We start from the raw sequence: 1153433 nt of genomic DNA on the forward strand, positions 1-1153433 counted from the left end.
CTCATATTGAGAACTCAGAAACAGCGATTAACGTTTTACTTGGGAAAAACTTTCAATTGCCAAGTTCATATATGCTAATTTTTCTCATATTGAGAACTCAGAAATAGCGATTAACGATTTATTTGGGAAAAACTTTCAATTGCCAAGATCACATATACTAATTTTACTATATAGTGGTTGAATTGGCATATCTGAGGGATGCGCTACCGTCTAGCGGGGTTTATGTCAGGCGGACAAAAGTTTGCTGCAGTGTTCTGCCATATGGTGGCAGTGACGTAAACGTGTAGGTGACTGCAAGGGCTAGCTGTGCACACCTTTAACAATGCACGTTGTTGATCAGTTCCGTATGTAATTGGCCTGTATCATTGACGTCGGTTTGCAGTAGGGTTTTGGAGCATATACTGTATTCAAACACTATGTATCACCTCGAAGGGAACAATCTATTGATACGTAATCAGCATGGTTTCAGAAAACATCGTTCTTGTGCAACGCAGCTAGCTCTTTATTCGCACGAAGTAATGGCCGCTATCGACAGGGGATCTCAAGTTGATCCCGTATTTCTAGATTTCCGGAAAGCTTTTGACACCGTTCCTCACAAGCGACTTCTAATCAAACTGCGGGCTTACGGGGTATCGTCTCAGTTGTGCGACTGGATTCGTGATTTCCTGTCAGGAAGGTGGCAGTTCGTAGTAATAGACGGCAAATCATCCAGTAAACCCAAAGTGATATCAGGTGTTCCCCAGGGAAGCGTCTTGGGACCTCTGCTGTTCCTGATCTATATAAATGACCTGGGTGACAATCTGAGCAGTTCTCTTAGGTTGTTCGCAGATGATGCTGTAATTTACCGTCTAGTAAGGTCATCCGAAGACCAGTGTCAGTTGCAAAGCGATTTAGAAAAGATTGCTGTATGGTGTGGCAGGTGGCAGTTGACGCTAAATAACGAAAAGTGTGAGGTGATCCACATGAGTTCCAAAAGAAATCCGTTGGAATTCGATTACTCGAGAAATAGTGCAATTCTCAAGGCTGGCAATTCAACTAAGTACCTGGGTTTTAAAATTACGAACAACTTCAATTGGAAAGACCACATAGATAATATTGTGGGGAAGGCGAGCCAAAGGTTGCGTTTCATTGGCAGGACACTTAGAAGATGCAACAAGTCCACTAAAGAGACAGCTTACACTACACTCGTTCGTCCTCAGTTAGAATATTGCTGCGCGGTGTGGGATCCTTACCAGGTGGGATTGACGGAGGACATCGAAAGGGTTCAAAAAAGGGCAGCTCGTTTTGTATTATCACGTAGCAGGGGAGAGAGTGTGGCAGGTATGATACGCGAGTTGGGATGGAAGTCATTAAAGCACAGACGTTCTCGATGCAGCGAGATCTACACTCCTGGAAATTGAAATAAGAACACCGTGAATTCATTGTCCCAGGAAGGGGAAACTTTATTGACACATTCCTGGGGTCAGATACATCACATGATCACACTGACAGAACCACAGGCACGTAGACACAGGCAACAGAGCATGCACAATGTCGGCACTAGTACAGTGTATATCCACCTTTCGCAGCAATACAGGCTGCTATTCTCCCATGGAGACGATCGTAGAGATGCTGGATGTAGTCCTGTGGAACGGCTTGCCATGCCATTTCCACCTGGCGCCTCAGTTGGACCAGCGTTCGTGCTGGACGTGCAGACCGCGTGAGACGACGCTTCATCCAGTCCCAAACATGCTCAATGGGGGACAGATCCGGAGATCTTGCTGGCCAGGGTAGTTGACTTACACCTTCTAGAGCACGTTGGGTGGCACGGGATACATGCGGACGTGCATTGTCCTGTTGGAACAGCAAGTTCCCTTGCCGGTCTAGGAATGGTAGAACGATGGGTTCGATGACGGTTTGGATGTACCGTGCACTATTCAGTGTCCCCTCGACGATCACCAGTGGTGTACGGCCAGTGTAGGAGATCGCTCCCCACACCATGATGCCGGGTGTTGGCCCTGTGTGCCTCGGTCGTATGCAGTCCTGATTGTGGCGCTCACCTGCACGGCGCCAAACACGCATACGACCATCATTGGCACCAAGGCAGAAGCGACTCTCATCGCTGAAGACGACACGTCTCCATTCGTCCCTCCATTCACGCCTGTCGCGACACCACTGGAGGCGGGCTGCACGATGTTGGGGCGTGAGCGGAAGACGGCCTAACGGTGTGCGGGACCGTAGCCCAGCTTCATGGAGACGGTTGCGAATGGTCCTCGCCGATACCCCAGGAGCAACAGTGTCCCTAATTTGCTGGGAAGTGGCGGTGCGGTCCCCTACGGCACTGCGTAGGATCCTACGGTCTTGGCGTGCATCGGTGCGTCGCTGCGGTCCGGTCCCAGGTCGACGGGCACGTGCGCATTCCGCCGACCACTGGCGACAACATCGATGTACTGTGGAGACCTCAAGCCCCACGTGTTGAGCAATTCGGCGGTACGTCCACCCGGCCTCCCGCATGCCCACTATACGCCCTCGCTCAAAGTCCGTCAACTGCACGTACGGTTCACGTCCACGCTGTCGCGGCATGCTACCAGTGTTAAAGACTGTGATGGAGCTCCGTATGCCACGGCAAACTGGCTGACACTGACGGCGGCGGTGCACAAATGCTGCGCAGCTAGCGCCATTCGACGGCCAACACCGCGGTTCCTGGTGTGTCCGCTGTGCCGTGCGTGTGATCATTGCTTGTACAGCCCTCTCGCAGTGTCCGGAGCAAGTATGGTGGGTCTGACACACCGGTGTCAATGTGTTCTTTTTTCCATTTCCAGGAGTGTATTTACGAAATTTCAGTTACCAACTTTCTCTTCCGAATGCGAAAATATTTTGTTGAGCCCAACCTACATAGGTAGGAATGATCATCAAAATAAAATAAGAGAAATCAGAGCTCGAACAGAAAGGTTTAGGTGTTCGTTTTTCCCGCGCGCTGTTCGGGAGTGGAATGGTAGAGAGATAGTATGATTGTGGTTCGACGAACCCTCTGCCAAGCACTTAAATGTGAATTGCAGAGTAGTCATGTAGATGTAGATAGATGTACGGCTACTACGACACTCCAGTTGCGCATGCGCGTTACACAGCATAAAACTATCCTTAGGATCGTACTGACCCAAGGTGTGCTCGCAACCCTGATGCTAGAGGAGGAGCGACGTTGCATTGCACAGTACATTTTTACTCCGTTTATCGTCAGAATAAACCTGATGTAAACAAACCCAAACGCGATGATTGGTCAGAAGCACACGTACACTGGTGTTGTTACGCTGTTGGAAATAGGTCCTATTTACGTATTACATATATGATTACTAAGTTGCGTTAAGTGAAACTTTAAGATACTATTTGTTTCTTAATCTCGCTTTAGCTATCCAGTTTTTATTTCAAAAATCGCGTACAGTCACAGCCTCTGCACTGTTGGGCTCCGATTATCGCTCTGTTAATACCGCAGTATGAAAATGGCCGCTTCCTATTCTGTAGTGAAACAGGCATGTGGAACCCTGTTAAAAAGTGCCGGGAAATAGGTTGATCTTAATGTTTGTCATAAGTTTACAGAGACAATCGGCTTTGAATTTTTCCGAGTGAATGTATTACATATAGCTGTTCATAGCTGCATAATCGATTTACAGTGGTATCGTTAGAGTAGTATTTTGTGAACTCAAATAATTTTACAGTTCACTGGTTCAAGTCTCGCCTGTGTCAGATTTTCTCCCGTTCAAGCTGAAATACCTACAACTTGTAATTGTAAAATTTATCACAATTTTTTGTGAATTATACACGTCTACTTGTTTTTATTACATATTGCACGAGAAATTGCTGTTTTCATTTCAAATATAAATTCCCAATTATCGATATTTTATAAAAGTCTGTTAACAAAGATTGCTTAAATTAAAAAGAACAAGTTTAATTTTTAAGGCAAAAATGAAAAACCAATTACTCTTTATTTGGACTCTTTCCATCGTTTTATACCACAGAGGTAGATACGTATCGTAGAAACATGAAAAACAGTCATTTTCACGGCATCGAGCACACCATACAAATGCTGCATTTTTACATTTGCCACTGTACCATTACAATATGAAGCCAACAGGACTGATCTGGAGCCAAGTTAAGGGATTCGGCCCGAGAAGTAACAAGACCGTTAAGCTGCCGCACGCACTGGAACTAACGCACGCAGCTTTCCCACACGGCACTGCCGAACGCTGGCGGCATATAGGACGGCTCGTCATAAAAGAAGAGGACCAGATGCGGCTTCGTGGATTCTGTTGTCGATCGACTCGTTATCAACGTAGCAGACGGCAGTTCCAGAACAGAAATGTATTTCTCGGATTCGGATAGGAAAATAGCTAAGAGATTACCAGACGACTGGCTGTAATTAATACCTTCAGTGGCTTCAGTATTCAACAGCACGGTGAAATCCATGCAGTATCCTTTTGCATCACATATAGTTCGCTCAGAAAAAATACCATGTGTGTAAGCTACGAACTTTCATCGCTCTTGTTTATAGTAAGAATACTATGTCAAATGAGAACGAGAACATGGCCACCTAAGCAGCGCGCTAGCGCTGGAGTTTTACCGTATATTATTTCTATCTCTTTAAAAATTAAATCACATTCGAAGCTATATTGTTTCTCTGCTCGTCTCTTTTTTCGTCTGAACTGTCTATGCTCACATCATTGCAGGTTAGTTGGACCGCTGGCTGGCCAGTGCTGTCCAAGTCTAATGCGCCGGTAAACCTGTTGTCCCGCATTATCGCTCAGAAAAATGGCTCTAAGCACTATGGAACTTAACTTCTGAGGTCATCAGTCCCCTAGAACTTAGAACTACTTAAACCTAACTAACCTAAGCACATCACACACATCCATGCCCGAGGCGGGATTCGAACTTGCGACCGTTGCAGCAGCGCGGTTCCACACTGAAGCGCCTAGAACCGCTCGGCCACATTATCGCTCAGTCTGTGTGCGTGTTACACAACATAAAACGTATCCTTATGTTCGTTCTGACTGTACTGGCCACAGTTTGGCTTCCGCTCGACGTGAAACGAAGCCCAATGACAATCAAGCAAGCGCGGAAAAATGCATGGTGTGATGTTTACATTAGGTTCATTCTAATCATGAAGAGAGTATATACCGAGACAGGTGGCGTAATGGTTAGAACACTGGAGGCGACGGTTCAATCCCGCGTCCGGCCATCCTGATTTGGGTTTCCCGTGATTTCCGTAAATCGCTTTAGCCAAATGCCGGGATGGTTCCTTTGAAAGGGCAAAGCCGACTTCCTTCCCCATCCTTCCCTATCCCGATGCGACCGATGACCTCGCTGTTTGGTCTCTTTCTCCAAACCAACCAACCAACAGAATATAGCGCCGTGTATTTCAGATCACCGCACCTACACTACGATGAACAGCATTCAAAGAAAATTAAGCTATAAATCCGCAAGGTGTAAAAAGTTATGGAGTTCACGTGCTCTTGTGCTCTTACACAACAGCCGCCGCTGAATGTATCGCTCTCTTGTTCCCTTTTAGGAAACGAGGGAGACGTTTGGCCACACCGAATCTGGAGCGCCGCTAGAATTTGCGCGCTCTGCGGCCTGATTGGCTAACTTCTACGATGTACTGGGAAACGGAGCAACGTATCGATTTTTTAAAACAGTTATTCCTAAGCGTAACCTACTGTGCAACACTCTTTCAATCTTTTCAGACTGTTTCTGATCATTCCGTATAAGAAAATGTAGAAATCTACTTTCCGTTAAGAACAACATGAAATAAATACGAAGGTGTAGACCGCGATTAACAGCGTCGCATCTACGGCAACAATTAGCTGAATGATATTAACTACAGTATTAGGTTGTAAAGTACATAGCGTTTTTCGATAGGTTTGATACACACAACAGATAAAGATAAGAGAATGATATATTGTTCTTCAAAGTTTACAATCGGTTGCCAACGCTCGGGCAACTTTTCGATTACCCAAATGTAGAAATCACGTGGTTTTGAGGCGAAGAACTAGCCATTTTCGGAGCGCATTTCCACCTGAAAGCCGGCCGAAGTGGCCAAGCGGTTCTAACAAGGGAACTTCCCCATCGCACTCCCCTCAGATTTAGTTATAAGTTGGCACAGTGGATAGGCCCTGAAAAACTGAACACAGATCAATCGAGAAAACAGGAATAAGTTGTGTGGAACTATGAAAAAAATAAGTAAACTATACAAACTGAGTAGTCCATGGAAAGATAAGCAACATTAAGGATAATATGGCATCAGGAGCGCCGTGGTCCTGAGGTTAGCATGGGCAGCTGCGGAACGATGGGTCCTCGGTTCGAGTCTTCCCTCGGGTGAAAAATTTTATCTTTTATTTTCAGAAAATTATTATCTGACAAACTCTTATGTTTTCATCACTTTTTTGGGGAGTGATTATCACATCCACAAGAAAACCTAAATCGGGCAAGGTAGAAGAATCTTTTTACCCATTCGCCAAGTGTACAAGTTAGGTGACCCGACAACATATTCCTGTCATGTGACGCACATGCCGTCACCAGTGTCGTATAGAATATATCAGACGTGTTTTCCTGTGGAGGAATCGGTTGACCTATGACCTTGCGATCAAATGCAAGGCACGTCCTTTCGTCTACTAATCGCACGGTTTCGCGGTGCGGTCGCAAAACACAGACACTAAACTTATTACAGTGAACAGAGACGTCAATGAACGAACGGACAGATCATAACTTTGCGAAAATAAAAAAGGAAACTTTTCACTCGATGGAAGATTTGAACCAAGGACCTCTCGTTCCGCAGCTGCTCACGTTACCACGGGACCACACCGCTTCTGAGCTCAATGTGTCCTTGATGTTGCCTATCTTGCCCATGGACTACTCAGTTTGTATATTTTGCTTATTTTTTCACAGTTCCATACAACTTCTTCCTGTTTTCTCGATTGATCTGTGTTCAGTTTTTCAAGGCCTATCCACTGTGCCAACTTACAAGTAAATCTGAGGGGGGTGCGATGGAGAGGTTCCCTTGTTAGCGTTTCAGTCCGGAACCGCGCTGCTGCTTCGGTCACAGGTTCGAATCCTGCCTCGGGCATGGATGTGTGTGATATCCTTAGGTTAGTTAGATTTAAGTAGTTCTAAGTTCTAGGGGACTGATAACCTCAGAAGTTAAATCCCATAGTGCTCAGAGCCATTTGAACCATCCACCTGAAAGGAAGTTCCTAGAACGTTGTTGGATGGAGACCGGAAAGGATGAAAATCTGAGGGCGCAAGATCAGGTGAATAAGGTGGATGCTGAATGACTTGACAGCCAAACTCCTGTACAGTCCTTTTTGTCAGTCTAGCAGAATGCGCGGGCGTTATCGTGGAGTGTTGTCTCTTCATGCGGTCTTCCTGGTCGTTGTTCTCGGATTGCGTCATGGTTACACTTCAGGGAAGCAATTCATAATACACCACTCCGTCCCTCCTGTTCTTAGAAATGGATTACATTATCTCTTGTGAATGCGCGCAGGTCCTTGCTTGGAGACTTGCTGTTTCATGTGGGGTTTTCCTTGCGTTAACGTAAAGACACCATTTCTCGTCACCAGTAACAATACGGGATAAGAATGATCAGTGTTAATGACGAGCAAGCAGAGTTGCACCTGCTGATTTTTGTGAGTTTGGCTTAGAGAATGCGATACCTGTACATCCGATTTTGAAACCTTCCCCATTGCATGCAAATGTCGCGCGACGGTGGAATGACGGCGGAAATCACTTCCGCCAGTTCTCAAATACACTGACGTCAATCGTTGTCGATTACTGTGTGTAAAAGATGTTCACCAAGCCAAGAAAGTCTTCCTCAACGTGGAGAGTCACAAATGTCAAAACGATCCATCTTAAAATGGGAAAACTATTTTCTTTTCCCAAACTGACCAGTGGCATTACCCTCCCCCCCCCCCCCCCCCCCCCAAGCACAGAGCAAATGTTTCCGGCTGCCTCTGCTGCTGTCACCGCATATTTTTTTTTTTTTTTTTGTCATCAGTCTACTGACTGGTTTGATGCGGCCCGCCACAAATTCCTTTCCTGTGCTAACCTCTTCATCTCAGAGTAGCACTTGCAACCTACGTCCTCAATTATTTGATTGACGTATTCCAATCTCTGTCTTCCTCTACAGTTTTTGCCCTCTACAGCTCCCTCTAGTACCATGGAAGTCATTCCCTCATGTCTTAGCAGATGTCCCATCATCCTGTCCCTTCTCCTTATCAGTGTTTTCCACATATTCCTTTCCTCTCCGATTCTGCGTAGAACTTCCTCATTCCTTGCCTTATCAGTCCACCTAATTTTCAACATTCGTCTATAGCACCACATCTCAAATGCTTCGATTCTCTTCTGTTCCGGTTTTCCCACAGTCCATGTTTCACTACCATACAATGCTGTACTCCAGACGTACATTCCCAGAAATTTCTTCCTCAAATTAAGGCCGGTATTTGATATTAGTAGACTTCTCTTGGCCAGAAATGCCTTTTTTGCCATAGCGAGTCTGCTTTTGATGTCCTCCTTGCTCCGTCCGTCATTGGTTATTTTACTGCCTAGGTAGCAGAATTCCTTAACTTCATTGACTTCGTGACCATCAATCCTGATGTTAAGTTTCGCTGCTCTCATTTCTACTACTTCTCATTACCTTCGTCTTTCTCCGATTTACTCTCAAGCCATACTGTGTACTCATTAGACTGTTCATTCCGTTCAGCAGATCATTTAATTCTTCTTCACTTTCACTCAGGATAGCAATGTCATCAGCGAATCGTATCATTGATATCCTTTCACCTTGTATTTTAATTCCACTCCTGAACCATTCTTTTATTTGCATCATTGCTTGCTCGATGTACAGATTGAAGAGTAGGGGCGAAAGGCTACAGCCTTGTCTTACACCCTTCTTAATACGAGCACTTCGTTCAGGATCGTCCACTCTTATTATTCCCTCTTGGTTGTTGTACATATTGTATATGACCCGACTCTCCCTATAGCTTACCCCTACTTTTTTCAGAATCTCGAACAGCTTGCACCATTTTATATTGTCGAACGCTTTTTCCAGGTCGACAAATCCTATGAAAGTGTCTTGATTTTTCTCTAGCCGTGCTTCCATTATTAGTCGAAACGTCAGAATTGCCTCTCTCGTCCCTTTAGTTTTCTTAAAACCAAACTGATCGTCACCTAGCGCATTCTCAATTTTCTTTTCCATTCTTCTGTATATTATTCTTGTAAGCAGCTTCGATGCATGAGCTGTTAAGCTGATTGTGCGATAATTCTCGCACTTGTCAGCTCTTGCCGTCTTCGGAATTGTGTGGATGATGCTTTTCCGAAAGTCAGATGGTATATCGCCAGACTCATATATTCTACACACCAACGTGAATAGTCGTCTTGTTGCCACTTGCCCCAATGATTTTAGAAATTCTGATGGAATGTTATCTATCCCTTCTGCCTTATTTGACCGTAAGTCCTCCAAAGCTCTTTTAAATTCCGATTCTAATACTGGATCCCCTATCTCTTCTAAATCGACTCCTGTTTCTTCTTCTATCACATCAGTCAAATCTTCACCCTCATAGAGGCTTTCAATGTATTGTTTCCACCTATCTGCTCTCTCCTCTGCATTTAACAGTGGAATTCCCGTTGCACTCTTAATATTACCACCGTTGCTTTTAATGTCACCAAAGGTTGTTTTGACTTTCCTGTATGCCGAGTCTGTCCTTCCGACAATCATATCTTTTTCGATGTCTTCACATTTTTCCTGCAGCCATTTCGTCTTAGCTTCCCTGCACTTCCTATTTATTTCATTCCTCAGCGACTTGTATTTCTGTGTTCCTGATTTTCCCGGAACATGTTTGTACTTCCTCCTTTCATCAATCAACTGAAATATTTCTTCTGTTACCCATGGTATCTTCGCAGCTACCTTCTTTGTACCTATGTTTTCCTTCCCAACTTCTGTGATGGCCCTTTTTAGAGATGTCCATTCCTCTTCAACTGTACTGCGTACTGCGCTATTCCTTATTGCTGTATCTATAGCGTTAGAGAACTTCAAACGTATCTCGTCATTCCTTAGTACTTCCGTATCCCACTTCTTTGCGTATTGATTCTTCCTGACTAATGTCTTGAACTTCAGCCTACTCTTCATCACTACCACATTGTGATCTGAGTCTATATCTGCTCCTGGGTACGCCTTACAGTCCAGTATCTGATTTCGGAATCTCTGTCTGACCATGATGTAATCTAATTGAAATCTTCCCGTATCTCCCGGCCTTTTCCAAGTATACCTCCTCCTCTTGTGATTCTTGAACAGGGTATTCGCTATTACTAGCTGAAACTTGTTACAGAACTCAATTAGTCTTTCTCCTCTTTCATTCCTTGTCCCAAGCCCATATTCTCCTGTAACCTTTTCTTCCACTCCTTCCCCTACAACTGCATTCCAGTCGCCGATGACTATTAGATTTTCGTCCCCCTTTACATACTGCATTACCCTTTTATCCCACTATCGACCTCAAACAGAAGAATATGCTGGAAACGTTCCGATTACTCCACTTGGCACTCCATTTTCTAGCATCTACAGCTGCAGTCACTATCTTAAAGAAGAAAACGACAATTTGCAGTTCAGGTAGTACACTGAACTAGGCTGAAGAGGTAAAGAAACTGGTACACCTGCCTAATATCGTGTAGGGCCCCCGCGAGCACGCAGAAGTGACGCAACACGACGTGGCATGGACTCGACTAATGTCAAGTAGTGCTGCAGGGAACTGACACCATGAATCTTGCGGGTCTGTCCATACATCGCTAAGAGAACGAGGCGTGGATATCTCTTCTGAAGAGGATGTTGCAGGGCGTCGCAGAGATGCCTGGGGAGCTCGGTAGCCAGCGGAAGTGTTTAAACTCAGAAGAGTGTTCCTGGAGCCACTCTGTAGCAATTCTGGACGTGCGCGGTGTCGCATTGTCCTGCTGGAATTATACAACTGCGTCGGAATACACAGTGGACATGGATGGATGCAGGTGATCAGACAGGAAGCTTACGTGTCACCTGTCAGAGACGTATCTAGACGTATTAGCGGTCACTTATCACTGCAGCTGCACACGCCCCACATCATTGCAGAGCCTCCACCAACTTGAACAGTTCCCTGCTGACATCCAGGATCCATGAATTCATGGGCTTCTCTCCATACTCGTACACGTCCATCCGATCGATGCAATTTGAAACGAGACCCGACCGACCAGGCAACATGTTTCCAGTCTCCAAGAGTCCAATATCGGTGTTGACGGCCCCAAGTGATGTGTAAAGCTTTGTGTCATGCAGTCATCAAGGGTACACGAGTGGGCCTTCGGCTCCGAAAGCCCATATGGATGATGTTTCGTTGAATGGTTCCCACTCTGATATCTGTTGATGGACTAGCATTGAAACCTGTAGCAATTTGAAGGGTTGCACTTCTGTCACGTTGAACGATCCTCTTCAGTCGTCGTTGGTCCAGTTCTTGCAGTGTCTTGTTCCGGTCGCAGCGATGTCGGAGATTTGATGTTTTTCTTGATTCCTGATATTCACGGTACACTCGTGAAATGGTGGAACGGGAAAATCTCTACTTCATCGCTGTCTGGGAGATGCTGTGTCTAGAGGTGTACATGTCCCGCTTTTAACCCGCCCATGCTTGCCCGGTGGCCAGGCGGGCAGGCCGCCGCTCGTTGTCAACAGAACGGGCAGGCTGCTTCACTCCCAGCCAAGCCAAGCACAACCCAACCCGGGCAGGCTGCGGGAAACTTGCTTGCCTGCCCATGTTACTGCCGAGCTGCGCTACGCAGCCGTTTAGTCTGCGCGCGTCATTGTCGTATTATGAACGTTAATCAAAAGTTTTTATTTTACCTGAGCACCAAAAGACAAACCCCAACGTTATATATATATATATATATATGTATTAATTTCAGGTCAAAAAATATTGGGTTTTATTTGTACATTCTTCCTTTACGCGTATATTTCGGGCTTCTTATCTATATAAATAAAAATGAATTGCCAAATGTGTTGATAAGCGTAAAACTCGAGAACGGCTGGACCAATTCGGCAATTTTTTTTTTTTTTTTTGCTGTGTTCGTAATTCTCAGGACAAGGTTTTTATGAAATAAAATTTTTCGAAAATCGACCGAAAAATTTTAAAATTTGAGAAAAACTGAAAGTGTGTTTTCATTGTGTCCGTGTGTTTGTATTGCATACAATCTTGATGAAATTTTGCACACTATACCTTGAAACCAAGAGGAAGGTCACAGTCTACTTAAAATTTCGTAGGGTGCATGGCAGAGGTTACTTTACCTAACGGAATTCGACAAATTGTACGTTTTTATTCCGATCTTGATGAAATTTGGCATCCTTGATATTCAAAGCAGGATGAAGGGCGCTGCCTGCTTAAAATTCTGAATGGTACAAGGCGGAGGGTACTTTACTTACACACTTCTACACCAACCTAAGGTTTTATTCCGATCTTGAAGAAATTTTGCACGCTTGATCATCAAGAGGAACATCACTGTCTACATAATATTTCGGACAGTGCAGGGAATAGAGTACCTTACAAAAGATTTTGACATCGTTTGCGTGTTACCATGAAATCCTTCTCCCTCTATACTGCTAAATGGTCTTAGGTCCTTAGCACACATTTCGACGCCCTTTTCGGCCACTAAGTCTTTGTCCTCTTTCAAGATATTTACGGAGTGAGGGAACTGCTTGTCAAATTTGCACACATGTCGTAACATACTCGAGGTTCCTAAATAAGTTCTTAAGAGCTTTTTACATAGTTTGCATTGAGACACACCTACCGATTTATTTGAAGCGGCCTCATAAACACACGAAAACGTTTCCTATGGGGCACTTGTGCTCTGTTTCGTTACCAGCATGTATTCGCCAATTGTCAATTTTTTTTCAATCTCACTAAAGTCCGACCTATTCATTGTGCTGCCCCCACCGTTGCGATAAATGAACTGCGGGCTAACTACCTGGCTACTCTAGTCACGGTAGCTTGACAGCGCAACCTGTTGTCAGGCGCAGCAAGCTGAGCGGGTCCCGTGAAGCTTGGCAGGCTTGCGGGAACCCAGGTAGCCCGGGCTTGCGGGAGCCCGTATCGCCCGCATTGCCCACTATGCCTCAGTACAGGCGCACTCTTGTGTTTACATCGCGGCAGGCTGACCTGCATGAATGGTTGCAGAGGAACTAGGGGCAAGCAGGCTGCAATGGGAATTTGTACACCTCTGGCTGTGTCCCATCGCTCGTGGGTCCCCTACAACACCACGTTCAAACTCACTTAAATCTTGATAACCTGCCATTGTAGCAGCAGTAACGGGTCTAACAACTGCGCCAGACTCTTGTTGTTTTATATAGGAGCTGCCGACCGCGGCGCCGTGGCTCTGCCTGTCTACACACCTCTGTGTTTGAATACTCATGTCTATGCCAGTTTCTTTAGCGCTACAGTGTACAGTCGATAAACAAACCCATATCAACCAGAATGCTAACATGCAAAAGAAAGACGCTACTAATTTATGCACCAACCTAATATTTTTTAAAGCTTCCAAGGGAATAATGCAGCATGTACAGGGTGTTTCAAAAATGACCGGTATATTTGAAACGCCAATAAAAACTAAACGAGCAGCGATAGAAATATGCTTGGGACAACAGTACATTTTCAGGCAGACAAACTTTCGAAATTACAGTAGTTACAATTGTCAACAACAGATGGCGCTGCGGTCTGGGAAACTCTATAGTACGATATTTTCCACATTTCCACCATGCGTAGCAATAATATGGCGTAGTCTCTGAATGAAATTACCCGAAACCTTTGACAACGTATCTGGCGGAATGGCTTCACATGCAGATGAGATGTACTGCTTCAGCTGTTCAATTGTTTCTGAATTCTGGCGGTACACCTGATCTTTCAAGTGTCCCCACAGAAAGAAGTCACAGGGGTTCATGTCTGGCGAATAGGGAGGCCAATCCACGCCGCCTCCTGTATGTTTCGGATAGCCCAAAGCAATCACACGGTCATCGAAATATTCATTCAGGAAATTAAAGACTTCGGCCGTGCGATGTGGCCGGGCACCATCTTGCATAAACCACGAGGTGTTCGCAGTGTCGTCTAAGGCAGTTTGTACCGCCACAAATTCATGAAGAATGTCCAGATAGCGTGCTGCAGTAATCGTTTCGGATTTGAAAAATGGGCCAATGATTCCTTTGGAAGATATGGCGGCCCAGACCAGTACTTTTTGAGGATGCAGGGACGATGGGACTGCAACATGGGGCTTTTCGGTTCCCCATATGCGCCAGTTCTGTTTATTGACGAAGCCGTCCAGGTAAAAATAAGCTTCGTCAGTAAACCAAATGCTGCCCACATGCATATCGCCGTCATCAATCCTGTGCACTTTATCGTTAGCGAATGTCTCTCGTGCAGCAATGGTAGCGGCGCTGAGGGGTTGCCGCGTTTTAATTTTGTATGGATAGAAGTGTAAACTCTGGCGCATGAGACGATACGTGGACGTTGGCGTCATTTGGACCGCAGCTGCAACACGGCGAACGGAAACCCGAGGCCACTGTTGGATCACCTGCTTCACTAGCTGCGCGTTGCCCTCTGTGGTTGCCGTACGCGGTCGCCCTACCTTTCCAGCACGTTCATCCGTCACGTTCCCAGTCCGTCGAAATTTTTCAAACAGATCCTTTATTGTATCGCTTTTCGGTCCTTTGGTTACATTAAACCTCCGTTGAAAGCTTCGTCTTGTTGCAACAACACTGTGTTCTAGGCGGTGGAATTCCAACACCAGAAAAATCCTCTGTTCTAAGGAATAAACCATGTTGTCTACAGCACACTTGCGCGTTGTGAACAGCACACGCTTACAGCAGAAAGACGACGTACAGAATGGCGCACCCACAGACTGCGTTGTCTTCTATATCTTTCACATCACTTGCAGCGCCATCTGTTGTTGAAAATTGTAACTAATGTAATTTCGAAAGTTTGTCCGCCTGAAAATGTACTGTTGTCCCAAGCATATTGCAACAAACGATGTATTTCTATCGCTGCTCGTTTAGTTTTTATTGCCGTTTCAAATATGCCGGTCATTTTTGAAACACCCTGTAGTTACATCCTACGGCAATCGGGTCACCTCATCGGCATTCATGCAGTGACGGGTGCTCAGCTACAGAACTCGGAGGAGGAGGAGATTAGTGTTTAACGTCCCATCGACAACGAGGTCATTAGAGACGGAGCACAAGCCCGGGTTAGGGAAGGATGGGGAAGGAAATCGGCCGTGCCCTTTCAAAGGAACCATCCCGGCATTTGCCTGAAGTGATTTAGGGAAATCACGGAAAACCTAAATCAGGATGGCCGGACGCGGGATTGAACCGTCGTCCTTCCGAATGCGAGTCCAGTGTGCTAACCACTGCGCCACATCGCTCGGTGGTACAGAACTCGAGGGGACTGAGAAGGTACGAGGGTCGTTCAGTACGTAATGCCCCACATGTTTTTTCTATAACATGTTTGTTGTTGACAGTTAGAATTTGGTGACAATATACATCAACACGTCTTGTCTATGTCCTATTGCCGGCCGGAGTGGCCGAGCGGTTCTAGGCGCTTCGGTCTGGAACCGCGCAACCGCTACGGTCGCAGGTTCGAATCCTGCCTCGGGCATGGATGTGTGTCATATCCTTAGGTTAGTTAGGTTTAAGTAGTTCTAAGTTCTAGGGGACTGATGACCTCAGGAGTTGTCCCATAGTGCTCAGAGCCATTTTTATGTCCTACTTTTCTGCGTAGTCTCCATCACGTTCTATGGCCCTACGCCAACGTTGTGCAAGACCATGTATCCCCTGCTGGTAAAAGCTCTTGTCCTGTAGACGTAGCCATGTTTTCACTGCATGACTGACACTCTCGTCACCTTCAAAGTGTGGTCCTGGTAGAGAATCTTCAAGCGGCCCAAAGAGATGGAAGTCCGAGGGTGCCAGGTCTGGACTGTAGGGTGGATGAGGCAATGACGTCCAACCCAATTTCACGATGTGTTCCCGGGTTCTCAGACTTGTTTGTGGGCGTGCATTATCGTGTGGGAGCAAGATTTCTGCTGGCTTCTTGTCTGACACAACATGTCGAAACGGTTCTTGAGTTTATTCAGAGTCTTCATGTGGCTGTGACGACATCCCGAGGGTGGCTGATCATGGAACTCTGTTTCTGCACTTCCTGAGGCTGTAACTTTTTTTACCCATCGCCCAACCGAACTATCAACTGCAGAATCACCATACAATGCACACAAACATTTACGGATGTTCGTTAACGGCAAGCTGCTTGTTCAAGTGGGTCAAATGGCTCTGAGCACTATGGGACTTAACATATGAGGTCATCAGTCCCCTAGAACTTATAACTACTTAAACCTAAGTAACCTAAGGACATCACACACATGCATGCCCGAGGCAGGATTCGAACCTGCGACCGTAGCGATAGCGCGGTTCCAGACTGAAGCGCCTAGAACCGCTCAGCCACCGCCGGGAGGCGCAAGCTCCTTGTAACGTGAGTCGTATGTAGACGCCATTTTTACTCTGTACTACGACTCTGCCATCTGCTAGCACGGTTCGAAACTTCACCGGCGTACACAACAAACATCGAATGTGAAGCACCAACAAGAACGTTTGTCTGTGTATATTAATGGGTTTTTTTGAAAAAATGTGGGGCATTACTTATTGAACGACCTTCGTAAATAGCATGTAATTATTCATATTACGCCAATTAAGAGCGCGCGAAGCAGATGGGTTTATTTAGGGACGAGCCAAACGATGTGGCCGAGCAGTTCTAGGCGCTTCAGTCCGGAACCACGCTGCTGCTACAGTCGCAGGTTCGAATCCTGCCTCGGGCATGCATGTGTGTGATGTCCTTAGGTTAGTTAGGTTTAAGTAGTTCTAAGTCTAGGGGACTGATGACCTCAGAAGTTGTCCCAGTGTTGTGTGATGTCCTTAGGTTAGTTATGTTCAAGTAGTTCTAAGTTCTAGGGGACTGATGACCATAAATGTTAAGTCCCATAGTCCTCAGAGCCATTTGAACCATTTTGTTAAGTCCCATAGTGCTTAGAGCCATTTGAACCATTTCGGGATGGCTGGAAAATTTTTTTTTGTCGGAACTGGGGTTGGGTGCGGTACCATAATGGAGCCCCTCTACCTAACAGGATAGTCTCGAAGTCCAGCGTCCTGAGCGCGGGCTTCTTCCAGTTCTCGGGCGAGCCTGCGGCGCTCCAGGGCGGTCCGTACCGACGTGTCCAGCACCAGACAGCGGCAGGCGGGATCCACCGCGGCGGCGCCTCCAGCCAGAAGTACCCGCGGGCATCCCCCGTTCTGTCCTGGAGGAGCGGCTGACCGCTTCCTGCGGCGTCTGCTCGCTACTTCCGCAACGCCAACGTCCAGTTTCCGAAACCGATTAGCCCGTCCTGTTTATACTTAAGTCTCTGTCACGCCGGAGCTCGAGGAAGTGTGCACAAGCGACTGCGCACTCGCAGAAAACTCGCCAGTCTTCAGTGTGATTCGCTCGTATTTGCGAACAGGCGTTTACGCTGAAGATTGGGGAAGGGAACTCGAAATAGAGGCATAGCTTACGAAATCCACGTTATTGTTGTGTATAATCGGCGCACAGGATGAGTATTACTATGTTGATCATAAGAATAAACTGATATAAACAAACACAAACGCGATGATTGATGAGAAATTGTAGCACACGCATATTGGTGTGGTTACGCTCTTGTAAGTAGGTCCTATAGAAATCCTACCAATCCATATGTGGCATACAGCAAACCAATGCTTAACAGTATTGGTTAAAAACAGTCTTGTTTGCAGTTTTAGTTTTTTGGCACACGACGTTGTGGCGCGTTGTGCTTACTACCTGAGCCCTCATCTTACTCTGTTACTCGCTCCTGTGAACGGGTACGCGCTATGCAGATCTTGGTGCCTCTCGCGTCCATCTAGAAAAGATAACCTGAAGATACCTAAATAAAGCAAAACACGTCGTTGAAAAATAAAATTGCAACCAAGACTGTCTTTAACCAATAAAGTAGGTCCTACTTACAGGGACCCAAAATTTCATCAAAATGAAATATTGGTTGGTGCAGGTAAATCAACTAAAGAGTTATTAATAATTTTAATTGAATGATGTCTTAATCGTAAGGGTTTATTCATTAGTTAATTATCTTATTTTACGAATAGGCCCCTGGTTAATATTAGTGATTTTAACTACTGCTAATAGTGCTAAAAATAAATAAATTATTATTATTATTATTGTAATAATGAATGTTGGTCTGTTATATAATTTTTCTAAAGATAATGTTATTTCAGAATGAGATTTTCACTCTGCAGCGGAGTGTGCGCTGATATGAAACTTCCTGGCAGATTAAAACTGCGTGCCCGACGGAGACTCGAACTCGGGACCTTTGCCTTTGGCGGGCAAGAGTACTTGTCCGCGAAAGGCAAAGGTCCCGAGTTCGAGTCTCCGTCGGGCACGCAGTTTTAATCTGCCAGGAAGTTTCATATTGTTATTTCTTGGTAATTGATTGAATTATCAATATTTATAGTTTCAGTATTTTTGAAAAAGTCTATAAATATTGCTATATCTAGGATAATTAATATCGATATAATAAATACTCATACTGTTAAGGTATTAGATGTCCGCCCGGTTAGCCGAGCGGTCTAACGCACGGCTTCCCGGGCGGGAAGGAGCGCCTGGTCCCCGCCCAGCGGATTAGTGTCGAGGTCCGGTGTCCCGGCCAGCGTGTGGATGGTTTTTAAGGCAGTTTTCCATCTGCCTCGGCGAATGCGAGCTGGTTCCCCTTACTCCGCCTCAGTTACACTATGTCGGCGATTGCTGCGCAAACAAGTTCTCCACGTATGCGTACACCATAATTACTCAACCAAACAGGCATTTGGGGCTACACTCGTCTGGTGTGAGACGTTCCTGGGGTGGAGGGGGGGGGGAGGGATGATGGCTGTGTTCGGTGTGGGGCAGCGGAGGGGTGAGAGGACTGCTGTAGCCTGATGTGGGGTTGTGGACCACTGAGGGCTACGGCGGGGACGAAGCCTCTCCGTCGTTTCTAGGTCCCCAGTTCAATAGCATACAATACGTATTAGATACACACTGTAGCGCCAAAGAAACTCGTAAAGGCATGCCTACTGACATACAGAGATATGTAAACAGCTAGAATACGGCGCTGCGGTCGGCAACGCCTATAAAAGACAAGTGCCTGGCGCACTTGTTAGACCGGTTACTGCTGCTACAATGGCAGGTTATCAAGATTTAAGTGACCTTGACTGTGGTGTTATAGTCGACGCACGAGCGATGGAACACAGCACCTCCGAGGTAGCGATCAAGTGGGGACAGAAAAAACTAAAAAAATAACAGGAAAGAAATAATCATAATCAAACTCAATAAGAAGAACAATAATTAATATAAACAAAGAAAGAACAATATATTCCAATCTCAGAAGAACCATTAATAAATGTTTACGTTTAGAAGAAAAAACGCAAACACCAGCAAAGTATACCAACAAAGAAGTAAAAACAGAGAATATAAACATTAGTTTTAATAGTTTAAGAAAAACACCGGTCTTGTAAACCGGAAATAAGTCTAGCCTTTTCCCATGCGACCGTTCCAAGAGAGTACTGCGAATATCAGGAATCCAGCAAAGCATCAAATCTCCGTATAGCGGAATCGGTAGCGTAATAGACTGATAATCACGTGTAGTCTGTGGATCGCTGGTTCAAGTCTAGCGATAGTCACTTTTTTTCGTTCAATTTGAAATACGTACATCTCGCAATTGTAAAATTCATCATGTTTTTCATGAATAACGCACGTCGACTTGTTTCTAATTGCATGCTGTACACGAAATTCCTGTTTTCATTTCAAATATAGATTCTTATCTATCGATATTGTATGAAAGATTGTTAATAAATGTTGTTTAAATTAAGAAAACATAACAGTTTAATTTTTTGAGTAAAAATGAAAAACCAAATACTCTTTATTTGGACTAGCTCCATTATTTTATAACACAGAATGATAACTGTCGTGCGAACATGAACAACAATCATTTTCTCAGCATCGAGCTCACTATACAAATGCTGATTTTTTACATTTGCCGTTGTACCTTTACAATATGAACACAATACAACTGATCTGGAGCCCAGTTAAGGGATTGGGCCGAGAAATAACAAGCCTGTTAACCTGCCAGACGTACTGGAACCAACGCGCACAGCTTTTTCCCACGTAACTGCCGAACGGTGGCGGGATATAGAACGGCACGCCATAAAAGGAGAGGAAAACATGCGGCGCCTGGTTGCCTTCGTGGAGTCTGTTGTCGATAGGCTCGTTATCAATGTAGCTGATGACAGTTCCAGAACTGAAACGTATTTCTGGATTCTGATAAGGAAGGAGGTAAGAGATTACCGCCGTCCGCTGTGACCGAGCTGTTCTTGGCGCTTCAGTCCGGAACCACGCTGCTGCTACTGTCGCAGGTTCGAATCCTGCCTCGGGCATGGATGTGTGTGATGTCCTTAGGATAGTTAGGTTTGAACCATTTGAAGAGATTAACAGAAGACTGACTGTAATTAATGGCATCAGTGGCTTCAGTATTCAACAGTACGGGGAAATCCCTGCAATACGCTTTTGAATCACACATAGCTCACTCAGAAAAATTAGCCTGTGTAGGAATTTTCATCATTCTTGTTTGTGACGTGAGAACGAGAGCATTTTATGCCTTCCTTCTGGTCATCTAACAAGGCAACCTCCTCATCGCACCGCCGTCAGATTTAGTTATAAGTTGGCACAGTGGACAGGCCTTGAAAAACTGAACACAGATCAATCGAGAAAACAAGAAGAAGTTGTGTGGAACTATGAAAAAAATAAGCAAAATATACAAACTGAGTAGTCCATGGGCAAGATAGGCAACATCAAGGATGACGTGCGTTATGGGCGCCGTGGTTCCGTGGTTAGCGTGAGCAGCTACAGAACGAAAGGTCCTTGGAAAAAAGTCTTCCCTCGAGTGAAAAGTATAATTTTTTATTTTCAGACAATTATCAAAGATCAGGCACTCACACATAATCAACTTCGCTCTCCAAAATTCCAGGACATGTTCAGATTTGCTTGGACTTATGCAGGATTTGACGGTCTACACACGGAAAAATTTGAAAACGTTAAAAACATATGCTTTGACAGAGCACAGGGAAAACTGTGCGACTGTGAAACTGTTGCATTCATTTGTTGCAGTTTATGTGACAAATTCTTATGTTTTAATCACTTTTTTGGGAGTGATTATCACATCCAAAAGTAAACCTAAATCGGGCAAGGTAGAAGAATCTTTTTACCCATTCGCCAAGTGTACAAGTTAGGTGTGTCGACAACATATTCCTGTCATGTGACGCACATGCCGACACCAGTGTCGTACAGAATACATCAGACGTGTTTTCCTGTGGAGGAATCGGTTGACCTATGACCTTGCGATCAAATGTTTTCGGTTCCCATTGGAGAGCCACGTCCTTTCGTCTACTAATCGCACGGTTTTCCGGTGCGGTCGCAAAACACAGACACTAAACGTATTACAGTGAACAGAGACATCAATGAATGAACGGACAGATCATAACTTTGCGAAAATAAAGAAAGTAAAATTTTTACTGGGGGAAAGACTTGAACGAAGGACCTCTCATTCCGCAGCTGCTCACGCTAACCACAGTACCACGGCGCTCCTGGACTCAGATTCTCCTTGATGTTGTCTATCTTGCACATGGGCTACTCAGTTTGTATATTTTGCTTATTTTTTTCGTAGTTCCACACAATTTCTTATTGTTTTCTCGATTGATCTGTGTTCAGTTTTTCAAGGCCTATCCACTGTGCCAACTTATAACTAAATCTGAGGCGAGTGCGATGGGGAGGTTCCCATGTAAGAAAAAAGAGATAGTTATGGGGTTTTGCTGAATATTATTTCATTCTCTTTAAAAATTAAATGGTATTCGAAGTTATATTACATCTGAACTATAGCTGCTCACATCACTGCAGGTTAGTTGGACCTCTGGCTGGTCAGTGCTGTCCAAGTTTATTGCGCCGGCAAAGCTGTTGTCCCGCATTATCGCTCAGTCTATGTGCGTGTGACGCAGCATAAAACGTGTCTTCATGACCGCACGTGAAACTTGACCGTACTGGACACAGCTTTGCTTCCGCTCTATGTGAAACGAAATGCAACGAGATTCAGGCAAACTCGGAAGAATACATGGCGTTATGTTAGTATCAGGTTTATTCTTATGCTGAACGGAGTATCACGAGGGAAACTTCCTGGGAGATTAAAACTGTGTGCCGGACCGAGGCTTGAACTCGGGACCGAGTACGAGTCTCGGCCCAGCACACAGTTTTAATCTCCCAGGAAGTTTCAAATCAGCGCACACTCCGCTGTAGAGTGAAAATTTCATTCTAGTATAACGAGGGGTCTGTACGAACTTCCCCTCATCGATTTCATTCATACTGACAGGGTGTGTAAGACTTCAGCATGCAGTCTCATACTTAGTAACGTTTAAAAAAACCCGAAGCGACGTAGATGACGGTGAGACAAGTAATCTCTGTACATAAAAGGCAATATCTCAATGCTTAGGAAACGATACAGCCGCTACAACTGTTTAGGTTATTAGCTTGAGCTTAATTTTTAGTACACTTCTGCTTTTCAATATATAAATTACAAAATTATAGTTAAAAATACTAACGTACTATAAAACGATTGAAAAATGGCTCTGAGCACTGTGGGACTTAACTTCTGAGGTCATCAGTCCCCTAGAACTTAGAACTACTTAAACCTAAGTAACCTAAGGACATCACACACACCCAAGCCCGAGGCAGGATTCGAACCTGCGACCGTAGCGGTCGCGCGGTTCCAGACTGTAGCGCCTAGAACCGCTAGGCCACAGCGGCCGGCAAACGATTGAATTTGAGGTTGTTCTCACTCATTAATGTTTTAATATTTGCTAGTAGTGGCATCTTCATTTAATTTATAACTTGCAGCAAAAAGCCACAGAGAGAAACATAATCTTAGGTTTATCATAAATATCCATCAGCTGTACTAGAACTAAACAGTGCAATCTTCTCTAACTTAGCTTCCCTCGACAAACGACTTACTGTCTGAATTTAAAGTAGAATTCACTGAACACAAAATTTTAGCTACATGTTACGCCCTAGTTACAAGGATTCCGAAGACGGTCTGACAGATGAATTCAGAGGAAGTCGTGGAAACCCAAGCTACAGTCATCGAATGCAGAGGAGCTAGCAGCACAGGGCTGTATCACCAATCGTTCCTGCCGTGAACCATACGCCACTGGAACAGGAAAAAGGACAAGTGACACCGCTACTCAAAGTATCCCCTGCCACACACCATAAGGCATCATCATTAGTCGATTACGTATGTATGTATTAAACCGGGGACCTAGAAACGATGGAGAGGCGTCATCCCACCGTAGCCATTAGAGGATCACAGGATCACAATCCCACAACAGGCCACAGCAGTCCACCCACCCCACCGCCACCTCACACCGAATCCAGGTTATTGTGCGCGTTTAGTCCCCAGTGGACCGTCGTCCCTCCCCCCCCCCCCCACCCCCCACCCCCTCTCCCGTGGGAACGACTCATACCTGACGAGTGTAACCCCAAATGTCTGCTTGGTAGAGTAATTATGGTGTACGCATACATGGAGACAGTGTTTGCGTAGCAACGTCGACATAGTGTAACTGAGGCGGAATAAGGGGAACCAGCCCGCAGTCGCCGAGGCAGATGGAAAACCGCCTTAAAAACCACCCACAGGCTGGCCGGCACACCGGACCTCGACACTAATCCGCCGGGCAGATACGTGCCGGGGACCGGCACGCCTTCCCGCTCGGGAAGCAGCGCGTTAGACTGCGCGGCTAGCCTTAGTCAATTATGTAATTGCTGAGTGTTGTGGATTGGCAAGAGAGCCAACCCACTATGAGAGGAGGCCGAAAGGCACGCGTTTTAGCTCACGCAGGCTGGCGTGAGGTCTGGAACAAAAATGGTTCAAATGGCTCTGAGCACTATGGGACTCAACTGCTGAGGTCATTAGTCCCCTAGAACTTAGAACTAGTTAAACCTAACTAACCTAAGGACATCACACACATCCATGCCCGAGGCATCAATCGAGAAAACAGGAAGAAGTTGTGTGGAACTATGAAAAAATGAGCAAAATATATAAACTGAGTAGTCCATGTGCAAGATAAGCAACATCAAGGATAAGACACATACAGGAGCGTCGTGGTCCCGTGGTTAGTGTGAGTAGCTGCGGAACGAGAGGTCCTTGGTTCAAGTCTTCCCTCGAGTGAAAAGTTTAATTTTTTATTTTCAGTTTATGTGACAAACTATTATGTTTTCATCAGTGTTTTGGGAGTGATTATCACATCCACAAAAAAACCTAAATCGGGCAAGGTAGAAGAATCTTTTTACCCATTCGCCAAGTGTACAAGTTGGGTGGGTCGACAACATATTCCTGTCAAACTTATTACAGTGAACAGAGACGTCAATGAACGAACGGACAGATCATAACTTTGCGAAAATAAAGAAATAAAATTTTTCACTGGAGGGAAGACTTGAACCAAGGACCTCTCGCTCCGATGCTGCTCACGCTAACCACGAAACCACGGCGCTACTGTGCCTTCGCTCTCCTTAATGTTGCATATATTGCACATGGACTACTCTTTTTGTATATTTTGCTTATTTTTTCATAGTTCCACACAACTTCTTCCTGTCTTCTCGATTGATGTGTGTTCAGTTTTTCAAGGTCTATCCACTGTGCCAACTTATAACTAAATCTGAGGGGGGTGCGATGGGGAGGTTCCCTTGTCAGAGCCATTTGATGACCTCAGATGTTAATTCCCATAGTGCTCAGAGCCATTTCAACCATTTGAATTACTGAGTGTTATGATCTAATTTCGTCATTCTTTTCTTATGTAATTTAATCTCTGACTAGACATCGCCATCCACATCCATTTTCAGCTCTTCTTAATGCAGGATGCTTATAATTAAACTTTCTCTATTCGGGCCAGTGTAGACGGGAAACCGTATGGGTACCCAACTTTATAGGAACGGTGGTCAGACTGTGTGTTGCAGGATTTGCGTTGTCAGTATATTAGTGTCACAGCATGCCATTTGGTACCGGTACTGGTACGATGATGTAGAGCTGAAACACAAATACCAGCGTGCACTACAGCTGCAGACAGTCAACACACACCTGGACAAGGTGGGCACGGCTCTACTCATAAAGCAAAAGTGCTGCTGCTCTTTGTGAGTATCGACGCGTTGAAGGAATATGGAGAGGTCCGCTTCTCGCACCGGGGTTGAACAACCTGATTCGGATGTTCGAATTAACTGGCGATTTGTGAATTGTTCCTGGGAGAGACCGACGGCCAATTGTGCCAAAAATTGTAGAAGTTACTTCTGCCACGGCTGATAATGCTGGGCGCAATGTGGTATCTTCAAGCAATGCACAAACTGATGCACGACAGCTGAACATTCCATGCTCCACCATCCGAAAAGTGCTATGGGCAGTTGTGAAATGGTACCCATGTACGAGGGCAGTTCAATAAGTAATGCAACACATTTTTTTTCTCGGCCAATTTTGGTTGAAAAATCCGGAAATTTCTTGTGGAATATTTTCAAACATTCCCGCTTCGTCTCGTATAGTTTCATTGACTTCCGACAGGTGGCAGCGCTGTACGGAGCTGTTAAAATGGCGTCTGTAACGGATGTGCGTTGCAAACAACGGGCAGTGATCGAGTTTCTTTTGGCGGAAAACCAGGGCATCTCAGATATTCATAGGCGCTTGCAGAATGTCTACGGTGATCTGGCAGTGGACAAAAGACGGTGAGTCGTTGGGCAAAGCGTGTGTCATCATGGCCGCAAGGTCAAGCAAGACTGTCTGATCTCCCGCGTGCGGGCCGGCCGTGCACAGCTGTGACTCCTGCAATGGCGGAGCGTGCGAACACACTTGTTCGAGATGATCGACGGATCACCGTCAAACAACTCAGTGCTCAACTTGACATCTCTGTTGGTAGTGCTGTCACAATTGTTCACCAGTTGGGATATTCAAAGGTTTGTTCCCGCTGGGTCCCTCGTTGTCTAACCGAACACCATAAAGAGCAAAGGAGAACCATCTGTGCGGAATTGCTTGCTCGTCATGTGGCTGAGGGTGACAGTTTCTTGTCAAAGATTGTCACAGGCAATGAAACATGGGTTCATCTCTTCGAACCTGAAACAAAACGGCAATCAATGGAGTGGCGCCACACCCACTCCCCTACCAAGAAAAAGTTTAAAGCCATACCCTCAGCCGGTAAAGTCATGGTTACAGTCTTCTGGGACGCTGAAGGGGCTATTCTGTTCGATGTCCTTCCCCATGGTCAAACGATCAACTGTGAAGTGTATTGTGCTACTCTTCAGAAATTGAAGAAACGACTTCAGCGTGTTCGTAGGCACAAAAATCTGAACGAACTTCTCCTTCTTCATGACAACGCAAGACCTCACACAAGTCTTCACACCCGAGAGGAGCTCACAAAACTTCAGTGGACTGTTCTTCCTCATGCACCCTACAGCCCCGATCTCGCACCGTCGGATTTCCATATGTTTGGCCCAATGAAGGACGCAATCCGTGGGAGGTACTACGCGGATGATGAAGAAGTTATTGATGCAGTACGACGTTCGCTCCGACATCGACCAGTGGAATGGTACCGTGCAGGCATACAGGCCCTCATTTCAAGGTGGCGTAAGGCCGTAGCATTGAATGGAGATTACGTTGAAAAATAGTGTTGTGTAGCTAAAAGATTGGGGAATAACCTGGTGTATTTCAATGCTGAATAAAACAACCCCTGTTTCAGAAAAAAAATGTGTTGCATTACTTATTGAACTGCCCTCGTACCTGCATAAATTTCCGGGCTATCGTGAGAACAGGGCGTGAGTCGTGCTTGGGTAGCTCAGTTGGTAGAGCACTTGCCCGCATAAGGTAAAGCTCCCGCGTTCGAGTCTCGGTCCGGCACACAGTTTTAATCTGCCAGGAAGTTTCATATCAACGCACACTCCGCTGTAGAGTGAATATTTAATTCTATCATTCAGTAATGGTGGTAGGTGTTTTGCAACCTTAAACTCATGTAGATGTCGATGAGTTCGCATTTTCTTCATTAGCAATACGACTGAGGAGCTGAAATTACTATCAAATTGCTGCAAAAATCCACAAAACTGATAGGGAAGCACATCATGTCATCTTTGAACGTGCGGCTGGGCTATAGAAATTAAGGTTCCAGAGGTGATTGGCGGGGGTTCAGAGTTGTATTAAACAGGATTGTACTCAAGAGTTCGATCTGCAGGGTAGTTACAATTAAACTTTCACTACTTAAACCAGTGTAGACAGAAAAATACACTGAAGCGCCAAAGAAATTGCTATAGGCATGCGTATTCAAATACAGAGATATGTAAACAGGCAGAATACGGCGTTGTAGTCGGCAACGCCTATATAACACAAGTAGTGTTTGGCGCAATTGTTACATCGGTTACTGCTGCTACAATGCCAGGTTAACAATATTTAAGTGAATCTGAAGGAATTAACGTCATAGTCGGCGCACGAGCGATGGGACACAGCACCTCCGAGGTAGCGATGAAGGGGGGATTATGCCGCACAACCATTTCACTACTGTGCCGTCAATATCAGCAATCCAGTAAAACATGAAATCTCCAATGTCGCAGCGGCCCGAAAAAGACCTGCAAGAACGGGACCAAAGTGACAGATGTGCAATCCTCCGGCAAATTGCTGCAGATTTCTATGCTGCGCCATCAACAAGCGTCAGCATGCGAAGCATTCAATGGAACATCATCGATATGGGCTTTCGGAGCCGAAGGCCCCCTCGTGTACCCTTGATGACTGCACGACACAAAGCTTTACGCCTCGCCTGGGCCCATCAACACTGACACTAACTGTTGATGACTGGAAACGTTGCATAGTCGGACAACTCTCGTTTCAGATTGCATCGAGCGAGTGGATGTGTACAGGTATGGAGACAACCTCATGAATCCATGGACCCTGCGTGTTAGCAGGGGACTCTTCAAGCTGGTGGAGGCTCTGTAATTGTGTGGGGCGTGTGCAGTTGGAGTGATACGGGACCCCTGATACGTCTAGATACCACTCTGACACGTGACACCTACATAAGCGTTCTGTCTCATCACCTGCATCCATTCATGTCCATTGTGCTTTCAGACAGCCTTGGGCGATTCCAACAGGACAAAGCGACATCCCATACGTCCAGAGTTGCACAGAATGGCTCCAGGAACACTCTTCTGAGTTTAAACATTTCCCCTGGCCAGCAAAATCCCCAGAAATGAACATTATGGAGCCTGTCTGGGACGCCTTGCAACGTGCTGTTCAGAAGAGATCTCCACCCCCTCGTACTCTTACGGATTTATGGACAGCCCTGCAGGATTCACGGTGTCAGTTCCCTCCAGCACTACTTCAGACATTAGTCGAGACCACGTCGGATCGTGTTGCGGCACTTACGCGTGCTAGCGAGGGTCCTGCACAATATTAGGCAGGTGTACCAATTTCTTTCGCTCCTCAGATTACTTTGCTGGAAAACAAAATGCAGCACCCTCAAGGATAAGATGATATTATTGACAAATGGGGTGACAAATGGTTCATATGGCTCTGAGCACTAAGCGACTTAACTTCTGAGGTCATCAATCGCCTAGAACTTAAAACTACTTAAACCTAACTAACCTAAGGACATCACACACATTCATGCCCGAGGAAGGATTCGGACCTGCGACCGTAGCAGCAGCGAGGTTCCGGACTGTAGCGCCTAGAACCGCTCGGCGACTCCGGTCGGCAATGAGGTGACAGGTAGTTCGTAATTGTAGGAGTATGTGATAACAAATTCAGACCAAACGAAACACACACACATCTCAGTACAGGGTGTACGAACAGTCGCATCAATAAACAGTTTTGTCCCCTCTGGCAGCAACGCGGGCGTGTATTGCCGCATGCAAGCGACCGTAAAGGTGCCGAATGCCAACCTGAGACAGTGTGTGCCAAGCAACTTGCTGCTTTTGTTACAATTCGGCACCCTCTGGAGAATGAGTAAGTTCCCGGTCCATCATGTTCCATGTGTGCTCAATTGCCTGGTCAGACAACTCTCGTTTGAAATTGTATGGGTATGGAGACTATCTCATGAATCCGTGGACCCTGCACGTCACTAAGGGGTTCTTCAAGCTGGTCGAGGCTCTGTAATGGTGTGGGGCGTGTGCAGTTGGGAGTGATATGGGACCCCTGATAGGTCCAGATACGACTCTGACAGGTGACACGCACGTAGGCATCCTGTCTGATCACCTGCATCCATTCGTCTCCATTGTGCATTCCGACGGATTTGGGCAATTCCAGCAAGACAACACGACACCCCACACGTCCAGAATTGCTACAGAGCGGCTCCAGGAACACTCTTCTGAGTTTAAACACTTTTGCTGGTCACTAAATTCCCCAGACATGAACATTATTGAACGTATCTGGGATGCCTTGCAACGTGCTGTTCATAAGAGTAGTCTTACGGATTTACGGACAGCCCTGCGGGATTCCGTGTGTCAACTCCCTCCAGCAGTACCTCAGGCATCAGACGAGTCCGTGCCACGCCGTGTTGCGGAACTTCTGCATGCCCGCAGGGGACCTGCATGGTATTAGGCAGGTGTACTAATTTCTTTGCCTGTTCAGTGCATTTATCGTACGCGTACCGAACTTTAAAGAAATGATCTTCAGACCGGCCGTTGGAGGATTTGCGTTGTTAGTAGTGTTAGTCATACGATTTGCCGTGAGTCGCCGCTACTGGCACGGCGATGTGGGGCTGAAACACAGGCATCATACAGTTACGTACAGGCAGTATGGGTCTGGACAAGGCGAGCAGTATTTCATTTGTAAAGCTGCTTTATCAAAACAGCAATAGTGCTGATTGTTCAAATGGCTCCAAGCACTGTGGGACTTAACATCTGAGGTCATGAGTCCTCCTAGACTTAGAAGTACGTAAATCTAACTAACCTAAGGTCATCACACACGTATATGCCCGAGGCAGGATTCGAACCTGCGACCGTAGCAGCCGCATGGTTTCGGACTGAAGCGCCTGGAATTGCTCGTCCACAGCGGCCGGTATAGTGCTGATGCTCTTCGCGAGTATCGACGCGGTAAAGGAACGCAGATAGTTCCTCTTTCCACACCGGGGATGAAGATTCGGAAGTTTGAATTAACTGGCAATTGCGCCACAAGTTGTTAAACCAGTCAACATGACTGAGAGTGTGCGATCTTTAAGTACTGCACGAGCTGTGTTACGACAGCTGGACATTCTATGGTCCAACGTTCGAAAATTATGAAATGGTATCTCCAGTGCGGTTCCAGGCTGCTGTGGATGCAGATAATCGTGACATTAAACAATTATTGTAATCTGGAACGTCAGCACGGTACGCAATTAACGATTGTTGGTCTCTCACGTCGAAATTAAAATGTGTTTCTTTCAGTAGTCTATTCCTTCTTTGTCTTACACATATCCTTACAAATGTTTCCACGAAGTTTCATTGTCTTTCGATCCCTCGTTTCTCCCAGGGGAAATTTAATTATAATGGTCCTGTACATATTAATACACCGTATTAATATTCCACGATAATAATTTAATAGTTCCACATCTGCATCTACATGGATACTCTGCAAATCATTCTTAAGTTCCTGACAAAGGGTTCATGGAACGCTCTTCAAAATAATACTCTATTACTGCAATCTCGAACAGCGCACAGAAAAAAACGAACACCTATAACTGAGTTCTGATTTCCCTTATTTTATTACGAAGATCATTTCTCCCTATGTGCCGGCCAGGGTGGCCGAGCGGTTCTAGGCGCTACAGTCTGGAACTGCACGACCTCTATGGTCGCAGGTTCGAATCCTGCCTCGGGCATGGATGTGTGTGATGTTCTGAGGTTAGTTAGTTTTAAGTAGTTCTAAGTTCTAGGGGACTTCTGACTTCAGATGTTAAGTCCCATAGTGCTCAGAGCCATTTGAACCATTTGTCCCTATGTAGGTCGGTGTCAACAAAATATTTTCAGTTCGGAGGAGAACATCGGTAATTAAAACTCCGTGAGAAGATCTCGCCACAACGAAAAACATCTTTGTTTCAATGATGTCCACCTGAAATCCTGTATCATATCAGTGACACCTTCACCCCTATTTTACGATAATACAAAATGTGCTGCTCCTCTTTGAACTTTCTCAATGTACTCCATTAATCCTATCTGATAGGGATCCCAGATGGCACAGCTGTACTCCAAAAGAGGACGGAAAGTGCAGTGTAAACTGTCTCTTTACTAGACCTGTTTCTGTGCTGGCGCCAGCACACTGTGCGGTACAGAGGTTACGAGAGTATCGGTTGAAGCCAACGACAACTCGCTGGAAACGCGCCGCCAACTCCCTCTCAGTCGCCTGTATTTAGGATCCCTGCTACGGACTGCAGAGTCTGTTACGCCAGTTAGTTCGAGTCTACACGCTATGAGGGTTGTAGTGTGTCACTGAGACGGAGCTCTAGACTTAGCCTCTAGCACAGAGACAGGCAGCACATAGCAGCATTATAGTGAACACAGCAGACTTCTACTTGAACAGCACTGAGCCTACATAGACTATACAGTAGAGAGCTTGTACCACAGCACATTGAAACTTCAGTTACGTAGCTCTATTTTTATGAATAAAGAACCCAGTTATTAATTGCGTGCCAGCCGGAGTGGCCGAGTGGTTCTAGGCGCTTCAGTCTGGAACCGCGCGACTACTACGGTCGCAGGTTCGAATCCGGCCTCGGCCATGGATGTGTGTGGTGTTCTGAGGTTAGTTAGTTTTAAGTAGTTCCAAGTTCTAGGGGACTGATGACCTCAGATGTTAAGTCCCATAGTGCTCAGAGCCAAATATTAATTGCGTGCAGTTTGTGTTATAGAACGAGGGTACTGGCCACCAACCAACAACCTCTCCTTGCTTCCCATGGAACAGTTCTACAGAGACAACGAGAAGACATAAAAGAGGCTAAAGAGAATACAACAGTTACGTTTTCTAAGTGCTCTGCCACAAAATGCAGTGTTTCGTTTGCCTTCCGCACAACGTTATGGATCCGCTTTCGCCTTCTTAGGCCATCATCAGACAACTCAATATTAAACAGATCATCTGCATAACTTCAGCGAGAGTTCGTAGCTGAACAAAGATATGTGGTATCTTATGAGTATATCGATGGAAAACACAAGCATACTCCAATACCTTAAGAGACTGAACAAATAAACCTTGTATTACAGTATGTTCAAATATTAAAACTGTATGAATGTACGAGCCAAATATATTGTACAATTGTACAGGGTTATTACAAATGATTGAAGCGATTTCACAGCTCTACAATAACTTTATTATTTGAGATATTTTCACAATGCTTTGCAGACACATACAAAAACTCAAAAAGTTTTTTTAGGCATTCAAAAATGTTCGATATGTGCCCCTTTAGTGATTCGGCAGACATCAAGCCGATAATCAAGTTCCTCCCACACTCGGCGCAGCGTGTCCCCATCAATGAGTTCGAAAGCATCGTTGATGCGAGCTCGCAGTTCTGGCACGTTTCTTGGTAGAGGAGGTTTAAGCACTGTATCTTTCACATAACCCCACAGAAAGAAATCGCATAGGGTTAAGTCGGGAGAGCGTGGAGGCCATGACATGAATTGCTGATCATGATCTCCACCACGACCGATCCATTGGTTTTCCAATTCCCTGTTTATGAAATGCCGAACATCATGATGGAAGTGCGGTGGAGCACCATCCTGTTGAAAGATGAAGTTGGCGCTGTCGGTCTCCAGTTGTGGCATGAGCCAATTTTCCAGCATGTCCAGATACACGTGTCCTGTAACGTTTTTTTCGCAGAAGAAAAAGAGGCCGTAAACTTTAAACCGTGAGATTGCACAAAACACATTAACTTTGGTGAATTGCGAATTTGCTGCACGAATGCGTGTGGATTCTCTACCGTCCAGATTCGCACACTATGTCTGTTCACTTCACCATTAAGAAAAAATGTTGCTTCATCACTGAAAACAAGTTTCGCACTCAACGCATCCTCTTCCATGAGCTGTTGCAACCGCGCCGAAAATTCAAAGCGTTTGACTTTGTCATCGGGTGTCAGGGCTTGTAGCAACTGTAAACAGTAAGGCTTCTGCTTTAGCCTTTTCCGTAAGATTTTCCAAACCGTCGGCTGTGGTACGTTTAGCTCCCTGCTTGCTTTATTCGTCGACTTCCGCGGGCTACGCGTGAAACTTGCCCGCACGCGTTCAACCGTTTCTTCGCTCACTGCAGGCCGACCCGTTGATTTCCCCTTACAGAGGCATCCAGAAGCTTTAAACTGCGCATACCATCGCCGAATGGAGTTAGCAGTTGGTGGATCTTTGTTGAACTTCATCCTAAAGTGTCGTTGCACTGTTATGACTGACTGATGTGAGTGCATTTCAAGCACGACATACGCTTTCTCGGCTCCTGTCGCCATTTTGTATCATTGCGCTCTCGAGCGCTCTGGCGGCAGAAACCTGAAGTGCGGCTTCAACCGAACAAAACTTTATGAGTTTTTCTACGTATCTGTAGTGTGTCGTGAACATAAGTCAATGGATGGAGCTACAGTGAATTTATGAAATCGCTTCAATCATTTGTAATAGCCCTGTACAAGTGAGTAATGGCGCAGGCTACTGTTACGCTACATGGACAAACTGGTGAATGTGATGAACAGACCGAAAAAAACGTGGGAAGGGGGAGGGGGGTGAGGAGGGGAGAAAGATGTCTATGGAATGCGCATCTGGAGCAGTTATAACTAGCTTATTATCTAATGGTGAGAGAAATAATGATTGGCTGCTGCTACTTTAATAAGGGTATTGGAACTGTGTTTAGCCAATAAGTATCAGATCAGGATTCTTTAATTGGTGTTAATCAATTGCCATAATTTCAGATATGTTAAAAAATGGTTCAAAGGGCTCTGAGCACTATGGGCCTTAACTTCTGAGGTCATCAGTCCCGTAGAACTTAGAACTACTTAAACCTAACTAACCTAAGGACATCACACACATCCATGCCTGAGGCAGGATTCTAACCTGCGACCGTAGCGGTCGCGCGGTTCCAGACTGTAGCGCCTAGAACCGCTCGGCCACCCCGGCCGGCTCACGTATGTTAGTTGTATGCCTTTATTACCTTTATGAAGAACATCATATTTCACACTATATGAATGACATTCATTCAGTGTATGTTCAGCAAAGGTGGACTCTTTCAATCTCCAACTCCTTTCATGCTCGGTCTAGCAATTATATCCCTACCTGATTGACCTACATATAATTTGCCATACATTTTGCAGGAAATTCTACAAATTCCGCTCTCTACTAAAAGTTGAATCTTACGTTTACTGTTCCCAGTGTAAAAAGCTTGAGTATAGGAGGTCTGTTCAAAAAATTCCAGAACTTTGTCTACAAAATTTTTCTACGCTTACGTTTTGCTTATTGTGCATGGTCTCCTTCGAAATACTCTCCTCCACAATTGATACACCACGCTCACCGTCGTTTCCACTTGCGGGAGCAGTCTTGGTACGCCTCTTGCTGGAACGTATTTTCTTTTATCTCGTCTATGGTTGGAAATCTTCGTCCTTCGAATGGGTTTTCAACTTTGGAAATAAAAAAAAAAAGTCCGCAGGGGCCAGGTCTCTCATTTGCGAGATCCAAAAGCTCTTTATAGATTGCGAGGCGAAGGTCTTTGTAGTCTTGACTCATGCGCCGTGGGACGAACTTGCCGGTAACTAGATACATTCCTAGCTGCTGTGTCAGGATTTCATAACGTGATCCAACTGCCATATTACATTCTTCTGCAATCTCTTGGACAGTTAGTCTTCGATTGGAACGCACAATTTCGTTGACGTTCCTGGCATGAACGTAATCGGTAGACGTCGAAGGGCGTCCTGAACGTGGGTCATCTGTAACTTCCGTCTGTACAATTTTAAACAGTGCGAAGCATTCGTAAGAGTACGGCTTAAGCACTCGTCACCGTAGGATCCCTGCATCATTTGGTGTCTCTGCACAGGTTTTCTTAAGTTACTCGTAAAATTTAATGAGTACGCGTTGTTGCTCCTCTAACTCTGTCATCTCAAAATTTGCAAAGTATGCGACACAACGTTCTACTCAATACAACACTGAACAATAACTATCACATATACAATAATGAAACGTCCAGCAGTTACACATTGAACACAGGCGTGTGTAATGGCCCAACCGCATTTCACTCCAACACAATTACCAATGCTCAGGAATTTTTTGACTAGACCTCGTATTACCTGTACATCAAGATTTTTTGTGGAGTGCCATTTCATTAAACACTGAAGAGCCAAAGAAATTGGTTCACCTGCCTAATATCGTATAGGGACCCTGCGGGCGGGCAGAAGTGCCGCAGCACCACGTGCCGTGGACATGTCTAATGTCTGAAGTATAGCTGGAGAGAATCCTGCAGGGCTACTGCCCATAAATCCGTAAGAGTACGAGAGGGTGGAGATCTCTTCGGAACAACACGTTGCAAGGCGTCCCAGATATGGTCAGTAATGTTCATGTTTGGGGAGTTTGGTGGGCAGCAGAAGTGTTTAAATTCAGAAGAGTGTTCCTGGAGCCACTCTGTAGCACTTCTAGACGTGTGCGGTGTCGCATTGTCCTGCTGGAATTATACAACTCCGTCGGAATACACAGTGGACATGAATTAATGCAGGTGATCAGACAGGATATTTACAAACGTGTCACTTGTCAGAGTCGTAAGTAGACGTAGCCCCATATCACTCCCACTGCACTCGCCCCACACCATTACAGAGCCTCCACCAGCTTGAACAGTCCCCTGCTGACATGCAGGGTCCATGGATTCATGAGCTTGTTTCCATACCCGTACACATCCATCTGCTTGATACATTTGAAATGAGACTCGCCCGACCAGGCAACGTGTTTCCAGTCAACAGCCCAGTGTCGTTGTTGACAGGTCCAGGCGAGGTATAAAACTTTGTGTTGTGCAGTCATCAAGGGTACACGAGTGGGCCTTCAGCTCCGAATGCCCATATCGATCATGTTTCGTTGAATGGTTCGCATGCTGACGCTTGCCGGCCGCTGTGGCCGAGCGCTTCTAGGCGCTTCAGTCTGGAACCGCGCGACCGCTACGGTCGCAGATTCGAATCCTGCCTCGGGCATGGATGTGTGTGATGTCCTTAGGTTAGTCAGGTTTAAGTAGTTCTGTTCTACGGGACCGATGATCTCGGATGTCAAGTCCGATAGTGCTCACAGCCATTTGAAGCATTTGCTGACGCTTACTGATGGCCCAGCAATGAAATTTACAACATTTAGTCAAAGGGTTGCATTTCTTCAGTTGTCGATGGTCCCGTTCTTGCAGAACCTTTCTCCGGCCGCAGCGGTGTTGGAGATTTGATGTTTTACCGAATTCCTGATATTCACGGCACACACGTGAAATGGCTGTTTGGGAAAACCTGCACTTCATCGCTACGCCGGAGATGCTGTGTCCTATCGCTCGTGCGCCGACTATAACAACACGTTCAGACTTACTTAAATCTTGATAACCTGCCATTGTAGCAGCAGTAACCGATCTAACAACGGCGTCAGACACTTGTCTTATATAGGCGTTGCCGCCAGCAGCGCCGTATTGTGCCTGTTTACATATCTCTGAATTTGAATAAGCGTGGCTGTACCAGTTTCTTTGGCTCTACAGTGTGTTTAGGATTCCACAATTGCGGTTGCTCTCGGTCCAGATCTTTCAAGTTTTCGATTTTTTGACAATTCCGTTGAAAACTCGTTTTAAGACAAAATATAAATCACAGTCCCCCCCTCCTGTCCGTACCCTGTCGTCTCGTTATGGTACTGTGCCGAGAAACAAAATACACTACTGGCCATTAAATTTGCTACACCACGAAGATGACGTGCTACAGACGCGAAATTTAACCGACAGGAAGAAGATGCTGTGATATGCAAATGATCAGCTTGTCAGAGCATTCACACAAGGTTGGTGCCGGTGGCGACACCTACAACGTGCTGACATGAGGAAAGATTGCATCCGACTTCTCATACACAAACAGAAGTTGACCGGCGTTGCCTGGTGAAACGTTGTTGTGATGCCTCTTGTAAGGAGGAGAAATGAGTACCGTCACGTTTCCGACTTTGATAAAGGTCGGATTGTAGCCTATCGCGATTGCGGTTTATCGTATCGCGACATTGCTTGGTTCAAATGGCTCTGAGTACTATGGGACTTAACAGCTGTGGTCATCAGTCCCCGAGAACTTAGAACTACTTAAACCTAACTAACCTAAGGACATCACACACATCCATGCCCGAGGCAGGATTCGAACCTGCGACCGTAGCAGTCCCACGGTTCCGGACTGCGCGCCTAGAACCGCGAGACCACCGCGGCCGGCGCGACATTGCTGCTCGCGTTGGTCGAGCAATGACTGTTACCAGAATATGGAATCGGTGGGTTGAGGGGGGTAATACGGAACGCCGTGCTGGATCCCAACGACCTCGTATCACTAGCAGTCGAGATGACAGGCAACTTATCCACATGGCTGTAACGGATCGTGCAGCCACGTCTCGATCCCCGAGTCAACAGATTGGGACGTTTTCAAGACAACGACGAACCTGGGTGCACGAATGGCAAAACGTCGTTTTTTTCGGATGAATCGAGGATCTGTTTACAGCATCACGATGGTGGCATCCGTGTTTGACGACATCGCGGTCAACGCACATTGAAAGTGTGTATTCGTCATCGCCATACAGGCGTATCACCCGGCGTGATAGTATGGGGTGCCATTGGTTACACGTCTCGGTCACCTCTTGTTCGCACTGACGGCACTTACATTTCAGATGTGTTACGACCCGTGGCTCTTCCCTTCATTCGATCGCTGCAAAACCCTACATTTCAGCAGGATAATGCACGACCGCATGCTGCAGTTCCTGTTCGAGCCTTTCTGGATACAAAAATGTTCGACTGCTGCCCTAGCCAGCACATTCTCCGGATCTCTCACCAATTGAAAACGTCTGGTCAATGGTGGCCGAGCAACTGGCTCGTCACAATACGCCAATCACTACTCTTGATGAAGTGTGGTGTCGTGTTGAAGCTGCATGGGCAGCTGTACCTGTACACGCCATCCAAGCTCTGTTTGACTCAATGCCCAGGCGTATCAAGGCAGTTATTACGGGCAGAGGTGGTTGTTGTGGGTACTGATTTCTCAGGATCTATGCACCCAAATAGCGTGAAAATGTAATAACATTTCAGTTGTAGTATAATATATTTGTCCAATGAATAGCCGTTTATTATTTGCATTTCTTCTTGGTGTAGCAATTTTAGTGGCCAGTAGTGTATAAATTACAGCCGCCCTCTCCTGTCCGTACGCTGTGGTGTCGTTATGGTCCTGTACCGAGAAACGCCGTCCAAGTGAGGCGCTTCCCTTGACGTACCCAGACTGCGCGATCTCACTGTTGGCCGCTCGACAACGCACGTTGTGGCGCCTTCTGACGTCCACAGCGAGGGCGTCGCGGCGGTCCCGCGCACTTCTTGCCTCGTTCTGCGCAGCACGGCGCGTCTGCCGCGCACGCTGCCTCAGATGACGCGAGTGTTCCGTGAGGGATGTGGCAGTGCTGCTGCGCGCCTTCGCATCTTCCTGCACCAGTGTCGGCCCTAAAACCCCTCCTCACACTGCACTATGGATTCCATGTTTCGAAATTTCCGGAAAGCATTTGACACGGTGCCACACTACGGACTAGAAAATTGTTCAAATGGCTCTGAGCACTATGCGACTTATCTTCTGAGGTCATCAGTCCCCTAGAACTTAGAACTACTTAGACCTAACTAACCTAAGGACATCACACACATCCATGCCCGAGGCAGGATTCGAAGCTGCGACCGTAGCGCGGTTCCGGACTGTAGCGCCTAGAACCGCTCGGTCACAGCGTCCGGCCACTACAGACTGTTAACGAAGATACGAGCATATGGAATAGGTTCCAAGATACGTGAGTGGCTCGAAGACTTCTTAAGGAATACATCTTCATAGATACTCCGCAAGCCACCACACGGTTTGTGGCGGAGGGTACCCCGTACCACTAATAGTCATTTCCTTCTATTCCACTCGCAAATACAGCGAGGGAAAAACGTCTGACTATATGCCTCGGTATGAGCGCTAACTTCTTGTATCTTATCTTGAAAGGTGGCTACACTGAGTCACAGCGCCAGAGACTGCGCCAAAGATTATTATTCCGCCGCCTCCACTGGTGCAGTAGTAGTTCAGAGGATGTCGAGAGCAGTTGTTGTTCTGCTGGGCGAAAGAGTAGATGCTGTTCGGTTGGTGTATTGTATAGACGGAAGAAGTTGCAATTGTCACAGTGTATTTGAAAAGGAGATGGGCTTTTGATTTATGATGCTGGTGTAATGGAAAATTTTCGTCAATATATAATGAGGTAAAAAGGTGTTACAGTTTTCTTTAATGACAATGCCTCTTGCTCACAGGTACAGTCAACAAAGCATTTGGCTCGTGTTCATTTATTAGACTTGTAATTCTGGTTTCTAAGTGCAACTATAGTATTTCTGGTTTTTCAATTAGTTCATTGTAAATGGTGTTTAAAATATTTTGTCGTATTGAGAAAGAACCGAGCCAGATACATGTACGTTGAGTGACACTACCACACACAGAACAATTACACTTGTGCTTTGTTGTTTTGTAGCTTTTACAGTTGCAGAGGACTTAATTAATCAATTGCGTTAATGGAAATTCCTTGTCATTCTTTATTTTTATTTTACGCAGTCAGATTGCGTGCTAATACTAGTCATGTCCAACCGGTTATGAGACTTCGTAACCGGTCACACAGCTACTAAAATTATTGCATTTATTCTTTTAAATAAGCCCCCATGCAATCTTCGTCTTCATTACGTGCAATTTACGAGGCTTCTTCCGAAAGTGAGGTTCGATCGGTCGCGAAATGGAAACGACAGTGAAAGCCCGATAAAGCTTTGCACAGGTGTGTAGGACAGTGTCTCTAGTACGCCCGTTAATCGCGTCTTTTCAGTTCCGAGCGCACAGTGAGCACCACAAGATACCCAGAAAACAGCGCTTCCCGACAAGTCTGAGTGCCCGTGGAGATTTCGCTTGGTTTGATGCAGCCCACACAACATAACCGTCACGCATTTCATTCTTCTTGACAGTTAAAAAAAATGTGTGTGAAATCTGATGGGACTTAACTTAGCAGTTCCTAAGCTTACACACTACTTAACCTAAATTATGCTAAAGACAAACACAGACACCCATGCCCGAGGGAGGACTCGAACCTCCGCCGGGACCAGCCGCACAGTCCATGACTGCAGCGCCCCAGACCGCTCGGCTAATCCCGCGCGGCTTCATGACAGTTCTCGACGGGACTCTACAGGGGCAATGAGGACGCCCCTGCAGCGTTTTCGGTGGGAAGTGTTTCATCGCCCTCCATACACCACAGACTTTGCTCCCTCTGATTTCATCCCTCCTGACATGAACCGCTGGCTATGAAGTCGACGTTTTGGCATTTAAACGAACTGCATATCAGCGTAGAGAATCGGCGAAAAGTGCAGACGACTACCTTCTATGACAAGGGTATTGGAAAGTTGGTACAACGCTACGACAAATGTCTCAGACGGAGCGGCGAGTATGTAGAGACGTCTCTGGTAGGTGTGGCTAAATATTCCAAATAAAAAACTTTTGATTTTCATTGTGGTTTCCATTTCGCGACCGATAAGACCTTACTTTCGGAATACGCCTCGTATGGCGGCAGAAGAATCATTCAGCAGTCAGCTTCAATGCCGGTTCTGTTTCTCGAAAAGAACATCCACTTCCGTCCAGGAATTCCCACCTGAGTTCCCGAAGCATCTCTCTTAACACTTATGTGTTGGTCAAATGTACTGGAAACAAATCTAGCAGCCTGCCTTTGAATTGGTTCGATGTCTTCCTTCAATCTGACCTGGTACGGATCCCAAACACTGGAGCAGTACTCATGAATAGGATGGACCAGCGTTCAATATGAGGTCTTAATTTACAGGAGAACCACTCTTTCCTAAAATTCTTCCACTAAATTCGCCTTACTATCGCTTTGCAACGTTACGCCCAGATATTTAAACGACTTGATTGTGTCAATCAGGACACTCGTTATACTGTAACCAAACATTACAGGTTTAGCCGGCCGGGGTTGCCGAGCGGTTCTAGGTCCTACGGTCTGGAACCGCGCGACCGCTACGGTCGCAGGTTCGAATCCTGCCTCGGGCATGGATGTGTGTGATGTACTTAGGTTAGTTAGGTTTCAGTAGTTCTAAATTCTAGCGGACTGATGACCTCAGAAGTTAAGTCCTCAGAGCTATTTGAACCATTACAGGTTTGTTCTTCCTACTCACCCGCATTAATTACAACTTTTCACATTTAGATCTAGCCGCCATTCATCAAATCAACTGGAAATTTTGTCTGAGTTGTCTTGCATCTTCCTACAGAGAACTTAACTTTGATACATTACCATACACCACGGCATCATCAGCAAATAACGGTAGAATGCTGCCGACTCTGTCCTTCAAACCATTTGTGTATATACAGGGTGAAAAGTATTTATACCGACAAACTCTGGAAGGTTGTAGGGGACATCAAAACAAATATTTTTCCCTAATGTCATTTTCTCCTGTGAGGAGTATTTAAAGCGGTAGAGGACGATTTCTCTGACGGCAAATTAATTAAACCAACAAACACTTTTCCATTTTTTTATGACCAAGACACAACACATTAACACAACCCAATTTCTATTAAGTAGATTTTCAGAAATATCTCCATTGACATGTAAACAAAGGTTACACTGTCGGATCATGTTCTGTCTGACACGTGCAAAATCCCCAGGAGTAACCTGAATTGTTCCTGCTGCTGCTACTGTCCGGGCAACCAGATCCTCTTCTGATGCAACAGGAGTTGCGTAAACAAGGTTACGCATCTCTCCCCACACAAAAAAATTCAAGAGGGGACATTTCTGGGGATCGAGCAGGCCACGGTACAGGACCACCTCTGCCAATCCACGTTTCTGGGAACCGTCGGTCCAGGAATCGACGCACGCGACGACTGAAATGTGCCGGCGCCCCGTCATATTGGAACCACATGCGTTGTCTTTCAGGGAGCGGGACGTCTTCCAGCAATTTTGGCAATGCTCTGGCGAGAAAATTGTAATAGTGCCTGCCATCTAATGGCCTAGGTAGCACATACGGCCCAATTACACAGTCCCCAACAACACCGACTCACACATTAACGAAGAACCGCACTTGATGACAGCTAGCAACCATGGCATGTGGGTTATCCTCACTCCAAACATGCTAATTGTGCATGTTGAAGACTCCATCACGCCCGACGTTGCTTCATCGGTAAACAACACAGAGGATGGAAATGTAGGATGCATTTCACACTGTTCCAGATACCAATGCGAAAACTGTGCTCTGGGTGGATAATCAACTGGTTCCAGGTTGTGGACACGCTGTAAGTGAAATGGACGTAACAATTGCTCTCGAAGGACTGTTCTTACACTCGTCTGATTCGTCCCCATGTTACGTGCAATTGCTCGAGCGCTGATTGAAGGATCCCGCTCCACATGCTGCAAGACAGCTTCCTCAAATTGCAGCGTTCTACGGTGTCCCTGTCCAGGTAATCTGCTAAATGACCCGGTCCCACGCAGACGTTGGTACACAGCAGCAAAGGTCGTAGGATGCGGGGTACGGCGATTAAGATATTGCTGTTGATAAACCCGCTGTGCAGCTCGTCCGCTGTGGTGCGCTGCGTAGTACGCACCAACCATATCAGTGTACTCACTCCAGGTGTATCGCTCCATCAGTAAACAGAGACAATGCACCACTACACTGGTGGACAGCAGTTGCCTACAGCTGAAGAGCGTAATACGGCCTCTAACAACGGAAGAGCGTAATACGGCCTCCACCGGTTTAAATAATCCTCATAGGAAAAAATGACATTAGGGATAAATATTTGTTTTGATGTCCCCTACAACCTTCCAGAGTTTGTCGCTTTAAATACTTTTCACCCTGCAGAGAACAACAGTGGTCCTATCACGCTTCCTTCGGCCACTCCTGATGATGCTCTTGTCTCTGATGAAACTCCCCGTCGAGTACAACTTTGTGGCTTCTATTGCTTAAGAACTCAACGAGCCACTCACTTATCTCTGAACTCATTCCGTATGCTCGTACCCTCGCTAACAGCCTGCGATGGGGCATCGTGTCAAATGCTTTCCGAAAATCTAGAAATATTGAATCTGCCTGTTGCCCTTCATCCACGGTTTGCAGTGTACCACATGAGACAAGAGCAAGCTGAGTTTCACACGTGCAGTGCCTTCTAAAACGATGCAGATTCGTGGACATAAGCTTCTCAGTCTCAAGAAAGTTTATTATATTCGAACTGAGAATATGGTCAAGGATTCTCCAGCAGACAGAAGTTATCGATATTGGCCTGTAATTTTGCGGGTCCGTTGTTTTGTCTTTCTTATACAGGGTGTTACAAAAAGGTACGGCCAAACTTTCAGGAAACATTCCTCACACACAAAGAAAGAAAATATGTTACGTGGACATGTGTCCGGAAACGCTTACTTTCCATGTCAGAACTCATTTTATTACTTCTCTTCAAATCACATTAATCATGGAATGGAAACACACAGCAACAGAACGTACCAGCGTGACTTCAAACACTTTGTTACAGGAAATGTTCAAAATGTCCTCCGTTAGTGCATCCACCCTCCGTCGCATGGAATCCCTGATGCGTTGATGCAGCCCTGGAGAATGGCGTATTGTATCACAGCCGTCCACAATACGAGCACAAAGAGTCTCTACATTTGGTACAGGGGTTGCGTAGACAAGAGCTTTCAAATGCCCCCGTAAATGAAAGTCAAGAGGGTTGAGGTCAGGAGAGCGTGGAGGCCATGGAATTGGTCCGCCTCCTACCAATCCATCGGTCACCGAATCTGTTCTTGAGAAGCGTACGAACACTTCGACTGAAATGTGCAGGAGCTCCATCGTGCATGAACCACATGTTGTGTCGTACTTGTAAAGGCACATGTTCTAGCAGCACACGTAGAATATCCCGTATGAAATCATGATAACGTGCTCCATTGAACGTAGGTGGACGAAAATAAAATGAGCTCTAACATGGAAATTAAGCGTTTCCGGACACGTGTCCACATAACATCTTTTCTTTATTTGTGTGTGAGGAATGTTTCCTGAAAGTTTGGCCGTACCTTTTTGTAACACCCTGTATATTGGAGTCACCTGCGCTTTTTTTCCAGTCGCTTGGGTCTTTGTGCTGCGCGAGAGATTCGAGGTCAACGCAAGCTAGGTAAGGGGCCAATGCTGTAGGGTACTCTTTGTAAAATCCATCTGAAATTCTATCCGCAACTGGTGATTTGTTTGCTTTAAAATCTTTCAGTCGTTTCTCTGCGTCAGGGATGATTATTAGTACGTCGTCCATACGGGAGTCTGTCCGATGGTCAAATGACAGTATGTTTGTACGATTCCCCTGTGAACCTACTATTTGTCCTCGACGGCGAGTGTTCATCAGAGACAAGGGCACTGTCAGTGCAAAAGAAAATGGCTCCGAGCACTATTGGACTTAACATCTATGGTCATCAGTCCCCTAGAACTTAGAACTACTTAAACCTAACTAACCTAAGGACAGCACACAACACCCAGCCATCACGAGGCAGAGAAAATCCCTGACCCCGCCAGGAATCGAACCCGGGAACCCGGGCGTGGGAAGCGAGAACGCTACCGCACGGCCACGAGATGCGGGCTGCTGTTGCAAGATGCATAACATTATCCTCTGTGGATGCGCAGAGGTCTTTGTGCAGGAAGTTGACGCTTTGTTTGGGCACAACCATTCCTTTCTTTTCCTTACGTCAGCATAAAGACACTATTTGTCGTCAGCAATAACGATACGGGATAGAATTGATCGGTGTTGTTCGTGAGCCAATTGCTGACGAGCAAGAAGAGATGCACATATGGGGGGAATCCGCCGATTTTTGTAAATCTGGCTTACAGCATGCGGTACCCATACAACTGATTTTTGTACGTTTCCCATTGCATGCGAATGTTGCACCATGGTGCAATGATCACAGTTCATCACATTTGCCAGTTCTCGAGTACACTGACGCGGATCGTTGTAGAGCAATGCGTTTAAACGATCTTTATCAAACGCCGAAGGTCTTCCCGAATGTGGAGGGTGACTAATGTCAAAAGATCTTTCTTAAAAAAGAACCATTCTCTTGCCGTGCTCAGTCCGATGCCATTATTGTCATACACGGCGCAGATGTTTCTGCCTGCCTTTGCTGCTTTCACCCCACTTTCAACTCAAACAGAAGATCAGGTAGATATCGAAATAGATGACAGAGGGATAGAGAAACAATTAAAATCGCTCAAAAGAGGAAAGGCCGCTGGACCTCATGGGATACCAGTTCGATTTTACACTGAGTACGCGAAGGAACTTGCGTCCCTTCTTACAGCGGTGTACCGTAGGTCTCTAGAAGAGCATAGCGTTCCAAAGGATTGGAAAAGGGCACAGGTCATCCCAGTTTTCAAGAAGGAACGTCGAACAGATGTGCAGGACTATAGGCCTATATCTCTAACGTCGATCAGTTGTAGAATTTTGGAACACGTATTATGTTCGAGTATAATGACTTTTCTGGAGACTAGAAATCTACTCTGTAGGAATCAGCATGGGTTTCGAAAAAGACGATCGTGTGAAACGCAGATCGCGCTATTCGTCCACGAGACTCAGAGGGCCATAGACACGGGTTCCCAGGTAGATGCCGTGTTTCTTGACTTCCGCAAGGCGTTCGATACAGTTCCCCACGGTCGTTTAATGAACAGAGTAAGAACATACGGACTATCAGACCAATTGTGTGATTGGATTGAAGAGTTCCTAGATAACAGGACGCAGCATGTCCTTCTCAATGGAAAGAAGTCTTCCGAAGTAAGAGTGATTTCAAGTGTGCCGCAGGGGAGTGTCGTAGGACCGTTACTATTCACAATACATATAAATGACCTTGTGGATAACATCGGAAGTTCACTGAGGCTTTTTGCGGATGATGCTGTGGTGTATAGAGAGGTTGTAACAATGGAAAAGTGTACTGAAATGCAGGAGGATCTGCAACGAATTGACGCCAGTGCAGGGAATGGCAATTGAATCTCAATGTAGACAAGTGTAATGTGCTGCGAATACATAGAAAGAAAGATTCCTTATCATTTAGCTACAATATAGCAGGCCAGCAACTGGAAGCAGTTAATTCCATAAATTATCTGGGAGTAGGCATTAAGAGTGATTTAAAATGGAATGATCATATAAAGTTGATCGGCGGTAAAGCAGATGCCAGACTGAGATTCATTGGAGGAGTCCTAAGGAAAAGCAATCCGAAAACAAAGGAAGTAGGTTGCAGTACACTTGTTCGCCCACTGCTTGAGTATTGCTCACCAGTGTGGGATCCGTACCAGATAGGGTTGATAGAGAAGATAGAGAAGATCCAACGGAGAGCAGCGCCAAAGTGTTTCGGAGATGATAAATGAACTCCAGTGGAAGACTCTGCAGGAGATACGCTCAGTAGCTCGGTACGGGCTTTTGTTGAAGTTTCGAGAACATACCTTCACCGAAGAGTCAAGCAGTATATTGCTCCCTCCTGCGTATATCTCGCGAAGAGACCGTGAGGATAAAATCAGAGAGATTAGAGCCCACACAGAGGCATACCGACAATCTTTCTTTCCACGAACAATACGAAACTGGAATAGAAGGGAGAACCGATAGAGGTACTCAAGGTACCCTCCGCCACACACCGTCAGGTGGCTTGCGGAGTATGAATGTAGACGTAGAAGAATATGCCGGCATGTTCCGATTTCTCCACTTGGCGTCCACAGCTTCACTCTCTGTCTCCAAATGGCAATATGTAAACTCAGATAGCAACACTGAACTATAAATAAGAAATTAGAATCGATAAATAAACCTATTGCAACCGAATACCAATGTGCGAAACAAAAACGCTAGGAGCATATGCACCAACCTAATACATAAATCACATGGTGAACAAGGTGGGCAGGAATCTGCGTTGTTTGCTGGTGATGCTGTGGTGTACGGTAAGATGTTGAAGTTGAGTGACTGTAGGGAAATACGAGATGACTTTACACAAAATTTCTAGTTCATGTGAAGGATGACAGCTAGCTCTAACTGTAGAAGAATATATGTTAATGCAGGGAAAGCAAACCTGTAATGTTCGGATAGAGCATTGGCGGTATCACATCGTTTAAATGTCTGGGCGTTACGTTGCATAGCTACATAAAATAGAATATATATGTGAGGATTGCGGTAGGGAAGGCGAATGGTCGACTTCGGTTAGATGTGAGATTTCTGGGGAAGTGTCGTTCGTCTGTAAAGTAGACAGAATACGGGACGGCAGTGTGATCTATACTTGATTACTGCCTGAGTGTTTGGGATCCGTACCAGGTCAGATTAAGGAGAGATTGTACCTTTGTAGGCGGCAAAATAAAAAAAAAGTTTGCCCGTAAACATTCATTGGAGTGTATTTTACTATATAAATATGTTTTCTAAGGGCATTTTTTGACTCGAATACTCTCTTTCAAATTCTGAAGGTGGCAGGGGTAAAATACAGGGAGCGAAAGGCTATTTACAATTTGTACAGAAACCAGATGACAGTTATAAGAGTCGAGGGGTATGAAAGGCAAGCAGTCATTGGGAAGGGAGTGAGACAGGGTTGTAGCCTCTACGAACCGCAAGACCGCTACGGTCGCAGGTTCGAATCCTGCCTCGGGCATGGATGTTTGTGATGTCCTTAGGTTAGTTAGGTTTAACTAGTTCTAAGTTCTAGGGGACTAATGACCTCAGCAGTTGAGTCCCATAGTGCTCAGAGCCATTTGAACCATTTGTAGCCTCTACCCGATGTTATTCAATCTGTATATTGAGCAAGCAGTAAAGGAGACAAAATTCGGAGTAGGTATTAAAATCCATGGAGAGGAAATAAAAACTTTACGGTTCGCCGATGACATTGTAACTCTGTCAGAGGCAGCAAAGGACTTGGGAGAGCAGTTGAACGGAATGGACAGTGTCTTGAAAGAAGGGTATAAGATGAACGTCAACAAAAGCAAAACGAGGATAATGGAATGTAGTCGAATTGACTCGGGTGATGCTGAAGGAATTAGACTAGGAAATGAGACGCTTAAAGTAGTAAAGGAGTTTTGCTATTTGGGGAGCAAAATAACTGATGATGGTCGAAGTAGAGAGGATATAAAATGTAGACTGGCAATGGCAAGGAAAGCGTTTCTGAAGAAGAGAAATTTGTTAACATCCAGTATAGATTTAAGTGTCAGGAAGTCGTTTCTGAAAGTATTTGTATGGAGTGTATCCATGTATGGAAGTGAAACATGGACGATAAATAGTTTGGACAAGAAGAGAATAGAAGCTTTCGAAATGTGGTGCTACAGAAGAATGCTGAAGATTAGATGGGTAGTTCACATAACTAATGAAGAGGTGTTGAATAGGATTGGGGAGAAGAGGAGTTTGTGGCACAACTTGGCTAGAAGAAGGAATCGGTTGGTAGGACATGTTCTGAGGCATCAAGGGATCACCAATTTAGCATTGGAGGGCAGCGTGGAGGGTAAAAATCGTAGAGGGAGACCAAGAGATGAATACACTAAGCAGATTCAGAAGGATGTAGGTTGCAATAGCTACTGGGAGATGAAGAAGGTTGCACAGGATAGAGTAGCATGGAGAGCTGCATCAAACCAGTCTCAGGACTGAAGTTCACAACAACAACAAAGGCATTTTAGCCATTGAAGGCTTTAAGTATTCATTTATATTTGGGCAGCACATGTTGCCATACCTCCCTTTTGCCTTCTGTCAACTTCTTGAACTTCAAGAACCTAATTTGCTGATTTGTGAAAATATTTCGTACTCGCAGTTAGCTGCCCTGTTCGCGAGCTTCATTCACTTTTCTTTGTGTTTCTGTAGCGTTTTCTGCACTTGTTTACATCGGAAAGTTTGTTTTTGTGACAAGATGCCTCGAATTGGAAGAGTATACAAGAAATGCAAAGGATGGCCTGGAAGAAACACGAAAGCAAACGTAGCTAATGATGATAACAGTGTGAATAATAGTTTATATAGTGTTTATGATGCAGTTCTTTCATTTAATGATGGCAATGTTGTGAGAGTTTGGCTGCTTCAAAAGTTAGGCATACAACCTGAGGAAAACATGGTGATGACATGTTCCGAATTGGATGCTGTCTGTGTGAAGAGTGCAGATTATGAAGTGACTATAATAGCTAGGAAGGCAAGAATGCACTCAAGGAATGCTAGGAGGGCAGGGAGGATGAAGAAAATGCAGATGACCCAGGATATGGTGTAGGGATGTTCTAAGGTCAGTAACAAACCATGTTTATCTTTAAAGCTGTAAGTAGGCTGTTTATGTTTTCTTTATGTAAGTAGGCTGTTTAGGTTTTTTTATTGGTAACGCCACCTCTGTATGAAAAATCACTGGCTGTGCTGTGTGCAGTCTGTGTCTGCTTTGCATTGTTATAATACTCGCCATTGTAGTGTTAGGCAGCTGGCTGTGAACAGCGCGTAGCGTTGCGCAGTTGGAGGTGAGCCGCCAGCAGTGGTGGATGTGGGGAGAGAGATGGCGGAGATTTGCAATTTGTCATGAACTGCTATATTTATACATGATGATATCAAGGTAAATACATTGTTTGTTCTCTATTAATATCTTTCATTTGCTAACTATCCCTATCAGTAGTTAGTGCCTTCCATAGTTTGAATCTTTTATTTAGCTGGCAGTAGTGGCGCTCGCTGTATTGCAGTAGCTTGAGCAGCGAAGATTTTTGTGAGGTAAGTGATTTGTGAAAGGTATAGTTTAATGTTAGTCAGGGCCATTCTTTTGTAGGGAATTTTAAAAGTCAGATTGCGTTGCGCTAACAAAATATTGTGTGTCAGTTTAAGCACAGTCATGTATAAATTGTTCAAAGGGGACGTTTCAAAGCCGAATTCCTCAGATTTTATTTTTTTAATGATTAGGTACATTTTTTTCAGAAACTTATCATAGAACAGCGAAACTTACAAAACGTACAGAAACTGGGCTGAACATCAATGATGCATTTTTTAAAGAAGTTTAGCTTAATATTCTAGAAATTATGAATCAATAAAGCTTAAATATGTGGCAATAATTTTACAATGTGCAAAAAATTCTCTAAAAATAAATTATGCAAGCGACGTATCTACAAAAACAGATCAATTGACAGACATTCTTCCTCCACCAGCCATTAAAATTTTGTAACATTATCATGAACCGTTCACGAGATAAATGTTCCTAAAATTGACAACTTTAACATTGTAAGTATGTAAGTACAATCTCCCCTGTGTGACCTACTCTTAAGTATTGTTCTAGCGTTTGGAATCCGTACCAGGTCGGATTTAAGGAAGAGTTCCAAGCAATTCGTAGGAGAACTGTTAGATTTGTTGCCAGTAGGTGCAAACAACACAGAAATGTTAAGGAGATGATTCGAAAACTCAAATGGGATTCCCTGGAGGGAAGCTGACATTCTTTTCGGATACCACTGTTGATAAAAATTTAGAAAATTGACATTTGAAACTGACTGCAGAACAATTATATTGCCAGCAACGTTCAGTTCACGTAAGGACCATTAAGATAATCTCAGAGAAATTAGTGCTCAAACAGAAGTATGTAGACAGTCGTTTTTCCCTCTCTCCGTTTGAAAGTGGGACAGGAAATTATTAGTAGTGGTACAGGGTACCCTCCACAACGCACCATACATTGGCTTACGCAGTACGTGTGTATGTAGATGTAGTTGTAGATTAGAATGTCCATTCGTCCCGTTTTTCCCGGGACAGTCCCGTTTCTTACCAAAATGTCCCGCTGTCCCGAAAGTTTTTTTGGGGACGCTCAAATGTCCCGTTTTTTTATGATTCCGCTTGGTTAGAGTATTTTAAGTTACTGGTTGTTTGACTTGCTATTAACTGAGCAATTATTTACGCTAGGAAGCGTGTGATGACTTTCAGCTAACCTCAAACATGTACCGAACTGTCAAAAATCGCAAGTAATTTTAAATATTAAAGAATGGTGTTTACCATTTCTCACACCTTTTAAAGCATTTGACTGGGTTAATACTGAAAAGGAGCAGCTACAGGGAAAGATATTCAGAACTGTTGTGTTTTTGTTAAAATTATTGTACCAAATTTACCTGTTAATGAAGACGTACTGATCGACGAATTTTCATGTGTACAGAAATTCATAAAAAGTGAAGGAGACAAAGAAAGTGTTAGTGCAACGTGGTGAAAAATATTTGCTTATTTCAAAAGTAAAAACATTAACATGAAAAACATGATTCATTTAGTGGAGTTTTGTCTGGCAATTCCTGGGTCAAATGCTGCTGTGGAACGTGTGTTTTCGTTAGTGAACTCTTTGTGGTCAGATGAAAAAAACAGTATGAAATTTGAAACAGTGAGGGCCTTGCTCATTCTCAAAACACACTTTAATGGTGTATCGTGTACTGACTTATATGATACAATTTAAAACGAAAATGCACTTCTTGATAAAGTACATAAAAGTGAAAAGTACGGTGATAGTGTGGGAGGATAATTGTAAAAAGTGATTTGGGATAATCTGAGAGCACGTTGTAAAGGTAAACTTGTATCTGTATTAAATTTAGTCAGTACAATATTTATGTCCCGTTTTTTTTTCTTCATTGTCCCAGGTTTTTCACTAATTTATTTTAAATGTCCCCTTTTTCAATGAAAATGAAATGGACACCCTATTGCAGATACAGTCATGTTTCTCATCCCGAAATGCGCCAGACGTGGTGTCTGTCGTGGCTGCTGCGCCCTCTAGATGATCTCCCTACATCTCACGGGACGTAACGTTCTCTTCATGATTATTTGTGAACGCAGCGCTCTCCAGCGGTAGTTCCCGGCTGCACCTGGCGCGTTATTCACACGTTTCTTTACGAAAATGGACGCGCTTAAAATACAATGAGCCCAAAAAGCATTCGTCCACCTGTACATTCAGAAAAGCAAGTCTGTGGCACGTGAAAGGAAATGAATACAAATTCTGAAGAGAAAATCCTGTGGAAAGTACTCTGAAGCACCAAAGAAAGTGGTATAGGAATGTGTATTCAAATATAGAGATATGCAAACAGGCAGAATGCGGCGCTGCGGTCCGTAACGGCTATATAAGAGAACAGCTGTCTGGCCCAGTGGTTAGATCGGTTACTGCTGTTACAATGGCAGATTATCAAGATTTAAGTGACTTTGACCGTGGGGTTATAGTTGCCGGACGAGAGATGGGACGCAATATCTCCGAAGTAGCGATGAAGTGTGGATTTTCCCGTACGACCATTTCACGAATGTACCGTGAATATCAGGAATCCGGTAAAACATCAAATCTCCGACATCGCTGCGAACGGAAAAAGGTCGTGAAAGAACGGGATCAACGACGACTGAATAGGATCGTCCAACGTGACAGAAGTGCAACCCTTCTGCAAATTGCTGGACATTTCAATGCTGCGCCATCAACAAGTGTCAGCCATTTAACGAAACATCATAGATATGGGCTTTCAGAGCCGAAGGCCCACTCATGGAGCCTTCATGACTACAAGTCTCGCGTGGGCCCGTCAACACCGACATTGGACTGCTGATGACTGGAAACATGTTGCCTGGTCGAACGAGTCTCGTTTCAAATTGTATCGAGCGGATGGACGTGTACGGGTGTGGAGACAACGTAATGAATCCATGTACCCTGCATGTCAGCAGGGGACTGTTCAAGCTGGTCGAGACTCTGTGATGGTGTGGGGCGTGTGCAGTGGGAGTGATATGGGACCCCTGATACGTCTAGATACGACTCTGACAAGTGACACGTATGTGAGCATCCTTTCTGATCACCTGCATCCATTCGTGTCCATTTTGCCTTCCGACGGACTTGGGCAATTCCAGCAAGACAATGCGACACCCCACACATCCAGAATTGCTGCAGAGTGGCTCCAGTTAACACTCTTCTGATTTTAAACACTTCCGATGGCTACCAATCTCCCCAGACATGAACATTATTGAGCATATCTGGGATGCCATCCAACGTGTTGTTCAGAAGAGATCTCCACCTCCTCGTTCTCTTACGAATATACGGACAGCCCTGCAGGATTCATGGTGTCAGTTCCCTCCAGCACTACTTCAGACATCAGTCTAGTCCATGCCACGTCGTATGGCGGCACTTCTGCGTGCTCGCGGGGGCCCTACACGATATTAGGCAGGTGTACCAGTTTCTTTGGCTCTTCAGTGTACTTCAGTAAACAAGTTTTATCGAAAAGACAAGAGACATAATAAATTAATACCGATAACAAGGTTGACAAAATTGGAAATTTCGTACAAAAGCTACTTCATAAAGTATTGCTCCACCAGTGTTTTTTAACATTTAGAGCCGAAAAAAATGCTTTAGATTGCAAAAATTAATTCTTAGTGGGTTTTCTCTACGCAGTACCCTAATTATTGGTTGCATTCGTCTGGGCATGGAACTGACTAAGTTTGCTATCACAGAGGATGCAGTTTTGTACCATTCCTCTTGAAGAACTTGTTAGAAAGTCTTCTTTTTCTAGTGTTCTCCGCTAGCACTTTCCAGAGGTTTTCAGGTGGATTAATACTAGGATGGTGCATAAGTTTGTAGCTTTATTGTTTCGTATGTTGGTATTCCGGTTACTACGGATTCATTTTCTATTTGTAGTTCACTGTTGCTATTTGGGTTTACGTGTTGTCATTTGGAGATAGTAACTGCAGCAGTGGACGCCAGAAAATGGCGTGCCAACCGCAGTGTTGGGTGTTTTATTTTGTTTTCAAGTTGTGTTGTAATATATTTTTTGTTTGTACTGTTGGCTTTGGAGTGACGTACTGTTAACTAAACTCGTCTTTTGCGTATTATGTTGAGTGGCGAAATCTTATTAAAGCGCTGTTAAAGCCATTTAATCGTGAGTTCTTGAGGCTGTAAAGAATCGCCGTGTGATAGGTTCGTTCTCACCGCCTCCAGCGTCTCTCCAAGTCCACGTCAACGTGTATATATGGAACTCTCTTGATATTTATGAGAATTTAGTTGTAGAAGAATTTCAAGTGTCACGTATTAATCTGTTGAGACGAAGTCTTTTTTTCTTCTGATTATATATATATATATATATATATCATCTCTCTCTCTCTCTCTCTCTCTCTCTCTCTCTCTATATATATATATATATATATATATATATATATATATATATATATATATATATATATATATGACACTTTTAAGATTTCGCTGCGTCAACTGCATATTTTATATACATAATTTTTCCGTGGTTTAAAGTAATGACCTGGACGAAAAGAAAAACCGTAATGTAGTGAAGCTGTTTAAGGCAAACACGATGATGCTCTGCAGTTCCCCACGAAAATATGAAAATAAACTATATATATATATATATATATATATATATATATAGAGAGAGAGAGAGAGAGAGAGAGAGAGAGAGAGAGAGAGCTGTAGTAGTTTAAAGATAAACTTAACGAGAAGAATAGTCTGAAGAATAATCGTCAAAATAATTTACGTTCCAGATAACAAAAAAGTTATATATAAATCAAAGACGATAGTAGTGTTCATATAATAGCGTTTTTGATTCCTACATATATCGCACAGTGTCAAACAGTCTTCCCCTAATAAAATTGTTCATATAAAACTGTGACCTTACAACAGTTACATAAGAACTGTAAATTCTATATCATGTTACGTTTTCATATATATTTTCATTTATTAGCTGCATTTTACACCTGGTCAATTTGAGATGAATCGCAAGGATAGTGTTAAGAAAATATATTTCATGCCTGGTGTTGCTCTCATTCTGAGGAATGTGAGAAACAATTTAAAATTTTCAACCACTTTATTCTTCCCAAACGAGTGCTTAAGACAATAATTTGCCACTTAGAACTGTCATATTGAGCCTGTTGTAAAGCCGCATGTTTTTGACGAAGAGAAAAATTGAATATTGCTTGAAGCATACGAGGAAATGTAATAAGACAAGGGCATTACGACTTCATTTTAAGCTGATCCTGCTCAAGCACTTTTAAATCATAGAGTTTTGGTAGGCGTTAAATATACAGTCAAAAATAGACACTTTTAAGATTTCGCTGCGTCAACTGCATATTTTATATACATAATTTTTCCGTGGTTTAAAGTAATGACCTGGACGAAAAGAAAAACCGTAATGTAGTGAAGCTGTTTAAGGCAAACACGATGATGCTCTGCAGTTCCCCACGAAAATATGAAAATAAACTATCAGAAATATCTTGTGAATTATAAAGTTTCCGCGGTGTTTTATTGCGCAGGGTTTCACAAGTTGCCCTGGAAAACATTTTTAGCATGGACCTAGGCAAATAATTCAGTTCCAGATTCCCTCATTTTTAAAATTCTGAGACTTACGTTTACCTGTGTCACACCACTTTCGTTGCAGCCACCATGCAATGCACTTTTCACGTTTCTTGTTTCTGGAGCATAAAAATCTGGGCTGTGATTGAAGAACAGAGGGACGACAAACACATTAACTTTCGGAAAGTTTGTACTGTCAGCCTCCAGAAAATTCCTTTCCATTGTTACTTAAAAGTTGTAAAAGTTTTTTTCCGTCACTAAATAACTAAACTGTTTGCAGAAAAAGTGCATAAGTAACTGATAACTTCGATTAACACTTTTCCAACATATGTACAGCACAGCTCCGTCTTACTTTCAGTCTGTGATGTCGCCAGAGCTCCAGCCAATAACAGCGTTTTCGCTCATGCGATCTAATCTATAAATCCAATGATTTCTAAGGTATAATTACATAAAAGTAACTTACATTTTGTGACAATATTGACCGAAAATTCTATTTGAATGTTCTAATCATTCAGAATCACAACAATCGAAGTCATAGTTTCAACACAGGAAAACAGGCTATTAACTGGTAGAGGTACAGTCGACTATTGTTATTTCAAACCTAGAAAATGGAATCAACTATAAAGCTAAATATTTGTCCTGTCTCTCGAAAAAACCTCGATAATGCGAAGAAGTGATAAGTGTTTTGGTACGCTCGATAACTCGAAGTGATAGCCGTGACTGACAGACTGCAAACACTGTACAATACAAAATTAGCGGCTCACTAACACTTGGTAGTAGGAATTATTTCTGTAGGTGGTAGGAATTGTTTTTGTATTTATCTGGTCGTTGAACACTCCGCGCCGCCCACTGTGACCGTGCGGTTCTAGGCGCTTCAGTCCGGAACCGCGCTGCTGCTACGGTCGCCGGTTCGAATCCCACCTCGGGCATGAATGTGTGTGATATCTTTCGGTTAGTTAGGTTTAAGTAGTTCTAAGTCTAGGGGACTGATGACCTCAGATGTGCTCAGAGCCATTTGAACACTCCGCGACAATCCTTTGTTTACTCAACAGTGCATCTACAGTCCTAACGGTTAACTCGGTGCACGATGCGTGGACTCAACTGCAAGTTGCCTGTCTGACGGCCTCCACCGAAAACAAAAGTTCATTTTCAGTGTTTCGTACAACATTTAAAATCTTGTTATAATCTACTCATTAACAAATATGATCTTGGATTAAAGGTTTAACTCAGTAAGATGAGCATTACCGCCAGAAATTGTGTAGTGTATGAGACTTGAGGCGTCGTTACTCACTCCCGCCCAAATTACTGAGACTATTTTCACCCAGTATTTGAGATTGAGAGCAGTTAGAAACTTCCAAAAAACTACACACAACCTTTACGAAACTTTTTCGCTCTGACAGTCTCCACAAAATGATGAAAGGAAAAAAGTGTATCGCTTACTGCATTTTCGCAGTTTATGCAATACATCTGCCGCATCAAGCATGACATTTCATTGTAAACTGAAGAGCCAAAGAAACTCGTATAGCTGCCTAATATCGTGTAGGGCTCCCGCGAGCAACATCACGGAGCATCGACTCGACTAATGTCTGGAACTGTGCTGGAGGGAATTGACATCATGGATGCTGCAGGGTTGTCCATAAATCCGTAAGACTTGTGATATTCGCTATTTTTGACTTCATTAAAACAGCAAATACGAGTAGTTAATACTTTCAGCCAGAAGGCAAATACTTGTTTATAAATAATGATTATTGTATAATGAGGCGTCGCATGGCGACGGTGGAATTTTCTAAATAATGTAATTCGTCGTCTTTGGGCGGCAATATAAACAGAAAAATACGGATAGATATGCGATCCTTCACTATTTTGTTCGCTGGAGAACAAATGAAGCCTTGAGCGCTAAAGACTTGTACTGTTTTTCTCAAGTAAGACGGACGCAGATTTCTGGCAGTCTGATCTAATTTTTACTAAATGTATAAAAACGTGTTACGTCTAAGTTTGAGTGAAGTGTAAAGAACTGTTATAACTTACCGTGACGACGCACGAGCGACTCAAAGAAGACAATGGCTATATAAAAGAGCGCTCAATGGACATGATACGGACATAAAAATCTACCGTCATTGTAGTACTAAGCTTAAGGTACGATATAGGTTTTCGTTATAATAAATATTTGTTCTGGGAATACTGAATCATTTAGCAGTGCTCATTCCTATTACCTCCTCAGCATTATTTTCATTTTAATTATGCATTTTGCTAATATTACAGACACCAAGATTAGCAGTCCAATGTGCGTGTTACATTGATAAAAAGAAAACTGTTTTATCGTCTTCTTGCATCAGCTTTAATATTGAATTTCCCTTTTGTGTGATGTTACAGTTGTTTTTGCGCCCTTAAGAACTTTCTGGTCCCTTAGGAAATTGTTTTGTCATAACAATAACTTCACAACCGGGTATGATCGTATCTACGATCATGAAGTAATTAGAAAGACGATAACGCAATTTCTTAATCAATAGCACGCTAGTTGTGACTGCCTCAAGCCACGCGAAACTGCAAGTAAAAACTAATCACATCTCATAATGCAATATTTTATGACAATGGTCAATCCATGATTCTTACGCCAATTGTGATTGATAAAACAGTAAGCTAAATCTCAATTTCCAACTTTGCATTGAATAACAATATCACTTTTATTTTGTAGCATCACAGACTACGACGGGGTGGAGATCTTCTCTGAACAGCACGTCGCACGGCACCCCAGATATGCTCGATAATGTTCATGTCTGGGGATTTTGGTGACCAGCGGAAGTGTTTAAACTCATAAGAGAGTTCCTGGAGCCACTCTGTAGCAGTTCTGCATGGGGGGGGGGGGGGGGTTCGCATTGTCCTGTTGGAATTGCCCAAGTCCGTCGGGATGCACAATGGACATGAATGGATGCAGGTGATTAGACATTACGCTTACGTACGTGTCACCTGCCAGAGTCGTATCTAGACGTTTCAGGGGTCCCATATCACTCCAACTGCACACGCACCACACCATTACTGAGCCTCCACCAGCTTCAACACTCCCCTGCTGACACGCAGGTTGTCTCCATACATGCACACATCCACCCGCTCGATGCAATCTGAAACGAGACTCGTCCGACCAGGCAACGTGTTTCCAGTCAAAACAGTCCAGTGTCGGTGTTGACGGGCCCAGGCGAGGCGTAAAGCTCTTGTGTTGTGCAGTCATCGAGGGTACACGAGTGGGCCTTCGGCTCCGAAGGCCCATATCGATGATGTTTCGTTCAATGGTTCGCACGCTGACACTTTATGATGGCCCAGCATTGAAATCTGCAGCAATTTTCGAAAGGTTTGCAGTTCTGTCACGTTGAACGACCTCTTCAGTCTTCGTTGGTCCCAATCTTGCAGGATCTTTTTCCGGCCGCAGCGATGTCGAAGATTTGACGTTTTACCGGATTCCTGATATTCGTGGTCGCACGGGAAGATCCGCACTTCGTCGCTGCCTCGGAGATGCTGTGTCCCATCGTTCGTGCGCCGACTATAACACCACGTTCAAACTCACTTAAATCTTGATAATTTGCCATGCAGGAGCAGTAACCGACCTAACAACTGCGCCGGACACTTACTGTCTCACATAGGCGTTGCCGACCGCAGCGCCGTATTCTGCCTGTTTACATATCTCTGTATTTGGATACCCATGCCTATACCAGTTTCTTTGGCGCTCCAGTGTATTTAACAAGTTCATTCTTTGGTAAACTACGAGGTTATTAAAGTTAAATATTTTCTGCTTTAGACAGAAAATTATTTACCGTATGGGTACCCAACTTAAGAATGATGTTCAGACTGTGCGCTGCAGGATTTACGATGTTAGTTTCATGTCTTGCTGTCAGGCGCCGGTGCTGGTACAGCGATATAGGGTTGAAACAAAAGTATCAGTGGGCTGTACAGTTGCAAACAGTCAACATGGGTGTGGACAAGGTGAGAAGGGCTTTCTTGTAAAACTCCAAGCATTATCCCGACTGGTGGGGTCTGCTGTTATGGTTAACCGGATTTGGCGCGTTAATTTTAAGGAATGGCCAGATGCCCTCCGTGTCGCCACCCCGTACCCCCCTGGAAAAAAATGTGTGTACCCCAACTGTTTGCTTCTAGTGTAATCCATGGAATAGTCCGAACATGTTTCAAATGTCTGCGAGTCGTATAACTGAGGAGGAACGGGGGGACCAGCCCGGTATTCAGCTAGTGGAATGTGGAAAACCGCCTAAAAACCACATCCAGGCTGGCCAGCACAGTCGCCCACGTTAGTCCGAGTCCGCCGGGCGGATTCGATCCGGGGCCGGCGCGCCTACCCGAGTCCAGGAAGCAGCGCGTTAGCGCTCTCGGCTACCCTGGCGGGTGCTTTCTTGTAAAACTGTTTTATCAAAAAGAAAACAAAAACAGCGATAGTATCGACACGTTAAAGAAACATCGAAAGATCCTGTTTCCGCACCGGCGTTGAGGAACATGATTCGAAAGTTCGAACCAACTGGCGATTTGGAAATTGCTCCTGGGAGGGGCCGATGGCCAGTTCCGCCACAAATTGCTGAAGATGTTACTGTTGCCATCGCTGAGAACAGTGGACACGATGTGCAATCTAAGGTCGGTGGACATTTTTAATGGCCAGTAGTGTATGATTGTATCTCGTGCCTCAGCGTAGCTCCAGGTGCACAAATTATTTACACTACATTCATCCAATATTTGCGAATGAACGCACTTGGCAACTCCCAACAAACTTTATTCATAATTTCAAATCCTTACGAAATATTTTGTCGCTGATACTCCCCACAAAATGGTGAAAGGAAAAAGTGTAACGCGAACTTCATTTTCGCTCCTGCATAGGGAGAAATGATCATCACGATGTAGTAAGAGAAATAGTTCAAGCTATATTTCAAGCTTGACTTATCAAGTTTGGCTCCAGCTGTATCTACACACGTGGAATACAGCCTGGTATTTACAGCTTGTTTTAAGCTACATAATTATTAATCTGAATTTATTGAACCTAATTAATTAAATAAATATCAGAATGGAAATGGTGTGAAAAAAATTATCAAGACATGTATGTTTAAAAAAATTTATTTTCAAAGTGTTTAAAATTGTTTTATTTTAAAATTTAATTATTCTGAAGCCCCTCTGGCCCCAGCACACAGACCAGAGCAGGATCAAATATCGCTGACTTCTGCTGGTATAATGATCCTGTAACAGGTAAAAGAAAATGTTAGCCATACCTAAACATAAAAAATGTAAAAAGTTGAAACTGATCAACCTAAATATAATTTATGCCCCAGATTAGCAAAATAACTTCAAACTCACTGATGTAGTAAGAATAATTAACTAGTATAAACGTCACTGAGTAAGCAGCTGCTTCTGGTGACTTCATTCCAAAGAGTTTTTAAAGTAGTTTGAAATAACTTTTTGTTTGAAATTTTGAAAGTAAAGATGACATTTGGGTAATTTTGCGATGACTTCATGAAGAAGCCACACATCACTATTTCTAACGGTTTCAGGGCCATTTAATCTGAATTATAAAGAAACAATCACTTGAAATCTTATACACCTCATACTGTAAGCTTATAAGGAAACTACCATTTAGAAAAATGTAGACGTTTTATTCTATCACAATTATATTTTGGTGAGTAAAACTGAATCAAAATGAAATAAAAGATGAAATCGAAATGAATTTAAGAAATTACCAGTTCAGTGGAACTGAAATGTAAAAGAACAAAAAATGTTCTCCTTGTCATATTTTAATATTGCCTTTTATTAGATTTCAGCCACATTACAAATAACAATAAAAGTAAGAAGTACCAGTAGGCCTTGCAGTATTATTTCACCTAGGGAACAACAAAATTAAGAGCAATTGAAGACCAGTCAAAGCTACGTAAATAAAAAAGACTGACACCTATGTAGTGATTGGTTCTTGATGCACTTTTCCCATTCGCCATGTCATTACTATTTGTATTAGCAAAGAAACTTTTCACACTTCACGATTATTCATTCATGGTGTGAGACACGCGAGTATTTACAAGTAAACAAATGTAATAGGGCGATATATATAAAAAGGCGAGATTTTAAAAAGGTAAAATAACATTAAGTTTTAATTTATTGGTGCCACGTAATAGAGAGCTAGTTTAAAATGACCTCTTTTTGCTGAACAACTTGTAATATGTTTTCTTAGCTGGTAATCCATTTCACTTTCATCCAAGTTCAATTTTTCTACGTAAAAGAATATGATATTTCTTTACGTTACATAACAATATTTAACATTTGTAATATTAACGTACCACTAGAGGAAAAAATGCACCAGCATACCTGTAATACACTATATATCTTCTTCAGACCCGGTGTAGCAACAAGGCAGGGGACGCCACACACTTTCCGAACTATTTTCCAGTATAAAACAAACTTCACAACAGTCAACAATCATTAACGCACGTCACAAAAACAAAATGGCCGTAAACCTAGCAGAGTCAGTGCAACTGCAAGGCTTATAAACGCTTGTGGCGCTTCCCGTGGACGTCTATGGAAGCTATGCTGCGCGCGCATCTGCTGTACAGCCTTCCAGGGAAATTACAGTTTATTTCAAGCTTGGGAAAATTATTTTCATTCATGCTAATTTTTTACAGCTTGATGTTAACTGTGTAACAGATTGAAAAATCAATCTTGAATTTTCAACTGAACCTAAACTCAATATCCACCTTGAAATAAGCTTGAGTGCTAGCTGGGTTCTGTCATCACTAGTTCGTGATTACTCGCGCAAACTAAGCGAACGTCGGCGCGGTGGCTGATGGTAGCGATAGTAAATGGGAAATGCCTTTACGCTCGTTCCCGTCAGCCACCGCCAAGTGTCAGCTTGGTTTTCACGAGTAATATTACGGCCCACGAACTTCGTTTGTTCGTTCCGACCTTCCTTTGTTCACACGCATCCTCCACTTGACTGCCATCTGGCGGTCGTAATCATTCGGCACGACTCGGCATGATTCGGAAGTTGCCTTTGAAGCATAGCGTACTAAGAATCGATGAATCGTGAACTTGGAATCGTCACGACTTGGAAACACGCAATCGTTCTTACGAATCTTTGAACGACGATTCGTCTGTATCACGATTCGATTCTTACGATTCTTTATATAGAGTCGGTGAAATGAGCGACTCATTCACGAATCGCCACAACTCTTATTGGCAACAGCGATTCAAAAAGGGCAGTCGACACAAGTCCCGAGAGGTACAGACATGTAACAAGCGGTGCTTGGAGGACAACTGCCAACTTCTTTTACAAAGCTGAAGGTTATGAAGGGGGTGACGTCGATTTTATACAGTGATTCCTGAGTTACTGACTGGAAAGAGGGAACCACTGAAGCAGAAGATAAGGTCCGTGTTTGTTCAGGTATACCCCGAAGTTTAAACAATAAAAAAGTATGTCAGTTGTTGGTATGTAACTATGTAGGAATCCACTATTTGTGTTTGATATCATCATAAAGTATTGTAGTTTTTATTTGGATGAGTTCGAATACAGTGGACATTTATTTAACGCTCAGAATTTGTTCACCATTAGTACTGGTATATACTTGAGACTTTTTAATACCACAATGGAACGTCATCGACTGGAAGTCACAGTCTAAAGTGGAAAAGAGGTCACTGGTGAAATAACAATCTTGAAATCGATTTTGCGTCAAAATTTGAGCAATAATTTGGTTAGTGCACAGCTTTGACCATCTGTGATGTACGTTTTAAGCATTACCACGTTGCAGTACCCCTCCCCACTGTATCCTCTTAATGGTAAAGCGTGAAGCACGAACACAGCTAATTAGTTAAACAATTATTTTAATAACAGATTAATAATTTTCAGTTTACAAACCCTTAGCATTGAAGAATGGTGTAGCTCTTTGTAATTCACATTAATATTGTCAGCTTTACAGTTAAAAACAAGTGTTCCCTTAACGGTACCTTCTCATGGTTCTTTATTTACGTGACCATTTCGGCACTCCAACCCCAGTTCTCGATACCAGTAATATTGTACTACTTTTCTGCGAAGTAACAGACATATATTTGTGACAATATTCACATTTGCTTTTATTACTGTATATGTACTCCGATGTATCGATATATTACAGTGATATAGTTCTGGTGTGTATTCATTTCTATGAGACTGTCATAATCTTTGACTTACTTGTAACTGTTTTGGCGCCAATGCATGCAGAGCAGTCTTTGTTTCACTTTGCCGAAGTTAAGTTGTTATTTTGATTTGTAAAAGAACAGTCAAGTCTTGTATTTGGTTAAAGTGGAAATTAAATAATTGAAGATTGATAGAAAACTGTTTTCTTGATGATGTGAGAATTAAGAAGAAGTATATGTGAATTTACAAGAAGTTTAATAAAAATGTGGGTCATGAACACCAAGTCAAAAATTATTTCTCCCATACCATTGTTCTGAGCTGGGATTGTTTGATCATGAAGAATTCCCTGAAAAACGTATTTGTTAGGTCTTCAAATATTGCTAAAAAACAGATCTGGACCTTCTGGCAGTCAAAGAAGAATCACCCCAGAATCAACAACATGAACCATAACAACTCCGACGAAATCTACGTGGGAATCCATTCAAGATAAGTGCCAAATTAACGACTTTTTTACAGTGACTTCATTATTTCCATTCTGACGTTACCATCCACAGTCAATGACTTTGTCGTTGCCCGATAAGGCGAACATATGCTGCGTGAGCAACATTATTAATCTGATTTCTAACCTACTTTGCAAGTGGTGCCATTGTTAGAACTTCTAACTATTTTTCAAAGGATGGTGATCTGGAGTGACGTCCACCCAGATACTCAAGACACTGGCAGCGAAAATAATTCAGTATTGAATAGCTTTGCTGCTTATAAATCGGTACTCTTTGAATAATATGCTCAGAGGTTTCCAAAACATTGTGAATTTACACATATAATAAAATTCTAACTTGAAGGTGTCTGTACGTCGGAGATATTTAAGAAAACTGAATAGAGGGTCCAGAATGAGATTTTCACTCTGTAGCGGAGTGTGCGCTGATATGAAACTTCCTGGCAATTTAAAACTGTGTGCCCGACCGAGACTCGAACTCGGGACCTTTGCCTTTCCCGGGCAAGTGCTCTACCATCTGAGCTACTGAAGCATGACTCACGCCCGATCTCACAGCTTCACTTGTGCCAGTATCTCGTCTCCTACCATCCAAACTATACAGAAGCTCTCCTGCGAACCTTGCAGAACTAGCACTCCTGAAAGAAAGGATATAGCGGAGACATGGCTTAGCCACAGCCTGGGGGATGTTTCCAGAATGAGATTTTCACTCTGCAGCGTCATGCGTTGATGTGAAACTTCCTGGCAGATTAAAACTTAAAAAACTTAAAAAGTTTATGTAAATAGTCTATGTTGACTTATGAAAACATTTGCACATATGTACATCGCTTTCTATCCTATTTACTGTAAAACTCACAGATAGTTTTTGTTATTATAATTAAAAAATCTTCTTAACAGCCCTGTAAAATTCTCTTCTTTTTAGTCTTCTACTTTCGTATGCTCCTTCGCTATCATCTCGAGCTATTATTGATGATTTTTAATCTTCAGAACAGTCTTCATTATCACCCACTTCCTCATTTTTGCGTCCTTTGTCCGTACCACCACGGGAGGTTGTAAAGAAGCATCGAATGTTAGTCCATTATTTGCATCTTCATTTGGAAAGTTATCTATGATACCTGCAACGACACTGGAAGGTATAAATAAGATTGCAGAGAAAAGCATGTGAAATAGCCGGAAAATAATGATTTTAGTCAGTCATGCCTTTACTAGTGTGGTGTGCGTACTGTTAGATCTTCAGTACACACACCATCAGATTATTTGACTTGTCGCTCTAACGAAGTAGGCAAGTGTCAGCAAAGTGTCTCGTGGTCTTATTGTGGCGTGTTTATCCTGTGCCGTTAGGTCAGACGATAGAAATGCCACTTGCACGCTTAGAGTAGCTGATTGACGGTGACCAACTTTAAACACTACTTGATTAATTTTCACACACATTTATTAAAATAATAAAAATCAAACCTTGCTTAGCTTGATTCTGGATGCTATTTACAATTGACAATCTGAAGTTCCTTTGGTCTTGGTACGTTAATCTTATTCTCACATATCTCTGATACTTGACAAAGTGTCTATTCATTTATCTTCATGGCTATGTACAGGAATATGGTAATCTTATTAGGTGCGGACTGAAACTTGACTACAGACAAATGCAGACTAATGCAGACTGACTAATCAGAGGTCTGTACACTTGTTATAATACCTCGCGCAATCAGGTATCACTGCGCGAGTGTGATCCGCGAGGAAAAAAGATTCGACATTAGCAGCAATCTCATTGGCTGCGTTACATATTAATACGTGGATCAGCGGAAGCAGAATTTGGTCCGTCTCTAAGACAGCGCCATCTCGTAGTGCGGAGACGGACGAGCGCTGCGCCTGCACTGTTGTGCTTTGCGGTGCGCGCTCTGGTGGGAAAGTTGTGTACGTGCTGACTATGCAGAACCATGTACACAACAACTAGCTCTCGCTGTTTTACATTCAACCGTTTTAATTTGATCGTCTTGCCATACAAATCCAGGAACTGCTGCATTGTAACTCGTGGGTAGCTGGTAAGTCAAGGTTACGTATGTACTTTGCACTTAGGCTTAAAATGGTTGCAGTGTGGAAGAGCGAGTGACGAACAACCAGTGCGCACGAGTATAGTCAGTTCTTAACTACATACTTTCACTATATGGCCGACATTCTCTAGCTAAGTCGTTTCTGGGTTCCGTCAATTTACCAGCGTGCTTCCCATATTAAATATAAAACGTGAAGCCAAGTGTTTGATGTTTTGTTGAGAGCGCTAATTATGAATAATTTAATTTCTTGCATAATTTTTATGGGCAGAGTTTCAGTAGATCCCAATAAGCTGGAAACTGTAGTAGTCTAAACTCTTTGAAGGCGACTGTAGATTTCGCCCCACTCTCGTGTAGTGCTAGTGAGCACACACTCGCTTCTGCTTACACGGCACGTATCATTTGCAAATGCTCTATGGTTGAAGAACTCTCACATACACACATCAAAATAAGTTTTGCATCACTTCGGTTTCCGAGAGATCCGTAACCTGAACAGAAAATTGGAATTGAGATCAACATAAACATCATTTCCGTCCTTTTATTGCTCATGAAAACAGCACATTGCATGTTGTACCACCAAACGGCGAGACCTTCAGAGGAAGTGCCCTAGATTGCTGTACACACCGGTACCTCTGACACCCAGTAGCAAAGCCTCTTGCATTGATGCACGTCTGTATTCGTCGAGGCATACTATCCACAAGTTCATCAAGGTCCATATTGTCCCACTCCTACCCGGCAATTCGGCGTGGATCCTTCACGGTGGTTGGTGGGTCACGTTGTCCATAGACAGCCCTTTTCAATCCGTCCAGGCATGTTCTATACGGTTCATGTCTGGAGCACATGGTGGCAACTCTAGTCGAGTGATGTCGTTATCCTGAAGGAAGTCACTCACAAGATGTGCACGAGGGGGTCGCGAAGTGTCGTCTGTCAAGACGAATGCCTCGCCAATATGCTGCCGATATGGTTGCACTATCGGTCGTAGGATGGCATTCACGTATCGTACAGCCATTACGGCGCCTTCCATGACCACCAGGGGCGCATGTCAGCCCCACATAACGCCACCCCAAAACAGCAGGGAACCCCCACCTTGCTGCACTCGTTGGACAGTGTGTCTAAGGCTATCAGCCTGACCGGGTTGCCTCCAAACACGTCTGCGACGATTGTCTGGTTGAAGGCATATGCGACACTCATCGGTGAAGAGAACGTGATGCCAATCCTGAGCGGTCCATTCGGTATGTTTTTGGGCCCATCTGTACCGCACTGCATGGAGCCGTGGCTGCAAAGATGGACCTCGCCGTGGACGTTGGGAGTGAAGCTGTGCATCATGCAGCCTATTGCGCACACTTTGAGTCGTAACACGACGTCCTGTGGCTGCACGAAAAGTAGCCTATTATTCAACATGGGGCTTTGCTTTCAGGGTTCCTCTGAGCAATAATACGTAAGTAGTGGTCATTCACTGCAGTAGTAGCCCTTGGGCGGCTTGAGCGAGGCATGTCATCGACAGTTCCTGTCTCTCTCTGCATCTCCTCCATGTCCGAACAACATCGCTTTGGTTCACTCCGAGACGCCTGGACACTTTCCTTGTTGAGAGCCCGTCCTGGCATAAAGTAACAATGCAGACTCGATCTAGCCGCGGTATTGACCGTCTAGGCATTGAACTACAGACAACACGAGCTGTGTACCTCCTTCCTGGTGGAATGACGAACTGATCGGCTGTCGGACCCCCTCCGTCTAATAGGCGCTACTCATGCGTGGTTGTTTACATCATTTGGCGGTTTTAGTGACATCTCTGAACAGTCAAAGGGACTGTGTGTGTGATACAATATCCACAGACAACGTCTATCTTTAGGAGTTCTGCGAACATAGGTGATGCAAAACTTTTTTGGTGTGTGTATGTAGTTTAGCATTTGCGCAGTCAACTGACACTAGTTTCAATAGGAAATGGATGTATATTATTTATGATACTTCCGCGTTACGCAATCCGATTAAACAGAAGTGTTCCACTTTATTTTGTAATTGATTTTCCCTTCTACAGAGATCGAGCTAACTACCATGAGCAGCACACAGTTACTGGACGCCACTACGCTTCTGGAAGTACAATGCGTAAAGCAAGAAATGAAAAGGAGAGAAAGATACGTGCTGTTATATCTAAAACGCGTAAACTGTCTGAGTTTTTTAATGTTCAGAACGATTTTGCCGAATATACAGAAAATGAACTACAAAATACAAAAGCTGTAGTTGATTGTAAGGATGATAAAAAATGGCTCTGAGCACTATGGGAACATCTGAGGTCATCAGTCCCCTAGAACTTAGAACTACTAAAACCTAACTAACCTAAGGACAGCACACACATCCATGCCCGAGGCAGGATTCGAACCGGCGACCGTAGCATTCGCGCGGTTCCGGACTGTAGCGCCTAGAACCGCTCGCCCACCACGGCCGGCTGTAAGGATGATAGTTACACTACAGAAGACTCATCAAAATATGCAACTTTTTCCGATGTAGTTACGTTTTCCACAAGTGATACAGCAGTTGAACAGACTGCACGTTTTCCCAGTTCAGCCATATCGTCCCCAAGCCAAACTGAATTGAAAAGTATAGGAAGTGCTATCGGCCCAGAGACCTCGTCTTCAATACAAAGAGAAGTCGAAAAAATATTACAAACTTCTGATGTTACTGCCATCTTGTACAAGTGGAACACAAAGTAAAATGTGTTGTAACGGTATTGGTGAGTCTTGAAATAACTTTCACAGAGATTATTGGATTATGAAAGGAAATAGCGAAGTTCAGCGTATGAACAGTACTTTTTGTCTTCAATGAAAATACACGAGAAGGAAAATAAACCAAGATTCTGTAGAGATCGTTTTTCACATATAAACATAATCCAACGAATGAAACTTACACTCCTGGAAATGGAAAAAAGAACACATTGACACCGGTGTGTCAGACCCACCATACTTGCTCCGCACACTGCGAGAGGGCTGTACAAGCAATGATCACACGCACGGCACAGCGGACACAGCAGGAACCGCGGTGTTGGCCGTCGAATGGCGCTAGCTGCGCAGCATTTGTGCACCGCCGCCGTCAGTGTCAGCCAGTTTGCCGTGGCATACGGAGCTCCATCGCAGTCTTTAACACTGGTAGCACGCCGCGACAGCGTGGACGTGAACCGTATGTGCAGTTGACGGACTTTGAGCGAGGGCGTATAGTGGGCATGCGGGAGGCCGGGTGGACGTACCGCCGAATTGCTCAACACGTGGGGCGTGAGGTCTCCACAGTACATCGATGTTGTCGCCAGTGGTCGGCGGAAGGTGCACGTGCCCGTCGACCTGGGACCGGACCGCAGCGACGCACGGATGCACGCCAAGACCGTAGGATCCTACGCAGTGCCGTAGGGGACTGCACCGCCACTTCCCAGCAAATTAGGGACACTGTTGCTCCTGGGGTATCGGCGAGGACCATTCGCAACCGTCTCCATGAAGCTGGGCTACGGTCCCGCACACCGTTAGGCCGTCTTCCGCTCACGCTCCAACATCGTGCAGCCCGCCTCCAGTGGTGTCGCGACAGGCGTGAATGGGGGGACGAATGGAGACGTGTCGTCTTCAGCGATGAGAGTCGCTTCTGCCTTGGTGCCAATGATGGTCGTATGCGTGTTTGGCGCCGTGCAGGTGAGCGCCACAATCAGGACTACATACGACCGAGGCACACAGGGCCAACACCCGGCATCATGGTGTGGGGAGCGATCTCCTACACTGGCCGTACACCACTGGTGATCGTCGAGGGGACACTGAATAGTGCACGGTACATCCAAACCGTCATCGAACCCATCGTTCTACCATTCCTAGACCGGCAAGGGAACTTGCTGTTCCAACAGGACAATGCACGTCCGCATGTATCCCGTGCCACCCAACGTGCTCTAGAAGGTGTAAGTCAACTACCCTGGCCAGCAAGATCTCCGGATGTGTCCCCCATTGAGCATGTTTGGGACTGGATGAAGCGTCGTCTCACGCGGTCTGCACGTCCAGCACGAACGCTGGTCCAACTGAGGCGCCAGGTGGAAATGGCATGGCAAGCCGTTCCACAGGACTATATCCAGCATCTCTACGATCGTCTCCATGGGGGAATAGCAGCCTGCATTGCTGCGAAAGGTGGATATACACTGTACTAGTGCCGACATTGTGCATGCTCTGTTGCCTGTGTCTATGTGCCTGTGGTTCTGTCAGTGTGATCATGTGATGTATCTGACCCCAGGAATGTGTCAATAAAGCTTCCCCTTCCTGGGACAATGAATTCACGGTGTTCTTATTTCAATTTCCAGGAGTGTACATGAGAGGTTGCTTGTGCTATTCAGAAAGCAAAGCGCGACTGTTCTGTTTTGTTTGCAAAATGGCAGATTCTGATGGCTCGCCAAGGTTTACGAAAGACGGATTAAATGACTGGAAGAAAGCCAATATTTTGCTGAAGAGACATGAAGAAGCAGTTCGCCTCGAAAAGCGGTAATTTCCCTGCTAGTTTTAAAAAACAAGCACGCACGTGTCGATTCTCAACTTGTAAGACAAGGGTTATTGGAATTATTAGCAAATTTGATGTGTTTCTGGCCCAACACATACGTATTCATACAAATAAAGGAAAGGAACATACGTCATATTCGTCAAAAACAACGTGCGAGGAATTTATCCATCTAATTGCATCAGCCATACTGGATCATATTATTTGCGAAATTAAGAGATTCAAATACTATTCAATCTCATTGGATTTTACTCCTGATATATCTCACGTAGATCAACTGACTCTGATAGTGCACTATGCCCTACCATCCGGACCAGTGGAAAGATTTGTGAAGTTTTTGGATATGGAAGTTCATACTGCTGAACAACTCTCCTGAGTTTACAATCTTTATAACAGAGAATGGCATTAATATCAAAGATTGTCGAGGGCAAAGCTATGACAATGCCAGTAAAACGAATGGCAGGTACACCGGCTTAGAAGCACGAATTAAAGATATAAATGCCGTCCGTTGTGACCGAGTGGTTCTAGGTGCTTCAGTCCGGAACCGCGCCACTGCTGCGATCGCAGGTTCGAATCCTGCCTCGGGCATGGATGTGTGTGATGTCCTTAGGTTAGTCAGGTTTAAGTAGTTCTAAGTCTAGGGGACTGATGACCTCATATGTGCTTAGAGCCGTTTTTGAAAGATATAAATAAGTACGCTGAATATGTTCCCTGTTTTTCACATTCGCTAAATTTGGTCGCCAAGTGTGCTGCAGAATGTTGAACAGAAGCATCAATTTTCTTTGATTTCCGTGAAAGCCTCTATACATTTTTTTCCAGGGTGTAGAAAAATATCCGCTACCAGTCACAATAAAAGGTTATTTATTTGTCACACGACCGGTTTCGGGCTTGCGCCCATCCTCAGGTTCAAAACGGTTCAAATGGCTCTGAGGACTATGGGACTTAACATCTGTGGTCATCAGTCCCCTAGAACTTAGAACTATTTAAACCTAACTAACCTAAGGACATCACACACATCCATGCCCGAGGCAGGATTCGAACCTGCGACCGTAGCAGTTGCACGGCTCCGGACTGAGCGCCTAGAACCGCGAGACTACCGCGGCCGGCCATCCTCAGGTGTTTATACATTTATGTACATGTTTAGACTGTTGGAGATCAATAAAGATGAAGCACCATTATTACAGTTACGCTGTGGTGATAGTTTTGCAACTTAGTTACACACTTATGTCATTTTCATGTCCATATTTCAATTTTTATGATGTGCACTCGTGAAATAACACTATGTTTACATACAAACATGTGCATCCACTATGGATAAAATAGTTTTTTCCGCATCTACTTATCGATGGGGCCTTCTTAAAAAAGCACTGAAAAATTATAGTATTGAAATTCCGATTTTGGAAAGGTTATCGGACACTAGGTAGTTGGCCAGAGCTGATGCTACAAAGGCACTTTTGTTTGGTTTTCATACGATTAAACAAGTTTTGAATGACGTATCTACTAATATACATCAAAAGGTAGAGTGCCGCAATCAGGCTTACGGACTAGTTTTGAAAATGGGTAAGTTGGAAATGGGAATAATGTGTGTCGCAGGGAACAGAATCCTAGAACGCTTGCAAGCGACTAGCGTTTCGCTGCAGTCGTCTGATCAAGTTCTGAGCACCGGATATGCACTTTATAAATCCTTACATGAGTATATCCAAGCAATGAGGTTCACATTTTCAGAAATTGAGGCAGAAGTCAAATCCCTGACTAATTGTGAAGAATATCAGCAACAGACTTCAAGACGACACATGTGAAATACAAAGTATGACCATTTTAGTGAGTCAACTACACTCGATGAAGTTGTAGAAAATCAAACACCTTGAGAACATTTTGAATTTCAGGTGTTTATTGTGATAAGTCCTGACAAAACTCTACCATCTGGTGAGCAAGATGTATGAAACAGGCGAAATACCCTCAGCCTTCAAGAAGAATATAATAATTCCAATTCCACAGAAAGCAGGTGTTGACAGTTGTGAAAATTACCGAACTATCAGTTTAATAAGTCACAGCTGCAAAATACTAACACGAATTCTTTACAGACAAATGGAAAAACTAGTGGAAGCCAACCTCGGGGAAGATCAGTTTGGATTCCGTAGAAACACTGGAACACGTGAGGCAATACTGACCTTACGACTTATCTTAGAAGAAAGATTAAGGAAAGGCAAACCTACGTTTCTAGCATTTGTAGACTTAGAGAAAGCTTTTGACAATGTTGACTAGAATACTCTCTTTCAAATTCTAAAGGTGGCAGGGGTAAAATACAGAAACCAGATGGCAGTTATAAAAGTCGAGGGACATCAAAGGGAAGCAGTGGTTGGGAAGGGAGTAAGACAGGGTTGTAGCCTCTCCCCGATGTTGTTCAATCTGTAGATTGAGCAAGCAGTAAAGGAAACAAAAGAAAAATTCGGAATAGGTATTAAAATTCATGGAGAAGAAATAAAAACTTTGAGGTTCGCCGATGACATTGTAATTCTGTCAGAGACAGCAAAGGACTTGGAAGAGCAGTTGAATGGAATAGACAGTGTCTTGGAAGGAGGATATAAGATGAACATCAACAAAAGCAAAACAAGGATAATGGAATGTAGTCTAATTAAGTCGGGTGATGCTGAGGGAATTAGTTTAGGAAATGAGGCACTTAAAGTAGTAAAGGAGTTTTGCTATTTGGGGAGCAAAATAACTGATGATGGTCGAAGTAGAGAGGATATAAAATGTAGGCAAGGGAAGAGTTTCTGAAGAAGAGAAATTTGTTAACATCCAGTATTGATTTAAGTGTCAGGAAGACATTTCTGAAAGTATTCGTATGGAGTGTAGCCATGTATGGATGTGAAACATGGACGATAAATAGTTTGGACAAGAAGAGAATAGAAGCTTTCGAAATGTGGTGCTACAGAAGAATGCTGAAGATTAGATGGGTAGATCACATAACTAATGAGGAAGTATTGAATGGGATTGGGGAGAAGAGAAGTTTGTGGCACAACTTGACCAGAAGAAGGGATCGGTTGGTAGGACATGTTCTGAGGCATCAAGGGATCGCCAATTTAGTATTGGAGGGCAGCGTGGAGGGTAAAAATGTAGAGGGAGACCAAGAGATGAATACACTAAGCAGATTCAGAAGGATGTAGGTTGCAGTAGGTACTGGGAGATGAAAAAGCTTGCACAGGATAGAGTAGCATGGAGAGCTGCATCAAACCAGTCTCAGGACTGAAGACCACAACAAAAACAACATTGTGATAATTGACAATGAACTGGCTGCATTAGCTGAACACATGGAAAAATACCATCAGCTGACTAATGTTTTTGCAATATTACGGGACTTTAAATCCCTTACAGCAGAAGAGATCTTGAAAAGAACTCGTAATATGATTTAGAAGAGTCGCTAGGCGACGAACTGGTGCTGTTCGCTGAGCTGCTGAAAACGGATATCGCTGCTGCCGTTGACAGAAAAAAGAACGAAGCTTTGGAACTACAAATTTATAAATTTTAATGGAAAACTCGTCAGGATCGTTTTTTTTCCAAATGTCGAAATAGCCTTACGCATTTACTTATCTTTAATGATAACCAACTGCAGTGGAGAACGTTTTTTTTTCAACTTTAAAGCGCATTAAAAATGAATTAAGAAATACGATGGGACAGGAACGTCTAAATGACCTCACTATAATGAACATCGAATACGATTTGCTCACAGACATTGATCTAACGTGTATTATTTCTATATTTGCAGAAATTAAATCGACAAAAGTTTATTTGTAACAATCATGTTTTATTTTGAATCGTAAACCATTGTATTGTGTGTTTAGTGCGGGGCCTAGAAACGACGGAGAGGCTCCGTCCCCGCCGCAGCCGCAGTGGTCCGCAACCCCACGACGACTACCGCAGTCCACTTCACCCCTCCGCCGCCCCACACCGAACCCAGGGATATTATGCGGTTCGGCCGCCAGTGGATCCACCAGGGAACGTCTCACACCAGACGAGTGTAAACCCTAAGTTGGCGTTTTGGAGTAATGGTGGTGTACGCGTACGTGGAGAACTTGTTTGCGCAGCAATCGCCGACGTAGCGTAGCTCAGGCGGAATAAGGGGAACCAGCCCACATTCGCCGAGGCAGATGGAAAACCGCCTAAAAGCCATCCACAGACTGGCCGGCTCACTGGACCTCGATACAAGTCCGCCAGGCGGATTCGTGCCGGGGACCAGGCGCTCCTTCCAATCCGGAAAGCCGTGCGTTAGACCGCGCAGCTAACCGAGCGGGCTATCCTAAACCACACGACCTAAGCAAACTAAGGGCCCGTAGTCCGTAGTCAGAATTTGCTACGGGCCCCGCGCTTGCTTAATCCGGCACCTGGGACTCCATTTTCTGGCTTTCACAGCTCCACTCATTATCTCTAAATACAAAATGACAATATGCAAACTGAAATGGTAATAGTGAACTACTTCTCAGTCCCTCCTTGCATTAAAAACAACAATTTGTAATTTGGATTTACACCTATGTAATAAAATAACAGCCGGCATGTGTGGCCGAGCGGTTCTAGGCGCTTCAGTCTGGAACCGCGCGACCGCTACGGTCGCAGGTTCGAATCCTGCCTCGGGCATGGATGTGTGTGATGTCTTTAGATTAGTTAGGTTTAAGTAGTTCTAAATTCTAGGGGACTGATGACCTCAGATGTTAAGTCCCATAGTGCTCAGAGCCATTTGAGCCAATAAAACAACAAATGTTTCTTGCCGAACGCGGCACTAGGAAATGAGTCAGTTGATCTAGCTTCGTTTTATTCATTTTGTTTAGGTACAATTTTAGGGGTTGCGTTGACAGGATTTCCGTATAAATATTTTTATGTGTATTTCTTTAATTTTGCGTAATATTTTTTAATTTTCTTTTGTGGGTGTCTGGATGACATCATGATGGCATGGCTTGGCATTGGATAGCGTGATGTTTTTCTCTCTTTTCAGATAACAATTTGCCACAATGAGTGATCCCGAAAGCGACAATAATTATGATAACCAAAATGGAGAAATTGCATAAGTCACTCAGTGTCCCCCCCCCCCCTCCCCCCAAAAAAGCAAAGCGTTTATGCAAATTTCGTCGTGATTGATTACAAAGTAGTTCATGGGTAGCCGAAGGGACGATGCAAAATTTGCGATAAGGATTTTTCCTCATGTCGCGTTCGATTGAGCGACGTTAAGCATCACGCAAATGTAATTGAATATAAAAGGAAACAGCTTTCGACAAGCACATCTAACTTAATGACAGATTTTTTTCCAAAATGTAATTCAGCAGAAATTAATATAACAACCCTGCCCGAATTAATGGAAACATGTCATTGTGTTAAACATAATAGTTCATACTCATCCACGGACTGTGCCATGAAATTGCTTCCTCATATCCTAGGTTAGGCGGGAAGAAAACCGGATGGAAGGGGGGAGAGGGAGCCTGGGAAAGTACAGAGGAAAGGAGGGGAAAGGAGGGGGGTGAGGATCAGAGTTGATTCTTTTTTTTTTTTTTTTCGTCATTAGTCTACTGACTGGTTTGATGCGGCCCGCCACGAATTCCTTTCCTGTGCTAACCTCTTCATCTCAGAGTAGCACTTGCAACCTACGTCCTCAATTATTTGCTTGACGTATTCCAATCTCTGTCTTCCTCTACAGTTTTTGCCCTCTACAGCTCCCTCTAGTACCGTGGAAGTCATTCCCTCATGTCTTAGCAGATGTCTTATCATCCTGTCCCTTCTCCTTATCAGTGTTTTCCACATATTCCTTTCCTCTCCGATTCTGCGTAGAACCTCCTCATTCCTTACCTTATCAGTCCACCTAATTTTCAACATTCGTCTATAGCACCACATCTCAAATGCTTCGATTCTCTTCTGTTCCGGTTTTCCCACAGTCCATGTTTCACTACCATACAATGCTGTACTCCAGACGTACATCCTCAGAAATTTCTTCCTCAAATTAAGGCCGGTACTTGATATTAGTAGACTTCTCTTGGCCAGAAATGCCTTTTTTGCCATAGCGAGTCTGCTTTTGATGTCCTCCTTGCTCCGTCCGTCATTGGTTATTTTACTGCCTAGGTAGCAGAATTCCTTAACTTCATTGTCTTCGTGACCATCAATCCTGATGTTAAGTTTCTCGCTGTTCTCATTTCTACTACTTCTCATTACCTTCGTCTTTCTCCGATTTACTCTCAAACCATACTGTGTACTCATTAGACTGTTCATTCCGTTCAGCAGATCATTTAATTCTTCTTCACTTTCACTCAGGATAGCAATGTCATCAGCGAATCGTATCATTGATATCCTTTCACTTTGTATTTTAATTCCACTCCTGAACCTTTCTTTTATTTCCATCATTGCTTCCTCGATGTACAGATTGAAGAGTAGGGGCGAAAGGCTACAGCCTTGTCTTACACCCTTTTTAATACGAGTACTTCGTTCTTGATCGTCCACTCTTAGTATTCCCTCTTGGTTGTTGTACGTATTGTATATGACCCGTCTCTCCCTATAGTCTACCCCTACTTTTTTCAGAATCTCGAATAGCTTGCACCATTTTATATTGTCGAACGCTTTTTCCAGGTCGACAAATCCTATGAAAGTGTCTTGATTTTTCTTTAGCCTTGCTTCCATTATTAGCCGTAACGTCAGAATTGCCTCTCTCGTCCCTTTACTTTTCCTAAAGCCAAACTGATCGTCACCTAGCGCATTCTCAATTTTCTTTTCCATTCTTCTGTATATTATTCTTGTAAGCAGCTTCGATGCATGAGCTGTTAAGCTGATTGTGCGATAATTCTCGCACTTGTCAGCTCTTGCCGTCTTCGGAATTGTGTGGATGATGCTTTTCCGAAAGTCAGATGGTATATCGCCAGACTCATATATTCTACACACCAACGTGAATAGTCGTTTTGTTGCCACTTCCCCCAATGATTTTAGAAATTCTGATGGAATGTTATCTATCCCTTCTGCCTTAATTAACCGTAAGTCCTCCAAAGCTCTTTTAAATTCCGATTCTAATACTGGGTCCCCTATCTCTTCTAAATCGACTCCTGTTTCTTCTTCTATCACATCAGACAAATCTTCACCCTCATAGAGGCTTTCAATGTATTCTTTCCACCTATCTGCTCTCTCCTCTGCATTTAACAGTGGAATTCCCGTTGCGCTCTTAATGTTACCACCGTTGCTTTTAATGTCACCAAAGGTTGTTTTGACTTTACTGTATGCTGAGTCTGTCCTTCCGACAATCATATCTTTTTCGATGTCTTCACATTTTTCCTGCAGCCATTTTATCTTAGCTTCCCTGCATTTCCTATTTATTTCATTCCTCAGCGTCTTGTATTTCAGTGTTCCTGATTTTCCCGGAACATGTTTGTACTTCCTCCTTTCATCAATCAACTGAAGTATTTCTTCTGTTACCCATGGTTTCTTCGCAGCTACCTTCTTTGTACCTATGTTTTCCTTCCCAACTTCTGTGATGGCCCTTTTTAGAGATGTCCATTCCTCTTCAACTGTACTGCCTACTGCGCTCTTCCTTATTGCTGTATCTATAGCGTTAGAGAACTTCAAACGTATCTCGTCATTCCTTAGTACTTCCGTATCCCACTTCCTTGTGTATTGATTCCTCCTGACTAATGTCTTGAACTTCAGCCTACTCTTCATCACTACTATATTGTGATCTGAGCCTATTTCTGCTCCTGGATACACCTTACAATCCAGTATCTGATTTCGGAATCTCTGTCTCACCATGATGTAATCTAACTGAAATCTTCCCGTATCTTCCTGCCTTTTCCAAGTATACCTCCTCCTCTTGTGATTCTTGAACAGGGTATTCGCTATTACTAGCTGAAACTTGTTACAGAACTCAATTAGTCTTTCTCCTCTTTCATTCCTAGTCCCAAGCCCATATTCTCCTGTAACCTTTTCTTCCGCTCCTTCCCCTACAACTGCAATCCAGTCGCCCATGACTATTAGATTTTCGTCCCCCTTTACATACTGCATTACCCTTTCAATATCCTCATACACTTTCTCTATCTGTTCATCTTCAGCTTGCGACGTCGGCATGTATACCTGAACTATCGTTGACGGTGTTGGTCTGCTGTCGATTCTGATTAGAACAACCCGGTCACTGAACTGTTCACAGTAACACACCCTCTGCCCTACCTTCCTATGCATAACGAATCCTACTCCTGTTATACCATTTCCTGCTGCTGTTGATATTACCCGATACTCATCTGACCAGAAATCCTTGTCTTCCTTCCACTTCACTGACCCCTACTATATCTAGATTGAGCCTTTGTATTTCCCTTTTCAGATTTTCTAGTTTCCCTACCACGTTCAAGCTTCTGACGTTATCTTTTCGTTGATTATTCGATCTTTTTCTCATGGTAACCTCCCCCTTGGCAGTCCCCTCCCGGAGATCCGAATGGGGGACTATTCCGGAATCTTTTGCCAATGGAGAGATCATCATGACACTTCTTCAATTACAGGCCACATGTCCTGTGGATACACGTTACGTGTCTTTAATGCAGTGGTTTCCATTGCCTTCTGCATCCTCATGTCGTTGATCATTGCTGATTCTTCCGCCTTTAGGGGCAATTTCCCACCCCTAGGACAAGAGAGTGCCCTGAACCTCTATCCGCTCCTCCGCCCTCTTTGACAAGGCCGTTGGCAGAATGAGGCTGACTTCTTATGCCGGAAGTCTTCGGCCGCCAATGTTGATTATTTATCAAAATTTAGGCAGTGGCGGGAATCGAACACAGGACCAAAGACGTTTTGATTATGAATCAAAGACGCTACCCCTAGACCACGGGTAAATGGATAAATGGAGGGAGAGAGGGCAGCATCCAGGAGGGGGAGTTGATGGAAGCCACCTTGGGAAAGGAGATGTAGGGTGTAGAGATGGAGGGTAGGGGGGACACAACAGTGAAGACGTGGCAGGGGGCGGGGATGGGAGAGGAGAGGAGCAACCAGGGGGTGAGGGGGTTCAAGACGGCGGGAGGTGTAGAGGATGCGGATATGTTCGAGGAATAGGAGCAGATGGGGGAAAGGAATGAGATCATAGAGTATCCACGTGGGTAACGGAAGGTGTATACGGAAGGCGAGGCGGAGTGCATGACGCTGAAGCATCTGGAGGGACTTATAGAATTTGGGGGGATGGGGGTGGATATCCAGGTGGGACTGGAATAACAGAGGATGGGACGGATTAAGGACGTGTAGGTGTGGAGGTGTGGAGGATGGTAGAGGGGTGCAACCCCCATGTCTGGCGAGAGAGGAGTTTGAAGTCGGAGGTGGTTGTGGGCTTTAGATTGGATGGAGCGGAGATGAGGGATTCAGGTGAGATGACGGTCAATGGTGAGGCCAAGGTAGGTGAGGGTGGGGGTGAGGCGGACAGGACGGGCGCAGACGGTAAGGGAGAAATCCAGGAACTGGAAATGCAGTGCGGCGACTACAGCCGTTATGAAATACATGAAATTTATTCGCAGTTGTGAGTATGGACAACCATCAGCTATATAATGAAATGACTATAATGAAAATTTGGTTGGACTGTTGTGGATTGGCAAGACAGCCAACCCACTATGAGGAAGCCGAAAGGCACGCGTTTAAGCTCACGCAGGCTGGCGTGAGGTCTGGAACAGGACAAGGAAATGAGACTAGCAAAAAACGTACGTAGCTGCTGGAATACTTAACTTTAATCCATAGTTGGTGAACATCGCTCTTACGGTACATGTTTTACAGCATCAATAGTAACTGGTAATGGCGCCTTGCTAGGTCGTAGCAAATGACGTAGCTGAAGGCTATGCTAACTATCGTCTCGGCAAATGAGAGCGTAATTTTTCAGTGAACCATCGCTAGCAAAGTCGGCTGTACAACTGGGGCGAATGCTAGGGAGTCTCTCTAGACTAGACCTGCCGTGTGGCGGCGCTCGGTCTGCAATCACTGATAGTGGCGACACGGGGGTCCGACGTATACTAACGGACCGCGGCCGATTTAAAGGCTACCACCTAGCAAGTGTAGTGTCTGGCGGTCACACCACATGGACTCGCACTCGAACCCGTATTTCACGTTCATTGCGAGCAGTCGTCTTACAATAGGCTATCCGAGCACACTTGAAAGCTAGACACAAACTTCCATATGCATGTCGGAATACTGCATCGTACTTCTGAACAGCGCAGGCAATGCAAGATCATATTTATCGGCTGACACCGGGCAAGCGACATTCAATTAAAATGGCTCCCCTGCAGGGGAATACACATAAAGGGCGGGAGTACGAGTGCATGTTGTAGACACATAGTTGCGACATATGGAAGTTTAGGCGTGGCCGTGAATCATACTCGTATAGCCTAATGGTACATGGTAAATAAATAAATACACATTTTAAAAAATCAGAACTATTTGATTGATTTCGTTTTTTTCTGTTTTACGGTTATTGGACAGTTTGTTACGAAAAGAAGATTAATATAGTTTCTGTTAAAAAATAAAAAAGCAATAAAAATATGGCGTAATGGTTACTGAACCTGCCCGGTAAACAAAAGATCCCGGCTTGAATTAAAAAAAAAAAAAAAAATGGTAAGGCGATCACTCATAATAACTGGGAATCTGGGTTCGAGTCTCGGCCTGGAAGTAATTTTTGTTGTTTGTCTATTATGAAGCTGATGGTTGTCAATCTTTGCAACTGCGAATACACTACTGGCTACACCACGAAGATGACGTGCTACAGATGCGAAATTTAACCTACAGGAAGAAGATGCTGTGATATGCAAATGATTAGCTTTTCAGAGCATTCACACAAGGCTGGCGCCGTTGGCGACACCTACAACGTGCTGACATGAGGAACGTTTCCAACCGATTTCTCATACACAAAGAGCAGCTGACCGGCGTTTCCTGGTGAAACGTTGTTGTGATGCCTCGTGTAAGGAGGACAAATGCGTACCACCACGTTTCTGACTTTGATAAAGGTCGGATTGTAGCCTATCGCGATTGCGGTTTATCGTATCGCGACATTGCTGCTCGCGTTGGTCGAGATCCAATGACTGTTAGCAGAATATGGAATCGGTGGGTTCAGGAGGGTAATACGGAACGCCGTGCTGGATCCCAGAGGCCTCGTATCACTAGCAGTCGAGATGACAGGCATCTTATCCGCACGGCTGTAACGGATCGTGCAGCCACGTCTCGATCCCTGACACAACAGATGGGGACGTTTGCAAGACAACAACCACCTGCACGAACAGTTCGACGACGTTTGCAGCAGCACCGACTATCAGCTCGGAGACCGTGGCTGCGGTTACCCTCGACGCTGCATCGCAGACAGAAGCGCCTGCTATGGTGTACTCAACGACGAACCTGGATGCACGAATGGCAAAATGTCATATTTTCGGATGAATCCGGGTTCTGTTTACAGCGTCGTGATGGTCGCATCCGTGTTTGGCAACATCGCGGTGAACGCACATTGGAAGCGTGTATTCGTCATCGCCATACTGGCGTATCACCCGGTGTGTGCTATGGGGTGCCATTGGTTACACGTCTCGGTCACCTCTTCTTCGCATTGACGGCACTTCGAACAGTGGACGTTACATTTCAGATGTGTTATGACCCGTGGCTCTACCCATCATTCTCTCCCTGCGAAATCCTACATTTCAGCAGGATAATGCACGACCGCATGTTGCAGATCCTGTACGGACCTTTCTGGATACAGAGAATGTTCGACTGCTGCCCTGGCCAGCACATTCCCCAAATCTCTTACCAACTGAAAACGTCTGGTCAATGGTGGCCGAGCAACTGGCTCGTCACAATACGCCAGTTACTACTCTTGATGAACTGTGGTATCGTGTTGAAGCTTCATGGGCAGCTGTACCTGTACACGTCATCCAAGCTCTGACTCAATGCCCAGGCGTATCAAGGCCGTTATTACGGCCAGAGGTGGTTGTTCTGGATACTGATTTCTCAGGATCTATGCACCCAAATTGCGTGAAAATGTAATCAAATATCACTTTTAGTATAATATATTTGTCCAATGAATACCCATTTATCATCTGCATTTCTTCTTGGTGCAGCAATTTTAATGGCCAGTAGTGTAGGAGGTACGTAACGTCTGGAGGTCCCTTCGTTGCATGTCACTGTTACAAACAGACATTATGCCGCGAGACATTCACAAACTTGAATACAGCGAACAGAGACGTCAATGACCGGACGGAAAGTTCGTAATTTTTGTGAAAAAAAAAGAAGAAAATAATTGTACCGAGCGAAATATGAACCCGCATCTGTGCCGTCGCAGTCTAACAGCGTTGACCACACAATCGCGACACGACTTCTATGAATGATGCTAGATATTGCACATACTAAATTTAGGCCGTTCGGTGTTTCTAATTTTTTTCTTTTTCCACAGTTCAGTACACCTTCTTCCTGTTTTCGTGCTTGATCTGTTGAAAGGTAGCTACACTGAGTCACAGCGCCAGAGATTGAGCCAAAGAGTATTATTCAGCCGCCTCCACTGGCAGGTGGTAGTTCAGAAGATGCCGTGGGCTGTAGTAGTTCTGAGGTTGCCGTGAGCTGTGCTTGTTGAGAGGTTGTCGATAGCAGTACTAGTTGAGGACATGTCGTGTGCAGTTGTTCTGTTGGGTAAGACAGCAAATGCTGTTCGATTGGGGATATTGTAGTGATCCAAGTGTATTTTTCGTCAATATATATGAAGGTAACAAAAACATTTTTTTATTTCAAATTTCCTAAATAACAGTGCCTCTTGGTCACAGGTTCAGTCAACAAAGCATCTGGCTTGTGTTCATGTATTAGACTGTAATTCTGGTATTTTTTAATTACTTCATTGTAAATTGTGTTTAAAAATCTTGTCGTATTGAGGAAGAACCGTGCCAGATGTGTACGTTGAATCACACTTCCACACACATAACAGTTACACTTGTGCTTTGTTGTTTCGTAGCTTTTATAGTTGCTGGGGACTTAATTAATCAATTGTGTTAGCGGAAATTTCCTTTCATTCTTTATTGTTATTCTATGCACTAATACTACTCAGGGCCAGACTCAGGGAACACACAGCTACTAAAATTATTTGCATTTTATTTAATTAAGCCCCCATGCACGTGGTGACCGCTGCTTCGGATCGTCCCTTGGAATTCTTTTGACAGTAAAAATAGCAGACAGTAGTATTGTTGTAGTAATTGTAGTCTATATTGCATGTGTAGATTTGGTAATTGAACATTTGCAGTTGTCTTGTCACTCTTCTAATGGTATTTTTGCAGAATTTAATTTTTGATGTCTCGTATACGGGTTCGACAATTTTGTGCATTTATGAATATTTCAATTGTTCGTTAATCGTGTTTGTCGGGAAGCATTTCGTGTGAATGGTATTGTTGGTGATAGTGTTATATTGTGTGTAATTTTCGTATAGTGACGAGTTTTGTATGTTTTGTAAATGATTACGCGATCGATAAAAAAGGCAAAAATGGTGGATAGTCAAAATGACGAAATTGTTAACATGGCGAACTCTCAAACGCAGGAGAACAGTATGATGAATAATGAAGTAGAAAACAATTTAATAAGCAGGGAATATAGTCCGGAACCTGTTCAAAATTTTTCACAATCTGATAATTTTCGGAATATGAGATTAACGATAGAAGATTCTGGAATAGTATCTAACACAGATAGCTTTACGGCTATGCCGAAGGAAGTTAGTTTTACGTGAAATGTTAGGGGCGAAAAGAATTTTGAACCAGTTAATATGGAGCAGTTGATGAGTGCAATATTAAATCTGGGATCACAGTTAGGATCACAAATAGGAACAATTAAAACTGATATGGGAACAATGGAAACACGTTTACACAAACAAATAGGAACAATTAAAACCGAGATGGAAACAATGGAAACACGGTTAGACTCACGAATAGGGACATGTTTTAAAAACATGAAAGATGAATTAAAGAAAGAAATTAGAGAAGAAGTACAACCGACTTTGAATGCTCACAATAACAGATTAATTTCAATAGAAATTAGACAAAAGGAACAGGACAGAGAACAGGATGAAAGAGATCGCGCGATAGTACAAAAATTTTCGGATTTAAATTTACAACGTGCACATGATAAGGAAGAAATATTTGAAAGAATCAAGGCATCCATACCAAATGAAAGAATAAATAAGCTAACACAACAATATGAACAGTTAACTACTAAATGTGACAATACCGAAACCCGAGTCGCGACACTTACAGAAGACGTAAATAAACAGAAAGAACAAATAGGTGACTTATCGGAAAAAGTTAAGGAGATTTCAGATAAATTGACAAGTCTTAGTTTAAATGGGGACAGAGATTCAGATGAAACAGCTCCATTGCCATTTTGCAGAAACAGAAGAGTACCAGAACATAAATAACCATGTTGAAAATCAGGGAAAATTTAATGAACGCGTTAAAAGGGAATTTGAGGTGTTACGGAAGCAAGTCAAAGAAATTGAAAGCGAAATCGTAGAAAAAGACAGTAGAAGAAATTTGGAATCACCGATAGCAGCGGATTTTGAAGAAAATAATTTATTTAATTTACGAGATGCAACAAGAGAGCGCTATGCGCGCGAACTTGTTAATAATCGACATTCGGACTGGGACGTACGCGGTAGGTCTTGTCGCCACGAGGCGAAAACTTTGACTATAAACACTTTTTGACTGTTCGGAAATTTAAGATTTTTCGCAATTCTAAGAATGACATACATCCATGTTCATGGTTAGATCAATTTATGTACGCTCTTCCACCAAATTGGCCACAAAGTCACAAACTGGAATTTATGTGTGGATATTTAGAAAACGAACCGGCGACGCGGATGCACGCACTTATTAGAGATTGTAATAATTTAAATGATTTTTATCATGCATTTCTATCGGCATATTGGTCCGAAAACACGCAAGACAGAGTCAGACATAGTCTTATTATGCAGTGTAATTTTAAACAGTCTGAGTTCCGCTCGCCGGCAGAATATTTTGAAGATATGATTCGAAAGAATCAGTTCCTTTCCAACCCTTATAGCCCGACTGAATTAATTCGCATTTGCTTAACTAAGCTGCCACAATCGATAAGACAAATTGCCTTAGCCGGAAGATGTAAAGATGACTTTGAGACTTTTAAGACTTTGCTACAAGAACTTGAGTATGACAATAACGACGGGACTTCTTGTAATTTTTTCATAGAGAAGGGATAATGATCGGAACGGACGTTATATGGGTAATTTTGAGAATGACAGACGAAACAGACAGGACAATAGATACCAGCCTTATGACAATAACAGACGTTCTAACAGAAATTACACAGACAATTATAATAACGGGAATTCCTACCGGAATAATCCATCATACGGAAACAGTAACTGGTATCATCAAGACAGAAATTATTCATACAGTAATAGAAATTCTTACTACAGAAATAACCAGGGTAGTAGATCTAACAGTAATTTCAGAAGTGACAGTCGAAATTACACAAGAAGTAGTCATGCAGATAGCCAGGAAAACAGAAATTTTAATAACAGACACAACCAAGAATTTACATGTAACAGACAGGAGGGACCTAATTGGCATCCTCCACGTGACAGAAATTCAGAGAGACAAGTGCAAATCGTAGAAATTGATCCGCGAAATAACGCGAATAATCAAAGACGTGACGCGAACAACCGACAATGACTTGTAGCTTCGGCTTCTGGCAGCAATATAGACGATTCAGAAAGTAATGACACTACGACTTTACACTACATACGCCTGGAAGACATGAGACATTTTGCTAGACGAAAAGGAAAATAATGTAGACGCATTTTTACATCATGTTATTGAAGTATGTGTGGGTAAGAATAAGTTCACTGCGGTTTTAGATTCTGGGAGCCCATTGAATGTTATTAGTGAATCAGTTTTTCGAATATGTATAAGAACTATTGCTTGTCCTGTGTTACCTGTTTCTAAAACTACAATTCAAGGAGCTATTTCTGGAAAAAGTGTGGAAGTCAAACAACAGACCAACTTAAATTTCATTTGTCAAGGATATGAATTTTCTGCTAATTTTATTATTGTTCCATTACTCAGTACACAAATTATATTAGGTGTGGAGTTTCTTAACACACATAAGGCAATTTTAAACTTTAAGGAAGGAAGTGTGAACTTGACTGTTGCCGGAATGCCGACATATTTGAAATTTTTCGAGTATTTAACGAAATCTGAATCAGACACAAAATGTTTAAGGTTTCTTACTTCTGATGTTTTCGCTGAGTATTATGACGACAATGTGTTCATTCATGACAACGACAATAGATACAGAGACGCGATGGATGATATAATTAATAGTGAAGAATTAATTAATGAAAAGTTAACAAAACTGAAGTGCCAGATGACGTTGCAAGAGAAGAACTGCACCAAATTTTGACTTCACATGCTGCAGTATTTAGTCATCACACAGGAACTATACAAGGCTTACAATATTTATTTAAAGTAAAAGAACAAACACGATTTCGGGGGAAAACGTATGCTATTCCTTTGGCTTACAGAGACAAGGTTAAGAGTGAACTTCAATACATGTTAGATCAAGGCATTATTAAGCCAGCAGTCAGTCCTTTTACCCACCCATTACATGTCGTTCTTAAAAAGGATGGGTCAATTCGTTTGGTTCTGGATTCCAGACAGATAAATAATATCATCATTCCTGAAACTGACCGTCCACAAAATCTAGATAAACTTCTTCAACATTTCCATGGAATTAAAGTTTTATCCACGATTGATATGCGCGCAAGTTTTTGGCAAATAGAACTCCACCCTGATTGTAGAAAATACACTGCCTTTTTAGCCTTTGGTAACTGTTATCAGTTTCGGAAATTGCCGTTTGGACTTATTGTATCTTCAGCAGCATTCATTCGCAGTTTATACGAAATTTTACCTGTTTATCTTCGTGACAATATTACTTCATATGTTGACGATATTCTTATTGCTAAACGTTCTTGGAGTGAGCATAACAAAATTTTGGATTCATTATTACGTATTTTTGCAAGAGTTGGCATTACAGTGAACTTGGAAAAATCTGAATTTGGTCGTTCTCAGGTGAAATTTCTTGGTCATATTATTTCTACAGAAGGTATTCTTCCTCATCCAGAGAAACTAGACGCTATTCGTAATTATGATGTTCCTACTACAAAACGTGATGTTCGTAGTTTCCTTGGTGTCTGTAATTTTCTTAGACGCTTTGTTAAATTGGACAATTTGGCCACACCTCGTTTATGTGAACTATCTGGAAAGAATTCTAATTGGTGTTGCGATGAGGAAACTCAATCAGAATTTGAACAACTTCGTGATGCTTTAGTTGCTGCTCCACTTCTTTCACATCCGGATTTATCTAAAGATTTTTGTTTGGCGACGGACTCATCATACAAAGGCCTAGGTGCACACTTATTTCAAGAGAGAGAAGAAACTTCATTGAAGTCGCATGAACTGGAGGTTTTATGGAAGCTCTATAAATTTATGCTAATAGGAAGGAGGCTAGCGACGTGACATGCCAGCATTAGGTTTGGACCGTTGACGGTTATTGCACTGCATTCTTCGTGAGTGGTTGAAAATGCAAGTGATACTTGACACAGGAAGTGCTCCGCATCTTTGCTTCTGTTTTGCCACGATTCTTGAAGTGGTGTACACACTGTGAAATATTATGATCATTCACACTCCATACTCGTACTTACTTACTGAAAGTAATTCAAATTAAAGGCTGTTAGAGGTCATGTATGCATTTCTTTTATTTAATGATGGACAAGGTAACCAAAATGTATTTTATAATTCATAATGAGTAGAAGATTTGGGTCAGATGGATTACACAGAGGTTGTGTGTGGACATTGTGTCTTCGGATTGTATGGGATGATGAATTGAAGTTTGCACTAGGATTTTATCTGTACTTGTTCGAGGAGACTGACTAGAGGAAAGAGTTGTTATGGAAGTGAAATGATATTGGCGATAAAGTTTATATGTATCGACGTATTGAAGAGGTATTATTGAGGTATTGAGATTGTGTGAAGTTGATGATTATTGGAGTTTTGGTGGACAAGAGGTAAGGTAAATGATATTGATGATAAGGCTTATATTTATTGACGTAAGAGGTATTATTGAAGTATTAAGATTATGTTATGCTGATGATTGTTGGAGTTTTGGTGGATAAGAGGTAAAGTAAGTAAGGAGCATATATTTTTTTGTTGTTGGTTTATATGGAGCAAGGAGGATGAAGATAGCAGACTAGAACATTCAAGTAGAAGGAAGATTGTCTACACACACACTTTGTTAAATCAATGAGCAGTATATACTTTTATTTTGGAGAGAGGAAGTATTTGCATATCTTGGCACACTGACAGTTGTTCAGCAACTGTACATTTGATTTGGCTTGGCAAACATTGGTCTTGACATGATGACTATGACGTTGACTAACTATTATTGACTGTTATACACTGCTGCCACTACTACTTGATACACATGTTGAACATCAAATTTTTGACAGAATTGCATTTACACAGTTGACACTATTCAATTAGAAAGATGAGTGAGTGTGTTTTGTGTGTTTCCTTTCCTAATCCCAAATAACTGGTATCGACCTACCTCCTAAATATTACTTTACTTGTTTGTTGTGGCTTGCACTGACGCCCTTAAATATTATAGGTTTACTGATATTTGTGTATTTGTAATAGTTAATATGAAAATTATCTGATATCATTTGTGTGTTTATTACAATTTGTATGTTTAGTGTAAGAGCATTGACAATAATTTTGTAAAAGCAATTGTATGTGCATTCAAACTGTTGTTTGTGCTTGCACCTATCATCGTTGCTGGGTGCCACTTGGAAATGTTTAATTTCTGCTGATGAACTCTGATGAACTGTCTAATTAGTGATAGTGAATATTATGGACTGTTACCTGCACTTGTTCAACATTGATGGGTGCCACTTGGAAATGTTTAATTTCTGCTGATGAACTCTGATGAACTGTATAATTAGTGATAGTGAATGTTATTGACTGTTACCTGCACTTGTTCAACATTGATGGGTGCCACTTGGAAATGTTTAATTTCTGCTGATGAACTCTGATGAACTGTATAATTAGTGATAGTGAATGTTATTGACTGTTACCTGCACTTGTTCAACATTGATGGGTGCCACTTGGAAATGTTTAATTTCTGCTGATGACCTCTGATGAACTGTCTAATTAGTGATAGTGAATATTATGCACTAATGCTACTCAGGGCCAACCGGTTACGAAACTTCGTAACCGGACATACAGCTACTAAAATTATTTGCATTTTATTTAATTAAGCCCCCATGCACTGTGTTCAGGTTTTGACGGGCTATCCAATAGGCCAACTTACATTAAATTTGCGGGGAGGGGGGGGGGCGATGAGGAGTTACCCTTGTCAGGATCAAGTCATTCGAAAAACTGTTATCTATTGTGGAAAGTGACATTTCTAAAACATGGGTATGAGACGTTGTGTTAGTGCCGAAGAGAGACTAGCAGTTACTTTACAGTAAGTTTTGTTAACACGTAGAATCAAATGAATGCAACCACAACAGATATTACAATGTCCATAATCATATTACGGTTATAAATTGAGAAATGATAAGAAGGTATCGTCACTATTCCACTCGCGATAATCGAGAAATCCGGGTTCGAATCACGGCCTGGTAGAAATTTTCATAGTCGCCATTCCATTCTACAGCTGATGACTGCGAATACATTTCATGTACTTCATAACGGCTGTAGTCGTCGCAGTAACCTGTTCCTTCGGACATGCATGAATGTCCTAAAGAACATTCCATCGTACAGTACTTCTCAACAACCCAACCACTGCAATACCGTATTTCTGATAAAGACTTCATTAATTTTGTTTGAAAACCAAGATTGTCCGTTTGGTTCAGTTTCTTCATCATTCTAATCTGTGCACAACTTTCAAATTTTATTCACTACGTTTACATGCTACCCATCTTCCGAAAGGCGAAAACCTAATTTCGAAAACCGTTTTTAGCTGTCGTGTTTACATGTAAAGGTCTGAAGCGGATTTGCCAGCCCAGATAAATGTGGGGTCCAATTTCTGATTTAGTCAATAAAATCGTTGTTTCTCTTCACTTAGATACTTCGTTCTCTGTTTAATATTTCTGCTTCTCCTTTAGTGAACAGTTAAGTCCATATCAACCGAATATTTCAAAGTCGGTTGCGTTTATACTGGAGCGAAAATGGATTGCGGAATTGGAAAACTCGCAACCAGAAGCAGATTTCCAGAATCGATTTTGAAGTGTTTACATGACCACACAGAAGCGGTGTTCAAAAATCGGTTTACGAAGTCCGGTTTTGAAGCGCCATGCAAACGGGGTTGATTAAGACCTGACTGAATATTTGTGCACCTGTTTTCAGACAGCACTTCATTACACATATGTGCATCATCTGAAAAATCTCTAAGGTTACCCTAATAGTTGGCAACTTTCTGACTGAGGTATTACTTCAGCCAATAGCACGCTCCTGTTTTTCGTTCTTAAATACTGTAATTCGTATCAACATTCAACACATAGCTGTGCTGCAGCGTGTTCTTGCAGGTACTTTCATTAGTGATGCACGCTACAAGTACGTGCATTATATCTTAACTCGTCGCAGAAGAGTTTACATCCATACTGGCTTTTTGTTTGCAGATGAAAAAGCGCGCCTGCTAGATTTCTTGGAAGCTTTCAGCTACTGGTGATAACTTTGAAGATATAGTTGTAGTGTTTACGATGAATCGTGACAAACAGTGATAACGTTAGCCGGCAGTGAAAATGTAACTGGGATGAAGTAAACGTTTGCTACCTGTGTCGACCACGCTGGTGACGAAGGCGACAATGAAACACTCGGGTTAGCTGTCGTTTCCAAGTTAAATGGGGGGTGGATTTATTTATAATTATATTTCATTAGCGTTCATTGTCAGTTCCTTCCTATGTAGGTTTCGAAATACCGCTGATGGCAGACACTAAGAAGTTGCAGGAAACAAGAGCTGTGTGAATTTTGTCGCAATTTTTAGTCCGAACTCGATGCAACAAAGAGGAGGGGTACAGGAAGGAAGGAACGGAGCATGTTTCATTTAAGGCCAGGTTCTCATTCAAATGATCAAAAAAACAGGCGAAGTTTGGAATTTTTTTGAGACAATCAAACGACACACACAGGACGTGTTTGGGGATTATGATTGATCATACTTTGAACTTTATTTTAGATTTTCAATACAAAAAAGAAAATGGTGCCCGTAATTACGGTTTGATCAAGAGCCCGCGAGTTTGAAATACGCAGACTAGATGCAGTGTAGCCCCTCAGGAGTTATCTGAAATCAAAGATGGATAACATCAGTCGATACTACATTAAATTCATGGGAGCTTACACCTAACCACAATTAAATAACCTTAAATTTAACGATATGGGGCTAACTCGAACTTTGAGTTCGTTTTGTGATGGTTCGTTTCACTCTTCATAGCTTTACAAAAATAGTTAATATTAACAAATTTAACATATTATAGGTATAGGCTCTCAAGAAAAGTATTTACTTGTCGGGGATCAACTGTAGAATAGGTTGAGTCGTTTTTATTTTATGCTACGAGAAGTTCTGAAACATTGTTCCTCGAGAAAAACCTGTTTAAAGTTTAGGGAAAACTTTTATATGAATTATTAGTTCAATTTGGATAAAAGCTACGTGTTATTATATATTTTTGATGTCGCTGAACACAAATCTGGAGTTATATTTTCAGAATTCAAAATGGCTAACCCAATTGGGCGGACAAAAAATTATTTTGACCAAAAAAAAAAAAAGTGTTTTCGTTACTTACGTCTAGTCTGCAATTCCAGGACCGTATATCGACCCTTCTTCTAACTCGAATTGTTACTGGAGAGCAATTCCCTCGTTCTTCTGGGCGAGAAAAGCCGATCTGGCTGAGTCGGATATGCTACGTTCTGCAGCCTGCACACGTTGTTCTTCAGTTTTTTCGGTGAATATGTCTGCCTGCATACTGTAGTATAAATTATTTTGTTAACGTGCGTCACGGCACAACAAGTTTTCCACCTGAACTGAGCGTATCCGGCTGAGAGCGTCCCACGGCGGACGTGGCACTCAACCAAACAATGGGCTGAAGGAACTTTTGTAACAAACGGATTAAAAAACCTTTTCGTCCCAACATTCTAAACACATATACCTTTCAAAAAATGCAATAAAAATCGAATTTTCCACTATTTTTAATGAGAATCTGGCCTTAAGCGCAGTTTCCATCTGTAACAAGCTGTGTTCTGTTGGTGTTCTGGAAGAACGTGTTACTGAAGTGTATTTAGTCACTGTGGTCATTATGATTTCTGTAATTCAATATACCTCGCAAATTCGTCAGCAGTGCTAACAGGTTTTGCTGCATTTGGAGACAGGCTACAATGAAATCGCAAAAGGAGGGCAGTAACGCCATGTATTAAGGAGTACAGACTGTACTTCGTCTGTGAAATCGGGGGCCAGAGGGCCAGATCAAGGCCTGGTTTCCCTCATGTGTTGCATATCTTGCGTCTCTAGTCTTCATTCGAGACTGAATCGTAAAACGTCTTCCATGGGCTTTGCTACACCCGTGATCTACATCTACATGGATACTCAGGAAATCACACTTAAGAGCCTGGCAGAGGCTTCAGCGACCCACCATCACAATAACTATTATTCCTATCTCGAGTAGCGCGCAGAAAAAACGAACACCTATATCTTCCCGTGCAAACTCTGGATTCACTTATTTTATAATGATGATCGTTTCTCCCAACGTACGTCAGCATCAACGAAATTCACATTCGGAGGAGAAAGTTGGTGATTAAAACTTCGTGAGATTCCGCTGCAACGGAAAACACCTCTGTTTTTTATGATGTTCACTCCGAATCATGTATCATGTCAGTGACACTCTCTCCCATATTTCGCGACAATACAAAACGTGCTGCTCTTCTTTGAACTTTCTCGATGTACTCCGTTAATCCTATCTGGTAAGGACGTTACTCCAAAAGAGTACGGACAAGGGTAGTGTAGGCAGTCTCCTTAGTAGATCTATCGCATCTTCTATGTGTTCTGCCAATAAAACGTAGTCTTTGGTTCGCCTTCCCCACAACATTATCTATGTGTTCTTTCTAATTTAAGTTGTTCGTAATTGTAATTCCTAGGTATTTAGTTGTATGTACGGCCTTTGGATTTGACTGATTTATCGTGTAACCGAAGTTTAACGGATTCTTTTTAGCACTCGTGTGGATGACATTACACTTTACATTATTTAAGGTCAATTGCTAATCCTCGCACCCTACAGATATCCTTTCTAAATCGTTTTGCAATTTGTTTTGCTCTTCTGATGACTTCACTAGACTATAAACGACAGCTTGAAACACGTATGTAACGTAGCAGCGATGGTGAGGCATGATAAAATCTTTGACCAGAGAGCCTTTTATCGTGGTTAGTCTGCGCTTGACCGCGCGAGAGTTGCGAGCAGCACTCTGTCGGTAGCAGTAGCTCAGTTCAGTACTCGGTCAGCAGTCTGTCAGTAGTCGTCGTGCAGCATAGTCGGTCGGTAGTAGTCGTGCAGTACAGTTGCGAGCAGTCTGTGAGTGGGCAGTCTGTGAGCAGTGCAGTATGTCGGTAGTAGCAGTCGAGTGCAGTTGTGTGTGACGAGTCGGCGAGCGTCGACATGGCATTCTGGTCAACATTCAGGACGAGGTATATTATTTTTTAAACAAGGTAATGAATCAGCAATGCTCAGCTAATAATGTAAATCAACTGTAACTAATTTGTGCAATAATCACCCCAATAATAATTTTGATTTCAAAGCAATTTTTACAAGAGATCCTTTTAATTGAACCAACGATCTCCTTCCATTTCCTTTAAAGAAAAGTTTCAGTTAAATTAAAAAAACAAATATTATTTGCAATGCATTTCCTCCAAGCCGTGGCCAACAATAAGAGCAGAACTTTGACATGCAGTTATACTGAGGTAAGAAATTAATTCTGATTTTTGCACAGGGCCAAAGACCGATATTTCGGTTTAATTGAATTTTCATTGTCACTGAAGTTTCATTAGCACTGAATTGTCTTTCATTATTTTCGTGACAGCTTACACCTTGAGTCAGATTGCGATTCACATTTTTATTGTCATTAAATTTAATTGCTAGGAAGGTTACGCTTGGCTTCCATTTCTATTAAATGTTGTCATCTTTTTAAGTTTTTTGAGGAAAGGTTACACTTGGCGATCCTGCCAGGATCGTATTTCGTTGAGAGTCTTTTGAAAAACAGTCAGATATCTGCTCTTATTTGCTTAGATATAATTAGGATTTGGCGCAATGCTTTTACTAATCTTGTGACTTTCTTTCTACAGGTCAACGGCAATTCGTTGCTCTGTTGTATTTGTGTGTTGCTTTTGCATTGTGCTTATTTGTTTTGTGAATAATTGTGACTATTGCAAAAATGCCGCGAAAGACTGTGAATAGTGTATCGCGAGGTATTGTGAACGAAATTACCGACTTAAACAACTTAACCGATAGTAGCTGTGACACGCAGTGTAATGATGACAATCCTGCGTTCACTAACGATCAGTGCGTTCCAACCATTAATAATGATATAGACCTTAATGATGAACAAACGAACTCGATTGTGTCTTGTGTTGATTTGACGACAATCGATGACGCGGGACGCTCTATTGTAATGAGCGCTGCCCAGCCTAACACAACCGGTTTACTAAATTTGCGTGATGAACACACAAATTTGTCTAATGAAAATGAACAGGATACACAAAGTACGACGGATTTATTTAATTCCGAAATAGTGTCTGACAGTGTACATCCGACTGATAATCCTTTTTGTAAATTGCAGAATGACCAAATGGTCACACAGAACGTGACAATTGCGTGTACTTCATCACAGAGCACTGAGAATGCAACAGCTACTTTTGATTTGAATCAATTTATGGCAGTAATGCTACAGTTTAAGAACGACCTTATTGTAAATTCCAAACAACAGAGTGAAGATCTCAAACAACAACTTAGTGAACAGGACAAAAAATTTAATAAAATTGATGAAAATTTCAGACAACTTAATGAACAGGTCAAACAACAGAGTGTAGATAACAAACAAGATAACGAAAAACTCAAACAACACTTAAATGAAAAATTAGATAACAATTCCAGACAGCTTAGTGAACAAATTAGAGCCGTTGCCGCGCAGTGCCATGACACTAAGGAACAGTTGCGCCTGGAAATTGAGGCTTGTTCAAAAAAAAGCAGCGAAGAAATTAGGTCTGTTGCTCAGGAATTAAAGGAAATGCAAACAGCTACAACAGAAACACTTAGAGCGGAAATTAGTACAGTCGCTAAACAATGCTCTGAAAAAGCTACACAATTACGGGACGAGTTTAAAGCAATGACGGTAGAACTTTCGCGCACAATGGACGCAAAGATAGACGCGAAATTTGAACAGCAGAACACTCAGATTGACGAACGCTTTAATCTTCACATACAAAACAGTGACACGCGTTTCCGCAAATATATTCAGGATCAAAATAAAGTCAAACGTCAAGTCATGGAAACAATCACTGCTCAGAGACAAGAAGACAAACGTAAAATGTTTGCGAAGGCAAAAACGTATGTAGACAGTAATATTGCTACAGTGTTCGACGAAATTAATTCCATCAAACAGTCGAACACAGAATTACGTGACGAAATTTCAGACCTTAAATTGAAAACAGACACATACACAACCGATTATCAAACAGTGACCGACAGACTCGAACAATTAGAACTAACACAGGATTCAGATGTCGTCAAAACTGACGTTAAAAAACTGAATGAAACTACTCGTAAATTGCAAAAACAGATTAATGCCTCTGACACTAAAACCGATGAGCAGGTAAAAATACTGACTGAAAAATGTGATGAATTGGCCAGTCAAAAATGGTTCAAATGGCTCTGAGCACTATGGGACTCAACTGCTGTGGTCATAAGTCCCCTAGAACTTAGAACTACTTAAACCTAACTAACCTAAGGACAGCACACAACACCCAGCCATCACGAGGCAGAGAAAATCCCTGACCCCGCCGGGAATCGAACCTGGGAACCCGGGCGTGGGAAGCAAGAACGCTACCGCACGACCACGAGATGCGGGCAATTGGCCAGTCGTATTGACGTTATAGAAAGTAGTAATGACAATAAGTCAGACGATACTGCACCGGTTTCATTTAACCAAACACCTGAATTTCAAAATTTACAGCAGACAATTAATGAGATCGATTCGTCCAATAATACGTTGCGTAGAAAGTTATCGAGTTTACAACAAGAAGTAACAGAGATGAAAAGTATTTCAGTTAATAACACATCACAGCAGACGCCACTTTACGAACATCTGTCAGACTCGCGCAACGCGTATAATTTGGGTAATCTACAGAGAGTACGGGACTTAGATTCCGAACAACCACAGTTCAATAGATTCTCTTACGATCCTGAACCTGTTCCATCACACAGAGATGATAATTTCGATTACAAACATTTTCTGTCAGTGAGAAAGTTTAAAGTTTTTAAAAATGATAGAACGCAGATTCACCCACTGGATTGGATTCAACAATTTAGCTTTGCTCTTCCACCGACTTGGCCCGTTATGCATAAACTTGAATTTATTTGCAGTTTTTTGGAAGGCGAACCGGCAACTCGAATGAGACCGATCGCGAGACAATGCTTTCGGTAGAAGAATTCCAGAATGCATTTCTGTCAGCGTATTGGTCGAAGACGACACAGCGCGGAATTAAAGACCAGTTAATTAGCTTACCAAATTATGAGAACACAAATTTTCCCAGTGTCACGCAATTTTTTGAGCACATGGTGCAACAAAACCAATACCTGAGTGAACCGTACAGTGAATCTGCACTTATACAATTATGCATTTCCAAATTACCACGGTCATTACGAGTGTCACTTCTAACGGGCCAGCAGAAAGAAAACATTTCAGCATTCAGGGATCTGTTGCAGCTTTTAGAAGTACAGCAATCTGATTATTCATTTGTAAACAAAAACTTTTCGTATAATAACCAAGGTCAACAAACTTACAGTAATTATGATCAGGGACGTAATTTCAATAGGAAAAGTAACAGACGCTTTAGGAACGACAACTACCAGAACTTAAATCACAGACAAAATTCAGATTATCAATATCGTCAAAATTTTCAGCAACAGGAAGCACATTTTGGTAACAATAGACGTTTTCCACCACAACAGCATGAAAGTCAGCCGGTTAGCATACCTAACCAACAATGTAGTGCACAAGGTCAACCTAACTTTAATGTTTCGCCGCGTGGACGTATAGTCCCTGGTCCAACAAATAGTAACGCACGGCAGCAAGGAAACAACTACGTACAAAGAAGACAGTATTTCAATTCCTATCGCAATGCACCGTATAGGAATGACTTTCACGACAGACGTAAAAACGATGAGCACAATTATCAGCGTACATCTAACAACAGTCGGTCATACCAACAGCAGAATTATCCGCAAGAACCTATTCTCATGAATGAACCCGACAGTAGGTATCATCCAGAGCGTAATACGTCTGGAAGAAGTAATAGAACTGTTCAAATAGTAGAAATGCCACAGCATCCTCCTGATAACAATAACACGTCAGATAGAATCTGACTAGATACTGTACAGGTCGCATCTTCCAGTAACACGAGCACTACTTTAGACACGCAGAATGTTGTTCATGAAAATGTAATTACTTTTGACGACATACGAGACACTCTTTTACAGGAAAGACCAGTCGTTCAGAAATCCATTTCACATCCTGTTATCGAAATTAAAATTGGTTCATCGAAATTCTCAGCAGTAATTGATTCCGGCTCACCTATATCTGTAATAAATGAAGAAACTTTTAACGAGTGTAACAAAGAGAATACCTATCCGACATTACCTTTAGGCAAAACAAAAGTGAAGGGAGCAGTATCGAGTAAAGGAGTAGACGTAAAATTACAGACGCATTTATCATTTTGTATTAGAGGTCATACTTTTCACTCTAATTTTTGGATTGTTCCTTTATTGACAACAGACGTTATTTTAGGTACGAATTTTCTGGTACAACACGACGCAGTTATTGATTTTCAGAATTCTTATTTAATGTTAAAGGATGAAAACGTACAACTTGCTTTAGAATTTCAGCACTCACTATCTGCGGAAGAACAAACAATTAACCGCACAGAGGTCATTTCCGCAACACGTAACATAGACTGTAATCCCACTTTGTTCACAGATACGTACGTACACAACTATAATACTCCAGACGAAGCTGACTACGACGTAATGCAATTGATTTCTGATAAAGTTAAACAAAGCAGCGCAAATACAGACGACGAACGCACGCAGTTACACAAAATTCTTTTACAGCAAGCTCCAGTTTTTGACAATGTTCCTGGTACTATGTCCGGCTTTATGTATGAATTTCAAGTCAAACAGCACGACACATTTAAAGCAAAGCATTATCCCATTCCATATATTCACAGAGAACAAGTTAAAAAAGAATTGCAGGATATGCTCGACCAAGGAGTTATAGAACCAGCAGTTAGTCCGTACATAAACCCGCTGCATATTGTTAAGAAAATAGATGGCTCACTTCGCCTCGTACTTGATTCACGTCACATTAATGACATTATTATTAATGAAACAGATCGACCACAGACTTTAGAGGAACTTTTACAGAAATTTCACGGTACAGCTATTTATTCTACACTAGATTTGAAATCGGGTTTTTGGCAAATTCAACTTCATCCGAATTGCAGAAAATATACAGCATTTCTTTGTTTTGGCGACTGTTATCAATTTTGCAAATTACCGTTCGGCTTAACTATTTCTTCTGCAGCTTTTATTCGCGGTTTGAACACAATACTTCCGACAGAGCTTAAGGACAGAATTACGACGTATGTAGACGACATTCTTATTGCAGAAGCTAATTAGTCTGAACACAATCTGATTCTTGAACAACTGTTACAAACTTTTCATGCACAAGGACTCACAGTTAATCTCAGTAAATCCCACGTTGGCAAAACTTCCATAAAATTTCTTGGACACGTAATTTCAGCAGAAGGCATTGCGCCTGATCCGGAAAAACTTCAAGCTCTACGTGACATTACTATTCCTACAACGAAGAAGCAATTACGCAGTTTTTTGGGTTCAACTAATTTTTTTCGTAAATTTATTCATCACTCCGCTTTAGACACGCCTAGATTATGCCAATTAACAGGTAAAAACAGTATTTAGTCTTGGGATAAGCAAGCACATTCTGAATTCATGAACCTGAAACATGCTCTGTTGAATGCACCACTTTTATCGCACCCAGATCTTACCAGAAATTTTTCCATTGCCACCGACAGTTCTAACACGGCTTTAGGCGTACATATTTTCCAGGAAATTGAAGAAGATGGATCAACAGTAATTAAAAACATCGCATTTGCAAGCCGCATTCTGTCACCTGCTGAGCGAAATTATTCTGTTACAGAACTTGAAACATTATGTGTTGTATGGGCTTTTACGAGATTTCGGCACTTTCTTTATGGCAGACACACCACCGTCTACACAGACCACAGAGCGATACAATTTTTACTTTCGGCTAAATTCACTCACGACAGATTAAGCAGATGGAAACTTTATTTACAGGAATTTAATTTTACAATAGTTCACATTCCCGGCACACAAAATGTTATAGCAGACGCACTATCGCGCTCCATGAGCAACAATCAGCAAGACGTAGCAACCAACTTCTGCAAAGCAAATTTCAGTGTCATGTACATTCAGCAAGTTGCATTTGAAAACTTTATTTCATCGTCATTACAGGACATAGCAAAGGAGCAAAATAAAGACAACGTGTGGAAAGAAATTAAACACCTTTGGCAAGATAAGAATAATGTTACGATTAGAAACCATTACACTGTACGCAATGACATTCTGTTTCGCCGCTCTCATCCTGACAGCAACAATTGGTTATTATGCATTCCTGAGGAACTGGTTAACAAATTAATCTGGTACACTCATTTAAGTTACGCACATTACGGAGCAAGAAAATGTTTTCTTATACTGAGACAGAACTGTTATTTTACCAACATGGAAAAACGTATACGACGAGTTTTAGCGTCTTGTAAAATTTGCCAGAAAGCTAAATCAGACACCACTTCACATATTACTCCTTTATATCCCATTGTACCTGTTAAATTAAGACATATGGCCGCAGTAGACATTTTTGGTCCAATTCCGAGAAATAACAGAGGTTTTTGCTACATCTTTGTCGCTGTTGAGCTCACTTCAAATTTGTTACTTTCACTCCGTTACGCAAAGCTACTGCTAAAACTGTTTCGAAAGCATTTGTAAAACATTTTCTATTTCATGTAGGGCATGTGATGAAAGTAATTTCTGACAATGGACCACAATTTCGTTGTGGCATATGGACACGCATGTTACGAGCTAGAAACATTTCTCCGATTTATATATCCAAGTACTATGCTTCTTCGAACCCTTGTGAACGGTTAATGAAAGAAATTGGTAAGCTGTGCCGAATATACTGCCACAAAAGACATATTGATTGGGATACACACATACTCTCATTCCAAGATGTAATTAATTCCATACCACTATGCTATCTCCGTCTGTTATACTGAAAAACGTTGAACCACCAAACAAAATTAAAGAATTAGTAAACTTCCCTAAATGTCGTCGACTAAGACACCACGAAATAATTGACATTCCGCTGAACAACATCAAACGTGCCGCAGAGCGCCGGAGAAGACAGCAAAAACAGGTTTGTACACGCCGCGACTTTCACGTTGGACAGAAGATATTAGTGCGTACACACTATTTATCCAGCAAATTAAAAGGTAAGTGCAGTAAATTTGAACTTCTATACGCAGATCCATATCGGATTCGCAGCATTCCGCATCCCAATGTTGTACACTTCGAAACTTTGAGAACCAGAAAATCGAAAGGCAACCACCATTGATCAAATATTAAACCCTTTATTGAATGAAGACACTGTATGATTCAACACACTATGATGCCATTTACTAATGCAATTATATTCACATGACTAATTACTGATGATTATCGTATTTTTTCTTGGCAAGTGCCCGACAAGGTATGGTTAGCAGGTCGCTTTTCTTGTCGTTACACATCAGACCGTGCACATTTTCCATTTTTTGTGTGTATATAATTGTATTCCAGTTTTGTTTGTATGCACTGTGAAATAGTTAAGATATAACACACACCAGTTGACTTGACATTTTTGTTGCCCTATGATATCTCAACATCGTGACTGTTTTACATTTTTCTTTTTGCTGCTGCATCGTATTATTCTGTGTACATTTTTGCATCTGAACACTGTCAATGTCTTTGACATATTACGTTTTCTGTCATGTTATGCTGTATGGGTAATTATGTCACCATAAACCAGTCATTATTTAGTGGGTATATGATTTAAATGCAAGACATTAATCTTTGTTCATCAATTTCAGAAAGAAATGATGCGTGTAAGAAATAAATTCAACAGAAATGGGAATTTCACCTACGGAATAAACGAAAGAAGATGCAATAACTTTATGAGGAAGAGTAAATGGATCAGGATTAACAAGCATTAACAAGAATATACTATACTCACCATAGAATAGCAGTCTTAACTAATTTTTCTTTCAGAATACAAGGCGATTGATGCAGGCTGTCAGACAGAACTACACATCTTAGTTTTAGTGATGAAATATGCTAGAGATAAGGAATAGTTGTGTAATGAGTAATGAAGTGATTTTTTTTTTTTGCAGATGATAATGAATGCTGATGAATAATGGTGAAGGATATGCTGTTATGAATAATGAAGTTTTTCTTTATAGGTGATGATAATAATGAAGTTATGATAATATGGATAATGAAGTGATTGATAATGAAGTTTTTTCTTTACAGATGAGGATAATGTTGAAGTTATGTATTTATGCTATGTAGTTATTTAAGTATTTGTTGCAGTTTGCTTTGACAGCAGGTGTTATATTGCATAGTAGGATGACAGAAAGTTTTGGAAAGGACAGCTATGGAACACATTTTATTCACATTTCGCTACCTGTTAATTCGAAGTTCACTACTTTTCAGCATAGTATGTGTTTCTTCTTCCAGGTAAATAATCCATTTTGTATTTTTTTTCCAGGAGAAGCTTTTCATGATACTTACTAAACCTGTTACTTATTATACCTGTTCTAGTACTTGAATTTTTATTTTTTTTTTTACCCATTTGTGTCTATCATTTATAAATGTGATCACATATACTGCCTTGTTACATAACCTTGCTACAGCTGACTCATGACGAATGACGTTACCTATCCTCATTTGCAGCAATAGGGCAAAAGAAAATAGTGTTATGCCTCAGCAATTAATTATCGATCCCAACGCAATGCATTGCTAACAAAAAAATGTATTACCAGTCCCACATAATGTCACTAGTTTATGATAATTCTGAATAATACTGATTAGCTCTGAATAGTATGTCACTTGAGTAATGACTTCTTAATGAGACAAAAAATATATATATATAAGATAATGCTTTGTAACTGGCTAATAACTGCCACTGTTTATTGTAATGAGACTACTTATAATGCCCGTGATTATTAATGCTATGATTGTAATTAGCTGATTTTTAATAATGACTTCTTAATGATCTGAATAATACTGAATGAGGAACAATGTTTTATACTATTCGATACTTGATGGCCACTGAGTGCCAATAATTAGTGTCACTTAATGAATTATATATTAATTATGTCATCAATTAGCTCCTGTTTTCAATTATGACATTTCATGTTTTGGTCACTGGCCAATGAGTGCCAATAATTTGTATCACTCAATGTATTATGTTAATGCTAGGCCAATAATTGACTCTCCTTTTCAATTAAGACGTCTGATGAACATTATTCTGTCATACTAAATATGCTTTGTAACTGGCCAAGGACTGCCACTGTTTATTGTAATACGAGTACCCATGATGCCAATAACTTAATTTTATGAACATTATTCTGTAATACTAAATACATGGTACAGAAATGTTCAATAACTAGGCTATGAATGCCGCAAACTACTACTGCAATTCTCAATATTATGTGACTTAATGTCCTTCACCTTATGAGCTAACTACCCTGAATTACTGGAATGTCAATTTGTCCTGTCCATCCTCATGATCATGGAGCACTATATTTGGTTTTTGCACTAATTCTACGTTGGTGTGCCTTGTAAGAGCGTGGTGTTGACACGACATGCTGTCCACCACCGTGAGCGATGAAGACGTTATTATGGTCCCACTGTTTGGTGTACCTAGTGTACTGCCAAAATGAAAACATGGAACATTACTACGTCAGTTCAGTGTCTTGAGTACGCTGATAAATTCTGATGGGAAAAGAACTTCAAATTGTGTCACTTGATGTTGTACTTCTGTGGAAAGATATGGACTTTCAGAACAGCTGTGTGCAATCTAAAGTGCTACAACCATGATGCAATCCTTCCCTTTCCTATCCTAATAGTGAAAATCATTTTTTTTCTAACATCATTTATGTTCATGGGTTATACATTTTTTTCGATTCGCTGAACTCCAGTGCGAGTACACTTATGGCACTTGTCGACATGATTTTTTGCCATTATGTTCATTTGTTGTGAAAAGGCTAAAGACATTTTTTTCGATTTGTTCTGAAGTACAGTATATGTGCACTCTTGTCTTTTATATTGTATATACATTTTTATTTTGATGATATCTTCTGAACTACAGTCCATGTGCACTTATGTTATGTGTTAATATGTTTTCTACTGAACTTCAGTGCCTGTGCACTTTTCTCATTTTTCAGTATGATTTGTACTCATTCTGTATACCTTCTATGATTTCCTGATATGTTCATTACTTCAGTGCATATGCACTTATGTCATTTGTTACTCATTGTATATACATTTCGTCATTTGCTGATATGTCCTCAACTGCAGTGCATGTGCACTCATGTCACTTGTCAACATGATTTTCTGCCATTCTGTTTATTTGTTCTGAAAATGCTACAGAATTTTTTCAGTGCATATGCACTCTGTTATCTGTAAAATAATTTGTATATACATTTTTCTAATTTGCTACTATGTTTTGTACTCACATTTTGTCTTTGTCTGATATATTTTGTACTCGGTGCATGTGCACCACATTTAATTAATGTACTACATTTGAGTATTTTTGTAAATTGTAAAAATTTCTTGCGATGGCAAGTCCAAATGACTCACCATCGCTGCCAAATTTTTGCCCCCCCCAGTGGAGGGTTATGAAACACGTATGTAACGTAGCAGCGATGGTGAGGCATGATAAAATCTTTGACCAGAGAGCCTTTTATCGTGGTTAGTCTGCGCTTGACCGCGCGAGAGTTGCGAGCAGCACTCTGTCGGTAGCAGTAGCTCAGTTCAGTACTCGGTCAGCAGTCTGTCAGTAGTCGTCGTGCAGCATAGTCGGTCGGTAGTAGTCGTGCAGTACAGTTGCGAGCAGTCTGTGAGTGGGCAGTCTGTGAGCAGTGCAGTATGTCGGTAGTAGCAGTCGAGTGCAGTTGTGTGTGACGAGTCGGCGAGCGTCGACATGGCATTCTGGTCAACATTCAGGACGAGGTATATTATTTTTTAAACAAGGTAATGAATCAGCAATGCTCAGCTAATAATGTAAATCAACTGTAACTAATTTGTGCAATAATCGCCCCAATAATAATTTTGATTTCAAAGCAATTTTTACAAGAGATCCTTTTAATTGAACCAACGATCTCCTTCCATTTCCTTTAAAGAAAAGTTTCAGTTAAATTTTAAAAAAAATATTATTTGCAATGCATTTCCTCCAAGCCGTGGCCAACAATAAGAGCAGAACTTTGACATGCAGTTATACTGAGGTAAGAAATTAATTCTGATTTTTGCACAGGGCCAAAGACCGATATTTCGGTTTAATTGAATTTTCATTGTCACTGAAGTTTCATTAGCACTGAATTGTCTTTCATATTTTCGTGACAGCTTACACCTTGAGTCAGATTGCGATTCACATTTTTATTGTCATTAAATTTAATTGCTAGGGAGGTTACACTTGGCTCCTATTTCTATTAAATATTGTCCTTTTAAATTATTGCGGGGAGGTTACACATATCCTAACGTACTGTTGGCCGTGCCTGCAGTGCCTCGCGGAGACTGACTGCTTGCTCCAGCCCCACTTGACTGTGGTAGTGACGAGGGGGATAATGAACGTGGTGCTGCACCATCACCTGAAAAACACAGTTCTTCTAAAGATCCCTATCTCTCGTGTACCGATCAGTGTAGAGAAATTCACAAAATGACACAGAGTGAACTTAATGACCTAATGAGTGATCTAGAATTACCGAAGGGTAAAGTCGAACTGTTGGCGTCAAGACTACAACTCTGGAATTGTGTTGATAAGGCGGTAAATGTGTCTGCGTTCCGTAACCGCCATGTGCCATTCCTTCCATTTTGATGAAGCGGAAAGAACATGGCATTTTGTAGTGATCTACAGGGACTCATGGCAGCTATGGGTACTGATTATAAAAGTGATCAGCGGAAGTTGTCCATCGACTCGCTTTTCGTTGCGGCGGAATCTTCACACGAAGTATCAATCACCAACTTTCTTCTCCGAATGCGAAAATATTTTGTTGACTCCCACGCACATAGATAGAAACGACCATCAGGGGAATCAGTGCTCCCATGGAAACATGTTTTCCGCGCGCTGTACGAGATTGGAATAACGAGTATTATTGTGAAGGTGGTTCGATGAAACCTCTACCAGGCACTTAAATGTGATTTGCAGAGTATCCATGTAGATGTAAACTCCTCCAAAGTAAGTCTCAAGTGTGTGCTACTGCATAATGGCAACTTCATACTATCGAATCCGATAGGGTATGCATCTAACATGAAAGAAACATATAACACGAAACAGTTGTTATTACTAATGAACTATGACAAGTTTAAATGGCAGATTTCCGGCGATCTGGCAATACTAAATTCTGTTGCTTCCTGTGCCTATGCCAAAGATTGGCCTAAACGTCAATCACATGGACCAGGACTTCGCAATGTTAAGCACGAAGCACTTGTCGGATCCAAGAACATAATTCTCCCTGCTCTTCATACAAAATTTGGCCTAATGAAAAACTTCGTCAAGGTCATGGACAAAACTGGGGAATAATTCCTCTATTTGCGTGAGAAATATCCACGCGAGGCGAAAATAAAAGAATTTAAGTGGGTCCCCTTACACGCAAACTGTACAAAGATGAGTATTTCAACACCACTCTGACATGTGATGAGAAGTTAGCTTGTGATGTTTTTGTTCAGGGGTCAACAAACTTTCTAGGAAACATGAGGGCAGAAAACTATAAGAATTTTGTGTCAAATCTTCTGCACTGGTCTTGCCTGGCGTCGCTCAGCGGAACTTAACACAAACCAACAAAATTTAACTTCTTTTCTGTAACTGGCATGGAAACAGGTAGAGAGGGGTGCAACACGTCCTTAAAGTAACTTTTACTAGATTCTCACCCGGACTTATTTCCTGACAACTGTGGTGTTTTAACCGACGAGCACGGAGAACGTTTTCACCAGTCAATTTAGAACATGAAAATGAAATATAAGGGGAAGTTAAGTGCATCTGTGTTAGCCGATTACTGTTGGACATTAATCAGCGATTCGCTAGCAGAAGACTACAAACGCCAGGCAAAATGATTGCGCCTTCAGTGACCTTTCTCCGAGGGATTGGACCAAAAATACCTTGTACGATTAAAGACAGGACGTCCATATTCACAGGACATGTATGTTCTGAAGACATGATTAGCATTTGAACCATGTCGGCCCGCGGGTTCAAGGTGTAAGTAGGCTGTTTAGGTTTTTATATTGGTAACGCCACGTAGCGCTCTGTATGAAAATCACTGGCTGTGCTGTGTGCAGTCTGTGGCTGGGTGGCATTGTTGGAATAGTCGCTATTGTAGTGTTGGGTAGTTGGATGTGAACAGCGCGTAGCGTTGCGCAGAGGTGAGCCGCCAGCAGTGGTGGATGTGGGGAGAGAGATGACGGAATTTTGAGAGCGGACGATCTGGACGTGTGTCCATCAAAGACAGTAAATTTGTTATATTGGATATCATGGACTGATATATATATATATATATATATATATATATATATATATATATATATATATATATATATGATGACTTTTGAACACTATTAAGGTAAATACATTGTTTGTTCTCTATCAAAATCTTTCTTTTGCTAACTATGCCTATCAGTAGTTAGTGCCTTCAGTATTTGAATCTTTTATTTAGCTGGCAGTAGTGGCGCTCGCTGTATTGCAGTAGTTCGAGTATCAAAGATTTTTGTGAGGTAAGTGATTTGTGAAAGGTATAGGTTAATGTTAGTCAGGACCATTCTTTTGTAGGGATTTTTGAAAGTCAGATTGCGATGCACTAAAAAATATTGTGTGTCAACTTAAGCACAGTCATGTATAATTTTTCTAAGGGGACGTTACGTAAAGGTTAACATCACAACACCAACTATCGGTAAAATGTGGCCGCGGCTCTCGTCGCTATAAACCGAAGACAAGGGATCAGTGTGACTTGAGCAGACGTATAGGATGCCTTGCAGATGTATGTGCAAACCGCACCAGATCGGTGAGTTTGAAAGAGGACACGTTATTGGCATGTCAGAATGTGATGCATCCATCCGGGAAATTGGTGCTCGTGTGGGACGAAGTGTCTTGGCAGCGCAACGGGTGAGTGCCGAATGGTTCACGGAAGGCCGTAGAACACGAGGAGTTGGGTCAGGTCGCACCAGCCAGACCACTCTCCGAGAAGGCCGACGCCTCATCCGAATGGCATAGCAGGACACATCTGTGTGCTGCTCGACTCTGGCGCACCAGTGGAACAGTGAAACACATCGTACACTCTCAGGGGTGGTAGGCCGCCCCCTATATTACGGTATCGGTTAGGTGCGCGTCTTCCACTTCTCTGCCTGCCTTTGACGAATGCACAGAAACGCGGCAATGGTGTATGGAACGACGTCACAGAGGACAGGAATAGCACCAGACAGTGTTTTTCGACGAATCAGAGTTCTGTTCCAAAGGATTGGAAAAGGGCACAGGTCATCCCCGTTTTCAAGAAGGGACGTCAAGCAGATGTGCAGAGCTATAGACCTATATCTAACGTCGATCAGTTGTAGAATTTTGGAACACGTATTGTGTTCGAGTATAATGACTTTTCTGGAGACTAGAAATCTACTCTGTAGGAATCAGCATGGGTTTCGAAAAAGACGGTCATGTGAAACCCAGCTCGCGCTATTCGTCCACGAGACTCAGAGGGCCATAGACACGGGTTCACAGGTAGATGCCGTGTTTCTTGACTTCCGCAAGGCGTTCGATACGGTTCCCCACAGTCGTTTAATGAACAAAGTAAGAGCATATGGACTATCACACCAATTGTGTGATTGGATTGAGGAGTTCCTAGATAACAGGACGCAGCTTGTCATTCTCAATGGAGAGAAGTCTTCCGAAGTAAGAGTGATTTCAGGTGTGCCGCAGGGGAGTGTCATAGGACCGTTGCTATTCACAATATACATAAATGACCTTGTGGATGACATCGGAAGTTCACTGAGGCTTTTTCAGATGATGCTGTGGTGTATCGAGAGGTTGTAACAATGGAAAATCGTACTGAAATGCAGGAGGATCTGCAGCGAATTGACGCATGGTGCAGGGAATGGCAATTGAATCTCAATGTAGACAAGTGTAATGTGCTGCGAATACACAGAAAGATAGATCCTTTATTATTTAGCTACAAAATAGCAGGTCAGCAACTGGAAGCAGTTAATACCATAAATTATCTGGGAGTACGCATTAGGAGTGATTTAAAATGGAATGATCATATAATGTTGATCGTCGCTAAAGCAGATGCCAGACTGAGATTCATTGGAAGAATCCTAAGGAAATGCAATCCGAAAACAAAGGAAGTAGGTTACAGTACGCTTGTTCGCCCACTGCTTGAATACTGCTCAGCAGTGTGGGATCCGTACCAGATAGGGTTGATAGAAGATATAGAGAAGATCCAACGGAGAGCAGCGCGCTTCGTTACAGGATCATTTAGTAATCGCGAAAATGTTGCGGAGATGATAGATAAACTCCAGTGGAAGACTCTGCAGGAGAGACGCTCAGTAGCTCGGTACGGGCTTTTGTCAAAGTTTCGAGAACATACCTTCACCGAAGAGTCAAGCAGTATATTGCTCCCTCCTACGTATATCTCGCGAAGAGACCATGAGGATAAAATCAGAGAGATTAGAGCCCACACAGAGGCATACCGACAATCCTTCTTTCCACGAACAATACGAGACTGGAATAGAAGGGAGAACCGATAGAGGTACTCAAGGTACCCTCCGCCACACACCGTCAGGTGGCTTGCGGAGTATGGATGTAGATGTAGATGTAGATGTTTGTTTGAAAATGGTGGCCGGATTTTGCTTCACCGCAGACAGGGGAAGCGGCACCACACTGGCCGCATTCGCACAAGACACACAACGCCAACTCAAGACCTCACTGTGTGTGGGACTATCGGGTACAACGACAAATCGCTGCTGGCGCATTTCCAGGGCACTGTCACCACTATACCCACATGAATGACATTCTGCGACCTGTAGCCGTACCCTTTCTGCACAAAGTCCCAGACGCTATTTTTCAGCAAGACAATGCGCGACCACATATTGCTGTACGAAAATGTGCCTTCTTAGTGTCACAGGATGCCAGCCTTTTGCACTAGAGTGCTAGATCACCAGACTTGTTGCCAGCCGAAAATGTATGGGATATGATGAAACGATGGGAGCAGCGTTGTGTCCCGATGCCAACCACCGCAGTTGAACTTTGGAGCGGGGTGAACTCAGCATCGGTAGTTAAGCCACAGCACGCCTCTCACGCCTTATACGCGTCGATGTCATCACGCATGGGACAACTTATGAGGGCCCATGGCAGGCTGTTTTCATGCCAGTTACAGAAAAAAGTAAAATTTTCTTGGCTAGTGTAAGTTCCACTGAGCGACGCCAGGTAAGTAGGAATACGTTTTATAATTTTGTCCTCTAGATTTTGTATAAATCAATTTACTAAAAATGTTAGTTTTGTATTTGTTTCATGGTCAACGAACAAATTCGGCAAGGTCTACCAGTGCTATTTTGACGACGGGACAGTTGATGTACCAGACGCTATTGGAGTCCAAGCGACGGCTGGCGGGCAGGAGACATCCGGAAGACATTGTCGAAACTGAATTTCATTATAAAAATGTCTTGCTAACAAATCAAATCATTAATTCTATTCACTTTTGTATCTGCGGTCCGACTGTAAATATTAAAAAGTTAAGATATGTATATGTTGGTGATTGACTGTGTGTAAGAAATGCTCAGAATATGTACTAAGAATCTAGGTTGTCGGAATTACTTAATATTACACTCTCTAATTTTGAGGCATTCGGGTTGAAGGGAGATTAGGTAAGTAACTTTAAATGGAAATTCTCGTAGCTCAGAGGAAGAAAATACAAGTTTAAATGACAGTAAATGTTATTACACATTGTGTAGGATCGGAAATGTAGCAGTATCTCTGACAGTCAATATCGCAAAGATGTGGGCTGTTTAGTTTGCACTTCAGTGACTAATGGATACAGAACTGTTAATGTTCGGTTAAACAGCATCATAGTGAAGGATAGTTAAATCTCTATTACGACGGTTGTGAATTCAGCGCATGGCAGTTACACCGAGTGAACGGAATAGATCTATTGACGGCTCTTAGGCTTCCTTGAAGAGTTTACACGATATAATTGTGACTTTTGTAGGCTATTGGCGTCTTGCAAGCCAGTTATAATTAATATTGGAGTCATGTTTAGTCACACATTATTCCGATTATTAGTAAGCGTGTTATCTCTGACTGCGATCCATAGCTGACGTGAACGCTGACATTTAAGGAAGTGCAGCTAATGATATCACTTGAAGTGAGTTATTCAATCGCTGACACACTCAATAGAAGGATTATCATTAAATACTTCCATTATTAAAGTGTATTAAAGAGAACGTTGACACCAGCAATTAACGTGTTGTGGGACCATCGATGAATGGTGTCCTCGTTTGTTTCTCAGTATTGCAAACTTTTCCCACGAACGTAATACAACATCCTACGATCCTACGTCCAAATTATCCATACTTTTGCTCCTCGTTAGCGGAAAAGATCTGCCACGGAAGAATCGTATTAGAATAGAAGACAGTTTGAATATTATTACGGGTTCGACTGAGTCCTGGTTATACTGCGATTTGTACCTGTGTCGTGGCGACACACTTTGACACCATCAACAATGTGAGAAATAAAAATTCTTATCCATTGATTAATTCGTCGCACGCTGCTTGTAGTTGACGCCAGCAGAGGTGGGGCAGCACTTACTGTAAAAAAAAAAAAAAAAAAAAAAAAAAAAAAAAAAAAAAAAAAAAAAAAAAAAAAAAAAAGAGTGAGACAGTTAAACAAGTACTCAGCTCTAAACCAATGGGAAAGAGAGATGTAGGACTACCGAGGAACATATACAGTGAAGCGCCGAAGAAACTGACTTAGGCATGCGTATTCAAATACAGAGATATGTAAACAGACAGAATACGGCGCTGCGGTCGGCAACGCCTATACAAGTTGTTACAAAAAGGTACGGCCAAACTTTCAGGAAACATTCCTCACACACAAATAAAGAAAAGATGTTATGTGGACATGTGTCCGGAAACGCTTAATTTCCATGTTAGAGCTCATTTTAGTTTCGTCAGTATGTACTGTACTTCCTCGATTCACCGCCAGTTGGCCCAATTGAAGGAAGGTAATGTTGACTTCGGTGCTTGTGTTGACATGCGACTCATTGCTCTACAGTACTAGCATCAAGCACGTCCGTACGTAGCATCAACAGTTTAGTGTTCATCACGAACGTGGGTTTGCAGTCAGTGCAATGTTTACAAATACGGAGTTGGCAGACGCCCATTTGATGTATGGATTAGCACGGGGCAATAGCCGTGGCGCGGTACGTTTGTATCGAGACAGATTTCCAGAACGAAGGTGTCCCGACAGGAAGACGTTCGAAGCAATTGATCGGCATCTTAGATAGCACGGAAAATTCCAGCCTATGACTCGCGACTGGGGAAGACCTAGAACGACGAGGACACCTGCAATGGACGAGGCAATTCTTCGTGCAGTTGACGATAACCCTAATGTCAGCGTCAGAGAAGTTGCTGCTGTACAAGGTAACGTTGACCACGTCACTGTATTGAGAGTGCTACGTGAAAACCAGTTGTTTCCGTACCATGTACAGCGTGTGCAGGCACCATCAGCAGCTGATTGGCCTCCACGGTACACTTCTGCGAACGGTTCATCCAACAATGTGTCAATCCTCATTTCAGTGCAAATGTTCTCTTTACGGATGAGGCTTCATTCCAACGTGATCAAATTGTAAATTTTCACAATCAACATGTGTGGGCTGACGAGAATCCGCACGCAGTTGTGCAATCACGTCATCAACACAGATTTTCGGTGAACGTTTGGGCAGGCATTGTTGGTGATGTCTCGATTGGGCCCCATAATCTTCCACCGACGCTCAATGAAGCACGTTATCATGATTTCATACGGGATACTCTACCTGTGCTGCTAGAACATGTGCCTTTACAAGTACGACACAACATGTGGTTCATGCGCGATGGAGCTCCTGCACATTTCAGTCGAAGTGTTCGTACGCTTCTCAACAACAGATTCGGTGGCCGATGGATTGGTAGAGGCGGACCAATTCCATGGTCTCCACGCTCTCCTGAAAGCTCTTGTCTACGCAACCCCTGTACCAAATGTAGAGACTCTTCGTGCTCGTATTGTGGACGGCTGTGATACAATACGCCATTCTCCAGGGCTGCATCAGCCCATCAGGGATTCCATGCGACGGAAGGTGGATGCATGTATCCTCGCTAACGGAGGACGTTTTGAACATTTCCTGTAACAAAGTGCTTGAAGTCACGCTGGTACGTTCTGTTGCTGTGTTTTTCCATTCCATGATTAATGTGATTTGAAGAGAAGTAATAAAATGAGCTCTGTCATGGAAATTAAGCGTTTCCCGACACATGTCCACATAACATATTTTCTTTCTTTGTGTGTGAGGAATGTTTCCTGAAAGTTTGGCCGTACCTTTTTGTAACACCCTGTATAAGACAAGTGTCTGGCGCAGCTGTTAGATCAGTTACTGCTGCTACAATGGCAGCAGCCTGACCCAGTCTGATCACCTGCATCCATTCATGTTCACTGCGCATTCCGATGGACTTTGGCTGTTCCAGCAGGACAATGCGACACCCCACACATTCAGAATTGCTACAGAGTAGCTCCAGGATCGCTCTTCTGAGTTTGAACATTTCCACTGGCCACATTAATAAGCATATCTGGGATGCTGTTCAGAAGAGATCTCCACCCCCTCGTACTCTCACCAATTTATGGACAGCCGTGCGGGATTCATGGTGTCGATGTCCTCCAGCACTTATTCAGACATCAGTTGAGTCCATGCCACGTTGAGATGCACCGCTTCTGGGTGATCCCTACACGATATTAGCAGGTGTACCAGTTTCGCTGGCTCTACAGCGTATTTGTACCCGGTTTCGTTGGTTCTTCAGTGTATATTAACTCTCAGTTGTGAGAATTGCTTAATATGACAGTCTCTAATTTTGAGACTTTCGGGGTGAAGGGAGATTACCCAGGCAGGAGAGGAAGTAAATAGTGACAATAAATGTTCTTACTCATTCTATAGGATCGGAAATGCAGCAGTATCTCTGTCAGTTAATCTTGCAAAGATGTGAACTGTTTAGTTTGCACTTTAGTACTAATGAATACGGAACAATGAAGCGTTATCAACCGTTAATGTTCGGTTAACCAGCATCATACTGAGGGATGGTTAAACCGACTTCAGTGAACTGTATTACGACTGTTCTGAATTTAGCGCATGGAAGTTACATCGAGCGAACGGAATAGATCTATTAACAGCTCTTAGGCTTCCTTGAAGAACTTACAAGCCAGTTGTAATTAATATTGGAGTGATTTATCTGATTACCAGTGAGCCTGTTATCCCTGACTGCGATTCATAGCTGACGTGAATACTGACATTTAATAACGAAGTACAGATAATGATATCACTTCAAGTGAGTTATTCAAACGAATACGCACTCAAGAGAAGGCTTATCGTCAAATACTTCCATTATAAAAGTGTTCAAGAGAACATTGACACCAGCAATTAACGTCTTCGTTTGTTTCTCAGTACTGCAAACTTTTCCCACGAACGTAATACAACATCCTACGTCCAAATTATCCATACCTCTACTCCTCGGTAACGAAAGGGATCTGTCACTGATGAATCGTATTTGAATAGAAGAATGTCTGATTATTATTGCGGGTTCGTTTGAGTCCTGGTTATACGGCGATTTGTACCTGTGTCGTGGCGACACGCTTTCACACTATCAACTATATGAGAAATAAAAATTCTTATCCATTAATTAATTCGTTGCCGGCAGCTTGTAGTTGACGCCAGGAGAGGAGGGGCAGCACTTACTGTAAAAAAAAAAAAAAAAGTAGGGCAAGGATGCGTAAAATCGAAGTAACATACCAACAGAATTGTAAGACAGTTGAACAAGTACTAAGCTCTATACCAATAGGAGATATGTAGAACTACCGAGGAACATATACAGTGAAACGCCAAAGAAACAGGTATAGGCAACCGTATTCAAATACAGAGAGATATGTAAACAGGCAGAATGCGGCGGTGCGGTTTACAACGCCTATATGGGACAAGTGTCTGGTGCAGTTGTTATAGCGGTTACTGCTGCTACAATGGCAGGTTATCAAGATTTAAGTGAGCTTGAACATGGTGTTATAATCGGTACACGAGCGATGGGACACAGCATCTCCGAGGTAGCGATGAAGTGGGGATTTTCCCGTACGACGATTTCACGAGAGTACCGTGAGTATCAGCAATCCGGTAAAACATCAAATCTCTGACATCATTGCGGCCGGAAAAAGATGCTACAAGAACGGTACCAACGACGACTGAAGAGAATCGTTCAGTGCAACAATGGGCCATCAACAAGTGTCATCGTGCGAAGCATTCAACGCAACAACATCGATATGGGGTTTCGGAGCCAAAGGCCCACTCGTGTACCCTTGATGACTGCACGACACAAAGCTTGGCGCCTCCCTGGGCCCGTCAACACCGGCATTGGACTGTTGGTGACTAGTTGCCTGGGTGGATGAGTCTCGTTCCAAATTGTATCGAGTGGATGGACGTGTGTCGGTATAGAGATAACCTCACGAATCCAGGGACCCTGCATGGGGGCTATTAAAGCTGGTGGAGGCTCTGTAATGGTGTGCGGCGTGTGCAATTGGAGTGATTTGGGCCCCTGATATGTCTAGATACGACTCTGAAAGGTGACACGTACGTAAACATCTAGTCTGATCACCTGCATCCATTCATGTCCATTGTGAATTCCGACGGACTTGGGCAATTCCTGTAGGACAATGCGAAACCCCAGACGTCCAGAATTGCTACAGAGTGGTTCCACGAACACTCTTCTGCGTTTAAGCACTTCCGCTGTCCTCCAGACTCCCCAGAAATGAACATTATTGAGCATATCTGGGATGCCTTGCAATGTGCTGTTCAGAATAGATCTCCACTCCCTCGCACTCTCTGGGATTTATGGACAGGCCTGCAGGATTCATGGTGTCAGTTCCCTCCAGCACTACTTCAGACATTAGTCGAGTCCACGGCATTTCGTCACTGGAATTGCCCAAGTCCTTCGGAATGCCCAATGAACATGAATGGATGCAAGTGATCAGACTAGATGTTTACGTATGTGTCACCTTTCAGAGTCGTATCTAGACATATCACAGGTCCCAAATCTCTCCAATTGCAATTAGGGAGGTGTACTAGTTTCTTTGACCCTTCAGTGCAGTTTCAGCGAAGACGGGACAGGCAGTGAATGTACTCCATGAAGTGAAGAAAAGAAGAAGCAGAATATGAAGAAGGAGAAAGGTACGAATACCAAAAAGACAATGGCTAAATTCATAGAAGAAATTTTGTGCAGATTGGATCATATCGGCATCACTATAGGTATGAATTCTCAGTTAAGACACAAACGAATCAAGGCCATTAGGTGAGTCGGCAGTTATTTATATCAATGTAGTCAGTTGAAAATTTTTGCCAGATCGGGATTCGAACCTGGGTCACTTGCTGATTCGGCAGATGCGCTGACTACTGCCTGTCACACCCAAATTCTTGACTTATACCACACATTATTGATGCAGTGCCCCTGCTCATTAGCCTCATTTCTCGCGGCATGTCGTTGACTCCCGTAAGAGTTCGAGATTGGTGTGCATATGCACTGAAGGGAACATTGACCGTCATCACCTTGGGAGTCATTGATAAAACTGACAAACTGCAGGGACGGATTCTTGACTGGAACTGGCGGAGAAAAGGTCCTGTGAACATACGTCTTGAAATGGACAGTGTGCGTGCAACGACAACAAATCGTCCCGGAACACAGTACAGAGCTGCATCGCGTCAATGTCACAACAGATCTTCAAAGTGGTCTCCATGGGATGCAATGCATGCGTCCACAGATCACATCATGGACTGATCATGGTCGAAATCCCATAACTGTAATGGACTGGTGCAAAAGCCATCGACTATGTCCTTGCCGTAGAGGGAAATCCACTGCTGATAATACCTGCGCTCACTGTAGGTGATAGGGTTAGTAGCGGGTGTCATGCTGAATACACATAATCATACTTCGGCATACACAATGCTGGCGCAGCACTTGCCTGAAGCTTGTACTGGGGTTCATCTCAATATCCTGTAAAACCTGGTCCCCCAAATGTGGTGTACGCACAGTCCACCATCTCCTTGCACTGTCGTCTGTCTGAAAGGACCCATGATCACACACACGCCCAAAAAGGGCTTGAAATGTTGCTGGTGTCCGTGGGGGTACATGTTTTGGTATAGCTGTGATGCCTCTCTACCGACAAGACACCAAAGGTACATCGGAAAGTACGATTTTTGTCTCTACAGTTCTGCTTTGTTTCTATTTTTAGAGTTAGTCAAGATTCTGGTAGGTCCCGGGTTCTGTAGATATGTTTCCTTTACAGGAACAGTACTAAATTTTGTATGCTAACTTTATTTTTTAATTGAAAAGCACACAATGTGCAAAGAGAAATTACAAATTAGAAATGAATGGTTATTCCAGGACCATTTTTATAATCGAGGTTTTCCTCATTTTGCAGTTTTGGGCGTGGTATTTCTCACGTTTCTTACACAAATCACAAACACAGTTTAATATTTTTATGGGATCTGAAATTTAAAAACCTCTCTCACATCGGCCTGATTTAGCTTCACTGATCAGGAAAGTAAAACAAAAACATGCGTATATTAAGGGAATTTTCATTCACAAAGCAGGCTTATCACATTCACACAGCTCAATACTGTTCTATCCTGATTAAATTGAGCTTAACTTAAATTCCATAAGGCAGTGATGCAATTTCGAAGTCTCGGTGCGACGAAACTTGTCAGTCGATCTCCTGAAAACATTTGTAATAATTATTAACCTTGCCGTTGGCGGGGAGGCTTGCATGCCTCAGCGATACAGATGGCCGTACCGTAGGTGCAACCACAACGGAGGGGTATCTGTTGAGAGGCCAGGCAAACATATGGTTCCTGAAGAGGGGCAGCAGCTTTTTCAGTAGTTGCAGGCGCAACAGTCTGGATGATTGACTGATCTGGCATTGTAACGTTAACCAAAACGGCCTTGCTGTGCTGGTACTGCGAACGGCTGAAACCAAGGGGAAACTACAGCCGTAATTTTTCCCGAGGGCATGCAGCTTTACTGTATGGTTAAATGATGATGGCGTCCTCTTGGGTAAATTATTCCGGAGGTAAAATAGTCCCCCATTCGGATCTCCGGGCGGCGACTACTCAAGAGGACGTCGTTATCAGGACAAAGAAAACTGGCGTTCTACGGATCAGAGCGTGGAATGTCAGATCCCTTAAACGGGCAGGTAGGTTAGAAAATTTAAAAAGGGAAATGGATAGGTTAAAATTAGATATGGTGGGAATTTGTGAAGTTCGGTGGCGGTAGAAACAAGACTTTTGGTCAGGTGTATACAGGGTTATAAATACAAAATCAAATAGGGGTAATGCAGGAGTAGGTTTAATAATGAATAAAAAAAATAGGAATGCGGGTAAGCTACTACAAACAGCATAGTGAACGCATTATTGTGGCCAAGATAGACACGAAGCCCATGCCTACTACAGTAGTACAAGTTTATATGCTAACTAGCTCTGCAGATGATGAAGAGATTGATGAAATGTATGATGAGATAAAAGAAATTATTCAGTTAGTGAAGGGAGACGAAAATTTAATAGTGATGGGTGACTGGAATTCGAGAGTAGGAAAAGGGAGAGAAGGAAACATAGTGGTTGAATGTGGATTGGGGGAGAGAAATGAAAGAGGAAGCCGCCTGGTAGAATTTTGCACAGAGCATAACTTAATCATAGCTAACACTTGGTTCAAGAATCATATAAGAAGGTTGTATCCGTGGAAGAATCCTGGAGACACTAGAAGGTATCAGATAGATTATATAATGGTAAGACAGAGATTTAGGAACCAGGTTTTAAATTGTAAGACATTTCCAGGAGAAGATGTGGACTCTGACCACAATCTATTGCTTATGAACTGTAGATTAAAACTGAAGAAACTGCAAAAATGTGGGAAATTAAGGAGTGTGGACCTGGACAAACTGAATAAACCAGAGGTTGTACAGAGTTTCAGGGAGAGCATAAGGGAACAATTGACAGGAATGGGGGAAAGAAACAGTAGAAGAAGAATGGGTAGCTCTGAGGGATGAAGTAGGTAAAAAGACGAGGGCTAGTCGAAATCCTTGGGTAACAGGAGAAATATTGAATTTAATTGATGAAAGGAGAGAATATATAAACGCAGTAAATAAAGCAGGCAAAAGGGAATACAAACGTCTCAAAAATGAGATCGACAGAGTGCAAAATGGCTAAGCAGGGATGGCTAGAGGAGAAATGTAAGGATGTAGAGGCTTATCTCACTAGGGATAAAATAGATACTGCCTACAGGAAAATTGAAGAGACCTTTGGAGAAAAGAGAGCCACTTGTATGAATAACAAGACCTCAGATGGAAACCCAGTTCTAAGCAAAGAAGGGAAAGCAGAAAGGTGGAAGGAGTATATAGAGGTGCTATACAAGGGCGATGTTCTTGAGGACAATATGATGGAAATGGAAGAGGATGTAGATGAAGATGTAATGGGAGATACGATACTGCGTGGAGATTTTGACAGAGCACTGAAAGACCTAAGTCGAAACAAGGCCCCGGGAGTAGACAACATTCCATTGGAACTACTGACGGCCTTGGGAGAGCCAGTCCTGATAAAACTCTACCATCTGGTGTGCGAGATGTATGAGACAGGGAAATACCCTCAGACTTCAAGAAGAATATAATAATTCCAATCCCAAAGAAAGCAGGTGCTGAGAGATGTGAAAATTACCAAACTATCAGTTTAATAAGTCACAGCTGCAAAATACTAACGCGAATTCTTTACAGACGAATGGAAAAACTGGTAGAAGCCGACCTCGGCGAATATCAGTTTGGATTCCGCAGAAAGGTTGGAACACGTGAGGCAATACTGACCCTACGACTTATCTTAGAAAATAGATTAAGGAAAGGCAAACCTACATTTCTAACATTTGTAGACTTAGAGAAAGCTTTTGACAATGTTGACTGGAACACTCTCTTTCAAATTCCAAAGGTGGCAAGGGTAAAATACAGGGAGCGAAAGGCTATTTACAATTTGTACAGAAACCAGATGGCAGTTATAACAGTCGAGGGACATGAAAGGGAAGCAGTGGTTGGGAAGGGAGTGAGACAGGGTTGTAGCCTGTCCCTGATGTTATTCAATCTGTATATTGAGCAAGCAGTAAAGGAAACAAAAGAAAAATTCGGAGTAGGTATTAAAGTCCACGGATCAGAAATAAAAATGTTGAGGTTCGCCGATGACACTGTAATTCTGTCAGAGACAGCAAAGGACTTGGAAGAGCAGTTGAACGGAATGGACAGTGTCTTGGAAGGAGGATATAAGATGAACACCAACAAAAGCAAAACGAGGATAATGGAATGTAGTCGAATTAAATCGGGTGATGCTGAGGGAATTAGATTAGGAAATGAGACACTTAAAGTAGTAAAGGAGTTTTGCTATTTGGGGGGCAAAATAACTGATGATGGTTGAAGTAGAGAGGATATAAAATGTAGACTGGCAATGGGAAGGAAAGCGTTTCTGAAGAAGAGAAATTTGTTAACATCGAGTATAGATTTAAGTGTCAGGAAGTCTTTTCTGAAAGTATTTGTATGGAGTGTAGCCATGTATGGAAGTGAAACATGGACGATAAATAGTTTGGACAAGAAGAGAATAGAAGCTTTCGAAACGTGGTGCTACAGAAGAATGCTGAAGATTAGATTCTATTCCGGTTGCTATGGATTTATTTATCGACTGTCATTTTTTATTTGCAGTTCACTGTTCTTCCCCCCCCCCCTCCCCCCCCCCCTCCCATGAACCATGGACCTTGTCGTTGGTGGGGAGGCTTGCGTGCCTCAGCGATACAGATGGCCGTACCGTAGGTGCAACCACAACGGAGGGGTATCTGTTGAGAGGCCAGACAAACGTGTGGTTCCTGAAGAGGGGCAGCAGCCTTTTCAGTAGTTGCAGGGGCAACAGTCTGGATGATAGACTGATCTGGCTTTGTAACACTAACCAAAACGGCCTTGCTGTGCCGGTACCGCGAACGGCTGAAAGTTAGGGGAAACTACAGCCATAATTTTTCCCGAGGGCATGCAGCTTTACTGTATATGTGGTGCTACAGAAGAATGCTGAAGATTAGATGGGTAGATCACATAACTAATGGGGAAGTATTGAATAGGATTGGGGAGAAGAGAAGTTTGTGGCACAACTTGACTAGAAGACGGGATCGATTGGTAGGACATGTTCTGAGGCATAGGGGGATCACAAATTTAGCATTGGAGGGCAGCGTGGAGGGTAAAAATCGTAGGGGGAGACCAAGAGATGAATACACTAAGCAGATTCAGAAGGATGTAGGTTTTAGTAAGTACTGGGAGATGAAGAAGCTTGCACAGGATAGAGTAGCATGGAGAGCTGCATCAAACTAGTCTCAGGACTGAAGACCACAACAACAACCATCACATGGGGAAGACCGGAGATCTGCTGGTAAGACCGTGTTCGCCTATTTATTGAAAGTAGTAAACTGGATATCTTGAGCATACGAAACGGCAGGTTCGTCCAGTGTAAATCAGACGTTCCCCACTGATCCCGTGCAACACAGTGTAGTAAGCAGACACTGTCGATAATAATCAGTTAAATAATACGCGAACACACTTACTTTAGCTTAGTTCATGTATTAAATTCCTTCTCATACAGAATCTCATCAAGATGGCGACTAGCTCAACAATGCATACATCTTCGTTCTTTCACGGCTAATCGGCAAGATCTCAATCCTTCTTTTCATAAGAGAAAACATAGATAGCAGACAAGCTATTCCATGGAGTAAATGCACGCTCCAAGGACTAATAGGGCTTGAAACTACTTTGCATTGATAATCATCGTATATTAAAGTTTAAGAATCGGTAAAATAAGAAAAGATATTTCGAGATATGTACTGAGTTATATAATTTATAAAATTTCTGAGAATATCGCGGAGAGATCGCTACAAGAGACATTACAACAGTCTTCGTTCGGATGGTGAAATCTCTTGTTTTGGCAGAGTTTGTGGTGAAATCCATGCATGGCGTAGCGCATTACTAAGTGTCGTAGCTTCTAGTTTGATTGTTTCCATTCGTCCGTCATTTTGCGTCTGTGGAGTAGAAATCGGGCCAGATGGCTCTGCATTTCTCGAAGAGGGTTTGACGTGCTTTCTCGTAGGGCTTGATATTTAGCAGCCAATATGGCATTTTGATGTCGATGAAGTAGTCTTCCTTGGTTAATACATGTGTTAGCCTTGAGGGTGCTGACTAGTGCCTAGAAGCCTTTTCATATAGCGAGCTTTGACTTTTTCTATTGTTATCAGGTCGCTTTGGGTGAGTTTTTCCCATATGATGCTGATCTCATAGGTAGCTGTTGGGGAAATGGCTGTCTTGAACAGTAACATTGCTGTATATAGTGATATTTGTTGAGGCTTTTGGATGTGGTAGATGGCTTTTATTGCTGCAGCAGCTCTCTCTTTGATATGGTTACTGATGGATGACATGGTGGTTTGCAGGGTGACTCCAAGATACTTGAATTTTGGCACTACCTCTAAAGGTTTATTGTGCAAGGTAATTGTGATTCTGGGAGCGTGTTTCCATCCTTTTCTAAAAGTCATTTGTTTGGTTTAACTGCGGTTTATTTGCAATTTATTTCTTTCCCCCCATGTTGTGAGCCTGTTGTGGATCCCTTGGAGTTCTTCTGCATTTTCTGAGCCTATTGCCATGTCGTCCGCATAGAGAATAAGTGATGCTGAGGTGTCTGTGAATAAGTTTGTGATGTCTGCGGTCATGATGTTGAATAACGTTCGGCTAATTGGACCTCCTTGTATAACTCCATTTGTCTGGATTATGTTCATGGATGTTGCTATGCTGTCTGATATTCTGGTATTGTTGTATTTGACGATGTTTGAGATTGTGATAGTCGACAAGTGTATGGCTCCTATCAGGTGATTGAGGTTTTGGACTAGTATCGCCCTGTCGATGAGGTCAAAGGCTTTGCGGTAGTTCACGAAGACTACAAAATATTTCTTTCTTGGATGTCTCAGTGTATCTTGGGCTTGCTCCATAGGTAGCTTACGGCATGTAACGTGCTTCTTCCTTTTCGGAAGCCAAATTGATTCTCTGGTATTTGTGAGTCTATGATTTTTGTGAGTCTCTTTGTTAAGATTTTCATGAATATCTTGAAGGATGTATTTTCGAACGCTATACCTCGATTTGAGTTAGGATCGCAGGGGTCTCCTTTCCCTTTGAACATCGCTTTGATTAATTATGGCCTCCATTACTCTGGCATTTTCCTGGAATGGATGAATTCGTTGAATAGTTCTGCCCAGTAGTCCTGCATAACATGAAGTGATTCCTTTAGGTGTTCGATATAGATGCTGTCTGGGCCTGGGGCCTATCTGTTTCTTGCTGTTGTTATTGTCTCAAGAATTTCATGTTTCGTTATGGGGGTGTGGGCAACGGCCTTGCTGTAGTGGATATGTTACAGTCAAAACCCGTTTTTAGTTAGAACGCATTCTAACTAGTTAAAACTAGTTTATACTGAGCCACTTCATCAAAACGCGTTTTGGCTAGTTAAAACTAGTTTTAACTGACTTTCACTTCTGTCCAGCAGTAAATTCTAGCTGTAAATTCTAGCTATCAGTATCAACTAGTGTCAACTAGTAAGAACGCGTTCTAACTAAACTAGACGGAACTAGTTTTCACTAAATTTATGTAGGGGCAAATATTAAAATTAAGAGCAACTACGTGTTGATTGAAATAAAAAAACAGCATTTTTTGTATTGAGAAATGCAATATTTATTGAGAATATTGATCATACATCTAAGTCATTAATATTAACTACAGCAATACAAAAATAACCATATACTGAAGAAACATTTTAAGGAACATTACAGAGCTATATTAACAGTATTAGTTACGAAAGTGAAAACAAAACAGTCATGCAGTAAAAGTATATTAATTACTCATACAGTTGACAAAAGTTTCTACAATCTTAATAAAAGACAAAGGTACCAAAAAAATTAACAATTAAATTTTGATTATTTGTTATTACAAGGCAAACTCTCATGACATTTTCAGTTACAAAGGTTTCCTTTTTTTCCTACAAAAGCACCTTTTTGAAATATATGCCTTCTTACACACATAGCGAACAAATCCTTGTCCTGATCCTAAGGCTACCATCTTGGCAGCAGTTCTTAATGATGTCTTTGTCTCTGGCACGTCTTCCAGCAACACGAATTTATCTTTGGACACGTCGAATTAGGATCTGGAAGAGGACTTTTAATTAGCTTGTTTGAAAGGCGATTAGATACTTAATACATATTACAATATATATTACAATGTAAGTATTAAAAACTTAAAATATTAATTAATTGCTTTCAAAGCGTTAAATCAATGATATAATGAATATGTCTGACGTTGGTCCATAATTATTGAAATAAATTCAGAAATATATACCTGCAATACAATTTGTCGAGTATCCCATATTATGTTCCAATCTTGTGCAAGCCCTGTGCATCCTTCTCAAGAACTCCAATAACATTGGGGAGATCTGCTTTTGCTCTGTCGATAACAGGAATCGGTATAACTATATTGTCACTGATTTTTACAGTGGTATGTATTGAATCTGAAGCCATCTTCATTCTTTTGGCCTGTTCTGTCAGGTTTTCATGGGCATTTTCTCTAGCTGTTCGTATTTGAGATTGTCGTTTCATAATAGCTTCAGCTTCTGGATCTTAGTGACAAGCTGGAGTTATTTGAGGCTCTGCACTCGTACTAGCTATGGCTTCTGGATCCTCTTGACTGGATCTTCCTGACAACATGCCATACCACTTTCGCCTTTGATTGGCGAGTTTTTTGCCGGAAAAAGTATTCCCGTCTGTCCACGCCTTAGTTGCCATTTTTAGCTCAATGTGACTTCTGTTTCATCCCAAAAATTAAACCCTTGGTTGAAGGAAAACGTTTTAACACCGTACCTGACACTGAGACGGCCACGACAGAGCAGCTGAACGCCCATCCCAAAAGAAGCCTTCCAAAAATGCTTGCAGTAATGTAAGCTTATTAGTATGTTTGTAATGAAATTATTCGCTGTATTTTTTATCACGCCTCTTACATATGTAAATGAAGAATAAAGATGTAGAATGTTGGCTTTTGTTGTGGTCTTCAGTCGAGAGACTGGTTTGATGCAGCTCTCCATGCTACTCTATCCTGTGCAAGCTTCTTCATCTCCCAGTACCTAGTGCAACCTTCACCCTTCTGAATCTGTTTAGTGTATTTATCTCTTGCCCTCTCTCTACGATTTTTACCCTCCACGCTCCCCTCCAATACTAAATTGGTGATTCCTTGATGCCTCAGAACATGTCCTACCAACCGATCCGTTCTTCTGGTCAAGTTGTGCCACAAATTTCTCTTCTCTCCAATTCTACTCAATACCTCCTCATTAGTTATGTGATCTACCCGCCTAACCTTCAGCATTCTTCTGTAGCACCACATTTCAAAAGCTTCTATTCTCTTCTTGTCTACACTATTGATCGTCCACGTTTCACTTCCATACATGGCTACACTCCATATAAGTACTTTCAGAAACGACTTCCTGACACTTGAATCTATACTCGATGTTAACAAATTTGTCTTCTGCTAAAACGCTTTCCTGGCCATTGCCAGTCTACATTTTATATCCTCTCTACTTCGACAATCACCAGTTAGTTTGCTCCTCAAATAGCAAAACTCATTTACTACTTTAAGTGTCTCATTTCCTAATCTAATTCCCTCAGCATCACCCGATTTAATTCTACTACATTTCATTATCCTCGTTTTGCTTTTGTTGATGTTCATCTTATATCCTCCTTTCGAGACAATGTCCATTCTGTTCTGCTGCTCTTCCAGATCCTTTGCTGTCTCTGACAGAATTACAATTTCGTCGGCGAACCTCAAAGTTTTTATTTCTTCTGCATGGATTTTAATTCTTACTCTGAATTTTTTTTGGTTTCCTTTACTGCTTGCTCAATGTCGGTGAAGTTTGTTTTATTAAAAAAAATTAAAAGTTCAGATAAAACATTCACAGGCATACTTTTCTGCACGCCCTCATATAAAATATTCTGTGATAAGCTTGCATACAAAGTAAAATCATATTGATATGCAAGTACCTAATGAAACAAATATACAGAAGAAAGCGAACAGCCTTGTGACAATGGTAACACCAATTCCATTCAGATCACTTACAGTAAGCGTTGTCGGGCTTGGCTATCACTTGCATTGGTCACGGTCCGGGTCTGCCGAGTGCTGTTAAAGTACACGATCCTAGAAGGAAAGAAGTCTCAGTAAACACAGGGCCGAGCTATGAGAAATTTCTCATCTTCGATACTGCGAAGAAAATCTCTTCTACTGCAAGCTCTTTGCTTTCCACATTTTGGGAAGTAGTAGTATGGACCAAAACAAGAACAAATGTCTAGTAAACATTTACTCTAAAATGCATACCTTAAAAGTTATGAGCAATTGTTCGTTAGAAGAGTTGTGTTTCCAAGTAGCGAAGATGAGCACATGCTCATAACTCTCAAGGTATGCACTTTAGAGCACATGTTTACTGGTTATTTTTTTCTCGTTTTGGTCTATACTACTACTTATCAAAATGTGGAAATCAAAGAGCTTGCAGTAGAAGAGATTTGTTTCACAGTATCGAAGATGAAAAATTGCTCATAGCTATTAAGGTATGCATTTTCGACCCTATGTTTATTGAGACTTTCTTACTTCTAGTATCGCGTTCTTTCAACTGTATGCGTTTACGCCATTTATCATGATACACCCTATATATCCTGAGGTATAACGTATTTTTAGGGAAAAGGTTGGGTCACTCTACGTTCTTCTAAGCAATTAAAGATCATCGTGATATAAAATACTTTTTTTATAAATAATTCATTTTCTGACAGCATATTGTGGGAGGAATGGTCTATTATTACGTGCAGGTAATACGACGTACACGGGTGCAGCATACCTGCAGACGGGACCACGAATTTAGCGTGTCCAGCTGCTGTGAGCAGCTTGTTCTTAGAAGGGAAACCCCAGTCGCGCCCCCTCAGATTTAATGATAAAATGGCCCAGTGATAACCTGTCAAAAACTGAACGCAGATATGCCTGAAAACAGGAAGAAGGTGTACTGAACTGTGAAAAAAAGAAGCAAAATAGAAACAGTGGACGGGTCAAGTTAAAGATATGCAACACCGAGGAAACTACAAGAATCTCGGCGTCGTGGTTGTGTGGTCAAAGTGTTGGATTACACAGTGGGCGATCCGTTTTCAAATTTCCTTCACATCCCTTTTCTTTTTCACAAAATTATGAACTTTCTGTTAGGTCATTGACGTGTCTGTTCTTCTTCTGTGGTCTTGGCAATTGTCATACTATACATTGGTTATAGAATATTAGTCATGTGGTGAGAATACATTACTTTACAAGTAAATGTGGTGAATGGTGAGAGTGGGCGAGATGCCGCATAGACCTCTCACAGAAATGAAAACAATAAATACTTGTGTAGAACAAATAGGAGTTATGTATGTCTGGAGGTCGTTCCCTTATACCTCGCTGTTGCAAACGGACTTTTTAAACTGACATTTTTATGAGGGTGAGTCAAATGAAAACCTTAAATTTGGAATAACAAATCGAAATTTCGCGCCGTTATCCTGTAAGTTGGTAAGCATGCTACAAACAGCGTGCAGAATGGCCTGTAGGTGGCAGCATAGTGCAGATGCACACATGCCGTCGCAGTATCAGTATAAAGATGGCCGCCCCACTTGTGACTGACAGCAGACACGAACAGCGTTCTCTTATTCGGTTTTTGCGTAGTGAAGGTGTGAAACCTATTGAAATTCGTCGACGAATGAAGGTTCAGTACGGTGATGCATGTTTTTCGCAGCAGCAACTCTACGAATGGAGTAGGAAGTTCGCAAATGGTGTGACTTGAGTGGAAGATGCTCCTCGTCCAGGTCAGGCACAACGAGTTGTAACTCCACAGAACATTGCAGCAGTTGAAGCCATAGTGTAGGGAAACCGCCGAGTGACACAGAATGACATTGCAGCATGTTTACGGATTAGTCATGGGTCAGCACACCACATTGTGCATGATGTGCTCCAGTTTCACAAAGTGTCTGCAACATGGGTCCCACGGCAGCTGACTCCTCAAATGAGAGAACGATGTGTTGATGCTTGTGAAGATCTTCTTCGGCGCTTTGAACGAGAAGGTGATGGTTCCTTGCAAGAATCGTTACTGGGGACGAAACCTCGGTTCATTTCCACGAACCTGAAATTCTAACAACTCTACCACAACAAAGATCAAAACTTAATAATGATTGTGGTGCTGCTCACACTGCTAAATACTGCATTTTCGGGCAACAGCAAAGTTATTATGTGGCAGGTGTCATTAGAGCACAGTTAATAAAGTCATTTCATGTAATAATGAATAAACTAGGCACTCATCTTTTCGTGTTTCTCACGCTGGTCTCGTTGTAAAATCAAGGCTCAATCGTCGAAAATCTAGGTAGCGATGATTCCAAGCTCGGATGCAAAGAGGCCTAGGTTTTATTCTGCTATATTCAAAAGTTTTATAGAATGGGTTTCACAAACCATTCTTGAAGATTACACTTTTGAAAGTTAGCACAATGGTGATGTAAAAAAATAATCAGCACTGAATTTAAGTTACACTTCCTTTTTATTGCTTTTGTTGCAATATCACGTAACACACAAAACATCACTTCACAATACAAAACATACTTGAAAACATCTTCCTCACTGTTAAAGTTCACATTTTATAAGCTGACTACGTTATGCGTCTTTCCAACATGACGTCCAAGACTTGACTTTCTCAAGGTCCGACTCTTTAACAACTAATAATCGCTTATGCACCCAAAAATCAGAGTTGCAAGTACGTCAAAGATCATAGTGACAAAAGAAAGAATACACATAAGAATAATGTCATTGCAATATAAACATATCGATGTATCAGAAATGAAATCAAATCTAAATGTGTTAACTACTTTACAGAAACACAGTAGAATATTGCTGATATCGAGAGGTTCAGGTGAGGTGCCGTAATGGTTGCGTAATTCAAGTACCATTACAAAATGAAGAGAGCGAGCAAGGGATGGCGCCATTCCTCATCACCAAAACCAAAGAACCATCAGCAGGGAAGGTTATACTGACTCTGTTTTGGGACAACAAGGCGTCATTTTGGAGCATTACATGCCTAGAGGGACCACTATCACCGGTGCATCATACACAGATCTCCCGAAAAATCATCTGCGGCCTGCAATCAAATCAAAGCGACGTGGATTGCTGTCAGCAGGTGTCCTTTCGCAACATGACAACGCAAGGCCCCACACTGCCCGTACAACAGTTGCAACAATCACAGACCTACATTTTTAGTGTCTTCCTCATCCACCATACTCACCAGATCTTGCCCCCAAGTGATTTCCATACGTTTGGACCACTTGCATTGAGCGTGGGGGAGATTATGTTCAAAAGTGATAGAGCTTTGTACATTTCTGCACAATAAATAATATTTAAAAAAATATTTAAGATTTTCATTTGACTCACCCTCGCAAAACATCAATCTATGATCGGAGGTACAGTTTATAGTTTTGTGAAAACAACCATAACCACATAACCTCGACTCGAATTCGCTCAGTGTTGCTCATCTTTAGCCTGGACCGTTCACAGTTTACATTTTCCTTCTTTTTTCCCAGATCAGACACCCTGTCCCTATTTCCATGCTTGATCTGTGTTCAGTTTTTGCCATCTTACCACTGGCCTAAATCTGAGTGGCGTGCGGTGGGGAGTTTGCCCTGCTAGACGCTGCAGTTTACAGGTGCGTTGCGGCCGAGGAAGAACAGCCCACACAACAATAATAGTGACGTCTTGGAAGCGAAACAAAAGAACATTCTGACTTTCGCTCGCTGAAGTCTGAAGTCTGATCGTTGTACAGTCTAATGTCACAAGACTGCCGTAACCAATCAAGTAACTGTAATACGATTGTGATATACATAACTGGTGCGAGTTACCTGTCGATGTAGGAAGAAGCTTTAATACACTGGTATTAAAAGAAGAAACTTTCTTGGTCGGTATTTAGATTTGACAAGCCTTACAACTCTGTTTCGGCCTCTGGCACAGAAGACACTGCAAAGGAAAAGACGTCTGCTAAGAAGAACGAAAGCACAGTTATTTGGAACTGATTAGCAGGTCCAAGTCATAATTACGACATAGACGACCTCAGAAGCTATATTACCTACCATTAACTAATCAACTAAATAGACAAATGTACTCCAATCCATATACACTCTATGACAACTATAATTGCAAAGTTATTCAAATACAACAGGACTATGTGCGGTGGAAATATATCACACAGTTTCCTACCATATATCATGAAACATCCAGATTTAAGGCAGAGTGGTAGTTTGTTCTTGTGGCAAGTTCGTAGCTTCCACCACACCACTTCCGCTCGCGCCGCGTGAGTTAATTGTCACTTGAGAGGCTTTGATCATCCAACAAACGATCGGGAAAATTAAAGTTTTGTAACTGGTGCTTGTGACAAGACGTCCTGCGGAACATTACTAAATGAACTGTCTGAGAACTGACTAGATCATTCAGAACCTTCTCATGATGGAAATACACTGAAGCGCCAAAGAAATTGGTCCTGCTGTCGACAACGCCTATATAAGAGAACAAGTGTCTGTCGCAATTGTTACATCGGTTACTGCTGCTACAGTGGTAGGTTATCAGGATTTAAGTGAGTTTGAATGTGGAGTTATGGTTGGCGCGTCGGCCGCTGTGGCCGGACGGTTCTAGGCCCTTCAGTCCGGAACCGCGCTGCTGCTACGGTCGCAGGTTCGAATCCTGCTTCAGACATGGATGTGTGTCATGTCCTTAGGTTAGTTAGGTTTCAGTAGTTCTAAGACTAGGGGACTGATGACCTCAGATGTTAAGTCCCATAGTGCTCAGAGCCATTTGAACCATTTTAACCATAGTCGGCGCACGAGTGATGGGACACAGCATTTCCGAGTTAGTGATGAAGTGGGGACTTTCCCGTGCGACCATTTTACGAGTGTACCGTGAATATCAGGAATCTGGTAAAATATCAAATCTCTGACACCGCTGCAGCCGGAGAAAGATCCTGCAAGAATGGGGCCAACGACTACTCAAGAGTATCGTTCAACGTGACAGAAGTTCAACCCTTCCGCAAACTGCTGCAGATTTCAATGATGCGCCATCAACAAGTGTCAGCGTGCGAACCATTCAACGAAACATTACCAGCATGGTCTTTCGGAGCCGAAGGCCCGCTCTTGTACCCTTGATGACTGCACGACACAAAGCTTTACGCCTCGCCTGTCCGTCAACACCAACATTGGACTGTTGGTGACTGGAAACATGTTGCCTAGTCAGACAAGTCTCGTTTCAAATTGTGTCGAGCGGACAGATGTGTACGGGTATATACAACCTAATGAATCCACGGACCCTGCATGTCAGCAGGGGATTGTTCGAGCTGGTGGAGTCTCTGTAATGGTGTGGGTGTGTGCGGTTGGAGTGATATGTACCCCTGATACGTCTAGATACGAATCTGACTGTTGACACGTACATAAGCATCCTGTATGATCACCTGCATCCACTCATGTCCATTGCGCATTTCGACGAACTTGGGCAATTCCAGCAGGACAATGCGACAACCCACACATCCAGAATTACTACAGGGTGTCTCCAGGAACGCTGTTCTGAGTCTAAACACTTCCGCTGGCCTTTACTCTCCAGACATGAATATTATCTGAGATGCCTTGCAACATGCTGTTCCGAAGAGACCTCCACGTCCTAGTACTCTTACGGATTTGGACAGCCCTGCAGGGTTCATGGTGTCAGTTCCCTCAAATGGCTCTGAGCACTATGGGACTTAACATCTTAGGTCATCAGTCCCCTAGAACTTAGAACTACTTAAACCTAACTATCCTAAGGACATCACACACATCCATGCCCGAGGCAGGATTCGAACCTGCGACCGTAGCAGTCACGCGGTTCCAGACTGAAGCGCCTAGCACCGCTCGGCCACAGCGGCCGGCTCAGTTCCCTCCAGCGCAACTTCAGGCATTAGTTGAGTCCATGCCACGTCGTTTTGCGGCACTTCTGCGTGCTAGCGGAGTCTCTACACGATATTAGGCAGGTGTACCAGTTCCATTGGCTCTTCAGTGTATATTGGACAACTAGTTTAATTTGATAGAGTGGCTATTCGTCCGCCATATTTGAAGCAAATTGAATACCCGCCTGCAAATTTATCTATAGTCAAGGGCGTCATCTACTGTGTCACCTGTCTTGAAATTGGCTTTAAGTAACTTGAAATAGCTCTCGCTAGCTTTATTTATTCTCAAAAATCACTAAACAGAGATGATTTCGGTGTAAACTGGCAGCAACAAGAGAAGTTTTAGTTGAAATATGGATGTAGATAAAACTGCAAGACCACTCAGAACGTTTTCGTCCACCCACGATGACTTCTTGTTGCTCACAAACCGAATGTAAGTCAGCGCAAAATGAGGAAATACCACCTGAAAACTATACTATAAACTTCGAAATGCGTTGTGGTTAATTAATAAAAACGGTATTCTTGTTTGTACAAAAACATGTAAAAGCAGTATAATTATTAAATTACAGACTTACTATGTGTTACTGATAAGTCATTAAGAGTAATTATTGACCAACTGTCGAAAGTTTGATTTCTGGAACCTGGTTGTGCGATTTCTTTTTTTCTCTTTTAATGTTGTAGAAAATTACGAGTTGAAATTGACACAGAGAAAAGGCGCCTCTGATCATTTGTGTTGTACAAATAGTTCTCTTCAAGGTAATTTGAGCAGATGTAGCTCGTTGTAGTTCGAAATAATTTGTCCTGTTACATATTTGCTGTCGATCTCTACGTTTCGAATAGTGCAGCTGAATGCTAAACACACTTTAGGCTTGTTTACTTTAATATAGGTAAACAAATTGTAAAGAAAAATGAAACTACTCACCAAATAAGGCAGTTAACTTTCCACACAGACAAACAATGAACTGGTCCTTGTCAACGATTTGACCACCGTCAGTATGGAGACAGTATACGTTGGTTGCCGCAAGGAGCCACTCAATAAAATTAACCTCGTTAATCCAAGAGCAACAAATAGACCTGACATTTTTGACAATGCCCACATAGAAAACTGTGTCAATGAACATGGGACACATGCAGCAATAATTTTACCAAAGTTCAAAACGCAGGTCTTGTCATGGGGGAAGCCTCGTCAGAGAGGTCCACCGCATGAGTTAGTTACGTGTTCCATTGATCAATAGCACGGAAACCCGTTATGATGTGTAACGTGTCAAATGCATAAGAAATGCGCACAGGAAACAAGTTTTTTTTCTTTTTTCTTTTTTTTTGTTTACATTATAGTGTTATACCTAAATATTCCTATTATCTGTCCCATTCCCTTAAATGGCACTAAATGCTTATATTATATCTCCAGATTTATTTACTCATATTCAAGAATTCATCTATGGTATAGAAGGAGTTGTCAAGGAGGTATGATTTCAATTTGTTTTTGAAACTATTACTGCTGTCTGTCAGATATTTTATTTCATCTGGTAATTTACCAAAAAGTTTTATAGCAGCGTAGTTTACCCCTTTCTGTGCCAAAGATGGTTAAGTAAAGGATAGTGTAGGTCTTTCTTTTTTTCTGTTATTGTAACCATGAATGTCACTGTTAATTTTAAACTGGTCCATGTTGTTGAGAAAAATATTTCATTACTGAGTAAATGTACTGTGAAGCAGGTTGTAAGAATTCCTAACCTTTTAAACAGATGCCTACAAGATGTGCAACTATGAACCCCACGTATTATTCTAACTACTTTCTTTCGAGCAGTGAATACCTTTTGCCTAAGTGTTGAGTTGCCCCAGAATATTATTCCGTATGACATCAGAGAGTGGAAGTATGCAAAGTATGTTAGCTTACTAATTTCTACATCCTCAAAATTGGCAATTATTCTGATTGCAAAAGTTGCTGAACCTAATCGCTGTAGGAGATCTAAAATATGAATTTTCCAATTAAGATTCTCATCTATATGTACACCCAAGAACTTAGTATTGCCTACCCTGGCTACTGACTTCTTTTGATGTGTTATGTTTATTGAAGGAATTAAATTTTTTGCAGCAGAAAATTGGATGTACTGTGTTTTTTCAAAGTTCAGAGCAAGCCCATTCGCAGAAAACCAGTTAATAACTTTTCCAAAGACCTTATTTGTATCATTTTCTATCGGACTTTTTTTACTCGATTAATAATTATGCTTGTATCATCAGCAAACAGTGTCAGTTCAGCAGCTTGTTTCACGTAAGAAGGAGGTCATTCACATGTATCAAGAACAGGAGGGGACCCTTGATCGAACCTTGTGGAACACCTAATGTAATTTCACATCAGTTACATGAAGTGGAAAACTCCTTTGAATCACTTGAAGCGTATAAAGAGACTTTTTGCTTCCTGTTCTGCAGATATGACTTAAACCACTCATATGCTGTTCCATTTATACTATAGAATTGTAATTTCTCTAACATAATGTCACGGTTCACTCAATCAAATGCTTTGGATAAGTCACAGAATATTCCTACTGGTGACATTTTACTATTTAAAGACTCTATTCTGTGGACAGTGAAATTGTATATTGCTGTCTCAGCGGAACAGCGTCTAGGGAAGTGAGTCCATTGGTGGTTTCCCGTTGCCTTCCACTGATGATGCTGAAATGGTAATGGGGACAACACAACACCCAGTCCCTGAGCGGAGAAAATCTCTGACCCAGCCGGAAATTGAACCTGTGCCCCTCGGCATGACAGACCGCCACGCTGACCACTCAGCTATCAGGGCGGATGATATTCATATACTTATGAAAATAAGTAAGGGGGTACTTGTGTCGTATATGAAAAAAACGTTGATACATTTGCTTCTGGAGATCTGTGCATAGAAATACTATGAATAAGAAGAATAGTTGAAAGTACACAGGATAGATACAGGGTGTTTCAAAAATGACCGGTATATTTGAAACGGCAATAAAAACTAAACGAGCAGCGAAAGAAATACACCGTTTGTTGCAATATGCTTGGGACAACAGTACATTTTCAGGCAGACAAACTTTCGAAATTACAGTAGTTACAATTTTCAACAATAGATGGCGCTGCGGTCTGGGAAACTCTTTAGTACGATATTTTCCACATATCCACCATGTGTAGCAATAATATGGCGTAGTCTCTGAATGAAATTACCCGAAACCTTTGACAACGTGTCTGGCGGAATGGCTTCACATGCAGATGAGATGTACTGCTTCAGCTGTTCAATTGTTTCTGGATTCTGGCGGTACACCTGGTCTTTCAAGTGTCCCCACAGAAAGAAGTCACAGGGGTTCATGTCTGGCGAATAGGGAGGCCAATCCACGCCGCCTCCTGTATGTTTCGGATAGCCCAAAGCAATCACACGATCATCGAAATATTCATTCAGGAAATTGAAGACGTTGGCCGTGCGATGTGGCCGGGCACCATCTTGCATAAACCACGAGGTGTTCGCAGTGTCGTCTAATGCAGTTTGTACCGCCACAAATTCACGAAGAATGTCCAGATAGCGTGATGCAGTAATCGTTTCGGATCTGAAAAATGGGCCAATGATTCCTTTGGAAGAAATGGCGGCCCAGACCAGTACTTTTTGAGGATGCAGGGACGATGGGACTGCAACATGGGGCTTTTCGGTTCCCCATATGCGCCAGTTCTGTTTATTGACGAAGCCGTCCAGGTAAAAATAAGCTTCGTCAGTAAACCAAATGCTGCCCACATGCATATCGCCGTCATCAATCCTGTGCACTATATCGTTCGCGAATGTCTCTCGTGCAGCAATGGTAGCGGCGCTGAGGGGTTGCCACGTTTGAATTTTGTATGGATAGAGGTGTAAACTCTGGCGCATGAGACGATACGTGGACGTTGGCGTCATTTGGACCGCAGCTGCAACACGGCGAACGGAAACCCGAGGCCGCTGTCGGATCACCTGCTGCACTAGCTGCGCGTTGCCCTCTGTGGTTGCCGTACGCGGTCGCCCTACCTTTCCAGCACGTTCATCCGTCACGTTCCCAGTCCATTGAAATTTTTCAAACAGATCCTTTATTGTATCGCTTTTCGGTCTTTTGGTTACATTAAACCTCCGTTGAAAACTTCGTCTTGTTGCAACAACACTGTGTTCTAGGCAGTGGAATTCCAACACCAGAAAAATCCTCTGTTCTAAGGAATAAACCATGTTGTCTACAGCACACTTGCACGTTGTGAACAGCCCACGCTTACAGCAGAAAGACGACGTACAGAATGGCGCACCCACAGACTGCGTTGTCTTCTATATCTTTCACATCACTTGCAGCGCCATCTGTTGTTGAAAATTGTAACTACTGTAATTTCGGAAGTTTGTCCGCCTGAAAATGTACTGTTGTCCCAAGCATATTGCAACAAACGGTGTATTTCTATCGCTGCTCGTTTAGTTTTTATTGCCATTTCAAATATACCGGTCATTTTTGAAACACCCTGTATGTACCTTGTAGAGCAGTTCATAATAATAGGACCCAGGAGAAGGTGCGAAGCCTTCTTCGACTACCTAGAAGAAGATTATCGAAGGGACTCTCACAAAACCCCAAAAAAAAAACTTCTGCTCATTTGTAAAGACTGCTAGTGGTATCAAAGTTAACGTCTAGAGACTTACCGACAGACAAGGACTGAAACTGAGGTTAGCAGAGCAAAAGCCAAAACGCTGAAGTCTTCAAATGTTCCTTTGCAAAGGAAAATCCAGGGGTATTTCTCCAATTTAATTTTTGCACTACTGCAAAGATGAATAATAGAGATATTGGCGTCAATGGTGTTGAGAAACAGCAGGCATCCCTTCACTGAAAGAGTTTCCTCCAACGTAAAATCATATAAGCAGAAGTATTGACGGGAAGTGGCACAGGCAAACGAGTTTTTATACCCAGAATCCTGTTTATTGCTAAAAATCTACAATTACGCCTTAAATGTGTACCATTCATGGTGAGCTGATGTTATGCCATAACCACAAACAAAGCACAAGGCCAGGTGCTGTGTTGTTTTGTCGGCGTGGACCTTAGTGTCAGTTGCATTTCACACTGCCAATTCTACACAGCTCTCTTCCGTGTTACTGAAGCAAACGAGGTCTTTGCTCGTGTTCCCAATCGTACTACTTCAAACATTTTATACAGAGAGGCTTTATAAATCAAAAATAAATTCCACCCGTACAATGCCTTCGCCAAAGCTATAACTGCCCGTGAGGTGCTGGGTTACTCAGCTATTCTAGGAGTATACTACAACCCAGTACGTATCGCTCTCGTAAGGATGACGAGGACAAGATTAGATTATTTACAGCGTGCACAGAGACAAATTAAGAATCATTCTTCCCACGATCTATGCGAGAATGGAACAGTATAAAGCCCAAATGCCACAATGGGATGTACACACCTAAATGTACTTCACAGTCATTTGCAGAGTATAGATATATAGGAGGGGCATTCATTCAGTGATGTAATACATTTTTTCTGAAAGCAGGCTGGTTTTATTAAGATTCCAATACATCACATTATTCCCCTCTCTTTTGACCAAAAAAACCCTATTTTTTAACATAATCTCCAACCAGTGCGACGGCCTTACTGGATGGACCTGTACGTCCACATGTTTCCAGTTGACTGGTCGACGTCGGTGCATTAATACCCTCCCCATCATCCACGAACTGCTTCCCATGAAGTGCATCCTTCATAGGGGCAAACAGATGGAAGTCAGAAGGTGAGAATCCGGGCTGTAGGATGGATGAGTAAGACCAGTCTAATAAAGTTTTATGAGCTCCTCTCGGATATGCAGACTTATATGAGGCCATACGTTCTCGTGGAGCAGTAGTAGATCATTTGCATTTTTGTGACAATGAACACGTTTCTTCATTCTTCTGAGGGTAGAGTTACACGCTTCAGAGTTGATAGCTCCACAAGGAGGGAGGGCATCAAACAGAACTGCCCCTTCAGGGTTCCAGAAGACCGTCGCCATGACTTTACTGGCCGAGGGTGCGGCGTTGAACTTTTGTTTCGAAGGAGAGGTGGTGCGAGGCCACTCCTTGGACTGCCGTTTTGTTTGGTTCCAAGTGATGAACCCATATTTCATCACCTGTGACACCATCCGAGAAAAAATTGTCACAGTCAGCCTCGTAACGAGCAAGGAATTCTCTAAGATGGTCCATTGTTACTCTTTATGGCCTTCTGTTGGACAGCAAGGAATCCAGCAAGCACATAGCTTTGAGTACCCCAACTGACGGACGAGTGTGTCAGCAGTAACATCATAGGTCCAGTTGTGCAGTGAGGTTGATTATCATCCATCGACCACCTCGAATGTGAGTCTCTGCACTCTCCAACATTGCAGAAGTCAATGCTATATGTGGCCGACCAGCACGTGGGAGACTGGAAAGGTCTGCGCGACCTTGTTGTCTTGATGGCAGACCCTTCACCCAACGACTTACCGCGCTTTTGTTCACCATCAGGTCACCGTTGACGTTCTGCCTATGAGTATCTGCGATACTCTGATTTCCCGCCAAAAGGAACTCTATGACAGCTCTCTGCTTCGAACGTACCTCCCTTACAGACACCATTTTGAAGGCTACATACAGCGCCGCCGACTTTTGGAGCTCCAGAGAACTATTGAGGCGGAAGGGGGAATATTCCACGTGTCCCACAACAAATTCCGCATTTTCTGTACCGAAATTGTCCGAGGAAAGAATGTATTGCATTACTTACTGAATTTCCCTCCTAGATTTCGACTGTTCGAGCAGTGCTCGTATTACGAAATATCGAATGTGAGTAGCACTCGCACAGACCGAAGTACAACCACAGTCTAACATAACATTCGCGACACTCACTGCTGTAAAACTTGTTACCGTTTGACAGATGGAGCGACACTAGCGCTGCAAACGGCGAGTAAGGTGAACATCAGAAGCGTCATAAGCATAATGTTTGTTTGGTATCCATTTCCTACGTAATGTATGAAATATTTGAGTTATTTTCTTGCCTCCAAGGGTTTGTGTAGTATCAGAAGGCATATATGTTTCTAAAAATGATTCTAAAATAAGCGCAAGTATGGACAAAAACCATGAATCGAGTGGCAAGCTACAACACATTCGTGAAGAAACACTTGTGACATTGGATAGAATTGCAGCTTTCCTCGTTGATATCAAAAGAAGATAAACACATAGATTCACACGTAAGAAGCACAGACATGTACCTCTGCATCCAAAAGCGATCGACAGCTCATTTATCGTTTTGTAGGCCTACGGTATTTGTCATTATCACCTGTTGCCACAAGTACGACCTTCATTTTATGTTATTCTAAGTGGGACAAACAACTGCCAAATAGTGGGTGAAATATGTTGAAAACATTATAATGAGCTGATTACATTACATTTCACGCAAAACCAAATATTTGAATAATTTTCAAACAATCTGTCAGTGAACAAGGTACTAACAAAATAATGTCATCACACGAAGGAAGCAAGGAAAATTAAGTGACTAACAACAAAAGTGAATGAAATCCGTACTAAACATTACACTTTTGTAAGACACGAATAACTGCACTTAATCTAACCACTTTATCGTCAAAGCAGGTCTGTGTTGACGATTCACACGAATCTGGCACTGATACATGGAGAGCTCAACTGGCTGCTACTGTGTCGTAGGACTGTTTTACAACTTACGATGGACTGTCGATTCTTTGTGGCAGTTTCTTCTTCATCGTCAGCTGAGGGGGTTTATTTGGAATGTCAAACAGTGTGGGTACTGCATTCCACACGACTCTATTACTGTCTGTGTTCATGAACTGGTTTTGTTCGAAATGTAGCGAACAAAACGTAATACAGGGTGATTCAAAAAGAATACCACAACTTTAAAAATGTGTATTTAATTAAAGAAACATAATACAACCTTATGTTATACATCATTACAAAGAGTATTTAAAAAGGTATTTTTTCACTCAAAAACAAGTTCAGAGATGTTCAATATGGCCCCCTCCAGACACACGAGCAATATCAACCCGATACTCCAACTCGTTCCACACTCTCGATAGCATATCAAACGTAACAGTTTGGATAGCTGCTGTTATTTCTCGTTTCAAATCATAAATGGTGGCTGGGAGAGGTGGCCAAAACACCATATCCTTAACATACCCCCATAAGAAAAAATCGCAGGGGGTAAGATCAGGGCTTCTTGGAGGCCAGTGATGAAGTGCTCTGTCACGGGCTGCCTGGCGGCCGATCCATCGCCTCGGGTAGTTGACGTTCAGGTAGTTATGGACAGATAAGTGCCAATGTAGTGGCGCTCCATCCTCTGAAATATGAATCGTTGTGCTTCTTGTTCGAGCTGAGGGAACAGCCAATTCTGTAACATCTCCAGATACTGTAGTCCAGTTACAGTAGCACCTTGGAAGAAAAAGGGACCAAAAACTTTATTGGCTGAAATGGAACAGAAAACGTTCACCTTAGGCGAGTCACGTTCATACTGAGTTGTTTCCCGCGGATTCTCAGTGCCCCATATACAGATATTGTGACGGTTGACTTTCCCATTAGTGTGGAAAGTTGCTTCATCACTAAACACAATCTTTGAAACGAAAGATTCATCTGTTTCCATTTGAGCAAGGATAAAATCACAGAAATCGATTCTTTTAATCTCATCAGCTGCAGACAGTGCTTGAACCAATTTCAGATGATAAGGTTTCATAACTAACCTTTTTCGTAGGACTCTCCATACAGTTGATTGTGGAATTTGCAGCTCTCTGCTAGCTCTGCGAGTCGATTTTCCTGGGCTGCGAACAAATGCTTGCTGGATGCGTGCTACATTTTCATCACTCGTTCTCGGCCGTCCAGAACTTTTCCCTTTGCACAAACACCCATTCTCTGTAAACTGTTTATACCAACGTTTAATACACCACCTATCAGGAGGTTTAACACCATACTTCGTTCGAAATGCACGCTGAACAACTGTCGTCGATTCACTTCTGCCGTACTCAATAACACAAAAAGCTTTCTGTTGAGCAGTCGCCATCTTAGCATCAACTGACGGTGACGCCTAGTCAACAGCGCCTCAAGCGAACAAATGTACAACTAAATGAAACTTTATAGCTCCCTTAATTCGCCCACAGATAGTGCTTAGCTCTGCCTTTTGTCGTTGCAGAGTTTTAAATTCCTAAAGTTGTGGTATTCTTTTTGAATCACCCTGTATTATTATACATTTAAACTGGGTCTTTTTTCATAAGGTCTTCTCGTCTGCTATTAACTAACCATTTTATGCTCCAAAAACGAAACATTAATCATTAATACACATGTTGTTTGCAAGTGAATCCTGATGATACAGTTTAGTAACATGATGGTATATACCTCTCAGGATTCTTAGGAAACCTAAAAAAAAAAAAAAAAAAAAAAAAAACAGCTGTAGTGTCTTCCTCCTGTTGTTGCTGCAATTTATTGCGCTACAAACGCTCCCGCTTGTAAAAATCATTGTAGAAATCAAAATAAACAACCACTATTCGCTTTCACGATCGCGCCGAACTCACAGTTTAAGTTACTAGCCGCTTGGGGCGCTGCTGGCGCGGTAGGCAACAAAATCGAGGCGAAGTGTCGCGACTGTTATATTAGACTGTGATTCAACGCTTCTGCTTGCGAACTGCACACATCGTTGCAACAGGGGGGCAGCGGAAGCACAGTCGTTAAATGCGGAGGTCAACGCCGCAGGTGCTGAGCTTCCGCTTCCTGGTGAACAGGTGGCAGCGAGCGGCGAGGTCGGCTGGTGCGTGGCGCGTGTCGAATCGGCCCCGCACACGAGCAAAGCATCGCCGCAATCCGCCGCCAGCTCGCGCGACCTGTGCGCACGTGTGTGCGCAGATGGCAGGTCGCTGCGATTAACTGCTGATCGCCAATAAGTCTCATGCAGTGACGAATCGCACACGACAAATCGTCCATATGCGGCGATATGGCTACATGGTTTTGACTCGTTTGTCTAGCTGTTAAGCACGTCTGTGTACTTTTTTTTCACTTCGTGATGACCAGGTGGAGGAAGAACTCGACCTTAGAGTTTGTAGCACCGTTGGAGGAATGCAGACATTACTGAAAAGTGAATCTGGGAAGAAGGAGTTGTCATCAATGTAAGAAGGGGTGCAAATCTAATAATCCGTACATACTGTGTGCGGCACGGGAACTCCTTATTTGAAATGCGCAGCTCCCAGCGGCTGTTATTGTTGCGTGGCTTCAGAGAAATCAAAAGTGCAAAACTTAACTTTTTTTAAAGATTAGTTTAGTAGCGATCATGCAGTGGGCAAGAGAGGAGCGCGCGTTCGCCGTTGCGACCTACATTTCGAATGGACGTTCGGTCATCAGAACTCAGCGTGCATTCACGAAACAGTTCAACATCGCACCTGCAGGTCGTGTTACTGATGGGAAATCAATTGTTGTGTGGGTAGACACCTTTACGGATACTGGAAGTGTGCAGAAAACGAAACCAGGACCCACAGGAACTACCAGAATACCTGAAAATATCGAGAGGGTAAGGAAGTCGATTTTGAATTCCCCAAGCGATCTTCACGCAAACATGCAGCGCAATTTATGAACGTGCAGTGAGACGAATTCTTCATGAAGAGCTGAAATTTCATCCGTATAAACTGTCAGTGGTGCGCACACCTCATCCATGTGATTTTATTTCACGAAAAAATGCGTGTGGAGCCTTGATCGATGAGCTGCCTCATAATGCCTTGGTGTTCTTCAGCGACGAGGCACATTTTCATTTGTGAAAAAATAAAATACGCTGTATTGGCGTGGCACGAGCCCCCGAGAACTTCGTGAACAGCACTTGCATACAGAACGTGTGACTGTTTAATGTGCACTATCTAAAGTTGGCATTATTGGCCCACAGTATTTCGAAGAGAACGATAAGGCAATGACGGTCACTTCAGAGCGTTTGTGCAGATGATTGAACAGGTTTTTCTTCCAGAACTTGAAGAAATGGATGTGGGTGATGTCTGGTTCCAACAAGATGGCGCCACGGTTCACACGGCATGAACATCGATGACCGTGTTGCGCGAACACTTCCCCAATCGTCTCATCTCTTTGAGAGGTGATCTCCAGTGGCCAGAATGCTCGCCAGATTTATCACCGTGCGACTTTTTCTTATGGGGCTCACTCATATCCTTGGTGTATACCGATCGCCCGCAGACACTGGCTGAGCTACCGAACAATATTCGTGTTGCTGTTGCCAACATCGACAGAGACATGTTGGAAAGAGTGTACCTAAACTTCGGATTTCGACTCTCCAAATGCATTGAGCAGAACAGAGGCCAGCTTCAAGATATCATTTTCAAAACTAAACTGAAAAGACTTTAGATGTTACTCTTTGTAAAGAAAAAAGAATTAAATTGATGTCTCTAATACATTCTGATTTATGATTTTTTAAAATAAGAAAGTTGCCCCGCCGCACCCTGTATTATTAAAATGTGTGTGTGTGTGTGTGTGTGTGTGTGTGTGTGTTTCATATCTCCTAAACCACTGGACCGATTTGAACCAGACATGGTACACATATTCCTTACTGTCAGGCAACAATCCCTATGAGGGTGAGTACCATCTACGTATTACAGTTCAGGACATATGACGTAATAAACAATCAGATGGGTGAAAAATTGCCATGTCATGCACGATGGTTAAATATATTACTTCTGTGCTACTAATTGTATTCGCAACATATTTCGTTGACAGTATCCACAGGCACTGCTGAATGTACACGCACAAATATAATTATCATTGTACCACACATACGATGAAGAACAAAAGAAAGTGGTACATCTGCCTAATACTGTGTAAGGTCCCCGCGAGGACACAGATGTGCCGCAACACGACGTGGCATGGACTCGACTATGTCTGAAGTAGTGCTGGAGGGAACTGACACCATGAATCATGCAGAGCTGTTCATAAATCCGTGAGAGTACGAGGGGCTAGGGATCTCTTCTGAACAGAAAGTTGCAAGGCATCCCAGATATGCTCAATAATGTTCACGTCTGGGGAGTTTGGTGGCCATCGGAAGTGTTTAAACTCAGAAGACTGTCCCTGGAGCCGCTCTGTAGAAATTCTGTGCGTGTGGGGTTTCCTGCTGGAATTGCTGAAGTCCGTCGGAATGCACAATTGACATGAGTGGATGCAAGTGATCAGACAGGATGCTTACGTACGTGCTACCTGTCAGAGTCGTATATAGACGTATCAGGGGTCCCAATCACTCCAACTGCACACGCCCCACACCATTGCAGAGCATCGACCAGCTTGGACGGTCCCTTGCTGACATGCAGGGTCCATGGATTCATGAGGTTGTCTCCATACGCGTAGACGTCCATCCACTCGATACAATTTGAAACGAGACTCTTTCGACCAGGCAACATGTTTCCAGTCACGAGCAGTCCAATGTCGGTGTTGACGGGTCCAGGTGAGGTGTATAGCTTTGTGTCGTGCAGTGCAGTCATCACGGGTACACGAGTGGGCCTTCGGCTCTGAAAGCCCATATCCATGGTGTTTTGTTGAATGGCTCGCATGCTGACACTTGTTGATGGCCCAGCTTGAAATTTGCATAAATTTACGGAGGGCTTGGACTTCTGTCACGTTGAACGATTCTCTACAGTCGTCGTTGATCCCGTTCATGTAGCTTTTTTTTTTTTTTTCGCCCGCAGTGATGTCGAAGATTTGATGTTTTTTTCTGGATTCCTGATATTGCACGATACTTGCTTTCCGCACCCTCGGCAGGCGTCCTCAATTTTATAAATGGCACCTATACTATAGAAGACGCCGGCGGTCATTTGCAGCAACAAGCATCAAGACTCAAACTAAAGTTTTATTCGGTGGTTTTGATCAAGTTAGAATTAGAATATTATTGTAATGAAGTTTTAATACCACCTTACAGAGTTTATTAAATGAAATATGCCCATGAGTGGGACTTAGACAGGTGATTAACTGAAATACGCATACCAAATATTCTGTGAAATGATAAGGGAATATGGTGTGGCTGGGAGAAGTCACTGTAACATATTTATATAATAACACAATCACATTTATTCAAGAAACATTATCATCTCAAATATTCCCTCTCACTTATCACGGAATGCTGGCGTGATACAAATAGTATAATATCTAAGTAAACTTAGTTGAACATCCGGCTAACATGTGCTGTGAATCGACAATGACTGCCGCCTGCACATTTCTATCATCATTTAGCCACACACACACACACACACACACACATACACACACACACACACACACACACACACACACACACACTAACATTCACTCTATTCATTTTATCTAACAGATAAAAGTGGAAGGTTCCCATACACCAAGTGGCACAACATTGGGAGAGAGCACATGGTTCCAACTGTAACTTTAATTCGGGCAAGTCCCGTCTTCACGTTTAACTAACTCCGCGAGTTTTACTGGATATTATGAAGGAACAATTAAATCACACGCGTGAATTTACGTAGAAGATCCAGCTCGATCACGAAATGTGATTACGTCGAGCTGAAGCTTCTCACCAAGAAATGCACGGGGTCTGGGGACCACGTGTTACCAATCTCTCCACAATCAGGAGTCAATAAACACATTTAAATAAAACACACTTTGCATATATACTTCACACTCACACTGAAATGCAAATTGAGCAATTCTGAGTATTACTCGACAATGAGCGCCTGTTCACTCCCAAGTGCAGTGAACACAAATTCTCATGAAATTACTTGGCAAAAGAAATCATCTCCCTATCTCTCCTAACCGAGATGATTCTAGGAAATACCACAGTGGCTTTCCTCAGCAGGGAAGCTGCTTCCAAGTTCAAAGTGAACATGGAATTCTAAATCTTCGCTAACTATCGGAGCGATAGAGCAGAGCGTGCTTACTCGGCCAGGTCTTCCCAGGAACCACCCCGGTACGGTCTCCCTCGTCCGGGTCCACACATCGTGGCCGCAGGGACTCAGAGATACCGCCCACGGTTATTTGCCAACCTAACGAGCGCTAACGACGCGCGTGGAGCTTCTGCCTCTCTGGTCCAGTGCAGTCGCGCTCTACTAGATTCGAGGTTGGCTACACTTCCACTATGCCTCTAGCACACCCACAGCCGACATCTCACGCATTCCTCATCCTACGTTCGCATTCACACCTTGCAGACAATTACCATATCTAATATTAAAATGATCGTCTATATTTAAATAACCCTATCTTACTAATTATCATCAGACTCTTCCCTGAGTGTCGGAAGGGCACTCGGGTGTCTTTATTTGTGGGGTCGAGCCATGTAGCGGTTTACATGGAGCCGTTACAATATTTACGGTACATTTGTGAGATGGTCGTACGGGAAAATCGCTACCTTGGAGGTGCTGTCCCATCGCTCGTGCGCCGACTAACACCACACTCAAACTCACTTAAATCATGTTAACCTGCCATTGTAGCAGCAGTAACCAATCTAACAACTGCGCCAGACATTTGTCTTATATAGGCGTTGCCGACCGCAGCGCCGTATTCTGCCTGCTTACATATCACTGTACTTGAATACGCATGCCGATAGCAGTTTCTTTGGCGGTTCTGTGTAGTTCAAGGGGTATGACGACATATATACTGAGATATATGATAAGATACTGCACGAAGTTTTAAGACGTTTATTTTTTACTACCGCCGGCCGTTGTCGCCGAGCGGTTCTAGGCGCTACAGTTTGGAACCGCGCGACCGCTACGGTGAAAGGTTCGAATCCTGCCTCAGGCATGGGTGTGTGTGATGTCCTTAGGTTAGTTAGGTTTAAGTCCTAGGGGACTGATGACCTCAGATGTTGAGTCGCATAGTGCTCAGAGCCATTTGAACCATCTTTACTACTAAGACGCTCCTACAGTCGGGTCAACTTAAGGAAATCCCTGACATTTAGGAACGCTTTTGACAGCTTTGAACTGCGAAGCGTAAACGGCTGTAGGCCAAAATGCTAACCGTCTATAGAGCTACGAAGAGGCATTGCCAGAGAAATATTTACTTAGTCGCTTTGTAGATACGCGAAGCAGCTGGGCCCCGTGTACAGAAACTATCCAGAATCCCGCTACTCAATTTGGATACTGTACTTGTACGTAGCACATTATATGTATTTCTTTGCACGACTGTTTCGTTGTTTCAAAGGCGTTTTCATGAATACATAAAAATGAATTTTTTTGATACTTCTGTGCAAACGTACTTCGTTTATTTTGTTTTCTTTTCGAACAGAAAATTGGCGAAACGAATACCTGGCCAATGCCGGATTTGCCAGCTACTTACACAAGGTGTTACAAAAAGGTACGGCCAAACTTTCAGGAAACATTCCTCACACACAAATAAAGAAAAGATGTTATGTGGACATGTGTCCGGAAACGCTTATTTTCCATGTTAGAGCTCATTTTAGTTTCGTCAGTATCTACTGTACTTCCTCGATTCACCGCCAGTTGGCACAATTGAAGGAAGATAATGTTGACTTCGGTGCTTGTGTTGACATCCGACTCATTGCTCTACAGTACTAGCATCAAGCACATCAGTACGTAGCATCAACAGGTTAGTGTTCATCACGAACGTGGGTTTGCAGTCAGTGCAATGTTTACAAATACGGAGTTGGCAGACGCCCATTTGATGTATGGATTAGCACGGGGCAATAGCCGTGGCGCGGTACGTTTGTATCGAGACAGATTTCCAGAACGAAGGTGTCCCGACAGGAAGACGTTCGAAGCAATTGATCGGCATCTTAGGGAGCACGGAACATTCCAGCCTATGACTCGCGACTGGGGAAGACCTAGAATGACGAGGACACCTGCAATGGACGAGGCAATTCTTCGTGCAGTTGACGATAACCCTAATGTCAGCGTCAGAGAAGTTGCTGCTGTACAAGGTAACGTTGACCACGTCACTGTACGGAGAGTGCTACGGGAGAACCAGTTGTTTCCGTACCACGTACAGCGTGTGCAGGCACTAGCAGCAGCTGATTGGCCTTCACGGGTACACTTCTGCGAATGGTTCATCCAAGAATGTGTCAATCCTCATTTCAGTGCAAATGTTCTCTTTACGGATGAGGCTTCGTTCCAACGTGATCAAATTGTAAATTTACACAATCAACATGTGTGGGCTGACGAGAATCCGCACGCAATTGTGCAATCACGTCATCAACACAGATTTTCGGTGAACGTTTGTGCAGGCATTGTTGGTGATGTCTCGATTGGGCCCCATGTTCTTCCACCTACGCTCAATGGAGCACGTTATCATGATTTCATACGGGATACTCTACCTGTGTTGCTAGAACATGTGCCTTTGCAAGTACGACACAACATGTGGTTCATGCACGATGGAGCTCCTGCACATTTCAGTCGAAGTGCTCGTACGCTTCTCAACAACAGATTCGGTGACCGACGGATTGGTAGAGGCGGAGCAATTGCATTGCCTCCACGCTCTCCTGACCTCAACCCTCTTGACTTTCATTTATGGGGGCATTTGGAAGCTCTTGTCTATGCAACCCCGGTACCAAATGTAGAGACTCTTCGTGCTCGTATTGTGGACGGCTGTGATATAATATGCCATTCTCCAGGGCTGCAACAGCGCATCAGGGATTCCTTGCGACGGAGGGTGGATGCATGTATCATCGCTAAAGGAGGACATTTTGAACATTTCCTGTAACAAAGTGTTTGAAGTCACGCTGGTACGTTCTGTTGCTGTGTGTTTCCATTCCATGATTAATGTGATTTGAAGAGAAGTAACAAAATGAGCTCTAACATGGAAAGTATGTGTTACTGGACACATGTCCACATAACATATTTTCTTTCTTTGTGTGTGAGGAATGTTTCCTGAAAGTTTGGCCGTACCTTTTTGTAACACCCTGTATAAATAAAAATCAGTTCGTAACTTAACATGTGTTTTAAATCGGACTAAAAAGTACAAAATAAATTCTCTATACTGCGCAAGCCATCGTATGGTATGTGGCGTAGGGTACTTTGTGCACGAGTGTGAGTTCCGCCTTTTCCTGTTCCAAGTGCGTAAGGTGAAACGTCACCTTAGTAAAATTTATGAATGACTGTGCTGATAAACCTCTTACATTATTTGATTTTAAAACAGCTGAGCAAAACTGAACGTACTCAGACATTCACTAAAGTGACACACAATATTTTTAGCGCAACGCAATCTGACTTTCAGTAATCCCTACAAAAGAATGGCCCTGACTAACAATAACCTATACCCTACATGAATTCTTACCTCACAAAAATCTTCGTTACTCTTAGTACTGCAATACAGCGAGCGCCAATACTGCCAGCTAAATAAAAGATTCTAACTACTGAAGTCATAACTACTGATAGGCATAGTTAGCAAATGAAAGATTTTGATAGAGAACAAACAATGTATTTACCTTAAAAGTGTTCAAAAGTCATTTTATATATATATATATATATATATATATATATATATATATATATATATATATATATATATATATATATATATATATATATAAGTTCATGACATCCAGTCTTAGCCGGCCGGTTAACGGCGCTGCAGTCTGGAACCGCAAGACCGCTACGGTCGCAGGTTCGAATCCTGCCTCGGGCATGGATGTTTGTGATGTCCTTAGGTTACTTAGGTTTAACAAGTTCTAAGTTCTAGGGGACTAATGACCTCTGCAGTTGAGTCCCATAGTGCTCAGAGCCATTTGAACCATTTGAACCATCCAGTCTTACAAATTTACTGTCTCTGTCCAGATCATCCGCTCTCAAAACTCCGCCATCTCACTCCCCACATCCACCACTGCTGGCGGCTCACCTCCAACTGCGCAACGCTACACGCTGTTAACATCCAGCTGCCCAACACTACTATAGCAAACAACAATGCAAACCAGCCACAGACTGCACACACCACAGCCAGTGATTTTCATACAGAGCGCTACGTGGCGTTACCAATAATAAAACCTTAACAGCCTACTTACAAAGGTTGGCAGTGAAGAATTTGACAAAACACTGAAAGATTTAAGTCGAAACAAGGCCCCGGAAGTAGACAACATTCCATTAGAACTACTGATAGCCTTGGGAGAGCCAGCCCTGACGAAGCTCAACCATCTGGTGAGCAAGTTCTATGAGATGGGGGAAATACCTTCAAACTTCAAGAAGAAGATAACAACTCCAATCCCAAAGAAATCAGGTGTTGACAGATGTGAAAATTACCGAACTATCAGTTTAATAAGTCACAGGTGCAAAACACTAACACTAATTCTTTGCAGACGAATGGAAAAAATAGTAGAAGCCTATCTCGGGGAAGATCAGTTTGGATTCCGTAGAAATGTTGGAACACGTGGGGCAATACTGACCCTACACCTTACTTTAGAAGATAGATTAAGGAAAGGCAAACCTACGTTTCTGGCATTTGTATGCTTAAAGAAAGCTTTTGACAATGTTGACTGGAATACTCTCTTTCAAATTCTGAAGGTGGCAGGGGTAAAATACAGGAAGCGAAAGGCTATTTACAATTTGTGCAGAAACCAGATGGCAGTTATAAGAGTCGAGGGAGATGAAAGGGAAGCAGTGGTTGGGAAGGAGTGAGACAGGGTTGTAGCCTTTCCCCGATGTTATTCAATCTTTATGTTGAGCAAGCAGTGAAGGAAACAAAAGAAAAATTCGGAGTAGGTATTAAAATCCATGGAGAAGAAATAAATTTTGAGATTTGCCGATGACATTGTTCTTCTGACAGAGACAGCTGGAAGAGAAGTTGAACGGAATGGACAGTGTCTTGAAAGGAGGATATAAGATGAACATCAACAAAAGCAAAGCCAGGATAATGGAATGTAGTCGAATTAAATCAGGTAACGATGAGGGAATTAGACTAGGAAATGAGACACTTAAAGTAGTAAAGGAGTTTTGCTATTTGGGGAGCAAAATAACTTATGATGGTCAAAGACGAGAGGATACAACATGTAGACTGGCAATGGCAAAGAAAGCGATTTTGAAGAAGAGAAATTTGTTAACATCAAGTATAGTTTTAAGTGTCAGGAAGTCGTTTCTGAAAGTATTTGTATGGAGTGTAGCCATGTATGGGAGTGAAACATGGACGAAAAATAGTTTAGACAAGAGGAAAATAGAAGCTTTCGAAATGTGGTGCTACAGAAGAATACTGAAGTTTAGATGAATAAACCACATAACTAATGAAGGGGTACTGAATAGAAATGGGGAGAAGAGGAATCTGTGGCATAACTTGACTAGAAGAAGAGATCGGTTAGTAGGATACGTTCTGAGGCATCAAAGGATCACAAATTTAGTACTGGAGGGCAGCGTGGAGGGTAAAAATCGTAGAGGGAGACCAAGAGATGAATACACCAAGCAGAATCAGAATTATGTAGGTTGCAGCAGGTACTTGGAGATGAAGAAGCTTGCACAGGATAGAGTAGCATGGAGAGCTGCATCGAACCAGTCTCTGTACTGAAGACCACAACAACAACAACAACAACAAGTTTCGCGGGAAGAATGATTGCTGGTAAGCCACCGTGCGGGCTCGAATCGGTCTAATTTCGGCTTCATTGTCTTTCGCGCGAAGCAATATATTGGTTGATTCTTTTTGAGATGTATGCTCTCATAACTTTAACAGCGGTGGAGCACAGCGCCTCTCTTGCAGGGTCTGTCACTGGAGTTGGCTGAGCTTCTCTGTGACATTTTCTTGCTGACTAAATGAACCTGCTCTTCTTTGGATCTTTATCTATTTCCTCTATCAGTCCTATTTGGTGAGGATTCCATACTGACGAGTAAAATAAAGTATTTTTCGAACGAATGTCTTCGTCGGTGGTCTGCACTTCATCTACATCATACTCCGCAAGACACCTAAAGGTGTGTGGCGGAGGGTCCTTTCGGTACCACTATCTGATCCCTCCAACCCTGTTCCACTCGCGAATAGTGCGTAGCGAGAATGATTGTCGGTAAGCCTCTGTGTTGGCTCTGATTTCTCGAATTTTCTCCTCGTGCTCAATACGCGAGATGTAAATGGGGTGACGTAATATGTCGTCCGACTACTCCTGAAAAGTGCTGTTCCGAAATTTCAGTAGTAACTCTCGCAGTGATGCACAGCGCCTCTCTTGTAACGTCTACCAGTGGAGTTTGTTTAGAATCGCCGTAACGCTCTCTCGCCAGCCAAACGATCCCGCCGCTCGTCGTTGGATCTCCTCTATCTGTCCTAACTGACAGGGATCTCAGATAGGCGAACAGTACTCAAGAATCGGGCGAACAACCGCTTTGTGATGATTCTTCCAGTAAATCTCAGTCTGGCATCTGCCTTACTTGCAGTTAGTTTTATGTGGTCTTTCCACTTCAGATCGCTCCGTACACGTACTCCTAGATATTTTATGGAAATAACTGCTTCTAGTGATAGTTCTGTGGTTTTGTAACCATACCATAAAGTGTCTTTCTGTCTACGTATTCACAATTCGTTGCACTTGTTTATGTTGAGGGTCAGTTGCTGCTCTTTGCACGAACATCGATTCTCCGCAGATCCACACGCATTTTTCCAGAATTTTCTAGCGTCGCTACGTCTCTGTAGACAACAGTATCATCCGCGAAAAGCTTCGTAGAACTTCAAACTTTACCTGCTAAATCATATACACTCCTGGAAATGGAAAAAAGAACACATTGACACCGGTGTGTCAGACCTACCATACTTGCTCCGGACACTGCGAGAGGGCTGTACAAGCAATGATCACACGCACGGCACAGCGGACACACCAGGAACCGCGGTGTTGGCCGTCGAATGGCGCTAGCTGCGCAGCATTTGTGCACCGCCGCCGTCAGTGTCAGCCAGTTTGCCGTGGCATACGGAGCTCCATCGCAGTCTTTAACACTGGTAGCATGCCGCGACAGCGTGGACGTGAACCGTATGTGCAGTTGACGGACTTTGAGCGAGGGCGTATAGTGGGCATGCGGGAGGCCGGGTGGACGTACCGCCGAATTGCTCAACACGTGGGGCGTGAGGTCTCCACAGTACATCGATGTTGTCGCCAGTGGTCGGCGGAAGGTGCACGTGCCCGTCGACCTGGGACCGGATCGCAGCGACGCACGGATGCACGCCAAGACCGTAGGATCCTACGCAGTGCCGTAGGGGACCGCACCGCCACTTCCAAGCAAATTAGGGACACTGTTGCTCCTGGGGTATCGGCGAGGACCATTCGCAACCGTCTCCATGAAGCTGGGCTACGGTCCCGCACACCGTTAGGCCGTCTTCCGCTCACGCCCCAACATCGTGCAGCCCGCCTCCAGTGGTGTCGCGACAGGCGTGAATGGAGGGACGAATGGAGACGTGTCGTCTTCAGCGATGAGAGTCGCTTCTGCCTTGGTGCCAATGATGGTCGTATGCGTGTTTGGCGCCGTGCAGGTGAGCGCCACAATCAGGACTGCATACGACCGAGGCACACAGGGCCAACACCCGGCATCATGGTGTGGGGAGCGATCTCCTACACTGGCCGTACACCACTGGTGATCGTCGAGGGGACACTGAATAGTGCACGGTACATCCAGACCGTCATCGAACCCATCGTTCTACCATTCCTAGACCGGCAAGGGAACTTGCTGTTCCAACACGACAATGCACGCCCGCATGTATCCCATGCCACCCAACGTGCTCTAGAAAGGGGTAAGTCAACTACCCTGGCCAGAAAGATCTCCGGATCTGTCCCCCATTGAGCATGTTTGGGACTGGATGAAGCGTCGTCTCACGCGGTCTGCACGTCCAGCACGAACGCTCGTCCAACTGAGGCGCCAGGTGGAAATGGCATGGCAAGCCGTTCCACAGGACTACATCCAGCATCTCTACGATCGTCTCCATGGGAGAATAGCAGCCTGCATTGCTGCGAAAGGTGGATATACGCCGGCCGCGGTGGTCTCGCGGTTAAGGCGCTCACTCCGGAACCGCGCGACTGCTACGGTCGCAGGTTCGAATCCTGCCTCGGGCATGGATGTGTGTGATGTCCTTAGGTTAGTTAGGTTTAAGTAGTTCTAAGTTCTAGGGGACTGATGACCACAGAAGTTAAGTCCCATAGTGCTCAGAGCCATTTGAACCATTTTTTGGTGGATATACACTGTACTAGTGCCGACATTGTGCATGCTTTGTTGCCTGTGTCTATGTGCCTGTGGTTCTGTCAGTGTGATCATGTGATGTATCTGACCCCAGGAATGTGTCAATAAAGTTTCCCCTTCCTGGGACAATGAATTCACGGTGTTCTTATTTCAATTTCCAGGAGTGTATGTTATACACTACTGGCCATTAAAATTGCTGCACCACGAAGATGACGTGCTACAGACGCGAAATTTAACCGACAGGAAGTCGATTCTGTGATATGCAAATGGTTAGCTTTTCAGAGCATTCACACAAGGTTGGCGCCGGTGGCGACACCTATAACGTGCTGACATGAGGAAAGTTTCCAACCGATTTCTCATACACAAACAGCAGTTGACCGGCGTTGCCTGGTGCAACGTTGATGTGATGCCTCGTGTAAGGAGGAGAAATGCGTACCATCGCGTTCCCGACTCTGATAAAGGTCGGATTGTAGCCTATCGCGATTGCGGTTTATCGTATCGCGATATTGCTGTTCGCGTTGGTCGAGATCCAATGACTGTTAGCAGAATATGGAATCGGTGGGTTCAGGAGGGTAATACGGAACGCCGTGCTGGATCACAACGGCCTCGTATCACTAGCAGTCGAGATGACAGGCATCTTATCCGCATGCCTGTAACGGATCGTGCAGCCACGTCTCGATCCCTGAGTCAGCAATGGAGACGTTTGCAAGACAACAACCATCTGCACGAACAGTTCGACGGCGTTTGCAGCAGCATGGACTATCAGCTCGGAGACCATGGCTGCGGTTACCCTTGACGCTGCATCAAAGATAGGAGCGCCTGCGATGGTGTACTCGATGACGAACCTGCGTGCATGAATGGCAAAACGTCATTTTTTCGGACGAATCCAGGTTCTGTTTACAGCATCATGATGGTCACATCCGTGTTTGGCGACATCGCGGTGAATGCACATTGGAAGCGTGTATTCTTCATCGCCATACTGGCGTATCACCCAGCGTGATGGTATGAGGTGCCATTGGTTACACGTCTCGGTCACCTCTTGTTCGCATTGACGGCACTTTGAACAGTGGACGCTACATTTCAGATGTTTTACGACCCGTGGCTCTACCCTGCATTCGATCCCTGCGAAACCCTACATTTCAGCAGGATAATGCACGACCACATGTTACAGGTCCTTTACGGGCCTTTCTGGATATATAAAATATTCGACTGCTGCCCTGGCCAGCACATTCTCCAGAGGTCTCACCGATTGAAATCGTCTGGTCAATGGTGGCCGAGCAACTGGCTCATCACAATACGCCAGTCACTACTCTTGATGAACTGTGGTATCGTGTTGAAGCTGCATGGGCAGCTGTACCTGTACACGCCATCCGAGCTCTGACTCAATGCCCAGGAGTATCAAGGCCGTTATTACAGCCAGAGGTGGTTGTTCTGGGTACTGACTTCTCAGGATCTATGCACCCAAATTGCGTGAAAATGTAATCACATGTCAGTTCTAGTATAATATATTTGTCCAATGAATACCCGTTTATCATCTGCATTTCTTCTTGATGTAGCAATTTTAATGGCCAGTAGTGTATATTGTGAAAATTAACACTGTCCTCGGACACGCCCGAAGTTACTTTTACCACTGAAGACTTATCTTTGTTCACATTGACATGCCTTGTTCTGTTTGCTAGAAACTCTTCAGTCCAGTCACACAGTTGGTCTTATATTCCATACGCTCGTAATTTGTTGATTGGGCGACCGTAGGGAATTGTATCGAATACTTTTCGGGAGTCAATGGACGCCTGTACGTACTTTCTGAGTCTTGTGGACGACAGAGCTGGGTTACATGCGATTGCTATTTTCGAAACCCTGTTGTTTTCTACGCAGGAGATTTTCCCTCTCCAGAAATGTCATAATACGCAAGCATAACCAATCACCCACAGGTAGCTCTGAAAATTTCTTATTGTGAATTTTTAATAGCTCTGAAAATATTGTGAGATTTATAACAAAAACGTGGGCCACATACAATATTTAACACAAAATGAAGTGAACTAGTCACGCATCAACTAACATGTATTGTATGCGACACAATTTTTTCGTTTTAAATCTTACAAGTATTTTCATAGCTATTAAAAATTCACACTCACTAATTTTCAGGGCTATCTTACCAGGTTAGGAATCTCTATGCGGGTAGAAGAAATTAATTTACAACTTTTCAGAACAATTTAAAACCGTGTTATATTGAAAGCTGATTTTTATTCCAGCAGTTATTTATTTTCTTCTTTTAAGTGTTGTGCCTGTGAAGTTTTTCAATAGATTTCAATAACATTAGAAGGGAGACATGGTAAATTTCAGGTTTATTGCAGTTTTTCTTCATCAGAGTCAACCAATATACTGCTTCTCTTTATGTAAATTTTGCGAAAAGACTCACTCGGTGGTTCACTTACAAACGTTGTTCCTGTGAATCTTTCTCGATTGAAACAGAAAACGGAGTAAACGCAGCCATATACGAAGTACACTCTGCCACACAACGTACAAGAGAGCGACTTAATATTTCACTGTCCAGTTCTGAGCTATATTCAAAGTTTCAAGTCTCTAGGTCATCGGGAAATGACAGTGATAAACAAAAGTGCCCTCTGCTACAGACCAGACAAGAAAGCGAGTTAATATTGCATTATCACCCAGTTCTGAGCTGCCGCATATTGAAAATTTTAAGTCTCTACCTCACGGGAAGTTAGTTTAAAATCAACCGCAAAATTTGTTCCGAACAGGCCTAGTTCTGAGAGCCGCCAAATAAAAACGTGTTGAAACACTGATATATTTACATTACACAGTGAGCAATATTTTTAAGCTTGTGCTGTAGAAACAGAAATTCTTGGTAAGTTCATCGTAATAGTCGCAGTATACAGGGATCTACCTAGTGAATTTTAGTTATTTATGAAACAACTAGGTGCATTATTAAAGTTTTTTCACTTGTAAGCAAATCAGATAATATTAACTCGATATTTTAATTTAAATATTTAGGGTACACCCATTCTACAGCCATGCTTCACCCCCCTGTCTTTGTATATAATTCCGCTATCCCTCGTATAAAGACAGTGACGATAACGAACAGTGCGGTAATAGATAAAATTTCTATAGAGACTGTGGAGGTGCACAGCCATTATGCAAATACTTGCAGCTAAACTACAAGAGTAACAAGTGGAAAAGGAATTGAAGAATCTGTGAAATAAAGACTGGGAAGATTTGGCATCAATAAAAAATGTGATATATTCCGTTCGGAAAAAAAGTTCGAAAATAAATCTATTAAATTATAATTTTATGTTTTTTTCTGTTTATTTATTTTCGCAAGTATTATTCGATGTATTGCGTCCCATCACAGCCTCACTATACCAGAATGAAGTAAGTGCAAACTGCATAGTGCAATTGGGACGTTAACGACAATGGGTTAGTTATAAATTGCTGTCAACCTTTATATCGGAGAGGAGAGGGAGAGAATCTCCTTGGTTTGAAGCAAATAAGTTTCCTGAAAATTGGTTACAGAATTGCAATAGGCAGAAAATATTGGTTAGTTTCTATCACATTTATTCTCACATATACTTATGTGAGGTGTTGGACCATAAACCCCTCAGTAAGATTCAGTCTATTTATTCGGACTTGCTACTTCAAAGCTAATTGCTGGTTCATATAAGAAACAAGTACAAAGCAATCACTTGTTCTTGGTTAGCACTGAAATCTCTCTAAGTAATTGAGACAGACAGCCTCTGTTCAACACTGTTCCAATGAAACTCTAAAAATCCTACTACACCTGCAGTTCCTGAGTGTCCACCAGAGTCTATCACCATCTTCTCGTCGTTGAAGTCTTTATCAGCTGTATCGGGTGCTATGCGCCTACTCGGCCCCAGTGGTTAGCACACTGGACTCGCATTCGGGAGGACGACGGTTCAATCCCGGGTCCGGCCATCCTGATTTAGGTTTTCCGTGATTTCCCTAAATCGCTTCAGGCAAATGCCGGGATGGTTCCTTAGAAAGGGCGCGGCCGATTTCCTTCCCCATCCTTCTCTAATCCGAGCTTGTGCTCCGTCTCTAATGACCTTGTTGTCGACGGGACGTTAAACAGTAATCTCCTCCTCCTCCCCCTACTCGGCCCCGCTGGCGTCTCCCTACGGAATGTCCAAACTGCCGGCACTGGCTCTGAATCTGCATCTGAATCTCTGCTTCTAGTTATTCCGGTGCCTGGCCTTTTATTTCGTTTCTCATGGACTTGGGTGCACGGGAGCTAATTTGTTTCACACGACCCTTTCATTTCTAAGTGATCGAATTGCACAAGAATGCCTATGGTTCCACACGACACTCTCGTTTCTAATTGGTCAGCTTGCGCAAGAATGCCTTCGGTTCCAAACGATACTTTCGTTTCTAGCTGCACACAACTTAATTTGGTTCCACACGAGTCTTTTCCACACGTGACTGACACTCTCCCTTGCTGTATTATCGCCCTGGTGTTTCCGTCTTCCATTGCACATGTTTGATTCATGCTGCTTCCTCTGGCAGGAAGTCAAACACTGAGTTATTTGATCAACAACCCATACTTGGCAGCCTCGCCGCTTATCTTGTCCCTACGTCCTGGACTCTTATTATGGTCACAAAAGCAAGAATGAAAATTAAAATTTTCTGTGGTCACAACAGTATGGAGATCAACTACTGCTGTTGCTAAACCTAGCCCGTTTCCTATAGTACGAGGGCAGTTCAATAAGTAATGCAACACATTTTTTTTCTGAAACAGGGGTTGTTTTATTCAGCATTGAAATACACCAGGTTATTCCCCAATCTTTTAGCTACACAACACTATTTTTCAACGTAATCTTCATTCAATGCTACGGCCTTACGCCACCTTGAAATGAGGGCCTCTATGCCTGCACGGTACCATTCCACTGGTCGATGTCGGAGCCAACGTCGTACTGCATCAATAACTTCTTCATCATCCGCGTAGTGCCTCCCACGGATTGCGTCCTTCATTGGGCCAAACATATGGAAATCCGACGGTGCGAGATCGGGGCTGTAGGGTGCATGAGGAAGAACAGTCCACTGAAGTTTTGTGAGCTCCTCTCGGGTGCGAAGACTTGTGTGAGGTCTTGCGTTGTCATGGAGAAGGAGAAGTTCGTTCAGATTTTTGTGCCTACGAACACGCTGAAGTCGTTTCTTCAATTTCTGAATAGTAGCACAATACACTTCAGAGTTGATCGTTTGACCATGGGGAAGGACATCGAACAGAATAACCCCTTCAGCGTCCCAGAAGACTGTAACCATGACTTTACCGGCTGAGGGTATGGCTTTAAACTTTTTCTCGGTAGGGGAGTGGGTGTGGCGCCACTCCATTGATTGCCGTTTTGTTTCAGGTTCGAAGTGATGAACCCATGTTTCATCGCCTGTAACAATCTTTGACAAGAAATTGTCACCCTCAGCCACATGACGAGCAAACAATTCCGCACAGATGGTTCTCCTTTGCTCTTTATGGTGTTCGGCTGGACAACGAGGGACCCAGTGGGAACAAACCTTTGAATATCCCAACTGGTGAACGATTGTGACAGCACTACCAACAGAGATGTCAAGTTGAGCACTGAGTTGTTTGATGGTGATCCGTCGATCATCTCGAATGAGTGTGATCGCACGCTCCGCCATTGCAGGAGTCACAGCTGTGCACGGCCGGCCCGCACGCGGGAGATCAGACAGTCTTGCTTGACCTTGCGGAGATGATGACACACGCTTTGCCCAACGACTCACCGTGCTTTTATCCACTGCCAGATCACCGTAGACATTCTGCAAGCGCCTATGAATATCTGAGATGCCCTGGTTTTCCGCCAAAAGAATCTCGATCACTGCCTGTTGTTTGCAACGCACATCCGTTACAGACGCCATTTTATCAGCTCCGTACAGCGCTGCCACCTGTCGGAAGTCAATGAAACTATACGAGACGAAGCGGGAATGTTTGAAAATATTCCACAAGAAATTTCTGGTTTTTTCAACCAAAATTGGCCGAGAAAAAAAATGTGTTGCATTACTTATTGAACAGCCCTCGTAGAACTTCATTACACAGTGACGTTGGAACTACTGGCCGAAACTGCCTGGTTTTCACTGGTGTATGGTGCATCAATGCGAGTGCCCAAATGCAGGCAATATCACCAGCGATTTATCGCTCGTGGGTAGACGCCCCGTAATTTCCAATCAATTCGACAAATCGCTGGCAATCGAGTGTGGTAATACAGCTGGCTGACTGTGATCTGTTTGTCTAGCACTAAAACGTGTTTGTGTATTGTTGTTTCCTACCGCTATGACTACACAGAGTAAAGACTACATATTAGAGTTTATAGGGTAATTTAGCGTGCAGAAGCCATTTTGCAAAGTAAATGGAAGCGGGCGCCACCACACACAGTAAGATCGTAATCAAATACAAACGCTCCTGGTAACGATGAAATTTATTTGTCAGAGTCTTTGATTCTCATCTATGGGTTCGTCAGACAAGTGTACCGACGCATGAAGTCTAATTTAACCTCACTTTTGAGGCCCTTATCTTACTGTGAATTTTGCGTTGTGAAGTATATAATGGGAATAGATACCAATCCAGACAACACTTTTTACATTGACTTTGGTATTATAAATAAAGAAGAGAGATAAGTATAACCATGAAAATTTCTCACAGGAAATATCACTCTCAGAACCTAATGGTTACATCAACTTTCTCTGAATGGACAGTCAAACTTCCAATAACTTGCTAGAATTATCGAAATCAATTGAAAAAAGACGACACAGTTATGTGAAAATCTACTGTCTTCTACTTGGTCCTCTAATGAACGTTCATCTAAATGTCACAACGTGGGATATAGACATCGTCAGTGGAAAAACCAAAGAGCTTCGATGTTTTCATTTGACTGTACTCCTGCTCGTACACTGAAGAGTCAAAGAAACTGGTACACCTACCTAATATCGTGTAGGGTTCCCGCGTGCACGCAGAAGTGCTGCAACATAACATGTCACGGACTCGACTCCTGTCTGAAGTAGTGCTGGAGAGGACTGACACCATGAATCCTGCAGGGCTGTCCATAAATCTATAAGAGTACGAGGGGGTGGAGCTCACTTCTGAAGAGCAAGTTTCAAGGCATCCCAGATATGCTTAATAGTGTTCATGTCTGGGGAGTTTTGTGGCCAGCGGAAGTATCTAAAGTCAGAGGAGTGTTCCTGGAGCCACTCTGTAGCAATTCTGTACGTGTGGGGTCTCGCATTGTGTTGCTGGATTTGCCGAAGTCCTTCGGAATGCGCACTGGACACGAATGGATGCAGGTGATCAGACAGGATGCTTATGTACGTGTCACCCGTAAGTGTCGTATCTAGATGTATCAGGGGTCCCATAGCGCTACAGCTGCACACACTCCACAGCATTACAGAGCCTCCACCAACTTGAACAGCCCCCTGCTCACATGCTGGTCCCATGGATTCATGAGGTTGTCTCCATACCCATCCACATCCATCCACTCAATACAATTTCAATAGTTCGACCAGGCAACATCTTTCCAATCATCAGCAGTCCAATGTTGGTGCTGACATGACCAAGTGAGGTGTAAAACGGTCATGCGGTCATCACGTGTACACGAGTGGGAGTTTGGCTCTGAAAGCCCATATGGACGATGTTTCGTGCAATCGTTCGCATGCTGACACTTGTTGATCGTCCAGCATTGAAATTTGCAGAAATTTCTAGAAGGGTTGTACATCTGTCACATTGTATGATTCTCTTCAGTCATCCTTGGCCCCATTCTTGCAGGATATTTTTCTGGCCTCAGCGATGTTGGAGATATGATATTTTACCAGATTCCTGATATTCACAGTACACTCATGAAATGGTCATATGGGAAAATCCCCACTTCATCGCTATCTCGGAGATGCTGTGTCCCATCACACATGTGTCAGTTATAACACCATGTTCAGACTCACTTAAATCTTGATAACCTGCCATTGTAGCAGCTAACAACTGTGCCAGACACTTGTTGTCATATATAGGTGTTGCCGACTGTAGCGTCTTATCTTCCTGAAACCCAGGTAACATGTTCAGGATAGGAAAGGATCAAACATCAACACGTGGAATGGAGACCCACCAGATAGTTCGTCGTTTTCACCAAATTAACATTCATTAAAAAAAAAAAACGCACTGATCAGTTCAGTTCCCGATTAATAACATGAAAACCATCAGATCATTCCAAGTTTGCCCAACCAACTCCTGCCTCCAGGCACTGTTGCTCCAGCCCTCCTCCTTCCGTCATGTGCCGTTCACAACTCAGCCTGCTGCGCCGAGCCTCCACAACTCAACCAGGAAAATCAAAGATAAGGCAGGTGACTATCAACACTGGTGGTAGGGATGGTTAGGTCAGCAAACAAAGCCACCACATCTCACTGTCAGTTCACATATCTCTGTATTTGAATACACATGCTTATACTAGTTTCTTTGGCACTTCAGTGTATGTTGTGCATAGAATATTGGTTTTCTTTAATATCTTCTTGTGTAATATATGACTGGAAATGATCCAACACCTCTACCATTTTCGTAATTACCAATGATCTTTTGTTTTTAATCTTTCATCATAGTTTCCACGATCGTGGAAAGGCACAATACAGCGACATAAATTGTAACAAAAGCGTCTCACAAACAATATTCACCATCTTCTCAGATCTATTATGAAGCAAAATTTCTCTTAACCATGGTCTGTGTTTCTCAGACATGTAAAATATGGCAGATAATTTGAGAAAAAAGACTAGTTTGGTTTGCCAAATAGTTTTATGGTTTATGGGGACCTTAAAACATTCATACCCTCAAATTTTGTGGTGAGCAACACTCTGATTTTTGCGCTGTAGAAGTAGGTATTCATGGACAGTTAATAATAATAATAATAAAACCCGTGGAGGCCCGGGAAAAGAGTAGGCCTTCGGTATGTTCTGCCAGTCGTAAAAGGCGACGAAAACAACAAACCACTAATAGGGCTAACCCCCCTTATAGTGTGATTAGTTGGTTCAGGACAGAACTAGTGAAGCCTCGAATAAGCGCCGTCATGGTCGGGGAAGATGCTTGAACCCTATGCCCATCCACAATGGTAACGACACTGCTAGCCACACGGAAAATGATTTAAATCCAAGTAGAGGTTTTTTTGCAGTGCCATTGCTGTCTCTAGGCTAAGGGATATGATGTATTGTATTTCATGTACTGCCATTACTGCTTGCATTGCTTTCTCTGTTACATGTTTTGTGAAACATTTTGCAGTTGTTTGTATTATGACCCCTAGGTACTTGTAGTCCAGTGCAGTCTTCAGTTTTCTCTCTCGTATGGAGATCTCAGCCGATGCAGGTGTTCTTCCTGCATTCCTGAGTACCATCATTTCTGTTTTCGCCACATTTATTTTGAAGCTGTGTTCGACACACGAATCTTTCATATCGTTTATCGCTTCTTGTAACTTTGCAATATTCTTTGCACCTATTACAATATCGTCTGCATATGCATATGAGACCACACCCTCCCTTTGGAGTATTCTTACAGTTTCATCCGCTGCAAGGATAGATAACAGAGGACTCAGTGGGTGTCCCTGTAGTACTCCGTTTGATTGGAGTGTCAGCTCCGATAGGGAGAGATTGTCTGATATTCTTACTTCATTCCATTGCAGTATTGCGCTTATAATTCGTGTCCAGATGTTGTTTTTTCCCGGGGTTTCCTCTAGTGTTTTGGTCATTAATTTTCTGTTTATAAAGTCAAAGGCTTTTGTAAAATCTATGAATACTACATAGAACTTTTCTCTGTCTTGAAGGACTTCCCATGCGCTCTTTAGCAGGAGTTCTATTGCTGTCAGAGTTGATCTTCCCTTTCTGAATCCCATTTGGCTTTCGGGGAGGTGTTCGTTGAGTATTTGCTTTATTCTTTCTGTTATTATTTTTCTGAACACTTTGAAAGGTAGGTTTTCTAGGGCTATGCCTCTGTATTTGCTAGGGTCCTTGGGGTCTCTTTTCCATTTATAAAGCACTTTTACTGTTGACTGTCTCCACTGATCCGGAATGGAGGCTGTTTCTATACACTTATTGAAGAGTTTTGTCCACATTGGCGTTAGTATTTGGGCAGTGTCTTTCAGATATTCGCTATAAAGTCTGTCAGGGCCTGCAGCCTTTTTACTCTTGGTGCTATTAATGGCATCTTTGATCACCTCCGTGGTCAATGGGATTCAGTCCACAGTTGTTTGTAGCATTGTATCCTCTCTGCCCTCCGGTCTCCCTCTTAGTCCTTCCTTATTCAGTACGTTGTCGAAGTGCGTCTCCCATATTTTCATGTCTGTGTAATGTGTTTCCGCTCGTTTTCTGGGGTGTAGCACGATATATGGGTCTTTTGAGGCTTCCTCCACTAGTTTCTTTCCTTCTTTTGCCCAGAATGCTCTCTTCTTTTCCTTTAGAGTTTTCTTATAGATGCTTCGTTTTTCGGCGTACTTCCTGAGGAGTATAGCGTTCTCAGCTCACTGTTTTAGTTGATGTAGGCTTCCTAGTACATCTTTTCTTAGACTGTAACACTCTGTGTTGAACCATTTTTTCGCTCTTCTTTTGTATATGGAGTTGGTGGCTTGTCTTAGGAGTTCTCCTATCGCTTCTGTTGCTTCCTCTAGTCGCGAATTGTCTATTAACATTTCGATTTGTTTTATATGATCGGATTCTGCTTCCACTTTCCCGACGTCTATTGTTCTCGAAAGTGCTTCTTCCTCCTTTTCTTGCGTTTTTCGCCGTGCTCCTTGGACATTTATTTCCAGAGAGATGTGTTTCCAAAGTGGTGTGTGGTCTGCAGTCCAGAGAGGTGATATATTACCCCTGATTGGTCCCCTTGTGAACGCATTGTCTATTGTACTTTTGCCATTGTGGGAAATATATGTAGGTATGTTGGAATTGTTTAACAGGATAAAGCCTTCTTCCTGCAACTTTTCCACAGTTAGTTTTGCTTTGTAGTTTTGTACATCCATTCTGCAATTTAAGTCTCCAGCAATAATTAGTGGTTTATTATTATTATTATTATTAGTCGTAAAGCTCCCAACATGGAAGACGCTAAGTAAAGATGGTTCACTTCTGGGGCTTCTTATTCTTCTTGTTTGCCCACCAGGTCTTCATTCTTTGCGAGAATTCAGCTTTTCTTTCTTCGCTCCATTTTATTCCAGTTCTCGGCGCTTTTGTCTCTGGTTTGACCTCCCATTTGTCAACTTTAAGTTTGAAATTGTTTCTTTTGTTCATGTCTTCAGTAGTAATATTGGCTAATTCCAGATCTTTCTTTACATTTTTGATCCATTCTCCTCCATTAACAAGGGATGCTACGTATCTTACTATTTTTTTTGTAAGTCTGTGATCGGGAAGTCTCATTATGTGGCCATAGAATTTTAGACGCCTCTACCTCATGTCTATCTCTATGTTAGAATATTCTTCAATTTTAGAATTTTTCTGTAATCTATACCCCTCTTTGGTCCATCTTGGTCCCAGAATTTTCCTAATGATTTTCCTTTCCTCTTTCTTCAGGTTTTCCATATCTGTGTTCCTTTTAAGTGTCAAGGTTTGCTGGCATATAGCATTATTGGTTTAATTACCGACTTATAATGTTTAATTTTTGTATTTATAGATAGACATTTTTTATTGTAAATGTTTTGGACCAGCCCTAGACCCCTACGAGCTTTTAATATTCTTTCTTGTTGTGAGTATTTTTCAGAAATTATTTCTCCTAAATATTTAAAGTATGGTACCCTCTTAATTTCTCCATATTTGGTTTGTAACTTAGAAATTTCTAGATTTGTTGTTGTAAACACCGTTTTCTCAAAAGATATTTGTAGGCCAACTTTTCCTGCACACTCTTTTAAGGTTTCTATCTGTTTGACTGCCATTTCACTAGAATCTGCCATTATTGCAAGGTCGTCTGCGTAGGCTAAGTAGGGGATTTGTAGGTCATCTTTTTTGGTTCCCAGTGATATTGGTTTCCAGTACTTTTCTTTTTTGAGTTCTTTTTCCCATTCTGCCATGACTCTATCCAGAACTAAGTTAAATAACAGAGGTGATAATCCATCACCTTGTCTAACCCCAGTTTTTATCTCAAATGATTTTGAAAGTTTTCCCATGAATTTCACTTTGCATTTTGTATTTGTTAATGTCTGCTCTATGATGTTCCGTGTCTTCTTATCCAGTCCTTGTACTTCAAGAATTTTAAATAGTGTGGGTCTGTGAATTGAATCATATGCCTTTTTAAAGTCGACAAAGACATATACTGTAGGCTTCCTTCGCATTTGTCTCATCCTTGTAATCAATTTCAAGTTTAAAATTTGTTCTGGACATGATCTGTTTGGTCTGAGACCAGCTTGGAAATCTGAGATTTTGGCTTCTAGCAGTTTTTGTGTTCTTTCAAGAAGACAAGCTGATAATATCTTGTATGTGACGGCAAGTAAGGAGATTCCTCTATAGTTGTTCACATCCGATTTATCCCCTTTTTTATGTAACGGATGTATTAGGGCACATTTCCAATCTTCTGGTATTTCTTCAGTAACCCATATGTTTTGAATAATTTTAACTAGCTCATTTCTTGAGTTAGAGCCTAGACTTTGGAGAAATTCGGCTACAATTCCATCTTCTCCTGATGCTTTGTTATTTTTGAGTTTGTTTATGTGTTTGATAATTTCTTCTTCAGTTGGCGGTACAGAGTCTTGCTGTTGCGGGGCTTTAGTGCTGGATATTGGAAGAGATTCTGTTGGTTCTGGACAGTTTAGTAGCGTTTCAAAATATTTGGCTAATTCTTCACAGTTTTCTTCGTCGCTTAGTGCCAGATTCCCATCTGATTTCCGAAAACAGACATTTTGAGGGATATACCCTTTTATTAGTGGTTTATTATGTTTACTCTGAGTGATCAGCTGGCCTATTTCATCTATTATATCAATGCATGTTTTGTTTGGTTGGAAGTATGCTGATATTATTGTAATGTGTTTCGTTTCTGCCAGGAGTGTATGTTCTTGTTTGATAGTTGCAGTTATTGGCGTTAATTGCGGTTTTATGAGCACAGTTATTCCTCCACTGGGTCTTCTTCTGTCGCTTTGTTTTGCATGGAGATGAGTACAGTAAAATTCTGGGTGTTGCCAGTCTTCAGTTAAGAATGTTTCTGTTAAGACTGCCATGTCATATCCCTGCAGAAAGTCTGTTGGAGCTGTGTTGGTTGCACTTTTTAGACCTTCTATATTCCACAGGTGGATCTTTAAGGTTTCAACTGCTCCTTCTTCTTTGCATTCTTTTCGGCTGCATTCTTGTGTCTTACGGAAGAGACGCCCCTCCGTTTTCTCGAAAAAAACGGGGAAAAATAAAGCGTCTGACAGTGATTCCTGCTGGCCAGAATTCAGGTTTATTCGCCAACTCTAAGTTGTGAAAGGGGATGCCTACTTTAAAAGACTTCGTATTATTGTTGTTTGCCAGTTCTTCACAGTTCACGTTTTCTTTGATTCCTTTCTTATTGAGAAATTGTTTTATTGAGTCCAGTGTTGTCTCAGGTTTAAGCCGTCCTACATAGAGCCAGGCCGTCTTTTCTGTAGCTTGTAGACTTGCGTCTCGTGGTCCAGCGCCAGTCAGCATCTCCTGTTGCTTAGTTGGCCTTCTCTTTCTTCTATGGGTAACTTCAGTCGAGTGTTCTTCATTTCCATTCGTTTCCGTTGCTTGGTATTCTCGTGTTGTAGGTGTTTCGTCAAATTTTGTGTGAAATGCATTTTCGGTTTCTCTCTTCGTGGTGTTGGGTATTTGCTGCGGTTTTGGCATCTTTTCTCTTGAACTCGCAATTTCTTCCTTAATCATGATCTTTACACTTTTCGTGAAATCCTCCATTATAAGGCTTATCTTTTGGGTAACTTTACCTGTGATTTTTGGCTCTAATATTGTGTCGTGATCAAGGGGCTGGTTGTCATAGTTACAAGTAGTCCCAGTAGGTGTCGGTATGCAATGCTTGCCGCTCTCGGTTTCTTGTACTGGGTCAACAGTTGGTACCACTTGTCCCACAATGCTCCGGTCATCTGCCTCTGTCTGGGGGTTGTCGTAGTTATGAGAAGTCCCGCTAGATGGCGGTATGTGGTGGTTGCCGTACTGGGTTTCTTGTGTTAGCTCAACAGATGGCTCCACTTGTCCCACACTGCTACGGTTCTCTCCCTCTACCTGGGTGTTGCTAACCTTACTTTCCGAGATCACGTTGTCTTTATTTTTAGAGTTTTCCATGCTCACGTCCAATTTCATTACAATGAAACATTCTCTCAGGCTACTCACCGCCTTTAAAATGTCATCTTTCATCTCTTTCTTGAGGTACCCTCCGATTTCCACTGTATTTATCAAACTTTGTTGACCACATTTAACACGTTTGTCTACAGCAGGGCATAACAACTGGCCGGTTTTGAGCGCGAGTACTCGCGTCTGCTCAGGCACGTTCTCGCGAGCAGGTGCAAGGTCGCAGAGTAGGGAGAGAGGGGAAGGAGGGGAAATGCGCGCGCACGTTTGAATGTGATCTCGCGTTCTTAGCAGATTTAACTAGTCATCTGAATGCTTTGAACATTTTACTACAAGGTAAAGATCTGCTAATCACCCATTACATAGATCGAATACGAGCTTTTAAAATGAAATTGTATTCACATAGTTTAGTTGATCAGCGCTTTCAAGATCTGACAGCACTAGACAGTGATTTTGATCTGTAATCTCCATATTCAGCGAATATTTAAGAGTTTTGTCCTGAGCTGCACTAAGAAATTGTTGACCTGCAGTGTGGCAGAGAATACAGAGGCAAATTTCAGAACAAGAACCACATTTTGGAATTCTACAGACACTTCCCTCAGGATAGATTTCCTCGTTTGCACAAACTGGCGGCTACAATAATATCAATGTTCGGTTCCACGTATGTTTGTGAACAACTGTTCTCTGCAATGAAATGTAACAAGATGCGCCTGAGAAACGCATTGTCTGATCGAAATTTAAACTGCACGCTGCACCTAAAATGCACAAAAACAATTACTCCCAACATAGACGCAATTGTAAAGGGCAAAAAGTACAAGATAACCGAGAATCCCACACTTCAGTGACACCATTTATTGTGTAACAGTTCACAAATTAATGCGAATGTAGAGGCATACACTAAGCTAATAAAACTATGTGGCATGTGTACATTCTCCTTTATTTGTTTCATTTGTCGCAGTAATAATTCGTGAGTGATATCCCTGCAGGTGGCCGCGGATTTACATTGGCTGGTGGCAGCTGTTGTGTGCCCCATGTCACTTTCCCCACTCTCCACTCTGGTCCGGTAGTGGAGTAGTGGGGGTAGCGCGCTGCTCCGTGCTCATGCCTTGCTGCTAACAGCTTGCTCCGCGAGCACGTACGTTGTGAAGCCCTGGTCTACAGCATCAGCCATGTTCCCACTACTGCTGTTGGCTGGATATATGATATTGTTCCATTCACTCGGTGAGGGTCTCAGAAACGACCCATTGTTGATGGTACAGCCAACTGGTCTACATAACTTTTTGAAATTGAATAATATATTCATTCTAATCCAATCACATATAAATTGGAAGATTTAGACGGAAAAATAAGTAGAAGGAATTTTTTATGAGCAAAAACTACAGAAAACGAATTTTCCAGTTGTTTAAATGTTGAAAAATTTTTAAATAAAAAGGTAATGAAGTAAATGCTTAGGATTCGATAATTCATTAGGCTTATTGATTCACTGAGAGTGGTGTGCTGACCACACGCCCCTCCTATCTGCATCCTCATCTGAGGATGACACGGCGGTCGGATGGTACTGATGGGCCACTTGTGGCCTGAAGATGGAGCGCTTATTGAATCATTATAGAGTATATTTTGATATCATATAAAGGTTAATAAAAATGACTTAATGTCAGAGTTATTTGAAAATTTTAGATTTGAATGAATGGAATCAAATGGGTTTGATTCATTTTGTGTATTAGACATGTATAATAATTGTTAGGAATGTACCTTAAAATTTAATTATGAAAAACGTACTTGGAAATTTAGTTATATATTCTAAGAAACGAGAAAGAATATAAAACAAGTTCATTAAAAATGTTTCATGAAGCTGAATATGTTTAGATAGTGTCATCTCAGTGCTATTGAAATTTTCATAAGGTTTACAGTATTTTTCTTTAATGTGTTGTCGCTAGACTAGTTGTATTATCAAAGCATTGTTCCCATGAATAATTATCCAATGTATTGAAATTACTTTTGTGCAAATACTTCTTAAAGTCTTTTTCATTTGGTGATATAAATTTACAGAATTTGGTACATAATTAATTCTTAAAAGTTTTTTACAATTAGATGTCTTTTTCTGATAATATTGATTCGATTTTGCACATTTTTAAATTGTGTTTCAATATAATAATATTCATAATTAAAAACATGCAATCTTAAAACAACAGAAGTTGGTCTTAAATTTCTATCGCTTAATTAAGGAACAACATATGGTAATAAACTATTTGCACTTTTATTTCACATAAAACTTATTTGTCTCTATAACACTTTTCATCTGATTTTTTTTCATGTAATTATTCTTAATTTTATTTGGATCTTTTAAATGATGTGTTTGGTCTTCATAGAATCATTTTACATTAATCCTGATTTTACATTTGCCGTGTTTTTGAATGGATGAGAAAACTTCTTCATAAACTTAATTTTGAAAAAAAAATCTGCTTATGATATTTGTGAATTCATATCTAAAGAATATAATCTAGTTTCTATAATAAATTTTGTATGATGATGAATATTTTTAGATAGCAGCAATATACCACAGTTGAAATGTTCATATGTTAACAGCATCATGAGAACGTTTATATCCTAAGATATCAGCTACTTGATTTGCATATAACCATGGATTATCATTTTCAGTAACAATTGTTAAGACTTCTTCATATTTAAGTGTAAGTTTGTTTTTAAGATCTACAAGCGACTCCATGTACATACAGTAAAACTTAATATATATTTCTTTTTTCATTCAAATAATTGATTTTATTTATAACAGGAAAGCGATAATACAATGAATTGTCCATTGTGCAATGAAGAGAAAGAAATATGTAAGAAAATAAAAATAACAAAAGAGAATAAGCCTTCAAAAACAGGCGATATTGATTGTATAAAAAAGAAACAAAAAGACTATAGGGAAAATAAATACGAAAATATTAAAGAACTTTTTAATGGCTGCTATAATAAATCATTTACTTGCAGAGAATGTAAGAAGGATATCAAAAATTCTTCTAAGTATATTTATAAATGTGATCAGTCAAAAAATATGGAAATAGCTTTAATTTATCAGATCATAAAAAGGAGGTTATCATAAAGTTGAATGGTTTTGTGTAAAATTTGTTGGTAAAATATATTTCGTTCATACAATAACATGATCTAAAATAACTGTTGCGCAATTTTCGTTTCTTATTGACTAATGGAATTCGATAAATATTACCTTTTGAATAATTAATTGTGTCAAATTCGTTTATTATCGATTTCATATCTGTATAGAAGTCTTTACATCTTATATCATAAATAAAAAAATCAGCATCCATACAACATAAATGAATATTTTCACTATGTTTTGGTTTCATGACATTATAATGAACGTCATACATTTGTATTTTCGAAATACCTAGGATACTCATTCCAATATAAACTGGTTTATTGAATATTATTTCAATTTTTTTCATATGAACTGCTCTTAGATTTTCTGAGAATACATTAGTTTGTGCATAATTTTGTCTTCAAATATAATTCATATATTTCTTTCATCTGTTAACATTATGCCTATTTCTATGTTTCATCGCTTTTCCAACTATTGATTTGTTCATTAGCTTGTATAGATCTATTTCAAAATCGTTAGCTGCCTTTTTTTTCTCATGTCTGTACGAAAATTAGTGTATTTCTTCAACCAATCTTATTGTTCAAATGATAAGGTTTTATGAATTTGTATGTTGTTAATTCAAGAGTTAAAAATTGTTTAACATCTTATAGATTTGTGAAAAATTTCCTTTATTATTTAATATTGTTAATAATTTTTTTCCTTCTGATGCTAGTGGTAAATCTTAATAAAAGTACTGTAATTTTTTTGATATTCTAAATCAATGTCTAAAACATAAACATATTTATTACAATATAAAATTTTAAGTATTTTCTCAGAATAAAAAGATTTTGGCCTTAACCATTGTTATCTTTAATATGTAAAAACTGAGGCATTGCCCAACCATATAAATTAGTTGCATCTAAATATTTTGATTGTTTTGTCTGGTGAAAATCTCATATATTTATTCTTTGATTTAGCATATCTTTTTATACTTGGATAAATTCCACCTCGAAATCCTTTCTCAAGAAATGAAATCAACTCATAATCATCTAATAACTCTAATCAAACTTTTTCATTTTTAACATAGAATCCCAAGATAATCCTGGAGCTGTAAAATGCCATGATGGATCGAGTTTATAAGATTAAAAACAAGTATCTCATAAATCTTTGAAAATATCTGCTAAAATTAAAACATCAAATTAATTATATAATTTTGTATATTCGTGTAAATTTTTAATGTTAAATTTTTCCAAACTGTTTTTCCATGAGTATAACCTTTATCAGAAATATTATCTTTATTAAGTATTGAATACAAACATTGTTTTCTATGGAATTTAGTTTTTTGAAAGTTTTCTTCACAATCCATAAAGAAGAATAAACTACTTTTTTAAATAGTGAATCTAATTATCTTCTTCAAAATATTTTGTTGTTTCTCTAAATTGTTCTTTTGTAACATTAGAAGGTAATTTGTCACTACTTGAGTCTGTAAATTTAAACATATCCAAGAATATTATTTTTAGTCATCTCTAACACAGTTACTAAAGGAAATATATTTTTGTTCTCTATTTGAAATAACATCAATATCTGAATTATCTGTTGCTAATTCTCTGATAAAAAATGAAGGTCGTAATTTGTTAAATTCTGAATATTAACTGGAATAAATTTAGGATTTTGACAGTTAAGATTGCAATCTGCATGTGCAGTTCCTTGATATTTTCCTCTGAAATGACAATGATCTCATATTTTCTTTTCTTGTTTCGTAAATTTCTTTTCAAAAATATAACAAGTTTTCGAAATTATAAAATTTATTTGTCATTATCATTGGAATATTTTGTCCATATGTTTTAGCAATTCCTCTAGATTATTCTTTTAACATTTCAATGAATTTTTTGTTGCATTTTTGCTAGTATACGTAACAGGATTTTTATAATCTACATTAGAGTATTTAAAACAATAATTGAATTGGATTGGTAAATGTTTTTGTTATTTATTAATATATCATTTTCAGAAATTGGTTGGCAAGTGTTAATATCTTTTAACAAACATCCGAAATCTGCATAAATTATGAAAGGTACCCTTAATGAATCATTATGCTTTTCAAATCCAATTTTTGACCTATAACAAGCATATCTATTTTTACTTCTTTATGTTCTTTGCAAACTTTTCATGATTCTCTAATTTTTCTTGCGAATAAAAATATCTTAAACATCGAATACAAAGATAAATTTTCGATTTTTGTTTAGTTGCTTGTGATTTAATTACTGTAGATAAATCTTTTTTCTAACAATAACGAGAATTATTTTCTTCACAAATTAAGCGAAGATTAACATGTTTTTCTTGTTTATTTGTCGTATGGTAAAGAGGATATACAATATTCCGTATGTATTCTTCATTGCATTCATATGCATAAACATTATATGAAATACAGGGTGTACAAAAAGTCCAGGAACACTTTCGATCCTCTATTGCACAAGAACAAAACATTTTACAGATGTCACTTTGTACAAACATTCGATATGTGAACTATGAGTGTCAAGGCAGACGGCAATACGATAATAGAATTCTTGCCATACCCATCCCAGCATGACATAATCGACTGTGGCAGTTGTTTCCCATATTCTCTCCTGGGGTTCTACTACATCACTTGGTAGAGGCAGTAGCTACATCAGATCTTTAATATGTTCCCACAGAAAAAAGTTGCATGGAGTGAGGTCTGCCGATTGGGGAGGTATAACAACATAGTTACTTTTGTGCGTTGACATATAGCTATAATCAGTGGTGGAAATATATTTGCAGAGAAAAGCATATTATGATATATATTGTGTTTTAGGCCAATAGACATAACTAGTTATTGTAGTGGTTTTGAATACCTTTACTGGTCAGGGCTAAATTACTATTGAAAATATAGTTGTTTTTGGATAGCTCAACATGAATTTCCTAAGGGGCCAAAGTTGATCATGCATTTAACAAGAAGAATGAGGTGTGGAGAAACTATTTCGCCGTATACAACTTCCGTCCGATTTCGACGAAACAACTTGTGACTGTGAACCATCAAAATTTGCAGAAACGCAAAAGAAAATTAAATATGTATGGTCATGAAGTAGTGAGACTTAGGTTCTATACTAAATAATTAGTCCATACACAAGTTCCATTTAACTTTGAATTTATGGCAGTCGATATATAACGAACTTACATCTCTTAATATTTTCAGATACACGTCCCACAATATAGCTTCTAACATGAATCTACTGCTATGCAGTATGGCATTTTCACATTACACTAAAATAATATTTTTAAGCAATAATGATACGGTGGCAAGACATGCGTGCCTGACACAAATTACAAGAAACAGAAGAATGACTAACTGTTCATCGAGAGTATCTTGTACATTAAAAGAATGAGTAAAAATGTTCTTATTTTGTCCACCTTTCGCGCCGCGGCTTTAAAAGTCAACAGCTCTCTGTATCTCTGACGGCGCTTCCAGAATAAACACGTCACGCCACAGGAAATTATTTGCTAACTGTAGCTGTTTCCGAGCGACTGCTCGTTAGTGAATGATTTAAAATGGTGGGGCAATCACATAATGTTACAGAGGCCATTTCATGAAACAGTTGTTGGTTGCACCTGAACTCGTCATGTTTGCAACTAGCGCTGACTATTGGCAAATTACCAAACTACGCTGTGGCGATATACATCAAAGAAAACTTCCAGACTTTCTGTTCAAAATGACATATGCATGATATCTGTACAACGTTTGGTTCTTGTCCAATAAATGGTTGATAGTGTTTCCAAACTTTATGTACACCCTTTATTTGATTTATTTTCAAATTTTGTAATATCTGTTAACTGAGCAGGAAAATTAATTTTCTCTTTTACAAAAATTTCATTTAATTCTAATCCAATATATTTATAACTATTAACTTTTTCTGAATTTTAATCTACAGTATATAACACAGATTTTATTGACCACAGAAAACATTTTTGATCTGTTGTTTTTTGCATTAATTACAGCTTCCTTATCTGTAAGTACTTTTGGTAAATCAGTATAAGTAGCCCCATAAATTTAATTGTGTCTATTAACACTTAATCTGAACCATCTGTATAAAATAAACACCAACCAAATTTTTTTCCTTTGCATTTCTTCCATTTCAGTTAATAGTTTTTTGTTGATTTTTGATAATAATCTTCTAGATAAGTTATTCTTAATATAACTTCAGTAGCTGTTTTAAAATTAAATTCTAGTATTTCATCTTGTCCTTTAAAATTACTGTTTCTTGGTCACTTTAATCGCTCTTCTTTGTAATAAAATCTTCTTTAACTTTGTGATTATTTATTCTTTAATTTGCTTTACAAATTCTTGTGTTTCAACAATATTATGATTTTTATGAATTCCTTAAGTTATTATTATTGATTTGCAAGAAGAAGCTTTTATATTAATTCGTTTTGTTGATTTAAAAAAATCTTCATCATCTGGAAGATTAAAAGCTGGACAATTTTCTGGTAATTTTTTCTTTAATTTCTTGACATTTATCTACTAGAAGCTTTTGAAAATACTTCTCATTATGGATATTATTAATTTTATCTTCATATCTATTTTTAAGATCGTTTAAATGTTGTTTAATAAGAGGAGAATAATTTTTAAAATTTTTCGATTTACACATTTGTATAGAAGTATGCCTCATTCAAATAACGATATTTAGAAGTTCATTTGTCACAATTTGAGAATCCTGCTGAACTTTGTTTTATATTGTGCTGTATGTCATGTGTATTATGTTAAGAAATTTCGTTCTTTCTTTGTGTGTGGTATAAAAGAGCTATATTTTAAACATTTCGTTACAGATTATATTTATTGTAATGATTTTGTATAATGGTATTGATTTACTTATTACTTTGAGCTACAAAATATACATATATGAAATGGTAAACTAAAAACGTGAATGTAAATATAAAATTACAGTTCAAAACATAAAACAAAAATAAGTAAAATAAATAGTTAGAATAATAATGAATGTTTAGATATTTTAACTGGGTATGTTCAAAATGCTGCAATAGCACAGTGTGTACAGCTTATTTTCCTTAAATGGAAGTTGAGAAACTGTCTTTATAACACATGAATGTATGTGGCATGAAAATTTGTTTAGTTTATGTTCTCATAGAAATTTTCATTTTTCAAAAATAATTACTGGTGATGGGATGTTTTGCAAAATTAATTAATGGTGATGGGACGTTTTGCAAAATATCGGTTTATTACAAAATTAGATTGTAGAGTTTTCAAGAGCATTAATCACATTTCAAGTTTTATATCATGATTTCGAAGATATTCCCTCTAAATCTCATACTTTTTGGGTTGTTAAATTAGACAAAAATGAAAATATGTCTAGTTCATTATTTTTCAAGCTCTACTACCCAAGACGTTTCATCAAGATCGTTTAATTACACGTGGGAGTGTTCCCTTGTTAGTGGAAACCAGCACCTGCACATATTTCTAAACAATATTATCATTCAATATAACTATGCTTACATGGAATTACTATTTTCTGTTCAAAATTGGTAATAGTCAATTTTTCCCTAAAGAAACTTGGCAGTGAAGCTGCAAGACGCATGACAGTGCAGGCACATAGCACATGCCATGTATGCTATGTAGGCAGACTGCCTCTGACATGTACTGAATTTAGCATAGTTCTATGAGTGGCAGCATCAACACAGGTTCTTTGCACTTAATTCTTCTGACCAAGACATTGTGCTTATTGACAGCCAAGTGCAACTACTCACTACTGCTTGCTTAGATGAGAACCAATGACTGCTTAACGAAGACTGATTAAGGCCTACTATTTATAAACTTGTGTAGGCAACCATCAGCAAATTTTTAATGTACATGTCCTGTATGTTCCAATGAAAGCTTATAAACAGAAACTACACACAAGAGTCATACATAAAAAGAATTGAATTTGTTTTAATACTATGTATTAGATCGACATTCTTTAAGGAGCATTTATGTTGGATTCTACTTTTATGGACTGCTTTTTCGGTGCCCAACTTTCTCCCGCCATTTCTATTACAACCTCAGATGATTGTTACCCAAACAACTTTACTTGAAATATATTTTCTGCCAGTAATCATATACATTTTGGGAAACAAAACAGTCACAACTAAAATGGCTGTATAGCCTTTGTGAAGGCATATATTTTACAAATTGTAAAATACTGTATCTTGTGTAGTTTAATTATCTTAAATGACAATGTTTCTTAAACTATAAAGTTCTTAAAGAAAACAAAATATCCTTTTTATTAAAAAAAGTGGCTTTAAAATGCATTATTAAATCCAACTACAGAAACTTATTACTGAAGCAGAAATTTTGGGCGCATGAGGTCTTATTGAATCTCCAGTATCGTATAGTACTTAAATAATACATTTCTTTCGGCAATTTTATTAAGGTGTTAAATCAAATATAAGTTATAAATAAATAATACATTTCATGTAGGATCTACGTATTGTTTGTATATCTTGTAAGAAAAGAAGAAAACTCGCATTTACATTAAATGTGTTGTCTAGGCAAGTAAATGATCTGCTACGTTTGAGCTTGCCTTGTTCTTGAATTGGATACAATTATAGCTACAATTCAGCGCGTTCAGTGGTGGGAAGACATTTGTTGTTTCTATAACGAGTGTCCTGTAAATATCGTAAAAAATCAGAAACTCTAATTTCCCTCTTTCATTATACAGCAACAAAGTTAGTAAAAAGCTGTAACACTACGTAAATGAATGACTGAGCACGAATTCTAATTATATTTACGAGACGGCGTAGCGGAACGGCTATATAACAGAATTTCATATACGAAGAAATAATTCAATGAAAAAACTAAGTTTTTAGAGAAGAAACATTAATAATTTTATTGAAATTCAAAAGTTACCGGAATCTCACGAAACAAAATCTTATTTGAACCACAAATTATTTTGTAGAATTTATTTACCAATCAAGATGATTATTGTAATAGGAGTTATATTTCGAAACCTGCCCTACATCAGATAACACAGTTCTTTCAAGCGGAACGAGGATGATGCGTCGCCAGTGATTGCGTTGCAGGAAACCAGAGAGGTATCTATTCATTAGACGAGTGTTTAGCGTGGTTGGTTTGATTATCAGCTGTCATCTGTTAAGTACTACAGAGAGGCAGAGAGTGCTGTTGTCTGCGCTCAGAGCATGATGATAAAATGTCTCACATTTGTAAATGATTCTTCTGTTACATAGTTTTTGTATGAGGAAAACTGACGTCACCGACAATTATAGAAGTGAGAGCAAGTTATGTATCACTCATTGGCGCAACGGCGTTGGTGGGCGTGGTGATATGAACTTTAGCGCTGTTCCAACCTACTTTTAGAAAATTAGTTTTGAAAGTGCTGTGTGGCTGATCTGTGAAGATGGTTTTTGAAAGCGTTGTAGCAGATTTGTTAAATCGTTTCCTCGGAGACTACGTCGAAAACTTGGACCGATCACAGCTGCAAATTGGAATATTTGGAGGTGAGTAGCCGCATTGCGGTACGTCGCAAATGCGCTATTGCGTAGCGCTGTTGTAAACAGACTTTTTCCATAAGGTTATGTATTGCTTTTGTACTTGATATACATGTCATTTTATATTGTTGTTTATCAGGTGATGTCGTCCTACAAGACTTAATTTTAAAACAAAGTGCGCTTGATGACTTAAACTTGCCGGTGAGAACTGTGTACGGGCATTTAGGTAAGTTACCTTTTTCTGGTTTTGTAAAATTACGTTGGTAATGTTCTTTATCGCATTGTGATATTTGCTCTGTTTTACCCCCGTCCTCTTAAGCTTCACGTAAAATATTGTACTAAACGTAATTATTCTGTTGTGCGTAAATGTAACTTCACTACAATCTCAACATCATATAGCGTCACTAACCAAGAGATTCGGTAGGTAATCATTATAGTTTGTTTCTTTGTTTATTCATCCACCAATTACAAATACAACACAGTATGAAGAGTAAAAAAGTGTGAGTTGATTGACACACATAGTCACACTTGTTTGTGCGTAATGATTTGTAGTTTTACCTTAAGGAGAATGGAATTTACGGTTGTAATCTGGGGCATAAGATACCTTTCTACAATGCATTATATTGTGAAAGTGTATTGCAGAATAAAAGTGGTATTTAATAAATAATTTGTTAAGATTGGATAACTATTGTTTGTTATCGAAATAAACCTTGATTGTGTAGCATTTTGTGAGTCATTTTAGTGTCCACATTCTGTGTACCTCTTTAGAAGTCACTTGCCTATACTACTGAACAACATGATTAAAGGATTAGTAATAATAAAACTGAGTTATTTCTGACAGCAAAACAGAATCATGTCACTATGACGAGATATTTTGGGAAGTACATACTGAAAGAGCATGAAAGTTAAATTTTTCAAGAAAAAAATTCAAAATAATCTAACAGTTTTGATGGATTTTAGTTCTAGCACCAGGAGGTGGATATGGTAACCAAAAAGCTAAAGTCGCTCACTTCCCATTATACTGACGTGCAGGTAAAATTTCTAACATAGGAGGCCATGCTGAATTTCTTATGTGAAAAGTTTAAAAGCTTTTTAAATAAAGTTTATTACTATTCTATATCTGTATGCTTCATGTTTACATATGTATTTTTTGACATAGGCTGGTCACTAATACATTTCTCCAAACAACAGACCAGTTTGTTGATACTGTCACTGTAATCTGTTAGACTTTGCTGGTGGTACCATAACCTCACTCCTGCTTGCATGCTTCGTCACTATCAAAGCGAAGACCTCGAAGGTTTTCTGTAAGTTTTGGAGAAAGACAAAAATCAGGTGGGACCAAGTAGAGACTGTATGTAGGATGTTTCATGACAGTGTGTGTATTGTCCTGCTGAAGGAGAGAATTTCTGTATCTGGATGAACTCTGAGTTCGTGTTTTCAGAAACACTATTACAGTGTTCTGTTTTTCACACAGCCATGTTGGATGTGGCAGAGAGTTGCAACTTGAACCACTGAAGCAGCAAAGTCAACTGAGTAACATGCATAACATGTAATACCTCAACCAATACTGAGAACTTTTCAGCATGTCCTCAGAAAAATAATTGAAATCTAAGTTATATGTTCTTGTGTAGGGTTCAGAGTGTAGGTTTATATAGTGGTGCAAAAGTCTAAAACAGATAACCAGCAGACATCACACAGAATAATTTATTTGGATAACCCTTTTGGAGGGTATGAAGAATCACCATTGTTTTTGTTTCTTTGTGTCTAATTTTCATTGCTCTCAGGCTTCCTTCACTCTTTGAGAATGTCTTTCCTTCTCCCATTCTAACTGAAATGTTTTTCATATCTTTGTCAGTTTCAGTGAACCATGTGAGTTTGGTTTTGTAGCTGTTTAGTGAGTTTAAGATCTGCTTGGTTAGTCTGTTATCAGCTCAGTATGTGTGTCCATAAAACTGTCCACCAGATAGCTTTTCCAATTTCAAATAGAGCTCTGTCTGTAACATTCTTCTTTCAACTTATTCAAGTTTTTCAAGATCCCCAAATCTTGTTGGTGTTTCTTTTGTATATAGTTTTTCATGCCCTGTTTGATAGTGTCTTAGATCTGTGTCCCAGGAAAATTTTTGTTATCTATGTTTTTTTGACATATGGAACACACTTCATTTTATGTACTGTATTTTCTGTTGCTGTCTTTCTTTTGTATTGCTCATTATCCAGTCTCCTAGCTATGTAAAACAGTTTGTTTTAGGTACTGTATTGTTATGGGTTTTAAGATTTTATGGGGGCATCATTGATATTTGCCATGAATATTGCTTTTTCCAAATGACATTTTTAGTCCTATTTTGTTTGCTTGTATCTGTGGTTCTCTTGTTTCTGTGGTTTTGTGATTTGTACCTTGCAGAGTGTCAGTAATTAATGCCATATTATTTCCAAAAACTGAACAATATATGATTTGAGTTTCTTCCTAGTTAAACACCCATAATATTGATGTATTTTCACCATTCTCTCACTGTCTTCTCTAATGTGCAGTTGAAAAGTAGAGGTGACAAACCATCTACTTGTCTCGCACCTGACTTTATTTCAAAATGTTTTGGCAGTTCCCCCATAAATTTTACTCTGTGTTATGTGTGTTGAAGTTTATGTAGTTATTTATGTTGTTTTACTGTTCAGTCCAAATTCCATTATAATGTTGATTAGTGCATTTCTAGAAATTGAGTCCTGGGCCTGTTTTGTAGATTTCAAAGTTATCACATTTTCAAGTTTTCAATTTTCCTCATTTCTATTGTTGCTCTATGCAAGATGTTCCTGTCCTAACTCCTGCTTGATACTCTCGTAGTTGTGGGTTGAATATTCTTTCAGTTTTCTTCGAAAATACCCCAGACAAGATCTTATATATGACTGGTAGCAGGGTAATTCCTCTATAATTGCTAGGCTCTGTTTTCTTTTCATATATTAATGCTGAAGTCCATTCTGGTGGTAAGCTATTTGTTGTCGAAATTTCCTTAATGATTTCTGTTAGAGATAGAGTAATGTTGCCACAAGAGTCTTTCCGCACTTCAGGAACTGTATTATCTTCTCCTGATATTTTGTTATTTTTGTTTTCTAATTTTTCTCTATTGTCAACAACTTTGAATTTCATTTTGTTTGGACTGTGTTATGAAAATCATTCTTCTTTTTGTTGATCGCAGTTGCATAACTCTTTGAAGTAGGCTGCAAGTATTCTGCCGTTCTCAGTGTTATGAGCAGTCTTCATGTTTTTGAGCTTTGAATGTGCAAACTTGTTGGTACTTTTAAAACAATCTTTTAGTGTTTTACAAAAGTCTGTGTTGTTCTGCTTAAAATATGGCTCACTTGATTCAGGTTTCCTGGCTTCGGTAATATTCTACCTGTTCTTATAATTTTTTATCTGCATTCCAGATGTTTAAAGCTTGTTTTCTCTTTATAATTAACCCATCACAATTCATTTATTTTTAAGAGGAATGGTTTCTTTTCCCCTCTGAATAATGTGTTTTTGATGCTGTTCTCAAAATTTAGGTATTCTTTTTATGAAATCAGTTTTTCTAGCTAACTTCTCTATGCCATATTTTTTGGTTTAGTGTTGATTCTATTTTCTAAATATTGGTGTAAACTTGAATTTAATTGTAGATAGGTAGTGGCCCTGATCTAAACCAGCAATGTTGTCAAATTTTACATTGACTACCTCTATTGCAGTCTGTAGCAACATGATCACACAATGTTACAAAATAAAGTAAGATGTAATTCTGTTTACTCTAGGCTTCATGTTAAAAAGGGTTTGACTTTGCCAATATAGACAGCAAATAGCATTCTGTGTATGGTTATGTACACCCTTGTTTTGAACTATCGTGCCAAAACAACTGCTGAATAATAAAAGTGGAGTAGTAGTGAAAATACATTTACACACGGAAAGTAATCTAGAAACAATCTACGTAATTACCAGTGAGTAGATTAGAACCTCGTAATTTGTTGTTAGTATTCTTTATAGATGTAGTAAACTGTGACATAATTCTGCTCACTACTATGTAACTTCACTTGTTGCATAGTCCTTTATTGTGAGATTTATGGTACATAGTACGTGAATGAATAAATAAAGGAATAGTTATTGTGAAAATATGTTATATTGATTGTCTTGAGTCATTTATGAGTACAGCAGAGCACGTGATATGATGTAACATTCATTTTCATGTTTGTTTATTTATTTGCTCTCTTTAATTTTTATGCAGTTGAGCACCAATTTGTAATGCAGGCTTACAGGACAAATTTGAAAATATCTGCAAATTATTGAAAAAGCAATAGGATGTAATAATGAAACGTAGAGCTAGGAATGCATAAATGAAGACACAACAGTAATTACAAACGTGAGTTGGGTTTTGCGTGACTGAAGTTTTCGATCGTGTGGTTGGCATGGAGGTCATTCTGTATGAGATACATCATTATGTTTGAGCTCGGAGTCTGTTCCAAGATTCTACAACAAACTGATGTCAAGGATATCAGATCCCTTCTGCTATCCATGATGATGTGGAGGATGGTGATGAGGATGAAGCAGATCAGTAACATGATCCAAAGATGAAACTGTGATTGATTTTACTATTGTTTCAGGGAAACTTGTGCTGAAAATTCCATGGCGCAACTTGTATAGTGCTCCCGTAATAGCGAGCATTGAGAGATTATTTCTCTTGGTTGTCCCCAATCAGGAAATAAAATATGATGCAGAGAAGGAAGAGAAGTGGAAGCAGGATGCGAAACAGGCCGAGCTGCAGCGCATTGAGGAGGCCAAGAAGCTGGAGAAGGGGAAAGGTAAAAGGCTGAGCTCTGCCTGTGTTCAGTTTTTGGCATATCGAATGTGGTATCCAAAAGTTCACAAAATATATAAGTTAATAGACCCCACAGGCGCAAATTCACAGATCACAACATTTCTGCCACTTATAAAGTGCATCCTGGAGGTCTCCAGAAAACACAGATAATCCAAAATACACACATTTTTACCAGAAACTAATACTCACTGTTTGTATGAAACATTCTTTGTGTCACATTTGAAACCCCATTGCATTAATGATTAAGTCATCTCGGATTCTGTGCAGAATGATGCCTTGACTCAGCTGATAATCCAATAAGATGTAATCATTGAAATTCACCAAGGAAGCTTGCACTCCCATACAACTCGTTGTATTACTAATGTGTTACTAATGAAAACCTCTACTTATCTAGAAAACACAGTAAGTTTTATATCACTTGCATTCAGTTCACTTGTAATAAATACTCGTCCAATTTTATCTGGTTCTGTTTTTCATTCACTTTTTTTCTGGCAGTACCTCTATTGTAGGAGTCAGAACATCAGTCAACGTCAATGAATGTTGTCAAGTGTTCTTGAAAAACAGCTATAAAGGCATTTTCGTGCTTCGGTGTATGTGATAACTGGTTCCTCGATCACTGTCACCTTTCTCGTCTGCCACTGAAAATACTTATCAGCTCAAATTCTGGTCAATAAGCATTGCTATCTAATCACTCGATGTTTTCATCATCAGTGTCTTCATAATTTGAAATTGGTATTCTGAAGGAAAATATTCATTATAATTAAGTCTCCATCTACTGGTGTGTGTGTGTGTGTGTGTGTGTGTGTGTGTGTGTGTGTGTGTGTGTGTGTAGGCAGAAGAGGATGGGAAGAATTTCCCATTGTGATGAATGATTCTTAGTTTCTATATCATATCTGTGAAGTTAACATCTATCACCAGTGACAACCTTAGGATCTTTTGACACAGCTTTTTAAATCCCTTACGGGCTTCCATATGTTGCTCGTGATTGTATTGAAGGAGTGATGAAATAAACCTCTCTGCAATCCTTCAGATGTTCAATACTTCTGACAGAATACATTCGCGTATACCTTAACTAATTTCCTAGCTGCTGATCACAAAAACTGAGAATGGCCAGGAGAGCATTGTGCTGACCACATGCTCCTCCATATCCGCATCCCGTGATGCCTGTCAGATGAGGATGACATAGTGGTCGGTTGGTGTCATTGGTACTGTTGAACCTTTGAAGACGTGTTTGGACAGAGCTCAGATTAGTTACTTCCAATGTGTTGCAGAAGCTCAGATGGTCTATCTACAGTTTTTAGAGTCTGATCCTTTGTGAACATTTTCTGGTGTGATGCCAGCTGACCTAAATCTACATCTTCATCAGTTAATGTCCATCCATTTTTGAGCACTTGTACTGTTCAGATAAATCTGTGACTTATCTAAAATGTTGTCTCCCAACAGTTTCACATATATGTGTGTGTGTGTGTGTGTGTGTGTGTGTGTGTGTGTGTGTGTGTGTGCGCGCACGCGCTTGTGGGACTGCAATGCTCGATTAGAGATTTAATACAGATTTTTTTCATCATATACTTGCACAGACAAGGAAAAGCTGCCGAGTACATTCACCGAGAAGCTGGCGGCGCAGATCATAAAGAACGTGCAGGTGTACATCCACGACATCCACATACGGTATGAAGACAGATACACCTGCCCACAGCGGCCGTTCTCGGTGGGTGTGACACTGCACAATCTATCGGTGCACAGCACTGACGACAAATGGAATGAGTGCATTGTGCAAGACGACTCGCCCATGTTCTACAAGGTCAGTCGTACAACTTCTGAATAGTTATGTTATGCACTTTAATCTCGGTGACCAAACTCCCACAAGGGATACACTTTTCCAATTTTATAAGTGCTATTTGTAAATTAACCTTTGATTGACTATTAAAAACAAACAACTGCTTTTAGGTTGTTGGAAGTTATGTGGCTGGAAAAGGAGACTTCAAAGGTCACATTGTGATAGTCAGCTCTCTGTTTAATTTATGAGTAAGTTATCGAAATGGACAGTGCTATTGCAGCTCCAGCCAGTTACAACATATGTTGTGCTATTTGCTTCCTGCAATCAAGAGTAGTCAGTGGTGCTGAGATTTGTCACCAAATGTGTTGTGCGTATGTGGGTGGTGTGTTGACGGACAGGCACAAAAAATTCGATGCTGGTTGCACAGATGTGAACGTGCTAAAAAATTTGTGCATATAAGTCGTGGTTCACACTCTTAGAACTTTTTGAAAATGTGCCTGATATTTCCAGTTAACCATTTTTAACACTATCACAGAGAGGTTTTGTGCATGGTAAGTGCCAAAATGTCTAACAGATCTTCACAAAACCGAAAGACTGGGTTCACCTGCGACATTCGTGCAGTGCTACCTTAAGAGGGAGAGGAATATTTAAGAAGAATCATGACTGTGGACAAGGCGGGGGTGCAGCAACCGAAGAACAGTCAAACAGTGCAACCACTTTCATTCTCCCAGTAGCCACAAACACTAAAGCAGACACTGTCATACCATAAAATGATAATTACAGTTCTTTGGAACCACAAGAGTAATGCATGAGAAAACAGTGACATCACAGATTTTGTTGTGAGACTTACAAAAAAGGTCAGGCCAGAACAAATGACACAGGATGATTACCAAATGAATAATTTTCCTTATCGCTAAGTGCAAAATGAGATAAAAAAAAGTAACAGGAATGTTTTTGATTTCACAGGCGTTATACATCAGCTTTTCAATTGTTTTCTCCAGTTGGTACACACATTCCTGATGACTGCTTTCAAGTGCTCAGTGAATTTATATTGCCAAAAATGATGGATCAAAGAATTTGCATTAAATTTTGCTTAAAAATGGAATAAAGTGCAGCACTGCATTCAGACTGTGAGTTTACAAGTGGTAGAAACATTTCATAGGGGGTTGAGAAGACATTGAAGATGACAACCACCCTGGATGCCATAATACATAAATTAGTGACAAAAATGTGAAAAAGAAAGGTTCTGGAAAATTGCTGAATCACAATAAGAGAGGTTGCTGATGGTGTCAGCATATCCTTTGGCTCATGCTAAGCATTATGTATTTTGCATGAAATGCATAGCAGCAAAGTGTGTTCTGAAGCTGTTGAATTAAAAAACAACGATGTAACTCAAATATTTTTCAGGAATTGCTGAATGGAGCCAACAATGGTCCAGAACTGCTCAACAAGGTTATAACAGGTGACAAAATATGGGTATGTTGGTGTGACATCAAAACAGAGGCCCAAACCTCCCTATGGAGACCCAAGACAAAAAAAAAAAAAAATTCGACAAATTTGGTCACGTGTGAAAATTTTTCCCACTGTTTTCTCTCATTGCAAAGGGATCAGTGCACCACGAGTTCATGTCTTGTGGTGCTACAGTCAGTAAGGAGAACTACCTGGAAGTTATGTGCCATTTGTGTGAAGCAATCCAAAGGAAATGACTAGAATTGTGACAAAACCACTTGTGGAAATTGCATCACGATAATGCTCCCATGCACACCTCAATGCACTCTTTTTTTTCCTTTTTCTTTCTTTCTTTCTTATTATCATATTTTATAGAATACAAGGGACACTTCTTTTTTTTCCCGAAAAATTGCTTTCACAATTCAGTTGTCTTATACTCAAAATTGAAATAAAAATGTCCCCTGTTGAATTTAACATTTTCATCAGTCTTAAAAATGGCCATTTATTCGATGCTGCGGGAAACCTATGTCTACCTGACAGCATTGGATTCAACTGGCAGCAGTAGTGCACCAATGTGAGAAACGTGAGTTGTTGGAATTCACAAGCTTGCTAATACTGTCTCCCTTCCTACCACCCTGCCATCACAAGTCCAGAACACAGTCTAGCCTATGATGCGCCATTGCCTTCTATGCTGCCAGTGAACTAGAAAGTGATTTGTGTTATCAGTAACAGTACAATATTTTTGTCAGTAGCTAATTTCATGAAGGGAAAAAGGTAAAAGGTGTCCATATGATGCTGGCTGTAAATTGAAAGTAATAGTATATGCAGAACAAATTGGAAACAGACCAGCTGAGTGGGATTTCGGCCCTCCACCAACAGAAAAAGAACTGTTTGTGACTGGCAGGCTAGTAAAGATGATCTGAAAAAAATGAGGAAGACTAAATGTGCAAATACAGGCCAAAACTAGATGATGACGTACTGAAATGTATCCAAGGACACTGTCAAAATGGCACTGGAATTAATACAAAAATGACTGACATATTTGCTTGTAAGCTAATGCTACAGTGGAACTTAACAGACTTTAAGGGCGAAGTTGGTTGGTGCTACAGGTTTCTGAAGTGTCATGGATGTAGCATGTGAACCAAAACCAAAAAATCTCAGAAAATGTCACAAGAATATGAAGACAAAATATTATTTTTCCCTTGCTTTATTATTCAACATTGGAAGAAAACCAGGGTGGAACTAAGCCAAATAACGAATATGGACAAAAGTCCTCTGACACTCGATGTGCCGAGTAACAGAACTGTTGCCATGAAAGGTGCTAAAACTGTAACTATAAAAACAAGTGGACATGAAAAAATGCACTACGCTGTCGTCCTTTCATGTTGTGCTAACAGTACTAAACTTATTCCGGTGATCATTTTCAGGCGCAAAACAATGCCAAAATCTTCTAATATACAGCTAGGTGATGTTGTTCACGTATATGACAAGGGTTGGATGGCTGAGGCTGGTATGAAATTATGGATTAACAGAGTATGGGAGAGAAGGAAAGGTGCTTTATTGAAGAAGAGTTCTCATCTTGTGCTAGATCAGTTTAGTAGTAATTTTAAAAATTCTGTGAAAGAGAAATTGAGATAAGGAAATAACAGAGCTTGTTGCTAATGCGAGAGAACTTACTTCACAATTGTAACCTCTTGAGGTCTCGATAAATAAATCGTTTAAAGCGTATATGAGAGAGGAATAGAACAAATGGGTGATGGGTGAAACCCAACATGAATTCTTGGCAAAGAGATCTTCAAAACAGCCTAGAGTCAAACAAGTGTGTCAGTGTATAAAATACTTTTGGTGTGGAGTGAGAGAAGACAATATTGTTAAATCTTTAAAGAAATGTGGCATAAGTAATGCTCTTGATGGCAGTAATGACCATCTTATATATGAAGAGGACAATGATGACGATGGTGATGACGATGACGACGACATCAAAGGTGAAGAAGAAGCAGAAGAAGAAAGTTCAGATAATGATTTTGAGGGAAGTCAGTTTGGTTTTATAAACTAAGAATTTTTTTTTAGTTTGGCTTTGCAGTCCAGTAATAAAAATGGTTAAAATGTTGTTTGTTAAAAAGTGCTTAAATGTTTAGGTGTGTCTTATAGTTTGTGAAATACAGTTTGTAATTCCTTATAATTCTCTTTGCTTAGGCTGATAGATAATTTTTCCATTACATAATAACCAATTCTGTGTCAATGCTTCCAATAAGTACAATGTTGTATTTCAAAGAATATTTAATAATCAATGTAATGGCTCACTAATGCCACCTGTTAGCCAAGCGCATAAACTGCCCATCATCGTTTCTGCTGCAAGTTCACTCAGTCTTTCCTGATGGGTGATAACCGTAATGGCTCCACGGAAGAACTCGCTACACCGTTGATGCGATGTACTTTTTAATTGCTCTGTTTTATGTTTTCGACAAGTCAGTGTGGCACCTGTGTTTTGTGACTGGAGGGTGCTGTCATTATGGTTGTATGATTCATGCACAGTAATATTATTTCCAGGACGTATGTAGAAGATTGTGACCTGGTTATAACGTGATAGTTTCAAGTTGTATACTGGTTTACAATTATTCAGATTGTCATAGCAATGTTATTGTCGCAGCATGTTGTAGGTCTGAAGATGGAACTACACATGTCAAAAGTGGTCATTGAGGAAATAATAATTGTTAAACACATGATCTTGGGAGCAAATATTCTTATTTAACCTAAATTACTGTCTGAATGTGATTAATTTGGAAAATATAGCAGGTGGAGTAATTTTGCAATTCTGAAGTTTACCTTAGAACTACAGTTATGTAGTAAGCTTATTTACCTAGTGAGGTAATTGTAGACAGAAAATAAATTGCAGAGTGAAAGAAACATGACATTTATTCTAAAGTCCGGTCCACAAGCAACGATCTGTCTGCGCAGACATCGGCGCAGATGTCTGTACATGCAAAAGATCGCTGCAAATGTGGTGTGTTCACACGACACAAACCCCAATCTACTACTCGCCCGCCATCTGTCGGTGTAGAAAAGAAACATCAGCGACTACGCTCCCCGTAAACGTCAAAAATTTAATTCAGTTATTTTGAAATATAGAAATGGACGAAGTTCTGTTGTGGTCTGTGTTCGCAAATTGTGTTGCAAAAAAGCATTCAGACCAACCGTAGGAAACAGAGAAAGCGGTCAAATTGGTGTAGACAGTGGCTGCTAAAGCGAAAGTAGTTTTCTCACGTAAATTTACTGCCAGAGTTGCAGAGCGAACCTAACGACTGGCGAAATTATTTGCGGATGGATGTCGAAACTTATAATTATCTCTTAAAGCTTGTAACCCCTCATATGAGAAAAAATACTTGTATGAGAAGTGCAATTTCTCCTCATGAACGGCTGGCGGTAACATTAAGATTCCTAGCAACAGGAAGGAGCTACAAGGATTTGGAATTTTCAACTGCAATATCGAAACAAGCGTTGAGTGAAATAATACCCAACACATGTGAAGCTATTTACGCTGTCTTGAAGGATGAGTTCTTTTTATAACAGTAGTTAATTTTCTATTATGTTTTCACACAAATATATTCTTTTGAATAAACTTTTGATAAACGTATGTGAAATATATTGTTTTACATTACCTCGAGTTCCGTTTCCTCCCACATTGACACTCCAATTTCATCTTCAATTGTACTCCTGCTTGGTCTTGGCGTTTCTTGATCACTAAGAAAGCCAAGCAGATCAAAATACCATAACGTTGGCTGGTATACTTGATCTACTCCTACACCAGATGTTCTAGATTTCTGAACTTTGGATAACTCTTTTCGGTAAACAGTTCGCAACCAATTTTTTTTATTACAGTTTCTCTGTTTGCGAGGCGTCAACTGCCCGCAATTTTTCAAGTATAGCATTGTATGCTGCTGTCTTTTTGCCTCGGTCACTATATTCTTTAGTTTTAATCTTCCACAAACATGGGTGGTTTCTGTATATTTCAATGAATTCACTTACAAACTCTCGAGAACACTGATGAGTATCAGCCATTTTAAAGCCCTGTGCGCACAAATACAAACACTAGACTGAGCAAACAGCTGTTTCGCGCCAGATTTGCGGCGATCTCCTGTCCACACGCTCCAACTTGTCTGCGCAGATTTGAGAGGTTTCGCTCAAACCTCCAACCCCAACTTCCAGGTTTGCACACACCTCAGGTTGGTGCAAATCTTCTGTCCACACGCAACGATCTGTCTGCGCAGATGTGATGTGCGCAGACATTTGCGCAGACAGATTGTTGCGTGTGGACGGGCCTTAAGAGTTGGAATCAGAGAACATTATTACATACTAGACTACTCCAGCAGCTTAAGGTAACAGTTCTAATGTGTGCTCACTGACAGAAAGCTATTGCAAATATTAAAGAATCTGATACGTTTTTAACTGCTTTCGTAATTTTGTAATAAAAAATAAATATGCCTCTTGAAAAGCAAGTTTCAGTAAATAAATTTTCTCATGTTTATTTCCTCGTATCATTTTCACAGTAAGCTCCATAAACCTTTTTTTTGTCAGGTGCTTGTGTTGGAGTGTCTGGCTGTGTACTGGAACTGCAAGACCAGATCCTTCCCAGATAGTGCGGGTGACCACAAAGCGCTGCTGACGGAGTTCCAGGATAGCATCTGCTCGAAGGAAAAGGCTCCACGGGGCTTCAGTTACAGTAAGTTCATGTGCCACAATGTTCAGGTCTGTAGTATGCTTGCTGCTCCTGTTTTTGCTCACTTTGCTAGTGGTTCTATTGCCTGAATTCTTTTCTATGGGAGTAGTGACATTTTACAAGTACCACATTAAAAATAATGGAAGGAATACTTTGTGTGTGATGTAGTCAGTAGTGAGACTTCAGAGAAACCAAATTGTCTTGCTGTTTGTGTGAGTAAGAGGTTTACAGGAAAAAAGATAAAAATGGAGTTCCAAAATGATAGTTCCTTGAACTGCATTCATTCACAACAAGATTTCTTGTGTGGGATGTTCTGTGCCACCTTGTTCCATTAAATACAATGTGATGAGTTTCCCAAGACTGTTTTATTGTGGGACTTATTGCTAGTAAAGGTCACAAATGATTCTGATCAGAAAGTTAGTAAGAAATTTGTGCACATAAATTTCTACTGTTTTTTTCCAGGCAGTTGCCATTATTTCCAAGACATTCTTGGCACTGTGTGATGAGCGCCTTAAACTAGTTGCATAGAATAAATAATTCAAGTTTCAACCATTTCACTATCTGAACTGTGAGCCACGTACTAAAGTATTAGAGGTGATAGTAGCCGAGATGTGGTCAGAGTTCAGAGGGAAGGTGGTGGAGAAGTAGCCTCTCAGTTCCAAATCATCTGAACAAAATATCTGTGATTTGAGTCCTTCAGTGCCCTATCAAGGTCTTCTTCTCTCCCATCTCATCTTCATCATCTGCTTCCTTCTCACTGACCATAATATTGTCTTAAAGTTTGTATTCCCTGTATAGATACCTATCTTTCACATGATTGTAAGGCCTTGCATTTATACTCTAGTCTCTCTTCTTTGCAATTGTGCACTTTCTGTTGATCTATTCTAGCTACCTGTATCGCCTTTTGTTGATAAAATTTTGTACCCCAGGAGTTATAGATGACTTTTTAACTGCACTTTTTCTTTTTGTCTGTTTCATATCTCATCCCCTTTGTCTTTTATTGTATTTTTTAACCTTTTCATTCAGTGTAGTGAAGTCCGCCCCGGTAGCTGAGTGGTCAGCGCGACAGACTGTCAATCCTAAGGGCCCGGGTTCGATTCCCGGGTGGGTCGGAGATTTTCTCCGCTCAGGGACTGGGTGTTGTGTTGTCCTAATCATCATCATTTCATCCCCATTGACGCACAAGCTGCCGAAGTGGCGTCAAATCGAAAGACTTGCACTAGGCAAGCGGTCTACCCGACAGGAGGCCCTCGTCACACGCCATTATTATTATTATTATTATTATTATTATTATTGTTAGTCTAGTGAAATAGTGAGGACCGTAGAGGATCATCAAGGCCAGTGGTAGCTACCATGGTCTAGGTGTACTGGATGTTCCAGATGTTCCAACTTTTCATGGTGGGCAGTAGGAGTTTCAAAAATTTTTCATTTGTTTTTCATAAAATTTTGACATAATAAGTACTCGTTAAGAATTATTATTATTATTATTATTATTGTATGTTTTAACTTAGCATAAACCTGTGTTACAAAATTTTATAAAGTAAAGTTATTTTCTTATTACATAAATCACCTTTACTGTGGAAGCTATGGGCAGTTAGAAAATTTTGGCACTAACAGAGATACAAAAGTGAATGGTATGTAAAAAAAGGTTGACTATCCCTGTAACAATATTGTGAAAAGGAAAGTTGCTACTCAATGTATAGCGGAAATGCTGAGTCGCAGATAGGCACAACAAAAGAAGACTGTCACAAATAATAGCTTTCAGCCAGTAAAGCCTTCGTCAGTATTAGACGGCAAACACATACATACACACTCATGCAAACACAACTCACACACACGACTGCAGTCTCGTGTGTGTGTGTGTGTGTGTGTGTGTGTGTGTGTGTGTGTGTTTTGGCGCGCGCGCGCGCCGTCTAATTCTGATGAAGGACTTACTGGCTGAAAGCTATTATTTGTGACGCGCGCACGCCGTCTAATTCTGATGAAGGACTTACTGGATGAAAGCTATTATTTGTGACAGTTTTCTTTTGTTGTGCTTATCTGTGACTCAGCATTTCCGCTATACATTGAGTAGCAACTTTCCTTTTCGCAGTATTGTTACTTTCCATCCTGGATTTTCCACTGCTTAGCTATTCCTGTTCTAGACAAAAAACAAGCTGCAGTAGAAGTTTTTTGATAACTCGCAAGACAAAAATTTGTGATGGAGGACTGTATAGGATATGGAAGTGTATGTCGAAGACCCATCAAGACACCAGTAATTTTTAAATAACTTGTATAATTGTAAGATAGATATTTGGAAAACTAATTGTGTACTTGGAACATTTCTAGGGGCTGATATGGACTCTGGTTATAATTGGTTGGTTGTGACTGCCAGATAAAAAATAAAAGAAATTACATACAGATGGGAAATAAAAATTCTTGTACTTCAGTGAACTGGAAGAAGGGGAGGTTGTTCAGAGTTTCAAATGGAGTGTTGGGGAACAATTGGTTGAAATGGGGAAAGAAATACAGTAGAAGAGAAGTTCAATCATATTTTGAATTTTTTTAAACACGGCTGCAGCAATGGCATAAGGGATTGCTCGTACAATTGAGTGGAGCGTACACCGACACAGTAGTGTGGGTGAGACTGCCGATGTCTGCAGTGCTGGCAATGCAGCTGCTTCTCCTGGGGTTGGGTGTGCTCCTGCATTGACGGTGGAATCGCTGCACGCTACTTGTCGTCTTACTTTAATTTTAATGATTTGACTACAATGCGTGAGGCAGAAATGTAGCACAGTTTAACACTTCATAGGTGATAGAGATTCAAAACAGTCACTCTTAGGAAAGACACTGAAACTAGTTAGCTGTACTGTGTGCGGTTCAGTCACTAGACACCATATTACTGTTAATATCTGAGCATACGATAATTAGTGGGGATGAAATTTTTGTAGCACACCATGCTCTGAAATTTTAAAGGTAGAGCTCGTATGTAAAACAAAAATTTCTCAGTGAAGTTAACTACACATTTGATGTAACTGAAATGTAAATTACCATCGATAATAAGTTGTAGCTTGAAACTAAGTTGCAAATAGGAAGGATATGAAAGTAACTGTTTCCTTCTGTATATAAAAGGAAGTGTCCCGACTGATTCCCTGACTCATCACCACGCAGCCCAAACTGCTAGTGATAGAAACTTGAAACTGGGTGTTGATATTACACTGGAGGCATCATTTAAGAAGGAATATTTCAAAATTCCACCCATAACAGGGTGAAGTAGGGGACTGATTTTTCGAAAATATGTCACTATTAAGGCAATTTTGAAGCTAGAACTACGAAAGTTGGAATTTGGTTTCTTGGCCAGAAATAAATGTCTTGTCATCTTTGGAAATTCAACCATTGAGGCGGTGAAATAGTGGGTGAAAAGTTTTTGAAAATAAATCATTATTAAAGAACTTCTAAAGAATTTTTAAAACTACATCTATAATCTATGAAAATTGGTATTTGACTTCTCAGCTAGAAATAAAAAAGAGTTTGTGTTTTTGGAAATTCATCCCATAAGGGGATAAAATTTTTTATGAAAATATTTTGTTATATTTAAAATTTTAAAGCTAAATCTTCTCAGGTACAAATAAAGACGTTGCAAGGAGCGACAATTTCCATTGCAGTATCACCATAAGCACTGAAATGAAATGGGAGGGCTAACAAAAACCTCAGACCCCAGCTATTGGAATTGCTTATTGGTCTGAAGCAGATTCGGAAAAGACCATTCTTCTATGGTCATAATTAATGTGAAAAGTTTAGAACATATTGCAATTTGTGAACTAAATCAAAGAAAGCTATTTAAAAGTTACCAAGACCCATTGGCTTTGTCAAGTTTGTGTAGAAAAAGAAACAGCTCTTTAATGTATTAATTTTTCAGTATGCATAATACATGTTTATAAAATTATTTTTATTGTAACAACTATGCAGCACAAGGGAAGCAGTGGGCACTAAGCTAGTTTAGTTTAAGAGTGATACCACAGCACTTTGATATGTTTTAACTGTGTACTGATTTTACCATACCTCTGTTCAATGGCTACAAGCTTGGAAGCATGTCAGATATAATTTTTAGATGTGAAGTAACACAATAATTGTGTTTCCAGTGTTGGGACCAATAAATTCATCAGCAAAGTTACGTATCAACCCTAAGCCCGAACAGGATGGCTCCAACTTCAGTATACCGAAGATGCTGCTGGACTTTGCTCTGGAGAAGCTGTCAGTAGGTGAGTTCCTGCCACATGTTCTTTTTTGTGGGTATATTTTGGTGGTGTCCAAAGCAAAACACATGTTTATTTTAACCAAACTGTACAATAAAATGCTTTTTTAATGTATCTCTGGAGACCCAAATATTTTTTCTGTAAATAGAGGTTTTCCTTAAATGGGGGTTTTGCCAGAGTGCATGGAATGAGTGATCCTGAATTATAAATCAAGCATATTGAGATGATATAAGGGCTGCTGAATTACAAAATTAGCAATTTTGTGTGGTTCATATTTAATTACAGTAAGTATACAATTATTACACTTCTCACAGAACACATTCTTCACTTTTTTTTATAAATCAGTAGGTTACATTTATTTTGTCTTTCCAGCATATTGTAGTGAAAGAAATTGTTGCTCCATCTGTTGATAATAGTTAAAATTGATTCCTCTTTCGTAAAAGAGGAAAATAAGTTCCTAAATTCCTTGATAAGGAACAGTGGGACTTGATGGAATGCATTTCTTCTTCTTCATCTTCATTGTCGTCACCTTCATTGTTACTGCCAGCTCGTACTTGTATTTTTTCATATGCATTTCACTGGCATAAATGTTGGATATAGAAGTCAGGATGTCATCATCGCAACAAACAATGCCCTGAAATGTTGCATTTAATAAATATAAGCTTTGCTACTCCATCCTTCGTATTCAACGAGATTGTCTTCAACAGCAACTGACCTGCCACATCTATGCTTTCTGAAACAGTTTGTTGTGGTACAGAATTCCAGGCAACTACAAACGTGTGTAGCCTGTAAATGCTGAATCTCATCACTTCCTTCCTCTCAGAGAATGAAATTGACTAGTACACACATGTTACTCTGTATCTGGATTTAACTGTGCCATTTGGAGAAAGGACACAGCTTTCATATTCTTCAGAAATTACATTTTCTTAAGATTCATAGGGCATAGGTCAGTAATAAGTACAATTTTTTTCCTGCTGCACCCATTGTAGCGTCTAAACACCTGAAAATGTTGTTGCCGACATCTCCAGGGGCTACTGTTGTACAAAGTAGAGTTTCTATGTTTCGGAAACACCTGGTTGATTGATAGTGGCAGCAACTTTTCACTTCCATCAGTGTTTACACTCAATAGGGTCATCATCCTTTCTTTACTTTTTTTAACCCCGTGGCATTTTTCTCCCGTAACAGAATATGATTTTGCAGAAAGTTTTGCCAGTTTCATTAGTTTCAAAATATGTATGGGCTCATAACCCTGTATCAGTCATAGCAATTTGATGTTCTTCCACTTGTTCACACTTTCTGTGACCAGAGCCTCATTTTTTCCACTTAAAATTTGAAATGACAGTTTATGATGTTTTATAAAAGCAATTCACCCAGTGCTTCGATCCACTAAAAATTTCAGTGCCGATCTTCAGAGCTGTTTCACAAGCCTGCTCTTGCATATGTTTCTGCTAATAGAAATTCTTCTACTTCTTAGCCTTTGAAACTGCACCACAGGAATTGTTAGCTTCATCACTTAAGAATGTTTCCTTATTTTTGAATATGCTGCACATGTAGATGGTGCAAAATTGTATTTCTTTGCCATGTTGGGAAGATTCGTAAAAAAGATTGTCATCATCAGGTTTTGCTGTACTCTAAGTTTTCTACATTCAAAGCGTGTAACTCCACAAAGGTAAAATTGATTACATCAACACTCTAGTAATGAAACAAAAATACTTACTGTGCTTCGTACTTGTAGGCTCTGTGATTGTGATATCAGATCATGTGACGTAAGTTGAATGGAAATTGATTTCTGATTCTTTCAATGCACCTGTTGGTACTGCTGAAAGGGAAGTTGACCTATTGACTATTATCTAGGCACACATCGAACAGATGAATTGATTATCACAGTAAAAAATTGTGACTTGTGTGGAGTGAAGTGGAAAGAAATCGGAAGCTCAGTAGAACATGTTAAGAATTATGTAAAAACTAGATTTCAATTTGCAAAATGTTTTCTGTTTATTTCTTAAAAGCGGACTACTTCTTAAAGCAGAGTTCGTTAAAAGCTGGGAGAAATAATATTGTTCTTATGAGAGGTTCACTGAGACCAACAGAAATATTTGTTAAAAGGAGGATTTCCTTAAAAGTTGGTTCATTAATTCAGGGTTATGCTGTATTAGTGAAGATTTGCCATCATCAGAAATGTTTTACATCTTAAAAAGGAAATATTTCTTAGATCTTAAAAAAGAAAAAAAAATGTATACCATGACATTAAATATGTTTCTGATGTTTTTATTTTCTAACAGTGCTCTAGAACATTGAAATAACTTTCCTGTTTTCACATGTCACCTAAAATTTACACCTGTGATTCGTAGAATGGCCTCATTGTTAATGACTGAATGACATGATAGAAACATTCGCTCCAGTTAGAGCAAAATCCTCTCTCTGACAGCCCATCTTCTCTAAGCCCTTTTTGGTATCAAGGACCCAATTTTGGAATGCTCTTCCTCACTAGATTGGAAAACTTAATCACATCTTCAGCTTCAGAGACATTCCATTAAAACGACGTACCACTGAAACAACAGAAATACTTGTCTTGGTATTATAACCACTCTGTAAGAAGTAGTAGCTTTGAGAAATTTTTAACTAGCTTCCTTGAAATGTTCAGTGAAACCTTCCCTCTTAGAACCATAGGGGGGGGGGGGGGGGGGGGGGGGGAACTAATAGACTTAAATGGATAACACGAGGTATAAAAATTTGTAGTGCCATGAAAAGGCAACTTCACAGCAAATTAAAATATTACCAGAAAGGCATTTTATTACGTTAGATTTTATAAAGCTACGTTTAAAAACGTTGTCGAGGCAGCCAAGCCAGTGCCAAACAATAATGGCATTTTACAACGTAAATGTATGACAAAGGTAGCACGGGCTGTTGTCAAATCAGAGTTGGCTGTTAGTTAGTAGTCATGGAATATCTAGGATTAAACTAGGGGACAGTCATATTGTAACAAGCACAGCTTAAATATTAGAATATTTAAATGGATTCTTAATAAATGTATTGCACCACCTACAAAGTAGGTGGCTTACAAAGCCATCGTTCAACCAGTTTTTGAGTATTCCTTTTTGGTTTGGGTCCTTTACCAGGTAGGATCAGTAGAGGAAGCTGACCGAGAGAAGAGCTGTGTGGTTTGTCACGGTTTAGTTTTGTCAGATGCTGTGAGAATGCCATCTACATCACTAACAAGGTAATAGACAAAAATCTGAAAATCTTCAGTCTGAGAAGAGTCGACAACATTGCCTCCTCCCAAATATTTCTTGCAAAGAAACCCTACAGTAAAATTGAGGGGATTACAGATCATTAGACAACTTACCAACTTTTGTTGTTCCCATGCTTTGTTGACAAATGGAACAGAAAAGAGGGGGAAAGATAGTCAGAAGTGATACTTGATTTGCCATTTACCACAAGCTGGCATGCAGTGAATGGATGTGGGGGTAGAATAGCAAATCTTAGATTCAGATGATGATGATGAAAAATGAATGATATTGTTCTCTGAGTGATTGCTGTACAGAGTCCTTTAGTTATTGTTCAAGTTTCCACTATAACGTGGCACTTGGACAGATAACTTCGTTCTGTTATCTGTTTTTATGTAAAACCATAATTGTTAGGATTTTTTATAATGATGTACACTAAAGCAATTAATTAAAATTTGACCAGTAACAGGACTGCAATCTGGATCTCCTGCTTCCTAGGCAGATGTGCTAACTGCTGTAATCCCTGGCACTGTTGCTACCATAGTTACACGAATTCCCTAGTATGTCTCCCTCCCTCATACAGATTGCAACTCACACCTAGGCCCGTTGCTAGTCCTCTTATAAACTCACATCCTCATTGACGAGGCTGTCCAGTATTGGAATAGTGCCTTAGCAATGAGTGAAATGGAGTTAATCCTACCTGTGCCTCAGGCATAGGTGATATATTAATCATATACAGTTGATGCCCCTGAGACATGGCGAGTTTCACTCTTATCTACGATAATGGTATAGGCTGAAGTAATGAACTAAAATTTGTACCAGCACCGGGTGGAGGTGTGAACTGGAATTAGTATGAGGAATGGAGATGTACTAGTGTAATTCGTGCAACTTTGGTAACCGCAGTGCCAGAGTGGCACAATGATTATCAAATCCGCCTAGTAAGCAGGGACCTGGATTCGAATTCTGGTGCTGGTACAAATTTTAATTCAGTGCTTCAGCCTCCATGAGTATCGTAGATAAAGATGAGACTCAATATGTCTTACAAACCTCAGCTGTATATTATTAACTACTTAACTGATTGTTTTTTTGGATGTTGGGGAAAGTAGTTTGCTTGCCACTGTCCAGAATGGAAGGTGGAGAAGACGATTATGTCAGGGGTGATTGGGAATTACAAGTACAATAAAATAATTCTGTGTTTATTGGAGTGAGAATGTTTGAAATGGGACCTCCAGAAAAGACGGGCTACAGTGACAAGGACACCGCACAGTAATTGGATGTTTGTATTGTTTCTATTTATGTTACATGAAATTCAGAATTCAAATATTCATCACCCAAAGCAGTTAGATACAACTCTCAAAAATTCTTGAGAAAATTGAAGATTTCCAATAGTATTTACATCACCACAGCCAGAACTGTTTTTTCAGTGGGCTACTTAGTTCGTTTGTCAGTCCTGAACACATGCTTGGATAGCCAAAGTGGTTAAGTTGAGCACTCGCAATAAGCAGGAAAATCTGAGTTCAAGTCCCGGTCTGGCACAAATTTTCATGTGTGGCAAACAGCTGACATTAACGCATAGTTGCAGAATGTGAATCTATTTTGTAAAATTTCGCTTCGGTTATAGTATTTTATTGTATGTTTTCGTATGTTCTCACTATAAAATGTGTGTACATTTTTAGTGTTCTTACTTCTTTTGTCTAAATATGTTAATACTACTTTTTCCGCAGATTGAAGCACAATAATACTTTTCTTGACAAATTCTTGTAACCTTAGTTGTTAGTGTTTCCGGTAATGAGTGGGACAAATTTTCTTTTGGAAATTTTCATATCATATTCTAGACTATAAGTAGATGCATCAAATATTTTTTACCAACATTTGAAATTATCACTAACTGGCAATGCTGCAAGTAGGAGAGGTGACCTTGAACTGCCTAGTTTCATGAAGACCACTATAACACGTAAATTTGCATTAAGTACTGCCCAACTTCTCAGTTTTTGAAATGTTGTTTTTTTTTTTTTTTTTTTTTTTTTTTTTTGCTGTTGCCAGCCTGGATTTTATATGCTCTCTACTTTAGCAGTTGTCTGTCATTGTGTTACCAAAATAGCAGAACTCATCTATTATTTTCAGTGTCTTATTTCATGATTTTATTCCCTCAGCATCACCTGACTTAATTCAACTAAATTCCCCTTGTTTCACTTTTAATGATGCTCATATTATAACCTATTTTCAAGACACTATCTGCTTCATTCGACCGATCATCCAAATCCTTTGCTGTCTCTGACAGAATTACAATGTCAGTGGGAAGCCTCATAATTTTTATTTCTTCTCCCTGAAATTTTGCCCACTTTCCAAATTACTTTTCAGTTGATTGTGGTGGTTTATTTTTTTCTTTTTTTTTTTAGCTCTTGTTTGATATACATATTGAGTAACAATACTATGGATAGACTGCAATCCTGTCTTAGTCCTTTATAATTGTGGTCTGGTTGTAAATGACCTTTCATTCCCTATATTTTTATCCTATTACCTCCATTATTTTGTAATGAGTTTTTAGTGTTTATCAGGCGTATATTGTCAGGTATGGTATGTATATCTGTTTCTGTCAAAGTGGAACATGCATCAGTAAACGGCAATGATTGTTCAGTGCTAAATTGAAACAGATCTTAAAATTAATGATTGAAACTGTCGTTCTTAGGATGGAGAACGGTTGATGCACTTTTAACTGTGTGCCTACTGTTGCAGGTGTCAGCAAAGAGCAGTACCAAGACTTGATTGAGCTTCTGGAGTCCATGGACCGCATGAACCGTGCTGCCCAATACCGGAAGTATCGCCCCCATTTGAGTTCCTATCGAGGCCACTACAAGCAATGGTGAATTTTCCATTACTTTTCTTGTAGTTGTGATGAATTATTTTGTTCGCATGCAGATGTTTCTTATTGCAGAAATGGAACCTACGTAAGGTGTTAAACTTTGTCATTTTGGGCTGGATACTTAAAGCTCACTACTTCACATTCACATTCATTTAGTAATGAAACAGTTACAGGTCATTACATCGAGCAAAATGCAACTTCTGGTTTTACCCTTTCCAAGATACGTATTTTAGCGCAATTGATCCAGTGTAAGTTGGTTATATGATTATGTAGATTCAAATTTGGTTATATGACATAATGAGTTAGTTGGTGTTGATATACTTTTTCTACAGCTTGCCATTTGCATGGTTTGTGCAAGCAAATTGTTACTAAAATTTAATTTGATTGGTTGCTTTTTAGAGATCTGTGCCTCAGTTGCTAAAAACGGATCTATTATAGAATCACTTAGTCTGTCTGTCCTACTGTTAAGACACCTTTTACTCAGAGACCGGTAGATATATCAACTTGAAATCTGTCATATTCTAAGGTTTATGGTTCCTTGGCAGTTTATAAAATTGAAGCTTCCAAGTCAGTGCTGTGAAAAGATGTAGACATTTGTCACATTTTTTTGGCATTGTCAGACTTACTCATCAAACCTGTTGGGTACTACCTGTTGACCTAGAATCATGAAATTTGACAAGAAGCAAGAGTTCATAGTACAATAAAGAAAATTATGAAAATTGCTAATTTGTAAGTATATCAGTAATTTTTTTGTTGCTATTTGATGTCTGTCTTTGTGTGTTTGTCCATCTGTACACCTGATGAGACTTTTTTCCTTAGCATTGGGTAGAGGTACCAATTTGAAATTTGTCAGATACTGCAGTATTCGGTCCATTGGTGGTATACATATTTTTAGTTTGCAAGTCTATGCAGTCAAAAGCTATGGACATACAAGACACATATTTTGATACTCACAACCTCAGTCATCAGAACCTATAAAGAAACTATCTGTATAAAGTGGTCTAGCAGTAAAGCATGTGTCTGGAAACAGACAGGTCAAGGGATCAACTCTCGGTTGGACTACAGATTTTTCAGTCTTTGTTTTTGCCCGGCTTTCACCTCTCAGTGGTGCGAGGAGTCTCCAGAAACAATACGTGGTTTGAATTTCACACTGAAGTCCCATATGGACAGGTATACATCATGTTTCTGTGCATAGGTGACACAAAAACAATACAGTAATGTACATGATTACATCCATTAGCTGACACAAAAGCTGCCATATCATGGTATAGGCACACCTATTAAGGTGTGACCAAAGATCTTCAGAACCTGTCTACGGGTGCTCAGTAACATTAAGTAAGCTAATGGCACAATATTCACTGATATATTATGATCGTTATTCTCACATGTACTATATTACTAAAAGTAGTGGATCAAAACTCAAAAATCATGTCATGTTTCACATAATATTAGAAATTACAGTATGAAGTCCAAACTACAAAAAATTATGTTGGGCCTTTTAATGAGATGTGCCAGTCAATCTAAAAAATACAATAATACTGATGTAGTAACAAATACATCGTGTGATATATTAGCACCAATAACAGATTGTACACGTGAGCTACATTGATTCTTTCTTTTTTTTTCTTTTTTGTTGTAACTTTTATACAATGTTATAATAAAACTGAAAAACCATAGTTAGATTACACCATATCAGTACAGTTATTTCACAATATGTTACAGTGTGGATATTTTGAATGTGCAGGTGTTATGTGAAGGAGATGAGACTTACTTTGGACTGCCTTTATGGACCAACTAAATTACAGTCCAACTTAATGTGAAAGGGAAGTATTAGGTACAGTTTTGAGAAAGGTAGTGTTATACATACAAATGTAACATTCATTGTCACATAATGGTTGTAAGTAAAGTGACCTTACACAGTAACCACAGGAACCATGGAATACCACAATATGGCTTCCCAAATCGTTGCCAAACCCACACAGTGTTCCACTCTCGGGTTGCAAATTCTCGCAGAAGTTGGAAACAGTGTGAAACGTGACCGAACCACCAAATTACTTTCTTCCATTGCACCATTGTCCAGGTATCAAGGCGTCAACACAATGTTTTCCTGTTACGGGGGTTTGCATCTCTGATGAATAGTTTTGGTATTCAGCTTACCCTGCAATTCTGTGCTTATGAAGCTCTCTTCGTGGTGTTTTAATGCTGACAGAGTTCGCGAATAGGGCATTCAATTCTGCAGTGACTTTCGCAACTGTTGTCCTCGTACCTTTTGTCACAATCCTGTTCAGTGACCATCTGTCATGCTACCTAACACACAGTTTTGTTCACATTGTGACTTACTGGAGGAGATTTTTTTTCATTTTCTCTGTGTGTGCTGTAAATCTTTATAATTCTTGTTGAAACATACAACACTTCAGCTACACTGATCACAGAAGCACCTCACTATATGAACACCAAGAATTTGCCCACATTTGAGGATTCTTGGCTCTGATATAATGCATTCACAACTACATGAACACTTTGCCTTTACAAATGTCTGCTTGTGTCTGTGTATGTGCGGATGGATATGTGTGTGTGTGCGCGCGAGTGTATACCCCTTTTTTCCCCCTAAGGTAAGTATTTCCGCTCCCGGGATTGGAATGACTCCTTACCCTTTCCCTTAAAACCCACATCCTTTCGTCTTTCCCTCTCCTTCCCTCTTTCCTGATGAGGCAACAGTTTGTTGCGAAAGCTTGAATTTCATGTGTATGTTCGTGTTTGTTTGTGTGTCTATTGACCTGCCAGCGCTTTCGTTCGGTAAGTCACATCATCTGTGTTTTTAGATATATTTTTCCCACGTGGAATGTTTCCCTCTATTATATTCATATCATTAATTTTTACATTGTTTAATGGATTGATATAGGGATTTTCTTACAAATACAGTTGAAGCTTGGGCTACTGAAGTTACATGCAGATTCATTTTGAAGAATTCTGAAGAATAGGTGGGGCAAACGGTACTCGCACTCAAAAAGTTCAAAATTTTGCGATATGCCAAAGTGCTGTATGCTGTATTGATCTAGCTCGAACGAGCAAGTGACATTTGTACTCTCATGATGCTGCTGAAAGGGATACACGAGAAACTATCGACTAGCCACCACAACAGTTGTTGTTATGCTTAAAATTTGACACTTTTGTGAAGTACAGTAAAACATAAAATTTATTGCTATAATCTTACTACTCTTGTTCTATTTGAACAGGTTTGCAATAAAAGTTCTCATACATGTGTGGATACTGTACACAAACATTTATGGTGCTGTTTAAGTAGAGTTACATTGAAAGGCGAGCATGTTGTCCTTCAAAAAATGTTAGTGGATTCTGGATGCAAGGTAATATTTTATTTGGTTATAAGGTACTATAATGATTTACCAAGCGGCTTGCAAATGAGAAACTTGGTCACTGCTCCAATATCAAAATACTGGGTAACATATTACCACCTTTTAATGAGCTTTTGAACAAGATGGTGACATTCAGATGCAGATGAAACAAGAAAGAAAATTAACCCAGAATTAAATGTAAAAAAAAAAAACCTATTAAACTGACTGTAATTGTTGTTACGAGAATAAATTACAGCGGTAAGACCCTTCATGGAGATAGTACTGACTGACATCACTAGATCACAGTACTTTGCCTGAGCCCATTTGAATTGAAGTTAAGATTGGACAAATACTCAACAATGGCATACATATCTGCAGGAGATGGTAAAAGCCTAGACAGGGTCCAGTGGCATACTTACGAGTACATGTTTCCTGTACATGTCATTGATGTTCACCATGATTTATGATGAGAATTAAAGAGGGTGTGTTAACTGCTGGTTCTGCGCAGCCAATGAGGGAGCGGTTGCCAGTCGATATGTGTGGAAGTAACACACACACTCATGTCAGTATAAGAGTGAAATCTGGTATGTATTCAGGGAAAAGCATCTGCGTTCTCAGGTTCCAATATAACCTCAGATACTGCAATGTATTTGAAAGAAACAGCAAAATATTTGTGACAGTGTAGATATAAATGTCATAACTGCTCTAGGATGATGGTGATGATTAAAAGTAGTGACACAGTGGCAGACGGGCTTAGTTAGCAAGAAAGGTAGAGAAGATAAAAATTAATGTAAACCATTTCTTTTTGTTTGTTTTTATTTCTTCTTGTATTATAAAAATGTAGACAATTAATAAATGCCTTAGTTTAAAATAGATGTAATGCTTTTGACACTGTTGATTGGAATACTCTCTTTCAAATTCTGAAGGTGGCAGGGGTAAAATACAGGGAGCGAAAGGCTATTTACAATTTGTACAGAAACCAGATGGCTGTTATTAGAGTTGAGGGACATGAAAGGGAAGCAGTGGTTGGGAAGGGAGTGAGACAGGGTTGTAGCCTATCCCCAATGTTATTCAATCTGTATATTGAGCAAGCAGTAAAGGAAACAAAAGAAAAATTCAGAGTAGGAATTAAAATCCACGGAGAAGAAATAAAAACTTTGAGGTTCACTGATGACATTGTAATTCTGCCAGAGACAGCAAAGGACCTGGAAGAGCAGCTGGACAGAATGGACAGTGTCTTGAAAGAAGGATATAAGATGAACATCAGCAAAAGCAAAACGAGGATAGCGGAATGTAGTCGAATTAAGTCGGGTGATGAGGGATTTAGATTAGGAAATGAGACAAAGTAGTAAAGGAGTTTTGCTATTTGGGGAGCAAAATAACTGATGATGGTCGAAGTAGAGAGGATATAAAATGTAGACTGGCTATGGCAAAGAAAGCGTTTCTGAAAAAGAGAAACTTGTTAACATCGAGTATTGATTTAAGTGTCAGGAAGTCGTTTCTGAAAGTATTTGTATGGAGTGTAGCCATGTATGGAAGTGAAACGTGGACGATAAATAGTTTGGACAAGAAGAGAATAGAAACTTTTGAAATGTGGTGCTACAGAAGAATTCTGAAGATTAGATGGGTAGATCACATAACTAATGAGGAGGTATTGAATAGAATTGGGGAGAAGAGGAGTTTGTGGCACAACTTGACTAGAAGGGATCGGTTGGTAGGACATGTTCTGAGGCACCAAGGGATCACCAATTTAGTATTGGAGGGCAGCGTGGAGGGTAAAAATCGTAGAGGGAGACCAAGAGGTGAATACACTAAACGGATTCAGAAGGATGTAGGTTGCAGTAGGTACTGCGAGATGATGAAGCTTGCACAGGATAGAGTAGCATGAAGAGCTGCATCAAACCAGTCTCTGGACTGAAGACCACAGCGACAACGACATAATGCAATTTTTTTTTTTTTTTTTTTTTTAAACGGGAGTCATCTTATACTCTGATAAATACAGTATGTTTGAGCATGTATTTTCTACGATCCAACTCTTGTAAACTGAAAATTGTATAAAGTTGTGCCCCATTGGATTGGTTTTCCCTTACTAGTCGCATTCTGAAACGAGTATGTAGCTTTCGAGCCATCACGGATCTGACACTTCGGCTTGTTGACAGGTGGAAATTTGCGTACCAGTGTGTGCTCGAGGAAGAAGTGCGGCGGCGGCGCCGTAATTGGAACTGGGAGCACATGAAGGCACATCGTACGATGTGCAGGCAGTATGCCGAGCTGTACAAGGCGAAGCTCACCAAGGGCTCGAAGCTGCCCACCGACCAGCAGGCGGCGCTCGTCCGCTGTGAGAAGGAGCTCGAACTCACCAACATCGTCATCATCCGCCAGAGGGTCGAGGTGGAGGTACGTGCACCGGATGGCATCTCTCTCAACTTTTTTAGCTTTCTAATGGTGGTGGTAGTTGCACTATATGGCCTCTTGTGGTACAGAATTGTCTGCATAGGTGAGTTATGATGTACACAGAAACAGTGTGCTGACGAACTGATGTGTGACATGATTAGATACTACAAAATATAGTAAGTGTTGTGTACATAGTTCCGTGTAGTCGGCGAGTACACAACTTTCCCACTAGAGCGCGCCCCACTAAGCACAACAGCGCAGGCGCAGCACTCGTCCGTCTCCGCAGTACGAGATGGCGCTGCTTTAGAGACGGACCAAATTCTGCTTCCGCCGATCCGCGTATTAATATGTAACGTAGCCAATGAGATTGCTGCTAACGTAGAACCTTTTCTCCTCGCGGATCACACTCGCGCAGTGATACCTGAACGCGCGAGGTATTATAACGAGTGTACAGACCTCCGATTAGTCAGTCTGCATTTGTCTGTACCAGTCTGTACCAATCTGCATTAGTGTGTACCAGTTTAAAGTCAAGTTTCAGTCTGCACCTAATAAGATTATTATATTCCTGTACAATCTGCTACTCTAAGCGTGCAAGTGGCATTTCTATCGTCTGACCAAACGGCAGAAGATAAACACGCCACAATAAGACCACGAGACATATTGCTGACACTCGCCTATTTCGTTAGAGCGACAAGTCAAATAATCTGATGGTGTGTGTACCTAAGGTCTTACAGTATGCACACCACAGTAAGTATGCAGAATTCTTATTTTTAGTGCAGGATTTAGATAATGAATACAAAGTTAGAAGTGTGTATTGTTGTTGACTGTTAAGCTTTAACTTATGTTATTCTATATTATAATTTTTTTTTTTTTTTTTGCATGAAATACATAGTTAATGGAATTGTATAATGTAAGTGGATAGACAAAAATATCTACTCACCAAGTGGTGGCAAGAGAACGCACCTATTATAGTTACTATGTATGCGAGCTTTTGGAGCCGGTGGCTCCTTCTGGCGGAAGGGCTGAAGGGGAAGGAAGAGGGGTGAAGGAAAAGGACTGATGAGGTTCAAGAAAAGGGGTAGAGTTCGAAAAAGTCAACCAGAATCCCAGGTCAGTGGAGACTTACTCGACGGGATGAGAAGGAAAGACTGATTGTTGTGGACTGCACCAAAGGTTTGTAAACCTGAGAGCTTAAAGGCGGAAGATAGGGTAATAAGCAAGAAATAGATTACTGCTAAAACATTGTGCACAAATTAATAAGAGCAAAAAGCTAAGTGCATTGTATGTGATAGAGATACATGTCAGGAAATTAAAGATGTAGAAAACTAAAAGGGGGTGAAGAAATGAATAGTCAGTGTGGAGAAATGCTGAGATAGAAGAAATTATGAACAGCTACTGTTAATTCTGTTTTCTGTTACATTTCTCTGTGCTCCATGCATTGATCCACTATAAGTGAGTGGTTGCTGTTCCCTAATTTTATACACTTCTTCAGTAAATGTGAGGCAACTTCAGTATTTTAATACGTGGGTCACATTGACTGTAGCTCGACGTTAAGGAATCGTAAAAAGATTTGTGTCCATGACAGATGTCGTTAATCCCGTGGTACCTCGTTAGCATATTGTGCTACGTACAATCAAAGACTTCGCTAAGGAAAGAGAATGTACCAAAGGCAGTGAACACAGGTTGAGTTACAAAAGTTACTCTGCTACTGTTAAGAACACACTATGCAGCAGAAGAAACTTAAATTTCATTCTCTCTCTTTGTCCTCGCAGGCAGAGCGAATTTTGGCAGCAAAGAAGCAGGCTCAGAAGCAGCAGAGCTGGTTTGGCGGTTTCAGCTGGTGGGGGAGCAGTCCCAAACTCGAAGAGGACACGCTCTCTGCGGCAGCCATCGGTAAGCTTATTCTCACGGTCTGGCGTGCACTCTCGTTTTTGTTGTGTCTGCACAAGTCTGTGATTGTGAGATTTGTGGCAGTCTTCAAATGTGGTAAGTCTCCTCAGAAATAATTACACCCCTGGGGTTCCATCGATACCCCCTTTGTATTGTTATTCGTTATTGTGTTGCCTGTAGCTACTGACACTTTGAGATTGCAACCTACATCCATTTGAACCTGCATATCATAGTCAAGTTTTGGCCTCCCTCTAAATTCCCCCTCCTGTCTCCCCCATCTCCATAATTCCGTCCCTTACTAAACCCATTGATTCCTTGATGGCTTAGAATATGACCTATCAACTGATCTCCTCTCCTAATCGGGTTCTGAAATAAAGTTCTGTTCTTCCCAGTTCAGTTCACTACTTTTTCATTAGTTTGTTTGATCTGCCCATCAACCCTCTGCATTTGTCTGGGGCACCATATTTTAAAAACTTCTGTACTGTTCTTGTCTGAACTTCTTGCCTTTCATGTTCTACTTCTGTACAGGGCTACACTCTCAACAAATACCTTCCAAAAAGACTCCCTAATACTCGAATTTATGTTAACATTTCGAGAAACACTTTGAAAAATTTTGGGCCCAGGGAACCAGCCTTTATGCCGTTATTTCAAATATTACTGTTATATTTGTGTTTAATGTATCTTGAATGGTTGTGCACAATAAAAATGACGAGGCTTCGAGGTTTATTTTTCATTTTTATTTTAGTTGTTTGATAGATTACAAAATTTACAATAATGATGACAGCAAATATAATTTTTTATCCTTTAAATAAATGTTTGGCACGAGTTATTGAGCAATTTCGCACATAATTGATTTTTATTTGGAGAAGTCTGAGCTGTTCTGGCATGCAGAGAGGTGTGTTGCGGTCAGGGCAATACCAGTTTGTTCCTTTTCTGCTCCTTTTGCACTAAATTGTCTCATCTCACCTGAAAAAAATCTTGCCTTCCTATGTTGGATCTGCTTCTTCGTCAGATTCATCTCTAAAAAAAAAAAAAGAGATCAAGACAAATAAAGCAGAACTAAATCATAATTACAGTAGCCTCTAACTTATCTGTGTTTGGCAACCACAATACTTGTTTATCTTTGCATTTGAAAACAGATCACCAAGTGTAGTTTATTTATTTATTTACTTATTTATTTAACCTGACCTGACCAGGGCTATCAAGCTATCTCTTACATGGGACCAGCGTTTCGCACATACCGGGCATCATAGTTACCTAAGAAATGATAATTTTAATATGAGAAATAATGTTAAAATGATTTGAGTTTCTATTGTGACATGAGTAAATAATACTAACTATGAACTAATAAAGTTAATACTGGCAGTGCTTGTACTATTGCTGCTGGTTGTATGTGTGCTGAAGGAGAAAATATGGTTTTTGGTGTTATGTGGTAGTTACAAAAAAAACAAAACAAAACATAGTCGAGAAAGTAAAAACATACAATGTTTGTTAAACTTCCTCGTAGATCAAAATTGTGTGCTGGACCAAGACTTGAAGTCAGGACGTTAGCCTTTCGCGGGGGAAGAGCACTTGCTTGTGAAAGGCAAAGGTCTCTAATTCGAGTCTCGGTCCAGCACACAGTTTTAATATGCCAGAAGTTTCATATCAGTGCACACTCCCCTGCAGAGTGAAAATCTCATTCTGGATACCATGTTTGTTATTTGATATATAGGATGTATTAAAAAGAATCATCCAATTTGGCATGTCTGTATTTGTCAAACTAATAAACATATACAATGGATTTTGTTTTTTGGTGAATGGAAAACTCAAAAAGGTTTCTTTCATACCTTTATATAGGTGTTCAGCATGTCCCCCTTGAGATGCAGGGCATATGCCAATGCAGTATTCAAATTGTTCCCACACTGCAGTGACCATGCTTTGAGTTGCAGCTTCCACAGCTGCTGTTTTTCGATGTCTCAGTTCATTTATTGTTGTTGGTAATGGAGGTACATAAACAGAGTCTTTTATAAACCACCACAAGAAACACATGCACAGTTGGGTCTGGTGACCTTGGGTTCCAGTAATGTAAGGCTGAATCATTTGATCCAGTGTGACCGATCCATCGTTCAGTTATCATTTGATTTAAAAATTGCCGCACTTCCAGATGCCAAAGTAGCGGTGCTCCGTCCTGTTGGTAAACGGAGTCATTCAAATCAGCGTTTAACTCTGGCAAAAGAATGTTCTCAACCGCATCGAGATATGTACTTCCTGTAACAGTGTTCCCCACAAACGAAAATGCCGGCCGAAGTGGCCGTGCGGTTAAAGGCGCTGCAGTCTGGAACCGCAAGACCGCTACGGTCGCAGGTTCGAATCCTGCCTCGGGCATGGATGTTTGTGATGTCCTTAGGTTAGTTAGGTTTAACTAGTTCTAAGTTCTAGGGGACTAATGACCTCAGCAGTTGAGTCCCATAGTGCTCAGAGCCATTTGAACCATTTTGAACAAACGAAAATGGACCGTACACCTTTTCCCATGAAACTGCACAAAACACATTGAGTTTTGTAGAGTCCCTCTCATGTTGTACAACTTCATGTGGTTGTTCCATACCCTGTATTCTCACATTGACAGTTCACCTTTCCATTTAAGTGGAATGATGCCTCATCACTAAACACTAAGTGTGGAAGAAAACTGTCATCCTCCATCTTGCCAAGAACGAAATTACAGAACTCTACCTGTTGTTGGTCATCTTAACGAAGAGCTTGCAGTAGCTGAATTTTGTTTGGTTTCATACGTAAATGTCATGTCTTGCAAGGAGGAGATAAGATGAATATCAACAAAAGCAAAACGAGGATGCTGGAATGTAGTCGAGCTTAACTCTTTTGGGTGATGCTGAGGGAATTAGATTAGGAAATGAGGCACTTAAAGTAGTAAAGGAGTTTCGCTATTTGGGGAGCAAAATAACTGATGATGATCGAAGTAGAGAGGATATAAAATGCAGACTGGCAATGGCAAGGAAAGCGTTTCTGAAGAAGAGAAATTTATTAACATTGAGTATAGATTTAAGTGTCAGGAAGTCATTCTGAAAGTATTTGTATGGAGTGTAGCCATGTATGAAAGTGAAACATGGACGATAAATAGTTTGGACAAGAAGAGAATAGAAGCTTTCGAAATGTGGTGCTACAGAAGAATGCTGAAGATTAGATGGATAGATCACATAACCAATGAGGGGGTATTGAAAAGAATTGGGGAGAAGAGGAGTTTGTGGCACAACTTGCCCAGAAGAAGGGATCAGCTGGTAGGACATGTTCTGAGACATCAAGGGATCACCAGTTTAGTATTGGAGGGCAGCGTGGGGGGTAAAAATCGTAGAGGGCGACCAAGAGATGAATACACTAAGCTGATTCAGAAGGCTGTAGGGTGCAGTAGTTACTTAGGAATGAAGAAGCTTGCACAGGATAGTGCAGCATGGATAGCTGCATCAAACTGGTCTCAGGACTGAAGACAACAACAACAACAACAACAGCAGCACCAGCACCAGCACCAGCACCAGCACCACCACCACCACCACCACCACCACCAACAACAACAACAACAACAACAACATGTAAATGTCAATGCAACACACACCATATGGACTTTGGTGGCATATAGAGCTGTCGAGCTGCACAGCGAATGGATTTCTGTGGACTTCTTGTTTAACTACAGTGGATGTGTTCGACATCCGTGTCAGACACTCGGGGATGGCCTGGCAATTTGCCTTTACACAAACAACTTGTTTTTTGGAATTTTTCATGCCTTCGTCCATTGCTCTGTGCTGTAAGAGGATCCACACCATACCTAGTAGGAAACTCACACTGAAGAGTTATTACTGACCCGCAGTGTGCGAAACGTAGAACACAATACGCTTTCTGTTGTCCAAACACTATTTTTCCTAGAACTGAAGTGAGCGCACTTTGCTGCTACCTAGCGGGAAAACTCAAGAGTTTGCTCTTTCCAACAGTACATAGTTCACGCACATATCTCAAGTAACATAATAGTTGTGATTTTTTAAAATCAGATGATTCTTTTTGATACACCCTGTCTTTTGGTCTATGTATTTTTTTCTCCATCAAATAAATGGTGATGTTTTGAAATGATTGCAGTACTTTTTTTCTCACTTCTCTACACTGTGGGAAAAGACCAGTACAACTTTTGTCAAAAACATCTGCTATGAATTTTGCTTTGGCCATTAATAAATGCTACTACCATTGCTAGTTTGTCAGTTCTATCACTGTAATCACACTGTTCGTATCACAGATCATATTTAACCTTATTTTCAGCTTTCCATTCTGGGCCATGCAAAGTGATGTTGTTGATATTCTGTGTTGTCCAAAGACATCTCCAGTTTCTGTTTTCTCCCCTCAATGTATATATCTGTCTGCAGATGTCTGTTTAAAGTATTTACACCCTGGAACACTGCCACTTGGCTGTCTATCTTCTCATATCTTGTTAGCTATGGCTAGTGTCCCTGTTGTTACAAAAATACTGTGACCATGGTAATGAAATAGCTATCACATGTTGCTGATTGAATGATAACAATATTAACTCAGCATTGTCGATTTATAAAATGGCAGACTTCAATAAAATCCACTATAACAAAAAAAAAAAAGAAAATTAAAATACAACTACTTTGTTGCAAACTGTAACTGGTTGGTTTTCTGTACTAATAATACTTCAATTAGTTTAATATAAAAAATTCCTTCCGCAGACATGAGCAATGCTAACAACACAAACTGGGCACCAACTACAACTCCCGCTCTATGCTAGTATGCGCCCTATGCAGCCTGCATTGTTAGTATAAAAATACCAGTAGTTTATATTCTTACTTACTAATGGTTTGGATTTTAACTAATGCAATATTCTGTCTTAGCAACTTTAAGAGGAGCACAGCAATAATTAAATAAATAAAAAAAATGGTATTGTGAGTATGCTACGGTTACATACATACCTGCTATATTGTCTTTCACAGCCAAGAAATTCGAAGATGCGATGACACCGGAAGAGAAAGCGAAGCTGTTCCGAGCAATCGACTACCAGGAGAATGCGGCTCCACCTCAGTATCCCGTGGAGTTTGTGGAGCTGAGTGCGCAGTTCACGCTGGGGAGTCTGCAGGTGGAGGTCCGCGATGACGCGTACACCACGCCTCGGGTGATGCTGGCCGACTTGGCAGGTGTCAGCGTCAGCTTGAAGAGGCGGCCAGCCGCCCAGGCCCTGAGGTGAGAATAGCATCTGCAGGAGGGAGCTGCTTTAGTTTAGTTGGTTGCTTATTCTGTTTACTGTAATTATGATGGTTCACTGTGGTGAGGAATGAGCCAATTTTACAGTTTTTGGGCTGGTGCGTAAGTTCAGCATTTTTTCACAAGTTTTATGAACACAGCAGACAAAACGTAACAGAGACTTTAGTCACCAGTAATATTTTCTGCTTTACTATTTATAACAGTCTGTCAGTGCTGGGATAACTTTTCAGTTCCGTAACTCTTTCAAATTCTGAAGGTGGCAGGGGTAGAATACAGGTAGCGAAAGGCTATTTACAGTTTGTACAGAAAGCAGATGGCAGTTGTAAGAGTCGAGGGGCATGAAAGGGAAGCAGTGGTTGGGAAGGGAGTGAGACAGGGTTGTAGCCTCTCCCCGATGTTATTCAATCTGTATATTGAGCAAGCAGTAAAGGAAACAAAAGAAAAGTTCGGAGTAGGCATTAAAATCCATGGAGAAGAAATAAAAACTTTGAGGTTCACTGATGACATTGTAATTCTGTCAGAGACAGCAAAGGACTTGGAAGAGCAGTTGAACGGAATGGACAGTGTCTTGAAAGGAGGGTATAAGATGAATATCAACAAAAGAAAAACGAGGATAACGGAATGTAGTCGAAGTAAGTCGGGTGATGGTGAGGGAATTAGATTAGGAAATGAGACACTTAAAGTAGTAAAGGAGTTTTGCTATTTGGGGAGCAAAATAACTGATGATGGTCGAAGTAGAGAGGATATAAAAATGTAGACTGGCAGTGGGAAGGAATGCGTTTCTGAAGAAGAAAAATTTGTTGACATTGAGTATAGATTTAAGTGTCAGGAAGTCGTTTCTGAAAGTATTTGTATGGAGTGTAGCCATGTATAGAAGTGAAACATGGACGATAAATAGTTTGGACAAGAAGAGAATAGAAGCTTTCGAAATGTGGTGCTACAGAAGAATGCTGAAGATTAGATGGGTAGATCACATAACTAATGAGGAGGTATTGAATAGAATTGGGGAGAAGAGTAGTTTGTAGCACAACTTGACTAGAAGAAGGGATCAGTTGGTAGAACATGTTGTGAGGCATCAAGGGATCACCAATTTAGTATTGGAGGGCAGCGTGGAGGGTAAAAATCGTAGAGGGAGACCAAGAGATGAATACACTAAGCAGATTTAGAAGGATGTAGGCTGCAGTAGGTACTGGGAGATGAAGAAGCTTGCACAGGATAGGGTAGCATGGAGAGCTGCATCAAACTAGTCTCAGGACTGAAGACAACCACAACAACAACAAAAACAACTGTTGGATTAATGGTTTTGAAGCAAAGACTTCGTTGAGTTACGTTCGGAGCACATTTTCATCTGGGAAGGAAGTTCTTTGAAGGTTATTCAATAGAGAGCAAAGGGTAATGCTGGTCAGCGAGAAAAAGTTTCGGCGGCTCCATCTAACTGGAGTTACCTGTGATTTGTTGCAGGGTCGACGTAGCTGTCGGGCAGTTCACAGTCTTTGGGCTGGACACAGGAGAGCAGAGGCCGCAGCTTATCAGCTCCACAAACCTAGCAGGTTGGTACCATAAGCTGAGCTGCACTTCATTTATGATGCAGTTTTAAACTTCCCTTTTTGACGTTACTATATTGTTTCAATTACACACAGACAGTGGACCATAATAAATACTACTGTTTGTTGTTGTGAGATATAATTAATTCTTCCTCCCCCCCCCCCCCCCCTCCCCCGCCACACACACACACACACACACACACACACACACACACACACACACACAGGGAGAGGGCTGTGCCTCTATGCTATGCTGGTTGGACACACGATTCAAGGCACAACATGAGGTAGTCGGTGCGTATGTGAGAGATTGGAGATACAAGGCATGAGAGATTTGCTTCTGGACAGGGTTGGGAGGGTAAGTTGAGTCTGTGAAGATGTCAGTGGGACTGTTGGCATGTTTGGAGAGGGACTGCTCGTTATTACAGGTGGGACAATCATGGGTGGCTAGACTGTATGCTAGGGACTTCTTGCCATGGAATGGATGGCAGCTGCTGAAATTGAGGTGGTGTATGTAGTTGGCAGATTTAATGTGGACAGTCTAATGTTGCAGATTCTTCCGATTGATATAATTATTTTTGCAACTTCAAATAGATTGCATACCTTCATTCATACTCGTGTATTTTTGATTTTTGTGTGTTTTGGTGTACCTTCCTGTGCCTTAGTTCATCCCCTACCTAATCAACTCTCCCCACCCTCTCTGTCCCCATCTCTGCACTCTCTCTCTCTCTCTCTCTCTCTCTCTCTCTCTCTCTCTCTCTCTCCTTACTCTAGGATGTAGATACTGACCTTACCATATCCAGTTACACCTGCTGCCCCCTCTCTTCACACACATTCAGCCACTGACTTGCATCCCACTGTTATCATTTTTTTATTTATTTTTCTCTTTGATCTATGTGTCAGTTTATGTCAATTTTAGTTCATTTTTGTCTCTCTCTATAGGACCTACACCCTCAGGTCTTATCCTTTTGACTATGCATCTTAAATTTCATACTTCTTGTGTTTTTCCCTACATATTTGCACAGTTTTTTTATCCTCCACTATGAATGCCTGCTTCTTCCGTCTACACCAATACACCAAAATTTCCTTATCCCCAACCAGACCCAGTCCCACATACTGTTCCTACATTGTTACTTAGTCCATGGAATCTCCTCCCCCCCCCCCCCTCCCCAAATTGCCAGACCATCAGATTACCTGTCTCCAGCATCAACCCCTCCTTTCATTGTGACCTCTATCTGTCCAGAGTCCATTAGTCCGTAGCCTTCACCAGTATATTCCAGCAAAACCACATAAATCTGCCCAAACCTTCTTGCAATACCTCCTCTTCATCTGTAAAGTTCTCCTGCTCTGCAGTCCCAAATTCCTGCATCCCGCTGAATCTCTTGGCTTCTAGAACTAGAGCAACATGTATGACACCGCCTCAGAAAACTCTCCAACCTGTTCACCTTCTCCTCCCACCTTGGACTTCCACTACCCAATATCTTTACAAGAGCCTCCATCAAACCTTCCCCACATCCACTCACAACCACCACCCTCAGAAACTCACTCCCACCACCATTCAGAATCCAGAACGTAAACAAACCTGAGATAAGTCATGAACCAGTCCTCCAAAAGCCTCAGTGGCACAGAAGTATCACTCCATTCCAAACGCCGTGCCTTTTGCATCTCTCCAAAATTCAATCATGCTTTACTTGTTAAACACTTCCTCCTCTCCCAGTCCCTACAGTGGAAACACTTTTTTGCCACCAACCCTACCAGTCAGACTCAATCTAAAGCCAATGTTGAACTCCTCCTGACTCAGTTCACTCCTCCCTCCAACTGTCATTCGCCCCCAACTACCCCCAAATTACCCCCACTCCCTCCCTCACAACATTCAAGAATTTCATGACTTCAAATCTTTCCTCACCACCATTCTCAAAATCCCACAATATGGAAACCAGTCTCAAATCTGCAGAAATAATTATAGTCCACCACCTAAAAACTGATCCTGACCGACAAAGGCTCCACCACTATAGTTAGGAACTGCAGGGATTACCTGGTAGAGGGATCTGTCAGCTGCCCGATATGTCCACGTACAAGCCTTATCGCTATGACTGCATTGCAGAAACTCAGCAGGCTCCCCAAGCCTTCCCCAAATCCTTAGGCCCATTCCAGAACCTGTCCCCTGAGTCCATCTCTCTCCTCACCCCAATTATTCCTGAAATCCATAAACCCAACTTCCTATGACACCTCACTGTGGCCGGTTACCAGTGAGAATTGCTACAGCTCTCATGAGATCAACATCTTCAGCCTAGTACCCATAGCCTACCCTCCTGTACAAAGGACACCATCCATTTCCTCCACTGGCTCCTCACAGTTCCTGTTCCCCTATCACCCAACAACCTGCTCACCCCCATGTCCCTCCACACTAACATCCTCAATATCCATGACCATGCCATTATTTAACAGCACTTTCCCCAATATCCGACCTATCCCTTCCTGGTCACAATGCCCAGCTATACCCTTATCCCTAAATACTTCACTTTTGAAGGCAATATCTACAAACATATCTGTGGTTCAGCAATGGTAACCCACATGGCACCACCCTATTCCAACCTGTTCATGGGTCATACAGAGGAATCCTTCATAACCATCTGGAAAACCAAACCCCTCACCTGGTTCATATACATTGATGACATCTTCATGATATGCACCTGTCCACATTCCTCCAGATCCTCAAAATCTTCTCCCCCATTTATTTCTACATCTGTGTACATACACTGCAAGCCACCTAATGGTGCATCATGACAGAGGGTATCATGTACCTCCTCTAGTCATTTCTTTCCTCTTCCACTTGCAAATACAGCGAGTCCTCGTGAACACAATGAGCCTCCTCCCTCGATGTTCTCATCTCCCTCAAGGATGACTACATCCGTATGTCTGTTCGCATCAAACCTACCAACCAGCAACTATACCTCCATTTAAAATATATGTCACCCATTCCACAGCAAGAAGTCCTGCGATGTTCATCATGTTCCCTGGTGCAGTTGTGCTTGGCACCAGGTTTAATGTCATCTTTCCTTCAGCTGGTTGAATGTCCAATTAGTTAACACTCAATTGACATTCGTCTTTAATAATAATAATAATAATAATAATAATAATAATAATAATAATAATGAGCATACGGCATTGGTGGCCGGGAGACCCCTCGCGGGGCGGTTCGGCCGCTGCTCCACCAGCTCTTTAACGCCACTACGGCAACTTGGGAGTGAATGAAGATGAAATGATGATGAAAGACACACAACACCCAGTCATCTCGAGGCAGAGAAAATCCCTGACCCCGCCAGGAATCGAAGCCGGGACCCTGTGCGCGGGAAGCGAGAAAGCTACCGCAAGAACACGAGCCGCAGACTTCATCTTTAATAATAGTTATGAGCTGGACCTGCTGGTGAGTTCCAAGTTGACTTCTTGCTATGCTCGGTATATTATTTTCTGAAGTGCGAGTGCTTCACTGAAATCGAGCAGGGCTTCTGCTATCTTTAGGTATGTAAATTATTTTCAACAGGTACTTTGCTTTAAACATGAGTTTTTCTACCATAAACTTACACAATTACAATTGGCAACCGTGTAACAATAACTTTTAATATCTTGATCTTCACCCAAAATAAACCATTCTCCTTTGTGTCTTTACTGTTATTGACGTTCTCGGATTGGCCTGCTTGCATATTGTGTGACGGCGCCGCCAAACCACTTTCAGCTAGTGGCAGTATGGAATAGTGCACTCCATCAGCAAGTGTAGCTGCTTGGTCACCAGTCGGGCTGTACACAGGTAGTGCCTTCACACTTGCCTCTGTACAAAAAGACACCTCTTGTCAGTGTACTGTTTTTACAAAGTCCATCTAATCTCTACGTAATTTTTATATTTTTGTTCACGCGGCTGTGTGCACGCCACAGTCTTTCTTGCGGAAATGGTACGGGACACCACAGTCACTTCCATATGGCATATCCATTCGTGATTTTTACATCTGTAGTGACGAGCTGTCCTTCCCAAACACGTCAACGGTCTCACTGATGCCTTCACAGTCCCAATGTCCTGCCACAACAAAGCAGCATTCCTCTCGTAACTCAGTACCACCCAGGACTGAAGAAACTGGGTAACATTTTCTGCCACGGTTTCACTACCATTTGTCATGCCCTGAAATGAGGAACATCTGCACTATCCTCCCCATCCCTCACACAATGATATTCCACTGCCCATTGAACCTATACAATATCCTTGTCCATCCCTACTCCAACCCTGCTCCCAACCCCTTGCCTCATAGCTCATACCCCTGCAATAGACCTAAGAGTGGCATTCAATAAGTAATGCAATACTTTTTTTTCCTGAAAGCGAGTCAGTTTTATTCAGGGTTCCAATACACCATATTATTCCCCACCCTTTTCCCTACAAAACCCTGTTTTTCATCGTAATGTCTGTTCAATGTGATGGATTTAGATCTCCTTATTGGGAGGCACGCATGCCCTCATTGTACCACCCTGTCGGTTGACGTAAGAGCCAATGTCTTGCTGCATCGATAACTTCCCCCTCACCCATGTATTGCTTCCAGCAGAGGGCATCCTTCATTAGGCCAAACAGATGGAAATAAGGAGGTGTGAGATGTGGGCTGTAGGGTGGTCGAGCAATAGCAGTGCAATGAAGTTCTGTGAGCTCCTCTCAGGTGTAGAGACTTGGGTGAGGCCTTACATTGTAATGGAGGAGGAGAAGTTTGTTTTCAGTTTTAAGATTGTTTCCAGTTTTATGTGATGAACTTGCTCAAGCTGTTTGTTCAGTTTCCTGAGGTTTAGCACAGTACACTCTGGAGTTGATTGTTGCACCAAGAGGGTGGGCATGAAACAGGATAACCCCTTCAAAGTCCCAGAAAACTTCACTGGCTTCGGAGGAGAGGTGGTGTGGTGCCACTCAGTGGACGGTGTTTTGTTTCTGGTTCAAAGTGATGTTTCAATGCCTATGATGATGATCAACAAAAAATTGTCACAATCAGTCCCTTAATGTGCAAAGAGTTCTGCACGGATGGTCTCAGTTGCTCTCTGTGGTCTGCTGTAGGTGGTAAGGAACCAGAGAGGCACAAGCCTTTCAGTACTGTAACTGGTGGATGAGAATGTCAACACCGCCACAGAGGTATCCAATTGAGCAGCGAGTGTCTGCGTGTTCTGTCATTTCAGGAGTCACAGCTGTGTACGGCTGGCTGGCACGGGGGACATCACATCGGTTTGTGTGACCTTGTTGTGATGATGACAGTTGCCTCATCTAATGATTCGTAGTGCTTTTGTTCACTGCCAGGTTTCTGTAGACAATCTGCAAGTGCCTACAAATATTTGTGACAGTCTGGTTTTCAACCAGAAGAAACCCAGTAGCAGCTCTATGCTCAGTATACACCTCCGTTATAGGCACTATTTTGAAGGCTACATGCAGCACCCCCACCTATTGGAACTATGGGGCCACAACATCCTATGACAAATTCCACTTTTTTCAAGCAAGATTGGCTGAGGAGAAAACGTGTTGTATTACTTATTGAATGCTCCTGTTAGGTGAAAGGCCTTTCCCATACATCCTTCCACTACCACCTACTCCAGTCCTGTCACAGGCATCTCCTATCCCATCAAAGGCAGGGTTGTCTGTAAAAGCAGCCGTGTGATATAGCAACTAAACTGTGACCACTGTTCTGCTTTTTATATCAACACGACAACTAACAAGCTGTCTCTCAACACGGATGTTCACTGCCGAACTGTGGCAGACTGACTGCTGGACCACCCAAGTTCCTGAAAATGCTGCTCAGCATAATGTACTTCACTTTAATGACTGCTTCATAACCTGTGCCATGTGAATACTTCCTACAAACACCATCTTTTTTAAATTGCGCACATGGGAATTCTTCCTGGTATGTTGTTGTTGTGGTCTTCAGTCCTGAGACTGGTTTCATGCAGCTCTCCATGCTACTCTATCCTGTGCAAGCTTCAGCATCTCCTAGTATCTACTGCAACCTACATCCCTCTGAATCTGCTTAGTGTATTCATCTCTTGGTCTCCCTCTACGATTTTTACCTTCCACGCTGTCCTCCAATACTAAATTAATGATCCCTTGTGCCGCAAATTTCTCTTCTCTCCAATTCTATTCAATACCTCCTCATCAGTTATGTGATCTACACATCTAATCTTCAGCATTCTTCTGTAGCACCACATTTTGAAAGCTTCTATTCTCTTCTTGTCCAAACTATTTATCGTCCATGTTTCACTTCTATACATGGCTACACTCCATACAAATACTTTCAGAAACGACTTCCTGACACTTAAATCTATACTCAATGTTAACAAATTTCTCTTCTTTAGAAACGCTTTCCTTCCCATTGCCAGTCTACATTTTATATCCTCTCTACTTCGACCATCATCAGTTATTTTGCTCCCCAAATAGCAAAACTCCTTTACTACTTTAAGTGTCTCATTTCCTAATCTAATTCCCTCAGCATCACCCGATTTAATTCGACTACATTCCATTATCCTCGTTTTGCTTTTGTTGATGTTTATCTTATATCCTCCTTTCAAGACACTGCCCATTCCGTTCAGATGCTGTTCCAACTCCTTTGCTGTCTCTGACAGAATTAAAATGTCATTGGCGAACCTCAGTTTATTTTTCTTCTCCATGGATTCTAATACCTACACCGAATTTTTATTTTGTTTCCTTTACTGCTTGCTCAATATACAGATCGAATAACATCAGGGAGAGACTGCAACCCTGTCTCACTCCCTTCCCAACCACTACTTCCTTCTCATGTCCCTCGACTCTTATAACTGCCATCTGGTTTCTGTACAAATTGTAAATAGCCTTTTGCTCCCTGTAGTTTACCCCTGCCACCTTTAGAATTCGAAAGAGAGTATTCCAGTCAACATTGTCAAAAGCTTTCTCTAAGTCTACAAATGCTATAAATGTAGGTTTGCCTTCCCTTAATCTTTCTTCTATGATACGTCGTAGGGTCAGTATTGACTCACGTGTTGCAATATTTCTACAGAATCCAAACTGATCTGTCCCGAGGTCTGCTTCTACTAGTTTTTCCGTTCGTCTGTAAAGAATTCGTGTTAGTATTTTGCAGCCGTGAGTTATTAAACTGATAGTTCGGTAATTTTCACATCTGTCAACACCTGCTTTCTTTGGCGTTGGAATTATTATATTCTTCTTGAAGTCTGAGGGTATTTCGTCTGTCTCATACATTTTGCTCACCAGATGGTAGAGTTTTGTCAGGACTGGCTCTCCCAAGGCTGTCAGTAGCTCTAATGGAATGTTGTCTACTCCCGGGACTCTGTCAAACTCTTCACGCAGTATCATATCTCCCATTTCATCTTCATCTACATCCTCTTCCATTTCCATAATATTGCCCTCAAGTACATCGCCCTTGTATAGACCCTTAGGATTGTGGAAACGAGGGATATATCTTCCTGAATTATATGCCTCGTTTCCACAACTGTTCTTGCCTCGACCTTCACTAGTCCCTGCCCTCCACCTTCCTATCCCGCGCTCCTTGCTCCCACTTCAGTACTTCATACGCTTTCTGTCCCACCAATGAATTGACTAGTCTTTTCCTTTTTCTCTTCTCTCATCTTCTCCCCTGTCCCCCAGCCTCTCAACACTGCATTAACACCACTGTCCTGTCTGCACCACATCTGTGCATGCTTCTACAGACAGGACAACACACCTTCCCCCACCATTACCCTGCTCCCCAGAGACTGCTGCTCACCTCAGATGCAGTCCCATTTTAGTCCCAGTCCCAGAGAGAGTTCGGGAGAGGAGTCTGAAACAAGAACATGTGGATGTCAGCTTTTAAAATGTGCAAGTGCAGTTCTCTTGATGCCAACAGAACAGCCAGATTAATTAAAGGACAATGGAAGTATACATCAAATATTTTTACTATGGTGATCCAATTTATATCTCATATGTAGGTTTTACCACTAGGATTTATTACAGCTTACAGCATACTTCAAGTGGTGGGCAGAAAGACAAGGGTGACACAATTTTCTGTTTGTGTGTAATGTTGAGCAAAGCATAAAAGTATGCATATTTTGGTGGCGGTTGTCGACATTACAGATATGGGACAGCCTTACATGTAGGCTGAGACAGTTTAAATTGGTAGTCACTGTTACTAAATTGGTGAAATTTGCCTAGATGTCACTGTTGTCTGCTTAGGTAAGGCAATAGGGAGAAAAAAGTTCCTTTAAATTGACAGGATTTTGTAAATATGATACCACATTTGTGTTTGTTTTTCTTTTTTAGAAGGAAGGACTTTGTCAGAAAGCTTAAATCTTTCAGCAGTCTTTCCTTTTGTGCCTGTCTGCGACTCAACATCTCCTCTGTGCAGGGGAATTCAAATAAGCTACCTTCCAGTGTTCTAATTTCCAAATTGTTATATTATTTCATACTGTTGCCTCTGTTGTCAGTACGCAGGGGCCTGAAGATGCCGTAGTAAATCTCCGAAACAGGTAGCCAAATAAAATAACAGTTTGGAAATTAGACAGCTGAAAGGTGTTCGATTTAACATACTGTACTGAACAGCCGAGTCCCGCAACCATCTCTGAAAAGATGAACATGCAGACATCTCCTCTATGTGGTGAATAGCACTCTATCTGTCTATTTTGTTGTTATTTTGGACTTTCCATAGTTTACTACTAACTCTGTCGTAAATACTAATCTGTGCCATTCAATATGTCCACAATATCGTTGTAAGACACATGGTTCAGGAGATATAGCAAAATCAACATTGAACTATGGAAAATCCAGGATGGAATGAAACCATATAATGAAAAGGATAGTTGCTACTCACCATATAGCAGTGATGCTGAGTCACAGAAAGGCACAACGAAAAGTCTCTTGGAAAGTTAGCTTGTGGCCACGAAGCACTTTGTCAAAAGTAGACAACACACACACGCGCGCACACACACACACACACACACACACACACACACACACACACACACAAAACCACAGTCTCTGTCAGCTAGAGCGAGTCTCTAGCTGCCAGAGACTGTGGTCATGTGTGCAATTGTTTGAGTGCATGTGTGTATGTTGTCTACTTTTGAAAAAGTGCTTGGTGGCCACAAGCTAATTTTATGACAGTCTTTTTGTTCCACCTTTCTGGGCTCAGCATCTCCCCCGTATGGTGATATAAACATTGAGCTGTCTGAGAAACTAGCTTCTGCTCAAAATGGAGCACGAATTACCCAGACTATACTCATCCATTGTTTTGTAATGAGAGCACTTGACAACTTCCAACAATCTTTAAACATAATTTCAAATGTTCCCTAAACTTTTTCTCACTTACATGCTTAACATCAAATATTTAATGCACTCAATTATTTGTAAAGTAATCGGAAGTTTGAAACTGTTTTATACAAAGGAGTTTGATTCTTTAAAGAAATGGAGGTTCGGTGGTACTTCCTATTCTGAATCAGCTGCATAGAAAGCACACTGCAAAACGAATTAATCTTGGTTTTACTACAGTTTTTTCATACAATTTTTGGAAAGTAATTATCTATAAAAGAAATGGTGCCTGAGAAATATAGCATCCAATCATAATGATAAAATCTATTTTAATTATATATCCATTCTGATCTGCTGCTAACTACATATAGACTAGAAACTGTAATCATTGTAGTATGAAGCTAGCAGGCTACCTTTTGACAGACATTCATAATGTATACGAGTTTTCACACTTGTGTGTTATACTAGGATAACTATCTTTCTAATTCTGAAAGTAAAACTGTCTGTCTTTTCAGGCGGGAAGGTTGCCCTTCTAAACGTGTTGTTCGAAACTAATCCTCTGGACGGAAGGTGCGACCAGCGTATCCACGTCAGTTCGAGACCCCTGCAAGTCGTGTACGATGCATCGACAATTAATAAACTGGCGGACGTCTTCAAGCCTCCGGCAGAGTCGAATGCTATTTCCCAGTAAGTTTACCCTACGTTGTACAAATAAAGTGTTTGTCCTCTTTCTGTTTTGAAAGTAACACTTTTCTGCCAATTACATGAAAAAATCATATCTATTTCTCCTGTATATGAAGTACATTGAGACATACTTACTTCTACTTTACATATAAACATAGAGGTGTGTGAGGAAAGTAGATAGGCTGACAACACTGTGAGCAATCTGGCAATGCTGTGTTGTTCTGCTAGTGTAGGCTGGGGTGTTCATCCCTTCCAGATGCTCAGTTTGAGTTTCATCTCTGTGCAGCCGTCTCGTGATTTTTGAGAACTCCATCAGTGGAGTTGCGTTTTTGCCGTGTATTATGAAAATGAAAGAGCAGAATTTAGAGTGATGTTATGCAGTCAAACTTGGAAAAATGCATGAGTGTGACCTTTCAAAAGTTGAAACAGGCCTGAGGGGGACGTTATTTATCAAAAGCACAAGGTTTTTTCTGGTACAAATCATTTTTGAAGGGTGAGAACATGTTGAAGATGAACCTTGCTTCAACTTCAAAAACAATGCTGATTTGATCTTTATTATTATTATTATTATTATTATTATTTTTTTTTTATTTTGACACTTGGAGTATTGTGCATAGAGAATTTGTTCCTCCAGGACTAACTGTCAACTAAGTGATTTGCATAGGTGTCCATGATAGGCTCAGGAAAAGGATTGAGGCCAGGAGGATTATGGGAGTGGGCAGTTGGAATATCACTTTAGGAGGGGTGGGAAGAGTCATGGGTAGGATGTCCCTCGTTTCTGGGCACGATGATAGAGTACTAGAAAAGGACATTGTTCAGTAACTCCAGTCTGTGGTGGTATTGGAGGATGAGGATGAGGATGAGGATGAGGATGAGGATGAGGATGAGGATGAGGATGATGATGATGATGTGCTTTTTTTCTGCTGGTTCGTGGATGTGGGGGAGGACAAGGAGTGTGTGAAGACACAGTGTGTGAGGTAATAGTGCTTGTCTGTGAAGGCCTCGGGCATACTGGGCAGCGGCTCATCAGTGCAGGTACGCCATCTTGGCCAGGCTGAAAAGGAGTTATTTTTTTGTATGGTTAGGGTGAAAGCTGTCAAAATGCTTTTATTGTTTAATATAGCCACAAGTAGAATGGAGCCATCAGAAGGATGGAGGTCACTGTCTGGTGGGAAGGTGGCACGTTGGGCTGTGGGGGACTTGGTGAGGGAGAAGGTGTTGAGGTTTTGGAGGAACGAATAGAGGTTTTATTGGACCTCAGTCCAGATGTTGAAGATGAAGCAGACCAAGATTTGGGAATTTGGTAGGCTAGGAAAGTTTACTCTAGATGGTGGATATATAGATTGGCACAGGGGGGGGAGGGGGGGGGGGGTGTTATACGGGTGCCCACTGCTGTGCTATAGTCTTGTTTGTATACCTTCTCCTCAAAGGAAAAGTAATTGTGTACGTGGATATAATTTGTAAGATGTATAAGGAATCGGACAGTGCATTTGAAGTCAGAAGGGTGTACTGAGAGATGTCTTCCACCTTTAAGCTCTCAGGTTTCTAAAGCCCGTTTGGTGCTGTCCCCAACAATCAGTTTTTCCTATCCGGTAAGTCACCCCTGACCTGAGGTTCTGGGTGGCTTCTAAACTGTAACCTTTACCCTAAACCTCTCCAGTCCTTTTCCTTCACCCCTCTTCCTTCCCCTTCAACTCTTCTGCTATAAGACGGAGCCACTGTCTCCGAAAGCTTGTGAAAGCTAAATCCTTGTGTGTGTGTGTGTGTGTGTGTGTGTGTGTGTGTGTGTGTGTGTGTGTGAGGCCGAGCGCGCGCATGTGTGCGTGCGTGCGCACCTGCTGGTGCTTGGTGAGTAGATTTTTTTTGTCTGTCTGTTTACATTATAATGAGAGAGAGTATTAGATAGCAGCAAGGCCATGGCCATGAAAGATGTGGTTCATAATAGGTGATATAATCAGTGACGAGTAGGGATCCGGGAGGTAAAGGGGTGGGAGTGGTGAAGAGTCAGCGAAGGAAGTGCTTAGTATCTTTGATACTAGATGCTAGGCTCTGGGCAATTGTTGGAATTGTTTTGACAAGAGCAGAAATTCCTTTCCCGGGCATACAGTAATTGGCTACAGTGGGCTGTCAAAGATTATCGGGTGTACGGATTTTATGAAGCACGTAGAAGCTGCCCCTACTACTCATCACAGTCGGAGTGTGCTGGCTCTTCATCTCGTATATTCTAAGAAATAAGAAGACGGGCATCAGTTCCTCGCTTTTAACATATGCCTTAAAACAAAAGCTATCAAATTTATAATGTGCATTACTATTAAATGAAACTATATGGTTCCAGAGACCTATCTAAGTCTCAGACATCTATGATGTGTGTATTCTGACTGAAATGGCAAACGAAAATTTGTACAGAGACTGGGATTCAAACCTGGGACTCCTGCTCACTAGGTAGATGTGCTGACTGCTACACCATCCTGGCACAGTGGCTTTGCACAGCTGCACTGAGTACCCTAGCATGCCTTCCTTCTCAGTCAAAATTCCCATTCACACCTCAGCCCATCTGATATTCACCCTAAATGCAAACAACATTGCAGAGGCTCTCCAGCTGTTATTGAGGTAGCATCTCAGTATTAAATGAAACAAAGGATCCAGTCTGAAACCCAGTCATAGGTACTTTAATAAAATGAAACTATACGGTTACAGAGACCTTGTCAAGTCTCAAACATCTATGACGAGACCTGAAAAGGTCTTTGTAACCGTATGTAATGTAATTGATAGATAAAGAGATCTACTCACAAAGCTGTGGCAGGAGAAAATTTGGAGAGGTTTAGGAAAAGGGGTAGAGTTCAGGAAAGTCACCCAGAACCCTCAGACAAGGGAGACTTAACAGGATTGGGTGAGAAATTTCATTTGATTAAAGCACCTATACCAAGGTGTCGGGCAGCCTCACCTGTTTTGTTTCACAGTGAGCTGCTATTCCAATAGAGTTGGAGAGCCTCTGCAATGTTGTTGGAGTTTAGGGGGCATACCAAGTGGCTGAGGCATGAATGGGAATATGCTTTGAGGAGTGAGGCGTGCTAGTGTTCATTGTGCAGTATTGGAAAGCCACTCTGCTGGAGGGGCGTAGTGGTTAGCCCATCTGCCTAGTGAGCAGGAGAGCCCAATTGTAATCCTGGCCTCAGTAAAAATTTTCATTCATCATTTCAGTCTCAGTATATTGCATTACTATTGTTATTGCGTAACAAATATGTCTGTGCGGAGGGCTGGGGAGGGCGGTGGGTACGGGGGGTTGATTACATGAAAAATGAAACAAAAAATATACAGTCTCCAAGCACCCACCCTATGGAAAAAGGAAAAAAAAGGACCCTAACAGAAGGGTCCACGCATAGAGATGAAGCATAACTGACCTTTTTTGAGACCGAAGTGCTTCACCGTACTTAACTCTTCAACCTTTGGAAATGACAGCAGCCACTACATAGATGAGGCATTGAACAGCAGACACACATTTAATACTAGAGGGTTAGAATTTTAGCTATCATACAGAGATAAGGGGGAGAAACAAACGTGCTCATTCGTACACCCACAACTCCTCGCGCACATGTACCCACTGTCATAGCAGGCAAGCACATTTAACAATAAACTTCTAGTTTCCTAGCTGTCAAAGTCTCATGAATGTGGACTTTTCATTGTTTGATTTTGTGCGACAAGTACATGTATTTGTGCCAATTCCTTGTCTATTGCCTCTATGCAGTACCTCTGCATCTATTACTTGCTTTTTCTCTACATTCCCTGTCAGTAGCCAGTACATGGTTTCTCTCCTTTGTATCTGGAGATCTGCACAGTGTGGCCCCAAGATTAATAGTATGAGTTGTACTGGGATTTCTACACACCCATAAGTTATAAAATTGCTTACTCTGTATTTCTTGCAGAAACTTTACCAGCTCTCATTGCCTCAGTTTTTGTGCCAAGATAGACACTGGCTCCAAACGGAAGTATGAAGGTCATTCGGAAAGTAAAGAACATTTTTTTCTACAGAAACTTCTGTTTATATAATTCAACAAAACAGTATTTTACATACAATTTGGTACTCGAGCTACTTTTCAACATAGTCACCGTCCAAATTTAGGCTATTTTTTTATACCATTTTGTCAGCTTTTCTGTGCCTTCGGCATACTAAGTTGCTGCCAAGTTGTTGAACCACTGATTAATAGTTTCTTTAAATTCATCGCCTCTTCTGTAGCATTGTCCACTCAAAAAATCTCTCAGTTTGGGAAATAGGTGATAATCACTTGGGGCTAAATCCAGAGTGTATGGTGAATGTTAAAACAATTTCCCAATGAAACTGCTGAAGCAAGTCTTGTGTCAATCATGATGCACATGGATGTGCATTATTGTGAAGGAGGAGACTGCACTGGTTAGCATTCCACGCTTTTTGTTTTTAATCATGTGGTGAACTCATTTAAGCAGCTGACAATAGGCCACTGCCTTTATGGTCCCACCTCGAGGCATGTGGTTGATGAGCAGGACACGCTTCCGATCCCAAAACACCGTACCCTTAAACTTTCTGGTGCTTGACATTAGTTATGCTTTTTTCGGTTTCATTGACAATTGCGAATGATGCCATTCCACTGATTGGCACTTTGTTTCTTGTGTGAAATGTGATATCCGAGTCTCATCACAAGTGACAATGCGATTTAAAAATACATCACCATCCTTTTCATAGCGACTGAGAAATGTCAATGTAACTGCCATTCATTTGTTTTTGTGTTCGTCCAACAGAATTCGACAAACCCACTCGGCACACACATTTTTTATAGATCAAATCTGCACCGACAATCGCATACGACACAGTTCTTGAACTGTCTGGAAAAAATGAGTGCAGTCCACTAATTGTGAAATCTCTGTCTTACATTTTTATTTCAGTCCTAACTTTGAGTCTGTCAGTCATCACTGAGGGCCAGCTCAAGCAATATTTGTCGTGAAAATTCTTCTGTTTGTCATTAAGCATGACACACCTCTTCTGAACTGATGCTTACTTCATCACATTACCGTAAACCTCAGTTGGTCCCGACTGACTGACTGACTGACTGACTGACTGACTGGTTCACTCACTCACCATTACCCAGTCCAAACTACTAAGGATAGAAATTTGAAATTTGCGGAGGGTGTTGTTCTTATACTGTAGGTGCCATTTAAGAGGGAATTTTTGAAAATTCCACCCCGAATGTGGTGAAATGGGGGTGAAAGGTTTTTGAAAGATGTCGCTATTAAGGCAATTTTTAAGTTAGACCTACAAAAATTGGTATTTGATTTCTCGTCAGAAATGAAGAAATGTATGTTTCAGCAGTTTTGGAAATTTAACCAAATGGAGGTGAAATAGTGGGTGAAAAATTTTTAAAAATGAATCACTGATAAAGAAATAATAAAATATTTTAATGCTACATCTACAAAAATTTCTATTTGCCTTCTCTATTAAAGTAAAAAAAAATGCATTTCACTGTTTTTGGAAATTCAACTGCTAAGGGGGTGAAATGTTTTATGAAAATAATTCACTATGAAAGCATTTTAAAAGCTGGCTATTTGAAAATTGGTATTTGGCTTATTGCTTGGAAATGAAAACACAAGTGTTTCACTGTTTTGGGAAATTAAACCTGTAAAGGGTATAAATAGAGCCAGACTGATTCAGTGACTTATCTCCTGACCCAAACCACCAAGGATAGAAACTTGTAATTTGGAGAGGGTGTGGACTTATGCTTTAGGCATTGTTTTAGAAGGGGTTGTTTGAAATTCCACTCTCAAGGGGGAGAAATAAGGGATGAAAGGCTTTTTGGAAAAGTTGCTATTAAGGCAGTTTTGAAGCTAGACGTGTGAAAGTAGATATTTAGTTTCTCAATCAGAAATTAAAAATGTGTGTTCCACCATGTTTGGAAATCTAACCACTAAAGGATTAAAATAGTGAGTGAAAGCTTATTTTGGAAAATAAATCATTATTAAAAGACTATTAAAGCGTTTTTAAAGCTACATCTATGAAAACAGGTATTTGATTCAATGTTAGAAATTAAAAAATACGTGTTTTAGTGTTTTTAAGTTTCAATGGAAATATCACCACAAGAACTCAAAAGGCAGCATTAACAAAGATCTCAGACTCCACACACAAGATACACATTTTTGTCAGAAGCACATTCAGAAAAGACTGTCCTTCTGCGGCCTTAATTAGTGTTAAAAGTTTAGATGATGTTGCAGGGCGTGAATAACGTAGAAATTCGACTAAAAAAAAAAAGTGCAGACCATACAGTCTACACGAGTGAAGCAGTGTGCACCATAAGCAAGTCTGTCTGCAAATTTTGGTAGGTTGCGGTTTTTGCATGTTTAAAAAGTGGATGACACTGCACACCTCACACTTAGCGAGATTGTCAATTTAGTCACATTTTAATGTCCCGTAGCTAAGCAGTATGTAACTGTACTGGATCGGGTATCATAGCTGCTGCCAAACTGAAGCGGATGAGTACCGAGGTAAGTGGTCGGGTGGTGGTGGTGGTGGTGGTGGTGGTGGTGGGATGCGCCACATGCCGAAACAAAATGTTCTTTACTTTCTGAATGACCCCTGTATAAGCATGAAGACTACCTCAGAGTACTGACAGATTGTGGTGGATGGATTCCTGTACTGAATGGTTGCAATAGAAAAACTTTGTGCATACATTCTGAGGACTAAGTATTAATATTTGACAATAACTCTTTGTTTCACAACATCGTGCTTGTAACATGTACAAGATGTTTTTCAGAATGGAGGAATGTGAGCTGTGAAATTAAACAGAAGTTAGATTATAGTTCACATTGTAGACTTTATGCCAAACACAAACTTAATACCATTTTTCCTCCAGATTGCAGGCTGCAGCTGAGTCTCGACTCTCAGAGCTGAAGGAGATGTCGGCCACGGGTCTGCAGTATGCCATCGAGAAGCACACCGTTCTCGATCTCAAGGTGGACTTCATGGCATCGTACATTCTCATCCCTTACAGTGGTACATATAGGGGGTGAGTGTTGCGACTGCCACATCCTTGTTGAGTAATGTTACAGTTGTGATAGTGAGTAATGTTACAAATGCAGTACTAACAGCAGCAGCAATTGCTTTCTTTGTGTTTCGGCCCATAGACAGCAGACATAGATAAAAAAGGCATTGGAATCTCTCTGTGCTCAATTTCCTCTTTAACTCAGAAATAAGACAGTAAAATTACCTGTAATTCTTGATTATTGTTATATTCATAAAGGACATTCGTATGATACCTCAGGCTGAATGAATGGAACTGGCAGTCAATGCTTACCATATTTACTCGAATCTAAGCCGCACTTTTTTTTCCGGTTTTTGTAATCCAAAAAACCACCTGCGGCTTAGAATCGAGTGCAAAGTGAGCGGAAGTTCTGAAAAATGTTGGTAGGTGCCGCCACAACTAACTTCTGCTGTCGAATATATGTAGCACTACACAGGCATGCTTTGCGGGCACAAAGATAAATACTGGCGCCAAAACCTCTGTGTCAGTAAATAAATTAAAAAAAGTGGAAGACGAGATTTTATCTCTGCCCTGAGTTTCGACCACTGCATTTTCATACATTATCCAACGAAGTAAATACAAATTCCGTATTGTTCATCTTCGAAAGTAGCAGCGTTTCAATGGACCACGAAAATCCGACTGGCAAGACTGTTTGGGATATTTGTCAATATGGCCAACTCTACGTTCTGAATTTTTTCCTAGCTGTGGGAAGAGATGGTTTGTAATAGGAACTTTTATGAATTGTGAATCACATGCAGTATTCTTGTCGCCATAAGAATAATACGCATATAAACATTTTGGCATGTATTGTTTCATGTTTGCTGCTATCTCATTTAAATCCTGTCTGCCTAATAAACTACGAAACTAGAGTGAGACAACAGCAAACGCGGAAGAATATACATATCATGTCATGTTTATATTCGTATTATTCTTATGCCTAATAGTGATAGTCAGAAATGAAGCACGGCAATTGACTAGATTTTTAAATCTAAGATGACTCTAATTTCTGTGCAGAATGTAACGTACTAAAGAGGCGTCTGCAAAGATTTTCAAACAGAGAAAATTTTTTGCTAAACTCTCGTTCAGAACATCTTCTATCATATGCAGTCTATTGTTTGGTTCTTGTTGATCATTATCAAAGAAAGCAGCAGTGTAAGCAACGACAAATAGCAGTCTCTTGCCGTTGTTTCACTAATGAGATGATTCCTCTTTTTTATTTTTTTATTGTAAGCGGCGGTACTGTGCACAAAAGCAAGCCATGCGGCGAGCGGCTACAGTCTGTAAAAACGCAGTATCAGAATACAACAACCAATGCATGACACAGTACAGTAATGCATTTTCAGCTTAGAGTGACGTAAACACCTATAACAAATATAAGTGTGCTTATCAGATCAAAGAAAAATAAGCAATCAATTCAAACCAGACGAAGGACGTGAAAAAGGAAGGGTACCCGTATCAATACGGACGGAGCACCTGACGCATAGCAATGGCTACCTTGTAAAGCTTAACTGCTAAGCTTACGACTCGAACCAAACTACTGTAGCTGTATCGTCATTCATTCCACCTAAATTGTATCTCATATTACAATGGACCAACTTTGTTTCGATTTGGAGGTGCGGCCTAAAACTTTTCTCTCCCCTTGAATTTCAAGTCTCAAATGTCAGGTGCGGCTTAGATTCGGGAAATTTTTTTTTTTTCCTTTATTTCGAGTCTCATTTTTCAGGTGCGGCTTAGTTTTGAGTGCGGCTTAGTTTTGAGTGCGGCTTAGTTTTGAGTGCGGCTTAGTTTTGAGTGCGGCTTAGTTTTGAGTGCGGCTTAGTTTTGAGTGCGGCTTAGTTTTGAGTGCGGCTTAGATTTGAGTGCGGCTTAGATTTGAGTGCGGCTTAGATTTGAGTAAATATGGTATTTGCAATATGTTGGTGAATTCCTCCTCTCCCATCCTCTTCCCCCTGTATGATGGCTACATGCAGCTAAGAATATAGACTACCACACCTTGTTTCCTCTGCTCCGTCCTTTTGCTCCCTCTTATTTGTCCTCGGCTCTTAACATCCCTGAATTTTCTTAAGAGAGTAAAATCCTTCCTATATCACCGACACATCCCACTTTGTAACAGTTTTCATCAAAAAGTGCAGAGAAATTATGCTCCAGCTCACTAAATGGAAGTAAAGTGTGGCTCTAGTCCAACGATAATGGACAGAGCTGATTCGTGTACTGGAAAACTGGATTACAACCTGAAACGTAGGCTATATGGAAGAAAAGTTCTGTGAGACAATGCAAAAAAGTGTTTTTCTTAGTTTATACAATATACAGTGTTCACCAAGAACCCCAGTTTAATTATTTAAAATTAATTGTAACTTTAAAGCATAATCTTAGAAAATGGTTCCCATTTATTGAAGTACTGTATTAGGGCTTTGCCTACGTGTTTGTTAGACACATGTATTGAATGCTCCTCCTCTATGGCTCCACCTCTTCCTCCCTGTCCACTTTATTCTCCTACTTCTAATGCCTATCTTCTTCTCTCCCTCTCTTTGTCTTTCTCCTCCACCCCCTATTCTAGCCATGTCTTCCTGCACCTCCTTCCAACCAGATCCTACCCCACTCCCACTGACCATATCCTGTCCCCCCGCCTTCTAACTATATCCTCCTCCTCCTCCTCCCCCTCCTCAACCTCTTTCTCAACTTCCACCTGCCTCATGTGTCCCCAATTCCTCCCTTCTCTGTCCATTCCCTCATTTCCTCCTCTATGCATCTCGGCTATGTTCATTGGCACATGTCGCCCATTGCCACAGCAATACCTTTCCACAGCCCTCGTGCAGGGCAGGCTACGCACGACAGGTTTGAAAAATCATTTACTTTCCCCTGACCTACAGGCTGCTACGCAAAGTGGGTTGATAAAGCAGGCTGATACTGTTCCAACACAAAAATGCCTGTCATGAAGGACAGCCAACATGTCGGGGCCCAGAAAGCCTTTTCTTGCCCCCGACAGACAGGCTGCCCCACAACGCAGTTTGATTTGGTAGGCCAATACAATTACCACACAACATGAATGTCGTACAGGGCAGTCAATATGCCAGGGGCTGGAAGAAACATGTCTTTACCGGTAATTTAGTTCCTATTGGAGCTAGGAGGTTAAAGGCATACAGTACTGATACTTACAAGGTCTGGTGTCTCTATGCCAAATTTGGTTAAAATCGGTCCAGGTGTTTGGTGCACATGTGTGTGGGCGCGCGCTCTCACACACACACACACACACACACACACACACTCCCCCCCCTCCCCCTCACCTCCCCCTCACTTACCTCCCCCTCACTTACCTCCCCCTCACTTACCTCCCCCTCACTTACCTCCCCCTCACTTACCTCCCCCTCACTTACCTCCCCCTCACTTACCTCCCCCTCACTTACCTCCCCCTCACTTACCTCCCCCTCACTTACCTCCCCCTCACTTACCTCCCCCTCACTTACCTCCCCCTCACTTACCTCCCCCTCACTTACCTCCCCCTCACTTACCTCCCCCTCACTTACCTCCCCCTCACTTACCTCCCCCTCACTTACCTCCCCCTCACTTACCTCCCCCTCACTTACCTCCCCCTCACTTACCTCCCCCTCACTTACCTCCCCCTCACTTACCTCCCCCTCACTTACCTCCCCCTCACTTACCTCCCCCTCACTTACCTCCCCCTCACTTACCTCCCCCTCACTTACCTCCCCCTCACTTACCTCCCCCTCACTTACCTCCCCCTCACTTACCTCCCCCTCACTTACCTCCCCCTCACTTACCTCCCCCTCACTTACCTCCCCCTCACTTACCTCCCCCTCACTTACCTCCCCCTCACTTACCTCCCCCTCACTTACCTCCCCCTCACTTACCTCCCCCTCACTTACCTCCCCCTCACTTACCTCCCCCTCACTTACCTCCCCCTCACTTACCTCCCCCTCACTTACCTCCCCCTCACTTACCTCCCCCTCACTTACCTCCCCCTCACTTACCTCCCCCTCACTTACCTCCCCCTCACTTACCTCCCCCTCACTCACCTCCCCCTCACTCACCTCCCCCTCACTCACCTCCCCCTCACTCACCTCCCCCCCTCTATACTGTGCGAAAATCCTAGTGTTTGTTTATTGGAGAAGTAGTTATTACTTTTATTACTTTTTAATTGATTAACTATTTGAGTTATTTAGTTGGCAGTTATGACACTTGAAACATTTCATGTGGCCTGACTAAATTCTTTATTGTAGAAATGAAGACTTGCTGGTACTTGACCTGGGTAGCTTCACTATGGCGTCTATCACGCGGGACCCGTCATCCAAGCAGACGGTTCAAGAGCTGCATTCCCAGGGCACAGCCGAGGAAGAAATAATGCAGGCCATCCTCTCGCAAAGCTACGACAAATTTAAAATAGAGCTGAAGGATGTGCAGGTAAAGCAGTGTTTCCTTTAATGTTAACAATAAATTGAGCAATCTGTTTGTTCGGCAATGATGTGGTGTTATGGTCTTAACTCTGAAAGTAGGTTTTGTTGCAGCTCTCCATGGTAGTGTAATATGTACCTGTAGCTTCATCTCTGCATATCTGTTGCATCCTACATCCACTTGAAACTGCTTGATTGAGATACATTTCCCCCCTCACCAAAGTGACTATTTTTGACCCCTCAGGATGTGCTCTGTCGAACAATCCCTTCTTTTACTCCTATTGTGCTATTAACTTCTTTTCTTCCCTATTCATTACTTTACTTAATCACTTATCCAAGGTACCCATCTGACCTTCGGTATTCCTTTGTAACACTACATTTCAGAAGCTTCTGTTCCATTCTTTGTAGATGCAGTTGTTTCACAGTAGGCTCTGTGGAATAGTCTGTTCAATTACCAGGCAAATTCCAAAGGGCTTAAAAGTGGCATTAGAGTGTTGTATGTTAGACCTACAGGGGTGGACAAAAATATGAAAAAAAAAAAAAAAAAACGAAACGCATTACCATGCCTAATGATGTTGTTGTTGTTGTGCTCTTCAGTCCTGAGGCTGCTTTGATGCAGCTCTCCATGCTACTCTATCCTGTGCAAGCTTCTTCATCTCCCAGTACCTGCTGCAACCTACATCTTTCTGAATCTGTTTAGTGCATTCATCTCTTTGTCTCCCTCTATGATTTTTACCCTCCATGCTGCCCTCCAATACTAAATTGGTGATCCCCTGATGCCTCAGAACATGTCCTACCAACCGATCCCTTCTTCTAGTCAAGTTGTGCCACAAACTCCTCTTCTCCCCAATCCTATTCACTACCTCCTCATTAGTTATGTGATCTACCCATCTAATCTTCAGCATTCTTCTGTAGCACCACATTTCGAAAGCTTCTATTCTCTTCTTGTGCAAACTATTTATTGTCCGTGTTTCACTTCCATACATGGCCACACTCCATACAAATACTTTCAGAAACAACTTCCTGACACTTAAATCTATATTCGATGTTAACAAATTTTTCTTCTTCAGAAATGCTTTCCTTGCCATTGCCAGTCTACATTTTATATCCTCTCTACTTCGACCATTGTCAGCTATTTTGCTCCCCAAATAGCAAAACTCCTTTACTACTTTAAGCGTCTCATTTCCTAATCTAATTCCCGCAGCATCACATGATTTAATTCGACTACATTCCATTATCCTTGATTTGCTTTTATTGATGTTTATCTTATATCCTCCTCTCAAGAGACTGTCCATTCCATTCAGCTGCTCTTCCAGGTCCTTTGCTGTCTCTTACAGAATTACAATGTCATCGGCGAACCTCAAAAGTTTTTGTTTCTTCTCCATTGATTTTAATTCGTACTCTGAATTTTTCTTTTGTTTCTTTTACTGCTTGCTCAATATACAGATTGAATAACATCGGGGAGAGGCTACAACCCTGTCTCATTCCCTTCCCAACCACTGCTCCCCTTTCATCCCCCTCGACTCTTATAGCTGCCATCTGGTTTCTGTACAAATTGTAATTAGCCTTTCAATCGCTGTATTTTACCCCTGCCACCTTCATCATTTGAAAGAGAGTATTCCAGTCAACATTGTCAAAAGCTTTCTCCAATCTAGCATTTGTAGACCATGCCTAATACAGTGTAGGAAAACTGGTGGCATTCAAAACATCTTCTAGTTGTCTCAGAATGGATAAATACAGTCCACTGTGATTTTCAAGCTGTCTTACACCATTCCTCCTGTAAAATAGTGGCAAGTCAGGTGATGATGGCAGAGGTGGATAGCAATTGTGTGCCCTTCTGTCCAAAGCAGACCACAAAGTCTCAGTAATATTCAAATCGTGTAACTGTGATAGCCGTGGATATGCGACAATTCATCACTGTGCTCACAAAACTAGTCCTGGGCTATTCGAGCTGTGTGAACAGGGGCTCTGTTGTCTTGGAACACACATCACCATTGTGGAGCAAATATTGTAGCCTCAGGTGGCCCTGTTCACTCAAAATGGTCACACAATCCTTGGCAGTAATGCAATCTTATAATCATGGGGCCCATGGAATACCATGATATGGCTGTCTGAATGTCACCAAATCCCTGCCATGTTTCACTCTTCGGTTGTAAACTTTTGCACAAGTTCGAAACAATGTGGAACAAGACTCATCCAGACAAATGACATTCTTCCATTGCCCCATAGACCATGTTTTATGGTTCTGGTATCTTGCTTTTCTGCTGTGGCTATTTGCATTATTGGTGAGTGGTGGTGAATTACAGCTCACGCTGCAGTTCCTTACTTTTGGATTTCCCTTCATGTTGTTTTGCTGCTGACAAGGTTTGTAAGTGTGACATTCAGCTCTGCAGATTGCAGCTGTCGTCTTCTTATTTTTCATCAGAATTCTCTTCAGTGACCATCCGTCATGATCATTCAACCCATTTGTTCGTATTGTGACTTAACGGATGATGTTTATCCTCTTTCCCTCTATACAGTATACAGGGTGTTACAAAAAGGTATGGCCAAACTTTCAAGAAACATTCCTAACACACAAAGAAAGAAAATATGTTACGTGGACATGTGTCCGGAAACACTTACTTTCCATGTTAGAGCTCATTTTATTACTTCTCTTCAAATCACATTAATCATGGAATGGAAACACACAGCAACAGAACGTACCAGCGAGACTTCAAACACTTTGTTACAGGAAATGTTCAAAATGTCCTCCGTTAGCGAGGATACATGCATCCACCCTCTGTCGCATGGAATCCCTGATGCGCTGATGCAGCCCTGGAGAATGGCATGTATTGTATCACAGCCGTCCACAATACGAGCATGAAGAGTCTCTACATTTGGTACCGGGGTTGCGTAGACAAGAGCTTCCAAATGCCCCCATAAATGAAAGTCAAGAGGGTTGAGGTCAGGAGAGCGTCGAGGCCATGGAATTGGTCCGCCTCTACCAATCCATCGGTCACCGAATCTGTTGTCGAGAAGCGTACGAACACTTCGACTGAAATATGCAGGAGCACCATCGTGCACGAACCACATGTTGTGTCGTACTTGTAAAGGCACATGTTCTAGCAGCACAGGTAGAGTATCCCGTATGAAATCATGATAACGTGCTCCATTGAGCATAGATGGAAGAACATGGCGCCCAATCAATACATCACCAACAATGCCTGCCCAAACTTTCACAGAAAATCTGTGTTGATGACGTGATTGCACAATTGCGTGCGAATTCTCGTCAGTCCACACATGTTGATTGTGAAAATTTACAATTTGATCACGTTGGAATGAAGCCTCATCCGTAAAGAGAACATTTGCACTGAAATGAGGATTGACACATTGTTGGATGAGCCATTCGCAGAAGTATACCCGTGGAGGCCAATCAGCTGCTGATAGTGCCTGCACACGCTGTATGTGATACGGAAACAACTGGTTCTCCCGTAGCACTCTCCATACAGTGAAGTGGTCAATGTTACCTTGTACAGCAGCAACTTCTCTGACGCTGACAGGGTTATCGTCAACTGCACGAAGAATTGCTTCGTCCATTGCAGGTGTCCTCGTCGTTCTAGGCCTTCCCCAGTCTCGAGTCATAGGCTGGAATTTTCCGTGCTATCTAAGATGCCGATCAATTGCTTCGAACGACTTCCTTTCGGGACACCTTCGTTCTGGAAATCTGTCTCGATACAAACGTGCCGCACCATGGCTATTGCCTCATGCTAATCCATACATCAAATGGGCATCTGCCAACTCCGCATTTGTAAACGTTGCACTGACTGCAAAACCACGTTTGTGATGAACACTAACCTGTTGATGCTACGTACTGATGTGCTTGATGCTAGTACTGTAGAGCAATGAGTCGCATGTCAACACAAGCACCAATGTCAACATTACCTTCCTTCAATTGAGCCAACTGGCGGTGAATTGAGGGAGTACAGTGCATACTGACGAAACTAAAATGAGCTCTAACATGGAAATTAAGCGTTTCCGGACACATGTCCACATAACATCTTTTCTTTGTGTGTGAGGAATGTTTCCTGAAAGTTTGGCCGTACCTTTTTGTAACACCCTGTATACCTTTGATGCCGTGCTGCTTGAAATACCAATCACTTCGGCTCGCTTGATTATGGAAGCACTTGCCAAATGAGCATCAACATTTTGTTCACTTTGAGTTGTGTGGCTCTGATGTAATGCACTCACAACTACACAGAACGTTATTCTGACCGTGACCGACACTTGCATCGTATGGAGAATATTGCACGTGTGCTGTTTCTCATCAGATGAAACAGCAGAACTTGTAGTCTTGTCAAGCATCCACTTTTATGTTCAAGCATGCATTTTCCACGGGGTTTCCATATTTTTTTCTACCCTTGTAAGTAGTATACAGTGCACTCAAGAAGATACCCTCAAGATTAAATATTCAAGCAGTAGAGGGAGAATATTTGACTGCGGGAGAGGTAACAAATTTTTGTGCAACTTTATCGGAATGAACACTGGTAGACTGAACTAAATATTCTTGAGTGCCTCCCGAGTGAAAGTGGCTGCTTGAGATTCGGATGTATGCTTCAGTGGTACGTTATCTGGGACACTTCTGAATTCAAAATTCTACTACAAAATATCATTTAATTATCGAAAGACCATTTAGCAAAACCTGGATAAATTCCATAGGAAAAATATTTACAGTGGGAAGATAAATAGCTTTTTAGAAACAGAGGAAAGGAAGTGAATTGGCTAATAAAGTTAATTTGTGCTGCTGAATTGTGCCTCATACAGAAAAATAAATCACAAAAATATTCATTAACGGTTTGTGATATTTATATGTGCAAAAATCCATTTTTTCCCTTAAATAAAAAGCTGTACACAATGCATAGTTGTGAAATTTTATTTGTGTATCAGCATGATCCACAATGAGTATCCTTTATTAATTAGGAGAAAAGTTTCCTTTCTTTGCACAAGGGAAAAACTTGAAATTTTCAGTATAATAATAAGCTACTGTTTGAAGGTGGGATTAAGCCCAAAACAAGTTGAAATTGCTTTTAATAGAATTTCTTATTATTTCTGCTTCTACATTTACACTCTGCAACCGCCCCCCCCCCCCCCCCCCCTGCGGGTCCGGGGTAAGAATAGGCCCGAGGTATTCCTGCCTGTCGTAAGAGGCGACTAAAAGGAGTTTCAACCATTTCAGCCTTCCATGTGATGGTCCCCCTTGGGGTTTGACCTCCATTTTTCAAAATTCTACAGAAGTACGAGCCTTTTGGGGAAGGACACCTTACGTGGTGTACCACTGGTCCTCAGTGCACTAAGACCTTGGCACTCAGCATTGTAACGGCGTTATAACCACACCCACTATTCCTCAAATTGGACCTAAATGCCTGATGGGTTGTACAAGTTACGCCCATAGTGCGTCCCCATCTGCACCTACGATCATGATGGACTTTCCATGGCACCCGAAATCCAGCACGGTAGCCAGCCCGTTGTGGTGGGGTCATCATGTACCCTCTAGGTTGTAGCCCCCTGACAACACAGGGATCGTACTGCCGATACCTGAGCTGCACCCTCCCCACGTCGGCCAAGGAGTAGATGCCCGTCTCCTTGGGGCATCAGGACTCCCGGCAACAGTCATCCTGCCAGGTGGCCCTTGCTCAGGCTGGGTGGCGCCCGTGGGGAGAGCCCCTGGTCGGAGTGGGTGGTATTGGGGCGGATGTTTCGCAGATGAAACATCAACACGTATCGGGTCACTCTGCGGACGAGTCTTTTAAAAAGAAAGGTACTGTCTCTGGTTCTGGTTCTCCTGCCCTTTCCCCCTTGGCCACTCCCTGGGAGGAGGGACAGGCCCGCCGGCTTGGGGCGAAGTACTTCCCCCGCTATTTGGTCTGTTCTCGAACCGATGGGGGGACGTTCGCCACCTCCAAGCCCATGTTCTTTGTCCAGCACATCGAGGACATCTTCGGGGAAATCGAGGCTCTCAGCAAGATGCGTTCAGGGTCCGTTCTTATCAAGACCACCTCCGCCACACAGTCGGCGGCACTCCAGGCGTGTGACCGCCTAGGGGACATCCCAGTATCCATTGTCCCACATCTGGCACTAAATAGGACGCAGGGGGTTATTTTTCATCCGGACCTCCTGCTGCAATCTGACGAGGAGCTCAGGGCCAACCTGGAGCGCCGCGGCGTGCATTTCGTCCGGCGAGTCCAGCGCGGCCCCAAAGACCGTCGCATCGACACCGGGGCCTTTATCCTCGCCTTCGAGGGGGACGTTCTCCCGGTGAAGGTAAAGGTGATGTGCTACCGGTGCGACGTGCAACCTTACGTCCCGCCTCCTATCCGCCGTTTTCGGTATTTGCGCTTTGGGCACATGTCGTCACGATGTGAGGCTGAGCCTCTTTGTGGCGATTGTGGATGTCCTCTTCGTGAGGAACATATATGCACCCCACCACCTCGGTGCGTTAATTGTCCTGGCATCCACTCGCCTAGATCTTTCGACTGCCCAGCGTATCAGAAGGAGAAGATTCAAGAACTCAAAATTTGGATTGTCTCTCTTATTCTGAGGCCAGGAAGAAGTATGACCGCCTCCATCCCGTGACGTTGACAACTTCGTTTGCCTCAGTCGTGTCCACTCCTTCCACAGCATCCTCACCCCTATCCTGTCCCCCCTCCACCTCCACCTCCTCACCCCATCCGGGGTCTACGCCTCCGCCTCCCAAATCCCTCCCTTCCAAATCCTCCTCCCCCGTGGCCCCCGCCCCCGCCCCCTCTGCCCCAGGGGCCACCCTTCCTCCTCCTCCCCCCCCCCCCCCCCCTCCCTGCCGCCGCCTGAGAAGCGATCTTCTTCTCAGGCGTCCATCGGGGAAACGTTCCGGACCCCAGCTTCCGAGGTCCGGCGTTCCAAAACGGATCCCGCGCGTGAGGACCTCCTTCGGGTCCCGCCCACCATCCCTGTGCCTCCTCGGACTTCCAAGAAGGCCTCCAAGAAGAAGTCTCTATCCCCCTCTCCACCCCGGCGCATTTTGTCTGATGCTCCATCCGTGAGTCGCTGCTCCCGGCCGTCCTCCGTTTCGCTGGGACGCTCTGCTGCCAGGCGCTCAGCTGGCCTCTCGTCGGCGAATGATGCTGCCACTCCTACGCAACCTGGGACAGCGGCCGCAGCTGGCGATGACTCGATGGAACGGGATCCGCCTCCTGCCGGTTGTAGCGTTGTTCCCTCGAAATCTGGCCCTCCGCGGCCGTCGAGGTGACCAGCTCTTCCCCCGTCTCGTTCCCCCCTTTTTTCTGACTAATGATGGCCTTGTTACATTGGAACATAAGAGGTATTCGATCTAATCGGGAGGAATTACAACTGCTCCTCCGCCTGCACTGTCCGCTCGTCCTTGGTCTCCAGGAAACCAAGTTGCGCCCAACTGATCGTATTGCTTTTCCCCACTATACCTCGGAGTGGTCTGACCTCACCCCTGTGGACGGTATTCCAGCTCATGGTGGGGTCATGTTGCTCGTTCGGGACGATGTCTAGTACCATCCCATCCCATTGACCACCCCACTCCAAGCAATAGCTGTCCGTATTACTCTTCCTGCCTTTACTTTTTCAGTTTGTACCGTCTACACTCCACCATCATCTGCTGTTAGTCGGGCTGACATGATGCACCTGATTGTTCTGCTTCCTCCGCCGTATTTATTGTTTGGCGACTTCAATGCCCATCATCCCCTTTGGGGCTCTCCTGCATCCTGTCAAATAGGCTACCTCTTGGCGGATGTCTTCAACCATCTCAATCTTGTGTGCCTCAATACTGGCGCCCCGACTTTCCTCTCGGACTCCACTCATACCTACTCCCACTTGGACCTCTCGATCTGTTCTACCACTCTTGCCCGTCGGTTCGAGTGGTATGTCCTTTCTGACACCTATTCGAGTGACCACTTCCCCTGTGTCGTTCGTCTCCTGCATCACACCCCATCCCCACGTCCTTAGAGCTGGAACATACCGAAAGCTGACTGGGGACTTTACTCCTCCCTGGCGACCTTTCCGGACCACGATTTTCTCAGTTGTGACAGTCAGGTTGAATACCTCACGGCTGTTATCATCAATGCTGCCGAACGTTCCATTCCTCGTACTACCTCTTCTTCACGTCGCGTTTCCGTCCTCTGGTGGAACGAGGCTTGTAGGGACGCTATCCGTGCTCGACGACATGCTTTACGCACCTTTCGCCGCCATCCTATGTTGGCGAATTGTATTGAATACAAACGACTCCGAGCGCAATGCCGTAGAGTCATCAAAGACAGCAAAAAAGCTTGTTGGGCCTCTTTCACCAGCTCCTTTAATAGTTTTACTCTCTCTTCTGTCGTCTGGGGTGGCCTGCGCGGGCTGTCGGGCATTAAGGCCCACTCCTCGGTACCTGGCCTGACCTCAGGTAATGAGGTCCTCGTTGATCCTGTGGCTGTCTCCAACACCTTTGGCCGCTTTTTCGCAGAGGTTTCAAGCTCCGCCCATTACCACCCTGCCTTCCTTCCCAGGAAAGAGGCAGAAGAGGCTCGGCGACCTTCCTTCCACTCGCTGAATCTGGAAACTTATAATGCCCCCTTTACTATGCGGGAATTCGAACGTGCACTTGCACTGTCCCAGTCCTCTGCTCCGGGGCCAGATGCCATTCACGTTCAGATGCTGGCCCACCTTTCTCCAGAAGGCAAAAGCTTCCTTCTTCGTACCTACAATCGCGTCTGGACCGAAGGTCAAGTCCCCGTGCATTGGCGTGAAGCCGTCGTTGTTCCTATACCCAAACCCGGGAAGGATAGACACCTTCCTTCTAGTTACCACCCCATTTCTCTTACAAGCTGTGTCTGTAAGGTGATGGAGCGCATGGTTAATGCTCGTTTCGTCTGGATTCTTGAGTCTCGACAGCTACTTACCGATGTTCAATGCGGCTTTCGTCGCCGCCGCTCCGCTGTTAACCACCTTGTGACCTTGTTGACATTCATCATGAACAACTTTTTGCGAAGGCGCCAAACGGTAGCCTTGTTCTTCGATTTGGAGAAGGCTTATGATCCCTGTTGGAGAGGAGGTATCCTCCACACTATGCACAGGTGGGGCCTACGTGGTCGCCTGCCCCTTTTTATTGATTCCTTTTTAATAGATCGAAAGTGTAGGGTACATGTGGGTTCCGTGTTGTCAGACGTCTTCCTTCAGGAGAACGGAGTGCCTCAGGGCTCTGTCTTGAGCGTACCCCTTTTTGCTATTGCGATCAATCCAATTATGGATTGCATTCCACCTAATGTCTCAGGCTCTCTCTTTGTCAATGACTTCGCGATCTACTGCAGTGCCCAGAGAACATGCCTCCTGGAGCGCTGCCTTCAGCGTTGTCTAGACAGCCTCTACTCATGGAGCATGGCAAATGGCTTCCGGTTCTCTGAAGAGAAGACGGTTTGTATCAACTTTTGGCGATATAAAGCGTTCCTTCCGCCATCCTTACATCTCGGTCCCGTTGCTCTCCCATTCGTGGAAACAACTAAGTTTCTAGGGCTCACGTTGGACAGGAAACTGTGTTGGTCTCCGCATGTCTCTTATTTGGCGGCCCGTTGTACACGTTCCCTTAATGTCCTCAGACTTCTTAGTGGTTCATATTGGGGAGCGGATCGCACTGTCCTGCTTCACTTGTATCGGGAGCTTCGTCTACTCGTCTGCTCGGCCATCCCTCTTAGGCCGTCTCAACTCCATCCACTATCGGGGGTTACGTCTTGCGACCGGAGCCTTCTACACTAGTCCCGTCGAGAGTCTTTATGCTGAAGCTGCCGAATTACCATTGACCTACCAGCGCGACGTACTGCTGTGTCGGTACGCCTGCCGGTTGTTGTCTATGCCCGACCACCCCTCTTATCAGTCCTTCTTCGCCGATTCTCTCTACCGTCAGTACGGGTTGTATGTGTCTGCCCTGCTGCCCCCTGGAGTCCGCTTCCGTCGCCTGCTTCGACAATTGGATTTTGCCCTCCCTACCACCTTCAGAGAGGGTGAGAGCCCGACACCACCTTGGCTCCAGGCTCCGGTTCATATTTATCTCGACTTTAGCTCACTCCTGAAGGAGGGTACTCCGGCTGCAGTGTATTGCTCACGGTTTGTCGAACGTGCTCGACTTGCCGGTCACACCTTTATTTACACCGATGGCTCCAAAACTGACGATGGTGTCGGCTGTGCCTTTGTCGTCGGGGCCGTCACCTTTAAATACCGGCTCCTCGACCAATGTTCCAGCTTTACGGCCGAGCTCTTTGCTCTCCATCAGGCCTTTCAGTATGCCCGCCGCCACCGCCATTCATCGTATGTACTCTGCTCTGACTCACTCAGTGCTCTTCAGAGCCTTGGAGCTCCCTATCCGGTCCATTCCTTGGTGCAACGGATACAGCAGTCCCTCCATTCTTTCGCTGATAATGGTTCTCCTGTCAGCTTTCTGTGGGTTCCTGGACATGTAGGAGTGCCTGGGAATGAGGCTGCGGATGCTGCAGCCAAGGCTGCAGTCCTCCTGCCTCGGCCAGCCTCCCATTGTGTCCCGTCATCTGACGTTCGTGGGGTTGTTTGTAAGAGGCTTGTGTCATCGTGGTGGGATGCTTGGTCATCCCTTCAAGGAAACAAGCTCCAGGCAGTAAAACCGCTCCCAACTGCTTGGACAACCTCCTCCCGACCATCTCGGCGAGAAGAGGTCCTTCTGAACAGGTTGCAGATTGGGCATTGCCGGTTTAGCCACCGCTACCTGCTCTCCGGTGCCCCAGCCCCGCAGTGCCCTTGTGGTCAAGCATTAACAGTGCGCCATGTTTTATTGTCGTGTCCTCGCTTTAGTCAATCTCGTGTTGTCCTGTCCCTGCCATCTACTTCATCAGATATTTTAGCTGATGACGCTCGAGCAGCTGCTCGTTTTCAGCGTTTTATAACTTTGACTGGCCTGTCCAAAGACATCTAACTCTTTTACTTATTTTATCTGCATCTTTGTAAGGACTTTCTGGTGTCCCCCCCCCCCCCCTCTCCCCTTGAGTTTTACTAGATCCTATGTGCTCTAACGATTGTGACTGGGCGCTAATGACCTCAGTAGTTGAGCGCCCGTAAACCCAAAAAAAGAAAAAAAAAAAAAAAAAAAAAAAAAAAAAAGAACCACTCTGCAACCCATCCATACTGTGTTGTAGTTGGTACCTCGTGTATCACAACTATTTAGTCACCTTTTCTTTTATTTATTCACAAGGAAACTTTGGTGAGCACAATCATTGATAAGCTTCTGTAAAATATCAGAGATCTCTAAATTTACTGTTATGTTTATTTTTTGATATATGTGTGGGATCAAGTGAAATTTTGGTTCAGTTTTTGTACAATGTAGATTTTCAGAGTTTTAACAGTACAGCCTTATGCTACACAACAACTCTTGTGGCATTTGTTACTGAACTTGGTCTAACATCTGTGTGAGGCTGTCATGCTGACTGCACAAGCTCGTGACAAAATTTGGAACAATTCTCTGAGCCTTCCATATCTTCTCTGATCTCTTACACTCTAAAAGGGCTTAGGTTGATAAGCAATATTTGAGAAGTGGTTGTGGTGTTCCCTGGTGTTTGGTGTATGGTTTCTGTTAGTTAAATTATTAGTTGAATATTCTTTGAAATCACTGCCAGTGCAGGCTTCTACTCTCTATTTGAGGAACATCAAAGGCAGTCCTGCTTTTTCTCAGCAAGATGAAGCTATGTACCAATGTCTCCTCAGTTACTGCCTCGTTTTATGTAGCTTTTATAAAAGAATGCGATGGACCCACAATGTGGTATGGTATCGGTGTTACATTTCCTGTGTGCAATATGTAACCCTCTTATATGTGGTGTAAAACTACCTTTGATCACATTCCTTGATATTTGCTGAGGGGGACCTGCTTTTCAGTGCCTCCTAGCAACTTAACAGGACTACTACTCCTGAGGCCTGGTTAGGTGCTGAAAGAGAGCATTAATTGTCTTCTGCGCTATTTGAATGTCATAAACAACTGTGCTTTAAACCTTTCTTTTGCAACAACACTGTCATTTATGACACAGTCTCATATACTAATTGGGTTGACATGTTGTCTGAAACATATGTAGCGTGGATAGGATCAAGACAAGAACTATATCTTAACACAACACAGTCCGTATGTCATGTTGCCCAGTGTGTGTTCATCGGAGGTGAGGGTATCATCTGGAGTGCCCCAGGGAAGTGTGGTAGGTCCGCTTTTGTTTTCTATCTACATAAATGATCTTTTGGATAGGGTGGATAGCAATGCGCGGCTATGTGCTGCTGATGCTGTGGTGTACAGGAAGGTGTCGTCGTTGAGTGACTGTAGGAGGATACGAGATGACTTGTACAGGATGTGTGATTGGTGTAAATAATGGCAGCTAACTCTTAATATAGATAAATGTAAATTAATGCAGATGAATAGGAGAAAGAATCCTGTAACGTTTGAATACTCCGTTAGTAGTGTAGCGCTCGACACAGTCACGTCGATTAAATATTTGGGCGTAACATAGCAGAGCGATATGAAGTGGGACAAGCATGTAATGGCAGTTGTGGGGAAGGCGGATAGTCGTCTTCGGTTCATTGGTAGAATTTTGGGAAGATGTGGTTCATCTGTAAAGGAGACTGCTTATAAAACACTAATGCGACCTATTCTCGAGTACTGCTCGAGCGTTTGGGATCCCTATCAGTTCGGATCGAGGGAGGACATAGAAGCAATTCAGAGGCGGGCTGCTGGATTTGTTACTGTTAGGTTTGGTCATCACACGAGTGTTACGGAAATGCTTCAGGAACTCGGGTGGGAGTCTCTAGAGGAAAGGAGGCGTTCTTTTCGTGAATCGCTACTGAGGAAATCTAGAGAACCAACATTTGAGGCTGACTGCAGTACAATTTTACTGCCGCCAACTTACATTTCGCGGAAGGACCACAAAGATAAGAGAGATTAGGGCTCGTACATAGACACATAGGCAGTCATTTTTCCCTCGTACTGTTCGAGAGTGGAACAGGGAGAGATGATGCTACTTGTGGTACGAGGTACCATCCGCCACACACCGTATGGTGGATTGCAGAGAATGTATGTAGATATAGATGTAGATGTAGCCATGACCTTCCTTCTTTGTCTGCCCTCCTTGTCTTCTAAGCACCTTCAAAATGTGACACTTTGGAACAAGTGGGCCCACAGAGCAGCAGACACACTCACTCAACATTCCGCATTGTAAAGTGATGGGTTCGAGCCATTCTGCTATCTGCACATATTGTAATAATACCTCCCACACTGGAAAGTCCTTACTACTAAACTTCATGAACATAATTTATTGTTGGGGTAGGTTGGAGCTGGGACATGCCATCCTAAAAATGTCATGTCACATCCCGTTACACTTCAACAGCTATGCAACCGTGTCATTTGCTGGACTTGTCTGCTTTTGATTTTTATCTTTAGGGATATTTAAAAGGAAAAATTTTCAAAAATAACACACTCAAAGTTACTGAAACAGTCAGTCTGACAGTTATGCAAAAATGGATAGTATTGTAGGGTGAGCATTTTCAACTGTATGTTAGAATTTTTGAAAGTATTTTCTGATTTAAACAGTTTTCTACAGAGTGTTTCACAATGTTTTGACAATTTCAAATTTGAATAACACATGCTAAAAACAAGATACAGCGATGGTGGCACTGTCTGTTAGTCGTGTGGAGTGTCAAGTTTTATCCTGTATACAGGTAAATAGTCAAGTCATACTGGTTGAAGCAACTGTGTGTTTATGGTGTAGTGCTATTTTTGCTAGGGGAAATCTGTTGTGCACGTGAAATGTGCCATTCCTAAGCATTTCAAGATTTAGTTGGGAAATCAAATTCCTGGTCACGGAACAATATTGAATTGGGTGAGACACTTCCACGAAACTGCCAGCGAATTGAATTGAAAGTCGACCAGACCTTGCAAAACTGTCAGAACTCCAGAGAACATTGAATGTTAGTGTAGTCATTTACAGACAAGCCCTTGTCATTCATTACGAAAATGTGCTCAAATGCTGAAGATTTTTAGTGGCGTCCACTCGTCGCACTTTCCGATGTGATCTACGTTATCATCTGCACAATTAATGGTGAAATTTCCAGGATTCCTCCAGCAGTTATGAAAGATGTGTTCAAAAACTGAGTGAAATGCCTCGAGTTTTGTATAGCTAGGAATGATTTTCATTTGTCTGAAGTATTTCATAAGAATATAATAGAGGGAAGGGAAAAATATATTAAAAACAAAGATTCCATGACTTACCAAACGGGAAAGTGCTGGTAGGTAGACACAATAAAAGAAACACACACACACACACACACACACACACACACACACACACACAAAATTTCAAGCTTTCGCAACCAACGGTTGCTTTGTCAGGAAAGAGGGAAGGAGAGGGAAAGACAAAAGGATGTGGGTTTTAAGGGAGAGGGTAAGGAGTCATTCCAATCCCGGGAGCGGAAAGACTTACCTTAGGGGGAAAAAAGGACAGGTGTACACACACACACACACACACACACACACACACACACACATCCATCCACACATATACAGACACAAGCATACATATTTTTGCCTTTAAATATATCTGCTTGTGTCTGTATATGTGTGGATGGATATGTGTATGTGTGTGTGCCCGAGTGTATACCTGTCCTTTTTTCCCCCCTAAGGTAAGTCTTTCCACTCCCCGGATTGGAATGACTCCTTACCCTCTCCCTTAAAACCCACATCCTTTTGTCTTTCCCTCTCCTTCCCTCTTTCCTGACAAAGCAACCGTTGGTTGCGAAAGCTTGAAATTTTGTGTGTGTGTGTGTGTGTGTGTGTGTGTGTGTGTGTGTGTGTTTCTTTTATTGTGTCTACCTACCAGCACTTTCCCGTTTGGTAAGTCATGGAATCTTTGTTTTTAATATATTTTGTGTGTGTGTGTTTTTTTATTGTGTCTATCAACATACCAGCATTTTCTGATTTGGGAAGTATTTCACAAGTTAACTTAAATCAATATTGTACCTTTTGTAAAATGTCAGCTTTGTTTCACAATTAGTTTGTCTGGTATTCAAATTTGAAATTGTCCTAACATTGTGAAACATGCTATATAACTGACTCTGATAGTGTTGATACTGGGCTGCTTTTCTCATGTATGTTCCGTGTAATGCTTACACACTGAAGTATAGCCTCATTTCCATCTGCGGTTTCAGATACTGGTGGCACTGGCAGGTGAACCGTGGAAAGATATCATAGACAAAAACAACAAGAGCTCGGTGATGCACTTGCTGCACCCGACGACGCTGCAGGTGAACCTGGACAAGTGCCTCATTACAGACGACCCGCGGCTGCCCAAGCTCAAAGTCTCGGCCCAGCTGCCCAGCGTCTCACTCAACGTGACAGGTAATGGCTGCGCTCATGGACTGGATAGGCAACAAAGTAGAGTGACAATAAGTTAACTAAAAATCTGTGGGAGAGTTCTTGTAGAATGTAAACACTGTTGGGTTAAAGGAGACCGCTCGCTGAAAAGCAGAGGCACTGAGTTGTCGGTAGGCAGAAACAAAAGAAGGAAAACATGCTAGCTTCTGAAGCTATTTTTTGACAAGCTAGAGTACACACGCATGCACACACATCTATGCCCCTATAGGATGCCAGTTAGACTGACAGTGCCATTGCTATAGCAGAGGAAGTCAGTACAAAGTAAAACCTGTCCTCCTCATTCTGTCCAGTCAGTGTCTCTTGACACGCAGTTCTACGTGACTCCCGAAATCTACCCCTTTTCCTAAACCTCTCCAGTACTTTACCTTCACCCCTCTTCCTTCCCCTTCACTGGCTCCAAAAGCTTGCATAAGTACAACGTTCTTTTAAATGGGTGTTCTGCTGCCATTTGGTGAGTACATTTTTTTATCTATCCAATAACAGTACAAAGGCATGGATATTTGTAGGGAAATATACATTGTTGGCTGGAATAGCTGTGGCCCGTATGCAGGGTGAACATTAATAAAACTAACAAACTGCAGGGATGAATTCTTGACTGTAAATGGAGCAAAAACGTCGTTTGAATGTGGATGCAGAAATGCAACATTGCCACGGTAGATGGTGCTGACGAGCGAAAGTTCGTCTGACCACGTGCCTTGTGTTCCTTGTGTATTGCAGGCTGTGTGAACGATGCAGCATCCTGTGAGCAGGAGGGTGGTCCTGTATTCATGTCAGAAACAAGCCGAGGTAGTATTTGTGTACGGCCGAGCAGATGGAAGCAGTCGAGAGGCGGTGTGTCGTGTAGAACCTGGTCCTCCAAATCTGTTGTATGCACAGTCCAGCAACTTCCCTGCACGTTCATCTGTCTAAAAGGACCCGTGATCACACAGATAACCAGAAAGGTCTCGAAATGTTGTGTGATGTGTCTGTGAGGGTACTTCTTTTGGTATAACCATACTGCCCCTGATTGTTTCCATCTGCTTAGTGTAGTGGTTATTCAAAAAGAAAAAGAGAAGAAAAGAAAAGGTTGAAAATGTGGGATGAAATCGTGAATAAAAAGGGGTTTCTAAAATTGTTAATGACCGTGAAAAAGGGAAAGAATGAAATACAAGTCGGACTTCGTATTACAGAAAAGTTATCGGACTTTGTGATTCGGAAAAGCTATTGTTGGGGTGGTCCTTGTGGCGTTTCTGAGCAAAAGTCAAAACAATTTCCACTACAAAAATTATTTGAAAGAGAGCAGAGAATAACAAAATGTGATTAACAGGGGGAAATGGCGTGGATAAGAATTCATTCTTTACCATATTAACATGTCTTCTCTCGTGCGGCGTCCAGGTCTTGTCCTCCAAAAATTGCCTGTTTAATTTCTGCGTGAAAAGTCGTAGCTGCTCCGAAATTTTGCAATCGTCCAGGAATCACTAATTTATACAAATCAAAACCATCTTGGTATTGAATGCAATTTATTTTATGTTGCTACTTCCATCCTCCGAATTTCATACCAACTTCCACAATACGTTTGCACATCAATGAGTTTTTTCGTCTTAATCTGACCACGACTAGCTAATAAGTAAGTTTATATATTTTCTCTGCCATCGAGCGCCCGTACAGCTGCAACGGTATAATTTATATCTGAGGGAACGAGTGTAGCGCGGCGAAATTCAAAGTCCCGCTACATTAGTCGTACACACAGACACCATCTCCCGTTGTTATCGAAATGGATACTGGACCATTCTGATGCTTACAGTATGCTGCATCAATCATACAGCCTGCAACAGACAAGGAACATGCAGCATGTGGTCAGAGGAACCTTCATTTGTCAGTACCATATTCTGTGGCAATGATGCATTTCTGGACACATGTTCATAGGCCCTCTTTTTCCTCTATTTTCGCCGGCCTGTGTGGCCGTGCGGTTCTAGGCACTTCAGTCCGGAACCGCGCGACCGCTACAGTCGCAGGTTCGAATCCTGCCTCGGGCATGGATGTGTGTGATGTCCTTAGGTTAGTTAGGTTTAAGTAGTTCTAAGTTCTAGGGGACTGATGAACATAGATATTAAGTCCCATAGTGCTCAGAGCCATTTGAACCATCCTCTATTTTCAGTCAGGAATCTGCAGTCTGTCAGTTTTGTTAGTGTATATCCTGTATATTCAGAGGTATGAGATCCAGTATACTGACAAATGCATTCAAATGATATTGCATTTAGTGTCAGTAATACAGTATACAACAAGACCTCAACATTCAAGTGGTAGAAGGTGGAACTTAGTATAAAGGCAGTCGGCTGAGTGCGTATGTGCCTTTACTGCGCATAGGAAACAGACACCATTAATGACAGCACCTGTTACGTACGTAAACCAAGATTGTGACATGCCGTACGGAAAACAGTTATTGTGAGATATAAATAAAAATCAGTGTGTATAAAGAAATTGGAATCTGTAATCATCAAAGCACCAAGAAATCAAACCGTTCAGGTACAGTGATTGATAATTTTGTTAGACTGGGTGCACCATATGGGCAGAACCGAAAATATGGGCTAAGTAGAAAATCGTTTCTAGGCATCAAAGCAGTTCCTTTTCCACAAAGCAAGTGCCACAAACAGCTATTCTCAACTTTTTGGTGGTTTACAGTTGTCAGTAGCAGCTAGAGGTATATGACAAATTTTGTCAAATGAGAAACTTCGTATATTTTAGGAATGACTGCAGAAACCTCCTGTAACACACAAACATAAACAGGCTAGATTGGAGTTTGTTGAAAAACATGTGTTGTGGACCTCAGGATGGGATAAAATGATCTTCAGTGATGAGAAGTAGTTTAATTTACATGGCTGGATGCATTTCAGTGTTACTGGCATGATCTGAGAACAGAGCAGCAGGTAAGAATGAGCAACAGTTTTGGTAGTAGAAGCATTATGATTTGGGCAGCCTTCTGCTCTAAAGGTAAATCACTCATTGCTTGGCTGAACACACACACACACACACACACACACACACACACACACACACACATGGACACTGAGGTGTTCGAGACATAGCTCACTAGAAAGCATGAGGACCTAGGGAACAAAAGTAAAATGTTTCAGCAAGAGCTACATCTGTTCATGTTTTAGCAACAACCAGAAAGTGTTTTGAAGATAAAAATGTTGATGTCTTGCCCTGGCCTGCATGTAGCCTGGATGTGAACCCAATGGAAAACCTGTGGGAAATTGACGAACTGCCTATTGGCTTCTGTCTCGGGTTCTTCGGCCGACGTTCATCTGATGATTTTACTGACATTTCGCCAGCACAAGTGGCTGGCGAACTGTCAGTAAAATCATCAGATCAATGTCGGCCGAAGAACCCGAGACAGAAGCCAACAGGCAGTTTGTCAGCAAGTGGCCACGAAAGCCTTAACAATTTTGGGAAATTCCTTGAAAGGCAGGTTTATTGTAATGGAAGACAATTTCAGACTGTATGTGAGCTGAAAAGTGCAATACTAGAAGAGTGGGCGACAGTTTCACAGCAAGAACTATAAACCTTGACAAAATTAATGTTTTAAGAAATTTTTGAGGTACTTAAGAAGAATCGACGTTGTACAAAGTACCAACAATGCAATAACACTGCAGTACACCTGTATATCAGTTTCCATCCATGAAATGCAAAACTAGTGTTTTGTTATTGGTGTTATGAAAGAAACTGTGTAATTCTATTGTGACTGTTTGTCTTATATGTACCTGCTACTTTCATAATAACTTTGACAAAATATGCTACAGACATTGTACTATTACTTTTGTATGAACACTGCCTATATACTGATTTCCACTACTGTATTTGATGGACAACCGGCCCACCTGCCACAAAATAGCATCCACTACTGTATTTAGTGGACAACCAGACCACCTGCCATAAAACAGCATTGGCACTGTCAGTCTAGCCAGCACTGTGTAGGGACTAGGCTTTGTGTTAAACATTTGTACACAGATGCCTCTCACACTCCTAACCACACCTGTAATAGCATGTGATTGTGTTGCTCTTGATTTGTACAGAACAGCACTTGCAGTCTTTGAGGATGGGGGTTAATAAGCCATCTGATCAGTTACCTCGGCATGTAGTTGATGTGTTTAGAGGACGTTTGTCAGCTTTGTCATACACATAAAGCAAAAATGAACAAAACCATAATCTGGAACATTTTAAATATTGTGGCATCCAAGTTAAGAAGACACTATGCAATGGAAGATGGTATAGGACATCATTATGATACTTTAGCAATGCTTTTAGTGGATCTAATTATTTACAAACGTAAATATTAATTTGATTGCAAAACTGAAGTTACATTGTATAGGATAGTGGATGAAGAAAACGGCTTTACAGACAATAATGGTGTTCAAGGTAGTATTGCTAGTGGCAGTGGCGGAAACAGTACTCGTCAATAGTTCTGGCGACTATGAACCCTCAACAGAAAAGAAATCCAGTACTATTAGTATTTTAACAAAATTTTTGGAAGAACATCTTGAATATGTTTGTGATGTTCATCATACACCTTTATGTGAAGTTGTGACCTAAAGCTCAATATTGAAGAGACATCCATCTATAAAAAGGACATCGAACATCAGAGTAATATTTGATCATGTGGAGAAAAAAAAAGACACAATGAACTTCTATTTCGAGGAAACAAGGCAGTTGTCAGAAAACTGGAGATAAAACGACACTTACTATCCCAGTCTGACGAGAAATAAAAGAAAATGTGACCATTATTGGCCCAGAAATTTTGGGCAATGCAAAGAGCAAGAGATATTGGGCCCACAAAGTTTAAATATTCTGCACCTTTCATAGTACGTCTCAAGAAAGAATACAGAATGTGCTGTAGACACAGCACTGCTTTTGGAAGAGCCAGAGATGTACAGGAAGACAAAGGTATTCACCAGTCTGCGGCCTGTTTTGTCAAAGAAGTAAACCAGAAAACTGCAAGTTTCCTGATACAGCCACACTACATTTGGGACACTGATCAAAGTGATTTTAATTATGAACTAATTATGGTGTGACAGTGTCTAAAAAGGGGGAGGAGGGGGGGGGGGGACCAACATATGCCTTGGTCCATTGTGCACACAATATAATTCATAATTATGCAATAGATGTTGACTTTTCAGTGAATGGACACCTAAAGAAACCTGTATATTTGTCTTCAGGAAAATCTTTTGGCCTGAAAGTCCAAAAGACTATTGAAGACAGTGTTCCACCAAATCTTTTTTCGTGACTACTGTTAACGACAGTGTTGCAAATAACCAGAAGTGCGTACTGTTTTGTGATCTTTGGATGGTTCACAAGTTCACAATAAGAGTATACGATTCATTTGCGGGTAAAGGCACTGAATGCATGGTCAGCCCACAAAAAAGCAATGAAATACATGCAGCCTATTTATTCCGGAAATATAAAATATATGCAAGAAGAATAACAGATTCTATTAGGACACTCTGCAGTAGACACTGAATTAGGAACTAGAATTTTCATAATGAAAATGCATTCTGTTATTTTTAATCATCTGTCTGTTTCAGTATATCAGCCTGTGTTTCAGTATTCCTGCCAATGGTACAGTACTCCCACACATTTTGTTAATCGAGAGTATGATTCAAGTGGCTTTTGATTTTGCAGCTCAAGGATGTGATTCTGGGGATTCACCATATATTGATTTCACCAAATGTAGCTATTGTGATTCTGCATATTGTTGCATGCATTTTGCTGACAAACCTTATGCACATTTTTAAAGTCCGATAAGGGGCAAACTAAGAATATCACAATATAATACATTCACCATTCTCGCACAATGTTATGTAAAGCTTCTAAATGCAATTGGAACACTGAATTCCTGTTCCTGCTGAGAGACTTCCCTTGCAAGTATTCCTCTCTTAGTGTTATTGGTTTAACTGTAAAGTCTAATACAAGTAAAACCCTTTTCCAAAAAGAATAGCCTTAGATAATAGTGTGCTGACAGTGTTACCGTGAACTCAAAAAAAGAGTGGAGAAAGGGGAAAAATCTATACTTCGGAAATGGAAACCTTTTTACGTCATTCAAAAATATAAAAAACTGCAAGCATTTTTGTGTGCAGCTCAAAAATCTCAAAACTGAAACTATGAAGGGCTGCTCAAAAAATGTGCATAAAATGTTGGAAGTACTGGCAAAGAGGAGATAACTGTTTTGTTGGACATTTATATCGAGTTAGACATCTCTGTCAAGTGGAGGAAGAAGACAACAATAGCAAGAACCACAGAAATAAGATAAAACTGGGAAAGAAACACCATAAATGGCATGAAGAATCAATAAAACAGAAAGAACACTGTTTCAGAACTCACATGCTCAATCTAAAGGACGTCAAAGTAGAAAAAAAAATGAAGAAAAAAGAAATAGGAACAAAAGGGACAGAAGAAGGAAACAGAGGACATGGCAAAAAGATTAAGTACTGGGGAAAAACAGAGAACAGTGAGAGAATTGAGGAACTGAATTAGATCTGTGATACTATTTATTTACTACAGTGAATAATAATGATGATGATGATGATGATGATGATGATGATGATGATGATGATGATGATAATAATAATAATAATCAAACTGGACACACTACATTAAGGAAACATAATGACAGTCTTGTAAATGAAATTTTTTATTATATATTCATTAGTGACGGGGCCAGATGCTGGCTTGCCTGGATGTGGTCTATAGGCATTTTCCACACCCACCTATGTGGGTTGGACACAGATAGACAGGATACACGGGTTTTTCCCTGCGGGGGGTCTGGCGGTACCATTAAAATAAGAGGGTGGTTTGAAAAGTTCTTGGAACGGAATAGAAAAAAGTATTTGCATCACTGAAACTTTTTTTATTTTTCAGTGTAGTGTCCTTGTAAATTAATGCACTTGGTCCAATTATGTTCCAGTGCCTTGATCCCATCTCAAAAATCTCCAGGTCTACAAAATAGTTGTTAGCTCGAGCTACCAATTCTTCGTTTGAAGTGAATCTTCATCCACCAAGAAAAATTTTCAACTTTGGGAAGATATGGAAGTCTGACGAGGCCACATCTGGTGAATAAGGCTGGTGTGGCAACAATTCATAGCTTAGTTTGTGTAATTTTGCCATAGCGATGGCATGTGTGCGCTTGCAGGAGGTTAGCTTAGTATTCTCCTGTAATTATTTGCTAAGTGAGGAGATAATCGGCAAACAGAATCCCCTTCACATCCCTCAACACTGATGCCATAACCTTTCCGGCTGAAGGAGTTGTCTTCTATTTCTTTGGTGGTGAAGAATCACCATATTTCTACTGCTTTAACTGTTGTTTTGTCTCTGGGGTGTAGCAGTGCATCCAAGTTTCATCTGTGGTCACAAACCAGCACAAAAACTCTTGTTCGTTTCTCCTAAAACGGGCCAAATGTTGTTCTGATATGTCCATTCTCATGTGGTTTTGATCCAGCATCAAGAGTCATGGCACCCATCTTGCAGATAATTTTTTCATTTCTGATGCCTCAGTTAAAATGTGATATACCCTTTCAGATAACATTTGGCAAGTGTGAGAAATTTCACGTACTTTCAGTTGGTGATTCTCCGTCACCATTTTGTGCACTTTTGCAATGATTTCTGGAGAAGTGACACATCTTGGCCGACCACTGTATTCTGGAAATGGGCATGAATGTCCTTTGCTTTCGTACCTTTCTTTACAAAATACTTAATCACTACCCAAATCTCGACCCACTCCCCCTCCCAATCTTCGCAAATAACTATGTGGCAACAACAGAGCCACATCACCACCACAGCTCTCTTCCAAGACCACTGACATGGCATGTATTTATAGGCAACAGTCCAGTGAATGTCATGTGAACAACTCTTTGGCTAGTGCTGACATCTCGTGGTGACTCTGAGAACTTTTCAAACCACCCTTGTATCTTTAGGAGTAGTGACCCCCATCATAATAATAGCCGTGATGTGGATGTGGCTCTCTCTCCATGGAAACTGAAGTAGTACCACACCAGTCTCAACCCAACATTGGCGGGCTCTAGGGTATTGGAAATGAAGGAAAGAATTTCAGACTATTTCACACACATAGTATCATTGTCATTTCGTAATTTTCGTAGGGCATTATGAGTTGATCTGTTTAAAAAGAAAGAAAAAAAAGGCTGTCGTGAAATACTTTGAAATTAAATTATGAGGTCGAACTAACTCCTATACACAACTACACACACTTGCGTTCATTACTTTGTTACAAATATTTTGGACGGATTCTAGCATCGGGTGAAGGATTGTGAGGTTTGCAGTTCCCCATAATATGTTGTGTGCCACTACACATATGAAGCAGCTACATGAGTAGTAGCCCATATATGTCTTCCTCTTTTTGTAGCTTAGAAAGTAATGCAACATCAAGTTTAAGAAAGATTCTGTGATGTCAGATACATAATTGTTTCTAAGATGTAGAATTTGTCACATAAGTATGTCATTAAGGTGCAAAATTTGACAGCCTGCTAAAGTGTTATGCACCCTGTCAAATGATAAAACATTTTCTATGATATGTTCTGTCCCCTCCCCCACAGGTTTGTGTAAATAATGTGAAGTGGAAGAACAACTTTTTTCTATAAACTGTATCCTCTGACAGGCAGATAATTTCTAACCTTTTTCTTCACATTATGCTACAGAGTATGATGAACTCAGTGTTGCTGGTTGTTGGCTAATAGATCACAGTGACGGAAAACCTGCATTGCGTGTCAGACAGTACTGTTTTGTCCCAGTTCTCATTAACTCTGCACAATATGTAGAAGAGACATAGTTTTGTGAGTAAACTGAAATATGATTATGGTAAATATGTTGAAATATCAAAATACAAATATTTCCCTGCTACCAGTTGGGAGGAAAGTACAACAGTGTTTGTAACTCTACAAATTCATGGAATATGTGTTGTAGGAAGAGTCAGCAGCAAGTTACTTTCTATCTCATACATCTGACAAAATCACCACAACAGTGAATTTAGAAGAATGCAACTTTAAACAGAATGTGCGGACAGCTGAACCATTTTTGAATAGAATAGCAGACTGGGGGAGGGTATTTTTTACCACATGCTACGAACTGACTTGTGGGCTATAAATGTACATGTGGATGTTCATAATTCAATGAACTTTTTTTTCTTACCTTCTGCTCTGAGTTTAGAACCTGTTTTTCATGAATTGGTTGTGTATTTTCTATTTTTCACATTTATTTATTCAGAATTTAAATATTGACTCCCATATATGCAGTGGTTTCTGTCCTGTTTATTTTGGTTAGCTCTACATAAAGCTCTTACTTTTTTCCTTGTGTGACTACTTTGTTTTTTGCCTAGATATGCGACTTCTTCACTTGATGGCAATTTTTGCGAGTATCCCATTTCCCACTGAAGAAGAGATACCTGCCCCGATCCAGGTATATTCATTCATTTAGATGCATGTTTTAAAATAGTGCATGCTCTTGAAGTATTGTCATTTATTGTCAGTTCATTTTGTGTAAAATACAGGGTTATTACAAATGATTGAAGCGATTTCACAGCTCTACAATAACTCTATTATTTGAGATATTTTCACAATGCTTTGCACACACATACAAAAACTCGAAAAAGTTTTTTTTTAGGCATTCACAAATGTTCGATATGTGCCCCTTTAGTGATTCGGCAGACATCAAGCCGATAATAAAGTTCCTCCCACACTCGGCGCAGCATGTCCCCATCAATGAGTTCGAAAGCATCGTTGATGCGAGCTCGCAGTTCTGGCACGTTTCTTGGTAGAGGAGGTTTAAACACTGAATCTTTCACATAACCCCACAGAAAGAAATCGCATCGGGTTAAATCGGGAGAGCGTGGAGGCCGTGACATGAATTGCTGATCATGATCTCCACCACGACCGATCCATTGTTTTTCCAATCTCCTGTTTAAGAAATGCCGAACATCATGATGGAAGTGCGGTGGAGCACCATCCTGTTGAAAGATGAAGTCCGCGCTGTCGGTCTCCAGTTGTGGCATGAGCCAATTTTTCAGCATGTCCAGATACACGTGTCCTGTAACGTTTTTTTCGCAGAAGAAAAAGGGGCCATAAACTTTAAACCGTGAGATTGCACAAAACACGTTAACTTTTGGTGAATTGCGAATTTGCTGCATGAATGCGTGAGGATTCTCTACCGCCCAGATTCGCACATTGTGTCTGTTCACTTGGTGAAGAAAAAATGTTGCTTCATCACTGAAAACAAGTTTCCCACTGAATGCATCCTCTTCCATGAGCTGTTGCAACCGCGCCGAAAATTCAAAGCGTTTGACTTTGTCATCGGGTGTCAGGGCTTGTAGCAGTTGTAAACGGTAAGGCTTCTGCTTTAGCCTTTTCCGTAAGATTTTCCAAACCGTCGGCTGTGGTATGTTTAGCTCCCTGCTTGCTTTATTCGTCGACTTCCGCGGGCTACGCGTGAAACTTGCCCGCACGCGTTCAACTGTTTCTTCGCTCACTGCAGGCCGACCCATTGATTTCCCCTTACAGAGGCATCCAGAAGCTTTAAACTGCGCATACCATCGCCGAATGGAGTTAGCAGTTGGTGGATCTTTGTTGAACTTCATCCTAAAGTGTCGTTGCACTGTTATGACTGACTAATGTGAGTGCATTTCAAGAAGCATGACATACACTTTCTCGGCTCCTGTCGCCATTTTGTCTCACTGCGCTCTCGAGCGCTCTGGCGGCAGAAACCTGAAGTGCGGCTTCAGCCGAACAAAACTTTGAGTTTTTCTACGTATCTGTAGTGTGTCGTGACCATATGTCAATGAATGGAGCTACAGTGAATTTATGAAATCGCTTCAATCATTTGTAATAGCCCTGTATAAGTGAAACCCTGCTCCAACTATGTAATTAATACTATACATGTGCTGATGACACAAAATGCTCTGGCTTCTTTGCCGTACTGTAATAAATCCGTCTTGTGTAAACAAAGTCGGACATCACAAGTCGCACTCATGGGAACTGTGTGTCAGCTAAGGCCTTATTCACTGACTAAATATAACAGAGGTAATGTTAAATAATGTTAGATTGTCAGACTACAAAAAGCATGAAAAACCATCTCTGGGTTAAACACCTCTCCGACTCGAGGTACAACATTGAACCCATTTCTGAAAAAATATTAGTCTGATGCCAAAAAAAGATTAGGGATGTGCAAAGTGTGCTTAAAGCACAAAATAAGAACTGAAACTGTGGGAATGTACAAGGTGTAAAGCACATTACATCTACCACAAGGCTTTCAAAACGGCCATGCCGTGCAGTACTACCAAGTTTTTGAGTTTTAGGTACCTTCCTATTAGAATTTGTTCAAGGGGAGTATTTCTTCTTGTAATTACTTTTTTGTTGACCATATCTACACTTAAGCATCATGTTATTACACTCCTTCTGAAGAGGTCATACCTGAAGACACTCAAGATTATAATTTCTATTAAAGAGTTGCTTGTGTGTAAAAATTTATATTTTAAAGTATTGTTTGAAATATTGTTTGGTAAAAATATGTATTAAAAGGAACAAGAATTAAATTAGTGTTAACACCTACAAGAGCAGTGTCACATGAAACAAATAAACATCTGGCTATGTAGCACGTATTCACAGGTCAGCTTCCACTTTTGGAACACAACACAGGAGCAATTCTGCATGCATGGATTCAACAAGTCCTAGGTATGTTTCCAGAGGTATGTGCAATCACATTTCTCTGCACACGTCAAGCAATTCCCATGAATTATGTGCTGGTGATTTGTAGTGCTCAATAATGCTACAGATGTGTTCCATCGGGTTCAGACTGGACAAGTTTGATGGCAAAGACATCAACACGAGCTCACAATAGTGCTCCTCAAAGCACTGTAAGCAGATTGTGGCCTCAACATGGACAGCTATCTTGCTGGAAGATACTGTCACCACTGGGGAAGACATTAGTCATGAAGGGATGCAGATGGTCTGCAATAGCATTTCCCTAGTGCAAATCTTAAAAATGATTCCATTTGAAGTTGATGTAGTGGTACAGCAACCAAATTATTGCTACTATTTAAAGAACAGTTGTAGGTTGCACAATCTTCTTTATCTATTCAAGAATGATGCATTTCGCCCAGAGAGGGCATCATCAGATGACCTGAAAATATAATGCGAGGATGACATTACAATTAATCTGGCATGATTCTAACCTGGACTGCTATAAAAGCAAAATAAGCTGCAAACACCAACTGAATAAAATCGCAAAAAGAAACATAACGACACTTTCATTAGAATATGAAAAGTTTCCTGCGAAAAAGCATCTGCGTTATGAAGATATGATGCTGAATAAAATGTTCTAAAAGGCAACCTGTACAGAAAAAATTTAAAAATTAATTGATAAAAGCTCTGGTATCAGGCATGAGTAGAGAATGAAGGAGAAACTATGCGGGTTACCTCACGAGGTGATGACAGCAGTGCAGAACAATACCGTGCACATGAACTGTAAACATAGCCACATATTAGAATGGCACTTGAGTCCTGTCTGCATTCACATACAAGGGCTGTTCAGTAAGTAAGGTGACTTTGCAAATTATGCGGGCAGTGTACATTCGATTATTGACCCCTCTTTTTTTTGTTATGTTGGTACACATGTCCTGAGCATATGTTTACAGTTTCAAGTGTACAGCATACTTCGTTAGTTTTTGACAGATAGAAAGGTTAGACATGTTTTAGTGTGCTCGGCGATTTTAGATTATTATAAGAAAATGGAGCAAAGTATTTGCATCAAATGTTGTATAAAAAATGGAATCAAGTGCTCTAAAACATGTTAAATATTGACAGTGGCATATGGTGAGTCTGCTCTAAGTAAAAAAACTTTTTTTACAAGTGGTACAAACTTTTCCAAGATGGTTGAGAAGATGTCAATGACGAACCTCGCTCTATACGTCCCAGCACACCAACAACGGGTGATAACATCAAAGCCGTGAAGAAACTTGTTTTGGAAAATTGTCAAGTTACTGTAAGAGAAATTGCTGAGGATGGTGGCACATAGGTCGGCTCGTGTCATGTAATTTTTTTTTTTGATGTTTTGGGCACGAGATGTGTATCAGCGAAGTTTGTTCCAAAACTTCTTAATTTTGATCAGAAGAACTGTCGCATGAGCATCGCTCAGGAGCGCTTTAATGATGTCAGTGATGATCCTGATTTACTCTTAAGGGTCAGAACTGGTGACAAAACATGGGTTTATGCTTATGACGTTGAAACCTAATCGTCCCAATGGAAGCATCTTGGAGAGCCAAGACTAAAAAAAGCATCCAAGTTCGATCAAATGTCAAAGTTTTGCTCACTGTTTTTTTCCAATGGTGTAGTCCATCATGCATTTTTGCCTCAAGGTTGTACAGTCAATAAGGAATATTACCTTGACATTATGTGCCATTTGTGGGAAGCAATATCCAAAAAATGTCCGGAATTGTGGAAAAATAATTCATGGCTTCTGCATCACGACAATGCACCTGCTCATTCATCATTACTTGTGAGAGATTTTTTGGCCGAAAACAACACAATCATCATCAATATTCACAGGATTTAGCCCCCTATGAATTCTTCCTGAGGCCAAAACTGAAGAGACCTGTGAAGGGACGAAGATTTCCAACAATTGAGGAAATAAAAACTGCATTGCTGGAAGTACTCAAGGCTGTACCAAAAAGTGCTTATGAGAAGTGTTTCGATGATTTGAAGAAGTGTTGGCACAAATGTATTGTATCTGAGGGGGATTACTTTGAAGGAGACAACATGAATATTGATGACTGAATAAATATTTTTTCTTAAAAATATGAAGTCACCTTACTTTTTGAATGCACTTTGTAGTGCGTTTATATGTATGCACTATGTGAATACGGACATACGTGCTGCTCTGCTATTAGCAGAGAGTGGAGCTTTCGGGTAGTGTCTACCAAATAACTTCCCATTGTGCAAATTAAATTATGCCTTCAGAAGAAAATTTTATCTGGTATGTTGGCTGTTTGCTGTAGAGATGCAGTCTTTTTGTGTAGGGACATAATTTCATAACGTCATCAAGGTATCGGCAAGAGTTATTTTTCAACTTTGTGTTCCTTCTTTGATCTCAAGTTTTGACCCTCCGGGACAGCCACTGAGCACATTTGCACATGCAGACTGTGGTACATGACCAATTTAAAGTATGAAAATAGTTTTAAATACGTACAGATGCAGGTAGTCTGGATGCTGTGCATCAGAAAAATAGCAGAAACAGTTAAGAGAAAATAGGTCACTCATTTGCAAATCTGTCAATTCAGTGACAACCAAATATCACTTAAGCTCTTAGTCTGTGTGTCAGATAATGTCACTGAGCAGTGCAGTATGTGTGGCATTGATTTTGCAATATTTAATGATTATAGCATTAACTGTATCACACTTTGTAGGAACACAAGGAAAATTGTCACATCATAATAAATTTCATTTTTGTTGCAAAGATAGAAAACTAATAAGTTAAAAGACATTTTTTCTTTTATATAAGTTTATTTCCTGAATTTCTTCACGTTTGCTTTCACCTTTCAATGCCAAAATAAAGGCTTTATAAAAGACTACACTTTCTTACATTTTGTAAAATGTTTGTATGTTTACTGTCCATTGCTATAATTAAGGATTGTATTAACTCTTGAGGTATATCATTCCAATTGTTTATTTGGTAATTCTTGATGTTTAGGGCCTAATTTACACATAAATTTCCAGTTCTTTTCAAAAAGTAAATAAAACTATTGATAAATAAATGCACTCCATTGCAAAATACTTCCCTTCTTGAATAATTGCTTTGTACTTGCTGTTTGTATGTTTTCCCAAAACAGAAAATAGCATCATCAAAAAATGGTACATCACTACTACAAATTCACAGACTATTTCCTTTGACAAACAAGAGAGTACAAACTCATTTTGTGACACACATTACACAAACTCAGATGAACTAAAATTATTTTGTCTGGTATAAATTGTTTTGGATCAGACAAAATGATTTTCGTTCATATTAGTTTATGGAACAATTAAATGAACATAGGATTGAAGTTGATTTGATTATAATGTATTAGTGACTCGTCATTGTACAGTTTTTCCTCCTGTGAAGATGGTTGTTTAAGTAGAACCAGTAGAGAGTAAAGGTATAGTGTGTTTACGGAGTATAAGACGCTAAGACTATGTCACACCATAATTTTTAAGCAGTTTTTTTAAAGTAACATTTTTATCATTTTTATTATTAGATTGCAAAGCCAAACCACAAAAAATCTTAGTTTATAAAACTGAACTGACATTTGAAATACCTGAAAACCATCATCGTTGTTGTCCTCTTCATATATGATGATCTTCATTGCCATCGAGTGTGTTACTTCTGCCGAACTTCTTGAAAGATTTAACAGTAAGTAATGCCTTCTCTCACTCTAGACCATGACTGTTTCATCCACTGACACAATTGTTTGATTGTAGGTCATTTTAATGCTCCCTTCAGTGTGAATTCGTGTTGGGATTCATCTGTCATCCATTTGTTCCATTCTGTTCTCGTATACACTCTAGTGGTTTGTTTATTGAGACATAAAGAGGTTGCAGTTGTGAAGCAAGTCCTCCCAGAATAACAGCAAGCTCTGTATTTCCCTGCCTTAGTTTCTCTTTCACAGAATTTTACAAATGACTACTAAACTGACATAGCAGGAGAGGAGAGAGAACTATTCTTCAATAAAGCACCTTTCCTCTCTCTCTCTCTCTCTCTCTCTCTCTCTCTCTCTCTCTCTCTCTCTCTCTCACTCTGTTAATCCACAATTTCATGCTAGTCTTGTCCATCCAGCCCTTGTCATGTACATGAACACCACCACCTGGCAGTGTGGTACCATTTCGTGCTTGAAAATGATCATTGGATTAAGTTTAGCACCATCAGCACAACATGAAGTGTGGTGCATTCTTTCATGGCTGCTTATTTTTATAGTTACAATTTTAGCATCTTTCATGGCAACAGTTCTGTTGCTCTGCAGATCAAATGTCAGAGGAGTTTCATCCATATTAGCTATTTGGCTTAGTTCCACATTTTTTTCCCCCCCGAATTGGAGTAATAAAGTGAGGGAAAGATAATATTTTATCTTCATAGTCTTGCGGCATTTTCAGAGATATTTTGGTTCTGGTTCGCGTGCTAAGTCCAGACCCTTCATAAACCTGCAGCTCCAACCAACTCCACCCTTAAAGTTAGTTAACTTCCACTGTAGTGCTAAGTTGTGAGCTTGTATTTGAATAATTTTTGTATTAATTCCAGAGCCATTTTGATAGCATCCTTGAATCCATTTCAATATGTCACCTTCTAGTTTTGACCATTTTGAATTCAGTCCTCATTTAGTATCCTTCGTTTTTTCAGTTCTTCTTTACTAGTCCTCCAATTGCGAATGGTTTTTTTATAATGAAACAAGCTACTAGCAAAACTATTGTACTGTTACTGATAAAACAAATTGCTTTCAGTTCACTGGCAGCATAGACTGCAATGACACATCGTAGGTTAGATAGTGCTTTGTGTTTGTGATGGTGGGATGGTAAGGAGGCAGTTTTAGCAACCTTGTGAATCCCCGCAACCTGTGTTCGTTGCATCGGTACACTGCTGCCAGTTGAATCCAGTGTTCCCAAAATCAAACACTGGACATTTTTATATTAATTTCGAGTATAAGATGCACCTGAATTTTGGAAGCAATTTTTGGAAGAAAGAAAAGTGCATCTTATACGAGGTGCATTCAAGTTCTAAGGCCTCCGATTTTTTTTCTAATTAACTACTCACCCAAAATCGATGAAACTGGCGTTACTTCTCGACGTAATCGCCCTGCAGACGTACACATTTTTCACAACGCTGACGCCACGATTCCATGGCAGCGGTGAAGGCTTCTTTAGGAGTCTGTTTTGACCACTGGAAAATCGCTGAGGCAATAGCAGCACGGCTGGTAAATGTGCAGCCATGGAGAGTGTCTTTCATTGTTGAAAAAAGCCAAAAGTCACTAGGAGCCAGGTCAGGTGAGTAGGGAGCATGAGGAATCACTTCAAAGTTATCACGAAGAAACTGTTGCGTAACATTAGCTCGATGTGCGGGTGCATTGTCTCGGTGAAACAGCACACGCGCACCCCCTCCCAGATGTTTTTGTTGCAGTGCAGGAAGGAATTTGTTCTTCAAAACATTTTCGTAGGATGCACCTGTTACCGTAGTGCCCTTTGGAACACAATGGGTAAGGATTACGCCCTCGCTGTCCCAGAATGTGGACACCATCATTTTTTCAGCACTGGCGGCTACCCGAAATTTTTTTTTTGGTGGCGGTGAATCTGTGTGCTTCCATTGAGCTGACTGGCGCTTTTTTTCTGGATTGAAAAATGGCATCCACGTCTCATGCATTGTCACAACCGACGAAAAGAAAGTCCCATTCATGCTGTCGTTGCGCATCAACATTGCTCGGCAACATGCCACACGGGCAGCCGTGTGGTCATCTGTCAGCATTCGTGGCACCCACCTGGATGACACTTATCGCATTTTCAGGTCGTCGTGCAGGATTGTGTGCACAGAACCCACAGAAATGCCAACTCTGGAGGCGATCTGTTCAACAGTCATTCGGCGATCCCCCAAAACAATTCTCTCCACTTTCTCGATCATGTTGTCGGACCGGCTTGTGTGAGCCCAAGGTTGTTTCGGTTTGTTGTCACACGATGTTCTGCCTTCATTAAACTGTCGCACCCACGAACGCACTTTCGACACATCCATAACTCCATCACCACATGTCTTCTTCAACTGTCGATGAATTTCAATTGGTTTCACACCACGCAAATTCAGAAAACGAATGATTTCACACTGTTCAAGTAAGGAAAACGTCGCCATTTTAAGTATTTAAAACAGTTCTCATTCTCGCCGCTGGCGGTAAAATTCCATCTGCCATACGGTGCTGCCATCTCTGGGACGTATTGACAATGAACGCGGCCTCATTTTAAAACAATGCGCATGTTTCTATCTCTTTCCAGTCCGGAGAAAAAAAATCAGAGGCCTTAGAACTTGAATGCACCTCGTAGTTCGTAAAATATGGCATTAGTACAGCTGATGGCTTATAGATGCATTTCTTCAAATATTTGACAGCTATTGTGTTCGGCTTGGGGCTCTGGCACACGGTACTGCATCTGCAGCAGCAGTTGGCCCCACAGTGATAAAATGAACTGTTACAAATTGGTTACGTGATGGTCAGCACCGAGCCAGGTGCCCTGTAGTGTGCGTTCCACTGACCCCAAACCAGTGCCATTTGTGACTCTAGTGATGCCTTTTGAAGGCAGGTTGTAGGTCTGTTGCATTTTCTGGCAAAAGCTGGTTTTGCCTCGGTGCTAGTGATGGGCCGTATTGGTTAGAGGAGGCCAGTTGAATGCCTGCAACCAACCCATCTGAATGCTACACACATTGGACTTCCAACTGGAGTTACGGTCTGGGGTGCAATTTCGTATGATAGCAGGAGCACTCTCGTGGTTATCCCATGCACCACGAGTCCAAATTTGGATGTCACTCTGGTGGTTCTACCTGTTGTGCTGACATTCATGCCCAGCATTCCAGGGGATGTTTTCCAACAGGATAACACTAGCCCTCATATTGCTGAAAGACTTGGCAGTGGCTTATCTTGTGTGTGCATTAACCTGTGATCTTGCAATGTTAATCACTTGAATGTGTTACCTAGACAAATGTGTTACCGAAATTTCATTATTCTACATTAATGAATTTTTGACGCTGCAATTTTTTTACATTAGTGTAGTTCTAGGACACCACCAAAAAATAACAAAGAAACACAAACTTTGCCAAAATTTTGCATTTCTGGTTATTTCTTGAATTCTTCTATATTCCAATGCATAGTGAAAGATTCATTCTAAAGTACTACACAGAATTTGAAACAAATCCCTTTAGTGGAGGATAATATCAGTCCTCCCCTATATACCCATTGTATTTTATTATATGTGTACAAGGTGACAATAAAGTAATGACACTGATGTGAAAAAAAAATGTTCCTTACCGTTTTAGTCAAGTTTAGTGTTGTCTCCTTCAAAGTAGTTCCCTTCTGATTGCACACACGTTTGAAAATGGTGTCCCTTGACCGCCATGTTGATTCTTGGAAATAGAAAAAAAAGTCGCACAGAGTGATATCTGGTGAATAAGGTGGCTGTGGTAGTACTGAAATTTGTTTTGAGGTTAAAATTGCTGTACTGACAGAACAGTATGGGATAGCGCATTATTGTGGTGCAGAATCCAATTATCAGCAGTGTTGGCACGGACACGAAGAACTCTTCTTCGAAATCTTTCTAAAATTTGTTTGTAGTAATACTGGTTAACTGTTTGTCCAGGAGGCACCCACTCTTTATGAACAATTCCCTTGGAATCAAAGAAGCACTCAAGAGGTTGATGGTCGTCCACTGTGGTCTTCATCTTCAACATTCGTTCTGCCTTCACTAAACATTTTATGCCAATGAAAAACTTGAGCTCTTGACATAACCTCCTCTCCAAAAGCCTTCTGAAGTGTTTTCATCCAATTTAATGCAAAAAGAAATGGCAAACGGTTGTGCAATATTATGCGGTTCCATTTCCGTGACGAGAGACACAAACATGTGTTAACTTAGTTTACTTATTACAGCACAACTCATGACTGAGCAGTTGCATCGACTTGCCGCTTGGACTAAAGCTGCTTACAGACCAAGGTGAAAGATATTGTGCCTATGCAAGCCTGCAGGGTTCCCACATCTTGCAAAGAAAACAAGTTTCATTACGTTATTGTCGCACCTCGTATATTAGAGGTCTGCAAGAGCCACTCATTCTCCCACTCTAGAATCACAGTGCGTGACCTTTAGGTGAGGGATAGAGCGAAAGTGAAATTTGATTTGAATGAATATATCCAGAGCGCGGAAGATGATGGCCATAAGTGCCTGGGAGAGATTTTCATTAGTGACTGATAACGATGTTACTACAAGTGCTGTAGCAAGTGCTGTGTTCTCCTTATGGATCCACCATCACACATCTAAAGGCACATGTCTGCATAAGATGTCACAGTGTAAGTTGTGAAGCGCTACTATAGTTGAATCCGTGAACGATAGTGGTTCACGCAAGTTCCAACTACAGTTTCATTAAAAGTTGCAGTACTTAAAAAGATGTGCAGAAATGTGGGCGAGAGATCTTTGTCCATTTAAATTAATATTAGGTGTAGGATTTTTTGTCAGAAGCTTCCAAACATCAGTTTAGAATTGGTCCATGTAGACGTCTCCAACATTTTGTATCATCTTAAGACACTATCATGAAACAGTGAAAGACAAGCCAATGATATATGACAAGGTAGGATGCCCAGCATTATCCAGGCCTTATGCATAAATGCATATGGATTTACAGCAAATAAATGACTGATGCGTATAGGAAAATGTGTGACACATCTAGTACTGCACACTTTGTTTATAGAGATTAGGTGCTGCAAAATATGATATTGGTGACAATTTTATTTTCTGAGAAGAAAACATTTGCTGAATGTATTTGAGCAATACATTGAGGAAACATTATTCAAATTGTCAGGAGTAAATCCCCAGTGTTGTAGTAAGATTTCATTTCTCACTGACTGAGGCAGTAATATGTGCAAGACACTGCAGCCTTTCAGCATTATGCATGCACTACACATGTTTTGAACACAGTCCTGAACCACATTTTCAGTGACCGTTGTTTGATAAATGAGGTTGCAGTTGTTTATTCTGCGACATAGCTGCCAAAGAGACTGTCCATTTCACGAAGAAAACTGGTGACATGAATTGTTTACAGACAGGCTTGAAGCAAGAAATGGAGAGTAAGTGAAACAGCTTGTTTAGGATGCTACATTTCATAGTGAGGCAGTAAAATAAAGTTGCGGAAATGCTTCTGGAAAGAAACGTCTCTGAAAAAGTTACTGGTTATGATAACAACATTGCAAAAGAACTCATGACATTTTTAGACCTATTCAAAGGTGCAATAGAAATGCTCGAAGGTGAGAAGTATCCAACAATTCAGTTTGAAATCAAGAAATGGAAAATCCAGGATGGAATATAACAATATTATGAAAAGGGAAGTTGCCACTCGCCATATAGCAGAGATGCTGAGTGATAGTATTGTGCCTATCTGTGACTCGGCATATCCACTATATGGTGAGTAGCAACTTTCCTTTTCATAGTATTGCAACAATTCAGTTTGTTTTGTTATGGATGCACAAACTGAAAAGTCAATGTGATACAGGGTCCGAAGATACTTTGATTGCTGTAGACATGGTTTTCTTGTTTAATACATGATGCGTGTCGAGCAAATGAAAATTGCACTTAACTGCAAAATCCTAGTTTCAGTGTCACCAGCGTTTTGGCAGCACAGTGTAACTGTAGATACTACAAGCATGGAAAGAGTGCTGTCTCCGTCTCATAGAGGAGAAAGTCAAAATTCTGATGTTGCACAGAACAGTAGCATTTCTGTGGTCACCCTTTCGATCATTCAAAATTCTGTGTCTCATAGAGATGGTATGTTAAACAGGGTCAGTCAAATATGTAAAGAGATTTCAGTTCCTGATAAGCTAGAACAACATTATAATGTGGCAGTAATATCTTACTATACTTTTGCGATATTTGTAAATATGTATTTAGTGCCATTGAGCGATTGTCAGCCACGTTCCATAGCTAAAACTGTGAAGTCCCTATTTTTGGAGTGACTGTACTGTAGGAGCTGTCATACTAAATCTACTGGCGATGCTGACTTTTTATTTAACCCAAATGGATAGTGGCGAAGACAGTGATCAGCTTCAGAGATGACAGAGTAATTGGAGTCTCTTTCCCATGCTATCTGATTTAGCCAAAAAAAGTTTTGTGTTCCAGACTCACATGTCACTAGCAAAAGAAATTCCGGCGTGGCATGTAGCCTTATCTCAGACAGACAAAGCAGACTTGATCCAAAATGTGTAGATTCTTTCTAATCGTGATAACAGTCAATAATTTGGAGCTAATTTTGTTCCTGTTAAATATCTTATTTCTTAGATTGTCAAGTTCACATATGTACATTTGAATCAATAAAGCACATGGTATTATAAAAAACATCAGTGTGATTTTAATTATCATTCTTGCAAAAGTTCATGGTTATATAGTGTCCCTGTGAATTGCCAAACTGTTTCAAAATATTCGTTGCTGCATAAGGCAAGCTGTTTCCTCTTATCCATCACAGAGGTGTTGCAATTAGACACTACCTCCCAGGAATATAGCATTACTATAATGATGAGAGTGTAGTTCCATCGTGTCTGCAAACACGCAGTGTTGCTACTAAAACGGTCGCAACAGCAGTGTGGCAAGTGCTGCCCTCCCCGTGGTATCTCGTTTAATCACAGCCTGTCCTCTTAGTGTGTTCGCACTCGAGTGAGCTGTGCTCGAGTGCACTGGGCTCGAGCGAGTATGGGTGAACAAAACACCCTGTTTACAGACCTCTTGTGTATACGTTCTTAATTTGTGTTGTGAATATGGTGACCTGTAACATCTTAAATAAATAGAACTTTATAGTTTCTAGAAACATGTAAGTTAATTGATTGCACTGTTAAAATAGTAATGACATATCTGCATTACAGGAAACTGGATCGAGATCATCGAGCACATCTGCTGTTGCCAAATACCTTGAATTTGAAGTGCGCAAACCGAGGCAGAGAGAAGACTCCAAGGTGCCATCTGATGAATTGGTTCAGGCTGTAGATCTGGAAGTAAAATTTGTGATGAAAGGTGAGTGAATCTGTGACGTACATCAGTAACGCTTGTATTTTATATTAAAAAAAACATACACTGGACAAAAACTAAGTTAACCCAAGGAGAGCTCATACTAATACCATGTAACACCCCCTACCTGCAGCCTTTTCTAATGGCATCAGTTCAGTGAGGAAGAGAATTCACAAGTTTCTTTGTATATGTCATATGCAGTATAAGCTCCTCATTGATGTTTAGATCCCATAGAGCTACCAAGTTGTGGGGATGTTATTGATAAATTTCACCTGCTGTCCCGATAATCCCTGACATTTCCTATGAAGTTAAGATCGGTTGTTTTACTCTGATGCGATGAAAGTCATGGGATAGCTCCTAACGTCGTGTAGGACCTCCTTTCGCATGGCATAGTGCAGCATCTCGATGTGATATTAACTCTTGTTGTTGGAAATCCCCTCCAGAAATTTTGAGTCATGCAGCCTCTATAGCCCACCATAATTGCAAAAGTGTTGTTGGTGCAGGATTTTCTGCACAAACTGATCTCTCAATTTTGTCCCAAAAATGTCCAGTAGGAGTCATCTCGTGCGATCTGGGTGTTCAAATCATTCACTTGAATTATCCAGAATGTTGTTCCAACCAGTCACGAACAACAGTGGCCCGGTGGCTCGTTGTCATCCATAAAAATTCCACCATTGTTTGGGAACATGAAGTCCATTAATGGCTGCAAACTGTCTCAAAATAGTCTAAACCACATCCAGTTAATGATTGGTTCAGTTTATAACGGATCTTTTATGTTGGGATAAATTTATTTTATTTTTTGTTAGATGTTTTTGTTAAATGGCTGAATAAATTGTAATTGGGAATGATGTAATTAAGCAGAGTACAGAATATAAAGTCAAAGAGATGTTCATTGGACGGACATTGTCATAATGTAACATCATTGCGTTGTTCGGTTGTTAAAACAAGTCGTTTGTGTTCTGTTCTGCTGTTCGGTTGTGCGCATATCTGAAAGAAATTATTTTGGGAACTAGAATAAACTTTCACATAATAGTTATGATTCGATGTTCAGACAAAAGGGGTTAACGTCAGTGTTAATTTGAATTTTGGGCGACAGGATTAGTTTTGACAGATACGTGAAAACGGACGTAACGAAAGTTGTTCGCATATCATCCTTGAACATGACTTTTTATTTAATTAACGATTGCGAGCTCATTAAAAGCTGTTATCTCATGATTAGGATCAATCCCTCTTTCCTCTTAGATAGTGATCATTCATTAACATTTATGTCATAAGAAAAAGGATTATTAATAAAAGTGATGTTAAGTGACAATTACGTGTTATTCCGTTAGTGTGGAACCGTATCTCTGAAATAACATTGATATATAATTTGTGTTAAATACTGAACTGAGATAGGAAGTAAATTGAAATTAGTGAACATTTGATACTGAGACTATAGAAGCAGAAGCGCTTAAGGTTTCTCTTCTCTAAAATGGCAAAACAGGTACAAACTTTAACTCAATAGTCGACATTATGTATTGCAAAGACATTAGCATTTCATACTTATTTTGACGACACGCTGTTAAACAAAGGAACATCAAGTCTCTGTACGAGTAATAAAATTAAATCTAAAAAACATAATTAATAACGGTGAACTCCGCTTTAAAAAACTGTATTGTGTGTCGCCATCAGGCAATAACTGCTCAACGCTGGAGACTTGTGTGGTGAAATTAGAAGTTGGGCATATAAAACAAACTTAAAAATCCATTGAAGCTACAGTGGAGTTGGCACAACACAACGTGGGCAGATATAAGTTGGACCAGGGGACCCACTGCATTCCACATAAACACAGCCCACACCATTATGGAGTCACCACCAGCTTGGACAGTGCCTTGTTGACAACTTGGGACCATGGTGTCTGCACCACATTCAGACCCTATTATCAGCTCTTACCAACTGAAATCAGGAGTTACCTGATCAGGCCACAGTTTTCCAGTCATCTAGGATCCAACGGATGTGGTTCACAACCCCAGGACAGGCTCTGCAGGCAATGTCGTGCTGTTAAGGCAGTCGCGTCAGTCGTCTGCTGCCATAGCTCATTAATGCCAGAATTTGCCGCACTGTCCTAGTAGATAAGTTTGTCGTATGTCACACATTGATTTCTCTAGTCATTTCGTGCTGTGTTACTTGTCTGTTAGTACTGACAACTCTATGCACGTCCCTGAAATTTTGTGTTCCCAGCACACCCTTGGCGTTGTGGATCTCAGAGTATTGAATTCCCATATGATTTCCAAAATGGCACATCTTATGTGTCTAGCTCCAACTGCTGTTCTGCTTTCAAAAATCTGTTAATTCCCATCCTGCAGCCACAAGCACATAGGAAACCTGCTGTTTTATAAATTGTTTGTGTGAGACTACCACCATCTGTATAGGTGCATATTGCTGTCCCTTGAGGTCTTGACGGAACTGACCTCGATGTCGTAGTCTCGTCTTCTGTAGCAACAGTCTCTATCACGACAAGGCAGAAAATGCCTGAGGCTGTTTGTTCGTTGATGTACACACCTTCATACGAGGTGCATTCAAGTTCTAAGGCCTCCGATTTTTTTCTAATTAACTACTCACCCGAAATCGATGAAACTGGCGTTACTTCTCGACGGTATCGCCCTGCAGACGTACACATTTTTCACAATGCTGATGCCACGATTCCATGGCAGTGACGAAGGCTTCTTTAGGAGTCCGTTTTGACCACTGGAAAATTGCTGAGGCAATAGTAGCACGGCTGGTGAATGTGTGGCCACGGAGAGTGTCTTTCATTGTTGGAAAAAGCCAAAAGTCACTAGGAGCCAGGTCAGGTGAGTAGGGAGCGTGAGGAATCACTTCAAAGTTGTTATCACGAAGAAACTGTTGCGTAACGTTAGCTCGATGTGCGGGTATGTTGTCTTGGTGAAACAGCACACGCGCAGCCCTTCCCAGACGTTTTTGTTGCAGTGCAGGAAGGAATTTGTTCTCCAAAACATTTTCGTAGGATGCACCTGTTACCGTAGTGCCCTTTGGAACGCAATGGGTAAGGATTACGCCCTCGCTGTCCCAGAACGTGGACACCATCATTTTTTCAGCACTGGCGGTTACCCGAAATTTTTTTGGTGGCGGTGAATCTGTGTGCTTCCATTGAGCTGACTGGATTGAAAAATGGCATCCACGTCTCATCCATTGTCACAACCGACGAAAAGAAAGTCCCATTCGTGCTGGCGTTGCGCGTCAACATTGCTTGGCAATGTGCCACACGGGCAGCCGTGTGGTCGTCCATCAGCATTCGTGGCACCCACCTGGATGACACTTTTCGCATTTTCAGGTTGTCGTGCAGGATTGTGTGCACAGAACCCACAGAAATGCCAACTCTGGAGGTGATCTGTTCAACAGTCATTCGGCGATCCCCCAAAACAATTCTCTCCACTTTCTCGATCATGTCATCAGACCGGCTTGTGTGAGACCGAGGTTGTTTCTGTTTGTTGTCACACGATGTTCTGCCTTCATTAAACTGTCGCACCCACGAACGCACTTTCGACACATCCATAACTCCATCACCACATGTCTCCTTCAACTGTCGATGAATTTCAATTGATTGAATTCAACAGTTTCAGAATAAACTTTTCTGCTACACATTTTGTGCCCAAAAATCTGAAAAAACTGCTTGACATGAGCCAAAGGATATGGCAATGTCATCAGCAATCTGATGATGCTATGATGATTTTCTAGAACATTTTTTTTTTTAATTTCTTCCACATCATGTCAGTGAATGATGTGCCAGGGTGTCCAGGGCAGTAGTTGTCTTCAATGTCTTCCCGACCATCCTCGAAACATTCATACTACTTGTAAATGCTTGCTGTATTCATATCAGATTCACCAAAAGCCACAGTCAACATTCTGAATGCAGTGCTGCAATTTATTCCATTTCTCAAGCAAAATTTATTGCAAATTTCTGAATCCACCCTTTTTGAAAGTAAAAATTTGCGGAGCACTCTAAAACACTTATAACCTTTTCGACTGACAGTGACAAACTAAATATCAAAACAACTGAAGATGCGAACATACATCAGGAACATTTGTACTAAAAAGATAAAAAAATTGGAAATTGAACATAAAAAGTCCGCAAAATCAAAAATTTTCTGTTACTTTTTGATCACATTTTGTATCAAACAAATTTGGACCGAATGAAACACGTGCCAGAGTAAAGAGTGCCCAAATGGTCTCATCTGATCAGTGTGCGTCCCTCTGGCACAACAAAGGGGTGAATTCTTGTACAAAAATTATCTTGTAAGTGTCAAATGACATTCTGTGATAGATTGTCCCGAGCATCTTGTTCCTTTTGTTGCAATTCGGCAGTGGTAGAATGACAAAGTTCTTGCTTCACCATACCCCATATATGTTCATTTGGTGAGAGATCTGGTGAACGTGTTGGCCAGATCAGTTGTTGTGCCCCACGAGGAGCACGTTCTATTGCAGCAGTAGTATGTGGCCGTGTGTTATCCTGCTGAAAAAGCACAGCAGACAGGAATGCCTGTCCAGTGCTGGTTACGTTACCTGCAGAAATACCAAGTGTGACAAGAAGTTGCCAACCCCACACATGAGAGAGTCTGGGTTGGAACCTGTGTGTTGTGGACGGATTCACTCCAGAGTAGCCTGCTCACCTGTTCTATGCTGTACACATATATGTCTGTTACTCACATTCAGACAGAAGCTACTCTCATCACCAAGGACAACAGAGTGCCGTGCCACTCTCCAATTAACTGTTTCACGACACCAGAATAGCCGTACATGGCAGTATCACGGGGTTAGTGGTAACCTGGTCAGAGGCACACACAATTTTAGTCCTGCTGCAAGCAACAGAGGGTCTATACAAGGGCGATGTGCTTGAGGACAATATTATGGAAATGGAAATATTATGGAAGTGGAAGAGGATGTAGATGAAGATGAAATGGGAGATATGATACTGCGTGAAGAGTTTGACAGAGCACAGAAAGACCTGAATTGAAACAAGGCCCTGGGAGTAGACAGCATTCCACTAGAACTACTGACAGCCTTGGGAGAGCAAGTCCTGACAAAACTGTACCATCTGGTGAGCAAGATGTATGAGGCAGGCGAAATACCCTCAGACTTCAAGAAGAATATAATAATTCCAATCCCATAGAAAGAAAGTGTTGACAGATGTGAAAATTACCAAACTATCAGTTTAATAAGTCACAGCTGCAAAATACTAATGCGAATTTTTTACAGACAAATGGAAAAACTGATAGAAGCCGACCTCGGGGAAGATCAGTGTGGATTCCGTAGAAATGTTGGAACACGTGAGGCAGTGCTGACCCTACGACTTACCTTAGAAGAAAGATTAAGAAAAGGCAAACCTACGTTTCTAGCATTTGTAGACTTAGAGAAAGCTTTTGACAATGTTGACTGGAATACTCTTTCAAATTCTGAAGGTGGCGGGGGTAAAATACAGGGAGTGAAAGGCTATTTACAATTTGTACAGAAACCAGATGGCAGTTAAAAGAGTCGAGGGACATGGAAGGGAAGTAGTGGCTGGGAAGGGAGTGAGACAAGGTTGTAGCCTCTCCCTGTTGCTATTCAATCTGTATATTGAGCAAGCAGTAAAGGAAACAAAAGAAAACTTCGGAGCAGGCATTAAAATCCAGGGAGAAGAAATAAAAACTGAGGTGTGCCGATGACAATGTAATTCTGTCAGAGACAGCAAAGGACTTGGAAAAGCAGTTGAATGGAATGGACAGTGTCTTGAAAGGAGGATGTAAGATGAGCATCAACAAAAGCAAGACGAGGATAATGGAATGTAGTCGAATTAAGTCGGGTGATACTGAGGGAATTAGATTAGGAAATGACACACTTAAAGTAATAAATGAGTTTTGCTATTTGGGGAGCAAAATAACTGATGATGGTCGAAGTAGAGAGGATATAAAATGTAGACTGGCAATGGCGAGGAAAGCGTTTCTGAAGAAGAGAAATTTGTTAACATCGAGTATAGATTTAAGTGTCAGGAAGTTGTTTCTGAAAGTATTTGTATGAAGTATAGCCATGTATGGAAGTGAAACATGGCCGATAAATAGTTTGGACAAGAAGAGAATAGAGGTTTTTGAAATGTGGTACTACAGAAGAATGCTGAAGATTAGATGGGTAGATCACATAACTAATGAGGAAGTATTGAATAGAATTTAGGGAGAAGAGAAGTTTGTGGCACAACTTGACCAGAAGAAGGGTTCTGTTGGTAGGACATGTTCTGAGCCATCAAGGGATCACCAATTTAGTACTGGAGGGCAGCGTGGAGGGTAAAAATCGTAGAGGGAGACCAAGAGATGAATACACTAAGCAGATTCAGAAGGATGTAGGTTGCAGTAAGTACTGGGAGATGAAGAAGCTTGCACAGGATAGAGTAGCATGGAGAGCTGCATCAAACCAGTCTTAGGACTGAAGACCACAACAGCAACAGCAAGCAGACTGTTTTCAATGGAGTGTAATAACACAGTAAGTGCAACATGTGCCAGAATTTTGGTCCTGGATAATGTTCATTTGGCCACTGCTGTTCACACAATGCATCAAACTGGACGTGCATCTGTACTATGTGGACATTGAGAACCTGGTCTACAGGTGTGGAACGTCGCACAGACCACTGCTGAGAGCAGCGACACACCGTATATATATCGTGCTGAACGTTTCAGTCCTGCTCACTGCAGTAAAGTATAAAAATACAACTGCGAAGTATGAAATATTAGAAGTTTAGATTCAGTAATTGTTTGTTACATATTAGTAATTTTTAAAAAGCTGTTAGAACGCATCAACTTCAGGATAAGCCAGTTTTCAGATACAGAAATTTAAATTTCTTTAAAAATATAAATTTATGAAACTGCCTGGGAGATTAAAACTGTGTGCCAGACAGAAACAGTTTGGCTTTCACAATTCACTTTTAGCTTTTAGAAGCTCAGTTTTACTTAATTTTCATGTGCTGTTTCTATACTTTTTAAACTTCCTCACAACTTATGACACACAACTGCAGACTGCAAAGGGAGTGTAGCTACAGTAGAACTTGTTTGAAGTTTTAAAACTTGTGCGAAGTTTTAAAAAACTGATGATAGTGCAGAACAGTAAATGAAAAGTGTTTTCTAAAAACAATATAAAATAGTGAACTTTTAAACCGAGATTGAGCTCATGTCAACTGCAGCCTCTGCTAGGAATGAGAGAGGAAGGAAGTTAAAGTCATCAATCTTCTGACTAGTTTGATTCAGTCTACCATGAATTCCTCTCCTGTGCCAACCTATTCATGTCAAAGTAGCACCTGCAACCTACGTCCTCAATTATTTGCTGGACGTAATCCAATTTCTGTCTTTCTTTGCAGTTTTTGTCCTCTAGAGTTACCTCTAATACCATGCAAGTCATTCCCTCATGTCTTAAGATGTCATACCATTCTGTCCCTTCTCCCTGTCAGTATTTTCCACATATTCCTTTCTTCTTCGATTCTGTGCAAATCTCCTCATTCCTTACCATATCAGTCCACCTAATTTTTGACATTCGTTTGTAGCACCACGTATCAAATGCTATGCTGTGATGCAAACATACATTCTCAAAATTTTCTTCCTCAAATTAAGGGCTTTGTGTGACACTAGAAGATTTCTCATGGCTAGGAATGCCATTTTTGCCAGTGCTAGCCTGCTTTTGATGTCCTCCTTGCTCCATCCATCATTGGTTACCGTATTTACTAGAGTCTAAGCCGCACTCGAATCTAAGCCGCACCTGAAAAATGAGACTCGAAATCAAGGAAAAAAAATTTCCCGAATCTAAGCCGCACCTGAAATTTGAGACTCGAAATTCAAGGGGAGAGAAAAGTTTTAGGCAGAATCTCCAAATCGAAATAACGTTGGTCCACTGTAATGCGAGACAATTTAGGTCGAATGAATGACGATACAGCTACAGTAGTTTGGTTCGAGTCATAAGCTTAGCAGTTAAGTTTTACCAGGTAGCCATTGCTATGCGTCAGGCGCTCCGTCCGTATTTATACAGGTACCCTTCCTTTTTCACGTGCTTCGTCTGGTTTGAATTGATTGCTTATTTTTCTTTGATCTGATAAGCGCAGTTTTGTTTGTTATAGGTGTTTACGTCACTCTATGCTGAAAATGCATTACTGTACTGTGTCATGCATTGTTTGTCATACTCTGATACTGCGTATTTACGGCCTGTCGCCGATCGTGGCATGGCTTGCTTTTGAGCGCGCTACCGCCGCTTACAAATAAAAGAAAAAGAGAGAGAGAGGAATCGTCTCATTAGCGAAACAATGGCAAGAGACTGCTACTTGTTGTTACTTACACTGCTGCTTTCTTTGATAATGATTAACAAGAACCAAATAATAGACTGCGTATGATAGATGATGTTCTGAATGAGAGTTTAGCGAAAATTTTTCTCCGTTTGAAAATCTCTGCAGCTTTAGTACATTACATTCTGCACAGAAATTAGAGTCATCTTAGATTTAAAAATCTAGGCAATTGCCTCGCTTCATTTCTGACTGTATCACTGTTTACCATAAGAATATACACATGACATGATATGTATATTCTTCCGCGTTTGCTGTTGTCTCACTCTAGTTTTGTGGTTTATTACGCAGACAGGATTTAAATGAGATAGTAGCAAACACGAAACAATACATGGCAAAATGTTTGTATTCGTATTATTCTTATGGTGGCGAGAATACTACATGTGATTCACAATTTATAAAAGATGAGGTGACTTACCGAACAAAAGCGCTGGCAGGTCGATAGACACACAAACAAACACAAACATACACACAAAATTCAAGCTTTCGCAACAAACTGTTGCCTCGTCAGGAAAGAGGGAAGGAGAGGGGAAGACGAAAGGAAGTGGGTTTTAAGGGAGAGGGTAAGGAGTCATTCCAATCCCGGGAGCGGAAAGACTTACCTTAGGGGGAAAAAAGGACAGGTATACACTCGCACACACGCACATATCCATCCACACATACAGACACAAGCAGACATATTTAAAGACAAAGAGTTTGGGCAGAGATGTCAGTCGAGGCAGAAGTGTAGAGGCAAAGAAGTTGTTGAAAGACAGGTGAGGTATGAGTGGCGGCAACTTGAAATTAGCGGAGATTGAGGCCTGGCGGATGACGAGAAGAGACAATTTATAAAAGTTCGTATTAGCAACCATCTCTTCTCACAGATAGGAAAAAATTCAGAATGTAGAGTTGGCCATATTGACAAACATCCTAAACATTCTTGCCAGTCGGATTTTCGTAGTACATTGAAATGCTGTTACATTCGAAGGTGAACAATACGGAATTAGTATTTACTTCGTTGGATAATGTATGAAAATGCAGTGGTCGAAACTCGGCGCGGAGAAAAAATGCTTGTCTTCCACCTTTTTTTTTTTTTTTTTTTTTTAATTTATTTACTGATGCAGAGGTTTTGGCGGCAGTATTTATCTTTGTGCCTACAAACAGCACCCTACAAAGCATGCCTGTGTAGCGCTACATATATTCGACAGCAGAACTAAGTTGTGGCGGCACCCACCGACATTTTTAAGAACTTCCGCTTGCTTTGCACTCGATTCTAAGCCGCAGGCGGTTTTTTGGATTACAAAAACCGAAAAAAAAGTGCGGCTTAGATTCGAGTAAATACGGTACTTTGCTGCCTAGGTAGTATAACTCCTTAACTTCATATACTTCGTGACCATGAATCTTTATTATTCCTTCTTGACTCTTTTACATACTGTACATTACCCTTCTCTTTTACGTCATATGAAAGGGAGCAATAATCACCTGTCACCACTGATGACATGTTACTAATAAAGCAGACACGTCTCACACAAGACAGTAAAAACCAAATAGTAGTTACTTCCTAGCTTCAGTGTATTTGAGGAGCACCATTGCAAACTCTCTATAAGCTGCTGTAACATGTATTTGTTTATAAATAAACATCTCAATGGAGTAATCATTTTCAACATGGTTGTTGACAATGCAATACGTGTTACGGTAGCCTTTGTGATGTTGTTTTTCAAATAGTAATTGTTATATAACAGCTGTTGTAGAAACAGTGCATCGAAACAAACATTTTATAAACTGGCTTCTTCACTATATGACTCTTAAACTGCTTATGCGGAAAACTGGGCCATTGAAAGTAACAGGGTGGTTATAAAGTAGTTATACAGAAGTACCGTATTTACTCGCGTCTAAGCTGCACTTTTTTCCAGTTTTTGTAATCCAAAAAGCCACCTGCGGCTTAGAATAGAGTGCAAAGTAAGCAGACGTTCTGTAAAATCTTGGTAGGTGCGGCCACAATTAACTTCTGCCGTCGAATATATGTAGCGCTACAGAGGCATGCTTTGCAAGCACAAAGATAAATACTGGCGCCAAAACCTCTGCATCAGTAAATAAATTAAGGTGGAAGAGGAGATTTTTTTCTCCATCCCGAGTTTCGACCACTGCATTTTCATACATTATCCAACGAAGTAAATACAAATTCCATATTGGTCATCTTCAAATGTAGCAGCATTTCAATGTACTACGAAAATCTGACTGGCAAGACTGTTTGGGATGTTTGTCAATATGGCCAACTCTACGTTCTGAATTTTTTCTTACTTGTGACAAGATAGGGTTGCTAATAGGAACTTTTATGAATTGTGAATCACATGCCATATTCTCTTCACCATAAGAATAATACGAATATAAACATTTTGCCATGTATTTATTCATGTTTGCTGCTATCTCATTTAAATCCTGTCTGCCTAATAAACTACGAAACTAGTGTGTGACAACAGCAAACTCGGAAGAATATGCATATCATGCCATGTTTATATTCGTATTATTCTTACGCCGAATAGTGATACAGTTAGAAATGAAGCACAACAACTGACTAGGTTTTTAAATCTAAGATGACTCTAATTTCTGTGCAGAATGTAATGTATTAAAGACGTGTCTGCAAAAATTTTCGAACAAAGAAAAATTTTCGCTAAACTCTCCTTCACAACATCTTCTATCACACGCAGTCTATTATTTGGTTCTTGTTGATTATTATCAAAGAAAGAAAGAAAGCAGCAGTGTAAGTAACAACAAATAGCAGTCTCTTGCCATTGTTTAGCTCTTTTTTTTAAAAAAAAATTGGTAGCGGCGGTAGCGCACACAAAAGCAAGACATGCCGCGAGCAGTGACAGGTCATAAACACTCATTATCAGAATGCGACAAACAATGCATGACACAGTAGAGTGACGTAAACACCTATAACAAAGAAAACGGCACTTATCAGATCAAAGAAAAATAAGCAATCAATTCAAACCAGATGAAGCACATGAAAAAGGCAGGGTACCCGTATAAATACGGATGGAGCGCCTGACGCATAGCAATGGCTACCTGGTAAAGCTTAACTGCTAAGCTTACGACTCGAACCAAACTACTGTAGCTGTATCATCATTCATTCGACCTAAGTTGTGTCTCATATTACAATGGACCAACTTTGTTTCGATTTGGAGGTGCGGTCTAAAACTTTTCTCTCCCTTGAATTTAGTCTCAAATTTCAGGTGCGACTTAGATTCAGGAATTTTTTTTTTTTCTTTGATTTCGAGTCTCATTTTTCAGGTGCGGTTTAGTTTCGAGTAAATACAGTAACCCTTGATTGTGAAAAAGCTAAATAACTTACAGAAATGTTTGATACACCATTGATTTTATTGACAGGTATTAAATGTGGCTAGTTTTTGTAACACAACAAACATCCCATCAGTAATTTCTTGCCTGAGACTATGAAGCAAGTCTTGACTTATGATGGCAACTACTTGTGTTACCTATAGTTGCTGCTCTTTGATGTTTCCTGGAAATGGAGGAATGAACACTGTCTTTAATGTAACCCCATACACAAAACCCACTGGGGTTAAATCAGGTGATTGTGGTGGCCAGGATATTGTTCCACTACATCCAATCCATGTCGGCACATTCCTAAGGAGGTACACGACAACTTCACGATCATAATGTGGTGGCACACTGTCTTTCTAGAAAATAAATTGTATGCCCATATCCTGACGCAATTGAGCCATTAGATAATGTTCGTGCACGTCCAGTTACAGTTGACTCAGCAAAAAAGAAAGCACTGTAAATTTCGTTACAGCTTACAGTGCAAAAAACATTTGCCTTAGATGAGTCCCATACATAGTGGATTCCGTGATGTGGTTTCTGCTCATCCCATATTTGAACATTATGACAAGTCACTTTTCTGCAGGTGTGGATGGTGACTTCTTCACCGAAAACAATTTTCTTAATAAATTTCCTTCAGTCTGTATTGTGTGAAAAACTTCTAAACAAAACTCAGCTCTTTTCCAAAACCATGCCCTCCCTCCACTTCCTCTTAAAGCTCAAAATGGTTCAAATTTGTAGTGTTTGGATATGTGTTTCTGTAATACCTCCCGCACTGCAATAATATGCACGTTCTATTCTGAGCGCCCGTGTCTTGTTGATTTACCTAGATCACGAATGTAAGACTGCCAGACTTTTTAAATTGCTGCACCTGACCCTGACCCGGTGTCCTATGTGATATGCAGCCTATTTCAGTGAACCAATTGTACCAACTAACAGCAGCCGATCTTTGATGTGATGGCTTGCAATATTCAGTCCTGAATTGTCTCTGAATTGTAGTAGCAGATTAAATTCGTGAACCCATAAATGACACTGCGTACCCTCTGCACCATTATTTGACTCTGTGATAACATTGGAATAAATCATTCACACATGCCACGTAGTGGGAATGTCGGGAACTGACAGTGTTAGGCGAGAATAAAACTTGAAGATATCCTGCATTCAGTGCTATATCGATCTTTTAAGTTACTTGCCCGTTTTACAGTTAAGGCTTACTTTTGTATAACTGATCTATAAACACCCTGTATTATATATTACAGCTGATTCATGAATATGATTCTTGTTATAAGCAAGACTGCATTTTAATCAGATTTTTTTTTTGTGATGTTTCACAGAATTCGTGATGTCAATGTACAACCAGCTGAACATGATGGAACCTGAGTCCGATGCCAGTGGGAATGGTGAAACTGCTCAAAAGCTGTTCACTTTCCGGATGCTCCACCTGGAGTTCGAGATGGTGGACCAGACATTCGATAAGACGGTTATGCTGCGGCTGGGTGGGCTCGACTTCGACCTGAACGACCCCGTGTCCGGGTCGGTGCGCGTGCTGGACACACCGATGACGGCAGGGGAGCTCGAGTACCTACTCACTGTCAAGTACACCAGTGTGAGTAGTCGTCATAAATACTGGATCTGTTGCAAATATGAGGTCAGCAGTTAGTGCAGCTCTTCAGATCCTTTCTGACATATTGGAGGGCAATCATTGTTTGACTATGTCCTCACAGCAAAACTTTATAATGGTGCTTCCACAGTCTTAATTTTGAGTTGTATAAGGGGTGTTCAAAAAGAAACAAGCCAGAAACATAATTATATAAATCAGTACCTGTATGTTAGAAGTATTGACCCTGGCTGTTGAGACACTTGTCCCACTGTGACACAAGGCGGTGAATGGCTGTCTCATAAAATTCCTGGGGCTGCGATGTTAACCAATTCTGCACGTACAGCTGGACGTCATTATCTGAGGTGCAGAATGAGATTTTCACTCTGCAGTGGAGTGTGCACTGATAGGAAACTTCCTGGCAGATTAAAACTGTGTGCCAGACCGAGACTCGAACTCGGGACCTTTGCCTTTCGCGGGCAAGTTCTCTACCAACTGAGCTACCCAAGCACGACTCACGCCCCGTCCTCAGAGCTTTACTTCTGCCAGTACCTCGTCTCCTACCTTCCAAACTTTACAGAAGCTCTCCTGCGAACTTTGCAGAACTAGCACTCCTGAAAGAAAGGATATTGCAGAGACATGGCTTAGCCACAGCCTGGGGGATGTTTCCAGAATGAGATTTTCACTCAAGGTTCGCAGGAGAGCTTCTGTAAAGTTTGGAAGGTAGGAGATGAGGTACTGGAAGAAGTAAAGCTGTGCGGACGGGGCACGAGTCGTGCTTGGGTAGCTCAGTTGGTAGAGCACGTGCCCGCGAAAGGCAAAAGTCCCGAGTTCGAGTCTCGGTCCGGCACACAGTTTTAATCTGCCAGGAAGTTTCATTATCCGAGGTGAATCGTTTGCCCCTTAGAATTCTTTTAAGGGGATCAAAAACGGCATAATCACAGGGGGAGAGGTCCGGACTGTACGGAAGGTGGCAGAGAACCTCCCATTTGAATTTCTGCAGGAGTGCCGTGACTGGGTTGGCCTTATGGGGCTTTGCATTATCGTGGAGCAGAATGACCCCACGGGTGAGATTGCCTGGTCATTTTGATTTGACTGCCCGGCGGAGGGTGGTCGAGATTTTCGCGAGTAACTCTGGACATTCACTGTTGTCCCGTGCTGCAGGAAGTGAATCGGAATGGGCCATCTTGGTCAAAGAAGAATGTCAGCATAACCTTTCCTGCACTCGTGTGGATAGCCTTGGCTTTTTTTGGTTGTGGTGACCCTGGATGTTTCCACTGGAGACTTTGTCATTTTGATACTGATTCAAAGTGATTACACCATGACTCGTCTCCAGCCAACACTCATGCCAGGAATGCATTCTCTTCTTGAGCAAAGTGCTGCAGATGAGCAAGGCCATTCTACATGCTTCCTGGTGTGGTTGAAGACTGTGGGGCACCTATTGGGCCCACACTTTGCGCACGTGCAGTCATTCCTTCACGGTGGTGCGAACACGTCCGACACTCAATCTGACCACGGTGGCCAGGGTTTCACTGTCACTTGGTGGTCGTGGGTAATGAGTGCATCCACCAGGTGGACGATGTCATCGGTAATGCAGTATCGTGCTCCAGATCTTGCATCATCGGCTAATGACACGAGTTCTTCCCTGAAGAGCTTGTGGCACACCTTGACCCTTGCAATGGACATGCAGTGTTCGCCGTACACTTGTGACATTTGTCTGTGAATGTCCGTTCCTCCTACTCCTTTCGCGGTCAGAAAACGAACACCACCTGTTTGCTGTGTGTGTGTCACTGTTTGCAATGCGACTGCCAGCATTGGACGATTGATGCATGCTGCTGCTAGCTCTGTACACTCATGTGACGTGCGTGCGTGCCCTCTAGCGATGGGCTGTGAACCTACACGCTCCGGTCGGAACCACACCTCGATACACACGCCGTGATATTTCCCTCCTGTTACCGGTTTTTGCTTTCCAGACTCCGGGTCATTTCTTTTTGAACACCCCTTCTGTATTGGTAATGCCCATTGCATTGTTCCAGTAGTTATCTACCATGATACTGGGCAGCAAAGTAGAGTCTGATCAGGAGCTAGCTCTTCGTATTATTTAGTCTTGCTCACCTTACTACTCTATCCACTTACATTAATGTGACTGCCTGTCAGAAACTTGAATAACCGCATTTTGTAGTGCATATCACTGCAAGACCTGCAGGTAGAGAATCAGTGACGTTCTGGAAGGTATCGACAGTCTTGCAGCTATTCCAGATAACTCCAGTGCTGCAGCCAACTGTGCTGGTTTTTTTGGTTCATGATCCATGGCACTAACAACCTGATCATTGTGGATCCACAGTTTCTCCATTGGGTTTAAATCCGAGGTGTTTAATGACCACGGGAGTACGGTGAACTCGTCCTGGTGCTCTTTGAACCACGTACGTAGACTATGAGCTGTGTGACATGTTGCATTGTCCAGCTGGTAGATGCCATCATGAAAAGGAAAAACAAACTTCATATAAGAGTGGACATGATCCCCAAGAATAGTTGCATGTGTATGTTGTGCCTTCCAGAATGAAGAGATCACAAAGGGAATACAGTATAGCCCCACTTTTATATTCCTGGAATTAACGTTTTCCCGCTGTTTACGATGTTTTTTATCGATCCTGTCAAATTTCCTATGCCCACGATGTTAATTTGCACCTGATTTTGCGTCAACATATTTATAATTTTCCCACAATTTACACATTTTGAAAAAATGTTTGTAGAGAAAAAATGACGCCGGCGTGATATTAGTCGTCCAGTAGTGCTTACAAATATTACGTGGTTAAGTTTCTTGACACCAGGCCACTCTACTCATTGGATTTGAACCAGTAAACATGTAAAAGTTGTAACATTTTGTGCCGTATCTGCCGGCCGCGGTGGCCGTGCGGTTCTGGCGCTGCAGTCCGGAACCGCGGGACTGCTACGGTCGCAGGTTCGAATCCTGCCTCGGGCATGGGTGTGTGTGATGTCCTTAGGTTAGTTAGGTTTAAGTAGTTCTAAGTTCTAGGGGACTTATGACCTAAGATGTTGAGTCCCGTAGTGCTCAGAGCCATTTGAACCATTTTTTTGTGCCGTATCTCCCGTCGCTGCCAAGCCTTACATGGAGTGGTGGCTGATAAGGGAGTAACTAGGTTCGTTCGAATAAAGAAACCATGACCAATCACAACCATTTCCAAACTATCTCTGGTGCGCAAATGCAGTTTCATGATTGTTGTGATCATCTGGACACCTTTATCGAACCATGTTTAGCGTGTTTTGGCATATGGGCACTTGGAGCACTAGTTGACACAGTCAGCAACTTTGATTTAGCGCCCGAAAACCCCAAACCACACACACACACACACACACACACACACACACACACACACACACAGCAACTTTGAGTTGCTCAAATGTTTTTAGTTTGAACACAGTACCGGTTACGTATTTTATTCATGCTGAGCAAAACATGTTTCGAGAATTTATTCTCGTTTTCAAGTGCAGTATTTACGAATGTATTTTTTGTGATGTTACACAAACAAACGGTATGAGTGATAGTTTGCGTGTGTGTCTGAATTTCTACATAACTGATGAAGTCCAGTACCTGATAACCCCAAAAAGACAGCTACAGTGCAAGAGATGCAGAATAACACATATTCAAACTCTATACAAAATACTTATTTACATATTTGCACATGACAATGAGAAAAAATTCTTGAAATGAAACATGCTAAGCATGAAAACATACGTAACTAGTGCAGTATTTCATTATTTAAATAATGAATGACAGCTGCACGCTTTCAAAAACATAGATTACGGCATATGAAATTGAGCAAATGTTCCTACGTCCCGGACAGTTATTAGTTCCTGTTACATCAGTGGTTTTTATTATACAGGGTGGTCCATTGATCGTGATCTCACGAAATAAGCGTCAAATGAAAAATCTGCAAAGAACAAAAGTTGGCTAGCTTGAAGGGGGAAACCAGGTGGCGCTCTGGTTGGCCCGCTAGATGGCGCTGCCATAGGTCAAATGGATATCAACTGCGTTTTTTAAAATAGGAACTCCAATTTTTTATTACATATTTGTGTAGTGCGTAAAGAAATATGAATGTTTTAGTTGGACCACTTTTTTCGCTTTGTGATAGATGGCGCTCTAATAGGCAGAAACATTTGGCTAACAATTTTAGATGAACAGTTGGTAACAGATAGGTTTTTTAAATTAAAATACAGAATGTAGGTACATTTGAACATTTTATTTCGGTTGTTCCAATGTGATAAGATGTACCTTTGAGAACTTATCATTTCTGAGAACGCATGTTGTTACAGTGTGATTACCTGTAAATACCATATTAGTGCAATAAATGCTCAAAATGATGTCCGTCAACCTCAATGCATTGGGCAATACGTGTAACGACATTCCTCTCAACAGCGAGTAGTTTGCTGACGCATGTTGTCAGGCGTTGTGGGTGGATCACGGTAGCAAATATCCTTCAACTTTCCCCACAGAAAGAAATCTAGGGACGTCAGATCCGGTGAATGTGCGAGCCATGGTATGGTGCTTCAACGACCAATCCACCTGTCATGAAATATGCTATTCAATCAATACCGCTTCAACCGCACGCGAGCTGTGTGCCAGACATCCATCATGTTGGAAGTAAATCACCATTCTGTCATGCAGTGAAACATCTTGTAGTAACATCAGTAGAACATTACGTAGGAAATCGGCATACATTGCACCATTTAGACTGCCATTGATAATATGGAGGCCAATTATCCGTCCTCCCATAATGCCACACCATATATTAACCCGCCAAGGTCGCTGATGTTTCACTTGCTGTAGCCATTGTGGATTTTCCGTTGCCCAATAGAGCATATTATGCCGGTTTACATTACCGCTTTTAGTGAATGGTGCTTCATCACTAAATAGAATGCATGCAAAACATCTGTCATCGTCCCGTAATTTGCAAAACATCTGTCATCGTCCCGTAATTTGCAAAACATCTGTCATCGTCCCGTAATTTCTCTTGTGCCCAGTGGCAGAACTGTACACGACGTTCGAAGTCGTTGCCATGCAATTTATGGTGCATAGAAATATGTTATGGGTGCAATCGATGTTGATGTAGCATTCTCAACACCGACATTTTTGAGATTCCCGATTCTCGCGCAATTTGTCTTCTACTGATGTACAGATTAGCCACGACAGCAGCTAAAACACCTACTTGGGCATCATCATTTGTTGCAGGTCGTGTTTGACGTTTCACATGTGGGTGAACGTTTCCTATTTCCTTAAATAATGTAACTATCCGGCAAACGGTCCGGACACTTGGATGATGTCGTGCAGGATACCGAGCAGCATACATAGCACACGCCCGTTGGGCATTTTGATCACAATAACCGTACATCAACACGATGTCGACCTTTTCCGCAGTTGGTGAACGGTCCATTTTAACATCGGTAATGTATCGCGAATCTAGTACCGTCTGCACTGGCAGAATGTTAAGTGATACCACGTATTTATACGTTTGTGACTATTACAGCACCATCTATCACAAAGCGAAAAAAGTGCTCCGACTGAAACATTCATATTTATTTACGTACTACAGGAATGTGTAATAAAAAATGTGGGTTCCTATTTTAAAATATGCAGTTGATATCCGTTTGACCTATGGCAGCGCCATCTAGTGGGCCAACCATAGTGCCATCTGGTTTCCCCCTCAAGCTAGACGAGTTTCGTTCTTTGTATTTTTTTGTTTGATGCTTATTTCGTGAGATATTTGGCCCGGTCACTATCAATGGACCACCTTGTATAATAAACCTTCATTAGATAATAAACAAGTCCCTGACAAGTCTTTTGACGCCTGTTATGTACATATATCAAGCATAAAGTGCAAGGGGGTATCCTGCATGTAACTTCCACAGCTTACACCAATTTTTTGAAGTCCCTTGAAAAGTGTAAAAGTGAGTTTTGGCTGTACTACGAAAACATCCCCCGGACAGTGACACTCCCTCCATCAGACTGGACCCTTCCAACAATTGTTGCAGGGTGTTTGCTGTCAGATGTTTCATGCCAATGGAGGATAAAAGAATGATTCATTAGAAAAAGGCCACCAGTCACTACTTAATGGATGTGTAGTTGCAGTATTGGTGTGCAAATTCCAGCTTTTGTCACTAATGAGCAGCAGCCGGCGTGGGTGCAGAGCCGGGTGCCTCCTCCTTTACACATCCCTGTAGCTGTCATTCACCCATCATCTGCGGCTCGTGGTACACAACTGTTGCCTCGGTGCAGGCCTTGGGTAGCGCCATTTTTCCATACTTTAACCACAGCAGCATGCAAATGGGTTACTGTTATCATGACTATGAACGAGTTGCCAATGTTGACTGGTGGTGGATGCTTAATAGAAAGATATAAATCAAACCAGGTTTGTCAGTAATGTCGATAAGGTGCTGGCTGCACCGTCTGAATCTGCAATGACTAAAATAATTAGAAGTCATTGGAAAAAATAGTATATATTGTATTTAACTGGTTGTACGGGATTCTTCTCGGCTGCATACATGTGATTATACACAGATGGCTATTGAGGCCTCACTTAGGCCATACATTACTAAGCACCTTGTTAGAGGTTGCTTCCTATCAGCTGAAGGTTGTGCTACTTTACTACTTGATGTCCCGAGCGAGAGTGAACGGGAGCTCGCTAGAAACTTGACACAAGTTGCGGAGCAGCGCTGGTCGCGACTTGCAGGTCCAACGATACTAATACGGACTGCAGTCGATAACTGCAACACCTAATAAGAGTGGTATCGAATGTTGGTACCACAGTTGCCAACTTAGTTGTTTCGGAATTGCGTCCACTGTTAACCCGAACCACCAGTGATCGTACCCATGCGGACTTCTGATAAATTGCTTGGTTTCTGCATTATGACAGCAACTGCACTGTTCATTGGCTTCAAACGTAGGTGGTGTTCTCATTAATGTTACTGGACTGTGTATTTCAACACGCTTCCTAACCTCTTCCGATTGAGTTTTGTTTCTTGAAGTGCTGCAGTTACTCCTGGAAGTTAAACATACAAATTCATCCTCCTGGTTTCAAAATAAATATGATGCTTCTGATAATCAACATTTCATGTATTTTACTCTTGTGTATAGTGACTATTAATAAAGTTGTTTTAGCATTCAGAACATCACATTTACACTGATAAGGACAAGTCCACAAATGGCCTGTCTTATTTAACTGTCTTCTCTTGTCCCCTGATGTCGCAGGTATTTTCACAGTGGCTCTTTCTGTATGGCTTACACTGTATCTCTCAGGCAAGACCTGTCAAAATTTACTAGACCATCCAACCAGCAGATACTGTAAACGTGGTGTGATAATTATCATCGTCCATACTCATTGATACATTGCATCCATCCATTTTGTAATATGTGCATGTAAATGAGACATACATCCAAACAGCATGTTACCTATTTCGCTACGGAAAGAAACTTTTTATAGTGATGACCATGATTTGTTGTTTCAAAAACACTTGTTCAACATTTCGCTTAACAAAAGTGAAATGTTAGACTACATTCTCACAGTCGATTGGAGGAAGTTATGATAGTGAAACAGCTGATTTGCATGTCCAATGACATATCAGTGTTATCGTTTAGATTACAGGAGATACCCTATGTGATCAAAAGTATCTGGACACCCCCAGAAACAAACGTTTCTCATATTAGATGCTTTGTGCTGCCACCCACTACCAGGTACTCCATATCAGCGACCTCAGTAGTCATTAGACATCATGAGAGAGCAGAATGGGACACATTGCGTAACTCACGGACTCCGAACATTGCCAGGTGATAGATTTTCACTTGTTGTCGTATGTCTGTACGCGAGATTTCCACACTATTAAACATCCCTAGGTCCATTGTTTCTGATATGATAGTGAAGTGGAAACACGAATGGACACGTACAGCACAAAAGTGTACAGGCCGACCTCAACTGTTGACTGAGAGTGACTGCTGACAGTTGAAGAGTGTCGTAATGTGTAAGTAGCAGATATATATCCAGACCATCACACAGGCATTCCAAACTGCATTCAGGATCCACTGCAAGTGTTGTGACAGTTAGGTAGGAGTTGAGAAAACTGGGATTTCATGGTTGAGCAGCTACTCATGAGCCACACATCATGCCGGTAAATGTCAAACGACGCCTCACGGTGCAAGGAGAGTAAACATTGGGTGATTGAACAATGGAAAAATGTTGTCCACACAACGAGTGATGAATCGTGGTACACAATGCAGCGATCTGATGGCAGGGTATGGGTATGGCGAATGCCTGGTGAACGCCATCTGCCAGCGTGTGTAGTGCCAACAGTAAAATTCGGAGACGGTGGTGTTATGGTGTGGTCGTGTTTTTCATGGAGGGGGCTTGCACCCCCTTGTTGTTTTCCATGGCACTATCACAGCACAGGCCTACATTGATGTTTTAAGCACCTTCATCCTTCCCACTGTTGAAGAGTACTTCGTGGATGGCGATTGCATCTTTCGACACAATCTAGCACCTGTTCGTAATGCACGGCCTGTGGCGGAGTGGTTACACAACAACAACATCCCTGTAATGGACTGGCCTGCACAGAGTCCTGACCTGAATCCTCTAGAACACCTTTGGGATGTTTTGGAATCCCAACTTCATGCCAGGCCTCACTGACATACATCGATACTTCTCCTCAGTGCAGCACCCTGTGAAGAATGGGCTGTCATTCCCCAAGAAACCTTCCAGCACCTGATTGAACGTAAGCCTGCTAGAGTTGAAGCTGTCATCAAGGCTAAGGGTGGGCCAACACCATACTGAATTGCAGCATTACTGATGGAGGGTGCCACCAACTTTGCAACCAGGTGTCCGGATACTTTTGATTACATAGTGTGCATAGAGTATTTAACGTAACGACTTCCATAACATACCGAGTGGGGAGGGAGCGTTGTCTCAGAATGGGATAAATGTATTAAAAGTTACGGTGATTACTTCTGAAATAATAAACAGTTTACTTACTTTTTCCATCTATCTCATTTTCATTTGAATGCCCCTCATAACTGCTGATGTTAGAAGTAGGAGAGAATATAAAATACAAATGACCGATAGCGGTAAAAGTGTATCTGAAGTAGTTTTTTTGACAACAGATATAAATTTAAGAATTAGAAAATATTTTTGGGTGGTATTTGGCTGGCATGTAGCCTTTTACAGTAGCCAAACTTTAACAACAAACATTTCAGACGAGAAGAGAATGAAAGCTTATGAAATGTGGTGCTTCAGAAGAATGCTGAAATTAGATAGGTGGATCAGATCAACTAATGAAGAGTTACTGAAATTCATTGGAAAGAAGAAAAGAAGGAATTGGTTAATTGAATGCGAGGGCAGTGTGAAAAGTTCTCGGCCTGAGAGTGAAAATGACAATTTATGCTTTCAAATAAGTTTTATTTTTGATCACAATCTCCTCTAATATCAATATATTTCATCCAACTGTGGTCCAATGCCAATATCCCCTCCCTCTAGTGGTCCACCAGAAGGGATGCAAAGTACCCAACTAGAGCCTCGATGACTTCTCGAATGGACAAAGAGCACTGCCCAGCAAGAAATTTTTTTTCAGTTTTGAGAACAGATGAAAGTCTGAGGGCACCAAATTTTGAGGGTATGGTGGATGCCTTTGTGATCCAGAGTGAGCACACCAATCACAAATCCTGTCCAAGTCATCTTGTATCCTCCTACACTCAATCAACGACGACACCTTCCCGTACACCTCCGATGAACACTCACCATCGAGGACAATGTACTGGGCTCTATTACTTAAGAAGTCAACATAACATCAATGTTTGCTGGAGATCGCACTCTTCTTGGTCATCCTGTTTATTTCTTCTTGAGGGCAGATCCAGTCTATTCAAAGTTATTAACCCAACATTTTGCTGTGTGTTTCAATGGAACAGCATCGTGACATCCTAAATTACAAAAACGTCAAAACTCCCTCTGCGCCGCTGCCAAACTATCATTGTTTTTATAAAACATTTTTATGGCTAAGGCACACTGTTATCCATTCCATTGATCCCTGTTTACTGAAATGGCAGACTGTTTACTCACTAACTGTTATGAAGCCGCAGCTCTGCCAGCTGCCCACGGCTGCCACTACTCATTTTAAACATTCCCATTATTCTGTGTCACCCGGTATTGTAGTGCTTGTGGGAAATGCAAATGTGCGGAAGACACGATATTATGTGATGCCAGTTAGGTGATTTTCTGTGGTGTCAAATGAATTTTTATAGATTGAAGTGTGGTGCCAGTTCTGTTGGACACAGCCAACAGAACCGACACCACATTACAAAATATACATGAGCGAGGACACCACAGGCACTTTCAGTGTGGATGCACCATATCTTCTGAGCCTTTGCAGGACGTGGCAAATGCTACATGCAGTGCGGCTAATGGAAGCGGGTGCTACTTGCACACTGGAATGTTATCACTGATATTCGCTGCTGGAGCAAACTTAGCTGGGGTATCAATTCTGTGAATGTTATCTGTCAGTCACACGATCGCAATTACCTTGAAGTTGTGGTCCTGCTGTGCAGTGCCAATCGTAGCTATAACAAACTTCTTCACTGTCTGCAGGAAGGCACTGTGATAATGGATGAATATGTTTGCTGTGCACTAGCTACAAAATCATGTAACTGCTTCTTTTTAAAACTCTTTTGTATTTAACAGTCCCCATAACATTTTCAAAATATTAATTAAACACTCACATTTAAGTAATTAAAACTTCCGGAAGTTTTAATTACTGAAGATGCCGGCCGTGAAAGCATACACGCTGTGACACTCGCATTTAAGCTATTGATAACCAGACTCATCAACAGAGAGATCGTTAGTATCCCAAAATCAAGAAGTAAATAAGTAATTAATTAAGTAATTCCATACAATCTTATTTTGTATTTCTTTTTGGAACAACAGTCATTGTCGACCCAATCTCTTATTCTTTCATGTCCATGGTACCTGCAAGTTGCAACATCAAAGTCTAAATGGCTCCTTCCCCACCCATAAAACACTTGCCCTCCATCTTGCTTGTGGCTATAGTGTGCTTACATTTGTATCTTTTATCTATGGGGAAAAGAGAAAAAAAGGGGGGGGGGGGTGCACACAGAACGTGATCTTTCCTCTACCACTACTACTATAAATTACAGTTACTACATGACCATCTTTCATCTGCACAGAAGAAAGGAAGTGGGACATGATGCTACCACCAACGCACGACACATTAAGAATATGGGTCAACCATAACATGTGCCCAGATGATCACAGTGGTTAAGGCAAACTGTTCTAGAGAAGCAGAGCATCTGAGTTTGCTTCCCAATCTGACACAAATTTTCAACCCTCACCACTGATTCATTTAAATGCCCATAAACAATTACATCCTGTTTCTCTTAATATTGTATTTTTATGGCTTCCAGAATCATCTGAGAGATCTGCAAGCTTAGCAGATGACAGTAGCAATATTACTTGAATAATTCATCATTTTTGAAACCTTTGTTACTGTCTTTTGCTTCGTAGGCATTAGGTGACGTGTGAGTTCTCTCTGTTTTGTGTGCTTTTATGTGATTTTGTGTTCAAAATGTGAAGTGAATATGAGAAACGACCAGATAAAGTTATTTGCAGATAAAGTTATTTGCAGATAAAGTTATTTGCAGATAAAGTTATTTGCAGATAAAGTTATTTGCAGATAAAGTTATTTGCAGATAAAGTTATTTGCAGATAAAGTTATTTGCAGATAAAGTTATTTGCAGATAAAGTTATTTGCAGATAAAGTTATTTGCAGATAAAGTTATTTGCAGATAAAGTTATTTGCAGATAAAGTTATTTGCAGATAAAGTTATTTGCAGATAAAGTTATTTGCAGATAAAGTTATTTGCAGATAAAGTTATTTGCAGATAAAGTTATTTGCAGATAAAGTTATTTGCAGATAAAGTTATTTGCAGATAAAGTTATTTGCAGATAAAGTTATTTGCAGATAAAGTTATTTGCAGATAAAGTTATTTGCAGATAAAGTTATTTGCAGATAAAGTTATTTGCAGATAAAGTTATTTGCAGATAAAGTTATTTGCAGATAAAGTTATTTGCAGATAAAGTTATTTGCAGATAAAGTTATTTGCAGATAAAGTTATTTGCAGATAAAGTTATTTGCAGATAAAGTTATTTGCAGATAAAGTTATTTGCAGATAAAGTTATTTGCAGATAAAGTTATTTGCAGATAAAGTTATTTGCAGATAAAGTTATTTGCAGATAAAGTTATTTGCAGATAAAGTTATTTGCAGATAAAGTTATTTGCAGATAAAGTTATTTGCAGATAAAGTTATTTACAACGAAAATCAGGTATTTGATGACGATTCAGATCACACGTCATCCAAAAATTGTAGTAATTCTACATATTTTTTAAGATGAGTTGCTGCATATGTTTATCGTATTATATTCAAAGATTGTGTCATTATGACACAAATGTGTGAATTCCTAAGGGACCTAACTGCTGAGGTTATCGGTCCCTACTTACGCTAAGAACAAAACACACACACACACACACACACACACACACACACACGAGGGACTTGAACCTCCGGCGGGAGGAGCCACGCAATCCGTGACATGGCCCTTCAAACTGCGTGGCTCGTTATGACACATTCTCCTGCAGGCACAACAAGAAACGAATGTGGGCATAAAAGTCCAGTGAATGTAATGTTGGGCTGTGTATCTCTCCAGGTTTCAATTTGCGGCACACACTCCTCCACTGCTGTTGTTGCGGTCTTCAGTCCAGAGACTGGTTTGATGCAGCCCTCCATGCTACTCTAGCCTGTCCAAGCTTCTTCATCTGCAAGTAACTATTGTGGCCTACATCCTCCTGAATCTGCCTAGTGTATTCATCTCTTGGTCTCCTCCTATGATTTTTACCCTCCACACTGCCCTCCAATACTAAATTGGTTATCCCTTGATGCCTCAGAACATGTCCTACCAACTAATCGCTTCTTCTAGTCAAATTGTGTTACAAATTCCTCTTCTCCCGAATTCTGTTCAGTACCTCCTCATTAGTTATGTGATCTACCCATATAATCTTCAGCATTCTTCCGTAGCACCACATTTCAAAAGCTTCTATTCTCTTCTTGCCCAAACTATTTATCGTCCATCTTTCACTTCCATACATGGCTACACTCCATACAAATACTTTCTGAAAATACTTCCTGACACTTAAATCTATACTTGATGTTAACAAATTTCTCTTCTTCAGAAACACGTTCCTTGCCATTGCCAGTCTACATTTTGTATCCTCTCTACTTCGACCACCATCAGCTATTTTGCTCCACAAATAGCAAAACTCATTTTGTACTTTAAGTGTCTCTTTTCCTAATCTAATTCCCTCCGCATCTCCCGACTTAATTCGACTACATTCCATTATCCTCGTTTTGTTTTTGTTGATGTTCATCTTATACCCTCCTTTCAAGACACTGTCCATTCCGTTCAGCTGCTCTTCTAGGTCCTTCGCTGTCTCTGACAGAATTACAATGTCATTGGCAAACCTCCCCCAAAGTTTTTATTTCTTCTCCCTGGCTTTTAATTCCTACTCCAAATTCTTCTTTTGTTTCCTTTTCTGCTTGGTCAATATACAGATTGAATAGCATCGGGGAGAGGCTACAACCCTGTCTCACTCCCTTCCCAGCCACTGCTTCCCTTTCAAGTCCCTCGACTCTTATACTTGCCATCTGCTTTCTGTACAAATTGTAAGTAGCCTTTCACACCCTGTATTTTACTGCTGCCACTTTCAAAATTTGAAAGAGAGTATTCCAACCAACATTGTCAAAAGCTCTCTCTGAGTTTACACAGTCTCCTCCACTATGAATGCAAAATTTTGCTTTGATCTCCTGTTGTGTATGTTTCTTTAGATGCATTAAAATAGAAAATCTAATAAACCTAAAAAGTTTTGAAATTCAAACTACATATTTATATACATGAAGTAAAAAAAACCAGCCAGTTATTTTGGCCAGTCAACAGGTAATGTCAACTATCTTCAAGACCAGCACCACAAGTGTTATGAGGAATTGGGTCACTGTAGTTTAACTACTACTCATTTTTCTTTTCTTCAGACTGAGGCCTGATTTGAAGTCTATCTCCACATCAGTCCCCTGTCTCCTCATATCTCTTGCACCTTATAAGCATTTAAACCTGCTTGCTACGGTCTAGACTTCATCTCCCCCCAACAAATTTTTTCCTACACTTCTCTCCAATACTAAACTGACAAAAATTTTGATGCCTTGCGATATACGAGGGCTGTCTGAAAAGTTCTTAGCCTCTCACAGAGACCACAGCACTACTTGTACGAGTTTTCCCCCGTATGTTGGCACACATGTTAGTATACACAATGTAAAATTTCAAATCATTCCAGGCAACAGTTGACTGTATGTAGTCATTTGAAACCATTGTGATGTTTGTGATGATGTATATGGGGCAGGGGGGAGATGAGTGTCATACAGTAATTAAATTCTTTGTACAAGAAGGTATAACACTAACAAAACTTCACTTGCAGCTTGTACACATATATGGCAGCTCTTCACTTTCAATTTTCACTGTGGAGAATTGAGTGGCTGAGTTTAAACATGACCGTTAAAGCTTCCGAGATGATCTGTATGAAGGATGTCCAAAAATTGCAAGCACATTGGAAATCATCGACAAGGTACACAATATAAGCCTGGAAGATCGGCATATAAAGGTGCTTGAAATTGCTAATGCTCTAGGGACAGCAAAGGAGTGTGTTGGTCACATCTTGCACCAGGAGCTGAACATGAGGAACCTTTGCACAAGATGGGTGCTGTGTGTGCTCACTCTGGATCACAAAGGCATCCACCATACCCTCAAAATTTGGTGCCCTCAGACTTTCATCTGTTCTCAAAACTGAAAAAAAATTTCTTGCTGGGCAGTGCTCTTTGTCCATTCGAGAAGTCATCGAGGCTCTAGTTGGGTACTTTGCATCCCTTCTGGTGGACCACTAGAGGGAGGGGATAATGGCATTGGACCACAGTTGGATGAAATGTATTGATATTAGAGGAGATTGTGATCAAAAATAAAACTTATTTGAAAGCATAAATTGTCATTTTCACTCTCAGGCCGAGAACTTTTCACACTGCCCTCGCATTCAATTAACCAATTCCTTCTTTTAGTACAATGGCAGCTAACTCTAAATATAGATAAATGTAAATTAATGCAGATGAATAGGAAGAAGAATCCTGTAATGTTTGAATACTCCATTAGTAGTGTAGCGGTGAACACAGTCACGTCGATTAAATATTTGGGCGTAACATTGCAGAGCGATATGAAGTGGGGCAAGCATGTAATAGCAGTTGTGGGGAAGGCGGATAGTCGTCTTCGGTTCATTGGTTGAATTTTGGGAAGATGTGGCTCATCTGTAAAGGAGACTGCTTATAAAACACTAATACGACCTATTCTTGAGTGCTGCTCGGGTGTTTGGGATCCCTATCAGGTCGGATTGAGGGAGGACATAGAAGCAATTCAGAGGCGGGCTGCTAGATTTGTTACTGGTAGGTTTGATCATCATGCGAGTGTTAAGGAAATGCTTCAGGAACTCGGGTGGGAGTCTCTGGAGGAAAGGAGGCGTTCTTTTCGTGAATCGCTACTGAGGAAATTTAGAGAACCAGCATTTGAGGCTGACTGTAGTACAATTTTATTTCTGCCAACTTACATTTCACGGAAAGACCACACAGATAAGAGAAATTAGGGCTCGTACAGAGGTGTATAGGCAGTCATTTTTCCCTCGTGCTGTTTGGGAATGGAGCAGGGAGAGAAGATGCTAGTTGTAGTACGAGGTACCCTCCGCCACACACCGTATGGTGGATTGCGGAGTGTGTATGTAGACGTAGATATACGCATGTCAGTCTTACGGAGCCCACGGCGTTCAATTCGTAAGCAAGCAGCAGTGGTTGGAATGTCCTGGGAAAGTATTCACATAATCCTTCTTCTTGCTGTGAATTTCATCTGTACAAACTACAGATGGTGCAACAATTTAAGGACAGCATTTACCAGTTACAATTAGGATTCTGTCAACAAATAACAAAAATAAACAATGACAACAAATTTCTACACAAGTTGTGAATGTCAGCTGAGGCACATTTTCATCTCACAGGTTATGTGAATAAACAGAACTATCATTAGTGGGCAAACACAAATCCTAATGACGTCGTGAGCACCCTTTACCTGCTAGTAAAGTGACAGTATGGTGTTGTGTTTTATCACATGGGATTTTTTGGACCATATTTTTTTTGCAAATGAACAGGGAAACACAATAACTGTCAATACCGATCGTTATGTGTAGATGTTATGAACATTCATCACACCTGCATTGAACAACTTTCCAAATGTCCAAGAAGCCTGGTTTCAACAGGATGGAGCATCACACTCTGCAGAGAAATCAATGGCAAATGTGTGAGAGTTGTTTGGCAACCGTGTGATCTCACAATTCGGTAACATTCCCTGGCCCCCTAGATCACCAAATACATACTGTGGGGCTACCTCAAGAGCAAAGTCTTCACAATTTGACCAAGAACCCTGGATGAGCTACAACAGAGAATTCGGGATGCTGTTCACAGTATCCCAGCTGAGATGTTGCAGCGGTCAATGAGGAATCTCAACAGCAGATTTCATGAATGTATTCATAAAGAAGGACACCAACTTAAGGACATAATTTTTAAAAACTGATAAATGCCATCGACTTTCTTAAATAACGAAGTAGTAAGGTTTCAATTACTATGAATGCAACTTCTTTGCTTCATCGTGTATAGTTTTTTTGGATTGTGGAAATGTTCCCGTTTTTCTGTGTCGCCCCTGTATTATGTTAGCTGTACGCTAAGTGTCAGACATTATTCTATAGATACACAAAACAGAACAGAAAATATACATTCCTAGCTTTCGGAACTTTGTTCCTTCATCAGGGAGGAGAGAGGGGAAAAAAGGAGGAAGGGAAAGTGGATTCAGTTACTCACAACCCAGGTTATGAAGCAACAGGGAAAGGTAAACAGGGAGGGTAGTAAGGATGGAGGCATGGTCGTCAGAGGGAAGCCAAAGATATTCTACTGTAAGTACTGTGCCAGCTTCAAACCAAAGAGGATGCATACAGAAGTAAAAAGGTATATAGTATAAAGATAAACACAACTATGTAACAAGGAAAGATGCGTGAATGGCTAAAGAGGAAAGGGAAAGAGGAGAAGACTGAAGAGTAAATGGGAGTGTGGTTGGTTAATGTAGGTTCAGTCCAGGGGGATGGCGGGATGAAAGGATGTGTCGAAGTGAAAGTTCCCATCTCCGCAATTCTGAGGGACTGGTGTTGGGTGGGAGAAGCCAAATAGCACGTACGGTGTAGCAGGTTCCTAGGTCCCTAGAATTATGCTGGACAGCATGCTCTACCCAGTGGTTCCTACCCCTGTAACCGATCCCGCTGCAAAACCTGCCCCATGCATCCCCCCACAACTGCCTACTCCAGCCCCACTACTGGTAAAACATACACAATTCAAGGCAGGGCCACATGTGAAACAACACATGTCATTTATCAGCTGACATGCCTGCACTGCACAGCCTTTTACACCAGTATGACGACAACTAAACTGGCTGAGCGCCTGAACGGACACAGACGAACTGTCTGCCTAGGAGATGTCCGATACCCAGTAGCAGAGCATGCCCTCCAGCATAATTCTAGGGACCTAGGAACCTGCTACAACGTACGTGCCATTTGGCTTCTCCCACCCAACACCAGTCCCTCGGAACTGTGGAGATGGGAACTTGCACTCCAATACAACCTTTCATCCCGCCATCCCCCTTGACTGAATTTACATTAACCAACCTCACTCCCATTTACTCTTCAGTCTTCTCCTTTTTCCCTCTCCTCTTTAGCCATTCACGCATCTTTCCTTGCTACATAGTTGTGTTTATCTTCACACTATATACCTCTTTACTTCTGTATGCATCCTCTTTGGTTTGAAGCTGGCACAGTACTTACAGCAGAATATCTTTGGCTTCCCTCTGACGACCATGCCTCCATTCTTACTACCCTCCCTGTTTACCTTCCCCTGTTGCTTCATAACCTGGGTTGTGAGTAACTGAATCCACTTTCCCTTCATCCCTTTTTCCCCTCTCTCTTCCCTGTTGAAGGAAAAAAACTTTTCTGTTCTGTTTTGTGTATCTATCGGCTGTACTGAGCTGAGCTGTGCTAAGTACTGGCCAGCCCCTCTGTCTCTTTGTTAGTATTTGTTTCAGACATTATTCTATAACAGATATGGCTGGAATCCAAGAAGCATTAAGAATTCCTCTGCAAAATCTTCGGTGCACCTGTCCTACGTCGATAAGTGCTGACGGACGGTATTCTCCGATGCAGGTGGACCGTCTGTCTCCGGAGCTGCACACGAAGCACGGTTCGGTTCTGCAGCTGGTGGCCATCAGCTTCACACGGCTGACAGTGCTGCTCCACCAAGAGGGGCTGGCAGCCTTCCTCGAATACTTGCAGCGGCTCCAGGCGGTGCTGGAGAGGACGCAGGAGAGAGCGGCACGCGCCAGCGGCAAGCTGCCCTCGCGCCCGGCCGATGCCGGCAAGCTGGAAACCATCGCCGAAGATGAGGAGATGAAGCCTGTCGCACTACCGAAGCCCTCTAGTGGTACGTTCTGTTCCTATTGCGGCAATGTGGACTAGCTCTACGTCCTCTGATACTTGTAACTCAAATACTAACTTTTCTTTATTCCTCCCATTTTCACATCTAAACTGTATAGTGGCTTTATACTAAATACACTTTTCTGACCATTGTAGATTAAAACATAACTTAAGCCCATTTTACATGTACAGGGTGTATATGACCCAGGACAACCGGGAGATCTGGAAAAATCCAGAAATTTTTTCATCTGGGAGAAAACCGGGTGAAACCCAGGAATTCTTTTGAAATTCCGGGAATTTTTCATTGCTTTAGTTTTCAGTTAAATTTTTGGGATTTTGACTGGTTAGAACCAATACTCTAACAAAGAATATTACTGTATCCCGCCTCTGCAGAATAATACTGATAATACTGCAGGAACAAAACATGAACGAGTGGAGTGGAGGGGGGGCAGACGAAAATAAAACTTAAGCCACAAAGGAAATGCGCTGTATGCAACAGAACACAGTGCTCATAAAAGCGTCTGCCAACAGCAAAGAGTGTCAAAGGCTTTAGGAAGACTATGCAACGCTTCTTAACAACAAATTGCCTCTGATAAGCGTGAAGTGACAGCTGTTTACATTAGATTCATTTTAATGCAAGATCTTTTAATGTTTTACACATGCGAACAATCGGCCTTCTTGCGTCATCGTAGCTGCGCAAGTGCAGTGACACCTGTTATATGGCACTCTCTGGCAACTGCTGAACCGAACCTATTTCTAACAGGTCACAGGAAAATATTTGCGAATGGTGATTTGAAAAGCGTTACTTTGAAAGTTAATTTCCTTTTATGCAAGATGAACGATGTGCGAGAATGTACATCGAATTTCTTAAATCGCAGAGCATTTGACTCTCATTTGAAAATCAACTCTTTAGGGACAACCATCTGGAAGAATTTCTAGCCCAGAAGATCAGACATTTACGTCATTATTAAAAATTTTAGTGGCACATTTATGTGGTGTATCTTAAAGTGTAACACGCGGTAAAGAGATCAACATTATATGTGGAAGCTTATCTTCTCTTGCAGCTTATTAATCTTTGAGACCAATATTATATGTGAAAGCTTTTCTTTTCTTGTAGCAACAATATGTATATTCATTTAAACAATTAACTTCCCTTATTTGTGTGTTCGCACTACTTAAGAGTGATCTTGCTGTTGGCCGCCTACATCACATCTCCTAAGCTGTCATCAGCTGGCGAGATCACGTGACATGAGCTGTGACTGGCTTACGAAAGCGTGTCGCAATCTCGATTTCAATGCTTCGGAAAGTAACATGCGGTGTTTGGTGGAATTCGTAACACGAAAATATGCAGCGTACATGTTGCTGTACATCACAGATCTTTCCGAAAAGTGTTTTTTTCCCCTGAGTTTCATTTTCTAAAGTGTCGGGTAATTCTACATCAGTGTATAAAACCATAAACAGTCGAAGGATTGAGAAGTTTTACAGTGCCGAGGAAAAGTATACTGTCACTTAACACGTAAAAAGTGTATTTTCATCTGGGAGAAAGTGTATTCTCAACCGGAAAATCCAGGAATTTTTTTCCCTTGTCCATGTATACACCCTGACAAATCACTTTCTGGTCAAAATAAACTAGTCGAAGTGTGTGTCCCTTTCGTGCCTGAGTGTAAATCTACAACTGACCGTGACACAAGTGTGTCTATGAGAAGAGTGATCTATGGACCGTGCTGAGTGTGGAGCTGTAAATTTCCAAGTATGCTGCACGTGCACAGAGATAGGGGACTTTGGAGGCGTCTGCTAACATTGGAAGTTATTATCTATTCTTATCGATCTCACTCCTGTTATAGAAATGGATTTTATGCTTCCATGTCTTCCTAATCTGTATTATATTCTTTGGTTTGTTTTCGGGGAACACTGCAAAGATACACAAGGTCCCAGTATTTTTTTTGTATTAGTGTTCTCCTACAAAAGAGACAAAATACTAGAAAGCAAAAAATATTTACATTTTATGGAGAAATAAACCTACACTATGCATAATAAAAACACCGAAAGGTAAATGTATTTCAATGAAAATTATTTCAACAGTGAAAAAGTCAGAATTATTGTACGAGAAAAGTAATTTTTGTTGTTATCTGACACTTAGCAGGAAAATGAGATACGAAGGATAAGAACCTTCAACATCGCAGCGTGTCAGTAATCGTTCGTTAATATATTGAAAAACCAGAAACCCGCCTCGATTGCAAAAAAAGAACCTAGTGTTAACCTAGGTTTCGGCATAGATGACTACACGTTCTTCAGAACAATAAAACCCACACAAGTGCCTAAGAAGACCTTTGTCAATTATTAAAAGAACACAACAGCTATACATTAATAAATGAAAAAAAAAGGAAAACACAAACAGTACATATGTACAAAGTCAAAACCACTACTTAACTTAATAGTGTACGCTCCACCTCACACCAGCCTATGTTCGATGGGCCATGACCCGCCATAAACTGGCATTGTCCTGCTGGAATTGCTGAAGTCTGTCGGAACGCACATTGGACATGAATGGATGCACCTGATCAGACAGGATGCCTATGTACATGTCACCTTTCAGTGTCGTATCAGGTGTTCCGTATCACTCCAGCTGCACATGCCCCACACCATTACAGAGCCTTCACCAGCTTGAACAGTCCCGTTCTGACATGCAGGGTCCATGGATTTATGAGGTTGTCTTCATACCCATACATGTCCATCCACTCGTTGAAATGAGACTCATCTGACCAGGCAACATGTTTCCAGTTATCAACAATTGTTGTTGACAGGCCCAGGCAAGGCATAAAGCTTTGTCTCGTGCAGTCATTAAGTGGGCCTTTGGCTCAGGAAGCCTGTATTGATGATGTTTCATTGAATGGTTTGCCCACTGACACTTGAGGGCCCATCATTGAAATCTGAAACAATTTGCGGAAAGGTTGCACTACTGTCACGTTGAACGATTCTTTTCAGTCGTCGTCAGTACCATTCCTGCAGGATCTTTTTCCAGCCACAGATTTGGAGATTCGATGTTTTGACAGATCCCCACTTCATCTCTACCTCAGAGTTGCTGCATCCCATCACTCGTGTGCTGACTGTAAGATCATGTTCAAACTCACTTAAATCTTGATAACCTGCTATTGTAGCAGCAGTAACTGAGCTTACAACTCCACTGGACTCTTGTTGTGTTAATAGGCATTGCTGACCACAGCACCATATGCTGCCTGTTTACATATCTCTGTATTTGAATAGGCATGCGTACCAGTCTCTTTGGCACTTGTGTAAATGCTGCTACCGAAACATTTAATCTGAAAAGGAAAGACTTAATCTGAAAAGGAAAGGCTTAACCTGAGAAGGAAAGGCTTAACCTGAGAAGGAAAGGCTTAACCTGAGAAGGAAAGGCTTAACCTGAGAAGGAAAGGCTTAACCTGAGAAGGAAAGGCTTAACCTGAGAAGGAAAGGCTTAACCTGAGGAGGAAAGGCTTAACCTGAGGAGGAAAGGCTTAACCTGAGAAGGAAAGGCTTAACCTGAGAAGGAAAGGCTTAAACAGGAAACACCTTCCTGCTAATAAAAATACTGTATATTTTCAAGACTCTTTTGCCGACAGGACCTGCCACTAGCCTACCATCAGGTCTATTGAACTAATATATCTCGCCCCTGAAAATCTAGTTAATAATATACTTTTCAGTTTCAATTATCGGATGTAAGGTTCCTGCATCTAATGCCAAATGAACTGTTCCATCTAGTTTCTTTAACCATTAAATATGAGCTGTTGTTACTGCCACTTAATTTGGAAGAGTTGCAAGGAAGAATAATTAATGAGGTCACTGACATTGAACTGAGGTGTCTTTATATATTTTTAACTATAATGGAAAAAATTTCAAAGTGCAAAGCCTACACCTTTTCAGGTGAAGTACTGAAATGAATGTGCTGCTGGGTGAGATGTTAATTTACAATGATTTGTTGTACATGGGAATAAATGTGTTAATGAATGGAAAATGCTGATTAACACAGATGTTGGTTAATAATTAATTTAGCGTATGGGTATGTTCTACAGGGTGATTCTCATTAATGTTTAAAAAACCCTCAAATGAAATAGATGATGAAACTTCTTGGCAGATTTAAGCTGTGTGCCGGACCGAGACCCGAACTCGGGACCTTTGCCTTTCGTGGGCAAGTGGTCTACCATCTGAGCTACCCAAGCACGACTCACGCCCCGTCCTCACAGCTTTACTTCTGCCAGTACCTCGCCTCCTACCTTCCAAACTTAACAGAAGCTCTCCTGCGAACCTTGCAGAACTAGCACTCCTGAAAGAAAGGATATTGCGGAGACATGGCTTAGTCACAGCCTAGGGGATGTTTCCAGAATGAGAAGGTCCCAAGTTAGAGTCTCAGTCTGGCACACAGTTTTAATATGCCAGGAAGTTTCATATCAGTGCACACTCCGCTGCAGAGTGAAAATCTCATTCTGGTGTAGATGATATTTGGACAAGTAATTTAATATAAGACACAGAGGATCGCAAACGTCAGGAAATATCCAGCAAATGGATAACAAATGTTGAACGTGTATTACCACCAGATGATGTACTTCACCCCATGTGCAGCGGTTGGGCTTGGGTATGAGGAGATGATTAAGTGAGGTAACACTTGGATTTAAGCAAACTATGCAAATTTTGAACACCTTTTGTCAGTGCGATCTGTTGTAAATGTAGAAGTTACAAAATTGTTTTCCTTACTGTAACTGAGTAAAATGTGTTATGTCACGTTTCTTTCCTTTTGTCCCTTCTTTCTTGGTTTATATACAATATTTACTAAAGAAAATGTAGCTCATTTACTGGCAATGATGTAGTTGGAAGCTTATACTTATTGACTTGTGATGCAGTATGGCAGTTTTTCGTTGTATTGTACTTTACAATTAACCAGTGGAGACTGCAAGACCTATAAATAACAACATAAACACATTCTTCTAATGCAATGAAAAAAGTACCGCCTGCCAGATGCGAGACTCGAATCCTTAGCTCCACGTGCTGAAGTCGCGCACGTTGACCTGGACCCACACCAATGTCAATACTTGACTTTGGTTTGGATAATCCACGGCTGCACGTGCGGCAAGGTAAGTCATCTGCTGATATCACATGTTCAACATTTGTCATCTGCTTTTGTGGTATTTCCCAATATTTGTGGCCCTGTCTGCCTTATATTGAAGTACTTCTCTCAGCATAACTTATGTCGCTTTGGAAGTTTTTAAATGAAAAGTCACCCTCTTTAGTAGCTGGGTCTCTTTGCAAATGTGTTTCTTGAGTTTGGCCACATCCAGAATACAGTGATGAAATGAATGAATGAAGGTGTGTATAACACTTAGAGTAAGAAACATTTCAGATGTGAAGATACAATACTGTGCGACCGATCTCCTGATTTTCTAGATCAGCTGGCATGCTTGACTCAGCGCAACTGCTGTTTCTCTAAGAATGATGAATTTTTAATTCTTTGCAATGAAAACGTAGCTGAAAGAGTACCACATATGCAAATTTTTGTCAATGAAATGAAGTTGCTTAAGTTAAATGATGTAAAAAAGGTGTAAATTCCACATAACTGGAAAAGAATGAAATACTGTGTAACTGATGATTGGTGTAGGGACTTGAACCTGTCAGTCATTCTCAAAAACAAATCTCTACTCCATACGCTACTTTCAAGTGAGCGACAAATTCTTTCTCAGTGAGATCATCATCATACGAAATGATGGAAATGATGTCCATGTCCATTAAATGAAGCCTCAAATTGAGAATTGCTCATCAACCCAGAGAGGTATATAACAAGAAGTAAAAATGTATTGCATCTGTGTGTTCATTTGCAGCTACACAGCAACTTGACAGTCAGTTCCACAGTATTGCTTCTTTGGCCATGATGTGTGTATTTGTACATATTGCATAATCTCCATTAAACACAATTCATGAACATTGTACTAGCTGTACAGAGCTCAATTTTTACTGACCAGTTTGCTTCCCGTACACGGGAACTCATTTTATCACTCCACAACTTCAGGTGCAAGAGCTAACTTGTAGAAGTACATATTTATTCAGTAAATAATTATTCTTCAAATTACAGCCAAGCGTTCTCGGAGGACCACACATGTTATCGAGACCATAGACTTCAAGGTGACGGCCAGCATGCACAACCTGGAAGTTCGCGTTACGTGCAGAGCGAGACCTCTCGCCTCCGCCGCACTGCTAGGTGTCGATGCGACGATGGCCGTCAAGAAGTCTTACAAGGAGATAATTGCCCACCTTCGCAACATAACTGTCAACGACCCCAATCCGGAGTCATCCCACAGCCAGGTATGTTGCAGGAAAAAAAAAAAAAAATAATAATAATAGAGGGAAGCATTCCACGTGGGAAAAATATATCTAAAAACAAAGATGATGTGACTTACCAAATGAAAGCGCTGGCAGGTCAATAGACACAAAATTCTAGCTTTCGCAACCAACGGTTGCTTCGTCAGGAAAGAGGGAAGGAGAGGGAAAGACGAAAGGATGTGGGTTTTAAGGGAGAGGGTAAGGAGTCATTCCAATCCCGGGAGCGGAAAGACTTACCTTAGGGGGAAAAAAGGACGGGTATACACTCGCACGCACGCGCGCACACACACACACACACACACACACACACACACACACACACACACACACACACACACACGGTATATGTGTGGATGGATATGTGTGTGTGTGCGAGTGTATATCCGTCCTTTTTTCCCCCTAAGGTAAGTCTTTCCACTCCCGGGATTGGAATGACTCCTTACCCTCTCCCTTAAAACCCATATCCTTTCGTCTTTCCCTCTCCTTCCCTCTTTCCTGACGAAGCAACTGCTGGTTGCGAAAGCTAGTATTTTGTGTGTTTGTTTGTGTTAGTTTGTGTGTCTATCGACCTGCCAGCGCTTCGTTTGGTGAGTCACATCTTCTTTGTTTTTAGATATATTTTTCCCACGTGGAATGTTTCCCTCTGTTATATAACACAAGAAAATTGCAAGGGAGTTCTTTGTTTAGCCAGTAATTATCATAAAGAGTTGAAATTTAAAACCATGTAATACTCGAGGACAGTTGTACTTACTCTGATATTCCTATCACTGCTGTCATTCCCACTTTAAAACTGCATTGTGCACCCACCGACTACCACCTACTCCATCCTGACCACTGATTAATCATACAAAATCAAAGGCAGGGCAAGACAGAGAACCAAACATGTGTGTCTTCACGTTTTTGCGGTGCAGTGACTGATTCATTAAATTTTGAGAGTGTAGCTGCATGAACTATTTTTCTTCTTCTTCTTCTTCTCCTTTTTCTAATATTTTGGCCATATGCTTTCCAGCCATCTTCAGAGTGGGCCAACAGCCTGAAGCTACAGAACTTCTTCCATCATTTTAAATCACAGATACACAAGTACCCCAAGACATTGTTTAGCAGCAAAGAGTATGTGTAAATTTAACCTATAGTTAATGCAGTTGACCCATGCAGGGATCTTGACATATAATTATTAGCTGGACTGAAGTGACATCTTTGTAATTTTATTAAAGAAAGTATAAGATTTCTTGATTTGTCAGGTTGAAACTACTTCCTCTGTGAATTAAATTCTATGCGAAATGAATTTCAACAGCATCTTTCACCAAAAGAGTCCTAAAAGATGAAGTTGACATTAGAATTTTGACATTTTCGTACCGCATAGGGGGATGCCTCCCATTTTTGTATGTTTTGATGTGTCACAAGGATGATGGCACATCGGGACTGGCAGTTTATGGGAAGCCGACTCGTACGGACTTACGTTGTTGTTGTCTTCAGTCCTGAGACTGGTATGATGCAGCTCTCCGTGCTACCCTATCCTGTGCAAGCTTCATCTCCCAGTGCCTACTGCAGCCTACATCCTTCTGAATCTGCTTAGTGTATTCATCTCTTGGTCTCCCTCTACGATTTTTACCCTCCACGCTGCCCTCCAATGCTAAATTTGTGATCCCTTGATGCCTCAGAACATGTCCTACCGACCGGTCCCTTCTTCTTGTCAAGTCTTGCCACAAACTTCTCTTCTCCCCAATCCTATTCAATACCTCCTCATTAGTTATATGATCTACCCATCTAATCTTCAGCATTCTTCTGTTGCACCACATTTCGAAAGCTTCTATTCTCTTCTTGTCCAAACTATTCATCGTCCATGTTTCACTTCCATACATGGCTACACTCCATATAAATACTTTCAGAAATGACTTCCTCACACTTAAATCTATACTCGATGTTAACAAATTTCTCTTCTTCAGAAATGATTTCCTTGCCATTTCCAGTCTACATTTTATGTCCTCTCTACTTGGACCATCATCAGTTATTTTGCTCCCCAAATAGCAAAACTCCTTTACGCGTCTCATTCCCTAATCTAATTCCCTCAGCGTCACCCGACTTAATTTGACTACATTCTATTATCCTTGTTTTGCTTTTGTTGGTGTTCATCTTATATCCTCCTTTCAAGACACTGTCCATTCCATTCAACTGCTCTTCCAAGTCCTTTGCTGTCTCTGACAGAATTAAAATGTTATCGGCGAACCTCAAAGTTTTTATTTCTTCTCCATGAATTTTAATACCTACTCCGAATTTTTCTTTTGTTTCCTTTACTGCTTGCTCAATATACAGATTGAACAACATTGGGGAGAGGCTACAACCCTGTCTTACTCCCTTCCCAACCACTGCTTCCCTTTCATGTCCCTCGACTCTTATAACTGCCATCTGGTTTCTGTACAAATTGTAAGTAGCATTTCGCTCCCTGTATTTTACCCCTGCCACCTTTAGAATTTGAAAGAGAGTATTCCAGTCAACATTGTCAAAAGCTTTCTCTAAGTCTACAAATGCTAGGAACCTAGGTTTGCCTTTGCTTAATCTAGCTTCTAAGATAAGTCGTAGTGTCAGTATCGCCTCACATGTACCAACATTTCTACAGAATCAAAACTGATCCTCCCCGAGGTCGGCTTCTACCAGTTTTTCCATTCGTCTGTAAGGAATTCGTGTTAGTATTTTGCAACTGTGACTTATTAAACTGATAGTTCGGTAATTTTCACATGTGTCAACACCTGCTTTCTTCGGTATTGGAATTATTATATTCTTCTTGAAGTCTGAGGGTATTTCGCCTGTCTCATACATTTTGCTCACCAGATGGTAGAGTTTGTCAGGACTGGCTCTCCCAAGGCTGTCAGTAGTTCTAATGGAATGTTGTCTACTCCCGGGGCTCTGTCAAACTCTTCACGCAGTATCATATCTCCCATTTCATCTTCATCTACATCCTCTTCCATTTCCATAATATTGCCCTCAAGTACATCGCCCTCGTATAGACCCTCTATATACTCCTTCCACCTTTCTGCTTTCCCTTCTTTGCTTATTACTGGGTTTCCATCTGAGCTCTTGATATTCATATAAGTGGTTCTCTTTTCTCCAAAGGTCTCTTTAATTTTCCTGTAGGCAGTATCTATCTCACCTCTAGTGAGATAAGCCTCTACATCCTTACATTTGTCCACTAGCCATACCTGCTTAGCCATTTTGCACCTCGTGTAGATCTCATTTTTGAGACATTTGTATTCCTTTTTGCCAGCTTCATTTACTGCATTTTTATATTTTCTTCTTTCATCAATTAAGTTCAATATTTCTTCTGTTACCCAAGGATTTCTAGTAGCCCTCGTCTTTTTACCTACTTTATCCTCTGCTGCCTTCACTACTTATATTGACATGCAAATTCCAGTGTTCTCAGGTTATAAGTACCCTCAGAAATTTGGTTCAAAGAGCATGTAGCATTGCTAAGCAGAACAGTCTATGGATGGAACTTGTACACTTCAAAGAGTTTTTGAAGCCAATGGGTATTCTCCACAACATGCATGTAGCATGCTATGAATAAAACCTAAGGTGGAAGTAGGGAATGAGAAAGGAGGTAGAGAGAAATTTAAATCCATGGCTTTCCTAGCATACACAGGAAACATGTCATCAAAAATAGGTCAAATCCTCAGCAAGCACAAAGTTAGTTATTTTTCACCCTACACCAAAGGTAGTAGCATTTTTGGGTTTGTCAAAAATGACTTGATGTTCCACGAGGCTAGCGTTTAAAGATTCCTTGTGAGTGTAGCCTTTCATAAATCAGCCTTTCGTAATTTCAGTCCATGAAAGAAATTCACAGAACACTGTAGCAACACCCAATGCTAACAACTCGATGAGCAACCTGTTGGAGAGCACTACATTAGCACCAGTCACACTGTGTGGTACAAAAATGTCGAAATTCTAGTGTCAACTTCATCTTTTTGGAACTCGTGGTGAAAGAAGCACCTAATTTCATTCGGTGAAAAATTTAAGTAACAGAGATAGTGGTATCAACTTGGACTAATCGTGGAGTTCTTTGCTTTCTCTTGTAAACTTGAAAAGTTGTTACTCATTGCAGCGAATAATGATATATTGGCATTCATATGTGAATCGGCCGCATAGCCAAAGATTCAATTTATGCATACTCTTTTCCTCCAAACAATGTCTCTGGCTCATATGTATCACTAGTTTAAAACAACGGAGAAGGTGACCAAAAGGCATACTCCATATGTTCAGTTAATTTATAAATTACCTCGTTGCTGGTCTTCAGCTCCGAGAAGTCTGTGAATCCTCGACTTGTTTATAATTCTTCTTCTGTCTGTAGAAAAATTTCGCTTCTGCCAAAACCAATACTCAACAACTCTGATTTATAGGAAAGCTTTTATTAAACTTTTAATTACAAAATGTGATCAGTTGTTAAGCAACTAGGTACATCTTGTTTTTTAATGTACCCCAAGTTCCAAAGGCAAAAAACAAGAGTACATTAGTATGTATATTATTGTTATTTCCACCTTGTACAAGGTCTTGTTGCATGGAGAGTTCCTTCAAATACTTTCTTGGTGATTCTGTTGTTTTCCATTCTAGCCCCATGTCCAGCCAATTGCAGTCTCCTACTTTTTAATTTCTGGATGATAGTGGGTTGCTTCATTAACTGATACATCTCATTGTCCTTTCAAATTCTCCATACACCATTCTCCCCAAATTTTTTCATTTCTTTTCTTTCAAAAACATTCAGTTTTTCTCTTTCATTCTTTGTAAGTATCCAGCTTTCTGAACCATGGGGGAGATGATAGTGTTGTATATCTTCATCTTTCTGGTGATTGACAAAGCTTTACTTTTGAGTTGGTTGCTTAGTGAGTACAGACATCTTGACCCTGAGGCTATTCTTTCATTTATATCCATTGTTATGATGTTTTTACTGTTGAAACGTGATCTGAGGTATTTAAACTGAAGAACTTTTCTGAATTTAGACTGTTGGTCAATTTCAAAGTGAGGATTTGGGTTTATGACTCGACCTATTTCCATATATTTCGTTTTCTCTTGGTTAATCGAAGCCCCATTTTGCTTGCACTGTGCCTGAGAGATCTGTACATGTCTTTCAGTTCTTCTTCAGTTTCACTCAGCAACACTTATATCATCTCTCCCAAATCACTTTCTCTAATACAAGGATGAAGATGACACATGAAAGAGCATCTCCTTGTTGTAAGCCTGTTTTAATTGGAAAGGTGGGGGATACGGACCCTCAAAACTTCAGTGCTGCCTGGGAGCCATCGTGCACAGTTATATCATCCTAATGATTTTACTGGGTATACTAAATTCTCGTAATATGTTGTAGAGGCTACTTCTGTGGATGCTGTCATAGGCTCGCTATAAGTCAGTGAAGAGACAGTGAATATTTTTGTTAAATTCCCAGTATTTCTCAAAGATCTGTTGTATAGTAAACAAATTATCAGTTGTGGAACAGTTCGTTTGAAATCCAGTCTGGTAATCTTGAATAATGTTTTCTGCGTAAGGTTAAAGTTTTTCCATAATGATCGTTGACAGGATTTTGTATGTTATGTTCAGCAAACTGATTCCTCTGTAATTTCCACATTCCATTCTGTTTCCTTTCTTGTGTATGGAACAAATTACTGCAATTTTCCGATCTTCAGGCAGTGTTTTAATTTTCTGTATCATTGTGATAAGGTTATAAATTTCTTTGTGCAGTTTCCTTCCACCCTCTTTTAACATCTCTGCTAATATCTGGCCCTCACCTGCCTTGTTGTTTTGCAGCTTTTTAATGGTGTGGATCACTTCCTTTTCTGTGATTCTATGTTCGTCATTATTAATCCTGTCACTCTGACACTGGGTAATTGAAGGTTATGTTCGGATCAGTGAAATTTAACATTTCTGAGAAATACTCTTTCCATCTTTCTAGGATACCTTCCTGCTGTGTTAGCATATTTTCATTTTTATCTTTTATGAATAGGTTTTCAATTTGATAAACCCTCTTACTTTACTTCATATAGTGAAACAACTTCTTTGAGTTTCCATTCCTGCTTTCCACTTCTATAGATTCTAGGTCTCCAGTTAGCTATTTCCCTTTCTCTGTTCGTAGAACTCATGCTGTTTGTCTTCTAACCACCTTGAAGGTCTCTCTCCTGTCCTCACTCTCCTTATTATGCTGCCACAATGTCCTTGCTTCTTTCCTCTTTTCCACTGCTCTCAGACACATTTTTGTTGAACCATTGCTGTTTCTTCGTTTTCTTTTTCCTGCCCAATGTTTTTTCTGCTGCATCTGTTACTACAATCCATTCTTTCCTAAGCCTTCTCGATACTATTTTCCTCCCCAGCTTCTTGCAATGCTGTTAGTCGATTATTTATTTCAATTGCTTGGGTTTCTTTAAAAGAATGAATTTCTTTAACAGATTCTTTGCCACCTCCAATTACTTAGCTTGTCATGATAGCAATTACAGCTTTAACATTCAGCACAGCATGGAGCTCGTGCAGAATACTTCCGACAAAAGTACAAGGCGTACAACTTTACTTCCGCCATTTTTTCCCCAACATTTGAGGCTTTAATGAAACAAATTGGTTACACATGTATTATTCAAAGTATTTTCCATCGCTGGCCTTTACTTCCTCCCATCTTTTGGGCAGTGTACGAGTCCCGCGTCAAAAAAATTGTTCATCTTTAGAAGCAATCCACGAATCGATCCAATTTGTGACTTCTTCATGAGATCGGAAGTGTTGGTCAACCAGGCCATGCGCCGTTGATCTAAACAGGTATAGTCAGAGGGAGCAATGTCTGGAGAATATGGCGGGTGGGATAGGAATTCCCATTTTAACGTTTCCAAGTACGTTTTGACCTTTTTTGCTACGTGGGGTGGAGCATTGTCGTGCTGCAAAATCACTTTATCGCGCCTCTCGCTGTATTGTGGCCAAACGTATTAATTGTGTTCGATAACGAGCATCACTTGGTTCTAACACCTCATAGTACACAGTGCTGAGCTGGTCCCGCCAAATGCAGAGTATGATCTTGGAGCCTTATACTTGAGAACATTCGATGAGACTTAGCTGCTGTTTTTTTCATATTGAAACAAAACAGTAACACCTCCTGCAAATGAAGAGAATTAGGCTCGTAAGCTGACATTTTCAATACAGAACAGCTTAATGTTCAGTCTTCATAGATTTTAATGGCATAGTGCACCATGATTTGTTGCCACTAGGTCAAAGGATTGGTAAGGAGTATTCTGTGTAAGTATAATGCCATTTGTGTGAAGGAACCTGAAACTTTCTCGAATTTGTGGTGAAACAGTTTGTGTCTCTTACACAACAATAGTTCACCTGCTCAAACTTCATTGCTTGTTTGTAAATTTTGTCCTAATACAATACTACAATACTGTAGTGATTTTCAGTGTCCATGTTCACCCTGTCTCTCTTTTCTGTTCCCAGGACTAAAGGAAAACTGTGAAGGACTATCTTTCTACTAGCATAGATGAGAATAGAAAAGCATTCCTGAGACATCTAAAAGCTATCCCATTGATGAAGTCCCACAAGTGTTTCAGGCATTGGAAAATCCACTGGAATAAGTGTATATATCTGTTGGGACCATTTTGGAGGAGAAAACATTCATGCAAACTAATAAATACAATTCTCTCCCCCACCTTCCAAAAAAGAACACTAAGCTGTTGGAATTATAGCTCTTTCCAGTTGCCCCCAAACAGTCCTTGTTTACTTCCTCATGAAATCTTGTAAAAGCTTTTCTACTTCTTTTAATTTGGTGCCAGTAAGGACTTTGAAACTTGCAGTAAAGGCCTTGGCAAGTTTCACTCCAGCATAAAGTGTACGTTTCCATATAATGTTGTTTTGTGGCCATTCTTGCAGGCTTTTGAGATTATCCTTGTTTTTGACCAGTGCAGCTCACATGTTGAATCTGGTATCACTGTTTTCACAAGCACTATTACTTTCAAAATTTATGTATTAAAAATGGCAAGACAGTAGGTTTTCGGAACAGGTTATGTCAAGATTTTCTGGGTCTGGCACTGCAAGTAATTGTGTATTGCCTTACTGCTTTGCAGATACTGTCTGTAGTTGGAGAAGAAGCACTGTCTGCACGTGTGGTGATCTTTGACCTGGACGAAGCTGTCGATACTTTGGACAAAGTGGATATGTCTGTGAGAGTGTCGATGGCCTGTGTCAAAGTCGTCTTCCTCAACTGGTTTGTCACCACGATGCTGGTAAGTATTGCGCCAACCGGCTCGTCTCATTACGGTAATATCTGTGTCTTTGAAGACATTTATCGTGTAACACATTCGCGTAGGATACATACAATTGAAATTGGAGAGCTTCCTGAGGCCTGTGTGAATGAGACAGCACTCTGATTATTTCCATTATTTCTTTGTGTGAATGTGCTACTGAACAAAGCAGTCCAGGTACTATTTCCTTAAAAATTCAATCCAAAGAGGATCTTCTAACCATTTATCTGTGCTGTAAATTGTGAATCGTTCATGATTGAGATTGAAGTCTTTATTGCTTTTCGACATAATTTCTACCTTTATTACCTTCTTACAGTCACCTTCTCATAGTTTCTTGAAGCAGTGGACCTCCTTTGTCATGCCAATCCTTCTGCTGTGTGACTCATCTATGCCAACTCACAATGAAATCGTGCAACTGCTTTTTAAGGGGGGTAGGACGTCAAACGGGCCGACTTCGAGAAGGAGAGGCACCACAGGACATTTTAATTTGCACTGTCTATACTTTTACAAATAAATTCATAAAACTTTGTCAGCATGACCATGACCAGGAAGGATTCAGGATTCACTCTCATAGCAGTGGAAGTTCAAGAACACGAAAAAATGATATTTTTTAAATGTGAAATTTCATGATTTTTTTTTTCAATTACTGTTGGCGGCATTTTTTGCTATAGGTACACTTTTCATAAGTAAGAGAGATTCTTCGATGAATTTTGCACAGCTTAAAAACCATATTTACAGGTGTATGAAACTCTAGAATTTATTTAATCTATGGAAAAATGAATGGGCTGTTACGTTTTAAGCTTCGTTTTTAGAGAAAACTCGAATTTTATAGTTAATTATCTCAATTTTTACCACAGTTTTTAACAGATTAGGGAAATTCTAGAGTTTCATACACCTGTAAGTATGGTTTGTATGCTGTGCAAAATTCATTGAAGAATCTCTCTTACTTACGAAGAAAAGTGTACCTACAGCAACAAATGCAGCCAATACCAAGTGAAAAAATGATGAAATTTCACAAGTAAAAAAAATGTTTTGTTATGTTTTTGAACTTCCTCTGTTATTAGTGTGAATCCTGAATCCTTCCTGGTCATGCTGACAAAGTTTTATGAATTTATTTGCAAAAGTATAGACAGTGTAAATTAAAATGCCCTGTGGTGCCTCTCCTGCTCAAAGTCGGCCTGTTTCACGTCCTACCCCCCTTAAAGAACTTTTCTGTATTTTGGTGCTCCTATGTAACAATTACAACATTGCGTACCCAGATTCCTTATTAATCAGAACAACATCTCTGAAGTGAATCTCGGAACAGAAGAGAATGACATTTCTCTTAGACTTCTTTCAGCTCTGTCTGGGTGTTGTCATCATAGGCAGTGCCCCTTCCTGAATCGGTGTCCTACCCTGATGATGATCCGTGCTTGCGCCTCTCACTGCAGTTCTGTACATTGATCAAACCAGTGTGTGCACTGTGGAAAATTCTCTACTTGCTAACAACCTAAACCAAGTTTTTTCATAAACATCTTTCATCCGATTGTGTGGAGAAAGGGAACAAGATGTTATGCCAGGAGATGGACTGATTTGTGTGATAAATAATATATACAAATCTCTCCAAGAAGGTTTTTTGTTTGCCACAAAGCCCTGATTAGAGCTCACCATTCCTTTATACAGCACAACCCACACTCGAATGTTATCATTCGATTTAGAGCAATGCACAACAGTTGAACAAATTAAAAACCTTAACCATATTTTTGTTCCAGTTTTGATAAATTTTCAGATCTTTGCATTGTTAGTGTTACTGTTTATCCTGGATTGTTTGTGAAATTTCCTGTTATTTAGACAATGAGTACACATTTCTGATTAGATATTACTTAATAATTTACATGAATTGTCACTCTCTGTCTCACCACTTTGCTAACAGATATATTTGTACACGTTCTTTGACTAACTATTTTAAAGATGTTTTCATTTTATGTGCCATGTCACAACCAGTTGTGTGTACTTGCAGTTAGAGAGAGAGAGAGAGAGAGAGAGAGAGAGAGAGAGAGAGAGAGAGAGAGAGCGGGGGGCGGGGGGACGGGGGTTCAGTAATATTCAAACTTGTCAGCAACTGCCTTCTTTGGATTTGGTTAAGTGTATTATTGCTGCAGAATCAAACATAAAGCACCTTATAGTCGCAGAATGTGTGTAGTTTATAGAATAAATTGAATGTCTATTTGCGTGGGACTGTTGAGGAAATGTTATCGGGACTCGCCGCACTCTGGTGTCTTCCACAGAACTTCCTGAGCAGCTTCCAACAGGCGCAACAGAGCATTATTGACGCAGCGCACGACGCAGCAGAGGCGGCGAAGCAGAACGTGCAGCAGGCCTACACCAAGGCAGTCCGCATTTCATTGGACGTAGACCTCCAGGTGAGTGTTGCTGCTGTGCTTCCTGTAGATCATTAGGACATCGGGAGGAATTAGTTAATGATGGTGTGGCAAAGATAAACTCATATAATCGATAAAACTGTAATAGACCTGTGACTGTATCATCTTGTTACGAGGATCTAGGTTTGTTATATCAAGTTGTGAGGCAATTTTCTATTTTGTAGATCCCATTAACACCACAGTATGCTAATATTTTATTCAGCAACCTATTTACACTTGTTATTTTTTTAAAATTAAGTTGTTGTCACCTTTGACCTGTAAAATTGCTATTATTATTATTATTATTGTTATTATTCCTGGTTTTATGGTACGGTTATATTTTCCGATTACCCAGGGTTCACAGCAAATTTAATTTTCATTCTCCACTTGTGCCCACCTGTCTGTAGATTTTCATCAATATTTTTTCTTCTAATTAATGTCTGAATCCCTTATATGTGTGTGGCCATGATCTCCCTCTTTTCTTCCTTTCTGATGGTTCTCATTTTGTAATCCATCGTGGCACACTCTCCTCTGATATCCATTTTATAGTCCATACAATACAAGTTGTTTTTCGTCCACAAGATGCATTCATTCTCTTACTGTTGATTTAGTTTCTGACCGTTTTCTGCCTATATATCCCTGTAGTTCATCTCAGTTGCTATCAGTCTTTCCATTAATTGAGATTTAACTGTCCGTACTTGTGACCTATATGTCGTAATGCTTCTAATAGGTGTTCTGAAGACTTTTTTCTTTTGTTTCCTGTCTGTTCTGTAAACCACATAAAATACCATTTTATGCTCCAGTAGTGACATTTTCAGCATTCATCCCTAAATTAATTTCCTTATCTTGTTTATCACCTTGTCTGATTTATCCTCATAGATATTTGCACTTTTCAGTATGTGTAATCATTCCCATTCGTTCTTCCCTTGTCAGATGTTGATTACCATGTATTTTGTTTTATTCCTGTTGACCTGTTGGGTCTGTTTTTTATGCTCCTCTATTAATTTCCTGGTGATAAAATTTTGTATTTTATTATGTGTGATAAAATTATGCATTTATAAAATCCATGATTGCAGATTTCGGCTTTAGCCATTTTAAAGTGGAAACCAACGAAAGCTTGATGGTTTAGTGCAATATGTTCACTGTGTGGTCTTACAATAGCATTCCTATCATTAGAAGTGACCACAGAAGGTGCTTTAAAAATAGTGAAATACATCCAGTCCATAAGACTTCACAAGCAATATGAGGTGGAGCTTTATTGTGCATTGAAACAGTTGAGCCAGAGCTCACACTTCTGTAGAACAGGTATCACATGTTGGCATAGCAGGTCACAGTAATGTATGCCTTTCACACTGCACATCCTAGGTCCTCAGGGACAGAGTTCTTCAAAGAAAAATGGACCAATCGTGAAATGTGCCATGAAACCACACCACACAGTGATGTGATCACTATACAGGTGAAATTCGTGAACGTTCAATGATGGTAACAATCCCCATATACAACAATTGTGAACTTCAGAAACATGTTATACATCTCCAGTGTGAAAAGAGGACCTCCTCAAATTCTTTTAATGTGTTGATACTCACAAAGAACAACAACACTATTGCTGTTATATTGATAAAATAGCTTTGAGTAATGCCCTGCTCACCTTGTCCAGATTCATGTTGACTGTCTACAAATGTATTGCATTATAGGCATTGAATGCATGTTTAGGCATATATTTGAAAAGTGTAAAATTGCAATAGAATTTCATTGGTAGGTTTCTTTTGCTCAGTCTGTTGATATGGAGGCTGTTTGTGACATGTATTTCCTGTTCACAGGCCCCTATTGTAATCGTCCCTACAAATTCGAAGAGTGCCGATGCTATTATGCTGGACTTTGGTAAGCTGACTATCAAGAACAAATTCCACAACATAACTACAGAGGATAAATCTGGACATGTTGCCGTTATCGACGACATCCGCCTGGGACTTGTCGACCTGAAGGTGGCAAGGTTTGTAGCCTTTCATTTATTTCACAGCATTAGCAGTCACATTGACTAGTTGAATGTGGTTATATAGTGGCCAGAAAGGAGACTGGAAAGTTTTGAAAATTTGTAGTTTGATGTAATACAAATTAAGAGTTTTCCACCTTTAATTTCTCCCAAAATAAAAATATGTGTAGTCCTCTCCACCCTTCTCAATAACATGAAAATGGTGCTGTTTTCCAGTTTACATGATTATATGCTAAACTGAAAAATTTTGATGGTGATCATCTTCATTGTCCAACACACTATTTTGGAGTGATTACACGTTGATATGATAGTGTTATGCCATATGCCTGGTGTTTTTCAGTGTTTTGCACTCTGAGTGATATTCTTCATTCTCATTTTCATTCACTTTCACTAATTCTCTGTCCCTCCTCGCCTTCTCCAAAAAATAAATCCCATTTTTCATGATGTCTTGTCAGTTACTCTTGTTCTTCCATTCAACCCTTTGTGTATGTAGGTTGTTCTGAAAGCTTTTGAAGAACTTGATGCATTTAGACTTCTTTTATAGTGCATTAGAGTATGGAAATTGCGGTGTTACATATCATTTCAGAAGAATCGTGTTTAATCCCGTGTCTACCTTGCCGACAAATGATGCTCACGACCTACAAGAAGATGTAATCGTGTAATATTAAGGAGAGGGCAACTGTTGTGGATTTTTATTATGTATTTCATCTCGAGGGATGAAGCGTGTTGTTGAGGTGAGGCAATGATTGCATAAACTTCAAAAGTAGAAGTAACCACGGACGCATTTGTGCTTTGTCCACGGCTCATTGCCCCAGGTCAGAGGAGTGTTTCAGCCCTGGGCAGAGAGACACACACATGACATTTGGGAAAGTGACTGAAGCAAATTAAATAATATATTTTAATATATATTCACTCTCATCTAGTAATGATTGGTCACCTTGACGTTTGCACTCTTTTCTAAGCTCTGGACAAGATAAGTGAAATTCCTGTTTTAAGAGTGTCTTGTACACAAATATTTATTGTACGATTATAGAAGAATATATATAGGTATTATTGTTGAAGAATCTCTTCTCAATTATTTTATGGGGATGAATGTCATGCTGAAGAATCTTATTTCCAGTGTTTTTCATGACTGCCAAAGGAAAGACTTGCACCATACAGTCCGGATATAATAATAGCGTAGGTGCCTATCAAAGCTGTGAGCAACCAACAGACTCAAAGCAGAAAATATTGAGTTGAAACAACACATTCTAGCAGCGAGGTGACAGGGCTCAGAACAGTTAATACTGGAACTTGATCAGATGCATAAAGAATGTTAACAATGAAAAGAAACTGGGAAGAAATTGAAATTTCAGTTGAAGATTTTTTGAGAAGTTATTGTTGTTTCAATTGACATCCAAGTAGACAACAAAACATTAAGAAAAATTACACTGATAAATACATGCACCAGAAGTCAAGCATTTAAGAAGAAATTATTTTTTTGCTAAATAACAACCAATGTTATCAGCAATAGATGTGACACAGTAAGTTATTAAGTTCATTAGTCAAAAGACTGGCAGCCAACACTGCTGAAAAGGGTGATGACTACGTGTATTAGGTCCCCTGCACAGATGTAACAAGTAGCGGTATCATCGGAAGTTGCCCACAGCAGTCCAGTTTCACCTAATACTGTGTCCCAGCTCATTATCAGTGTCATGGTCGCAACAAATTTTTTCTGATGAATTGTGTTAGAGCCAAATTGAAATTTTTTAATGGTGTTTATTGGGTGTGCTTTAAGTTGATTTTGTGTCCCTAAGTTAGTTTTTCTTCTCTTTCTCAATTTGCCAGTTTTTAGTGGTGAGATATTATTTCTAAACCTATCGCTTTTGTAATTGTATGCCAGTGCACACTAGAAAACTGGAGGAGCACTTCAAAGAATTTTTGACTAACTGGAGTGAACAATTTAGGGAATAATGAAGCAGTCAGATGCCAGTCTAGATACAAATACTCTGAATTACAAGCAGTTTTAAAGGTTGAAGTAGATGAGTTAAAGAATTCATTAAAAGCAGAATTAAATGCAACAATAGGTGCTTAGAGTGATGAAGTTGAGCAAGCCATCTCTGAGACTAATGCTAAGTAAGATGTAACTAATACCAAGTTAGATCAGTATGTTATTGACTAGTGTCGGCAAAACTTGGAAATAAATTTAAAATATATACAGTTAAAAGACAACGTCTTAAATGTAAAATGGGAGTTACGTCTAAGGTCACATTTAGCTATCGATCCAGTTAATGGATATTCTACTGAGCTGCATACAGATTTTAAACAAATCTGTCGGGGAGGTAAAAGAAGGTATGGTCAGAAGGGGGAGGGGGCGGGGGGGGGGGGGGGGGGGGGAGATACAGTTAGAGAGAGAGAGAGAGAGAGAGAGAGAGAGAGAGAGAGAGAGATCACTTGACTTAACGTAGTTTCAATAACATTAATTTGTTATTAACAAATAGCCACACTCTGATCCTGTCCCTATATATACAGCTCAAGAATGAAACCAATCTTGTTGGTCCACTGGGGCTAGTTGCATGGCTATAAGGTGGGTAGGGGAGTGGTGGTGACCTTGAATCTGGGCCATTATTCCCAAGGTCAAGTGTAATTTCATAGGAAGGAGGGCTGACCATGAATCTACACTACTTTTTTAATAAAGTAAGAGGAACACTGATGTCTGTAACATTGTATGGTGGGAGTTCTTTTACTGTCACTTAAATCACGTGATAGCCGGCTCAGCGTATACAGCTGCTATTATGAGGGCACTGCCATCTGAATAAAGTGTCACTTGGGCTCTCTTCACGAAATGTAACACAATACGTGTGTGTTACATACAAATTGTAATTACTTAACTCTTAGAAATTTAATTGATTATTCACATAATATAGCATTGTATTATTATCGTTGTTGTTGCTATTGTTTTCTGTCTTATTGTTGGTGTGAATTTCATAGCTTAAGAATTTGACATTGTACTTTTGTCTGTTCCTTGTTTGTTTTTAGAAGTTCCAGATATGCTACAAAGAACTTTGATTCATTTTGCAAATTTTGGATAAAAATCAAGTACTGTATTTACACGAATCTCAGCCGTACTTTTTTTCCGGGTTTTGTAATCCAAAAAACCGCCTGGGCTTAGAATCGAGTGCAAAATAAGCGGAAGTTCTCAAAAATGTTGGAAGGTGCCGCCACAACTAACTTCTGCCGTCGAATACACACACACACACACCTAAAACAAAGGTGATGTGACTTACCAAACAAAAGCGCTGGCACGTCGATAGACACACAAACATACACACAAAATTCAAGCTTTCGCAACAAACTGTTGCCTCATCAGGAAAGAGGGAAGGAAAGGGAAAGACGAAAGGATGTGGGTTTTAGGGGAGAGGGTAAGGAGTCATTCCAATCCCGGGAGCGGAAAGACTTACCTTAGGGGGAAAAAAGGACAGGTATACACTCGCACACACACTCATATCCATCCGCACATACACGTGTGTTGTGAGAGCTTGAATTTTGTGTGTATGTTTGTGTTTGTTTGTGTTTGTTTGTGTGTCTATCGATGTGCCAGCACTTTCGTTTGGTAAGTCACATCCATCTTTTCGTCTTTCCCTCTCCTTCCTTCTTTCCTGATGAGGCAACAGTTTGTTGCGAAAGCTTGAATTTTGTGTGTATGTTTGTGTTTGTTTGTGTGTCTGTCGACCTGCCAGCACTTTCATTTGGTATATATATATCTATATAGACACACACACAAATTCCGTATTGTTGTTCATCTTCAAATGTAGCAGCATTTCAACGTACTATGGAGATCCGACTGACAAGACTGTTTGGGATGTTTGTCAATATGGCCAACTCTACGTTCTGAATTTTTTCCTACCTGTGGGAAGACGCTGTTGCTAATAGGAACTTTTATGAATTGTGAATCACATGCAGTATTCTCTTCACCATAAGAATAATATGAATATAAACATTTTGTCATGTATTCTTTCATGTTTGCTGCTATTTCATTTAAATCCTGTTTGCCTAAAAACTACGAAACTAGAGTGAGACAACAGCAAACGCGGAAGAATATACATATCATGTCATGTTTATATTTGTATTATTCTTATGCCTAATACTGATACAGTCATAAATGAAGCACAGCAATTGACTAGATTTTTAAATCTAAGATGACTCTAATTTATGTGCAGAATGTAATGTACTAAAAAGGCGTCTGCATTGATTTTCAAATGGAGAAAAATTTTCGCTAAACTCTCGTTCAGAACATCTTCTATCATACGCAGTCTATTATTTGGTTCTTGTTGATCCTTATCAAAGAAAGCTGCAGTGTCAGTAACAACAAATAGCAGTCTCTTGCCTTTGTTTCGCTAATGAGACAATTCCTCTCTTTTTTTTTGTATCGTAAGCGGCGGTGGCGCGCACAAAAGCAAGCCATGCCGCGAGCAACGACAGGTCGTAAACACACATTATCAGAATGTGACAAACAATGTATGACACAGTACAATAATGCATTTTCAGCTTAGAGTGACGTAAAAGCCTAAAACAAAGAGAACGGCACGTGGAAAAGGAAGGGTACCCGTCTCAATACGGACGGAGCACCTGACGCATAGCAATGGCTACCTTGTAAAGCTTAACTGCTAAGCTTACGACTCGAACCAAACTATTGTAGCTGTATCGTCATTCATTCAACCTAAATTGTATCTCATATTACAATGGACCAACTTTGTTTCGATTTGGAGGTGCGGCCTAAAACTTTTCTCTCCCTTGAATTTCAAGTCTCAAATTTCAGGTGCGGCTTAGATTCGGGAAATTTTTTTTTCCTTGATTTAGAGTCTCATTTTTCAGGTGCTGCTTAGATTCGATTGCAGCTTAGATTCGAGTAAATACGGTAACTAATACCAAGTTAGGTTAGCATGTTATTGATTAGTGTCAGGAAAATTGGAAATAAATTTAAAATATTACAATTAGAAGACACTGTCTTTAATATCTTAAATATAAGATGGGAGTTACGTCTAAGGTCACATTTAGCTATCCATCCAGTTAGTGGATATTCTATTGAACTGAACTGCATACAGATTTTAAAGAAATCTGTGAGGGACGTAGGAGGAAAGTATGGTCAGAGGGAGGAGGGGGAGGGGGGGGGGGGCAAGAATGGGGAAGAGGGGAGAGACAAGGTGGAAGGGTTGAGTTGGAGAGACAGAGAGGAAGAGGTGAACACAGAGGGGCAGAGAAGGAGCTGGCTTCAATATAGGTGTCAAATGCCTACTCAGGTAAAGCTGCGGGGGAAAACGTTATTTGTAATAATATTAAATTTAATTGTTTATTGACCAATACCCAAACTCAGATTGTCTCCCTAGACCTCGAATGACAAAACTTATGTAACTATAATAAATTTAATTTTTTTATTACTGATAAGAAATACGAACATCCTCGTCCTCTCACTAGACCTCAAGTGACATGACTTAATGTAGTTCCGATAACATTAATTCGTTATTAACAAATAGCCACACTCTGATCCTGTCCCTATGTCGACAGCTCAAGAATGAAATGAATCTTATTGGTCCACTGGGGCTAGTTGCATTGATATACGGTGGGTAGGGGAGTGGTGGTGACCTTGAATCTGGGCCATTATTCCCAAGGTCAAGTGTAATTTCGTAAAAAGGAAGGATGACCATGAATCTGCACTACTTTTTTAACAAAGTAAGAGTCTGTAACATTGTATGGTGGGAGTTTTTTACTGTCACTTAAATCACGTGATGGCCGGCTCAGTGTATACAGCTTCTATTATGAGGGTACTGCCATCAGAATAAAGTGTCACTTGGGCTCTCTTCATGAAATGTAAGACAATATGTGTGTGTTACGTACAAATTGTAATTACTTAACTCTTAGAAATTGAATTGATTATTCACTTAATATAGCATTGTATTATTATCGTTGTTGTTGCTATTGTTTTCTGTCTTACTAGTGTGAATTTCACAGCTCAAGAATTTGACATTGTACTTTTGTCTTTCCCTTGTTTGTTTTTAGAAGTTCCAGTTATGCTACAAAGAACTTTGATTCATTATGCAAATTTTGGATAAAAATTAAGTAATTAAAAACACGGAATTACTTACTTACGAGAAAGGTACGTTTTGTCTTGTTACGGTACGGTGTATTCTTGTGCAGGGTGGCACTGGACATCTCCGTGGACAAAATAGTCAGAGAATGTGTGCTGCTGCAGCCCATCTCGCTCGTCCTCGCAGTCAAGAGGAACCTGTCAGCCGGCTGGTACAAGAACGTGCCCGACCTAGAGCTCCAGGGCCGGCTCGATACTGTCCAGGTGTGTGATCTGATGTACAGTGAGACTGCCTACAAACCCGGACAAAATAGGTAGCGATTGGGCAGCACTTGTCAACAGTCCAATTCCACATTGGGGTCCGCAACCCTTCTTGCATCAGGGGCCCTGCCCCCTCCTGCACCAGGGTGAAAAGAGGGGGCAGGGGGGGCGCCTTCTTGCACTGGGGAAGGAGGGGGGGGGTCACCCCCTGGCCCGTCTCCGCATCATGCACCCCTTTTCCTTTTGTAAATATTACAGGGTGTTACAAAAAGGTACGGCCAAACTTTCAGGAAACATTCCTCACACACAAATAAAGAAAAGATGCTTAATTTACATGTTAGAGCTCATTTTAGTTTCGTCAGTATGTACTGTACTTCCTCGATTCACTGCCAGTTGGCCCTATTGAAGGAAGGTAATGTTGACTTCGGTGCTTGTGTTGACATGCAACTCATTGCTCTACAGTACTAGCATCAAGCACATCAGTACGTAGCATCAACAGGGTAGTGTTCATCACGAACGTGATTTTGCAGTCAGTGCAATGTTTACAAATGCGGGGTTGGCAGATGCCCATTTGATGTATGGATTAGCACGGGGCAATAGCCCTGGCACCGTATGTTTGTATCGAGACAGATTTCCAGAACGAAGGTGTCCCGACAGGAAGACGTTCGAAGCAATTGATCGGCGTCTTAGGGAGCACGGAACATTCCAGCCTATGACTCGTGACTGGGGGAGACCTAGAACGACGAGGACACCTGCAATGGACGAGGCAATTCTTCGTGCAGTTGACGATAACCCTAATGTCAGCGTCAGAGAAGTTGCTGCTGTACAAGGTAACGTTGACCACGTCACTGTATGGAGAGTGCTACGGGAGAACCAGTTGTTTCCGTACCGTGTACAGCGTGTGCAGGCACTATCAGCAGCTGATTGGCCTCCACGGGTACACTTCTGCGAATGGTTCATCCGACAGTGTGTCAATCCTCATTTCAGTGCAAATGTTCTCTTTACGGATGAGGCTTCATTCCAACGTGATCAAATTGTAAATTTTCACAATCAACATGTGTGGGCTGACGAGAATCCACACGCAATTGTGCAATCACATCATCAACACAGATTTTCTGTGAACGTTTGGGCAGGCATTGTTGGTGATGTCTCGATTGGGCCCCATGTTCTTCCACCTACACTCAATGGAGCACGTTATCATGATTTCATACGGGATACTCTGCCTGTGCTGCTAGAACATGTGCCTTTAGAAGTACGACACAACACGTGGTTCGTGCACAATGGAGCTCCTGCACATTTCAGTCGAAGTGTTCGTACGCTTCTCAGCAACAGATTCGGTGACCGATGGATTGGTAGAGGCGGACCAATTCCGTGGCCTCCACGCTCTCCTGACCTCAACCCTCTTGACTTTCATTTATGGGGGCATTTGAAAGCTCTTGTCTACGCAAGCCCGGTACCAAATGTAGAGTGTCTTCGTGCTCGTATTGTGGATGGCTGTGATACAATACGCTGTTCTCCAGGGCTGCATCATGGATTCCATGCGACGGAGGGTGGATGCGTGTATCCTTGCTAACGGAGGACATTTTGAACATTTCCCGTAACAAAGTGTTCGAAGTCATGCTGGTACGTTCTGTTGCTGTTTCCATTCCATGATTAATGTGATTTGAAGAGAAGTAATAAAATGTGCTCTAACATGGAAAGTAAGTATTTCCGGACACATGTCTACATAACATATTTTCTTTCTTTGTGAGTGAGGAATGTCTCCTGAAAGTTTGGGCGTACCTTTTTGTAACACCCTGTATATTAATTCTTCATGTGACGTACTTCATTTGTTTGTATTATTGCAGCTGTGCATAGCTAATGTGGACATAAGTTTTCTGAGAAAATACCTTTTCTTTTTTAGGTAACTCTAAGCCAAGAAGATTACCGTATGGTGATGCGTGTCCTGACAGGAAATCTTGCTGAGGGTCAGCCTGAGCAACCGAAGCCGACAGTCAAAAGTAAGCCATCTCAGACAGACTGGGAGTTTGGTGGAACGTCCCGAATGGATCAGAGGCCTACCACGCTCAATGGTAAGAGTCTCCCAGTAATATTAATTACTTACTGTCGTGTGATTTGGAGTAGTCCAGGTTTTCTGTGTCTGGGACTGATGGGGGGGGGGGGGGGGGGGGGGGGGAGTTGACTACTTATCATATTTGGCTATTCAATGATTGTCAGTGCCAAGTGCCAACTTTTAAATTTAAGTATGACCCACACTCTCAGCCGCTTATACCATCTTTGCACACGTGGTGAAAATGTTGGAAGTACCTTAGAGCTGGTAAACTAGGATGCAAGGTCCTGCAGTGAAAGCCACTGGACTTTCAGAACGACACTTTATTAACAAACCAAGTTACAAACAAATTAATGGGGCTACCCCACTGCAGCAATTAAATCTTTGCTAAACTATATATGCTGAATATTATAGATTTTAAGCCATTAAGACTTTCCTCAAGATACAGTTTATGTCCACTAGCTCACAGCGGCAATTTCTCTTTCATGATGTAACGAAACTGTTGTTACTTGGGGGTGACAGTGAAATTTTGCTGTGGGCGAAAATTTTCAGCATCGAAAAGAGATTATTTGATTTAAACAAAAAACCTCAAAAATTTGCTGTTATCTTGTGTTCCATAGACATCAAGAAACGTGTTATCATGGGAGTGTTTCTTACTGATCACACTGGCCTCCAGCACTCAAAGAATTACTTTCAGACAAATGCAATTGTTTACTACTAGAACAGTTTCCAAAACATTACACTTTAGTAATTAGTTCTGCAGTGACACTTACATAGTTCAATTGGTTTCTTCTACATATATTTGTTTGGTGTAACTTGGAGTAATCTGCTTGCTGTTGCTGCTGCTGAAGTAGTCGTTGCCTCGGTCCATTTCATCTGCTAACTGTATCAGGTTACATGAATTCCATTAAATAATCCAGGTACCAAGTCATTTTATAGTGGTTTATTTATGACAAGCTGCACCATTTCTTCTTAGTGGGAGCCCACTTTACATAACAGGCTACATAGTCACAATACTGTATTACAACAATTACATTATTGCACAGACGTGCGACACAGTGGTTGCATCTCAAATGACCATTTCTCTGAGTTGACCTGGTGCATCTACTTGCTGACAGCTTGTTCCGAGACTGTCACGAACATCGCAAATGTTAATGAGATCTGGGCAATGTGTTGCCTTACATGATTGTGTCAGTGTTATAATGGACACTATAAAAAACATATGGAAGTTACAGGTTGTATCGTCACTACTTTATTTAATGACATGTTCCATTTTATACAGCATCAGATTAATCAAGGTTAATGAAAACAGTTCATATGTAGGTGCAGAGTCAAATATCTTATACGTCAGACCATGGAAACTTGTGGTTGATGTATAAGATGTGTGACTCCATTCGCATGTATGACATGTTTTCTGTGACTTTGATTAATCTGATGATGTATAAAATGAAACACATTATTAGAGAAAGTAGTTTCCACACAACCTGTAACTCATTTTTGTAATGTCCATTGCAGAACTAATACAACCTTTAAATAATGTAAAAATGGACACATGCCATTTAAAAATGACTTCACATCACACCTGTTATGATTTTAAATGGTAGCTTTTAACACTACCTAATGGATCTAGCCAGTGTGTGTTGCAGGAAATGTCAGTTTGTGATAATTCATCTGTAAAATAAATTATTGGGAATACGTTGTGGGCTATTTTACTTGCTTTTCTTATAGGCTTTTGTATGTTAATTGATAATTTCCAGGAAGTTTAATTTTTCTGACAAAAATTACTTCATAATTATTCAGAGTGACAACAGTGCCACTGTGTGTGTGTGTGTGTGTGTGTGTGTGTGTGTGTGTGTGTGTGTGGTTTTTATTTTTTTGTTTGTTTGTTGAAACCTGTCAGAAATGCACAGACTTTATTCATCCAGTACGTATTTGAGAATGAGACCACTTAGTGACTTCCAACAAACTTTACACACAATTTCCAACTTGTTCAAAACTTTCTCTCACTGATACCTCTCCTCCTCCCCCCCCCCCCTTTCCTCCCCCTACACACACACACACACACACACACACACACACACACACACACACACACACAGATTTTCAAAGGAAAAAGTTGATCGCTTACACAATTTGCGCTGCTCATACAGTAAAACGGCAGCATCAGGAATGATGTTTTAATTTATTACGTCTCTACTAGTAACGTCATTCACAATAAAATTTGGAACAGTATCCACATATGCCGCTGTATCGACCTGCAAATTTAAGTCATAGTAAGACACATACTTTGGGAAATATGATGTCATAAACATTGAGATGCAAGATAAACTATCTTTAACTCAAAATGCAGAGCAAATCACCTGTTTATAATGGAATGTAACCTGGGTGGTATTTTGTATGGCTTCAGTGTTCCATTTCCCGTGTGCGATCTGTAACTCTGTGATATTTTAGATCACTAGCATTATTTAACCCTCCACTAGTTGTGCCACCTTCCGTACCATTAGTAGTCACTGCAGACTCAGTTCACAAGGCAGTAAATGTACATTTATAACTAGAACTTAACCAAAGTAATCCATACTAATATTATAAATGTGAAAGTAACGTCATCTGTTATGTTTTCATGACTAAAGCACTGAACAGATTTTGATAAAATTAGGTCTAGAGATAGCTTGAACACTGACGAAGAGCATAGGCTACTTTAGAAAGTATGTAGTAAAAAATATTTGTTAATTTGAAGAATATAAAATGAAATAGGGAACAATAATTATTCTTTTTTGAAAAAGCTATTTACTCTTCGACTTTTGAACTTTACCCTGTTTGTGAAAATGCATTTATTGTTTCATATGTTCTGCATAATATGATTCAAAGCGATAAATACAACACATATTCAATCCTCTATGTGTTCAATCCATAGCTACTAATATTGTAAGCACGAAAGTAATTCTGTTTAAGTTTTCTTAACTGAAGCTGCTGAACAGATTTCGATGAAATTTGGTGAGAGAGTTCTTGAACCTGGTGGAAGAACATAGACCACTTTACAAAGTGTGTAGTGCAAGATATTTATTGATTTGAAGAATATTACATGCATTAGGAAAAAACTTACTCTTTGAAAAAGCTATTTACTCTTTCACTTTTGAACTTTATCATATGTACAAAAATACTTTTATTGGGTGATATGTTCTGTGTAAGATACTCAATATAGTGCTTATAAAATTCTCAACACATTTCATTCATGCATTCGTATCAATACCAATGCTCTTAAATGTGAAAATAACTCGATCTACTGCTTTTTCACAACTCTGTCCCTGAATCAAGTCTGATGAGATTTGATATGGAGATAGCTTGAATCTTGAGGAAGATCATAGGTTACCTTAGGAAAGTGTATTAACTGTTTGAGTATTATCAACATTTTTAAATACGCTATACATTTGTGGGATGCAGACAATGCTGGTGCGATGGTTGGTGACTCTTAGTGTTTATATATATCATTCTGTGACAGTGTAATCCAATGTTACTGTGTGCATGGTTTATGATAGTAAGATGCTATGTGGTTGGAGACTTGCTGTGGAGATACAACAATAAAATCCAATGGTAAGCCCGCAGATTTAAAATTATTACCTCAAGTCTTGAAAACGTAAATCTGATTTAGTGCATCGGTCAAAGAGAGCTCGAGTTGAGTTGGTTACTCTAACACAACAAACCTCCGAACAATCTCTTGTCCACTGGAATGTGGATGCAGATCATCACGTGGCCTTATGAGCTTCAGAGACATTAGAACAATCACAACCTCAGAGATGCTTGAAGACTCAGACTTTTAAAACTTTGAATATAGCTGCTAAGGTTCAGTGACCGTGCCAGAATTATATTGTAACAAATAAGCCCTCGGTCACAGATATTTAATTTTGACTTAATATTTGTGACTGAGGGCTTATTTGTTACAATATAACTCAGACTTTTGGTGAGGCTGGATTTGATGATTGACTATGTTAATCATAAATTAGTCATTTTAGTGGGACAGAGAAACAATGTAGCAGTACAATGCAATGAAACTGAAAGGATAAATGGTTGGTATGTGTTGCTCTTGTGACAGAATCTCACATCCAATACTAATTGCGCCAGTATAATCCCAATAAGCTCTGACTCTGTACAAGTGTAATGAATTGAGGTATCTTTTAAATATAATTAGAAAATATAATGCATGCTTTGAGATTCAACATACAGCAAAATGACCAGACAGTCGTTCATTATAGGCTTGTATACAGGCACTGCATAGGTTTTTATATGTATGTCTTACACCACTGTATACAGAGAGCCAGCTTACTTGCTCCCCGTCAATCAGCATAACGAAAATACTGATGTGTGAGCACACTCACAGGTGACAGCTAGTTGTGAATATATAATTTACTATGTTAAATTTTAATGGAATCTCGAACTCACATGCATTCTGGGACGGTGTCGTGAGGTAACAGGCACAGAAAATCTCCTTGTCCAATGCAGCTGTCTCATTTGTTAGCAGCAAGAATTATTAAGGAATTGATGTTTCCAACATACAGTCCGCCATCGGTGAGCACATCTTGCGCTGTTGTAGATAGCGCACAATTTATCCCACATGCCTGCACCTCCTTTTGTGTTGTTGTAAGTAACTGCCATTTCTGTTTTGCAAAGATATTTGAACCCTCTTGATGCTTATTTAGCTTTGCAGATTCAATTGGCAATTCCATTCCACAAAAATAAGTAAGCAGTGCAGTTAATTGATGTGTACCTAACAGAACACTGCAACTTGTACAGAGTAACACTACAATAACAGGAGCACCTTAGAATAAACAGCTTTAATATGTGTGTAGCAGTTTCTCTATTACCATTTCATGTAAAGTCAACGGTGCAAATTATGTCAAATGGCATTGCTTGCTTGGGACTATCAGTCCATTGACCATTCCACCACTGCTGCCCTTGTCCAGATGAAACAAAGGAGCAATGTATTAGTGTCAATTGCAGGAAGGTACTCTGGTGATGTAATTCCTAGGTCCAGAGAGATTAAAAGGAAAGGAAAAAATACATTCGTGCAGGCTGCAAGTCCATGTGCGACTACTGCAGGGTAAATAAGAATTGTGTTGCTCTCCTTTTCTTGATGTTTGCTGGGGTACACCTGCTAGTCAGTTCCACCCAACAGTGTTCCAGCAATTTTCATAGAACCTCACGTCATTGCACATGGGTGGGTGCTGAAAGAGAGTGTTAATTGCCCGAAAACCACTTGAATGACATAAGCTATTGAACTTTCTCTGTTCACACCTCCTTTAATAACACAATCGTGTATACTAAGCGGATTGACAGACTGTTTTGTACTTATGATGCGTATGTAGCTTGGGCAAAAGCAACACAAGAAGTTAGTTGTATGTTTTGACAATGTTGACTGGAATACTCTCTTTCAAATTCTAAAGGTGGCAAGGGTAAAATACAGGGAGCGAAAGGCTGTTTACAATTTGTACAGAAACCAGATGGCAGTTATAAGAGTCGAGGGACATGAAAGGGAAGCAGTGGTTGGGAAGGGAGTGAGACAGGGTTGTAGCCTCTCCCCAATGTAATTCAATCTGTATATTGAGCAAGCAGTAAAGGAAACAAAAGAAAAATTCAGAGTAGGTATTAAAGACCATGGTGAAGAAGTAAAAACTTTGGGGTTCGCCGATGACATTGTAATTCTGTCAGAGACAGCGAAGGACTTGGAAGAGCAGTTGAACGGAATGGACAGTGACTTGAAAGGAGGATATAAGATGAACATCAACAAAAGCAAAACGAGGATAACAGAATGTAGTCGAATTAAGTCGTGTGATGATGAGGGAATTAGATTAGGAAATAAGACACTTAAAGTAGTGAATGAGTTTTGCTATTTGGGGAGCAAACTAACTGATGATGGTCGAAGTAGAGAGGATATAAAATGTAGACTGGCAATGGCAAGGAAAGCATTTCTGAAGAAGAGAAATTTGTTAACATCAAGTATAGATTTAAGTGTCAGGAAGTCGTTTCTGAAAGTATTTGTACGGAGTGTAGCCACATATGGAAGTGAAACATGGACGACAAATAGTTTAGACAAGAAGAGAATAGAAGCTTTCGAAATGTGGTGCTACAGAAGAATGCTGAAGATTAGATGGGTAGATCACATAACTAATGAGGAGGTATTGAATAGGATTGGGGAGAAGTTTGTGGCACAACTTGACTAGAAGAAGGGATCGGTTGGTAGGACATGTTCTGAGGCATCAAGGGATCACACATTTAGCATTGGAGGGGAGCATGGAGGGTAAAAATCGTAGAGGGAGACCAAGAGATGAATACACTAAGCAGATTCAGAAGGATGTAGGTTGCAGTAAGTACTGGGAGAAGAAGCAGCTTGCACAGGATAGAGTAGCATGGAGAGCTGCATCAAACCAGTCTCAGGACTGAAGACAACAACAACAACAAGCCAATTCAAAGGTCATTTGTCACAGCATTCCTTTTAACCGTGATCTTTTTTTCGTTTTTCCTTGTCTTCTAAACATCTTTAAAGCCTGCCACCAGGGACAAACGGTTCCACACAGCAGCTGGAGACACTCATTCACCATCATGTTCTGTATAAGTAGTGGGTTCAAGAATCTCTCTCTTGTGCAACATATTATAATAATATCTCCCACAGTGGGCTGTCCTGACGCTTACTACTAAATGTTATGAACATCATTCATCAAAAAATTTCTAAATATGTTGTCACATTTCAATATTCACCAGTGTGAGAGCACTTAGTGACTTCTAACAAATTTTAAGTGTAATTTAAATCTTTGTTAAACTTTTTCTCGCTTACATGCATAAAGTAAATATTTAACTCGGTAAGTCATTTATAATCAAACATTTTGAGATATTTTGTACATGGGAGTTCAGCTATTTAAAGAACAGGGGTTTGCTGGTAATACACTGATAAACCAAAAACATTACACTGAGGTGACAGAAGGTCATGGGATGCCTCCTAATATTGTGTTGGATCTCCTTTTGCACATTGTAAAGAATCACTCAGTCCCAACAAATCGTTGGAAGTCCCCTGCAGAAATATTGAGCCACGCTGCCTCTACAGCCATCCGTAATCCAATGAAACAATAAGTTTACTGTTACCAGCCACTGGTGATGTTAACACTAAACTTGTTGTTTCATTTGATGTCAGCAACAGTAATGGAAAACCTAAAATGTTCACATTTGAAGCCATCCATAACTGCGAACATGTTGCCAATGCAGGATTTTGTGCCCAAACTGGTCTCTAGATTATGTCCCATAGTTGTTCGGTGGGATTCACATCGGGCAATCTCTGTGGCCAAATCATTTGTTCGAATTGTCCAAAATGTTCTTCAAACCAATTGAGAAGAATTGTGGCACGGTGATATGTTTGGGAACATGAAGTCCATGCAGGTGGTCTCCAAACAGTCAAACATAACCATTTCTACTCAATGATCAGTTCAATTGGAGTAGAGGACCCAGTCAGTTCCGTGTAAACACATCCCACACCATTACGGAGCCACCACCAGCTGACACAGTGCCTTATTGACCACTCGGATCCCAGCTGCGTGGAGATTGCGCCACATCGAACCCTACCGTCAGCTCTTGCCGACAAAAGTTTGGACTCGTCTGAGCAGACCACGGGTTTTTAGTCACATAGTGTCCAACCGATAAGGTCACGAGCCTGAGAGAGGCAGTGCAAGTGATGTCATGCCGTTAGCAAAGACAGTCATGTCGGTCGTCCGCTGTGTAACCCATTTGCACCAAAGTTTGCCTCACTGCCCTAATGGATACATTAGTGTAGGTCCCACAATGATTTCTGTGGTTATTTCACGCTGTGTTGCTTGTGTGTTGGCACTGAAAAATACGCAAACGCCACTGCTCTCGGTCATTACGTGAGGGCTGTTGGCTACTGGGTTGTCGGTGTTGAGAGGTAATGCCTGAAACTTGGTGTTCTCGGCACACTCTCGATCTCAGAATATTGACTTTCGTAACACTTTCCTAAATGGAATGTCCCATCCGTCTATCCTCAACTACCGTTCCGTGTTGGAAGTCGTGTGGCTATAATGGCATCAGAAACTTTTTTTTTTAATCGCAGGAGTAGAAATAACTGCACTACCAATGCACTGTCCTTTTATACCTCGTGTACACGATACTACCGCCATCTGTTTATGTACGTATTGCTCTCCCACGATTGTCATCCCGGAGTATGGCCACTGCCCACTGCAAAACAGAATGCCACCTAGTGGCATTGTAGGCACTTGACACATAAGGGAAGTACAGGGTTATTACAAATGACTGAAGCAATTTCACAGCTCTACAATAACTTTATTATTTGAGATATTTTCACAATGCTTTGCACACACATACAAAAACTCAAAAAGTTTTTTTAGGCATTCACAAATGTTCGATATGTGCCCCTTTAGTGATTCGGCAGACATCAAGCCGATAATCGAGTTCCTCCTACACTCGGCGCAGCATGTCCCCATCAATGAGTTCGAAAGCATCATTGATGCGGGCTCGCAGTTCTGGCACATTTCTTGGTAGAGGAGGTTTAAACACTGAATATTTCACATAACCCCACAGAAAGAAATCGCATAGGGTTAAGTCGGGAGAGCGTGGAGGCCATGACATGAACTGCTGATCATGATCTCCACCACGACCGATCCATCGGTTTTCCAATCTCCTGTTTAAGAAATGCCGAACATCATGATGGAAGTGCGGTGGAGCACCATCCTGTTGAAAGATGAAGTCGGTGCTGTCGGTCTTCAGTTGTGGCATGAGCCAATTTTCCAGCATGTCCACATACACGTGTCCTGTAACGTTTTTTTCGCAGAAGAAAAAGGGGCCGTAAACTTTAAACCGTGAGATTGCACAAAACACGTTAACTTTTGGTGAATTGTGAATTTGCTGCACGAATGCGTGAGGATTCTCTACCGCCCAGATTCGCACATTGTGTCTGTTCACTTCATCATTAAGAAAAAATGTTGCTTCATCACTGAAAACAAGTTTCGCACTGAACGCATCCTCTTCCCTGAGCTGTTGCAACCGCGCCGAAAATTCAAAGCATTTGACTTTGTCATCGGGTGTCAGGGCTTGTAGCAATTGTAAACGGTAAGTCTTCTGCTTTAGTGTTTTCCGTAAGATTTTCCAAACCGTCGGCTGTGGTATGTTTAGCTCCCTGCTTGCTTTATTCGTCGACTTCCGCGGGCTACACGTGAAACTTGCCCGCACGCGTTCAACTGTTTCTTCGCTCACTGCAGGCCGACCCATTGATTTCCCCTTACAGAGGCATCCAGAAGCTTTAAACTGCGCATACCACCGCCAAATGGAGTTAGCAGTTGGTGGATCTTTGTTGAACTTCATCCTGAAGTGTCGTTGCATTGTTATGACTGACTGATGTGAGTGCATTTCAAGAAGCACGACATATGCTTTCTCGGCTCCTGTCGCCATTTTGTCTCACTGCGCTCTCGAGCGCTCTGGCGGCAGAAGCCTGAAGTGCGGCTTCAGCCGAACAAAACTTTGAGTTTTTTTACGTATCTGTAGTGTGTCGTGACCATATGTCAATGAATGGAGCTACAGTGAATTTATGAAATCGCTTCAATCATTTGTAATAGCCCTGTATATAAGCAGAGCACAGGTGAATGGTGACTCATTCTAGTGGTGACAAGGGTCACAGATGAGGAGTTCACAGGTGTAAACAACTTTAACACAGGACAGTTTCATGTAAAGCGTAGTTGCTACTCAGCATACAACGGAGATGCTGGGACGCAGAAAGGCACGACAAAAAGACTGTCAGAAAGCACAGATTGTCGTGGCCTGGTGCTTGGGGACAAATGTGAAACTGGTTGCCTGTTTGCATTAATCTCTGAAAACACTGGTCTCTTGAAAGAAAGTGAGGACGAGGTCACGATGTTAAACGTTTAGATATTATTCCGATGTTAAAATTTGACTACCTGTTGTCCGTCTGGAGGAAAAGATGGCCGTGCCATCAGCACTAATTTGTAACGCCAGTACCCTTAGTAGCATCACATTTCAGTTGCATTTTGAAAGACGGGAGCTCTCATCTTTACTGTAATTTCTACTGTTAAATCTGTGTTATTGAGCCAAATTGTATTAGTTCATAAATTACAGGGGTCAGACATACGTGTGAAAACACTGTGAGGAAGACATGTTTGAACATAAATGCAGGTGCTGGCTGAGCCTGCGGGTGGCACTTTTGTATTTGGCCACGAAAGGCCACTGTAAAATCTCCTCAATATGTTGCAAGTGTGGGTCATGGTCAGAACACTGTTATGTGTAGTTGTGAATGCATTGTGTCAGAGCTTAGTGAATTTGAATGACCATCCAGGTTTATGTTTTTTGTGATTTCCTTAAATCACTCGGGGTAAATACTGGAACGGTTCCGTTTGAGATTTCCTTCCCTGTCTGAGCTTGTGCCCTGTCCCTAATAGCCTTACTGTTTACAGGACACTAAACCCTAGTCTTCCCTTCTTACTTCCGCTGTGAGTATTCACTGAAATGCCTTTGTACAACTGCTGCTGAAACAGTGCAAATAAAATTACCACAGTTGAATGAACACTACTAAAACATTACACTACTGGCCATTAAAATTGCTACTCCAAGAAGAAATGCAGATGATATTAGGGTATTCATTGGACAAATATCTTATACTAGAACTGACATGTGCTTAAATTTTCACGCAATGTGGGTGCATAGATCCTGAGAAATCATTACGGCCAGAGGTGGTTGTTCTGGGTACTAACGGCCTTGATATGCCTGGGCATTGAGTCAGAGCTTTCAGACGTTTTCAATTGGTCAGAGATCTGGAGAATGTGCTGGCCAGGGCAGCAGTCGAACCTTTTCTGTATCCAGAAAGGACCTGCAACATGCGGTCGTGTATTATGCTGCTGAAATGTAGGGTTTCGCAGGGATCGAATGGAGGGTAGAGCCACGGGTCGTAACACATCTGAAATGTAACGTCCACTGTTCAAAGCGCTGTCAATGCGAACAAGGGGTGACTGAGATGTGTAATCAGTGGCACCCCATACCATCACGCCGGGTGATACGCCGTGATGGCGATGATGAATACATGCTTCCAATGTGTGTTCACTGCGATGTCATCAAACACGGATGCGACCATCATGATGTTATAAACAGAACCTGGATTCATCCGAAAAAATGACGTTTTGCCACTCGTGTACCCAGGTTCGTCATTGAGTACACCATCGCAGGCGCTCCTGTCTGTGATGGAGCATCAAGGGTAACCGCAGCTGTGGTCTCCGAGCTGATAGTCCGTGCTGCTGCAAACGTTGTTGAACTGTTCGTGCAGATGGTTGTTGTCTCGCAAACATCCCCATCTGTTGACTCAGGGATCGAGATGTGGCTGCACGATCCATTACAGCCGTGCGGATAAGATACCTGTCATCTCGGCTGCTAGTGATACGAGGCCGTTGGGATCCAGCACGGCGTTCCGTATTACCCTCCTGAACCCACTGATTCCATATTCTGCTAACAGTCATCGGATCTCGACCAATGCGAGCAGCAATGTCGCGATACGATAAACTGCAGTCGTGATAGGCTACAACTTGACCTTTATATAGTTGGAAATGTGATGGTATGCATTTCTCCTCCTTACACGAGCCTCATGTCAGCACGTTGTAGGTGTCGCCACAGACGCCAGCCTTGAGTGAATGCTCTGAAAAGCTAACCATTTGCATATCACAGCATCTTCTTCCTGTCGGTTAAATTTCATGTCTGTAGCATGTCATCTCTGTGGTGTAGCAATTTTAATGGCTAGTAGTGTACTTACAGTCCTATGTTAACTTGTGCAATAGATTTCATACTCCTTGTAACAATATCTGTGAACTTTAAAAATACTTAGGAACTTTTATTTTTATTTTAAATTCTAATATGTTTCATTGTCTGTAACAGTTCCTCAGATATATCAGAAACCATCAGTCTCAGATTCACAAGCAGAAGCAGAAGCTGAAACCGCTGCAGTGACAACATCTCTCAAGTTCACGTTCACGATGGAAAACCTCATCATTGACCTCTACACTGGTGGACTGAAAGCTGTAAGTGTGGATCATTTTTGTTCACTTGTAAAGATGGTATCGGTGATAACCTCCTCTGATATGAACTACTTGCAGTGAATAACTACTTTGCTCTTTGGCGCATTTCAAGTATGTGGGCTGTGGGAAGTGCATACGAATAGGAGAATTATTTAGTTTACACTGTGCATTACACTCAGCTTAGATGGTGTGTCCACAAGCATTATTGGCACCTGAACTGCTCAGTCTTCACAAATTCAGCTTTAGGAAATGCTTGTGCGATCCATCCTAGAATATTGCTGGAGCACGTTAGACCCGTACCAGATAGGACCAACAGGAGCTATTGTATGCTTACAAAGAAGAGCAGCACGAATTGTGACGGGTTTGTCTGACCCATGGGAAAGCATTACGGAGTCACTGAAAAACTCAAACTGGCAGACGCTTGAAGATTTACGTCAACTATCTCATGAAAGCCTGCTTCCAAAGCATTTAGAGCCAGTACTAAATGTAAAATCTAGGAATATATACAACTGGCTACATATGGCTCCTGTGGGGACTGCAAAGACTAATTACAGTTTGCACAGAGGCATTTAAGCAGTTGTCCCCATGCTCAATACACAAATTAAATAGGAAGAAACCTCAAAATGTGGTGCAGTGGTACAAAGATAGGCAACTCGCTTTAAATGTTCAGAAATGTAAAATTGTGCGTTTCACAAAATGAAAAAATGTAGTATCCTATGACTGTAATATCAGTGAGTCACAGATGGAATCGCCCAACTTCTGCAAATACCTGGATTGTAGATTTTGGTTTATTGATAGAATACTGTGCAAAAAGGCAAATAGTCTACAAAGGAGAATGCCTACAAATATCTCGTGCGACCCATTGTTGAATGTAGAACCCATACTAAATAGGATTAACAGGGGATATTGAATAGATGAAGAGAAGGGCATTATGAATGGTCACATGTTTGTTTAATCCTTGGAAGAGTGTTACAGAGATACTGAAGGAACTAAGTTGGAAGAATCTTGTAGATAGACATGAACTGTCCCGAGAAAGTCTATTAACAGAGTTTCAAGACTAGCTGTAAATGACGACTCTATTTCTCATGTAGGGATTGCAAGAAGAAGATTAACACTATTATGAGAAGGAAAGTTGCTACTCACCATATAGCGGAGATGCTGAGTCGTAGATCAGCACAATAAAAACACTCTCTCAATTATAGCTTTTAGCCATTAAGGCCTTTGTCAGCAATACACACACATACACACACACACGCACACTCGTGCAAATGCAACTCACACACACGACTGCAATCTCAGGCAACTAAAACCACAGTTTATTAATCTTTTCCTTAGGAGATTAAATTAATTACAACACACAAGGAGCCATTTAAACTATCATTCTTCCTGTGCTCCATACGAGAATGGAACAGGAAGAAACCCTAATAACTGGTACAACTTAGATGTACTCTCTGTCATGCTCTTCACACTGATTTGTAGACTATAGAAGTAGATGTATATGTCTTTGTTTGGATTTTTTATGGTTTATGGCATTGTCCCCATAAATTTAATAGGTAACATAATGTTCTAGGTTATATTTATAAAGCCAAGGGTGCTTCTGATTAAGGTTACTGTCCATTAGATAGCACTTTCAGCTTGACAATCATTCAGTCCACACTCACAGTGGCCATTGTCTTTACAAAACTATTTTTACTCTATTTAGTTTCACTCTGCAATAGTCCCCGTGAAAATTACTTAATTTTAAATCAAACTCTGTTTAGGATAGTTACCTTTTCCTATTCACACATGCACTATTGTTATGTCAAACACTTGAGTCATTCAAATCTGATAAAGTTTTGCTCATAATTTGTTATTACGAGGGTGATTCGAAAAGTTCTGGAAATCACCACGAGAGGTCAGTGCTAACGCAATGAGTTGTTCACGTGATATTCATTGGACTGTTGACTGTAAACACATGCCACATCCAGTGCTCTTGGAAGAGAGCTGTGGCGGTGATGTGGCTCTGTTGTTCCCGCGTAGTGATTTGTGAAGATGGAAAAAATCGATATTCGAGCAGTGATCAAGTATCCTTCGGAATTTTTATTGGCAGATCCAGGTTTCAGGTAGAAACTAGCCATTCTCAATGTACTATCATTGTTGATCAATGCATGTAATGCCTGTTGGTCGGGCTTTATCCACAGTTCATTCAATGAACTTAGATTTGCTGATAAAAATTCCAAAGGATGACTGATAACTGAAATCTATTATTTACAAATCAATATAACAGTCGTTGCGTGCAACAGCCTCTGAATGGAGGATAACCTGATAGTGATTAAGTACTTCGTAAACAAAGGTATGAAAGCAAACGACATTTGTGTCAATTTCCAGTATACACTGTGGACTCTGCTCCTTCATATTCAACTGTTGCCATGTGGATAAATGAATTTAAATTTGGTCGGGAGAGCTTAGATAATGATCCACACTGTGGTCAGCCGAGATGTGTCACTACTCTAGAAATCATTGCAAAAGTGCACAGAATTGTCACATAGGATCGCCGATTGAAAGTGCGTGAAATTGCTCATGCTTGCCAGATGTCATCTGAAAGGGTATATCACATTTAACTGAAGAATTACAAATGAAAAAATTATCTGCAAGATGGGTGCCGCCACTCTTGACGCTGGATCAAAGACGCCTGAGAATGGACATATCGGAACAGTCTTTCAGGAGAAACGAACAAGATTTTTTTTGTGCCAGTTGGAGAAACAGATGAAACTTGGGTGCACTACTATATTCCAGAGACAAAACAACAGTCAGAGCAGTGGAAACATGCCAATTCTCTGCCACCAAAGAAAGCAAGGACAATACCTTCAATGGGAAAGGTCATGGTATCAGTGTTCTGGGATGCGAAGGGGATTCTGTATGGAGATTATCTCCCCACTGGGCAACAATTACTAAAGAATACAATGCTAACCTCCTGGACAAGTTGAAACAAAAGATATGTGAAAAAAGGCCAGGTTTATAAAGGAAGAAAGTCTTCTTCCATCAAGACAATGCATGCCCACATGTGCTGTCAGCATGGCACAATTACACGAACTAAGGTGTAAATTGTTGCCACACCTGCCTTATTCACCTGATATGGCTCCGTTGGACTTCCATCTTTTCCCAAAACTGAAAATTTTTCTTCGTGGACGAAGATTCACTTCCAACGAATAACTGATAGCCAAAGTTGACAACTATTTTGCAGGACTGGAGGAAACTCCATTTTTGAGATGGGATCAAGGCACTGGAACATTGTTGGACCAAGTGCATTAATCTACAAGGAGACTACATTGAAAAATAAAATAAAGTTTCAGTGATTTAAGTACCTTTTTTCTTTTCTTTCCTGTTCTGAGAACATTTCAAACAACCCTTGTATATTGATGCCAAAAGTAAGCCCACCTAGAGGTTGTTCATACATTTAGGTAGGAGAGGCAAATGGAATGGAGTGAGTGTCATCTGATGTTGAGGGTGGGTCTACAGTTCGTGGTAAAAACTCAGATAGGTATGTGAGTGTTATGTTTTGGCTGTTTGAGCACTATTGGAATTTCCCTTTGTAGCAGTGCAAGAGCAGCAAATTTTTCCCAGACACAAATATTTAAAATAGTTTGTCGTATGGGTGCATCTAAAATTGATACAAATTTGATGTTAAAAGTGTTGCCAGAAGTAGAGGATGAAGATTAGAGTTTCAGTAACATGCGCACAGAGGTTAAATTTTAAGCATTGCATTTCACTTATGAGTAACTTGAAACAGTGCAAAGTTGCTGTCATTCAGGTATGAAGTGATGTTAGACTTATCAGTGCAGTTCTTATTTCTAGGGCTGTCATTCTCTCTAATGTGAAATACATTTTGTGATTAAACTGCCCTGATCCTGAATGCAAAGTTGAATGGATCCCTCCTAATACCACAATATACTCTCAGTGAGAGATTGGGAGTTCTCCAAGGACGTGTCCAAATGGACCGAAAATGAAGTTTAGGCAGAGTGCAGCATTTCCACCTGTAAATATACATACTTTATCCTCTACCATATACTTCAAAGTGGTCAGCAGATTCTTTCCATTGTTCCACTGACAGGTGGAGAATAGGAAGAATGACTAGTTGTACACAGTTGCAGAAACTGTTATTAATCTGATTCTGTGATATCTATAGGATTTGTACCTAATGTGATGAAGAATATTCATATTTTCTATTCTGGAAGACTACTCTTGAAATTTTCTACCTATGTTCTCATAAAAGTTACTGCTTCTTTCATAGAATGTGTCAGTGAAGGATTTTTAGTATTTGTGTTACACTCCGTCACCAGTAAAAGAACCCTGTGAAAATTTGAACTGCCCTTCTTTGTATACATTTAATGCCCCTGTTTTGTGACAGGGTCACGAGATCCCCACCAGTTGACGTGCCCCTGTAGCAAGGATAAATGAACTTTATTTATACATTCAAACAGAATGCAACAAAACAGTCATTAAAACTTGAATCAGCACTTTTAGTATAACATGGCAAAAATAATGACTAATTTACCACATCTTATTATGGATATCCTCCACAATAAAATAATACATATCTTGTGCAATCCGGGTTGCTGCTTCTTAATGCTGCCGTAGGTTCATCTTGATGTTACTGCGTCACCATACGGGAATTATGCAATGGTAGAAATAAGTATCAGTACTTCTTGTTCACTGAGAATTTTATTTTGCAAGCTAGATGTTCAGCAGTGAATGTACAAAATCTGACTACATGCTGTTGAAACAAAATTTGGTCCAAGATTGACTTGAGACTGACCTAAGACTGACATATCGCGGCGCACAAATTTCCTCTATTTATATGGTTTTAAACAATTATTTTCATTGTTACGTATTGAATTTTGATGTATACAATTAAAGTTTTTACATACATCTTCCCAAATTACATAAAAATTTACACAGAATAAAAATGAACAATTTTATATACCTAAAAACAAAGATGATGTGACTTACCAAACGAAAACGCTGGCACGTCGATAGACACACAAACAAACACAAACATACACACAAATTTCAAGCTTTCGCAACAAACTGTTGCCTCATCAGGAAAGAGGGAAGGAGTGGGAAAGACGGAAGGATGTGGGTTTTTAGGGAGAGGGTAAGGAGTCATTCCAATCCCGGGAGCGGAAAGACTTACCTTATGGGGGAAAAAAGGATGGGTATACACTCGCTTGCGCGCGCGCGCGCGCGCGCGCGCACACACACACACACACACACACACACACACACACACACACACACACACACACACACACACACACACACATATATCTATCCCGGGATTGGAATGACTCCTTACCCTCTCCCGTAAAACCCACATCCTTTCGTCTTTCCCTCTCCTTCCCTCTTTCCTGATGAGGCAACAGTTTGTTGCGAAAGCTTGAATTTTGTGTGTATGTTTGTGTTTGTTTGTGTGTCTATCGACGTGCCAGCGCTTTCGTTTGGTAAGTCACATCATCTTTGTTTTTAGGTATATTTTTCCCATGTGGAATGTTTCCCTCTATTAATTGAATAATTTTACACAAAGACAGGAAAGAATCTGTTTCTATTAAGACTCTAAATTACATGTTTCATCACTGCAACAATGTATTTTGTTAATTTACATATATTATTTTACTGAGTTAAAGGAATATCATGCTATCATTTCCAGGTGATGTTTCATTTTATGATTGGCAGCGATCTCCAGAGTGAGGTGAATGTCTATGACATGATCATCAAGCTGTAATTTGGAATTTATAAAAGTCATAATATTTTGCTTTGTTAATGGAGTTAACTCCAAATCATTGAATTATACTTATTTTACTAAGTTTTGAAGCTCCTCTTTGTTCTTCCGTGTTTGCGATTTGAAAACTGGGTTGTTTTGAAAATTGGCTTTATGCAAACACAATTAGTTTATTGTTATATTTACCCAGACATGTTTCAACACCTATGTGTCATCTTCAGCGGGTCAAATTTTTATTTCTATAAAGTACAATATCAAATTTTAATACTTTAGCTGCTGTAGGCCTAAGAATTACAATATGCTCAATTTGCTCTGTTTTGTTTAGATACTCACCTTAAAATTACGTTGCTAACTGAACTGTATTATTATACACTGGTTTTAGTGTTAGTTTTCATCATTCTTTTGAGAACATGTCATCTACAATCTTGCCATGAAGAAAATTATTGTGTATTTGTGAAGATCTGTTTCGTGGGTAGAGGTTATTTATGTTTCTGTACTTATATTTCTCATCCTGTTTCATGTTTCTGGTTGGTGTCTCAATCATCTGCTATTTAGTGCATTGTTTTCACTCAGTGTTTCACAAATTTCCACTCACTACTGCACTTCACATGCATTTTCACATAATGTGGCAAAACGTGATCTGAACACACTTCTGACAACATACTCTACGTGAAAGCAATGCACTTAATAGAATTTGGTTGAGACACCAACTAGACACATGAAACAGGACAAAAATGTAAGTGCAGAAATGCACATAACCTCTATCCACAAAACAGATCTTTACAAATACACAATAATTTTCTTCACGGCTAGTTTGCAGATGACATGCTGTCGAAAAAAGACAAAAACGAGCACTAAAACCAATGTATAATAATACAGTTCAGTTAGTGATGTAATTTTAGGGTGTGTCTAAACAAAATGAAGCAAATTGCACATATTGTAATTCTTAGGCCTACAGCAACTAAATTATTATAAATATGATATTGTACTTCACAGAAATAAAAAATTTGACCCACAAGTGATGACGCATAGGTGTTGAAACATGTCTAGGTAAATAAAACAATAAACTAATTGTGTTTGCATAAGGCTGATTTTCAAAACAACCCAGTTATTAAATATATAAACTGCTACAGCCATTAGAGGTTGTAGTGGGTACATAGTATAGCACAGTTGTTTTGTTTTATGGTCGTGTTGTGTTGCAGTTGGATGGGCCGGACTCTCCGCTGCGCTGCGACAATGCGGGCCTTGCTCGCTTCACGCTGCATGTCCTGTCACTGAAGGGCCACATAAGGTATGAATAGAAGTGGATTTGGAGCAGTTCTCAAATTATTTACTTTTTCAATTTTTTTATGTGTTAAATCAATGCAAAATGTTTAGAACTGCTGAAAGTATTCTCGCTTTCAAAATGCAGTATCTGATCAAAATTATCTGGATACCTTTTAATAGACATTAGCATGGGGCATACCCTCCCTGCACTTTTATGACAGCTTTATATCTGCCGGGAATACTTTCCGTGAGGTGTCCAAATGTCTGTGGAGGAATGGCAGCCCATTCTTCTTAAAGAGCCAAAACCAGAGAAAATAGTGATGTTGGACATTGAGGTCTGGAATGAAGTCTGCATTCTAATTCATCCCAAAGATGTTCCATTGGGTTCAGGTTGATGCAGGCCAGTCGATTTCAGGGATATTGTTGTCCACAAACCATTGCCTCCCAACATTGTTTCGTGACAGGTGCATTGTCATGCCACTAAAACCGTCGTTGTCTTTGTAAGCAGTACACTACACTGTAAAATTCTTTCATATTCTTCCAAATTTAGTGTTTCCTTAAGCACAGTAAAGGGTCCACACCCTAACCGTGGAAAACATCACCAACACCCCCTCCTCCATATGACATATGATGGCATGCGACATTCTCCAGGCATTTGCCAAACCGACGACCCTCCGTAGGATAGTCGCAGGGTAAAGCTTGATTCATCACTCTGATTCACTTGTTTCCAGCTACCCATTGTCCAGTGATGTTTAAGGAGACGGTGTGGTTTTTAGGTCTCTTATTTGATAGCAAACTTGTTTGGTTGCCACATCTCAAGAAGCTCAAAACACGAGCCTGTGAAGTGCTGAATATCATAAAGTGCTTGAACAGGAAGAACTGGGGTGCAGATACATCCTGCTTCCTTGCTGCAGTTCTATAAGGGTTTTGTGCACCCACATCTTGTTTGTTGTTGTACGGGCTATGGCTGGGCATGGCCAACACATTTAAAGATGTTCAACTCCCTGCGCCACAAGGGCATCAGATTTGACACACGAGCGTGTAGGACGAACCCTGTACTGAACTAACGTGCAGAGGAAGGCGAGCTGTCATTAGCTGCTCGGCGGCGGTTCCTTGTGGCGAAACAGGTGCTCAAACTTGAGTCGTTTGCAACTTTACTGGCTTTCCCTGCAGCTATTAATATCAGAAAATCCTTAGGAGGACTCTGTCGCCCTTGTCCGTGAGGGACAAAACTGGTCGGTATACGTGCAAAGCAGCTGTTATTGGATCTTGGAGTCTCTCCACCAGACATACAGAGGCAGGGTTGGTGCAAATCTCTGGCACAGTGATGAGGATGAGGAAAAATAAAGAGGAAGACTGACGAATAATGCAGTTAAGAAATGGGAGGAAGAGGAGATTCTTTTTTCTGGGGGGAGGGGGGCCAGAGGGAAGGAGGAGGGGGGGAGGGGGGAGGAGGACTGGGGAGGGGGTGAGGAGGGGTGGGGAGGGGGAGGGGGTGAATGAGAAACAGAAGTAATGAAGAAGATAATTAAATGAGGCATAATAAACAAAAACAAAATGCAAAAGATGGTGATGGTGACATTGAAAGTTGAGAAGGTACGAATTTACATCCAAGAAGTTGTGAAGATGGGTTGCAGGCAAATTCCGATATCCAGAATTAAGAGAAAACTAGTATTGGGTGGGGGAATCTGGTCGCTTGAGTCATGTTGTAGAGCATGTTCGGCAGCTAGCAAGCACTCGTCCTCACTATAGAGAGGTATTTTTCATTCTAGGCTTGAGTAATCTGCCGTTCCCTTTCAACATTACCCAGTGAATTTCTTTCTCATCCCCAATGAACAAGCTGTTAGCTCTGAAAGCTAGTGAGTTCATCATTTCTACTTTTATGTTTGCCTTATCAGCAGGATGACGCATTATGCCTCCTGGGGATAATTACTGCAAGTTATTTTGTTTCATAATTTATTACTCTTCTCTGTATTTTAGACACAATAATGTAATGTTATAGAAAACATATTCTCTAAGTGGTCTAAAATAAAAAAAGTGTACAGATTGAAATTTGCTGCAAACTATAGTATAAATAAATATTGCTAACTCTCTTAGAGCCAGTCCAAATTCCCTTAACCCTGCTGTTCAGATCACTTTTACGATACAAATATACTGTTCACGTCAATGTGACCCGACATTAAAATATTGCAAAAATACTTCAACTAGTGCAAAATTTTTGTGCTGTTGTTGACATTGTTATATACCAGTGTGTTGTTGTTGATGATGATGATGATGATGATGATGATGAGTATATACAAAACTATATTTCAAAACAATTGTCATTTTAATATTACATATGGTAATTTGGAACAGCAGACAGTTTACTGTAAGGCATCCTTCATGTGAAGTATCACATTGTTATTCTTTTCATACTTTTTTTAATTACTTTGTCCCTCCTGCTGGAGGTTCGAGTCCTCCCTCGGTCATGGATGTGCGTGTTGTTCTTAGTATAAGTTAGTTTAAGTAGTGTGCAAATCGAGGGACTGATGACTTCAGCATTTGGATCCCTTAGGAATTCACACACTCATTTGAACATGTTTTAATTACTGTACTGAATGCTTTGTGGACATAAGACACGCAAACATTGACAAAATCATAAATACAAAACAACAGATTTTAATATAGGCAATTATTTTTGAAAGCAGAATATTTATTTTCTTTTATTCTTACACTTTCCAATTGGGAATTAAATAGGTGGCATGTGTTTGGCAAAAGTGTTTATTACATTTTGCACAAAGTGTGTTTTATTGTCATTGCTATCTGGACACAGGTTACAGTGTGCACATTTAGAAGGTTTTATTGTTGTTACCTGTTCTGACACACTTGCCACAACTGCAGGGTTTTATTCTCGGAGAACTTGTTCTTGGTAAATGTTTCCGTGATGCAGTGTGTTCTACTAGCAATGACTTTTCAAGAATATCCTGCCCATCAATATTTGACATATTTATTATTTCATTTTGAAGCACTGTATGAAATACCACTGCAAATGAACTTTTTACATCACTTATTTTGCTGGACGAATAACTGGTAACCCCTGGGTTTCTCTTGATGATATTCATAGTGGATAGGCAACAATTTTTTGCTGGTGGGTGTAACTGCTATTCTGTGTTCCCATTTTTGCACAGAAAAAATTGTAAACTATTTTATGCAAGCTGTGGACTGCTGTCACTGTCATCAGAAGAATTGTTTTCAGCCATGTGACTCTCATGATCTGCAAATCCAAAATGTGTTCTGACATCTTTTGAGGAATTTACTAATCCTGCCAACTCGACATCAGTCAATGATCTAATTGCCATGTTTTCACAATTCAAACTGATCAGTAACAATAAATATAGAGGCTTTGTTGATTGTTCATTGTATGTCAGAACAATAAAAGTCATTGTTACCATATAGTATAACAGAACATTAATAAAAATTTACTTGAGAGTGATGATTTGTGTTGGGTCACAATGACTTAAATGTTACATATAAAACTATTAAGGTTTATGTCCAAACTACTTGAAATATTCAAAAAATATTTTCATACATGTATTTCTTATGCATTTTCAGCCAAAGATACCACGTTTCATAAAGTTATTGTGGTATTTAAATGGTGAGAAATGAAATGCATAACCATTTTCGACCATATAGACACAAACAGAACAGCAGAGTTAAACAGAAAAACTGAGAAATGGTGATCACAATGGAAGTATTCAGCATCTGACTCCCTATAAAAATGGGGAAAATTGTGAGGAATATTTAGATATCGATCAGTATGTAATTATATTTTTGTACAGGTCAGACGGCTGCATAGCCGTATCCGCTCTGCTGGTAGACTGTATGCTCGACGATACGAGATTCGGCCGGGAGAAGGCGCTGACGCGCCTGATGCAGCGAAAGAGGGGGACCGCTCCGGAAGCGTCTCCCGTCAAGAGTGGTTCACCGGCGAGAGGGACGCCACCTACGGAAGGTGCCTTCCGCTCCATGCTGGACCTCACCTACCAGCAGAAGGATGGTGACAGCTTCGGTGAGGATTACATGGTGTAATTGTGTGACAAAAGTCTCGTGTATCACTCGAAGGCACAACAGGTAGTACAAATGGCTAATTTCTAATCTACATCTAAATACGTACTCCACAAGTCATCATATGGTGCATATCGGAGGGTACACCACTACTAGTAGTTTCCTTTCCTGTTCCACTCACGAACATAGTGAGGTAAAAATGACTCAGTATGCTTCCATAAGAGCTGTAATTTACCATATCTAATCTTCATGGTCCTTATGCAAAATGCACACTGTGTGATCAACAATATCCAGACGCCTGGCTGAAAATGACGTAAAAGTTTGTGGCTCCCTCCATCGGTAATGCTGGAATTCAATATGGTGTTCGCCCCACCTGTAGCCTTGATGACAGCTTCCACTTCTGTAGACATACGTTCAATCAGGTGCGGGAATATTTTTTGGGAATGGCAGGTCATTCTTTAAAGAGTGCTGCACTGGGGAGAGGTATCGATCTCGGTCGGTGAGGCCTGGCACGAAGTCGGTGTTCCAAAACATCCCAAAGGTGTTCTGCAGTATTCAGGTTAGGACTCTGTGCAGGTCAGTCCATTACAGGGATGTTATTGTCATGTAACCAGTCCGGCACAGGCCGTGCATTATGAACAGCTGCTCGATCGTGTTGGAAGATGCAATCGCCATTCTCGAATTACTCTTAAACAGTGGGAAGCAGGAAGGTGCTTAAAACATCGGTGTATTCCTATGCTGTGATAATGCCATGCAAAACAACAAGGAGTGCAAGCCCATTCCATGAAAAAACACGACCACACCACACCGTAACACCACCACCTCCGAATTTTACTGTTGGCAAAACACATGCTGGCAGATGACGTTCACCGGGCATTCGCCATACCCACACCCTGCCATCGGATCGCCACATTGTGTACCGTGATTCGTCACTCCACGCTCCTTACACCAAGCGAGGTGTTGTTTGGCATTTACTGGTGTGGTGTGTGGCTTATAAGCAGCCCTTAACCATGAAATCAAAGTTTTCTCACCACCCACCTGTCACACACAGTACTTGCAGTGCATGCTGATGCAGTTTGGAATTCCTGTGTGATGATCTGCATAGACGTCTGCCTATTACACATTACAACCCTCTTCAACCTGGTTGGCCTGTACGCTTTTGTGCTGTACGTGTCCCTTCACGTTTCCACTTCACTATCACATTGGAAACAGTGGACCTAGGAATGTTTAGGAGTGTGGAAATCTTGTGTACAGACATATGACACAAGTGACATCCAATCACCTGACCACATCCGAGCCCCATTCTGTTCTCTCATGATGTCTAGTGACTACTGAGGTCCCTGATATGGAGTACCTGGCAGTAGGTGGCAGCACAATGCACCTAATATGAAAAACGTATGTTTTTGGGAGTGTCCGGATACTTTTAATCAAATAGTGTATGTGGTCTCCTTTAGAAACGAGCCACTTTGTTCTAAAATTGTGCCAATAAACAAATTTGCCTCTTCACCTTCCCCTCTACCATCCTTACGTCCTTGTTGTTTCTCGTGTTGCTTTGCAATGTTATGTCTCACTATTTAATCAACATGACTGTGTTGAGCAACATACTGTTAGTGCCGTATTCAAACATCGCAGAATTATTTTTTCCTACTCACCGGCATCAATTTACAGTTTTCTACATTTGGAGCGATATGCCATTCATTACACCAACTAAAAATATTGTCAAAGCCATCTTGTATCATCCTGCAGACATCCTACAACAAAACTTTCCCATACACACCACTGTCATCGGCAAATATTTGCAGACTGCTGCTGACCCTGCCCCTCAGATTATTTATGAATATAGAAAATCAGAACAGTCGTATAAATACATTTTCCTAGGGCACTCCTGATGATACCCTCACCTCTGTTGAACACTCACTATCTACAGGTTCATTTCAGTTCCATAGAGAAGAATATTCTGGGAAAAAGTACTTATTAGGCTACAACGAGAACATGAAAATTTACAACTGGTAGAAGATGGTATCAGGGCACAGTGACGGATGATCTAGGCATTTTCAAGTTAGGAGTCTGCAAAATCTCCTGACGGTGTGGCAAAGCAGACATTAGGGAAACTGTAAGCACGGTAGAAGAGAGATGCTGTGAACACTGACGTCACACTGAATTACGCCTGACCACCCAATCAGCTGTGACACACAATAAAAGCTGGCTATACCAGGGGTTACAACAACAGTAAAGTACATAGGCAATTGTACTGCTCCTGGGATTACATGATCAAAGAGGCCATTGAAATTAAGATGCAAGATGGTCTAATTAATGATTGTGGCCTACAACTGAGTCATACATGGAACCCTGCACTGAGCATAGAAAAAGAAAAAGCACACTGTGGGGTCCGCACCCGACAGTGATAGCTTGAACACTGGGAACCAGAGTTGGGTGCCAGGCAACACCACCATTCAATGCAGCGGCTGCACAGATAGCAGATGGTTATGGCCATCATACAAAGGTATGCTGAAAAGTAATGCCTCCAATTTTTTTATGTGAAAAGTTTTAAAACTTTTTAAACAAAACAGATGTTACCAACATTGTACGTCTTTATTCTTCATGGTTATATACAGGGTGGTCCATTGATTGTGACCGGGCCAAATATCTTACGAAATAAGCGCCAAGCGAAAAAAACTAGAGAGAACGAAACTTGTCTAGCTTGAAGGGGGAAACCAGATGGTGCTACAGGACTATTACGAATGATTGAAGCGATTTCATAAATTCACTGTAGCTCCGTTCATTGACATATGGTCACGACACACTACAGATACGTAGAAAAACTCATAAACTTTTGTTCGGCTGAAGCCGCACTTCAGGTTTCTGCCGCCATAGCACTCGAGAGCGCAGTGAGACAAAATTGCGACAGGAGCTGAGAAAGCGTATGTCGTGCTTGAAATGCACTCACATCAGTCAGTCATAACAATGCAACGACACTTCAGGACGAAGTTCAACAAAGATCCACCAACTGCTAACTCCATTCGGCGACGGTATGCGCAGTTTAAAGCTTCTGGATGCCTCTGTAAGGGGAAATCAACGGGTCGGCCTGCAGTGAGCGAAGAAACGGTTGAACGCGTGCGGGCAAGTTTCACGCGTAGCCCGCGGAAGTCGACGAATAAAGCAAGCAGGGAGCTAAACGTACCACAGCCGACGGTTTGGAAAATCTTACGAAAAAGGCTAAAGCAGAAGCCTTACCGTTTACAATTGCTACAAGCCCTGACACCCGATGACAAAGTCAAATGCTTTGAATTTTCGGCGCGGTTGCAACAGCTCATGGAAGAGGATGCGTTCAGTGCGAAACTTGTTTTCAGTGATGAAGCAACATTTCTTCTTAATGGTGAAGTGAACAGACACAATGTGCGAATCTGGGCGGTAGAGAATCCTCACGCATTCGTGCAGCAAATTCGCAATTCACCAAAAGTCAATGTGTTTTGTGCAATCTCACGGTTTAAAGTTTACGGCCCCTTTTTCTTCTGCGAAAAAAACGTTACAGGACACGTGTATGTGGACATGCTGGAAAATTGGCTCATGCCACAACTGGAGACCGACAGCGCCGACTTCATCTTTCAACAGGATGGTGCTCCACTGCACTTCCATCATGATGTTCAGCATTTCTTAAACAGGAGATTGGAAAACCGATGGATCGGTTGTGGTGGATTTCTTTCTGTGGGGTTATGTGAAAGATTCAGTGTTTAAACCTCCTCTACCAAGAAACATGCCAGAACTGCGAGCTTGCATCAACAATGCTTTCGAACTCATTGATGGGGACATGCTGCGCCGAGTGTGGGAGGAACTTGATTATCGGCTTGATGTCTGCCGAATCACTAAAGGGGCACATATCGAACATTTGTGAATGCCTAAAAAAAGTTTTTGAGTTTTCGTATGTGTGTGCAAAGCATTGTGAAAATATCTCAAATAATTAAGTTATTGTAGAGCTGTGAAATCGCTTCAATCATTTGTAATAACCCTGTACAGTTGGCCCGCTAGATGGTGCTGCCATAGGTAAAACGGATATCAACTGCATTTTTTAAATAGGAACCCCCATTTTTATTACATCTTTGTGTACTATGTAAAGAAATATGAATGTTTTAGTTGGACCACTTTTTTCACTTTGTGAAAGATGGCGCTGTTATAGTCACAAACATATGGCTCACAGTTTTAGACGAACAGTTGCTAACAGATAGGTTTTTTCAACTAAAATACAGAACGTAGGTACGTTTGAACATTTTACTTCGGTCGTTCCTATGTGATACGTGTACCTTTGTAAACTTATCATGTCTGAGAACGCATGCTGTTACAGCATGATTACCTATACCTACCACATTAATGCAATAAATGCTCAAAATGATGGGTGCCAACCTCAATGCATTTGGCAATACGTGTAACGACATTCCTCTCAACACCGACGTTTTTGAGATTCCAGGTTCTCGCACAATTTGCTACTGATGTGCGGATTAGCCGCAACAGCAGCTAAAACACCTACTTGGGCATCATAATATGTTGCAGGTCATGGTTGACATTTCACATGTGGCTGAACACTTTCTGTTTGCATAAATAACGTAACTATCTGGCGAACGCTCCGGACACTTGGATGATGTCGTCCAGGATGCTGAGCAGCATACATAGCACACGCCCGTTGGGCATTTTGATCACAGTAGCCATACATCAATACAATATCGACCTTTTCCGCAGTTGGTAAATGGTCCATTTTAACACGGGTAATGTATCATGAAGGAAATACCGTCCACACTGGTGGAGTGTTACGTGATACCACGTACTTATATGTTTGTGACTATTACAGCACCATCTATCACAAAGCAAAAAAAGTGGTCCAACTACAACATTCATATTTCTTTACGTACTACACAAATATGTAATAAAAAACGCAGTTGATATTCGTTAGACCTATGGCAGTGCCATCTAGCAGGCCAAGCATAATGCCATCTGGTTTCCCCCTTCAACCTAGATGAGTTTCGTTCTTTGCAGTTTTTTTGTTTGATATTTATTTTGTGAGATATTTGGACCGGTCGCTATCAATGGACAACCCTGTATTTGCAGTCCCGTCCTACAAGAGGGCTTCAAATTATAGGGCGTAAGATGGGAGTAAAGAACATAGCTACGTAGGTGTGTGAAAAACAGCATGCTGTAATTGAGTTTAGAATTTGAAGAGTTCACCCACACATGGAACTCCCTCTCTTTAAGCATTACAGTGCCAGACTACACACGAGCGCTGTGACATCTGCGACAATCTGACTCCTCGGGTTTACTGTCGATCATCATCATCATCATCATCATCATCATCATCATCATCCTCCGTACAGTCTTGGCTTGGCCTCATCAGATTTTCATCTGTTCCCAAAACTTAAAGAATACCTTTGAGAACATCTCTTTCATAGTGATGAAGCAGTGCAAGCAGAGGTGAGGTTGTGACTCCATAAACGAGTCGGAACACTCTACATTGTGGTACTAACAAACTCTCTCTCATCAGGAGAAATGTGCTCATTGCCAGGATGACTATGATGAGAAGTAATTATATAGATGTGAAGAATAAAGATGTAGAATGTTAATCAAGTAAATAATTAAAACAAAGTTCTAAATCTTTTACACACAAAATTTGGAGGCATTACTTTTCAGCACACTCTCATATATGGGACATTGACAAGGCCATGGAGCAGTCATTAGGGTGTAGTGGTTAATAAAAAAGAAAAAAGAGAAGAAAAGAAAAGGTTGAAAATGTGGAAAGAAATCGTGAGTAAAAAGGTGTTTTTTAAAAGCGTTAATGACTGTGAAAAAGGGAAAGAATGAAATACAAATCGGACTTCGTATTACAGAAAAGCTATCGGACTTCGTGATTCGGAAAAGCTATTGTTGGGTTGGTCCTTGTGGCGTTTTTGAGCAAAAGTTAAACCAATTTCCACTACAAAAATTATTTGAAAAAAGGCAGAGAATAACAAATGCAACTAACAGGGGGAAATGGCATAGATAAGAGTTCATCCTTTACCAGGTTAACATGTCTTCTTTCGTGCGGTGTTCAGGTCTTCAAAAATCTCCTACTTCATTTCTGTGTGAAAAGTCTGCTCCGAAATCTTGCAATAAGTTTCATTATCCAGGAATTTCTAATGTATACAAAACCATCTTGATATTAAATACAATTTATTTTACACTGCTTCCCTCCTCCAAATGTCATAACAACTTCCACGATATGTCTACACATTAATAAGGTTTTTTTTTATTTTTTTTTATTTTTTATTTATTTATTTATTTTTTTTTTTTTGTCAGATCACGTCTGCATTAAGCTTCCACTCTCGAGAGACAAAAAAGAAACGGATAGAAAAAAAAAAGTTACAATTTTAGTGTTTTCTCTGCCATCGAGCGCTCATAATGCTGCGACGGTATAATTTATGTCTGAGGGAACGAGTGTAGTGCGGCGAAATTCAAAGACCCGCTATAAGGGGCTTCCTGAAGATGAGGAGTCCATGAAATATTGTGGAATAATTAAGATGTGACCCTGCTGGACGAGTTAAAGCAATTAAACCTTACAAAAGCTGATGTAGCTGTAACATCAGAAACAAAGACGAAACTGCAAGGCTCAAAAGAAGTTAATAGTTATATTATTGATATACAGCAGAGTAAGTTGAATTGAATGGGCAAGAGCTGGAGTTGCAGTTATGATCGAAAGTGGCTATGGAAAATGATTGCTATAATATACATTTGTAAATAAGACTGATGCATGTAAGATTAAAGATATTGAGAACGGTGGTGAATACAATTTGTGTATGTGCTCCAGAGGAGGACATAAAACAAGGAACATGCAACCTACAAATGCATGCAGGTAATGATTAATGGCATACCTAAAGCAGAATATTTAATAATTGCTGGTGATCTCATTCCAAGTATAGATAAATTTACCATTAACCAATAATGGAACAACATGGAGAACATCCTAAAAAACTGTAATGGAGATCAGTTAAGAAATTTTTCTGCCTTCAACCATGGAAGAATAAGAAATAGGTTTTCCTACCATTAACACACACACAAATTTATATGGACTGCAAGGGGTACAAGATCTAAGTATGTTATTACAAATGGGGAAAGCCACTCCATTAATAGAAGATGCAAGAGTCTACAGAGGTTATATAAAAAAATTAGGAACCCACTGGATAGCAATAGAAGCACTAGAAAAAAGCAAACAGAAAAAGATCCAAGCATTAGCTGAATGTACAGGAGATGTACAGATGAAACACTAAGATGTTGGAACATTAATGATGAGTGAAAGAAATAGTAAGAATAATAAAAGTAGCTGGTTATGAAGTGTTAGGAAAAAGGTTAAAGTATAAAAGCAAAAGGAGACTCTCAATTTGGAACGAAGATTTAGCAGACATCATACAATGTAAGAAACAAGCCTACCTGCAATATCTGCAGTCAAGAAAACATGAAGGCTACATTGAGTATAAGTGGCACACAGCAGTGGTTAGAAGAGAGGGGGAAAAAAACTGGGGATTTTTTGTGAGTGAAAAGCAGCAGGCTAAGCATGGGCAACAAACTAAAGACTTAAAGATACTGAAACAATTTAATAAATATGAAAGAGATTTGATTCAAACTAACCCCATTTCAGAACATGAATAGCTGGATTATTTGTAAAACAATGTTACGAAAAGGGTAGGCACTACTCACCATCCAGCAGAGATTCTGTGTTGAAGGTAGGCACAACAAAAGACTGTCAAACAAGTAAGCTTTCGGAATGAGATTTTCACTCTGCAGCGGAGTGTGCGCTGATATGAAACTTCCTAGCCAATTAAAACTGTCTGCCGGATCGAGACTCGAACTTGGGACCTTTGCCTTTCACGGGCAAGTGCTCTACCATCTGAGCTACCCAAGCACGACTCACGCCCCATCCTCACAGCTTTACTTCTGCCAGTATCTCGTCTCCTACTTTCCAAACTTCCAGAAGATTTCCTGCAAAACCTTGCAGAACTAGCACTCCTGGAAGAAAGGATATTGGGGAGACGTGGCTTAGCCACAGCCTGGGGGATGTTTTCAGAATGAAATTTTCACTCTGCAGTGGAGTGTGCGCTGATACGAAACTTCCTGGTGGATTAAAACTGTGTGCCGGACCGAGACTCGAACTTGGGACCTTTGCCTTTCACGGGCAAGTGCTCTATCATCCGAGCTATCCAAGCACGACTCATGCCCCGTCCTCACAGCTTTACTTCTACCAGTACCTCACCTCCTACTTTCCGAACTTGCAGGAGAGCTTCTGTGAAGGATGGGGCAAGAGTTGTGCTTGGGTAGTTCAGATGGTAGAACACTTGCCCGCGAAAGGCAAAGGTCCCGAGTTCGAGTCTCGGTCCGGCACACAGTTTTAATCTGCCAGGAAGTTTCAAGTAAGCTTTCGGTGAAAAAGTCCTTCATTGGAATATCTCTCTCTCTCTCTCTCTCTCTCTCTCTCTCTCTCTCTCTCTCTCTCTCTCTCTCTCTCTCTCACACACACACACACACACACACACACACACACACACACACACACACACACACGATGGAGGACATACTGACTGTATGTAATTTCTGGTCTGCAAATCCACATTACCGTTTATTCACTGAAAGAAAATGTTCCTACTTGCTATTTACTCAGTAGGGTCAGGAACTATGATTATAAATACAAGTTTTGACTTGTAACTAATTAATATATTCAGTAAAAATTCACATGCACAAACATAATACAAGGTTTGAATGAAAAGTAATGCGTCCACCTTCATTAATTGGGTTTGGATGGAAATATTTTAATAAATCAAACGCAGAAATAACCCTTAGAATGTGATCTTTAATTACCAATATTCACTTTTCCACATAATCACAAGCAAATTGGATAAATTTCTACCAACGATGAACAACTTTTCTGAAACCGTCACAGAGGTAGTCGACACTCTGTACCCGTAAGCAGAGTCTAACAGTTCTCTCAACGTCTTCAGCAGAAGCGTAATGATGTCCCTGCAGATCGTCTTTCATTATCAGGAACAGATATAAGTCAGACGGTGCTAAATCTGGACTGTATGGAGGATGCCGTACGGTGGCGAGATTGTCTCTGAAGTTATGCTGTGGTGGCACGTGAAGTATTTGTCATGCAGGTCAGATGTTCCTGCCTCAACATCTTTAAATTTACTTGCCCAACAACGCACAGTACTCACATCAACACAATCACCATAAACTGTATTCATTCTCTGATGAATCTGCTTTGGGGTGACACCTTCTGCTGTCAAGAATTCAATGACTGCACATTTCTTAAATCACATTGACCAAACGTCTGTGCAGGGTTCCATACTTTACACTCTAACAACACAACTGTTCAATGCTAAGGCTTTCCACCAACTGGAACTGTAGAGAAGAGGCTACGAAACAAGCCAGTACCTGCCGCATTCCAACACTGTCAACTGTTAAAGAGTTGCGAAGGTGGATGCATTGCTTTTTAGTCAACCCTCATAATATTCATGATGATGATGATGATGACGATGATGATAACAATGTCCCTATTGGAAACAGAATTATTAGCAGTTCAGAGGCGACCTCTACAGTAAGTTCCAAGTAAAATAATCTACAACCCTGACTTCTAATCTTCAAAGTTAATTGCTCGCCTTAAAAGTGGAAAATAATTTCGCCACTTGCCATGTGATTTTGTCAGCATTATGAGCGGCACACAAACTGTTACTTCTGTGAAAACTAAGTAATTCAGGACTGTGTACAGTCCTCACGAGTTCACTTTCTACTTCTACAGAAAATGCATTTGGTGGTTGCCTGGCTGTGACATCATCCAAGGCACGGCACACACAGATGTTTGTCTGATGCAGGCAGATTGATATCTCGGTGCAAAGTGTCTCCTCTTCCTGCCTCAGTGGCTGTATTTATATGTAGACACTACGGGCCATCAAACGTAACATCTGCTATCGACTGCTGTAGGCACAGGTAGCAGCACGTAAATGGCCCCTTTCTCAGATACATATTAATTAATATCTCTGTTGTTTAACGGTTTCCAATCTTCTTAATTTTTATATGAATGAATGGAGTTAAGTTGGTTTTAGTTACAGAAGAAGTTTTAGCTCAACTGCATTTAAATTTTGCCATCTAGTATTTTTAGAATGGAATGGACAACAGAACGTACCTCTCAGTTGCCTCTGTAAGAGTCCTTGTAATGATTGTTATTTACAGTAAAGTCTTGAAACTTGGTACAAATGTCTCATTTCATCAATGTAAGCAAGTGCTGTAAATAGAATTCTTTGTAATGAATACAAATTGTTGTTGTTGTCTTCAGTCCTGAGACTGGTTTGATGCGGCTCTCCATGCTACTCTATCCTGTGCAAGCTTCTTCGTCTCCCAGTACCTACTGCAGCCTACATCCTTCTGAATCTGCTTAGTGTATTCATCTCTTGGTCTATCTCTACAATTCGTGCCCTCCAATGCTAAATATGTGATCCCCTGATGCCTCAGAACATGTCCTACCAACCGATCCCTATTTCTAGTCAAGGTGTGCCACAAATGTCGCATCTCCCTAATTCTATTCAATATCTTCTCATTAGTTATGTGATCTACCCATCTAATCTTCAGCATTCTTCTGTAGCACCACATTTTGAAAGCTTCTATTCTCTTCTTGTCCAAACTATTTTCGTCCATGTTTCACTTCCATACATTGCTACACTCCATACAAATACTTTCAGAAACGAATTCCTGACACTTAAATCTACACTCGATGTTAACAAATTTTTCTTCTTCAGAAATGCTTTCCTTGCCATTGCCAGCCTACATTTTATATCCTCTCTACTTCGATCATCATCAGTTAGTTTGCTCCCCAAATAGCAAAACTCATTTACCATCATAAGCATCTCGTTTCCTAATCTAATTCCCTCAGTATCACCCAACTTAATTTGACTACATTCCATTATCCTCGTTTTGCTTTTGTTGATGTTCATCTTATATCCTCCTTTCAAGACACTGTCCATTCCATTCAACTGCTCTTCCAAGTCCTTTGCTGCCTCTGACAGAATTACAGTGTCATCGGCGAACCTCAAAGTTTTTATTTCTTCTACATGGATTTTAATAACTACTCCGAATTTTTCTTTCGTTTCCTTTACTGCTTGCTCAATATACAGATTGAATAACGTTGGTGAGAGGCTACAACCCTGTCTCACTCCCTTCCCAACCACTGCTTCCCTTTCATGTCCCTCAACTCTTGTAACTACCATCTGGTTTCTGCACGAATTGTAAATAGCCTTTCGCTCCCTGTATTTTACCCCTGCCACTCTTTAGAATTTGAAAGAGAGAGAAAGCTTTTGACAATGTTGACTGGAATACTAAGTCTACAAATGCCAAAAAAGTAGGTTTGCCTTTCCTTAATCTTTCTTCTAAGATAAGTCATAGGGTCAGTATTGCCTCATGTGTTTCAACATTTCTACAGAATCCAAACTGATATTCCCCAAGGTCGGCTTCTACCAGTTTTTCCATTCGTCTGTAAAGAATTCATGTTAGTACTTTGCAGCTGTGACTTATTAAACTGATAGTTCGGTAATTTTCACATCTGTCGACACCTGCTTTCTTTCGGGTTGGAATTATTATATTCTTCTTGAAATCTGAGGGAATTTCCCCTGTCTCATACATCTTGCTCACCAGATGGTACAGTTTTGTCAGGACTGGCTCACCCAAGGCTGTCAGTAGTTCTAATGGAATGTTGTCTACTCCGGGGGCCTTGTTTCGACTCAGGTCTTAATCTATTATGAATAGAGACAATTTCATTCCAAATTTAGTACCTTCCAAGCTTCACAGAAACTCTTCTGGAAGAGTTTGGAAGGTAGGAGATGAGGTACTGGCAGAAGTAAAGCTGTGAGGATGGGGCGTGAGTCGTGCTTGGGTAGCTCAGTTGGTAGAGCACTTGCCCGCGAAGGGTAAAGGTCCCGAGTTCAAGTCTCGGTCCGGCACACAATTTTAATCTGCCAGGAAGTTTCATATCAGTGCACACTCCACAGCAGTATGAAAATCTCATTCTGTCATATTGGAAATGTTTAAAACAGTTGTAAGTTGACTGTGACGTAAGGTGTCATCCCTAAATGCTTGCTTTGTAATAAAACGTGGCGAGAATATTTTTGTGGTGAAGTTTGGGTTGAGTATTGTAGTTTAACACAAGATAAAGAATGTTCAGTATACCACATTTTACAACACAGTACTAGCATGAAAATAAATATTCTCCATCAATTTTATACGTATCTTGTGCAATCCAGGGTGCTGCTGCTTGATGCTGCTGTAGGTTCATTTTGATGTTGCTGCATCATCTCATAGAAATCGTGTAATGGTTTAAATAAGTTTTAGTGACTCTAGTTAGTTTACGAAGGATTTTATTTCGCATGCTAGATGTTTGGCGGGAAACGTGCATCATAGGACTCTCCAAGTCTGATTACATACTGCTGATACAAAACTCGATCCAATACTGAAGTATGGTAGCGTACAAATTGCCTCTGTTTATATGGTTTTAAACAATTACTGCCATTGTTACATACTGAATTTTGCATTTATACAATTGGAGTTTTTGCATACATTGTCCCAAATCACATAGAAATTAACACGGAATAGAAGTGAATAGTTTCAGAGACAGGAAGGAATCTGTTTCTTTTACAACTATAAATTACATGTCTTATCATCACAGCAATATATTTCATTAATTTGCTTATAGTATTTAACTGGCTTAAAGAAAAATCGTGCTATCATTTTAAGGTGAACAGAGCGATCAGTTTTATTGAATGAAAAGCCTAGATGCACATAATTAATTTTTGTACGAGTAAAATTTTATACTTCTGTATGGTCATAATTACGGTTCTATTAACTAACACCAATTAAAACATGGGTATGCTTGATTCTGACTGAAAAATCATGTCATATTTTCATTAGGGCTCCAAATAATTTCTGGTTTCAAAACATAAAAAGTAGCTTTCTCTCTATGACTTGGAAATATTAGAGTTTTAATTGTTAATTACTCCATAGTTACAATAGCAAAATCATTCCTACCATGTTTCTGAAATTTGTATTGTGTGTAAATTATGACGGTGCATTAGTTTTTAAGTAAACATGTTTCCTTCATTCTATATACTGGGGAGCCCCTACGTTAACAATGTCAAAACAAGTTTAAATTTGTGAATAGGATACAGGGTCCCAAAGAGTTGTGGTATTACAACTGCAACATGTTATGTGTTTGTCACAGCAGTTTTTCCAAATACGAAAGAAAGGTTTATGCACACACTTTGTTCCCAATCATCCACCATTGTCAATTTTGCAAGACACACCACTAATGATAAAGGGGAAATACACGTGAAAACTAATTGTGACCAGCTGACACAAAGTCGCTTGGTTACTAACTCTCAAAACTATATCATTGACGTTGGTTTGCAGTGGGGTTTTGGATCATATACTGTATTCAAACATTATGAATCACCTTGAAGGGGAACAATCTATTGATATGTAATAAGCATGGTTTCAGAAAGCATCGTTCTTGTGCAACACAGATAACTCTTTATTCGCACAAAGTAATGGCCGCTATCGACAGGGGATCTCAAGTTGATTCCGTATTTCTAGTTTTCCGGAAAGTTTTTGACACCGTTCCTCACAAGCGACTTCTAATCAAGCTGCGGGCCTATGGGGTATCGTCTCAGTTGTGCGACTGGATTCGTGATTTCCTGTCGGGAAGGTTGCAGTTCGTAGTAATAGACGGCGAATCATCAAGTAAAACTGAAGTGATATCAGCTGTTCCCCAGGGAAGCGTCCTGGGACCTCTGCTGTTCCTGATCTATATAAATTACCTGGGTGACAATCTGAGCAGTTCTCTTAGGTTGTTCACAGATGATGCTGTAATTTACTGTCTAGTAAGATCATTCGAAGACCAGTATCAGTTGCAAAGCGATTTAGAAAAGATTGCTGTATGGTGTGGCAGGTGGCAGTTGACGCTAAATAACGAAAAGTGTGAGGTGATCCACACGAGTTTCAAAAGAAATCTGTCGGAATTCGATTACTCGATAAATAGTACAATTCTCAAGGCTGTAAATTCAACTAAGTACCTGGGTGTTAAAATTACAAACAACTTCAGTTGGAAAGACCACATAGATAATATTGTGGGGAAGGCGAGCCAAAGGTTGCGTTTCATTGGCAGGACACTTAGAAGATGCAACAAGTCCACTAAAGAGACAGCTTACACTACACTTGTTCATCCTCTGTTAGAATATTGCTGTGCGGTGTGGGATCCTTACCAGGTGGGATTGACGGAGGACATCGAAAGGGTGCAAAAAAGGGCAGCTCGTTTTGTATTATCACGTAATAGGGGAGAGAGTGTGGCAGATACAATACGCGAGTTGGGATGGAAGTCATTAAAGCAAAGACGTTTTTCGTCGCGGCGAGATCTGTTTACGAAATTTGAGTCACCAACTTTCTCTTCCGAATACAAAAATATTTTGTTGAGCCCAACCTACATAGGTAGGAATGATCATCAAAATAAAATAAGAGATATCAGAGCTCAAACAGGAAGGTTTAGGTGTTCGTTTTTGCCGCACGCTGTTCGGGAGTGGAATGGTGGAGAGATAGTACGATTGTGGTTCGACAAACCCTCTGCTGAGCACTTAAATGTGAATTGCAGAGTAATCGTGTAGATGTAGATATATAACGTATCACCTGGCGGCATTTTATTGTACTAGCTACACTTCACCAGCTACATATATATATTACGGGATCTTTTGGGTAGCACATCGTATACAATTTTTTCAGCATATAAATGTCTGTGGGGAGAATCAGAAACAGAAACAGTGGCTGATGCAGTGGTCACCCCAGTGTAACTAGTTGACAGATATGTTAATGTCAGACCGGACACAGGGAGCACACTGACAATGTCAGAAAGAATTCTCCGTCTGATTCTGTGCGGAACGCGCTATGCTCCTGCCTTGTGTACATTGGCGTGTCAGTTGTAAGTATGAAGTTTCAAATTGATTGCCAGGTTTTACAGACTGCTGTGCGTCACCTCCGTCTCTCTGTTTTGCAGTGGATGTGCGGGTGTTCGGGTTTGACCTGGTGGTGTGTTTGGACTACCTAATGAAGGTGGGAGACTTCTTCACCAGTGGCACGGCCCAGGCGCAGGCTGAAGTGGCTGGCAGTCCGGCCACTGCGTCGACTGCCGGCGGGCCCCTGCCGGCCCCGGCCGCTGTGACGTCGCGGGCGTCGCGTTCCTCCGTCACCAAGCAGAGCCGCACGTCTACTTCGCTGCAGGGGGTCCCCACTCCCACTCCCACTCAGCAGGTGGTGGCGGGGGAGTCACCTCCGAAGCCCGGCATGATGACTGTCAACATCCACGTCGAGATGCCGGACATCATCTTGGTTGAGAGCATGGACACCGTCGACACCAATGCCATCATTATGAATGTGAGTTGCCTGTTGGAGTCTATCCTGACTTTACACGACGGTGGCTGTGGAAGGAAAACGATTTTCTACTGACATGCAGTGCTATATATCTTTATGTTGACTTGTATTTTTATTTTGTGAAAGAGTCCTGAGATTTTACATTGAATCTTCCGTTCTGATTTGTGGTATGCTCTGTTTTGAACTTTCTGATATAATAAAACTGTGCCATACTGATCTTTGAACAGAGACCTGAATTTTGATGGTGAGTGCTGCTGCACAGTGACTAAGAAGTTCGCAATTTATTGTTAGGGACAGGAAAATCTTTTTATTTTAAGGCCAAATTTGGCGCTATGGTTTGCCAAATTTGGTGTCACTGTGTGCCATGTTTGATTTTTTTTTTTTTTGCTATATTTTTGCCAGATCTGAGCTTACATATTTGCCAAATTCAACATTAATTTTCTGCCAGATTTAGTTTCCCCTCCCCCTTCCCCATTCTTCAAAGCCGGTGTTCCATTTTTCCAAATTCAATTTTTCTGTTGGTCAATTTGGTGTTTTTTGTCAAATCCAGTGTTTTATGCCAATTTGTATTGTTTTTCCTAAATTCACAGTAACCCCCCTCCCACCAAATTCCACATTATTTTTGCTGATTTCAGTACTATTTTCATCATCACAGTAAACATCATTATGTGGGAAATGAACTGCCAGTTCAAGATTAAAAGACAAACCTTAGTCTTCAGAAGAGATTTGAAGTCAAAATGCAGTTTTTACAATCCGTAATTATCAGTTAAGAATATTACTAAACTGCCGCCTTTCGATTATAGCATTTTTATATGCCAAAATTAGAACCGTTGCAGTATCTCAGAAAAATCACCCATTTTCCATTGTGTCACCAAAATCCAATTATTTCGCATTCGTTTTTGCAAAATGTTCTGTCCCTATATATTGTAAAGCAAAAGATTCATTCTGGAAACAATGCCCTAGGCCGTGGCCAACCTATTTTTCCACTATAAACTGTCTTTCACAAGATATGCAAGAGAATGTTTGTGAGCTTTGGCAGGTGGGACACGAGGTACTGGTGGAAACTGTGAGCATAGGTTGTGAGGCATGCTTTGATGTGAATGTTCAGGTTTCATCCCAGTTTGGCTCTCAGTTGTAATCTGCCAGCAAATTTTGAATGTTAATTACAGTTTGCGGGACATGCAAGCTCTTTTTAGAGTTATATACTCCTGCCTGTAAAAACAGAACCCTTATATGATCACTTCGTTGGATGTCTCTCTGTCTATCCCTCTGAATGTTCAAAAGCTTTTTTTCTCAACAGTGGGTAGATGTTGTTGTTGTTGTGGCCTTCAGTCGAGATACTGGTTTGATGCAGCTGTCCATGCTACTTTATCCTGTGCAAGCTTCGTCATCTCCCAGTACCTACTTCAACCTACATCCTTCTGAATCTGCTTTGTGTATTCATCTCTTGGTCTCCCTCTATGATTTTTACCCTCCACGCTGCCCTCCAGTACTAAATTGGTGATCCCTTGATGCCTCAGAACATGTCCTACCAACCGATCCCTTCTTCTAGTCAAGTTGTGCCACAAATTTCTCTTCTCCCCAATCCTATTCAATAGTTCTTCATTAGTTATGTGATCTACCCATCTAATCTTCAGCATTCTTCTGTAGCACCACATTTCGAAAGCTTCTATTCTCTTCTTGTCTAAACTACCGTATTTACTCGAATCTAAGCTGCACTTTTTTTCCGGTTTTTGTAATCCAAAAAACCGCCTGCGGCTTAGAATCGAGTGCAAAGTAAGCGGAAGTTCTGTAAAATCTTGGTAGGTGCCGCCACAACTAACTTCTGCCGTCGAATATATGTAGCGCTACACAGGCATGCTTTGCAGGCACAAAGATAAATACTGGCGCCAAAACCTCTGTGTCAGTAAATAAATTTAAAAAATAGGTGGAAGATGAGATTTTTTTCTCCGCCCCGAATTTGGACCACTGCATTTTCATACTTTATCCAACGAAGTAAATACAAATTCCATATTGTTCATCTTCGAATGTAGCAGCTTTTCAGTGTACTACGAAAATCCGTCTAGCAAGACTGTTTGCGATGTTTGTCAGTATGGCCAATTCTATGTTCTGAATTTTTTCCTACCTGTGAGAGGAGATGGTTGCTAATACGAACTTTTATAAATTTTGAATCACATGCAGTATTATCTTCACCATAAGAATAATACGAATATAAACATTTTTCCATGTATTCTTTAGTGTTTGCTGCTATCTCATTTAAATCCTGTCTACCTAATAAACTACAAAACTAGAGGGAGACAACAGCAAACGCGGAAATATACACATATCATGTCATGTTTATATTCGTATTATTCTTATGCCTAATAGTGATACAGTCAGAAATGAAGCATGGCAATTGACTAGATTTTTAAATCTAAGATGACTCTAATTTCTGTGCAGAAAGTAATGTACTAACGAGGCATCTGCACCGATTTCAAACGGAGAAAAATTTTCGCTAAACTCTCGTTCAGAACATCTTCTATCATACGCAGTTTATTATTTGATTCTTGTTGATCATTATCAAATAAAGCAGCAGTGTAAATAATAACAAATAGCAGTCTCTTGCCATTGTTTCGCTACTGAGACAATTCCTCTCTTTTTTATTGTAAGCGGCGGTAGTGTGCACAAAAGCAAACCATGCCGTGAGCGGCGACAGGTCGTAAACACACATTAACAGAATGCGACAAACAATGCGTGACACAGTACAGTAATGCATTTTCAGCTTAGAGTGACGTAAACACCTATAACAAAGAGAAGGCACTTACGAGATCAAAGAAAAATAAGTACTCAATTCAAAACAGACGAAGCACGTGAAAAACGAAGGGTACCCGTATAAATACGGACGGAGTGCCTGACGCATAGCAATGGCTACCTCGTAAAGCTTAACTGCTAAGCTTACGGCTCGAAGCAAACTATTGTAGCTGTATCGTCATTCATTCGACCTAAATTGTGTCTCATATTACAATGGGCCAACTTTGTTTCGATTTCGAGGTGCGGCCTAAAACTTTTCTCTCCCCTTGAATTTCGAGTCTCATTTTTCAGGTGCGGCTAAGATTAGAGTGTGGCTTAGATTTGAGTAAATACACTATTTATCGTCCATGTTTCACTTCCATACATGGCTATACTCCATACAAATACTTTCAGAAACGACTTACTGACACTTAAATCTATACTCGATGTTAACAAATTTCCCTTCTTCAGAAACGCTTTCTTTCCCATTGCCAGTCTACATTTTATATCCTCTCTACTTTGACCATCATCAGTTATTTTGCTCCCCAAATAGCAAAACTCCTTTACTACTTTAAGCGTATCATTTCCTAATCTAATTCCTTCAGCATCACCCGACTTAATTCGACTACATTCCATTATCCTCGTTTTGCTTTTGTTGATGTTCATGATATATCCTCCTTTCAAGACACTGTCCATTCTGTTCAACTGCTCTTGCAAGTCCTTTGCTGTCTCTGACAGACTTACAATGTCATCGGCGAACCTCAAAGTTTTTATTTCTTCTCCATGGATTTTAATACCTACTCTGAATTTTTCTTTTGTTTCCTTTACTTCTTGCTCAATGTACAGATCAAATAACATCGGGGAGAGGCTGCAACCCTGTCTCTTTCCCTTCCCAACCACTGCTTCCCTTTCATGTCCCTCGACTCTTATAACTGCCATCTGGTTTCTGTACAAATTGTATAGCCTTTCGCTCCCTTAATTTACCCCTGACACCTTCAGAAATGGTAAACATCTGAAAATTAAAATTTTATGTGGTGATATGTTTATTATGGTGCTCTGAGTGTCAGATAAATTAATTCCAAAAAATGTAAGTAAATACATTATTAAAAAACTTTACACATACATCTAACTTAAATTCATGCTAAAATAAATGAATCTTTCTGTACAAGGCTAAATTTTGATACATAGCCTCACTGGCACACCCAGAAAATGAATATCACATTTCAGGTTAATGTGCACACTTTTATCCACTTGATGCTGGTACAAGGGGGGGATCAAATATAAATGGTGTTTTTGTTCCTGAACATAAACAGTTGGGAGGACCGGCCCCGCACTTATGCTATGCTTAGGTGGTACCATTTGAAGTGAGGAGCGTGTGCTGTTAGATATTTCCCACCATTTTGTCAGTAATGCTCACAATGTCTGAGCAACATGTGCACCACTCCATTGTGCAACACATAATGATCAAATTTCTTGCTCATGAAGGAGTTACAGCAGTGGAAATTTGCCAAAGATTGACTGCACAGTTTGGTGATGAAACGTTATCAAGGACGCGTATGTTTGCCTGGCCATAAAAGTTCAAGGAAGGACAAGAACATGTGGAAAATCAGCAACACGGTCGCCATCCTCAGACCAGCATTACAGACAAAAACAGTAGTGCGGTTAACGACATTACTGACGATGATCGACGGATGATAGTATCAGAAATTGCACAAAAACTGTGAATCAGTTATGGGAGCCATCAAGCAATCGTAGCAAACAACCTACTGTTCCATAAACTGTGTTTCAGATGGGGTCCCTAAACTTTTGACCGAAAATCTGAAGCTTAGACATTTGGAGGTCTATGAGAGGCTTACGGGAAGGCTTGCGGAAGAAGGTGATGCATTTTTGAGTCAGATATGTTCGTCACTGCACTCCAGAATCCAAACAATCCAATAAGCAGTGGCGGAGGAAAGGGGAGGCAACACCAGTGAAAGCCAAGACTTGACTGTCAGCTGGCCAGGTTCTTTCGACCGGGCCTTTTTTTTTTCCTTTTTTCCCCCAGTGAGACATTTTGCCGCTTGATTTTTTTTGTATGAGCAATGCACCATTAGTGCTGCTTACTACTGTGAACTGTTGGAAAAGGCGAGAGTTGCATAACGCTGCAAAAGACGAAACCAATCGATTTAACAGGTCATCCTCCTCCATGACAGTAGGTGACCCCATACTGCAGCTCTGTCTCCAAGCTACAAGAAATGCATTGGACTTATTGCCCTGTGGTTTCCATTTATTTGGACCACTTAAAAAAGCTCTAGGAGGGTGACGATTTGCAGGTGATGAGAGTGTGGAAGACTTTGTGTGCAACTGGCTGGTGACACGACCCAGTTCTTTTATGAGGAGGGCATAAAAAGCTGCCCATATATACTGGGACAAATGCATTTCCAAAGCAAGATACTATGTGGAAAAATAAATTATAGTTGCCTTGAGTTTTTCAACAAATGAATTTAAGTAAAAAATAAAATCCCTTTTGTATTTGATCTGCCTTTGTACTAAGCTACCGAAATGTATTGTGCTACTAAATGTTAGTAAAAATTGACTGAAGCAGTAAACATTATTTTATAGAATTTATAATGCAGTTTCTGACCTCAATGAATTCCATATGAGGCAAATAAATTTAAGGTCATTTTTATCTTGATTTTCTCTCGCTCTCTTTTAAAAAAAGTAGAGGAACTAAGACTCACAACCTGTCCTCATAACTTTACTTCTGCCAGTACCTCGTCTCATACATTTCAAACTACAGAGAAGCTGTCCTACAGTATTTGCAAGACTAGCACCCCTGGAGGAATGGATATTGTAGAAACATGGCTTAGCCACAGCATGGGGGATGTTTCCGAAATGAAATTTTCGCCCTGCAGCGGAGTGTGCTTTGCAAAGATGGGTCATAAGTTGTGCTTGGATAGCTTAATCAGTATAGCTCTTGCTTCTGAAAGGCAAAGATTCTGTATTAGAGTTTCAGTCTGGCACACAGTTTTAATCTGCCAGGAAGTGTCATATCAGCGTACACTCCACTGCAGAGTGAAAATTTCATTCGGTAAATAGTTTAGGAATTTCCCGTTTTGAATTACTTTGACTACAATTCAATCAATTCATATCATAAAACGATCATTTCCCAGTGCCTTCCTTTTTTGATTTCTCAATTGGCACATTATGATTTCATTACTTTAGAGAAATTTGTTATGGATCTATTGAAGATATAGGCTGTGAAGAGAAAAACCTCTGTATCTTAATGTGGATGGCACTGGCCTACAGAGTCGCTGCCTAGAGTGACAGTTTGTGACAGTACAACAGTGAAGCATAACACATTTTAATACAAACTGCTCTGTATTTACTTGCGACTTTGGTGTAATTTTATCAGACATTCCCTGTAATTGTCCAATAACGCTCTTTGAATACATTGGTTTCGTTACAAGTGATGGATGTGATGCTTGATACTAATTGGGTGAAACAAAGTAATATTCTGTTTATCCAATCCTTGCTTTAACATCTTCACAATTAGTTTTTTCAAATGCATCCAGAATGCATAGCACCATCTTTTCATAATAATTTCCTTACTAACTGCCTACATTCTAAATTCATCTCTTGTATTATGATACCATATGTGTAAATAAGCTTTTGATTTCTTGTAAAATTTTTTCCTGTCGTTAGTTACAGTGCTATCTGCTGTCTTCACTAATGAAGTGTGATATCTGCATGATGTAAGTTTCTCTCTTGTTTTCCACTTAGTCTTGGCTGTCAGTGGTTTCTCTTGCCAAATTCTCATTGTATCTTCTCGCATCCTCTCTCAAGCATTTCAGAATACATTTATGTGATTCTGATTAGTTCTTCATCCTTGACAGTCTATTGTTTGTAATAAGAGGTACTTCTGTAAAATTATTGCCCCTTTCATCTATGTAGTAGTAGTAATTGTTGTTGTTGTTTTTCAGTGTGGAGACACGTTTGATGTAGCTCTCTACACTAATCTATCATGTGCAAGCCTCGTCGTCTCCTTGTAATTTCTGCAACCTACGTCTGTTTGAATCTGTATACTGTATTGGAGCCTTGGGCTGCTTCTATAATTCTGAACCTGCATGGTCCTCTCCATTGCCAAATTAAAAACTGCTTAATGCCTAGGGATGTGTCCTATGAACACATCGCTGTTTGAGTCGTCGTACCTTAAATTCCTTTTCTCCTCAATTTCATTCAATAGCTCTTCATTAGTTATCAGACCTACCCATCTAATCTTCAGCACTCTATTGAAGCATGTTTGAAAAGCTTCTGTTCTCCTCTTATTGTCCACATTCCTCTTCTGTTCTTCTGTACAATGCTACACTCCAGCCAAATACTTTTAGAAAAGATTTTCTGACATATAAATTTCTATAACTTGTTAAAATATTATGTTTTTCAGAAATGCTCTTCTTGGTACTGCTTATCTGCAATCAATATCCTCTTTACTTCATGCGTTTGCTAGCCAAATAGCAAAATTTTTGTAGTACTTTGAGCTTCTCATTTCACGATCTACAAAATCGATGGCCTTGCCGAGGGCACAGAAATTGCAAAAAGGGTAATTACTCTTCTTGACTTCTGCCAGAACTGAATTCTCTTATACTGAGATGACTAAAGTCGTGGGATACCTCTTAATATAGTATCGGACCTCCTATTGCCCAGCAAAGGGCAGCAATTCAGTGCGGCACGGATTCAAAAAGTTGTTGCAAATCTCCTGCAGAAATATTGGGTCATGCTGCCCCTGTAGCCACCCATAATTATGGAAGTGTTTCCAGGGTAGCATTTTGTGCACGACCAGACCTCTCGATTGTGTCCCATAAATGTTTGATGGGATAATGTTGGGCAATTTGGCTGGCCAAATCATTCATTCAAATTGTCCCTAATGTTCTTCAAACCTGTCATAAACAGTTGTAGAGTGGTGACATGGTGCATTGTCATCCAGTAAAATCAGTCGCTGTTGGGGAATATGAAGTCCACGAATGGCTGCAAATGGTCTCCAAGTAGCAGAACATAATAATTTCCAGTCAACGATTAGTTCAACTGGACCAGAGGACCCAGTCAGTCGTTACATGTAAACACAGCCACTCCAGTATGGAGTCGTCACCAGTGCGGACAGTGCATTGTTGACAAATTGGGTCTGTGCCTTAGTGGGTGTGCACCACACTCAAATCCTGCCATCAATGCTTACAGACTGAAATTGGGGCTCACCTGTCCTGACCACAGTTTTCCAACTGTCTAGGGTGCAGCCAATATGGTCACGAGTCCAGGAGAAGTGCTGTAGGTGACACTGTGCTGTTAGCCTAGGCACTCGCGTCAGTCAGCCGCTGCCATAGCCCATTAATGCCAAATTTCACCACATTGTCCTAATGAATACTTTCATCGTACATCCTACAGTTATTTCACAGTGTTGCTTGTCTGTTGGAACTGACAACTCTAAGCAGACGCTGCTGCTGCTGTTGCTGCTGTTGGTTGTTAAGTGAAGGCTGTTCGCCACTGTGATATCTGCGGTGAGAGGTAATGCCTGAAATTTTGTATTCTTGCCAAGCTCTTGACACTGTGGATATCTGAATTCCCTAATGATTTCTGAACTGGAATGCCCCGTGTGTCTAGTTCCAACTGCCATTCTGTGTTCGAGGTAATCCTACCAGAAACCTTTTCGTATGAATCACCTAATCACCTAATTACATATTACAGCTTTGTCAACACACTGCTCTTTGATACCTTGTGTAAGCAATATTGCCACAGTCTATATATGTGCATGTTGCTATCCTGTGACTTACGTCACCTCAGTGTGTACAGGTTGGTTCAGTGATCGTGACCAGGCCAAATATCTCACGAAATAAGTGTCAAACGAAATAACTACAAAGAATGAAACTTGTCTAGCTTGAAGGGGGAAACCAGATGGCGCTATGGTTGGCCCAGTAGATGGCGCTGCCATAGATCAAACTGATATCAACTGCGTTTTTTTAAATAGCAACCCCCATTTTTTAATTACATATTCATGTTGTACGTAAAGAAATGTTAATGTTTTAGTTGTACCACTTTTTTCCCAATGTGATAGATAGCGCTGTAATAGTCACAAACATATGGCTCACAATTTTAGATGAACAGTTGGTAACAGGTACGTTTTTTTTAAATTAAAGTACAGAATGTAGGTAGGTTTCAACATTTTATTTCGGTTGTTCCAATGTGATACATGTACCTTCGTGAACTTATCATTTCTGAGAACGCAAGCTGTTACATCGTGATAACCTGTAAATAGCACATTAATGAAATAAATGCTCAAAATGTCTGTCAACCTCAATGCATTTGGCGATACGTGTAACGACATTCCTCTCAACAGAGAGTAGTTTGCCTTCTGTTATGTTCGCACATGCATTGACAATGCGCTGACGCATGTTGTCAGGTGTTGTCAGTGGATCATGATAGCAAATATCCTTCAACTTTCCCCACAGAGAGAAATCAGGGGACGTCAGATCCGGTGAACATGCTTCGACGACCAATCCACCTGTCATGAAATATGCTATTCAATACTGCTTCAACCGCACTCGAGCTATGTGCCGGACATCCATCATGTGGGAAGTACATCACCATTCTGTTATGCAGTGAAACATCTTGTAGTAACATCGGTAGAGCATTACGTAGGAAATCAGCATACCTTGCACCATATAGATTGCTATCGATAAAATGGGGACCAATTATCCTTTCTCCCATAATGCCGCACCATATATTAACCCTCCAAGGTCGCCGATGTTCCACTTGTCGCAGCCATCGTGTATTTTCCATTGCCCAATAGTGCACATTATGCCAGTTCACGTTACTGCTGTTGGTGAATGACGCTTCGTCGCTAAATAGAACACGTGCAAAAATTCTGTGATCATCCCGTAATTTCTCTTGTGCCCAGTGGCAGAACTGTACACAACATTCAAAGTCGTCACCATGCAATTCCTGGTGCATAGAAATATGGTACGAGTGCAATCGATGTTGATGTAGCATTCTCAACACCGACATTTTTAGATTCCTGATTCTCGCGCAGTTTGTCTGCTACTGATGTGTGGATTAGCCATGACAGCAGCTAAAACACCTACTTGGGTATCATCATTTGTTGTAGGTCATGGTTGACGTTTCACACGTGGCTGAACACTTCCTGTTTCTGTAAATAACGTAACAATCCGGCGAACGGTCAGGACACTTGGATGATGTCGTCCAGGATACCGAGCAGCATACATAGCACACGACTGTTGGGCATTTTGATCACAATAGCCATATGTCAACATGATATTGACCTTTTCCGCAATTGGTAAATGGTCCATTTTAACACGGGTAATGTTTCATGAAGCTAATACCGTCAGCACTGGCGGAATGTTACATGATACCACGTACTTTTACGTTTGTGACTGGGTGACTATTACAGTGCCATCTATCACAAAGCGAAAAAAGTGGTACAACTAAAACATTCATATTTCATTCATATTACACGAGTATGTAATAAAAAAAATGAGGGTTCCTATTTTAAAAAACGCATTTGATATCCGTTTGACATATGGCAGCACCATCTAGGAGGCCAATCATAGCACCATCTGGTTTCCCCCTTAAAGCTAGACAAGTTTTGTTCTTTGTAGTTTTTTCGTTTGACGCTTATTTCCTGAGATATTTGGCCCAGTCACTATCAGTGGAACACCCTGTATAGCTTTGTCTACAGAAATGCCTTTAAGGATGCCAAACTGAGATGATGATTAAAACTTATTCTCAGAAAGAATATTTAATATTCTGTTATAAGCTACATTCTCAAAAAAAGTTTGAGCTAGGGAGGAAAGAGTTACCTCCACCACTTCTGTAATTGCGTGTTACTGCCGCATATTTCAATCTTTCAGGAATTGTATATGACTCATCATTTGGTTGCAGAGGCAACACGAGGGGGACCACTTCAGACTTCGCTTAAGACTTTAGTTCTTTGGTTGAAATACCACCGTCGACAGAAGAGTTACTCCTCTTATTACTTTTGCATTTAAGTTTTGTTTGTCTATAATTGATGCATTAGTGTTAACTCCCTGTATTCTATGGTAAGGTTTCGGAGGGCTCGACTTCCAATTTGCATTATCAAAAACTTTTTCAGTGTAACTGAAGGTGTTTGGTAATTTTCTTTTCACACTCAGTGTCTTTCTCATCTAAGGTCAGTTGAAGTATAATATTTTAATTTAAAGTAATAGACCTATTGATACTGTTCTTATGGATGCATTCTCTGTCTTGCAGAATGAAATAAGTTTCAAGCTTAGAATGTCGGACACACATCTTGTTATCACGGGTGGTATCAAGGACCTGCAGTTGTACTCTTGCTGCTACAGCCCAGATAAGCGCAAGGACACCATGCAACAGGTACAGTATTTGATTACTTAGTGACTTACTGTATTTACTCGAATCTAAGCCGCACTTTTTTTCCGGTTTTTGTAATCCAAAAAACCACCTGCGGCTTAGAATCGAGTGCAAAGCAAGCGGAAGTTCTTAAAAATGTCGGTGGGTGCCGCCACAACTTAGTTCTGCCGTCGAATATATGTAGCGCTACACAGGCATCCTTTGTAGGCACAAAGATAAATACTGGCGCCAAAACCTCTGCGTCAGTAAATAAATTAAAAAAAAAAGGTGGAAGACAAGCTTTTTTTCTCCGCGCCGAGTTTCGACCACTGCATTTTCATACATTATCCAACAAAGTAAATACTAATTCCGTATTGTTCATCTTCGAATGTAGCAGCATTTCAGTGTACTACGAAAACCCATCTGGCAAGAATGTTTAGGATGTTTGTCAATATGGCCAACTCTACGTTCTGAATTTTTTCCTATCTGTGAGAAGAGATGGTTGCTAATACGAACTTTTGTAAATTGTGAATCACATGCAGTATTCTCATCACCATAAGAATAATACGAATATAAACATTTTGCCATGTATTGTTTCGTGTTTGCTACTATCTCATTTAAGTCCTGTCTGCGTAATAAACCACAAAACTAGAGTGAGACAACAGCAAACGCGGAAGAATGTACATATCATGTCATGTTTATATTCGTATTATTCTTATGCTAAACAGTGATACAGTCAGAAATGAAGCGAGGCAATTGGCTAGATTTTTAAATCTAAGATGACTCTAATTTCTGTGCAGAATGTAATGTACTAAAGAGCCGCCTGCAAAGATTTTCAAACGGAGAAAATTTTTCGCTAAACTCTCGTTCAGAACATCTTCTATCATACACAGTCTGTTATTTGGTTCTTGTTAATCATTATCAAAGAAAGCAGCAGTGTGAGTAACAACAAGTAGCAGTCTCTTGCCATTGTTTCGCTAATGAGACGATTCCTTTCTCTCTCTTTTTCTTTTTTTTATTTGTAAGTGGCGGTAGCGCGCTCAGAAGCAAGCCATGCCGCGATCGGCGACAGGCCGTAAATACGCAGTATCAGAGTACGACAAATAATGCGTGACACAGTACAGTAATGCATTTTCAGCGTAGAGTGACGTAAACACCTATAACAAAGAAAACTGCGCTTATCAGATCAAAGAAAAAATAAGCAATCAATTCAAACCAGACGAAGCACGTGAAAAAGGAAGGGTACCCATATAAATACGGACGGAGCGCCTGACGCATAGCAATGGCTACCTGGTAAAGCTTAACTGCTAAGCTTACTACTCGAACCAAACTACTGTAGCTGTATCATCATTCATTCGACCTAAATTGTCTCATATTACAGAGGACCAACTTTGTTTCGATTTGGAGATGCTGCCTAAAACTTTTCTCTCTCCTTTTATTTCGAGTCTCAAATTTCAGGTGCGGCTTAGATTCGGGAAATTTTTTTTTCCTTGCTTTGAGTCTCATTTTTCAGGTGCAGCTTAGATTCGAGTGCGGCTTAGACTCGAGTAAATACAGTAATAATTCAGCTATGTGTCCTCTTGTCTATATTCCTGACACATGCTATGATGTGGAAAATCTCAGTTAAACATAAGTTGTGGAAATATAATTTGGCCGTGAACTGTCAGTCTAGACTCAGCCGTTGATTAATGAATGAAGCGATAGTGTCGTGTAAACCAGAAATGTACAGAGACTAGCTTTTAATATTGTTTCCTGATGTGACTGCACATAAGGTTTGATTCCTACCAATTTCTGTTGGTTAGAAGGCCTGAAGATGGTGTAATTGAACACCAATACTGGTTGCGTAAATAAATATATAAATAAATGCAAAAGAGATGGGAATCTTAATTTTTGTTTCATTTAAACTGGATTTGTTTGTGTCATGTATTTGAGACTGCACGATATGTCTATTTTTTGAAAGCTTTTAGCTAAAGCTTTAACCCTAGAGTGGGCGCACTTGTGTATGAATTTTGTCCTGTACCTTTCTATTTTTCCTGAAGAGGGGCAGCAGCCTTTTCAGTAGTTGCAGGGGCAACAGTCTCGATGATTGACTGATCTGACCTTGTAACATTAACCAAAACGGCCTTGCTGTGCTGGTACTGCGAACGGCTGAAAGCAAGGGGAAACTACAGCCGTAATTTTTCCCGAGGACATGCAGCTTTACTGTATGATTAAATGATGATGGCGTCCTCTTGGATAAAATATTCCGGAGGTAAAATAGTCCCCCATTCGGATCTCCGGGCGGAGACTACTCAAGAGGACGTCGTTATCAGGAGAAAGAAAACTGGCGTTCTATGGATCGGAGCGTGGAATGTCTGATCCCTTAATCAGGCAGGTAGGTTAGAAAATTTAAAAAGGGAAATGGATAGGTTAAAGTTAGATATAGTGGGAATTAGTGAAGCTCGGTGGCAGGAGGAACAAGACTTTTGGTCAGGTGATTACAGGGTTATAAATACAAAATCAAATAGGGGTAATGCAGGAGTAGGTTTAATAATGAATAAAAAAAATAGGAGTGCGGGTTAGCTACTACAAACAGCATAGTGAACGCATTATTGTGGCCAAGATAAACACAAAGCCCATGCCTACTACAGTAGTACAAGTTTATATGCCAACTAGCTCTGCAGATTATGAAGAAATAGATGAAATGTATGACGAGATAAAAGAAATTATTCAGGTAGTGAAGGGAGACGAAAATTTAATAGTCATGGGTGACTGGAATTCGTCAGTAGGAAAAGGGAGAGAAGGAAACATAGTAGGTGAATATGGATTGGGGGGAAGAAATGAAAGAGGAAGCCGCCTTGTAGAATTTTGCACAGAGCATAACTTAATCATAGCTAACATTTGGTTCAAGAATCATAAAAGAAGGTTGAATACCCGGAAGAATCCTGGAGATACTAAAAGGTATCAGATAGATTATATAATGGTAAGACAGAGATTTAGGAACCAGGTTTTAAATTGTAAGACATTTCCAGGGGCAGATGTGGACTCTGACCACAATATATTGGTTATGAACTGCAGATTGAAACTGAAGAAACTGCAAAAAGGTGGGAATTTAAGGACATGGGACCTGGATAAACTGAAAGAACCAGAGGTTGTAAAGTGTTTCAGGGAGAGCATAAGGGAACAATTGACAGGAGTGGGGGAAAGAAATACAGTAGAAGAAGAATGGGTAGCTCTGAGGGATGAAGTAGTGAAGGCAGCAGACGATCAAGTAGGTAAAAAGGCGAGGGCTAGTAGAAATCCTTGGGTAACAGAAGAAATATTGAATTTGATTGATGAAAGGAGAAAATATAAAAATGCAGTAAATGAAGCAGGCAAAAAGGAATACAAACATCTCAAAAATGATATCGACAGGAAGTGCAAAATGGCTAAGCAGGGATGGCTAGAGGACAAATGTAAGGATGTAGAGGCTTGTCTCACTAGGGGTGAGATAGATACTGCCTACAGGAAAATTAAAGAGACCTTTGGAGAAAAGAGAACCACTTGTATGAATATCAAGAGCTCAGATGGCAACCTAGTTCTAAGCAAAGAAGGGAAAGCAGAAAGGTGGAAGGAGTACATAGAGGGTCTATACAAGGGTGATGTTCTTGAGGACAATATTATGGAAATGGGAGAAGATGTAGATGAAGATGAAATGGGAGATATGATACTGCGTGAAGAGTTTGACAGAGCACTGAAAGACCTGAGTCGAAACAAGGCCCTGGGAGTAGACAACATTCCATTAGAACTACTGATGGCCTTGGGAGAGCCAGTCATGACAAAACTCTACCATCTGGTGAGCAAAATGTATGAGACAGGCGAAATACCCTCAGACTTCAAGAAGAATGTAATAATTCCAATCCCAAAGAAAGCAGGTGTTGACAGATGTGAAAATTACCGAACTATCAGTTTAATAAGTCACAGCTGCAAAATACTAACGCGAATTCTTTACAGACAAATGGAAAAACTGGTAGAAGCGGACCTCGGGGAAGATCAGTTTCGATTCCGTAGAAATGTTGGAACACGTGAGGCAATACTAACCTTACGACTTATCTTAGAAGAAAGATTAAGAAAAGGCAAACCTACGTTTCTAGCATTTGTGGACTTAGAGAAAGCTTTTGACAATGTTGACTGGAATACTCTCTGTCAAATTCTGAAGGTGGCAGGGGTAAAATACAGTGAGCGAAAGGCTATTTACAATTTGTACAGAAACCAGATGGCAGTTATAAGAGTCGAGGGACATGAAAGGGAAGCAGTGGTTGGGAAGGGAGTAAGACAGGGTTGTAGCCTCTCCCCAATGTAATTCAATCTGTATATTGAGCAAGCAGTAAAGGAAACAAAAGAAAAATTCGGAGTAGGTATTAAAATTCATGGAGAAGAAGTAAAAACTTTGAGGTTCGCCGATGACATTGTAATTCTGTCAGAGACAGCAAAGGACTTCGAAGAGCAGTTGAACGGAATGGACAGTGTCTTGAAAGGAGGATATAAGATGAACATCAACAAAAGCAAAATGAGGATAATGGAATGTAGTCGAATTAAGTCGGGTGATGCTGAGGGAATTAGGTTAGGAAATGAGACACTTAGGGTAGTAAAGGAGTTTTGCTATTTAGGGAGTAAAGTAACTGATGATAGTCGAAGTAGAGAGGATATAAAATGTAGACTGGCAATGGCAAGGAAAGCGTTTCTGAAGAAGAGAAATTTGTTAACATCGAGTATAGATTTAATTGTCAGTAAGTCGTTTCTGAAAGTATTTGTATGGAGTATAGCCATGTATGGAAGTGAAACATGAACGATAACTAGTTTGGACAAGAAGAGAATAGAAGCTTTCGAAATGTGGTGCTACAGAAGAATGCTGAAGATAAGGTGGGTAGATCACGTAACTAATGAGGCGGTATTGAATAGGATTGGGGAGAAGAAAATTTGTGGCACAACTTGACTAGAAGAAGGGATCGGTTGGTAGGACATGTTTTGAGGCATCAAGGGATGACAAATTTACCATTGGAGGGCAGCGTGGAGGGTAAAAATCGTAGAGGGAGACCAAGAGATGAATACACTAAGCAGATTCAGAAGGATGTAGGTTGCAGTAGGTACTGGGAGATGAAGCAGCTTGCACAGGATAGAGTAGCATGGAGAGCTGCATGAAACCAGTCTCAGGACTGAAGACCACAACAACACAACCTTTCTATTGTTGTTTTACGATTGCGAGCCTGTATCTATTCCTTCAGTATTGCTTGAGCTAACACTGTGATAAGTTGTGTTATCATACATTGAATAGTGGCGGAATAGGGAGCAGGCATAAAAGACAACATATAATGGAAACTCATTAATAATAGCTGCTTGAATAATTAAAAAAAATTAGAAAGAACAATTGAAAGAAATTGGAAGGTACACTTATCCTGAGTGAACTAATATCAACAGACCTTAAATATTCAATACATTTAAGATCAACATTCATCATTTAAATTTACATACTTGCCATCATCGCTATTGTGTATATAGTTGTTTATGACGACGCTGTTACTCGATCGCCCCTCCTCTGCGCACGCAAATTCCTCTTGTCTGCTTCGATCCTCGTGATGCAGGATTCTCGGCATAGGCAAAATGATGAACAGATGGTTTTTTTTATACCCGTATATAAACGTCATCTCCCTAATAACTTTTAAAACACTTCTTTAATGTACTGTTAGACTACACATTTTTAGGAGAATACTAACATGGTGGAAATCCTCATACGTCTTCCCGCTACCACTTCTGGAAACAAACAGGTGAAGATACAGAAATTAAGCAACTGAAGAGTGTATCTCTACTTGTGTTGTTTGTATCCCAACATTATTGCTGGTACAGAATAGCTTACATATATACGAATATAATAGCGGGAAACATTCCACGTGGGAAAAATATATCTAAAAGCAAAGATGATTTGACTTACCGAACGAAAGTGCTGGCAGGTCAACAGACACAGAAACATACACACGAAATTCAAGCTTTCGCAACAAACTGTTGCTTCATCGGGAAAGAGGAAAGGAGAGGGAAAGACGAAAGGATGTGGGTTTTAAGGGAGAGGGTAAGGAGTCATTCCAATCCCGGGAGGGGAAAGACTTACCTTAGGGGGGAAAAAGGACGGGTATACATTCGCGGGCATGCGTGCGCGTGTGCGACACGCGACACACACACACACACACACACACACACACACACACACACACACACACATATATATATATATATACAGACACAAGCAGACATATTTAAAGACAGAGTTTGGGCAGAGATGTCAGTCGAGGCGGAAGTACAGAGGCAAAGATGTTGTTGAATGACAGGTGAGGTATGAGTGGCGGCAACTTGAAATTGGTGGATATTGAGGCCTGATGGGTAATGGGAAGAGAGCATATATTGAAGAGCCAGTTCCCATCTCCGGAGTTCGGATAGGTTGGTATTGGTGGGAAGTATCCAGATAACCGTGACGGTGTAACACTGTGCCAAGATGTGCTGTCCGTGCACCAAGGCATGTTTAGCCACAGGGTGATCCTAAGTACCAACAAACACTGTCTGCCTGTGTCCATTCTTTCGAATGGACAGTTTGTTGCTGGTCATTCCCACATAGAATGCATCACAGTGTAGGCAGGTCAGTTGGTAAATCACATGGGTGCTTTCACACGTGGCTCTGCCTTTGACCGTGTACATCTTCCGGGTTACAGGACTGGAGTAGGTGGTGGTGGGAGGGTGCATGGGACAGGTTTTACATCGGGGGCAGTTACAAGGATAGGAGCCAGAGGGTAGGGAAGGTGGTTTGGGGATTTCATAGGGATGAACTAACAGGTTACGAAGGTTAGGTGGACGGCGGAAAGACACTCTTGGTGGAGTGGGGAGGATTTCATGAAGGATGGATCTCATTTCAGGGCAGGATTTGAGGAAGTCGTATCCCTGCTGGAGAGCCACATTCAGAGTCTGATACAGTCCCGGAAAGTATCCTGTCACAAGTGGGGCACTTTTGTGTTTCTTCTGTGGGCGGTTCTGGGATTGAAGGTATGAGGAAGTGGCTCTGGTTATTTGCTTTTGTACCAGGTCGGGAGGGTAGTTGCGGGATGCGAAAGCTGTTTTCAGGTTGTTGGTGTAATGGTTCAGGGATTCCGGACTGGAGCAGATTCGTTTGCCACGAAGACCTAGGCTGTAGGGAAGGGACCGTTTGATGTGGAATGAGTGGCAGCTGTCATAATGGAGCTACTCTTGCTTGTTGGTGGGTTTGATGTGGACGGACATGTGAATCTGGCCATTGGACAGATGGAGGTCAACGTCAAGGAAAGTGGCGTGGGATTTGGAGTAGGACCAGGTGAATCTGATGGAACCAAAGGAGTTGAGGTTGGAGAGGAAATTCTGGAGTTCTTCTTCACTGTGAGTCCAGATCATGAAGATGTCATCAATAAATCTGTACCAAACTTTGGGTTTGCAGGCCTGGGTAACCAAGAAGGCTTCCTCTAAGCGACCCATGAATAGGTTGGTGTACGAGGTGGCCATCCTGGTACCCATGGGTGTTCCCTTTAATTGTTGGTATGTCTGGCCTTCAAAAGTGAAGAAGTTGTGGGTCAGGATGAAGCTGGCTAAGGTAATGAGGAAAGAGGTTTTAGGTAGGGTGGCAGGTGATCGGCGTGAAAGGAAGTGCTCTATCACAGCGAAGCCCTGGACGTGCGGAATATTTGTGTATAAGGAGGTGGCATTAATGGTTACAAGGATGGTTTCCTGGGGTAACAGACTGGGTAAGGATTCCAGCCATTCGAGAAAGTGGTTGGTGTCTTTGATGAAGGATGGGAGACTGCATGTAATGGGTTGAAGGATTTGATGTGCGTAGGCAGAGATACGTTTTGTGGGGGCTTGGTAGCCAGCTACAGTGGGACGGCCGGGATGATCGGGTTTGTGAATTTTAGGTAGAAGGTAGGGGTGCGGGGTGTTGGTGGGGTCAGGAGGTTGATGGAGTCAGGTGAAAGGTTTTGTATGGGGCCTAAGGTTCTGAGGATTCCTTGAAGCTCCACCTGGACATCAGGAATGGGTTTACGTTGGCAAACTTTGTATGTAGTGTTGTCTGAAAGCTGACGCAGCCCTTCAGCCACATAGTACCGACGATCCAGTACCACGGTCATGGAACCATTCTCCGCCGGAAGAATGACGATGGATCGGTCAGCCTTCAGATCACGGATAGCCTGGGCATCAGCAGTGGTGATGTTGGGTGTAGGATTAAGGTTTTTTAAGAAGGATTGAGAGGCAAGGCTGGAAGTCAGCCAATGAACACACCCGTCAACTCCTATCCTTAATAAAAGTCCTGAATCTTTCCTCTCCCACATCCACACCGGCTGTTCAGAGCATCCTCCTACAGGCCAACCGCAAATTAGAACAGCATGCCACCCTTCACCTCAAAAAAACTATCCAATCTCCTGGTTTCCCACCTCCAGAAAGGCAACTCACTCACCCTCCACAACCTTTCCAGCAAACCTCAACCTCCTCTCATTGCACACAGACCCAGTCTCTCCCATCTACTCAATCTCCCACTTCCAGCTCCACTCCTCCCAAAACCTCAAAATTCCAATCAACACAATCTGGAACCACAACACCCTAATTCAGTAGTTAACCTTTCCTCCAAACCTCTCTCCCAATCCGAAACCTCTGTCCTATTCAAAGGCCTCACCTTCAGCCCCACTCCCAGATTCAACCAAACAGCCCTCGTCAAAGATTTACTCTCCTACACTCGTACTCTCTGCTGGAAATATCACTTTGCCACGAAGAAAAATGATCCTAATCCTACTCCTAATGATCCAACTCCCCAAGACACTATCCAAATTGAACCCTGCCTGGAACAGTTTCGTCCTCCATCACAGCGAGACCCACCTCCTCTTCCTCAAAATCACCCTCTCCAAACTTTCCAGGAATTTCTGACTTCCAGCCTTGCCTCTCAGTCCTTCTTAAAAAACCTTAATCCTACACCCAACATCACCACTGCTGATGCCCAGGCTATCCGTGATCTGAAGGCTGACCGATCCATCGTCATTCTTCCGGCGGACAAGGGTTCCACGACTGTGGTACTTGATCGTCGGGACTATGTGGCTGAGGGACTGCGTCAGCTTTCAGACAACACTACATACAAAGTTTGCCAAGGTAATCCCATTCCTGATGTCCAGGCGGAGCTTCAAGGAATCCTCAGAACCTTAGGCCCCATACAAAACCTTTCACCTGACTCCATCAACCTCCTGACCCCACCAACACCCCGCACCCCTACCTTCTACCTAAAATTCACAAACCCAATCATCCCGGCCGTCCCACTGTAGCTGGCTACCAAGCCCCCACAAAACGTATCTCTGCCTACGCACATCAAATCCTTCAACCCATTACATGCAGTCTCCCATCCTTCATCAAAGACACCAACCACTTTCTCGAATGGCTGGAATCCTTACCCAGTCTGTTACCCCAGGAAACCATCCTTGTAACCATTAATGCCACTTCCTTATACACCAATATTCCGCACGTGCAGGGCCTCGCTGCGATGGAGCACTTCCTTTCACACCGATCACCTGCCACCCTACCGAAAACCTCTTTCCTCATTACCTTAGCCAGCTTCATCCTGACCCACAACTTCTTCACTTTCGAAGGCCAGACATACCAACAATTAAAGGGAACAGCCATGGGTACCAGGATGGCCCCCTCGTACGCCAACCTATTCATGGATCGCTTAGAGGAAGCCTTCTTGGTTACCCAAGACTGCCAACCCAAAGTTTGGTACAGATTTATTGATGACATCTTCATGATCTTGTCTCACAGTGAAGAACAACTCCAGAATTTCCTCTCCAACCTCAACTCCTTTGGTTCCATCAGATTCACCTGGTCCTACTTTAAAGCCCATGCCACTTTCCTTGACGTTGACCTCCACCTGTCGAATGGCCAGCTTCACATGTCCGTCCACATCAAACCCACCAACAAGCAAGAGTAGCTCCATTATGACAGCTGCCACTCATTCCACATCAAACGGTCCCTTCCCTACAGCCTAGGTCTTCGTGGCAAACGAATCTGCTCCAGTCCGGAATCCCTGAACCATTACACCAACAACCTGACAACAGCTTTCGCATCCCGCAACTACCCTCCCGACCTGGTACAGAAGCAAATAACCAGAGCCACTTCCTCATCCTCTCAAACCCAGAACCTCCCACAGAAGAAACACAAAAGTGCCCCACTTGTGACAGGATACTTTCCGGGACTGTATCAGACTCTGAATGTGGCTCTCCAGCAGGGATACGACTTCCTCAAATCCTGCCCTGAAATGAGATCCATCCTTCATGAAATCCTCCCCACTCCACCAAGAGTGTCTTTCCACCGTCCACCTAACCTTCGTAACCCGTTAGTTCATCCCTATGAAATCCCCAAACCACCTTCCCTACCCTCTGGCTCCTACCCTTGTAACCGCCCCCGGTGTAAAACCTGTCCCATGTACCCTCCCACCACCACCTACTCCAGTCCTGTAACCCGGAAGGTGTACACGATCAAAGGCAGAGCCACGTGTGAAAGCACCCACGTGATTTACCAACTGACCTGCCTACACTGTGAGGCTTTCTATGTGGGAATGCCCAGCAACAAACTGTCGATTCACATGAATGGACACAGGCAGACAGTGTTTGTTGGTAATGAGGATCACCCTGTGGCTAAACATGCCTTGGTGCACGGCCAGCACATCTTGGCACAGTGTTACACCGTCCGGGTTATCTGGATACTTCCCACTAACGCCAACCTGTCAGAACAACGGAGATGGGAACTTGCCCTTCAGTATATTCTCTCTTTCCGTTACCCACCAGGCCTCAACCTCCGATAATTTCAAGTTGCCGACCCTCATACATCACTTGTCATTCAACATCATTTCTGTACTTCTGCCTCAACTGGTATTGCTGCCCAACCTCTTTGCCTTTACATATGTCTGTGTGTGTGTGTGTGTGTGTGTGTGTGTGTGTGTGTGTGTGTGTGTGTGCGTGTGCGCGCGTGCGCGTGCGAGTGTGTGTATACCTGTCCTTTTTTCCCCCCTAAGGTAAGTCTTTCCGCTCCCGGGATTGGAATGTTTCCGTACCCTCTCCCTTAGAACCCACATCCTTTTGTCTTTCCCTCTACTTCCCTCTTTCTTGATGAAGCAACCTTGTGTTGCGAAAACTTGAAATTTGTGTGTGTGTTTGTGTGGTTTTTATTGTCTCTATCTACCAGCGCTTTCTTGTTTGGTAATATAAAGAATGAGAGAAAAAATAATAATAATATGATCCATTACAACGTTCAAGAAAACAGTGTAATATAAAATAAAACAGTGAGCTAGATGAGAAAAAAAATATGACCTATACAAGAAAATGATTCAGATTGCGAGCTAGCAGCACAAGCCCACTATAAGACAGTTGTCTATGAAATAATTAGCAATCGAATAAGCAGTTGGCTGGGATCTGAAGCAGCTGCACTGTTTACTACTTTGAGTGGGCTACTATTGTGTGGTAAACCTTGTACACAGCAATAGACTGATATAATGAAAGGTTATTTTGTTGTTGTTTAATTAAACAGTGGTTTAACTAGTATATGTAAGTTTATTTTATCACTGCACAATTATGCTGAGATGTAATTATGATACTGCTCATACGTGTTGACCTTGGTAATGTAAAGATAGCTATTCGTGACACATGTACAAAGTACATTGCGCACCTGCTCATGTTATAAAAAGTGGTTCGCTTGCTCTAGCATTAATGAAGTCACACATGCTCGTACTGATCTTAACTTTTCATTTAGTTTTGAATTAAAATTGTGTAAGTATTTTTATATCAAGCATGGAGGATAATTCTTGCAACCATGTGACAAAAAAAGTAGTCTCTCTCTTGATTTTTATTTATTAAAAACGGAATTATTTATCCTTTCAAGTCTCAGAATTTTGTAAGAATTGTGCAGCACAATGGCTAGCTTACCATTATGCAGTGGGACAAACTTCAGTATTCACTTTCCGATTCTTTTAAGCAAGTCGAGAACTTTAACTAATTGTCTCACACTTTGATGAAATTAATTATTTTTGTAACAGATGCAAACAAATTTTCTGTGTATGTTACTTCTTGAGGTATAATGATATGAGTATGACGGATCTTATATCAATGGTTTTTTTCCAACAATGATAGAGCACCATTGGTTTTTTTTCTGCCCATAGAAGTAACTTGATCTGTAGCTACAGAAGTGACTTTTGACTGAGGTGGATCTCTGCCTCATTCCTTCCATCACTAGTAACAGTAAACTTATTGTTTCATTCAATATTAACAACAGTCAGGTTGTAGCGTAACCAAAAATTAACTTGCATTTAAAGTCGGATTGAACCCTAAAATTAAATTTTATTGCTGTCGACAGGCACACTAATTAAGTAGATGGAATATTCTGCCCTCATTCCTTGAAAACATCAGAGAATTTTCAACATTGTAATGCTCTAGTCTCCTAACTGGAAGGCTGCTGTCATCTTTGTTCCAGCTACCCTGCCTTGTGGTTAGAAGTGGTACAGCGGCAATGACATTAGTCAGTTGTTACAGGTATAGTGTGGCCCTCTGATGATTTAACCCCTTGACGTTGAACTCGAGTTATCTCGTTTTTGTTATTTTGACAGAAACTTAAAATTGTGAGTATACTTGGGCAACTTAGGAAGACACCTTGGAAAAAATAAAACCCAGCTTATATCCATTTTAGCACTAATGTGTGTTCAGCTGTAGAGAACATCTGGTACTACATTTACAGCCTGGCTGTCATGCTTTGGTTGTAGTGGTTGCCACTAGATATTGTCTTTACTTCGATACTCAACAACAAAACATGATTTTTCAGTCTCACTCCTATATTGTTGTTCAGGTAATGCTTTCAAAAAAGGATTACTAGAATGATCCTGAGTCTGACATTGAATTTAGCAGCTCAGAGAATGAAGAAAAATGCAGTGTTATTTCTTTGGAGACCGAAAGTGATGACAGTTCGTCAGTTGAGCGACAAATGCCCGCCAGTGGTACAAGATAAATACATCCACTGCACTCGAGCCACCTCCTCCGAGATATATCTTCACTGACAAGATTGAAAATACATTGTTAGACTTCAGAGCTACACAGACACTAAAAACTGACTTCAAGTTTAAGATATTTTAGTCAAAGTCCAGTGCACAAGTAAACTGAGGATTTTATTATTTGTGATCTTCAAAATTTTGTAACTCATTATTTTGAGCTTTAAAAGTTGTCTTTATATGTCTGTATGCAATGTCATTGATTATAGGCTGTTCTTCATTAATGAAAACATTTTAGAATGGAATTTGAAATTAAAATTGTTATGTTAAGGAGTTAAGACTTTGTACAAAAGTATGGAACATGTGATTAAGAGACTACCCTGTTGGCAATTTTCTTTTTATATTTCAGATCCTTCGTCCTTGTAGTATAACTCTAGCTGGATCAACTCCTGAGGGTCAGGGCTTGCATCTGGATCTGACTGTGACAGATATAAGACTTGGGGTTTCTCCAGGTGAGACAAAATTTGACAAATAGTTGTTAATTGTTTATAAACTGAGTACTGTGTTGTGCTGGAACAGTAACAGTGGAATTTATTATGTAAAAGTGGGAACAGTGGTCCCGGCGGAGGTTCGATTCCTCCCTCGAGTGTGGGTGTGTTTGTTTGTCCTTAGCATAATTTAGGTTAAGTAGTGTGTAAGCTTAATGACTGATGACCTTAGCAGTTACGTCCCATAAGATTTCACACATTTGAACATTTTTGGAACAGTCTGACTCCATGATAACCAGTTACATAAATCTACCAACAAGTTAGTGTAATTTTAATGTTATCTTATCGATTTTTTGAAACTGGTTCCAGTGTGGCTGTGTTGGCACTTACCGCAGACCAGATTTTCCACAGCTGCAGCTTTTGCACTATTTGGCTCGGAGACTCTGACTTGCCCCGGTCGGACAGGAAGTGTGGAGAAGCTCAAACACGCAATAAAGCTGACCGCTTCCTGGATTTGCCAGAAAGTGAAAAAAACTTCAAAAATTATTTTATTGCGTGTGCTTCTTATCTTCAAACCATTCCATACCCTTGCAAGAATTTGATTGTACTAGGAAATAAAAACAATCTCACAAATAGAAAGTCAGTTTTTATACGTAATTCGCTATTAAGAATTTGGACATTTTATTCCCATGCATTCAGAAGATAGCAGCAGTTCTTTAATTTTAAATAGTCTTGTTTGACTTTTTAAAATTTGCCTTTGGAAGACATTCAGAGAATTATAGATATGAGCGGTGTCTGTTCTGTCGAACAGACATAACACGCAATGAAGCAGCTGGGACATATACATGAATAATTGGGGTGGAAATGAATGGAAAGGAAATGGGATGGGAAAGAGAGAGGATGGAAATAATGACATCTAGCCACACAGGAGACTGCGGTAATGCAACGTCAAAAGTTCAAAATTTGTAGCGTACTGTGACTCGGACCCAGATGCTCGTCATCTCTAGAACTGTTGTCTTAACCTCTTCGCCCATCCAGTTAAGACTTGGTACAGAAGTACGGATAAACTTTCTCTCGATTCCCAACTTCCTAATTGCTTCATCACTTCTACTCACAGATTTCAGACTTCCGTAACAACTCGCACACTGGTTGTGCACCCTCACTAAAACTTCCATCAAATAGCTATTGCACACTTAGAATGTCCAAAGGGCAGACACCATTTAAATCTATAAATACATGGGCACAATTCATTGTGGCACGTTTCAGTGCAGATACACAACGAGCACACGAAATCCTACGGAAATCAGAACTCTGCGAGAAGGGGGCTAACAGATGGCGGTGTTAGTGTGGTGAGCAGGAATTTTGGAATTGGGGTCTGAGAGATGACCGAGGTAATTAAGATAACTGTTCTAGAGATGTGTAGCATCTGGGTTTGATTCCCAGTTTAACACCCACTGTTGGATTGCAGCAAAGCCGCATGCAGCTGCAAGTCATTATTTACTTCCTATCTCTTAAACATCCTTTTTCCTTTCCAATCCTTTCACCTCAAATATTCATGAATTCAGAGAATATGATTTTTTAAAAATTTGCTACTATCTTTTGAATGTAAGGGAATGAAATATCCAAATAAGTAATAGTGAATTATGCTTGGAAATGTGTTTGGTTCTGTAGTGTTGGCAGAAGACCCAACACTGTGTTGCTAGAGGAGGCCGAAATGCACGCGTTTTAATCTCACGCAGGCTGGCATGAGGTCTGGAACAGGTAAAGTAATTATTCTATCAAGAAAAGTACGTAGCTTCTGGAGTACTTAACTTTAATCCATAATTGGTGAACATCGGTCTTGATGATACATGAATTACAATCTCAATATAAACTGGTAATGGTGCCTTGCTAGGTCGTAGCAAATGACGTAGCTGAAGGCTATGCTAACCATCGTCTCTGCAAATGAGAGCGTATTTGTCAGTGAACCATCGCTAGCAAAGTCAGCTGTACAACTGGGACGAGTGCTAGGAAGTCTCTCTAGACCTGCCGTGTGGCGGCGCTCGGTCTGCGATCACTGATAGTGGCGACAGGCAGGTCCGACGTATACTAGCGGACCACGGCCGATTTAAAGGCTACCACCTAGCAAGTGTGATGTCTGGCGGTGACACCACATTCCTCCCCTGCAAATCGGCGTACGGTTGTGTTATAAGGCTCCCGCCCGCCGTGGGGAGGACCCCATGTTGACGTATGCGACGAGGTGGGGAGCCTAACAACAGGCGGGGCTGTGCCACCGGCACCCTGCCATTCGGTCTGAGAGGAGTTAGGAAACGCCTGAAAACCTACTCCAGGATGCACGCCAACATGCGGTGTATGCGCCCTTAGAGAGACTGGAGGGTCCGAAGAGTCGACCTCCATCGGGGTGGGGCACCCGACGGGCGAAGACGCCATGTGGTCCGGAGCGGGCAAGAGTTCCATGTCGGAGGACAGCTGGTCACGGGAAGCGATCGGCGGCACGTGACCCAGGGAGGCACCCGGTGGTTGCAGCAACGCGTCCACTGCGGGCGTCGCCGGCGGGAGAACAGGTGGCGGCGCGTCGCCATGGGGCAAAATGGAAGGCAGCGTCGGTAACACCTGGGGATGAGGCGGGCCAGTAGATGGGTCCCCAGGGCGCTGACCGGACGGCACCGTCACTGAAAGCAGACGGGGAGCGGCAGAACCCGTGCGACGACAGAGGCGCAGCTGATTGAGATGCCGACGCACCTCACCAGAGGCCCCCAAAACCAGATACATAGCGCGGCCGAGGCAGCAAAGAATGCGCCCTTCGAGCCAACGCCGTGAACCTCGGTAGATGCGATAGTATACAACGTCGCCTGGAGCAAAAGCAGGAGTCTGCCGCTACACAGGAACCCGATGCGGCAGATGCAGCAAAGACATCAAGGTTCGATGAGGATGACCGTGGAGCAACTCAGCCGGCGAGCGACCATCTCGGGGCTGAGAGCGATATGAGGATGAAAAAGAGCAATAACGCGTCCTCCCGAGAATGCGACTGTTTTAACTTCAACATCTGTGACTTGAAAGTCCTGACCAAACGTTCAGCGGCACCGTTTGAGGCGAAAACGGCATGGATGTCAGATGTTGAATACCATTGGCCTTGCAGAATGACTGAAATTCTGCGGACATGAATTGTGGGCCATAGTCGGAAACAATAGTTTGTGGAAGACCTTCAATGCAAGAGATAGCAGACAACGCTTGGATGGTGGCAGATGATGTCGTGGAAGACAGCCGGACAACAAAAGGAAAATTACTGAATGAATCTACCACAACCAACCATCGAGCATTCCAGAAGGGACCAGCAAAATCGATGTGTAAGCGTTGCCAAGGGGAAGTGGCTTTCAGCCAGGCAAAGAATTTCCGCGGCGGTGCGGATTGTTGTTCGGCACACGCCGGGCAAGAAGAGCACATATTCGTAATCGCAGCATCGATTCCGAACCAAGTACAGTGCTGACGAGCAAGTTGTTTCGTTCTCACTATACCCCAATGTCCTTGGTGGAGAAGCCGTAAGACAGAGGACTGTAACGAACGTGGGACCACGACCCGGGACTGATCATTATCAGAACGCAACAGCCAAACACCACTTCGAACAAAAAGTCTCTCCTTGTGAGCAAAAAATCGGCGAACCAACGGATCCTGGATCCGTGACTTTGACAAGGGCCATTGCGTGGCAACAAAACGCAAAACGGTAACAAGGACAGGGTCCGCAGCTGTGGCTGTAGCTACACGACGAAAGTCAATCGGAAACGATTCGACCACGTCATCGGTTTCCGAATCAATGAACATGCAAGCAAGTTCGGAAGAATCGAATGCTCTATCCTCAGCAACAGGCAAATGGGACAACGCATCGGTGTTTCCATGCTTAGCAGTGGAGCGATACAAGATATCGTAGCGGTACTACGAGAGGAAAATTGACCAGCGAATGAATTTCTGCGCTGTATGTGGAGGTACAGGTTTGTTCAGATGAAAAGCGACGTCAAAGGTTTGTGGTCTGTGATGATGGTAAAGTGACAACCATACAAGAAATCATGAAACTTAGTAACACCAAATACGAGAGCCAAAGCTTCTTTCTCGATCTGTGAATAATTTCTTTGCGCAGACGAGAGCAATTTGGACGCAAAGGCAATAGGGTGATCGTGCGATCCATCTTTGTGCACAAGCACAGCACCGATCCCGAAATCCGATGCATCTACCATCAACAAAAGGGGTTTCTGGGGATCGAATGGCGTAAGGCAAGTATTGGAAAGCAACACCGATTTCAACTGGCGAAAGGTGCGTTCGCGTACTGTCGTCCAGACGAACGGAACACCTTTACGGCGTAAGCGATGAAGCGGAGCTGAAATGGAAGAGGCGTGGCGCACATAGTGATGATAATAATTGATTTTTCCCAGCACACTCTGTAGCTGTTTCAAATTCTGCGGCAAAGGCAAGTCTTGTATGGCACGGAGGTGCTCGGGACTGGGATGTATGCCTTGGGCATTGATTACATATCCCAGATATGATAAGTCACGAGCAAAAAACACACATTTGTCCTTCTGCAAGCGAAGACCATTTTGTCGCAAGACCTGAAATAATGTTCTGAGATTGGCTAAATGATCTTCTTCCGTCGTTCCGGAGATCACAATATCGTCCAGATAGTTTGCTGCAGTAGGGACCGACACACAAACAGTTTGTAAATATTGCTGAAACAATGCAGGGGCGGATGCACACCCGAATGGCAGTCTTTTGAATCGATACAAACCAAGATGCGTGTTAACCACCAAAACGCGCTGGGATTCTTCGTCCACCGGTATTTGCAAGTACGCATCTGCTAGGTCCAATTTCGAAAAATATTTATTCGGGCACAGTTTGTCAAAAAGATCTTCCGGGCGGGGTAAAGGATAAGTTGCAATCACTAATTGTGGATTCACTGTAGCTTTGAAGTCCACACAAAGTCTCAATTTTCCAGAAGGTTTTGGCAAAATTACTAAGGGTGATGCCCAGAGAGAAGCCTGCACGTGTTCAATCACACCTTGTGATTCCAAATCGTTTAATGTTCTTGCGACCTCATCACGCAATGCGTGGAGAACATTGCGCGCTCTGAAAAATTTGGGTTGCGCGTTTACTTTCAGTTCCAAATGTGCTTTATAGTTCTTAGCGCAACCAAGGCCCAGTGCAAAAATGTCTGCAAACTCTTCACATAGACGAGAAACACTGTCTGAAGGCACAGTCTGGTTCACTGATAGGACCTGATTGACTATAGACAAGTTAAACAACTGAAATAAATCCAAACCAAACAAGTTCACTGCCGAAGAAGAATGAAGTACGTAAAATGACACAAGTTTTGTTTGTCCTTTGTATGTTGCAAGAAGGCTGCACTGTCGTAACACAGGGATTGCTTTTCCTGAATAACTACTTAACTGAACATTTGCGGCGCACAACGGAGGTGTGCCCAGCTGTTTGTACGTGTCGTGATTGGTCAAGGAAACTGCAGCTCCGGCATCGAGCTGGAATGGTATCACGTTGCCATTAATGTCCAAGTCTACAAAAAGTTTATTATCCTGCTGACGACAAGAGCGACTCTCTCGTGCAACGTGAACTGACACTGGTACAGAATCACTTGCGACTGGACGGGATTTCCGGCGATGTCGACGCACACTATTTGTGGGATGAACACAGTCACTGTTGGAGAGAGTGGCACTGGGCGGAGTGGAATGAACTACATGAATTTCCATGGGCGAAGGTTCACGAGCCTGAGTATTCTTGGTTCGATTCCGATTCCGGCGTGAAGCAAAGGGCCTGGAATGATTGTGAGTTTCTGATCTGAGCTTTTTCTGACAAACACCTTGAACATGTCCTTTATTATTACAGAAAAAGCAAATAGCTTGGCGTGACGGGCAATTCTCACACGAATGTCTAGTAGCACACCGCGGGCATGATTGTAGCACTGCATTTGCTTGCTTGCACGGCAGCTGCGTGGACGGGCGCGAGGGCTTTTTACTGTTCCGTGCAGCGCGCCCGGCGGGCCGGTTAATGTGACACACGGCTGGTGAAGTTTCAAATGATTCCTGAGCAAAGTCAAGTGTGTCCTGTCGATCCAACATGTCCATCACTTGTTGAAGGGAGGGATTGACTAGTTTCAAAATCTGTTCCCTTATACGAACATCAGAAACGTTCTGTGCAATGGCATCACGCACCATAGTATCTGAATAAGGGAGTCCACATTCACACTCAAAAGCACAATCCCTAGTAAGGCCTTGCAAGGTTGCAACCCACTCCCTATTAGTTTGACCGGCTGTACGTTTTGTATGAAAGAAGGTATACCTTTTTGCAACTACATTGACTGATTCCTTGAAATATGCATCTAATGTAGACAAAATTTCATCGTAGGACAGAGTTGCTACGTCGCGTCGGGGAAATAATTTCACTATCACCCGGTACGTGGACACTCCGACACACGATAATAAGAAAGGCTGCCGCTCGTTACCTTGAATTCTGTAGGCGGCGAGATGGAATCCAAATTGGCGTGACCACTCCGTCCAGCTTTCCCGTGCCGCATCAAAAGGACGAAAAGGTGGTGCAACAGCGTGTTGTTGCTGCGGTAGCGGTGGAGCGGCGGCTGCCGCATCGTTTTGCATTGCACGTTGACCTTGGAAGAGCTGTCCAAGGGCATCCAATAAGGCCTGCATCTGCTGATTCTGTAAGCGATAAAATTCGGACAGTACATCTGGAGATTGTGGTGAATCCATGACACAAGTAAATTAGTGCAATAACAAGATGAACGCAAAATCCTCGGCGCCAATGTAGTGTTGGCAGAAGAGCCAACACCGTGTTGCTAGAGGAGGCCGAAATGCACTCGTTTTAATCTCACGCAGGCTGGCGTGAGGTCTGGAACAGGTAAAGTAATTATTCTATCAAGAAAAGTACGTAGCTTCTGGAATACTTAACTTTAATCCATAGTTGGTGAACATCGGTCTTGATGATACATGAATTACAATCTCAATATAAACTGGTAATTGTGTCTTGCTAGGTCATAGCAAATGACGTAGCTGAAGGCTATGCTAACTATCGTCTCTGCAAATGAGAGCGTATTTGTCAATGAACCATCGCTAGCAAAGTCGGCTGTACAACTGGGGCGAGTGCTAGGAAGTCTCTCTAGACCTGCCGTGTGGCGGCGCTCGGTCTGTGATCACTGATAGTGGCGACAGGCGGGTCCGACGTATACTAGCAGACCGCGGCCGATTTAAAGGCTACCACCTAGCAAGTGTGGTGTCTGGCGGTGACACCACAGGTTCCATGATTTTGTTTTCTAGGGGAATGAAACTGTTGCAAGGGCATGGGAAGAGGTGAAGGTTCCATTTGAATTTAAATTAAAAGCAGTGTTAATACTTTTAACTTGCAACAGTTCACAAGTAATTGTCATTTTGCCTTGCGTTGAAATAGAGAGCTGCTGCCCTACAGTGAAAACTTTCCTGCCTGTTGTTTGCATTTTGGTGATATTTATTTCACGGGCAATAGGTGGTGTTGTGAGGCATATTTCTCCGTCTAAAGTTTCGTCTCCTAATGCTGGAGACTTCATTACGAGCTGTAAAATGTCAGAAAGGTGTTACAGTCTCAAACAAGCTGTTTATACATGTCAAGGCAATGGTCGGAATGTGATGTCATCAGGCTGTTGTCTGTGACCACAAAGCCACACCTACATGTATTGTTGTTGTTGTCGTCTTCAGTCCTAAGACAGGTTTGATGCAGCTCTCCATGCTAATCTATCCTGTGCAAGCTCCTTCATCTCAGAGTACCTACTGCAACCTACATCCTTCTGAATCTGCTTAGTGTATTCATCTCTTGGTCTCCGTCTAAGATTTTTACCCTCCACGCTGCCCTCCAGTACTAAACTGGTGATCCCCTGATGCCTCAGAACATGTCCTACCAACCGGTCCCTTCTTCTAGTCAAGTTGTGCCACAAACTCCTCTTCTCCCTAATTCTATTCAATACCACCTCATTAGTTATGTGATCTACCCATCTAATCTTCAGCATTCTTCTGTAGCACCACATTTCGAAAGCTTCTATTCTCTTCTTGTCTAAACTATTTATCATCCATGTTTCACTTCCATACATGGCTACACTCCATACAAATACTTTCAGAAACGACTTCCTGACACTTAAATCAATATTTGATGTTAACAAATTTCTCTTCTTCAGAAACGCTTTTCTTGCCATTGCCAGTCTACATTTTATATCCTCTCTACTTCGACCATCATCAGTTATTTTGCTCCCCAAATATGTCTTAAGGAGCTTTATTTAGTACCAAGGGCCACAAAAAACTTGTCAAATTTCAGTCCTCCTTCATTTATGCTAAAATTGTTTTTGTGTTTTTGAATTTCTGTGGCCCTTGCTGATGTGTCCAGCATTGGAAGACGGCAAAATATCTCTCATCCCATGGCCTAATGCTGATAAAACAAATGTTGCCAAAAACTGCTGCATATCTGAGCTTAGTTTTGACCACAAAAAAAAAGTAAAGCTGCCCTCATACTGGAGGTTTCTCTGAACCTGCAATTCTTTACAATATTTTTTAGGAGGCCACTCTGCAATGAAATTTTTTGTAATTTTTTTATGTTTATGGTACTTGAAGTTCAGATTGCAAATATCAATCGGCCAAAGCTGTGAGATACGACCCTCAAAAATTTTCCAGAAATTGACTTCGACGTTTTCCTGATGTTAACTTAGGGAGAATACGAAGTGAGCTGAGGTGTGAATGGGAATTTGGATTGAGGAGGGAAGCATGCTGTGGTAGTCCATGTAGCTGCACAAAGCCACTGTGCCAGGGTCGCGTACTGGTTAGCGTATCTACCTAGTGAGCCGGAGGCCTGGGATCGAATCCCAGTCCTGGTACAAATTCTCATTCATCGCTTCAGTCTCCGTGTGTACATCTCTAACCACCCTACCACAACAAAGGTCAAAAATTAATTATGATTTGTAGTGTTGCTCACACTGCTAAATATTGCATTTTCGGGCATCAGAGTTATATTATATGGCCGGTGTCATTAGAGCACAGTTAATAAAGTCATTTCATGAAATAATGGATAAACTAGGCACTCGTCTTTTCGTGTTTCCCACGCTGGTCTCGTTGTGAACTCATGGCTCAATCGTCAAAAATCTAGTTAGTGATGATTCCAAGCTCGGATGGAAAGAGGCCTAGGTGTTATTCTGCGATATTCAAAAGTTTTATAGATGTGTTTCATAAACCAACCTTGAAGATTAAACTTTTACAAGTTAGCACCATGGTGATGTACAAAACTAATCAGTACTCCGAATTTAAGTTACACTTCTTTTTTATTATTTTTGTTGCAATATCACTTCTCAATATAAAACATACTTGAAAATATCTTCCTCATTGTTAAAGTTCACATTACATAAACTGACTACAATTTGCGTCTTTTTCAACATGACGACCAAGACTTGACTCTCTAATAACCGCTTACGCGCCCAAAAATCAGAGTTACAAGTACGTCAAAGATCATAGTGGCAAAAGGAAGAATTCACATAAGAATAATATCATTGCAATATAAACATATCGATGTATCAGAGTACCTCTACATTAATGAAATCAAATCTGAATGTTGTCTCAGAAATATGTTAACTGCTTTACAGAAACACAGTAGAATATTGCTGGTATCGAGAGGTTGAGGTGAGGTGCTGCAATGGTTACGCAATTCAAGTACCATTACACATCATAATGTTTCATACTTGAAAGGTCTCTGGTATGCTATTGTTTCATTTCATTTTCCAAATGTCTTTAATGCCCTGATGTAAGATAAATTTTTCCACTTACAGTGTGGCGCTGTGGCAGAATGCTCATTGGCCACGCGGTGGTCCTGGGTTCGGTTCCTGGCCAGTGCTAAGTTTTAAACAGAGGTGCATGTTCTGTGAGCCTTTTCATGAAGCATGAATTACATAGAGATGGGAAAAACAATCAGTAGTGCTCTCGACATAATTGCTCAATCGCTGGTTTGAGTCTTGTTTCGGTCATTATTTTTTTGTTCTTTTTTTTCTGCTCTTCATATATCTACCATCATTGAAACTTAGTCGTAAAATATGTGCTAAGTAGCACATACTAAATTGCCATTTTTATGGAAAGTGCAAGTCTTCTAGTTTATAATTACATGTCACAAACAAACATCCAGTATTTGTTGCTCATTTTAATTCTTAGTTGCCAACCTTTTATAAAAGATTGTTTGGAATGAAAAACATTACAAATTCAATTTTTTTCTCATCATGCATTTTACACATCACAAAAATGGTTGTAGAACATGCACCTTTGTTTAAAAATTTTTTACCAGCTGGGAATTGAACCATGCCCCTTATGTGGCATGTGAGCATCCTACTTCAGCACCACAGTGCCTGTCAAAAAATTAATGTAGTTTTAGAATATTAAACATGCACAGAAAACTTAAAAGTTGGTTTTCTTGGCAATTTTTTTAGAGCTACATTGGCTGCTTTTGGGGACTGATATTTAGGTTCTGATCTTCACGCACCATACATATCAAAAATTACAAAAATCTGATTGGTGTGTTGTCTCCTTGTCAGTCCTGTAGCCTCAGGCATTTGGCTCCTTCCTACTTGAGAAGTAGATCACCCTGTATAACATGGGCTCCAAACTGTTGCACAATTCACCATTTTTCACATTAACAAATCATTGCTGCAGTTAAAAAATTGATAAGCGACAGAAGAAGAAAGATCCCAGATTCCAGGATCAACTTGGGACAGAAACCTACACCCCTGAACTGGGTGCTTGGCACCCAACCACTGAGACAACAAAGCTCACCATTTGTGCGTGTGAATGTAATGTATTTTGTGATTATGGACACAATAGTATTTTCGGAGAAATTGCTGATCTCTGAGGCACATCAAGTTCCACATCGCAGAGAGTGGAAGTCTGCTTACTTTTTCTTGTCAAGTGAGAGCAATCATTTTTGCTTTTATTTTGTGACAGCCACTCTGAGTGCACCTACTCTGCTGCTATCGAATGACTCCTCGCTCCATTTGCTCCGGCCGGGCTCTGACTTGTTAATCACCTCCCGGAGTAATAACCTGAGGGAGTGCACTACTCGGATAGTCTGAGTTACTCGTAGGTTAACTGGATCTGCACATCAGCTGTGGATTGTTTACTTGCACAGTTGATGCTGCATGTGCTATCCACGTGGTAATGTCTCACTAGAGCTGCACGAGAAACACAGTGCCTCACTACATTGTATGTGGTTGCAAGCCTTTGTAGGCAATGATAAGGACATTTAATCTGTAACTTCTTTGTTAGAAGGATCAAATGTTGCTCTTTGCCCTGATTGTTGTTTTGAGGAGGGGAAGGGGAGTGGGGAAGTAGTTAGGAAATGACGGTTAATAAATCCTTTATCAAAATTTCAGAGTACCACAAATCTAATAAAGGTAAAACTGCAGAAAACTAGAATTGTGTTCTTGTGGAGGTCCAGAGCATTGGTATTTTTTAAGGGGAGAAAAAGTGGTCCAAACAGGCTGTAATATATGCTTAAAATAATGTTAGTATACCTGGAAAGACAGTGTCAATTTTGATCCGATGACAGCATATGCCACCTGGGGTTACAGTACTGATAAAGATTTCAGTGTAGTAGACCAACAGATAACATCTACATCTACATCCATACTCCGCAAGCCACCTGACGGTGTGTGGCGGAGGGTACCTTGCGTACTTCTATCGGTTCTCCCTTCTATTCCAGTTTCGTATTGTTCGTGGAAAGAAGGATTGTTGGTATGCTTCTGTGTGGGCTCTAATCTCTCTGATTTTATCCTCGTGGTCTCTTCGCGAGATCTACGCAGGAGGGAGCAATATACTGCTTGATTCCTCGGTGAAGGTATGTTCTCGAAACTTCAACAAAAGCCCGTACCGAGCTACTGAGCGTCTCTCCTGCAGTCTTCCACTGGAGTTTATCTATCATCTCTGTAACGCTTTCGCGATTACTAAATGATCCTGTAACTAAGCGTGCTGCTCTCCGTTGGATCTTCTCTCTCTCTCTTCTATCAACCCTATCTGGTACGGATCCCACACTGCTGAGCGGTATTCAAGCTGTGGGCGAACAAACGTACTGTAACCTACTTCCTTTGTTTTTGGATTGCATTTCCTTGGGATTCTTCCAATCAATCTGTCTGGCATCTGCCTTATCGACGATTTATGTTATATGGTGATTCCATTTTCAATCACTCCTAATGCGTACTCCCAGATAATTTATCGAATTAACTGATTCCAGTTTGTGACCTGCTATATTGTAGCTAAATGATAAGGAATATTTCTTTCTATGTATTTGCAGCACATTACACTTGTCTGCATTGAGATTCAATTGCCATTCCCTGCACCATGCGTCAATTCGCTGCAGATCCTCCTGCATTTCAGTACAATTTTCCATTGTTACAACCTCTAGATATACCACAGCATCATCTGCAAAAAGCCTCAGTGAACTTCCGATGTCATCCACCAGGTTATTTATGTATATTGTGAACAGCAACGGTCCCATGACACTCCCCTGTGGCACACCTGAAATCACTCTTACTTCGGAAGACTTCTCTCCATTGAGAATGACATGCTGCGTTCTGTTATCTAGGAACTCCTCAATCCAATCACACAATTGGTCTGATAGTCCATATGCTCTTACTTTGTTCATTAAACGACTGTGGGGAATTGTATCGAATGCCTTGTGGAAGTCAAGAAACACGGCATCTACCTGTGAACCCGTGTCTATGGCCCTCTGAGTCTCGTGGACGAATAGCGCGAGCTGGGTTTCACACGACCGTCTTTTTCGAAACCCATGCTGATCCCTACAGAGTAGATTTCTAGTCTCCAGAAAAGTCATTATACTCTAACATAATACGTGTTCCAAAATTCTACAACTGATCGACGTTAGAGATATAGGTCTATAGTTCTGCACATCTGTTCGATGTCCCTTCTTGAAAACGGGGATGACTTGTGCCCTTTTCCAATCCTTTGAAACGCTATGCTCTTCTAGTGACCTACGGTTCACCGCTGCTAGAAGAGGGGGCAAGTTCCTTCTCGTACTCTGTGTAAAATCGAACTGGTATCCCATCAGGTCCAGCGGCCTTTACTCTTTTGAGCGATTTTGTTTCTCTATCCCTCTGTCGTCTGCTTAGATATCTACCATTTTGTCATTCTTGCGACAATCTAGAGAAGGAACTACAGTGCGGTCTTCCTCTGTGAAACAGCTTTGGAAAAAGACATTTAGTATTTCGGCCTTTAGTCTGTCACCCTCTGTTTCAGTACCATTTTGGTCACAGTGTGTCTGGACATTTTGTTTTGATCCACGTACCGCTTTGACATAAGACCAAAACTTCTTAGGATTTTCTGCCATAGCATAGCTACCGGAGACACAGCACCATCTCTATCTACCCTTAATAGGGAATGCCCACAGCCAGAAGGTTCAGTGTGGTGCAAATGTGTGAAGTAAGTAGACAACCATGCCACAGACTCACACTCGTGCTTCCTACAGCCAACTGAGTGAGTTTGAAAAGGGGCAAATTGTGGCCCTCTGAGTGGCACAATGGTCTTTTTGAAGAATTGTCACACATGTTGGACGATACTGGTCTCGGTGGCCACATGAACATTCTTACACCCGTAGACGAGGTGTTCTGGACGTCCACACAGCACAGATGCCCACCAGGATCATCGTAACGTGAGGGCAGCAGTGGCAGATAATACAGCTGCCACCGCACACATAAGAGGGCTTGTGAGTCCAGACATGACACACACACACACACACACACACACACACACACACACACACACCTGTTGTCCATCATCTATGCACGGCACAGCATCGACGTGCATGTCTCGGCTGCGGCTGGTGCTGTCGGAGGATCACTTTTGGAAGATTGACTGTGCTCTGTGGTCATCAGCCCTGAAATTCAAAATTGCCTACTTTCTGTGTCTAATTGAAAAGGGGATGCCACTGGAGCTAATATTGCTGATCTTCTACTTTCAACTTTACGGGAATTCCGTATTCCATTAAACTGTCTAGCTTTTGTTGCTGATAATGCTTCTGTAATGGTAGGGCTAGAAAAGGGTGTGGTAGGATGTTTGAAGCAAGAAATTGCTAACTTAATCACTGCAGGCCGTTCTTGTCACCTAATTAATCTTGCTGCTGAGAAGGGGCGGTATGTTTGCCTTTAAATGGTGACGAAAATATTATTGACATATTTTATTATTTGGGAAGGAGTGCAAAGAGGAAAGAAAAATTTTGAAAGTTTCAAACTTTAAATGACACAGAAATGAGGAAAATTCTAAAACTTGTGCCTACACGATGGTTATCGTTGAAAAGATGTTTAGATTGGATTTTGGAGCAGTGGGATCCTTTGGTTAGTTTGTTCAAGAGTGAAATTGTAAGTAAGGATTCTGAAGTGGAAACTTTGAAGAATTATATAATTTCAAAACACACTCAAAATGTAGATGTGTCTACTTCATATCACAAGTCCGAGCACTGTGATAAGATTTCACCACACTCCTCACTTAAAAGAAAAGCCCAGTTATCAGTTTTACAGGAAACCATTGACACTGTGGACTATACTTTATCACGTGAGGAACGACTGTTCATTTTTCTGTCATCAAATTTACATAAATCTTTAAGACTTTTCCTTTCAAGTTTTATGCCTATCTTTAGGAGCCCAAATGTAGCTCTTCGGTCAAGTGCCCCACTGATTGAGGTCAATTTTGGAGGAACTATTGAAGAATGTGATGGCAAGATTTGTGAGACCACTCATTATTAAATCCTCCAGCTCTCTTATTGAAGACGATTATGACACTCCAGCAAATCAAAAGGGTGATTGTGATCTGACGATAGGGAATTCTACATTAGGTTTGGTGACCACTTTGAAACCCGAGGAAAAGACTATATTCTTTAAGTCTGTAAGAAAATGTTTCTTATCATGTGATTACAAAAGCAAATTTCCATTCAAAGATGAAGTTTTAATGCATGCAGAAGTTGCAAATATTTGTGCAATTGGCAAAGCATCATTTTCCAGCCTTAAATTTTTCATAAATAGATTTCCTAATATTCTGGCTAGCGAAAGTGAACACTTGATACAAAAGTTGCTATTCTCCACTCTCAGTTCTGTAACTTTCAGCTGGAAGAAACCAACTTGGCATCTTAGAGAATTGATGTTCAGTGGGCATTGGTAGGTCAGATGAAATTGGCTGATGGGGTTCTTCAATATGATAAACTTGCAAAGGTGTTGCTGGCTATTTTGTCAATTCCGCATAGTAATGCGGAATGTGAGAGAATTTTTAGCACAGTTACAAAGACCAAAACTCAGTTCAGGTCCATGCTTTCAGAAACGTCTTTGGAGAAATTTTTAATTTTAAAATCAGTTCAAAAGGCAAGTGTTTTGAGCAGAAATTTAGTTGAGAGTTTTTGAAGAAGGCTAAGTCAGCTATGGGTGTGCTGAACAAGTAAGTACCGTAAACAGACAAATTCAGACTGATAAGCTATTCATATTATTTGACAAGCCTAACATGTACATCTGGTATAAAATTGATTTAAATTTGGGAAAGATGTCTTACGGATATAAGATGCCATGCAAATATGGGTTGCATTATGAAATGAAAACTGTGCTAATGTCAAAACAGAAATCTAATCGATGTTAATTTGTTTCCTTGCATCGTAATTTCGAACTGTAGTTCTCTCGAGAGTGCTTTACTTGAATGTGTGTGAATCCAAAGAAACCTGCAGAGCTCATCATTCATGTTGTTCAGCATGTTGAATGATAAATTATACAGTCCGAAGGCTCAAGTATGTCCATTATTTAGTATTTACATGTAAATAATAAGGAAAATGTAACTGAGTTGTTACAGGTATTGAATTATTGCAACTTTAATCCTCAGGGATGTATTGTAATTCACAGTATGTAAAATTATATATAAAAACAAAGATGAGGTGACTTACCGAACGAAAGCGCTGGCAGGTCAGTATGTAAAATGTGGGAAATAACGTATTAAGCTGTAAAAGTTATGTATAGGGTACCCCATTGCACTTTATACATGATATATGTGCATTACAGGCATCAAAAGAATTGTCAGGATCTTGTTTGTTATCTAATGAAAGTTTATTATCTAACATAACCTCTGATGTAACTGGAACTAATAACTGTCTGGGAAATATTAACGTTTGGCTCAATTTCATTGTTATAATCGATGTTTTTGAAAGCCTGCAGCTGTCATTTATTATTGAAGTAATGAACTACTGCACTAGTAATGAATTTTTTCATGCTTAGCGTGATGCGTTTCGAGAATTTTTCTCATTGTAAAGTCCAAATATGAAAATAAGTATTTTGTCTGGTGTTTGAATATGTGTTATTCTGTGTCTCTTGCACTGTAGTCATCTTTTTGAGGTTATCAGGTACTATGCCTCATCAGTTATGTAGAAAACCACACAAACTATCACTCACGTTCTTTGCTTGTATAACATCACAAAAAATACACACGTAATACTGCACTCCAGAATGAGAATAAGTTCTCAAAATACATTTTGCTCAGCATGAATAAAATACGTAACCAGTGCTGTATTTATACTAAAAACATTTGAGCAACACAAAGTGAATGATGGTGTCATCTAGTGCTCCAAGTGGCCATACGCCGAAACATACTAAATATGGTTCGACAAAGGTGTCATGATTATCACAACAATCACTGAACTGTGTTTGTACAGTAGACACAGTTTGGAAATGGTTATGATTGGTCATATCATCTTCATTCAAATTAACCAAGTTACTTCCATCAGCCACCATGCCAAATAGAGCTTGGCAGCAGCAATAGATACGGCATGAATTGTTCCAACTTTTACATGTTTACCAGTTCAAATCCGCTGAGTAGAATGCCCTGGTGTCAAGAAATTTAACCATGTACTATTTGTAAACACTACTGGATAGCCAACATCATGCCAGTGTCATTTTTTTCTACACAATTATTTTCTTGTACTGCGTAAATCGCGGGAAAATTATAAATATGTCGACACAAAACCAGGTGCAAATTAACATTATGGGCATTGGAAATTTGACAGCACCAATAAAAAAAATGTTGTAAATGGCGGGAAAACATTAATTCCGGGAACGTAAAAGTGGGGTTATACTGTATTTTGTACTTAATGTGCTTTTTTTTCTGAAATGGATGAACACAACATATCTGCAAGCCGAGACAATGACAAACTTCATGCCGCAATCAAGGTTCCTGCTGAAACTTCCTGGCAGATTAAAACTGTGTGCCGGACCGAGACTCGAACTCGGGACCTTTGCCTTTCGCAGGCAAGTGCTCTACCAACTGAGCTATCAGATTCTGCCGTGGAGATACAGTGCAATCCGTGGAGGAAGTGCAACCATGAAAATACTATGATGTCACTGGGATAAGTGTAATCTATTAAATAGGACAGACCATTTTTTTATTTACTCCTTATCAATATAATTGTGATTTCTAAATCATAAAACACTTTTGTATTGCATAATCAATGTCAACATGAGTACAGTGTACGATATTGTGTTTATCAGAGCCGGCCGGTGTGGCCGAGCGATTCCAGGCGCTTCAGTCTGGAGCCGCGCGACCGCTACGGTCGCAGGTTCGGGCATGGATGTGTGTCATGTCCTTAGGTTAGTTAGGTTTAAGTAGTTCTAAGTTCTAGGGGACTGATGACCTCAGATGTTAAGTCCCACAGTGCTCAGAGCCATTTTTTTTGTTTATCAGAAACATCATATTTAATTTGAGAATTGGGTGTTGGATTTGTACTCTTGACTTCCAGCAGTAACTGCAGCACTTTGAGAAACAAATTTCAATCTGAAGAGGTTGGCAAGTGTGCTGAAGTAATAAGGTGAGCAAGATTGAATAATAGGAAATGGTACTCCCAATCAGGCTTTACTTTGCCATCCAGTATCATGGTGAAGAACCAGCAGAATATCACAAAAGGTGTAAATTTTGAGCAGCTTTTCGCTCAGATGACTGAATATCGAAGCATAAACATAGGAAGCAGGAGTCATCTGACCAGGTGACACATTTCCATTAATCCACATCTGGTCTTGATGATTCCATGTTCACTGCAACTGTAATTGATGATGTCATTGCATCAACATGGAACAGACAGGGATTGTCTGCCACTGAGTCTCACATTCTGCAGTGTGTCCCGAACGGTGTGCTCTGAAACATTGTACTCTGTCATCTGATCTGCTACAGATTACTGCCTATCCTGCTTTACAAATCGGGGAAGCCTCTGATCACTACATTGCACTAAGGGGCATGGACATCCAACACCTTGTGGCCTATTTGTGGTCTGACCATCCTTCTACCACTTTGTGTAGATGCTGACGACTGGCTTCATCATTTTTGAGATACTCATTCCCCTGTGCTTGGCAGTAACAATCTGCCTTTTGTCAAAGTCTCTGAATTTCCCTGTTTGTGACCCTAACCTTCACTAGAATGATTGCCCATTCATCTGTGCTGTGCTTATGTCTACTTTCCTGACCACATCATGTTCCTGCAACACCACCGTTCAATCTCGCAATGGGCAGTGGTCGTTATATTTTGGCTGGTCAGTGCCTATCTTCTGTGACAGGATAAGCCATGATCCTCCTACAACTGTCTTTCCCCAGTGACACTATCCCCACACACCCCATGGGAGAACCTCTGCTAGCATTGTCTGTAAATTGTAGAATCAAACATCGGTGGTGCCACAGTTGGGCTTTGAGAAGTCCTCAGATAGCCTAACAGTTAAACCAGCTGTTGAAAAAAAAAGGTAAGAAATGAGAGGTCAATTCACAATCTGGAACAAATTTTCAATTACCAATACATATTCATTAAATTACCGTGGGTTTAATACATCCCTATCATATTTAGTGGTGGAGAGGTAGTTTGAAGGTTTGTGCTACGTGAAAATAATAAAATATGACCAATATTAGAGTAGATGCATTAGTTTTCAGTGTTGCTAGGCTGTGTATTATCAGTACACGTAATGATACAACGATGTGACTTACGTTGGAAAGCTATATGTATTTTACAAAAATAATTACAGTTGATGCCCGAGTCGATTTTGGAATCCACACATGTCATGAAAAGGCTGTAAAGTTTATTGTATTTTCGTACCGAGCTCTCCCACTGTGATTTTACTTTTGTACTCGAGGAAAATTCTTCCATCTTTTTATAGCCACGATGTGATACCTCTTGGTTCTTTACTGTATCACTCAGATTTTAAAATAATTAACTTTCTTCTCAGCACTGTTTAATGGGAAGGATCAAACTTAATTATCTTTGATTTGCAACTGCTTTCTTGCTATAAGTACAGCTGTTATACATTACAGTTGATGTATTTATCATGTGTGTGTTATAATTACTTTTGTTTGTTATTCAGAAATGACTTTTGGTATAGCAGCGTCACTAGTGCTCGTGGGAAAAGCTTAGATAATGCCAATGTGCAACAGTCTACAGTGTAATTTAATGTATTGTCTCTCAGTAATTATTTGTCGACACAGCACGTTTATGCTCAGGGCACTAATAGAAAAATTTATATTTAAAAACAACAAAAGTTAAAATATTCTTATTTGGTATTCTTTCTCATTAAATGGATCTTTCTGTTCATTAGGATTAATTCCATGACATTAAACGTCAGCCTACAGCAGGTGTCGTACAGTTAAATGACACACTATTACTGGTAGAAAGCAGTCTGGGTAAAGTTCACCTCTGAGTGTGTAAGTAGCAACAGATTGGCTATGACAGAAAAATTATTGAAAAGAACTGGCATTAGTATCAAATCCACAATTTTTAGAGCTGTTCGGGTGATTGATGAATGGTCTGATGACATTTCATACATAGTGGTAGGATGTGGATGGGGAAAGCGTAATATAAAAATAATAAAAATGACATAGTATTCATATTATTTAGAGTAGCTAAGCTGACGATATGAGAGCCATCCAGAAAGTAAAGAACGTTTGTGCATACAATCTGCGCACCTTTCTTGTGGCAACAACTCTTAAGTTTCTGGTGTTCATTGTGATGTGGACATGATCATATGTCAGACATTATCACATGGTAAATGCAGAGCTAGCTGTGGCCAAATCCCACTGACTGTGAGGGATGAGGTTTTGTTTATTTCCTTCAGGTAGAAAATGCTAGACCCTGTGACATTCACCACAGGCCTGTTATCTTTTATGGCACAGAGCAGTGAATACAGTCAGTGTCTGAAAGTGGTGCATGTTTAAGAAAGGGAGAAGTGAAGAAGAGATCAGGGCATGAAACGGTCACTCAGCAGTTAAGGCAACACGAAATCTGTGCACTGTGGGTGCCAAACATGCTCACAGCTGATTAGAAAGCTGTGAGCATGGGTGCTACATTAGCATTCTTGGAGCATTACAGAAGCGATGGTAACACATTCACTGACCAGGTTATTACATTATTACAGGGGATGAAACAGAGGTTTCTCCTAACCACCCCCCCCCCCCCCCCACACACACACACACACGCACGCACACACACACACACACACACACACACAAACACACACACACACACACACACAAACACAAACAAACAAACAATGAAATGACATCCTATAGAGTGCATCGTCCCCCATTGCCAGAGAATCCGTGCAATTGGAACAAACTGCATTGACTCAAAAACTGGTGGCTTCTTTGTCATGGAGCAGTGAAAAGGTCCTACTCATTGATCTTGTACACTGCAGCACATCAGCAGTGAGGCATACTGTGCATCACTACTGGAATGTCTTCATTGGGCCATCCAGAACCGCTGAAGAGGCAAGCTTTTCCATGGAATTGTTCTCTCGCACAACAATGCATGTCCGCATACTGCCTGGCAGACACAGGCCTTGTTGGTTGAGAAATTCCATTGGGACTACTTCGAGTATCCTCCCTACAATCCAGATGTGGCACCATTGGACTTCTTCCTGTTTCCAAAACTGACGGACCAGTGTAACCTGGTTGAATAGCTAGGTGTTGTGTACATAGTTACGCGTAGTCAACACGTACACAACTTTCCCACTAGAGCGCGGCCCGCTAAGCACAACAGCGCAGGCGCAGCGCTCGTCTGTCTCCGCACTACGAGATGGCGCTGTCTTAGAGACGGACCAAATTCTGCTTCCGCCGATCCGCGTATTAATATGTAACGCAGCCAATGAGATTTCTGCTAACATAGAACCTTTCCTCCTCGTGGATCACACTTTCACAGTGATACATGAACGCGCGAGGTATTACAACGAGTGTACAGACCTCCGATTAGTCAGTCTGCATTTGTCTGCACCAGTCTGTACCAGTCTGCATTTGTCTGCAGCAGACTATAGTCAAGTTTCAGTCTGCGCCTAATAAGATGATCATATTCCTGTACATAGCCATGAAGAGAAATGCATGAACACTTTGTCGAGTATCAGAGATATGGGAGAATAAGATTAGCGTATCAAGACCGAAGGAACTTCAGATTGTCAATTGTAAACGGCATCCAGAATCAAGTTAACGTAATGTCATCCTTTTATTGTTTTAATAAATGTGTGTGAAAATTAATCGAGTTCTGTTTAAAGTTGGTCACCGTCAGCCTGCTACTCTAAGCGTGCAAGTGGCATTTCTATCGTCTGACCTAACGGCAGAAGATAAACACGCCACAATAAGACCACGAGATATATTGCTGACACTCGCCTACTTTGTTAGAGCGACAAGTCAAATAATCTGACGGTGTGTGTACTGAAGGTATTACAGTACGCACACCACACTAGGTGACCAAATTATATGAGGAGTGTACACACAAACTGGTGCCAAGGTACGGCAAGTGCCTTAATGTCAAAGGCAATTATGTAAAAAGTAGACAAAGTATGTGTCAAAACACACAGGGTGTACATAAAGTCCGGGAACATTTCAATTATTTATTGCACAAGAACTAAACACTTAACAGATGTCATACATATTGCATTTTGAAGAGAAACTCGGAACTTTTTTTTTACAAACATTCGATTTGTGAACCATGAGTGATCTAGCAATGTCAATATGGTAATCAAATTCTTGCCATACCTGTCCCAGCATGGCACCGTCGACTGTGGCAGTCGCTTCCCGTATTCTGTGCCGGAGTTCTGCTACATAACTTGGTAGAGGCAGGACATAAACCAGATCTTTAATGTGTCCCCACAGAAAAAATGTCGCACAGACTGAGATCTGGTGATCGGGGAGGCCATTTCACGAAACAGGCTGTCCCCTTCTGTAGCATGGCCAAACCATCGATGCAGCAGCTCCGTGTTCAGGTACCCACGAATGTCATGATGAAAATGGGATGGAGCCCCATCCTGCTGAAAGATGAACAGAGTGTCCGATTGCATTTGAGGCATCAGCCATTGTTGCAACATGTCCAAGGAATATCCAGTGACAGTGCTCTCGGCGAAGAACAATGGCTTGTACAGTTTTCGACTTGATAGGCACAAAAAACCTTTACCTTTGGGGAATCACTCAAATTCAATGCATTCGTGTAAATGCTTTGTACCCCAGATTTGACAGTTCTGCCTGTTCACTTTCCCATTAATGTGAAAGAGGCTTTGTTGCTAAAAATCATGTGACCAACAGTGCTATCCCCATCCTCATTCAATTGTCGCAGCTCCGAACAAAACTCAAAATCTTTGTCGTCGTCATTGAGCTTCTACCACTTGCTCCAATTTCAATGGTTTCATAGACAGCTTCTGTCGCAGGACTTACCACACTGTCATTGGAGCCATTTAGAGTTCACGGGATGCACTCTGCACCCATTTCTTTGGACTCCTTATTAATGCCTCTCACAGACACTCCACATTCACTTCACTCACACTGGGGTGTCTGCTTCTCTTTGCTGGGCACAAGCAACCCATCGTAAGGAATTTGTTGTGACAGTGGTAAATGGCCTTCCTTGTTGATGGCTTCTTAACGTACTTGATTGTAATCATCTGTTGGCCAGCTGTAGCACGCTGGCCGCTGTAGCCTGCGCGACTGCTACGGTCGCAGGTTCGAATCCTGCCTCGGATAGAGATGTGTGTGATGTCCTTAGGTTAGTTAGGTTTAAATAGTTGTAAGTTCTAGGGGACTGATGACCTCAGATGTTAAGTCCCATAGTGCTCAGAGCCATTTGAACAGCTGTAGCACACTTGATTTTGTCGAACTCCAACACACAGAAAGCTTGCTCTGCACTTGCCCTGTTTGTGACTAGCACTGACTATTGGCAAATTACCAAACTATGCTGTAGCGGTATACATGGAAACAAAACTTTCAGGGCTTCTCTTCAAAATGACATATGTATGATATCTGCACAATGTTTGCTTCTAGTGCAATAAATCATTGAAAGTGTTCCCGGAATTTATGTACACCATGTATATATTCAACTTCTGTGTTGTTAGTAAAGAATGTCTTGAATTGGCGAAACTTTCATTACTTCGTGGATGACATTCATAATTCACTCACAGTTAAAAGTCTGTGCGGGTAAGAGAAATGAGACCTGCAAGTGTGTCTGCAAGTCACACATCCCCGAGTTTTTTATCTGAACATATTAAAATCTTGTAGACCCTTATAACTCTGAAGCTCTGACGGTAGAATTTTGGTCTACTGAAGTTGGGCCTTTTAATTTAAATTCCATTGGATGCAAACAAAGTATGACCATATTTTAATACAATATAGCCTGTCATAATCTTGATACATTCCATAAATTAAAAATTTCTGTCATAAATAATTAAATGGATTTTATGGAATTTTATCCAGAATATTTCCATAACATCCAGAAATTGAATGAAGTCATTTTCAAGGTATCATGTATTACACACTACTTAAAGTTAGATGTACAGTTTCGTTATCAAAGTTGAAGCATATTGAGGTGTTACATTCATTAATGTAATACACATTGCATTGTGTACTTGCAAAAAATATTTGAGACGAATGTTGAGAGAATCACTGATTTTTATGTTTAACATTATTTGTGATGTATGTAAGCGGTGGTCAAAAAGTTTGCATTTGAGGGCATTGCTTCAGCTTTTATGCAACAGAGTGCAACTCCAATGTAGGTATGTAAGCACGGACAAGTAAGCAAGTGTGGCATTTATGTATTTATGATTTGCACACTGGAAATGCAGGAATGTGAACAATAATGAACGTAATACTTTGGCAACTCTACCATCTGGTGAGCAAGATGTATGAGACAGGCGAAATACCCTCAGACTTCAGGAAGAATGTAATAATTCCTGTCCCAAAGAAAGCAGGTGTTGACAGATGTGAAAATTACCGAACTATCAGTATAATAAGCCACGGCTGCAAAATACTAACACGAATTCTTTACAGACGCATGGAAAAACTGGTAGAAGCCGACCTCAGGAAAGATCAGTTTTGATTCCGTAGAAATGTTGGAACATGTGAGGCAATACTGACCCTACGACTTATCTTAGAAAATAGATTAACGAAAGGCAAACCTACGTTTCTAGCATTTGTAGACTTAGAGAAAGCTTTTGACAATGTTGACTGGAATACTGTCTTTCAAATTCTAAAGGTGGCAGGGGTAAAATACAGGGAGCGAAAGGCTATTTACAATTTGTACAGAAACCAGATGGCATTTATAAGAGTCGAGGGGCATGAAAGGGAAGCAGTGGTCGGGAAGGGAGTGAGACAGGGTTGTAGCCTCTCCCCGATGCTACTCAATCTGTATATTGAGCAAGCAGTAAGGGAAACAAAAGAAAAATTCGAAGTAGGTATTAAAATCCACTGAGAAGAAATGAAAACTTCGAGGTTCGCCGATGACATTGTAATTCTGTCAGAGACAGCAAAGGACTTGCAAGAGCAGTTGAACGGAATGGACAGCGTCTTGAAAGGAGGGTATGAGATGAACATCAACGAAAGCAAAACGAGGATAATGGAATGTAGTCAAATTAAATCGGGTGATGCTGAGGGAATTAGATTAGGAAATGAGATGCTTAAAGTAGTAAATGAGTTTTGCTATTTGGAGAGCAAAATAACTGATGATGGTCGAAGTAGAGAGGATATGAAATGTAGCCTGGCAATGGCAAGGAAATCATTTCTGGAGAAGAGAAATTTGTTAACATTGAGTATAAATTTAAGTGTCACGAAGACGTTTCTGAAAGTATTTGTATGGAGTGTAGCCATGTATGGAAGTGAAACGTGGACAATAAATAGTTCAGACAAGAAGAGAATAGAAGCTTTTGAAATGTGGTGCTATAGAAGAATGCTGAAGATTAGATGGATAGATAACATAACTAATGAGGAGGCATTGAATAGAATTTTAGAGAAGAGAAATTTGTGGTGCATCTTGACTAGAAGAAGGGATCAGTTGGTAGGGCATATTCTGAGGCATCATGGGATTACCAATTTAGTATTGGAGGGCAGCGTGGAGGGTAAGAATCGTAGAGGGAGACCAAGAGATGGGTACACTAAGCAGATTCGGAAGGATGTAGGTTGCAGTAGGTACTGGGAGATGAAGCAGCTTGCACAGGATAGAGTAACATGGAGAGCTGCATCAAACCAGTCTCAGGACTGAAGACCACAAAAACAACAATACTTTGGCAGCCAACTAGAGAATAGATGCTATTATTCTCTTCTTGACTGCGAAAGGACGAACACTAGTAGATATCCATCAGAGAATGAAGAATGTGTGTGGGGTAGCGTGTCTGTGAAAAACCACCATCGTGGAAAATGGTGATGAAGGGTGCTGCTACTTCATGATAACACGCACCCCCATATCACAAATGCTGTAGCATGAAAGTTGCACCAACTCAAGTGGGACACACTCGAGCACCCACCCTATAGTTCTGATCTATCCCCATGTGATTATCTAACAATACCACCACTTGCAAAGTAGATTAGAAATCACGCAGCATATGTTCGCTTTATTGGGCAACAACAAAACTATTGACTGTGTGGATGGTGTCATCAGAATCGAAATAATGAGGTCACTGTAAAAAAGTCATTAATTTGGCACTTATCTTGAATGGATTCCCTCGTAGATTTTGTCGAAGTCATTATGGCTCATCTGGTCGATTCTAGGGAGATTCCACTTTGGCTGCTAGAAGGTCCGGATCTGTATTTTAGCAATATTTGAAGACCTAACAAATTTGTTTTTCAGGAAATTCTTAATGATCAAACAATCCCAGATCGGAACAATGGCATGGTAGAAATAATTTTTGACTTGGTGTTCACGATACCCATTTTTAATAAACTTTTTGTAAATTCACATATACTTCTTCTTAATTGTCACATCATCAAGAAAACAGTTTTGTATCAATCTCCACATATGTAATTTCCAATTTAACCAAACACAATACTTGACTGTTCTTTTACAAAGCGAAATAACAACATAACTTCTGCAAAGTGAAACAAAGACTGCTCTGTGCACATTCACGCCAAAATGATTACAAGTAAGTCAAAGATTATGACAGTCTCACAGAAATGAATACATACAAGAACCATATCACTGTAATATATCGGTACATCGGAGTACCTATACATTAATAAAACCAGATGTGGATATTGTCACAAAAATATGTCTTTTACTTCGCAGAAAAGTAATAAGATATTACTGGTATCGAGAACTGGGGTTGGAGTGCCGAAATGGTCACGTAAATAAAGAACCATTACAATTATCACACCTTCGGTCCCTTAAAAAGGGTTTTAAAGGCTCAACGATTCCTGCAGACAAGGAAGTGCAGCAGGCACTTATTGACTTCTTCATGTAGTAGGACACGGTGTTTTACCAGATGAGTATCTTCAACTTGGTGTGTTGGAGGGATGATTACCTCAATGCTCCCAATAATGTTGGCCAATTGGCATTGCAATTCTGGACTCCACAACCTTCAAATGAATATGTTTTGATCACCACTTATATCATAAAGAAACATAAGTTAGAGTGTGAAGCAAACATTAGAATGTGTGGAATAATTTAGATGAAGTAACAGGTAGCTCTGTAGCGGCTTTCAGTAACACCACAAAACTGTTCTCTGTTACTGCAAATGAAACAAGAATGACTCTGACATGAGGCAACTGATGACAGAAACAAGATGCAGACATAATTGCATAGAAAACTAGGGAAGGGGACATTTTCATCAATACATCTACCCTGCATTTTGAACGCAATATAATGACAATGTCATAACTGGGTAATAATAGCAGCTTAAACAACAATAATTACTTCAGTTAAAACTTCAAGAGAGACTGTGGTAGACATATTGAGAGCGTTCCAGATGGCAGAAATATTAATAATTCTGGTGTAAGTTTCACCTTGCTGTATTATTTAAGAATTCTTCTTCTTCTGTTTATACTCTTATAACTTTCAAGTTTTCATATGAGCATGAATATTTGTTACATAAACATTTGCAGATAAGAATGGAGATTTCATTCACAGTGAATGAGGTTAAACAAAGTTCTACACCAGTGATGTGATCCATTACTAGTTACGTCTTCACGTGTTACTCTTGTCAAATAATGTTCTGAGGCGTTCCCATGAGCTTCTCCATGCTGCACTTGCTGTTGAACTCAAACCACCACACACCACTGAAGGAGTACATGAAACAAATAATACAAGACAAAACAAATATACTATGTGATCGAAAGTATCCAGACACTGTAGCGTTGCTCTTGGGGGACGAAAATAAAAAAGAATTGTTACTTTTTTTTTTTAAATGTCGAAAAAGTGAATATTTTGGTGGGCCACTTGGCAACAGACTCAGGGATTGATTACACTATTATAATAACATATGTTGAGCATTAAATACCTGAATAAGAGCAGCATATTGATATATATTTGAGATCGTTCGGAAGGAACATTATCATTTCTGTGCATTTTTATAGTCCCGATGTAGTCATACCCGGATCAACACTAAGGGAGCAGAAGATTTGTAGACTTTAAAAGAAATGCAACACTACACAAAAAAGCTGGTTCAGAAATAATAGGAAAACGATAATGTTCCTTCTGCCTCATGCTGCGTTCGGCCCATCAGCGTGATCGTAATTTCTGGTGATGAAGTAACACAAAATAATTATCCTTCAGGTAAGTAAGGAGATGGAAATCATCAAGGTTAATTTACTAAAATAAGCACACTTATCTTTGTGCATTTTTTTTTTTTAATGCTACTTACCTTTTCATATTAAATTACAATAGATGACCATTGTGGTTAAATACTTTATACATAACTGTCAAAATGTCCTCTTGATGCTGTCTTTTCGTAATCAGTTACAAGAAACTACATGTTTTCTGATTGGAAAAAATAACAGTTAGCATATTCACTCAATATTTTCACATAAAATATAAAATACAGTTGCGGAACTCAGCAAGTCCGCGTCCGCCTTTCATAGACTACAAACAGTAAAAGGTGAGGTGCCAAAAGCCTCATTTGTCTTGAAACAACAGAATTCTTTTTTATACCATTAATCGATACATGTACATAGATATTTACAGGCACCGCGCAAGAACGGCAAAGATAAAGAATAATAGACTCTGTCGCTGCTATGCGATGGGTCATTTCTTTTACTTTACAATTGTTCGATAACTTTAGGCCATCAGGCATTTACTATTGAGCATATATTAATGTTTGTGAGGCAAAAATTACTAATATTACAACACCTGCCTGAAAATGACTTAAAAGTTCATGACACCCTCCATCGGTAATGCTGGAATTCAATATGGTGTTGGGCCATCCTTAGCCTTGATGAGAGCTTCCACTCTCGCAGGCATACGTTCAGTCAGGTGCTGGAAGGTTTCTTGGGGAATGGCAGCCCATTCTTCACGTAGTGCTGCACTGAGAAGAGGTATTGATGTCGGTTGGTGAGGCCTGGCATGAAGTTGGTGTTCCAAAACACCCCAAAGGTGTTCTATACGATTCTGGTCAGGACTCCGTGCAACCCAGTCCATTACAGGGATGTTATTATTGAGTAACCACTCCGCCACAGGCTGTTCATTATGAATAGGTGCTCGATCATGTTGAAAGACGCAATTGCCATCCCCAAATTGCTCTTCAACAGTGGGAAGTTAGATGGTGCTTAAAATATCGATGTAGGCCTATACTGTGATAGCGCCACGCAAAAAAAAACAAGGGGTCCCCTCCGTGAAAAACACGACCACGCCATAACACCGCCGCCTTCGAATTTTACTGTTTGGCACTACACGTGCTGGCAGTTGACGTTCACTGAGCATTCGCCATACCCACACCCTGCCATCAGATCGCCACATTTTGTACCGTGATTCGTCACTCCACACAGCATTTTTCCACTCTTCAGTTGTTTAATGTTTATGCTCCTTACATCAAGCCATGCGTCGTTTGGTATTTACTGGTGTGGTATGTGGCTTTGAGCAGCCAGTCGACCATGAAATCCAAGCTTTCTCACCTCTCGCCTAACTGTCATAGTACTTGCAGTGGATGCTGATGCAGTTTGGAATTTCTGTGTGATGGTCTGGATAGATGTCTGCCTATTACACATTATGGCCCTCTTCAACTGTCTGCAATCTCTGTCAACCAAGAGGTGAGGCCAGCTTGTAGGATGTTGTGCTGTGCATGTCCCTTCACATTTCCACTTCACTATCACTTTGGAAACAGTGGACATAAAAATATTTAGGAGTGTGTGCTCTCTCATGATGTCTAATGACTACTGAGATTACTGATATGGAGTACTTGTACTTGGCAGTAGGTGGCAGCACAATGCACCTAATGTGAAAAATATATGTTTTTGGTGGTGTCACATAGTGTATTTACACTAATACAAAATGCCCTGTCTATTAAAATGCCTCTTTAGCACATAATTTAAATATCATAAACAGAATAATAATATTAATGATAGACATGCTTGCTCATTTATGTACGAAAGTGAGGGTACAGATAACTTTGCACTTCTAGTGCTCATGTGAATAGTCTAATTTACTTTCCTAAAAATTCTGTACCCTTACAATATACATCTATTCACTGGCATTTAGTCCACATTAGCAGAAGACATCTTCTTAGATAGACAGATTGTCAATGTCCTTTCAACTCAAAAGTTTTGTTGGAGTGAACACCATTTCTAAAAGTGTTTGTTGTGTTAATAACAATTATTATTATCAGTTGCATGTAGTTTAAATAAATGAAAATTATAACAGTGATGCTGTCCTTTAACCACAAAGTAATTATTATTGTGGAAATTCACACACGTAATCTCAGATATCTGCATCAGAGGTGTTATAACCTTTAATCACTAATAAATTGCGTGGATATACAAAAGTAGAAACACTAGTGGGTTACATGTTACTAACTTCGTATCTGTCATTCGACTGCCATGCCGTGACATGCGGCCGGCGCCGTTCATAGCCAGGTGGCGCTCCCGCGCTCGGCCGAGCTGCGGAGTGCCTCTATCACCGTGTTCGCGTACTAACGTAGCGGCACTTTTGAATGTCGTGGCACTGTCACAACAAGAGGAAAATTTTATCCACTGAGTAGTTATTATAATGGATGTATCTGTGGCTGTTCACATTGGTGTGCTCACACATGGTTCAATCAAAAGGTTTTGGTGTTAACATGGATAAGGACAAGTAAGAATTTGCAATGCTGGATGACCAGCTTATATATTACACTTAGTTATTTCATAATTCAGCCAACTAAGGGCACTATTAAGCTAGCATCTACTGCGAGAGTTGTTTTTTTTTTTTCCCAGTCAGATTTTTTCATCAGTGCATCATTCATCTGATCATATGGCAGTGGTTGTTTCTTGGGTCAGAAAATCCCAAATATTACTACAGCTGTTTTGAAGCTGTCTCATTTTGGGTAGTTATCTGGCTGTATACTCATTCACATTCTGACATTTGTGTATAACAATTTTTTTGTATTTTTTCAGCGACCATTGAGTTACTGACTAAAGTACAGGCTGCCTTGACTGCATCTGCCACAAAACAGGATGAGAGTGAGGAGAAAGAGGCAGACTACTCAGATCTCTGGACAGCAAAACCATTCAAAGACACGGATCATTGGTTTCTCATCACAGGTTTGGACCTTTCTTATTTAAATTGCTGTAGCTGGAAACATTGACCTCATATTTTGTCAGTGATGAATTACATGTATATATAACAGTGCCAGGTTTACATTGTGAGATGACTGGTGTTGAATTAGGAGCTAATTCTTGTCTGACATATTGTGTAAGTGGCATTAACATGATGTTTGCTAATTGATCAAATCTTGCACGTGATTTTCTTGCATGTTTTATGACATGCAGTGTGACTAGTTACCATAGGATAACAATGACTCACTTGTAAATGGCAGCAGCACTGAAATTATAATAGGAGGCATTTCAAAATTAATGTAGTGGTTCCAAATGGCTCTGTGTAATTCATAGTCATAGATCAATAAGAATTACAGAAATTTTAAAAGAAATACATAAGACAGTGAATCAGAAGGTTCACACACATTCCAAAACTGAGTTGTACAGTAGATGGTGACACTGTGTTCTGCTCGTGGTCACTTAACTTTTTGAACCTGACATCCGAGGATTTCTTTTAGGTGAAGTATCTGAAATTCTTTATCTAAAACAATAATGGGGAGGATGGTGAATCAGATGCACAACTGATTCACATAATGAACAAACAGTGATTTATTCATTGCATAACATACTTACTAATCCTCTTATTAGTGTACAGGAGAAATGTCAATAATTGGTAATGTAACAGAATTTCTTCTAGCTTGTATGTACAATGGTAGTCTGAAAAGTTTCAAACCCAACCAAGAAATAGGACATTTTTTCTTCAAATTAATTTTTATTTTTAAATAGAATCTTTGTGCACGTCTACACACATCTCCCAATGATGCTCCCATCTCTTTAACCTGTCCAAATAACTGGCAGTATCTTTCTCTGCAAAATAGTTGTTTATGAAGGTGTTGGCATCTTCATTTGATGAAAATTTCTCTTCCATGGCCAATTTTTAGCCAAGGGGACAAAAAATAAGTCATTTGGGTGCTAGATCGCAGTTGGTTGACTTTTGCCCTAGCAACCACTGAGGCGTGAGGTGGCACAGAGCACGTGCCACCCAGTGTGTGGTCACCTTCCTCATTCCTAAATTTTCAGTCAATATGTGACAAACACATTCTGTAGGTATGCTCATAGGTTCTGCCATACCTCTCATCTTAATTTGGTGGTTCTCTAGCACCATTTGTTGGGCTTCACCAATAAAATTATCAGTGTTGTAGTTTTTGGCTATCCAAGACGTGCATCTTCACCCAAGCTGGTACAGCCATATTTGAATTCAGCTGCTGAAAATTTAATGGTGGTGCAGAGCCTCCCATACAAAGCATTCAACTCGTGTTTAATTTGCGTAGGTGTATCGCGTTAAAAAAAAATCTAATGTCAGCGTGATACTTAGTTTTTATCCATTTTTCACAAAAACACTTGCATCAAATCACTGAAACAATTGTCCAACAACAAATACTCATTCGCAGTAGGTGAAATTTTGGTGAGTGCCTAATTACGCTTGTGCAAACAAATATCCCAACTTTTGTTGACAGGTGCTACTATCTTCACAATGAGGTCGGAAATGTTTGTTACCCTCTTATATCACAAGAAAAGTAGTTATTTTGAGAAAGGTCACCACTCCTTCTGTTATATTACCCAGCCACTGTTTATATCTAATGATTTCAGCATTTAAGCCACTTAACTGATGAAGAGACAAGTACTGCCTGTCTACAGATAAGAAGCTGTGCTATTTTGCTTTCTTGAGATTCGTCTGACAGCTGTTTTATTGCATTACAGCTTTACCCATGAATTATAAAATATTATGCTCACCAGTCAAAAATTCTATATTAATAGCAATCTCAGACGTAGCGCAGTTGTATAAGTTACCCGTAAAAAAAAGTACTGCATGAAAGTGCTGTCAGATCTTGATAAGATTTCAAATAATGCAAAAATTGTCAACCTGCTATGTTCAGAAGTGAAATGGTGCACCTCAAAATTTGCATCCTAGGACCACAATGTAATTGGAATAATTCAACTACAAATATGAAGCTGTAACGATTTGTAGGGATATGAAATCAAATTATTATATAGGCTCAGTTGTAGGTAACACAGATGATGACTTTGATTCATTTTTTAGGATGCTGAGAAACTTCAGTCTGTTTACAAATCAGACTGCTTGCAACACTCTCATATGACCTGTCATAGTATATTGCTAAAGTGTGTGGGACCCATACCAAGTAGGTCTGACAGAGGATATTGAGTGTACAAAAAGAACAACGGAACAAATGATGTGTCATTTCTTTTAGCCACAGGAGAACATCACACAGATGCCAAAAGGCCTGAACTGGCAGATGTTTTAAAACAATCCCACAAAAGCCTACATACAGAGTTTGGAGAACCAGTATTAAGTGAATAACCTAGGAACATTCAGCACAACTCCACGTGGTGCAACTGTAGGGACTGCAAAGACAAGATTATGTTACCTACAGCAGTCACAGAAGTGGTAAACAAGCACTGTTCCTGCACTCTGTACGTGAATGGAAGGGGGAGGAGGTCTAATAACAGCTACAATGGGAACAACACTGCAAACCAAAACTTTTATATCACCTATCACAACTATGGATTTGTGTTTAAAACAGGGATTTCATTTCAAAGATGTTATATCCCTGTTCCTATAACAAAATAAATATGAGTATGTAAAAACTAAACACCTCTGTTGTGTATATGACTGGTTGTGTGCCTAGAGGGACGCTGATGAATATAGACAGCAACACTAATGAGCCTTTACCTATTACGGTTTCATCCGAATATGCCTCATTCCTTCATCTGTTTGTGTAGAAATCAGTTTGCGTTACTTTACAGTACATTCTGTGCATCGAGCAATGTGTTTGTACACCTGATCAGGTTGATACCATATTTTCTCCTAATGAGGCAGAACGAGGAGAGTGAAATTAAAAAAATGTTTTGTAATTGTAGCTCTGGATCAAGATGACCATTCTAGTAGAACAGTAGCAACAAAAGATGGTTCAAATGGCTCTGAGCACTATGGGACTTAACTTCTGAGGTCATCAGTCCCCTAGAACTTAGAACTACATAAACCTATCTAACCTAAGGACATCACACACATCCACGCCCGAGGAAGGAATCGAACCTGCGACCGCAGCGGTCGCACGGTTCCAGACTGTAGCGCCTAGAACCGCTCGGCCACCCCGGCCGGCAACAAAAGATGGCATAGCCCAATCTACAGTGGTGTACATACTGCAGCAGTTCAAGCAAACTGTGCCAATGCAAGGCTTTTGCAATCTGGAAGACATGGAGTAACATCATACAGGGAAGATCGGTTTGTATGTGTACAGAGTAAATGTTGGAGGACTCGTACTGCACCTGAAATTTGTGAGGGAGTAAATAGTGTACAAGCAGCTCCAATCTCTGTCTCAACAGTGCAAAGCTGTCTTCGTGAATGAGGTTTGAAGGGGTACATAGTGGCCAAAGAAACCTTTTACAGAAACAAAATAAGATGAAGAGATTTCAGTGGGTACAGAAACATAAAAACTGGGGTGTGCAACATTGGTCCAAAGTGTTATTTATGAACAAATCTATATATGAAGTATTTGGAAGCCATCGTCAATTTTTGATCATCAACTTGGTGCAGATTGTATGAAGAGTCAGTGTGTGACATCAGCAATGAAGCATGGCGGGGGGTGGGGGGGGGGGTGGGGGGGGGGGGGGGATCGTCAGTTGTGGTGTGGGGATGTTTTGCAGTTGATACAGTCAGCGATCTAGTGAGAACTGATGGGACATTAGTGAAGGAAGTATATCCCAAGATAATGATTAATCAAATTTGATCTGGCAAGGGGCTAATTGGTTGTGGGTTTGTTCTGCAGCAGTGCAGCAGTATAATGATTCAAAACATACTTCCATGTTGTGCAGAGTGTATGTTAGTAGAAAAGAGGAATGTGGGGATCTGAAGAACATGATTTGGGCAAGTGACTCATCTGACTTAAATCTCATGTTGAACTGTAACAGAGTAGGGGCTTGATAAAAAAAAAAGTTATACAAATAAATAATAATAATAATAACAATAAAAATAATAATAACAATAAAAATAATAACAACAATAATAATAATAAAAATAAAAATAATAAATAATAAAAGAATAGTCCTCTGGTATGTTCTGCCAGTCGTAAAAGGCGACGAAAAGAACAAACCACTAATAGGGCTAACCCCCCTTTTAGTGTGATTAGTTGGTTCAGGACAGAACTAAAGAAGCCTCGGACAAGCACCGTCATGATCGGGGACGACGCTTGAACCCTATGCCCGCCCACAATGGTAACGACACTGCTAGCCAACTGGAAACTGATTTAAATCCAAATAGAGATGTTTTGCAGGATATGCTTCCTGCAACCACCCTAGAAGGAAAACAAAGACAGAGGATGAGATGGTCAGATGAAGTTAATCGACACCTCATGTTCTGTTATTACCAAGCAACAAACCTAGGAACCAACACAACTGGATACAGATTACAAGTATACACAACATTTATTACCAGATACCCAGAATTAAAATTTTCAACAGAACAACGACTAGCTGATCAGATCCGTGTAATAATCAAAAATAACAGGATACCCCAGTCAGAATTAGAAAACATCAAACAAGTACAACAAATACTGGAACAAAATAATGTGCAATCAGAAGAAGAAGAAAATACAGTAACGGACTCAAACATCCCAGAGCAAACAAACAAAGAACAACAAGCATCAATTAAACAATCACAGGAAAACGATATCTTAAGACAGCCACCAGAACAAGCACAAATAGAACACGAAGTGACACACATGTTAGATATAGAAGAAAAATTTCAGTTGACATATATAGAATACAAAGACACAAATACAGACATTAGACCATTCTTGAATAGACCGCCAAATAACCCACAAGTCGAAACAACAATAAAAACTATCAACACAATCATACACAACAAAATAAATGAAAACACAACTATGGAAGAGTTACAACTACTGGTTTATATAGGAGCACTCACTACACTAAATATACACACTAGGCAGAGATCAGAACCAACCAACCAACACACACACACACACACACACACACACACACACACACACACACACACACACACACGAAACCCACAAAACCAGCATGGCAACACAGGCTACAGATCAGAATAGAAAAACTGAGAAAAGACATCGGACAGCTAACACAATTTATAAGAAATGAAATATCAGACAAAAAACGAAAAAGGTTAGGTAAAATCTCACAACAAGAAGCGATAGAGCAATTAGATGAAAAGAAGCAGAAATTACAAGCATTGGCCAAACGACTTAGAAGATACAAAAAAAGTGAAAATAGAAGGAAACAAAACCAAGCATTCAACACAAACCAACACACATTAAAATAGACAATCCACCAAACATAACAGACATGGAACACTTCTGGAGCAACATATGGTCCAACCCGGTACAGCATAACAGACATGCATGGTGGATACAAGCAGAAACAGACACATACAAGATGATACCACAAATGCCTGAAGTGATAATTTTGCAACATGAAGTCACCCAAGCAATTAATTCTACTCACAATTGGAAAGCCCCTGAAAAAGATAAAATAGCAAATTTCTGGCTAAAGAAGTTCACCTCGACACATTCACATCTAACTAAATTATTTAACAGTTACATTGCAGACCCATACACATTCCCTGATACACTTACACTAGGAATAACTTATCTGAAACCTAAAGATCAAGCAGACACGGCAAACCCGGCTAAATATCGCCCCATAACGTGCCTACCAACAATATACAAAATATTAACTTCAGTCATTACACAGAAATTAATGACACACACAACACAGAAAAAAATTATAAATGAAGAACAAAAAGGCTGTTGCAAAGGAGCACGAAAATGTAAAGAGCAACTGATAATAGATGCAGAGGTGACATATCAAGCTAAAACTAAACGCATACATTGATTACCAAAAAGCTTTTGATAGTGTACCCCACTCATGGTTACTACAAATATTGGAAATATACAAAGTAGATCCTAAATTGATACAGTTCCTAAACATAGTAATGAAAAATTGGAAAACCACACTTAATATCCAAACAAATTCAAATATCATCACATCACAGCCGATACAGATTAAGTGTGGAATATACCAAGGAGACTCATTAAGTCCTTTCTGGTTCTGCCTTGCTCTGAACCCACTATCCAACATGCTAAATAATACAAATTATGGATACAATATTACTGGAACATACCCACACAAAATCACACATTTGCTATACATGGATGATCTAAAACTACTGGCAGCAACAAATCAACAACTCGACCAATTACTAAAGATAACAGAAGTATTCAGCAATGATATAAATATGGCTTTTGGAACAGACAAATGTAAGAAAAATAGCATAGTCAAGGGAAAACACACTAAACAAGGAGATTACATAATGGATAACCACAGCGACTGCATAGAAGCAATGGAAAAAACAGATGCCTATAAATATCTAGGATACAGACAAAAATTAGGAATAGATAATACAAATATTAAAGAAGAACTAAAAGAAAAATATAGACAAAGACTAACAAAAATACTGAAAACAGAATTGACAGCAAGAAACAAGACAAAAGCTATAAATACTTATGCTATATCAATATTGACCTACTCATTTGGAGTAGTGAAATGGAGTAACACAGACCTAGAAGCACTCAATACACTTACACGATCACAATGCCACAAATATAGAATACATCACATACATTCAACAACAGAAAGATTCACATTAAGCAGAAAGGAAGGAGGAAGGGGATTTATTGACATAAAAAACCTACATTATGGACAGGTAGATGATTTAAGAAAATTCTTTCTGGAACGAGCAGAACTCAGCAAAATACACAGAGCAATCACTCATATAAATACATCTGCTACACCATTGGAATTTCATAACCACTTCTACAACCCTTTAGATCACATAACATCAACAGATACGAAGACAGTAAATTGGAAAAAGAAAACATTACATGGCAAGCACCCGTATCATCTAACACAGCCACACATCGATCAAGATGCATCCAAAACATGGCTAAGAAAAGGCAATATATACAGTGAGACGGAAGGATTCATGATTGCAATACAGGATCAAACAAAAAACACCAGATATTACAGCAAGCATATTATTAAAGATTCCAATACCACAACAGATAAATGCAGACTTTGCAAACAACAAATAGAAACAGTAGATCACATCACAAGAGGATGTACAATACTAGCAAATACAGAATACCCCAGAAGACATGACAATGTAGCAAAAGTAATACATCAACAGCTTGCCTTACAACGTAAACTTATAAAACAACACGTTCCCACATACAAGTATGCACCGCAAAATGTACTGGAGAATGATGAATACAAATTATACTGGAACAGAACCATTATAACAGATAAAACAACACCACATAACAAACCTGACATCATACTCACCAATAAAAAGAAGAAATTAACACAACTAATCGAAATATCCATACCCAATACAACGAATATACAAAAGAAAACAGGAGAAAAAAATTGAAAAATACATCCAACTGGCTGAGGAAGTCAAGGACATGTGGCATCAGGATAAAGTTGACATTATACCAATTATACTATCAACTACAGGAGTCATACCACACAATATCCACCAGTACATCAACGCAATACAGCTACATCCAAACTTATATATACAACTACAGAAATCTGTAATTATTGATACATGTTCAATTACCCGAAAGTTCCTAAACGCAATGTAACATATACCGTACAGTTAAAAGGAAGTCACGCTTGATCAAGGTCTGCGTCACTTTCCATTTTTGACCAGACGTAACGTCTGAGGAAAGAAAGAAATAATAATAATTATAATAATTATAAAATATCCAACATTCCACATAAGACGGCCGACTGGTGTGGCCGAGCGGGTCTAGGCGCTTCCGTCCGGAACCGCGCAACCGCTACGGTCCCAGTTTCGAATCCTGCCTTGGGCAGGGATGTGTGTGATGTCCTTAGGTTGGTTATATTTAAGTAGTTCTAAGTTGTAGGGAACTGATGACCTCAGATGTCAAGTCCCATAGTGCTCAGAGCCATTTTCCACATAACACCTTCACTTTGTTTTTTCCTTCTTTTTTTCCTTTCTAGAAATACTTATCTCCAAGCTATGCATAGCACAATACTAACACCTCTTCCTCTTTCTGAGCTCAGCATCTCACTCATTATGGAGGGATGCTGATTCAGTGTATAATGTGTGCAGTGACCGATAGTGAGATATGAGTGAACAGTATGGCATTACATTATTAAATAAGTTATTTGTAAAAAAAAAGTATTGTATGCCAGGAGTAAATCTAATGATAGTCTCTAACTAGAAGTCTGTAGAAATATGTGTATACGAATTAGCTTATTTTAAATTGATCTAAATTTGTAAGTACTTTGACATGTCCTATAGCCTTGTAAAAATAGATCTATAGATGATTAAAGCTACTACTACTACTACTACTACTACTACCTGCAAAACACTAAAAATCATATCTCCATAATGTCAAGACCATGTGGAGTTGGTCTGAGGGGGAATGGTGGATACTCTGAAGAAGCTAAGGTCTAAATCACATTGTGTTGTAGTTAATGATAGAGAGAAAATTTATTTTGTTGTATTTAGTTTGTATGATGTGTTTATTTCAATGTACATAGTTTTTCTCACGGGTGATCAAAAACTTTTCTGCTGTGCACTTAGCAGTAGCTTGTGTAGTGTGTCAGTGTTGATTCATTAAGCTAAACAAGTAGCATTTAATAGTTTTTCCACATATTATGTGAAATTTCTGATATGGCCACCTTACACTGAGGTGTGAATTACAGAGGAAGGTGAAGATGCAGTGGCTGCCCTGAGTGGGGAGTCGGTGGTAGCCCCAGTCGTGCCTGAGGAGAAGCCAGTGAAGAATGAGATCTGCGTTATATCCGCACCCAGCATTGTCATCACTGTAGAGGCAGGCATCGGGACACGGACATTGCCGATGATCCTGCTGGAGATGGGCTTCCAGGGCGAGGCTAAGAACTGGAGCTCACAGGTAGGGTCTCCGATGGAGTGTTTACTGCTGGAAATGGAAAGTGTTACATCGTGAAGGACCAGTTCAATTATTTGTCAAACTTTGTGGAGATGTTCATCACATAACAGGTACCAAATAATGGGAATTTTATTCTATGTGGAAATGATATCCAACATCAACATTAGTATTAAATGTTATCAATATAATGGAAGGAAACATTCCACGTGGGAAAAATTATATATAAAAACAAAGATGAGGTGACTTACCGAACAAAAGCGCTGGCAGGTCGAAAGACACACAAACAAACACAAACATACACACAAAATTCAAGCTTTCGCAACAAACTGTTGCCTCATCAGGAAAGAGAGAAGGAGAGGGGAAGACGAAAGGAAGTGGGTTTTAAGGGAGAGGGTAAGGAGTCATTCCAATCCCGGGAGCGGAAAGACTTACCTTAGGGGGAAAAAAGGACAGGTATACACTCGTACACACGCACATATCCATCCACACATACAGACACAAGCAGACATATTTAAAGACATATAATATATAATATATAATAATTATATATAGGATATATAATTATAAAGTATATATAAAGTATAGGATATATAATTAGTATTAAATGTGACTTACCGAACGAAAGCGCTGGCAGGTCAACAGACACACAAACAAACACAAACATACACACAAAATTCTAGCTTTCGCAACAAACGGTTGCTTCGTCAGGAAAGAGGGAAGGAGAGGGAAAGACGAAAGGAAGTGGGTTTTAAGGGAGAGGGTAAGGAGTCATTCCAATCCCGGGAGCAGAAAGACTTACCTTAGGGGGAAAAAAGGACGGGTATACACTCGCGCACACACACACACACACACACACACACACACACACACACACACACACACACACATATCCATCCACACATATACAGACACAAGCAGACATATTTAAAGACAAAGAGTTTGGGCAGAGATGTCAGTCGAGGCGGAAGTGCAGAGGCAAAGATGATGTTGAATGACAGGTGAGGTATATGAGTGGCGGCAACTTGAAATTAGCGGAGATTGAGGCCTGGTGGGTAACGGGAAGAGAGGATAAATTGAAGAGCAAGTTCCCATCTCCGGAGTTCGGATAGGTTGGTGTTGGTGGGAAGTATCCAGATAACCCGGACGGTGTAACACTGTGCCAAGATGTGCTGGCCGTGCACCAAGGCATGTTTAGCCACAGGGTGATCCTCATTACCAACAAACACTGTGTGCCTATGTCCATTCATGCGAATGGACAGTTTGCTGCTGGTCATTCCCACATAGAATGCGTCACAGTGTAGGCAGGTCAGTTGGTAGATCACGTGGGTGCTTTCACACGTGGCTCTGCCTTTGATCGTGTACACCTTCCGGGTTACAGGACTGGAGTAGGTGGTGGTGGGAGGGTGCATGGGACAGGTTTTACACTGGGGGCGGTTACAAGGATAGGAGCCAGAGGGTAGGGAAGGTGGTTTGGGGATTTCATAGGGATGAACTAACAGGTTACGAAGGTTAGGTGGACGGTGGAAAGACACTCTTGGTGGAGTGGGGAGGATTTCATGAAGGATGGATCTCATTTCAGGGCAGGATTTGAGGAAGTCGTATCCCTGCTGGAGAGCCACATTCAGAGTCTGGTCCAGTCCTGGAAAGTATCCTGTCACAAGTGGGGCCCTTTTGTGGTTCTTCTGTGCGGGATTCTGGGTTTGAGGGGATGAGGAAGTGGCTCTGGTTATTTGCTTCTGTACCAGGTCGGGAGGGTAGTTGGGGGATGCGAAAGCTGTTGTCAGGTTGTTGGTGTAATGGTTCAGGGATTCCGGACTGGAGCCGAAGACCTAGGCTGTAGGGAAGGGATCGTTTGATGTGGAATGGGTGGCAGCTGTCGTAATGGAGGTACTGTTGCTTGTTGGTGGGTTTGATGTGGACGGACGTGTGAAGCTGGCCATTGGACAGGTGGAGGTCAGCGTCAAGGAAAGTGGCATGGGATTCGGAGTAGGACCAGGTGAATCTGATGGAACCAAAGGAGTTGAGGTTGGAGAGGAAATTCTGGAGTTCTTCTTCACTGTGGGTCCAGATCATGAAGATGTCATCAATAAATCGGTACCAAACTTTGGGTTGGCAGGCCTGGGTAACCAAGAAGGCTTCCTCTAAGCGACCCATGAATAGGTTGGCGTACGAGGTGGCCATCCTGGTACCCATGGGTGTTCCCTTTAATTGTTGGTATGTCTGGCCTTCAAAAGTGAAGAAGTTGTGGGTCAGGATGAAGCTGGCTAAGGTGATGAGGAAAGAGGTTTTAGGTAGGGTGGCAGGTGATCGTCGTGAAAGGAAATGCTCCATCGCAGCGAGGCCCTGGACGTGCGGAATATTTGTGTATAAGGAAGTGGCATCAATGGTTACAAGGATGGTTTCCGGGGGTAACAGACTGGGTAAGGATTCCAGGCGTTCGAGAAAGTGGTTGGTGTCTTTGATGAAGGATGGGAGACTGCATGTAATGGGTTGAAGGTGTTGATCTACGTAGGCAGAGATACGTTCCACCTAATCTTATATCCTCCTTTCAAGACACTGTCCATTGCGTTCAGCTGCTCTTAGAGGTTCTTTGCTGTCTCTGACAGAATTACAGTGTCATCAGCATACCTCAAAGTTTTTATTTCTTCTCCATGGATTTTAATTCATACTCCAATATGTTCTGCAAGTAATAACCTAGCATAAAATTAGTATTCATATTCCGTATGTGTAGTTTTAGTTCACAAAGTGTTACTTTCAGATTGAAAGTAATGAACAAAATCTGAAAGAAAGTGCAGTCCAGAAATAACTTCCATGAGGCTATTAACAAAATATCATAGTAGTTAAAACTGATGTATTTCGAAAATCTTAAAACAGCGCTTTTGTGCCACTGGCAAATTCCACATGCTTCGAATTCTACAAAGAATTGCAGACAGTCAGTGATGACATCTTGAAGGTCTTCATCAGAGTCGAGGCATTTGGAGCTTAGTGCACTTTGTTGTGTGTGTGTGTGTGTGTGTGTGTGTGTGTGTGTGTGTGTGTGAGAGAGAGAGAGAGAGAGAGAGAGAGAGAGAGAGAGAGAGAGAGATGAGGTGGAAATCACTTTGAGTCGAGGTTGTGCTGGAGAGCAGATTTAAGAAATGTCCCATTTAAAATGGCACAATAATTCTTGAGTTTGCTGGACCGTATGTGTCAGAGGAACAAGTATAGTTGATAATTTGTGTTGTTTTGAATGACTCTCCTCGTTATATGACAGTAGGCACCAGAATTGATTGTCCTTTCGTGCTTCTCAAAATTTACAAGAGAGATTCTTTTAGTGTTCCAGAATATGGTAGTGATAACATTTCTGGCTGATAGTTCAGTGTGCTGTTTTGTTGGGCAATTTGGTAAGACTCTACACCACTGACTGCTGTCTTGTCTCCTCGTTAGTGCTGAAAACTTGTATCACATCACTAATCACAGTGTTATTTAGCAACCCTTCTCCTTCCTCAGTACACTGAAAAAGAAATTACTGGAAAACTCTTGTCCATTAAATTCTGTGATTGCCAGGAAGAAGTTTTGGAACCTGGCGAGCACAAAAATTCAGTTATCCTCATTGTTCAGTGATGATCTTGTGCAAAACTCTCATAAGAGTCTGCATAAAGCTGCGAGGTAGGATATCACAAAATGTTGGTCCTGACAAATTGTTTCTTCAGTTTCCTGTTCTAGTTTGTTACTACCGACAGAGGACCAACTTTTTCATTTGTTTCCCACTTTTAAGTGACACTATGAAAGATGATGTAACGTTTGGCACCACCACTGCTGCCTGCAACATAAGTTTTTCTATGTAGTTTCAAGGTTTTATATATCATTTTCATCTTTGTTTTTTTGTCAGGTACTCTTTGCTATTGAAGTGAGGAATTTTCTCTCTGCTGCTGTCCCCTTTTCAGCTGTCTTACAAGAAGTGAAAAATGCAGAAGCAGGTGTAATTTGTCTTTTCCTGGTGGAAGTTGAATGTGGTGGACATAGAGGCGTATGCTCACAGTTTTTAGTAAACAATAAGTTTTAAAATACAAGGTGTACAACTTTGCTTCTGCCTTTTTTCCCCAACATTTGAGGCTTTAATGAAACAAATTGTTTACACATGTATCATTCAAAGTATTTTCCATCACTGGCCACTACTTTCTCCCAGCTTTCGGGCAGTGTACGAATCCCGTGTCGAAAAAATTGTTCATCTTTTGAAGTGATCCACAAATTGATCCAATTTCTGACTTCTTCATGAGATCGGAAGTTTTGGTCAGCCAGGCCATGCGTCATTGATCTAAACAGGTGATAGTCAGAGGGAGCAATGTCTGGAGAATACGGTGGGTGGCGTAGGACTTCCCATTTTAACATTTCCAAGTATGTTTTGACCTCGTTTGCAACGTGGGGTCGAGTGTTGTCGTGCTGCAAAATCACTTTATCGTGCCTCTTGCTGTATTGTGGCTATTTGTCTTTTAATGCTTTGCTCAAATGCATTAATTGCATTCAATAATGAGCACCTGTGATTGTTTCACTTGGTTTCAACACCTCGTAGTACACGACGCTGAGCTGGTCCCACCAAATGCAGAGCACGATCTTGGAGCCGTGAATATTCTTTTGGCCATCGACGTGGAAGCTTGGCTGGAATATCCCCATGATCTTTTGCATTTAGGGTTATCGTAATGAACCCATTTTTCATTCCTCGTCACAATGCAATGCAGAAATCCCTTCTGTTTTTGCCTCTGAAGCAACTGTTCACAAACACACAAATGCCGTTCAACTTCTCTCGGTTTGAGCTCACATGGGACACAAGTTCCTTCTTTCTGAATCATGCCCATAGCCTTGAGACATTTTGAAATGACTTGCTGTGTCACTTCCACTAATCGTGCCAATTCTTCTGAAGTCTGACACGAGTCTTCACTCAGCAATGTCTCCAATTCTGCATCTTTGAAAACATTCTCTCTTCCACCACTATGCCGGTCTACGACGTTAAAATCACCGTTCTTGAAGCGTTGAAACCACCCATGACACATTCATTCACTAATAGCGTCCTTACCATACGTACCTGAAAGCATTCGATGAGACTCGGCCACTGTTTTCTTCATAATGAAACAAAATAGTAACACCTCCCGCAAATGACAAGAATTAGGCTCGTAAACTGACATTTTCAATCGAGAACAACTTTATGATGCAGACACAAATCGACTAATGTTTGAATAAGGTTATGTTGACCGAGGTCCAAGCTAACTGCCTGATGTCTGCGATCTGTTTCTTTCAACAGCTACTTGCCGTTGTCGCCACCTATCGGCAAATGGTGGAAGCAAAGTACTACACATTGTACTTTTGTATGGGCTGTATCATTTGATAATGTACTTAATGTAAGATTGGTGGGACGGGCAGATGAAACAGAAAGAAGTAAGAGAATTTTTTTGATGATATTGTGACAGCATCTTCAATCATCATGGTCAGCCGCGGTGGCCGTGCGGCTCTAGTACTGCAGTCCGGAATCGCGGGGCTGCTATGATCGCAGGTTCGAATCCTGCCTCGGGCATGGGTGTGTGTGATGTCCTTAGGTTAGTTAGGTTTAAGTAGTTCTAAGTTCTATGGGACTGATGACCTAAGATGTTAAGTCCCATAGTGCTCAGAGCCATTTCAATCATCATACTTGGCTCAGATTCCGCACAAATTTTGCAGTGAATTTAAACAGCTTTGAGATTTTGTGCTACACAACAAATTTCATATTTGGGAGGACTTTCAGCAGCAACACTCCCATTGAGCAGCTATTGCAACTGAATGAAAAGCAATGTAACTTTCTTACTATTGAAGCTCTAAACATACTGACTTATTGCCAAAGTCAGTTCAGCAGCAGTTGTCTTGTGTGTCCCCAACCCCACTCCAAACAGCACACCACACCAATTCCTATGCTATATAATAACAGAAGCTACCTTCTGGATGGCATAATTTTTGTGATTGTAGAGGAAAACAAACATAACAGCAACAAAAATAATGAAAAGAATCAGAATTGTCTTACATTGCAGTATACTCTAGCTTTGGTAACGCGCTAAAATGCCTCCCAGAGAGTAAATAATGGGCAATGGGAAAAGTAAGCAGTCTGCAGTGGAGGGGAAGAGATTTTACTGACAACACTGGCTCAGGAGAAACAGAAATGTTGTAAACTGCCACCATCAACACTCCAACCTGTGATCGAACAAAAAAATAACTAGAGGTGATTGGAATTAATGTAGTAGGAAGGCGGAGCTTTCATATAGGGATGTCCCTGTTTAGATTTAAATGTAGCTTGAGCACAGTTCTTTTAACTTACATAGATAATGCACATGGAATATGTTTAATAGTTCATAACGAGCAAAATTTGTAAATACGAGCATTTATTTGATAATCATTTCAATCCTAACAGTTGATACTCACACACATCACTATTGTTATAACACAATTTTCACTATGGTTAGTGTCATCCCGGGTTGTTCTCCATAAAAACTACAGAAATGTAGTTGGAACATGGAACATGACAATTGCTATTTTTTGTTTTTGTTGCAGATGATTGTTAAGTTCAGATACTTCAGCAACTTGTAACCAACATGCTATTTGTTTAACAAGACCCTATCAGAATATTTTAATCCAAATCACCAATTAAAATGTTTCCTTTCATCACATTTTCCCTCTTTGCGCAACATTAACATTACTATCATGTTTCGTAGTAACTTCTGTTGCACTCCTTTAAATTATGACTACTTTCACTTGACTCGAGCAACTACAGACTACGTGAGAATGACCCAGAAACCTCGCATTATCGACACTACAGTTCTCGACTGTCTTTTTTCTGTTTGAGCAAGATTTTTCCAGAAATTTGAGGCCAAAATGGTCTGATTATTAACTTTAAAAAGCTCATCTGGTGTGTAAGGTTCATCCAGCAAATGGTCTAGATCTAGTAGCCTCGCCATTATCTGTCAGAACGTTGGCTTCCTCTAGAAGAAGGCTTCAGTTCTGCATGACAGTGTTTCGGTGCGGGTCTCCCACCCTCATCGTGTGCAACGGGGAGCTCACTACTAGTAGCTGGCTCTTCTGTTTTGAGAATGCCTATCACCTCTATATTTCACCTGGTGCTTCCATTCAGTAAACATAATGACCTGTGTCCATTAAACATTTCCCACATCATATACAATGCCAATAGTCTGTGAGCTGTGCATCGGGTTGATGGGGTAGGTTTCCAGGTTAATCCTTTCCTCAAATGCTGCAGTGTCCCTGCAGATGAGAGAGAATGCAGTACCGGTGAATGGGTGTAGTTGCCGCACTGGTGTCTGCTTCCGGCGTGCCACTGCAATCGATTTTGACTCTTTCACTGCAGCGGTCAACTTCTTAACACAGTCAATGTGCTGCAGAGCCATAATTGGACTTCCGTAACTGTAGTGGATTGGCACCCCATGTCCTGCTCATTAACTACCGGATAATGTTGTTGACTTGTGCAAGCAATATGTTGGTCTCAGTAGTTGTGGTATGCTTACAATGTTTAGGAGCTGAGAGTGAGGGCATGTTGTGTGTTGCAGCTGTACGTGGACAGCAACCTGAGCGTGCAGATGGCCTACTACAACAGCTACCTGGCGCTCTGGGAGCCGCTCATCGAGCCGGTGGAAGTGCTGAAGGATGGCAAGCTGTCTCACGCCCTGTGGGAGCTCCGTGCAGAGGTAACGTTTCCTTATCTCTTTCATCGTGTTACCTGTAATGGGGAATAAATAAGGGTGGAGGTGAGATAAAGCTAAATGTTTTGTATACAAGCTGTAGATGTGAAAGAGGGTCATGCATTGCTACTAATAGCTGTGATCTGAGAACATGATTTTCTAGGTGATTTGGAGGTTAAAGTGATTTTTTTAAGGGGGATAGGATGTCAAACGGGCTGACTTGGAGCAGGAGAGGCACCACAGGACATTTTAATTCCCACTGTCTATACTTTTACAAATAAATGTATAAAACTTTGTCAGCATGACCAGCAAGGATTCAGGATTCACACTCATAGCAGTGGAAGTTCACAAACATGACAAAATATTTTTTTTTACATGTGAAATTTCATCATTTTTTCAGTTACTGTTCGCAGAATTTGATGCTATAGGTACACTTTTCTTCATAAGTAGGAGATACTCTTCGATGAATTTTGCACAGCATACAAACCGTACTTACAGGTGTATGAAACTCTAGAATTTATTTAATTTATGAAAAAAAGAATAAGCTGTTCCACTTTAAACTTAACGTTTAGAAAAAACTCAAATTTTATAGTTAATTATCTCAATTTTTACCAGTTTTTAGTAGTGTTGTGTACATAGTTCTGCGTAGTCAGCGCGTACACAACTTTCCCACTAGAGTGTGCCCCGCTAAGCACAACAGTGCAGGCGCAGCGCTCGTCCGTCTCCGCACTACGAGATGGCGCTGTCTTAGAGACGGACCAAATTCTGCTCCCGCCGATCCGCGTATTAATATGTAATGCAGCCAATGAGGTTGCTGCTAACGTAGAACCTTTTCTCCTCGCGGATCACACTCGCGCAGTGATACCTGAACGCTCGAGGTATTATGATGAGTGTACAGACCTCCGATTAGTTAGTCTGCATTAGTCTGCATTAGTCTGCATTAGTCTGCATTAGTCTGCATTAGTCTGCATTAGTCTGCATTAGTCTGTACCAGTCTGCGCCTAGTAAGATGATCATATTCCTGTACATAGCCATGAAGATAAATGAATAGATACTTTGTCAAGTATCAGAGATATGGGAGAATAAGATTAACATACCAAGACCAAAGGAACTACAGATTGTCTGTTGTAAACAGCATCCAGAATCAAGTTACGTAATATCTATGCTTGTTATTATTTTAATAAGTGTGTGTGAAAATTAATCGAGTTCTGTTTAAAGTTGGTCACCGTCAATCTGCTACTCTAAGCGTGCAAGTGGCATTTCTATCTTCTGACCTAACGGCAGAAGATAAACATGCCACGATAAGACCACGAGACATATTGCTGACACTCGCCTACTTCGTTAGAGCGACAAGTCAAATAATGTGATGGTGTGTGTACTGAAGGTCTTACAGTACGCACACCACAAATAGATTTGGAAAATTCTAGAGTTTCATACACCTGTAATTATGGTTCGTATGCTGTGCAAAATTCATCGCAAAATCTCTCGTAGTTGTGAAGAAAAGTGTACCTATAGGAACAAATGCAGCCAATAATAAGTGAAAAACTGATGAAATTTCAGATATAAGAAAAAATTATTTTGTTATGTTTTCGAACTTCCACTGCTGTGGGTGTGAATCCTGAATCCTTCCTGGTCATGCTGAAAAAGTTTTATAAATTTATTTGTAAAAGTATAGATAGTGGAAATTAAAATGTCCTGTAGTGCCTCTCCTGCTCCAAGTCAGCCTGTTTGACGTCCTACCTCCCTTAAATGGGGATTCTGATAGTTGATTTAAGATTTCAAAAGAGTGGCAAATTTTATGTGTAAAATTATGCATTATTCCAGGTCATGGTGAGGTTCAATCAAGGTCAAAAAATAAGCAAACATGTTTTGACTTCTAGTAGAGATCGACTCGGAATAGAGAAGGGATGCAGCAAAATATAGTTTTAGATGCAGATTGAAATGGGCCTAAGAAGTCATGTGTCTTAACCAATAACCGTTTTTTAAAGGTAATTGTCAAAGATCGTCCGAAGATTGAGTTTTGTTTCGTGGAAATCCATATTTGTGACGTTGGGTTTGAAAAGAGCAAGCAGAGATATAAACTTTAACTTTTAATTAACATGTTCATTGGCAGAAATAAATACATCATAGCATATAAATGTTATTTTGGCATTTGCAAGGCAGAACAAACATAAATAAAACATAGATTGTTGACTTACAAGTTGTTGAATGAGTCTTCTCACCTCTCATTCCCTGGGATGCCCCTTCCAATTTGTATCTAACATTGTATTTTGCTGTATTTCTCCTCTATTCTAAGGTAATTCCTAGTAGAACTAAAAACATATTTGCTTATCTGACATTCATTGAACTAGCCATGACCTTGAATAATGTATCATTTAGTAAGTAAAATTTGCTGCTCTTTTTTTAAATCTTGACTCAAATATTAGGGCTCCCATTTTTAAAAAATCACATTAACCTGCAAATCACCTTGAAAATCACGTTCAAGGCCATGAACATTAGTAGCAAGGAGTGACCCTCTCTGCCACCTACAACTTTTATCTAAAACATTTTGTTGTATCTCATCTCGACCCAATTTATTCTCCTTTGGGAAGATTAGTTTGAGTTCTGCAGAAATATAGGAATATGCCAGGCTGTACTGACACTAAGACTTATCTTAGAAAATAGACTGAAGAAAGGTAAACTTACATTTATAGCACTTATAGATTCAGAGAGAACTTTTGACAGAGGTGGCAAAAATACAAACACTGAAATTCTGGAAGTAGCAGAAATTAAAAACAGGGAGTGAAAGGTTAATTTACAACTTGTACAAAAACCAGACGGCATATATAAGAGTCAAGGAACATCAGATGGAAGCAGTGGTTGAGAAAGGGACAGACCTAAAAACTTCAAGGTATGCCGATGACATTGTAATTCTCTCGGAAACAGGAAAGGACTTGGAGGAGCAGTTGAATGGAATGGATTGTGTCTCGAGAAGAGATTACACGGTGAACATCAACAAAAGTGAAACAAGGCTAATGGAATGTAGTAGAGTTAAACAGGTAGGAGGGAATTAGAGTAGAAAATGACACACTAAAGGCAGTCTATAAGTTTCACTGTGTGTGCAGTGAAATAACAGATGATGCCCAAAGTAGATAGGATATAAAATGTAATCTGGCATAGCAAGAAAAGAATTTCTGAAAAAGAGGAATTTGTCAGTATCTAGTACTAGCGAACCTGACAATTATTCACAATTGCTAAATATGTTTGGGAATTGAATATGCAGCCTAACTCCTTCCCTCTTTCTCTCTGATCATCTCCTCCTCCCCCCATTCTCTGTCCATCTGCCCCCCCTCCCCCCTGTCTACCTCTATTTTCTCCTATCTTCACATCCAACACCCCCCCCCCCCCTCGCTCCACCATCCTTCTACCCCTCTCTCTTACCATGAGTTATATTGCAAACGAAACCCTGATTGGAAATTGAAGTTGCTTAAAATGATTGCATAGATTAGTTAGTATACGAGTTATGAGAGACATCTCTTGAGCTGCTGGGTGTGTGAGGGTAATAGCTTCAGTGCCAGTTTCACGTACACTACTGCCAATTACTACACCACGAAGATGATATGCAACAGACGTGAAATTTAACTGATAGGAAGAAGATGCTGTGATATGCAAATGATTAGCTTTTCAGAGCATTCACACAAGGTTGGCACTGGTGGCAACACCTACAACATGCTGACATGAGGAAAGTTTCCAACCGATTTCTCATACACAAATAGCAGTTGACCGGCGTTGCCTGGTGAAACATTGTTGTGATGCCTCGTGTAAGGAGGAGAAATGCATACCATCACGTTTCTGTAGCCTATCGCGATTGCGGTTTATCGTATCGCGATATTGCTGCTCGCGTTGGTCGAGATCCAATGACTGTTAGCAGAATATGAAATTGGTGGGTTCAGGAGGGTAATACGGAATGCCATGCTGGATCCCAACGGCTTCGTATAACTAGCAGTCGAGATGACTGGCATCTTATCCGCATGGCTGTAACGGTCTGTGCAGCCACATCTCGATCCCTGAGTCAACAGATGGGGATATTTGCAAGACAACAACCATCTGCACGAACAGTTCGACGACTTTTGCAGCAGCATGGACTATCAGCTCGGAGACCGTGGCTGCAGTTACCCTTGATGCTGCATCACAGACATGAGCGCCTGTGATGGTGTACTTGACAAAGAACCTGGGTGCACGAATGGCAAAACGTCATTTTTTCTGATCAATCCGGGTTCTGTTCACAGCATCACAATGGCCGCATCCGTGTTTGGCGACATCGCGGTGAACTCACATTGGAAGCGTGTATTCGTCATCGCCATACTGGCGTATCACCCGGTGCGATGGTATGGGGTGCCATTGGTTACACGTCTTGGTCACCTCTTGTTCGCACTGACAGAACTTTGAACAGTGGATGTTACATTTTAGATGTGTAACAACCTGTGGCTCTACCCTTCATTCGATACCTGTGAAACCCTACATTTCAGCAGGATCATGCACGACCACATGTTGCAGGTCCTGTACGGGCCTTTCTGTATAGAGAAAATGTTCGACTGCTGCCCTGGCCAGCACATTCTCCAGATCTCTGACCAATTGAAAACGTCTGGTCAATGTTGGCCGAGCAACTGGCTCGTCACAATACGCCAGTCACTATTCTTGATGAACTGTGGTATCGTGTTGAAGCTGCATGTGCAGCTGTGCCACACCATCCAAGCTCTGTTTGACTCAATGCCCAGGCGTATCAAGGCCGTTATTATGGCCAGAGATGGTTGTTCTGGGTACTGATTTCTCAGGATCTATGCACCCAAATTGCGTGAAAATGTAATCACATGTCATTTCTAATATAATATATTTTTCCAATGAATACCCATTTATCATCTGCATTTCTTCTTGGTGTAGCAATTTTAATGGCCAGTAGCGATATTTAATCTGTGAATGTGTAGGATTACAAAGTTTTAAGTGATTTAGATTTTGTAGTAATTTAACAATCTACATCTACATTTATACTCCGCAAGCCACCCAACGGTGTGTGGCGGAGGGCACTTTACGTGCCACTGTCATTACCTCCCTTTCCTGTTCCAGTCGCGTATGGTTCGCGGGAAGAATGACTGTCTGAAAGCCTCTGTGCGCGCTCTAATCTCTCTAGTTTTACATTCGTGATCTCCTCGGGAGGTATAAGTAGGGGGAAGCAATATATTCGATACCTCATCCAGAAACGCACCCTCTTGAAACCTGGCGAGCAATCTACACCACGATGCAGAGCGCCTCTCTTGCAGAGTCTGCCACTTGAGTTTATTAAACATCTCCGTAACGCTATCACGGTTACCAAATAACCCTGTGACGAAATGCGCCGCTCTTCTTTGGATCTTCTCTATCTCCTCCGTCAAACCGATCTGGTACGGATCCCAATGTAGGAAAGGACAGATTGCTGCTTACCATAAAGAAGACCTGTCAAGTTGCAGACAGGCACGATTAAGACACCGACATATAACTTTCGGACACAGCCTTCATCAGTAAAGACAAGCGCACGCGCATGCTGTCTGGTGGAGTATGCAGGGACCGGACTCCTACAGGTGCCGTGTCAGGAGGTTGTGGGGCAGGGAGGTGGGGAAAAAAGGAACAAAAAATGAGAGGAGTGGGCAAACATTGGTGGATGCATTGGCAGAAGGCTGCAAATAAACAGGGTGGGGGAGAAGAATGGGAAGGAGACAATGGGATGTAGGAGGTGGAAAATGGTGGGTGGAGGGTGTGTGTGTGTGTTACCTTAGGTTGAGGTAGGGATAGTTAGGGGAGCGGTGAATGTGTTTTAAGGATAATTCCCATCTGTGCAGTTCAGAAAAGCTGGTGGTGGAGGGAAGCATCCAGATGGCTCGGGTAGTGAAGCAGCCATTGAAATCGAGTGTGTTATGTTCAGCTGCATGTTGTGCCACAGGGTTTTCTATTTTCGTCTTGGCCACAGTTTGGTGGCTGTTCATCCTGGTGGACAGTTGGTTGGTAGTCATACCAATGTAAAAATCTGTGTAGTGATTGCAGCAGAGGTGTAAAAGACATGGCTGCTATCAAGGGTGGCCTGGCTCCTGATGGGGTAGGATAAACCTGTGATAGGACTGGTACGGGAAGTGTTGTGTGGGAGGATTGGGATGATTTTGCACCTGGGTCTTCCACAGGGATATGAACCTTGTGGCAAGGGGTGGGATTGGGAGTTGCATAAGGGTGGACTAGGATGTTGCGGAAGTTGGGTGGGTGACATAATACTACTGTAGGAGGAGTGGGAAGTGTCTTGGTGGGTTGTCCCTCATTTCAGAGCATTATGATAGGTGACAAAGGATGTGGTTCACTTGTTCTGCCCGGGGTGGTACTGGGTGACGAATGGGACACTCCTTTGTGGCTGGTTTTTTGGGTTGGTGGGACGATTGGGGTTGTGAGGGAAATGGCACAGGAGATCTCTTTGCTGACTAGGTCTGGGGGATAGTGCCGGTCTGTGGCAGCCTTTGTAAGACCCTCAACATACTTAGCAATGGAGTTTTTTTCACTGCAGATATGCCATGCCCGGGTAGCCAGACTGTATGGGAGGGATTTTTTGTTGTGAAAGGGATGACAGCAGTCAAAATGCCGGTACTGTTGGTGGTTTGTGGATTTAATGTGGACAGAGGTGTAGATGGAACCATCAGAGAAGGGGAGGTCAACATCTATGAAGGTGGGTTGAGGAGGATCACAGTGATGGGAGAGAAGGTGAAGAGGTTGTGAAAGAATGAAAGATTTATTTATATACCTTCCCTTCAAATGAGAAGATGTTGTGGGTTAGAATAAGGTTAGTAAGGTAGTGGGTTTGGAGTCTGAAAGACATTGGGTAAGGTAGTATTCAATAGTGGTAAGACCATGGGTATGAGAGATGTTGGTGTATAGGGAGGATCATATCCCTGAGGAAGATATTGGTGCAATACCTACCCATTCCACCCACCTAGCCCTTCCTATTCTACTCCTGTCATAGGTGTATCCCACCTCAACAGGAGCTGGGCCACCTTTGGGAGCAACCATATCATTTACTTGCTTTGCTGCAATCGTGGCACAGTTTTTTATATCAGTATGACTATCAACCAGCAGTTCACCAGCGTGAATGTGGCAAAGAGCAACGTAGACCACCCCGTGGCAGAACATGAAGCTGAACATAACACATTTGATTTCAGTGGCTGCTCCACTACCCGAGCCATCTGGATCCTTTCCTCCACCACCAGCTCTTTGAACTGTGGAGATGGGAGTTATTCTTACAACACATTCTCCGCTCCTGTAATTATGCCAGCCTCAACCTATGGTAACTTAATGTCCTCAACTATGGTAACTTAATGTCCTCCGCCCAACAGTTTCCACCCCCTATGACCCATTGTCTCCTCCCTATTCTCGTGTCCCACCCTGTTTATTTGCAGCCGTCTGCCAACAAATCCGCCTGCCTTTGCCTGCTCCTCCACTTTTTGTTCCTTTTTTCCCCCTCCTTCCTGCTCCACAACCTCCTGACACTGCACCTGTTGGCAGTCTAGTCCCTGCAGACTCAAATTGACAATGTTCATCTCTCCCCACCCGTTCAGTTATGCCTTCCCCTTCACCATCCCTCCAGATTGCTGCTTGCATCTCACATAATGATGTGTTCTGGCACAAGATGCTGGAGTTGGCAGTTTTGTGTGTGTGTGTGTGTGTGTGTGTGTGCGCGCGCGCGCGCGCGCGCGCGCATGTGTCTCTCTCTCTCTCTCTCTCTCTCTCTCTCTCTCTCTCTCTCTCTCTACTGATGAAGGCTATGACCAAAAACTATATTTGAGTGTCTTTTAATCGTGCATGTCTACAGCTTGACATGACTTCTTTATGATAAGTAGCAATACTACCTGGAGTTTCCGTTGATTGGATTCTGTAGTAGTATTCTAATCAAAAGCTGATTAGCCAGTAGCCAGAAAAACATCATCTGTGTTTTCTGTGAAACCAACAACAAGGAAGGAAACAAAATGGAACATTGTTGTTTATATAATTTTTGTTCAAAAAAAGTATAAAAGGAGAAAGAATATATATGTGAGAAATGATTTGGCTAATGATTTACATTGCCCTCCTATTGTAGTTGAAACAAACTGGAACAGAGCAATTGAAAACACACATTTTCAGAGCACAACAATTTATTTCTTGCAGTCGTTTGTTACATAAAAACTGTACATTGTTGTTTAAAAAAATGTGTAGTGTGTACCCGTCTGAATGTTTACTAGCCTGCTGTGTAAAAATTTGAAGTCAATTGATGAAGAACATTACTAGATTCTTTGCTGATAACATTGCACCTTTCCATATTAAATATATTTATATACATTAGAAAACCTGTAGCCTACGGTCACATAGATGTTCATTAGAGTAACTTCTAAAAGCTTGAGTCAAATCAGTCAAGAACTTTCAGCGATTTTGGTAACAACTTTTTTCCTTTGCATATCTACATAATTTTAAAATATGTATTCCATGTCTGACCAAATGTTCATTAGAGTATCATGTAAAAATCTGAAGTACATCGGTCAAGTACTTTTCAAGATTTTTGGCTACAGCATTAAACAATGTCTTGTCTTCATTCAGTGGTACAGATAAATTTAAATCTTAGAAAGGCTTTCCTGAAGGTACTTCGCTGGAATGAAGCCTTGCATAGAAATGAAATGTGGATGGTAAACGGTTCAGACAAAAAGAGAATAGAAGCTTTTGAACTGTGGTGTATGGAAAAATCCTGAAGTGTATATTTTGTTGATTTACGCAACCAGACAGAAGGAAGTGTCTTCATCTGTAAAAAAAAAACACCAGCAAATGAGATCAAGTGACTAATGAAGATATACTGAATATAATTGGGGAAAAAAAATAAATCTGTGGGTAAGTTCACGAATAGAATGGACCAATTGATACAACTCATCCTGTGGTTGAAAGATTCTTCAGTTTGGCAATGGCGCCGGGAAGGGGGGGGGGGGGGGGGGAGGGAGTGTTTAGGGTCAAAACTGTAGGAGCCCAAGGTTTGGCCATAGTAAGCAGGTTCAAGTGGCTGCAGGGTGTAGTAGTTATTTGGAGATGAAGAGGCCTGCACAAATTAGACTGGCATAGAGAGCTGCATCAAACCAGTTCCTGGATAGACCACAACAACATCATTACCTACTAGTTCCAAAATGTAGGCTGGTCAAACACTGGCACATGAACCACTGTAGTTCAGTATTAGCACAGTGCCACAGTAAATAGACAACTCTTGTTTTTTGACACAACTTGACACACAAGCAACCAATGAGCTATTTCTTAAGAGTGTTTGCCATCTTCTTGCTGCAGTGGAGCTACACCCAGTAACACTAGCATTATGCTGAAAACATGAATAGGTGAACATATGCATGCCTCACCTGAAGATAAGCCTGTAAAGCCATGAAAAATGTTTCTTAACATTTCATGAGTGACTGGTCACAGTTTTCAGTATATTTGTATGGAAAATGTAAGGAAATGTACGTGGTGCGATAACAAAGCTTGCTGATTTTTGGGGCACCATGAATGGAGGTGTGGTAAGCCAATTGGGGGGGGGGGGGGGGGGCTGGTAGTTGGTCTCAGTTGAAGCTGTGGATTGGGGAGGGGGGTGGGGGGAGTGCATCTGCAAAAGTAGTGTGCGTGCAGTGACAGAAGGAGCAATGTGTGATTGTCATAGAAGCCAAATTTCCTAATGGTGGCCACTTTTTGCCACACATTAGACATTGTGCTTCCCACCTAAGTCCTGTTCCTGGCTGCCTGTCAGTTCTTCCATGGTTTGCCACCTTCAAGGCAGCAGGAAATCTGCAGAGAAGAAAAATGTGGCTACCACTGCCTTTGTGAACGCGACAAAACATTGAAACAGTAAGACAGTCATCATTGTGATCTGCTCATTGGTCAACAATAGAGATTTCAGCTGTGTTGTGTACATAGTTCCGTGTAGTCAGCACGTACACAACTTTCCCACTAGAGCGCGCCCTGCTAAGCACAACAGCGCAGGCGCAGTGCTCGTCCGCCTCCGCACTACGAGATGGCGCTGCCATAGAGACGGACCAAATTCTGCTACCGCCAATCCACGTATTAATATGTAATGCAGCCAATGAGATAGCTGCTAATGTAGAACCTTTCCTCCTCGCGGATCACACTCGTGCAGTGATACATGAACGTGCGTGGTATTATAACGAGTGTACACACCTCCGATTAGTCAGTCTGCATTTGTCTGCAACAGTCTGTACGAGTTCTACATTTGTCTGTAACAGTCTATAGTCAAGGTACAGTCTGCGCCCAATAAGATTACCATATTCCTGTACATAGCCATGAAGATAAATGTATAGACACTTTTGTCAAGTATCAGAGATCTATGTAAGAATAAGATTAACATTCCAATACCAAAGGAACTTCAGATTGTCAATTGTAAATAGCATCCAGAACCAAGTTAAGTAATTTTTGTGCTTGTTATTATTTTAATAAATGTGTGTGAAAATTAATCAAGTTCTGTTTAAAGTTGGTCACAGTCAATCTGCTACTCTAAGCGTGCAAGTGGCATTTCTATCGTCTGACCTAACGGCAGAAGATAAACATGCCACGATAAAACCACGAGACATATTGCTGACACTTGCCTACTTCGTTAGAGCGACAAGTCAAATAATCTGGTGGTGAGTGTACTGAAGGTCTTAAAGTACGCTCACCAAAAGCTGCCCTTTGACCTTCTCCTGTGAGGTTAAGTCCTTGTGATGGCTCTGTAGTTGTGGTACAAGAACTCGGTGAACACTATTTTGCTGTTTGACAAATCTACATGCAGAGTTGTAGGAAAAGTTGTCTCAGCACTTGCTGGTGTTTTTTAGTGAGGAAGCATACTGGCGTCTGTCTGGTTGTGTGAATAAACAAACTGTGCTAGTAGAGTGCTAATTATTCCAGAGAACTCCACAAAAGGCCCCTTCATCAAAATGTGGAAGAGCATACTCAGTGCAAACTCCAAAGGTTGTTGGAAGAACAATCTTGATGCACAATCTTCCGTGGTCAGCACACTCTACTTCTATTACACTGGAATTTTTAAAATCCGTTGTCTATGTGAATTGTCCAGTGACTTTGACATTTGAATGAGAATATGCATGCAGAAATAGCCCACACACCCATCGTGTGCTTGCAAGAGTCAACTGGACTTTAGAAATTAGTATATTGACAAGAAGGGTGGTCATTTGCCATTTATTCTTATTAAAAAGTGTAATTTTAAATGAAAAATTATGAAAAACACAAAAAGAATAAAAAAATGTATAAATATCTCTTGACCATGTCTAATGAGCTTTCAAATTGGCAAGTTCCATTGCCACATCTGTAGTTAATCTCACGAGATCAGAATGACTGCCTTTGTCGACTCACAGCCAGACTTTCACTTTTTGGCACGTAGTAGACATTGTGCTATGCTCCTTCATTCCAAAATCATTAATATAGAAGTAAAATATGTATTGTCACTTTTCTGTTGTATTTCTGTCTGTGCAGTTCATTATTACATCACTTCTCATAGCCATGTTTTGCCAACTTCATCCCCTTCCTTGTTGTATCTGAGATTGTGCTCCCTAATTCAATTTGTATGTTAAAAACCTAGTCTTGTTTACTTCTTTCCTTCCTTTTACTCTCGTGATATTATTGTAAACAAACTCTTTGTATGGCTTCTCTGTTGAATGCTGATGTTCAAAAATTTCTCTTTAAAGGACACAGAATTCTGCAACTACACCTAACTACTAAAATTTGTGCAACATTTCAGGTGTCGATGAATGCGGTGGAGCCTGTGCAGACTCCAGCTTCCTCAGACGATGTAGAGGAATTACCTTTCCAACCTCCAGCCATGACAATAGATATTACTTCAAAGGTATGCATCAAATAGTTGTGGAGAGACTGAGTTGTTTGGGTAAGGTAATACATGAGCAAGTGAACCCGTCAGTTATTTGAGTAGTCACCCAAAGTTATCTCTATCACTATGCCAGGAGTGTCTGATAGGTACCGACTCCATAAATGAGCTGGGTGGAAGGTGCAAAAAACCCGTATCTCGATGGCCACAGAATCAGAAATGCTGTGCTATCATTATACACTCCTGGAAATGGAAAAAAGAACACATTGACACCGGTGTGTCAGACCCACCATACTTGCTCCAGACACTGCGAGAGGGCTGTACAAGCAATGATCACACGCACGGCACAGCAGACACACCAGGAACCGCGGTGTTGGCCGTCGAATGGCGCTAGCTGCGCAGCATTTGTGCACCGCCGCCGTCAGTGTCAGCCAGTTTGCCGTGGCATACGGAGCTCCATCGCAGTCTTTAACACTGGTAGCATGCCGCGACAGCGTGGACGCGAACCGTATGTGCAGTTGACGGAATTTGAGCGAGGGCGTATAGTGGGCATGCGGGAGGCCGGGTGGACGTACCGCCGAATTGTTCAACACGTGGGGCGTGAGGTCTCCACAGTACATCGATGTTGTCGCCAGTGGTCGGCGGAAGGTACACGTGCCCGTCGACCTGGGACCGGACTGCAGCGACGCACGGATGCACGCCAAGACCGTAGGATCCTACACAGTGCCGTAGGGGACCGCACCGCCACTTCCCAGCAAATTAGGGACACTGTTGCTCCTGGGGTATCGGCAAGGACCATTCGCAACCGTCTCCATGAAGCTGGGCTACGGTCCCGCACAACGTTAGGCCGTCTTCCGCTCACGCCCCAACATCGTGCAGCCCGCCTCCAGTGGTGTCGCGACAGGCGTGAATGGAGGGACGAATGGAGACGTGTCGTCTTCAGCGATGAGAGTCGCTTCTGCCTTGGTGCCAATGATGGTCGTATGCGTGTTTGGTGCCGTGCAGGTGAGTGCCACAATCAGGACTGCATACGACCGAGGCACACAGGGCCAACACCCGGCATCATGGTGTGGGGAGCGATCTCCTACACTGGCCGTACACCACTGGTGATCGTCGAGGGGACACTGAATAGTGCACGGTACATCCAAACCGTCATCGAACCCATCGTTCTACCATTCCTAGACCGGCAAGGGAACTTGCTGTTCCAACAGGACAATGCACGTCCGCATGTATCCCGTGCCACCCAACGTGCTCTAGAAGGTGTAAGTCAACTACCCTGGCCAGCAAGATCTCCAGATCTGTCCCCCATTGAGCATGTTTGGGACTGGATGAAGCGTCGTCTCACGCGGTCTGCACGTCCAGCACGAACGCTGGTCCAACTGAGGCGCCAGGTGGAAATGGCATGGCAAGCCGTTCCACAGGACTACATCCAGCATCTCTACGATCATCTCCATGGGAGAATAGCAGCCTGCATTGCTGCGAAAGGTGGATATACACTGTACTAGTGCCGACATTGTGCGTGCTCTGTTGCCTGTGTCTATGTGCCTGTGGTTCTGTCAGTGTGATCATGTGATGTATCTGACCCCAGGAATGTGTCAATAAAGTTTCCCCTTCCTGGGACAATGAATTCACGGTGTTCTTATTTCAATTTCCAGGAGTGTATTTTGTTTGGAGCAGACACGAACACCCACCTGAGCCGGCGTCTCAACGGTGTGCGTCGACTGCACGTGGTGGAGCTCACCTCGGCAAAATACAATACACTGCAATGCGCAGCAGCATCGGGTGAAAGTGTCAGATGGGAAGGTGACCACAGTTTGAGCAGCAGTGTCGGTGCCCCGGTGAGCACGAGGCTGCATCGGAAGTCCCACCCACAATTGAGCATAAGTGTGCCGGTCAGTCTGCAGTTCACCATAGGTCAGGTGAGGTCCGCCCCGGTAGCTGAGTGGTCAGCGTGACAGACTGTCAATCCTAAGGGCCCGGGTTCGATTCCCGGCTGGGTCGGAGATTTTCTCCGCTCAGGGACTGGGTGTTGTGTTGTCCTAATCATCATCATTTCATCCCCATCGACGCGCAGGTCACCGAAGTGGCGTCAAATCGAAAGACCTGCACCAGGCGAATGGTCTACCCGACGGGAGGCCCTAGCCACACGACATTTCCATTATACCATAGGTCAGGTGAGAGGTGCACCTACACAGAGTGCAAACTGAGGATGTGTCAGAGATGCCCAGGAGTTGGTCATTGACAGCCTGGAGCAGGGTGTATATGACCCGGGAAATCTGGGAAAAACTTGGGAATCTTTCCGTCTGGGAGAAAACCGGGAGAAACTTACGAATTTATCGGAATTCCGGGAATTTTTCATTGTTTCAGTTTTCAATTAGTTTTATGTAATTTTGACTGGTAATAACTAATACTCTAGCAAAGAATGTTACTGTATCCTGCTACTGGAGAATAATACTGCAGCAATAAAATATAAATGAGAGAAAAAAATAAAAAATAAAACTTCAGTTGCAAAGGAAATGTGCTATTTACAACAAAACCACCGTGCGTGCACAAGGATCTGCAAACAGCAAAAATATGTCGACAGCCTTAGTGCAGAGACTATGCAATACTTCTTAACAATAAACTGCTTTCTGTGAGTGTGACCTCACAACTGCTTACATTATGTTTGTTTGAGCAGTTGCCAGCGGGCTCGTGTGCGTGCGTGGTTGACTCGTGTTAGAGCAGTATCTTATCCCATTTCTGGCTACTTGAAGTGTGGCTGTTATGTGTAACAGCAGTAGCCACAAGCAGCCAGATACTAACGAGACAAATTTTTCTGGTACGCCCTAGCTGCTGGATTTGCGCAGGCGCAGAGTTGTGGTGGGGTTGGGGGAGGGGGATGGGGGAGGGGGGGGGGGGGGGGAGACCCAGTCTCCACAACATCCCCGTTTACTTTAAGCGATTTCACTGTTTCCTCTTTGTTTACAGCTCCCATGTCGAATGAAAACAAAATGGATTTCTGTGGCTGGGAACTATCGAGTGAATTGAAACACATTCACATAATTACGGAGGGCACAAATATATTATTAGTTTCTGTTTTCTGATTTTATTTTATTTCCATGTTTTTTGCAGTAAAGCATTAATCACCTTGCAGAACAATGAAGTTATTTTTGTTAGTTTGCTAAAGACATTTGGCTTTATTAATCTTTTCAGCTGAGGTAATCAATTTATTTGAAACGAAGCATTTCATTCCACAGTCTTGGCTAGTTCCAATTGCTCACTGAATTTCAAGTGCATTTTTTCATCTTCTGACATGTATCCCATCAGGGGCTGGGCCACCTTTGAAAGCAGCCATGTCATTTACCACCTATGCTGCAATCACTGCACATATTTTTATATTGATAAGACTACCAACTAGCTGCCCAGCAGGATGAACAGCCACCAAACTGTAGCCAAGAGCAAAATAGAAAACCCTATGTCACAACATGCAGCTGAACGTAACACACTTGATTTCAATGGCATTATGTAAATATTAAAGTAGTAAAGGAGTTTTGCTATTTGGGGAGCAAAATAACTGATGATGGTCGGAGTAGCGAGGATATAAAATGTAGACTGGCAATGGCAAGGAAAGCGTTTCTGAAGAAGAGAAATTTGTTAACATCAAGTATAGATTTAAGTGTCAGGAAGTCGTTTCTGAAAGTACTTGTATGGAGTGTAGCCATGTATGGAAGTGAAACGTGGACGATAAATAGTTTAGACAGGAAGAGCATAGAAGCTTTCGAAATGTGGTGCTACAGAAGAATGCTGAAGATTAGATGGGTAGGTCACATAACTAATGAGGAGGTATTGAATAGAATTGGGGAGAAGAAGAGTTTGTGGCACAACTTGACTAGAAGAAGGGACCAGTTGGTAGGACATGTTCTGAGGCATCAAGGGATCACCAATTTAGTACTGGAGGGCAGCGTGGAGGGTAAAAATCATAGAGGGAGACAAACAGATGAGTACACTAAGCAGATTCAGAAGGATGTAGGTTGCAGTAGGTACTGGGAGATGAAGAAGCTTGCACAGGATAGAGTAGCATGGAGAGCTGCATCAAACCAGTCTCAGGACTGAAGACCACAACAACAACATGCCATAATAAAGAACCAAACATGAGATAGTATAGTACTGGTGCTCCAAGAAAATTTACATCCCAAAAACCATGCTGAAAAGCTTAATATCAGATGGGGCCTACTTCATTGTGAATCTGGACAAGCCAATGTGCACTTCATGACGAATTAGGAATTTTAGTATAGTTTAAGAAATTCCAATGCTCTTGGAGTATTATCTGATGTCCTGTTTCTTTTATGGCATAGTGTAAGATCTCTTAATGCATTATACATATGAACACGCGGGCTTCCAAAATCACCGCAGCTGGGCACGCACAGTAATGCCTATTTTCTGGTGCTCTCTGGCTACTGCTAAAATGAATCTATTTCTAACAGTCTCAGGAAAGTACTGTGAATGGTGGTTTGAAAAGTGTTACTTTGAAAGTAAATTTCCTTTTAGCAAGACGAATTAGGTTTGTGTGAGAATGTGGGATGAATTTCTTGAATCGCAGAGCATTTGACTCTTGTTTAAAACTTAACACTTTGAGGACCAGCCACTTAGAATAGTTTCGAGCCCAGAAGACCAGGCATTTATGTCATTATTTTAAATTTACTGGCACATGTGCGTGATGTATCTCAAGGTATAACACACACAAAAAAAAAGATCAATATTACATGTGTAAGCTTAGCTTCTCATGTAGCTACACTGTGTACATTATTGTAAACCATTAATGTTTTCTCTATGTGTGTTCACGCTGCTTAACAGTGATCTTGCTATTGGCTGACTACAACATGTGTGCTATGTTCTGAATACCTGCTGTCATTGGCTGGCAACATCATGTGGCACGAGATACGATTGGCTTACAGAAGGGCATCGCAATCTTGATTTCAACGCTATGGAAACTGATGTGTTGTGTTTGGCGGAATTCGAATTTATATTTTTGTAATATGAGAATATGCAGTGTGTGTGTTGCTATGCATCAAAGGTCTTTCCAAAATTACTTTCTTTCCTTTTTTTTTTTTCATCAAAGGTCTTTCCGAAACTTCTCTCCCTTTTTCACTAAAGTGCTGGGAAGTTCTACGCCAGTGAATAAAATGTTATCCATTCAAAGGATTGTTGATAAGTTTTACAGTTCTGAGGGAAAATCTACGGGAAACCTACTGTCACTTAGCACGGAAAAAGTGTATTTTTGCCTGGGGAAAAAGTATATTTTTTAACCGGGGTAGTCGGGAGAATTCTGGGAAATTTTTTTTTTTTTTCTTTGTCCGTATATACACCCTGTGGAGGATGCCCTAGCTGGAAGGTGCCTGTTCACGCGCTGGCAGCATCAGGTGTAGATGCAGCTTGTAGACAGCTACCTTGTGGAGGCATCAGCTAGTTGTAGATGGGGCCGGATAACCAACAGCGGGTCAGCGGCTGGTGTAGAATAGTTCTCAATGTAGACAATAGTCAAAGAGGGCTCTTGTTAGGCAGGAGCAGACAGTATTTACACTTGCTCTGCCAGGTTTTGTTGTAAACAGGCACTGCTTTGTGAGATGTAGAGATAACACAGTGCTCCTTTGTACTGGGATTGTGACTTGTGTTGTATTACCTAAGCAATTTTCTGTTCAGACATGTTGAATTTTACAGGCTGCAGCCTTGGCTGTCTGCCTGTGGATTGCAAAGTCTGCTAGGGAGATGTCAGCTCAATATCTCCATTTTGCCCCACCCCCTAAAGAAAAAGAAGGCAGCTGTCCCATATTGTTTTGTTCATCCACAGTAATTGTACTCTTAGAACCATTGTGAGCGCCATGAGAGAGGGTACTCCCCAATGTATCATGTATTATGATCACTTTCTGTTCCATTTCCTTATGGAATGTGGGAAGACAACTAATTAAATGCCTTGTCTTTGCCATCCCTAGAAGAGAGATGTCTATGACAAATGGCACCAGTTCTGTCATATGTTGCCTGAGGGACAACTCAAACAAGTAGTAAAATATAAAAAATTTTATGACTACTGTAATCCCAATCAGAAATTTACCCAGCTGTTGGATCTTTCAGGATAGTAGCTTCAGTGACTGCATTTCACATAGTTTTAATCTACGAATGGGTAGGATTACAACATTTCAAACAGTTCAGATTCCATAGTAGTATTCTATTTATAAGCTAGTAATCCATACATACAATTTTCCTCTTTCCTGTTAAAACCCATTGTGAAGAAGGAAACAAAATAGTACAGTGTTGTGTATATGATTTTTGTTTAAAAGTATATATAGGTTGAGTCACATAAGATGTAACTCCCTTTTTATTTCATGAAAGGTTACACATATTGAAACGGGGTTTTCGGCGAATGTTAGAGTGTGGAGGGGCATGTATGTTTTGTTTGGGTAAAAGTTTTTAGCATTAATATTGACTGGGATATTGATAAGTACTATTTTTAATGTAAACCGTATATTTTTTATAACTGCATTTGATAGCTCTAGATAAGAAAATTACAGTGATATAGCGTCTGTTAATGTAGACGTTGAAACCTGCTGCAAAAGAATTTGAGAAATGCCCTAAAATGTGAGAGCATGGTGGCCTGAAATGGCATTTGCGGTGCGAACATTGCCAAGCAGGTGAATCGGACCAGGCTGCGTAGTTGTGTAGCGCAGGCCTACCTAACGCTAAGAGAATAAAGCTTTATTTTCTCTTGAACCAACTTATGACGTAGATGCAGGTTAACCTATGAATACTGTATATGGAAATACGACATGGGCTAGAATCTATTGTATCACAAAGGGCTTAAGAAGGCTATTTCTCATTTGTGTACCCTCCCAGATTTAGGTGAGCTGAAACAAGGAAGTCAGCTGGTTATTCTTCAAGAAATAAAGAGGTCTCCTATGCTACAAAAAGCAACTACTGTATAAAATATCCAGATGTTAGGAGGAAGATCTGACATATCTTTTTCCTGTAGTGGCTGTGTGCTCCTTAGAGGTAAAATACATGCTGGCGGGCAACTGTTTCTACCTACACTGCTCTAAATTATGTCATTTGGGGTACATTCTTTGAACTAAATATTTTATTAAACGTTCAATGGTGTCCACCTGTCCTGAAAATAAGTATTTTTCTGAATGGAATGTTAATCCGTGCAGAACGTAAGCGCGACACAACAGTGTTACAAGCTACGTTCAATACACACTGTTATTTGACATTGCAACGCAATTCATACACACACAAATGAAATAAACAATTTACTAACAATGATTTGGTAACCACCCAAATCACATAACATAAACTTTGTTTTCCAAAATAATATCTTTATCCTTTATTTAAGCATATGTTCAAACTGTTTACCATGGACTGAAAGGCACATTTGCAATCACTGTTCAAGAGAATGACGAATAGATGTAATTACAGTAGATGATATGGTAGAGCATGCACTGGCGATTTGATGATACATATCGTGTGGCATATTTAGGGGCTTCATCATAGACTGTATCCTTGAGTGCTCCCCAAAGAAAGAAATCAGGAGTAGTCAAATCGAGGGACCTTGCAGGCCATTTGCTAACAGAATTTTGTCCTGCCTAATGTCCAGAAATGTTCATATTCAGTATTTGCATTGCAACAGGCCTGAGTGTGCTGGACAACCATCATGTTGTAGCCGCATACACTGTCGAATATACAGTGGTACCTCCTGTAGAAGAACCAGCAAAATGTTCGTCAGAAACTGTGCATACAAATGTCCATTGAGAATGCCTGAGATGAAATAAGATCCCACAATGTAATTTCTTATGATGCTTCACCATTCAATTATGTTTCACGGCCATTGATGTTGCTTTGATGAAACCAGTGTGGATTTTCGGCTGTCCAGTAGTGCATGTTGTGCAAATTTATATTAACGTGGTCAGGAAACATTGCTTCATCAGTAAAGAGCACACAATGGATAAACATAGGGTCTTCTCCCAGTTGCTGTAGGGCAAACTGACAAAATACTGTACATTGTTGGAAGTCATGGTCATCAAGTAAGTGTTGTAGTGATGGATGATAGGGACGGAATGTCTGTCAATGTGGATTCCACATTCCTTGGAAATATGTCTTGTACCACTGTGTAAATTCATTAGCATCATAACCAGAACAGCTTCTTCATGTTCTGTATCACTTGCATTCTTCTTTCTTGTCCTCTTTTTGATGTTCAAGCAACCTGTCCGCAATAGCATCTTAATAATTCGTGCAATTACCTAGCACGTCGGATATTGGTGATCTGGATAGATAGCCTTGTTTTTACAGCTTGTCTTTTACATTCACCATATGAAGGTAGTATATCCAGCTTCTCCTCATTGGTGTACATGTCTGAACGCAACATATGTTGAAGCAGAATGAGCAGCCTGCAGTGCAGCCGAGTAAACAGGCAGATGTGTTGACATTCTGACACACGGTAGCGTCAGGACTCTGGTTGGCAGTGTTTTACACTGTTAATGTTGTTTATGGCCACCATGCTCACACACTCAGCGTCAACATTAACAAACTCTATATCACTGTAATTGTCTTCTCAAGAGCTATCAAATGCAGCTATAAAAAGTATATGGTTCTATCTAAAATTCATACTTGCTTCAATATGTCTATTCATACCAGCACTAAAAACATCAGCCTAACACAAAGAAAATTTTTTTTTTTAATTTTTAAAAAAGTAAGCCTTGATGCTTTAACATTTACCAATACACACATTTCGATATATGTGACCATTCACATTACATGACTCATAAGGAAAAAGAATATACAGCATGTCCTAGGAGAAACGGTCAATCATTTGAAGCAAATTAGTCTGGTAAACATGGGCTCTGCACGGTTTTCAATAGAAGAGATGTGTTTTACAGTAATGAAGATGAAAAAGTGCTCATAGCTGTTAAGGTATGCAATTCAGAGCCCACGGCTAGGACACTTTTTTGGTTTGAATGCTTGTGTCATATCCCTGAATCTTGACCATTCCCCTTGGAATCCTCTGTATTTGGGAGAAACAACCTGTTCTGTGGTGTAAATGCCCTGATATTGTAATTAAAAGAAACTGCAAAAAAAGAAATGAAATCACACATTTTCACAGCACAGAATTTTTTAAATCACATTCGGTTTTGACAGGGAACTTGTACATTGGTTTTTTAAACAGTATAGTAGCCTAGGTCCATGTTAATGTTCATGAAAGTATTGTGGAAAAATTTGAAGTGAATCAGTTGAGAGCTTTTCGAGATTTTTGCTGGCAGTGCTTCCCCTTTATTTTTATAGTTCGTGTGTGTGTGTGTGTGTGTGTGTGTGTGTGTGTGTGTGTGTGTGTGTGTGTGTGTTTTTTGATATTTCTGGTAACAACGTTAAACATTGTATTGTCTTTATACAGTAATATAGATATCCAATACGGGTGTTTGATTACAGAACTGCAAATTTCAATCTGGATTTGTCAAGTCAACTATTTTGCAATCTGTAAATGCGCTAGTTAATTAATAGTAATTAAGAATAATTCTGATGAGATTAGTTACATGAGTCGAGGTATTTTGACCTTAGACTTGGTCTGAGATACCTTAGTTGCTTCAAAAAGCTTTCTAAAATTATCAAAAAAGAAAAAAAAAAATCTGTCATCCCTGTGAAGAGCGATGATTCTGACCTGAAATAGATGTTAGTAATAGTGGACGTAACACCTAACTAGGGGACCAAAATTAAAAACGTGGATCACATGAGCCGGCTGGGGTGGCCGAGTGGTTCTAGGCGCTACAGGCCGGAGCTGCACGACCGCTACGGTCGCAGGTTTGAACCCTGCCTCGGGCATGGATGTGTGTGATGTCCTTAGGTTAGTTAGGTTTACGTAGTTCCAAGTTCTAGGGGACTGATGGCCTCATAAGTTAAGTCCCATAGTGCTCGGAGCCATTTGAACCAATTTTGTGGATCACATTAAAACTCTTGATAGAGTAAATATAAATGAAAAATCTCGTATGAAGAAAGACTGGTGATTATAAGCAGTTTTATGTTGTAGTTGAAAGTTGAATTACATCAGAACAAATGTTTACCCTATGGAGATTGAAGTTGTAGTGGGCAAAGAGCGTTCAGCACGAAGCACTTGATTACACCTTCATAAAGTATCTGCAGTCAGTCTCAGTGTGGAGCATTCGACAGAATCGTGTTTCAGGATAACCTGGAGCTGACTGTGAGCAAGACGTGCCTGGAGGTGTTCAGCAACCTGGGGAAGGCGTTCCAGTCGGCAGTGTCAGGCCAGCTGCCACCACGCCAGGAGCAGACGCCGCCCTTCATGGTGCGCAACGACACGGGGCTGACCGTCACGCTCATGTTGGAGGACGGCCCATTCCAGGTGCGTAATGCTATCGTACACATGTTGTTGTTGTTGTTGTTGTTGTTGTTGTTGTTGCTGCTGCTGCTGCTGCTGCTGCTGCTGTTGCTGTTGTTGCCATCAGAATGAAGGCTGGTTTGATACACCTCTCCACACTAGCCTGTTCTGTGCAAACCTCTTCATCTCTACCTCACTGCTGCAACCTGTATAACATTGAGCCTTCTCATTATATTCGAGACTTCGTCTTCCTCTACAAATTTTGCACTAAATTTCCTCCCTTCACCAAACAAACTATTTCTTGATCCATCAAAGACTATCCTATCAGTTGATCCCTTCTTTTAATCAAGTTGCGCCAGAAATTTCTTTTATCTCCCATTTGAAGCAGTAACTTATCATTAGTTATTTAAATTAATAATCTAATTTCCAGCATTCTTCTGTCGCACCGCATTTGAAAACTTTCTATTCTTTTCTTGTCTAAAGTGTTCATCATCCATTTCAGATCAGGTGTGATTGTGACCATTACAGATTTTTTTTTTTGGTCGTCAGTCTACTGACTGGTTTGATGCGGCTCGCCAAGAATTCCTTTCCTGTGCTAACCTCTTCATCTCAGAGTAGCACTTGCAACCTACGTCCTCAATTATTTGCTTGACGTATTCCAATCTCTGTCTTCCTCTACAGTTTTTGCCCTCTACAGCTCCCTCTAGTACCATGGAAGTCCTTCCCTCATGTCTTAGCAGATGTCCTATCATCCTGTCCCTTCTCCTTATCAGTATTTTCCACATATTCCTTTCCTCTTCGATTCTGCGTAGAACCTCCTCATTCCTTACCTTATCAGTCCACCTAATTTTCAACATTAGTCTATAGCACCACATCTCAAATGCTTCAATTCTCTTCTGTTCCAGTTTTCCCACAGTCCATGTTTCACTACCATACAATGTTGTACTCCAGACGTACATCCTCAGAAATTTCTTCCTCAAATTAAGGCCGGTATTTGATATTAGTGGACTTCTCTTGGCCAGAAATGTCTTTTTTGCCATAGCTAGTCTGCTTTTGGTGTCCTCCTTGCTCCGTCCGTCATTGGTTATTTTACTGCCTAGGTAGCAGAATTCCTTAACTTCATTGACTTCGTGACCATCAATCCTGATGTTAAGTTTCTCGCTGTTCTCTTTTCTACTACTTCTCATTACCTTCGTCTTTCTCCGATTTACTCTCAAACCATACTGTGTACTCATTAGACTGTTCGTTCCGTTCAGCAGATCATTTAATTCTTCTTCACTTTCACTCAGGATAGCAATGTCATCAGTGAATCTTATCACTGATATCATTTCACCTTGTATTTTAATTCCACTCCTGAACCTTTCTTTTATTTCCATCATTGCTTCCTCGATGTACAGATTGAAGAGTAGGGGCGAAAGGCTACAGCCTTGTCTTACACCCTTCTTGATACGAGCACTTCGTTCTTGATCGTCCACTCTTATTATTCCCTCTTGGTTGTTGTACATATTGTATATGACCCGTCTCTCCCTATAGCTTACCCCTATTTTTTTCAGAATCTTGAACAGCTTGCACCATTTTATATTGTCGAACGCTTTTTCCAGGTCGACAAATCCTATGAAAGTGTCTTGATTTTTCTTTAGCCTTGCTTCCATTATTAGCCGTAACGTCAGAATTGCCTTTCTCGTCCCTTTACTTTTCCTAAAGCCAAACTGATTGTCACCTAGCGCATTCTCAATTTTCTTTTCCATTCTTCTGTATATTATTCTTGTAAGCAGCTTCGATGCATGAGCTGTTAAGCTGATTGTGCGATAATTCTCGCACTTGTCAGCTCTTGCCGTCTTCGGAATTGTGTGGATGATGCTTTTCCGAAAGTCGGATGGTATATCGCCAGACTCATATATTCTACACGCCAACGTGAATAGTCGTTTTGTTGCAACTTCCCCCAATGATTTTAGAAATTCTGATGGAATGTTATCTATCGCTTCTGCCCTATTTGACAGTAAGTCCTCCAAAGCTCTTTTAAATTCCGATTCTAATACTGGATCCCCTATCTCTTCTAAATCGACTCCTGTTTTTTCTTCTATCACATCAGACAAATCTTCACCCTCATAGAGGCTTTCAATGTATTCTTTCCACCTACCTGCTCTCTCCTCTGCATTTAACAGTGGAATTCTCGTTGCACTCTTAATGTTACCACCGTTGCTTTTAATGTCACCAAAGGTTGTTTTGGCTTTCCTGTATGCTGAGTCTGTCCTTCCGACAATCATATCTTTTTCAATGTCTTCACATTTTTCCTGCAGCCATTTCGTCTTAGCTTCCCTGCACTTCCTATTTATTTCATTCCTCAGTGACTTGTATTTCTGTATTCCTGATTTTCCCGGAACATGTTTGTATTTCCTCCTTTCATCAATCAACTGAAGTATTTCTTCTATTACCCATCGTTTCTTCGCAGCTACCTTCTTTGTACCTATGTTGTCCTTCCCAACTTCTGCGGTGGTCATTTTTAGAGATGTCCATTCCTCTTCAACTGTACTGCCTACTGCGCTATTCCTTATTGCTGTATCTGTAGCGTTAGAGAACTTCAAACGTATCTCATCATTCCTTAGTACTTCCATATCCCACTTCTTTGCGTATTGATTCTTCCTGACTAATGTCTTGAACTTCAGCCTACTCTTCATCACTACTATATTGTGATCTGAGTCTATATCTGCTCCTGGGTACGCCTTACAATCCAGTATCTGATTTTGGAATCTCTGTCTGACCATGATGTAATCTAATTGAAATCTTCGCGTTTCTCCCGGCATTTTCCAAGTATACCTTCTCCTCTTGTGATTCTTGAACATGGTATACGCTATCAGATATCAACTGAAAAAACAAATTGGTCCAGCCTCTCATATTCAGTGTATTAAGATTCCCAGTTTATGTTTCTGAGGTTTATATCTCAGTCATTTGGTGGATTTACATCAAACTTATAAGGTGTGGCTCTGTCGTATATTCCTCTTATTGGACAACCTGTAACACTGTGTTTCAGTAACCTCAGGCTCTTTTTCAGGTAGTATCTGCATTACAGCTGGATTCTAACTTTACATCGTCATTATCAGTGCACACGTGCATGCAAGTGCGTGTGTGCTATACAGAGTGAATCGTCTGAAACTTGCACTGCAAATATTGTGGAAGTGAGAAGTGCTATTGATGTGTGGTTTTCACTGGATTTGTGGTCTGGGTCTCATATTGTTAGCTAATAAACAGATTGTAATAATACTTAGAAAGTGTATTTCTTTTTGCAAACAAACCTTTTTAAAAGGAACAATGCTTATTGACAGTAACAGACTAAAAATAGGGTAAATTAGAGTATCAGTTGCATTTGTTGCAGGTCGGAAAGTAGATTTGTGAATTACAGAAGTATATAATACGGAGAGTACATCCAGTCTTTAAAGAAAAATACGTACAGTATCTATAGCAAACCGACCGAGAAGAGATACCGACCTAGTCGATGACCGTGAGAGAGACTTAGACGAAGAAATACGTACGGAGCTTGTCGGTGCATTGGTACTATCAGTGCACTGCACAGACTGACCGCAGGTCTGGAAATGAGCTCAGGTTACGGCTGTGATTGTGATCCTCGTGTGCATCACTGTCACGTGCGTTCGAATTCCATTCACGTCTTTGGCGATCGTGTCTAGTGTCGGAGTAGTGATGTCCAGAACGTGTTGCAACGGAGATGGCTGCTGATACGTATGCCAGTCTTCTGATAAACTGTAGCTGTCTGGTCGTGACAGGAACCGCTTCATAGCGTGGCTCCGAAGCTCGCTTCTCCCTGTTTTATCGTGTTGAGGATGACTGTAGTATTGCTTGTACTGTGTCAGGCAAATAGCAGGCGCAACCCCATAGAGCTTTAAGCAGGTCATCCTGTTGTTGTTGTCGTCGTCTTCAGTCCTGAGACTGGTTTGATGCAGCTTTCCATGCTATTTTATCCTGTGCAAGCTTCTTCATCTCCCAGTACCTGCTGCAACCTACATCCTTCTGAATCTGCTTAGTGTATTCATCTCTCGGCCTCCCTCTACGATTTTTACCCACCACGCTGCCCTCCAATGCTAAATTGGTGATCCCTTGATGCCTCAGAACATGTCCTACCAACCGATCCCTTCTTCTAGTCAAGTTGTGCCACAAACTTCTCCCCAATCCTATTCAATACCTCCTCATTAGTTATGTGATCTACCCATCTAATCTTCAGCATTCTTCTGTAGCACCACATTTCAAAATCTCCTATTCTCTTCTTGTCTAAACTATTTGTCGTCCATGTTTCACTTCCATACGTGGCTACACCCCATACAAATACTTTCAGAAACGACTTCCTGACACTTAAATCTATACTCGATGTTAACAAATTTCTCTTCTTCAGAAATGTTTTCCTTGCCATTGCCAGTCTACATTTTATATCCTTTCTACTTCGACCATCATCAGTTATTTTACTCCCTAAATAGCAAAACTCCTTTACTACTTTAAGTGTCTCATTTCCTAATCTTATTCCCTCATCATCACCCGACTTAAATCGACTACATTCCATTACCCTCGTTTTGCTTTTGTTGATGTTCATCTTATATCCTCCTTTCAAGACACTGTCCATTCCGTTCAATCGTGAAGATGTGCAAAATGGTCTCCCCCACAAGAAAAAGCCTCTCATTCCACCAAAGTGTTACTCTGAACAGAGTTTGAATGCAAGGGCTAAAATCTATCTTTTTCCTGACCCTGGCCCTTCATCTTCTAGATAGCTAAAAATTACATGGAGCTCCTCCTCTAGTAATTCTCTACCTCAGGAATACATTTGTCACTTCAGAACATCAGAGAAAATTACTTGTCACGGTGAAGATTGCCTATCAAATGTGTCAGCTCTTTATTTATGCACGCTCTCTCCACGTGACTGTTGTCATCTGGTTTGTCATCTCTCTTATAGCCTGAATCTTTATTTGTGTTTTAAATTACTCAGATGCATCATATATCAGTTTTTATCAGGCTGAATGAAATAGTCTTCGGGACCTCTCGCGTGTGCCGGAGAAGTCTCTCATTTACACTTTCTTGTTGAAGTTAATGGTGTTTATTCTCAAAATAGTATATTAACATAAGTGCTCTGAGAACAGTGTATACAAGTTGTAGATTAGCTGTTGCTCCAGTTAGTTTTTTATTCTGAGTGTGAGACAGATAAAAAAAATTGTCAGCACCCCTCACAGAGGTTTTATTTCAGGTGGTGGGGCAGCCCGGCCCCGACGGCTACCGACAGGCGATGCTCGAGTCGGGGGCAGTCGCATGCCTCTGCCTACAGAGTGGGGAAGAGCCGACCACCCTCAGCGGGAAGCTCTGCCTGGTGCCGGTCGGCTCTGCGGCAGCGACGCCTGACCGCCAAGGCGGCGCGCCCTCTGCTCGCGACAGGATGCTCACTGTCAAAGTCAGGGTGAGTCTCTGAACCTGTAGGGGTCGATTTCCATGTCTAACAAAAATTTCAACTCGGTGTAATGAGTGGATAAATGTAACGTAATGCTTATAACAATGTAAGTGAACCAGATAGTATATGATTACGAGATTAGTGCCAAACTTCTGGAGCGTGCCACATCGTGAAAGGTTTTTGGAGTAATCTGATGAATTATAGGCCAGTATCACTGATGTCGATTTGCAGTAGGATCTTGTAACCTATACTGTGTTCGAACACTATAAATTACCTTGAAGAAAACACACTATTGACACATAGCGAGGGAATCTCAAATTAATTCCATATTTTTAGAAGGGTTTGCCACTATTCTTCAGAAGCTGGTTTTAACCGAACTGTGTACCTATGGAGTATCATCTCAGTTGCACAGCACGATTTCCGATTTCCTTTCAGAGAGGTCACAGTTTGTAGTAACTGATGGAAAGTCGTAGATAAAACAGAAGTGATGGCAGGTGTTCCCCAGGTAAGTGTTACAGGCCTCTGGTGTTCCTAACCCGTATAAACAATTTAGAAGACAATCTGAGCAGCCCTGTTAGATTCTTTGCAGACGGTGTTGTTGTTTATCGCCTAATAAAGTCATTAGAAGATCAAAACCAAATGCAAAATAACTTATTCACAATATCTGTGTGGTGTTGAAAGAGGCAATTGAATCTAAATAATGAAAGTGTGAGGTCATCCGCACGAGTACTAAAATGAATCCATTAAAGTTCGGTTGCACGGTAAATCGCACAAATCTGAAGACTGTCAATTGAATTAAATACCTATTAATTAGAATTACGAACAACTTAAATTGGAATAATCACACAGGATAATTTTGTAGGGAAGACAAAACAAAGACTGCATATTATTTGCAGAACACTTGGAAGATGCAACAGGTGTACTAAAGAGACTGCCTACACCACAGTTGTCCATCCTCTGCTAGAAAATTGTTGTGCCCTATGGGATCTGCATCAGATAGGATAGATGGAGGACAGAAAAATAGTAAGAAGAATGGCTGCTTGTTTTGTATTGTCGTGTATGCCAAATAGCGGAGACAGTGTCAGTGATATGATAATGGAGTTGTGGTGGCAATCGTTAAAACAAAGGCGTTTTTTAATGGAGTGAAATTTGAATCGCCAAATTTCTTCTCCGAATATGAAAATATTTTATTGAAGCACACCTACATGGGGAGAAATGATGATAATAACAAAATAAGAGAATTCAGAGCTCTTGCACAGATATTGGAATCTTCATTTTTCACACTTGCTGTGTGAAATTCTAACGGTGGAGAATTAGAGTGAAACTGGTTCACTGGAATCCTCTGCTGAGCACTTAAGTGTAAACAGCACACTAGTTGTGTAGATGTAGATGTATTAGTAAAAAGTGATCTAAGTGGGATGATCACTTATAATGAGTATTACAGAGAGTGAAAGGAAGATGTAGATTTGTTGGAAGCACTCTGGGAAAGTGTGATACGTCTATAAAGGAAATTGCGTGTGAATCAGTAGATGACGAATTCTGGAATGTTGTTCCAGTGCTTGGAGTCCTTATCAAGCAGGGATGGGAACGGACATCAAAGAAATTTGTAGATGCCCTACAAGGAACCTAACAGATTGACACATTCTGTAAGAAAGTGTAACAAATTCTGGGGGGAGTTAAATGGAAACCCTCTGAGGTATGACAATATTGTTGTTGTGTAACTCTCTTTTGGCAGATTTAGAGTACTTGTGTTTGAAGAGGCCTATGCTACCATTATGCTCTCTCCGTCATGCATTTTGTGTAGTGATACTGAGAATAAGATGAGAGAGATTGGGGCATGTGCAGAGGGATGTAGGCAGTCTTTCTCTCACCCAATATATGAATGGAATAGGACAGAAAGGCTATAATATTGATACAGTGCGTCCTTTGCTGTGCAATGTGCAATGCATTGCTGAGTATACATGTAGCTGCAGAGGTGGATAGACCATAAGGTGGAGTATGACAACAGCAACTGACAAAATTGTACCAGTGTGCTACAATGAAGCAGGCTATAGCCATTTGACTTACAAGGATAGTAACCGTAACTAAACTGAATATACCGCATTTACTCGAATCTAAGCCGCACTTTTTTTCCGGTTTTTGTAAGCCAAAAAACCGCCTGTGGCTTAGAATCGAGTGCAAAGTAAGTGGAAGTTCTGAAAAATGTTGGTAGGTGCCGCCACAACTAACTTCTGCCGTCGAATATATGTAGCACTACACAGCCATGCTTTGCAGGCACAAACATAAATACTGGCACCAAGACCTCTGCGTCAGTAAATAAATTAAAAAAAAAAAAAGGGTGGAAGAAGAGCTTTTTTTCTTCACCCCGAGTTTCAATCACTACATTTTCATACATTATCCAACGAAGTAAATACAAATTCCGTATTGTTCATCTTTGAATGTAGTGGCATTTTGATGTACTACGAAAAACCGACTGGCAAGACCGTTTGGGATGTTTGTCAATATGGCCAACTCTACCTTCTGAATTTTTTCCTACCTGTGGGAAGACGCGGTTGTTAAGAGGAACTTTTATGAATTGTGAATCACATGCAATATTCTCTTCACCATAAAAATAATACGAATATAAACATTTTGCCATGTATTCTTTCGTGTTTGCTGCTATCTCATTTAAATCCTGTCTACCTAATAAACTACGAAACTAGAGTGAGACAACAGCAAACGCGAAACAATATACATATCATGTCATGTTTATATTCGTATTATTCTTATGCCTAAAAGTGATACAGTCAGAAATGAAGCAGGGCAGCTGACTAGATTTTTAAATCTAAGATGACTAATTTCTGTGCAGAATGTAATATACTAAAGAGGCGTCTGCAAAGATTTTCGCCAAACTCTCGTTCAGAACATATTCTATCATACACAGTCTATTATTTGGTTCTTGTTGATCATTATCAAAGAAAGCAGCAGTGTAAGTAACAACAAATAGCAGTCTCTTGCCATTGTTTCGCTAATGAGACGATTTCTCTCTCTCTCTCTCTCTCTCTCTCTCTCTCTCTCTCTCTCTCTCTCTCTCTCTCTATCTCCTTTTTTTAATTTATTTTTTATTTATTTATTTATTTTTTTTAATTGTAAGCGCGGTAGCATGCACAAAAGCATGCTATGCCGCGAGCGGTGACAGGCCGTAAATACTCATTATCTGAATGTGACAAACAATGCATGACACAGTACAGTAATGCATTTTGAGATTAGAGTGACGAAAACACCTATAACAAAGAGAACAGCACTTATCAGATGAAAGAAAAAAAGCAATCAATTCAAATCAGATGAAGCACGTGAAAAAGGGAGGGTACCCGTATAAATATGGATGGAGCGCCTGACACATAGCAATGGCTACCTCGTAAAGCTGAACTGCTAAGCTTACGACTCGAACCAAACTACTATAGCTGTATCGTCATTCATTCGACCTAAATTGTGTCTCATATTTGAATGGACCAACTTTGTTTTGATTTGGAGGTGCGGCCTAAAAAACTTGTCTCTCCCCTTGAATTTCGAGTCTCAAATTTCAGGTGTGGCTTAGATTCGGGAAAATTTTTTTGCCTCTATTTCGAGTCTCATTTTTCAGGTGCAGCTTAGATTTGAGTGTGGCTTAGATTCGAGTAAATAAGGTATTAATTTTACTTATATATACTGAGCTGTTTAAATCTATTGAAATTTATAATCAATAACTTAACAATATGAGGAATAAAATAAAATGGAGGGGGGGGGGGGGGGGGGGGGGTAGCAGCAGAAATCAAATCGGTCAATGAATTGGCAGTCAGTGTGCTTGACCACTGGACTCGTACATGAACCACTCTCTCATATTCTACATGTAAATCTTCAGGAAGCTCGAGCCGTATTGATATCTTTATGCATCCCATCACATTGACAGTCTCACTGCTGCAGACGGGTTACTTTCATATCTCGGTGAGTAAAAAAATGGGAGTATTTATCAGATAACATTTATGGCACTTTGCCAGGTAATATCATTAAAAAAAAAAAAAAAAAAAATTGTTGTTTCAGTATCGTTAACTGCTTTCTAAATATGACAGCTGTTATGAGCACATGATTCCCGATGTGCAGGAATGGAGATGGGCATGTCACGTGCCACAATCTGCTAGATATAAAAACCAGCAACTCGAGAACGAAAGAAGATATTGTTGTGTCTTTAATTTTAAATAAATCTTTGATATCTTATCCCCATTTCATGCATGGCAACATATGGGCTAAAATCAGCCATACACAGTTTATGCAATGCATTTTTGCCTCTGCAAACTTTTAATTCTGTGCAGTGGTTAACTTAATTTGATGATGGACAGTAACTATGACAAATAATGAAATGTAATTCAGTCCTTTATTGAGCTGAGATGTGCAAAAATGAAATTTTTTTCATTGAATAGCTTTATTAAAATCGGAATTAACATTCCGTACTAGATTTTCCATTGTTTGTTGTCTTCTGAAAACCAAATGATAAGTATTTGATAGCAGCCAGAATGTTGTCTTACAACACAGGTAGCAACGTTAGGTAAGCTGCACAACAACAATGAAGTCACTTTCAGCACGGAATGTAGAGAACGTGTCTGTAGCAGTCAAAAACTTATAAAGCAGTCAGACATTGCGAGGAATAAAATTAGATGGAAAACAAGAATCGAACCTGATGGAGCAAATTGCAAGTCAGTGCTCTTCACTACTGAGCTATGGCAACTTCTCCTCTAAAATCCCTCATACTGTACGCTTCCACAATACTTCATGTGTAGTGCTCAAAGAAAAATGCTGACCTGGTGCTGTGGGCAACATAACACACCCAACGCCCGCAGGGGTGACATCACATAAGGGCATGCACAGTTGGAAACAGAAGGCTACAGCCCTCATCTGGGCCAATCGTAGCACAGTGGAGCATCATTTCAGCACTAGGCATCGGCTTCTAGTTATCGCAGAGAGAGCACTATAAAACACAGTTTCTTCCATTTTACTTGGATACCGACACACATTCGAAGAAAACAGGCACAATTGTAGTGAGTTTTCCGGCTCACATTCTAAGAGAAACGGCATAAATTTTAGCACAATATTTGTAGTGTGCTGTAGCACAATACCACATGGACACCACTTAAATGTCACACTATGTGACACATTGTTAGTATTAGGGATATGCTGTGCATTCATAGATAGAAGTTGCTGAGACAATAGTTTTGTTTGGGAAGGTATATAGAAATTTCTTGCACTGCTGTTACTCAGAATGTAAAATGTATCTGGAATATAATACAATTACATTTTTTCTGGTGTCCTGTTGGTGTAGCAGATTTGTGTGGGGTCAGGTCCTACGCACGGGCCTCTAGCTTTTCAGCACTGTGTAACTTACAAATGTCGGGCAATAGGGCAAATCTCGAATCATTGCTGCGAGGAAGTAGCACGCCCGCTGAGACACTGGCTACAGTTGCAGACTAGAGAAAACAGTCAGGCGGGACAGAGTAAGCTGCAGACTAGCTGCCCCCACGTGTAATGTCTTTGTCAGGTGCAGTTCTGATCTTTCGCACGGGAGAGTTAAAAGAGGGTCAGCTGCACTGACCCACTGTTGTCAAAGGACACACGAGAAGGAAGTCACACTGGAGGGCGTGACTTAAAACTGATGGGAAGATAGTGACAGTTAATAGCTGTCACTAGTAGAGATTGTGACGGCTGTGCTCATCAGGACAACATGAAGATGACGACAGTGGCAATCTCTAACAGGCACCTCGTTAACTGCGACAATAGAAGCTCTGTATCAGATATGAAAAAGAATAAATTTTAAGGTTAATTTAGATCTTAAGCAGCTAACAAAAGCCCTCTTGCATTGTTTTTTCCTGACTTTGATTGCAAGTTGTCTGCAGAATTGAACAGTTGGATATAACAGTAATGTATTATTCAGATAAACCTATCTTCATTGTAATACATCTGCTGCTCTTGTTGTCTGTGGGATGACTAGTATATCTGAAAATTTCCAAGGCTATGTGATTTTCAGTACTAGTTAATAAGTCCGTCCATTATATAAGAACAAAATTGGTCAGTTCATAATTATGTAGAACACCTTTATATATATATATATATATATATATATATATATATATATATATATATATATATATATATATATATATATATATATATATATATATATGAAAATACAGATTGCTACATACAGTAAAGAAGACAAACTAAGTTTGCAGACAGGCACAATTAAGACACTTACGCGAGTTTTCGGCTGCAGCCTTCATGGCTCTAGTGACACACACCATTTGCGCACACAAGCAAGCACACGATGACCAACTCCAGCATCTCGGACTGGAATGCAACTGTCATGTGGGATGTAAGTTGCAATCTGGAGGAGGCAGGGAAGGGATAGTAGTGTATAGGTGGGGGGAGAGACGAACACTGTCTGGTGGAATGTGCAGGGGCTAGAATGCCAACAGGCACAGTGTCGAGAGGGTGTCAGGCACAGAGGGAAAAAAGGAGCAAACAAGGAGAGGAGTGGGAAAGACAGGCAGATGCGTTGGCAGAGGGCTGCAAATGAACAGGTTGGGAGATGAGAATGGGGAGGAGATGATTGGACAGAGGGGGTGGAAACTGTGGGGTGGAGGGCACGAGGACAGTACATTACATTAGCTCGAGGCCAGAATAATCACGGGAGCGGAGAATGTGCCGTAAAGATAACCCCCTCTGCACATTTCAGAAAAGCTGGTGGTGGATGGAAGGATCCAGATGGCTCAGGTAGTGAAGCAGCCATTGAACTCAAGTGTGTTACATTCAGCTGCATGTTGTGCCACAGAGAGGTCTACTTTGCTCTCGGCCACAGTTTCGTGGTGGCCATTCCTCGTGTTTATAGACTGAAGTGGAAAGTTCAAATTTGTACCGAGGGCAGAAATCGAACCTGGGTCTCCTGCTTACTAGTCACGTGCGTTGGCTGCTGAGCCACAGTGGCACAGCAGTTCGTACAACTGCACGAATCACCCTGGCACGTCTCCATCCTTGATCCACATTCTCACTGCCACCACAGCTTCTTTAAATTCCCCTGAACAAACAAACAGAAAAACTGTGTCATTCCATTTGTGTAAGTACGTGCTTCTGGGTTTTAGGCTGAATCCACCATTTGCGTTCATTGCTGAGGTGCTGTTCCAGAACGTGGAGAGCCTCGGCATTTCTTTTCCTGTGTAAGGGGAAATTTGAGGTAGACTGGGGCTGTAGCGAGAATTTGGATCGAGGAGGGAGGTGTGCCAGGGTAATCGATACAGTTGTGTGAACTGCTGTATCGAGGTGGTTAGTGGCCTCGGTTGGAGCCTCAGTACAAATTTTCACTCGTCACATAAAATCGTATCTGTATGAGACCAGAAAAGTCTTTGAAGTTGTCATTTTATTTAGAATATGTTGGGCTTTCATCTGCATATCACACGTGTTGTACTTCCAAAACCTGACTGCACATTGCAAAAACAGGATTTTACAAGATGGTACTCACTGGTAATTTTGTGTTATATGTAATATTATTTTTTCATACAAATTTCTTGCAATAAAAAATGATTTTTTAGAAGTGTTATTCTTAAATAAATGCTAATGTATTTTCATTCAAATAATTTTAATATAAATCACAGAAAAATTAGACAACTGCACAGAGAAAACCTGAGTAATCACAGTGTTGTTTTGATTTGTGTGGCTCTAGTGACAACATTTTAATGTCAAAATTATGAAATTCATCAAATTCTAGTCATATTCTATACCTACTTCAACACTGACATACACTCTCCACAAGCCACTGTACGGTGCATGGCAGAAGCTATTTCGTATCATTGCTATCTGTTTCCTTTCCCGCTCCCTTGAAAATAGAGTGAGGGAAAGACAGCTAATTTCTCTCATCTTCATAGTCCTTATGTGAAATGTGCATTGGCAGCAGTAAATTGTTGTGTAGTAAACTTCAGATGTCAACACTCTAAATTTTCTCAATAGTGCTTCATAAAAAGAATGTCCTCTTCCCTCCAGGGATTCTCATTTGATTTCACAAAGCATCTCTGTAATACTCGTGTGTTTGATCCAACCTACTGGTAACAAATCTAGTGGCTTGCACCTGCACTGCTTCGATGTCTTCCTTGAATGTAACGTGGTGGTGGTCCTATAAACTCGAGCAGTACTCGAGAATGAGTCACACTAGTGTTCTCTACACTGTCTCTCTTATATGTGAGCTACACTCTCCTACAGTTCTCCCAATAAACTGAAGTAAACCATTTGCCTTCCCAACCACCACCCTTTCATACTTGTTCCATTGTATATTGCTTTGCAACATTATGCTTAGATATTCAATTGATGTGACTATGTCAATTGGTACACTACCAGTGCTGTATTCATATTAGTTTGTTTTTCTTACTCATCTGCATTAACTTACATTATTCTACATGTACAGCAAGCTGCCACTCCTTCAAACCAAATAGAATTTTTGTTTGGGCCACATTGCATTCAACAACGGCATTTTGCCAACCTTGCCATACACCTTAGTGTCATCAGCAAACAGTTGCAGATTACTGCTCTCGCTGCCTGTCATATCATTTATATATACAGGATGGAGAAAAATTGTGTCATGAAATTTTAACCCTGGATAGCTGATGCCAGCGGGAACCATAATTGTGTAGGTCGACAATGAACAATTTTTAAACTATGAAAACTTGGCGCCACACACTCTGATTGGCCGTGGGGTTCCCCTGTTGCTGTTTGTCAGTTGACGGGCAGCGCTACGGTTGTCGGTTCACACGTGCAAACGTCCATTGCCCCCTCACTGCCCCAGCGTGATAAGCGTATGTATCGAATAGGTCTTGCTGTTTGTGTCCACCTCGTGTCAGAGGTATTCACATGTAAGCTTTGGTTTGGAGCACACACACACACGATTTAGTCATACAGTAAGCATGGCGGCACAGTATTTGTTTGAAGAAAAAAGAGATACGGTTTTTGTTTATGGACTGGCCGACAGTAAGGCGCACGAAGCTTGACGGTTGTATGAGGAACGGCACCCGGCAAGACGCCACCCACACCGGCAAATGTTGACAGCAATTCACCGGCGACTTGGCGAAACGGGCTCATTAGCGGAATACTGTGGTGATGCTATAAGACCTCAAACGTGACTGAATGCTGCATTTGAAGAGACTGTTCTCGAGTGCTTCGAGAAAGCACCTATGACAAGTGCTCTGGCGATTGGACACGACGTGGAGGTCACGCATCGGTTAGTCTGTGAGGTTTTGAGGAATGGCAGCCAGTATCCATTTAGTTTCCACCCTGTCCAAGACCTAAATCCCGTGGCAGACTATGAATACAGGCTAGGATTTTGCTGGTGGTTTCTACAACGTGTTGCACGAGATCCCGACTTCCCCGCCATTGTGTTGTTTACCGACAAGTGCGCCTTCCATCTGGATGGCCTTTACAAAACTTGAAATGTTCGTTATTGCGCAAGAGAAAATTCTCGTGTCACATATGTCCGCAGACACCAGAAACAATTTTCGCTCAACATTTGAGCAGGCACTGTGGGCGACCATCTGATTCGGCCAATCCTTCTACCACCTCATATTACTGGGTCAAATTACCTTTTCTTTTTGCAAGAAACTCTACCTGGCCTGCTGGAAGATGTTCCCCTGGACGTACGGCTTCAAATGTGGTTGCAGCACAATGGGGCACCCACGTGTAACAGTCGTGCTGTGCGCAGATATTTAAATGAACTCTTCGACGGCTGGGTAATTGGAAGAGGTGTTCGTAGGACGTGGCCCCTGCGATTACCAGACCTCACCCCACCGGACTTTTTCCTGTCGGAATTTTTAGAGGTTCTAGTTCACCCATCCAGATGCGAACCACCTAAAAAAGAAGAGTAATTAATGGATCGCATTCAAAATGCCGCTATTCACATCAGGGAAATGCCAGGAATCTTTGAAAGAGTTCGGCAAAACACCGTTCAGTGTTACCAAGTTTGTCGCCTCAGAGGGTCGCCCGTTTGAGCACCTGCTTTAAGTAAACAATGTACTAGCTACATAGAAAGGCCTTCTTTGGTGCTGAAACAATATGCAAAAGACTTTGTGTACATGAACTAACAGCTGTTGATGTGTTTGTTCCCGGTACGTCTTATCGTGAAACTACAGTGGATGTGTCGGGACCCGGCAGATTCTCCCCCAGGCACCCTGAGTGGAAGGCCGGCGCACTACCACCGAGCGTGCAGGCCGCCTCGGAAACATCGTAATCTCTGGCAGGCAAAGCATTCGCGGTCATTCGTTGTCCAGAGCATCCGACAACAGGGCAATCCTGCAACCAATCGGAGCCCGTGGCACCAAGTTTTAGTTTAAAAATTGTGCATTGTCAACCTACACAAAATTAGTAATTTTCGTTCCTACTGGCATCAACTATCCAGGGTTAAAATTTCGTGACACAATTTTTCTCCCCCTGTATAGAGAGAGTAAAAGTGGTCCTATCACAGTCCACTGGGGTACTTCTGACAATACCCTCGCCTCGTATGATGAACGCTGGCCATCGAGAACAACTTAGTGGATTCTATCACGTGAGAAATCCTCTGGCTAGATGATGATTAGTTGCATCAGTTTTCAAAATGTGTAATACCAATAATTGTTAAGTCATTTCGTATTATTTTGTTGAAGTAAAATTTTTTAAAAGTGTGATAGATTTGTGATGAAGAGATAATTTTTAAATAATACTAATTTTTAAATGCAAAATATTAATGAAATTGCCTCTGAATTTGCAGAAAATGTTTTTTCTCTTGAAAAAAGTGTATGCAAAAATTTATGATCAGTGTAATTTGAAAACACTGTTTACGTAGTGAGTATTATTAAAATTTTCAAAGTGAATCTTTATTTTGCTATAGCTTTGAATAGTCTTTGCGTGAATAAATACCAGTAACAACATGACGTATGTAAGCAAAGTGTCACAGTACTCACAGATTGCAGTCACATAACTTTAATCCAAGTGCCAATTTTGTGTCTTGCAACTTATGTGTTTCTGTTAATCTAGCCCAAGAGCCACAATAGCAAGAAGCTAATGCCATTCTATAGCTGCATTTATAAAACTCTGGATATGACTGGTACTATAGTGGCACATTTCTCATCTTCTGGACAAAACCGCACTTACTAATGCTAATTAGAAAGAGTTTTTGTCAACAGTATGCTAACAGATAATTGTTTTAGCTGAGGTAAGAAATGTTGGCCAGTTTGAACGTAAGTCAATGTTTGCGGTCACAGGTCCTGGACCGGGATTGCATTCTAAGACTTCCCGTCGTGCGTGCGGACAAAAGGTACTTCCCGTTAAATCATCGAGGGGAGAGCAACGATCCGTGGGGAATTGTGTCGGAGGTGACTGTGGATGACAGCAGCACCATAGTCACACTGAGGAGCATCATACAGGTCAGTAAGCCACTGCTCTAGAATGGAACAGCTTTTAGCTCCATTTTAGAGCTCTCCTATACAGTTTGATGCAACAAGAAGTAATTATTCTACCTGCTTATCACATAATCATCTGCTGCAGCAGGAGAACACACAGTATTATTTACGGGTGTAAAACAACGGTAGTAACGAAAATTAGATAAAAAGTGGAGTAAAAGTATCTTAGATATATGGTACAGATAATATGATAGAATTAAGCGAAGAAGTAGAGAAAGAAGAACTAGGGGACACAATTCTGAAAGATGAATTTGAAAAAGCACTAAAAGAACTACCAGATAAGAAAGCGGCAGGTGTTGATGATATACCTTCTGAACTAATTAAGAAATCAGGAGACAAAATGAAAGCTACATTACTGCAACTCATACAGAAAATATACAAAACAGGTGAAGTTCCTGAAGACTATCAGAAATGCATCATATTCCCCATACCTAAGAAAGCATCTACTATGGACTGTGAAAACCATCGAACACTCAGTCTTCTTTCACACGCATCAAAAATTCTAATAAGAATAATTTTGAAAAGAGTTGAAAACCAATTGAATAGCACTCTAAGTGAAGACCAATTCGGTTTTAGAAGCGGTGTAGGGACGAGGGAAGCAATCTTATCTTTAAGACTAATAATTGAGAAACAAATTTCCAAAAACAAACAAGTATTTATAGCCTTCGTAGACCTCGAAAAGGCATTTGACAATGTTGTATGGCCAGAAATGTTTAGAATTCTGAAGAAGGCTGGTCTGAAATATAATGATAGAAGGATAATCTTTAAAATATACCAAAATGAAACAGCCTTAGTTAAGAAGGAAAACAAAGAAGAAACAGCAAGAATAAGGAAAGGAGTGAGACAGGGATGCCCACTATCTCCAGTAATTTTCAACGCATATATCCAAGAAGCAATAGACAAAATAAGAGAGAATATTGAAGTAGGAATAAAACTTAACGGAATGAAAATAGATATGTTGCGATATGCAGATGATATCGCCATAATTACAGAAAGGAAAGAAGATTTAGAAGCCGCACTCAATGAAATGGAAAACACCTTAAAAGAACAGTATGGAATGAAAATAAATAAGAAAAAGACTAAAGTGATGGTGAGTGGCGCCCTGAACTACAATGAACCCATACGAATAACAATAAAGGGAGAGAAACTAGGGCAGGTTACAGAATTTAACTACTTAGGTAGCAAAATAACAGCAGATGGAAGGAGCAAAAGTGACATTAAAAACAGAATACAACTTGCCAAAATAGCATTCAATGGAAAAAGAAACTTACTGACGAGTAGAAATGTTAGTTTAGACGTAAGAAAGAGAGTCATGAAAACCTATGTGTGGAGTACAGCCCTTTACGGATGTGAAACTTGGACTAGTGGAAAAGAAGAAAAGAGAAGATTAGAGGCATTCGAAATGTGGTGCTACCGGAGAATGGAAAAAATCAGCTGGCGAGACAAGGCTACAAACGAAGATGTCCTCAGAAGAGTGAAAGAAAACAGATCTCTTTGGCGAAATATACAGAAAAGAAGAATAACCTTCATAGGTCACATTTTACGGCATAACAATTTCATTAAGAGAATATTAGAAGGAATCATTGAAGGAAGAACTCGCCGAGGACGACCTAGATTAAGCTACATTCAACAAGTAATAAATGACATCGGGTGCCAGACCTATATGTGCAGATATGAAGAAGAAAGTTGACAAAAGAACGGAATGGCGTGCTGCTGCCAACCAACCTGTGGGTTGATAACCGAAGAAGAAGAAGACAATAGTTTATAATGTTAAATGTAATTTGTCAATCCAGTCAACAACGTCTACAATCAGTGTCGGGGAAATTATTTTCATTGCCTCAATATGATGTTAAAGGACGCTCCTGCATAGTATGTTGGATGCTTTGGGGTAGTTTTCTGCAAGAGCAGGGGTTGGGCAGTTTTTACATTGGGGGGGGGGGGGGGGGGGGAGGAGTAGTTCTCGCATACTACACAGTTTGTGTCATGCCTTCCACTTATGCCAAAGCAAATTGTAGCTTGTTGGTTGAAAGTGCATACTGAGGTTAGGTTTTTGCTCCTGGTGGTCATAATCTCCCCCTCCCACAATTTGGTGATGCTGCTACTATTGTCGATGGTAAAGTGTCTTTTTTCAAAAATACAAAAGGAGTAAGATTTACAGTAAACTTTTTACTTATCTCCTTTTCTTGTTGTTGGCTCCAGTTCTTCATGCCTAGGGGCTGACTCTTGAAGCTGAAATTTTTTATATTTTAGGTTCTCCTGGTTCCAACTGGAGTTGATAACTTTGAAGAATGTATATACAGTCTTTTTGTTTTCATGATAATTTATTCTCTTACATTTTTCTGTATCGCACTGTTGTTCGAATTTTCACATTAAGAAAGTCAAAATTGCGGTGTTATTCCACAATACAAAAACACATCCGGCCACATCAGGGGCATACCCACTACTACTTCACTCTGCAGTAATAATGGTATTCCAAAGGGCTTACAATCTTTCTTGACAAATGAATTTCTAGTAGTTTGTATTATTATTTATAAATGAATCCAGAAATAAAAATAATAAACAGTGCCAAATTGCGTAATTAGTAATAGAAATTTTAAGTGTGTGAAATATTTCGTAATTTCAAATGTTCCTAAAAAAATAATTTTAACTGTGCATACAGAGCTATTACATATTGATTCTAGCAAAGAAAATAAAGTAATTTCTTTTTATAGATTTTAGCTTGAAATATAACACATCATGTAAAAAATCATATGAATTTTTTCAGAGAAACAGCTGAGATGATGATAACCCGTTCAAAATTTGAAAATATTTCTGGTATCAACTACTTCTGTTAAGGAAAAGTAATGCTAGAGGAGTGCCTTTACATGGTGCTTAGTGGATGTGTTTTGCAACCATTTATGGTTTGTTTCAAATCCTTCATCAACGTGTTCTGCAGTGTCTTTACTGCTGGGTGGCTCGATTTTACCATTTTAGTTGTAGCACTTTGGATACTGCCACAAATGGGGAGCTCAGGGTCGACTAGTATCTTCTTATATGTATTTGAGAATTCCTGCCTTCTGAGTTCAAGTGGAGACATATGGTTAAGTGTTTGGAGCCAGTAAGTCTGTGTATCTTTTTAGACATACTACGGTCGGACGCATCATTTAATCGAGTTGGGTATCGAGCTTCCAATATGGTTACTGTTCTGCCACACAGTAGCACATTTTTAATGGAGTTATCTGTAATTTATTGGAGAAAGGAATCGTTGATCTTAACAAGAGTACTTATTGAATCATACTCATAGTGGCTTAACGTGTGGTATATGGATACATATAACAACATCCACCCTTTTTATTCTAGAAATACATGCACATGGTGTTTGTTGTTGCTGCACTATCCAGTCCCAGGATTAGTTTGATGCAGCTGCCAACTGTTGTCTGTCTGTCCTGTGTAAATAATTTCTGCAGTCTACATTGAACTGAACCTGCTTTATTGTATTAATCACTTGGTCTCCTTATACTATTTTTACACCCCACCTCCACTGCCAGCTTCTTACATTTACAAACTTTGGTATCTTGGGATGTATCCTGTCAGCCTCTCTCGTTCAGCCATGTTGTACCGTAAAGCTCTTTTCTTCCCAGTTTCATCGCATACTACTGCATTAGTCACTATCAACTCCTCATCTTCAGAGCACTTCTCTGGCACTACCTTTAAAAAGCTTGTATTTTCTTCTTGTCTTTAATTTTTATAATGCAATTTTTTATTTCCATACAAGACCACACTGGAGAAAGTTTCAAAGAAGACTTCCTAACACTTCAATTTATAGTTGATATTAACATATACCTGTTTTTTAGAAAACCTATCATTGCTACTGGCCGTCTACTTTTATTTCATCTCTCTTTCAGCAGTCATCAGTTATTTTGTTGCCACACTAGTAGAACTCATCTTCTACTTTTAGTACTTCATTTCGTACCCGATCCCTTACTGTCATGAGACGTAATCTGGCAATACACTATTACACAAACCTCCCTCACATTTTTTTATTTTAAATTTGTAAATGTCTGTTCTCTAACCTGCTTTCAAGGCATTATCTGTTCCCTACAGTGGTCTTCAAAGGCATTTGCCATCTGTGATATCATTACAATGTTATTGGTAAACAACACAGTCACGACAGCATCCTACAGAATATGTGTATGTGTGAAGTGTCTGCCCCTCCCCCCCTCCCCTGCTGGAGTTGGTGAATGCAGTGCTAGTGATGATGTCCACCAGACAAGGATGCTGAGCAAGTTGATGAGCAGAAAAAGCTCCAGTATTGATCTGATGGCACTCATTCTAAGATTACACTCCAGCCTTGGCGCTATCTCTCTCTCTCTCTTTCTCCCCCCCCCCCCCCCCCCCCCCTCCCCCTCCCCCCCTTCTCTCTCTCTCTCTCTCTCTCTCTCTCTCTCTCTCTCTCTCTCTCTCTCTCTCACACACACACACACACACACACACACACACACACACACACACACACACTCACTCACTCACTCACTCTGCGAGGTCTTCAGAAATTGAGTGAAAGGGAACGTGAAAACATGGAGACTGCACTGCAAAATTTTTACAGGTGTACAACCACTTCAGTGAGCCAGTGGACGTGTACTACATGACGCGGCGGGGCAATGAGGTGGAGCGCGTGGGCACCGTGCAGGCGGGGCGGCCCCTCAACCTGCCACTCTACGCCATCTACACACCCACCAACGAGCTCTTCTTCAGCGTCAAGGGGTGAGCGCGGCACCTGTGTATACTTAAGCTCACATGATTGAAGTGTGAAAATAGTAACTGAATCTTTGTTGACTCTGAGGACACCTTCACGATTAGGAGATGAAATGGTAAGCATGAAAACATGCCTATGTCTGGATACAACTTTGTTTCAGTATGTTTGTAGAAGGGTATTATGAAGACTGATATCTCCTACATTTTTAAATGTACAACAACCGTTTATTTTTTGTCATAGTTACTTGATTTTAAGGGCTGAAGAATCCTTCACTATACCACACAATCTCCATTACAGTTGATGCAATTTTGTAGGCACTGTGGCAGTTTTACGATGCCCGTGTCGTACCGTCTCACGTCGTGTCCTTCAGGAAGCGTTGGACTGTACCTTTGACCTCATTGTCAGATCAGAACTGCCATCCAGACAAGTGTTCTTCCATCTTAGGGATGATGTGGTTGAAACCAAAGTTTTTCCAAGAGATTGACACTTGACCATGTAGTGTAACGTAGCATTCTTAGGAATACTCTGTTCCAATAACTGTGTCTTCCGGACAACTAAAAATTATCGTGACATTTAATAACTTACTAAGTAGTACGTAATTGGGAACCATTCACTGTGCATGTTTCAGTCTGTAGTTTGTGCAAATGCAATGTGTGTGTGTGTGTGTGTGTGTGTGTGTGTGAGTGTGTGTGTGTGTGTGTGTGTGTGTGAGAGAGAGAGAGAGAGAGAGAGAGAGAGAGAGAGAGAGAATCTGTTTTCAACAAAGGCCTTTAGGGCTGAAAGCTTATAATGTGACAGTCTTTTTGTTGTGCCTATTTGCGATTAAGCATCTCCATTATATGGTGAGTAGCAAGTTTCCTTTCCATAATAATGTTAAAACCACAGAATAGTTTTAATGGAAGAGTAAAATTCATTGAGTAGCTCTGAATAGCTAATACTTTCTTTCCTTACCACCCTCAGGGAAACAAAGTCCATAGAAAAAAAGTAGTTCATGCACATATGTGGGGCAGAGTAGCCAGACCACAAGGATACTCAAGAAAGGTGACCGTATATTCACAAGATTTGTTAAAGGTAACACTCATTGAAAGGGTGACAGATCCATTGTCACTGTTGCATACCACACATACCTGTAAGGTGCTTTACATCATAACAGGTGACACATGGGTCACGGAGAATGCTTACAGCCTTGATCAGCATTCCTCTTCTCCGGTTGCAAACGGCCCTTCTGAATTCTTTCATTGTTTCAGACTGCCCGTAAGCATTTATTGTTATCCCAGCTGTCAGTCAACCAACAGTACTCCCTTCTGGTCGTAAAAGATGGTTACCGTGACTTTACCGGCAGACTGGCTGTTTGAATTTTTGAAGCTTGGGCAAAGAGGGATGCCACCACACTCGTGACTGTTGTTTTGTCTCACTGTAGAAAGAAATGCCCACATTTTGTCACCTGTGAGAATTGAGTCCAAGAAGTTGTTCTTTTAGTCTGCATAACATCAAAGAAATTCATGGAAAGAATCAACTCGTTGCAGTTTGTAGTCTTCTGTCAGCATATGCAGTACCCATTTTGTGTATGCATTCTAATATTGGTGCAGCAGACATGTACATTGCTGTAATCTTTACTTGTATAATATTCTCATAATTCTCCAGAGTATCCATCTTAATAAAAGTACATTTCATCACTAATCATTCGAACTACAGATCTTGTCACAAGGACATCACATCCAGCCATTATCCGATGTCTATCCCTCAATTACTTGAAAACAAACGTCACTGACACAGAATTCTTGGCACTTTGTACCTTGATAACAGATACCTATACGCACTTCAGACCTGTGTGAATAAACAAATAACAGTGCAGAATAATGGATCGTGGATTCTTTACATGCCAATGTGCTGTGAAATTGAATCTTTGGAAAAAAGAAAGCACTTTGTCTGCAGGAGCACAGAAACACACAATAAATAACACCCATCTGCATGATACCAGATTACTGAAAATAAATATATGTGCTTGATGGACTTATTCATGGTGATCTCAGAACTGTTCTCAGTCTCGTTCTATTAAGTATAGTTTTCATAATATATTAGGACAGCAAGCTGTGTACACAAAAATGCTCTGCTTTTTATATGAGTGTGGTACATGGCCAAAGGTAAAACTTTTTACTGTAAATATGCAGTCAGATTGAAGACTTTTGTATCTGTAGCTAAAAACATCTTGCATAAACTACTTATAGGAACACACAGAAATATTATTTCTGTTACTACAAACACAACTTCATGTAACAGCTTTTAAGGGCTCTTCCACAAGATGGATTATGTTTTTAGTACCTTTCCTTTGAGATTTCCTTTAATCTTTCAAGAAACATTGAATGCTGGAATTTTTGTTTGTCCTCTAATTCACAAATTGTTGAAAGATCACAAATTTGAGAATACCATTAATTTTAGAGAAAAAGATACATGGACTGCCTTCATATCTCTTACTGAAACATCCTATGGAATAAAAAACATACAAGTTACAAGAACATTGTCAGAACCACATTTAAAAATTTCGGGATGCTTGGTTGTAATAAGAGTGTAAAAGTCTACAGCCTATAGCTGCATGAGAAAAATGGAGTGATTGACAGCTATTTATTTACAGGACTGTTATCACAGCAATGATGAAGCAGAGAATGATCTTGCTCATGCCTTCTGTTCTGTTCTCTGTTGTCAAATTGCTCTGCTACTTCAGGTTCCAGTTGCAGACAAATCTTGTGGTACCTGACAGTAGTGATTCGTTTTTATTGTTTCTGTGTGTGGTGTGTTTCTTTTACATGACAGATTGTTTTATATTAGTTAAAAAAAAGCGCACAGAAAAGTGCTGAGACTGTTACTAATCTGCTGAGCACTTTCCTGTGTTTTAATGGGCAGCAACTGAATGTATCTGGAATAGAAGAGCCAAGCTGTTAGCGAGGCAGGCATATTGTGTGCACAGACAAACTGAATCCACAACATCGCCCCCTCACATGTTCAACTGTCAATCACTTTGTTGTTATGATCGAGGTGTACAGTCACGTATTGAATTCTTCCTTGAATGTCTGTGACACGGTAGTGAAGCCCGAGGAGGGAGTGTCCAGCAAAACAGTGAGGAGATGAGGAAGAGGTACCAGGAAAGAAGGAATAAAAGTTTGATGAGCAATTGACAGATTTTAAAGAGGGACAGTAAAGATAAAGGTTCTGCAAGGAAACAAAAGAAAGGAATCTTCAAAAATGAAATGTTTCTAATAGAACTACTTGTGGTGTTCTTAGTATATGCCAAAAGATAAAACATTAATTAGAAAACAGAAATCCTGACTGAAATATTAAGTTAATACCTGTGACTCAATTACTTAAATCTTTAAAATATGAGATCTTATTTTGTGATGACTCCTGACATGATAGATCAAAATTAAAGCAGTTCTCAGAACCAGCATTGCTAATTAATTCTAGAACATCTGTTTTTGAGAAATCATCTGAAAAAATTTAAACATGCAGGCTTGTCTAATTTGGCACCAAGTTTTCATTATTTGTTTTTGACATACTTAGCATTTCTGTTGCTGATGTGTGAACATACTGCAAGATTCCAGACTTGGGTAAACAGAAAATTTCTGCACATCACCCTGTATTATCAACCAAAATTTCCTTTTGTATTTGATGACTTCACCAACTCTCAACTAAACTGACACTTTCCAACCTACTCTAAACATAAAGTTACACTACAAATCAGTCTGTCGCCACAATAATAGTAATTAAACTGGGACAGTGCACAAATGCTGTGCATATTAATGAAATAAATTCATGTAAGTAGTAAAATGAGTGGGGAAGCCACACAGTGTGAGTAATTAATTTGTATCATAGTCATTACAGTCAGGATTGTATTTCAGACTAAATCATTAATAACATTTTAACATAAAAGGTGCACAGGTTAACGGCATGAAAATGTGTCTAGTTAACAGCTGTTCATTGGCTATCATACACTATCCTCCTTTTGGCTGCCTTCAACTTGACACGGAGATGCATTGACAACATTTTCCTTATACTGCAACAAGTGCAGGATGTGGAAGGCAATTTGTTGATTTTAGCTGAAATTTAGAGTGTTGCTTGAATGTGTGAGCAGCACTACACTGTGGCTGAAGTTTTCACAAGAACAGTTGGTGATAAGAAATGAAAAGTAAAATTATAAACTCCAAATAGCAAGCGTTCAATCTTCCTCTTTGCCCATACCGTCCTATTGGGATTTTGAGATGCTTGCAGTGTGTAACAGCTGAACAAGACATATAACTATCCTTCTGGAGTGTACCTGTAACAGTAGATGAAACATTTCCGGTTTTATTTTCATGTCAACTCAGTCACACACTCGACTGAATTTGATTGAAAAGGACATCAGCCTGTGTTCATGTGGTGCTGTACTGCTTATTCTCATTGTGTCTGGGGCAGGCTGTGTGTGATGAAAATTTGACACCCACTGATTTTATGAGTATATTACAAAATGGGGCACTTCAGAGACTGTGAGGCTCTCTACAATGACCTTGCAACAATAGAGAAGTGATTAAACACGAATGAAAGGAGTATGAGCATTAGCAATAGTCGGTCAGTTTCTGCTCCAGTAAATCCTAGCAACATTAGAGTATATGTAAGGAAGTGGGTGGGAAGGGGGAGATAGGTTTCTGGAGGAGTGACATCTGCACACAGATTGGATTGGGGTCTCCATGTAAGAGGGATAGTTTGCAAGGCAAATAAGGTCCTCTTCTGAGTAAGGAGAATTTTGAACAATTTTGAGAAAGGTGAAGCAAGAGGCAGGCTGTATCTTGGTAAAGCCTAATCTGTAGTGTTGGACCCAAACCAGTCATAATGTGATTACAGACCTGGAGGGCAGTAAGATCTGTGCAGGGAAATTTTGAGCAGTACAGTAGTGTCAGTGCCACCTTAAATAAGTTAGTGTGGAACTCGGAAAGCTGAGTGGAAGAGCCCTAAGATAAGTCCTAAACACCCAGCCTGGGACACCTCAGTGTGGAACTGGATGTATTGTAGGATTAGAGGAAATTCAGTGATTTTATGTATAACTGTAGTCTGTATATTGCCACAGCAGCATGGAAGCTTCACTGCAATTTAATGTAATAATAATAATTATCATTACAGGTACACTGTCTCAGTAATACCATTTGTGTGGAAGGAACTGCAGAATATGTTGACACACAGCAAGATGCTCCAGTGTGAACCAAAAGACAAGAAGGATAAGGACCCATTCTTTATGAAGGTTTGTTGTTTAAGGAGTGAAGGTAAAAAACAATCCTCTAATTAATATTAATAGAAATGCTGCAAGTGCTGGGTCATCAAGTCACACATAAACTATGCTGATTCAAATGACACTATATGGTTCCAGAGACATTTTCAGGTCTCAGACATGTATGGTGTACATATGCAGACTGAAGCAACAAATTAAAATTTGTACCGAGGCCAAGATTTGAACCTACGTCTCGTGCTCTCTAGGCAGATGCACTAACCGGTGTGCCACACTGGCACAGTAGCTTTGCACAACTGCACGAACTGTCCTAGTGCACCCCCCCTCCTCAGTCCAAATTCCCGTTCACGCCTCAGCCCACTTGGTATTGCTCGTAAACTCAAACAGCACACAAGGGCTCTCCAACTGCTTTGGAATAGCACCTCGGCAGAATCCAGGACTCGGTACAAATTTTCATTTGTTGCTTCAGTCTGTGTATGTGCAAAATATGCTGATTTGGTTGGCAAGTTGTAGCCGTATAGGTGTGCATGCTTATATGTAGAGGGATGTGCTAGTACAGTTCCCTGTTTTAAGTAACTTTCAATGACTCAGCTGTTCTGCTGTTCAGTGGGTTCTTATTTTAAGTCCTTAAATTAATTTCATTGGTTTTTTTTTCAGTTAGTGAAACATACTTTGTCTGCTCTGTCTGACAAGACACAATTTAATTGAAATCATGTTTCCAAGAAAAAATGCCATAAACACCGCATAAAATCATTTATAGTTAATTATTTATCTGAGTCATCACTTATTGTATAATGAAGAGACTGCATGGCAATCATATTTTAGTAATTTTTTATGCGCAGTGTATAGTACATGAAGTTCAGAACTCAGATATTAATTTTCCAAAAAAATTTGATGTAGCTCTAAAAATTCTTGAGAAAATCAACTTCGAAATTTTCCAAGTATCTATATTCAGTAACGCATGGTCAGTTTGTTGACTGGCCAAAATGTTCATCTGCAACGTGGATGATTTTGGTTGATTCTTGGCTGATGCAAAGTTTTAAACAGTGGTGCATATTCTATGAGCATTTTTGTGAAGTGCAAAATACATAAAAATGAAAAAAATTAATTTTTTAATGTCTTTTTTATTGAAAGAACATTTATTATCAGTCTTTTCGTAAAAGATCAGTAATTAAGAAATTATATTTTGTGTGGGATATGTAATTAGAAATAAGAAGACAGGCATTTTTCATAAAAACTGACAATCAGATATATGTTAATTAGTATATATTTGATGAATTTTGTACCTAAATGACCTGGATATTAGATCTGAATGGAAAATACAAAAAATTGCGTACTGAAATGAGACTCGAACCAGAAATTACCAATCTCAAGCACTACAGACCATTTTTCATTTTTGCCCCCTCTCATTTTTAAATTTTTGTCTTCCCCCTCCCTCCATTTTTACATATTTTATGCTTCACAGAAATGTTTGCAGAACATTCACTGTTGTTTAAAATTTGTACTGGCCAGAAATGGAATCCTCGGCCACCTAAGAAACCGTGTGGTGCTCCGATAAAATCTGCTGTGTGTCACAGAAGTGAAGGTGCTCAGAATAGTTTGAAGTCGATTTTTCTGGAATTTTTGAGTTTCGTCAAAATGCTTTGACTGATATTTGAGTTATGGACTTCATGTACCACAACTATGAAAAATACAAAAATCTGATTGTCATGCGGTCTCCTTGAAAGAAATTGATCAGAACACCATTGAAGTGGACCAGTACTGAATTGGGGAGAAAGAAAATTTGGAACAACTTGATGAAAAAATAGTTCTGGTTAGTAGGAAACATCCTAAGGCATCATGGAGTAGTTAATTGAGTAATGGAGGGTAAAATCTGTAGAGACCCCTCTCTGCAGTATCCGCAGAATACAACCGGTGCAACATGATGTGCAAAAATAATTTCAAGAGTTTCTCAATTTTCTCATAGGAATAAGTCAAATGACCCCTCAAGAATAAGTATCTGCTAAGCTTTGTTCTTTGCAGGGGACTGCCGTTTTTAAATTTCTTCCTTGCCTGGGTCATATATATGGGATGTGTCTCACGCTAAAGCACACCACAATTTGAACTGGTGCTAAATTACAGATTGTGGGAGAACTGGAGCAGGTGTACTTCGAGCAGACGAGCCGGCACACGGTGGCGAGCTCCTGCTACAACATCTACCTGCGGCCGGCCGTCATGCTCAAGAACCTGCTCCCTGTGGACATCATCTGCTGCCTCGCGGGCACTGCCAAGGAGACGCGGCTCAAGCCGGGCCACCGTGCACAGGTGGCTACTGCCGAGCCGGGCAGCTCCGTCATCATCATCAGGGTCAGTGGCTGACTTGCGACATTGCGACTTTCGTCTATTACTGTGGATGCGATTGATCTGTTGCCTCATCTTCTGGTGCTAAAGCCAAAGTGTTGTCGATGTAACCGTCGTTCTCTCTCACCGTTCTTACAGTTTGATTGTGATTTGTCTGGTTTATTCCACTTATGTCATTTTACAATACAGGTCCCTAGGACTTGCCTGTTGGTTATTGTCCCTGGATTTTTTTATGAAGCTGTTACGTCAAATAACGGATCCAATTAATTTAGTTTTTCTTCTGTGTATCTTGTTATAATCAGTATCTTTTTGCAGGGGACATTCTTCTGATTGGGGAGCAAGTACTTACATTATTCCACATGGTTCTGTCTTAAGTCCAATAATATGTAACCTTCCATCTAATATCCAACAAGCAGAACTAATTGCATCTTAGGTGATACAGGTATTTTAATCAACACAAACTTATGTAAAGCAACAGAATAATAATCTTAAAATTCAGTTCTGCATGTCTAGAGGTATTACACCAATTATAAAAGTAACACACACTGAGGATATAATAAATAGGATGGAAACCTCAAAATTTCAGGTGCTCATATTGATGAGAACTTTAACAGCAAAAAATATGTGTTTGAATTCTTAAAACTATTCAGTTAAGGCATATTTGTAGCTTGCATCATCAGAAATCTTGGGGAGAAATAAGAGTAAGTTAATTTTTTTTTTTTTTTTTAATTCAGTAATGTCTTTTGAACAATGTTCTCATCTTTAGGAAAGAAAGTTTTGATGGCTCAAAAACCTGCCATAAGGATATTATGTGGTGCTCACCAGCAATCATCTTCTTGATATTTGTTCAAGAAGTTAGGTATTTTGTCTGCCTCGTGAAGTTTGTTAGAAATACTCCATTCAGTGCGGAACAAACAGTTATGTACATAATAACAGAAGAAAAATTACATTCGTTATTCCACAATCTAGGTTGGCTTTTTAACCAAGAAAGGGGTGCATTATAGTATCAACCACAATTTTTCATCACATACCGAATGATAAAATACATCTGACAAACAGGAGTGTTAAATTTGAAAACTGAAAAAGTTCCTCTTTGATAACTATTGTTATTCCATAGCACAATTTCTGTTTACATTATATGTAAAACATTGCGCATAGGAATTATATATATATATATATATATATATATATATATATATATATATATATATATATATATATATAGAAACAAAGATGAGGTGACTTACCGAACGAAAGCGCTGGCAGGTCGATAGACACACAAACAAAAACAAACATACACACAAAATTCAAGCTTTCGCAACAAACTGTTGCCTCATCAGGAAAGAGGGAAGGAGAGGGAAAGACGAAAGGATGTGGGTTTTAAGGGAGAGGGTAAGGAGTCATTCCAATCCCGGGGGCGGAAAGACTTACCTTAGGGGGAAAAAAGGACAGGTATACACTCGCACACACACACACATATCCATCCACACATACAGACACAAGCAGACATATTTAAAGACCATCCGAGAGAATAGGAAAACATTACAAGTAAATGATATGAGTATATAGAGAAGTTCCACAAAAATCTCTCAGTCTGAAAGAAAATCCAGTGAACAAATTATAAAACTGTTCATGAAGAATTACTTAGTTTCATATTCTATGAATCATTTGTAGAATCGAGTGTAATGATGTGGAATGGGTCACTTTACATGCAGATGTAAATATGGCAACAGGTCAAACATTTGCAAGGAGTTTTTTATATATATATATATATATATATATATATATATATATATATATATATATATCCTGTTGCCATATTTACATCTGAATGTAAAGTGACCCATTCCACATCATTACACTCGATTCTACAAATGATTCATAGAATATGAAACTAAGTAATTCTTCATGAACAGTTTTATAATTTGTTCATTGGATTTTCTTTCAGACTGAGAGATTTTTGTTGAACTTCTCTATATACTCATATCATTTACTTGTAATGTTTTCCTATTCTCTCGGATTCCATCTTCACAGTCATAATTTAAAGTGCTCCAAATACAGATGATGTCCTGCATAATTTCTTTATTGTTTCTATGTTAGCTGGTTGTTTGATAATAAATTATTCTCATTTCTGAAAGCTTGTTTGGTCATTTCAGTTCTTCCTTTATTGTCCAATGTATTTCTGTGATCTGTTTCTGCTCTTACCAAGTAACAAAATTTGTTTACTTGCATTAATATTAGTATCTCAAGATTTGCTCTTATTTATTTATACTATTATTTTAGTCTCGAATGTGTTCATTCCCATTTTTGGTTGTCTGAGGCATCAGACATAATGTTTAACATATACTACACTACTGGCCATTAAAATTGCTACACCAAGAAGAAATGCAGATGATAAACAGGTATTCATTGGACAAATATATTATATAGAACTGACATGTGATTATATTTTCACACAATTTGGGTGCATAGTTCCTGAGAAATCAGTACCCAGAACAATCACCTCTGGCCGTAATAACGGCCTTGATATGCCTGGGCATTGAGTCAAACAGAGCTTGGATGGCGTGTACAGGTACAGCTGCCCATGCAGCTTCAACACGATACCACAGTTCATCAAGAGTAGTGACTGACTGGTGTATTGTGATGAGCCAGTTGCTCGGCCACCATGGACCAGACGTTTTCAACTGGTGAGAGATCTGGAGAATGTGCTGGCCAGGGCAGCAGTGGAACATTTTCTGTATCCACAAAAGCCCATACAGGACCTGCAACATGCGGTCATGCATTATCCTGCTGAAATGTAGGGTTTCGCAGGGATCGAATGAAGGGAAGAGCCACGGGTCATAACACATCTGAAATGTAACGTCCACTGTTCAAAGTGCCGTCAATGCGAACAAGAGGTGATAGAGACGTGTAACCAATGACACCCCATACCATCATGCTGGGTGATACGCCAGTATGGCGATGACAAATACACGCTTCCAATGTGCGTTCACCGCGATGTTGCCAAACACGGATGCGACCATCGTGATGTTGTAAACAGACCCTGGATTCATCCGAAAAAATGACGTTTTGCCATTCGTGCACCCAGCTTCGTCGTTGAGTACACCATCGCAGGCAGTCCCGTCTGTGATACAGCGTGAAGGGTAACCGCAGCCACGGTCTCAGAGCTGATAGTCCATGCTGCTGCAAACATCGTGGAACTGTTCGTCCAGATGGTTGTCGTCTTGCAAATGTCCCCATCTGTTGACTCAGGGATCGAGACATGGCTGCACGATCTGTTACAGCCGTGCGGATAAGATACCTGTTATCTCGACTGCTAGTGATACGAGGCCATTGGGATCCAGCACAGTGTTCTGTATTACCCTCCTGAACCCACTGATTCCATATTCTGCTAACAGTCATTGGATGTCGACCAACGCGAGCAGCAATGTCGCGATACGATAAACCGCAATCGCGATAGGCTACAATCTGACCTTTATCAAAGCCGGAAACGTTATGGTATGCATTTCTCCTCCTTACACGAGGCATCACAACAACGTTTAACCAGGCAATGCCGGTCAACTGCTGTTTGTGTATGAAAAGTCGGTTGGAAACTTTGCTCATGTCAGCACGTTGTAGTTGTCGCTACCAGCGCCAACCTTATGTGAATGCTCTGAAAAGCTAATCATTTGCATATCATAGCATCTTTTTCCTGTCGGTTAAATTTCGCGTCTGTAGCACGTCATCTTCGTGGTGTAGCAATTTTAATGGCCAGTAGTGTATTATATCATCAGCAAATGAAATACGAAGTTTTTGTGTACCATTAATTCTCATCTCTTTGTTGCCACCTTGTGTGGTTTTAATTGCACTTTTTATGAATAAATTAATTAAATATGGAAAGTGAGGACAGTCTTGTCAGACATCTCGTTTTATTCTCCTGTCTATCTTAATCCCAATCATATCTATTTCTGTACTCTAAATTCTGTTTGGACTGAGAATCATTCTTTTATCTCTCCAGTCTATTCAGATTTTAATCAGTTCTCCAAACAGTGCATCAATGAATAAGGCATATTTGTTACTCATTTCTTCTTTCTAAAATCATTTGCACTGCTACTATAGCTTCTTCGGTTGCTTTCCCTTTCCTAAGTCCGAGTTGGTCATTTCCTAAACGTTAGTCAGTCCAAGCTTTTAACAGAATGGGGTAGACTTTCTGAAGCATGGCAGAGTAATGTGAACAACACCTGGCATTTCCTTTCTTTGTTACGGTAATAGTTACACGTTTTGTTAACCCTGTTGATAATGTGCTATCATCATAGCAGATACACAAATTTGTGCAGTTGTTCTTCCATCCTATCTCATTCCACTAAAGTCAGGGTTTATACTGTCTTGAGGTATGCTTTTATCTTATGCCAGATGGAACATCCACATCTTCCAGCTGTTCTTTCTGTGAAGTTACTTTTACTACGAACAAGACCAGGCTGCGTACTCGGGACACAATCTGGTTTATTGGCCAGACTACAACTCGCAGTCAGCTTATAACTCAGAAGACAGCTTAGTCATTTCACAAGAACATCTTGATTTCTGTTACCAGATTCTTCTCTTTTCTTTGGTGTACATTCTCAGATCTGCATTGACAAAAACCATGTAACTTCACCAGGGAGGACCCCCTTGGCACAACGCACGGCACCACAGTCTCTGAACGACTACTTGCGGTAATGTAAGCTCGTTGAAAGGGTGTCTATTACCACTGCAGGACACTCCAGGAGCACCTCAAACATAAAATTTCAACCCGAGGAAACCCAGACCATATCAATACCTTAACTGACAATAATACTGCCACTTAAACTTAGTCGAATGCCAATTATGAATGATTAGTCAGTTATACTACCGGTAACTGCTGAGGTTTCAGAGGTTTTGTGAAACATATGTAATATTAACCAACGTATCCTTACCCTTACACTAACTGTTTACATATTTATTTTACATTTTCAAAAGCAACAGATACTTCTCCAGATATGACTGTGCTTTAGCCAGAAAATTATTTCAGAATCCATGCAAATTAGTAAAACAAAACAAACCATTATTGCACTTAAGGGAATTTGTATTTTGTCAGTCCTGCCCTGTACCAAGGTTAAATCACTAGAATTTGGCATTTTGTTGTGGTTTAACCTCAGCTGTTTGCTGTTTTTCTTTGGTTGTTAGTGGTAAACATCCTTACCGTGTCAGATGAGGATTCAAACTTGGGACCTTCGCCCTCTGTGGGCAAGTGCTCACCCAATTGAGCTATCAGAGCATGACTCGTGACGCACCCCCTTAGCTTCCCTTCTAAGAAAGTTGTATGACATAGCTGCTTTGGGTGGTGAAATAATTCAACAGCTGCACTTGAAAATTTGTGACAAGACCGGGACTCGAACCCAGATTCTTGGCTTCTCACGAATGCTTTCCTTGACTGCCTTGGACCATCCAGACACACTTCTTGTCCAACTCAAATTCCCAAGTGCTGATCACTACTGATGGAACACCATTAGTTTTCCCATTACTCACAGCTTCACTGTAGTCCTGCAAGGGGACAAATGATGGTGTACGTCCACATTGAAATAGTCGTATGTCCGTTGAGGCGTATCTGTGCAATTATGTGTGTGGTATATTTTCATTCAGACATGTCTGGAAGATCAGACACCATACATGTAACTGCATAGCTTTACTGCTGCCGGTGCCTCCCCCATACTTTCCAAACATTGCAAAAGTGCTGCTGCATTCACCATGAGACAAGCACTCCTTCTCTGGCACACAGTTTTAAACTACCAGAAGGTTTTAGATTGGCACACTCTCCACTACTGAGTGAAAATTCATTCTGAAAACAATTCTGTAGTCTGTGGCTGACCCATTTTTCCACAATACTGTTTCTTCCAGGGGTACTATTCCCACAAGGTATCCAGGAGAATTTCCGTGAAGTGTGGAAGGTAGGAGATGAAGTACTCACAGAAGTACAGCTGTGAGAGCAGGCCTAGCATTCAGCTGTGAAAGGAAAAGGCTTCAGGTTTCGAATTACGGTCCAGCACTCCACTTCTTGTCTGCCAGGGAGTTTCAAATTCGTGTACATGCTGCTGCAGACGGAAGAGTCATTCTGGTATACACCTCGGGACAACTGGGAAAAACCTGGGAATTTTTTCATCCAGGACAAACCCAGGAAAAATGTGGAAATTTTTCAGAATGCTGTGAATTTTTCATTGTTCTAGTTTTCAGTTAAATTTTCATAATTTCCCTGGCAGTAACTGATACTCTGATTTTACTTTAGCCAGATACTGCAGAATAATACTGCAGCAATAAAACAAATGAGAGAATAGCACTAAAATAAAACTTTAGCTACAAAGAAAGTGTAACATTTGCAGGAACAAATTACAGTGTTCACACAAGCATCTGCTGACAGTAAAATGTGCCAAAGACTATGCAATGCTTCGTAACAGCAAAAGTGCTTTCGATGGGTCTTTCTTGTGGCCTCGTTTCAATGAGCATGATTTAACAACCATTTAAATTTGTAACAGGTCACAGGAAAATACTGTTAATGATGGTCTGAGACGCATTACTTTCAAACTAAATTTCCTTTTACACAAGATGAATTATGTTATGCTTGAGAATGTGCCATGAATTTCTTACATTGTGAAGCGTTAGACTGTCTTCAAACTTAACACTGACAACTAGACACTCAGAAAAATTTTGAGCCCAAAAGATCAGTCATTTATGCCATTACTTAAAATTTTACTATCATATATGGGCTAAGAAGGACCACATTTCAAGATCATATTGTAATCTGATAGATAAAAAAATCTACCCGCCAAGTGGGAACAGCAAAAAAGTTTTTGATGAGCAATGTTATAAGTGGAAGCTTAGCTTTTCTTGTAGCTACACTCATGCGTATTAATTTAAACCATTAACTTTTCGTATTTGTGTGTTTGAGCTACTTAACAGTGGTGCTGTTATTGGCTCACTACATCACACATCCTGTGTTCTGAATATCTGGTATCATTGGCTGGCAAGATCATGTGATGTGGGCTGTGACTGGATTACAAAAGTGCATCTCAATCTAAATTCTAGTCTTTGCAAGCTATCATGCATGCTGTATTTGGTGGAATTGTGTTAATACTTTTCAGAATTTGAAGATATGCAGTGTAAATGTTGCTGTGCACCTAAGATCCTTACAAACTGCACTTTTTTTGCTGGGTTTCGTTTCCTATAGTGTGAGGAAGTTCTATGCAGGTGTGTAAAACCATCACTAGTCAAAGGACTCATAAATTTTACAGCTCTAAGGAAAAGCATATTGTCACTTAACACAGAAAAAGTGTATCATCTGAGAGAAAGCTTATTTTCAACTGGGAAATCTGGGAAAATATATACTGTGTGATCAAAAGTATCTGGACACCCCCAAAAACATAACTTTTTCATGTTAGGTTCATTGTGCTGCCACGTACTGCCAGGTACTCCATATCAGCGACCTCAGTAGTCATTAGACATCGTGAGAGAACAGAATGGGGCACTCCGCAGAACTCACAAACTTCGAATGTGGTCAGGTGATTGGGTGTCACTTGTGTCATATGTCTGTATGTTAGATTTCCACACTGCTAAACAGCCCTGGGTCCACTGTTTCCAATGTGATAGTGACGAGGAAACGTGAGGTACACGTACATCACAAAAGTGAACAGGCCGACCTCGTCTGTTGACTGACAGAGACCACCAACAGTTGAAGAGGGTCATAATGTGTAATAGGCAGACATCTATTCAGACCATCACACAGACATCCCAAGCTGCATCAGGATCCACTGCAAGTACTATGACAGTTAGTGGCAGGTGAGAAAACTTGGATTTCATGGTCGAGCAGTTGCTCATAAGCCACACATCACACTGGTAAATGCCAAACGACACCTCACTCGGTGGAAGAAGCATAAACATTGGACGATTGAATGGTGGAAAAATGTGCAGGGTGATGAAACACAGTACACAATGTGGCAATACGATGGCAGGGTGTGGGTATGGTGAATACCCAGTGAATGTCATCTGCCAACGTGTGTAGTGCCAACAGGCAGTGATGTTATGGAGGCAGTGATGTTATGGTGTGGTCATGTTTTTCATAAAGGGGGCTTGCACCCCTTGTTGTTTTGCATGGCAGTATCACAGCACAGGCCTACGTCGATGTTTTAAGCACCTTCATGCTTCCCACTTGTGAAGAGTAATTCGGGGGATGGTGATTGCATCTTTCAACACAATCTAGCACCTATTCATAATGCTGGGCCTGTGGCGGAATGGTTACATGATAATAACATCCCTGTGATGGTCTGGCCTGCACAGAGTCCTGACCTGAATCCTATAGAACAACTTTGGGATGTTTTGTACCAGGCTTCACCGACTGACATCGATACCTCTCTTTAGTGCAGCACTCGGTGAAGAATGTGCTGCCATTCTCCAAGAAACTTTCCAGCTCCTGATCGAACCTATGTCTGCGAGAGTGGAAGCTGTCATCAAGGCTAAGTGAAGGCCAACACCATATTGAATTCCAGCATTACTGGTGGAGGGTGCCATGAACTTGTAAGACATCTCCACCCAGGTGTGCGGATACTTTTGAGCACACAATGTAGGAATTTTTTTTCTTGTCTGCGTATACACCCTGCCTTAGTGTCTGTCTTTTCTGCTACTCAGCAGTATCATTAGTTTGTTTGTTTGCAGATACCAGACTACCTTGAGAAGGAGTGGATGGCCAAGCATGAAGTTCAGGCAAACCCACCAGAGTTTGCCGTGTGGACGTTCGATTCGTACGACAGTGTCCAGAAGGTGTCGATGGACCTCGGCATCCACACCGTGCACAAGAATGGGTCCCTCGTCATGTCCTTGTACTGTCCGTTTTGGATGCTCAACAAGACAGGCATGATGCTCTCTTACCGGGTGAGTGCAAGCCGCAGCTGTCTGGTGTAGTATATGAAAGTTGTTTACTTTTCAGTTTCTGCCACTTGCCAACCCAAATCCCAAATATTTCTCTCACTTTGTTTTACTACTCTCTGGTTTCCGTCACACTTCCAGCCATTCCACTTTTACTGTTATAGAGCTCCTCCCCATGTGGCTGGAAGACATCGTGTATCTTACCTGCCGCCCCCCCCCCCCCCCCACCCCCCAATAAATAAATAAATATGACATGAAATTATTTGGTGAGTTTGCAGTCATTGTCACTATAATCTGTCCAAAATTTATTTAGAATTGCCAGCTATGATGGAAGTAGTAGGTGCAAAGCCTGTGCAAGAGGCCTGGACTACATTCCATCAATCCCACAAGAAAGTACCCAAAGTTGCCAAAGCTTCAACCCACCACCACAACACTTTCCGCTTGCTCTGTGCTTCAGTTTCAGCCAGCTTGCAGTCCTGTATGATCATTGCATCCTGTGACTTTGTTTTCATTTCTGTGGATATAGGAGTCATTATGTTGTTTGCTGTCACTCTTATTTGTCGTGTGGTACTGAACATAGTCAGTAGGAAGTTCGTTGAAAGTTATGAGTGGAAAAATTCAACACTATTTGTGTGTTATGTGCTTATTTTGAGACTGAATATCTGAATGGTGGCCTGCTGTTCTCTGTTAACAGGCTGTTTTATAGAACTGATTAATACAAACTAAAACACTGTTGCGAATATTGTCGAGGAAATGTTCAAGAAAGAAAAGGGAGCTGGAGAAACATTAAAGATTAAAACACTGTTGGGAAAAAAACATTGTATGGATAACCGGATTACCAATATAGGTTCGTTCGCAAAGGAGGTGATTCATCATCTTGTTTATGATTATTTTCACGAAACGAACATCTGACACACTCAAAGTTATTGCCCGTACTTAAGGAACTGTGACTTTTTCAAGGTAGTCACACATCATTTTTCACTGTTTTACAGTATGTTGGCTTTGTCTTTGAACATATCTGTGGCCATAGCTGTTGATGGAGAGGGACAACATAGCTTATTTTTAAGGCAGCATGAATATCAATAAAGTGTTGTGGCTTGATGAAACGTGGTACTGTTTTGCTCACATTGGCAAGCAGAGCTGGACAGCCAACACAATTAAAGGAACATTGGCAGTGTCTTATGATGAAGGGAGTAGACTTATATTTGTTCATGTACGCAGCTTAAAAGGTTTTCTCTCAGTCCCCTTTTTAAATCAAAGAATACAGGAGATTATCATGAAGAAAGAAACCATGTGCATTTATAAAGTGGTTTCATAGAATTACTAATACCAAACCTGAGAAAATTATCAATAGTTGTTCTAGATAATAATCCTTACCATTCAGTTGTTGTCGACAAGACACCTAACATGGTAAAATCGAAAGGAGGAAACAAGTGTTTGGCTTCAGTGTTGTAACATCAGTGTAAGTGAAAACATTAAAAAATGTGGAGCTTATGAAATTAATCTCTCTTCATAAGCCACAGTTCTCCATATATGAAGTCAACAAACTGGCAAAAACATCATGATGCTACCACTGCCATTCCAACCCAGTGGTGTTAATATGGGCCCATATTATTTACAGTTCCAGGAATAATAATAATAATAATACTATAAATCTTCTCTGCAGTTGAAGCAGTCACAAAACAAGCTATTAGGAATGTCACTCTGTAGCCTGGAAGAAAGCCATCAAACACACACAGTGCATCATGGAAAGAACATGGTAGAATGAAGTTGTTTTGGAAAATTCAGTAGAGGAGATGATTATTTCATTAAATAAGGGCAGTGACAGTGATACTTAATACAGATGTCGTAGCGGCGACATGCAGCACAGATGGATTGAGCTGAATGTTTGGAGTGTGCAGTTTGCAATTGTAAGTAGCTATATAATAAAAGCATATTGTTTTAAGTTTTGAAATTCTTCTCTATTCTGACATAATTGTGTGTCCCTCCTAAATGAGAGTACAGCATGTTTGAGATTCTTTTTTCAGAACTTAGTAAAATTATGTGCTGCATTCCATATGGAAGCTTGCTCTGCTTGATACGCTTACGACCTTTGAATTTATATCAGCCGTACAAGTGTTGTGTCACAGCAGGACACATTGCAAGAATCCGTGGCAATTTTTTATCCTGATGTAGTTTTTAGCTATTCTACGTTGGTACATGCAATGAAACGGATGGGCAAACAAGGACATTTGATTGTGCCACCATTGCCTCAGTTACTGGTCTCATTATTTTTCGTAATTGTTGTCAGATGTATGGTCACAATTCTCATTATATATTCTCTGACTGATCGTTGTAACCGATAATGTAACCCTTTTTTTTTTCCAAGAAAAGTTGTGTGTACTGTGACTATGGCTTCACTATTGTAGAGTCAAATAAACATTTAATTTTTGAAATTTTAATAAGAAGGCATTATCAGCAACTAATTCCAAATGAAGTTCATCTCAATTATTCAGTCTCTGTCATACAAAATAAACATTACTTTTTACAATATAATCGGTGCAATACTGAAGCCCCATTTTTTGTATCACTTTTGTTTTTTCTCCCAATACTGTTTGTCCTATTTAAGATATTTTTTACCACAATGATAAACTCACGTAATCCTCTTTGTTGTTGTGCTAGAAATACTTACGGATCATAAAAATTAACAACAAATTAATTACAAACCTAGCGATCTGCTTTTCATAACAAAACTGTAAGAGTGGTCAGTTAGTGCTTGACACACAACTGGACCATTGTCCATCATATTTAATTGAAATTATCCATTCTACGAAACTCCATCAGAGGTCCAGTCTGGATTAGGTGAAATGTGATGTGTTCTTAAGATTTTGTTCGTGGCATTTTCACAGGTAACTGGAGCATAGTTGGAGTAATGTATGGGCTTTATTTCATCAAAATTGGATCATGGAAAGAAAGACATGATAATTTAAAGTTTTAGGGCCTGCTCAGCATAGTAGTTCAGATGCTGACTTCAGTGATGGCATAATACATCAAACAACCTCAGTGGCAGAAATTTATGTCAGTGACAGAATCAAATGCCACAGTCTTATCTTTACAAATATGAACTAACATTGAATCTAATTGTTTAATTGGGTAGGTAAAAAGTCGCCTCACCAAGCGGCAACAGAACACACACATAAAAGATAGTAGTGATTGGCAAGCTTTTGGAGCCAGTGGCTCTTTCTTCAGGCAGCAGGATTGAAAGGGAAGGAAGAAGGGTGAAGAAAAAGGACTGGAAGCTCTAGGAAATGGGTAGATTTCGGGAAAGTCATCCAGAACCACAGCTCAGGCAAGGCTTACCCTGAGGGATGAGAAGGAAAGACTGATTGTTGGGGACTGCGTTGGATGAAATTTGAAAACCTGAGAGCTTAAAGGTAGAAGACAGGGTAATATGCAAGACAGAGATTACTACTAAAACATCATGATGAGTTAATATGAGTAAGAAGCTAAGTGCATTGTATGTAACAGAGGTGGGAGGGGGAGATGCAAAATAGATGGGAAAGACAATTAAAGATATAGGAAATTAAAACAGAGTAAAGCAAAGAGTAGTTACAGGGAAGAACAGCTGAGACAGAAGAAATTAATGTAAATTAAGGCCAGATGGGTGGCAAGAACCAAGGACATGTCCTAATGCTAGATCCTACTTGCAGAGTTATGAGAAACTGGTGTCTCACGGAAGAATCCAGATGGTGCGTGTGGTGAGACAGGTGCCAATGTCACGAATGTCATGTTGTAGAACATACTCTACAAAAGGATATTTCCCATCTGTTTTTCACCGCCCCCTCTCTTACGTATAATGCACTTAGCTTCTCACTCTTATTAACTTGTGCACAATGTTTTAGTAGTAATCTCTGTCTTGCACCTTTAAGCTGTCAGGTTTTCAAATCTTATCCGATGCAGTACCCAACAATCCTTCAAATCCCATAGGGTAAGGCTCCCCTGACCCGCGGTTCTGGGTGACTTCCCCAAAATCTACCCCTATTCCTAGATCTCTTCAGTCCTTTGCCTTCACCCTTCTTACTTCCCCTTCAACCCTTCTGCCTGAAGAAGGAGCCACTGGCTCTGAAAGCTTGCCAATCACAACAGTCTTTTAAGTGCCTGTTCTGCCACCGCTTGGTAGGTAGATTTTGTATCTATGCAATTAAATAATTTTATCAATAATTGATTGAATTTACTTGGATACAAACCTATATATTTACTGGCTTTGCTTTGTGTACTAAAAAATGAAAAAAATTGCTTTGCTTCTTTTGGTCTGTTTCATTTCTGTTGACTTCTCATATAGGAAAACAAAATTATTGAGTAACTGACCTCATAAGGGTCCCATTTTTACCGCTTGATATATGCAGCCATAAAAAATGGTGATATGCAAAGACAGTTGTTTAATTGTAGTGGCAAAGCTGTTGTAACCGTAACCGTTCCGGTTGCGGGGTTTCTGAGAATGAAAGCGTGTTTGGACCAAACGGGAGTGGCCCTCGAACAAACCAAACGGACAGGGAAGGACAGACATGAACAATGATGGACAATGGAGCAAGACCTAACGAACAACACTACAGAAATAGGGTCACAAGCGAAACCTCACAAATCCACAATGTTTACTCGTACATAGAAACCAAGTAAACACGCTGTCTGGAGGCGAGATGTCGATAGTATAATGTGAATGTCAGACTGCCTGCTGAGGGAGAGGCAGGTGCTTAAATACCTGATACAGTATGTTGCTATTAGCCGCTGGGACCACACGCTCCACCGTGGCGCTCTCACATTATACGCAGGCCAAAAGCGCGCATGCAGCCGTGGCTTACGATGCGATGGCTGGAGAGACCTCTAGTGGTAATTGAGGTCCGTGCCATCTGGCGTGGACTCGAAACCCGAAGCTCGATACCACATCCCTCCCCCCTGAAACTTGCACGGTGCTGAGGCAGTCGGCAGATGAGAGAAGACCCAGGCTCATCAACCGCCGCCAGCTGTGAGGAAGGGATGTACGAGGTGTCCGTGACGGCCGACCCAGAGGCCAGAGCGACAGAGAGAGCGGCCGATCCACCTAGGGGCGCGGTGGGCTGCCGGCAGGCCCACGGGGAGGCAACAACCAGGGGCAGTGGTGGCGACTTGAGGACCACGTCTGTAACCGAAGGAGGAGGCAGCAGCAGAGAGAGTCATGTGGGGGAATGTGGGCAGAGCTGGTTATGATGGCGGTGCTCCAACTCTTTTCTGTCTGCACTGACCGTGGCAGGTGTCCATCCCATCTTGCTCGCATACATGCGATCCCACGTGGCCGCTCTTGGGGTGTAATGCTGAATGGGCCAGAAGTGGGGACGAGAGGGGGACGGCATCAACAAATGGAGCACGGTTGCTGCTGTCACCCATGCAGGAGCCCCATCAGACTGCGGTCGTCAAATGGCATGGTACGATAGGTGCTCAAAAACAGGATGAGGGCTGACATGGTTGGAGAGGTGTTGAACGCCTTCGTCAACTGTTGTTTAAATGTGCAGACAAGTTTCTCCGCCATGCCATTTGAGGAAGGGTGGAAAGGTGGGCTACGGATGTGTTTGATCCCGTTGGCGTGACAGAAGTCGTGGAAGGAGGATGCTGTGAATTGGGGGCCATTATCGGAGACCAATGTGTGAGACAGGCCCTCTATGGCGAGAACGTGTGTGAGGGCCGTGAGGGGGGGCTTGCCTGGTAATGTGCACACACAGTGCACCCGCGGACCAGGCGGTCAATGTCGCCATCGATGCTATGCCAGTACACGTGCTGGCGAGCCAAAACTCTCATACGGGACATACCCCAGAGCCCGCGGTGTAACAAACTGAGCACTTGATGCCGCAAATCCGGAGGGATGACCACCCAATGGACATCAGACTCCGTGGCCAAGAGGAGGGCATCATCGACCATGGAGAGCCTGTGGGATAGGTGGCACCAGGGGCTGCAATCAGTTTGCATCCAATGAGTAATATAGGAGGGCCACCTGTGGACCACGTAGCAGAGAACCTGCCGCAAGATAGGATCGTGGTGGGTAGCCGCAGCAATGTGAGCAGCCATAAGAGGCAGACTGTCCAGTCCATTACGGCGGGGAGAATCAACGTGAAAGCAGAGGACCTCCTTTTGGTCAAACGCAGGATCGGGGCCTGCTGGGAGATGTGACAAAGCGTACGCGTTAGCATGGTGGGCTTATATCGGATGGTGTAAGCGTAATTCTGTAAAAATAACGCCCAGCGCTGGAGACGTTGAGCCGTCCACTCTGGAAGGTGAGAGTGGGGTCCGAAAAGCTCAACTAAGAGTTTATGGTCCGTCAGGAGTAGTTGAACTTTGCGCCAAAGAGATAGGTGTGAAATTTTTGGACTGCAAACGTGATCGCCAGGGCCTCCTTTTCAATCTGCTGGTAGTTCTGTTGTGCTGGGGTCAACATCTTAAATGAATAAGCGATGGGTTGTTTGGAGCCATCAGCATTCCGATGCGCAAGGACGGCCCCGATGCTGTATCCTGATGCATCAGCCGCCACAACCGAGGGGCAGTCCAGAGAGAAGAGAGTGAGGCAAGAGGTGGACATGAGCATCGTCCTTGAACGAAGAAAAGCCTGGTCACTGGCAGGAGTCCAATCAAAAGCCACCCCTTTGTGATGCAACTGATTAACTGATTGTGGTGTTGAGCAATGGAGGCAGCCTGGGGTAAGAACTTTAAGTAATAAGTAACCTTACCTAAAAAGCCCTGGAGTTCAGATAAGTCCTTGGGACGAGGAAGGGCTCAGTGGCCACGACATTACAACCCGAAGGGCGAATGCCATCTTTGCTAAGCCAGTGGCCTAAGTATTCCACTTCCGGTTGAAAAAAAAAACAACATTTATCCAGCTGACAACATAAACCTGCAGATTGCAGAGCATGAAATATGGTGCTGAGGTTTTGCTAATCTTGCTGGCGGGAATGCGCTGTGACCAAGTTGTCATCCAGATAATTCACGCAGGCAGGGATAGGCTGCGTGAGCTGCTCAAGGAATCACTGGAAAATGGCCAGTGCCGAAGAGACACCAAATGGAAAGCGCTTGTACTTGTACAATCCGAAAGGCGTATTGATAACCAAGATGTTCTGGGAATCGGCATCCGAGGGTAACTGGCGGTATGCCTCAGCCAGGTTGATCTTGGAAATGTACTCTCCCCCGGCAAGCTTGGTGAGAAGATCTTCCTGTCGTGGAATGGGGTAAGTGTGGGCTAACGACTGAGTATTGACAGTAGCACCGAAGTCCCCACACAGGTGAAGGGACCCATTGGGTTTCCGTACGACCACCAATGGTGTCGCCCAGGTGCTGTATGTCACAGGCCTCAGAATGCCAGTGGCCTGTAGCCGATCAAGTTCCTGCTTGACTGCCAGCCTTAAGGCCACTGGAAGGGCTCGGGCATGGAAAGTGAGGCTGCGTATCCGGCCAAAGTGTGATGTGCGCCTGAAAATCGGAAGCGCATCTGAGATCTGTTCCAAACAATGACGCAGAAATGGAGCACAGATCTTCCAAGTTCTGAAAAGGAACAGCCGTGGAAGCGACCTTAACTTCATCAGAAATTGAAAAGCCAAACAGCTGAAATGCATCCAGGTCAAAAATATTCGAAGCCAACGGATGGTTGACAACGAATAGGGTAAGGAGCCAGGGAACACATTTGTACATTGCCTGGACGACGAACTGCCCACGAAGGGGAATGGAACCATCTCCGTAGGCGACCAAACGCTGAGAGGGACGTGACAACTCTTGTGGGCCCAGGCGGGGATATGTCGCCATATTAATCAGTGTTGACCTGAAAACTGACATCCTCAGTGAAAAGGCGGAGTGGGACTACCGATTACAGAGCATGGAAAGTATCATGAGGCCCAGGAGGGGTAGGAGTGGAGCGAGCTGAGCGACTATGACGAACTGATCACATGTGCCCCTCCTTGTTACACGGCGTGCACGTTTTCCAGTGGTAGGGACAATCGGCTCAAGAATGTGTGGTAAAGTACTGTGGGCAAGATGGAAGTGGGCTGCGTGATCGGCGACAAGGGGCGACTGGAGATGCAATGCCATAGAGATGTCGGACAAAGAGGAGTCCCGATGGCGCTCGCCTCTGTCGTCCGGACCACATCGACGTCGTGAAGGTGGAACCCGCCAAGACACAGCGGTCACCACCACGTGCGGTCACATCATAAGATGCTCATTAGCCGCCTGAGCAATTTCAAAGGAGTGTGCACTGCGGAGAATCTCTTTCAAGGAGGGTTTATTGAGTTTCAGTGCCACAGTGTGGACCTCTGGATTGGGAGCCAGCTGAACCACCACATCCCGGATCAGGGAGTATGCAAACGAAGCCTTACACTGCTGATTGGTGTTTGTAAAATCGCTTTGACAGCTGAGACCCTACAAGGGAATGATATGATTGACCAGGCTGTTTATGATACTGGTGGAGCTCCAGCCGAGAGGCGGCCACATGGTAGCGTTGGGAATAATAGTTTGTCAGCAAAAGGCAGATCTCCTGGAAAGAGTGGCTTCAGGATCAGACAATGGTGCCAACTTGCGGAGAAGAAAGAACGTGTCTGGGGAGGCCCGAGACAAAAACAACCGCCACTGCAAGGAGTCATCCGTGACTTGAAAAGCTGTGAAACGTTGTTTCAGCTGATGTAAGTATCTTTCCCAGTCTTTTTTAGTGTCGTTAAATGGGGGGGAATGACGGTGGACGTGGGAAAACATTGGTCACCCGAGGACTCAGAAGCTGTTGTGTCCCGGGCATCGACTTTGTCCATTAGCAACTGCAGTGACTGTTGTAAGATGTCTAACCGGAGCTGCTACTGCTGCATGAGCTGCTGCTGTTGCTCCAGAAGACAGACCAACTTCGCTTCCATGCTAACAACTACCACCGTTTACCTCATCGCCAAAATGTTATAGCCAGGGCCGGATTAGACGCGGGGTTGCCGAGAACAAAAGCGCAGCAGGACCAAATGGGAGCAACCTGCGAAAAAACAAAACGAATGGGGAAGGATGGACACAAATGATGATGGACGACCGAGCAAGACCTAATGAACAACAACACACAAATAGCAACGGGGTCGTAAGCAAAACCTCAAGAGTCCACAACGTTCACTCGTACATGGAAACCAAGTAAACACGCTGTCTGTAGGTGAGATGTCGATAGACTAAAATGGATATCAGACTGCCTGTTGAGTGAGAGGCAGGTGCTTAAACACCTGATAGAGTACGTTGCTATTGGCCGCTGGGACCACATGCTCCACCTTGGCGCCCTCACATTATATGCAGGCCAGGAGTGCATTCGCAGCTGTGGCTTAAGATGCGACGGCTGGAGAGACCTCTAGTGGTAATCGAGGTCCATGTCATCTGGCGCGGATTTGAAATCCGTGGCACTTGCTAACAGAAAAGCACTGGTGTATAGCTAACAAAATTAATAAATTTCCAACTGAGGAGTCAGTTATGTCTACTAAGTGTTTTGAGCTGGGAACCTGGGTGTCTTTAAGCTTTGCCAGACTCTCTTCTCCCAGCCTTTACTATTTCTCTGCTTAAAAAGGATGTTCAGTACCTTTGAAAACTGGTAGTTTTACACCTTTAAATATGTTTCCTTCTGCTACTGCTGCTACCTCATTGTAGAACTTCTCTATCTGTATTACGAACAGTCTCAGTTCAGTGCTCATTTCTGTGTTCAGTTAAATGTTTGTATACTATTTGTTCTGTTGTGTTGAGTAAGTTATTTTGATTAATGTGTTGCGTATTGTTCTTGTTTTCATTTTTTTGTAACTGTGGTGCCTTAAAAATTATCGCTATGCTGTGTGCAGTTTTTTTCTGTGCCAGAGTACACGAGTTGACATTGCCTGTTTGTGCTGTCCACAGAAGTCACGTAAGACAGAGAAAAACGAGTCATCCGGCAGCCCTCTCAAGGTACCGCGCTATTCTTGTCTCAAGTATCTAGTTTCACCACACTCTGTGTTCCATTAGATGCCCTGTGCTCGAACTGCTAGTCGTATGTATTTTTTCGCATGCACTCGTTGTGTTAATTGTACAGATCCTGTACTTGCTTTGCATGAGAAAGCTCAGATATATTCGCTGTGGAAGCTGTCAATTCGGTGTGACTAGTACTTACTATAACATCACAGTGTGGTCAGTACTAACAAACATGTGGTGTTAATCAAAAAGATGGTGCTGAACCCTGTTGACATGGAATGACCATTTTGACAAAAGAATCATGAGAGTGAAAGTGGCCCAAATGTATTGTTAGGGTTGCAGAATAGCAGTAGCTGATCTGTCTCGTATAATAAACATCCACATACCGAGGAATTATGAATACACATAAGCAAAGTGTTCCCACAAGTTTCACTTGTAATAGATACTGAAGCAGATAAGAAACAGGACTTTCTGGAACTGATTGTACAATAAAAAAACTCATAAATTCACAAAGTACAGAAAACGTCTGAACATGGGAACTGGCATTTAAACTAGAGTATGTGATGCACAACCAAAGAGTCCCACATATTAAAGAGAACATCAGTCAGTAAACACATATAGATAGGAATTAATCGAAGTTAGATTTGACTGTTACAGTTCGTGTGCTACATGGCAGCCATTATATGGGCAGGGGTGGGCAAAACAGCCGACTTGCCTGCTGTCGAGCAGCCGCGTTGTAACCTACATCATCCTAGTGCACCAGCAGAGAAGCTCAGGAGAAGCTGGTTTCATCTGAATCTCACTGGGAAATAATGTCAGAATGATGTGTGTATCCCCAGCACATTTGACAACTACTGTTTAGTTTAGCAGTCGCATCAAGTTTTACAGAGGTAAGATACCTGAGTGAACCCTCACAAATTGCAACGTATTCTGAAAAACATGGCTAAATATAGTTTTTGTTATGAGGAGGTATTGAATAGAATTGGGGAGAAGAGGAGTTTGTGGCACAACTTAACAAGAAGAAGAGACTGGCTGGTAGGACATGTTCTGAGGCATCAAGGGATCACGAATTTAGCATTGGAGGGCAGCGTGGAGAGTAAAAATCGTAGAGGGAGACCAAGAGATGAATACACTAAGCAGATGCAGAAGGATGTAGGCTGCAGTAGGTACTGGGAGATGAAGCAGCTTGCACAGGATAGAGTAGCATGGAGAGCTGCATCAAACCAGTCTCAGGACTGAAGACAAATGACTCTGAGTGAAGTAACTACAGAGATCAATGTGGGAGGTATGACAAATGTATCAGTTAGGACAGTGCTTTCAAATTTGGTGTTAATGGGCTGTGACCACAGACAACCGATGCGAGTGCCTTTGCAGATAACACAACGTCACCAGCAGTGCTTCTCCTGGGCTCGTATACATTTCAGTTGTACCTTAGAGGACTGTAAAACCAGGTGAGTCCCAATTACAGCTGGTAAGAGCTGATAGTAGGGTTTGAGTGTGGCGCAGGCCCCACGAAGCCGTGGACCCATCTTGTCAAGGAAACTCTGTGCAAGCTGGTGGTGGCTCCATAATGGTGTGTGCTGTGTTTACATGGAAATGGATTGGCTCTGCTGGATGTTCGGCTAGCTGGAGACCATTTGCAACCATTCATGGACTTAATGTTCCCAAACAATGATGGATGACAATGTACCATGTCTCTGGGCCACAGTTGTTTGTGATTCATTTGAAGAACAATCTCAGCAAATTGAGCAAATGGTTTGGCCACACAGATTGCCCGACATGAACTCCATCGAACATTTATGGTTCCTAATAGATCTTGCACCAGCAATACTTTCACAATTATGGACTGCTATACAGGCAGCACAGCTCAATATTTCTGAAGAAGACTTGCACAACTCGATGAGACTGTGCCACATCGAGGTGCTTACCTTGCTGGCACAAAATGCACAGTGTAGCAAATGAGCATACTTGGAATATATTACTTAACAGAGCAGAGTTCAAAATATTTGTGGCACAGACTAGTTTAAACGAACAAAGGTCAGCATACAGACAATACACCTATTCAAAATGTCATCACATGTGACGTTTATCAGTTAACTTGCTAGGTATTCAGAAAGTAATGCTGCATTGTGGTAAAATGACTGAGTTACAAAAATTGTTGAAAGTGGCTTCCATTAGGCAATTCACATAATTGAATACGGTGCTGCATACGTTTGGTCTGCCTCCGTAGCTGAGTGGTCAACATGACAGACCGTCATGTGGAGGACTCGGATTTGTTTCCCAGTACTGGTAGGGATTTAAACTCAGTGAGGGGACTAGAGTGGAGTGCAATGCCAGTCGAGGAGCTATCCTATTCAGAAGTAGTAACTTCACGGTTGGAACTTCGGCAGTGACTGAGAGTGCGGTGTGTTGACCCCGGACTCCTCCGTACCACATCTGACGGTGACTGAGGGTGACACAAAGGATGGACATCTCTCGTGTGGTTCTCAGTGCCCGACTGCAGAGTTCCCTTTCCTTTTGTATTGCATATTCTTGGATGCACACGAATTTTTTGTTTTGTTTTGTTTAGACGTAGCAGCAATGCATTTTTCAGTTATTTCCTGGAATTCAGAAATAGTGTGAGAGCGAGATACGTAAACAGCTGATGACCTATTCGATATGACTTCTCTGCAAGAATCCCGATTGAAGAATGTCACAGTGTGAGCGGTAGTATGAGCAGTAGCAGTCTGCTGCCGATAACACCACTACCGTAGCTGGTCTTCATAAAACTGTTTACAAACTGTTGCACCATCTGTACATAACATTGTGCCCTGCAGTGTGAAATACTGTGATGTTACATATCACTCCCTCACTTTTAATGTGTGTGGAGGGGAATTGGGTGGTTTCCCTGTAGCTCAGATGCACAAATTGTGAGTGTTTATGTGTTCATTGAGATGGAACTGTGACTTGTCAATGCAAACTGCCCTTGCACTTCCTCCTCATGTGGGATTACAAATGGTGTGAATCACTAACAGGAAGCTACAAATGCTCCACTGGCTTCAGACAAGAAGTGACTATCGATTCTACAGATGCATTGTCAAAAGAGTAGCTCATTTCCGTGTGGGCAGTATGGTGAACTTTTATAATATATCATTACCAGTTGACATAACCATTTGACATAACCATTTGCAAAACTCATTATTGCTCATAGAAACAAGCTCATCTTGTCTTAAAGAACAGAGGTATTGCAAAAATGGGTACTGAATTGTTAAAACTATTCAGGAAAGAGATTGAATTCTTATGATTAGAAAGAAATTGCCGATAGTCACTCTTTAGTTGATAGCAGTCTTTTAGAGACATTTTTAACTAAAAAAAAGTAGCACGTGGGCTGTAGGTGGGCTAACATCTTTGGTTTTGTTGATAAATTTCTGCTGTAGCAGGTGCAGTGTGAGGGATTAATGTTTCTTTTCATGAATAATTTTATGTCTGCTTTCTATGTGTTTACTAATCTGTATATGATCAATGTACAGCAGTTTCCTAAAATATATGTAGCCTGTAAATCACAGTCCAGCATCATTGGAATAAGGGTGATGAATGAAATTAACAGTCTGCATTACATTATAGTTGAATTTGGTAGTCAACTTAACACAACTTATTTTTCTTACCCGCTTGCTCTTATTTCTTTCTCTCTTTTTCATTCTAATTTGTGTTTGTGGTAAGTTTCTTAACTGTTACCAGGTTCACTGAAAACATAACAGAAGGTGTGTAAAATGTATACTGCTACCTATTAAAAATTCAATGGCAAGTAGTATAGAAAATGTTAGTTATTGTGTTTTTGTGCTAGGTGCCACGGCGCATGGGTTGTTAAGGGAAATGAAATACTGTATTTTATAGAATATAAGACACACCTTAATTTTTAAACAGTTTGTTTCTTAAAAATAACATTTTTATGATTTTTGTTGTTAGTTTGCAAAGCCAGACTAAGAGAAAAAATTCTTAGTTTATAAAAATGAACTGACATTTAAAAGCCATGAAAATTGTCATCTGAATCTTCTTCTTTTCCTTCTTCTAGTTCATCATCATCATCATCATCATCGTCCTCTTTGTATATATGATGGGCTTCACTGCCATCGAGCGAGTTACTTAAGCCATACTTCTTGAAAGATTTAACAATAATCTCTGCTCTCACTGTAGACCACAACTGCCACTGACACACTTGTTTGATTGTAGGCCATTTTAAATCTCCCTTCAGCATGAATTGATGTTGGGTTTCATCCATCATTCATGTGTTCCATTCCTCTTTCATATACACTTTGAATGATTTATTTATCAAGAGGTTGTATTTGTGAAGTAAGTCCTCTTGGAATAATAATAGGCACTGTATTTCCCTGTCTCAATTTCTCTTTCACTCCTAAACTGATCTACCACAAGAAGAGAACTTTTCTTCAATAAAGCATCTTTTCTTGTCTCCCATAATTTCATTCTAGCCTCGTCCATCCAACCTTTGTTATGCACAAGTGAACAGCACCACCTGGTGGTATTTCAGAAAGTTTTGGCATTATTTTGCACTCAGAAATGACCATTCGATTAAGTTTAGTAATGTCACCACAACAAGAAAGGACAACAATGTAGCGCCTTTTGCCATGTACACTTGCGTTTGTAGTTGCAGTTTTAGTGCCTTTCGTGGCAACAGTTCTGTTATACGGCGCATCAAATGTGAGAGGACTTTTGTCCATATTAGCTGTTTGGTTTATTTTCATGCTGGTTTTCTTTGAATGTTGAATAATAAAGTGACGGAAAGATAATATTTTATCTTCGTACCCTTGTGGCATTTTCAGAAATATTTTGATTTTGGTTTTGCATGCTACTGGTAAGTCCATGACACTTCATAAACCTGCAGCACCAACTAACTCCATCCCTAAAATCTGTTGAGTTCCACCGTAACATTAGCTTAAGAGGGTGTATTTGAATCTTTTTTTTTTATTATTATTATTAATTCCAGTGCCATTTTCACAGTGTTCTTGAATGTATGTCATCTTCTAGTTGTTGCCATTTTGCTTTTAATCCTCTATTTGCACTTTTAGTTTTGTGTTAGCAGAAGAGCCAACACCGTGTTACGAGTGGAGGCCGAAATGGACGCGTTTTAGCTCAAGCAGGCTAGCATGAGGAGGGAAGAACTATACTGACGTGAGGTCTGGAATATGACAAGAAATGAGAATTCAGAAAGCGGACATAATTAGTTTGATACTTAACTTTAATCCATTAATGATGAATGTCACCATTGATGGTACATGAGTCACAATATTATCTGTTCAGAAGACATTCTTGAAGATACTACTTATAATAACTGAATATGGCGCCTTGCTAGGTTGTAGCAAATGACGTAGCTGAAGGCTATGCTAAACTGTCGTCTCTGCAAATGAGAGCGTATGTAGGCAGTGAACATCGCTAGCAAAGTCGGCTGTACAACTGGGGCGAGTGCTAGGGAGTCTCTCTAGACCTGCCGTGTGGCAGTGCTCTGTCTGCAATCACTGATAGTGGCGACATGCAGGTCCGACATATACTAACAGACCGCGGCCGGTTTAAAGGCTACCACCTAGCAAGTGTGGTGTCTGGCGGTGACAACACATTTAGTCTTCCTGTTTTTTTTTTTTTTTTTTTTTTTTTTTTTTTTTTTTTTTTTTTTTTTTTTTTTTTTTTTTTTTTTCAATTCTTCTTTACTAGCCCGCCAGTCGCGAATGGTTTTTTTCTGTTGGCGGAGGGCCGAAATGCCACTCAGCTGCTCTGCTTCCATGTTTCTCTGTAGATGCTATTACATTCAGTTTATAGTCCACATTGTAATACCACCTTTTTTCCGTTATGAAACTAGCTGCTAACAAAACTATTGTACTGTTACTGATAACACAAATCACTTGCAGTTAAAGTTCCCTGGCACTGTAGACAGCAATGATGAATCATAAGCTGGACAGTGTTCTGGGTTTATGATGGTGGGGTGGTAGGGAAACAGTTTTATCAAGCTTTTGGATACTTGCAACTCCTGTTCGTTGCATTGGTACACTGCTGCTGCCAGTTGAATCCAATGTTTCCATGTAGAGAGAGGTTTCCTGTGGCATCGAATATAGGGCCATTTTTAAGACTGGCAGGAATTTTAAATCAAACACTGGACATTTTTATGTTAATCTTGAGTACAATATGCACGTGAGTGTTCAAGGCAGTTTTTCAAAGAAAAATGTGTGTCTCATAGTCTGTAAAATACGGTAGCAGATTCAACCATCAAGGAGCATGTCAAGATAGCGAGATGTTTCAGTGTGCCCCTTCGTACTGTCCCTTTCCTGTTGAGGTACAGATTCATATGTAGATAGGATGAAGAGTGGGTGGAAGTGATAGACAGTAAGCTGGACCTGGTAAATTCTACTTCTCACCCCTGGTGTATTATGTACCAGCCACACAGATGGGATGAGGTCCTTCTCACACATCTCTGCCTAGGACACAGCCCAGAGGGCAAATACAGCAGTAAGTTGCTGCTGACCTCTTGTCTGAATCTAAAACACAGTATCAGTCTATTAAAATGATGTGTGCCGTGATTCATACTCCACAAGGACCAGACATTCATAACTTCTTGCTCCGGCGAGAGAAGCCTCCAATGTCTGGTCCTTGTGGAGTATGAATCACGGCACACATCATTTTAATAGACTGATACTGTGTTTTAGATTCAGACAAGAGGTCAGCAGCAACTTACTGCCGTATTTGCCCTCTCTTTTATCTGACAATCAAATGAATATGGTGCTCATTTAGGGTTTTTAATTGCCAGCTTTAGAACATCTGACCATTTTTACATTTTCTTAATTGTGCGGATGACCAGAATCGAGTACCAGCTGCAGCATATAGGCAGCAAAAATTCGATTTCCAATGTTTCACATAATTATTGAGCGAATTAAAAAATTAAAAATGGTGTCATGATCTACTGAGTAAGAGATATAAGCTTATAATAAAAATTAAACACAGTAAGATTAGTATTACAGTCAGGAACTGTGTGTTTGTCTCGAGGCAGCATAATTGAGGCCATCCACTATTTTGGAATGAGACCACTTTGCAACTCGCAACAAACAAAATTTCAAACTTTTACGAAACTTTTTCGTGCTGATGCCCCCACAAAATGATGAATGTAAAAAGACTTATTACTTACTACATTTTCTGCTGTTTGTGCAATCAAACTTCAGCACGTGGTGTGACATATTAATGTATTAGTTCTTTATTATTAAGTCCATTCACAACACAGTTTGTATACTGTATCTACATAAGTCATGAATGTACCTGCAAAATTACATTATCGTACTGCACATAGTTCAGGAGGTATGATTTAGCAAACATTTATGTGCATGAAAAATTAGCTTTTGCTTAAAATGACGTGCAGTAAAACTTTAACATCAGGCTTGATATTCTGATTTATTACGTCTTTATAGATAATTATATCTAAAAACAAAGATGATGTGACTTACCAAACGAAAGTGCTGGCACGTCAATAGACACACAAATAAACACAAACATACACACAAAATTCAAGCTTTCGCAACAAACTGTAGCCTCATCAGGAAAGAGGGAAGGAGAGGGAAAGACGAAAGGATGTGGGTTTTAAGGGAGAGGGTAAGGAGTCATTCCAATCCCGGGAGCGGAAAGACTTACCTTAGGGGGAGAAAAGGACAGGTACACACTCGCGTGCGCGCACACACACACACACACACACACACACACACACACACACACACACACACACACTCGCACATATACAGACACAAGCAGACATATACAGAGGCAAAGAGCTCTTTGCCTCTGTATATGTCTGCTTGTGTCTGTATATGTGTGGATGGATGTGTGTGTGTGTGTGTGTGTGTGTGTGTGTGCGCGAGTGTATACCCGTCCTTTTTTCCCCCTAAGGTAAGTCTTTCCGCTCCCGGGATTGGAATGACTCCTTACCCTCTCCCTTAAAACCTACATCCATTCGTCTTTCCCTCTCCTTTCCTCTTTCCTGATGAGGCAACAGTTTGTTGCGAAAGCTTGAATTTTGTGTGTATGTTTGTGTTTGTTTGTGTGTCTATCAACGTGCCAGTGCTTGTGTTTGGTAAGTCACATCATCTTTGTTTTTAGATATATTTTTCCCACGTGGAATGTTTCCCTCTATTAATTTATAGATAATTATATTTGCAACACACTTTTCTTATAGTATCTACAGATATCATTTAATGTGTGTACAAAATTGTCATTGTACACCACACAGTTGAGGAAATGTGTGATCATAGATGTAGAGGTGCATGAAAAATTGGCTTTTGATTAGAGTGGACCACAAATTGCCCAGTTCATATTCATCCAGTGTTTCATAATGAGAACACTTACCAATTTCCAACAAACTTTAAGCATAATTTCAAACTTTTCCTAAACTTGTTCTTGCTTATATGCTTAAAGGGAAATATTTAACAAAATAACATTAAGTAATGAACAGTATTAGGGAAAGGATAAATTGCTCATCACCATAAAGATGAACCATTGAGTTGCAGACAGGCACACTGAAAAGACTATTAAACATTACTGCTTTTGGCCAAAGCCTTCAACAGAGAACACACACACACACACACACACACACACACACACACACACACACACACAAAAGGAAGCACACTTTATGCATACATGACAGTTGGAGTTGCTGCTGGTAATGGTCATGTGTGCATGAGGTATGCTTCCTTGTGTGAATATGTGTGTGTTTTCCTTGCTGAAAAAGGCTTTGGCCAAAGGTATAAAGTGTCACAGTCATATCGTTGCGCATGTCTTCAACTCAGTGGGCCATCTTTACGGTGAGTAGCAGTCTATTCTTTTCTGTTGTTGATATTCTGATATTGAGTTTCCATTGTTTGTGAAGTAATTAGACATTTGAAGCTGTTTTATACATAAGAGTCTGATTCTGTAAAGAATCGGTATTTTACTGGTTCAGTGGACAGGGCTGCCACATCTGGCAAAAACATTGGCTGTAAACCGGCTAAACATAAACTCAAAGTGAGCTCGGGTGACAGACACAGGTACATGAAGTGTTTATTAACGAACCTGTCAATGCTTGCAGTACTTATGTTTGGCAACTAGTTTCAAACTAACTGGTTCATTCTCAAGCCTTGGCTGCTGAGGCGGCACCAAAAATGCAGTACATACTTTATCAGATATTCACAGAATGATTGTAACAGTCTACATATGCCTCTTAGCAACTCAGAATTGATTCTGAGTCACTAAGAGGCACATGTGGATTGTGACAGTCATCCGGCGAACATTTTGTAAAGTATGTGGACTCGAAAATGAACTGGTCAATTTGAAACTAGTCGCCAAACAATTGTATGGCAACTGTTGAAAGAGTTTTTAATAAATGCTTCGTGAAATATTAAAATAGTTGCCGGTTCCATCTCGACAAAGTGTCTAAACTGAAAAAAGATACAGGTACGGCATTCTGTGCTGCTTCAACTCTGTGTCTGTGGCAGAGTTCATTGAGCATTGTGGCTGGGATGGAGCAGTTGCCAGTCTCTCTGTGACCTGTGACAGATGTTTCCAACAGGTGAGACATCTTGAGAACGTGTCGACCATGGCAACAGTCAAATGCTCTCTGTATTGGGCCTTAGTACATCAGGAATGTAATGGCTGATGTTCAGATTACCACTGTGCGAAGCAGAGGTGCTAGATACCTTACGGCACACCACACCACCACAGCACGCACTAGTCCCATATGATGAAGATAAATGCAATCTGACAATATTCATTCTCCTCACACCTATGTCTACATCTACATGATTACTCTGCAATTCACAATTAAATACCCAGCAGAGGGTTCATCACACCACCTTTAAGCTATTTCTCTACCATTCCACTCTCAAACAACACTTGGGAAAAATAATCACTTAGCTCTTTTTGTGCACACTCTGGTTTCTCTTATTTTATTATGATGATCATTTCTCCATTTGTATATGGATGCCAATGAAATGTGTTCACACTCTGAGGAGAGTCAGTGATAGAAATTTCACGAGAAAGTCCCACCACAGTGAAAAATGCATTTGTTGTAATGACTACCACCCCAATTTGTGTATTGTATCCATAGTACTCTGTCCCCTATTTCATGATAATACAAAATGAGCTACCCTTCTTTGGAATTTTTTGTCGATCTCTGTCAGTCCTGTCTGAAGCGGATCCCATGCAGCATAGCAGTACTCTGGAAAGGGGAGGGACAAGTGTGGTGTAAGCAGTCTCTTTAGCAATCCAGTTGCACTTTTTAAGTGTTCTGCCAACAAATTGCAGTCTGTGGTTTGCTTTCCCCACAACATTATCTATGTGTTGTTCCAGTTTGTCATTCGGAATTATAAGCCATAAGTATTTAATTAGTTACAAGCTTTTAGATTTGCGTTATTTATTATGTAACTGAAATTTAGTGGAATGTAACAATATTATGATAAGGAAAGTTGCTACTCACCATATAGCAGAGATGCTGAATTGCAGATAGGCACAACAAAAAGATTTTCACACTCAAACCTTTTGGCCAATGGCCTTTGTCAACAATAGACACACATACGCACTCGCATAAACGCATCTCACACACGCAACTGTGTGTGTCATGTGCTTATCTGTGACTCAGCATCTCCGCTCTGTGGTGAGTAGCATCTTTCCTTCTCATAATATTATTACATTCCATCCTAGATTTTCCATTATTTGAAATTAAGTGGGTTCTTTTTAGCGCTCATGTGGGTAACTTCACACCTTTCATGACTTAGAGTAAATTGCCACACTCTGCATCATACAGATATCTTGTCTAAATCATTTTGCAATTTATTTTGATCATTTAATGACAATATAGGACAGTAAATGACAGTACCATTTGCAAACAGTCTAAAAGAACTGCTGAGATTGTCTCCTAAATCATTTATGTAGATCAAAGGAGGGCCTATAACACTTCCTCAGAGAATGCCAGATATTACTCCTCAGAGCCTGTGAGACAGATGTCACCTGCGATGTCGTGCTTGGAATTGGGATGTATCTGAAAAGATGATGTGGTGTCTCTTTTGCATCCAGGGTTGCTGTCGAGCACGCCACTGTTTGCACACATCTCACTCTTGCTGTGCCGAGGGAAGCCGCAATAACTCTTGCCGAGCTGAGCCTCGCGATGTTCCAGACATCGTCACACTGTCAGTGCGGATACTTACCTTGCAGCAAACAAACACATTTGCTAACACGAGGTACAAGATGTGGCTGTACGGTCTGTCGTCTCGGTCACTAGTCGTGTGGAGGCATTGAGATTGTGCTTGCTGTTGAGTTTGGCCCTTCTGAACTCATAATTTTAATATTCACAGCAGTCACAGAATAATGAAAACCAGTCTCAGTTAGGTCATGATCCTGCCACTGGTTGATTCCATTGTGGCTTGTAGAAGTTTCCCCTTCTTACAGGAGGCGTAACGCAGTGTTCCCACAAGCCACTAACATTCAAATGTGATTCCTGAATGACAAACCAGCTGTGTAACCTTTCCGTGTATACAGAATGTAGATGGTGTTAATCTAACCTACTGTGTGTGTTTGCATTGAAATGCTAATCTATTTTCAGGAGCTGGTTCCCCATTTCTCTTAAATATTGCAAAAATTCATGTTACCTTCTTGAGTTTCTGATAAAATTCTTTATTTACTCAACCACTTTTGGTCGACTGACCGTCATCAGCTTCATAAAAGTATCTACAGCATAATATCTAGGCATAATATAAAACCATTAACATCATAATTATAAAATCATGAATTGGATGCTGTTACCATATCATAATATAAATCATATCATCAGTCTATAAAATCTGCTAGATAGTCCATCTGTTCATGTTATAACGTAATATACAGGGTGGCGCACGAAATGTGTTAACATTTCGTTTTTGAATATAAACTTTATTGTCAATACAATCTGAAAGGAACATATACTACAATGAAGAGCCGACCATGGAGATTTGTTCTAACTCAGCACATGCTCAATATATTCACTATTTCATTTCCTAACTTCCTTCAAACGAACACTGAAGTTAGTGATTACCGTACAGCACATGCCTTCTGTAATTTCACTGCAAGCTTGAAGAATAAGTCTTCTGACCTCCATTAAATCACGTGGACATTTCGGGAAATTTTTTTCCTTTAGGTACACCCCCCCCCCCCCCCAAAAAAAAAAAAAATAATAATAATAAAAAAAACACTGATTGAGGTCTGGACTATGGGGGGGGGGGGCAATTTTGTCCATTATTTAAGCGACCTGGAAACCTGAGTGAAATGATCTGCATGTCGAAATGCTCATGTAAAAACTCCAACACAGTGTTTGCAGTATGTGGCCTTGCTCCATCTTGCATGAACCACTGCGTGTTGAAGGGCAAGGCAGTAGCAAGAAGCTGTGGAATGAAGCTATAGTGAAGTGTGTTCAAATAACGTTTGCTGTTCACAGTTCCTTAAAGAAAAAGGGTCTAATAAATCTGTGAGTGGAAATTGCTGCCCACGCTGTAATCCTCGGAGCTTAATGTTGTCGTTCATGAAGCACTTGTGGATTTTCGGTGGCCCAAAAGCATACATTTTGTTTGTTAATGACACCGTCTAAATGAAAATGAGCCTTGTCTGAAAACCAAACATTGTTGAGAGTTTCTTCTGTGTCCTTGGCTCACTGAGCAAACATTAGTCTCTTCTGCTTGTGTTCTTCAGTGAGCCTCTGTGCACAGGTCATCTTGTATGGGTACATATGGAGGTCACTTTTAAGAATGCATTGAACGGAGTGTCTGGATATTCCCAGTTGCACTGCTGCCTTTCTACACAATTTCCCAGGACTTCTCTGTACAGCAACTCGTACCGCTTCAATATTCTCTGGCGAACAAACAGGCTTAGGCCGAGGTCACTTCGCTTCCAATACTGTTCCTTCCTGTACAAATTTATCGTACAACCTGTGGGTGGTCTTCTTGCAAGGGACCCATCGTGTGTTAAACTGTTGTCGAAAACGCCTCTGAGTCACAACAACGCTTTTCGTTTCACGAAAAAGTAAAACAATTGCCAACCGTTGCCGTGTTGTCAGTCTTCCCATGGTCAGCCATTGCTGCTTACTAGCCATTTCGTAACTCATTTGTTTCTCCAAGCTCTGCTGGTACTGCTTTAGAGATCCCAGCGGGATATCTAATGTGCGTCGTAAATTGTGAAAGATACAATTGGTAACACATTTCAAGCGCCACCCTGTAAATTATATCCTCACTCCATAAAGTGTGCCAGATATTTGTAGGATGTAATTTATGTTATAACATGAATGAGTGCACTACTTAGCACAGTTTATATGCCAGGAGCAATCTCAATGTTTCCATTTTGAGGGGTGCTGCTGTAGCGAGTACGCAGCACAGCAAGAATCTGATGTACGTGTATAAGCACTGACATGTAGGCAAGGGATTAGTGCAGCATTCGTGTCTTTTTGGCATACGTGCAATAAATGTGGAAATATGAGCTGTGCTTGTGTTATTACCAATTGCATCCAAACAGGACCAACATGCTACTACTGTTTTCTCGGTTGCCAAAGGACATAAATGCCAGTAGACATCCGTCGGAGCATGAAGAATTTGTATGGGACAGCAGGTCTGTCACAAACCACCCAGGGATGCAGGAACTTTAGGTAACAGAAGTCTCTGTATTGCAAATGTCATGATGCACAAGTTATGCCAACTCAAATAGGACACTCTCGAGGACCTGTCCTACAGTTCTGATCTCTCCCCGTACGATTATCACCCCTTTGGTGCCTCGAAAAAGACCTCGAAGAGTCAACGATTCCTGTCGGACGAGGATGTGCAGCCGGTAGTTCCAGACGTCTTAACATAGCAGGACATGGTTTTATAACAAATGGGGTATCTTAAACATGGTGCATCGGTGAGAAGAGTGCCTTTGTGCTCTTGGAAATTTTGTGAGATTGGACTTAGGATTTTGGACCGTACAGTGAACAGAAACTTTTTCATTACCCCTTATAAGCTGATGATGTAATTTGTATTAAATTGTGCACAACCTCACACAGTTCTTATAGATTGATGATGTATTTTATATTATGATATGACAACAGTGTGTAATTCACGGTTTTATCCTCTCACACTGACAATTTTATGTTTTGTCTAAAACGATGTAGTGAATACTTTTATGAACCTGATGATGGCCAGTTGATTGAAACTGATTGTGTAAATGAAGAATTTTATCAGCAGCTCAAGGTGGTAACAGGGCATTTTATTTAAATGTTAATAATCTGCATATATAAATGTGCGATACGTAAAATAAAGCAAAGGCAACTATTCATCTGTATCAGACTTATGTATGGAGCATAGAAAAACATAACAGGAGCATTATTCACACTAGCTTTCAAGCGCACGTGCGTGCCCACACACACACACACACACACACACACACACACACACACACACACACACACGTGGCCACAGCAAGGCTTGTTATCAGACATGTAATACACTTCGTTCCAGTATGACATCTGTTGCGTGCCTTCTTCATTGTGTCCCAATTTTAGTGATCGGCTGCGTATTACCTTCCATCTTCACCTCTTTGCATTACTGCTGTTCGCAGATCACTTTTTTAAAACCTTTTGCTGAAGTCCCCTTATAAGAAAAATCATTCTTGGAATTGCCAGGTGCCTTCTTTAATGAATGATATTACTCTTTCAAAACTGGGGCAGGGGACAAGTGTGTCCAGTAATACATTACAGATCTCTGATTTCTTCAACAAAATTGGCACTTGAAAGATGGAATTGGCAAAAGTTTCTAAGATAGTGAGTGAACAGACCTACTGGAAAGTCCATGGCAAGAGGGAAAGTAATAAATTATCCAGACATACATGGGAAAATTAGCAGTCTAATGTAATTTTTTTTTGTCATTTGTACTTCAGCACACCAAAGTACTGCATCACTTGCAATTTTTTTTAATCAGTATGCAATATTTTAACTTGGTTTTCTGACCATTTGTGAGAAAGAAATTAATGAGAGATCTTTTCTGTCTCTTTCCACTTTTTGATCCACAACTTATTTTAAATTCTGGTTACATATAAAATATTACATGGGCTTGCTTCACAGCTGCTTTGATATTTAGCTTCTTTCTGTCTCTCTCTATTTTAAATATTACTTTGGAAATATGCTTTCAATAATATATATGGTAATTGCATATCATTTCATGCTTTACAAAGCACAGGCAATTTAATGTAAGTATAATAAAAAAATTCCTCATATATACACTAGTTTGAATTAAAATACATAATTCATCTGGATTCAGAATAGTTAGATGTAACCAGATACACATACAGCTTCACATCATAAAGAAAAATTTAGAACTGCTTGGTCATTCACCTTTGTAGTTAGAAGTAAGCAAAAAGTTTTATGTAGAGAATGTTGACGTCTACCTTCATTAAAGATCTTGTTATGGCAGTATGGCCAGACCTCCCTTCAAGGGCTGAGTGTGGAAGTTGGTAAATCAGTAAACGCTAAGACCTAATACTGCTGTGGAAAAGGAAATTGTCTGTGTTGTGCACTTCTTCCCAGATGAAGGAATGAGTGAAAGCAGTATTGTATTTAATATAGCTATGGTAATTTCTAGCCTTTATCTTCTGTTTTGTTGTGGATGCATACCAGTAATAACATACTACCTCGTGATGCAATTGGAGTATCACACAGTTTTCAGTTGCAGCTTCCTGCTGTGATAAAGCCACAAATAGTAATTATAGTTCTGTCTTTAGTTACATCTGGTTGCAGAAAAGATTCATTAAATGCCTGTGTTAGAAATGAAGGTACAGTTCCTTAAATCTTTCTCTTATCTGCAGAAATAAAATAGTTCCTTGTAAGGGTTGTGTGGGGTGGTGAGAAGCCACTCCCCTAGTTTTAAATGTTCAAGAAAAAAATGAAATGGTGATATGCTATTGATGGCCAGGAGGCCCCAACTGGTGAAGTTTGGTCACCAGTTGCAAGTCTTATTTTGGGCAACGAAACAGTGGGCAACTTGTGTGTCGGTGTCGGTGGTGATGGTGGTGGTGGTGTAAACACAACGCCCAGTCCACAAGCGGAGAAAATCTCCAACCCAGTTGGGAATTGAACCCGGGCCTGTTGGGTGGTAGGTGAACACGTTACCACTCAGCTAAGCAGATGGTTTAAATGTCCATAAATTTTTTGTTAATGAATATTTGCACATGGAAGTTGTAGTAGGTTCTCAGGACCATGAGTGCATGTGAACTAAACTACAATTCTGTATACACTCCTGTGTTGGTGACCAAACAACGTAAACATACAGGAATTTTCAGCAATTGATTTCTGCGTAAAAATCAAAGGTACAGTTTAGAGGACAACTGTGATCTGCTCCTCTAAATCGTCCAGAGTGCTGGGGATTGTTCGGTACACCTCTTTTTGAGCCACTCCCACAAGTAGTAGTCACATGAGGTGAGGACGAGACTTCTCGGAGACCATTCGTGGGGTCCACAATGTCCCAGCCAATGTCATGAAAAATGTTCATACAGCTAGTCATGAATGATGCAAGAAAAATATGGTGGTGCTCCGTCTTACTGGAAAAATATATCCACAACATTGTCCCACTGTGACATCAGTGGCCAGACATATTCCTTCAGCATCTGGCAATACTGGTTGCTTGTGTGACAATTCCTAATGGTTTTAGCATCAGATGTGTGGCATGAGGGCTGTGAACTCCCCACCACCTTCACTGAAGAAGATCACCACACTTCAAACTGCAAAGCGACCTGGACCTCTTCTTGTAAACTAAACAGTCATGCCATCTCGTCGTTATCTGTAAAAAGATGCTACGGACAGTCAAGGTATTCTCAGGGATTCTGTAACAGGACACAACAATGTTCATTAATAAATATCAACAGTGACAAATCTTTTTAACATTTAATATTAGGGGGTCACACCCCCACTGTACACTTTCCTACCATCTTCGTTAATTTTTTTAACTTCTTAAAAAATAATAAATGTAAACCTTTCTAATATATGTCTCTACCTCGATGATCATCTCCACAATTGCACTGAATTTTTATCGGGAACAAATTGCTTCGTGTTTAGGAACAACAGGAAATTACAGGGAGCCGACTAGAAAAATGTGAGTGAGTGATGAGGGGGAGGTAGGGGTGGTGGCAGTCCATAATTCAATTTGTGCAGTTTTGTGGTGATAACACTAGATGAGTATGCTAGTGCATTGTCATGATGAAACAGCATTTCATCTCCACCAAATGGACTCGACTTTCTTTCAGTTCCGTGTCAAAGTGCTCCAGTATTTCGCTGTTGTATTGTTCAGTGACCAATTGTCTGTCTCCTAAGAAGGCTAAAAGTATGACACCCTTCTCATTCCAAAATTCATTGCCATAAATATTCTGGGTGATGAAACTGTCTTCATCTTATTTGAGGTGCATTGATCAGAAGCAAGCAGTTATTTGATTGTTGCTCAGTTTAAGGGGTATAATGTGGAGTCAAAGAAAAAAAAAATCGTGAAGATCTTGCTTCAGTTGCTCCAAAAATAGCTCCAAAATTGAAAGCCTCGCCTATTTTCTGTCAACAGTTAGCGATTGGTGCACTTGTTGGACAGACTGTTTTTTCATTGCCATTTTATCTGGTAAAATATTAATTGACATCCCCGTTGGCACTTGGCCATCTTTCACTATGTTGTATCATGGATTTTGTTCAATAATTTATTCAGTAATCTCATCTTCCAGTCATCCTGGGTGACCACGTTTAAATTGGTTGGGCAATGTGTAACTGTGGTCATTGGTGGTGATGCATCACCAGAAACAACATCCAGTTTCACTTCTATATATTCATGTGTTTTCCCATACACAAAAAAAAAATTGCTGAATGCTACTGCAATATTTTCCCATCTTGTCAAAAACAACATAACTTATGGATTTACAGAAATGGCTGCCAAATCAGACCTATTGTATGAATCACTCTCATGTTTTATTTTAGCAGCGACTGAGAGATGAAGACTACATTATTGGATAGATAGTTTCAAAAAGTCAATCCCACCACTGGGACATCTCCTTGTAAGAAGCATGTCATGAAATGGCCCGACAATATATCTCTGGTGGCTTCAAATATTCTATCGTAGGGTCTTTATCTGTGAGTGAACTTGCAAGGATCTGTTTAAATGTAAAACTTCATTATTACTGCTGGTGCTGCCACCGAACACATTGTCTTCTTTCTCATTTTGCAGCAATCGGATGAAACAACCAATGTGCTATATCACCCAGATGACTTCAAGGGACCAATACTCTTCTCGTTCCGAGCCAAAGCATTTTTCGGCAAGAAGAAAGCTTCGGTGAAGGTGGAAGACGGCGAGTGGTCCGATAAGTTCTCGCTGGATGTTGCTGGCAGTTCAGGGGTTGTGAACTGCAAGTATGGCGATACTGTTTACCAGGTACGTGCAGTCATAGCCACAGTAAGTCGATCTCATTGCTCTTCACTGTTGATTTCACCATTGCCTTAAGCTTGATCACATCTAAAAGGGTTTTTACTTTGTTAAAGAGAAGTTTCGTGTTAATAAATAATTTTATTGCCTTTGATACTATGAGACCTTTAGATTTTCTAATGTAAATAAGAAGATAGCTAATTCTTTGACACCCCAAAATGTGAGTAGTAGTCATAATGGTAACAGAATTATTAGTATTGGTATTTTCTTTTCTTTTTCAGGTTTTGTTTGTGTGTGCGTGCATGTGTGCGTGCGTGCGTGCGTGCGTGCACGGGTGGTCTTGGTGCACAGTGAAATCCCATAGCCACAGTACTGTAGCACACTGCTACAGAACAGAAACAGATTGCCACAGCTTGTTGATCCAGTGGAGTGTTGGGGCAGCAGTTTGTTTATGTTAGCAATTCTTTTGTTTAGCAGCTTTTTGTTACAGCTGCATCAGTCCTATCCAGATGGCTGAAGAAGTGAGATGAATTGGTCAGATACAGCTACAGCATTTCTCAGCTGTTGAAAACAAATTACCATGCAATACTCCACTTCATACGAGGCAAGATTGGAAAACATTACACAATAATTTTACCACCAAAAAGTCCAATAGGTAGCAAAACAGAAAAAATCACAAATGAACTTACATATTTTACCTACTGTTCTACATAGTCACCATTGTCCCTGACACATTTCTCCCACCGTGGTACCAGTTTTAATATTTTCTATTTGTGTTAGTCCATTTTATTGCAGTATAGCCACCTGCAGACTGCTGATTTCATTTCTGCATCACATGCAGAGCGTTGTCTGGTCAGGAATTTCTGTGAGGACTGAACAGATGAAAGTCCGGGGTGCAAGGTGTGGACTGTACAGTGGATGCTGGATCATCTCCCACCCAAATTTGGTAATTTCCTCATGAACATGAGCATCAATGTGGGGATGAACATCGTCATGAAGTTTGACACTGTCAGCATTAATGTTGTGGCATTTGTCATGAAGGGCACCACGCATCTTAACCAAAGTTTTAATTTAGGCTGCAGCATTCAAAGTGGTCCCCTGTCCAGCAGAGTCCACCAATAACACACCACAGATATCCCGTAACACTGTCACAAGCACGTTCCTGGCAGTAGAAGTAGCCCTGAATTTTTTTTTATACTGGGGAGCAAGCATGTTTCCACTCCATAGAGGCCTGGTTGATTTTGGGAGTGTAGTGGTACGCTGACGACTCATTGCCAATGTCGATTCCTTTCAGAAAGTCATGTCATTCTGTGGTATAACAGATTAAGTGATCTGAGCTTGTCATCATTTGCTGGCACTTCTGGTTGCCTGTCAGGTTCTCAGGCACCCAGCGAGCACTAACTTTACGAAATTTGAGCATGTCATGAACAGTATCATACACTGGACCATATGAAATGTTTGCTGCAACAAGGTTTGCAGTTGTGCAGGCCTGTCATTCAAAATTGCTGCCTCAGTGGCTCCGACATTCTGTGGGTTCGCAGATGTTACCAGCCGCCTGGAGTGTGGTGAATCACTAAGGTTTACATGGCCCTCTTGCAAAATGCACACCACCTGGACAGTCCGTACAGTTGTCCCCATACACTTCAAGAGTGTCCCTGTGAATTTCACTCAGTTTATGCCCTTTGGCCCCACAAATATCGAGCTACACTTTGCTGCACTTCACAAGTTGACGGAAGTAATATGCGCACTGTGTTTGTTTCATCATTCAGGTTTTTCTCACTAGAGATGCATGTGAAAACAAAATACCCTCTGTAGCATAGACTTCAGATTATATCGACATGAAATTTCAACATTCCAACTGCAGTACCAGGGGAGAAAAAATTTTTGTGTGGTATTTTCTGATCCTCCCTGTATATTGGGTGAATCACTGTCGAGAGAATGTCTTTTAGTTCAAATCTTAAGTTAATAGCAAACATTTGTTTGCCCAGTGTGAATCAACCATTACTCTTGCATATCCTCCTTTCTTGTCAAAACTTTTATTTTTGTTATACCACATAAGGAAATGTTTTAGCTTTGGATGATCATCGGTGTGTGTGGCCAACAGGATACACTCTCTGTTTCGTTAATAAAGCCCAGCAGCTGTGTACCTGTTAGGTTTGTCCACCTTTTGTCTTTATGATAGCTTGAGCCCTGCTGGGGACACTTTCAGTGAGGTGTCTGAATCTCTGTGGAGGTATAACAGTCCATTATTACTCAAGAGGCAAAATCAGAGTCGGTAGTAGTCTGGAGTGAAGTTGATGTTGTAACTCGTCCTGAAGGTGTTCCATTGGGTTCAGATCAGGACTGTGGGCAGGCCAGTCCAGTTCATGAATATTATTGTCCATAAATCATTGCCTCGCAGATCCTGCTTTATAACAGGGTGCATTGCCACACTGGTACAGTCAGTCGTAAAGAAGGCACGTTAAGTTGCAGACGGGCACAATTAAGACACTTACGTAAAGCTTTCAGCCGCAGTCTTCATCAGCAAAAGAGAAACACAATCATTTGTACACACAGACGAGCACACCTCACGCACACATGGTCGCCAACTCTGATAGCTCGGGCCACTGTTGATATTTGTTCCTGGAGTTTTCACTGTTTGATATAATCAGTCGCTGTTTCTTATCTATTCCTTAACTCCAGGCCCGAACTCGAGACCTTTGCATTTTGCAAGCAAGTGCTTTGCCATTTGAGCTACCCAAGCATGACGCACTAGACTTCATCACAGCTTTACTTCCTCCAGTTCTTAACTGTGTCCAGTACACAACACTATAAAACGTGTTTATATCTTTTGACTTTCCGTAAGTCCATTAATGAGGCCACACCCTGAGCTTGAAAAACGACCCACCTCATTCTGCTGATTTCATGCGGAAATTTTTTTTTTTTTTTTAAAAAAATATCCATCCACCGTATTGCTCTACAGTCTCTTTTCGCCAGTACATGAGATCTGCGTGGTCTCATTTTACCCCTGGTTGATCCTTTGCATTTCCACTTCACAATCACATCATTGGGTTTAGAAGGGCTGAAATACCCCTGATGGATTTGTTACTCATGTGACATCCTGTGACTAGTCCACCTTCAGAAATCACTAAACTCTCCCAACCAACGCATTCTTTTGTATCCTGCCTGGGAGGCAATGCGTGGGTAGGAACAGGAAAAGGTAATACAAGTCGGTACTGCAAGAAAATGTTTTACTGGTGCAAAAACAAGGTGATAAACGATTACATAACTTTGTACGTAAGTGTGATGCCGAAGCAAAATGTCCTGGCTGGCTGCACCTGATGAAATGGGCTGAAGCAGTCACAGAGCTCGTAGACCTCGACAGCGCAGGCTGGAGGGCGCTGTCGGCTGTGTCTCTCGTAGTGCCAACTTGAGAAACTATTCCGTGGCATCGTTGCTATCAATACCACACGTGCTGCTGTTCCTGCTTATCTACTGACAACACTTTACTCCCTGCCTCCTTTATACTAGCGGCTCTGCTCTTGTGACACATCTAGCAGTTAGTACTGCATTACATAAGAGTGTCCGAATACTGTAAGGCTATAGTGGTCAATATCCTTACCGGTGAACTATCTAGGAGCAGGGTGCTAGCCGGTGAGCCTTAACTTGTAGAACTTTCTGCAGTCCCCTGCTTTTTCTGACAGACAGTGCATTGTGTCACATTGCATCGAGAATGTGATTTAGTAATGAGTGTGACAGGACAGTAGTGGGGCAGACTCAGTCGAGTGAATGTGTAAAGAGAGTTGTGACCCTGAAATATAATAACTTGATTGTGAAGTGTTTAACTTTGACAGAAATATTTTGTTGGCCTAGGAATGCTGAATCACCCATTATGGAGCGAATGACCTTTAAAATTTGTCAGTATCATCAAAGTAATGAGCATGATACAGTTAGATATGTTTTCCATTGTTTGAAATACAATAAATCAAAGTTAAAGGATGTCATTTTTTATTTCGGAGGAACCTTACCATTATATATCATTAATTTAGTAATAAATAATTAATTATGCCAAATAGAGTTAGGCAGTAGTTTATTGTTGTGCTATTGTGGCTGAAGTCAGTCCCTCTCCTTATAGTTCAGAAGCCAATCATTAAAATCACACTTAGCTCTCTTAAAATTGTGGAATTAGAGATTACAATATTTTTGATCAGATAATGTATTTCTGAGTAAAGCTATGTCTTTATGGCTGTATGTAATGTAATGTGAATGGTTGACAGCACGTTCTGTGACTTTTTCACCTCAGTGTGAAAATGTTTGTTTAATGCTGATGCAATATTCACCTTTGGTTTGATCTATATTGACCATAAAATCAGGGTAAAGTGCAGAATTAGAGCAGATATTTGATGTTGGAAAGTCACTGCAGATCGTAGTAATGTACAAAGATTCTTCTTTTATCTCGTGAACTTCTTGCCCAAAATTTTAGCATTGCATGAAAGTCTCATTTGAATACATTTATAAAAAGTACAGGTTTCAGTTTCCTTTCAGTTCTAGGGAAACTTCACTTTTTCATGTGAACTGAAAGGCATTTCTTCGATGATTGCATGTGCTCTATGCCTTTCACCAGCATCCTCTACAGTTTCTTCTGCAGTCAAGAGTTCTTTTTCATCAGTAAACACCCCACAGTTGCTGAGATCAATAACTTTTCCACCATGTCTTTACCCAAGATTTCTGATCTTCTTCACACACACACACACACACACACACACACACACAACACCACCACCACCACCACCACCACCACCACCAGTTAGATCTTCAGTTCCAGGGCTCACAGTGTCACACTCACGTAGAATATTGACTGGTTCTTCCAGAATACACTTGTCCTGGAGATCTATTTTTCAAAGTTTTTGGGCTCAGCTTCCCCCTCCCCTCCGTCTTTCCCTCCTACCCCTCAAGGGGACAAAGCCAAAACCAGCTGGGCAGGTCAGATTTGGATGAGTAAAGGACGTTTCATGCAGGCTGCAGGAATAAATGGGCATATCTGCTGGTCAACTGAAACCCACTTCTTGGGGACACCCAACACCACCAATGTTATTGAGGAGGCACACTACAGGATTTTCACCTAAAACAATTTCAAATAACTTTCTCATTCACTGATTGCTTTACACATTTGTATAGTAGTCTCATTTGGACATGGGTAGATATATATAAAAAATATATAAAATATATATAAATATATATATATATATATATAAATATATAAAAAAAAATATAAAAAATATAAAAAATATATAAAATATAAATAAAAACAATAATCAGATTTTGAACATGGGACGCAAAACTTGGAAGCCATGATATTAGCTGCTGTGTCACAGCTTCGGTTGAACTTGTTACGCACCAAAAGCCTCATAAAGTACTTTGGAAACTTTGACCGTCATCTTCTCAGAAATGGTAGAGTATCTTTATTACTGTGAAACGCATCTTTTCTATTGAACAGATACTCATAGCTCTTACAAGTATACATTTTAGAGACTATGTTTACCATACATTTTTTTCATGTTATAGTCTCTGCTAACTCCTCCCAAAATATGGAAATCCCAAGAGACTGCAGAAGAGCAGATGTGTTTGAGTATTGAAGATGAACTAGTGCTCATAGCTCTTAAGTTTTTCATTTACGAGCCCGTGTTTACTGGACAGTTGGTGGCCACTACCACCTCTCAAAATACTTAGTGTACTTGTTCTGCATGCATATGGTAGAACGGGGTGAGTGAGTGAGTTACAGATGCAAATTTTGGTTTTTTGAAGAGATATTTGTCCTCTTTAAGATATTTCTCAGGACATGATAAATTTTATTTCCTTTGAATTCTAATTTTAATTTCATCCATACATCATTTTCTATATTAAAGAATGTTCCCAGATATTTACATTCACCTGCTTGTTCCGATGTTTGTGTTTGGTCTTCAAAGTTATCACTATCTATGGGAGGATGTGTGACTACAGAACAATCTATTTTGTTGCATTTAATTACAAACCAATACATCTAAGAACTTTATCTGCTGTGTGAGAACTATGATTTCTATTCTATTGTCTCTCAAAGTAACTGTGTTGTCAGCATAACCCAATACTGGTATACTATTTTTTTTTATCTTGTACACCTGGTGTCAGATTGCTATTTCAATTACTAGGCAATAATGTCTCCCTGTTTGACACTTGAGTGGATGCTAAAGACATCTGCACTGAAAATTTTGATTTTTCTTAATTTCTGAAAGTGGCTTTTCCTGTACATATTTGGTTAGATGTATAAGTTCATTTGGGATTCTAAATGTTCTCATAGTCTGCCACAAGTAGTTTAACACTGTCAGTCTATCTTGAAGGCAGCAACCAGTGCAGACATGTCTCAATAGTATTCACATTACTTCTTCAACACTGATTTCTATAAATACAGGATCCACAGTCGAATTGTTTCTTTATAAGTGTGCTTTTGCATCTTGGAATATATCTTTTTTGTAGATTTTGACAGTTGATAATAGTATATTGGTTAAGATTTTGTGTGTTGTGTTTACCAAAGGGATATTTGTGTTGTTTGGATGTGTTATAAAATCACCTTTTTGTTTATAAATTGGTTGTATGAAAACTTCTTGTAGATCTTTCATTGTTAGCTACTGGTTCCACATGTCAAGTATTAGTTTACATAATTTTTTTATGAAGTGGCAGATCTTAATCATCAAAATTTATGATAGTTTTAAACCACTGCCTGTAACCTTACAGTTGTTTAATTTTTTTTATTGCTCAAGCTTTACTGTACCACAGGATATGGTCTCTAAAAAGGCAATAGTGATCCAATCTTCATTTTGTGTGATTATATGTACTGCACAGTGGAATTTTCTAGTTTTTCTCACACAAAGGACTAGACAACAGAACACAGTAATAAGAGAGCACTAAGGAGCACATTGTATCTCATTCACCTGCTGCAATTTGGCTTACTCGCTGAGTACTGATACGCTGAGAATAAAGGTCTAGGCAATATCTACTAATGTACAGATGTTTTTCTCTTCCAGATTGGAGTTCATATCCAGCTGACTTACTCAGGCCTCACCAAACAAGTGACGTTCACGCCTTACTTCGTCCTCATCAATGAAACAAAATTCCTCGTCGAGTGCCAAGAAGCGGAGCGCACAGCCGACCCCTGGACGAAGGTAAATGTTGCCGATAGTTAAAGGAGTGGACTCGCCCGACAGTCCTTCTGGGTCAATCCTCTTTTGGAGCTATACAGTACATATACACTTATGGCCACACCCTTCCAGCTAATTGCATTGTGGCAGCATTTCAACATGACTGCATGGAGGCCTCATGACCAGTGGGGTGGGGGTGGAGGAGGGGAGAGAAGGGGGAGTAAGGGGGAAGAGGTGGTTGACAGGTGGGAGGGGGAGGCAGAAGACACTCCGGGGAAGGGCTGTGGCACCTCGCTTCAGTCACAGGCAGGGGGAGCAGAGTGCAGAGTATGACGATGTGAAGGTACGAGCAAATGGAATAGGGTTTCAGATACGCGAGTGGCTCGAAAACTTCTTCAATAATTGAACCCTTTATGTTGCCCTTGATGGCAAGTGTTCATCAGAGACAAGGCTATTGTCAGGAGTGCTTCAGGGAAGTGTGATAACAACAGCTGTTATTTTCTGTATACATAAATGACTGGTGGACAGGTTGGGCAGCAATCTGCTGTTGTTTGCTGTGATGTACAGGAAAGTGTTGAAGGTGCCTGTAGGATGATACCAGACAACTTGGACGAAATTTTTAGTTGGTGTGATGAATGGCACCTAGCTCTAAATGCAGAAAATGGAAGTTAATGCATAAAATGGAAGTTAATGCAGAAAATGGAAGTTAATGCAGAAAATGGAAGGTAATGCAGAAAATGGAAGGTAATGCAGAAAATGGAAGTTAATGCAGAAAATGGAAGTTAATGTGGATGAGTAGGGAAAATGAACCCGTAATGTTAAAGTACAGCATTAGCAGTGTCCTGCTTGACACAGTCATGTCACTTAAATATCTGGGTGTAACACTGAAAATAGATATGAAGTGGAACGAGCATGTTGTGATAGGTAGCGAATGGTAGACTCTGATTAATTGGGAGAATCTTAGGAAAGTGTGGTTCATGTGCAACCTGTTCTTGAGTACTACTCAAGTTTTTGGGATCCACACCAGATCAAATTAAAGGAAGACATCGAAGCAATTCGTAGATAGACTGCTAATTTTGTTACAGATAGGATTGAACAACACGCAAATGGTATGGATATGCTTTAGGAACTCAAATGCAAAACCCTGATCCCTGGAGTCAGTGACCATTTATTTTATTTTTCAAAGAACACAGGGGGAACATTTAGAGAACCAGCATTTGAAGATGACAGAACGATTATGCTGCTGCCAACATATATTTTGTGTAACGACGATGAAGATAAGACAAGAGAAATTAGGCTCGTACAGAGGCATATGTTGTTGTTGTTGTTGTTGTTGTTGTTGTGGTCTTCAGTCCTGAGAGTGGTTTGATGCAGCTATCCATGCTACCCTATCCTGTGCACGCTTCTTCATCTCCCAGTACTTACTGCAACCTACATCCTTCTGAATCTGCTTAGTGTATTTATCTCTTCGTCTCCCTCTTCAATTTTCACCCTCCACACTGCCCTCCAATGCTAAATTTGTGATCCCTTGATGCCTCGGAACGTGTCCTACCAACCGGTCCCTTCTTCTTGTCAAGTTGTGCCACAAACTCCTCTTCTGCCAATTCTATTCAATACCTGCTCATTAGGTATGTGATCTACCCATCTAATCTTCAGCATTCTTCTGTAGCACCACATTTCGAAAGCTTCCATTCTCTTCTTGTCCAAACTATTTATCGTCCATGTTTCATTTCCATACATGGCTACACTCCATACAAATACTTTCAGAAACAACTTCCTGACACTTAAATGTATACTCGATGTTAACAAATTTCTCTTCTTCAGAAACGCTTTCCTTGCCATTACCAGTCTACATTTTATATCCTCTCTACTCCGACCATCATCAGTTATTTTGCTCCTCAAATAGCAAAACTCCTTTACTAGTTTAAGGATAGGAAATGACTAATATTGGTATAGGGTACCCACTGCCACACACCATACAGTGACTTGCAGAGTATGTGTGTGGACGTAGATGTACACTGGAAGAGACAGATAGAACAGAGGGAGGAGCATGTAACAGAATGATGTGAAATCATGATACTTCTTTTTAGACCAGTCCTCAGATCAAAATAAAACAATGGAAATGCCAGGTAGGAATATCAACAATGTACAAAAAGACAGATTGTTACTTACTGTAAAGATAACACGCTAAGTTTCAAACAGGCAAATTCATTTGAGATTCATAAAATACGTATAAGTGTGAAATTTCAATTTTTTGGCAACTTAAGTGGAAGCAGAAATCGATTCCATGAAACAGACCGTATAATTAATCTTTTTCTTGCTAATACAGATCATAGCTAAATAGACTTGCCCTTTTGCTTATTCTGATTTTGTTTCCTCTGAGTTTGCTCTTTTTTATGTTCATAATTAAAAAATACTAACCAATTTTGATTTTTAATTTTATGCATGTCTGTAAGTAGGTGTTCAGGACAGTGCTTGAGTGAGTCCATAGTTCAAATTCATTTTACCAGCATCGTGTAACCAGTATTAGTGTGTGGTTAGTTGCTGAAATGTAAACTTCCATGTGAATCAGGAGTGAGTTTGCATTAATTTGTAATTGATATTAGTCAGTCAGCATCTGAGAGGCAAATTGTAAGTGTCTTGTAATAAGTTACTTCTTGTCCAGATATACAGTGTGAAGAGCTAATATGTTCGGTGACTGTGTTACAAATGCAAACCTTATGATTACCTGGCATTGTCAGTGGAAGCAATAGGTGGTCTATATCTGAGAGTAGCATCCTTTTAGAACACTGCATTACCTAGATCACAAGTTTTGTTACATAGATAACCAGTTTCAGCCAATTCAATGGCAGTAAAATGTATACAATGGAATACACGTCAGTACATCTTATCCAAATCAAAAATGCTGTATTACAATTAAGTAGAATATATAATCTGTAACCCCCCCATGAACCATGGACCTTGCCGTTGGTGGGGAGGCTTGCGTGCCTCAGCGATACAGATAGCCGTACCGTAGGTGCAACCACAACGGAGGGGTATCTGTTGAGAGGCCAGACAAACGTGTGGTTCCTGAAGAGGGGCAGCAGCCTTTTCAGTAGTTGCAAGGGCAACAGTCTGGATGATTGACTGATCTGGCCTTGTAACAATAACCAAAACGGCCTTGCTGTGCTGGTACTGCGAACGGCTGAAAGCAAGGGGAAACTACAGCCGTAATTTTTCCTGAGGGCATGCAGCTTTACTGTATGATTACATGATGATGGCGTCCTCTTGGGTAAAATATTCCGGAGGTAAAATAGTCCCCCATTCGGATCTCCGGGCGGGGACTACTCAAGAGGATGTCGTTATCAGGAGAAAGAAAACTGGCGTTCTACGGATCGGAGCGTGGAATGTCAGATCCCTTAATCGGGCAGGTAGGTTAGAAAATTTAAAAAGGGAAATGGATAGGTTGAAGTTAGATATAGTGGGAATTAGTGAAGTTCGGTGGCAGGAGGAACAAGACTTCTGGTCAGGTGACTACAGGGTTATAAACACAAAATCAAATAGGGGTAATGCAGGAGTAGGTTTAATAATGAATAGGAAAATAGGAATGCGGGTAAGCTACTACAAACAGCATAGTGAACGCATTATTGTGGCCAAGATAGATACGAAGCCCACACCTACTACAGTAGTACAAGTTTATATGCCAACTAGCTCTGCAGATGACGAAGAAATTGAAGAAATGTATGATGAAATAAAAGAAATTATTCAGATTGTGAAGTGAGACGAAAATTTAATAGTCATGGGTGACTGGAATTCGAGTGTAGGAAAAGGGAGAGAAGGAAACATAGTAGGTGAATATGGATTGGGGGACAGAAATGAAAGAGGAAGCCGCCTGGTAGAATTTTGCACAGAGCACAACATAATCATAACTAACACTTGGTTTAAGAATCATGAAAGAAGGTTGTATACATGGAAGAACCCTGGAGGTACTAAAGGGTATCAGATAGATTATATAATGGTAAGACAGAGATTTAGGAACCAGGTTTTAAATTGTAAGACATTTCCAGGGGCAGATGTGGACTCTGACCACAATCTATTGGTTATGACCTGTAGATTAAAACTGAAGAAACTGCAAAAAGGTGGGAATTTAAGGAGATGGGACCTGGATAAACTAAAAGAACCAGAGGTTGTACAGATATTCAGGGAGAGCATAAGGGAGCAATTGACAGGAATGGGGGAAATAAATACAGTAGAAGCAGAATGGGTAGCTTTGAGGGATGAAGTAGTGAAGGCAGCAGAGGATCAAGTAGGTAAAAAGACGAGGGCTAGTAGAAATCCTTGGGTAACAGAAGAAATATTGAATTTAATTGATGAAAGGAGAAAATATAAAAATGCAGTAAGTGAAACAGGCAAAAAGGAATACAAACGTCTCAAAAATGAGATCGACAGGAAGTGCAAAATGGCTAAGCAGGGATGGCTAGAGGACAAATGTAAGGATGTAGAGGCCTATCTCACTAGGGGTAAGATAGATACCGCCTACAGGAAAATTAAAGAGACCTTTGGAGATAAGAGAACGACTTGTATGAATATCAAGAGTTCAGATGGAAACCCAGTTCTAAGCAAAGAAGGGAAAGCAGAAAGGTGGAAGGAGTATATAGAGGGTCTATACAAGGGCAATGTACTTGAGGACAATATTATGGAAATGGAAGAGGATGTAGATGAAGATGAAATGGGAGATATGATACTGCGTGAAGAGTTTGACAGAGCACTGAAAGACCTGAGTCGAAACAAGGCCCCCGGAGTAGACAATATTCCATTGGAACTACTGACGGCTGTGGGAGAGCCAGTCCTGACAAAACTCTACCATCTGGTGAGCAAGATGTATGAAACAGGCGAAATACCCTCAGACTTCAAGAAGAATATAATAATTCCAATCCCAAAGAAAGCAGGTGTTGACAGATGTGAAAATTACCGAACTATCAGCTTAATAAGTCACAGCTGCAAAATACTAACACGAATTCTTTACAGACGAATGAAAAAACTAGTAGAAGGCAACCTCGGGGAAGATCAGTTTGGATTCCGTAGAAACACTGGAACACGTGAAGCAATACTGACCTTACGACTTATCTTAGAAGAAAGATTAAGGAAAGGCAAACCTACGTTTCTAGCATTTGTAGACTTAGAGAAAGCTTTTGACAATGTTGACTGGAATACTCTCTTTCAAATTCTAAAGGTGGCAGGGGTAAAATACAGGGAGCGAAAGGCTATTTACAGTTTGTACAGAAACCAGATGGCAGTTATAAGGGTCGAGGGACATGAAAGGGAAGCAGTGGTTGGGAAGGGAGTAAGACAGGGTTGTAGCCTCTCCCCGATGTTGTTCAATGTGTATATTGAGCAAGCAGTAAAGGAAACAAAAGAAAAATTCGGAGTAGGTATTAAAATTCATGGAGAAGAAATAAAAACTTTGAGGTTCGCCGATGACATTGTAATTCTGTCAGAGACAGCAAAGGACTTGGAAGAGCAGTTGAACGGAATGGACAGTGTCTTGAAAGGAGGATATAAGATGAACATCAACAAAAGCAAAACAAGGGTAATGGAATGTAGTCTAATTAAGTCGGGTGATGCTGAGGGAATTAGATTAGGAAATGAGGCACTTAAAGTAGTAAAGGAGTTTTGCTATTTGGGGAGCAAAATAACTGATGATGGTTGAAGTAGAGAGGATATAAAATGTAGGCTGGCAATGGCAAGGAAAGCGTTTCTGAAGAAGAGAAATTTGTTAACATCCAGTATTGATTTAAGTGTCAGGAAGTCATTTCTGAAAGTATTCGTATGGAGTGTAGCCATGTATGGAAGTGAAACATGGACGATAAATAGTTTGGACAAGAAGAGAATAGAAGCTTTCGAAATGTGGTGCTACAGAAGAATGCTGAAGATTAGATGGGTAGATCACATAACTAATGAGGAAGTATTGAATAGGATTGGGGAGAAGAGAAGTTTGTGGCACAACTTGATCAGAAGAAGGGATCGGTTGGTAGGACATGTTCTGAGGCATCAAGGGATCACCAATTTAGTATTGGAGGGCAGCGTGGAGGGTAAAAATCGTAGAGGGAGACCAAGAGATGAATACACTAAGCAGATTCAGAAGGATGTAGGTTGCAGTAGGTACTGGGAGATGAAAAAGCTTGCACAGGATAGAGTAGCATGGAGAGCTGCATCAAACCAGTCTCAGGACTGAAGACCACAACAACAACAACATAATCTGTAAGTTATATCCATGTTGTAAGTAACTAATCCAATGTTGGTGTACAATACATAAAAAATATTAATAATTTAAAAGCAACAAAGCACCAGGGGAAGATTCTACAATTGCTGAGCTTTGGAAGTAAGCAAGGGATAGGACAATAAATAAACTAGCAGATATTATCAGCCAGATTTGGGAAACCAGAAGACTCCCACATGGCTGCAATTATGCTCTAATTCGTCCTCTTCATAAGAAAGGTGACAGAACAGATGTAAATAACTATTGTGGTATCTCTCTTGTATCAACAGCCCATAAGATTCTGTCGAAAGCTCTGCAAAGTAGGACAGAAGAACAGCTAGACCCACAGCTAAGAGAGTGTCAAGGTGGTTTCAAAAGGGGCGATCATGTGTCGAACAGATAATAAACCTCAAATCCATCCTTTTGTACCTGAAGCTCAGGAATAAAAATATTGTTGTGACCTTTGTGGATTTCAAAAAAGCATATGACTCGATTGATCGCAAACCCTGATCAGAATTCTAGAACAACTTGGCCTAGACAAAAAGACCAAAGCGATAGTCCAACAAACATTAACCATCACAACCTCAAAAGTGAAATTTAAAGGAGAAACGTCAGAAGTTTTTGAAATAAAGACTGGAGTGAGGCAAGGAGATGGGCTCTCACCTCAGCTCTTCAATTGTGCCCTCGAGAAGATGATTTGTGAGTGGTGCAAAGAACTGGAAAACCAAGGAATTAAAAATGGTGTTGGGCTGGGTTACAAGAAACAAAATCTTGAAATCGATTGTCGAGCTTTTGCAGGTGATCTTGAAATTTTTTTCATGATTCCATGGAAACAGCTGATAGATTAATGAGCTTAACTCTCAAGCACAGAAGACTGGCCTCCAAATTTCACTTGAGAAAACAGTTTATAACGAACATAAATGCACCACCAAGGGAGCTTGTAGTGGGTCAAGGTAAAATTAAACGAGTGAATGGATAACAGCCACCTTATCAGAGAAAGAAGCCTTCATATTGCACATGAACAAAATGGAAATGGCATTCCATTTAACCAAAAACATCTACAACAAAAGATTAGTATCGTTCAATGCCAAGTTAAGGCATTACTGCAGTGTTACCTGTCCAGAGGTCTTGTATGCTTCTGAATGCCTAGTAATGAACAAAAAAGGCCTAATCAAAGAGCTGAGCTCCCTTTACCAGGATGCAGACTAGCTGGCTGTTTTCCAGTAGTTCTTTGCAGTGTGTGACAGTGCCCATGTACGTAAAAAAAAATTCCATTTGGGTCTGTAGACGTATCACGGCACTGCACGGAACAGGTATTTGAATGTTGTGCAGCAGTAGTTGAATTTAGTGAAACTAAACTTCTAGTTGTTGTTGTTGTTGTTGTTGTTTATAGGTCCCCTGACTCTGACTTCAGAGCATTTCTACTCAAGCTAGAGAGAGTTCTCGGTTCACTTTGTATGAAGTACCAGACATTAGTTATATGTGGTGACCTCAATATTAATTTTCTATTTGATTGTGCAAGAAAAAGGATGTTGGATGATCTCCGTAACTGATGTGATCTGGTGCAGACTGTGTTTTATCCAACCAGGGTGCAGGGGAACAGTAGCACAGCTATAGACAGTATTTTTGTTCATTCTTCATTACTAGATGGGCAGTCTGTTAGAAAAAAGGTGAATGACTTTCCTGACCATGATGCACAAATTTTAACACTAACAGGTTTTTGTTCTCAAACAAATGTTATGTATCATACTGTTTGAAAGTTGCTTTCCATTAGAACATTCTAAACAGGCTACTAGCAGTAAAAGGTAGCCATGGTGGTTGACTAGTGGGTTAAGGATATCATGCAGAACAAAGTGGGAATTACATCAAAATGTTTAAAGTAGGCACAATCAAGGTACAGTAGCCCATTACAAACAGTATTGTAAGGTGTTTAAAAATGTTACTAGGCAATCAAGAGTGTGGTATGCAAATAGAATAGCTAATTCACAGGATAAAATTAAAACCATACAGTCAATCGTGAAGGAAATGTCTGGTCAGCAGCACAAGGTCGAGGATATAAAGTCAGTTTGTAGTAAAAATATTTCTGTTACTGATAAAGTCAAATATATGTACAATATTTAACAGTCACTTTCAGAATATTGATGGTGAATTAAATAAAAGCTTAGTTTCTGCAGGGAATCATATCTCCCTCTTGGAAATGCCATTCCCAGACTGATGTCTGAAATGCTCATCTATGGTACAGATAAGGGGGAGATTGAGTCAATAATTAAATCGGTGAAGACTAAGGACTTTCATGGATATGACGGAGCGCCTGGCAGAATATTAAAGTACTTTGCTGCACGTGTTAGTCCTGTACTTAGCCATATTTGTAATTTTTCCTTTAAGAATGGTCAGTTTCCTGAATGGTTAAAGTACTCAGTAGTAAAGCCACATTATAAAAAGAGAGAAAGCAATAACATCGACAATTTTACACCTATTTCTGTGGCATAAATGTTTGCTAAAGTTATTGAAAACACTGTGTATGTAAGGATAATTGATCATTTTATTTAACATAATTTGCTATCAAATGTACAGTTCAATTTTAGAAGTGGTGTAACAACTGAAAATGATGTAGTCTCCTTTCTCTGTGAGGTACTGGATGGATTAAATAAAAGGTTTCGAATCCCAGGCATCTTTTTTGGTTTAACTAATGCGTTTAATTGTGTTTATCACAAAAATTACTCCAGAAGTTGGACCATTACGGAATACGGGGAGTAGCTCATAATTGGTTCATCTCTTACTTTAGCAACAGACAGCAAAAGGTCATTATTCGCAATGTCGAGAATGGCTGTGATGTAGGGTGCGGTGAAATGAGGGTGCCACAGGGAACAGTACTGGGGCCACTCCTGTTCCTTATTTCTATAAATGATATGCCCTCTGGTATTACATATGTTTCTAAAGTATTTCTGTTTGCTGATGACACGAGTTTGGTAGTAAGGGATGTTGTGTGCAACATTTACACTTTTTTCAACTGTGCTTGTAGAACATAAACTAACACTAAATCACAGTAAGACAATATTCTTACAGTTTCTAACACACAATTCAACAAAACCTGATGTTTTAATTTATCAGAATGGGCATATGATTAGTGAAACTGAACAGTTCCAGTTTCTAAGCATTCAGATAAATAGTAAATTGTCGTTCAGAGACTTAAAGCTACCATTTTTACTGTTCAAACTGTATCTGAAGTAAATGATAGTCTGACATGAAAAGTACTCTGCTTTCCTTATTTTACATTCACTTATGAAGTATGGTGTTGTATTTTGGGGTAACTCTTCCCATTCTCAAAGGATATTTTTGGCTCGGGCAATAAGTGGTGTAAGGTAGTGAAGCTCTTGTTGACCCCTGTTCATTATTCTGGGTATTCTGACATTGGCCTCTCAATATATATATTTTTTAGTGTATTTTATTGTTAACTTTATCAGCTTATTCCAAGAATTATCAGCTCTCACTCAGTTACTATTCGGCAGAAATCCAATCTGCATATGCATAGCACTTTCTTAACTCTTGTGCAGGAAGTTGTGCAATATACTGCTGCGTCCATTTTCAGTAAGCTACCACAAGAATTCAAAAATCACAGCAGTAATCCATGCCCTTTCAAGTCAAAACTGAAGAGTTTCCTTGCGGATCACTCATTCTATCCTGTTGAGGAGTTCCTTGAAAAATTAAGCTGATTCCTATGTTATATTGTTGACTGCATATACATAAGCTTATGGCTTGTCTTTTTTGGGTTCATAAACATTTTATTATTACTTTTATGTTGTAATTTCATAGACTGACACATTCCATGATCTTGGAGATTTGCTCCTCAGTTTGGTTCTACAAAACTGGCCATGTACAAACTTCAGTGTGTGTATTATGAGAAGTCAGTCTAGTGAACTCTATGATATTCCTAACTTTTGCCGAGGTGTGTAGATAACAAGCCCATGCACAGGATCCCATCTTCCTCCTCAAAAGTCACAGCAATAAATATCCATAATTAAATGATGAAGAATAATAATTAAATGCATTCAAGTCTCTCATCCATTATGGTCTTTAGATCACTATATCAGAATGGTTAGCACAGTGTTCATAGTCTCAGCGAATAACTGGCAAATTACTTGCAGGTGAAACCTGGAGAGTGCTCTGCCCTGTGGCCACGGTCTCCCAGCAATGGTGACCGAAAACTGCGGCTGAGAGTCCCCGAGCAGTCGGGCATGACTGCCCCGTTCTCCATTGGCACGGTGCACACGACTCTGCTCAGGATTAACAACAAGGTAAGGCGTGCACATCTTGGCTCTAACTTGTTCCAACAAAACTCTAATGTATACACTTTGTTGCCCGTGTGTGTCAGTCAGTCTCTTTAGACCACTTTTCCTCAGGAACACATAAAGGTATTAAGGGGGGTAGGACGTCAAACGGGCTGACTTGGAGCAGGAGAGGCTCCACAGGACATTTTAATTTCCACTGTCTATACTTTTACAAGTAAATACATAAAACTTTGTCAGCATGACCAGGAAGGATTCAGAATTCACACTCATAGCAGTGGAATTTCGAAAACATATCGAAATGATTTTTTTATATGTGAAATTTCATCATTTTTTTCACTTACTAATGGCAGTATTTTTTGCTACAGGTACACTTTTTTCATAAGTAAGAGAGATTCTTCTATGAATTTTGCACAGAATACAAAACATACTTAAAGGTGTATGAAACTCAAGAGTTTTCCAAATCTATTAAAAACTGTGGTAAAAATTGAGGTAATTAAGTATAAAATTAGTGTTTTTTCTGAACATGAAGTTTAAAATATAACAGTTCATTCGTTTTTTCACAAATAAAATAAATTCTAGAGTTTCATAGACCTGTGAGTATGGTATGTACGCTGTGCAAAATTCATCGAAGACTCTCTGTAACTTATGAAGAAAAGTGTACCTATAGCAACAAATGCAGCCATTAGTAAGTGACAAAATGATGAAATTTCACATGTAAAAAAATTTATTTTCTTATGTTTTCGAACTTCCACTGCAATGAGTGTGAATCCTGAGTCTTTCCTGCTGATGCTGACAAAGTTTTATGAATTTATTTGTAAAAGTATAGACACTGGAAATTAAAATGTCCTGTGATGCCTCTCCTGCTCCAAGTCGGCCTCTTTGACGTCCAATCCCCCTTAAGTTGAAATTTGTGTGAAATACTAACGTCTAAGATCCCTTGGTAGTTTAAAAATTTAAGCTTCTAAGTCAATGCAGTCAAAAGATTTAGCCATTTATGTCACATATTTTGATACTCGCAAACTCGTTCATCAAAACCTGTAGGTGAACTATTGGTATTAATTATTAAGTTTGTATGGAACCCACAGAGTAGAAGTCTAGCCTGCATTTGTCTGTACTGAGGAAGAGACTGATTTATTCATCCATCCATCCATAGTGCTCCATAAGTGCCATCACAAATGGATACATGGTATGTGACTAGGTGAGGTGGCACAGTGCCTAGCCCACTGGATTTGCAGTCAGGACGATGGTGGTTCAAACCTACAAGCAGCCGTCCTGATTTTGGTTTTCCGTGATTTCCCTAAATCATTTCAGGCAAATGCCGGGATGGTTCCTTTGTAAGGGCACAGCCAACTTCCTTCCCTAACCCTATGGGGCCAATGATGATGTTATTTGGTCCCCTCTCCAATTCAACAAACCACAGTATGTGGAACAAGCCAGCATACATTATCAAAAGATAGACAGTTGTATGTACCTCTCAGGTTCTCTTGTCATAACTGATTAATAGTATGCTTCTATCTGTTCTGCCAGGTTGTTGTTTCCGTTTTAGGCACAGTATTTCAGTGATCGGCCAAGCTGCCTTCATTGCATGCTGGGAGTTTTACTGTTGTGTGTACTCTCAGCCTGGGCTCTAACCGGACTCTCAACTATAGTTGGTTTCACACTGCATTTTATAACTGAGTTTGATTCCTGATGCCCACTACTCCCATCGATGCTCTATTGTTTTTCAGAGCCCGTGCTGTTATTCCATGAAATGTGTATTCTCTCAACTTTTCCATGTATGGTAGATGTGATGGCCTGCAGGATCAAAATAAACTGACTGCTGGACTCTCAAGCTTTGTCTAGATTGAAACTGCCACTCCTGTTTATTTGGTGTTCTGACATATTTTTTTCACAGACTCCTTAATTACACTGTTCCTGAAACTTGGCATTTGTGCCACAATATTGTTCTCCTGATACTTCATTTCACGATTGTATTCCAGTCAGTGTTCAGCAACAGCCGATTTGATTGATTGTTGCGTATGTTGCTGATGATCTTTGCATCTTGCCTCAGTTGTTTTGGTTGTCTGCCTCCATGTAAGACGTGCCACATTTGCACAGAATGTGATTTGCACCCAGCTTATGGGGACTTAAGAGCACCTTTAACACTACAAAGGAGACTTTTACTTAAAGGGAGCAAAATACTTAAAATGCCACATTTCTTTGCAGATACTGGGCCAGTGTAAGGTAGATAAGGAGTCTGTTAAAATAAAGATGTTAGAAAACCTATAATAAATGGGGACAAAGGTTTCAATTTAATCAAGGCCTGGAGTCCAACACTCAATCTATTAAGATCTCAACAGCCTTCACATGCATCAGATCTGGAAAACATTGAAACAATTTGTGTTTCATGGAATGTCATTGTGGGCTCTGTAAAGGATGTAGTGGGAGTAAGGAATCGAACTCTGCTGTATACAGCAGTGTGAGACAAACAATAATTGAAAGTGTGGTTGGAGTCGAGACTGCGAGTGCACGAAACAGCAAAATTCACAGCACCTGAAGAGGAACTAGATGGATCAGTGATTGAAATATTGTAAAAATTTCTAGAGCTGATAGTTCCTCTATGAGGATGAAAATTGTGTTTTCTTTAAATAAATGCTGTAACAGTTGCAAGCATTATTTACCTTTGAGATAAGACATGATGAGTGTATGCCAGTCAAGAATGCCTTTAAGGTGAAAAAAATACCATTATCAACACCTCACAGAGTTTGAACAAGGACATGTAATAGGGCCACAAAGAAGCCAGATTTTCTTCTGCAATATTACAGAAAGACTTGGCAGGAATGTAATCACTGTACACGATTGCTGGCAGTGGTGGTCACGAGAATGTACAATTGCAAGAGGACTGGGCTCCAGACTGCCACGTGGCACTGTGGAGAGGGAAGACCGTCGTGTTTGGAATATGGCTCAAGTACATTGTACTTTATCCATGGCAGCAGTTTGAGCAGTAGTTGGCATCACAGCGACACAGCGAACTGTTACAAATCGGTTACTTCAAGGACAGCTTTGAGCCAGGCACCCTGTAGCATGCGTTCCAGTGACCCCAAACTGTCGCCATTTGCTTCAGTGGTGTCAAGCTCATTGGATGGCAGGGTGGAGGCCTGTTGTACGAGGTGCATTCAAGTTCTAAGGCCTCAGATTTTTTTTCTAATTAACTACTCACCCGAAATCAATGGAACTGGCATTACTTCTCGACGTAATCGCCCTGCAGACGTACACATTTTTCACAACACTGACGCCATGATTCCGTGGCAGCGGCGAAGGCTTCTTTAGGAGTCTGTTTTGACCACTGGAAAATCGCTGTGGCAATAGCACCACGGCTGGTGAATGTGCGGCCATGGAGAGTGTCTTTCATTGTTGGAAAAAGCCAAAAGTCACTAGGAGCCAGGTCAGGTGAGTAGGGAGCATGAGGAATCACTTCAAAGTTGTTATCACGAAGAAACTGTTGCGTAACATTAGCTCGATGTGTGGGTGCGTTGTCTCGGTGAAACAGCACACGTGCAGCCCTTCCCGGACGTTTTTGTTGCAGTGCAGGAAGGAATTTGTTCTTCAAAACATTTTTGTAGGATGTGCCTGTTACCGTAGTGCCCTTTGGAATGCAATGGGTAAGGATTACGCCCTCGCTGTCCCAGAACATGGACACCATCATTTTTTCAGCACTGGCGGTTACCCGAAATTTTTTTGGTGGCGGTGAATCTGTGTGCTTCCATTGAGCTGACTGGCACTTTGTTTCTGGATTGAAAAATGGCATCCACGTCTCATCCATTGTCACAACCGACGAAAAGAAAGTCCCATTCGTGCTGTCGTTGCGCGTCAACATTGCTTGGCAACATGCCACACGGGCAGCCGTGTGGTCGTCCGTCAGCATTCGTGGCACCCACGTGGATGACACTTTTTGCATTTTCAGGTCGTCATGCAGGATTGTGTGCACAGAACCCACAGAAATGCCAACTCTGGAGGCGATCTGTTCAACAGTCATTCGGCGATCCCCCAAAACAATTCTCTCCCCTTTCTCGATCGTGTCGTCAGACCGGCTTGTGCGAGCCCGAGGTTGTTTCGGTTTGTTGTCACACGATGTTCTGCCTTCATTAAACCGTCGCACCCACGAACGCACTTTCGACACATCCATAACTCTGTCACCACGTGTCTCCTTCAACTGTCAATGAATTTCAATTGTTTTCACACCACGCAAATTCAGAAAACGAATGATTGCACACTGTTCAAGTAAGGAAAACGTCGCCATTTTAAGTATTGAAAACAGTTCTCATTCTCGCCGCTGGCGGTAAAATTCCATCTGCCGTACGGTGCTGCCATCTCTGGGACGTATTGACAATGAACGCGGTGACAATGAATGTGGCCTCATTTTAAAACAATGCGCATGTTTCTATCTCTTTCCAGTCTGGAGAAAAAAAATCGGAGGCCTTAGAACTTGAATGCACCTCGTATTTTCTTATGAAAGCTGGTTTTGCGTCGGTGCAGCAGACGGCTGTGTGTCGGTTAGGAGGAGGCCAGTTTATGACCTGCACCCAAGGTGTCAGCATGCTGGACACGCTGGACCTACACCTGGAGCTGTGGTCTGGCGTGCAACTTCGTATTACAGTGGGAGTGCACTCTTGGTTATCCCGTGCAACCAGAATGCAAATTTGAATGTCACTCTGTTGATTCGACCTGTTGTCTGGCCATTCATGAATAGCATTCCGGATGGTGTTTTCCAACAGATTAACACACACACACACTCTCTCTCTCTCTCTCTCTCTCTCTCTCTCTCTCTCTCTCTCTCTCTCACACACACACACACACACACACACACACACACACACACACACACACACACACACACACTCACACACACACACTCACTGCTGTTGTAACCCAACATGCACTACACGGTGTCGACATGTTGCCTTGGCCTGCTCAGTCACACAGCACAAATGGGACATCATGGGATGACAGCTTCAGACATGGCATTAACTGTCCCTGTATTGACTGACCAAGTGCAACAACATGGAATTTCATCCCACAAACTAACATACCCCCCGGCGGAAAGGTCGTTTGCCGGGTGCCGGTCTTTCAGTTTGATGCCACTTTGGCGATGTGCAGTCAATGATGATGATAGGATGATGACGAGAGCACAACACCCAGTCCCTGGGCAGAGAAAATTCCCCAACCCAGCCGGGAATTGAACCCGGGCCCAGAGGATTGACATTCTGGCGATTACACTTGTTCGTAATGGCTCATCTCACGCATGGATTAACCTCTGCCCTTGCAATGTTAATTACTTTCATATGTTACATAGACGAATGCATTCCCGAAATTTCATTACACTAAGTTAATTACTTTTTGGCGTTGCGTTTTTGTTTTCCTGCGGTGTATAATTACAGGAAAAGAGAGTAAATTGGAAAAATCGGGCAATTTGTAAATTTGTTATATTTAAGTCAAAAAGCGACAGTGTAGGTGAGAGGAGGAAGTATCATCTGAATTGAATTAGGAAAGGTAGTAAGACAAAGCTGTTGCCTATCTCTTATCCTTTTCAGTCTGTACTTAGAGAATACGCTTGCCTGCTCCCAACTAGACGACGAAGGAAAAAAAATTGGAGAAAGAAGAATATAGTGTGTGAGGGTTGCTGACATGTTTCTTGCAACACCAGATGAGAAAAAGTTGCAGTGAACAGTGGACATCACGGAAGCTAAAGCAATGAACTGTGGTATAAAAATGAATAAAAAAAATACAGAAGTAATGGCTCTAGGAGGAAATACATGGTGCAATAATGTGACCACTTGTCAAAAGCCAAAATAATCACCTTTTGCATTGTGGATGTGGAGGAACAGTCGGTGAGGTTGTGGAACGTGTCAACAGGGATGTGGAGTCGTGCCGACTCTCATGCCACGACCTGCTGCACTAGGTTTGGCAGTTGAGGATCCGTGGTGTGAACAGCCCAATCGAGGTGGTCCCATAAATTCTCAAATGGATATGAATCTGGGGAGTACAATAAATCATCCTGGTGCACTTACATTGTGAACTGTGTGACATGTTGCATTGTGCTGTCAGATGGCAGTGTGCCGAGGAGAAATAAACTGTGTGTAGGGGTGGACGTGGTCACTAAGGATACTTGCATACTGCCATTGATCCATTGTGCCTTCTAGAATGATGAAATTACACAGGAATTCCACAAAGACTTTCCCCAGATGATAACATTCCCTCATCCAGCCTGGACCCTTGCGATGATTGTTGTGAAGTATTTGCTTTCAGGATTTTTCACGCTGATGCAGCATAAAAAGTGATTCGTCTGAATAGGCCACCGCTTGCCTCTCAGTGGCCATCCGGTTTTGATACTGGTGTACAAATTACAGCCTTTGTCACCAACGATCAGTAGTTAGCATGGGTGCACGCTACAGTGGCCCAATGCAGCAACGTTTGCTGACAGTCATTGAGGAGACACAGTTGGATGATCAGACGCTCAACACTTGCACATGTGCTAACCTGTACACATCTCTGCAGTCACCCCTTCTGTCTATGGCCCGTGGTGCACCACATTTATTTCGACACCAGTTTTGGATACTGCCATGCACAGGATACTTTTAACCACACCGGCATACAGTCAGTTTGCAAACGTAACCATTCCAGAAATGCTTACACTCGTACCTGAAAAGCCAATGATTGTGCCCTTGTGGACATCAGGTTGTACATTTAACTGCAAACCATTGGTGTTTTCAACTGTATCATGTATGTTACTCAATTAATTCTCAAAACAGATCACTGATTAATTTTTTGTTCACATGTATATATATCTGCCAGTATATTACAATTTCTGAGGTAATGTGCATATCTTCTCTGTTTTGACCACTGGTCATTGTTGCCCCAGAATTACAGATGCACAATTTATTAAAAAATGTTGCTGCTGTCGTGATACTGTTCAACTAAGGGATATAAACATTTATTGTCAGTAAATACAGAAAGACTCATTTGTAATTATTAGTGTGTCCACAACTAAGAAAAACAAATGTAACTCATACATTGCTCAGACTGCAAGCTAGGTAGTGTAAAGGTGTAACATATGAGGGGCATTCAAAAAGAAACAAATGGAGGCGTAATTACAGAGAAACCAATACCTGTATGTTAGAAGTGTGGACCCTGGCTGTTGAGACACTTGTCCCACTGTGACACAAGACGGTGAATGTCTGTCTCAGAAATTCCTGGGGCTGTGATGTTAATCAGTTCTGCATGTACAGCTGGACGTTGTCATCCGAGGTGAATCGATTGCCCCCTTGGAGCCTTTTTAAGGAGGCCAGAAATGGCATAATCACAGGGGGAGAGGTCCGGACTGTATGGAGGGTGGACGAGAACCTCCAATTTGAATTTCTGCAGGAGTGCTGTGACTGTGTGTCACAGTGGGACAAGTGTTTCAACAGCCAGGGTCAATACTTCTAACGTACAGGTACTGGTTTCTGTAATTATGCCTCCAGCTCATTTCTCTTTGAAAGCCCATTATATAGTGTCAATATCTCTGGAAACAAGGAATGAAGTTTGCTTGGTGACAATTGGCTTGATTAATGAAGAATAGATAACTTTAGTTGTGACTGCACTGGATGTTTTGTAACAAGGCTTTAGATTTAAGATGGAGGAAACTGGAGCTATGTGTGTGGTACTCCATCCTAGTACCTCTCATTATCTTTATAACTTTGGTGACGGATCATACTGTGTGGTACATGTACTGTACTCGGAGTTTTTTCTTTCTTTCATGATGCTTAATAGAGCACTTAAGAAAATTTTAGGCTATTTGTTCCTGGGTGGTCAAAGTTTCACGTATTTTTGAAATGTTGACCACAAATGTAATGGTATTTGACAGTTGTGGTGGAAGTACTGGTTGGCCAATGTATCCCCAAATTCGTGGTAACTTTGACCACCTAATTTTTTTTTTTATTCCTTTCTCTGCATTTTGGAAACTGTATTGTACTAATTAGTATGTAATCCTTTCATTCAAGCCCCTGTGTTCACTAACATAAATATCACTGAAATTTAAAAAAAAACACTCTTGATAATCGCATTTCAAAGTGAAAATCAGTCAAAATATACCCAGTTTACAGTACTCCATAAGAAACGGAAATTACTGTATGCTTAATAAGAATCTGATGAACATAGCCCTTAGAGCAATTTTGGTATTTACTAGGTAATCATAGTCCGAAACTAAATTGCAAAAAGGAAAAAAAAAGGTATTTGTTTATGTACTGTGTGTGTTATATCAGAGCAAGTGCATTTTCTACACTTTGCTACATTTCATGTTGTCTGATATTTGTACTATGTTTGCAGCATAAATCAAATTGAGACTGGTTATTTTGCAGTATGGAGGTGTCAATGTGGATGTCCAGATCACAGAGGGTGCGGCGTATGTGAAGTTTACACCATATGAACCAGGAATGGCACCAGCACTCATCATAAACCATACTCGTGAACCAATAAAGTTCACCGAGAAGGGATGTAAGGAGAGCAGGTACGTCTCCTACTTACTTTTCTTGCTGTTCAGGGATGTTGAGTTTCCAATCGTTACTCGGCAAACTGTTTGTGTGCCTCAGTTTGCAGCTAGTAATAACTAGTAGCATTATTAATATGTACATAGAAATAATATACCGAATGGCTAATATCTTTAGTTTTTGAATTGTGATGTTTGTTGGAAGTTTTGCGCTATCAACAGCTGACAGTTTTAATATTTAGCTCAGCCACATTGTTCCCAGGAACGCAATGATTTTGAAATTTCCAGAGATATTTAAAATGTATTTCCTTTGATAGGAATTTTGGTGGATTAGAACAACGAAAAACATTTAGAACTGATGTATGCTTGCAGTGCTGTGCATCACTGTTGCAGGTTTTCCTGGAGAGCTCTGCATTTGACCATTACACAGTCACAGTTAACAAATTGTACCAAAAACGTTACATGTATTTAGTGTCTCTTCACTTTAAAATATTTTTTAGGTTTTTTTGTGTCTTCTGGTGTGTAGATATTGTAACAAAAATGTACTTTTGCATTACAAATAATATTAGATTGTGGGGATGAACAAGTAAAAAGTTGACTTTCCTTCTTTTCATTTAAAAATGTCTTATGGTATCATATTCTTGGGCATCTTGTCATTAAGAGAAAATGTGTTTATTGCACAGAAACACGTAATGACATATGTAGTGTGTTGTGCCTAGACAAGACAGCCTAGACACAATGGGAGGAAGCCGAAAGGCACGCGCTAAGTTAAAGCAGGAGGGCGTGAGGTCTGAAACAGGATACGTAATGAATGCTATAAAGAAAAGTACGTAGCTTCTGGAATACTTAACTTTAATCCATCCTTTTGGTACATCTGGAGATTGTGGCGATACAATTGAGACTCTTTAGATACATGCAATGTTACTAATGGCGCCTTGCTAGGTCGTAGCCATTGACTTAGCTGAAGGCTATTCTAACTATTGGCTCTGCAAATGAGCGAGGCTTCATCAGTGTGCATCGCTAGCTACGTCGTCCGTACAACTGGGGCGAGTACTAGTCCGTATCTCGAGACCTGCCTTGTGGTGGCGCTCGGTCTGCTATCACTGACAGTGGCGACACGCGGGTCCAACGTATACTAATGGACCGCGGCCGATTTAAAGGCTACCACCTAGCAAGTGTGGTGTCTGGCGGTGACACCACATTCCTCCCCCGCAAATCGGCGAACGGTCGTGTTATAAGGCTTCCGCCCGCCGTGGGGAAGACCCCATGTTGACGTATGTGATGAGGTGGGGAGCCTAACAACAGGCGAGGCTGTGCCACCCGCACCCGGCCATTCGGTCCGAGGGGAGCTAGAAAACGCCTGAAAACCTAGTCCAGGGTGCACGTCAACATGCGGTGTATGCGCCCGTAAAGAGACAGGAGGGGCCGAAGGGTCGACCTCCATTGCGTCGGGGTACCCGACGCGCGAAGACGCCATGTGGTCCGGAGCGGGCAAGAGTTCCATGGCGGAGGACAGCTGGTCACGGGAAGCGATCGGCGGCGCGTGACCCAGGGAGGCACTTGGCGGCTGCAGCGAAGCGTCCACTGCGGGCGGCGCCGGCTGGAGGACAGGCGGCGGAGGCGCGTCGCCATGGGGCAAAATGGAAGGCATCGTCGGGAACACCTGGGGATGAGGCGAGCCAGTAGATGGGTCCCCAGGGCGCTGACCGGACGGCACCGTCGCTGAAAGCAGACAGGGAGCGGCAGAACCCGTGCGACGACAGAGGCGCAGCTGATTGAGATGCCGACGCACCTCACCAGAGGCCCCCAAAACCAAATACATCGCGCGGCTGAGGCAGCGAAGAATGCGCCCTGCGAGCCAACGCCGTGAACCTCGAAAGTTGCGATAGAATACAACGTCGCCTGGAGCAAAAGCAGAAGTCTGCCACTGCACAGGAACCTGATGCGGCGGGTGCAGCCAAGACATCAAGGTTCGATGAGGACGACCATGGAGCAACTCAGCCGGCGAGCGACCATCTCGGGGGTGAGAGTGATAAGATGACAAAAAGAGCAACAACGCGTCCTCCCGAGAATGCGGCTCTTTCAACTTCAACATCTGTGACTTGAAAGTCCGGACCAATCGTTCAGCGGCACCGTTTGACTGAAGCGAAAACGGCACAGATGTCAGATGTTGAATACCATTGGCCTGGCAGAATGACTGAAATTCTGCGGACATGAATTGTGGGCCATTGTCGGAAACAATAGTCTGCCGAAGACCTTCAATGCAAAAGATAGCAGACAACGCTTGGATGGTGGCAGTTGACGTCGTGGAAGACATCCGGACAACCAAAGGAAAATTACTGATGGCATCTACCACAACCAACCATCTAGCATTCCAGAATGGACCAGCAAAATCGATGTGCAAGCGTTGCCAAGGGGAAGTGGCTTGCGGCCATGCAAAGAATTTCCGCGGCGGAGCGGATTGTTGTTCGGCACACGCCATGCAAGAAGAACACATAGTCGTAATCGCAGCATCAATTCCGAACCAAGTACAGTGCTGACGAGCAAGTTGTTTCGTTCGCACTATACCCCAATGTCCTTGGTGAAGAAGCCGTAAGAGAGGACTGTAACGAACGTGGGACCACGACTCTGGACTGATCATTATCAGAACGCAACAACAAAACACCACGTTGAACAAAAAGTCTCTCCTTGTGAGCAAAAAATCGGCGAACCAACGGATCCTCGATCCGAGACTTTGACAAAGGCCATTGCGTAGCAACAAAACGCAAAACGTTAGCAAGGGCCGGGTCAGCAGCTGTGGCTGTAGCTACACGACGAAAATCAATCGGAAACGATTCGACCACTTCATCGGTTTCCGAATCAATGAACATGCAAGCAAGTTCGGAAGAATCGAATGCTCTATCCTCAGCAACAGGCAAACGGGACAACGCATCGGCGTTTCTGTGATTAGCAGTGGACCGATACAAGATATCGTAGCGGTACTGCTTGAGGAAAATAGACCAGCGAATGAATTTCTGCGCTGTACGCGGAGGTACAGGCTTGTTCGGATGAAAAAGCGACGTCAAAGGTTTGTCGTCCGTACAACTGGGGCGAATACTAGTCCGTATCTCGAGACCTGCCTTGTGGTGGCTCTCGGTCTGCGATCCCTGACAGTGGCGACACGCGGGTCCGACATGTACTAATGGACCGCGGCCGCTTTAAAACTACCACCTAGCAAGTGTGGTGTCTGGCGGTGACACCACATAGTGTACATTGTAGAAGATCTTATTGAGAGATCTTTAAACAGTGGACCATACTGACAACAGCCTCTCGATAAATTTATTCTCTTACAAAATTTGTTGTCAACAGTCACAGTTTGAAAATGGCACTAACATTTATAAATAGAATACTAAAAGGAGCAAAGATTTACTCTATCCATCACTCAGCCCTTGTGTGGCATGGAAAGGAGTGACATAACAATGAAAAGAATCAATTACTGATAATATAATGAAAGTGTGGTTTCAGTTGCCTGAGACTGCAGTCACGAGTTCTCTCTCTCTCTCTCTCTCTCTCTCTCTCTCTCTCTCTCTCTCTGTGTGTGTGTGTGTGTGTGTGTGTGTGTGTGTGTGTGTGTGTGTGTGTGTGTTGTTGACAAAGGCCTTAATGGCCAAAAGCTATAAGTGTTAGTCCTTTTTGTGACTATCTGCAACTCAGCATCTCTGCTATATGGTGAGTAGCAACTTTTTTCTCATAATATTGTTACATCCCATCCTGGATTTTCCATTGTTTAATGTAATGTAAATGGATAGATAAAAATATCTACTCACCAAGCGGAGGCAGGGGAAAACACACACGCACACGCACACACACGCACACACACACACACACACACACACACACACACAAAAGGATTTAACTTTTACAAGCTTTTGGAGCCAGTGGCTCCTCCTTATGGCAGAAGAGTTGAAGGGGGAGGAAGAATTGTGAAGGAAAATGACTGGAGAGGTTTAGGGAAAGGGGTACAGCTTAGAAAAGTCACCAAGAAGCCCAGGTCATGGGAGACTCACCAGTCCTTTTTCTTCATCCCTCTTCCTCGCCCTTCAACTCTTCCGCCAGGAGGAGGAGCCACTGGCTCCAAAAGCTTGTAAAAGTTAAATCATTTGGTGTGCGTGATCTTGTGCCACCATTTGATGAGTAGATTTTTTTTATCTGTCCATTTACATTATATTAACAGAAAGCAGTGAAATAGGTAGCCGTAGAATTGTTTGACCAGCTACCTAGGCATGTGAAGTATGTAACAGACAATAAAATTAACTTCAAACACAAACTAAAATCATATATACTTCATAACCCTTGTTACTCCATAGAAAAATTGGTGTATGTGGGGGTGACTCACATAAAATTTGCGTCACAAATATTGTGGAAATGAAAGAGCTATTAATGTGCAGCTTTCACAGAATGGATTGGTAGTAAGGAGCTTATGTTGTTAGCCAATAAACAGATTGTAACAGTACTTAGAACGTGTATTTTTTGTGCAAAAATACACATTTTTAAATGAAACAATGCCTATGGACATTAACAGACTAAAAGTAGGGTAAGTTAGAATGTGATTGGTGGTTGTTGCCGGAGTGTAGTGCGAGTCATTTATGAGATATGATATTTTGAAAAGTTTCAATGCCAACACTTGTTTGTGCCATTCAACGTGCATGGTTGGTAGGTACAGTGTTCGTATGTTTGCTTACAGTGCGCGCGGGTGCGCGCGTTCTCTCCTCGAGTGCATTGTGAATTGCAAGTCAGTTAGTGAGTGACTGTCCAAGCAGTAGGTTTTGTGTGGACAAATGGGATTTGCCAGTGCAGAGAAAACAGACGTGCTCATGCTAAATGGAGAGTGTAGGAAGAATGCAGTTTGTTCTTGTATGGTGCATGGGACAAGATATCCCAATAGATTTCAAATGTCTTGGCAGTTATTTATCAGCTTCTTCAACCAATTATGTGAAAGCGGTTGTGTGACACCTAGACAACGTAACAGACGGAAACAAGTGACAACAGAAGAGAAAGAAATAAACATTCTTGCTGCTGGTGCAGTGGATCTACATATTAGCTCCTGTGCAATCCCAGGAGAAAGTGACACGAGTCGGGCAAGTGTCCTGAGTGTTCTCCATCGCCATGGGTTCCATCCTATTCACATCTCTCTCCGTCAAGTGCTGAATGGGATTGATTGTGGAAATCAGTTAACTTCTGTACATGGCCATTACGGCACGGTACTCCAGAAGTATCGTGTATCTCGTTTAGCAATGAAGCCACATTTACCAGTCGTAGTCAGGTAAACTGTCGAAACCTGCCCTGTTGGTCTGTTGACAATTGCCATTGGCTTCTTTAGGTGGAACTTCCCATGGAGTGTAAATAATGGCATCGGATAGTGAACGATCAGCTGATAGGTTTGTTTTTCATAGACAGAGCACTGAACGCATCCGAGCATCACAGTCTCCAAACAGACCATTTTTCACAGATGCTGGAAGACGTTCCTCTGCAGACTAGGAGGAATCTGTGGTACCAAAGTTACTGTTTCCAGCCCAGCACGTCTTCACGAACTGTTTCCATATTGTTGGATTGGGCACATAGGACCTGTTCCTTGGCCAGCCAGTTCCCTGGATCTGATGCCTATAGACTTTTTTTCTGTGGGAAAAGCTGATAGTCACTGTCTGCAACGACATACCAACTACACTTGATGACATGTAATGACATATTACTGCAGCCTGCTCCGTCTCTCCTGAAATGCTAGTATGTGTGCAGCAGTCATTTCATACCAGAGTGGAAGTGTGTATTGCCACTCCTAGTTGTCATTTTGAACACAATTTGTGGTGGTCAATTGTCTTGTTCATCATCAACATCTTGGACAGTTTCCAGCCTCTGGCCGGGTCTGTATGGAACATAGGCCTCTCCATCGTCTTCTGTCTCGCCACCATCTCTGCGTCTTCACCTCGGTCCAGTCTTCTCCTTTCTTGTGAATGCATTCCTCTACACTTTTCAGCCATCTGTCTCTGTCTTCCTCTCAGTCTCTTTCCTTCCAGTTTCATCTCGTTTATCCCCTGGATATCCTCTTCTCCAATCTCTTAACGTGTCCGTACCGTCTCGGCCTCGATTTCTCTATCTCCTCTTGTAATGGTTCCACCATCGTTAACAATCTGATCCTCTCATTTCTTAACCTGTCTATCTTTGTCACTTCAATACTGTTTCTCAAGAATTTCATCTCACTACAGTGTACTTTGCTTTTTTCTCTTCCCTTCATAACCCATGTTTCTGATGCATATGTCAGGATTGGGACATAGTATGATCAGTATATGACCTTTTTACAGGTTTGGGGTGCATCCTTGCTCCATATCAAGCTTCTGACACTCTTCCAAAATGCTTCTGCTTTTCTCCCCCGCTTGTTAATTTCTCTGACGTGTTTTCCATCTTCCTGTATCAGGCTTCCTAGGTACTTGAAATTCTCCACTCTCTTCAATCGTTTCCCGCCAATTGTTATTCCAGTTGTTCCACTCTCCTTCTTTCTTGCTGTGATAATGACTTCACTCAGACTTTACTAAATTTCATCCCCCATTCTTGAACTGTTTGTTCTCATATGTCCAACGGCTCTTGTACTTCCTCCTCCTTATTCCCTCAAATCATCAGATCATCTGCAAACACGATAGCTCTCATCTTCCTTTCACCAATTACTTGTGCTACTGTACTCATTATATCATCCATTGCAACAATGGAGAGTAACGGTGAATGTGCACTTCTCTGCCTCAAGCCATTCTTCTGTTCAATCCGAGCTGATCTCTCTCCTCCCACTTTCAAACAACTCACACTTCCCTGGTACATTTCCCTTATCCTCCAAATATCTGTTTTGCTACTCTTCTGTTCTCCAAGACTTTCCCCACTTTGCTTCTACATACACTATCATATGCTTTTTCAGTGTCCAGGAAGGTCATTGGTAGATATATTCCATATTCATAGTGCTGTTCCTGCAGTTGTGTTACAGCAAAAATTAGATCCACTATGGATCTTCCTGTTCTGAAGCCATGTTGCTCTTCTCTCATTCTTCCTTCTAATTTTGCCCAAATTCGTGCTTCCAAAATTTTGTCAAAAATCTTTGCACAGTGACTCGTTAATGTTATCCCCCGATACTTCTTGCACTCTTTTCTATTTCCCTTCTTAAAGATCAGGACAATTATTCCCTTCTTCCAGTCTTCTGGTATCATCTTCTGTCTCCACACAATTTTCATTACTCGATATAGCCATTGTATCCCCACCTCTCCTGCTGCTCTACCCATCTTTACACTTAGCTCATCCAGACCTGGTGACTTCCCTCCCTTCATCTTGCCCAATGCCTCTTCCACTTCTCCCCAAGTAAAGTTTTTAATTTGCTGTTCCTCCTCTTTTTTTCCCTCTGCTTGTTCCTCCTCATCCAGGTTTCCATTCAGGTTCAGGAGTTCTTCAAAATACTCCTTCCACATATTCTTGAGTTCCTCCTTGTTCTCTACATCTTGTCCACTTTTGTTCACCATTCAAGCATAATCTGTTGTGTTCTTCCTTTTACTTTTAATCATCCCATGTAACACCTCCATCATTCTGGCCCACTGTTGTTCCACCCACTTTCTTCTTTCCTCTGCCACCACTCTTTTTGCTTCTTTCTTTCTTCCCTGATAGTCTCCTCTTGTCTCTACTGTTCTCTTCTGGAACCATACCCTAAAGGCTTTATTCTTCTTCTGTACTATATCCTTTGTTTTGTCAAATCCACCAGGGTTTTTCTTTCTATCTCTTTTTTTTGCTTGTCCTCCCACATATTGCTTCCGCTGCACTTACTAATGTTCCCTTGAATCCACCCCATTCCTCTTCTACCGTTTTTGGTTCATCTTTTGGGATGCTTTCCTTTACTACATGTGGGTACTGTAGCCTGCTTTCTTCCTCCTTCAACTTCCATACCCTTATACATCTTTCCTGGTTTTCTGTCCCTTTATTATCCTTAGTCCCTCTCAGGTTCATTACCAGTAAACGGTGGTTGCTATCCAAGGCCTCTGATGGTATTACCTTAATGTCAATGATGTTCCTATTCATCTCACTATCGTGCAGGAAGAAGTCAACTATTGACTTTCTCTTTAAGTCTCGACTCTACCAGGTATTCTTGTGGCTCTCTCTTTTTCCTGAACCAAGAGTTCCCAACCAGCAAGCCATTCCTTTGACAGAACTCCAATAGTCTTTCACCTTCCTCATTTCAACAGCCCTAACACTCTGATCCAAGCACACTTTCGCAGCCTTGTCTTTCTCTTCCAAGGTGTGTGTTTAAATCCCCCATTACTATCATATTCTTCCTTCCCATCCGCTTCTGCTTTCCCTCTTCAAACTCTTGCTTCTCCTTGGAAGTGCAACCCACCTGTAGCACATACCTCTATGGTCGTTCCCTTGAGTGATATTTTGGTCTTCATCATCCTATCACTTATTCTGTCCACTTCCTCTTTTAATCCATATCTTACTACTATTCTGACTCCATTTCTCCTTCCCTCCTCATTTCCACTCTAGTACAGTTGGTAGCCTTTCCTCAGTTCTCTCCTTCCTCGTAAAATTCGGCCGCCTGTGCCTTCAACCACGTGGTTACCTCTTCTTGAAGCTGTGCGTCGTCATCAAAACGCTGCATAGCCAACCACTTCTTCATTGCTGGGAATAAGTGGAAGTGGCTCGGTGCCAGGTCGGGACCGTACGGTGGATGAGGAAACAACTCCCACTTAAAAGATTCGAGAACTTCACGAGTGGCATTTGCCGTGTGGGCCCGGGCATTGTCATGAATTGGCAAGATCTTTGAGCCCAACTTTCCCCTGCACTTGTTTTGTATTGCTCTTCTGAGGTTGTGCAGAGTTTGGCAATACCTTTGAGAGTTTATTGTAGTGCCTCTTTCCAGGAAATCCACAAAAATCACACCTTTTCTGTCCCAAAAGACAGTCGCCATCCCTTCCTTGCCGACATTGTCTGCATGCATTTCTTGGGTTTTGGGGGGGAATTTGTGTGCCCCACTGCATTGACTGCAATTTTGTCTTGCAGTTCGCATGCTTAACCCATGTTTCGTCACCAGTAACGATGTGATCGAGTAATGAGTCACCATCTTTCTCGTAAGCGTCCAAAAACGTTAACGCTGCAGCCATTTGCTGATTTTTGTGAATCTCCGTCAAAATTTTTGGTATCCATCTTGCACAAAACTTGTGGTAACCGAGCTTTTCGGTAATGATTTCGTGCAACATACTTCGTGAAATTTGTGCAAAACTCATAGAAAGTGCTGTTATTGTGAAATTACGGTTTTCACGGACCGCGGCATCTACTTTTCGGATAAGTTCGGCAGTCACTATGCTGGGTTTTCCACTTCGCTCTTCGTCGTGAACGTTAGTTCGGCCATTTTTAAATTTTATGACCCATTGACGCACTTCACCTTCAGTGATTATGTTGTCCCCATACACTTCACAAAGCTGCCAATAGATTTCTATCGGTGTACAGTTTTTTGCAGTCAGAAACCTTATTACAGCACGCACTTCACACTTCGCGGCATTTTCAATTAACGCTGACATTTCAAACTGTCACAGTAACTCAACGGAGTACAGCACGAACCTCTCACTAGCACGGCAGGATGCCGACTGAGCGGCGGAATGCCATGACACCAAGATGGCCGCGCTAGCCCTGCCCCTAATGGACACAAACGAAAACGTAATGTACTTTGTGGATAGCCCTCGTGAAAAAGATAAGGAAAATAAAATTGTATTAATGGTCACCATATTTCATTATTTTTTTACTGAGAAGCTGTAATATATTTGTAAAAATAACTCATTCTGCATCATACAATGGGAAGTCCAGGGTCTTATCCCATTTAATAATTAGAGGTCAGAACTGTGTTCCATGGAGCATTCAAATAACTAATAAACATCAGACACATACTATATGCTTCTTCCTCCAATTTGTACCTCATTTGTTATGTAGTGGGCTGTAATCAGTCATATTCTCTCAGTACAGACTGAAAAGAGTGGGAGTCAGTTGAAAAATGAAGTTGTCTTCATTCAGCCTCAGGAACAGCCAGTTTTGTAACATAGCAAGATACTACTTACCATTATCCATGTTTCCATCAAAGAAGAATGGTCCATAAACAGACGAATGGTATATCACACAAAACACATTGATTTTGGGTGAATGTTGTACGTGTTCAGTGCGTGCATGAGGGTTCCACAGGCCTCAGTTTGAACATGATGTTTGATTACTTTCCCACTAAGATGGAAAGTTGCTTCATCACTGAATGAATGCATTGTCTGAAAGTGTTATCATTGTGGAGTTGGTCAGAAAATGCCACTCATTTGTGTTTGTTGTTATGACAGAAAGCCTGTAACACCTGTAACTTATGCGGCTTCATAACCAAATGATTTCTCAAAAAACACAAAATTGTTGTTGTACACGCTTGTAGCTCCTGATTGCACTGAGGAGTCGATTTTGTAGCACTATGTTGGAAAGCGATTCAAATTTGTGAGACATTTTCATCAGAAACACTAGAGCAGCCAGGATTCCTTCCTTTATGTAGACACCCTGTGCCTACAGACTGTCAATCGCACCTGTGACTATTCCACATTTGTAGGTTCAAATTGGTACTTCAACTTGATACATCTTTGTACTGTAATCATGGAATTTTACATCGCAAACTTGAAAACTCGACATGATTCCTGTTGCAGAGTATCCATTTTGTAACATGTGACAGTAACCAAGTAACAGTAACCATGTGAACAGGAGACGACTGACATCTTGCAACAATGAATGTAAACTAGGCAATGTATTCGTTCCTCCGGTAACAGAGCCATGGCACAGCAATCAATAATTTTGACAACATAATTCTTTGTAATACATATATTCTTTTTTAAGCATCTTGTACTTGCATCTTAGAAGAAAGATTAAGGAAAGGCAAACCTATGTTTCTAGCATTTGTAGACTTAGAGAAAGCTTTTGACAATGTTGACTGGAATACTCTCTTTCAAATTCTAAAGGTGGCAGGGGTAAAATACAGGGAGCGAGAGGCTATTTACAATTTGTACAGAAATCAGATGGCAGTTATAAGAGTCGAGGGGCATGAAAGGGAAGCAGTGGTTGGGAAACGAGTGAGACAGGGTTGTAGCCTCTCCCCGATGTTACTCAATCTGTATATTGAGCAAGCAGTAACGGAAACAAAAGAAGTATTCGGAGTAGGTATTAAAATACATGGAGAAGAAATAAAAACTTTGAGGTTCGCCGATGACATTGTAATTCTGTCAGAGGCAGCAAAGGACTTGGAAGAGCAGTTGAGCAGAATGGACAGTGTCTTCAAATTAGGATATAAGATCAACATCAACAAAAGCAAAACGAGGGTAATGGAATGTAGTCGAATTAAGTCAGGTGATGCTGAGGGAATTAGATTAGGAAATGAGACACTTAAAGTAGTAAAGGAGTTTTGCTATTTGGGGAGCAAAATAACTGATTATGGTCGAAGTAGAGAGGATATAAAATGTAGACTGGCAAAGGCAAGGAAAGCGCTTCTGAAGAAGAGAAATTTGTTAACATCGAGTATAGATTTAAGTGTCAGGAAGTCGTTTCTGAAAGTATTTGTATGGAGTGTAGCCATGTATGGAAGTGAAACATGGACGATAAATAGTCTGGACAAGAAGAGAATAGGAGCTTTTGAAATGTGGTGCTACAGAAGAATGATGAAGATTAGATGGGTAGATCACATAACTAATGAGGAGGTAGTGAATATGATTGGGGAGAAGAGAAGTTTGTGGCACAACTTGACTAGAAGAAGGGATCGGTTGGTAGGACATGTTCTGAGGCATCAGGGGATCACCAATTTAGTATTGGAGGGCAGCGTTGAGGTTAAAAATTGTAGAGGGAGACCAAGAGATGAATACACTAAGCAGATTCAGAAGGGTTTGATGTAGGAAAACAAAAATGTTGGTTGTCCAGAGTGAAAACTTCAAGTGTCAGGAAACTTGGAGCAAAATGGATGACCGTCTGGTATTATGCCACAGACACACTTTTCCTGTATGCATCAGAGGTTGGTCCATCAGTTATGCGTCTGCCGTAGTTTTACTGCCATAGCCTCCATTTATATGTAGTGTTCACAACAAAAACACACTAGGCACACTCACTTCATACACTAAAGTGAGTTTTGAGGTACACAGGGTGAACATTAATAAAACCAACAAGCTGGAGGGATGGATTCCTGACTGAAAATGTAGGAAAAAAGGTACATGTGTCTGGAAATGCATCTTCGCCACCGTAGATGGTGTTGATGAATGAAAATTCCTCTGCCCATGTGCCATGTGTTCCTTGGGTGTTGCAGGCTGTCTGATTGATGCAGTGTACTGTAAGCAGCAGAATAGATACACAAAAGAATGGTTTGGCTTACACTACATTGGAGGGCCACTTACCTGGAGATTTTACTAGGGTTGTCTCATTACCCTGTAGAACCTTGTTCTCCAAATTTGGTGTATTCACAGTCCACAGCCTCTCTGCGCATTCGTGTGTTTGAAAGAATCCACGATTGTACAAATGCCCGAAAAGGGGTCGACATGTGTGGTGTGGTTGGTGTCTGTGTAGGTACTTGTTTCGATGTAGTTGTGCTGCCTCTCGGCCATTTCCATCTGCTTTGCTCTATGCGCACACTGTCTCGGCTTGTTCCTGATATGAATACTGGACCATTCTGCTGCTTAAAGTATACTGCATCAATCACTCAGCCTGTAACAAACGGGGAACACACGGCACATAGTCAGAGGAACTGTCATTTGTCAGCACTGGCTACCATGGCAATGATGCATTTCTGGACACGTGTTCATTCAACCTTTTTTCCTTAATTTCCGGTGAAGAATCCATCCCTGCGGTTTGTTGGTTTAATTTATTTTCACCTTATACACTGGGTGATCAAAAAGTCAGTATAAATTTGAAAACTTAATAAACCACGGAATAATGTAGCTAGAGAGGTAAAAATTGACACACATGCTTGGAATGACATGGGGTTTTATTAGAACCAAAATGCGGGATTGCGCTCCACCCCATATTGCTAGATGCGTGGAAGATCTCCTGTGCGCGTCGTTTGGTGATGATCGTGTGCTCAGCTGCCACTTTCGTCATGCTTTGCCTCCCAGGTCCCCAGATCTCAGTCCGTGCGATTATTGGCTTTGGGGTTACCTGAAGTCGCAAGTGTATCGTGATTGACCGGCAACTCTAGGGATGCTGAAAGACAACATCCGACACCAATGCCTCACCATAACTCCGGACATGCTTTACAGTGCTGTTCGTAACGTTATTCCTCGACTACAGCTATTGTTGACGAATGATGGTGGACATATTGAGCATTTCCTGTAAAGAACATCATCTTTGCTTTGTCTTACTTTGTTATGCTAATTATTGCTATTCTGATCAGATGAAGTGCCATCTGTTGGACATTTTTTGAACTTTTGTATTTTTTTGGTTGTAATAAAACCCCATGTCATTCCAAGCATGTGTGTCAATTTGTACCTCTCTCTCTACATTATCCCGTGGTTTATTGAGTTTTCAAATTTATACCAACTTTTTGATCACCCGGTAGTTTAAAAATCACTTACCGGAAAGGGGAAGGCTTAAAAACATTCACTTATTATCCAGCATCTAAATGGAAGTAAAACTACAGTGGAACTGGACATAGAAGTAATTCTGTTATTCCCTATTTAAGTGGTATGTAGCACTACTGCTAAATACTGATCTTCTAAGAGTCTTCAGCAAAATGTGGGTGGTGTTTTTAATTCTCATGTACTTCCCTTTGTCCACCAGGGAACTTTGATGGACATAAATCTTACTCCTCCTTTCATTTATTTGTTTACCTGGTGAGATGTACACTGATGATTGCACTTACATATATACATATTCACTGTTTTATATTAGTTGGAGAGTATTCCACTATCCTACTGTTGTACCATGTGTTTCTTGCGTTGAGACACATAGAAATTTAGTGTGTTTGCACAGTGGCTGGGACACTCGGATCACTGTAACAATGAACAGATGTTGCAAGTCAGTCATGGCAGCTTATTGCTCCATTCTTTTGCAGGACATTGAAGCCACATGAACAAGTGATGTTTACCTGGGAGGATCCAGCCGGAGCTAGAGAGTTGCAGTGGACTTCACCCAAAAAGAAAGAAATTTCAGTTGATCTACGTAAGGTTAGTGAACAGAATAAAAGAACAGAGTGGAAGTACCCTCTCTTTCGTTGCAGAGGTTCTTGAGCACCACAACTGCTTCATTTGCACCAATTCATCTTCATTAAATTTCTGCTATATTCCAGTGGGAGCCCCGCTCGATACATTTAGGGCAATAATACAGACTGTCAGTGAAAGACCAGAATTGGGTGTATGTACTGATGTCACCTAATATGTGAACACACATTAGTGAAACAAAACTTAACCCATTTTCATTCATTCTTTGATTAATTAATTAATTAATTTCTTCACCACACATTCGTATAACAGACATCATGCATTCATATTAATTAATTAATTAATTAATTAATTAATTCTGTTCAGTAGATCCTATCAAGGAGAACCTCTAGCTATGTGGAATGACACAACATACAATTATATTAATCCTTCCACTGCTACAAACGTGCTATCTGCATTCCAAGCTGAGAACAGCTTTAATGTGGCTGTACTCCTTGACAAATTCTGATACCTGTGCTGAGGGACGGCATTAGAACTGCTATGAAATATTTATCATTTTAAGAAAACTATTTGCTGAATAAATTTAATTTTCATGCACCTTACAGATCGATATTTTAAAAAATAATCAATTTTTCACCGTATGACGTAACTGGGTAGATAAAAAATCTACTCGCCAAGTGACGGCAGGAGAACGCATGTATAAAGAAAGGTTTTCCTTATGCAACCTTTTGGAGCCAGTGACTCCTCCTGGCAGAAGGGTAGTTTGGAAAAGTCACCCAGAGCCCCGAGTCAGGAGAGACATACTGGATGGGATGAGTAGCAAAGACTGTTGTTGGAGATTGCGACAGGCGACATTTGAAAACCTGAGAGCTTAAAGGTGGAAGACAGGATAAGGTGCAAGACGGAGATAGCTCTTGCACAGTGATTTAGCGGTGATCTCTGTATTGCATATTACCCCGTCTTCCACCTTTAAGCTCTCGGGCTTTCCAATTTCATCTGGTGCAGTCCCCAACAATCAGTCTTTTCTGTTCATCCCGTCCAGTAAGTCTCCCTTGACCTGGCCTTCTGGGTGACTTCTTCAAACTCAAACCTCTTCAGTTATTTTCCCTCACCCCTCTTCCTTCCCCTACGACCCTTCTGCTGGAAGGAGCCACTGGCCCCAAAGGCTTTCACAAGTAAAAGCTTTTTTTATATGTGTGTTCTCCTGCCACTGTTTGGTGACTGTTTCCTTTTATCTATCCAATTACAGTGTATTAGTCTGATATCATTAACTCAATACTGGTCTCAATTTCTTTTTGTAATACGGCACAGTTACTGTGCTGCATGAAATCAAGTAAAATATTGCGTGCTGTTTTAAGGAGTTTGCGGAGGTAAAAATTCATTGTGTCAGCTTTGCATATGGTCGATTTTAGCTCATAAATTGCAGTTTATGAAATGTAAAAAAGATTTTGTAATTTTATTTAAAAATGAGAGCAGAAAGATATCTCATTTTGTTCTCGAGTTACTGATTTTTATATTTGATGGACAGCTCTGTGTGGTGCGCCCATTGCCACCTCTGTGAATTGGGTCTAATGTGGTTGTTAAGATCTTCGTATTTCATAAATGGTTCATGATATCAAAATGAAGTTCTTTTGCAAATGATAGCGCACAAATAGGCATGTGTATTGTATATGTGCTCAAAACTTTTTTTATTCATCAAGACATTGAAGTAACTTGTCTGCAGCAGTGAGAGGTTGATGGCTCAGGATGCATACAGACATCAATAGCACTGTAGATAAAACCAAGCAGTGCACATATACACATCCACAGCACCTGGGAAACATTGGACCAGGGCATGTACGCACATCACAACAGTGAAAGGGTTAATGAAAGATGAGGAAATCTTCCAAACTTAATCTGTATTGTGCATTCACAACAAATGATCACAGTATGTAAAACAGCTGCACTTGTTTGCTAATTTCATACTAGCATAGCACCTGCTCCTTCACTCGTGTTGACTGTATGATCTTCACAGCCCCCCCTTAATTGAATTTTTATGTTGTTCAGAAATTAAAACATCACTTAAACTTTTCATGGTAACTGAGGCCATAGAAACATGTTTTTTTATGAATGTACTTCTGAACAAAAATCCGTTCTGGCTGCTAGAGTTGGAGGTCTTTGTTAATCCTGCCTTTTGAGTTCTGGAGGTGACATTTCCATAGAAACTTTCATCGCCTAATACACATTTCTTTAGAAGTCAAATACAAATTTTCTTAATATAATGAAATATTTTTAAATTATATATAAAAACAAAGATGAGGTGACTTACCGAACAAAAGCGCTGGCAGGTCGATAGACACACAAACAAACACAAACATACACACAAAATTCAAGCTTTTGCAACAAACTGTTGCCTCATCAGGAAAGAGGGAAGGAGAGGGGAAGACGAAAGGAAGTGGGTTTTAAAGGAGAGGGTAAGGAGTCATTCCAATCCCGGGAGCGGAAAGACTTACCTTAGGGGGAAAAAAGGACAGGTATACACTCGCACACACGCACATATCCATCCACACATACAGACACAAGCAGACATATATATATTTGGTCTTTAAATATGTCTGCTTGTGTCTGTATGTGTGGATGGATATGTGCGTGTGTGAGAGTGTATACCTGTCCTTTTTTCCCCCTAAGGTAAGTCTTTCCGCTCCCGGGATTGGAATGACTCCTTACCCTCTCCTTTAAAACCCACTTCCTTTCGTCTTCCCCTCTCCTTCCCTCTTTCCTGATGAGGCAACAGTTTGTTGCGAAAGCTTGAATTTTGTGTGTATGTTTGTGTTTGTTTGTGTGTCTATCGACCTGCCAGCGCTTTTGTTCGGTAAGTCACCTCATCTTTGTTTTTTATATATAATTTTTCCCACGTGGAATGTTTCCTTCCATTATATAGAAATATTTTTAAAAAATTTCATCTCCTAATTCAGCTCCTTAATTCAGAAGTCAAATATCATTTGTCATAGATGCAGCATATTTCAGCTTTAAATATGCTTCAGTTGTCCTTTAATAATGATTTGTTTTCAAAAAGGACTTTCGCCAACTATTTCATCCCATCAGGGGTCAGATTTCCATAAGTGTCCGCAGCTCGTGATCGTGCGGTAGCGTTCTAGCTTCCCACGCCCGGGTTCGATTCCCGGCGGGGTCAGGGATTTTCTCTGCCTTGTGATGACTGGGTGTTGTGTGATGTCCTTAGGTTAGTTAGGTTTAAGTAGTTGTAAGTTCTAGGGGACTGATGACCATAGATGTTAAGTCCCATAGTGCTCAGAGCCATTTGAACCATTTTTTTTCCGTAAGTGCTGAAACACATTTCTTTATTCCTGACTAAGAAACCAAATACCAGTTTTCCTAGTATAGCTTCAAAATTACATTAATAGTGATGTATATTCAAAAAACTCTTTCATCCCTTACTTAACCCCCTTAAAGATGGAAACACAAAAATTGCTTCTTAAACAATGCCTATACTATAAGATCAATCTATCTCCAAATTTCAAATGTATGTATGTGTGTTTGATCTGTTTTTGATGAAGACCTTATTAGCCAAAAGTTCGTTTTCTGACAGTCTTTTTGTTGTGCCTGTCTGCATCAGCATCTCCACTATATGGTGAATAGCAACCATTCTTTTCATGATATTGTTGCATTCCACCTGGATTTTCCATTGTTTGATTCAGGCTACCTGTATTACACATAATTTTACATAAAGCATCTACACAACTAATTACATTAATTCATAGAAATCACTTCCTATGTTGTATAATAAATTTTAACTATTTCGATGACCATAATGTTAAGATTTTAATGTACTTCATTATTCTACCAATTGACTAAACTGAATACTGCTTGACAAATATGTTGCAATTTTACTGTGATTTATAGTTGTACCAACTGACTATATTGTATGCAGTTGGATAATGGTCAGCTATAATGTTTATTTACATTAACATGGTGGTTAACAGTGAATTGACAGTAAGGCCATCCATTACTAAAAAGATTAGGTGAAGACACTCTGAACCTTCCTTTGGTTTTAAATTTACATTGGATCCATAAATTAAGCTCTACCATTGTGTAGTATAGTTGCCATGGTATGTTGTGGATGTATTGAAATTAATTGTACTTCCTGCAGTAGGTAATGTTGCATAAATGTCCATTATCTGTAATGCATTGCCTATGCATTACATCAATCTAGAAAACATGTCACATTTTCAAACTAGGACTGATTTTCCGTGAGTCACATTGGATTAGTCAACAAGTAACATGTGGTCTTCTTCACAACCACAGGCAGGACAGAAAAAACTCCTATGTGATGATATCGTTTTCATTGAGGCAATGTTCTGCTAATGTTATAAATGTGCTAGACAATAAAGGAGAAATTTATTTATGAAGGAGTAATTTTTTTTAATGCTCATCTAGTCATTGTTTACATATTACTAGAACTTTGTTTTAATGCCTTATTATAACAGTACATGTGTATGCATTTCTAGCAACATAATTTTCTTTGTAACATAGATACTCTGAAGATGGTCCAGTATAGGCCAAAATCAGATGCTGAGTAATAAATAATAAAAAAAGTGCAGCTGTTGTATATACACAAATCTTACAATTATCTATGCCCACTTGTACAAAATATTGCGTATAAATAGGGACAGGAAAATTTTTTCACAAAGATATCTTGAAAAACAATGCAAAATTTGGGGTGTTCAGTAAAGCAACACAAAATCAGCAATTTTTATCAAATACCACGAAAATGGCAGTTTTTGCAAAAATCATGAAATTTGCCATTTCCCATATAAAAAACTGTCATAAATCTGAAGACGATAGTTTACAAGTATTCGTAACTGATAGTTACTGACAAAAAATAAATAAATAAATTAATTATGGAAAAGATGGACACTGAATTTGTCAAAAATAAATAAATGAGAATCTGACTAGAAAATAACTCCTAAGTTGGTAAAAACAGTAACTCCAAAATTGATATGAACAGGAACTCTGAATTTGGCAAAAATAACAACTCCAGATTTGGCAGGAACAGTAGCACTGAAATTGGCCTTAAAATATCACTGAAATTGAAATTAAGTAAAATTATTTTTTCCTATTACTACCTATAAATTATTACTATACTGCTTAATATTATTCATGCTCATGCCACATAATTTACACAAGTAAATTAGAAAAAAAAAGCTGATACTTTGAAGAAACCTGCTGCCTCCTCACTTATGCTAAGTAGAATCTGCTTGTCCTCTGTTCCTAAATGAATATTTGCCTTATAAAAATGGTATTTTTCAAAGAAAATATTTACCTAAATCTGTCAAGACAGAGACCTGTTTGTGGTATACTACTGTTTTCTTTCAACTTTACAACAAACACTGTTATTGCCATATAGCTTACATAACGTTTCAACTCTGGAATATTCAGGCAATGGTTCACGAGGAGTGCTATTTAATTAGTAATTTGTATTTTTTAGTTGGTGAGGATTTTCAGTTTCTCGTTTTATGACGAATATCTTCCCTCCAGAGTAAATAACTCCATTCAGAACGCTAGACAGGGAGGGAAAGTCTGTAGGGAAGTTATAATTATTCAGTCTTAAATATAAAATTGCTTTATGAAGATGTAGAGGAGAGTCCATTAATACATCTAATAAAAGATACAATAATTCATGTCAGCTTTTTGTACTTGGTATGTCAATTTTTGTTAATTTTTTCCCCCCCCTTGTGCAGGATGCAGTTGACAGGACGCAGTTGACAGACAATACAGAACTGTGGTGGGTTTCCTTTTTGGACGGCTTGCAGCGCATTCTTCTCTTCACGGAAGACATGGCGATAGCGACTGCGTGCCAAGCCGCTGGGGACCTGGAGCCATTTGACAGAGAGATCAAGCTGTCAGTACACGGTGTCGGACTGTCCCTGGTGAACAACGTTGCTCGTACAGAGGTCATGTACCTTGGAATCGCAAGGTGAGAGTTTTGTTTCAAGAAAATAAGTAGATTTTTGTTGAGGTGCAGTACATAGCATTTGAATTATATATTTTATACAGTTTTCAAGTGCCGCTTCTTGTACACAAGCAATTTATTGCTAACAGGTACTTTTTATCGTGATTGCAGAGTGTGCATTGTCTTTAAGAAAATTTACTAAATGCACCTTATCATTTCACTGGTGTTCAAGATTGTAACTACATAATGTCATTCAAGAAAGGCATTTTCATGCATGCTCTGATTTTTATTTTGAAATAAAATTTTCATTTAATATTAGTATTTAAGTAATTTCAGTCCCTTGGGCACAACAGAATTGTTAAACTTACAGCATGTTATAATCCACACAGCAGTTTGGGAAAAAGCATTTTGTGGTGGGATCCATAACCTTGTTGCTACTATGGACATACTCTCTGCATTCCATGCCGTAGGGGGCTTTCATTATGGCTGCACTGCTCGCCAAATGCTGGTGCCTGTGCTGAGATACGGCATCACAGCCAATATGAAATATTTATCTTCAGATTTTTTTAAAACTATTAGGTGAAAAAATTTGTTTCTTGCACGTCTTACTATGCTGCATCAAATTAAGCAAAATACTGCGTGAAATTTTAAGGAGTTTGCTAAGGTGGGGGAAAAAAAAAATACATAAACTGCATATATGGTTGACGTCGACTCATACATTAGAGTGAATGAAATGTAGATATCAAAATTTTACTTAAAAATCAGAGCAGAATGGTATCTCATTTCATTCTTGGGTTACTAGGTTAAATCCAAGTGATGGTTGCACACAATGTCATCATTCACATCCTAGTGCATATCTCATAAATGATTAAGGATATCAAAAGCAGGTTTTTTTGCAAATGATAGCACATAATGAGGCACCCATGTCATTCAGTAAATACTGTAATTTTTTTTTATTCTCTAAAATATGGAAATAACTTGCCTATAGCAGTAAGAGGTTCAGGAAGCATACAGGCGTTCATAGCAACATAGGCAAACCTGAATGGCATGTGTATACAAGTCCACAGCAGGTGTGTAACAGCATAGCAGGATGTATATACATGGCCACAGCAGCAAAAGGGTTAATAAGAGTTCCTCACTGTCATAACAGATATGGGCATAACTATCACAGGTGTGAACTTCGTATGTAAAATGCAAACTTTGTACGGGCGTAAATAATGTAGCAGGGTTAGGATGGTCACGGAGTATTGTTAACTTTGTCACAAGCCACAGTCTTAGTGTATGATGGAAAACAGGGGAGCAGGTACAGTGTACCACTTCAGGCATCGAGGAGTTGTACAGTCAGTGAGAACAGTGACAAGTGATTTTAACAGAATTTGTGCAGCAACAGAAGGTGTCGTCTCCAAAGCTCTTTCACAGAGAGAGACTGCACTGTAGTTCCTTCTCTAGATGGTCACACAGATGAGAAAATGGTAGATATCGAAATAGATGACAGAGGGATAGAGAAACAATTAAAATTGTTCAAAAGAGGAAAGGCCGCTGGACCTGATGGGATACCAGTTCGATTTTACACAGAGTACGCAAAGGAACTTGCCCCCCTTCTTGCAGCGGTGTACCGTAGGTCTCTAGAAGAGCGTAGCGTTCCAAAGGATTGGAAAAGGGCACAGGTCATCCCCGTTTTCAAGAAGGGACGTCGAACAGATGTGCGGAACTATAGACCTATATCTCTAACGTCGATCAGTTGTAGAATTTTGGAACACGTATTATGTTAGAGTATAATGACTTTCCTGGAGACTAGAAATCTACTCTGTAGGAATCAGCATGGGTTTCGAAAAAGACGCTCGTGTGAAACCCAGCTCGCGCTATTCGTCCACGAGACTGAGGGCCATAGACGCCAGTTCACAGGTAGATGCCGTGTTTCTTGACTTCCGCAAGGCGTTCGATACAGTTCCCCACAGTCGTTTAATGAACAAAGTAAGAGCATATGGACTATCAGACCAATTGTGTGATTGGATTGAAGAGTTCCTAGATAACAGAACGCAGCATGTCATTCTCAATGGAGAGAAGTCTTCCGAAGTAAGAGTGATTTCAGGTGTGCTGCAGGGGAGTGTCGTAGGACCGTTGCTATTCACAATATACATAAATGACATTGTGGATGACATCGGAAGTTCACTGAGGCTTTTTGCGGATGATGCTGTGGTATATCGAGAGGTTGTAACAATGGAAAATTGTACTGAAATGCAGGAGGATCTGCAGCAAATTGACACATGGTGCGGGGAATGGCAATTGAATCTCAATGTAGACAAGCGTAATGTGCTGCGAATGCATAGAAAGAAAGATCCCTTATCATTTAGCTACAATATAGCAGGTCAGCAACTGGAAGCAGTTAATTCCGTAAATTTTCTGGGAGTACGCATTAGGAGTGATTTAATATGGAATGATCATGTAAAGTTGATGGTCGGTAAAGCAGATGCCAGACTGAGATTCATTGGAAGAATCCTAAGGAAATGCAATCCGAAAACAAGTAGGTTACAGTACGTTTGTTCGCCCACTGCTTGAATACTGCTCAGCGGTGTGGGATCCGTACCAGGTAGGGTTGATAGAATAGATAGAGAAGATCCAACGGAGAGCAACGTGCTTCGTTACAGGATGGTTTAGTAATCGTGAAAGCATTACGGAGATGATAGATAAACTCCAGTGGTAGACTCTGCAGGAGAGATGCTCAGTAGCTCGGTACGGGCTTTTGTCGAAGTTTCGAGAACATACCTTCACCGAGGAGTCGAGCAGTATATTGCTCCCTCCTACGTATATCTCGCGAAGAGACCATGAGGTTAAAATCAGAGAGCTTAGAGCCCACACAGAGGCATACCGACAATCCTTCTTTCCACGAACAATACGAGACTGGAATAGAAGGGAGAACCGATAGAGGTACTCGGGGTACCCTCCGCCACACACCGTCAGGTGGCTTGCAGAGTATGGATGTAGATGTAGATGTAGATGTGGATGTGGTACGGTGGCTTCAGGCAACGGAGCTTGTGTCGGCACGACACTGGTGGCATGTTTGTGGTCTGTCATTCGTGTCGGTGGCCTTTACAGCTGGAGCAGCACCAGTGGCTTGCTGACAGCCAAAGGCATACAGTTGCCAGAAACAGACAGCTGGTCTCAGTAGATCACGAACGAGGTGCCCTCAGATGCAGTTGGTGAACTGGTGACTCCCAAGTGGCATCCTGGAGTTGACTGAAGTCAGCCAGCAATAGACCTCCAGCTGGAAGACTCCAGTTCGGTTCTCGGTAAGATCAGAACTGGACACAGTCCATAGACCCGTGCTTTTGGCAGGATCAGCGTTTAGTAGTAGTTAAGGCTGGGTGATCCTCATGAGGTTGATGACGGAGTCTTTTGACCAGAGGGGGTGATTTTTATCGCTGCTTGACCCGGCCTCATTGTGACGGGGTGTCACTTTCGATCACACAGACTGCTGAAGCGGCGCACACCGAGCCCGGGCACGGTGTAATCTAGCTTACCACTATGGCGGCCTGGCCCTTGTGCTGTGCTATAGCTGCAGTGTTCCAACTCTACAAGTAGTAGTAGGCTGAAATGTGTGGGAACTGGCTCACCTCAGTGTCCGAATACAGACTTGTGTCTCGGCACTTATCCAGGCAACAGAATGTTGTGGCAGACTTCTGGCTCACATAGTAGTGAGTTGTGGACGTCGGTTTGGCTAGGTAATGGTGTAATGACAACTTGTTAGAAGTCATTAGTGCAAGGGTATGAGTATCTGCCAGGAAGTTTAAAATCGGCAAACACTCCACTGCAGAGTGTTATGTTCCATTGTGGAATACTGAATACGAGGTGTGATCAAAAAATATGATGAATGAATTTATTTAGCAGCATCTCCTGATGCTACAACCACGTGATGTAATTTGTACGACCGTATGTACTCGAATCTAAGCCGCACTTTTTTTCCGGTTTTTGTAATCCAAAAAACTGCCTGCGGCTTAGAATCAAGTGCAAAGTAAGCGGAAATTCTGAAAAATGTTGGTAGGTGCCACCACAACTAACTTCTGCCGTCGAATATATGTAGCGCTACACAGGCTTGCTTTGCTGGCACAAAGATAAATACTGGCACCAAAACCTCTGCGTCAGGAAATAAATTTTAAAATAAAAGGTGGAACACGAGCTTTTCTCTCCGCCCTGAGTTTCGACCACTGCATTTCAATGTACTGCGAAAATCCGACTGGCAAGACTGTTAGGGGTTTTTGTCAATATGGCCAACTCTGCATTCTGAATTTTTTCCTACCTGTGAGAAGAGATGGTTGCTAATAGGAACTTTTATGAATTGTGAATCACATGCAGTGTTCTCTTCACCATAAGAATAATACGAATATAAACATTTTGTCTTGTATTCTTTCATGTTTGCTGCTTTCTCATTTAAATCCTGTCTGCCTAATAAACTACGAAACTAGAGTGGGACAACAGCAAACTCGGAAGAATATACATATCATATCATGTCATGTTTATATTTGTATTATTCTTATGCCTAACAGTGATACAGTCAGAAATGGAGCACGGCAATTGACTATATTTTTAAATCTAAGATGACTCTATTTTTGTGCAGAATGTAATGTACTGAAGAGGCGTCTGCAATGATTTCCAAATGGAGAAAAATTTTCGCTAAACTCTCGTTCAGAACATCTTCTATCATACGCAGTCTATTATTTGGTTCTTGTTGATCCTTATCAAAGAAAGCAGCAGTGTAAGTAACAACAAATAGCAGTCTCTTGCCATTGTTTCGCTAATGAGACAATTCCTCTCTTTCTTTATCGTAAGCGGCAGTAGCGCGCACAAAAGCAAGCCATGCCGCGACCGGCGACAGGTCGTAAACACGCAGTATCAGAATGCGACAAACAATGCATGACACAGTACAGTAATGCATTTTCAGTTTAGAGTGACGTAAACACCTATAACAAAGAGAAGGCACTTAAGAGATCAAAGAAAAATAAGCAATCAATTCAAACCATACGAAGCACGTGAAAAAGGAAGGGTACTCGTATAAATACGGACGGAGTGCCTGACGCATAGCAAAGGCTACCTGGTAAAGCTCAACTGCTAAGCTTATGACTCGAACCAAACTACTGTAGCTGTATCGTCATTCATTCGACCTAAATTGTGTCTCATATTAAAATGGACCAACTTTGTTTCGATTTGGAGGTGCGGCCTAAAACTTTTCTCTCCCCTTGAATCTTGAGTCTCAAATTTCAGGTGCGGCTTACATTCGGGGAAAATTTTTTTTTCCTTGATTTCGAGTCTCATTTTTCAGGTGTGCCTTAGATTCGACTGTGGCTTAGATTAGAGTAAATACTGTAGCTTGATCCACTGATGCAGGCAGCATCAAGTTCAACCCATTCTGACTTCTACATCTACATCTACATCTACATCCATACTCCGCAAGCCACCTGACGGTGTGTGGCGGAGGGTACCTTGAGTACCTCTATCGGTTCTCCCTTCTATTCCAGTCTCGTATTGTTCGTGGAAAGAAGGATTGTCGGTATGCCTCTGTGTGGGCTCTAAGCTCTGATTTTATCCTCATGGTCTCTTCGCGAGATATACGTAGGAGGGAGCAATATACTGCTTGACTCTTCGGTGAAGGTATGTTCTCGAAACTTTGACAAAAGCCCGTACCGAGCTACTGAGCGTCTCTCCTGCAGAGTCTTCCACTGGAGTTTATCTATCATCTCCGTAACGCTTTCGCGATTACTAAATGATCCTGTAACGAAGCGCGCTGCTCTCCGTTGGATCTTCTCTATATCTTCCATCAACCCTACCTGGTACGGATCCCACACTGCTGAGCAGTATTCAAGCAGTGGGCGAACAAGCGTACTGTAACCTACTTCCTTTGTTTTCGGATTGCATTTCCTTGGGATTCTTCCAATGAATCTCAGTCTGGCATCTGCTTTACCGACGATCAACATTATATGATCATTCCATTTTAAATCACTCCTAATGTGTACTCCCAGATAATTTATGGTATTAACTGCTTCCAGTTGCTGACCTGCTATTTTGTAGCTAAATGATAAAGGATCTATCTTTCTGTGTATTCGCAGCACATTGCACTTGTGTACATTGAGATTCAATTGCCATTCCCTGACTTGTCAGTCAGTGCCTAGACATACTTGAGTCAGTTTGTGTTTACCATGTCTGTCATTCATCGTGAAATTTTAGCTAGACATGAACATTAAATTCTGTTTGGAGTTGCAAAAAAGTGTGAAATAAACTCATAAAATTTTGAAATTGGTGTACAGTGATAATCATGTAATCAGACTGTTTGCAAGATGTGATGATGATGATGATGATGATGATGATGATGATGTCCCATACCCTGAGGAGCGTAGGGGATGATGTGGGAGACCCGCACCGCCGACGAGGCAAGGTCCTAGCGGAGGTGGTTTGCCATTGCCTTCCTCCAACCGTAATGGGGATGAACAATGATGATGAAGACGACACAACACCACCCAGTCATCTCCAGGCAGAAAAAATCCCTGCCCGCCGGGAAACGAACCCAGGGCCCCGTGCGTGGGAAGCGAGAATGCTACCGCAAGACCGTGAGCTGCGGACTTGCAAGAGGTACGAGGGATTTAAAAGTGGAACTGAATCAACAGAAGATGAGCAATGATTGGGAGATCCATTAACCTCAAAAACAGAAGAAAACGTGCAAAAACTGACAAACATTTTTTGTTTGAAGAGACAAATGATTATTCAAGAGCTTACTGAAGGACTTCCCATCCTATATGGATCTGTGCAAAGCACTTTAACCAGAAATTTCCAAATGAGACAAGTGAGTGAAAGATTTTTCCCAGACATTTGAATCATAAATGAAAGGAAAATTGTGTGTCAGTTTGCACAGAGTTGAAGGATCGCCTTCATTCAGATCTGGACTCCATGTCGAGAATTGCAACTGGAGATGAAACTTCTGTCTGTGGGTACGACCCTGAGACAAAAATTGAACTCACAGTGAAAAACCAGTGAAACTTCTCACCCTAAAAATGGATGTTATTCAAAATCAAATTTCAAAGTCAAGCTCACTGCTTTTAGTTTGAGGACATTATGCAATCAGAGTTTGTTCCAAGGGGAATAGCTGTAAACAAATGTGTGAGGAAAGAGACCAGAAAAATAGACCAGTGCCTTCCTTCTTCATTGCAATGCTCTGTACCACACTTTAAATTCGCAAATTTTTGCCCAGAAAAAGTGTTTCCATCTGTCCACATCTGCCTTAATCACCAGGCTCAGCACCGTGTGCCTTCTGGCTCTTCCCAAAAATTAAAACCTCCGTTAAAGGAAAATGTTTTGACACGATTCCTGACATCAAGAAGGCCAAGACAAAGCAACTGAACAGACATCATTCTAATCCAGCAGCCACTATAAATTAAGTCACAAATGAATTGCAGAGCTTGGCTGCGAGCAACCACCGATTTAAACCGATGGGGAAAGTTGAAAATTTGTGCGAGACTGGAAATCAAACTCAGATCTTCTGCTTGCTAGGCAGATGCTCTGACCATCTGCACAGACTATTCTAGCACACTTCGTGTCAGATCAAAACTCACAACTTATCCACACACTACTAATGTAGTGTCCTCATTGCTCGTGGCATTACTCCGGCACAAATTTTCTACTTTTTCCATTGGTTTAAATTAATGTGTGCTCACAGCCAATATCTGTAATTTCTGTGTGTCTTAATTCATAGTGGCTGCTGGATCAAAATGGTGTCTGTTCTCTCAGACATGTCTGAAAGAACAGGCACCAAACATATATAATTAAGCTGAGGATGGCCAATGATCTCTTCGGTGCGGATGCACATCGGGATCGAGGTCTTACGGGGATCGACAAAGTGCCACGAGTAACGAGGAAGATGGGCAAGTGGCACTACGTTTGTAGTGTGTGGATAAGCTGAGGCACGCTAGGGTAGGCCATAACGTTGCAATGACCAGTTTATCTGGGTGGCTTAGTGGTCAGAGCATCTCTGCTATAAGCAGAAGATCCAGGTTTGAATCCCGGTCTGGTACAGATTTTCAACTTTGACCGTAGGTTTAAATCAATCCCCGTGCGCAGACAATGTCTGTAATTCCTTTGTGTTTTGAAAACAATTGTCATCCAAAACTGGACATTCATAAAATTTTACTATACAAATAATATTTTGTGTTACATTATACATTCTGTCAGTATGCTGTTGTGAATCTGCTGTCCTATACCTGTTGCCTAAAACAATGAATACCCACTGTCAAAACAGCTCTGGTATCATCTGGGAGACGTGCAAATGGAACGGCAGGCGCTTCAAGCCACTGAGTGTGCGGGACGGGGCGTCGATGGAGCTGGCGTACCAGCGCTACCTGCAGGAGGCGGCCGTGGGGCAGGAGCCGCCCACCACGGTCCTGGTCGACGGCAAGGTCGAGGTGAGCACTTCCTCACTCATATTCCTGTAATTGTATATCTCTCCTCACTTCTCCTTAGGAGGTACTAGCAATTGCCTCACATAGGAGTGAGTTTCTGTATACAGTGAGGTGACAAAAGTCATAGGACAATTCCAAGTGTGGTGCCGGACCTCCTTTTGCCGGTTGTAGCGCAGCGGCTTGAGGTGGCACAGACTCGACAACTCATCGGAAGTCCCTTGCAGAAATAATGAGCCATGTTGCCCGTATAGTTGTCCACAATTGCAAAACTGTTGCAGTGCAGGATTTTGTGCACAAACTGATCTCCCCGTAAACATTCGACGGGATTCACATTGGGCGATCTGGGTGGCCATATCATTTGCGAGAACTGTGCAGAATGTCTTCAAACCAGTCGCAAACAGCTGTGGCCCGAAGACGTGGCACATTGTCACTCGTAAAAATTGCGTCACAGTTCGGGAATGTGAAGTCCGTTAATGCCTGCAAATGCCCTCCGAGTAGCTGAAAATAAGCATTTCCAACCAGTCATGCAATGAAGGCTTTCACAACTGGATGGTACTGTTGTTGATAATTCTTCCGGGTTATATGGCCGTTGTCCATGGAATTCTTATATTCCTAATGTTTCGTCCAATACTACATTGGACATCCTCGGAAGTATGGCGAGTCCTGCCGACTGACAAGTCGGGCGTCGGAGAGCGGCCTAAATACCCAGGAAAGTGGGTGTGGTCTAGCTTGCACATAGTAGCAGAGAGAAAACTAGTCAAAGATAAAATGTAACTATCGATAATAGTCCGTCGTAGGTAAAAATCGGTTATCGGTTCTGTAACGCCACTGTCCATATCTCGCTTAATTTCAAGGCCTCTTCTTTTCTATTAAAATTATCTTCATGTTTATAAATTTCAATAGCGTCCCTATACAGTCGTGGATAATAGTTCGTGGTAGCACTTAAAATTGTAGTTTCAGAAAACTTAACTACACGGTCACCTGACTGAAGTGCATGTTCCACAACAGCCGATTTATCTATTTTTCCCAGTCGGCAAAGACTTTTATGCTCCTTTACCCTCGTATTCACACTTCTTTTTGTAGTACCAATATAGTCCTTGCCACAAGTACACAGAATTTTATACACACCGCTATGATAATGGTGGCCTTCTATCTTTAACAGAATGAAGTACTTGTCCTATTTTTCTGGTAGGTTTGAATACCGGTTTCACTTTACGTTTCAGCAAAATTTTTCCCATTCGATCTGTAATCTTACTAATAAAAAGTAAAGACACCGTGTTCTTCCATTGCTGTGTACCATCCTTGTCCTTTGGCCTGCTGTAATTAGGTCTTAAAACTCTATTAATTTCTTTGTTCGAGTACACATTCTTTTCGAAGGCCCGTTTCAGACGATTCAGTTCCGTATCCAGATGTTCCGGCGTACAAATCCGTTTTGCCCTGTCCACTAAACTTTTGATTACACCTCTTTTTTTGTGGGTGATGATAGGAGTTCTTACGTAAGTATCTATCAGTATGTGTGGTCTTCCAAAACACTTTATGCCTACACTGGCTCGAGTATCAAAAGTTAGCAGAGTGCCAGGGAAATGTCTCTCTCTTAATATTTACAAAAGCTTTTAGAAGACAGTGAAGTGTAAACCAGTGTCTCGTTCACTCCCCACCCGGCAGGTGGACTTCAATGCAGAGGAGATGATACGGCCGAGCCGGCGCAGGCTGCGCCGCACCTACCACACGGGCCTGTGGATGCAGCTGCGCACGTCGCCGCACCAGACGCAGCTGCATGCCAAGATCAACCGGCTGCAGATCGACAACCAGATGTTCGACTGCATGTTCCCCGTCGTGCTGGCGCCCGTGCCGCCACCCAGGAGCGTCGCTGCCGACAACGGTAAGAGCGTAGAGGAGGGCCGCTCGGGAGTGGTGAGACTTACTGTGCCTGTTTCTCAAAATGAACTTCCATCTGTATGAATGTGGAGGCGGAATTAGTCAAATTTTTCTGGTGACACGAGTATTGTTACTGTGAGAGAACAAACACCAAAACAGTAGTAAATGTACTTGTGAAAGTTGTTTATAGTTTCTTGTAGCTGCAGGACTTTCTTTGTCTTGGCTTAAACAATTAAACTTTGGCTTATGCAGTTTTCAAAAGATCTTTGTAATTGGTATTAGCTGTACACAGAGTGAAAGGAAAAAAGTAAGACATGGGCAAGTTAAATTAGATTTTTGAGAATTTAATGTTGTTGTTGTGGTCTTCAGTCCTGGTACTAGTTTGATGCAGCTCTCCATGCTACTCTATCCTGTGCAAGCTTCATCTCCCAGTACTTACTGCAACCTACATCCTTCTGAATCTGCTTAGTGTATTAATCTCTTGGTCTCCCTCTATGATTTTTACCTTCCACGCTGCCCTCCAAAGCTAAATTTGTGATCCCTTGATGCCTCAGAACATGTCCTACCAACCGGTCCCTTCTTTTTGTCAAGTTGTGCCACAAGCTCCTCTTCTCCCCAATTCTATTCAATACCTCCTCATTAGTTAGGTGATCTACCCATCTAATCTTCAGCATTCTTCTGTAGCACCACATTTCGAAAGCTTCCATTCTCTCCTTGTCGAAACTATTTATCATCCATGTTTAACTTCCATACATGGCTACACTCCATACGAATACTTTCAGAAACGACTTCCTGACACTTAAATCTATACTCTATGTTAATAAATTTTTCTTCTTCAGAAATGCTTTCCTGGCCATTGCCAGTCTACATTTTATATCCTCTCTACTTTGACCATCATCGCTTACTTTGCTCCCCAAATAGCAAAACTCCTTTACTACTTTAAGTGTCTCATTTCCTAATCTAATTCCCTCAGCATCACCCGACTTAATTTGACTACATTCCATTATCCTCATTTTGCTTGTGTTGATGTTCGTCTTGTATCCTCCTTTCAAGACACTGTCCATTCCGTTCATCTGCTTTTGTTTCCTGCACTGCTTGCTCAATATACAGATTGAATAACATCGGGGAGAGGCTACAACCCTGTCTCACTCCCTTCCCAACTACTGCTTCCCTTTCATGCTCCTCGACTCTTAAAACTGCCATCTGGTTTCTGTACAAATTGTAAATAGCCTTTCGCTCCCTGTATTTTACCCCTGCCACCTTTAGAATTGGAAAGAGAGTATTCCAGTCAACACTGTCAAAAGCTTTCTCTCAGTCTACAAATGCTAGAAACGTAGGTTTGCCTTTCCTTAATCTTTCTTCTAAGATAAGTCGTAAGGTCAGTATTGCCTCACGTGTTCAAACATTTCTACGGAATCCAAACTGATCTTCCCCGAGGTCGGCTTCTACCGGTTTTTCCATTTGTCCGTAAAGAATTCGCGTTAGTATTTTGCAGCTGTGACTTATTAAACTGGTAGTTCGGTAATTTTCACACCTGTCAACACCTGCTTTCTTTGGGATTGGAATTATTACATTCTTCTTCAAGTCTGATGGTATTTCGCCTGTCTCATACATTTTGCTCACCAGATGGTAGAGTTTTGTCAGGACTGGCTCTCCCAAGGCCGTCAGTAGTTCTCATGGAATGTTGTCTACTCCTGGGGCCTTGTTTTGACTCAGGTCTTTCAGTGCTCTGTCAAACTCTTCCCTTTCTATAACATTACCTTCAAGTACATCGCCCTTGTATAGTCCCTCTATATACTCCTTCCACCTTTCTGGTTTCCCTTCTTTGCTTAGAACTGGGTTTCCATCTGAGCTCTTGATATTCATACAAGTGGTTCTCTTCTCTCCAAAGGTCTCTTTAATTTTCCTATAGGTAGTATCTATCTTACCCCCTAGTGAGATAAGCCTCTACATCCTGACATTTGTCCTCCAGCCATGCCTGCTTAGCTATTTTGCTCTTCCTGTCGATCTCATTTTTGAGACGTTTGTATTCCTTTTTGCCTGCTTCATTTACTGCATTTTTGTATTTTGTTCTTTCATCAGTTAAATTCAATATTTCTTCTGTTACGCAAGGGTTTCTACTAGCCCTCGTCTTTTTACCTACTTGATCCTCTGCTGCCTTCACTACTACATCCCTCAGAGCTACCCATTCTTCTTCTACTGTATTTCTTTCTCCCATTTGTGACAATTGTTCTCTTATGCTCTCCCTGAAACACTCTACAACCTCTGGTTCTTTCAGTTTGTCCTGGTCCCATCTCATTAAATTCCCACCTTTTTGCAGTTTCTTCAGTTTTAATCTACAGTTCATAACCAGTAGATTGTGGTCAGAGTCCACATCTGCCCCTGGACATGTCCTACAACTTACAACCTGGTTCCTAAATCTTTGTCTTAGCATTATATATTCTATCTGAAACCTGTCAGTATCTCCAGGATTCTTCCATGTATACAACCTTCTTTTATGATTCTTGAACCAAGTGTTAGCTATGACTAAGTTATGCTCTGTGCAAAATTCTACAAGGCGGCTTCCTCTTTCATTTCTTCCCCCCAATCCATATTCACCTACTACGTTTCCTTCTCTCCCTTTTCCTACTATCGAATTCCAGTCACCCATGACTATTAAATTTTCATCTCCCTTCACTACCTGAATAATTTATTTTATCTCATCATACAATTCCTCAATATCTTCGTCATCTGCAGAGATAGTTGGCATATAAACTTGTACTACTGTAGTAGGCGTGGGCTTTGTGTCTATCTTGGCCACAATAATGCGTTCACTATGCTGTTTGTAGTAGCTTACCCAAACTCCTATTTTTTTTTATTCATTATTAAACCTACTCCTGCATTACCTCTATTTGATTTTGTATTTATAACCCTGTATTCACCTGACCAAAAGTCTTGTTCCTCCTGCCACCGAACTTCGATAATTACCACTACATCTAACTTTAACCTATCCATTTCCCTTTTTAAGTTTTCTAACCTACCTGCCCAATTAAGGGATCTGACATTCCACGTTCCGATCCGTAGAACGCCAGTTTTCTTTCTCCTGATAATGGCGTCCTCCTGAGTAGTCCCCGCCCGGAGATCCAAATGGGGGACTATTTAACCTCCGGAATATTTTACCCAAGAGGACGCCATCATCATTTAATCACACAGTAAAGCTGCATGCCCTCGGGAAAAATTACGGCTGTAGTTTCCCCTTGCTTTCAGCCGTTCACCGTACCAGCAGAGCAAGGCCATTTTGGTTAGTGTTACAAGGCCAGATCAGTCAATCATCCAGACTGTTGACCCTGCAACTACTGAAAAGGCTGCTGCCCCTTTTCAGGAACCATACGTTTGTCTGGCCTCTCAACAGATTGGAATGATTCCTTACCCTCTCCCTTAAAACCCATATCCTTTTGTCTTTCCCTCTCCTTCCCTCTTTGCTGATGAAGCAACCTCAGATTGCGAAAGCTTGAAATTCGCGTGTGTGTTTGTGTCTTTGTTTTTATATATATTTTTCCCACTGATGTTATCAACAACATTGTCAATTGTAGTCAGTGTTCATGTGTCACTGCTGAGACACATCTTCGTACTGCTCGTGTGATGTTACTGGAAGCTTTGATGTCTTACTGAGTTATCTTAGGAGGAGTAGAAACATTTGAAATAGTGCTCTTACTGCAGCGGGCTTCTTTGGCTATGGGACTGAGCAGTTTCTTATGCTACAATGTTGTATCTGCATGTTCTTTTCGTGAGTTGCAGGTTCCCAAATGATAGAAAGTTTTTGTGTTCATCTTTGTGTACCAAAGAATTCTCTGACTATTATAGCTTTAGAGTTTTATTTTGATGTGATGGAGAGTGTCTACTGAGTACAAGTAAAAGCAACAGACGAGAGGTGGCTGCTTGCATAACTACGCTGTCCGCTCGCACTAATGCGACCTCCTGTGAGAAGCCTAAATAACCACCTTCTGCAGCACAGACCACTGGAGATGTGCAAGAAGGAAGTCAGTGAGGTTCTGGAAGGTACCAACAGTGATGCCAAGCCAAGCCGACCCAACTTTAGTGCTGTGCCTAGCTGCTGTAGGTTTCTCAGCTGAGGATACGTAGCACGAGCAGCCCGATCGAGGTGGTCTCGTGCCTTTTCAATTGGGTTTAAACCCAGAGAGTTTCGTAACTACAGGAGTGTGATACTCTCTCTCGGTGCTCTTTGTATCGTGCAGATAAGCTTTGAGCTGTGCGACACTTTGCATTGTCCTGCTGGTAGATGCCGTCGTACCGAGGAAAACCAAACTGCGTATAAGGTGGAGGTCTTCCTTAAGGATAGATGCATACATGTTTCAACTATTGTGCCTTCCAGAATGACGAAATCACCCAGGGAACACCACAAAAACGTTCCCCAGATCATAATGCTCCCCCCTCCAGCCCGGATCCCTTCCTTACGTACGTACGTTAATGGCTCTCTGTTCAGTGGACCATAAAACATATTCATCTACATCTACACGATTACTATGCAATTCACATTTAACTGCTTGGCAGAGGGTTCATCGAACCACAATCGTACTATCTCTCTACCGTTCCACTTCCGAACAGCGAGCGGGAAAAACGAACACCGAAACCTTTCTGTTCGAGCTCTGATTTCTCTTATTTTATTTTGATCATCGTTCCCACCTATGTAGGTTGGGCTCAACAAAATATTTTCGCATTCAGAGGAGAAAGTTGGTGACTGAAATTTCGTAAATAGATCTCGCCGTGACGAAAAAGTCTTTGCTTTAATCACTTCCATTCCAACTCGCGTACCATATCTGCCACACTCTCTCCTTTATTGTATGATTATATGATAGCGGAACAAACACTGGTAGCAGTTACTTCTGTAAAATATCTGGGAGTATGCGTACGGAACGATTTGAAGTGGAATGATCATATAAAATTAATTGTTGGTAAGGCGGGTACCAGGTTGAGATTCATTGGGAGAGTGCTTAGAAAATGTAGTCCATCAACAAAGGAGGTGGCTTACAAAACACTCGTTCGACCTATACTTGAGTATTGCTCATCAGTGTGGGATCCGTACCAGGTCGGGTTGACGGAGGAGATAGAGAAGATCCAAAGAAGAGCGGCGCGTTTCGTCACCGGGTTATTTGGTAACCGTGATAACGTTACGGAGATGTTTAATAAACTCAAGTGGCAGACTCTGCAAGAGAGGCGCTCTGCATCGCGGTGTAGCTTGCTCGCCAGGTTTCGAGAGGGTGCGTTTCTGGATGAGGTATCGAATATATTGCTTCCCCCTACTTATACTTCCCGAGGAGATCACGAATGTAAAATTAGAGAGATTAGAGCGCGCACGGAGACTTTCAGGCAGTCGTTCTTCCCGCGAACCATACGCGACTGGAACAGGAAAGGGAGGTAATGACAGTGGCACGTAAAGTGCCCTCCGCCACACACCGTTGGGTGGCTTGCGGAGTATCAATGTAGATGTAGATGTAGATAATACAAAATGAGCTGCCCTTTTTTTGCACCCTTTCGATGTCCTCCGTCAATCCCACACAGTAATATTCTAACAGAGGACGAACCAGTGTAGTGTAAGCTGTCTCTTTAGTGGACTCGTTGCATCTTCTAAGTGTCCTGGCAATGAAACACAACCTTTGGCTCGCCTTCCCCACAATATTATCTGTGTGGTCTTTCCAACTGAAGTTGTTTGTAATTTTAACACCCAGGTACTTAGTTGAATTGACAGCCTTGAGAATTGTACTATTTATCAAGTAATCGAATTCCGACGGATTTCTTTTGGAACTCGTGTGGATCACCTCACACTTTTCGTTATTTAGCGTCAACTGCCACCTGCCACACCATACAGCAATCTTTTCTAAATCGCTTTTCAACTGATACTGGTCTTCGGATGACCTTACTAGACGGTAAATTACAGCATCATCTGCGAACAACCTAAGAGAACTGCTCAGATTGTCACCCAGGTCATTTATATAGATCAGGAACAGCAGAGGTCCCAGGATGCTTCCCTGGGGAACACCTGATATCACTTCAGTTTTACTCGACGATTTGCCATCTATTACTACGAACTGCGACCTTCCTGACAGGAAATCACGAATCCAGTCACACAACTGAGGCGATATCCCATAGACCCGCAGCTTGATTAGAAGTTGCTTGTGAGGAACAGTGTCAAAAGCTTTCCAGAAATCTAGAAACACGGAATCAACTTGAGATCCCCTGTCGATAGCGGCAATTACTTCGTGCGAATAAAGAGCTAGCTGCGTTGCACAAGAACGATGTTTTCTGAAACCGTGCTGATTACGTATCAATAGATCGTTCCCTTCGAGGTGATTCATAATGTTTAAATACAATATATGCTCCAAAACCTTACTGCAAACTGACGTCAATGATATAGGTCTGTAGTTCGATGGATTACTCCTACTACCCTGGTGCGACCTGCGCAATTTTCCAATCTGTAGGTACAGATCTATCGGTGAGCGAGTGGTTGTATATGATTGTTAAGTAGGGAGCTATTGTATCAGCGTAATCTGAAAGGAACCTAATCGGTATACAATCTGGACCTGAAGACTTGCCCGTATCAAGCAATTTGAGTTGCTTCGCAACCACTAAGGTATCTACTTCTAAGAAACTCACGCTAGCAGCTGTTCGTGTTTCAAATTCTGGAATATTCCATTCGTCTTCCCTGGTGAAGGAATTTCGGAAAACTGCATTCAATAACTCCGCTGTAGCGGCACAACCTGAAAGTGGTTATTGGACGCTGATATCCAACATAGACGGTGATCACATTAATGCGCCCGGACTGTGTATTCGTGACCACAGCCAATGAAAGTGAGATCTAATGTGATCGTGAACTCTGTTTTACAGCGCTGAAGCCCTTCGCGGAGGTGAGCATTGTGCAGAGGATAATGGAGCACAGCCCTGTGCAGCAGTTCAAGTACTTCAAGGTGCTTATCCAGGAGTTCCACATAAAGCTCGACTTGGGCTTCATCAACAGCCTCATCCAGCTGTTCATGGCGGACGAACTCAGTGACGCGCAGGAGGTAAATGTGTGTGCTGTACTGATCAAATTAATTGATGCTCTTCGTCTGGTGGAGTTAGAGTAGTTTATGCACTCAATTTACTGCAGTGACTCTAGTTACCTATAATTATTCCAAGTATTTCAGATTTGTCTTTGCGAAACCTTAAATTTTGGTAACAGCATTTATAAGGACATTTGTTTGAATAAATGTTGTTTTGAACTAAAACGCCATTTAATTTGTTTTCAGGCAGAACAGTTTGCAGCCGACTTAAAGGTGGTCGAGGAGCCTCTCCAGAGTCACGTGTCGATGCAGTCTTCACAGGAGCAGAAGAACTTTTACGATCTCCTGCACTTCTCACCGCTTAAGGTGAGATGCTGCACGTGAACCGAGCAAACTATTATGATGCGTAAATATTTTTTAGTGTTCCCTTAACAGAAATCATTTTGGCTCATTGTAAAAAAGTGTTATTTAATAAAAACTTAATTGTATTTCTCTTTAATATTTGGAAACGTTGTCAGTTTGTAGTCTGTGCATCCCTAGGGGAAGAGATCAATATTACAGAAAGTAGTTTTGATGCAAAAAGGTTCTCGTAGACCTGTTCTCTGTATCCAGTGGTAAAAAAAAAAAAAAAAATAAATAAATATATATATATATATATATATATATATATATATATATATATATATATATATATATATATATATATATATATATATATATATAAAAAACACCTGTGAACAGTTGCTACATTTATGGAGTACAGGGCAGTTAAGATTAAACTTTCACTACTTCAGGGGAGTTGGAACGCCCTATCCCAACAGTGTTAAATTTAATGACATGGCTTCCCTGTATTTCAGGAACTACTGTAACCATTGACATGAAACTTTTACAGGACATTAAACTATATTTTCTGAGTCTACTGAACTACAATAATTGCATTTCAGACGCTGCTTTTGGAAATGCAATTTTTTAATTGCACAGTTAAAATTTTGTGCACTTTTTGTACATTATCGTAAATAATTTTAATTTTACATAACATTATGTTCTTCTTTTAGTTTAGTTGACTCAGGATATGTACGTTATTACTCACTGAAAATTTGAATACTCTAATCGAAGTGGTTTCTGAGATTTAGGGAAAAATGCAACAGGAAATGTAAGTTTTCAGGAATGGCTTCTGAAGTTCCAAAAGACTGTAACTTACTCAACATATGTTTAATTGTGTATTTTTAGTCACTCGGAAGCATTCTGCACCGTACTGAATATCATCCTCTTGATCTTTTTCCAAGTTTTTTCTTCTTTATTGGCTCCTTAGTGGCCAACTGTGCTGCATACACTGCTTTATCGATGCGAACCTTGTCCTTCCATGCAATTTCTCTGATGCCGTTTGCTCCAGGGTTAATTCCCATATGATGTAGCACTTTCACCCTACCAATGTTGCCATCATTAAAAGCAATAACAGTATCACTGACACCGCATGGCTAATTGGGATTTAGAGTCTGACCGTGCAAATACTTCTTCAGTAACTCAGGATTTGCCAGGTCTCTGTAAATAGGTTTTATGATACTCAAGACTGCTGCTGGGATGGAATATTTATGGCTGTATGAACTCTTTGAGTTCTGGGTGATGCGGTAATTGCACCACAAATCAGGTCCAGGAGGGCAAAGGTGGTGTACTTGTTTTTCAGCAGTTGACAGTCTGTGGAAAAAGGTAGCCCATAATGCCTGCTTCATTCCCAACAATCCTCAGTATTATTTCTAATGGCCGTCCCATAATACTGCCATAGTTAATCAATCATTTTGTCTGTCAGCCTGCCTGTTATGGTTTTACCATCAGAAAGTTTCTTGTCTTTCAAACTTTGTTTCAACTTCCTCAACCTGGTGCCCATCCTCTTCTGGACATGACCTTTATAACACAGCAATCCACAGCCTTCTATATAAATAATTATCAATTTTATTAGATCTGGAAGTAATGCATGTAACAATTTTTTATATTTTCAACTGGTGTAGCTTATATTTAAAAAAATAAAATACTTTCCATGTGAGTTTATATATACAATCATTTTATTCGGAAAATTGCAAATTTTTTAATGAGATAAAAATCCAAAAATGTAAAAAAGAATTTTCCGTTCTAACTGCCCTTAAGTCAGTGTAATGCAAAAGTATTTACTGTATGGGTACCCAACTTCGTCAGTGTAGATGCAAAACTACTTACCATACGGGTACCCAACTTCACAGGAATGATGCTCAGACCGTGCACTGCAAGATTTGCATTGTTAGTCGTGTTAGAGTAATGACTTGCCACTAACAAGGGGACAGCAGCACGACCATGGGGTCGGGGATTTGTCCGCAATTTTGTGTTGTGAACGAGGATCCCTAACACCTCATGTGGTTAAAATATTAGGACGCACTACTTGGAAAATCCCGAGAAAAATCAATCCAAAGTTTCTTAGGCGCCTTATGAGTACAAAATGTTAGTCCACTGCCGAGCCGCCGTCTGGCATACATCGTTAGCGCTCAGACCCTTATGCCAAAGGTCTCGAGTTCGATTCCTCCTCCGGCACTTTTTTTTTTCTTCTATTGCTTGCAAAATTGCAGTGCATTGTTACAGGAGAATCGTGAAATTAACTCCTGGGAAGATTGTATAAAAATTCATTCTATAATTCACCATCAATTATCGTCACCAATATTCCGAGACATGATTCAGTATGCCTGCTTTGCCTCAAAATTGTCAGAAACTCGAAACATTTTTGTAAATGTTAATTGGGCGTGTTTTTGTACAGATTTATTGCAAATGCTCTGTGATTGTAAAAAATCCGCTTTTATATGTTGCGCAAGATGTCGCAAAAATTATTGCTTCATTTGTTTTAATGATAATTACCACTGCAGTTCTTGTTTGTAATAATTATATGTATAAAAATTGAATGTTTTCCAATTGACTTTGTTATTCTGATTAAAAAGGCAATGTTTCTCCTCATATACTTTACAATGAAAAATGGAAAACCCACCGCCATGAATTATGTTGTTGTACAAAAAGAAAATAATTTTTATACAATCAATTTGTTAAAGGTAATGTAGGTTTTTGAATCTTTCTGAATAATTGGTGGAATAACCAAAGAAAATGAAACAGAAGGGGGAAAAAAGTGCCACAGGAGGAATCGAACATGAGACCTCTGGCGTAAGACTCCAAGCCCTAAATGCCTAGGCCAGACGGCGGCTCGGCAGTGTACTAACATTTTATACTCATAAGGCACCTAAGAAACTTTGGATCGTCCTAATATTTTAACCATGTGAGGTGTTAGGGGTCCTCTTTCACCACACAAAATTGCGGACAAATCCCCGACCCCATGGTCGTGCTGTCTCCTTGTAAGAGCAGGTGGTGGTACAGCGACATAAGGTCGAAACACAAGCATACGTTTCCATTACAGCTGCAGGCAGTGAACATGGGTCTGGATAACCAAAGCTGTTTCATCAAAAACAATTGCAGTACAGCTGCTGTTCTTTGCAAGTATTGACGCATTAAAGGGATACAAACAGGTCCTCTTCCCACACTATGGTTGAAGAATGTGAATTAGAAGTTGGAATTAACTGGCAGTTTGGGGACTGGGTGAGGCAAATGGCCAATTGTGCTGAGGCAGGAAATGCTGATCGCAATGTGCGATCTTCGAGCAGTGTCTAGTAATAGCTGAATATTACACGCTCCACATTTCGTAAAGTGCTGCAAACAATAGCTAAGTGGTATCTGTACGAACTTTCAGCCTGTCACGGATTTAAATTACCATCAGTTTGAGCACTGTTTGTAAGCTGGAATGTAAACATGGTATGCACTTAAAAGATGTTATCATCCCAAGTGGAAATTAAAATGTGGGTTTTTTTTTTTTTTTTTTTTTCCCAGTGGTACATTCATTACTTCTCTTCCACATGTCCTCCCAAATGCTTTCCCAGATTTTCATTGTCCTACAATCACTCATTTTTCATGAGACTCTTCTCAAGTAGTGAAAGTAGGCTGAGAACTTAAGACAACTTTCAATATATTTTGGAGAGAATGTTTATAGAGTATGGCAGCAACCAGCCACAATTTACATTTGACTGTCTTTGCTGAAGGAGCGCTATTACCAGTCCCTGATTTGCAAATTCCTCACTGCTTTTACCAAAATATGTGGTAGATTGTTGTAGAGGTGAGTTGTCCAAAGGGTAAAAAATAAGTAAACGTTTTCAAGGGTTGGCAATAATTTGCACTACAAACTCATGTTAGGGCATAACTTACCTGAAATGACTGCTTGTAACATTTGTTTTCTACTTCTTTCTGCAATGAATGTCATTGACATTGTTCTTGATATTTCCTCCTTCACTCACAGTGGTTTCATTTTTATTAACATTTGTTGAACAACAAGAATAATAAGTTTGTTTGTGTGGTCATCCACTGCAGCAAGCACAGAAATACTTGTTTTATAACATCTATTCTTGCTGCAACGTAATTTATTTTTCCCAGATGCATTTCACCTTTTTCTTGCTGTAAGGTGTCTTAACTGGGATCTATAACGATACAGTTTTGTTATTTTTAGATTATCAAACAGTTCACGTCATGTTTTTTATGTAAATAAGCAATTAGTTACAGTTTGTTGTGATCTGAGAAATAGATCACAGCATACTGTAAGTTATTACTTATTTACATAAAAAAAAAACCATGATGTGAACTGTTCAATAATCGAAAAATAACAAAACTGTATCATTCTAGATGCCTTAAAGCGAGAAAAAGGCGAAACACTTCTGGGAAAAATAAATGAAGTTGCAGCAAGAAAAGGTGGTTTTATTCACAAAACGAGAACAAGAATAATGATTGAAATGCACCACATATGCACATATCATCTGACATTATGTTCTCTAGAAACTTATCACCTTCAATTTAAAACCATTGTTTCAGGTTCAGAACAAACACACATTGGCATCTTTAAGGACTTACCAGTTATCTTATGACTCAGCTCAAACACAGTTTGTGTGTCTAGACTCATAAAACGCACAGTTTGAATATTGATTTTTCACAAATTACCAATTTTCATGGTTTTTCTTTTTTTTTTTTTTTCATTTTCGGTTTATACAATGATGTAGTGCATAAGTTAAGATTTCAGGCTGGGGTGATGAATAGGGGGTCACTTGCACTGACTAATTTAATCTGTTCAATCCACTTACATGCGCTTCCACAGCTTAAACATCTTTCACTGTACTATTTGAGCATTCTTGAATAAATTCCCGACTTTTTCACATATAGTTTTATCACTGAATGTTTCTCTCCCATTGTATGTGTTCATACAGAACTGATATTTTGAAATGAACAAAATAGGTTATGTTTGCTTTTATTTTTTTTCAAATAACTGATAAAATTGCCTGATAGTTTGCCAACTTTTCCTACAGTTTTCTCCCCTAATGCAGTTTTTCTTGTTAGTTACTGAACGTCCTTCGTACAGTGAAGATATCTGGAAGAATCTCGAACTATCAGATCTGTCTCGTTGTCCAGAGAGTTGCTGATGAATTGAGCTTCATTTAAGGATGAAGTACCACAGCTTCCATCTTTGCTGCCGGTCAGCCTGTCATGAAACATCATTACATTCATCCTTTCGCAGAAGACCTTCAACCTTGTTCCACATCAACTAAGACAGTACTCCAGAAAGGAATGTGCTTTTAGCTGTAATAAATTAAAAAAGTGTATTTTATCAACAAAATGTTGACAAAACATGAAACATGCTGTACTTCTGTTCATAATCATCTCTCTTATTTCAGCATTTGTCATAAGTGTCCATGAACTTTAGAATTCATGTGTTGTAGTTGGCTGTCTTCAGTTCATTAAGTGAGTTGTTTATTGCAGTTTTCACCTCAACGTCACTAACAAAATGCTTCCAGCACGTGAGATCTTTATGAAAAAGTTTCTTATACAACTTATGTCGATTATTCAATAATCCGTGACAAGTGATGGACATGGACACAATTCGAATTTTATTATGCATGTTTATTTGCCCATTCTCAAAAATTTCACAATATTTTCAAACATTTTATGTGTTTGTTTGTTTCTGTATCACTGTACACTACCCTGAATCGGTAGTAAATTTATGCTGATTTCAATTGCAAAAATCAAATGACACAGTGTTTCTTTTAATCAAATACCTAATACACAACAATAACTTGTTTTAACTCCCACAGCTCTTTATGATGAGATGGCTAGTAAATCATTTGACCTCCGATAGAACGCTAATACTGTCTCGCACTTTGGGAATGTGGAAGGAGCTATTGGCTGCCGAATTACCTGTGTTGGTTATGTCAGCTGTCACCATGTGGGTGACTTCCTGGATACAAGTAGAAGTAAGAGTGCTTAATCCAGCTTGTCTAACCAGTGCCTGTCCTGTGACAGGTGCAGCACAACTTCTACATCTTCAGTTACTCAACATATATGATCTGTAAGGCACGGTACGGTGAATGACAGAGGGACTTTGTACCATTTTCTTTCGTGTCCTGCTTTCAAGTTGAATGAGGGGGAAAAAAGCATTAGAGGTTTGTGCCTGTGCAAGTGAATATAATAAGTTTCCTTGCAAGACAAAAGCTTCTGTACACAAATTGGCTCAGCTTTAGAAAACGTTGACTTTGGGAAATCAGCTTAACCTTTAGTTGGACACTGTCCGATGAACTGTCGGTGAATGGCGAGAGGCAAATTCCGTATTCCTAAAAGTGTTTAGCACAGTGCCCCATCACAGACTATTAATATAGGTTAGAGGACGCAAAGTATATTTTGAGATATGTGAGTGGTTCGAAGATGACTTAAGTAATAGAACCCTGCATCTTGTGGTTGATGGAGATTGTTCATCAGAGAGAATGGTATGGCCAGGTGTGCCCCAAAGCAGTGGGATAGGACTGCTCTTGTTCTCTGCATACAATCATCTGATGTATAGGATCAACAGCAATGTGTTACTGCTGAAGATGCTACTATGTATGGGAAAGTATCTTTGTTGAGTGATCATAAAAGCATACTGGATGACTTGGACAAAATTTCTATTTCAAGTGATGAATGACGGCTTGCTCAAAATGTAAAATAAAATAAGTTAACATGGATGAGTAAGAATAGCAATCCTGTAATGTTTGCATACAGTGTGCACTGATCAGCTAGAACATTATGACCACTTAGCTAATAGGTGATATGAGATAACAGTGGTGATGCATTGTGTCATGCAAACAGTGAGGCCTTGGTAGGTTGCTGGAGGGAGTTGGTACCACATCTGCACACACACGTCGCCTAATTCCCATAAATTCTGGAGGGGGGGGATGAGCTCTGATGCCATGTTCATCCGCATCCCAGATGTGTTCCATTGGGTTCAGTTTTGGCAAATTGGTGGGGAGGGGTTAGCACATCAACCGGCCACTGTGTTCTTCGAACCACTCTATCACACTTCTGGCCTTGTGACATGGCACATTTTCTTGTTGAGAAATGCCAGTGCCACATGGAATGTAATTTTTGACAGTCTTTTTGTTAATTTTTGACAGTCTTTTTGTTGTGCCTGTCTGTGACTCAGCATCTCCACTATATGATGTGTAGCACCTTTCCTTTGCATGATACTGTTACATTCCATCCTCAATTTTCCATGGTTTGTAGACTGGATAAGAAAAATTAGAGCTCATACAGAGGTGTACAGAAAGTCATTTTCACTTGCTCGATTAGCGAGTGGCATAGGAAAGGAAATGACTGGTAGCAGAACGAGGTACCGTCCGCCATTAACCGTACGGTGGCTTGCAGAATGTGTGTGTAGATGTAGAGTGCCCTTATTTCATCCTTCGTGTCCTTGTACAGTGTGAAGGGTGGAAGCAGTAGAATTGTTCTGTGGTCTGTTGCAAATGCTAGTAGTCTAAAATTCCCCAGTAGCATATTGCGAAGTGGCCTGTCTTTTTCCCTCCACTGATTCTCATCCTAGGTCGCAAAGCTGTACTCTGTAGTACTCTTGTCCGCAGCTCGTGGTCGCGCGTAGCGTTCTCGCTTCCCACACCCGGGTTCGATTCCCGGCGGGGTCAGGGATTTTCTCTGCCTCGTGATGACTGGGTGTTGTGTGATGTCCTTAGGTTAAGCTAGGTTTAAGTAGTTGTAAGTTCTAGGGGACTGATGACCATAGATGTTATGTCCCATAGTGATCAGAGCCATTTGAACCATTTTTTTGTAGTACTCTTACTGATCAAACTGACAAGTGGTCCTTTCGAACTACTTCAGCATCTTTATTTAATCTGACTGTGGGGATCCCAAGCACTGACGCAGTACTCAAAAATGGGTTACATCAGCTTTCTGTGCACATTTTCCATTGTAGACATGCTGCAAATTCATAGAAGTCTCTCAGTAAACGATAGTTGCCCACTCACTTTCCGTACAGCTGACCTTGTGTGCCCATTGCAGTTTGTGTCGTTTCTCAGTTTTACACCTAGATATTTTATCAACATGACAAAACACGAGAAAATACCAGTAAGAGTGTATTTCGACATTACAGGAATGTGTCTCTTACCTTACGGATTAATTTGAATATGTCCAGATTTAAAGCAAGCTGCCATTAATTGCACAAAATAGAAATCCTTCCAAGTCATCCCAAATCTCCCGACACTCGCCTAACAATAACACATTCCCGTACACAAAAGAATCAGTGACAGATTGCTGCCCTCCCTGACAGACATGCCGCTAACGTAATCTGTGTTTTGAATGTGATTTTACATTTTACCCACATGTTGTCTAGTATCAAAAATCCGGTATCAAAAATGGAAGAAGAAAATGGTTTTAAAATGCAGGGTTATTCAGAAAGATTCATCAAGTTTAACTGATTTGTATTTCATGCAATAGAAGTTGGATTTGAATAAACTATGTACATGTGGAAACAGAAAATTTTAAAGTTTAAAGATACTTCTTGTAACTGTTCTGCTGCCACATGGTGAATACATACGTGGTTGCTAAATTTGTCTCATATGCAAAGATTTGTCTCTCATGCTGTAGAGTGTCCTGCAGCTGCGATTCAGTTCTGCAGCTCAGCTATAGCTGTTGGTAGAGCCATGAGGTAAACTGCTTCATTTGCTTGTTTGGCCCCCACCCTCCCCTCAGAGCCCCACGAGTAAAAGCCATGAGGCATGATGCAAGGAGATAACAGTGTTTAGGACACAAGACCCAGACCTTCTTCTCCCATGCAACTTATCCACTGTTGCGGAAGAGATCATTTTGAAAATCCTCAGATGTTGAAATGGCAATGAGGATGGCAAAAAACACATTTAGCTTCGAGGAGTCTCTCGTGTTGTAGTGATTCTTGCGGATTTAGCAGACCCTACATGTGTGAACAGTGTGTGTATTCAACTTCCCACTAAGATTAAAAATTGATGTAACTTTTCATCCGCCATCTTTCTTACAGCATTGCCACAAAATTCAGTATCTTTTTCATTTAAAGCAAGCCCCTGCACAAGTTGGAAACAGTAGTGCACGTTCGGCAAATGGCACCTTAAAACTGCACCTTAAGTGACAACTGATGCAAATTTGTCGTCCGTTGGCACAAAAGCATCCGTCGGCAGTAGTAATTGAAACAGTAGATATTTCTCTTTCTGACAGTGTGTTGGTTGCCCAATCAGTTTGTATTTAATGAAATAAAAATTGTCCCTCAAGCAGGAGTGCTGTATTTCATTACACGAGGGGACCCACAGTATACTTCGGATAGCTGTCTTTATGTTACCAAGATGTATGAACAAAATCATAGTTTAATCTGAACTAAACTTACATTATATACACTAAATCGGTGTTTAATTAAACAACAAAGAAATAAACTTCCATTGTATCACTCTGTTGCTATGTAAAGGTGTCACCCCACAGTAACAATCCACTTGAAACATTAAACAGTGCAGTTGAATCAGATCCCAGCCAACCACTTGTTCAGTTACTAATTATCTGATAGATAACTACCTAACTGTGAGATTTGAGATTGTGCTGCTAGCTTGGAATCTGTATCATTTTATCGCACGGGTAGGATATTCCCCCCCCCCTCCCCCCCCCCCCCATTTAACTCGCTGTTCATTACATATTTCTACTTGCTCTCTTGACATATGACAACACAAATTATCATTAGGTTAGCTGAAGCAACAAGGAAGGAATAGGTATGGGCTCACAGCTATAAAACAACAATTCAATGATACAAGACTATGTTATTTGCGGTCGATGCACTCTGTACCTAGGCACGCCCCTAGGTGCTTAATTAAAATGACGTTCCTCGAGTAATCTTATATTGTGCTGGCAAGTGATGTGGAAACTTTCGCTCGCAGGTTCACCTGAGCTTTTCTCTGAGTGGAGGCGACTCGGGCTCGAACCAGCCGACACAGACGCCGCTGTTCCTGAACGTGCTGCTGCAGAGCTTGGGGGTGACGGTGACAGACATGCAGGACGTCGTCTTCAAGTGAGTACCCCATTGTAATGTGCCGGGCTGTATCCTTGTATTAGTGCCTCTTAAAGTTCATGTCGCAACCGGATGTACCGGTATTGAAACATTTCCTCACCCAGTACATAGTATACAGTGTTCCCGACCGACCTTGCTTTGCTTATTCAATATTGTCTTCCCGGTAGCTGAGTCTGTTTCACCTAAATCACACTGAAATTAAGAAGCCAGGATCCTAGATTAAGTTTTCCAAAATCAGAAGTCAAGACCGTATTCATTGTTGTACATTTATGTCAGCCACAGTGCGATTTATTTGTTATCACTCACACACACACAATATTCGTGTGACCAGGCCTCTTACACTTAATTGTCACATTAGGTAGGTCAAAAACTTCCAGTCTTTAACAATGTTCACAATTACACTTTTTTGGTACTGACCGAGAACTAATTGAGAACTGCACCAGCTCAGACCTTATATGGACGAGTGCTTGAATATTTGACTATTTCTGTTAATATATTATAGTTTATAATTTCCCAGGGTTAAAATGATCCTTTCTAATTGGTTTTGAAGTTAACTACTGGGTTTTATTATTTAAATAACATGAGTGAGCTGTATCAATTTAAATATGCGGAACTAACTTATGCATCTGCAGTGGGAATTCGTGACTTATAACCATGGCAGCCCTCTTGAACAATAATTTTACATATTCAAATGTACTTAATTCTTAATTAATGCACTTACAAAGTTGAGACTGGAGTCATTTTACGTAGAAAAATAAAGGTAGCAAAAGTATCGAAACAGATCTCGGAATTATTTAGTAGTTTGGTCACAATTGGCACTGAAAGTCATACAGGCTACAGATTTCAAGTGTTAATATCTAGTTAACTAATAGACTTTAGGTTAATTTAAACACTTTGCTGGAATCAGTAAAATTTAGGCTTTCTTTTGGATGCAGTCTTATAGCTGAATTCGATATATTAGCTCACTCGAATTTTACTTAATATGTATTGCACAATATACGTCATTGTTCATAACTTTTAATAGGATGCATTTACAATAAAACTAATTAGCTCATTACTTTCAGAATAGACATTAGAATGTACTGAAATAATAAATTTTACTAGGGGAATTTTATTTAAACTATTTCTACATTTTGTACTATGAGGCTGAAGGCCACAGAATCTGTAGTCGGAATGTGAGTAGGGAAAATGAAAAAAAAAAAAAAAAAAAAGAAAGAAAGAAAAAAAAAATGTCATTGCTTAACTAAGTTACTGAAGGAGTCTAAAACCAAAACAGGATAGCAGTGGGCAACCCTGCTTCGTTACACCGTCTCGCCCAGATCTTCCTGGTGAATGCGACGGTTCATAAAATTTTAACAAGGAAGGCCAGTAGCTAATGTGCAAAAAGAAAAGAACATGGGAGAAATTTGTTTTCTTAGTGTAAATGGGTGATCTTTCCTCCCCTCCCTCTCTTGACTGTGGCACCCAGTGGAAAACAAATTAAAACAGTTGTCTCTGTCAGTCACTTCTCTTCTGCAACTCATTCTGTGGACTTACACCTTCATCTTCAGGTGGATCAGCAGAGGTTACACATATGGTTCTCTTTGGTGGATTTGGTGAACTCTCCACCTTCTGCTAGATTTCATTACAGTTCGGTTATTATGTATAAGTGATGTTATCTTAATGTGGACTGCAGTCTTACATTGTAAATAGTAACAAAGTTGCTAACTAGATATTACTGCAAAAAGACAACACCTTTTTGCAAAAATTTACATTGTCTCTCTTGCAAGAAATCTGCAATCAGTGGCTGTATGACAGATTTTATTGTCCATCCAGTTTGCTTATATCTCTTATGTAACAGTCAGTTTACATTCCCTCTTCAGATCCTTACAGTTAACAAAAATATGAAGGGCAGTCAAATAAAGACGAAAAGCTCCCCATAATATGAGTACGTAGTCTGCCTGACAGCTGGCCCCACTATTGTTACATTTCAGTAGTCACCAATGTTGTAGGGGAGTGGCCAAGTGCCATATATCAGTAATGCATGCAGTCGTTGGGTTTTGACCTCGGTTGTTGGCGGACTGCTCTGGTGTGTTCATCCAGCTATTGACACGGAGGAAAGCAGAGAGAACACGGTTTGTTTTCAGGCGACTGAGGGTGCCAAAGTACGTGGAATTCGTCATCGCACTTCCACCGTATGCAGTAAATACTGCACGTCTCCGATGCATGTTCGTGAGTGGCAGAGGAAATTCTGGGAATGGCACTCGTCACTGCGAGACAATCCGTGTTCGTGACGGACCTGTCGAGGCATTACTCCCGATGTAAGGAGGCAGATTGGTGGCCTTATTCGGGCAAACAGTCGAACGCAGAGGATGAAATTCATGTTCAGAACGGTATTACCTGTGGCTCCGTGCGTGCTGTCCGCAGCTCGTGGCCTCGTGGTCGCATTCTCACTTCTCGAGCACGGGGTCCCGGTTTCGATTCCCGGCAGGGTCAGGGATTTTCACCTGCCTCAAAAGGACTGAGTGTTTGTCTCGTCCTCATCATTTCATTGTCATTCGTGAAAGTGGTGAGATTGGACTGAGCGAAGGTTGGGAATTCGTACAGGCGCTGATAACCGTCAAGTTGAGTGCCCCACAAACCGAACAACATCGTTGTCATCTGTGTGTGCTATTGTCAAAGACCGTGTGCCTTACTGCAGAATTTGTGCACAGTGGGTGCCACATCACATGACAGAGGGATAAGAAATGGACAGAATGGCATCGAGTCCGAGTCATCTGCTGCAGTATCGTGAAGAAGGGCTTGAATTTCTGTCCCATAATATATATATATAAATAAAAAAACAAAGATGAGGTGACTTACCGAACAAAAGCGCTGGCAGGTCGATAGACACACAAACATACACACAAAATTCAAGCTTTCGCAACAGACTGTTGCCTCATCAGGAAAGAGGGAAGGAGAGGGGAAGACGAAAGGAAGTGGGTTTTAAAGGAGAGGGTAAGGAGTCATTCCAATCCCGGGAGCGGAAAGACTTACCTTAGGGGGAAAAAAGGACAGGTATACACTCGCACACACGCACATATCCATCCACACACACACACACACACACACACACACACACACACACACACACACACAAAGATGAGGTGACTTACCGAACAAAAGCGCTGGCAGGTCGATAGATTCCCACGTTGAATGTTTCCTTCCATATATATATATATATATATATATATATATATATATATATATATATATATATATATATATATATATATAAAGATGATGTGACATACCAAATGAAAGTGCTGGCAGGTCGACAGACACACAAACATACACACAAAATTCAAGCTTTCGCAACAAACTGTTGCCTCATCAGGAAAGAGGGAAGGAGAGGGGAAGACGAAAGGAAGTGGGTTTTAAAGGAGAGGGTAAGGAGTCATTCCAATCCCGGGAGCGGAAAGACTTACCTTAGGGGGAAAAAAGGACAGGTAAGTCTTTCCGCTCCCGGGATTGGAATGACTCCTTACCCTCTCCTTTAAAACCCACTTCCTTTCGTCTTCCCCTCTCCTTCCCTCTTTCCTGATGAGGCAACAGTTTGTTGCGAAAGCTTGAATTTTGTGTGTATGTTTGTGTTTGTTTGTGTGTCTGTCGACCTGCCAGCACTTTCATTTGGTAAGTCACATCATCTTTGTTTTTAGATATATATTTCCTACGTGGAATGTTTCCCTCTATATATATATATATATATATATATATATATATATATATATATATATATATAATTTTTTTTTAATGGAACTATTCTGATGTCTCATTGTGGTGGGTGTTCAATAACTAAGCATCAAATAACCTGATGCACAAAACTCCTGCCAGGTATGTTTTAAATGTGGTGCTGTAACAATGTTGTGTGCCTTAGGATTGTATGACAGTCAGTTATTTTATTTTTCATATCCCCGTGGGTCTGAAGACAGTACGATGAAAGTGAAATTGGTCATAATATTAGAAAAAAAGCACTCGGCAACTCATTATTTCTATTACCAAGTGATGACCCCAGGACCCAATACCACTTGCATATTGTGTACCTGTTAACTTCCAGAGACAAAAAAGTTTGAATTTCTGTATTTCATGTAATTATTGACTGAATTTAAAAAATTGAAAAAACTGTCATAATATATTCATTAAGAGGTATAATCCTATGTTAGAAGATTATCACAATAAGACAAGTATTGCACTCAGAAAGTGTTTGTATTGAGGCAGAAAACTGACACACTAAATACCCTGAGTTTATTCATGCAGGATTTGAGCATGAGAGCACTTAGTGACTTCCAATTGACTTTAAATATAACATCAAACTTTTTCAAAACTTTTTTATCACCGACAGCCCCTACCAAATGATGAAAAGAAAAAGGTTTATCGTTCACTGCATATTGATGGCTTGTGCAGTAAAATTGTATAATCAGGCATGATGTACTTTGTACTTCTTTACCAGTAACTCTGTTTGCAACGCAGTTTGCAAGCAGTATCCACGTATACTACTGAATGTACTACAATAGTAAATTATATGGCTCATACTTCAGGAGTTACAAAGTCATAAACATTGAGGTACATCAAAATCTACTTAAAATGCAGCGCTTTGTTCCACACTATTCATGCAGTGTTTTATAATGTAAGCACTTACCAACTTCTAACAAACTTAAAGCATAATTTCAAACCTTTCGTAATTTTTTCTCAGTTACATGCTTAAAGTGACATATTCTGGGTGTTACAAAAAGGTACGGCCAAACTTTCAGGAAACATTCCTCACACACAAATAAAGAAAAGATGTTATGTGCACATGTGTCTGGAAACGCTTAATTTCCATGTTAGAGCTCATTTTAGTTTCGTCAGTATGTACTGTACTTCCTCAATTCACCGCCAGTTGGCCCAATTGAAGGAAGGTAATGTTGACTTCGGTGCTTGTGTTGACATGCGACTCATAGCTCTACAGTACTAGCATCAAGCACATCAGTATGTAGCATCAACAGGTTAGTGCTCATCAGGAACGTGGTTTTGCAGTCAGTGCAAGGTTTACACATGCGGAGTTGGCAGATGCCCATTTGATGTATGGATTAGCACGGGGCAATAGCCGTGGCGCGGTACGTTTATATCGAGACAGATTTCCAGAATGAAGGTGTCCCGATAGGAAGACATTCGAAGCAATTGATTGGCGTCTTAAGGAGCATGGAACATTCCAGCCAATGACTCGCGACTGGCAAAGACCTAGAACGACGAGGACACCTGCAATGGATGAGGCAATTCTTTGTGCAGTTGACGATAACCCTAATGTCAGTGTCAGAGAAGTTGCTGCTGTACAAGGTAACGTTGACCACGTCACTGTATGGAGAGTGTTACGGGACAACCAGTTGTTTCCGTACCATGTACAGCGTGTGCAGGTACTATCAGCAGCTGATTGGACTCCATGGGTACACTTCTGCCAATGGTTCATACAACAATGTGTCAATCCTCATTTCAGTGCAAATGTTCTCTTTACGGATGAGACTTCATTCCAACGTGATCAAATTGTAAATTTTCACAATCAACATGTGTGGGCTGACGAGAATCCACATGCAATTGTGCAATCACGTCATCAACACAGATTTTCTGTGAACATTTGGGCAGGCGGTGATATCTTGATTGGGCTCCTTGTTCTTCCACCTACGCTCAATGGAGCACGTTATTATGATTTCATATGGGATACTCTACCTGTGCTGCTAGAACATGTGCCTTTACAAGTACGACTCAACATGTGGTTCATGCGCGATGGAGCTCCTGCACATTTCAGTCGAAGTGTTCGTATGCTTCTCAACAACAGATTCGGTGACCGATGGATTGGTAGAGGCAGACCAATTCCATGGCCTCCATGCTCTCCTGACCTCAACCCTCTTGACGTTCATTTATGGGGGCATTTGAAAGCTCTTGTCTACGCAACCCCGGTACCAAATGTAGACTGTTCGTGCTCGTATTGTGGATGGCTGTGATACAATAAGCCATTCTCCAGGCGTGCATCAACGCATCAGGGATTCCATGCGACGGAGGGTGGATGCATGTATCCTCACTAACGGAGGACATTTTGAACATTACCTGTAACAAAGTGTTTGAAGTCACGCTGGTACATTCTGTTGCTGTGTGTTTCCATTCCATGATTAATATGATTTGAAGAGAAGTAATAAAATGGAGAGTAAGCGTTTCCAGACACATGTCCACATCACATATTTTCTTTCTTTGTGTGTGAGGAATATTTTCTGAAAGTTTGGCCGTACCTTTTTGTAATACCCTGTTTAACACATTAACTCATGTGTGAAGTAATCAGACTCTTGAAGTTGTGTTATACATTTGCGTTTAAGTCTATAAATAAGGTTTACTCATGGAAAGTATTCCTGTAGTAGTTGATGTTAGAGCTGCACCTTTTTTTAGATTGAAGTCTGCTGACAGGTATACAGAATTAAAGGAAGTCCCTCTAACTAAGGACTCACCTTCAGAGGAGGTCGGGTATCCAAGTAGAGAAGGAATTAGCATATTTCATCAAAATTTAAGAGGTGTTAGGGATGAAGTTAGTGAACTGTTTATAGATGTTGACTCTGACATTATTGGTATATCGAAGCACCAGTAATTTGACAATTCAGAGTCCTCCTTTACCAGGATGTAGATTAGTTGGCTGTTTTTCAAGGAGTTCCTCATGGAGTGGGGGAGTGGCCATGTATGTAAAAAAAAAAAAAAAAAAAAAAAAAAAAGACAGTATTCCGTTTGAGCTCATAGATGTGTCATGGCACTGAACTGAACATATATTTGAATGTTGTGCATTGGCAGTTGAATTTAATGAAATTAAACTTCTAATTGCTGTTGTTTATAGCTCCCCTAACTCTGATTTTAGATCATTTCTTGGTTCACTTTATAGGAAATACCAAAAATTAGTTATATGTGGTGAGTTCAGAATTAAATTTGCACATGATTGTGCAAGAAAAAGAATGTATGTAGATCTCCTAAACTAATATGATCTGATGCAGACTGTGTTTTTTCCAACTAGGGTGCAGGGGAACAGTAGCACAGTCACAGACAATATTTTTATTCATTCTCTATTATTAGATGGGCATTCTGTTAGTTAAAGGGTCAATGGCTTTTCAGACCATGATGCACAAATTTTAACAGTAAAAGGCTTTTGTACTCAAACAAATGTCACATATAATTACAAACTATGTAGGGAAGCCAAGGCAATGGAAATAGAGGGCTTTTTAAACCTCATTAAGGAACAAGAATGGCAGGATATTTATAGTGCCGATAACATAGATGAAAAATATAATGCTTTCCTTAACGAATTTCTCATGCTCTTTGAGAGTTGCTTTCCATTAGAACATTGTGAATGCGGTAGTAGCAGCAAAAGGCAGCCTGGGGGGCTGACTAGTGGGATAAAGTTACCATATATAACAAAGCTGGAATTATATCAAAATGTTAGAAGTAGTCACAATCGAGCTACAGTAGCCCATTACAAACAGTATAGTAAGGTGCTGAAGAATGTTATTAGCAAGGCAAAGAGTATGTGGTATGCAAATAGAATAGGTAAATCGCAGGACAAAATTAAAACCATATAGTCAGCAGCACAAGATCGGCAATATAAAGTCATTTTGTAGTAAAAATATTTCTGTTACTGATAAGTCAGATATATGTACAGTATTTAACAGTCACTTTCTGAGCATTGTTGGTGAATTAAATAATAACTTGGTTTCTATAGAGAATCGTGTAACTCTCTCGTAAAATGCATTTCTGAGATTGATGTCTGAAATACTCCTCTTTGATACTGTCAAGGGGGAGATTGAGCCAATAATGAAATCACTGAAGACTAAGGACATTCATGGATATGGAGTGTTTCCTCATCACTAAACACTAAGTGTGGAGATAACTGTCACCCTCCATGTTTCAAGAATGAAATTACAGAACTGCACACGTTGTTGCTTATCACCTTCACTAAGAGCTTGCAGTAGTTGAATTTTGTACGGTTTCACGTGTAGACATTGACGCAACACATGCCAGACGGACATCAGGGGCATGTCGAGCTGCACGGCGATCAGGTTTCTGTCGACTCTTTGTGAAACTATCGCGGATGCATTCGACATCTGTGTCAGATACTCGGGGATGGCCCAGCGATTTGCTTCACACAAACAACCTGTTTCTCAGAACTGTACGTGCCACTGTCTAATGCTTCGTGCCGTATGAGGATCCACACCGTACCTAGTATGAAAGTCACTCTGAACAGTTATTACTGACCTGCACTGTGTAAAACATAGAACACGAAACACTTTCTGTTGTCCCGAAATCATTTTTATTAGAACTGACGTGGACGCACACTGCTGCTACCTAGCGGGAACCGTGAGAAACATCAGAGTTGTTCACACACATACCTCAAATGACATAATAGTTACGATATTTTTAAATCGAATGATTCTTTTTGATATACCCTCTATAAGTGGATATTGGTATTTAATTGAAAATTACAAAACAATGAAAGATGTCGTATCACATGACTTGTAAATATGCTCAGAATTATACAAAATGCAAGTCAGAGGAAAGTTCGTGTCAAAACGAATCCAAAAAGTCCACTGATAAGCAAATGTGAGAACTACAGCAGTGTTGAAATTGAAATGGAAATTGAAATGTAGGTGACCCAGGGACCACCTATATTCGTAGCATGTACGGGTCGTGTACAGATGCTGTTGGAAGGCAATACAGGAAACAGTGATAATATAGACATAGGTGACAACACAACTTTGGCAGACAAGTATGTATCACAACCACCAATTATCACTAGGCTGCCAGCCAATACTATGTGCAACAAACTTGTGATTTATCTATTCTCTAAGTGTCAGGGTGTTAAACATATTGATAATTAAATTACATTTTAATACAAAACTCTCGTTACGATTTTATCCCGGCATTTTCACAAAAATCCACGGCACGTATGCAAAATGTGCTCACAGAACTGTTTTGGACAGGTCACTGTGGCTCAGCTAAACCCGTGACCAACCATTTGTGCTGCTCTTCTTTGCATATATTCAGTATCTTGTTGGTGGTATTTGATTATGGGTCCCACACACTCAAATAAACTGAAATCTGCCACCTGCACATAGGCCCGATTTTTATGTTCATTTCTATAAAAGCTCAGGCTTTCAGTTTTGGACTCTCGAAATTTTATCCCATATTTGACTAGCGGTACTTCAGTCTCAGGGAAGCTGGGTTGACTGCGAAGCCCTCTGAGGTCGTGTCGGCACGAAAAGAGATTTCTTCGTGGGGCACGTCGTGTCTGCCAAAGGGCTGAAGGTCAACCGAGCTAGAACACGGGCAGTTTACAAGTTCCGAATACCGTGGAAGAAAAAAAGACATAACTCGTGTTATTGGAATGGTAATTTTTCTAGGAAATTCCTACCAAACTTTGCACAAACTGCTGCTCTCCTGAACTGACTTCATTGTGAGCAGTGTTCCAAGCATTTAGATGTGCCTCTAGTAATGCCCTTGTTGGGTATTTCTAATTCCAACTTCCTGGCAGATTAAAACTGTGTGCCCGACCGAGACTCGAACTCGGGACCTTTGCCTTTCGCGGGCAAGTGCTCTACCATCTGAGCTACCGAAGCACGACTCACGCCCGGTACTCACAGCTTTACTTCTGCCAGTATCTCGTCTCCTACCTTCCAAACTTTACAGAAGCTCTCCTGTGAACCTTGCAGAACTAGCACTCCTGAAAGAAAGGATATTGCGGCAACATGGCTTAGCCACAGCCAGGGGGGTTGTTTCTACGCAGTGTACTGTTGCGATTGCAAAATGCGAATTTAAGCTTAAAATTAGAAAAATGTTCTTTTGCTCAATCACAAGTGCAGTATTTAGGTCATGTCATAAGTTCCAGCGGAGTCAAGCCAGATCCACGATTAACTGTAGCAGTAGACACTTTTCCTATTCCAACAAATTTAAAGGAATTACAATCCTTTCTTAGTCTTGCAAATTATTACCGCTGTTTTCTTAAAGATTATGCTACTATTACCAAACCTCTTACTAGAGTGTTGAAAAAGGATACTCCTTGTGTGGACTGCCTTTCAAACAGTGAAAACTATTTTAACTAGTTCACCTCTAGTTGTTTACCCAGACTTCGCTGAACCTTTTATCTTGTGACGCATGTGGTTTTGCTGTAGGATGTGTCCTAAGGCAAGTGCAAGATGGTGAGAAAAAAACCCGTTGGCTATGCCTCTCATGAACTGAACAAAGCAGAAACTTATTACAGTACTACAGAAAAGGAATTGCTTGCCCTTCTTTTTGGAATTAATTATTTTAGATGTTACCTTTATGGTCGCAAGTTTACAGTTCTTATCGATCACCCTGTTCCGCAGTGGTTATTGAATCTTAAGGACCCTAGCAGCAAACTTATGCGCTGGGCGATGAAATTGTCAGAATATGATTTTGAAGTTCGGCACAAGACTGGTTGGTTGCTTCAAAATGTTGATGCGTTAATTAGAAATGTGCGTGTCATTCAATCAGATGAGGTATCAATTGAAGAGTTAAAAGAAGCACAGCAGGTGGACGTTCAATGTCAAAGATACGCCACCTTGCCAGAATTTGAAGTAATAGACGACCTTTTGTATCGAAAAAGTCCCCATGGAAATCATTTGGTAATACCGGAATGCTGAGTGTGCGCTGACATGAAACTTCTCGGCAGATTCGCAGAAGAGCTTCTGTGAAGTTTGGAAGGTAGGAGACTAGGTACTGGCAGAATTAAAAGCTATGACGGCAGGTCCTGAATTGTGCTTGGTAGCTCAGATGGTAGAGCACTTGGCCGCGAAAGGCAAAGGTCGCCGAGTTCGAGTCTCGGTCCGGCGCACAGTTTTAATCTGCCAGGAAGTTTCATATCAGCGCACACTCCGCTGCAGAGTGAAAATCTCATTCTGGAAACATCCTCCAGGCTGTGGCCAGGAAGTTTCATATCAGCCCACACTCCGCTGCAGAGTGAAAATCTCATTCTGGATTTCTAATTCCAGTTTGCCATTTTTCATGCAAACTGAAGCATCCGGTTCCGGTGTCACGGCAGTTCTCCTGCGAGAACGAGGGGGAGAATGTAGGCCTGTAGCTTATGCCTCGAGGGCATTATCAGGACCTGTGACTCATTACTCTGTGAATGAGCCTGAAGCGTTGGTGGTTTTGTACATGTTAGAAAAGTTTAGGTTTTAGCCTGAACATAGAAAATTCCATCAGAAGTTAATAATTCTTAAAATCATTATTGAAAAAAGTATGATATGATTAGATAATTTGAAATAGTGACGTCTCAAGTTAAGAATTGCGTGCTGGTGGTAAGCAGTTTTGATCATATCTGGACTATTATCAAACCACATCTGTGGATCACAAAGAATGGCATCCTTCTCCCATTACATCTCTGGCACGCCACATTCCTCACCACCGACTTGACTCATCTCCGTGGCAATGGCTGTCATCTCTGTGCTTATCTTTGCTTCCACAACACAGTCTGAACTTTCACATAATGCCCGTAGGTGATAGTTTAGTGTCCTTACAACTAATTCTGTTCTGTTTTTGTGCACATTTGTAATTACCTTTTGCAAATGTAAATTAATTACTACAAGACCCAGTTTACATTTATGTAAACCTTTATATCATATTTTATTTGTATCTATATAATAGAGGTAAACATTCCACATGGGAAAAATATATCTAAAAACAAAGGTGATGTGACTTACCAAACGAAAGCGCTGGCACGTCGATACACACAAACATACACACAAAATTCTAGCTTTCGCAACCAACGGTTGCTTCGTCAGGAAAGAGGGAAAGACGAAAGGATGTGGGTTTTAAGGGAGTAAGGGAGAGGGTAAGGAGTCATTCCAATCCCGGGAGCGGAAAGACTTACCTTAGGGGGAAAAAAGGACGGGTATACACTTTGAATATGTCTGCTTGTGTGTGTGTGTGTGTGTGTGTGTGTGTGTGTGTGTGTGTGCGCATGCGCAAGTGTATACCCGTCCTTTTTCCCCCTAAGGTAAGTCTTTCTGCTCCCGGGATTGGAATGACTCCCTTAAAACCCACATCCTTTCGTCTTTCCCTCTCCTTCCCTCTTTCCTGACGAAGCAACTGTTGGTTGTGAAAGCTAGAATTTTGTGTGTATGTTTGTGTTTGTTTGCGTGTCTATCGACGTGCCAGCGCTTTTATTTGTATCTAGATTGATATTTTAAGTTCTCACATACGTTACCATTGTATGTTATGCCGTGTCGGCTCTCAGTGCAGTGATGCAGCAGGTGAGGGGTTGGAGCTTCTCCTTTGTAACGCATAGCTTTTTCACGCTCTTTATGAGTTACCGTAGGTGTCTTCAGACACTTCTCAGTGCTCGACTCATTGTCTCTGCGTATCACCTAATGGTATACAAACCTTTTTGTTTTATTATTATTGTGTATCCGTATTTTATCATGTAGGTAAATTGTATAATACTGGTACCTGTTCCTCTGTAAAGGTTATTATTTGTTGCATTCGTGAGACACGGTCTGGTGATCTATATACAGGGTGTTACAAAAAGGTATGGCCAAACTTTCAGGAAACATTCCTCACACACAAAGAAAGAAAATATGTTTGTGGACATGTGTCTGGAAACGCTTACTTTCCATGTTAGAGCTCATTTTATTACTTCTCTTCAAATCACATTAATCATGGAATGGAAACACACAGCAACAGAACGTACCAGCGTGACTTCAAACACTTTGTTACAGGAAATGTTCAAAATGTCCTCCGTTAGCGAGGATACATGCATCCACCCTCAGTCGCATGGAATCCCTGATGCAGCCCTGGAGAATGGCGTATTGTATCACAACCGTCCACAATACGAGCACGAAGAGTCTCTACCCGGGGTTGCTTAGACAAGAGCTTTCAAATGCCCCCATAAACGAAAGTCAAGAGGGTTGAGGTCAGGAGAGCATGGAGGCCACGGAATTGGTCCGCCTCTACCAATCCATCGGTCACCGAATCTGTTGTTGAGAAGCGTACGAACACTTCGACTGAAATGTGCAGGAGCTCCATCGTGCATGAACCACATGTTGTGTCGTACTTGTAAAGGCACATGTTCTAGCAGCACAGGTAGAGTATCCCGTATGAAATCATGATAATGTGCTCCATTGAGCATAGGTGGAAGAACATGGGGCCCAATCAAGATATCACCAACAATGCCCAAACGTTGTTGATGACGTGATTGCACAATTGCGTGCGGATTCTCGTCAGCCCACACATGTCGATTGTGAAAATTTACAATTTGATCATCAGAATTGAGGAAGTACATTACATACTGATGAAACTAAAATGTGCTCTAGCATGGAAATTAAGCGTTTCCGGACGCATGTCCCCATAACATCTTTTCATTATTTGTGTGTGAGGAATGTTTCCTGACAGTTTGGCAGTACCTTTTTGTAACACCCTGTACAATCGAGACCCGTTACTGTTGACACAAAAAAAAAAAAAAAAAAATTGTTATCAAGACCGATTACTACTCCAAATTCGTGAGAAGTGTCAGTGAGTCTTCCAGTTACCCATCAACCTCTGTGCCTCCGGTTCGCAGGCTGGCCTACTTCGAGCGGCAGTACACATTCCTGACGCAGCGGCAACTGGTGTCGGAGGCGATGTCGCACTACGTGGGGCAGACATTGAAACAGATATACGTGCTGGTGCTAGGGCTGGACGTGCTGGGAAACCCGTACGGCCTCGTCGTGGGGCTCACGCAGGGTGTCGAGGACCTCTTCTACGAGCCCTTCCAGGTCAGCACCGGCCTCTGTACTGTACAAAACTTTAGCTTAGCCAGTATTGTAGCATATCTGTGATCGAGCCAGCTTTGGGACTTTCCAGCAGATAGACCTCGACAAGCTATTATTGGTGAAATCTGTACGTGTGAAGCTAGTTTTTGGTGTATTCCAAAGGAGTGTTATACAGCCATTACTGTTTGATATATACACTGACAGAAAAAAAATCAGAACACCAAAATATAATTAATCTAGAGTAATGAACTTTTGGGAATACATTTGTCTAGGTAACATTGTGAGATTTGTTTGTAAGTGCAAGATAAGTTGTTGCAGATGTGAAGTGCTGCTTCATTAGGAAGCAGTGTAACCACCAAATTGTTGAATGCAAGTACACAGATGTGTATGCATTGTGTTATGCAGATGCTGGATGTCGTTTGTGGTATGGAGTTTGGTGCCTGTCGGACTCGGTCACTCAATACAGGGGTGGCTAATGCCAATTGTGGACAGTGCCGGAGTTGTCATCCGACGGTGTCCCGTATTTGCTCGATCGGAGACAGATCTCGTGATTGAGCAGTCCGAGGCAATGTGTCGATGTGCTGTAGAATGTGTCGGGTTACACCGGCAGTATATGGGTGAGTGTTATGATGTTGGAAAACACACCCTGGAATGCTGTTCGTGAAAGGCAGGACAGCAGGTCAAATCACTAGATTGATGTACAAATTTCCAGTTGGGGTGCACGGGATAATAACAAGAGTGCTGTTGCTGTCGTACGAAATTGCACACTTGACTGTAACTCCACGTGTAGGTCCAGTGTGTCTAACACACCTACAATTTGGTTGCAGGCCCTCGACTGGCCGCCTCCTAACCGACATGTGGCCTCACTGGCATCGAGGCAGAAGCAGCTTTCATCAAAAACACAACAGACCTCCATCCTGTCCTGCAATGGGCTCTCATGTGACATCAGTGAAGTCGCAAATGGTGGTCGGTGGTGGCGATTCGAATGCACACTACAGTACATCTGGTACAGAGAGCTATCCTCGAAGTAACCAGTTTGTAACAATTTGATGTGTCACTGTGGTGCCAACTGCTGCTCAAATTGCTGCTGCAGATGCAGTACAATGCGCAAAAGCTGTACGCCGAACACTTCTTGCGACCGTACATTCTTGCGGCCGACACTGCCAGCAATCATTTACAGTGGCTGTATTTCTGCCAAGTCTTTTTGCAGTATTACAGAAGGGACATCCAGCTTCTCATAGCCCTGTTACACGACGTGTTCCAACTCGGTGAGGTGTTGATAATGACATCGTTGTCGCTTGAAGGTATTCTTGACTAACACGACTCACCGTGTCCAGTCTCAAAGGTAACTAATGCTCACAACCGTTACATTGTGTACAAAGGATGTTCAAAAAGTTTTGCACAGTCATCTCTATTTTTTTTATTTTTTGCAGGAGGAGAATGAAATTTTTTGTGAACATACTTGGAACATTTAGCTATACATCGAGCCTACTCGTGTTGCCTCCATCAGCTGTGACGCATCTGGCCCAACGTTCTTTTCGTGATGGAAATGCCCTCTGGTAAAATTCTGGGGATTGACTTTTACACCATAGCTCAACACAGGAAATAAGGTCTTCCTCACTATCAAATGTTTTATTGCACAGGTGGGCCTTCAGACGACCAAAGAGGTAAAAATCAGACGGAGCCGAATCTGGACAGTAGGAAGATGGGGGAACAATTTTCCAAGCCATTTTCTTGATATTTCTCATGTGTCTAAGGGCTGTATGGGCTTTTGCATTGTCGTGGTGTAGTCTGATGAGACTCTGAAGCTGTGGTTGTGGGTCTCGATGGCACGTCGCAACTTGTCCAATGACAAACAGTAACGGTCCTGGTTAATTGTGGAGCTAGGTTCCAAATAGTCAATGAAAATGACACCACACTGACCTCAGAAGAAGGAGGCCATCACCTTTTGGCCTGCTGTTTGTGAAAGTCTGGGTTTCTTCTTCCAAGGGGAACCTGCATGACGCCACTCCACAGATTGGGTTTGCTCTCAGGTTCGGACAAAACAACCGTGTTTCATCCTGGGTAATGACACCGTTTCCACTCTTCAGTTAAGGTCTTCACAAGACCCTCACACACATTCTTCCTCATTGTTTTCATTTCTCTTGTCAATAATCTAGGCATCCAACGTGCACTGATTTTTCTGTACCCTATTGACTGTACCAGTGATACCACATTACCCAATGACAAACGAGTCATTTCAGCAAGCTCTCGTGTAGTCACACATCTGTCATTTTGGATGATTTGATCAATGGTCTCCTTATTCACATCACTCACTGCCGTCGATGGTCTACCGCATCGTGGATTGTCCAGTAGAGAGAAATCGCCTTCTTTAAACCTCTGCAACCATCACTTGATACTGCTGTGATCCACTGTGTCCTCCCTGTAAACAGGGAGCAGCTTCCTGTGAATCGATGGGGCAGAGTCGTCGCCGGTCTCGAAGAGGAACTCCATCACCGACCGTTGTTGCAACCTGACAACTATTTCACGGTCCATTATGGCTCACCTGTGAACAAAAGAAAATACTTTTATATACCAACTTATAGCTAAATGTTCCAAGTATGAAATTTTTTGTGAACATTCTCCTCCTGCAAAAAATAAAAAAATTAGAGATGACTGTGCAAAACTTTTTGAATGCCCTTTGTATTTGAGGTAAATCTGATTTGCATTCTCATAGTGCTGCTACAAGTGCCACTCTTACGTGGCTGGTCTGAAATCTGAATAGACATCATGTTTCATATGTAGAAAGTGTTTGTGTCACACAACTCCTTTTTGGTGATGCAATATTTTTTCTGTCAGTGTATAAGTAATCTAGTGGTTCACGTCAGAAACTCCTGGAGACTGTTTTTAAACAATGCTGTTTTCTGGACAACATTTTTCAAAACTTTGATGCTATCTTTGTGAGTATCTAACCATAAATTTTTCCAGAACTCAAACAGTATTTCTTCAATCTCATAGACTCAACACACTAACTTGTGTAGTCATTTGGTTGTCACTCCTCCCAATGATTTTAGAAATTTCGAGAGAGTATTATCGATCCCTTCCACCTCATTTCTTCACAGATCTTCCAAACCTTTGTCAAACTCTGACTTTAATACTGGATCCTCTATATCTTCCTTATCAACTTCAATTTCCTCATATATCATATCGCCTGACAGTTCTTCACTCCTAGTAGAAGCCTTCAGTGTACTCATTCCACCTATCTGCTCTCTTCTCTTTCTTCGACAGTGTTTTCCCTCTTGTACTCTCAACGTTGATATAATTTTCCTGCTGCCCATTTCATTTCCCTGCACTTTCTACTAATTTTGTTCCTTAGTGACTTGTCTTGCTATATTTATATTTTCTCCTGAAAATGAAACAAGGGAAAATCCAGTATAAAATAATGACAAAATTATGAAAAGAGGAGTTGCTACTCGGCATACAGCGGAAATGCTGATTCACAGATAGAAACAATGAAAAGACTGTCAAACAAGTATGCTTTCAGCCCAAAATGACCTTCATCGCAAATGCTACCCACGCGTGCATGACCACAGTCTCTTGCTGCCGAGGCCAGACTGTGTGTGTGTGTGTGTGTGTGTGTGTGTGTGTGTGTGTGTGTGTGCACTTATTTGACAGTCTTTTTGTTGTACCTATCTGCAACTCAGCATTTCCTCTTTATGGTCAGTAGCAACTGACCTTTTCATAGTATTAAACAATGGAAAATCCAGGATGGAATGTAACAATACGAGAAATGGAAAGTTGCTACTCACCATATCGTGGAGCTGCTGAGCTGCGATAGGCACAGTAAAAAGATTCACACAAACATAGCTTTCGGCCATTAAGGCCTTTTTCAGCAGTAGACACACACACACACACACACACACACACACACACACACACACACACAAGCACTTGAGAGAGAGAGAGAGAGAGAGAGAGAGAGAGTGTGTGTGTGTGTGTGTGTGTGTGTGTGTGTGTGTGTGGCAGCTCAGCATCTCTACTATATGGTGAGTAGCAACTCTCGTATTGTTACTTTTCATAGTATTGCTATTTCTCATGAAAATGTTAGTACTGCCGTCTTTTGTTGAAAAATTTAAGTATTTCTTCTGTTACATGAGGATCCTCCACAATTACCTTCCACATACCTACATTTGTCCCACTTCTTTCATCTCCCGTTTTAGGTATATCAATTCCTCTTCAACTGAACTGCTTGCTGTGCTATTCAATATAACGCTGCCTATAGCCTCAGAGAATTTCAAATGCACTTCACCATGCTCACTATTCAATATTCCACTGCTTTTGGACATTGATTCTTCCGTAATATTCTCTTTAACTTCAGCATTCTCTCCTTCATTACTAAATAATGATCTGAGTTTATATCTGCTTCTGATATACCTCGCAATCCATACCCGATTTCAGAATCTCTGTCTTGCCGTGCTTTAATTCAGTGTATATCTTTCTATGTCTCAAGGGAGTTTATCAGTTTTCCCATTTTATTAGCACAGAAAAAGAGAAATGCTACCCTCGCCCACTGTGTGCAAAGTATAAAGGACTACTTGTTCTTGCTTGATCTAATATACATCTTTTTCACATCTGAAATGCTTTTTCTACAGGGAGCCATCCAAGGTCCAGGGGAGTTTGCCGAGGGTCTGGTTTTGGGTGTGCGCAGCCTGTTCGGACACACGGTTGGCGGGGCTGCAGGTGCCGTCTCCCGTATCACTGGTGCCATGGGTAAGTGACACTCGAACAGACTATGTTACCTCAGTGGCCCATGATATGTGACACGAAGTTATCACTCTGTTATCTTGTGGACTAAAAATCTAAGTGCCTGTCCTTGAAAAAAAGATAAAAAAGGCTGTTGAATCTATACTTGATGCACAATAATGTGCTATGAGAAATATTTGGAGAAAAATAAAACACTGAAAACTGTTTTTGTGGACATCGAGAAATCCTTTGACTGTGTATCACTCGGCTAGATATGGGAACATTTGAAGTTCCTGATCACATAAGAAATAGTCATCTTAGTATGTGTAGAGAGAAAGAAATGGCTTTCCTCCCAGGGAAGATTAATATTACAAGGAAATAATATACATTTTTACAGTTGTCGTTAAAGTTGAATTTACCACTCCTTCCCATATTTTCACACACCACGTAGCCAAGATTATAAATGGTGTCCAATAAAGTTTTCATTTTCTTTGAAGGTGGCAGATTTTGCCATTCTTCTGACAGTGATTATATGCTGTGTACAATTCTAATGAGCTATATGACTCTTTTAGCTGTGCTTTCTTCTTTTCTGTCACTGATTAATATTTGCACACTGGTTTTTTTATGCCTCAAACAAACAGTATTTCAAACTTTCTCGAAACATTTTTCAATAAAATGCACAAATTTTCTTTCTATGAAAATATGTGTGTGTGTGTGTGTGTGTGTGTGTGTGTGTGTGTGTGATATACGGGGTGCGTCAGGAGAAAAGATACATGCTTTGATGGGTAATACTACTGGATGGGTGATACTACTGATAAATTAAGATACTGTTATGATATGGTTTGTTTAATTGTGTACGTTTCCTCACGGAAGGTGTTCAGACAGTCCACCGCCAACTTCAGTACGTGTTGCTGCTCTTGTAGACAGGTGTCGTGTCACCGATCAGAGCTCACTTTTGTATTCCTTTACCTGGGCACAATCGTGTAAAATATGAGCGAGAAGTTCCTCTCTCGCGTCCACTCTGTACGTGTAAACATCGCTCTTCCGCCACCCCCACAAACAGTAATCTGAGGGGGTAAGATCGGGTGACCTCTGTGGCCAAACAATGACCCCACGGTGACCGATCCCACGACCAGGATACGTTGTGTGGAGATACTGTGTCACTGCCTGTACAGCATGTGTAGGAACTCTGTCATGCTGAAAGTACAAACAAGCTCGTGTTGCCAAAGGGATGTCCATGTATTCTGGTAACACATTTTGAAGAAACTCGAGATACTATGTCCCAGTAAGATGGTTACCTAAAGCAACTGGACTGATGAGTTGGTCATCAATAATACCAAACCACTGAGAAACATCATCTAAAATTCATTTCCTCAGTAGTGTGCACATTTTAATTTGCCCACACACGAGAGATAAGCGCGTTGTCGATTCCATTGCGGGTAAATGTCGACTCGTCAGTGAACAAAATATGTGGACTTCATCGACCGTTGGCAATCGGCCACCGACAGAATTCGTGCCGGGCGGCAGCATCTACTTTGTGCAGATGTCGTACAGTCTGCCAATGAAAGGGATACAGACCGTGCTCGTGTACTGTGCATTTCACTCGTGTTTGTAGAATACCGAGCTGCACAACAATTCTTATAGAGCTAGTAGTAGGGTTGTGTTCCACTACTCGAAGAACATTTTCAACTTCATTAAGAGTTTGTCGTCTGGGACGTTCAGAGGCAACATTTAATGCCGAGAAGTGTACCACGCTCACGCAATTCGTGAAACACCCTGCGATCTGGCAATCTGGGATCCGGAAATCTATGTCGGTATTATCGCACAGCAGCTCCGGAATTCCCATCGGACAAACCGTAGACAAACACTGAGTCGGCATACTCTGCGTGTGTGAAGATCCGTGGCATTTTCACTACACAAAACTGTGTTCATCGTTCTCGTAATAACACTGTAGTACCGTGCACTACGTCAGGCACTGTCTGACTGAGACTCGAGGTAAACAACTGCACCGTGCACGAGTGAACTGTGTACTGACACGGTCAGTAAGGATGGTGCCACGTGTTTCACATTACTAGTTCTTTTCATCGGTTTACCCGGAAACAATAAGAAAAGGGCATAAGTTTATCAGGAGTTTTTTGTTCAGAATCACCACTCAAAGCATGTACCTTTCCTCCTGACTCACCCTGTATATGCATGTTCGAGATGGATGATAGACATTAGATATAGCTTTTCAAATAATGACTTGCGTGTTGTTTTTTTAGCTCCCACTAGGGCCCAGATGATTTTTTTTATTTTATTTATTTATTTATTTATTTATTTATTTATTTTTTCGACTAAACTCTTTGAATTGGTTAGTTTTCCCAAACCCCTCCCCCACCCCCCCCTCCTCCCCAAAAAAATTAATCTGTACTTAACTACTGAAACAATGTATGCATAATATACATTTTTTTTTTTTTTTTACAATTAAATCAGTGATGCTATATAAGACATTGCTGGGTAGTTTCCAGAGTGCAGACATGGATTAAAATTAGGAAAGTAAAAAAGATGTGCGTACTGGTAAGGTATTAATGAACAGAGAGTAAGGACGAAGCATAAGACAGTGTCCCATTTACAATTTTGACCTTGACAACATAAATGCATATAGACGCTGCTGTGATTATATTTCAGTGTGAACATTCAGAAATGTTACTCCGCAGGGAAAGGGATAGCAGCACTAACGTTTGACAAGGAGTACCAGCGTAAGAGGCGTGAGGCGTTGCAGCAGCGGGCACCCAACGTGCAGACGGGCCTGGCACAGAGCGGCAAGGGCCTGGTCATGGTACGTCTCCCTCTCTCTCTCTCTCTCTCTCTCTCTCTCTCTCTCTCTCTCTCACACACACACACACACACACACACACACACACACACACACACACACACACACACACACCTCAATAACAACTGAACTCTCAATAGTGACCCCCCACCTTGTTTCATGGTTCTATACGGCATGATCCACTCAAATGTTTAAGCAAAAATATCTCTGGAACAACAATAGATATTGAAAACAGACTTTCAGCGATGGAATATAAGATTGAGGCCCGTGAAAGTAAATACTATAAGGCATTCTAAAACATAAGCAAATATTAGTTTAAACACAAAATTGTTTTTTAAAATGGATACCATTAATTATTTCTTACGGCATCAATAACGTAAAGAATCACAAATAGAATGGTGTCGGTTTGCATCACAATATGTCACTTGCCATCCGAGAAATTCCAAAGTGAAGTTGAAACTTGAAATAAATGAGACTTGCCACTGTTGCACACCCTGAGATACAAGCACGAGTCCCAAGTTGCTTATAATTGCAATGTGATTGACATACTACAATGCAACAAAAGCTGTACTTATTCCTGTTTTCAATGTTATTCAGTGGACTGGAAACAAAACAGATATCCAGTCACACAACTACCCTTTACCCCACGAAATGTTTTTTACTCTCTCCCTTTGTGTTTGGAGCCGAGTCAGAAGACACTCATTTGATGTGTCGCTCGATGTATCGTGTTAATTTACCTTTATTGTGACTCGGTCGCTGTTAATGATCTTCTTTATGTGGTGGTCCTGCAAAGCAGATCTCTGTAGAACTGTGCTTAGCATGGAAAGACTTGAACTCTCTTCCTTTGCAGCTGTTATTGGTGGAAGGAAAAACAATCAATGACTTCATCATTTCATCATTGGCTGACTGGTATTTGTTCCAGTGGATATACAGATCACACTTTCTTTGTAACTTGGAGCAGATATAAATTAAATATAACATCCACCTCAAAAGCTCGTCAAGAAGTAAGTGACATTTCATTTTTGAGCTTCCTCTGTTTGTTGCTGTTTCCCTTCTTTGAGAGTCTGTCAGCTCCTCGACAGTCGAGACACCACCAGACTGCGATGTAAAAACATAAAAGGTTCACCCACAGCAGGTGAAGATGTCTACTCGCCATTGTGCTGTGCCAGTTACTCGAATTGCACACTTCTGCCTTGAAACACTGCAGAAATTTGAAACACAATGATTGCCCACAGTATGTTTTTTGTGACTTATTCCCTACCTAATACTACTTTACTGTTTTGTCACAATCATCTTTCCTTCTCACATATAGACTGTGGGAAATGTCGTTTGCCTAAGTGGCATGTAATGCTTAACCCTCTGTTCCCTGGCTGTTGATATTTGGTTTTTTGCTATCAATATGTCCATTATAGTATTGCAGTATATCAATAAAGCACAAACATGCAAACCCTTTCTTTATTTTTTATTGTGCGTGACTGGACATGTGTGTTGTTTCCAGTCCACTTAAATAGCAGTGTAAATAGCATTTGTTGCATCGTAGTATGTCAGTCACATTGTGATTATAAGCAACGTGGGGTTCACGCTTGCATCTCGGGATGCACAATAATGGCACGTTTCATTTATCTTAAACATTGACTTCGCTGTGCAATTTCTCAGGATGTAATTGATGTATTGTGATGCAATCAATGCCATTCTTTTTGTGATTTCTCATGTTATTGATAGCATTAGAAATGGTATAGTGTGCCCATTTAAAAAAATAAAAAAATCATAAGTTTGCATTGAAATAATAATTGCTGACATTTTAGAATGTCTCATAGTGTTTACTTTCACGAGTCCCTGCCTTACTTTCATACATGTGAAAGTCGATTTTCAATATCTGATGTTGTTCCAGAGATATTTGCACTGAAACATTTAAGAGGTACACCCTGTATATATGATCTAAGTTGAAGGATATTTATGCTAATGATTCAGAAGTTGTTATAAGAAGACTTTTTCACACAATTTATGCTAAGATAATCTGCATTAATAAAGTAATGTAATTAACACACATTCAGTGGTATCTGTATTAGTTATCCAGCTCTTGGTTATTTGCAGAGAATTTAAGCTGTATCCATACGTATTATTATTATTATTTTCTTTACAGTAGCATTAAAATCTTTAAATAAGAAAAAAAAACCTTCCATGTGATTGCATATTAGGTAAAATAAAACACGGTTATGTAACAAGGAAACTAAGTCCTTTAAATCTGTACGTGTTGGTCAGCAAAAGATTATTAGTTATTTGAAATTTTTAAGACACATTAGACTTAAATTTTAAAGCTCTTGCTCTTCTGTACAGAAAAAATTCACTTGAAAACTAAATGTAGAGTAGGAAACAGAAAACTAAAACTTTTATATACTTAAAAGAAGTTGGGAAAGAAAGCCTGTGAATTTGTTTGGATATTTAGTACGTAATTGTTGTCAGAAACTAAATTGAAAGGAAAATTAACATTTATTTATAGCAGAGAATATTAGAGAAGTTCCTTATTTGTACATTTCACATTATTTCATTTTGTATTTCTCTAGTATATGTAGATGTGCAATGCACATGTCAAAAACAAAATATAAAATGTTTTACAAATGTAAAAATTATTTTCAAAAGATGTACCTCGAAGTACCATTTACAGAATTTCTCATTCTACTGATGAGAGGGTAATTTTACCATGATTGTGACAGATGGTGGACTAGTGGTTTGGAAACTTTGCAAAGACTTATAAATCACAAACTAGTTCCATACACAGTGTGGTAAGGAAGAGAGTTGTCAGAATTGCACACAGATGCTAAAAAACATCACCTCTCTTCTTCCACTGCCCAAGAGAAGGAACCTTTGTCCTTAACACAATGTTCGTAAAGCATTTGTTTACTCTGAATTCTTGACTAACACACACAAGAAGAGATGTGAGTGCAGCCTACGTGTCCCATTTTGAGGCTGTGTTTCTCTGTAGCCAGCCCAAAGTCCGAAAATAGTCGTGCCGCAGCATCTAAATATGTGAAGAAATGAAAGTTACTTGTACAAAAGTAGGCAACGTGCTATAAATTGGTTAAAAAGATGGACAACTTTGACAGTGCACAACACTTACATCTCTTCTGGTGTATCTCAGTCAAGAATTCAGAGTAAACTAATGCTTTATGGACATTGCATGAAGGACAAAGGTTTTTTTTTTATTGGGCTCTGAAAGAAATAAGACAATATCTTTTTCCGGCTGTGTAATGCCGATCGTGCTCTTACTTGACAGACTGTATCAGTGTAAGATAAAACAATTGCTTTCCTTTTGCAGGGTGTAGTTGATGGAGTGACTGGTGTGTTTACCAAACCCATCTCGGGAGCCAGGGAGGAAGGCGTAGAAGGTTTCTTCAAGGGTGTCGGCAAGGGCATGGTCGGCCTGGTCACGAGACCCACAGCCGGTGTCATCGATTTTGCCAGTGGCTCACTAGATGCTGTCAAGCGGTGAGTGTGTGGCAGTTAATTCCTAAGCAGTTCTGGTTATTTCATAACATATCCACTGCCAAGTTTAAAGTTCATTTCCGATAGGTGTGGATCTAGACCTCAGTTGTGGGAAGGGGAGGGTAGCAGTTTTTGACTTAACCTCCTACCACCAACACCACTAACCTGCAAATAAACAAATAGAAGAGTGTGTGTGTGTGTGTGTGTGTGTGTGTGTGTGTGTGAGTAATCATCACACTACATTTAATGTCCCACAGATGCCTAGGATTATGACAGTAACAACAAAAATTTATAATGATAACATAAAATCATAACAATCGATGGCTAGTACAGTGAGTCTACTGTCTGGGGGGGTGGGGGGGGGGGGGGAGGGGGGGGGGGGAGTCACAACTACAGGACATCCCCTGCCCCTTGGACTATTTATTTGTAATGCTCCTGAGACAGAAAGCTGGAAATACATATGTTCTGAAGTAGAATAGTTTCTATAATAATTGTATTTACATGTGACGTACTGTATGTGACTTTTGACAAGTTTTGTATTCATAGTACTATGTAATGGTTAAATTTTCTAAAAGTAGTTTATGTACGAGGGTTGAATGAAAAGTAATGCCCCCACCTTCATTAATTGGGTTTGGATGGGAATATTTTAATAAATGAAATGCAGAAGTAAACCTTAGAATGTGATCTTTAATTACCAATATTGACTTTTCCACATAATCACCAGCCAATTGGATACATTTCTGCCAACAATGAACAAGTTTTCTGAAACTGTCACGGAAGTAGTCATCACTCACACCCTTACAGTTCTCTCAACATCTTCAGAAACGTAATGATGTCCCCATAGATTGTCTTTCATTATTGGGAACAGATGGAAGTTAGACGGTGCTAAATCTGGACTGCATGGAGGATGCTGTACGGTGGTGAGATTCAGTCTCTGAAGTTCTGCTGTGGTGGCACGAGAAGTGTGTGGTTTGGCATTCTTGTTTCAGAGTTCGCAGCATTGTTATGTAATGCTATGAATTTGTTGTTGTTCCACGATGAATGAAATAGACACAGATAACACGGTCTGCTTCTCAGAGCACTGTGGCCGTGAATTTTCCAGCTGAGGGCTGCGTCTTGAATTTCTTTTTCTGGGGCGAGTCTTTGTGTCTACATACCATAGACTGACGTTTGGTGTACCCATGTTTTGTCTCCTTTCACATTTGAATGGAGAAAGGAGTCACCTTCACTCTTGTAATGCGAGAGGAGTCCCTTCAAGTCTGTGCCGTTTCATTTCGGGATTCAGCATCTGGGGTACCTATTGTGCACAGATCTTCCGATAGACAGGCAAAGCAATAATGTGACCCGCACATTCTTGTGAAGTGCCAATTGTGCTTGCAGTTTCTGTCTGAGTGATATGACGATTGTCATGAATCGATCTGTCAACATTTTGTTTGTGAAACTTGGTGGTTGCTGTCACAGGATGTCCAGTTCTTTGTCACGCAGGTCAGATGTTCCCGCATCAACATATTTAAACTTACTTGCTCGACGATGCACAGTACTCGTATCAACACAATCACCATAAACTGGTTTCATTCTTTGATGAATCTTCCTTGGGGTGACACCTTCTGCTGTCAAGAATTCAATGACTGCACGTTGCTTCAATCGCATTGACTGACCGTCTGCACAGGGTTCGATACTGTACACTGTAACAACACAACCGTTCAATGCTAAGGCCAACTGGAGCTGTAGAGAAGACACTACGGATCAAGCCAGTAAGTGCCGCATACTAATGCTGCCGACTGTTGAGGAGTTACGAAGGTGGAGGTATTACTTTTCAGTCAACCCTCGTATAATGCTCATTTACATATTTCTTATGTAAGTGTTACTAAAATGTTGTTTCGATACTTTTCTACATTGAGGCAACGTATGCACCTTTTCTAATAATCTTTTTGTGATACAGATATAAAAAGTCCTTTCCAGTTGCCAATAATTTCTTATTTATTGTACAACCCATTTAGAAACCTAAAGATTCAACTTCAGATGCCACCAAGTAATCATGGAAACACAAATATGTGGCAGTTGGATCAGTAAGTTGTGGGGTGTCTCACAACATGAAAAAGCAGCCACAGCGCCCACCTGGGCATCACGACACGGAAGTGACTAGTGCAACTGACCGAGAAGCCGGCTGACTGCACTGGCAGAACAAAATCGTGATTCGCTGCGAAGAGCTGCTGATAAAATTTTTCATATTGAACAACCAGTTTTGGTCGACATACCATCGTTTTATTCATAAAGATATTTACAGCGTGATTCTAGCCAACATAAAATAAATTGTGTCACATAATAAAATCCATTAATTCCTCACTGTTGCCACATAGTGATAGAAGTAACATCATCAGTCATAAAACTTAATAAACATTGTACTTATGCATGCTGTATCAACAGTCAGCACTAGGAATGAGATTTTCACTCTGCAGCAGTGTGTGTGCTGGTGTGAAACTTCCGGACAGATTAAAACTGTGTGCCGGACCGAGAGTCGAACTCAGGGCCTTTGCCTTTCGTCCAGGAGTGCTAGCTCTGCAAGGTTCACAGATAAACTTCTGTGACGTTTCATATAGAACCGCTCGCTCGCCGATAGATCTGTACCTACAGATCGGAAAATTGCGCAGGTCACACCAGTGTTTAAGAAGGGTAGTAGGAGTAATCCGTAGAACTACAGACCTGTATCATTGACGTCGGTTTGCAGTAGGGTTTTGGAGCGTATACTGTATTCAAACATTATGAATCACCTCGAAGGGAACAATCTATTGATACGTAATCAGCATGGTTTCAGAAAACATCGTTCTTGTGCAAAGCAGCTAGCTCTTTATTCGCACGAAGGAATGGCCGCTATCAACAGGGGATCTAAAGTTGATTCCGTATTTCCAGATTTCCGTAAAGCTTTTGACACCGTTCCTCACAAGCGACTTCTAATCAGGCTGCAAGCCTATGGGGTATTGTCTGAGTTGTGCGACTGGATTCATGATTTCCCGTCAGGAAGGTCGCAGTTCATGGTAATAGAAGGCAAATCATCGAGTAAAACTGAAGTGATATCAGGTGTTCCCCAGGGAAACGTCCTGGGACCTCTGCTGTTCCTGATCTATGTAAATGACCTGGGTGACAATCTGAGCAGTTCTCTTAGGTTGTTCACAGATGATGCTGTAATTTACCGTCTAGTAAGGTCATCTGAAGACCAGTATCGGTTACAAAGTGATTTAGAAAAGATTGCTGTATGGTGTGGCAGGTGGCAGTTGACACTAAATAACGAAAAGTGTGAGGTGATCCACACGAGTTCTAAAAGAAATCCGTTGGAATTTGATTACTCGATAAATAGTACAATTCTCAAGGCTGGCAATTCAACTAAGTACCTGGGTGTTAAAATTACGAACAACTTCAGTTGGAAAGACCACATAGATAATATTGTGGGGAAGGCGAGCCAAAGGTTGCGTTTCGTTGGCAGGACACTTAGAAGATGCAACAAGTCCACTAAAGAGACAGCTTACACTACACTCGTTCGTCCTCTGTTAGAATATTGCTGAGCGGTGTGGGCTCCTTACCAGGTGGGATTGACGGAGGACATCGAAAGGGTGCAAAAAAGGGCAGCTCGTTTTGTATTATCGCGTAATAGGGGAGAGAGAGTGACAGATATGATACGCGAGTTGGGATGGAAGTTATCAAAGCAAAGACGTTTTCGACGCAGCGAGATCTATTTATGAAATTTCAGTTACCAACTTTCTCTTCCGAATGCGAAAATATTTTGTTGAGGCCAACATACATAGGTAGGAATGATCATCAAAATAAAATAAATCAGAGCTTGAACAGAAACGTTTAGGTGTTCTTTTTTCCCGCGCGCTGTTCGGGAGTGGAATGGTAGGGAGATAGTATGATTGTGGTTCGATGAACCCTCTGCCAAGCACTTAAATATGAATTGCAGAGTAATCATGTAGATGTAGTAGGTAGGAGACAAGGTACTGGCAGAATTGAAGCTGTGAGGATAGGATGTGAGTCATGCTTGAGTAGCTCAGTTGGTAGAGCAATTCCCCGAGAAAGGCAAAGGTCCCGAGTTCCAGCCTCGGTCCGGCACACAGTTTTAATCTGTTGGGAAGTTTTTCAGCATTAACATTACGAGCAGAGGCATTCTACAAACTCTGGCTGTTGAGCATCATCAGCTGATAAGAATAATGCTGACGGTTAGTGCAGAATGAATAATCCACTGTTCAGCACATTTTATGACTGATGATGTGTTTTTCAATTACTGTATAACAAAAGTGACGTATTTATGGCTTTCATTATGTGACGCTATTGACTTGATGTCACCTAGCGTGATGATGTAAATATTTTTATGAACCTGATAGTGGTCTATGGACTGAAACTAGTTGTCCAATAAATAAATTTTATCAGCAGCTCTTGGCGGTAAGTCATGATGTTCTTCAAAGATTTATGAACCATAAAATATATTTGTCAGCACTAGTCAGTCATTATATGTCCTTATCATTTAACGTTATCTGGACAATTTGAGATCTAACAGTCTATTCTAGATGGCAGCCACTTTCTCATATAATTGCATGTGTCCAGACACATACTCATCAAATCCTAGTCTACTTCAGTATTGTGTAGTACTTGTAACTTTATACAGCCAGTCACAAAACATGGGAAGTATTACAACTTCACCCACTGGATGCTTCTACTCTACTTATGCGTATCTCACTTGTGATATAAAATCACCTTGCTATACAACAAGTCAACAGTGTTGCGAATGTGCAGCCTACAACTTTCAACATGGCTCACTATTATCAATAGGGGTAGCTGTACATAGTCACACTGATGCCCAAATATTTATCGCAATAATGTTCATACAAACCCTTACACCACTGGTGAGTCATTTTAGTGAAATGTATAATAATTGAACTGAGGATGAAATGGTTAAATAAAATCCCCAGAGATAACAATATTGGCCAAGCCAGATTGTTTTCGATAGTTTTAAATGTTTATTTCAGATAAGCACAATATAATTATGTTAATTGTGGCCTCATATACTCAAAACTGAATGTATCATTGATTAATATCTGAATGAACTGTACAAAATTTATAATGTCTTTGTGCAGAGAGCATATTTACAAACAGCACAATCCAAATAACTATACACTTTTTCCACATGAACACACCCATGATGTAATGCTTAATGATCATTGGTATGGACTCTGTGATCATCAGTGAATTTGTACTCAATAGCCTGCAATACTATTGTGTCACATCACGATTACAGGTAATTTGCTGATGACCTTGCAGTTTTGACAGACAGTGAACAAAATGCAATACACCAAATAGAAACACTCGAGGAATGCGCCGAGCATGTTGGCTTGCAAATGTGTTTTGAGAAAACGGAATTTATGTATACACTCTTAAACATACAGAATCTCACCACAAAATATGGATGGATAAAAACAGTTCCACATTTTAAATACCTGAGGGTAATTTTGGAACCCACTGGACTAGAAAAATTTTTTCAAGGAACTTGATCAAAGAAACTAAAGAGAGCCTACGTTTGAATACACCAACCTTACAACAAAAAGTTCATGTCCATGCATACAAAAATCAGGCACTACAGCACTGTCATTAAACCCAAGGTGCTATACGCACCAGAAACATTGTCACTCCATAACAAGATTCTTCTACAAAAAGAAGAAAGAAAGATCATTAGGAGAATCCGTGGACCACAAAAAAACTGAACCTGGATATAGACTACAATGCAACAAAACTGCAGAGAAAATTTCAAATATTGCTACTTACATTAGAAACAGATGCCTTAAATTCTATGGACACATACACAGACTCCCAGAGTATAGACTCACACGCCATATACTCACAGCCACGGAAAGGTATGACATGGGCCGAACAAGTACGAAGAGACCTTACTGATGCTCAACTCACCATTCAGGACACTCACTGCAGACTGTAACATCTACAGAAGCAAAATAGACAAGCGGGAAGTCCAGCCAGAGACAGATGAAAGAAAGAAAGCCATGAGTGAGAAAATGGTCTTGTGGAAAAACCGCAGGAAGAACTGTAGAAGCTTCACATCATCCACAAAGGGTGTACTATGTGTATAATAATAATAATAATAATAATAATAATAAATAAAAACGAAAATTGGAGTTCAAAATTGACCAACCAGTGAAATTAGGACGAACAAATATTCGAATAGACTGTTTGGCCTTTGCAGACGACTTGGTTATTCTAACGCAGGACATCCAAATTGCTCAGAAACAAATAGAAATTCTTAAAGAAACAGCAGAAAGAGTAGGTCTCCAAATCTCATTTGAAAAAGCACAGTATATGACTAGCAACAAACTGGCACCCAAACTTTTGGAAACTAAGTATGGAAAAATCAAAAGAGTTTCGCAATTCAAATATTTAGGTGAAACAATCTCAGAGACTGGTCTAGAAAAAATTGGAAATGAAATTCGTTGTCAAAAGATGGAGACAGCTTTTAGACTTACAAAAGACATCTACAACAAAAAATGTCTCTCGAGGTACTCTAAATTGAGACATTACAACACGGTCATAAAACCAGAGTGCCTTTATGGGGCTGAAACGCTAATTTTAAACAGAAAAAAGGACATTCAAGAAATCCAAAAAAGAGAAAGAAAAGTAATCAGAAAAATTCTAGGTCCAAAATATACTGAAGAAGGAACATATAGGCTAAGAGCAAATAGTGAAATTCAACAATACACCAGCATATATTCGGATATGAAAAAACGCAGATTAAAATTTTATGGGCATATTAAAAGAATGGATGCTACCAGACTAACTAAACAAGTAGTGGAATTCTACGAAAATCGAAGTAAAGCTAAATTTGAGACAATAAAATGGATTGCTGCTATAAAAGGACATGAAAGAGGCAGATATAAAACAAGATGAAATTCAAGACAGAAAATTATTTAGGCAAAAAATTCATGACTGGGTAGTTGGTCAAGCTGAAAAACCAAAGAAAACTGGAACCACATGGTCTGATGAAAGAAAAAGAGCTCATTCCGAGAGAATGAAAACAATTTGGGCAGAGAGAAAGTCTAAAAGAAAATAACTGAATGCCCCGTGATTGTACTTTGCGTGGTCCAGTAGGGCCCAAACGTGAATAATAATAATAATAATAATAATAATAATAAATCCCGTGGAGGCCCGGGAAAAGAATAGGCCTCCGGTATGTTCTGCCAGTCGTAAAAGGTGACGAAAAGAACAAACCACTAATAGGTCTAACCCCCCTTTTAGTGTGATGAGTTGGTTCAGGACAGAACTAATGAAGCCTCGGACAAGCGCCGTCATGGTCGGGGACGACTCTTGAACCCTATGCCCGCCCACAATGGTAACAACACTGCTAGCCAACTGGAAACTGATTTAAATCCAAATAGAGGTGTTTTGCAGGATATGCTTCCTGCAACCACCCTAGAAGGAAAACAAAGACAGAGGATGAGATGGTCAGATGAAGTTAATCGACACCTCATGTTCTGTTATTACCAAGCAACAAACCTAGGAACCAACACAACTGGATACAGATCACAAGTATACACAACATTTATTACCAGATACCCAGAATTAAAATTTTTAACAGAACAATGACTAGCTGATCAGATCCGTGTAATAATTAAAAACAACAGGATACCCCAGTCAGAATTAGAAAACATCAAACAACAAGTACAACAAATACTGGAACAAAATAATATGCAATCAGAAGAAGAAGAAAATACAGTAATGGACTCAAACATCCCAGAGCAAACAATCAAAGAACAACACACATCAATTAAACAATCAGAGGAAAACGAAATCTTAAGACAGCCACCAGAACAAGCACAAATAGAACACGAAGTGACACACATGTTAGATATAGAAGAAAAATTTCAGCTGACGTATATAGAATACAAAGGCACAAATACAGACATTAGACCATTCTTGCATAGACCGCCAAATAACCCACAAGTCGAAACAACAATAAAAACTAGCAACACAATCATACACAACAAAATAAATGAAAACACAACTATGGAAGAGTTAAAAATACTGGTTTATATAGGAGCACTCACTACACTAAATATACACACTAGGCAGAGATCAGAACCAACCAACACACAGAAGAAACCCACAAAACCAGCATGGCAACACAGGCTACAGATCAGAATAGAAAAACTGAGAAAAGACATCGGACAGCTAACACAATTTATAAGAAATGAAATGTCAGAAAAAAAAACGAAAAAGGTTAGGTAAAATCTCACAACAAGAAGTGATAGAGCAATTAGATGAAAAGATGGAGAAATTACAAGCATTGGCCAAACGACTTAGAAGATACAAAAAAAGTGAAAATAGAAGGAAACAAAACCAAGCATTCAACACAAACCAACACACATTAAAATAGACAATCCACCAAACATAACAGACATGGAACACTTCTGGAGCAACATATGGTCCAACCCGGTACAACATAACAGGCATGTGCGGTGGATACAAGCAGAAACAGACACATACAAGATGATACCACAAATGCCTGAAGTGATAATTTTGCAACATGAAGTCACCCAAGCAATTAATTCTACTCACAATTGGAAAGCCCCTGGAAAAGATAAAATAGCGAATTTCTGGCTAAAGAAGTTCACCTCAACGCATTCACATCTAACTAAATTATTTAACAGTTACATTGCAGACCTATACACATTCCTTGATACCCTTACACATGGAATAACTTATCTGAAACCTAAAGATCAAGCAGACACAGCAAACCCAGCTAAATATCGCCCCATAACATGCCTACCAACAATATACAAAATATTAACTTCAATCATTACACAGAAATTATTTACACATACAACACAGAAAAAAATTATAAATGAAGAACAAAAAAGTTGTTGCAAAGGAGCACGAGGATGTAAAGCGCAACTGATAATAGATGCAGAGGTGACATATCAAGCTAAAACTAAACAAAGGTTGCTACACTACGCATACATTGATTACCAAAAAGCTTTTGATAGTGTACCCCACTCATGGTTACTACAAATATTGGAAATATACAAAGTAGATCCTAAATTGATACAGTTCCTAAACATAGTAATGAAAAATTGGAAAACCACACTTAATATCCAAATAAATTCAAATATCATCACATCACAGCCAATACAGATTAAGTGTGGAATATACCAAGGAGACTTATTAAGTCCTTTCTGGTTCTGCCTTGCTCTGAACCCACTATCCAACATGCTAAATAATACAAATTATGGATACAATATTACTGGAACATACCCACACAAAATCACACATTTGCTATACATGGATGATCTAAAACTACCGGCAGCAACAAATCAACAACTCGACCATTTACTAAAGATAACAGAAGTATTCAGCAATGATATAAATATGGCTTTTGGAACAGACAAATGTAAGAAAAATAGCATAGTCAAGGGAAAACACACTAAACAAGAAGATTACATAATGGATAACCACAGCGACTGCATAGAAGCAATGGAAAAAACAGATGCCTATAAATATCTATGATACAGACAAAAATTAGGAATAGATAATACAAATATTAAAGAAGAACTAAAAGAAAAATATATACAAAGACTAACAAAAATACTGAAAACAGAATTGACAGCAAGAAACAAGACAAAAGCTATAAATACTTACGATATACCAATATTGACCTACTCATTTGGAGTAGTGAAACGGAGTAACACAGACCTAGAAGCACGCAATACACTTACACGATCACAATGCCACAAATATAGAATACATCATATACATTCAGCAACAGAAAGATTCACATTAAGCAGAAAGGAAGGAGGTAGGGGATTTATATACATAAAAAACCTACATTATGGACAGGTAGACAATTTTTTTCTAGAATACGCAGAAACTAGCAAAATACACAAAGCAATCACTCATATAAATACATCGGCTACACCACTGCAATTTCATAACCACTTCTACAACCCTTTAGATCACATAACATCAACAGATACGAAGAAAGTAAATTGGAAAAAGAAAACACTACATGGCAAGCACCCGTATCATCTAACACAGCCACACATCGATCAAGACGCATCCAACACATGGCTAACAAAAGGCAATATATACAATGAGACGGAAGGATTCATGATTGCAATACAGGATCAAACAATAAACACCCGATATTACAGCAAGCATATTATTAAAGATCCCAATACCACAACAGATAGATGCAGACTTTGCAAACAACAAATAGGAACAGTAGATCACATAACAAGTGGATGTACAATACTAGCAAATACAGAATACCCCAGAAGACATGACAATGTACCAAAAATAATACATCAACAGCTTGCCTTACAACATAAACTTATAAAACAACACGTTCCCACATACAAGTATGCACCACAAAATGTACTGGAGAATGATGAATACAAATTATACTGGAACAGAACCATTATAACAGATAAAACAACACCACATAACAAACCTGACATCATACTCACCAATAAAAAGAAGAAATTAACACAATTAATCGAAATATCCATACCCAATACAACAAATATACAAAAGAAAACAGGAGAAAAAATTGAAAAATACATCCAACTGGCTGAGGAAGTCAAGGACATGTGGCATCACAATCTGTGTTTATCAGTTGTTTCAGCTGATAAGTCTGGCTAAGTATCCACTTGTCTTGATTTATAATTTGGCAGAAAATCCATTAGAATTGTCTTATCCTTATTTAGTGCCTTTTGTTTTTGGTGAGATGTTCTATGAGGAGGCTAATGTTTTCTGTATTGTTTTGCACTGCTAACCGTTTTGTAGAATCCCAGCTTAAAAAGAGATATGTCAGCATTATTTACAAGGTTTGAATTTTCGGGAATTATTATATCATTGATGTACACAATAAGCAAAAAGACCCAATAATGATTCTCTGAGGGACTCCACAGTTAATAATTTTATAAGATGATTTTACTGTTTGTGTGTATCCCTCACTTGTATGATACAGCTCAACACATCGTCTCCTGTCAGCAAGGCAGGATCTTAACAAATCTATTGCCACTCCTCTGACTCCGTAAGTTTCTAATTTATGTAGAAGAATGGAATGATTTATAGAGTCAGAGGCCCTGGGTAGGCCTGAAAAGGTGCCAATAACTTTGTTTCCATAATCACGTTTATCCGATATACTGCATTCTGTCAGGAATTCAGCTGAGATGTCATCCCAGCCATTGGTGTATTTGCTTTAAGTTGGAAATGCTTTTCGAATAACTTGAGAAATTCTATGACCTGACTGAAATCAAGAGTCCACAAACATCCACAAGTTTCATTCACAATTTTGAAATAATTCAGAGTCCCCCATGCTGATAGAGCAAATTGCGGACACACGAGCTGCATAATATCTTACCACACTGCCAACCCATTGCAGATGAAACCACCTCCTCCCCCTCCCCTCCTCCCCTTTCTCCTCCTCTTTCCCCCCCCCCCCCCCCCCCCCCAAATCTCCATCTACACCCTCCCCCTCCTCATCAAAATTTGAAATAAATGTACAAAATAATTATTTATTATGAAAACTCACAGACATATGATCTAAATACCATACTGTGTGTTGCAGAGCGCTTGAAAATGGCCTTTGAGCCGAAATAGGCCTATAGCCAATGAAAATAGTCACAATCATAACAGCTGCTACACAAAACAGTATTTTAGCTTATTGTACACATAATGTCCTTACAAGTTATATGACATGCATATATTTACATGTAGAATTGTGTCAAATGTTCAAGAACTTTTGGAGACACACAATTTTGAACAAATGAACATTTACATTTTTATTTATATGTATGATGTATAAACACACGAGGTGCGACAATAAAGTAATGAGACTGATTTTCTTTGCAAGATGTAACAACCCTGCAAGCTTGTGGAGGCACAATATCTTTGACTGTGGTCTATAAGCTGCTTCTAGTCCAAGCGGCACATCGATGCAACTGCTCAGTCGTGAGTTGTGCTGTAATAAGTTAACACGCGTTTGTGTCTCTTGCCACGGAAATGGAACTGCATAATATTGCGCAATGGTATGCCATTTCTTTTTGCATTAAATTGGGTGAAAATGTGATGACAATTTACAGTAAGCTTCAGAAGGCTTTTAGAGAGGAGGTTATGTCAAGAGCTCAAGTTTTTTGTTGGCATAAAATGTTTAGTGTAGGCAGAATGAATGTTGAAGATGAAGACCGCAGTGGACGACCGCCAACTTCCAATTCCAAGGGAATTGTTCATAAAGAGTGGGTGCCTCCTGGACAAACAGTTAACCAATATTACTATAATTACTCGAATCTAAGCCGCACTTTTTTTCCGTTTTTGTGATCCAAAAAACTGCCTGTGGCTTAGAATTGAGTGCAGAGTAAGCGGAAGTTCTGAAAAATTTGTTCGTTGCCGCCACAACTGACTTCTGCCGTCGAATATATGTAGCGCCTACACAGGCATGCTTTGCAGGCACAAAGATAAGTACTGGTGCCAAAACCTCTGCGTCAGTAAATAAATTTTTAAAAAAAAGGTGGAAGACGAGCTTTCTTTGCCACCCTCAGTTTCGACCACTGCATTTTCATACATTATCCAACGAAGTAAATACAAATTCCGTATTGGTCATCTTCGAATGTAGCAGCATTTCAATGTACTACGAAAATCCGACTGGCAAGACTGTTTGGGATGTTTGTCAATATGGCCAACTCTACGATCTGAATTTTTTCCTACCTGTGAGAAGAGATGCTTGCTAATAGGAACTTTTATGAATTGTGACTCACATGCAGTATTCTCTTCACCATAAGAATAATTCAAATATAAACATTTTGCCATGTATGTGTTTCGTGTTTGCTGCTATCTCATTTAAATCCTGTCTGCCTAATAAACTACAAAACTAGAGTGAGACAACAGCAGACGCAGAAGAATATGCATATCATGTCATGTTTATATTTGTATTATTCGTGTGCCTAATAGTGATACAGTCAGAAATGAAGCACAGCAATTGACTAGATTTTTAAATCTAAGATGGCTCTGTGCAGAATGTAATGTACTAAAGAGGCGTCTGCAAAGATTTTCAAACGGAGAAAAATTTTCGCTAAACTCTTGTTTAGATCATCATCTATCATACATAGTCTATTATTTGGTTCTTGTTGATCATTATCAAAGAAAGCAGCAGTGTAAGTAACAACAAATAGCAGTCTCTTGCCATTGTTTCGCTAATGAGACGATTCCTCTCTCTCTCTTTTTCTTTTTTTTTTTTTTTTGCCGCAAGTGGCAGAATGTGACAAACAATGCATGACACAGTACAGTAATGCATTTTCAGTTTAGAATGATGTAAACACCTATAACAAAGAGAACAGCACTTATCAGATCAAAGAAAACTAAGCAATAAATTCAAAGTAGTCGAAGCACGTGAAAAAGGAAGGGTACCCGTATAAATACGGACGGAGCACCTGACACATATCAATGGCTACCTGGTAAAGCTTAACTCCTAAGCTTACGACTCGAACCGAACTACTGTAGCTGTATTGTCATTCATTCGGCCTAAATTGTGTCTCATATTTCAGTGGACCAACTTTGTTTCGATTTGGAGGTGCAGCCTAAAACTTTTTTCTCCCCTTGAATTTCGAATCTCATATTTCAGGTGCGGCTTAGATACGGGAAATTTTTTTTTCCTCGGTTTAGAGTCTCAGTTTTCGGGTGCGGCTAAGATTCGAGTAAATACGGTACTACAAAGAAATTTTAGAAATACTTCGTAAAAGAGTTCTTCACGTCCATGCCAACATACCTGATAATTGGATTCTGCATCACGATAATGCGCCATCCTGTACTGCTCTGTCAGTACAGCAATTTTTAACCTCAAAACAAGTTTCAGTACAACCACAGCCAGCCAGATATCCCTCTGTGCGAATTTTTTCTGTTTCCAAGAGTCAAAATGGCGGTCAAGGGACACCATTTTCAAGGAATACAAGATGTCCAAAAAACTGTGATGAGCGTCTTGGAGGATATCACAGAAGATGAGTTCCATAAATGTTACCATCAGTGGCAGAAGTGCTGCAAAGGTGTGTGCAATCAGAAGGGAACTACTTTGAAGGAGACAACACTAAACTTGACTAAAACGATAAGCAACATTTTTTTTCACATCAGACCCACTACTTTATTGTCGCATCTCGTATGATGCAACATTTTATAAATCCATACAGCCACTTTGTGACCTCTTGCTAAAACATTCATGCACAATTTCAATACTTCAACTAATACTTAAATGCATATATTTTGCCACATCTGACACTCATGTCAAAGCACACTTCACTCACATATTTATAACTTACGAATATAAATAAATATTCATAAAAAAATGGAAAATCCAGGATGGAATAATGACATATTATGTAAAGGATACATTGCTATTTGTGTATCTGTGGAAAAATTAAGTTGTTTATAACATTTTGTAATGTCATAGTGTTGACACATTTTCCCACATTGCAGTGCCACCGAAGTGGGTGACGAGGTGCTGAGGTTACGCCCGCCGCGCTTCTTCCGGCCGGACGGCCTGCTGCGGCCGTACATCCGTGAGGAGGCAGAGGGCAATAAGCTACTGCAGGCAAGTCCCACCTGCCTGTGCCCTGTGTGTTGCTATCGTTAAGGAAACCTGTGTAGGGATCGGCGGTTACTGGCAGCTGCCCTCTCTAATGTGAATACTGGATAAAAGTCTGGCAACATAATATTTTTTAACAATTATAAAAGCTCTCAATTTACATGTGTTCAAAAAATGGAAACATGTTTGTTTGTGACGATTGTGTCTATTTTCCTGGAAAAAAGAGGTTTCTCTGTATTCAGAAAAATAGTATTGAACTTCCCAGAAACCACAGAATTTGGAGACTAAAAGGGTTATCGATACATCAGATAAAGGAGTAAAGTGAGGAGCTATAGTAGCTGAGAATGAAAGTGTCAATTCTGAAGCGTAATAATTGGAGACATTATTATGCTGTGAAATTGACAATCCATGTAGTAGCAGTGACCGACAAGAAAACCACATGGCAATCGGGTTTTTCTAATGTTCTATATTTATGTTGCATGAAGTTCAGAACTCAAATAGCAATTTCCCCAAAACACTTCAATGCAACTATCAATAATTCCCGAGAAAATTGACTTCTAAGATTTTCGATTGTCTTTAATTCACTAAATTTAGGGCAATGTATAAACAGGCCATACTGAATAGTTGTGTGTTCGACCCATCTAGCACCAAATACCATTTATAGAAAGCCTCGTGTTCTCTTTCTGCCTAAACTATTTATCATCCAAATTTCCTCCCATACTTGGCAACACTATGGACAAATACCTTCAGAAAAGTCTTCCTAACACTTGTATTTGATGTTAACAAATTTCTCTTCTTCAGCAACTCTTTCCTTCCCATTGCCAGTCTACATTTTATATCCTCTCTACTTCAGCTATAAATTTCCTGGTCTAATTCTCTCAGCATCATCTGATCTAGTTTGACTGAATTCATTTATCCTTGTTTTGCTTTTCTTGATGTTCATATCATATCTTCCTTTAAAGACACTATCTGCTCTGCTCTGTTCAACTGCTCTTTAAAGTCCTTTGCTGTCTCTGACAATTGCTATGTCATGGGCAAACCTCAGTTTTTTTTATTTCTTCTTCCTGAATTTTAGTTTTTTCTCCATATTTTTCACTGGTTTCCTTTACTGCCTGTTGAGTGTATAGACTGAATGACTTCGGGAATAGGATACACCCCTGTCTCACTCCCTTCTCAATCTCGCTTCTCTCTTATACCCCTCAACTCTGATAGCTGCCGTCTGGTTTTTGTATAAGTTGTAAGTAGCCTTTTGCTCCCTGTATGTGTTCCCTGCTACACTATGTGATCAAAATTATCTGGACACCTGGCTGAAAATGACTTACAAATCTGTGGCGCCCTCCATCGGTAATACTGGAATTCAGTATGGTGTTGGCCCACCCTTACCCTTGATGACAGCTTCCACTCTCACGTGCATATGTTCAGTCTACTGCTGGAAGTTTTCTTTGGGAATGGCAGCCCATTCTTCATGGAGTGCTGCACTGAGGAGAGCTATCGATGTCTGTCGGTGAGGCCTGGCATGAAGACAGTGTTCCAAAACATCCAAAATCTGTAGGATTCAGGTCAGGACTTTGTGCAGGCCAGTCCATTGCAATGATTTTATTGTCACTGACACAGGCCATGCAGCATGAACAGGTGCTTGATGGTGTTGAAAGATGTAATTGCCATCCACGAATTGCTCTTAAACAGTGGGAAACAAGAAGGTGCTTAAAACATCAGTGTAGGCCTCTGCTGTGGTAGTCCCACGCAAAACAACAAGGGGTGCAAGTCCCCTTCATGAAAAGCACGATCACACCATAACACCACCGCCTCCGAATTTAACTGTTGGCACTACACACACTGCGAGATGATGTTCACCGGGCATTTGCCATACAATGTTTATGCTCCTTACACCAAGCGAGGTATCGTTTGGCATTTACTGGTGTGATTTGTGGCTTATGACCAGCCACTCAACCATGAAATCAAAGTTTTCTCGCCTAACTGTCATAGTGCTTGCAGTGGATCCTGATGCAGTTTGGAATTCCTGTGTGGTGGTCTGGATAGATGTCTGCCTATTACAAATTATGACCCTCTTCAACTGTCGGCGGTCTCTCTGTCAACATACGAGGTCGGCCTGTACACTTTTGTGCTGTACGTGTCCCTCACATTTCCACTTCACTATCACATTGGAAACAGTGGACCTAGGGATTTTTAGGAGTGCGGAAATCTCGCGTACAGACGTATGACACAAGTGACATCCAATGACCTGATCACATTCGTGAGTTCCTTGGAGCACCCCATTCTGTTCTCTCACGATGTCTAATGACTACTGAGGTCACTGATATTGAGTACCTGGCAGTAGGTAGCAGCACAATGCACCTAATTTGAAAAACACCTGTTTTGGGGGTGTCTGGATACTTTTGATCACACAGTGTATCTTCAGAATTTCAAAGAGAGTATCCAGTCAACATGTGTCATGACGGTCCCACCTCACGTTCCCTGGCCTCCCCTGATGTCAGGCCATTAAGACTTCTTTTGCCGGGTGTTTGTTGAGAAACGTGTGTATTTAACATAAGACAGTGACAGCGTTATCCTTTCTTCACAAAGCAATGAAGCAATTGGAACTGTTGACACTGCAATACTGATTCGTACGTAGGCAGAACTCTCCATTTGCTTCTGTGTTTTGAGAGTGATGAGTGAAGCATACATTCAAATTAAGGCTTAACAGAAAGAAATGTTGAGAGCTGGTAAACATTTCACAAGAAGTCCTAATGCTCTATGTGTAATAGTTTCCAGGGTATGATTTTTTAAAAATGATATTGGGTCTTTATGCACACCCTGTAAATTGCCCTGACAGCTGGCACCTGACTGAGCTGACTGTGGCACTAGTTTCCACGTTTTATTTAGTTTTTAGTTTTCCATACCTCACTTGGTAAAAACAAAACCCTTACAGGATCACATTATTGTCCGTCTCTTGGACTGGTTTTCAGCTTCTAGTCTACCACAGTTTTGACATTATACCTTCATCTACATCTACGTGGATACTCTGCAAATCACATTCCAGTGCCTGGCAGAGGGTTCTTCGAACCACCTTCACAATTCTCTGTTATTCCAGTCTGGTATAAAACATGGAAAGAATGAACACACACATCTTTCCGTATGATCTCTGATTTCCCTTATTTTACTGTGGTGATTGTTCCTCCCTATGTAGGTCGGTGTCAACAAAATATTTTTGCATTTGGAGGAGAAAGTTGGTGATTGGAATTTTGTGAGAAGAGTCCGTCACAGCGAAAAATGCCTTTCTTTTAATGATTTCCAGCCCAAATCATGTATCATTTCTGTGAAACTCTCTCCCATATTTCGCGATAATACAAAACTTGCTGCCTTTCTTTGAACTTTTTTGATGTACTCGGTGAGTCCTGTGTAGTAAGGATCCCACACCACGCAGCATATCCTAAAAGAGGATGGACAAGCATAGTGTAGGCAGTCTCCTTAGTAGGTCTGTTACATTTTCTAAACAATATAGATCTTTGTCATTTTGGGTGAAAACTGATACAGTATAGGATTTTTAATTGTCTTTTGAACCATGTTGCTTATATTGTGGCAACTGATAAAGCTTTCACAAAACAAGACGACAAGTAAGCAGTATTTGTCTGCATTCTTAAAAAATTTGAACTGATTCACAAAAGTCTCAAATATTGAAGAGACATCCGTAAAAAATTCAAAAAAAATTTTTTTTTATGTAAAATAAAAAAAAGCTAGATCATACAAGTTTAAAGTATAGAAATGGCGAGCTTCAAAAACCTACCAGAAGAACATGTTTTTTATATGTAACTCCAAACAAAGTGAGATTTTTTCAAACTGTTATGACTTATCTTAGATGTAGGTCCGATGCATTGGTGGCCCAAATTTGAGCCGCCAGTCTCGCTTCAGTCTGGAGTTATATAAGGGTGACTGTTTTTGCATGTAAAATCCTAATGGTACACATATGCCGGCTGAACATTAATTTTTGCCCAATTAAAATATTTTGCAAAACAAATTAATTAGTTTGCTCAATTTGCCTGGACACCACCCCATCTCCATTAATCAGAACATTGTTAACATACCGTAACATAACCCCCCCCCCCCCCCCCCTCAAACTACGATTCTGTGTGTGGCCGTATCAGACATATTTTTACAGTGCTTTCACACTGTAACAATTAGGTTTGTACAGCACCTTGTGTGCACGAGTCGTGCTCACACTTGGCCAACTTTTATTATATGCTTCAGCCTGAGGTGTCGCATATGCTATCATTAGCAGTTTTCACCTTATTTCTAAGTCATCGTCAGATTATTTGAATATATTACACAATAACTCAACAATATAATAAAAAAATTACAAAGTTCTCTGTACGTTTCCCTAACTCTGCATTCATTTCCATGTGCTTTGCCATGGCAGTAATTGTATGTGACTGCATTTGTGGTACAGGGTTATTCTCCCTCTTACCTGAGTTGGTAAGACCTGCAGTTGTAAAAGAATGGCCTGTAGTGGTAGTGTCTTGTCCTGTTTTATCCTGAGTGGTGCCATATTTTCTGAGAATTATTCATTTTGTCCATACCATCAACATAATTTTCCTCCTCCTTTGAAATATATCAGACAATTCGGGAAGGACACCTGTTTCTCTTGATGGTACATCCACAACTGTTGATATTCATCAACAACAGTAAAATCCACTACAGTTTTAAAAATTATTTGTTTCTAAAAAGGAAAGCACAACCAGTTTATGGACCTGTGTCCCATCTTAAGGTGCATCTGCACAAAGATTCACTAATTTGCTATGCAAATTAAAATAGCATTGTACGTCCCAATGCCCGTGCTAGCAATCATTTGACACACATTTCTCTTCACGGGACATTGACAACTGTTATTATTTGTAACCGTTGATAAAATTTGGACATACTGTGCAGATTTTGAGTCGCTAATTAGTTAATGTTTTTGCTGAGACACCTGAAGGTGGGGCACAGGTCCTGCAACTGGTTTGTTGTTTCCTTTTTTACAACCTTAGCAAATTTTTATAATTGATTACTTCTGGAAAGCTGAGATATATTTTCAGTCTTGTGTTCTTCCTGTGTGCTCAATATCTCAGCTACACAATGAGACATTACTTTTACTCTTTCCATTATTTGTTTTCCACCCAGTACTTTCCAGTGTCATGTCAGTAACAATTTAACTCAAATTTATAACAATAGTTAGGTGTATCCTGATTTGTCTGTGACTGCTGTCTTGTTCTGCCCTTTTATGAGGTGAAAATTATTTGTTCACATGTCAAAATGAAAACTGTCCGATGTTTACACTCTCTGTGTGTTCCAGGAAGTGGAAAAAAATAAATACGTGTCAACTGATACTTATGTCGCCCACATGGCTATTGAGAAAGATGTCGTTCTTCTGACGGATAAAAGGATAATGTACATAGTGCACGACCTATTTGGAGCATGGCAGGTAAATAGCTAATCATTTAATTTTGTTTTATTTTCCACTTGCACTTATTTTTCAGTGCTCACTATAAATTTTACATACTGCATGCCTGATTGAAGTTGACATTACACATCATCTAACGTAAAGTAAATGGCCTTCCAGGTTGAATGGGGATACCCTTGGGAGATCTTAGCAGAACCACGACTCATCGAGAAGGGTCTTTTGATATGTACTGTCGGAGCTCATAAGAGGCTCCGCACATTTTTCAGCTCGAAGGACAGTGGGAAGATGCTGCTCGTCAAGGAGCCCGAGCGGCGGCAGGTGAGTGCTCCGGTCATCCAAAATATGAGTTGTGTTTTTTAAATAAGTATTGTTTCAATAATATGAGGGCTGTTCTAAAAGTATCCAACCTTATTTTTTATTGTTGAAACCAACAATGGTATCAGTGCCCACATGCTCTCTGTCTGTTGGCATACACAGACTGTAAGCCTCATTTTTTGCCACAACTGCAGAAATGACCAGCTGTTGGCTAGCTGTTGACAAGTAAACGTGTGGTAGTGTTAGTCGTTCGATTTGCTATTGTGGAAAAAAGTGGAACAAAATTGTCGCATCAAATTTTGTTTAAGCTTGGTGATTCTGAAGTTCTACCAGACAACAAGATTTGACAACTGTTTGGGGAGGAAGCAGTGGGTACAATACACATAAAGAGTGGTGCAACTGTTTCAAAGATGGTGCTCATCAGTGAAGAGTGAAGCGTATTTAGGTAGGCCCTCAACACGTGCAAATGGAGTTGTTAATGGTCGTGTAAGGACTCTGGTAATTCAGGGTAGATGAATCACAATCGGAGAACTTGCATACAAGGTTAAAATTAGTAGTAGATCCATTCGTTCCATTTTAACAAAATATTTGGACGTCTGGAGGATCTTGGCAAAATTTGCGGCAAAGTTGCGATCGACTGAGCAGATGAAACGTCATTCGAGAGATTGCACAGGACGTGTTGGACGCTGTGAACAGCACTCCGAACTTTCTTAACACAGTGAACACTGATGATGATTCCTGGGTTTATGGGTACGACCCAGAAACAAATTTCCACTTTTTTTACTCCATTGACATTGTCCATCACGAGTACATCCCAGAAGGTATTGACGTCAATAAGGAGTATTATCAAAAGTTTCTGTGCCACCTTTGTGAAGCAGGGAGATGCAAATGGCCACACTAGAGGGCAGCAGGCTGTTGGGACCTTCACCATTGTAATGCACCCACTCGTCATTTTCAATTCTTTTAGAGTTTTTTGCTCAAACACAAAATGGCTGTGTTCTACAGCCTCCCTGTTCCATGACCTAGCTGCGAGTGATTGCTGGCTTTTCCATAACCTGAAAAAGACTCTGAAAGGGACCAGATTTCAGAACAGGGGAGACATTGCGCATAATTAGATGGAGCAGCTGTGCCCCTTACTGGAAAAGGCTTTCTGGTGATACTTCGGGCAGTGGCAGCAGCATCGAGAGAGGTGTGTAGAAACTGCAAGGGATTACTTTGAAGGCGACTAGTGTCAAAGAGTTGTATATGATTAAAAATTGATTTTATAAATATAAACTGGATGCTTTTTGGGCAGCCCTCATAAACATGTGACGTGAATTTGTAAAACAATTTTATTGTTATGTAACAGCCTGCGTGTTTAAAGCAACTTTCAACATCATTTCCATTAATATATAGTTGATATTCCTGAGGCATGTTGAGTCTCACTTGTATCTATGATAATGATGTAGGGTGAAGCAATGAATTAAAATTTGTACCAGTGCCAGGATTCAAATCTGGGTCTCCTGCTTATTAAGCAGATGCTCTATCCATTTGGCAATACTGATGTGAGTTTAGAAGGGGAATAGCAATGGGCTGAATTTGTATCGGTGAGGGGAGAAGACTGAGGTCGCTCGTGTAGCTGTGGTATTGTAGTGCCACTGTGGCTTAACAAACAGTGCACATGCCTTACATTATTTCCTCTAGTGTTACAGCACTTAGCTCATCAGACGGAATATAAATCACTCCATAAACGAGCACAAAAATTCGAGCATGTAGATGGTGGAGAATTGCTACCCTGTGCTCATGTGGCCCTCCACTGCTGGTAAAGTCATGGTAATAAGAGGCTATTGCTGCAAAAGATTTTCAAAAACATATATATTTAGTCACTGTCACCCTCCATATACTACCCTTCTATATCCTTACAGTGATCCATTGATAGAAACAGTGCTGAATGTCCTCCTCTGTGAGCTCCTTCATTACGCGTGCCGCTTTCTCTTTCACTGCTTCAGCTGACTGAAATCTTGTTCCTTTTAGCGCAGATATACCTTGGGGAATAGATGAAAGGCACTTGGTGCTAGGTTAGGCAAACAAAGAGGGCAGCCTAATGCTGAGATGCTACACTTCACTAAAAACCTCTTAACAGACAATTTGGTATGAGCCGGTGTGTTGTCTTGATGCAGAACTCGTGAATTGTTCTTCCGCAATTTGAGTCTCTCTTTTCTTGTGGAGTTGAGCAAGTACTTAAAGACAGTAATGTTGATTAGTAATTTGACCTCGAGGAACCTAATGCAGATAAAAAATAATAATTACTGCTTTTAATCTCAATTTGCTCCTTAGAGTTTTTTCAGTCTTGGTGAATGGATTGGCACTTAGTTTATGGATGATAACAGAAAAACAAAGATTCATCACGTTATCCCTCTTTGCAAGAAATTAGGATAATTTTCAACGGTATCGAAAGAGTCAGTACAAGTACTTTCATGAGCTTCTTTTTGTTTGATTGTGAGAATTTTCAGCACCACTTCCTCACCTTAAATTGGATATGTAAAATATGCCTTACACATTCTGTGTAAATATCTACAGTTTCTGCAGTCGATCGAAAACTCGACCGACAGTCAGAATGAATAAAATTACCTACTTTTTCATTTTGTATCTATTTTTGATGTTGAAGAGTGTGTGTTACGTTCAGTGTCTCCTGAGCCATCTTGGAAACCACTCAGAAACTCGCTTACACGATAGTCTTCATCATACACTTCTTTTAATTACAGATAGGTTTCAGTAGCAGTATTTGCAAGCTTCATGTGAAACTTCATGACAATTTGTTGCTCTGTTATTACACTTATCATGTTTTTGGCAAAACAAAATAACAGCTCTTACACAAACGTAGTCTACAGCCACACTGATTTCTCTACAGGCACCAGAGATGCCGCATTCCATGGAGAAAGCTTCACGCTTCACAGCTACTGGTCATTCATCTTAGACACATGTGTACCTATTCTTTTGCAGTATCTGTCCCCTTATTTTATTGCCACATCTCATATGCAGAGATGCTACAGAATGACAGAAATGAGCTATGGTGTTTGGTTGTGTTCCTAACCACACCATGAATAAAGTAGCTAATTTTGATGGTATCTCAACACAAACTGTCCAGTGTGTCTACAAGAAAAAGTGTATCACTTGCAGACACACAACACTGTGTAAGATCCCTGGTCAAAAAAGGGTCCTAATCTACAAGGACTGGAGACAAATGTTTATGCTTTGTCAGTGATACTTGGTTTCAAACAGGTGTGAAATTGCTGCTGTCGGTGAATATATCTCCATCTCAAATGGTTCCCACATGTACATTGTGAAAGCAGCTTCATGCAGTGGACATTTGAAGTCACTGTGATGACCAAGGGAAATGCATAAATTCATCACCGTGCTCACAAAAACGAGTTCCGGATGAAGAGAGCAGTGTGAATAGGTGCCCTTTCATCACGGGACACTGTGTGGAGATTGAGGAACAAACATTTTGCTGTGTGGTGGGCCTGATTGGCCAAAATGGTCACAAACCCTTACCAATAATGTGACCTTTGCAGAGAAACTACGGACCTGTGGAGTACCACACTACGGCTGCCCAAATCATGACCGATCTCTCGGGACGAACACTCGGCCAGACATCAGAAACACGTTGAAACGAGACTTGTCAAACCAAACGATGGTTTTCTATTACTCCATAATCCAGATTTTATGGTTGTGGTAGCACATTATCCTGTTATGGGCATTTGCTTAACTGATTAATGGTTTTGGAATTCCAGCTTACCCTGCAGTTTCTACTTCACGAAGCTCCCTTTGTGTTAAAACGGTGGCTTGCAGCTATCGTCATCCTCTAATATTTTGTCACAATCCTCTTCACTGACCATCCTTACAATCACTCGACATGCACACACTTTTATCCACACTGCAGCTTAGCAGGTGATGTTTCCTGTATGCAAAATAATTCATTGATGGGATTAATCTGCAAATACCAGACACTCCAACTTCCTTAGTTACGGAAGCACTGACCATACCAACACAAAAATTTGCCCACTTTTGAACTCATTTAGCTCTAACACAGTGCACTCACAACTACGCAGAACAGTATTCTGGCTGCGAATGACACTTGCAACTAATTGAGAACATTGCACAGGTGCTGTTTGAGGTCAAATATGACAGACCAACCTGCAGGCTTAGCTAGCATAAGCATTTGAGGTCAGGTGCGCATTTATCGTGGTGTTTACGTGTTTTTGTCCATCCCCTATACCTCGTAAAAGGCCAGTGTTCACAGCAGCACATAAAGCTGCAGTATTACAGTGGGTCAAACACAGAGAAACTGGACAGCAGCTGACTAGAGGTGTATGCGAGGGTGGTTTGAAAAGTTCTCGGAACGGAATAGGAAAAAAGTACTTACATCACTGAAACTTTTTTTATTTTACAATGTAGTCTCCTTGTAGGTTAATGCACTCAGCCCAACGGTGTTCCAGTGCCTCGATCCCATCTCAAAAAGGAGTTTCCTCGCCAAATAGTTGTCAAATCCAGCTGTCAGTTCTTCGTTTGAAGTGAGTCTTCATCCACCGAGAAAAATTTTCAGTTTTGGGAAGAGATGGAAGACTGATGGAGCCGTATCAGTTGAATAAGGCGGGTGTGGCAACAATTCATACCTCAGTTTGTGTAATTTTGCCATAGCAACGGCACGTTTTTGATCCAGTGTCGAGAGTTGCGGCACCCATCTTGCAGATGATTTTTTCATTTTTAATTCTTCAGTTAAAATGTGATAAACCATTTTGGATGACATCTAGCAAGCATGAGCAATTTTATGCACTTTCAATTGGCGGTCATCCGTGACCATTTTGTGCACTTTTGCAGTGATTTCTGGAGTAGTGACACATCTCGGCTGACCACTGTGCAGATCATCATCTAAGCTGTGTTGACCAAATTTAAATTCATCTGTGCACTTGACAACAGTTGAATATGAAGGAGCGAGACCCCCAGTGTATTGTGGAAATCGGCATGAATGTCCTTTGCTTTCATACCTTCAGTGCTCTAATCTCGATTTCCCCCCCCCCCCCCCCCCCCCCCCCCACCGTCTTTGCAATCCCTAAGCAGGAACAACAACAGAACGATGTCACTGATGTGGTACGTGTTTACAGGTAACAGTCCAATGAATATCACATGAACAACTTGTTGCGCTAGCACTGACCTCTTGTGGTGATTCCGAGAGCTTTTCAAACCACCCTCGTAGTATTGGCCAACGAGAAATGATTTTGCTACTTTTCAAATGATGCAAGGTGTGAAGTGCACTGATGGCCCAGTGCAGGCATTTAATGCAAAGAGTACGGAGGAAGTACACTCCTAACTCCGTCCCAACAGACCTAGGAAATCGCACAGGTACCGACTGGCCACTGTATCATCCTCAGCCGATAGGTGACACTGGATACAGATAGGGAGGGGCATGTGGTCAGCACACCACTCCCCCAGTCATTGTCAGCTTTTGTTACCGAAGCCACTGCTTCTCCTCGATTGGCCTCCAAGGACTGAGTGCACCCAACTTTCCAACAGCATGTGGCAGACACTCATATAAAAAAAAGTGGATAATTTATTCAAGAGAAAGGGCTTCACAAATTGAGAAAGTCTGTAACACATTTGTCAACCTGTGCCCTTTTGCAAGCAGTTGTTCAGCTTGGCATTGATTGATAGAGGCGCAGCCGCTCCCGCCAGAGGTTCAAGTCCTCCCTTGGGCATGGGGGGAGGGGGGGTGTTTAGGAATTCACACACATTTGAACGTTTGATTGATAGAGTTGTTAGATACCCTCCTGAGGAATATCGTACCAAAATCTGTCCAACTGATGCATTAGATCATCACAATCCTTAGCTGGTTGAAGGTCCCTGCCCATAATGCTCCAAACGTTCTCAGTTGGGAGGGAGAATCCGATGACCTTGCTGGCTAAGGTAGGATTTGACAAGCACAAAGACATTGCTTGTCTTCGATGGTGAGTGTTCATCAGAGGTGAGGGTATCATCTGGAGTGCCCCAGGGAAGTGTGGTAGGTCCACTGTTGTTTTCTATCTACATAAATGATCTTTTGGATAGGATGGATAGCGATGTGCGGCTGTTTGCTGATGATGATGCTGTGGTGTACGGGTAGGTGTCATCTTTGAGTGACTGTAGGAGGATACTTGGACAGGATTTGTGATTGGTGTAAGGAATGGCAGCTAACTCTAAATATAGATACATGTAAATTAATGCCGATGAATAGGAAAAATAATCCTGTAATGTTTGAATACTCCATTAATAGTGTAGCGCTTGGAACAGTCACATCGATTAAATATGTGGGCGTAACATTGCAGAGCGATATGAAGTGGGACAAGCATGTAATGGCAGTTGTGGGGAAGGTGGATAGTCGTCTTCGGTTCATTGGTAGAATTTTGGGAAGATGTGGTTCATCTGTGAGGAGACCAATTATAAAACACTAATACGACCTATTCATGAGTACTGCTCGAGCGTTTCGGATCCCTATCAGGTCAGATTGAGAGGGGACATAGAAGCAATTCAGAGGCGGGCTGCTAGATTTGTTACTGGTAGGTTTGATCATCACGCGAGTGATACGGAAATGCTTCAGGAACTTTGGTAGGAGTCTCTAGAGAAAAGGAGGCGTTCTTTTCGTGAATCGCTACTGAGGAAATTTAGAGAACCAGCATTTGAAGCTGACTGCAGTACAATTTTACTGACACCAACTTACATTTCGCGGAAAGACCACAGAGATAAGACAAGAGGCATATAGGCAGTCATTTTTCCCTCGTTCTGTTTGGGAGTGGAACAGGGGGAGGCGATGCTAGTTGTGGTACGAGGTACCCTCTGCCATGGACGGTATGGTGGATTGCGGAGTATGTATGTAGATGCAGAAACAGTAGAAACTATAGCTGTGTGCAGGTAGGCATTATCTTGTAGAAATGTAAGTCCACGATGGCTCATAATGAAGGGCAACAAAACTGGGCGTAGAATATTGTCGACGTACCGCTCTGCTGTGAAGATTCCGTCGATAACGACAGATTAATAGGTAGAGGAGTACCAGTTCTGTGGCCTGTATATTCCCCTGACCTCAATTCAGTGGATTATTATCTCTGGCGGCACCTTAAAGGTTAGTGGTGTTTAACGTCCCGTCGACAACAAGGTCATTAGAGACGGAGCGCAAGCTCGGGTTAGGGAAGGGTGGGGAAGGATATCGGCCGTGCCCATTCAAAGGAACCATCCCGGCATTTGCCTGAAACGATTTAGGGAAATCACGGAAAACCTAAATCAGGACGGCTGGAGACGGGATTGAACCGTCGTCCTCCCGAATGCGAGTCCAGTGCACTAACCACTGCGCCACCTCGCTCGGTATGCGGCACCTTAAAGAATTGGTCTATGCAGCAGACCGTCTAGATGCAGGAACTCTTCATTGACGTCTTGTAGAAACCTGTGAAACCATTTAAATGGTCAGCAATTATTTCATAGGGTGTAACAGCCAATTCAATGAGTGCATGCATTTTTAAAAGCAAAAGGTGGACATTTCGAGCATTTATTATTAGCTTATATGTTGCCGAGCTCCAGTCACCTAAATTGTATACGTTGATTAATAACTCAAAAATGAAGGATTTTCAGATGTAAAGGATGTATCATAATTAATGGTGTAAACACATGCAGTTGAAGGTAGCAAAGAATCTTAAGTATATATGTCTGCAAACAACCCATTTGCAAGATAATTGTAACTTTGTGGCCACTAGGTACCAATAACTTGATTCTGTGTAATCATCATCTAGGTTATGAAAAGCTAAAAATACTGTACAACATGAAGAAAAGTTATTAGAGACAGTTTAGTTGAAGTATAAGTGTGTTGAATGACCACGACTACTCGTAGTTGAAGGTGGTGTTCAGTGTTGTCCTTCTGCCCGGATGCAGGCCGGTACCCATCCCCACAAAGAATTTAAAGTCCTTTCAAACGCATCTGGATCACTTTGAAATTCTTAACAAGCATTAACAACTATCTACTCACTGCCAAGTGGCAGTCGCTGTACCCTTAAGGTGGCTCCAAACACAGAAATATGTGGGGTTCACAGAAGGTGATCTTAGAGACCACAGTACAGGTTCTCCTCACCCAATCGCATCTTTGGCCATATCAGTGCATTAGTCATCTCACTGTAGCAGCAAAACGTGCTGGTGCTCCATTATATGTGTACCACATCATCTGATGTCGCTCTAAGCAAACATCCTCAAATACTTCTGCAAGATGACACCACAGAAATTGAAAGTAATTCTATGCATGGAGATTGTTTGGTAATGTTCATGGCCCTAGAGTCGTGCACGGGGTTGGAGACCAGATGACTCCAAACTTGAAGTTGTGATAATGGAACACACTATCATGAGCGAATCCTACTTCAGCTGTTTTTGTCAAATGTAGGATTGCATAGAGAATGTTGTTGCATCCACTGACAGGACAGTAAGGAGTGCCTTAGAGCATAATATGTGTCTCGGTCCAAGCATGCAGCCTCCCTGTGCATTGCTGTTAGCCCTGCCATATGGGAAATGCATGTCTACATATTCCTCATCAGTATAATTTTCCACGTTACCAGCAACACGTACGATGCAACTGTCGCTAGGTAGACAGCTGTCGTGAGTGCCACTCTGACTGTGTACTGTACTGTCATATCCATTCTGTTTACAGTTCCACATCTCAAATATGTAAACAAAGACCACACCACAGAACAGCACGTGATGTTTACACAGAATCATGTCAGTAATGACTGGTAATAACAAAGTCGCAATTATATTGCAAATGGTTCATTTTTGCAGACCTAAGGAACCGGGTTGCCATAGTTAGTAAAACTATTTGTTGAAACCCTGTACTTGCAAATGCTCTTACTTCCAACTGGGGACATTATTGGGTCTGGAGATGGTGTTCGACAGTATTAATGTGATATATGTGGGGGTGACTAAATTTGTTTGTTCAGTGTGTTTATCATACTGAAAAACTGGCTCCTGAATTCCATTTTCAAAAAAATCCACCATATGGTTTGGCAAGTATTGCTAAATGCCATTGTCACGGAAACTGGTCTCTGAATCATTTTTTTGTTTTTATTTTTTTTTTAATGCAGGAACTAGTGGTAATCACTAGGCACCAGATGAGGTTGTAGGTTTATCAAGTTGTTCCCAGCTGTATAAGCAATGAGGTCTTGTGTTTGTTCAGCTGTATGGCAGTGTTGTCAAGCAAAATAAATCTCCCTATTGAGCTTTCCACATCAAGTGTTTTGAATGCTCCATACATATTGCATAATGTCGTACAATATTGACTTAATTATGTTAGCCTGTGGCAAAAAAAAAAAAAAAAACCGCAAGCAGCAATACCCCATCACAAAGTAGTGTGTGCATAATTTTTTTGCGCTCCAGTTGTTAAATTGAAATCCTCTTTTATTGGTGATCTTGAAATCCTTCATTCCATGAGTTATTGTCTGGATTCTGGTTTAATATGAGCCGTCCATATTTCATCTCCAGCTTCAACTGGATTTAAACATTCAACACCTTTATTACTATACTGCTCACGAAAATTCAGAGTATTGGCTACTTGATCACTTTTATGTGCCTCACCCAGCATTTTCGAAACAGTATGTATACAACTTTTGGTAGTTCAAGTGCTCTGTAAGAACTTCGTAAAGAAAAATTCTCGAGTTTGTGGAAATTCTTTAGATAAGGACAGAATCGAGTCTGTTTTCTCGAACTTTTGCACAAACTTTCTGCACCGAACCATCATTGATGACATATTGTAGCCCATGTTGCACTTCATCGTGAACATTTGAACACCTTAAGCCATTTTCTTAGCATTCGATTACTTGTAGTATTTTCTCCACACATTTCACTATACTCGGAGAAATATCTGCCGAATGGTGTTGGAGGATAGCTAACACTTGCAAGCACTCAGTTTGCATTGTTGTCTGCAGCTTTGCAGTGGCCATGTTTAGAAACAATACTTATGTAAAAAACACACATTTTAACCTGCATCCCGGTGTAAATATGCTTTTAACCTGACCAATATCAGTGTTCCTGGTTCTTGCCAGTGTACAGCAGTGGCTGACAAAGAAATTCCACAATGTAGGGAACTAACATTTTGTCATCTTCAACATTTTAGAATTCTTATTGGTACTTTTCTCTTTTTTTCATATAGTTTGTAGCCATGTTTTTGTTTATTTGTTGTCTCTTAAACTGTTGCATCACTGTAATTGTATCAGTCAGTGTTTTAGATTTCTGTAGAAGATTGGTTTCTAAAATTTTCAGAGACTGAACAATTTTAATTCCTTAAGACTTTGTTTCATGTATTAATAAATATTGTAACTGTATTAGACTTACTGTATTGTAATTAGTCATTCAATATTTCTGTTTTTAGTGGCTGTTTAATAAAATGACGGAAATGATAAAGAAGTGAAAATAATCTCTGGTGGGCTGAAGGCTGCAACGTCTTCCTGTCGCTGCTCACGTTACGAGGGAATGCGAGCAAGAATTGCCGTGTCTCGGCCACTGTTCCTTTTGCTTTATATTAACAGTACAAATGCTAACTTAACAAAGCAATTATGCTTAAATTTTCTCTGAAAAGTATTCCAGCTTTTTAGGAAATGTCTGAAATGTGTAAATGAGGTCACTTATTTTGGCTCTGGTAGTGTTTAGCTGCCTTTTGGCAAACATTTATGCAACAGTGTGCAATGTGTTGATTTTATTTTTGGAAAAGGGCTGGTGTGTCATGTGGGGAGAGAGAGAGAGAGAGAGAGAGAGAGAGAGAGAGAGAGAGAGAGAGTGTTGGTTGCAGTTTTTATGCATGGTTGTTGCAAATTGAAATATGCTGACTAGGGGAATTAAATAATAATGGAAGTGATTGTTTGACATTGTTACTTAAGAGGAACTATTTACTGTTCATTGTTAGTTGTTGACTGATATGAGAAATGTTAAATCATATTGTGCTGGACTATTCGGTTGCATTACAACATACCAGGGAACAATGGGGCACAAGAGTGTCAATTTTTTTCTTCTATCTACAAATTTATTTATTCATTTCTGCCTTTTGTGATTCAGATGCTTACAATGTTTAACCAAAGTGTCGGAATCAGGTAGTTTGTTCACACACCAAAGTTTAATATTTTGGTACTGTTTGTTTTGTTACTGAGAGTATGTATGTAGTCATATTTTTGAGAGTGCTTAGCTTTTTAAAACAATGTTTGCACAAGTCACCCGGAAAAAAAGACTAGAATATATCTTTATTTTTTAAGTGTTCTTTACACTTTTTGATACTGAGCCTTTTTACAGCATACTAGAAATCTGTAGTACTTAATTTATAGCATCCACTCTCATGTAGTCGTCCTAAGTTTAATTGCACTGTCTATGTGGAGGAATGTGTGTCAACGTTTGTTTGCTTTTTGGATGACAGGGCTTTCTGTGGAACATTGCATAAAGAACACAAATTAAATGCTTTTGTTGTATTCAGTATGGTTGCAATGAAGGACATTAAAGAACAGTTCAGAAACAAGTGGTACTCTGTGTATTTAAAAATGTTCTCTCCCTTTCCATAACCCATTACATCTGTTACTTTGGACATTATACTTTCTAGAGTAATAGTACTTGTAACTCCTTCCTTTTGAAACCATATATAGACTGATTACGGTAGCGCCTTTTACATTTAAATTAATGTTTACATTACTCCACAGTAATGATCATGGGAGACAGCAATACCAGCTGGCAGCAAAATTTGAGGGCAGCCTTTTAGGTTTTTTACAAAAATAATGTCATCAACATTTTTTTGTACAAATTATTTCATTGTTTCTCAAAATATTCGTCTTTAAAATTTATACACTTTGGTCATCACTAGAACAGGTTCTGGAAACTTTTTTTTCTATTCTAATGTTGGAACCTCAAAAACATGACTTTGGAAGGACTCAACATCTTGAGGTGATGTAAATACTTACCAAGCTGTCTTTGTTTGACTTACAAGGACAAAAAGAAGTCAGATCGTGGTAATTCAAGTGACAACAGGTGATAAGACAGTATTTAGAGGAACAACAATCAAATATATCAACTTTTGGGTGTGGTGACATCATGATTAAGAATTTTGTGATGGTCATGGTTGCATTTTCTGATTTCATCATTGACTTGTGGCAATGAAATTGTTTTACACCATTTGGCAGTGACTGTCTTTATATCGTCAGAAACAAAGGTGACATCATCTCCAGTGTAACAAAAGTAACAAGCCACATTTTTCTTAGAAGTGTTTCAGGAACAAACAACTTAAATTTCCAGTTTCTTGGAACCCCCGAAGAATTGACTGCTGCACAGTTTCCATCACGGACAAATATATCTAAGTTTTGTCTTGTGTTCCAATGTTGTATAGAGATTCTTTATCTCCTCAGTCAAATTATTTTAGCATTTCCTTACACCAATTGAAGAGAACCTGTTTTTGAGATCTTTTTTACAGCTAAATGTTCATACAAAATTGTATAGACAGCAGCCTTCGGTGTGCAAAAATGGTTCATCATCCGCCTACGTGAAAATCATCACTGACAGAAGTGAGATTGTGATGTTCTGCAAAATGGTTCCAGACAGACTTTTCCAAAGATTATTGATTATTGAAGTTGAACATGTCAATCAAAGGCATTTTCACGGAGTGAGACCTTTATGAAAATTGTAAAAAGTCATACCATGAAACTGTTCATATGAAATTTCCAGTTTTATAACATTGCTTCTTCAAACACACACTGTAGACAAACTGCTCGGGTTAATTCTGAGCTGCCATTGTTTTGACAATAGCGAATGACAGATTTTTCTTGAAGCAACTGCAGTGTCACTTTCCAATAGTGCCTTCAAGAAAAAAATTGTAAATGTGTCATTTACAACACACTGTTATTAATCAGCTTCATCCTCAGCCAGCAGGATGTATCGTGAATGTGGCATCAGTGCAACGAGATGCACACTCTGCCACGTGTTTGTCACTATGACCTCCTCCTGGGAAGGATCTGTAATATATGACTTGGACAGAATTAATATGAATTGATACAAAATTATTAATGGAAAAGGCATTGTTCATAGATTTCTACTAATAGAACAAACGTTGCTGGCCATTAAAACTAAACAACCAACAGGATAACAAATACTAAAATTGTACTTATTGCCTTTACATAGTACAGTGGTGAGGATACAGACTCAGTCCATGCACAACTCACAGTATCAATATGTTAAAAAGAAAGTGCAATTTCTCAGGGTATTGTATCTCAGATTATACTGACCACAGAGATAAGGGGGAAGTGTTTTTGATAGGCTATGGTCTAGCGACCATTTTCTACCTATCAGAAGAAAGGGCGTGCTGTAGTGGACCTACAGTACTGGATCAAAATATGAACATTACACACTTCCTCAAGCCCAGGCAAAATGAGCAAATCTGTTAGTTTGTTCTACATTAGGTGTAGACTTTAGGCAGCTTGTAAAAGAGCCATTTGTTCATCAATGTTTTCTGACAAAATGCTGAGAAACGCATGATTTTAGGGGATGAAAAGTGGCAATTGTGAGGATGGGCACTTCTACAATTGCTGTTCATGGCTCACTGTCAAAATCTTTACCATACATTCTTAAAATGGTATTCTCAGGGAACTTTGAACCTTTTTTTCATTATTATTATTCATCACCAAGAACCAGAGGTTCAAATTTACCTTACTTAAGCTCATAAAACGTGCACATAACATCTGGTCCCAGGCATAATTGTAGTTCTAACTGGCATAGTGGATGCAGGACAAGGGTTATAGGATCCTGAGACACCAAATTATATTTTTAGTCAGAATTTTTTGACCAATAAAACTTTGATGCGCTGTCTCTGTATAATTGGAAGTTCCGGGGAGAATGAACAGTGCCAACTGCAAATTTGTCATTGCCTTATGGGCTACTACTGGATACACAACAAAATTCTTTGTTTGCATTTCAGTTAATATGGACAGCACCTGTTACATTTCTGATGCACTAGAGCCTTATGTCCTTTCTTTGTAGTCATCGTGATGTTACCTTTCGACAAGATAACATGAGACCACACACTACCCACATCATCCTGACATACCCTGATACAGAGGGTGTTGGACTATTGCCCTGGCCAGCACTTTCTCCACACTTCTTGCCCACTGAAAACATCTGATCACAGGTTACCAAGAGAGAGGTACAGACACAACAACTGATAATATCTGGCATGGGGTTGTAGTAGCAGGAAATTATGTACCCACATCTGTTGTCTAACTTCAGTTTAGCTATATGCCAATCTGGGTTAGAGCCATTGTTGCTGCCACAGGTAGCACCTCTTTGTGCTAAATTCCCCACCCTGTGCATCCTCAAGTCACCTAGGAATTTAAACCACTAGAAAAACACTCCTGTCACAGCATAAAAAAGGATAATGTGAACTTCCACACACTAATACATCCATAGTTATCTATGCTGCTATAAGAGTACAAAGACAAGTCATTGTTTAACATTGTTACCAAAAATCTTAAAAATTACTTGACAAATTTGTTTCAAATTCTTACGCGACACTGTAATAAACATTGGGACGGGCATAAGAGTTTTTAATTTTTTAATCTGTGTGTCATCCATTTTATATATACAGGGAGAGTCGCGTAAGACGTAACACCCCCCTTTATTCCGGGGGTGATTGCATGTATCGGCAAGCGGTTTTCAGTGAATCATAGGGGACTATGGGGCACATACGTTGGTACATGCAAAATAATTACAACGTTTATATTGACTGAGATAATGAAGCAAGTTCATGTTTTTTAAATGGGACGCTATACTTTTTTGCCATCATTTGAACGCTCTGGAAAAGACGCGTATAGTGATGTAACGCATGTTGCTATTGTGATTCAAACTTTGCTTAAAAGACGCTGGGAAATATTGTACGATTGAAGGTTGAGGCGGTCGGAAGAGGCTGCAGACTGTAAACACGCCTCGCATGACACGCAGCCTGAGTTGCCGTGCTCTATGCATCATGCACGGCCTATGCTACGTAGGTAAATCCTCATTTGCCAGTGCCTTTTAAGCAAAGTTGGAATCACAACAGCAACATGTGTTACATCACTGTACTAGTCTTTTCAAGGGCGTTCAAATGATGGTAAGAACAGTATAGCGTGCCATTTAAAAAACATGAACTTGCCTCATTATCTCGGTCAATATAAACGTGATTATTGTGCATGTACCAAAGTATGTGCCCCATAGTCAGCTTTGATTCGCCGAACACCGCTTGTCGATACGTGCAATCGCCCCTCGAATAAAGGGGGTTGTTACGTCTTACATGACTCACCCTGTATATATAAAGCACAGTGTATTATGTGTGTGTCGGGATCCGCTCCCAAACCACATGATTGATTTCAACCCAATTTGCTACACAAGCAACAGCAAATGTGATGTTTAATGTCCCATAGCTTCAATAGGAGCAGAGACATGGGAAAGAAAGTGTTTTTTCTGCCCCCAGTGTATAAGCTGCCTGCACATCAGGCATGTTGTGTGGGAATAGCATCAGCCTGCCAAATCATCCTACTCTACAGGGTATCTTACATGTCAGAGGCAAGAAACGTAGTAGTAGTAGTAACGAACTGCTTTATTGATCTGCTTTGCATGGCAGCATGTACATCACATGCAAATAAATGATTTCCAAGCCCCTGAAAAATTTCATTGTGCTTGGCTGGTTTACCTCAGAATTTTACATGATACCCCCCCCATGAACCATGAACCTTGCCGTTGGTGGGGAGGTTTGCGTGCCTCAGCGATACAGATGGCCGTACCGTAGGTGCAACCACAACGGAGGGGTATCTGTTGAGAGGCCAGACAAACATGTGGTTCCTGAAGAGGGGCAGCAGCCTTTTCAGTAGTTGCAAGGGCAACAGTCTGGATGATTGACTGATCTGGCCTTGTAACATTAATCAAAACGGCCTTGCTGTGCTGGTACTGCGAACGGCTGAAAGCAAGGGGAAACTACAGCCATAATTTTTCCTGAGGACATGCAGCTTTACTGTATGATTAAATGATGATGGCATCCTCTTGGGTAAAATATTCCGGAGGTAAAATAGTCCCCCATTCGGATCTCCGGGCGGGGACTACTCAAGAGGACGTCGTTATCAGGAGAAAGAAAACTGGCGTTCTACGGATCGGAGCGTGGAATGTCAGATCCCTTAATCGGGCAGGTAGGTTAGAAAATTTGAAAAGGGAAATGGATAGGTTAAAGTTAGATATAGTGGGAATTAGTGAAGTTCGGTGGCAGGAGGAACAAGACTTTTGGTCAGGTGATTACAGGGTTATAAATACAAAATCAAATAGGGGTAATGCAGGAGTAGGTTTAATAATGAATAAAAAAATAGGAATGCGGGTAAGCTACTACAAACAGCATAGTGAACGCATTATTGTGGCCAAGATAGACACAAAGCCCATGCCTACTACAGTAGTACAAGTTTATATGCCAACTAGCTCTGCAGATGATGAAGAAATTGATGAAATGTATGACGAGATAAAAGAAATTATTCAGGTAGTGAAGGGAGACGAAAATTTAATAGTCACGGGTGACTGGAATTCGTCAGTAGGAAAAGGGAGAGAAGGAAACATAGTAGGTGAACATGGATTGGGGGGAAGAAATGAAAGAGGAAGCCGCCTTGTAGAATTTTGCACAGAGCATAACTTAATCATAGCTAACACTTGGTTCAAGAATCATAAAAGAAGGTTGTATACCCGGAAGAATCCTGGAGATACTAAAAGGTATCAGATAGATTATATAATGGTAAGACAGATATTTAGGAACCAGGTTTTAAATTGTAAGACATTTCCAGGGGCAGATGTGGATTCTGACCACAATATATTGGTTATGAACTACAGATTGAAACTGAAGAAACTGCAAAAAGGTGGGAATTTAAGGAGATGGGACCTGGATAAACTGAAAGAACCAGAGGTTGTAGAGAGTTTCAGGGAGAGCATAAGGGAACAATTGACAGGAATGGGGGAAAGAAATACAGTAGAAGAAGAATGGGTAGCTGTGAGGAATGAAGTAGTGAAGGCAGCAGAGGATCAAGTAGGTAAAAAGACGAGGGCTAATAGAAATCCTTGGGTAACAGAAGAAATGTTGAATTTAATTGATGAAAGGAGAAAATATAAAAATGCAGTAAATGAAGTAGGCAAAAAGGAATACAAACGTCTCAAAAATGAGATCGACAGGAAGTGCAAAATGGCTAAGCAGGGATGGCTAGAGGACAAATGTAAAGATGTAGAGGCTTGTCTCACTAGGGCTAAGATAGATACTGCCTACAGGAAAATTAAAGAGACCTTTGGAGAGAAGAGAACCACTTGTATGAATATCAAGAGCTCAGATGGCAACCCAGTTCTAAGCAAAGAAGGGAAGGCAGAAAGGTGGAAGAAGTATATAGAGGGTTTATACAAGGGCGATGTACTTGAGGACAATATCATGGAAATGGAAGAGGATGTAGATGAAGATGAAATGGGAGATAAGATGCTGCGTGAAGAGTTTGACAGAGCACTGAAAGACCTGAGTCGAAACAAGGCCCCGGGAATAGACAACATTTCATTAGAACTACTGATGGCCTTGGGAGAGCCAGTCATGACAAAACTCTACCATCTGGTGAGCAAGATGTATGAGACGGGCGAAATACCCACAGACTTCAAGAAGAATACAATAATTCCAATCCCAAAGAAAGCAGGTGTTGACAGATGTGAAAATTACCGAACTATCAGTTTAATAAGTCACAGCTGCAAAACACTAACTCGAATTCTTTACAGACGAATGGAAAAACTAGTAGAAGCGGACCTCGGGGAAGATCAGTTAGGATTCCGTAGAAATGTTGGAACACGTGAGGCAATACTAACCTTACGACTTATCTTAGAAGAAAGATTAAGAAAAGGCAAACCTACGTTTCTAGCATTTGTAGACTTAGAGAAAGCTTTTGACAACGTTAACTGGAATACTCTCTTTCAAATTCTGAAGGTGGCATGGGTCAAATACAGGGAGCAAAAGGCTATTTAAAATTTGTACAGAAACCAGATGGCAGTTATAAGAGTCGAGGGGCATGAAAGGGAAGCAGTGGTTGGGAACGGACTGAGACAGGGTTGTAGCCTCTCCCCGATGTTATTCAATCTGTATATTGAGCAAGCAGTAAAGGAAAGAAAAGAAAAATTCGGAGTAGGTATTACAATTCATGGAGAAGAAGTAAAAACTTTGAGGTTCGCCGATGACATTGTAATTCTGTCGGAGACAGCAAAGGACTTGGGAGAGCAGTTGAACGGAATGGACAGTGTCTTGAAAGGAGGATATAAGATGAACATCAACAAAAGCAAAACGAGGATAATGGAATGTAGTCAAATTAAATCGGGTGATGCTGAGGGGATTAGATTAGGAAATGAGACACTTAAAGTAGTAAAGGAGTTTTGCTATTTAGGGAGTAAAATAACTGATGATGGTCAATGTAGAGAGGATATAAAATGTAGACTGGCAATGGCAAGGAAATCGTTTCTGAAGAAGAGAAATTTGTTAACATCGAGTATAGATTTAAGTGTCAGGAAGTCGTTTCTGGAAGTATTTGTATGGAGTGTAGCCATGTATGGAAGTGAAACATGGACGATAACCGGTTTGGACAAGAAGAGAATAGAAACTTTCGAAATGTGGTGCTACAGAAGAATGCTGAAGATAAGGTGGGTAGATCACGTAACTAATGAGGAGGTATTGAATAGGATTGGGGAGAAGAGAAGTTTGTGGCACAACTTGACTAGAAGAAGGGATCGGTTGGTAGGACACATTTTGAGGCATCAAGGGATCACAAATTTAGCATTGGAGGGCAGCGTGGAGGGTAAAAATCATAAAGGGAGACCAAGAGATGAATACACTAAGCAGATTCAGAAGGATGTAGGTTGCAGTAGGTACTGGGAGATGAAGAAGCTTGCACAGGATAGAGTAGCATGGAGAGCTGCATCAAACCAGTCTCAGGACTGAAGAGCACAACAACAACAACTCTAATGAACATTCAGGCTTGCATAGGTTGTATATTTTAATAAACAGGAATGTACAGGTTTTCTGATAAAACTGGCTGTGAGGAAAAAATGCTGTGATGTTCTGTGAGGAAAATTTTTGTGTCCGTTTCTTTCTTCCAGTCAGTTTTAACTAAGGGCATTTAAACCATTAGACAAATGTTTCTCCCATATATATTCTTTCTCAGGAGATATATTGTTAAACGAAAATTGTATGCACAACAATGTGCTGTTTTGTTTTCTTCCGTACAGTCAGTTTTCACAGAAAACAGGGAAATTGCACTTACAGTCTTGGCTGATGATTAGAATACTGTTACGGAATCTGAATTGGCAATAACAATAAACAAGGCTCAAGGTCAGAGAGAGGGGGGGGGGGGGGGGGGAGAGAGGATATAGAAACAGGTGGGATACAGAGACAGGGAAGGAGATAGACATGGATAGGAGGAGGAGGAGGAGGAAGAACATGATGATGATGGGTTGAATGGTGGGGGGGAATGGATACAGAGAGGGTAGGAGAGGGGGATAGGACGTATAACCATTTCCCAATATAAGGAGTGATCAAAAAATAATGGGAACTTTTTAATGTCATCGGCTTTATAGATCAAATTTTTATTTTATTTTTTTTTTTACACGCTTTCCTCATGTGTGTTAGCATTTTCAGCAATTTTGAATATCCAGTTTATTGTCGGAAGTCAAGAAGGTTATACGTGTTTTCAAGTGAAGAAGGAAAAAATAAATAAATAAATAAATAAATATTGGTTCAAAGAATTTGTATTAAATCTTTGAAAAATGCAATAAAGTGGAGCACGATATTCAAATGGTTTACTATGGCTTTTGACAAAGCTGCAATGAGTGAGACAAGGGTTTACAAGTGACAAACATTTCAAAGAGGGTCGAGAATGCGTTGAAGATGACTACTGCCTTGTATGCTCTAGCACATCATTATTGACGACAATGTGGAAGAAGTAAAGAAAATGGTTCTGGAAAATTGCCAGATTACCATCAGGGAGATTGCTGGTGATGTTGGCATATCCTTTGGTTCATGTTAAGCAATTTTTTCTGACGTTTTGGACATGAAATGTGAATTTCGACCAAAAGTGAAACCACATAGACATTGCTGAAGAATTGCTGAATGAAGTTGACAGTGATCCACAACTTCTAAAGAAGAATATAATAGGTGATGAAACATTGGTATACGGGTATGACACTGAAACAAAGATCCAATCATCCCAATGGAAACTGTGTGAACAGCCAAGACAAAAAAAAAAAAAAAATTCAAAAAGTTCGATCACATGTGAAGATTCTTCTCACTGTTCTCCTAGATTATATTGAGATATGCATCTTGAGTTCCTGTCTTATTATTGTACAGTCAGTTAGGAATACAATCGGGAAGTTATGTGACATTTATGTGAAGCAAGCCAAAGAAAATGACCAGAATTGTGGCAAAACCACTTGTGAAAATTGCATCACAATAGTGCTCCCACTCACACCTCAAAAGCTTGTTCATGACTGTTTGGCAAAAACCAAAACCATTATGTTCACTCAGCCACCGTATTTTGCCAGATGTGGCTCCCTGCTACTTCTCTCTATTCCCGAGGCAGAAGAGAACCGTGAAAGGATGTCGTTTTGCCTCCATTGATGATATAAAAACATAATTGCTAAAGGAGTTGAACACCATAATGAAATGAGAGTTCCAGAAGTGCTTCAAGGACTGGAAAAAGTGCTGGCACAAATGTATTATATCTGAAGCTGGATTACTTTGAAGGGGGACAAAGTTGATGTTAATGAAAAATAAAGGTTCTTTAAGAAAAACAAACATTTCTGTTACTTTTTTGTCGCATATTGAACAGGGACCCTTCTAAAAAGATGGTGCCACTCCTGTGTCCAGTGTGGTCACTGAACAAACAACTTGTCAGTGTGGCCCTCTCTGCTGTCAATTAGGGAAAGCCACGACAACAGAGCTGCCATGCTGACAGTTGGTGGTGGTGTGGGCATTGTCACACATCTGTGTAGACGCTCGTCTTGCTGCTAACAGGCCCATTTCCCGACTCGAGGTACATGACACGCCATACAATAGCTGTCGCATCAGGTGCTAGTCACGTTGTACCGACGATATCCTACGTGGCGACGAGTACTGCCCTGCTGAACCTGTCGATTCCTTATCTGCTGACAGATGTGAACATGTGCGCACACGTGTGCTGGTAGACATTGCTCATTTCTCCTTACACAAGGCGTGACATTACAAGCAAGTGACGTTTACATGTGATTTCTGAATGAGAAACCCATGGTGCATTCTTTCCTCAAATACATATGAGGTGTTCCAGGATTAACTGTTCATTTTCAGTACTGTGAAGCTCATCTCTTCTGCGGAACAAGCACTTGTATCTCTTAAGGTATGCATTTCAGAGCCCATGTTAGACGACTTTTTCTTTTTCTGGTCCATACTTCCTCCTCCCAAAATATGAAGAGCAAAGGACTTGCAGTAGAAGAGATGTCTCACAGTGTCAAAGAGGGAGAGTGATCACAGCTCTTAAGGTATGTGTTTTAGAGCTTGAGTCTACTTGACTTTCTTGCTTCCATTGATCATTCCTGTCATATACCTGAATATTGACTATTTCTCCTGGGACACCCTATAGAATGTATGTGCAGCAAACCTTAACCAGTTATGTGGCTGCACTGGAATACTAATTGTTAGTACAAAAATCAAAAAAAGTTTTGCACCACCCCGGTTCCCAGAACTCCTGAAGACAGATGTCGTCTGTGGGTGTTGTATCACAGACACAGTCCCTTTGACTCTTCAGACTTGTCGCTAAGATGTAAACAACCGTGCACGAGCAGCACCTACTAAACATAGGGGGTCCGACAGCCGATCAGTTCCAGTCATTCCACCTGGTAGGAAGTATATGGCTTATGTTGGCTGTAGTTCAACCGTGCCTGGACGGTCAATATCGCGGTTCGATCACATCTGCATTGTTACTCTGTGCCAGGAAGGGCTCTCAATAAAGGAAGTGTCCAGGCACCTCGGAGTGAACCAAAGTGATGTTGTTCGGATATGGAGGAGATACAGAGAGACAGGAACTGTCGATGACATGCCTCGCTTAGGCCACCCAAGGGCTGCTACTGCAGTAGGTGAACACTACCTACAGATCGTGACGTGGAGGAACTCTGACAGCAATGCCAACATGTTGAATAATGCTTTTCGTGCCGCCGCAGGATATCGTGTTACGACTCAAACTGTGCGCAATAGGCTGCACGATATGCAACTTCACTTCTCTCGTCCATGGCTAGGTCCATTTTTGCAACCGCGACACCGTGCAGCACGGTACAGATGGGCCCGACAATATGGCTAATGGACCACTCAGGATTGGCATCACATTCTCTTCACCAGTGAGTGTCACATGTGCCTTCAAGCAGACAATCGTCGGAGACGTGTTTGGAGGCAACCCGGTCAGGATGAATGCTAATTGTTCAGCGAGTGCAGCAAGGTGGAGGTTTCCTGCTGCTTTGAGGTGGCATTATGTGGGGCTAACGTACGCCGCTGGTGGTCATGGAAGGTGCCATAATGGCTGTACGATACTTGGCTGCCATCCTCCAACCGATAGTGTAACCATATTGGCAAGCATTTGTCTCCATGGATGACAATTCGCACCCGCATCGTGCACATGTTGTGAATGATTTCCTTCAGGATAATGGCATTGCCCGACTAGAGTGGCCAGCATGTTCTCCCGACATGAACCCTCTCGAACATGCCTGGGATAGATTGAAAAGGGCTATTCATAGACGACATGACCCACCAACCACTCTGAGGGGTCTATGCCAAATTGCCGTTGAGGACTGGGACAATAACAGTGCCTTGATGAACTTGTATATAGTATGCCACAATGAATAAGGCATGCATCAACACAAGAGGATGAGGTACTGGGTATTAGAGGTACCGGTGCGTACCGCAATCTGGATCACCACCTCTGAATGTCTCGCTATATGGTGGTACGACATGCAATGTGTGGTTTTCATAAGCAATAAAAGGGCAGCAATGATGTTTATGTTGATCTCTCTTCAATTTTCTGTACAGAACTCTTGGAACCAAGGTGATGCAAAACTTTTTTTGATGTGTGTATATCTGAAGGTGCAGTAACTTCACACCAGTATGACTGGACAGCACATTGCTTGCTTTGGCCAGTGTTTCCCTTTTATTGTCATAGCACTGAGCATCTCCAGTTGATCACACACTGCTTCTCACGTTTAAAAACAAAAGAGAGAAAAAAAAAAAGCACGTACTCATTTAAGTTCCAACATAACCAGAATAACTGTACAGTTTATGTAACAGTGTATTATTTCACCTTGAGATAAGAGGGACAAACAGCAGTTTGTATCAAATCCACATGAAGTTTACAACCAGCACACTCAAACTTCCATTGTTTTACTAATAAACATTCTTTGCACTTACAGTTTTCTCTGTTGCCATTTTTTGTGGCTCCAGAGCAGGGAAAGTGATCGGACGACATTTAAAAGACTTCCTGAAGGTGCTGCTGTGGTGCATGTTGCTAGAGGCATCTTGGTTAGACATTAAAAATCCATCAGCAGTTTGTAATTATTACAGAAAGTACAATTTTTTTTTTCATTTGGCGTACAAACCACAAGACAAGGGTTTGTACCTTAACATCTCCCTGCCCCCAAAAATATTATAAAACATTAAATATAACTCCACTTATATAATCGTCAAACAGTGCCACCAATTTGTTATTTGGGTTTCAACAGAGGAGATTTTCCCATACTATGATATGCTGTATAGTGCTCATTGATTATGCTCAAAGTTTAGATCTGTGTCAAGCAGTGAATGTTGAATACTATTCTGGTTGCATCTGGTTGCCCATGGAGTTTTCAATTGCACATTTCTTCACTGAATTATACAGTGTGTGCAGGAAGACAATATCTATTTTCTCAAAATAAATATGATGATGTTTCTAAGATACATGTGCCACATATTCTTTATATTTGGTACAATAATCTTATTACAACTCGTACTTGTTTTTTCGAGAACATTACCCATAACTTTGTAATTCAATATGTGAGTGTGAATCGCAACTTGACAAATCTGACTGACAGCTCGAAATACTACTACAATACCTACATTACAATATTTCTCTGTCTTCCAACATCTATACAGCCACTGTTCAGTTTTGGCATTTACTATTAGGAAAACCTGTTCCTCTGACGTAGGCCAACCACTACACTGAACGTCAATATTCTGCCTGCACAGGTACTTCCTCTCACAAAGCTACTGTGACTGCCTCCCCAACTTTAAGGTATGCATCCTCCACATGGCTCGCCACATTAAAATAAATAAAATGTTCACACAGCAGTTGTGATCCCTTATGTAATAATTCATTACACCATTTCATCAATCACGAGTATCATTCATCAGAAAGGCAAAAGTAGGATTACACAGCAGAGTGAACAGTCTTTTCATTAAGAGACTATTTCCTATAAATGCTCTCACAGATAAGAAAATCATTTACTCAAATCATCCAAAATAAACGACTTTGTGCTACAGAAGTGCTGCAGTTTATGCAGTTTGACTCCTGGAGCTTCAGCCAGGTCAGTAAGTTAACTGTTCTATGGATTCTTATGTTCCTCTGTGCTATATTCATTCAGTACAAAATAATTAACTCTGTCTACCAGTATTTGCACTAATCCTTTAATGACCTTTATTAAACTAATTTCCATCCACCTAATAAACCTGATTACATTCTTAGCTAGAATCAAAATCCATTTTATCTTTTAAATATCTTTTAGAATAACACTATTGTAATATACTAACTACAAACACGTATTGCATTGTTCCTGGCGATGCATCCAGTTCTTGCACCTACTACTATTTACATATAGCCTCCAATTGGAGTGGTACCCAACATGCAACACCAGTCCAGTCCTTACTGTATCGTAGCTTGATGTCTCAGTGAAATATCTGAACCTCATAAATGACGTACGGTGGTATCGCCTGATGACTGAAGTGCTAAAGTTGGTTGGTACTTCACAGCACAATCCCAATAAAAGATAGCCGCTGCAAGCCCCATTGATAAATGAGTGACACCATTGTAGCCACATCCAGAAAGGTTTCACTACACTGCTGCATCAGCTCTTTTACTCACAGCTGAGTACAATACTGCTCAGCCCCAGGCTGCAATCATCAAGAAAGATGACAGCATCGTCTTCTAGTAGGCAGCTAGGAGGTAGCTGTGTGCACAAGGTATTAGGTAAAGAAAAATGTTGAGGTCGTTTTCAGATGTACAGAGTGTGAGAGACCTGTATTTTGTCTGTATCAAGCGATTTTTAATTTTCAGAGACAGTATTTAACACTCGAGACATTCCTGTGGAAATGGATTGTACAAAGAAAGTAATTCTTCTTATCTATTTAGTAATAAAGAAAACTAATAATGTACGTGTTATAGTATTCACTCAGTCTCCTCCCAAAGCAAACTGAAGAACCCAACAGTGTACCGATAAGTGTATTTTTATCTGGTACAACATATACTCTACATAATTGTGACAGTTAAGTGGTTCTTTCCACATTTATTTGCTCTGTAAACAATGCAATGACCTGGTCCAGTTTCATATTCATGTGCTTTATAGAGGGAGAGACCTATACGCTTTTATCTCCAGACATAACCTTAATAACACCATCTCGGTGAACGATGCCGTACAATAATCAACAATCACAATAATGGCTTGACTCAGTGGTAGCAAAATGAAAAGAACAGTGCACACAATAATGTTTTCCATAATGTCACATCAGTGAAAGAATCAACTGTTAAATCAATCACTGCACAGATCCAGATGTTAAATAGTAGCTAAATGAACACATGCATTTGTGAATAAGTGGTGTTGTCAAATGGATGTTGTGCGCACTTGTTACACAGATGTTGCTAATGTGTTCAAGACTCGATGCATGCAGACTGACATAGTTGTCACTCGTGATGTCGAGGTGCAGACTGTCGATTTTGGGTGGTGTCAGCTTATTTAAAGATTGGAGTATGAACAAATTATTTTGGAAACTAAATAGTCATTTCAAAAATGGCTAGGCTACATTTTTTCTGATTGAAATGGACTCTATGTTAAGGCAGTAACATGTGGGTTTTAAAAACTTTATGAAACCACTTCTGCATCCTCATTGAGGACACCCTATTTATGAGTACAAGTGTCTTACTGAAAATCATGGTAAATTATGCAGGAATGTTAATTAATAGTTTAATCAATTACTGAATGGTGTCATCTGGTTCATAAAAATAAGAGCAACAAAATTATAATGTTGACAATACTGATGTGTGCAGGAAGGTTTCATCGTTGAGTGACTGTAGGAGGATACAAGCGGACTTAGACAAAATTTCTAGTCCGTATGATGAATGGCAGCTAGTGCTAAATGCAGAAAAATGTAAGTTATTTCAGATGAGTAGTAAAAGCAAACCTTAATGTTTAAATACAGCATCAGTAGTGTGCTGCCTGACATTAATTCGATTAGATATCTATGCATAATGCTACAAAGTTATATGAAATGGAATGAGCACACCAGATTCGTAGTACAGAAAGCAAATGGTTGACTTTAGTTTATTGAGATAATTGTAGGAAAGTGTGGTGCATCTGTAAAGGAGATTCTTAAGCACTACTGGAGTGTTTGGGATCCGCAATAGGTCAGATTAAAGGAAGACATCAAAGCAATTCTGAAATAGGCTGCTAGATTTGCTACTGGTAAGTTTAAACAACACACAAGTACTACGGAGGTGCTTTGGAAACTCAACTGGTATTTCCTGATTGGAAAGTGACATTCTTTTCAAAGATTATTGAGGAATTAAAAAATTCTGTATGACTGTTGCTCAGCAACATCAAAAACTGTTAACTGTTGAAAAAATTTAGACAACTGTTATTTGAAGCTGACAGCTGAATTATTCTGCTGTTGCTAACGTATAATTCATGTAAGGACCACAAAAATACAGGAAAAGAAATTAGGGCTGGTATTGAGGCACATATACAGTCATTCTTTATTTGCTCTATTTGTGAGTGGAACAGGAAAGCAAATGACTAGTAGTGGTACAGGGAATCAACCATCATGCGCTGTGTGGTGGCTTCCAGAGTATGTACATAGATGGAGATGACGGTCGAATTTAACAAGCACAGAGGCAAAATGTGCTATGAAAGATTATCATGGTTTGGAATTTTGTCATTAGCTATCTCATAAGTTAATTCATTTTATGAAAATCGGAATGCATTACTGAAAAGCTGGGATGTCATTGTTTCTAATGGTATATGTTATTTTATCTAAATATGATATGTGGATTACCTCGCTAGAATTTTCTCATGATGAACTGTAGTATTGTTTCCAATTAGTCTAATCTTCTAACTAATGGACTTTCCAGTAAAACTGTATACAGCATTAGAATTGGCACATTGAAAATATCACTCTATGTAATGAATTTAAGTGGGAAAATCTTAATTCATGTTTGGGGATACACTGGTGTCCAAAATTAAAGCAACAAACAGAAATTTTGCAAGGCTGCATTTATTTTGCCACAAAATTGTATAAATAAACGATAGCAATGTAGAAACAATGTAAAAAATACAGAATGCAAACAACTGCAACATGCCTAACAGTAGACGAAAATGTTCTTTGTTTTTTCCAACTTAACAGATTTGCACACACATTCTGACAACTGACCTAGTTGCTCACTATGGGATGTTACCACCTTTGGTAGTAAAACAGGCCTGATGATGACAGAGCATGCTGTGAATAGCATCATCAATGTCACGTTGAGGTGATAATGCCCATTCTCCCTTCAAAGTTGCTCGAAAGTCTCGGAGAGTGATTGATGGATATCGAAGTGATGCAAACTGTATCCCTAGTGCATCACAGATGTGTTGTATGGGATTAACATAGAGAGACCAAGCAGGCCACGCCATGCACGGAGTATCTTCTAAGAAAATGTTAACCACTCGTGCTCCACGTGGTCGAGCATTTTCGTCCATCAGTATGAGGTCTGAGCCTACAGCATCTCACAACAACTGCACTTTGAGATCCCAAGATCTTGTCACGATAACTGACAATTAAACCTTTCTGATTCATCCAAACAATTTCATGAAGAGGTGTTAGAGTGGTCAACATAATCCCTGTCCACACCATTAGCAATCCTCCTCGATATTGGTCTCTTTCCACAATGTTCGGGTCTCGAAACCATATTCTGCATTCCCTTCAGATGCAAACCCATCAAGAATCACTTTCCAGACCAAATCAGGACTCATCTGTTCGGCTGTCCAGATGGCACATTGATGACTCCATTCTACACATTCCCTTCCATGAATACGCATCAGAGGCACACATACAGAGGGTGTCTGACAATAAAGGCCACTCTGTTGAAATCTCCTCTATACTGTTTCCCTTGATACAACACATCCAGTGGATGTTGCTGGGTCAGGTACCAGTTGTGGCATAGTACTAAGGTGGTTCCGTCGTGTCCTTACAGCTAAATAATGGCCCTCTCTTTCTGATGTTACACGTGATTAGCCGTGCCCTGCTCTTCAGGGTATGGTTTTGGTCTCTCTAAACTGTCGCCACATCCGAGAAACAACAGAACGATTCATATTAAGTCATCAGGCTACACAAGTAAGCGGCTGTCCTACTTCCATTCTTCCTATGGTCCTTCACTGCAGAGAATCTGGTAGGTATCTTCTCTGGGCCATACTGTACCATCTGTGACTGTGTATACAGCAATTGTGCAGTGGGACTGCCCGGCAAACGTTAGTCCATTCCATAGGTGGCCTGACATCATCATTGGCTTGGTTTTCCGTTGACCACAATGCCGTCTTCCGTGTAGAACACGACCATACGGACGTCTATTGACAGTTTGTGTGATTGTATCACGAATTAGACACAGGTGTGGAAAGAGCACTTTGTTTCTTTAATTTTGGACACCAGTGTATTAGGATACCTAACACATGTACACTACTTTATGAAAGCTGAGAAATGAGCAGAGAAGGAAAAAAAATTGTCAGGAGTTGAAATCATAAGAGATGGATTAGTTCCAACTTGATATGTCTCACTATCATAACTCCTTTTATCACAATTTTCAAACAAGTCTCATTATTTCTTTTCTACTGCAATTAATTCTCTGCCAAAAAAGAGTATGACTAAGAATCAGCCTTAGTTCAACTGACACACGTGTGTCACTCTGTACTTATACATCTTGTTATCACTGTGTGCTTTTTTGTTTCCTATTTTTATGTTATCGAACTACCCTTGACATGAAGAAGCACCCGATTCAGTGGGTCATTGTGCTCAATAGTGCACCCCTGAAAGTGTGTATTATTTCTGGTCAAATTCTTTACTCGTGGTCAATATTGTCACTGTTTTTTTTCCTAAATTTATCAGCACATTATTGTACACAGCCAGAAAAACAACATAGGTAATAGGATAGTACATGCTAACAAAAGTGCACATTTATACAGTGCATGTCGTATGCAAGTGGGCCTAATATTAAAATGGAAACGGAATATAGAACTATAAGACATGTAACAGAACTTTGTTTTACCACTAATGACAGAAAAGAATAAACAAAAAATAATATTGAAACATAGAAACCGAGTGAACATTTCCAAATGATTCAAATGGCTATAGGCACTATGGGACTTAACATCTGAGGTCATCAGTCCCCTAGACATAAAACTACTTAAACCTAACTAACCTAAAGACATCACACACATCCTGCCTGAGGCAGGATTCGACCCTGCAACCATAGCACCAGTGCGCTTCCAGACTGAAGTGCCTAGAACCTCTTGACCACAGCAGCCGGCTCCACATTTCCAAAAATGTTGTCCAAATGTAGTGGTCGTTTTAGTTTGTGATTTCGCAGAATGTATTAAATCTTGTACTGCCTTCAGTTGCCCAAGCTATTAGAGGAGAAGCAATTTTACATCATAGTTTGGGCAGATCTGCCAAAAACAGAAACTTACACCATGTTTGGTTTCTTTCATTTTTTCCGTAATATGAATACTGAGAATTTTTCATGTATGGCTTACAATATGGACATTCAAAGCAGAACTGGAGAAGGAGCATTCTAGCAAACAATGAATGATAGAAAATGAACTGTCAACTGGAGGTAGCAGATGTGCTGAATTACAGACTCTGTTAACAACAATTCAATTTATAGTTGTTGCCGATAAGTGCAAGCTGGAAAAACTTTGCATGTAATGAAATTTTGTATGACCTGTGAAATATTCCCTGTGTATGCAGATAGTCATCCACTAGATAGAACAAGTAGTAAATATTATCTCTTATTTTTACTATATAAACTGTTTTTTTTTCCTCTGTATCGTTCAACATGATGTGATGGAAGTCTGTGTCTCGTCATTTAATATTAGTGTTTAGCTTATGTTTAACATGAGTAGGATCCAATTTTTGGGGGTGTGTGTAATACACATTTGAGGAGCAAAGCCAAAATGCAGGTGTAATTAAAATTACACAAGGACATTATATTGTTTTTATCCCCCTAAAATAAAGTTGTGTGTTAAAGAGAATGTTCTGATATATAAATTTTTTAAAGATAATGTGGTGGTGATGTGCTAACCAAGAGTTTGTGCAGTACCGTACTCTGCAAAGTGCTGTGAAGTGCATGGCAGAGAGTACTTCCCATTGGAAGAGTTATTAGGCCTTTATCCCATTCCACTGTGCACGGTGCGCAGGTAGAATGTTGGCTCTGTTTGCTTAAATGAGCCTGCACATGCTGTAATTAGTTTGACAAGGTCTTTGTGATCCCTACAGTAGCTGTACGTATGGGGCCATGGTATACTGCTGGATTCTTCATTTAAAGTTGGCTCTAGAAATGAGGTAAGTAGGCCATCTCAGGATGGTTTGCATTTGTCTTCAACCACTTGCTGCTAGAGCTTTTTCTGCATCTCTGTGACACTCTCCCAGGGGTGAAAGAAACTTCTGAACACATGCACTGCACATCTCTGCATACATTCAATATTCCCTATTAGTCCTACTTGGCACAGGTCCAACACACACGTGCAATATTCTAATGAGTGATCTGTAAACAGTCGCCAGTATAGGATGATTGCATATGTCATCTGATTTACCTACAATGGATCCCATATACTTCTCTTTCATATCTCTGCAAACTGTTGTACGTAGGTGTATGCATGAGTTGACTGATTAAAATAGTGACTCACAGATATTTTGCTCACAGGACACATTTTGTGCAGTGCACTGTTTTTTATTTCTGAACATTCAAAGCAAATCTTTGCACCACTTTGACATCTTGTTGACATCTGACTACAGCTTTTTTCTGAGAGTACTTCACTATAGTATAATTGTATCATCAGCCAAAAAAAAAAGTCTGAGGTTACAATTAATGTGGTGTGGAAAGTCATTTATAACAGTGTTTCAAAGTTTTTGCATCAGATGTCTAGGGGTGATAGATTTCATCACGGGGATCGACTTTTGTTAGAGACAAAACTTCGAATGACACTTCCTGGCACACTAGATGTCCTTCAGTAATCAGTGGCCTGGAGCAATGAGATTTCATTCAACTAGGAGGCTCTGCTAACAGTGCCTGCTGTAGGGGAATTTCTCCCTGGGCAAATGTCTCGTGCACCAAAATTTAAGGGTGAATTTTAGCTGTAAGTGTGAAAAAAATATCGATGTGTTATATGCTTCATGTTAGAAAAATATTATTACATGCAAACACAAAATGTAAGCAACTCAATACAAAACATCATATTACAAATGAAAATATGCATTTCATTTTTTTATCTCTGTCCACCTACCACCATCTCAGTTGATAGTATTAACAGGCCCATGATTACAAAAAATATATTAAAACTATTTCAGAAATAAAATAGATAAAACACTGTCACTGCTATAACTGTTGCCTGGATGAATCTGTTCACTGTCACCGACTTCAGTGTAATTGGCTGATACAGCTGGAAACTCATAACTTGGTCAGCTGGAACATAATGCAGCATTCGCTGGACCATTTCATGCTGTGTGATGTGAGGAGACTTCCATTCATTGTAGACATAGACAGCTGATTTATTGACTTGGTTTTTATCCTGAATATCTTACTGAAAACAAAAATTCAAAAATAAATTAATTTTAAAAAATAATATTGAAAATACTGAAATTGGGATATCTCATCTCTCACTTTTTTTTCTTCTTTTCTTCCCTGGCGATAACGAAAAACTAAACGTACCTTGTGCCACAATGTATCAGGTTCAGATTCTGCTAGCTGATGCACATCCATGAGTAAAGAGTGCCATTTATCATCCAATTTTTGCATTTCAGATGATTTAACTCATGATAGAAGATTTGCTGGTGTTGTTAAAGTCGGTGTAACTCCAGTGTCTGTATGAGAGAAAGTTCTTTTTGGAGATAATGTAGATAAGTGTTCTAGCAGAGGGTCATTAAATTTTGACTGCCCCAGAATTCCTTTACATCCTGAGATTAAGAAGCCAGGGCATCCCTCCCTACATCCTCTTATAAGATCGGGCATGACTAAAACGTTCTTTGACATTATTGCTTCCAAAAGCTCTACAACTAAGTACTTGCCGTTAATGTTCAAAAAATTAGTCTCATCTGCAACCACAGTCTAACGTACATGTTAGACTGTGTCTGCAACCTCTGCAGTATCCACAATAACTGTATCCAGAAATTCTAGAACATAATCTTGTTTCCTGTAGGTTAGCAAAATGTCCTTAAAATTTTTTTCCCTATTTGCTTCTTTAAGTTTTGTACTACACTTTTGAAGATTATAAATAAGCATTAATTGTGTTAAATTTGGCAAAACCCACTTTACAAACAGGAAATACAGTTTAAGAAACTGATCACGGAGCAAGTTTAAAGTCCCTAAGAACTTAACTTTTTCTGTTGCCCACTGATCTATAATAAATAAAATTAATGCATCCCACTGTTCAAACATTTGTCTGACAATAGAAAGAAGTGAAAGAAAGTGTGTCTGTGCTGGATGTAGTATTTTATGTACTTCAAGCTGCATATTTTCTTTAAATTGATCTAGCTGACATTGTTCCTCACAGCTTTGTTACAAGCAATTATGTACATCTCTTGAAAGTTCCTCACAATGATTGGGAAGTGCCTTCCATTTATCAATAGCACACAAGCAAATTGATTGACAATCACATTTTATTAATAAGATTCCAGGAAGAAAGTCTTTTAACTGACTGGACACTGACTTGAGTTTCCCCTCTGTAGCATTTGCACAGTCTAATGAAATATGCTGTACTAAGGCTTGAGGTACTGTTAGCTGCAATAGGCAGAAGACAAGCTTTTCTGGTGCTTTGACATTTTAGTGTTTTTGACCGAGATAAACTCATGCTGTAGTGCTCTTCTTTGTTATGCCCACATAGAGGTGAGCACAAAAACATCCACATGACAAATTCACGCAATATGCACATTTATTTATACATAAAATCTGACGTGTGTACAAGATTCGTGTGCCAATTTGAAGTTCTAGGTTCACATATTTTACTGTTGACATCACTTCTGCATAATATTTCATTGAATGTATCAATACCTGTGTGTACTGTGATATATTGTGAAATTTTGAACATTCGTGAGTGCTGTGATAAATCTTTAATGTTGTTGTCAATTGTAGACCTAAACTTAATTGTGCTCATTTAAAATTTTTGAGAACAGTAGGCTTATCCTTGTTCAAAAAAATTGTTCTCTAATTTCATTGTACAATTATGTGCAAAACAGGTTATTTTTGAGATTTTTCAGATGCTTAGAAAACTATATTTTCATAAGTTACTGGCACAGGTGCTCTGGATGTGTACTACTATCTTATTTTGTAGCAAATCAGCATTTGTGGTTCACAGTTCTGCCAAAGAATAGATCAACCATGAAATTCATTGTGCATCAACACAAATAAACATGCCTTTTTGAGAATTTTTGGAAGCTACCATTGTCCTTTGCATCATCTATGAGCAGTTTGTAGTAAATCTGCATTTTCAGTTTAATTACTGTAGCAGATATTCTAAATAAGATATGTTACATCTAGTCTTCCCTTGAACAGGAGTATACCTACGTATTGCTTCCATTTATCACATGTTAACTCTGTTTCCAAGTTTTCTAGCAACTATAATTAACCTCAAAACATTTTAGGAAACTAGTCATTTTTAGCACAGGTATTTGTGTTGCCTTAATAGAAACCTTGGCTCAAATGGCTCTGAGCACTATGGGACTCAACTGCTGAGGTCATCAGTCCCCTAGAACTTAGAACTAGTTAAACCTAACTAACCTAAGGACATCATCACAAACATCCATCCCTGAGGCAGGATTCGAACCTGCCACCGTAGCGGTCTTGCGGTTCCAGACTGCAGCGCCTTGAACCGCACGGCCACTTCGAATATAAAAACCTTGTTTTGTCTATTAATTTCAATTCTTATAGAGAATTAACAACTTTTTAGCACAACAGATTAAAACATAATCAGTGGGTTAATTTAATGTGTTTTTGTTCACTGACTTGTAATACATTACATCACCCAAAATTTAGCCCCACTGTAAACACAGGATGAGATGGTTGACATTTATGAGCAGCTGGAAATTGCCCTAACTACTGTCAAGCCATTTACAGGTATTAAAAACTGGTGTGATGGAAGAGAATTGTGTACTTGTGATGTCGGCACCAAGTATTGTCCTCTCCTGTGGGTCCTGTCTTCTCTGCAGAAAGTACAGGGTCTGTTGTTACTCATCCACTTGACTGAGAGTGGCGTTTCAGTGGTAGGTCTGGGCATCCTGTACAGGGTGGACAGGGACCAGGGAGGACTCAGGGTGCTGTACTGATCCTTCTAACAAACAATGAGGTACTGTCTTTAACTGAAACTGGGGCAGTGGGACTCACATCACCTGTTTTGGGTATAATATAATAAAATAATGGAATAGATGAAAATAAAATGCGTGGCTTTTTAAAATGTATTGAATTAATGAGATTAATTTTTCGGCATGAATGACAAGCACAATAAGCTGAGCTATGCCTGGAAACAAGTTTGTATTAGTTCATATTATTTTGCAGGGCGAAGTAGTTTGTTTCTGCGCTGAAGATTTGTGCTTACCATTCTTTATAATGCTACGTTTGGTCGCCGTGTTCACCTTTGAAGTCTTGACCGTGTTCCCATTAAGCTTATCGGATCTTCGTAATTTTCCAAAGTACACAGCTGGGCTTCAGTTCTTGTAATTAATGTACTATTTGAAATAACTCACACGACCTTTCTGTTAATAAAACAATACTGTATTTTTCTAAACAGTGCACATATGAAATACATACTCCTCACTTATTCATAGCGACCCCAAAATGGTGGTCTACAATTACTCGCTAAAAATGGCGTGCTTCTCACTCGGTCACTAGCTGAGCGCGAATCCTTCCTTCCTCTTACTGGCACCAGAAAAAATCCTCTGTTTTTTTAACAACTGAAAGTCAACAAATACATGACGGTAGGCATAGGCTCTATGATGGGCTACCGCTTCATCTTCTCTCTTTGCCTTTAAAGAAGACGAAAACATAATGGAAATGCAAAAGGTTTATCACAAATGCCCCCCTACTGTATACTGTCGGCAATAAGTCTCTTTATTTAGGGAGACAGTATACAGTAGCCTTATTAACCTTGGGGCTCATAGTTCAGTCACTTGGTGCACGTCAATGGAGTTTTAATACCCCTATGTTACTACAAGTATATCTACAAAGCTCATTTTCTCGGCCATTACAAATTCATACATATAAATACATTCACATATACTTATATCACGTAATTTCATTCACATATATTCATATTACATATCGCACGTCCATGGCGTGCTAACGTCGTAGTCTCTTATTTCTCCTCACATTTGTTAAGCAGTATTACCAGGGGGAAAATGATACATTTCTTAAATTCTCCTTTCACTATATTTTAAAAAGTGTTTTTCTCCTTGGCTTTTGGTTCATTAGCCATTCTGAGAAGCTATCCTTTCGGCACACGTTACCTCATTGTTCGCTGCACTTACGGCCAGCAGCAGCTCATTGTTTAACGCGCCCGACGCAGCAGCACTGCCCGCGCACACGCTGTAGTGTCGCTCCAGGCTCATGAAGTCGGTGTTGTGTACGCCCTCCAGTCCGGAGACTGGATACGACGGATTCAGCTCCAACGCTCAACCTGAAGAACACCAATACCTCATCTCGCGCCTGGGCGAGGTTTTCGGCCAGTGACATTGAAGGTATGAGCCGCACTGCAGGATACGATCTTCCGTCGTGCATTATACAGGGTGATTCAAAAAGAATACCACAACTTTAGAAATTTAAAACTCTGCAACGACAAAAGGCAGAGCTAAGCACTATCTGTCGGCGAATTAAGGGAGCTATAAAGTTTCATTTAGTTGTACATTTGTTCGCTTGAGGCGCTGTTGACTAGGCGTCAGCGTCAGTTGATGCTAAGATGGCGACCGCTCAACAGAAAGCTTTTTGTGTTATTGAGTACGGCAGAAGTGAATACGACAATGTCTGTAAATGGGGCACTGAGAATCCGCGGGAAACAACTCAGTATGAATGTGACTCGCCTAAGGTGAACGTTTTCTGTGCCATTTCAGCCAATAAAGTTTTTGGTCCCTTTTTCTTCGAAGGTGCTACTGTAACTGGACTACAGTATCTGGAGATGTTAGAGAATTGGCTGTTCCCTCAGCTCGAACAAGAAGCACAACAATTCATATTTCAGCAGGATGGAGCGCCACCACATTGGCACTTATCTGTCCGTAACTACCTGAACGTCAACTACCCGAGGCGATGGATCGGCCGCCAGGCAGCCCGTGACAGAGCACTTCATCACTGGCCTCCAAGAAGCCCTGATCTTACCCCCTGCGATTTTTTCTTATGGGGGTATGTTGTTTCGGCTACCTCTCCCAGCCACCATTGATGATTTGAAACGAGAAATAACAGCAGCTATCCAAACTGTTACGCCTGATATGCTACAGAGAGTGTGGAACGAGTTGGAGTATCGGGTTGATATTGCTCGAGTGTCTGGAGGGAGCCATATTGAACATCTCTGAACTTGTTTTTGAGTGAAAAAAAACCTTTTTAAATACTCTTTGTAATGATGTATAACAGAAAGTTATATTATGTTTCTTTCATTAAATACACATTTTTAAAGTTGTGGTATTCTTTTTGAATCACCCTGTAGTTCAGCTGTTCTCACACCTCAACTCGTGGTTATACGGATTTCCTCTGATATCTCCGTCGCACACGCATCACACTCTCTGTATTCACTTTGCTGGACTGTAGCGTTTACTCATATTACGGCTGAGCCGTTATTTTCAATATTATTACGCCTTAATATTTTTGTATCGCTTCACACGTGCGAGTATTTTACTCGTCCGTCGCGTTGCACTTCTCATACATACATAAGTTGTTCTTCTTCAAGTATAAAATTTCACATAAAATTGATAATAGTGCATACATAGACATAAACATTGACAATAATAGAGTTGACACCTAAATTTACAATTCACATTTCATATACGGACTCCATGACATGCACCCTCTTACACACTAATATGTAAATCAGGAGGTATCTTTAATTTATTCTGAATATTGGCATTTTCTATTCTTGTCTTGTAGGACCGACCTCCTGCGCGTTTTTACGTCCACAACTACACATAGAAAAGAAGAAAAGAGTACATACATACATTTTACATAGACATCGACATTAACAATAATATAATTGGCAAATAAATGTCCAATTCACATTCACATTTCGTATATGGACTCTATGTTAAGCATCATCTGACACAGCAATAAGTAAATTAGAAGGAATCTTGCGCTTGTTCTGAATGTTTGCTCTTTCTTGTTATTGTCTTGCAGGACCGACCTCCTGCGCGTTTTTACATCCACAACTACAATAGAAAATACTACATACATATTTTCATAGACATCGGCAATAGTAAAGTTGACACATAAATGTACAAGTCACATTCACATTTCCTATACGGGTTCCGGGTTAGGCATCATCCATCTTACACACTGATAAGTAAATTAGAAGGAATCTCTCATTTGTTCTGAATTTTTGCTTTTCTCTTGACTTGCAGGCCCAACCTCCTGCGCGTTTTTACCATCACAAATACACATAGAAAATACGTTCCAGCACTACTCACTACATGGATAACAGGATTCGCTAAGGTCTGCTTCAGAGATCAAGCTGCTTCTAGGATTGCTATTTGTAGTGCATCGTTAGTGTACTTATTCTATCCTTGGCATTTGATAAATCTTCATCCTATGAATAATATTTACAAGTGCTCGTTTGTGAGCGAGTGTGGGGGATGTTTTATCCCTTGACAATCCTGACTTCATCACTGCTTGTTAATCGTCGTAATATTCCACATTCGTTAACACATATTTCAAGCCATATTTCTGCCTTATTGATTCGACGACATGTACATGTTTACCTTTGTGACGTGTGACCGATAATTTTACCGTATTTTTGTCATGTGTAGCTCCACTCATAATTCATTACCGATAGATAAGAACGCGCATGTGCTAAAATGATGCTTTCGCTCCTGCGTGCGTCAAGAACTCAGTGTAGAAAATATTGTTTCACTGCATTTTGTGTTCATTCCTCATACAAATCGTGTATCATATTTTCATTTATATTAACCTTATAGTTTCTCGAGCTGTAACAGTAAGTTGCTAAGGAAATATTTTTCATACTAGGTTGTTTTACATTCTGATGTCTGTGTAGCAAATCACTGTGGTGTGGTGTGTTTTAAATGTTATCATGTACCATTGTTACTATCGACTTCACTGTTTCTTCTACACTCCTCATACTTTGCTGTCCACACTCATACAACCATTCATTCTAAGACTTAAAACTATATAGTGTATTCTTTCTTACGTCGGCTTCGTGGCCCTTTCCTAGGTACCCTTGTAATATTAATCTTCATATTCATCGCCGTATACCCATATAATTATTCATTAAAATTATTCCACATAAATCGCCATTTATACCCATGTACTACCTACAGGGTTCTCACACTAGAACCACCGCACTATTTATTTCTTCCCACAAATATAAATAAACTCGTATTACTCTAATACACTTTCATTCTCTTCCTAGATTCACTCCATGCACGGTACGTCACCACAAACGTAGATTAACTAATTAATACCTTCAATCGAATCTAATAAAACCTTTCACTCTCTCTACTTCAAAATATTATCCAGCAGTGAAATTTCATTTATTTCTCCATATCGCCTTTGTAAACATACAGTACTTACCTCAGTTCTTTTGTTTTAAGTTCATGCAATTACGTTGTGTGCGTATTGGCTGGTGTTTGTATTTACGTAGCTTATCTCCCGCGTGTTGTTCAATTCATGTTTACAGCTTTATTTTGCTGATTATACTATAAGGTATCGTGTAATTAATAGCAACTAACATAGGTGAGTTCTGTAATAACAAATTTGTGGATATGTATTCTCCCTGTACATTAAGCTCACTACTTCTAATGTTGTCTGTAAAGAAGTGTAGTTCTACGATATGTTATTTTATAGTTTACGTCTCAGTCACACGCACGTCTCAGTCACGCGCATTTTTCTATGTTTGTATCTCATTCTACCTTTCACTTATGTGTTGTATGTAAGTCGCTTAGTTCTTAAGTTATGTGGTAATCGCGTTCTCTCAAGTGTACATGTTGTTACTTCCCTTTTCAACTTGTCTTAATCCTGTTGTATATAGTCGTATAGGTCATTTCCTGTGTTTATTCTCTTCTACGTTGAATACTGAGAAATAAGTATAACTATGTACGTTCAATGGATTGTGTTAAGTTCACAAATTTACCGTATTCTACTCTCCTTATAGTTTACTTGCGTCAATGCGCTCATTTTCTTAAAGTTGCATATGCTTAACTTAATGATATACTCTTAAAAATGAGTGCTCTTTACAGTATAGTCGCCGACTTAGGAATAAATGTCTCCACTCGTTTAGTTTGTGTTGCTCATCTACATCAGAGTAACTAGCTGATAGGTACCCCATTTCGTGTCGCTTCCGTTTTGTCCAGCTGGTTGCGCGGTGTGGGAAACGTCGCGGTGCGCAGTGTGTCTTTGCGCATCGTACAGGGGACACTGAACTCGACCTTGCTTTTTGCCTACTTGGCCCCTACGATCAGCTGTTAGCCGCTTCGTATATGATTGTTGAAGTACGCTCTGCTTTAAGCGCGGCAGTACAGCTCAGTATACCTGATTGCTCATGCCTCTAGCTTAAAGCTCGCGCGCTGTGAATTAAGTCTTAAGAAAGTACAATATCAAAATACAAGGAAAATTTATTTTCACTAGGCTGCATCTCACTCTCTGCATGTTAGATAGTAAAAGCAAATTGAACATTCCTTACTGATTAAGCAGGACAGTAGAAGAGGGAGAGGGCACCGGAAATATAAATATTGTACCCCCTAGCTGGAGAGGAACCGAGCGCCAGTCGGTTTATTCGTCAAAGAGCGACAAACCTCCTACCTTCTTGGCACCTCCATACCAAGTGTGCAGTAAAATAATAATGAACGGTTCACTATAAGTTTATCTACCAACAAGAAAATACACTGCAAAATTACACCACATATGCTAATGGGTATGCTGGCCTGTAATTTTATAACTTTAGATTTATTTCCCATCGCCGTTACGATCTTACAGTTCTCCACAGGTAGTGTGGGAACATTTACTTCCCTCGCTATCTCTTTGAACAAGCTAGTAGACCAGGGCTTAACAACTGGCCGGTTCTGAGCGCGAGTACTCGCGTCTGCTCAGGCACTTGCTCGCGAGCAGCTGCAAGGTCGCGGAGAACGGAGGGAGGGGTGGGGAGGGAGGGGAAATGCGCGCGCACGTATGAATAGGACCGCAGCGTGCCTATTGAATTCACGCTGACTGTGTAACGTTAAAAGTACTACGATCAGCTCTAACAGTCATTTCGCTGGTTAAGAATCATGTCAAGTCGCCGTTGTGTAACCCCAGCCATGCTTTCGCAGTTCAACCCCCATTGGGAGGAATTTTATCTGTTTACAGAAAAAGATGGTGTTGCAAAATGTTTAGTATGTCACAAAACGCTGAATTCTTTTAGGAAATTTAATTTGCAGCGACATTATATGTCGTACCACGCGAAAGACTACGGAAGTGGAAAATGTGATAGACCAGGTCGTGCACAGGAAGTTATTAAACTTAAAAGGAAGCTATCCGAAGAAGATCTGGATGACGAAGAAAAATCAACTGAGGCAGCTCTCAGAGTGAGCTACAAAATTGCTTTGTTTTTAGCAAAATCCCTGCGCCCCTTCACTGATGGTGATTTAATAAAAGATGTTTGGTAGTCGCAACGGAACATTTGTGTCCATCTCAAGTTGAACAGTTTCGGATTGTGCCATTATCTGACATGGCCATTATGCGTCATTCAGGGCATGGCAGACGACGTCCAGAGCCAGCTTGCAAATATCTATAAAGATTTTATGGCGTATTCTCTAGCTCTGGACGAAAGTGCTGATATCACTGGAACAGTGCAGCTTTCCATATTTATTAGAGCTGTTAATAGAGATCTTCAGGTGAGGAAGGAGCTCCTCGATGTAGTAGCCATGAAGATCACTACAACCGGAGGTGATATTTTAAGTAGTGTTGAAGAAAGTGTTGAAAATATAGGATTGTCGTGGAATTCTTTAGTTTCAGTGTCTACAGACGGTGCACCAGCGATGACAGGAAAAAAATTAGGTTTCGTTGCGCTGCTGAAGGAGAAAATGCAAAAACTGACCGTGCCGAATGAAATAAGGGGCGTTCACTGCGTGATCCGCCAGGAAAACTTATGTGCAAAGAGTATCACTCCAAAAAATGTGATGAGTGTTGTTGTTCGTACAACCAATTATATAAGGAAGCATGGGCTACAACACAGACAATTTAAAAGCTTTCTTGAGGATGTAGAAAGCCAGTATGGTAGCCTGCCTTATTACAGCGAGGTCTGCAGGCTTAGTCGTGGCGAATTATTAAATCGAATTTTTGCCTATTGGATGAGATAAATATGTTCATGGAAATAAATAACATGTGTGATCCTGAATTGAAAGAGCCTTCATGGAAATGTGATCTCGCGTTCTTAGCAGATTTAACTAGCCATCTGAATGCTTTGAACATTTCACTACAAGGTAAAGATCTGCTAATAACTCATTTCATAGATCGAATACGAGCTTTTAAAATGAAATTGACACTTTGGGTGAGTCAGCTGGAAACAGGAAATCTAGCTCATTTTCCTAAATTATCATCCATGCAAGATGTTCACAAAGACTGTGAACGTTATTTATGTAGGTTAGTTGATCAGCGCTTTCAAGATCTGACAGCACTAGACAGTGATTTTGATCTGTTCTCTCCATATTCAGCTAATATTTAAGAGATTTGTCCTGAGCTGCAGCAAGAAATTATTGACCTGCAGTGTGACAGAGAATACAGAGACAAATTTCAGAACAAGAAAAACATTTTGAAATTCTACAGACACTTCCCTCAGGATAGATTTCCTCGTTTGCACAAACTGGCGGCAACAATAATATCAATGTTCGGTTCCACGTATGTTTGTGAACAACTGTTCTCTGCAATGAAATGTAACAAGACGCGCCTGAGAAACGCATTGTCTGATCGAAATTTAAACTCCACGCTGTGCCTAAAATGCACAAGAGCAATTACTCCGAACATAGACGCAATTGTAAAGCGCAAAAAGTTCAAGATAACCGAGAATCCCACACTTCAGTGACACCTTTTATTGTGTAACAGTTCACAAATTAATGCGAATGTAGAGGCATACACTAAGCTAATAAAATTATGTGGCATGTGTACATTCTCCTTTATTTGTTTCGTTTGTCGCAGTAATAATTCGTGAGTGATATCCCTGCAGGTGGTCGCGGATTTACACTGACTGGCGGCAGCTGTTGTGAGCCCCACGTGACTCTCCCCACTCTCCGCTCTGGTCCGGTAGTGGGGGTAGCGTGCTCGCGCTGCTCCGTGCTCGCGCCTTGAAGCCCTGTAGTAGACATTAGGCTTGTCGACGCGCCAGTATCCAAAACAACTAGTATATGTTTCCCACCTTTACCTTTATTGTTGCTTGAATAATTTCACGTACCTTGCGTGTTGTTTCTTTCTCTTCGATAAACAAGTCTTCTTTCATTTCTGCGTCCTTATCATACCTTAAAAATAGATTCCTGTATGCTGTATGTGTAGGTTTGTTTCAGTGTCTGCATTGTCCTTTCCGTTCCTGTTCGTTTTAGTGTTTAAGTCGCTCATATTAGTACTGTGGCACACTGACAGTTCATTACCTTCTTCCTCTAGTCACGCTCGATTATTATTTCCTGGGGCCGGTAAAGGTATTGTTTCATTTTCTGCCGTCACTTCTTCTATGTTCACCGTATGTTCGCGTGCTCGCCAGTTCGTGTCCCGGTTGTTTCGATTTGACTGTACGGGCTGCCTGTTATCTCTCGGATCCCTGTGTTGCATATTCCGTCCCTGGTAATTTGGATTTCCTTGTCGCCTATTGTCGAAGTTTTCCCTCGAATTTCCATTGTCTCGGCCATTACCGTACCTATGGGGCTGATATTTAGTTTCGTACCCTCGGTCACCCTGTGGCTGATGGTTAGACCGATTGTACGGATTTCCGTTGTGGCGCGGCGGTGCATACGGATGCCATTCATTCATGCGCACACGACCGTTATAATTTCCAAAGCCATTGCCGTTACCGTAGTTCTTCCCGTTTGGGTTGTGCCCATTACGATAACTAGCCGTGGCTTGCCCATCCTCATGAATCAGATCTATTGAGTCGAGCACTGAAAGAAAATACTTGACATCATATTCGGGAACAGTTATTAATTTTTCCCTAACATTTGCAGGTAACTTGTTCTTTAAGATTTTCAGTACATCGACATGAGGTATCAGATTATTCCAGTAAGGGGTCTTGTTTAGGTATTTTTCAAAATAGCTTCTTAGCCCCCCGAATTTTGAATGATATGGTACTGGGAAAAATACCTCTCGTCTTAACCTCTCCTGGATAGCTGTTGACCAGTATTTATCTAAAAATGCATTCTCAAACTGATCATATGTCTCGCAAAGTTCTGACATCTCCGTAGCCCACAAAAGGGCATCACCCTCGGTGTGTCCTACTACATATTTAATCTTTTGAGCTTCTGTCCAAGTCCTGGGCAGTACATTTCTAAAGGCTCGGACAAACACTACCGGGTGCGTTCGCTTTTTCTCATTTGAGAATACGGGAAACTCGATGTTTTATTAAGCTCTCATCCATTAACAACGCTGTCCAGCACGGCGGAAGAGCATGTCCCTGCGGTGATGGTATATTTGTTTCAGCCAAGTTTTGCCCGCTGCTCGCGTCGACATGCGGTCGCGCGGCGTGGGTTGGGCATTGTTGTCCGCGCCACTGATTTCTCCCACTGGCGGATGGCTGTTTATCGCTCCGCTTACCGCCCCCGGCGATCATATTACCGTACCCTGTTTGTTAACTATTTCGTCTCTTAACCGTTGTTCTAACTGTCTGATATCATGTCCTATGCGTTTTAAGATCTCTTCTTCCTTGTCCCCCATTACTTCCTTTACAGCTTCCACATAGGTACGCTGTTCACGTACGCATTTTTCTGCGAACGCTGGATTTTCGTCCTTTGCATTGCTTTTTACCGATTCATAAAGCTGCACGCTGTCTGAGTTGATCCTCTTGTGTTCTAACTTGAGTAATCCTACCTCCAATGTGATTTTTTCTACATTTTCTGGCAGGTCGTCACAGAAAGAATGTAGTTTCGCTACTTCTGATTGTAAATTGTCTAAGTTGACCTGCGTATTCTTTTGCATTGCCTGTAAATTCTCTTGGGTTTCTCTAATTCCGGATAGCTCCTGTTGGTACGTGTGTGTTAGTGTTTCAAATTTTTCGCCCATTATGCCTTTTAATTTCTCACCCATATCGTGAACCGAAATTTGTACTTGTTCATTAATTTTCCTATCCACCTCCGTGGAGGTTTGTGAAATCTGCTGTGTGAACTTCGTGTCCAGACTATTGAGTTCAGTGCGCAAATTTTTTACCTCGTCTGAAATGTGTGTCATGTTTGTATTAACCTTCTCGATCTCGGACTTTACTGTGGTCATGTCTGCTTTCATATTAGTCATGTCTGCTTGTATCGTTTGTAAACTTGACATTTTAGTCTCTAAACACGACATTTTTGAATTTATGTCTGCTTTCATTGCATTCATGCTTCTTTGTATGGATTCTGTTAAGGCTCGAAATAAGGCTTGCATATCTTCCGTATTCACTTCCGGCCTATGCCTGTCAGCATCTGCGTCCGTACTACGCGTACTACTCTCATTTAAAATATTCTCTTGCCTCGAGGTGCCATTAGTTACGTCTACTGTAATTAACGTATTGCTTGTAATTAAATGTTCTGTATTCACGGGCGTCGAATGCAACAATGGCATGTCGCGCCCAGCATCCAAATAATCACCGCTAAACGGTTCCAAACCACTCATTGTTGCATTTTGCAAATGAACATCCACTACATTGGCATTCTGATTTCCGAATGACATTTCCTTATTGTTTTGACCCTCCATTATAGAAATCCTTATACCACTGCAGTTATCAAAATAAAATTTTCTTTTTTAAAATTTTACCTCCGCGCTACTTCTCACGCGAAAAAATGCATATACAGTTGTATGTAACTGTAGTTTCAACTGTTCTTCAATCAATATACACTCCTGGAAATGGAAAAAAGAACACATTGACACCGGTGTGTCAGACCCACCATACTTGCTCCGGACACTGCGAGAGGGCTGTACAAGCAATGATCACACGCACGGCACAGCGGACACACCAGGAACCGCGGTTTTGGCCGTCGAATGGCGCTAGCTGCGCAGCATTTGTGCACCGCCGCCGTCAGTGTCAGCCAGTTTGCCGTGGCATACGGAGCTCCATCGCAGTCTGTAACACTGGTAGCATGCCGCGACAGCGTGGACGTGAACCGTATGTGCAGTTGACGGACTTTGAGCGAGGGCGTATAGTGGGCATGCGGGAGGCCGGGTGGACGTACCGCCGAATTGCTCAACACGTGGGGCGTGAGGTCTCCACAGTACATCGATGTTGTCGCCAGTGGTCGGCGGAAGGTGCACGTGCCCGTCGACCTGGGACCGGACCGCAGCGACGCACGGATGCACGCCAAGACCGTAGAATCCTACGCAGTGCCGTAGGGGACCGCACCGCCACTTACCAGCAAATTAGGGACACTGCTGCTCCTGGGGTATCGGCGAGGACCATTCGCAACCGTCTCCATGAAGCTGGGCTACGGTCCCGCACACCGTTAGGCCGTCTTCCGCTCACGCCCCAACATCGTGCAGCCCGCCTCCAGCGGTGTCGCGACAGGCGTGAATGGAGGGACGAATGGGGACGTGTCGTCTTCAGCGACGAGAGTCGCTTCTGCCTTGGTGCCAATGATGGTCGTATGCGTGTTTGGCGCCGTGCAGGTGAGCGCCACAATCAGGACTGCATACGACCGAGGCACACAGGGCCAACACCCGGCATCATGGTGTGGGGAGCGATCTCCTACACTGGCCATACACCACTGGTGATCGTCGAGGGGACACTGAATAGTGCACGGTACATCCAAACCGTCATCGAACCCATCGTTCTACCATTCCTAGACCGGCAAGGGAACTTGCTGTTCCAACAGGACAATGCACGTCCGCATGTATCCCGTGCCACCCAACGTGCTCTAGAAGGTGTAAGTCAACTACCCTGGCCAGCAAGATCTCCGGATCTGTCCCCCATTGAGCATGTTTGGGACTGGATGAAGCGTCGTCTCACGCGGTCTGCATGTCCAGCACGAACGCTGGTCCAACTGAGGCGCCAGGTGGAAATGGCATGGCAAGCCGTTCCACAGGACTACATCCAGCATCTCTACGGTCGTCTCCATGGGAGAATAGCAGCCTGCATTGCTGCGAAAGGTGGATATACATTGTACTAGTGCCGACATTGTGCATGCTCTGTTGCCTGTGTCTATGTGCCTGTGGTTCTGTCAGTGTGATCATGTGATGTATCTGACCCCAGGAATGTGTCAATAAAGTTTCCCCTTCCTGGGACAATGAATTCACGGTGTTCTTATTTCAATTTCCAGGAGTGTATTTTCCGTACTAATAAAGAAATGTCATTATCTCTACTTGACTACAATAGCGTTAATCTCTGAAGCTTTAGGTTCTGGATTTTAGGAAATAGGTGGATGGATTTTCTAACAGGTCTACTGGGAACGCATTTTCTATAGGCATTGCGCGGTCCTACCTGATTGTTGTCTTGTAAATGGTACTTCCTCTATTGTGCTGTGTTGTGTGCTCTTGGTATTGTCGCCTTTTTCCTTCTAATTTATTTATTATTTCCTTTTGATAGTATTTCTTCAGTATCACATCACCGTCTCAGTCACATCATCAGCGTACATGTATTTTTCCTAACAATACTAGTACTCACAGTTTTGCCCACTACGTATCGTGCCTGTCACCTGTCGCCACTTTATAATATAATAAAATAATGGAATAGATGATGATAAAATGCGTGGCTTTTTAAAATGTATTGAATTAATGAGATTAATTTTTCGGCATGAATGACAAGCACAATAAGCTGAGCTATGCCTGGAAACAAGTTCGTATTGGTTCATATTATTTTGCAGGGCGAAGTAGTTTCTTTCTGCGCTGTAGATTTGTGCTTACCCTTCTTTATAATGCTACGTTTGGTCGCCGTGTTCATCTTTGAAGTCTTGACCGAGTTCCCATTAAGCTTATCGGATCTTCGTAATTTTCCAAAGTACACAGCTGGGCTTCAGTTCTTGTAATTATTGTACTATTTGAAATAACTCACACGACCTTTCTGTTAATAAAACAATACTGTATTTTTCTAAACAGTGCACATATGAAATACATACTCCTCACTTATTCATAGCGACCCCAAAATGGTGGTCTACAATTACTCGCTAAAAATGGCGTGCTTCTCACTCGGTCACTAGCTGAGCGCGAATCCTTCCTTCCTCTTACTGGCACCAGAAAAAATCCTCTGTTTTTTAACAACTGAAAGTCAACAAATACATGACGGTAGGCATAGGCTCTATGATGGGCTACCGCTTCATCTTCTCTCTTTGCCTTTAAAGAAGACGAAAACATAATGGAAATGCGAAAGGTTTATCACATGGGGAAACCTGTTTTGTCTGGTGTCAAGAGGAGGCAATGCAAAGGGGTAGGGGTCTATTAATTGCCAGGAGTCCAACATATTGCGAATGATGGTACCTCGGAGGGAAATTGCAGCAAGGGATAGGAAAGAACAGTACGTGCAGTCAGTGTGTATGCCTGAGGGCCTCAGTCAACATGTTGAAGAGGCTCTTCCATCAGCCATTGAGGGAACAGGATGCAACGAACTGCAGACTGTGGCACAAATGATGCCTGTAGTTTGGGTTCTGGGGTCATTCTTGCGTCATTCCCGCGACTGGCAGAGGAGGTTGACAAGACCAGCCTTGCATGTGGATTTTCAATGAAGTTCACAATTTGCAACATTGTCCACAGAATGGATCTGAATCAAGCGGAAGGACTGAACCAGAGACATCGAAGGTTCTGTGATAAGCTAGGTTGCAACTACCTGGACCTGGGCCATAAATAGACCAGATGTGCACTACACATCAAAGGCTCCTACTCAGGTAGCTGACTGTATGTGAGGTGCCCACAAGGGGTGTTTTAGATTACACAACTCTCCATCCAATTCAGATAACAATAGCTGTATCAGTGTAAGATTGAAAAACATGCCTCCCACAGGTGAGACTATTAAAATCCTACAGGTAAACTCCCCAAGCATTTGCAACAAAGTGCCAGCATTTGAAGCTCTCATGAAAAGCAGTGAAGCTCAGCTAATACTCGGTAACAGAAAACTCATTGAAATTAGAAATTGATATTAGTGAGATTTTTGGGGAAAACTTAAGTGTATATCAAAATGATAGGCAAATGGGAAATGGAGGTGGTGTATTTGTTACAGTAGACAAGAAACTCAAATCCACCGAGATAGAAACTGAAGCTGCATGTGAGATTTTTTGGCAAGATTCAGTATCATAAGTGTGATATAAAATGATAATTAGATCCTGCTATTGCCCACCAGATTCATCTGCTGATGTAACCAAAAACTTTAGAATCAGCCACAGTACACTTGTACATAAGTTCCCCAGTCACACAGTCATCATTGGTGGATACTTTAATCATACAATAAAAAAATTAGTTTTTTTAGTGGTGGGCGTGATAAAACATTCTATGAAATTTTACTAAATACTGTCTCTGAAAACTACCTAGAACAGATAGATAGGAACCCCATTCATGACGGAAATATATTGGATCTTACGGCAACAAATAGACCTGATGTAATTGAGGATGTCCACATCGAAACTGGTATCAGTGGAAACATGACACCACAGTTGTGGCAACAATGATTAACAAAATACAAAGGACAACTAAACCAAGCTGAAAGATATACATGTTCAGTAAACTAGATAAAAAATCGACAGTGTCATATCTCACCAAAGAACTTCAAACTTTCAGGACAGAGTGGAGGAAATATGGCTCAAATATAAAAGAGCTGTTGATGATACACTGGATAGATATGTACCCAGCAGAACAGCTCATAATTGGAGGAACCTCCACAGTATACCGTCACTGTAAAGAAACTTCTAAAGAAACAAAGAGATCGCATAATAGGTATAAAACAACGTGCATGTCTATAGACAGAGAGACGTTTAATGAAATGCGTTTGGCTGTAAAGAAAACAATGCAAACCCAATTGCCCCAATTTAATCTTTGTACCACTGAAAAGATGAATGAAGTAAGTATTAGTGTCGATGGTGTTGACAAACACCTGAAATCGTTAAAATTGAACAAAGCTCCACAGCCTGGTGGAATCCCTGTCAGATTCTATACTGAATTTGCACCTAAGTGAGCCCTTCTTCTAACTACAATCTATCATAGATCCCTTGAACAAAATACGGTGCCCAATTCTTGGAAAACAGCACAGGTCACAACTGGCTACAAGAAGGGTAGTGGAAGTGATCGACAAAATTGTCCAATACCCCTGAGATCAATTTCTTGTAGAATCGCATAACATATTTTGAGCTGAAACATAATGAGGTATCCTGAACAGAATGACGTCCTCAATGCCAACGAGCATAGATTCTGGAAACACCCAGCATGTAAAACCCAACTTACACTTTTCTCATGTGACATACTGAAATCTTTGGCTCAAGGCAATCAGATAGATGCAATATTTCTTGATTTCCAAAAAGCATTTGACTCAAAATCTTTACCATACCTACGCTTATTGTCAAAAGTATGATCTTATGCAGAGATTTGTGACTGGACTGAGGAGTTAGAGCAAGATGGCGTCTAGTGTTGATATACATAGTGTTCATGCGAACAAAAGTGAAAATTGCACTGATAAAAACAGCGGGTGCACGAATTGTAGTGATGCAATCAGAAAGTTAAATGATCGTGTAAGCAGTCTGCAACTAACCATTAATACTCTGATGAGCGAACTAAAAAAACTTACGTCCGGAAAGTGTGAACCTACATCAAACGCGCCTCACAGTAACCACGAAATTCCGGGCAACGTGAAAAACAAAGTGCCTCATTCGCAACGAAGCTTATTGTATGAGCCTAATATCGCGTTTACAAGCAGATTCAGTGTGCAATCAACTGTGCAAGATAAGAAACATTGTGCATGTGATAAAACTAACTTCCGAGCAGAATGTGAAACTACAAATACGCGGAGTGATACATCCAAAAGAATGCCTAACAACCCAACTACTGTTATGAAAGGATATGAAACTGAAAGACCTGAACACTTGCGTGACCTAAATATCAAGTGTTTGTCCAGCGCTGATACTAAATTGTTTGGCCATAACGCCAGTGGGCCTTCTAAACATGCAGAGAAACCTAAACGAATAAAAGTAGTTGTGATGGCAGACTGCCATGGTCGTGGATTTGCTCGCCTTCTGAACGGTCAGTCCAGTGTACAAACAATCGCTTGCATAAAGCCTGGTGCTTCTGTGTCGGAAGTTTGCAAACATGTACGATCCACAGACGTTGCTGACTTATCCTCTGAAGACTTTGTTGTGCTAATTGGTGGGTCAAATGACGTATATAGAAACGAAACACACAAAGCAAAACAAGAACTAAAAAAGTGCTTAGGACAGTTGACACACACAAATGTTTTAGTGCTGAACATCCCACATCGCCATGACTTACCATCTTGGTCATGCGTAAATAAAGAAATAATCAATGCCAAAAAACAAATTTCATTACTTTGCAAAACACTTTAGAAATGTAGAACTCGTAAATGTTAACAATATTGGGCGCAGACTCCATACATTACATGGACTGCACGTTAACAACACGGGGAAAAAACTGCTCGTCGGAAAAATTGAAGAAAGAGGCATCAAACACTCAAAAGCGAAATCATCCTGGATTGGCCCCCCAAATATTGGAAGGAAACAACGTCAGCAAGACCTCACTCACCAACATCAACAACAAAAGAAGGAACAAGGTGCCTCCAATATTCAGGCACAGCAACAACAATGAATGCAGTAACAGCTCTACAAATTGCAGACCAAGCTCTAACACCAGCAGCAATATTATCAACAGTAGGATCAGCAGCTGAACGACCACCAGGGGAGCCAGACAAAGAAGAAAATTCTGCTGCAGATGATAATAGAAGAATAGGTGCAGTCGGGAAAAGAAAAGCAGTACTTCCAGCACACCTGAATGATTTTTTATTGACAAGGTAAAGGTAAGTGATCAATTAAATATGCCAAAGTCTAACAAATCCGTTAATTTCATGCTGATTCATCAAAATGTCCAATCATTGCTAGACAAATTAAATGAAATTGAAATTTTATATACTGATGAGCTAAAAAACGCTTCTGTAATGTGTATAACTGAACACTGGCTGCCTAAAGATGCAATGTCAGTCACAAAACTTACACACTTCAATCTTTCATCATCATTCTCTAGAATTACACCCAGTCATGTATATTTGTTAAAAGTGGCACTGATTATTGTAACATAAAACCCATTGAACTGTTAGCTGAAGAGAAAGTTTTTGAAGTATCCGCAGTTGAACACTCTGCATTAAAATTAATAATCATCTGTTCATATAGAAACCCTGATGGGTACTTAAATGATTTCTGTCATCAACTACAAGCAGCTTTAAATACTGTTAAAAACTTCAACAAAACAGTGATCATATGTGGAGATTTTAATATTGATTTTCAAGAAATCTCAAAAGACCAGCAAAGCTTGATGACCCTATTGGAAACATATAACATAAAAACCACCATAGACTCTCCTACAAGAGTTACACCAACAACTAGCTCAACAATTGATCAGATATTAATAAACAAAAATGTAAATCACAATTTCTGTGCCGGAAATCTTAATACTGGCTTCAGTGATCACTATGCACAGTTTATTGCTTTGCACACCCCAAGTGAAGCAACTGAGAAAGAGGAACTTGTAAAAGAAGCAAGGAAATTCACTAACAAACAAATAAATCTTTTTGTACAGAGACTAAGTGAAGAAACCTGGTATGAAGTGTATACGTGTGAAAATACTAACAAAAAGTTTGAAAAATTCACGGAAATCTTCATGTCATACTTTGAAGCTGCATTTCCCTTAAAAAAACAAAAATGTCAACCCAACTTCAAAAAGAACAAATGGATTACAACAGGTATTAGAATCTCTTGTGCAGAGAAAAGAAGATTACACAATATATCAAAGACACAGAACATGCCTCATGAATTTCATTTGTACCTGAAGAATTACAAGAGGTTCCTCAAAAATGTTGTAAGGAAAGCTAAAACAATGGCCAATGACAAATACATTGAAAATTAAAAAACAAATCTAAAGCTATATGGGAAGTTATAAAAAATAAAACAAGTGAAACTAAACAATATAAAAATGTGAACTTATGTTATGAAGGTCAAATGATTTCTTGCCCAACAGAAATTGCAGGGACCTTCAACAAATATTTTGCAAACGTAAGTGAACAGTTGGTGAGTGGACTGGAAGAATACAACAAAATATCACCTCCAGCATGCAATAGTGTGAGAAATGTGTCTACATCTTTGTTCCTTTCACCCACAAATACTGAAGAAATTTTATCAGTTATAAAAACCTTGAAAACAGGGTACTCATGTGGAATTGATGGAATACCAGATGCAAGTGATTTCCCTAAATCACTCCAGGCACATGCCGGGATGGTTCCTCTGAAAGGGCACGGCCGACTTCCTTCCCCATCCTTCCCTAATCCAATGAGACCGATGACCACGCTGTCTGGTCTCCTTCCCCAAACCAACCAACCAACCAACCAACCAGATGCAATTATTAAAAAATGCTATCGTACTTTAGCTGAACCCTTGACAAACTTGTGCAACAGCTCACTGGCATCAGGAACGTTCCCTTCATGCTTAAAAACAGCAAAATTGAAACCACTGTTCAAAAACGGATATCCAGAATGTGTTTCAAATTATAGACCAATAGCCCTACTGCCTGTATTTTCAAAAATTTTAGAATTTTTTTTTTATAAGAGATTGTCTGATTTCCTAAACAAAAATAAAATTCTCTCTCCTTCACAGCATGGCTTCAGGTAAGGCTACTCAACTGAAAGTGCAATATTTGAATTTATTAATGAAATCTGTACTAAACTGGATGCAAGTGAGTTTGTGACAGGCATACGTCTTGATTTATCTAAAGCTTTTGACGTCATTGATCGTAATGCCCTACTGCAGAAGCTTGATCAATTAGGAATTAGAGGTATATCCAATGAGTGGCTCAAGACATACCTATGTGGTCACAAACTGGTGATTGAAGTGCAATATACTGACCATAACAAAATCAGCTACTACTTTTATTTATTTATTTGTTTATTCATCCGTGGAACAATAAATATTGTTTGGATGTCGTCAGATTACAACACATGAGCACACATACATTTACAATTAAACAGGTTTCTCATATTTTGCGCAGTTTTTATAACTAGTCATACACATATTTATAATTACATAATATTTTGGTGATAATGTCATATGTTGCTAATAATCTACATCTATGTTAAATATTCTTTTACAGTATAACAACTTTTACTTACTAAAAAGGTTTTAAGCTTTTGTCTGAAAGTGAGGGGCTCATTTATTTCTTTAATTTTTTGTGGTAATTTGTTATACAGTTTTATCCCATTATAAAACATACTTTTTTGCGTCTTTGCCTTGTTCTTTCTATCTAGATGGAGGTGGTGACAAGCTCTTGTTTCATGGTCATGTATTAGGCTGTTTGTGTTGTACATGTTGAGATTTTTCTTAATGAACATTATGTTCTGAAAGATATACTCACAAGAAACGGTTAGAATTCCTAGCTTTATAAATAATTCTAGATAGTGGGCCCTGTTGTTGCTATTTGTTATTATCCTTATGGCTCTTTTTTTGTACTTTGAACACAGTTTGTATGTTACTGGCACTTGTTCCCCAAAACATGATCCCATAGCTGAGGACTGAGTGTAGATATCCGTTATATGTTATTTTAAGACAGGTATTATTGCATACCAGTGCAAGGATTCTAAGAGCATAGCATGCTGTGGATAATTTCTTTGCCAAAATGTTGACATGGTTTGTCCATTTCAGTTGGCTGTCTACATTCATCCCTAAGAATTTGGTACTTGTTACACATTCTAATTCATTATTATTAACTTTTATTCTAGTGGCATTGTGTTTTTTGTTCAATTGGATGTTAATATAGTTAGTTTTCTTTACATTTAGGGTTACTTTATTTTTTAATGACCAGTTGTGGACATCATTGAGAGCCTCGTTTGCTCTTTCTGACAGTTGTGTTGGATTTTCACCTGTTATTACTATGTTGCTGTCATCAGCAAAAAGTATTTTTTCGCCATGTCTGATACTTTGTGGGGAGTCATTAATGTATATAAGAAACAATATTGGGCCTATTACACTTCCCTGTGGGACACCTATATTCACATTTTTCTGGATCAGACAGGTGTTTTATAAGGGAATTGTTTGAAACTTGTGATATTTGAACTCGTTGAACTTTGTTTTCCAAGTATGATTTGAACCACTTCTTTGTCACACCTCTTATTCCTATTTGCCCTAATTTATGAAGTAAGATTTTGTGGTCAACTGTATCAAAGGCCTTGGACAAGTCTAAAAAGATACCACTTGCATTTTCACCTTAGTCCAGTGCTTCTAAAATTACTTTAGTGAACTGTGCTATAACATATTGTGTGCCTTTTCTGGGCCTAAAACCAAATTGGTCATTCGAAAGAAGATTATATTTATTCAGGTAATTTAGCAGTCTCTTTTTGACTAGTATTTCTATTATTTTAGAAGTGATAGACAGTATAGATATCGGCCTGTAGTTCTCTACATTTTCCACATCTCAGTTTTTAAGGATAGGTGTAACTTTTGCTTGTTTTAGGTACTCCGGAAAGTATCCAGATTCGAAAGATTCGTTAATTATGTCTGTTAATGGCCCCTTCATGGAGTCTATACAATCTTTAATTACGCAGACTGGGATTTCATCAAGTCCTACTGAAGTTTTATTTTTTATTTGGTGTGCTACTAGTGCCACTTCTTATCCTATTCAGGATATGAAAAATGTGAAATATGGCGTCCCTCAAGGATCAGTACTAGGACCCATTCTGTTTCTCCTCTATGTCAATGATCTTATGTACAACAAGTATTGCCAAACTACCCTCCAGTTTGCAGACGATACAAGTTTCTTTATTAGTGGTAAAACAGAAGAAAAACTAAAAGACTCTGCTATCCAAACAATGAACAGTGTAGAAAAGTGGTTCAGTTATAACAAGCTAATTATAAACAAAGAAAAGACAGTAGCACTGAACTTCTATCATGTAAAAGAAAGACACCACCCAAACATAGAAATAGAACTTAGGGACAGAGTTCTTGAAATTGTTGACGGCACTAAATTTCTGGGACTCTGGCTCCCGAACAACACAAAATGGCAGGTACACATTGAATATTTGCAACGAAAACTAAGCAAAACCTGTTACAAGATACGGATCTTAAAAACTTGTTGCCGGCCGCAGTGGTCTAGCGGTTCTAGGCGCTCAATCCGGAACCGCGCGACTCCTATGGTCACAGGTTCGAATCCTGCCTCGGGCATGGATGTGTGTGATGTCCTTAACTTAGTTAGGTTTAAGTAGTTCTAAGTTCTAGGGGACTGATGACCTCAGATGTTAAGTCCCATAGTGCTCAGAACCATTTGCACCATTTTTTTTTTTAACTTATTGCAGCAAAGCCAGCCTGTTAAATGTATACTACTCTTATGTGCATTCTATAATTAAACATGGCATGATCTTCTGGGGCAATACAACAACAAATATTAAACTTTTCAGGATGCAAAAGAGAATACTAAGAATTGTTGAAGGGGTAAACAATACGAAATCATGCAGACCCATATTCAAAAAATGGTCAGTTCTTCCTCTTCCTTGCATTTTAAATGCTAGCTGAAAGAAGCTGCATCAATATTCCGTCAGATCTTGATAAGATTTTGAGGTGGTGCAAAGAGTGTAGACTTGCTTTAAATGTTCAGAAATGTGAAATTGTGCACTTTATGAGATGAAAAAACACATCCTATGACTATAATATCAGTGGCTCACTGCTGGAATTAGCCAACTTATACAAATACCTGAGCTTAACACCTTGTAAGGATGTGAAATGGAATGATCGCATAGTCTCAGTCATGGGCAAAGCAGGTAGAAGACTTCGATTTATTGGTAATGAAATGAAGCAAAATTACAATATCTTCCCGGCTAAAGGCTAAGATAATATTTCAGATCAGCTAAGGAAATTCTTTAAAGGCTAAGCATTAACAAATCCCCGCTAAATGCCATATTAAGGAAAATTCAAGTTAATTCTTTGGAAGCCCCAATAAAAAAAAATTTCTATACATAATAAAAGAGAGACTTTGGGGACAAGCTTTTACACAGTACAACAGAAAAACATCTTAAGAGAACTTGACATTTGACTCTCCATCCAAGATAACATGCTGAGTCCCTTGATACCCCATATGATCATACTTTTGACAAGAAGCATAGATGCGGTACCAGGAGCGATTCTAGAAGTCGGTCAAGGGAGGGGCTAATGGTGGTGGTGGTGGTGGTGGTGGTGGGGACTGGAATATCGCTTCACAAAAGGAGAGTTTGGGTTCTCTACTGACAAACTGGTAAAATTTAGTGTTGCTTAAAGTAGTTTTTGGTAACTGTTTTAGAGTTCAGGGTAAAAAAATGTGTTTTAATAAATAATAAGACGCATATTTTAAGTTAAATGATATTTATCGGTTTCGATAGTAAGCTATTTTTCACACTTATTCTTTTGTTAAAATGTGTTTGAAATACATTGCAACCTATATAGCTACATAATTATTAAATAAAATGATTGAATCTGTTGGAGTAATATATTCGCTGATTTCTGAAGTCATTTTATCCAGCCTGATATCATACGCGATGGGGAGGGGGACTATAGCCTCCATAGCCCCCCCCCCCCTCCCCCGCTGCCACTGGCACTGTGCGGTACTGAGCCAAATGCTTTTCAGTTCCTGTGTCATTGGCTAGGGACTGGACACTAACTTTGGTGCCACTAACAGCCTTTAGATATGACCAGAACTACTTTGGATTTTGTGAAATGTCATTTCAATATTCTGCTATGGTATTCATTGAGTGAGATTCTCATAGAGAGAAATTGGAAATGTGTCATTCGACAATCTCAAAGAACCACTGAAAACATAACGAAAAAGAGACGGATCGAAAGTAAGAATACGAAAAACATGAAAAAAAGAAAGAAAAACGGGTCATTGCATTGGACTCTCTTGCAGAGGATCTGTGTTCAATTCTCAGTACTCTGCTTCCACGAAATTTTTACTCGGTGAGACGACTGGAACGAGTTGCACCCACCCCTTGATACCAACTGAGGAACTACTTGAGTGAGTAGTAGCGGCTCCCATGTCTAAAAAAAGTAGTCCACAACAGCCGTGAGAGCCGTGTAATGACCCCATTTTCCTCCATACCGCATCCGGGGGGGGGGGGGGGGGGGGAGGTGGCAACTAACCTCTCTCGTTGGCCTATTACGGCATCTGAATGACGTGACATAGCCCGTGACTGATACAGATAAACCTCAAGAAGGGGGCGCTAAAGATATCTTCAGCTACCTTTACTTTTACCGTAATGAAAAATAATCAAGTCGCATGCTAAGTTTAATTCTCGAATAAACAGTCCATTCGCACTAAAAATCCAACGCTAGTAGACTTAGCACTAAAACACACGATCACACCCCGTGTATTTAGAATATCACTAAGCAGAACACTGACTGAAGTCCATGGTAATAGCCAGTAATCGCAGTTGTTCACTTTTATCACTTCCAAGTTATCGCAACGATTGTAGTTTTCAAACTGACTACCTGGCAGCGACACTATATGTGGCTCTGATTGTTTGGAGAACATTCGCTGCCAGAATGTCCGCTTCCAGACTTTTATGTAGTGTGAACAGAAATACCTACTGTGAAACCGACAAGCCAATATGTACATTACGACGCATTATATAAGGGCGAGTTTCCAATGATGACGTCATCCGGCAATTTACGTGTGTGGAACTCTTATTGTCGATTCCGTTCCTTTCTAGTGCATTCGATGTTTTTAATGCATTCCTATGTAACAATTCGTTTTTAGGAATCTTCTCGAAAGTCGCTATTACCGGGGATAGACACATCAATAGTTTCCCATACCTAACTCGTATTAGGAGTTAGGTATGGGAAACTATTGTTACATTATTAGTAAAAATATTGTTAACGAGTCTCTATGAATTACTATTATTAATACTTCGAAATCAACTGGTAACTCTCACTCTTGAGTAATCTTCACACTTGCACTTGCTACAACTAGGACTTTTTATTTATTCATTCTTGTCTTAATATTTCTCGTCCTGAATGTAAACTACCTTCCTATTCGGCGAATAGTCCGTATTTACAACGCTACGTATCGAAAAGTTCTCTGTAGCAGAAAACAGTAGCATTTTCGCGACATATCTCGAACAACGTATGGAGGTCACTTTAATGGCCGCGACTTTTCCCGTAGGTATGTGTTAGCTCTTTATGTGCCAGACAGAAATGTATAAAATACGTTGTCGCGAAAGCGCGTACTACGTAGGAAAGTACAGCTACTCGCTTCAGTCGAGTCGACTGGCGAAAGAAACGAACTAGTAGCGTGCTTGCGAGTGGCGGGGGCGGCGCGGGTGGCAATGTGTGCGACCCTGCAAGGGTGGGAGGGGGGAACAATCATATATTACTCTTTGATGTGTTATATGTATGGTAGTTTATGTTTTCTCTTTGATCTTTGCTATGTAACATTCAGGCCCCCACAACCGCACGAGTGGTCGACTGTGAAGAGCGGACAAATTGAATAGCTGGCCGGCGGCCATTAGAGTGGTAAACTGACGCGCGGAGTTCGAATGTTTATACATCGCTTTTGGTTATAAAATGCCTTTTCTTGAGTTAGGTCGCAAACATAATGCCTCATTTAAATCCTTTACTACAATATACTTTTTAATTTATGAACAAACAGCAACTAGTCACTGTTAATGAATTTATCTTACGTACTACATGGAATCAGCCGTAGCTAAAACTTATGTACTGGACCCCTAGCATTTTTCGTAGTTCATTTACGACAGATGTACGCTAAATGCATCAAAATACTCAAAGATTTGCCCACTATATTAATAGATATTTTCTGATGCTACCTTGCTTTAGATTTTATGACGAGAAGTGCGTTACATATGTCATAGTGCTTTGGCAACACACGACCAAATTATCAAATTTCAACCTAACCTAGACCATGAAAACACTACCGATCAGCCAACTTTCTTCAAAATGATCAGAACATATAAAATGGTATTCTGTCGGTCGGAAATCTTGCCTCCTGACAGCGTGTAACCATTTTTGTAACAGCTGTGGTTTTGAGAAAGGAAACCTGCAAACAGATGCACAGACATTATGCTAATACCGTGTTACAAAAGCATTTATTAAGCAAGTGCACTGACATACGAAACAACTTAAAATATTCACATACCTGTGAAATGTATTATTCGTTCCTTTCTCGAATTTATTTGTACAATTAATCGTTGCGTAACTCTTCACCATTGTACTTCTTTTGATTGGAATGTACAGACAGTAGAATTACGAGTAACAAATACTGTATGTACGCCCCAACAAATATACAACGTTGAATCAGGATCTTCATAAACAACAATACTACACAACACTTCAGACTACAACCACTATAATGGCGTCCAGCCGAAGGTTCAAATTGTCCCGCGACTGCAGTGCCATCAGTGAGTCTAGTTATTTTATCAAGGTCTTTGGTAACATTGCTGAATAAATAGTCTCTAAAATGTGTGTTCCTGGCAATAAGGTGTATTCTGTATTTGATTAAAAGGTCAACTTTATAATCTCACAGAGGACTAATTAGAGTCAGTATCTAATAGGTTATGGGCCCAGGAGGGATTAGTGAACTTTGCATACCAAAGAAATAAACTGATAAATCAAGGTTACATAATTTTCGCGTGTGTTCAACGCGTTGCTGTCGTATTTTCTTTTTGCAGAGAAACTTTCAAGATGTATTTATTTAATTATCTGAACGTACTGAAGATGGCTTTGGGTGGACAATCACTGTTTAATTTTGAAAAGTTGACCGGTATGACAAACTACAACGACTGGAAATTCACGATGGAAATGTGCCTGAAACATGAGGGACTAAGGGACACAATTGCTGGCACTGACGAAGATGAGAAGAATGTACAGAAAGCATTATCAAAATTATGTTTTCTGTAAATTCAACTGTGTATCCAAATCTTCGTGGAGCAACGACTGCTAAAGAAGCGTGGCAAAATTTACAATCTGCGTTTGAAGATAAGTTTATCTAGTTATATTGGGCTGTTACAATGCTTGATGAATGTACGATTGGCTTCTGAGAAAAATATGGAGGCGTATTTGTCGAAAATTATGTCACTTGCTCAACAAATTCGAAGCATTAGTAAGAAAATGGGCGATGATTTCGTAGTTGCAATTATGCTTAGTGGACTTCCAGCAGATTTCCAACCCTTGATTATGGCAATTGAGAATTCGGGTGTCAAGATTGCTAGTGATTTAGTAAGTCAGCGATTGATTCAAGAATGGACGAAACGTCAGTTTGCATCCACAAATGAGACCACGGATTCGGCGCTGGTAGCTAGTAAGCAGGACAGTAAACACCAGAAGAGAAATATCCAACGTGATGTGCGAAATATCAAGCCTTTTAAGTGTTATAAATGCCAGAATCCTGGTCATAAGGGGAATGATTGTAGAGCAAAGAAGAAACCAAATAAATTTTCGAATTCTGCGAATGCAGTGAGTACTGAAAACGAAACTGTGTTAATGGCTTTAACTGCATCTTCGCCTCATAGTGACGGCTGGTTTGTGGATTCCGGGTGTTCACGACACATGACGAATCAGAAAGCCTCGTTCATCACTTTCCAATCGCCCACAGCTGCTAAAGTGACAGTACCAGGTAACAGCAATCTTCAGGCTATTGGAGAAGGCGATGTTCATCTTCGAGTTACTTGTGACGACAAGAATAAACAGATAACTGCTACTGATGTTGCGTATGTTCCAAGCCTTGCTTACAACCTACTGTCGGTTAGTCAGATGACAAGACGTGGATTGTGTGTATTGTTTGACAATGTGCAGTGCGGTATATACAATAAAAGTGATGTAATTGTTTCTGGAACACCAGTAGCAGCTGCAACTCAAATGAATGGTATGTATCGATTAGGTGAAATGCATCATTACGAAAATGTTGTAGAAATTGACGGTTATGAATTGTGGCGTCGAGGATTGGGACATTTGAATCGTGTAAGCATGCATTTATTAAAAGAAAAAATGGCTGATGGACTGAACTGGTCGAACGTCAATTTATATCCGTGTATCCCTGCATAAAAGGTAAACAGTTTCGACAACCTTTTCCTAAAACTTCAGGTAGAAGAGCAAAAGATCTACTTGACATTGTGCATTCTGCTGTTTGTGGACCAATGAGCATGGCTTCGTGGGGAGGATCACGATATCTTCTCACTTTTACGGATGATCTGTCAAGAAAATCTTTTGGTTATATGATAAAATCAACAACAGATGTCTGTGGCACATTCATCGAATTCAAAGCACGAGTAGAAACTGGTCGAAAAATCAAAATACTTCGAACAGACAACGGAAAAGAGTTCGTCAATCTGCGCATGAAGTTATTTTTACAGACGAATGGAATTAAACATGAAACCATGCACCTTACTGTAGTTTGTAGAGTACAGATGTAGATGTACAATAAACCGAGCGTCAATTAAATTATTAATCTTCGTTGTCACAAATGTTTGACTGCTTTTTCTCTCCTCTCGCAGCAATTTCAGCTGTGCTATTATGCATACTGCAAAGTTGCGTATTTCGTTGTGGTACAAGTAACCAGTAAGACTCTACAAAAGCGGCTCCCAGTTCTCGTTAGTACGCGAGTGCCCAGCTACGAGTTAACAGGTGCAGAACCGCATTTTGCCTGCTGACGTGTGCGCCGCAGCCTGTCGTAGGTTTCGGCAGAGGACTGCAGGTCGGTTGGGTGACATGGCGGTGTTTACAAATCCTAATGTCGAAGTTTCGCCAAGTCCCAACCAACCACAAACTTTGTCGCATGTTCAGTGCTGACGGGTTCACGTGCCCGGATAACAGGTTCTGTAGCAGGCAGTGTCGCCCGGGCATCCGTGCGCGCGTTGTTACGAACTGTAAACTTGCTCCAACCCATATTTAGCAAGTCAGTTTTGAAAGTGCTGTGTGGTTGATATGTGAGAATGGTTTTAGAAAACATCGTAGCAGATCTTTTGAATCGTTTTCTCGGAGACTATGTTGAAAATTTGGACCAATCTCAGTTGCAAATTGGAATATTTGGAGGTGAGTATAGTGATATTGGGTGCGTCGTAGTTCTGTTGCGTACCGCTATACAATTCCCATAAGGTACGGTATGTATTTTCTTTTTGTGTGTTGCAATCCCCTACATGTTATTCAATACTTTGTTAGGTGATGTCGTCTTGCAAGATTTAATTTTAAAACCAAGTGCACTCAGTGAGTTAAACTTGCCGGTGAAAACTGTGTATGGGAATTTAGGTAAGTTACCTCTTTCAAGTTTTTAAGTAATATCAGTTCTGGCTGTGGTTCATATTTTATAGAAGCAGCCTTCATTCGTTCCTTCTACCAGCTTTTGTAAAGTTCACTTAAGTCTTTCCACATTCCTTCAGGTGGAATTTGTGGAAACAAGATATTCGTGAATGCTTAACTGAATGAATGACCAGTAAAGTTAGTAGTTGTGGAGGACTCCCCTCCCCCATCAACTTTACTATATATTGCATGCCGCCAAGTCCAGGAACAGAACTCAAGAAATCCAATATTTGAGAAAGTCGTCTTGCACATTATAAAACTTATATTGAAATTATATAAGTTTTCTTTAAGTTTAAAGTAAACTTTCTTGGCAGTAAATTCCATTATTTTTCGTGTATGTTGGGCACTCCACACGTATTTGTCGGTGACAAACTAAAAAATGGCGTTTTTCGACCTGTCACTTTCTTGTGGGTGTGCTATATATACGGTGCAGAGGGGAAAATGCCGAAAACCAGACCCGCAATTTCTTTTTTATTTAAAAAATAAAGTAGTAAAAATCAACTTTTAAAGGCACAGGATACTTACTTTATATCACCATTTATATTTTACTCTTAAAAAAATAATTAAAATTTTAAAAAACGTGTGAGTTCTGATGATAGCTGCTAAAATTGGAGCCTCCAAAAAATAATCATAGTAGTACCAAATAAAATGTGAAATTGGTATCAAATAAGAGAACACAATCTAGCTTCAGGTTAAGTGTAGTATAGCACTAATCAGAAGATTATAGAATTTCTGTCTCCTTTCTTGAAAACAAGAGCCCTGTAGTAGACATTCCTACAGGCTTTCTTTCTGAATATGGGTCGACAGAAGCGTCCGATCCCGCTTTCGGCTTTGACCCGTGACGTAAGGGTTTTGTGGTGTGTGACGTCATGACGGCGCGGAGTTTGGTTTGTGCCTGTAGCATGTTTCTAGATGTCGTCGAGTCGTGTTGTGGTTTGTTGTGCCCTCTCGTGGTATGTTCAGTTTAACGATTTTGCGGTTTTCTGTGAAGGTTAATTTAGTGTTGTTCGCTGTACGTTGTGTGGTAATTTTAGTAAAATTAATCGGTTGTTGTTCTTGTTCAGGGATGGATATGACGGATAAAATTAACAGTGCGCGTCTGAGGGAAATGATGGGGAACACTCCTTTGCAACTGGTCAATTTTTCAAGCCTTTCGGTTTAATTGCCGAGGTTGTGAAATGCTCTGTTGGTGGCGAAGAAATGAATTTGGCTAAAGTTCCGGCGTCTCGGACCAGGGACTGTTATATGTGGCGCTGTCGAAAAGACATTTGGCGCCCCACACGGCGCGGTTCCTGATTCGAGAAGTCTAGGTTGGGCATACGCGAGATTGTACTAGTGTGTTGAGAGTTCATAAAGTATAGGGGTAAGTACAGGTGTGTGTGTGATGGTGGTGGCCAACCTAGTTTGTAGCGACGGAACTTTTTTGAGGTAACCTTTTATTTTTTTGTTTTTAGTGTTTGTGTTGTGTGTTGGGTCGAGGGAAGTGTTTTATTGCAATGTGTGGATGTTGGTATTGGTATCGGGATATGTTCTTGAGCTACATAGCTCAAGGGAAGTGTTTGATCCTAATTTATGGGATCGGGATCTGCTGTTAAGCTATATAGGTCAAGGGAAGTGTCCGAATCCAGATATTATTTTGTTTAGTGGAATTTGGGGGGGGGGGGGGTTTGTGATGTCGGGTTTTTTTTCGTCGTTTCGCGTTTTTGTATGGGGACTGGTGTCTAAATTTGTTTATATTTAGTTTGTCCCCACCCAAAAACCCCCATTTCCGCTCTTGTCCCGTTAGTGTCCTCAGGCTTCTTGTGGAACGTGTGTGTGTGTGTGTGTGTGTGTGTGTGTGTGTGTGTGTGTGTGTGTTTCGATGTATTTGCGTCTTCATAATGTGTACCTAACGACTTTATATGCGCCATTTTGGAATCGTGGTTTATGGTAGTTTCCGCCATATTTGTGACGTCATGGGTGAAAGCAGACGGCCGTGATCGGACGCTTCCGTATTTCGGAAACTTCCATAGCAAGGCAATACTAAATCAGCTCATCAAATTTTTACCCAAAATTGTAAGTCTACATGTTTTTGCTGCTTCCTCTGTTGTACTGTTTTTCATATTGGACAACTGTGTACCGAACATTTTCCAACCCATCTTTTTGTGTACTATAGCTTATCATTTTAGAAGGGACACTTTATTTGATCTTCCTTCCCCACTATTATCTTAGAATAACTATGTGTGCTAATATATGGAGACTTTAAACGGAAAAAGTAACAGATCTGCTTCATGCAACTGAAAGGAGTCCAGTTTACACAACTACAACCTATGTTTTGTTAACCAAATAAATTAACCAAACATCTAAAGGGCTTGATCATAAACATTAAACCTGAATCTTACTATGTAAGAACAAAAAAATAAGTTGAAGGGTTTATCTGCCAATATCTTCGCAAAATAATGAAACATGTAATGCAATGCAAAATCTTTTCACATAGTAATTACATACATTAATTGCCAGCAGGAATTAATTTATATAAATGAGGCAAGAACATCATTTGAGCTGGACCAGCATTTAAAGTCCCCTGCATTCGAACTCGTGGTCTCCAGCATACTAGGCAGATGCGCTGACCACTACGTCGGCCTCGAGAACTAATGAGCTAGGACAGTGCATCTGTGTGTTGTATAAGTTGAGAATTTGTGCCTAACAATAAGTGATCCAGGTTAGTCCATGTGGGTGTGATGGCCACTGCGTCCAGGTGACATAGTGGTCAGCATATCTGCCTAGTAAGCTGGAGGCCTGGGTTCGAATCTGTCTGGCACAAGTTTTCAACTTGCTCCATTGATATAAATCAATGTCCATTGACAACTAATGTCTTTAATTCCTTTGTGTCTTGATTCATAGTGGCTGCAGGATCAAAATGTCTTTTGGACATCTGCAAAATCTTTGTTGACAAAACATGTAATGGTGAAAGTGGGCAACGTGTGCACTCCTTTAAATGGTGGTAGAAGCACAAGTTACTATCAACATTGATTCCTCCAGAGTGCACACTGGACTCGAATTCGGGAGGACGACGGTTCAATCACGTCTCCGGCCATCCTGATTTAGGTTTTCCGTGATTTCCCTAAATCGCTTCAGGCAAATGCCGGGATGGTTCCTTTGAAAGGGCACGGCCGATTTCCTTCCCCATCCTTCCCTCACCCGAGCTTGCGCTGCGTCTCTAATGACCTCGTTGTCGACGGGACGTTAAACACTAATCTCCTCCTCCTCCAGAGTGCAGGAGAATACATATCTTGGAGACCAAGGGTTCCACTTAAGCAGATGGGTGGGGGAGAGGAGGCATTTTTGATGACTTTACACTCTTTAGAATCAGAGAGCATTAATATACTGTGTGAACATAAACATTAGCCTACACGACAGGTTGGCCTTTACCAGAATCTTAGAAATTCATGTTCATTGACCTCATCAACTAGCAACAAAATTATCACCATTCAACCTAATCTAGACTTTGCGTTACATTGTGTATCTGTCTGTCACCCCAAGCAAGATTTCAGGGGCAGTCCAGTATCACACTCTGAGCAAATGTCTTCGTCAAAATGTTAAATCAGTTGTCTGTGTCTTACTAAATTCCTCTATATGATAGTAGAGTTCCTAATACGACACTTTTTCATACTCTACATTTATTTATTTATTTATTTGAATTGCCATCCATTCCAGTCATGTAACGGCATAAAACAGACTGTAGGATGTTGTTTGTTTGTGGTGGTTGTTGTCCAGACTGTCACTATTCAGCCTATCCTTTGCAAGTCTTAATCTCTGCATTACTACTGCTGCTGTATCCATTTGAGTCTGCTTAGTGTTGCTAAGAATTGGTCTCCTTGTACAACTGTTTAACCTCTACACTTCCTTTCAGTACCAAACTTAATATTCCTTGACACCTCAGGGCATGTCCTTGACAATCTGATATGTCTTCTAGTTAAGTTGTGCCACAAAGCTTTTGTCTCCAGTTCAACACAATACTTCTTCATCAGTTACTGAGCCTACTTATCAAGCCTTCATAATTCTTTTCTAAACCACATTGAAAAAGCCTATTCTCCTATTGTCTTCCCTGCCAGTCATTTGTGTTTCAATTCCGTATGAGGCTATACTCCAGAAAAACAATGAGTGTATATCTCTTAATGTCATTGTTGTATATCTGGATTCAGAAATAATGTGGAACAGTTATACAGAACACACATATGACAAGTTGTCATGTATTAATTATTGCCGAGTTCCTGTTACACTTTTTTCCCCCACTGTCATCAGAGTGGGATATGTCTGGAGTATCTATAACCAAAATATCTTGCATCTCTTATTTTAAATAATTATGTACACTGATAGCCCCATCTCTCTTAATATACATACATACATATCCAGCAGTCACAGGCCCTGCAGACCATGTGTTGCTCCCACAAACTGCCCCCATTCCTTTGTTCTGTGCTCAGTTCCTCCAGGTGTCTTCAGTCCCTAGGACTACTGGGTTATTCACCAGGCTGTCCATCCAGCACAGCCTTGGTTGTCTCACAGTGTGTCTGGTGTTTGTTTCCCTTCAAGTACCCTACATTGCCTGCCCACTGGATTCTTCTGCTCTTAACCTTCTGTAGGATCGTTGGTTGTTGCTTGAAGATTTGTCATTCCTCATTATTCTCCAATCTCCTTTATCTAACATCCATGTCTTCCTCATTACTCTTATTTCAAATATTAGTAGTTCTTCCTTTGCCCATTTAGTCGTGCTACAGGTTACTGAACTGTACACAACTGCTGGGCATAACACTTTTACACATTCTCATCTTAGCATATGTTTATACTGATTTTGAGCTGAATGCCTCTCTGAGGGAATACATGCATTACATTCCCACTGCTAGTATTCTCTTGATGTTCATTTCTGTGCTGTTGTTGCTGGCAGACAGAGATCCCAAACCAGGACTCATCTGACCAGGCCACAGTTCTCCTGTTGCCTGGGTTTTAACTGATAGGCTTGCGAGCCCAGCAGAGACTTTGCAGGCACTGTGTTGCTGTTAACAGAGGCACTCACATCAGTTGTCTGCTACCATAGCTAATAAATACCAGATTCTGCTGCACTACCGTACTGGATATGTTCATCGTGCATCTAAGATTGATGGTTATTTCATGCAGTAATGTTTGTCTGTTAGCACTAACAACTCTATACAAATGCCACTGGTCTGTCATTAAGTGAAGGCCATCAGCCACTGCATTTTCTTTGGTGAGATGTAATGCCTAAAATTTGATATTCTCTGAAAACTATTGACACTTAGGGTCTCAGAACGTTTAATTTCCATACTATTTCCTAAATGGAGTGTCCGTGCATCAAGCTCCAACTACTATTCCGCATTCAAAGTCTGTTAATTCCCATTATATAAACGTTTTCACATGAGTACAAATGATGGCTCTGCTAATGTACTACCTTGTGTACATGATACTACCACCATCTGTATATTTGTGTATAGCTACCCCATAACTTTTATCACCTCAGCCTATACAGTTGCATTTTTTATGTAAAAAATTTTAAGTTACAGCCTTAAGGAGTCCATTTACAATCATAATACTCACTGAACATTAAAGATCGACATGCCTGCTACTTTACTTACAAAAACACAAGTGGCGGGCACAAACACATGGGGAATAAAGTTTTTTAACATGTTACCTGTGCAGACACATGCTGCATCTCCTTTAAAAATAATATCCAAAAATAGTCAGAAGAAAAGGTTTTTACCCTCTTAAAAATTTTGAAGTAGCTTAAAATAATACATTCAAGAGCAGGATAATACTGGGTGACAAGTGGTGTGCTCCAAAGTTGAGTTTTGGAGGGACCAGTAGTGGAAAATGGAAATGATCATATCGCATTGTTGGCCGGGAGGCCCCATTCGGTGAGTTCGGCTGCCATATTGCGAGTCCTTTTTAGTCGACACCACTTCGTCAAATTGTAAGTCAATGATGATGGAAATGTTGATGGACACACAATACCAAGTTCTCTGCCGGGAATCGAATCTGGGCCCCCTGTGTGGTAGGCGGTAATGCTACCGCTACAATACGAAGGCAGACAGGACCAGTAGTACCAGGATTGGATGTGATGGTCCAGAAAAACTGTTTTTGAACCAGGCTGTTGGGATAATTAAGTCCAGTTAAGGCTGAGATGAGAATGTTGTATTGCCGTAAAGAGTCTGCATCCACACAAATACAATTGTCTCAAATTCCAAGCCTGTATGGGAGCAAACATTTGACACTGAAAGGATGCCAACCGTCAAAATGTAAGTAATGTGGTTTGTTAGAAGGTTTAATGTGGACAGAAGTGTGTAAATTGCCTTAAGTGAGGATTAGATCAACATCAAGAAAAGTGAAATAGGACTCAGGGTAGGACTATGTGAAATTTAATTGGGAGAAGGTATTTAGGGAGTCCAAAAATTTTAACAGGTCAGCTTCACTCTGAGTCCATATGCCAATGACATCATCAATGTATCAAAAGCAAACCAGGGGCTGAAGGCTTATGGATTCCAGGAAAGCCACACCCCCCCACCCACCCAGAACCCATGATTTCCCATAATCAGACCCTGAAATGAGATCCATTCTCTCTGGGAATTTGCCCACCACACATAGAATAGCTTTTTGTTGCCCTCCCTATCTCCGCAACATTCCCGTCAGACGCTATGCTCCTTCCGCACTCTTCTCCCTACCCTACGGCTCCTATCCATGTGACTGTCACCACTGCAAGACTTGCCCTATACACCCTCCTACAACCAGCTATTCCAGCCCTGTAACTGGCAAAACATGTAGCATCAAAGGGAGAGCCACCTATGAAATGACACATGTCATATATCATCTGTTATGTAAACACTGTTTGGCCTTTTATGTCAGCATAAATACCACCCAACTGTTAATCAGCGTGAAAGGACATAAGCAGACAGAGTATACCAGCAACATGCAATGTCCTGTAGCAGAGAATGCTCTACAAGACAGTCATTACCTCGGTGACTGTTTCACCACAGGTGTCATCTGATTTTTATCCCAGACTCCAGTTTCTCAGAACTCCACAGGTGAGAAATGGTGCAACAACATGTCCCTTGTTCTCGCCAACTACCTGGTCTTAATTTATGTTAACTGCTTCCATCTCAGCATTTCTTCACAGTACCTACTCCTCCTTTCACTCCATTTTAGTTTTATACAACTCTCATTTTCTGCCATGTCTATTTTTCCCCATCCCCATCCTACCCCTGTTACATACAACGACAGTTTTTACTCTTATTAACTCATACACAGTGTTTCAGTAGTAATCTCTGTCTTGCATATTACCCTGTCTTCCACCTTCAAGCTCTCAGGCTTTCAAATCTCATCCACTGCAGTCCCCAACAGTCAATCTTCCCTTCACATCCCATCCTGTAAGTCTCCTCTGACCTGGGGTTCTGGGAGACTTTTCTGAACAAGTACCCCTTTTCCTAAACCTCTCCAGTCTTTTTTCCTTCACCACTCTTCCTTCCCCTTCAACTCTTCTGCCAGGAGGAGGAGCCACTGGCTCCAAAAGTTAAGCCTCTGCAAGTGCACGTGAATTTTTTTTGCCTATCCATTTACATTACATTGTCAATAATTGATTGTTTGGTCGTTATATTTGATTGTGTGTTGCACTAGTGTGTATAATGTGTTGCTTTTGTTATCTTTCCAGAATTTGCCCACAAATATAGGTTTTAAATTCCCTAACACAGTGTTTACTTGCTGCAGTTGAGCCTGGTGAATGATAGTGTGCGCTCATGTTGAAATATTGGCGGCTATTGAGATCACTCTTCTGTAGTCCCATAAATCATTTGAACAACTTATTACTTTCTTCTTGAAGTCAGAGGCTATTCTGGGTATCTCATGTATTGTATATCAGGTGAATGGTTTTGTTATGTTTTTAAACCCAATACTTTGCATGTCTCATGTATTGTGGTTGCCAGGTGTACTCATTTTGTTATGGCCTGTTCCCCAAGCATCTCAATTTCTTCATGACGCCACCTACTCTATTTACCTTGTTTCAACTTAGGCTTTTCAGTCCTATTTCAAATTATTCCTACAGTATACCAGATCTTGTCCCCTCATCTTCCCTGTCCTGGACATTGTTTTGTTGTTTCCTTTGTACAACTTTTTTGTATGTTCCTAACACCTATCACACTTGCCCTGTTTGCTTGTCTCTGATAGTTCTCTTAATATTCATACAGGTGCTTCTGTTTTCTGCAAAGGTCTGTTTACTTTTCTTAATAACAGCATTTATATTTCCCTTAGCCACATGGTCTTCTTCTGCTCTCTGGTCATTCCTGCTTATCATACTGCAGTTGTTGGGTCTCATTTTTCAGATATCTGTATTCCCTTTTGCCTTCTTGAGTTCCTGAGTTTTGTATTTTGTTCTTTGTATTTTAATTTCAGTATCTCAAAACGAGAATTCACTCTAGAAAACTTTAAAGTTATGTGAGTGAGGGGAACTTTATCCTCACAACAGAAAATAGACAGCCAAAGTAAAAAACAATATTCACCACAATAGTAAAAGCTGTGTAGTTGAGGAGAAACTGAAAACATGCATGGGTCATTTTAGATATTGTCCCTGCCTTGCCTCCTCAGATTCTATTCATATTTGGTTTTGAGATGCCCACACCTGTTATAAATAATCCCACAATTTCTTAGCTACTGATAGGCAATATACTTTTTCCACATGGTCACAATGAGCCATGTTAGGTCTAAATTTTGTGACAAGGATGCAAAAGTTTTTATAATTTTCAGGTGTCTGCGGGTGCATGTGTTTGTGTTTTTTTTAATTATGCTGCATTCCTGGTACACTTTTTCAGCAAAGTGAACAATAAGAGGTTTTAAGGGTTTTGATGTAGTATTTGCCACACCAGAGACCCTCTAAGTTATTAAGAAATTGCATTGTAATCAATATTCAGGTAGACTATTTCCCGTAGTAAAACTTCCAGCATCACCAGAGACCTACAGTATAATATACTGAGATTTCAAAGTTGTGATGAGTGTATCTATTGTTCTGTTTATGCCAGCCAGCAGCTACGGCAATCTAGTAGCATGACAATGTCTCATTGTGTCAATGTCACATTATCTTTTGTTTCTCCTAACCCGTTGGACAGTTGGAATTGTACATGACCACAATGGGCCAGGAATATTTATTTATTTAGTATCCGTGTCATCATACAAACGATATTGGACTTGTCATACATAGAAATTAGAAATATAGAATTTTTACTGTAAATTCAGACAAATTAAGAAACATGAAAGGATAGGTTTTGTTAACTCGATTCCTTCTGCATTTTTAAAACGCACAATTACATAATGCTCGTAATTATAAGTTGTGAAGTTGTAGCGCATTCTGGTGGGAGCTTGCGATCTTGTTCCAGTCTAGAGATCACGTGTTTTGGTTGTTGTGTGTGTGTTAATACAGCCTTCATTTGGAAAACGGAAAAATACAGTTGCAGTTTGAGCACTGGAACACAGCACATTAATGAAAGTATATGTCGCCAAACTGTCAAAGATACAGGCACGATAATCAAAGTTTTCGTAAAAATTAACAGTTCTTCCAAACTTATTTGTGTGTTTCAGAGGAGAGAACATAATTAAAGAAGCTTGTAAATACAGGTTTCTCTTTAACCATCAAGGCCTTACCGAAGATTACATTTCAAAGGTCATTTTCCCTGACTTGGAATGTTGAATGTCTTAAACCTCGCACGCCCAGAAATTATTGACCATTGGACATAGTGATGCCACACAACGTTCTTCTCCCCACATACAATACATGAAGTCTCATTGATTTGATCTGTATCCATGTTTTGCAATTTAAAGAGGGGTGCAGAAGGGGTGAGGGAAGGAAAAGGGGTTTAGAGGATTACCTGCAGCCAGTGGCAGGCAGGGATGAAAGGGGAATAGTGTACACGGTTGCATGAAGATTCGGTTTTTTTTTTTCCTTTATTGTTTTCAATTCCCCATCAGGGTGGGCTGGCAGCAGCATATGCACTGATCTTCAGCCGAAAGACATAAAACAAACAATAGAAGACAGTGAAAAATATACAAAGGAGAGAATACGGTGAACATAGATATAGAAAAGGGGGAATATCATGGGAGGCAATAGACAAAAAAAGGGGCGACTGTAAAATGGAGATAAAAAACTGTAAAAAAGTGGGGCACAGGGAAAGCCACACACTGCAACAATTAAAAGAACACAAGGCACAGTGTGACTGGAGCATAAAAATTATTGACGGATGGCTTAGCACATAAACACTGACAGCGAACCTCAATGGAATACACAATTAAAATCACACCTCTTGAAGCATAGGAGAAACAGCACTAAACACAACACTGACGTGGCACACTGATGATGACCAAAACATAGGATCTGCCAGGCGCAAGGAGATGAGGGAGACTGGAAGAAGGAGGGGAAGAGATGGGGGAGATGAGTGGGGGGGTTCGCTGAAGAGGGCCAGGTAGGGAGGGATGTGGGAAGGAAAGAGGCAAGTATGGGGTGCAGGGTCTCAGGGGTGGGGGGAAGGAGGAAAATCGGCTCTGAGAGAAGGAGGGAAGAGGAAAAAAAGCGGGCCCTGGGGAGGGGAGGCGGGGGGAACAAGGCCAGGTTATAGTTTGAAGGAAGGGTAGATGTCATGGCAAAGTCCATCATCTGGGATGGGGAGGCACTGGAAATTGCCCTGATGAAGGAGATGGAGGGTGTGGAGGTGTAGAGACGGAGGGATACAGCAATAGAGGCGCAGCAACGGGCGGGGGTTGGAGAGTAAGGAGGAAACCAGAGGGTGGGGTGGATCAAGCCTGTGGGGACAATGTACAGGATGCGGAGATGTTGGATGAAAAGAAGGAGGTGGGGGAAGGGGATCGGTTCCTACAGGAGCCGTGTAGGGGAAGGAAGGCGGATACGGAAGGCAAGGCAGAGCGCATGGCGTTCAAGGATTTGGAGGGCCTTGTAAAAGCGGGTGGGGGCGGAGATCCAGGCAATGCTGGCATAACAGAGGATAGGATGGATGAGGGATTTGTAAGTGTGGAGGATGGTAGAAGGATGCAATCCCCGTGTCCGGCCAGACAGGAGTTTCAGAAGGTGGAGGCGGGAATGTGCTTTCTGCTGGATGGTCTGGAGATGAGGGGTCTAGGTGAGGTGTCGGTCGAGGGTGAGGCCAAGGTATCTCAGGGTGGGGGTGAGCTGGATGGGACGACCACAATGGGTGAGGTAGAAATCATGGAGGCGAAAGGAGCGAGTGGTGCGCACTGTGATGATTGCCTGGGTTTTGGAGCTATTGAGATGGAGGAACCACTGGTTACACCAAGTGGTGAACTGGTTAAGGTGGGTTTGGAGGGTACATTGGGACTGTTCAAGGGTAGGATAGAGACCCAGGAAGGCGGTGTCATCAGCATACTGGAGATGATGAACTGGTGGTGGACACTTGGGCATATCAGCCGTATACAAGAGGTAAAGGAGGGGGGAGAGGACAGAGCCCTGGGGGACGCTAGCAGTGGGATAAAAGATAAAGTATTTGGTGTTGTGGAGGGTGACACAGGAAGGACGGTGCGAGAGGGAGGAAGCGACCAGACGGACAAAATTGATAGGCAGGGCATAGGTTTGGAGTTTAAAGAGGAGACCTGGATGCCATACACGGTCGTAGGCATTTTGGAGGTAGAGGGAAACAAAAATGGCAGAGCAACGGGAGTTTAGCTGGAGGGACAGAAGGTGAACGAGGTTAAGGAGGTGGTCTTCAGCAGAGGAGGGGGGTCGGAAGCTACACTGGGTAAGAGGGAATAGGTGGTGCTGAGTAAAGCGCTGATGGATACGGTGGGAGAGGATGGATTCTAAGGCCTTACTGAAGACGGAGGTTAGGCAGATGGGACGATAGGAAGAGGCGGCAGAAGGTGGTTTGTTGCGTTTGAGGAATAAGAGGATGCGGGAGGTCTTCCACAGGTCGTGGTAGAAGCCAGTAGAGAGGATGACGTTATAGAGATGGGCGAGGACAGGCAGGAAGGTATAAGGGCTTTCTCAAAGGTGACGCAGTCGTGACCAGGGGCCGTGTTGCGTTTGGACCGGAGGATAAGTTTAATGTCTTGTGCTGTGATGGGAGTGTTTATGTCGGAGGAGGGCAACTGCCCCAAGTACTGGAGAATACGAGCAAGTGGAGCGACCAAGGTATCAGCATGTTACATGACAGTGGGGAAAAGAGAATAACCAAAGTGTTGATGGAAGATTCGTTTTGTCATCCCTTTCTACATGCCAATCTTGTTCACAGAGTATGTGTGAACTCATTCTTCCCAATTGATGCCTTTGTCAGACTTCAGCTCACTAAATGTTTTGTCATACGATAAACATTTTGTTTCTCTCTCTGTTCCAGCTACTACTACTTTCAGGAAGCCATCTTTTTTTAAAAACCTTTCAGCTCTTGTTGCCCACGCTCACAATCGCAACGTAATAAGTGTACACGCACACAGATGGCTCTGTTGCTTCGCATATCTGCAGTGGCGGAGTTCGCTCTATGCATTGCTAGCCAACGCCCAACACGCCCATAGGTGTGTTTACTCGTGCCGTATTGTATGGCAACTTGTGTTCGCAGTGATGTTGCCATCAGTGTTGTTGCAGTCAATGGCAGTATTGCGGGATGACTGGACAGTATTGAATGACTTGTTGCAAATAATGTTACGTATTGCAGGGGTGCTGCCGGTTTTGTCCACATTGTGCATGGTCGGGTCATATCTTCTGCTGTCCTTGTCTGTAATTGCTTACCAATATTGAGTACCGTGCAATAATACAGACCATCTGAGGCTGATGTTGACTGGGCGTAGTATATTGAAGGAGACACTTGTCACTCGCTGTATTGCACAATGCACCGTGTATTCCACAATAAAAAGCAGTTCCTGCCAAGACCAAGAGTTCATTCTCTCCAAACAACTTTCCGCAAAGAACTGAAAAATAGTAAAATGACGAAAGAAAAAGGAGTGTGCTAGAGGATATGCATTAAAGCACAAAGCGGTACTTTGAGAAATCAAATTCCTTACTCTTTAGGAAACGCTGCATATCTCGTTGTCCACAATAGTAGAGGAAACATTTTTAGAAACTTACGTTAATAATATATCCATATATGTATGTGTTATACATGCTTTAAGCTATAACTACACAGATCATACATTTTTTAACTAGCGCTAATTAAACGTCAAACTACCTTGCAGTACTAATCGAGTAAATATTTTGTGTTACTGTTGTCGCATGCAAACACACGTGTAAAATAACTTCTCGCATTGCCTTTCTGATTTCAGAAATGGAAACTCAGCTCCAGTTCATTCGGTAAATACAAACATCGTTTGTGGCATTTTAGTAATAAGTTTGCATACGTCATAGTGAATCTAACGGTGCGAAACCACAGTGCTGAAGGGGGCCTTGCTCCAAGATTGCATTTCGGGGTCATTCTCCCTGACTTGTAATTTTGAACGTCTCAAACCTCGCTAGCCCTGAAAATTAGAGACATAACGATGCCATTAGGCTTCTAGTGTGTGTGATTTATTCAAAATTCATCAAAATCGAAATTGATGAAATAAAAAAAAAATATTCGAAGAATCTAATATAGAATGCCTTATTTTCCATATGTTTAAATATATCATTTTTACAACCTTTCTAAGTTTACAGATCGTACCAGAGAAACGTACTGACATCTGTGTTATCATAGTTGTCCCCCATAAAAAATATGCTTCGAGAAGGAAACTGTTTACGTCACTACTACTGAGACTGTGGATTATATACAGTTCGTCCAATTTACGAAACATTTCCAACACTTGTAAAAAGTCCGTAAACACTGGTATTTTGTAGATCTTGCTTCAATAAGACTCATTAAGCTAACTAGCTTACATCACAAAATCTGTCTGCTGTTTCTGGTTCTCTATTCCAGTCCAGAACATTAGCAAATATTCCTCCACCTCCAGGGCTGTGAAATATAATTGCAACAGTGTTTATGATATTGGTAAATCCAGTTTGTTCAAATGAATGTATGTAGAAACACCTAGCTATCGTAAGCTGCTGCAGTTGGATATGAACTTCTCGGGAGAAGTATATAAAGCTCCACTACTCGAAGACAAAATTCAGTTCCAGGTTAATGAAAAAGAAGAAAAAAACAGTATCCATGATGTTGGTGCGAACATTAGCGATAAACATGAGATTTACACAAATCTGCATATCCCTCTACACCCAGAAACGAATAGGACTAGTCAGTGAACATAATGAAGAGCTGCAACGCTTTCTTCATGATAAATTGCTTGTCGTTTGGGAAGAATATAAGCTTAACTACATTTTTAAATGTGGGGTATATTTTCAAGGGCTTTTTATTTTCATATTTCATGGTGACAACACACCTTAATTTTGTCCACGGATTTGCGCTCTGATTACCTTAATCACTCCTGATGCAGCACGCCACGCTACGCGTATTGCAAAATCTCTACACAATCATAGTAGTCACACATATAATAGTCCTATACAGTATTAGTAGGGGCAGAATTTAGGTTGTCCCCTTGTACATCGCTATCTTGTTCACACAGTACATGTGAGCGCATTCTTACCAATTGATACTTTTATCTGGCTTGACCTCACTACACGTTTTTCCATACGATAGACATTCTGTTTCTCTCTGTTCCAGCTAGTGCTGCTTTCAGGAAGCCATCTTTTCTTTTGAAATCTATAAGTTTTCGTTGCACTCGCTTACAATCGCAACGTAATACGTCTTTGCGCGCACAGATGGCTCTGCTGCTTCGCATATCTGCAGTGGCGTAGCTCGCTCTAAGCATTTGGCGTTGTTTGTCATCGCACAACAGGTCTCAAGGTGCGTTTACAAGGGCCATATTTTACGGAAATGTGCAGCCGCAATAGCGCTATCATCAATGTTGCTGCAATAAACGCTATTACTGCGGGATGACTGGGCAATGTTTCAGATCGAACAGGCTACTGCAAGTAGTTGCTGAAGTCTTGCTGAAGTGTTGCTGGTTTTGTCCACAGGAGGAGGAGACTGTTTAAGGGGACCACACCCTGCCTATCTAACCCATGTGAATTTAGGCAAGTATTTGACCAATTTCTGAAAAAAATTATTTGATGCAGTACCTTAATATTTTTACTGTATGTTACAAGATGCTAATAGTCAACTGTACTAAAAATCTACTGTCTCCATTTTATAGTTTTTAAGAAATACTATTTTAAATTTATTAACAAAAAATATTAATTTTTTTGCGCAGAAAATATTTTTTTTGTGGCTTCCTAATGGGGAATGTTAATGAATGTAGTACCAGAGGTGGCTTTTTATGTTATGCAAGGACTGAAAATTTCATTCATTTATCTATGATAGTTTCTGATATAATGGAGCATATGTACCGAAAATTTTAGTTTGTGGGAAATTGACTTTAAAGGAAAAACTTTTGAAATTTGTTACTTACTGTTAATTAAAACTGTCTTGCACTATATGATGGCCCTTCTTTGGCCTCTAGCTTTTTTTCATCTTCCTGGATGTCTGTTTTGCTTTCTTGGCCATATTAGATGCAGACCTGTCTGCATTGGCTATCCTCATTTTATGGCAATGTTGCAGCCCAGTGATCATATTTTCACCAGCATTAATTCCCAGCTTTTTCAGTACCCAACACTTTCCAATATCACTATAGTTGAATGTAATAACAGCATCATGAACTCCTAGTTTCACTCTATGCATGCCTACAAATACAGTTTTAGGAAGGCTGTTCCAAATTATGCTGTTGAAACATTCATTTGGGTTGTGTGTCTGCCCATGCAGACATTTCATTACGTCAGGATGAGCCAAGTCTCTGAAAATAGGTTTAATTGCTGTAATAACAGCAGCAGGAAGAGAATGGTGGTGCAGTCAGTTTTGTAAATTTATTTGGTGGTTGATGTAAGTTCATCACTGTACAAAATGTTCTCCCTGCAGCCATGCTCTTGCCAATAGATTGTACGTGGCACATCAACGCAGTTGGTAGGAAAATGCCCTTTAAATGCTCCAAAACTTTTTTTTCAGCAAAATCCTTTTCAGAGTACTCAAATAAAATCTTAATCTATCGAAATACGATGAAAATCGAAAATCGATATTTTTTTTCGAAATGAAGCACTGTGTGGTCCCCTTAACTTGTTTGTGCCATGTCTTCCTCAGTCCTTGTCTTCAAATGGTTCCCAATTTTGAGTACTGCGGAATAATACAGACCTTCTGAGAATGGTTCTGATGGTTTGTGAGCAGGATATTGGAGACTGCAGAGCGTTAAAAATATTGACGCTTGATTCAAGGCACTATTTGTCTTACTGCTGAGCCATTTTCCCCACAGATACTTTGACCATCTTGTTGTTGCTGAATTTTTATCCCTGTAATGCCTCCTTGAGGGGACCAAATAAATGAAAATCCGAGGAAGCTAAATCTGGACAGTAAGGAGAAAGACATAGTGTAGGTTGACCAGACGTTGTCCAGTCAAAATACGGGGTGTCCCACTCAAACCTCCCTGATTCCAAGGACCCAGGAGAGAAAAGCACAGTAGATACAATGAAAAATGCACCACATTGTAGAGCATCTCAAAGAATTTATATTCCCATGTCACAAGTGCCAAGTGCAGCATGGTCGTATGAAGTGAAAATGGCGACTCCACAGCAGCACGTGCAAGCAGTAGCGTGGATTGCAGAAACAAAGTCGCCGATTATTAGATTATCGTTTAGTGTATGAACGTGATACACCTGATTTGAAAACAAGGAATAGTATAGGAAATTTCTAACAGGAAGTGTTCTGAAACATTCTGGCGGTGTACGTTATGGAGTTTCAGAAGAGACAGTGGTGTACATCAGACGAACGTTTCTCAGAAGCCCACGTAAGTCAATTCGTCAAGCATGTAGGCAACTTGATGTACCTCGATCAACGTTGCATCGTGTAGTTCACCAGCGTCTTCGTCTGTGTGCTTACAGAGTGCAAATTCTGCAACATCTGACGACGAACGACAAACCACGCCGACAACAAATTGCTGCTGCGTATTGGTATGGATGTCAGCTTCCTGGAAAGATTTTTATTCTCAGGTGAGACAACCTTTAATTTATCGGGAAGGGTTAATAGGCATAATGTTCAGATTTGGGGTTCGCAAAATCCGCATGTTGTCATTGAACATGTTCGTGATAGCCCTAAACTAAACGTCTGGTGCTGGCTAGTGCATGGCAGGATTGTTGGACCGTTCTTCTTTGCAGAACAAACAGTGAATGGGTCAGTGTATCTGGGCATGTTGGAGCAGTTTGTGTACCCTCAGGTACAAGACTTGCAACCCAACATCGTATTTCAAGATGGAGCTCCGCCGCATTGGCCAACGACTGTTCGCATGTTTCTGGATAGGAAATTTCCCAGTCGTTGGATCAGATCCATTGCCTAGCCAACGTCACGCCGCTTGATTTCTTCGTGAGGTGATTTGTGAAGGCCTGCGTGCATGCGACGAAAGTGGACGATATTCCTACGTTGCGACATTCACTAATGCAATTGCAAAGTTAACAGAGGAATTTTTACAAAGAACTTGGCGAGAAATTGATTGTAGACTCGATATTCTTCGTGCTGCAAATGGTTCACATGTACAGGTGTATTGATGTTAAATTCTTTGAGATGCTCTACAATGTAGTTCACTTTTTATTGTCATATCTACTGTGGCTTTTTCTTCCTGGGTCTTTGAAATCAGAGTGGTTTTAGTGGAAATCCCGGCGCATGCGGTACATATGTCACGTCCCGTCTTTCAATAACCACCCGTTTATTTTGAACTGGTTTGTTTCTAACAAGGGAACCTTCCCATCGCACCCCCCTCAGATTTAGTGGTAAGTTGGCACAGTGGATAGGCCTTGAAAAACTGAACACCGATCAATCGAGAAAACAGGAAGTAGTAGTGCAGAACTATGAAAAAAATAAGCAAAATATACAAACTGAGTAGTCCATGTGCAAGATAGGCAACATCAAAGAGATTTTGAGCTTAGGAGCGCCGTGGTCCCGTGGTTAGTGTGAGCAGCTGACAATTATTATCTGTCCGCCCGTCTTTCCAATGTTATCAGCTTTTTGAGAGTGATTATCACATCCACAAGAAAACCTAAATCGGGCAAGGTAGAAGAATCTTCTTACCCATTCGCCAAGTGTACAAGATAGGTGTGTCGACAACATATTCGTCATGTGACGCACATGCCGTCACCAGTGTCGTATAGAATATATCAGACGTGTTTCCCTGTGGAGGAATCGGTTGACCTATGACCTTGCTATCAAATTTTTTCGGTTCACATTGGAGAGGCACGTCCTTTTCGTTTATTAATGGCACGGTTTTGCGGGGCGGCCGCAAAACACAGACACTAAACTTACTACAGTGAACAGAGACGTCAATGAACGAACGGACAGATCATGACTTTGCAAATATAAAGAAATTAAACCTGCCACTCAAGGGAAGACTAGAACCAATGACCTCTCGTTCCGCAGCTGTCCATACTAACGACGGGACCACGGCGCTCCTGAGGATATATTGTCCTTGAAGTTGCCTATCTTGTGCATACACTACTCAGTTTGTATACTTTGCTTATTTTTTTCATAGTTCCAGATAGCTTCTTCCTGTTTTCTCGATTGATCTGTGTTCAATTGTTCAAGGCCTATCTACTGTGCCAACTTGTAACTAAATCTGAGGGGGGTGCGGTGGGGAGGTTCCCTTGAAAGTAGCGTGTAACATAAGCAAATGTAGAAGAAATGTGGTCGTACCCAAAGAATGAACATAATACGCTCTTTGATTAACTAAATTGGTTAAGTACAATTTTATACGTTCTTCATCTATTAGTACGATTTCTTTATGCAGAAAGCGATCTCACTGATGAACTTGATACTATGATGTTCTGCCCCACTAATGCGCCGAAATATCCAGCAGTTCTCCAGTATATTTATGGAACAATCAGCACGCCGGTAAAAGCTCTAAACCCACAGCATCCAGATCATTAAGATTAAACACCACTACATGGCCTCTGTCTTTAATTTGCTTTAGTTGTTTATTATGAGGGGTGGGAATGGGAGTGGGAAGGAGCAAGGTCATATTGGATTACCCGCAGTTAACTGCAGGCAGGGAGGAGGAAAATCACGTACATTTAGCATACCTACTAAATGTTGTTGTCTTCTTTATTTAATAAGCTTGTTCATACAATATGTGAGCGCAGTCTTACTAGCTAGTACGTATATCAGATTCTAGCTCACTACACTTGATGTCATACGATAGACAGGTTTGTCTCTTTTTCTATTCCAACTACTAGTACTTTCACAAAGGCAGTTATTTTTTTTTATCTAAAAGCTTTTCTCAGGTCCCTGAATGACACTCGTGCACTCCACGCCCATAGTCGCAATGTAATACGCTTTGGCACGCACAGATGGCTCTGCTGCTTTCGCATATCTGCAGTGGCGTAGCTCGCTCCGTGCTTTCTGCGTTGCTAGCCAACGCCCACGCAGTCTCGAGGTGTGTTTACATGGACGAAATTTTACTGCAACATGTGGCCGCAATGATGTTTCGTAAGTGTTGCTGCAATAAACGGCAATATTTCGGGATGACTGGCAATATTGCTAATTGAACAAGTTGTTGCAAGTAGTCCGACGTATGTTATGATTGTCCCCATAAAAATATGTTTTGACAGTTTGCTCTACTTTTTTACCTCACTGTAATTAGCAGTAACAATTTTCATTTGCCTTTCCTTTAAAAGCAAATCACTAATGGTAATCAGCAGTTTTTATTCCAAACACGGACCATTATACTAAAGTGGTCTGAATATCAATAATCTGGAATTACTGCAACACAGTGATTTTTAGAAGCATTTCCGTCATGCGAAACATCTTTAACAAAACTTTCTACGTCACTACTACTACTACTACTACTACTACTACTGAGACTGTGGATTGTGTTAACACCTCGTCCAATTTTCGAAACATACCAAACACGTCAAAAAATATGTGATATTCTGTAGATCTTTCTCTAATAATAGACTTATTAAGCGAAGTAACTTATATCATAATACCTGCCAGCTGTTTCTGATTATCCATTCCAGTCCAGAACATTAGTAAATATCCCCCTCCTCCGGAAATGTGAAATATAATGTCAATAGTCTGTGTTCTATTGGTAAATTCAGTCTGCTGAAAAGAATGGATATGAAAATATATAGCTGTTTGTAAACTGTTGCAGTTGGATATGAACTTCTCGAGAGAAGTATATAAAGCTCTGCTACTTAAAGATAAAATTCAGCTCCACATTAATGAAGGAAAACCAGTGTCCTTGATGCTGCGAACATCGGTGATAAACACGAGATTTACACCAATTTGTCTGCGCAGCTCTCTACATCCAGAAACTAACAGAATTAGTCAGTGAAGGTAATAAGAACTAGAACATTCTCGTCATAAAAAATTAGTTGTAATTCGGTAAGAATATAAACTTAACTACCTTTACAGTTAAAGGGTATATTTTCGAGGACTTTATTGTAAAGTGAACTGTAGGTCCAAAAAACAGCATAAGCAGCTTCGGTACTTGGGCACATTATGAAGATTGTGTTTACCTACACAAGATTAAAAACTTAAATAATTATCAATTTTCAATTATGCGTGGAATGAATTAAACAGTTTTTTGCCCTACAAGACTAATGTAAGCTTTCGCTGTATGCCTCCAGGAAGCGCTATATCGGCACCAAGATACGCTGCCCACATACACAACTTACGATGTGCCAAGAGAGCATAATTTCGTTCACTAAATGTTGACCTGGTCAATTTCATGACATAGAGTGTCCCGCCAGGCAACAGTCATTGCAGTACGATTTTATACGTTCTTCATCTATTAGTGCGATATCTTTATGCAGAAAGCGATCTCACTGACGAACTTGATACTATGATGTCCTGCCCCACTAATGCGCCGAAATATCCAGCAGTTCTCCAGTATATTTATGGAAGAGTGGTGGGCAGGAAATCGCGTATCTGTTAGAAATCACAGTGACTGAGAAGTCACAGATATCACAGTAACAACTTTACAGAATCTAACTGCGATTTCAGTCACAGTTAGCAGTCGTAAGTAGTAGTTCACACTGAAAGACGTGAGGCATCTAGTGGTCGAATTTAGCACTGCTTTCTGCGATTTCAGTGACAAGTCGCAACTAAGAGCCGCAAGTATCAACTAAAAAGCGCAGTTAACATACTTTTCCTAGTGTCATCTGTTGACCGACGTATGTGTACTTCGTTATGAGAGCCTTGTGCCTCACGAGATCGATGTGCTGTGTGTGCATATGAAGGGCTTATTTCAATAGTGGTAAAAGTCCATTTTTGTTAATTTTGAGATATAGAGTCGTAAAGTTAAATGAGTGCTGAAAAATCTGCAGTTGAGATACCAGAAATATTCAAGCATATGGCTTCTTGCTAGAGATGAACCTTTATTTATGTTTGTTTGGATTACTAATTTCACAAACATTATAGACAAAAGTGTAGGTAATGAACTTTTACCACTATTGAAATAAGCCCTTCATATTATATGACGACATGCACATTCAGCATCAGTTATGGTTGGTCAAATACTGCTGTGACTCTGAATGTATTATATTAATAAGAAGCAACATTGCCTTTTTCTCCTGAAAATATCAAGTAACGTAACAAATGTGTTTGATTCTGCTTCCAATATGACAGTTTTGGTTAATACTCCACATGCCTACAGGACTTTGCAATGTTAACACAGCAGAACTCAGACATCTGTATAAGTGTAGAGAAATGAAAACAGTCATATGAATGCCTCACTTTTGTTCCGACACAGTTCAAGACTCGGGAGAAAAGTTTTACACCTGGTGTTCTACATGGCAACTTCACACACAAGAACTTTTTGCCGACACTACTACCACCTACATAAGTAAGCTTTTCCTGTGTCACTTTCAAGTAATGCACTTAAGCTATTCCTGATTTAGCTGGAAGATCTGTACTTCCCACTTTCATATCAACAGCCTCAAAATGCATATTGTAGACTTCTGGATATGTTACAGGTCAGTGTCACACCAAGATTGTGGAGAAAGGGGGGGGGGGGGCGGCAAGTCACTCTCCAACAAGTGTTTACCAATAAATAAGTGGCGGAAAATTACGGGTATAGGACGGCTTAACATGTGGAAAATGAGATTTTTATTATTCACTCAATGTATTTATTATTCCTTTAAAATCGCACAACAACTTCAATAAAACACTTTAATCAGTCACACACTTATTTCATAATTATTTCACTTTTAAACTGCAAATCCTCTAAGAGCTGTCTTGAATCTTCACGAGTCTCTCTCAACAGCCTTGATGTGGATAGATATGTACAGCAACCAGTAATCAGTCAGAACTGCGTCTGCAAAAACACAAGGATTATTAAACAATTTTTGCTGTCACTAATTACTAGCAATATAATTGACAGAGTAGATTGCTAATATTTGCTATAATGAATATCGCATTTGCAAGAACGATCTCACTGAAGCAATTAAGTCCATCGAAACGCTTAGACACTAACCTCTCGTCTGACGAAAACGGTCTAAAGATTGGCAATTTCTTCAGATCTGTTGACAATGATATTTTGAATTATCACTTTACTGAGTGACTGAAATGTAGTTCAGGTACCTATAAACATAACAATATCTTAGAATTAATTTTCTAAACACGATCTATTACGGTACTGTGCGGCTACTTACATATTAATTACACTATTAATATTTTCACAGTTGTTTCTGTAATACAAAATTAAAGCCAACGGAAGAATAAACGTAAAACATACTTACCAATGACAGGTTTGTTGAGATGCAATTTTCTGTGTGCACAGATGTAACTTTTTCATACGGTGGTACGTCGCAGAAATCGCAAGAGTCACAGAAGTAGCAGAAATCGCGGAAGTAGCAGTGGCGGAGGGATACGCGACTTAGGTTCCTTAACTGCGACAAATCACAGTTAAGAATAACAGATGCTGAAAAGTAGCATTAACAGAAATCACTGATATCGGAAAATCGCAGTTTAACCCATCACTTAAATGGAACAATCAGCACGCCGGTATAAGCTCTAAACCCACAGCATCCAGATCATTAAGATTAAACACCACTACATGGCCTCTGTCTTTATTTTGCTTTAGTTGTTTATTATGAGGGGTGGGGATGTGAGTGGGAAGGAGCAAGGTCATATTGGATTACCCGCAGTTAACTGCAGGCAGGGACGAGGAAATCATGTACATTTTGCATACCCACTAATAGTTCTTGTCTTCTTTATTTAATAAGCTTGTTCATACAATATGTGAGCGCAGTCTTACTAGCTAGTACGTTTATCAGATTCTAGCTCACTACACTTGATGTCATACGATAGACAGGTTTGTCTCTTTTTCTATTCCAACTACTAGTACTTTCACAAAGGCAGTTATTTTTTTTATCTAAAAGCTTTTCTCAGGTCCCTGAATGACACTCGTGCACTCCACGCCCATAGTCGCAATGTAATACGCTTTGGCACGCACAGATGGCTCTGCTGCTTTCGCATATCTGCAGTGGCGTAGCTCGCTCTGTGCTTTCTGCGTTGCTAGCCAACGCCCACCCCGTCCTGAGGTGTTTTTAAACGGACGAAATTGTTCAGCAACGTATGGCCGCAAGAGTTGCTGCAATATTTCGGGATGACTGGCAATATTGCTAATTGAACAAGTTGTTGCAAGTAGTCCGACGTATGTTATGATTGTCCCCATAAAAATATGTTTTGACAGTTTGCTCTACTTTTTTACCTCACTGTAATTAGCAGTAACAATTTTCATTTGCCTTTCCTTTAAAAGCAAATCACTAATGGTAATTAGCAGTTTTTATTCCAAACAAGGACCATTATACTAAAGTGGTCTGAATATCAGTAATCTGGAATTACTGCAACACAATGATTTTTAGAAGCATTTCCGTCATGCGAAACATCTTTAACAAAACTTTCTACGCCACTACTACTACTACTACTACTACTGAGACTGTGGATTGTGTTAACACCTCGTCCAATTTTCGAAACATACCAAACACGTCAAAAAATACGTGATATTCTGTAGATCTTACTCTAATAATAGACTTATTAAGCGAAGTAGCTTATATCATAATACCTGCCAGCTGTTTCTGATATTCCAGTCCAGAACATTAGTAAATATCCCCTCCTCTGGAAATGTGAAATATAATTACAATATTGGTAAATTCAGTCTGCTGAAAAGAATGGATATAAAAATATATAGCTGTTTGTAAACTGCTGCAGTTGGATATGAACTTCTCGAGAGAAGTATATAAAGCTCCGCTACTTAAAGATAAAATTCAGCTCCACATTAATGAAGGAAAACCAGTGTCCTCGATCGTGCGAACATCGGTGATAAACACGAGATTTACACCAATTTATCTGCATAGCCCCCTCTACATGCAGAAGCTAATAGAATTAGTCAGTGAAGGTAATAAGAACTAGAAAATTCTCGTCATAAAAAATTAGTTGTAATTCGGTAAGAATATAAACTTAACTACCTTTACAGTTATAGGGTATATTTTCGAGGACTTTATTGTAAAGTGAACTGCAGGTCCAAAAAACTGCATAAGCAGCTTCAGTACTTGGGCACATTCTGAACATTGTGTTTACTTCCACAAGATTAAAAACTTAATTAAATAACAATTTTAAATGGCGTGTGGAATGAATTAAACAGTTTTTTGCCCTATAAGGCGATTGTAAGCTTTCGCTGTATGCCTCCAGGAAGCGCTATATGGGCACCAAGATACGCTGCCCACATACACAACTTACGATGTGCCAAGAGAGCATAATTTCGTTCACTAAATGTTGACCTGGTCAATTTCAGGACTTCTAGAGAGTCATGCCAGGCAACAGTCACTGCAACATTACAGCATACTCAATGGTGACAACACACCGTAATTTCATTCACAAAATTGCGCCCTGGTCAGTGTAATCGCTCCTAGGGCTGAGGCTACGCTTGTTGCAATATCTCAATACACTGAGCGAGTTGACGCAATTTCTATTCTTCGAAATTATTTATAGTGTGGGAAGAGGAGTGTGAAGGAACAGAGGTATTCAAGAATCCCTGTTAAGTTGTAAGCAGGAATAATACAGGAAAAATTTACACATTTGCATGAACATACATAAGCGACCTTGTTCACATAGTACGTGTGAATGCATTATTACTAACTGATAACTTTTTTCAGAATCTAACTCGCTCTGCAATACAGTAGACATTTTGTTTATGTCCCTGTTCCAGCTACTGCTACTTCCTACTTTCAGAAACGCATCTTTTTGTTCAAACAAAAAATATATATATAATCTTTTGTTTATGGAGTATACGTCCTGGGACACCCGGCAAAATCCAGGGAACTTTTTCATCCGGGAGAAAACCGGGAAAACAATGGAATTTTTATAACTTTGACTGGTAACAACTGATACTCTTTAAAAAAAATATTGCTGTTTTCAGCTATTGGAGAATAATACTGCAGAAATGAAACAGAAACAAGAGGAAAAACGTAAATAAATAAAACTTGCGTTGCAAAGGAAATGCGCCATTTACAACAACAAAATATACTGCACATTCAAACGCCAGCCAACAACAAAATGTGTCAAAGGCTTTATAACGAAGACCATGTAATACTTCATAACAACAAACTGCATCCGACGTGCGTGACGTCACAACTGTACTGTAAACAATTCCATGAAAAGTTCTAACATCTTCAAATGATTTAGGAGCACTAAAGTGAATAATTTCAGTATAACTGAGAAATCAAAATCCTTTGGATACATAACATACATGCATGTAATCATTTTATCACCACCCCGTACCCTCCTCTTACATTTTTTCTTCAGCATTTACCCAAACATAGTGCAAAGACATGTCAGTATATTGTTAAACATGTGACAAAAATCAGTTTCATTTAATGCAAATATGAAGATGCATTTTTTAAAGAAAAATGTTGCTTACATTGATCCAACTTAATGGCCTTTCTCAAATTTGGGTACTTAATCAATCTGAACTTCTTTATTACCATCTGTTCATTCATCCCCTACTTCTATAGCTGCACTACCATATCCTTTATATATGTATTTATAAATGTATTTAACACTTAATCTGTCATGCAAACTTCAACATTCAAATGGCAATCAAATTTAGGAAGTATGGATTGTACGGTACAAAATAACGATTGTCAAAGTGATTGTCCTCAAACATTAATGCTAATACCACTAAGACACCCTCTGTACAATGGATATTGGATATATTTTGTCACCAATGGCTCAATTAATTCAATTATTTTAGCCTTGAATACTCGCACAATAATTTTTCATGTGATTTGATAAAAATATTTAGGAAATTTTTTGTGCATTTGCCATCTCTCATACACACAGGATTTTGATTAAGTGCACCATATGGTTGAAGCAGCAAATCTTTTGTAACATACACACATTGTTTACAGTGTGTTTGACTATCAGGAATTTCTGCACATAGGACGTCATCAATATCACAACTGTTTACTGTATTATAGATTTCACTTAAAATCATTAAAATATGGGCAAGAAGCAACACTCTCTTTTAAATTAAGTAGTGTAAATGATTGCCTAAGCTTTACCAAAAATGTGTTTTGTCGCCAATGTCTCAGTTAATTCCTTTATTTTAGCCTTGAATACTTAGACAATAATTTCTGAAAGGAAATTAGCAGGTTTATGCTGATAAATTTCCAGTCAACTAGGATTGCAAGTCATTGTAAAAAATGTTTTCCCAAAATGATGAACAATGGACATGACATCCAAGTAGTTCTGATACAGATTTCTTGGAGAACCATTAAATGAAGGAGGCAAAATATCTCATCTTGCAATATTTGCAGTATCAATGAAGTTCAGTAGTAAACAATAATGTAAGTTGGTATAAATTTCTGACCTTAGGACAGACTGATTTTTCTTACAAAATAGCCTACTACCTTAAATATGTACATACATTACAAAAAGGCTCTGCAGAAATAATTTTTGTGAATGATGTAAAAGGCTGAAATCATCTTTAATTGAAAGGCAATAGCATGTATATTGCAACACAGTCATTTTATTTCTAGGTAGCGGATGTATTTGATGTGTTATGGAACAAATTAGCATGCCATTCAGTGTCTCCATTAGAAAATGATATCGAACTGCAAGAAGCTGAGACAGTACGTCAACTATTCTCTTCGCTGGGTGACCTATTACTTTTATTTAGGATTCTCTCTGTCCAAGGCGTAATGCAATTGGAGCTTCCCATTTATGAGGCGCTTGCCGTTATTCTTGACAAACATCAGCAACTTGTAATCACTGCGAGTTACAACTTTGTGTTGGTAATGGTACAGGTCATCAGTAGTTGTGTTGTTGTTGTTGTTGTTGTTGTTGTTGTCAAACTGCTTACAGTGACGTTATTGGTGACGCACATAATTTAGCGCTGACTACCTACTTAAGTGAAGATAGTGTGGTGGCGTCGTCGCTTCTCGTTATTTGGTATCAGCTTGAGTAATCCGATTTAACGAACATAGTACTCCATCCGCGAGCTTTTATTAATACAGTGTGACTACAGAGATCATCGTGCGGGTATTACATTAATTCTGCAGTGAATTGCTTAACAAATATTACCCTCAGCTATGCAGCTGGAATGACTCATTACACAGGTACTCAACGATGGTTAAGTGATCAGTTCGCTGCAGCCGTGCTTCTACTGTTCGTAAATACTTGTATACTGACCTTTCGTTATTTGACTAAATATGCGCTACAATCTGATTCGCAAGTATGTGACATAGGTTAGCGTCGTCACAAAGCAATGTCTAAGGGTTGGATGCCGGTGATGTCCCGTTACATTGATGGCAAGGCAAATGTTCGCAAATCATCTCTGTTGTCTCAAAACACAATTGCATCTTAAATATCGAAGGACGAATGTCCACACTGTCACAGCGCGTTGAAATACAGCAACGAAGGCAGACGAAAATTTGTGACCGACCGGGCTTCGAACCTGGACCTCCTCCTTATTAGATAGATGCGCTGACCACTGCACTATTTTTTAAAAGAAGTTTGGGAAGACTTTCAGCACCAGGTAGGCGGAGGCAAAGAGGGCAGGGGTCGAAGATCCGAGGCCTGGCCACAATGCCTCCCCAATGCCTGTCTACTGAGTAGCTGCGTTATTCCCGTACATTCCATGTTTGTTGCCATGTGTGCCTTAAATTGTAGAAAAAAATTGAAGTAGTAATTAAGGTAAAATAAATTACAGATTGCCACCTGCAATGGCCTGCGTTCTTTGTAGAACATAACTTATAACAGTCAAAAGGGTGACGGATAAATACATAACAAACATTCACTCAGAAACATATTCTCAATTTGTGTTATTATGCACTGGATGCATATGAGGTCTGTAAAGAAGCCATATACACTCCTGGAAATGGAAAAAAGAACACATTGACACCGGTGTGTCAGACCCACCATACTTGCTCCGGACACTGCGAGAGGGCTGTACAAGCAATGATCACACGCATGGCACAGCGGACACATCAGGAACCACGGTGTTGGCCGTCGAATGGCGCTAGCTGCGCAGCATTTGTGCACCGCCGCCGTCAGTGTCAGCCAGTTTGCCATGACATACGGAGCTCCATCGCAGTCTTTAACACTGGTAGCATGCCGCGACAGCGTGGACGTGAACCGTATGTGCAGTTGACGGACTTTGAGCGAGGGCGTATAGTGGGCATGCGGGAGGCCGGGTGGACGTACCGCCGAATTGCTCAACACGTGGGGCGTGAGGTCTCCACAGTACATCGATGTTGTCGCCAGTGGTCGGCGGAAGGTGCACGTGCCCGTCGACCTGGGACCGGATGGCAGCGACGCACGGATGCACGCCAAGACCGTAGGATCCTACGCAGTGCCGTAGGGGACCGCACCGCCACTTCCCAGCAAATTAGGGACACTGTTGCTCCTGGGGTATCGGCGAGGACCATTCGCAACCGTCTCCATGAAGCTGGGCTACGGTCCCGCACACCGTTAGACCGTCTTCCGCTCACGCCCCAACATCGTGCAGCCCGCCTCCAGTGGTGTCGCGACAGGCGTGAATGGAGGGACGAATGGAGACGTGTCGTCTTCAGCGATGAGAGTCGCTTCTGCCTTGGTGCCAATGATGGTCGTATGCGTGTTTGGCGCCGTGCAGGTGAGCGCCACAATCAGGACTGCATACGACCGAGGCACACAGGGCCAACACCCGGCATCAAGGTGTGGGGAGCGATCTCCTACACTGGCCGTACACCACTGGTGATCGTCGAGGGGACACTGAATAGTGCACGGTACATCCAAACCGTCATCGAACCCATCGTTCTACCATTCCTAGACCGGCAAGGGAACTTTCTGTTCCAACAGGACAATGCACGTCCGCATGTATCCCGTGCCACCCAACGTGCTCTAGAAGGTGTACGTCAACTACCCTGGCCAGCAAGATCTCCGGATCTGTCCCCCATTGAGCATGTTTGGGACTGGATGAAGCGTCGTCTCACGCGGTCTGCACGTCCAGCACGAACGCTGGTCCAACTGAGGCGCCAGGTGGAAATGGCATGGCAAGCCGTTCCACAGGACTACATCCAGCATCTCTACGATCGTCACCATGGGAGAATAGCAGCCTGCATTGCTGCGAAAGGTGGATATACACTGTACTAGTGCCGACATTTTGCATGCTCTGTTGCCTGTGTCTATGTGCCTGTGGTTCTGTCAGTGTGATCATGTGATGTATCTGACCCCAGGAATGTGTCAATAAAGTTTCCCCTTCCTGGGACAATGAATTCACGGTGTTCTTATTTCAATTTCCAGGAGTGTATTTTTCAACGAATGAAAGAAATTTCGGAGCCGGAGGGGTTTTGCCAAATTAGAACACTTCTGACTTTAGAACCAACGTAAAAGAAGATTCCAGGAATAAAAAAGTGAAAGAATAGTATTCTGCTTCTAATCAACAAAACTGTCCACATCTTTGTAGCCCACATAAAGCAATAGACAAAAAATTTTGAAACCATTCCATATATTTGTTATTCTTCTTCAGCTTAAAACATTCTTCTGCAATATAAAATATGTACTCTTCTAAGTTCGAAGCTTTTTTTGTTAACACGTAAAATACAAATTGTCCCAGAAGCCACGAAAAACTGTTATTCTTTGCTGACGGGTAACATTTCCAGTCGGGTTGTAAAGCTTCAGTTATCGGTATATGACTTTCTGCGGTTCTGTTGATAGTGCTGATTTCTTCCTATTGCAGTTCCAAATTCTGATTCTATTTTCACAAAAGAACATGTGCGCTTCAGTTACTATAAGCCGACGTTTGTCGCAGTATGGAGATGGTCTCAATTTGATTTTCCATAATCGTTCCGCTGTGGATGTGGTTTCGTTTAAAACGTTGTACCATACTGCACTGACTCTAGTTGTCCCCCTGCGGGTTCGGGGGTAAGAATAGGCCCGCGGTATTCCTGCCTATCGTAAGAGGCGACTAAAAGGAGTCTCAAATGTTTTGGCCTTAATGTGATGGTCCCCCTTGGGGTTTGACCTCCATTTTTCAAAATTCTACAGAAGTACGAGCCTTTTGGGGAAGGACACCTTACATGGTGTACCACTGGTCCTAAGTGCACTAAGACCTTGGCACTCAGCATTGCACCGGCATTGTCACCATACCCATTATTCCTCAAATTGGGCCTAAACGCCTGATGGGTTGTCCAAGTTACGCCCATAGTGCATCTCCATCTGCACCAGCGATCATGATGGACTTTCCATGGCACCAGAAATCCAGCACGGTAGCCAGCCCGTTGTGGTGGGGTCGTCATGTACCCTCTAGGTTGTAGCCCCCTGACAACACAGGGATCGTACTGCCGATACCTGAGCTGCACCCTCCCCACGTTGGCCAAGGAGTAGATGCCCGTCTCCTTGGGGCATCAGGACTCCTGGCAATGGTCATCCTGCCAGGTGGCCCTTGCTGCGGCTGGGTGGCGCCCGTGGGGAGAGCCCCTGGTCGGAGTGGGTGGTATCGGGGCGGACGTTTCGCACATGAAACGTCAACACGTATCAGGTCGCTCTGCGGCCGAGTCTTCCAAAAGAAAAGGTACCGTTTCTAGTTCTGGTTCTCCTGCCCTTTCCCCCTTGGCCACTCCATGGGAGGAGGGACAGGCCCGCCGGCTTGGGGCGAAGTACTTCCCCCGCTATTTGGTCTGTTCTCGAACAGATGGGGGGACGTTCGCCACCTCCAAGCCCATGTTCTTTGTTCAACACATTGAGGACGTCTTCGGGGAAATCGAGGCTCTCAGCAAGATGCGATCAGGGTCCGTTCTTATCAAGACCACCTCTGCCACACAATCGGCGGCACTCCAGGCGTGCGACTGCCTAGGGGACATCCCAGTCTCCATTGTCCCACATCTGGCACTAAATAGGACGCAGGGGGTTATTTTTCATCGTGACCTCCTGCTACAATCTGATGAGGAGCTCAGGGCCAACCTGGAGCGCCGCGGCGTGCATTTCGTCCGGCGAGTCCAGCGCGGCCCCAAAGACCGTCGCATCGACACCGGGGCCTTTATCCTCGCCTTCGAGGGGGACGTTCTCCCGGAGAAGGTAAAGGTGATGTGCTACCGGTGCGACGCGCGACCTTACGTCCCGCCTCCTATGCGCTGTTTTAGGTGTTTGCGCTTTGGGCACATGTCGTCCCGGTGTGAGGCTGAGCCCCTTTGTGGCGACTGTGGACGTCCTCTTCGTGAGGAACATACTTGCACCCCACCACCTCGGTGCCCTAATTGTCCTGGCGTCCACTCGCCTAGGTCCCCAGACTGCCCCGCCTATCAGAAGGAGAAAAAGATACAAGAAATCAAAACTTTGGATCGGCTCTCTTATTCTGAGGCCAGGAAGAAGTATGACCGCCTTCACCCCGTGTCACTGGCCACTTCGTTTGCCTCAGTTGTGTCCACTCCTTCCGCTGTATCCTCACCTCTATCCTGTCCCCCCTCCGCCTCCTCTGCCCGTCAGGGGGCTCTGCCTCCGCCTCCCAAATCCCTCCCTTCCAACTCCTCCTCCCCCGCGGCCCCCACCCCCCCTGCCCCAGGGGCCACCCTTCCTCCTCCTCCCCCCACGCCACCTGAGAAGCGATCCTCTTCTCAGGCGTCCATCGGGGAAACGTTCCGGACCCCAGCTTCCGAGGTCCGGCGTTCCAAAACGGACCCCGCGCGTGAGGACCTACTTCGGGTCCAGCCCACCATCCCTGTGCCTCCTCGGCCTTCCAAGAAGGCCTCCAAGAAGAAATCTCTATCCCCCTCTCCACCCCGGCGCGTTTCATCTGACGCTTCATCCGTGAGTCGCTGCTCCCGGCCGTCCTCAGTTTCGCCGGGACGCTCTGCTGCCAGGCGTTCCGCCGGCCTTTTGTCGGCAAATGATGCGGCCCCTCCTACACAATCAGGGACAGCGGCCGCAGCTGGCGACGAGTCGATGGAACCGGATCCGCCTGCCGTCAGTTGTAGCGTTGTTGCCTCGCAACCTGGCCCTCCGCGGCCGTCGAGGTGACCAGCTCTTCCCCGTCTCGTTCCCCCAACTTTTTGACTAGCAATGGCGTTGTTTCATTGGAACATAAGAGGTATTCGATCTAATCGGGAGGAATTACAACTGCTCCTCCGCCTGCACTGTCCACTCGTCCTTGGTCTCCAGGAAACCAAGTTGCGCCCGACTGACCGTATTGCCTTTTCCCACTATACCTCGGAGCGGTATGACCTCGCCCCTGTGGACGGTATCCCAGCTCATGGTGGGGTCATGTTGCTCGTTCTGGATGATGTCTATTACCATCCCATCCCATTGACCACCCCACTCCAAGCAATAGCTATCCGCATTACTCTTTCTGCTTTTACTTTTTCAGTTTGTACCGTCTACACTCCACCGTCATCTGCTGTTAGTCGGGCTGACATGATGCACCTGATCGATCAGCTTCCCCCGCCGTTCTTATTGTTTGGCGACTTCAATGCCCATCATCCCCTTTGGGGCTCTCCTGCATCCTGTCAAAGAGGCTCACTCTTGGCGGATGTCTTCAACCATCTCAATCTTGTCTGCCTCAATACCGGCGCCCCGACTTTCCTCTCGGACTCTACTCGTACCTACTCCCACTTGGACCTCTCGATCTGTTCTACCACTCTTGCCCGTCGGTTCGAGTGGTATGTCCTTTCTGACGCCTATTCGAGCGACCACTTCCCCTGTGTCGTTCGTCTCCTGCACCACACCCCATCCCCACGTCCTTCGCGCTGGAACATACTGAAAGCTGACTGGGGACTTTACTCCTCCCTGGCGACCTTTCCGGACCGCGATTTTTCCAGTTGTGACAGTCAGGTCGAATACCTCACGGCTGTTATTATCAATGCTGCCGAACGTTCCATACCTCGTACTACTTCTTCTTCACGTCGCGTTTCCGTCCCCTGGTGGAACGAGGCTTGTAGGGACGCTATCCGTGCTCGACGACGTGCTTTACGCACCTTTCGCCGCCATCCTACGTTGGCGAATTGTATTGAATACAAACGACTCCGAGCGCAATGCCGTAGAGTCATCAAAGACAGCAAAAAAGCTTGCTGGGCCTCTTTCACGAGCTCCTTTACCAGTTTTACTCCCTCTTCCATTGTTTGGGGTAGCCTGCGCCGGCTGTCGGGCATTAAGGCCCACTCCTCAGTACCTGGCCTGACCTCAGGTAATGAGGTCCTTGTTGATCCTGTGGCTGTCTCCAACGCCTTTGGCCGTTTTTTCGCGGAGGTTTCAAGCTCCGCCCATTACCATCCTGCCTTCCTTCCCAGGAAAGAGGCAGACGAGGCTCGGCGACCTTCCTTCCACTCGCTGAATCTGGAAACTTATAATGCCCCTTTACTATGCGGGAACTCGAACGTGCGCTTGCACTGTCCCGGTCCTCTGCTCCGGGGCCAGATGCCATTCACGTTCAGATGCTGGCACACCTTTCTCCGGCGGGCAAAAGCTTCCTTCTTCGTACCTACAATCGCGTCTGGACCGAAGGTCAGGTCCCCATGCGTTGGCGTGACGCCGTTGTTGGTCCTATACCCAAACCCGGGAAGGATAGACACCTTCCTTCTAGTTACCGCCCCATTTCTCTTACAAGCTGTGTCTGTAAGGTGATGGAGCGCATGGTTAATGCTCGGTTCGTTTGGATTCTTGAATCTCGACGACTACTTACTAATGTCCAATGCGGCTTTCGTCGCCGCCGCTCCGCTGTTGACCACCTTGTGACCTTGTCGACATTCATCATGAACAACTTTTTGCGAAGGCGCCAAACGGTAGCCGTGTTCTTCGACTTGGAGAAGGCTTATGATACCTGTTGGAGAGGAGGTATCCTCCGCACTATGCACAAGTGGGGCCTACGCGGTCGTCTGCCCCTTTTTATTGATTCCTTTTTAACGGATCGAAAGTTTAGGGTACGTGTGGGTTCCGTATCGTCCGACGTCTTCCTCCAGGAGAACGGAGTGCCTCAGGGCTCCGTCTTGAGCGTAGCCCTTTTTGCCATCGCGATCAATCCAATTATGGATTGCATTCCACCTAATGTCTCAGGCTCTCTCTTTGTCGATGACTTCGCGATCTACTGCAGTGCCCAGAGAACATGCCTCCTGGAGCGCTGCCTCCAGCGTTGTCTAGACAGCCTCTACTCATGGAGCGTGGCAAATGGCTTCCGGTTCTCTGAAGAGAAGACGGTTTGTATCAACTTTTGGCGATATAAAGCGTTCCTTCCGCCATCCTTAGATCTCGGTCCCGTTGTTCTCCCATTCGTGGACACAACTAAGTTTCTAGGGCTCACTTTGGACCGGAAACTGTGTTGGTCTCCACATGTCTCTTATTTGGCGGCCCGTTGTACACGTTCCCTTAATGTCCTCAGAGTTCTTAGCGGTTCATCTTGGGGAGCGGATCGCACTGTCCTGCTTCGCTTGTATCGGTCCATAGTCCGATCGAAGCTGGATTATGGGAGCTTCGTCTACTCGTCCGCTCGGCCATCCCTCTTACGCCGGCTCAACTCCATCCACCATCGGGGGATACGTCTTGCGACCGGAGCCTTCTACACTAGTCCTGTCGAGAGTCTTTACGCTGAAGCTGCCGAGTTACCGTTGACCTACCGGCGCGACATACTGCTGTGTCGGTATGCCTGCCGGCTGTTGTCTATGCCCGAACACCCCTCTTACAAGTCCTTCTTCGCCGATTCTCTCGACCGTCAGTACGGGTTATATGTGTCTGCCCTGCTGCCCCCCGGAGTCCGCTTCCGTCGCCTGCTTCGACAATTGGATTTTGCCCTCCCTACCACCTTCAGAGAGGGTGAGAGCCCGACACCACCTTGGCTCCAGGCTCCGGTTCGTATTTATCTCGACCTCAGCTCACTCCCGAAGGAGGGTACTCCGGCTGCAGTGTATTGCTCACGGTTTGTCGAACTTCGTGCTCGACTTGCTGGTCACACCTTTATTTACACCGATGGCTCCAAAACTGACGATGGTGTCGGCTGTGCCTTTGTCGTCGGGACCGCCACCTTTAAATACCGGCTCCTTGACCAATGTTCCAGCTTTACGGCCGAGCTTTTTGCTCTCCATCAGGCCATTCAGTATGCCCGCCGCCACCGCCATTCATCGTATGTCCTCTGCACTGACTCACTCAGTGCTCTTCAGAGCCTTGGGGCTCCCTATCCGGTCCATCCCTTGATTCAACGAATACAGCAGTCCCTCCATTGTTTCGCTGATAATGGCGGTTCTGTCAGCTTTCTGTGGGTCCCCGGACATGTAGGAGTGCCTGGGAATGAGGCTGCGGATGCTGCAGCCAAGGCTGCAGTCCTCCAGCCTCGGCCAGCCTCCCATTGTGTCCCGTCATCTGACGTTTGTGGGGATGTATGTAAGAGGCTTGTGTCCTTGTGGTGGGATGCTTGGTCACCCCTCCAAGGAAACAAGTTCCAGGCAGTAAAACCGCTCCCAACTGCTTGGACAACTTCCTCCCGACCATCTCGGCGCGAGGAGGTCCTTCTGACCAGGTTGCGGATTGGGCATTGCCGGTTTAGCCACCGCTACCTGCTCTCTGGTGACCCAGCCCCGCAGTGCCCTTGTGGTCAGGCATTAACAGTGCGCCATGTTTTATTGTCGCGTCCCCGTTTTAGTCAATTTCGTGTTGTCCTGTCCCTGCCATCTACCTTACCGGATGTTTTAGCTGATGACGCTCGAGCAGCTGCTCGTCTTCTGCGTTTTATAACTTTAACTGGCTTGACCAAAGACATTTAACCTTTTTACTTATTTCATCTGCATCTTTCTCAGGTCCTTTTGATGTCCCCCCATCCCCTTGAGTTTTAGCAGGTTCCTTGTGCTCTAACACCAGTGACTGGGCGCTAATGACCTCAGCAGTTGAGCGCCCTTAAACCCTACCAAAAAAAAAAAAAAATGACTCTAGTTGGTAGAATTTTATTGTGGATATTTTTCCAGACGTTCATCCAGTTTTTAGTAGGTTAATTTACCTGAATTGGGATGTGAAGACCATGTCTGGTAATATAATCATAGGCGGTTCTAGTGTTGGTTTGTGCTGGTAGAAGTCTTATACAGCTGCAATCGACATAGTACTTTCGGACGTTATGCAGGCTGGCATCTAAATGTGCTACATTAACAGGAGCGTTCCTATCCCCAGTATCTAACGAGAAGAATAGAAGTTTCGTGATGCCTGTCCTAGTGGCATGTATTACTATGAAAGCACGAGTTAGAAACAGTGTGTCACATTTAGATTTAACGTCTTTAATTCCAAGTCCTCCGTTTTGCCTCTGCAAAGTCGCTGTGTGGAAGGATACTTTGAAGATATTTTGTTTCCACGTATACCAAAACGCTGCACCTAGTATTTTATGTGTAGTGACCTGCAGTATCGGTAAGACTGCTGCGACATCATATATTTTGATAAATATGTATGTATTTATAAACTAAACTTTCTGCAGTAAGTCTAACGAACGCATGTCATGGTCCTTCAACAAGGCTCCGATGACATTAAGTATCCACTCCCAATTGTTTGTAGCCATGAGCTTGGGATTCGCCCTTAGCTACAATCCGAGTTGGAGTCTCTCTTCAGTTAGATCTAACCAGTGCACACCTGTTGTGCTACTGTAAGAACCGAGATGCAGTATTTTGGATTTAAAATTTTGTAAATTTGTGGTAAGATCTTATGGGACCAAGCTGCTTAGGTCATCGGTCCCTAAGCTTACTCACTGCTTAATCTAATTTAAACTATGGACAAAACAAACACCCATGCCAGAGGGAGGACTCGAACCTCCGATGGTGGGCACTATCGGGACACAGCAGCCAACCTCTCTGCAGCACCTATCTACACACGCTCCTCGTCAGACGCGAATTCCCGTCTTTGCCGCATACCACATGCGTGGTACCTTCCGCCCCCCCCACCCCTCTCATACATTATTCGAATCGCTAGTGGCCACTCTGTATTCCCGCGAGGGTTCGGACGATGTCTAGAACTGAAAAATTTCGATGACCTGTAGAGACCTGAATAATTATTCAGGATGTTTCAGGAGGAGTAGTAAATTTTGTAGGAGGGGGTAGTATAAAAAAATTGCAGAAAAAATGCCATAAAACATGTGTCCAATTTTTATTGAGTACATATAGCAGGGGTTGAATGCATTTTCGTTTCGTATGTTGGTCCTTACAGGACCCAGTTATCTACACTTCCTTGAAAATGAGCTTTCACCGTTAATGGAAGAGGTTCCTTTGGCTACAAGAATGCGTTTGTTCCTCCAGCAAGACGGGGCTCGTGCACATTCTAGTCGTCAGGTGACAAAGTATCCAAGCCTAACATTTCCCGGAAGATGGATCAGTAGATATGGGCATTTTTCTTGGCCACCAAGGTCCCCGGACCTTATCTCTTTGGATTTTTGTCAGCAGGGATGGTTAAGGGTGAAGTGTACAAAGAAAAAGTAAACCCAAGAGCCGATTTGATCGTTCGGATTATGAATAGTGCGGCCCTCATAAAAGAACGCAAAGACGTCCTCATAAGAGCTACACATGGTGTTATCAAAGGAAGTCAAATGTGAATTGCAATTGGTGGGGGAATTTTTGAAGATCAACTTTGAACGTCCACATTTGCCTTTCCTTTGAGTTTGTTAGGGTTAAGTACTAACAGCTGTATCTCTGTACTCAATAGAAAGTGGACACATTTATTTGGAATTTTTTTTATGCATTTCGTCTGTACTACCACCTGCTAAAATATCTACGATTCCTCCTGAAACACTTTGAATATGGATATATGTGTGGTGTCTGATCTTTCGGATATGTCTGAAAGAAAAGACACTATGACTCAAGGTCTGAACCTGGTCAGGCACAAATTTTCATATGATGCCGTTGTCCTATTTTAACGCCAATGACACACACACACACACACACACACACACACACACACACACACACACACACACACATTTTTATCTTGAGTGCTATTCGGAAAATGTTTGGCAACACAGTGATAGTGCCGGACTGGAGCTGCATCAACCTACTCATTTCATTTCATTTCATTAGATATAGTTGTAATTTTCTGAACAATTCCTCTTTAATAAGTGACAGCGACAGTGTCTCTCATCGTTTACTTTGTCAGAAACCTGCTTCTTTCTGCCCTAGCCTATACTGCAGCAATGAGTGATTGCTCACATTCTTGATACCTCACTGGACGTGCTACTGTAACTGTAGCCGAAGATTCAAATCCCACTGGAAAAGTATGTTTCAAGTCAGATGGTTTTGCTCCTCCCCTACTGTCATTGCAAACGATCACAACGAAATTAAGTATAGGAGTTCTATGAAACCTTCGAGCTCATACTGCAGTGCTGTGCAGATGAAAAAAGTAGTTTATCACTTATCAGGTGACAGATGGAATTTGTCAGATTCCACTAATTATCACTGCATTATTAATTGTTGGTTCACAGGTGCTTTTCTGCCGCTTATTGTAACCGTTTTTTGAATGTTAGAGCTGTAAGAATAGAATCATCAAATTTTTGCCATATGGAATGTTCGAGTTCACCTTAAGTCTTCACGTTTCGAGCAAAGCCAGAATATCCGTCAGAAAAGATGACAACAAAAAGCCAGGCCATGCCTGTCTTCTGGCGGATGTGCCAATGACAGTGATCTCAATAACAATATTGTACAGCAAAGATACGTTGCCAACTCAACCACTGGAAAATCTCCCAAAATTGTGATCGCGTCTGGTGAATACGCTTTCAAAGTTTCGGTCCGATTAAGACAGTAAATCAAAAATAATTGTTGCAGTTATTAATTTATGACATTTAGTTTGCACTCATTGCATCGATGTGTTACAAGTAAGTACACTCTAGCGCCTAAACCTAGTTACAGAAATGCGAATAAGACTCATTGACATATAATGAGGATATTGCGGCGCTTGCCACCCGCAACTCTGAGACGAAGCTATAGTCACTTCCGAAGTCACTCATAGAACACATCAGCTGGTATCTTTCCTGGCTGTATAACTGAAACTTGGCAACAGTGCAGAGTAAGTTTGGCAACTCTGTTTTTTTTTTTTTTGTTTGTGGTTTTAGGGCGCAAAACTTCTATGGTCATTAGCGCCCAGCCCGTGACGTAGAAAACAGGAAAAAAACGAAATTTAAAATCAGCAGCAATGGAAACATAGTCAGAAAATTGGAGAAACTAAAGGCAGAAGGAATGCTTAAAAGTCCACTATAGAAAGGGGTTGGTTGTCCACAAAAAAAAAAAGCTTCAAATGACTGACGTCATTTCACTGTCACTAATAAACTGTAGAACGCGGTCAGCTGAGCGCGTGTCATCTGCTAAAATCGACGATAGATCAGGCGATAGCTGTAGACGGGAGCGTAACGGATTAAAATAGGGGCATTCAATTAAAAGGTGTCTGACCGTCCACAGCTGAGAGCAGTGGGGACAGAGTGGGGGAGGATCACCGCTTAAAAGATGTCGATGACTAAAAAGACAGTGCCCTATCTGGAGTCGAGCTAAAATTACCTCCTCCCGACGACGCGTTCGGGAGGAAGAGGTCCAAGCGCAAGGACCGGCTTTCACTTCCCGCAATTTATTGTGGGGAAGTGTTGACCAATGCGCATGCCATAAATGAGTAACTTGGCGACATAAACCGCTCCGTAGATCGGTAAACGGAAGAGACTGAAGAGCTGGCCGAGGAAGAGAGACTGCAGCCTTGGCCGCTATATCGGCCGCCTCATTTCCACAGATACCAGCGTGTCCCGGGAGCCAGAGGAACGCCACTGAGACGCCCCCCAGGTGGAGCAAGCGCAGACAGTCCTGAATCCGGTGGACCAGAGGGTGCACAGGGTAAAGAGCTTGGAGACTTAGGAGAGAGCTGAGAGAATCTGAGCAGATTACGTACTGTATCCGCTGATGGCGGCGGATGTAGTGGACAGCCTGGAGAACAGCGTAAAGCTCTGCAGTATAAACCGAACACTGGTCGGGAAGCCGAAAGTGATTTGGGGTGTCGCCAACAATATAGGCACTCCCTACACCTAACGATGTTTTCGAGCCATCGGTGTAAATAAATGTGGCTTCCGTCATTTGTGCACATAGAGCAGCAAATGCCCGACGGTAAACAAGTGTAGGGGTACCATCTTTGGGAAATTGACATAGGTCTCCGAGCAAGTCGATTTGGGGACGGTGCCAAGGCGGTGCTGTACCCCAAGTTGTCAAGAAGGTTTTAGGAAAGCGGAAGGAAAGAGAATGGAGCAGTTGACGGAAGCGGACTCCCGGGGGTAGTAGGGAGGAGGAGCGGCCTGCATACCCGACATCAAAGGAGGCGTCGAAAAAAAGGTTATGGGCTGGATTAGCAGGCATGGAAGACAGATGGCTAGCATAACGACTCAGAAGGGCTGCCCGCCGATTGGACAGCGGAGGTTCAGCAGTCTCAGCATAAAGGCTTTCCACAGGGCTGGTGTAAAAAGCTCCAGACACTAAACGTAATCCACGGTGGTGGATAGAGTCGAGACGCCGAAGAATAGACGGCCGAGCAGAGGAGTAGACTATGCTTCCATAATCCAATTTCGAGCGCACTAAGGCGCGATAGAGGCGGAGAAGGACCACCCGGTCCGCTCCCCAAGAGGTACCATTCAGGACACGGAGGGTGTTAAGGGAACGCAGACAGCGAGCCGAAAGATAGGAAACGTGGGAGGACCAGCACAGTTTTCTGTCAAACATAAGACCCAAGAATTTAGCGACGTCGGAAAACGGAAGGTTGACAGGACCTAGATGTAAGGAGGGCGGAAGAAACTCCTTACGTCGCCAAAAATTAACACAAACGGTCTTACTGGGTGAGAAACGGAAGCCGGTTTCGATGCTCCACGAGTAGAGGCGATCGAGACATCCTTGAAGACGTCTTTCAAGAAGGCTGGTCCTTTGAGAACTGTAGTAGATCGCAAAATCGTCCACAAAGAGGGAGCCCGAGACATCAGGAAGGAGACAATCCATAATTGGATTAATGGCGATGGCAAACAGTACAACACTCAGCACGGAGCCCTGGGGTACCCCGTTTTCTTGGGAGAAAGTACGGGAGAGAGTAGTGTTCACCCGCACCCTAAATGTGCGCTCTGCCATAAATTCGCGAAGAAAAAGGGGCAGCCGGCCTCGAAAGCCCCAAGAGAACAGTGTGCGGAGGATGCCTGTCCTCCAACAGGTATCGTACGCTCTCTCCAGATCAAAAAATATTGCTACCGTTTGGCGTTTCCGGAGAAAATTGTTCATGATATAAGTGGAGAGAGCAACAAGATGGTCAACAGCAGAACGATGCTTTCGGAATCCGCATTGGGCTGGTGTTAAAAGACTGCGGGACTCCAGCCACCACGCTAAACGGTAATTCACCATACGCTCCAAAACCTTACAGACACTACTCGTGAGAGAAATGGGGCGATAGCTAGAGGGGAGATGTTTGTCCTTTCCAGGTTTCGGAACGGGAACGACAATAGCTTCCCGCCATCGCCTGGGAAAGGTACTGTCGGTCCAAATTCGATTATAAAGGCGAAGGAGGTGACGCAGGCTATGGGTTGATAAATGCAGCAACATTTGGACATGGATACCATCCGGTCCTGGGGCGGAGGAGCGAGAAGTAGAGAGTGCATGTTGGAGTTCGCGCATGGAGAAAACAGTATTGTAGCTTTCGCGATTTTGAGAGGAGAAAGCAAGATGCCGCACTTCTGCTGCACGTTTCTTCGGGAGAAACGCTGGCGGGTAATTTGAAGAGCTCGAAATCTCAGCAAAGTGCTGACCCAATGAGTTAGAAATTGCGACGGGGTCCACTAAGGTATCATGCGCGACAGTGAGCCCAGAGACCGGGGAGAAACTAGGCGCGCTTGAGAACCGTCGAAGCCGACTCCAAACTTCCGAGGAGGGAGTGAAGTTGTTAAATGAGCTAGTAAAGAATTTCCAGCTTGCCTTCTTGCTATCGCGGATGACGCGACGGCATCGCGCACGGAGCTGCTTATATCGGATACAGTTGGCCAAAGTTGGATGGTGACGGAAAATGCGAAGAGCACGTCGCCGCACACGTATTGCGTCACGGCATGCCTCGTTCCACCAAGGAACTGGGGGGCGCCGGGGCAATTCGGAGGTGCGTGGTATTGAACGTTCCGCAGCTGTGAGAATAACGTCGGTAAAATGTGTGACCTCATCGTCGACGCTGGGAAAGCGACGGTCATCGAATGTCGCTAGAGACGAAAAAAGTGTCCAATCGGCTTGGGCAAACTTCCAGCGTCGCGAGCGCATATATGGCAGTTGAGGCTGCAGTCGAAGAACACATGGAAAGTGGTCACTCGAGTGTGTATCATCAAGGGCGAACCATTCGAAGCGCCGAGCTAGCGGAACAGTACCGACCGCAAGGTCCAAATGGGAGAAATTTGCCGTGGAGGCAGACAAAAAATGTGGGGACCCCAGTGTTGAGGCAGACTAGATCCGCTTGGTGGAAGACGTCTAGCAATAGTGAGCCACGTGGACAAGGATGTGGAGATCCCCAAAGCGGGTGGTGGGCATTGAAGTCCCCAACCAGCAAATAGGGGGGTGGAAGCTGATCAAGAAGATGAAGGAGATCAGCTCGTGCCATTGGTGTAGACGATGGAATGTATACCGTACAAAGAGAGAACGTGTATCCAGAAAGGGAAAGACGGACGGCGACAGCTTGGAAGGAAGTGTTTAAGGGGATTGGGTGATAATGGAGAGTATCATGGAGCAGAATCATGAGTCCTCCATGGGCTGGAGTGCCTTCAACTGAGGGGAGGTCATATCGGACGGACTGAAAATGAGGGAGAACAAAGCGGTCATGGGGACGCAGCTTTGTTTCCTGAAGACAGAAGATGACCGGCGAGTAGGATCGTAAGAGGATCGACAATTCCTCCCGATTGGCGCGAATGCCGCGGATATTCCAGTGGATAATGGACATAGGGTGAACAGAAAATGGAGGAACGGCACCAAGGGTGCTGTCAACTCAACGACTGCTCAGAGCTTGCGACCGACAGCATGGAATGGCATTCAGTCGAAGGCAGAAGATCCTGATCCATAGGTTGGTCAGGAGCAGCTCCTGCCACCAACGATCGGCCAGTTGACCGGCCACCAACAGTGCGCCTCGGCGACACAGAAGATGGCCGAGGGCGATTTCCGCCAGGTGGTGCTGTAGATGGGACACGCCTTGGCGGAGAAGGAGAGGAACTGTGTTTCTTCGTAGCCTTCTTGGAGGTATGTTTAGATGAAGGAGGAACCGATGGTTGTGAAGTTGCAGTACGTAAAAACTCTTCACGAGAATGCTCTTTTTTTGTAGACTTGGCGTCTGACTTTTGGGCTCGAGATTTAGCAGAACCCGACGAAGGGTGAGCCATAGAGTGGGCAGGCGAAAGAGGTGAGGTTGAACGGGCGATCTTTGCGCTGGCCGATCTGACGACCGTGGTACTAAATGTGAGGTCGCAAGTCTGCGTGGCCGCCTCCTTTGTTGGCCGAGAAGAAGCAAGGACAGCGCTGTATTTTCCTTTCTGAGGCACGGTGGGCTGTCGACTGGCGAGTAACTTTCGAGCAGCAAAGGTCGACACCTTTTCCTTCACTCTTATTTCCTGGATCAGCTTTTCGTCCTTAAAAACAGGGCAATCTCGAGAGGAAGCAGCGTGGTCACCCATACAGTTGATGCAGCGAGGGGATGGAGGTGGACAAGCACCCTCATGGGCATCCCTGCCACACGTAACACATTTGGCCGGATTGGAACAGGACTGGCTGGTGTGATTAAACCGCTGACATCGATAGCAACGCGTAGGGTTTGGGACATAAGGGCGAACGGAAATTATCTCATAGCCTGCTTTGATTTTTGATGGGAGTTGAACTTTGTCAAAAGTCAAGAAGACAGTGCGGGTTGGAATGATGTTTGAGTCAACCCTTTTCATAACCCGATGAACAGCGGTGACGCCCTGGTCAGACAGGTAGTGCTGAATTTCTTCGTCAGACAATCCATCGAGGGAGCGTGTATAAACGACTCCACGCGAGGAATTTAAGGTACGGTGCGGTTCCACCCGGACAGGGAAGGTGTGGAGCAGAGAAGTACGCAGCAATTTTTGAGCCTGGAGGGCACTGTGTGTTTCTAACAACAGGGTACCATTCCGTAATCTGGAACAAGACTTTACAGGACCCGCAATTGCGTCGACACCTTTCTGAATAATGAAAGGGTTGACCGTGGAAAAGTCGTGACCTTCGTCAGACCGAGAAACAACAAGGAACTGTGGCAACGATGGAAGAACCGTCTGTGGCTGAGACTCAGTGAACTTACGTTTGTGAGCAGACATAGTGGAAGGTGAGGAAACCATTGCGGAAGAATCCCCCATGATTACCGGCGTCTCCGATGGCGCGCTCCTCCCTTGTGGGGGCCCTCACCGAGGGCACACCCGCCTTAGGTGATTGTTCACACCTCAGGTCACACCTCCCGACATACGGACGGAGGGACCAATCGGCACTTTCGGAAGGTATCAGCTCGGGTAATCACCCCTCCCTGGGCCTGGCCTTTACCAGGGGGTACGTACGTGTCCTACCTGTCTACCCGGGGCGGGGAATTACGCGTTACCCCGTCACCGGCTACGCATGGAAGTGCGTGGGTCGGCCTTCAGACACGCACAGGGAGGAAGAAAGAGAAAGGGAAAGGAAAGAAGAGGGGGTCTCAAACGCCGCAGCGGAGAAAAGGGTAAAGAGAAGAGGTAAGGAAAGGAGATGGACAAAGGAAGGAAGAAGACATACAAGCAAGGAAGAAGAAGAATGCGGTACATTTACAAGCGTCCGTCTCCGGACGTAGGCGCAAACCATACTCCCAGAGGGGGAGAAAGTGAAGGAAAGAGCAAGAGGTGAGGGGGGGGGGTGAAGACAGGGGATGGGGAAGGATGCGGAAAGGGAAGGTATGCAGCCCGGAAAGGAAGGAAGGCCACATTAGCTCGGGGCCCCGTGCTCGCTACGCACGTATCCACAAAAGAGTTGTGGATCCCCTGGGGGGTGGCAACTCTGTGACCGACGAGTTAATTCCTTGTTGGCACAGAACTATCCTGCTAATATCACTTGACATTATCGTGTCATTTCAATTGAATAATGTGATCTTCTCTTGAAATGTGACACAAAGATATCAGTTAATGATTTTGAGTCAAGGGAAGTCGTTCCACACGGGAAATACAACTACTCTCGTCTCTTATGTTGCGATTTACCTGCCGTAGCAAACTGGGCTAACACGTAATTCAGAGATATCTCATGTGGTCGCTAGCTCCTAGGTAACGTGCTTGCCTGTTAGGTGTACACTGCCTTTGTTCGTCTTTCGAGACTCGCTGAAAGCCAATTTTTTAATTCTTTTGTAGCCGAGCTACAAGCAAGCAGATACAAATTCAATAACGGAATCGTAAGACAACGCTCGAGCAAAATTATCTGAAGTGTTGTGGCAGTTGGCAGTCACTGCTGAACACAGACATGTGCAAATATCCTCACTGCTCTAGGGGAACTCGTCTTTGTTGCATTTCTCCCATACTGTAATTGCACAATAACATAAGGCTTATTCTGCTGAAGAACTTGATGCCCACAAATCTTTAAATAAGAATCTCCGAGCGGTAGTAATGCATGAAAGGAAACATACTGTTGGACAAAAGAATGGACATGTATCGGCTTTTTGCTTCTCCGATAGCGCCTACGATAAGAATCTGGCGTCATATTATGCTTCAGACCCCTAAACTGTTCATTTTTTACTTCATAATAAAACAAAACCTATAATATGAGATGAGGAAATGACTTACATGCTCCTCAGGAACTTCAGTTTTTCGTGTTCATTTTCTCACTTCATATTATAACTAGGGCGTTGATATGAGAACAGAAAATGAAATATACGCTTCCAAGACATAATATTTCTTTATGTGCTACTACTGCGTGCATGGAATCTCTGCAGTTAATTTTTGCGTCTTAGATAAAGTTTGGTATCATCTCACATTACTTTGTGAGAATGTTCCCATATTTTTGGGATTCAAATCACTGATAAATACTCTGATAATACCCGTTGCAATTCCTCCATGGCACTTGTGAGTTGAGTCTCACGTTTGTTACTATAAGAACATGGAGGTTGTGATGTCTGCTCATTGCAGTCAGAGCCAAGGTGATTTCTTTCTGTTTATGGCGAAGTGGCTGCTGCAGTGTCCGCGCTCAGCCAACGGAAACAAATCGCGGCGGCATTGGACACTGCTAGTCGCTGCAGTTACGAGCCGCGACAACAAGAGCGCACTGTCTCTCCTAACGATATTATGGAGTTAATACATCTTACTTACTTAACGTAATATGCAGGACGTGAGTTGGGTAAAAATTCAGTTTTTAAAGTACCATAGCATTAAAATACTTTAGAGTCATATTTGATGCAATATTTATTGTTGGTTGTGTCTCTAATGTTAATAGTATTGATTCAGATGCCGGCCTGGTGTCCGAGCGGTTCTAGGCGCTTCAGTCCGGAACCGCGCGGCTGCTACGGTCGCAGGTTCGAATCCTGCCTCGGGCATGGATGTTTGTGATGTCCGTAGGTTTAAGTAGTTCTAAGTTCTAGGGGGCTGATGACCTCAGAAGTTAAGTCTCATAGTGCTCAGAGCCATTTGAACCAATTTTTTGATTCAGATTGGGCGTGAACACGCGCACACACGCGCGCTCCAGTCAATTCCTCAGTTGGCGTTGAGTGGATGAGAGTTTTCAATTACCTTGCATTGCAAGAATTGTAAGGAGGAGATTGAAAGGAAGTGGGCTTGTATTCTAAAGAGCTGCGACAAAGCAAAGCTTGACCGATTATCTGATAATTGCCCACATGGATTTTGTAGATGAGTACACTTTTAGTAACCAAGCCACTCACCATCATTACATAAGATTTCTCGAAGGTGTAGGGGCATTGACTGCATTAGGTCACCTATAGTGTAGTGTCATGGTTTACTTCCCACCATACGTTTTCTATGTTAGTCCAAAGGTCGCTTGCATTTGTAGGTCCACATGGCAATGACCTTGTTACCTCTGCCCACATATTTTCTACCTGGTCGATGTTCGGTGATCGTGTAACAAACGGCAACAGATTTATCCTCTCTTGGCCCTGAAACCAATCTTGCACAGCTCTGTTATGATCTATGTGGCTCTGCTCCTGTAAGTAAATAGTCATCTCGTTACTTCGTGTATTTATATTCAAATAACGTATGTGTAATTAGCACATTGTATTAGAATTTTCCATAGCGTTTAAGTATTCAGGCCTGTCATAGATAAGTGATACAGATTCAACAGTCCGATTAAGAATGTGGTTTACCCAGTTTATCGTGTGATGAGAGTCGTAGTTGGATATCCACATTAAGACTGACTGGCTGAATCCGATTAGAACGATCTTGTACCGAAATGAAATTACAGAAATCGGATAATTTGAACGTCTGTATTGCAACAATACTGGGCACTCCTTTGATGGAGTAACATTTAGCAACTGTCTAAGAAAACGTGAGAAATATGCCTACTATCAGCAATGTAACGTATTTATAATCCACATTTATGTGACGGAAATACTGAATCGAACAATACACATCTACTTCAGTGGTGGGAAGACACACCATATCGGACTTGATGATGATGATGATGATGATGATGATAATAATAATAATCCAGTGCGGCGGATAGGGGAAAGCGTCCTACATATCGGTGGTAGCGAGGAAATCAAATACATGCGGTGAACAAAATAATAACACAATTCTGAACGGCTACTCAATCCGTTGAACACACAATCCAGACATGTCTCGGTGAAACTCACCAGTACTCTGGTCACCGTCTGTTAGCTCAATGAGGGCGGCTGAAAATATTGTCTTCCTAAGGATTCAGCACCCTCTGGTCCTGGTATCACCCAGGCGATACCAATGAAACAGAAACAAACATGAACTGTGCAAGCAACGTCAACTTTACCCCAGGTGGTACGCAACCCGCCGGTAGGAAAGCGGCAGCTGGATTTTCGGATTGTGGGGCGTCCAGCCTAGCACGGCAGAGAATACCTCAGATCTCTGGTAAATTTCCCTACAAGCAGAAAACATGCATTTGCAAACTAAATATCGGTACATTGATCCAAACACGAAAACTACATAATCAAACATAAGAAACCGACCGACAAAAAATTCTCATGCTAGCTCTTCCAGAACCACGACTAACTGACAATGAAACCTTGCATTACGGGAACCATCGCATCTTCAAGAGCAAAACACAACAAAAGGTAGCAAAATGCGCACCAATCTTCGGCATGGCGTTTCTCGAACACAGATCGATTATCAACTCTGTCAAAGAAATCACACCCGTCAACAATCGACTTATGACTCTGCTCATTCAGAGCCCCAATAAAAAATATACATTCATCAATGCACATGCCCCGACCAACATCGAAAATAAGAAAAACACCTAAAATGTCGAAAAATTTTGTAACACACTCGAAAAAACTATGAGCAAAATTCACCAAGAGACGTGAAAATACGAATGGGAGACTTTAACACTCTACTTGCGACAGAAAAAACCTAAAGAAAAATCATTTGTACAAATTCAACACACCGAAACACTTACACCAACAGCACACGTCTGACTGACATTTGGCAGCAATTCAACCTCAAAATGATGTCACCCACTGCAGGAAAAAAACCAGTTCTCAGGCAACATGCTTGGCTACCAGCTGCAAGCTGCTTTCGTTCGCCTTTCGAGACTCGCTGAAAGCCATATTTTTAATTCAATAAGGATCATTTGGTCATTTATGCTCATTCTCTATGCATTTTCACTCAGAATCACTAAAATGTTCGCCTCCTGTATAACAGTCCTCTAGAATCAATACACCTGACCACTTCTTCCACAATATCAATGTGTCAGGCAACCATAAGTTTATACTTACTCAATTCTCAGTGACAAACTTTGGTGTAGCCTATTAAAATTCCCAACACTACTTTATGATTCACTATGAATTTTTCAACTGTTCTGGTAGATGTAAAAACCAAAAATCTACTTCCATACAGACTGCAATTTTAACATTAGGTTTTAACCTAAACACTATCTCTCAAGTTTTCCTTTTGATAGTTCAGCTAAAGTTCTGTTCTGAGAGTGTGCAGCTGCAGAAATGACTTCAGGTGAGGCCTTCCCTTCAAGCCATGATCTCTTACCTGCTCTTGCTTCAACCAACAGGCATCGCAACACATTGTACCATTACTTTTTAATGATGACCAAATGTGTGAGAAATAATGATTCACTAAATTATTTTGTTTGTCAAGATTATGTTTTAGCTCCACTTGTCATTTATGCTCTCACTTATCTTTCTAAGTCTGATCGTGGTAGAAGACATGTAAGTCTTAAGTATAGTCTGCTTATGGAATAATAAATTGTGCGCTTAGGACCTACACACTGAGGGTTCCATACAAACTTAATTATGTACACAGACAGTCAATCCATTCACGGAATAGAGGATCTCAACGATTTTTGCTTGTTTTCAAGATTGATAGTGGCAAGATATTGCTTCCATGGATTCCAAGACTTTCATGAATGTTTTAATTTCAAGTCTGAAATCAAACAACCAAAAGCAAAAGAATTTTTTATCGTATGATATAACTACAAATTAACAATTTTCTTATTTTTTTCTTTACTAGTATTATGAAACCTTTCTTCTTGCCGAATTTATTGATTGTACGTCAAGGGAAAGTACCATATAAGTTCTCATGAGCGAGATTGTATCACAGTATCATAATGTTATACGTGCACACAGGAACTGAAGCATCAATTTTTAATATTAATTATACAAAGTGGTCAATGAATCCTAAATAACTCTAAAGGTACTTTTCCAGAAATGTGCCAACTAAAAGAACCATATGTGAAGTAGTCTTTGTGAAATAGATGGTTTCATAATCATGATGACACCTTCTCTATCACACATTAAAATCTCCAATATGTGAACAGCGATAGTTGAAGTGCTGCCCACTGTGTACCCATCAGATACTATAGTAAAAATGACACACAAAAGTAACAATGTATTGTGAAATTGCACTCTAGGGACCTTCATGTTCGTGTGGCTCAGTTATAGTAACACAGGTATACCAGGCAGCTACAATGCGATCACTGCTAGGTTAATGATCCTAGCATTGGAAATCAGAATATCACAGTAATGAAGACTAAATAACATTGTACATTGGCATCATTATTTCACCTACTTTTCTGTAAGAGTAATTTTGTGGTCATTTGCTGCTGTTACCAGATAGTCTGAACGAAATTTGCAATTTTTAACTACTTAAAGTTAAATAACTATGACTTCTGACTTCACTGCTACACACAAACTATATTTGTCTTAGGCTATGCCTAGAAGGCATTTTTCTATGCACTTTATCAAGGATGCATGTCAAATGATCCAAGAACTTAAGAGAAATCAAAGAATTATTTCCATAATTCAGTATTTGCAGCATGATGCAGGATTTGCTATGATCATTTCTGAAGACAAAACTTCACACAGAGCTTTATAGGGATTATATCTCTTTAATATTCATGATCTTTTTTATCATAGGTCAGTTTCAATGACTTCTATGTATGATCATTCACCATCTTATACACGATTATATTTTTATGACATCGATGCTGCTCTTTGCTATAGACTGAATGAAGAATCATCAGTCATGCTATACTGATAACAATGTAATACTAAAATTCCTGTTGAATTATAACACACCAATCACTTTTTGTCAAAGAGTGGAGAATGAAAATAGAGAAATCTGTATGGTTACTGTATTTACTAAAAAAATAGACATCTAGCTTTACAACGAGACAATTCAAACAGATGTGACTGCTGGAACTATTTGAAGGAAATGCAGTGTGTTTAAAAAAACACTGTTGCAGTCCAAAACACTCAGCTTTAGATTCCTCACTAGATCAATTACCTTCTAATGGAGACACTGAATGGCATGCTAATTTGTTCCATAACACATCAAATACATCCGCTACCTAGAAATAAAATGACTGTGTTGCAATATACATGCTATTGCCTTTCAATTAAAGATGATTGCAGCCTTTTACATCATTCACAAAAATTATTTCTGCAGAGCATTTTTGTAACGTATGTACATATTTAAGGCAGGAGGCTATTTTGTAAGAAAAATAAGTCTGTCCTAAGGTCAGAAATTTATATCAACGTACATTATTGTTTACTACTAAACCAGATTGATACTGCAAATATTGCAAGAAGAGACATTTTGCCTCCTTCATTTAATGGTTCTCCAAGAAATCTGTATCAGAACTACTTGGATGTCATGTCCATTGTTCAACATTTTGGGAAAACATTTTTTACAATGACTTGCAATCCTAGTTGACTGGAAATTTATCAGCATAAACCTGCTAATTTCCATTCAGAAATTATTTTGTAAGTATTCAAGGCTAAAATAATTGAATTAATTTAGACATTGGTGACAAGATATGTCCAATATCCATTGTACAGAGGGTGTCTTAGTGGTATTAGCATTAATGTTTGAGGACAATCACTTGACAGGCGTTATTTTGTACTGTACAGTCCATACTTCCTAAACTTGATTGCCATTTGAATGTTGAAGTTTGCATGACAGTTTAAAGTGTTAAATACATTTATAAATACATATATAAAGGATATGGTAGTGCAGCTACAGAAGTAGGGGATGAAAGAACAGTAATAAAGAAGTTCAGATTGATTAAGTATCCAAATTTCAGAAAGGCCATTAAGTTGGATCAATTTAAGCAACATTTTCTTAAAAAATGCATCTTCGTATTTGCATTAAATGAAACTGATTTTTGTCACATGTTTAACAATATAATGACATGTCTTTGCACTATGTTTGGGTAAATGCTGAAGAAAAAAATGTAAGAGGAGGGTATGGGGTGGTGATAAAATGATTACATGCATGTATGTTATGTATCCAAAGGATTTTGATTTCTCAGTTATACTGAAATTATTCACTTTTGTGCTCCTAAATCATTTGAAGATGTTAGAACTTTTAATGCACTTGTTTACAATACAGTTGTAACATCATGCACGTCGGATGTAGTTTGTTGTTATGAAGTATTACATGGTCTTCGTTATAAAGCCTTTGACACATTTTGTTGTTGGCTGGCGTTTGTATGTGCAGTAAATTTTGTTGTTGTAAATGGCGCATTTCCTTTCCAACGTAAGTTTTATTTATTTACGTTTTACCTCTTGTTTCTGTTTCATTGGTGCAGTATTATTCTCTAGTAGCTGAAAACAGTAATATTCTTTTAAAGAGTATCAGTTGTTACCAGTCAAAGTTATAAAAATCCCATTGTTTTCCTAGTTTTCTCCTGGATGAGAAAATTCCCAGGATATTCCCGGGTGTCCCAGGGCGTATACACCATAAACGAAAGATTATATATTTAAAAATGCGTTTCTGAATGTAGGAAGCAGCAGTAGCTGGAACCGAGACATAAACAAAATGTCTGTTGTATGGCAGAGCGTGTAGCGAGCTACATTCTGGAAAAAGATATCAGTTAGTAATAATGCGTTCACACGTACTATGTGAACAAGATCGCTTATGTATGTTCATGCAAACACGTAAATTTATCCTGTATTATCCCTGCTTGCAACTTAACAGGGATTCCTGAATACCTCTGTTCCTTCACGCTCCTCTTACCACTCTCTAAATAATTTCAAAGAATAGAAATTGCGTCAACTCGCTCAGTGTATTGCGATAATGCAACGATCGTAGCCTCAGCCCTAGGGGCGATTACACTGACCAGAGCGCAATTTTGTGAATGAAATTACAGTGGGTTGGCACCATTGAGTATGCTGTAATGCTGCAATGACTGTTGCCTGGCGGGACTCTCTATGTCATGAAATTGACCAGGTCAACATTTAGTGAACGAAATTATGCTCTCTTGGCACATCGTAAGTTGTGTATGTAGGCAGCATATCTTGGTGCCGATATAGCGCTTCCTGGAGGCATACAGCGAAAGCTTACATTCGTCTTGTAGGGCAAAAAACTGTTTAATTCAATCCACACGTAATTGAAAATTGATAATTATTTAAGTTTTTAATCTTGTGTAGGTAAACACAATCTTCATAATGTGCCCAAGTACCGAAGCTGCTTATGCAGTTTTTTGGACCTACAGTTCACTTTACAATAAAGTCCTCGAAAATATACCCTTTAACTGTAAAGGTAGTTAAATTTATTTTCTTACCGAATTGAAACTAATTTTTTTATGACGAGAATGTTCTAGTTCTTATTACCTTCACTGACTAATTCTGTTAGTTTCTGGATGTAGAGAGCTGCGCAGATAAATTGGTGTAAATCTCGTGTTTATCACCGATGTTCGCAGCATCGAGGACACTGGTTTTCCTTCATTAATGTGGAGCTGAATTTTATCTTTAAGTAGCGGAGCTTTATATACTTCTCTCGAGAAGTTCATATCCAACTGCAACAGTTTACAAACAGCTATATATTTTTATATCCATTCTTTTCAGCAGACTGAATTTACCAATAGTACACAGACTATTGACATTATATTTCACATTTCCGGAGGAGGGGGATATTTACTAATGTTCTGGACTGGAATGGATAATCAGAAACAGCTGGCAGGTATTATGATATAAGTTACTTCGCTTAATAAGTCTATTATTAGAGAAAGATCTACAGAATATCACGTATTTTTTGACGTGTTTGGTATGTTTCGAAAATTGGACGAGGTGTTAACACAATCCACAGTCTCAGTAGTAGTAGTAGTAGTAGTAGTGACGTAGAAAGTTTTGTTAAAGATGTTTCGCATGACGGAAATGCTTCTAAAAATCACTGTGTTGCAGTAATTCCAGATTATTGATATTCAGACCACTTTAGTATAAAGTCATGATCTGTCCGTTCGTTCACTGACGTCTCTGTTCACTGTAGTAAGTTTAGTGTCTGTGTTTTGCGGCCGCACCGCAAAACCGTGCCATTAATAAACGAAAAGGACGTGCCTCTCCAATGTGAACCGAAAACATTATATCGCAAGGTCATAGCTCAACAGATTCCTCCACAGGGAAACACGTCTGATATATTCTATACGACACTGGTGACGGCATGTGCGTCACATGACAGGAATATGTTGTCGACACACCTATCTTGTACACTTGGCGAATGGGTAAGAAGATTCTTCTACCTTGCCCGATTTAGGTTTTCTTGTGGATGTGATAATCACTCTCAAAAAGCTGATAACATTGGACAGATGGGCGGACAGATAATAATTGTCAGCTGCTCACACTAACCACGGGACCACGGCGCTCCTAAGCTCAAAATCTCTTTGATGTTGCCTATCTTGCACATGGACTACTCAGTTTGTATATTTTGCTTATTTTTTTCATAGTTCTGCACTACTACTTCCTGTTTTCTCGATTGATCGGTGTTCAGTTTTTCAAGGCCTATCCACTGTGCCAACTTACCACTAAATCTGAGGGGGGTGCGATGGGAAGGTTCCCTTGTTAGAAACAAACCAGTTCAAAATAAACGGGTGGTTATTGAAAGACGGGACGTGACATATGTACCGCATGCGCCGGGATTTCCACTAAAACCACTCTGATTTCAAAGACCCAGGAAGAAAAAGCCACAGTAGATATGACAATAAAAAGTGAACTACATTGTAGAGCATCTCAAAGAATTTAACATCAATACACCTGTACATGTGAACCATTTGCAGCACGAAGAATATCGAGTCTACAATCAATTTCTCGCCAAGTTCTTTGTAAAAATTCCTCTGTTAACTTTGCAATTGCATTAGTGAATGTCGCAACGTAGGAATATCGTCCACTTTCGTCGCATGCACGCAGGCCTTCACAAATCACCTCACGAAGAAATCAAGCGGCGTGACGTTGGCTAGGCAATGGATCTGATCCAACGACTGGGAAATTTCCTATCCAGAAACATGCGAACAGTCGTTGGCCAATGCGGCGGAGCTCCATCTTGAAATACGATGTTGGGTTGCAAGTCTTGTACCTGAGGGTACACAAACTGCTCCAACATGCCCAGATACACTGACCCATTCACTGTTTGTTCTGCAAAGAAGAACGGTCCAACAATCCTGCCATGCACTAGCCAGCACCAGACGTTTAGTTTAGGGCTATCACGAACATGTTCAATGACAACATGCGGATTTTGCGAACCCCAAATCTGAACATTATGCCTATTAACCCTTCCCGATAAATTAAAGGTTGTCTCACCTGAGAATAAAAATCTTTCCAGGAAGCTGACATCCATACCAATACGCAGCAGCAATTTGTTGTCGGCGTGGTTTGTCGTTCGTCGTCAGATGTTGCAGAATTTGCACTCTGTAAGCACACAGACGAAGACGCTGGTGAACTACACGATGCAACGTTGATCGAGGTACATCAAGTTGCCTACATGCTTGACGAATTGACTTACGTGGGCTTCTGAGAAACGTTCGTCTGATGTACACCACTGTCTCTTCTGAAACTCCATAACGTACACCGCCAGAATGTTTCAGAACACTTCCTGTTAGAAATTTCCTATACTATTCCTTGTTTTCAAATCAGGTGTATCACGTTCATACACTAAACGATAATCTAATAATCGGCGACTTTGTTTCTGCAATCCACGCTACTGCTTGCACGTGCTGCTGTGGAGTCGCCATTTTCACTTCATACGACCATGCTGCACTTGGCACTTGTGACATGGGAATATAAATTCTTTGAGATGCTCTACAATGTGGTGCATTTTTCATTGTATCTACTGTGCTTTTCTCTCCTGGGTCCTTGGAATCAGGGAGGTTTGAGTGGGACACCCCGTATTTTGACTGGACAACGTCTGGTCAACCTACACTATGTCTTTCTCCTTACTGTCCAGATTTAGCTTCCTCGGATTTTCATTTATTTGGTCCCCTCAAGGAGGCATTACGGGGATAAAAATTCAGCAACAACAAGATGGTCAAAGTATCTGTGGGGAAAATGGCTCAGCAGTAAGACAAATAGTGCCTTGAATCAAGCGTCAATATTTTTAACGCTCTGCAGTCTCCAATATCCTGCTCACAAACCATCAGAACCATTCTCAGAAGGTCTGTATTATTCCGCAGTACTCAAAATTGGGAACCATTTGAAGACAAGGACTGAGGAAGACATGGCACAAACAAGTTAAGGGGACCACACAGTGCTTCATTTCGAAAAAAAATATCGATTTTCGATTTTCATCGTATTTCGATAGATTAAGATTTTATTTGAGTACTCTGAAAAGGATTTTGCTGAAAAAAAAGTTTTGGAGCATTTAAAGGGCATTTTCCTACCAACTGCGTTGATGTGCCACGTACAATCTATTGGCAAGAGCATGGCTGCAGGGAGAACATTTTGTACAGTGATGAACTTACATCAACCACCAAATAAATTTACAAAACTGACTGCACCACCATTCTCTTCCTGCTGCTGTTATTACAGCAATTAAACCTATTTTCAGAGACTTGGCTCATCCTGACGTAATGAAATGTCTGCATGGGCAGACACACAACCCAAATGAATGTTTCAACAGCATAATTTGGAACAGCCTTCCTAAAACTGTATTTGTAGGCATGCATAGAGTGAAACTAGGAGTTCATGATGCTGTTATTACATTCAACTATAGTGATATTGGAAAGTGTTGGGTACTGAAAAAGCTGGGAATTAATGCTGGTGAAAATATGATCACTGGGCTGCAACATTGCCATAAAATGAGGATAGCCAATGCAGACAGGTCTGCATCTAATATGGCCAAGAAAGCAAAACAGACATCCAGGAAGATGAAAAAAAGCTAGAGGCCAAAGAAGGGCCATCATATAGTGCAAGACAGTTTTAATTAACAGTAAGTAACAAATTTCAAAAGTTTTTCCTTTAAAGTCAATTTCCCACAAACTAAAATTTTCGGTACATATGCTCCATTATATCAGAAACTATCATAGATAAATGAATGAAATTTTCAGTCCTTGCATAACATAAAAAGCCACCTCTGGTACTACATTCATTAACATTCCCCATTAGGAAGCCACAAAAAAAATATTTTCTGCGCAAAAAAATTAATATTTTTTGTTAATAAATTTAAAATAGTATTTCTTAAAAACTATAAAATGGAGACAGTAGATTTTTAGTACAGTTGACTATTAGCATCTTGTAACATACAGTAAAAATATTAAGGTACTGCATCAAATAATTTTTTTCAGAAATTGGTCAAATACTTGCCTAAATTCACATGGGTTAGATAGGCAGGGTGTGGTCCCCTTAAACAGTCTCCTCCTCCTGTGGACAAAACCAGCAACACTTCAGCAAGACTTCAGCAACTACTTGCAGTAGCCTGTTCGATCTGAAACATTGCCCAGTCATCCCGCAGTAATAGCGTTTATTGCAGCAACATTGATGATAGCGCTATTGCGGCTGCACATTTCCGTAAAATATGGCCCTTGTAAACGCACCTTGAGACCTGTTGTGCGATGACAAACAACGCCAAATGCTTAGAGCGAGCTACGCCACTGCAGATATGCGAAGCAGCAGAGCCATCTGTGCGCGCAAAGACGTATTACGTTGCGATTGTAAGCGAGTGCAACGAAAACTTATAGATTTCAAAAGAAAAGATGGCTTCCTGAAAGCAGCACTAGCTGGAACAGAGAGAAACAGAATGTCTATCGTATGGAAAAACGTGTAGTGAGGTCAAGCCAGATAAAAGTATCAATTGGTAAGAATGCGCTCACATGTACTGTGTGAACAAGATAGCGATGTACAAGGGGACAACCTAAATTCTGCCCCTACTAATACTGTATAGGACTATTATATGTGTGACTACTATGATTGTGTAGAGATTTTGCAATACGCGTAGCGTGGCGTGCTGCATCAGGAGTGATTAAGGTAATCAGAGCGCAAATCCGTGGACAAAATTAAGGTGTGTTGTCACCATGAAATATGAAAATAAAAAGCCCTTGAAAATATACCCCACATTTAAAAATGTAGTTAAGCTTATATTCTTCCCAAACGACAAGCAATTTATCATGAAGAAAGCGTTGCAGCTCTTCATTATGTTCACTGACTAGTCCTATTCGTTTCTGGGTGTAGAGGGATATGCAGATTTGTGTAAATCTCATGTTTATCGCTAATGTTCGCACCAACATCATGGATACTGTTTTTTTCTTCTTTTTCATTAACCTGGAACTGAATTTTGTCTTCGAGTAGTGGAGCTTTATATACTTCTCCCGAGAAGTTCATATCCAACTGCAGCAGCTTACGATAGCTAGGTGTTTCTACATACATTCATTTGAACAAACTGGATTTACCAATATCATAAACACTGTTGCAATTATATTTCACAGCCCTGGAGGTGGAGGAATATTTGCTAATGTTCTGGACTGGAATAGAGAACCAGAAACAGCAGACAGATTTTGTGATGTAAGCTAGTTAGCTTAATGAGTCTTATTGAAGCAAGATCTACAAAATACCAGTGTTTACGGACTTTTTACAAGTGTTGGAAATGTTTCGTAAATTGGACGAACTGTATATAATCCACAGTCTCAGTAGTAGTGACGTAAACAGTTTCCTTCTCGAAGCATATTTTTTATGGGGGACAACTATGATAACACAGATGTCAGTACGTTTCTCTGGTACGATCTGTAAACTTAGAAAGGTTGTAAAAATGATATATTTAAACATATGGAAAATAAGGCATTCTATAACAGATTCTTCGAATATTTTTTTTTATTTCATCAATTTCGATTTTGATGAATTTTGAATAAATCACACACATTAGAAGCCTAATATTTGGTATGTGGGGAGAAGCACGTTATGGCATCGTTATGTCTCTAATTTTCAGGGCTAGCGAGATTTGAGACATTCAAAATTACAAGTCAGGGAGAATGACCCCGAAATGCAATCTTGGAGCAAGGCCCCCTTCAGCACTGTGGTTTCGCACCGTTAGATTCACTATGACGTATGCAAACTTATTACTAAAATGCCACAACCGATGTTTGTATTTACCGAATGAACTGGAGCTGAGTTTCCATTTCTGAAATCAGAAAGGCAATGCGAGAAGTTATTTTACACGTGTGTTTGCATGCGACAACAGTAACACAAAATATTTACTCGATTAGTACTGCAAGGTAGTTTGACGTTTAATTAGCGCTAGTTAAAAAATGTATGATCTGTGTAGTTATAGCTTAAAGCATGTATAACACATACATATATGGATATATTATTAACGTAAGTTTCTAAAAATGTTTCCTCTACTATTGTGGACAACGAGATATGCAGCGTTTCCTAAAGAGTAAGGAATTTGATTTCTCAAAGTACCGCTTTGTGCTTTAATGCATATCCTCTAGCACACTCCTTTTTCTTTCGTCATTTTACTATTTTTCAGTTCTTTGCGGAAAGTTGTTTGGAGAGAATGAACTCTTGGTCTTGGCAGGAACTGCTTTTAATTGTGGAATACACGGTGCATTGTGCAATACAGCGAGTGACAAGTGTCTCCTTCAATATACTGCGCCCAAACAGTCAACATCAGTCTCAGATGGTCTGTATTATTGCACGGTACTCAATATTGGTAAGCAATTACAGACAAGGACAGCAGAAGATATGACCCGACCATGCACAATGTGGACAAAACCGGCAGCACCCCTGCAATACGTAGCATTATTTGCAACAAGTCATTCAATACTATCCAGTCATCCCGCAATACTACCATTGACTGCAACAACACTGATGGGAACATAACTGCGAACACAAGTTGCCATACAATACGGCACGAGTAAACACACCTATGGGCGTGTTGGGCGTTGGCTAGCAATGCATAGAGCGAACTCCGCCACTGCAGATATGCGAAGCAACAGAGCCATCTGTGTGCGTGTACACTTATTACGTTGCGATTGTGAGCGTGGGCAACAAAAGCTGAAAGGTTTTTAAAAAAAGATGGCTTCCTGAAAGTAGTAGTAGCTGGAACAGAGAGAGAAACAAAATGTTTATCGTATGACAAAACATATAGTGAGCTGAAGTCTGACAAAGGCATCAATTGGGAAGAATGAGTTCACACATACTCTGTGAACAAGATTGGCATATAGAAAGGGATGACAAAACGAATCTTCCATCAACACTTTGGTTATTCTCTTTTCCCCACTGTCATGGAACATGCCGATACCTTGGTCGCTCCACTTGCTCGTATTCTCCAGTACTTGGGGCAGTTGCCCTCCTCCGACATAAACACTCCCATCACAGCACAAGACATTAAACTTATCCTCCGGTCCAAACGCAACACGGCCCCTGGTCACGACTGCGTCACCTTTGAGAAAGCCCTTATACCTTCCTGCCTGTCCTCGCCCATCTCTATAACGTCATCCTCTCTACTGGCTTCTACCACGACCTGTGGAAAACTTCCCGCATCCTCTTATTCCTCAAAAGCAACAAACCGCCTTCTGCCGCCTCTTCCTATCATCCCATCTGCCTCACCTGTGTCTTCAGTAAGGTCTTAGAATCCATCCTCTCCCAACGTATCCATCAGCACCTTACTCAGCACCACCCATTCCCTCTTACCCAGTGTGGCTTCTGACCCCCCTCCTCTGCTGAAGACTAACTCCTTAACCTCGTTCACCTTCTGTCCCTCCAGCTCAACTCCCGTCGCTCTGCCATTTTTGTTTCCCTTGACCTCCAAAATGCCTATGACCGTGTATGGCATCCCGGTCTCCTCTTTAGACTCCAAACCTATGCCCTGCCTATCAATTTTGTCCGTCTGGTCGCTTCCTTCCTCTCGCACCGTCCTTCCTGTGTCACCCTCCACAACACAAAATACTTTATCTTTTATCCCACTGCTAGCGTCCCCCAGGGCTCTGTCCTCTCCCATCTCCTTTATCTCTTGTATACGGCTGATATGCCCAAGCCGCCCCCACCAGTTCACCATCTCCAGTATGCTGATGACACCGCCTTCCTGGATCTCTATCCTACCCTTCAACAGTCCCAACGTACCCTCCAAACCCACCTTAACCAGTTCACCACTTGGTGTAACCAGTGGTTCCTCCGTCTCAATAGCTCCAAAACCCAGGCAATCATCACAGGGCGCACCACTCGCTCCTTTCGTCTCCATGATTTCTACTTCACCCATTGTGGTCGTCCCATCCAGCTCACCCCCACCCTGAGATACCTTGGCCTCACCCTCGACCGACACCTCATCTAGACCCCTCATCTCCAGACCATCCAGCAGAAAGAACATTCCCGCCTCCACACTTACAAATCCCTCATCCGTCCTATCCTCTGTTATGCCAGCATTGCCTGGATCTCTGCCCCCACCCGCTTTTACAAGGCCCTCCAAATCCTTGAACGCCATGTGCTCTGCCTTGCCTTCTATATCCGCCTTCCTTCCCCTACACGGCTCCTGTAGGAACCGATCCCCTTCCCCCACCTCCTTCTTTTCCTCCAACATCTCCGCATCCTGTACATTGTCCCCACAGGCTTGATCCACCCCACCCTCTGGTTTCCTCCTTACTCTCCAACCCCCGCCCGTTGCTGCGCCTCTATTGCTGTATCCCTCCCTCTCTACACCTCCACACCCTCCATCTCCTTCATCAGGGCATTTTCCAGTGCCTCCCCATCCCAGATGATGGACTTTGCCATGACATCTACCCTTCCTTCCAACTATAACCTGGCCTTGTTCCCCCCACCTCCCCTCCCCAGGGCCCGCTTTTTTTCCTCTTCCCTCCTTCTCTCAGAGCCGATTTTCCTCCTTCCCCCCCACCCCTGAGACCCTGCACCCCATACTTGCCTCTTTCCTTCCCACATCCCTCCCTACCTGGCCCTCTTCAGCGAACCCCCCCCCCCGCTCATCTCCCCCATCTCTTCCCCTCCTTCTTCCAGTCTCCCTCATCTCCTTGCGCCTGGCAGATCCTATGTTTTGGTCATCATCAGTGTGCCACGTCAGTGTTGTGTTTAGTGCTGTTTCTCCTATGCTTCAAGAGGTGTGATTTTAATTGTGTATTGCATTGAGGTTCGCTGTCAGTGTTTATGTGCTACGCCATCCGTCAATAATTTTTATGCTCCAGTCACACTGTGCCTTGTGTTCTTTTAATTGTTGCAGTGTGTGGCTTTCCCTGTGCCCCACTTTTTTACAGTTTTTTATCTCCATTTTACAGTCGCCCCTTTTTTTGTCTATTGCCTCCCATGATATTCCCCCTTTTCTATATCTATGTTCACTGTATTCTCTCCTTTGTATATTTTTCACTGTCTTCTATTGTTTGTTTTATGTCTTTCGGCTGAAGATCAGTGCATATGCTGCTGCCAGCCCACCCTGATGGGGAATTGAAAACAATAAAGGAAAAAAAAAACCTAATCGTCATGCAACCGTGTACACTATTCCCCTTTCATCCCTGCCTGCCACTGGCTGCAGGTAATCCTCTAAACCCCTTTTCCTTCCCTCACCCCTTCTGCACCCCTCTTTAAATTGCAAAACATGGATACAGATCAAATCAATGAGACTTCATGTATTGTATGTGGGGAGAAGAACGTTGTGTGGCATCACTATGTCCAATGGTCCATAATTTCTGGGCGTGCGAGGTTTAAGACATTCAACATTCCAAGTCAGGGAAAATGACCTTTGAAATGTAATCTTCGGTAAGGCCTTGATGGTTAAAGAGAAACCTGTATTTACAAGCTTCTTTAATTATGTTCTCTCCTCTGAAACACACAAATAAGTTTGGAAGAACTGTTAATTTTTACGAAAACTTTGATTATCGTGCCTGTATCTTTGACAGTTTGGCGACATATACTTTCATTAATGTGCTGTGTTCCAGTGCTCAAACTGCAACTGTATTTTTCCGTTTTCCAAATGAAGGCTGTATTAACACACACACAACAACCAAAACACGTGATCTCTAGACTGGAACAAGATCGCAAGCTCCCACCAGAATGCGCTACAACTTCACAACTTATAATTACGAGCATTATGTAATTGTGCGTTTTAAAAATGCAGAAGGAATCGAGTTAACAAAACCTATCCTTTCATGTTTCTTAATTTTCTGAATTTACGGTAAAAATTCTATATTGTTAATTTCTATGTGTGACAAGTCCAATATCGTTTGTATGATGACACGGATACTAAATAAATAAATATTCCTGGCCCATTGTGGTCATGTACAATTCCAACTGTCCAACGGGTTAGGAGAAACAAAAGATAATGTGACATTGACACACACAACGAGACATTGTCATGCTACTAGATTGCCGTAGCTGCTGGCTGGCATAAACAGAACAATAGATACACTCATCACAACTTTGAAATCTCAGTATATTATACTGTAGGTCTCTGGTGATGCTGGAAGTTTTACTACGGGAAATAGTCTACCTGAATTTTGATTACAATGAAATTTCTTAATAACTTAGAGGGTCTCTGGTGTGGCAAATACTACATCAAAACCCTTAAAACCTCTTATTGTTCACTTTGCTGAAAAAGTGTACCAGGATTGCAGCATAATTAAAAAAAACACAAACACATGCACCCGCAGACACCTGAAAATTATAAAAACTTTTGCATCCTTGTCACAAAATTTAGACCTAACATGGCTCATTGTGACCATGTGGAAAAAGTATATTGCCTATCAGTAGCTAAGAAATTGTGGGATTACTTATAACAGGTGTGGGCATCTCAAAACCAAATATGAATAGAATCTGAGGAGGCAAGGCAGGGACAATATCTAAAATTACACCCAAAATGACCCATGCATGTTTTCAGTTTCTCCTCAACTACACAGCTTTTACTATTATGGTGAATATTGTTTTTTACTTTGGCTGTCTATTTTCTGTTGTGAGGATAAAGTGCCCCTCACTCACATAACTTTAAAGTTTTCTAGAGTGAATTCTCGTTTTGAGATACTGAAATTAAAATACAAAGAACAAAATACAAAACTCAGGAACTCAAGAAGGCAAAAGGGAATACAGATATCTGAAAAATGAGACTCAACAACTGCAGTATAATGAGCAGGAATGACCAGAGAGCAGAAGAAGACCATGTGGCTCAGGTAAATATAAATGCTGTTATTAAGAAAAGTAAACAGACCTTTACAGAAAACAGAAGCACCTGAATGACTATTAAGAGAACCCTCAGAGGCAAGCAAACAGGGCAAGAGTGATAGGTGTTAGGAACATACAAAAAGGTTGTACAAAGGAAAGAAACAACAAAACAATGTCAAGGACAGGGAAGATGAGGGGACAAGATCTGGTATACTGTAGGAATAATTTGACATAGGACTGAAAAGCCTAAATTGAAACAAGGTACATAGAGTAGGTGGCGTCCTGAAGAAATTGAGATGCTTGGGGAACTGGCCATAACAAAATGAGTACACCTGGCTAACACGATACACGAGACATGCAAAGTATTGGGTTTAAAAACATAACAAAACCAATCACCTGATATACAATACATGAGATACCCAGAATAGCCTCTGACTTCAAGAAGAAAGTAATAAGTTGTTCAAATAATTTATGGGACTACAGAAGAGTGATCTCAATAGCCGCCAATATTTCAACATGAGCGCACACTATCATTCACCAGGCACAACTGCAGCAAGTAAACACTGTGTTAGGGAATTTAAAACCTCTCTTTGTGGGCAAATTCTGGAAAGATAACAAAAGCAACACATTACACACACTAGTGGAACACACAATCAAATATAACGACCAAACAATCAATTATTGACAATGTAATGTAAATGGATAGGCAAAAAAAATTCACGTGCACTTGCAGAGGCTTAACTTTCGGAGCCAGTGGCTCCTCCTCCTGGCAGAAGAGTTGAAGGGGAAGGAAGAGTGGTGAAGGAAAAAAGACTGGAGAGGTTTAGGAAAAGGGGTACTTGTTCAGAAAAGTCTCCCAGAACCCCAGGTCAGAGGAGACTTACAGGATGGGATGTGAAGGGAAGATTGACTGTTGGGGACTGCAGTGGATGAGATTTGAAAGCCTGAGAGCTTAAAGGTGGAAGACAGGGTAATATGCAAGACAGAGATTACTACTGAAACACTGTGTATGAGTTAATAAGAGTAAAAACTGTCGTTGTATGTAACAGGGGTAGGATGGGGATGGGGAAAAATAGACATGGCAGAAAATGAGAGTTGTATAAAACTAAAATGGAGTGAAAGGAGGAGTAGGTACTGTGAAGAAATGCTGAGATGGAAGCAGTTAACATAAATTAAGACCAGGTAGTTGGCGAGAACAAGGGACATGTTGTTGCACCATTTCTCACCTGTGGAGTTCTGAGAAACTGGAGTCTGGGATAAAAATCAGATGACACCTGTGGTGAAACAGTCACCGAGGTAATGACTGTCTTGTAGAGCATTCTCTGCTACAGGACATTGCATGTTGCTGGTATACTCTGTCTGCTTATGTCCTTTCACGCTGATTAACAGTTGGGTGGTATTTATGCTGACATAAAAGGCCAAACAGTGTTTACATAACAGATGATATATGACATGTGTCATTTCATAGGTGGCTCTCCCTTTGATGCTACATGTTTTGCCAGTTACAGGGCTGGAATAGCTGGTTGTAGGAGGGTGTATAGGGCAAGTCTTGCAGTGGTGACAGTCACATGGATAGGAGCCGTAGGGTAGGGAGAAGAGTGCGGAAGGAGCATAGCGTCTGACGGGAATGTTGCGGAGATAGGGAGGGCAACAAAAAGCTATTCTATGTGTGGTGGGCAAATTCCCAGAGAGAATGGATCTCATTTCAGGGTCTGATTATGGGAAATCATGGGTTCTGGGTGGGTGGGGGGGTGTGGCTTTCCTGGAATCCATAAGCCTTCAGCCCCTGGTTTGCTTTTGATACATTGATGATGTCATTGGCATATGGACTCAGAGTGAAGCTGACCTGTTAAAATTTTTGGACTCCCTAAATACCTTCTCCCAATTAAATTTCACATAGTCCTACCCTGAGTCCTATTTCACTTTTCTTGATGTTGATCTAATCCTCACTTAAGGCAATTTACACACTTCTGTCCACATTAAACCTTCTAACAAACCACATTACTTACATTTTGACGGTTGGCATCCTTTCAGTGTCAAATGTTTGCTCCCATACAGGCTTGGAATTTGAGACAATTGTATTTGTGTGGATGCAGACTCTTTACGGCAATACAACATTCTCATCTCAGCCTTAACTGGACTTAATTATCCCAACAGCCTGGTTCAAAAACAGTTTTTCTGGACCATCACATCCAATCCTGGTACTACTGGTCCTGTCTGCCTTCGTATTGTAGCGGTAGCATTACCGCCTACCACACAGGGGGCCCAGATTCGATTCCCGGCAGAGAACTTGGTATTGTGTGTCCATCAACATTTCCATCATCATTGACTTACAATTTGACGAAGTGGTGTCGACTAAAAAGGACTCGCAATATGGCAGCCGAACTCACCGAATGGGGCCTCCCGGCCAACAATGCGATATGATCATTTCCATTTTCCACTACTGGTCCCTCCAAAACTCAACTTTGGAGCACACCACTTGTCACCCAGTATTATCCTGCTCTTGAATGTATTATTTTAAGCTACTTCAAAATTTTTAAGAGGGTAAAAACCTTTTCTTCTGACTATTTTTGGATATTATTTTTAAAGGAGATGCAGCATGTGTCTGCACAGGTAACATGTTAAAAAACTTTATTCCCCATGTGTTTGTGCCCGCCACTTGTGTTTTTGTAAGTAAAGTAGCAGGCATGTCGATCTTTAATGTTCAGTGAGTATTATGATTGTAAATGGACTCCTTAAGGCTGTAACTTAAAATTTTTTACATAAAAAATGCAACTGTATAGGCTGAGGTGATAAAAGTTATGGGGTAGCTATACACAAATATACAGATGGTGGTAGTATCATGTACACAAGGTAGTACATTAGCAGAGCCATCATTTGTACTCATGTGAAAACGTTTATATAATGGGAATTAACAGACTTTGAATGCGGAATAGTAGTTGGAGCTTGATGCACGGACACTCCATTTAGGAAATAGTATGGAAATTAAACGTTCTGAGACCCTAAGTGTCAATAGTTTTCAGAGAATATCAAATTTTAGGCATTACATCTCACCAAAGAAAATGCAGTGGCTGATGGCCTTCACTTAATGACAGACCAGTGGCATTTGTATAGAGTTGTTAGTGCTAACAGACAAACATTACTGCATGAAATAACCATCAATCTTAGATGCACGATGAACATATCCAGTACGGTAGTGCAGCAGAATCTGGTATTTATTAGCTATGGTAGCAGACAACTGATGTGAGTGCCTCTGTTAACAGCAACACAGTGCCTGCAAAGTCTCTGCTGGGCTCGCAAGCCTATCAGTTAAAACCCAGGCAACAGGAGAACTGTGGCCTGGTCAGATGAGTCCTGGTTTGGGATCTCTGTCTGCCAGCAACAACAGCACAGAAATGAACATCAAGAGAATACTAGCAGTGGGAATGTAATGCATGTATTCCCTCAGAGAGGCATTCAGCTCAAAATCAGTATAAACATATGCTAAGATGAGAATGTGTAAAAGTGTTATGCCCAGCAGTTGTGTACAGTTCAGTAACCTGTAGCACGACTAAATGGGCAAAGGAAGAACTACTAATATTTGAAATAAGAGTAATGAGGAAGACATGGATGTTAGATAAAGGAGATTGGAGAATAATGAGGAATGACAAATCTTCAAGCAACAACCAACGATCCTACAGAAGGTTAAGAGCAGAAGAATCCAGTGGGCAGGCAATGTAGGGTACTTGAAGGGAAACAAACACCAGACACACTGTGAGACAACCAAGGCTGTGCTGGATGGACAGCCTGGTGAATAACCCAGTAGTCCTAGGGACTGAAGACACCTGGAGGAACTGAGCACAGAACAAAGGAATGGGGGCAGTTTGTGGGAGCAACACATGGTCTGCAGGGCCTGTGACTGCTGGATATGTATGTATGTATATTAAGAGAGATGGGGCTATCAGTGTACATAATTATTTAAAATAAGAGATGCAAGATATTTTGGTTATAGATACTCCAGACATATCCCACTCTGATGACAGTGGGGGAAAAAAGTGTAACAGGAACTCGGCAATAATTAATACATGACAACTTGTCATATGTGTGTTCTGTATAACTGTTCCACATTATTTCTGAATCCAGATATACAACAATGACATTAAGAGATATACACTCATTGTTTTTCTGGAGTATAGCCTCATACGGAATTGAAACACAAATGACTGGCAGGGAAGACAATAGGAGAATAGGCTTTTTCAATGTGGTTTAGAAAAGAATTATGAAGGCTTGATAAGTAGGCTCAGTAACTGATGAAGAAGTATTGTGTTGAACTGGAGACAAAAGCTTTGTGGCACAACTTAACTAGAAGACATATCAGATTGTCAAGGACATGCCCTGAGGTGTCAAGGAATATTAAGTTTGGTACTGAAAGGAAGTGTAGAGGTTAAACAGTTGTACAAGGAGACCAATTCTTAGCAACACTAAGCAGACTCAAATGGATACAGCAGCAGTAGTAATGCAGAGATTAAGACTTGCAAAGGATAGGCTGAATAGTGACAGTCTGGACAACAACCACCACAAACAAACAACATCCTACAGTCTGTTTTATGCCGTTACATGACTGGAATGGATGGCAATTCAAATAAATAAATAAATAAATGTAGAGTATGAAAAAGTGTCGTATTAGGAACTCTACTATCATATAGAGGAATTTAGTAAGACACAGACAACTGATTTAACATTTTGACGAAGACATTTGCTCAGAGTGTGATACTGGACTGCCCCTGAAATCTTGCTTGGGGTGACAGACAGATACACAATGTAACGCAAAGTCTAGATTAGGTTGAATGGTGATAATTTTGTTGCTAGTTGATGAGGTCAATGAACATGAATTTCTAAGATTCTGGTAAAGGCCAACCTGTCGTGTAGGCTAATGTTTATGTTCACACAGTATATTAATGCTCTCTGATTCTAAAGAGTGTAAAGTCATCAAAAATGCCTCCTCTCCCCCACCCATCTGCTTAAGTGGAACCCTTGGTCTCCAAGATATGTATTCTCCTGCACTCTGGAGGAGGAGGAGATTAGTGTTTAACGTCCCGTCGACAACGAGGTCATTAGAGACGCAGCGCAAGCTCGGGTGAGGGAAGGATGGGGAAGGAAATCGGCCGTGCCCTTTCAAAGGAACCATCCCGGCATTTGCCTGAAGCGATTTAGGGAAATCACGGAAAACCTAAATCAGGATGGCCGGAGACGTGATTGAACCGTCGTCCTCCCGAATTCGAGTCCAGTGTGCACTCTGGAGGAATCAATGTTGATAGTAACTTGTGCTTCTACCACCATTTAAAGGAGTGCACACGTTGCCCACTTTCACCATTACATGTTTTGTCAACAAAGATTTTGCAGATGTCCAAAAGACATTTTGATCCTGCAGCCACTATGAATCAAGACACAAAGGAATTAAAGACGTTAGTTGTCAATGGACATTGATTTATATCAATGGAGCAAGTTGAAAACTTGTGCCAGACAGATTCGAACCCAGGCCTCCAGCTTACTAGGCAGATATGCTGACCACTATGTCACCTGGACGCAGTGGCCATCACACCCACATGGACTAACCTGGATCACTTATTGTTAGGCACAAATTCTCAACTTATACAACACACAGATGCACTGTCCTAGCTCATTAGTTCTCGAGGCCGACGTAGTGGTCAGCGCATCTGCCTAGTATGCTGGAGACCACGAGTTCGAATGCAGGGGACTTTAAATGCTGGTCCAGCTCAAATGATGTTCTTGCCTCATTTATATAAATTAATTCCTGCTGGCAATTAATGTATGTAATTACTATGTGAAAAGATTTTGCATTGCATTACATGTTTCATTATTTTGCGAAGATATTGGCAGATAAACCCTTCAACTTATTTTTTTGTTCTTACATAGTAAGATTCAGGTTTAATGTTTATGATCAAGCCCTTTAGATGTTTGGTTAATTTATTTGGTTAACAAAACATAGGTTGTAGTTGTGTAAACTGGACTCCTTTCAGTTGCATGAAGCAGATCTGTTACTTTTTCCGTTTAAAGTCTCCATATATTAGCACACATAGTTATTCTAAGATAATAGTGGGGAAGGAAGATCAAATAAAGTGTCCCTTCTAAAATGATAAGCTATAGTACACAAAAAGATGGGTTGGAAAATGTTCGGTACACAGTTGTCCAATATGAAAAACAGTACAACAGAGGAAGCAGCAAAAACATGTAGACTTACAATTTTGGGTAAAAATTTGATGAGCTGATTTAGTATTGCCTTGCTATGGAAGTTTCCGAAATACGGAAGCGTCCGATCACGGCCGTCTGCTTTCACCCATGACGTCACAAATATGGCGGAAACTACCATAAACCACGATTCCAAAATGGCGCATATAAAGTCGTTAGGTACACATTATGAAGACGCAAATACATCGAAACACACACACACACACACACACACACACACACACACACACACGTTCCACAAGAAGCCTGAGGACACTAACGGGACAAGAGCGGAAATGGGGGTTTTTGGGTGGGGACAAACTAAATATAAACAAATTTAGACACCAGTCCCCATACAAAAACGCGAAACGACGAAAAAAAACCCGACATCACAAACCCCCCCCCCCCCCCCAAATTCCACTAAACAAAATAATATCTGGATTCGGACACTTCCCTTGACCTATATAGCTTAACAGCAGATCCCGATCCCATAAATTAGGATCAAACACTTCCCTTGAGCTATGTAGCTCAAGAACATATCCCGATACCAATACCAACATCCACACATTGCAATAAAACACTTCCCTCGACCCAACACACAACACAAACACTAAAAACAAAAAAATAAAAGGTTACCTCAAAAAAGTTCCGTCGCTACAAACTAGGTTGGCCACCACCACCATCACACACACACCTGTACTTACCCCTATACTTTATGAACTCTCAACACACTAGTACAATCTCGCGTATGCCCAACCTAGACTTCTCGAATCAGGAACCGCGCCGTGTGGGGCGCCAAATGTCTTTTCGACAGCGCCACATATAACAGTCCCTGGTCCGAGACGCCGGAACTTTAGCCAAATTCATTTCTTCGCCACCAACAGAGCATTTCACAACCTCGGCAATTAAACCAAAAGGCTTGAAAAATTGACCAGTTGCAAAGGAGTGTTCCCCATCATTTCCCTCAGACGCGCACTGTTAATTTTATCCGTCATATCCATCCCTGAACAAGAACAACAACCGATTAATTTTACTAAAATTACCACACAACGTACAGCGAACAACACTAAATTAACCTTCACAGAAAACCGCAAAATCGTTAAACTGAACATACCACGAGAGGGCACAACAAACCACAACACGACTCGACGACATCTAGAAACATGCTACAGGCACAAACCAAACTCCGCGCCGTCATGACGTCACACACCACAAAACCCTTACGTCACGGGTCAAAGCCGAAAGCGGGATCGGACGCTTCTGTCGACCCATATTCAGAAAGAAAGCCTGTAGGAATGTCTACTACAGGGCTCTTGTTTTCAAGAAAGGAGACAGAAATTCTATAATCTTCTGATTAGTGCTATACTACACTTAACCTGAAGCTAGATTGTGTTCTCTTATTTGATACCAATTTCACATTTTATTTGGTACTACTATGATTATTTTTTGGAGGCTCCAATTTTAGCAGCTATCATCAGAACTCACACGTTTTTTAAAATTTTAATTATTTTTTTAAGAGTAAAATATAAATGGTGATATAAAGTAAGTATCCTGTGCCTTTAAAAGTTGATTTTTACTACTTTATTTTTTAAATAAAAAAGAAATTGCGGGTCTGGTTTTCGGCATTTTCCCCTCTGCACCGTATATATAGCACACCCACAAGAAAGTGACAGGTCGAAAAACGCCATTTTTTAGTTTGTCACCGACAAATACGTGTGGAGTGCCCAACATACACGAAAAATAATGGAATTTACTGCCAAGAAAGTTTACTTTAAACTTAAAGAAAACTTATATAATTTCAATATAAGTTTTATAATGTGCAAGACGACTTTCTCAAATATTGGATTTCTTGAGTTCTGTTCCTGGACTTGGCGGCATGCAATATATAGTAAAGTTGATGGGGGAGGGGAGTCCTCCACAACTACTAACTTTACTGGTCATTCATTCAGTTAAGCATTCACGAATATCTTGTTTCCACAAATTCCACCTGAAGGAATGTGGAAAGACTTATGTGAACTTTACAAAAGCTGGTAGAAGGAACGAATGAAGGCTGCTTCTATAAAATATGAACCACAGCCAGAACTGATATTACTTAAAAACTTGAAAGAGGTAACTTACCTAAATTCCCATACACAGTTTTCACCGGCAAGTTTAACTCACTGAGTGCACTTGGTTTTAAAATTAAATCTTGCAAGACGACATCACCTAACAAAGTATTGAATAACATGTAGGGGATTGCAACACACAAAAAGAAAATACATACCGTACCTTATGGGAATTGTATAGCGGTACGCAACAGAACTACGACGCACCCAATATCACTATACTCACCTCCAAATATTCCAATTTGCAACTGAGATTGGTCCAAATTTTCAACATAGTCTCCGAGAAAACGATTCAAAAGATCTGCTACGATGTTTTCTAAAACCATTCTCACATATCAACCACACAGCACTTTCAAAACTGACTTGCTAAATATGGGTTGGAGCAAGTTTACAGTTCGTAACAACGCGCGCACGAATGCCCGGGCGACACTGCCTGCTACAGAACCTGTTATCCGGGCACGTGAACCCGTCAGCACTGAACATGCGACAAAGTTTGTGGTTGGTTGGGACTTGGCGAAACTTCGACATTAGGATTTGTAAACACCGCCATGTCACCCAACCGACCTGCAGTCCTCTGCCGAAACCTAGGACAGGCTGCGGCGCACACATCAGCAGGCAAAATGCGGTTCTGCACCTGTTAACTCGTAGCTGGGCACTCGCGTACTAACGAGAACTGGGAGCCGCTTTTGTAGAGTCTTACTGGTTACTTGTACCACAACGAAATACGCAACTTTGCAGTATGCATAATAGCACAGCTGAAATTGCTGCGAGAGGAGAGAAAAAGCAGTCAAACATTTGTGACAACGAAGATTAATAATTTAATTGACGCTCGGTTTATTGTACATCTACATCTGTACTCTACAAACTACAGTAAGGTGCATGGTTTCATGTTTAATTCCATTCGTCTGTAAAAATAACTTCATGCGCAGATTGACGAACTCTTTTCCGTTGTCTGTTCGAAGTATTTTGATTTTTCGACCAGTTTCTACTCGTGCTTTGAATTCGATGAATGTGCCACAGACATCTGTTGTTGATTTTATCATATAACCAAAAGATTTTCTTGACAGATCATCCGTAAAAGTGAGAAGATATCGTGATCCTCCCCACGAAGCCATGCTCATTGGTCCACAAACAGCAGAATGCACAATGTCAAGTAGATCTTTTGCTCTTCTACCTGAAGTTTTAGGAAAAGGTTGTCGAAACTGTTTACCTTTTATGCAGGGATACACGGATATAAATTGACGTTCGACCAGTTCAGTCCATCAGCCATTTTTTCTTTTAATAAATGCATGCTTACACGATTCAAATGTCCCAATCCTCGACGCCACAATTCATAACCGTCAATTTCTACAACATTTTCGTAATGATGCATTTCACCTAATCGATACATACCATTCATTTGAGTTGCAGCTGCTACTGGTGTTCCAGAAACAATTACATCACTTTTATTGTATATACCGCACTGCACATTGTCAAACAATACACACAATCCACGTCTTGTCATCTGACTAACCGACAGTAGGTTGTAAGCAAGGCTTGGAACATACGCAACATCAGTAGCAGTTATCTGTTTATTCTTGTCGTCACAAGTAACTCGAAGATGAACATCGCCTTCTCCAATAGCCTGAAGATTGCTGTTACCTGGTACTGTCACTTTAGCAGCTGTGGGCGATTGGAAAGTGATGAACGAGGCTTTCTGATTCGTCATGTGTCGTGAACACCCGGAATCCACAAACCAGCCGTCACTATGAGGCGAAGATGCAGTTAAAGCCATTAACACAGTTTCGTTTTCAGTACTCACTGCATTCGCAGAATTCGAAAATTTATTTGGTTTCTTCTTTGCTCTACAATCATTCCCCTTATGACCAGGATTCTGGCATTTATAACACTTAAAAGGCTTGATATTTCGCACATCACGTTGGATATTTCTCTTCTGGTGTTTACTGTCCTGCTTACTAGCTACCAGCGCCGAATCCGTGGTCTCATTTGTGGATGCAAACTGACGTTTCGTCCATTCTTGAATCAATCGCTGACTTACTAAATCACTAGCAATCTTGACACCCGAATTCTCAATTGCCATAATCAAGGGTTGGAAATGTGCTGGAAGTCCACTAAGCATAATTGCAACTACGAAATCATCGCCCATTTTCTTACTAATGCTTCGAATTTGTTGAGCAAGTGACATAATTTTCGACAAATACGCCTCCATATTTTTCTCAGAAGCCAATCGTACATTCATCAAGCATTGTAACAGCCCAATATAACTAGATAAACTTATCTTCAAACGCAGATTGTAAATTTTGCCACGCTTCTTTAGCAGTCGTTGCTCCACGAAGATTTGGATACACAGTTGAATTTACAGAAAACATAATTTTGATAATGCTTTCTGTACATTCTTCTCATCTTCGTCAGTGCCAGCAATTGTGTCCCTTAGTCCCTCATGTTTCAGGCACATTTCCATCGTGAATTTCCAGTCGTTGTAGTTTGTCATACCGGTCAACTTTTCAAAATTAAACAGTGATTGTCCACCCAAAGCCATCATCAGTACGTTCAGATAATTAAATAAATACATCTTGAAAGTTTCTCTGCAAAAAGAAAATACGACAGCAACGCGTTGAACACACGCGAAAATTATGTAACCTTGATTTATCAGTTTATTTCTTTGGTATGCAAAGTTCACTAATCCCTCCTGGGCCCATAACCTATTAGATACTGACTCTAATTAGTCCTCTGTGAGATTATAAAGTTGACCTTTTAATCAAATACAGAATACACCTTATTGCCAGGAACACACATTTTAGAGACTATTTATTCAGCAATGTTACCAAAGACCTTGATAAAATAACTAGACTCACTGATGGCACTGCAGTCGCGGGACAATTTGAACCTTCGGCTGGACGCCATTATAGTGGTTGTAGTCTGAAGTGTTGTGTAGTATTGTTGTTTATGAAGATCCTGATTCAACGTTGTATATTTGTTGGGGCGTACATACAGTATTTGTTACTCGTAATTCTACTGTCTGTACATTCCAATCAAAAGAAGTACAATGGTGAAGAGTTACGCAACGATTAATTGTACAAATAAATTCGAGAAAGGAACGAATAATACATTTCACAGGTATGTGAATATTTTAAGTTGTTTCGTATGTCAGTGCACTTGCTTAATAAATGCTTTTGTAACACGGTATTAGCATAATGTCTGTGCATCTGTTTGCAGGTTTCCTTTCTCAAAACCACAGCTGTTACAAAAATGGTTACACGCTGTCAGGAGGCAAGATTTCCGACCGACAGAATACCATTTTATATGTTCTGATCATTTTGAAGAAAGTTGGCTGATCGGTAGTGTTTTCATGGTCTAGGTTAGGTTGAAATTTGATAATTTGGTCGTGTGTTGCCAAAGCACTATGACATATGTAACGCACTTCTCGTCATAAAATCTAAAGCAAGGTAGCATCAGAAAATATCTATTAATATAGTGGGCAAATCTTTGAGTATTTTGATGCATTTAGCGTACATCTGTCGTAAATGAACTACGAAAAATGCTAGGGGTCCAGTACATAAGTTTTAGCTACGGCTGATTCCATGTAGTACGTAAGATAAATTCATTAACAGTGACTAGTTGCTGTTTGTTCATAAATTAAAAAGTATATTGTAGTAAAGGATTTAAATGAGGCATTATGTTTGCGACCTAACTCAAGAAAAGGCATTTTATAACCAAAAGCGATGTATAAACATTCGAACTCCGCGCGTCAGTTTACCACTCTAATGGCCGCCGGCCAGCTATTCAATTTGTCCGCTCTTCACAGTCGACCACTCGTGCGGTTGTGGGGGCCTGAATGTTACATAGCAAAGATCAAAGAGAAAACATAAACTACCATACATATAACACATCAAAGAGTAAAATATGATTGTTCCGGCCCCCCCCCCCCCCCCTGCCGCCCATGCACCCTAGCAGGGTCGCACACATTGCCACCCGCGCCGCCCCCGCCACTCGCAAGCACGCTACTAGTTCGTTTCTTTCGCCAGTCGACTCGACTGAAGCGAGTAGCTGTACTTTCCTACGTAGTACGCGCTTTCGCGACAACGTATTTTATACATTTCTGTCTGGCACATAAAGAGCTAACACATACCTACGAGAAAAGTCGCGGCCATTAAAGTGACCTCCATACGTTGTTCGAGATATGTCGCGAAAATGCTACTGTTTTCTGCTACAGAGAACTTTTCGATACGTAACGTTGTAAATACGGACTATTCGCCGAATAGGAAGGTAGTTTACATTCAGGACGAGAAATATTAAGACAAGAATGAATAAATAAAAAGTCCTAGTTGTAGCAAGTGCAAGTGTGAAGATTACTCAAGAGTGAGAGTTACCAGTTGATTTCGAAGTATTAATAATAGTAATTCATAGAGACTCGTTAACAATATTTTTACTAATAATGTAACAATAGTTTCCCATACCTAACTCCTAATACGAGTTAGGTATGGGAAACTATTGATGTGTCTATCCCCGGTAATAGCGACTTTCGAGAAGATTCCTAAAAACGAATTGTTACATAGGAATGCATTAAAAACATCGAATGCACTAGAAAGGAACGGAATCGACAATAAGAGTTCCACACACGTAAATTGCCGGATGACGTCATCATTGGAAACTCGCCCTTATATAAAGCGTCGTAATGTACATATTGGCTTGTCGGTTTCACAGTAGGTATTTCTGTTCACACTACATAAAAGTCTGGAAGCGGACATTCTGGCAGCGAATGTTCTCCAAACAATCAGAGCCACATATAGTGTCGCTGCCAGGTAGTCAGTTTGAAAACTACAATCGTTGCGATAACTTGGAAGTGATAAAAGTGAACAACTGCGATTACTGGCTATTACCATGGACTTCAGTCAGTGTTCTGCTTAGTGATATTCTAAATACACGGGGTGTGATCGTGTGTTTTAGTGCTAAGTCTACTAGCGTTGGATTTTTAGTGCGAATGGACTGTTTATTCGAGAATTAAACTTAGCATGCGACTTGATTATTTTTCATTACGGTAAAAGTAAAGGTAGCTGAAGATATCTTTAGCGCCCCCTTCTTGAGGTTTATCTGTATCAGTCACGGGCTATGTCACGTCATTCAGATGCTGTAATAGGCCAACGAGAGAGGTTAGTTGCCACCTCCCCCCCCCCCCCCCCCCCCCCCCCCCCCCGGATGCGGTATGGAGGAAAATGGGGTCATTACACGGCTCTCACGGCTGTTGTGGACTACTTTTTTTTAGACATGGGAGCCGCTACTACTCACTCAAGTAGTTCCTCAGTTGGTATCAAGCGGTGGGTGCAACTCGTTCCAGTCGTCTCACCGAGTAAAAATTTCGTGGAAGCAGAGTACTGAGAATTGAACACAGATCCTCTGCAAGAGAGTCCAATGCAATGACCCGTTTTTCTTTCTTTTTTTCATGTTTTTCGTATTCTTACTTTCGATCCGTCTCTTTTTCGTTATGTTTTCAGTGGTTCTTTGAGATTGTCGAATGACACATTTCCAATTTCTCTCTATGAGAATCTCACTCAATGAATACCATAGCAGAATATTGAAATGACATTTCACAAAATCCAAAGTAGTTCTGGTCATATCTAAAGGCTGTTAGTGGCACCAAAGTTAGTGTCCAGTCCCTAGCCAATGACACAGGAACTGAAAAGCATTTGGCTCAGTACCGCACAGTGCCAGTGGCAGCGGGGGAGGGGGGGGGGGCTATGGAGGCTATAGTCCCCCTCCCCATCGCGTATGATATCAGGCTGGATAAAATGACTTCAGAAATCAGCGAATATATTACTCCAACAGATTCAATCATTTTATTTAATAATTATGTAGCTATATAGGTTGCAATGTATTTCAAACACATTTTAACAAAAGAATAAGTGTGAAAAATAGCTTACTATCGAAACCGATAAATATCATTTAACTTAAAATATGCGTCTTATTATTTATTAAAACACATTTTTTTACCCTGAACTCTAAAACAGTTACCAAAAACTACTTTAAGCAACACTAAATTTTACCAGTTTGTCAGTAGAGAACCCAAACTCTCCTTTTGTGAAGCGATATTCCAGTCCCCACCACCACCACCACCACCACCACCACCACCACCACCACCACCACCACCACCAACATTAGCCCCTCCCTTGACCGACTTCTAGAATCGCTCCTGGTACCGCATCTATGCTTCTTGTCAAAAGTATGATCATATGGGGTATCAAGGGACTCAGCATGTTATCTTGGATGGAGAGTCAAATGTCAAGTTCTCTTAAGATGTTTTTCTGTTGTACTGTGTAAAAGCTTGTCCCCAAAGTCTCTCTTTTATTATGTATAGAAATTTTTTTTTATTGGGGCTTCCAAAGAATTAACTTGAATTTTCCTTAATATGGCATTTAGCGGGGATTTGTTAATGCTTAGCCTTTAAAGAATTTCCTTAGCTGATCTGAAATATTATCTTAGCCTTTAGCCGGGAAGATATTGTAATTTTGCTTCATTTCATTACCAATAAATCGAAGTCTTCTACCTGCTTTACCCATGACTGAGACTATGCGATCATTCCATTTCATATCCTTACAAGGTGTTAAGCTCAGGTATTTGTATAAGTTGGCTAATTCCAGCAGTGAGCCACTGATATTATAGTCATAGGATGTGTTTTTTCATCTCATAAAGTGCACAATTTCACATTTCTGAACATTTAAAGCAAGTCTACACTCTTTGCACCACCTCAAAATCTTATCAAGATCTGACGGAATATTGATGCAGCTTCTTTCAGCTAGCATTTAAAATGCAAGGAAGAGGAAGAACTGACCATTTTTTGAATATGGGTCTGCATGATTTCGTATTGTTTACCCCTTCAACAATTCTTAGTATTCTCTTTTGCATCCTGAAAAGTTTAATATTTGTTGTTGTATTGCCCCAGAAGATCATGCCATGTTTAATTATAGAATGCACATAAGAGTAGTATACATTTAACAGGCTGGCTTTGCTGCAATAAGTTAAAAAAAAAAAATGGTGCAAATGGTTCTGAGCACTATGGGACTTAACATCTGAGGTCATCAGTCCCCTAGAACTTAGAACTACTTAAACCTAACTAAGCTAAGGACATCACACACATCCATGCCCGAGGCAGGATTCGAACCTGTGACCGTAGGAGTCGCGCGGTTCCGGATTGAGCGCCTAGAACCGCTAGACCACTGCGGCCGGCAACAAGTTTTTAAGATCCGTATCTTGTAACAGGTTTTGCTTAGTTTTCGTTGCAAATATTCAATGTGTACCTGCCATTTTGTGTTGTTCGGGAGCCAGAGTCCCAGAAATTTAGTGCCGTCAACAATTTCAAGAACTCTGTCCCTAAGTTCTATTTCTATGTTTGGGTGGTGTCTTTCTTTTACATGATAGAAGTTCAGTGCTACTGTCTTTTCTTTGTTTATAATTAGCTTGTTATAACTGAACCACTTTTCTACACTGTTCATTGTTTGGATAGCAGAGTCTTTTAGTTTTTCTTCTGTTTTACCACTAATAATGAAACTTGTATCGTCTGCAAACTGGAGGGTAGTTTGGCAATACTTGTTGTACATAAGATCATTGACATAGAGGAGAAACAGAATGGGTCCTAGTACTGATCCTTGAGGGACGCCATATTTCACATTTTTCATATCCTGAATAGGATAAGAAGTGGCACTAGTAGCACACCAAATAAAAAATAAAACTTCAGTAGGACTTGATGAAATCCCAGTCTGCGTAATTAAAGATTGTATAGGCTCCATGAAGGGGCCATTAACAGACATAATTAACGAATCTTTCGAATCTGGATACTTTCCGGAGTACCTAAAACAAGCAAAAGTTACACCTATCCTTAAAAACTGAGATGTGGAAAATGTAGAGAACTACAGGCCGATATCTATACTGTCTATCACTTCTAAAATAATAGAAATACTAGTCAAAAAGAGACTGCTAAATTACCTGAATAAATATAATCTTCTTTCGAATGACCAATTTGGTTTTAGGCCCAGAAAAGGCACACAATATGTTATAGCACAGTTCACTAAAGTAATTTTAGAAGCACTGGACTAAGGTGAAAATGCAAGTGGTATCTTTTTAGACTTGTCCAAGGCCTTTGATACAGTTGACCACAAAATCTTACTTCATAAATTAGGGCAAATAGGAATAAGAGGTGTGACAAAGAAGTGGTTCAAATCATACTTGGAAAACAAAGTTCAACGAGTTCAAATATCACAAGTTTCAAACAATTCCCTTATAAAACACCTGTCTGATCCAGAAAAATGTGAATATAGGTGTCCCACAGGGAAGTGTAATAGGCCCAATATTGTTTCTTATATACATTAATGACTCCCCACAAAGTATCAGACATGGCGAAAAAATACTTTTTGCTGATGACAGCAACATAGTAATAACAGGTGAAAATCCAACACAACTGTCAGAAAGAGCAAACGAGGCTCTCAATGATGTCCACAACTGGTCATTAAAAAATAAAGTAACCCTAAATGTAAAGAAAACTAACTATATTAACATCCAATTGAACAAAAAACACAATGCCACTAGAATAAAAGTTAATAATAATGAATTAGAATGTGTAACAAGTACCAAATTCTTAGGGATGAATGTAGACAGCCAACTGAAATGGACAAACCATGTCAACATTTTGGCAAAGAAATTATCCACAGCATGCTATGCTCTTAGAATCCTTGCACTGGTATGCAATAATACCTGTCTTAAAATAACATATAACGGATATCTACACTCAGTCCTCAGCTATGGGATCATGTTTTGGGGAACAAGTGCCAGTAACATACAAACTGTGTTCAAAGTACAAAAAAAGAGCCATAAGGATAATAACAAATAGCAACAACAGGGCCCACTATCTAGAATTATTTATAAAGCTAGGAATTCTAACCGTTTCTTGTGAGTATATCTTTCAGAACATAATGTTCATTAAGAAAAATCTCAACATGTACAACACAAACAGCCTAATACATGACCATGAAACAAGAGCTTGTCACCACCTCCATCTAGATAGAAAGAACAAGGCAAAGACGCAAAAAAGTATGTTTTATAATGGGATAAAACTGTATAACAAATTACCACAAAAAATTAAAGAAATAAATGAGCCCCTCACTTTCAGACAAAAGCTTAAAACCTTTTTAGTAAGTAAAAGTTGTTATACTGTAAAAGAATATTTAACATAGATGTAGATTATTAGCAACATATGACATTATCACCAAAATATTATGTAATTATAAATATGTGTATGACTAGTTATAAAAACTGCGCAAAATATGAGAAACCTGTTTAATTGTAAATGTATGTGTGCTCATGTGTTGTAATCTGACGACATCCAAACAATATTTATTGTTCCACGGATGAATAAACAAATAAATAAATAAAAGTAGTAGCTGATTTTGTTATGGTCAGTATATTGCACTTCAATCACCAGTTTGTGACCACATAGGTATGTCTTGAGCCACTCATTGGATATACCTCTAATTCCTAATTGATCAAGCTTCTGCAGTAGGGCATTACGATCAATGACGTCAAAAGCTTTAGATAAATCAAGACGTATGCCTGTCACAAACTCACTTGCATCCAGTTTAGTACAGATTTCATTAATAAATTCAAATATTGCACTTTCAGTTGAGTAGCCTTACCTGAAGCCATGCTGTGAAGGAGAGAGAATTTTATTTTTGTTTAGGAAATCAGACAATCTCTTATAAAAAAAAAATTCTAAAATTTTTGAAAATACAGGCAGTAGGGCTATTGGTCTATAATTTGAAACACATTCTGGATATCCGTTTTTGAACAGTGGTTTCAATTTTGCTGTTTTTAAGCATGAAGGGAACGTTCCTGATGCCAGTGAGCTGTTGCACAAGTTTGTCAAGGGTTCAGCTAAAGTACGATAGCATTTTTTAATAATTGCATCTGGTTGGTTGGTTGGTTGGTTGGTTTGGGGAAGGAGACCAGACAGCGTGGTCATCGGTCTCATTGGATTAGGGAAGGATGGGGAAGGAAGTCGGCCGTGCCCTTTCAGAGGAACCATCCCGGCATGTGCCTGGAGTGATTTAGGGAAATCACTTGCATCTGGTATTCCATCAATTCCACATGAGTACCCTGTTTTCAAGGTTTTTATAACTGATAAAATTTCTTCAGTATTTGTGGGTGAAAGGAACAAAGATGTAGACACATTTCTCACACTATTGCATGCTGGAGGTGATATTTTGTTGTATTCTTCCAGTCCACTCACCAACTGTTCACTTACGTTTGCAAAATATTTGTTGAAGGTCCCTGCAATTTCTGTTGGGCAAGAAATCATTTGACCTTCATAACATAAGTTCACATTTTTATATTGTTTAGTTTCACTTGTTTTATTTTTTATAACTTCCCATATAGCTTTAGATTTGTTTTTTAATTTTCAATGTATTTGTCATTGGCCATTGTTTTAGCTTTCCTTACAACATTTTTGAGGAACCTCTTGTAATTCTTCAGGTACAAATGAAATTCATGAGGCATGTTCTGTGTCTTTGATATATTGTGTAATTTTCTTTTCTCTGCACAAGAGATTCTAATACCTGTTGTAATCCATTTGTTCTTTTTGAAGTTGGGTTGACATTTTTGTTTTTTTAAGGGAAATGCAGCTTCAAAGTATGACATGAAGATTTCCGTGAATTTTTCAAACTTTTTGTTAGTATTTTCACACGTATACACTTCATACCAGGTTTCTTCACTTAGTCTCTGTACAAAAAGATTTATTTGTTTGTTAGTGAATTTCCTTGCTTCTTTTACAAGTTCCTCTTTCTCAGTTGCTTCACTTGGGGTGTGCAAAGCAATAAACTGTGCATAGTGATCACTGAAGCCAGTATTAAGATTTCCGGCACAGAAATTGTGATTTACATTTTTGTTTATTAATATCTGATCAATTGTTGAGCTAGTTGTTGGTGTAACTCTTGTAGGAGAGTCTATGGTGGTTTTTATGTTATATGTTTCCAATAGGGTCATCAAGCTTTGCTGGTCTTTTGAGATTTCTTGAAAATCAATATTAAAATCTCCACATATGATCACTGTTTTGTTGAAGTTTTTAACAGTATTTAAAGCTGCTTGTAGTTGATGACAGAAATCATTTAAGTACCCATCAGGGTTTCTATATGAACAGATGATTATTAATTTTAATGCAGAGTGTTCAACTGCGGATACTTCAAAAACTTTCTCTTCAGCTAACAGTTCAATGGGTTTTATGTTACAATAATCAGTGCCACTTTTAACAAATATACATGACTGGGTGTAATTCTAGAGAATGATGATGAAAGATTGAAGTGTGTAAGTTTTGTGACTGACATTGCATCTTTAGGCAGCCAGTGTTCAGTTATACACATTACAGAAGCGTTTTTTAGCTCATCAGTATATAAAATTTCAACTTCATTTAATTTGTCTAGCAATGATTGGACATTTTGATGAATCAGCATGAAATTAAAGGATTTGTTAGACTTTGGCATATTTAATTGATCACTTACCTTTACCTTGTCAATAAAAAATCATTCAGGTGTGCTGGAAGTACTGCTTTTCTTTTCCCGACTGCACCTATTCTTCTATTATCATCTGCAGCAGAATTTTCTTCTTTGTCTGGCTCCCCTGGTGGTCGTTCAGCTGCTGATCCTACTATTGATAATATTGCTGCTGGTGTTAGAGCTTGGTCTGCAATTTGTAGAGCTGTTACTGCATTCATTGTTGTTGCTGTGCCTGAATATTGGAGGCACCTTGTTCCTTCTTTTGTTGTTGATGTTGGTGAGTGAGGTCTTGCTGACGTTGTTTCCTTCCAATATTTGGGGGGCCAATCCAGGATGATTTCGCTTTTGAGTGTTTGATGCCTCTTTCTTCAATTTTTCCGACGAGCAGTTTTTTCCCCGTGTTGTTAACGTGCAGTCCATGTAATGTATGGAGTCTGCGCCCAATATTGTTAACATTTACGAGTTCTACATTTCTAAAGTGTTTTGCAAAGTAATGAAATTTGTTTTTTGGCATTGATTATTTCTTTATTTACGCATGACCAAGATGGTAAGTCATGGCGATGTGGGATGTTCAGCACTAAAACATTTGTGTGTGTCAACTGTCCTAAGCACTTTTTTAGTTCTTGTTTTGCTTTGTGTGTTTCGTTTCTATATACGTCATTTGACCCACCAATTAGCACAACAAAGTCTTCAGAGGATAAGTCAGCAACGTCTGTGGATCGTACATGTTTGCAAACTTCCGACACAGAAGCACCAGGCTTTATGCAAGCGATTGTTTGTACACTGGACTGACCGTTCAGAAGGCGAGCAAATCCACGACCATGGCAGTCTGCCATCACAACTACTTTTATTCGTTTAGGTTTCTCTGCATGTTTAGAAGGCCCACTGGCGTTATGGCCAAACAATTTAGTATCAGCGCTGGACAAACACTTGATATTTAGGTCACGCAAGTGTTCAGGTCTTTCAGTTTCATATCCTTTCATAACAGTAGTTGGGTTGTTAGGCATTCTTTTGGATGTATCACTCCGCGTATTTGTAGTTTCACATTCAGCTCGGAAGTTAGTTTTATCACATGCACAATGTTTCTTATCTTGCACAGTTGATTGCACACTGAACCTGCTTGTAAACGCGATATTAGGCTCATACAATAAGCTTCGTTGCGAATGAGGCACTTTGTTTTTCACGTTGCCCGGAATTTCGTGGTTACTGTGAGGCGCGTTTGATGTAGGTTCACACTTTCCGGACGTAAGTTTTTTTAGTTCGCTCATCAGAGTATTAATGGTTAGTTGCAGACTGCTTACACGATCATTTAACTTTCTGATTGCATCACTACAATTCGTGCACCCGCTGTTTTTATCAGTGCAATTTTCACTTTTGTTCGCATGAACACTATGTATATCAACACTAGACGCCATCTTGCTCTAACTCCTCAGTCCAGTCACAAATCTCTGCATAAGATCATACTTTTGACAATAAGCGTAGGTATGGTAAAGATTTTGAGTCAAATGCTTTTTGGAAATCAAGAAATATTGCATCTATCTGATTGCCTTGAGCCAAAGATTTCAGTATGTCACATGAGAAAAGTGTAAGTTGGGTTTTACATGCTGGGTGTTTCCAGAATCTATGCTCGTTGGCATTGAGGACGTCATTCTGTTCAGGATACCTCATTATGTTTCAGCTCAAAATATGTTATGCGATTCTACAAGAAATTGATCTCAGGGGTATTGGACAATTTTGTCGATCAGTTCCACTACCCTTCTTGTAGCCAGTTGTGACCTGTGCTGTTTTCCAAGAATTGGGCACCGTATTTTGTTCAAGGGATCTATGATAGATTGTAGTTAGAAGAAGGGCTCACTTAGGTGCAAATTCAGTATAGAATCTGACAGGGATTCCACCAGGCTGTGGAGCTTTGTTCAATTTTAACGATTTCAGGTGTTTGTCAACACCATCGACACTAATACTTACTTCATTCATCTTTTCAGTGGTACAAAGATTAAATTGGGGCAATTGGGTTTGCATTGTTTTCTTTACAGCCAAACGCATTTCATTAAACGTCTCTCTGTCTATAGACATGCACGTTGTTTTATACCTATTATGCGATCTCTTTGTTTCTTTAGAAGTTTCTTTACAGTGACGGTATACTGTGGAGGTTCCTCCAATTATGAGCTGTTCTGCTGGGTACATATCTATCCAGTGTATCATCAACAGCTCTTTTATATTTGAGCCATATTTCCTCCACTCTGTCCTGAAAGTTTGAAGTTCTTTGGTGAGATATGACACTGTCGATTTTTTATCTAGTTTACTGAACATGTATATCTTTCAGCTTGGTTTAGTTGTCCTTTGTATTTTGTTAATCATTGTTGCCACAACTGTGGTGTCATGTTTCCACTGATACCAGTTTCGATGTGGACATCCTCAATTACATCAGGTCTATTTGTTGCCGTAAGATCCAATATATTTCCGTCATGAATGGGGTTCCTATCTATCTGTTCTAGGTAGTTTTCAGAGACAGTATTTAGTAAAATTTCATAGAATGTTTTATCACGCCCACCACTAAAAAAACTAATTTTTTTATTGTATGATTAAAGTATCCACCAATGATGACTGTGTGACTGGGGAACTTATGTACAAGTGTACTGTGGCTGATTCTTAAGTTTTTGGTTACATCAGCAGATGAGTCTGGTGGGCAATAGCAGGATCTAATTATCATTTTATATCACACTTCTGATACTGAATCTTGCCAAAAAATCTCACATGCAGCTTCAGTTTCTATCTCGGTGGATTTGAGTTTCTTGTCTACTGTGACAAATACACCACCTCCATTTCCCATTTGCCTATCATTTTGATATACACTTAAGTTTTCCCCAAAAATCTCACTAATATCAATTTCTAATTTCAATGAGTTTTCTGTTACCGAGTATTAGCTGAGCTTCACTGCTTTTCATGAGAGCTTCAAATGCTGGCACTTTGTTGCAAATGCTTGGGGAGTTTACCTGTAGGATTTTAATAGTGGGAGGCATGTTTTTCAATCTTACACTGATACTTCTAGGTTTCGTACAACTATTGTTATCTGAATTGGATGGAGAGTTGTGTAATCTAAAATACCCCTTGTGGGCACCTCACATACAGTCAGCTACCTGAGTAGGAGCCTTTGATGTGCAGTGCACATCTGGTCTATTTATGGCCCAGGTCCAGGTAGTTGCAACCTAGCTTATCACAGAACCTTCGATGTCTCTGGTTCAGCCCTTCCACTTGATTCAGATCCAGTCCGAGGACAATGTTGCAAATTGTGAACTTCATTGAAAATCCACATGCAAGGCTGGTCTTGTCAACCTCCTCTGCCAGTCGTGGGAATGACGCAAGAATGACCCCAGAACCCAAACTACAGGCATCATTTGTGCCACAGTCTGCAGTTCGTTGCATCCTGTTCCCTCAATGGCTGATGGAAGAGCCTCTTCAACATGTTGACTGAGGCCCTCAGGCATACACACTGACTGCACCTACTGTTATTTCCTGTCCCTTGCTGCAATTTCCCTCCGAGGTACCATCATTCGCAATATGTTGGACTCCTGGCAATTAATAGACCCCTACCCCTTTGCATTGCCTCCTCTTGACACCAGACAAAACAGGTTTCCCCATGTGATAAACCTTTTGCATTTCCATTATGTTTTCGTCTTCTTTAAAGGCAAAGAGAGAAGATGAAGCGGTAGCCCATCATAGAGCCTATGCCTACCGTCATGTATTTGTTGACTTTCAGTTGTTAAAAAACAGAGGATTTTTTCTGGTGCCAGTAAGAGGAAGGAAGGATTCGCGCTCAGCTAGTGACATCTTCCATCAACACTTTGGTTATTCTCTTTTCCCCACTGTCATGGAACATGCCGATACCTTGGTCGCTCCACTTGCTCGTATTCTCCAGTACTTGGGGCAGTTGCCCTCCTCCGACATAAACACTCCCATCACAGCACAAGACATTAAACTTATCCTCCGGTCCAAACGCAACACGGCCCCTGGTCACGACTGCGTCACCTTTGAGAAAGCCCTTATACCTTCCTGCCTGTCCTCGCCCATCTCTATAACGTCATCCTCTCTACTGGCTTCTACCACGACCTGTGGAAAACCTCCCGCATCCTCTTATTCCTCAAACGCAACAAACCGCCTTCTGCCGCCTCTTCCTATCGTCCCATCTGCCTCACCTCCGTCTTCAGTAAGGTCTTAGAATCCATCCTCTCCCACCGTATCCATCAGCGCCTTACTCAACACCACCTATTCCCTCTTACCCAGTGTGGCTTCCGACCCCCCTCCTCTGCTGAAGACCAACTCCTTAACCTCGTTCACCTTCTGTCCCTCCAGCTCAACTCCCATCGCTCTGCCATTTTTGTTTCCCTTGACCTCCAAAATGCCTATGACCGTGCATGGCATCCCAGTCTCCTCTTTAGACTCCAAACCTATGCCATGCCTATCAATTTTGTCCATCTGGTCGCTTCCTTCCTCTCGCACCGTCCTTCCTATATCACCCTCCACAACACAAAATACTTTATCTTTTATCCCACTGCTGGCGTCCCCCAGGGCTCTGTCCTCTCCCATCTCCTTTATCTCTTGTATACGGCTGATATGCCCAAGCCGCCCCCACCAGTTCACCATCTCCAGTATGCTGATGACACCGCCTTCCTGGATCTCTATCCTACCCTTCAACAGTCCCAACGTACCCTCCAAACCCACCTTAACCAGTTCACCACTTGGTGTAACCAGTGGTTCCTCCGTCTCAATAGCTCCAAAACCCAGGCAATCATCACAGGGCGCACCACTCGCTCCTTTCGTCTCCATGATTTCTACCTCACCCATTGTGGTCGTCCCATCCAGCTCACCCCCACCCTGAGATACCTTGGCCTCACCCTCGAGCGACACCTCACCTAGACCCCTCATCTCCAGACCATCCAGCAGAAAGCACATTACCCGCCTCCACCTTCTGAAACTCCTGTCTGGCCGGACATGGGGATTGCATTCTTCTACCATTCTCCACACTTACAAATCCCTCATCCGTCCTATCCTCTGTTATGCCAGCATTGCCTGGTCTCTGCCCCCACCCGCTTTTACAAGGCCCTCCAAATCCTTGAACACCATGTGCTCCACCTTGACTTCCGTATCCGCCTTCCTCCCCCACACGGCTCCTGTAGGAACTGATCCCCTTCCCCCAACTCCTCCTTTTCCTCCAACATCTCCGCATCCTTTACATTGTCTCCGCAGGCTTGATCCCCCCCACCCTCTGGTTTCCTCCTTACTCTCCACCCCTCACCCATTGTCGCGCCTCTATTGCTGTATCCCTCCCTCTCTACACCTCCACACCCTCCATCTCCTTCATCAGGGCAATTTCCAGTGCCTCCCCCTTCCAGATGATGGACTTCACCATGAAATCTACCCTTCCTTCCAGTTATAACCTGGCCTTGTTTCCCTCTCCCCAGGGTCCCCCTTTCCTCTCCCCTCCTCCTCCCAGAGCGGATTTTCCTCCTCCCCCCTGAGACCCTGCACCCAATACTTGCCTCTTTCCTTCCCACATCCCTCCCTCCCTGGCACTCTCCAGCGTGCCCCCCGCCCATCTCCCCCCCTCCCTCCCTTCTTCCGGTCTCCCTCATCTCCTTGCGCCTGGCAGATCCTATGTTTTGGTCATCATCAGTGTGCCACGTCAGTGTTGTGTTTAGTGCTGTTTCTCCTATGCTTCAAGAGGTGTGATTTTAATTGTGTATTGCATTGAGGTTCGCTGTCAGTGTTTATGTGCTACGCCATCCGTCAATAATTTTTATGCTCCAGTCACACTGTGCCTTGCGTTGTTCTAATTGTCGCAGTGTGTGGCTTTCTCTTTGCGCTACTTTTTTACAGTTTTTTATCTCCATTTTACAGTCGCCCCTTTTTTGTCTATTGCCTCCCATGATATTCCCCCTTTTCTATATCTATGTTCACCGTATTCTCTCCTTTGATAATTTTTCACTGCCCTCTATTGTTTGAAATGTAATCTTCGGCAAGGCCTTGATGGTTAAAGAGAAACCTGTATTTACAAGCTTCTTTAATTATGTTCTCTCCTCTGAAACACACAAATAAGTTTGGAAGAACTGTTAATTTTTACGAAAACTTTGATTATCGTGCCTGTATCTTTGACAGTTTGGTGACATATACTTTCATTAATGTGCTGTGTTCCAGTGCTCAAACTGCAACTATATTTTTCCGTTTTCCAAATGAAGGCTGTATTAACACACACACAACAACCAAAACACGTGATCTCTAGACTGGAACACTATCACAAGCTCCCACCAGAATGCGCTCCAACTTCACAACTTATAATTACGAGCATTATGTAATTGTGCATTTTAAAAATGCAGAAGGAATCGAGTTAACAAAACCTATCCTTTCATGTTTCTTAATTTGTCTGAATTTACGGTAAAAATTCTATATTGTTAATTTCTATGTATGACAAGTCAAATATCGTTTGTATGATGACACGGATACTAAATAAATAAATATTCCTGGCCCATTGTGGTCATGTACAATTCCAACTGTCCAACGGGTTAGGAGAAACAAAAGATAATGTGACACTGACACACACAACGAGACATCGTCATGCTACTAGATTGCCATAGCTGCTGGTTGGCATAAACAGAACAATAGATACACTCATCACAACTTTGAAATCTCAGTATATTATACTGTAGGTCTCTGGTGATGCTGGAAGTTATCCTACAGGAAATAGTTCTACCTGAATTTTGATTACAATGAAATTTCTTAATAACTTAGAAGGTCTCTGGTGTGGCAAATACTACATCAAAACCCTTAAAACCTCTTATTGTTCACTTTGCTGAAAAAGTGTACCAGGAATGCAGCATAATTAAAAAAAACACAAACACACGCACCTGCAGACACCTGAAAATTATAAAAACTTTTGCATCCTTGTCACAAAATTTAGACCTAACATGGCTCATTGTGACCATGTGGAAAAAGTATATTGCCTATCAGTAGCTAAGAAATTGTGGGATTACTTATAACAGGTGTGGGCATCTCAAAACCAAATATGAATAGAATCTGAGGAGGCAAGGCAGGGACAATATCTAAAATTACACCCAAAATGACCCATGCATGTTTTCAGTTTCTCCTCAACTACACAGCTTTTACTATTGTGGTGAATATTGTTTTTTACTTTGGCTGTCTATTTTCTGTTGTGAGGATAAAGTTCCCCTCACTCACATAACTTTAAAGTTTTCTAGAGTGAATTCTCGTTTTGAGATACTGAAATTAAAATACAAAGAACAAAATACAAAACGCAGGAACTCAAGAAGGCAAAAGGGAATACAGATATCTGAAAAATGAGACTCAACAACTGCAGTATAATGAGCAGGAATGACCAGAGAGCAGAAGAAGACCATGTGGCTCAGGTAAATATAAATGCTGTTATTAAGAAAAGTAAACAGACCTTTGCAGAAAACAGAAGCACCTGAATGACTATTAAGAACCATCAGAGGCAAGCAAACAGGGCAAGAGTGATAGGTGTTAGGAACATACAAAAAGGTTGTACAAAGGAAAGAAACAACAAAACAATGTCAAGGACAGGGAAGATGAGGGGACAAGATCTGGCATACTGTAGGAATAATTTGAAATAGGACTGAAAAGCCTAAATTGAAACAAGGTACATAGAGTAGGTGGCGTCCTGAAGAAATTGAGATGCTTGGGGAACAGGCCATAACAAAATGAGTACACCTAGCTAACACGATACACGAGACATGCAAAGTATTGGGTTTAAAAACATAACAAAACCAATCACCTGATATACAATACATGAGATACCCAGAATAGCCTCTGACTTCAAGAAGAAAGTAATAAGTTGTTCAAATAATTTATGGGACTACAGAAGAGTGATCTCAATAGCCGTCAATATTTCAACATGAGCACACACTATCATTCACCAGGCTCAACTGCAGCAAGTATATACTGTATTAGGGAATTTAAAACCTCTATTTGTGGGCAAATTCTGGAAAGATAACAAAAGCAACACATTGTGCACACTAGTGCAACACACAATCAAATATAACGACCAAACAATCAATTATTGACAATGTAATGTAAATGGATAGGCAAAAAAAATTCACATGCACTTGCAGAGGCTTAACTTTCGGAGCCAGTGGCTCCTCCTCCTGGCAGAAGAGTTGAAGGGGAAGGAAGAGTGGTGAAGGAAAAAAGACTGGAGAGGTTTAGGAAAAGGGGTACTTGTTCAGAAAAGTCTCCCAGAACCCCAGGTCAGAGGAGACTTACAGGATGGGATGTGAAGGGAAGATTGACTGTTGGGGACTGCAGTGGATGATATTTGAAAGCCTAAGAGCTTAAAGGTGGAAGACAGGGTAATATGCAAGACAGAGATTACTACTGGAACACTGTGTATGAGTTAATAAGAGTAAAAACTGTCATTGTATGTAACAGGGGTAGGATGGGGATGGGAAAAATAGACATGGCAGAAAATGAGAGTTGTACAAAACTAAAATGGAGTGAAAGAAGGGGTAGGTACTGTGAAGAAATGTTGAGATGGAAGCAGTTAACATAAATTAAGACCAGGTAGTTGGCGAGAACAAGGGACATGTTGTTGCACCATTTCTCACCTGCGGAGTTCTGAGAAACTGGAGTCTGGGATAAAAATCAGATGACACCTGTGGTGAAACAGTCACCAAGGTAATGACTGTCTTGTAGAGCATTCTCTGCTACAGGACATTGCATGTTGCTGGTATACTCTGTCTGCTTATGTCCTTTCACGCTGATTAACAGTTGGGTGGTATTTATGCTGACATAAAAGGCCAAACAGTGTTTACATAACAGCTGGTATATGACATGTGTCACTTCATTGGTGGCTCTCCCTTTGATGCTACATGTTTTGCCAGTTACAGGGCTGGAATAGCTGGTTGTAGGAGGGTGTATAGGGCAAGTCTTGCAGTGGTGACAGTCACATGGATAGGAGCCGTAGGGTAGGGAGAAGAGTGCGGAAGGAGCATAGCGTCTGACGGGAATGTTGCGGAGATAGGGAGGGCAACAAAAAGCTATTCTATGTGTGGTGGGCAAATTCCCAGAGAGAATGGATCTCATTTCAGGGTATGATTATGGGAAATCATGGGTTCTGGGGGGGTGGGGGGGGGGGGGGGCGTGGCTTTCCTGGAATCCATAAGCCTTCAGCCCCTGGTTTGCTTTTGATACATTGATGATGTCATTGGCATATGGACTCAGAGTGAAGCTGACCTGTTAAAATTTTTGGACTCTCTAAATACCTTCTCCCAATTAAATTTCACATAGTCCTACCCTGAGTCCTGTTTCACTTTTCTTGATGTTGATCTAATCCTCACTTAAGGCAATTTACACACTTCTGTCCACATTAAACCTTCTAACAAACCACATTACTTACATTTTGACGGTTGGCATCCATTCAGTGTCAAATGTTTGCTCCCATACAGGCTTGGAATTTGAGACAATTGTATTTGTGTGGATGCAGACTCTTTACAGCAATACAACATTCTCATCTCAGCCTTAACTGGACTTAATTATCCCAACAGCCTGGTTCAAAAACAGTTTTTCTGGACCATCACATCCAATCCTGGTACTACAGGACCTGTCCACCTACGTATTGTAGCGGTAGCATCACCGCCTACCACACAGGGGGCCCAGATTTGATTCCCGGCAGGGAACTTGGTATTGTGTGTCCATCAACATTTTCATCATCATTGACTTACAATTTGACAAAGTGGTGTCGACTAAAAAGGACTTGCAATATGGCAGCCGAACTCACCGAATGGGGCCTCCCGGCCAACAATGCCATATGATCATTTCCATTTTCTACTACTGGTCCCTCCAAAACTGAACTTTGGAGCACACCAATTGTCACCCAGTATTATCCTGTTCTTGAATGTATTATTTTAAGCTACTTCAAAATTTTTAAGAGGGTAGAAACCTTTGCTTCTGACTATTTTTGGATATCATTTTTAAAGGAGATGCAGCATGTGCTTGCACAGGTAACACGTTAAAAAGCTTTATTCCCCATGTGTTTGTGCCTGCCACTTGTGTTTTTGTAAGTAAAGTAGCAGGCATGTCAATCTTTAATGTTCAGTGAGTATTATGGTTATAAATGGATTCCTTAAGGCTGGAACTTAAAATTTTTTACATAAAAAATGCAACTGTGTATGCTGAGGTGATAAAGTCATGGGGTAGCTATACACAAATAGTATCATGTACACAAGGTAGTACATTAACAGAGTCATCATTTGTACTCATGTGAAAAGGTTTATACAATGGGAATTAACAGAGTTTGAATGTGGAATAGTAGTTGGAGCTTGATGCATGGACACTCCATTTAGGAAATAGTATGGGAATTGAACATTCTGAGACACATAGTGTCAAGAGTTTTCAAAGAATATCAAATTTCAGGCATTACATCTCACTAAAGAAAATGCAGTGGCTGATGCCCTTCACTTACTGACAGACCAGCAGTATTTGTATAGAGTTCTCAGTGCAAACAGACAAGCAAACTGGATGAAATAACCCCAGAAATCAATCTTGGATGTATGATGAATATATCCATTACAATATTGCAGCAGAATTTGGTATTTATTAGCTATGGTAGCACACAACTGATGTGAGTGCCTTTGCTAACAGCAACACAGTGCCTGCAAAGTCTCTGCTGGGGTTGCGAGCCTATCAGTTAAAACCCAGGCAACAGGAGAACTGTGGCATGGTCAGATGAGTCCTGGTTTGGGATCTCTGTCTGCCAGCAACAACAGCACAGAAATGAACATCAAGAGAATACTAGCAGTGGGAATGTAATGCATGTATTCCCTCAGAGAGGCATTCAGCTCAAAATCAGTATAAACATATGCTAAGATGAGAATATGTAAAAGTGATATGCCCAGCAGTTGTGTACAGTTCAGTAACCTGTAGCACAACTAAATGGGCAAAGGAAAAACTACTAATATTTGAAATAAGAGTAATGAGGAAGACATGGATGTTAGATAAAGGAGATTGGAGAATAGTGATGAATGACAAATCTTCAAGCAACAACCAACGATCCTACAGAAGGTTAAGAGCAGAAGAATCCAGTGGGCAGGCAATGTAGGGTACTTGAAGAGAAACAAACACCAGACACACTGTGAGACAACCAAGGCTGTGCTGGATGGACAGCCTGGTGAATAACCCAGTAGTCCTAGGGACTGAAGACACCTGGAGGAACTGAGCACAGAACAAAGGAATGGAGGCAGTTTGTGGGAGCAACACATGGTCTGCAGGGTCTGTGACTGCTGGATATGTACGTATGTATATTAAGAGAGGTGGGGCTATCAGTGTACATAATTATTTAAAGTAAGAGATGCAAGATATTTTGGTTATAGATACTCCAGACATATCCCACTCTGATGACAGTGGGGGGGAAAAAGCGTAACAGGAACTCGGCAATAATTAATACATGACAACTTGTCATATGTGTGTTCTGTATAACTGTTCCACATTATTTCTGAATCCAGATATACAACAATGACATTAAGAGATATACACTCATTGTCAACATTCAATATTTTTCTGGAGTATAGCCTCATATGGAATTGAAACACAAATGACTGGCAGGGCAGACAATAGGAGAATAGGCTTTCTCAATGTGGTTTAGAAAAGAATTATGAAGGCTTGATAAGTAGGCTCAGTAACTAATGAAGTATTGTGTTGAACTGGAGACAAAAGCTTTGTGGCACAACTTAACTAGAAGACATGTCAGATTGTCAAGGACATGCCCTGAGGTGTCAAGGAATATTAAGTTTGGTACTGAAAGGAAGGGTAGAGGTTAAACAGTTGTACAAGGAGACCAATTCTTAGCAACACTAAGCAGACTCAAATGGATACAGAAGCAGTAGTAATGCAGAGATTAAGACTTGCAAAGGATAGGCTGAATAGTGCCAGTCTGGACAACAACCACCACAAACAAACAACATCCTACAGTCTGTTTTATGCTGTTACATGACTGGAATGGATGGCTATTCAAATAAATTAATAAATAAATGTAGATGCATGAAAAAGTGACATATTAGGAACACTACTATCATATAGAGGAATTTAGGAAGACGCAGACAACTGATTTAACATTTTGACAAAGATATTTGGTCAGAGCGTGATACTGGACTGCCCCTGAAAGCTTGCTTCTGAAGACAGACCAATATGCAATGTAATTAGAGGTCTAGGTTAGGTTCAATGGTGATAATTTTGTTGCTAGTTGATGAGGTCAATGAACATGAATTTCTAAGATTCTGGTAAAGGCCAACCTGTCGTGTAGGCTAATGTTTATGTTCACACCGTATGTTAATGCTCTGATTCTAAAGAGCATAAAGTCATCAAAAATGCCTCCTCTCCCCCACCCATCTGCTTAAGTAGAACCCTTGGTATCCTAGATATGTATTCTCCTGCACTCTGGAGGAATCAATGTTGATAGTAACTTGTGCTTCTACCACCATTTAAAGGAGTGCACACGTTGCCCACTTTCACCATTACATGTTTTGTCAACAAAGATTTTGCAGATGTCCAAAAGACATTTTGATCCTGCAACCACTACGAATCAAGACACAAAGGAATTAAAGACGTTAGTTGTCAATGGACATTGATTTATATCAATGGAGCAAGTTGAAAACTTGTGCCAGACAGATTCGAACCCAGGCCTCCAGCTTACTAGGCAGATATGCTGACCACTATGTCACCTGGACACAGTGGTCATCACACCCACATGGACTAACCTGGATCACTTATTGTTAGGCACAAATTCTCAACTTATACCTCACACTGATGCACTGTCCTAGCTCATTAGTTGTCGAGGCCGATGTAGTGGTCAGCGCATCTGCCTAGTATGCTGGAGACCACGAGTTCGAATGCCGGGGACTTCGAATGCCGGTCCAGCTCAAATGTTGTTCTTGCCTCATTTATATAAATTAATTCCTGCTGGCAATTAATGTATGTAATTACTATGTGAAAAGATTTTGCATTGCATTACATGTTTCATTATTTTGCGAAGATATTGGCAGATAAACCCTTCAACTTATTTTTGTGTTCTTACATAGTAAGATTCAAATTTAATGTTTATGATCAATCCCCTTAGATGTTTGGTTAATTTATTTGGTTAACAAAACCTAGGTTGTAGTTGTGTAAACTGGACTCCTTTCAGTTGCCTGAAGCAGATCTGTTACTTTCTCCGTTTAAAGTCTCCCTATATTAGTACACACGGTTATTCTAAGATAATAGTGGGGAAGGAAGATCAAAGACAGTGGTCCTTCTAAAATGATAAGCTATAGTACACAAAAAGATGGGTTGGAAAATGTTCGGTACACAGTTGTCCAATATGAAAAACAGTTGAACCGAGGAAGCAGCAAAAACATGTAGACTTACAATTTTTGGTAAAAATTTGATGAGCTGATTTAGTATTGCCTTGCTATGGAGGTTTCGGAAATACGGAAGCGTCCGATCCCGGCCGTCTGCTTTGACCCATGACGTCACAAATATGGCGGAAACTACCATAAACCACGATTCCAAAATGGCGCATATAAAGTCGTTAGGTACACATTATGAAGACGCAAATACATCGAAAAAAAAAAACACACACACACACACACACACACACACACACACACACACACACACACACACACACACACACACACACACACACACACACACACACACAAACAATATCGTCTGGAATCTGACACTTCTCTTAACCTATATAGCTCAACAGCAGCTCCCGATCCCATAAATTAGGATCAAACACTTCCCTTGAGCTATGTAGCTCAAGAACATCTCCCGATACCAATACCAACATTCACATCCACACATTGCAGTAAAACACTTCCCTCGACCCCAACACACCCAAAACAAAAAAATTAAAACTTACCTCAAAAAAGTTCCGGCGCTACAAACTAGGTTGGCCTCCACAATCACACACAAGCACTCACACACACCTGTACTTACCCCTGTACTTAATGAACTCTGAAAACACTTCACGGCAAAAAGAAAACCAATGAAGCACACTCCTCTCACACCAGTCTCATGCGCGCAAAAACTTTGTGGGCATCTATAACAAAAATAATAAGTCACCACTACAATCTCGCGCATGTCCAACCTAGACTTCTCGAACCAGGAACCGCGCCGTGTGGGGCGCCAAATGTCTTTTCAACAGCGCCACATATAACCGTCCCTGGTCCGAGACGCCGGAACTTTAGCCAAATTCATTTCTTCGCCACAAACGGAGCATTTCACAACCTCGACAATTAAACCGAAAGGCTTGAAAAACTTGATCAGTTGCAAAGGAGTGTTCCCCATCATTTCCCTCAGACGCGCACTGTTAATTTTATCCGTCATATACATTCCTGAACAAGAACAACAACCGATTAATTTTACTAAAATTACCACACAACGTACAGCGAACAACACTAAATTAACCTTCACAGAAAACCGCAAAATCGTTAACCTGAACATACCACGAGAGGGCACAACAAACCACACCACGACGACATCTAGAAACACGCTACACGCACAAACCAAACTCCGCGCCGTCGTGACGTCACACACCGCAATACCCTTACGTCACGGGTCAAAGCCGACGCGCGGGATCGGACGCTTCTGTCGACCCGCAGGTCAAGAGAACTGTTTGATCCTAATTTATTCAGAAAGAAAGCCTGTAGGAATGTCTACCACAGGGCTCTTGTTTTCAGCAAAGGAGACAGAAATTCTATAATCTTCTGATTGGTGCTATACTACACTTAACCTGAAACTAGATTGTGTACTCTTATTTGATAGCAATTTCACATTTTATTTGGTACTACTATGATTATTTTTTGGAGGCTCCAATTTTAGCATTTATTTTCAGAACTCACGTTTTTTAAAAATAATTTTGATTATTTTTTTTAAGCGTAAAATTCAAAATGGTGATACAAAGTAAGTATCCTGTGCCTTTAAAAGTTGATTTTTACCACTTTATTTTTTTAAATAAAAAGAAATTGCGGGTCTGGTTTTCGGCACTTTCCCCTCTGTATCGTATATATATAGCACACGCACAAGAAAGTGACACAGGTCGAAAAACGCCATTTTTTAGTTTGTCACCGAAAAATACGTGTGGAGTGCCCAACATACACGAAAAATAATGGAATTTACTGCCAACAAAGTTTACTTTAAACTTAAGGAAAACTTATATAATTTCAATATAAGTTTTATAATGTGCAAGACGACTTTCTCAAATATTGGATTTCTTGAGTTCTGTTTCTGGACTTGGCGGCAGGAAATATATAGTAGAGTTGATGGGGGAGGGGAGTCCTCCAGAACTGCTAACTTTACTGGTCATTCATTCAGTTAAGCATTCACGAATATCTTGTTTCCACAAATTCCACCTGAAGGAATGTGGAAAGACTTAAGTTAACTTTACAAAAGCTGGAAGTACGAACCAATGAAGGCTGCTTCTATAAAATATGAACCACAGCCAGAACCAATATTACTTAAAAACTTGAAAGAGGTTACTTACCTAAATGCCCATACAGTTTTCACCGGCAAATTTAACTCACTGAGTGCACTTGGTTTTAAAATTAAATCTTGCAGGACGACGTCTCCTAATAAAATATTGAACAACATGTAGGGGATTACAACACATAAAAAGAAAATACATACCGTACCTTATGGGAATTGTATAGCGGTACGCAACAGAACTACGATTCACCCAATATTGCTATGCTCACCTCCAAATATTCCAATTTGCAACTGAGATTGGTCTAAATTTTCGACATAGTCTCCGAGAAAACGATTCAAAAGATCTGCTACGATGTTTTCTAAAACCATTCTCACATATCAACCACACAGCACTTTCAAAACTGACTTGCTAAATATGGGTTAGAGCAAGTTTACAGATCGTAACAACGCGCGCATGAATGCCCGGGCGACACTGCCTGCTACAGAACCTGTTATCCGGGCACGCGAACCCGTCAGCACAGGACATGCGACAAAGTTTGTGGTTGGTTGGGACTTGGCGAAACTTCGACATTAGGATTTGTAAACACCGCCATGTCACCCAACCGACCTGCAGTCCTCTGCCGAAACCTAGGACAGGCTGCGGCGCACACGTCAGCAGGCAAAATGCGGTTTTACACCTGTTAACTCGTAGCTGGGCACTCGCGTACTAACGAGAACTGGGAGCCGCTTTTATGGTGTCTTACTGGTTACTTGTACCACAACGAAATACGCAACTTTGCAGTACGCTTAAAAGCACAGCTGAAATTGCTGCGAGAGGAGAGAAAAAGCAGTCAAACATTTGTGACAACGAAGATTAATAATTTAATTGACGCTCGGTTTATTGTACATCTACATCTGTACAAACTACCGTAAGGTGCATGGTTTCATGTTTAATTCCATTCGTCTGTAAAAATAACTTCATGCGCAGATTGACGAACTCTTTTCCGTTGTCTGTTCGAAGTATTTTGATTTTTCGACCAGTTTCTACTCGTGCTTTGAATTCGATGAATGTGCCACAGACATCTGTTGTTGATTTTATCATATAACCAAAAGATTTTCTTGACAGATCATCCGTAAAAGTGAGAAGATATCGTGATCCTCCCCACGAAGCCATGCTCATTGGTCCACAAACAGCAGAATGCACAATGTCAAGTAGATCTTTTGCTCTTCTACCTGAAGTTTTAGGAAAAGGTTGTCGAAACTGTTTACCTTTTATGCAGGGATACACGGATATAAATTGACGTTCGACCAGTTCAGTCCATCAGCCATTTTTTCTTTTAATAAATGCATGCTTACACGATTCAAATGTCCCAATCCTCGACGCCACAATTCATAACCGTCAATTTCTACAACATTTTCGTAATGATGCATTTCACCTAATCGATACATACCATTCATTTGAGTTGCAGCTGCTACTGGTGTTCCAGAAACAATTACATCACTTTTATTGTATATACCGCACTGGACATTGTCAAACAAAACACACAATCCACGTCTTGTCATCTGACTAACCGACAGTAGGTTGTAAGCAAGGCTTGGAACATACGCAACATCAGTAGCAGTTATCTGTTTATTCTTGTCGTCACAAGTAACTCGAAGATGAACATCGCCTTCTCCAATAGCCTGAAGATTGCTGTTACCTGGTACTGTCACTTTAGCAGCTGTGGGCGATTGGAAAGTGATGAACGAGGCTTTCTGATTCGTCATGTGTCGTGAACACCCGGAATCCACAAACCAGCCGTCACTATGAGGCGAAGATGCAGTTAAAGCCATTCACACAGTTTCGTTTTCAGTACTCACTGCATTCGCAGAATTTGAAAATTTATTTGGTTTCTTCTTTGCTCTACACTCATTCCCCTTATGACCAGGATTCTGGCATTTATAACACTTAAAAGGCTTGATATTTCGCACGTCATGATGGATATTTCTCTTCTGGTGTTTACTGTCCTGCTTACTAGCTAGCAGCGCCGAATCCGTGGTCTCATTTGTGGATGCAAACTGACGTTTCGTCGATTCTTGAATCAATCGCTGACTTACTAAATCACTAGTAATCTTGACACCCGAATTCTCAATTGCCATAATCAAGGGTTGGAAATCTGCTGGAAGTCCACTAAGCATAATTGCAACTACGAAATCATCGCCCATTTTCTTACTAATGCTTCGAATTTGTTGAGCAAGTGACATAATTTTCGACAAATGCGCCTCCATATTTTTCTCAGAAGCCAATCGTACATTCATCAAGCATTGTAACAGCCCAATATAACTAGACAAACTGTTATCTTCAAATGCAGATTGTAAATTTTGCCACGTTTCTTTAGCAGTCGTTGTTCCAGGAAGATTTGGATACACAGTTGAATTTACAGAAAACATAATTTTGATAATGCTTTCTGTACATTCTTCTCATCTTCGTCAGTGCCAGCAATTGTGTCCCTCATGTTTCAGGTACATTTCCATCGTGAATTTCCAGTCGTTGTAGTTTGTCATACCGGTCAACTTTTCAAAATTAAACAGTGATTGTCCACCCAAAGCCATCTTCAATACGTTCAGATAATTAAATAAATAAATCTTGAAAGTTTCTCTGCAAAAAGAAAATACGATAGCAACGCGTTGAACACACGCGAAAATCATGTAACCTTGATTTATCAGTTTATTTCCTTGGTATGCAAAGTTCACTAATCCCTCCTGGGCCCATAACCTATTAGATACTGACTCTAATTAGTCCTCTGTGAGATTATAAAGTTGACCTTTTAATCAAATACACAATACACCATATTGCCAGGAACACACATTTTTAGAGACTATTTATTCAGCAATGTTACATACCAAAGATCAAAGAGAAAACATAAACTACCATACATATAACACATGAAAGAGTAAAATATGATTGTTCCCCCCTCCCACCCTTGCAGGGTCGCACACATTGCCACCCGCGCCGCCCCCGCCTCTCGCAAGAACGCTACTAGTTCGTTTCCTTCGCCAGTCGACTCGACTGAAGCGAGTAGCTGTACTTTCCTACGTAGTACGCGCTTTCGCGACAACGTATTTTATACATTTCTGTCTGGCAGAGCTAACACATACCTACGAGAAAAGTCGCGGCCATTAAAGCGACCTCCATACGTTGTTCGAGATATGTCGCGAAAATGCTACTGTTTTCTGCTACAGAGAACTTTTCGATACGTAGCGTTGTAAATACGGACTATTCGCCGAATAGGAAGGTAGTTTACATTCAGAAGGAGAAATATTAAGACAAGAATGAATAAGCAAAAGGTCCTAGTTGTAGCGAGTGCAAGTGTGAAGATTACTCAAGAGTGAGAGTTACCAGTTGATTTCTAAGTATTAGTAATAGTAATTCATAGAGACTCGTTAACAATATTTTCACTAATAATGTAACAATAGTTTCCCATACCTAACTCCTAATACGAGTTAGGTATGGGAAACTATTGATATGTATATCTACATCTACATCTACATTTATACTCCGCAAGCCACCCAACGGTGTGTGGCGGAGGGCACTTTACATGCCACTGTCATTACCTCCCTTTCCTGTTCCAGTCGCGTATGGTTCGCGGGAAGAACGACTGTCTGAAAGCCTCCGTGCGCGCTCTAATCTCTCTAATTTTACATTCGTGATCTCCTCGGGAGGTATAAGTAGGGGGAAGCAATATATTCGATACCTCATCCCGAAACGCACCCTCTCAAAACCTGGCGAGCAAGCTACACCGCGATGCAGAACGCCTCTCTTGCAGAGTCTGCCACTTGAGTTTATTAAACATCTCCGTAACGCTATCACGGTTACCAAATAACCCTGTGACGAAACGCGCCGCTCTTCTTTGGATCTTCTCTATCTCCTCCGTCAGACCAATCTGGTACGGATCCCACACTGATGAGCAATACTCAAGTATAGGTCGAACGAGTGTTTTGTAAGCCACCTCCTTTGTTGATGGACTACATTTTCCAAGCACTCTCCCAATGAATCTCAACCTGGTACCCGCCTTACCAACAATTAATTTTATATGATCATTCCACTTCAAATCGTTCCGCACGCATACTCCCAGATATTTTACAGAACTAACTGCTACCGGTGTTTGTTCCGCTATCATTTAATCATACAATAAAGGATCCTTCTTTCTATGTATTCGCAATACATTACATTTGTCTATGTTAAGGGTCAGTTGCCACTCCCTGCACCAAGTGCCTATCCGCTGCAGTTCTTCCTGCATTTCGCTACAATTTTCTAATGCTGCAACTTCTCTGTATACTACAGCATCATCCGCGAAAAGCCGCATGGAACTTCCGACACTATCTACTAGGTCATTTATATATATTGTGAAAAGCAATGGTCCCATAACACTCCCCTGTGGCACGCCAGAGGTTACTTTAACGTCTGTAGACGTCTCTCCATTGATAACAACATGCTGTGTTCTGTTTGCTAAAAACTCTTCAATCCAGCCACACAGCTGGTCTGATATTCCGTAGGCTCTTACTTTGTTTATCAGGCGACAGTGCGGAACTGTATCGAACGCCTTCCGGAAGTCAAGAAAAATAGCATCTACCTGGGAGCCTTTATCTAATATTTTCTGGGTCTCATGAACAAATAAAGCGAGTTGGGTCTCGCACGATCGCTGTTTCCGGAATCCATGTTGATTCCTACAGAGTAGATTCTGGGTTTCCAAAAACGACATGATACTCGAGCAAAAAACATGTTCTAAAATTCTACAACAGATCGACGTCAGAGATATAGGTCTATAGTTTTGCGCATCTGCTCGACGACCCTTCTTGAAGACTGGGACTATCTGTGCTCTTTTCCAATCATTTGGAACCCTCCGTTCCTCTAGAGACTTGCAGTACACGGCTGTTAGAAGGGGGGCAAGTTCTTTCGCGTACTCTGTGTAGAATCGAATTGGTATCCCGTCAGATCCAGTGGACTTTCCTCTATTGAGTGATGCCAGTTGCTTTTCTATTCCTTGGACACTTATTTCGATGTCAGCCATTTTTTCGTTTGTGTGAGGATTTAGAGAAGGAACTGCAGTGCGGTCTTCCTCTGTGAAACAGCTTTGGCAAAAGGTGTTTAGTATTTCAGCTTTACGCATGTCATCCTCTGTTTCAATGCCATCATCATCCCGTAGTGTCTGGATATGCTGTTTCGAGCCACTTACCGATTTAACGTAAGACCAGAACTTCCTAGGATTTTCTGTCAAGTCGGTACATAGAATTTTACTTTCGAATTCACTGAACGCTTCACGCATAGCCCTCCTTACGCTAACTTTGACATCGTTTAGCTTCTGTTTGTCTGAGAGGTTTTGGCTGCGTTTAAACTTAGAGTGGAGCTCTCTTTGCTTTCGCAGTAGTTTCCTAACTTTGTTGTTGTACCACGGTGGGTTTTTCCCGTCCCTCACAGTTTTACTCGGCACGTACCTGTCTAAAACGCATTTTACGATTGCCTTGAACTTTTTCCATAAACACTCAACATTGTCAGTGTCGGAACAGAAATTTTCGTTTTGATCTGTTAGGTAGTCTGATATCTGCCTTCTATTACTCTTGCTAAACAGATAAACCTTCCTCCCTTTTTTTATATTCCTATTAACTTCCATATTCAGGGATGCTGCAACGGCCTTATGATCACTGATTCCCTGTTCTGTACATACAGACTCGAAAAGTTCGAGTCTGTTTGTTATCAGTAGGTCCAAGATGTTATCTTCACGAGTCGGTTCTCTGTTTAATTGCTCGAGGTAATTTTCGGATAGTGCACTCAGTATAATGTCACTCGATGCTCTGTCCCTACCACCGGTCCTAAACATCTGAGTGTCCCAGTCTATATCTGGTAAATTGAAATCTCCACCTAAGACTATAACATGCTGAGAAAATTTATGTGAAATGTATTCCAAATTTTCTCTCAGTTGTTCTGCCACTAATGCTGCTGAGTCGGGAGGTCGGTAAAAGGAGCCAATTATTAACCTAGTTCGGTTGTTGAGTGTAACCTCCACCCATAATAATTCACAGGAACTATCCACTTCTACTTCACTACAGGATAAACTACTACTAACAGCGACGAACACTCCACCACTGGTTGCATGCAATCTATCCTCTCTAAACACCGTCTGTACCTTTGTAAAAATTTCGGCAGAATTTATCTCCGGCTTAAGCCAGCTTTCTGTACCTATAACGATTTCAGCTTTGGTGCTTTCTATCAGTGCTTGAAGTTCTGGTACTTTACCAACGCAGCTTCGACAGTTGACAATTACAATACCGATTGCTGCTTGGTCCCCGCATGTCCTGACTTTGCCCCGCACCCATTGAGGCTGTTGCCCCTTCTGTACTTGCCCAAGGCCATCTAACCTAAAAAAACCGCCCAGCCCACGCCACACAACCCCTGCTACCCGTGTAGCCGCTTGTTGCGTGTAGTGGACTCCTGACCTATCCAGCGTAACCCGAAACCCCACCACCCTATGGCGCAAGTCGAGGAATCTGCAGCCCACACGGTCGCAGAACCGTCTCAGCCGCTGATTCAGACCCTCCACTCGGCTCTGTACCAAAGGTCCGCAGTCAGTCCTGTCGACGATGCTGCAGATGGTGAGCTCTGCTTTCATCCCGCTAGCGAGACTGGCAGTCTTCACCAAATCAGATAGCCGCCGGAAGCCAGAGAGGATTTCCTCCGATCCATAGCGACACACATCATTGGTGCCGACATGAACGACCACCTGCAGATGGGTGCACCCTGTACCCTTCATGGCATCCGGAAGGACGCTTTCCACATCTGGAATGACTCCCCCCGGTATGCACACGGAGTGCACATTGGTTTTCTTCCCCTCTCTTGCTGCCATTTCTCTAAGGGGCCCCATTACGCGCCTGACGTTGGAGCTCCCAACTACCAGTAAGCCCACCCTCTGCGACTGCCCGGATCTTGCAGACTGAAGGGCAACCTCTGGAACAGGACAAGCAGACATGTCAGGCCGAAGATCAGTATCAGCCTGAGACAGAGCCTGAAACCGGTTCGTCAGGCAAACTGGAGAGGCTTTCCGTTCAGCCCTCCGGAATGTCTTTCGCCCCCTGCCAAACCTTGAGACGACCTCCCACTCTACCACAGGTGAGGGATCAGCCTCAATGCGGGCAGTATCCCGGGCAACCACAGTCGTAGTCCGATCAGGGGATGTGTGGGACGAGCTGGCCGTCCCCGACAAACCCCCATCCGGACCCCCACAGTGATGCCCATTGGCAACAGCCTCAAGCTGTGTGACCGAAGCCAACACTGCCTGAAGCTGGGAGTGAAGGGATGCCAACTCAGCCTGCATCCGAACACAGCAGTTGCAGTCCCTATCCATGCTAAAAACTGTTTTGCAAAGAACGTCTGAACTAATCTACAGAGAGCGCTAACAAATCAACAAAATTTAAACGGTTATTAAATTACAAGATTGCCTAGTAAATGCAGTAATGCTGCTACTTGCGCACTGCTGACTTTGCTCGGCGGCGGAAGGAGACTACGCGAATTTACACTATTCAGGTACTAAAACGCGATGCTACAACTCTCAAATACTATAATACGCCCGAAATTTATGAATTAAACAATGCAAGTACCAAAAATACGCAAAGAAATTCGGAATTAAACTATGTAACAAACGAGTGAGCTAGGAGTATACGACTTGCTGCTCAGCTGCTTATCCAACGGCGGCAGGGAGCATATCCGCGGTAATAGTGACTTTCGAGAAGATTCCTAAAAACGCATTGTTACATATGAATGCATTAAAAACATCGAATGCACTAGAAAGGAACGGAATCGACAATAAGAGTTCCACACACGTAAATTGCCGGATGACGTCATCATTGGAAACTCGCCCTTATATTATGCATTGCGTCGTAAGGTACGTATTGGCTAGTCGCTTTCACAGTAGGTATTTGTTCACACTACATAAAAGTCTGGAATCGGACATTCTGGCAGCGTTCTCGAAACAACCGAGCCACACACATAAGGGAAGCAGTGTCGCTTTTTGAAAGCTACGATCGTTGCGATAACTTGGAAGTGATAAAAGTGAACAACTGCGATTACTGGCTATTACCATGGACTTCAGTCAGTGTTCTGCTTAGTGATATTCTAAATACACGGGGTGTGATCGTGTGTTTTAGTGTTAAGTCTACTAGCGTTGGATTTTTAGTGCGAATAAAGTGTTTATTCGAGAATTAAACGTCCCATGTGACTTGATTATTTTTCATTACGGTAAAAGTAAAGGTAGCTGAAGATATCTTTAGCGCCCCCTTCTTGAGGTTTTTCTGTATCAGACACCGGCCATGTCACGTCATTCAGATGCCGCAATAGGCCAACGAGAGAGGTTAGTTGACCCCCCCCCCCTCCTCCCCCCCCCCTGGATGCGGTATGGAGAAACATGGGGTCATTACATGGCTCTCATGGCTGTTGTAGACTACTTTTTTTAGACATGGGCGCCGCTACTACTCACTCAAGTAGTTCCTCAGTTGGTTTCAAGTGGTGGGTGCAACTCGTTCCAGTCCTCCCACCGAGTAAAAATTTCGTGGAAGCAGAGTACTGAGAATTGAACACACATCCTCCGCAAGAGAGTCCGATGCAATGACCCGTTTTTCTTTCTTTTTTTCATGTTTTTCATATTCTTACTTTCGATCTGTCTCTTTTTCGTTATGTTTTCAGTGGTTCTTTGAGATTGTCGAATGACACATTTCCAGTTTCTCTCTATGAGAACCTCACTCAATGAATACCATAGCAGAATATTGAAATGACATTTCACAAAATCCAAAGTAGTTCTGGTCATATCTAAAGGCTGTTAGTGGCACCAAAGTTAGTGTCCAGTCCCTAGCCAATAACACAGGAACTGATATTGAGGGTAACAAAGCAAAAGCTGAAATGCTTAACTCCGATTTCAAATGTTCCTTTACAGAGGAAAACCCAGAATAATTGCTCTAATTTAATCCTCATACAACTGAAACGATGAATGAAATAAGCATTAGTCTCAGTGATGTTGAGAAACAGTTGAAATCGTTGAAATTGAACAAATCTCCGAGCACCAATGAAAACCCTGTCAGACTCCACGCTAACTATAATATGTTATAGATCACCTGAACAAAAAACCGTGCCCAGTTCTTGGAAAAAGGCACGGGTCACACCCATCTACAAGAAGGGTAGTTGAAGCGATCCACAAAACTACCGTATATCCTTGACATCGATTTGTTGTAGAATCTTAAAACATATTCTGAGCTCAAACATAATGAGGTATCTCGAACAGAATGATGACCTCAATGCCAACCAGCATGGGTTTCGAAAACATCGATCATGTGAAACAACTCGCACTTTTCTCACATGACATACTGAAATCTTTGGATCAAGGCGACCTGGTAGATGCAGTATTTCTTGGTTTCCGAAAAGCATTTGGCTCAGTACCGCACAGGGGCGGTGGCAGCGGCAGCGGGGAAGGGGGTGGGCTATGGAGGCTGTGAGGCTATAGTCCCCCTCCCCATGGTGTATGATATCAGGCTGGATAAAATAACTTCAGAAGTCAGCGAATATATTTCTCCAACAGATTCAATCATTTTCTTTAATAATTATGTAGCTATATAGGTTGCAATGTAGTCAGCGAATATATTTCTCCAACAGATTCAATCATTTTCTTTAATAATTATGTAGCTATATAGGTTGCAATGTATTTCAAACACATTTTAACAAAAGAATAGGTGTGAAAAATAGCTTACTATCGAAACCAATAAATATCATTTAACTTAAAATAGGCGTCTTATTATTTACTAAAACACATTTTTTTACCCTGAACTCTAAAACAGTTACCAAAAACTACTTTAAGCAACACTAAATTTTACCAGTTTCCCAGTTGAGAACCCAAACTCTCCTTTTGTGAAGCGATATTCCAGTCTCCATCACCACCATCACAACCATTAGCCCCTCCCTTGACCGACTTCAAGAATCGCTCCTGGTACCCGCATCTATGCTTCTTGTCAAAAGTACAATCATATGGGGTATCAAGGGACGCAGCATGCTATCTTGGATGGAGAGTCAAATGTCAAGTTATTTTAAGATGTTTTTCTGTTGTACTGTGTAAAAGCTTGTCCTTAAAGCCTCTCTTTTATTATGTATAGAAAATTTTTTTATTGGGAATTCCAAAGAATTAACTTGAATTTTCCTTAATATGTCATTTAGCCGGGATTTGTTAATGCTTAGCCTTTCAAGAAATTCCTTAGCTGGTCTGAAATATTATCATAGCCTTTAGCCGAAAAGATATTGTAATTTTGCTTAAGTAAGGCCTTCAACCATTACTTTAAATCCTGGTGTTTTAAAAGCAATCGTTTAAGCTTATTCTGGAAAGGTTACTTGGGCCCTCAGCCGTGAATTAATCTTTGTTGTTTTAAAGAGAAAACTGTGTATTGGTTCGAGGAATGAAGTTGTGTGTGTTCTTGTATAACTAACAGTAATGGACCTCAGCCCCTTTCGACAACCTGATTTGAGGGACAAATGAAAATTACCACCTTGTAATGCGAACACCCTGCTGTAAGATATCAAAGATTTACTACACTTTGGAAATAAAATTCTACGTTCTTATATGAACTTGTACGAACAATCTTTAAAACACTATAAAGAATGAGTACATACCAAAAGAGGAACAACTTGTCTTCTTCCGCTCGCCCCCCCCCCCCCCCCCCCCGCCCCATCGCCCCCTCGTGGACAACATGCTGCTGGTGGTGTGTCATTTCCACCAAAAGCCCACTTGATGGGCAAATAAAAATTGCAGCCTTGTAGTGCAATCACCCTGCTGTGAGAAAACAAAGATTTACTGCACTTTGGAAATAAAATGCCACGTTCTTGTATGAACTTGAACGAACATTCCTTAAAACACTAAAAAACCTGAGTACATACAACAAGAAGAACAACTTGTCCTCCTCCGCTCGCCCTCCTCCCCCCACTCTCGAGGACAACATGCTGCCGGTGGTGTGTCACTTCCACCAAAAGCCCACTTGATGGGCAAATAGAAATTTCAGCCTTGTAGTGCGATCACCCTACTGTGAGAAAACAAAGATTTACTACACAATGGAAATAAAATGCTACATTCTTTTATGAACTTGAACGAACTTTCTTTAAAACACTGTGAAGCCTGAGTACATACCAATAGAACAACAACTTGTCCACTTCCGCTCGCCCCCCCCCCCCCCCCAATACCCCCCCCCCCCCCCCCCCCCTCCGACTCTCGTGGTCAACATGCAGCTGGTGGTATGTCATTTCCACCAAAAGCCCACTTGATGGGCAAATAATAATTGTAGCCTTGTAGTGCGATCACCCTGCTGTGAGAAAACAAAGATTTACTGCACTTTGGAAATAAAATGCCACGTTCTTATATGAACTTGAACGAACATTCTTTAAAACACTATAAAGTATGAGTACATACCAATAAAAGAACAACTTGTCCTCTTCTGCTCGCCCCTCCCCTCCCCCCCCCCCCCCCTCGTGGACAACATGCTGCTGGTGGTGTGTCATTTCCACCAGAAGCCCACTTGATGGGCAAATAAAAATTGCAGCCTTGTAGTGCGATCACCCTGCTGTGCGAAAACAAAGATTTACTGCACTTTGGAAATAAAATGCCACGTTCTTCTACGAACTTGAACGAACATTCCTTAAAACACTATAAAACCTGAGTACATACAAAAAGAAGAACAATTTGTCCTCTTCCGCTCGCCCCCCCATCCCACCCCCACCTCTCGTAAACAACATGCTGCTGGTGGTGTGTCAATTCCACCAAAAGCGCACTTGATGGGCAAATAAAAATTGCAGCCTTGTAGTGCGATCTCCCTGCTGTGAGAAAACAACGATTTACTACACTTTGGAAATAAAATGCTACATTCGTATATGAACTTCAACGAACATTCTTTAAAACACCGTAAAGCATGAGTACATACCAATAGAAGAACAACTTGTCCTCTTCCGCTCGCCTCCCCATCCCACCCCTCCTCTCGTAAACAACATGCTGCTGGTGGTGTGTCATTTCCACAAAAAGCCCACTTGATGGGCAAATAAAAATTGCAGCCTTGTAGTGCGATCACCCTGCTGTGAGAAAACAACGATTTACTACACTTTGGAAATAAAATGCTAAATTCTTATATGAACTTCAACGAACATTCTTTAAAACACTGTAAAGCCTGAGTACATACCAATAGAAGAACAACTTGTCCTCTCCTGCTCGCCCCCCCCCCCCCCCCATCCCACACCTCCTCTCGTGGACAACATGCTGCTGGTGGTGTGTCATTTCCACCAAAAGCTCACTTGATGGGCAAATAAAAATTGCAGCCTTGTAGTGCGATCTCCCTGTTGTGAGAAAACAACGATTTACTACACTTTGGAAATAAAATGCTACATTCTTATATGAACTTCAACGAACATTCTTTAAAACACTGTAAAGCCTGAGTACATACCGATAGAAGAACAACTTGTCCTCTCCTGCTCGCCCCCCCATCCCACCCCTCCTCTCGTGGACAACATGCTGCTGGTGGTGTGTCATTTCCACCAAAAGTCCACTTCATGGGCAAATAAAATTTGCAGCCTTGTAGTGCAATCACCCTGCTGTGAGAAAGCAACGATTTACTACACTTTGGAAATAAAATGCTACATTCTTATATGAACTTCAACGAACATTCTTTAAAACACTGTAAAGCCTGAGTACGTACCAATAGAAGAAACACTTGTCCTCTCCTGCTCGCCCCCCGATCCCACCCCTCCTCTCGTGGACAACATGCTGGTGGTGGTGTGTCATTTCCACCAAAAGCCCACTTGTTGGGCAAATAAAAATTGCAGCCTTGTAGTGCGATCTCCCTGCTGTGAGAAAACAATGATTTACTACACTTTGGAAATAAAATGCTACATTCTTATATGAACTTCAACGAACATTCTTTTAAACACTGTCAAGCCTGAGTACATACCAATAGAAGAACAACTTGTCCTCTTCCGTTCACCCCCCCCCCCCCCCCATCCCACCTCCCCCCCTCACGTAAACAACATGCTGCTGGTGGTATGTCATTTCCACCAAAAGCTCACTTGATGGGCAAATAAAAATTGCAGCCTTGTAGTGCGATCTCCCTGCTGTGAGAAAACAACGATTTACTACACTTTGGAAATAAAATGCTACATTCTTATATGAACTTGAACGAACATTCTTTAAAACACTGTAAAGCCTGAGTACATACCAATAGAAGAACAACTTGTCCTCTTCCGCTCGCCCCCCCATCCCACCCCTCCTCTCGTGGACAACATGCTGCTGGTGGTGTGTCATTTCCACCAAAAGCCCACTTGATGGGCAAATAAAACTTGCAGCCTTGTAGTGCAATCACTCTGCTGTGAGAAAACAACGATTTACTACACTTTGGAAATAAAATGCTACATTATTATATGATCTTCAACGAACATTCTTTATAACACTGTAAAGCCTGAGTACATACCAATAGAAGAACAACTTGTCCTCTTCCACTCGCCCCCCCATCCCACCCCCCCCTCTCGCAAACAACATGCTGCTGGTGGTGTGTCATTTCCACCAAAAGCGCACTTGATGGGCAAATAAAAATTGCAGCCTTGTAGTGCGATCTCCCTGCTGTGAGAATACAATGATTTACTACACTTTGGAAATAAAATGATACGTTCTTATATGAACTTCAACGAACTTTCTTTAAAACACTGTAATGCCTGAGTACATACCAATAGAAGAACAACTTGTCCTCTTCCGCTCGCCCCCCCATCCCACCCCTCCCCTCGTGGACAACATGCTGCTGGTGATGTGTCATTTCCACCAAAAGCCCACATGATGGGCAAATAAAAATTGCAGCCTTGTAGTGCGATCACCCTGCTGTGAGAAAACAACGATTTACTACACTTTGGAAATAAAATGCTACATTCTTATATGAACTTCAACGAACATTCTTTAAAACACTGTAAAGCCTGAGTACATACCAATAGAAGAAGAACTTGTCCTCTCCTGCTCGGCCCCCCCCCCCCATCCCACCCCTCCTCTCGTGGACAACATGCTGATGGTGGTGTGTCATTTCCACCAAAAGCCCACTTGATGGGCAAATAAAATTTGCGGCCTTGTAGTGCGATCACCCTGCTGTGAGAAAACAACGATTTACTACACTTTGGAAATAAAATGCTACATTCTTACATGAACTTCTACGAACATTCTTTATAACAGTGTAAAGCCTGAGTACATACCAATAGAACAACAACTTGTCCTCTTCCGCTCGCCCCCCCATCCCACCCCTCCTCTCGTGGACAACATGCTGCTGGTGGTGTGTCATTTCCAACAAAAGCCCACTTGATGGGCAAATAAAAATTGCAGCCTTGTAGTGCGATCTCCCTGTTGTGAGAAAACAACGCTTTACTACACTTTGGAAATAAAATGCTACATTCTTATATGAACTTCTACGAACATTCTTTATAACACTGTAAAGCCTGAGTACATACCAAAAGAAGAACAACTTGTCCTCTTCCGCTCGCCCCCCAATCCCACCCCTCCTCTCGCAAACAACATGCTGCTGGTGGTGTGTCATTTCCACCAAAAGCCCACTTGATGGGCAAATAAAAATTGCAGCCTTGTGGTGCAATCATCCTGCTGTGAGAAAACAACGATTTACTACACTTTGGAAATAAAATGCTAAATTCTTATTTGAACTTCAACGAACATTCTTTAAAACACTGTAAAGCCTGAGTACATACCAATAGAAGAACAACTTGTCCTCACCTGCTCGCCCCCCCCCCCCCCCCCAATCCCACCCCTCCTCTCGTGGACAACATGCTGCTGGTGGTGTGTCATTTCCACCAAAAGCCCACTTGATGGGGAAATAAAAATTGCAGCCTTGTAGTGCAATCACCCTGCTGTGAGAAAACAACGATTTACAACACTTTGGAAATAAAATGCTACATTCTTATATGAACTTGAACGAACATTCTTTAAAACACTGTAAAGCCTGAGTACATACCAATAGAAGAACAACTTGTCCTCTTCCGCTCGCCCCACATCTCACCCCCCCCCCCCCCCTCTCGTAAACAACATGCTGCTGGTGGTGTGTCATTTCCATCAAAAGCGCACTTGATGGGCAAATAAAAATTGCAGCCTTGTAGTGCGATCTACCTGCTGTGAGAAAACAACGATTTACTACACTTTGGAAATAAAATGCTACATTCTTATATGAACTTGAACGTACATTCTTTAAAACACTGTAAAGCCTGGGTACATACCAATAGAAGAACAACTTGTCCTCTTGTGATCGCCCCCCCCCCATCCCACCCCCCCTCTCGTGGACAACATGCTGCTGGTGGTGTGTCATTTACACCAAAAGCCCACTTGATGGGCAAATAAAAATTGCAGGCTTGTAGTGCGATCTCGCTGCTGTTAGAAAACAATGATTTACTACACTTTGGAAATAAAATGCTACATTCTTATATGAACTTGAACGAACATTCTTTAAAACACTATAAAGCCTTAGTACATACCAATAGAAGAACAACTTGTCCTCTTCCGCTCGCCCCCCCCCCCCCCCCTCACCTACCCTCTCAAGGACAACATGCTGCTGGTGGTGTGTCATTTCCACCAAAAGCCCACTTGATGGGCAAATAAAAATTGCAGCCTTGTAGTGCAATCATCCTGCTGTGAGAAAACAACGATTTACTACACTTTGGAAATAAAATGCTACATTCTTATATGAACTTCAACGAACATTCTTTAAAACACTGTAAAGCCTGAGTACATACCAATAGAAGAACAACTTGTCCTCTCCTGCTCGCCCCCACATCCCACCCCTCCTCTCGTGGACAACATGCTGCTGGTGGTGTGTCATTTCCACCAAAAGCCCACTTGATGGGCAAATAAAAATTGCAGCCTTGTAGTGCAATCACCCTGCAGTGAGAAAACAACTATGTACTACACTTTGGAAATAAAATGCTACATTCTTATATGAACTTCTACAAACATTCTTTATAACACTGTTAAGCCTGAGTACATACCAATAGAAGAACAACTTGTCCTCTCCTGCTCGCCCCCCCATCCCACCCCTCCTCACGTGGACAACATGCTGCTGGTTGTGTGTCATTTCCACCAAAAGCCTACTTGATGGGAAAATAAAAATTGCAGCCTTGTAGTGCGATCTCTCTGCTGTGAGAAAACAACGATTTACTACACTTTGGAAATAAAATGCTACATTCTTATATGAACTTGAACGAACATTCTTTAAAACACTGTAAAGCCTGAGTACATACCAATAGAAGAACAACTCGTCCTCTCCTGCTCGCCCCCCCATCCCACCCCTCCTCTCGTGGACAACATGCTGCTGGTGGTGTGTCATTTCCACCAAAAGCCCACTTGATGGGCAAATAAAAATTGCAGCCTTGTAGTGCAATCACCCTGCTGTGAGAAAACAACTATTTACTACACTTTGGAAATAAAATGCTACATTATTATATGAACTTCAACGAACATTCTTTATAACACTGTAAAGCCTGAGTACATACCAATAGAAGAACAACTTGTCCTCCTCCGCTCGCCCCCCCATCCCACCCCTCCACTCGTAAACAACATGCTGCTGGTGGTGTGTCATTTCCACCAAAAGCCCACTTGATGGGCAAATAAAAATTGCAGCCTTGTAGTGCAATCACCCTGCTGTGAGAAAACAACTATTTACTACACTTTGGAAATAAAATGCTACATTCTTATATGAACTTCTACGAACAATCTTTATAATAGTGTAAAGCCTGAGTACATACCAATAGAAGAACAACTTGTCCTCTACCGCTCGCCCCCCATCCCACCCCTCCTCTCGTAAACAACATGCTGCTGGTGGTGTGTCATTTCCACCAAAAGCCCACTTGATGGGCAAATAAAAATTGCAGCCTTGTAGTGCAATCATCCTGCTGTGAGAAAACAACTATTTACTACACTTTGGAAATAAAATGCTACATTCTTATATGAACTTCAACGAACATTCTTTAAAACACTGTAAAGCCTGAGTACATACCAATATAAGAACAACTTGTCCTCTCTTGCTCGCCCCCCCATCCCACCACTCCTCTCGTGGGCAACATGCTGCTGGTGGTGTGTCATTCCCACCAAAAGCCCACTTGATGGGCAAATAAAAATTGCAGCCTTGTAGTGCAATCACCCTGCTGTGAGAAAACAACTATTTACTACACTTTGGAAATAAAATGCTACATTCTTATATGAACTTCAACGAACATTCTTTATAACACTGTAAAGCCTGAGTACATACCAATAGAAGAACAACTTGTCCTCTTCCGCTCGCCCCCCCATCCCACCCCTCCTCTCGTAAACAACATGCTGCTGGTGGTGTGTCATTTCCACCAAAAGCCCACCTGATGGGCAAATAAAAATTGCAGCCTTGTAGTGCAATCATCCTGCTGTGAGAAAACAACGATTTACTACACTTTGGAAATAAAATGCTACATTCTTATATGAACTTCAACGAACATTCTTTAAAACACTGTAAAGCCTGAGTACATACCAATAGAAGAACAACTTGTCCTCTCCTGCTCGCCCCCACATCCCACCCCTCCTCTCGTGGACAACATGCTGCTGGTGGTGTGTCATTTCCACCAAAAGCCCACTTGATGGGCAAATAAAAATTGCAGCCTTGTAGTGCAATCACCCTGCAGTGAGAAAACAACTATGTACTACACTTTGGAAATAAAATGCTACATTCTTATATGAACTTCTACAAACATTCTTTATAACACTGTTAAGCCTGAGTACATACCAATAGAAGAACAACTTGTCCTCTCCTGCTCGCCCCCCCATCCCACCCCTCCTCACGTGGACAACATGCTGCTGGTTGTGTGTCATTTCCACCAAAAGCCTACTTGATGGGAAAATAAAAATTGCAGCCTTGTAGTGCGATCTCTCTGCTGTGAGAAAACAACGATTTACTACACTTTGGAAATAAAATGCTACATTCTTATATGAACTTCAACGAACATTCTTTAAAACACTGTAAAGCCTGAGTACATACCAATAGAAGAACAACTTGTCCTCTCCTGCTCGCCCCCCCATCCCACCCCTCCTCTCGTGGACAACATGCTGCTGGTGGTGTGTCATTTCCACCAAAAGCCCACTTGATGGGCAAATAAAAATTGCAGCCTTGTAGTGCGATCTCCCTGTTGTGAGAAAACAACGATTTACTTCACTTTGGAAATAAAATGCTACATTCTTATATGAACTTCTACGAACATTCTTTATAACACTGTAAAGCCTGAGTACATACCATTAGAAGAACAACTTGTCCACTTCCGCTCGCCCCCCCATCCCACCCCTCCTCTCGTAAACAACATGCTGCTGGTGGTGTGTCATTTCCACCAAAAGCCCACTTGATGGGCAAATAAAAATTGCAGCCTTGTAGTGCAATCATCCTGCTGCGAGAAAACAACGATTTACTACACTTTGGAAATAAAATGCTACATTCTTATATGAACTTCAACGAACATTCTTTGAAACACTGTAAAGCCTGAGTACATACCAATAGAAGAACAACTTGTACTCTCCTGCTCGCCCCCCCCATCCCACCCCTCCTCTCGTGGACAACATGCTGCTGGTGGTGTGTCATTTCCACCAAAAGGCCACTTGATGGGCAAATAAAAATTGCAGCCTTGTAGTACAATCGCCCTGCTGTGAGAAAACAACTATTTACTACACTTTGGAAATAAAATGCTACTTTCTTATATGAACTTCAATGAACATTCTTTATAACACTGTAAAGCCTGAGTACATACCAATAGAAGAACAACTTGTCCTCTTCCGCTCGCCCCCCCATCCCACCTCTCCTCTCGTAAACAACATGCTGCTGGTGGTGTGTCATTTCCACCAAAAGCTCACTTGATGGGCAAATAAAAATTGCAGCCTTGTAGTGCAATCATCCTGCTGTGAGAAAACAACGATTTACTACACTTTGGAAATAAAATGCTACATTCTTATATGAACTTCAACGAACATTCTTTAAAACACTGTAAAGCCTGAGTACATACCAATAGAAGAACAACTTGTCCTCTCCTGCTCGCCCCCCCATCCCACCCCTCCTCTCGTGGACAACATGCTGCTGGTGGTGTGTCATTTCCACCAAAAGCGCACTTGATGAGCAAATAAAAATTGCAGCCTTGTAGTGCGATCTCCCTGCTGTGAGAAAACAACGTTTTACTACACTTTGGAAATAAAATGCTACATTCTTATATGAACTTCAACGAACATTCTTTATAACACTGTAAAGCCTGAGTACATACCAATAGAAGAACAACTTGTCCTCTTCCGCTCGCCTCCCCATCCCACCCCTCCTCTCGTAAACAACATGCTGCTGGTGGTGTGTCATTTCCACCAAAAGCCCACTTGATGGGCAAATAAAAATTGCAGCCTTGTAGTGCAATCACCCTGCTGTGAGAAAACAACTATTTACTACACTTTGGAAATAAAATGCTACATTCTTATATGAACTTCAACGAACATTCTTTATAACACTGTAAAGCCTGAGTACACACCAGTAGAAGAACAACTTGTCCTCTTCCGCTCGCCCCCCCATCCCACCCCTCCTCTCGTAAACAACATGCTGCTGTTGGTGTGTCATTTCCACCAAAAGACCACTTGCTGGGCAAATAAAAATTGCAGCCTTGTAGTGCAATCATCCTGCTGTGAGAAAACAACGATTTACTACACTTTGGAAATAAAATGCTACATTCTTATATGAACTTCAACGAACATTCTTCAAAACACTGTAAAGCCTGAGTACATACCAATAGAATAACAACTTTTCGTCTCCTGCTCGCCCCCCCATCCCACCCCTCCTCTCGTGGACAACATGCCGCTGTTGGTGTGTCATTTCCACCAAAAGCCCACTTGATGGGCAAATAAAAATTGCAGCCTTGTAGTGCAATCACCCTGCTGTGAGAAAACAACTATTTACTACACTTTGGAAATAAAATGCTACATTCTTATATGAACTTCAACGAACATTCTTTATAACACTATAAAGCCCGAGTACATACCAATAGAAGAACAACTTGTCCTCTTCCGCTCACCCCCCCATCCCACCCCTCCTCTCGTAAACAACATGCTGCTGGTGGTGTGTCATTTCCACCAAAAGCTCACTTGATGGGCAAATAAAAATTGCAGCCTTGTAGTGCAATCATCCTGCTGTGAGAAAACAACGATTAACTACACTTTGGAAATAAAATGCTACATTCTTATATGAAATTGAACGAACATTCATTAAAACACTGTAAAGCCTGCGTACATACCAATAGAAGAACAACTTGTCCTCTTCCGCTCGCCCCCCCATCCCAACCCCCCCCCCCTCTCGTAAACAACATGCTGCTGGTGGTGTGTCATTTCCACCAAAAGCGCACTTGATGGGCAAATAAAAATTGCAGCCTTGTAGTGCAATCATTCTGCTGTGAGAAAACAACGATTTACTACACTTTGGAAATAAAATGCTACATTCTTATATGAACTTGAACGAACATTCTTTAAAACACTGTAAAGCCTGAGTACATACCAATAGAAGAACAACTTGTCCTCTTCCGCTCGCCAACCCATTCCACCCCCCCCCCCCCCTCTCGTAAACAACATGGTGCTGGGGGTGTGTCATTTCCACCAAAAGCGCACTCGATGAGCAAATAAAAATTGCAGCCTTGTAGTGCGATCACCCTGCTGTGAGAAAACAACGATTTACTACACTTTGGAAATAAAATGCTACATTCTTATATGAACTTCAACGAACATTCTTTAAAACACTGTAAAGCCTGAGTACATACCAATAGAAGAACAACTTGTCCTCTTCCGCTCTCCCCCCCATCCCACCCCCCCCCCCCTCTCGTAAACAACATGCTGCTGGTGGTGTGTCATTTCCAGCAAAAGCGCACTTGATGGGCAAATAAAAATTGCAGCCTTGTAGTGCGATCTCCGTGCTGTGAGAAAACAACGATTTACTACACTTTGGAAATAAAATGCTACATTGTTATGTGAACTTGAATGAACATTCTTTAAAACACTGTAAGGCCTGAGTACATACCAATAGAAGAACAACTTGTCCTCTCCTGCTCGCCCCCCGATCCCACCCCTCCTCTCGTGGACAACATGCTGCTGGTGGTGTGTCATTTCCACCAAAAGCCCACTTGATGGGCAAATAAAAATTGCAGCCTTGTAGTGCGATCTCCCTGTTGTGAGAAAACAACGATTTACTACACTTTGGAAATAAAATGCTACATTCTTATATGAACTTCAACGAACATTCTTTAAAACACTGTAAAGCCTGAGTACATACCAATAGAAGAACAACTTGTCCTCTTCCGCTCGCCCCCCCCATCCCACCCCTCCACTCGTGGACAACATGCTGCTGGCGGTGTATCATTTCCACCAAAAGCCCACTTGATGGGCAAATAAAAATTGCAGCCTTGTAGTGCAATCACCCTGCTGTGAGAAAACAACGATTTACTACAAGTTGGAAATAAAATGCTACATTATTATACGAACTTCAACGAACATTCTTTAAACCACTGTAAAGCCTGAGTACATACCAATAGAAGAACAACTTGTCCTCTCCTGCTCGCCCCCCCAATCCCACCCCTCCTCTCGTGGACAACATGCTGCTGGTGGTGTGTCATTTCCACCAAAAGCCTACTTGATGGGCAAATAAAAATTACAGCCTTGTAGTGCAATCATTCTGCTGTGAGAAAACAACTATTTACTACACTTTGGAAAAGAAAATGCTACATTCTTATATGAACTTGAACGAACATTCTTTAAAACACTGTAAAGCCTGAGTACATACCAATAGAAAAACAACTTGTCCTCTCCTGCTCGCCCCCCCATCCCACCCCTCCTCTCTTGGACAACATGCTGCTGGTGGTGTGTCATTTCCACCAAAAGCCCACTTGATGGGCAAATATAAATTGCAGCCTTGTAGTGCAATCACCCTGCTGTGAGAAAACAACGATTTACAACACTTTGGAAATAAAATGCTACATTCTTATACGAACTTCAACGAACATTCTTTAAACCACTGTAAAGCCTGAGTAGATACCAATAGAAGAACAACTTGTCCTTTCCTGCTCGCCCCCCCAATCCCACCCCTCTTCTCGTGGACAACATGCTGCTAGTGTTGTGTCATTTCCACCAAAAGAGCACTTGATGGGCAAATAAAAATTGCAGCCTTGTAGTGCGATCACCCTGCTGTGAGAAAACAACGATTTACTACACTTTGGAAATAAAATGCTACATTCTTATATGAACTTCAACAAACATTCCTTAAAACACTGTAAAGCCTGAGTACATACCAATAGAAGAACAACTTGTCCTCTCCTGCTCGCCCCCCCATCCCACCCCTCCTCGTGGACAACATGCTGCTGGTGGTGTGTCATTTCCACCTAAAGCGCACTTGATGGGCAAATAAAAATTGCAACCTTATAGTGCGATCTCCCTGCTGTGAGAAAACAACGATTTACTACACTTTGGAAATAAAATGCTACATTCTTATATGAACTTGAATGAACATTCTTTAAAACACTGTAAAGCCTGAGTACATACCAAAAGAAGAACAACTTGTCCTCTTCCGCTCGCCCCCCCCATCCCACCCTTCCTCTCGTAAACAACATGCTGCTGGTGGTGTGTCATTTCCACCAAAAGCCCACTTGATGGGCAAATAAAAATTGCAGCCTTGTAGTGCAATCATACTGCTGCGAGAAAACAACGATTTACTACACTTTGAAAATAAAATGCTACATTCTTATATTAACTTCAACGAACATTTTTTAAAACACTGTAAAACCTGAGTACATACCAATAGAAGAACAACTTGTACTCTCCTGCTCGCCCCCCCATCCCACCCCTCCTCTCGTGGACAACATTCTGCTGGTGTTGTGTCATTTCCACCAAAAGCCCACTTGATGGGCAAATAAAAATTGCAGCCTTGTAGTGCAATCACCCTGCTGTGAGAAAACAACTATTTACTACAGTTTGGAAATAAAATGCTAAATTCTTATATGAACTTCAACGAACATTCTTTATAACACTGTAAAGCCTGAGTACATACCAATAGAAGAACAACTTGTCCTCTTCCGCTCGCCCTCCCATCCCACCCCTCCTCTCGTAAACAACATGCTGGTGGTGGTGTGTCATTTCCACCAAAAGCTGACTTGATGGGCAAATAAAAATTGCAGCCTTGTAGTGCAATCATCCTGCTGTGAGAAAACAACGATTTACTACACTTTGGAAATAAAATGCTACATTCTTATATGAACTTGAACGAACATTCTTTAAAACACTGTAAAGCCTGAGTACATACCAATAGAAGAACAACTTGTCCTCTTCCGCTCACCCCCCATCCCACCCCCTCTCTCGTAAACAACATGCTGCTGGTGGTGTGTCATTTCCACCAAAAGCGCACTTGATGAGCAAATAAAAATTGCAGCCTTGTAGTGCGATCTCCCTGCTGTGAGAAAACAACGATTTACTACACTTTGGAAATAAAATGCTACATTCTTATATGAACTTCAACGAACATTCTTTAAAACATGTGTAAAGCCTGAGTACATACCAATAGAAGAACAACTTGTCCTCTCCTGCTCGCCCCCCCATCCCACCCCTCCTCTCGTGGACAACATGCTGCTGGTGGTGTGTCATTTCCACCAAAAGCCCACTTGATGGGCAAATAAAAATTGCAGCCTTGTAGTGCGATCTCCCTGTTGTGAGAAAACAACGATTTACTTCACTTTGTAAATAAAATGCTACATTCTTATATGAACTTCTACGAACATTCTTTATAACACTGTAAAGCCTGAGTACATACCATTAGAAGAACAACTTGTCCACTTCCGCTCGCCCCCCCCATCCCACCCCTCCTCTCGTAAACAACATGCTGCTGGTGGTGTGTCATTTCCACCAAAAGCCCACTTGATGGGCAAATAAAATTGCAGCCTTGTAGTGCAATCATCCTGCTGCGAGAAAACAACGATTTACTACACTTTGGAAATAAAATGCTACATTCTTATATGAACTTCAACGAACATTCTTTAAAACACTGTAAAGCCTGAGTACATACCAATAGAAGAACAACTTGTACTCTCCTGCTCGCCCCCCCATCCCACCCCTTCTCTCGTGGACAACATGCTGCTGGTGGTGTGTCATTTCCACCAAAAGGCCACTTGATGGGCAAATAAAAATTGCAGCCTTGTAGTACAATCGCCCTGCTGTGAGAAAACAACTATTTACTACACTTTGGAAATAAAATGCTACTTTCTTATATGAACTTCAACGAACATTCTTTATAACACTGTAAAGCCTGAGTACATACCAATAGAAGAACAACTTGTCCTCTTCCGCTCGCCCCCCCATCCCACCCCTCCTCTCGTAAACAACATGCTGCTGGTGGTGTGTCATTTCACCAAAAGCTCACTTGATGGGCAAATAAAAATTGCAGCCTTGTAGTGGAATCATCCTGCTGTGAGAAAACAACGATTTACTACACTTTGGAAATAAAATGCTACATTCTTATATGAACTTCAACGAACATTCTTTAAAACACTGTAAAGCCTGAGTACATACCAATAGAAGAACAACTTGTCCTCCTCCGCTCGCCCCCCCATCCCACCCCTCCACTCGTAAACAACATGCTGCTGGTGGTGTGTCATTTCCACCAAAAGCCCACTTGATGGGCATATAAAAATTGCAGCCTTGTAGTGCAATCACCCTGCTGTGAGAAAACAACTATTTACTACACTTTGGAAATAAAATGCTACATTCTTATATGAACTTCTACGAACAATCTTTATAACACTGTAAAGCCTGAGTACATACCAATAGAAGAACAACTTGTCCTCTTCCGCTCGCCCCCCATCCCACCCCTCCTCTCGTAAACAACATGCTGCTGGTGGTGTGTCATTTCCACCAAAAGCCTACTTGATGGGCAAATAAAAATTGCAGCCTTGTAGTGCAATCACCCTGCTGTGAGAAAACAACTATTTACTACACTTTGGAAATGAAATGCTACATTCTTATATGAACTTCAACGAACATTCTCTATAACACTGTAAAGCCTGAGTACATACCAATAGAAGAACAACTTGTCCTATTCCACTGGCCCCCCCATCCCACCCCTCCTCTCGTAAACATTATGCTGCTGGTGGTGTGTCATTTCCAACAAAAGCCCACTTGATGGGCAAATAAAAATTGCAGCCTTGTAGTGCGATCACCTTGCTGTGAGAAAACAACTATTTACTACACTTTGGAAATAAAATGCTACATTCTTATATGAACTTCAACGAACATTCTTTAAAACACTGTAAAGCCTGAGTACATACCATTAGAAGAACAACTTGTCCTCTCCTGCTCTCCCCCCCATCCCACCCCTCCTCTCGTGGACAACATGCTGCTGGTGGTGTGTCATTTCCACCAAAAGCCCACTTGATGGGCAAATAAAAATTGCAGCCTTGTAGTGCAATGATTCTGCTGTGAGAAAACAACGATTTACTACACTTTGGAAATAAAATGCTACATTCTTATATGAACTTGAACGAACATTCTTTAAAACACTGTAAAGCCTGAGTACATACGAATAGAAGAACAACTCGTCCTCTCCTGCTCGCCCCCCCCATCCCACCCCTCCTCTCGTGGACAACATGCTGCTGGTGGTGTGTCATTTCCACCAAAAGCCCACTTGATGGGCAAATAAAAATTGCAGCCTTGTAGTGCAATCACCCTGCTGTGAGAAAACAACTATTTACTACACTTTGGAAATAAAATGCTACATTATTATATGAACTTCAACGAACATTCTTTATAACACTGTAAAGCCTGAGTACATACCAATAGAAGAACAACTTGTCCTCCTCCGCTCGCCCCCCCATCCCACCCCTCCACTCGTAAACAACATGCTGCTGGTGGTGTGTCATTTCCACCAAAAGCCCACTTGATGGGCAAATAAAAATTGCAGCCTTGTAGTGCAATCACCCTGCTGTGAGAAAACAACTATTTACTACACTTTGGAAATAAAATGCTACATTCTTATATGAACTTCTACGAACAAACTTTATAATAGTGTAAAGCCTGAGTACATACCAATAGAAGGACAACTTGTCCTCTACCGCTCGCCCCCCATCCCACCCCTCCTCTCGTAAACAACATGCTGCTGGTGGTGTGTCATTTCCACCAAAAGCCCACTTGATGGGCAAATAAAAATTACAGCCTTGTAGTGCAATCATCCTGCTGTGAGAAAACAACTATTTACTACACTTTGGAAATAAAATGCTACATTCTTATATGAACTTCAACAAACATTCTTTAAAACACTGTAAAGCCTGAGTACATACCAATATAAGAACAACTTGTCCTCTCTTGCTCGCCCCCCCATCCCACCCCTCCTCTCGTGGGCAACATGCTGCTGGTGGTGTGTCATTCCCACCAAAAGCCCACTTGATGGGAAAATAAAAATTGCAGCCTTGTAGTGCAATCACCCTGCTGTGAGAAAACAACTATTTACTACACTTTGGAAATAAAATGCTACATTCTTATATGAACTTCAACGAACATTCTTTATAACACTGTAAAGCCTGAGTACATACCAATAGAAGAACAACTTGTCCTCTTCCGCTCGCCCCCCCATCCCACCCCTCCTCTCGTAAACAACATGCTGCTGGTGGTGTGTCATTTCCACCAAAAGCCCACCTGATGGGCAAATAAAAATTGCAGCCTTGTAGTGCAATCATCCTGCTGTGAGAAAACAACTATTTACTACACTTTGGAAATAAAATGCTACATTCTTATATGAACTTCAACGAACATTCTTTAAAACACTGTAAAGCCTGAGTACATACCAATAGAAGAACAACTTGTCCTCTCCTGCTCGCCCCCACATCCCACCCCTCCTCACGTGGACAACATGCTGCTGGTTGTGTGTCATTTCCACCAAAAGCCTACTTGATGGGAAAATAAAAATTGCAGCCTTGTAGTGCGATCTCCCTGCTGTGAGAAAACAACGATTTACTACACTTTGGAAATAAAATGCTACATTCTTATATGAACTTCAACGAACATTCTTTAAAACACTGTAAAGCCTGAGTACATACCAATAGAAGAACAACTTGTCCTCTCCTGCTCGCCCCCCCATCCCACCCCTCCTCTCGTGGACAACATGCTGCTGGTGGTGTGTCATTTCCACCAAAAGCCCACTTGATGGGCAAATAAAAATTGCAGCCTTGTAGTGCGATCTCCCTGTTGTGAGAAAACAACGATTTACTTCACTTTGGAAATAAAATGCTACATTCTTATATGAACTTCTACGAACATTCTTTATAACACTGTAAAGCCTGAGTACATACCATTAGAAGAACAACTTGTCCACTTCCGCTCGCCCCCCCATCCCACCCCTCCTCTCGTAAACAACATGCTGCTGGTGGTGTGTCATTTCCACCAAAAGCCCACTTGATTGGCAAATAAAAATTGCAGCCTTGTAGTGCAATCATCCTGCTGCGAGAAAACAACGATTTACTACACTTTGGAAATAAAATGCTACATTCTTATATGAACTTCAACGAACATTCTTTAAAACACTGTAAAGCCTGAGTAGATACCAATAGAAGAACAACTTGTCCTCTCCTGCTCGCCCCCCCATCCCACCCCTCCTCTCGTGGACAACATGCTGCTGGTGGTGTGTCATTTCCACCAAAAGCGCACTTGATGAGCAAATAAAAATTGCAGCCTTGTAGTGCGATCTCCCTGCTGTGAGAAAACAACGTTTTACTACACTTTGGAAATAAAATGCTACATTCTTATATGAACTTCAACGAACATTCTTTATAACACTGTAAAGCCTGAGTACATACCAATAGAAGAACAACTTGTCCTCTTCCGCTCGCCTCCCCATCCCACCCCTCCTCTCGTAAACAACATGCTGCTGGTGGTGTGTCATTTCCACCAAAAGCCCACTTGATGGGCAAATAAAAATTGCAGCCTTGTAGTGCAATCACCCTGCTGTGAGAAAACAACTATTTACTACACTTTGGAAATAAAATGCTACATTCTTATATGAACTTCAACGAACATTCTTTATAACACTGTAAAGCCTGAGTACACACCAGTAGAAGAACAACTTGTCCTCTTCCGCTCGCCCCCCCCATCCCACCCCTCCTCTCGTAAACAACATGCTGCTGTTGGTGTGTCATTTGCACCAAAAGACCACTTGCTGGGCAAATAAAAATTGCAGCCTTGTAGTGCAATCATCCTGCTGTGAGAAAACAACGATTTACTACACTTTGGAAATAAAATGCTACATTCTTATATGAACTTCAACGAACATTCTTTAAAACACTGTAAAGCCTGAGTACATACCAATAGAAGAACAACTTTTCGTCTCCTGCTCGCCCCCCCATCCCACCCCTCCTCTCGTGGACAACATGCTGCTGGTGGTGTGTCATTCCCACCAAAAGCCCACTTGATGGGCAAATAAAAATTGCAGCCTTGTAGTGCAATCACCCTGCTGTGAGAAAACAACGATTTACTACACTTTGGAAATAAAATGCTACATTCTTATATGAACTTCAACGAACATTCTTTATAACACTATAAAGCCCGAGTACATACCAATAGAAGAACAACTTGTCCTCTTCCGCTCACCCCCCCATCCCACCCCTCCTCTCGTAAACAACATGCTGCTGGTGGTGTGTCATTTCCACCAAAAGCTCACTTGATGGGCAAATAAAAATTGCAGCCTTGTAGTGCAATCATCCTGCTGTAAGAAAACAACGATTTACTACACTTTGGAAATAAAATGCTACATTCTTATATGAACTTCAACGAACATTCTTTAAAACACTGTAAAGCCTGAGTACATACCAATAGAAGAACAACTTTTCTTCTCCTGCTCGCCCCCCCCATCCCACCCCTCCTCTCGTGGACAACATGCTGCTGGTGGTGTGTCATTTCCACCAAAAGCCCACTTGATGGGCAAATAAAAATTGCAGCCTTGTAGTGCAATCACCCTGCTGTGAGAAAACAACTATTTACTACACTTTGGAAATAAAATGCTACATTCTTATATGAACTTCAACGAACATTCTTTATAACACTATAACGCCCGAGTACATACCAATAGAAGAACAACTTGTCCTCTTCCGCTCGCCCCCCCATCCCACCCCTCCTCTCGTGGACAACATGCTGCTGGTGGTGTGTCATTTCCACCAAAAGCCCACTTAATGGGCAAATAAAAATTGAAGCCTTGTAGTGCAATCACCCTGCTGTGAGAAAACAACTATTTACTACACTTTGGAAATAAAATGCTACATTCTTATATGAACTTCAATGAACATTCTTTATAACACTGTAAATCCTGAGTACATACCAGTAGAAGAACAACTTGTCCTCCTCCGCTCGCCCCCCCATCCCACCCCTCCACTCGTAAACAACATGCTGCTTTTGGTGTGTCATTTCCACCAAAAGCCCACTTGATGGGCAAATAAAAATTGCAGCCTTGTAGTGCAATCACCCTGCTGTGAGAAAACAACTATTTACTACACTTTGGAGATAAAATGCTACATTCTTATATGAACTTCTACGAACAATCTTTATAACACTGTAAAGCCTGAGTACATACCAATAGAAGAACAACTTGCCCTCTTCCGCTCGCCCCCCATCCCACCCCTCCTCACGCAAACAAAATGCTGCTGGTGGTGTGTCATTTCCACCAAAAGCCCACTTGATGGGCAAATAAAAATTGCAGCCTTGTAGTGCAATCATCCTGCTGTGAGAAAACAACTATTTACTACACTTTGGAAATAAAATGCTACATTCTTATATGAACTTCAACGAACATTCTTTAAAACACTGTAAAGCCTGAGTACATACCAATAGAAGAACAACTTGTCCTCTCCTGCTCGCCCCCCCATCCCAACCCTCCTCTCGTGGACAAGCTGCTGGTGGTGTGTCATTTCCACCAAAAGCCCACTTGATGGGAAAATAAAAATTGCAGCCTTGTAGTGCAATCACCCTGCTGTGAGAAAACAACTATTTACTACACTTTGGAAATAAAATGCTACATTCTTATATGAACTTCAACGAACATTCTTTATAACACTGTAAAGCCTGAGTACATACCAATAGAAGAACAACTTGTCCTCTTCCGCTCGCCCCCCCATCCCACCCCTCCTCTCGTAAACAACATTCTGCTAATGGTGTGTCATTTCCACCAAAAGCCCACTTGATGGGCAAATAAAAATTGCAGCCTTGTAGTGCAATCATCCTGCTGTGAGAAAACAACGATTTACTACACTTTGGAAATAAAATGCTACATTCTTATATGAACTTGAACGAACATTCTTTAAAACCTGTAAAGCCTGAGTACATACCAATAGAAGAACAACTTGTCCTCTCCTGCTCGCCCCCCCACCCACCCCTCCTCTCATGGACAACATGCTGCTGGTGGTGTGTCATTTCCACCAAAAGCCCACTTGATGGGCAAATAAAAATTGCAGCCTTGTAGTGCAATCACCCTGCTGTGAGAAAACAACTATTTACTACACTTTGGAAATAAAATGCTACATTCTTATATGAACTTCTACGAACATTCTTTATGACACTGTAAAGCCTGGGTACATTCCAATAGAAGAACAACTTGTCCTCTCCTGCTCGCCCCCCCATCCCAGCCCTCCTCTCGTGGACAACATGCTGCTGGTGGTGTGTCATTTCCACCAAAAGCCTACTTGATGGGCATATAAAAATTGCAGCCTTGTAGTGCAATCACCCTGCTGTGAGAAAACAACTATTTACTACACTTTGGAAATAAAATGCTACATTCTTATATGAACTTCTACGAACAATCTTTATAACACTGTAAAGCCTGTGTACATACCAATAGAAGAACAACGTGTCCTCTTCCGCTCGCCCCCCATCCCACCCCTCCTCTCGTAAACAACATGCTGCTGGTGGTGTGTCATTTCCACCAAAAGCCTACTTGATGGGCAAATAAAAATTGCAGCCTTGTAGTGCAATCACCCTGCTGTGAGAAAACAACTATTTACTACACTTTGGAAATGAAATGCTACATTCTTATATGAACTTCAACGAACATTCTCTATAACACTGTAAAGCCTGAGTACATACCAATAGAAGAACAACTTGTCCTATTCCGCTGCCCCCCCCATCCCACCCCTCCTCTCGTAAACATTATGCTGCTGGTGGTGTGTCATTTCCAACAAAAGCCTACTTGATGGGAAAATAAAAATTGCAGCCTTGTAGTGCGATCTCCCTGCTGTGAGAAAACAACGATTTACTACACTTTGGAAATAAAATGCTACATTCTTATATGAACTTCAACGAACATTCTTTAAAACACTGTAGAGCCTGAGTACATACCAATTGAAGAACAACTTGTCCTCTCCTGCTCGCCCCCCCATCCCACCCCTCCTCTCGTGGACAACATGCTGCTGGTGGTGTGTCATTTCCACCAAAAGCCCACTTGATGGGCAAATAAAAATTGCAGCCTTGTAGTGCGATCTCCCTGTTGTGAGAAAACAACGATTTACTTCACTTTGGAAATAAAATGCTACATTCTTATATGAACTTCTACGAACATTCTTTATAACACTGTAAAGCCTGAGTACATACCATTAGAAGAACAACTTGTCCACTTCCGCTCGCCCCCCCATCCCACCCCTCCTCTCGTAAACAACATGCTGCTGGTGGTGTGTCATTTCCACCAAAAGCCCACTTGATTGGCAAATAAAAATTGCAGCCTTGTAGTGCAATCATCCTGCTGCGAGAAAACAACGATTTACTACACTTTGGAAATAAAATGCTACATTCTTATATGAACTTCAACGAACATTCTATAAAACACTGTAAAGCCTGAGTACATACCAATAGAAGAACAACTTGTCCTCTCCTGCTCGCCCCCCCATCCCACCCCTCCTCTCGTGGACAACATGCTGCTGGTGGTGTGTCATTTCCACCAAAAGCGCACTTGATGAGCAAATAAAAATTGCAGCCTTGTAGTGCGATCTCCCTGCTGTGAGAAAACAACGTTTTACTACACTTTGGAAATAAAATGCTACATTCTTATATGAACTTCAACGAACATTCTTTATAACACTGTAAAGCCTGAGTACATACCAATAGAAGAACAACTTGTCCTCTTCCGCTCGCCTCCCCATCCCACCCCTCCTCTCGTAAACAACATGCTGCTGGTGGTGTGTCATTTCCACCAAAAGCCCACTTGATGGGCAAATAAAAATTGCAGCCTTGTAGTGCAATCACCCTGCTGTGAGAAAACAACTATTTACTACACTTTGGAAATAAAATGCTACATTCTTATATGAACTTCAACGAACATTCTTTATAACACTGTAAAGCCTGAGTACACACCAGTAGAAGAACAACTTGTCCTCTTCCGCTCGCCCCCCCATCCCACCCCTCCTCTCGTAAACAACATGCTGCTGTTGGTGTGTCATTTGCACCAAAAGACCACTTGCTGGGCAAATAAAAATTGCAGCCTTGTAGTGCAATCATCCTGCTGTGAGAAAACAACGATTTACTACACTTTGGAAATAAAATGCTACATTCTTATATGAACTTCAACGAACATTCTTTAAAACACTGTAAAGCCTGAGTACATACCAATAGAAGAACAACTTTTCGTCTCCTGCTCGCCCCCCCATCCCACCCCTCCTCTCGTGGACAACATGCTGCTGGTGGTGTGTCATTCCCACCAAAAGCCCACTTGATGGGCAAATAAAAATTGCAGCCTTGTAGTGCAATCACCCTGCTGTGAGAAAACAACTATTTACTACACTTTGGAAATAAAATGCTACATTCTTATATGAACTTCAACGAACATTCTTTATAACACTATAAAGCCCGAGTACATACCAATAGAAGAACAACTTGTCCTCTTCCGCTCACCCCCCCATCCCACCCCTCCTCTCGTAAACAACATGCTGCTGGTGGTGTGTCATTTCCACCAAAAGCTCACTTGATGGGCAAATAAAAATTGCAGCCTTGTAGTGCAATCATCCTGCTGTGAGAAAACAACGATTTACTACACTTTGGAAATAAAATGCTACATTCTTATATGAACTTCAACGAACATTCTTTAAAACACTGTAAAGCCTGAGTACATACCAATAGAAGAACAACTTTTCTTCTCCTGCTCGCCCCCCCCATCCCACCCCTCCTCTCGTGGACAACATGCTGCTGGTGGTGTGTCATTTCCACCAAAAGCCCACTTGATGGGCAAATAAAAATTGCAGCCTTGTAGTGCAATCACCCTGCTGTGAGAAAACAACTATTTACTACACTTTGGAAATAAAATGCTACATTCTTATATGAACTTCAACGAACATTCTTTATAACACTATAACGCCCGAGTACATACCAATAGAAGAACAACTTGTCCTCTTCCGCTCGCCCCCCCATCCCACCCCTCCTCTCGTGGACAACATGCTGCTGGTGGTGTGTCATTTCCACCAAAAGCCCACTTAATGGGCAAATAAAAATTGAAGCCTTGTAGTGCAATCACCCTGCTGTGAGAAAACAACTATTTACTACACTTTGGAAATAAAATGCTACATTCTTATATGAACTTCAATGAACATTCTTTATAACACTGTAAATCCTGAGTACATACCAGTAGAAGAACAACTTGTCCTCCTCCGCTCGCCCCCCCATCCCACCCCTCCACTCGTAAACAACATGCTGCTGGTGGTGTGTCATTTCCACCAAAAGCCCACTTGATGGGCAAATAAAAATTGCAGCCTTGTAGTGCAATCACACTGCTGTGAGAAAACAACTATTTACTACACTTTGGAGATAAAATGCTACATTCTTATATGAACTTCTACGAACAATCTTTATAACACTGTAAAGCCTGAGTACATACCAATAGAAGAACAACTTGCCCTCTTCCGCTCGCCCCCCATCCCACCCCTCCTCACGCAAACAAAATGCTGCTGGTGGTGTGTCATTTCCACCAAAAGCCCACTTGATGGGCAAATAAAAATTGCAGCCTTGTAGTGCAATCATCCTGCTGTGAGAAAACAACTATTTACTACACTTTGGAAATAAAATGCTACATTCTTATATGAACTTCAACGAACATTCTTTAAAACACTGTAAAGCCTGAGTACATACCAATAGAAGAACAACTTGTCCTCTCCTGCTCGCCCCCCCATCCCAACCCTCCTCTCGTGGACAACATGCTGCTGGTGGTGTGTCATTTCCACCAAAAGCCCACTTGATGGGAAAATAAAAATTGCAGCCTTGTAGTGCAATCACCCTGCTGTGAGAAAACAACTATTTACTACACTTTGGAAATAAAATGCTACATTCTTATATGAACTTCAACGAACATTCTTTATAACACTGTAAAGCCTGAGTACATACCAATAGAAGAACAACTTGTCCTCTTCCGCTCGCCCCCCCATCCCACCCCTCCTCTCGTAAACAACATTCTGCTAATGGTGTGTCATTTCCACCAAAAGCCCACTTGATGGGCAAATAAAAATTGCAGCCTTGTAGTGCAATCATCCTGCTGTGAGAAAACAACGATTTACTACACTTTGGAAATAAAATGCTACATTCTTATATGAACTTGAACGAACATTCTTTAAAACCTGTAAAGCCTGAGTACATACCAATAGAAGAACAACTTGTCCTCTCCTGCTCGCCCCCCCCACCCACCCCTCCTCTCATGGACAACATGCTGCTGGTGGTGTGTCATTTCCACCAAAAGCCCACTTGATGGGCAAATAAAAATTGCAGCCTTGTAGTGCAATCACCCTGCTGTGAGAAAACAACTATTTACTACACTTTGGAAATAAAATGCTATATTCTTATATGAACTTCTACGAACATTCTTTATGACACTGTAAAGCCTGGGTACATACCAATAGAAGAACAACTTGTCCTCTCCTGCTCGCCCCCCCATCCCAGCCCTCCTCTCGTGGACAACATGCTGCTGGTGGTGTGTCATTTCCACCAAAAGCCTACTTGATGGGCATATAAAAATTGCAGCCTTGTAGTGCAATCACCCTGCTGTGAGAAAACAACTATTTACTACACTTTGGAAATAAAATGCTACATTCTTATATGAACTTCTACGAACAATCTTTATAACACTGTAAAGCCTGTGTACATACCAATAGAAGAACAACGTGTCCTCTTCCGCTCGCCCCCCATCCCACCCCTCCTCTCGTAAACAACATGCTGCTGGTGGTGTGTCATTTCCACCAAAAGCCTACTTGATGGGCAAATAAAAATTGCAGCCTTGTAGTGCAATCACCCTGCTGTGAGAAAACAACTATTTACTACACTTTGGAAATGAAATGCTACATTCTTATATGAACTTCAACGAACATTCTCTATAACACTGTAAAGCCTGAGTACATACCAATAGAAGAACAACTTGTCCTATTCCGCTGGCCCCCCCATCCCACCCCTCCTCTCGTAAACATTATGCTGCTGGTGGTGTGTCATTTCCAACAAAAGCCCACTTGATGGGCAAATAAAAATTGCAGCCTTGTAGTGCGATCACCTTGCTGTGAGAAAACAACTATTTACTACACTTTGGAAATAAAATGCTACATTCTTATATGAACTTCAACGAACATTCTTTAAAACACTGTAAAGCCTGAGTACATACCATTAGAAGAACAACTTGTCCTCTCCTGCTCGCCCCCCCATCCCACCCCTCCTCTCGTGGACAACATGCTGCTGGTGGTGTGTCATTTCCACCAAAAGCCCACTTGATGGGCAAATAAAAATTGCAGCCTTGTAGTGCAATGATTCTGCTGTGAGAAAACAACGATTTACTACACTTTGGAAATAAAATGCTACATTCTTATATGAACTTGAACGAACATTCTTTAAAACACTGTAAAGCCTGAGTACATACCAATAGAAGAACAACTCGTCCTCTCCTGCTCGCCCCCCCATCCCACCCCTCCTCTCGTGGACAACATGCTGCTGGTGGTGTGTCATTTCCACCAAAAGCCCACTTGATGGGCAAATAAAAATTGCAGCCTTGTAGTGCAATCATCCTGCTGTGAGAAAACAACTATTTACTACACTTTGGAAATAAAATGCTACATTCTTATATGAACTTCAACGAACATTCTTTATAGCACTGTAAAGCCTGAGTACATACCAATAGAAGAACAACTTGTCCTCCTCCGCTCGCCCCCCCATCCCACCCCTCCACTCGTAAACAACATGCTGCTGGTGGTGTGTCATTTCCACCAAAAGCCCACTTGATGGGCATATAAAAATTGCAGCCTTGTAGTGCAATCACCCTGCTGTGAGAAAACAACTATTTACTACACTTTGGAAATAAAATGCTACATTCTTATATGAACTTCTACGAACAATCTTTATAACACTGTAAAGCCTGAGTACATACCAATAGAAGAACAACTTGTCCTCTTCCGCTCGCCCCCCATCCCACCCCTCCTCTCGTAAACAACATGCTGCTGGTGGTGTGTCATTTCCACCAAAAGCCTACTTGATGGGCAAATAAAAATTGCAGCCTTGTAGTGCAATCACCCTGCTGTGAGAAAACAACTATTTACTACACTTTGGAAATGAAATGCTACATTCTTATATGAACTTCAACGAACATTCTCTATAACACTGTAAGGCCTGAGTACATACCAATAGAAGAACAACTTGTCCTATTCCGCTGGCCCCCCCATCCCACCCCTCCTCTCGTGGACAACATGCTGCTGGTGGTGTGTCATTTCCACCAAAAGCCCACTTGATGGGCAAATAAAAATTGCAGCCTTGTAGTGCAATGATTCTGCTGTGAGAAAACAACGATTTACTACACTTTGGAAATAAAATGCTACATTCTTATATGAACTTGAACGAACATTCTTTAAAACACTGTAAAGCCTGAGTACATACCAATAGAAGAACAAATCGTCCTCTCCTGCTCGCCCCCCCATCCCACCCCTCCTCTCGTGGACAACATGCTGCTGGTGGTGTGTCATTTCCACCAAAAGCCCACTTGATGGGCAAATAAAAATTGCAGCCTTGTAGTGCAATCATCCTGCTGTGAGAAAACAACTATTTACTACACTTTGGAAATAAAATGCTACATTCTTATATGAACTTCAACGAACATTCTTTAAAACACTGTAAAGCCTGAGTACATACCAAAAGAAGAACAACTTGTCCTCTCCTGCTCGCCCCCCCATCCCACCCCTCCTCTCATGGACAACATGCTGCTGGTGGTGTGTCATTTCCACCAAAACCCACCTTGATGGGCAAATAAAAATTGCAGCCCTGTAGTGCAATCACCCTGCTGTGAGAAAACAACGATTTGCTACACTTTGGAAACAAAATGCTACATTCTTATATGAACTTCAACGAACATTCTTTAAAACACTGTAAAGCCTGAGTACATACCAATATAAGAACAACTTGTCCTCTTCCGCTCGCCCCCCCATCCCACTCCCCCCTCTCGTAAACAACATGCTGCTGGTGGTGTGTCATTTCCACCAAAAGCGCACTTGATGGGAAAATAAAAATTGCAGCCTTGTAGTGCAATCATTTTGCTGTGAGAAAACAACGATTTACTACACTTTGGAAATAAAATGCTACGTTCTTATATGAACTTGAACGAACATTCTTTAAAACACTATATAGCCGGAGTACATTCCAATAGAACAACAACTTGTCCTCTTCCGTTCGACCCCCCACCCCCCACCACCCTCTCGTGGATAACATGCTGCTGGTGGTGTGTCATTTCCACCAAAAGCCCACTTGATGGGCAAATAAAAATTGCAGCCTTGTAGTGCGATCACACTGCTGTGAGAAAACAAAGATTTACTACACTTTGGAAATAAAATGCGTCGTTCTTATATGAACTTGAAAGAGCATTCTTTAATACAGAATAGAGCCTGAGTACATACCAATAGAAGAACAACTTGTCCTCTCCTACTCGCCCCCCCATCCCACTCCTCCTCTCGTGGACAACATGCTGCTGGTGGTGCGTCTTTTCCACCAAAAGCCCACTTGAAGGGCAAATAAAAATTGCAGCCTTGTAGTGCGATCACCCTGCTGTGAGAAAACAACGGTTTGCTACACTTTGGATATAAAATGCTACATTCTTATATGAACTTCAACGAACATTCTTTAAAACACTGTAAAGCCTGAGTACATACCAATAGAAGAACAACTAGTACTCTTCCGCTCCCCCCCCAACCTCTCTCTTGGACAACATGCTGCTGGCGGTGTGTCATTTCCACCAAAAGCCCACTTGATGGGCAAATAAAAATTGCAGACTTGTAGTGCGATCACTTTGCTGTGAGAAAACAAAGATTTACTACACTTTGGAAGTAAAATGGTACGTTAATATATGAACTTGAACGCACATTCTTTAAAACACCATAAAGCCTGAGTACGTACCAATAGAACAACAACTTGTCCTCTTCCACTCACCCCCCCCCCCCCCCCACCCCCTCTAGTAAACAACATGCTGCTGGTGGTGTGTCATTTCCACCAAAACCATACATGATAGGCAAATAAAAATTGCAGCCTTGTAGTGCAATCACCCTGCTGTGAGAAAACAACGATTTACTACACTTTGGAAATAAAATGCTACATTCTTATATGAACTTGAACGAGCATTCTTTACAACACTGTAAAGCCTGAGTACATACCAATTGAAGAACAACTTGTCCTCTCCTGCTCGCCCCCCCATCCCGCCCCTCCTGTCGTGGACAACATGCTGCTGGTGGTGTGTCATTTCCACCAAAAGCCCACTTGATGGGCAAATAAAAATTGCAGCCTTGTAGTGCAATCACCCTGCTGTGAGAGAACAACGATTTACTACACTTTGCAAATAAAATGCTACATTCTTATATGAACTTCAACGAACATTCTTTAAAACACTGTAAAGCCTGAGTACATACCAATAGAAGAACAACTTGTCCTCTTCCGCTCGCCCCCCCAACCCACACCCTACTCTCGTAAACAACATGCTGCTGGTGTGTGTCATTTACACCAAAAGCGTACATGATGGGCAAATAAAAATTGCAGCCTTGTAGTGCGATCACCCTGCTGTGAGAAAACAACGATTTACTACACTTTGGAAATAAAATGCTACATTCTTATATGAACTTCAACGAACATTCTTTAAAACACTGTAAAGCCTGAGTACATACCAATAGAAGAACAACTTGTCCTCTTCCGCTCGCCCCCCCATCCCACCCACCTATCTCGTAAACAGCATGCTGCTGGTGGTGTGTCATTTCCACCAAAAGCCCACTTGATGGGCAAATAAAAATTGCATCCTTGTAGTGCAATCACCCTGCTGTGAGAAAACAACGATTTACTACACTTTGGAAATAAAATGCTACATTCTTATATGAACTTCAACGAACATTCTTTAAAACACTGTAAAGCCTGAGTACATACCAATAGGAGAACAACTTGTCCTCTTCCGCTCGCCCCCCCATCCCACACCCCACTCTCGTATACAACATTCTGCTGCTGTGTGTCATATCCACCAAAAGCGTACATGATGGGCAAATAAAAATTGCAGCCTTGTAGTGCGATCACCCTGCTGTGAGAAAACAACGATTTACTACACTTTGGAAATAAAATGCTACATCCTTATATGAACTTCAACGAACATTCTTTAAAACACTGTAAAGCCTGAGTACATACCAATAGAAGAACAACTTGTCCTCTTTCGCTCGCCCCCCCATCCTACCCCCTGCTCTCGTAAACAGCATGCTGCTGGTGGTGTGTCATTTCCACCAAAAGCCCACTTGATGGGCAAATAAAAATAGCAGCCTTGTAGTGCAATCACCCTGCTGTGAGAAAACAATGATTTACTACACTTTGGAAATAAAATGCGTCGTTCTTATATGAACTTGAATGAGCATTCTTTAATACACAATAAAGCCTGAGTACATACCAATAGAAGAACAACTAGTACTCTTCCGCTCCCCCACCAACCTCTCTCTTGGACAACATGCTGCTGGCGGTGTGTCATTTCCACCAAAAGCCCACTTGATGGGCAAATAAAAATTGCAGCCTTGTAGTGCGATCACCCTGCTGTGAGAAAACAAAGATTTACTACACTTTGGAAGTAAAATGGTATGTTAATATATGAACTTGAACGCACATTCTTTAAAACACCATAAAGCCTGAGTACATACCAATAGAACAACAACTTGTCCTCTTCCACTCACCCCCCCCCCACCCCCTCTAGTAAACAACATGCTGCTGGTGGTGTGTCATTTCCACCAAAAGCGTACATGATGGGCAAATAAAAATTGCAGCCTTGTAGTGCAATCACCCTGCTGTGAGAAAACAACGATTTACTACACTTTGGAAATAAAATGCTACATTCTTATATGAACTTGAACGAACATTCTTTACAACACTGTAAAGCCTGAGTACATACCAATATAAGAACAACTTGTCCTCTTCCGCTCGCCCCCCCATCCCACCCCCCCCCCCTCTCGTAAACAACATGCTGCTGGTGGTGTGTCATTTCCACCAAAAGCGCACTTGATGGGCAAATAAAAATCGCAGCCTTGTAGTGCAATCATTCTGCTGTGAGAAAACAACGATTTACTACACTTTGGAAATAAAATGCTACGTTCTTATATGAACTTGAACGAACATTCTTTAAAACACTATATAGCCGGAGTACATTCACATAGAACAACAACTTGTCCTCTTCCATTCGCCCCCCCCCCCCCACCCACTCTAGTAAACAACATGCTGCTGGTGGTGTGTCATTTCCACCAAAAGCGTACATGATGGGCAAATAAAAATTGCAGCCTTGTAGTGCAATCACCCTGCTGTGAGAAAACAACGATTTACTACACTTTGGAAATAAAATGCTACATTCTTATATGAACTTGAACGAACATTCTTTACAACACTGTAAAGCCTGAGTACATACCAATAGAAGAACAACTTGTCCTCTCCTGCTCGCCCCCCCATCCCACCCCTCCTCTCGTGGACAACATGCTGCTGGTTGTGTGTCATTTCCACCAAAAGCCCACTTGATGGGCAAATAAAAATTGCAGCCTTGTAGTGCAATCACCCTGCTGTGAGAAAACAACGATTTACTACACTTTGAAAATAAAATGCTACATTCTCATATGAACTTCAACGAACATTCTTTAAAACACTGTAAAGCCTGAGTACATACCAATAGAAGAACAACTTGTCCTCTACCGCTCGCCCCCCCAACCCACACCCTACTCTCGTAAACAACATGCTGCTGGTGTGTGTCATTTACACCAAAAGCGTACATGATGGGCAAATAAAAATTGCAGCCTTGTAGTGCGATCACCCTGCTGTGAGAAAACAACGATTTACTACACTTTGGAAATAAAATGCTACATTCTTATATGAACTTCAACGAACATTCTTTAAAACACTGTAAAGCCTGAGTACATACCAAAAGAAGAACAACTTGTCCTCTCCTGCTCGCCCCCCCATCCCACCCCTCCTCTCATGGACAACATGCTGCTGGTGGTGTGTCATTTCCACCAAAACCCACCTTGATGGGCAAATAAAAATTGCAGCCCTGTAGTGCAATCACCCTGCTGTGAGAAAACAACGATTTGCTACACTTTGGAAACAAAATGCTACATTCTTATATGAACTTCAACGAACATTCTTTAAAACACTGTAAAGCCTGAGTACATACCAATATAAGAACAACTTGTCCTCTTCCGCTCGCCCCCCCATCCCACTCCCCCCTCTCGTAAACAACATGCTGCTGGTGGTGTGTCATTTCCACCAAAAGCGCACTTGATGGGAAAATAAAAATTGCAGCCTTGTAGTGCAATCATTTTGCTGTGAGAAAACAACGATTTACTACACTTTGGAAATAAAATGCTACGTTCTTATATGAACTTGAACGAACATTCTTTAAAACACTATATAGCCGGAGTACATTCCAATAGAACAACAACTTGTCCTCTTCCGTTCGACCCCCCACCCCCCACCACCCTCTCGTGGATAACATGCTGCTGGTGGTGTGTCATTTCCACCAAAAGCCCACTTGATGGGCAAATAAAAATTGCAGCCTTGTAGTGCGATCACACTGCTGTGAGAAAACAAAGATTTACTACACTTTGGAAATAAAATGCGTCGTTCTTATATGAACTTGAAAGAGCATTCTTTAATACACAATAGAGCCTGAGTACATACCAATAGAAGAACAACTTGTCCTCTCCTACTCGCCCCCCCATCCCACTCCTCCTCTCGTGGACAACATGCTGCTGGTGGTGCGTCTTTTCCACCAAAAGCCCACTTGAAGGGCAAATAAAAATTGCAGCCTTGTAGTGCGATCACCCTGCTGTGAGAAAACAACGGTTTGCTACACTTTGGATATAAAATGCTACATTCTTATATGAACTTCAACGAACATTCTTTAAAACACTGTAAAGCCTGAGTACATACCAATAGAAGAACAACTAGTACTCTTCCGCTCCCCCCCCAACCTCTCTCTTGGACAACATGCTGCTGGCGGTGTGTCATTTCCACCAAAAGCCCACTTGATGGGCAAATAAAAATTGCAGCCTTGTAGTGCGATCACTTTGCTGTGAGAAAACAAAGATTTACTACACTTTGGAAGTAAAATGGTACGTTAATATATGAACTTGAACGCACATTCTTTAAAACACCATAAAGCCTGAGTACGTACCAATAGAACAACAACTTGTCCTCTTCCACTCGCCCCCCCCCCCCCACCCCCTCTAGTAAACAACATGCTGCTGGTGGTGTGTCATTTCCACCAAAACCGTACATGATAGGCAAATAAAAATTGCAGCCTTGTAGTGCAATCACCCTGCTGTGAGAAAACAACGATTTACTACACTTTGGAAATAAAATGCTACATTCTTATATGAACTTGAACGAGCATTCTTTACAACACTGTAAAGCCTGAGTACATACCTATTGAAGAACAACTTGTCCTCTCCTGCTCGCCCCCCCATCCCGCCCCTCCTCTCGTGGACAACATGCTGCTGGTGGTGTGTCATTTCCACCAAAAGCCCACTTGATGGGCAAATAAAAATTGCAGCCTTGTAGTGCGATCACCCTGCTGTGAGAAAACAACGATTTACTACACTTTGGAAATAAAATGCTACATTCTTATATGAACTTCAACGAACATTCTTTAAAACACTGTAAAGCCTGAGTACATACCAATAGAAGAACAACTTGTCCTCTTCCGCTCGCCCCCCCATCCCACCCACCTATCTCGTAAACAGCATGCTGCTGGTGGTGTGTCATTTCCACCAAAAGCCCACTTGATGGGCAAATAAAAATTGCAGCCTTGTAGTGCGATCACCCTGCTGTGAGAAAACAAAGATTTTCTACACTTTGGAAGTAAAATGGTATGTTAATATATGAACTTGAACGCACATTCTTTAAAACAACATAAAGCCTGAGTACATACCAATAGAACAACAACTTGTCCTCTTCCACTCACCCCCCCCCCCCCCCCACCCCCTCTAGTAAACAACATGCTGTTGGTGGTGTGTCATTTCCACCAAAAGCGTACATGATGGGCAAATAAAAATTGCAGCCTTGTAGTGCAATCACCCTGCTGTGAGAAAACAACGATTTACTACACTTTGGAAATAAAATGCTACATTCTTATATGAACTTGAACGAACATTCTTTACAACACTGTAAAGCCTGAGTACATACCAATATAAGAACAACTTGTCTTCTTCCGCTCGCCCCCCCATCCCACCCCCCCCCGTCTCGTAAACAACATGCTGCTGGTGGTGTGTCATTTCCACCAAAAGCGCTCTTGATGGGCAAATAAAAATCGCAGCCTTGTAGTGCAATCATTCTGCTGTGAGAAAACAACGATTTACTACACTTTGGAAATAAAATGCTACGTTCTTATATGAACTTGAACGAACATTCTTTAAAACACTATATAGCCGGAGTACATTCACATAGAACAACAACTTGTCCTCTTCCATTCGCCCCCCCCCCCCCACCCACTCTAGTAAACAACATGCTGCTGGTGGTGTGTCATTTCCACCAAAAGCGTACATGATGGGCAAATAAAAATTGCAGCCTTGTAGTGCAATCACCCTGCTGTGAGAAAACAACGATTTACTACACTTTGGAAATAAAATGCTACATTCTTATATGAACTTGAACGAACATTCTTTACAACACTGTAAAGCCTGAGTACATACCAATAGAAGAACAACTTGTCTTCTCCTGCTCGCCCCCCCATCCCACCCCTCCTCTCGTGGACAACATGCTGCTGGTGGTGTGTCATTTCCACCAAAAGCCCACTTGATGGGCAAATAAAAATTGCAGCCTTGTAGTGCAATCACCCTGCTGTGAGAAAACAACGATTTACTACACTTTGAAAATAAAATGCTACATTCTCATATGAACTTCAACGAACATTCTTTAAAACACTGTAAAGCCTGAGTACATACCAATAGAAGAACAACTTGTCCTCTTCCGCTCGCCCCCCCAACCCACACCCTACTCTCGTAAACAACATGCTGCTGATGTGTGTCATTTACACCAAAAGCGTACATGATGGGCAAATAAAAATTGCAGCCTTGTAGTGCGATCACCCTGCTGTGAGAAAACAACGATTTACTACACTTTGGAAATAAAATGCTACATTCTTATATGAACTTCAACGAACATTCTTTAAAACACTGTAAAGCCTGAGTACATACCAATAGGAGAACAACTTGTCCTCTTCCGCTCGCCCCCCCCATCCCACACCCCTCTCTCGTATACAACATGCTGCTGGTGTGTGTCATTTCCACCAAAAGCGTACATGATGGGCAAATAAAAATTGCAGCCTTGTAGTGCAATCACCCTGCTGTGAGAAAACAACGATTTTCTACACTTTGAAAATGAAATGCTACATTCTTATATGAACTTCAACGAATATTCTTTAAGACACTGTAACGCCTGAGTACGTACAAATAGAAGAAGAACTTGTCCTCTTCCGCTCGCCCCCCCATCCCACCCCCCGCTCTCGTAAACAGCATGCTGCTGGTGGTGTGTCATTTCCACCAAAAGCCCACCTGATGGGCAAATAAAAATTGCAGCCTTGTAGTGCAATCACCCTGCTGTGAGAAAACAACGATTTACTACACTTTGGAAATAAAATGCTACATTCTTATATGAACTTCAACGAACATTCTTTAAAACACTGTAAAGCCTGAGTACATACCAATGGAAGAACAACTTGTCCTGTTCCGCTCGCCCCCCCATCCGACCCCCCGCTCTCGTAAACAGCATGCTGCGGGTGGTGTGTCATTTCCACCAAAAGCCCACTTGATGGGCAAATCAAAATTGCAGCCTTGTAGTGCGATCACCCTGCTGTGAGAAAACAACGATTTACTACACTTTGGAAATAAAATGCTACATTCTTATATGAACTTCAACGAACATTCTTTAAAACACTATATAGCCGGAGTACATTCACATAGAACAATAACTTGTCCTCTTCCATTCGCCCCCCCCCCCCCCCCCACCCACTCTAGTAAACAACATGCTGCTGGTGGTGTGTCATTTCCACCAAAAGCGTACATGATGGGCAAATAAAAATTGCAGCCTTGTAGTGCAATCACCCTGCTGTGAGAAAACAACGATTTACTACACTTTGGAAATAAAATGCTACATTCTTATATGAACTTGAACGAACATTCTTTACAACACTGTAAAGCCTGAGTACATACCAATAGAAGAACAACTTGTCCTCTCCTGCTCGCCCCCCCATCCCACCCCTCCTCTCGTGGACAACATGCTGCTGGTGGTGTGTCATTTCCACCAAAAGCCCACTTGATGGGCAAATAAAAATTGCAGCCTTGTAGTGCAATCACCCTGCTGTGAGAAAACAACGATTTACTACACTTTGAAAATAAAATGCTACATTCTCATATGAACTTCAACGAACATTCTTTAAAACACTGTAAAGCCTGAGTACATACCAATAGAAGAACAACTTGTCCTCTTCCGCTCGCCCCCCCCAACCCACACCCTACTCTCGTAAACAACATGCTGCTGGTGTGTGTCATTTACACCAAAAGCGTACATGATGGGCAAATAAAAATTGGAGCCTTGTAGTGCGATCACCCTGCTGTGAGAAAACAACGATTTACTACACTTTGGAAATAAAATGCTACATTCTTATATGAACTTCAACGAACATTCTTTAAAACACTGTAAAGCTTGGGTACATACCAATAGGAGAACAACTTGTCCTCTTCCGCTCGCCCCCCCATCCCACCCCCCGCTCTCGTAAGCAGCATGCTGCTGGTGGTGTGTCATTTCCACCAAAAGCCCACTTGATGGGCAAATAAAAATTGCAGCCTTGTAGTGCGATCACCCTGCTGTGAGAAAACAAAGATTTTCTACACTTTGGAAGTAAAATGGTATGTTAATATATGAACTTGAACGCACATTCTTTAAAACAACATAAAGCCTGAGTACATACCAATAGAACAACAACTTGTCCTCTTCCACTCACCCCCCCCCCCCCCCCACCCCCTCTAGTAAACAACATGCTGCTGGTGGTGTGTCATTTCCACCAAAAGCGTACATGATGGGCAAATAAAAATTGCAGCCTTGTAGTGCAATCACCCTGCTGTGAGAAAACAACGATTTACTACACTTTGGAAATAAAATGCTACATTCTTATATGAACTTGAACGAACATTCTTTACAACACTGTAAAGCCTGAGTACATACCAATATAAGAACAACTTGTCTTCTTCCGCTCGCCCCCCCATCCCACCCCCCCCCCTCTCGTAAACAACATGCTGCTGGTGGTGTGTCATTTCCACCAAAAGCGCTCTTGATGGGCAAATAAAAATCGCAGCCTTGTAGTGCAATCATTCTGCTGTGAGAAAACAACGATTTACTACACTTTGGAAATAAAATGCTACGTTCTTATATGAACTTGAACGAACATTCTTTAAAACACTATATAGCCGGAGTACATTCACATAGAACAACAACTTGTCCTCTTCCATTCGCCCCCCCCCCCCACCCACTCTAGTAAACAACATGCTGCTGGTGGTGTGTCATTTCCACCAAAAGCGTACATGATGGGCAAATAAAAATTGCAGCCTTGTAGTGCAATCACCCTGCTGTGAGAAAACAACGATTTACTACACTTTGGAAATAAAATGCTACATTCTTATATGAACTTGAACGAACATTCTTTACAACACTGTAAAGCCTGAGTACATACCAATAGAAGAACAACTTGTCTTCTCCTGCTCGCCCCCCCATCCCACCCCTCCTCTCGTGGACAACATGCTGCTGGTGGTGTGTCATTTCCACCAAAAGCCCACTTGATGGGCAAATAAAAATTGCAGCCTTGTAGTGCAATCACCCTGCTGTGAGAAAACAACGATTTACTACACTTTGAAAATAAAATGCTACATTCTCATATGAACTTCAACGAACATTCTTTAAAACACTGTAAAGCCTGAGTACATACCAATAGAAGAACAACTTGTCCTCTTCCGCTCGCCCCCCCAACCCACACCCTACTCTCGTAAACAACATGCTGCTGATGTGTGTCATTTACACCAAAAGCGTACATGATGGGCAAATAAAAATTGCAGCCTTGTAGTGCGATCACCCTGCTGTGAGAAAACAACGATTTACTACACTTTGGAAATAAAATGCTACATTCTTATATGAACTTCAACGAACATTCTTTAAAACACTGTAAAGCCTGAGTACATACCAATAGGAGAACAACTTGTCCTCTTCCGCTCGCCCCCCCCATCCCACACCCCTCTCTCGTATACAACATGCTGCTGGTGTGTGTCATTTCCACCAAAAGCGTACATGATGGGCAAATAAAAATTGCAGCCTTGTAGTGCAATCACCCTGCTGTGAGAAAACAACGATTTTCTACACTTTGAAAATGAAATGCTACATTCTTATATGAACTTCAACGAATATTCTTTAAGACACTGTAACGCCTGAGTACGTACAAATAGAAGAAGAACTTGTCCTCTTCCGCTCGCCCCCCCATCCCACCCCCCGCTCTCGTAAACAGCATGCTGCTGGTGGTGTGTCATTTCCACCAAAAGCCCACCTGATGGGCAAATAAAAATTGCAGCCTTGTAGTGCAATCACCCTGCTGTGAGAAAACAACGATTTACTACACTTTGGAAATAAAATGCTACATTCTTATATGAACTTCAACGAACATTCTTTAAAACACTGTAAAGCCTGAGTACATACCAATGGAAGAACAACTTGTCCTGTTCCGCTCGCCCCCCCATCCGACCCCCCGCTCTCGTAAACAGCATGCTGCGGGTGGTGTGTCATTTCCACCAAAAGCCCACTTGATGGGCAAATCAAAATTGCAGCCTAGTAGTGCGATCACCCTGCTGTGAGAAAACAACGATTTACTACACTTTGGAAATAAAATGCTACATTCTTATATGAACTTCAACGAACATTCTTTAAAACACTATATAGCCGGAGTACATTCACATAGAACAATAACTTGTCCTCTTCCATTCGCCCCCCCCCCCCCACCCACTCTAGTAAACAACATGCTGCTGGTGGTGTGTCATTTCCGCCAAAAGCGTACATGATGGGCAAATAAAAATTGCAGCCTTGTAGTGCAATCACCCTGCTGTGAGAAAACAACGATTTACTACACTTTGGAAATAAAATGCTACATTCTTATATGAACTTGAACGAACATTCTTTACAACACTGTAAAGCCTGAGTACATACCAATAGAAGAACAACTTGTCCTCTCCTGCTCGCCCCCCCATCCCACCCCTCCTCTCGTGGACAACATGCTGCTGGTGGTGTGTCATTTCCACCAAAAGCCCACTTGATGGGCAAATAAAAATTGCAGCCTTGTAGTGCAATCACCCTGCTGTGAGAAAACAACGATTTACTACACTTTGAAAATAAAATGCTACATTCTCATATGAACTTCAACGAACATTCTTTAAAACACTGTAAAGCCTGAGTACATACCAATAGAAGAACAACTTGTCCTCTTCCCCTCGCCCCCCCAACCCACACCCTACTCTCGTAAACAACATGCTGCTGGTGTGTGTCATTTACACCAAAAGCGTACATGATGGGCAAATAAAAATTGGAGCCTTGTAGTGCGATCACCCTGCTGTGAGAAAACAACGATTTACTACACTTTGGAAATAAAATGCTACATTCTTATATGAACTTCAACGAACATTCTTTAAAACACTGTAAAGCTTGGGTACATACCAATAGGAGAACAACTTGTCCTCTTCCGCTCGCCCCCCCATCCCACCCCCCGCTCTCGTAAGCAGCATGCTGCTGGTGGTGTGTCATTTCCACCAAAAGCCCACTTGATGGGCAAATAAAAATTGCAGCCTTGTAGTGCAATCACCCTGCTGTGAGAAAACAACGATTTACTACACTTTGGAAATAAAATGCTACATTCTTATATGAACTTCAACGAACATTCTCTACAACACTGTAAAGCCTGAGTACATACCAATAGAAGAACAACTTGTCCTCTTCCGCTCGCCCCCCCATCCCACACCCCACTCTCGTAAACAACATGCTGCTGGTGTGTGTCATTTCCACCAAAAGCGTACATGATGGGCAAATAAAAATTGCAGCCTTGTAGTGCGATCACCCTGCTGTGAGAAAACAATGATTTACTACACTTTGGAAATAAAATGCTACATTCTTATATGAACTTGTACGAACATTCTTTAAAACACTGTAAAGCCTGAGTACATACCAATAGAAGAACAACTTGTCCTCTCCTGCTCGCCCCCCCATCCCACCCCTCCTCTCGTGGACAACATGCTGCTGGTGGTGTGTCTTTTCCACCAAAAGCCCACTTGAAGGGCAAATAAAAATTGCAGCCTTGTAGTGCGATCACCCTGCTGTGAGAAAGCAACGGTCTGCTACACTTTGGATATAAAATGCTACATTCTTATATGAACTTCAACGAACATTATTTAAAACACTGTAAACCCTGAGTACATACCAATAGAAGAACAACTTGTCCTCTTCCGCTCGCCCCCCCACCCCACCCCCCCCTCACGTAAACAACATGCTGCTGGTGGTGTGTCATTTCCACCAAAAGCGCACTTGATGGGCAAATAAAAATTGCAGCCTTATAGTGCAATCAACCTGCTGTGAGAAAACAATGATTTACTACACTTTGAAAATAAAATGCTACATTCTTATATGAACTTCAACGAACATTCTTTAAAACACTGTAAAGCCTGAGTACATACCAATAGAAGAACAACTTGTCCTCTCCTGCTCGCCCCCCATCCCACCCCTCCTCTTGTGGACAACTTGCTGCTGGTGGTGTGTCATTTCCACCAAAAGCCCACTTGATGGGCAAATAAAAATTGCAGCCTTGTAGTGCAATCACCCTGCTGTGAGAAAACAACGATTTACTACACTTTGGAAATAAAATGCAACATTCTTGTATGAACATCGACGAACATTCTTTAAAACGCTGTAAAGCCTGAGTACATACCAATAGAAGAACAACTTGTCCTCTTCCGCTCGCCCCCCCATCGCACCCCCCCCCCCCCCCCTCCCGCCTCTTGTAAACAACATGCTGCTGGTAGTGTGTCATTTCCACCAAAAACCCACTTGATGGGCAAATAAAAATTGCAGCCTTGTAGTGCAATCACCCTGCTGTGAGAAAACAACGATTTACTACACTTTGGAAATAAAATGCTACATTCTTATATGAACTTCAACGAACATTGTTCACAACACTGCAAAGCCTGAGTACATACCAATAGAAGAACAACTTGTCCTCTCCTGCTCGCCCCCAATCCCACCCCTCCTCTCGTGGACAACATGCTGCTGGTGGTGTGTCATTTCCACCAAAAGCCAACTTGATGGGCAAATAAAATTTGCAGCCTTGTAGTGCAATCACCCTGCTGTGAGAAATCAACGATTTGCTACACTTTGGAAATAAAATGCTACATTCTTATATGAACTTCGACGAACATTCTTTAAAACACTGTAAAGCCTGAGTACATACCAATAGAAGAACAACTTGTCCTCTCCTGCTTACCCCCCCCATCCCACCCCTCCTCTCGTGGACAACATGCTGCTGGTGGTGTGTCATTTCCACCAAAAGCCAACTTAATGGGCAAATAAAAATTGCAGCCCTGTAGTGCGATCACCCTGCTGTGAGAAAACAACGATTTACTACACTTTGGAAATAAAATGCTACATTCTTATATGAACTTCAACGAACATTCTTTAAAACACTGTAAAGCCTGAGTACATACCAATAGAAGAACAACTTATCCTCTCCTGCTCGCCCCCCCATCCCACCCCTCCTCTCGTGGACAACATGCTGCAGGTGGTGTGTCATTTCCACCAAAAGCCAACTTGATGGGCAAATAAAAATTGCAGCCTTGTAGTGCAATCACCCTGCTGTGAGAAAACAACGATCTGCTACACTTTGGAAATAAAATGCTACATTCTTATATGAACTTCAACGAACATTCTTTAAAACACTGTAAAGCCTGGGTACATACCAATAGAAGGACAACTTGTCCTCTCCTGCTCGCCCCCCATCCCACCCCTCCTCTCGTGGACAACATGCTGCTGGTGGTGTGTCATTTCCAACAAAAGCCAACTTGATGGGCAAATAAAAAATGCAGCCTTGTAGTGCAATCACCCTGCTGTGAGAAAACAACGATTTACTACGCATCGGAAATAAAATGCTACATTCTTATATGAACTTCAACGAACATTCTTTAAAACACTGTAAAGCCTGAGTACATACCAATAGAAGAACAACTTGTCCTCTTCCGCTCGCCCGCTCATCCCACACCCCACTCTCGTAAACAACATGCTGCTGGTGTGTGTCATTTCCACCAAAAGCGTACATGATGGGCAAATAAAAATTGCAGCCTTGTAGTGCGATCACCCTGCTGTGAGAAAACAACGATTTACTACACTTTGGAAATAAAATGCTACATTCTTATATGAACTTCAACGAACATTCTTTAAAACACTGTAAAGCCTGAGTACATACCAATAGAAGAACAACTTGTCCTCTTCCGCTCGCCCCCCCATCCTACCCCCCGCTCTCGTAAACAGCATGGTGCTGGTGGTGTGTCATTTCCACCAAAAGCCAACTTGATAAGCAAATAAAAATTGCAGCCTTGTAGTGCAATCACCCTGCTGTGAGAAAACAACGTTTTACTACACTTTGGAAATAAAATGCTACATTCTTATATGAACTTCAACGAACATTCTTTAAAACACTGTAAAGCCTGAGTACATACCAATAGAAGAACAACTTGTCCTCTTCCGCTCGCCCCCCCATCCCACACCACACTCTCGTAAACAACATGCTGCTGGTGTGTGTCATTTCCACCAAAGCGTACATGATGGGCAAATAAAAATTGCAGCCCTGTAGTGCGATTACCCTGCTGTGAGAAAACAACGATTTACTACACTTTGGAAATAAAATGCTACATTCTTATATGAACTTCAACGAACATCCTTTAAAACACTGTAAAGCCTGAGTACATACCAATAGAAGAACAACTTGTCCTCTTCCGCTCGCCCGCCCATCCCACACCCCACTCTCGTAAACAACATGCTGCTGGTGCGTGTCATTTCCACCAAAAGTGTACATGATGGGCAAATAAAAATTGCAGCCTTGTAGTGCGATCACCCTGCTGTGAGAAAACAACGATTTACTACACTTTGGAAATAAAATGCTACATTCTTATATGAACTTCAACGAACATTCTTTAAAACACTGTAAAGCCTGAGTACATACCAATAGAAGAACAACTTGTCCTCTTCCGCTCGCCCCCCTATCCTACCCCCCGCTCTCGTAAACAGCATGCTGCTGGTGGTGTGTCATTTCCACCAAAAGCCCACTTGATGGGCAAATAAAAATTGCAGCCTTGTAGTGCAATCACCCTGCTGTGAGAAAACAACGTTTTACTACACTTTGGAAATAAAATGCTACATTCTTATATGAACTTCAACGAACATTCTTTAAAACACTGTAAAGCCTGAGTACATACCAATAGAAGAACAACTTGTCCTCTTCCGCTCGCCCCCCCATCCCACATCCCACTCTCGTAAACAACATGCTGCTGGTGTGTGTCATTTCCACCAAAAGCGTACATGATGGGCAAATAAAAATTGCAGCCCTGTAGTGCGATTACCCTGCTGTGAGAAAACAACGATTTACTACACTTTGGAAATAAAATGCTACATTCTTATATGAATTTCAACGAACATTCTTTAAAACACTGTAAAGCCTGAGTACATACCAGTAGAAGAACAAATTGTCCTCTTCCGCTCGCCCCCCCATCCTACCCCCCGCTCTCGTAAACAGCACGCTGCTGGTGGTGTGTCATTTCCACCAAAAGCCCACCTGATGGGCAAATAAAAATTGCAGCCTTGTAGTGCGATCATCCTGCTGTGAGAAAACAACGATTTACTACACTTTGGAAATAAAATGCTACAGTCTTATATGAACTTCAACGAACATTCTTTAAAACACTGTAAAGCCTGAGTATATACCAATAGAAGAAGAACTTGTCCTCTTCCGCTCGCCCCCCCCATCCTACCCCCCGATCTCGTAAACAGCATGCTGCTGGTGGTGTGTCATTTCCACCAAAAGCCCACTTGATGGGCAAATAAAACTTGCAGCCTTGTAGTGCAATCACCCTGCTGTGAGAAAACAACGATTTACTACACTTTGGAAATGAAATGCTACATTCTTATATGAACTTCAACGAACATTCTTTAAAACACTGTAAAGCCTGAGTACATACCAATAGAAGAACAACTTGTCCTCCTCCGCTCGCCCACCCCATCCCACACCCCACTCTCGTAAACAACATGCTGCTGGTGTGTGACATTTCCACCAAAAGCGTACATGATGGGCAAATAAAAATTGCAGGCTTGTAGTGCGATTACCCTGCTGTGAGAAAACAACGATTTACTACACTTTGGAAATGAAATGCTACATTCTTAGATGAACTTCAACGAACATTCTTTAAAACACTGTAAAGCCTGAGTACATACCAATAGAAGAACAACTTGTCCTCCTCCGCTCGCCCACCCCATCCCACACCCCACTCTCGTGGACAACATGCTGCTGGTGGTGTGTCATTTCCACCAAAAGCCCACTTGATGGGCAAATAAAAATTGCAGCCTTGTAGTGCAATCACCCTGCTGTGAGAAAACAACGATTTACTACACTTTGGAAATAAAATGCTACATTCTTATATGAACTTCAACGAACATTATTTAAAACACTGTAAAGCCTGAGTACATGCCAATAGAAGAACAACTTGTCCTCTTCCGCTCGCTCCCCCATCCCACCCCCCGCTCTCGTAAACAGCATGCTGCTGGTGGTGTGTCATTTCCACCAAAAGCCCACTTGATGGGCAAATAAAAATTGCAGCCTTGTAGTGCAATCACCCTGCTGTGAGAAAACAACGATTTACTACACTTTGGAAATAAAATGCTACATTCTTATATGAACTTCAACGAACATTCTTTAAAACACTGTAAAGCCTGAGTACATGCCAATAGAAGAACAACTTGTCCTCTTCCGCTCGCTCCCCCATCCCACCCCCCGCTCCCGTAAACAGCATGCTGCTGGTGGTGTGTCATTTCCACCAAAAGCCCACTTGATGGGCAAATAAAAATTGCAGCCTTGTAGTGCAATCACCCTGCTGTGAGAAAACAACGATTTACTACACTTTGGAAATAAAATGCTACATTCTTATATGAACTTCAACGAACATTCTTTACAACACTGTAAAGCCTGAGTACATACCAATAGAAGAACAACTTGTCCTCTTCCGCTCGCCCCCCCATCCCACCCCCCGCTCTCGTAAACAGCATGCTGCTGGTGGTGTGTCATTTCCACCAAAAGCCCACTTGATGGGCAAATAAAAATTGAACCCTTGTAGTGCGATCACCCTGCTATGAGAACACAACGATTTACTACACTTTGGAAATAAAATGCTACATTCTTATATGAACTTCAACGAACATTCTTTACAACACTGTAAAGCCTGAGTACATACCAATAGAAGAACAACTTGTCCTCTCCTGCTCGCCCCACCATCCCACCACCCGCTCTTGTAAACAGCATGCTGCTGGTGGTGTGTCATTTCCACCAAAAGCCCACTTGATGGGCAAATAAAAATTGCAGCCTTGTAGTGCTATCACCCTGCTGTGAGACAACAACGATTTACTACACTTTGGAAATAAAATGCTACATTCTTATATGAACTTCAATGAACATTCTTTAAAACACTGTAATGCCTGAGTACATACCAATAGAAACACAACTTGTCCTCTTCCGCTCGCCCCCCCATCCCACACCCCACTCTCGTAAACAACATGCTGCTGGTGTGTGTCATTTCCACCAAAAGCGTACATGATGGGCAAATAAAAATTGCAGCCTTGTAGTGCGATCACCCTGCTGAGAGAAAACAACGATTTACTACACTTTGGAAATAAAATGCTACACTCTTATACGTACTTCAACGAACATTCTTTAAAACACTGTAAAGCCTGAGTAAATACCAATAGAAGAACAACTTGTCCTCTTCCACTCGCCCCCCCCATCCCACCCCTCGCTCTCGTAAACAGCATGCTGCTGGTGGTGTGTCATTTCCACCAAAAGCCCACTTGATGGGCAAATAAAAATTGCAGCCTTGTAGTGCAATCACCCTGCTGTGAGAAAACAACGATGTACTACACTTTGGAAATAAAATGCTACATTCCTATATGAACTTCAACGAACATTCTTTAAAACACTGTAAAGCCTGAGTACACACAAATAGAAGAACAACAAGTCCTCTTCCGCTCGCCCCCCCATCCCACCCCCCCGCTCTCGTAAACAGTATGCTGCTGGTGGTGTGTCATTTCCACCAAAAGCCCACTTGATGGGCAAATAAAAATTGCAGCCTTGTAGTGCGATCACCCTGCTGTGAGAAAACAACGGTTTGCTACACTTTGGATATAAAATGCTACATTCTTATATGAACTTCAACGAACATTCTTTAAAACACTGTAAAGCCTGAGTACATACCAATAGAAGAACAACTTGTCCTCTTCCGCTCGCTCCCCCATCCCACACCCCACTCTTGTAAACAACATGCTGCTGGTGTGTGTCATTTCCACCAAAAGCGTACATGATGGGAAATAAAAATTGCAGCCTTGTAGTGCAATCACCCTGCTTTGAGAAAACAACGATTTACTACACTTTGGAAATAAAATGCTACATTCTTATATGAACTTGTACGAACATTCTTTAAAACACTGTAAAGCCTGAGTACATACCAATAGGAGAACAACTTGTCCTCTCCTGCTCGCCCCCCATCCCACCTCTCCTCTCATGGACAACATGCTGCTGGTGGTGTGTCTTTTCCAAAAAAAGCCCACTTGATGGGCAAATAAAAATTGCAGCCTTGTAGTGCGATCACCCTGCTGTGAGAAAACAACGGTTTGCTACACTTTGGATATAAAATGCTACATTCTTATATGAACTTCAACGAACATTCTTTAAAACACTGTAAAGCCTGAGTACATACCAATAGAAGAACAACTTGTCCTCTTCCGCTCGCCCCACCATCCCACCCCCCGCTCTCGTAAACAGCATGCTGCTGGTGGTGTGTCATTTCCACCAAAAGCCCACTTGATGGGCAAATAAAAATTGCAGCCTTCTAGTGCAATCACCCTGCTGTGAGAAAACAACGATTTACTACACTTTGGAAATAAAATGCTACATTCTTATATGAACTTCAACGAACATTGTTCACAACACTGTAAAGCCTGAGTACATACCAATAGAAGAACAACTTGTCCTCTCCTGCTCGCCCCCAATCCCACCCCTCCTCTCGTGGACAACATGCTGCTGGTGGTGTGTCATTTCCACCAAAAGCCAACTTGATGGGCAAATAAAAATTGCAGCCTTGTAGTGCAATCACCCTGCTGTGAGAAAACAACGATTTGCTACACTTTGGAAATAAAATTCTACATTCTTATATGAACTTCAACGAACATTCTTTAAAACACTGTAAAGCCTGAGTACATACCAATAGAAGAACAACTTGTCCTCTCCTGCTTACCCCCCCCCCATCCCACCCCTCCTCTCGTGGACAACATGCTGCTGGTGGTGTGTCATTTCCACCAAAAGCCAACTTGATGGGCAAATAAAAATTGCAGCCCTGTAGTGCGATCACCCTGCTGTGAGAAAACAACGATTTACTACACTTTGGAAATAAAATGCTACATTCTTATATGAACTTCAACGAACATTCTTTAAAACACTGTAAAGCCTGAGTACATACCAATAGAAGAACAACTTATCCTCTCCTGCTCGCCCCCCCATCCCACCCCTCCTCTCGTGGACAACATGCTGCAGGTGGTGTGTCATTTCCACCAAAAGTTAACTTGATGGGCAAATAAAAATTGCAGCCTTGTAGTGCAATCACCCTGCTGTGAGAAAACAACGATTTACTACACTTTGGAAATAAAATGCTACATTCTTATATGAACTTCAACGAACATTCTTTAAAACACTGTAAAGCCTGAGTACATACCAATAGAAGAACAACTTGTCCTCTTCCGCTCGCCCCCCCATCCCACCCCCCGCTCTCGTAAACAGCATGCTGCTGGTGGTGTGTCATTTCCACCAAAAGCCCACTTGATGGGCAAATAAAAATTGAACCCTTGTAGTGCGATCACCCTGCTATGAGAACACAACGATTTACTACACTTTGGAAATAAAATGCTACATTCTTATATGAACTTCAACGAACATTCTATACAACACTGTAAAGCCTGAGTACATACCAATAGAAGAACAACTTGTCCTCTCCTGCTCGCCCCACCATCCCACCACCCGCTCTTGTAAACAGCATGCTGCTGGTGGTGTGTCATTTCCACCAAAAGCCCACTTGATGGGCAAATAAAAATTGCAGCCTTGTAGTGCAATCACCCTGCTGTGAGATAACAACGATTTACTACACTTTGGAAATAAAATGCTACATTCTTATATGAACTTCAACGAACATTCTTTAAAACACTGTAAAGCCTGAGTACATACCAATAGAAACACAACTTGTCCTCTTCCGCTCGCCCCCCCATCCCACACCCCACTCTCGTAAACAACATGCTGCTGGTGTGTGTCATTTCCACCAAAAGCGTACATGATGGGCAAATAAAAATTGCAGCCTTGTAGTGCAATCACCCTGCTGTGAGAAAACAACGATGTACTACACTTTGGAAATAAAATGCTACATTCTTATATGAACTTCAACGCACATTCTTTAAAACACTGTAAAGCCTGAGTACACACCAATAGAAGAACAACAAGTCCTCTTCCGCTCGCCTCCCCATCCCACCCCCCGCTCTCGTAAACAGTATGCTGCTGGTGGTGTGTCATTTCCACCAAAAGTCCACTTGATGGGCAAATAAAAATTGCAGCCTTGTAGTGCGATCACCCTGCTGTGAGAAAACAACAGTTTGCTACACTTTGGATATAAAATGCTACATTCTTATATGAACTTCAACGAACATTCTTTAAAACACTGTAAAGCCTGAGTACATACCAATAGAAGAACAACTTGTCCTCTTCCGCCCGCTCCCCCATCCCACACCCCACTCTTGTAAACAACATGCTGCTGGTGTGTGTCATTTCCACCAAAAGCGTACATGATGGGAAATAAAAATTGCAGCCTTGTAGTGCAATCACCCTGCTGTGAGAAAACAACGATTTACTACACTTTGGAAATAAAATGCTACATTCTTATATGAACTTGTACGAACATTCTTTAAAACACTGTAAAGCCTGAGTACATACCAATAGGAGAACAACTTGTCCTCTCCTGCTCGCACCCCATCCCACCTCTCCTCTCGTGGACAACATGCTGCAGGTGGTGTGTCTTTTCCAAAAAAAGCCCACTTGATGGGCAAATAAAAATTGCAGCCTTGTAGTGCGATCACCCTGCTGTGAGAAAACAACGGTTTGCTACACTTTGGATATAAAATGCTACATTCTTATATGAACTTGAACGAACATTCTTTAAAACACTATAAAGCCTGAGTACATACCAATAGAAGAACAACTTGTCCTCTTCCGCTCGCCCCCCCATCCCACCCCCCGCTCTCGTAAACAGCATGCTGCTGGTGGTGTGTCATTTCCACCAAAAGCCCACTTGATGGGCAAATAAAAATTGCAGCCTTCTAGTGCAATCACCCTGCTGTGAGAAAACAACGATTTACTACACTTTGGAAATAAAATGCTACATTCTTATATGAACTTCAACGAACATTGTTCACAACACTGCAAAGCCTGAGTACATACCAATAGAAGAACAACTTGTCCTCTCCTGCTCGCCCCCAATCCCGCCCCTCCTCTCGTGGACAACATGCTGCTGGTGGTGTGTCATTTCCACCAAAAGCCAACTTGATGGGCAAATAAAATTTGCAGCCTTGTAGTGCAATCACCCTGCTGTGAGAAAACAACGATTTGCTACACTTTGGAAATAAAATGCTACATTCTTATATGAACTTCAACGAACATTCTTTAAAACACTGTAAAGCCTGAGTACATACCAATAGAAGAACAACTTGTCCTCTCCTGCTTACCCCCCCCCATCCCACCCCTCCTCTCGTGGACAACATGCTGCTGGTGGTGTGTCATTTCCACCAAAAGCCAACTTGATGGGCAAATAAAAATTGCAGCCCTGTAGTGCGATCACCCTGCTGTGAGAAAACAACGATTTACTACACTTTGGAAATAAAATGCTACATTCTTATATGAACTTCAACGAACATTCTTTAAAACACTGTAAAGCCTGAGTACATACCAATAGAAGAACAACTTATCCTCTCCTGCTCGCCCCCCCATCCCACCCCTCCTCTCGTGGACAACATGCTGCAGGTGGTGTGTCATTTCCACCAAAAGTTAACTTGATGGGCAAATAAAAATTGCAGCCTTGTAGTGCAATTACGCTGCTGTGAGAAAACAACGATTTACTACACTTTGGAAATAAAATGCTACATTCTTATATGAACTTCAACGAACATTCTTTACAACATTGTAAATCCTGAGTACATACCAATAGAAGAACAATTTGTCCTCTTCCGCTCGCCCCCCCATCCCACCCCCCGCCCCCCCACCTCTTGTAAACAACATGCTGCTGGTGCTGTGTCATTTCCACCAAAAGCGCACTTGATGGGCAAATAAAAATTGCAGCCTTGTAGTGCGATCACCCTGCTGTGAGAAAACAAAGATTTACTACACTTTGGAAATAAAATGCTACGTTATTATATGAACTTGAACGAACATTCTTTAAAACACTATGAAGCCTAGTACATACCAATAGAAGAACAACTTGTTCTCTCGTGCTCGCACCCTCATCCCACCCCCCCTCTCGTGGACAACATGCTGCTGGTGGTGTGTCATTTCCACCAAAAGCCCACATAAAGTGCAAATAAAAATTGCAACCTTGTAGTGCGATCACCCTGCTGTGAGAAAACAACGATTTACTACACATTGGAAATAAAATGCTACGTTATTATATGAACCTGAACGAACATTCTTTAAAACACTATGAAGCCTAGTACATTTCAATAGAAGAACAACTTGTCGTCTTCCGCCCCCCCCCCCCTCGCTCGTGGACAACATGCTGCTGGTGGTGTGTCATTTCCACCAAGAGCCCACATGATGGGCAAATAAAAATTGCAGCCTTGTAGTGCGATCACCCTGCTGTGAGAAAACAAAGATTTACTACACTTTGGAAATAAAATGCTACGTTATTATATGAACTTGAATGCACATTCTTTAAAACACTGTTAAGTCTGAGTACATACCAATAGAAGAACAACTTGTCCTCTCCTGCTTACCCCCCCCCATCCCACCCCTCCTCTCGTGGACAACATGCTGCTGGTGGTGTGTCATTTCCACCAAAAGCCAACTTGATGGGCAAATAAAAATTGCAGCCCTGTAGTGCGATCACCCTGCTGTGAGAAAACAGCGATTTACTACACTTTGGAAATAAAATGCTACATTCTTATATGAACTTCAACGAACATTCTTTAAAACACTGTAAAGCCTGAGTACATACCAATAGAAGAACAACTTGTCCTCTCCTGCTCGCCCCCCCCATCCCACCCTTCCTCTCGTGGACAACAAGCTGCTGGTGGTGTGTCATTTCCACCAAAAGCCCACTTGATGGGCAAATAAAAATTGCAGCCTTGTAGTGCGATCACCCTGCTGTGAGGAAACAAAAATGAACTACACTTTGGAAATAAAATGCTACGTTCTTATATGGACTTGAACGAACGTTCTTTAAAACACTATGAAGCATGAGTACATACCAATAAAAGAACAACTTGTCCTCTTCTGCTCGCCCCTCCCCCTCCCACCACCCCTCTCGTGGACAACATGCTGCTGGTGGTGGGTCATTTCCACCAAAAGCCCACTTGATGGGCAAATAAAAATTGCAGCCTTGTAGTGCGATCACCCTGCTGTGAGAAAACAAAGATTAACTACAATTTGGAAATAAAATGCTACATTCTTACATGAACTTGAACGAACATTCTTTAAAACACTATAAAGCCTTAGTACATACCAATAGAAGAACAACTTGGCCTCTCGTGCTCGCCCCCCCCATCCCACCCCCCTCTCGTGGACAACATGGTGCTGGTGGTGTGTCATTTCCACCAAAAGCCCACCTGGTGGGCAAATAAAAATTGCAGCCTTGTAGTGCGATCACCCTGCTGTGAGAAAACAAAAATTTACTACACTTTGGAAATAAAATGCTACATTCTTATGTGAACATCAACGAACATTCTTTAAAACACTGTAATGCCTGAGTACATACCAATTGAAGAACAACTTGTCCTCTCCAACACGCCCTCCCCTCCCACCCCCCCCCCTCTCGTAAACAACATGCTGCTGGTGGTGTGTCATATCCACCAAAAGCGCACTTGATGGGCAAATAAAAATTGCAGCCTTGTAGTGCGATCACCCTGCTGTGAGAAAACGACGATTTACTACACTTTGGAAATAAAATGCTACATTCTTATATGAACTTCAATGAACATTCTTTAAAACACTGGAAAGCCAGAGTACATACCAATAGAAGAACAACATGTCCTCGTCCGCTCGCTCCCCCCATCCCACCCCTCCCCTCTCGTAAACAACATGCTGCTGGTGGTGTGTGATTTCCACCAAAAGCCCACTTGATGGGCAAATAAAAATTGCAGCCTTGTAGTGCGATCACCCTGCTGTGAGAAAACAAAGATTAACTACAATTTGGAAATAAAATGCTACATTCTTACATGAACTTCAACGAACATTCTTTAAAACACTGTAAAGCCTGAGTACATACCAATTGAAGAACAACTTGTCCTCTCCAACTCGCCCCCCCATCACACCCCCCCCTCTCGTAAACAACATGCTGCTGGTGGTGTGTCATTTCCACCAAAAGCGCACTTGATGGGCAAATAAAAATTGCAGCCTTGTAGTGCGATCATCCTGCTGTGAGAAAACAACGATTTGCTACACTTTGGAAATAAAATGCTACATTCTTATATGAACTTCAATGAACTTTCTTTAAAACACTGTAAAGCCTGAGTACATACCAATAGAAGAACAACATGTCCTCTTCCGCACGCCCACCCCATCCCACCCCCCCCCCCTCTCGTAAACAACCTGCTGGTGGTGTGTCATTTCCACCAAAAGCCCACTTGATGGGCAAATAAAAATTGCAGCCTTGTAGTGCGATCACCCTGCTGTGAGAAAACGATTTACTACACTTTGGAAATAAAATGCTACATTCTTATATGAACTTCAACGAACATTCTTTAAAACACTGTAAAGCCTGAGTACATACCAATAGAAGAACAACATGTCCTCTCCTGCTTACCCCCCCCCCCCCCATCCCACCCCTCCTCTCGTCGACAACATGCTGCTGGAGGTGTGTCATTTCCACCAAAAGCCAACTTGATGGGCAAATAAAAATTGCAGCCTTGTAGTGCGATCACCCTGCTGTGAGAAAACAACGATTTACTACACTTTGGAAATAAGATGCTACATTCTTATATGAACTTGAACGAACATTCTTCAAAACACTATATAGCCGGAGTACATGCCAATAGAACAACAACTTGTCCTCTTCCATTCGACCCCCCAACCCCCACCACCCTCTCGTGGATAACATGCTGGTGGTGGTGTGTCATTTCCACCAAATGCCCACTTGATGGGCAAATAAAAATTGCAGCCTTGTAGTGCGATCACCCTGCTGTGAGAAAACAAACATTTAATACACTTTGGAAATATAATGCTACGTTATTATATGAACTTGAACGAACATTCTTTAAAACACTAAGAAGCCTAGTACATACCAATAGAAGAACAACTTGTCCCCTCGTGCTCGCACCCTCGTCCCACCCCCCCTCTCGTGGACAACATGCTGCTGGTGGTGTGTCATTTCCACCAAAAGCCCACTTGATGGGCAAATAAAAATTGCAGCCTCCTAATGCGATCAGCCTGCTGTGAGAAAACAACGATTTACTACACTTTGAAAATTAAATGCTATGTTATAACATGAACTTGAACGAACATTCTTTAAAACACTATGAAGCCTAGTACATTTCAATAGAAGAACAACTTGTCGTCTTCCGCCCCCCCCCCCCCCCCCCTCGCTCGTGGACAACATGCTGGTGGTGGTGTGTCATTTCCACCAAAAGCCCACCTGATGGGCAAATAAAAATTGCAGCCTTGTAGTGCGATCACCCTGCTGTGAGAAAACAAAGATTTACTACACTTTGGAAATAAAATGCTACGTTATTATATGAACTTGAATGCACATTCTTTAAAACACTATAAAGCCTGAGTCCATACCAATGGAAGAACAACTTGTCCTCTTCCACTCGCCCCTCCTCCCCCCCCCTCCCCCACCCCTCTCATGGACAACATGCTGCAGGTCGTGTGTCATTTCCACCAAAAGCCCACTTGATGGGCAAATAAAAATTGCAGCCTTGTAGTGCGATCACCCTGCTGTGAGGAAACAAAAATTAATTACACTTTGGAAATAAAATGCTACGTTCTTATATGAACTTGAACGAACATTCTTTAAAAAACTATGAAGCCTGAGTACATACCAATAAAGGAACAACTTGTCCTCTTCTGCTCACCCCTCCCCCTCCCACCACCCCTCTCATGGACAACATGCTGCTGATGGTGGGTCATTTCCACCAAAAGCCCACTTGATGGGCAAATAAAAATTGCAGCCTTGTAGTGCGATCACCCTGCTCTGAGAAAACAAAGATTAACAACACTTTGGAAATAAAATGCTACATTCTTACATGAACTTAAACGAACATTCTTTAAAACACAATAAAGCCTTAGTACATACCAATAGAAGAACAACTTGGCCTCTCGTGCTCGCCTCCCCATCCCAGCCACCCTCTCGTGGACAACATGGTGCTGGTGGTGTGTCATTTCCAGCAAAAGCCCACCTGATTGGCAAATAAAAATTGCAGCCTTGTAGTGCGATCTCCCTGCTGTGAGAAAACAAAGAATTACTATACTTTGGAAATAAAATGCTACGTTCTTATATGAACTTGAACGAACGTTCTTTTAAACACTATGAAGCCTGAGTACATAGCAATAAAAGAACAACTTGTCCTCTTCTGCTCGCCCCTCCCCCTCCCACCCCCCTCTCGTGGGCAACATGCTGCTGGTGGCGGGTCATTTCCACCGAAAGCGCACTTGATGGGCATATAAAAATTGCAGCCTTGTAGTGCGATCACCCTGCTGTGAGAAAACAACGATTTACTACACTTTGGAAATAAAATGCTACATTCTTATATGAACTTCAACGAACATTCTTTAAAACACTGTAAAGCCTGAGTACATACCACTTGAAGAACAACTTGTTATCAGCCGCTCGCCCCCACATCCCACCCCCCCCTCTCGTAAACAACATGCTGCTATTGGTGTGTCATTTCCACCAAAAGCCCACTTGATGGGCAAATAAAAATTGCAGCCTTGTAGTGCAATCACCCTGCTGTGAGAAAACAATGATTTACTACACTTTGGAAATAAAATGCTACATTCTTATATGAACTTCAATGAACATTCTTTAAAACACTGTAAAGCCTGAGTTCATACCAATAGAAGAACAACTTGTCCTCTTGTGATCGCCCCCCCATCCCACCCCCCCTCTCGTGTACAACATGCTGCTGGTTGTGTGTCATTTACACCAAAAGCCCACTTGATGGGCAAATAAAAATTGCAGGCTTGTAGTGCGATCTCGCTGCTGCTAGAAAACAATGATTTACTACACTTTGGAAATAAAATGCTACATTCTTATATGAACTTGAACGAACATTCTTTAAAACACTATAAAGCCTTAGTACATACCAATAGAAGAACAACTTGTCCTCTTCCGCTTGCCCCCCCCCCCTCCCCACCTACCCTCTCAAGGACAACATGCTGCTGGTGGTGTGTCATTTCCACCAAAAGCCCACTTGATGGGAAAATAAAAATTGCAGCCTTGTAGTGCGATCACCCTGCTGTGAGAAAACAAAGATTTACTACACTTCGGAAATAAAATGCTACATTCTTATATGAACTTGAACGAACATACTTTAAGCACTATAAAGCCTTAGTACATACCAATAGAAACACAACTTGTCTTCTCACGTTCGCCACCCCCCCACCCCCCTCCACACCATCCCTCTCGTGGACAACATGCTGCTGGTGGTGTGTCATTTCCACCAAAAGCCCACTTGATGGGCAAATAAAAATTGCAGCCTTGTAGTGCGATCACCCTGCTGTGAGAAAACAACAATTTACTACACTTTGGAAATAAAATGCTACATTCTTATATGAACTTGAACGAACATTCTTTAAAACACTGTAAGGCCTGAGTTTATACCAATAGAAGAACAACTTGTCCTCTTCCGCTCGCCCCCCCATCCCACCCCCCCTCTCGTCGACTACATGCTGGTGGTGGTGGGTCATTTCCACCAAAAGCCCACTTGATGGGCAAATAAAAATTGCAGCCTTGTAGTGCGATCACCCTGCTCTGAGAAAACAAAGATTAACTACACTTTGGAAATAAAATGCTACATTCTTACATGAACTTGAACGATCATTCTTTAAAACACTATAAAGCCTTAGTACATACCAATAGAAGAACAACTTGGCCTCTCGTGCTCGCCCCCCGATCCCAACCCCCTCTCGTGGACAACATGGTGCTGGTGGTGTGTCATTTCCACCAAAAGCCCACCTGATGGGCAAATAAAAATTGCAGCCTTGTAGTGCGATCACCCTGCTGTGAGAAAACAAAGAATTACTACACTTTGGAAATAAAATGCTACGTTCTTATATGAACTTGAACGAACGTTCTTTAAATCACTATGAAGCCTGAGTACATAGCAATAAAAGAACAACTTGTCCTCTTCTGCTCGGCCCTCCCCCTCCCCTCCCCCCCTCTAGTGGACAACAAGCTGCAGGTGGCGGGTCATTTCCACCAAAAGCGCACTTGATGGGCAAATAAAAATTGCAGCCTTGTAGTGCGATCACCTTGCTGTGAGAAAACAACGATTTACTACACTTTGGAAATAAAATGCTACATTCTTATATGAACTTCAACGAACATTCTTTAAAACACTGTAAAGCCTGAGTACATACCAATTGAAGAACAACTTGGCCTCTGCCATTCGCCCCCACATCCCACCCCCCCCTCTCGTAAACAACATGCTGCTGGTGGTGTGTCATTTCCACCAAAAGCCCACTTGATGGGCAAATAAAAATTGCAGCCTTGTAGTGCAATCACCCTGCTGTGAGAAAACAACGATTTACTACACTTTGGAAATAAAATGCTACATTCTTATATGAACTTCAACGAACATTCTTTAAAACACTGTAAAGCCTGAGTGCATATCAATTGAAGAACAACTTGTCCTCTCCTACTCGCCCCCCCATCCCACCCCTCCTCTCGTGGACAACATGCTGCTGGTGGTGTGTCATTTCCACCCAAAGCCGACTTGATGGGCAAATGAAAATTGCAGCCTTGTAGTGTGATCACCCTGCTGTGAGAAAACAACGATTTACTACACTTTGGAAATAAAATGCTACATTCTTATATGAACTTGAACGAACATTATTTAAAACACTGTAAAGCCTGAGTACATACCAATTGAAGAACAACTTGTCATCTTCCGCTCGCCCCCCCCCCCCCCCCTCTCGTAAACAACATGCTGCTGGTGGTGTGTCATTTCCACCAAAAGCCCACTTGATGGGCAAATAAAAAGTGCAGCCATGTAGTGCAATCACCGTGCTGTGAGAAAACAACGATTTGCTACACTTTGGAAATAAAATGCTACATTCTTATATGAACATCAATGAACATTCTTTAAAACACTGTAAAGCCTGGGTACATACCAATAGAAGAACAACTTGTCCTCTCCTGCTCGCCCCCTCATCCCACCCCCCCTCACGTGGACAACATGCTGCTGGTAGTGTGTCATTTCCACCAAAAGCCAACTTGATGGGCAAATAAAAATTGCAGGCTTGTAGTGCGATCACCCTGCTGTGAGAAAACAACGATTTACTACACTTTGGAAATAAAATGCTACATTCTTATATGAAATTGAACGAACATTCTTTAAAACACTGTAAAGCCTGAGTACATACCAATGGAAGAACAACGTGTCCTATTCCACTCGCCCCTCCCCCCCCCCCCCTCCCTCTCGTAGACAACATGCTGCTGGTGGTGTGTCATTTCCACCAAAAGCCCACTTGATCGGCAAATAAAAATTGCAGCCTTGTAGTGCGATCACCCTGCTGTGAGCTAACAAAAATTAACTACACTTTGGATATAAAATGCTACGTTCTTTTATGAACTTGAACGAACATTCTTTAAAGCACTATAAAGCTTTAGTAGATACCAATAGAAGAACAACTTGTCCTCTTCTGCTTGCCCCCCTATCCCACCCCCCCTCTCGTGGACAAATCGCTGCTAGTGGTGTCTCATTTCCACCAAAAGGCCACTTGATGAACAAATAAAAATTGCAGCCTTGTAGTGCGATCACCCTGCTGTGACAAAACAAAGATTTACTATCATTTGGAAATAAAATGCAACGATCTTATATGAACTTGAACGAACATTCTTTAAAACACAATAAATCCTGAGTACATACCAATGGAAGAACAACTTGTCATCTTCCGTTCGCCTCCTCCCCCCCCCCCCCCCCCTCTCGTGGACAACATGCTGCTGGTGGTGTGTCATTTCCACCAAAACCCCACATGATGGGCAAATAAAAATTGCAGCCTTGTAGTGCGATCACCGTGCTGTGAGAAAACAAAGATTTACTACTCTTTGGAAATAAAATGCTACATTCTTATTTGATTTTGAATGAACATTCTTTATAACACTATAAAGCCTTAGTAGATACCAATAGAAGAACAACTTGTACTCTTCCGCTCGCCCCCCCCCCCCCCCCCCCCTACCAACCCCCCGTCTTGTGGACAACATGCTGCTGTAGGTGTGCCAGTTCCAACAAAAGCCCACCTGATGGGCAAATAAAAATTGCAGCCTTGTAGTGTGATCACCCTGCTGTGAGAAATCAATGATTTACTACACTTTGGAAATAAAATGCTACATTCTTATATGAACTTGAACGAACATTCTTTAAAACACTATAAAGCCTGAGTACATACCAATAGAAAAACAACTTGTCCTCTTCCACTCGCCCCCACCCCCATCCCACCCCCCCTCCTGTGGACAACATGCTGCTGGTGGTGTGTCATTTCCACCAAAAGCCCACTTGATGGGCAAATAAAAATTGCAGCCTTGTAGTGCGATCACCCTGCTGTGAGAAAACAAAGATTTTGTACACTTTGGAAATAAAATGCTACGTTCTTATATGAACTTGAACGAACATTCTTTAAAACACTGTAGAGCCGGAATACATGCCAATAGAACAACAACTTCTCCTCTTCCGTTCGACCCCCCACCCTTCACCACCCTCTCGTGGATAACATGCTGCTGGTGGTGTGTTATTTCCACCAAATGCCCACTTGATGGGCAAATAGAAATTGCAGCCTTGTAGTGCGAGCTCCCTGCTGTGAGAAAACAAAGATTTACTACACTTTGGAAATATAATGCTACCTTATTATACGAACTTGAACGAACATTCTTTAAAACACTATAAAGCCTGAGTACATACCAATAGAAAAACAACTTGTCCTCTTCCACTCGCCCCCCCCCATCCCACCCCCCCTCCCATGGACAACATGCTGCTGGTGGTGTGTCATTTCCATCAAAAGCCCACTTTGATGGGCAAATAAAAATTGCAGCCTTGTAGTGCGATCATCCTGCTGTGAGAAAACAAAGATTTACTACTCTTTGGAAATAAAATGCTACATTCTTATTTGATTTTGAATGAACATCCTTTATAACACTATAAATCCTTAGTAGATACCAATAGAAGAACAACTTGTCCTCTTCCGCTCGCCCCCCCCCCCCCCCCACACCCCCCGTCTTGTGGACAACATGCTGCTGATGGTGTGCCAGTTCCACCAAAAGCCCACCTGATGGGCAAATAAAAATTGCAGCCCTGTAGTGTGATCACCCTGCTGTGAGAAAACAATGATTTACTACACTTTGGAAATAAAATGCTACATTCTTATATGAACTTGAACGAACATTCTTTAAAACACTATATAGCCGGAATACATGCCAATAGAACAACAACTTCTCCTCTTCCGTTCGACCCCCCACCCTTCACCACCCTCTCGTGGATAACATGCTGCTGCTGGTGTGTCATTTCCACCAAATGCCCACTTGATGGGCAAATAAAAATTGCAGCCTTGTAGTGCGATCTCCCTGCTGTGAGAAAACAAAGATATACTAAACTTTGGAAATAAAATGCTACCTTATTATATGAACTTGAACGAACATCCTTTAAAACACTATGACGCCTAGTACATACCAATAGAAGAACAACTTGTCCTCTTCCGCTCCCCCCCCCCCCCCCTTCCCCCCCCAACGTCACTCTTGGACAACATGCTCCTGGTGGGGTGTCATTTCCACCAAAAGCCCACTTGATGGGCAAATAAAAATTGCAGCCTTGTAGTGCGATCACCCTGCTGTGAGAAAACAAAGATTAACTACACTTTGGAAATAAAATGCTACGTTCTTATATGAACTTGACCGAAAATTCTATAAAACACTATAAAGCCTGAGTACATACCAATAGAAGAACAACTTGTCCTCTTACGTTCGAACCCCCCCCCCCCCCCAACCCCCCTCCACACCATCCCTCTCGTTGACAACATGCTGCTGGTGGTGTGTCAATTCCACCAAAAGCCCACTTGATGGGCAAATAAAAATTGCAGCCTTGTAGTACGATCACCCTGCTGTGAGAAAACAATGATATACTACACTTTGGAAATTAAATGGTACATTCTTATATGAACTTGAACGAACATTCTTTAAAACACTATAAAGCCTGAGTACATACCAATAGAAAAACAACTTGTCCTCTTTCGCTTGCCCCCGCGCCTCAGCCCCGCGTAGACAACATGCTGCTGGTGGAGTGTCATTTTCACCAGAAGCCCACTTGGAGGGCAAATAAAAATTGCAGCCTTGTAGTGCGATCACCCTGCTGTGAGAAAACAAAGATTTACTGCACTTTGGAAATAAAATGCTACGTTATTATATGAACTTGAACGAACATTCTTTAAAACACTATAAAGCCTTAGTACATACCAATAGAAGAACAACTTGTCCTCTTCCGCTCGTCCCCCACCCCTCCCCCAGCCCCCCTCTCGTGGACAACATGCTGCTGGTGGTGTGTCATTTCCGCCAAAAGCCCACTTGATGGCCAAATAAAAATTGCAGCCTTGTAGTGCGATCACCCTGCTGTGAGTAAACAAAGATTTACTACACTTTGGAAATAAAATGCTACGTTATTATATGAACTTAAACGAACATTCTTTAAAACACTATAAAGCCTCAGTACATACCAATAAAAGAACAACTTGTCCTCTTCTGCTCGCCCATCCCCCCCCCACCCCCCCTCTCGTGGACAACATCCTGCTGGTGGTGTGATATTTCCACCGAAAGCCCACTTGATGGGCAAATAAAAAATGCAGCCCTGTAGTGCGATCACCCTTCTGTGAGAAAACAAAGTTTTACTGCACTTTGGAAATAAAATGCTACATTCGTATATGAACTTGAACGAACTTTCTTTAAAACACTATAAAGCCTGAGTACATACCAATAGAACAACAACTTGTGCACTTCCACTCGCCCCCTTCCATTCCCCCCCCCCCCCCCCCCCCCCCCCCCCCTCTTGTGGACAACATGCTGCTGGTGGGGTGTCATTTCCACCAAAAGCCCACTTGTTGGGCAAATAAAAATTGCAGCCTTGTAGTGCGATCACCGTGCTGTGAGAAAACAAAGATTTACTACACTTTGGAAATAAAATGCTACATTCTTATATGAACTTGAACGAACATTCTTTAAAACACTGCAAAGCCTGAGTACATACTAATAGAAGAACAACTTATCCTCTTCCGCTCGCCCCCCCATCCCACCACCCCCCTCTCGTAAACAACATGCTGCTGGTGGTGTGTCATTTCCAACAAAAACCCTTTTGATGGGCAAATTAAAATTGCAGCCTTGTAGTGCGATCACCCTGCTGTGAGAAAACAAAGATTTACTACACTTTGGAAATAAAATGCTACATTCTTATATGAACTTGAACGAACATTCTTTAAAACACCATATAGCCGGAATACATGCCAATAGAACAACAGCTTGTCCTCTTCCGTTCGACCCCCCACCCCCCACCACCCTTACGTGGATAACATGCTGCTGGTGGTGTGTCATTTCCACCAAATGCCCACTTGATGGGCAAATAAAAATTGCAGCCTTGTAGTGCGATTGCCTTGCTGTGAGAAAATAAAGATTTACTACACTTTGGAAATAAAATGCTACATTCTTATATGAACTTGAATGAACATTCTTTAAAACACCATAAAGCCTGAGTACATACCAATAGAAGAACAACTTGTCCTCTCGTGCTCGCCCCCACATCCCACCCCCCCTCTCGTGGACAACATGCTGCTGGTGGTGTGTCATTTACACCATAAGCCCACTTGATAGGCAAATAAAAATAGCAGCCTTGTAGTGCGATCACCCTGCTGTGAGAAAACAAAGATTTACTACACTTTGGAAATAAAATGCTACATTCTTATATGAACTTGAACGAACATGCTTTAAAACACTATAAAGCCTTAGTACATACCAATAGAAGAACAACTTGTCCTCTTCCGCTGGCCCCCCTCCCCCTCTCCCCACCACCCCTCTCGTGGACAACATGCTGCTGGTGGTGTGTCATTTCCACCAAAAGCCCACTTGATGGGCAAATAAAAATTGCAGCCTTGTAGTGCGATCACCCTGCTGCGAGAAAACAATGATTTACTACACTTTGGAAATAAAATGCTTCGTTCTTATATGAACTTGAACGAACATTCTTTTAAACACTATATAGCCGGAGTACATGCCAATAGAACCACAACTTGTCCTCTTCTGTGTGACCCCCCACCCCCCACCACCCTCTCGTGGATAACATGCTGCTGGTGGTGTGTCATTTCCACCAAATGCCCACTTAATGGGCAAATAAAAATTGCAGCCTTGTAGTGCGATCGCCCTGCTGTGAGAAAACAAAGATTTACTGCACTTTGGAAATAAAATGCTACATTCTTATATGAACTTGAACGAACATTCTTTAAAATAATATAAAGCCTGAGTACATACCAATAGAAGAACAAATTGTCATCTTCCGCTCGCCGCCACATCCCACCCCCCCTCTCGTGGACAACATGCTGCTGGTGGTGTGTCATTTCCACCAAAAGCCCACTTGATGGGCAAATAAAAATTGCAGCCTTGTAGTGCGATCACCCTGTTGTGAGAAAACAAAGATTTACTGCACTTGTGAAATAAAATGCTACATTTTAATATGAACTTGAACGAACTTTCTTTAAAACACTATAAAGCCTGAGTACATACCAATAGAAGAACAACTTGTCCTCTTCTGCTCGCCCCCTCATCCCACCCCCCCCTCTCGTGGACAACATGCTGCTGGTGGTGTGTCATTTCCACCAAAAGCCCACTTGATCTGCAAATAAAAATTGCAGCCAAGTAGTGCGATCACCCTGTTGTGAGAGTACAAAGATTTACTGCACTTTGGAAATAAAAAGCTACATTCTTATATGAACTTGAACGAACTTTCTTTAAAACACTATAAAACCTGAGTACATACGAATAGAACAACAACTTGTCCTCTTCCGCTTGCCCCCGCCCCTCAGCCCCTCGTAGACAACATGCTGCTGGTGGTGCGTCATTTTCACCAGAAGCCCACTTGAAGGGCAAATAAAAATTGCAGCCTTGTAGTGTGATCACCCTGCTGTTAGAAAACAAAGATTAACTACACTTCGGAAATAAAATGCTACGTTATTATATGAACTGGAACGAACATTCTTTAAAACACTATAAAACCTGAGTGCATACCAATAGAAGAACAACTTGTCCGCTCGTGCTCGCCCCCCCATCCCACCCCCCCTCTCGTCTACAACATGCTGCTGGTGGTGTGTTATTTACACCAAAAGCCCACTTGATGAGCAAATAAAAATTGCAGCCTTGTAGTGCGATCAACCTGCTGTAAGAAAACAAAGATATACTACACTTTGGACATTAAATGCTACGTTATTATATGAACTTAAACGCACATTCTTTAAAACACTGTAAAGCCTGAGTACATACCAATGGAAGAACAACTTGTCCTCTTCCACTCGCCCCTCCCTTACCCCCCCCTCTCGTGGACAACATGCTGCTGGTGGTGTGTCATTTCCGCCAATAGCCCACTTGATGGGCAAATGAAAATAGCAGCCTTGTAGTGCGATCACCCTGCTGTGAGATAACAAAAATTTACTACTCTTCGGAAATAAAATGCTGCATTCTTATATGAACTTGAACGAACATTCTTTAAAACACTATAAAGCCTGAGTACATACCAATAGAGGAACAACTTGTCGGCTTCCGCTCGCCCCCCATCACATCCCCCCTTTCGTGGACAACATGCTGCTAGTGGTGTGTCATTTCCACGAAAAGCCCACTTGATGGCCAAGTAAAAATTGCAGCCTTGTAGTGCGATCAGCCTGCTGTCAGAAAACAAAGATTTTCTGCACTTTGGAAATAAAATGCTATATTCTTATTAGAACTTGAACGAACGTTCTCTATAACAGTATAAAGCCTTAGTAGATACCAATTGAAGAACAACTTGTCCTCTTATGCTCAACCCCCCCCCCCCCCCACCCCCCCTCTCGTGGACAACATGCTGCTGGTGGTGTGTCATTTCCAACAAAAGCCCACTTGGTGGCCAAATAAAAATTGCAGCCATGTAGTGCGATCCGCCTGCTGTGAGTAAACAAAGATTTACTACACTTTGGAAATAAAACGTCACGTTCTTATATGAACATGAATGAACATTCTTTAAAACACTATAAAGCCTGAGTACATACCAATAGAAGAACAACTTGTCCTCTTCCGCTCGCCCCTCACCCCCCCACCCCCCCCCACCCTCTCGTGGACAACATGCTGCTGGTGGGGTGTCATTTCCACCAAAAGCCCACTTGATGGGCAAATAAAAATTGCAACCTTGTAGTGCGATCACCCTGCTGTGAGAAAACAAAGATTAACTACACTTTGGAAATAAAATGCTACGTTCTTATATGAACTTGAACGAACATTCTTTAATACACTATAAAGCCTGAGTACCTACCAAAAGAAGAACAACTTGTACTCTTCCCCTCGACCCCCCCCCCCCCCCCCCTAGCCCTCCTCTCGTGGACAACATGCTGCTGGTGGATTGTCATTTCGACCAAAAGCCCACTTGATGGGCAAATAAAAATTGCAGCCTTGTAGTGCGATCACCCTGTTGTGAGAATACAATGATTTACTACACTTTGGAAATAAAATGCTACATTCTTATATGAACTTGAACGAACATTCTTTAAAACAATATAAAGCCTGAGTACATACCAATAGAAGAACAACTTGTCCTGTTCCGCTCGGCCCCCCCCCCCCCCCCCCCCCGGCCCAAACCCCGCCACTCGTGGACAACATGCTTCTGGTGGATTGTCATTTCCACCAAAAGCCCACTTGATGGGCAAATAAAAATTGCAACCTTGTAGTGCGATCACCCTGTTGTGAGAAAACAAAGATTTACAGCACTTTTGAAATAAAATGCTACATTCTTATATGAACTTGAATGAACTTTCTTTAAAACACTATAAAGCCTGAGTACATACCAATAGAAGAACAACTTGTCCTCTTCCGCTTGCCCCCGCCCCTCAGCCCCTTGTATGCAACATGCTGCTGGTGGTGTGTCATTTTTACCAGAAGCCCACTTGAAGGGCAAATAAAAATTGCAGCCTTGTAGTGCGATCACCCTGCTGCGAGAAAACAAAGATTTACTGCACTTTGGAAATAAAATGCTAGTATATAATATGAACTTGAACGAACATTCTTTAAAACACTATAAGGCCTTAGTACATACCAATAGAAAAACAACTTGTCATCTTCCGCACGCCCCTCCCCTCCCCCACCCCCCCTCTCGTGGACAACATGCTGCTGGTGGTGTGTCATTTCCACCAAAAGCCCACTTGGTGGCCAAATAAAAATTGCAGCCTTGTAGTGCGATCACCCTGCTGTGAGTAAACAAAGATTTACTACACTTTGGAAATAAAATGCCTCGTTCTTATATGAACTTGAATGAACATTCTTTAAAACACTATAAAGCCTGAGTACATACCAATATAAGAACAACTTGTCCTCTTCCGCTCTCCTCCCCCCCCCCCCCCCCCAACCTCACTCTTGGACAACATGCCGCTGGTGGGGTGTCATTTCCAGCAAAAGCCCACTTGATGGGCAAATAAAAATTGCAGCCTTGTAGTGCGATCACCCTGCTGTGAGAAAACAAAAATTAACTTCACTTTGGAAATAAAATGCTACGTTCTTATATGAACTTGAACGAACATTCTTTAAAACACTATAAAGCCTGAGTACATGCCAATAAAAGAACAACTTGTGCTCTTCCGCTCGCCCCCTCCCCCTCCATCACCCCTCTCGTGAACAACATGCTGCAGGTGGGGTGTCATTTCCACCAAAAGCCCACTTGATGGGCAAATAAAAATTGCAACCTTGTAGTGCGATCGCCCTGCTGTGAGAAAACAAAGATTAACTACACTTTGGAAATAAAATGCTACGTTGTTATATGAACTTGAACGAACATTCTTTAAAACACTATAAAGCCTGAGTACATGCCAATAAAAGAACAACTTGTCCTCTTCCGCTCGCCCCTCCCCTCCCCCCCCCCTCTCGTGGACAACATGCTGCTGGTGGTGGGTCATTTCCACCAAAAGCCCACTTGATGGGCAAATAAAAATTGCAGCCTTGTAGTGCGATCCCCCTGCTGTGAGAAAACAAAAATTAACTTCACTTTGGAAATAAAACGCTACGTTCTTGTATGAAGTAGAACAAGCATTCTTTAAAACACTATAAAGCCTGTGTACATGCCAATAAAAGAACAACTTGTCCTCTTCCGCTCGCCCCTCCCCCCCCCCCCCACCACCACCCCTCTCGTGGACAACATGCTGCTGGTGGGGTGTCATTTCCACCAAAAGCCCACTTGATGGGCAAATAAAAATTGCAACCTTGTAGTGCGATCACCCTGCTGTGAGAAAACAAAGATTAACTACACATTGGAAATAAAATGCTACGTTCTTATATGAACTTGAACGAACATTCTTTAATACACCATAAAGCCTGAGTACATACCAATAGAAGAACAACTTGTCCTCTGCCGCTCGCCCCCCCCCGCCCCCCCCCCCCCCCCCCCCGGCGCTCCTCTCGTGGACAACATGCTGCTGGTGGATTGTCATTTCCACCAAAAGCCCACTTGATGGGCAAATAAAAATTGCATCCTTGTAGTGCGATCCTCCTGCTGTGAGAAAACAAAGATTAACTACACTTTGGAAATAAAATGCTACGTTCTTATATGAACTTGAACGAACATTCTTTAAAACACTATAAAGCCTGAGTACATGCCAATAAAAGAACAACTTGTTCTCTTCCGCTCGCCCCTCCCCCCCCACCGCCCCTCTCGTGGACAACTTGCTGCTTGTGGGGTGTCATTTCCACCAAAAGCCCACTTGATGGGCAAATAAAAATTGCAACCTTGTAGTGGGATCACCCTGCTGTGAGAAAACAAAGATTAACTACACATTGGAAATAAAATGCTACTACGTTCTTATATGAACTTGAACGAACATTCTTTAATACACCATAAAGCCTAAGTACATACCAATAGAAGAACAACTTGTCCCCTTCCAGACGCCCCCCCCCCCCCCCCCCCCGGGGCACTCCTCTCGTGAACAACATGCTGCAGGTGGGGTGTCATTTCCACCAAAAGCCCACTTGATGGGCCAATAAAAATTGCAACCTTGTAGTGCGATCACCCTGCTGTGAGAAAACAAAGATTAACTACACTTTGGAAATAAAATGCTACGTTCTTATATGAACTTGAACGAACATTCTTTAAAACACTATAAAGCCTGAGTATATGCCAATAAAAGAACAACTTGTCCTCTTCCGCTCGCGCCTCCCACCCCCCCCCCCCCCCCCACACCGCCCCTCTCGTGGACAACATGCTGCTGGTGGTGTGTCATTTCCACCAAAAGCCCACTTGATGGGCAAATAAAAATTGCAGCCTTGTAGTGCGATCAACCTGCTGTGAGAAAACAAAAATTTACTACACTTTGGAAATAAAGTGCTACATTCTTTTATGAACTTGAACGAACATTCTCTAAAACACTATAAAGCTTGAGTAGATACCAATAGAAGATAACTTGTCCTCTTCTGCTCGCCCTCCCCCCCCCCCCCCCCCCCCCCCGCACCCCTCCCCCTCCCACCGCCCACACCACTCGTGGACAACATGCTGCTGGTGGATTGTCATTTCCACCAAAAGCCCACTTGATGGGCAAATAAAAATTGCAACCTTGTAGTGCGATCACCCTGTTGTGAGAAAACAAAGATTTACTGTACTTTTGAAATAAAATGCTACATTCTTATATGAACTTGAACGAACTTTCTTTAAAACACTATAAAGCCTGAGTACATACCAATAGAAGAACAACTTGTCCTCTTCCGCTTGCCCCCACCCCTCAGCCCCTCGTAGACAACATGCTACTGGTGGTGTGTCATTTTCACCAGAAGCCCACTTGAAGGGCAAATAAAAATTGCAGCCTTGTCGTGCGATCACCCTGCTGTGAGAAAACAAAGATTTACTGCACTTTGGAAATGAAATGCTACGTTATTATATGAACTTGAACGAACATTCTTTAAAACACTATAAAGCCTTAGTACGTACCAATAGAAGAACAACTTGTCCTCTTCCGCTCGCCCCGCCCACTCCCCCACCCCCCCTCTAGTGGACAACATGCTGCTGGTGGTGTGTCATTTCCACCAAAAGCCCACTTGATGGGCAAATAAAAATTGCAGCCATGTAGTGCGATCACCCTGCTGTTAGAAAACAAAGATTAACTACACTTTGGAATTAAAATGCTACGTTCTTATATGAACTTGACCGATAATTCTTTAAAACACTATAAACCTGAGTACATACCAATAGAAGAACAACTTGTCCTCTTCCGCTTGCCCCCGCCCCTCAGCCCCTCGTAGACAACAAGCTGCTGGTGGTGTGTCATTTTCACCAGAAGCCCACTTGAAGGGCAAATAAAAATTGCAGCCTTGTAGTGCGATCACCCTGCTGTGAGAAAACAAAGATTTACTGCACTTTGGAAATAAAATGCTACGTTATTATACGAACTTGAACGAACATTCTTTAAAACACTATAAAGCCTTAGTACATATCATAAGAAGAATAACTTGTCCTCTTCCGCTCGCCCCCCCCCCCCTCCCCCACCCCCCCTCCTGTGGACAACATGCTGCTGGTGGTGTGTCATTTCCACCAAAAGCCCACTTGATGGGCAAATAAAAATTGCAGCCATGTAGTGCGATCACCCTGTTGTGAGAGTACAAAGATTTACTGCACTTTGGAAATAAAAAGCTACATTCTTATATGAACTTGAACGAACTTTCTTTAAAACACTATAAAACCTGAGTACATACGAATAGAACAACAACTTGTCCTCTTCCGCTTGCCCCCGCCCCTCAGCCCCTCGTAGACAACATGCTGCTGGTGGTGCGTCATTTTCACCAGAAGCCCACTTGAAGGGCAAATAAAAATTGCAGCCTTGTAGTGTGATCACCCTGCTGTTAGAAAACAAAGATTAACTACACTTTGGAAATAAAATGCTACGTTATTATATGAACTGGAACGAACATTCTTTAAAACACTATAAAACCTGAGTGCATACCAATAGAAGAACAACTTGTCCGCTCGTGCTCGCCCCCCCATCCCACCCCCCCTCTCGTCTACAACATGCTGCTGGTGGTGTGTTATTTACACCAAAAGCCCACTTGATGAGCAAATAAAAATTGCAGCCTTGTAGTGCGATCAACCTGCTGTAAGAAAACAAAGATATACTACACATTGGACATTAAATGCTACGTTATTATATGAACTTAAACGCACATTCTTTAAAACACTGTAAAGCCTGAGTACATACCAATGGAAGAACAACTTGTCCTCTTCCACTCGCCCCTCCCTTACCCCCCCCTCTCGTGGACAACATGCTGCTGGTGGTGTGTCATTTCCGCCAATAGCCCACTTGATGGGCAAATGAAAATAGCAGCCTTGTAGTGCGATCACCCTGCTGTGAGATAACAAAAATTTACTACTCTTCGGAAATAAAATGCTGCATTCTTATATGAACTTGAACGAACATTCTTTAAAACACTATAAAGCCTGAGTACATACCAATAGAGGAACAACTTGTCGGCTTCCGCTCGCCCCCCCATCCCATCCCCCCTTTCGTGGACAATATGCTGCTAGTGGTGTGTCATTTCCACGAAAAGCCCACTTGATGGCCAAGTAAAAATTGCAGCCTTGTAGTGCGATCAGCCTGCTGTCAGAAAACAAAGATTTTCTGCACTTTGGAAATAAAATGCTATATTCTTATTAGAACTTGAACGAACATTCTCTATAACAGTATAAAGCCTTAGTAGATACCAATTGAAGAACAACTTGTCCTCTTATGCTCAACCCCCCCCCCCCCACCCCACCCCCGCCACTCGTGGACAACATGCTGCTGGTGGTGTGTCATTTCCACCAGAAGCCCACTTGATGGGCAGATAAAAATTGCAGCCCTGTAGTGCGATCACCCTGCTGTGAGAAAACAAAGATTTACTGCACTTTGGAAATAAAATGCCACGTTCTTATATGAACTTGAACGAACATTGTTTAAAACACTATAAAGCCTGAATACATACCAATAGAAGAACAACTTGTTCTCTCGTGCTCGAACCTTCATCCCACCCCCTCCTCTCGTGGACAACATGCTGCTGGTGGTATGTCATTTCCACCAAAAGCCCACTTGATGGGCAAATAAAAATTGCAGCCTTGTAGTGCGATCACCCTGCTGTGAGAAAACAAAGATTTACTACACTTTGGAAATAAAATGCTACATTCTTATATGAACTTGAACGAACATTCTTTAAAACACTATAAGGCATGAGTACATACCAATAGAAGAACAGCTTGTCCTCTCGTGCTCGCCCCCTCATCCCACCCCCCCTCTCGTGGACAACATGCTGCTGGTGGTGTGTCATTTCCACCAAAACCCCACTTGATGGGCAAATAAAAATTGCAGCCTTGTAGTGCGATCACCCTGCTGTGAGAAAACAAAGATTTACTACACTTTCGAAATAGAATGCTACATTCTTATATGAACTTGAACGAACATTATTTAAAACACTATAAAGCCTGAGTACATACCAATAGAAGAACAACTTGTCCTCTCGTGCTGGCCCCCTTATCCCACCCCCCCTCTCGTGGACAACATGCTGGTGGTGGTGTGTCATTTCCACCAAAAGCCCACTTGATGGGCAAATAAAAATTGCAGCCTTGTAGTGCGATCACCCTGCTGTGAGAAAACAAAGATTTACTACACTTTAAAAATAAAATGCTACATTCTTATATGAACTTGAACGAACATTCATTAAAACACTATAAAGCCTGAGTACATACCAATAGAAGAACAACTTGTCCTCTCGTGCTCGCCCCCTCATCCCACCCCCCCTCTCGTGGACAACATGCTGCTGGTGGTGTGTCATTTTCACCAGAAGCCCACTTGAAGGGCAAATAAAAATTGCAGCCTTGTAGTGCGATCACCCTGCTGTGAGAAAACAAAGATTTACTGCACTTTGGAAATAAAATGCTACGTTATTATATGAACTTGAACGAACATTCTTTAAAACACTATAAAGCCTTAGTACATACCAATAGAAGAACAACTTGTCCTCTTCCGATCGCCCCCCCCCCCCCACTCCACCACCCCCCCTCTCGTGGAAAACATGCTGCTGGTGGTGTGTCATTTCCACCAAAAGCCCACTTGATGGGTTAATAAAAATTGCAGCCATGTAGTGCGATCACCCTGCTGTTAGAAAACAAAGATTAACTACACTTTGGAATTAAAATGCTACGTTCTTATATGAACTTGACCGATAATTCTTTAAAACACTATAAAGCCTAAGTACATACGAATAGAAGAACAACTTGTCCTCATCCGCTTGCCCCCGCCCCTCAGCCCCTCTTACACAACAAGCTGCTGGTGGTGTGTCATTTTCACCAGAAGCCCACTTGAAGGGCAAATAAAAATTGCAGCCTTGTAGTGCGATCACCCTGCCGTGAGAAAACAAAGATTTACTGCACTTTGGAAATAAAATGCTACATTATTATATGAACTTGAACGAACATTCTTTAAAACACTATAAAGCCTTAGTACATAACAATAGAAGAACAACTTGTCCTCTTCCGCTCGCCCCCCCCCCCTCCCCCACCCCCCCTCTCGTGGACAACATGCTGCTGGTGATGTGTCATTTCCACCAAAAGCCCACTTGATGGGCAAATAAAAATTGCAGCCATCTAGTGCGATCACCCTGCTGTGAGAAAACAAAGATTTACTACACTTTGGAAATAAAATGCTACATTCTTATATGAACTTGAACGAACATTCTTTAAAACACTATAAGCCTGAGTACATACCAATAGAAGAACAACTTGTCCTCTCGTGCTCGCCCCCTCATCCCACCCCCCCTCTCGTGGACAACATGCTGCTGGTGGTGTGTTATTTCCACTAAAAGCCCACTTGATGGGCAAATAAAAATTGCAGCCTTGTACTGCGATCACCCTGCTGTGAGAAAACAAAGATTTACTGCACTTTTGAAATAAAATGCTACATTCTTATATGAACTTGAACGAACTTTCTTTAAAACACTATAAAGCGTGAGTATATACCAATAGAACAACAACTTGTCCACTTCCACTCGCCCCCTTCCATTTCCTCCCCCCCCCCCTCTTGTGGACAACATGCTGCTGGTGGTGTGTCATTTCCACCAAGAGCCCACTTGATGGGCAAATAAAAATTGCAGCCTTGTAGTGCGATCACCCTGCTGTTGGAAAACAAAGATTTACTGCACTTTGGAAATAAAATGCTACGTTATTATATGAACTTGAACGAACATTCTTTAAAACACTATAAAGCCTTAGTACATAATAATAGAAGAACAACTTGTCCTCTTCCGATCGACCCCCCCTCCCCCACCCCCCCTCTCGTGGAAAACATGCTGCTGGTGGTGTGTCATTTCCACCAAAAGCCCACTTGATGGGCAAGTAAAAATTGCAGCCATGTAGTGCGATCACCCTGCTGTTAGAAAACAAAGATTAACTACACTTTGGAATTAAAATGCTACGTTCTTATATGAACTTGAACGAACATTCTTTAAAACACTATAAAGCCTTAGTACATAACAATAGAAGAACAACTTGTCCTCTTCCGCTCGCCCCCCCCCCCCCTCCCCCAACCCCCCCTCTCGTGGACAACATGCTGCTGGTGGTGTGTCATTTCCACCAAAAGCCCACGTGATGGGCAAATAAAAATTGCAGCCATGTAGTGCGATCACCCTGCTGTGAGAGAACAAAGATTTACTGCACTTTGGAAATAAAATGCTACATTCTTATATGAACTTGAACGATCATTCTTTAAAACACTATAAAGCCTGAGTACATACCAATAGAAGAACAACTTGTCCTCTCGTGCTCGCCCCCTCATCCCACCCCCCCTCTCGTGGACAACATGCTGCTGGTGGTGTGTTATTTCCACTAAAAACGCACTTGATGGGCAAATAAAAATTGCAGCCTTGTAGTGCGATCACCCTGCTGTGAGATAACAAAGATTTACTGCACTTTTGAAATAAAATGCTACATTCTTATATGAACTTGAACGAACTTTCTTTAAAACGCTATAAAGCGTGAGTACATACCAATAGAACAACAACTTGTCCACTTCCACTCGCCCCCTTCCATTTCCTCCCCCCCCCCCTCTTGTGGACAACATGCTGCTGGTGGTGTGTCATTTCCACCAAGAGCCCACTTGATGGGCAAATAAAAATTGCAGCCTTGTAGTGCGTTCACCCTGCTGTGAGAAAACAAAGATTTACTACACTTTGGTAATAAAATGCTACATTCTTATGTGAACTTGTACGAACATTATTTAAAACACTATAAAGCCTGAGTACATACCAATAGAAGAACAACTTGTCCTGTTCCGCTTGAACCCCCCCCCCCCCCACCCCCCCCAACACACCCCACCGCCGCCACTCGTGGAGAACTTGCTGCTGCTGGTGTGTCATTTCCACCAGAAGCCCACTTGATGGGCAGATAAAAATTGCAGCCCTGTAGTGTGGTCACCCTGCTGTGAGAAAACAAAAATTTACCGCACTTTGGAAATAAAATGCCACTTTCTTATATGAACTTGAACGAACATTCTTTAAAACACTATAAAGCCTGAGTACATACCAATAGAAGAACAACTTGTCCTCTCGTGCTCGCCCCGTCATCCCACCCCCCCTCTCGTGGACAACATGCTGCTGGTGGTGTGTCATTTCCACCAAAAGCCCACTTGATGGGCAAATAAAAATTGCAGCCTTGTAGTGCGATCACCCTGCTGTGAGAAAACAAAGATTTACTACACTTTGGAAATAAAATGCTACATTCTTATATGAACTTGAATGAACATTCTTAAAAACACTATAAGGCATGAGTACATACCAATAGAAGAACAGCTTGTCCTCTCGTGCTCGCCCCCTCATCCCACCCCCCCCTCTCGTGGAAAACATGCTGCTGGTGGTGTGTCATTTCCACCAAAAGCCCACTAGATGGGCAAATAAAAATTGCAGCCTTGTAGTGCGATCACCCTGCTGTGAGAAAACAAAGATTTACTACACTTTGGAAATAAAATGCTACATTCTTATATGAACTTGAACGAGTATTCTGTAAAACACTATAAAGCCTGAGTACATACCAATAGAAGAACAACTTGTCCTCTCGTGCTCGCCCCTTCATCCCACCCCCCTCTTGTGGACAACATGCTGCTGGTGGTGTGTCATTTCCACCAAAAGCCAACTTGATGGGCAAATAAAAATTGCAGCCATGTAGTGCGATCACCCTGCTGTGAGAAAACAAAGATTTACTACACTTTGGAAATAAAATGCTACATTCTTATATGAACTTGGACAACCATTCTTTAAAACAATATAAAGCCTGAGTACATACCAATAGAAGAACAACTTGTCCTCTCGTGCTCGCCCCCTCATACCACCCCCCCTCTCGTTGACAACATGCTGCTGGTGGTGTGTCTTTTCCACCAAAGGCCCACTTGATGGGCCAATAAAAATTGCAGCCTTGTAGTGCGATCACCCTGCTGTGAGAAAACAAAGATTTACTTCTCTTTTGAAATAAAATGCTACATTCTTATATGAACTTGAACGAACATTCTTTAAAACACTATAAAGCCTGAGTACATACCAATAGAAGAACAACATGTCCTCTTGTGCTCGCCCCTTCATCCCACCCCCCCCCTCTCGTGGACAACATGCTGCTGGTGGTGTGTCATTTCCACCAAAAGCCCACTTGATGGGCAAATAAATATTGCACCCTTGTAGTGCGATCAACCTGCTGTGAGAAAACAAAGATTTACTACACTTTGGAAGTAAAATGCTACATTCTTATATGAACTTGAACGAACATTCTTTAAAACACTATAAAGCCTGAGTACATACCAATAGAAGAACAACTTGTCGTCTCGTGCTCGCCCCCTCATCCCACCCCCTTTCTCGTGGACAACATACTGCTGGTGGTGTGTCATTTTAACCAAAAGCCCACTTGATTGGCAAATAAAAATTGCAGCCATGCAGTGCGATCACCCTGCTGTGAGAAAACAAAGATTTACTACACTTTGGAAATAAAATGCTACATTCTTATATGAACTTGAACGAACATTATTCAAAACACTATAAAGCCTGAGTACATACCAATAGAAGAACAACTTGTCCTCTCGTGCTTGCCCCCTCATCCCACCCCCCCCTCTCGTGGACAACATGGTGCTGGTGGTGTGTCATTTCCCCCAAAAGCCCACTTGATGGGCAAATAAAAATTGCAGCCTTGTACTGCGATCAACATGCTGTGAGAAAACTAAGATTTACTGCACTTTTGAAATAATATGCTACATTCTTATCTCAACTTGAACGAACATTCTTTAAAACACTATAAAGCCTGAGTACATACCAATAGAAGAACAACTTGTCCCGTCGTGCTCGCCCCCACATCCCACCCCCCCTCTCGTGGACAACATGCTGCTGGTGGTGTGTCATTTCCACCAAAAGCCCACTTGATGGGCAATTAAAAATTGCAGCCTTGTAGTGCGATCACCCTGCTGTGAGAAAACAAAGAGTTACTGCACTTTAGAAATAAAATTCTACATTCTTATATGAACTTGAACAAACTTTCTTTAAAACACTATAAAGCCTGAGTACTACCAATAGAACAACAACTTGTCCACTTCCACTCGCCCCCTTCGATTTCCCCCCCCCCCCCCCCCCCCCCCATCTAGTGGACAACATGCTGCTGGTGGTGTGTCATTCCCACCAAAAGCCCACTTGATGGGCAAATAAAAATTGCAGCCTTGTAGTGCGATCACCCTGCTGTGAGAAAACAGAGATTTACTACACTTTGGAAGTAAAATGCTACATTCTTATATGAACTTGAACGAACATTCTTTAAAACACTATAAAGCCTGAGTACATACCAATAGAAGAACAACTTGTCGTCTCGTGCTCGCCCCCTCATCCCACCCCCCCTCTCGTGGACAACATACTGCTGGTGGTGTGTCATTTCCACCAGAAGCCCACTTGAAGGGCAAATAAAAATTGCAGCCTTGTAGTGTGATCACCCTGCTGTGAGAAAACAAAGATTTACTGCACTTTGGAAATAAAATGCTACGTTATTATATGAACTTGAACGAACATTCTTTAAAACACTATAAAGCCTTAGTACATACCAATAGAAGAACAACTTGTCCTCTTCCGATCGCCCCCCCCCCCCACTCCACCACCCCCCCTCTTGTGGAAAACATGCTGCTGGTGGTGTGTCATTTCCACCAAAAGCCCACTTGATGGGCAAATAAAAATTGCAGCCATGTAGTGCGATCACCCTGCTGTTAGAAAACAAAGATTAACTACACTTTGGAATTAAAATGCTACGTTCTTATATGAACTTGACCGATAATTCTTTAAAACACTATAAAGCCTTAGTACATACGAATAGAAGAACAACTTGTCCTCATCCGCTTGCCCCCGCCCCTCAGCCCCTCTTACACAACAAGCTGCTGGTGGTGTGTCATTTTCACCAGAAGCCCACTTGAAGGGCAAATAAAAAATGCAGCCTTGTAGTGCGATCACCCTGCCGTGAGAAAACAAAGATTTACTGCACTTTGGAAATAAAATGCTACATTATTATATGAACTTGAACGAACATTCTTTAAAACACTATAAAGCCTTAGTACATAACAATAGAAGAACAACTTGTCCTCTTCCGCTCGCCCCCCCCTCCCCCACCCCCCCTCTCGTGGACAACATGCTGCTGGTGATGTGTCATTTCCACCAAAAGCCCACTTGATGGGCAAATAAAAATTGCAGCCATCTAGTGCGATCACCCTGCTGTGAGAAAACAAAGATTTACTACACTTTGGAAATAAAATGCTACATTCTTATATGAACTTGAACGAACATTCTTTAAAACACTATAAGCCTGAGTACATACCAATAGAAGAACAAATTGTCCTCTCGTGCTCGCCCCCTCATCCCACCCCCCCTCTCGTGGACAACATGCTGCTGGTGGTGTGTTATTTCCACTAAAAGCCCACTTGATGGGCAAATAAAAATTGCAGCCTTGTACTGCGTTCACCCTGCTGTGAGAAAACAAAGATTTACTGCACTTTTGAAATAAAATGCTACATTCTTATATGAACTTGAACGAACTTTCTTTAAAACACTATAAAGCGTGAGTACATACCAATAGAACAACAACTTGTCCACTTCCACTCGCCCCCTTCCATTTCCTCCCCCCCCCCCCTCTTGTGGACAACATGCTGCTGGTGGTGTGTCATTTCCACCAAGAGCCCACTTGATGGGCAAATAAAAATTGCAGCCTTGTAGTGCGATCACCCTGCTGTTGGAAAACAAAGATTTACTGCACTTTGGAAATAAAATGCTACGTTATTATATGAACTTGAACGAACATTCTTTAAAACACTATAAAGCCTTAGTACATACCAATAGAAGAACAACTTGTCCTCTTCCGATCGCCCCCCCCCTCCCCCACCCCCCCTCTCGTGGAAATCATGCTGCTGGTGGTGTGTCATTTCCACCAAAAGCCCACTTGATGGGCAAGTAAAAATTGCAGCCATGTAGTGCGATCACCCTGCTGTTAGAAAACAAAGATTAACTACACTTTGGAATTAAAATGCTACGTTCTTATATGAACTTGAACGAACATTCTTTAAAACACTATAAAGCCTTAGTACATAACAATAGAAGAACAACTTGTCCTCTTCCGCTCGGTTCCCCCGTCCCCCACCCCCCCCTCTCGTGGACAACATGCTGCTGGTGGTGTGTCATTTCCACCAAACGCCCACGTGATGGGCAAATAAAAATTGCAGCCATGTAGTGCGATCACCCTGCTGTGAGAGAACAAAGATTTACTGCACTTTGGAAATAAAATGCTACATTCTTATATGAACTTGAACGATCATTCTTTAAAACACTATAAAGCCTGAGTACATACCAATAGAAGAACAACTTGTCCTCTCGTGCTCGCCCCCTCATCCCACCCCCCCTCTCGTGGACAACATGCTGCTGGTGGTGTGTTATTTCCACTAAAAACGCACTTGATGGGCAAATAAAAATTGCAGCCTTGTAGTGCGATCACCCTGCTGTGAGATAACAAAGATTTACTGCACTTTTGAAATAAAATGCTACATTCTTATATGAACTTGAACGAACTTTCTTTAAAACACTATAAAGCGTGAGTACATACCAATAGAACAACAACTTGTCCACTTCCACTCGCCCCCTTCCATTTCCTCCCCCCCCCCTCTTGTGGACAACATGCTGCTGGTGGTGTGTCATGTCCACCAAGAGCCCACTTGATGGGCAAATAAAAATTGCAGCCTTGTAGTGCGTTCACCCTGCTGTGAGAAAACAAAGATTTACTACACTTTGGTAATAAAATGCTACATTCTTATGTGAACTTGTACGAACATTATTTAAAACACTATAAAGCCTGAGTACATACCAATAGAAGAACAACTTGTCCTGTTCCGCTTGAACCCCCCCCCCCCCCCCCCACCCCCCCCAACACACCCCACCGCCGCCACTCGTGGAGAACATGCTGCTGCTGGTGTGTCATTTCCACCAGAAGCCCACTTGATGGGCAGATAAAAATTGCAGCCCTGTAGTGTGATCACCCTGCTGTGAGAAAACAAAAATTTACCGCACTTTGGAAATAAAATGCCACGTTCTTATATGAACTTGAACGAACATTCTTTAAAACACTATAAAGCCTGAGTACATACCAATAGAAGAACAACTTGTCCTCTCGTGCTCGCCCCGTCATCCCACCCCCCCTCTCGTGGACAACATGCTGCTGGTGGTGTGTCATTTCCACCAAAAGCCCACTTGATGGGCAAATAAAAATTGCAGCCTTGTAGTGCGATCACCCTGCTGTGAGAAAACAAAGATTTACTACACTTTGGAAATAAAATGCTACATTCTTATATGAACTTGAATGAACATTCTTAAAAACACTATAAGGCATGAGTACATACCAATAGAAGAACAGCTTGTCCTCTCGTGCTCGCCCCCTCATCCCACCCCCCCTCTCGTGGAAAACATGCTGCTGGTGGTGTGTCATTTCCACCAAAAGCCCACTAGATGGGCAAATAAAAATTGCAGCCTTGTAGTGCGATCACCCTGCTGTGAGAAAACAAAGATTTACTACACTTTGGAAATAAAATGCTACATTCTTATATGAACTTGAACGAGTATTCTGTAAAACACTATAAAGCCTGAGTACATACCAATAGAAGAACAACTTGTCCTCTCGTGCTCGCCCCTTCATCCCACCCCCCCTCTTGTGGACAACATGCTGCTGGTGGTGTGTCATTTCCACCAAAAGCCAACTTGATGGGCAAATAAAAATTGCAGCCATGTAGTGCGATCACCCTGCTGTGAGAAAACAAAGATTTACTACACTTTGGAAATAAAATGCTACATTCTTATATGAACTTGAACAACCATTCTTTAAAACAATATAAAGCCTGAGTACATACCAATAGAAGAACAACTTGTCCTCTCGTGCTCGCCCCCTCATACCACCCCCCCTCTCGTTGACAACATGCTGCTGGTGGTGTGTCTTTTCCACCAAAGGCCCACTTGATGGGCCAATAAAAATTGCAGCCTTGTAGTGCGATCACCCTGCTGTGAGAAAACAAAGATTTACTTCTCTTTTGAAATAAAATGCTACATTCTTATATGAACTTGAACGAACATTCTTTAAAACACTAGAAAGCCTGAGTACATACCAATAGAAGAACAACATGTCCTCTCGTGCTCGCCCCTTCATCCCACCCCCCCCTCTCGTGGACAACATGCTGCTGGTGGTGTGTCATTTCCACCAAAAGCCCACTTGATGGGCAAATAAATATTGCACCCTTGTAGTGCGATCAACCTGCTGTGAGAAAACAAAGATTTACTACACTTTGGAAGTAAAATGCTACATTCTTATATGAACTTGAACGAACATTCTTTAAAACACTATAAAGCCTGAGTACATACCAATAGAAGAACAACTTGTCGTCTCGTGCTCGCCCCCTCATCCCACCCCCTTTCTCGTGGACAACATACTGCTGGTGGTGTGTCATTTTAACCAAAAGCCCACTTGATTGGCAAATAAAAATTGCAGCCTTGTAGTGCGATCACCCTGCTGTGAGAAAACATAGATTTACTACACTTTGGAAATAAAATGCTACATTCTTATATGAACTTGAACGAACATTCTTTAAAACACTATAAAGCCTGAGTACATACCAATAGAAGAACAACTTGTCCTCTCGTGCTCGCCCCCTCATTCCACCACCCCTCTCGTGGACAACATGCTGCTGGTGGTGTGTCATTTCCACCAAAAGCCCACTTGATGGGCAAATAAAAATTGCAGCCTTGTAGTGCGATCACCCTGCCGTGAGAAAACAAAGATTTACTACACTTTGGAAGTAAAATGCTACATTCTTATATGAACTTGAACGAACATTCTTTAAAACACTATAAAGCCTGAGTACATACCAATAGAAGAACAACTTGTCATCTCGTGCTCGCCCCCTCATCCCACCCCCCCTCTCGTGGACAACATGCTGCTGGTGGTGTGTCATTTCCACCAAAAGCCCACTTGATGGGCAAATAAAAATTGCAGCCTTGTAGTGCGATCACCCTGCTGTGAGAAAACATAGATTTACTACACTTTGGAAATAAAATGCTACATTCTTATATGAACTTGAACGAACATTCTTTAAAACACTATAAAGCCTGAGTACATACCAATAGAAGAACAACTTGTCCTCTCATGCTCGCCCCTTCATCCCACCGCCCCTCTCGTGGACAACATGCTGCTGGTGGTGTGTCATCTCCACCAAAAGCCCACCTGATGGGCAAATAAAAATTCCAGCCTTGTAGTGCGATCACTCTGCTGTGAGAAAACAAAGATTTACTATACTTTGGAAATAAAATGCTACATTCTTATATGAACTTGAACGAACATTCTTTAAAACACTATAAAGCCTGAGTACATCCCAATAGATGAACAACTTGTCCTCTCGTGCTCGCCCCCTCATTCCACCACCCCTCTCGTGGACAACATGCTGCTGGTGGTGTGTCATTTCCAACAAAAGCCCACTTAATGGGCAAATAAAAATTGCAGCCTTGTAGTGCGATCACCCTGCTGTGAGAAAACAAAGATTTACTACACTTTGGAAATAAAATGCTACATTCTTATATGAACTTGAACGAACATTCTTTAAAACACTATAAAACCTGAGTATATACCAATAGAAGAACAACTTGTCCTCTCGTGCTCGCCCCCTCATCCCACCCCCCCTCTCGTGGACAACATGCTGCTGGTGGTGTGTCATTCCCACCAAAAGCCCACTTGATGGGCAAATAAAAATTGCAGCCTTGTAGTGCGATCACCCTGCTGTGAGAAAACAAAGATTTACTACACTTTGGAAGTAAAATGCTACATTCTTATATGAACTTGAACGAACATTCTTTAAAACACTATAAAGCCTGAGTACATACCAATAGAAGAACAACTTGTCGTCTCGTGCTCGCCCCCTCATCCCACCCCCCCTCTCGTGGACAACATACTGCTGGTGGTGTGTCATTTCCACCAAAAGCCCACTTGATGGGCAAATAAAAATTGCAGCCTTGAAGTGCGATCACCCTGCTGTGAGAAAACAAAGATTTACTACACTTTGGAAATAAAATGCCACGTTCTTATATGAACTTGAACGAACATTCTTTAAAACACTATAAAGCCTAAGTACATACCAATTGGACAATATCTTGCGTCATCCGCTCGCCTCCCCCCCCCCCCCCCCCCCTTCCGCCCCTCCAACTCTCGTGGGCAACATGCTGCTGGCGGTGTGTTATTTCCACCAAAAGCCCACTTGATGGGCAAATAAAAATTGCAGCCTTGTAGTGCGATCACCCTGCTGTGAGAAAACAAAAATTTACTACACTTTGGAAATAAAATGCCACGTTCTTATATGAACTTGAACGAACATTCTTTAAAATGCTATAAAGTTTGAGTACATACCAATAGAAAAACAACTTGTCCTGTTCCGCTCGAACCCCCGCCCCCCACCCCCACCCCCACCCCACACCGCCACTCGTGGACAACATGCTGCTGGTGGTGTGTCATTTCCACCAGAAGCCCACTTGATGGGCAGATAAAAATTGCATCCCTGTAGTGCGATCACCCTGCTGTGAGAAAACAAAGATTTACTGCACTTTGGAAATAAAATGCCATGTTCTTATATGAACTTGAACGAACATTCTTTAAAACACTATAAAGCCTGAATACATACCAATAGAAGAACAACTTGTCCTCACGTGCTCGCCCCCTCATCCCACCCCCCCTCTCGTGGACAACATGCTGCTGGTGGTGTGTCATTTCCACCAAAAGCCCACTTGATGGGCAAATAAAAATTGCAGCCTTGTAGTGCGATCACCCTGCTGTGAGAAAACAAAGATTTACTACACTTTGGAAATAAAATGCTACATTCTTATATGAACTTGAACGAACTTTCTTTAAAACACTATAAGGCATGAGTACATACCAATAGAAGAACAGCTTGTCCTCTCGTGCTCGCCCCCTCATCCCACCCCCCCTCTCGTGGACAACATGCTGCTGGTGGTGTGTCATTTCCACCAAAACCCCACTTGATGGGCAAATAAAAATTGCAGCCTTGTAGTGCGATCACCCTGCTGTGAGAAAACAAAGATTTACTACACTTTGGAAATAGAATGCTACATTCTTATTTGAACTTGAACGAACATTATTTAAAACACTATAAAGCCTGAGTACATACCAATAGAAGAACAACTTGTCCTCTCGTGCTCGCCCCCTTATCCCACCCCCTCTCTGGAGACAACATGCTGATGGTGGTGTGTCATTTCCACCAAAAGCCCACTTGATGGGCAAATAAAAATTGCAGCCTTGTAGTGCGATCACCCTGCTGTGAGAAAACAAAGATTTACTACACTTTAAAAATAAAATGCTACATTCTTATATGAACTTGAACGAACATTCTTTAAAACACTATAAAGCCTGAGTACATACCAATAGAAGAACAACTTGTCCTCTTGTGCTCGCCCCTTCATCCCACCCCCCCTCTCGTGGACAACATGCGTCTGGTGGTGTGTCATTTCCACCAAAAGCCCACTTGATGGGCAAATAAAAATTGCTGCCTTGTAGTGCGATCACCCTGCTGTGAGAAAACAAAGATTTACTGCACTTTTGAAATAAAATGCTACATTCTTATATGAACTTGAACGAACTTTCTTTAAAACACTATAAAGCTTGAGTAGCTACCAATAGAAGAACAACTTGTCCTCTTCTGCTCGCCCCTCCCCCCCCCCCCCCCCCCACTCGTGGACAACATGCTGCTGGTGGATTGTCATTTCCACCAAAAGCCCACTTGATGGGCAAATAAAAATTGCAACCTTGTAGTGCGATCACCCTGTTGTGAGAAAACAAAGATTTACTGCACTTTTGAAATAAAATGCTACATTCTTATATGAACTTGAACGAACTTTCTTTAAAACACTATAAAACCTGAGTACATACCAATAGAAGAACAACTTGTCCTCTTCCGCTTGCCCCCGCCCCTCAGCCCCTCGTAGACAACATGCTGCTGGTGGTGTGTCATTTTCACCAGAAGCCCACTTGAAGGGCAAATAAAAATTGCAGCCTTGTAGTGCGAGCACCCTGCTGTGAGAAAACAAAGATTTACTGCACTTTGGAAATAAAATGCTACGGTATTATATGAACTTGAACGAACATTCTTTAAAACACCATAAAGCCTTAGTACATAACAATAGAAGAACGACTTGTCCTCTTCCGATCGCTCCCCGGCACCTCCCCCACCCCCCCTCTCGTGGAAAACATGATGCTGGTGGTGTGTGATTTCCACCAAAAGCCCACTTGATGGGCAAATAAAAATTGCAGCCCTGTAGTGCGATCACCCTGCTGTTAGAAAACAAAGATTAACTACACTTTGGAATTAAAATGCTACGTTCTTATATGAACTTGACCGATAATTCTTTAAAACACTATAAAGCCTGAGTACATACCAATAGAAGAACAACTTGTCCTCATCCGCTTGCCCCCGCCCCTCAGCCCCTCGTACACAACAAGCTGCTGGTGGTGTGTCATTTTCACCAGAAGCCCACTTGAAGGGCAAATAAAAATTGCAGCCTTGTAGTGCGATCACCCTGCTGTGAGAAAACAAAGATTTACTGCACTTTGGAAATAAAATGCTACGTTATTATATGAACTTGAACGAACATTCTTTAAAACACTATAAAGCCTTAGTACATAACAATAGAAGAACAACTTGTCCTCTTTCGCTCGCCCCCCCCCCTCCCCCACCCCCCCTCTCGTGGACAACATGCTGCTGGTGGTGTGTCATTTCCACCAAAAGCCCACGTGATGGGCAAATAAAAATTGCAGCCATGTAGTGCGATCACCCTGCTGTGAGAAAACAAAGATTTACTACACTTTGGAAATAAAATACTACATTCTTATATGAACTTGAACGAACATTCTTTAAAACACTATAAGGCATGAGTACATACCGATAGAAGAACAGCTTGTCCTCTCGTGCTCGCCCCCTCATCCCACCCCCCCTCTCGTGGACAAGATGCTGCTGGTGGTGTGTCATTTTCACCAAAACCCCACTTGATGGGCAAATAAAAATTGCAGTCTTGTAGTGCGATCACCCTGCTGTGAGAAAACAAAGATTTACTACACTTTGGAAATAGAATGCTACATTCTTATATGAACTTGAACGAACTTTCTTTAAAACACTATAAAGCGTGAGTACATACCAATAGAACAACAACTTGTCCACTTCCACTCGCCCCCTTCCATTTCCTCCCCCCCACCCCCCCCCCCCTCTTGTGGACAACATGCTGCTGGTGGTGTGTCATTTCCACCAAGAGCCCACTTGATGGGCAAATAAAAATTGCAGCCTTGTAGTGCGATCACCCTGCTGTTGGAAAACGAAGATTTACTGCACTATCGAAATAAAATGCTACATTCTTATATGAACTTGAACGAACTTTCTTTAAAACACTATAAAGTCCAAGTACATACCAATAGAAGAACAACATGTCCACTCGTGCTCGCCCCCTCATCCCACCACCCTCTCGTGGACAACATGCTGCTGGTGGTGTGTCATTTCCACCAAAGGCCCACTTGATGGGCAAATAAAATTTGCAGCCTTGTAGTGCGTTCACCCTGCTGTGAGAAAACAAATATTTACTACACTTTGGAAATAAAATGTTACATTCTTATATGGACTTGAACGAACATTCTTTAAAACACTATAAAGCCTGAGTACATACCAATAGAAGAACAACGTGTCCTCTCGTGCTCGCCCCCTCATCCCACCCCCCCTCTCGTGGAGAACATGCTGCTGGTGGTGTGTCATTTCCACCAAAAGCCCACTTGATGGGCAAATAAAAATTGCAGCCGTGTAGTGCGATCACCCTGCTGTGAGAAAACAAAGATATACAACAATTTGGAAATAAAATGCTACATTCTTATATGAACTTCAACGAACATTATTTAAAACACTATAAAGCCTGAGTACATACCAATAGAAGAACAACTTGTCCTCTCGTGCTCGCCCCCTCACCCCACCCCCCCTCTCGTGGACAACATGCTGCTGGTGGTGTGTTATTTCCACCAAAAGCCCACTTGATGGGCAAATAAAAATTGCAGCCTTGTGGTGCGATCACCCTGCTGTGAGAAAACAAAGATTTACTACACTTTGGAAATAAAATGCTACATTCTTATATGAACTTGAACGAACTTTCTTTAAAACACTATAAAGCCTGAGAACATACCAATAGAAGAACAACTTGTCCTCTCGTGCTCGCCCCCTCTTCCCACCCCCCCCCTCTCGTGGACAACATGCTGCTGGTGGTGTGTCATTTCCACCAAAAGCCCACTTGATGGGGAAATAAAAATTGCAGCCTTGTAGTGCGATCACCCTGCTGTGAGAAAACAAAGATTTACTGCTCTTTTGAAATAAAATGCTACATTCTTATATGAACTTGAACGAACATTCTTTAAAACACTATAAAGCCTGAGTACATACCAATAGAAGAACAACTTGTCCTCTCGTGCTCGCCCCTTCATCCCACCCCCCCTCTCGTGGACAAGATGCTGCTGGTGGTGTGTCATTTCCACCAAAACCCCACTTGATGGGCAAATAAAAATTGCAGTCTTGTAGTGCGATCACCCTGCTGTGAGAAAACAAAGATTTACTACACTTTGGAAATAGAATGCTACATTCTTATATGAACTTGAACGAACATTATTTAAAACACTATAAAGCCTTAGTACATACCAATAGAAGAACAACTTGTCCTCTTCTGCTCGCCCCCCCACTCGTGGACAACATGCTGCTGGTGGATTGTCATTTCCACCAAAAGCCCACTTGATGGGCAAATAAAAATTGCAACCTTGTAGTGCGATCACCCTGTTGTGAGAAAACAAAGATTTACTGCACTTATGAAATAAAATGCTACATTCTTATATGAACTTGAACGAACTTTCTTTAAAACACTATAAAGCCTGAGTACATACCAATAGAAGAACAACTTGTCCTCTCGTGCTCGCCCCCTCATCCCACCCCCCCTCTCGTGGACAACATGCTGCTGGTGGTGTGTTATTTCCACCAAAAGCCCACTTGATGGGCAAATAAAAATTGCAGCCTTGTAGTGCGATCACCCTGCTGTGAGAAAACAAAGATTTACTACACTTTGGAAATAAAATGCTACATTCTTATATGAACTTGAACGAACTTTCTTTAAAACACTATAAAGCCTGAGAACATACCAATAGAAGAACAACTTGTCCTCTCGTGCTCGCCCCCTCATCCCACCCCCCCCCTCTCGTGGACAACATGCTGCTGGTGGTGTGTCATTTCCACCAAAAGCCCACTTGATGGGGAAATAAAAATTGCAGCCTTGTAGTGCGATCACCCTGCTGTGAGAAAACAAAGATTTACTGCTCTTTTGAAATAAAATGCTACATTCTTATATGAACTTGAACGAACATTCTTTAAAACACTATAAAGCCTGAGTACATACCAATAGAAGAACAACTTGTCCTCTCGTGCTCGCCCCTTCATCCCACCCCCCCTCTCGTGGACAAGATGCTGCTGGTGGTGTGTCATTTCCACCAAAACCCCACTTGATGGGCAAATAAAAATTGCAGTCTTGTAGTGCGATCACCCTGCTGTGAGAAAACAAAGATTTACTACACTTTGGAAATAGAATGCTACATTCTTATATGAACTTGAACGAACATTATTTAAAACACTATAAAGCCTTAGTACATACCAATAGAAGAACAACTTGTCCTCTTCTGCTCGCCCCCCCACTCGTGGACAACATGCTGCTGGTGGATTGTCATTTCCACCAAAAGCCCACTTGATGGGCAAATAAAAATTGCAACCTTGTAGTGCGATCACCCTGTTGTGAGAAAACAAAGATTTACTGCACTTTTGAAATAAAATGCTACATTCTTATATGAACTTCAACGAACTTTCTTTAAAACACTATAAAGCCTTAGTACATACCAATAGAAGAACAACTTGTCCTCTCGTGCTCGCCCCCTCATCCCACCCCCCCTCTCGTGGACAACATGCTGCTGGTGGTGTGTTATTTCCACTAAAAGCCCACTTGATGGGCAAATAAAAATTGCAGCCTTGTAGTGCGATCACCCTGCTGTGAGAAAACAAAGATTTACTGCACTTTTGAAATAAAATGCTACATTCTTATATGAACTTGAACGAACTTTCTTTAAAACACTATAAAGCGTGAGTACATACCAATAGAACAACAACTTGTCCACTTCCACTCGCCCCCTTCCATTTCCTCCCCCCCACCCCCCCCCCCCCCTCTTGTGGACAACATGCTGCTGGTGGTGTGTCATTTCCACCAAGAGCCCACTTGATGGGCAAATAAAAATTGCAGCCTTGTAGTGCGATCACACTGCTGTTGGAAAACGAAGATTTACTGCACTTTCGAAATAAAATGCTACATTCTTATATGAACTTGAACGAACTTTCTTTAAAACACTATAAAGTCCAAGTACATACCAATAGAAGAACAACATGTCCACTCGTGCTCGCCCCCTCATCCCACCACCCTCTCGTGGACAACATGCTGCTGGTGGTGTGTCATTTCCACCAAAGGCCCACTTGATGGGCAAATAAAATTTGCAGCCTTGTAGTGCGTTCACCCTGCTGTGAGAAAACAAATATTTACTACACTTTTGAAATAAAATGCTACATTCTTATATGAACTTGAACGAACTTTCTTTAAAACACTATAAAGCCTGAGTACATACCAATAGAAGAACAACTTGTCCTCTCGTGCTCGCCCCCTCATCCCACCCCCCCTCTCGTGGACAACATGCTGCTGGTGGTGTGTCATTTCCACTAAAAGCCCACTTGATGGGCAAATAAAAATTGCAGCCTTGTAGTGCGATCACACTGCTGTGAGAAAACAAAGATTTACTACACTTTGGAAATAAAATGCTACATTCTTATATGAACTTGAACGAACTTTCTTTAAAACACTATAAAGCCTGAGAACATACCAATAGAAGAACAACTTGTCCTCTCGTGCTCGCCCCCACATCCCACCCCCCCCTCTCGTGGACAACATGCTGCTGGTGGTGTGTCATTTCCACCAAAGGCCCACTTGATGGGCAAATAAAAATTGCAGCCTTGTAGTGCGATCACCCTGCTGTGAGAAAACAAAGATTTACTGCACTTTTGAAATAAAATGCTACATTCTTATATGAACTTGAACGAACTTTCTTTAAAACACTATAAAGCGTGAGTACATACCAATAGAACAACAACTTGTCCACTTCCACTCGCCCCCTTCCATTTCCTCCCCCCCCCCCCCCTCTTGTGGACAACATGCTGCTGGTGGTGTGTCATTTCCACCAAGAGCCCACTTGATGGGCAAATAAAAATTGCAGCCTTGTAGTGCGATCACCCTGCTGTTGGAAAACGAAGATTTACTGCACTTTCGAAATAAAATGCTACATTCTTATATGAACTTGAACGAACTTTCTTTAAAACACTATAAAGCCCAAGTACATACCAATAGAAGAACAACTTGTCCACTCGTGCTCGCCCCCTCATCCCACCACCCTCTCGTGGACAACATGCTGCTGGTGGTGTGTCATTTCCACCAAAGGCCCACTTGATGGGCAAATAAAAATTGCAGCCTTGTAGTGCGTTCACCCTGCTGTGAGAAAACAAAGATTTACTACACTTTGGAAATAAAATGCTACATTCTTATATGAACTTGAACGAACATTCTTTAAAACACTATAAAGCCTGAGTACATACCAATAGAAGAACAACTTGTCCTCTCGTGCTCGCCCCCTCATCCCACCCCCACTCTCGTGGAGAACATGCTGCTGGTGGTGTGTCATTTCCACCAAAAGCCCACTTGATGGGCAAATAAAAATTGCAGCCTTGTAGTGCGATCACCCTGCTGTGAGAAAACAAAGATATACTACACTGTGGAAATAAAATGCTACATTCTTATATGAACTTCAACGAACATTATTTAAAACACTATAAAGCCTGAGTACATACCAATAGAAGAACAACTTGTCCTCTCGTGCTCGCCCCCTCATCCCACCCCCCCCTCTCGTGGACAACATGCTGCTGGTTTTGTGTTATTTCCACCAAAAGCCCACTTGATGGGCAAATAAAAATTGCAGCCTTGTAGTGCGATCACCCTGCTGTGAGAAAACAAAGATTTACTACACTTTGGAAATAAAATGCTACATTCTTATATGAACTTGAACGAACTTTCTTTAAAACACTATAAAGCCTGAGAACATACCAATAGAAGAACAACTTGTCCTCTCGTGCTCGCCCCCACATCCCACCCCCCCCTCTCGTGGACAACATGCTGCTGGTGGTGTGTCATTTCCACCAAAAGCCCACTTGATGGGCAAATAAAAATTGCAGCCTTGTGGTGCGATCACCCTGCTGTGAGAAAACTAAGATTTACTGCTCTTTTGAAATAAAATGCTACATTCTTATATGAACTTGAACGAACATTCTTTAAAACACTATAAAGCCTGAGTACATACCAATAGAAAAACAACTTGTCCTCTCGTGCTCGCCCCTTCATCCCACCCCCCCTCTCGTGGACAACATGCTGCTGGTGGTGTGTCATTTCCACCAAAAGCCCACTTGATGGGCAAATAAAAATTGCAGCCTTGTAGTGCGATCACCCTGCTGTGAGAAAACAAAGATTTACTGCACTTTTGAAATAAAATGCTACATTCTTATATGAACTTGAACGAACTTTCTTTAAAACACTATAAAGCTTGAGTAGCTACCAATAGAAGAACAACTTGTCCTCTTCTGCTCGCCCCTCCCCCCCCCCCCCCCCCCCACCCCACTCGTGGACAACATGCTGCTGGTGGATTGTCATTTCCACCAAAAGCCCACTTGATGGGCAAATAAAAATTGCAACCTTGTAGTGCGATCACCCTGTTGTGAGAAAACAAAGATTTACTGCACTTTTGAAATAAAATGCTACATTCTTATATGAACTTGAACGAACTTTCTTTAAAACACTATAAAGCCTGAGTACATAACAATAGAAGAACAACTTGTCCTCTTCCGCTTGCCCCCGCCCCTCAGCGCCTCGTAGACAACATGCTGCTGGTGGTGTGTCATTTTCACCAGAAGCCCACTTGAAGGGCAAATAAAAATTGCAGCCTTGTAGTGCGATCACCCTGCTGTGAGAAAACAAAGATTTACTGCACTTTGGAAATAAAATGCTACGTTATTATATGAACTTGAACGAACATTCTTTAAAACACTATAAAGCCTTAGTACATACCAATAGAAGAACAACTTGTCCTCTTCCGATCACCCCCCCCCCCTCCCCCACCCCCCCTCTCGTGGAAAACATGCTGCTGGTGGTATGTCATTTCCACCAAAAGCCCACTTGATGGGCAAATAAAAATTGCAGCCATGTAGTGCGATCACCCTGCTGTGAGAAAACAAAGATTTACTGCACTTTGGAAATAAAATGCTACATTCTTATGTGAACTTGAACGAACATTCTTTAAAACACTATAAAGCCTGAGTACATACCAATAGAGGAACAACTTGTCCTCTCGTGCTCGCCCCAACATCCCACCCCCCCTCTCGTGGACAACGTGCTGCTGGTGGTGTGTTATTTCCACTAAAAGCCCACTTGATGGTCAAATAAAAATTGCAGCATTGTAGTGCGATCACCCTGCTGTGAGAAAACAAAGATTTACTGCACTTTTGAAATAAAATGCTACATTCTTATATGAACTTGAACGAACTTTCTTTAAAACACTATAAAGCGTGAGTACATACCAATAGAACAACAACTTGTCCACTTCCACTCGCCCCCTTCCATTTCCCCCCCCCCCCCCCACCCCCCTCTTGTGGACAACATGCTGCTGGTGGTGTGTCATTTCCACCAAGAGCCCACTTGATGGGCAAATAAAAATTGCAGCCTTGTAGTGCGATCACCCTGCTGTTGGAAAACAAAGATTTACTGCACTTTCGAAATAAAATGCTACATTCTTATATGAACTTGAACGAACTTTCTTTAAAACACTATAAAGCCCAAGTACATACCAATAGAAGAACAACTTGTCCACTCGTGCTCGCCCCCTCATCCCACCACCCTCTCGTGGACAACATGCTGCTGGTGGTGTATCATTTCCACCAAAGGCCCAGTTGATGGGCAAATAAAAATTGCAACCTTGTAGTGCGTTCACCCTGCTGTGAGAAAACAAAGATTTACTACACTTTGGAAATAAAATGCTACATTCTTATATGAACTTGAACGAACATTCTTTAAAACACTATAAAGCCTGAGTACATACCAATAGAAGAACAACTTGTCCTCTCGTGCTCGCCCCCTAATCCCACCCCCCTTCTCGTGGAGTACATGCTGCTGGTGCCGTGTCATTTCCACCAAAAGCCCACTTGATGGGCAAATAAAAATTGCAGCCTTGTAGTGCGATCACCCTGCTGTGAGAAAACAAAGATTTACTACACTTTGGAAATAAAATGCTACATTCTTATATGAACTTGAACGAACATTCTTTAAAACACTATAAAGCCTGAGAACATACCAATAGAAGAACAACTTGTCCTCTCGTGCTCGCCCCCTCATCCCACCGCCCCTCTCGTGGACAACATGCTGCTCGTGGTGTGTCATTTCCACCAAAAGCCCACTTGATGGGCAAATAAAAATTGCAGCCTTGTAGTGCCATCACCCTGCTGTGAGAAAACAAAGATTTGCTACACTTTGGAAATAGAATGCTACATTCTTATATGAACTTGAACGAACATTCTTTAAAACACTATAAAGCCTTAGTACATACCAATAGAAGAACAACTTGTCCTCTTCCGATCACCCCCCCCCCCTCCCCCACCCCCCCTCTCGTGGAAAACATGCTGCTGGTGGTGTGTCATTTCCACCAAAAGCCCACTTGATGGGCAAATAAAAATTGCAGCCATGTAGTGCGATCACCCTGCTGTGAGAAAACAAAGATTTACTGCACTTTGGAAATAAAATGCTACATTCTTATGTGAACTTGAATGAACATTCTTTAAAACACTATAAAGCCTGAGAACATACCAATAGAAGAACAACTTGTCCTCTCGTGCTCGCCCCCTCATCCCACCCCCCCTCTCGTGGACAACATGCTGCTCGTGGTGTGTCATTTCCACCAAAAGCCCACTTGATGGGCAAATAAAAATTGCAGCCTTGTAGTGCCATCACCCTGCTGTGAGAAAACAAAGATTTGCTACACTTTGGAAATAGAATGCTACATTCTTATATGAACTTGAACGAACATTCTTTAAAACACTATAAAGCCTTAGTACATACCAATAGAAGAACAACTTGTCCTCTTCCGATCACCCCCCCCCCCTCCCCCACCCCCCCTCTCGTGGAAAACATGCTGCTGGTGGTGTGTCATTTCCACCAAAAGCCCACTTGATGGGCAAATAAAAATTGCAGCCATGTAGTGCGATCACCCTGCTGTGAGAAAACAAAGATTTACTGCACTTTGGAAATAAAATGCTACATTCTTATGTGAACTTGAATGAACATTCTTTAAAACACTATAAAGCCTGAGAACATACCAATAGAAGAACAACTTGTCCTCTCGTGCTCGCCCCCTCATCCCACCCCCCCTCTCGTGGACAACATGCTGCTCGTGGTGTGTCATTTCCACCAAAAGCCCACTTGATGGGCAAATAAAAATTGCAGCCTTGTAGTGCCATCACCCTGCTGTGAGAAAACAAAGATTTGCTACACTTTGGAAATAGAATGCTACATTCTTATATGAACTTGAACGAACATTCTTTAAAACACTATAAAGCCTTAGTACATACCAATAGAAGAACAACTTGTCCTCTTCCGATCACCCCCCCCCCCTCCCCCACCCCCCCTCTCGTGGAAAACATGCTGCTCGTGGTGTGTCATTTCCACCAAAAGCCCACTTGATGGGCAAATAAAAATTGCAGCCATGTAGTGCGATCACCCTGCTGTGAGAAAACAAAGATTTACTGCACTTTGGAAATAAAATGCTACATTCTTATGTGAACTTGAATGAACATTCTTTAAAACACTATAAAGCCTGAGAACATACCAATAGAAGAACAACTTGTCCTCTCGTGCTCGCCCCCTCATCCCACCCCCCCTCTCGTGGACAACATGCTGCTCGTGGTGTGTCATTTCCACCAAAAGCCCACTTGATGGGCAAATAAAAATTGCAGCCTTGTAGTGCCATCACCCTGCTGTGAGAAAACAAAGATTTGCTACACTTTGGAAATAGAATGCTACATTCTTATATGAACTTGAACGAACATTCTTTAAAACACTATAAAGCCTTAGTACATACCAATAGAAGAACAACTTGTCCTCTTCCGATCACCCCCCCCCCCTCCCCCACCCCCCCTCTCGTGGAAAACATGCTGCTGGTGGTGTGTCATTTCCACCAAAGGCCCACTTGATGGGCAAATAAAAATTGCAGCCTTGTAGTGCCATCACCCTGCTGTGAGAAAACAAAGATTTACTACACTTTGGAAATAGAATGCTACATTCTTATATGAACTTGAACGAACATTCTTTAATACACTATAAAGCCTGAGTACATACCTATACAAGAACAACTTGTCTTGTTCCGCTCGAACCCCCCCCCCCCCCCCCGCCCCCCCCCCACCACACCGCCGCCACTCGTGGACAACATGCTGCTGCTGATGTGTCATTTCCACCAGAAGCCCACTTGATGGGCAGATAAAAATTGCAGCCCTATAGTGTGATCACCGTGCTGTGAGAAAACAAAGATTTACTGCACTTTGGAAATAAAATGCCACGTTCTTATATGAACATGAACGAACATTCTTTAAAACACTATAAAGCCTGAGTACATACCAATAGAAGAACAACTTGTCCTCTCGTCCTCACCCCCTTATCCCACCCCCCTCTCGTGGACAACATGCTGCTGGTGGTGTGTCATTTCCACCAAAAGCCCACTTGATGGGCAAATAAAAATTGCAGCCTTGTAGTGCGATCACCCTGCTGTGAGAAAACAAAAATTTACTACACTTTGGAAATAAAATGCTACATTCTTATATGAACTTGAACGAACATTCTGTAAAACACTATAAAGCCTGAGTACATACCAATAGAAGAACAACTTGTCCTCTCGTGCTTGCCCCTTCATCCCACCCCCCCTCTCGTGGACAACATGCTGCTGGTGGTGTGTCATTTCCACCAAAGGCCCACTTGATGGGCAAATAAAAATTGCAGCCTTGTTGTGCGATCACCCTGCTGTGAGAAAACCAAGATTTACTTCTCTTTTGAAATAAAATGCTACATTCTTATATGAACTTGAACGAACATTCTTTAAAACACTATAAAGCCTGAGTACATACCAATAGAAGAACAACTTGTCCCGTCGTGCTCGCCCCCACATCCCACCCCCCCTCTCGTGGACAACATGCTGCTGGTGGTGTGTCATTTCCACCAAAAGCCCACTTGATGGGCAATTAAAAATTGCAGCCTTGTAGTGCGATCACCCTGCTGTGAGAAAACAAAGAGTTACTGCACTTTTGAAATAAAATGCTACATTCTTATATGAACTTGAACGAACTTTCTTTAAAACACTATAAAGCCTGAGTACTACCAATAGAACAACAACTTGTCCACTTCCACTCGCCCCCTTCCATTTCCCCCCCCCCCCCCCTCCCCGCCCCTCTAGTGGACAACATGCTGCTGGTGGTGTGTCATTTCCACCAAAAGCCCACTTGATGGGCAAATAAAAATTGCAGCCTTGTAGTGCGATCACCCTGCTGTGAGAAAACAAAGATTTACTACACTTTGGAAGTAAAATGCTACATTCTTATATGAACTTGAACGAACATTCTTTAAAACACTATAAAGCCTGAGTACATACCAATAGAAGAACAACTTGTTGTCTCGTGCTCGCCCCCTCATCCCACCCCCCCTCTCGTGGACAACATACTGCTGGTGGTGTGTCATTTCCACCAAAAGCCCACTTGATGGGCAAATAAGAATTGCAGCCTTGTAGTGCGATCACCCTGCTGTGAGAAAACATAGATTTACTACACTTTGGAAATAAAATGCTACATTCTTATATGAACTTGAACGAACATTCATTAAAACACTATAAAGCCTGAGTACATACCAATAGAAGAACAACTTGTCCTCTCAAGCTCGCCCCTTCATCCCACCGCCCCTCTAGTGGACAACATGCTGCTTGTGGTGTGTCAATTCCACCAAAAGCCCACTTGATGGGCAAATAAAAATTGCAGCCTTGTAGTGCGATCACTCTGCTGTGAGAAAACAACGATTTACTATACTTTGGAAATAAAATGCTACATTCTTATATGAACTTGAACGAACATTCTTTAAAACACTATAAAGCCTGAGTACATACCAATTGAAGAAAAACTTGTCCTCTCGTGCTCGCCCCCTCATTCCACCACCCCTCTCGTGACAACATGCTGCTGGTGGTGTGTCATTTCCACCAAAAGCCCACTTAATGGGCAAATAAAAATTGCATCCTTGTAGTGCGATCACCCTGCTGTGAGAAAACAAAGATTTACCGCCCTTTTGAAATAAAATGCTACATTCTTATATGAACTTGAACGAACATTCTGTAAAACACTATAAAGCCTGAGTACATACCAATAGAAGAACAACTTATCCTCTCCTGCTCGCCCCCCCCCATCCCACCCCCCTTTCGTGGACAACATGCTGCTGGTGGTGTGTCATTTCCACCAAAAGCCCACTTGATGGGCAAATAAAAATTGCAGCCATCTAGTGTGATCACCCTGCTGTGAGAAAACACAGATTTACTACACGTTGGAAATGAAATGCTACGTTCTTATATAAACTTGAACGAACATTCTTTAAAACACTATAAACCTGAGTACATACCAATAGAAGAACAACTTGTCCTCTTTCTTTGGCCCCCCCCCCCCCACCCACCCTCTTGTGGGCAACATACTGCTGATGTGTGTCATTTCCACCAAAAGCCCATTTGATGGGCAAATAAAAATTGCAGCCATGTAGTGCGATCACCCTGCTGTGAGAAAACAAAGATTTACTACACTTTGGAAATAAAGTGCTACGTTCTTATATGGACTTGAACTAACATTCTTTAAAACACTAGAAGGCCTGAGTACATACGAAAAGAAGATCAACTTGTCCTCTTCCGTTTGCCCCCCCCCCCTTCCCCCCCCCACCCTTTCTCGTGGACAACATGCTGCTGGTGGTGTGACATTTCCACCAAAAGTCCAGTTGATGGGCAAATAAAAAGTTGCAGCCTTGTAGTGCGATCTCCTTGCTGTGAGAAAACAAAGATTTACTACACCTTGAATATAAAATGCTACGTTCTTATATGAGCTTGAACGAACATTCTTTAAAACGCTATAAGGTTTGAGTACATACCAATAGAAGAACAACTTGTCCTCTTCCGCTCGCCCCCACCTCCCCCTCTCGTGGACAACATGCTGCTGGTGGTGTGTCATTTCCACCAAAAGCCCACTTGATGGGCAAATAAAAATTGCGGCCTTGTAGTGCGATCACCCTGCTGTGAGAAAACAAAGATTTACTACACTTTGGAAATAAAATGCTACATTCTTATATGAACTTGAACGAACATTCTTTAAAACACTATAAGGCATGAGTACATACCAATAGAAGAACAGCTTGTCCTCTCGTGCTCGCCCCCTCATCCCACCCCCCCTCTCGTGGACAACATGCTGCTGGTGGTGTGTCATTTCCACCAAAAGCCCACTTGATGGGCAAATAAAAATTGCAGCCTTGTAGTGCCATCACCCTGCTGTGAGAAAACAAAGATTTACTACACTTTGGAAATAGAATGCTACATTCTTATATGAACTTGAACGAACATTATTTAAAACACTATAAAGCCTGAGTACATACCAATAGAAGAACAACTTGTCCTCTCGTCCTCGCCCCCTTATCCCACCCCCCTCTCATGGACAACATGCTGCTGGTGGTGTGTCATTTCCACCAAAAGCCCACTTGATGGGCAAATAAAAATTGCAGCCTTGTAGTGCGATCACCCTGCTGTGAGAAAACAAAAATTTACTACACTTTGGAAATAAAATGCTACATTCTTATATGAACTTGAACGAACATTCTGTAAAACACTATAAAGCCTGAGTACATACCAATAGAAGAACAACTTGTCCTCTCGTGCTTGCCCCTTCATCCCACCCCCCCCTCTCGTGGACAACATGCTGCTGGTGGTGTGTCATTTCCACCAAAGGCCCACTTGATGGGCAAATAAAAATTGCAGCCTTGTAGTGCGATCATCCTGCTGTGAGAAAACCAAGATTTACTTCTCTTTTGAAATAAAATGCTACATTCTTATATGAACTTGAACGAACATTCTTTAAAACACTATAAAGCCTGAGTACATACCAATAGAAGAACAACTTGTCCCGTCGTGCTCGCCCCCACATCCCACCCCCCCTCTCGTGGACAACATGCTGCTGGTGGTGTGTCATTTCCACCAAAAGCCCACTTGATGGGCAAATAAAAATTGCAGCCTTGTAGTGCGATCACCCTGCTGTGAGAAAACAAAGAGTTACTGCACTTTTGAAATAAAATGCTACATTCTTATATGAACTTGAACGAACTTTCTTTAAAACACTATAAAGCCTGAGTACTACCAATAGAACAACAACTTGTCCACTTCCACTCGCCCCCTTCCATTTCCCCCCCCCCCACCCCCCCCCCGCCCCTCTAGTGGACAACATGCTGCTGGTGGTGTGTCATTTCCACCAAAAGCCCACTTGATGGGCAAATAAAAATTGCAGCCTTGTAGTGCGATCACCCTGCTGTGAGAAAACAATGATTTACTACACTTTGGAAGTAAAATGCTACATTCTTATATGAACTTGAACGAACGTTCTTTAAAACACTATAAAGCCTGAGTACATACCAATAGAAGAACAACTTGTCGTCTCGTGCTCGCCCCCTCATCCCACCCCCCCTCTCGTGGACAACATACTGCTGGTGGTGTGTCATTTCCACCAAAAGCCCACTTGATGGGCAAATAAAAATTGCAGCCTTGTAGTGCGATCACCCTGCTGTGAGAAAACAAAGATTTACTACACTTTGGAAGTAAAATGCTACATTCTTATATGAACTTGAACGAACGTTCTTTAAAACACTATAAAGCCTGAGTACATACCAATAGAAGAACAACTTGTCGTCTCGTGCTCGCCCCCTCATCCCACCCCCCCTCTCGTGGACAACATACTGCTGGTGGTGTGTCATTTCCACCAAAAGCCCACTTGATGGGCAAATAAAAATTGCAGCCTTGTAGTGCGATCACCCTGCTGTGAGAAAACATAGATTTACTACACTTTGGAAATAAAATGCTACATTCTTATATGAACTTGAACGAACATTCTTTAAAACACTATAAAGCCTGAGTACATACCAATTGAAGAAAAACTTGTCCTCTCGTGCTCGCCCCCTCATTCCACCACCCCTCTCGTGACAACATGCTGCTGGTGGTGTGTCATTTCCACCAAAAGCCCACTTAATGGGCAAATAAAAATTGCATCCTTGTAGTGCGATCACCCTGCTGTGAGAAAACAAAGATTTACCGCCCTTTTGAAATAAAATGCTACATTCTTATATGAACTTGAACGAACATTCTGTAAAACACTATAATGCCTGAGTACATACCAATAGAAGAACAACTTGTCCTCTCCTGCTCGCCCCCCCCCATCCCACCCCCCTTTCGTGGACAACATGCTGCTGGTGGTGTGTCATTTCCACCAAAATCCCACTTGATGGGCAAATAAAAATTGCAGCCATCTAGTGTGATCACCCTGCTGTGAGAAAACACAGATTTACTACACGTTGGAAATGAAATGCTACGTTCTTATATAAACTTGAACGAACATTCTTTAAAACACTATAAACCTGAGTACATACCAATAGAAGAACAACTTGTCCTCTTTCTTTGGCCCCCCCCCCCCCACCCACCCTCTTGTGGGCAACATACTGCTGATGTGTGTCATTTCCACCAAAAGCCCATTTGATGGGCAAATAAAAATTGCAGCCATGTAGTGCGATCACCCTGCTGTGAGAAAACAAAGATTTACTACACTTTGGAAATAAAGTGCTACGTTCTTATATGGACTTGAACTAACATTCTTTAAAACACTAGAAGGCCTGAGTACATACGAAAAGAAGATCAACTTGTCCTCTTCCGTTTGCCCCCCCCCCCTTCCCCCCCCCCCACCCTTTCTCGTGGACAACATGCTGCTGGTGGTGTGACATTTCCACCAAAAGTCCAGTTGATGGGAAAATAAAAAGTTGCAGCCTTGTAGTGCGATCTCCTTGCTGTGAGAAAACAAAGATTTACTACACCTTGAATAAAAAATGCTACGTTCTTATATGAGCTTGAACGAACATTCTTTAAAACGCTATAAGGTTTGAGTACATACCAATAGAAGAACAACTTGTCCTCTTCCGCTCGCCCCCACCTCCCCCTCTCGTGGACAACATGCTGCTGTTGGTGTGTCATTTCCAACAAAAGCCCACTTGATGGGCAAATAAAAATGGCAGCCCTGTAGTGCGATCACCCTGCTGTGATAAAACAAAGATTTACTGCACTTTGGAAATAAAATGCCACGTTCTTATATGAACTTGAACGAACATTCTTTAAAACACTATAAAGCCTGAGTACATACCAATAGAAGAACAACTTGTCCTGTCGTGCTCGCCCCTTCATCCCACCCCCCCTCTCGTGGACAACATGCTGCTGGTGGTGTGTCATTTCCACCAAAAGCCCACTTGATGGGCAAATAAAAATTGCAGCCTTGTAGTGCGATCACCCTGCTGTGAGAAAACAAAGATTTACTACACTTTGGAAATAAAATGCTACGTTCTTATATGAACTTGAACGAACATTATTTAAAACATTACAAAGCTTGTGTACGTCCCAATAGAAGAACAACTTGTCCTCTTCCGCCCAATAGAGGAACAACGTGTCCTCTTCCGCACCCCCCCCCCCCCACCCCCCAACCACTTTCGTGGACAAGATGCTGCTGGTGGTGTGTCATTTCCACCAAAATCCCACTTGATGGGCAAATAAAAATTGCAGCCTTGTAGTGCGATCACCCTGCTGTGAGAAAACAAAGATTTACTACACTTTGGAAATAAAATGCTACGTTATTATATGAACTTGAACAAACGTTCTTTAAAACACTATAAAGCCTGAGTACATACCAATAGAAGACCAACTTGTCCTCTTCCGCATGCCCTCATCCCCCCACCCACTCTCGTGGACAAAATGCTACTGGTGGCGTGTTATTTCCAAAAAAAGCCCACTTGATTGGCAAATAAAAATTGCAGCCTCGAAGTGCGATCACTCTGCTGTGAGAAAACAAAGATTTACCACACTTTGGAAATAAAATGCTACATTCTTATATGAACTTGAACGATCATTCCTTAAAGCACTAGGAAGCCTGAGTACATTCCAATAGAAGAACAACTTGTCCTCTTCCTCTCGCCCCCCCCACTCTCCCCCCACCGACTCTGGTGGACAACATGCTGTTGGTGGTGTGTCAATTCCACCAAAAGCCCACTTGATGGGCAAATAAAAATTGCAGCCTTGAAGTGCGATCACCCTGCTGTGAGAAAACAAAGATTTACTACACTTTGGAAATAAAATGCTACGTTATTATATGAACTTGAACAAACGTTCTTTAAAACACTATAAAGCCTGAGTACATACCAATAGAAGACCAACTTGTCCACTTCCGCTCGGCCGCCCCCCCCCCCCCGCCCCCCACCCTGTCTCGTGGACAATATGGTGCTGGTGGTGTTTCATTTCCATGAAAACCCCACTTGATGGGAAAATAAAAATTGCAGCCTTGTAGTGGGATGACCCTGCTGTGAGTAAACAAAGATTTACTACACTTTGAAAATAAAATGCTACGTTCTTATATGAACTTGTACGAACATTCTTTAAAACACTATAAAGCCTGAGTACATACCAATAGAACAATAACTTGCCTCTTCCGCTTGCTCCCCCCCCCCCCCCCCCCTCCTCCACCACCCACCATCTCTCGCGGACAACATGCTGCTGGTGGTGTGTCATTTCCTCCGAAAGCCCACTTGATGGGCAAATAATAATTGCAGCCTTGTAGTGTGATCACCCTGCTGTGAGAAGACACAGATTTACTACACTTGGGAAATAATATGCTATGATCTTATGTGAACTTGAATGAACATTCTTTAAAACACTATAAATCCTGAGTACATACCAGTTGAAGAACATCTTGTCCTCTTCCGCTCGCCCCCCCCCCCCCCCCCTCCTCACTCATAGACAACATACTGCTGGTGGTGTGTCATTTCCACCAAATGCCCACTTGATGCGCAAATAAAAATTGCAGCCTTGTAGTGCGATCACCCTGCTGTGAGAAAACAAAAATTTACTACACTTCGGAAATAAAATGCCACGTTCTTATATGAACTTGAACGAACATTCTTTAAAACACTATAAAGCCAGAGTACATACCAATAGAAGAACAACTTGTCCTCTTCCTCTCGCCCCCCCACCCTCCCCCCACCGACTCTGGTGGACAACATGCTGCTGGTGGTGTGTCAATTCCACCAAAAGCCCACTTGATGGGCAAATAAAAATTGCAGCCTTGTAGTGCGATCACCCTTCTGTGAGAAATCAAAGATTTACTAAACATTGGAAATAAAATGCTACGTTCTTATATGAACTTGAATGAACATTCTTTAAAACACTATAAAGCCTGAGTACATGCCAATAGAAGAACAACTTGTCCTCTTCCGTTCGACCCCCCACCCCCCACCACCCTCTCGTGGATAACATGCTGCTGTTGGTGTGTCATTTCCACCAAAAGACCACTAGATGGGCAAATAAAAATTGCAGCCTTGTAGTGCGATCACCCAGCTGTGAGAAAACAAAGATTTACTACACTTTGGAAATAAAATGCTACTTTATTATATGAACTTGAAGAAACATTCTTTAAAACGCCATAAAGCCTGAGTACATACCAATAGAAGACCAACTTGTCCTCTTCCGCTCGGCCGCCCCCCCCTCCCCCCCACCGCCCCCCACCCTGTCTCGTGGACAATATGGTGCTGGTGGTGTGTCATTTCTATGAAAACCCCACTTGATGGGAAAATAAAAATTGCAGCCTTGTAGTGCGATGACCCTGCTGTGAGAAAACAAAAATTTACCACACTTTGGAAATAAAATGCTACGTTCTTATATGAACTTGAACGAACATTCTTTAAAACACTATAAAGCCTGAGTACATGCCAATAGAAAAACAACGTGTCCTCTTCTGCACGCCCTCACCCCCCCACCCACTCTCGTGGACAAAATGCTACTGGTGGTGTGTTATTTCCAAAAAAAGCCCACTTGATTGGCAAATAAAAATTGCAGCCTTGAAGTGCGATCACCCTGCTGTGAGAAAACAAAGATTTACCATACTTCGGAAATAAAATGCTACATTCTTATATGAACTTGAACGATCATTCCTTAAAGCACTAGAAAGCCTGAGTATATACCAATAGAAGATCAACTTGTCATCTTCCGCTCGACCCCACCCGCCCCCCCCCCCCCTCTCGTGGACAACATGCTGCTGTTGGTGTGTCATTTCCACCAAAAGACCACTAGATGGGCAAATAAAAATTGCAGCCTTGTAGTGCGATCACCCTGCTGTGAGAAAACAAAGATTTACTACACTTTGGAAATAAAATGCTACGATTTTATATGAACGTGAACGAACATTCTTTAAAACACTATAGAGCCTGAGTACATACCAATAGAACATCAACTTGCCTCTTCCGCTCGCCCGCCCCACCCCCCACCATTTCACGTAGACAACATGCTGCTGGTAGTGTGTCTTTTCCTCCAAATGCCCACTTGATGCGCAAATAAAAATTGCAGCCTTGTAGTGCAATCACCCAGCTGTGAGAAAACAAAGATTTCCTACACTTTGGAAATAAAATGCTATGTTATTATATGAACTTGAACAAACGTTCTTTAAAACACTATAAAGCCTGAGTACATACCAACAGAACAACAACTTGCCTCTTCCGCTCGCCCCCCCCACCTCCCCCCCTCCTCCACCCCCCACCATCTCTCGCGGACAACACACTGCTGGTGGTGTGTCATTTCCTCCGAAAGCCCACTTGATGGGCAAATAAAAATTGCAGCCTTGTAGTGCGATCACCCTGCTGTGAGAAAACAAAGTTATACTACGCTTTGGAAATAAAATGCTATGTTCTTATATGAATGTGAGTGTATGTTCTTATATGAACTTGAACTAACATTCTTTAAAACACAATAAAACCTGAGTACTTACCAATAGAAGAACAACTTGTCCTATTCCTCACGCCCCCCCCCCCCCCCACCTTCTCTCGTGGACAATATGGTGCTGCTGGTGTGTCATTTCCATGAAAACCCCACTTGATGGGAAAATAAAAATTGCAGCCTTGTAGTGCGATCACCCTGCTGTGAGAAAAGAAAGTTTTACTACATTATGGAAAAAAAATGCTATTTTCTTATATGAACTTGAACGAACATTCTTTAAAACACAATAAAACCTGAGTACTTACCAATAGAAGAACAACTTGTCCTATTCCTCTCGCCCCCCCCCCCCCCACCCTCTCTCGTGGACAACATGCTTCTGGTGGTGTGTCATTTCCACCAAAAGCCCACTTGATGGGCAAATAAAAATTGCAGCCTTGTAGTGCGATCACCCTGCTGTGAGAAAACAAAAATTTACTACTCTTTGGAAATAATATGCTACGTTCTGATATGAACTTGAAGGAACGCACTTTTTAAAACTGTAAAGCCTGAGTAGATACCAATAGAAAGAAGGCATGTCCGATTTCATTCTGTTGTGAACATCAAGCTGCTGGAGGTTCCAAAATCGCAGTCGATGGGCTAAGAAAAATTGCAGCTTTGTATCGAGAACACTCTGCTGTGGGGAATAAAAATTTACTACAATTTAGATATCAAATACTTCTTACTTATATTAAGTTGATGTAGCTACCTTTTAAGAACTATAACTGTTGAGTATATTCAATGTTATTCACGTGACACCTAATGATTAGTCAACAATGTTAGTCATGGATTTTTTTTGAGCCACAATTTCGTTACTGCTTCCTTACTGACAACATAATACTCTCAGGCAGGCTTCTTTCAAATTGGTTGCTCCACTTCTCGTAACATTTTTTGGTTAATGTGTGATTATAGTTTGGTTACCAGATGCTTCAGACGAGGTCGTCAATACGGGCGTACTCTATATTATACACTGAAGGTGCTCAGAATGTTGGACACCTACCTAACATTGTGTAGAGCACATGCGAGCATGCAGATGTGTCGCAACATGACGTGGCGTGGATTTGTATAATTTCTGTATATTGAGCAAGCAGTAAAGGAAACAAAAGAAAAATTTGGAGTAGGTATTAAAATCCATGGAGAAGAAATAAAAACTTTGAGTTTCGCCGATGACATTGTAATTCTGTCAGAGACAGCAAAGGACTTGGAAGAGAAGTTGAACGGAATGGACAGTCTCTCGAAAGGAGGATATCAGATGATCATCAACAAAAGCAAAACGAGGATTATGGAATGTAGTCGAATCAAGTCGGGTGATGCTGAGGGAATTAGATTAGGAAATGAGACACTTACGGTAGTAAAGGAGTTTTGCTGTTTGGGGAGCAAAATAACTGAGCATGGTCGAAGTAGAGAGGATATAAAATGTAGACTGGCAATCGCATGGAAAGCATTTCTGAAGAAGAGAAATTTGTTAACATCGAGTATAGATTTAAGTGTCAGGAAGTCGTTTCTGAAAGTATTTGTATGGAGTGTAGCCATATATGGAAATGAAACATGGACGATAACTAGTTTGGACAAGAAGAGAATAGAAGATTTCGAAATGTGGTGCTACAGAAGATTGCTGAAGATTAGATTGGTAGATCATATCACTAATGAGGAGGTATTGAATAGGATTGGGGCACAACTTGACTAGAAGAAGGGATCGGTTGGTAGGACACATTCTGAAGCATCAAGGGATCACAAATTTAGTATTGGAGGGCAGCATGGAGGGTAAAAATCGTAGAGGGAGACCAAGAGATGAATACACCGAGCAGATTCAGAAGGATGTAGGTTGCAGTAAGTACTGGGAGATGAAGAAGCTTGCACAGGATAGAGTAGCACGCAGAGCTGCATTAAACCAGTCTCAGGACTGAAGACCACAACGACAATAACAACATAAAAATAACGTAAATTAGTTGCAAACTACGGCGTGTACAAACTTTATTCAACATGTAAAATTATTTACGTGACGGCATGTTCGATATGCCCGCCATGATTGGCGATGGTGTGGTGCAGACGAATAGCGAAAATTCTGCATGACCCGCTGAAGTGTCAGAACATCGATGCTGTCGATGACCTGCTGAATGGCTGTGGTTTTGGAGTTATTGCTGTACACCTTGTCATTAATACAGCCCCACAAAAAGGAGTCGCATGTTTTCAGATCCGAAGAATATGGAGGTACTGGATACTGGCCAGGAAAGAGTTGAAGAGGAGACAGTTGAAATTTGGACAACAACGTAGTTGATATTTTACGGTTTCCAACATGAAATATTCCAAAACGTTTTTAACAGATTTCTGCGCTTTGTTGTCCAGAATTAATCGACATACTGAGTTTTGCTAAGCATGGCAGATAAATTTAGATAAGAGGACTTCCTGACAGAGTGGCGTTGGAAATACTCGTTGAAATTGCTAGGTAAAGCGTGTTGTGTGGCCGATTGCAGGCTGTATTGCTCACAACATTGCCGGTGATGTATCTCTCGTGTGTGGGACGCTTAATCGACTCCTCGCTGAGGAAACATCTTGTGTCACATCACGGGATAGACAACAGCGTGGGAGGCCACATATAAATGATGCTCACTGCTATAAATTAGGAAATGAAATACATCATTAAGCAATGCCGACTATGGCATCTGACCTATGGCGCACAGTCTGAATGCGAAATGAATCTCATATCGGCAGCTCGTCTTCAAGCGATCGCTACCAGAAACCACGGAAATGTGGCAGCACTGTGCTGGTATTAAGGATACGAACTGGAGTGGCACAAAGGCGATAAGGCACGCACGCCCACCTTATTTTTCGACATGTAAGCAGAAAAAAACCATTTTGAAAGGCATTTCGTTCCATGAATTAGGAATCTATGTTTTAACAGACAAATTAGAGTTCTGTCGAAAACAAAGGATAAATCCACGCTTCGGTGTCCACCTGTCGGCTTCAACCAATGACGTCATACCTATGTCAAAGTAAGTACTCAACCAGGGAAACTCCCCACCACATTCCCCAGTGGACAGCTCATCAGAAAGTGAACACAGATGAAGCATGAAAACAGGAAGAAAATGTACTGTACTGTGAAAAAAAAGAAGCAATATAGAAACAGTGGATGGTGTTCCAGTGTAACGACAAGTGTCAGCCAATTGCATGCTGATGAACACATCTCTAGCACGACACTGGGACAGCAGCGGCAACTAGACACAGAGAATGTGAGTTCCGCGCCGCCTAGCTGCAGTGGAGTGGAAGACGAGCCGTCATACAAACGCCACAGCAGTGAGTTATGAACTGTATTGTTTTTGCTTGCACTGAAATTGTATATACCAAAGGACACTGATTATTTGCGTGTCCCCATTTGCTTGTGACACACCTTCGTGAATACGCAAAGTTAAGGATTGTCAATTAAGCTTACTGTAATAAACTCTATTAATACGATTTGCTTCAATTGTTGTCTAGCAATCCGAGAAAACAGCTTCCTGGGCATCCTGTATTAGATGAGTGGCCAGACACAACAAATGGTCCAAGGTTAACAAGTGCAACACAAAGGAGCCTGGACGAGCAATTGCCTAGTGGTTAAAGTCGGCATGGTGGCTCAGCGTGTTTGGCTAGAGGGTTAGCTGCCCTGGGTAATAAAAATAACTGAGTAAATGGATCAACAAGGGTGTCATGGGACATACGCCCCGAACAATTGCAACAAATAATAACGAACAAAATGAGATAAAAAGAAGGTGGACATGATGTTAGACAATCAAGCAGTGAACCGTGTTCAACCCCCCCCCCCCCCCCCCTCCCGGCCACAAACTTTTTTTTTTTTAAGCTTTTCGCGTTATTCAAATTCGTGTCTGTATCATCGTGCAACGTCCATTTGCAACAGTGAGGTGTAAGGAAGGGTCCTATAATTACAGTTGATGCTGCCTAACTACTTTATTAGCAGCCGACAGGAAGTGGCTTTCAAATGGGAACCGCAAGCATTTGATGACAAGGAGATAAGTCAACCGAATCCCCAGTGGAAAACACGTCTGGTGTGTTAGACACAGCATTCGTGATGGTACGTGTGTCATGTGATATGAATCTCTTACCGACACACCTAGTTCGCATGCTTGGTAAGTGAGTGAGATATCCCTCCTTGCCCAATTTAGGGGTTGGTATGAATGTGAACGTGACCACTCCTAAGAAAATGATGAAAACATAATAGTTTGTCACATAAGCTGCAACAAATGAATGCAACAGCTCGCTTCTCACATAGTTTCTCTGTACCCTGTCAAAAGATATGTTTTTGAAGTTGTGTTCCGTTTGGAACAAATCGTTCGTTGTAACATAGTTCACACCCGTTTATTTGTTGTTTTCATTTCTGTGAGATGTCTCGCCTGCTCTCACTTTTCATCATGTTTACTTGAAATGTTAACGTATTCTTACCACGTGACTCATATTCTATAACCAATGTGTAGTACGGCAACTGCCAAGTCTATAGAAAGAGAACGAACACTTCAGTGACTGAACGGACAGTTCATAATGCTGCGAAGAAAATAAAAATAAATACTATGAGAGAGTTTCGAACCCGACTCGTCCGCTTTGTGGTCCAACACTGTAACCATTTTATTTCAACACCCCAGCTGTTTGTATGTGCTCAGTATCACACTTGTTAAACTTGAACAGGTCACTGTTATCATTTTGCCTTTTTTCACATTTCAGTACACCTTTTTCCTGTTTTCAAGCTTGATCTGTGTTCAGTTTTTGACGGGCTATGCACGGGCCCATCTTACCACTAGATCTGAGGGGTTGCGACGGGGAGTTTCCCTTGGTAGAGGCGATATCAGAAGTCAACGAGGCTTATTCATAAACAAACGAATCTATCACAGAGAAAAAGACAATCATATGCATGTGATAGAATCCCACCACAGTTCACCAAATTAATTACATTGGCATGAATTGCATTGTGAAGCAACTGAAATAACGGAAAAGAAGGTAACAACAGAAAAATGAAACATACATGTGTGAAACAAACTGAAGTGCTGAGAACCATAACCGCCGTTCATTTTGAGATTGTGGCATGTATGCATTCTCCTGACATCTGTTAATCTTGCAGTGAACCAGCTTTGTCCATGCTGTACATCTGCACTACACTGGTATACAGGGTGTTACAAAAAGGTATGGCCAAACTTTCAGGAAACATTCCTCACACACAAAGAAAGAAAATATGTTATGTAGGCATGTGTCCGGAAACGCTTACTTTCCATGACAGAGCTCATTTTATTACTTCTCTTCAAATCACATTAATCATGGAATGGAAACACCCAGCTACAGAATATACCTGCGTGACTTCAAACACCTCGTTACAGGAAATGTTCAAAATGTCCTCCGTTAGCGAGGATACATGCATCCACCCTCCATCGTATGGAATCCCTGATGCACTGATGGAGTCCTGGAGAATGGCGTATTGTATCACAGCCGTCCACAATACGAGCACGAAGAGTCTCATTGTTTGGTACCGGGGTTGCGTAGACAAGAGATTTCAAATGCCCCCATAAATAAAAGTCAAGAGGGTTGAAGTCCAGAGAGCGTAGAGGCCATGGAATTGGTCCGCCTCTACCAATCCATTGGTCACCGAATCTGTTGTTGAGAAACGTACGAACACTTTGACTGAAATGTGCAGGAGCTCCATCGTGCATGAACCACGTGTTGTACTTGTAAAGACACATGTTCTAACAGCACAGGTAGTGTATCCCGTATGAAATCATGCTAACGTGCTCCATTGAGCGTAGGTGGAAGAACATGGGGCCCAATCGAGACATCACCAACAATGCCTGCCCAAACGTTCACAGAAAATCTGTGTCGATGGCATGATTGCACAATCGCGTGCGGATTCTCATCAGCCCGCAAATGTTGATTGTGAAAATTTACAATTTGGTGACGTTGGAATGAAGCCTCATCCGTAAAGAGAACATTTGCACTGAAATGAGGATTGACACATTGTCGGATGAACCATTCGCAGAAGTGTACCAGTGGAGGCCAATCAGCTGCTGATAGTGGCTGCACACGCTGTACACGGTACGGAAACAACTGGTTCTCCCGTAGCACTCTCCATACAGTGACGTGGTCAGCGTTACCTTGTACAGCAGCAACTTCTCTGACGCTGACATTACGGTTATCGTCAACTGCATGAAGAATTTCCTCATCCATTGCAGGTGTCCTCGTCGTTCTGGGTCTTCCCCAGTCGCGAGTCATAGGCTGGAATGTTCCGTGCTCCCTAAGACGCTGATCAATTGCTTCGAACGTCTTCCTGTCGGGACACCTTCGTTCTGGAAATCTGTCTCGATACAAACGTACTGCGCCACGGCTATTGCCCCGTGCTAATCCATACACCAATTGGGCATCTGCCAACTCCGCATTTGTAAATTTTGCACTGACTGCAAAACCAAGTTCGTGATGAACACTAACCTGTTGATGCTACGTACTGATGTGCTTGATGCTAGTACTTAAGAGCAATGAGTCGCATGTCAACACAAGCACCGAAGTCAACATTACCTTCCTTCAATTGGGCCAACTGGCGGTGAATCGAGGAAGTACAGTACATACTGACGAAACTAAAATGAGCTGTAACATGGAAATTAAGTGCTTCCGGACACATGTCCACATAACATCTTTTCTTTATTTGTGTGCGAGGAATGTTTCCTGAAAGTTTGGCCGTACCTTTTTGTAACACCCTGTATACAGGGCCGGCGCAAGGCACGTGCGAAACGTGCGGCACTTTCCGAGGGGCGGCAAATCTGCCACTCCCCCACTCCCCCCTCCTCCTCTTCTACTGGACAAACTCAACATTCATGCCCAAGAGGGGGTTCGAAACCAAACCTCGGAGGGAGCGGCTTCGGGAACTGTGGCATGGCGCCTCGACTACCTGCCGACCGCCCCCGTTGAACAAGGGGAGGGAGGAGGACTAATTTCTTCCTCGCCACTGTGGCAGCACCGTCGTGTGTTTACGCCGGACGAACAGAGATGGGGAAGCAGTCTGTGGTACACGCCAGTATTCTTACGAGTGGGGCACTGCCAGCCTGTTACGCGCCGTGCGTTTACTCACCACTAATTTGCAGAAGACGAAATCTAATTTGGAAATTCGAATGCAATGTTCGATACTGCGGTTACATGTTAAGCCTGAAGCAATTTTGCTGAGCCCTTCAGTGGCAGTTTCCGAGTGTTTTATTCTTCCCGCATTATGGAAAATACTACTCGCACACTATCACTTTGCAAACGTGTGAACCCATGTTTCATCTTAGTAAATTACTCGTCACTTTGATTCTGATGAAAACCTAGGAAGTATGGTCTTTTAGCAGCAATGTCCTCTCGTCCGCACAAAACAAAACGTTAATGAAGCTCATTTCTGTTTGAAAAAAGTTGTGCAGTTTTCGCAAATTTCGTATTTCTTTCTATTGTTCGTAACGCCATAGAAATTGCTGTCAGATAATACATTTATCCATATCACCGGTCACATAGTTATTGTGAGTTTCTTCTTCTTCTTCTTGGGCGCTAGTTTAACCGTAGCCTCGCTGTACCTCGTCACGTGACCTAGTTCCTGGCACAGCCGCGTCACCACTTCGCCTTTCCAGGCAATAGGTGTTGTTGCGTCCTCTATAACGAAAACTACAGAATTCGTTTCGGTAGTTGGCCGAGGGAGTCAAGATTGGTCATAAGCACTTTCATTGCGTTAAGTAAGAAAAATCGCGATTGATTACTGACATTTCCTACAGATTTGTTTAAATAAAAGTCCAAAAACGTTTAGCAAAAAAAAAAAAAAAAAAAAAAAAAAAAAAAAGAAAATGGAGGGGGGGGGGGGGGGCTGGGGCGGCAATTTAGCAGCTCGCACGGGGCGGCACTTGGGCTTGCGCCGGCCCTGGGTATATATGATTCACTTCCATTATGGCCCGAGGTACAAACTTTCATTGCTGCAGCAATACTGTCCGGCTACAATGACGCCCATTTCTTCATAAAATCTGGAAGCTCCTGGAGAGAAGCGCCACCACAAAATCAGGCTCCTTGGTTTCAGCATTCTAGTTTGTAAAATGGACGTAGAGACTATTAGAGTCTTTAAGAATGTTACCGAATCCACTACCAAACTGATGTTCGTCGTAACAATTTACTTTCAAGAAATTTTGGAATAATGAAGTTCTCAACAGGTTTCCATGAACTGTTTTGTAACCTAAATTGGCCAAGGAGACAGATCTAACTCACTTACAGGCGTTCAAATTAGGTGCGTTGGTAAGAGATTCCTATCATATGACACACGTACTGTCTCTCATGCCGTGTGCGACACACCAGACTTGTTTTTTGGTTGAGGGTTCGGTGGACTTGTCTCCTTGTCGTCATACACTTGCGGTTCCCATTCGAAAGTCAATTTCAAAAAAATGGTTCAAATGGCTCTGAGCACTATGGGACTCAACTGCTGAGGTCATTAGTCCCCTAGAACTTAGAACTAGTTAAACCTAACTAACCTAAGGACATTACAAACATCCATGCCCGAGGCAGGATTCGAACCTGCGACCGTAGCGGTCTTGCGGTTCCAGACTGCAGCGCCTTTAACCGCACGGCCACTTCGGCCGGCGAAAGTCAATTTCTTTCGGCTGCTAATACAGTAGGTTTTTTTTTTAATAGCACTATGGAACTTAACATCTATGGTCATCAGCCCCCTAGAACTTAGAACTACTTAAACCTAACTAACCTAAGGACATCACACAACACCCAGTCATCACGAGGCAGAGAAAATCCCTGACCCCGCCAGGAATCGAACCCGGGAAAGAGTAGTTGTGCAGGATCAAATGTCATTATAGATCCGTTCCTTACACCGCGCTGTTGCAAACCGACATTGCACCACGATACAAACACAGATTTGGACACAGTGAACATCTAAAGCAGAAAACGTTTGTGGCCAGTCGGGGGGTTGAACGCGGCCCGCCTGCTTGATTGTCTAACACCGTGTCTACTTTTTTTTTATCTCATTTTGTTCCTTGGAATCGTATGAGGCCACCATTTTCTTCAAGTCACAGTGAGGGAGACGACAATTTGCTATTTATCCATTGTTTGTAGGTGCCTTGCAAAATCTAGTGCCCCCATACGTAGATATAAGACAAATAACTATCTTGAAACACAAACATTCAAGAAATTACTATATCAAACTTGAAACACATATACTCAAGAAAGCTACCAGATTTCATGCCTAAATTTAACAGAGAGTTTTCTCTGAACCTCAAGCCAAAGAATGTGCTTAATGAAAATGATGATAACAGGGATCCGAAGTCTTGGGACAGGTCAAAACTATGTGGATTAAGTGTCTGTTACTTATGTCCTGATTCTAGTTTTACATTAGTTACAAACTACATTACAGTTAAAAGACGCCATTACCTTTAACCTTAGATTAATAATAATAATACAAGTACTCAAAGAGTAAACACAAAATATAGCAAGATCAACAGAGTAACTCATTTTAATTATGTAGGGGATGTGCTGGGACCGACAGGAAGGGAGAAAGTCACGCAGAACACCAGGTTACTGAAGATTAAGAGAGCCTTACACAAAATGCGGGCATCTACAACTAAAAATGTCTGTCCACTTCCTTCAAAATTCGTCAATAAAATACTGTAATCAAACCTGAGGTGTTATACGCCTGCGAGACACTGACGCTACACACCAAGGGTGACCTAGAGAAGATGCTCACACAGGAAAGAAAAATTATCAGGAACATTATTGGACCAAAACTCACAGACAATGGATACAGGAGACACCACAGAGAAGCTGGCCACGTCGTCAGCCTCTCACAGACCAGACGCACCAACAGAAAACTCAGATACAAACAGAGGCTCAAAACCACAACACCTTGGATGGCACAAGTCAAAACTGATCTGGAAGAAGCACAGTTTAATTCAGCGGACATCACAGACAAAAGCGTCTGTAGACACAAAATACACAATTGGGAAATAATGTCAGAGAAGACAGCACCTACAACCGAAAGATCAAAGTGGACCGAAGAAAGGAAGAGGGCCTTTAGCCAACGAATGAAAAAGTACTGGAAGAACAGGAGGAGCAAATAGTTATACATGCTTCGCGTGGTCAGATAAAGGTCTGTGAGGTGTGTAATAATAAGAATGATAAATATTAAACTATATTAATAGGAAATATGGGATGTTAAAAAAATCACAGCTATGAGACTGGTGGTTTCCCTACAAATTTGATTTTCACAAATATCTGTTTTTCCCTAAACTTTGTATCCGTGCTTTGGGCCCTTCTGGTTCTCAGTGCCTGAATTATTGTCATATTTTACGCCAGTAAGTGAAAGGACCAGAGACTACCTTTAAAGTTCACTGCAGCATCACGCATAGTAAACTTGTAATATTGAATAGCGGCAGTTCTTAATAACAAGTATTGAATCTTAGGGGGGTGTGGGTTTTGAAAGGGCACAAACTAAAATCTAACACAACAACCGCAAAATGAAAGGAATAGTAACTCGTGGGAAACGTAGGCAGGACACAAGCGGGAAAAGAGGAGTAAGCAACACAGAATTTCTAAAAGAGAAAATACTACACAAGTAGCGAAAAAATAACAAATGTTGGGATTGATAACCAGAAGAGATCTGTATAGGTCAATTCTAATTGTCGATTCCATTATCGCTTTTTTGTAGTAGAATAGGAAGCGGTACCATATAGGCAAATTCTAAAGATATTAGGGGCCCACGCCTAATGAAAATGGCGTAATAAAGGAACGTGAAGTCGACATTTTGAGCGGTACCACACATGAAAATTCTGAAAGAATGCACTGTAGGATCATGCAGTGGTTCGTTATACGATTCCTGTTATGGTGTTACTTTCTAGACTGCTGTTGTTGCTGTAGGTGTGTGCTGTGATTCTTTTGAGAATTGCCATGTATGGTATCACTCTAATTGTTGATTCCGTGTTCCGTTTTATTTCATGATTTTTATTGACTGTTAATTATTTCTTCAAAAATTTAACTTTTTCGTATCACTCGCTATTCTTCTGGCAGAACGAGAAACATAAGTAACGTTGGAATCGACAACTAGGCTTGACCTTCGGTATACAAAGACAAAAAGTAAATAAATTATCCTAAAAGAAATAACAACAAACAATGAAAAATCACGAATAATAACGAACCGTGGTATGAAGAACTAGAGTTGACCTACATAACTGTCCTCTTAATTGATGCCTAATATCACTTTCGGCAAACGTGGCACATTCGGGAAAAAACAGCCATATATTTGTGAGAAGCAAGATTATATGTACCGGTAATTGCAGAAATTTCAGCTGACGTCTTAAGTATCTGACCAACCCTGCCTTCGGAAATGGTGCCATATTCGGAAAAAAGTAGTCCTATATATTTGTGAGAAATAAAATTATAAATACAATTGCTACTTAATTCACGAGCAGCAACTTAACCGTTGAACTTAGGTTCCTGCCTAACAACAACCTGAGAAATCGCGATATATTTTTGTAATAAACAGCATCGTTTACGTCAGTTACGGATACAACCACAGATAAAATTTAATAACAGCCACTTCCATCCTTCGCATCGTAAACTCATTGCGTCCTTCGATCGGGAATCGGACACTAGATTTGACTAAAAATAGAACTTAATGCCTGAAATTCATCTAAAATGCGTTAGAAAGTCTTATAAAACATATTATGTCATACGACAGGGCCAGGAAAACGTGAGTTTCACGGCAGCACGACGATGTGCTAAACTTGTCGAATGTTATCTACACGAGTGAATTCAGTACGCAATTGGCATGGGCATCTTTGCAGGACCGTGTATAATTTGTAGTATTCCGATCTTACTCTAATTACAAAATTTGTGAAGTTAATGGTTCTCCAACACAAGATGCTTTAGACAGACCGTGATAAACAGACTGGATGACCGATTTTCAAAATTAAATCACTTCGAATATAACTGCTGTGTTGAAGATCTTCATACCCATTCAACATACGTGATGTGAGAATTAATGTTATGCATCCTCAAAAAGGTGCAATCGGTTTAACGCCTGTGTTATGGCTGCCAAGGATAGGCGGAAATCACATGCTGGTAAATGACTTACCAGAGACCGCCACCGTTGCGCGTGCCCCTACTTCACGATTTCTTAAGGTTCTGCTGAATGTGGACAGGACCATTCACGTTGCTCGCCATCCGACTCGAATCAAACTGTTGCTAAGAAACGACACGGGACGTCGAAGAGATCCCTGTATTGTTGAAAACTGCGTCACGTCGCGATTGCTGTTGTTTCCTGCAAGACGGCATGTGGACAATTATCGCCGTGTAATTAAAGGAACTGTACACCGATAATAACAGGAGCGTAAATGGGCTGTGGTGTCCGGGGCAGCCGGCCGCAGTGGCCGAGCGGTTCTAGGCGTTACAGTCTGGAACCGCGCGACCACTACGGTCGCAGGTTCGAATCCTTCCTCGGGAATGGAGGTGTGTGATGTCCTTCGGTTAGTTAGGCTTAAGTGGTTCTAAGTTCTAGGGGACTGATGACCTCAGCAGTTAAGTCCCATAGTGCTCAGAGCCATTTGAACCATCTGTCCGGGGCAATTCCGCCGAGAAAGACATCTTCACAGCCTTACTTCCGGCGGTACCTCATCTAATACACCGAAGAGCCAAGGAAACTGGTACACCTGCCAAATATCGTGCAGGCCCCCGCGAGCGTGCAGAAGTCCCGCAACACGACGTGGCATATACTCTACTAATGTCTGAAGTAGTGCTGGAGGAAACTGACATCAGGAATCCTGCAGGGCTGTCCATAAATCCGTAAGAGTACGAGGGGGTGCAGATCTCTTCTGAACAGCACGTTGCAAGACATCACAGAAACGTTTAATAATGTTCATGTCTGGAGACTTTGGTGGCCAGCGGAAGTGTTTAAAGTCGGAAGAGTGTTCCTGGAGCCACTCTGTAGCAATTCTGGACGGGTGGGGTGTCGCATTGTCCTGCTGGAATTGGCGAAGTCCGTCAGAGTGCTCAATGGACATGAATGGATGCAGGTGATCAGGCAGGACGCTTACGTACGTGTCACCTGCCAGAGTCGTATCTAGACGTATCAGAGGTCCCATATCACTCCAACTGCACACGCCCCATACCATTACAGAGCCTCCACCAGCTTGAACAGTCCCCTGTTGACATGCAGGATCTATGGATTCATGAGGTTGTCTCCATACCCATACACGTCCATTCACTCGATACAGTACAAGTGTACTCTATATTAAGCTGCTGGAGCAAGAACCGAAATCGAACTCCAGAAGTGGGACTTGCCCCATTCTGGTGATCAAAGGAGTCATCGAAGAAGGAGGCACAGGATGGGCGGCCACGCATAGCAGACAAATGCCACAGGTATCTGCTGAGGAGAAAGTTATGGTGGTAGGACAGTGGTAGTTCGGCAGCTTCAGCACACAGACTCTCAACTGGGCAGGGCAGGGCCTAAATCCTCGCACAAACGAAAAAATTGGCTGACATCGAAATAAGTGACCAAGGAATAGAAAAGCAACTGGAATCACTAAACAGAGGAAAGTCTACTGGACCTGACGGGATACCAATTCGATTCCACTCAGAGTACGCGAAAGAACTTGCCCCCCTTCTAACAGCCGTGTACCGCAAGTCTCTAGAGGAACGGAAGGTTCCAAATGATTGGAAAAGAGCACGGGTAGTCCCAGTCTTCAAGAAGGGTCGTCGAGCAGATGCGCAAAACTATAGACGTATATCTCTGACGTCGATCTGTTGTAGATTTTTAGAACACGTTTTTTGCTCGCGTATCATGTCGTTTCTGGAAACCCAGAATCTACTCTGTAGGAATCAACATGGACTCGGGAAACAGCGATCGTGTGAGACCCAACTCGCTTTGTTTGTTCATGACACCCAGAAAATATAAGATACAGGCTCCCAGGTAGATGCTATTTTTCTTGACTTCCGGAAGGCGCTCGATACAGCTCCGCACTGTCGCCTGATAAACAAAGTAAGAGCCTACGGAATATCAGATCAGCTGTGTGGCTGGATTGAAGAGTTTTTAGCAAACAGAACACAGCATGTTGTTCTCAATGGGGAGACGTCTACAGACGTTAAAGTAACCTCTGGCGTGCCACAGCGGAGTGTTATTGGACCATTGCTTTCCACAATGTATATAAATGACCCAGTAGATAGTGTCGGAAGCTCCATGCGGCTTTTCGCGGATGATGCTGTAGTATACAGAGAAGTTGCAGCATTAGAAAATTGCAGCGAAATGCAGGAAGATCTGCAGCGGATAGGCACTCGGTGCAGGGAGGGGCAACTGATCCTTAACATAGACAAATGTAATGTATTGCGAATACATAGAAAGAAGGATGCTTTATTGTATGATTATACGATAGCGGAACAAACACTGGTAGCAGTTACTGCTGGAAAATATCTGGGAGTATGCGTACGGAAAGATTTGAAGTGGAATGATCATATAAAATTAATTGTTGGTAAGGCGGGTACCAGGTTGAGATTCATTGGGAGAGTCCTTAGGAAATGTAGTCCATCAACAAAGGAGGTGGCTTACAAAACACTCGTTCGACCTATACTTGAGTATTGCTCATCAGTGTGGGATCCGTACCAGATCGGGTTGACGGAGGAGGTAGCGAAGATCCAAAGAAGAGCGGCGCGTTTCGTCACAGGGTTATTTGGTAAGCCTGATAGCGCTACGGAGATGTTTAGCAAACTCAAGTGGCAGACTCTGCAAGAGAGGCGCTCTGCATCGCGGTGTAGCTTGCTGCCCAGGTTTCGAGATGGTGCGTTTCTGGATGAGGTATCGAATATATTGCTTCCCCCACAGCATACATACCATACTTACAGGTGTAAGAAACTCTAGTATTTATTAAATTTATGAAAAAACGAATGAGCCGTTGTATTTTAAACATCATGTTTAGAAAAAACACAAATTTTATAGTTAATTACCTCATTTTTATCATAGTTTTTAATAGATTTGGAAAACTCTAGAGTTTCATACACCTTTAAGTATTGTTTGCATTCTGTGCAAAATTCATCGAAGAATCTCTCTTACTTATGACGAAAAGTGTACCTGTAGCAACAAATGCTGCCATTAGTAAGTGAAAAAAAATGATGAAATTTCACATGTAACAAAAAATTATTTCGTTATGTTTTCGAACATCCACTGCTAAGAGTGTGAATCCTGAATCCTTCCTGGTCATGCTGACAAAGTTTTATAAATTTATTTGTAGAAGTGTAGACAGTGGAAATTGAAATGTCCGTGCTACTGCAAACGTCGTCGAACTGTTCGTGCAGATGGTTGTTTTCTTGCAAACGTCCCCATCTGTTGACTCAGCATCGAGACGTGGCTGCACGATCCGTTGCAGCCGTGCGGATAAGATGCCTGTCATCTCGACTGCTAGTGATACGAGGCCGCTGGGATGCAGCACGGCGTTCCGTATTACCCTCCTGAACCCACCGATTTCATATTCTGCTAACAGTCATTGGATCTCTACCAACGCGAGCAGCAATGTCACGATACGATAAACCGCAGTCGCGATAGGCTACAATTCGACCTTTATCAAAGTCGGAAACGTGATGGTACGCATTTCTCCTTTTTACACGAAGCATCACAACAACGTTTCACCAGGCAACGCCGGTCAACTGCTGTTTGTGTATGAGAAATCGGTTGGAAACTTTCCTCATGTCAGCACGTTGCATGTGTCGCCACCGGCGCCAACCTTGTGTGAATGCTCTGTAAAGCTAATCATTTTCATATCACTGCATCTTCTTCCTGTCGGTTAAATTTCGTGTCTGTAACACGTCATCTTCGTGGTGTAGCAATTTTAATGGCCAGTAGTCTATTAGTGGATTAAATTGATAAATACGTCTCACTTCCGTTCTGAAATGCTGCCGTTTAAGGTTAATTAGTTCCTGTCACAAATTTTCCCTTTCTCAGTACGACGACGATCGTGTTTAGTGATCCTGGCGTTACTCATATTAAATGATTCTGACAGACTGCTGAAAATCTGCGTAGATTCTGGTACTCAGTCTTCTGGGTTGTCGTAGTTGAGCAAAAAAGGAGTATATGATGTTTACGTATGAAGACAGGAATTTTGTGATTTGGAATGCATACACATATATGGTGTAGAGACGTTTCGCCCCACGGTGACTGTTGTAGCACAAAGACACAATAGTGTGGGTATTTCACATTGACCTACATGACACAAATGGTCGAATATCAAACGAAGTTCACTCACCGAAGGCGGCGAAGTTCACGCACCGAGGCGTCGCACACCCGTCTCCTCAAAAGTGGTTGGGGCCCACTGAGCATCTGGGACAGTTGCCGCAACCCTGTTTCAAACAATAATTCCTTGAAAAGTAAACTAGATTTTACAATTTCAGGAAGTTAGATAACGGCGAATGTTCTTCGACTATACTTCCAAGATTACGTATTCGTACCTGAAAGACCGCTGCTTCTTACGCCGTCTCATTCTTTTCCGCGATTTCGATTTTCTTGCCGGTTTTTCACGTGCCCTGCCACGTTTGCTGTAAATACGGGAGCACCTAAGCTTTCTGATAACCTGCAGTTTAGAATTATTAAGATGAAGTTGTTCTAGGTTCACCAGGTCACACGAGAGATCACGATTGTGATCAACAAATATTGCAGAGGGACGGTTTGCATTGTGTTGTAACTGTGAGCTAGAGGCGCGATATGCACTTATTACCGAGATATCAACTCTGCTGTATATGTATTGAAAGATTCCATTGGGCTTTCAGCAGAGATCGGGAGTATCTGAATGCCTGTTGGGGATGGTTGTATGGTTCAGTGAAAAACTGCTGAGAAAAAGCGGTCACTAAATCAAAATGACTAAACAGCAGGCAGAGCAGGCAGAATTTGTAGGCCAATAATTTTCACGATATAATCTACAACCACACAATTGCAACCACACATTAACATATAGTCTCAGAAAGGGTCGCCAAACATAAGGCAACTACTATTTATTATATTATGGCGTGAAACTACGTAACTGATGGAAACCTGCGTTATATTTGTGAGTTCAAACTTGCAACAGGGGAATCAGAATTATTTTTTTTAAATTGGAGTCGAAACTAATCTTACATCCTGAAAAGGGGTCGGGGGTGAGGGAGCAAAATTAATATTGAGAAATACAAACACACACACCCACCCACCCACACACACACACACACACACACACATGCGAGCGTGTGTACGTGTTCGCACGTGCGAGCTTGCGCGCTCGTATACGCTGTCAAAAATAAACACATGTAACTCTTACGCAACCTGCTAACGAATAATTTGCATTTATTGCACATAGTGCCAGGACTGACTAAACGCATTCTAGAGAAAACGCTTTGTGGAACTATTGCACCAGTTCAGCGGTACTAAACGTACAAGGCAGTTAGCACCATTAACAGAATGTTTGCAAGTTATGACCATTAGCTTGTCAGACACTAAATTAGCTACGAAAAACTGACGAGAACATTAAAAACATCCGCAGATAGTTTGTCATCCATTCCAAGCCACTGAAAACCGAAAGAAACAGCATTTCAGTACCGTAGGTATTTTACCTATGGGTGATTGTGAAGGATATGAACGTCGCATAAGCTGCAGAAACTGCGAGCATCCTCAAAGAACGCAAACATCACACATTTTCCCAACTACCTATGAGCACATCGCTAGTGATCACGAAAGTTGAGTATCTCTTACGTTTTCGCCGAAAAACATTCTGCTGGTCGCTGGAAACCCAAAATAAAAGCTTCTCTTGTAGAACTCTTCTATAGAATACTTGAAGCTTCAGATTCGCCTCGTATGTAACTGTCGAAGACAGAGCAAACAACCCAAGTGTCGCCGTGGCACAGCTGCTCGTATACATACGCGGTTCAAAGAACAATTATTCGTCGCGGGAAAATACTCCGAGAGTAAATAATACGTGGCGGGAAAAACAATCTCGTAGCGGACGCGACTGAAAGTTGCGCATCAGTCGTACAGAATTCTCACATAAACTAAAAACAAAATTTATTAACTGGAGTAATGTATTGTTTTGTAAATAGCAACGTCGATTGTCCTAGCTCTCTGTCACCTGTATCTTTACAGAAATAATCCCCGCAAATTTTTCCAGCGAGTGATATGACACTATTTATACAGATCAAAGATTCGACATTCGAACTTGCGGCACTCAGCGCTGTAGCCTGAAGTTTTTCGCCGACAGTTTGTCATACAGACAGCTGGCAAAAGAATCGTGAATATTACTTTTTCTTTCTCGTTACAGATCTGCGTATTAAAGAAATAAACTTCTGTTTGTTTATTCGCATAAAAATCAATGTTTACACGTGATTCGTGTGGATCTGGAACATTCGTGATTTATTCCTATTGGCTATATGGTTTTTAAAAGTAGTCTCACGACATGGGGTTTTCATCCGGAACTAGGAAATGTGTAAAAAAACAAATAGAACACTTAGCAGTCCACATCATTCATAATCGGCATTTGTTTGCCCAGTGGGACCTCAATAAGTTTAAATGATAACGTAGTGAGCGTCTTACTGAGGGCTCACGTTAATTTCTTGTCTACAATGTTCAGAGTATGTGCTGTGTTGTAGTTAGCCAACATCAACGAGAACGAGAAATATCCCACCTCTACGGAAAACAGTGTTTATACAAAAGTCCGATCAAAAAGGTTACGTTTGAAGGCGTTACTGCAGAACATATGCAACGTAGCGCAACTCCGATGCGGGTATATAAGCACCGACATGTAGGCAAGGGACTGGTGTGATCATGGGCGTACCCAGCGATGGGAAGGGGGGGGGGCAGCTGCTCCCCCCTAGAAGATATTCGAACTCGTTCGCGCAGATCCGGGAGTAATTGTTTCGTCTTCGGCACGTTACTGTCGATAGGGAAGTTTATATAAGTAATAAATTTAGCGATAAGCAATCCGCTCTGCTATTCGCAGGAATGTTACGTCGCCAAGGAACAGCGTATTCACTAATAGGCAGTAAGGGATTATGACTATGTGAAGTTTCTAACGAACAACATCGTTTCTCCTACCATATTTAAATGTAAAATGCTTTTCTCCTCCTAAGCTATTAATTTTTTAGTTACAGCTGACGCTAACTGTAGATTAATAGCAGTTGACGTGCAGGTTATGACAAGCAATAGATAGCGAGACATTTAGTGCAAGTGATGGTGTACAAGCCACTTTAATAAAGAAATATTATCGAGCATCATACGTCCATTGCTCAAGCCACAAACTCAACCTTGTGGTGAACGATGCAGACGCAGTGCCGGAAATTAAGAATACTGTTGCCACTGTGAAAGACACTATAAACGTTTTTAGAGAATCGAGTACACGTCAGAAATACGCTCCCAATTTAACAAGAATGTGTGAGACGAGATGGTCTGAAAAATATAAATCCATCAGACTATTTTCTCAAAATTTCCCAGAGGTTGTGAGAGCTCTAGAAAAATTGTCTACTGAGGGGAATTATGCAACGAGGAAATCTGCGTATCAGTTGCATTCAGCCGTTACCAAACCAGTGCTCATCTTATCTTTACAAACAATAGCCAAATACTCAGCAGTTTAGGAACTAGTAGCTAATGTCCTGCAGTCTAAGTCTGTAGATACGATCGCGGCGAGGGAACACATCAGAGGAATCCTTGACGTGCTCAGTAATGATCGAAAGGAAGCAGACAGGGTAACTAGCGAATTACTTGCAAAAGCACGAGTTGTAGCAGAGGAACTGGAAATAGAAATTACTGTTCCACATTTTGCTTGCAAGCAAAAATTCAGAAACAATCCACCATCCCAAAATGACAACTAATACTGGCGACGTTCGCTGGTAATACCATACATCGAATCATTCATGTCATCATTAAATATACGATTTTCACCAGAAAATACACCAGCTTTTGCTCTAAATAAGCTACATCTCTTGAATATGAGCAATTCTAGTGTAACAGACTTCCTTAAAAGTGCAGAATTGTTGAAAACATTTTATGGATTGGTTGATATTGCCGGACAACTGGAACTGTGGTACAATTTGTGGAGGAAAAAGAATATAACTGAAGCAAAATTAAAGGATATGGAAGTCGTTGACCTGTTTAACGAGACCAAAATTTTTTTCCCTATCATGAAAAAAGCACTAAAAATTTTGAGCACTATTTCATGCACAACAGCGACTGTGGAACGATCCTTCAGCACAATTCGAAGAGTGAAGACGTGGCTCAGAAGCACTGTGGGAGGAGAAAGAAAGGCTCACAGGATTGTGTCTGATGAGCGTACACCACAATTATGTAAAAGAAGACTGCGACATGTTAGAGAAGAAAGTAACTGAGAAATTTGCGGCAAATCCTAGAAGATTATTACTGAACTAAAAAATTGTATTTTTAAACAAGTGCATTCTTATATTTAAAATGTTTATTAAAAGCAGTTTTTCACTGGTTTACTGTTTTATTTAATAAGAAGTGCTGTATGTTGTCTAGAGTCCTTGTTTCCTGAGACTAGTATGACCTGCCCCCCCTCCCCAGAGTTCAGTTCTTGGGTACGCCCTTGGGTGTGATATTTGTGTCTTTCCAATGTGCGTGTAGTAAATGCTGTAACGTGAACTAGGACGACATAATCACCAAATGCGTCCAAATAGGAACAATGTGCTGTTTTCTTTTCTTCGTTACCGAAGGACAATCAACGGTAGACATCGATCGGTGAATGACAAATATCAATGGCGTAGCACGTCTATGGAAAACTAATGTTGTGGAATGGTGCGACAAGTTCCGTGCTGGTCGCGATTCGACACAAGATACCGGTCGATCTGTGAGTCCAGACTCATTTTAAGGAACAGGGCGTCCCCTTCATTGGGGAACGGTAACTGCGCATCGCAGGAGGTGTATAGGATTTATCTTCTATGGCTGTTCTACAGTGGCAGGCAGAGAGAGCAGTGCACATGCCATTTTCAGAAACGAAATATTATCGATCCTCACAATTTCTTTGCTCAAGCCACAGACTCAACCTTGTGGGAAAAGATGCAAACGCAGTGCCAGAAATTACGAACATTGTTGTCATTGTAAACGACGCTACAAACTCTTTTTAGAAAATCGACTACACGCTGAAAATATGCTTCCAATTTATCACAAATGTGTGAGACGAGATGGTCTGAAAAATATAAAACCATCAGACTATTTTCTCAACATTTCCCGGATGCTGCGAGAGCTCTAGAGAAATTGTCTACAGACAGAAATTAAGCAACGAGAATATCTGGGTATCAGTAGCACTCAGGCGTAACTAAACCAGTCCTCATCTTACCATTACATACAACAGCCAAGTACTCAGCAGTTACGAAACTAGTAGTTCAGTCAATATTGCAGCTCCTGTGTTATTCTGAATTACGATGCAATGTTCCTTCAGACATGCACTGCAGCAACTACAGACGTTATGAAATACGTAAAATGTATTCACATTTGTGAATATGGGTAACTATCAGCTGTATAATGGAATGATGACCATGAAAATTTGTGACGGACCGGTCCCCTTACTTTTTTTTTTAATTTCCCGTTGTGTTTGGTCGTTGCGGACGTCACATGACATCTGGTCAAGTTCGTTTGGTGATCCTTCCAGACACTTTTTTGTTACAGAGGCCAGGCAGCTCTCTGACCAAATACCCTGAGCTACTATGCCGGCTGTAGCATTTGCCTATCTGTGCGCGACTCACAGCCAGACCCAAACTTCTGTATGTCACCAACCATGTGTCTACGACCTGTACTCGTACATCCATTACGTATAGTTGCGTACAGGGAAGACATTTTACTTGAAAGGTGCTTGTCCAAAATCAGCGGACAACGACAGTGCAGCGCCTGTGTTATTCAGAATAGGCGGAGAGATATCGTCAGATGTAGACGTAACTTCGAGTGTACCCTAGGGAAATGTGTTCGGACCCCTGCTGCTCATGTTGTGTATTAATGACCTTGCATACAATATTAATAGTAATGCGGAGCTTTTTGCAGATGATGTAGTTTTGTATAACAAAGTATTATCTGAAAGAAGCTGCATGAATATTCAGTCAGATCTTGATAAGATTTGAATGTGGAGCAGAGATTGGCAACCTGCTTTAAATGTTCATAAGTGTAAAATTGTGCACCTCACAAAAGAAAGCAAAAAGTAGTGTCCTATGACTGTAATATCAGTGAGTCACTGTTGGAATCGGCCAACTCATACAAATACCTGGGTGTAACACTTTGTAGGGACACGAACTGGAATGATCACATAGACTCAGTCGTGGGTAAGGCAGATGGTAGACTTCGGTTTATTGGCAGAATACTAGGGAAGCGCAATTAGTCTATAAAGGAGATTGTTTTCATATCACTCGTGCGACCGGTCTGCAAATATTGCCCATGCGTGTGGGACTCGTTCCAAACAGGGCTAAGTGGGGATATGGAACGTATATGGAAGAAGGGCAGCACGAAAGATCACAGGTTTGTTTAACCATGGGAGGGAGTCACAGAGATACTGAAGCAACTGAACTGGAAGACTCTAGAAGACAGACGTAAACTATCCCGAGAATGTCTATTTTAATCTTCAAAAACCGGCTTTAAATGATGACTCTAAGAATAAACTACAGTCCCCTACGCTTTGCTGACAAAGGAATCGGGAACATAAGATTAGAGTAATTACTGCAGACACAGACGCATTTAAACAATCATTCTTCCCGCACTCCATACGTAAATGGAACAGGAAGAAACGCTAATAGCTGGTACAATTGGACATACACTCTGCCTTGCACTTCATCGTGGTTTACAGAGTATAAATGTAGATGTATGGGGTGACAATTATTGAACTGTATGAAAAAAACGTAAATTAGTTGCAAACTACAGCGTGCACAAACTTTATTGAACATGTAAAATGATTTACGCTATGACATGTTTGATATGCCTGCCATAATTGGCGATGGTGTGGCGCAGACGAATAGGGAAAATTCTGCATGACCCGCTGAAGTGTCAGAACATCGATGCTGTCGATGACCTGCTGAATGGCTGTGGTTTTGGAGTTGTTGCTGTACACCTTGCTTTTAATATAGCCCCACAAAAAGGAGTCGCATGTTTTGAGATCCGAGGAATATGGAGGTACTGGATACTGGCCAGGAAAAAGTTGAAGAGGAGACAGTTGAAATCTGGACAACAACGTAGTTGATATTTTACGGTTTCCAACATGAAATATTCCAAAACATTTTTAACAGATTTCAATGCTTTGTTTTCCAGAATTAATTGACATACTGAGTTTTGCTAATCATGGCAGATAAATTTAGATAAGAGGACTTCCTGACATAGTGGCGTTCGAAATATTCGTTGAAATTGCTAGGTAGAGCGTGTTGTGTGGCCGATTGCAGACTATATTGCTCACAACATTGCCGGTGATGTATCTCTCGTGTGTGGGACGCTTAATCGACTCATCGCTGAGGAAACATCTTGTTGTGTTAGATTAACAGCGTGAGAGGTCACGTATAAGTGATGCTCACTGTTATAAATTACGTATAACCAAAATGAAATACATCATTAAGCAATGCCGACTATGGCATCTGACCTATGGCGCATAGTATGATCTGAATGCAAAATGAATCACATGTCAGCAGCTCGTCTTCAAGCGATCGGTACCAGAAACCAAGGAAATGTGGCAGCACTGTGCTGGTATTAAGGATACCAACTGGAGTGGCACAAAGGCGATAAGGCACGCCATCCTTATTTTACGATACGTAAGCAGAAAAAACAATTTCGAAAGGCATTTCGGTCCCTGAATTACGCAGCTATGATTTAAAAAGCCAATTAGGGTTCTGTCGTAAACAGATGATAAACTCTAGCTTCCGAGTCCAGCTGTCAGCTAGCAGCAATGACATCATATCTAAGTCAAAGTCGCTACTCACAAGGGAAATTCCCCGTCACATCCCCCTCAGATTTAGTGGTAAGAGAGCACACTGGACAGCCAGTCAAAAACTGGACACACACGGAGTTTGAAAACGGGAAGAAAATGTACTGAACTGGGAAAACAAAAGAAGCGAAATAGAAACAGTGGATGGTGTTCCAGTGTAACGACAAGCGCCGCCACGACTATCACGAACGAAAGAGCAGAGATGGCTGCGAGAGGACGTCAGCCAATAGAACGCTGACGAACGCATCTACAGGCGTCTAAAGCTAGCGAAATGAGGGATGCTCAACTACCGGACCTACCGATAGATGGCTCTACCAGCTGATCACTATCGTCTGTATTGCCCGCCATATTTGAATTTGCCAAGAAGTTTCTCTCGGTCTGTATGGTGTATAAGGAATTACGGATTATCGAAATGGTGATTTCTTGTTCTGCTTTCAATTGTACGAAGCGATGGAGTAAGGAAAGTGACTTACCATTTCACAGGTAATAGGACTACCGATACAGTACGACAACAATACAGACTAAGTGCGTTTGCTAATTCGATGTTTTTGAACAGGTTTCCTCTAAAGCACCCAGAGCTGCTGAAGAAGTGGATTACTTCCGTGACGCGGAAAGATTTTAAACCTACGTCTTGCAGTTTTCTTTGTGGAAACCTTTTCCGACAATATGATTACGTAGTGAGCCCTGGAATGTGGAAGAAACGTCTCAGACCCGAAGCAGTGGCATCAGTTTTTGGCTTTCCGACACATTTGATGCCGCCAAATAAACAGCCACGACGACATGTTAGGATTTTGAGTGACAATGATGCTTCTCCATTTGAGGTAGCTTATTAATTTCCTTGCTATGTGTGTGCTTTTGACTTTTGTGAATTTATTTCGTACGGACACAAATGGGCTACATAGGTCTAAGCAATGTTGTAATACACTTCCATATTTTTGTTTTTAGTGTTCTGTCCTGGAATCCGTGCTTGATTTGCCCTCTGCAGAAGCTAGTGATTGCGTGGAGAATGTTGTCAATGAGAATTCTTCCGTGGAAAGCAAGTCCCATTTATCCAATGCAGAAGCTGCGAATTGTGTCGAAAACGTTAGTTTAAGGGTGTTTTCACACCCCCAAAGTTTACTTATAATATTTTTTCATCAAGCCTTGAGTTATTTCAATCATATATAACGAAATTATTTCTTCATTTCAGAGTGCAGTTGGTTCTCAAGCAATTGATTGTGGTATACAGTCGAAAGTAGAAATGGAAGACAAGGCGACCGAAACTTGCAATTTTTTCTCAGACATTGTTCACGAATTAAAACGTAAACTGAAGTGTGTCTGAGAAAAACTTCGAAGAAGAGAGAAGAAAGTGTTTTCCATGGATAACATCATAAGTTCATTAAAGGAGAAGGGGCATCTTCCTGAGAAGTTACATAACTTCCTCAATCATCAGAAAGGAACATAAGTGGAATTAGTGTGCAATTTAGTGGACAACTCTCTCTCGTCAAAGGGTAATAGATACACAACAAATGTGAAAATGTTTGCGATGACTGTGTTCTTTTATTCACCAGCAGCATATGAATACCTGCAAAAATTAATGCCTCTGACCCGTAAATCATTGATTTCCAAATGGGTGGCAAGTGTCGACTGTGAAACTGGCTTCTTAAAAGATGTTTTTAAGTACGTTGATTCGAACCCAATTGTAAGGGACCAGTTCAGCGATTCATGTCTAATTGTAGACAGTGTGGCAATTAGGAAGCAAGTAGTTTGGGACCAAGGAACTAAGCAATACACAGGTTTTTTAGAGTTTGGTGGGGAAGTGCCTCAGTCAAAAGAAGTAATAGAGGCATCTGAGGCTCTGGTTTTCATGGTTGTCTCTATTACAGGCAAATTTATATGCCCGATTGCATATTTCTTTATCAACGGTGTACAGGAAAATAATCAGGCCACACTGATAAAATCCGCTTTAGAGAGGCTGCATAGTTCTGGCATTAGGGTTTGGTGTGTTACATGTGATGGCTGCAAGGTAAATATAAGCACTTTACGTACACTTGGCTGTACTTTAAATTTTTCCAAGGGTGATTTTAAAAGCTACAATGTTTATTGTATCTTGGATATGTCACGTGATTAAGTTTGCCAGAAATGCTCTAGCAGAAGTATCTGCTATTGAGTCTCCAACTGGCATTATTAGATGGCATTTCATTGAGCAATTGAACAAGGTACAACAAGAAGAAGGTATGACATTTGCCAACAAACTATCAGGACAACATATAAGTTATGTAAATAGAAAAATGAATGTTTCATTAGCTCCACAGACTTTGAGTTCTAGTGTGGCAGATAGTATAGTGTTTTTTGAGGAGGGCTGGTGATCCAAATATTAAAGGAAGTGAAGCAACAGTAGAATTTTTGCATAATATTGATAGGATTTTTGATATTCTGAACTCCAGAAATCCATTAGGTAAAGGGTATAAGAGCCCCGTGAGACTTGACAACAAATCTTATTGGCTTGGTATTTAAAATAGAATTAAAAAAATGATTCAAATGGCTCTGAGCACTATGGGACTTAACATCTATGGTCATCAGTCCCCTAGAACTACTTAAACCTAACTAACCTAAGGACATCACACAACACCCGGTCAACACGTTGGTATTTTCAGACACACACAGTAGAATTTTTGCATAATATTGATAGGATTTTTGATATTCTGAACTCCAGAAATCCATTAGGTAAAGGGTATAAGAGCCCCGTGAGACTTGACAACAAATCTTATTGGCTTGGTATTTAAAATAGAATTAAAAAAATGATTCAAATGGCTCTGAGCACTATGGGACTTAACATCTATGGTCATCAGTCCCCTAGAACTACTTAAACCTAACTAACCTAAGGACATCACACAACACCCGGTCAACACGTTGGTATTTTCAGACACACTGAAAATTATATCAAAAGCTTAAAAATCATTGGTGTTCCATTGCTGCTCCATGCAAGAAATACTTTTGCTTTTGGGATAATTTTCATAGCTCTGACAAGTATGCTTCGTGTTGAATCTCCTTTGAAGTATTTGCTAACATATAAACTGTCACAAGACCACATAGAGCTTTTTTTCCCCTGCATTCGGTCCAGATGTGGTTGGAACAACAATCCAAATGCATACCAGTTCAAATGTGCCATGAGAAAGTTGCTCTTGGGTAACAGTGTCACTGCAATGAATGGGAATTGCTCAAATTTTAATGTGTGTTGTTCGCCACCTGTTTATGATTTTCATGCAAGAAAGCATGTAGTAGAAAGTGATGAAAGTGCTGCAGAAAATGAAGTAGAGGAGTGGTGTGCACTTCTTGATGATAAGATTAAGTTCTCATTTCACAAGTAAAACATACTCTATTATATTGCAGGGTATGTGTCATTGCGCCTTTCAAGGCAGATCACATGCAAAGACTGTCGTCACATACTGAAGCCACCAGTAGTTATATCTGCATTAGAATGTGATTCTCTCTATGCTTTTCCCAATATGGCCAGTAAAAATGCATTTGTAAATTTTGTTAACCGGGGAAAACTGGTTAAAACAAGTGACTGCATGTACTCTGTTGTAGAATACTCAGAAACTGTTTCAGATGTTTGTGATTGCTGGGGATATGCGACAGAAATATATACAGGCCAAGATTTTGCATTGTGTTAAAAATAAATTTGTAGATTACCCATTTCTTGCTCTTGGTCATGATTACCATTATGAAATTAGGATTGAGGACTTACATCAGACTCAACTTGTTTGTAAGATTGCATCCCTATACTCCTGAATACGCTTAAAAACATGTGGAAAAAAAGCCTGCTGAGAAAATTTTAAACAAGAAATCAAGTATAAGGCAGACATTAAATAAACTTGTATTGTTTAATCATGTATAGTGCTCAAATTGGAAAAATTATGTAACGGGACATTCTATGCAGATGGGTGTGACATTTTGACAGATTTTTTAAAACTATTTTGTCCGTAGAGTTGTTGTTGTGTAATGATGAACTTCAAAATATGAATCACATTGAAGTAAAATTAAGTCTTTACGTCCTGTGTAGATATTGTAAAAAAATTATAATTGTTTATTATATAAGCTTATTTTAAGATGTTTGGTGTTACAAAATATGCACTTGCATTAAAAACAGGTGAATTGTGTGAAATTAATGAAAAAAAAATGTTCTGAGGCTTATTTGACAGATGGATTTCAGTGTGAGAAAATATTTCCCTCAATAATTACGGTAACTTGAATTTTTCACTTCAAGAAAACAGTTTAATCACAGGATGGGTGTGATCTAATGGAGTATGCAGTGGCCCTATGTTTCAAACAGTAATGTTTGTGGATACTCTGCAACATAAGAGCAATAAAATTGTTACTCTGTTAATTCTTGTTTTAATACTTCCTATAATGAACACAATGTTCCAGTTGATCATAAGCATTCTTATTACTTTATAACCATTCTAGAATAAGGGGGCCTGAGTCAGGCAAAACCTGTCTTTATTTTGCTAGGATGTCTTTCTATTATATTTTCCTGTGTTGAGGGGGGGGGGGAGAATGCAAATAATCATATAGAATTATCTTTCTAGCACTACAAAGTACGTAATACAGTGATTACAGGTACACCTGGAAATCTAGGAAATTTCAGTATTCATGTTACATGCCTAATTTTCATCAACATTTACCTTAATTATACGGTTACATTTTTTGCTGATTTGAACTGTGTACTACATGTTAAAAAGATTTTGTTTGGTCATAGTAATAAAAGCATTTCATTTTGTTAGTTCATATGTCCCATACGGAACTGAAATTATCAAGTTATGATGACAAAGGAAGGAAATAACATTAAGGAATCTTACTTCACAGAAATTATGTAACAATGGTTACACTTTTTGCTAGTTAACTTTAACATAAGCCATTTGGTTTCCATTAAGAGTGATAGCAGTTGCACGAGTCACGTAAAGAACAAAGTTTCCCATAGGGAACTAAAGTATTTTACGTTTGAGTTATTGCAGACCCAAAGTATTGTGATCTTCATATTTCTATTTAAAAAAGTTTGTAACTCAAATTCACAGACATTTTGGAATCTGTACATACATGTGTGTAGCAAGGTACTTTTCATGTGCCATGTGGAACCTTTAATTTTCTGGTTTAAATATAGTTTATTTCATGAATTACCTTTAATACCAGGACTGTCTGAATGCATTATTTACCATTTAGAAGAAGAAATACTAGTGTACAGAATAACAAACCTCATGAAAAACGCGAGAGATTGTTCTGTACAGAACTTGGAATGGCTCTTTATCAATAGCAGGTAAAAAAGAAGGCTTCTATTAAATGTTCAAAGAAACCAGTCAGTACCTCTTAATTCACCATAGAGGGGATACAGTAATAAAACAATTTACTTTTTTCAGAATTTCTGCTAAGTATTAAAAGTGTGAAGACCTATTCAATTAGTATTTGCTTTACCAATAACCTGTAGTACAAGCACACGTATAAGCAGATAATTATGGGAGTCAAGAGTTATGTTAAAATTAAAGATACTGACTGTTATTACTTGCTCACAAAGCATTGTAGTTGCTGTACAGTTTATGCTGTATGTGGTGTACCCAATGTGATTCCTGGAGGACATAATATTCTGTTATCCTATGGGAGTGCACTGGTACCACACCTATTGAAAGTACGTTTTGCTGTGGAATAGTTGTATCAGATGCCTGTACCAGAAAACAAATCTCCACTGTGACACCCTCATGTTCTTGGTATGATATTAGCTATTATTACAGTAATACTCTTCACATGGAGGAGGAAGCATAGTGAGATTTTCTTTTTCATCATTTCCAACATTGTACACAACTTTCTTGCACTTTTATGTTATCACATTTTTCCCTTCATAATCGAAAAGAGAGAGGGGAAAAAAAAATGTAAGCGAGCTTCATAAAAACTGAAAACTCTACTTGCATCATTTGTTATTTTCAAAATGTTACTCTCTATCCAAATACTGTTCTATTTCTTCCAACCAATTTTGAATTTCTCAGGTTATTACATATTATTTACTGTACTTTGTCCACCAATACTTCTGTTGTTACCAGATAGTTTGTAATGTGGCACTACCTTTGTGCCACTGCTATTGGCTAGTGTACTCTTGCAGATACGAAAATCGACTGGACTAGAATGTCCTGTCAGTATAGGACAAATTCAGACAATATGGAACTTTTTACACTAAATTTGCAATATAATGTCACCCTTGTCTCACGCAGATTGTAGCAGCCATTGGGGTGCCTGTCTGCTATTATTACAGTAATACTCTTCACATGGAGGAGGAAGCATAGTGAGATTTTCTTTTTCATCATTTCCAACATTGTACACAACTTTCTTGCACTTTTATGTTATCACATTTTTCCCTTCATAATCGAAAAGAGAGAGGGGGAAAAAAAAAATGTAAGCGAGCTTCATAAAAACTGAAAACTCTACTTGCATCATTTGTTATTTTCAAAATGTTACTCTCTATCCAAATACTGTTCTATTTCTTCCAACCAATTTTGAATTTCTCAGGTTATTACATATTATTTACTGTACTTTGTCCACCAATACTTCTGTTGTTACCAGATAGTTTGTAATGTGGCACTACCTTTGTGCCACTGCTATTGGCTAGTGTACTCTTGCAGATACGAAAATCGACTGGACTAGAATGTCCTGTCAGTATAGGACAAATTCAGACAATATGGAACTTTTTACACTAAATTTGCAATATAATGTCACCCTTGTCTCACGCAGATTGTAGCAGCCATTGGGGTGCCTGTCTGGCCAGCTTCTGTAGCTTTCACTTTCAGGTTTGTTTTTTGCTTGGGCCGTATACTGACAACTAGTCATTCCAGTGATTGACACCATGTCAAAGACTGGAACCAAGATTCACAGAAATAGAATTCTATGGTTGTAATTCAAAGTGTAATTAATTTTGCTCACTGACATGTTTTGAATTCAATTTTAAAATTGTTTGGGTGTCAGACTGGAAAATTAGAGTTTTAAGACGCCCCAACTTTAAAATTAACAGCTGTGATCGAGGTTATTTTCAACAAGTCCCTTCACTTCCTAGATCATCATGGATCAGTCCAATATAATATTATTACTAGACTTAACTTCCAAATGATACAAGTCATGCATTTACGAGGAGCCTTAACGTTGGGCTTTGTGTTTGTCTCATTTAAATGTATTTCTTGTCTCGTATCAAAGAGTGAAGCACTGTTAAAAACTGGTGCTTCTACCATATCACTCAGTTTAAATACACCGTGTCATGTACAGGCGTTAATAAAATCATGGCATTTAAATTACTGATCAAACAGAGAGCCAAATTCGTAAGTGCATGTTGCAATTACAGTGTCAGCATATATGTAGATCGGTAATGCATCACTTCAGACAAAGAAAAAATAACGATTTTTTCCGTTTATACGAAAGTAATACTTTAATAGTTCAGTTGTAATTTCTGTTGTCAGTAAAGATACCCCTAAGCAAACGATGTCAACTTTTTTTCAAGAGACATCTTCACTGTTGTCCACACTTGATTTTCCGAATTATACCAGCTTCGGCAAGTAAGGTAATTTGTTGACCTCCATTGAATCTTAAATAGTGTTTTAAAACGGGCAAATAAGTAAAGCACTCATAAAATAGTAAACAGTTTATAGATCAGCTTGTCAAACTTTCAAAACACACTCGAATTTAGGAATTTCATAGCAGAACTGTCACCGTTTTTTCTCGCTAGATTAGAAACACTTCATTATGTTGATGTGTAGATATCTAGAACATCCAATATAAAATACTTATGAGGGCGCAGAACGAAAAACATTTTCATCCGTGTTTTGACACTTTGTTTTTTGCCAAATTCAGATATGGCGGACACTCAATGATACGGTCTCTTGCCGGCACGCGCTACAGCCATCTATCGGTAGGTCCGGTAGTTGAGCACCCCTCATTTCGCTAGCTTTAGACGCCTGTAACGCATCTCTGGGACGACACCGAGACAGCAGCGGCCTCTGTACGGAGAGAATGTAAGCGCCGCGCCGCCTAGCCACGGCGGAGTGGAAGACGAGCCGCGATAACAAACGCTACAGCAGTGACTTATGAACTGTATTGTTTTTGCTTGCATTGAAATGGTACAAGGTGTTACAAAAAGGTACGGCCAAACTTTCAGGAAACATTCCTCACACACAAATAAAGAAAAGATGTTATGTGGACATGTGTCCGGAAACGCTTAATTTCCATGATAGAGCTCATTTTAGTTTCGTCAGTATGTACTGTACTTCCTCGTTTTGACGCCAGTTGGCCCAATTGAAGGAAGGTAATGTTGACTTCGGTGCTTGTGTTGACATCCGACTCATTGCTCTACAGTACCAGCCTCAAGCACATCAGTACGTAGCATCAACAGATTAGTGTTCATCACGAAGGTGGTTCTGCAGTCAGTGCAATGTTTACAAATGCGGAGTTGGCAGATTCCCATTTGATGTATGGATTAGCACGGGGCAATAGCTGTGGCGCGGTTCGTTTGTTATCGAGACAGATTTCCAGAACGAAGGTATCCCGACAGGAAGACGTTCGAAGCAATTGATCGGCGTCTTAGGGAGCACGGAACATTCCAGCCTATGACTCGCGACTGGGGAAGACCTAAAACGCCGACACCTGAAATGGACGAGGCAATTCTGCGTGCAGTTGACGATAACCCTAATGTCAGCGTCAGAGAAGTTGCTGCTGTACAAGGTAACGTTTACCACGTCACTGTATGGAGAGTGCTACGGGAGAACCAGTTGTTTCCGTACCATGTACAGCGTGTGCAGGCACTATCAGCAGTTGATTGGCCTCCACGGGTACACTTCTGCGAATGGTTCATCCAACAATGTGTCAATCCTCATTTCAGTGCAAATGTTCTCTTTACTGATGAGGCTTCATTCCAACGTGATCAAATTGTAAATTTTCACAATCAACATGTATGGGATGACGAGAATTCGCAAGCAATTGTACAATCACGTCATCAACACAGATTTTCTGTGAACGTTTGGGCAGGCATTGTTGGTGATATCTTGATTTGGCCCCATGTTCTTCCACCTACGCTCAATGGAGCACGTTATCATGATTTCATACGGGATACTCAACCTGTGCTGCTAGAACATGTGCCTTTACAAGTACGACACAACATGTGGTTCATGCGCGATGGAGCTCCTGCACATGTCATTCGAAGTGTTCGTATGCTTATCAACAACAGATTCGTTGATCGATGGATTGGTAGAGGCGGACCAATTCCATGGTCTCCACGCTCTCCTGACCTCAACCCTCTTGACTTTCATTTATGGGGGCATTTGAAAGCTCTTGTCTACGCAACCCTGGTACCAAATGTAGAGACTCTTCGTGCTCGTATTGTGGACGGCTGTGATACAACACGCCATTCTCCAGGGCTGCATCAGCCCATCAGGGATTCCATGCGAAGGAGGGTAGATGCATGTATCCTCGCTAACGGAGGACATTTTGAACATTTCCTGTAACAAAGATTTTTAAGTCACGCTGGTACGTTCTGTTGCTGTGTGTTTCCATTCCACGATTAATGTGGTTTGAAGAGAAGTAATAAAATGAGCTCTAACATGGAAAGTAAGCGTTTCCGGAAACATCTCCACATAACATATTTTCTTTCTTTATGTGTGAGGAATGTTTCCTGAAAGTTTGGCCGTACCTTTTTGTAACACCCTGTATATACTATCCGCATGACGCCATTTGCTTTCGACACGCCTTTGTGAATACGCAAAGTTAAGTACAGGGTGTCAAAATGAGGTTCCAACATATTAATATCCTGTATCTTTCTCATTTCAGATGGTGGACCTGTGAATCCTGAAGGAGCAGACAGAGCAACTCAACAAGTTTGTGGTGTGCAAATTTGATGCACCAAGTGGCCGTAGTGGAGCTGCAATCAATTATTTTAGCCAAATGGAGGATGTGAAGGAGCGTGGACAAGTGGTCTGGTGGTATGCAGAGACAAAATCGGCGACCCAGGCGCAAAGAAACTTTCGTCGAGTTTACAACAAAGCGCCCCCGTCGTTCAAGACTATAAAGAAGTGGTGTGATCAGTTTTCGGCTACTGGGAGTGTTGCGAAAGGGCAAGGTGGTGTTAAGCCTGGGATCAAAATGGTTCAAATGGCTCTGAGCACTATGCGACTTAACTTCTGAGGTCATCAGTCGCCTAGAACTTAGAACTAATTAAACCTAACTAACCTAAGGACATCACACACATCCATACCCGAGGCAGGATTCGATCCTGCGACCGGAGCGGTCGCGCGGTTCCAGACTGTAGCGCCTAGAACCGGACGAGCCCGGGATCAGCGAAACAAGTGCGGCGGTCATTCGAACAAAGTCCACAGAAGTCTGTGCGACAGGCAGCACGAGAACTTCGTATGAAACGTTCAACAGTGCACAAAGTGCTTCGTCAGCGATTACGTTTGTCTGACCTAACTGCAGAACAGAAACACGCCACGATAAGACCACGAGGTTGTGCAAGAAATCGAGCCAGATGATCGACCAAAGCGAGAAGAATTTGCACGTGTCATGTTAGATCGCATTGCCGCGGACGAGACATTTTTATTACGCGTGATGTTTACAGACGAGGCAACCTTTCACGTGTCAGGGGTTGCCAATCATCACAATGTGCGCATCTGGGGGTCCGAAAATCCACATGCACCTAGGGAACACATGCGCGACAGTCCGAAAGTTAATCTGTCGTGTGGTTTGATGATAAATCGCATTGTTGCGCCTATTTTCTTTCAGGAGCCGACTGTGGATGGAGGCATCTACCTGGACACGTCGGAACAATTTGCCGTGCCACAGATAACAGACCTGCAGCCAAATGTGATGTTTCAACAGGACAGTGCACCACCCCATTGGAGCCTTGATGTCCGAAAATTTTTAAATGACACATTCCCGCAACGATGGATTGGCTGTGGAGGTCCAATTCCTTGGCCGCCATGTTCGCCCGACATAAACGCCTCGATTTTTTTTGTGGGGTTATGTGAAAGAGCGGGTATACGCCATACCGGGAAAGGACCTGCAAGACTTGAAACAGCGCATAAGAATTGTCATCAACTTTGTCGCAGAACTGATGCTGTGCAACACATGGCACGAAACCGATTATATGGGCTCTGAGCACTATGGGACTTAACATCTGAGGTCATCAGTCCCCTAGAACTTAGAACTACTTAAACCTAAGTAACCTAAGGACATCACACACATCCATGCCCGAGGCAGCATTCGAACCTGCGACCGTAGCGGACACGCGGTTCCAAGCTGAAGCGCCTAGAACCGCACGGCCACTCCGGCCAGCGAAATCGATTATAGATTTGATATTCTTCGCGCTACCAGTGGCGCCCACGTTCCAGTGTACTGAACCGTCCACCTGTGTATGATAACTTGATGAGCTGCTGTATGATTTCCCTGTATTTGTTCGTCAATAAATTGTGTTTCCTGTCAGATTTTATGAGTTCAAATGTTGGAGTCTTATTATGGACACCCTTTTGTCATTTGAGCTTACTGTATTAAACTCCATTAATACGATTTGCTTGAATTGTTGTCTAGCGATCCGAGAAAACAACTACCTGGGCATCCTACATCAGACGAGTGGCCAGACACAACAAATGGTCCGAGCTTAACAAGTGCAACACAAAGGAGCGTGGACGAGCAATTGTGTCGTGGTTAAGTCGGCACGGTAGCTCAGCGTGTTTGGTTAGAGGGTTAGCTGCCCTGGGTAATAAAAATAACTGAGTGAATGGATCGACAATGGGTGTCATGGGACATATGCCCCGAACAATTGCCTCAAATAATAACGAACAAAATGAGATAAACAGAAGGTGGACATGATGTTAGACAATCAAGTGGCGAACCGTGTTCAAACCCCCCCACCGGCCACAAACTTTTTTTTTTTAAGCTGTTCGCCTTATTCAAATTCGCGTCTGTATCATGGTGCAACGTCCATTTGCAACAGTGAGGTGTAAGGAAGGGTCCTAGAATGACAGTTTATTCTGTGTAACTACTTTATTAGCAGCCGAAAGGAAGTGGCTTTCAAATGGGAACCGCAAGCATTTGATGACAAGGAGATAAGTCAACCGAATCCCCAGTGGAAAACACGTCTGGTGTGTTAGACACAGCATTCGTGACGGTATGTGTGTCATGTGATATGAATCTCTTACCAACACACCTAGTGAGTGAGGTATCCCTCCTTGCCCAGTTTAGGTGTTGGTATGAATGTGAACGTGACCACTCCTAAGGAAATGATGAAAACATAGCAGTTTGTCACATAAGCCGCAACAAATGAATGCAACAGATCGCTGCTCACACAGTTTCTCTGTACCCTGTCCAAAGATATGTTTTTGAAGTTGCGTTCCGTTTCGGAACAATTGTTTAGTTGTAACATAGTACACTCCTGTTTATTTGTTGTTTCCATTTCTATGAGATGTCTCGCCTGCTTTCACTACTCATCACGTTTACTTCCAATGGTAACTTATTCTTACCACGTGACTCGTATTCTATAACCAATGTATAGTACGACAACTGCCAAGTCTATAGAAAGAGAACGAAAATTTCAATGAGTGCACGGACAGTTCATAATGTTGCGAAGAAAATAAAAATAAATACCGCGAGAGAGTTTCGAACCCGACTCGTTTGCTTTCTGCAACCATTTTACTGCAACACCCCAGCTGTTCGAGTGTGCTCAGTATCGCACTTGTTAAACTTGAACAAATGGTTCAAATGGCTCTGAGCACTATGGGACTTAACATCTCAGGTCATGAACACCTAGAACTTTAAACTACTTAAACCGAACCAACCTAAGGACATTACACACATCCATGCCCGAGGCAGGATTCGAACCTTCGACTGTAGCGGTTGCGCGGTTCCAGACTGAAGCGCCTAGAACCGCTCGGCCACCAGCGGCCGGCTAAACTTGAACAGTTCACTGTTTTTATTTTGCCTTTTTTCACAGTTCAGTACACCTTTTTCCTGTTTTCAAGCTTGATCTGTGTTCAGTTTTTGACGGGCTGCCCAGGGGGCCATCTTACCACTAACATGACAGGGTGCAATGAGCAATATCAGAAGTCAACGAGGCTTATTTGTAAACAAACGAATCTATCACAGAGAAAAAGATAGCCATATACATGTGATAGAATCCCACCACAGTTCACGGTATTAATTACATTGGCACGAATTATATTGTGAAGAAACTGAGATGACGGAAAAGAAGGTAACAAGAGAAAAATGAGACATACATGTGCGAAACAAATTGAAGTGCTGAGAACCATAACCATCATTCATTTTGAGATTGAGGTATGTATGTGTTGTGTACATAGTTCCGCATAGTCAGTGCGTACACAACTTTCCCACTAGAGCGCGCCCCGCTAAGCACAACAGCGCAGGCGCAGTGCTCGTCCGTCTCCGCACTACGAGATGGCGCTGCCATAGAGACGGACCAAATTCTGCTTCCACCGATCCGCGTATTAATATGTAATGCAGCCAATGAGATTGCTGCTAACGTACAACCTTTTCTCCTCACGGATCACACTCGCGCAGTGATACCTGAACACGCGAGATATTATAACGAGTGTACAGACCTCCGATTAGTCAGTCTGCATTTGTCTGCACTAGTCTGTACCAGTCTGCATTAGTCTGTATCAGTCTGTACTAGTTCTACGTTTGTCTGTACCAGTCTATAGTCAAGTTTCAGTCTGCGCCTAATAAGATTACCATATTCCTGTACATAGCCATGAAGATAAATGTATAGACACTTTTGTCAAGTATCAGAGATATATGTGAGAATAAGATTAACGTACCAATACCAAAGGGACTTCAGACTGTCAATTGTAAATAGCATCCAGAACCAAGTTAAGTAATTTTTATGCATGTTATTATTTTAATAAATGTGTGTGAAAATAATCAAGTTCTATTTAAAGCTGGTCACCATCAATCTGCTACTCTAAGTGTGCAAGTGGCATTTCTATTGTCTGACCTAACTGCAGAACAGAAACACGCCACGATAAGACCACGAGACATATTGCTGACACTCGCCTACTTCGTTAGAGCGATAAGTCAAATAATCTGATGGTGTGTGTACTGAAAGTCTTACAGTACGCACACCACAGTATGCATGCTCCTGACATCTGTTGATCTTACAGTGAACAAGCTTTGTCCACGCTGTACATCTGCACTACACTGGTATATATGAACATTTGCGAAAAGCTGTCTGTCCGGTTTCTCTGATATTCGCTTCGATGATGGCCCGAGGCACAAATTTTCATTACTGCAGTAATGCTGTCCGGCTACAATGACGCCCATTTCTTCATAAAATCTGGAACCTCGTGGAGAGAAGCCCGACCATAAAATCTCATTCCTTGGTTTCAGCATTCTAGTTTGTAAAATGGACGTTCAGACTTTTAGAGTCTTTGAGAATGTTACCGACTCCACTACCAAACTGATGTTTGTCATAACAATTTACTTTCAAGAAATTTTGCAATGATGAAGTTCCCAACAGGTTTCCATGAACTGTTGATTAAAGTAACGTAACCTAAATTGGCCAAGGAGGCATATCTCACTCACTTACAGGCGTTCAAATTAGGTGCGTCGGTAAGAGATTCCTATCATATGACACACGTACTGTCTCTCATGCCGTGTACGACACACCAGATTTGTTTTCTGGTGGAGGGTTCGGTGGACTTGTCTCCTTGTCATCAAACACTTGCGGTTCCCATTCGAAAGTCAATTTCTTTCGGCTGCTAATAGAGTAGTTGTGCAGGATCAACTGTCATTATAGGTCCGTTCCTTACACCTCGCTGTTGCAAACGTACGTTGCACCACGACACAGAAACAAATTTGAACACAGCGAACAGCTAAATAAAAAAACGCTTGCGGCCAGTGGGGGGCTTGAACACGGCCCGCCTGCTTGATTGCCTAACACAGTGTCTACTTTTTTTAAAATCTCATTTTGTTCGTTGGAATCGTAGGAGGGCACCATTTTCTTCAAGTCACGTTGAGGGAGACGACAATTCGCTATTTATCCACAGTCTGTAGATGCCTTGCAAAATCTAGTGATCCAATACGTAGGTGGAAGGCAAATAACTACCTTGAAACACAAACACTCAAGAAAATACTGTAACAAACTTGAAACACATAGACTCAACAAAACTACTAGATTTCATGCCTAAAGTGAACAGACGGTTTTATCTGAACCTCAAGCCAAAGAATGTGCTTAATGAAAACGATGATAACAGGGATCTGAAGTGTTGGGACAGGTCACAACTATGTGCATTAAGTATCTGTACTTATGTTCTGATTCTAGTTTTACGTTAGTTACAAACTAAACTACAGTTAAAAGACGCCATTACCTCTATTAGATTAATAATAATAATAATCATAGAAGTACTCAAGGAGTATGCAGAACAAGTAGGGAGAGAGATCTCCTTCCAAAAAACAGAGTTCTTCTGCACGAAATTAAACACACTGAATTTAAACACAAAACATGGCAACATGAACAGAGTATAACATTCTAAATACCTCGGGGAAGTGCTCGAACCAACAAGAGAGGAGAAAATCACGCAGAACACCAGGTTACTGAAGACGAAGAGAGCCTTACACAAAATGCGGGCATCTACAACAAAAAATGTCTGTCCACTTCTGTCAAAATTCGTCTCTACAAATTGTAATCAAACCTGAGGTGTTATACGCCTGCGAGACACCAAGGGTGACCTAGGGAAGATGCTCACAGAGGAAAGAAAATTTATAAGGAAAATTATTGGACCAAAACGATGGATACAGGCTTCACTCCAGAAACGCCACAGAGAAGTTGTCCAACCTCGCGACGGACATCAGAAAAAGGCGGCTAAAATTTCACGGCCACGTCAGCAGACTCGAACAGACCAGACGCACCAACAGAATACCCAGATACAAACAGAGGTTCAAAACCACCACACCTTGGATGGCACAAGTCAAAATTTATCTTAAAGAAGCACAGGTAGATTCAGCAGACATCACAGACAAAAGCGTCTGTAGACAATGTCAGAGAAGACATCACCTAAAACCGAAAGACCAAAGTGGACCGAAGAAAGGAAGAGGGCCTTTGGAGAACAAATGAAAAAGTACTGGAAGAACAGGAGGAACAAATAGTCATACATGCTTCACGTGGTCAGATTAAGACCTGTAGGTTGTGTAATAATAGTAATAATAATAATAATAATAAATATTAAACTATATTAATAGTGGGACGTTAAAAAGAATCAAACGTATGAGACTGGTGGTTTCCCTACAAATTTGATTTTCACAAATATCTGTTTTTCCCTAAACTTTGCTTATGTGCTTTGGGCCCTTCTGGTTCTCAGTGTTTAGTTTACGCTAGTAAGTGAAAGAACCATAGGCTGCCTTTGAAGTTCACTGCAGCATCACACATAGTAAACTCGTAATATTATGGAATAGCAGTAGTTCTTAATAACAAGTATTGAATTTTAGGGGGGTGTGGGTTTTGAAAGGGCACAGACTAAAATCCAACACAACTGCAAAATGCAAGAAATGCTAATTCATAGGAAACGTAAGCAGCACATAAGCGGGAAAAAAGGAGTAAGCAACAAAGAAATTATAAAAGAGAAAACACTACACAAGTAACGAAAAAATAACAAATCTAGGGATCGATATCCAGAAGTGAGCTGTATAGGTCAATTCTAATTGTCGATTCCATTATCGCTTTTTTGTAGTAGAATAGGAAGCGGTACCATATAGGTAAATCCTAAAGATATTAGGGGCCCACGCCTAGTGAAAATGGCGTAATAAAGGAACGTGAAGTCGACATTTTGAGCGGTACCACACATGAAAATTCTGAAAGAATGCACTGTAGGATCATGCAGTGGTTCGTTATACGATTCCTGTTATGGTGCTACTTTCTATACTACTGTTGTTGCTGTAGGTGTGTGCTGTGATTCTTTTGAGAATTGCCATGTATGGTATCACTCTAATTGTTGATTCCGTGTTCCGTTTTATTTCATGATTTTTATTGGCTGTCAATTATTTCGTCAAAAATTTAACTTTTTCGTATCACTCGCTATTCTTCTGGCAGAACGAGAAACATAACTAACGTTGGAATCGACAACTAGACTTGACCTACGGTATAGAGAGACAAAAAGTAAATAAATAATACTAAAAGAAATAACAAACAATGAAAAATCACGAACAATAACGAACCGTGGTATGAAGAACTACAACTGACCTATATAACCGTCCTCTTAATTGCTGCCTAATATCACTTGCGGCAATCGTGGCACATTCGGAAACAAACAGCCAAATATATGTGAGAAGCAAGATCATATGTACGGGTAATTTCAGACAGTCTCACACGCAAAAATTTCAGCTGACCTCTTAAGTATCTGGCCAACCGCTGCCTTCGGAAATGGCACCATATTCGTAAAAAAAGTAGCCATATATATTTAGGAGGAATAAAATTATAAATACGATTGCTACTTGATTCATGAGCAGCGACTTAAGCGTTGCACTTAGGTTCCTACCTAACCACAACCTAAAAAACGCGATATATTTTTGTAATAAACAGCATCGTTTACGTCAATTACGAACACAATCACAGATAAAATTTAATAACAGCCACTTCCATCCTTCGCATCGTAAACTCATGGCGTCCTTCGATCGGCAATCGGACGCTACATCTGACTCAAAATAGAACTTAATGGCTGAAATTCATCTAAAATGCGTTAGAAAGTCTTATAAAACATATTATGTCATACGACAGGGCCAGGGAAAACGTGTGTTTCACGGCAGCACGACGATGTACTAAACTTGTCGAATGTTATCTACACGGGTGAATACAGTAAGCAACTGGCATGGGCATCTTTTGCAGGACCGTGTATAATTTGTAGTATTCCGATCTTACTCTAATTACAAAATTTGTGAAGTTAATGGTTCTCCAACACAAGATGCTTTAGACAAACCGTGATAAACAGACTGGATGACCGATTTGCAAAATTAAATTACCTCGAATATAACAGCTGAGTTGAAGAGCTTCATACCCATTCAACATACGTGATGTGAGAATTAATTTTATGCATCCGCAAAAAGGTGCAATCGGTTTAACGCCTGTGTTATGGCTGCCAGTGATAGGCGGAAATCACATGCTGGTTAATGACTTACCAGAGACCGCCACCGTTGCGCGTGCCCCTATTTCACGATTTCTTCAGGTTCTGCTGAATCTGGACAGGACCATTCACGTTGCTCGCCATTCGACTCGAATCAAACTGTTGCTAAGAAACGACACGGGACGTCGAAGAGGCCCATGTATTGTTGAAAACTGCGTCACGTCGTGATTGTTGTTGTTTACTGCAAGACGGTATGTGGACAATTATCGCCGTATAATTAAAGGAACTGAACACCGATCATAATAGTAGCGTAAATAGGCTGTAGTGTCCGGGGCAATTCCGCCGAGGAAAACATCCTCACACCCTTACTTCCGGCGGTACCTCATCTAATACACACCGAAGAGCGAAAGAAGCTGACACACAGGCCTAATATCGTGCAGGCCCCCGCGAGAATGCAGAAGTGGCGCAACACGACGTGGCATGGACAAGACAAATGTCTGAAATAGTTCTGAAGGAAAGTGACACCATAAATCCTGCATAGTTGTCCATAAATCCTTAAGAGTACTAGAGGATGGAGATCTCTTCTGAACAGCACGTTGGAAGATATCACAGAAACGCTTAATAATGTTCATGTCTGGAGAGTTTGGTGGCCAGCGGAAGTGTTTAAAGTCAGAAGAGTGTTCCTGGAGCCACTCTGTTGCAATTATGAAGTGTGGGGTGTCGCATTGTCCTGCTGGAATTGGCGAAGTCCGTTAGAGTGCACACTTGACATGAATGGATGCAGGTGATTAGGCAGGATCCGTATGTACGTGTCACCTGCCAGAGTCGTATCTAGGCGTATCAGAGTTCCCATAGCACTCTAACTGTACACGCCCCATACCATTACAGAGCCTCCACCAGCTTGAACAGTCCCCTGTTGACATGCAGGGTCTATGGATTCATGAGGTTGTCTCCATACCCATACACGTCCATCCACTCGATACAATACAGGTGTGCTCTATACTAAGCTGCTGGAGCAAGAGCCGAAATCGAACTCCAGAAGAGGGACGTGCCCCAGACTGGTGATCAAAGGAGTCATCGAAGAAGGAGGCATACGATGGGCGGCCATGCGTGGCTGACAAACGACACGGGTTTCTGTTGAGGAGAAAGTTACGGTGGGCAGGGCCTAAATCCTCGTATAAACGAAAAAATTGGCTGACATCGAAATAAGCATCCAAGGAATAGAAAAGCAACTGGAATCACTAAACAGAGGAAAGCCTACTGAACCTGGCGGGATACCAATTCGACTCTACTCAGAGTACGCGAAAGAACTTGCCCCCCTTCTAACAGCCGTCTGCCGCAAGGCTCTAGAGGAACGGAAGGTTCCAAATGATAGGAAAAGAGCACAGGTAGTCCCAGTCTTCAAGAAGGGTCGTCGAGCAGATGCGCAAAACTATAGACCTATATCTCTGACGTCGATCTGTGGTAGAATTTTGGAACATGTTTTTTGCTAGCGTATCATGTTGTTTCTGGAGACCCACAATATACTGTGTGGGAATCAACATAGATTCCGGAAACAGCGATCGTGTGAGACCCAACTCGCTTTGTTTGTTCATGAGACCCAGAAAATATTAGATACAGGCTCCCAGGTAGATGTCATTTTCCTTGACTTACGGAAGGCGTTCGATACTGTTCCGCACTGTCGCCTGATAAACAGAGAAAGAGCCTACGTAATATCAGACCAGCTGTGTGGCTGGATTGAAGAGTTTTTAGCAAACAGAACACAGCATGTTGTTATCAATGGAGAGACGTCTACAGACGTTAAAGTAACCTCTGGCGTGCCACAGGGGAGTGTTATGGGACCTCTGCTTTTCACAATGTATATAAATGACCTAGTAGATAGTGTCGGAAGTTCCATGCGGCTTTTCGCGGATGATGCTGTAGTATACAGAGAAGTTGCAACATTAGAAAATTGTAGCGAAATGCGGGAAGATCTGCAGCGGATAGGCACTTGGTGCAGGGAGAGGCAACTGACCCTTAACATAGACAAATGTAATGTATTGCGAATACATAGAAAGAAGGATCCTTTATTGTATGATTATATGATAGCAGAACAAACACTGGTAGAGTTACTTCTGTAAAGTATCTGGGAGTATGCGTGCGGAACGATTTGAAGTGGAATGATCATATAAAATTAATTGTTGGTAAGGCGGGTGCCAGGTTGAGATTCATTGGGAGAGTCCTTAGAAAATGTAGTCCATCAACAAAGGAGGTGGCTTACAAAACACTCGTCCGGCCTATTCTTCAGTATTGCTCATCAGTGTGGCATCCGTACCAGATCGGGTTGACGGAGGAGGTAGAGAAGGTCCAAAGAAGAGCGGCGCGTTTCGTCACAGTGTTATTTGGTAAGTGTGATAGCTTTACGGAGATGTTTAGCAAACTCAAGTGGCAGACTCTGCAAGAGAGGCGCTCTGCATCGCGGTGTAGCTTGCTGTCCAGGTTTCGAGAGGGTGCGTTTCTGGATAAGGTATCGAATATATTCCTTCCCCCTACTTATACCTCCCGAGAAGATCACGAATGTAAAATTAGAGAGATTCGAGGGGGCACGGAGGTTTTATGGCAGTCCTCCTTCCCGCGAACCATACGCGACTGGAACAGGAAAGGGAGGTAATGACAGTGGCACGTAAAGCGCCCACCGCCACACACTGTTGGGTGGCTTGCGAAGTATAAATGTAGATGTAGATGTGTAAAAGGTGGCCATGGCCAAACGCACTCCACAATTGTGGGCAGTATTGAGGGGACATAAGAAGGACGGACCTGCAGATGCATAAACAAAACACCCATAGTCTAGTTTCGACCGGATAAGAGACCAGTCCAAAGGGGGGAGGGTGGCTCAATCTGCTCCCCAGGAAATACCACTGAGGACACGAAGGACATTGAGGGACTGCATACAGCGGGCTGCCAGCTAAGACATGTGGGAGGACCAAGAAAGTGTCCTATCAAGAATGAGTCCCATTTGTTTCGTAGTTTGAACGAACGGAAGATCAACAGGCCCAAGATGTAAGGACAGTGGAAGAAACCAATTGCGCCCCCATAAATTAATACAAACGGTTTTGTCAGTGGAAAAACGAAAGTCATTGTCAATGCTCCATGAGTAAAGACGATCGAGACAGCGCTGAAGACACCGCTCAATGAGATAGGTCCGTGGAGAAATGTGATAGATGGCAAAATCTTCAACGAAAAGGAAGCCAGAGATGCCTGGCAGGAGACAGCCATTATAGGATTAACGATGTTAGCAAAGAGGACGACGCTCAGGATGGAACCCTGAGCTCATCGTTATGCTGGATAAAGGTGTCTGACAAAGCAGAACCCCTCGTTATCAGTATTTGTTAATAAGTGCAAATATCTATACAGTGATGTTTTATGGTGATTTTTCCGAGTTTTGGAAAGCGTTTTCAGCAGCATAAAACGAGTGATGACATTCATTGAAAAACTTGTGACGCGAAGGTGCCAGAATGCTTATATTATATTTGTTCTATACTGGCTGAATCATGTTTGCGTCACTGAACTATTGTTCCTATGAACATGATATGTAATTCGAAATTTGTGTCAAACAGTGTTGCAATCTACTGCTTAGGTACATCAGGCTATTGAAAACACACTGACGGAAAAAAATGCAACACCAAAAAATAATTAAAGTAGAGTAATGAAATTTCGCTAATACATCTGTCTTCATAACATATGTAAGTGATTTGCAAGCTCACATGGTAATGTAAGTTTTTTTGTGGTTTTAGGGCGCACAACTACCTTGGTCATTAGCGCCCAGACTAAGTTATGAATGTACTGCGAGGCACAGTGTTAAAACAGCAACTAAAAAGGACAACACTATAAAAGGCACATTAACAGGCAAGGGGTTAAAAGAAAAAGCATAATCAAATGTCCTTAGACAGGTTTGTCAAGTGGATAAAACGAGGAACGCGAGCAGCTGCTCCTGGTTCATCCGCTAGAATGTCATCCAGAGTACATGGCAGGCCAACATCAACGCGCAGTGTATTAAAATTCGGACAGGACGTTAAAATGTAGCGTACCGTCAGCACTTGCCCACACGGGCAGAACGGCGCCGGCGCAGCCGTCAGCAGATGGCGGTGGCTGAACCGGCAGTGTCCGATTCGTAAACGGGGCCAAAACGACCTCCTCCCGCCGAGAAGGGCGTGAAGAGGTCGCCCGAGCCGTGGGGAGAGGCTTCGAGGCCCGAAGTTCGTTTTCAGTAAGTGTAGACCAATCGGCATGCCACAGCCATAAAATGCGCTGACAAATGACCCCGCTAAAATCAGATGAAGGCACACAACAAGAAACTGTCCGAGGCTGGGGACCGCAGCCTCGGCCGCGGCATCTGCAGCTTCGTTCCCAGGGATACCGACATGGCCAGGAACCCACATAAAGGTAACCGGAGAACCGTCATCCGCCAGCTGCTGAAGAGAGCGTCGGATCCGGTGCACGAAAGGGTGAACCGGATACGGATCACTGAGGCTCTGGATGGCGCTCAGGGAATCGGAGCAGATGACGTAAGCAGAATGTCGGCGGCGGCGGATGTAAAGAACAGCCCGGTAGAGGGCAGATAGCTCAGCTGTGAAGACCGAACAATGGCCACGGAGCCGGTATTTGAAACTGTGTGCCCCGACAATAAAAGAACACCCGACACCGTCATTGGTCTTAGAGCCATCAGTATAAACGAAGATCGTATTAGTGAACTGCGAACGAAGTTCGACAAAGCGTGAGCGGTATATCGAAGCTGGGGTAATGTAAGTGCGAGATGAGCCATTGCAAATGTGAAATGCTAGTGCATTAACAACCAGTGTATGCGCCAGAATATTGCATGCAAAAATGCACATTTACATGCAGTATTTTGTGCAGGTTCCGGATGTCAGTTTGTGAGGTAGAGTTCTATCCATGCCTGTTGCACTTTGTCGGTCAGTACAGGGACAGTTAATGCTATTTGCAGGTAACACTGAAGTTGTTGTCCGATGGTGTCATTAGAAACTGGTCTGGTGATTGAGCAGGCCAAGGCAACATGTAGACGACCACCTTGGTTTACAACAATGGTATGTTGGCGAGCGTTATCCTGTTGGAAAACATCTCCTGCAATGCTGTTCAAGAATGGCACTACAACAGGTCGAATCACCAGACTGGCATGCAGATTTGTAGTCAAGAGTGCGTGAGATAACCACGAAAGTGTTCCTGCTGTCATACGAAATCGCACCCAAGATCATAACCCCAGGTGAATGTCCAGTGTGTGTAGCACGTAAATGGCTTGGTTGCAGGCCTCAACTGTCTCCCTTCTGTCCAACACACGGCCGTCACTTGCACCGAGGCAGAACCGGCTTTCTTTGACAAACACAATATACCTCCACTCTGGCCTCCAATGAGCTCTCGGTTGACACCACTGAAGTTGAAAATGGCGGTGGTTTAGGGTCAGTGGATTAAACTATACAGCGCGTCTGGCTTGGACCTGTCCTGAAAGTAACCTACGTAAGTACGAGCACGTAGCAACCATGAAGATTAATAGTAAACGTGGATGGGAAAGAGGTTAAAAAAAAAGAGATAAATGGCTCTGAGCACTATGGGACTTAACATCTGAGGTTATCAGTCCCCTAGAACTTAGAACTACTTAAACCTAACTAACCTAAGGACATCACACACATGCATGCCCGAGGCAGGATTCGAACCTGCGACCGTAGCGGTCGCGCGGTTCCAGACTGAAGTGCCTAGAACCGCTCGGCCACATCGGCCAGCTACAGAACAGAAAATGATAGTTTATGACTTTGGCTGAGGTAGGCTTGATCGCTATAGAAATCCTGTTGCAATATTATTACTGAATTATATTAGTGGATTAAATTGATAAATACGTCTCACTTTCGTTCTGAAATGCTGCCGTTTAAGGTTAATTAGTCCCTGTCACAAATTTTCCCTTTCTCGGCAGGGCGATGATCGTGTTTAGTGATCATGACGTTACTCGTACTAAATGATCCTGACGGACTGCTCAAAATCTGCGTTGATTCTGGTACTCAGTCTTCTGGGTTGTCTTAGTTGAGCAGAAAACGAGTATACGATGTTAACGTATGAAAACAAGAATTTTGTGGTTTGGAATGCATACACATATATGATTTAGAGACGTTTCGCCCCATGGTGACTGTTGTAGCACAAAGACACAATAGTGTGGGTATTTCACATTGACCTACATGACACAAATGTTCGAGTATCAAACGAAGTTCACTCACCGAAGGCGGCGAAGTTCACGCACCGAGGCGTCGCACACCCGTCTCCTCAGAAGTGGTTGGAGCCCACTGAGCATCTGGGATAGTTGCCGCAACCCTGTTTCAAACAATTATTCCTTGAAAAGTAAACTAGATTTTACAATTGCAGAAAGTTAGATAACGGCGCATGTTCTTCGACTATACTTCCAAGATGATGTATTCGTGCCTGAAAGACCGCTGCTTCTTACGCCGTCTCATTTTTATCTGCGATTTCGATTTTCTTGCCGGTGTTTCACATACCCTGCCGCATTTGCTGTAAATACGGGAGCACCTAAGGTTTCGGATAACCTGCAGTTTACAATTATTAAGAAGAAGTTCTTCTACGTTCATCAGGTCACACGAAAGATAACGATTGTGATCAACAAATATTGCAGAGGGACGGTTTGCATTGTGTTGTAACTGTGAGCTAGAGGCGCGATATGCACTTATTGCCGTGATATCAACTCTGCTGTATGTGTATTGAAAGATTCCATCGGGCTTTCAGCAGAGATCGGGAGTATTTGAATACCTGTTCAGGATAGGTGTATGGATCAGTGAACAACTGCTGAGAAAAAGCGGTCACTAAATTTAAGTGACTAGACAGAGCAGGAAGTTTGGATGGAAGTAGAACAGAATTTGTAGGCCAATAATTTTCACCATGTAATCTACAACCACACATTAACATATAAAGTCTCAGAAATGATCACTAAGCATAAGGAAACTACTGTTTATTATATTATGGCGCGAAACTACGTAACTGATGGAGACCTGCGTTATATTTGTGAGTTCAAACTTGCAACAGAGGAATCCGATTTTTTTTTTTAATTGGAGTCGAAACTAATCTTACACGCTGAAAAGGGGTCGGGGGTGAGGGAGCAAAATTAATATATTTCGATCTTAAGAAATACACACACACACACACACACACACACACACAAACACACACAAACACACACACACAAAAAAACACGCACACACACACACACACACACACACACACACATGCGAGCGTGTGTACGTGTTCGCATGCGCGAGCTTGCGCGCTGGTATACGCTGTCAAAAAAGGAACACATGAAACTTTTACGCAACCTGCCAACGAATAATTTGCATTTATTGCACATAATGCCAGGACTGACTAAACGCATTCAAGAGAAAACGCTTCACGGAACTATTGCACCAGTTGAGCGGTACTAAACGTACAAGGCAGTTAGCACCAATAACAGAATGTTTGCAAGTTACGACCATGAGCTTGTCAGACAGTAGATTATGTACGTAAAACTATGGAGCAGCGACATTAAAAACATCCGCAGCTAGTTTGTCATTATTCCAGGCCACTGACAACCGAAAGAAACAGCATTTCAGTACCGTAGGTATTTTGCCTATGGGGTTATCGTGATGGAAATGAGTGTCTCAGAAGCTGCAGAACACGAGAAACTGCACGCAGTTCGACCACGTAATGCTTTTCTTATATATTGACATGTCCAATAACAACACAACAACCTTAACGTCCTCGAAGAACAGAAACATCACACATTTTCGTAACAATCTATGAGAAAAATCGCTACTGATTACGCGTCACTCTCATTCTGCGCTACAAAAGTTAATTATCTTTTACCTTATCGCCAAGAGAACTTTATGCTGGACGCTGGAAACCGAAAATAAAAGCTTCTGTTATAGAACTCTTGTATAGAATACTGGAAGCTGCGAATCTGCCTCGTATGTAACTGTCGAAGACAGACAAAACAAGACAGGTGTCTCGAAGCCACGGCTGATCGTATACTTACGCCGTTCAAAGAGCAGTTATTCGTCGCGGGAAAACAGAGAGAAAACAGTACGTGGCGCGAAAACGATCTCGTGACTGAAATTTGCGCATCAGTCGTACAGAATTTTGACATGAGCTAAAAAGAAAATATTTAAACTGAAGCAGTGTATTGTTTTGTAAATAGTAACGTCGATTGCACTAGCCCTCTGTCAACCTGTATGTTTACAGAAATAATCCCCCAAATGCTTCCAGCCATTGATATGAAAATATTTATGAAGATCAAAGATTCGACATTCGGTCGTTTCCAAGAATGATTATCTATCGAAGTTGCGGTGTCCAAACGATACACATCGAACGTGCGATCGTAAATCGATCATGCGACTCTGGTGGCGGGCGTTGTGATCAATTACATGTGATCGTCATTTTCGTCTGTTTTCCGTCGTTATCTTAGTTGCTCTAAATTACACACCTCCGCGAATTATTTGTGAGTTGCTAGGGAATCCCAGACGATTTATGTCTTTAGTGAGTGGGATGTCTGGTGTTCTTGACGTTTCTTCGGCGGATTCTCTCACATGAAAAAATCCAATTCCATGTTTATCTAGCGTAGAAAATTGTTTCACTTTTTGTTCCGAATGTGGAGTACTACCAGACGAGGGAAGAAGGGGCTGTGTCGACTGTGGTGGTGAGAAGTGTGTAAAACTTCGTAAGAACAGTTTCAATGTTGAAATACTGTGACAATTTCATTGCGGACAGTACGGGAAACGAACGAGTATCAGGAAGAATACACGGTCCGACTCTTCCAAATTATCCATCCAGACCACCGTAATGGACTTTCACATGGTGACAACACCGACGACGAGTAAGGTAAGTCGTCTCCTTTGCAATTACAAGTATTTTTGTAACGCTGTTATTATGTCGTTGCTGTAGCGAACGCCGTAAACATACTCATAACGTTCGCCACCATAGTCGCATGATCGATTTACGATCGCACGTTGGATATGTATCGTTTGCACACCGCAACTTCGATACGCAACATTCTTAGAAATAACCCGACATTCGAATTTGCGGAACTTGGAGCTGCAGCCTGAATTTTATAGCAGAGAATTTGTGTTACCGATAGCTAAACGTGCACCCAAAAGAACAGTGGATAGCCGGCCGGAGTGGCCGTGCGGTTCTAGGCGCTACAGTCTGGAGCCGAGCGACCGCTACGGTCGCAGGTTCGAATCCTGCCTCGTAGATGGATGTGTGTGATGTCCATAGGTTAGTTAGGTTTAATTAGTTCTAAGTTCTAGGCGACTGATGACCTCAGAAGTTAAGTCGCATAGTGCTCAGAGCCATTTGAACCATGGATATTACCTTTTCTTTCTTTGTTACAGATCTGCGTATTAAAGTTGTAATCTTCTGCTAAATCCTTTGTTTATTCACATAAAAATCCATATTTACACAAGATTCGAGTGGCTGTTGACCATTCTTGACTTATTCCTGTTTGGTACGTGGTTTTTAAAAGTAGTCTCACGACAAGGGGTGTTACCAGGCATCAGCAAATGTGTCAAAGACAAAAGAGAACACTCAGCAGTCCACATCATTCACAATCGACATTTGTTTACCCAGTGGTACCTCAAGTTTAAATGATAACACTGTGAACGTCCTATTAAAGGACTCACATTGATTTCTGGACTGTAATGATGCTGGCTAACTACAAGTACTAGAAATATCCAACATCTACGGAAAATTATCATTATACAAAGTCTGATCAAAAAGTTTCCGTTTGAAGGCTTTACTGCAGTGTATATGCAACGTAGCGCAACCCCGATGCGGGTATATAAGCACCGACATGTAGGAGAGTGATTGGTGTGGCATTCGTGTCTTCCTGACGTGTGTGTAGTGAATGCCAAAACGTAAACTATGACGACGTTATCACCAAATGCGTCCAAACAGGAACTACGTGCTGTTGTTCTTTTCTTCACTGCCGAAGGACAAACAACAACAGACATCAGTCAGAGAATGAAGAATGTCTATGAGGAAGCAGGTCTGTCGAAAAGTACTATTGTGGAATGGTGCAACAGGTTCCGTTCTGGTCGCGATTCGACAGAAGATCTGTGACGCCAGGGTCATCGGGGGACAGTTACAGCGCATTGCAGGAGATTGTGTAGGACTTGTCTTCTGTGGCAGTTCTATAATGGCTGGCAGAGAGAGCAGCGTCTGGCTATTTTGAGAAAGAAATATTATCGATCCCAAACTCAACCTTGTGGGTAACAATGCAAATGTAGTGCCGGAAATTACGAATGCTGTTGTCATTGTAAGTGACGCAATAAACTCTTTTTAGAGAATCGACTACACCCTGAAAATAGGCTTCCAATTTATCACGAATGTGGGAGAAGAGATGGCCTGAAAAATATAAAACCATGAGACTATTTTCTCAACATTTCCCAGAGGCTGCGAGAGCTCTAGAGACATTGTCTCCGGTCGGAAATTATGCAACGAGAATACCTACGTATCAGTTGCATTCAGCCAAATCAGTGGCCATGTTAGCTTTAATGCAATACCCAATTCCTCAGCAGTTTTGGAACTAGTAGTACATACAATATGGGCAAAACCTGTGTTATTCCGAGTTAAGATTCAATGTTCCTTCGGACATGCACTGCAGTGACTAAGCCGTTATGAAATACATGAAATGTCTTTGCAGTTGTGAATCCGTTATGTATATACTCGTAAAGAGAAGACGTTTTACTTGAAAGTCACTTGCCCAATATCAGCTGATAAATGTGATACTGCAATGCTTGTGTGATTCAGAATGGATGGAGAGTCGTCGTCAGATGTAGAAGCAACCTCAGGTTTACCTCAGGGCAAAGTGTTGGTACCCGTGCTGTTCCTGTTGTATATTAATGACCTTGCAGACAATATTTATAGTAAAATGGGGCTTTTTGCATATGATACAGTTTTGTATAACAAAGTACTATCTGAAAGAAGCTGCATGAATATTCAGATTGATAAGATTTCAATGTGGTGCAGAGGCTGGGAACTAACTTTAAATGTTCAGAAACGTAAAATTGTGCACCTCACAAAACAAAATCGTAGTATCCTATGACTATAATACCAGAGAGTCGCTGTTGGTATCGGACAACTCATAAAAATACCTGGGTGTAACACTTCGTACAGGCATGAACTGGTATGATCACATAGGCTCAGTCATGGGTGATGCAGATGGTAGACATCGGTTTATTGGTAGAATACTGGGGAAATGAAGTCAGTCTACAAAGGAGATTGCTTACACATCACTTGTGCGACCAGCCTGCGAATATTGCTCAAGTGTGTAGGACTGGTACCAAAAAAAGGCTAAGAGGAGATATTGAACATGTACAGAGAAGGGCAGCACGAAAAGTTATTGGTAGAATAATGGGGAAATGCAGTCAGTCCACAAAGGAGATTGCTTACATATCACTTATGCGAACAGCCTGCGAAAATTGCTCAAGTGTGCAGGACTGGTACTAAACATGGCTAAGAGGAGATATTGAACGTGTACTGAGAAGGCCAACACGAAAGGTCACAGGTTTGTTTAACACATGGGAGAGTGTCACAGAGATACTGGAGGAACTGAACTGGAAGACTCTCGAAGATAGACATGAGCTACTCCGAGTATGTCTATTAACAAAGTTTCAAGAAACGGCTTTAAATGATGACTCTAGGAATATACTACAGTCCCCTACGTTTCGCTGACATAGGGGTCGCGAGAACATGATTAGAGTAATTACTGTACGCACAGAGGCTTCAAACAATCATTCTTCCCGCACTCCATACATGAATGGAATGGGGAGAAACACTAATAACTGGTACAGTGGGACGTACCGTCTCCCATGCACCTCATAATGGTTTGCAGTATATAGATGTAGATGTATAGGGTAACAAATATTGAACAATATGAAAAAAGGTAATTTAATTACAATCTACGTCGTGCACACACTTTATTGAACATGTTAACGTCACTACAAATATCCGGATTTACGTTATGACATGTTCGATATGCCTGCTATCATTGGCGATGATGTGGCGCAGACGGATAGCAAAATTCGGCATGACCCACTGAAGTGTCGGAACATCGATGCTATCGATGACGTCCTGAATGGCTGTTTGCAGCTCGGCAGTGGTTTTGGTGTTATTGCTGTATGCCTTGTCTTTAATATAGCCCCACAAAAAGGAGTGGCACGTGTTCAGATCTGGAGAATATGGCGGCCAATCGAGGACCATACTAGTGGCCTCTGGATACTCCAGAGCCAGAATGCGGCCCCCAAAGTGCCGTTCCAGGACATCAAACACTCTCCTGCTCCGATGGGGTCGAGCTCCGTCTTGCATGAACCACAACGTGTCGAAATCAGGGTCTTTTTGGTTAATGGGAATGAAACCATCTTCAAAATCCTTCAGGTACCAGTCGGCAGTCACCGTGCCATCGAGGAATATCTCACCGATTATTCCGTGACTGGGCACTGCACATCACACAGACATACGTTGAGGGTGAAGAGATTTCTCGATCGCGCGCCAGTTTTGCTTGCTGACGAACCCATCCAAATGGAAGTGGGCTTCATCGCTAAACCAAACAACAAGGCATATACTAATTCGCATCATGCCCTGCGGCCAACCGTATAGTTTGAACTTCCTAATGCAAACCGTTCAGAAGTTACGAAAACTTTGTTTCATATAGCTCAGTAACTGTCACCCTGAAGGTGCAGATGTGGTGTACGTGATGTAAATGGGGACAAACCGTGAAAATCAGATCGCGATTCTGTAAGGCCCACTAATCATGACAAAGCACACTGAATGAGATAATTTGCTCAGAAAGTTTTCACAGTGGTCGGTAGCAAATACTGAACATGCAACAGTTCGTTTCAATAACTATTACATTGTTCCCTCTACAGTTTCAAAGCAAAGTGTATAATCTTAGCCCAAATACAGTAGTACTATTTGTGACGAACATTTACCCTACAAGAAGGTAAGCACTTGGTTCTTTTAGGGTCACGTGAACCTTATACCTGTAAATTTATGTGGGCTATCGGCAGGATTAGGTCGAGCAACGATCATTTAATGCCTTTTAAATGCCCAAAACTTGGCTGCCAATCACCAAAAACATTTATGCCTAGGGGAGAGTGGGCCACACTGAGCAGTGGGACGCAGTGAGTAATTGATTATATAAAATCTGTGACTGTCAAGATACCACCATACTTTTGCACATGCAGCCTACACTCTATTAACATCTATAAGACTGAAAACTAGATGGCTGAAAGATGCTAGAGTACTAAAATTGTGAGTCCAGTGTTTTACTACTTTCCTCTGCAAATTTTGACACGTCTGTAGTAATTATTAGTATGTGCGGCTGGTCCCGGCGGAGGTTCGAGTCCTCCCTCAGGCATGGGTGTGTGTTGGTCCTTAGGATAATTTAAATTAAGTAGTGTGTAAGCTTAGGGACTTTTGACCTTAGCAGTAAAGTCCCATAAGATTTCACACACATTTGATTTGAATTATTTGTACTTCCTCATCTTCCAGAAAACAAATTTCAAGAAGGTAAGCCATTATCATGGACACTGTCTCTTCATACCATATTAAATACAGAGTAATAATATCTATATGTGACTGAATAAATATGTTGGTTGGTGATGTGGGGCAGGGGACAAAATATCTATGTTATCGGGTTAGGGAAGAATGGGGAAGGAAGTCGACCGTACCCGTGCTGCACCATCTCACTCGGTAATAAATATTTTCAGTTGTGTTGAAGGGGTACGGTGCAGAGTGAGCAATTTTTTCTGGGTCACAGTGAGCATAAACTGATGAGCCAAAACATTATGACCACCTGCATAATAACTTGTTCGTCCGTCTTTGGAACGAAATACATCACTGATTCTGCATGTCAGAGATCCGACAGTTTGTTGGTAGGTTTGTGGAGGAATGTGGCATTAGATGTATGTGCAATTCGCCTAAATGACAGGCCGCTGAACTGCGTACGCAGTGGTGCACCATACAGTGACCTAGATGGGTTCCGTGGGATTTACATCAGGGGATTTGGTCACCGAGACATCAAACGTGAGTTCACTATAATGCTCCTCAAACCACTGTAGCGCGGTTGTGGCTCCAAGACGTGGACAGTTACACTGCTGAGACATGACACCGCTGCCGGAGAAGACATCGAGTATGAAAGGATGCAGATGGTTCGCAGTTGTCTGCATGTCATCGATTACTACCACTGTAAGACGTCGTGGTCTCCTGACCTTCGTTGCTTACACATTACGCCCTCACAATCATATTCCGCACATCAAGACGCTTCATTCGAACCCAAACTCGACAAGATAAAGTCAATTTTGTATGAATTCATGTAAACGATATGCAAATAACAAGTAAATCGCGAGTGCACACCGAGGTTGAAATACTCGAGGCTGGCATACACACACACACATTCAAGATACGACGGCCACAAAAGCTTTTAGTTCGGGAAAGGCAACCGCACGCCAGGAGGCCAGTCCCTTCAGAGGACGAGTCAACCCGTCTACGTCGGCCAGCAACCGCCCGTAGAGCAGACAGCGTTTGCCCGAGTGAAAGGGAGAACGACCCCGTGTTCGGCTTAAAAGCAAATTCCGCTACTTTGTGTGTGAGCGCCCCACCTATGCATTCTTTACAAACATAGCATGCAGTTGCAGAGGTTTTCACAGGGAGACAGTAAACGCCAAACGCCGATGCTACAGATTTCCGCATTGGTCGCCTTAAACGAAACGTCATTCTCCCGTTTTAGAAGAGCAATGCTGATTGGCAGACGATATTCCTGATGCCTTGAGCTGAAGGAGTAATGGAAGAGACTGAAAGATATACCCCTTCATGTCTGGTGTGGAGAGGGGCCGTTCCATTGTCGCCCTTGGAGCGAGGAACAAGTCTCTCCTCAGTACTTCACTGGGAGAGCACCTCTGTTGAGAGCGAATCGGAGTGCGACTCTATATTGAGTCCGTGCGATTAAGCGTCGTTCACTGTATTGGCTGCAACACTTATTGTGCAGTGTGAAAGGACAGAGTTATAGTTAAACGCCTGCAAGCGAATATTTTAGTGGCATCGCGGTGGACTGGTTATCTGACCGGTGTACCACGCCAATAGTTAGACTAGGGGCGAATAGGAGTCCTCGACTTCATCAAGGCGTAGGGAGAGTTTGATTGGCGAAGGTCAATCCAGATAGAACGAGAGTTATCTTATTTGTCAGCAGCGAGCGGCGCAGACAGCAGTCATCGCAGCTTACAGTATTGTGCGCTACAGCTATTGCGAGCCCCATATTTCCTCCACAACAGTACACTTCACAGTATTTCACATGTGACAGCCTCAACCGTACCTAGCAACATTCTAACAGGTAATTATTCAAGTTGAGTAGGCACGGCTCTCAGCCATTCTGCCAAGTCAATAACAATCTTAAACCTTGTATAGAAAGTTCGTTAGCGAATCCTGTACTTAAGAGGTAACTTCACATTCCGAAAAGAACCCGGAAATAACTTGTTCAGTTCATAACTAAAAGTGCCATTGTGAATTCTCAGAATTTTTGCAAAAAAAATAATAATTTTCGTTAGTGTCATGTTTTTCTTAGGCAAACTAGCACTACTCCAGTTCCCAAGTATCCCACTAGTTACGTAAGAAATTTTGTGAATTTTTGTCATTTCCTTACAGCAGACGACTCCAGAAGATATATATTGCTGAAAAGTTTTTCAGGCATTTCTCTTTAGAACGTTAGGAGCATCTGTCTGACTTCTGTAGTAGTGTGGGGGTGGAAATTGCATCTTGCAGGAGCCACAGGGTAAAGGGTACATCTCAGATTAATCCGTTGCGCAGAATGACAGAATAGCACCCACACGCTCACACCACAGGCCCCACGGGAGCGCAGGAGAATGTCTCCCATAGCGTAATGCTGCTGCAACCAGCCTGCGTCCGTGGGGCGCTGCGCGTTTCAAGCCGCCGTTCACCTCGATGACGGCGTTTGTGGAGACAACCGTCGACTTAGTGTAGCAAAAATGTGTTTGACTGACGGACTGTCGAATCCCGATGGTCCCGCGCCCTTTGCAATCGTAGCTGACGATGTTGGGTCAACATGCGAACACGCAGGTGTGGTCTGCTACGGAACTGCATGTTCACCAATGTACGACGGACGGTGTGCTCCGAAACCATTGTGCGGCACCAGAGTTATGCTCTTTCGGCAGAGATGCCACAGATCACCGTCTATACCGCTCTACAGAGCAGACAAGCCTCCGAACCGCACGTTTTGCGAAGGGTCGTCGACGTACAACTATTTAGCGCTTGGTGGTAGTTTTACTGTCCTCCTTGTGAAGTCATCGTTATTTTGCGATATATATATATATATATATATATATATATATATATATATATATATATATATTTATCTTTTTTTTCTTCCGTCTGTTCGTATATCTTTGATGTTGTAGCGCATTTTTCTTTTGTCCTATGTTATAGAGATAAAAGTTATTTTCTAGATGTAATATGTAACTGGAAATTATTTCTTTTTTGTAAGTAGGTAAATATGTTTAGAGTTTATTGATTGCGGAAAGCTTAATTTTTTTTTTTTTATCGTTTACTGTGATACGTTTGGTAGAAAATAGATGTGTAAAGATAGATGTAATTTACTTTGATGTTGAATAAACTGTGGGCGAGAGTATTGAGAGAGAGAGCAATATCGATAGTCGATCCAACAAAGCGGGGGGTGTGTTGTTGGGTAGCGAGAGAGGCGGACACATGTTTTACTGTGGGAGTCGTGACTTTTACGAGCTGGTGAAGATTGAGTTTAGTGGCAAAGCGATGTATGTTTTTAATGACTGTTTTATACCAGGACGTGATATGATAATAGTGAGTGTAGAAACTGGGCGAAGTAAATACAGAGACTGTGCCGTGAGACGAAGTAACTATGACAATGCAACCGAGAATGGACGGTATTGCAGCTCTGTGTGTATGAATTGAACTGCGCTTGTATTTTGACTGTGTTTTCGTACACTCAAGTACTGTGAACTTACGTATTTATTCGCGTTTCGATGAACTACCGGATACCTATAATCAGTAACAGTTTTTCTGAACTTACGCGAACTGTCTATTGTGTGTGAGTACATTCCCGCGCAGGACGCGTTTTCGCGATCGCGGCGCTCCATTAAAACGAATTGACTTTCTACAGAATTCGCGGTCGGCAAGTTTTATAAACTGCGTGTGGCATAAGTAAACTTAAATTGTGTGCGCCAGAAACATTAAAACTGAGCACATACGGACATCCGTAACAACAATTACATCGACCAGCCTGTGGCCTGTGAAACGCCACTGTAATCAGATTTGCAGCTTAGTGAATACCACCGCCCGCCCGATTACGAGGAAAACATCATCAGCTGCAATCACACGACCGTGGGAGCAGATGTCAGCGTTTCACCAGGACCAGCCAGCTGCCGTCGATATCGCGACCATCGTCACAACACACAAGATAAGATTTAAAAGCAGCGCTCTCCTGTCATAGACTCAAAATTATTGCAAACAATTTTAATTTGTAATATCTTTTCCTTTTGGCTGACTTTCACATAACATTTGTCTTCCTTAGAATAAAAGTGTTCTCGACGAAGTGGTTTGTTCTATGTAGACATTGTTGACTTTCATTAGCAATAGCCATTTCCCTTTTAATTATTTCCATTTTTTTTTTACATTTTAAATCCGCTGCCGCTGCGTGTGTATTTTTTATAACTTTTGGAGGGTATGTGTCTAAATTCGTGTGCCGGAACATTTACCAGAAATATTGTAATACTTTGCTACTTGAACAAGGGCGCCCGCCATTAATTTCTTGAACGTCGACCAATGACAGTGAAGCTCGCTTGCTATTGGTGCTAACATTCTATAGTGGGTAATTCAAAGGCGGGTAGCTGTCAAATCACACGGGTTGTGATTACTTTGAATGAGAGACGTGTAAAATTGTGGGTTCATCACTCAACTTTGGTATTCTTTTGTTTATTGATGTTAGAAGCAAATTTTTTTGTCAGTGTCCTTAAATCTTATTTAATACGGTTATTCTATGCTAAACTGGGATAAATGCTCGGTCAGATATTGTGTTGGGAAGTAAAATTTGGAGAAACATCTATTTAGATACGACTTGATTTTGACTGCATTAGTTAACACGGTACTTTTCGGGTATTTCGGCGATACTTAGTGACAGCGTAGAATCGCAGTCGCCACTTCCTACATCTCTCTGTAGATGCTCGCGACAGTAGCACGTGAACATTTGACCAGCTTCGCCGTTTCTAAGATACTCGGTCACAGGTCTGTGTAATCATAATATCCCCTTTCTCACGTCGCTTGTCTCAGTGGATTTCCGCTCTGCTTACATACTTCAGTCGGCCGGTGTGGCCGTGCGGTTCTAGGCACTTCAGTCTGGAACCGCGTGACCGCTACGGTCGCAGGTTCGAATCCTGCCTCGGACATGGATGTATGTGATGTCCTTATGTTAGTTAGGTTTAAGTAGTTCTAAGTTCTAGGGGACTGATGACCATAGGTGTTAAGTCCCATAGTGCTCAGAGCCATTTGACCCATTTTCTACATACCTCAGATACCTTGTCACGTGCCCGCAACGCCATTAGGTGGCATCCGACGTCGCCATAGGCAGTGGTCATAATGTTTTGGCTGTTCAGTGTACTTGGTGAAAATAAAAATGATTCGCTACAGAGAGAGAAAAGCTACTTTTGGCTTACTACCTGCAGAGACCTTTGGAGAAAAGAGAACCACTTGTATGAATATCAAGAGCTCAGATAGAAACCCAGTTCTAAGCAAAGAAGGGAAAGCAGAAAGGTGGAAGGAGTACATAGAGGGTCTATACAAGGGCGATGTACTCGAGGACAATATTATGGAAATGGAAGAGGATGTAGATGAAGATGAAATGGGAGATATGATACTGCGTGAAGAGTTTGACAGAGCACTGAAAGACCTGAGTCGAAAAAAGGCCCCAGGAGTAGACAACATTCCATTAGAACTTGGGAGAGCCAGTCCTGACAAAACTCTACCATCTGGTGAGCAAGATGTATGAGGCAGGCGAAATTCCCTCAGACTTCAAGAAGAACATAATAATTCCAATCCCAAAGAAATCAGGTGTTGACAGATGTGAAAATTAACGAACTATCTGTTTAATAAGTCACAGCTGCAAAATACTAAATCGAATTCCTTACACACGAATGGAAAAACTGGTAGAAGCCGACCTCAGGGAAGATCAGTTTGGAATCCGTTGAAATATTGGAACACGTGAGGCAATACTGACCCTAGGACTTATCTTAGAAGCTAGATTAAGGAGAGGGAAACTTACGTTTCTACCATTTGTAGACTCAGAGAAAGCTTTTGGCAATGTGGACTGGAATACTCTCTTTCAAACTCTAAAGGGGGCAGGGGTAAAATACAGGGAGCGAAAGGCTATTTACAATTTGTACAGGGACCAGATGGCAGTTATAAAGGTCAAGGGACATGAAGGGGAAGCAGTGGTTGGAAGGGAGTGAGACAGGGTTGCAGCCCAATGTTATTCAATCTGTATATTGAGCAAGCAGTAAAGGAAACAAAAGAAAAATTCGGAGAAGGTATTAAAATCCACGGAGAAGAAATAAAAACTTTGAGGTTCGCCGATGACATTGTAATTCTGTCAGAGACAGCAAAGGACTTGGAAGAGCAGTTGAACGGAATGGAATGGATAGTGTCTTGAAAGGAGGATATAAGATGAACATCAACAAAAGCAAAACGAGGATAATGGAATGTAGTCGAATTAAGTTGGGTGATGCTGAGATTAGGAAATGGGACACTTACAGTAGTAAATGAGTTTTGCTATTTGGGGAGCAAAATAACTGATGATGGTCGAAATAGAGAGGATATAAAATGTTGACTGGCAATGGCAAGGAAAGCGTTTCTGAAGAAGAGGAATTTGATAACATCGAGTATAGGTTTAAGTGTCAGGAAGTCATTTCTGAAAGTGTTTGTATGGAGTGTAGCCAGGTATGGAAGTGAAACAGGGACGGTAAATAGTTTGGACAAGAAGAGAAGCTTTCGAAATGTGGTGCTACAGAAGAATGCTGAAGATTAGATGGGTAGATCACATAACTAATGAGGAGGTATTGAATAGGATTTGGGAGAAGAGAAGTTTGTGGCACAACTTGACTAAAAGAAGGGATCGGTTGGTAGGATATGTTCTGAGGCATCAAGGGATCACCAATTTAGTATTGGAGGGCAGCGTGGAGGGTAAAAATCGTAGAGGGAGACCAAGAGATGAATACACTAAGCAGATTCAAAAGGATGTAGGCTGCAGTAGGTACCTGGAGATGAAGAAGCTCACAGGGGAGAGTAGCATGCAGAGTTGCATCAAATCAGTCTCAGGACTGAAGACCACAACAACGACAACAACAACAACAACAACCTACAGAAGAAATGATGAAAGCTGTGAATAGGCTGTGTAATTCAAGAAGGCACAAAAGTTCTGTCAGCAGCTTTGCAATATAAGATCTCTAGACAGTCTCTTGAAAGGTTACTTATCCCCATAGAGCAACAGTAAAGAAGGTACAGTAGTTGGAAATGTACCAAAAAATACTGATAATGACACCGACAAGCCAGATACAACAGACACCAGTAACACAGGCACTGCTCCAGTTGTAACTCTGCCTGTGATTAGTAACTGTTTAAATAGCTCAATATACTTGGAAACACTGAAGGAATTTCCGCCTTTTCCAAAAGCAACTACAGCAGCTCTATTATGGAAGAAAAAGAGGAGGAACAAGAATTTTTAACTGACAGCCCGGAGAAGCAGGAGTTTCTAGCACGTGAAAATGGGAAGAAAACAAACTGGTCAAACTCTCAACATTAAACAACCAACGCGCCCGTTTCTTAACGTGTCAGAAGGCAGCTTCAGCCAGAGAGGAACTCAAGAAGGCTCTGCTATTCTTCTGACCGGTAACAGTGACGATAATTTGAGTTTTCACGACTAACAAGCAAGAAGAACTGAACATCGAAGGTGAGCTCCAAAAGAAAGAACTAAGTTATTGTAAAAGTGGCAATCATTTCGTAGCATATGTCAGATCAGTTAATACAAATGAAACCACTGCAATTGTGACTTGTCTGCAGAAGTCACGAAACTCTGACAGACATTTTTCGCTTGCTGCAGATCCAGGAGGATGCGGAAGCACATGAAATTAGCTTCACAAAAGTCATTTGTAGAGTACCAAAGACTTCCAAAGCCAGCGGCACTAAAAGCCACTATAGTAATGCTTGTATTTCCTATTGACATGGATACTTACAACGCCCACTGATTTCATTATGAGCAAATTCGATGTATCAAGTAATGTTTATCAACAAAAATAAATGTTTCTAGTGTGTCTGTGGATTTTGTTTCTGTTGCTCACTGTGGCCCACGCCAACACTCAGGGTATGCCGTGATGTGGGTAGAGAGGGTGTTTCCGCATCACTTTGCTGTCAGTAATTCAATTTGTAGCCGGCCATAGTGACCGAGCGGTTCTAGGCGCTACAGTCTGGAATCGTGCGACCGCTACGGTCGCAGGTTCGAATCCGGCCTCGGGCATGGATGTGTGTGATGTCCTTAGGTTAGTTAGGTTCAAGTAGTTCTAAGTCCTGGGGGACTGATGACCTCAGAAGTTAAGTCCCATAGTGCTCAGAGCCATTTATCTCTTTTTTTAACCTCTTTCCCATCCACGTTTACTATTAATCTTCATGGTTGCTACGTGCTCGTGCGCTATTTAAAGTACTTTAAAGAGGAAACATCTTACGTGTAAGTAATAGTTTAATCCACTACCAGTTATGGACTGACGAGTATAGAAGTCGACCTATAAGCAATCACCGTCAAAATACACTGAAGAGCCAAAGACACTGTTACACCTGCCTAATATCATGTAGGGCCCCACAAGCACTCAGAAGTGCCGTAACACGGCGTGTCATGGACTCGACTAATGTCTGAAGTAGTTATGAAGGTAACTTACACCATGATTCCTGCAGGGCTGTCCATAAGTCCGTAAGAGTTCGAGAAGGCGCAGATCTCTTCCGAACACCGCCTTGCAAGGCATCATAGATATGGTCAGTAATGTTCATGTGTCGGGAATCTGGGGCCAGTTGAAGTGTTTAAACTCGGGAGATTGTACCTAGAGCCACTCTGTAGCAAATATGGACGAGTGGGGTGGCGCATTGTCCTGCTGGAACTGCCCAAGTCCGTCAGAATGAACAATGGACATGAATGGATGCAGGCGATCAGACAGGATGCTTATGTACCTGTCAGAGTCGTATCTAGACGTATCAGGGGGCCCATATCCCTCCAACTGCACACGCCCACTCCATTACAGAGCCTCCAACAACTTGAACAGTCCCCTGCTGACATGCAGAGTCCATGGATTCATGAGCTTGTCTCCATACCTGTACACAACCATCCACTGGATACAATTAGAAACGAGACTCGTCCGACCAGGCAACATGTTTCCAGCAATCAACAGTCCAATGTCGGTGTTGACGGACCCAAAGGAGGCTTAAAGCTTTGTGTCGTGCAGCCATCAGGGGTACACGAGTGGGCCTTCGGCTCCGAAAGTCCATATCGATTATTTTTCGTTGAACAGTTGGCACGTTGACACTTGTTGATGGCCCAGCATTGAAATCTGCAGAAATTTGGGGAAGGATTGCACTTCTGTCACGATGAACGATTCTCTCCAGTCGTCGTTGGTCCCGTTCCTGCAGGATCTTTCTCCAGCCGCAGCGATGTCAGAGATTTGATGTTTTCCCGGATTCCTGATATTCAGAACAGTGGTGAACTGGTCGTACGGGAAAATGTCCACTTCATCACTAAGTCGGAGATGCTGTGTCCCATCACTCGTGCGCCAACTATGACACCACGATGAAATTCACTTAAAACTTGATGACCTACCATAGTAGCAACAGTAACCGATCTAACAACTGCGCCAGCCACTTGTTGTCTTATATAGGCGTTGCCGACCGCAGCTCGACATTCTGCCTGTTTACCAGCTCCGTATTCTGCCTGTTTACATCTCTCTGTTTTTGAATATGCATGCCTACACCAGTTTCTCTGGCGCTTCAGAGTAATTGGCTGTTTCACTGTTGCTCATTTGGTATAGAGTACCATCCGCAGTGCAACTGCGGTAGCATCTCTGTTTATGCTTGCAGAGTACATCAGGTACTTTGTCTCAGTTGTGTCTACACACAGCAGAGAAAAAAGTACAATGCAGTAACAAGTGCGTCTCCCAGAAAATGTTTTGCGTTGAGTGTAGGGTGGCAGACCGATCAGTGTGAGAAACTTACTGTAAATGTAATTAACGTTATCCATAGCAAAATAATAAAACATGGTAACATACGTGTACCTAATCTTGTCTTAGTGAGAATGGCAGTATGTCCAAATACAGGTTCGATTAGCTAATGTTTTTGTTCACAATGGGCGAAACGACAGTAACTGGATAAAGGTGGAGGACCGTTTGTGTAAATATACTGGATGGAGAGAGCTAATACTATCGACTTACAAGGGGAGGCCACGACGTTTGGAACGCAGATTTACTGCAAACTTCGTACACTCGTAGTACTCCATGAGGACAACAAAATGTTTAAGCAGTAGCGCGTACTTCTCAAACGTTACTGAGAAAATCGCAAAATAATTTCGGTAGTCAAATATGTACCTGTGCGTGGCAGTTATTATCACAAAGCGGCGGTCGTTATTAACACGAAGCGGCAGCAGCTAAGTGGTTAGCGTCCAAGCCCCGTAATCGTAGGTAGTTGGTCGCTGGATCGAGTCCTGTTCGTGACTTTTTTTCTTTTCTTTCCAACACAGTCATATTCTTTACTATTTATATTACAGTTGATATAACGGGAAAATACGTGTAATCAGAAGAACTTTTATTACATTTACTGTGGTGTCACCGCCAGACACCACACTTGCTAGGTGGTAGCTTAAATCGGCCTCGGTCCATTTAGTACATGTCGGACCCGCGTGTCGCCACTGTGTAATCGCAGACCTAGCGCCACCACCAAGGCAGGTCTCGTGATACGAGAGAGCACTCGCCCCAGTTGTACGAGAACCTAGCTACCGACCAGATGTACGAAGCCTTTCTCTCTCATTAGCCGAGAGACAGAATAGCCATCAGCTAAGTTAATGGCTACGAACTTGCAAGGCGCCATTAGCCATACAGTGATTGTACTTAAAGTCTCCTGTGTATCGTCAAGATCGATGTACCACAATGATTGAGTAAAGTTAAGTATTAAACCTGCTCCGTACTTTTCTTCCTAACATTAATTACGTATCCTGTTCCAGTACTTCACGCCCGTCTGCGTTGGTCTAGCTTGCCTTTTCAGCCATCTCAACTTCACGGTGTCGGCCCAGATACCGACACAACATTTACAATGTTATTTGACAGTCTACAAAGTTTTATTATCACAGGTAATATAATATTCATAACTACCGACTTGTAAACGACCAAACGCATAAGTAGTAGTAGTGTGGTATTCTGCCTTACGGTAGGTCTTGTCATGGGTTAAGCCTCTTCCACTTTCGTCTGTTCACAGCCAGTCTTTTCATTTCTGAATATTTGTCTCCTTTGATATTGTCCAGCATTTGACATATTCTTCTTCCTCTTCCCCTTTTTCCCTCCACTATTCCTTCTATTCCTTCCTTCAATAAACAGTCCCTCCTCAAACAATGTCCAATCCAGTTCTGTTTTCTCTTTCTGATAACTTTCAGCATGTTCCTTTCTTCTCCAACCCTTCTTAATACTTCTTCATTCGTTACTCGGTCTTCTCATTTCACTTTTTCCAGTCTTCTCCATATCTACATCTCTAGTGCCTCCAATCTTCTTTCATCTTCCGTCCTCAATGTCCAGGTCTCTGCACCATATAAACGCGTAAAGTCACACAGTATATATATGTGTACGGTATATATTCTTCTTCCTCTTCCCCTTTTTCCCTCCACTATTCCTTCTATTCCTTCCTTCAATAAACAGTCCCTCCTCAAACAATGTCCAATCCAAATTTAATAGTCATGGGCGACTGGAATTCGAGTGTAGGAAAAGGGAGAGAAGGAAACATAGTGGGTGAATATGGATTGGGGGACAGAAATGAAAGAGGAAGCCTCCTGGTAGAATTTTGCACAGAGCACAACATAATCATAACTAACACTTGGTTTAAGAATCATGAAAGAAGGTTGTATACATGGAAGAACCCTGGAGATACTAAAAGGTATCAGATAGATTATATAATGGTAAGACAGAGATTTAGGAACCAGGTTTTAAATTGTAAGACATTTCCAGGGGCAGATGTGGACTCTGACCACAATCTATTGGTTATGACCTGTAGATTAAAACTGGAGAAACAGCAAAAAGGTGGGAATTTAAGGAGATGGGACCTGGATAAAGTAAAAGAACCAGAGGTTGTACAGAGATTCAGGGAGAGCTTAAGGGAGCAATTGACGGGAATTGGGGAAATAAATACAGTAGAAGAAGAATGGGTAGCTTTGAGGGATGAAGTAGTGAAGGCAGCAGAGGATCAAGTAGGTAAAAAGACGAGGGCTAGTAGAAATCCTTGGGTAACAGAAGAAATATTGAATTTAATTGATGAAAGGAGAAAATATAAAAATGCAGTAAGTGAAACAGGCAAAAAGGAATACAAACGTCTCAAAAATGAGATCGACAGGAAGTGCAAAATGGCTAAGCAGGGATGGCTAGAGGACAAATGTAAGGATGTAGAGGCCTATCTCACTAGGGGTAAGATAGATACTGCCTACAGGAAAATTAAAGAGACCTTTGGAGATAAGAGAACGACTTGTATGAATATCAAGAGCTCAGATGGAAACCCAGTTCTAAGCAAAGAAGGGAAAGCAGAAAGGTGGAAGGAGTATATAGAGGGTCTATACAAGGGCGATGTACTTGAGGACAATATTATGGAAATGGAAGAGGATGTAGATGAAGATGAAATGGGAGATACGATACTGCGTGAAGAGTTTGACAGAGCACTGAAAGACCTGAGTCGAAACAAGGCCCCCGGAGTAGACAATATTCCATTGGAACTACTGACGGCCGTGGGAGAGCCAGTCCAGACAAAACTCTACCATCTGGTGAGCAAGATGTATGAAACAGGCGAAATACCCTCAGACTTCAAGAAGAATATAATAATTCCAATCCCAAAGAAAGCAGGCGTTGACAGATGTGAAAATTACCGAACTATCAGCTTAATAAGTCACAGCTGCAAAATACTAACACGAATTCTTTACAGACGAATGGAAAAACTAGTAGAAGCCAACCTCGGGGAAGATCAGTTTGGATTCCGTAGAAACACTGGAACACGTGAGGCAATACTGACTTTACGACTTATCTTAGAAGAAAGATTAAGGAAAGACAAACCTACGTTTCTAGCATTTGTAGACTTAGAGAAAGCTTTTGACAATGTTGACTGGAATACTCTCTTTCAAATTCTAAAGGTGGCAGGGGTAAAATACAGGGAGCGAAAGGCTATTTACAATTTGTACAGAAACCAGATGGCAGTTATAAGAGTCGAGGGACATGAAAGGGAAGCAGTGGTTGGGAAGGGAGTAAGACAGGGTTGTAGCCTCTCCCCGATGTTGTTCAATCTGTATATTGAGCAAGCAGTAAAGGAAACAAAAGAAAAATTCGGGGTAGGCATTAAAATTCATGGAGAAGAAATAAAAACTTTGAGGTTCGCCGATGACATTGTAATTCTGTCAGAGACATCAAAGGACTTGGAAGAGCAGTTGAATGGAATGGACAGTGTCTTGAAAGGAGGATATAAGATGAACATCAACAAAAGCAAAACAAGGATAATGGAATGTAGTCTAATTAAGTCGGGTGATGCTGAGGGAATTAGATTAGGAAATGAGACACTTAAAGTAGTAAAGGAGTTTTGCTATTTGGGGAGCAAAATAACAGATGATGGTCGAAGTAGAGAGGATATAAAATGTAGGCTGGCAGTGGCAAGGAAAGCGTTTCTGAAGAAGAGAAATTTGTTAACATCCAGTATTGATTTAAGTGTCAGGAAGTCATTTCTGAAAGTATTCGTATGGAGTGTAGCCATGTATGGAAGTGAAACATGGACGATAAATAGTTTGGACAAGAAGAGAATAGAAGCTTTCGAAATGTGGTGCTACAGAAGAATGCTGAAGATTAGGTGGGTAGATCACATAACTAATGAGGAGGTATTGAATAGGATTGGGGAGGAGAGAAGTTTGTGGCACAACTTGACCAGAAGAAGGGATCGGTTGGTAGGACATGTTCTGAGGCATCAAGGGATCACCAATTTAGTATTGGAGGGCAGCGTGGAGGGTAAAAATCGTAGAGGGAGACCAAGAGATGAATACACTAAGCAGATTCAGAAGGATGTAGGTTGCAGTAAGTACTGGGAGATGAAAAAGCTTGCACAGGATAGAGTAGCATGGAGAGCTGCATCAAACCAGTCCCAGGACTGAAGACCACAACTACAACAACAACAACGGTATATATATATATATATATATATATATATATATATATATATATATATATATATATATATGACTGTGTTGTAAAAAAAGAAGGGTAACGAATGTGACTCGATGCACCGACCTACTACCTTCGATTACGGGGCTTTTTTTTCCATTTTGTTCGTTATTGATCGTTGTGTTTGGTCGTTGCGGACGTTGCAAGACATCCTGTTCAAGTTCGGTGATTGATCCTTCCACTCAGTTTTTTACCGAACACGCTGAGCTACCGTGCCAGCATATATATATATATATATATATATATATATATATATATATATATATATATAGAATATGACTGTGTAGTAAAAAAAAAAAAAAATTACGGGGCTTGGACGCTAACCACTTAGCTGCCGCCGCTTCGTGTTAGTAACGACCGCCGCTTTGTGATAATAACGGCCATGCACAGGTTACACATTTGACTACCGAAATTATCTTGCGATTTTCTCAATAACGCATCAGAAGTACGCTCTACTGCTTACAGATTTTGTTGTCCTCATGGAGCACTACGAGTGTATGAAGTTTGCAGTAAATCCGGATTCCAAACGTCGTGGCTTCCCCTTGTTAGTTGTTTTCAAATCGATAGTTCAATTAATTTCGTCCATCTTATTTCTGATTACGATAAAATCATACGAATTTTTAAGATGATGTAATCGGTGCTGACGATTGACACTAAACATTTAATGACGTCTGTCTTTTTATGGATGACGCCCTCTTACGTCGATTCCTGCATTCTCCTCTACCCGGACGCTATTTGTTACCCGAGGACGAAAGACTACGCTGTCATGTGGATCGGAGGTCACGCGATTCATTATTTATTTGGAGGTGGTGTTATAGAACTCATGGATTTTTGAAACTGTCCAAATGATCCTCATTGTGCTAATGTGAAGAACCGTAAGTACAGTCAACACTTTTATAACATTTTGCACAGCATCTTCCACGATCCGCCCCGTAGCTGGATTATTCATCGCAAGAGATAAATTTGATACATTCAGAGAAGGAGATGAACAGATGACGGTAGAACATGCCATGAAAACGGGGGAGGCGGCGGCATCCGTAGAGTATCAACGCCGCATGTTACAGAAGTGTAACAGAACTGTTACGGAAGTGTAGGTTTGTCTTTATTTTTCTTTCTTTCAGAGACAAGTAATAGGAAATGTGGGTTGCTTTTTGTCAATAAATAAATGAATATTCTCCTGTGGCCGTTTACCCCTTCCATATGATCCTGTTTGACGACGGAAACATCGTCGTGCCCCCGAGATCATCATCATCATCATCATCATCATCATTTAAGACTGATTATGCCTTTCAGCGTTCAGTCTGGAGCACAGTCCCTCTTATAAAATTCCTCCATGATCCCCTATTCAGTGCTAACATTGGTGCCGCTTCTGATGTTAAACCTATTACTTCAAAATCATTCTTAACCGAATCCAGGTACCTTCTCCTTGGTCTACCCCGACTCCTCCCACCCTCTACTGCTGAACCCATGAGTCTATTGGGTAACCTTGCTTCTCCCATGCGTGTAATTTGAGCCCACCGTCTAAGCCTGTTCGCCCTGACTGCTACATCTATGGAGTTCATTCCCAGTTTTTCTTTGATTTCCTCATTGTGGACACCCTCCTGCCATTGTTCCCATCTACTAGTACTTGCAATCATCCTAGCTACTTTCATATCCGTAACCTCAATCTTATTGATAAGGTAACCTGAATCCACCCAGCTTTCGCTCCCATACAACAAAGTTGGTCGAAAGATTGAACGGTGCACAGGTAACTTAGTCTTGGTTCTGACTTCCTTTTTGCAGAAGAGAGTAGATCGTAGCTGAGCGCGCACTGCATTAGCTTTGCTACACCTCGCTTCCAGTTCTTTCACTATATTGCCATCCTGTGAGAATATGCATCCTAAGTACTTGAAACCGTCCACCTGTTCTAACTTTGTTCCTCCTATTTGGCACTCAATCCGTTTATATCTCTTTCCCATTGACATTACTTTCGTTTTGGAGATGCCAATCTTCATACCATAGCCCTTACACTTCAGATCTAGCACTGAAATATTACTTTGCAAACTTTCAATCGAATCTGCCATCACAACTAAATCATCTGCATATGCGAGACTGCTTATTTTGCTTTCACATATCTTAATCTCACCCAGCCAATCTATTGTTTCCAACATATGATCCATAAATAATATGAACAACTGTGGAGACAGGTTGCAGCCTTGTCTTACCCCTGAAACTACTCTGAACCACGAACTCAATTTACTGTCAACTATAACTGCTGCCTGACTATCTATGCAAAGACCTTCAATTGCTTGCAAAAGTTTGCCTCCTATTCCATAATCTCGTAGAACAGACAATAACTTCCTCCTAGGAACCCAGTCATATGCCTTTTCTAGACCTATAAAGCGTAGATACAATTCCCTGTTCCATGCGAAACACTTCTCCGTTGTTTGCCGTAAGCTAAAGATCTGGTCCTGACAAGCTCTAAGAGAGCTAAACCCACACTGATGTTCATCCAGTTTGTCCTCAACTAATACTCGCACTTACCTTTCAACAATACCTGAGAAGATTTTACCCACAACGCTGATTAAAGAGATACCTCTGTAATTGTTACAATCTTTTCTGTTTCCATGTTTGGAGATTGGTGTGATTGCTGCTTTCGTCCAGTCTGGTGGAACTAGTCCCGACTCCCACGCCATTTCAATTATCCTGTGTAGCCATTTACGACCTGACATTCCCCGAAATCATTCCTTCTATTCCTTTACCCTACATAAAAAAATGTGGTCATAGTGGTATCAGGCAGGCGAGCAGTGTTTGAACCTCCCACGTGCCAAAAACTTTCTCCTTTTTCTTCCACTGTTCGCCGAATTCAAATTTGAGTACGTATCGTGGTGTAACGTCCCTTTGCAACACTGAGGAGTAAGGACGAGGCCTATAACGGCAGTTGTTTCTGCACAACTACTCTATTAGCAGCCGCAAGGAAGTGGCTTTCGAATGAGAACCGCAAGCGTTTGATGACAAGGAGACAAGCCAACCGAATCCTCCCCGGAAAACACGTCTGGTGTGTCATACACGACATTAGTGAAAGCACGTGTGTGATATGTAATTTGTACGCCTGGTGAGTGAGTGAGATACGCCTCGTTGCCCCATTTAGGTCTTCATATGAATGTGATCACTCTTAAGGAAACGAAAACATAATAGTTTGTCACATAAGCTGCAACAAATGAACGCAACAGTTTCACAATCACACAGTTTCTCTGTACTCCGGCGAAACATATGTTTCTAACGTTTTTTGAAGTTGTGTTCCGTTTTGAATCTTGAATTCCTTTGTTGTGACATAGTCCACACGCGTTTATTTGTTGTTTTCATTTCTATTAGACGTCTGTATGGTATCTCGCCTGCTCTCACTACTCGTCACGTTTACTTGTGACGGTAACGTATTCTTACCACATGACTCATATCCTATAACCAATGTGTTGTATGACAACTGTTAAAACTACAGAAAGAGAACAAACACTTCAATGGCCGAACGGGCAATTCATAATGTTGTGAAGAAAATTAGCTGCACTAAGTATTACACTTGCTAAGCTTCAACCATTCACTTCTTATTTTTGCTTTTTTTTCACAGCTCAGTACACCTCCTTCCTGTTTTTGTTGGGCTATCCACTGAACCATCAAACCACAAAAAACGAGTTGGTGGGATGAGGAGTTTCCCTTGTTAGAGGCGATATCAGAAGTAAATGAGACTTACTTGCAAACAAACTAATCTATCACAGAGAAAAAGATAATACATATACAGGCGATAGAATACTAGCGCAGTTCACGGAATTAATTACATAGCCACAAATTATATTGCAAAGGAACTGCGATAAGGGAAAAGAAAGTAACAACAAAAAAAGGAAACATAGATGCGTGAAATAAAAAGAAGCGCTGAGAACCATAACCGCTGTTGATTTTGAGATTATAACATGTATGCATGCTACTGACATCTGTTAATCTTATGGTGCACCAACTATATACGAGCTAGACCCGTAAACTATATACAGGGTGTTTCAGAAAGGGCTTTACAATTTTGGAAATTCATATAAATTAATTCATAGTACCTACAGAGGTGATTGTAGCCTCAGTTTGTAGGTAACTACATCGAGTTTTGTTGTGCGTAGTTCGCTAGTGCCGAATCGCACCATAAGGAGCGCTAGCGGCAGTTGCGTTGAAGATGACTGCCTTCACTGGACCCAAGTGTGCTCGCTGTGTGTTTTGGTTTCAAGAATCAAAGTCGGCGTCACAGTTGAGAGTAATTTCTGTACCAAGTACGCTAAAGAACCTCCTAGTATGCTACAATTTATGAGTGGCATAAATGTTCTGTAGAAACAGGGTGCTCGGTACAACACGGTAAATCATCAGGTCGTCCAAGCATATCTGACGAAGTCGTTGAACCAGTGAGAGAATGTTTTGTCAACAGTTCTACGAAATCGATCTGGCGTCCATCTCGCGAACTGCAAATCCCACATACGACTGTATGGCGTGTGTTGAGAAACTGTTCGCATTTGAAACCGTAGGGACTGACGATCGTACATACAATAAAAGACACTGATAAAATTGCTCGCAAGAACTTCTGTGTGGATGTGTTCAATCGGTTACATCATGATGAACATTCCTTGGACAAAATCATATTTTCTGACGAGTCGACTTTTCACTTAAGTGGCAACAGCTCAAATGGCTCTGAGCACTATGGGACCTAACATCTATGGTCATCAGTCTCCTAGAACTCAGAACGACTTAAACCTAACCAACCTAAGTACATCATACAACACACAGTCATCACGAGGCAGAGAAAATCCCTGACCCCGCTGGGAATCGAACTCGGGAACCCGGGCGTGGGAAGCGAGAATGCTACCACACGACCACGAGCTGCGGACTTAAGTGGGAACGTTTACGCACATAACTGTAGGATTTGGCGCAGTAAAAATCCACATCGAACATTGCAACATGTTCGTGATAGCCCTAAACTGAACGTTGTTTGTGCATTGGGCAAGAACGAAGTGTACGATCACTTTTTTTCCGTCAGAGAACCATCAGCGGGATAGTGTACCTGGATATGCTACAATTTTTAATACCATAGATCGGTGAGGACGACCAAGAACGAAATGTTAACTTCAGGCACTATCTGGCTGACGTCCGGGATTTTCTCAGTGACCGCTTTCCAGGTCAATGGACTGGCCGTGATGCGCCAATTGCATGGCCCCTACATTCCCCAGACCTAACAACACTCGATTTTTTTTTAATGGCAATTCATCAAAGGTATCGTGTTTGTACCTCATGTGCCAGCTTCTATACCTGAACTTAGAGCAAAAATTTACACCACCACTGAGCAAGTTACACATGCAATGCTACAGCGAGTTTGGGAAGAAATTGACTTCCGATGGGATGTCTGCAGGATAACCAACGGAAGCCACAAACAACATCTTTAGTTTAAGGTAAAAAATAAAAAACCTTCATATGTTTCGCTACAAAATAACACTAAACCCAGTTCTATATCTTCTTTCAATAAATTTATATGAATTTTTAAAGCTTTAAAGTCCTTTCTGAAACACCCTCTATATGACGGTTGCGAAAATCTGGCAAAGCACAAATTTTCATTGCTGTAGTCACGTTCACCGGCTACTCTGACGCCCATTTCTTCATAAAATCTGGAAGCTCTTGAGGAGATGCCCCACCATAAAATCATGTTCCATGATTTTAGCATTCCAGTTTGTAAAACGGACGATGGGGATTTTAGAACCTTTAAGAGTGTTATCGACCACACTAACAAACCAAAAACTGGCGTTCGACGTAGCAATGTACTTTTAAGAAATTTTGAAATGATGACATTTTCAACAGATTTCTGTGAACAGTTGTTTAGCGTATTCTTGACTGTAATCGTGGGAGTCCATTTTCTTCAAGTCATATAGAGGGAGACCACTATTTCTTATTTCTCCACCGTCTGTAGATTCCTTGCAAATTCCAGTGCCCCAACACGGAGGTAGAAGGCGAATACCAACCTTCAAACACAAACACTTAAGAAAATACTATATCAAACTTGAAACACATAGACTACTAGATTTCAAGGCAAAAGTGAAGCAGTAGTTTTATTTGACCCTCAAGGCAAAGAATGTGCTTAATGAAAATGATGATAATTAGGAATGTGAAGTGTTGGGTAGGTCACAATTTTCTGTGTGGTGCATTAAATGTCTGTTACTTATGTTGTGATTCTAGTTTTACATTAAATACAAACTACATTACAGTTAAAAGACACTATTGCCTCTAGGCTATATATATATATATATATATATATATATATATATATATATATATATATATATATATACAAATTTTGTAGATTAACTTTACTAATAATAATAATAAATATTAAACTATTTTTATAGGAAATATGGTACATCATAAAAAGAAAGCCAAACATATGATACTGCTGATTTCCCTACAAATTTGATTTTCACAAATATCTGTTTTTGTCTAACCTTTGCATATATGCTTTGGCCCTTTATGGTTCTCAGTGCCTGCATCAATATCATAGTTTACGCTAGTATCTGAAAAATCCACAGACTACCTTTAAAGCTCAATGCATGTCACGCATAGTGAACTCGTAATATTATGGAATAGCGGCAGTTCTTAATAACAAGTACTGAGCTTAGAGGTGGGGGTTTTGATCAGGCACAAAGTAAAATCTAACAAAACTGCAAAACGAAATAAATAAATATTAAACTATTTTTATAGGAAATATGGTACATCATAAAAAGAAAGCCAAACATATGATACTGCTGATTTCCCTACAAATTTGATTTTCACAAATATCTGTTTTTGTCTAACCTTTGCATATATGCTTTGGCCCTTTATGGTTCTCAGTGCCTGCATCAATATCATAGTTTACGCTAGTATCTGAAAAATCCACAGACTACCTTTAAAGCTCAATGCATGTCACGCATAGTGAACTCGTAATATTATGGAATAGCGGCAGTTCTTAATAACAAGTACTGAGCTTAGAGGTGGGGGTTTTGATCAGGCACAAAGTAAAATCTAACAAAACTGCAAAACGAAATAAATAGTAACTCACAAGAAACGTAAGCAGGACATTAGCGGGAAATAAGGAGAAAGGAACACAGAATGTCTAAAAGAGAATTCACTACACATGTAACGAAAGAATAGCAAACCTTGGAATCGATAACCAGAAGTAGGCCGTATAGGTCAATTTTAGTTGTAGAATCCAAGGTCATTTATCGCTTTTATGCAGCAGTACAGGAAGCGATGATAGAATAATGGAACGTGTCGACAACTACACGGTATCGCGGTTTCACGATTTTTGTTTTTGTGTTACTTTCTGTACTATTGTTGTTACCGCAGTGGTTCAAATGGCTCTGAGCACTATGGGAGTTAACATCTGAGTTCATCAGTCCCCTAGAACTTAGAACTGCTTAAACCTAACTAACCCTACGGACATCACACACATCCATGCCCGAGGCAGGATTCGAACCTGCGACCATAGCGGTCACACGGTTCCAGACTGAAGCGCCTAGAACCGCTCGGCCACACCGGCTGGCTGTTACCCCAGTGTTTACTGTGCATTCTTTGAGAATTGCCATGTATGGCATCATTCTAATTGTTGATTCGCGTTCGGTTATTTTTCATTATTTTTATTGGCTGTTAATTATTTTGTCAAAAGCGTAACTTTTTCGTGTCACTCGCTATACTACTGGAAGAACGAGAAACATAACTAACGTTGGAATGATTAGATTAGATTAGATTAGTTTTTCGTTCCGTAGATCCGTGCTGAGGAGATCCTCGTGGATGTGGAACATGCCAATTTCTTTTTTTTTTAAGTTGAAATAACCATACTAATAGTATGAATATATACAATACATCATTTGTTTCTATTAAAAAGTTCGTCAATGGAGTAGAAGGAGTTGGCCACTAGTAAGTCTTTCAGGCTCCTTTTAAACTGATCTTTATTTGTAACTAAACTTTTTATGTTTACTGGCAAATTATTGAAGATGAGTGTTCCTGAGTAGTGGACCCCTTTTTGAACTAAAGTAAGTGCTTTTAAGTCCTTGTGCAGATCATTTTTGTTCCTGGTATTGTGTGTATGAACTGAGCTGTTCGTTGGAAAAAGAGATATATTATTTAGGACAATTTTCATTAATGAGTAAATATACTGAGAGGCAGTAGTTAGTATACCCAGTTCTTTGAAGAGGTTTCTACAGGACGTCCGTGAATTTACTTCACAAATAATACGTATTACACGCTTTTGGACTCTGAAAACTTTTGTTTGACTTGAAGAGTTACCCCAAAATATTATACCATATGACATTTTGGAATGAAAGTAGGCAAAGTATGCAAGCTTTTTCATTTTTATGTCGCCTATGTCTGCTAACACTCGAATTGCAAATACAGATTTGTTAAGGCGTTTCTGCAGTTCTGTGGTGTGCTCTTCCCAACTGAATTTATTATCAAGTTGTAATCCCAGGAATTTAAGACTGTCAACCTCTTCTATCTGCTCTTCTTCGTATTTTATGCATATGATGGGTGGAAATCTCTTACAGGTTCTGAATTGCATATAGTGAGTCTTTTCGAAGTTTAATGTCAGTGAGTTGGCTTTAAACCATTTATTAATATCCATGAAAATATCATTAGCAGATCTTTCTAGAACTACACTTGACATACTATTTATTGCAATACTTGTGTCATCTGCAAACAAAACGAACTCCGCTTCTGGCAGTGTAACTGATGAGAGATCATTAATGTACACAAGAAAAAGCAATGGCCCTAAGATGGATCCTTGTGGGACACCATATGTAATTTCTTCCCATTCTGATGATGACTGATGACTTAATTCACTAGCCCCTTGCACTGACACCCTTTGTTTCCTGTTAGTGAGGTATGACTTTAACCATTTTGTAGCACTACCCGTGACACCTTTAACGAAATCGTCGTAATAAATGGGATTGATTTGAAATTTCGTTAAAGAAGAATAATAAATTTTATCTTTTGCTTTTAAGTTAATTTTCTTTCGTGCGAACTTTGTTGTAGAACCACTCTCTTATTTTCGTGTGGTAATAAAAATTTTTACTTTCTTATTAGTTACGTACATTTAAAGAAAAAATAATATTTACGTGAACTCATATGAACTGGTTAAGAATATTAGGTTGAGAATTGAGTCCTTTAAATCATTCGGCCTTGGCATACACTTTCCAGATGCAGTGGGTTTTTTGTTAAATATTTTTACTGAATTTTATCCCGGCACTAGCCATAGAACACAAGATTACATCTATTAGCAGAAAATGTTTTAATTATTGCCAAGCCGACATTTATCACTGATCAAACCTACTTCATTACACATTTAAGATATTTTAAAAGAACCAAACTGTTTAAATTTCAATGTTAACTAACATTAGCTATCCGCCTACGAATGCACAAACGTATAATTAATTCAAATTTTATCAGCCACAGGATCACTGAAAAAGAAGAACAATTTCTTAATTCACCATTGCTTTTTATGCATCTGTTCCCGATTTACGGGTTTGCTATTGTTGGTCGCGGCACAGCCCAGCAACACCGCTAAAAAAATGCTGAAAAATGCTTAAAGAAATTTTATAGATGACGTGGGCAAGCTAATTTACATAAATAATTCACACTTTTGATAAACTCTAATATATTTAGATCAAACAACAATACAACTCACATTAATTCGTAACGCATCGTCTAATGGCTGCTAAGTCCAAACAGAGACAAAAGAAGTCTACCCATTCGTAAAAAACTCTTTCACAGTGTCCTACCGCAATGACTTCTGAACAGAGAAGACCAAAGAATACATAATGCATTGTGCTTAAATAGTATTGCTGACTATTAACATTTCTTTGCAGATTGACGATATTATTCTCTTCTGGCAACATATCTCTGCTATCGCAAATACTGACACATTTTACAATCACATAATAAATACAGAAAAATTCCTATCCTAAATACAGAGAAATATTACAACCAAAAAATATAAGGAGAATAACAAATGTCTTTTACACCACATTCAGTAATATTTTTGTTCAATAATTACGATATATACAACTTGCCCAGAGCGGCGTATATGGTACAAATAAACTCTTGTTCTATAATAATGTGAGTTTGCCAGGGAACGTTACATTGCCCCCTGGCAGCATTTGGCAAAGAGTTTTTACACTTTGACACAATGGTGCCAGTAACGTTCTTTACACTTGTATATTTTACGGAATGGCTCTTTTATTTAGTCCCAGGGTTATATAAGTTCATGGCTCCCCCATTTGGGCGTAGGCAAACAGAAAACCTGGGCAAAACTGTGCCGGAGCCCAGCCATCCCAGTTGGTTCATGGTCATTTGAATTAAATGCAGTTCGTCACAAACGGTTACACAATTACACAATATCACAGTCACATACAGTTCGACTGAAGTTTTTTGTGTGTGATACTATTATTCGTGTGATACACTACAAGGTCACTTGTCCTACGTAGTAAATGTTCAATGTTTATCGAAATGAAGTCATGGACATGTTATTCAGTTTATGTGAACATAAAAAAAAATCAATAATGCTGTATTTGGTGAGCGGTGCGGAGTGATTGTTGAGCGGCGCTCGGCGCGGCGCGCTGACTCCGTGTAGGTCACCGCCCCCGGCATTGACAGCTACGGCGCGGAGGGGCGTGGCTGTCTGTCTGGTCTGCTACGGGCTGCTGCGGCCGCTGCATAGCTGATGTAGCCGGATGCGCGTTGGATATCCGCTCGCCCGTGCGACGTCTTCTTGCAGTGCTCCAGGAAACATGCAACAAGTTCAGAAACAGTGTACTATCCTTATAGGCATTTTTCCTGCTGTGGGAAAGAACGCACACAGTTAGTGGCAGTTATTACTCAGTAGGCCTTCACTAGTCTGGTTTGCACAATGTTTCGTTGTCACAGTAACACGTTTTATGGGCATACAATATTTTTCACCATGTCATGACTTGTCATTAGTCACACGCAAGTTTTCACCTTTGGACAAAATGTATCTCTGTAGTCAATGCGCTTTCCTAGCGTCCCTTGACACACAAAGAGTTAAAGTTTGATACTAGCTTGATCCACCGTCCGTTATCGGTTCACTGTTCGTGTCGTGCTAGTTCCTTGTCCATTTGCACACACGGCGATGATACAGTTTTTTATCACTTATACACAACTACTCCGTGACGTATTGCTGCAGGTTTAACAGTCACTGTCTGTCTCTGCCGCACAATACTGCACTTTTGTTTAAGTTCCTTTATTTTTATTTACAATGACCGCTGTGCAATTTTTTTTTTTTTTTTTTTTTTTTTTTTTTTTTTTTTTTTTTTTTTTTTTTTTGTAATAGCACATTCGTAACTCTTTACCAAGGTGTGATATTTGCGTACATGGTAACAAAATATTAAAATTTGGTATTAGTTTGCCCAAAAGTCATCTATATTCGTGTTCGAGTAGATTTTATTTGTGCATTCCAGCCGGATTCAGGCATATTGTTCAATAACTCCTTTGAACTCATGTCACACTTTACTATCAACGTCCTACGTAACTACAGTGTAGTCTCTGTAGGCAAAAATTGACTTGGACTGTATCTGGCTAGCTCTTTTTTACTGTTTGAATCTGCACATGCTTCAATTGAAGCTTCTTTGTGCGTAACTTTGCATTACATAAATTTGCAACAAGTTTGCCTCCCGTGGTGCCCTCGGGTCACTACTGGGTGCATTATTTTCTCTAATAACATTGGTGAGATAATAAAGTTCTCAGGGCCTCATATTATTGATATTATTCTGGGTTCGAATCTGTCAATCTGACAACTACACTTATATACATACATACACATAATAGAAAAGATTGTGCCAAGAAATATTTCAAATTTGGGCACATAGAAAATTATGTAGTACACTAACTAATCATTACTAAAATGTTCTTTTGATTGAGCTCTGTCACAGCTTAACACTACAAATAATTGCACTAATCAGATTATCTGTGCAAACATTTAGAGCATGTTCTAGATAACACAAATTAAAAGAGTACATAACACAAATATCCATACACATGAGAAAGTCAATCATATTCTTATAGCTAAACACTTCTACACTAGTACATTATCTCTAAAGATCACACATCATTAATGTTCATTATTTACAAAAGAATGGTGTCCACATAGGACTATTAGTCTTTTACTGTAGGAATGCTTTTACATCCTTACGCGGATACAGTCCCCGTACTCTCCCTGAGTGGGGATCTGCTAAGAGATAGCTACACTCATGTGGCACACTTACTACTCTAAAAGGTCCATTGTACACCAATTGCCACTTGCTATTCTGTTTCAAGGATGCCGAGGACTTAGGATGATTGCGTAAGAGTACCAAGTCCCCAACACTAAATTTTTGGTTATTCGTCACATGTCGATTATATTTTTCTTCCCTTTTCTGAGCGCACCTGGTAAGGTTGCACCCTGCTTTTCTTATCTTCTGTGCTTATATACAATGTATAACCTGAAAAATTTATTTAACTCTCCAAATGTTCGTAAAAAAAACTTTTTCCTTCTTGGGCCAAGGAATGGAGTATGAGGCTCGACAGTAAGTTTTGTGAGGCTTCACCTCGATATTGTACTGATATCCCTTAACAATTCCTGGTCGTTCTGAAAATACATCTGCATAATTAGATAATAACTGTACCAAATCCTGTTGTTGCATTGAATTTAAATTTTCGGACTGTGATACTTTGTTCACAAGTGCGTCCACATTTGCTTTTAATTGATCACCTTGTACGTCAGGATAATAGAGATTCTGTCCTAGACCATGATTGTCTAAATGTAGTATCGACTGATTCCTACACTTTATGTTAATAGCATTACAATTAGGTACAGGTACCTCTTCAGATCTGAGCATGGACAATTCTATTCTCCTACCAGCATTCATCAAACTTAATTTTCCCCGAGAAAGGTCGATTATTGCGTCCCTTTCTCTTAAAAAATCTACTCCCAAAATGCAGGCTACCTTTAAACCCTTTACTACCAGGAATGAGCACGCTATGGCTTCATCCCCTAAATACATCTCTACCCGCACTTGGAGTTTAATTATTTGTCGCTGTGCACTTATGGCTCCAGTGACTTTACAATTATTCACGGGAAAAGTCAGCATACGCCTTTCCTTCCCCAGTACTTTGAATAAGTCCATACTCATAACACTGACAGTAGCACCTGTATCTACGACCGCTTGCACATCAATATTGTTAATTTTGATCTCTATTATCGCTTGTACTTTGTCTTTGTGCTCCTTTACGCACGTGGATGGTTCAGTTATTAATTCATCTCCCATCTGTACCCCGTCATTATACCTAAGGATACAGATTTTGTTCGGTGTTTTGTTCTGTGTCGGGCTGCTCTCACTCCAAACTTCAGCCGACGATGGAGAGCGTATCTCGGCTGCATCTAGTTTGTTGAATTATTGCTAGTGGATGGGTGTGGCTGCTCTGTGTCACTAACCTCCACTATGTGCACGTTGTGTTGCGTCGGCCGCCACGGTTGCGCAATTGGCGCATTTTGTGGTGGCGGTCGGTTATTGTCATACGTATCACTGTTTTGCCGGTCCGGACTGGGCCTCTGGTTCTGCGGCCAAGTTCGGTTTGCATGATTATAGGTATTAGTGTTGCTCGGCCCCCTGGCATTTTTCCATCTATTATTGCTTGGTGGGCCTGTCTCATACCGGTCATCGAACCTCCTTTTCCGGTCATTATTCACCGGCGGACTATTGCCGTTCCGGTCTCTACCTCTATTTCCGTTTTGTGCATACTCTTGTCTCCTATTATTACCTCCGCCGTTTCCATTACTTGGTGGAGGCGTGTTATTTCTACCATTTCTATAACCATTTCCGTTACTTCTAGCCTGTTCAGAGGCTGCCTTAACGTCCTCCTGAATCAGGTCAATTGAGTCCAGAACAGACAAGAAATGTTCCATATCATTTTCGGGCACGTGTATAAGTTTTTCCTTTACATGTATCGGCAAGTGTGATTTCAAAAGTCTGATCAAATCCCGGGATGAAATCTGTTCGTCCCAGTAACGGGTCTTATTAATGTACTTCTCGAAATATTTTCGCAAATTGCCTAGTCGTGGAGAATACGGCTCTGGATTATATACCTCCTTCCGTAATCTCTCCTGGATACATGTTGACCAATATTTGGCCAAGAATGCTTTTTCAAATTGCTCATATGTATCACAACTGTCAGCTGCTTCGGTTGCCCATAATGCAGCATCTCCTTGTATGTAGGACATAACGAACTGTATTTTCTGGGTATGACTCCAAACGCTAGGCAAAATGTTTCTAAATCCCTTGATAAACACTACAGGGTGAACAGATTTCTTCTCCGTTGTAAAGATCTGAAACTGTCGGTTCCTAATCAAGCTTTCTTCAATCACTACTTTGGAATGACATTTATTTGTTTCGCTTACATTGGTTGCCTGTTCTGTCTCGCAGTCGCAATTTTTTACTGCAGTATTTATATGCCTATCATTGTTGGACCTGGCTGGCGTGACATACGCCCGTGCCTCGTCATGCCGCAAGCTAAGCTCCTTCTCGGCAAGACGACGGTCCACACTCCGCTGCCACAGCGGAATGTCTTTGTGCACTATCTTTTTTAGATCCTGCACATCCGCACTTGAGCCCACATCTCTGGCCTCAATTGCGGCGTGCACTTTCTGATCTATTTCTTTTATGACTTCATTTTCTACTTTGTGCACTTGTTCGATCACTTTGTCCTCAATTACTTGAGTTGTGTCAATTTCCAATTGCTCGACTCTGTTAGTCAGGACACTAATTTCCTCTACAATATTGGCGTTAGCCACTTGAATACTGTCTACTCTTCCGCTTAATTCATGCACTGTTTTGGGTATGGTTTCATATTTTTGTTTCAAACTAACAAGCTCACTTTGCATAACTTCTAAAGTTTGCATCAACTGCAAGTCCCTCTCATGCAGGCGTCGGTCACGCTCTGCTTGTTTAGCATCACGTTCTTTATCACGCTCTGCTTGTTTAGCATCACGTTCTTTATCGCGTTCTGCTTGTTTGCATGCAAATTCAGCTACCAATCTCTGGTCACGCTCGGCTTGCATATGTACAAATTCAGTTTGGAAATGGAGCATGCGCTCGAACATAACTCTTAATGATTGCACTTCTGACATCACACCACTCTCTGGTCCGTGTCCAGTGCTTGCGGATGGCACAATATTTCCGCTATAAACTGAATCACTGGGTGGCAGTGGCAACATTTCTTGTCCTTCTGCCCCCAGATTCTCACATTGTACTTCCTGAACTACGTCACTAACATTACTTTGTGTCCCACTTTCCAACTCGGTATCACTACTTACTGACTGTTGCTCATTATCCATGTTGATATCTTTCTGACTACGCAATCTAACCATAGTAAACAAAAGAAATAAAATCTGAACTAAATATCCTAACACTCAGGTTTCACTGACATAATCACACAAGAAATGGACATTAACTAATACACACTTACTATATACTACAATGACTAACTACCTAAATGTCCTGTTATTTTAAAACAAAGTACTAACAACAAGCACACCACTAATGATCCGAGAACACTGCACTGAGGCTACTTTACTACCCACAGGACAACTACACTGCAGCTTTACCTTTTGGTGATCTATCTTGGGTGCAGCTGCCCCCTGATATTGTGGTAGGTAATTAATTTTTCGAAATATTGAGCTCTCTTCTTCAGCTTGCCTCTGGGTACATAGTGTTCTCATGCAAAAAATCATACACAGGTATTACCACACAATATTGGTTATGCAATACATACAATACATAGAAAAATTATTAAATGTTCTGCAACAAAGTTCGACTATATTAATTCCCTAGTTATCTCACGGGTATTTAGTGGCCACTGCATATTCGTGCCCCACGTTGGGCGCCAATTTAACGAAATCGTCGTAATGAATGGGATTGATTTGAAATTTCGTTAAAGAAGAATAATAAATTTTATCTTTTGCTTTTAAGTTAATTTTCTTTCGTGCGAACTTTGTTGTAGAATCACTCTCTTATTTTCGTGTGGTAATAAAAATTTTTACTTTCTTATTAGTTACGTACATTTAAAGAAAAAATAATATTTACGTGAACTCATATGAACTGGTTAAGAATATTAGGTTGAGAATTGAGCCCTTTAAATCATTCGGCCTTGGCATACACTTTCCAGATGCAGTGGGTTTTTTGTTAAATATTTTTACTGAATTTTATCCCGGCACTAGCCATAGAACACAAGATTACCTCTATTAGCAGAAAATGTTTTAATTATTGCCAAGCCGACATTTATCACTGATCAAACGTACTTCATTACACATTTAAGATATTTTAAAAGAACCAAACTGTTTAAATTTCAATGTTAACTAACATTAGCTATCCGCCTACGAATGCACAAACGTATAATTAATTCAAATTTTATCAGCCACAGGATCACTGAAAAAGAAGAACAATTTCTAAATTCACCATTGATTTTTATGCATCTGTTCCCGATTTACGGGTTTGCTATTGTTGGTCGCGGCACAGCCCAGCAACACCGCTAAAAAAATGCTGAAAAATTCTTAAAGAAATTTTATAGATGACGTGGGCAAGCTAATTTACATAAATAATTCACACTTTTGATAAACTCTAATATATTTAGATCAAACAACAATACAACTCACATTAATTCGTAACGCATCGTCTAATGGCGGCTAAGTCCAGACAGAGACAAAAGAAGTCTACCCATTCGTTAAAAACTCTTTCACAGTGTCCTACCGCAATGACTTCTGAACAGAGAAGACCAAAGAATACATAATGCATTGTGCTTAAATAGTATTGCTGACTATTAACATTTCTTTGCAAATTGACGATATTATTCTCTTCTGGCAACATATCTCTGCTATCGCAAATACTGACACATTTTACAATCACATAATAAATACAGAAAAATTCCTATCCTAAATACAGAGAAATATTACAACCAAAAAATATAAGGAGAATAACAAATGTCTTTTACACCACATTCAGTAATATTTTTGTTCAATAATTACGATATATACAACTTGCCCAGAGCGGCGTATATGGTACAAATAAACTCTTGTTCTATAATAATGTGAGTTTGCCAGGGAACGTTACACACCATAGAATTCTAATTTACTTAAAAGGATGTTGTGGATCACACAATCAAATGCCTTTGACAAATCACAGAAAATACCTGCTGCTTGTAATTTGTTATTTAATGAATTAAGTACATTTTCACTTTAGGTGTAAATAGCCTTCTCGATATAGAACCCTTCAGAAATCCAAACTGTGTTCTTGATAATATGTTATTTGTGGTCAGATGGTAGAGCAGCTGCCTGTACATTACCTTCTCTAAAATTTTTGAGAATGCTGGCAAAAGTGAAATCAGTCTGTAGTTTGATGGTATCTCTTTATCCCCTTTCTTGAATAGTGGCTTAACATCTGCATATTTTAGCCAGTCAGGAAATGTCCCAGTTATAATTGACTGGTTACACAAGTAACTTAGAATTGTACTAAACTCACAAGAACATGCCTTAATTAACTTTGTTGATATTTCATCGTACCCACTAGAATGCTTTGTTTTTAAAGATTTTATTATGGAAATTATTTCTTTTGCTGAAGTGAGTGATATATTAATGTACTTGAAACTATTTGTGAAGGCTAGTTTCAGATATTCAAGGGCATTATTTACAGATCCTGAAAGTCCCATTCTATCAGTAACGGATATAAAGTACTTGTTAGATAGATTTGCCACACAATGCCCATCAGTTACTAATGTGTCATCTACCCTTAGTGCTATTTGCTCCTGTTCCTTTCTGGTTCTACCAGTCTGCTCTTTCACTATATCCCATATTGTTTTTATTTTGTTCCCTGACATTGCTATCTTCTTCTCGTAGTTCATTTGTTTAGATGTCTGAATTACTTTTTTTAATGTTTTACAGTATTCCTTGTATTTAGCTAAATCATCAGCATTGGAGCTATTCTTGATCGACAGATAGATTTTCCTTTTTGTCTTACAGGAAATCTTTATTCCTTGTGTAATCCATGGTTTTATTATAGACTTCTGTTTAATTTGAGGAACTTTTAGAGGAAAACAGTTTTCAAACATGGTACTGACATTGTTCATGAATGTGTTATATTTTTCATTCATGTCATGAGCACTATAAGCATCTTTCCAGTTCATATCTTTGAGCAGTTTTCTAAAACACTCAATTTTTGGTTGATTGACTACTCTCCTGTACTCAGATTTAGCAGTCTTGATAATCTGCTTAGAATTTACATCTAAAAGAAGGAGCTGCATGTCATGATCTAATAGTCCATTTATAACAGGTTTTATGATATGATTTTGTTCCTTTGATTTGTCTATAAAAATGTTATCAATGGCTGTCCTTGAGGATTTACTGATACTAGTTGGAAAGTTTACAGTGTGAATTAGATTGAAAGACAACATTACTAACTGCAGTGAATGTTTATTGGAAGATTGTATTGGAAAATCTGTATTAAAGTCACCAGCAATCAAAATTTCTTTGTTTCTTCCTGTTAAATAACCCAAAAGAGCTTCTAGATGATCTAAGAATAGATTATAATTTCCTGCAGGTGCTCGGTAAATGGTTATTATTATATAGGATCTGTTATGGAACTCTACTTCTGTTGCACATGCTTCTAGATGCTGCTCTAAACAGAATTTATTAATGTCGATGTTCTTGAATTTATGGCAGTTTTTGATAAATGTGGCAACTCCTCCTCCATCCATATCTAGTCTGCAGAAATAGGAAGCTAGCTTAAATCCTGAAATGTCTAACATATCTATATCAGTGGTCAGTTGATGTTCAGAGAGGCAGATTATGCCAATTTGGTTAGATGAATTCATTTCATCGATACTGTGCAGGGAGGAGACCCCCCAAGAGGGATCATTGCCGACAAAATTTTATTAAATAAATTTTTTATGCATAACGTTCGGCCGTAGCCGGCTCGGGCTGGCCTGAGGGTGCTGGCCGGAAGACCACGCTCGGCACATTCCTGCCACGTGCTGCTCGGTCAGACTCGAGTCCCACGGGTTGGTTGCGCTGATGGGGGTACGCTACTAGCAAGGCGCGTTGGCGGAATCAATCCTCCAATCAGAGACTAATCGTGTGATCACGTGGGGTCGCGGCCGGGAGCGGCGAGGGCGGCTCGGAAACAGCTCCGCGCTCTCTTAGCTTCAGACCTCGGCCCCGAGTAGTCGCTCCTCAAGCCTCTGCCTCTCTGATGAGCAGACGGCAACCCCTCTTTGGGCTGCTCGGCCCTACGTAGGCACCACTGTACCATCATTACAAGAATAAACTGGGTCCATTCCACTCAATTAATTTTCATTTTACAACGCCCTCCGCTCCTGACTTCTATCCTCACGAACAAATGGTGTCAAGGAGTGGGATGCGACCCACCTTACGGTTGTAAAATCGACTCATCAGTTGAGTATGAGTACTACAATGGGGCCGAGGCTGAGCAATTAAGGGAAACTAGACCGAACGTGGCGAGGCTGCAGCGCGCCATGCGCGTGCCAGCCGGGCGCCTGCGTTGCAGAATGTGCGTGGCCGCGCACTAGCGCGCCACAAGCGTGACGCAGTTCGCCGCCGGACGCGAGCCGAGGAGGGTCCGCGATGCAGTCACGCCGCCGCCGCCGCCGCTGTCCGTAGCTGCCACGGGCCACCGCCTGCGCCAGGGTCCGGGGTGCGGCCCTCGCGCCGCCCCGCCGTCGCAGCTGTCCATGCTGTCGCCCGCCGCCTGCTGCGCCCACGCGTGATCAACGCGCCTGCCGCCGCTCGTCGACACCGCCGCCGTCCCTCGTCTGCGCGCCACCAAATAATGTAAGTCGCTAGCGACGCTACGGTGGTGTAGATGACCACACTATTGTAACGTGCCGATCACCCGGCAGCAATCGGAGGCAGGAGCAGCCGGAGCGGATGAAGATCCCCTCTTGGCGCTGCAGTCCCAGTTAAATCAATTAATTCTAACTAACGCGGAGCTTAAGCAACAGATAGATGATCTTAAAATGGCTTCTCCGCAATCTACTGTTGCTAAGCCAGTGCTAGTGGAAGAACAGCCGAAGCAGGTGATTCCACCACTCACTAGTGCAGAATCACCTGTGGCAGTAGCCACCTCTACTTTGGTGCAGAGCTTTCCAGCAGTAGCGTTTATTCCGGCGTTCGCTGGAAAGCCGCACGAGGATATTCAAACGCTCGTCCAGAATATCCAGGACATCGGAAAGCTTTGCGGTTGGCCAGATGAATTTCTCTTAAACGTGATGAAAATGAAACTCACCGGCGAAGCGCGGAATTACGTGCAGTCGGTCGAGAGCTCGAAAAATGCCCCTACCTTCCAGTCCCTTGCAACAGGGTTGATTGAAAGGTATACAGACAAACGTGGTACCAGTTACTATCGTGACTTGCTTTCCGCCCTTAAGCAAAAAACGGGTGAAGATTTAGAAGCATTCGCGGACAGGATTAGAAGCGTCGCCTGCCACACGTACGCAGTAAGTGCCAGTTCTGCTCGTAACGAGGTTCTGTTGGAAGAATCAGAATGTCGTGCGATTGACGTGTTTATTCGCGGCATAAACCCTCAAATTGGGGGCGAAATCGAGGTAGCTTCCCCCCGCACCTTACACGAAGCCGTGCGATTAGCACTCTAGAGAGAGGAGGCGAGCCGATTTGTGGCCGTCTCCGCGCGGCAAAGCGAGCCCCGACGTGTCTTTTCGATCGATACTAAGTGTGGGCGCTATAATAGACAAGGACATGTGGCAGAGCAATGTCGCGTGCCATATTGTCATCAGTGCAGGAACATGGGTCACCAAAGCGTGCAATGCCCAAATAGTAGGCCACAACTGCCTGCAAATTCCAGGCGAAATGCAAACCAATCACAGAATTCGGGAAACGGCCGCGGGGCAGGAAGTGCCACCCCTCCCGGCCCCCGTTAAAAATAGTGACCCCCCCTAGCTTATAAGGGAATCACACAGGTGGCAAGCGTGGTTGACGATGGTGTTAGAGGCTGCAAACCAATACACTTCCTAATTGACACAGGTGCACAAATCAGCTTGGCATTTTTATCGAAGAGAGATAAAAGAACATTGCAACCGCCGCGGTACCATATCAGTGGTATTGGTCCCGGCATAGTGAAACCTGATGGCAGCTGTTGCGTTGAGTTCATGTTGGACTCCACAGAATATGCTTTTACGATGGAGGTTGTACGGAACAGGCGCACGGATTACGACATCATCCTGGGAAGTGACTTTCTGCGTCATTTCCAGGGGGTTATTGACTATAGGTTAAATACCGTCCAATTCGGCGACAACGTGCACCGTTTTGGACGTGACTGCACGTTGCGGGCGAGCGGAGCTGGGAAAAAAGGATCCGTTTCCCAAGTTTCGGAGTCTCCCGTAACGATGCTAAAAGCCGATAATCCCGTGGAGATACCAGAAGGCGCAGGAAAGATCCTTTGGGTGCCTGTCGGGATACGTGAGTTCGAAGAGGTTCATTTCTTGGTAGATCCACTCTGCCAGAATGAAACTCTTGACCAGATGCAGGTCCACGTAAAACGTAGCCTGTGCAAAACACAGCAAGTACAGAAAGAAAATTGCGTACCCGTGTGTTTAGACAATTTTAGTCACAAGCAAGCTTTAATACCGCGTGGTACAGTATTAGCCAGCTTACAGGTTATCACAGAAGATGAGTTGCCAATGAGAACCCCTTCTCTGAAAAAGAAAATGACTGCTGTCGCCTCTCAACACCTTTTGACAATCACGTCACATCTGACAGATAAGTTTAAAGCTAAGCTTAGTCACCTCTCACTGCATGAACAAAAGCTAATAAATGAAGTATTGAATGAGTATTCATGGTTGTTTGAAGACAGGAAATATTTACCAGCAACAGACCTAATCCAGCATGAGATTCCAACCAGAAATGCTAGGCCAATAGCTCAAAAAGGGTACCGAATTGCCTATCATCTTCAGTCAGTGGTAGAGGAAACTATACAACAGCAACTAGAAGCAGGAATAATACCACCCTCTTCTAGTGCGTGGTCTAGCCCAATTGTAGTAGTTCCAAAGAAATCTATAGACGGAGAAAAATCCTATCGCCTCTGTGTAGACATGCGAGCAGTAAACAAAGTTACTACTCCAGATCATTATCCATTACCCCAGATCGATGAAACACTCGATCGTCTTGGCAATTGCCGGTACTTTACAACATTAGATATGCGCAGTGGGTATCATCAAATTCCAATTGCTCCTCAAGATCGAGCTAAGATAGCTTTTGTAGTTCCTGGTGGCTTATATGAATTCTTAAGGATGCCTTTCGGGCTTCGCAACGCGCCAGCAACCTTTCAGTGATTTGCAGATCTGCTATTACGTGGGTTGAAACCTACTATGTGCCTTGTGTATCTTGATGATATAATTATATTTTCAAAATCCATTGCTGAACATGCTGAACATCTACGCAGTGTACTGTTGCGCTTGCAAAATGCTAATTTAAGCTTAAAATTAGAAAAATGTTCTTTTGCTCAATCACAAGTGCAGTATTTAGGTCACGTCATCACTTCCAGCGGAGTCAAGCCAGATCCACGATTAACTGAAGCAGTAGATACTTTTCCTATTCCAACAAATTTAAAGGAATTACAATCCTTCTTTGGCCTTGCAAATTATTACCGCCGTTTTGTTAAAGATTATGCTACTATTACCAAACCACTTACTAAATTGTTGAAAAAGGATACTGCTTTTGTTTGGATGGATGAATGTTCGACCGCCTTTCAAACAGTGAAAACTATTTTAACTAGTTCACCTCTACTTGTGTACCCAGACTTCACTGAATCTTTTATTTTATCTTGTGACGCATCTGATTTTGCTGTAGGATGTGTCCTAAGCCAAGTGCAAGACGGTGAGGAAAACCCCGTTGGGTATGCCTCTCGTCAACTGAATAAAGCAGAAATTAATTACAGTACTACAGAAATGGAATTGCTTGCTCTTCTTTTTGGAATTAATTATTTTAGATGTTACCTTTATGGTCGCAAGTTTACAGTTCTTACCGATCACTCTGCTCTGCAGTGGTTATTGAATCTTAAAGACCCTAGCAGCAAACTTATGCGCTGGGCCATGAAACTGTCAGAATATGATTTTGAAGTTCGGCACAAGCCTGGTCGGTTGCATCAAAATGATGATGCATGAAGTAGAAAAGTGAAGTGGACTGACAAGGCAGCCAGTCCACAGTGACGGGTAGCCGATAGAAAGGCACGCGTACACACTCACGCCGACGGGCGTCAATTCTGGAACAGGATAACTATTGAATGGTAGCAAGAAAAGTACGTAGCTGCTTTATACTTAACTTTATTATTTGATGACTACAGCATTCTTCTTGAGACATTTATATTATAACTCTCAAATAGGTAAGGCTAATGGCGCCTTGCTAGGTCGTAGCCATGGACTTAGCAGAAGGCTATTCTAACTGGCTCTCGGCAAATGAGAGGAAGGCTTCGTCCGTATGGTCGCTAGCAATCTCCTCGTACAACTGGGGCGAGTGCTATATCGTCTCTCGAGACCTGCCTTGTGGTGGCGCTAGGTCTGCGATCACACAGTGGCGACACGCGGGTCCGACATGTACTAAATGGACCGCGGCCGATTTAAGCTACCTCCTAGCAAGTGTGGTGTCTGGCGGTGACACCACAAAAAGTGCGTGTCATTCAACCAGATGAGGTATCAATTGAAGAGTTAAAAGAAGCACAGCAGGTGGACGTTCAATGTGAAAGATACGCCACCTTGCCAGAATTTCAAGTAATAGACGACCTTTTGTATCGAAGAACTCCCTGTGGTGTCACCGCCAGACACCACACTTGCTAGGTGGTAGCTTTTAAATCGGCCGCGGTCCGGTAGTATACGTCGGACCCGCGTGTCGCCACTGTCAGTGATAGCAGACCGAGCGCCACCACACGGCAGGTCTAGAGAGACGTCCTGGCACTCGCCCCAGTTGTACAGACGACGTTGATAGCCATGGTTCACTGGCAACTACGCTCTCATTTGCCGAGACGATAGTTAGCATAGCCTTCAGCTACGTCATTTGCTACGACCTAGCAAGGCGCCATAGCATTTGATAATTAATATTGTGAAGCATGTACCGTAACGAGATATGTACACCGATTATGGATTAAAGTTAAGTATTATACCAGGTACCTACTGTTTTGCTAGTCTTATTTCTCTGACCTGTTCCAGACCATATGCCAGTCTGCGTGTAATTAAACGCGTGCATTTCGGCCCCCTCTAACAACACAGTATTGGCTCTTCTGCGAACACTACACATGGCGACGAGCTAAATCGCGTTTGTACTAATTGATAGACTGATTTCATTGTGTCATGGCTTCGCCACAATCTCCAGGTGTACTGTACAAATTTTATCGCTTGCAGAATCAGCAGACGCAGGCCTTATAGGATGCCCTTGGACAGCTCGTCCAGGGTCAACATGCAATGCAAAACGATGCGGCAGCCGCCACTCCACCGCTACCGCAGCCACAACATGCTGTTGCACCACCTTTTCGTCCGTTTGAAGCGGCACTGGAAAGCTGGACGGAGTGGTCACGCCAATTTGGATTCCATCTTGCCGCCTACACAATTCAAGGTAATGAGCGGCAGCCTTTTTTGTTGGCATGTGTAGGTGTGTCCACCTACCGTGTGATAGTGAAATTGTTTCCCCGACGCGACGTAGCAACTCTGTCCTACGAAGAAATCTCCACCCAGTGCCACTCTTTCTAACAGTGACTGTGTTCGTCCCACATAAAGTGTGCGTCGACATCGCCGGAAATCACGTCAAGTCGCGAGTGATTCTGTACCTGTGTCTGTTCACGTTGCACGAGATAGTCGCTCTTGTCGTCAGCAGGACAATAAACTTTTTGTAGATTTTGACATTCATGGCCACGTGATACCATTCCAGCTCGATACCGGAGCTGCGGTTTCACTAATCAATCACGACACGTACCACCAGCTGGGCAAACCTCCGTTGCGTGCAGCAAATGTTAAGTTAACAACATATTCAGGTCAGGATATTCCTGTGTTAGGACAGTGCAGCCTTCTTGCAACATACAAGGGACAAACAAAACTTGTGTCATTTTAGGTCCTTCGTTCTTCTTCTGCAGCGAACTTGTTTGGTTTAGATTTATTTCAGTTATTTAACTTGTCTATCGTCAATCAGGTCCTATCAGTGAACCAGACTGTGCCTTCAGCCAGTGTTTCTCGTCTCTGTGAAGAATTTGCAGACACTTTTGCACCGGGCCTTGGTTGCGCTAAGAACTATGAAGCACATTTGGAACTGAAAGTAAACGCGCAACCGAAATTTTTGAGAGCGCTCAATGTTCCCACGCATTGCGTGATGAGGTCGCACGAACGTTACACGATTTGGAATTGCAAGATGTGATTGGCCGTGTGCGGGCTTCTCTCTGGGCATTACCCTTAGTCATTTTGCCAAAACCTTCCGGAAAAGTGAGACTTTGTGTGGACTTCAAGGCCACAGTGAATCCACAACTAGTGACTGCAACTTTTCCTTTACCCCGCCCGGAAGATCTTTTTGACAAACTGTGCCCGGGTAAATATTTTTTGAAGTTGGACCTAGCAGATGCGTACTTGCAAATACCGGTGGACGAAGAATCCCAGCGCGTCTTGGTGGTTAACACACATCTTGGTTTGTACTGATTCAAAAGACTGCCATTCGGGTGTGCATCCGCCCCTGCATTGTTTCAGCAGTATCTGCAAACTGTTTGTGCGTCGGTCCCTACTGCAGCAAACTATCTGGACGATATTGTGATCTCCGGAAAGACGGAAGAAGAACATTTATCCAATCTCAGAACATTATTTCAGGTCTTGCGACAAAATGGTCTTCGCTTGCAGAAGGACAAATGTGTGTTTTTTGCTCGTGACTTACCCTATCTGGGACATGTAATCAATGCACAAGGCATACATCCGAGTCCAGAGCACCTCCGTGCCATACAGGACTTGCCTTCGCCGCAGAATTTGAGGCAGCTACAGAGTGTGTTGGGAAAAATTATTATCACAGATATATCCCGCATGCCTCTTCCATTTCAGCTCCACTTCATCGCTTACGCCGTAAAGGTGTTCCGTTCGTCTGGACGACGGAATGCGAACGCGCCTTTCGCCAGTTGAAATCGGCGTTGCTTTCACATACTTGCCTTACGCCATTCGATCCCCAGAAACCCCTTTTGTTGATGGTGGATGCATCGGATTTCGGGATCGGTGCTGTGCTTGCGCACAAAGATGGATCGCATGATCGCCCTATTGCCTTTGCGTCCAAATTGCTCTCGTCTGCGCAAAGAAATTATTCACAGATTGAGAAAGAAGCTTTGGCTCTCGTATTTGGTGTTACAAAGTTTCATGATTTCTTGTATGGTCGTCACTTTACCATCATCACAGACCACAAACCTTTGACATCGCTTTTCCATCCGAACAAGCCTGTACCTCCACGTACAGCACAGAAATTCATTCGCTGGTCAATTTTCCTCTCGCAGTACCGCTACGATATCTTGTATCGGTCCACTGTTAAGCACGGAAATGCTGATGCGTTGTCCCGTTTGCCTGTTGCTGAGGATAGAGCATTCGATTCCTCCGAACTTGCTTGCATGTTCATTGATTCGGAAACCGATGACGTGGTCGAATCGTTTCCGATTGATTTTCGTCGTGTAGCTACAGCCACTGCTGCTGACCCTGTCCTTGCTACCGTTTTGCGTTTTGTTGCTACGCAATGGCCCTTGTCAAAGTCACGGATCGAGGATCTGTTGGTTCGCCGATTTTTTGCTCACAAGGAGAGACTTTTTGTTCGACGTGGTGTTTTGCTGTTGCGTTCTGATAATGATGAGTCCAGAGTCGTGGTCCCACGTTCGTTACAGTCCTCTGTCTTACGGCTTCTCCACCAAGGACATTGGGGTATAGTGCGAACGAAACAACTTGCTCGTCAGCACTGTACTTGGTTCGGAATCGATGCTGCGATAACGAATATGTGCTCTTCTTGCATGGCGTGTGCCCAACAACAATCCGCACCGCCGCGGAAATTCTTTGCATGGCCGAAAGCCACTTCCCCTTGGCAACGCTTGCACATCGATTTTGCTGGTCCATTCTGGAATGCTCGATGGTTAGTTGTGGTCGATTCTTTCAGTAATTTTCCTTTTGTTGTACGGATGTCTTCTACGACGTCTTCTGCCACCATCGAAGCGTTCTCCGCTATCTTTTGCATTGAAGGTCTTCCTCAGACTATTGTTTCCGACAATGGCCCACAATTCATGTCCGCAGAATTTCAGTCATTCTGCAAGGCCAATTGTATTCAACATCTGACATCCGCGCCGTTTTCGCCTCACTCAAATGGAGCCGTTGAACGATTGGTCCGGACTTTCAAGTCACAGATGTTGAAGTTGAAAGAGTCGCATTCTGGGGAGGATGCGTTATTGCTCTTTTTGTCCTCGTATCGCTCTCAGCCCCGAGATGGTCGCTCGCCGGCTGAGTTGCTCCACGGTCGTCCTCATCGAACCTTGATGTCTTTGCTGCATCCGCCGCATCAGGTTCCTGCGCAGGGGCAGCCACCTGCTTTTGCTCCAGGCGACGTTGTATATTATCGCAACTATCGAGGTTCACGGCGTTGGCTCGCAGGGCGCATTCTTCGCTGCCTCGGCCGCGCGATGTATCTGGTTTTGGGGGCGTCTGGTGAGGTGCGTCGGCATCTCAATCAGCTGCGCTTCTGTCGTCGCACGGGTTCTGCCGCTCCCCGTCTGCTTTCAGCGACGGTGCCGTCCGGTCAGCGCCCTGGGGACCCATCTACTGGCTCGCCTCATCCCCAGGTGTTACCGACGATACCTTCCATTTTGCCCCATGGCGACGCGCCGCCGCAGCCGCCGGTCCTCCCGCCGGCGCCGCCCGCAGTGGACGCTTCGCTGCAGCCGCCGGGCGCCTCCCTGGGTCACGCGCCGCCGATCGCTTCCCGTGCCCAGCTGTCCTCCGACATGGATCTCTTGCCCACTCCGGACCGGATGTCGTCTTCGCCCGTCGGGTACCCCGACGTGATGGAGGTCGACCCTTCGGCCCCTCCTGTCTCTCTACGGGCGCATACACCGCATGTTGGCGTGCACCCTGGACTAGGTTTTCAGGCGTTTCCTAGCTCCCCTCGGACCGAATGGCAGGGTGCGGGTGGCACAGCCTCGCCTGTTGTTAGGCTCCCCACCTCGTAGCATACGTCAACATGGGGTCCTCCCCACGGCGGGCGGACGCCTTATGACACAACCGTTCGCCGATTTGCGGGGGAGGAATGTGGTGTCACCGCCAGACACCACACTTGTTAGGTGGTAGCTTTTAAATCGGCCGCGGTCCGGTAGTATACGTCGGACCCGCGTGTCGCCACTGTCAGTGATAGCAGACCGAGCGCCACCACACGGCAGGTCTAGAGAGACGTCCTGGCACTCGCCCCAGTTGTACAGCCGACGTTGATAGCCATGGTTCACTGGCAATTACGCTCTCATTTGCAGAGACGATAGTTAGCATAGCCTTCAGCTATGTCATTTGCTACGACCTAGCAAGGCGCCATAGCATTTGATAATTAATATTGTGAAGCATGTACCGTAACGAGAGATGTACACCGATTATGGATTAAAGTTAAGTATTATACCAGTTACCTAATGTTTTGCTAGTCTTATTTCTCTGACCTGTTCCAGACCACACGCCAATCTGCGTGTAATTAAACGCGTGCATTTCGGCCTTCGCTAACAACACAGTGTTGGCTCTTCTGCCAACACTACACTCCCCATGGAAATCGTTTGGTAATACCGGAATGCTTGCAGCAACGTATAATACGGCAATGCCATGATACAATCCAAGCATGCCACAGCGGAAAACGCGCTACGAACGCTCGAATTGCGACACGTTATTGGTGGCAATACCGACAACGTGACGTGGACAGGTATGTAAGATCTTGCCTGCCGTGTGCACAACGAGCACAAAATAGGCATCCGCGAGTGCCGCTGCAAACACTTCCTCAGGCACCTTCACCCTTCGAAATTCTTGCTTTAGATTTCCAAGGTCGTTTTCCACAGTCGCATCAAGGTAACAAATACATTTTGTCCGTTATTGATCACTTTTCACATCTAATTTTGGTTCCCCTCCCCGACATGACAGCTGAAACTGTGGCGAGAGAGTTTGTAAATCGTGTGATATTACCTTTTGGAAGTCCTGATGCCATTTTAACGGATCAAGGAACCAATTTCATATCTGCTTTATTTGTACAAGTTTGTAAATTGCTAAGAATCAAAAAATGGCGCACAACTCCCTTCCATCCTAAAGCCAACGGTCGCGTTGAACGTGTACACCGTACAATTTGTAAAATGTTATCCTATTATGTTGCAAAAACGCACGCTGATTGGGACAGATATGTACCGTATATCTCTTCTGCATACAACACCCGAATACATGAATCCACGGGGTATACCCCTTACGAAGCTGTGTTTGGACGGCCGATGAATTCGCCGTTCGAAATAGACAAACTACCTCGAGGTGTAGAAATAAAGGAAGTAAAAGGTTTAGCCCGCCGGCTAAAAGCGATCTGGTATAAGGTAAAGAGGAATAATATCAAAGCTACTAATAAACAGTTGCACAGGCAGAACAAAAATGCTGTTTTACCGACTTATCAAACAGGTGATTTAGTGTTAGTGCGAAACCCGGCAATCAAAAAGGGGCGAACTAAAACGTTCTCTCCCCACTTTGAAGGCCCGTATCGGATTGTCCGGTTGACCTGACCAGTCAATGCAGAACTGCAATGAACCGATCGTACGGTGATAGTGCACTTTGACCGCCTGCAACCTTACCACGGTAGGGCTGTGTCACCACAACAGGTCGCAGCCCCCGATCCGCCTGTGTCACCTCCACCTCAAGTAGAACAAAGACGAAAGAAAAAACGGAGGAGATTACCTCCACAGGGTTGTAGATACCCTTTGCGAAATCGACACCCTTATGGGTTGAGGTCACGTGATTAATCACGCCTAGTTAGAGTTTTATGTTATGTTTTATTGCAGCTTAGTTTAAGTCATTTTCTCCAGGGACTCGGAAGCAAGACGTGCCTGGCCACCATGGAGTTCCCAGCCATTCTCAATTGTCATATTCCAGTCCTGTCATGTATTTTTGCTCATTCTTATACGTATGATTATGTTTTATGTTTTGCAAGCAATGCCACACATTAGACGTCACGCAACTGACTTGCTTCAGATGCAACCATTACACTTGGTGTTGGCATTACCGCGGCTGCTAACTCCGAATAATATTCTTCAATGTCCTCTATTGCCATCTATTTGGCAAACCAGTACATGTGGAGTATTTTTACTCCGAGCTTTTCTTAATACTTGTTACGTTGACGTCTAGTGTATTGTACTATACGTCGTAGTTCTGTATTTGCTGCAGCTAATCGTAAGTAATCGGAACAGATAAAGCCAGGACTTGAAATGCATACGCCTCGGACGCTTTGTTTACGGGACCAGCTGTTGGCGGGGCAACACATCAGCTGTCGCCTCCCCTCCTCTTCAGCGCTGTCCCTTCTCCACGCCAAGAACTGGCCAGCGGCCATCATTTTTCCTCAGCCGGTAACAGCGCTCCGCGCGATGACGTATCTGATCACCACGTGCGCTGCCGCCTCCAGCGTCTCAACACGCGGCGCGTCCGAGTAGTTACAAAAACAAACCGCAAATTACTGCCCTATCGTCCGTGTATGACAGACTACAATGCATTTACCATCATTTTATATAACTAACAGCCTTTTAAAAAAACTCTTATTCTAGGTAATTAGCAATTTCTAATTCATCGTTATTTCTGGTACACGCTAAGCGCGTGATGTTTGTCGCTGCAGTAGCGGCCGCCCTCTCGCGGCTACACGCCGCCTCACACAACCACTGACGTGCCGGTGCCCACTCCGCACCTACGCGTGTGCTGCGCGCTCGCTAACAGCTCCAAGCTGGTTTCTTTCATGCAGCCGGAAGACACGGCAAACAAAAGTCATTCTACCATTCCCAATAAATCTTAACATAAACATTAAGTAGATGTGATTCATTGTTTTGTTTCACATTAGCTGGATAAATCACACAAAGTTCTTAACGATTCACATTATTCTGCATACCTTGGTCTGCCAATCATATAACTGAAGTTTCACTACTGCTTTGATTCATTGTATAAGCTACAAACTACAGCCCTAACCCTCTTACACATCGAACTGTGAGGACATTTAACGTTATCTTCCTTGGACAAAGCCAGATTGGGCAAACCAATGCAACGCCACGGGCTTTTAACGCTACTGACGAGGCACAAACGACCAATCGTCCGGGCTGCCGGATATCGGTGGGCGATTGTTCCTTGGTTGCTACGCAGTTATTTTTGCCCTCCCCCCCCCCCCCATTTATTTTACTCTACCGCCGTGGTCGTTGTTCTATCCTGTTTTCCTTCTTCTGTCGATGAGCAGGCCCCTACAACAGGTTAGGTACCCTCTTCCCACAGTACCGGTCTTTTAATCTTACCACCCACTTACACCGAGATATTGCTCTCCCTTGTTGCAGTCTTGCCCCAAAATATCGGCCGATGATCCATTGTGAGATACGTACTTTGCGTCTGATTAGCCGGTTATGTAAGCGCTATGGGAACTGTGCCTAGTTGTCCATTCAGTTCAATTTGTTATCGTCAGTTTTAAAACCAACACACACGCAGCCTAGCAGCCAGCCCCAGGTGGTCAGTGTTACATGTTAACGTTGAGCGTTCCGACTACTTACACCGTTATTATTTTACATCATTGTGTTTTTATATTCCTGTCAATATATGTCACTGTTTTTAATTATGTCATTATGCTAGCGCTAGTGATTTATAGTTCATGAATTTCATTTTATGTAGTGTTATGTACTGCGCGCACAAAAAGTGACGCTATTTATGCATGTATGCTATACTAGCTTCAGAGCTATTTTTATTGCTTGAACAGTCGACATTTTCCTAGTACAGCAGGTCGCTAATAACGGCGCTGATACTTTTATTACATGTATCGCAGGAAACCCATGTGCCTACACTAATTCTTATTAAGTCAGACGGACGCCCTTAGGCCCGCTGAACCACGGTATCGCAGATAGCTCCAATGCACTGCCTACCCCTCAGTTATTAGACAGGTTGCCTTAGCACTGTCCGCAGGTTGCTCCATTGCCCTGCAAATTATACAATCATCAATCCAAGTCTGCAGATTGCACTAATGCATTGCTGAACTTAATAGACGAGTCACTCGCAGGTAGCTCATACGCACTGCGAACTTGTACTTACACGTCACCGAATCCTAGGCTCCTCAGTTGACCACAAAACAATTCATACATCAATTACCGTGAGACAATTTGCGCTCACACTACCCCTTTGGCAATCGACCACAAATGAACTGAGCCCCAGACGCTCTTTTATTACATTTTATACAACGCCACTTTCTTCTACATGGCAATTTCATTGCAAAATCATCGGATTATGCCAAAGATTCAGATACCGTTCCCCAAATGGCAGCCTTTTCCGTTGCTGAACGGATTCGTTGCTTTTCACCATCTGACAGTGCAAACTGCACTTTTAAGAACAATGTTGTTATATACACACACTGTCGGATTCTACTGACGTAGTCCCTTATGCACTTCGTCAACCGACTAAAAAAACAACTTCCCCTGACGGATTTCGTATCCGATTCGGAAGTTTACATTCGGGTCATATTCCCTTTATTTTATTTCTTGTCAATTATTACTACTTCAATGTCATGTTTTATTGTTATCAATTTATAGCTATGATTAATGTTAGTACACTTTATGGTTATACGTTATTTTTGTGTCATATTCGGTATTCCCTTTCAATTTTCATTGTTTCTGGACTGGAAGTACCTCTGATAGCACCTATTGGCCTTCAATTCGTATCCGCCATCAGCTACCATTAGTCACACATTTACACAACACTTCATACGCCCAATAACAACTAACAACACACTCACACTGTTCATATCCACACTACCTTGGTGTAACTTGTTGATGTTACCAGACCTCTATTGTCATATACTAAGTACATGAACAAGGCTTTTATGGTTTATGCCCTCCGCTCTTCGGAAGGGGAAAGGGAAGTACGTACATATGTACGTCATGTTCAGTAGCAGTTTCTTTTAATCAACAACGTAGTCAATTTACGTGTTGAACACTTAAGTTGTTCTGTTAAAATGGAATCAAACGTCTTTGTGACATCAGCTATTCGTTTATTATTGCTTTGCAATAAACTGTTACTTTTAAGTTGCACTTACAATGTCTTAGTCTCGGACGCAGAGCCACTAGCGCTCTCCGACGCTGTTATCTGAGCTCAGCACTCTGCCGGCTCAGCGCTGATAAAGCTGCGCTGCGCCGCCTCCACTGCTTCACGCCCACCCTCTGTATTCACGAGCAACAGACTCGCTCTCGCTAACATTCATTTCCGACTTCAGTACAGTCAATCTCTCTATTGACCACTTCTGTAAGTAAAGATCCTTTGATTATTGAGTTAACTTGAGTTGTCCTACCCTCATTCGGGTTTTCTACAGCTGAAAAACCACTCAATATTATTTCTGAAATTTATGAAGTACTTCACCTGTCTCGCCGTGTCGAACCTTAGCGGGGTGGGTGCCCCTGCGTAGTGGCCAATGCGTGGGAGGTGCCTAGGCTGTGCAGGTTTACACCGCGATCACAGGATTCCTTCTCATTTTATTCATTAAAAAAAAAAAAAAAAAAATAAAACTTTCTTCGTACAAAATCTCAAATTAATTGATGACACTTGGCCTTCGTCCCATAGCAGGTAGAAAATTTTTTCCAGCGAGTTACGCTTAGTCTGCGCTGCGTAGTACTGCCTCCGCGTTCAGCGTCTTTTTTTGCTGACGCGTGATTGATCAGCGGATACTCGGTGTCGAATTACACCATTGTCTTGCCGCCTTGCTACCCCCACGGCTGCCAAACTGTTGGTTGCCTGCCGTGATTCTACTTCGTGGCCTTCTTCATCAGTAAGCGTGACTGAACGGGTCCATCGTCGCTACTTGCCAGGTAATTATTGCTACAACGTTGTACCCCCTCCGTCATCCCTGAATTACTCATCAAGTAAGCCAGGAAATTTTTACTTCTAGGGGCACTAATACTTTCTCTCGCAGTCAACCGTCATCAACATTGGAAGCTGAAAGCAACCTCCGTTCAAATGGCTGTCAATTTATCATCCGCAATGGGCAGCATGTTAATCTCAATGGTTGTCGTCGTCGCCGTTAAGGCGCCTCCATTTCACGTCTACCCTTCCACATCTGGCGTGCTCTTTGGACGTCGTCACAATCTGGTGCATACTCCACATTACGCTATTGTGTCAGCTGATGTCAACCTAACATTATTAGAAGAGGAAGACCGTGCTTTATATGATACAGCACAGCAATTGTCAAAATATGAAACCTTCTTGACGCAGACGAAGGAACATGAGTTTCTCCGATCTTTGTGGGAAGTGACTAGAATTATTTCAACCCTTCGAAGTCAATTGAACAGTATTAGGGATGCAGTACCACTGCCTCGTTTCAAACGAGCCTGGTTGCCCGTTGGAGGTACATTATTAAAATCTGTCTTTGGGACTCCTGACGAAATAGACGCAAAACGCTGGGATTTGGACACACAGCAAGCGCTTTCGGAAACACAAGTTAATCACGAAGTGTTGGTACATCAACAGGTGCGCCTGACACATCTTGAGAATAACCTGTTAGCCACAACTAGACAAATACAAGTTGTAGCCGACAGATTAACACGACACTATGGTGCACTTGAACAATCCTTTAACCAAGAGTGGACTCATCTTCGCTCGGGATTACGTAATCTAACTATCACATTGGACATTATGAAGACCACGCAGATTCTTTTATTTAATATACACACAGCACAGTTACACGTGCACATGTTACACTCGGCCATTCAACTCGGACTGCAAGGAAAGCTCAGTCCCCATCTGTTACCCTCAGAGCCCTTCTTGCACATGCTACACAATGTGTCGTCGCAAATTTTGGCCCCTAAACAAATGCTTTATGCCGTGCGGGAAAGCAACCTCCCCTTTTACTACGCTGCGTTGGAGGTCCGACTTACCCGTAATTCGGACGGTATTCGGATGCGAATGAGGTTGCCAATCACGTGCGCAAATTGCGAATACGAGTGCTATCAAATATACACTTTTCCAGTCTCTTGGCCTGCCCTTCACCACCATGTTGTTTGACAGACTCAAGAATTTTTAATAGTTAGTTGGGATCGACAAACTCACGCCACTCTCTCCCGCGCTGAACTATCCAGCTGCTTCCACACAACACATTACTTATACTCCACGCTAATTTTACACACTAACACTACTGAGTGCGAGATGTCACTGTTTTTAGCTGAAGCTACTACACCTCCATGTCCTCGTGTTCTAGTCTCAGTTCGTCAACCAATAATTCAACCTGTTGGCAACAGTTTCCTGTTCGCTGTTCCACAGACTGTCACCGCCACCCTGGTGTGCCACCGTTCAATGTCAGAGACTGAATCGTACCGGGTAACTCTGAATAATAGTGGCCTAGTGTATAATAGTTCAAGATGTGACGTATACGCTGCTTCTATGAGGATATCAGCTCAATTGCACTCCACCTTTCGTGTCACCATTCCCACATTTACCTTATACCTTCCTGAACTCTCTTTTAAACTCCATCACCATGAGAAGCTAAAGAATTTACCGAATACCAATGATTCAGATCTACTCCAATCGATCAATCATCTCCTTACCCAGGAACACAACCAAGTTGCTCTTGACCGAGTGGCCTCACATATTGCTGATTGGCACCAAACCAAGCGATTAACCACCGTTGTATTACCCAGCGCTGGTTCGGTAACCATCACTGTAATGATTCTGATTATAGTATCCTGGATACTCTGTAAAAGAGGGTTTTGCAAATGTTTCACTTCCTTCCGAGAAGTAGCACCACCCCCACAACCTGAAGGTGAATATCACATCTGAAACTACCTGCCAACCTTGGTGCATGCGATCAGGCATGACCCCCCGCCCCCCCCCCCCTTAGAATTAAGTTGTAGTCTAGGTGTCAGGTCAATGAACTAATTTTGTAATGGATTTGTATTTCTATGTAAAGTCTATGGAATCACAATTTAACTGTCGAGTCTTAACACTCATGTAAGACATTTTGTTGTCTCTTTAAATTTTTGTCATTTTGTAATGTTCTCATTCACCCACTTGGGCAATTATCGTTGCAATCCTAGATTTAAGAACTCAAGTAATATTACGGGGAAAAACCCCCTTGTGACTGTTAGGCCTGGGAGCATTCTCTCACCCCCACGAGGGTGGAGTGTTTCAGTGTGCGGTGCTCCGGTGCCCTCATCATCGCCTGGGTACCCACCACCACTGACACCGCCGACACACACTCACAGCATGGCGCCGCCCCACTGCCGTCGCACCAACTTCACAAGTTTGTTATTCAAGAGCCTCCCTTCAGGCCCTTCAGGCCACTTTGTAACTTTTGCACATATTGAAATCACTATGTTATGGGACCCTTCATAATGATCATATATTTTTTAAATGGAATAATCAATAAGAATAAGCTCATTCATTTTCATCCAGAGAGCCTTCTTCGGAAGGGGAAAGGATGTGCAGGGAGGAGACCCTCCAAGAGGGATCATTGCCAACAAAATTTTATTTAAATAAATTTTCAATGCATAATGATCGGCCGTAGCCAGCTTGGGCATACTGTAGTGGAAGGTGCTGGCCGGAAGACCATGGTCGGCACATTCCTGCCACGTGCTCCACGGTCAGACTCAAGTCCCACGGGTTGGTTGCGCTGACGGGGGTACGATACTAGCAAGGCGCGTTGGCAGAATAAATCCTCCAATCAGAGACTAATAGTCTGATCACGTGGGGACGCGGCCGGGAGCGGCGAGGGCGGCTTGGAAACAGCTCCGCGCTCTCATTGCTTCTGACCTCGACCCCGAGTAGTCGCTCCTCTACTCTCTTGCTCTCTGATGAGCAGACTGCAACCACACTTTGGGCTGCTCAGCCCTACGTAGGCACCACTGTACCATCATTACAAGAATAAACTGGGTCCATTCCACTCAATTAATTGTCATTTTACAACGCCCTCCGCTCCTGACTTCTATCCTGACGAACAGACAGTAAGAAGAGTCAGTGTTCTCGTACTTAAGTCAGCATTGTGCCTTTTGTATTTAATTCCGATGCAACTTCTGTGTTTCATCGTCAATAAGAAGGTCCAAGGGATACAGTAAACCTGAAGTGAAGCATCGGAATCTAAAACTGGTCTCACAGGAAAGGTTCAAAACATAGACAGTAAAAAGAGTCAGTCTTCTTGTACATAAATCGGCATTGTGCCTTTGTATTTAATTCCGATGCAATATCTGTGTTTCATCATCAATAAGAAGGTCCAAGGGATACAGAAAACCTAAAGTGAACAATCGGAATCTAAAAATGGTCTCACAGGATAGGTTCAAAACATAGACAGTAAGAAGAGACATTCCTCTTGTACTTAAGTCGGCATTGTGCCTTTTGTATTTAATTCCGATGCAATTTCTCTGTTTCATCGTCAATAAGAAGGTCCAAAGGATACAGTAAACCCGAAGTGAAGCATCGGAGTCTAAAACTGGTCTCACAGGAAAGGTTCAAAACACAGACAGTAAGAAGAGTCAGTCTTCTTGTACTTAAGTCGGCATTGTGCCTTATGTATTTAATTCCGATGCAATTTCTGTGTTTCATCGTCAATAAGAAGGTCCAAGGGATACAGTAAACCTGAAGTGAAGCATCGGAATCTAAAACTGGTCTCACAGGAAAGCTTCAAAACATAGACAGTAAGAAGAGTCAGTCTTCCTGTACTTAAGTCGGCGTTGTGGCTTTTGTACTTGATTCCGATGCAATTTCTGTGTTTCATCGTCAATAAGAAGGTCCTAGGGATACAATAAACCTGAAGTGAAGCATTGGAATCTAAAACAGGTCTCACAGGAAAGGTTCAAAACATAGACAGTAAGAAGAGTCAGTCTTCTTGAACTTAAATCGGCATTGTGCCTTTTGTATTTAATTCCGATGCAATTTCTGTGCTTCATCGTCAATAAGAAGGTCCAAGGGATACAGTAAACCCGAACGGAATCATCGGAATCTGAAACTGGCCTCACAGGAAAGGTTCAAATCATAGACAGAAAGCAGAGTCAGTCTTCTTGTACTTAAGTCGGCATTGAGCCTTTTTTATTTAATTCCGATGGAATATCTGTGTTTCATCGTCAATAAGAAGGTCCATGGGATACAGTAAACCCGAAGTGAAGCATCGGAATCTAAAACTGGTCTCACAGGAAAGGTTCAAAACATAGACAGTAAGCAGAGTCAGTCTTCTGGTACTTAAGTCGGCATTGTGCCTCTTGTATTTAATTCCGATGCAATTTCTGTGTTTCATCGCCAATACGAAGGTCCAAAGGAGACAGTAAAATTGAAGTGAAGCATCGGAATCTAAAACTGGTCTCATAGGAAAGGTTCAAATCATAGACAGTAAAAAGAGTCAGCCTTCTTGTACTTAAGTCGGCATTGTGCCTTTTGTATTTAATTCCGATGCAATTTCTTTGTTTCATCGTCAATAAGAAGGTCCAAGAGATACAGTAAACCTGAAGTGAGGCATCGTAATCTAAAACTGGTCTCACAGGAAAGGCTCAAATCATAGACAGTAAGGAGAGTCAGTCTTCTTCTACTTAAGTCGGCATTGTGCCTTTTGTATTTAATTCCGAAGCAATTTCCATGTTTCATCGTCAATAAGATGGTCCAAGGGATACAGTAAACCTGATGTGAAGCATCGGACTATAAAACTGGTCTCACAGGAAAGGTTCAAATCATAGACAGTAAGAAACGACATTCCTGTTGTACTTAAGTCGGCATTGTGCCTTTTGCATTTAATTCCGATGCAATTTCTGTGTTTCATCGTCAATAAGAATTTCCAAGTGATACAGTAAACCTGAAGTGAAGCATCGGAATCTAAAACTGGTCTCACTAGAAAGGTCCAAAACATAGACGGTAAAAAGAGTCAGTCTTCTTGTAATTAAGTCGGCATTGTGCCTTTTGTATTTAATTCCGATGCAATTTCTGTGTTGCATCGTCAATACAAAGGTCCAAGGGATACAGTAAACCTGAAGTTAAGCATCGGAATCTAAAACTGGTTTCAGAGGAAAGGTTCAAGTCATAGAATGTAAGAAGAGTCAGTCCTCTTGTACTTAAGTCGGCATCGTGCCTTTTAAATTTTATACCGAAGCAATATCTGTGTTTCATCGTCAATAAGAAGGTCCATGGGATACAGTAAACCTGAAGTGAAGCATCGGAATCTAAAACTGGTCTCACAGGAAAGGTTCAAATCATAGATAGTGAAAAGAGTCAGCCTTCTTGTACCTAAGTCGGCATTGTGCCTTTTATATTTAATTCCTATGCAATTTCTGTGTTTCATCGTCAATAAGAAGGTCCAAGGGATACAGTAAACCTGATGTTAAGCATTGGAATCTAAAACAGGTCTCACAGGAAAGGTTCAAAACATAGACAGTAAGAAGAGTCAGTCTTCTTGAACCTAAATCGGCATTGTGCCTCTTGTATTTAATTCCGATGCAATTTCTGTGCTTCATCGTCAATAAGAAGGTACAAGGGATACAGTAAACCCTAACTGAATCATCGGAATCTAAAATTGGTCTCACAGGAAAGGTTCAAAACATAGACAGCAAGAAGAGTCAGTCTTCTTGTTCTTAAGTCGGCATTGTGCCTTTTTTTTTAAATTCCGATGGAATTTCTGTGTTTCATCGTCAATAAGAAGAACCAAGGGATACAGTAAACCTGAAGTTATGCATCGGAATATAAAACTGGTCTCACAGGAAAGGTTTAAAACATAGACAGTAAGAAACGACATTCCTGTTGTACTTAAGTTGGCATTGTGCCCTTTGTATTTAATTCCGATGCAATTTCCGTGTTTCATCGTCAATAAGAATTTCCAAGGGATACAGTAAACCTGAAGTGAATCATCGGAATCTAAAACTGGTCTTACTAGAAAGGTTCAAAGCATAGACAGTAAGAAGAGTCAGTCTACTTGTAATGAAGTCGGCATTGTGCCTCTTGTATTTAATTCCGATGCAATTTCTGTGTTTCATCGTCAATACGAAGGTCCAAGGGATACAGTAAACCTGAAGTTAAGCATCGGAATCCAAAACTGGTCTCAGAGGAAAGGCTCAAATCATAGACAGTAAGAAGAGTCAGTCTTCTTGTACATAAGTCGGCATTGTGCCTTTTCTATTTAATTCCGTTGCTATTTCTGTGTTTCATCGTCAATAAGAAGGTCCAAGGGATACAATAAACCTGAAGTGAAGCATCGGCATCTACAACTGGTCTCACAGGAAAGGTTCAAGTCATAGAATGTAAGAAGAGTCAGTCCTCTTGTACTTAAGTCGGCATCGTGCCTTTTAAATTTTATACCGAAGCAATATCTGTGTTTCATCGTCAATAAGAAGGTCCAAGGGATACAGTAAACCTGAAGTGAAGCATCGGAATCTAAAACTGGTCTCACAGGTAAGGTTCAGAACATAGTAAGTATGAAGAATCAGTCTCCTTGTACTTAAGTCGGCAGTGTGCCTTTTGTATTTATTTTCGATGCTATTTCTGTGTTTCATCGCCAATAAAAAGGTCCAAGGGATACAGTAAACCTGAAGTGAAGCATCGGAATCTAAAACTGGTTCTTCAGGAAAGGTTCAAAACATAGACAGTAAGAAGAGTCGGTCTTCTTGTACTTGAGGCGGCATTGTGCCTTTTGTACTTAATTCCGATGCAATTTCTGTGTTTCATCGTCAATAAGAAGGTCCTAGGGATACAATAAACCTGAAGTGAAGCATCGGAATCTAAAACTGGTCTCACAGAGAGGTTCAAACACAGACAGTAAAAACAGTAAGTCTTCTTGTACATAAGTCGGCATTGTGCCTTTGTATTTAATTCCGATGCAATATCTGTGTTTCATCGTCAAAAAGAAGGTCCAAGGGATACAGTAAACCTGATGTTAAGCTTCGTAATCTAAAACAGGTCTCACAGGAAAGGTTCAAAACATAGACAGTAAGAAGAGTCAGTCTTCTTGAACTTAAATCGGCATTGTGCCTTTTGTATTTAATTCCGATGCAATTTCTGTGCTTCATCGTCAATAAGAAGGTCCAAGGAATAAAGTAAACCCGAACTGAATCATCGGAATCTAAAACTGGTCTCACAGAAAAGGTTCAAAACATAGACAGTAAGAAGAGTCAGTCTTCTTGTACTTAAGTCGGCATTGTGCCTTTTTTATTTAATTCCGATGGAATTTCTGTGTTTCATCGTCAATAAGAAGGTCCAAGGAATACAGTAAACCTGAAGTGACGCATCGGAATCTAAAACTGGTCTCACGGGAAAGGTTCAAAACATAGACAGTAAGAAGAGTCAGTCTTCTGGTACTTAAGTCGGCATTGTGCCTCTTGTATTTAATTCCGATGCAATTTCTGTGTTTCATCGTCAATAAGAAGTTCCAAGGAATACAATAAACCTGAAGTGAAGTTTCGGAATCAAAAACTGGTCTCACAGGAAAGGTTCAAAACATAGACAGTAAGAAGAGTCAGTCTTGTTGTAATTAAGTCGGCATTGTGCCTTATGTGTTTAATTTCGATGCAATCTCTGTGTTTCATCGTCAATCAGAAGGTCCAAGGGATACAGTAAACCTGAAGTGAAGCGTCGGAATCTAAAACTGGTCTCACAGGAAAGGCTCAAATCACAGACAGGGAGTCTTCTTGTACTTAAGTCGGCATTGTGCCTCTTGTATTTAATTCCGATGCAATTTCTGTGTTTCATCGTCAATAAGGAGGTCGAGGGGATACAGTAAACCTGAATTGAAGCATCGGAAGTTAAAACTGGTCTCACAGGAAAGGTTAAAATCATAGACAGTAAGAATAGTCAGTATTCTTGTACTTAAGTCGGCATTGTGCCTTTTGTATTTAATTCCGATGCAATTTCTGTTTTTCATCTTCAATAAGAAGGTCAAAGGGATACAGTAAACCTGAAGTTAAGCATCGGAATCTAAAACTGGCCTCACAGGAAAGTTTCAAAACATAGACAGTAAGAAGAGTCAGTTTACTTGTACTTAAGTCGGCATTGTGCCTTTTGTATATAATTCCGATGAAATTACTGTGTTTCATCGTCAATAAGAAGGTCCAAGGGATACAATAAACTTGAGGTGAACCATCAGAACCTGAAACTGGTCTCACAGGGAAGGTTCAGAACATAGACAGTAAGAAGAGTCAGTCTTCTTGTACTTAAGTCGGCAATGTGCCTTTTGTATTTAATTCCGATGCAATTTCTGTGTTTCATCGTCAATTAGAAGGTCCAAGGGATACAGTAAACTTGAAGTGAAGCATCGGAATCTAGAACTGGTCTCATAGGAAACGTTCAATTCAAAGACAGTAAAATGTGTCAGCCTTCTTGTACCTAAGTCGGCATTGTGATTTTTATATTTAATTCCTATGCAATTTCTGTGTTTCATCGTCAATAAGAAGGTCCAGGGGTTACAGTAAACCTGAACTGACGCATCTGAATGTAAAACTGGTCTCACAGGAAAGGTTCAAAACATAGACAGTAAGAAGAGTCAGTCCTCTTGTACTTAAGTTGGCATTGTGCCTTTTGTATTTAATTCCGATCAATTTCTGTGTTTCATCGTCAATAAGAAGGTCCAAGGGATACAGTAAACCAGAAGTGAAGCGTCGGAATCTAAAACTGGTCTCACAGGAAAGGTTCAAAACATAGACAGTAAGAAGTGTTTGTCTTTTTGTACTTAAGTCGGCATTGTGCCTTTTGTATTTAATTCCGATGCAATTTCTGTGTTTCATCGTCAATAAGAAGGTCGAAGGGAAACAGTAAACCTGAAGTGAAGCATCGGAATATAAAACTGGTCTCACAGGAAAGGTTCAAATCATAGACAGTAAAGAACGACATTCCTGTTGAACTTAAGTCGGCATTGTGCCTTTTGTATTTAATTCCGATGCAATTTCCGTGTTTCATCGTCAATAAGAATTTCCAAGGGATACAGTAAACCTGAAGTGAAGCATCGGAATCTAAAACTGGTCTCACTAGAGAGGTTCATAACATAGACGGTAATAAGAGTCAGTCTGCTTGTAATGAAGTCGGCATTGTGCCTTTCGTATTTAATTCCGATGCAATTTCTGTTTTTCATCGTCAATACGAAGGTCCAAGGGATACAGTAAACCTGAAGTTAAGCATCGGAATCTAAAACTAGTCTCAGAGGAAAGGCTCAAATCATAGACTGTAAGAAGAGTCAGTCTTCTTGTACTTAAGTCGGCATTGTGCCTTTTGTATTTAATTCCGATGCAATTTCCGTTTTTCATCGTCAATAAAAAGGTCCAATGGAAACAGTAAACCTGAAGTGAAGCATCGGAAACGAAAAGTGGCCTCACAGGAGAGGTTCAAAACATAGACAGTAAGAAGAGACATTCCTCTTGCACTTAAGTCCGCATTGTGCCTCTTGTATTTAATTACGATGCATATTCTGTGTTTCATTGTCAATACGAAGGTCCAAGGGATACAGTAAACCTGAAGTGAAGCATCGGAATCTAAAACTGGTGTCACAGGAAAGGTTCACAACATAGACAGAAAGAAGAGTAAGTCTTCTTGTACTTAAGTCGGCATTGCGCCATTTGTATCTAACTTCGATGCAATTTCTGTGTTTCACCGTCAGTAAGAAGGTCCAAGGGATACAGGAAACCTGAAGTGAAGCATAGGAATCTAAAACTGGTCTCACAGGAAAGGCTCAAATCTCAGACAGGGAGTCTTCTAGTACTTAAGTCGGCATTGTGCATCTTGTATTTAATTCCGGTGCAATTTCTGTGTTTCATCCTCAATGAGAAGGTCCATGGGATACAGTAAACCTGAATTGAAGCATCGGAAGTTAAAACTGGTCTCACAGGAAAGGTTCAAAACATAGACAGTAAGAAGAGTCAGTATTCTTGTACTTAAGTCGGCATTGTGCCTTTTGTACTTAATTCCGATGCAATTTCTGTGTTTCATCGTCAATAAGAAGGTCCTAGGGATACAATAAACCTGAAGTGAAGCATCGGAATCTAAAACTGGTCTCACAGAAAGGTTCAAACACAGACAGTAAAAACAGTAAGTCTTCTTGTACATAAGTCGGCATTGTGCCTTTGTATTTAATTCCGATGCAATATCTGTGTTTCATCGTCAATAAGAAGGTCCAAGGGATACAGTAAACCTGATGTTAAGCTTCGTAATCTAAAACAGGTCTCACAGGAAAGGTTCAAATCATAGACAGTAAGAAGAGTCAGTCTTCTTGAACTTAAATCTGCATTGTGCCTTTTGTATTTAATTCCGATGCAATTTCTGTGCTTCATCGTCAATAAGAAGGTCCAAGGAATAAAGTAAACCCGAACTGAATCATCGGAATCTAAAACTGGTCTCACAGAAAAGGTTCAAAACATAGACAGTAAGAAGAGTCAGTCTTCTTGTACTTAAGTCGGCATTGTGCCTTTTTTATTTAATTCCGATGGAATTTCTGTGTTTCATCGTCAACAAGAAGGTCCAAGGAATACAGTAAACCTGAAGTGACGCATCGGAATCTAAAACTGGTCTCACAGGAAAGGTTCAAAACATAGACAGTAAGAAGAGTCAGGTTTCTGGTACTTAAGTCGGCATTGTGCCTCTTGTATTTAATTCCGATGCAATTTCTGTGTTTCATCGTCAATAAGAAGTTCCAAGGAATACAATAAACCTGAAGTGAAGTTTCGGAATCTAAAACTGGTCTCACAGGAAAGGTTCAAAACATAGACAGTAAGAAGAGTCAGTCTTGTTGTAATTAAGTCGGCATTGTGCCTTATGTGTTTAATTTCGATGCAATCTCTGTGTTTCATCGTCAATCAGAAGGTCCAAGGGATACAGTAAACCTGAAGTGAAGCGTCGGAATCTAAAACTGGTCTCACAGGAAAGGCTCAAATCACAGACAGGGAGTCTTCTTGTACTTAAGTCGGCATTGTGCCTCTTGTATTTAATTCCGATGCAACTTCTGTGTTTCATCGTCAATAAGGAGGTCGAGGGGATACAGTAAACCTGAATTGAAGCATCGGAAGTTAAAACTGGTCTCACAGGAAAGGTTCAAATCATAAACAGTAAGAATAGTCAGTATTCTTGTACTTAAGTCGGCATTGTGCCTTTTGTATTTAATTCCGATGGAATTTCTGTTTTTCATCTTCAATAAGAAGGTCAAAGGGATACAGTAAACCTGAAGTTAAGCATCGGAATCTAAAACTGGCCTCACAGGAAAGTTTCAAAACATAGACAGTAAGAAGAGTCAGTTTACTTGTACTTAAGTCGGCATTGTGCCTTTTGTATATAATTCCGATGAAATTACTGTGTTCCATCGTCAATAAGAAGGTCCAAGGGATACAATAAACTTGAGGTGAACCATCAGAACCTGAAACTGGTCTCACAGGGAAGGTTCAGAACATAGACAGTAAGAAGAGTCAGTCTTCTTGTACTTAAGTCGGCAATGTGCCTTTTGTATTTAATTCCGATGCAATTTCTGTGTTTCATCGTCAATTAGAAGGTCCAAGGGATACAGTAAACTTGAAGTGAAGCATCGGAATCTAGAACTGGTCTCATAGGAAACGTTCAATTCAAAGACAGTAAAATGAGTCAGCCTTCTTGTACCTAAGTCGCCATTGTGATTTTTATATTTAATTCCTATGCAATATCTGTGTTTCATCGTCAATAAGAAGGTCCAGGGGTTACAGTAAACCTGAACTGACGCATCTGAATGTAAAACTGGTCTCACAGGAAAGGTTCAAAACATAGACAGTAAGAAGAGTCAGTCTTCTTGTACTTAAGTCGGCATTGTGCCTTTTGTATTTAATTCCGATGCAATTTCTGTGTTTCATCGTCAATAAGAAGGTCGAAGGGAAACAGTAAACCTGAAGTGAAGCATCGGAATATAAAATTGGTCTCACAGGAAAGGTTCAAAACATAGACAGTAAGAAACGACATTCCTGTTGAACTTAAGTCGGCATTGTGCCTTTTGTATTTAATTCCGATGCAATTTCCGTGTTTCATCGTCAACAAGAATTTCCAAGGGATACAGTAAACCTGAAGAGAAGCATCGGAATCTAAAACTGGTCTCACTAGAGAGGTTCATAACATAGACGGTAAGAAGAGTCAGTCTGCTTGTAATTAAGTCGGCATTGTGCCTTTCGTATTTAATTCCGATGCAATTTCTGTTTTTCATCGTCAATACGAAGGTCCAAGGGATACAGGAAACCTGAAGTTAAGCATCGGAATCTAAAACTAGTCTCAGAGGAAAGGCTCAAATCATAGACTGTAAGAAGAGTCAGTCTTCTTGTACTTAAGTCGGCATTGTGCCTTTTGTATTTAATTCCGATGCAATTTCCGTGTTTCATCGTCAATAAAAAGGTCGAATGGAAACAGTAAACCTGAAGTGAAGCATCGGAAACGAAAAGTGGCCTCACAGGAGAGGTTCAAAACATAGACAGTAAGAAGAGACATTCCTCTTGCACTTAAGTCCGCATTGTGCCTCTTGTATTTAATTACGATGCATATTCTGTGTTTCATTGTCAATACGAAGGTCCAAGGGATACAGTAAACCTGAAGTGAAGCATCGGAATCTAAAACTGGTGTCACAGGAAAGGTTCACAACATAGACAGAAAGAAGAGTAAGTCTTCTTGTACTTAAGTCGGCATTGCGCCATTTGTATCTAACTTCGATGCAACTTCTGTGTTTCACCATCAGTAAGAAGGTCCAAGGGATACAGGAAACCTGAAGTGAAGCATAGGAATCTAAAACTGGTCTCACAGGAAAGGCTCAAATCTCAGACAGGGAGTCTTCTAGTACTTAAGTCGGCATTGTGCATCTTGTATTTAATTCCGGTGCAATTTCTGTGTTTCATCCTCAATGAGAAGGTCCATGGGATACAGTAAACCTGAATTGAAGCATCGGAAGTTAAAACTGGTCTCACAGGAAAGGTTCAAAACATAGACAGTAAGAAGAGTCAGTATTCTTGTACTTAAGTCGGCATTGTGCCTTTTGTATTTAATTCCAATGCAATTTTCTTTTTTCATCTTCAATAAGAGGTCAAAGGGATACAGTAAACCTGAAGTTAAGCATCGGAATCTAAAACTGGTCTCGCAGGAAAAGCTCAAATCATAGACAGTAAGAAGAGTCAGTCTTCTTGTACTTAAGTCGGCGTTGTGCCTTTTGTATTTAATTGCGATGCAATATCTCTGTTTCATCGGCAATAAGAATTTGTAAGGGATACAATAAACCTGAGATGAAGCATCAGATCCTGAAACTGGTCTCACAGGAAAGGTTCATAACATAGACAGTAAGAAGAGTCAGTCTTCTTGTACTTAAGTCGGCATTGTGCCTTTTGTATTCAATTCCGATGCAAGTTCTGTGTTTCATCGCCAATACGAAGGTCCAAGGGAGACAGTAAAATTGAAGTGAAGCATCGGAATCTAAAACTGGTCTCATAGGAAAGGTTCAAATCATAGACAGTAAAAAGGGTCAGCCTTCTTGTACCTAATTCGGCATTGGGCCTTTTATATTTAATTCCTATGCAATTTCTGTGTTTCATCGTCAATAAGAAGGTCCAGGGGTTCCAGTAAACCTGAATTGAAGCATCGGAATGTAAAACTGGTCTCACAGGAAAGGTTCAAAGCATAGACAGTAAGAAGAGTCAGTCCTCTTGTACTTAAGTTGGCATTGTGCCTTTTGTACTTAATTCCGATGAAATTTCTGTGTTTCATCGTCAATAAGACAGTCCAAGGGATACAGTAAACTGAAGTGAACCATCGAAATGTAAAAACTGGTCTCACAGGAAAGGTTCATAACATAGACAGCAAGAAACGACATTCCTGTTGTACTTAAGTTTGCATTGTGCCCTTTGTATTTAATTCCGATGCAATTTCCGTGTTTCATCGTCAATAAGAATTTCCAAGGGATACAGTAAACCTGAAGTGAAGCATCGGAATCTAAAACTGGTCTTACTAGAAAGGTTCAAAACATTGACAGTAAGAAGAGTCGGTCTTCTTGTACGTAAGTCAGCATTGTGCCTTTTGTACTTAATTCCGATGCAATTTCTGTGTTTCATCGTCAATAAGAAGGTCCTAGGGATACAATAAACCTGAAGTGAAGCATCGGAATCTAAAACTGGTCTCACAGAAAGGTTGAAACATAGACAGTAAAAAGAGTAAGTCTTCTTGTACATAAGTCGGCATTGTGCCTTTGTATTTAATTCCGATGCAATATCTGTGTTTCATCGTCAATAAGATGGTCCAACGGATACAGTAAACCTGATGTTAAGCTTCGGAATCTAAAACAGGTCTCACAGGAAAGGTTCAAAACATAGACAGTAAGAAGAGTCAGCCTTCTTGAACTTAAGTCGGCATTGTGCCTTTTGTATTTAATTCCGATGCAATTTCTGTGCTTCATCGTCAATAAGAAGGTCCAAGGAATACAGTAAACCCGAACTGAATCATCGGAATCTAAAACTGGTCTCACAGAAAAGGTTCAAAACACAGACAGTAAGAAGAGTCAGTCTTCTTGTACTTAAGTCGGCATTGTGCCTTTTTTATTTAATTCCGATGGAATTTCTGTGTTTCATCGTCAATAAGAAGGTCCAAGGAATACAGTAAACAAGAAGTGACGCATCGGAATCTAAAACTGGTCTCACAGGAAAGGTTCAAAACATAGACAGTAAGAAGAGTCAGTCTTCTGGTACTTAAGTCGGCATTGTGCCTCTTGTATTTAATTCCGATGCAATTTCTGTGTTTCATCGTCAATAAGAAGTTCCAAGGAATACAATAAACCTGAAGTGAAGCTTCGGAATCTAACACTGGACTCACAGGAAGGGTTCAAAACATAGACAGTAAGAAGAGTCAGTCTTGTTGTAATTAAGTCGGCATTGTGCCTTATGTATTTAATTTCGATGCAATCTCTGTCTTTCATCGTCAATAAGAAGGTCCAAGGGATACAGTAAACCTGAAGTGAAGCGTCGGAATCTAAAACTGGTCTCACAGGAAAGGCTCAAATCACAGACAGGGAGTCTTCTTGTACTTAAGTCGGCATTGTGCCTCTTGTATTTAATTCCGATGCAATTTCTGTGTTTCATCGTCAATAAGGAGGTCGAGGGGATACAGCAAACCTGAATTGAAGCATCGGAAGTTAAAACTGGTCTCACAGGAAAGGTTCAAATCATAGACAGAAAGGAGAGTCAGTATTCTTGTACATAAGTCGGCATTGTGCCTTTTGTATTTAATTCCGATACAATTTCTGTTTTTCATCTTCAATAAGAAGGTCAAAGGGATAGAGTAAACCTGAAGTTAAGCATCGGAATCTAAAACTGGCCTCACAGGAAAGTTTCAAAACATAGACAGTAAGAAGAGTCAGTTTACTTGTACTTAAGTCGGCATTGTGCCTTTTGTATATAATTCCGATGAAATTACTGTGTTTCATCGTCAATAAGAAGGTCCAAGGGATACAATAAACTTGAGGTGAACCATCAGAACCTGAAACTGGTCTCACAGGGAAGGTTCAGAACATAGACAGTAAGAAGAGTCTGTCTTCTTGTACTTAAAACGGCAATGTGCCTTTTGTATTTAATTCCGATGCAATTTCTGTGTTTCATCGTCAATAAGAAGGTCGAAGGGATACAGTAAACTTGAAGTGAAGCATCGGAATCTAGAACTGGTCTCATAGGAAACGTTCAAATCATAGACAGTAAAATGAGTCAGCCTTCTTGTACCTAAGTCGGCATTGTGCCTTTTATATTTAATTCCTATGCAATTTCTGTGTTTCATCGTCAATAAGAAGGTCCAGGGGTTACAGTAAACCTGAACTGACGCATCTGAATGTAAAACTGGTCTCACAGGAAAGGTTCAAAACATAGACAGAAGGAAGAGTCAGTCCTCTTGTATTTAAGTTGGCATTGTGCCTTTTGTATTTAATTCCGATCAATTTCTGTGTTTCATCGTCAATAAGAAGGTCCAAGGGATACAGTAAACCAGAAGTGAAGCGTCGGAATCTAAAACTGGTCTCACAGGAAAGGTTCAAAACATAGACAGTAAGAAGTGTCAGTCTTTTTGTACTTAAGTCGGCATTGTGCCTCTTGTTTTTAATTCCGATGCAATTTCTGTGTTTCAACGTCAATAAGAAGTTCCAAGGAATACAATAAACCTGAAGTGAAGCTTCGGAATCTAAAACTGGTCTCACAGGAAAGGTTCAAAACATAGACAGTAAGAAGTGTCAGTCTTCTTCTACTTAAGTCGGCATTGTGCCCTTTGTATTTAATTCCGATGCAATTTCCGTGTTTCATCGTCAATAAGAAGGTCGAAGGGAAACAGTAAACCTGAAGTGAAGCATCGGAATATAAAACTGGTCCCACAGGAAAGGTTCAAAACATAGACAGTAAGAAATTACATTCCTGTTGAACTTAAGTCGGCATTGTGCCTTTTGTATTTAATTCCGATGCAATTTCCGTGTTTCATCGTCAATAAGAATTTCCAAGGGATACAGTAAACCTGAAGTGAAGCATCGGAATCTAAAACTGGTCTCACTAGAAAGGTTCATAACATAGACGGTAAGAAGAGTCAGTCTTCTTGTAATTAAGTCGGCATTGTGCCTTTCGTATTTAATTCCGATGGAATTTCTGTGTTTCATCGTCAATACGAAGGTCCAAGGGATACAGTAAACCTGAAGTTAAGCATCGGAATCTAAAACTGGTCTCAGAGGAAAGGCTCAAATCAAAGACAGTAAGAAGAGTCAGTCTTCTTGTACTTAAGTCGGCATTGTGCCTTTTGTATTTAATTCCGTTGCTATTTCTGTGTTTCATCGTTAATAAGAAGGTCCAAGGGATACAATAAAACTGAAGTGAAGCATCGGCATCAAAAACAGGTCTCACAGGAAAGGTTCAAGTCATAGAATGTAAGAAGAGTCAGTCCTCTTGTACTTAAGTCGGCATCGTGCATTTTATATTTTATTCCGAAGCAATATCTGTGTTTCATCGTCAATAAGAAGGTCCAAGGGATACAGTAAACCTGAAGTGAAGCATCGAAATCTAAAACTGGTCTCACAGGTAAGGTTCACAACATAGTAAGTATGAAGAATCAGTCACCTTGTACTTAAGTCGGCAGTGTGCCTTTTGTATTTAATTTCGATGCTATTTCTGTGTTTCATCGCCAATAAAAAGGTCCAAGGGATACAGTAAACCTGAAGTGAAGCATCGGAATCTAAAACTGGTTCTACAGGAAAGGTTCAAAACATAGACAGTAAGAAGATTCGGTCTTCTTGTACTTAAGTCGGCATTGTGCCTTTTGTACTTAATTCCGATGCAATTTCTGTGTTTCATCGTCAATAAGAAGGTCCTAGGGATACAATAAACCTGAAGTGAAGCATCGGAATCTGAAACTGGTCTCACAGGAAAGGTTCAAACATAGACAGTAAAAAGAGTAAGTCTTCTTGTACATAAGTGGGCATTGTGCTTTTGTATTTAATTCCGATGCAATATCTGTGTTTCATCGTCAATAAGAAGGTCCAAGGGATACAATAACCTGATGTTAAGCTTCTGAATCTAAAACAGGTCTCACAGGAAAGGTTCAAAACATAGACAGTAAGAAGAGTCAGTATTGTTGTAATTAAGTCGGCATTGTGCCTTATGTATTTAATTTCTATGCAATCTCTGTGTTTCATCGTCAATAAGAAGGTCCAAGGGATACAGTAAATCTGAAGTGAAGCGTCGGAATCTAAAACTGGTCTCACAGGAAAGGCTCAAATCACAGACAGGGAGTCTTCTTGTACTTAAGTCGGCATTGTGCCTCTTGTATTTAATTCCGATGCAATTTCTGTGTTTCATCGTCAATAAGGAGGTCGAGGGGATACAGTAAACCTGAATTGAAGCATCGGAAGTTAAAGCTGGTCTCACAGGAAAGGTTCAAATCATAGACAGTAAGAAGAGTCAGTATTCTTGTACTTAAGTCGGCATTGTGCCTTTTGTATTTAATTCCGATGCAATTTCTGTTTTTCATCTTCAATAAGAAGGTCAAAGGGATAGAGTAAGCCTGAAGTTAAGCATCGGAATCTAAAACTGGCCTCACAGGAAAGTTTCAAAACATAGACAGTAAGAAGAGTCAGTTTACTTGTACTTAAGTCGGCATTGTGCCTTTTGTATATAATTCCGATGAAATTACTGTGTTTCATCGTCAATAAGAAGGTCCAAGGGATACAATAAATTTGAGGTGAACCATCAGAACCTGAAACTGGTCTCACAGGGAATTTTCAGAACATAGACAGTAAGAAGGGTCAGTCTTCTTGTACTTAAGTCGGCAATGTGCATTTTGTATTTAATTCCGATGCAATTTGTGTGTTTCATCGTCAATAAGAAGGTCCAAGGGATACAGTAAACTTGAAGTGAAGCATCGGAATCTAGAACTGGTCTCATAGGAAACGTTCAAATCATAGACAGTAAAATGAGTCAGCCTTCTTGTACCTAAGTCGGCATTGTGCCTTTTATATTTAATTCCTATGCAATTTCTTTGTTTCATCGTCAATAAGAAGGTCCAGGGGTTACAGTAAACCTGAACTGACGCATCTGAATGTAAAACTGGTCTCACTGGAAAGGTTCAAAACATAGACAGTAAGAAGAGTCAGTCCTCTTGTACTTAAGTTGGCATTGTGCCTTTTGTATTTAATTCCGATCAATTTCTGTGTTTGATCGTCAATAAGAAGGTTCAAGGGATACAGTAAACCAGAAGTGAAGCGTCGGAATCTAAAACTGGTCTCACAGGAAAGGTTCAAAGCATAGACAGTAAGAAGTGTCAGTCTTTTTGTACTTAAGTCGGCTTTGTGCCACTTTTTTTTAATTCCGATGCAATTTCTGTGTTTCATCTTCAATAAGAAGTTCCAAGGAATACAATAAACCTGAAGTGAAGCTTCGGAATCTAAAACTGGTCTCACAGGAAAGGTTCAAAACATAGACAGTAAGAAGAGTCAGTCTTCTTGTACTTAAGTAGGCATTGTGCCTTTTGTATTTAATTCCGATGCAATTTCCGTGTTTCATCGTCAATAAGAAGGTCGAAGGGAAACAGTAAACCTGAAGTGAAGCATCGGAATATAAAACTGGTCTCACAGGAAAGGTTCAAAACATAGACAGTAAGAAACGACATTCCTGTTGAACTTAAGTCGGCATTGTGCCTTTTGTATTTAATTCCGATGGAATTTCCGTGTTTCATCGTCAATAAGAATTTCCAAGGGATACAGTAAACCCGAAGTGAAGCATCGGAATCTAAAACTGGTCTCACTAGAAAGGTTCATAACACAGACGGTAAGAAGAGTCAGTCTTCTTGTAATTAAGTCGGCATTGTGCCTTTCGTATTTAATTCCGATGCAATTTCTGTGTTTCATCGTCAATACGAAGGTCCAAGGGATACAGTAAACCTGAAGTTAAGCATCGGAATTTAAAACTGGTCTCAGAGGAAAGGCTCAAATCAAAGACAGTAAGATGAGTCAGTCTTCTTGTACATAAGTCGGCATTGTGCCTTTTGTATTTAATTCCGTTGCTATTTCTGTGTTTCATCGTCAATAAGAAGGTCCAAGGGATACAATAAAACTGAAGTGAAGCATCGGCATCTAAAACTGGTCTCACAGGAAAGGTTCAAAACATAGACAGTAAGAAGAGTCAGTCTTCTTGTACTTAAGTCGGCATCGTGCATTTTATATTTTATTCCGAAGCAATATCTGTGTTTCATCGTCAATAAGAAGGTCCAAGGGATACAGTAAACCTGAAGTGAAGCTTCAGAATCTTAAACTGGTCTCACAGGTAAGGTTCAGAACATAGTAAGTATGAAGAGTCAGTCTCCTTGTACTTAAGTCGGCATTGTGCCTTTTCTATTTAATTTCGATGCAATTTCTGTGTTTCAACGTCAATAAGAAGGTCCAAGGGATACAGTAAACCTGAAGTGAAGCATCGGAATCTAAAACTGGTCTCACAGGAAAGGTTCAAAACATAGACTGTAAGAAGAGTCAGCCTTTTTGTACTTATGCCGGCAATGTGCTTTTGTATTTATTTCCGATGCAATTTCTTTGTTTCATCGTCATTAAGAAGGTCCAAGGGATACAGTAAACCTGTAGTGAAGTATCAGAATCTAAAACTGGTCTCACAGGAAAGGTTCAGAACATAGACAGTAAGAAGAGACATTCTTCTTTTACTTAAGTCGGCATTGTGCCTTTTGTATTTAATTGCGATGCAATTTCTGTGTTTCATCGTCAATAAGAAGGTCCAAAGGATACAGTAAACCTGAAGTGAAGCATCGGAGTCTAAAACTGGTCTCACAGGAAAGGTTCAAAACATAGACAGTAAGAAGAGTCAGTCTTCTTGTACTTAAGTCGGCATTGTGCCTTTTGCATTTAATTCCGATGCAATTTCTGTGTTTCATCGTCAATAAAACGGTCCAAGGGATACAGTAAACCTGAAGTGAAGCATCGGAATCTAAAACTGGTCTCACAGGAAAGGTTCAAAACATATACAGTAAGAAGAGTCAGACTTCTTGTACTTTAGTCGGCATTGTGCCTTTTGTACTTAATTCCGATGCAATTTCTGTGTTTCATCGTCAATAAGAAGGTCCAAGGGATACAATATACCTGAAGTGAAGCATTGGAATCTAAAACTGGACTCACAGGAAAGGTTCAAAACATAGACAGTAAAAAGAGTCAGTGTTCTTGTACATAAGTCGGCATTGTGCCTTTGTATTGAAATCCGATGCAATATCAGTGTTTCATCGTCAATAAGATGGTCCAAGGGATACAGAAAAACCTGTTGTTAAGCATCGGAATCTAAAACAGGTCTCACAGGAAAGGTTCAAAACATAGACAGTAAGAAGAGTCAGTCTTCTTGAACTTAAATCGGCATTGTGCCTTTTGTATTTAATTCCGATGGAATTTCTGTGCTTCATCGTCAATAAGAAGGTCCAAGGGATGAAGTAAACCCAAACTGAATCATCGGAATCTAAAACTGGTCTCACAGGAAAGGTTCAAAACATAGACTGTAAGAAGAGTCAGCCTTTTTGTACTTAAGCCGGCATTGTGCTTTTGTATTTATTTCCGATGCAATTTCTGTGTTTCATCGTCATTAAGAAGGTCCAAGGGATACAGTAAACCCAAAGTGAAGTATCGGAATCTAAACTGGTCTCACAGGAAAGGTTCAGAACATAGACAGTAAGAAGAGACATTCCTCTTTTACTTAAGTCGGCATTGTGCCTTTTGTATTTAATTCCGATGCAATTTCTGTGTTTCATCGTCAATAAGAAGGTCCAAAGGATACAGTAAACCTGAAGTGAAGCATCGGAGTCTAAAACTGGTCTCACAGGAAAGGTTCAAAACATGGACAGTAAGAAGAGTCAGTCTTCTTGTAATTAAGTCGGCATTGTGCCTTTCGTATTTAATTCCGATGCAATTTCTGTGTTTCATCGTCAATACGAAGGTCCAAGGGATACAGTAAACCTGAAGTGAAGCATCGGAACCTAAAACTGGTCTCAGAGGAAATGCTCAAATCATAGACTGTAAGAAGAGTCAACCTTCTTGTACATAAGTCGGCATTGTGGCTTTTGTATTTAATTCCGATGCAATTTCTGTGTTTCATCGTCAATAAAAAGGTCCAATGGAAACAGTAAACCTGAAGTGAAGCATCGGATCCGAAAAGTGGCCTCACAGGAGAGGTTCAAAACATAGGAAGTAAGAAGAGACATTCCTCTTGCACTTAAGTCCGCATTGTGCCTTTTGTATTTAATTACGATGCATATTCTGTGTTTCATTGTCAATACGAAGGTCCAAGGGATACAGTAAACCTGAAGTGAAGCATCGGAACCTAAAACTGGTGTCACAGGAAAGGTTCACAACATAGACAGAAAGAAGAGTAAGTCTTCTTGTACTTAAGTCGGCATTGCGCCATTTGTATCTAACTTCGATGCAATTTCTGTGTTTCACCGTCAGTAAGAAGGTCCAAGGGATACAGGAAACCTGAAGTGAAGCATAGGAATCTAAAACTGGTCTCACAGGAAAGGCTCAAATCCCAGACAGGGAGTCTTCTTGTACTTAAGTCGGCATTGTGCATCTTGTATTTAATTCCGATGCAATTTCTGTGTTTCATCGTCAATAAGAAGGTCCATGGGATACAGTAAACCTGAATTGAAGCATCGGAAGTTAAAACTGGTCTCACAGGAAAGGTTCAAAACATAGACAGTAAGAAGAGTCAGTATTCTTGTACTTAAGTCGGCATTGTGCCTTTTGTATGTAATTCCGATGCAATTTCTGTTTTTCATCTTCAATAAGAAGGTCAAAGGGATACAGTAAACCTGAAGTTAAGCATCGGAATCTAAAACTGGTCTCACAGGAAAAGCTCAAATCATAGACAGTAAGAAGGAAGGAAAATATATTTGCTTAACAAGAGTGATAGGGCACAAATCGCAGAATATCTGAGTGACCACCATCAAACGTTTATTTCTGAGGAAGAGGATGTGGAACAAAAATGGAAAAAATTCAGAAACATCGTCCAGTACGCCTTAGATAAGTTCGTACCGACTAAGGTCCAAAGCGAGGGGAAAGATCCACCGTGGTATAACAATCATGTACGAAAGGTATTACGGAAACAAAGAAAGCTTCATCATAGGTTTAAGAGTAGTCGAATCATAGCTGATAAGGAAAAGCTGAACGAAGCGAAAAAGAGCGTAAAGAGAGCAATGAGAGAAGCATTCAACGAATTCGAACATAAAACATTGGCAAACAATCTAAACAAGAACCCTAAAAAGCTTTGGTCATATGTAAAATCGGTAAGCGGATCTAAATCCCCTATTCAGTCACTCGTTGACCACGATGGAACCGAAACAGAGGACGACCGAAGAAAGGCAGAAATACTGAATTCAGTGTTCCGAAACTGTTTCACTGCGGAAAATCGTAACACGGTCCCTGACTTCAGCCGTCGCACGGACGCCAAAATGGAAAATATTGAAATAAACGATATCGGAATTGAAAAACAACTGCTATCACTTAGTAGCGGAAAAGCATCCGGACCAGACGAGATACCCTTAAGATTCTACAGTGATTATGCTAAAGAACTTGCCCCCTTTCTATCAGCAATTTATCGTAGATCGCTGGAAGAACGTAAAGTACCTAGCGACTGGAAGAAAGCGCAGGTCGTTCCCATTTTCAAGAAGGGTCATAAATCAGATGCGAATAATTATAGGCCTATTTCGCTTACGTCAATCTGTTGTAGAATAATGGAACATGTTTTGTGTTCTCGTATTATGACGTTCTTAGATAATACAAATCTCCTTCATCATAACCAACATGGATTCCGCAAACAGAGATCATGTGAAACTCAGCTCGCCCTATTTGCCCAAGAAATTCACAGTGCCGTAGACACTGGCGAGCAGATTGATGCCGTATTCCTGGACTTCAGGAAGGCATTTGATACGGTTCCGCACTTACGTTTAGTGAAAAAAATACGAGCTTACGGAATATCGGACCAGGTTTGTGATTGGATTCAGGATTTCCTAGAAGAAAGAACACAACATGTCATTCTTAACGGTTCAAAATCTGCAGATGTAGAGGTAATTTCGGGAGTACCGCAGGGAAGCGTGATAGGACCTTTATTGTTTACAATATACATAAATGACTTAGTTGACAACATCGGTAGCTCCGTGAGGCTATTTGCAGATGACACGGTTGTCTACAAGAAAGTAGCAACATCAGAAGACTCGTACGTACTCCAGGAGGACCTGCAGAGGATTAATGCATGGTGCGACAGCTGGCAGCTTTCCCTGAACGTAGATAAATGTAATATAATGCGCATACATAGGGGCAGAAATCCATTCCAGAACGATTATGCCATAGGTGGTAAATCATTGGAAGCGGTAACGACCGTAAAATACTTAGGAGTTACTATCCGGAGCGATCTGAAGTGGAATGATCACATAAAACAAATAGTGGGAAAAGAAGGCGCCAGGTTGAGATTCATAGGAAGAATTCTAAGAAAATGTGACTCATCGACGAAAGAAGTAGCTTACAAAACGCTTGTTCGTCCGATTCTTGAGTATTGCTCATCAGTATGGGACCCTTACCAGGTTGGATTAATAGAAGAGATAGACATGATCCAGCGAAAAGCAGCGCGATTCGTCATGGGGACATTTAGTCAGCGCGAGAGCGTTACGGAGATGCTGAACAAGCTCCAGTGGCGGACACTTCAAGAAAGGCGTTACGCAATACGGAGAGGTTTATTATCGAAATTACGAGAGAGCACATTCCGGGAAGAGATGGACAACATATTACTACCGCCCACATATATCTCGCGTAATGATCACAACGAAAAGATCCGAGAAATTAGAGCAAATACGGGGACTTACAAGCAGTCGTTCTTTCCACGCACAATTCGTGAATGGAATAGGGAAGGGGGGATCAGATAGTGGTACAATAAGTACCCTCCGCCACACACCGTAAGGTGGCTCGCGGAGTATAGATGTAGATGTAGATGTAGAAGAGTCTGTCTTCTTGTACTTAAGTCGGCGTTGTGCCTTTTGTATTTAATTCCGATGCAATATCTCTGTTTCATCGGCAATAAGAAGTTGCAAGGGATACAATAAACCTGAGGTGAAGCATCAGAACCTGAAACTGGTCTCACAGGAAAGGTTCAAAACATAGACAGTAAGCAGAGTCAGTCTTCTTGTACTTAAGTCGGCATTGTGCCTTTTGTATTTAATTCCGATGCAATTTCTGTATTTCATCGCCAATACGAAGGTCCAAGGGAGACAGTAAAATTGAAGTGAAGCATCGGAATCTAAAACTGGTCTCATAGGAAAGGTTCAAATCATAGACAGTAAAAAGGGTCAGCCTTCTTGTACCTAATTCGGCATTGGGCCTTTTATATTTAATTCATATGCAATTTCTGTGTTTCATCGTCAATAAGAAGGTCCAGGGGTTACAGTAAACCTGAATTGAAGCATCGGAATGTAAAACTGGTCTCACAGGAAAGGTTCAAAACATAGACAGTAAGAAGAGTCAGTCCTCTTCTACTTAAGTTGGCATTGTGCGTTTTGTATTTAATTCCGATGAAATTTCTGTGTTTCATCGTCAATAAGACGGTCCAAGGGATACAGTTAACTGAAGTGAACCATCGAAATGTAAAAACTGGTCTCACAGGAAAGGTTCATAACATAGACAGTAAGAAGAGTGAGTCTCCCTGTACTTATGTCGGCATTGTGTCTTTAGTATTTAATTCCGATGCAATTTCTGTGTTTCATAGTCAAAAAGAAGGTCCAATTGACACAGTAAACCGTAAGTGAAGTATCGGAATCTAAAACTGGTCTCACAGGAAAGGCTCAAATCATAGACAACGAGTCTTCTTGTACTTAAGTCGGCATTGAGCCTTTTGCATTTAATTCCGATGCTATTTCTGTGTTTCATCGTCAATAATAAGGTCCAAGGGATACAGTAAGCGAGAAGTGAAGCATCGGAATCCAAAACTGGTCTTACAGGAAAGGTCAAAACATGGAAGGTAAGAAGGGCCAGTCTTCTTGGCCTTAAGACGGCATTGTGCCATTTCTATTTAATTCCGATGCAATTTCTGTGATTCATCGTCAATAAGACGGTCCAAGGGATACAGTAAACCTGAAGTGAAGTATCGGAATCTAAAACTGGTCTCACAGGAATGGTTCAGAACATAGACAATATGAAGAGTCAGTCATCTTGTACTTAAAACAGCATTGTGCCTTTTGTATTGAATTCCAATGCAATTTGTGTGTTTCATTGTCAATAAGAAGGTCAGAGGGATACAGTAAACCTGAAGTGAAGCATCGGAATCTAAAACTGGTCTCACAGGAAAGGTTCAAAACATAGACAGTAAGAAGAGTCAGTCCTCTTGTACTTACGTCGGCATTGTGCCTTTTGTAATTAATTCCGATGCAATTTCTGTGTTTCATCGACAATAAGAACGTCCAAGGGTAACCATAAACCTGAAGTTAAGCATTGGAATCTAAAACTGGTCTCACAGGAAAGGTTCAAAACATAGACAGTAAGAAGAGTCAGTCTTCTTGTACTTGAGTCGTAATTGTGCCTTTTGTATTTAATTCCGATGCAATTTCTGTGTTTCATCGTCAATAAGAAGGTCCATGAGATACAGTAAACCTGAAGTGAAGCATAGTAATCTGAAACTGGTCTCACAGGAAAGGTTCAAAACATAGACAGTAAGAAGAGTCAGTCTTTTTGCACTTAAGTCGGCATTGTGCCTCTTGTTTTTAATTCCGATGCAATTTCTGTGTTTCATCGTCAATAAGAAGTTCCAAGGAATACAATAAACCTGAAGTGAAGCTTCGGTATCTAAAACTGGTCTCACAGGAAAGGTTCAAAACATAGACAGTAAGAAGAGTCAGTCTTCTTGTACTTAAGTCGGCATTGTGCCTTTTGTATTTAATTCCGATGCAATTTCCGTGTTTCATCGTCAATAAGAAGGTCGAAGGGAAACAGTAAACCTGAAGTGAAGCATCGGAATATAAAACTGGTCTCACAGGAAAGGTTCAAAACATAGACAGTAAGAAACGACATTCCTATTGAACTTAAGTCGGCATTGTGCCTTTTGTATTTAATTCCGATGTAATTTCCGTGTTTCATCGTCAATAAGAATTTCCAAGGGATACAGTAAACCTGAAGTGAAGCATCGGAATCTAAAACTGGTCTCACTAGAAAGGTTCATAACATAGACGGTAAGAAGAGTCATTCTTCTTGTAATTAAGTCGGCATTGTGCCTTTCGTATTTAATTCCGATGCAATTTCTGTGTTTCATCGTCAATACGAAGGTCCAAGGGATACAGTAAACCTGAAGTTAAGCATCGGAATCTAAAACTGGTCTCACAGGAAAGGTTCAAAACATAGACAGTAAGAAGAGTCAGTCTTCTAGTACTTAAGTCGGCATTGTGCCTTTTGCATTTAATTCCGATGCAATTTCTGTGTTTCATCGTCAATAAAACGGTCCAAGGGATACAGTAAACCTGAAGTGAAGCATCGGAATCTAAAACTGGTCTCACAGGAAAGGTTCAAAACATAGACAGTAAGAAGAGTCAGTCTTCTTGTACTTCAGTCGGCATTGTGCCTTTTGTACTTAATTCCGATGCAATTTCTGTGTTTCATCGTCAATAAGAAGGTCCAAGGGATACAATATACCTGAAGTGAAGCATCGGAATCTAAAACTGGACTCACAGGAAAGGTTCAAAACATAGACAGTAAAAAGAGTCAGTGTTCTTGTACATAAGTCGGCATTGTGCCTTTGTATTGAAATCTGATGCAATATCTGTGTTTCATCGTCAATAAGATGGTCCTAGGGATACAGAGAAACCTGTTGTTAAGCATCGGAATCTAAAACATGTCTGACAGGAAAGGTTCAAATCATAGACAGTAAGAAGAGTCAGTCTTCTTGAACTTAAATCGGCATTGTGCCTTTTGTATTTAATTCCGATGCAATTTCTGTGCTTCATCGTCAATAAGAAGGTCCAAGGCATAAAGTAAACCCAAACTGAATCATCGGAATCTAAAACTCGTCTCACAGGACAGGTTCAAAACATAGACTGTAAGAAGTGTCAGCCTTTTTGTACTTAAGCCGGCATTGTGCTTTTGTATTTATTTCCGATGCAATTTCTGTGTTTCATCGTCATTAAGAAGGTCCAAGGGATACAGTAAACCTGAAGTGAAGTAACGGAATCTAAAACTGGTCTCACAGGAAAGGATCAGAACATAGACAGTAAGAAGAGACATTCCTCTTTTACTTAAGTCGGCATTGTGCCTTTTGTATTTAATTCCGATGCAATTTCTGTGTTTCATCGTCAATAAGAAGATCCAAAGGATACAGTAAACCTGAAGTGAAGCATCGGAGTCTAAAACTGGTCTCACAGGAAAGGTTCAAAACATGGACAGTAAGAAGAGTCAGTCTTCTTGTAATTATGTCGGCATTGTGCCTTTCGTATTTAATTCCGATGCAATTTCTGTGTTTCAACGTCAATACGAAGGTCCAAGGGATACAGTAAACCTGAAGTAAAGCATCAGAACCTAAAACTGGTCTCAGAGGAAAGGCTCAAATCATAGACTGTAAGAAGAGTCAACCTTCTTGTAGATAAGTCGGCATTGTGGCTTTTGTATTTAATTCCGATGCAATTTCTGTGTTTCATCGTCAATAAAAGGGTCCAATGGAAACAGTAAACCTGAAGTGAAGCATCGGAACCGAAAAGTGGCCTCACAGGAGAGGTTCAAAACATAGACAGTAAGAAGAGATATTCCTCTTGCACTTAAGTCCGCATTGTGCCTTTTGTATTTAATTACGATGCATATTCTGTGTTTCATTGTCAATACGAAGGTCCAAGGGATACATTAAACCTGAAGTGAAGCATCGGAATCTAAAACTGGTGTCACAGGAAAGGTTCACAGCATAGACAGAAAGAAGAGTAAGTCTTCTTGTACTTCAGTCGGCATTGTGCCTTTTGTATTTAATTCCGATGCAGTTTCTGTTTTTCATCTTCAATATGAAGGTCAAAGGGATACAGTAAACCTGAAGTTAAGCATCGGAATCTAAAACTGGTGTCACAGGAAAGGTTAACAGCATAGACAGAAAGAAGAGTCAGTCTTCTTGTACTTAAGTCGGCGTTGTGCCTTTTGTATTTAATTCCGATGCAATATCTCTGTTTCATCGGCAATAAGAAGGTCCAAGGGATACAATAAACCTGAGATGAAGCATCAGAACCTGAAACTGGTCTCACAGGAAAGGTTCAAAACATAGACAGTAAGAAGAGTCAGTCTTGTTGTACTTAAGTCGGCATTGTGCCTTTTGTATTTAATTCCGATGCAATTTCTGTGTTTCATCGCCAATACGAAGGTCCAAGGGAGACAGTAAAATTGAAGTGAAGCATCGGAATCTAAAACTGGGCTCATAGGAAAGGTTCAAATCATAGACAGTAAAAAGGGTCAGCCTTCTTGTACCTAATTCGGCATTGGGCCTTTTATATTTAAATTTTATGCAATTTCTGTGTTTCATCGTCAATCGGAAGGTCCAGGGGTTACAGTAAACCTGAATTGAAGCATCGGAATGTAAAACTGGTCTCACAGGAAAGGTTCAAAACATAGACAGTAAGAAGAGTCAGTCCTCTTGTACTTAAGTTGGCACTGTGCGTTTTGTATTTAATTCCGATGAAATTTCTGTGTTTCATCGTCAATAAGACGGTCCAAGGGATACAGTAAACTGAAGTGAACCATCGAAATCCAAAAACTGGTCTCACAGGAAAGGTTCATAACATAGACAGTAAGAAAAGTGAGTCTCCCTGTACTTATGTCGGCATTGTGTCTTTTGTATTTAATTCCGGTGCAATATCTGTGTTTCATTGTCAATAAGAAGGTCCAATGGATACAGTAAACCTGAACCATCGGAATCTATAACTGGTCTCACAGGAAAGGTTCAAATCATAGACAGTAGAAGGGTCAGTCTTCTTGTATTTAAGACGGTATTGTGCCTTTTGTATTTAATTCTGATGCAATTTCTGTGTTTCATAGTCAAAAAGAAGGTCCAATTGATACAGTAAACCGTAAGTGAAGTATCGGAATCTAAAACTGGTCTCACAGGAAATGCTCAAATCTTAGACAAAGAGTCTTCTTGTACTTAAGTCGGCATTGAGCCTTTTGTATTTAATTCCGATGCTATTTCTGTGTTTCATCGTCAATAAGAAGGTCCAAGGGATACAGTAATCGAGAAGTGAAGCAACGGAATCCAAAACTGGTCTTACAGGAAAGGTCAAAACATAGAAGGTAAGAAGGGCCAGTCTTCTTGGCCTTAAGACGGCATTGTGCCATTTCTATTTAATTCCGATGCAATTTCTGTGATTCATCGTCAATAAGACGGTCCAAGGGATACAGTAAACCTGAAGTGAAGTATCGGAACCTAAAACTGGTCTCACAGGAATGGTTCAGAACATAGACAATATGAAGAGTCAGTCATCTTATACTTAAGTCAGCATTGTGCCTTTTGTATTGAATTCCAATGCAATTTGTGTGTTTCATCGTCAATAAGAAGGTCAGAGGGATACAGTAAACCTGAAATGAAGCATCGGAATCTAAAACTGGTCTCACAGGAAAGGTTCAAAACATAGACAGTAAGAAGAGTCAGTCCTCTTGTACTTAAGTCGGCATTGTGCCTTTTGTAATTAATTCCGATGCAATTTCTGTGTTTCATCGACAATAAGAACGTCCAAGGGTAACCATAAACCTGAAGTTAAGCATTGGAATCTAAAACTGGTCTCACAGGAAAGGTTCAAAACATAGACAGTAAGAAGAGTCAGTCTTCTTGTACTTGAGTCGTAATTGTGCCTTTTGTATTTAATTCCGATGCAATTTCTGTGTTTCATCGTCAATAAGAAGATCCGTGAGATACAGTAAACCTGAAGTGAAGCATATTAATCTGAAACTGGTCTCACAGGAAAGGTTCAAAACATAGACAGTAAGAAGAGTCAGTCTTCTTGTACTTAAGTCGGCATTGTGCCTTTTGTATTTAATTCCGATGCAATTTCCGTGTTTCCTCGTCAATAAGAAGGTCGTAGGGAAACAGTAAACCTGAAGTGAAGCATCGGAATATAAAACTGGTCTCACAGGAAAGGTTCAAAACATAGACAGTAAGAAACGACATTCCTGTTGAACTTAAGTCGGCATTGTGCCTTTTGTATTTAATTCCGATGCAATTTCTGTGTTTCATCGTCAATAAGAAGGTCCATGAGATACAGTAAACCTGAAGTTAAGCATCGGAATCTAAAACTGGTCTCAGAGGAAAGGCTCAAATCAAAGACAGTAAGAAGAGTCAGTCTTCTTGTACTTAAGTCGGCATTGTGCCTTTTGTATTTAATTCCGTTGCTATTTCTGTGTTTCATCGTGAATAAGAAGGTCCAAGGGATACAATAAAACTGAAGTGAAGCATCGGCATCAAAAACTGGTCTCACAGGAAAGGTTCAAGTCATAGAATGTAAGAAGAGTCAGTCCTTTTGTGCTTAAGTCGGCATCGTGCATTTTATATTTTATTCCGAAGCAATATCTGTGTTTCATCGTCAATAAGAAGGTCCAAGGGATACAGTAAACCTGAAGTGAAGCTTCGGAATCTAAAACTGGTCTCACAGGTAAGGTTCAGAACATAGTAAGTATAAAGAGTCAGTCTCCTTGTACTTAAGTCGGCATTGTGCCTTTTGTATTTAATTTCGATGCAATTTCTGTGTTTCAACGTCAATAAGAAGGTCCAAGGGATACAGTAAACCTGAAGTGAAGCATCGGAATCTAAAACTGGTCTCACAGGATAGGTTCAAAACATAGACTGTAAGAAGAGTCAGCCTTTTTGTACTTATGCCGGCAATGTGCTTTTGTATTTATTTCCGATGCAATTTCTGTGTTTCATCGTCATTAAGAAGGTCCAAGGGATACAGTAAACCTGTAGTGAAGAATCGGAATCTAAAACTGGTCTCACAGGAAAGGTTCAGAACATAGACAGTAAGAAGAGACATTCTTCTTTTACTTAAGTCGGCATTGTGCCTTTTGTATTTAATTCCGATGCTATTTCTGTGTTTCATCGTCAATAAGAAGGTCCAAAGGATACAGTAAACCTGAAGTGAAGCATCGGAATCTAAAACTGGTCTCACAGGAAAGGTTCAAAACATAGACAGTAAGAAGAGTCAGTCTTCTTGAACTTAAATCGGCATTGTGCCTTTTGTATTTCATTCCGATGGAATTTCTGTGCTTCATCGTCAATAAGAAGGTCCAAGGGATAAAGTAAACCCAAACTGAATCATCGGAATCTAAAACTGGTCTCACAGGAAAGGTTCAAAACATAGACTGTAAGAAGAGTCAGCCCTTTTGTACTTAAGCCGGCATTGTGCTTTTGTATTTATTTCCGATGCAATTTCTGTGTTTCATCGTCATTAAGAAGGTCCAAAAGATACAGTAAACCTGAAGTGAAGTATCGGAATCTAAAAGTGGTCTCACAGGAAAGGTTCAGAACATAGACAGTAAGAAGAGACATTCCTCTTTTACTTAAGTCGGCATTGTGCTTTTGTATTTAATTCCGATGCAATTTCTGTGTTTCATCGTCAATAAGAAGGTCCAAAGGATACAGTAAATCTGAAGGGAAGCATCGGAGTCTAAAACTGGTCTCACAGGAAAGGTTCAAAGCATGGACAGTAAGAAGAGTCAGTCTTCTTGTAATCAAGTCGGCATTGTGCCTATCGTATTTAATTCCGATGCAATTTCTGTGTTTCATCGTCAATACGAAGGTCCAAGGGATACAGTAAACCTGAAGTGAAGCATCGGAACCTAAAACTGGTCTTAGAGGAAAGGCTCAAATCATAGACTGTAAGAAGAGTCAACCTTCTTGTACATAAGTCGGCATTGTGGCTTTTGTATTTAATTCCGATGCAATTTCTGTGTTTCATCGTCAATAAAAAGGTCCAATGGAAACAGTAAACCTGAAGTGAAGCATCGGAACCGAAAAGTGGCCTCACAGGAGAGGTTCAAAACATAGACAGTAAGAAGAGACATTCCTCTTGCACTTAAGTCCGCATTGTGCCTTTTGTATTTAATTACGAAGCATATTCTGTGTTTCATTGTCAATACGAAGGTCCAAGGGATACAGTAAACCTGAAGTGAAGCATCGGAATCTAAAACTGGTGTCACAGGAAAGGTTCACAACATAGACAGAAAGTACAGTAAGTCTTCTTGTACTTAAGTCGGCATTGCGCCATTTGTATCTAACTTCGATACAATTTCTGTGTTTCACCGTCAGTATAAGGTCCAAGGGATACAGGAAACCTGAAGTGGAGCATAGGAATCTAAAACTGGTCTCACAGGAAAGGCTCAAATTCCAGACAGGGAGTCTTCTTGTACTTAAGTCGGCATTGTGCATCTTGTATTTAATTCCGATGCAATTTCTGTGTTTCATCGTCAATAAGAAGGTCCATGGGATACAGTAAACCTGAATTGAAGCATCGGAAGTTAAAACTGGTCTCAAAGGAAAGGTTCAAAACATAGACAGTAAGAAGAGTCAGTATTCTTGTACTTAAGTCGGCATTGTGCCTTTTGTATTTAATTCCGATGCAATTTCTGTTTTTCATCTTCAATAAGAAGGTAAAAGGGATACAGTAAACCTGAAGTTAAGCATCGGAATCTAAAAATGGTCTCACAGGAAAAGCTCAAATCATAGACAGTAAGAAGAGTCAGTCTTCTTGTACTTAAGTCGGCGTTGTGCCTTTTGTATTTAATTCCGATGCAATATCTCTGTTTCATCGGCAATAAGAAGGTGCAAGGGATACAATAAACCTGAGATGAAGCATCAGAACCTGAAACTGGTCTCACAGGAAAGGTTCAAAACATAGACAGTAAGAAGAGTCAGTCTTCTTGTACTTAAGTCGGCATTGTGCCTTTTGTATTTAATCCGATGCAATTTCTGTGTTTCATCGCCAATACGAAGGTCCAAGGGAGACAGTAAAATTGAAGTGAAGCATCGGAATCTAAAACTGGTCTCATAGGAAAGGTTCAAATCATAGACAGTAAAAAGGGTCAGCCTTCTTGTACCTAATTCGGCATTGGGCCTTTTATATTTAATTCCTATGCAATTTCTGTGTTTCATCGTCAATAAGAAGGTCCAGGGGTTACAGTAAACCTGAATTGAAGCATCGGAATGTAAAACTGGTCTCACAGGAAAGGTTCAAAACATAGACAGTAAGAAGAGTCAGTCCTCTTGTACTTAAGTTGGCATTGTGCCTTTTGTATTTAATTCCGATGAAATTTCTGTGTTTCATCGTCAATAAGACGGTCCAAGGGATACAGTAAACTGAAGTGAACCATCGAAATGTAAAAACTGGTCTCACAGGAAAGTTTCATAACATAGACAGTCAGAAGAGTGAGTCTCCCTGTACTTATGTCGGCATTGTGTCTTTTGTATTTAATTCCGGTGCAATATCTGTGTTTCATTGTCAATAAGAAGGTCCAATGGATACAGTAAACCTGAACCATCGGAATCTATAACTGGTCTCACAGGAAAGGTTCAAATCATAGACAGTAGAAGGGTCAGTCTTCTTGTATTTAAGACGGTATTGTGCCTTTTGTATTTAATTCCGATGCAATTTCTGTGTTTCATAGTCAAAATGAAGGTCCAATTGATACAGTAAACCGTAAGTGAAGTATCGGAATCTAAAACTGGTCTCACAGGAAAGGCTCAAATCATAGACAAAGAGTCTTCCTGTACTTAAGTTGGCATTGTGCCATTTGTATTTAATTCCGATGCAATTTGTGTGACTCATCGCCAATAACACGGTCCAAGGGATACAGTAAACTTGAAGTGAAGTATCGGAATCTAAAACTGGTCTCACAGGAATGGTTCAGAACATAGACAATATGAAGAGTCAGTCATCTTGTACTTAAGTCAGCATTGTGCCTTTTGTATTGAATTCCAATGCAATTTGTGCGTTTCATCGTCAATAAGAAGGTCCGGGGGTTACAGTCAACCTGAATTGCAGCATCGGAATGTAAAACTGGTCTCACAGGAAAGGTTCAAAACATAGACAGTAACAAGAGTCAGTCCTCTTGTACTTAAGTTAGCATTGTGCCTTTTGTAATTAATTCCGATGCAATTTCTGTGTTTCATCGACAATAAGAACGTCCAAGGGTAACCATAAACCTGAAGTTAAGCATTGGAATCTAAAACTGGTCTCACAGGAAAGGTTCAAAACATAGACAGTAAGAAGAGTCAGTCTTCTTGTACTTGAGTCGTAATTGTGCCTTTTGTATTTAATTCCGATGCAATTTCTGTGTTTCATCGTCAATAAGAAGATCCATGAGAAACAGTAAACCTGAAGTGAAGCATAGTAATCTGAAACTGGTCTCACAGGAAAGGTTCAAAACATAGACAGTAAGAAGAGTCAGTCTTGTTGTACTTAAGTCGGCATTGTGCCTTTTGTATTTAATTCCGATGCAATTTCCGTGTTTCCTCGTCAATAAGAAGGTCGTAGGGAAACAGTAAACCTGAAGTGAAGCATCGGAATATAAAACTGGTCTCACAGGAAAGGTTCAAAACATAGACAGTAAGAAACGACATTCCTGTTGAACTTAAGTTAGCATTGTGCCTTTTGTATTTAATTCCGATGCAATTTCTGTGTTTCATCGTCAATAAGAAGGTCCATGAGATACAGTAAACCTGAAGTTAAGCATCGGAATCTAAAACTGGTCTCAGAGGAAAGGCTCAAATCAAAGACAGTAAGAAGAGTCAGTCTTCTTGTACTTAAGTCGGCATTGTGCCTTTTGTATTTAATTCCGTTGCTATTTCTGTGTTTCATCGTGAATAAGAAGGTCCAAGGGATACAATAAAACTGAAGTGAAGCATCGGCATCAAAAACTGGTCTCACAGGAAAGGTTCAAGTCATAGAATGTAAGAAGAGTCAGTCCTTTTGTGCTTAAGTCGGCATCGTGCATTTTATATTTTATTCCGAAGCAATATCTGTGTTTCATCGTGAATAAGAAGGTCCAAGGGATACAGTAAACCTGAAGTGAAGCTTCGGAATCTAAAACTGGTCTCACAGGTAAGGTTCAGAACATAGTAAGTATAAAGAGTCAGTCTCCTTGTACTTAAGTCGGCATTGTGCCTTTTGTATTTAATTTCGATGCAATTTCTGTGTTTCAACGTCAATAAGAAGGTCCAAGGGATACAGTAAACCTGAAGTGAAGCATCGGAATCTAAAACTGGTCTCACAGGATAGGTTCAAAACATAGACTGTAAGAAGAGTCAGCCTTTAAGTACTTATGCCGGCAATGTGCTTTTGTATTTATTTCCGATGCAATTTCTGTGTTTCATCGTCATTAAGAAGGTCCAAGGGATACAGTAAACCTGTAGTGAAGTATCGGAATCTAAAACTGGTCTCACAGGAAAGGTTCAGAACATAGACAGTAAGAAGATACATTCTTCTTTTACTTAAGTCGGCATTGTGCCTTTTGTATTTAATTCCGATGCTATTTCTGTGTTTCATCGTCAATAAGAAGGTCCAAAGGATACAGTAAACCTGAAGTGAAGCATCGGAATCTAAAACTGGTCTCACAGGAAAGGTTCAAAACATAGACAGTAAGAAGAGTCAGTCTTCTTGAACTTAAATCGGCATTGTGCCTTTTGTATTTAATTCCGATGGAATTTCTGAGCTTCATCGTCAATAAGAAGGTCCAAGGGAAAAAGTAAACCCAAACTGAATCATCGGAATCTAAAACTGGTCTCACATTAAAGGTTCAGAACATAGACAGTAAGAAGAGACATTCCTCTTCTACTAATGTCGGCATTGTGCTTTTGTATTTAATTCCGATGCAATTTCTGTGTTTCATCGTCAATAAGAAGGTCCAAAGGATACAGTAAATCTGAGGTGAAGCATCGGAGTCTAAAACTGGTCTCACAGGAAAGGTTCAAAACATGGACAGTAAGAAGAGTCAGTCTTCTTGTAATCAAGTCGGCATTGTGCCTTCCGTATTTAATTCCGATGCAATTTCTGTGTTTCATCGTCAATACGAAGGTCCAAGGGATACAGTAAACCTGAAGTGAAGCATCGGAACCTAAAACTGGTCTTAGAGGAAAGGCTCAAATCATAGACTGTAAGAAGAGTCAACCTTCTTGTACATAAGTCGGCATTGTGGCTTTTGTATTTAATTCCGATGCAATTTCTGTGTTTCATCGTCAATAAAAAGGTCCAATGGAAACAGTAAACCTGAAGTGAAGCATCGGAACCGAAAAGTGGCCTCACAGGAGAGGTTCAAATCCCAGACAGGGAGTCTTCTTGTACTTAAGTCGGCATTGTGCATCTTGTATTTAATTCCGATGCAATTTCTGTGTTTCATCGTCAATAAGAAGGTCCATGGGATACAGTAAACCTGAATTGAAGCATCGGAAGTTAAAACTGGTCTCACAGGAAAGGTTCAAAACATAGACAGTAAGAAGAGTCAGTATTCTTGTACTTAAGTCGGCATTGTGCCTTTTGTATTTAATTCCGATGCAATTTCTGTTTTTCATCTTCAATAAGAAGGTAAAAGGGATACAGTAAACCTGAAGTTAAGCATCAGAATCTAAAAATGGTCTCACAGGAAAAGCTCAAATCATAGACAGTAAGAAGAGTCAGTCTTCTTGTACTTAAGTCGGCGTTGTGCCTTTTGTATTTAATTCCGATGCAATATCTCTGTTTCATCGGCAATAAGAAGGTGCAAGGGATACAATAAACCTGAGATGAAGCATCAGAACCTGAAACTGGTCTCACAGGAAAGGTTCAAAACATAGACAGTAAGAAGAGTCAGTCTTCTTGTACTTAAGTCGGCATTGTGCCTTTTGTATTTAATTCCGATGCAATTTCTGTGTTTCATCGCCAATACGGAGGTCCAAGGGAGACAGTAAAATTGAAGTGACGCATCGGAATCTAAAACTGGTCTCATAGGAAAGGTTCAAATCATAGACAGTAAAAAGGGTCAGCCTTCTTGTACCTAATTCGGCATTGGGCCTTTTATATTTAATTCCTATGCAATTTCTGTGTTTCATCGTCAATAAGAAGGTCCAGGGGTTACAGTAAACCTGAAGTGAAGCATCGGAATGTAAAACTGGTCTCACAGGAAAGGTTCAAAACATAGACAGTAAGAAGAGTCAGTCCTCTTGTACTTAAGTTGGCATTGTGCCTTTTGTATTTAATTCCGATGAAATTTCTGTGTTTCATCGTCAATAAGACGGTCCAAGGGATACAGTAAACTGAAGTGAACCATCGAAATGTAAAAACTGGTCTCACAGGAAAGTTTCATAACATAGACAGTAAGAAGAGTGAGTCTCCCTGTACTTATGTCGGCATTGTGTCTTTTGTATTTAATTCCGGTGCAATATCTGTGTTTCATTGTCAATAAGAAGGTCCAATGGATACAGTAAACCTGAACCATCGGAATCTATAACTGGTCTCACAGGAAGGGTTCAAATCATAGACAGTAGAAGGGTCAGTCTTCTTGTATTTATGACGGTATTGTGCCTTTTGTATTTAATTCCGATGCAGTTTCTGTGTTTCATCGTCAATAAGACGGTCCAAGGGATACAGAAAACCTGAAGTGAAGTATCGGAATCTAAAACTGGTCTCACAGGAATGGTTCAGAACATAGACAATATGAAGAGTCAGTCATCTTGTACTTAAGTCAGCATTGTGCCTTTTGTATTGAATTCCAATGCAATTTGTGCGTTTCATCGTCAATAAGAAGGTCCGGGGGTTACAGTAAACCTGAATTGAAGCATCGGAATGTAAAACTGGTCTCACAGGAAAGGTTCAAAACATAGACAGTAAGAAGAGTCAGTCCTCTTGTACTTAAGTTGGCATTGTGCTTTTTGTAATTAATTCCGATGCAATTTCTGTGTTTCATCGTCAATAAGACGGTCCAAGGGATACAGAAAACCTGAAGTGAACCATCGAAATCTTAAAACTGGTCTCACAGGAAAGGTTCATAACATAGACAGTCAGAAGAGTGAGTCTTCCTGTACTTATGTCGGCATTGTGTCTTTTGTATTTAATTCCATTGGCATATCGGTGTTTCATTGTGAATAAGAAAGTCCAATGGATACAGTAAACATGAAGTGAAGCATCGGAATCTAAAACTGGTCTCACAGGAAGGGTTCAAATCATAGACAGTAGAAGGGTCAGTCTTCTTGTATTTAAGACGGTATTGTGCCTTTTGTATTTAATTCCGATGCAATTTCTGTGTTTCATCGTCAATAAGACGGTCCAAGGGATAGAGTAATCCTGAAGTGAAGCATCGAAATCTAAAACTGGTCTCACAGGAAAGGTTCAAATCATAGACAGTAAGAAGCGTGAGTCTTCTTGTACTTAAGTTGGCATCGTGCCTTTTGTATTTAATTCCGATGCAATTTCTGTGTTTCATCTTCAATAAGAAGGACAAAGGGATACAGTAAACCTGAAGTAAGCATCGGAATCTAGAACTGGTCTCACAGGAATAGCTCAAATCATAGACAGTAAGAAGAATGAGTCTTCTTGTACTTAAGTCGGCAATGTGCCTTTTGTATTTAATTCCGATGCAATTTCTGTGTTTCATCGTCGATAAGACGGCCTAAGGGATACAGTAAACCTGAATTGAACCATCGGAATCTATAACTGGTCTCACAGGAAGGATTCAAATCATAGACAGTAGAAGGGTCAGTCTTCTTGTATTTAAGACGGTATTGTGCCTTTTGTATTTAATTCCGATGCAATTTCTGTGTTTCATCGTCAATAAGACGGTCCAAGGGATAGAGTAATCCTGAAGTGAAGCATCGAAATCTAAAACTGGTCTCACAGGAAAGGTTCAAAACATAGACAGTAAGAAGAGTGAGTCTTCTTGAACTTTAGTTGGCGTTGTGCTTTTTGTATTTATTTCCGATGCAATTTCTGTGTTTCATCTTCAAAAACAAAGTCTAAGGGATACAGTAAGCCTGAAGTGAAGCATCGGAATCTATAACTGGTCTCACAGGAAATGTTCAAAACATAGACAGTTGGAAGAGTCTGTCTTCTTGTACTTAAGTCGGCATTGTGCATTTTGAATTAATTCCGATGCAGTTTCTGTGTTTTGTTGTCAATAAGAAGGTCCAAAGGATACAATAAACCTGAAGTGAAGGATCGGAATCTAAAACTGGTCTCACAGTGGAGGCTCAAATCATAGACAGAAAGAAAAGTCAATTATCTTGTACTTAAGTCGGCATTGTGCCTCTAGTATTTAATTCCGATGCAATTTCCGTGCTTCATCGTCGATAAGACGGTCCAACGGATACAGTAAACGTGAAGTGAAGCATCGGAATTTAAAACTGGTCTCACAGGAAATGTTCAAATCATAGACAGCAAGAAGAGTCAGTCTTCTTGTACTTAAGTCGGCATTGTGCCATTTGTATTTACATCCGATGCAATTTCTGTGTTTCATCGTCAATAAGAAGGTCCAAGAGATACAGCAAACCTGAAGTGAAGCATCGTAATCTAAAACAGGTCTCACAGGAACGGTTCAAAACATAGACAGTAAGAAGAGACATTCCGCTTGTACTTAAGTCGGCATTGTGCCTTTTGTATTTAAATACGTTGCAATTTCAGTGCTTTCTTCGTCAATAAGACGGTCCAACGGATACAGTAAACGCAAAGTGAAGCATCGGAATCTAAAACTGGTCTCACAGGAAATGTTCAAAACATAGACAGTAAGAAGAGTCAGTCTCCTTGTACTTAAGTCGGCATTGTGTTGTTTGTATTTACATCCGATGCAATTTCTGTGTTTCATCGTCAATAAGAAGGTCTAAGGGATACAGTAAAACTGAAGTGGAGTATAGGAATCTACAGCTGGTATCACAGGAAAGGGTCAAATCATAGACAGTAAGAAGAGTCAATGCTCCTTTACTTCAGTCGGCATTGTGTCTTTTGTATTTAATTCCGATGCAATTATTGTTTTTCATAGTGAATAAGAAAGTCCAAGGGATACAGTAAAGCTGAAGTGAAGCATCGGAATCTAAAACTGGTCTCACAGGAAAGGTTCAGAACATTGACAGTAAGAAGAGTCAGTCTTCTTGTATTTAAGACGGCATTGTGCCTTTTGTTTTTAATTCCGATACATTTTCTGTGTTTCATCGTCAAAAAGAAGGTCCAAGGGATACAGTAAACCAGAATTGAAGCATCGGAATCTAAAACTTGTCTCACAGGAGAGGTACAAAACATAGACAGTAAGTAGAGGCATTCCTCTTATACTTAAGTCGGCATTGTGCTTTTTGTATTTAATTCCGATGCAATTTCTGTGTTTCATCGTCAATAAGAAGGTCCAAGGGATACAGTAAACCTGAATTGAAGCATCGGAATGAAATCTGGTCTCACAGGAAAGGTTCAAAACTTAGACAGTAAGAAGAGTCAGTCTTCTAGTACTCGATTCAGCATTGTGCCTTTTGCATTTAATTCCGATGCAATTTCTGTGTTACAACGCCAATATGAAGGTCCAAGAGATACAGCAAACCTGAAGTGAAGCATCTGAATCTAAAACTGGTCTCACAGGAAAGGTTCAAAACAAATACAGTAAGAAGAGACAATCCGCTTGTACTTAAGTCGGCATTGTGCCTGCTGTATTTAATTCCGATGCAATTTCTGTGCTTCATCGTCAATAAGACGGTCCAACGGATACAGTAAACGTGAAGTGAAGCATCGGAATCTAATACTGGTGTCACAGGAAAGGTTCAAATCATAGAAAGTGAGAAGCGTCAGTCTTCTTGTATTTCAGTCGGCATTGTGCCTTTTGCATTTAATTCCGATGGAATTTCTGTGTTACATCGTCAATAAGAAGGTCCAAGGAATACAGTAAACCTGAAGTGACGTATCCGAATCTAAAACTGGTCTCACAGGAAAGGCTCAAATCAAAGACAGAAAGAGGAGTCAGTCTTCTTGCACTACAGGCGGCATTGTGCCTTTTGTATTTAGCACCGATGCAATTTCTGTGTTTCATCGTCAATAAGACGGTCCAACGGATACAGTAAACGTGAAGTGAAGCATCGGAATCTAAAACTGGTCTGAGAGGAAATGTTCAAAACATAGACAGTAAGAAGAGTCAGTCTTCTTGTGCTTAAGTCGGCATTGTGCTATTTGTATTTACATCCGATTCAATTTCTGTGTTTCATCGTCAATAAAAAGGTCCAAGGAATACAGTAAACCTGAAGTGACGTATCCGAATCTAAAACTGGTCTCACAGGAAAGGCTCAAATCAAAGACAGTAAGAAGAGTCAGTCTTCTTGTACTTAAGTCGGTATTGTCCATTTTGCATTTAATTCCGATGGAATTTCTGTGTTACATCGTCTATAAGAAGGTCCAAGCGATATAGGAAATCTGGAGTGAATCATTTGAACCTAAAACTCGTCTCACAGGACTGCTACATAGCATAGACAGTAAGAAGAGTCAGTCTTCTTGTACTTAAGTCGGCATTGTGCCTTTTGTATTTAATTCCGATGCAATTTCAGTGATTCATCGTCAATAAGAAGGTCCAAGGGATACAGTAAACCTGAAGTGAATCATCGGAATCTAAAACTGGTCTCACAGGAGAGGTTCAAAACATAGAAAGTAAGAAGAGACATTCCTCTTGCACTTAAGTCGGCATTGTGCTTTTTGTATTTAATTCCGATGCAATTTCTGTGTTTCATCGTCAATAAGAAGGTCCAAGGGATACAGTAAACCTGAATTGAAGCATCGGAATGAAAACTGGTCACACAGGAAAGGATCAAAACATAGTCAGTAAGAAGAGTCAGTCTTCTTGTACTTAAGTCGGCATTGTCCATTTTGCATTTAATTCCGATGGAATTTCTGTGTTACATCGTCAATAAGAAGGTCCAAGGCATACAGTAAACCTAAAGTGAATCATCGGAATCTAAAACAGGTGTCACAGGAAGGGTCCAAAGCATAGACAGTAAGAAGAGTGAGTCTTCTTGTACTTAAGTTCGCATTGTGCCTTTTGTATTTAATTCCGATGCAATTTCTGGGTTTCATTATCAATAAGATGGTCCAAGTGATACAGTAAACCTGAAGTGAAGCATCGGAATCTATAACTGGTCTCTCAGGAAAGGTTCAAACATATACAGTAAGAATAGTAAGTCTTCTTGTACTTAAGTCAGCATTGTGCCCTTTGTATTTAATTCCGATGCAAATTTTTTTTTTCATTGTCAATAAGAAGGTCCAGGGGATACAATAAACCTGAAGTGAAGCATCCGAAACCAAAACTGGTCTCACAGGAAATGTTCAAAACATAGACAGTAAGAAGAGTCAGTCTTCTTGTACTTAAGTCGGCATTGTGCCTTTTGTATTTACATCCGATGCAATTTGTGTGTTTCATCGTCAATAAAAAGGTCCAAGTGATACAGTAAACCTGAAGTGAAGCATCGTAATCTAAAACTGGTCTCACAGGAACGGTTCATAACATAGACAGTAAGAAGAGACATTCCGCTTGTACTTAAGTCGGCATTGTGCCTTTTGTATTTAATGCCGATGCAATTTCTGTGCTTCATCGTCAATAAGACGGTCCAACGGATACAGTAAACGTGAAGTGAAGCTTCGGAATCTAAAACTGGTCTCAGAGGAAATGTTCAAAACATAGACAGTAAGAAGAGTCAGTCTTCTTGTGCTTAAGTCGGCATTGTGCCTTTTGTATTTACATCCGATGCAATTTGTGTGTTTCATCGTCAATAAAAAGGTCCAAGTGATACAGTAAACCTGAAGTGAAGCATCGTAATCTAAAACTGGTCTCACAGGAACGGTTCATAACATAGACAGTAAGAAGAGACATTCCGCTTGTACTTAAGTCGGCATTGTGCCTTTTGTATTTAATTCCGATGCAATTTCTGTGCTTCATCGTCAATAAGACGGTCCAACGGATACAGTAAACGTGAAGTGAAGCTTCGGAATCTAAAACTGGTCTCAGAGGAAATGTTCAAAACATAGACAGTAAGAAGAGTCAGTCTTCTTGTGCTTAAGTCGGCATTGTGCCATTTGTATTTACATCCGATTCAATTTCTGTGTTTCATCGTCAATAAGAAGGTCCATGGGATACAGTAAACCTGAAGTGGAGTATCGGAATCTAAAACAGGTCTCACAGGAAAGGATCAAATCATAGACAGTAAGAAGAGTCAGTGCTCCTGTACTTCCATCAGCATTGTGTCTTTTGTATTTAATTCCGATGCAATTTCTGTTTTTCATCGTCAATATGAAAGTCCAAGGGATACAGTAAACCTGAAGTGAAGTATCGGAATCTAAAACTGACCTCACAGTAAAGGTTTAAATCAGAGACAGTAAGAAAAGTCGGTCTTCATGTATTTAAGTCGGCATTGTGCCTTTTGCATTTAATGCCGATGGAATTTCTGTGTTACATCGTCAATAAGAGGGTCCAATGGATACAGTAAACCTGAAGTGAAGTATCGGAATCTAAAACTGACCTCACAGGAAAGGTTTAAATCAGAGACAGTAAGAAAAGTCGGTCTTCATGTACTTAAGTCGGCATTGTGCCTTTTGCATTTAATTCCGATGGAATTTCTGTGTTACATCGTCAATAAGAGGGTCCAATGGATACAGTAAACCTGAAGTTAAGTATCGGAATCTATAACTGGTCTCACCTGACAAGTTCAGAACATAGACAATAAGAAGAGTCAGTCATCTTGTACTTAAGTCAGCATTGTGCATTTTGTATTGAATTCCGATGCAACTTGTGTGTTTCATCGTCAATAAGAAGGTCAGAGGGATACAGTAAACCTGAAGTGAATCATCGGAATCTAAAACTGGTCTCACAGGAGAGGTTCAAAACATAGACAGTAAGAAGAGTCATTCTTCTTGTACTTAAGTCGGCATTGTGCCTTTTGTATTTACATCCGATGCAATTTCTGTGTTTCATCGTGAATAAAAATGTCCAAGAGATACAGTAAACCTGAAGTGAAGCATCGTAATCTAAAACTGGTCTCACAGGAACGGTTCATAACATAGACAGTAAGAAGAGACATTCCGCTTGTACTTAAGTCGGCATTGTGCCTTTTGTATTTAATTCCGATGCAATTTCTGTGCTTCATCGTCAATAAGACGGTCCAACGGATACAGTAAACGTGAAGTGAAGCTTCGGAATCTAAAACTGGTCTCAGAGGAAATGTTCAAAACATAGACAGTAAGAAGAGTCAGTCTTCTTGTGCTTATGTCGGCATTGTGCCTTTTGTATTTACATCCGATGCAATTTGTGTGTTTCATCGTCAATAAAAAGGTCCAAGTGATACAGTAAACCTGAAGTGAAGCATCGTAATCTAAAACTGGTCTCACAGGAACGGTTCATAACATAGACAGTAAGAAGAGACATTCCGCTTGTACTTAAGTGGGCATTGTGCTATTTGTATTTAATTCCGATGCGATTCCTGTGTTTCATCGTCAATAAGAGGGTCCAAGGGATACAGTAAACCTGAGGTGAAGCATCGTAATCTAAAACTGGTCTCTCAGGAAAGACTCAAATCGTAGAGAGTAAGAAGAATCCGTCTTCTTGTACTTAAGTCGGCATTTTGCCTTTTGTATGTAATTCCGATGCAATTTCTGTGTTTCAGCGTCAATAAGAAGGTCCAAGGGATACAGTAAACCTGAAGTAAAACATCGGAATCTAAAACTGGTCTCACAGGAAAGGTTCAAAACATAGACAGTAAGAAGAGACATTCCGCTTGTACTTAAGTCGGCATTGTGCCTTTTGTATTTCATTCCGATGCAATTTCTGTGCTTCATCGTCAATAAGACGGTCCAACGGATACAGTAAACGTGAAGTGAATCATTGGTATCTAAAACTGGTCTCACAGGAAATGTTCAAAACATAGACAGTAAGAAGAGTCAGTCTTCTTGTACTTAAGTCGGCATTGTGCCATTTGTATTTACATCCGACTCAATTTCTGTGTTTCATCGTCAATAAGAAGGTCCAAGGGATACAGTAAACCTGAAGTGAAGTATCGGAATCTAAAACTGGCCTCACAGGAAAGGCTTAAATCATAGACAGTAAGAAGAGTCAATCTTCTTGTACTTAAGTCGGCATTGTGCCTTTTGTATTTAATTCCGATGCAATTTCTGTGTTTCATCGTCAATAAGAAAGTCCAAGGGATATAGTAAACCTGAAGTGAAGCATCAGAATCTAAAACTGGTCTCACAGGAAAGGTTCAAAACATAGACAGTTAGAAGATTCAGCCTTCTTGTATTTAAGACGGCATTGTGCCTTTTGTTTTTAATTCCGATACAATTGCTGTGTTTCATCGTCATAGAAAAGGTCCAAGGGATACAGTAAACCTGAAGTGAAGTATCGGAATCCAAAACTGGTCTCACAGGAAGGGCTCAAATCATAGACAGTAAGAAGAGTCAATCATCTTGTACTTAAGTTGGCAATGTGCCTTTTGTATTTAATTCCGATTCAATTTCTGTGTCTCATCGTCAATAAGAAGGTCCAAGTTATACAGTAAACCTGAAGTGAAGCATCGGAATCTAAAACTCGTCTCACAGGAGAGGTTCAAAACATAGACAGTAAGAAGAAACATTCCTCTTGTACTTAAGTCGTCATTGTGTCTTTTGTATTTAGGTCCGATTCAATTTCTGTGATTGATCGTCAATAACAAGGTCCAAGGGATACAGTAAACCTGAAGTGAAACATCGGAATCTGTAACTGGTCCCACAGGAAAGTTTCAAACATAGACAGTAAGAAGAGTCTGTCTTCTTGTACTTAAGTCGTCATTGGGCCCTTTGTATTTAATTCCGATGCAATTTCTGTGTTTCATTGTCAACAAGAAAGTCCAAGGGATACAATAAACCTGAAGTGAAGCATCCGAATCTAAAACTGGACTCACGGGAAAGGTTCAAAACATAGACAGTAAGAAGAGTCAGTCTTCTTGTACTTTAGTCGGCATTGTGCCTGTTGTAATCAATTCCGATGCAATTTGTGTGTTTCATCGTCAATAAGAAGGTCCAAGGGATACAGTAAACCGGAAGTTAAGCATCGGAATCTAAAACTGGTCTCACAGGAAAGGTTCAAAACATAGACAGTAATAAGAGTCAGTCTTCTTGTACTTAAGTCGGCATTGTGCCTTTTGTTTTTAATTCCGATCCAATTTCTGTGGTTTGTCGTCAATAAGAAGGGACAAGGGTAACATTAAACCTCATGTTAAGCATCGGAATCTAAAACTGGTCTCACAGGAAAGATTAAACACATAGACAGTAAGAAGAGTCTGTGTTCTTGTATTGAAAACGGCATTGTGCCTTTTGTTTTTAATTCCAATACAATTTCTGTGTTTCATCGTCAAATAGAAGGTCCAAGGGACACAGTAAACCTGAAGTGAAGTATCGGAACCTAAAACTGGCCTCACAGGATAGGCTTAAATCATAGACAGGCAGAAGAGTCAACCCTCTTGTACTTAAGTCGGCATTGTGCCTATTGTATTTAATTCCGATGGAATTTCTGTGTTTCATCGTCAATAAGAAGGTCCAAGGGATACAGTAAACCTGAAGTGAAGCATCGGAATCTAAAACTGGTCTCACAGGAAATGTTCAAAACATAGACAGTAAGAAGAGTCAGTCTTCTTGTATTGTAGGCGGCATTGTGCCTTTTGTTTTTAATTCCGATAAATTTCTGTGTTTCATCGTCAAAAAGAAGGTCCAAGGGATACAGTAAACCTGAAGTGAAGTATCGGAATCTAAAACTGGCCTCACAGGAAAGGCTAAAATCATAGACAGTAAGATGAGCCAACCTTCTTGTACTTAAGTTGGCATTGTGCCTTTTGTATTTAATTCCGATGCATTTTCTGAGTTTCATCGTCAATGAGAAGGTCCAAGGGATACAGTAAACTGGAAGTGAAGCATCGGAATCTAAAACTGGTCTCACAGGAGAGGTTCAAAGCATAGACAGTAAGGAGAGACATTCCTTTTGTACTTAAGTCGGCAGTGTCCTTTTTTTTTTATTTCCGATGCAATTTCTGTGTTTCTTCTTCAATAAGAAGGTCCAAGGAATACAGTAAACCTGAATTGAAGCATCGGAATGAAAACTTGTCTCACAGGAAAGGTTCAAAACATAGACAGTAAGAAGAGTCAGTCTTCTTGTACTTAAGTCAGCATTGTGCCTTTTGCATTTAATTCCGATGCAATTTCTGTGTTACATCGTCAATAAGAAGGTCCAAGGGATACAGTAAACCGGAAGTTAAGCATCGGAATCTAAAACTGGTCTCACAGGAAAGGTTCAAAACATAGACAGTAATAAGAGTCAGTCTTCTTGTACTTAAGTCGGCATTGTGCCTTTTGTTTTTAATTCCGATCCAATTTCTGTGGTTTGTCGTCAATAAGAAGGGACAAGGGTAACATTAAACCTCATGTTAAGCATCGGAATCTAAAACTGGTCTCACAGGAAAGATTAAACACATAGACAGTAAGAAGAGTCTGTGTTCTTGTATTGAAAACGGCATTGTGCCTTTTGTTTTTAATTCCAATACAATTTCTGTGTTTCATCGTCAAATAGAAGGTCCAAGGGACACAGTAAACCTGAAGTGAAGTATCGGAACCTAAAACTGGCCTCACAGGATAGGCTTAAATCATAGACAGGAAGAAGAGTCAATCCTCTTGTACTTAAGTCGGCATTGTGCCTATTGTATTTAATTCCGATGGAATTTCTGTGTTTCATCGTCAATAAGAAGGTCCAAGGGATACAGTAAACCTGAAGTGAAGCATCGGAATCTAAAACTGGTCTCACAGGAAATGTTCAAAACATAGACAGTAAGAAGAGTCAGTCTTCTTGTATTGTAGGCGGCATTGTGCCTTTTGTTTTTAATTCCGATAAATCTCTGTGTTTCATCGTCAAAAAGAAGGTCCAAGGGATACAGTAAACCTGAAGTGAAGTATCGGAATCTAAAACTGGCCTCACAGGAAAGGCTAAAATCATAGACAGTAAGATGAGCCAACCTTCTTGTACTTAAGTTGGCATTGTGCCTTTTGTATTTAATTCCGATGCATTTTCTGAGTTTCATCGTCAATGAGAAGGTCCAAGGGATACAGTAAACTGGAAGTGAAGCATCGGAATCTAAAACTGGTCTCACAGGAGAGGTTCAAAGCATAGACAGTAAGGAGAGACATTCCTTTTGTACTTAAGTCGGCAGTGTCCTTTTTTTTTTATTTCCGATGCAATTTCTGTGTTTCTTCTTCAATAAGAAGGTCCAAGGAATACAGTAAACCTGAATTGAAGCATCGGAATGAAAACTTGTCTCACAGGAAAGGTTCAAAACATAGACAGTAAGAAGAGTCAGTCTTCTTGTACTTAAGTCAGCATTGTGCCTTTTGCATTTAATTCCGATGCAATTTCTGTGTTACATCGTCAATAAGAAGGTCCAAGGGATACAGTAAACCGGAAGTTAAGCATCGGAATCTAAAACTGGTCTCACAGGAAAGGTTCAAAACATAGACAGTAATAAGAGTCAGTCTTCTTGTACTTAAGTCGGCATTGTGCCTTTTGTTTTTAATTCCGATCCAATTTCTGTGGTTTGTCGTCAATAAGAAGGGACAAGGGTAACATTAAACCTCATGTTAAGCATCGGAATCTAAAACTGGTCTCACAGGAAAGATTAAACACATAGACAGTAAGAAGAGTCTGTGTTCTTGTATTGAAAACGGCATTGTGCCTTTTGTTTTTAATTCCAATACAATTTCTGTGTTTCATCGTCAAATAGAAGGTCCAAGGGACACAGTAAACCTGAAGTGAAGTATCGGAACCTAAAACTGGCCTCACAGGATAGGCTTAAATCATAGACAGGAAGAAGAGTCAACCCTCTTGTACTTAAGTCGGCATTGTGCCTATTGTATTTAATTCCGATGGAATTTCTGTGTTTCATCGTCAATAAGAAGGTCCAAGGGATACAGTAAACCTGAAGTGAAGCATCGGAATCTAAAACTGGTCTCACAGGAAATGTTCAAAACATAGACAGTAAGAAGAGTCAGTCTTCTTGTATTGTAGGCGGCATTGTGCCTTTTGTTTTTAATTCCGATAAATTTCTGTGTTTCATCGTCAAAAAGAAGGTCCAAGGGATACAGTAAACCTGAAGTGAAGTATCGGAATCTAAAACTGGCCTCACAGGAAAGGCTAAAATCATAGACAGTAAGATGAGCCAACCTTCTTGTACTTAAGTTGGCATTGTGCCTTTTGTATTTAATTCCGATGCATTTTCTGAGTTTCATCGTCAATGAGAAGGTCCAAGGGATACAGTAAACTGGAAGTGAAGCATCGGAATCTAAAACTGGTCTCACAGGAGTGGTTCAAAGCATAGACAGTAAGGAGAGACATTCCTTTTGTACTTAAGTCGGCAGTGTGCTTTTTTTTTTTATTTCCGATGCAATTTCTGTGTTTCTTCTTCAATAAGAAGGTCCAAGGAATACAGTAAACCTGAATTGAAGCATCGGAATGAAAACTTGTCTCACAGGAAAGGTTCAAAACATAGACAGTAAGAAGAGTCAGTCTTCTTGTACTTAAGTCAGCATTGTGCCTTTTGCATTTAATTCCGATGCAATTTCTGTGTTACATCGTCAATAAGAAGGTCCAAGGGATACAGTAAACCTGAAGTGAAGTATCGGAATCTAAAACTGGCCTCACAGGAAAGGCTTAAATCATAGACAGTAAGATGAGCCAACCTTCTTGTACTTAAGTTGGCATTGTGCCTTTTGTATTTAATTCCGATGCATTTTCTGAGTTTCATCGTCAATGAGAAGGTCCAAGGGATACAGTAAACTGGAAGTGAAGCATCGGAATCTAAAACTGGTCTCACAGGAGAGGTTCAAAGCATAGACAGTAAGGAGAGACATTCCTTTTGTACTTAAGTCGGCAGTGTCCTTTTTTTTTTATTTCCGATGCAATTTCTGTGTTTCTTCTTCAATAAGAAGGTCCAAGGAATACAGTAAACCTGAATTGAAGCATCGGAATGAAAACTTGTCTCACAGGAAAGGTTCAAAACATAGACAGTAAGAAGAGTCAGTCTTCTTGTACTTAAGTCAGCATTGTGCCTTTTGCATTTAATTCCGATGCAATTTCTGTGTTACATCGTCAATAAGAAGGTCCAAGGGATACAGTAAACCGGAAGTTAAGCATCGGAATCTAAAACTGGTCTCACAGGAAAGGTTCAAAACATAGACAGTAATAAGAGTCAGTCTTCTTGTACTTAAGTCGGCATTGTGCCTTTTGTTTTTAATTCCGATCCAATTTCTGTGGTTTGTCGTCAATAAGAAGGGACAAGGGTAACATTAAACCTCATGTTAAGCATCGGAATCTAAAGCTGGTCTCACAGGAAAGATTAAACACATAGACAGTAAGAAGAGTCTGTGTTCTTGTATTGAAAACGGCATTGTGCCTTTTGTTTTTAATTCCAATACAATTTCTGTGTTTCATCGTCAAATAGAAGGTCCAAGGGACACAGTAAACCTGAAGTGAAGTATCGGAACCTAAAACTGGCCTCACAGGATAGGCTTAAATCATCGACAGGAAGAAGAGTCAACCCTCTTGTACTTAAGTCGGCATTGTGCCTATTGTATTTAATTCCGATGGAATTTCTGTGTTTCATCGTCAATAAGAAGGTCCAAGGGATACAGTAAACCTGAAGTGAAGCATCGGAATCTAAAACTGGTCTCACAGGAAATGTTCAAAACATAGACAGTAAGAAGAGTCAGTCTTCTTGTATTGTAGGCGGCATTGTGCCTTTTGTTTTTAATTCCGATAAATTTCTGTGTTTCATCGTCAAAAAGAAGGTCCAAGGGATACAGTAAACCTGAAGTGAAGTATCGGAATCTAAAACTGGCCTCACAGGAAAGGCTTAAATCATAGACAGTAAGATGAGCCAACCTTCTTGTACTTAAGTTGGCATTGTGCCTTTTGTATTTAATTCCGATGCATTTTCTGAGTTTCATCGTCAATGAGAAGGTCCAAGGGATACAGTAAACTGGAAGTGAAGCATCGGAATCTAAAACTGGTCTCATAGGAGTGGTTCAAAGCATAGACAGTAAGGAGAGACATTCCTTTTGTACTTAAGTCGGCAGTGTGCTTTTTTTTTTTATTTCCGATGCAATTTCTGTGTTTCTTCTTCAATAAGAAGGTCCAAGGAATACAGTAAACCTGAATTGAAGCATCGGAATGAAAACTTGTCTCACAGGAAAGGTTCAAAACATAGACAGTAAGAAGAGTCAGTCTTCTTGTACTTAAGTCAGCATTGTGCCTTTTGCATTTAATTCCGATGCAATTTCTGTGTTACATCGTCATTAAGAAGGTCCAAGGGATACAGTAAACCTGAAGTGAATCATTGGAACCTAAAACTCGTCCCACAGGAATGCTTCAAAACATATACAGTAAGAAGAGTAAGTCTTCTTGTACTTAAGTCGGCATTGTGCATTTTGTATTTAATTCCGATGCAATTTCTGTGATTCATTGTCAATAAGAAGGTCCAAGGGATACAGTAAACCTGAAGTGAAGCATCGGAATCTATAACTGGTCTCACAGGAAAGGTTCAAACATAGACAGTAAGAAGAGTCAGTCTTCTTGTACTTAAGTTGGCATTGCGCCTTTTGTATTTAATTCTGATGCAATTTCTGTGTTTCATCGTCAATAAGAAGGTCCAAGGGATACAGCAAACCTGAAGTGAAGCATCGGAAACTAAAACTGGTTTCACAGGAAATGTTCAAAACATAGACAGTAAGAAGAGTCAGTCTTCTTGTACTGAAGTCGGCATTGTGCCTTATGTATTTACATCCGATGCAATTTCTGTGTTTCATCGCCAATAAGAAGGTCCAAGGGATACTGTAAACCTGAAGTGAAGTATCGGAATCTAAAACTGGTCTCATATTAAAGGCTCAAATCATAGACAGTAAGAAGAGTCAGTGATCTTGTACTTAAGTCGGAACTGTGCATTTTGTATTTAATCCTGTTGGATATTCTGTTTTTCATCGTTAATAAAAAAGTCTAAGGGATACAGTAAACCTGACATGAAGCATCGGAATCTATAACTGGTCTCACAGGAAAGTTTCAAAACATAGACAATAAGAAGAGTCAGCCTTCCTGTACTTAAGACGGCATTGTGCCTTTTGTTTTTAATTCCGATACAATTGCTGTGTTTCATCGTCATAAAGAAGGTCCAAGGGGTACAGTAAACCTGAAGTGAAGTATCGGAATCCAAAACTGGTCTCACAGGAAAGCTTCAAACATAGACAGTAAGAAGAGTCAGTCTTCTTGTACTTAAGTTGGCATTGCGCCTTTTGTATTTAATTCCGATGCAATTTCTGTGTCTCATCGTCAATAAGAAGGTCCAAGGGATACGGTAATCCTGATGAGAAGCATCGGAATCTAAAACTGGTCTCACAGGAATTCTTCAAAACATAGACAGTAAGAAGAGTCAGCCTTCTTGTACTTAAGTCGGCATTGCGCCTTTAGTATTTAATTCTGATGCAATTTCTGTGTTTCATCGTCAATAAGAAGGTCCAAGGGATACAGTACACCTGAAGTGAAGCATCGGAATCTATAACTGGTCTCACAGGAAAGGTTCAAACATAGACAGTAAGAAGAGTCAGTCTTCTTGTACTGAAGTCGGCATTGTGCCTTATGTATTTACATCCGATGCAATTTCTGTGTTTCATCGCCAATAAGAAGGTCCAAGGGATACTGTAAACCTGAAGTGAAGTATCGGAATCTAAAACTGGTTTCATATTAAAGGCTCAAATCATAGACTGTAAGAAGAGTCAGTGCTGCTGTACTTAAGTCGGCACTGTCCTTTTGTATTTAATCCTGTTGCAAATTCTGTTCTTCATCGTTAATAAAAAAGTCTAAGGGATACAGTAAACCTGAAGTGAAGCATCGGAATCTAAAACTGGTCTCACAGGAAAGGTTCAAAACATAGACAGTAAGAAGAGTCAGCCTTCTTGTATTTAAGAAGGCATTGTGCCTTTTGTTTTTAATTCCGATACAATTGCTGTGTTTCATCGTCATAAAGAAGGTCGAAGGGATACAGTAAACCTGAAGTGAAGTATCGGAATCCAAAACTGGTCTCACACGAAAGGCTCAAATCATAAACAGTAAGAACAGTCAATCTTCTTGTACTTAAGTTGGCTATGTGCCTTTTGTATTTAATTCCGATGCAATTTCTGTGTCTCATCGTCAATAAGAAGTTCCAAGGGATACAGTAAACCTGAAGTGAAGCATCGGAATCTATAACTGGTCACACAGGAAAGGTTCAAACATAGACAGTAAGAAGAGTCAGCCTTCTTGTACTTAAGTCGGCATTGCGCCTTTAGTATTTAATTCTGATGCAATTTCTGTGTTTCATCGTCAATAAGAAGGTCCAAGGATATCTGTGATTCATCGTCAGTAAGAAGGTCCAAGGGATTCAGTAAACCTGAAGTGAAGCATCGGAATCTATAACTGGTCCCACAGGAAAGGTTCAAACATAGACAGTAAGAAGAGTCAGTCTTCTTGTACTTAAGTCGGCATTGTGCCCTTTGTATTTAATTCCGATGCAATTTCTGTGTTTCATTGTCAACAAGAAAGACCAAGGGATACAATAAACCTGAAGTGAAGCATCCGAATCTAAAACTGGACTCACAGGAAAGGTTCAAACATAGACAGTAAGAAGAGTCAGTCTTCTTGTACTTAAGTCGGCATTGTGCCCTTTGTATTTAATTCCGATGCAATTTCTGTGTTTCATTGTCAACAAGAAAGTCCAAGGGATACAATAAATCTGAAGTGAAGCATCCGAATCTAATACTGGACTCACAGGAAAGGTTCCAAGCATAGAAAGTAAGATGAGTCAGTCTTCTTGTACTTAAGTCGGCATTGTGCCTGTTGTAATTAATTCCGATGCAATTTGTGTGCTTCATCGTCAATAAGAAGGCCCAAGGGTTACAGTAAACCGGAAGTTAAGCATCGGAATCTAAAACTGGTCTCACAGGAAAGGTTCAGAGCATAGACAATAAGAAGAGTCAGTCTTCTTGTACTTAAGACAGCATTGTGCCTTTTATATTTAATTCCGATGCAATATCTGTGTTTCATCGTCAATAAGAAGTTCCAAGGGATACAGTAAAACTGAAGTGAAGCATCGGAATCTAAAACTGGTCTCACAGGAATGGTTCAAAACATAGACAGTAAGAAGAGTCAGTCTTCTTGTATTGAAGACGGCATTGTGCCTTTCGTTTTTAATTCCGATACAATTTCTGTGTTTCATCGTCAAAAAGAAGGTCCAAGGGATACAGTAAACCTGAAGTGAAGTATCGGAATCTAAAACTGGCCTCACAGGAAAGGCTTAAATCATAGACAGTAAGAAGAGTCAACCTCCTTGTACTTAAGTCGGCATTGTGCCTTTTGTATTTAATGCCGATGCAATTTCTGTGTTTCATCGTCAATAAGAAGGTCCAACGGATACAGTAAACCTGAAGTGAATCATCGGAATCTAAAACTGGTCTCAGAGGAGAGGTTGAAAGCATAGACAGTAAGAAGAGACAATCCTCTTGTACTTACGTTGGCATTGTGCTTTTTGTACTTAATTCCGATTCAATTTCTGTGTTTCATCTTCAATAAGAAGGTCCAAGGGATACAGTATACCTGAACTGAAGCATCGGAATGAAAACTGGTCTCACAGGAAAGGTTCAAAACATAGACAGTAAGAAGAGTCAGTCTTCTTGTACTTAAGTCGGCATTGTGCCTTTTGTATTTAATTTCGATGCAATTTCTGTGTTTCAGCGTCAATAAGAAGGTCCCAGGGATACAGCAAACCTGAAGTGAAGCATCGGAATCTAAAACTGGTCTCACAGGAAAGGTTCGAAACGTAGGCAGTAATAAGAGACGTTGTGCTCGTACTTAAGTCGGTATTATGCCTGTTGTATTTAATTCCGATACTATTTCTGTGCTTCATCGTAAATAAGACGGTCCAAGGGATACAGTAAACCTGAAGTGAAGCATCGGAATCTAAAACTGGTCTCACAGGAAATGTTCAAAACGTAGACAGTAAGAAGAGTCAGTCTTTTTGTACTTAAGTCGGCATTGTGCCTTTTGTATTTACATCCGATGCAATTTCTGTGTTACATCGCCAATAAGAAGGTCCAAGGGATACTGTAAACCTGAAGTGAAGTATCGGAATCTAAAACTGGCTTCATATTAAAGGCACAAATCATAGACAGTAAGAAGAGTCAGTGTTCCTGTACTTAAGTCGGCACTGTGCCTTTTGTATTTAATCCTGTTGCAAATTCTGTTTTTCATCGTTAATAAAAAAGTCTAAGGGATACAGTAAACCTGAAGTGAAGCATTGGAATCTAAAACTTGTCTCACAGCAAAGGTTCAAAACATAGACAGTAAGAAGAATCAGGCTACTTGTATTTAAGACGGCATTGTGCCATTTGTTTTTAATTCCGATGCAATTTCTGTGTCTCATCGTCAATAAGGAGGTCCAAGGAATACAGCAATCCTGAAGTGAAGCATCGGAATCTAAAACTAGTCTCACAGGAGAGGTTCAAAACATAGGCAGTAAGAAGAAACATTCCTCTTGTACTTAAGTCGTCATTGTGCATTTTGTATTTAATTCCGATGCGATTTCTGTGATTCATCGTCAATAAGAAGGTCCAAGGGATACAGTAAACCAGAAGTGATGCATCGTAATCTATAACTGGTCCCACAGGAAAGGTTCAAACATAGACAGTAAGAAGAGTCAGTCTTCTTGTACTTAAGTCGGCATTGTGCCTGTTGTAATTAATTCCGATGCAATGTCTGCGTTTCATCGTCAATAAGAAGGTCCAAGGTATACAGTAAACCTGAAGTGAAGCATCGGAATCTAAAACTGGTCTCACAAGAAAGGTTCAAACATAGACAGTAAGAAGAGTCAGTCTTCTTGTACTTAAGTCGGCATTGTGCCTTTTGTTTTTAATTCCGATCCAATTTCTGTGTTTCATCGTCAATACGAAGGTAAAAAGGGATACAGTAAACCTGAAGTGAAGTATCGGAATCTAAAACTGGTCTCACAGGAGAGGCTTAAATCATAGACAGTAAGAAGAGTCATTCTTCTTGCACTTAAGTCGGCATTGTGCCTATTGTATTTAATTCCGATGCAATTTCTGTGTTTCATCGTCAATAAGAGGGTCCAAGGTATACAGTAAACCTGAAGTTAAGTATCGGAATCTAAAACTGGCCTCACAGGAATGGCTTAAATCATAGACAGTAAGAAGAGTCAACCTTCTTGTACTTAAGTCGGCATTGCGCCTTTTGTATTTAATTCCGATGCAATTTCTGTGATTCATCGTCAATAAGAAGGTCCAAGGGATACAGTAAACCTTAAGTGAAGCATCTAAATCTATAACTGGTGTCACAGGAAAGGTTCAAACATAGACAGTAAGAAGAGTCATTCTTCTTGTACTTAAGTCGGCATTGTGCCTGGTGCAATTAATTTCGATGCAATTTGTGTGTTTTATCGTCAATAAGAAGGTCCAAGGGATACAGTAAACCGGAAGTTAAGCATCGGAATCTAAAACTGGTCTCACAGGAAAGGTTCAGAGCATAGACAATAAGAAGAGTCAGTCTTCTTGTACTTAAGACAGCATTGTGAGCTTTGTATTTAATTCCGATGCAATATCTGTGTTTCATCGTCAATAAGAAGTTCCAAGGGATACAGTAAACCTGAAGTGAAGCATCGATATCTAAAACTGGTCTCACAGGAAAGGTTCAAAACATAGACAGTAAGAAGAGTCAGTCTGCTTGTATTGAAGACGGCATTGTGCCATTCGTTTTTAATTCCGATACAATTTCTGTGTTTCATCGTCAATAAGAATGCCCAAGGGATGCAGTAAACCTGAAGTGAAGTATCGGAATCTAAAACTGGCCTCACAGGAAAGGCTTAAATCATAGACAGTAAGAAGAGTCAACCTTCTTGTACTTAAGTCGGCATTGTGCCTTTTGTATTTATTCCGATGCAATTTCTGTGTTTCATCGTCAATAAGAAGGTCCAAGGGATACAGCAAACCTGAAGTGAAGCATCGGAAACTAAAACTGGTTTCACAGGAAATGTTCATAACATAGACAGTAAGAAGAGTCAGTCTTCTTGTACTGAAGTCGGCATTGTGCCTTATGTATTTACATCCGATGCAATTTCTGTGTTTCATCGCCAAAAAGAGGGTCCAAGGGATGCAGTAAACCTGAAGTGAAGCATCGGAATCTAAAATTGGTCTCACAGGAGAGGTTCAAAGCATAGACAGTAAGAAGAGACATTCCTCTTGTACTTAAGTCGGCATTGTGCTTTTTGTATTTAATTCCGATGCAATTTCTGTGTTTCATCGTCAATAAGAAGGTCCAAGGGATACAGTAAACCTGAATTGAAGCATCGAAATGAAAACTGGTCACACAGGAAAGGTTCAAACATAGACAGTAAGATGAAACAGTCTTCTTGTACTTAAGTCGGCATTGCGCCTTCTGTATTTAATTCTGATGCTATATCTGTGTTTCATCGTCAATAAGAAGGTCCAAGGGATACAGCAAACCTGAAGTGAAGCATCGGAATCTAAAACTGGTCTCACAGGAAAGGTTCAAAACGCAGGCAGTAATAAGAGACATTGCGCTTGTACTTAAGTCGGCATAATGCCTTTTGTACTTAATTCCGATGCTAGTTCTGTGCTTCATCGTGAATAAGACGGTCCAAGGGATACAGTAAACCTGAAGTGAAGCATCGGAATCTAAAACTGGTCTCACAGGAAATGTTCAAAACATAGACAGTAAGAAGAGTCAGTGTTCTTGTACTTAAGTCGGCATTGTGCATTTTGTATTTACATCCGATGCAATTTCGGTGTTTCATCGCCAATATGAAGGTCCAAGGGATACTGTAAACCAGAAGTGTAGTATCAGAATCTAAAACTGGTCTCATATTATTGGCTCAAATCATAGACAGTAGGAAGAGTCAATGATCCTGTACTTAAGTCGGCACTGTGCCTTTTGTATTTAATCCTGTTGCAAATTCTGTTTTTCATCGTTAATAAAAAAGTCTGAGGGATACAGTAAACCTGAAGTGAAGCATCGGAATCTAAAACTGGTCTCACAGGAAAGGTTCAAAACATAGACCGTAAGAAGAGTTAGCCTTCTTGTATTTAAGACGGCATTGTGCCTTTTGTATTTAATTCCGATACAATTGCTGTGTTTCATCGTCATAAAGAAGGTCCAAGGGATACAGAAAACCTGAAGTGAGGTATCGGAATCCGAAACTGGTCTCACAGGAAAGGCTCAAATCATAGACAGTAAGAAGAGTCAATCTCTTTGTACTTAAGTTGGCAATGTGCCTTTTGTATTCAATTCCGATGCAATTTCTGTGTCTCATCGTCAATAAGAAGGTCCAAGGGATACAGTAGACCTGAAGTGAAGCATCGGAATCTAAAACTGGTCTCACAGGAGAGGTTAAAACATAGACAGTAAGAAGAAACATTGCTCTTGTACTTAAGTCGTCATTGTGCCTTTTGTATTTAATTCCGATGCAATTTCTGTGATTAATCGTCAATAAGAAGGTCCAAGGGATTCAGTAAACCTGAAGTGAAGCATCGGAATCTATAACTGGTCCCACAGGAGAGGTTCAAACATAGACAGTAAGAAGAGTCAGTCTTCGTGTACTTAAGTCGGCATTGTGCCATTTGTATTTAATTCCGATGCAATATCTGTGGTTCATTGTCAACAAGAAAGTCCAAGGGATACAATAAACCTGAAGTGAAGCATCCGAATCTAAAACTGGACTCACAGGAAAGGTTCATAGCATAGACAGTAAGAAGAGTCAGTCTTCTTGTACTTAAGTCGGCATTGTGCCTGTTGTAATTAATTCCGCTGCAATTAGTGCGTTTCATCGTCAATAAGAAGGTCCAAGGGATACAGTAAACGTGAAGTGAAGCATCGGAATCTAAAACTGGTCTCACAGGAAAGGTTCAAAGCATAGACAGTAAGAAGAGTCAGTCTTCTTGTACTTAAGTCGGCATTGCGCCTTTTGTTTTTGTTCCCATCCAATTTCTGTGTTTCATCGTCAGTAAGAAGGGACAAGGTTAACATTAAACCTCAAGTTAAGCATCGGAATCTAAAACTCGTCTCATAGGAAAGGTTCAAAGCATAGACAGTAAGAAGAGTCAGTCTTCTTGTATTGAAGACGGCATTGTGCCTTCTGTTTTTAATTCCGATACAATTTCTGTGTTTCATCGTCAAAAAGAAGATCGAAGGGATACAGTAAACCTGAAGTGAAGCAGCGGAATCTATAAATGGTCTCACAGGAAAGGTTCAAAACATATACAGTAAGAAGAGTCAATCTTCTTGTACTTAAGGGGATACGGAATCGGATTTTGGGTTAAAAAATCGAATTTTTTTTTATTGGCGTATTATATTCTGCCATGTTTCCTCTTTAAAATAACGTATCATACATAGCTCTACTACAATTATAACTATTTTATTTTTATATATTTGTGAGATCGGGTATTGCGCTTTAGTTATACACGTCTCTCGTGGCTGACCATGAACTTTTTGGCAGTACCTTTAAAGTGACATGAATTCAAATATCCCGGTTTCCAGCGATTATTTATACACTAGTTGCCCGAAAATGTTTCTCTCTGGTTTCCTCAAGTTACTCTTTGACTTTGTGGCGGGACTGTTTTGTAAACAGTGTGATATAAGAAAGTAGTTGTTGTTGAGTTATTTCGTATTTAGTGCTTCATTTTTCGCAGTGAAAATGCCTAGAGCTAAAGCAAAAGTATTTAAAAAGCGTGTGAACTGGCAAAAGAAAAGAAATAATGATTCATTAGCAAAGCAAAGCAGTTCATCATCATCACTGTTGGAAAATGTGAATCCACTTATTACTGATTTGCCGAACGAACTTACACCAAATGAAAACAGTGCTTCTCATAAAAAACTAAGAGATTTGGAAGAGAAATATAATTTACTCGATAGAGGGAATGAAGTTTTTGAACTCATTGATACGAATATATTGTGTGAAGCTCTTGAAAACAGTTTGTGCTGCAAAAAATGTCATGGAAACGTTTCTCTGAAAGTAGAATCCCATGTTGGCCTGGCTGCCCAGTTTAATTTAATATGCAGTGTTTGTAAATACAGCTGTAAGTTTCCAAGTTCGGTTTCAGTAACTGTAAATAATGGATACAAGAAAACTGAACTTTATAGTGTAAATATTAGGTTAGTTTATGGATTGCGAGCAATTGGTAAGGGCAAAGCAGCTGGTGATATGCTATGTGGTGTTCTAAATCTTCCAAGTGCACCTTCAAAGTTTGAAGCTTACAATTATGTACTAGGATCTGCAGTTGAAGATGTAGCACAGAAGTCAATGCAGGTTGCTGTGGAAGAAGCAGTGGAAGAAAATGACGGCAGTCGTGACCTCACAGTGGCGTTTGATGGCACGTGGCAGAAAAGGGGCCACACCTCCAACAATGGTGTTGTAACAGCAACTAGTGTTGATACTGGCAAGGTTATTGATGTTGCAATAATGTCTAAATACTGTAGGTGCACAGGCAGGCTGAAAAATGAACACAGTGATGACTGTATTGCTAATTATTATGGTAGTAGTGGTGGCATGGAGGTTGCTGGGGTGAAGAAAATTTTTCATCGCTCTTCACAGTGGTATAATGTTCGCTATGTCAAATATCTGGGAGATGGTGACTCTAAAGCATTCAAAGAAGTTTTGGAAAGCAAACCATATGGGAACAGTGTAAATATAAGCAAACTTGAATGTATAGGACATGTGCAGAAGAGAATGAGTGCCAGGCTGAGAAGGTTAAAATCAGTTATGAAAGGGAAAAAACTAGATGATGGGAAAACCTTGGATGGCAGAGGAAGATTGACTGATTCCATAATAGACCACATTCAGAACTGCTATGGCCTTGCAATCAGGCAAAATACAGGCAATCTTGAAGAAATGAGGAGAGCTATATGGGCTTTATATTTCCACACCGCATCCACGGATGAGCATCCACAACATGGTTTGTGCCCCAAAGGTGAAAACAGCTGGTGTAAATACAATAGGGGACTAACAACAGGAGAGAAATACATTCACCACCACAGTCTACCATCAGCCTTCATGGCAGAAATAAAGCCCATTTTCAGAGATCTGGCTGACAGAAGTCTTCTGATGAAATGTCTTCACGGAAAAACGCAGAACCCCAACGAGTGCTTGAATAGTGTGATATGGCATCGTCTCCCAAAAACAGTGTTTGTCGGAATTAATACACTACATTTTGGTGTGTATGATGCTGTGGCAACCTTCAATCTTGGAAATATAACTAAATGCCAGGTCCTTCAAAAGTTGGGTATGTGTGTTGGTTCCCGTACGGTACGTGCTATGTTCTTTTTAGATCAGCACAGACTAAGGCATGCTGATAATATAATCAAGACATTAGTGAAAAAAGCAAGACAGGTGCAGAGGGGTGCCAAAAGAAGACTTGAAGATGATTATGAAGACTGTGAAGGGGGTATTAGCTACGGATCAGGAATGTTTCAATCTTCTTTCTCCGTTTCCCGTAAGTTTACTTTTTACTTCATCTAGGAACATTATCTCAGGTACTGGTCAACCTAGAAGTCTGAAATTTTTATGACGTAGTGACATAGGTCCCTATTACATACTGAAACAACGATTTTTTAATTACTTGATTTACAAAAGACTTAGGGGTGATAGTCTAGTAAAAAGCGATGGAAAAAATTTACTTAAAAATAAATGTACAATATCTCTGTAAGAAAATACTTTGACAATAAACTGTTGTTTCAGTATTGTTGTAACATATGAATGCACATACAGTAATATTTTTACCTCTCTGTCTCCAGTAGTTTGTGAGAAAATGTTCCCTATAGTAGGCATATATTAACATTGCGGGGACAGGTGATTCCGTATCCCCTTAAGTCGGCATTTTGCCGTTTGTATTTAATTCCGATGCCATTTCTGTGTTTCATCGTCAATAAGAACGTCCAAAGGTAACAGTAAACCTGAAGTTAAGTATCGGAATATATAACTGGTCTCACAGGAAAGGTTCAAAACATAGACAGTAAGAAGAGTCAGTCTTCTTGTTTTTGAGACGGCATTGTGCCTTTTGTTTTTAATTCCGATGCAACTTCTGTGTTTCATCGTCAAAAAGACTGTCCAAGGGATACAGTAAATTTAAGTGAAGCATCGGAATCTAAAACTGGTCTCACAGGAGAGGTTCAAAACATAGACAGTAAGAACAGACATTCCTCTTGTACTTAAGTCGGCATTGTGCTTTTTGTATTTAATTCCGATGCAATTTCTCTGTTTCATCGGCAATAAGAAGGTCCAAGGGATACAGGAAACCTGAAGTGAATCACCGGAATCTAAAACTCGTCTCACAGGAATGCTTCAAAACATAGACAGTGAGAAGAGTCAACCTTCTTGTACTTAAGTCGGCATTGTGCCTTTTGTATTTAATTCCGATGCAATTTCTGTGCTTCATCGTCAATAAGACGTTCCAACGGATACAGTAAACCTGAAGTGAATCATCGGAATCTAAAACTGGTCTCACAGGAAAGGCCCAAATCATAGACAGTAAGAAGAGTCAGTGCTCCTGTACTTAAGTCGGCATTGTGCCTTTTGTACATAATTCCGATGCAATTTCTGTTTATCATAGTCAATAAGAAAGTCCAAGGGATACAGTAAACCTGAAGTGAAGCATCGGAATCTAAAACTGGTCTCACAGGAAAGGTTCAAAGCATAGACAGTAAGAAGAGTCAGTCTTCTTGTATTTAAGACGGCATTGTTCCTTTTGTTTTAATATCCGATACAATTTCTGTGTTACATCGTCAAAAAGAAGGTCCAAGGGATACAGTAAACCTGAAGTGAAGCATCGGAATCTAGATCTGGTCTCACAGGAAATGTTCAATTATAGACAGTAAGAAGAATCAGTCTTCTTGTACTTAAGTCGGCATTGTGCCTTTTGTATTTACATCCGATGCAATTTCTGTGTTTCATCGCCAATAAGAAGGTCCAAGGAATACAGTAAACCTGAAGTGAAGAATCGGAATTTAAAACTGGTCTCACAGGAAAGGCTCAAATCATAGACAGTAAGAGGAGTCTGTGTTCCTGTACTTAAGTCGGCATTGTGCCTCTTGTATTTAATTCCGTTGCAATTTCTGTTATTCATCGTCAATAAAAAAGTCCAAGGGATACAGTAAACCTGATGTGAAGCATCGGAATCTAAAACTGGTCCCACAGGAAATGTTCAAAACATAGACAGTAAGCAGAGTCAGTCTTCTTGTACTTAAGTCGGTATTGTGCCTTTTGTATTGACATCCGATGCAATTTCTGTGTTTCATCGCCAATTAGAAGGTCCAAGAGATACAGTAAACCTGAAGTGAAGCATCGTAATCTAAAACTGGTCTTACAGGAAAAGCTCCAATCGCAGACAGAAAGAAGAGTAAGTCTTCTTGTACTAAAGTCGGCATTTTGCCGTTTGTATTTAATTCCGATGCAGTTTGTGTGTTTCATCGTCAACAAGAAGGTCCAAGGGAGACAGTAAACCGGAAGTTAAGCATCGGAATCTAAAACTCGTCTCTCAGGAAAAGTTCAGAGCATAGACAATAAGAAGAGTCAGTCTTCTTGTGCTTAAGTCAGCATTGGGCCTTTTGTATTTAAATCCGATGCAATTTCTGTGTTTCATCGTCAGTAAGAAGTTCCAAGGGATACAGTAAACTTGAAGTGAAGCATCGGAATCTAAAACTGGTCTCACAGGAAAGGTTCAAAACATAGACAGTAAGAAGAGTCAGTCTTCTTGTACTTAAGTCGGCATTGTGCCCTTTGTATTTAATTCCGATGCAATTTCTGTGTTTCATCGCCAATAAGAAGGGACAAGGGTAACATTAAACCTCAAGTTAAACATCGGAATCTAAAACTGGTGTCACAGGAAAGGTTAAAATATAGACAGTAAGAAGAGTCAGTCATCTTGTAATGCAGACGGCATTGTGCCTTTCGTTTTTAATTCCGATTCAATATCTGTGTTTCATCGTCAATAAGAAGGGACGAGGGTAACATTAAACCTCAAGTTAAGCATCGGAATTTAAAACTGGTCTCACAGGAATGGTTCAAAACATAGACAGTAAGAAGAGTCAGTCTTCTTGTATTGAAGACGGCATTGTGCCTTTTGTAATTAATTCCGATGCAATTTCTGTGTTACATCGTCAATAAGAAGGTCCAAAGGATACAGTAAACCTTAAGTGAATCATTGGAACCTAAAACTGGTCTCACAGGAAAGGTTCAAAACATAGACAGTAAGAAGAGTCAGTCTTCTTGTACTTAAGTCGGCATTGTGCCCTTTGTATTTAATTCCGATGCAATTTCTGTGTTTCATTGTCAACAAGAAAGTCCAAGGGATACAATAAACCTGAAGTGAAGCATCGGAATCTAAAACTGGACTCACGGGAAAGGTTCAAAGCATAGACAGTAAGAAGAGTCAGTCTTCTTGTACTTAAGTCGGCATTGTGCCTGTTGTAATTAATTCCGATGCAATTTGTGTGTTTCATCGTCAATAAGAAGGTCCAAGGGATACAGTAAACCGGAAGTTAAGCATCGGAATCTAAAACTGGTCTCACTTGAAAGGTTCAGAGCATAGACAATAAGAAGAGTCAGTCTTCTTGTACTTATGGCGACAATGTGCCACTTGTTTCTAATTCCGATCCAATTTCTGTGTTTCATCGCCAATAAGAAGAAACAAGGGTAACATTAAACATCAAGTTAAGCATCGGAATCTAAAACTGGTCTCACAGGAGAGGTTCAAAGCATAGACAGTGAGAAGAGACATTCCTCTTGTACTTAAGTTGGCATTGTGCATTTTGTATTTAATTCCGATGCAATTTCTGTGTTTCATCGTCAATAAGTAGGTCGAAGGGATACAGTAAACCTGAATTGAAGCATCGGAATGAAAACTGGTCTCACAGGAAAGGTTCAAAACATAGACAGTTATAAGAGTCAGTCTTCTTGTACTTAAGTCAGCATTGTGCCTTTTGTAATTAATTCCGATGCAATTTGTGTGTTTCATCGTCAATATGAAGTTCCAGGGATACAGTAAACCGGAAGATAAGCATCGGAATCTAAAACTGGTCTCACAGTAAAGGTTCAGAACACAGACAATAAGATGAGTTAGTTTTGTTGTACTTAAGTCAGCATTGTGCACTTTGTATTTTTTTCCGATGCAATTTCTGTGTTTCATCGTCAATAAGATGGTCCAAGGGATACAGTAAACCTGAAGTGAAGCATCGGAATCTAAAACTGGTCTCACAGGAAAGCTTCAAAACATAGATACTAAGAAGAGTCAGTCTTCTTGTACTCAAGTCGCCATTGTGCCACTTCTATTTAATTCCGATGCAATTTCTGTGTTTCATCGTCAATAAGAAGGTCCAAGAGATACAGTAAACCTGAAGTGAAGCATCGGAATCTAAAACTGGTCTCACAGGAATGTTTAAAATCGTAGACAGTAAGAAGTGTCAGTCTTCTTGTTATTAAGTCAGGATTTTGCATTTTGTATATAATTCCGATGCAATTTCTGTGTTTCATCGTCAATAAGAAGGTTTAAGGGATACAGTAAACCTGAAGTGATTCATTGGAATCTGAAACTGGTCTCACAGGAGAGGTTCAAAACATAGTGAGTAAGAAGAGACATTCCACTCCTACTTAAGTCGGCATTGTGCCTTTTGCGTTTAATTCCGATGCAATTTCTGTGTTTCATCGTCATTAAAAAGGTCCAAGGGATACAGTAAACCTGAGTTGAAGCATCGGAATCTTAAACTGGTGTCACAGGAAAGGCTCAAAACATAGACAGTGAGAAGAGTCAGTCTTCTTGCATTTAAGTGCACCTGAAATGAATCATCGGAATCTGAAACTGGTCTCACAGGAGAGGTTCAAAACATAGAGAGTAAGAAGAGACATTCCTCTCCTACTTATGTCGGCATTGTGCCCTTTGTGTTTAATTCCGATGCAATTTCTGTGTTTCATCGTCAATAAGAAGGTCCAAGGGATACAGTAAACCTGAAGTGAATCATTGGAATATAAAACTGGTCTCACAGAAGAAGTTCAAAACATAGACAGTAAGAAGACTCAGTCTTCCTGTACTTAAGTCGGCATTGTGCATTTTGTAATTAATTCCGATGCAATTTGTGTGTTTCATCGTCAATAAGAAGGTCCAAGGGATACAAAAACCGGAAGTTAAGCATCGGAATCTAAAACTGGTCTCACAGGAAAGGTTCAGAACATAGACAATAAGAAGAGTCAGTCTTCTTTTACTTGCCTCAGCATTGTGCTTTCGTATTTAATTCCGATGCAATTACTGTGTTTCATCGTCAAAAAGAAGGTCCAAGCGATACAGTAAACCTGAAGTGAAGCATCGGAATCGTAAACTGGTCTCACAGGAAAGGCTCCAATCGTAGACAGTAAGAAGTGTCAGTCTTCTTGGTCTGAAGTCGGCATTTTGCCTTTTGTATATAATTCCGATGCAATTTCTGTGTTTCATAGTCAATAAGAAGGTATAAGGGATACAGTAAACCTGAAGTGAATCATCGGAATCTGAAACTGGTCTCACAGGAGAGGTTCAAAACATAGAGAGTAAGAAGGGACATTCCTCTCCTACTTAAGTCGGCATTCTGCCTTTTGTGTTTAATTCCGATGCAATTTCTGTGTTTCATCGTCAATAAAAAGGTCCAAGGGATACAGTAAACCTGAGTTGAAGCATCGGAATCTAAAACTGGTGTCACAGGAAAGGCTCAAAACATAGACAGTGAGAAGAATCAGTCTTCTTGTACTTAAGTCTGCATTGTACCTTTTGTATTTAATTCCGATGCAATTACTGTGTTACATTGCCAATAAGAAGGTCCAAGGGATCCAATAAACCTGAAGTGAAGCATCGTATTCTAAAACTGGTCTCACAGGAAAGGTTCAAAACATAAACAGTAAGAAGAGTCAGTCTTCTTGTACTTATGTGGCATTGTGCCTTTTGTAATTAATTCCGATGCAATTTGTGTGTTTCATCGTCAATAAGAAGGTTCAAGGGATACAGTAAACCGGAAGTTAAGCATCGGAATCTAAAACTGGTCTCACAGGAAAGGTTCAGAACATAGACAATAAGAAGAGTCAGTCTTCTTGTACTTAGGTCAGCATTGTGCTTTTGTATTTAATTCCGATGCAATTTCTGTGTTTAATCGTCAATAAGAGGGTCCAAGGGATACAGTAAACCTGAAGTTAAGCATCGGTATCTGAAACTGGTCTCACAGGAAAGGTTCAAATCATAGATACTAAGAAGAGTCAGTCTTCTTGTACTTAAGTCGGCATTGTGCCTTTTGTATTTAATTCCGATGCAATTTCTGTGTTTCATAGTTAATAACAAGGTCCAAGGGATACAGTAAATTTGAAGTGAAGCATCGGAATCTAAAACTGGTCTCACAGGAATGTTTAAAATCGTAGACAGTAAGAAGTGTCAGTCTTCTTGTTATTAAGTCAGGATTTTGCATTTTGTATATAATTCCGATGCAATTTCTGTGTTTCATCGTCAATAAGAAGGTCCAAGGGATACAGTAAACCTGAAGTGAATCATCGGAATCTAAAACTGGTCTCACAGAAGAGGTTCAAAACATAGACAGTAAGAAGACTCAGTCTTCTTGTACTTAAGTCGGCACTGTGCATTTTGTAATTAATTCCGATGCAATTTGTGTGTTTCATCGTCAATAAGAAGGTCCAAGGGATACAAAAACCGGAAGTTAAGCATCGGAATCTAAAACTGGTCTCACAGGAAAGGTTCAGAGCATAGACAATAAGAAGAGTCAGTCTTCTTGTACTTGCCTCAGCATTGTGCTTTCGTATTTAATTCCGATGCAATTTCTGTGTTTCATCGTCAAAAAGAAGGTCCAAGCGATACAGTAAACCTGAAGTGAAGCATCGGAATCGTAAACTGGTCTCACAGGAAAGGTTCCAATCGTAGACAGTAAGAAGTGTCAGATTCCTCGGTCTTAAGTCGGCGTTTTGCATTTTGTATATAATTCCGATGCAATTTCTGTGTTTCATCGTCAATAAGAAGGTTTAAGGGATACAGTAAACCTGAAGTGATTCATTGGAATCTGAAACTGGTCTCACAGGAGAGGTTCAAAACATAGTGAGTAAGAAGAGACATTCCACTCCTACTTAAGTCGGCATTGTGCCTTTTGCGTTTAATTCCGATGCAATTTCTGTGTTTCATCGTCATTAAAAAGGTCCAAGGGATACAGTAAACCTGAGTTGAAGCATCGGAGTATTAAACTGGTGTCACAGGAAAGGCTCAAAACATAGACAGTGAGAAGAGTCAGTCTTCTTGCATTTAAGTGCACCTGAAATGAATCATCGGAATCTGAAACTGGTCTCACAGGAGAGGTTCAAAACATAGAGAGTAAGAAGAGACATTCCTCTCCTACTTATGTCGGCATTGTGCCCTTTGTGTTTAATTCCGATGCAATTTCTGTGTTTCATCGTCAATAAGAAGGTCCAAGGGATACAGTAAACCTGAAGTGAATCATTGGAATATAAAACTGGTCTCACAGAAGAAGTTCAAAACATAGACAGTAAGAAGACTCAGTCTTCCTGTACTTAAGTCGGCATTGTGCATTTTGTAATTAATTCCGATGCAATTTGTGTGTTTCATCGTCAATAAGAAGGTCCAAGGGATACAAAAACCGGAAGTTAAGCATCGGAATCTAAAACTGGTCTCACAGGAAAGGTTCAGAACATAGACAATAAGAAGAGTCAGTCTTCTTTTACTTGCCTCAGCATTGTGCTTTCGTATTTAATTCCGATGCAATTACTGTGTTTCATCGTCAAAAAGAAGGTCCAAGCGATACAGTAAACCTGAAGTGAAGCATCGGAATCGTAAACTGGTCTCACAGGAAAGGCTCCAATCGTAGACAGTAAGAAGTGTCAGTCTTCTTGGTCTGAAGTCGGCATTTTGCCTTTTGTATATAATTCCGATGCAATTTCTGTGTTTCATAGTCAATAAGAAGGTATAAGGGATACAGTAAACCTGAAGTGAATCATCGGAATCTGAAACTGGTCTCACAGGAGAGGTTCAAAACATAGAGAGTAAGAAGGGACATTCCTCTCCTACTTAAGTCGGCATTCTGCCTTTTGTGTTTAATTCCGATGCAATTTCTGTGTTTCATCGTCAATAAAAAGGTCCAAGGGATACAGTAAACCTGAGTTGAAGCATCGGAATCTAAAACTGGTGTCACAGGAAAGGCTCAAAACATAGACAGTGAGAAGAATCAGTCTTCTTGTACTTAAGTCTGCATTGTACCTTTTGTATTTAATTCCGATGCAATTACTGTGTTACATTGCCAATAAGAAGGTCCAAGGGATCCAATAAACCTGAAGTGAAGCATCGTATTCTAAAACTGGTCTCACAGGAAAGGTTCAAAACATAGACAGTAAGAAGAGTCAGTCTTCTTGTACTTATGTGGCATTGTGCCTTTTGTAATTAATTCCGATGCAATTTGTGTGTTTCATCGTCAATAAGAAGGTTCAAGGGATACAGTAAACCGGAAGTTAAGCATCGGAATCTAAAACTGGTCTCACAGGAAAGGTTCAGAACATAGACAATAAGAAGAGTCAGTCTTCTTGTACTTAGGTCAGCATTGTGCTTTTGTATTTAATTCCGATGCAATTTCTGTGTTTAATCGTCAATAAGAGGGTCCAAGGGATACAGTAAACCTGAAGTTAAGCATCGGTATCTGAAACTGGTCTCACAGGAAAGGTTCAAATCATAGATACTAAGAAGAGTCAGTCTTCTTGTACTTAAGTCGGCATTGTGCCTTTTGTATTTAATTCCGATGCAATTTCTGTGTTTCATAGTTAATAACAAGGTCCAAGGGATACAGTAAATTTGAAGTGAAGCATCGGAATCTAAAACTGGTCTCACAGGAATGTTTAAAACCGTAGACAGTAAGAAGTGTCAGTCTTCTTGTTATTAAGTCAGGATTTTGCATTTTGTATATAATTCCGATGCAATTTCTGTGTTTCATCGTCAATAAGAAGGTCCAAGGGAAACAGTAAACCTGAAGTGAATCATCGGAATCTAAAACTGGTCTCACAGAAGAGGTTCAAAACATAGACAGTAAGAAGACTCAGTCTTCTTGTACTTAAGTCGGCACTGTGCATTTTGTAATTAATTCCGATGCAATTTGTGTGTTTCATCGTCAATAAGAAGGTCCAAGGGATACAAAAACCGGAAGTTAAGCATCGGAATCTAAAACTGGTCTCACAGGAAAGGTTCAGAGCATAGACAATAAGAAGAGTCAGTCTTCTTGTACTTGCCTCAGCATTGTGCTTTCGTATTTAATTCCGATGCAATTTCTGTGTTTCATCGTCAAAAAGAAGGTCCAAGCGATACAGTAAACCTGAAGTGAAGCATCGGAATCGTAAACTGGTCTCACAGGAAAGGTTCCAATCGTAGACAGTAAGGAGTGTCAGATTCCTCGGTCTTAAGTCGGCGTTTTGCATTTTGTATATAATTCCGATGCAATTTCTGTGTTTCATCGTCAATAAGAAGGTTTAAGGGATACAGTAAACCTGAAGTGATTCATTGGAATCTGAAACTGGTCTCACAGGAGAGGTTCAAAACATAGTGAGTAAGAAGAGACATTCCACTCCTACTTAAGTCGGCATTATGCCTTTTGCGTTTAATTCCGATGCAATTTCTGTGTTTCATCGTCATTAAAAAGGTCCAAGGGATACAGTAAACCTGAGTTGAAGCATCGGAATCTTAAACTGGTGTCACAGGAAAGGCTCAAAACATAGACAGTGAGAAGAGTCAGTCTTCTTGCATTTAAGTGCACCTGAAATGAATCATCGGAATCTGAAACTGGTCTCACAGGAGAGGTTCAAAACATAGAGAGTAAGAAGAGACATTCCTCTCCTACTTATGTCGGCATTGTGCCCTTTGTGTTTAATTCCGATGCAATTTCTGTGTTTCATAGTCAATAAATAGGTCCAAGGGATACAGTAAACCTGAGTTGAAGCATCGGAATCCACAACTGGTCTCACAGGAAAGGTTCCAATCGTAGACAGTAAGAAGTGTCAGACTCCTTGGTCTTAAGTCGGCATTTTGCATTTTGTATATATTATCGAAGCAATTTTAGTGTTTCATCGTCAATAAGAAGGTTTAAGGGATACAGTAAACCTGAGGTGAATCATCGGAATCTGAAACTGGTCTCACAGGAGAGGTTCAAAACATAGAGAGTAAGAAGAGACATTCCTCTCCTACTTAAGTCGGCATTGTGCCTTTTGCGTTTAATTCCGATGCAATATCTGTGTTTCATCGTCAATAGAAAGGTCCAAGGGATACAGTAAACCTGAGTTGAAGCATGGGAATCTAAAACTGGTGTCACAGGAAAGGCTCAAAACATAGACAGTGAGAAGAGTCAGTCTTCTTGCATTTAAGTGCACCTGAAGTGAATCATCGGAATCTGAAACTGGTCTCACAGGAGAGGTTCAAAGCATAGAGAGTAAGAAGAGTCATTCCTCTCCTACGTAAGTCGGCATTGTGCCCTTTGCGTTTAATTCCGATGCAATTTCTGTGTTTCAACGTCAATAAATTGGTCCAAGGGATACAGTAAACCTGAGTTGAAGCATCGGAATCTACAACTGGTGTCACAGGAAAGGCTCAAAAAATAGACAATGTGATGAGTCAGTCTTCTTGCACTTAAGTCGGCATTGTGCCCTTTGTATTTATTTCCGATGCAATTTCTCTGTTTCGTCGTCAATAAGAAAGTCCAAGGGATACAGTAAACCTGAAGTGAAGCATCGGAATCTAAAACTGGTCTCACAGGAAAGGTTCAAAACATTGACAGTAAGAAGAGTCAGTCTTCTTGTACTTAAGTCGGCATTATGCCTTTCGTTTGGAATTCCGATGCAATTCCTGTGTTTCATCGTCAATAAGAAGGTCCAAGAGATACAGTAACCTTGAAGTGAAGCATCGGAATCAAAAACGGGTCTCACAGGAAAGGCTCAAATCGTAGACAGTAAGAAGAGTCAGTCTTCTTGTACTTAAGTCGGCATTGTGCCTTTTGTATTTAATTCCAATGCAAATTCTGTGTTTCAACGAATATAACAAGGTCCAAGGGTAACATAAACCTGAAGTTAAACATCGGAATCTGAAACTGGTCACACACGAAAGGTTCAAATCATAGATAGTAAGAACAGTCAGTCTTCTTGTACTTAAGTCGGCATTCTGCCTTTTGTATTTAATTCCAATGCAATTTCTGTGTTTCATAGTCAATAAGAAGGTCCAAGAGATACAGTAAACCTAAAGTGAAGCATCGGAATCTATAACTGGTCTCACAGGAATGGCTCAAATCGTAGACAGTAAGAAGAGTCAGTCTTCTTGTACGTATGTCAGCATTGTGGCTTTTGTATTTAATTCCGATGCAATTTCTGTGTTTCATCGTCAATAAGAAGGTCCAAGGGATACAGTAAACCTGAAGTGAAGCATCGGAATCTAAAACTGGTCTCACAGGAAGGGTTCAAAATATAGACAGTAAGAAGAGTCAGCCTTCTTGTACTTAAGTCGGCATTATGCCTTTCGTTTAGAATTCCGATGCAATTTCTGTGTTTCATCGTTAATAATAAGGTACAAGGGTAACAGTAAACCTGAAGTTAAGCATCGGAATCTAAAACTGGTCTCACAGGAAATGTTCAAAACATAGATAGTAAGAAGAGTCAGTCTTCGTGTACTTAAGTCGGCATTGTGCCTGTTGTATTTAATTCCGATGCAATTTCTGTGTTTCATCGTCAGTAAGAAGGTCCACGAAATACAGTAAACCTGAAGTGAAGCATCGGAGTCTAAAACTGGTCTCACAGGAACGGCTCAAATCGTAGACAGTAAGAAGAGTCAGTCTTCTTGTACTTAAAACAGCATTGTGCCTTTTGTATTTAATTCCGGTGCAATTTCTGTGTTTCATCAACAATAAGAAGGTCCAAGGGATACAGTAAACCTGTAGTGAATCATCGGAATCTAAAACTGGTCTCACAGGAGTGGTTCAAAACATAGACAGGAAGAAGAGACATTCCTCTCGTACTTAATTCGGCAGTGCTCCTTTATATTTTAATTTTAATGCAATTTCTGTGTTTCATCGTCAATAAGAAGTTCCAAGAGATGCAGTAAACCTGAAGTGAAGCATCGGTATCTAAAACTAGTCTCACAGGAAAGGTTCAAAACATGGACAATAATAAGAGTCAGTCTTCTTGTACTTAAGTCGGCATTGTGCCTTTTGTATTTATTTCCGATGCAATTTCTTTGTGTCATCGTCAATAAGAAGATCCAAGGTATACAGTAAACCTTAAGTGAAGCATCGATATCTGAAACTGGTCTCACAGGAATGGTTCAAATCATAGACAGTAAGAAGAGTCAGTCCTGTTGTACCTAAGTCGGCATTGTGCCTTTTGTATTTAATTCCGATTCAATTTCTGTGTTTCATCGTCAATAAGAAGGTCCAAGGGATACAGTAAACCTGAAATGAAACATGGGAATGTAATACTGGTCTCAGAGGAAAGGTTCAAAACATAGACAGTGAGAAGAGTCATTCTTCTTGCACTTAAGTCGGCATTGTGCCTTTTGTTCTTAATTCCAATGCAATTTCTGTGTTTCATCGTCAATAAGGAGGTCCAAGAGATACAGTAAACCTGATGTGAAGCATCGGAGTCTAAAACTAGTCTCACAGGAAAGGCTCAAATCGTCGACAGTAAGGAGAGTCAGTCTTCTTGTACTTAAGTCACCATTGTGCCATTTGTGTTTAAGTCCGATGCAATTTCTGTGTTTCATCGACAGTAAGAAGGTCCAAGAGATACAGTAAACCTGAAGTGAAGCATCGGAATCTAAAACGGGTCTCACAGGATAGGCTCAAATCGTAAACAGTAAGAAGAGTCAGTCTTCTTTGCTTTTTGTATTTAATTCCGATGCAATTTGTGTGTTTCATCGTCAATACGAAGGTCCAAGGGATACAGTAAACCTGAATTGAAGCATCGGAATGTAAAACTGGTCTCACAGGAAAGGTTCAGAACATAGACAGTGAGAAGAGTCAGTCTTCTTGCACTTAAAGTGGCATTGTGCCTTTTGTATTTAATTCCGAAGCAATTTCTGTGTTTCATCGTCAATAAGAGGGGCCAAAAGATACCGTAAACCTGAAGTGAAGCACCGGAGTCTGAAACTGGTCTCACAGGAACGGCTCAAATCGTAGACAGTAAGAAGAGTCAGTCTTCTTGTACTTAAGTCAGCATTGTGCCTTTTGTATTTAATTCCGATGCAATTTCTGTGTTTCATCGTCAATAAGAAGGTCGAAGGGATACAGTAAACCTGAAGCGAAGCAACAGAATCTAAAACTGGTCTCACAGGAAAGGTTCAAAACATGGACAGTAAGTAGAGTCGATTTTTTTGCACACAGGTCGGCATTATGACTTTTGTATATAATTCCGATGCAATTTCTGTGTTTCATCGTTAATAATAGGGTCCAAGGGTAACAGTAAACCTGTAGTTAAGCATCGGAATCTAAAACTGGTCTCACAGGAAAGGTTAAACATAGATAGTAAGAAGAGTCAGTCCTCTTGTACTTAAGGAGGCATTGTGCCTTTTGCATTTAATTCCGATGCAATTTCAGTGTTTCATCGTCAGTAAGAAGATCTAAGAGATACAGTAAACCTGAAGTGAAGCATCGGAATCTAAAACTGGTCTTACAGGAAAAGCTCAAATCGTAGACAGTAGAGAAGTCAGTCTTTTTGTACTGAAGTCGGCATTTTGCCTTTTGTATTTAATTCCGATGCAATTTCAGTGTTTCATCGTCAATAAGAAGGTCCAAGGGATACAGTAAACCTGAAGTGAATCATCGGAATCTAAAACTGTTCTCACAGGAGTGGTTCAAAACATAGACAGTAAGAAGAGACACTCCTCTCGTACTTAATTCGGCAGTGTGCATTTTTATTTTAATTCCGATGCAGTTTCTGTGTTTCATCGTCAATAAGAAGGTCCAAGGGATACAGCAAACCTGAATTGAAACATCGGAATGTAATACTGGTCTCAGAGGAAAGGTTGAAACATAGACCGTGAGAGGAGTCAGTCTTCATACACTTAAGTCGGCATTGTGCCTTTTGTATTTAATTCCGATGCAATTTCTGTGTTTCATCGACAATAAGAAGGGCCAAAAGATACCGTAAACCTGAAGTGAAGCATCGGAGTCTAAAACTGGTCTCACAGGAACGGCTCAAATCGTAGACAGTAAGAAGAGTCAGTCTTCTTGTACTCAAGTCAGCATTGTGCCTTTTGTATTTAATTCCGATGCAATTTCTGTGTTTCATCGTCAATAAGAAGGTCTAAGGGATACAGCAAACATGAAGCGAAGCATCGGAATCTAAAACTGGTCTCACAGAACAGGTTCAAAACATAGACAGTAAGTAGAGTCGATCTTTTTGTACATAACTCGGCATTATTCCTTTTGTATATAATTCCGATGCAATTTCTGTGTTTCATCGTTAATAATAAGGTACAAGGGTAACAGTAAACCCGAAGTTAAGCATCGGAATCTAAAACTGGTCTCACAGGAAAGGTTCAAAACATAGATAGTAAGAAGAGTCAGTCTTCGTGTACTTAAGTCTGCATTGTGCCTGTTGTATTTAATTCCGATGCAATTTCTGTGTTTAATCGTCTGTAAGAAGGTCCAAGAGATACAGTAAACCTGAAGTGAAGCATCGGAGTCTAAAACTGGTCTCACAGGACAGCTCAAATCGTAGACAGTAAGAAGAGTCAGTCTTCTTGTAATTAAGTCAGCATTGTGCCTTTTGTGTTTAAGTCCGATGCAATTTCTGTGTTTCATCGTCAATAAGAAGGTCCAAGGGATATAGTAAACCTGTAGTGAATCATCAGAATCTAAAACTGGTCTCACAGGAGTGGTTCAAAAAATAGACAGGAAGAAGTGACATTCCTCTCGTACTTAATTCGGCAGTGCTCCTTTATATTTTAATTCCGAAGCAATTTCTGTGTTTCGTCGTCAATAAGAAGGTCCAGAGGATACAGTAAACCTGAATTGAAGCATCGGAATGAAAAACTGGACTCACAGGAAAGGTTCAAAACATCGACAGTGAGAAGAGTCAGTCTTCTTGCACTTAACTCGGCATTGTGCCTTTTGTATTTAATTCCGATACAATTTCTGTGTTTCATCGTCAATAAGAAGGTCCAAGGGATACAGTAAACCTGTAATGAAACATCGGAATGTAATACTGGTCTCAGAGGAAAGGTTCAAAACATAGACAGTGAGAAGAGTCAGTCTTCTTGCACTTAAGTCGGCATTGTGCCTTTTGTATTTAATTCCGATGCAATTTCTGTGTTTCATCGTCAATAAGAAGGTCCAAGAGATACAGTAAACCTGAAGTGAAGCATCGGAGTCTAAAACTAGTCTCATAGGAAAGGATCAATTCGTGGACAGTAAGAAGAGTCAGTCTTCTTGTACTTAAGTCACCATTGTGCCTTTTGTGTTTAAGTCCGATGCAATTTCTGTGTTCCATCGTCAATAAGAAGGTCCAAGAGATACAGTAAACCTGAAGTGAAGTATCGGAATCTAAAACGGGTCTCACAGGAAAGGCTCAAATCGTAAACAGTAAGAAGAGAGGCTTCTTTGCCTTTTGTATTTAATTCCGATGCAATTTGTGTGTTTCATCGTCAATAAGAAGGTCCAAGGGATACAGTAAACTTGTAGTGAATCATCGGAATCTAAAACTGGTCTCACAGGAGTGGTTCAAGACATAGACAGGAAGAAGAGGGACGCTCTCGTACCTAATTCGGCATTGTGCCTTTTGTATTTCATTCCGATGCAATTTCTGTGCTTCATCGTCAATAAGAAGGTCAAGAGATACAGTAAACCTGAAGTGAAGGATCGGAGTTTAAAACTAGTCTCACAGGAAAGGCTCAGATCGTAGACAGTAAGAAGAGACAGTCTTCTTGTACTTAAGTCAGCATTGTGCCATTTGTATTTAAGTCCGATGCAATATCTGTGTTTCATCGTCAATAAGAAGGTCCAAGAGATACAGTAAGCTTGAAGTGAAGCATGGGAATCTAAAACTGGACTCTCAGGAAAGCTTTAAATCATAGACAGTAAGAAGAGTCTATCTCCTTGTACTGAAGTCGGCATTGTGCCATTTGTAGTTAGTTCCGATGCAATTTCTGTGTTTCATCGTCAATAAGAAGGTCCAAGAGATACAGTAAACTTGAAGTGAAGCATCGGAATCCAAAACTGGTCTCACAGGAAAGGCTCAAATCGTAGACAGTAAGAAGAGTCAGTCTTCTTGTACTTATGTCAGCATTGTGCCTTTAATATTTATGTCCGATGCAATTTCTGTGTTTCATCGTCAATAAGAAGGTCCAAGGGATACAGTAAACCTGAATTGAAGCATCGGAAATTAAAACTGGTCTCACAGGAAAGTTTCAATACATAGACAGTAAGAAGAGTCAGTCTTCTTGTACTTAAGTCGGCATTGTGATTTTTGTATTTAATTCCAATGCAATTTCTGTGATTCATCGTCAATAACAAAGGTCCAAGGGATACAGTAAACCTGAAGAGAAGCATCGGAATCTATAACTGGTCTCACAAGACAGGTTCAAAACATAGACAGTAAGAAGAGTCAGTCTTCTTGTACTTAAGTCGGCATTGTGCCTTTTGTATTTAATTCCGATGCAATTTCTGTGTTTCGTTGTTAATAAGAAGGTCCAAGGGACACCATAAACCTTAAGTGAAGCATCGGAATCCAAAACTGGTCTCACAGGAAAGCTTCAAAGCATAGACAGTAAGAAGAGTCTGTCTCCTTGTACTTAAGTCGGCATTGTGCCATTTGTAGATAATTCCGATGCAATTTGTGTGATTCATCGTCAATAAGAAGGTCCAAGAGATACAGTAAACTTGAAGTGAAGCATCGGAATCTAAAACGGGTCTCACAGGAAAGGCTCAAATCGTAGACAGTAAGAAGAGTTAGTCTTCTTGTACTTAAGTCGGCATTTGGCTCTTGGATTTAATTCCAATGCAATTGCTGTGTCTCATCGTCGATAAGAAGATCCACGGGATACAGTAAACCTGTAGTGAATCATCGGAATCTGAAACTGGTCTCACAGGAGTGGTTCAAAACATAGACAGTAAGAAGAGACATTTCTCTCGTACTTAATTCGGCAGTGTGCCTTTTTATTTTCATTCCGATGGAATTTCTGTGTTTCATCGTCAATAAGAAGGTTCAAGTGATACAATAAACCTGAAGTGAATCATCGGAATCTAAAACTGGTCTCACAGGAATGGTTCAAAACAAAAACAGTAAGAAGAGGCATTCCTCTCGTACCTAATTCGGCATTGTGCCTTTTTAATTTAATTCCGATGCCATTTGTGTGTTTCATTGTCAATACGAAGGTCCAAGGGATTCAGTAAACCTGAATTGAAGAATCGGAAATTAAAACTGGTCTCACAGGAAAGGTTCAAAACATCGACAGTGAGAAGAGTCACTCGTCTTGCACTTAAGTCGGCATTGTACCTTTTGTATTTAATTCCGATGCAATTTCTGTGTTTCATCGTCAATAAGAAGGTTCAAGGGATACAGTAAACCTGAATTGAAACATCAGAATGTAATACTGGTCTCAGAGGAAAGGTTCAAAACATAGACAGTGAGAAGTGTCAGTCTTGTTGCACTTAAGTCGGCATTGTGCCTTTTGTATTTAATTCCGGTGCAAATTCTGTGTTTCATCGTCAATCAGAAGTTCCAAGAGAAACAGTAAACCTGAAGTGAAGCATCGGAGACTAAAACTAGTCTCACAGGAACGGCTCAAATCGTAGACAGTAAGAAGAGTCAGTCGTCTTGAACTTAAGTCAGCATTGTGCTCTTTGTATTTAAGTCCGATGCAATTTCTGTGTTCATCGTCAATAAGAAGGTCCAAGTGATACAGTAAACCTGAAGTGAATCATCGGAATCTAAAACTGGTCTCACAGGAATGGTTCAAAACAAAAACAGTAAGAAGAGACAGTCTTCTTGTACTTAAGTCAGCATTGTGCCTTTTGTATTCAAGTCCGATGCAATTTCTATGTTTCATCATCAATAAGAAGGTCCAAGAGATACAGTAAACCTGAAGTGAAGCATCGGAATCTAAAACGGGTCTCACAGGAAAGGCTCAAATCGCAGACAGTAAGAAGAGTCAGTCCTCTTTGCCTTTTGTATTTAATTCCGATGCAATTTCTGTGTTTCATCGTCAATTGGAAGGTCCAAGAGATACAGTAAACCTTAATTGAAGCATCGGAATGTAAAACTGTTCTCACAGGAAAGGTTCAGAACATAGACAGTAAGAAGAGTCAGTCTTCTTGCACTTAAGGTGGCATTGTGCCTTTTGAATTTAATTCCGATGCAATTCTGTGTTTCATCGTCAATAAGAAGGGCCAAAAGAATCCGTAAACGTGAAGTGAAGCATCGGAGTCTAAAACTGGTCTCACAGAAACGGCTCAAATCGTAAACAGTAAGAAGGGTCAGTCTTGTTGTACTTAAGTCAGCATTGTGCTTTTTATATGTAATTCCGATGCAATTTCTGTGTTTCATCGGCAATAAGAAGGTCCAAGGGATACAGGAAACCTGAGGCGAAGCATCGGAATCTAAAACTGGTCTCACAGGAAAGGTTCAAAACATAGACAGTAAGTAGAGTCGATCTTTTTGTACATAAGTCGGCATTATGCCTTTTGTATTTAATTCCGATGCAATTTCTGTGTTTCATCGTTAATAATAAGGTACAAGGGTAACAGTAAACCTGAAGTTAAGCATCGGAATCTAAAACTGGTCTCACAGGAAAGGTTCAAAACATAGATAGTAAGAAGAGTCAGTCTTCGTGTACTTAAGTCTGCATTGTGCCTGTTGTATTTAATTCCGATGCAATTTCTGTGTTTAATCGTCTGTAAGAAGGTCCAAGAGATACAGTAAACCTGAAGTGAAGCATCGGAGTCTAAAACTGGTCTCACAGGACAGCTCAAATCGTAGACAGTAAGAAGAGTCAGTCTTCTTGTAATTAAGTCAGCATTGTGCCTTTTGTGTTTAAGTCCGATGCAATTTCTGTGTTTCATCGTCAATAAGAAGGTCCAAGGGATATAGTAAACCTGTAGTGAATCATCAGAATCTAAAACTGGTCTCACAGGAGTGGTTCAAAAAATAGACAGGAAGAAGTGACATTCCTCTCGTACTTAATTCGGCAGTGCTCCTTTATATTTTAATTCCGAAGCAATTTCTGTGTTTCGTCGTCAATAAGAAGGTCCAGAGGATACAGTAAACCTGAATTGAAGCATCGGAATGAAAAACTGGACTCACAGGAAAGGTTCAAAACATCGACAGTGAGAAGAGTCAGTCTTCTTGCACTTAAGTCGGCATTGTGCCTTTTGTATTTAATTCCGATACAATTTCTGTGTTTCATCGTCAATAAGAAGGTCCAAGGGATACAGTAAACCTGTAATGAAACATCGGAATGTAATACTGGTCTCAGAGGAAAGGTTCAAAACATAGACAGTGAGAAGAGTCAGTCTTCTTGCACTTAAGTCGGCATTGTGCCTTTTGTATTTAATTCCGATGCAATTTCTGTGTTTCATCGTCAATAAGAAGGTCCAAGAGATACAGTAAACCTGAAGTGAAGCATCGGAGTCTAAAACTAGTCTCATAGGAAAGGATCAATTCGTGGACAGTAAGAAGAGTCAGTCTTCTTGTACTTAAGTCACCATTGTGCCTTTTGTGTTTAAGTCCGATGCAATTTCTGTGTTCCATCGTCAATAAGAAGGTCCAAGAGATACAGTAAACCTGAAGTGAAATATCGGAATCTAAAACGGGTCTCACAGGAAAGGCTCAAATCGTAAACAGTAAGAAGAGAGGCTTCTTTGCCTTTTGTATTTAATTCCGATGCAATTTGTGTGTTTCATCGTCAATACGAAGGTCCTAGGCATGCAGTAACCCTGAATTGAACCATCGGAATATAAAACTGGTCTCACAGGAAAGGTTCAGAACATAGACAGTGAGAAGAGTCAGTCTTCTTGCACTCAAGGTGGCATTGTGCCTATTGTATTTAATTCCGATGCAATTTCTGTGTTTTATCGTCAATAAGAAGGGCCAAAAGTTACCGTAAACCTGAAGTGAAGCACCGGAGTCTAAAACTGGTCTCACAGGAACGGCTCAATTCGTAGGCAGTAAGAAGAGTCAGTCTTCTTGTACTTAAGTCAGCATTGTGCCTTTTGTATTTAATTCCGATGCAATTTCTGTGTTTCATCGTCAACAAGAAGGTCCAAGGGATACAGTAAACCTGAAGCGAAGCATCAGAATCTAAAACTGGTCTCACAGGAAAGGTTCAAAACATAGACAGTAAGTAGAGTCGATTTTTTTGCACATAAGTCGGCATTATCCCTTTTGTATATAATTCCGATGCAATTTCTGTGTTTCATCGTTAATAATAAGGTCCAAGGGTAACAGTAAACCTGATGTTAAGCATCGGAATCAAAAACTGGTTTCACAGGAAAGGTTAAACATAGATAGTAAGAAGAGTCAGTCCTCTTTTACTTAAGTCGGCATTGTGCCTTTTGTATTTAATTCCGATGCAATTTCTGTGTTTCATCGTCAGTAAGAAGGTCCAAGAGATACAGTAAACCTGAAGTGAAGCATCGGAATCTAAAACTGGTCTTACAGGAAAGGCTCAAATCGTAGACAGTAGAAGAGTCAGTCTTTTTGTACTGAAGTCGGCATTTTGCCTTTTGTATTTAATTCCGATGCAATTTCAGTGTTTCATCGTCAATAAGTTGGTCCAAGGGATACAGTAAACCTGAAGTGAAGCATCGGAATCTAAAACTGGTCTCACAGGAAGGGTTCAAAACATAGACAGTAAGTAGAGTCTGTCTTCTTGTACTTAAGTCGGCATTATGCCTTTCGTATATAATTCCGATGCAATTTCTGTGCTTCATCGTCAATAAGAAGGTCCAAGAGATGCAGTAAACTTGAAGTGAAGCATCGGAATCTAAAACGGGTCTCAGAGGAAAGGCTCAAATCGTAGACAGTAAGAAGAGTCAGTCTTCTTGTACTTAAGTCGGCACTTGCCCTTTTGTATTTAATTACGATGCAATTTCTGTGTTTCATCGTCAATAAGAAGGTCCAAGGGATACAGTAAACTTGTAGTGAATCATCGGAATCTAAAACTGGTCTCACAGGAGTGGTTCAAGACATAGACAGGAAGAAGAGGGACGCTCTCGTACCTAATTCGGCATTGTGCCTTTTGTATTTCATTCCGATGCAATTTCTGTGCTTCATCGTCAATAAGAAGGTCAAGAGATACAGTAAACCTGAAGTGAAGGATCGGAGTTTAAAACTAGTCTCACAGGAAAGGCTCAGATCGTAGACAGTAAGAAGAGACAGTCTTCTTGTACTTAAGTCAGCATTGTGCCATTTGTATTTAAGTCCGATGCAATATCTGTGTTTCATCGTCAATAAGAAGGTCCAAGAGATACAGTAAGCTTGAAGTGAAGCATGGGAATCTAAAACTGGACTCACAGGAAAGCTTTAAATCATAGACAGTAAGAAGAGTCTATCTCCTTGTACTGAAGTCGGCATTGTGCCATTTGTAGTTAGTTCCGATGCAATTTCTGTGTTTCATCGTCAATAAGAAGGTCCAAGAGATACAGTAAACTTGAAGTGAAGCATCGGAATCCAAAACTGGTCTCACAGGAGTGGTTCGAATCATAGACAATAAGAAGAGACATTCCTCTCGTACTTAATTCGGCAGTGTGCATTTTATTTTAATTCCGATGCAATTTCTATGTTTCATCGTCAATAAGGAGGTCCAAGAGATACATAAAAAACCTGAAGTGAAGCATCGGAGTCTGAAACTAGTCTCACAGGAAAGGCTCAAATCGTAGACAGTAAGAAGAGTCAGTCTTCTTGTACTTAAGTCAGCATTGTGCCTTTAATATTTAAGTCCGTTGCAATTTCTGTGATTCATCGTCAATAAGAAGGTCCAAGAGATACAGTAAACCTGAAGTGAAGCATCGGAATCTAAAACGGGTGTCACAGGAAAGGCTCAAATCGTAGACAGTAAGAAGAGTCAGTCTTCTTGTACTTATGTCAGCATTGTGCCTTTAATATTTATGTCCGATGCAATTTCTGTGTTTCATCGTCAATAAGAAGGTCCAAGGGATACAGTAAACCTGAATTGAAGCATCGGAAATTAAAACTGGTCTCACAGGAAAGTTTCAATACATAGACAGTAAGAAGAGTCAATCTTCTTGTACTTAAGTCGGCATTGTGATTTTTGTATTTAATTCCAATGCAATTTCTGTGATTCATCGTCAATAACAAAGGTCCAAGGGATACAGTAAACCTGAAGAGAAGCATCGGAATCTATAACTGGTCTCACAAGACAGGTTCAAAACATAGACAGTAAGAAGAGTCAGTCTTCTTGTACTTAAGTCGGCATTGTGCCTTTTGTATTTAATTCCGATGCAATTTCTGTGTTTCGTTGTTAATAAGAAGGTCCAAGGGACACCATAAACCTTAAGTGAAGCATCGGAATCCAAAACTGGTCTCACAGGAAAGCTTCAAAGCATAGACAGTAAGAAGAGTCTGTCTCCTTGTACTTAAGTCGGCATTGTGCCATTTGTAGATAATTCCGATGCAATTTGTGTGATTCATCGTCAATAAGAAGGTCCAAGAGATACAGTAAACTTGAAGTGAAGCATCGGAATCTAAAACGGGTCTCACAGGAAAGGCTCAAATCGTAGACAGTAAGAAGAGTCAGTCTTCTTGTACTTAAGTCGGCATTTGGCTCTTGGATTTAATTCCAATGCAATTGCTGTGTCTCATCGTCGATAAGAAGATCCACGGGATACAGTAAACCTGTAGTGAATCATCGGAATCTGAAACTGGTCTCACAGGAGTGGTTCAAAACATAGACAGTAAGAAGAGACATTTCTCTCGTACTTAATTCGGCAGTGTGCCTTTTTATTTTCATTCCGATGGAATTTCTGTGTTTCATCGTCAATAAGAAGGTTCAAGTGATACAATAAACCTGAAGTGAATCATCGGAATCTAAAACTGGTCTCACAGGAATGGTTCAAAACAAAAACAGTAAGAAGAGGCATTCCTCTCGTACCTAATTCGGCATTGTGCCTTTTTAATTTAATTCCGATGCCATTTGTGTGTTTCATTGTCAATACGAAGGTCCAAGGGATTCAGTAAACCTGAATTGAAGAATCGGAAATTAAAACTGGTCTCACAGGAAAGGTTCAAAACATCGACAGTGAGAAGAGTCACTCGTCTTGCACTTAAGTCGGCATTGTACCTTTTGTATTTAATTCCGATGCAATTTCTGTGTTTCATCGTCAATAAGAAGGTTCAAGGGATACAGTAAACCTGAATTGAAACATCAGAATGTAATACTGGTCTCAGAGGAAAGGTTCAAAACATAGACAGTGAGAAGTGTCAGTCTTGTTGCACTTAAGTCGGCATTGTGCCTTTTGTATTTAATTCCGGTGCAAATTCTGTGTTTCATCGTCAATCAGAAGTTCCAAGAGAAACAGTAAACCTGAAGTGAAGCATCGGAGACTAAAACTAGTCTCACAGGAACGGCTCAAATCGTAGACAGTAAGAAGAGTCAGTCGTCTTGAACTTAAGTCAGCATTGTGCTCTTTGTATTTAAGTCCGATGCAATTTCTGTGTTCATCGTCAATAAGAAGGTCCAAGTGATACAGTAAACCTGAAGTGAATCATCGGAATCTAAAACTGGTCTCACAGGAATGGTTCAAAACAAAAACAGTAAGAAGAGACAGTCTTCTTGTACTTATGTCAGCATTGTGCCTTTTGTATTCAAGTCCGATGCAATTTCTATGTTTCATCATCAATAAGAAGGTCCAAGAGATACAGTAAACCTGAAGTGAAGCATCGGAATCTAAAACGGGTCTCACAGGAAAGGCTCAAATCGCAGACAGTAAGAAGAGTCAGTCCTCTTTGCCTTTTGTATTTAATTCCGATGCAATTTCTGTGTTTCATCGTCAATTGGAAGGTCCAAGAGATACAGTAAACCTTAATTGAAGCATCGGAATGTAAAACTGTTCTCACAGGAAAGGTTCAGAACATAGACAGTAAGAAGAGTCAGTCTTCTTGCACTTAAGGTGGCATTGTGCCTTTTGAATTTAATTCCGATGCAATTCTGTGTTTCATCGTCAATAAGAAGGGCCAAAAGAATCCGTAAACGTGAAGTGAAGCATCGGAGTCTAAAACTGGTCTCACAGAAACGGCTCAAATCGTAAACAGTAAGAAGGGTCAGTCTTGTTGTACTTAAGTCAGCATTGTGCTTTTTATATGTAATTCCGATGCAATTTCTGTGTTTCATCGGCAATAAGAAGGTCCAAGGGATACAGGAAACCTGAGGCGAAGCATCGGAATCTAAAACTGGTCTCACAGGAAAGGTTCAAAACATAGACAGTAAGTAGAGTCGATCTTTTTGTACATAAGTCGGCATTATGCCTTTTGTATTTAATTCCGATGCAATTTCTGTGTTTCATCGTTAATAATAAGGTCCAAGGGTAACAGTAAACCTGAAGTTAAGCATCGGAATCTAAAACTAGTCTCACAGGAAAGGTTCAAAACATAGATAGTAAGAAGAGTCAGTCTTCTTGTGCTTTTGTCGGCATTGTGCCTTTTGTATTTAACTCCGATGCAATTTCTGTGTTTCATCGTCAGTAAGAAGGTCCAAGAGATACAGTAAACCTGAAGTGAAGCATCGGAATCTAAAACTGGTCGTACAGGAAAAGCTCAAATCGTAGACAGTAGAAGAGTCAGTCTTTTTGCACTTAAATCAGCTTTGTGCCTTTTGTATTTAATTCCGATGGAATTTCTGTGTTTCATCGTCAATAATAAGGTCCAAGGGATACAGTAAACCTGAATTGAAACATCGGAATGTAATACTGGTCTCAGAGGAAAGGTTGAAAGCATGGACAGTGAGAAGAGTCAGTCTTCTTGCACTTAAGTCGGCATTGAGCCTTTTGTATTTAATTCCGATGCAATTTCTGTGTTTCATCGTCAATAAAAAGATCCAAGAGATACAGTAAACCTGAAGTGGAGCATCAGAATCCAAAACGGGTCCCACAGGAAAGGCTCAAATCGTAGACAGTAGGAAGAGTCAGTCTTCTTGTACTTAAGTCAGTATAGTGCCTTTTGTATTTAATTCCGTTGCAATTTCTGTGTTTCATCGTCAGTAAGAAGGTCCAAGAGATACAGTAAACCTGAAGTGAAGCATCGGAGTATAAAACTGGTCTCACAGGAACGGCTCAAATCGTAGACAGTAAGAAGAGTCAGTCTTCTTGTACTTAAGTCAGCATTGTGCCTTTTGTATTTAATTCCGATCCAATTTCTGTTTTTCATCGTCAACAAGAAGGTCCAAGGGATACAGTAAACCTGTAGTGAATCATCGGAATCTAAAACTGGTCTCACAGGAGTGGTTCAAAACATAGACAGTAAGAAGAGACATTCCTCTCGTACTTAATTCGACAGTGTGCCTTTATATTTTAATTCCGATGCAATTTCTGTGTACCATCGTCAATAAGAAGGTCCAAGGGATACAGTAAACCTGAATTGAAGTATCGGAATGTAAAACTGGGCTCACAGGAAAGGTTCAAAACATCGACAGTGATAGTCAGTCTTCATGCACGTAAGTCGGCATTGTGACTTTTGTATTTAATTCCGATGCAATTCCTGTGTTTCATCGTCAATAAGAAGGTCCAAGGGATAAAGTAAACCTGAATTGAAACATCGGAATGTAATACTGGTCTCAGGGGAAAGGTTCAAAACATAGACAGTGAGAAGAGTCAGTCTTCTTGCACTTAAGTCGGCATTGTGGCTTTTGTATTTAATTCCGATGCAATTTCTGTGTTTCATTGTCAATAAGAAGATCCAAGAGATACAGTAAACCTGAAGTGAAGCATCGGAGTCTAAAACTAATATCAATGGAAATGCTCAAATCGTGGACAGTAAGAAGAGTCAGTCTTCTTGTACTTAAGTCACCATTGTGCCTTTTGTATTTAAGTCCGATGCAATTTCTGTGTTTCATGGTCAATAAGAAGGTCCAAGAGATACAGTAAACCTGATGTGAAGCATCGGAATCTAAAACGGGTCTCACAGGAAAGCCTCAAATCGTAGACAGTAAGAAGAGACAGTGTTCTTTGCCTTTTGTATTTAATTCCGATGCAATTTGTGTGTTTCATCGTCAATACGAAGGTCCATGGGACACAGTAAACCTGAATTGAAGCATCGGAATCCAAAACTGGTCTCACAGGAAAGGCTCAAATCGTAGACAGTAAGAAGAGACAGTCCTCTTGTACTTAAGTCAGCATTGTGCCTTTTGTATTTAAGTCCGATGCAATTTCTGTGTATCATCGTCAATACGAAGGTCCAAGAGATACAGTAATCCTGAAGTGAAGCATCGGAATCTAAAACGGGTCTCACAGGAAAGGCTCAAATTTTAGACAGTAAGAAGAGTCAGTCCACTTTGCCGTTTGTAATTAATTCCGATGCAATTTCTGTGTTTCATCGTAAATACGAAGGTCCAAGGGACACAGTAAACCTGAATTGAAGCATCGGAATCTATAACTGGTCTCACAGGAAAGGCTCAAATCGTAGACAGTAAGAAGAGATATTCCTCTTGTACTTAGTTCGGCATTGTGCCGTTTGTGTTTATTTCCAATGCAATTTCTGAGTTTCATTGTTAATAAGAAGGTCCAAGGGATACAGTAAACCGGAAGTTAAGCATCGGCATCTAAAACTAATCTCACAGGTAAGGCTCAAATCGTAGACAGTAAGAAGAGTCAGTTTTCTTGTACTTATGTCGGCATTTTGCCTTTTGTATTTAATTCCGATGCAATTTCTGTGTTTCATCGTCAATAAGAAAGTCCAAGGGATACAGTAAACCTGAAGTGAATCATCGGAATCTAAAACTGGTCGCACAGGAGAGGTTTATAACATAGACAGAAAGAAGAGACATTCCCCTCGTACTTAAGTCGGCATTGTGCCTTTTGTATTTATTTTCGATGCAATTTCTGTGTTTCATCGTCAATAACAAGGTCCAAGGGTTACAGTGAACCAGAAATGAAGCATCGGAATGTAAAACTGGTCTCACAGGAATGGTTCAAATCATAGACAAAGAGAAGAGTCAGTCTTCTTGCACTTAAGTCGGCATTGTGCCTTTTGTATTTAATTCTGATGTAATTTCTGTGTTTCATTGTCAATAAGAAGGGCCAAGGGATACAGTAAACCTGAAGTGAACCATCGGAATCTAAAACGGGTCACACAGGAAAGGTTCAATACATAGACAGTAAGTAGAGTCAGTCTTTTTGTACTTATGTCGGCATTATGCCTTTTTTATTTAATTCCGAAGCAATTTCTGTGTTTCATCGTCAATTAGAAGGTCCAAGGAATACAGTAAACCAGAAGTAAATGACCGGAATCTAAAACTGGTCTCCCAGGAGAGGTTCAAAACATAGACAGTAAGAAGAGGCATTCCCCTCGTACTTCAGTCGGCATTGTGCCTTTTGTATTTAATTCACATGCAATTTCTGTGTTTCATTGACAATAAGAAGGTTCAAGGGATGCAGTAAACCTGAATTGAAGCATCGGGTTGTAAAACTGGTCTCACAGGAAAGGTTCAAAACATAGACAACGAGAAGAGTAAGGCTTCTTGCACTTAAGTCGGCATTGTGCCTTTTGTATTTATTTCCGATGCAATTTCTGTGTTTATCGTTAATAATAAGGTCCAAGGGTAACAGTAAACCTGAAGTTAAGCATCGGAATCTAAAACTGGTCTCTCAGGAAAGGTTCAAAACATAGATAGTATGAAGAGTCAGTCTTCTTGTACTTAAGTCGGCATTGTTCCTTTTGTATTCAATTCCAATGCAATTTCTGTGTTTCATCGTCAATAAGAAGGTCCAAAGAATACAGTAAACAAGAAGTGAATCATCGGAATCTAAAACTGGTCTCACAGGAGAGGTTCAAAACATAAACAATAACAAGAACACTCCTCTCGTACTTAAGTCGGCATTGCACCTTTTGTATTTAATTCCGATGCAATTTCTGTGTTTCATTGACAATAAGAACGTCCAAGGGATACAGTAAACTTGCATTGAAGCATCGGAATGTAAAACTGGTCTCTCAGGAAAGGTTCAAAACATAGACAGTGAGAAGAGGCAGTCTTCTTGCATTTAAATCGGCATTGTGCCTTTTGTATTTAATTCCGATGCAATTTCTGTGTTTCATCGTCAATAAGAAGGTCCAAAGAATACAGTAAACCAGAAGTGAATCATTGGAATCTAAAACTGGTATCACAGGAGAGGTTCAAAACATAAACAATAAGAAGAACACTCCTCTCGTATTTAAGTCGGCATTGTACCTTTTGTATTTAATTCCGATGCAATTTCTGTGTTACATCGTCAATAAGACGGTCCTAGGGATACAGTAAGCCGGAAGTTAAGCATCGGAATCTAAAACTGGTTTCACAGGAAAGGCTCATATCGTAGACAGTAAGAAGAGACATTCCTCTTGTACTTAAGTCGCCATTGTGCCGTTAGTATTTAATTCCGATGTAATTTGTTTGAGCCATCGTCAATAAGAAGGTCCAAGGGATACAGTAAACCTGAATTGAAGCATCGGAATGTAAAACTGGTCTCACAGGAAAGGTTCAAACATAGACAGTAAGAAGAGTCAGTCTTCTTGCACATAAGTCGGCATTGTGCCTTTTGTATTTAATTCCGATGCAACGTCTGTGTGTCATAGTCTATAAGAAGGTCCAATCGATACAGTAAACCTGAATAGAAGCATCAGAATGTAAAACTGGTCTCTCAGGAAAGGTTCAAAACATAGACAGTGAGAAGAGGCAGTCTTCTTGCGCTTAAGTCGGCATTGTGCCCTTTGTATTTAATTCCGATGCGATTCTGTGTTTCATCGTCAATAAGAAGGTCCAAGAGATACAGTAAACCTGAAGTGAAGCATCGGAATCTAAATCTAATCTGACAGGAAAGGCTCAAATCGAAGACAGTAGAAGAGTCAGTCTTCTTGTACTTATGTCGGCATTTTGCATTTTGTATTTAATTCCGATGCAATTTCTGTGTTTCATCGTCAATAAGAAGGTCCAACCCCCATATGAACCATGGACCTTGCCGTTGGTGGGGAGGCTTGCGTGCCTCAGCGATACAGATAGCCGTACCGTAGGTGCAACCACAACGGAGGGGTATCTGTTGAGAGGCCAGACAAACGTGTGGTTCCTGAAGAGGGGCAGCAGCCTTTTCAGTAGTTGCAAGGGCAACAGTCTGGATGATTGACTGATCTGGCCTTGTAACAATAACCAAAACGGCCTTGCTGTGCTGGTACTGCGAACGGCTGAAAGCAAGGGGAAACTACAGCCGTAATTTTTCCCGAGGGCATGCAGCTTTACTGTATGATTACATGATGATGGCGTCCTCTTGGGTAAAATATTCCGGAGGTAAAATAGTCCCCCATTCGGATCTCCGGGCGGGGACTACTCAAGAGGATGTCGTTATCAGGAGAAAGAAAACTGGCGTTCTACGGATCGGAGCGTGGAATGTCAGATCCCTTAATCGGGCTGGTAGGTTAGAAAATTTAAAAAGGGAAATGGATAGGTTGAAGTTAGATATAGTGGGAATTAGTGAAGTTCGGTGGCAGGAGGAACAAGACTTCTGGTCAGGTGACTACAGGGTTATAAACAGAAAATCAAATAGGGGTAATGCAGGAGTAGGTTTAATAATGAATAGGAAAATAGGAATGCGGGTAAGCTACTACAAACAGCATAGTGAACGCATTATTGTGGCCAAGATAGATACGAAGCCCACACCTACTACAGTAGTACAAGTTTATATGCCAACTAGCTCTGCAGATGACGAAGAAATTGAAGAAATGTATGATGAAATAAAAGAAATTATTCAGATTGTGAAGGGAGACGAAAATTTAATAGTCATGGGTGACTGGAATTCGAGTGTAGGAAAAGGGAGAGAAGGAAACATAGTAGGTGAATATGGATTGGGGGACAGAAATGAATGAGGAAGCCGCCTGGTAGAATTTTGCACAGAGCACAACATAATCATAGCTAACACTTGGTTTAAGAATCATGAAAGAAGGTTGTATACATGGAAGAACCCTGGAGATACTAAAAGGTATCAGATAGATTATATAATGGTAAGACAGAGATTTAGGAACCAGGTTTTAAATTGTAAGACATTTCCAGGGGCAGATGTGGACTCTGACCACAATCTATTGGTTATGACCTGTAGATTAAAACTGAAGAAACTGCAAAAAGGTGGGAATTTAAGGAGATGGGACCTGGATAAACTAAAAGAACCAGAGGTTGTACAGAGATTCAGGGAGAGCATAAGGGAGCAATTGACAGGAATGGGGGAATTAAATTCAGTAGAAGAAGAATGGGTAGCTTTGAGGGATGAAGTAGTGACAGCAGCAGCCGATCAAGTAGGTAAAAAGACGAGGGCTAGTAGAAATCCTTGGGTAACAGAAGAAATATTGAATTTAATTGATGAAAGGAGAAAATATAAAAATGCAGTAAGTGAAACAGGCAAAAAGGAATACAAACGTCTCAAAAATGAGATCGACAGGAAGTGCAAAATGGCTAAGCAGGGATGGCTAGAGGACAAATGTAAGGATGTAGAGGCCTATCTCACTAGGGGTAAGATAGATACCGCCTACAGGAAAATTAAAGAGACCTTTGGAGATAAGAGAACGACTTGTATGAATATCAAGAGCTCAGATGGAAACCCAGTTCTAAGCAAAGAAGGGAAAGCAGAAAGGTGGAAAGAGTATATAGAGGGTCTATACAAGGGCGATGTACTTGAGGACAATATTATGGAAATGGAAGAGGATGTAGATGAAGATGAAATGGGAGATATGATACTGCGTGAAGAGTTTGACAGAGCACTGAAAGACCTGAGTCGAAACAAGGCCCCCGGAGTAGACAATATTCCATTGGAACTACTGACGGCCGTGGGAGAGCCAGTCCAGACAAAACTCTACCATCTGGTGAGCAAGATGTATGACACAGGCGAAATACCCTCAGACTTCAAGAAGAATATAATAATTCCAATCCCAAAGAAAGCAGGTGTTGACAGATGTGAAAATTACCGAACTATCAGCTTAATAAGTCACAGCTGCAAAATACTAACACGAATTCTTTACAGACGAATGGAAAAACTAGTAGAAGCCAACCTCGGGGAAGATCAGTTTGGATTCCGTAGAAACACTGGAACACGTGAGGCAATACTGACCTTACGACTTATCTTAGAAGAAAGATTAAGGAAAGGCAAACCTACGTTTCTAGCATTTGTAGACTTAGAGAAAGCTTTTGACAATGTTGACTGGAATACTCTCTTTCAAATTCTAAAGGTGGCAGGGGTAAAATACAGGGAGCGAAAGGCTATTTACAATTTGTACAGAAACCAGATGGCAGTTATAAGAGTCGAGGGGCATGAAAGGGAAGCAGTGGTTGGGAAGGGAGTAAGACAGGGTTGTAGCCTCTCCCCGATGTTGTTCAATCTGTATATTGAGCAAGCAGTAAAGGAAACAAAAGAAAAATTCGGAGTAGGTATTAAAATTCATGGAGAAGAAATAAAAACTTTGAGGTTCGCTGATGACATTGTAATTCTGTCAGAGACAGCAAAGGACTTGGAAGAGCAGTTGAATGGAATGGACAGTGTCTTGAAAGGAGGATATAAGATGAACATCAACAAAAGCAAAACAAGGATAATGGAATGTAGTCTAATTAAGTCGGGTGATGCTGAGGGAATTAGATTAGGAAATGAGGCACTTAAAGTAGTAAAGGAGTTTTGCTATTTGGGGAGCAAAATAACTGATGATGGTCGAAGTAGAGAGGATATAAAATGTAGGCTGGCAATGGCAAGGAAAGCGTTTCTGAAGAAGAGAAATTTGTTAACATCCAGTATTGATTTAAGTGTCAGGAAGTCATTTCTGAAAGTATTCGTATGGAGTGTAGCCATGTATGGAAGTGAAACATGGACGATAAATAGTTTGGACAAGAAGAGAATAGAAGCTTTCGAAATGTGGTGCTACAGAAGAATGCTAAAGATTAGATGGGTAGATCACATAACTAATGAGGAAGTATTGAATAGGATTGGGGAGAAGAGAAGTTTGTGGCACAACTTGACCAGAAGAAGGGATCGGTTAGTAGGACATGTTCTGAGGCATCAAGGGATCACCAATTTAGTATTGGAGGGCAGCGTGGAGGGTAAAAATCGTAGAGGGAGACCAAGAGATGAATACACTAAGCAGATTCAGAAAGATGTAGGTTGCAGTAGGTACTGGGAGATGAAAAAGCTTGCACAGGATAGAGTAGCATGGAGAGCTGCATCAAACCAGTCTCAGGACTGAAGACCACAACAACAACAACAACAAGAAGGTCCAAGGAATACAGTAAACCTGAAGTGAATCATCGGAATCTAAAACTGGTCTCACAGGAGAGGTTCAAAACATAGACAGTAAGAAGAGGCATTCCTCTCGCGCTTAAGTCAGTATTGTGCCTTTTGTATTTAATTCCGACGCAATTTCTGTGTTTCATCGTCAATAAGTAGGTACAAGGGATACAGTAAACCTGAATTGAAGCATCGGAATGTAAAACTGGTCTCCCAGGAAAGGTTCAAGACATAGACAGTGAGTAGGGTCAGTCTTTTTCACTTAAATCGGCATTGTTCCTTTTGTATTTAATTACGAAGCAATTTCTGTGTTTCATTGTCAATAAAAAGGTCCAAGAGATACAGTAAACCGGAAGTGAAGTATCGGAATCTAAAACTGGTCTCACAGGAAAGGCTCAATCATAGACAGTACGAAGAGTCAATCTTCTCGTACTTATGTCGGCATTGTGCCTTTTGTATTTAATTCCGATGCAATTTCTGTGTTTCATCGTCAATAACAAGGTGCAAGGGTTACAGTAAACCTGAAATGAAGCATCGGAATGTAAAACTGGTCTCACAGGAAAGGTTCAAATCATAGACAGTGAGAAGAGTCAGTCTTCCTGCACTTAAGTCGGCATGGTGCCTTTAGTATTTAATTCCGATGTAATTTCTGTGTTTCCATGTCAATAAGAAGGTCCGATGGATACAGTAAACCCGAAAAGAACCATCGGAATCTAAAACTGGTCTCACAGGAAAGGCTCAAATCGTAGACAGTAGAAGAGTCAGTCTCCTTGTACTTAAGTCGGCATTTTGCCTTTTGTATTTAATTGCGATGCAATTTCAGTGTTTCATCGTCAATAAGAAGTTCCAAGGAATTCAGTAAACCAGAAGTGAATGACCGGAATACAAAACTGGTCTCACAGGAGAGGTTCAAAACATAGACAGTAAGAAGAGGCATTCCCCTCGTACTTCAGTCGACATTGTGCCTTTTGTATTTAATTCCGATGCAATTTCTGTGTTTCATCGTCAATAAGGACGTACAAGGGATACAGTAAAACTGAAGTAAAGTATCGGAATCTAAAACTGGTCTCACAGGAAAGGCTCAAATCATAGACAGTAAGAAGAGACATTCCTCTCGTACTTAAGTCGGCATTGTGCCTTTTGTATTTAATTCCGATGCAATTTCTGTGATTCATCGTCAATATGAAGGTCCAAGGGATACAGAAAACCTGAATTGAAGCATCGGGACGTAAAACTGGTCTCACAGGAAAGGTTCAAAACATAGACAACGAGAAGAGTCAGTCTCCTTGCACTTAAGTCGGCATTGTGCCTTTTGTATTTAATTCCGATGCAATTTCTGTGTTTCATCGTCAATAAGAAGGTCCAATGGTAACAGTAAACCTGATATTAAGTATCGGAATCTAAAACTGGTCTCACAGAATGGGTTCAAAACATAGACAGTAAGAAGGGTCAGTCTTCTTGTACTTAAGTCGGCATTGTGCCTTCTGTATATAACTCCGATGCATTTTCTGTGTTTCATCGTCAATAAGAAGGTCCAAGGGTAACAGTAAAGCTGAAGTTAAGCATAGGAATCTAAAATTGGTCTCACTGGAAGGTTCAAAACATAGACAGTGAGAAGAGTCAGTCTTCTTGCACTTAAGACGGCATTGTGCTTTTGTCTTTAATTCCGATGCAATTTCTGTGTTTCATCGTTAATAAGAAGGTCCAAGAGATACAGTAAACCTGAAGTGAAGCATCGGAATCTAAAACTGGTCTCACAGGAGAGGCTCATATCGAAGACAGTAGAAGAGTCGATTTTCATGTACTTAAGTCGGCATTTTGCCTTTTGCATTTAATTCCGATGCAATTTCTGTGTTTCATCGTCAATAAGAAGGTCCAAGGAATACAGTAAACCAGAAGTGAATCATCAGAATATAAAACTGGTCTCACAGGAGAGGTTCAAAAAATAGACAGTAAGAAGAGGCATTCCTCTCGTACTTAAGTCGGCATTGTGGCTTTAGTATTTCATTCCGATGCAATTTATGTGTTTCATCGTTAATAAAATGGTCCAAGGGATACAGTAAACCTGAATTGAAGCATCGGAATGTAAAACTAGTCTCACAGGAAAGGTTCAAAACATAAATAGTGAGAAGAATGAGTCATCTTGCACTTAAGTCGGCATTGTGCCTTTTGTATTTAATTCCGATGCAATTTCTGTGTTTCATCGTCATCAAGGAAGTCCAAGGGGTACAGTAAACCAGAAGTGAAGTATCGGAATCTAAAACTGGTCTCACAGGAAAGGCTCTAATCATAGACAGTAAGAAGAGTCAATCTTCTTGTACCTAAGTCGGCATTCTGCCTTTTGTATTTAATTCCGATGCAATATCTGTGTTTCATCGTCAATAAGAAGGTCCAAGGGATACAGTAAACCGGAAGTTAAGCATTGGAATCTAAAACTGGTCTCACAGGAAAGGCTCAAATCGTAGTCAGGAAGAAGAGTCAGTCTTCTTGTACTTAAGTCAGCATTGTGTCTTATGTATTTAATTCCGATGAAATTTCTGTGTTTCATCGTCAATAAGAAGGTGAAAGGGATACGGTAAACCTGATGTGAAGCATCGGAATCTAAAACTGGTCTCACAGGAAAGGTTCAAAGCATAGACAGTAAGAAGAATCAGTCTTCTAGTTCATAGGTCGGCATTATGCCTTTTGCATATAATTCCGATGCAATTTCTGTGTTTATCGTTAATAATAACACCCAAGGGTAACAGTAAACCTAAGTTAAGCATCGAAATCTAAAACTGGTCTCACAGGAAAAGTTCAAAGCATAGATAGTAAGAAGAGTCAGTCCTCTTGTACTTAAGTCGGCATTGTACCTTTTGTATTTAATTCCGATGCAATTTCTGTGTTTCATCGTGAGTAAGAAGGTCCAAGAGAAATAGTTAACCTGAAGTGAAGCATCGCTACCTAAAACTGGTACAACAGCAAAGGCTCAAGTCGTAGACAGTAGAGGAAACAGTCTCCTTGTACTTAAGTCGGCATTTTGCCTTTTGTAATTAATTCCGGTGCAATTTCTGTGTTTCATCGTCAGTAAGAAGGTCCAAGGAATGCAGTAAACCAGTAGTGAATGACCGGAATCTAAAACTGGTCTCACAGGGGAGGTTCAAATCATAGACAGTAAGAAAAGGCATTCCCCTCGTACTTCAGTCGGCATTGTGCCTTTTGTATTTAATTCCGATGCAATTTCTGTAATTCATCGTCAATAAGAAAGTCCAAGGAATACAGTAAACCAGAAGTGAATCATCGGAATCTAAAACTTGGCTCACAGGAGAGGTTCAAAAGATAGACTGTAAGAAGAGGCATTCCTCTCGTACTTAAGTCGGCAATGTGTCTTTTGTATTTAATTCCGTTGCAATTTCTGTGTTTCATCGTCAATAAGAAGGTCCAAGGGATACAGAAAACCTGAATTGAAGCATCGGGATGTAAATCTGGTCTCACAGGAAAGGTTCAAAACATAGACAACGAGAAGAGTCAGTCTTCTTGCACTTAAGTCGGCATTGGCCTTTTGCATTTAATTCCGATGCAATGTCTGTGTTTCATCGTCAATAAGAAGGTCCAATGGTAACAGTAAACCTGAAGTTAAGCATCGGAATCTAAAACTGGTCCAACAGGAAAAGTTCAAAACATAGACAGTAAGGATAGTCTGTCTTCTTGTACTTAGGTCGGCATTGTGCCTTTAGTATATAATTCCGATGCAATTTCTGTGTTTCATCGTCAATAAGAAGGTCCAAGAGATACAGTAAACCGGAAGTTAAGCATTGGAATCTCAAACTGGTCTCACACAAAGGCTCAAATCGGAGTCGGTAAGAAGAGTCAGTCTTCTTGTACTTAAGTAAGCATTGTGGCTTTTGTATTTAATTCCGATGCAATTTCTGTGTTGCATCGTCAATAAGAAGGTCAAAGGGAAACGTTAAAAATGAAGTGAAGCATCGGAATCTAAAACTGGTCTCACAGGAAAGGTTCAAAGCATAGACAGTAAGAAGAGTCAGTCTTCTTGTACTTAGGTCGGCATTGTGCCTTTAGTATATCATTCCGATGCAATTTCTGTGTTTCATCGTCAATAAGAAGGTCCAAGGTCAACAGTAAACCTGAAGTTAGGCATCGGAATCTAAAATTGGTCTCACAGGAAAGGTTCAAAACATAGATAGTAAGAAGTGTCAATGTTCTTGTACTTAAGTCGGCATTGTGCTTTTGTATTTAATTCCGATGCAATTTCTGTTTTTCATCGTCAATAAGGAGGTCCAAGAGATACAGAAAACCTGAAGTGAAGCATCGGAATCTAAAACTGGTCACACAGGAAATGCTCAAATCGTAGACAGTAAGAAGAGTCAGTGTTCTTGTACTTAAGTCGGCATTATTCCTTTTGTATTTAATTCCGATGCAATTTCTGTGTTTCCTCGTCAATAAGAATTAAATACAAAAGGCACAATGCCGACTTAAGTACAAGAAGACTGACACTTCTTACTATCTATCTTTTGAACCTTTCCTGTGAGACGAATTTTAGATTTCGATGCTTAACTTCAGGTTTACTGTTACCCTTGGACCTCCTTATTGACGATGAAACACAAAAATTGCATCGGAATTATATACAAAAGGCTCAAAGCTGACCTAAGTACAAGAAGACTGACTCTTCTTACTGTCTATGTTTGAACCTTGTAAGACGGTCCTAGGGATACAGTAAACCTGAAGTTAAGCATCGGAATCTAGAACTGGTCTCTCAGGAAAGGTTCAAAACATAGATAGTAAGATGAGTCAGTCTTCTTGTACTTAAGTCGGCATTGTGCCTTTTGTATTTAATTCCGATGCAATTTCTGTGTTTCATCGTCAATAAGAAGGTCCAAGGGATACAGTAAACCTGGAATGAAGCATCGGAATATAAAACTGGTCTCACAGGAAAAGGTCAAATCAATGACAGTAAGAAGAGGCCATCTTCTTGTACTTAAGTCGGCATTCTGCCTTTTGTATTTTATCCGGATGCAATATCTGTGTTTCATCGTCAATAAGACGGTCCTAGGGATACAGTAAGCCGGAAGTTAAGCATCGGAATCTAAAACTGGTTTCACAGGAAAGGCTCATATCGTAGACAGTAAGAAGAGACATTCCTCTTGTACTTAAGTCGCCATTGTGCCTTTTGTATTTAATTCCGATGGAATTTGTTTGTTCCATCGTCAATAAGAAGGTCCAAGGGATACAGTAAACCTGAATTGAAGCATCGGAATGTAAAACTGGTCTCACAGGAAAGGTTCAAACATAGACAGTAAGAAGTGTCAGTCTTCTTGCACATAAGTCGGCATTGTGCCTTTTGTATTTAATTCCGATGCAACTTCTGTGTTTCATAGTCTATAAGAAGGTCCAAGGGATACAGTAAACCTGAATTGAAACATCGGAATGTAAAACTGGTCTCTCAGGAAAGGTTCAAAACATAGACAGTGAGAAGAGGCAGTCTTCTTGCACTTAAGTCGGCATTGTGCCTTTTGTATTTAAATCCGATGCAACTTCTGTGTTTCATCGTCAATAAGAAGGTCAAAGGGATACGGTAAACCTGAAGTGAAGCATCGGAATCTAAAACTGGCCTCACAGCAAATGTTCAAAACATAGACAGTAAGAAGAGTCAGTCTTCTTGTACTTAAGTCAGCTTTGAGCCTTTTGTATATAATTCCGATGCAATTTCTGTGTTTCATCGTCTATAAGGAGGTCCAAGGGTAACAGTAAACCTGAAGTTAAGCATCGGAATCTAAAACTGGTCTCACAGGAAAGTTTCAAATCATAGATAGTGAGAAGAGTCACTCTTCTTGTTCTTAAGTCGGCATTGTGCCTTTTGTATTTAATTCCGATGCAATATCTGTGTTTCATCGTCAATAAGAAGGTCCAAGAGATACAGTAAACCTGAAGTGAAGCATCGGAATCTAAAACTAATCTGACAGGAAAGGCTGAAATCGAAGACAGTAGAAGAGTAAGTCTTCTTGTACTTATGTCGGCATTTTGCATTTTGTATTTAATTCCGATGCAATTTCTGTGTTTCATCGTCAATAAGAATGTCCAAGGAATACAGTAAACCTGAAGTGAATCATCGGAATCTAAAACTGGTCTAGCAGGAGAGGTTCAAACATAGACAGTTAGAAGAGGAATTCCTCTCGCACTTAAGTCAGTATTGTGCCTTTTGTATTTAATTTCGATGCAATTTCTGTGTTTCATCGTCAATAAGAAGGTCCAATGGTAACAGTAAACCTGAAGGTAAGCATAGGAATCTAAAACTGGTCTCACAGGAAGGGTTCAAAACATAGACAGTAAGAAGAGTCAGTCTTCTTGTACTTAAGTCGGCATTGTGCCTTTTGTATATAACTCCGATGCATTTTCTGTGTTTCATCATCAATAAGAAGGTCGAAGGGTAACAGTAAACCTGAAGTTAAGCATCGGAATCTAAAATTTGCCTCACTGGAAACTTCAAAACGTAGACAGTGAGAAGAGTCAGTCTTCTTGCACTTAAGACGGCATTGTGCTTTTGTCTTTAATTCCGATGCAATTTCTGTGTTTCATCGTTAATAAGAAGGTCCAAGAGATACAGTAAACCTGAAGTGAAGCATCGGAATCTAAAACTGGTCTCACAGGAAAGGCTCAAATCGAAGACAGTAGAAGAGTCGATTTTCATGTACTTAAGTCGGCATTTTGCTTTTTGCATTTAATTCCGATGCAATTTCTGTGTTTCATCGTCAATAAGAAGGTCCACGGAATACAGTAAACCAGAAGTGAATCATCGGAATCTAAAACTGGTCTCACAGGAAAGGCTTTAGCCATAGACAGTAAGAAGAGTCAATCTTTTTGTACCTAAGTCGGCATTCTGCCTTTTGTATTTAATTCCGATGCATTATCTGTGTTTCATCGTCAATAAGAAGGTCCAAGGGATACAGTAAACCGGAAGTTAAGCATTGGAATCTAAAACTGGTCTCACAGGAAAGGCTCAAATCGTACTCAGTAAGAAGAGTCAGTCTTCTTGTACTTAAGTCAGCATTGTGCCTTATGTATTTAATTCCGATGAAATTTCTGTGTTTCATCGTCAATAAGAAGGTGAAAGGGATACGGTAAACCTGATGTGAAGCATCGGAATCTAAAACTGGTCTCACAGGAAAGGTTCAAAGCATAGACAGTAAGAAGAATCAGTCTTCTTGTTCATAGGTCGGCATTGTGCCTTTTGTATATAATTCCGATGCAATTTCTGTGTGACAATAAGAAGGTCCAAGGGTAACAGTAAACCTGGATTTGAGCATCGGAATCTAAAATTGGTCTCACAGGAAAGGTTCAGAACATTGATAGTAAGAAGAGTCAAAGTTCTTGTACTTAAGTCGGCATTTTGCCTTTTGTATTTAATTCCGATGCAATTTCTGTGTTTCATCGTCAATAAGAAGATCCAAGGGACACAGTAAACCTGAAGTGAATCATCGAAATCTAAAACTGGTCACACAGGAGAGGTTCAAAACATAGACAGTAAGAAGAGACATTCCTCTCGTACTTATGTGGGCATTGTGCCTTTTGTATTTAATTCCGATGCAATTTCTGTGTTTCAACATCAACAAGAAGGTCCAAGGGAACCAGTAAACCTGAAGTGAAGAATCGGAATCTAAAACTGGTCTCACAGGAACGTTTCTAAACATAGATAGTGAGAAGAGTCAGTCTTCTTGTACTTAAGTCGGTATTGTGCCTTTTGTACTTAATTCAGATGCAATTTCTGCTTTTCACGTCAATAAAAAGGTCGAAGAGATACAGTACACCTGAAATGAAGCTTCGGAATCTACAACTGGTCTCAAAGGAAAGGCTCAAATCGAAGACAGTAGAGGAGTTAGTATTCTTGTACTTAAGTCGGCATTTTGCCTTTTGTATTTAATTCCGATGCAATTTCTGTGTATCATCGTCAATAAGAAGGCGCAAGAGATACAGTAAACCTGAAGTGAAGCATCAGAATCTAAATCACGTCTCACAGGTAAGGCTCAAATCGTAGACAGTAAGAAGAGTCAGTCTTCTTGTACTTAAGTCGGCATTTTGCTTTTTGTACTTAAGACCGATGCAATTTCTGTGTTTCATCGTCAATAAGAAGGTCCAAGGGATACAGTAAACCTGAAGTGAATCACCGGAATCTAAAACTGGTGTCACAGGAGGGGTTCAAAACATAGACAGTAAGAAGAGACAGTCCTCTCGTACTCATGCCGGCATTGCGACTTTTGTATTTAATTCCGATGCAATTTCTATGCTTCATCGTCAATAAGAAGGTCCAAGGGATACAGTAAATCTGAGTTGAAGCATCGCAATGAAAAACTGGTCTCACAGGAAAGGTTCAAACATAGACAGTGAGAAGAGTCCGTCTTCTTGTACTTAAGTCGGCATTGTGCCTTTTGTACTTAATTCCGATTCAATTTCTGTTTTTCATAGACAATAAGTGGGTCCAAGGGATACAGTGAACCTGAAATGAAACATCGTAATCTAGGACTGGTCTCACAGGAATGGTTCAAAACAAAGATAGTAAGAAGAGTCAGTCTTCTTGTACTTAAGTCGGCATTGTGCCTTTTGTATCTAATTCCGATGCAATTTCTGTGCTTCTCGTCAATAAAAAGGTCCAAGAGATACAGTAAACCTGAAATGAAGCTTCGGAATCTACAACTGGTCTCACAGGAACGGCTCAAATCGTACACAGTAAGAAGAGTCAGTCTCTTTGTACATAGTTCAGCGTTGTGCCTTTAACTTAATTCCGATGCAACTTGTGTGTTTCATCTTTAATAAGAAGGTCCAAGCGATACAGTAAACCTGAAGTGAAGCATCGGAATCTAAAACTGGTCTCTCTGGAGAGGATCAAAACATAGACAGTAAGAAGAGACATTCCTCTCTTACTTAAGTCGGCAATGTGCCTTTCGTATTTAATTCCGATGCAATTTCTGTGTTTCATCGCCAATAAGAAGGTCCAAGGGTTACAGTAAACCAGAATTGAAGCATCGGAACGTAAAACTGGTCTCACAGGAAGGGTTCAAAATATAGACAGTGAGTAGAGTCAGTCTTCTTGTACTTAAGTCGGCATTGTGCCTTTCGTATTTAATTCCGATGCAATTTCTGTGTTTCATCGTCATTAAGAAGGTCAAGAGATACAGTAAACCTGAAGTGAAGCATCGGAATCTAAAACTGGTGTCACAGGAAAGGCTCAAATCGTAGACAGTAAGATGAGTCAGTCCTCTTGTACTTAAGTCGGCATTTACATTTTGTATTTTATTGCGATGCAATTTCTGTGTTTCATCGTCAATAAGAAGGTCCAAGGGATACAGTAAATCTGAATTGAAGCATCGGAATGTAATACTGGTCCCACAGGAAAGGTTCTAAACATAGACACTGAGAAGAGTCAGTCTTCATGCATTTAAGTCGGCATTGTGCCTTTTGTGTAAAATTCCGATGCAATTTTTGTGTTTCATCGTCAATAAGATGGTCCAAGGGATACAGTAATCCTGAAGTGAGGCATCGGAATGAAAAACTGGTCTCACAGGAATGGTTCAAAACATTGACAGTGAAAGGAGTCAGTCTTCTTGCACTTACGTCGGCATTGTGTCTTTTGTATTTAATTCCGATGCAATGTGTGTGTTTCATCGTCAATAAGATGGTCCAAGGGATACAGTAAACCTGAATTGAAGCATTGGAATGTAAAACTGGTCCCACAGGAATGATTCAAAGCATATACAGTGAGAAGAGTCAGTCTTCTTGCACTTAAGTCGGCATTGCGCATTTTGTATTGAATTGCGATGCAATTTCTGTGTTTCATCGTCAACAAGAAGGTCCAAATGATACAGAAAACCTGAAGTGAAGCATCGGAATCTAAATCTGGTCTCACAGGAAAGGTTCAAAACATAGACTGTAAGAAGGGTCAGTCAACTTGTACTTAAGTCGGCATTGTGGCTTTTGTATTTGATTCCGATGCAATTGATGTGTTTCATCGTCGATAAGAAAGTCCAAGGGTAACAGCAAACCTGAAGTTAAGGATCGGAATCTAAAACTGGTGTCACAGGAAAGGCTCAAAACATAGACAGTAAGAAGAGTCAGTCTTCTTGTACTCAAGTCGGCATTGTGCCTTTTGTATTTAATGCCGATGCAGTTTCTGTGTTTCATCGTCAATAAGTAGGTCCAAGAGGTACAGTAAACCAGAAGTGAAGCATCGGAATCTGAAATTGGTCTCACAGGAAAGGCTCAAATCGTAGACAGTAAGATGAGTCAGTCCTCTTGCACTTAAGTCGGCATTTACATTTTGTATTTAATTCCGATGCAATTTCTGTGTTTCATCGTCAATAAGAAGGTCCAACGGATACAGTAAACTTGAATTGAAGCATCGGAATGTAAAACTGGTCTCACAGGAAAGGTTCAAAACATAAACAGTGAGAAGTGTCTGTCTTCTTGTACTTTAGTCGGCATTGTGCCTTTTGTGTTTAATTCCGATGCAAATTCTGTGTTCCATCGACAATAAGAAAGTCTAAGGGTAACAGTAAACCTGAAGTTATGCGTCGGAATCTAAAACTGCTCTCACAGGAAAGCTTCAGAACGTAGATAGTAAGAAGAGTCGGTCTTCTTGTACTTAAGTCGGCGTTGTGCCTTTTGTATTAAATTCCGATGTAATTTCTGTGTTTCATCGTCAATAAGAAGGTCCAAGGGTAACAGTAAACCTGAAGTTAAGTATCGGAATCTAAAACTGGTCTCACAGGAATGGCTCAAGTCGTAGACAGTAAGAAGAGTCAGTCTTCTTGTACTTAAGTCGGCATTTTGCCTTTTGCATATAATTCCGATGCAATTTCTGTGTTTAATCGTCAATAAGAAGGTCCAAGGGGTACAGTAAACCAGAAGTGAATCATCGGAATCTGAAACTGGTCTCACAGGAAAGGTTAAAAACATAGACAGTAGGAAGAGGCAGTATTCTTGTACTTAAGTCGGCATTGTGCCTTTTGTATTTAGTTCCAATGCAATTTCTGTGTCTCATCGTCAATAAGAAGGTCCAAGGGTAACAGTACACCTGAAGTTAAGCATCTGAATCTAAAACTGGTCTCACAGGAAAGGTTCAAAACATAGATAGTAAGAAGAGTTAGTCTTCTTGTACTTACGTCGGCATTGTTCCTTTTGTATTTAATTCCGATGCAATTTCTGTGTTTCATCGTGAACAAGAAGGTCCTAGTGATACAGTAAACCAGAAGTGAATCATCGGAATCTAAAACTGGACTCACAAGGGAGGTTCAAAACCTAGACAGTAAGAAGAGGCACTCCTCTCGTACTTAAGTCGGCATTCTGCCTTTTATATTAATTTCCGATGCAATTTCTGTGTTTCATCGTCAATAAGAAGTTCCAAAGGATACAGTAAACCTGAAGTTAAGCATCGGAATCTAAACCTGGTCTCACAGGAGAGGTTCAAGACATAGATAGTAAGAAGAGTCAGTCTTCTTGCACTTAAGTCGGCATTGTGCCTTTTGTATATTATTCCGATGCAATTTCTGTGTTTCATCGTCAATAAGAAGGTTCAAGGGTAACAGTAAACATGAAGTGAAGCATCGGAATCTAAAACTGGTTTCACCGGAAAGGCTCAAATCGTAGACAGTAAGAAGAGTCAGTCTTCTTGTACTTAAGTCGGCATCGGGCCTTTTGTATATAAATCCGATGCAATTTCTGTGTTGCACCGTCAATAAGAAGGTCAAAGGGTAACAGTATACCTGAAGTTAAGCATCGGAATCTAAAACTGGTCTCACAGAAAAGGTTCAAAACATAGACAGTAAGAAGAGTCAGTCTTCTTGTACTTAAGTCGGCATTGTGCCTTTTGTATTTAATGCCGATGCAATTTCTGTGTTTCATCGTCAATAAGAATGTCCAAGAGATACAGTAAACCTGAAGTTAAGCATCGGAATCTAAAACTGGTCTCACAGGAAAGGCTCATATCGTAGACAGTAAGATGAGTCAGTCCTCTTGTACTTAAGTCGGCATTTACATTTTGTATTTAATTCCGATGCAATTTCTGTGTTTCATCGTCAATAAGAAGGTCCAAGGGATACAGTAATGCTGAAGTGAGGCATCGGAGTGAAAAACTGGTCTCACAGGAATGGTTCAAAGCATAGACAGTGAGAAGAGTCAGTCTTCTTGCACTTAAGTCGGCATTGTGTCTTTTGTATTTAATGCCGATGCAATTTCTGTGTTTCATCGTCAATAAGAAGGTCCAAGAGATACAGTAAACCTGAAGTTAAGCATCGGAATGTAAAACTGGTCTCACAGGAAAGGCTCAAATCGTAGACAGTAAGATGAGTCAGTCCTCTGGTTCTTAAATCGGCATTTACATTTTGTATTTAATTCCGATGCAATTTCTGTAATTCATCGTCAATAAGAAAGTCCAAGGGATACAGTATACATGAATTGAAGCATCGGAATGTAAAACTGGTCTCACAGGAAAGGTTCAAAACATAGACAGTGAGAAGAGTCAGTCTACTTGTACTTTAGTCGGCATTGTGCCTTTTGTGTTCAATTCCGATGCAAATTCTGTGTTTCATCGACAATAAGAAAGTCTAAGGTTAACAGTAAACCTGACGTTAAGCGTCGGAATCTAAAACTGCTCTCACAGGAAAGCTTCAAAACGTAGATAGTAAGAAGAGTCAGTCTTCTTGTACTTAAGTCGGCATTGTGCATTTTGTATTTGATTATTATGCAATTTCTGTGTTTCATCGTCAATAAGAAGGTCCAAGGGATACAGTTAACCTGAATTGAACCATCGGAAAGTAAAACTGGCTCCCAGGAAAGGGTCAAAACATAGACAGTGAAAAGAGTCAGTCTTCTTGCACTTAAGTCGGCATTGTGCCTTTTGTATTTAATTCCGATGCAAATTACGAGTTTCACTGTCAATAAGAAGGTCCAAGGGATACAGTAAACCTAAACTGAAGCATCGGAATCTAAAACTGGTCTCACAGGAAAGGTTCAAAACATAGACAGTAAGAAGAGTCAGTCTTCTTGTACTTAAGTCGGCTTTGTGCCTTTTGTATTAAATTCCGATGTAATTTCTGTGTTTCATCGTCAATAAGAAGGTCCTAGGGTAACAGTAAACGTGAAGTTAAACATCGGAATCTAAACTTGTCTCACAGGAATGGCTCAGGTCGTAGACAGTAAGAAGAGTCAGTCTTCTTGCACTTCAGTCGGCATTGTGCCTTTTGTATTTAATTCCGATGCAATTTCTGTGTTTCATCGTCAATAAGATGGTCCAAGGGATACAGTAAACCTGAATTGAAGCATTGGAATGTAAAACTGGTGTCACAGGAAAGGTTCAAAACATAGACAGTGAGAAGAGTCAGTCTTCTTGTACTTATGTCTGCATTGTGCCTTTTGTAATTAATTCCGATGCAATTTCTGTGATTCATCGTAAATAAGAAGGTCCACGAGATACAGTAAACCTGAAGTTAAGCATCGGAATCTAAAACTGGTCTCACTGGAAATGCTCAAATCGTAGACACTAAGATGAGTCAGTCCTCTTGTACTTAAGTCGGCATTTACATTTTGTTATTAATTCCGATGCAAATTCTGTGTTTCATCGACAATAAGAAAGTCTAAGGGTAACAGTAAACCTGAAGTTAAGCGTCGGAATCTAAAACTGCTCTCACAGGAAAGCATCAAAGCGTAGATAGTAAGAGGAGTCAGTCTTCTTGTACTTAAGTCGGCATTGTGCCTTTTGTATTTAATTCCTATGCAATTTCTGTGTTTCATCGTCAATAAGAAGGTCCAAGGGATACAGTAAACCAGAATTGAAGCATCGGAATCTAAAACTGGTCTCACAGCAAAGGTTCAAACCATAGGCAGTAAGAAGAGTCAGTCTTCTTGTACTTATGTCGGCATTGTGCCTTTTGTATTAAATTCCGATGCAATTTCTGTGTTTCATCGTCAATAAGAAGGTCCAAGGGTAACAGTAAACCTGAAGTTAAGCATCGGAATCTAAAACTGGTCTCACAGGAATGGCACAAGTAGTAGACAGTAAGAAGAGTCAGTCTTCTTGCACTTAAGTCGGCATTGTGCCTTTTGTATTTAATTCCGATGCAATTTCTGTGTTTAATCGTCAATACGAAGGTCCAAGGGATACAGTAAACCTGAATTGAAGCATTGGAATGTAAAACTGGTCTCACAGGAAAGGTTCAAAACATGGACAGTGAGAAGAGTCAGTCTTCTTGCACTTAAGTCGGCATTGTGCCATTTGTATATAATTCCGATGCAATTTCTGTGTTTCATCGTCAATAAGATGGTTCAAGGGTAACAGTAAACATGAAGTTAAGCATCGGAATCTAAAACTGGTTTCACCGGAAAGGCTCAAATCGTAGACAGTAAGAAGAGTCAGTCTTCTTGTACTTAAGTCGGCATTGTGCCTTTTGCATTTAATCCTAATCCAATTTCTGTGTTTCATCGTCAATAAGAAGGTCCGAGGGTAACACTAAACCTGAAGTTAAGCATCGGAATCTAAAACTCGTCTCACAGGAAAGGTTCAAAACATAGATAATAAGAAGAGTCAGTCTTCTTGTACTTAAGTCGGCATTGTGCCTTTTGTATATAATTCCGATGCAATTTCTGTGTTTCAACGTCAATAAGAAGGTCCAAGGGTAGCAGTAAACCTGAAGTTAAGCATCGGAATCTAAAACTGGTCTCACAGGAAAGGTTAAAAACATAGACAGTAAGAAGAGTCAGTCTTCTTGTACTTAAGTCGGCATTGTGCCTCTTGTATTTAATGCCGATGGAATTTCTGTGTTTCATCGTCAATAAGAAAGTCCAAGAGATACAGTAAACCAGAAGTGAATCATCGGAATCTAAAACTGGTCTCACAAGGGAGCTTCAAAACCTAGACAGTAAGAAGAGGCACTCCTTTCGTACATAAGTCGGCATTCTGCCTTTTGTGTTTAATTCCGATGCAATTTCGGTGTTTCATCGTCAATAAGAAGGTCCAAACGATACAGTAAACCTGAATTGAAGTATCGGAATGTAAAACTGGTCTCACAGGAAAGGTTCAAATATTAGACAGTGAGAAGGGTCAGTCTTCTTGCACTTAAGTCGGCATTGTGCCTCTTGTATTTAATTCCGATGCAATTTGTGAGTTTCATCGTCAATAAGAAGGTCCAAGGGATACAGTAAACCTGAAGTGAAGCATCGGAATCTAAAACTGGTCTCACAGAAAAGGTTCAAAACATAGACAGTAAGAAGAGTCAGTCTTCTTGTACTTAAGTCGGCATTGTGCCTTTTGTATTAAATTCCGATGCAATTTCTGTGTTTCATCGTCAATAAGAAGGTCCAAGGGTAACAGTAAACCTGAAGTTAAGCATCGGAATCTGAAACTGGTCTCACAGGAAAGGTTCAAATCATAGACAGTAAGAAGAGTCAGTCTTCTTGTACTTAAGTCGGCATTGTGCCTTTTGTATTATATTCCGATGCAATATCTGTGTTTCATCGTCAATAAGAAGGTCCAAGGGAAACAGTAAACCAGAAGTGAATCATCGGAATCTCAAACTGGTCTCACAAGGGAGGTTCAAAACCTAGACAGTAAGAAAAGGCACTCCTCTCGTACTTAAGTCGGCATTCTGCATTTTGTATCTAATTCCGATGCAATTTCTGTGTTACATCGTGAATAAGAAGGTCCACAGGATATAGTAAACCTGAATTGAAGCATCGGAATGTAAAACTGGTCTCACAGGAAAGGTTCAAATATTAGACAGTAAGAAGTGTGAGTCTTCTTGTACTTAAGTTGGCATTATGCCATTTGTATATAATTTTGATGCAATTTCTGTGTTTCATCGTCAATAACAAGGTCCAAGGGTAACAGTAAACCTGAAGTTAAGCATTGGAATCTAAACCTGGTCTCACAGGAGAGGTTCAAGACATAGATAGTAAGAAGAGTCGGTCTTCTGGCACTTAAGTCGGCATTGTGCATTTTGTATATAATTCCGATGCAATTTCTGTGTTTCATCGTCAATAAGAAGGTTCAAGGGTAACAGTTAACATGAAGTGAAGCATCGGAATCTTAAACTGCTTTCACCGGAAAGGCTCAAATCGTAGACAGTAAGAAGAGTCAGTCTTCTTATACTTAAGTCAGCATTGTGCCTTTTGCATTTAATCCCGATCCAATTTCTGTGTTTCATCGTCAATAAGAAGGTCCGGGGGTAACAGTAAACCTGAAGTTAAGCATCGGGATCTAAAACTGCTCTCACAGGAAAGGTTCAAAACATAGATAGTAAGAAGAGTCAGTCTTCTTGTACTTAAGTCGGCATTGTGCCTTTTGTATATAATTCCGATGCAATTTCTGTGTTTCACCGTCAACAAGAAGGTCCAAGGGTAACAGTAAACCTGAAGTTAAGCATCGGAATCTAAAGCTGGTCTCACAGGAAAGGTTCAAACCATAGACAGTAAGAAGAGTCAGTCTTCTTGTACTTAAGACGGCATTGTGCCTTTTGTATTTAATGCCGATGCAATATCTGTGTTTCATCGTCAATAAGAAGGTCCAAGAGATACAGTTATCCTGAAGTGAAGCATCTGAATCTAAAACTGGTCTCACAGGAAAGGCTCAAATCGTAGACAGTAAGATGAGTCAGTCCTCTTGTACTTAAGTCGGCATTTACATTTTGTATTTAATTCCGATGCAATTTCTGTGTTTCATCGTCAATAAGAAGGTCCAAGGGATACAGTAAACCTGAATTGAAGCATCGGAATGTAAAACTGGTCTCACAGGAAAGGTTCAAATATTAGACAGTGAGAAGAGTCAGTCTTCTTGTACTTTAGTCGGCATTGTGCCTTTTGTGTTTAATTCCGATGCAAATTCTGTGTTTCATCGACAATAAGAAAGTCTAAGGGTAACAGTAAACCTGAAGTTAAGCGTCAGAATCTAAAACTGCTCTCACAGGAAAGCTTCAAAACGTAGATAGTAAGAAGAGTCGGTCTTCTTGTGCTTAAGTCGGCGTTGTGACTTTTGTATTTAGTTCCAATGCAATTTCTGTGTTTCATCGTCAATAAGAAGGTCCAAGGGTAACAGTAAACCTGAAGTGAAGCATCGGAATCTAAATCTGGTCTCACTGGAAAGGCTCAAGTCGTAGACAGTAAGAAGAGTCAGTCTTCTTGTACTGAAGTCGGCATTTTGCCTTGTGTATTTTATTGCGATGCAATTTCTGTGTTTCATTGTCAATAAGATGGTCCAAGGGATACAGTAAACCAGAAGTGAATCATCGGAATCTAAAACTGGTCTCACAAGGGAGGTTCAAAACTTAGACAGTAAGAAGAGGCACTCGTCTCGTACTTAAGTTGGCATTCTGCCTTTTGTATTTAATTCCGATGCAATTTCTGTGTTTCATCGCCAATAAGAAGGTCCAAAGGATACAGTAAACCCTTAATTGAAGCATCGGAATGCAAAACTGGTCTCACAGGAAAGGTTCAAAAATTAGACAGTGAGAAGAGTGAGTCCTCTTGTACTTAAGTCGGCATTATGCCTTTTGTATAAAATTTTGATGCAATTTCTGTGTTTCATCGTCAATAACAAGGTCCAAGGGTAACAGTAAACCTGAAGTTAAGCATCGGAATCTAATCCTGGTCTCACAGGAAAGGTTCAAAACGTAGATAGTAAGAAGAGTCAGTCTTCTTGTACTTAAGTCGGCATTGCGCCTTTTGTAAATAATTCCGATGCAATTTCTGTGTTTCACCGTCAATAAGATGGTCCAAAGGATACAGTACACCTGAATTGAAGCATCGGAATGCAAAACTGGTCTCACAGGAAAGGTTCAAAACATACATAGAAAGAAGTGTCAGTCTTCTTGTACTTAAGTCGGCATTGTGCCTTTTGGATATAATTCCGATGCAATTTCTGTGTTTCACCGTCAATAAGAAGGTCCAAGAGATACAGTAAACCTGAAGTGAAGCATCGGAATCTAAAACTGGTCTCACAGGAAAGGCTCAAATCGTAGTCAGTAAGACGAGTCAGTCCTCTTGTACTTAAGTCGGCATTTACAATTTGTATTTAATTCCGATGCAATTTCTGTGTTTCATCGTCAATAACAAGGTCCAAGGGTAACAGTAAACCTGAAGTTAAGCATCGGAATCTAATCCTGGTCTCACAGGAAAGGTTCAAAACGTAGATAGTAAGAAGAGTCAGTCTTCTTGTACTTAAGTCGGCACTGTGCCTTTTGTATTTAATTCCGATGCAATTTCTGTGTTTCATCGTCAATAAGAAGGTCCAAGGGATACATTAAACCTGAAGTGAAGCATCGGAATCTAAAACTGGTCTCACAGGAAAGGTTCAAAACATAGACAGTAAGAAGAGTCAGTCTTCTTGTACTTAAGTCGGCATTGTGCCTTTTGTATTAAATTCCGATGCAATTTCTGTCTTTCATCGTCAATAAGAAGGTCCAAGGGTAACAGTAAACCTGAAGTTAAGCATCGGAATCTGAAACTGGTCTCACAGGAATGGGTCAAGTCGTAGACAGTAAGAAGAGTCAGTCTTCTTGTACTTAAGTCGGCATTTTGCTTTTTGCATTTAATTCCGATGCAATTTCTGTGTTTAATCGTCAAGAAGAAGGTCCAAAGGATACAATAAACCAGAAGTGAATCATCGGAATCTGAAACTGGTCTGACAGGAAAGGTTCAAATCATAGACAGTAAGAAGAGTCAGTCTTCTTGTACTTAAGTCGGCATTGTGCCATTTGTATTAAATTCCGATGCAATTTCTGTGTTTCATCGTCAATATGAAGCTCCAAGTGTAACAGTAAACCTGAAGTTAAGCATCGGAATCTATAACTGGTCTCACAGGAATGGCTCAAGTCGTAGACAGTAAGAAGAGTCCGTCTTTTTGCACTTAAGTCGGCCTTGTGCCTTTTGTATTTAATTCCGATGCAATTTCTGTGTTTCATCGGCAATAAGAAGGTTCAAGGGAAACAGTAAACCAGAAGTGAATCATCGGATCTCAAACTGGTCTCATAAAGGAGGTTCAAAACCTAGACAGTAAGAAGAGGCACTCCTCTCGTACTTAAGTCGGCATTCTGCCTTTTGTATTTAATTCCGATGCAATTTCTGTGTTTCATCGTCAATAAGAAGGTCCAAAGGATATAGAAAATCTGAATTGAAGCATCGGAATGTAAAACTGGTGTCACAGGAAAGGTTCAAATATTAGACAGTAATAAGAGTGAGTTTTCTTGTACTTAAGTCGGCATTATGCCTTTTGTATATAATATTGATGCAATTTCTGTGTTTCATCGTCAATAACAAGGTCCAAGGGTAATAGTAAACCTGAAGTTAAGCATCGGAATCTAAACCTGGTCTCACAGGAGAGGTTCAAGACATAGATAGTAAGAAGAGTCAGTCTTCTTGCACTTAAGTTGGCATCGTGCCTTTTGTATATAATTCCGATGCAATTTCAGAGTTTCATCGTCAATAAGAAGGTTCATGGGTAACAGTTAACATGAAGTGAAGCATCGGAATCTAAAACTGATTTCACCGGATAGGCTCAAATCGTAGACAATAAGAAGAGTCTGTCTTCTTGTACTCAAGTCGGAATTGTGCCTTTTGCATTTCATCCCGAACCAATTTTTGTGTTTCATCGTCAATAAGAAGGTCCGAGGGTAACAGTAAACCTGAAGTTAAGCATCGGGATCTAAAACTGGTCTCACAGGAATGGTTCAAAGCATAGATAGTAAGAAGAGTCAGTCTTCTTGTACTTAAGTCAGCATTGTGCCTTTTGTATATAATTCCGATGCAATTTCTGTGTTTCACCGTCAATAAGAAGGTCCAAGGGTAACAGTAAACCTGAGTTTAAGCATCGGAATCTAAAACTGGTCTCACAGGAAAGGTTCATGACATAGACAGTAAGAAGAGTCAGTCTTCTTGTACTTAAGTCGGCATTGTGCCTTTTGTATTTAATGCCGATGCAATTTCTGTGTTTCATCGTCAATAAGAAGGTCCAAGAGATACAGTAAACCCGAAGTAAAGCATCGGAATCTAAAACTGGTCTCACAGGAAATGTTCAAATCGTAGACAGTAAGATGAGTCAGTCCTGTTGTACTTAAGTCGGCATTTACATTTTGAATTTAATTCCGATGCAATTTCTGTGTTTCATCGTCAATAAGGAGGTCCAAGGGATACAGTAAACCTGAATTGAAGCATCGGAATGTAAAACTGTTCTCACAGGAAAGGTTCAAAACATAGACAGTGAGAAGAGTCAGTCTTCTTGTACTTAAGTCGGCATTTTGCTTTTTGTATTTAATTCCGATGCAATTTCTGTGTTTCATCGTCAATAAGAAGGTCCAAGGGATACAGTAAACCTGAATTGAAGCATTGGAATGTAAAACTGGTCTCACAGGAAAGGTTCAAAACATAGACAGTGAGAAGAGGCAGCCTTCTTGTACTTAAGTTGGCGTTGTGCTTTTGTATTTAATTCCGATGCAATGTCTGTGTTTCATCGTCAATAAGAAAGTCCAAGGGATACAGTAAACCTCAAGTGAGGCATCGGAAAATAAAACTGGTCTCACAGGAAAGGTTCAAAACATAGACAGTAAGAAGAGGCAGTATTCTTGTACTTAAGTCGGCATTGTGCCTTTTGTAATTAGTTCCAATGCAATTTCTGTGTTTCATCGTCAATAAGAAGGTCCAAGGGTAACAGTAAACCTGAAGTTAAGCAGCGGAATCAAAAACTGGTGTCACAGGAAAAGTTCAAAACATAGACAGTAAGAAGAGTCAGTCTTCTTGTACTGAAGTCAGCATTGTGCCTTTTGTATTTAATTACGATGCAATTTCTGTGTTTCATCGTCAACAAGAAGGTCCAAAGGATACAGTAAATCTGAATTGAAGCATCGGAATGTAAAACTGGTCTCACAGGAAAGGTTCAAATATTAGACAGTAAGAAGAGTGAGTTTTTTTGTACTTAAGTCGGCATTATGACTTTTGTATATAATTTTGATGCAATTTCTGTGTTTCATCGTCAATAACAAGGTCCAAGGGTAACAGTAAACCAGAAGTTAAGCATCGGAATCTAAACCTGGCTTCACAGAAAAGGTTCAAAACATAGACAGTAAGAAGAGGCCGTATTCTTGTACTTAAGTCGGCATTGTGCCTTTTGTATTTAGTTCCAATGCAATTCCTGTGTTTCATCGTCAATAAGAAGGTCCGAGGGTAACAGTAAACCTGAAGTTAAGCAGCGGAATCAAAAACTGGTCTCACAGGAAAGGTTGAAACATAGATAGTAAGAAGAGTTAGTCTTCTGGTACTTAAGTTGGCATTGTTCCTTTTGTATTTAATTCCGATGCAATTTCTGTGTTTCATCGTCAATAAGAAGGTCCAAGAGATACAGTAAACCAGAAGTGAAGCATCGGAATCTAAATCTGGTCTCACAGGAAAGCCTAAAGTCGTAGACAGTACGAAGAGTCTGTCTTCTTGTACTGAAGTCGGCATTTTGCCTTTTGTATTTAATTCCGCTGCAATTTCTGTGTTTCATCGTGAATAAGAAGGTCCAAGGGATACAGTAAACCAGAAGTGAATCATCGGAATCTATAACTGGTCTCACAAGGGAGGTTCAAAACTTAGACTGTAAGAAGAGGCACTCGTCTCGTACTTAAGTTGGCATTCTGCCTTTTGTATTTAATTCCGATGCCATTTCTGTGTTTCATCGTCAATAAGAAGGTCCAAAGGATACAGTAAACCTCAATTGAAGCATCGGAATGCAAAACTGGTCTCACAGGAAAGGTTCAAAAATTAGACAATAAGAAGAGTGAGTCTTCTTGTACTTAAGTGGGCATTATGCCATTTGTATATAATGTTGATGCAATTTCTGTATTTCATCGTCAATAACAAGGTCCAAGGGTGACAGTAAACCTGAAGTAAAGCATCGGAATCTAAAACTGGTCTCACAGGAAATGCTCAAATCGTAGACAGTAAGATGAGTCAGTCCTGTTGTACTTAAGTCGGCATTTACATTTTGAATTTAATTCCGATGCAATTTCTGTGTTTCATCGTCAATAAGAAGGTCCAAGGGTAACA

General features: G+C 41.3%; 2 protein-coding genes and 1 long non-coding RNA gene across 3 annotated transcripts; 1 reads left to right on the forward strand and 2 right to left on the reverse strand.

The window, feature by feature from the left end:
* The first annotated feature begins 179706 nt into the window (after nt 1-179706).
* On the forward strand, nt 179707-667049 carry LOC126428046 (intermembrane lipid transfer protein Vps13). The gene is made up of 62 exons (XM_050089923.1): nt 179707-179845; nt 179976-180062; nt 184451-184648; nt 186243-186466; nt 192467-192611; nt 196730-196849; nt 202807-202933; nt 208446-208683; nt 210453-210573; nt 215559-215805; nt 217288-217376; nt 227169-227340; nt 234213-234365; nt 238619-238799; nt 254006-254195; nt 263593-263672; nt 276874-277021; nt 290018-290289; nt 308725-309001; nt 315113-315342; nt 323439-323597; nt 325883-326017; nt 327835-328007; nt 334182-334335; nt 336236-336404; nt 348326-348468; nt 355426-355514; nt 359308-359537; nt 374628-375004; nt 386045-386167; nt 399586-399688; nt 430548-430694; nt 439551-439759; nt 447316-447453; nt 459239-459343; nt 469521-469700; nt 474919-475125; nt 486396-486557; nt 491179-491336; nt 496477-496594; nt 498701-498925; nt 507617-507832; nt 517712-517759; nt 536005-536208; nt 543237-543374; nt 553734-553883; nt 562253-562401; nt 576476-576587; nt 582320-582555; nt 590813-590975; nt 592638-592854; nt 599733-599908; nt 600134-600253; nt 610195-610325; nt 623923-624118; nt 628747-628864; nt 631534-631655; nt 634969-635138; nt 649653-649771; nt 655092-655216; nt 655355-655513; nt 665919-667049. Exons 1-62 carry the CDS (start codon nt 179746-179748, stop codon nt 665955-665957), a joined length of 10011 nt encoding a protein of 3336 aa, XP_049945880.1. The 5' UTR covers nt 179707-179745; the 3' UTR covers nt 665958-667049.
* A 33022-nt stretch (nt 667050-700071) lies between these two features.
* On the reverse strand, nt 700072-701190 carry LOC126428001 (uncharacterized). Its single transcript, XM_050089884.1, has one exon. The coding sequence runs from the start codon at nt 701188-701190 to the stop codon at nt 700072-700074; it is 1119 nt and encodes a 372-aa protein (XP_049945841.1).
* A 40033-nt stretch (nt 701191-741223) lies between these two features.
* LOC126428100 (uncharacterized) lies at nt 741224-741855 on the reverse strand. The gene is made up of 3 exons (XR_007576777.1): nt 741760-741855; nt 741495-741601; nt 741224-741335 (listed from the first exon to the last, which is right to left on the reverse strand). It is a non-coding gene; the product is annotated as an uncharacterized LOC126428100 (long non-coding RNA).
* Between the last annotated feature and the right edge of the window lie 411578 nt (nt 741856-1153433).

This window comes from Schistocerca serialis, chromosome 12, assembly GCF_023864345.2.
Source record: "Schistocerca serialis cubense isolate TAMUIC-IGC-003099 chromosome 12, iqSchSeri2.2, whole genome shotgun sequence".
In the NCBI taxonomy this organism is placed as follows: Eukaryota; Metazoa; Arthropoda; class Insecta; order Orthoptera; family Acrididae; genus Schistocerca; species Schistocerca serialis.

Bases quoted from the DNA above. Each gene is read 5' to 3' on its own strand.
- LOC126428046 (XM_050089923.1), top strand. From the start codon at position 179,746: ATGGTTTTTGAAAGCGTTGTAGCAGATTTGTTAAATCGTTTCCTCGGA. The intron at 469,701-474,918 runs GTGCGTAATGCT...GTTTTATTTCAG, and splicing joins TGGAGGACGGCCCATTCCAG to GTGGTGGGGCAGCCCGGCCC. The intron at 486,558-491,178 runs GTCAGTAAGCCA...AAATTTTTACAG, and splicing joins CACTGAGGAGCATCATACAG to GTGTACAACCACTTCAGTGA.
- LOC126428001 (XM_050089884.1), bottom strand. From the start codon at position 701,190: ATGGAGGGTCAAAACAATAAGGAAATGTCATTCGGAAATCAGAATGCC.